The sequence below is a fragment of the Staurois parvus genome, unplaced genomic scaffold (genome assembly GCF_062004578.1).
Source record: "Staurois parvus isolate SC_StPar_1 unplaced genomic scaffold, SC_StPar_1.0 ptg002181l, whole genome shotgun sequence".
In the NCBI taxonomy this organism is placed as follows: domain Eukaryota; kingdom Metazoa; phylum Chordata; class Amphibia; order Anura; family Ranidae; genus Staurois; species Staurois parvus.
The window spans coordinates 303,916-1,393,749 of NW_028319977.1; the positions used below are offsets into that span (position 1 = coordinate 303,916).

Sequence of the window (1,089,834 nt, forward strand, 5' to 3'; positions counted from 1 at the left end):
CTGGCCAAATGAGTGAAGTGTGCGGTGATTCTAAGATCGACGGCACTCATCTGCATGTCATACTGACTGACAGTATTATTTCTCTTCCCCAGCAGACTCCAAGGGCATTTAAAGTAAAGGTACAGTGTTCTGCACTAATATTAAGTCTCTCTGAAGCCTAGAAACACCCTTTTTTAAGTTAAATTCACAGCGAATATATTCGACTCGAATCGAATATTGTCCACGAATTCGCCGAATCAGTCGAATCGAATTTTTCAATACTTCGCTCATCTCTACTCATGACCTAAAAATAACTGAGATGCTCAGGTTTTCATTCAAATGTAATGACTACAAAATACTTTCACAGATTTCAGTATCCAAATGTCATGCAAAGCATGAAGCAAACAAATCTATATGTAATATTTCGGCAGGGCTATCATATCTCACAGAGCAGCTGGAGTCAAACTTTAAAAACCCTCTGCCACATTTTTTTGGAGAGACCGGATAATCTGTTAACAGTAACTGTTAACTTGAAGAAAACATGCATTCCGCTTTTTTTATTTCTCTATCAATCGTTGTGTTTACTTTAATCTTCATTGGGTTCTTTCTAAATGGATTCATTTTTATGAAAAACTTCATGTGCTGGTTACAAGGTAAACAATTAAAAGCTATTGACATACTCATGGCCAGCCTGGGCTTGGTGAGGATTATTCTTCTCGTGTATTTAGCATTAACAAATTTATTGTTGATTTCTGTTGAGTTAAGGAATTCAGTTAAGATGCATTTAGGCTACATTGTCACCACACATGTATTTGTAGATTTCTGCAGCGTGTGGTGGGGCACTGTGCTCTGTGTCTTCTATTGTGTGAAGATCACCAACTACAGCAACAGATTCTTCCTAAAACTCAAGATGAGAATCTCCGGGATGGTCCCCTGGCTTCTTCTGGGGTCAATGATGGTGTCTCTTCTTTGTAGTCTTCCATATGGATGGTGTGTATATTCATTTCACAAGGTAAATTCCACCCATATTTACAATGGAGCAAGCTTTGAAGATATAAATGCAGACACAAACTATGTCAGTCTACGCATTATTATGATTGCTGGAGCTTTTGGCCCATTTCTCATCTTTTGTGTAGCCACTTTCTTTTTGGTGGTCCCGCTTTTCAAGCACACCCGAAATATGAACAATAATAACACTGGATTTACAAAAGCTCAATTTGATGTTCTTTCAAGTGCTATTAGGAATATGTTCTCATTTTTAATCTTTTATATCATCTATTTTATGAATAGCATGTTGTTTTCATTAACTTTGCAGCTAAACAATGTCCTTTTGGCTTTAGTATGCCTTATTTTCCTGACTGTCTACCCAAGCCTGCACTCTGTTGTGTTAATCATCTGCAATGCAAAATTGAAACAATCCGTTATTGATGCTCTCTGCTGCTTTAAGTAAAGTCATTCACATCAACACATTATATATTAGCAAAGCTATTAGCTTATAGGGTGGCACAGTGGCTTAGTGGCTAGCACTTCTGCCTTGCAGTAATTGGGTCATGGGTTCAATTCAATTCCCAACCATGGTGCCCCCTGCATAGAGTTTGCATGTTCACATGGGTTTCCTCTCACACTCCAAAGACATTCTGGTAGGTTAATTGGCTCCTATCTAAATTGTCCTAGTTTTATCCCTGGCCATCTGGGATCTCCTGCATGGTAGGGGTTGGGGAAAGACCTGGCAACCTCCCCTGTAAAATAATTGCTAAGATAATTCATGGAAAAAGTCACTTACAAGTGACAGTCAATGCAATCACCAAGGGTTGGATACAACTGAAAAGATAGATTGGCTTATAAATGGACTGTAAGTACAATATTATGTTTTATGTGGACATTAAAGATACCTCACCAGGTTCTTAGAACTATGAAATAATTTTCCTAACAATTGCATGATCTGTGTTTCCACCAGAATACAGACAGATTTAGAGGTAGGAGGAAATAACCAAAGCCCAGCCAAGACCATCTCACACGACTATTGCAGATGACCTTCCAAAGCCAGAGTATGCTATCCTGAATTGTAACATTTGCTTGTGGGCATGTTAAATCTAACCCAGGGGCGGACTGACCATTTGGAAACTCGGGCACTGCCCGAGGGCCCAGGGTCAGTAGGAGGCCCCATGAGATGCCCCTGGTACCTTTTTCAAAGGCTTTTTGAGTTTGGGCAAGAACACAGGGGCCCCATGATCCCCTATTGCCCGGGGGCCCCATGAGTTGTCAGTCCACCCCTGATCTAACCCAAAAAAGCTAAATAGTATTGATATTAATGTCAATTAATCTCTTGAAAAACATTGACTTAGATATGTTAAACAGTACATTTGGCCATTTTGTAGCATTTCAAATATATGTCAAAATATTTGGGAAGAATATTTTTAAAATATATTTCAAATATATTTTTCTTCCATATGGGTAACCCCTTTTAATATTTTGTTGTTAGCTAACTTCTTTTCTCAGTAAACCTTTTTAAAGTATATGTTTGTTTCATTTCGTTTCATTTTTGCAACACTGTGTAAAATAAATGAAAACAAAAATACATTTGTAAATATTCTTTAACATACTGTGTGGAAAAAATATGATTGAGAACAATCCATGACACTGAAAGTGTAAATGATGGAAATAAAATCTAACTTTTGTTGACATGTTATAAGAATGTCTAATCTGTAATTTGATGTCTTTTGAAGATTTTTCCATCTTTCCTTGGCTTCTTTATGCACATTTATACAAATTTTTAGCTGGGGTGCCCAAACTTTCGATCCCCACTGTATATATGCTGCATGTTGAAATATGGTTTTATTACAAAATATATTAAATATATTTTAAAAAATACATTTAAAATATACTGTGTGTCTTTAAAAATACAAATCTACATTTTTGGAATGCATTTACAAATATGTGTAAAAATATATGTTAACCCCTTGGCCCCAGCGCCTCCAGGCCCTTTAAGGGTTTCAGAAGCGGGCAGGCGGGGCTGGGTTTTAGGGTCATGTGATTGCCGTGATTCACTGTCACGGTGGTCACATGATTGGGAAAGGTCCAGATCAAAAGAGGAGATCGAGACCTTTCTGTGAGTACCGGATATGTGTGCTGCGAGCACTCAGGGCGCACGTTCTCAGCACCTATGTTTTTCTTAATTGCACACAAATGTGCGGCCGCTCTGGGTCAAGACCCAGACGCTGGGAAGCCGCACATTTGCGTGTGACCGGCGCAAAGAGGTTAAAATTACTTTTTTATATGTTAAAAAAAATCTGAAGAATATATTTAAAAAATATATATTAAAAAAAATATTGTAATATTTGTATTTTTAAAGACATACAGTATATTTGAAATGTATTTTTAAAAATACTTTTCATATGTTTTATAATAAAAACGCATTTCAACATGCAGTATATATATATATTTATTGAAATATATTGAATATGGCCAAAATTGTGGTATTTCAATTATATGGCAATATATTTGGAAAGGATATTTTTAAAATATATTTCAAATATATTTTTCTTCCATGTGGGTTAAATTCCCCTTTTCCCTTAGTATAATCCTGTAAAATAATTTAATAAAATAACATATGTATCAAAAGCAGCCAAATGCTCTACTAATTTTTTGTCTACATGAGAGACTCTCCCTCATGTCCTGCCCCAGAGGATGACTTTTGGGAGTTTGCTTTGATTGCTGGATAAGCATGACAGCCAGGCAATCAGTTAAAAAAAAAAAAGCAAAAAGCTCAGCAGAGAGAGGTCAACAACGTCAATTTACATATTTTCTCACACACCTTTGTTATCCTCAAAAAATAAAATAAAATTGCTATTATTGTATTCCAGGAAAAGTGTTACTAAACCCACAATGGTAAAATCAGTCTGTATATGCAGTAAAGCATGCTTGCTATACTCACTTTGGAACCTAAGGGGTTAATCCTCTGTATTGTGTAAAAAGTCTGTTTGATCCTGACTTCTCTGATTCTCCCTTCTTCCAGTGCCCCCCTCTTATCTCCTGATAAGACAGACTGAACCGTAGCCATTCTGCACATGCTCAGTTTAGTGTGTATTGCTAGAGAGGTTTTTTATTTTCTTGGTAGAGTGCATGTGATCAGCACAGGGCCAATCAGCACTGTCCAGACAGAGGTCAGGGGATCTGCATCCTCCTAGAGCAGAAAGAAAACTCCTCCTACAAGCTTCAACCAGTGCTCTGCTGAATACTGATAGAAGTCACAAGACACACATCTATTTCTCGGTGATTTGTATATCGCTATCATATCTCCCCTTAATGATCTCTTCTCCAGGAAGAATAAGTTCAATGTTTGCAGTTGTTCCTCATAAGTGAGGACCTCCAACCCCTTTCTCAGTCTTTTTTGCCCTTCTCTTGACTCTCTCCATTTCCAGCACATTCTTCCAGAGGGCTGGAGATCAGAACTTGATGGCATATTCAAGTTGTGAAGGGATGGACACTGCTCAACTGACCCCAGGGGGTTTATTTACTAAAGCTGGAGAGTCCAAAATCAGACTCCCTTCTGCATAGAAACCAATCAGCTTCTAACCTCAGCTTGTTCAATGAAGCTTTGGCAATGAAACCTGGAAGCTGATTGGTTTCTATGCAGAAGGGAGTCTGATTTTGGACTCTCCAGCTTTAGTAAATAAACCCCCAGGAGTCTAATGTTAGGGATGGCCTCAGCCGCCATTCTGGCCACGCCATCGGATGCGTTTCACCCTGCCCACCTGCTGAGGCCATTCCTTATCATTGGACTCCTGGGGTAAGTTGAGCAAGGTCAATCCCTTCATTTGTATTGGCTGACACTGGAGACGCTCGGACTATTGCTCCCCTCTTCTCACTTGCCGGTGGGGTGATCTTTTTCCTTCCATCCACAGCTTGGGGCAATGCCATTGGTGGGGTGGGAAACTGTGGCCCTCCAGCTGTTGGTGAACTACAAGTCCCATCATGCCTCTGCCTTTGGGAGTCATGCTTGTAACTGTCAGTTTTGCAATGCCTCATGGGACTTGTAGTTCTACAACAGCTGAAGGGCCACAGTTGCCCACCCTTGCCGTAAGGTATACTTTTCACTATACTCACGATGTGGCTGATCCAGAGTTTTGTAAATGGTAGAATTATAGATTGATCTGAACTTCAGAAACCCTATGTACACTAGACATGTGCAGTTCATTTTGTTTCAAATCGAAATTTGGATGAATTTTCCATTATTTGGAGATTTGGCTGTATCTGAATTCTAATAGTAATGAATTAAAACAAATCTGAAATAACGCAATGAAATTCGGCCAAAATTCGAATCAATTCAAATTTTAAAACACATTCGAAAATATATTCAAATTTTAAAACCAATTCCAATTTGAAAGCAAGAATAGAATAAAACAGAACAGAAAATTAAGAACTAGGAAATAGAATAGAATAGAAAGTAAAAGATTAGAATAGTAAAGAATAAAGGAAAAAAGAGCAAAATAGAATATAAAAGAATACAACAGAATACAGTATAATAGAGTAAACAGAACAAAATAGAATAGAAAATAAAGGAATAGAAAAGAATTGAATCAATTTGAAAAGAATAGAAAAGATTAGAATAGAAAATATAAGAACAGAATAGAAAATAATAGAGTAAATCAGAAAATAAAGGAATAAAATAGAATCAATTACAATAGAATAGAAAAGACTAGAATAGAAAATGAAAGAACAGAATAGAAAAGATTAGAATAGAAAATGAAAGAACAGAATAGAAAAGATTAGAATAGAAAACGAAAGAACAGAAAAGAAAAGATTAGAATAGAGAATCAAAGAATAGAATAGAATATAAACACAATAGAATAGACTAAAATAGAAAGGATATAACTGCCTTCCGAAATTCAAATTTTGAACAGAATGAAATTGAATTCGAACAGAATAGAATATAAAATAATAGAAAAATATAGAATAGATTAGAAAAGACTAAAATACTTTTCCAAAAATTGTGAGCTGCACTATGGTGACGTGAGTAGTGAAAATTTAGCTGAAATAGAAATTTCCAACATGGTCAAGCAACTCTTCATATAGCCCGTATACCATCAAAAAACACATATGGATTGTAGATTATGGATTTTAATGTTAGAATTATTATCGAATCCGTTAGAATTGTATTCAAATCCATTAGAATTGTTTCAGAATCCATTGGAATTGTTTTTGAATCCATTAGAATTATTTTCGAATTTGGTCGAATTCATTCTAATAAATTAAATGACTTCCGAAAAATGAATTAAACGAATTTAACCTCTTGGCGTTGGCCGAATGCAAAGGTGCAGCCTCCCGGAGTCTGCTCACTCCCAGCACACATGTCCGGTACTCATGCAAAAATCTCGATCTTCTCGCTTGATCATGTGACCGCCGTGATGAAGTGTCAGGGCGTTCACATGACCCTAAACCCCGCCCCGCCCCTCAGCTCCTGAAACCCTTAAAGGACCGGGAGGCGCCGGCGTGAAGGGGTTAACTAATGAAATGAAACAAAATTAGTCAAATAACGAATTGAAAGGAAAGGAAACAAAACAATTTTTTGCATTTTGCATAGGGGTGGATTTGAATGGTCTGCACACTTGCCAGGTACAGCAAGTTTAAGTGGGGTGAGCAGCCTGGCAAAAGCCTAAAATAATGAATGTTCTCCAAAAGACCCAGCTACAGTGGGGAGCTCCTCATACACTGGCAACCCCCCCAGCCCGGCGCGAGAGAAGACACTCACCGGACATCCCCGGAAACAAGAATCAGGCAGCAAGCAGCCCACAGCCTCTCTTAGATCCCACCTATTCCCCGTGCTGCGTGTGTCCCTTCTTCCATCCCTTCTTTCGGAAAATGCTGCTGCCCCCCTGAAAAATGATGCCCTAGGCAAATGCCTTGTTTGGCTATTACTATTAAAAGGAGCTTCCAGATTCCAATTAACCTCCTGCCCCTGGACCCCCACAACTACCAGCCAGGGTTGTAGGAAAGAAGTCTTTGTCCTCATTAACATGGCAGCTACTGGCAGGGTACCCCCCCATGTTGAGAGAATGTGGCCTGGTTTGGGTAAGGCACTTGCTTGTCCCTACCTTTTCCTGACCTGCCAGACTGCATGCTTGGATTAAGAGCCTGGTATGAATTTATTTTTTGGAATATTCCACCCATACAAAAATCTTCACATTTCAAACTCACATGTAAAAATACCGTAGACCTGCATCTAGGAGCCTCCTCTGTTCCGCTCTCTGGAACCACTGTGTGCTCCATAGCCAGGATGTGATGTCATTGGAATTGAGATAGATATCCTTGGACCCACCTCAACACACATCATTCTGCCAGGAGCCAGTGGTGTATTTAGGTTTTGTGCTGCCCTAGGCAACACAAAAATTGCCCCCCCACCATGGAGATAAACTGACACTGACCAACAATCCCCCTCCCCCATGGAGAAAGACTGACATTGACCAACAAGACCCCAGTCCCCCAACCCCACCGAGAGAGCCTTCCAGTACCACTGCTCCCCATACACTGGCAACCCCCCCACCCCGGCGTGAGAGAAGACACTCACCTTCACAGCTCTGGACATTCCCGAGAACAAGAATCAGGCAGCAAGCAGCCCACAGCCTCTCTTAGATCCCACCTGGTCCCCGTGCTGCGTGTGTCCCTTCTTCCATCCCTTCTTTGGAGGGGCAGCACTGCCCCCCTGAAAAATGCTGCTGCCCCCCCTGAAAAATGACGCCCTAGGCAAATGCCTTGTTTGCCTTGTGGTAAATACACCCCTGCCAGGAGCATCTCCAGGAAGCCATCTTTTATATTCCAATCATTTTTATTGAATAATTTTTCAGATAACAACTGATACAAATGAACAATGTCCCATCAATTATGTAAAGTATAGAGAACCGCAAGTAACAATGATCGGCACAAAGTAATTAGCAATCGAGGCAGGAAAAATATTGCAATGTAAATAGGGATTGGGTGTAACTCACCCAAACCAACAGAGGAGGGAGTTAAGCGGGATAAAGAAAAGGGAGTAGAGAAAGCAAAGGAGAGAACGAAGGAGAGGGTCAAGATGAGGGAGTCAAGGCACAGAAATATATTGAATCCATGGGCTCCATGGTTTGTCAACATTTTTTGTATTATTCTGTAGAATACAGATGAGCTTGTCATCAATCATAATCCACTTCAATTTATTTTTAACATAGCCAAGTGGGATAACCGGTTGCTTCCAATGTCTAGCTATAATAATTCTCACTGCCAACAGCATATACTGTAGGCGATCAATTTATGGGACTTCCTGGGAACATGTTCCCAGAAATTAATGAAAAAGGGCCATCTCCGGGGATCTACGCATATTACTCCGATCACTGAGTTGATAAAATTAAACATGAAAATCCAAAATCTGGTTGCTATCGAACATTGCCACCAGATGTGATACATAGAACCCACCAGGCCCCATTGCTGGAAACATATCACAGAGGCAGATGGATGCATCCTCGCTGTCCTAGTAGGGACCAAATACCATCTCAACAATGTTTTATAGTTTGCTTCAATTAAGGTAGTATTAATAGAAATTTTTGATAGTGCCAGGGCAATAACTTACCATTCTGACAGTTCGCAATTGACATTCAAGTCTCTTTCCCATTGATCCATATAGGACAGCTTACAGTTAGGATCAGTGAGGAGAGCATACACTGTGGAGACACGGGCTCTAGGGAAATCTCTATTCTGGCAGGAAAGTTCAAAATTGGTAAGTAAGGGTGATTCATCTAATAAAGTAAGCTTCAAGCGGATAAACGAGACAATCTGGTTATATCAGAAAAGTCCAGTAGTGGGCATTTGTAGCTTATCTTTAAGATGCTGTAAAAAGTGTATTTCGAGCAAAATTAAGGTAGTCTCCTATCCGCAACAGTACTTTATTGATCCACCATTGGAAAAGGGCAGGTACTAAGCCAGGTACAAACTCAGGATTACAGGGTGTTTGTGGGGATGCTAAGGACTTGCGGTGACATACTCTGTCCCAAACTGTCAAAGAATATGACAATGTGGGGCACAGTATAGGATGGCGCAATCGATTAGGAAGCCAAAGTAGTGCTCTGACTGCTAGGGGGTGGCAAGAGAGAGCTTTGATATAAACCCAGTGGGGTAGATCCCCCAGCAGTGGTGTAGGCCAATTGGGCAATTTGAGCGGCTTGAAAATACGCTTGGAGTTTAGGAAGGCAAATCCCACCTCTCGGTTTGGAGGTATATAATGTTTTTTGGTTCATCTGAGGTCTTAACTATTCAAACAAAGCAGAGAACCTCAGCTTGTAGGTGCAACTCCTGTCTCGGAATTGATATCAGTAAGGTTCAAAAATAATGTATCAATCAGGGCAAAAACATCATTTTAATCTAATTGATTCTGCCAAACCAGGATAAGGAGTAGTCAGCCCAATGGCGAGGATCATCTTTAAGTTGTTTAAAAGGTTGAGGGTAATTAGCTTGATAAAGAGTCTCGATCAAAGCAGTTAAATGTATCACCATGTAGGACAACGAATTACGTGCCCATTTAAAATCATAGGTATTTCTGAGCTGCTGTTCTACAGAGACAGGTAAGTAAACATTAAGGGCTGTCATTTTTTGGGAATTTAGGGAAAGCCTGGAAAGAGCAGAGAATTGGCGTAAGAGAGATAATAAATTAGGTATGGTTATCAAAGGGGAGGAAATATACATAGGGACATCATCAGCAAATAGGGCACATTTATGTGCCTGTTGTCCACAATGGATGCCATGGATATGGAGATGGGAGCGGATCGCCATAGCTAGGGATTCAATTGCCAGTGCAAGAAGCAATGAGGAAAGTGGACAGCCTTGTTTACTGCCTCGTCGAATTGGAAACACAGAGGATAAGTAACCTCTTATGGAAACTTGAGCCAAGGGAGTATCATATAACGAGTGCAATAAAGCGAGAAACGGAGGACCAAATCCAAAAGCCTATAAGGTAGTAAACAAATATTCCTACATTGGGCTGTCGGAGGCCTTATGAAGGTCCAGAGAGAGAAGCAAAATTAGAGCAGGCAGCTGAGATCAAAGTGATAGGCCTGCAAATCTGGTCCAACGTTTGACGACCTGAGACGAATCCCGACTTGTCTTTATGGTATATATTGTGCCAAAAAAGAGTTAAGGAGCAAAGCCAGAAGTTTTGTTAGGATTTTCAGGTCACAATTGATTAATGAAATAGGGCTATAATTGTGGACATCAGTAGAATCTTTATTGGATTTGGGAATGACACTAATATATACTTTGTTCTGATCTAAAGGAACCACTCTCTCTTCTCTTAAAGAGTTAAAATAAAGAGTCATATGTGGGAGAAGATGTTCAGAAAAAGTTTTGTAGTAGTTATTGGGGGCCTGGGAATTTATGTGACGACAGCAATTTAATGACTTTGTTGAGCTCCGCAGCAGTAATAGGTTGTTCCATAAGCTCTCTATGGGTTTTGGTGAGGGAAGAAAGAGGCAGAGTCTCCAGGAAGGATTGAATTGAGGAAGGTTCAACTGGTTGGAGTTGGCCTCATAGGGAAGCATAAAACTTGATAAATTCCTGAAGGATCTTCTGAGGATCTTGTGTGATATGACCTCCCGCTAGCCGAAGTTTGGGAAGCGCTGAGTATATTTGGGGGTAAGCTTATACGCTAAAAGGGAACCTGGTCTGTCCCACCACTCGAAAATTTATGATTCATCCAGCTTTTCTGCTTTTGTGGTGTGACAGAGGTTAAGTTCTAACCGGGCTTGCTCTACCTTAGATAATAGGTCAGAGTTTGGGGCAAATTTATGTTGGGCAACTAAGGATTCATATTCTCTAGATTTGACAGAGATCATGCCCTGATGATCAGTACCGGTCTGTTCTGTGACAGTGTGAGGAAAGTGCTGCCGAGGACCGGCAACTGTATTTACTCGGTGATCTGCTGTGTCATTGGACACAGCTGATCATGTGGTAAAAGGCCGTTGTGATTGGCTTTTTACCTCCTCATGTGATCAGCTCAGCTATGTCCATAGGACACAGCGGTCGCAGTGATCGCCGGGTGGCGCCACTGGAGGCGCACGGAAGGTGGCGTTCTGCGAGGACGTCATATGACGCCCTCGAAGAACTGGACAACCGTGCTGTAGCCATCATTCGGCCATAGTGCAAAAAGGATGTGGTTAATAGTGGGATTCGTATCCTCTGCTTTATTAATTGCAAAGTAAGACTTCAGATGTTCGCCCACTTCTAGACAGTAGGACCTGTTGCTAAGTAGGGACTCATTTAGTCACCAGTGTGGCTTGGCCATTTTGACTGTCAATTTAGAAAGCGTCAGTATCACAGGATCCTGGTCCAACCAAGGTGTCGATATAATTTTGTAGTATAGTTTAGATAGCATCTCCGAGGGGAGAAAAATATGGTCTTATACCAGGGGGCGGACTGACAAGTCATGGGGCCCCCGGGCAATAGGGGATCATGGGGCCCCTATGTCCTTGCCCACACTCAAAAAAAGCCTATAAAAGGTACCAGGGGCATTTCATGGGGCCCCCTACTGAGCCCGAGTGCTCGAATGGTCAGTCCGCCCCTGGTCTATACGAGAATAATGATTATGAGCTCTAGGAGGCCATTTTTCGAATAGGTTACTAGGCGCCACTACACTAAAACGCGTGTAGTGCGAACCGGCCCTGAGGGCCAGTTCACACTACATGCATTTCAGTTGCTTTTTTTCTGCATCCAAAATGCACAGAAAGTAGGTTATATAGTTGTCAATGTCATAGTTAACATCAGTGCTTGTAGTTCCAGTACGTTCCGTTTGCAGAAAAAAAGTAGAACATGCTGTATTTTTTCTGCACAGAGTTGTACTGGAACGTGGAAAAACACATAACAAATGCAGCAAAATGCACCAAACTGCACCAAAAATGCACTGGAACGCACATATCCCTATTTAAATTGAAGAAAAAGAGAGGGACAAAAATGAACTGGGAAGCATAAAAACGCACTGGAACTCACCAAAAACACATAAAAAATGCACCGGAATGCATCAAAAACGCGCATGCAAAAACACATCCAGAACGCATCTGGACTGCGTTTCTATAAGGTTAGAGAAAGTTGTTTTTTGTTTTGCTTTAATCATCTGCTGGGGCACCTTTAACCGCATTATTATTTTTTTAATATATACTTGTACTATAAAATTATATATATACTGTACATACACTATATTGCCAAAAGTATTGGTCGGCCTGCCTTTACACGCACATGAACTTCATTGGCATCCCAGTCTTAGTCTGTTGGGTTCAATATTGAGTTGGCCTGCCCTTTGCAGCTATAACAGCTTCAACTCTTCTGGGAAGGCCGTCCACAAGGTTTAGGAGGGTGTCTATGGGAAGGTTTGACCATTCTTCCAGAAGCACATTTGTGAGGTCAGGCACTGATGTCGGGGGAGGAGGCCTGGCTCGCAGTCTCCGCTCTAATTCATCCCAAAGGTGTTCTATGGGGTTGAGGTCAGGACTCTGTGCAGGCCAGTCAAGTTCCTCCACCCCAAACTGGCTCCTCCATGTCTTATGGACCTTGCTTTGTGCACTGGTGCGCAGTCATGTTGGAACAAGAAGGAACCATCCCGAAACTCTTCCCACAAAGTTGGGAGCATGAAATTGTCCAAAATGTCTTGGTATGCTGATGCCTTAAGTGTTCCCTTCACTGGAACTAGGGGGCCAAGCCCAACCCCTGAAAAACTACCCCACACCATAATCCCCCCTCCACCAAACTTTACACTTGGCACAATGCAGTCAGGCAAGTACCGTTCTCCTGGCAACCGCCAAACCCAGACACATCCATCAGATTGCCAGACAGAGAAGCATGATTGTTCACTCCAGAGAACACATCTCCACTTCTCTAGAGTCCAGTGGCGGCATGCTTTACACCATTCCATCCAAAGCTTTGCATTGCACTTGGTGATGTAAGGCTTGGATTCAGCTGCTCAGCCATGGAAACCCATTCCATGAAGCTCTCTACACACTATTGTTATGCTAATCTGAAGGCCACACCAAGTTTGGAGGTGTTTAGCTATTGACTCTGCAGACAGTTGGCGACTTCTGCGCACTGTGAGCTTCAGCATGCGCTGACCCCGCTCTGTCATTTTACGTGGCCTACCACTTGGTGGCTGAGTTGTTGTTGTTCCCAGTTGCTTCCACTTTGTTATAATCCCACTAACAGTTGGCCGTGGAATATTTAGTAGCAATATTTAGGTACCATGCTTGAATTCACTGAGCTCCTGAGAGCGATCCATTCTTTCACAAATGTTTGTAGAAGCAGTCTGCATGCCTAGGGGTTTGATTTTATACACCTGTGGCCATGGAGGTGATTGGAACACCTGAATCCAAGGATTTGGAGGGCTGTCCAAATACTTTTGGCAATATAGTATATATATATATATATATTGCTCAAAAAATTAAAGGGACACTTTTTAATCAGAGTATAGCATCAAGTCAATGCAACTCCTGGGATATTGATCTGGTCAGTTAAGTAGCAGAGGGGGTTGTTAGTCAGTTTCAGCTGCTTTGGTGTTAACAAAATTAACAACAGGTGCACTAGATGGGCAACAATTTTTCTGACTATTTTTTACTAGTTTTGCATTTGGCTAGGGTCAGTGTCACTACTGATAGCATGAGGCAAAACTTGGGCCCTACAGAGGTTGCACAGGCAGTCCAACTCCAGGATGACACATCAATACGTGCCATTGCCAGAAGGTTTCCTGATTCAAGAGCATGGAGGAGATTCCAGGAGACGGGCAGTTACTCTAGGAGAGCTGGACAGGGCTGTAGAAGGCCCTTAACCCATCAGCAGGACCGGTATCTGCTCCTTTGTGCAAGGAGGAACAGGATGAGCACTGCCAGAGCCCTACAAAATTACCTCAGATCAGAAACAGACTTCATGAGGGTGTCCTGAGGGCCCAACATCCTCTAGTGGGCCCTGTGCTCACTGCCCGGCACCATAGAGCTCGATTGGCATTTGCCATTGAACACCAGAATTGGCAGGTCCACCACTGGCACCCTGTGCTTTTCACAGATGAGCGCAGGTTCACCCTGAGCACATGTGACAGACGTGAAAGGGTCTGGAGAATCCATGGAGAACATTTTGCTGCCTGTAACATCGTTCAGCATGACCAATGTGGTGGTGGGTCAGTGATGGTCTGGGGAGGCATATCCATGGAGGGATGCACAGACCTCTACAGGCTAGACAATACCCTGACTGCCATTAGGTATTGGGATGACATCCTTGTAAGCAAGCATTTACCTGAATGACATCGATTCATTCAGGGTTTTCTTTTTTTTGTGCTTAGCTGTGATTTGGCCACAGCTAATCACATGACATGTTCATGTGATTAGCTGTGACCATTCACAGCTAGACACTAGTATACAATGGATGGCATGAATGAGGCATGAATATACAACTGTCATGTGACCTGCTGTGATTGGTCACAGCAGGTCACATGGTACCGACAATGGGGGCCGGTACTCAGATCTGTCATTGACCGTGTCCGAGGTACACGGCCGGTGACAGATCGCGCCACTGCCCGCTCTGCAGGAGCGCAATCTGCGCATGTGCGGGAGGACGCCATATGGCGTCCACCAGAAATGCTGATGACATTTGCAGGCCATTCGGCCATACTGCGGGCGGCAAATGGTTAAGATCGTTTTTGTGGTTTTCACTGTGTGTATAGTGTATACACATATTTGTGTGTTTTGGCAATTGTCACTTTATATTTATCCCATTTGTAGGGATTCACCTTGTTTACACTATTGGTGTGTATTATCCCAAATTTGGGATTTGGGTTTGGAGTTTTTCACAGTATTTAGGGTCTGGAATTATGACCCATTTTTAGTTATTCGTTCAATTGCACTTTAAGGCTTTTTGCACTTTAATTTAAGTTCCCTGTTTTGGGATCCGTATGTTGGTATTTATTTGATTTATTTATTGTATTTAGTGCACTTTATATTTATATTTAGCGCTGCACCATATGTACACTATTCCTCTTATAAGGTCCGCTGTATGGGATGTATAAACATCTAATATGAACAATATCGTGCAATCATGTGCAAAATCTACACACATATGAAAAAAACAAACAAATATATAAATGCATGTCAAAGTCTAAAAGGAAATAGTGCAAATACACACATGCATTCCTTAAACAAGGGTAAAGGTGACATACATCACAAAATCACAAAGTGATGGACACTTGGCATAAATTATGCCCACAACTGTGCAGTGAAAATAGACTGACAACTGGCATAAATGTTGCCTTCAAAAATAAACAGTAAGACGCTCAGGATGAAACCTGACTAAAGACAAAACATAGGACCAAACAAAGTCCTTCCACATATATGTGTATCAGAAACGTGATAGGTGACCATAAAATATAAATAATAAATAAATATGAATACAAATGATGTGCTCAAGTCCCTACATTGGGACTAAAAGTGCTATTAGATGAGCAACAAAATGCGACAACACAAATTATTGACAAGTGACACACTGTGCTACGTAAATAAAAAGCACTAAAAGGCAGAAAATGCCACAAATATGCGCCACCAATAATGATAATAAAGAACAAATGTCCACGTGTGGAATCCTCAAACGGCTGGATATAGTGGAAATTCCAGCAAAGAACATAAGTGATGCAGGTGTAGGGAAATAGGATCCGTCACCGGCTAGATTGCCCCCTCACCTTCATGTAGCGACCCCAAGGGACCAAAATGCCTTCACAATGTTAGACACAGCTATATGACCAATCGGCAGGTACAGATCCGGGTTAGGCAGAAGAAATGTCCGGGATTCAAAGAACAACCCACAGGCAACCTCAAAAGAAATACAGGCTGCTCTGGAAAAAGATGGTGTGGCTGTTTTTAAGGAGTACAATACGGTGATACTTGAACAAAAATGAGCTGTTTGGTCAAGATGCCAGAAAGAAGTTTTTACTGCACCAATGCCACAAGAAAGCCCGGTTACAATATGCCTGACAACACCTTGACATACCTAACCGGGCCTTCTTGTGTCATTGATGCAGTAAAGGCTTCTTTCTGGCACCTCCACCATGCAGCTCATTTTTGTTCAAGTGTCATCATATTGTCCTCCTCCAAAACAACCACACTGTCTTTTTCCATAGCAGCCTGTATTTTTCTTGTGGTTACCTATGGGTTTCCCTTTATATCCCGAACAATTCTTCTGTCAGTTGTGGCTTCAATCTTTCTTGGTCTACCTGACCTTAGCTTGGTATCAAGAGGTCCCTGAACTTTCCACTTCTTAATAGGTGATTTAACAGTACTGATTGGCGTATTCAAGTCTTTGGACATCTTTTTATGTCCTTTTCCATCTTTATAAAGTTCCATTACCTTGTTACGCAGGACTTTTGACAGTTCTTTTCTGATCCCCATGGCTCAGTATCTAGCCTAGTCAGTGCTTCCACGTAAGAGCTAACAAACTCATTGACTATTTATACACTGACACTAAATGCAATTTAAAAAGCCACAGATATGGGATATTAACCTCTAATTGGCATTTTAACCTGTGTGTGTCGCCTTGTGTGTCTGTACCAAGGCCAAACATTCCAGGGGAGGGAAACTTCTGATCCATTTGGGTAATTTCTGTTATCATTATGATTTAAAAATAGCCAAACAACTATGTGATAATAAATGGCTTCATATGATCATCAGCCTTCAACAAAAGAGCATTTTTTGGCATGATCTGTCATATTTTCAATATCAATGCCAAAATTTCACGATTTCTGCCAGGGTATAAAAATTTTGAGCACAACTGTGTGTGTATATATATATATATATATATATACAGTATATATTTATTTATTTATTTAGCAGTCTGCATGCCTAGGTGCTTGATTTTATACACCTGTGGCCATGGAGGTGATTGAAACACCTGAATCCAGTGATTTGGAGGGATGTACAAATACTTTTGGCAATATAGTGTGTGTATATATATATATATATATATATATATATATATATATACACAGTATATTTAAAAAAATATAATTTTCACTGTTGCTCTATCAAATACCGGATATCAAATTGTTAACAAAAATCAGATTCTGTTTCCATTACTCAAAAGGCAAGTGTAGGTAACAGGAAAATGAACTATTAAAATATAACACTTTGCATTTTTGCTCAGCCATATATCATTTGCAGCAAATGTTTGCATCTACCGAATAAATCCAGGAAATTATTCAAATCTGTTCTGAGAATGGTACATGTGTTCTCTTCTGCTTTATCCCATTAGAACTTCTGAAGCAAATGATTTAAAGTGAACCTGTGCCTTAGCCATGCAAGACAAAACAACAGGTTTTATCAAAGTGTGCATACATAAACAGATCAGCCATAACTTTATGACCACTGATAGGTAAAGTGACTAACAATGATTGTTTGGTTACAATGGCATTTGAAAGTCAGTGGGATATATTATACAGCAAGTAAACCTGAAGCTGAAGCAGAAAAAAATGAGCAAATGTAAGGATTTGAGCGATTTTGACAAGGACCAAATTGTAATGGCTAGCAGACAAGTGCAGAATGAAAAAAAAGTGTTTATTTTTGTTTCGGATCAATTCGTTAAGTTACACATTTTGTTTTGTTGCATTTGTAATGCTATCGTATCGTTTAGTTTCGTTTATTCATTTTCAACCGGATTAAAATTTTTCCAAATGTATTTGAGGTATTCAAATCAAATCAAAGTATTCAAATGGAATTAGAAACAAATTCGAATTGATCCAATGTCATTGTGAAGAATAACTAGTTCTATTCTGAAAATTGAATTTCAGAAGACAGTTATATTCTTTCTATTGTATTCTATTCTAATCTATTCTATAGAAATCTATTCTGATTTTATTCCATTCTGTTCTGTTTTGTTCTATTCTTTTCTGTTCTATTCTGTTTTATTCTATTCTTTTCTTTTTTAAATTTTAATTTTAGAGGCCGGCTATTTTCTTTGCATTTTATTCTTTTCTATTCTAAGCTATTCTATTTTATTCTTTTATTTTCTTTTCCTTTATTTTCTATTTTATGTAATATATTCTTTTATTTTCTATTCTAATCTATTCTGTTTTGATTCTATTCTAATCTGTTTTATTTCTATTCTATTCTTTTTGAAATTCAAATTTCGAAAGATGGCTATATTCTTTCAATTTTATTCTATTCTATTCTTATCTATTCTTTTTTTTTTCTATTCCATTCTAGCAGTGGCTGGTTTAGACTATGGGGCTTAAAGACAGTCAGTTGCATCATGAAGCTGCATATTGTCACACTAGGGCAGGGGTTGGCAAACTGCGGCTCTCCAGCTGTTGTGGAACCACATTTCCCATGAGGCATTGCAAAGATTACAAAACTGACAGTTACAGCTATGACTTGCAGAGGCATGATGGAACTTGTAGTCCTGCAACAGCTGGAGAGCCGCAGTTTGCCCACCCCTGCACTAGGGTATTGTGGTTAAACATCCACAATAAAACTGCCAATACCACAGCTATTGCGGCTCAACAACTCCACAGCGGTCCATGACAGGTCTGCTCTGAGGTTGTCCAAGGAAACCAAGGCAGTTGTCCGGTCAGAAGGTGGAGCTATCCGGCTTCTTCAGCGATCCTAGAGACTGTCCTTGCCACCTTTGGGAGAGCTCACTACAGTTTTCTTGACTCAGGTTATACCTCTGCCAAGGGGTCCCCTGCGTTGTAGTTCTCTTAAATTATGAATTCTAGAGGGTGGTAGCACCCTGATGAAGCATATTAGTTACAAGTGTCCTTTATTGCATTTCTGCTAGTTTTGGGGTTTCCAAAGGTTCACCCACACTCCACCCAATTTAAATCAGCAAATAAACTGCAAAAAAGACACGCACGGCCTGTTTCCTGACTGGAGTGACTGTGAACTACTGTGTGCCTGGCTGCCATGTGCCTGTCATTTAATGGAACCTGGGACCAAACAGCCAGCCCAGTCCGAAGTCCATGCTACACTTGTAAAAAAAAAAAAGTGGAAGATGTAACTTCATTAACCAATGCAATAATAAATCATGTTATTGTAATTGTTCTGTCTTATATGTCCATGCGTTCCCTGGAAATCACGTGTCTGCTTCTGGCAGTCTGCCCAACTGTTATTTGCATCACAGAGTACACAAAACTTGCAAGCGAAGGACAGGCAGTTTCTTCTCCAAGAGAAGGGGAAGCAATCATGGCTAAAACAGAGCTGAATCATCGTCCACCAGCAATGGAGACTCTGTGCAGAATAACGATGCCGAAACTGAACTGCTTGATTTACTCCAGCATTGTGGAAGTCATTAACATAATCGGGGTGGTAATGAATGCATTCATAGCAGCGGTGAACATCGTAGATTTAGCCCAAGGGCGAAATCTAAAGCCTGTCGATAAGCTTCTTATCAGTCTCAGCTTATGCCGATTTGTTCTTCAGGCTCTCCTAATTTTGGACACTGCCAAATATTTTATTTGGTTTGCCGATATACCATTTCGAGCTGCTTCTGGTTTATGGCTTGCTGCTCAAAAGGCCCTGGACCATTGCAACCTCTGGCTTACGGCATGGTTGTGTTTCCTTTATTGTGTGAAAATCGTCAATTCCAAACACCTTATTTTCCAGTTCCTAAAACGGAAAATTCCAAGTCTGGTTCTCCCCGCAGTTTTAGGATCGGTGTTTATATCGTTGGTTTCTGGGGGTCTGTTCGCTCGGGGCTTCAATGGAAAGCTCATCAAATCTTTAAAAAACAGCAGCTTGCAAAGGGATGTTGAAATATATTTCCCGACTCTTGTTTTTGGACATTTTTTGCCATTCTTAGTTGCTGCTGTCTCGTCTATGCTCTTACTGGAGGCTCTCCTGGCTCACGTCTGTAGATTGAAGAATAGCAGAGATTTTTCATCACTCAAGGTGGACATCCACATGGCCTCCATTCGAACTGTGCTGCTGTTCTTATTATTCTCTGCTTTAAAATTGACAGCCATCATTGTCAAAAACACGACTCCTGTTGATAGTATTTTCTTTACCTTGTCTTTCCTCCTTTCATATACATTTCCTACTTTCCACTCTGTTGCTATACTTTTAGGAAATTCAAAGCTTAAACGTACTTTGTGCAAAGTTATCTCATGGGTAAAGCAGTGTAAAAGGATCTGGCAACCCAACAATAACACACTAACTGTATTGCAATAGCTATGACGTATTATGGAATATATTAAGGGGTCTATTTATATAGAAAATTGCTGTATGACTGCTTTCACCAATTTTACATTTTTTTGCACATCTCTATTTTTTGCTAGAAATGACTGTAACCCACCAAAAAAAGTATATATTTCTAAAAGCAGATATCCTGGGGAATAAAATGATGGTAGTTGCAATTTTTTATGTTACACGATATTTGCTTATTTCTTTATCAAATGCATATTCTTAATAAAAAAATACATTCACATTAATTTTAGTGCAAGTAAACACAATATTTTACAGGCGTACCTCGGTTTACGAATTTAATTCTTTCTGCGGGACTTTTCGTATTGCGAAAAATTTGTAAACCGAAACACAGTTTCCCATAGGAATGCATTGAAAACCAATTAATCCATTTCCAGAGGTCAGAAAAAAGTAAAAAAAAAGTCTTATATCTGTTCAAAACTCTTTATGAAGTGCACTTTAAAGGCATACATACTGTACAGGGACATGATTAAAAATTAATTTGCAAATGCATTGAAAACCAATTAATCCATTCTGGAGGTCAGAAGAAAGTAAAAAAAAAGTTTTATCTGTTCAAAACTCTTTATAATGTGCACTTTAAAGGCATAAATACTGTACAGGGACATGACTAAAAATTAATTTGCAAATGCATTGAAAACCAATTAATCCATTCTGGCGGTCAGAAAAAAGTCAAAAAAAGTTTTATCTGTTCAAAACTCTTTATACAGTGCACTTTAAAGGCATACTGTAAAGGGACATGATTAAAATGAATTCACAAATGCATTGAAAACCAATTAATCCATTCTGGAGGTCAGAAAAAGTCAAAAAAAGTTTTATCTGTTCAAAACTCTTTATGAAGTGCAGTTTAAAGACATAAATACTGTACAGGGACATAATTACAAAAAAATTTGTAAATGCATTGAAAACCAATTAATCTGTTCCAGAGGTCAGAAAAAGGTCAAAAAAGTTTTATCTGTTCAAAACTCTTTATAAGGTGCACTTTAAAAGCACAGTACTGTACAGGGACATGATTAAAAAAAATTCATAAATGCATTGAAAACCAATTCATCCGTTCATATTGCAAAAAACATTTGTAAACCGAGGCATTATTTTTAATGGATTTTCATTTGTAAACCGAAAATTATGTTAACGGAGGAGTTCATAAACAAAGGCATTATTTTCAATGGATTTTCATTCGTAAACTGAAAATTATGTTAACTGAGGCGTTCGTAAACTGAGGTGCGCCTGTATTATATTTTTAATATGAAAGATTGTGCTGTGTCAAGTAAATGGATACCAAACATGTAAAAATTGTGCACACCTATGGAATTGCAAAATACTACTGTGTAGGGAAGTTAGAACCTCCTGCTCAAGTTCCTCTATTTTCTGTTTCAATATTTTTGTTGTTATTAAGGAAGAACATATAAACAAGTAAACATCAATAGCCCTTATAGGCCCTCCATAGCCATTACAACCTCGCAACGCATGTGAGGCTCACAGCTACAAGCAAATCATATACAACAGTGGGGACAGAGATTAAAACAAGATCAGACAACCCAGACTGCCATGGAGTAGGAGACGTTAGAATGGGATTCCAGCAGACATAATGGGATAGGAAGGCTGGGACCGTGGAGGCAATCCCAGGGTGCCAAACATAAAAGCCATAATCCCCTATATCAGGCATAAAATAGAACATAATATCATACATTGTAACTGTAGCTTGCTGTAAGGCATCAAGCCATCAGAGGGCCAAGTGGTCAAGAGACAATAGTAGACTGGTAAAAAGAAAAGGAAAAGTAGAAAAGAGAAAAGAGAGAAATAAAGGAGGATAGGATAGAACCCACACATGCGAATGGCAAGTTCCTCCAGAGATTGAATAATTACCTCCAGAGGAGATAAGGCTCCAAATCATATTTATTGCATATATGTATATGGAGAATGCAGTGTCCGTCCTTCCTGCATCCCGCCTTGCATTAAGTCCTTCCCTGCCTATACAACACTTCTCAAACAGAAACAGATCACCTTTTGGAAGGACCAGAGAGAACACTATTCCTCTTCTAACACCGCACACGCCTGATGGCATAATTCCAATCAAGATATGTGTTTTGCAATAAACAACTTGAAATATATGAAGTTATAAAAACATAGACAAAATGGAGTATACAGCCATTTTATAATATTCTACATATGTGATTCAGCAAGGATCATATTTATCCCTATACATAACTCCCCCCTTTGTTCATTACTGATCACAAGTATTCATTCCTTATATACAGGTGTGTCAAGGAAGGCGCAATCCTTCCATAAACGATGACCTCCATTTATCTACACGAAAGTCTTGACAATATACACTTAAGCAGGCACAACTTGCACTCGTATGACTATAATTTTTCCAAAACACATATAACATAAATGTGGTTGTTTTGGTGATATTAACTATGGTCCTCTGGAAGACTGGAGGAAAGGATATTCCCCTCATGCCACTGCTCCCTTTAGCCATAGTCAACCACTCATCCCTATTTCATCTACTATTAGGGCAATAATGCAGCATGATGGCTGGAAGTGGTAAACCCTGAGATGTTCTATTCACCTCTGATTCTCCTTACCTTACATCACAGGCATGGTCCTCCACTAATCCACATCTTTTTGCTTGCTCTGTTCCCCAGAAGCAGATGGTACAAAAGCTTCTTTACTAACGTGCCTATTGGTGGACAATGTCCCATTCCTGTCCTTTACCAGGATGTATAAGCGAGCAAAACCTCACTTACAGTGGATATAAAAAGTCTACACACCCCTGTTAAAAAAATCAGGTTTCTGTGATGTAAAAAAATGAGAAAAAGATAAATAATTTCAGAAGGTTTTCCACCTTTAAAGTAACCTATAAACTATACAACTCAGTTGAACAACAAACTGAAATCTTTTAGGTGGAGAGAAGTAAAAATAAAAAAACTAAAATAATATGGTTGCATAAGTGTGCACACCCATGGGTAGGGGCTAGGCAAATGAACAGCGTGATTATGGATACCGCCCTGGCCAGTTGCAAGGCAGGGCAGTCCTGTTGCATGCTGGGAGTGGCATTTATGTTCTGCGAGCACATGGGCTCAGCGTCTATCCTGGGAGAGGACTGAATGGCTGGGCTGGAGGCAGGCTGCCTCGCCTGGCGAAGGCTGCCATGAGGCCCCAGGTGGGTCGACCTGAGGGCCTCAAGCCAGTCAGGACGGCAATACTGCTTAACTAAAAGATCAGCTAGATGTCCTCAGTGTGAAAAGTTCTAATTTTGGAGTATCCTACTACAATTCCCCATCCCTATCCCCAGCTCGACAAGAAAACTCCAAAAACAAACATCCCCTAGTCCGGTCATTGAAGGCAAGGAGAGTTTGCGTGCGTGTGTATTTGGCTGAAGAAAAACACTGTGCCTGGCTGCGGGGCAAAGTAAAGGGAAAGCGGGGCAAACACGCCAGCGTCCCTCACAAGGGTGTCATACACAAATCCTTTTTTTTTGTTGCTACCATGTCAGCCGGATTTTGCAGAGTCCTAAGGACCCGCAGCTTGTGTTCAAGTGGGTGGTGGTATGAGTCAAAAGGCAGATAGCGGTCTGTGTGGGTAGGTTTTCTGGAGACCTCCAAGTCAGCCCCTTCCTTGCCTTGGAAGACGCCGTCCAAAAGGGGGCATTTGCTATTCAGTGCCTCTTCCTGTGTACACTTGAAGTATTTGTCCACTGACTTTATGGGTTCACTAAAAGCTTGTGGGGTGTTGATGCTCTAATCTTGACCCAAGTATAATCCACATGCCTTTACAAACGGCTTGGTCTTTTCCCCATGGAACAATTCAAGGCTCTCTTCTCCACCTACTCCATGCACAGGTTGGCTACAACAATGGGAAGTCCAAGTCATCCCATGGCACAGCCGTGTTTCTGTGTGGAAAAGTCATTGGGGTACATGAAATCGGTGAGCTTGAGTCAAAGGGTCAGCAATGAATGCACTTGGTCAGGCTTTAGTTCTTTTTGGCTGTCAAGAGACTTACCTCCTTTCAGATGTTTCCCACAATCTCAATAGCCTCTGCCAAGTGTATACAAGTGAAAAGGCCGATGGCATTATGGGACGTGATTGTTTCTTCCGGCTCCAACTTCAGTCTACATTCCTTGTTGACACATTCTTTAGCATTCTTCCAAATGGTGCATTATCTTGCCAGTTGAGGGTGTTAGAATGGTAGGCAGATACTTAGAAACGCTGAGTGTGACAGAGTTGATTCTTTGGGAATCAGTGGTTGAAATGCCTGAACCTTGTTGCTTGATACTGCTGTACCCCGCGAGCGAGTTAAAGCAGGAGGCCGGAGCCTGTTGGGATGCCGAGGATTATTTCCACAGTTGTCACTAAGGCAAGACATCTAAGGAGCTTTTGATAAGGACCTGGGGCCCTGTGGTATTTTGTCAAGGGCGCAAAGAAGGAGATTGCGTTGGCCGGGAATCGAACCCGGGTCAACTGCTTGGAAGGCAGCTATGCTCACCACTATACCACCAGCACAAGGCTGTGTGCCAGGCATCCTGCTACCTCTATACAATTAAGGCCACACGTGACATTGACTCAAAGACCCCCTCCAGCGCAAGGTCCATTCGCTGCCGTACCAAGTGACCACTAGGAAGATCAGCTAGAAATATTTCCCCATTCGTGGAGAGAAAGGAAGCCAAGCCAGTAGATACGGTAAAGGTGTGATTGTGCAGTGCGCATGAAGGAACTGGAAATACAAGTTTTGCAAAGGCCTTTCACTCGGGCAAAAGGGACACAGAACGTGTCCCACGCCCAACGTGGGGCTCGAACCCACAACCCTGAGATTAAGAGACTCATGCTCTACCGACTGAGCTAGCCGGGCTACAGCATGTTTGCTCCTCCAGGCCTCTCACAGCCACCTGAGCCTGCAGACTTTTTGCTAGCTTTCAACATAATTCCTTTGGCTAAACTCAATGCGCTTCCAAGTACTACTCTGTTCACTTGCTGTCAGGGCGCTACATCACCATTTTTGCTGTGACTTTGGAGGATCACAACAAAATGCGCTGGCTGATTCCAAACCCTTTTCTCTCTGTGCAAAACATCAAGCCGTAGCCTCCCACATAACATCTGCCAAGTCATTCATTTGCCCTTTCCGGCCGAGGCGGCATCAAGCAATACCTCAACCGAGAAGGTCAAATTCAAAGTGTACGGCGCTGGCTTAGCATGCAAGGTGTCATGTGCTCTTCCCAGTTCCCTTTGATAGCTCAGCTGGTAGAGCGGAGGACTGTAGAGACAAAGCAGCAATCCTTAGGTCGCTGGTTCAATTCCGGCTCGAAGGAAGAGCTTTTTACCCCGCGTCTCTGCCTTTTAGAAAGAAGGCAATCTCTTATCTCTACAAATGTGCAATTGGGAAGCTTTTTAGGCACCTTCAGTTCATCTTTCATGACTCCTTTGGGCCAGCTCAAGCACACTTGTCGTGTGGTCTCTGTGGCGCAATCGGTTAGCGCGTTCGGCTGTTAACCGAAAAGTTGGTGGTTCAAGCCCACCCAGGGACGCTCGTGCTTTCTCTTTACCTTAGCAGGGCCCGCTGCCAAGTCTCACCCTAACCTAAGAAGACAAATAGCGTCCATTGGCTTGTCTCACACGGCTGACGATTAACCATTCACTCGAGACATTCCTTGAAAACGGACTAGAAATATGTCACAATCAATTGCTCTTCTTCTGGAATGTTCAAGATCTTTCATAGTTTAGTCAAGCCACTTCTTCGCTTCCGCTGAGTCTCAGGAACAAACCCCAGCATTTCTATTCACACCTGAACACCAGGGGATGTGTGAGAATTGTGGAAGCACCTTTTTTCACCTTACATGATCCCATTGTTGATGTCAGGAAGCATGCATAGCTAAAAGTGCCTAGATTGACATGGCCAAAGGCCTCCATTGTTGTCAAATCGACTGGATAGAGGTGTTAAAAACGTGGAATACAGATAGTGTCAATGTTTAAGCGTGTGCCCCGGTGCTATGCTGGGCTTGAAGTACACAGGGATGCAATGTTTCTTAAAGATCCTTCTGAGTTTTTCCGACGCTCCAGTTACATACGGGATGACTAGATTTCTCCTAGTGTTCTGCTTCTCCCCAGTTTGTTTCCCTGACCTTGCGGAGGTTTTAACCAAGACCCAGTCTGGGTAGCAACAAGCTTTCAAAGCCCTCCTCAGATGTCACGGTAGCACTCTCCTAGTCATGCGCTAGGATTTGTATAGTTGGCCTCTGCTTGCCAGAGAGGTTGTCGGGTAAATTCAGTGTGGTATTCTGCTTAACAGAGTGCTGCCATGGATTAGTCAGGTCTGCTCATGATTCTCTGATGTTGTTTGAGTTTGTCTGAGTTATTCCCGCCTTCAGGAAGCTGTGAGAGCTTTCCAGAACATGGGTAGGGGCTAGGCAAATGAACAGCGTGAATACAGATACCGCCCTGGCCAGTTGCAAGGGAGGGCAGTCCTGTGGCATGCTAGGAGTGGCATTTATGTTCTGCGAGCACATGGGCTCAGCATCTTTCCTGGGAGAGGACTGAACAGCTGGGCTGGAGGCAGGCTGCCTCGCCTGGCGCCGGCTGCCATGAGGCCCCAGGTGGGTGGACCTGAGGGCCTCAAGCCAGTCAGGACGTCAATTCTGCTTAACTAAGAGATCAGCTAGATGTCTTCAGTGTGAAAAATTCTCATTTTGGAGTATCCTACTACAATTCCCCATCCCTATCCCCAGCTCGACAAGAAAACTCCAAAAACAAACATCCCCTAGTCCGGTCATTGAAGGCAAGGAGCGTTTGCGCGCGTGTGTATTTGGCTGAAGAAATACACTGTGCCTGGCTGCGGGGCGAAGTCAAGGGAAACCGGGGCAAACACGCCAGCGTCCCTCGCAAGGGTGGCGTTGCATCTGTGTTCTTTTGTCTTTAGACTCTTTTGGTTGCTACCATGTCAGCCGGATATTGCAGACTCCTAAGAACCCCCAGCTTGTGTTCCAGTGGGTGGTGGTGTGAGTCCAAAGGCAGATAGCGGTCTGTGTGGGTAGGTTTCCTGGAGACCTCCATGCCCAAGTCAGCCCCTTCCTTGCCTTGTAAGACGCCGTCCAAAAGGGGGCATTTGCTATTCAGTGCCTCTTCCCGTGTACACTTGATGTATTTGTCCACTGACTTTATGGGTTCACTAAAAGCTTGTGGGGTGCTGATGCTCTAATCTTGACCCAAGTAGAATCCACATGCCTTTACAAACGGCTTGGTCTTTTCCCCATGGAACAATTCAAGGCTCAAGGGTCAGCAATGAATGCACTTGGTCAGGCTTTAGTTCTTTTTGGCTGTCAAGAGACGTACCTCCTTTCAGATGTTTCCCACAATCTCAACAGCCTCTGCCAAGTGTATACAAGTGAAAAGGCCGATGGCATTATGGGACGTGATTGTTTCTTCCGGCTCCAACTTCAGTCTACATTCCTTGTTGACACATTCTTTAGCATTCTTCCAAATGGTGCATTATCTTGCCAGTTGAGGGTGTTAGAATGGTAGGCAGATACTTAGAAACGCTGTGTGTGACAGAGTTGATTCTTTGGGAATCAGTGGTTGAAATGCCTGAACCTTGTTGCTTGATACTGCTGTACCCCGCGAGCGAGTTAAAGCAGGAGGCCGGAGCCTGTTGGGATGCCGAGGAATATTTCCACAGTTGACACTAAGGCAAGACATCTAAGGAGCTTTTGATAAGGACCTGGGGCCCTGTGGTATTTTGTCAAGGGCGCAAAGAAGGAGATTGCGTTGGCCGGGAATCGAACCCGGGTCAACTGCTTGGAAGGCAGCTATGCTCACCACTATACCACCAACGCAAGGCTGTGCGCCAGGCATCCTGCTACCTCTATACAATTAAAGCCACACATGACATTGACTCACGGACCCCCTCCAGCGCAAGGTCCATTCGCTGCCGTACCAAGTGACCACTAGGAAGATGAGCTAGAAATATTTCCCCATTCGTGGAGAGAAAGGAAGCCAAGCCAGTAGATACGGTAAAGGTGTGATTGTGCAGTGCGCATGAAGGAACTGGAGATACAAGTTTTGCAAAGGCCTTTCACTCGGGCAAAAGGGACACAGAACGTGTCCCACGCCCAACGTGGGGCTCGAACCCACAACCCTGAGATTAAGAGACTCATGCTCTACCGACTGAGCTAGCCGGGCTACAGCACGTTTGCTTCTCCAGGCCTCTCACAGCCACCTGAGCCTGCAGACTTTTTGCTAGCTTTCAACATAATTCCTTTGGCTAAACTCAATGCGCTTCCAAGTACTACTCTGTTCACTTGCTGTCAGGGCGCTACATCACCATTTTTGCTGTGACTTTGGAGGATCACAACAAAATGCGCTGGCTGATTCCAAACCCTTTTCTCTCTGTGCAAAACATCAAGCCGTAGCCTCCCACATAACATCTGCCAAGTCATTCATTTGCCCTTTCCGGCCGAGGCGGCATCAAGCAATACCTCAACCGAGAAGGTCAAATTCAAAGTGTACGGCGCTGGCTTAGCATGCAAGGTGTCATGTGCTCTTCCCAGTTCCCTTCGATAGCTCAGCTGGTAGAGCGGAGGACTGTAGAGACAAAGCAGCAATCCTTAGGTCGCTGGTTCAATTCCGGCTTGAAGGAAGAGCTTTTTACCCCGCGTCTCTGCCTTTTAGAAAGAAGGCAATCTCTTATCTCTACAAATGTGCAATTGGGAAGCTTTTTAGGCACCTTCAGTTCATCTTTCATGTCTCCTTTGGGCCAGCTCAAGCACACTTGTCGTGTGGTCTCTGTGGCGCAATCGGTTAGCGCGTTCGGCTGTTAACCGAAAAGTTGGTGGTTCAAGCCCACCCAGGGACGCTCGTGCTTTCTCTTTACCTTAGCAGGGCCCGCTGCCAAGTCTCACCCTAACCTAAGAAGACAAATAGCGTCCATTGGCTTGTCTCACACGGCTGACGATTAACCATTCACTCGAGACATTCCTTGAAAACGGACTAGAAATATGTCACAATCAATTGCTCTTCTTCTGGAATGTTCAAGATCTTTCATAGTTTAGTCAAGCCACTTCTTCGCTTCCGCTGAGTCTCAGGAACAAACCCCAGCATTTCTATTCACACCTGAACACCAGGGGATGTGTGAGAATTGTGGAAGCACCTTTTTTCACCTTACATGATCCCATTGTTGATGTCAGGAAGCATGCATAGCTAAAAGTGCCTAGATTGACATGGCCAAAGGCCTCCATTGTTGTCAAATCGACTGGATAGAGGTGTTAAAAACGTGGAATACAGATAGTGTCAATGTTTAAGCGTGTGCCCCGGGGCTATGCTGGGCTTGAAGTACACAGGGATGCAATGTTTCTTAAAGATCCTTCTGAGTTTTTCCGACGCTCCAGTTACATACGGGATGACTAGATTTCTCCTAGTGTTCTGCTTCTCCCCAGTTTGTTTCCCTGACCTTGCGAAGGTTTTAACCAAGACCCAGTCTGGGTAGCAACAAGCTTTCAAAGCCCTCCTCAGATGTCACGGTAGCACTCTCCTAGTCATGCGCTAGGATTTGTATAGTTGGCCTCTGCTTGCCAGAGAGGTTGTCGGGTAAATTCAGTGTGGTATTCTGCTTAACAGAGTGCTGCCATGGATTAGTCAGGTCTGCTCATGATTCTCTGATGTTGTTTGAGTTTGTCTGAGTTATTCCCGCCTTCAGGAAGCTGTGAGAGCTTTCCAGAACATGGGTAGGGGCTAGGCAAATGAACAGCGTGAATACGGATACCGCCCTGGCCAGTTGCAAGGGAGGGCAGTCCTGTGGCATGCTAGGAGTGGCATTTATGTTCTGCGAGCACATGGGCTCAGCATCTTTCCTGGGAGAGGACTGAACAGCTGGGCTGGAGGCAGGCTGCCTCGCCTGGCGCCGGCTGCCATGAGGCCCCAGGTGGGTGGACCTGAGGGCCTCAAGCCAGTCAGGACGTCAATTCTGCTTAACTAAGAGATCAGCTAGATGTCTTCAGTGTGAAAAATTCTCATTTTGGAGTATCCTACTACAATTCCCCATCCCTATCCCCAGCTCGACAAGAAAACTCCAAAAACAAACATCCCCTAGTCCGGTCATTGAAGGCAAGGAGCGTTTGCGCGCGTGTGTATTTGGCTGAAGAAATACACTGTGCCTGGCTGCGGGGCGAAGTCAAGGGAAACCGGGGCAAACACGCCAGCGTCCCTCGCAAGGGTGGCGTTGCATCTGTGTTCTTTTGTCTTTAGACTCTTTTGGTTGCTACCATGTCAGCCGGATATTGCAGACTCCTAAGAACCCCCAGCTTGTGTTCCAGTGGGTGGTGGTGTGAGTCCAAAGGCAGATAGCGGTCTGTGTGGGTAGGTTTCCTGGAGACCTCCATGCCCAAGTCAGCCCCTTCCTTGCCTTGTAAGACGCCGTCCAAAAGGGGGCATTTGCTATTCAGTGCCTCTTCCCGTGTACACTTGATGTATTTGTCCACTGACTTTATGGGTTCACTAAAAGCTTGTGGGGTGCTGATGCTCTAATCTTGACCCAAGTAGAATCCACATGCCTTTACAAACGGCTTGGTCTTTTCCCCATGGAACAATTCAAGGCTCAAGGGTCAGCAATGAATGCACTTGGTCAGGCTTTAGTTCTTTTTGGCTGTCAAGAGACGTACCTCCTTTCAGATGTTTCCCACAATCTCAACAGCCTCTGCCAAGTGTATACAAGTGAAAAGGCCGATGGCATTATGGGACGTGATTGTTTCTTCCGGCTCCAACTTCAGTCTACATTCCTTGTTGACACATTCTTTAGCATTCTTCCAAATGGTGCATTATCTTGCCAGTTGAGGGTGTTAGAATGGTAGGCAGATACTTAGAAACGCTGTGTGTGACAGAGTTGATTCTTTGGGAATCAGTGGTTGAAATGCCTGAACCTTGTTGCTTGATACTGCTGTACCCCGCGAGCGAGTTAAAGCAGGAGGCCGGAGCCTGTTGGGATGCCGAGGAATATTTCCACAGTTGTCACTAAGGCAAGACATCTAAGGAGCTTTTGATAAGGACCTGGGGCCCTGTGGTATTTTGTCAAGGGCGCAAAGAAGGAGATTGCGTTGGCCGGGAATCGAACCCGGGTCAACTGCTTGGAAGGCAGCTATGCTCACCACTATACCACCAACGCAAGGCTGTGCGCCAGGCATCCTGCTACCTCTATACAATTAAAGCCACACATGACATTGACTCACGGACCCCCTCCAGCGCAAGGTCCATTCGCTGCCGTACCAAGTGACCACTAGGAAGATCAGCTAGAAATATTTCCCCATTCGTGGAGAGAAAGGAAGCCAAGCCAGTAGATACGGTAAAGGTGTGATTGTGCAGTGCGCATGAAGGAACTGGAGATACAAGTTTTGCAAAGGCCTTTCACTCGGGCAAAACGGACACGGAATGTGTCCCACGCCCAACGTGGGGCTCGAACCCACGACCCTGAGATTAAGAGTCTCATGCTCTACCGACTGAGCTAGCCGGGCTACAGCACTTTTGCACTTCAAGGCCTCTCACAGCCACCTGAGTCCGCAGACTTTTTGATAGCTTTCGACATAATTCCTTTGGCTAAACTCAATGCGCTTCCAAGTACTACTCTGTTCACTTGCTGTCAGGGCGCTACATCACCATTTTTGCTGTGACTTTGGAGGATCACAACAAAATGCGCTGGCTGATTCCAAACCCTTTTCTCTCTGTGCAAAACATCAAGCCGTAGCCTCCCACATAACATCTGCCAAGTCATTCATTTGCCCTTTCCGGCCGAGGCGGCATCAAGCAATACCTCAACCGAGAAGGTCAAATGCAAAGTGTACGGCGCTGGCTTAGCATGCAAGGTGTCACGTGCTCTTCTCAGTTCCCTTCGATAGCTCAGCTGATAGAGTGGAGGACTGTAGAGACAAAGCAGCAATCCTTAGGTCACTGGTTCAATTCCGGCTCGAAGGAAGAGCTTTTTACCCCGCGTCTCTGCCTTTTAGAAAGAAGGCAATCTCTTATCTCTACAAATGTGCAATTGGGAAGCTTTTTAGGCACCTTCAGTTCATCTTTCATGTCTCCTTTGGGCCAGCTCAAGCACACTTGTCGTGTGGTCTCTGTGGCGCAATCGGTTAGCGTGTTCGGCTGTTAACCGAAAAGTTGGTGGTTCAAGCCCACCCAGGGACGCTCGTGCTTTCTCTTTACCTTAGCAGGGCCCGCTGCCAAGTCTCACCCTAACCTAAGAAGACAAATAGCGTCCATTGGCTTGTCTCACACGGCTGACGATTAACCATTCACTCGAGACATTCCTTGAAAACGGACTAGAAATATGTCACAATCAATTGCTCTTCTTCTGGAATGTTCAAGATCTTTCATAGTTTAGTCAAGCCACTTCTTCGCTTCCGCTGAGTCTCAGGAACAAACCCCAGCATTTCTATTCACACCTGAACACCAGGGGATGTGTGAGAATTGTGGAAGCACCTTTTTTCACCTTACATGATCCCATTGTTGATGTCAGGAAGCATGCATAGCTAAAAGTGCCTAGATTGACATGGCCAAAGGCCTCCATTGTTGTCAAATCGACTGGATAGAGGTGTTAAAAACGTGGAATACAGATAGTGTCAATGTTTAAGCGTGTGCCCCGGGGCTATGCTGGGCTTGAAGTACACAGGGATGCAATGTTTCTTAAAGATCCTTCTGAGTTTTTCCGACGCTCCAGTTACATACGGGATGACTAGATTTCTCCTAGTGTTCTGCTTCTCCCCAGTTTGTTTCCCTGACCTTGCGGAGGTTTTAACCAAGACCCAGTCTGGGTAGCAACAAGCTTTCAAAGCCCTCCTCAGATGTCACGGTAGCACTCTCCTAGTCATGCGCTAGGATTTGTATAGTTGGCCTCTGCTTGCCAGAGAGGTTGTCGGGTAAATTCAGTGTGGTATTCTGCTTAACAGAGTGCTGCCATGGATTAGTCAGGTCTGCTCATGATTCTCTGATGTTGTTTGAGTTTGTCTGAGTTATTCCCGCCTTCAGGAAGCTGTGAGAGCTTTCCAGAACATGGGTAGGGGCTAGGCAAATGAACAGCGTGAATACGGATACCGCCCTGGCCAGTTGCAAGGGAGGGCAGTCCTGTGGCATGCTAGGAGTGGCATTTATGTTCTGCGAGCACATGGGCTCAGCATCTTTCCTGGGAGAGGACTGAACAGCTGGGCTGGAGGCAGGCTGCCTCGCCTGGCGCCGGCTGCCATGAGGCCCCAGGTGGGTGGACCTGAGGGCCTCAAGCCAGTCAGGACGTCAATTCTGCTTAACTAAGAGATCAGCTAGATGTCTTCAGTGTGAAAAATTCTCATTTTGGAGTATCCTACTACAATTCCCCATCCCTATCCCCAGCTCGACAAGAAAACTCCAAAAACAAACATCCCCTAGTCCGGTCATTGAAGGCAAGGAGCGTTTGCGCGCGTGTGTATTTGGCTGAAGAAATACACTGTGCCTGGCTGCGGGGCGAAGTCAAGGGAAACCGGGGCAAACACGCCAGCGTCCCTCGCAAGGGTGGCGTTGCATCTGTGTTCTTTTGTCTTTAGACTCTTTTGGTTGCTACCATGTCAGCCGGATATTGCAGACTCCTAAGAACCCCCAGCTTGTGTTCCAGTGGGTGGTGGTGTGAGTCCAAAGGCAGATAGTGGTCTGTATGGGTAGGTTTCCTGGAGACCTCCATGCCCAAGTCAGCCCCTTCCTTGCCTTGTAAGACGCCGTCCAAAAGGGGGCATTTGCTATTCAGTGCCTCTTCCCGTGTACACTTGATGTATTTGTCCACTGACTTTATGGGTTCACTAAAAGCTTGTGGGGTGCTGATGCTCTAATCTTGACCCAAGTAGAATCCACATGCCTTTACAAACGGCTTGGTCTTTTCCCCATGGAACAATTCAAGGCTCAAGGGTCAGCAATGAATGCACTTGGTCAGGCTTTAGTTCTTTTTGGCTGTCAAGAGACGTACCTCCTTTCAGATGTTTCCCACAATCTCAACAGCCTCTGCCAAGTGTATACAAGTGAAAAGGCCGATGGCATTATGGGACGTGATTGTTTCTTCCGGCTCCAACTTCAGTCTACATTCCTTGTTGACACATTCTTTAGCATTCTTCCAAATGGTGCATTATCTTGCCAGTTGAGGGTGTTAGAATGGTAGGCAGATACTTAGAAACGCTGTGTGTGACAGAGTTGATTCTTTGGGAATCAGTGGTTGAAATGCCTGAACCTTGTTGCTTGATACTGCTGTACCCCGCGAGCGAGTTAAAGCAGGAGGACGGAGCCTGTTGGGATGCCGAGGAATATTTCCACAGTTGTCACTAAGGCAAGACATCTAAGGAGCTTTTGATAAGGACCTGGGGCCCTGTGGTATTTTGTCAAGGGCGCAAAGAAGGAGATTGCGTTGGCCGGGAATCGAACCCGGGTCAACTGCTTGGAAGGCAGCTATGCTCACCACTATACCACCAACGCAAGGCTGTGCGCCAGGCATCCTGCTACCTCTATACAATTAAAGCCACACATGACATTGACTCACGGACCCCCTCCAGCGCAAGGTCCATTCGCTGCCGTACCAAGTGACCACTAGGAAGATCAGCTAGAAATATTTCCCCATTCGTGGAGAGAAAGGAAGCCAAGCCAGTAGATACGGTAAAGGTGTGATTGTGCAGTGCGCATGAAGGAACTGGAGATACAAGTTTTGCAAAGGCCTTTCACTCGGGCAAAACAGACACGGAATGTGTCCCACGCCCAACGTGGGGCTCGAACCCACGACCCTGAGATTAAGAGTCTCATGCTCTACCGACAGAGCTAGCCGGGCTACAGCACTTTTGCACTTCAAGGCCTCTCACAGCCACCTGAGTCCGCAGACTTTTTGATAGCTTTCGACATAATTCCTTTGGCTAAACTCAATGCGCTTCCAAGTACTACTCTGTTCACTTGCTGTCAGGGCGCTACATCACCATTTTTGCTGTGACTTTGGAGGATCACAACAAAATGCGCTGGCTGATTCCAAACCCTTTTCTCTCTGTGCAAAACATCAAGCCGTAGCCTCCCACATAACATCTGCCAAGTCATTCATTTGCCCTTTCCGGCCGAGGCGGCATCAAGCAATACCTCAACCGAGAAGGTCAAATGCAAAGTGTACGGCGCTGGCTTAGCATGCAAGGTGTCACGTGCTCTTCCCAGTTCCCTTCGATAGCTCAGCTGATAGAGTGGAGGACTGTAGAGACAAAGCAGCAATCCTTAGGTCACTGGTTCAATTCCGGCTCGAAGGAAGAGCTTTTTACCCCGCGTCTCTGCCTTTTAGAAAGAAGGCAATCTCTTATCTCTACAAATGTGCAATTGGGAAGCTTTTTAGGCACCTTCAGTTCATCTTTCATGTCTCCTTTGGGCCAGCTCAAGCACACTTGTCATGTGGTCTCTGTGGCGCAATCGGTTAGCACGTTCGGCTGTTAACCGAAAGGTTGGTGGTTCAAGCCCACCCAGGGACGCTCGTGCTTTCTCTTTACCTTAGCAGGGCCTGCTGCCAAGTCTCACCCTAACCTAAGAAGACAAATAGCGTCCTTTGGCTTGTCTCACACGGCTGACGATTAACCATTCACTCGAGACATTCCTTGAAAACGGACTAGAATAATGTCACAATCAATTGCTCTTCTTCTGGAATGTTCAAGATCTTTCATAGTTTAGTCAAGCCACTTCTTGGCTTCCGCTGAGTCTCAGGAACAAACCCCAGCATTTCTATTCACACCTGAACACCAGGGGATGTGTGAGAATTGTGGAAGCACCTTTTTTCACCTTACATGATCCCATTGTTGGTGTCAGGAAGCCTGCATAGCTAAAAGTGCCTAGATTGACATGGCCAAAGTGTCAAGGTCCTACCTTTTCCCTGAGGTTATGTTACTCCATGTGCTGGCGTCCATCTTGGATTCTGCTGTGCAATATGGGTATCCTTTTTATGTCTTTAGGTCTCTGAGGTCCACCCCCCAGAGGGGCGTGGCTGATGACATATAAGCCTGTGGCCCGCACATGCTCTTTGCACTTGTGTCTTGTGTCTTTGTGTTACTATTACTCTGTTCTGACTCTCGTGACTCTCCTGGTATTCTGATTCGGCTTGTGACTTGACTATTCTCTGTATTCTCCTTTGATCTGACCCTCTGTTGCTGAACCCGGCTTGTGACCTGTGATTCTCATCTGCTGTCCTGTACTGTTTTGTCCTGTTGTTGTTGACCCCGGCTTGTCTGACTACTCTTTTGTTTCTTCCACCAGCTACACGCCATTGGCGGCGGCCATTACCGCAGCTGAGGTGTCTCGGGGGCCGCGACCTGGTTCCTGGCTGCGTCAAGTCCATCCCCACCATCAGGGGCCCTGGTGAAGGGGAGCCTGGGACCTAGACTACGCGCCCTGGGGGACTTCGGTCTGTGGGTGGTGGTTGTCGTCAGCCAGTGCGTTACATTGTTAGGCCTGCCTGTCCGTTCCTCAGCTCCTGCCCTGACATTACACAAGTGCCATGAACCCTGACGGTGCAGGCACGCCTTCACTCCCAACGCTAGTCGCCAGACTCGATCAACAGGATCACCTGTTGGATCAGTTCGCTCAGGCGTTGCAAACTCTGCTTGCACGCACTGCACACCTTGCTCCTGGTGCTATTAGGCCGGTAGTCACTCCGGTGGTTTCTCCCGCTGCTTCTCCGCCTATTGCGTCCACCACCTTGGTGGCTGCAGCAGCGGCACCCAGAGGTATGACTGGCTCTGCCCCTCTTCCACAGCGCTTTGGGGGTGAGCCGAGTCAGTGTCGTGGGTTCCTCAACCAGGTGGGTATTTATTTTGAATTAATACCCCACGCTTTCCCGTCTGAGAGGTCAAAGGTTGGGTTCCTAATTTCACTACTCTCAGACAAGGCCTTGGCCTCGGCAAATCCCAGTGATTCAAGATTTTTCCGGTTTTTTCGATGCCTTCCGTAGGGTATTCGATGTACCGGCTCGTTCCGCCTCGGCGGCCAAGCTGCTCATGACCATGCATCAGGGTTCACGGACCGTGGCCGAGTACGCCATAGAGTTTCGTACCCTGGCGGCAGAGGTCGGTTGGAACAATGAGGCTCTGGTGGCTGCGTTTTCCCATGGTCTTTCTGACACACTGAAGGACGAGATTGCAGCTAAGGAACTGCCTGTGGTGTTGGAGGAGCTCATCTCTTTCCTGATCCTGATTGACACCAGGCTCAGGGAGAGGCCTTCACTCAAGGAACGCCTGCGGAGGCCTTCCAATCGACTGGCACCTGCGTTTTCTGTCCCACCCGTTCCTCCCTCTCCTCCCACGCCTCCTGGGGATGGATTGTCTGGTGGTGAGCCCATGCAGCTGGGGTTTGCTCGCCTTTCCGAGGGGGAGCGGGCCGCTCGGCGTCGGGAGGGTCGCTGCCTGTACTGTGGTCTTGGTGGGCACTTTCGGCAGTCCTGTCCGGTCCGTCCGGGAAACGCTCGCACCTGAGATCCTGTCGGGGACAGATCTTGGGTGGAGTCTCCTCGTCCCCGGTGTTCCACAGAGATAAGCCACTGATCACCGTTGTCCTCTCTTGGGCGGAGGGCTCGGTGACGGCCCAGGCGTTGGTAGATTCTGGGGCCAGCGGGTTGTTTATGGACAGCTCGTTTGCTGCCCAGCACTCCATTCCCCTGCAGGCTCGAGTTACCCCATTGGTTCTCGAGGTGATAGATGGCAGGCCCCTGCAACCACCGCAGGTTACCCACGAGACTGTGCCAGTGGAAGTAGCTATTGGGGCTGTTCACAGGGAGTTGGCCTGTTTCCAGGTGATTTCTTCTCCGCACTATTCGGTGGTTTTGGGGTATCCCTGGCTCCAGATGCACAATCCAACCTTCAATTGGCAAACAGCCGAGATTCTCCCGTGGTCTCCACAGTGTGGGGCCGGGTGCATCCGTGGGCCGGTTAAGGTGTTGTGTGCCTCCTCGGACTCTGCGTTGCCCTCTGATTATGGGGAGTACCAGGACGTGTTTGATAAGGTACGCGCTGGTGCCTTACCTGCTCATCGTCCTTACAACTGCGCCATATCCTTGCAACCCGGTGCCACTCCTCCGCGTGTCAGGGTGTATCCTCTCTCGGTTGCGGAGAATAAGGCCATGGAGGAATACGTTGCGGATGCGCTTTCCCGGGGGCACATTCGTAAGTCTACTTCCCCAGCAGGAGCGGGCTTTTTCTTTGTAAAGAAGAAGGGTGGTGAATTGAGGCCTTGTATCGATTATAGGGGTCTTAATCGAATCACCACTAAGAATTCCTACCCGATTCCCTTGATTACTGAGGTATTCGACCGCCTTAAGGGGGCAACAGTCTTTACCAAACTTGACCTTGGGGCGGCGTACAACCTCGTACGGATCAAACAGGGGGATGAGTGGAAGACCGCGTTTAACACCAGAACCGGTCACTACGAATACCTGGTGATGCCCTTCGGGTTGTGTAACGCACCCGCAGTGTTTCAGGAATTCATAAATGATGTCCTTCGTGACTTGTTGCAGCAGTGCGTGGTAGTTTACTTGGATGACATCCTGGTTTACTCTGCCTCCATGGAGTCCCATATCCAGGATGTCAAGCAGGTGCTGCAACGATTACGTGAGAACGAACTTTTTTGTAAACTTGAGAAGTGCGAATTCCATCGATCCCAAGTTGCCTTTTTAGGCTACATCATTTCTGCGGAGGGATTCTCCCTGGACCCTCAGAAGGTTTCGGCGGTTCTACAGTGGCCTCGTCCCAATGGTCTTCGGCCCATTCAGCGTTTTTTGGGTTTTGCCAACTACTATCGGAAGTTCATCCGGAACTTCTCCACGCTGGCAAAGCCTCTCTCAGACCTAACCAAGAAGGGCAGTAATCCTCACGAGTGGCCACCCGAGGCCATCGTAGCGTTCGAGGCTCTGAAATCCGCCTTCGCGTCGGCTATGATACTGTCTCATCCCAATCCTGGATTGCCCTTCGTCCTTGAGGTTGATGCATCCGAGACGGGAGTAGGCGCTCTCCTGTCTCAACGTCGGTCGCCCGATGGACCCCTACTTCCCTGTGGGTTCTACTCCAGGAAGCTTTCCTCTGCAGAGTGCAACTACCAGATTGGAGATAGGGAGTTGTTGGCAGTCATTCTGGCTCTCAAGGAATGGAGGCACCTGCTCGAGGGCTCCGCGGTTCCGGTCCTCATTCTTACCGATCATAAGAACCTGACGTATCTTTCGGAGGCCAAAAGATTGACACCCCGCCAGGCCAGATGGGCTCTGTTCTTGTCAACCTTCAACTATGTGGTTTCTTATTTGCCTGGTTCCAAGAATGTCAGGGCTGATGCGTTATCACGGCAATACTCTGAGTTGTCAGGGGAAGACTCTGAGCCAATCTCTGTTATTCCTCCAGATCAGATCCTGGCCGCCATTCGCACCAGTCTGACCTCTCCTCTTGGGGAGCAGATTTTGGCGGCTCAATCTGATGCTCCTCCCGGGAAGCCGGAGGGTAGATGTTTTGTACCCGAGGGATTGCGCACCCGCCTGCTGCGTACCTACCATAACGCCAAAACTGCCGGGCATCCGGGGAAGAACCAGCTGTGTTGGGTCGTCTCTCGCTTATTCTGGTGGCCAACCCTCCGTGCCGACATTGCCTCTTATGTAGCGGCATGTTCGATCTGTGCCCAGAATAAGTCTCCACGGCATCTCCCTTTGGGTCTTCTGCAACCCATTCCCAATGAGGAGCGTCCTTGGTCACACCTAGGTATGGACTTTATTGTAGACCTCCCGGTGTCTCGGGGTCATACGGTCATCCTCATGATCGTCGATCGGTTTTCCAAGATGTGCCATTGCATTCCACTCAAGAAATTACCAACAGCGCAAGAACTGGCCACGGTCTTTTCCAGGGAGATTTTTCGCCTGCATGGGTTGCCTAAGGTGATTGTCTTGGACCGCGGGAGTCAGTTCGTGTCCAGATTCTGGCGCGCCTTCTGCTCCCAGTTGGGTATTAGTCTCTCCTTTTCCTCAGCCTACCACCCGCAGTCCAATGGGGCTGCGGAGCGTTCCAATCAGGCCTTAGAACAATTCCTTCGATGTTATATTTCAGACCATCAGGACGATTAGGCCGATCTCCTGCCTTGGGCAGAGTTTGCCAGGAACTCGGCGGTCAACTCCTCCTCCGGGATGTCGCCCTTCATGGCCAACTATGGGTTCCAACCCGCAGTATAACCTGAGAGGTTCTCACCACAGGACATTCCGGCTGTGGAGAACCATCTTGCTGCCCTGCGTTCTTCATGGGGGCAGATCCAGAGGGCCTTGAGGGACTCAGCTCAGCGCCAAAAGTTCCAGGCTGATCGCAGACGGTTACGTGGGTGCACTAGGGCCCTGGTTGCCATTGTGCTACATGCTGGGGTCCAGTGCACTCCTTTGCCTTTAAGAGGGGTGGCTCCCTCAGGTCCACCTGCCCTTGATCTATCCATTAAATGCATGTGCCTCTACTATGGGGACTCACAAATTTTAGAGTTAGGACCACAGATGATCAGGGTGCCGTGTCGTGGCTCTGTGGCTTACGTATGTATTTGCAAATGTGTGCTAACTAAACCCCTGTTATAAACGCATACTGTTAGACAGGTTAATTCGGTTGTTAGCAAGCTGGCTGGCAAGTTGTCCAAGAACATTGTTCTCTCCCCCTTTTTTTCACTATGTGATGCCTGTTTATGTGTCCTTGCTTCATAAGCCAGTTATAGACTTGGGCGGGTGGCCACTTTTATGCATGTTTGGTTTTTTGGTACGTGGGTGCACTAGGGCCCTGGTTGCCATTGTGCTACATGCTGGGGTCCAGTGCACTCCTTTGCCTTTAAGAGGGGTGGCTCCCTCAGGTCCACCTGCCCTTGATCTATCCATTAAATGCATGTGCCTCTACTATGGGGACTCACAAATTTTAGAGTTAGGACCACAGATGATCAGGGTGCCGTGTCGTGGCTCTGTGGCTTACGTATGTATTTGCAAATGTGTGCTAACTAAACCCCTGTTATAAACGCATACTGTTAGACAGGTTAATTCGGTTGTTAGCAAGCTGGCTGGCAAGTTGTCCAAGAACATTGTTCTCTCCCCCTTTTTTTCACTATGTGATGCCTGTTTATGTGTCCTTGCTTCATAAGCCAGTTATAGACTTGGGCGGGTGGCCACTTTTATGCATGTTTGGTTTTTTGGTACGTGGGTGCACTAGGGCCCTGGTTGCCATTGTGCTACATGCTGGGGTCCAGTGCACTCCTTTGCCTTTAAGAGGGGTGGCTCCCTCAGGTCCACCTGCCCTTGATCTATCCATTAAATGCATGTGCCTCTACTATGGGGACTCACAAATTTTAGAGTTAGGACCACAGATGATCAGGGTGCCGTGTCGTGGCTCTGTGGCTTACGTATGTATTTGCAAATGTGTGCTAACTAAACCCCTGTTATAAACGCATACTGTTAGACAGGTTAATTCGGTTGTTAGCAAGCTGGCTGGCAAGTTGTCCAAGAACATTGTTCTCTCCCCCTTTTTTTCACTATGTGATGCCTGTTTATGTGTCCTTGCTTCATAAGCCAGTTATAGACTTGGGCGGGTGGCCACTTTTATGCATGTTTGGTTTTTTGGTACGTGGGTGCACTAGGGCCCTGGTTGCCATTGTGCTACATGCTGGGGTCCAGTGCACTCCTTTGCCTTTAAGAGGGGTGGCTCCCTCAGGTCCACCTGCCCTTGATCTATCCATTAAATGCATGTGCCTCTACTATGGGGACTCACAAATTTTAGAGTTAGGACCACAGATGATCAGGGTGCCGTGTCGTGGCTCTGTGGCTTACGTATGTATTTGCAAATGTGTGCTAACTAAACCCCTGTTATAAACGCATACTGTTAGACAGGTTAATTCGGTTGTTAGCAAGCTGGCTGGCAAGTTGTCCAAGAACATTGTTCTCTCCCCCTTTTTTTCACTATGTGATGCCTGTTTATGTGTCCTTGCTTCATAAGCCAGTTATAGACTTGGGCGGGTGGCCACTTTTATGCATGATCGCAGACGGTTGCCCGCTCCTTCATACCAGGTCGGCGATCGGGTGTAGTTGTCTACTCGCAACCTCAATCTTCGGGTGCCCACATCCAAACTAGCTCCCCGTTTTGTCGGTCCTTTCCGTATTCTCCGCAAAGTGAATCCGGTGGCCTATGCCCTTGCCCTTCCGTCTGGGATGCGGATCTCCAATATCTTTCATGTTTCCCTGTTGAAACCTCTGATCTGCAATCGCTTCACTACCTCTCTGCCTCGGCCCCGTCCTGTCCGGGTTGACGGTCATGAGGAGTATGAGGTGAGCCGGATCCTGGACTCTCGATTGGTGCGCGGTCGATTACAGTTCCTGGTTCATTGGCGCGGTTATGGTCCTGAGGAGCGTTCCTGGGTTCCTTCCGCGGATGTCCATGCTCCTGCCCTCCTCCGCGCTTTTCATACCCGCTTTCCTCAGAAACCTTTTGTTGAGCCGCGGAGGGGGAGGGGCCCTTGAGGAGGAGGTACTGTCAAGGTCCTACCTTTTCCCTGAGGTTATGTTACTCCATGTGCTGGCGTCCATCTTGGATTCTGCTGTGCATGATGGGTATCCTTTTTATGTCTTTAGGTCTCTGAGGTCCACCCCCCAGAGGGGCGTGGCTGATGACATATAAGCCTGTGGCCCGCACATGCTCTTTGCACTTGTGTCTTTGTGTTACTATTACTCTGTTCTGACTCTCGTGACTCTCCTGGTATTCTGATTCGGCTTGTGACTTGACTATTCTCTGTATTCTCCTTTGATCTGACCCTCTGTTGCTGAACCCGGCTTGTGACCTGTGATTCTCGTCTGCTGTCCTGTACTGTTTTGTCCTGTTGTTGTTGACCCCGGCTTGTCTGACTACTCTTTTGTTTCTTCCACCAGCTACACGCCATTGGCGGCGGCCATTACCGCAGCTGAGGTGTCTCGGGGGCCGCGACCTGGTTCCTGGCTGCGTCAAGTCCATCCCCACCATCAGGGGCCCTGGTAAAGGGCAGCCTGGGACTTAGACTCCGCGCCCTGGGGGACTTCGGTCTGTGGGTGGTGGTTGTCGTCAGCCAGTGCGTTACATTGTTAGGCCTGCCTGTCCGTTCCTCAGCTCCTGCCCTGACACAAAGGCCTCAATTGTTGTCAAATCGCCTGGATAGAGGTGTTAAAAACGTGGAATACAGATAGTGTCAATGTCTAAGCGTGTGCCCCGGGGCTATGCTGGGCTTGAAGTACACAGGGATGCAATGTTTCTTAAAGATCCTTCTGAGTTTTTCCGACGCTCCAGTTACATACGGGATGACTAGATTTCTCCTAGTGTTCTGCTTCTCCCCAGTTTGTTTCCCTGACCTTGCGGAGGTTTTAACCAAGACCCAGTCTGGGTAGCCACAAGCTTTCAAAGCCCTCCTGAGATGTCACGGTAGCACTCTCCTAGTCATGCGCTAGGATTTGTATAGTTGGTCTCTGCTTACCAGAGAGGCTGTCGGGTAAATTCAGTGTGGTATTCTGCTTAACAGAGTGCTGCCATGGATTAGTCAGGTCTGCTCATGATTCTCTGATGTTGTTTGAGTTTGTCTGAGTTATTCCCGCCTTCAGGAAGCTGTGAGAGCTTTCCAGAACATGGGTAGGGGCTAGGCAAATGAACAGCGTGAATACGGATACCGCCCTGGCCAGTTGCAAGGGAGGGCAGTCCTGTGGCATGCTGGGAGTGGCATTTATGTTCTGCGAGCACATGGGCTCAGCGTCTTTCCTGGGAGAGGACTGAACAGCTGGGCTGGAGGCAGGCTGCCTCGCCTGGCGCCGGCTGCCATGAGGCCCCAGGTGGGTGGACCTGAGGGCCTCAAGCCAGTCAGGACGTCAATACTGCTTAACTAAGAGATCAGCTAGATGTCTTCAGTGTGAAAAGTTCTCATTTTGGAGTATCCTACTACAATTCCCCATCCCTATCCCCAGCTCGACAAGAAAACTCCAAAAACAAACATCCCCTAGTCCGGTCATTGAAGGCAAGGAGCGTTTGCGCGCGTGTGTATTTGGCTGAAGAAATACACTGTGCCTGGCTGCAGGGCGAAGTCAAGGGAAACCGGGGCAAACACGCCAGCGTCCCTCGCAAGGGTGGCGTTGCATCTGTGTTCTTTTGTCTTTAGACTCTTTTGGTTGCTACCATGTCAGCCGGATATTGCAGAGTCCTAAGAACCCCCAGCTCGTGTTCCAGTGGGTGGTGGTGTGAGTCAAAAGGCAGATAGCGGTCTGTGTGGGTAGGTTTCCTGGAGACCTCCATGCCCAAGTCAGCCCCTTCCTTGCCTTGTAAGACGCCGTCCAAAAGGGGGCATTTGCTATTCAGTGCCTCTTCCCGTGTACACTTGATGTATTTGTCCACTGACTTTATGGGTTCACTAAAAGCTTGTGGGGTGCTGATGCTCTAACCTTGACCCAAGTAGAATCCACATGCCTTTACAAACGGCTTGGTCTTTTCCCCATGGAACAATTCAAGGCTCAAGGGTCAGCAATGAATGCACTTGGTCAGGCTTTAGTTCTTTTTGGCTGTCAAGAGACTTACCTCCTTTCAGATGTTTCCCACAATCTCAACAGCCTCTGCCAAGTGTATACAAGTGAAAAGGCCGATGGCATCATGGGACGTGATTGTTTCTTCCGGCTCCAACTTCAGTCTACATTCCTTGTTGACACATTCTTTAGAATTCTTCCAAATGGTGCATTATCTTGCCAGTTGAGGGTGTTAGAATGGTAGGCAGATACTTAGAAACGCTGTGTGTGACAGAGTTGATTCTTTGGGAATCAGTGGTTGAAATGCCTGAACCTTGTTGCTTGATACTGCTGTACCCCGCGAGCGAGTTAAAGCAGGAGACCGGAGCCTGTTGGGATGCCGAGGAATATTTCCACAGTCGTCACTAAGGCAAGACATCTAAGGAGCTTTTGATAAGGACCTGGGGCCCTGTGGTATTTTGTCAAGGGCGCAAAGAAGGAGATTGCGTTGGCCGGGAATCGAACCCGGGTCAACTGCTTGGAAGGCAGCTATGCTCACCACTATACCACCAACGCAAGGCTGTGGGCTAGGCATCCTGCTACCTCTATACAATTAAGGCCACACATGACATTGACTCACGGACCCCCTCCAGCGCAAGGTCCATTCGCTGCCGTACCAAGTGACCACTAGGAAGATCAGCTAGAAATATTTCCCCATTCGTGGAGAGAAAGGAAGCCAAGCCAGTAGATACGGTAAAGGTGTGATTGTGCAGTGCGCATGAAGGAACTGGAGATACAAGTTTTGCAAAGGCCTTTCACTCGGGCAAAAGGGACACGGAATGTGTCCCACGCCCAACGTGGGGCTCGAACCCACGACCCTGAGATTAAGAGTCTCATGCTCTACCGACTGAGCTAGCCGGGCTACAGCACTTTTGCACTTCAAGGCCTCTCACAGCCACCTGAGTCCGCAGACTTTTTGATAGCTTTCGACATAATTCCTTTGGCTAAACTCAATGCGCTTCCAAGTACTACTCTGTTCACTTGCTGTCAGGGCGCTACATCACCATTTTTGCTGTGACTTTGAAGGATCACAACAAAATGCGCTGGCTGATTCCAAACCCTTTTCTCTCTGTGCAAAACATCAAGCCATAGCCTCCCACATAACATCTGCCAAGTCATTCATTTGCCCTTTCCGGCCGAGGCGGCATCAAGCAATACCTCAACCGAGAAGGTCAAATGCAAAGTGTACGGCGCTGGCTTAGCATGCAAGGTGTCACTGGTACTTTCCAGTTCCCTTCGATAGCTCAGCTGGTAGAGCGGAGGACTGTAGAGACAAAGCAGCAATCCTTATGTCGCTGGTTCAATTCCGGCTCGAAGGAAGAGCTTTTCACCCCGCGTCTCTGCCTTTTAGAAAGAAGGCAATCTCTTATCTCTACAAATGTGCAATTGGGAAGCTCTTTAGGCACCTTCAGTTCATCTTTTATGTCTCCTTTGGGCCAGCTCAAGCACACTTGTCGTGTGGTCTCTGTGGCGCAATCGGTTAGCGCGTTTGGCTGTAAACTAAAAGGTTGGTGGTTCAAGCCCACCCAGGGACGCTCGTGCTTTCTCTTTACCTTAGCAGGGCCCGCTGCCAAGTCTCACCCTAACCTAAGAAGACAAATAGCGTCCTTTGGCTTGTCTCACACGGCTGACGATTAACCATTCACTCGAGACATTCCTTGAAAACGGACTAGAATAATGTCGCAATCAATTGCTCTTCTTCTGGAATGTTTAAGATCTTTCATAGTTTAGTCAAGCCACTTCTTCGCTTCCGCTGAGTCTCAGGAACAAACCCCAGCATTTCTATTCACACCTGAACACCAGGGGATGTGTGAGAATTGTGGAAGCACCTTTTTTCACCTTACATGATCCCATTGTTGGTGTCAGGAAGCCTGCATAGCTAAAAGTGCCTAGATTGACATGGCCAAAGGCCTCAATTGTTGTCAAATGGCCTGGATAGAGGTGTTAAAAACGTGGAATACAGATAGTGTCAATGTTTAAGCGTGTGCCCCGGGGCTATGCTGGGCTTGAAGTACACAGGGATGCAATGTTTCTTAAAGATCCTTCTGAGTTTTTCCGACGCTCCAGTTACATACGGGATGACTAGATTTCTCCTAGTGTTCTGCTTCTCCCCAGTTTGTTTCCCTGACCTTGCGGAGGTTTTAACCAAGACCCAGTCTGGGTAGCCACAAGCTTTCAAAGCCCTCCTGAGATGTCACGGTAGCACTCTCCTAGTCATGCGCTAGGATTTGTATAGTTGGTCTCTGCTTACCAGAGAGGCTGTCGGGTAAATTCAGTGTGGTATTCTGCTTAACAGAGTGCTGCCATGGATTAGTCAGGTCTGCTCATGATTCTCTGATGTTGTTTGAGTTTGTCTGAGTTATTCCCGCCTTCAGGAAGCTGTGAGAGCTTTCCAGAACATGGGTAGGGGCTAGGCAAATGAACAGCGTGAATACGGATACCGCCCTGGCCAGTTGCAAGGGAGGGCAGTCCTGTGGCATGCTGGGAGTGGCATTTATGTTCTGCGAGCACATGGGCTCAGCGTCTTTCCTGGGAGAGGACTGAACAGCTGGGCTGGAGGCAGGCTGCCTCGCCTGGCGCCGGCTGCCATGAGGCCCCAGGTGGGTGGACCTGAGGGCCTCAAGCCAGTCAGGACATCAATACTGCTTAACTAAGAGATCAGCTAGATGTCTTCAGTGTGAAAAGTTCTCATTTTGGAGTATCCTACTACAATTCCCCATCCCTATCCCCAGCTCGACAAGAAAACTCCAAAAACAAACATCCCCTAGTCCGGTCATTGAAGGCAAGGAGCGTTTGCGCGCGTGTGTATTTGGCTGAAGAAATACACTGTGCCTGGCTGCGGGGCGAAGTCAAGGGAAACCGGGGCAAACACGCCAGCGTCCCTCGCAAGGGTGGCGTTGCATCTGTGTTCTTTTGTCTTTAGACTCTTTTGGTTGCTACCATGTCAGCCGGATATTGCAGAGTCCTAAGAACCCCCAGCTCGTGTTCCAGTGGGTGGTGGTGTGAGTCAAAAGGCAGATAGCGGTCTGTGTGGGTAGGTTTCCTGGAGACCTCCATGCCCAAGTCAGCCCCTTCCTTGCCTTGTAAGACGCCGTCCAAAAGGGGGCATTTGCTATTCAGTGCCTCTTCCCGTGTACACTTGATGTATTTGTCCACTGACTTTATGGGTTCACTAAAAGCTTGTGGGGTGCTGATGCTCTAATCTTGACCCAAGTAGAATCCACATGCCTTTACAAACGGCTTGGTCTTTTCCCCATGGAACAATTCAAGGCTCAAGGGTCAGCAATGAATGCACTTGGTCAGGCTTTAGTTCTTTTTGGCTGTCAAGAGACGTACCTCCTTTCAGATGTTTCCCAGAATCTCAACAGCCTCTGCCAAGTGTATACAAGTGAAAAGGCCGATGGCATCATGGGACGTGATTGTTTCTTCCGGCTCCAACTTCAGTCTACATTCCTTGTTGACACATTCTTTAGCATTCTTCCAAATGGTGCATTATCTTGCCAGTTGAGGGTGTTAGAATGGTAGGCAGATACTTAGAAACGCTGTGTGTGACAGAGTTGATTCTTTGGGAATCAGTGGTTGAAATGCCTGAACCTTGTTGCTTGATACTGCTGTACCCCGCGAGCGAGTTAAAGCAGGAGGCCGGAGCCTGTTGGGATGCCGAGGAATATTTCCACAGTCGTCACTAAGGCAAGACATCTAAGGAGCTTTTGATAAGGACCTGGGGCCCTGTGGTATTTTGTCAAGGGCGCAAAGAAGGAGATTGCGTTGGCCGGGAATCGAACCCGGGTCAACTGCTTGGAAGGCAGCTATGCTCACCACTATACCACCAACGCAAGGCTGTGCGCCAGGCATCCTGCTACCTCTATACAATTAAGGCCACACATGACATTGACTCACGGACCCCCTCCAGCGCAAGGTCCATTCGCTGCCGTACCAAGTGACCACTAGGAAGATCAGCTAGAAATATTTCCCCATTCGTGGAGAGAAAGGAAGCCAAGCCAGTAGATACGGTAAAGGTGTGATTGTGCAGTGCGCATGAAGGAACTGGAGATACAAGTTTTGCAAAGGCCTTTCACTCGGGCAAAAGGGACACGGAATGTGTCCCACGCCCAACGTGGGGCTCGAACCCACGACCCTGAGATTAAGAGTCTCATGCTCTACCGACTGAGCTAGCCGGGCTACAGCACTTTTGCACTTCAAGGCCTCTCACAGCCACCTGAGTCCGCAGACTTTTTGATAGCTTTCGACATAATTCCTTTGGCTAAACTCAATGCGCTTCCAAGTACTACTCTGTTCACTTGCTGTCAGGGCGCTACATCACCATTTTTGCTGTGACTTTGGAGGATCACAACAAAATGCGCTGGCTGATTCCAAACCCTTTTCTCTCTGTGCAAAACATCAAGCCGTAGCCTCCCACATAACATCTGCCAAGTCATTCATTTGCCCTTTCCGGCCGAGGCGGCATCAAGCAATACCTCAACCGAGAAGGTCAAATGCAAAGTGTACGGCGCTGGCTTAGCATGCAAGGTGTCACGTGCGCTTCCCAGTTCCCTTCGATAGCTCAGCTGGTAGAGCGGAGGACTGTAGAGACAAAGCAGCAATCCTTAGGTCGCTGGTTCAATTCCGGCTCGAAGGAAGAGCTTTTTACCCCGCGTCTCTGCCTTTTAGAAAGAAGGCAATCTCTTATCTCTACAAATGTGCAATTGGGAAGCTTTTTAGGCACCTTCAGTTCATCTTTCATGTCTCCTTTGGGCCAGCTCAAGCACGCTTGTCGTGTGGTCTCTGTGGCGCAATCGGTTAGCGCGTTCGGCTGTTAACCGAAAGGTTGGTGGTTCAAGCCCACCCAGGGACGCTCGTGCTTTCTCTTTACCTTAGCAGGGCCCGCTGCCAAGTCTCACCCTAACCTAAGAAGACAAATAGCGTCCTTTGGCTTGTCTCACACGGCTGACGATTAACCATTCACTCGAGACATTCCTTGAAAACGGACTAGAATAATGTCGCAATCAATTGCTCTTCTTCTGGAATGTTCAAGATCTTTCATAGTTTAGTCAAGCCACTTCTTCGCTTCCGCTGAGTCTCAGGAACAAACCCCAGCATTTCTATTCACACCTGAACACCAGGGGATGTGTGAGAATTGTGGAAGCACCTTTTTTCACCTTACATGATCCCATTGTTGGTGTCAGGAAGCCTGCATAGCTAAAAGTGCCTAGATTGACATGGCCAAAGGCCTCAATTGTTGTCAAATGGCCTGGATAGAGGTGTTAAAAACGTGGAATACAGATAGTGTCAATGTTTAAGCGTGTGCCCCGGGGCTATGCTGGGCTTGAAGTACACAGGGATGCAATGTTTCTTAAAGATCCTTCTGAGTTTTTCCGACGCTCCAGTTACATACGGGATGACTAGATTTCTCCTAGTGTTCTGCTTCTCCCCAGTTTGTTTCCCTGACCTTGCGGAGGTTTTAACCAAGACCCAGTCTGGGTAGCCACAAGCTTTCAAAGCCCTCCTGAGATGTCACGGTAGCACTCTCCTAGTCATGCGCTAGGATTTGTATAGTTGGTCTCTGCTTACCAGAGAGGCTGTCGGGTAAATTCAGTGTGGTATTCTGCTTAACAGAGTGCTGCCATGGATTAGTCAGGTCTGCTCATGATTCTCTGATGTTGTTTGAGTTTGTCTGAGTTATTCCCGCCTTCAGGAAGCTGTGAGAGCTTTCCAGAACATGGGTAGGGGCTAGGCAAATGAACAGCGTGAATACGGATACCGCCCTGGCCAGTTGCAAGGGAGGGCAGTCCTGTGGCATGCTGGGAGTGGCATTTATGTTCTGCGAGCACATGGGCTCAGCGTCTTTCCTGGGAGAGGACTGAACAGCTGGGCTGGAGGCAGGCTGCCTCGCCTGGCGCCGGCTGCCATGAGGCCCCAGGTGGGTGGACCTGAGGGCCTCAAGCCAGTCAGGACGTCAATACTGCTTAACTAAGAGATCAGCTAGATGTCTTCAGTGTGAAAAGTTCTCATTTTGGAGTATCCTACTACAATTCCCCATCCCTATCCCCAGCTCGACAAGAAAACTCCAAAAACAAACATCCCCTAGTCCGGTCATTGAAGGCAAGGAGCGTTTGCGCGCGTGTGTATTTGGCTGAAGAAATACACTGTGCCTGGCTGCAGGGCGAAGTCAAGGGAAACCGGGGCAAACACGCCAGCGTCCCTCGCAAGGGTGGCGTTGCATCTGTGTTCTTTTGTCTTTAGACTCTTTTGGTTGCTACCATGTCAGCCGGATATTGCAGAGTCCTAAGAACCCCCAGCTCGTGTTCCAGTGGGTGGTGGTGTGAGTCAAAAGGCAGATAGCGGTCTGTGTGGGTAGGTTTCCTGGAGACCTCCATGCCCAAGTCAGCCCCTTCCTTGCCTTGTAAGACGCCGTCCAAAAGGGGGCATTTGCTATTCAGTGCCTCTTCCCGTGTACACTTGATGTATTTGTCCACTGACTTTATGGGTTCACTAAAAGCTTGTGGGGTGCTGATGCTCTAACCTTGACCCAAGTAGAATCCACATGCCTTTACAAACGGCTTGGTCTTTTCCCCATGGAACAATTCAAGGCTCAAGGGTCAGCAATGAATGCACTTGGTCAGGCTTTAGTTCTTTTTGGCTGTCAAGAGACTTACCTCCTTTCAGATGTTTCCCACAATCTCAACAGCCTCTGCCAAGTGTATACAAGTGAAAAGGCCGATGGCATCATGGGACGTGATTGTTTCTTCCGGCTCCAACTTCAGTCTACATTCCTTGTTGACACATTCTTTAGAATTCTTCCAAATGGTGCATTATCTTGCCAGTTGAGGGTGTTAGAATGGTAGGCAGATACTTAGAAACGCTGTGTGTGACAGAGTTGATTCTTTGGGAATCAGTGGTTGAAATGCCTGAACCTTGTTGCTTGATACTGCTGTACCCCGCGAGCGAGTTAAAGCAGGAGACCGGAGCCTGTTGGGATGCCGAGGAATATTTCCACAGTCGTCACTAAGGCAAGACATCTAAGGAGCTTTTGATAAGGACCTGGGGCCCTGTGGTATTTTGTCAAGGGCGCAAAGAAGGAGATTGCGTTGGCCGGGAATCGAACCCGGGTCAACTGCTTGGAAGGCAGCTATGCTCACCACTATACCACCAACGCAAGGCTGTGGGCTAGGCATCCTGCTACCTCTATACAATTAAGGCCACACATGACATTGACTCACGGACCCCCTCCAGCGCAAGGTCCATTCGCTGCCGTACCAAGTGACCACTAGGAAGATCAGCTAGAAATATTTCCCCATTCGTGGAGAGAAAGGAAGCCAAGCCAGTAGATACGGTAAAGGTGTGATTGTGCAGTGCGCATGAAGGAACTGGAGATACAAGTTTTGCAAAGGCCTTTCACTCGGGCAAAAGGGACACGGAATGTGTCCCACGCCCAACGTGGGGCTCGAACCCACGACCCTGAGATTAAGAGTCTCATGCTCTACCGACTGAGCTAGCCGGGCTACAGCACTTTTGCACTTCAAGGCCTCTCACAGCCACCTGAGTCCGCAGACTTTTTGATAGCTTTCGACATAATTCCTTTGGCTAAACTCAATGCGCTTCCAAGTACTACTCTGTTCACTTGCTGTCAGGGCGCTACATCACCATTTTTGCTGTGACTTTGAAGGATCACAACAAAATGCGCTGGCTGATTCCAAACCCTTTTCTCTCTGTGCAAAACATCAAGCCATAGCCTCCCACATAACATCTGCCAAGTCATTCATTTGCCCTTTCCGGCCGAGGCGGCATCAAGCAATACCTCAACCGAGAAGGTCAAATGCAAAGTGTACGGCGCTGGCTTAGCATGCAAGGTGTCACTGGTACTTTCCAGTTCCCTTCGATAGCTCAGCTGGTAGAGCGGAGGACTGTAGAGACAAAGCAGCAATCCTTATGTCGCTGGTTCAATTCCGGCTCGAAGGAAGAGCTTTTCACCCCGCGTCTCTGCCTTTTAGAAAGAAGGCAATCTCTTATCTCTACAAATGTGCAATTGGGAAGCTCTTTAGGCACCTTCAGTTCATCTTTTATGTCTCCTTTGGGCCAGCTCAAGCACACTTGTCGTGTGGTCTCTGTGGCGCAATCGGTTAGCGCGTTTGGCTGTAAACTAAAAGGTTGGTGGTTCAAGCCCACCCAGGGACGCTCGTGCTTTCTCTTTACCTTAGCAGGGCCCGCTGCCAAGTCTCACCCTAACCTAAGAAGACAAATAGCGTCCTTTGGCTTGTCTCACACGGCTGACGATTAACCATTCACTCGAGACATTCCTTGAAAACGGACTAGAATAATGTCGCAATCAATTGCTCTTCTTCTGGAATGTTTAAGATCTTTCATAGTTTAGTCAAGCCACTTCTTCGCTTCCGCTGAGTCTCAGGAACAAACCCCAGCATTTCTATTCACACCTGAACACCAGGGGATGTGTGAGAATTGTGGAAGCACCTTTTTTCACCTTACATGATCCCATTGTTGGTGTCAGGAAGCCTGCATAGCTAAAAGTGCCTAGATTGACATGGCCAAAGGCCTCAATTGTTGTCAAATGGCCTGGATAGAGGTGTTAAAAACGTGGAATACAGATAGTGTCAATGTTTAAGCGTGTGCCCCGGGGCTATGCTGGGCTTGAAGTACACAGGGATGCAATGTTTCTTAAAGATCCTTCTGAGTTTTTCCGACGCTCCAGTTACATACGGGATGACTAGATTTCTCCTAGTGTTCTGCTTCTCCCCAGTTTGTTTCCCTGACCTTGCGGAGGTTTTAACCAAGACCCAGTCTGGGTAGCCACAAGCTTTCAAAGCCCTCCTGAGATGTCACGGTAGCACTCTCCTAGTCATGCGCTAGGATTTGTATAGTTGGTCTCTGCTTACCAGAGAGGCTGTCGGGTAAATTCAGTGTGGTATTCTGCTTAACAGAGTGCTGCCATGGATTAGTCAGGTCTGCTCATGATTCTCTGATGTTGTTTGAGTTTGTCTGAGTTATTCCCGCCTTCAGGAAGCTGTGAGAGCTTTCCAGAACATGGGTAGGGGCTAGGCAAATGAACAGCGTGAATACGGATACCGCCCTGGCCAGTTGCAAGGGAGGGCAGTCCTGTGGCATGCTGGGAGTGGCATTTATGTTCTGCGAGCACATGGGCTCAGCGTCTTTCCTGGGAGAGGACTGAACAGCTGGGCTGGAGGCAGGCTGCCTCGCCTGGCGCCGGCTGCCATGAGGCCCCAGGTGGGTGGACCTGAGGGCCTCAAGCCAGTCAGGACATCAATACTGCTTAACTAAGAGATCAGCTAGATGTCTTCAGTGTGAAAAGTTCTCATTTTGGAGTATCCTACTACAATTCCCCATCCCTATCCCCAGCTCGACAAGAAAACTCCAAAAACAAACATCCCCTAGTCCGGTCATTGAAGGCAAGGAGCGTTTGCGCGCGTGTGTATTTGGCTGAAGAAATACACTGTGCCTGGCTGCGGGGCGAAGTCAAGGGAAACCGGGGCAAACACGCCAGCGTCCCTCGCAAGGGTGGCGTTGCATCTGTGTTCTTTTGTCTTTAGACTCTTTTGGTTGCTACCATGTCAGCCGGATATTGCAGAGTCCTAAGAACCCCCAGCTCGTGTTCCAGTGGGTGGTGGTGTGAGTCAAAAGGCAGATAGCGGTCTGTGTGGGTAGGTTTCCTGGAGACCTCCATGCCCAAGTCAGCCCCTTCCTTGCCTTGTAAGACGCCGTCCAAAAGGGGGCATTTGCTATTCAGTGCCTCTTCCCGTGTACACTTGATGTATTTGTCCACTGACTTTATGGGTTCACTAAAAGCTTGTGGGGTGCTGATGCTCTAATCTTGACCCAAGTAGAATCCACATGCCTTTACAAACGGCTTGGTCTTTTCCCCATGGAACAATTCAAGGCTCAAGGGTCAGCAATGAATGCACTTGGTCAGGCTTTAGTTCTTTTTGGCTGTCAAGAGACGTACCTCCTTTCAGATGTTTCCCAGAATCTCAACAGCCTCTGCCAAGTGTATACAAGTGAAAAGGCCGATGGCATCATGGGACGTGATTGTTTCTTCCGGCTCCAACTTCAGTCTACATTCCTTGTTGACACATTCTTTAGCATTCTTCCAAATGGTGCATTATCTTGCCAGTTGAGGGTGTTAGAATGGTAGGCAGATACTTAGAAACGCTGTGTGTGACAGAGTTGATTCTTTGGGAATCAGTGGTTGAAATGCCTGAACCTTGTTGCTTGATACTGCTGTACCCCGCGAGCGAGTTAAAGCAGGAGGCCGGAGCCTGTTGGGATGCCGAGGAATATTTCCACAGTCGTCACTAAGGCAAGACATCTAAGGAGCTTTTGATAAGGACCTGGGGCCCTGTGGTATTTTGTCAAGGGCGCAAAGAAGGAGATTGCGTTGGCCGGGAATCGAACCCGGGTCAACTGCTTGGAAGGCAGCTATGCTCACCACTATACCACCAACGCAAGGCTGTGCGCCAGGCATCCTGCTACCTCTATACAATTAAGGCCACACATGACATTGACTCACGGACCCCCTCCAGCGCAAGGTCCATTCGCTGCTGTACCAAGTGACCACTAGGAAGATCAGCTAGAAATATTTCCCCATTCGTGGAGAGAAAGGAAGCCAAGCCAGTAGATACGGTAAAGGTGTGATTGTGCAGTGCGCATGAAGGAACTGGAGATACAAGTTTTGCAAAGGCCTTTCACTCGGGCAAAAGGGACACGGAATGTGTCCCACGCCCAACGTGGGGCTCGAACCCACGACCCTGAGATTAAGAGTCTCATGCTCTACCGACTGAGCTAGCCGGGCTACAGCACTTTTGCACTTCAAGGCCTCTCACAGCCACCTGAGTCCGCAGACTTTTTGATAGCTTTCGACATAATTCCTTTGGCTAAACTCAATGCGCTTCCAAGTACTACTCTGTTCACTTGCTGTCAGGGCGCTACATCACCATTTTTGCTGTGACTTTGGAGGATCACAACAAAATGCGCTGGCTGATTCCAAACCCTTTTCTCTCTGTGCAAAACATCAAGCCGTAGCCTCCCACATAACATCTGCCAAGTCATTCATTTGCCCTTTCCGGCCGAGGCGGCATCAAGCAATACCTCAACCGAGAAGGTCAAATGCAAAGTGTACGGCGCTGGCTTAGCATGCAAGGTGTCACGTGCGCTTCCCAGTTCTCTTCGATAGCTCAGCTGGTACAGCGGAGGACTGTAGAGACAAAGCAGCAATCCTTAGGTCGCTGGTTCAATTCCGGCTCGCAGGAAGAGCTTTTTACCCCGCGTCTCTGCCTTTTAGAAAGAAGGCAATCTCTTATCTCTACAAATGTGCAATTGGGAAGCTTTTTAGGCACCTTCAGTTCATCTTTCATGTCTCCTTTGGGCCAGCTCAAGCACGCTTGTCGTGTGGTCTCTGTGGCGCAATCGGTTAGTGCGTTCGGCTGTTAACCAAAAGGTTGGTGGTTCAAGCCCACCCAGGGACGCTCGTGCTTTCTCTTTACCTTAGCAGGGCCCGCTGCCAAGTCTCACCCTAACCTAAGAAGACAAATAGCGTCCTTTGGCTTGTCTCACACGGCTGACGATTAACCATTCACTCGAGACATTCCTTGAAAACGGACTAGAATAATGTCGCAATCAATTGCTCTTCTTCTGGAATGTTCAAGATCTTTCATAGTTTAGTCAAGCCACTTCTTCGCTTCCGCTGAGTCTCAGGAACAAACCCCAGCATTTCTATTCACACCTGAACACCAGGGGATGTGTGAGAATTGTGGAAGCACCTTTTTTCACCTTACATGATCCCATTGTTGGTGTCAGGAAGCCTGCATAGCTAAAAGTGCCTAGATTGACATGGCCAAAGGCCTCAATTGTTGTCAAATGGCCTGGATAGAGGTGTTAAAAACGTGGAATACAGATAGTGTCAATGTTTAAGCGTGTGCCCCGGGGCTATGCTGGGCTTGAAGTACACAGGGATGCAATGTTTCTTAAAGATCCTTCTGAGTTTTTCCGACGCTCCAGTTACATACGGGATGACTAGATTTCTCCTAGTGTTCTGCTTCTCCCCAGTTTGTTTCCCTGACCTTGCGGAGGTTTTAACCAAGACCCAGTCTGGGTAGCCACAAGCTTTCAAAGCCCTCCTGAGATGTCACGGTAGCACTCTCCTAGTCATGCGCTAGGATTTGTATAGTTGGTCTCTGCTTACCAGAGAGGCTGTCGGGTAAATTCAGTGTGGTATTCTGCTTAACAGAGTGCTGCCATGGATTAGTCAGGTCTGCTCATGATTCTCTGATGTTGTTTGAGTTTGTCTGAGTTATTCCCGCCTTCAGGAAGCTGTGAGAGCTTTCCAGAACATGGGTAGGGGCTAGGCAAATGAACAGCGTGAATACGGATACCGCCCTGGCCAGTTGCAAGGGAGGGCAGTCCTGTGGCATGCTGGGAGTGGCATTTATGTTCTGCGAGCACATGGGCTCAGCGTCTTTCCTGGGAGAGGACTGAACAGCTGGGCTGGAGGCAGGCTGCCTCGCCTGGCGCCGGCTGCCATGAGGCCCCAGGTGGGTGGACCTGAGGGCCTCAAGCCAGTCAGGACGTCAATACTGCTTAACTAAGAGATCAGCTAGATGTCTTCAGTGTGAAAAGTTCTCATTTTGGAGTATCCTACTACAATTCCCCATCCCTATCCCCAGCTCGACAAGAAAACTCCAAAAACAAACATCCCCTAGTCCGGTCATTGAAGGCAAGGAGCGTTTGCGCGCGTGTGTATTTGGCTGAAGAAATACACTGTGCCTGGCTGCGGGGCGAAGTCAAGGGAAACCGGGGCAAACACGCCAGCGTCCCTCGCAAGGGTGGCGTTGCATCTGTGTTCTTTTGTCTTTAGACTCTTTTGGTTGCTACCATGTCAGCCGGATATTGCAGAGTCCTAAGAACCCCCAGCTCGTGTTCCAGTGGGTGGTGGTGTGAGTCAAAAGGCAGATAGCGGTCTGTGTGGGTAGGTTTCCTGGAGACCTCCATGCCCAAGTCAGCCCCTTCCTTGCCTTGTAAGACGCCGTCCAAAAGGGGGCATTTGCTATTCAGTGCCTCTTCCCGTGTACACTTGATGTATTTGTCCACTGACTTTATGGGTTCACTAAAAGCTTGTGGGGTGCTGATGCTCTAATCTTGACCCAAGTAGAATCCACATGCCTTTACAAACGGCTTGGTCTTTTCCCCATGGAACAATTCAAGGCTCAAGGGTCAGCAATGAATGCACTTGGTCAGGCTTTAGTTCTTTTTGGCTGTCAAGAGACGTACCTCCTTTCAGATGTTTCCCACAATCTCAACAGCCTCTGCCAAGTGTATACAAGTGAAAAGGCCGATGGCATCATGGGACGTGATTGTTTCTTCCGGCTCCAACTTCAGTCTACATTCCTTGTTGACACATTCTTTAGCATTCTTCCAAATGGTGCATTATCTTGCCAGTTGAGGGTGTTAGAATGGTAGGCAGATACTTAGAAACGCTGTGTGTGACAGAGTTGATTCTTTGGGAATCAGTGGTTGAAATGCCTGAACCTTGTTGCTTGATACTGCTGTACCCCGCGAGCGAGTTAAAGCAGGAGGCCGGAGCCTGTTGGGATGCCGAGGAATATTTCCACAGTCGTCACTAAGGCAAGACATCTAAGGAGCTTTTGATAAGGACCTGGGGCCCTGTGGTATTTTGTCAAGGGCGCAAAGAAGGAGATTGCGTTGGCCGGGAATCGAACCCGGGTCAACTGCTTGGAAGGCAGCTATGCTCACCACTATACCACCAACACAAGGCTGTGCGCCAGGCATCCTGCTACCTCTATACAATTAAGGCCACACATGACATTGACTCACGGACCCCCTCCAGCGCAAGGTCCATTCGCTGCCGTACCAAGTGACCACTAGGAAGATCAGCTAGAAATATTTCCCCATTCGTGGAGAGAAAGGAAGCCAAGCCAGTAGATACGGTAAAGGTGTGATTGTGCAGTGCGCATGAAGGAACTGGAGATACAAGTTTTGCAAAGGCCTTTCACTCGGGCAAAAGGGACACGGAATGTGTCCCACGCCCAACGTGGGGCTCGAACCCACGACCCTGAGATTAAGAGTCTCATGCTCTACCGACTGAGCTAGCCGGGCTACAGCACTTTTGCACTTCAAGGCCTCTCACAGCCACCTGAGTCCGCAGACTTTTTGATAGCTTTCGACATAATTCCTTTGGCTAAACTCAATGCGCTTCCAAGTACTACTCTGTTCACTTGCTGTCAGGGCGCTACATCACCATTTTTGCTGTGACTTTGGAGGATCACAACAAAATGCGCTGGCTGATTCCAAACCCTTTTCTCTCTGTGCAAAACATCAAGCCGTAGCCTCCCACATAACATCTGCCAAGTCATTCATTTGCCCTTTCCGGCCGAGGCGGCATCAAGCAATACCTCAACCGAGAAGGTCAAATGCAAAGTGTACGGCGCTGGCTTAGCATGCAAGGTGTCACGTGCTCTTCCCAGTTCCCTTCGATAGCTCAGCTGGTAGAGCGGAGGACTGTAGAGACAAAGCAGCAATCCTTAGGTCGCTGGTTCAATTCCGGCTCGAAGGAAGAGCTTTTTACCCCGCGTCTCTGCCTTTTAGAAAGAAGGCAATCTCTTATCTCTACAAATGTGCAATTGGGAAGCTTTTTAGGCACCTTCAGTTCATCTTTCATGTCTCCTTTGGGCCAGCTCAAGCACGCTTGTCGTGTGGTCTCTGTGGCGCAATCGGTTAGCGCGTTCGGCTGTTAACCGAAAGGTTGGTGGTTCAAGCCCACTCAGGGACGCTCGTGCTTTCTCTTTACCTTAGCAGGGCCCGCTGCCAAGTCTCACCCTAACCTAAGAAGACAAATAGCATCCTTTGGCTTGTCTCACACGGCTGACGATTAACCATTCACTCGAGACATTCCTTGAAAACGGACTAGAATAATGTCGCAATCAATTGCTCTTCTTCTGGAATGTTCAAGATCTTTCATAGTTTAGTCAAGCCACTTCTTCGCTTCCGCTGAGTCTCAGGAACAAACCCCAGCATTTCTATTCACACCTGAACACCAGGGGATGTGTGAGAATTGTGGAAGCACCTTTTTTCACCTTACATGATCCCATTGTTGGTGTCAGGAAGCCTGCATAGCTAAAAGTGCCTAGATTGACATGGCCAAAGGCCTCAATTGTTGTCAAATGGCCTGGATAGAGGTGTTAAAAACGTGGAATACAGATAGTGTCAATGTTTAAGCGTGTGCCCCGGGGCTATGCTGGGCTTGAAGTACACAGGGATGCAATGTTTCTTAAAGATCCTTCTGAGTTTTTCCGACGCTCCAGTTACATACGGGATGACTAGATTTCTCCTAGTGTTCTGCTTCTCCCCAGTTTGTTTCCCTGACCTTGCGGAGGTTTTAACCAAGACCCAGTCTGGGTAGCCACAAGCTTTCAAAGCCCTCCTGAGATGTCACGGTAGCACTCTCCTAGTCATGCGCTAGGATTTGTATAGTTGGTCTCTGCTTACCAGAGAGGCTGTCGGGTAAATTCAGTGTGGTATTCTGCTTAACAGAGTGCTGCCATGGATTAGTCAGGTCTGCTCATGATTCTCTGATGTTGTTTGAGTTTGTCTGAGTTATTCCCGCCTTCAGGAAGCTGTGAGAGCTTTCCAGAACATGGGTAGGGGCTAGGCAAATGAACAGCGTGAATACGGATACCGCCCTGGCCAGTTGCAAGGGAGGGCAGTCCTGTGGCATGCTGGGAGTGGCATTTATGTTCTGCGAGCACATGGGCTCAGCGTCTTTCCTGGGAGAGGACTGAACAGCTGGGCTGGAGGCAGGCTGCCTCGCCTGGCGCCGGCTGCCATGAGGCCCCAGGTGGGTGGACCTGAGGGCCTCAAGCCAGTCAGGACGTCAATACTGCTTAACTAAGAGATCAGCTAGATGTCTTCAGTGTGAAAAGTTCTCATTTTGGAGTATCCTACTACAATTCCCCATCCCTATCCCCAGCTCGACAAGAAAACTCCAAAAACAAACATCCCCTAGTCCGGTCATTGAAGGCACGGAGCGTTTGCGCGCATGTGTATTTGGCTGAAGAAATACACTGTGCCTGGCTGCGGGGCGAAGTCAAGGGAAACCGGGGCAAACACGCCAGCGTCCCTCGCAAGGGTGGCGTTGCATCTGTGTTCTTTTGTCTTTAGACTCTTTTGGTTGCTACCATGTCAGCCGGATATTGCAGAGTCCTAAGAACCCCCAGCTCGTGTTCCAGTGGGTGGTGGTGTGAGTCAAAAGGCAGATAGCGGTCTGTGTGGGTAGGTTTCCTGGAGACCTCCATGCCCAAGTCAGCCCCTTCCTTGCCTTGTAAGACGTCGTCCAAAAGGGGGCATTTGCTATTCAGTGCCTCTTCCCGTGTACACTTGATGTATTTGTCCACTGACTTTATGGGTTCACTAAAAGCTTGTGGGGTGCTGATGCTCTAATCTTGACCCAAGTAGAATCCACATGCCTTTACAAACGGCTTGGTCTTTTCCCCATGGAACAATTCAAGGCTCAAGGGTCAGCAATGAATGCACTTGGTCAGGCTTTAGTTCTTTTTGGCTGTCAAGAGACGTACCTCCTTTCAGATGTTTCCCACAATCTCAACAGCCTCTGCCAAGTGTATACAAGTGAAAAGGCCGATGGCATCATGGGACGTGATTGTTTCTTCCGGCTCCAACTTCAGTCTACATTCCTTGTTGACACATTCTTTAGCATTCTTCCAAATGGTGCATTATCTTGCCAGTTGAGGGTGTTAGAATGGTAGGCAGATACTTAGAAACGCTGTGTGTGACAGAGTTGATTCTTTGGGAATCAGTGGTTGAAATGCCTGAACCTTGTTGCTTGATACTGCTGTACCCCGCGAGCGAGTTAAAGCAGGAGGCCGGAGCCTGTTGGGATGCCGAGGAATATTTCCACAGTCGTCACTAAGGCAAGACATCTAAGGAGCTTTTGATAAGGACCTGGGGCCCTGTGGTATTTTGTCAAGGGCGCAAAGAAGGAGATTGCGTTGGCCGGGAATCGAACCCGGGTCAACTGCTTGGAAGGCAGCTATGCTCACCACTATACCACCAACGCAAGGCTGTGCGCCAGGCATCCTGCTACCTCTATACAATTAAGGCCACACATGACATTGACTCACGGACCCCCTCCAGCGCAAGGTCCATTCGCTGCCGTACCAAGTGACCACTAGGAAGATCAGCTAGAAATATTTCCCCATTCGTGGAGAGAAAGGAAGCCAAGCCAGTAGATACGGTAAAGGTGTGATTGTGCAGTGCGCATGAAGGAACTGGAGATACAAGTTTTGCAAAGGCCTTTCACTCGGGCAAAAGGGACACGGAATGTGTCCCACGCCCAACGTGGGGCTCGAACCCACGACCCTGAGATTAAGAGTCTCATGCTCTACCGACTGAGCTAGCCGGGCTACAGCACTTTTGCACTTCAAGGCCTCTCACAGCCACCTGAGTCCGCAGACTTTTTGATAGCTTTCGACATAATTCCTTTGGCTAAACTCAATGCGCTTCCAAGTACTACTCTGTTCACTTGCTGTCAGGGCGCTACATCACCATTTTTGCTGTGACTTTGGAGGATCACAACAAAATGCGCTGGCTGATTCCAAACCCTTTTCTCTCTGTGCAAAACATCAAGCCGTAGCCTCCCACATAACATCTGCCAAGTCATTCATTTGCCCTTTCCGGCCGAGGCGGCATCAAGCAATACCTCAACCGAGAAGGTCAAATGCAAAGTGTACGGCGCTGGCTTAGCATGCAAGGTGTCACGTGCGCTTCCCAGTTCTCTTCGATAGCTCAGCTGGTACAGCGGAGGACTGTAGAGACAAAGCAGCAATCCTTATGTCGCTGGTTCAATTCCGGCTCGCAGGAAGAGCTTTTTACCCCGCGTCTCTGCCTTTTAGAAAGAAGGCAATCTCTTATCTCTACAAATGTGCAATTGGGAAGCTTTTTAGGCACCTTCAGTTCATCTTTCATGTCTCCTTTGGGCCAGCTCAAGCACGCTTGTCGTGTGGTCTCTGTGGCGCAATCGGTTAGCGCGTTCGGCTGTTAACCAAAAGGTTGGTGGTTCAAGCCCACCCAGGGACGCTCGTGCTTTCTCTTTACCTTAGCAGGGCCCGCTGCCAAGTCTCACCCTAACCTAAGAAGACAAATAGCGTCCTTTGGCTTGTCTCACACGGCTGACGATTAACCATTCACTCGAGACATTCCTTGAAAACGGACTAGAATAATGTCGCAATCAATTGCTCTTCTTCTGGAATGTTCAAGATCTTTCATAGTTTAGTCAAGCCACTTCTTCGCTTCCGCTGAGTCTCAGGAACAAACCCCAGCATTTCTATTCACACCTGAACACCAGGGGATGTGTGAGAATTGTGGAAGCACCTTTTTTCACCTTACATGATCCCATTGTTGGTGTCAGGAAGCCTGCATAGCTAAAAGTGCCTAGATTGACATGGCCAAAGGCCTCAATTGTTGTCAAATGGCCTGGATAGAGGTGTTAAAAACGTGGAATACAGATAGTGTCAATGTTTAAGCGTGTGCCCCGGGGCTATGCTGGGCTTGAAGTACACAGGGATGCAATGTTTCTTAAAGATCCTTCTGAGTTTTTCCGACGCTCCAGTTACATACGGGATGACTAGATTTCTCCTAGTGTTCTGCTTCTCCCCAGTTTGTTTCCCTGACCTTGCGGAGGTTTTAACCAAGACCCAGTCTGGGTAGCCACAAGCTTTCAAAGCCCTCCTGAGATGTCACGGTAGCACTCTCCTAGTCATGCGCTAGGATTTGTATAGTTGGTCTCTGCTTACCAGAGAGGCTGTCGGGTAAATTCAGTGTGGTATTCTGCTTAACAGAGTGCTGCCATGGATTAGTCAGGTCTGCTCATGATTCTCTGATGTTGTTTGAGTTTGTCTGAGTTATTCCCGCCTTCAGGAAGCTGTGAGAGCTTTCCAGAACATGGGTAGGGGCTAGGCAAATGAACAGCGTGAATACGGATACCGCCCTGGCCAGTTGCAAGGGAGGGCAGTCCTGTGGCATGCTGGGAGTGGCATTTATGTTCTGCGAGCACATGGGCTCAGCGTCTTTCCTGGGAGAGGACTGAACAGCTGGGCTGGAGGCAGGCTGCCTCGCCTGGCGCCGGCTGCCATGAGGCCCCAGGTGGGTGGACCTGAGGGCCTCAAGCCAGTCAGGACGTCAATACTGCTTAACTAAGAGATCAGCTAGATGTCTTCAGTGTGAAAAGTTCTCATTTTGGAGTATCCTACTACAATTCCCCATCCCTATCCCCAGCTCGACAAGAAAACTCCAAAAACAAACATCCCCTAGTCCGGTCATTGAAGGCAAGGAGCGTTTGCGCGCGTGTGTATTTGGCTGAAGAAATACACTGTGCCTGGCTGCGGGGCGAAGTCAAGGGAAACCGGGGCAAACACGCCAGCGTCCCTCGCAAGGGTGGCGTTGCATCTGTGTTCTTTTGTCTTTAGACTCTTTTGGTTGCTACCATGTCAGCCGGATATTGCAGAGTCCTAAGAACCCCCAGCTCGTGTTCCAGTGGGTGGTGGTGTGAGTCAAAAGGCAGATAGCGGTCTGTGTGGGTAGGTTTCCTGGAGACCTCCATGCCCAAGTCAGCCCCTTCCTTGCCTTGTAAGACGCCGTCCAAAAGGGGGCATTTGCTATTCAGTGCCTCTTCCCGTGTACACTTGATGTATTTGTCCACTGACTTTATGGGTTCACTAAAAGCTTGTGGGGTGCTGATGCTCTAATCTTGACCCAAGTAGAATCCACATGCCTTTACAAACGGCTTGGTCTTTTCCCCATGGAACAATTCAAGGCTCAAGGGTCAGCAATGAATGCACTTGGTCAGGCTTTAGTTCTTTTTGGCTGTCAAGAGACGTACCTCCTTTCAGATGTTTCCCACAATCTCAACAGCCTCTGCCAAGTGTATACAAGTGAAAAGGCCGATGGCATCATGGGACGTGATTGTTTCTTCCGGCTCCAACTTCAGTCTACATTCCTTGTTGACACATTCTTTAGCATTCTTCCAAATGGTGCATTATCTTGCCAGTTGAGGGTGTTAGAATGGTAGGCAGATACTTAGAAACGCTGTGTGTGACAGAGTTGATTCTTTGGGAATCAGTGGTTGAAATGCCTGAACCTTGTTGCTTGATACTGCTGTACCCCGCGAGCGAGTTAAAGCAGGAGGCCGGAGCCTGTTGGGATGCCGAGGAATATTTCCACAGTCGTCACTAAGGCAAGACATCTAAGGAGCTTTTGATAAGGACCTGGGGCCCTGTGGTATTTTGTCAAGGGCGCAAAGAAGGAGATTGCGTTGGCCGGGAATCGAACCCGGGTCAACTGCTTGGAAGGCAGCTATGCTCACCACTATACCACCAACACAAGGCTGTGCGCCAGGCATCCTGCTACCTCTATACAATTAAGGCCACACATGACATTGACTCACGGACCCCCTCCAGCGCAAGGTCCATTCGCTGCCGTACCAAGTGACCACTAGGAAGATCAGCTAGAAATATTTCCCCATTCGTGGAGAGAAAGGAAGCCAAGCCAGTAGATACGGTAAAGGTGTGATTGTGCAGTGCGCATGAAGGAACTGGAGATACAAGTTTTGCAAAGGCCTTTCACTCGGGCAAAAGGGACACGGAATGTGTCCCACGCCCAACGTGGGGCTCGAACCCACGACCCTGAGATTAAGAGTCTCATGCTCTACCGACTGAGCTAGCCGGGCTACAGCACTTTTGCACTTCAAGGCCTCTCACAGCCACCTGAGTCCGCAGACTTTTTGATAGCTTTCGACATAATTCCTTTGGCTAAACTCAATGCGCTTCCAAGTACTACTCTGTTCACTTGCTGTCAGGGCGCTACATCACCATTTTTGCTGTGACTTTGGAGGATCACAACAAAATGCGCTGGCTGATTCCAAACCCTTTTCTCTCTGTGCAAAACATCAAGCCGTAGCCTCCCACATAACATCTGCCAAGTCATTCATTTGCCCTTTCCGGCCGAGGCGGCATCAAGCAATACCTCAACCGAGAAGGTCAAATGCAAAGTGTACGGCGCTGGCTTAGCATGCAAGGTGTCACGTGCTCTTCCCAGTTCCCTTCGATAGCTCAGCTGGTAGAGCGGAGGACTGTAGAGACAAAGCAGCAATCCTTAGGTCGCTGGTTCAATTCCGGCTCGAAGGAAGAGCTTTTTACCCCGCGTCTCTGCCTTTTAGAAAGAAGGCAATCTCTTATCTCTACAAATGTGCAATTGGGAAGCTTTTTAGGCACCTTCAGTTCATCTTTCATGTCTCCTTTGGGCCAGCTCAAGCACGCTTGTCGTGTGGTCTCTGTGGCGCAATCGGTTAGCGCGTTCGGCTGTTAACCGAAAGGTTGGTGGTTCAAGCCCACTCAGGGACGCTCGTGCTTTCTCTTTACCTTAGCAGGGCCCGCTGCCAAGTCTCACCCTAACCTAAGAAGACAAATAGCATCCTTTGGCTTGTCTCACACGGCTGACGATTAACCATTCACTCGAGACATTCCTTGAAAACGGACTAGAATAATGTCGCAATCAATTGCTCTTCTTCTGGAATGTTCAAGATCTTTCATAGTTTAGTCAAGCCACTTCTTCGCTTCCGCTGAGTCTCAGGAACAAACCCCAGCATTTCTATTCACACCTGAACACCAGGGGATGTGTGAGAATTGTGGAAGCACCTTTTTTCACCTTACATGATCCCATTGTTGGTGTCAGGAAGCCTGCATAGCTAAAAGTGCCTAGATTGACATGGCCAAAGGCCTCAATTGTTGTCAAATGGCCTGGATAGAGGTGTTAAAAACGTGGAATACAGATAGTGTCAATGTTTAAGCGTGTGCCCCGGGGCTATGCTGGGCTTGAAGTACACAGGGATGCAATGTTTCTTAAAGATCCTTCTGAGTTTTTCCGACGCTCCAGTTACATACGGGATGACTAGATTTCTCCTAGTGTTCTGCTTCTCCCCAGTTTGTTTCCCTGACCTTGCGGAGGTTTTAACCAAGACCCAGTCTGGGTAGCCACAAGCTTTCAAAGCCCTCCTGAGATGTCACGGTAGCACTCTCCTAGTCATGCGCTAGGATTTGTATAGTTGGTCTCTGCTTACCAGAGAGGCTGTCGGGTAAATTCAGTGTGGTATTCTGCTTAACAGAGTGCTGCCATGGATTAGTCAGGTCTGCTCATGATTCTCTGATGTTGTTTGAGTTTGTCTGAGTTATTCCCGCCTTCAGGAAGCTGTGAGAGCTTTCCAGAACATGGGTAGGGGCTAGGCAAATGAACAGCGTGAATACGGATACCGCCCTGGCCAGTTGCAAGGGAGGGCAGTCCTGTGGCATGCTGGGAGTGGCATTTATGTTCTGCGAGCACATGGGCTCAGCGTCTTTCCTGGGAGAGGACTGAACAGCTGGGCTGGAGGCAGGCTGCCTCGCCTGGCGCCGGCTGCCATGAGGCCCCAGGTGGGTGGACCTGAGGGCCTCAAGCCAGTCAGGACGTCAATACTGCTTAACTAAGAGATCAGCTAGATGTCTTCAGTGTGAAAAGTTCTCATTTTGGAGTATCCTACTACAATTCCCCATCCCTATCCCCAGCTCGACAAGAAAACTCCAAAAACAAACATCCCCTAGTCCGGTCATTGAAGGCACGGAGCGTTTGCGCGCATGTGTATTTGGCTGAAGAAATACACTGTGCCTGGCTGCGGGGCGAAGTCAAGGGAAACCGGGGCAAACACGCCAGCGTCCCTCGCAAGGGTGGCGTTGCATCTGTGTTCTTTTGTCTTTAGACTCTTTTGGTTGCTACCATGTCAGCCGGATATTGCAGAGTCCTAAGAACCCCCAGCTCGTGTTCCAGTGGGTGGTGGTGTGAGTCAAAAGGCAGATAGCGGTCTGTGTGGGTAGGTTTCCTGGAGACCTCCATGCCCAAGTCAGCCCCTTCCTTGCCTTGTAAGACGTCGTCCAAAAGGGGGCATTTGCTATTCAGTGCCTCTTCCCGTGTACACTTGATGTATTTGTCCACTGACTTTATGGGTTCACTAAAAGCTTGTGGGGTGCTGATGCTCTAATCTTGACCCAAGTAGAATCCACATGCCTTTACAAACGGCTTGGTCTTTTCCCCATGGAACAATTCAAGGCTCAAGGGTCAGCAATGAATGCACTTGGTCAGGCTTTAGTTCTTTTTGGCTGTCAAGAGACGTACCTCCTTTCAGATGTTTCCCACAATCTCAACAGCCTCTGCCAAGTGTATACAAGTGAAAAGGCCGATGGCATCATGGGACGTGATTGTTTCTTCCGGCTCCAACTTCAGTCTACATTCCTTGTTGACACATTCTTTAGCATTCTTCCAAATGGTGCATTATCTTGCCAGTTGAGGGTGTTAGAATGGTAGGCAGATACTTAGAAACGCTGTGTGTGACAGAGTTGATTCTTTGGGAATCAGTGGTTGAAATGCCTGAACCTTGTTGCTTGATACTGCTGTACCCCGCGAGCGAGTTAAAGCAGGAGGCCGGAGCCTGTTGGGATGCCGAGGAATATTTCCACAGTCGTCACTAAGGCAAGACATCTAAGGAGCTTTTGATAAGGACCTGGGGCCCTGTGGTATTTTGTCAAGGGCGCAAAGAAGGAGATTGCGTTGGCCGGGAATCGAACCCGGGTCAACTGCTTGGAAGGCAGCTATGCTCACCACTATACCACCAACGCAAGGCTGTGCGCCAGGCATCCTGCTACCTCTATACAATTAAGGCCACACATGACATTGACTCACGGACCCCCTCCAGCGCAAGGTCCATTCGCTGCCGTACCAAGTGACCACTAGGAAGATCAGCTAGAAATATTTCCCCATTCGTGGAGAGAAAGGAAGCCAAGCCAGTAGATACGGTAAAGGTGTGATTGTGCAGTGCGCATGAAGGAACTGGAGATACAAGTTTTGCAAAGGCCTTTCACTCGGGCAAAAGGGACACGGAATGTGTCCCACGCCCAACGTGGGGCTCGAACCCACGACCCTGAGATTAAGAGTCTCATGCTCTACCGACTGAGCTAGCCGGGCTACAGCACTTTTGCACTTCAAGGCCTCTCACAGCCACCTGAGTCCGCAGACTTTTTGATAGCTTTCGACATAATTCCTTTGGCTAAACTCAATGCGCTTCCAAGTACTACTCTGTTCACTTGCTGTCAGGGCGCTACATCACCATTTTTGCTGTGACTTTGGAGGATCACAACAAAATGCGCTGGCTGATTCCAAACCCTTTTCTCTCTGTGCAAAACATCAAGCCGTAGCCTCCCACATAACATCTGCCAAGTCATTCATTTGCCCTTTCCGGCCGAGGCGGCATCAAGCAATACCTCAACCGAGAAGGTCAAATGCAAAGTGTACGGCGCTGGCTTAGCATGCAAGGTGTCACGTGCGCTTCCCAGTTCTCTTCGATAGCTCAGCTGGTACAGCGGAGGACTGTAGAGACAAAGCAGCAATCCTTAGGTCGCTGGTTCAATTCCGGCTCGCAGGAAGAGCTTTTTACCCCGCGTCTCTGCCTTTTAGAAAGAAGGCAATCTCTTATCTCTACAAATGTGCAATTGGGAAGCTTTTTAGGCACCTTCAGTTCATCTTTCATGTCTCCTTTGGGCCAGCTCAAGCACGCTTGTCGTGTGGTCTCTGTGGCGCAATCGGTTAGCGCGTTCGGCTGTTAACCAAAAGGTTGGTGGTTCAAGCCCACCCAGGGACGCTCGTGCTTTCTCTTTACCTTAGCAGGGCCCGCTGCCAAGTCTCACCCTAACCTAAGAAGACAAATAGCGTCCTTTGGCTTGTCTCACACGGCTGACGATTAACCATTCACTCGAGACATTCCTTGAAAACGGACTAGAATAATGTCGCAATCAATTGCTCTTCTTCTGGAATGTTCAAGATCTTTCATAGTTTAGTCAAGCCACTTCTTCGCTTCCGCTGAGTCTCAGGAACAAACCCCAGCATTTCTATTCACACCTGAACACCAGGGGATGTGTGAGAATTGTGGAAGCACCTTTTTTCACCTTACATGATCCCATTGTTGGTGTCAGGAAGCCTGCATAGCTAAAAGTGCCTAGATTGACATGGCCAAAGGCCTCAATTGTTGTCAAATCGCCTGGATAGAGGTGTTAAAAACGTGGAATACAGATAGTGTCAATGTTTAAGCGTGTGCCCCGGGGCTATGCTGGGCTTGAAGTACACAGGGATGCAATGTTTCTTAAAGATCCTTCTGAGTTTTTCCGACGCTCCAGTTACATACGGGATGACTAGATTTCTCCTAGTGTTCTGCTTCTCCCCAGTTTGTTTCCCTGACCTTGCGGAGGTTTTAACCAAGACCCAGTCTGGGTAGCCACAAGCTTTCAAAGCCCTCCTGAGATGTCACGGTAGCACTCTCCTAGTCATGCGCTAGGATTTGTATAGTTGGTCTCTGCTTACCAGAGAGGCTGTCGGGTAAATTCAGTGTGGTATTCTGCTTAACAGAGTGCTGCCATGGATTAGTCAGGTCTGCTCATGATTCTCTGATGTTGTTTGAGTTTGTCTGAGTTATTCCCGCCTTCAGGAAGCTGTGAGAGCTTTCCAGAACATGGGTAGGGGCTAGGCAAATGAACAGCGTGAATACGGATACCGCCCTGGCCAGTTGCAAGGGAGGGCAGTCCTGTGGCATGCTGGGAGTGGCATTTATGTTCTGCGAGCACATGGGCTCAGCGTCTTTCCTGGGAGAGGACTGAACAGCTGGGCTGGAGGCAGGCTGCCTCGCCTGGCGCCGGCTGCCATGAGGCCCCAGGTGGGTGGACCTGAGGGCCTCAAGCCAGTCAGGACGTCAATACTGCTTAACTAAGAGATCAGCTAGATGTCTTCAGTGTGAAAAGTTCTCATTTTGGAGTATCCTACTACAATTCCCCATCCCTATCCCCAGCTCGACAAGAAAACTCCAAAAACAAACATCCCCTAGTCCGGTCATTGAAGGCAAGGAGCGTTTGCGCGCGTGTGTATTTGGCTGAAGAAATACACTGTGCCTGGCTGCGGGGCGAAGTCAAGGGAAACCGGGGCAAACACGCCAGCGTCCCTCGCAAGGGTGGCGTTGCATCTGTGTTCTTTTGTCTTTAGACTCTTTTGGTTGCTACCATGTCAGCCGGATATTGCAGAGTCCTAAGAACCCCCAGCTCGTGTTCCAGTGGGTGGTGGTGTGAGTCAAAAGGCAGATAGCGGTCTGTGTGGGTAGGTTTCCTGGAGACCTCCATGCCCAAGTCAGCCCCTTCCTTGCCTTGTAAGACGCCGTCCAAAAGGGGGCATTTGCTATTCAGTGCCTCTTCCCGTGTACACTTGATGTATTTGTCCACTGACTTTATGGGTTCACTAAAAGCTTGTGGGGTGCTGATGCTCTAATCTTGACCCAAGTAGAATCCACATGCCTTTACAAACGGCTTGGTCTTTTCCCCATGGAACAATTCAAGGCTCAAGGGTCAGCAATGAATGCACTTGGTCAGGCTTTAGTTCTTTTTGGCTGTCAAGAGACGTACCTCCTTTCAGATGTTTCCCACAATCTCAACAGCCTCTGCCAAGTGTATACAAGTGAAAAGGCCGATGGCATCATGGGACGTGATTGTTTCTTCCGGCTCCAACTTCAGTCTACATTCCTTGTTGACACATTCTTTAGCATTCTTCCAAATGGTGCATTATCTTGCCAGTTGAGGGTGTTAGAATGGTAGGCAGATACTTAGAAACGCTGTGTGTGACAGAGTTGATTCTTTGGGAATCAGTGGTTGAAATGCCTGAACCTTGTTGCTTGATACTGCTGTACCCCGCGAGCGAGTTAAAGCAGGAGGCCGGAGCCTGTTGGGATGCCGAGGAATATTTCCACAGTCGTCACTAAGGCAAGACATCTAAGGAGCTTTTGATAAGGACCTGGGGCCCTGTGGTATTTTGTCAAGGGCGCAAAGAAGGAGATTGCGTTGGCCGGGAATCGAACCCGGGTCAACTGCTTGGAAGGCAGCTATGCTCACCACTATACCACCAACACAAGGCTGTGCGCCAGGCATCCTGCTACCTCTATACAATTAAGGCCACACATGACATTGACTCACGGACCCCCTCCAGCGCAAGGTCCATTCGCTGCCGTACCAAGTGACCACTAGGAAGATCAGCTAGAAATATTTCCCCATTCGTGGAGAGAAAGGAAGCCAAGCCAGTAGATACGGTAAAGGTGTGATTGTGCAGTGCGCATGAAGGAACTGGAGATACAAGTTTTGCAAAGGCCTTTCACTCGGGCAAAAGGGACACGGAATGTGTCCCACGCCCAACGTGGGGCTCGAACCCACGACCCTGAGATTAAGAGTCTCATGCTCTACCGACTGAGCTAGCCGGGCTACAGCACTTTTGCACTTCAAGGCCTCTCACAGCCACCTGAGTCCGCAGACTTTTTGATAGCTTTCGACATAATTCCTTTGGCTAAACTCAATGCGCTTCCAAGTACTACTCTGTTCACTTGCTGTCAGGGCGCTACATCACCATTTTTGCTGTGACTTTGGAGGATCACAACAAAATGCGCTGGCTGATTCCAAACCCTTTTCTCTCTGTGCAAAACATCAAGCCGTAGCCTCCCACATAACATCTGCCAAGTCATTCATTTGCCCTTTCCGGCCGAGGCGGCATCAAGCAATACCTCAACCGAGAAGGTCAAATGCAAAGTGTACGGCGCTGGCTTAGCATGCAAGGTGTCACGTGCTCTTCCCAGTTCCCTTCGATAGCTCAGCTGGTAGAGCGGAGGACTGTAGAGACAAAGCAGCAATCCTTAGGTCGCTGGTTCAATTCCGGCTCGAAGGAAGAGCTTTTTACCCCGCGTCTCTGCCTTTTAGAAAGAAGGCAATCTCTTATCTCTACAAATGTGCAATTGGGAAGCTTTTTAGGCACCTTCAGTTCATCTTTCATGTCTCCTTTGGGCCAGCTCAAGCACGCTTGTCGTGTGGTCTCTGTGGCGCAATCGGTTAGCGCGTTCGGCTGTTAACCGAAAGGTTGGTGGTTCAAGCCCACTCAGGGACGCTCGTGCTTTCTCTTTACCTTAGCAGGGCCCGCTGCCAAGTCTCACCCTAACCTAAGAAGACAAATAGCATCCTTTGGCTTGTCTCACACGGCTGACGATTAACCATTCACTCGAGACATTCCTTGAAAACGGACTAGAATAATGTCGCAATCAATTGCTCTTCTTCTGGAATGTTCAAGATCTTTCATAGTTTAGTCAAGCCACTTCTTCGCTTCCGCTGAGTCTCAGGAACAAACCCCAGCATTTCTATTCACACCTGAACACCAGGGGATGTGTGAGAATTGTGGAAGCACCTTTTTTCACCTTACATGATCCCATTGTTGGTGTCAGGAAGCCTGCATAGCTAAAAGTGCCTAGATTGACATGGCCAAAGGCCTCAATTGTTGTCAAATGGCCTGGATAGAGGTGTTAAAAACGTGGAATACAGATAGTGTCAATGTTTAAGCGTGTGCCCCGGGGCTATGCTGGGCTTGAAGTACACAGGGATGCAATGTTTCTTAAAGATCCTTCTGAGTTTTTCCGACGCTCCAGTTACATACGGGATGACTAGATTTCTCCTAGTGTTCTGCTTCTCCCCAGTTTGTTTCCCTGACCTTGCGGAGGTTTTAACCAAGACCCAGTCTGGGTAGCCACAAGCTTTCAAAGCCCTCCTGAGATGTCACGGTAGCACTCTCCTAGTCATGCGCTAGGATTTGTATAGTTGGTCTCTGCTTACCAGAGAGGCTGTCGGGTAAATTCAGTGTGGTATTCTGCTTAACAGAGTGCTGCCATGGATTAGTCAGGTCTGCTCATGATTCTCTGATGTTGTTTGAGTTTGTCTGAGTTATTCCCGCCTTCAGGAAGCTGTGAGAGCTTTCCAGAACATGGGTAGGGGCTAGGCAAATGAACAGCGTGAATACGGATACCGCCCTGGCCAGTTGCAAGGGAGGGCAGTCCTGTGGCATGCTGGGAGTGGCATTTATGTTCTGCGAGCACATGGGCTCAGCGTCTTTCCTGGGAGAGGACTGAACAGCTGGGCTGGAGGCAGGCTGCCTCGCCTGGCGCCGGCTGCCATGAGGCCCCAGGTGGGTGGACCTGAGGGCCTCAAGCCAGTCAGGACGTCAATACTGCTTAACTAAGAGATCAGCTAGATGTCTTCAGTGTGAAAAGTTCTCATTTTGGAGTATCCTACTACAATTCCCCATCCCTATCCCCAGCTCGACAAGAAAACTCCAAAAACAAACATCCCCTAGTCCGGTCATTGAAGGCACGGAGCGTTTGCGCGCATGTGTATTTGGCTGAAGAAATACACTGTGCCTGGCTGCGGGGCGAAGTCAAGGGAAACCGGGGCAAACACGCCAGCGTCCCTCGCAAGGGTGGCGTTGCATCTGTGTTCTTTTGTCTTTAGACTCTTTTGGTTGCTACCATGTCAGCCGGATATTGCAGAGTCCTAAGAACCCCCAGCTCGTGTTCCAGTGGGTGGTGGTGTGAGTCAAAAGGCAGATAGCGGTCTGTGTGGGTAGGTTTCCTGGAGACCTCCATGCCCAAGTCAGCCCCTTCCTTGCCTTGTAAGACGTCGTCCAAAAGGGGGCATTTGCTATTCAGTGCCTCTTCCCGTGTACACTTGATGTATTTGTCCACTGACTTTATGGGTTCACTAAAAGCTTGTGGGGTGCTGATGCTCTAATCTTGACCCAAGTAGAATCCACATGCCTTTACAAACGGCTTGGTCTTTTCCCCATGGAACAATTCAAGGCTCAAGGGTCAGCAATGAATGCACTTGGTCAGGCTTTAGTTCTTTTTGGCTGTCAAGAGACGTACCTCCTTTCAGATGTTTCCCACAATCTCAACAGCCTCTGCCAAGTGTATACAAGTGAAAAGGCCGATGGCATCATGGGACGTGATTGTTTCTTCCGGCTCCAACTTCAGTCTACATTCCTTGTTGACACATTCTTTAGCATTCTTCCAAATGGTGCATTATCTTGCCAGTTGAGGGTGTTAGAATGGTAGGCAGATACTTAGAAACGCTGTGTGTGACAGAGTTGATTCTTTGGGAATCAGTGGTTGAAATGCCTGAACCTTGTTGCTTGATACTGCTGTACCCCGCGAGCGAGTTAAAGCAGGAGGCCGGAGCCTGTTGGGATGCCGAGGAATATTTCCACAGTCGTCACTAAGGCAAGACATCTAAGGAGCTTTTGATAAGGACCTGGGGCCCTGTGGTATTTTGTCAAGGGCGCAAAGAAGGAGATTGCGTTGGCCGGGAATCGAACCCGGGTCAACTGCTTGGAAGGCAGCTATGCTCACCACTATACCACCAACGCAAGGCTGTGCGCCAGGCATCCTGCTACCTCCATACAATTAAGGCCACACATGACATTGACTCACGGACCCCCTCCAGCGCAAGGTCCATTCGCTGCCGTACCAAGTGACCACTAGGAAGATCAGCTAGAAATATTTCCCCATAGAGAAAGGAAGCCAAGCCAGTAGATACGGTAAAGGTGTGATTGTGCAGTGCGCATGAAGGAACTGGAGATACAAGTTTTGCAAAGGCCTTTCACTCGGGCAAAAGGGACACGGAATGTGCCCCACGCCCAACGTGGGGCTCGAACCCACGACCCTGAGATTAAGAGTCTCATGCTCTACCGACTGAGCTAGCCGGGCTACAGCACTTTTGCACTTCAAGGCCTCTCACAGCCACCTGAGTCCGCAGACTTTTTGATAGCTTTCGACATAATTCCTTTGGCTAAACTCAATGCGCTTCCAAGTACTACTCTGTTCACTTGCTGTCAGGGCGCTACATCACCATTTTTGCTGTGACTTTGGAGGATCACAACAAAATGCGCTGGCTGATTCCAAACCCTTTTCTCTCTGTGCAAAACATCAAGCCGTAGCCTCCCACATAACATCTGCCAAGTCATTCATTTGCCCTTTCCGGCCGAGGCGGCATCAAGCAATACCTCAACCGAGAAGGTCAAATGCAAAGTGTACGGCGCTGGCTTAGCATGCAAGGTGTCACGTGCGCTTCCCAGTTCCCTTCGATAGCTCAGCTGGTAGAGCGGAGGACTGTAGAGACAAAGCAGCAATCCTTAGGTCGCTGGTTCAATTCCGGCTCAAAGGAAGAGCTTTTTACCCCGCGTCTCTGCCTTTTAGAAAGAAGGCAATCTCTTATCTCTACAAATGTGCAATTGGGAAGCTTTTTAGGCACCTTCAGTTCATCTTTCATGTCTCCTTTGGGCCAGCTCAAGCACGCTTGTCGTGTGGTCTCTGTGGCGCAATCGGTTAGCGCATTCGGCTGTTAACCGAAAGGTTGGTTGTTCAAGCCCACCCAGGGACGCTCGTGCTTTCTCTTTACCTTAGCAGGGCCCGCTGCCAAGTCTCACCCTAACCTAAGAAGACAAATAGCGTCCTTTGGCTTGTCTCACACGGCTGACGATTAACCATTCACTCGAGACATTCCTTGAAAACGGACTAAAATAATGTCGCAATCAATTGCTCTTCTTCTGGAATGTTCAAGATCTTTCATAGTTTAGTCAAGCCACTTCTTCGCTTCCGCTGAGTCTCAGGAACAAACCCCAGCATTTCTATTCACACCTGAACACCAGGGGATGTGTGAGAATTGTGGAAGCACCTTTTTTCACCTTACATGATCCCATTGTTGGTGTCAGGAAGCCTGCATAGCTAAAAGTGCCTAGATTGACATGGCCAAAGGCCTCAATTGTTGTCAAATCGCCTGGATAGAGGTGTTAAAAACGTGGAATACAGATAGTGTCAATGTTTAAGCGTGTGCCCCGGGGCTATGCTGGGCTTGAAGTACACAGGGATGCAATGTTTCTTAAAGATCCTTCTGAGTTTTTCCGACGCTCCAGTTACATACGGGATGACTAGATTTCTCCTAGTGTTCTGCTTCTCCCCAGTTTGTTTCCCTGACCTTGCGGAGGTTTTAACCAAGACCCAGTCTGGGTAGCCACAAGCTTTCAAAGCCCTCCTGAGATGTCACGGTAGCACTCTCCTAGTCATGCGCTAGGATTTGTATAGTTGGTCTCTGCTTACCAGAGAGGCTGTCGGGTAAATTCAGTGTGGTATTCTGCTTAACAGAGTGCTGCCATGGATTAGTCAGGTCTGCTCATGATTCTCTGATGTTGTTTGAGTTTGTCTGAGTTATTCCCGCCTTCAGGAAGCTGTGAGAGCTTTCCAGAACATGGGTAGGGGCTAGGCAAATGAACAGCGTGAATACGGATACCGCCCTGGCCAGTTGCAAGGGAGGGCAGTCCTGTGGCATGCTGGGAGTGGCATTTATGTTCTGCGAGCACATGGGCTCAGCGTCTTTCCTGGGAGAGGACTGAACAGCTGGGCTGGAGGCAGGCTGCCTCGCCTGGCGCCGGCTGCCATGAGGCCCCAGGTGGGTGGACCTGAGGGCCTCAAGCCAGTCAGGACGTCAATACTGCTTAACTAAGAGATCAGCTAGATGTCTTCAGTGTGAAAAGTTCTCATTTTGGAGTATCCTACTACAATTCCCCATCCCTATCCCCAGCTCGACAAGAAAACTCCAAAAACAAACATCCCCTAGTCCGGTCATTGAAGGCAAGGAGCGTTTGCGCGCATGTGTATTTGGCTGAAGAAATACACTGTGCCTGGCTGCGGGGCGAAGTCAAGGGAAACCGGGGCAAACACGCCAGCGTCCCTCGCAAGGGTGGCGTTGCATCTGTGTTCTTTTGTCTTTAGACTCTTTTGGTTGCTACCATGTCAGCCGGATATTGCAGAGTCCTAAGAACCCCCAGCTCGTGTTCCAGTGGGTGGTGGTGTGAGTCAAAAGGCAGATAGCGGTCTGTGTGGGTAGGTTTCCTGGAGACCTCCATGCCCAAGTCAGCCCCTTCCTTGCCTTGTAAGACGTCGTCCAAAAGGGGGCATTTGCTATTCAGTGCCTCTTCCCGTGTACACTTGATGTATTTGTCCACTGACTTTATGGGTTCACTAAAAGCTTGTGGGGTGCTGATGCTCTAATCTTGACCCAAGTAGAATCCACATGCCTTTACAAACGGCTTGGTCTTTTCCCCATGGAACAATTCAAGGCTCAAGGGTCAGCAATGAATGCACTTGGTCAGGCTTTAGTTCTTTTTGGCTGTCAAGAGACGTACCTCCTTTCAGATGTTTCCTACAATCTCAACAGCCTCTGCCAAGTGTATACAAGTGAAAAGGCCGATGGCATCATGGGACGTGATTGTTTCTTCCGGCTCCAACTTCAGTCTACATTCCTTGTTGACACATTCTTTAGCATTCTTCCAAATGGTGCATTATCTTGCCAGTTGAGGGTGTTAGAATGGTAGGCAGATACTTAGAAACGCTGTGTGTGACAGAGTTGATTCTTTGGGAATCAGTGGTTGAAATGCCTGAACCTTGTTGCTTGATACTGCTGTACCCCGCGAGCGAGTTAAAGCAGGAGGCCGGAGCCTGTTGGGATGCCGAGGAATATTTCCACAGTCGTCACTAAGGCAAGACATCTAAGGAGCTTTTGATAAGGACCTGGGGCCCTGTGGTATTTTGTCAAGGGCGCAAAGAAGGAGATTGCGTTGGCCGGGAATCGAACCCGGGTCAACTGCTTGGAAGGCAGCTATGCTCACCACTATACCACCAACGCAAGGCTGTGCGCCAGGCATCCTGCTACCTCCATACAATTAAGGCCACACATGACATTGACTCACGGACCACCTCCAGCGCAAGGTCCATTCGCTGCCGTACCAAGTGACCACTAGGAAGATCAGCTAGAAATATTTCCCCATTCGTGGAGAGAAAGGAAGCCAAGCCAGTAGATACGGTAAAGGTGTGATTGTGCAGTGCGCATGAAGGAACTGGAGATACAAGTTTTGCAAAGGCCTTTCACTCGGGCAAAAGGGACACGGAATGTGCCCCACGCCCAACGTGGGGCTCGAACCCACGACCCTGAGATTAAGAGTCTCATGCTCTACCGACTGAGCTAGCCGGGCTACAGCACTTTTGCACTTCAAGGCCTCTCACAGCCACCTGAGTCCGCAGACTTTTTGATAGCTTTCGACATAATTCCTTTGGCTAAACTCAATGCGCTTCCAAGTACTACTCTGTTCACTTGCTGTCAGGGCGCTACATCACCATTTTTGCTGTGACTTTGGAGGATCACAACAAAATGCGCTGGCTGATTCCAAACCCTTTTCTCTCTGTGCAAAACATCAAGCCGTAGCCTCCCACATAACATCTGCCAAGTCATTCATTTGCCCTTTCCGGCCGAGGCGGCATCAAGCAATACCTCAACCGAGAAGGTCAAATGCAAAGTGTACGGCGCTGGCTTAGCATGCAAGGTGTCACGTGCTCCTCCCAGTTCCCTTGGATAGCTCAGCTGGTAGAGCGGAGGACTGTAGAGACAAAGCAGCAATCCTTAGGTCGCTGGTTCAATTCCGGTTCAAAGGAAGAGCTTTTTACCCCGCGTCTCTGCCTTTTAGAAAGAAGGCAATCTCTTATCTCTACAAATGTGCAATTGGGAAGCTTTTTAGGCACCTTCAGTTCATCTTTCATGTCTCCTTTGGGCCAGCTCAAGCACGCTTGTCGTGTGGTCTCTGTGGCGCAATCGGTTAGCGCGTTCGGCTGTTAACCGAAAGGTTGGTGGTTCAAGCCCACCCAGGGACGCTCGTGCTTTCTCTTTACCTTAGCAGGGCCCGCTGCCAAGTCTCACCCTAACCTAAGAAGACAAATAGCGTCCTTTGGCTTGTCTCACACGGCTGACGATTAACCATTCACTCGAGACATTCCTTGAAAACGGACTAGAATAATGTCGCAATCAATTGCTCTTCTTCTGGAATGTTCAAGATCTTTCATAGTTTAGTCAAGCCACTTCTTCGCTTCCGCTGAGTCTCAGGAACAAACCCCAGCATTTCTATTCACACCTGAACACCAGGGGATGTGTGAGAATTGTGGAAGCACCTTTTTTCACCTTACATGATCCCATTGTTGGTGTCAGGAAGCCTGCATAGCTAAAAGTGCCTAGATTGACATGGCCAAAGGCCTCAATTGTTGTCAAATGGCCTGGATAGAGGTGTTAAAAACGTGGAATACAGATAGTGTCAATGTTTAAGCGTGTGCCCCGGGGCTATGCTGGGCTTGAAGTACACAGGGATGCAATGTTTCTTAAAGATCCTTCTGAGTTTTTCCGACGCTCCAGTTACATACGGGATGACTAGATTTCTCCTAGTGTTCTGCTTCTCCCCAGTTTGTTTCCCTGACCTTGCGGAGGTTTTAACCAAGACCCAGTCTGGGTAGCCACAAGCTTTCAAAGCCCTCCTGAGATGTCACGGTAGCACTCTCCTAGTCATGCGCTAGGATTTGTATAGTTGGTCTCTGCTTACCAGAGAGGCTGTCGGGTAAATTCAGTGTGGTATTCTGCTTAACAGAGTGCTGCCATGGATTAGTCAGGTCTGCTCATGATTCTCTGATGTTGTTTGAGTTTGTCTGAGTTATTCCCGCCTTCAGGAAGCTGTGAGAGCTTTCCAGAACATGGGTAGGGGCTAGGCAAATGAACAGCGTGAATACGGATACCGCCCTGGCCAGTTGCAAGGGAGGGCAGTCCTGTGGCATGCTGGGAGTGGCATTTATGTTCTGCGAGCACATGGGCTCAGCGTCTTTCCTGGGAGAGGACTGAACAGCTGGGCTGGAGGCAGGCTGCCTCGCCTGGCGCCGGCTGCCATGAGGCCCCAGGTGGGTGGACCTGAGGGCCTCAAGCCAGTCAGGACGTCAATACTGCTTAACTAAGAGATCAGCTAGATGTCTTCAGTGTGAAAAGTTCTCATTTTGGAGTATCCTACTACAATTCCCCATCCCTATCCCCAGCTCGACAAGAAAACTCCAAAAACAAACATCCCCTAGTCCGGTCATTGAAGGCAAGGAGCGTTTGCGCGCATGTGTATTTGGCTGAAGAAATACACTGTGCCTGGCTGCGGGGCGAAGTCAAGGGAAACCGGGGCAAACACGCCAGCGTCCCTCGCAAGGGTGGCGTTGCATCTGTGTTCTTTTGTCTTTAGACTCTTTTGGTTGCTACCATGTCAGCCGGATATTGCAGAGTCCTAAGAACCCCCAGCTCGTGTTCCAGTGGGTGGTGGTGTGAGTCAAAAGGCAGATAGCGGTCTGTGTGGGTAGGTTTCCTGGAGACCTCCATGCCCAAGTCAGCCCCTTCCTTGCCTTGTAAGACGTCGTCCAAAAGGGGGCATTTGCTATTCAGTGCCTCTTCCCGTGTACACTTGATGTATTTGTCCACTGACTTTATGGGTTCACTAAAAGCTTGTGGGGTGCTGATGCTCTAATCTTGACCCAAGTAGAATCCACATGCCTTTACAAACGGCTTGGTCTTTTCCCCATGGAACAATTCAAGGCTCAAGGGTCAGCAATGAATGCACTTGGTCAGGCTTTAGTTCTTTTTGGCTGTCAAGAGACGTACCTCCTTTCAGATGTTTCCTACAATCTCAACAGCCTCTGCCAAGTGTATACAAGTGAAAAGGCCGATGGCATCATGGGACGTGATTGTTTCTTCCGGCTCCAACTTCAGTCTACATTCCTTGTTGACACATTCTTTAGCATTCTTCCAAATGGTGCATTATCTTGCCAGTTGAGGGTGTTAGAATGGTAGGCAGATACTTAGAAACGCTGTGTGTGACAGAGTTGATTCTTTGGGAATCAGTGGTTGAAATGCCTGAACCTTGTTGCTTGATACTGCTGTACCCCGCGAGCGAGTTAAAGCAGGAGGCCGGAGCCTGTTGGGATGCCGAGGAATATTTCCACAGTCGTCACTAAGGCAAGACATCTAAGGAGCTTTTGATAAGGACCTGGGGCCCTGTGGTATTTTGTCAAGGGCGCAAAGAAGGAGATTGCGTTGGCCGGGAATCGAACCCGGGTCAACTGCTTGGAAGGCAGCTATGCTCACCACTATACCACCAACGCAAGGCTGTGCGCCAGGCATCCTGCTACCTCCATACAATTAAGGCCACACATGACATTGACTCACGGACCCCCTCCAGCGCAAGGTCCATTCGCTGCCGTACCAAGTGACCACTAGGAAGATCAGCTAGAAATATTTCCCCATTCGTGGAGAGAAAGGAAGCCAAGCCAGTAGATACGGTAAAGGTGTGATTGTGCAGTGCGCATGAAGGAACTGGAGATACAAGTTTTGCAAAGGCCTTTCACTCGGGCAAAAGGGACACGGAATGTGCCCCACGCCCAACGTGGGGCTCGAACCCACGACCCTGAGATTAAGAGTCTCATGCTCTACCGACTGAGCTAGCCGTGCTACAGCACTTTTGCACTTCAAGGCCTCTCACAGCCACCTGAGTCCGCAGACTTTTTGATAGCTTTCGACATAATTCCTTTGGCTAAACTCAATGCGCTTCCAAGTACTACTCTGTTCACTTGCTGTCAGGGCGCTACATCACCATTTTTGCTGTGACTTTGGAGGATCACAACAAAATGCGCTGGCTGATTCCAAACCCTTTTCTCTCTGTGCAAAACATCAAGCCGTAGCCTCCCACATAACATCTGCCAAGTCATTCATTTGCCCTTTCCGGCCGAGGCGGCATCAAGCAATACCTCAACCGAGAAGGTCAAATGCAAAGTGTACGGCGCTGGCTTAGCATGCAAGGTGTCACGTGCTCTTCCCAGTTCCCTTGGATAGCTCAGCTGGTAGAGCGGAGGACTGTAGAGACAAAGCAGCAATCCTTAGGTCGCTGGTTCAATTCCGGCTCGAAGGAAGAGCTTTTTACCCCGCGTCTCTGCCTTTTAGAAAGAAGGCAATCTCTTATCTCTACAAATGTGCAATTGGGAAGCTTTTTAGGCACCTTCAGTTCATCTTTCATGTCTCCTTTGGGCCAGCTCAAGCACACTTGTCGTGTGGTCTCTGTGGCGCAATCGGTTAGCGCGTTCGGCTGTTAACCAAAAGGTTGGTGGTTCAAGCCCACCCAGGGACGCTCGTGCTTTCTCTTTACCTTAGCAGGGCCCGCTGCCAAGTCTCACCCTAACCTAAGAAGACAAATAGCGTCCTTTGGCTTGTCTCACACGGCTGACGATTAACCATTCACTCGAGACATTCCTTGAAAACGGACTAGAATAATGTTGCAATCAATTGCTCTTCTTCTGGAATGTTCAAGATCTTTCATAGTTTAGTCAAGCCACTTCTTCGCTTCCGCTGAGTCTCAGGAACAAACCCCAGCATTTCTATTCACACCTGAACACCAGGGGATGTGTGAGAATTGTGGAAGCACCTTTTTTCACCTTACATGATCCCATTGTTGGTGTCAGGAAGCCTGCATAGCTAAAAGTGCCTAGATTGACATGGCCAAAGGCCTCAATTGTTGTCAAATGGCCTGGATAGAGGTGTTAAAAAGGTGGAATACAGATAGTGTCAATGTTTAAGCGTGTGCCCCGGGGCTATGCTGGGCTTGAAGTACACAGGGATGCAATGTTTCTTAAAGATCCTTCTGAGTTTTTCCGACGCTCCAGTTACATACGGGATGACTAGATTTCTCCTAGTGTTCTGCTTCTCCCCAGTTTGTTTCCCTGACCTTGCGGAGGTTTTAACCAAGACCCAGTCTGGGTAGCCACAAGCTTTCAAAGCCCTCCTGAGATGTCACGGTAGCACTCTCCTAGTCATGCGCTAGGATTTGTATAGTTGGTCTCTGCTTACCAGAGAGGCTGTCGGGTAAATTCAGTGTGGTATTCTGCTTAACAGAGTGCTGCCATGGATTAGTCAGGTCTGCTCATGATTCTCTGATGTTGTTTGAGTTTGTCTGAGTTATTCCCGCCTTCAGGAAGCTGTGAGAGCTTTCCAGAACATGGGTAGGGGCTAGGCAAATGAACAGCGTGAATACGGATACCGCCCTGGCCAGTTGCAAGGGAGGGCAGTCCTGTGGCATGCTGGGAGTGGCATTTATGTTCTGCGAGCACATGGGCTCAGCGTCTTTCCTGGGAGAGGACTGAACAGCTGGGCTGGAGGCAGGCTGCCTCGCCTGGCGCCGGCTGCCATGAGGCCCCAGGTGGGTGGACCTGAGGGCCTCAAGCCAGTCAGGACGTCAATACTGCTTAACTAAGAGATCAGCTAGATGTCTTCAGTGTGAAAAGTTCTCATTTTGGAGTATCCTACTACAATTCCCCATCCCTATCCCCAGCTCGACAAGAAAACTCCAAAAACAAACATCCCCTAGTCCGGTCATTGAAGGCAAGGAGCGTTTGCGCGCATGTGTATTTGGCTGAAGAAATACACTGTGCCTGGCTGCGGGGCGAAGTCAAGGGAAACCGGGGCAAACACGCCAGCGTCCCTCGCAAGGGTGGCGTTGCATCTGTGTTCTTTTGTCTTTAGACTCTTTTGGTTGCTACCATGTCAGCCGGATATTGCAGAGTCCTAAGAACCCCCAGCTCGTGTTCCAGTGGGTGGTGGTGTGAGTCAAAAGGCAGATAGCGGTCTGTGTGGGTAGGTTTCCTGGAGACCTCCATGCCCAAGTCAGCCCCTTCCTTGCCTTGTAAGACGTCGTCCAAAAGGGGGCATTTGCTATTCAGTGCCTCTTCCCGTGTACACTTGATGTATTTGTCCACTGACTTTATGGGTTCACTAAAAGCTTGTGGGGTGCTGATGCTCTAATCTTGACCCAAGTAGAATCCACATGCCTTTACAAACGGCTTGGTCTTTTCCCCATGGAACAATTCAAGGCTCAAGGGTCAGCAATGAATGCACTTGGTCAGGCTTTAGTTCTTTTTGGCTGTCAAGAGACGTACCTCCTTTCAGATGTTTCCTACAATCTCAACAGCCTCTGCCAAGTGTATACAAGTGAAAAGGCCGATGGCATCATGGGACGTGATTGTTTCTTCCGGCTCCAACTTCAGTCTACATTCCTTGTTGACACATTCTTTAGCATTCTTCCAAATGGTGCATTATCTTGCCAGTTGAGGGTGTTAGAATGGTAGGCAGATACTTAGAAACGCTGTGTGTGACAGAGTTGATTCTTTGGGAATCAGTGGTTGAAATGCCTGAACCTTGTTGCTTGATACTGCTGTACCCCGCGAGCGAGTTAAAGCAGGAGGCCGGAGCCTGTTGGGATGCCGAGGAATATTTCCACAGTCGTCACTAAGGCAAGACATCTAAGGAGCTTTTGATAAGGACCTGGGGCCCTGTGGTATTTTGTCAAGGGCGCAAAGAAGGAGATTGCGTTGGCCGGGAATCGAACCCGGGTCAACTGCTTGGAAGGCAGCTATGCTCACCACTATACCACCAACGCAAGGCTGTGCGCCAGGCATCCTGCTACCTCCATACAATTAAGGCCACACATGACATTGACTCACGGACCCCCTCCAGCGCAAGGTCCATTCGCTGCCGTACCAAGTGACCACTAGGAAGATCAGCTAGAAATATTTCCCCATTCGTGGAGAGAAAGGAAGCCAAGCCAGTAGATACGGTAAAGGTGTGATTGTGCAGTGCGCATGAAGGAACTGGAGATACAAGTTTTGCAAAGGCCTTTCACTCGGGCAAAAGGGACACGGAATGTGCCCCACGCCCAACGTGGGGCTCGAACCCACGACCCTGAGATTAAGAGTCTCATGCTCTACCGACTGAGCTAGCCGTGCTACAGCACTTTTGCACTTCAAGGCCTCTCACAGCCACCTGAGTCCGCAGACTTTTTGATAGCTTTCGACATAATTCCTTTGGCTAAACTCAATGCGCTTCCAAGTACTACTCTGTTCACTTGCTGTCAGGGCGCTACATCACCATTTTTGCTGTGACTTTGGAGGATCACAACAAAATGCGCTGGCTGATTCCAAACCCTTTTCTCTCTGTGCAAAACATCAAGCCGTAGCCTCCCACATAACATCTGCCAAGTCATTCATTTGCCCTTTCCGGCCGAGGCGGCATCAAGCAATACCTCAACCGAGAAGGTCAAATGCAAAGTGTACGGCGCTGGCTTAGCATGCAAGGTGTCACGTGCTCTTCCCAGTTCCCTTGGATAGCTCAGCTGGTAGAGCGGAGGACTGTAGAGACAAAGCAGCAATCCTTAGGTCGCTGGTTCAATTCCGGCTCGAAGGAAGAGCTTTTTACCCCGCGTCTCTGCCTTTTAGAAAGAAGGCAATCTCTTATCTCTACAAATGTGCAATTGGGAAGCTTTTTAGGCACCTTCAGTTCATCTTTCATGTCTCCTTTGGGCCAGCTCAAGCACGCTTGTCGTGTGGTCTCTGTGGCGCAATCGGTTAGCGCGTTCGGCTGTTAACCAAAAGGTTGGTGGTTCAAGCCCACCCAGGGACGCTCGTGCTTTCTCTTTACCTTAGCAGGGCCCGCTGCCAAGTCTCACCCTAACCTAAGAAGACAAATAGCGTCCTTTGGCTTGTCTCACACGGCTGACGATTAACCATTCACTCGAGACATTCCTTGAAAACGGACAAGAATAATGTTGCAATCAATTGCTCTTCTTCTGGAATGTTCAAGATCTTTCATAGTTTAGTCAAGCCACTTCTTCGCTTCCGCTGAGTCTCAGGAACAAACCCCAGCATTTCTATTCACACCTGAACACCAGGGGATGTGTGAGAATTGTGGAAGCACCTTTTTTCACCTTACATGATCCCATTGTTGGTGTCAGGAAGCCTGCATAGCTAAAAGTGCCTAGATTGACATGGCCAAAGGCCTCAATTGTTGTCAAATGGCCTGGATAGAGGTGTTAAAAAGGTGGAATACAGATAGTGTCAATGTTTAAGCGTGTGCCCCGGGGCTATGCTGGGCTTGAAGTACACAGGGATGCAATGTTTCTTAAAGATCCTTCTGAGTTTTTCCGACGCTCCAGTTACATACGGGATGACTAGATTTCTCCTAGTGTTCTGCTTCTCCCCAGTTTGTTTCCCTGACCTTGCGGAGGTTTTAACCAAGACCCAGTCTGGGTAGCCACAAGCTTTCAAAGCCCTCCTGAGATGTCACGGTAGCACTCTCCTAGTCATGCGCTAGGATTTGTATAGTTGGTCTCTGCTTACCAGAGAGGCTGTCGGGTAAATTCAGTGTGGTATTCTGCTTAACAGAGTGCTGCCATGGATTAGTCAGGTCTGCTCATGATTCTCTGATGTTGTTTGAGTTTGTCTGAGTTATTCCCGCCTTCAGGAAGCTGTGAGAGCTTTCCAGAACATGGGTAGGGGCTAGGCAAATGAACAGCGTGAATACGGATACCGCCCTGGCCAGTTGCAAGGGAGGGCAGTCCTGTGGCATGCTGGGAGTGGCATTTATGTTCTGCGAGCACATGGGCTCAGCGTCTTTCCTGGGAGAGGACTGAACAGCTGGGCTGGAGGCAGGCTGCCTCGCCTGGCGCCGGCTGCCATGAGGCCCCAGGTGGGTGGACCTGAGGGCCTCAAGCCAGTCAGGACGTCAATACTGCTTAACTAAGAGATCAGCTAGATGTCTTCAGTGTGAAAAGTTCTCATTTTGGAGTATCCTACTACAATTCCCCATCCCTATCCCCAGCTCGACAAGAAAACTCCAAAAACAAACATCCCCTAGTCCGGTCATTGAAGGCAAGGAGCGTTTGCACGCGTGTGTATTTGGCTGAAGAAATACACTGTGCCTGGCTGCGGGGCGAAGTCAAGGGAAACCGGGGCAAACACGCCAGCGTCCCTCGTAAGGGTGGCGTTGCATCTGTGTTCTTTTGTCTTTAGACTCTTTTGGTTGCTACTATGTCAGCCGGATATTGCAGAGTCCTAAGAACCCCCAGCTCGTGTTCCAGTGGGTGGTGGTGTGAGTCAAAAGGCAGATAGCGGTCTGTGTGGGTAGGTTTCCTGGAGACCTCCATGCCCAAGTCAGCCCCTTCCTTGCCTTGTAAGACGCCGTCCAAAAGGGGGCATTTGCTATTCAGTGCCTCTTCCCGTGTACACTTGATGTATTTGTCCACTGACTTTATGGGTTCACTAAAAGCTTGTGGGGTGCTGATGCTCTAATCTTGACCCAAGTAGAATCCACATGCCTTTACAAACGGCTTGGTCTTTTCCCCATGGAACAATTCAAGGCTCAAGGGTCAGCAATGAATGCACTTGGTCAGGCTTTAGTTCTTTTTGGCTGTCAAGAGACTTACCTCCTTTCAGATGTTTCCCACAATCTCAACAGCCTCTGCCAAGTGTATACAAGTGAAAAGGCCGATGGCATCATGGGACGTGATTGTTTCTTCCGGCTCCAACTTCAGTCTACATTCCTTGTTGACACATTCTTTAGCATTCTTCCAAATGGTGCATTATCTTGCCAGTTGAGGGTGTTAGAATGGTAGGCAGATACTTAGAAACGCTGTGTGTGACAGAGTTGATTCTTTGGGAATCAGTGGTTGAAATGCCTGAACCTTGTTGCTTGATACTGCTGTACCCCGCGAGCGAGTTAAAGCAGGAGGCCGGAGCCTGTTGGGATGCCGAGGAATATTTCCACAGTCGTCACTAAGGCAAGACATCTAAGGAGCTTTTGATAAGGACCTGGGGCCCTGTGGTATTTTGTCAAGGGCGCAAAGAAGGAGATTGCGTTGGCCGGGAATCGAACCCGGGTCAACTGCTTGGAAGGCAGCTATGCTCACCACTATACCACCAACGCAAGGCTGTGCGCCAGGCATCCTGCTACCTCTATACAATTAAGGCCACACATGACATTGACTCACGGACCCCCTCCAGCGCAAGGTCCATTCGCTGCCGTACCAAGTGACCACTAGGAAGATCAGCTAGAAATATTTCCCCATTCGTGGAGAGAAAGGAAGCCAAGCCAGTAGATACGGTAAAGGTGTGATTGTGCAGTGCGCATGAAGGAACTGGAGATACAAGTTTTGCAAAGGCCTTTCACTCGGGCAAAAGGGACACGGAATGTGTCCCACGCCCAACGTGGGGTTCGAACCCACGACCCTGAGATTAAGAGTCTCATGCTCTACCGACTGAGCTAGCCGGGCTACAGCACTTTTGCTCTTCAAGGCCTCTCACAGCCACCTGAGTCCGCAGACTTTTTGATAGCTTTCGACATAATTCCTTTGGCTAAACTCAATGCGCTTCCAAGTACTACTCTGTTCACTTGCTGTCAGGGCGCTACATCACCATTTTTGCTGTGACTTTGGAGGATCACAACAAAATGTGCTGGCTGATTCCAAACCCTTTTCTCTCTGTGCAAAACATCAAGCCGTAGCCTCCCACATAACATCTGCCAAGTCATTCATTTGCCCTTTCCGGCCGAGGCGGCATCAAGCAATACCTCAACCGAGAAGGTCAAATGCAAAGTGTACGGCGCTGGCTTAGCATGCAAGGTGTCACGTGCTCTTCCCAGTTCCCTTCGATAGCTCAGCTGGTAGAGCGGAGGACTGTAGAGACAAAGCAGCAATCCTTAGGTCGCTGGCTCAAAGGAAGAGCTTTTTACCCCGCGTCTCTGCCTTTTAGAAAGAAGGCAATCTCTTATCTCTACAAATGTGCAATTGGGAAGCTTTTTAGGCACCTTCAGTTCATCTTTCATGTCTCCTTTGGGCCAGCTCAAGCACGCTTGTCGTGTGGTCTCTGTGGTGCAATCGGTTAGCGCGTTCGGCTGTTAACCGAAAGGTTGGTGGTTCAAGCCCACCCAGGGACGCTCGTGCTTTCTCTTTACCTTAGCAGGGCCCGCTGCCAAGTCTCACCCTAACCTAAGAAGACAAATAGCGTCCTTTGGCTTGTCTCACACGGCTGACGATTAACCATTCACTCGAGACATTCCTTGAAAACGGACTAGAATAATGTCGCAATCAATTGCTCTTCTTCTGGAATGTTCAAGATCTTTCATAGTTTAGTCAAGCCACTTCTTCGCTTCCGCTGAGTCTCAGGAACAAACCCCAGCATTTCTATTCACACCTGAACACCAGGGGATGTGTGAGAATTGTGGAAGCACCTTTTTTCACCTTACATGATCCCATTGTTGGTGTCAGGAAGCCTGCATAGCTAAAAGTGCCTAGATTGACATGGCCAAAGGCCTCAATTGTTGTCAAATCGCCTGGATAGAGGTGTTAAAAACGTGGAATACAGATAGTGTCAATGTTTAAGCGTGTGCCCCGGGGCTATGCTGGGCTTGAAGTACACAGGGATGCAATGTTTCTTAAAGATCCTTCTGAGTTTTTCCGACGCTCCAGTTACATACGGGATGACTAGATTTCTCCTAGTGTTCTGCTTCTCCCCAGTTTGTTTCCCTGACCTTGCGGAGGTTTTAACCAAGACCCAGTCTGGGTAGCCACAAGCTTTCAAAGCCCTCCTGAGATGTCACGGTAGCACTCTCCTAGTCATGCGCTAGGATTTGTATAGTTGGTCTCTGCTTACCAGAGAGGCTGTCGGGTAAATTCAGTGTGGTATTCTGCTTAACAGAGTGCTGCCATGGATTAGTCAGGTCTGCTCATGATTCTCTGATGTTGTTTGAGTTTGTCTGAGTTATTCCCGCCTTCAGGAAGCTGTGAGAGCTTTCCAGAACATGGGTAGGGGCTAGGCAAATGAACAGCGTGAATACGGATACCGCCCTGGCCAGTTGCAAGGGAGGGCAGTCCTGTGGCATGCTGGGAGTGGCATTTATGTTCTGCGAGCACATGGGCTCAGCGTCTTTCCTGGGAGAGGACTGAACAGCTGGGCTGGAGGCAGGCTGCCTCGCCTGGCGCCGGCTGCCATGAGGCCCCAGGTGGGTGGACCTGAGGGCCTCAAGCCAGTCAGGACGTCAATACTGCTTAACTAAGAGATCAGCTAGATGTCTTCAGTGTGAAAAGTTCTCATTTTGGAGTATCCTACTACAATTCCCCATCCCTATCCCCAGCTCGACAAGAAAACTCCAAAAACAAACATCCCCTAGTCCGGTCATTGAAGGCAAGGAGCGTTTGCGCGCATGTGTATTTGGCTGAAGAAATACACTGTGCCTGGCTGCGGGGCGAAGTCAAGGGAAACCGGGGCAAACACGCCAGCGTCCCTCGCAAGGGTGGCGTTGCATCTGTGTTCTTTTGTCTTTAGACTCTTTTGGTTGCTACCATGTCAGCCGGATATTGCAGAGTCCTAAGAACCCCCAGCTCGTGTTCCAGTGGGTGGTGGTGTGAGTCAAAAGGCAGATAGCGGTCTGTGTGGGTAGGTTTCCTGGAGACCTCCATGCCCAAGTCAGCCCCTTCCTTGCCTTGTAAGACGTCGTCCAAAAGGGGGCATTTGCTATTCAGTGCCTCTTCCCGTGTACACTTGATGTATTTGTCCACTGACTTTATGGGTTCACTAAAAGCTTGTGGGGTGCTGATGCTCTAATCTTGACCCAAGTAGAATCCACATGCCTTTACAAACGGCTTGGTCTTTTCCCCATGGAACAATTCAAGGCTCAAGGGTCAGCAATGAATGCACTTGGTCAGGCTTTAGTTCTTTTTGGCTGTCAAGAGACGTACCTCCTTTCAGATGTTTCCTACAATCTCAACAGCCTCTGCCAAGTGTATACAAGTGAAAAGGCCGATGGCATCATGGGACGTGATTGTTTCTTCCGGCTCCAACTTCAGTCTACATTCCTTGTTGACACATTCTTTAGCATTCTTCCAAATGGTGCATTATCTTGCCAGTTGAGGGTGTTAGAATGGTAGGCAGATACTTAGAAACGCTGTGTGTGACAGAGTTGATTCTTTGGGAATCAGTGGTTGAAATGCCTGAACCTTGTTGCTTGATACTGCTGTACCCCGCGAGCGAGTTAAAGCAGGAGGCCGGAGCCTGTTGGGATGCCGAGGAATATTTCCACAGTCGTCACTAAGGCAAGACATCTAAGGAGCTTTTGATAAGGACCTGGGGCCCTGTGGTATTTTGTCAAGGGCGCAAAGAAGGAGATTGCGTTGGCCGGGAATCGAACCCGGGTCAACTGCTTGGAAGGCAGCTATGCTCACCACTATACCACCAACGCAAGGCTGTGCGCCAGGCATCCTGCTACCTCCATACAATTAAGGCCACACATGACATTGACTCACGGACCCCCTCCAGCGCAAGGTCCATTCGCTGCCGTACCAAGTGACCACTAGGAAGATCAGCTAGAAATATTTCCCCATTCGTGGAGAGAAAGGAAGCCAAGCCAGTAGATACGGTAAAGGTGTGATTGTGCAGTGCGCATGAAGGAACTGGAGATACAAGTTTTGCAAAGGCCTTTCACTCGGGCAAAAGGGACACGGAATGTGCCCCACGCCCAACGTGGGGCTCGAACCCACGACCCTGAGATTAAGAGTCTCATGCTCTACCGACTGAGCTAGCCGTGCTACAGCACTTTTGCACTTCAAGGCCTCTCACAGCCACCTGAGTCCGCAGACTTTTTGATAGCTTTCGACATAATTCCTTTGGCTAAACTCAATGCGCTTCCAAGTACTACTCTGTTCACTTGCTGTCAGGGCGCTACATCACCATTTTTGCTGTGACTTTGGAGGATCACAACAAAATGCGCTGGCTGATTCCAAACCCTTTTCTCTCTGTGCAAAACATCAAGCCGTAGCCTCCCACATAACATCTGCCAAGTCATTCATTTGCCCTTTCCGGCCGAGGCGGCATCAAGCAATACCTCAACCGAGAAGGTCAAATGCAAAGTGTACGGCGCTGGCTTAGCATGCAAGGTGTCACGTGCTCTTCCCAGTTCCCTTGGATAGCTCAGCTGGTAGAGCGGAGGACTGTAGAGACAAAGCAGCAATCCTTAGGTCGCTGGTTCAATTCCGGCTCGAAGGAAGAGCTTTTTACCCCGCGTCTCTGCCTTTTAGAAAGAAGGCAATCTCTTATCTCTACAAATGTGCAATTGGGAAGCTTTTTAGGCACCTTCAGTTCATCTTTCATGTCTCCTTTGGGCCAGCTCAAGCACGCTTGTCGTGTGGTCTCTGTGGTGCAATCGGTTAGCGCGTTCGGCTGTTAACCGAAAGGTTGGTGGTTCAAGCCCACCCAGGGACGCTCGTGCTTTCTCTTTACCTTAGCAGGGCCCGCTGCCAAGTCTCACCCTAACCTAAGAAGACAAATAGTGTCCTTTGGCTTGTCTCACACGGCTGACGATTAACCATTCACTCGAGACATTCCTTGAAAACGGACTAGAATAATGTCGCAATCAATTGCTCTTCTTCTGGAATGTTCAAGATCTTTCATAGTTTAGTCAAGCCACTTCTTCGCTTCCGCTGAGTCTCAGGAACAAACCCCAGCATTTCTATTCACACCTGAACACCAGGGGATGTGTGAGAATTGTGGAAGCACCTTTTTTCACCTTACATGATCCCATTGTTGGTGTCAGGAAGCCTGCATAGCTAAAAGTGCCTAGATTGACATGGCCAAAGGCCTCAATTGTTGTCAAATCGCCTGGATAGAGGTGTTAAAAACGTGGAATACAGATAGTGTCAATGTTTAAGCGTGTGCCCCGGGGCTATGCTGGGCTTGAAGTACACAGGGATGCAATGTTTCTTAAAGATCCTTCTGAGTTTTTCCGACGCTCCAGTTACATACGGGATGACTAGATTTCTCCTAGTGTTCTGCTTCTCCCCAGTTTGTTTCCCTGACCTTGCGGAGGTTTTAACCAAGACCCAGTCTGGGTAGCCACAAGCTTTCAAAGCCCTCCTGAGATGTCACGGTAGCACTCTCCTAGTCATGCGCTAGGATTTGTATAGTTGGTCTCTGCTTACCAGAGAGGCTGTCGGGTAAATTCAGTGTGGTATTCTGCTTAACAGAGTGCTGCCATGGATTAGTCAGGTCTGCTCATGATTCTCTGATGTTGTTTGAGTTTGTCTGAGTTATTCCCGCCTTCAGGAAGCTGTGAGAGCTTTCCAGAACATGGGTAGGGGCTAGGCAAATGAACAGCGTGAATACGGATACCGCCCTGGCCAGTTGCAAGGGAGGGCAGTCCTGTGGCATGCTGGGAGTGGCATTTATGTTCTGCGAGCACATGGGCTCAGCGTCTTTCCTGGGAGAGGACTGAACAGCTGGGCTGGAGGCAGGCTGCCTCGCCTGGCGCCGGCTGCCATGAGGCCCCAGGTGGGTGGACCTGAGGGCCTCAAGCCAGTCAGGACGTCAATACTGCTTAACTAAGAGATCAGCTAGATGTCTTCAGTGTGAAAAGTTCTCATTTTGGAGTATCCTACTACAATTCCCCATCCCTATCCCCAGCTCGACAAGAAAACTCCAAAAACAAACATCCCCTAGTCCGGTCATTGAAGGCAAGGAGCGTTTGCGCGCATGTGTATTTGGCTGAAGAAATACACTGTGCCTGGCTGCGGGGCGAAGTCAAGGGAAACCGGGGCAAACACGCCAGCGTCCCTCGCAAGGGTGGCGTTGCATCTGTGTTCTTTTGTCTTTAGACTCTTTTGGTTGCTACCATGTCAGCCGGATATTGCAGAGTCCTAAGAACCCCCAGCTCGTGTTCCAGTGGGTGGTGGTGTGAGTCAAAAGGCAGATAGCGGTCTGTGTGGGTAGGTTTCCTGGAGACCTCCATGCCCAAGTCAGCCCCTTCCTTGCCTTGTAAGACGTCGTCCAAAAGGGGGCATTTGCTATTCAGTGCCTCTTCCCGTGTACACTTGATGTATTTGTCCACTGACTTTATGGGTTCACTAAAAGCTTGTGGGGTGCTGATGCTCTAATCTTGACCCAAGTAGAATCCACATGCCTTTACAAACGGCTTGGTCTTTTCCCCATGGAACAATTCAAGGCTCAAGGGTCAGCAATGAATGCACTTGGTCAGGCTTTAGTTCTTTTTGGCTGTCAAGAGACGTACCTCCTTTCAGATGTTTCCTACAATCTCAACAGCCTCTGCCAAGTGTATACAAGTGAAAAGGCCGATGGCATCATGGGACGTGATTGTTTCTTCCGGCTCCAACTTCAGTCTACATTCCTTGTTGACACATTCTTTAGCATTCTTCCAAATGGTGCATTATCTTGCCAGTTGAGGGTGTTAGAATGGTAGGCAGATACTTAGAAACGCTGTGTGTGACAGAGTTGATTCTTTGGGAATCAGTGGTTGAAATGCCTGAACCTTGTTGCTTGATACTGCTGTACCCCGCGAGCGAGTTAAAGCAGGAGGCCGGAGCCTGTTGGGATGCCGAGGAATATTTCCACAGTCGTCACTAAGGCAAGACATCTAAGGAGCTTTTGATAAGGACCTGGGGCCCTGTGGTATTTTGTCAAGGGCGCAAAGAAGGAGATTGCGTTGGCCGGGAATCGAACCCGGGTCAACTGCTTGGAAGGCAGCTATGCTCACCACTATACCACCAACGCAAGGCTGTGCGCCAGGCATCCTGCTACCTCCATACAATTAAGGCCACACATGACATTGACTCACGGACCCCCTCCAGCGCAAGGTCCATTCGCTGCCGTACCAAGTGACCACTAGGAAGATCAGCTAGAAATATTTCCCCATTCGTGGAGAGAAAGGAAGCCAAGCCAGTAGATACGGTAAAGGTGTGATTGTGCAGTGCGCATGAAGGAACTGGAGATACAAGTTTTGCAAAGGCCTTTCACTCGGGCAAAAGGGACACGGAATGTGCCCCACGCCCAACGTGGGGCTCGAACCCACGACCCTGAGATTAAGAGTCTCATGCTCTACTGACTGAGCTAGCCGGGCTACAGCACTTTTGCACTTCAAGGCCTCTCACAGCCACCTGAGTCCGCAGACTTTTTGATAGCTTTCGACATAATTCCTTTGGCTAAACTCAATGCGCTTCCAAGTACTACTCTGTTCACTTGCTGTCAGGGCGCTACATCACCATTTTTGCTGTGACTTTGGAGGATCACAACAAAATGCGCTGGCTGATTCCAAACCCTTTTCTCTCTGTGCAAAACATCAAGCCGTAGCCTCCCACATAACATCTGCCAAGTCATTCATTTGCCCTTTCCGGCCGAGGCGGCATCAAGCAATACCTCAACCGAGAAGGTCAAATGCAAAGTGTACGGCGCTGGCTTAGCATGCAAGGTGTCACGTGCTCTTCCCAGTTCCCTTGGATAGCTCAGCTGGTAGAGCGGAGGACTGTAGAGACAAAGCAGCAATCCTTAGGTCGCTGGTTCAATTCCGGCTCGAAGGAAGAGCTTTTTACCCCGCGTCTCTGCCTTTTAGAAAGAAGGCAATCTCTTATCTCTACAAATGTGCAATTGGGAAGCTTTTTAGGCACCTTCAGTTCATCTTTCATGTCTCCTTTGGGCCAGCTCAAGCACACTTGTCGTGTGGTCTCTGTGGCGCAATCGGTTAGCGCGTTCGGCTGTTAACCGAAAGGTTGGTGGTTCAAGCCCACCCAGGGACGCTCGTGCTTTCTCTTTACCTTAGCAGGGCCCGCTGCCAAGTCTCACCCTAACCTAAGAAGACAAATAGCGTCCTTTGGCTTGTCTCACACGGCTGACGATTAACCATTCACTCGAGACATTCCTTGAAAACTGACTAGAATAATGTCGCAATCAATTGCTCTTCTTCTGGAATGTTCAAGATCTTTCATAGTTTAGTCAAGCCACTTCTTCGCTTCCGCTGAGTCTCAGGAACAAACCCCAGCATTTCTATTCACACCTGAACACCAGGGGATGTGTGAGAATTGTGGAAGCACCTTTTTTCACCTTACATGATCCCATTGTTGGTGTCAGGAAGCCTGCATAGCTAAAAGTGCCTAGATTGACATGGCCAAAGGCCTCAATTGTTGTCAATTCGCCTGGATAGAGGTGTTAAAAACGTGGAATACAGATAGTGTCAATGTTTAAGCGTGTGCCCCGGGGCTATGCTGGGCTTGAAGTACACAGGGATGCAATGTTTCTTAAAGATCCTTCTGAGTTTTTCCGATGCTCCAGTTACATACGGGATGACTAGATTTCTCCTAGTGTTCTGCTTCTCCCCAGTTTGTTTCCCTGACCTTGCGGAGGTTTTAACCAAGACCCAGTCTGGGTAGCCACAAGCTTTCAAAGCCCTCCTGAGATGTCACGGTAGCACTCTCCTAGTCATGCGCTAGGATTTGTATAGTTGGTCTCTGCTTACCAGAGAGGCTGTCGGGTAAATTCAGTGTGGTATTCTGCTTAACAGAGTGCTGCCATGGATTAGTCAGGTCTGCTCATGATTCTCTGATGTTGTTTGAGTTTGTCTGAGTTATTCCCGCCTTCAGGAAGCTGTGAGAGCTTTCCAGAACATAAGTAGGGGCTAGGCAAATGAACAGCGTGAATACGGATACCGCCCTGGCCAGTTGCAAGGGAGGGCAGTCCTGTGGCATGCTAGGAGTGGCATTTATGTTCTGCGAGCACATGGGCTCAGCGTCTTTCCTGGGAGAGGACTGAACAGCTGGGCTGGAGGCAGGCTGCCTCGCCTGGCGCCGGCTGCCATGAGGCCCCAGGTGGGTGGACCTGAGGGCCTCAAGCCAGTCAGGACGTCAATACTGCTTAACTAAGAGATCAGCTAGATGTCTTCAGTGTGAAAAGTTCTCATTTTGGAGTATCCTACTACAATTCCCCATCCCTATCCCCAGCTCGACAAGAAAACTCCAAAAACAAACATCCCCTAGTCCGGTCATTGAAGGCAAGGAGCGTTTGCGCGCATGTGTATTTGGCTGAAGAAATACACTGTGCCTGGCTGCGGGGCGAAGTCAAGGGAAACCGGGGCAAACACGCCAGCGTCCCTCGCAAGGGTGGCGTTGCATCTGTGTTCTTTTGTCTTTAGACTCTTTTGGTTGCTACCATGTCAGCCGGATATTGCAGAGTCCTAAGAACCCCCAGCTCGTGTTCCAGTGGGTGGTGGTGTGAGTCAAAAGGCAGATAGCGGTCTGTGTGGGTAGGTTTCCTGGAGACCTCCATGCCCAAGTCAGCCCCTTCCTTGCCTTGTAAGACGCCGTCCAAAAGGGGGCATTTGCTATTCAGTGCCTCTTCCCGTGTACACTTGATGTATTTGTCCACTGACTTTATGGGTTCACTAAAAGCTTGTGGGGTGCTGATGCTCTAATCTTGACCCAAGTAGAATCCACATGCCTTTACAAACGGCTTGGTCTTTTCCCCATGGAACAATTCAAGGCTCAAGGGTCAGCAATGAATGCACTTGGTCAGGCTTTAGTTCTTTTTGGCTGTCAAGAGACTTACCTCCTTTCAGATGTTTCCCACAATCTCAACAGCCTCTGCCAAGTGTATACAAGTGAAAAGGCCGATGGCATCATGGGACGTGATTGTTTCTTCCGGCTCCAACTTCAGTCTACATTCCTTGTTGACACATTCTTTAGCATTCTTCCAAATGGTGCATTATCTTGCCAGTTGAGGGTGTTAGAATGGTAGGCAGATACTTAGAAACGCTGTGTGTGACAGAGTTGATTCTTTGGGAATCAGTGGTTGAAATGCCTGAACCTTGTTGCTTGATACTGCTGTACCCCGCGAGCGAGTTAAAGCAGGAGGCCGGAGCCTGTTGGGATGCCGAGGAATATTTCCACAGTCGTCACTAAGGCAAGACATCTAAGGAGCTTTTGATAAGGACCTGGGGCCCTGTGGTATTTTGTCAAGGGCGCAAAGAAGGAGATTGCGTTGGCCGGGAATCGAACCCGGGTCAACTGCTTGGAAGGCAGCTATGCTCACCACTATACCACCAACGCAAGGCTGTGCGCCAGGCATCCTGCTACCTCCATACAATTAAGGCCACACATGACATTGACTCACGGACCCCCTCCAGCGCAAGGTCCATTCGCTGCTGTACCAAGTGACCACTAAGAAGATCAGCTAGAAATATTTCCCCATAGAGAAAGGAAGCCAAGCCAGTAGATACGGTAAAGGTGTGATTGTGCAGTGCGCATGAAGGAACTGGAGATACAAGTTTTGCAAAGGCCTTTCACTCGGGCAAAAGGGACACGGAATGTGCCCCACGCCCAACGTGGGGCTCGAACCCACGACCCTGAGATTAAGAGTCTCATGCTCTACCGACTGAGCTAGCCGGGCTACAGCACTTTTGCACTTCAAGGCCTCTCACAGCCACCTGAGTCCGCAGACTTTTTGATAGCTTTCGACATAATTCCTTTGGCTAAACTCAATGCGCTTCCAAGTACTACTCTGTTCACTTGCTGTCAGGGCGCTACATCACCATTTTTGCTGTGAATTTGGAGGATCACAACAAAATGCGCTGGCTGATTCCAAACCCTTTTCTCTCTGTGCAAAACATCAAGCCGTAGCCTCCCACATAACATCTGCCAAGTCATTCATTTGCCCTTTCCGGCCGAGGCGGCATCAAGCAATACCTCAACCGAGAAGGTCAAATGCAAAGTGTACGGCGCTGGCTTAGCATGCAAGGTGTCACGTGCTCTTCCCAGTTCCCTTGGATAGCTCAGCTGGTAGAGCGGAGGACTGTAGAGACAAAGCAGCAATCCTTAGGTCGCTGGTTCAATTCCGGCTCGAAGGAAGAGCTTTTTACCCCGCGTCTCTGCCTTTTAGAAAGAAGGCAATCTCTTATCTCTACAAATGTGCAATTGGGAAGCTTTTTAGGCACCTTCAGTTCATCTTTCATGTCTCCTTTGGGCCAGCTCAAGCACGCTTGTCGTGTGGTCTCTGTGGCGCAATCGGTTAGCGCGTTCGGCTGTTAACCGAAAGGTTGGTGGTTCAAGCCCACCCAGGGACGCTCGTGCTTTCTCTTTACCTTAGCAGGGCCCGCTGCCAAGTCTCACCCTAACCTAAGAAGACAAATAGCGTCCTTTGGCTTGTCTCACACGGCTGACGATTAACCATTCACTCGAGACATTCCTTGAAAACGGACTAGAATAATGTCAATAAATTGCTCTTCTTCTGGAATGTTCAAGATCTTTCATAGTTTAGTCAAGCCACTTCTTCGCTTCCGCTGAGTCTCAGGAACAAACCCCAGCATTTCTATTCACACCTGAACACCAGGGGATGTGTGAGAATTGTGGAAGCACCTTTTTTCACCTTACATGATCCCATTGTTGGTGTCAGGAAGCCTGCATAGCTAAAAGTGCCTAGATTGACATGGCCAAAGGCCTCAATTGTTGTCAAATGGCCTGGATAGAGGTGTTAAAAACGTGGAATACAGATAGTGTCAATGTTTAAGCGTGTGCCCCGGGGCTATGCTGGGCTTGAAGTACACAGGGATGCAATGTTTCTTAAAGATCCTTCTGAGTTTTTCCGACGCTCCAGTTACATACGGGATGACTAGATTTCTCCTAGTGTTCTGCTTCTCCCCAGTTTGTTTCCCTGACCTTGCGGAGGTTTTAACCAAGACCCAGTCTGGGTAGCCACAAGCTTTCAAAGCCCTCCTGAGATGTCACGGTAGCACTCTCCTAGTCATGCGCTAGGATTTGTATAGTTGGTCTCTGCTTACCAGAGAGGCTGTCGGGTAAATTCAGTGTGGTATTCTGCTTAACAGAGTGCTGCCATGGATTAGTCAGGTCTGCTCATGATTCTCTGATGTTGTTTGAGTTTGTCTGAGTTATTCCCGCCTTCAGGAAGCTGTGAGAGCTTTCCAGAACATGGGTAGGGGCTAGGCAAATGAACAGCGTGAATACGGATACCGCCCTGGCCAGTTGCAAGGGAGGGCAGTCCTGTGGCATGCTGGGAGTGGCATTTATGTTCTGCGAGCACATGGGCTCAGCGTCTTTCCTGGGAGAGGACTGAACAGCTGGGCTGGAGGCAGGCTGCCTCGCCTGGCGCCGGCTGCCATGAGGCCCCAGGTGGGTGGACCTGAGGGCCTCAAGCCAGTCAGGACGTCAATACTGCTTAACTAAGAGATCAGCTAGATGTCTTCAGTGTGAAAAGTTCTCATTTTGGAGTATCCTACTACAATTCCCCATCCCTATCCCCAGCTCGACAAGAAAACTCCAAAAACAAACATCCCCTAGTCCGGTCATTGAAGGCAAGGAGCGTTTGCGCGCGTGTGTATTTGGCTGAAGAAATACACTGTGCCTGGCTGCGGGGCGAAGTCAAGGGAAACCGGGGCAAACACGCCAGCGTCCCTCGCAAGGGTGGCGTTGCATCTGTGTTCTTTTGTCTTTAGACTCTTTTGGTTGCTACCATGTCAGCCGGATATTGCAGAGTCCTAAGAACCCCCAGCTCGTGTTCCAGTGGGTGGTGGTGTGAGTCAAAAGGCAGATAGCGGTCTGTGTGGGTAGGTTTCCTGGAGACCTCCATGCCCAAGTCAGCCCCTTCCTTGCCTTGTAAGACGCCGTCCAAAAGGGGGCATTTGCTATTCAGTGCCTCTTCCCGTGTACACTTGATGTATTTGTCCACTGACTTTATGGGTTCACTAAAAGCTTGTGGGGTGCTGATGCTCTAATCTTGACCCAAGTAGAATCCACATGCCTTTACAAACGGCTTGGTCTTTTCCCCATGGAACAATTCAAGGCTCAAGGGTCAGCAATGAATGCACTTGGTCAGGCTTTAGTTCTTTTTGGCTGTCAAGAGACGTACCTCCTTTCAGATGTTTCCCACAATCTCAACAGCCTCTGCCAAGTGTATACAAGTGAAAAGGCCGATGGCATCATGGGACGTGATTGTTTCTTCCGGCTCCAACTTCAGTCTACATTCCTTGTTGACACATTCTTTAGCATTCTTCCAAATGGTGCATTATCTTGCCAGTTGAGGGTGTTAGAATGGTAGGCAGATACTTAGAAACGCTGTGTGTGACAGAGTTGATTCTTTGGGAATCAGTGGTTGAAATGCCTGAACCTTGTTGCTTGATACTGCTGTACCCCGCGAGCGAGTTAAAGCAGGAGGCCGGAGCCTGTTGGGATGCCGAGGAATATTTCCACAGTCGTCACTAAGGCAAGACATCTAAGGAGCTTTTGATAAGGACCTGGGGCCCTGTGGTATTTTGTCAAGGGCGCAAAGAAGGAGATTGCGTTGGCCGGGAATCGAACCCGGGTCAACTGCTTGGAAGGCAGCTATGCTCACCACTATACCACCAACGCAAGGCTGTGCGCCAGGCATCCTGCTACCTCCATACAATTAAGGCCACACATGACATTGACTCACGGACCCCCTCCAGCGCAAGGTCCATTCGCTGCCGTACCAAGTGACCACTAGGAAGATCAGCTAGAAATATTTCCCCATTCGTGGAGAGAAAGGAAGCCAAGCCAGTAGATACGGTAAAGGTGTGATTGTGCAGTGCGCATGAAGGAACTGGAGATACAAGTTTTGCAAAGGCCTTTCACTCGGGCAAAAGGGACACGGAATGTGCCCCACGCCCAACGTGGGGCTCGAACCCACGACCCTGAGATTAAGAGTCTCATGCTCTACCGACTGAGCTAGCCGGGCTACAGCACTTTTGCACTTCAAGGCCTCTCACAGCCACCTGAGTCCGCAGACTTTTTGATAGCTTTCGACATAATTCCTTTGGCTAAACTCAATGCGCTTCCAAGTACTACTCTGTTCACTTGCTGTCAGGGCGCTACATCACCATTTTTGCTGTGACTTTGGAGGATCACAACAAAATGCGCTGGCTGATTCCAAACCCTTTTCTCTCTGTGCAAAACATCAAGCCGTAGCCTCCCACATAACATCTGCCAAGTCATTCATTTGCCCTTTCCGGCCGAGGCGGCATCAAGCAATACCTCAACCGAGAAGGTCAAATGCAAAGTGTACGGCGCTGGCTTAGCATGCAAGGTGTCGCGTGCTCTTCCCAGTTCCCTTCGATAGCTCAGCTGGTAGAGCGGAGGACTGTAGAGACAAAGCAGCAATCCTTAGGTCGCTGGTTCAATTCCGGCTCGAAGGAAGAGCTTTTTACCCCGCGTCTCTGCCTTTTAGAAAGAAGGCAATCTCTTATCTCTACAAATGTGCAATTGGGAAGCTTTTTAGGCACCTTCAGTTCATCTTTCATGTCTCCTTTGGGCCAGCTCAAACACACTTGTCGTGTGGTCTCTGTGGCGCAATCGGCGCGTTCGGCTGTTAACCGAAAGGTTGGTGGTTCAAGCCCACCCAGGGACGCTCGTGCTTTCTCTTTACCTTAGCAGGGCCCGCTGCCAAGTCTCACCCTAACCTAAGAAGACAAATAGCGTCCTTTGGCTTGTCTCACACGGCTGACGATTAACCATTCACTCGAGACATTCCTTGAAAACGGACTAGAATAATGTCGCAATCAATTGCTCTTCTTCTGGAATGTTCAAGATCTTTCATAGTTTAGTCAAGCCACTTCTTCGCTTCCGCTGAGTCTCAGGAACAAACCCCAGCATTTCTATTCACACCTGAACACCAGGGGATGTGTGAGAATTGTGGAAGCACCTTTTTTCACCTTACATGATCCCATTGTTGGTGTCAGGAAGCCTGCATAGCTAAAAGTGCCTAGATTGACATGGCCAAAGGCCTCAATTGTTGTCAAATGGCCTGGATAGAGGTGTTAAAAACGTGGAATACAGATAGTGTCAATGTTTAAGCGTGTGCCCCGGGGCTATGCTGGGCTTGAAGTACACAGGGATGCAATGTTTCTTAAAGATCCTTCTGAGTTTTTCCGACGCTCCAGTTACATACGGGATGACTAGATTTCTCCTAGTGTTCTGCTTCTCCCCAGTTTGTTTCCCTGACCTTGCGGAGGTTTTAACCAAGACCCAGTCTGGGTAGCCACAAGTTTTCAAAGCCCTCCTGAGATGTCACGGTAGCACTCTCCTAGTCATGCGCTAGGATTTGTATAGTTGGTCTCTGCTTACCAGAGAGGCTGTCGGGTAAATTCAGTGTGGTATTCTGCTTAACAGAGTGCTGCCATGGATTAGTCAGGTCTGCTCATGATTCTCTGATGTTGTTTGAGTTTGTCTGAGTTATTCCCGCCTTCAGGAAGCTGTGAGAGCTTTCCAGAACATGGGTAGGGGCTAGGCAAATGAACAGCGTGAATACGGATACCGCCCTGGCCAGTTGCAAGGGAGGGCAGTCCTGTGGCATGCTGGGAGTGGCATTTATGTTCTGCGAGCACATGGGCTCAGCGTCTTTCCTGGGAGAGGACTGAACAGCTGGGCTGGAGGCAGGCTGCCTCGCCTGGCGCCGGCTGCCATGAGGCCCCAGGTGGGTGGACCTGAGGGCCTCAAGCCAGTCAGGACGTCAATACTGCTTAACTAAGAGATCAGCTAGATGTCTTCAGTGTGAAAAGTTCTCATTTTGGAGTATCCTACTACAATTCCCCATCCCTATCCCCAGCTCGACAAGAAAACTCCAAAAACAAACATCCCCTAGTCCGGTCATTGAAGGCAAGGAGCGTTTGCGCGCGTGTGTATTTGGCTGAAGAAATACACTGTGCCTGGCTGCGGGGCGAAGTCAAGGGAAACCGGGGCAAACACGCCAGCGTCCCTCGCAAGGGTGGCGTTGCATCTGTGTTCTTTTGTCTTTAGACTCTTTTGGTTGCTACCATGTCAGCCGGATATTGCAGAGTCCTAAGAACCCCCAGCTCGTGTTCCAGTGGGTGGTGGTGTGAGTCAAAAGGCAGATAGCGGTCTGTGTGGGTAGGTTTCCTGGAGACCTCCATGCCCAAGTCAGCCCCTTCCTTGCCTTGTAAGACGCCGTCCAAAAGGGGGCATTTGCTATTCAGTGCCTCTTCCCGTGTACACTTGATGTATTTGTCCACTGACTTTATGGGTTCACTAAAAGCTTGTGGGGTGCTGATGCTCTAATCTTGACCCAAGTAGAATCCACATGCCTTTACAAACGGCTTGGTCTTTTCCCCATGGAACAATTCAAGGCTCAAGGGTCAGCAATGAATGCACTTGGTCAGGCTTTAGTTCTTTTTGGCTGTCAAGAGACGTACCTCCTTTCAGATGTTTCCCACAATCTCAACAGCCTCTGCCAAGTGTATACAAGTGAAAAGGCCGATGGCATCATGGGACGTGATTGTTTCTTCCGGCTCCAACTTCAGTCTACATTCCTTGTTGACACATTCTTTAGCATTCTTCCAAATGGTGCATTATCTTGCCAGTTGAGGGTGTTAGAATGGTAGGCAGATACTTAGAAACGCTGTGTGTGACAGAGTTGATTCTTTGGGAATCAGTGGTTGAAATGCCTGAACCTTGTTGCTTGATACTGCTGTACCCCGCGAGCGAGTTAAAGCAGGAGGCCGGAGCCTGTTGGGATGCCGAGGAATATTTCCACAGTCGTCACTAAGGCAAGACATCTAAGGAGCTTTTGATAAGGACCTGGGGCCCTGTGGTATTTTGTCAAGGGCGCAAAGAAGGAGATTGCGTTGGCCGGGAATCGAACCCGGGTCAACTGCTTGGAAGGCAGCTATGCTCACCACTATACCACCAACGCAAGGCTGTGCGCCAGGCATCCTGCTACCTCCATACAATTAAGGCCACACATGACATTGACTCACGGACCCCCTCCAGCGCAAGGTCCATTCGCTGCCGTACCAAGTGACCACTAGGAAGATCAGCTAGAAATATTTCCCCATTCGTGGAGAGAAAGGAAGCCAAGCCAGTAGATACGGTAAAGGTGTGATTGTGCAGTGCGCATGAAGGAACTGGAGATACAAGTTTTGCAAAGGCCTTTCACTCGGGCAAAAGGGACACGGAATGTGCCCCACGCCCAACGTGGGGCTCGAACCCACGACCCTGAGATTAAGAGTCTCATGCTCTACCGACTGAGCTAGCCGGGCTACAGCACTTTTGCACTTCAAGGCCTCTCACAGCCACCTGAGTCCGCAGACTTTTTGATAGCTTTCGACATAATTCCTTTGGCTAAACTCAATGCGCTTCCAAGTACTACTCTGTTCACTTGCTGTCAGGGCGCTACATCACCATTTTTGCTGTGACTTTGGAGGATCACAACAAAATGCGCTGGCTGATTCCAAACCCTTTTCTCTCTGTGCAAAACATCAAGCCGTAGCCTCCCACATAACATCTGCCAAGTCATTCATTTGCCCTTTCCGGCCGAGGCGGCATCAAGCAATACCTCAACCGAGAAGGTCAAATGCAAAGTGTACGGCGCTGGCTTAGCATGCAAGGTGTCGCGTGCTCTTCCCAGTTCCCTTCGATAGCTCAGCTGGTAGAGCGGAGGACTGTAGAGACAAAGCAGCAATCCTTAGGTCGCTGGTTCAATTCCGGCTCGAAGGAAGAGCTTTTTACCCCGCGTCTCTGCCTTTTAGAAAGAAGGCAATCTCTTATCTCTACAAATGTGCAATTGGGAAGCTTTTTAGGCACCTTCAGTTCATCTTTCATGTCTCCTTTGGGCCAGCTCAAACACACTTGTCGTGTGGTCTCTGTGGCGCAATCGGCGCGTTCGGCTGTTAACCGAAAGGTTGGTGGTTCAAGCCCACCCAGGGACGCTCGTGCTTTCTCTTTACCTTAGCAGGGCCCGCTGCCAAGTCTCACCCTAACCTAAGAAGACAAATAGCGTCCTTTGGCTTGTCTCACACGGCTGACGATTAACCATTCACTCGAGACATTCCTTGAAAACGGACTAGAATAATGTCGCAATCAATTGCTCTTCTTCTGGAATGTTCAAGATCTTTCATAGTTTAGTCAAGCCACTTCTTCGCTTCCGCTGAGTCTCAGGAACAAACCCCAGCATTTCTATTCACACCTGAACACCAGGGGATGTGTGAGAATTGTGGAAGCACCTTTTTTCACCTTACATGATCCCATTGTTGGTGTCAGGAAGCCTGCATAGCTAAAAGTGCCTAGATTGACATGGCCAAAGGCCTCAATTGTTGTCAAATGGCCTGGATAGAGGTGTTAAAAACGTGGAATACAGATAGTGTCAATGTTTAAGCGTGTGCCCCGGGGCTATGCTGGGCTTGAAGTACACAGGGATGCAATGTTTCTTAAAGATCCTTCTGAGTTTTTCCGACGCTCCAGTTACATACGGGATGACTAGATTTCTCCTAGTGTTCTGCTTCTCCCCAGTTTGTTTCCCTGACCTTGCGGAGGTTTTAACCAAGACCCAGTCTGGGTAGCCACAAGTTTTCAAAGCCCTCCTGAGATGTCACGGTAGCACTCTCCTAGTCATGCGCTAGGATTTGTATAGTTGGTCTCTGCTTACCAGAGAGGCTGTCGGGTAAATTCAGTGTGGTATTCTGCTTAACAGAGTGCTGCCATGGATTAGTCAGGTCTGCTCATGATTCTCTGATGTTGTTTGAGTTTGTCTGAGTTATTCCCGCCTTCAGGAAGCTGTGAGAGCTTTCCAGAACATGGGTAGGGGCTAGGCAAATGAACAGCGTGAATACGGATACCGCCCTGGCCAGTTGCAAGGGAGGGCAGTCCTGTGGCATGCTGGGAGTGGCATTTATGTTCTGCGAGCACATGGGCTCAGCGTCTTTCCTGGGAGAGGACTGAACAGCTGGGCTGGAGGCAGGCTGCCTCGCCTGGCGCCGGCTGCCATGAGGCCCCAGGTGGGTGGACCTGAGGGCCTCAAGCCAGTCAGGACGTCAATACTGCTTAACTAAGAGATCAGCTAGATGTCTTCAGTGTGAAAAGTTCTCATTTTGGAGTATCCTACTACAATTCCCCATCCCTATCCCCAGCTCGACAAGAAAACTCCAAAAACAAACATCCCCTAGTCCGGTCATTGAAGGCAAGGAGCGTTTGCGCGCGTGTGTATTTGGCTGAAGAAATACACTGTGCCTGGCTGCGGGGCGAAGTCAAGGGAAACCGGGGCAAACACGCCAGCGTCCCTCGCAAGGGTGGCGTTGCATCTGTGTTCTTTTGTCTTTAGACTCTTTTGGTTGCTACCATGTCAGCCGGATATTGCAGAGTCCTAAGAACCCCCAGCTCGTGTTCCAGTGGGTGGTGGTGTGAGTCAAAAGGCAGATAGCGGTCTGTGTGGGTAGGTTTCCTGGAGACCTCCATGCCCAAGTCAGCCCCTTCCTTGCCTTGTAAGACGCCGTCCAAAAGGGGGCATTTGCTATTCAGTGCCTCTTCCCGTGTACACTTGATGTATTTGTCCACTGACTTTATGGGTTCACTAAAAGCTTGTGGGGTGCTGATGCTCTAATCTTGACCCAAGTAGAATCCACATGCCTTTACAAACGGCTTGGTCTTTTCCCCATGGAACAATTCAAGGCTCAAGGGTCAGCAATGAATGCACTTGGTCAGGCTTTAGTTCTTTTTGGCTGTCAAGAGACGTACCTCCTTTCAGATGTTTCCCACAATCTCAACAGCCTCTGCCAAGTGTATACAAGTGAAAAGGCCGATGGCATCATGGGACGTGATTGTTTCTTCCGGCTCCAACTTCAGTCTACATTCCTTGTTGACACATTCTTTAGCATTCTTCCAAATGGTGCATTATCTTGCCAGTTGAGGGTGTTAGAATGGTAGGCAGATACTTAGAAACGCTGTGTGTGACAGAGTTGATTCTTTGGGAATCAGTGGTTGAAATGCCTGAACCTTGTTGCTTGATACTGCTGTACCCCACGAGCGAGTTAAAGCAGGAGGCCGGAGCCTGTTGGGATGCCGAGGAATATTTCCACAGTCGTCACTAAGGCAAGACATCTAAGGAGCTTTTGATAAGGACCTGGGGCCCTGTGGTATTTTGTCAAGGGCGCAAAGAAGGAGATTGCGTTGGCCGGGAATCGAACCCGGGTCAACTGCTTGGAAGGCAGCTATGCTCACCACTATACCACCAACGCAAGGCTGTGCGCCAGGCATCCTGCTACCTCTATACAATTAAGGCCACACATGACATTGACTCACGGACCCCCTCCAGCGCAAGGTCCATTCGCTGCCGTACCAAGTGACCACTAGGAAGATCAGCTAGAAATATTTCCCCATTCGTGGAGAGAAAGGAAGCCAAGCCAGTAGATACGGTAAAGGTGTGATTGTGCAGTGCGCATGAAGGAACTGGAGATACAAGTTTTGCAAAGGCCTTTCACTCGGGCAAAAGGGACACGGAATGTGTCCCACGCCCAACGTGGGGCTCGAACCCACGACCCTGAGATTAAGAGTCTCATGCTCTACCGACTGAGCTAGCCAGGCTACAGCACTTTTGCACTTCAAGGCCTCTCACAGCCACCTGAGTCCGCAGACTTTTTGATAGCTTTCAACATAATTCCTTTGGCTAAACTCAATGCGCTTCCAAGTACTACTCTGTTCACTTGCTGTCAGGGCGCTACATCACCATTTTTGCTGTGACTTTGGAGGATCACAACAAAATGCGCTGGCTGATTCCAAACCCTTTTCTCTCTGTGCAAAACATCAAGCCGTAGCCTCCCACATAACATCTGCCAAGTCATTCATTTGCCCTTTCCGGCCGAGGCGGCATCAAGCAATACCTCAACCGAGAAGGTCAAATGCAAAGTGTATGGCGCTGGCTTAGCATGCAAGGTGTCACGAGCGCTTCCCAGTTCCCTTCGATAGCTCAGCTGGTAGAGCGGAGGACTGTAGAGACAAAGCAGCAATCCTTAGGTCGCTGGTTCAATTCCGGCTCGAAGGAAGAGCTTTTTACCCCGCGTCTCTGCCTTTTAGAAAGAAGGCAATCTCTTATCTCTACAAATGTGCAATTGGGAAGCTTTTTAGGCACCTTCAGTTCATCTTTCATGTCTCCTTTGGGCCAGCTCAAGCACGCTTGTCGTGTGGTCTCTGTGGCGCAATCGGTTAGCGCGTTCGGCTGTTAACCGAAAGGTTGGTGGTTCAAGCCCACCCAGGGACGCTCGTGCTTTCTCTTTACCTTAGCAGGGCCCGCTGCCAAGTCTCACCCTAACCTAAGAAGACAAATAGCGTCCTTTGGCTTGTCTCACACGGCTGACGATTAACCATTCACTCGAGACATTCCTTGAAAACGGACTAGAATAATGTCGCAATCAATTGCTCTTCTTCTGGAATGTTCAAGATCTTTCATAGTTTAGTCAAGCCACTTCTTCGCTTCCGCTGAGTCTCAGGAACAAACCCCAGCATTTCTATTCACACCTGAACACCAGGGGATGTGTGAGAATTGTGGAAGCACCTTTTTTCACCTTACATGATCCCATTGTTGGTGTCAGGAAGCCTGCATAGCTAAAAGTGCCTAGATTGACATGGCCAAAGGCCTCAATTGTTGTCAAATGGCCTGGATAGAGGTGTTAAAAAGGTGGAATACAGATAGTGTCAATGTTTAAGCGTGTGCCCCAGGGCTATGCTGGGCTTGAAGTACACAGGGATGCAATGTTTCTTAAAGATCCTTCTGAGTTTTTCCGACGCTCCAGTTACATACGGGATGACTAGATTTCTCCTAGTGTTCTGCTTCTCCCCAGTTTGTTTCCCTGACCTTGCGGAGGTTTTAACCAAGACCCAGTCTGGGTAGCCACAAGCTTTCAAAGCCCTCCTGAGATGTCACGGTAGCACTCTCCTAGTCATGCGCTAGGATTTGTATAGTTGGTCTCTGCTTACCAGAGAGGCTGTCGGGTAAATTCAGTGTGGTATTCTGCTTAACAGAGTGCTGCCATGGATTAGTCAGGTCTGCTCATGATTCTCTGATGTTGTTTGAGTTTGTCTGAGTTATTCCCGCCTTCAGGAAGCTGTGAGAGCTTTCCAGAACATGGGTAGGGGCTAGGCAAATGAACAGCGTGAATACGGATACCGCCCTGGCCAGTTGCAAGGGAGGGCAGTCCTGTGGCATGCTGGGAGTGGCATTTATGTTCTGCGAGCACATGGGCTCAGCGTCTTTCCTGGGAGAGGACTGAACAGCTGGGCTGGAGGCAGGCTGCCTCGCCTGGCGCCGGCTGCCATGAGGCCCCAGGTGGGTGGACCTGAGGGCCTCAAGCCAGTCAGGACGTCAATACTGCTTAACTAAGAGATCAGCTAGATGTCTTCAGTGTGAAAAGTTCTCATTTTGGAGTATCCTACTACAATTCCCCATCCCTATCCCCAGCTCGACAAGAAAACTCCAAAAACAAACATCCCCTAGTCCGGTCATTGAAGGCAAGGAGCGTTTGCGCGCGTGTGTATTTGGCTGAAGAAATACACTGTGCCTGGCTGCGGGGCGAAGTCAAGGGAAACCGGGGCAAACACGCCAGCGTCCCTCGCAAGGGTGGCGTTGCATCTGTGTTCTTTTGTCTTTAGACTCTTTTGGTTGCTACCATGTCAGCCGGATATTGCAGAGTCCTAAGAACCCCCAGCTCGTGTTCCAGTGGGTGGTGGTGTGAGTCAAAAGGCAGATAGCGGTCTGTGTGGGTAGGTTTCCTGGAGACCTCCATGCCCAAGTCAGCCCCTTCCTTGCCTTGTAAGACGCCGTCCAAAAGGGGGCATTTGCTATTCAGTGCCTCTTCCCGTGTACACTTGATGTATTTGTCCACTGACTTTATGGGTTCACTAAAAGCTTGTGGGGTGCTGATGCTCTAATCTTGACCCAAGTAGAATCCACATGCCTTTACAAACGGCTTGGTCTTTTCCCCATGGAACAATTCAAGGCTCAAGGGTCAGCAATGAATGCACTTGGTCAGGCTTTAGTTCTTTTTGGCTGTCAAGAGACGTACCTCCTTTCAGATGTTTCCCACAATCTCAACAGCCTCTGCCAAGTGTATACAAGTGAAAAGGCCGATGGCATCATGGGACGTGATTGTTTCTTCCGGCTCCAACTTCAGTCTACATTCCTTGTTGACACATTCTTTAGCATTCTTCCAAATGGTGCATTATCTTGCCAGTTGAGGGTGTTAGAATGGTAGGCAGATACTTAGAAACGCTGTGTGTGACAGAGTTGATTCTTTGGGAATCAGTGGTTGAAATGCCTGAACCTTGTTGCTTGATACTGCTGTACCCCGCGAGCGAGTTAAAGCAGGAGGCCGGAGCCTGTTGGGATGCCGAGGAATATTTCCACAGTCGTCACTAAGGCAAGACATCTAAGGAGCTTTTGATAAGGACCTGGGGCCCTGTGGTATTTTGTCAAGGGCGCAAAGAAGGAGATTGCGTTGGCCGGGAATCGAACCCAGGTCAACTGCTTGGAAGGCAGCTATGCTCACCACTATACCACCAACGCAAGGCTGTGCGCCAGGCATCCTGCTACCTCTATACAATTAAGGCCACACATGACATTGACTCACGGACCCCCTCCAGCGCAAGGTCCATTCGCTGCCGTACCAAGTGACCACTAGGAAGATCAGCTAGAAATATTTCCCCATTCGTGGAGAGAAAGGAAGCCAAGCCAGTAGATACGGTAAAGGTGTGATTGTGCAGTGCGCATGAAGGAACTGGAGATACAAGTTTTGCAAAGGCCTTTCACTCGGGCAAAAGGGACACGGAATGTGCCCCACGCCCAACGTGGGGCTCGAACCCACGACCCTGAGATTAAGAGTCTCATGCTCTACCGACTGAGCTAGCCGTGCTACAGCACTTTTGCTCTTCAAGGCCTCTCACAGCCACCTGAGTCCGCAGACTTTTTGATAGCTTTCGACATAATTCCTTTGGCTAAACTCAATGCGCTTCCAAGTACTACTCTGTTCACTTGCTGTCAGGGCGCTACATCACCATTTTTGCTGTGACTTTGGAGGATCACAACAAAATGCGCTGGCTGATTCCAAACCCTTTTCTCTCTGTGCAAAACATCAAGCCGTAGCCTCCCACATAACATCTGCCAAGTCATTCATTTGCCATTTCCGGCCGAGGCGGCATCAAGCAATACCTCAACCGAGAAGGTCAAATGCAAAGTGTACGGCGCTGGCTTAGCATGCAAGGTGTCACATGCTCTTACCAGTTCCTTTCGATAGCTCAGCTGGTAGAGCGGAGGACTGTAGAGACAAAGCAGCAATCCTTAGGTCGCTGGTTCAATTCCGGCTCGAAAGAAGAGCTTTTTACCCCGCGTCTCTGCCTTTTAGAACGAAGGCAATCTCTTATCTCTACAAATGTGCAATTGGGAAGCTTTTTAGGCACCTTCAGTTCATCTTTCATGTCTCCTTTGGGCCAGCTCAAGCACGCTTGTCATGTGGTCTCTGTGGCGCAATCGGTTAGCGCGTTCGGCTGTTAACCGAAAGGTTGGTGGTTCAAGCCCACCCAGGGACGCTCGTGCTTTCTCTTTACCTTAGCAGGGCCCGCTGCCAAGTCTCACCCTAACCTAAGAAGACAAATAGTGTCCTTTGGCTTGTCTCACACGGCTGACGATTAACCATTCACTCGAGACATTCCTTGAAAACGGACTAGAATAATGTTGCAATCAATTGCTCTTCTTCTGGAATGTTCAAGATCTTTCATAGTTTAGTCAAGCCACTTCTTCGCTTCCGCTGAGTCTCAGGAACAAACCCCAGCATTTATATTCACACCTGAACACCAGGGGATGTGTGAGAATTGTGGAAGCACCTTTTTTCACCTTACATGATCCCATTGTTGGTGTCAGGAAGCCTGCATAGCTAAAAGTGCCTAGATTGACATGGCCAAAGGCCTCAATTGTTGTCAAATCGCCTGGATAGAGGTGTTAAAAACGTGGAATACAGATAGTGTCAATGTTTAAGCGTGTTCCCCGGGGCTATGCTGGGCTTGAAGTACACAGGGATGCAATGTTTCTTAAAGATCCTTCTGAGTTTTTCCGACGCTCCAGTTACATACGGGATGACTAGATTTCTCCTAGTGTTCTGCTTCTCCCCAGTTTGTTTCCCTGACCTTGGGGAGGTTTTAACCAAGACCCAGTCTGGGTAGCCACAAGCTTTCAAAGCCCTCCTGAGATGTCACGGTAGCACTCTCCTAGTCATGCGCTAGGATTTGTATAGTTGGTCTCTGCTTACCAGAGAGGCTGTCGGGTAAATTCAGTGTGGTATTCTGCTTAACAGAGTGCTGCCATGGATTAGTCAGGTCTGCTCATGATTCTCTGATGTTGTTTGAGTTTGTCTGAGTTATTCCCGCCTTCAGGAAGCTGTGAGAGCTTTCCAGAACATGGGTAGGGGCTAGGCAAATGAACAGCGTGAATACGGATACCGCCCTGGCCAGTTGCAAGGGAGGGCAGTCCTGTGGCATGCTGGGAGTGGCATTTATGTTCTGCGAGCACATGGGCTCAGCGTCTTTCCTGGGAGAGGACTGAACAGCTGGGCTGGAGGCAGGCTGCCTCGCCTGGCGCCGGCTGCCATGAGGCCCCAGGTGGGTGGACCTGAGGGCCTCAAGCCAGTCAGGACGTCAATACTGCTTAACTAAGAGATCAGCTAGATGTCTTCAGTGTGAAAAGTTCTCATTTTGGAGTATCCTACTACAATTCCCCATCCCTATCCCCAGCTCGACAAGAAAACTCCAAAAACAAACATCCCCTAGTCCGGTCATTGAAGGCAAGGAGCGTTTGCGCGCGTGTGTATTTGGCTGAAGAAATACACTGTGCCTGGCTGCGGGGCGAAGTCAAGGGAAACCGGGGCAAACACGCCAGCGTCCCTCGCAAGGGTGGCGTTGCATCTGTGTTCTTTTGTCTTTAGACTCTTTTGGTTGCTACCATGTCAGCCGGATATTGCAGAGTCCTAAGAACCCCCAGCTCGTGTTCCAGTGGGTGGTGGTGTGAGTCAAAAGGCAGATAGCGGTCTGTGTGGGTAGGTTTCCTGGAGACCTCCATGCCCAAGTCAGCCCCTTCCTTGCCTTGTAAGACGCCGTCCAAAAGGGGGCATTTGCTATTCAGTGCCTCTTCCCGTGTACACTTGATGTATTTGTCCACTGACTTTATGGGTTCACTAAAAGCTTGTGGGGTGCTGATGCTCTAATCTTGACCCAAGTAGAATCCACATGCCTTTACAAACGGCTTGGTCTTTTCCCCATGGAACAATTCAAGGCTCAAGGGTCAGCAATGAATGCACTTGGTCAGGCTTTAGTTCTTTTTGGCTGTCAAGAGACTTACCTCCTTTCAGATGTTTCCCACAATCTCAACAGCCTCTGCCAAGTGTATACAAGTGAAAAGGCCGATGGCATCATGGGACGTGATTGTTTCTTCCGGCTCCAACTTCAGTCTACATTCCTTGTTGACACATTCTTTAGCATTCTTCCAAATGGTGCATTATCTTGCCAGTTGAGGGTGTTAGAATGGTAGGCAGATACTTAGAAACGCTGTGTGTGACAGAGTTGATTCTTTGGGAATCAGTGGTTGAAATGCCTGAACCTTGTTGCTTGATACTGCTGTACCCCGCGAGCGAGTTAAAGCAGGAGGCCGGAGCCTGTTGGGATGCCGAGGAATATTTCCACAGTCGTCACTAAGGCAAGACATCTAAGGAGCTTTTGATAAGGACCTGGGGCCCTGTGGTATTTTGTCAAGGGCGCAAAGAAGGAGATTGCGTTGGCCGGGAATCGAACCCGGGTCAACTGCTTGGAAGGCAGCTATGCTCACCACTATACCACCAACGCAAGGCTGTGCGCCAGGCATCCTGCTACCTCCATACAATTAAGGCCACACATGACATTGACTCACGGACCCCCTCCAGCGCAAGGTCCATTCGCTGCCGTACCAAGTGACCACTAGGAAGATCAGCTAGAAATATTTCCCCATTCGTGGAGAGAAAGGAAGCCAAGCCAGTAGATACGGTAAAGGTGTGATTGTGCAGTGCGCATGAAGGAACTGGAGATACAAGTTTTGCAAAGGCCTTTCACTCGGGCAAAAGGGACACGGAATGTGCCCCACGCCCAACGTGGGGCTCGAACCCACGACCCTGAGATTAAGAGTCTCATGCTCTACCGACTGAGCTAGCCGGGCTACAGCACTTTTGCACTTCAAGGCCTCTCACAGCCACCTGAGTCCGCAGACTTTTTGATAGCTTTCGACATAATTCCTTTGGCTAAACTCAATGCGCTTCCAAGTACTACTCTGTTCACTTGCTGTCAGGGCGCTACATCACCATTTTTGCTGTGACTTTGGAGGATCACAACAAAATGCGCTGGCTGATTCCAAACCCTTTTCTCTCTGTGCAAAACATCAAGCCGTAGCCTCCCACATAACATCTGCCAAGTCATTCATTTGCCCTTTCCGGCCGAGGCGGCATCAAGCAATACCTCAACCGAGAAGGTCAAATGCAAAGTGTACGGCGCTGGCTTAGCATGCAAGGTGTCACGTGCTCCTCCCAGTTCCCTTGGATAGCTCAGCTGGTAGAGCGGAGGACTGTAGAGACAAAGCAGCAATCCTTAGGTCGCTGGTTCAATTCCGGCTCAAAGGAAGAGCTTTTTACCCCGCGTCTCTGCCTTTTAGAAAGAAGGCAATCTCTTATCTCTACAAATGTGCAATTGGGAAGCTTTTTAGGCACCTTCAGTTCATCTTTCATGTCTCCTTTGGGCCAGCTCAAGCACGCTTGTCGTGTGGTCTCTGTGGCGCAATCGGTTAGCGCGTTCGGCTGTTAACCGAAAGGTTGGTGGTTCAAGCCCACCCAGGGACGCTCGTGCTTTCTCTTTACCTTAGCAGGGCCCGCTGCCAAGTCTCACCCTAACCTAAGAAGACAAATAGCGTCCTTTGGCTTGTCTCACACGGCTGACGATTAACCATTCACTCGAGACATTCCTTGAAAACGGACTAGAATAATGTCGCAATCAATTGCTCTTCTTCTGGAATGTTCAAGATCTTTCATAGTTTAGTCAAGCCACTTCTTCGCTTCCGCTGAGTCTCAGGAACAAACCCCAGCATTTCTATTCACACCTGAACACCAGGGGATGTGTGAGAATTGTGGAAGCACCTTTTTTCACCTTACATGATCCCATTGTTGGTGTCAGGAAGCCTGCATAGCTAAAAGTGCCTAGATTGACATGGCCAAAGGCCTCAATTGTTGTCAAATCGCCTGGATAGAGGTGTTAAAAACGTGGAATACAGATAGTGTCAATGTTTAAGCGTGTGCCCCGGGGCTATGCTGGGCTTGAAGTACACAGGGATGCAATGTTTCTTAAAGATCCTTCTGAGTTTTTCCGACGCTCCAGTTACATACGGGATGACTAGATTTCTCCTAGTGTTCTGCTTCTCCCCAGTTTGTTTCCCTGACCTTGCGGAGGTAGCCACAAGCTTTCAAAGCCCTCCTGAGATGTCACGGTAGCACTCTCCTAGTCATGCGCTAGGATTTGTATAGTTGGTCTCTGCTTACCAGAGAGGCTGTCGGGTAAATTCAGTGTGGTATTCTGCTTAACAGAGTGCTGCCATGGATTAGTCAGGTCTGCTCATGATTCTCTGATGTTGTTTGAGTTTGTCTGAGTTATTCCCGCCTTCAGGAAGCTGTGAGAGCTTTCCAGAACATGGGTAGGGGCTAGGCAAATGAACAGCGTGAATACGGATACCGCCCTGGCCAGTTGCAAGGGAGGGCAGTCCTGTGGCATGCTGGGAGTGGCATTTATGTTCTGCGAGCACATGGGCTCAGCGTCTTTCCTGGGAGAGGACTGAACAGCTGGGCTGGAGGCAGGCTGCCTCGCCTGGCGCCGGCTGCCATGAGGCCCCAGGTGGGTGGACCTGAGGGCCTCAAGCCAGTCAGGACGTCAATACTGCTTAACTAAGAGATCAGCTAGATGTCTTCAGTGTGAAAAGTTCTCATTTTGGAGTATCCTACTACAATTCCCCATCCCTATCCCCAGCTCGACAAGAAAACTCCAAAAACAAACATCCCCTAGTCCGGTCATTGAAGGCAAGGAGCGTTTGCGCGCATGTGTATTTGGCTGAAGAAATACACTGTGCCTGGCTGCGGGGCGAAGTCAAGGGAAACCGGGGCAAACATGCCAGCGTCCCTCGCAAGGGTGGCGTTGCATCTGTGTTCTTTTGTCTTTAGACTCTTTTGGTTGCTACCATGTCAGCCGGATATTGCAGAGTCCTAAGAACCCCCAGCTCGTGTTCCAGTGGGTGGTGGTGTGAGTCAAAAGGCAGATAGCGGTCTGTGTGGGTAGGTTTCCTGGAGACCTCCATGCCCAAGTCAGCCCCTTCCTTGCCTTGTAAGACGTCGTCCAAAAGGGGGCATTTGCTATTCAGTGCCTCTTCCCGTGTACACTTGATGTATTTGTCCACTGACTTTATGGGTTCACTAAAAGCTTGTGGGGTGCTGATGCTCTAATCTTGACCCAAGTAGAATCCACATGCCTTTACAAACGGCTTGGTCTTTTCCCCATGGAACAATTCAAGGCTCAAGGGTCAGCAATGAATGCACTTGGTCAGGCTTTAGTTCTTTTTGGCTGTCAAGAGACGTACCTCCTTTCAGATGTTTCCTACAATCTCAACAGCCTCTGCCAAGTGTATACAAGTGAAAAGGCCGATGGCATCATGGGACGTGATTGTTTCTTCCGGCTCCAACTTCAGTCTACATTCCTTGTTGACACATTCTTTAGCATTCTTCCAAATGGTGCATTATCTTGCCAGTTGAGGGTGTTAGAATGGTAGGCAGATACTTAGAAACGCTGTGTGTGACAGAGTTGATTCTTTGGGAATCAGTGGTTGAAATGCCTGAACCTTGTTGCTTGATACTGCTGTACCCCGCGAGCGAGTTAAAGCAGGAGGCCGGAGCCTGTTGGGATGCCGAGGAATATTTCCACAGTCGTCACTAAGGCAAGACATCTAAGGAGCTTTTGATAAGGACCTGGGGCCCTGTGGTATTTTGTCAAGGGCGCAAAGAAGGAGATTGCGTTGGCCGGGAATCGAACCCGGGTCAACTGCTTGGAAGGCAGCTATGCTCACCACTATACCACCAACGCAAGGCTGTGCGCCAGGCATCCTGCTACCTCCATACAATTAAGGCCACACATGACATTGACTCACGGACCCCCTCCAGCGCAAGGTCCATTCGCTGCCGTACCAAGTGACCACTAGGAAGATCAGCTAGAAATATTTCCCCATTCGTGGAGAGAAAGGAAGCCAAGCCAGTAGATACGGTAAAGGTGTGATTGTGCAGTGCGCATGAAGGAACTGGAGATACAAGTTTTGCAAAGGCCTTTCACTCAGGCAAAAGGGACACGGAATGTGCCCCACGCCCAACGTGGGGCTCGAACCCACGACCCTGAGATTAAGAGTCTCATGCTCTACCGACTGAGCTAGCTGGGCTACAGCACTTTTGCTCTTCAAGGCCTCTCACAGCCACCTGAGTCCGCAGACTTTTTGATAGCTTTCGACATAATTCCTTTGGCTAAACTCAATGCGCTTCCAAGTACTACTCTGTTCACTTGCTGTCAGGGCGCTACATCACCATTTTTGCTGTGACTTTGGAGGATCACAACAAAATGCGCTGGCTGATTCCAAACCCTTTTCTCTCTGTGCAAAACATCAAGCCGTAGCCTCCCACATAACATCTGCCAAGTCATTCATTTGCCCTTTCCGGCCGAGGCGGCATCAAGCAATACCTCAACCGAGAAGGTCAAATGCAAAGTGTACGGCGCTGGCTTAGCATGCAAGGTGTCACGTGCTCTTCCCAGTTCCCTTCGATAGCTCAGCTGGTAGAGCGGAGGACTGTAGAGACAAAGCAGCAATCCTTAGGTCGCTGGTTCAATTCCGGCTCGAAGGAAGAGCTTTTTACCCCGCGTCTCTGCCTTTTAGAAAGAAGGCAATCTCTTATCTCTACAAATGTGCAATTGGGAAGCTTTTTAGGCACCTTCAGTTCATCTTTCATGTCTCCTTTGGGCCAGCTCAAGCACACTTGTCGTGTGGTCTCTGTGGCGCAATCGGTTAGCGCGTTCGGCTGTTAACCAAAAGGTTGGTGGTTCAAGCCCACCCAGGGACGCTCGTGCTTTCTCTTTACCTTAGCAGGGCCCGCTGCCAAGTCTCACCCTAACCTAAGAAGACAAATAGTGTCCTTTGGCTTGTCTCACACGGCTGACGATTAACCATTCACTCTAGACATTCCTTGAAAACGGACTAGAATAATGTCGCAATCAATTGCTCTTCTTCTGGAATGTTCAAGATCTTTCATAGTTTAGTCAAGCCACTTCTTCGCTTCCGCTGAGTCTCAGGAACAAACCCCAGCATTTCTATTCACACCTGAACACCAGGGGATGTGTGAGAATTGTGGAAGCACCTTTTTTCACCTTACATGATCCCATTGTTGGTGTCAGGAAGCCTGCATAGCTAAAAGTGCCTAGATTGACATGGCCAAAGGCCTCAATTGTTGTCAAATGGCCTGGATAGAGGTGTTAAAAACGTGGAATACAGATAGTGTCAATGTTTAAGCGTGTGCCCCGGGGCTATGCTGGGCTTGAAGTACACAGGGATGCAATGTTTCTTAAAGATCCTTCTGAGTTTTTCCGACGCTCCAGTTACATACGGGATGACTAGATTTCTCCTAGTGTTCTGCTTCTCCCCAGTTTGTTTCCCTGACCTTGCGGAGGTTTTAACCAAGACCCAGTCTGGGTAGCCACAAGCTTTCAAGCCCTCCTGAGATGTCACGGTAGCACTCTCCTAGTCATGCGCTAGGATTTGTATAGTTGGTCTCTGCTTACCAGAGAGGCTGTCGGGTAAATTCAGTGTGGTATTCTGCTTAACAGAGTGCTGCCATGGATTAGTCAGGTCTGCTCATGATTCTCTGATGTTGTTTGAGTTTGTCTGAGTTATTCCCGCCTTCAGGAAGCTGTGAGAGCTTTCCAGAACATGGGTAGGGGCTAGGCAAATGAACAGCGTGAATACGGATACCGCCCTGGCCAGTTGCAAGGGAGGGCAGTCCTGTGGCATGCTGGGAGTGGCATTTATGTTCTGCGAGCACATGGGCTCAGCGTCTTTCCTGGGAGAGGACTGAACAGCTGGGCTGGAGGCAGGCTGCCTCGCCTGGCGCCGGCTGCCATGAGGCCCCAGGTGGGTGGACCTGAGGGCCTCAAGCCAGTCAGGACGTCAATACTGCTTAACTAAGAGATCAGCTAGATGTCTTCAGTGTGAAAAGTTCTCATTTTGGAGTATCCTACTACAATTCCCCATCCCTATCCCCAGCTCGACAAGAAAACTCCAAAAACAAACATCCCCTAGTCCGGTCATTGAAGGCAAGGAGCGTTTGCGCGCGTGTGTATTTGGCTGAAGAAATACACTGTGCCTGGCTGCGGGGCGAAGTCAAGGGAAACCGGGGCAAACACGCCAGCGTCCCTCGTAAGGGTGGCGTTGCATCTGTGTTCTTTTGTCTTTAGACTCTTTTGGTTGCTACTATGTCAGCCGGATATTGCAGAGTCCTAAGAACCCCCAGCTCGTGTTCCAGTGGGTGGTGGTGTGAGTCAAAAGGCAGATAGCGGTCTGTGTGGGTAGGTTTCCTGGAGACCTCCATGCCCAAGTCAGCCCCTTCCTTGCCTTGTAAGACGCCGTCCAAAAGGGGGCATTTGCTATTCAGTGCCTCTTCCCGTGTACACTTGATGTATTTGTCCACTGACTTTATGGGTTCACTAAAAGCTTGTGGGGTGCTGATGCTCTAATCTTGACCCAAGTAGAATCCACATGCCTTTACAAAAGGCTTGGTCTTTTCCCCATGGAACAATTCAAGGCTCAAGGGTCAGCAATGAATGCACTTGGTCAGGCTTTAGTTCTTTTTGGCTGTCAAGAGACTTACCTCCTTTCAGATGTTTCCCACAATCTCAACAGCCTCTGCCAAGTGTATACAAGTGAAAAGGCCGATGGCATCATGGGACGTGATTGTTTCTTCCGGCTCCAACTTCAGTCTACATTCCTTGTTGACACATTCTTTAGCATTCTTCCAAATGGTGCATTATCTTGCCAGTTGAGGGTGTTAGAATGGTAGGCAGATACTTAGAAACGCTGTGTGTGACAGAGTTGATTCTTTGGGAATCAGTGGTTGAAATGCCTGAACCTTGTTGCTTGATACTGCTGTACCCCGCGAGCGAGTTAAAGCAGGAGGCCGGAGCCTGTTGGGATGCCGAGGAATATTTCCACAGTCGTCACTAAGGCAAGACATCTAAGGAGCTTTTGATAAGGACCTGGGGCCCTGTGGTATTTTGTCAAGGGCGCAAAGAAGGAGATTGCGTTGGCCGGGAATCGAACCCGGGTCAACTGCTTGGAAGGCAGCTATGCTCACCACTATACCACCAACGCAAGGCTGTGCGCCAGGCATCCTGCTACCTCTATACAATTAAGGCCACACATGACATTGACTCACGGACCCCCTCCAGCGCAAGGTCCATTCGCTGCCGTACCAAGTGACCACTAGGAAGATCAGCTAGAAATATTTCCCCATTCGTGGAGAGAAAGGAAGCCAAGCCAGTAGATACGGTAAAGGTGTGATTGTGCAGTGCGCATGAAGGAACTGGAGATACAAGTTTTGCAAAGGCCTTTCACTCGGGCAAAAGGGACACGGAATGTGTCCCACGCCCAACGTGGGGTTTGAACCCACGACCCTGAGATTAAGAGTCTCATGCTCTACCGACTGAGCTAGCCGGGCTACAGCACTTTTGCTCTTCAAGGCCTCTCACAGCCACCTGAGTCCGCAGACTTTTTGATAGCTTTCGACATAATTCCTTTGGCTAAACTCAATGCGCTTCCAAGTACTACTCTGTTCACTTGCTGTCAGGGCGCTACATCACCATTTTTGCTGTGACTTTGGAGGATCACAACAAAATGCGCTGGCTGATTCCAAACCCTTTTCTCTCTGTGCAAAACATCAAGCCGTAGCCTCCCACATAACATCTGCCAAGTCATTCATTTGCCCTTTCCGGCCGAGGCGGCATCAAGCAATACCTCAACCGAGAAGGTCAAATGCAAAGTGTACGGCGCTGGCTTAGCATGCAAGGTGTCACGTGCTCTTCCCAGTTCCCTTCGATAGCTCAGCTGGTAGAGCGGAGGACTGTAGAGACAAAGCAGCAATCCTTAGGTCGCTGGCTCAAAGGAAGAGCTTTTTACCCCGCGTCTCTGCCTTTTAGAAAGAAGGCAATCTCTTATCTCTACAAATGTGCAATTGGGAAGCTTTTTAGGCACCTTCAGTTCATCTTTCATGTCTCCTTTGGGCCAGCTCAAGCACGCTTGTCGTGTGGTCTCTGTGGCGCAATCGGTTAGCGCGTTCGGCTGTTAACCAAAAGGTTGGTGGTTCAAGCCCACCCAGGGACGCTCGTGCTTTCTCTTTACCTTAGCAGGGCCCGCTGCCAAGTCTCACCCTAACCTAAGAAGACAAATAGCGTCCTTTGGCTTGTCTCACACGGCTGACGATTAACCATTCACTCGAGACATTCCTTGAAAACGGACTAGAATAATGTTGCAATCAATTGCTCTTCTTCTGGAATGTTCAAGATCTTTCATAGTTTAGTCAAGCCACTTCTTCGCTTCCGCTGAGTCTCAGGAACAAACCCCAGCATTTCTATTCACACCTGAACACCAGGGGATGTGTGAGAATTGTGGAAGCACCTTTTTTCACCTTACATGATCCCATTGTTGGTGTCAGGAAGCCTGCATAGCTAAAAGTGCCTAGATTGACATGGCCAAAGGCCTCAATTGTTGTCAAATGGCCTGGATAGAGGTGTTAAAAACGTGGAATACAGATAGTGTCAATGTTTAAGCGTGTGCCCCGGGGCTATGCTGGGCTTGAAGTACACAGGGATGCAATGTTTCTTAAAGATCCTTCTGAGTTTTTCCGACGCTCCAGTTACATACGGGATGACTAGATTTCTCCTAGTGTTCTGCTTCTCCCCAGTTTGTTTCCCTGACCTTGCGGAGGTTTTAACCAAGACCCAGTCTGGGTAGCCACAAGCTTTCAAAGCCCTCCTGAGATGTCACGGTAGCACTCTCCTAGTCATGCGCTAGGATTTGTATAGTTGGTCTCTGCTTACCAGAGAGGCTGTCGGGTAAATTCAGTGTGGTATTCTGCTTAACAGAGTGCTGCCATGGATTAGTCAGGTCTGCTCATGATTCTCTGATGTTGTTTGAGTTTGTCTGAGTTATTCCCGCCTTCAGGAAGCTGTGAGAGCTTTCCAGAACATGGGTAGGGGCTAGGCAAATGAACAGCGTGAATACGGATACCGCCCTGGCCAGTTGCAAGGGAGGGCAGTCCTGTGGCATGCTGGGAGTGGCATTTATGTTCTGCGAGCACATGGGCTCAGCGTCTTTCCTGGGAGAGGACTGAACAGCTGGGCTGGAGGCAGGCTGCCTCGCCTGGCGCCGGCTGCCATGAGGCCCCAGGTGGGTGGACCTGAGGGCCTCAAGCCAGTCAGGACGTCAATACTGCTTAACTAAGAGATCAGCTAGATGTCTTCAGTGTGAAAAGTTCTCATTTTGGAGTATCCTACTACAATTCCCCATCCCTATCCCCAGCTCGACAAGAAAACTCCAAAAACAAACATCCCCTAGTCCGGTCATTGAAGGCAAGGAGCGTTTGCGCGCGTGTGTATTTGGCTGAAGAAATACACTGTGCCTGGCTGCGGGGCGAAGTCAAGGGAAACCGGGGCAAACACGCCAGCGTCCCTCGCAAGGGTGGCGTTGCATCTGTGTTCTTTTGTCTTTAAACTCTTTTGGTTGCTACCATGTCAGCCGGATATTGCAGAGTCCTAAGAACCCCCAGCTCGTGTTCCAGTGGGTGGTGGTGTGAGTCAAAAGGCAGATAGCGGTCTGTGTGGGTAGGTTTCCTGGAGACCTCCATGCCCAAGTCAGCCCCTTCCTTGCCTTGTAAGACGCCGTCCAAAAGGGGGCATTTGCTATTCAGTGCCTCTTCCCGTGTACACTTGATGTATTTGTCCACTGACTTTATGGGTTCACTAAAAGCTTGTGGGGTGCTGATGCTCTAATCTTGACCCAAGTAGAATCCACATGCCTTTACAAACGGCTTGGTCTTTTCCCCATGGAACAATTCAAGGCTCAAGGGTCAGCAATGAATGCACTTGGTCAGGCTTTAGTTCTTTTTGGCTGTCAAGAGACGTACCTCCTTTCAGATGTTTCCTACAATCTCAACAGCCTCTGCCAAGTGTATACAAGTGAAAAGGCCGATGGCATCATGGGATGTGATTGTTTCTTCCGGCTCCAACTTCAGTCTACATTCCTTGTTGACACATTCTTTAGCATTCTTCCAAATGGTGCATTATCTTGCCAGTTGAGGGTGTTAGAATGGTAGGCAGATACTTAGAAACGCTGTGTGTGACAGAGTTGATTCTTTGGGAATCAGTGGTTGAAATGCCTGAACCTTGTTGCTTGATACTGCTGTACCCCGCGAGCGAGTTAAAGCAGGAGGCCGGAGCCTGTTGGGATGCCGAGGAATATTTCCACAGTCGTCACTAAGGCAAGACATCTAAGGAGCTTTTGATAAGGACCTGGGGCCCTGTGGTATTTTGTCAAGGGCGCAAAGAAGGAGATTGCGTTGGCCGGGAATCGAACCCGGGTCAACTGCTTGGAAGGCAGCTATGCTCACCACTATACCACCAACGCAAGGCTGTGCGCCAGGCATCCTGCTACCTCCATACAATTAAGGCCACACATGACATTGACTCACGGACCCCCTCCAGCGCAAGGTCCATTCGCTGCCGTACCAAGTGACCACTAGGAAGATCAGCTAGAAATATTTCCCCATTCGTGGAGAGAAAGGAAGCCAAGCCAGTAGATACGGTAAAGGTGTGATTGTGCAGTGCGCATGAAGGAACTGGAGATACAAGTTTTGCAAAGGCCTTTCACTCGGGCAAAAGGGACACGGAATGTGCCCCACGCCCAACGTGGGGCTCGAACCCACGACCCTGAGATTAAGAGTCTCATGCTCTACCGACTGAGCTAGCCGGGCTACAGCACTTTTGCACTTCAAGGCCTCTCACAGCCAACTGAGTCCGCAGACTTTTTGATAGCTTTCGACATAATTCCTTTGGCTAAACTCAATGCGCTTCCAAGTACTACTCTGTTCACTTGCTGTCAGGGCGCTACATCACCATTTTTGCTGTGACTTTGGAGGATCACAACAAAATGCGCTGGCTGATTCCAAACCCTTTTCTCTCTGTGCAAAACATCAAGCCGTAGCCTCCCACATAACATCTGCCAAGTCATTCATTTGCCCTTTCCGGCCGAGGCGGCATCAAGCAATACCTCAACCGAGAAGGTCAAATGCAAAGTGTACGGCGCTGGCTTAGCATGCAAGGTGTCACGTACTCTTCCTAGTTCCCTTCGATAGCTCAGCTGGTAGAGCGGAGGACTGTAGAGACAAAGCAGCAATCCTTAGGTCGCTGGTTCAATTCCGGCTCGAAGGAAGAGCTTTTTACCCCGCGTCTCTGCCTTTTAGAAAGAAGGCAATCTCTTATCTCTACAAATGTGCAATTGGGAAGCTTTTTAGGCACCTTCAGTTCATCTTTCATGTCTCCTTTGGGCCAGCTCAAGCACACTTGTCGTGTGGTCTCTGTGGCGCAATCGGTTAGCGCGTTCGGCTGTTAACCGAAAGGTTGGTGGTTCAAGCCCACCCAGGGACGCTCGTGCTTTCTCTTTACCTTAGCAGGGCCCGCTGCCAAGTCTCACCCTAACCTAAGAAGACAAATAGCGTCCTTTGGCTTGTCTCACACGGCTGACGATTAACCATTCACTCGAGACATTCCTTGAAAACGGACTAGAATAATGTTGCAATCAATTGCTCTTCTTCTGGAATGTTCAAGATCTTTCATAGTTTAGTCAAGCCACTTCTTCGCTTCCGCTGAGTCTCAGGAACAAACCCCAGCATTTCTATTCACACCTGAACACCAGGGGATGTGTGAGAATTGTGGAAGCACCTTTTTTCACCTTACATGATCCCATTGTTGGTGTCAGGAAGCCTGCATAGCTAAAAGTGCCTAGATTGACATGGCCAAAGGCCTCAATTGTTGTCAAATCGCCTGGATAGAGGTGTTAAAAACGTGGAATACAGATAGTGTCAATGTTTAAGCGTGTGCCCCGGGGCTATGCTGGGCTTGAAGTACACAGGGATGCAATGTTTCTTAAAGATCCTTCTGAGTTTTTCCGACGCTCCAGTTACATACGGGATGACTAGATTTCTCCTAGTGTTCTGCTTCTCCCCAGTTTGTTTCCCTGACCTTGCGGAGGTATTAACCAAGACCCAGTCTGGGTAGCCACAAGCTTTCAAAGCCCTCCTGAGATGTCACGGTAGCACTCTCCTAGTCATGCGCTAGGATTTGTATAGTTGGTCTCTGCTTACCAGAGAGGCTGTCGGGTAAATTCAGTGTGGTATTCTGCTTAACAGAGTGCTGCCATGGATTAGTCAGGTCTGCTCATGATTCTCTGATGTTGTTTGAGTTTGTCTGAGTTATTCCCGCCTTCAGGAAGCTGTGAGAGCTTTCCAGAACATGGGTAGGGGCTAGGCAAATGAACAGCGTGAATACGGATACCGCCCTGGCCAGTTGCAAGGGAGGGCAGTCCTGTGGCATGCTGGGAGTGGCATTTATGTTCTGCGAGCACATGGGCTCAGCGTCTTTCCTGGGAGAGGACTGAACAGCTGGGCTGGAGGCAGGCTGCCTCGCCTGGCGCCGGCTGCCATGAGGCCCCAGGTGGGTGGACCTGAGGGCCTCAAGCCAGTCAGGACGTCAATACTGCTTAACTAAGAGATCAGCTAGATGTCTTCAGTGTGAAAAGTTCTCATTTTGGAGTATCCTACTACAATTCCCCATCCCTATCCCCAGCTCGACAAGAAAACTCCAAAAACAAACATCCCCTAGTCCGGTCATTGAAGGCAAGGAGCGTTTGCGCGCATGTGTATTTGGCTGAAGAAATACACTGTGCCTGGCTGCGGGGCGAAGTCAAGGGAAACCGGGGCAAACACGCCAGCGTCCCTCGCAAGGGTGGCGTTGCATCTGTGTTCTTTTGTCTTTAGACTCTTTTGGTTGCTACCATGTCAGCCGGATATTGCAGAGTCCTAAGAACCCCCAGCTCGTGTTCCAGTGGGTGGTGGTGTGAGTCAAAAGGCAGATAGCGGTCTGTGTGGGTAGGTTTCCTGGAGACCTCCATGCCCAAGTCAGCCCCTTCCTTGCCTTGTAAGACGCCGTCCAAAAGGGGGCATTTGCTATTCAGTGCCTCTTCCCGTGTACACTTGATGTATTTGTCCACTGACTTTATGGGTTCACTAAAAGCTTGTGGGGTGCTGATGCTCTAATCTTGACCCAAGTAGAATCCACATGCCTTTACAAACGGCTTGGTCTTTTCCCCATGGAACAATTCAAGGCTCAAGGGTCAGCAATGAATGCACTTGGTCAGGCTTTAGTTCTTTTTGGCTGTCAAGAGACTTACCTCCTTTCAGATGTTTCCCACAATCTCAACAGCCTCTGCCAAGTGTATACAAGTGAAAAGGCCGATGGCATCATGGGACGTGATTGTTTCTTCCGGCTCCAACTTCAGTCTACATTCCTTGTTGACACATTCTTTAGCATTCTTCCAAATGGTGCATTATCTTGCCAGTTGAGGGTGTTAGAATGGTAGGCAGATACTTAGAAACGCTGTGTGTGACAGAGTTGATTCTTTGGGAATCAGTGGTTGAAATGCCTGAACCTTGTTGCTTGATACTGCTGTACCCCGCGAGCGAGTTAAAGCAGGAGGCCGGAGCCTGTTGGGATGCCGAGGAATATTTCCACAGTCGTCACTAAGGCAAGACATCTAAGGAGCTTTTGATAAGGACCTGGGGCCCTGTGGTATTTTGTCAAGGGCGCAAAGAAGGAGATTGCGTTGGCCGGGAATCGAACCCGGGTCAACTGCTTGGAAGGCAGCTATGCTCACCACTATACCACCAACGTAAGGCTGTGCGCCAGGCATCCTGCTACCTCCATACAATTAAGGCCACACATGACATTGACTCACGGACCCCCTCCAGCGCAAGGTCCATTCGCTGCCGTACCAAGTGACCACTAGGAAGATCAGCTAGAAATATTTCCCCATTCGTGGAGAGAAAGGAAGCCAAGCCAGTAGATACGGTAAAGGTGTGATTGTGCAGTGCGCATGAAGGAACTGGAGATACAAGTTTTGCAAAGGCCTTTCACTCGGGCAAAAGGGACACGGAATGTGCCCCACGCCCAACGTGGGGCTCGAACCCACGACCCTGAGATTAAGAGTCTCATGCTCTACCGACTGAGCTAGCCGGGCTACAGCACTTTTGCACTTCAAGGCCTCTCACAGCCACCTGAGTCCGCAGACTTTTTGATAGCTTTCGACATAATTCCTTTGGCTAAACTCAATGCGCTTCCAAGTACTACTCTGTTCACTTGCTGTCAGGGCGCTACATCACCATTTTTGCTGTGACTTTGGAGGATCACAACAAAATGCGCTGGCTGATTCCAAACCCTTTTCTCTCTGTGCAAAACATCAAGCCGTAGCCTCCCACATAACATCTGCCAAGTCATTCATTTGCCCTTTCCGGCCGAGGCGGCATCAAGCAATACCTCAACCGAGAAGGTCAAATGCAAAGTGTACGGCGCTGGCTTAGCATGCAAGGTGTCACGTGCTCTACCCAGTTCCCTTCGATAGCTCAGCTGGTAGAGCGGAGGACTGTAGAGACAAAGCAGCAATCCTTAGGTCGCTGGTTCAATTCCGGCTCGAAGGAAGAGCTTTTTACCCCGCGTCTCTGCCTTTTAGAAAGAAGGCAATCTCTTATCTCTACAAATGTGCAATTGGGAAGCTTTTTAGGCACCTTCAGTTCATCTTTCATGTCTCCTTTGGGCCAGCTCAAGCACACTTGTCGTGTGGTCTCTGTGGTGCAATCGGTTAGCGCGTTCGGCTGTTAACCGAAAGGTTGGTGGTTCAAGCCCACCCAGGGACGCTCATGCTTTCTCTTTACCTCAGCAGGGCCCGCTGCCAAGTCTCACCCTAACCTAAGAAGACAAATAGCGTCCTTTGGCTTGTCTCACACGGCTGACGATTAACCATTCACTCGAGACATTCCTTGAAAACGGACTAGAATAATGTCGCAATCAATTGCTCTTCTTCTGGAATGTTCAAGATCTTTCATAGTTTAGTCAAGCCACTTCTTCGCTTCCGCTGAGTCTCAGGAACAAACCCCAGCATTTCTATTCACACCTGAACACCAGGGGATGTGTGAGAATTGTGGAAGCACCTTTTTTCACCTTACATGATCCCATTGTTGGTGTCAGGAAGCCTGCATAGCTAAAAGTGCCTAGATTGACATGGCCAAAGGCCTCAATTGTTGTCAAATCGCCTGGATGGAGGTGTTAAAAACGTGGAATACAGATAGTGTCAATGTTTAAGCGTGTGCCCCGGGGCTATGCTGGGCTTGAAGTACACAGGGATGCAATGTTTCTTAAAGATCCTTCTGAGTTTTTCCGACGCTCCAGTTACATACGGGATGACTAGATTTCTCCTAGTGTTCTGCTTCTCCCCAGTTTGTTTCCCTGACCTTGCGGAGGTTTTAACCAAGACCCAGTCTGGGTAGCCACAAGCTTTCAAAGCCCTCCTGAGATGTCACGGTAGCACTCTCCTAGTCATGCGCTAGGATTTGTATAGTTGGTCTCTGCTTACCAGAGAGGCTGTCGGGTAAATTCAGTGTGGTATTCTGCTTAACAGAGTGCTGCCATGGATTAGTCAGGTCTGCTCATGATTCTCTGATGTTGTTTGAGTTTGTCTGAGTTATTCCCGCCTTCAGGAAGCTGTGAGAGCTTTCCAGAACATGGGTAGGGGCTAGGCAAATGAACAGCGTGAATACGGATACCGCCCTGGCCAGTTGCAAGGGAGGGCAGTCCTGTGGCATGCTGGGAGTGGCATTTATGTTCTGCGAGCACATGGGCTCAGCGTCTTTCCTGGGAGAGGACTGAACAGCTGGGCTGGAGGCAGGCTGCCTCGCCTGGCGCCGGCTGCCATGAGACCCCAGGTGGGTGGACCTGAGGGCCTCAAGCCAGTCAGGACGTCAATACTGCTTAACTAAGAGATCAGCTAGATGTCTTCAGTGTGAAAAGTTCTCATTTTGGAGTATCCTACTACAATTCCCCATCCCTATCCCCAGCTCGACAAGAAAACTCCAAAAACAAACATCCCCTAGTCCGGTCATTGAAGGCAAGGAGCGTTTGCGCGCGTGTGTATTTGGCTGAAGAAATACACTGTGCCTGGCTGCGGGGCGAAGTCAAGGGAAACCGGGGCAAACACGCCAGCGTCCCTCGCAAGGGTGGCGTTGCATCTGTGTTCTTTTGTCTTTAGACTCTTTTGGTTGCTACCATGTCAGCCGGATATTGCAGAGTCCTAAGAACCCCCAGCTCGTGTTCCAGTGGGTGGCGGTGTGAGTCAAAAGGCAGATAGCGGTCTGTGTGGGTAGGTTTCCTGGAGACCTCCATGCCCAAGTCAGCCCCTTCCTTGCCTTGTAAGACGCCGTCCAAAAGGGGGCATTTGCTATTCAGTGCCTCTTCCCGTGTACACTTGATGTATTTGTCCACTGACTTTATGGGTTCACTAAAAGCTTGTGGGGTGCTGATGCTCTAATCTTGACCCAAGTAGAATCCACATGCCTTTACAAACGGCTTGGTCTTTTCCCCATGGAACAATTCAAGGCTCAAGGGTCAGCAATGAATGCACTTGGTCAGGCTTTAGTTCTTTTTGGCTGTCAAGAGACTTACCTCCTTTCAGATGTTTCCCACAATCTCAACAGCCTCTGCCAAGTGTATACAAGTGAAAAGGCCAATGGCATCATGGGACGTGATTGTTTCTTCCGGCTCCAACTTCAGTCTACATTCCTTGTTGACACATTCTTTAGCATTCTTCCAAATGGTGCATTATCTTGCCAGTTGAGGGTGTTAGAATGGTAGGCAGATACTTAGAAACGCTGTGTGTGACAGAGTTGATTCTTTGGGAATCAGTGGTTGAAATGCCTGAACCTTGTTGCTTGATACTGCTGTACCCCGCGAGCGAGTTAAAACAGGAGGCCGGAGCCTGTTGGGATGCCGAGGAATATTTCCACAGTCGTCACTAAGGCAAGACATCTAAGGAGCTTTTGATAAGGACCTGGGGCCCTGTGGTATTTTGTCAAGGGCGCAAAGAAGGAGATTGCGTTGGCCGGGAATCGAACCCGGGTCAACTGCTTGGAAGGCAGCTATGCTCACCACTATACCACCAACGCAAGGCTGTGCGCCAGGCATCCTGCTACCTCTATACAATTAAGGCCACACATGACATTGACTCACGGACCCCCTCCAGCGCAAGGTCCATTCGCTGCCGTACCAAGTGACCACTAGGAAGATCAGCTAGAAATATTTCCCCATTCGTGGAGAGAAAGGAAGCCAAGCCAGTAGATACGGTAAAGGTGTGATTGTGCAGTGCGCATGAAGGAACTGGAGATACAAGTTTTGCAAAGGCCTTTCACTCGGGCAAAAGGAACATGGAATGTGTCCCACGCCCAACGTGGGGCTCGAACCCACGACCCTGAGATTAAGAGTCTCATGCTCTACCGACTGAGCTAGCCGGGCTACAGCACTTTTGCACTTCAAGGCCTCTCACAGCCACCTGAGTCCGCAGACTTTTTGATAGCTTTCGACATAATTCCTTTGGCTAAACTCAATGCGCTTCCAAGTACTACTCTGTTCACTTGCTGTCAGGGCGCTACATCACCATTTTTGCTGTGACTTTGGAGGATCACAACAAAATGCGCTGGCTGATTCCAAACCCTTTTCTCTCTGTGCAAAACATCAAGCCGTAGCCTCCCACATAACATCTGCCAAGTCATTCATTTGCCCTTTCCGGCCGAGGCGGCATCAAGCAATACCTCAACCGAGAAGGTCAAATGCAAAGTGTACGGCGCTGGCTTAGCATGCAAGGTGTCACGTGCTCTTCCCAGTTCCCTTCGATAGCTCAGCTGGTAGAGCGGAGGACTGTAGAGACAAAGCAGCAATCCTTAGGTCGCTGGTTCAATTCCGGCTCGAAGGAAGAGCTTTTTACCCCGCGTCTCTGCCTTTTAGAAAGAAGGCAATCTCTTATCTCTACAAATGTGCAATTGGGAAGCTTTTTAGGCACCTTCAGTTCATCTTTCATGTCTCCTTTGGGCCAGCTCAAGCACGCTTGTCGTGTGGTCTCTGTGGTGCAATCGGTTAGCGCGTTCGGCTGTTAACCGAAAGGTTGGTGGTTCAAGCCCACCCAGGGACGCTTGTGCTTTCTCTTTACCTTAGCAGGGCCCGCTGCCAAGTCTCACCCTAACCTAAGAAGACAAATAGCGTCCTTTGGCTTGTCTCACACGGCTGACGATTAACCATTCACTCGAGACATTCCTTGAAAACGGACTAGAATAATGTCGCAATCAATTGCTCTTCTTCTGGAATGTTCAAGATCTTTCATAGTTTAGTCAAGCCACTTCTTCGCTTCCGCTGAGTCTCAGGAACAAACCCCAGCATTTCTATTCACACCTGAACACCAGGGGATGTGTGAGAATTGTGGAAGCACCTTTTTTCACCTTACATGATCCCATTGTTGGTGTCAGGAAGCCTGCATAGCTAAAAGTGCCTAGATTGACATGGCCAAAGGCCTCAATTGTTGTCAAATCGCCTGGATGGAGGTGTTAAAAACGTGGAATACAGATAGTGTCAATGTTTAAGCGTGTGCCCCGGGGCTATGCTGGGCTTGAAGTACACAGGGATGCAATGTTTCTTAAAGATCCTTCTGAGTTTTTCCGACGCTCCAGTTACATACGGGATGACTAGATTTCTCCTAGTGTTCTGCTTCTCCCCAGTTTGTTTCCCTGACCTTGCGGAGGTTTTAACCAAGACCCAGTCTGGGTAGCCACAAGCTTTCAAAGCCCTCCTGAGATGTCACGGTAGCACTCTCCTAGTCATGCGCTAGGATTTGTATAGTTGGTCTCTGCTTACCAGAGAGGCTGTCGGGTAAATTCAGTGTGGTATTCTGCTTAACAGAGTGCTGCCATGGATTAGTCAGGTCTGCTCATGATTCTCTGATGTTGTTTGAGTTTGTCTGAGTTATTCCCGCCTTCAGGAAGCTGTGAGAGCTTTCCAGAACATGGGTAGGGGCTAGGCAAATGAACAGCGTGAATACGGATACCGCCCTGGCCAGTTGCAAGGGAGGGCAGTCCTGTGGCATGCTGGGAGTGGCATTTATGTTCTGCGAGCACATGGGCTCAGCGTCTTTCCTGGGAGAGGACTGAACAGCTGGGCTGGAGGCAGGCTGCCTCGCCTGGCGCCGGCTGCCATGAGGCCCCAGGTGGGTGGACCTGAGGGCCTCAAGCCAGTCAGGACGTCAATACTGCTTAACTAAGAGATCAGCTAGATGTCTTCAGTGTGAAAAGTTCTCATTTTGGAGTATCCTACTACAATTCCCCATCCCTATCCCCAGCTCGACAAGAAAACTCCAAAAACAAACATCCCCTAGTCCGGTCATTGAAGGCAAGGAGCGTTTGCGCGCGTGTGTATTTGGCTGAAGAAATACACTGTGCCTGGCTGCGGGGCGAAGTCAAGGGAAACCGGGGCAAACACGCCAGCGTCCCTCGCAAGGGTGGCGTTGCATCTGTGTTCTTTTGTCTTTAGACTCTTTTGGTTGCTACCATGTCAGCCGGATATTGCAGAGTCCTAAGAACCCCCAGCTCGTGTTCCAGTGGGTGGTGGTGTGAGTCAAAAGGCAGATAGCGGTCTGTGTGGGTAGGTTTCCTGGAGACCTCCATGCCCAAGTCAGCCCCTTCCTTGCCTTGTAAGACGCCGTCCAAAAGGGGGCATTTGCTATTCAGTGCCTCTTCCCGTGTACACTTGATGTATTTGTCCACTGACTTTATGGGTTCACTAAAAGCTTGTGGGGTGCTGATGCTCTAATCTTGACCCAAGTAGAATCCACATGCCTTTACAAACGGCTTGGTCTTTTCCCCATGGAACAATTCAAGGCTCAAGGGTCAGCAATGAATGCACTTGGTCAGGCTTTAGTTCTTTTTGGCTGTCAAGAGACTTACCTCCTTTCAGATGTTTCCCACAATCTCAACAGCCTCTGCCAAGTGTATACAAGTGAAAAGGCCGATGGCATCATGGGACGTGATTGTTTCTTCCGGCTCCAACTTCAGTCTACATTCCTTGTTGACACATTCTTTAGCATTCTTCCAAATGGTGCATTATCTTGCCAGTTGAGGGTGTTAGAATGGTAGGCAGATACTTAGAAACGCTGTGTGTGACAGAGTTGATTCTTTGGGAATCAGTGGTTGAAATGCCCGAACCTTGTTGCTTGATACTGCTGTACCCCGCGAGCGAGTTAAAGCAGGAGGCCGGAGCATGTTGGGATGCCGAGGAATATTTCCACAGTCGTCACTAAGGCAAGACATCTAAGGAGCTTTTGATAAGGACCTGGGGCCCTGTGGTATTTTGTCAAGGGCGCAAAGAAGGAGATTGCGTTGGCCGGGAATCGAACCCGGGTCAACTGCTTGGAAGGCAGCTATGCTCACCACTATACCACCAACGCAAGGCTGTGCGCCAGGCATCCTGCTACCTCCATACAATTAAGGCCACACATGACATTGACTCACGGACCCCCTCCAGCGCAAGGTCCATTCGCTGCCGTACCAAGTGACCACTAGGAAGATCAGCTAGAAATATTTCCCCATTCGTGGAGAGAAAGGAAGCCAAGCCAGTAGATACGGTAAAGGTGTGATTGTGCAGTGCGCATGAAGGAACTGGAGATACAAGTTTTGCAAAGGCCTTTCACTCGGGCAAAAGGGACACGGAATGTGCCCCACGCCCAACATGGGGCTCAAACCCACGACCCTGAGATTAAGAGTCTCATGCTCTACCGACTGAGCTAGCCGGGCTACAGCACTTTTGCACTTCAAGGCCTCTCACAGCCACCTGAGTCCGCAGACTTTTTGATAGCTTTCGACATAATTCCTTTGGCTAAACTCAATGCGCTTCCAAGTACTACTCTGTTCACTTGCTGTCAGGGCGCTACATCACCATTTTTGCTGTGACTTTGGAGGATCACAACAAAATGCGCTGGCTGATTCCAAACCCTTTTCTCTCTGTGCAAAACATCAAGCCGTAGCCTCCCACATAACATCTGCCAAGTCATTCATTTGCCCTTTCCGGCCGAGGCGGCATCAAGCAATACCTCAACCGAGAAGGTCAAATGCAAAGTGTACGGCGCTGGCTTAGCATGCAAGGTGTCACGTGCTCTACCCAGTTCCCTTCGATAGCTCAGCTGGTAGAGCGGAGGACTGTAGAGACAAAGCAGCAATCCTTAGGTCGCTGGTTCAATTCCGGCTCGAAGGAAGAGCTTTTTACCCCGCGTCTCTGCCTTTTAGAAAGAAGGCAATCTCTTATCTCTACAAATGTGCAATTGGGAAGCTTTTTAGGTACCTTCAGTTCATCTTTCATGTCTCCTTTGGGCCAGCTCAAGCACGCTTGTCGTGTGGTCTCTGTGGTGCAATCGGTTAGCGCGTTCGGCTGTTAACCGAAAGGTTGGTGGTTCAAGCCCACCCAGGGACGCTCGTGCTTTCTCTTTACCTCAGCAGGGCCCGCTGCCAAGTCTCACCCTAACCTAAGAAGACAAATAGCGTCCTTTGGCTTGTCTCACACGGCTGACGATTAACCATTCACTCGAGACATTCCTTGAAAACGGACTAGAATAATGTCGCAATCAATTGCTCTTCTTCTGGAATGTTCAAGATCTTTCATAGTTTAGTCAAGCCACTTCTTCGCTTCCGCTGAGTCTCAGGAACAAACCCCAGCATTTCTATTCACACCTGAACACCAGGGGATGTGTGAGAATTGTGGAAGCACCTTTTTTCACCTTACATGATCCCATTGTTGGTGTCAGGAAGCCTGCATAGCTAAAAGTGCCTAGATTGACATGGCCAAAGGCCTCAATTGTTGTCAAATCGCCTGGATGGAGGTGTTAAAAACGTGGAATACAGATAGTGTCAATGTTTAAGCGTGTGCCCCGGGGCTATGCTGGGCTTGAAGTACACAGGGATGCAATGTTTCTTAAAGATCCTTCTGAGTTTTTCCGACGCTCCAGTTACATACGGGATGACTAGATTTCTCCTAGTGTTCTGCTTCTCCCCAGTTTGTTTCCCTGACCTTGCGGAGGTTTTAACCAAGACCCAGTCTGGGTAGCCACAAGCTTTCAAAGCCCTCCTGAGATGTCACGGTAGCACTCTCCTAGTCATGCGCTAGGATTTGTATAGTTGGTCTCTGCTTACCAGAGAGGCTGTCGGGTAAATTCAGTGTGGTATTCTGCTTAACAGAGTGCTGCCATGGATTAGTCAGGTCTGCTCATGATTCTCTGATGTTGTTTGAGTTTGTCTGAGTTATTCCCGCCTTCAGGAAGCTGTGAGAGCTTTCCAGAACATGGGTAGGGGCTAGGCAAATGAACAGCGTGAATACGGATACCGCCCTGGCCAGTTGCAAGGGAGGGCAGTCCTGTGGCATGCTGGGAGTGGCATTTATGTTCTGCGAGCACATGGGCTCAGCGTCTTTCCTGGGAGAGGACTGAACAGCTGGGCTGGAGGCAGGCTGCCTCGCCTGGCGCCGGCTGCCATGAGGCCCCAGGTGGGTGGACCTGAGGGCCTCAAGCCAGTCAGGACGTCAATACTGCTTAACTAAGAGATCAGCTAGATGTCTTCAGTGTGAAAAGTTCTCATTTTGGAGTATCCTACTACAATTCCCCATCCCTATCCCCAGCTCGACAAGAAAACTCCAAAAACAAACATCCCCTAGTCCGGTCATTGAAGGCAAGGAGCGTTTGCGCGCGTGTGTATTTGGCTGAAGAAATACACTGTGCCTGGCTGCGGGGCGAAGTCAAGGGAAACCGGGGCAAACACGCCAGCGTCCCTCGCAAGGGTGGCGTTGCATCTGTGTTCTTTTGTCTTTAGACTCTTTTGGTTGCTACCATGTCAGCCGGATATTGCAGAGTCCTAAGAACCCCCAGCTCGTGTTCCAGTGGGTGGTGGTGTGAGTCAAAAGGCAGATAGCGGTCTGTGTGGGTAGGTTTCCTGGAGACCTCCATGCCCAAGTCAGCCCCTTCCTTGCCTTGTAAGACGCCGTCCAAAAGGGGGCATTTGCTATTCAGTGCCTCTTCCCGTGTACACTTGATGTATTTGTCCACTGACTTTATGGGTTCACTAAAAGCTTGTGGGGTGCTGATGCTCTAATCTTGACCCAAGTAGAATCCACATGCCTTTACAAACGGCTTGGTCTTTTCCCCATGGAACAATTCAAGGCTCAAGGGTCAGCAATGAATGCACTTGGTCAGGCTTTAGTTCTTTTTGGCTGTCAAGAGACTTACCTCCTTTCAGATGTTTCCCACAATCTCAACAGCCTCTGCCAAGTGTATACAAGTGAAAAGGCCGATGGCATCATGGGACGTGATTGTTTCTTCCGGCTCCAACTTCAGTCTACATTCCTTGTTGACACATTCTTTAGCATTCTTCCAAATGGTGCATTATCTTGCCAGTTGAGGGTGTTAGAATGGTAGGCAGATACTTAGAAACGCTGTGTGTGACAGAGTTGATTCTTTGGGAATCAGTGGTTGAAATGCCCGAACCTTGTTGCTTGATACTGCTGTACCCCGCGAGCGAGTTAAAGCAGGAGGCCGGAGCATGTTGGGATGCCGAGGAATATTTCCACAGTCGTCACTAAGGCAAGACATCTAAGGAGCTTTTGATAAGGACCTGGGGCCCTGTGGTATTTTGTCAAGGGCGCAAAGAAGGAGATTGCGTTGGCCGGGAATCGAACCCGGGTCAACTGCTTGGAAGGCAGCTATGCTCACCACTATACCACCAACGCAAGGCTGTGCGCCAGGCATCCTGCTACCTCCATACAATTAAGGCCACACATGACATTGACTCACGGACCCCCTCCAGCGCAAGGTCCATTCGCTGCCGTACCAAGTGACCACTAGGAAGATCAGCTAGAAATATTTCCCCATTCGTGGAGAGAAAGGAAGCCAAGCCAGTAGATACGGTAAAGGTGTGATTGTGCAGTGCGCATGAAGGAACTGGAGATACAAGTTTTGCAAAGGCCTTTCACTCGGGCAAAAGGGACACGGAATGTGCCCCACGCCCAACATGGGGCTCAAACCCACGACCCTGAGATTAAGAGTCTCATGCTCTACCGACTGAGCTAGCCGGGCTACAGCACTTTTGCACTTCAAGGCCTCTCACAGCCACCTGAGTCCGCAGACTTTTTGATAGCTTTCGACATAATTCCTTTGGCTAAACTCAATGCGCTTCCAAGTACTACTCTGTTCACTTGCTGTCAGGGCGCTACATCACCATTTTTGCTGTGACTTTGGAGGATCACAACAAAATGCGCTGGCTGATTCCAAACCCTTTTCTCTCTGTGCAAAACATCAAGCCGTAGCCTCCCACATAACATCTGCCAAGTCATTCATTTGCCCTTTCCGGCCGAGGCGGCATCAAGCAATACCTCAACCGAGAAGGTCAAATGCAAAGTGTACGGCGCTGGCTTAGCATGCAAGGTGTCACGTGCTCTACCCAGTTCCCTTCGATAGCTCAGCTGGTAGAGCGGAGGACTGTAGAGACAAAGCAGCAATCCTTAGGTCGCTGGTTCAATTCCGGCTCGAAGGAAGAGCTTTTTACCCCGCGTCTCTGCCTTTTAGAAAGAAGGCAATCTCTTATCTCTACAAATGTGCAATTGGGAAGCTTTTTAGGTACCTTCAGTTCATCTTTCATGTCTCCTTTGGGCCAGCTCAAGCACGCTTGTCGTGTGGTCTCTGTGGTGCAATCGGTTAGCGCGTTCGGCTGTTAACCGAAAGGTTGGTGGTTCAAGCCCACCCAGGGATGCTCGTGCTTTCTCTTTACCTCAGCAGGGCCCGCTGCCAAGTCTCACCCTAACCTAAGAAGACAAATAGCGTCCTTTGGCTTGTCTCACACGGCTGACGATTAACCATTCACTCGAGACATTCCTTGAAAACGGACTAGAATAATGTCGCAATCAATTGCTCTTCTTCTGGAATGTTCAAGATCTTTCATAGTTTAGTCAAGCCACTTCTTCGCTTCCGCTGAGTCTCAGGAACAAACCCCAGCATTTCTATTCACACCTGAACACCAGGGGATGTGTGAGAATTGTGGAAGCACCTTTTTTCACCTTACATGATCCCATTGTTGGTGTCAGGAAGCCTGCATAGCTAAAAGTGCCTAGATTGACATGGCCAAAGGCCTCAATTGTTGTCAAATCGCCTGGATGGAGGTGTTAAAAACGTGGAATACAGATAGTGTCAATGTTTAAGCGTGTGCCCCGGGGCTATGCTGGGCTTGAAGTACACAGGGATGCAATGTTTCTTAAAGATCCTTCTGAGTTTTTCCGACGCTCCAGTTACATACGGGATGACTAGATTTCTCCTAGTGTTCTGCTTCTCCCCAGTTTGTTTCCCTGACCTTGCGGAGGTTTTAACCAAGACCCAGTCTGGGTAGCCACAAGCTTTCAAAGCCCTCCTGAGATGTCACGGTAGCACTCTCCTAGTCATGCGCTAGGATTTGTATAGTTGGTCTCTGCTTACCAGAGAGGCTGTCGGGTAAATTCAGTGTGGTATTCTGCTTAACAGAGTGCTGCCATGGATTAGTCAGGTCTGCTCATGATTCTCTGATGTTGTTTGAGTTTGTCTGAGTTATTCCCGCCTTCAGGAAGCTGTGAGAGCTTTCCAGAACATGGATAGGGGCTAGGCAAATGAACAGCGTGAATACGGATACCGCCCTGGCCAGTTGCAAGGGAGGGCAGTCCTGTGGCATGCTGGGAGTGGCATTTATGTTCTGCGAGCACATGGGCTCAGCGTCTTTCCTGGGAGAGGACTGAACAGCTGGGCTGGAGGCAGGCTGCCTCGCCTGGCGCCGGCTGCCATGAGGCCCCAGGTGGGTGGACCTGAGGGCCTCAAGCCAGTCAGGACGTCAATACTGCTTAACTAAGAGATCAGCTAGATGTCTTCAGTGTGAAAAGTTCTCATTTTGGAGTATCCTACTACAATTCCCCATCCCTATCCCCAGCTCGACAAGAAAACTCCAAAAACAAACATCCCCTAGTCCGGTCATTGAAGGCAAGGAGCGTTTGCGCGCGTGTGTATTTGGCTGAAGAAATACACTGTGCCTGGCTGCGGGGCGAAGTCAAGGGAAACCGGGGCAAACACGCCAGCGTCCCTCGCAAGGGTGGCGTTGCATCTGTGTTCTTTTGTCTTTAGACTCTTTTGGTTGCTACCATGTCAGCCGGATATTGCAGAGTCCTAAGAACCCCCAGCTCGTGTTCCAGTGGGTGGCGGTGTGAGTCAAAAGGCAGATAGCGGTCTGTGTGGGTAGGTTTCCTGGAGACCTCCATGCCCAAGTCAGCCCCTTCCTTGCCTTGTAAGACGCCGTCCAAAAGGGGGCATTTGCTATTCAGTGCCTCTTCCCGTGTACACTTGATGTATTTGTCCACTGACTTTATGGGTTCACTAAAAGCTTGTGGGGTGCTGATGCTCTAATCTTGACCCAAGTAGAATCCACATGCCTTTACAAACGGCTTGGTCTTTTCCCCATGGAACAATTCAAGGCTCAAGGGTCAGCAATGAATGCACTTGGTCAGGCTTTAGTTCTTTTTGGCTGTCAAGAGACTTACCTCCTTTCAGATGTTTCCCACAATCTCAACAGCCTCTGCCAAGTGTATACAAGTGAAAAGGCCGATGGCATCATGGGACGTGATTGTTTCTTCCGGCTCCAACTTCAGTCTACATTCCTTGTTGACACATTCTTTAGCATTCTTCCAAATGGTGCATTATCTTGCCAGTTGAGGGTGTTAGAATGGTAGGCAGATACTTAGAAACGCTGTGTGTGACAGAGTTGATTCTTTGGGAATCAGTGGTTGAAATGCCTGAACCTTGTTGCTTGATACTGCTGTACCCCGCGAGCGAGTTAAAGCAGGAGGCCGGAGCCTGTTGGGATGCCGAGGAATATTTCCACAGTCGTCACTAAGGCAAGACATCTAAGGAGCTTTTGATAAGGACCTGGGGCCCTGTGGTATTTTGTCAAGGGCGCAAAGAAGGAGATTGCGTTGGCCGGGAATCGAACCCGGGTCAACTGCTTGGAAGGCAGCTATGCTCACCACTATACCACCAACGCAAGGCTGTGTGCCAGGCATCCTGCTACCTCTATACAATTAAGGCCACACATGACATTGACTCACGGACCCCCTCCAGCGCAAGGTCCATTCGCTGCCGTACCAAGTGACCACTAGGAAGATCAGCTAGAAATATTTCCCCATTCGTGGAGAGAAAGGAAGCCAAGCCAGTAGATACGGTAAAGGTGTGATTGTGCAGTGCGCATGAAGGAACTGGAGATACAAGTTTTGCAAAGGCCTTTCACTCGGGCAAAAGGGACACGGAATGTGTCCCACGCCCAACGTGGGGCTCGAAACCCACGACCCTGAGACTAAGAGTCTCATGCTCTACCGACTGAGCTAGCCGGGCTACAGCACTTTTGCTCTTCAAGGCCTCTCACAGCCACTTGAGTCCGCAGACTTTTTGATAGCTTTCGACATAATTCCTTTGGCTAAACTCAATGCGCTTCCAAGTACTACTCTGTTCACTTGCTGTCAGGGCGCTACATCACCATTTTTGCTGTGACTTTGGAGGATCACAACAAAATGCGCTTGCTGATTCCAAACCCTTTTCTCTCTGTGCAAAACATCAAGCCGTAGCCTCCCACATAACATCTGCCAAGTCATTCATTTGCCCTTTCCGGCCGAGGCGGCATCAAGCAATACCTCAACCGAGAAGGTCAAATGCAAAGTGTACGGCGCTGGCTTAGCATGCAAGGTGTCACGCGCTCTTCCCAGTTCCCTTCGATAGCTCAGCTGGTAGAGTGGAGGACTGTAGAGACAAAGCAGCAATCCTTAGGTCGCTGGTTCAATTCCGGCTCGAAGGAAGAGCTTTTTACCCCGCGTCTCTGCCTTTTAGAAAGAAGGCAATCTCTTATCTCTACAAATGTGCAATTGGGAAGCTTTTTAGGCACCTTCAGTTCATCTTTCATGTCTCCTTTGGGCCAGCTCAAACACGCTTGTCGTGTGGTCTCTGTGGCGCAATCGGTTAGCGCGTTCAGCTGTTAACCGAAAGGTTGGTGGTTCAAGCCCACCCAGGGACGCTCGTGGTTTCTCTTTACCTTAGCAGGGCCCGCTGCCAAGTCTCACCCTAACCTAAGAAGACAAATAGCGTCCTTTGGCTTGTCTCACACGGCTGACGATTAACCATTCACTCGAGACATTCCTTGAAAACGGACTAGAATAATGTCGCAATCAATTGCTCTTCTTCTGGAATGTTCAAGATCTTTCATAGTTTAGTCAAGCCACTTCTTCGCTTCCGCTGAGTCTCAGGAACAAACCCCAGCATTTCTATTCACACCTGAACACCAGGGGATGTGTGAGAATTGTGGAAGCACCTTTTTTCACCTTACATGATCCCATTGTTGGTGTCAGGAAGCCTGCATAGCTAAAAGTGCCTAGATTGACATGGCCAAAGGCCTCAATTGTTGTCAAATCGCCTGGATAGAGGTGTTAAAAACGTGGAATACAGATAGTGTCAATGTTTAAGCGTGTGCCCCGGGGCTATGCTGGGCTTGAAGTACACAGGGATGCAATGTTTCTTAAAGATCCTTCTGAGTTTTTCCGACGCTCCAGTTACATACGGGATGACTAGATTTCTCCTAGTGTTCTGCTTCTCCCCAGTTTGTTTCCCTGACCTTGCGGAGGTTTTAACCAAGACCCAGTCTGGGTAGCCACAAGCTTTCAAAGCCCTCCTGAGATGTCACGGTAGCACTCTCCTAGTCATGCGCTAGGATTTGTATAGTTGGTCTCTGCTTACCAGAGAGGCTGTCGGGTAAATTCAGTGTGGTATTCTGCTTAACAGAGTGCTGCCATGGATTAGTCAGGTCTGCTCATGATTCTCTGATGTTGTTTGAGTTTGTCTGAGTTATTCCCGCCTTCAGGAAGCTGTGAGAGCTTTCCAGAACATGGGTAGGGGCTAGGCAAATGAACAGCGTGAATACGGATACCGCCCTGGCCAGTTGCAAGGGAGGGCAGTCCTGTGGCATGCTGGGAGTGGCATTTATGTTCTGCGAGCACATGGGCTCAGCGTCTTTCCTGGGAGAGGACTGAACAGCTGGGCTGGAGGCAGGCTGCCTTGCCTGGCGCCGGCTGCCATGAGGCCCCAGGTGGGTGGACCTGAGGGCCTCAAGCCAGTCCGGACGTCAATACTGCTTAACTAAGAGATCAGCTAGATGTCTTCAGTGTGAAAAGTTCTCATTTTGGAGTATCCTACTACAATTCCCCATCCCTATCCCCAGCTCGACAAGAAAACTCCAAAAACAAACATCCCCTAGTCCGGTCATTGAAGGCAAGGAGCGTTTGCGCGCGTGTGTATTTGGCTGAAGAAATACACTGTGCCTGGCTGCGGGGCGAAGTCAAGGGAAACCGGGGCAAACACGCCAGCGTCCCTCGCAAGGGTGGCGTTGCATCTGTGTTCTTTTGTCTTTAGACTCTTTTGGTTGCTACCATGTCAGCCGGATATTGCAGAGTCCTAAGAACCCCCAGCTCGTGTTCCAGTGGGTGGTGGTGTGAGTCAAAAGGCAGATAGCGGTCTGTGTGGGTAGGTTTCCTGGAGACCTCCATGCCCAAGTCAGCCCCTTCCTTGCCTTGTAAGACGCCGTCCAAAAGGGGGCATTTGCTATTCAGTGCCTCTTCCCGTGTACACTTGATGTATTTGTCCACTGACTTTATGGGTTCACTAAAAGCTTGTGGGGTGCTGATGCTCTAATCTTGACCCAAGTAGAATCCACATGCCTTTACAAACGGCTTGGTCTTTTCCCCATGGAACAATTCAAGGCTCAAGGGTCAGCAATGAATGCACTTGGTCAGGCTTTAGTTCTTTTTGGCTGTCAAGAGACTTACCTCCTTTCAGATGTTTCCCACAATCTCAACAGCCTCTGCCAAGTGTATACAAGTGAAAAGGCCGATGGCATCATGGGACGTGATTGTTTCTTCCGGCTCCAACTTCAGCCTACATTCCTTGTTGACACATTCTTTAGCATTCTTCCAAATGGTGCATTATCTTGCCAGTTGAGGGTGTTAGAATGGTAGGCAGATACTTAGAAACGCTGTGTGTGACAGAGTTGATTCTTTGGGAATCAGTGGTTGAAATGCCTGAACCTTGTTGCTTGATACTGCTGTACCCCGCGAGCGAGTTAAAGCAGGAGGCCGGAGCCTGTTGGGATGCCGAGGAATATTTCCACAGTCGTCACTAAGGCAAGACATCTAAGGAGCTTTTGATAAGGACCTGGGGCCCTGTGGTATTTTGTCAAGGGCGCAAAGAAGGAGATTGCGTTGGCCGGGAATCGAACCCGGGTCAACTGCTTGGAAGGCAGCTATGCTCACCACTATACCACCAACGCAAGGCTGTGCGCCAGGCATCCTGCTACCTCTATACAATTAAGGCCACACATGACATTGACTCACGGACCCCCTCCAGCGCAAGGTCCATTCGCTGCCGTACCAAGTGACCACTAGGAAGATCAGCTAGAAATATTTCCCCAATTCGTGGAGAGAAAGGAAGCCAAGCCAGTAGATACGGTAAAGGTGTGATTGTGCAGTGCGCATGAAGGAACTGGAGATACAAGTTTTGCAAAGGCCTTTCACTCGGGCAAAAGGGACACAGAATGTGTCCCACGCCCAACGTGGGGCTCGAACCCACGACCCTGAGATTAAGAGTCTCATGCTCTACCGACTGAGCTAGCCGGGCAACAGCACTTTTGCTCTTCAAGGCCTCTCACAGCCACCTGAGTCCGCAGACTTTTTGATAGCTTTCGACATAATTCCTTTGACTAAACTCAATGCGCTTCCAAGTACTACTCTGTTCACTTGCTGTCAGGGCGCTACATCACCATTTTTGCTGTGACTTTGGAGGATCACAACAAAATGCGCTGGCTGATTCCAAACCCTTTTCTCTCTGTGCAAAACATCAAGCCGTAGCCTCCCACATAACATCTGCCAAGTCATTCATTTGCCCTTTCCGGCCGAGGCGGCATCAAGCAATACCTCAACCGAGAAGGTCAAATGCAAAGTGTACGGCGCTGGCTTAGCATGCAAGGTGTCACGAGCTCTTCCCAGTTCCCTTCGATAGCTCAGCTGGTAGAGCGGAGGACTGTAGAGACAAAGCAGCAATCCTTAGGTCGCTGGTTCAATTCCGGCTCGAAGGAAGAGCTTTTTACCCCGCGTCTCTGCCTTTTAGAAAGAAGGCAATCTCTTATCTCTACAAATGTGCAATTGGGAAGCTTTTTAGGCACCTTCAGTTCATCTTTCATGTCTCCTTTGGGCCAGCTCAAGCACGCTTGTCATGTGGTCTCTGTGGCGCAATCGGTTAGCGCATTCGGCTGTTAACCGAAAGGTTGGTGGTTCAAACCCACCCAGGGACGCTCGTGCTTTCTCTTTACCTTAGCAGGGCCCGCTGCCAAGTCTCACCCTAACCTAAGAAGACAAATAGCGTCCTTTGGCTTGTCTCACACGGCTGACGATTAACCATTCACTCGAGACATTCCTTGAAAACGGACTAGAATAATGTCGCAATCAATTGCTCTTCTTCTGGAATGTTCAAGATCTTTCATAGTTTAGTCAAGCCACTTCTTCGCTTCCGCTGAGTCTCAGGAACAAACCCCAGCATTTCTATTCACACCTGAACACCAGGGGATGTGTGAGAATTGTGGAAGCACCTTTTTTCACCTTACATGATCCCATTGTTGGTGTCAGGAAGCCTGCATAGCTAAAAGTGCCTAGATTGACATGGCCAAAGGCCTCAATTGTTGTCAAATGGCCTGGATAGAGGTGTTAAAAACGTGGAATACAGATAGTGTCAATGTTTAAGCGTGTGCCCCGGGGCTATGCTGGGCTTGAAGTACACAGGGATGCAATGTTTCTTAAAGATCCTTCTGAGTTTTTCCGACGCTCCAGTTACATACGGGATGACTAGATTTCTCCTAGTGTTCTGCTTCTCCCCAGTTTGTTTCCCTGACCTTGCGGAGGTTTTAACCAAGACCCAGTCTGGGTAGCCACAAGCTTTCAAAGCCCTCCTGAGATGTCACGGTAGCACTCTCCTAGTCATGCGCTAGGATTTGTATAGTTGGTCTCTGCTTACCAGAGAGGCTGTCGGGTAAATTCAGTGTGGTATTCTGCTTAACAGAGTGCTGCCATGGATTAGTCAGGTCTGCTCATGATTCTCTGATGTTGTTTGAGTTTGTCTGAGTTATTCCCGCCTTCAGGAAGCTGTGAGAGCTTTCCAGAACATGGGTAGGGGCTAGGCAAATGAACAGCGTGAATACGGATACCGCCCTGGCCAGTTGCAAGGGAGGGCAGTCCTGTGGCATGCTGGGAGTGGCATTTATGTTCTGCGAGCACATGGGCTCAGCGTCTTTCCTGGGAGAGGACTGAACAGCTGGGCTGGAGGCAGGCTGCCTCGCCTGGCGCCGGCTGCCATGAGGCCCCAGGTGGGTGGACCTGAGGGCCTCAAGCCAGTCAGGACGTCAATACTGCTTAACTAAGAGATCAGCTAGATGTCTTCAGTGTGAAAAGTTCTCATTTTGGAGTATCCTACTACAATTCCCCATCCCTATCCCCAGCTCGACAAGAAAACTCCAAAAACAAACATCCCCTAGTCCTGTCATTGAAGGCAAGGAGCGTTTGCGCGCGTGTGTATTTGGCTGAAGAAATAAACTGTGCCTGGCTGCGGGGCGAAGTCAAGGGAAACCGGGGCAAACACGCCAGCGTCCCTCGCAAGGGTGGCGTTGCATCTGTGTTCTTTTGTCTTTAGACTCTTTTGGTTGCTACCATGTCAGCCGGATATTGCAGAGTCCTAAGAACCCCCAGCTCGTGTTCCAGTGGGTGGTGGTGTGAGTCAAAAGGCAGATAGCGGTCTGTGTGGGTAGGTTTCCTGGAGACCTCCATGCCCAAGTCAGCCCCTTCCTTGCCTTGTAAGACGCCGTCCAAAAGGGGGCATTTGCTATTCCGTGCCTCTTCCCGTGTACACTTGATGTATTTGTCCACTGACTTTATGGGTTCACTAAAAGCTTGTGGGGTGCTGATGCTCTAATCTTGACCCAAGTAGAATCCACATGCCTTTACAAACGGCTTGGTCTTTTCCCCATGGAACAATTCAAGGCTCAAGGGTCAGCAATGAATGCACTTGGTCAGGCTTTAGTTCTTTTTGGCTGTCAAGAGACTTACCTCCTTTCAGATGTTTCCCACAATCTCAACAGCCTCTGCCAAGTGTATACAAGTGAAAAGGCCGATGGCATCATGGGACGTGATTGTTTCTTCCGGCTCCAACGTCAGTCTACATTCCTTGTTGACACATTCTTTAGCATTCTTCCAAATGGTGCATTATCTTGCCAGTTGAGGGTGTTAGAATGGTAGGCAGATACTTAGAAACGCTGTGTGTGACAGAGTTGATTCTTTGGGAATCAGTGGTTGAAATGCCTGAACCTTGTTGCTTGATACTGCTGTATCCCGCGAGCGAGTTAAAGCAGGAGGCCGGAGCCTGTTGGGATGCCGAGGAATATTTCCACAGTCGTCACTAAGGCAAGACATCTAAGGAGCTTTTGATAAGGACCTGGGGCCCTGTGGTATTTTGTCAAGGGCGCAAAGAAGGAGATTGCGTTGGCCGGGAATCGAACCCGGGTCAACTGCTTGGAAGGCAGCTATGCTCACCACTATACCACCAACGCAAGGCTGTGCGCCAGGCATCCTGCTACCTCTATACAATTAAGGCCACACATGACATTGACTCACGGACCCCCTCCAGCGCAAGGTCCATTCGCTGCCGTACCAAGTGACCACTAGGAAGATCAGCTAGAAATATTTCCCCATTCGTGGAGAGAAAGGAAGCCAAGCCAGTAGATACGGTAAAGGTGTGATTGTGCAGTGCGCATGAAGGAACTGGAGATACAAGTTTTGCAAAGGCCTTTCACTCGGGCAAAAGGGACACGGAATGTGTCCCACGCCCAACGTGGGGCTCGAACCCACGACCCTGAGATTAAGAGTCTCATGCTCTACCGACTGAGCTAGCCGGGCTACAGCAATTTTGCTCTTCAAGGCCTCTCACAGCCATCTGAGTCCGCAGACTTTTTGATAGCTTTCGACATAATTCCTTTGGCTAAACTCAATGCGCTTCCAAGTACTACTCTGTTCACTTGCTGTCAGGGCGCTACATCACCATTTTTGCTGTGACTTTGGAGGATCACAACAAAATGCGCTTGCTGATTCCAAACCCTTTTCTCTCTGTGCAAAACATCAAGCCGTAGCCTCCCACATAACATCTGCCAAGTCATTCATTTGCCCTTTCCGGCCGAGGCGGCATCAAGCAATACCTCAACCGAGAAGGTCAAATGCAAAGTGTACGGCGCTGGCTTAGCATGCAAGGTGTCACGTGCTCTTCCCAGTTCACTTCGATAGCTCAGCTGGTAGAGCGGAGGACTGTAGAGACAAAGCAGCAATCCTTAGGTCGCTGGTTCAATTCCGGCTCGAAGGAAGAGCTTTTTACCCCGCGTCTCTGCCTTTTAGAAAGAAGGCAATCTCTTATCTCTACAAATGTGCAATTGGGAAGCTTTTTAGGCACCTTCAGTTCATCTTTCATGTCTCCTTTGGGCCAGCTCAAGCACGCTTGTCATGTGGTCTCTGTGGCGCAATCGGTTAGCGCATTCGGCTGTTAACCGAAAGGTTGGTGGTTCAAACCCACCCAGGGACGCTCGTGCTTTCTCTTTACCTTAGCAGGGCCCGCTGCCAAGTCTCACCCTAACCTAAGAAGACAAATAGCGTCCTTTGGCTTGTCTCACACGGCTGACGATTAACCATTCACTCGAGACATTCCTTGAAAACGGACTAGAATAATGTCGCAATCAATTGCTCTTCTTCTGGAATGTTCAAGATCTTTCATAGTTTAGTCAAGCCACTTCTTCGCTTCCGCTGAGTCTCAGGAACAAACCCCAGCATTTCTATTCACACCTGAACACCAGGGGATGTGTGAGAATTGTGGAAGCACCTTTTTTCACCTTACATGATCCCATTGTTGGTGTCAGGAAGCCTGCATAGCTAAAAGTGCCTAGATTGACATGGCCAAAGGCCTCAATTGTTGTCAAATGGCCTGGATAGAGGTGTTAAAAACGTGGAATACAGATAGTGTCAATGTTTAAGCGTGTGCCCCGGGGCTATGCTGGGCTTGAAGTACACAGGGATGCAATGTTTCTTAAAGATCCTTCTGAGTTTTTCCGACGCTCCAGTTACATACGGGATGACTAGATTTCTCCTAGTGTTCTGCTTCTCCCCAGTTTGTTTCCCTGACCTTGCGGAGGTTTTAACCAAGACCCAGTCTGGGTAGCCACAAGCTTTCAAAGCCCTCCTGAGATGTCACGGTAGCACTCTCCTAGTCATGCGCTAGGATTTGTATAGTTGGTCTCTGCTTACCAGAGAGGCTGTCGGGTAAATTCAGTGTGGTATTCTGCTTAACAGAGTGCTGCCATGGATTAGTCAGGTCTGCTCATGATTCTCTGATGTTGTTTGAGTTTGTCTGAGTTATTCCCGCCTTCAGGAAGCTGTGAGAGCTTTCCAGAACATGGGTAGGGGCTAGGCAAATGAACAGCGTGAATACGGATACCGCCCTGGCCAGTTGCAAGGGAGGGCAGTCCTGTGGCATGCTGGGAGTGGCATTTATGTTCTGCGAGCACATGGGCTCAGCGTCTTTCCTGGGAGAGGACTGAACAGCTGGGCTGGAGGCAGGCTGCCTCGCCTGGCGCCGGCTGCCATGAGGCCCCAGGTGGGTGGACCTGAGGGCCTCAAGCCAGTCAGGACGTCAATACTGCTTAACTAAGAGATCAGCTAGATGTCTTCAGTGTGAAAAGTTCTCATTTTGGAGTATCCTACTACAATTCCCCATCCCTATCCCCAGCTCGACAAGAAAACTCCAAAAACAAACATCCCCTAGTCCTGTCATTGAAGGCAAGGAGCGTTTGCGCGCGTGTGTATTTGGCTGAAGAAATAAACTGTGCCTGGCTGCGGGGCGAAGTCAAGGGAAACCGGGGCAAACACGCCAGCGTCCCTCGCAAGGGTGGCGTTGCATCTGTGTTCTTTTGTCTTTAGACTCTTTTGGTTGCTACCATGTCAGCCGGATATTGCAGAGTCCTAAGAACCCCCAGCTCGTGTTCCAGTGGGTGGTGGTGTGAGTCAAAAGGCAGATAGCGGTCTGTGTGGGTAGGTTTCCTGGAGACCTCCATGCCCAAGTCAGCCCCTTCCTTGCCTTGTAAGACGCCGTCCAAAAGGGGGCATTTGCTATTCAGTGCCTCTTCCCGTGTACACTTGATGTATTTGTCCACTGACTTTATGGGTTCACTAAAAGCTTGTGGGGTGCTGATGCTCTAATCTTGACCCAAGTAGAATCCACATGCCTTTACAAACGGCTTGGTCTTTTCCCCATGGAACAATTCAAGGCTCAAGGGTCAGCAATGAATGCACTTGGTCAGGCTTTAGTTCTTTTTGGCTGTCAAGAGACTTACCTCCTTTCAGATGTTTCCCACAATCTCAACAGCCTCTGCCAAGTGTATACAAGTGAAAAGGCCGATGGCATCATGGGACGTGATTGTTTCTTCCGGCTCCAACGTCAGTCTACATTCCTTGTTGACACATTCTTTAGCATTCTTCCAAATGGTGCATTATCTTGCCAGTTGAGGGTGTTAGAATGGTAGGCAGATACTTAGAAACGCTGTGTGTGACAGAGTTGATTCTTTGGGAATCAGTGGTTGAAATGCCTGAACCTTGTTGCTTGATACTGCTGTATCCCGCGAGCGAGTTAAAGCAGGAGGCCGGAGCCTGTTGGGATGCCGAGGAATATTTCCACAGTCGTCACTAAGGCAAGACATCTAAGGAGCTTTTGATAAGGACCTGGGGCCCTGTGGTATTTTGTCAAGGGCGCAAAGAAGGAGATTGCGTTGGCCGGGAATCGAACCCGGGTCAACTGCTTGGAAGGCAGCTATGCTCACCACTATACCACCAACGCAAGGCTGTGCGCCAGGCATCCTGCTACCTCTATACAATTAAGGCCACACATGACATTGACTCACGGACCCCCTCCAGCGCAAGGTCCATTCGCTGCCGTACCAAGTGACCACTAGGAAGATCAGCTAGAAATATTTCCCCATTCGTGGAGAGAAAGGAAGCCAAGCCAGTAGATACGGTAAAGGTGTGATTGTGCAGTGCGCATGAAGGAACTGGAGATACAAGTTTTGCAAAGGCCTTTCACTCGGGCAAAAGGGACACAGAATGTGTCCCACGCCCAACGTGGGGCTCGAACCCACGACCCTGAGATTAAGAGTCTCATGCTCTACCGACTGAGCTAGCCGGGCTACAGCACTTTTGCTCTTCAAGGCCTCTCACAGCCACCTGAGTCCGCAGACTTTTTGATAGCTTTCGACATAATTCCTTTGGCTAAACTCAATGCGCTTCCAAGTACTACTCTGTTCACTTGCTGTCAGGGCGCTACATCACCATTTTTGCTGTGACTTTGGAGGATCACAACAAAATGCGCTGGCTGATTCCAAACCCTTTTCTCTCTGTGCAAAACATCAAGCCGTAGCCTCCCACATAACATCTGCCAAGTCATTCATTTGCCCTTTCCGGCCGAGGCGGCATCAAGCAATACCTCAACCGAGAAGGTCAAATGCAAAGTGTACGGCGCTGGCTTAGCATGCAAGGTGTCACGTGCTCTTTCCAGTTCCCTTCGATAGCTCAGCTGGTAGAGCGGAGGACTGTAGAGACAAAGCAGCAATCCTTAGGTCGCTGGTTCAATTCCGGCTCGAAGGTAGAGCTTTTTACCCCGCGTCTCTGCCTTTTAGAAAGAAGGCAATCTCTTATCTCTACAAATGTGCAATTGGGAAGCTTTTTAGGCACCTTCAGTTCATCTTTCATGTCTCCTTTGGGCCAGCTCAAACACGCTTGTCGTGTGGTCTCTGTGGCGCAATCGGTTAGCGCTTTCGGCTGTTAACCGAAAGGTTGGTGGTTCAAGCCCACCCAGGGACACTCGTGCTTTCTCTTTACCTTAGCAGGGCCCGCTGCCAAGTCTCACCCTAACCTAAGAAGACAAATAGCGTCCTTTGGCTTGTCTCACACGGCTGACGATTAACCATTCACTCGAGACATTCCTTGAAAACGGACTAGAATAATGTCGCAATCAATTGCTCTTCTTCTGGAATGTTCAAGATCTTTCATAGTTTAGTCAAGCCACTTCTTCGCTTCCGCTGAGTCTCAGGAACAAACCCCAGCATTTCTATTCACACCTGAACACCAGGGGATGTGTGAGAATTGTGGAAGCACCTTTTTTCACCTTACATGATCCCATTGTTGGTGTCAGGAAGCCTGCATAGCTAAAAGTGCCTAGATTGACATGGCCAAAGGCCTCAATTGTTGTCAAATGGCCTGGATAGAGGTGTTAAAAACGTGGAATACAGATAGTGTCAATGTTTAAGCGTGTGCCCCGGGGCTATGCTGGGCTTGAAGTACACAGGGATGCAATGTTTCTTAAAGATCCTTCTGAGTTTTTCCGACGCTCCAGTTACATACGGGATGACTAGATTTCTCCTAGTGTTCTGCTTCTCCCCAGTTTGTTTCCCTGACCTTGCGGAGGTTTTAACCAAGACCCAGTCTGGGTAGCCACAAGCTTTCAAAGCCCTCCTGAGATGTCACGGTAGCACTCTCCTAGTCATGCGCTAGGATTTGTATAGTTGGTCTCTGCTTACCAGAGAGGCTGTCGGGTAAATTCAGTGTGGTATTCTGCTTAACAGAGTGCTGCCATGGATTAGTCAGGTCTGCTCATGATTCTCTGATGTTGTTTGAGTTTGTCTGAGTTATTCCCGCCTTCAGGAAGCTGTGAGAGCTTTCCAGAACATGGGTAGGGGCTAGGCAAATGAACAGCGTGAATACGGATACCGCCCTGGCCAGTTGCAAGGGAGGGCAGTCCTGTGGCATGCTGGGAGTGGCATTTATGTTCTGCGAGCACATGGGCTCAGCGTCTTTCCTGGGAGAGGACTGAACAGCTGGGCTGGAGGCAGGCTGCCTCGCCTGGCGCCGGCTGCCATGAGGCCCCAGGTGGGTGGACCTGAGGGCCTCAAGCCAGTCAGGACGTCAATACTGCTTAACTAAGAGATCAGCTAGATGTCTTCAGTGTGAAAAGTTCTCATTTTGGAGTATCCTACTACAATTCCCCATCCCTATCCCCAGCTCGACAAGAAAACTCCAAAAACAAACATCCCCTAGTCCGGTCATTGAAGGCAAGGAGCGTTTGCGCGCGTGTGTATTTGGCTGAAGAAATACACTGTGCCTGGCTGCGGGGCGAAGTCAAGGGAAACCGGGGCAAACACGCCAGCGTCCCTCGCAAGGGTGGCGTTGCATCTGTGTTCTTTTGTCTTTAGACTCTTTTGGTTGCTACCATGTCAGCCGGATATTGCAGAGTCCTAAGAACCCCCAGCTCGTGTTCCAGTGGGTGGTGGTGTGAGTCAAAAGGCAGATAGCGGTCTGTGTGGGTAGGTTTCCTGGAGACCTCCATGCCCAAGTCAGCCCCTTCCTTGCCTTGTAAGACGCCGTCCAAAAGGGGGCATTTGCTATTCAGTGCCTCTTCCCGTGTACACTTGATGTATTTGTCCACTGACTTTATGGGTTCATTAAAAGCTTGTGGGGTGCTGATGCTCTAATCTTGACCCAAGTAGAATCCACATGCCTTTACAAACGGCTTGGTCTTTTCCCCATGGAACAATTCAAGGCTCAAGGGTCAGCAATGAATGCACTTGGTCAGGCTTTAGTTCTTTTTGGCTGTCAAGAGACTTACCTCCTTTCAGATGTTTCCCACAATCTCAACAGCCTCTGCCAAGTGTATACAAGTGAAAAGGCCAATGGCATCATGGGACGTGATTGTTTCTTCCGGCTCCAACTTCAGTCTACATTCCTTGTTGACACATTCTTTAGCATTCTTCCAAATGGTGCATTATCTTGCCAGTTGAGGGTGTTAGAATGGTAGGCAGATACTTAGAAACGCTGTGTGTGACAGAGTTGATTCTTTGGGAATCAGTGGTTGAAATGCCTGAACCTTGTTGCTTGATACTGCTGTACCCCGCGAGCGAGTTAAAGCAGGAGGCCGGAGCCTGTTGGGATGCCGATGAATATTTCCACAGTCGTCACTAAGGCAAGACATCTAAGGAGCTTTTGATAAGGACCTGGGGCCCTGTGGTATTTTGTCAAGGGCGCAAAGAAGGAGATTGCGTTGGCCGGGAATCGAACCCGGGTCAACTGCTTGGAAGGCAGCTATGCTCACCACTATACCACCAACGCAAGGCTGTGCGCCAGGCATCCTGCTACCTCTATACAATTAAGGCCACACATGACATTGACTCACGGACCCCCTCCAGCGCAAGGTCCATTCGCTGCCGTACCAAGTGACCACTAGGAAGATCAGCTAGAAATATTTCCCCATTCGTGGAGAGAAAGGAAGCCAAGCCAGTAGATACGGTAAAGGTGTGATTGTGCAGTGCGCATGAAGGAACTGGAGATACAAGTTTTGCAAAGGCCTTTCACTCGGGCAAAAGGGACACGGAATGTGTCCCACGCCCAACGTGGGGCTCGAACCCACGACCCTGAGATTAAGAGTCTCATGCTCTACCGACTGAGCTAGCCGGGCTACAGCAATTTTGCTCTTCAAGGCCTCTCACAGCCACCTGAGTCCGCAGACTTTTTGATAGCTTTCGACATAATTCCTTTGGCTAAACTCAATGCGCTTCCAAGTACTACTCTGTTCACTTGCTGTCAGGGCGCTACATCACCATTTTTGCTGTGACTTTGGAGGATCACAACAAAATGCGCTTGCTGATTCCAAACCCTTTTCTCTCTGTGCAAAACATCAAGCCGTAGCCTCCCACATAACATCTGCCAAGTCATTCATTTGCCCTTTCCGGCCGAGGCGGCATCAAGCAATACCTCAACCGAGAAGGTCAAATGCAAAGTGTACGGCGCTGGCTTAGCATGCAAGGTGTCACGTGCTCTTCCCAGTTCCCTTCGATAGCTCAGCTGGTAGAGCGGAGGACTGTAGAGACAAAGCAGCAATCCTTAGGTCGCTGGTTCAATTCCGGCTCGAAGGAAGAGCTTTTTACCCCGCGTCTCTGCCTTTTAGAAAGAAGGCAATCTCTTATCTCTACAAATGTGCAATTGGGAAGCTTTTTAGGCACCTTCAGTTCATCTTTCATGTCTCCTTTGGGCCAGCTCAAACACACTTGTCGTGTGGTCTCTGTGGCGCAATCGGTTAGCGCGTTCGGCTGTTAACCGAAAGGTTGGTGGTTCAAGCCCACTCAGGGACGCTCGTGCTTTCTCTTTACCTTAGCAGGGCCCGCTGCCAAGTCTCACCCTAACCTAAGAAGACAAATAGCGTCCTTTGGCTTGTCTCACACGGCTGACAATTAACCATTCACTCGAGACATTCCTTGAAAACGGACTAGAATAATGTCGCAATCAATTGCTCTTCTTCTGGAATGTTCAAGATCTTTCATAGTTTAGTCAAGCCACTTCTTCGCTTCCGCTGAGTCTCAGGAACAAACCCCAGCATTTCTATTCACACCTGAACACCAGGGGATGTGTGAGAATTGTGGAAGCACCTTTTTTCACCTTACATGATCCCATTGTTGGTGTCAGGAAGCCTGCATAGCTAAAAGTGCCTAGATTGACATGGCCAAAGGCCTCAATTGTTGTCAAATGGCCTGGATAGAGGTGTTAAAAACGTGGAATACAGATAGTGTCAATGTTTAAGCGTGTGCCCCGGGGCTATGCTGGGCTTGAAGTACACAGGGATGCAATGTTTCTTAAAGATCCTTCTGAGTTTTTCCGACGCTCCAGTTACATACGGGATGACTAGATTTCTCCTAGTGTTCTGCTTCTCCCCAGTTTGTTTCCCTGACCTTGCGGAGGTTTTAACCAAGACCCAGTCTGGGTAGCCACAAGCTTTCAAAGCCCTCCTGAGATGTCACGGTAGCACTCTCCTAGTCATGCGCTAGGATTTGTATAGTTGGTCTCTGCTTACCAGAGAGGCTGTCGGGTAAATTCAGTGTGGTATTCTGCTTAACAGAGTGCTGCCATGGATTAGTCAGGTCTGCTCATGATTCTCTGATGTTGTTTGAGTTTGTCTGAGTTATTCCCGCCTTCAGGAAGCTGTGAGAGCTTTCCAGAACATGGGTAGGGGCTAGGCAAATGAACAGCGTGAATACGGATACCGCCCTGGCCAGTTGCAAGGAAGGGCAGTCCTGTGGCATGCTGGGAGTGGCATTTATGTTCTGCGAGCACATGGGCTCAGCGTCTTTCCTGGGAGAGGACTGAACAGCTGGGCTGGAGGCAGGCTGCCTCGCCTGGCGCCGGCTGCCATGAGACCCCAGGTGGGTGGACCTGAGGGCCTCAAGCCAGTCAGGACGTCAATACTGCTTAACTAAGAGATCAGCTAGATGTCTTCAGTGTGAAAAGTTCTTATTTTGGAGTATCCTACTACAATTCCCCATCCCTATCCCCAGCTCGACAAGAAAACTCCAAAAACAAACATCCCCTAGTCCGGTCATTGAAGGCAAGGAGCGTTTGCGCGCGTGTGTATTTGGCTGAAGAAATACACTGTGCCTGGCTGCGGGGCGAAGTCAAGGGAAACCGGGGCAAACACGCCAGCGTCCCTCGCAAGGGTAGCGTTGCATCTGTGTTCTTTTGTCTTTAGACTCTTTTGGTTGCTACCATGTCAGCCGGATATTGCAGAGTCCTAAGAACCCCCAGCTCGTGTTCCAGTGGGTGGTGGTGTGAGTCAAAAGGCAGATAGCGGTCTGTGTGGGTAGGTTTCCTGGAGACCTCCATGCCCAAGTCAGCCCCTTCCTTGCCTTGTAAGACGCCGTCCAAAAGGGGGCATTTGCTATTCAGTGCCTCTTCCCGTGTACACTTGATGTATTTGTCCACTGACTTTATGGGTTCACTAAAAGCTTGTGGGGTGCTGATGCTCTAATCTTGACCCAAGTAGAATCCACATGCCTTTACAAACGGCTTGGTCTTTTCCCCATGGAACAATTCAAGGCTCAAGGGTCAGCAATGAATGCACTTGGTCAGGCTTTAGTTCTTTTTGGCTGTCAAGAGACTTACCTCCTTTCAGATGTTTCCCACAATCTCAACAGCCTCTGCCAAGTGTATACAAGTGAAAAGGCCAATGGCATCATGGGACGTGATTGTTTCTTCCGGCTCCAACTTCAGTCTACATTCCTTGTTGACACATTCTTTAGCATTCTTCCAAATGGTGCATTATCTTGCCAGTTGAGGGTGTTAGAATGGTAGGCAGATACTTAGAAACGCTGTGTGTGACAGAGTTGATTCTTTGGGAATCAGTGGTTGAAATGCCTGAACCTTGTTGCTTGATACTGCTGTACCCCGCGAGCGAGTTAAAGCAGGAGGCCGGAGCCTGTTGGGATGCCGAGCAATATTTCCACAGTCGTCACTAAGGCAAGACATCTAAGGAGCTTTTGATAAGGACCTGGGGCCCTGTGGTATTTTGTCAAGGGCGCAAAGAAGGAGATTGCGTTGGTCGGGAATCGAACCCGGGTCAACTGCTTGGAAGGCAGCTATGCTCACCACTATACCACCAACGCAAGGCTGTGCGCCAGGCATCCTGCTACCTCTATACAATTAAGGCCACACATGACATTGACTCACGGACCCCCTCCAGCGCAAGGTCCATTCGCTGCCGTACCAAGTGACCACTAGGAAGATCAGCTAGAAATATTTCCCCATTCGTGGAGAGAAAGGAAGCCAAGCCAGTAGATACGGTAAAGGTGTGATTGTGCAGTGCGCATGAAGGAACTGGAGATACAAGTTTTGCAAAGGCCTTTCACTCGGGCAAAAGGGACACGGAATGTGTCCCACGCCCAACGTGGGGCTCGAACCCACGACCCTGAGATTAAGAGTCTCATGCTCTACCGACTGAGCTAGCCGGGCTACAGCAATTTTGCTCTTCAAGGCCTCTCACAGCCATCTGAGTCCGCAGACTTTTTGATAGCTTTCGACATAATTCCTTTGGCTAAACTCAATGCGCTTCCAAGTACTACTCTGTTCACTTGCTGTCAGGGCGCTACATCACCATTTTTGCTGTGACTTTGGAGGATCACAACAAAATGCGCTGGCTGATTCCAAACCCTTTTCTCTCTGTGCAAAACATCAAGCCGTAGCCTCCCACATAACATCTGCCAAGTCATTCATTTGCCCTTTCCGGCCGAGGCGGCATCAAGCAATACCTCAACCGAGAAGGTCAAATGCAAAGTGTACGGCGCTGGCTTAGCATGCAAGGTGTCACGTGCTCTTCCCAGTTCACTTCGATAGCTCAGCTGGTAGAGCGGAGGACTGTAGAGACAAAGCAGCAATCCTTAGGTCGCTGGTTCAATTCCGGCTCGAAGGAAGAGCTTTTTACCCCGCGTCTCTGCCTTTTAGAAAGAAGGCAATCTCTTATCTCTACAAATGTGCAATTGGGAAGCTTTTTAGGCACCTTCAGTTCATCTTTCATGTCTCCTTTGGGCCAGCTCAAGCACGCTTGTCATGTGGTCTCTGTGGCGCAATCGGTTAGCGCGTTCGGCTGTTAACCGAAAGGTTGGTGGTTCAAACCCACCCAGGGACGCTCGTGCTTTCTCTTTACCTTAGCAGGGCCCGCTGCCAAGTCTCACCCTAACCTAAGAAGACAAATAGCGTCCTTTGGCTTGTCTCACACGGCTGACGATTAACCATTCACTCGAGACATTCCTTGAAAACGGACTAGAATAATGTCGCAATCAATTGCTCTTCTTCTGGAATGTTCAAGATCTTTCATAGTTTAGTCAAGCCACTTCTTCGCTTCCGCTGAGTCTCAGGAACAAACCCCAGCATTTCTATTCACACCTGAACACCAGGGGATGTGTGAGAATTGTGGAAGCACCTTTTTTCACCTTACATGATCCCATTGTTGGTGTCAGGAAGCCTGCATAGCTAAAAGTGCCTAGATTGACATGGCCAAAGGCCTCAATTGTTGTCAAATGGCCTGGATAGAGGTGTTAAAAACGTGGAATACAGATAGTGTCAATGTTTAAGCGTGTGCCCCGGGGCTATGCTGGGCTTGAAGTACACAGGGATGCAATGTTTCTTAAAGATCCTTCTGAGTTTTTCCGACGCTCCAGTTACATACGGGATGACTAGATTTCTCCTAGTGTTCTGCTTCTCCCCAGTTTGTTTCCCTGACCTTGCGGAGGTTTTAACCAAGACCCAGTCTGGGTAGCCACAAGCTTTCAAAGCCCTCCTGAGATGTCACGGTAGCACTCTCCTAGTCATGCGCTAGGATTTGTATAGTTGGTCTCTGCTTACCAGAGAGGCTGTCGGGTAAATTCAGTGTGGTATTCTGCTTAACAGAGTGCTGCCATGGATTAGTCAGGTCTGCTCATGATTCTCTGATGTTGTTTGAGTTTGTCTGAGTTATTCCCGCCTTCAGGAAGCTGTGAGAGCTTTCCAGAACATGGGTAGGGGCTAGGCAAATGAACAGCGTGAATACGGATACCGCCCTGGCCAGTTGCAAGGGAGGGCAGTCCTGTGGCATGCTGGGAGTGGCATTTATGTTCTGCGAGCACATGGGCTCAGCGTCTTTCCTGGGAGAGGACTGAACAGCTGGGCTGGAGGCAGGCTGCCTCGCCTGGCGCCGGCTGCCATGAGGCCCCAGGTGGGTGGACCTGAGGGCCTCAAGCCAGTCAAGACGTCAATACTGCTTAACTAAGAGATCAGCTAGATGTCTTCAGTGTGAAAAGTTCTCATTTTGGAGTATCCTACTACAATTCCCCATCCCTATCCCCAGCTCGACAAGAAAACTCCAAAAACAAACATCCCCTAGTCCTGTCATTGAAGGCAAGGAGCGTTTGCGCGCGTGTGTATTTGGCTGAAGAAATACACTGTGCCTGGCTGCGGGGCGAAGTCAAGGGAAACCGGGGCAAACACGCCAGCGTCCCTCGCAAGGGTGGCGTTGCATCTGTGTTCTTTTGTCTTTAGACTCTTTTGGTTGCTACCATGTCAGCCGGATATTGCAGAGTCCTAAGAACCCCCAGCTCGTGTTCCAGTGGGTGGTGGTGTGAGTCAAAAGGCAGATAGCGGTCTGTGTGGGTAGGTTTCCTGGAGACCTCCATGCCCAAGTCAGCCCCTTCCTTGCCTTGTAAGACGCCGTCCAAAAGGGGGCATTTGCTATTCAGTGCCTCTTCCCGTGTACACTTGATGTATTTGTCCACTGACTTTATGGGTTCACTAAAAGCTTGTGGGGTGCTGATGCTCTAATCTTGACCCAAGTAGAATCCACATGCCTTTACAAACGGCTTGGTCTTTTCCCCATGGAACAATTCAAGGCTCAAGGGTCAGCAATGAATGCACTTGGTCAGGCTTTAGTTCTTTTTGGCTGTCAAGAGACTTACCTCCTTTCAGATGTTTCCCACAATCTCAACAGCCTCTGCCAAGTGTATGCAAGTGAAAAGGCCGATGGCATCATGGGACGTGATTGTTTCTTCCGGCTCCAACGTCAGTCTACATTCCTTGTTGACACATTCTTTAGCATTCTTCCAAATGGTGCATTATCTTGCCAGTTGAGGGTGTTAGAATGGTAGGCAGATACTTAGAAACGCTGTGTGTGACAGAGTTGATTCTTTGGGAATCAGTGGTTGAAATGCCTGAACCTTGTTGCTTGATACTGCTGTATCCCGCGAGCGAGTTAAAGCAGGAGGCCGGAGCCTGTTGGGATGCCGAGGAATATTTCCACAGTCGTCACTAAGGCAAGACATCTAAGGAGCTTTTGATAAGGACCTGGGGCCCTGTGGTATTTTGTCAAGGGCGCAAAGAAGGAGATTGCGTTGGCCGGGAATCGAACCCGGGTCAACTGCTTGGAAGGCAGCTATGCTCACCACTATACCACCAACGCAAGGCTGTGCGCCAGGCATCCTGCTACCTCTATACAATTAAGGCCACACATGACATTGACTCACGGACCCCCTCCAGCGCAAGGTCCATTCGCTGCCGTACCAAGTGACCACTAGGAAGATCAGCTAGAAATATTTCCCCATTCGTGGAGAGAAAGGAAGCCAAGCCAGTAGATACGGTAAAGGTGTGATTGTGCAGTGCGCATGAAGGAACTGGAGATACAAGTTTTGCAAAGGCCTTTCACTCGGGCAAAAGGGACACAGAATGTGTCCCACGCCCAACGTGGGGCTCGAACCCACGACCCTGAGATTAAGAGTCTCATGCTCTACCGACTGAGCTAGCCGGGCTACAGCACTTTTGCTCTTCAAGGCCTCTCACAGCCACCTGAGTCCGCAGACTTTTTGATAGCTTTCGACATAATTCCTTTGGCTAAACTCAATGCGCTTCCAAGTACTACTCTGTTCACTTGCTGTCAGGGCGCTACATCACCATTTTTGCTGTGACTTTGGAGGATCACAACAAAATGCGCTGGCTGATTCCAAACCCTTTTCTCTCTGTGCAAAACATCAAGCCGTAGCCTCCCACATAACATCTGCCAAGTCATTCATTTGCCCTTTCCGGCCGAGGCGGCATCAAGCAATACCTCAACCGAGAAGGTCAAATGCAAAGTGTACGGCGCTGGCTTAGCATGCAAGGTGTCACGTGCTCTTTCCAGTTCCGTTCGATAGCTCAGCTGGTAGAGCGGAGGACTGTAGAGACAAAGCAGCAATCCTTAGGTCGCTGGTTCAATTCCGGCTCGAAGGTAGAGCTTTTTACCCCGCGTCTCTGCCTTTTAGAAAGAAGGCAATCTCTTATCTCTACAAATGTGCAATTGGGAAGCTTTTTAGGCACCTTCAGTTCATCTTTCATGTCTCCTTTGGGCCAGCTCAAACACGCTTGTCGTGTGGTCTCTGTGGCGCAATCGGTTAGCGCTTTCGGCTGTTAACCGAAAGGTTGGTGGTTCAAGCCCACCCAGGGACACTCGTGCTTTCTCTTTACCTTAGCAGGGCCCGCTGCCAAGTCTCACCCTAACCTAAGAAGACAAATAGCGTCCTTTGGCTTGTCTCACACGGCTGACGATTAACCATTCACTCGAGACATTCCTTGAAAACGGACTAGAATAATGTCGCAATCAATTGCTCTTCTTCTGGAATGTTCAAGATCTTTCATAGTTTAGTCAAGCCACTTCTTCGCTTCCGCTGAGTCTCAGGAACAAACCCCAGCATTTCTATTCACACCTGAACACCAGGGGATGTGTGAGAATTGTGGAAGCACCTTTTTTCACCTTACATGATCCCATTGTTGGTGTCAGGAAGCCTGCATAGCTAAAAGTGCCTAGATTGACATGGCCAAAGGCCTCAATTGTTGTCAAATGGCCTGGATAGAGGTGTTAAAAACGTGGAATACAGATAGTGTCAATGTTTAAGCGTGTGCCCCGGGGCTATGCTGGGCTTGAAGTACACAGGGATGCAATGTTTCTTAAAGATCCTTCTGAGTTTTTCCGACGCTCCAGTTACATACGGGATGACTAGATTTCTCCTAGTGTTCTGCTTCTCCCCAGTTTGTTTCCCTGACCTTGCGGAGGTTTTAACCAAGACCCAGTCTGGGTAGCCACAAGCTTTCAAAGCCCTCCTGAGATGTCACGGTAGCACTCTCCTAGTCATGCGCTAGGATTTGTATAGTTGGTCTCTGCTTACCAGAGAGGCTGTCGGGTAAATTCAGTGTGGTATTCTGCTTAACAGAGTGCTGCCATGGATTAGTCAGGTCTGCTCATGATTCTCTGATGTTGTTTGAGTTTGTCTGAGTTATTCCCGCCTTCAGGAAGCTGTGAGAGCTTTCCAGAACATGGGTAGGGGCTAGGCAAATGAACAGCGTGAATACGGATACCGCCCTGGCCAGTTGCAAGGGAGGGCAGTCCTGTGGCATGCTGGGAGTGGCATTTATGTTCTGCGAGCACATGGGCTCAGCGTCTTTCCTGGGAGAGGACTGAACAGCTGGGCTGGAGGCAGGCTGCCTCGCCTGGCGCCGGCTGCCATGAGGCCCCAGGTGGGTGGACCTGAGGGCCTCAAGCCAGTCAGGACGTCAATACTGCTTAACTAAGAGATCAGCTAGATGTCTTCAGTGTGAAAAGTTCTCATTTTGGAGTATCCTACTACAATTCCCCATCCCTATCCCCAGCTCGACAAGAAAACTCCAAAAACAAACATCCCCTAGTCCGGTCATTGAAGGCAAGGAGCGTTTGCGCGCGTGTGTATTTGGCTGAAGAAATACACTGTGCCTGGCTGCGGGGCGAAGTCAAGGGAAACCGGGGCAAACACGCCAGCGTCCCTCGCAAGGGTGGCGTTGCATCTGTGTTCTTTTGTCTTTAGACTCTTTTGGTTGCTACCATGTCAGCCGGATATTGCAGAGTCCTAAGAACCCCCAGCTCGTGTTCCAGTGGGTGGTGGTGTGAGTCAAAAGGCAGATAGCGGTCTGTGTGGGTAGGTTTCCTGGAGACCTCCATGCCCAAGTCAGCCCCTTCCTTGCCTTGTAAGACGCCGTCCAAAAGGGGGCATTTGCTATTCAGTGCCTCTTCCCGTGTACACTTGATGTATTTGTCCACTGACTTTATGGGTTCATTAAAAGCTTGTGGGGTGCTGATGCTCTAATCTTGACCCAAGTAGAATCCACATGCCTTTACAAACGGCTTGGTCTTTTCCCCATGGAACAATTCAAGGCTCAAGGGTCAGCAATGAATGCACTTGGTCAGGCTTTAGTTCTTTTTGGCTGTCAAGAGACTTACCTCCTTTCAGATGTTTCCCACAATCTCAACAGCCTCTGCCAAGTGTATACAAGTGAAAAGGCCAATGGCATCATGGGACGTGATTGTTTCTTCCGGCTCCAACTTCAGTCTACATTCCTTGTTGACACATTCTTTAGCATTCTTCCAAATGGTGCATTATCTTGCCAGTTGAGGGTGTTAGAATGGTAGGCAGATACTTAGAAACGCTGTGTGTGACAGAGTTGATTCTTTGGGAATCAGTGGTTGAAATGCCTGAACCTTGTTGCTTGATACTGCTGTACCCCGCGAGCGAGTTAAAGCAGGAGGCCGGAGCCTGTTGGGATGCCGATGAATATTTCCACAGTCGTCACTAAGGCAAGACATCTAAGGAGCTTTTGATAAGGACCTGGGGCCCTGTGGTATTTTGTCAAGGGCGCAAAGAAGGAGATTGCGTTGGCCGGGAATCGAACCCGGGTCAACTGCTTGGAAGGCAGCTATGCTCACCACTATACCACCAACGCAAGGCTGTGCGCCAGGCATCCTGCTACCTCTATACAATTAAGGCCACACATGACATTGACTCACGGACCCCCTCCAGCGCAAGGTCCATTCGCTGCCGTACCAAGTGACCACTAGGAAGATCAGCTAGAAATATTTCCCCATTCGTGGAGAGAAAGGAAGCCAAGCCAGTAGATACGGTAAAGGTGTGATTGTGCAGTGCGCATGAAGGAACTGGAGATACAAGTTTTGCAAAGGCCTTTCACTCGGGCAAAAGGGACACGGAATGTGTCCCACGCCCAACGTGGGGCTCGAACCCACGACCCTGAGATTAAGAGTCTCATGCTCTACCGACTGAGCTAGCCGGGCTACAGCAATTTTGCTCTTCAAGGCCTCTCACAGCCACCTGAGTCCGCAGACTTTTTGATAGCTTTCGACATAATTCCTTTGGCTAAACTCAATGCGCTTCCAAGTACTACTCTGTTCACTTGCTGTCAGGGCGCTACATCACCATTTTTGCTGTGACTTTGGAGGATCACAACAAAATGCGCTTGCTGATTCCAAACCCTTTTCTCTCTGTGCAAAACATCAAGCCGTAGCCTCCCACATAACATCTGCCAAGTCATTCATTTGCCCTTTCCGGCCGAGGCGGCATCAAGCAATACCTCAACCGAGAAGGTCAAATGCAAAGTGTACGGCGCTGGCTTAGCATGCAAGGTGTCACGTGCTCTTCCCAGTTCCCTTCGATAGCTCAGCTGGTAGAGCGGAGGACTGTAGAGACAAAGCAGCAATCCTTAGGTCGCTGGTTCAATTCCGGCTCGAAGGAAGAGCTTTTTACCCCGCGTCTCTGCCTTTTAGAAAGAAGGCAATCTCTTATCTCTACAAATGTGCAATTGGGAAGCTTTTTAGGCACCTTCAGTTCATCTTTCATGTCTCCTTTGGGCCAGCTCAAACACACTTGTCGTGTGGTCTCTGTGGCGCAATCGGTTAGCGCGTTCGGCTGTTAACCGAAAGGTTGGTGGTTCAAGCCCACTCAGGGACGCTCGTGCTTTCTCTTTACCTTAGCAGGGCCCGCTGCCAAGTCTCACCCTAACCTAAGAAGACAAATAGCGTCCTTTGGCTTGTCTCACACGGCTGACAATTAACCATTCACTCGAGACATTCCTTGAAAACGGACTAGAATAATGTCGCAATCAATTGCTCTTCTTCTGGAATGTTCAAGATCTTTCATAGTTTAGTCAAGCCACTTCTTCGCTTCCGCTGAGTCTCAGGAACAAACCCCAGCATTTCTATTCACACCTGAACACCAGGGGATGTGTGAGAATTGTGGAAGCACCTTTTTTCACCTTACATGATCCCATTGTTGGTGTCAGGAAGCCTGCATAGCTAAAAGTGCCTAGATTGACATGGCCAAAGGCCTCAATTGTTGTCAAATGGCCTGGATAGAGGTGTTAAAAACGTGGAATACAGATAGTGTCAATGTTTAAGCGTGTGCCCCGGGGCTATGCTGGGCTTGAAGTACACAGGGATGCAATGTTTCTTAAAGATCCTTCTGAGTTTTTCCGACGCTCCAGTTACATACGGGATGACTAGATTTCTCCTAGTGTTCTGCTTCTCCCCAGTTTGTTTCCCTGACCTTGCGGAGGTTTTAACCAAGACCCAGTCTGGGTAGCCACAAGCTTTCAAAGCCCTCCTGAGATGTCACGGTAGCACTCTCCTAGTCATGCGCTAGGATTTGTATAGTTGGTCTCTGCTTACCAGAGAGGCTGTCGGGTAAATTCAGTGTGGTATTCTGCTTAACAGAGTGCTGCCATGGATTAGTCAGGTCTGCTCATGATTCTCTGATGTTGTTTGAGTTTGTCTGAGTTATTCCCGCCTTCAGGAAGCTGTGAGAGCTTTCCAGAACATGGGTAGGGGCTAGGCAAATGAACAGCGTGAATACGGATACCGCCCTGGCCAGTTGCAAGGAAGGGCAGTCCTGTGGCATGCTGGGAGTGGCATTTATGTTCTGCGAGCACATGGGCTCAGCGTCTTTCCTGGGAGAGGACTGAACAGCTGGGCTGGAGGCAGGCTGCCTCGCTTGGCGCCGGCTGCCATGAGACCCCAGGTGGGTGGACCTGAGGGCCTCAAGCCAGTCAGGACGTCAATACTGCTTAACTAAGAGATCAGCTAGATGTCTTCAGTGTGAAAAGTTCTTATTTTGGAGTATCCTACTACAATTCCCCATCCCTATCCCCAGCTCGACAAGAAAACTCCAAAAACAAACATCCCCTAGTCCGGTCATTGAAGGCAAGGAGCGTTTGCGCGCGTGTGTATTTGGCTGAAGAAATACACTGTGCCTGGCTGCGGGGCGAAGTCAAGGGAAACCGGGGCAAACACGCCAGCGTCCCTCGCAAGGGTAGCGTTGCATCTGTGTTCTTTTGTCTTTAGACTCTTTTGGTTGCTACCATGTCAGCCGGATATTGCAGAGTCCTAAGAACCCCCAGCTCGTGTTCCAGTGGGTGGTGGTGTGAGTCAAAAGGCAGATAGCGGTCTGTGTGGGTAGGTTTCCTGGAGACCTCCATGCCCAAGTCAGCCCCTTCCTTGCCTTGTAAGACGCCGTCCAAAAGGGGGCATTTGCTATTCAGTGCCTCTTCCCGTGTACACTTGATGTATTTGTCCACTGACTTTATGGGTTCACTAAAAGCTTGTGGGGTGCTGATGCTCTAATCTTGACCCAAGTAGAATCCACATGCCTTTACAAACGGCTTGGTCTTTTCCCCATGGAACAATTCAAGGCTCAAGGGTCAGCAATGAATGCACTTGGTCAGGCTTTAGTTCTTTTTGGCTGTCAAGAGACTTACCTCCTTTCAGATGTTTCCCACAATCTCAACAGCCTCTGCCAAGTGTATACAAGTGAAAAGGCCAATGGCATCATGGGACGTGATTGTTTCTTCCGGCTCCAACTTCAGTCTACATTCCTTGTTGACACATTCTTTAGCATTCTTCCAAATGGTGCATTATCTTGCCAGTTGAGGGTGTTAGAATGGTAGGCAGATACTTAGAAACGCTGTGTGTGACAGAGTTGATTCTTTGGGAATCAGTGGTTGAAATGCCTGAACCTTGTTGCTTGATACTGCTGTACCCCGCGAGCGAGTTAAAGCAGGAGGCCGGAGCCTGTTGGGATGCCGAGCAATATTTCCACAGTCGTCACTAAGGCAAGACATCTAAGGAGCTTTTGATAAGGACCTGGGGCCCTGTGGTATTTTGTCAAGGGCGCAAAGAAGGAGATTGCGTTGGTCGGGAATCGAACCCGGGTCAACTGCTTGGAAGGCAGCTATGCTCACCACTATACCACCAACGCAAGGCTGTGCGCCAGGCATCCTGCTACCTCTATACAATTAAGGCCACACATGACATTGACTCACGGACCCCCTCCAGCGCAAGGTCCATTCGCTGCCGTACCAAGTGACCACTAGGAAGATCAGCTAGAAATATTTCCCCATTCGTGGAGAGAAAGGAAGCCAAGCCAGTAGATACGGTAAAGGTGTGATTGTGCAGTGCGCATGAAGGAACTGGAGATACAAGTTTTGCAAAGGCCTTTCACTCGGGCAAAAGGGACACGGAATGTGTCCCACGCCCAACGTGGGGCTCGAACCCACGACCCTGAGATTAAGAGTCTCATGCTCTACCGACTGAGCTAGCCGGGCTACAGCAATTTTGCTCTTCAAGGCCTCTCACAGCCATCTGAGTCCGCAGACTTTTTGATAGCTTTCGACATAATTCCTTTGGCTAAACTCAATGCGCTTCCAAGTACTACTCTGTTCACTTGCTGTCAGGGCGCTACATCACCATTTTTGCTGTGACTTTGGAGGATCACAACAAAATGCGCTTGCTGATTCCAAACCCTTTTCTCTCTGTGCAAAACATCAAGCCGTAGCCTCCCACATAACATCTGCCAAGTCATTCATTTGCCCTTTCCGGCCGAGGCGGCATCAAGCAATACCTCAACCGAGAAGGTCAAATGCAAAGTGTACGGCGCTGGCTTAGCATGCAAGGTGTCACGTGCTCTTCCCAGTTCACTTCGATAGCTCAGCTGGTAGAGCGGAGGACTGTAGAGACAAAGCAGCAATCCTTAGGTCGCTGGTTCAATTCCGGCTCGAAGGAAGAGCTTTTTACCCCGCGTCTCTGCCTTTTAGAAAGAAGGCAATCTCTTATCTCTACAAATGTGCAATTGGGAAGCTTTTTAGGCACCTTCAGTTCATCTTTCATGTCTCCTTTGGGCCAGCTCAAGCACGCTTGTCATGTGGTCTCTGTGGCGCAATCGGTTAGCGCGTTCGGCTGTTAACCGAAAGGTTGGTGGTTCAAACCCACCCAGGGACGCTCCTGCTTTCTCTTTACCTTAGCAGGGCCCGCTGCCAAGTCTCACCCTAACCTAAGAAGACAAATAGCGTCCTTTGGCTTGTCTCACACGGCTGACGATTAACCATTCACTCGAGACATTCCTTGAAAACGGACTAGAATAATGTCGCAATCAATTGCTCTTCTTCTGGAATGTTCAAGATCTTTCATAGTTTAGTCAAGCCACTTCTTCGCTTCCGCTGAGTCTCAGGAACAAACCCCAGCATTTCTATTCACACCTGAACACCAGGGGATGTGTGAGAATTGTGGAAGCACCTTTTTTCACCTTACATGATCCCATTGTTGGTGTCAGGAAGCCTGCATAGCTAAAAGTGCCTAGATTGACATGGCCAAAGGCCTCAATTGTTGTCAAATGGCCTGGATAGAGGTGTTAAAAACGTGGAATACAGATAGTGTCAATGTTTAAGCGTGTGCCCCGGGGCTATGCTGGGCTTGAAGTACACAGGGATGCAATGTTTCTTAAAGATCCTTCTGAGTTTTTCCGACGCTCCAGTTACATACGGGATGACTAGATTTCTCCTAGTGTTCTGCTTCTCCCCAGTTTGTTTCCCTGACCTTGCGGAGGTTTTAACCAAGACCCAGTCTGGGTAGCCACAAGCTTTCAAAGCCCTCCTGAGATGTCACGGTAGCACTCTCCTAGTCATGCGCTAGGATTTGTATAGTTGGTCTCTGCTTACCAGAGAGGCTGTCGGGTAAATTCAGTGTGGTATTCTGCTTAACAGAGTGCTGCCATGGATTAGTCAGGTCTGCTCATGATTCTCTGATGTTGTTTGAGTTTGTCTGAGTTATTCCCGCCTTCAGGAAGCTGTGAGAGCTTTCCAGAACATGGGTAGGGGCTAGGCAAATGAACAGCGTGAATACGGATACCGCCCTGGCCAGTTGCAAGGGAGGGCAGTCCTGTGGCATGCTGGGAGTGGCATTTATGTTCTGCGAGCACATGGGCTCAGCGTCTTTCCTGGGAGAGGACTGAACAGCTGGGCTGGAGGCAGGCTGCCTCGCCTGGCGCCGGCTGCCATGAGGCCCCAGGTGGGTGGACCTGAGGGCCTCAAGCCAGTCAGGACGTCAATACTGCTTAACTAAGAGATCAGCTAGATGTCTTCAGTGTGAAAAGTTCTCATTTTGGAGTATCCTACTACAATTCCCCATCCCTATCCCCAGCTCGACAAGAAAACTCCAAAAACAAACATCCCCTAGTCCTGTCATTGAAGGCAAGGAGCGTTTGCGCGCGTGTGTATTTGGCTGAAGAAATACACTGTGCCTGGCTGCGGGGCGAAGTCAAGGGAAACCGGGGCAAACACGCCAGCGTCCCTCGCAAGGGTGGCGTTGCATCTGTGTTCTTTTGTCTTTAGACTCTTTTGGTTGCTACCATGTCAGCCGGATATTGCAGAGTCCTAAGAACCCCCAGCTCGTGTTCCAGTGGGTGGTGGTGTGAGTCAAAAGGCAGATAGCGGTCTGTGTGGGTAGGTTTCCTGGAGACCTCCATGCCCAAGTCAGCCCCTTCCTTGCCTTGTAAGACGCCGTCCAAAAGGGGGCATTTGCTATTCAGTGCCTCTTCCCGTGTACACTTGATGTATTTGTCCACTGACTTTATGGGTTCACTAAAAGCTTGTGGGGTGCTGATGCTCTAATCTTGACCCAAGTAGAATCCACATGCCTTTACAAACGGCTTGGTCTTTTCCCCATGGAACAATTCAAGGCTCAAGGGTCAGCAATGAATGCACTTGGTCAGGCTTTAGTTCTTTTTGGCTGTCAAGAGACTTACCTCCTTTCAGATGTTTCCCACAATCTCAACAGCCTCTGCCAAGTGTATACAAGTGAAAAGGCCGATGGCATCATGGGACGTGATTGTTTCTTCCGGCTCCAACGTCAGTCTACATTCCTTGTTGACACATTCTTTAGCATTCTTCCAAATGGTGCATTATCTTGCCAGTTGAGGGTGTTAGAATGGTAGGCAGATACTTAGAAACGCTGTGTGTGACAGAGTTGATTCTTTGGGAATCAGTGGTTGAAATGCCTGAACCTTGTTGCTTGATACTGCTGTATCCCGCGAGCGAGTTAAAGCAGGAGGCCGGAGCCTGTTGGGATGCCGAGGAATATTTCCACAGTCGTCACTAAGGCAAGACATCTAAGGAGCTTTTGATAAGGACCTGGGGCCCTGTGGTATTTTGTCAAGGGCGCAAAGAAGGAGATTGCGTTGGCCGGGAATCGAACCCGGGTCAACTGCTTGGAAGGCAGCTATGCTCACCACTATACCACCAACGCAAGGCTGTGCGCCAGGCATCCTGCTACCTCTATACAATTAAGGCCACACATGACATTGACTCACGGACCCCCTCCAGCGCAAGGTCCATTCGCTGCCGTACCAAGTGACCACTAGGAAGATCAGCTAGAAATATTTCCCCATTCGTGGAGAGAAAGGAAGCCAAGCCAGTAGATACGGTAAAGGTGTGATTGTGCAGTGCGCATGAAGGAACTGGAGATACAAGTTTTGCAAAGGCCTTTCACTCGGGCAAAAAGGACACAGAATGTGTCCCACGCCCAACGTGGGGCTCGAACCCACGACCCTGAGATTAAGAGTCTCATGCTCTACCGACTGAGCTAGCCGGGCTACAGCACTTTTGCTCTTCAAGGCCTCTCACAGCCACCTGAGTCCGCAGACTTTTTGATAGCTTTCGACATAATTCCTTTGGCTAAACTCAATGCGCTTCCAAGTACTACTCTGTTCACTTGCTGTCAGGGCGCTACATCACCATTTTTGCTGTGACTTTGGAGGATCACAACAAAATGCGCTGGCTGATTCCAAACCCTTTTCTCTCTGTGCAAAACATCAAGCCGTAGCCTCCCACATAACATCTGCCAAGTCATTCATTTGCCCTTTCCGGCCGAGGCGGCATCAAGCAATACCTCAACCGAGAAGGTCAAATGCAAAGTGTACGGCGCTGGCTTAGCATGCAAGGTGTCACGTGCTCTTTCCAGTTCCCTTCGATAGCTCAGCTGGTAGAGCGGAGGACTGTAGAGACAAAGCAGCAATCCTTAGGTCGCTGGTTCAATTCCGGCTCGAAGGAAGAGCTTTTTACCCCGCGTCTCTGCCTTTTAGAAAGAAGGCAATCTCTTATCTCTACAAATGTGCAATTGGGAAGCTTTTTAGGCACCTTCAGTTCATCTTTCATGTCTCCTTTGGGCCAGCTCAAACACGCTTGTCGTGTGGTCTCTGTGGCGCAATCGGTTAGCGCTTTCGGCTGTTAACCGAAAGGTTGGTGGTTCAAGCCCACCCAGGGACACTCGTGCTTTCTCTTTACCTTAGCAGGGCCCACTGCCAAGTCTCACCCTAACCTAAGAAGACAAATAGCGTCCTTTGGCTTGTCTCACACGGCTGACGATTAACCATTCACTCGAGACATTCCTTGAAAACGGACTAGAATAATGTCGCAATCAATTGCTCTTCTTCTGGAATGTTCAAGATCTTTCATAGTTTAGTCAAGCCACTTCTTCGCTTCCGCTGAGTCTCAGGAACAAACCCCAGCATTTCTATTCACACCTGAACACCAGGGGATGTGTGAGAATTGTGGAAGCACCTTTTTTCACCTTACATGATCCCATTGTTGGTGTCAGGAAGCCTGCATAGCTAAAAGTGCCTAGATTGACATGGCCAAAGGCCTCAATTGTTGTCAAATCGCCTGGATAGAGGTGTTAAAAACGTGGAATACAGATAGTGTCAATGTTTAAGCGTGTGCCCCGGGGCTATGCTGGGCTTGAAGTACACAGGGATGCAATGTTTCTTAAAGATCCTTCTGAGTTTTTCCGACGCTCCAGTTACATACGGGATGACTAGATTTCTCCTAGTGTTCTGCTTCTCCCCAGTTTGTTTCCCTGACCTTGCGGAGGTTTTAACCAAGACCCAGTCTGGGTAGCCACAAGCTTTCAAAGCCCTCCTGAGATGTCACGGTAGCACTCTCCTAGTCATGCGCTAGGATTTGTATAGTTGGTCTCTGCTTACCAGAGAGGCTGTCGGGTAAATTCAGTGTGGTATTCTGCTTAACAGAGTGCTGCCATGGATTAGTCAGGTCTGCTCATGATTCTCTGATGTTGTTTGAGTTTGTCTGAGTTATTCCCGCCTTCAGGAAGCTGTGAGAGCTTTCCAGAACATGGGTAGGGGCTAGGCAAATGAACAGCGTGAATACGGATACCGCCCTGGCCAGTTGCAAGGGAGGGCAGTCCTGTGGCATGCTGGGAGTGGCATTTATGTTCTGCGAGCACATGGGCTCAGCGTCTTTCCTGGGAGAGGACTGAACAGCTGGGCTGGAGGCAGGCTGCCTCGCCTGGCGCCGGCTGCCATGAGGCCCCAGGTGGGTGGACCTGAGGGCCTCAAGCCAGTCAGGACGTCAATACTGCTTAACTAAGAGATCAGCTAGATGTCTTCAGTGTGAAAAGTTCTCATTTTGGAGTATCCTACTACAATTCCCCATCCCTATCCCCAGCTCGACAAGAAAACTCCAAAAACAAACATCCCCTAGTCCGGTCATTGAAGGCAAGGAGCGTTTGCGCGCGTGTGTATTTGGCTGAAGAAATACACTGTGCCTGGCTGCGGGGCGAAGTCAAGGGAAACCGGGGCAAACACGCCAGCGTCCCTCGCAAGGGTGGCGTTGCATCTGTGTTCTTTTGTCTTTAGACTCTTTTGGTTGCTACCATGTCAGCCGGATATTGCAGAGTCCTAAGAACCCCCAGCTCGTGTTCCAGTGGGTGGTGGTGTGAGTCAAAAGGCAGATAGCGGTCTGTGTGGGTAGGTTTCCTGGAGACCTCCATGCCCAAGTCAGCCCCTTCCTTGCCTTGTAAGACGCCGTCCAAAAGGGGGCATTTGCTATTCAGTGCCTCTTCCCGTGTACACTTGATGTATTTGTCCACTGACTTTATGGGTTCACTAAAAGCTTGTGGGGTGCTGATGCTCTAATCTTGACCCAAGTAGAATCCACATGCCTTTACAAACGGCTTGGTCTTTTCCCCATGGAACAATTCAAGGCTCAAGGGTCAGCAATGAATGCACTTGGTCAGGCTTTAGTTCTTTTTGGCTGTCAAGAGACTTACCTCCTTTCAGATGTTTCCCACAATCTCAACAGCCTCTGCCAAGTGTATACAAGTGAAAAGGCCAATGGCATCATGGGACGTGATTGTTTCTTCCGGCTCCAACTTCAGTCTACATTCCTTGTTGACACATTCTTTAGCATTCTTCCAAATGGTGCATTATCTTGCCAGTTGAGGGTGTTAGAATGGTAGGCAGATACTTAGAAACGCTGTGTGTGACAGAGTTGATTCTTTGGGAATCAGTGGTTGAAATGCCTGAACCTTGTTGCTTGATACTGCTGTACCCCGCGAGCGAGTTAAAGCAGGAGGCCGGAGCCTGTTGGGATGCCGATGAATATTTCCACAGTCGTCACTAAGGCAAGACATCTAAGGAGCTTTTGATAAGGACCTGGGGCCCTGTGGTATTTTGTCAAGGGCGCAAAGAAGGAGATTGCGTTGGCCGGGAATCGAACCCGGGTCAACTGCTTGGAAGGCAGCTATGCTCACCACTATACCACCAACGCAAGGCTGTGCGCCAGGCATCCTGCTACCTCTATACAATTAAGGCCACACATGACATTGACTCACGGACCCCCTCCAGCGCAAGGTCCATTCGCTGCCGTACCAAGTGACCACTAGGAAGATCAGCTAGAAATATTTCCCCATTCGTGGAGAGAAAGGAAGCCAAGCCAGTAGATACGGTAAAGGTGTGATTGTGCAGTGCGCATGAAGGAACTGGAGATACAAGTTTTGCAAAGGCCTTTCACTCGGGCAAAAGGGACACGGAATGTGTCCCACGCCCAACGTGGGGCTCGAACCCACGACCCTGAGATTAAGAGTCTCATGCTCTACCGACTGAGCTAGCCGGGCTACAGCAATTTTGCTCTTCAAGGCCTCTCACAGCCACCTGAGTCCGCAGACTTTTTGATAGCTTTCGACATAATTCCTTTGGCTAAACTCAATGCGCTTCCAAGTACTACTCTGTTCACTTGCTGTCAGGGCGCTACATCACCATTTTTGCTGTGACTTTGGAGGATCACAACAAAATGCGCTTGCTGATTCCAAACCCTTTTCTCTCTGTGCAAAACATCAAGCCGTAGCCTCCCACATAACATCTGCCAAGTCATTCATTTGCCCTTTCCGGCCGAGGCGGCATCAAGCAATACCTCAACCGAGAAGGTCAAATGCAAAGTGTACGGCGCTGGCTTAGCATGCAAGGTGTCACGTGCTCTTCCCAGTTCCCTTCGATAGCTCAGCTGGTAGAGCGGAGGACTGTAGAGACAAAGCAGCAATCCTTAGGTCGCTGGTTCAATTCCGGCTCGAAGGAAGAGCTTTTTACCCCGCGTCTCTGCCTTTTAGAAAGAAGGCAATCTCTTATCTCTACAAATGTGCAATTGGGAAGCTTTTTAGGCACCTTCAGTTCATCTTTCATGTCTCCTTTGGGCCAGCTCAAACACACTTGTCGTGTGGTCTCTGTGGCGCAATCGGTTAGCGCATCGGCTGTTAACCGAAAGGTTGGTGGTTCAAGCCCACCCAGGGACGCTCGTGCTTTCTCTTTACCTTAGCAGGGCCCGCTGCCAAGTCTCACCCTAACCTAAGAAGACAAATAGCGTCCTTTGGCTTGTCTCACACGGCTGACAATTAACCATTCACTCGAGACATTCCTTGAAAACGGACTAGAATAATGTCGCAATCAATTGCTCTTCTTCTGGAATGTTCAAGATCTTTCATAGTTTAGTCAAGCCACTTCTTCGCTTCCGCTGAGTCTCAGGAACAAACCCCAGCATTTCTATTCACACCTGAACACCAGGGGATGTGTGAGAATTGTGGAAGCACCTTTTTTCACCTTACATGATCCCATTGTTGGTGTCAGGAAGCCTGCATAGCTAAAAGTGCCTAGATTGACATGGCCAAAGGCCTCAATTGTTGTCAAATCGCCTGGATAGAGGTGTTAAAAACGTGGAATACAGATAGTGTCAATGTTTAAGCGTGTGCCCCGGGGCTATGCTGGGCTTGAAGTACACAGGGATGCAATGTTTCTTAAAGATCCTTCTGAGTTTTTCCGACGCTCCAGTTACATACGGGATGACTAGATTTCTCCTAGTGTTCTGCTTCTCCCCAGTTTGTTTCCCTGACCTTGCGGAGGTTTTAACCAAGACCCAGTCTGGGTAGCCACAAGCTTTCAAAGCCCTCCTGAGATGTCACGGTAGCACTCTCCTAGTCATGCGCTAGGATTTGTATAGTTGGTCTCTGCTTACCAGAGAGGCTGTCGGGTAAATTCAGTGTGGTATTCTGCTTAACAGAGTGCTGCCATGGATTAGTCAGGTCTGCTCATGATTCTCTGATGTTGTTTGAGTTTGTCTGAGTTATTCCCGCCTTCAGGAAGCTGTGAGAGCTTTCCAGAACATGGGTAGGGGCTAGGCAAATGAACAGCGTGAATACGGATACCGCCCTGGCCAGTTGCAAGGGAGGGCAGTCCTGTGGCATGCTGGGAGTGGCATTTATGTTCTGCGAGCACATGGGCTCAGCGTCTTTCCTGGGAGAGGACTGAACAGCTGGGCTGGAGGCAGGCTGCCTCGCCTGGCGCCGGCTGCCATGAGACCCCAGGTGGGTGGACCTGAGGGCCTCAAGCCAGTCCGGACGTCAATACTGCTTAACTAAGAGATCAGCTAGATGTCTTCAGTGTGAAAAGTTCTCATTTTGGAGTATCCTACTACAATTCCCCATCCCTATCCCCAGCTCGACAAGAAAACTCCAAAAACAAACATCCCCTAGTCCGGTCATTGAAGGCAAGGAGCGTTTGCGCGCGTGTGTATTTGGCTGAAGAAATACACTGTGCCTGGCTGCGGGGCGAAGTCAAGGGAAACCGGGGCAAACACGCCAGCGTCCCTCGCAAGGGTGGCATTGCATCTGTGTTCTTTTGTCTTTAGACTCTTTTGGTTGCTACCATGTCAGCCGGATATTGCAGAGTCCTAAGAACCCCCAGCTCGTGTTCCAGTGGGTGGTGGTGTGAGTCAAAAGGCAGATAGCGGTCTGTGTGGGTAGGTTTCCTGGAGACCTCCATGCCCAAGTCAGCCCCTTCCTTGCCTTGTAAGACGCCGTCCAAAAGGGGGCATTTGCTATTCAGTGCCTCTTCCCGTGTACACTTGATGTATTTGTCCACTGACTTTATGGGTTCACTAAAAGCTTGTGGGGTGCTGATGCTCTAATCTTGACCCAAGTAGAATCCACATGCCTTTACAAACGGCTTGGTCTTTTCCCCATGGAACAATTCAAGGCTCAAGGGTCAGCAATGAATGCACTTGGTCAGGCTTTAGTTCTTTTTGGCTGTCAAGAGACTTACCTCCTTTCAGATGTTTCCCACAATCTCAACAGCCGCTGCCAAGTGTATACAAGTGAAAAGGCCGATGGCATCATGGGACGTGATTGTTTCTTCCGGCTCCAACTTCAGTCTACATTCCTTGTTGACACATTCTTTAGCATTCTTCCAAATGGTGCATTATCTTGCCAGTTGAGGGTGTTAGAATGGTAGGCAGATACTTAGAAACGCTGTGTGTGACAGAGTTGATTCTTTGGGAATCAGTGGTTGAAATGCCTGAACCTTGTTGCTTGATACTGCTGTACCCCGCGAGCGAGTTAAAGCAGGAGGCCGGAGCCTGTTGGGATGCCGAGGAATATTTCCACAGTCGTCACTAAGGCAAGACATCTAAGGAGCTTTTGATAAGGACCTGGGGCCCTGTGGTATTTTGTCAAGGGCGCAAAGAAGGAGATTGCGTTGGCCGGGAATCGAACCCGGGTCAACTGCTTGGAAGGCAGCTATGCTCACCACTATACCACCAACGCAAGGCTGTGCGCCAGGCATCCTGCTACCTCTATACAATTAAGGCCACACATGACATTGACTCACGGACCCCCTCCAGCGCAAGGTCCATTCGCTGCCGTACCAAGTGACCACTAGGAAGATCAGCTAGAAATATTTCCCCATTCGTGGAGAGAAAGGAAGCCAAGCCAGTAGATACGGTAAAGGTGTGATTGTGCAGTGCGCATGAAGGAACTGGAGATACAAGTTTTGCAAAGGCCTTTCACTCGGGCAAAAGGGACAAGGAATGTGTCCCACGCCCAACGTGGGGCTCGAACCCATGACCCTGAGATTAAGAGTCTCATGCTCTACCGACTGAGCTAGCCGGGCTACAGCACTTTTGCTCTTCAAGGCCTCTCACAGCCACCTGAGTCCGCAGACTTTTTGATAGCTTTCGACATAATTCCTTTGGCTAAACTCAATGCGCTTCCAAGTACTACTCTGTTCACTTGCTGTCAGGGCGCTACATCACCATTTTTGCTGTGACTTTGGAGGATCACAACAAAATGCGCTGGCTGATTCCAAACCCTTTTCTCTCTGTGCAAAACATCAAGCCGTAGCCTCCCACATAACATCTGCCAAGTCATTCATTTGCCCTTTCCGGCCGAGGCGGCATCAAGCAATACCTCAACCGAGAAGGTCAAATGCAAAGTGTACGGCGCTGGCTTAGCATGCAAGGTGTCATGTGCTCTTTCCAGTTCCCTTCGATAGCTCAGCTGGTAGAGCGGAGGACTGTAGAGACAAAGCAGCAATCCTTAGGTCGCTGGTTCAATTCCGGCTCGAAGGAAGAGCTTTTTACCCCGCGTCTCTGCCTTTTAGAAAGAAGGCAATCTCTTATCTCTACAAATGTGCAATTGGGAAGCTTTTTAGGCACCTTCAGTTCATCTTTCATGTCTCCTTTGGGCCAGCTCAAGCACACTTGTCGTGTGGTCTCTGTGGTGCAATCGGTTAGCGCGTTCGGCTGTTAACCGAAAGGTTGGTGGTTCAAGCCCACCCAGGGACGCTTGTGCTTTCTCTTTACCTTAGCAGGGCCCGCTGCCAAGTCTCACCCTAACCTAAGAAGACAAATAGCGTCCTTTGGCTTGTCTCACACGGCTGACGATTAACCATTCACTCGAGACATTCCTTGAAAATGGACTAGAATAATGTCGCAATCAATTGCTCTTCTTCTGGAATGTTCAAGATCTTTCATAGTTTAGTCAAGCCACTTCTTCGCTTCCGCTGAGTCTCAGGAACAAACCCCAGCATTTCTATTCACACCTGAACACCAGGGGATGTGTGAGAATTGTGGAAGCACCTTTTTTCACCTTACATGATCCCATTGTTGGTGTCAGGAAGCCTGCATAGCTAAAAGTGCCTAGATTGACATGGCCAAAGGCCTCAATTGTTGTCAAATCGCCTGGATGGAGGTGTTAAAAACGTGGAATACAGATAGTGTCAATGTTTAAGCGTGTGCCCCGGGGCTATGCTGGGCTTGAAGTACACAGGGATGCAATGTTTCTTAAAGATCCTTCTGAGTTTTTCCGACGCTCCAGTTACATACGGGATGACTAGATTTCTCCTAGTGTTCTGCTTCTCCCCAGTTTGTTTCCCTGACCTTGCGGAGGTTTTAACCAAGACCCAGTCTGGGTAGCCACAAGCTTTCAAAGCCCTCCTGAGATGTCACGGTAGCACTCTCCTAGTCATGCGCTAGGATTTGTATAGTTGGTCTCTGCTTACCAGAGAGGCTGTCGGGTAAATTCAGTGTGGTATTCTGCTTAACAGAGTGCTGCCATGGATTAGTCAGGTCTGCTCATGATTCTCTGATGTTGTTTGAGTTTGTCTGAGTTATTCCCGCCTTCAGGAAGCTGTGAGAGCTTTCCAGAACATGGGTAGGGGCTAGGCAAATGAACAGCGTGAATACGGATACCGCCCTGGCCAGTTGCAAGGGAGGGCAGTCCTGTGGCATGCTGGGAGTGGCATTTATGTTCTGCGAGCACATGGGCTCAGCGTCTTTCCTGGGAGAGGACTGAACAGCTGGGCTGGAGGCAGGCTGCCTCGCCTGGCGCCGGCTGCCATGAGGCCCCAGGTGGGTGGACCTGAGGGCCTCAAGCCAGTCAGGACGTCAATACTGCTTAACTAAGAGATCAGCTAGATGTCTTCAGTGTGAAAAGTTCTCATTTTGGAGTATCCTACTACAATTCCCCATCCCTATCCCCAGCTCGACAAGAAAACTCCAAAAACAAACATCCCCTAGTCCGGTCATTGAAGGCAAGGAGCGTTTGCGCGCGTGTGTATTTGGCTGAAGAAATACACTGTGCCTGGCTGCGGGGCGAAGTCAAGGGAAACCGGGGCAAACACGCCAGCGTCCCTCGCAAGGGTGGCGTTGCATCTGTGTTCTTTTGTCTTTAGACTCTTTTGGTTGCTACCATGTCAGCCGGATATTGCAGAGTCCTAAGAACCCCCAGCTCGTGTTCCAGTGGGTGGTGGTGTGAGTCAAAAGGCAGATAGCGGTCTGTGTGGGTAGGTTTCCTGGAGACCTCCATGCCCAAGTCAGCCCCTTCCTTGCCTTGTAAGACGCCGTCCAAAAGGGGGCATTTGCTATTCAGTGCCTCTTCCCGTGTACACTTGATGTATTTGTCCACTGACTTTATGGGTTCACTAAAAGCTTGTGGGGTGCTGATGCTCTAATCTTGACCCAAGTAGAATCCACATGCCTTTACAAACGGCTTGGTCTTTTCCCCATGGAACAATTCAAGGCTCAAGGGTCAGCAATGAATGCACTTGGTCAGGCTTTAGTTCTTTTTGGCTGTCAAGAGACTTACCTCCTTTCAGATGTTTCCCACAATCTCAACAGCCTCTGCCAAGTGTATACAAGTGAAAAGGCCGATGGCATCATGGGACGTGATTGTTTCTTCCGGCTCCAACTTCAGTCTACATTCCTTGTTGACACATTCTTTAGCATTCTTCCAAATGGTGCATTATCTTGCCAGTTGAGGGTGTTAGAATGGTAGGCAGATACTTAGAAACGCTGTGTGTGACAGAGTTGATTCTTTGGGAATCAGTGGTTGAAATGCCTGAACCTTGTTGCTTGATACTGCTGTACTCCGCGAGCGAGTTAAAGCAGGAGGCCGGAGCCTGTTGGGATGCCGAGGAATATTTCCACAGTCGTCACTAAGGTAAGACATCTAAGGAGCTTTTGATAAGGACCTGGGGCCCTGTGGTATTTTGTCAAGGGCGCAAAGAAGGAGATTGCGTTGGCCGGGAATCGAACCAGGGTCAACTGCTTGGAAGGCAGCTATGCTCACCACTATACCACCAACGCAAGGCTGTGCGCCAGGCATCCTGCTACCTCTATACAATTAAGGCCACACATGACATTGACTCACGGACCCCCTCCAGCGCAAGGTCCATTCGCTGCCGTACCAAGTGACCACTAGGAAGATCAGCTAGAAATATTTCCCCATTCGTGGAGAGAAAGGAAGCCAAGCCAGTAGATACGGTAAAGGTGTGATTGTGCAGTGCGCATGAAGGAACTGGAGATACAAGTTTTGCAAAGGCCTTTCACTCGGGCAAAAGGAACACGGAATGTGTCCCACGCCCAACGTGGGGCTTGAACCCACGACCCTGAGATTAAGAGTCTCATGCTCTACCGACTGAGCTAGCCGGGCTACAGCACTTTTGCACTTCAAGGCCTCTCACAGCCACCTGAGTCCGCAGACTTTTTGATAGCTTTCGACATAATTCCTTTGGCTAAACTCAATGCGCTTCCAAGTACTACTCTGTTCACTTGCTGTCAGGGCGCTACATCACCATTTTTGCTGTGACTTTGGAGGATCACAACAAAATGCGCTGGCTGATTCCAAACCCTTTTCTCTCTGTGCAAAACATCAAGCCGTAGCCTCCCACATAACATCTGCCAAGTCATTCATTTGCCCTTTCCGGCCGAGGCGGCATCAAGCAATACCTCAACCGAGAAGGTCAAATGCAAAGTGTACGGCGCTGGCTTAGCATGCAAGGTGTCACGTGCTTTACCCAGTTCCCTTCGATAGCTCAGCTGGTAGAGCGGAGGACTGTAGAGACAAAGCAGCAATCCTTAGGTCGCTGGTTCAATTCCGGCTCGAAGGAAGAGCTTTTTACCCCGCGTCTCTGCCTTTTAGAAAGAAGGCAATCTCTTATCTCTACAAATGTGCAATTGGGAAGCTTTTTAGGCACCTTCAGTTCATCTTTCATGTCTCCTTTGGGCCAGCTCAAGCACGCTTGTCGTGTGGTCTCTGTGGCGCAATCGGTTAGCGCGTTCGGCTGTTAACCGAAAGGTTGGTGGTTCAAGCCCACCCAGGGACGCTCCTGCTTTCTCTTTACCTTAGCAGGGCCCGCTGCCAAGTCTCACCCTAACCTAAGAAGACAAATAGCGTCCTTTGGCTTGTCTCACACGGCTGACGATTAACCATTCACTCGAGACATTCCTTGAAAACGGACTAGAATAATGTCGCAATCAATTGCTCTTCTTCTGGAATGTTCAAGATCTTTCATAGTTTAGTCAAGCCACTTCTTCGCTTCCGCTGAGTCTCAGGAACAAACCCCAGCATTTCTATTCACACCTGAACACCAGGGGATGTGTGAGAATTGTGGAAGCACCTTTTTTCACCTTACATGATCCCATTGTTGGTGTCAGGAAGCCTGCATAGCTAAAAGTGCCTAGATTGACATGGCCAAAGGCCTCAATTGTTGTCAAATCGCCTGGATGGAGGTGTTAAAAACGTGGAATACAGATAGTGTCAATGTTTAAGCGTGTGCCCCGGGGCTATGCTGGGCTTGAAGTACACAGGGATGCAATGTTTCTTAAAGATCCTTCTGAGTTTTTCCGACGCTCCAGTTACATACGGGATGACTAGATTTCTCCTAGTGTTCTGCTTCTCCCCAGTTTGTTTCCCTGACCTTGCGGAGGTTTTAACCAAGACCCAGTCTGGGTAGCCACAAGCTTTCAAAGCCCTCCTGAGATGTCACGGTAGCACTCTCCTAGTCATGCGCTAGGATTTGTATAGTTGGTCTCTGCTTACCAGAGAGGCTGTCGGGTAAATTCAGTGTGGTATTCTGCTTAACAGAGTGCTGCCATGGATTAGTCAGGTCTGCTCATGATTCTCTGATGTTGTTTGAGTTTGTCTGAGTTATTCCCGCCTTCAGGAAGCTGTGAGAGCTTTCCAGAACATGGGTAGGGGCTAGGCAAATGAACAGCGTGAATACGGATACCGCCCTGGCCAGTTGCAAGGGAGGGCAGTCCTGTGGCATGCTGGGAGTGGCATTTATGTTCTGCGAGCACATGGGCTCAGTGTCTTTCCTGGGAGAGGACTGAACAGCTGGGCTGGAGGCAGGCTGCCTCGCCTGGCGCCGGCTGCCATGAGGCCCCAGGTGGGTGGACCTGAGGGCCTCAAGCCAGTCAGGACGTCAATACTGCTTAACTAAGAGATCAGCTAGATGTCTTCAGTGTGAAAAGTTCTCATTTTGGAGTATCCTACTACAATTCCCCATCCCTATCCCCAGCTCGACAAGAAAACTCCAAAAACAAACATCCCCTAGTCCGGTCATTGAAGGCAAGGAGCGTTTGCGCGCGTGTGTATTTGGCTGAAGAAATACACTGTGCCTGGCTGCGGGGCGAAGTCAAGGGAAACCGGGGCAAACACGCCAGCGTCCCTCGCAAGGGTGGCGTTGCATCTGTGTTCTTTTGTCTTTAGACTCTTTTGGTTGCTACCATGTCAGCCGGATATTGCAGAGTCCTAAGAACCCCCAGCTCGTGTTCCAGTGGGTGGTGGTGTGAGTCAAAAGGCAGATAGCGGTCTGTGTGGGTAGGTTTCCTGGAGACCTCCATGCCCAAGTCAGCCCCTTCCTTGCCTTGTAAGACGCCGTCCAAAAGGGGGCATTTGCTATTCAGTGCCTCTTCCCGTGTACACTTGATGTATTTGTCCACTGACTTTATGGGTTCACTAAAAGCTTGTGGGGTGCTGATGCTCTAATCTTGACCCAAGTAGAATCCACATGCCTTTACAAACGGCTTGGTCTTTTCCCCATGGAACAATTCAAGGCTCAAGGGTCAGCAATGAATGCACTTGGTCAGGCTTTAGTTCTTTTTGGCTGTCAAGAGACTTACCTCCTTTCAGATGTTTCCCACAATCTCAACAGCCTCTGCCAAGTGTATACAAGTGAAAAGGCCAATGGCATCATGGGACGTGATTGTTTCTTCCGGCTCCAACTTCAGTCTACATTCCTTGTTGACACATTCTTTAGCATTCTTCCAAATGGTGCATTATCTTGCCAGTTGAGGGTGTTAGAATGGTAGGCAGATACTTAGAAACGCTGTGTGTGACAGAGTTGATTCTTTGGGAATCAGTGGTTGAAATGCCTGAACCTTGTTGCTTGATACTGCTGTACCCCGCGAGCGAGTTAAAGCAGGAGGCCGGAGCCTGTTGGGATGCCGATGAATATTTCCACAGTCGTCACTAAGGCAAGACATCTAAGGAGCTTTTGATAAGGACCTGGGGCCCTGTGGTATTTTGTCAAGGGCGCAAAGAAGGAGATTGCGTTGGCCGGGAATCGAACCCGGGTCAACTGCTTGGAAGGCAGCTATGCTCACCACTATACCACCAACGCAAGGCTGTGCGCCAGGCATCCTGCTACCTCTATACAATTAAGGCCACACATGACATTGACTCACGGACCCCCTCCAGCGCAAAGTCCATTCGCTGCCGTACCAAGTGACCACTAGGAAGATCAGCTAGAAATATTTCCCCATTCGTGGAGAGAAAGGAAGCCAAGCCAGTAGATACGGTAAAGGTGTGATTGTGCAGTGCGCATGAAGGAACTGGAGATACAAGTTTTGCAAAGGCCTTTCACTCGGGCAAAAGGGACACGAAATGTGTCCCACGCCCAACGTGGGGCTCGAACCCACGACCCTGAGATTAAGAGTCTCATGCTCTACCGACTGAGCTAGCCGGGCTACAGCAATTTTGCTCTTCAAGGCCTCTCACAGCCACCTGAGTCCGCAGACTTTTTGATAGCTTTCGACATAATTCCTTTGGCTAAACTCAATGCGCTTCCAAGTACTACTCTGTTCACTTGCTGTCAGGGCGCTACATCACCATTTTTGCTGTGACTTTGGAGGATCACAACAAAATGCGCTTGCTGATTCCAAACCCTTTTCTCTCTGTGCAAAACATCAAGCCGTAGCCTCCCACATAACATCTGCCAAGTCATTCATTTGCCCTTTCCGGCCGAGGCGGCATCAAGCAATACCTCAACCGAGAAGGTCAAATGCAAAGTGTACGGCGCTGGCTTAGCATGCAAGGTGTCACGTGCTCTTCCCAGTTCCCTTCGATAGCTCAGCTGGTAGAGCGGAGGACTGTAGAGACAAAGCAGCAATCCTTAGGTCGCTGGTTCAATTCCGGCTCGAAGGAAGAGCTTTTTACCCCGCGTCTCTGCCTTTTAGAAAGAAGGCAATCTCTTATCTCTACAAATGTGCAATTGGGAAGCTTTTTAGGCACCTTCAGTTCATCTTTCATGTCTCCTTTGGGCCAGCTCAAACACACTTGTTGTGTGGTCTCTGTGGCGCAATCGGTTAGCGCGTTCGGCTGTTAACCGAAAGGTTGGTGGTTCAAGCCCACATAGGGACGCTCGTGCTTTCTCTTTACCTTAGCAGGGCCCGCTGCCAAGTCTCACCCTAACCTAAGAAGACAAATAGCGTCCTTTGGCTTGTCTCACACGGCTGACAATTAACCATTCACTCGAGACATTCCTTGAAAACGGACTAGAATAATGTCGCAATCAATTGCTCTTCTTCTGGAATGTTCAAGATCTTTCATAGTTTAGTCAAGCCACTTCTTCGCTTCCTCTGAGTCTCAGGAACAAACCCCAGCATTTCTATTCACACCTGAACACCAGGGGATGTGTGAGAATTGTGGAAGCACCTTTTTTCACCTTACATGATCCCATTGTTGGTGTCAGGAAGCCTGCATAGCTAAAAGTGCCTAGATTGACATGGCCAAAGGCCTCAATTGTTGTCAAATGGCCTGGATAGAGGTGTTAAAAACGTGGAATACAGATAGTGTCAATGTTTAAGCGTGTGCCCCGGGGCTATGCTGGGCTTGAAGTACACAGGGATGCAATGTTTCTTAAAGATCCTTCTGAGTTTTTCCGACGCTCCAGTTACATACGGGATGACTAGATTTCTCCTAGTGTTCTGCTTCTCCCCAGTTTGTTTCCCTGACCTTGCGGAGGTTTTAACCAAGACCCAGTCTGGGTAGCCACAAGCTTTCAAAGCCCTCCTGAGATGTCACGGTAGCACTCTCCTAGTCATGCGCTAGGATTTGTATAGTTGGTCTCTGCTTACCAGAGAGGCTGTCGGGTAAATTCAGTGTGGTATTCTGCTTAACAGAGTGCTGCCATGGATTAGTCAGGTCTGCTCATGATTCTCTGATGTTGTTTGAGTTTGTCTGAGTTATTCCCGCCTTCAGGAAGCTGTGAGAGCTTTCCAGAACATGGGTAGGGGCTAGGCAAATGAACAGCGTGAATACGGATACCGCCCTGGCCAGTTGCAAGGGAGGGCAGTCCTGTGGCATGCTGGGAGTGGCATTTATGTTCTGCGAGCACATGGGCTCAGCGTCTTTCCTGGGAGAGGACTGAACAGCTGGGCTGGAGGCAGGCTGCCTCGCCTGGCGCCGGCTGCCATGAGACCCCAGGTGGGTGGACCTGAGGGCCTCAAGCCAGTCAGGACGTCAATACTGCTTAACTAAGAGATCAGCTAGATGTCTTCAGTGTGAAAAGTTCTCATTTTGGAGTATCCTACTACAATTCCCCATCCCTATCCCCAGCTCGACAAGAAAACTCCAAAAACAAACATCCCCTAGTCCGGTCATTGAAGGCAAGGAGCGTTTGCGCGCGTGTGTATTTGGCTGAAGAAATACACTGTGCCTGGCTGCGGGGCGAAGTCAAGGGAAACCGGGGCAAACACGCCAGCGTCCCTCGCAAGGGTGGCGTTGCATCTGTGTTCTTTTGTCTTTAGACTCTTTTGGTTGCTACCATGTCAGCCGGATATTGCAGAGTCCTAAGAACCCCCAGCTCGTGTTCCAGTGGGTGGTGGTGTGAGTCAAAAGGCAGATAGCGGTCTGTGTGGGTAGGTTTCCTGGAGACCTCCATGCCCAAGTCAGCCCCTTCCTTGCCTTGTAAGACGCCGTCCAAAAGGGGGCATTTGCTATTCAGTGCCTCTTCCCGTGTACACTTGATGTATTTGTCCACTGACTTTATGGGTTCACTAAAAGCTTGTGGGGTGCTGATGCTCTAATCTTGACCCAAGTAGAATCCACATGCCTTTACAAACGGCTTGGTCTTTTCCCCATGGAACAATTCAAGGCTCAAGGGTCAGCAATGAATGCACTTGGTCAGGCTTTAGTTCTTTTTGGCTGTCAAGAGACTTACCTCCTTTCAGATGTTTCCCACAATCTCAACAGCCGCTGCCAAGTGTATACAAGTGAAAAGGCCGATGGCATCATGGGACGTGATTGTTTCTTCCGGCTCCAACTTCAGTCTACATTCCTTGTTGACACATTCTTTAGCATTCTTCCAAATGGTGCATTATCTTGCCAGTTGAGGGTGTTAGAATGGTAGGCAGATACTTAGAAACGCTGTGTGTGACAGAGTTGATTCTTTGGGAATCAGTGGTTGAAATGCCTGAACCTTGTTGCTTGATACTGCTGTACCCCGCGAGCGAGTTAAAGCAGGAGGCCGGAGCCTGTTGGGATGCCGAGGAATATTTCCACAGTCGTCACTAAGGCAAGACATCTAAGGAGCTTTTGATAAGGACCTGGGGCCCTGTGGTATTTTGTCAAGGGCGCAAAGAAGGAGATTGCGTTGGCCGGGAATCGAACCCGGGTCAACTGCTTGGAAGGCAGCTATGCTCACCACTATACCACCAACGCAAGGCTGTGCGCCAGGCATCCTGCTACCTCTATACAATTAAGGCCACACATGACATTGACTCACGGACCCCCTCCAGCGCAAGGTCCATTCGCTGCCGTACCAAGTGACCACTAGGAAGATCAGCTAGAAATATTTCCCCATTCGTGGAGAGAAAGGAAGCCAAGCCAGTAGATACGGTAAAGGTGTGATTGTGCAGTGCGCATGAAGGAACTGGAGATACAAGTTTTGCAAAGGCCTTTCACTCGGGCAAAAGGGACACGGAATGTGTCCCACGCCCAACGTGGGGCTCGAACCCACGACCCTGAGATTAAGAGTCTCATGCTCTACCGACTGAGCTAGCCGGGCTACAGCACTTTTGCTCTTCAAGGCCTCTCACAGCCACCTGAGTCCGCAGACTTTTTGATAGCTTTCGACATAATTCCTTTGGCTAAACTCAATGCGCTTCCAAGTACTACTCTGTTCACTTGCTGTCAGGGCGCTACATCACCATTTTTGCTGTGACTTTGGAGGATCACAACAAAATGCGCTGGCTGATTCCAAACCCTTTTCTCTCTGTGCAAAACATCAAGCCGTAGCCTCCCACATAACATCTGCCAAGTCATTCATTTGCCCTTTCCGGCCGAGGCGGCATCAAGCAATACCTCAACCGAGAAGGTCAAATGCAAAGTGTACGGCGCTGGCTTAGCATGCAAGGTGTCACGTGCTCTTCCCAGTTCCCTTCGATAGCTCAGCTGGTAGAGCGGAGGACTGTAGAGACAAAGCAGCAATCCTTAGGTCGCTGGTTCAATTCCGGCTCGAAGGAAGAGCTTTTTACCCCGCGTCTCTGCCTTTTAGAAAGAAGGCAATCTCTTATCTCTACAAATGTGCAATTGGGAAGCTTTTTAGGCACCTTCAGTTCATCTTTCATGTCTCCTTTGGGCCAGCTCAAGCACGCTTGTCGTGTGGTCTCTGTGGCGCAATCGGTTAGCGCGTTCGGCTGTTAACCGAAAGGTTGGTGGTTCAAGCCCACCCAGGGACGCTCGTGCTTTCTCTTTACCTTAGCAGGGCCCGCTGCCAAGTCTCACCCTAACCTAAGAAGACAAATAGCGTCCTTTGGCTTGTCTCACACGGCTGACGATTAGACATTCCTTGAAAACGGACTAGAATAATGTCGCAATCAATTGCTCTTCTTCTGGAATGTTCAAGATCTTTCATAGTTTAGTCAAGCCACTTCTTCGCTTCCGCTGAGTCTCAGGAACAAACCCCAGCATTTCTATTCACACCTGAACACCAGGGGATGTGTGAGAATTGTGGAAGCACCTTTTTTCACCTTACATGATCCCATTGTTGGTGTCAGGAAGCCTGCATAGCTAAAAGTGCCTAGATTGACATGGCCAAAGGCCTCAATTGTTGTCAAATGGCCTGGATAGAGGTGTTAAAAAGGTGGAATACAGATAGTGTCAATGTTTAAGCGTGTGCCCCGGGGCTATGCTGGGCTTGAAGTACACAGGGATGCAATGTTTCTTAAAGATCCTTCTGAGTTTTTCCGACGCTCCAGTTACATACGGGATGACTAGATTTCTCCTAGTGTTCTGCTTCTCCCCAGTTTGTTTCCCTGACCTTGCGGAGGTTTTAACCAAGACCCAGTCTGGGTAGCCACAAGCTTTCAAAGCCCTCCTGAGATGTCACGGTAGCACTCTCCTAGTCATGCGCTAGGATTTGTATAGTTGGTCTCTGCTTACCAGAGAGGCTGTCGGGTAAATTCAGTGTGGTATTCTGCTTAACAGAGTGCTGCCATGGATTAGTCAGGTCTGCTCATGATTCTCTGATGTTGTTTGAGTTTGTCTGAGTTATTCCCGCCTTCAGGAAGCTGTGAGAGCTTTCCAGAACATGGGTAGGGGCTAGGCAAATGAACAGCGTGAATACGGATACCGCCCTGGCCAGTTGCAAGGGAGGGCAGTCCTGTGGCATGCTGGGAGTGGCATTTATGTTCTGCGAGCACATGGGCTCAGCGTCTTTCCTGGGAGAGGACTGAACAGCTGGGCTGGAGGCAGGCTGCCTCGCCTGGCGCCGGCTGCCATGAGACCCCAGGTGGGTGGACCTGAGGGCCTCAAGCCAGTCAGGACGTCAATACTGCTTAACTAAGAGATCAGCTAGATGTCTTCAGTGTGAAAAGTTCTCATTTTGGAGTATCCTACTACAATTCCCCATCCCTATCCCCAGCTCGACAAGAAAACTCCAAAAACAAACATCCCCTAGTCCGGTCATTGAAGGCAAGGAGCGTTTGCGCGCGTGTGTATTTGGCTGAAGAAATACACTGTGCCTGGCTGCGGGGCGAAGTCAAGGGAAACCGGGGCAAACACGCCAGCGTCCCTCGCAAGGGTGGCGTTGCATCTGTGTTCTTTTGTCTTTAGACTCTTTTGGTTGCTACCATGTCAGCCGGATATTGCAGAGTCCTAAGAACCCCCAGCTCGTGTTCCAGTGGGTGGTGGTGTGAGTCAAAAGGCAGATAGCGGTCTGTGTGGGTAGGTTTCCTGGAGACCTCCATGCCCAAGTCAGCCCCTTCCTTGCCTTGTAAGACGCCGTCCAAAAGGGGGCATTTGCTATTCAGTGCCTCTTCCCGTGTACACTTGATGTATTTGTCCACTGACTTTATGGGTTCACTAAAAGCTTGTGGGGTGCTGATGCTCTAATCTTGACCCAAGTAGAATCCACATGCCTTTACAAACGGCTTGGTCTTTTCCCCATGGAACAATTCAAGGCTCAAGGGTCAGCAATGAATGCACTTGGTCAGGCTTTAGTTCTTTTTGGCTGTCAAGAGACTTACCTCCTTTCAGATGTTTCCCACAATCTCAACAGCCGCTGCCAAGTGTATACAAGTGAAAAGGCCGATGGCATCATGGGACGTGATTGTTTCTTCCGGCTCCAACTTCAGTCTACATTCCTTGTTGACACATTCTTTAGCATTCTTCCAAATGGTGCATTATCTTGCCAGTTGAGGGTGTTAGAATGGTAGGCAGATACTTAGAAACGCTGTGTGTGACAGAGTTGATTCTTTGGGAATCAGTGGTTGAAATGCCTGAACCTTGTTGCTTGATACTGCTGTACCCCGCGAGCGAGTTAAAGCAGGAGGCCGGAGCCTGTTGGGATGCCGAGGAATATTTCCACAGTCGTCACTAAGGCAAGACATCTAAGGAGCTTTTGATAAGGACCTGGGGCCCTGTGGTATTTTGTCAAGGGCGCAAAGAAGGAGATTGCGTTGGCCGGGAATCGAACCCGGGTCAACTGCTTGGAAGGCAGCTATGCTCACCACTATACCACCAACGCAAGGCTGTGCGCCAGGCATCCTGCTACCTCTATACAATTAAGGCCACACATGACATTGACTCACGGACCCCCTCCAGCGCAAGGTCCATTCGCTGCCGTACCAAGTGACCACTAGGAAGATCAGCTAGAAATATTTCCCCATTCGTGGAGAGAAAGGAAGCCAAGCCAGTAGATACGGTAAAGGTGTGATTGTGCAGTGCGCATGAAGGAACTGGAGATACAAGTTTTGCAAAGGCCTTTCACTCGGGCAAAAGGGACACGGAATGTGTCCCACGCCCAACGTGGGGCTCGAACCCACGACCCTGAGATTAAGAGTCTCATGCTCTACCGACTGAGCTAGCCGGGCTACAGCACTTTTGCTCTTCAAGGCCTCTCACAGCCACCTGAGTCCGCAGACTTTTTGATAGCTTTCGACATAATTCCTTTGGCTAAACTCAATGCGCTTCCAAGTACTACTCTGTTCACTTGCTGTCAGGGCGCTACATCACCATTTTTGCTGTGACTTTGGAGGATCACAACAAAATGCGCTGGCTGATTCCAAACCCTTTTCTCTCTGTGCAAAACATCAAGCCGTAGCCTCCCACATAACATCTGCCAAGTCATTCATTTGCCCTTTCCGGCCGAGGCGGCATCAAGCAATACCTCAACCGAGAAGGTCAAATGCAAAGTGTACGGCGCTGGCTTAGCATGCAAGGTGTCACGTGCTCTTCCCAGTTCCCTTCGATAGCTCAGCTGGTAGAGCGGAGGACTGTAGAGACAAAGCAGCAATCCTAAGGTCGCTGGTTCAATTCCGGCTTGAAGGAAGAGCTTTTTACCCCGCGTCTCTGCCTTTTAGAAAGAAGGCAATCTCTTATCTCTACAAATGTGCAATTGGGAAGCTTTTTAGGCACCTTCAGTTCATCTTTCATGTCTCCTTTGGGCCAGCTCAAGCACGCTTGTCGTGTGGTCTCTGTGGCGCAATCGGTTAGCGCGTTCGGCTGTTAACCGAAAGGTTGGTGGTTCAAGCCCACCCAGGGACGCTCGTGCTTTCTCTTTACCTTAGCAGGGCCCGCTGCCAAGTCTCACCCTAACCTAAGAAGACAAATAGCGTCCTTTGGCTTGTCTCACACGGCTGACGATTAACCATTCACTCGAGACATTCCTTGAAAACGGACTAGAATAATGTCGCAATCAATTGCTCTTCTTCTGGAATGTTCAAGATCTTTCATAGTTTAGTCAAGCCACTTCTTCGCTTCCGCTGAGTCTCAGGAACAAACCCCAGCATTTCTATTCACACCTGAACACCAGGGGATGTGTGAGAATTGTGGAAGCACCTTTTTTCACCTTACATGATCCCATTGTTGGTGTCAGGAAGCCTGCATAGCTAAAAGTGCCTAGATTGACATGGCCAAAGGCCTCAATTGTTGTCAAATGGCCTGGATAGAGGTGTTAAAAAGGTGGAATACAGATAGTGTCAATGTTTAAGCGTGTGCCCCGGGCTATGCTGGGCTTGAAGTACACAGGGATGCAATGTTTCTTAAAGATCCTTCTGAGTTTTTCCGACGCTCCAGTTACATACGGGATGACTAGATTTCTCCTAGTGTTCTGCTTCTCCCCAGTTTGTTTCCCTGACCTTGCGGAGGTTTTAACCAAGACCCAGTCTGGGTAGCCACAAGCTTTCAAAGCCCTCCTGAGATGTCACGGTAGCACTCTCCTAGTCATGCGCTAGGATTTGTATAGTTGGTCTCTGCTTACCAGAGAGGCTGTCGGGTAAATTCAGTGTGGTATTCTGCTTAACAGAGTGCTGCCATGGATTAGTCAGGTCTGCTCATGATTCTCTGATGTTGTTTGAGTTTGTCTGAGTTATTCCCGCCTTCAGGAAGCTGTGAGAGCTTTCCAGAACATGGGTAGGGGCTAGGCAAATGAACAGCGTGAATACGGATACCGCCCTGGCCAGTTGCAAGGGAGGGCAGTCCTGTGGCATGCTGGGAGTGGCATTTATGTTCTGCGAGCACATGGGCTCAGCGTCTTTCCTGGGAGAGGACTGAACAGCTGGGCTGGAGGCAGGCTGCCTCGCCTGGCGCCGGCTGCCATGAGACCCCAGGTGGGTGGACCTGAGGGCCTCAAGCCAGTCAGGACGTCAATACTGCTTAACTAAGAGATCAGCTAGATGTCTTCAGTGTGAAAAGTTCTCATTTTGGAGTATCCTACTACAATTCCCCATCCCTATCCCCAGCTCGACAAGAAAACTCCAAAAACAAACATCCCCTAGTCCGGTCATTGAAGGCAAGGAGCGTTTGCGCGCGTGTGTATTTGGCTGAAGAAATACACTGTGCCTGGCTGCGGGGCGAAGTCAAGGGAAACCGGGGCAAACACGCCAGCGTCCCTCGCAAGGGTGGCGTTGCATCTGTGTTCTTTTGTCTTTAGACTCTTTTGGTTGCTACCATGTCAGCCGGATATTGCAGAGTCCTAAGAACCCCCAGCTCGTGTTCCAGTGGGTGGTGGTGTGAGTCAAAAGGCAGATAGCGGTCTGTGTGGGTAGGTTTCCTGGAGACCTCCATGCCCAAGTCAGCCCCTTCCTTGCCTTGTAAGACGCCGTCCAAAAGGGGGCATTTGCTATTCAGTGCCTCTTCCCGTGTACACTTGATGTATTTGTCCACTGACTTTATGGGTTCACTAAAAGCTTGTGGGGTGCTGATGCTCTAATCTTGACCCAAGTAGAATCCACATGCCTTTACAAACGGCTTGGTCTTTTCCCCATGGAACAATTCAAGGCTCAAGGGTCAGCAATGAATGCACTTGGTCAGGCTTTAGTTCTTTTTGGCTGTCAAGAGACTTACCTCCTTTCAGATGTTTCCCACAATCTCAACAGCCTCTGCCAAGTGTATACAAGTGAAAAGGCCGATGGCATCATGGGACGTGATTGTTTCTTCCGGCTCCAACTTCAGTCTACATTCCTTGTTGACACATTCTTTAGCATTCTTCCAAATGGTGCATTATCTTGCCAGTTGAGGGTGTTAGAATGGTAGGCAGATACTTAGAAACGCTGTGTGTGACAGAGTTGATTCTTTGGGAATCAGTGGTTGAAATGCCTGAACCTTGTTGCTTGATACTGCTGTACCCCGCGAGCGAGTTAAAGCAGGAGGCCGGAGCCTGTTGGGATGCCGAGGAATATTTCCACAGTCGTCACTAAGGCAAGACATCTAAGGAGCTTTTGATAAGGACCTGGGGCCCTGTGGTATTTTGTCAAGGGCGCAAAGAAGGAGATTGCGTTGGCCGGGAATCGAACCCGGGTCAACTGCTTGGAAGGCAGCTATGCTCACCACTATACCACCAACGCAAGGCTGTGCGCCAGGCATCCTGCTACCTCTATACAATTAAGGCCACACATGACATTGACTCACGGACCCCCTCCAGCGCAAGGTCCATTCGCTGCCGTACCAAGTGACCACTAGGAAGATCAGCTAGAAATATTTCCCCATTCGTGGAGAGAAAGGAAGCCAAGCCAGTAGATACGGTAAAGGTGTGATTGTGCAGTGCGCATGAAGGAACTGGAGATACAAGTTTTGCAAAGGCCTTTCACTCGGGCAAAAGGGACACGGAATGTGTCCCACGCCCAACGTGGGGCTCGAACCCACGACCCTGAGATTAAGAGTCTCATGCTCTACCGACTGAGCTAGCCGGGCTACAGCACTTTTGCTCTTCAAGGCCTCTCACAGCCACCTGAGTCCGCAGACTTTTTGATAGCTTTCGACATAATTCCTTTGGCTAAACTCAATGCGCTTCCAAGTACTACTCTGTTCACTTGCTGTCAGGGCGCTACATCACCATTTTTGCTGTGACTTTGGAGGATCACAACAAAATGCGCTGGCTGATTCCAAACCCTTTTCTCTCTGTGCAAAACATCAAGCCGTAGCCTCCCACATAACATCTGCCAAGTCATTCATTTGCCCTTTCCGGCCGAGGCGGCATCAAGCAATACCTCAACCGAGAAGGTCAAATGCAAAGTGTACGGCGCTGGCTTAGCATGCAAGGTGTCACGTGCTCTTTCCAGTTCCCTTCGATAGCTCAGCTGGTAGAGCGGAGGACTGTAGAGACAAAGCAGCAATCCTTAGGTCGCTGGTTCAATTCCGGCTCGAAGGAAGAGCTTTTTACCCCGCGTCTCTGCCTTTTAGAAAGAAGGCAATCTCTTATCTCTACAAATGTGCAATTGGGAAGCTTTTTAGGCACCTTCAGTTCATCTTTCATGTCTCCTTTGGGCCAGCTCAAGCACGCTTGTCGTGTGGTCTCTGTGGCGCAATCGGTTAGCGCGTTCGGCTGTTAACCGAAAGGTTGGTGGTTCAAGCCCACCCAGGGACGCTCATGCTTTCTCTTTACCTTAGCAGGGCCCGCTGCCAAGTCTCACCCTAACCTAAGAAGACAAATAGCGTCCTTTGGCTTGTCTCACACGGCTGACAATTAACCATTCACTCGAGACATTCCTTGAAAACGGACTAGAATAATGTCGCAATCAATTGCTCTTCTTCTGGAATGTTCAAGATCTTTCATAGTTTAGTCAAGCCACTTCTTCGCTTCCGCTGAGTCTCAGGAACAAACCCCAGCATTTCTATTCACACCTGAACACCAGGGGATGTGTGAGAATTGTGGAAGCACCTTTTTTCACCTTACATGATCCCATTGTTGGTGTCAGGAAGCCTGCATAGCTAAAAGTGCCTAGATTGACATGGCCAAAGGCCTCAATTGTTGTCAAATCGCCTGGATAGAGGTGTTAAAAATGTGGAATACAGATAGTGTCAATGTTTAAGCGTGTGCCCCAGGGCTATGCTGGGCTTGAAGTACACAGGGATGCAATGTTTCTTAAAGATCCTTCTGAGTTTTTCCGACGCTCCAGTTACATACGGGATGACTAGATTTCTCCTAGTGTTCTGCTTCTCCCCAGTTTGTTTCCCTGACCTTGCGGAGGTTTTAACCAAGACCCAGTCTGGGTAGCCACAAGCTTTCAAAGCCCTCCTGAGATGTCACGGTAGCACTCTCCTAGTCATGCGCTAGGATTTGTATAGTTGGTCTCTGCTTACCAGAGAGGCTGTCGGGTAAATTCAGTGTGGTATTCTGCTTAACAGAGTGCTGCCATGGATTAGTCAGGTCTGCTCATGATTCTCTGATGTTGTTTGAGTTTGTCTGAGTTATTCCCGCCTTCAGGAAGCTGTGAGAGCTTTCCAGAACATGGGTAGGGGCTAGGCAAATGAACAGCGTGAATACGGATACCGCCCTGGCCAGTTGCAAGGGAGGGCAGTCCTGTGGCATGCTGGGAGTGGCATTTATGTTCTGCGAGCACATGGGCTCAGCGTCTTTCCTGGGAGAGGACTGAACAGCTGGGCTGGAGGCAGGCTGCCTCGCCTGGCGCCGGCTGCCATGAGACCCCAGGTGGGTGGACCTGAGGGCCTCAAGCCAGTCAGGACGTCAATACTGCTTAACTAAGAGATCAGCTAGATGTCTTCAGTGTGAAAAGTTCTCATTTTGGAGTATCCTACTACAATTCCCCATCCCTATCCCCAGCTCGACAAGAAAACTCCAAAAACAAACATCCCCTAGTCCGGTCATTGAAGGCAAGGAGCGTTTGCGCGCGTGTGTATTTGGCTGAAGAAATACACTGTGCCTGGCTGCGGGGCGAAGTCAAGGGAAACCGGGGCAAACACGCCAGCGTCCCTCGCAAGGGTGGCGTTGCATCTGTGTTCTTTTGTCTTTAGACTCTTTTGGTTGCTACCATGTCAGCCGGATATTGCAGAGTCCTAAGAACCCCCAGCTCGTGTTCCAGTGGGTGGTGGTGTGAGTCAAAAGGCAGATAGCGGTCTGTGTGGGTAGGTTTCCTGGAGACCTCCATGCCCAAGTCAGCCCCTTCCTTGCCTTGTAAGACGCCGTCCAAAAGGGGGCATTTGCTATTCAGTGCCTCTTCCCGTGTACACTTGATGTATTTGTCCACTGACTTTATGGGTTCACTAAAAGCTTGTGGGGTGCTGATGCTCTAATCTTGACCCAAGTAGAATCCACATGCCTTTACAAACGGCTTGGTCTTTTCCCCATGGAACAATTCAAGGCTCAAGGGTCAGCAATGAATGCACTTGGTCAGGCTTTAGTTCTTTTTGGCTGTCAAGAGACTTACCTCCTTTCAGATGTTTCCCACAATCTCAACAGCCTCTGCCAAGTGTATACAAGTGAAAAGGCCGATGGCATCATGGGACGTGATTGTTTCTTCCGGCTCCAACTTCAGTCTACATTCCTTGTTGACACATTCTTTAGCATTCTTCCAAATGGTGCATTATCTTGCCAGTTGAGGGTGTTAGAATGGTAGGCAGATACTTAGAAACGCTGTGTGTGACAGAGTTGATTCTTTGGGAATCAGTGGTTGAAATGCCTGAACCTTGTTGCTTGATACTGCTGTACCCCGCGAGCGAGTTAAAGCAGGAGGCCGGAGCCTGTTGGGATGCCGAGGAATATTTCCACAGTCGTCACTAAGGCAAGACATCTAAGGAGCTTTTGATAAGGACCTGGGGCCCTGTGGTATTTTGTCAAGGGCGCAAAGAAGGAGATTGCGTTGGCCGGGAATCGAACCCGGGTCAACTGCTTGGAAGGCAGCTATGCTCACCACTATACCACCAACGCAAGGCTGTGCGCCAGGCATCCTGCTACCTCTATACAATTAAGGCCACACATGACATTGACTCACGGATCCCCTCCAGCGCAAGGTCCATTCGCTGCCGTACCAAGTGACCACTAGGAAGATCAGCTAGAAGTATTTCCCCATTCGTGGAGAGAAAGGAAGCCAAGCCAGTAGATACGGTAAAGGTGTGATTGTGCAGTGCGCATGAAGGAACTGGAGATACAAGTTTTGCAAAGGCCTTTCACTCGGGCAAAAGGGACACGGAATGTGTCCCACGCCCAACGTGGGGCTCGAACCCACGACCCTGAGATTAAGAGTCTCATGCTCTACCGACTGAGCTAGCCGGGCTACAGCAATTTTGCTCTTCAAGGCCTCTCACAGCCACCTGAGTCCGCAGACTTTTTGATAGCTTTCGACATAATTCCTTTGGCTAAACTCAATGCGCTTCCAAGTACTACTCTGTTCACTTACTGTCAGGGCGCTACATCACCATTTTTGCTGTGACTTTGGAGGATCACAACAAAATGCGCTTGCTGATTCCAAACCCTTTTCTCTCTGTGCAAAACATCAAGCCGTAGCCTCCCACATAACATCTGCCAAGTCATTCATTTGCCCTTTCCGGCCGAGGCGGCATCAAGCAATACCTCAACCGAGAAGGTCAAATGCAAAGTGTACGGCGCTGGCTTAGCATGCAAGGTGTCACGTGTTCTTCCCAGTTCCCTTCGATAGCTCAGCTGGTAGAGCGGAGGACTGTAGAGACAAAGCAGCAATCCTTAGGTCGCTGGTTCAATTCCGGCTCGAAGGAAGAGCTTTTTACCCCGCGTCTCTGCCTTTTAGAAAGAAGGCAATCTCTTATCTCTACAAATGTGCAATTGGGAAGCTTTTTAGGCACCTTCAGTTCATCTTTCATGTCTCCTTTGGGCCAGCTCAAGCACGCTTGTCGTGTGGTCTCTGTGGCACAATCGGTTAGCGCGTTCGGCTGTTAACCGAAAGGTTGGTGGTTCAAACCCACCCAGGGACGCTTGTGCTTTCTCTTTACCTTAGCAGGGCCCGCTGCCAAGTCTCACCCTAACCTAAGAAGACAAATAGCGTCCTTTGGCTTGTCTCACACGGCTGACGATTAACCATTCACTCGAGACATTCCTTGAAAACGGACTAGAATAATGTCGCAATCAATTGCTCTTCTTCTGGAATGTTCAAGATCTTTCATAGTTTAGTCAAGCCACTTCTTCGCTTCCGCTGAGTCTCAGGAACAAACCCCAGCATTTCTATTCACACCTGAACACCAGGGGATGTGTGAGAATTGTGGAAGCACCTTTTTTCACCTTACATGATCCCATTGTTGGTGTCAGGAAGCCTGCATAGCTAAAAGTGCCTAGATTGACATGGCCAAAGGCCTCAATTGTTGTCAAATGGCCTGGATAGAGGTGTTAAAAAGGTGGAATACAGATAGTGTCAATGTTTAAGCGTGTGCCCCGGGGCTATGCTGGGCTTGAAGTACACAGGGATGCAATGTTTCTTAAAGATCCTTCTGAGTTTTTCCGACGCTCCAGTTACATACGGGATGACTAGATTTCTCCTAGTGTTCTGCTTCTCCCCAGTTTGTTTCCCTGACCTTGCGGAGGTTTTAACCAAGACCCAGTCTGGGTAGCCACAAGCTTTCAAAGCCCTCCTGAGATGTCACGGTAGCACTCTCCTAGTCATGCGCTAGGATTTGTATAGTTGGTCTCTGCTTACCAGAGAGGCTGTCGGGTAAATTCAGTGTGGTATTCTGCTTAACAGAGTGCTGCCATGGATTAGTCAGGTCTGCTCATGATTCTCTGATGTTGTTTGAGTTTGTCTGAGTTATTCCCGCCTTCAGGAAGCTGTGAGAGCTTTCCAGAACATGGGTAGGGGCTAGGCAAATGAACAGCGTGAATACGGATACCGCCCTGGCCAGTTGCAAGGGAGGGCAGTCCTGTGGCATGCTGGGAGTGGCATTTATGTTCTGCGAGCACATGGGCTCAGCGTCTTTCCTGGGAGAGGACTGAACAGCTGGGCTGGAGGCAGGCTGCCTCGCCTGGCGCCGGCTGCCATGAGACCCCAGGTGGGTGGACCTGAGGGCCTCAAGCCAGTCAGGACGTCAATACTGCTTAACTAAGAGATCAGCTAGATGTCTTCAGTGTGAAAAGTTCTCATTTTGGAGTATCCTACTACAATTCCCCATCCCTATCCCCAGCTCGACAAGAAAACTCCAAAAACAAACATCCCCTAGTCCGGTCATTGAAGGCAAGGAGCGTTTGCGCGCGTGTGTATTTGGCTGAAGAAATACACTGTGCCTGGCTGCGGGGCGAAGTCAAGGGAAACCGGGGCAAACACGCCAGCGTCCCTCGCAAGGGTGGCGTTGCATCTGTGTTCTTTTGTCTTTAGACTCTTTTGGTTGCTACCATGTCAGCCGGATATTGCAGAGTCCTAAGAACCCCCAGCTCGTGTTCCAGTGGGTGGTGGTGTGAGTCAAAAGGCAGATAGCGGTCTGTGTGGGTAGGTTTCCTGGAGACCTCCATGCCCAAGTCAGCCCCTTCCTTGCCTTGTAAGACGCCGTCCAAAAGGGGGCATTTGCTATTCAGTGCCTCTTCCCGTGTACACTTGATGTATTTGTCCACTGACTTTATGGGTTCACTAAAAGCTTGTGGGGTGCTGATGCTCTAATCTTGACCCAAGTAGAATCCACATGCCTTTACAAACGGCTTGGTCTTTTCCCCATGGAACAATTCAAGGCTCAAGGGTCAGCAATGAATGCACTTGGTCAGGCTTTAGTTCTTTTTGGCTGTCAAGAGACTTACCTCCTTTCAGATGTTTCCCACAATCTCAACAGCCTCTGCCAAGTGTATACAAGTGAAAAGGCCGATGGCATCATGGGACGTGATTGTTTCTTCCGGCTCCAACTTCAGTCTACATTCCTTGTTGACACATTCTTTAGCATTCTTCCAAATGGTGCATTATCTTGCCAGTTGAGGGTGTTAGAATGGTAGGCAGATACTTAGAAACGCTGTGTGTGACAGAGTTGATTCTTTGGGAATCAGTGGTTGAAATGCCTGAACCTTGTTGCTTGATACTGCTGTACCCCGCGAGCGAGTTAAAGCAGGAGGCCGGAGCCTGTTGGGATGCCGAGGAATATTTCCACAGTCGTCACTAAGGCAAGACATCTAAGGAGCTTTTGATAAGGACCTGGGGCCCTGTGGTATTTTGTCAAGGGCGCAAAGAAGGAGATTGCGTTGGCCGGGAATCGAACCCGGGTCAACTGCTTGGAAGGCAGCTATGCTCACCACTATACCACCAACGCAAGGCTGTGCGCCAGGCATCCTGCTACCTCTATACAATTAAGGCCACACATGACATTGACTCACGGACCCCCTCCAGCGCAAGGTCCATTCGCTGCCGTACCAAGTGACCACTAGGAAGATCAGCTAGAAATATTTCCCCATTCGTGGAGAGAAAGGAAGCCAAGCCAGTAGATACGGTAAAGGTGTGATTGTGCAGTGCGCATGAAGGAACTGGAGATACAAGTTTTGCAAAGGCCTTTCACTCGGGCAAAAGGGACACGGAATGTGTCCCACGCCCAACGTGGGGCTCGAACCCACGACCCTGAGATTAAGAGTCTCATGCTCTACCGACTGAGCTAGCCGGGCTACAGCACTTTTGCTCTTCAAGGCCTCTCACAGCCACCTGAGTCCGCAGACTTTTTGATAGCTTTCGACATAATTCCTTTGGCTAAACTCAATGCGCTTCCAAGTACTACTCTGTTCACTTGCTGTCAGGGCGCTACATCACCATTTTTGCTGTGACTTTGGAGGATCACAACAAAATGCGCTGGCTGATTCCAAACCCTTTTCTCTCTGTGCAAAACATCAAGCCGTAGCCTCCCACATAACATCTGCCAAGTCATTCATTTGCCCTTTCCGGCCGAGGCGGCATCAAGCAATACCTCAACCGAGAAGGTCAAATGCAAAGTGTACGGCGCTGGCTTAGCATGCAAGGTGTCACGTGCTCTTTCCAGTTCCCTTCGATAGCTCAGCTGGTAGAGCGGAGGACTGTAGAGACAAAGCAGCAATCCTTAGGTCGCTGGTTCAATTCCGGCTCGAAGGAAGAGCTTTTTACCCCGCGTCTCTGCCTTTTAGAAAGAAGGCAATCTCTTATCTCTACAAATGTGCAATTGGGAAGCTTTTTAGGCACCTTCAGTTCATCTTTCATGTCTCCTTTGGGCCAGCTCAAGCACGCTTGTCGTGTGGTCTCTGTGGCGCAATCGGTTAGCGCGTTCGGCTGTTAACCGAAAGGTTGGTGGTTCAAGCCCACCCAGGGACGCTCATGCTTTCTCTTTACCTTAGCAGGGCCCGCTGCCAAGTCTCACCCTAACCTAAGAAGACAAATAGCGTCCTTTGGCTTGTCTCACACGGCTGACAATTAACCATTCACTCGAGACATTCCTTGAAAACGGACTAGAATAATGTCGCAATCAATTGCTCTTCTTCTGGAATGTTCAAGATCTTTCATAGTTTAGTCAAGCCACTTCTTCGCTTCCGCTGAGTCTCAGGAACAAACCCCAGCATTTCTATTCACACCTGAACACCAGGGGATGTGTGAGAATTGTGGAAGCACCTTTTTTCACCTTACATGATCCCATTGTTGGTGTCAGGAAGCCTGCATAGCTAAAAGTGCCTAGATTGACATGGCCAAAGGCCTCAATTGTTGTCAAATCGCCTGGATAGAGGTGTTAAAAATGTGGAATACAGATAGTGTCAATGTTTAAGCGTGTGCCCCAGGGCTATGCTGGGCTTGAAGTACACAGGGATGCAATGTTTCTTAAAGATCCTTCTGAGTTTTTCCGACGCTCCAGTTACATACGGGATGACTAGATTTCTCCTAGTGTTCTGCTTCTCCCCAGTTTGTTTCCCTGACCTTGCGGAGGTTTTAACCAAGACCCAGTCTGGGTAGCCACAAGCTTTCAAAGCCCTCCTGAGATGTCACGGTAGCACTCTCCTAGTCATGCGCTAGGATTTGTATAGTTGGTCTCTGCTTACCAGAGAGGCTGTCGGGTAAATTCAGTGTGGTATTCTGCTTAACAGAGTGCTGCCATGGATTAGTCAGGTCTGCTCATGATTCTCTGATGTTGTTTGAGTTTGTCTGAGTTATTCCCGCCTTCAGGAAGCTGTGAGAGCTTTCCAGAACATGGGTAGGGGCTAGGCAAATGAACAGCGTGAATACGGATACCGCCCTGGCCAGTTGCAAGGGAGGGCAGTCCTGTGGCATGCTGGGAGTGGCATTTATGTTCTGCGAGCACATGGGCTCAGCGTCTTTCCTGGGAGAGGACTGAACAGCTGGGCTGGAGGCAGGCTGCCTCGCCTGGCGCCGGCTGCCATGAGACCCCAGGTGGGTGGACCTGAGGGCCTCAAGCCAGTCAGGACGTCAATACTGCTTAACTAAGAGATCAGCTAGATGTCTTCAGTGTGAAAAGTTCTCATTTTGGAGTATCCTACTACAATTCCCCATCCCTATCCCCAGCTCGACAACAAAACTCCAAAAACAAACATCCCCTAGTCCGGTCATTGAAGGCAAGGAGCGTTTGCGCGCGTGTGTATTTGGCTGAAGAAATACACTGTGCCTGGCTGCGGGGCGAAGTCAAGGGAAACCGGGGCAAACACGCCAGCGTCCCTCGCAAGGGTGGCGTTGCATCTGTGTTCTTTTGTCTTTAGACTCTTTTGGTTGCTACCATGTCAGCCGGATATTGCAGAGTCCTAAGAACCCCCAGCTCGTGTTCCAGTGGGTGGTGGTGTGAGTCAAAAGGCAGATAGCGGTCTGTGTGGGTAGGTTTCCTGGAGACCTCCATGCCCAAGTCAGCCCCTTCCTTGCCTTGTAAGACGCCGTCCAAAAGGGGGCATTTGCTATTCAGTGCCTCTTCCCGTGTACACTTGATGTATTTGTCCACTGACTTTATGGGTTCACTAAAAGCTTGTGGGGTGCTGATGCTCTAATCTTGACCCAAGTAGAATCCACATGCCTTTACAAACGGCTTGGTCTTTTCCCCATGGAACAATTCAAGGCTCAAGGGTCAGCAATGAATGCACTTGGTCAGGCTTTAGTTCTTTTTGGCTGTCAAGAGACTTACCTCCTTTCAGATGTTTCCCACAATCTCAACAGCCTCTGCCAAGTGTATACAAGTGAAAAGGCCGATGGCATCATGGGACGTGATTGTTTCTTCCGGCTCCAACTTCAGTCTACATTCCTTGTTGACACATTCTTTAGCATTCTTCCAAATGGTGCATTATCTTGCCAGTTGAGGGTGTTAGAATGGTAGGCAGATACTTAGAAACGCTGTGTGTGACAGAGTTGATTCTTTGGGAATCAGTGGTTGAAATGCCTGAACCTTGTTGCTTGATACTGCTGTACCCCGCGAGCGAGTTAAAGCAGGAGGCCGGAGCCTGTTGGGATGCCGAGGAATATTTCCACAGTCGTCACTAAGGCAAGACATCTAAGGAGCTTTTGATAAGGACCTGGGGCCCTGTGGTATTTTGTCAAGGGCGCAAAGAAGGAGATTGCGTTGGCCGGGAATCGAACCCGGGTCAACTGCTTGGAAGGCAGCTATGCTCACCACTATACCACCAACGCAAGGCTGTGCGCCAGGCATCCTGCTACCTCTATACAATTAAGGCCACACATGACATTGACTCACGGATCCCCTCCAGCGCAAGGTCCATTCGCTGCCGTACCAAGTGACCACTAGGAAGATCAGCTAGAAGTATTTCCCCATTCGTGGAGAGAAAGGAAGCCAAGCCAGTAGATACGGTAAAGGTGTGATTGTGCAGTGCGCATGAAGGAACTGGAGATACAAGTTTTGCAAAGGCCTTTCACTCGGGCAAAAGGGACACGGAATGTGTCCCACGCCCAACGTGGGGCTCGAACCCACGACCCTGAGATTAAGAGTCTCATGCTCTACCGACTGAGCTAGCCGGGCTACAGCAATTTTGCTCTTCAAGGCCTCTCACAGCCACCTGAGTCCGCAGACTTTTTGATAGCTTTCGACATAATTCCTTTGGCTAAACTCAATGCGCTTCCAAGTACTACTCTGTTCACTTACTGTCAGGGCGCTACATCACCATTTTTGCTGTGACTTTGGAGGATCACAACAAAATGCGCTTGCTGATTCCAAACCCTTTTCTCTCTGTGCAAAACATCAAGCCGTAGCCTCCCACATAACATCTGCCAAGTCATTCATTTGCCCTTTCCGGCCGAGGCGGCATCAAGCAATACCTCAACCGAGAAGGTCAAATGCAAAGTGTACGGCGCTGGCTTAGCATGCAAGGTGTCACGTGTTCTTCCCAGTTCCCTTCGATAGCTCAGCTGGTAGAGCGGAGGACTGTAGAGACAAAGCAGCAATCCTTAGGTCGCTGGTTCAATTCCGGCTCGAAGGAAGAGCTTTTTACCCCGCGTCTCTGCCTTTTAGAAAGAAGGCAATCTCTTATCTCTACAAATGTGCAATTGGGAAGCTTTTTAGGCACCTTCAGTTCATCTTTCATGTCTCCTTTGGGCCAGCTCAAGCACGCTTGTCGTGTGGTCTCTGTGGCACAATCGGTTAGCGCGTTCGGCTGTTAACCGAAAGGTTGGTGGTTCAAACCCACCCAGGGACGCTTGTGCTTTCTCTTTACCTTAGCAGGGCCCGCTGCCAAGTCTCACCCTAACCTAAGAAGACAAATAGCGTCCTTTGGCTTGTCTCACACGGCTGACGATTAACCATTCACTCGAGACATTCCTTGAAAACGGACTAGAATAATGTCGCAATCAATTGCTCTTCTTCTGGAATGTTCAAGATCTTTCATAGTTTAGTCAAGCCACTTCTTCGCTTCCGCTGAGTCTCAGGAACAAACCCCAGCATTTCTATTCACACCTGAACACCAGGGGATGTGTGAGAATTGTGGAAGCACCTTTTTTCACCTTACATGATCCCATTGTTGGTGTCAGGAAGCCTGCATAGCTAAAAGTGCCTAGATTGACATGGCCAAAGGCCTCAATTGTTGTCAAATGGCCTGGATAGAGGTGTTAAAAACGTGGAATACAGATAGTGTCAATGTTTAAGCGTGTGCCCCGGGGCTATGCTGGGCTTGAAGTACACAGGGATGCAATGTTTCTTAAAGATCCTTCTGAGTTTTTCCGACGCTCCAGTTACATACGGGATGACTAGATTTCTCCTAGTGTTCTGCTTCTCCCCAGTTTGTTTCCCTGACCTTGCGGAGGTTTTAACCAAGACCCAGTCTGGGTAGCCACAAGCTTTCAAAGCCCTCCTGAGATGTCACGGTAGCACTCTCCTAGTCATGCGCTAGGATTTGTATAGTTGGTCTCTGCTTACCAGAGAGGCTGTCGGGTAAATTCAGTGTGGTATTCTGCTTAACAGAGTGCTGCCATGGATTAGTCAGGTCTGCTCATGATTCTCTGATGTTGTTTGAGTTTGTCTGAGTTATTCCCGCCTTCAGGAAGCTGTGAGAGCTTTCCAGAACATGGGTAGGGGCTAGGCAAATGAACAGCGTGAATACGGATACCGCCCTGGCCAGTTGCAAGGGAGGGCAGTCCTGTGGCATGCTGGGAGTGGCATTTATGTTCTGCGAGCACATGGGCTCAGCGTCTTTCCTGGGAGAGGACTGAACAGCTGGGCTGGAGGCAGGCTGCCTCGCCTGGCGCCGGCTGCCATGAGACCCCAGGTGGGTGGACCTGAGGGCCTCAAGCCAGTCAGGACGTCAATACTGCTTAACTAAGAGATCAGCTAGATGTCTTCAGTGTGAAAAGTTCTCATTTTGGAGTATCCTACTACAATTCCCCATCCCTATCCCCAGCTCGACAAGAAAACTCCAAAAACAAACATCCCCTAGTCCGGTCATTGAAGGCAAGGAGCGTTTGCGCGCGTGTGTATTTGGCTGAAGAAATACACTGTGCCTGGCTGCGGGGCGAAGTCAAGGGAAACCGGGGCAAACACGCCAGCGTCCCTCGCAAGGGTGGCGTTGCATCTGTGTTCTTTTGTCTTTAGACTCTTTTGGTTGCTACCATGTCAGCCGGATATTGCAGAGTCCTAAGAACCCCCAGCTCGTGTTCCAGTGGGTGGTGGTGTGAGTCAAAAGGCAGATAGCGGTCTGTGTGGGTAGGTTTCCTGGAGACCTCCATGCCCAAGTCAGCCCCTTCCTTGCCTTGTAAGACGCCGTCCAAAAGGGGGCATTTGCTATTCAGTGCCTCTTCCCGTGTACACTTGATGTATTTGTCCACTGACTTTATGGGTTCACTAAAAGCTTGTGGGGTGCTGATGCTCTAATCTTGACCCAAGTAGAATCCACATGCCTTTACAAACGGCTTGGTCTTTTCCCCATGGAACAATTCAAGGCTCAAGGGTCAGCAATGAATGCACTTGGTCAGGCTTTAGTTCTTTTTGGCTGTCAAGAGACTTACCTCCTTTCAGATGTTTCCCACAATCTCAACAGCCTCTGCCAAGTGTATACAAGTGAAAAGGCCGATGGCATCATGGGACGTGATTGTTTCTTCCGGCTCCAACTTCAGTCTACATTCCTTGTTGACACATTCTTTAGCATTCTTCCAAATGGTGCATTATCTTGCCAGTTGAGGGTGTTAGAATGGTAGGCAGATACTTAGAAACGCTGTGTGTGACAGAGTTGATTCTTTGGGAATCAGTGGTTGAAATGCCTGAACCTTGTTGCTTGATACTGCTGTACCCCGCGAGCGAGTTAAAGCAGGAGGCCGGAGCCTGTTGGGATGCCGAGGAATATTTCCACAGTCGTCACTAAGGCAAGACATCTAAGGAGCTTTTGATAAGGACCTGGGGCCCTGTGGTATTTTGTCAAGGGCGCAAAGAAGGAGATTGCGTTGGCCGGGAATCGAACCCGGGTCAACTGCTTGGAAGGCAGCTATGCTCACCACTATACCACCAACGCAAGGCTGTGCGCCAGGCATCCTGCTACCTCTATACAATTAAGGCCACACATGACATTGACTCACGGACCCCCTCCAGCGCAAGGTCCATTCGCTGCCGTACCAAGTGACCACTAGGAAGATCAGCTAGAAATATTTCCCCATTCGTGGAGAGAAAGGAAGCCAAGCCAGTAGATACGGTAAAGGTGTGATTGTGCAGTGCGCATGAAGGAACTGGAGATACAAGTTTTGCAAAGGCCTTTCACTCGGGCAAAAGGGACACGGAATGTGTCCCACGCCCAACGTGGGGCTCGAACCCACGACCCTGAGATTAAGAGTCTCATGCTCTACCGACTGAGCTAGCCGGGCTACAGCACTTTTGCTCTTCAAGGCCTCTCACAGCCACCTGAGTCCGCAGACTTTTTGATAGCTTTCGACATAATTCCTTTGGCTAAACTCAATGCGCTTCCAAGTACTACTCTGTTCACTTGCTGTCAGGGCGCTACATCACCATTTTTGCTGTGACTTTGGAGGATCACAACAAAATGCGCTGGCTGATTCCAAACCCTTTTCTCTCTGTGCAAAACATCAAGCCGTAGCCTCCCACATAACATCTGCCAAGTCATTCATTTGCCCTTTCCGGCCGAGGCGGCATCAAGCAATACCTCAACCGAGAAGGTCAAATGCAAAGTGTACGGCGCTGGCTTAGCATGCAAGGTGTCACGTGCTCTTTCCAGTTCCCTTCGATAGCTCAGCTGGTAGAGCGGAGGACTGTAGAGACAAAGCAGCAATCCTTAGGTCGCTGGTTCAATTCCGGCTCGAAGGAAGAGCTTTTTACCCCGCGTCTCTGCCTTTTAGAAAGAAGGCAATCTCTTATCTCTACAAATGTGCAATTGGGAAGCTTTTTAGGCACCTTCAGTTCATCTTTCATGTCTCCTTTGGGCCAGCTCAAACACGCTTGTCGTGTGGTCTCTGTGGCGCAATCGGTTAGCGCGTTCGGCTGTTAACCGAAAGGTTGGTGGTTCAAGCCCACCCAGGGACGCTCATGCTTTCTCTTTACCTTAGCAGGGCCCGCTGCCAAGTCTCACCCTAACCTAAGAAGACAAATAGCGTCCTTTGGCTTGTCTCACACGGCTGACAATTAACCATTCACTCGAGACATTCCTTGAAAACGGACTAGAATAATGTCGCAATCAATTGCTCTTCTTCTGGAATGTTCAAGATCTTTCATAGTTTAGTCAAGCCACTTCTTCGCTTCCGCTGAGTCTCAGGAACAAACCCCAGCATTTCTATTCACACCTGAACACCAGGGGATGTGTGAGAATTGTGGAAGCACCTTTTTTCACCTTACATGATCCCATTGTTGGTGTCAGGAAGCCTGCATAGCTAAAAGTGCCTAGATTGACATGGCCAAAGGCCTCAATTGTTGTCAAATCGCCTGGATAGAGGTGTTAAAAATGTGGAATACAGATAGTGTCAATGTTTAAGCGTGTGCCCCAGGGCTATGCTGGGCTTGAAGTACACAGGGATGCAATGTTTCTTAAAGATCCTTCTGAGTTTTTCCGACGCTCCAGTTACATACGGGATGACTAGATTTCTCCTAGTGTTCTGCTTCTCCCCAGTTTGTTTCCCTGACCTTGCGGAGGTTTTAACCAAGACCCAGTCTGGGTAGCCACAAGCTTTCAAAGCCCTCCTGAGATGTCACGGTAGCACTCTCCTAGTCATGCGCTAGGATTTGTATAGTTGGTCTCTGCTTACCAGAGAGGCTGTCGGGTAAATTCAGTGTGGTATTCTGCTTAACAGAGTGCTGCCATGGATTAGTCAGGTCTGCTCATGATTCTCTGATGTTGTTTGAGTTTGTCTGAGTTATTCCCGCCTTCAGGAAGCTGTGAGAGCTTTCCAGAACATGGGTAGAGGCTAGGCAAATGAACAGCGTGAATATGGATACCGCCCTGGCCAGTTGCAAGGGAGGGCAGTCCTGTGGCATGCTGGGAGTGGCATTTATGTTCTGCGAGCACATGGGCTCAGCGTCTTTCCTGGGAGAAGACTGAACAGCTGGGCTGGAGGCAGGCTGCCTCGCCTGGCGCCGGCTGCCATGAGGTCCCAGGTGGGTGGACCTGAGGGCCTCAAGCCAGTCAGGACGTCAATACTGCTTAACTAAGAGATCAGCTAGATAAAGGTGTGATTGTGCAGTGCGCATGAAGGAACTGGAGATACAAGTTTTGCAAAGGCCTTTCACTCGGGCAAAAGGGACACGGAATGTGTCCCACGCCCAACGTGGGGCTCGAACCCACGACCCTGAGATTAAGAGTCTCATGCTCTACCGACTGAGCTAGCCGGGCTACAGCACTTTTTCTCTTCAAGGCCTCTCACAGCCACCTGAGTCCACAGACTTTTTGATAGCTTTCGACATAATTCCTTTGGCTAAACTCAATGCGCTTCCAAGTACTACTCTGTTCACTTGCTGTCAGGGCGCTACATCACCATTTTTGCTGTGACTTTGGAGGATCACAACAAAATGCGCTGGCTGATTCCAAACCCTTTTCTCTCTGTGCAAAACATCAAGCCGTAGCCTCCCACATAACATCTGCCAAGTCATTCATTTGCCCTTTCCGGCCGAGGCGGCATCAAGCAATACCTCAACCGAGAAGGTCAAATGCAAAGTGTACGGCGCTGGCTTAGCATGCAAGGTGTCACGTGCTCTTTCCAGTTCCCTTCGATAGCTCAGCTGGTAGAGCGGAGGACTGTAGAGACAAAGCAGCAATCCTTAGGTCGCTGGTTCAATTCCGGCTCGAAGGAAGAGCTTTTTACCCCACGTCTCTGCCTTTTAGAAAGAAGGCAATCTCTTATCTCTACAAATGTGCAATTGGGAAGCTTTTTAGGCACCTTCAGTTCATCTTTCATGTCTCCTTTGGGCCAGCTCAAGCACGCTTGTCGTGTGGTCTCTGTGGCAGAATTGGTTAGCGCGTTCAGCTGTTAACCGAAAGGTTGGTGGTTCAAGCCCACCCAGGGACGCTCGTGCTTTCTCTTTACCTTAGCAGGGCCCGCTGCCAAGTCTCACCCTAACCTAAGAAGACAAATAGCGTCCTTTGGCTTGTCTCACACGGCTGACGATTAACCATTCACTCGAGACATTCCTTGAAAACGGACTAGAATAATGTCGCAATCAATTGCTCTTCTTCTGGAATGTTCAAGATCTTTCATAGTTTAGTCAAGCCACTTCTTCGCTTCCGCTGAGTCTCAGGAACAAACCCCAGCATTTCTATTCACACCTGAACACCAGGGGATGTGTGAGAATTGTGGAAGCACCTTTTTTCACCTTACATGATCCCATTGTTGGTGTCAGGAAGCCTGCATAGCTAAAAGTGCCTAGATTGACATGGCCAAAGGCCTCAATTGTTGTCAAATGGCCTGGATAGAGGTGTTAAAAACGTGGAATACAGATAGTGTCAATGTTTAAGCGTGTGCCCCGGGGCTATGCTGGGCTTGAAGTACACAGGGATGCAATGTTTCTTAAAGATCCTTCTGAGTTTTTCCGACGCTCCAGTCACATACGGGATGACTAGATTTCTCCTAGTGTTCTGCTTCTCCCCAGTTTGTTTCCCTGACCTTGCGGAGGTTTTAACCAAGACCCAGTCTGGGTAGCCACAAGCTTTCAAAGCCCTCCTGAGATGTCACGGTAGCACTCTCATAGTCATGCGCTAGGATTTGTATAGTTGGTCTCTGCTTACCAGAGAGGCTGTCGGGTAAATTCAGTGTGGTATTCTGCTTAACAGAGTGCTGCCATGGATTAGTCAGGTCTGCTCATGATTCTCTGATGTTGTTTGAGTTTGTCTGAGTTATTCCCGCCTTCAGGAAGCTGTGAGAGCTTTCCAGAACATGGGTAGGGGCTAGGCAAATGAACAGCGTGAATACGGATACCGCCCTGGCCAGTTGCAAGGGAGGGCAGTCCTGTGGCATGCTGGGAGTGGCATTTATGTTCTGCGAGCACATGGGCTCAGCGTCTTTCCTGGGAGAGGACTGAACAGCTGGGCTGGAGGCAGGCTGCCTCGCCTGGCGCCGGCTGCCATGAGGCCCCAGGTGGGTGGACCTGAGGGCCTCAAGCCAGTCAGGACGTCAATACTGCTTAACTAAGAGATCAGCTAGATGTCTTCAGTGTGAAAAGTTCTCATTTTGGAGTATCCAACTACAATTCCCCATCCCTATCCCCAGCTCGACAAGAAAACTCCAAAAACAAACATGCCCTAGTCCGGTCATAGAAGGCAAGGAGCGTTTGCGCGCGTGTGTATTTGGCTGAAGAAATACACTGTGCCTGGCTGCGGGGCGAAGTCAAGGGAAACCGGGGCAAACACGCCAGCGTCCCTCGCAAGGGTGGCGTTGCATCTGTGTTCTTTTGTCTTTAGACTCTTTTGGTTGCTACCATGTCAGCCGGATATTGCAGAGTCCTAAGAACCCCCAGCTCGTGTTCCAGTGGGTGGTGGTGTGAGTCAAAAGGCAGATAGCGGTCTGTGTGGGTAGGTTTCCTGGAGACCTCCATGCCCAAGTCAGCCCCTTCCTTGCCTTGTAAGACGCCGTCCAAAAGGGGGCATTTGCTATTCAGTGCCTCTTCCCGTGTACACTTGATGTATTTGTCCACTGACTTTATGGGTTCACTAAAAGCTTGTGGGGTGCTGATGCTCTAATCTTGACCCAAGTAGAATCCACATGCCTTTACAAACGGCTTGGTCTTTTCCCCATGGAACAATTCAAGGCTCAAGGGTCAGCAATGAATGCACTTGGTCAGGCTTTAGTTCTTTTTGGCTGTCAAGAGACTTACCTCCTTTCAGATGTTTCCCACAATCTCAACAGCCTCTGCCAAGTGTATGCAAGTGAAAAGGCCGATGGCATCATGGGACGTGATTGTTTCTTCCGGCTCCAACTTCAGTCTACATTCCTTGTTGACACATTCTTTAGCATTCTTCCAAATGGTGCATTATCTTGCCAGTTGAGGGTGTTAGAATGGTAGGCAGATACTTAGAAACGCTGTGTGTGACAGAGTTGATTCTTTGGGAATCAGTGGTTGAAATGCCTGAACCTTGTTGCTTGATACTGCTGTACCCCGCGAGCGAGTTAAAGCAGGAGGCCGGAGCCTGTTGGGATGCCGAGGAATATTTCCACAGTCGTCACTAAGGCAAGACATCTAAGGAGCTTTTGATAAGGACCTGGGGCCCTGTGGTATTTTGTCAAGGGCGCAAAGAAGGAGATTGCGTTGGCCGGGAATCGAACCCGGGTCAACTGCTTGGAAGGCAGCTATGCTCACCACTATACCACCAACGCAAGGCTGTGCGCCAGGCATCCTGCTACCTCTATACAATTAAGGCCACACATGACATTGACTCACGGACCCCCTCCAGCGCAAGGTCCATTCGCTGCCGTACCAAGTGACCACTAGGAAGATCAGCTAGAAATATTTCCCCATTCGTGGAGAGAAAGGAAGCCAAGCCAGTAGATACGGTAAAGGTGTGATTGTGCAGTGCGCATGAAGGAACTGGAGATACAAGTTTTGCAAAGGCCTTTCACTCGGGCAAAAGGGACACGGAATGTGTCCCACGCCCAACGTGGGGCTCGAACCCACGACCCTGAGATTAAGAGTCTCATGCTCTACCGACTGAGCTAGCCGGGCTACAGCACTTTTGCTCTTCAAGGCCTCTCACAGCCACCTGAGTCCACAGACTTTTTGATAGCTTTCGACATAATTCCTTTGGCTAAACTCAATGCGCTTCCAAGTACTACTCTGTTCACTTGCTGTCAGGGCGCTACATCACCATTTTTGCTGTGACTTTGGAGGATCACAACAAAATGCGCTGGCTGATTCCAAACCCTTTTCTCTCTGTGCAAAACATCAAGCCGTAGCCTCCCACATAACATCTGCCAAGTCATTCATTTGCCCTTTCCGGCCGAGGCGGCATCAAGCAATACCTCAACCGAGAAGGTCAAATGCAAAGTGTACGGCGCTGGCTTAGCATGCAAGGTGTCACGTGCTCTTTCCAGTTCCCTTCGATAGCTCAGCTGGTAGAGCGGAGGACTGTAGAGACAAAGCAGCAATCCTTAGGTCGCTGGTTCAATTCCGGCTCGAAGGAAGAGCTTTTAACCCCACGTCTCTGCCTTTTAGAAAGAAGGCAATCTCTTATCTCTACAAATGTGCAATTGGGAAGCTTTTTAGGCACCTTCAGTTCATCTTTCATGTCTCCTTTGGGCCAGCTCAAGCACGCTTGTCGTGTGGTCTCTGTGGCGGAATTGGTTAGCGCGTTCAGCTGTTAACCGAAAGGTTGGTGGTTCAAGCCCACCCAGGGACGCTCGTGCTTTCTCTTTACCTTAGCAGGGCCCGCTGCCAAGTCTCACCCTAACCTAAGAAGACAAATAGCGTCCTTTGGCTTGTCTCACACGGCTGACGATTAACCATTCACTCGAGACATTCCTTGAAAACGGACTAGAATAATGTCGCAATCAATTGCTCTTCTTCTGGAATGTTCAAGATCTTTCATAGTTTAGTCAAGCCACTTCTTCGCTTCCGCTGAGTCTCAGGAACAAACCCCAGCATTTCTATTCACACCTGAACACCAGGGGATGTGTGAGAATTGTGGAAGCACCTTTTTTCACCTTACATGATCCCATTGTTGGTGTCAGGAAGCCTGCATAGCTAAAAGTGCCTAGATTGACATGGCCAAAGGCCTCAATTGTTGTCAAATGGCCTGGATAGAGGTGTTAAAAACGTGGAATACAGATAGTGTCAATGTTTAAGCGTGTGCCCCGGGGCTATGCTGGGCTTGAAGTACACAGGGATGCAATGTTTCTTAAAGATCCTTCTGAGTTTTTCCGACGCTCCAGTTACATACGGGATGACTAGATTTCTCCTAGTGTTCTGCTTCTCCCCAGTTTGTTTCCCTGACCTTGCGGAGGTTTTAACCAAGACCCAGTCTGGGTAGCCACAAGCTTTCAAAGCCCTCCTGAGATGTCACGGTAGCACTCTCCTAGTCATGCGCTAGGATTTGTATAGTTGGTCTCTGCTTACCAGAGAGGCTGTCGGGTAAATTCAGTGTGGTATTCTGCTTAACAGAGTGCTGCCATGGATTAGTCAGGTCTGCTCATGATTCTCTGATGTTGTTTGAGTTTGTCTGAGTTATTCCCGCCTTCAGGAAGCTGTGAGAGCTTTCCAGAACATGGGTAGGGGCTAGGCAAATGAACAGCGTGAATACGGATACCGCCCTGGCCAGTTGCAAGGGAGGGCAGTCCTGTGGCATGCTGGGAGTGGCATTTATGTTCTGCGAGCACATGGGCTCAGCGTCTTTCCTGGGAGAGGACTGAACAGCTGGGCTGGAGGCAGGCTGCCTCGCCTGGCGCCGGCTGCCATGAGGCCCCAGGTGGGTGGACCTGAGGGCCTCAAGCCAGTCAGGACGTCAATACTGCTTAACTAAGAGATCAGCTAGATGTCTTCAGTGTGAAAAGTTCTCATTTTGGAGTATCCTACTACAATTCCCCATCCCTATCCCCAGCTCGACAAGAAAACTCCAAAAACAAACATGCCCTAGTCCGGTCATTGAAGGCAAGGAGCGTTTGCGCGCGTGTGTATTTGGCTGAAGAAATACACTGTGCCTGGCTGCGGGGCGAAGTCAAGGGAAACCGGGGCAAACACGCCAGCGTCCCTCGCAAGGGTGGCGTTGCATCTGTGTTCTTTTGTCTTTAGACTCTTTTGGTTGCTACCATGTCAGCCGGATATTGCAGAGTCCTAAGAACCCCCAGCTCGTGTTCCAGTGGGTGGTGGTGTGAGTCAAAAGGCAGATAGCGGTCTGTGTGGGTAGGTTTCCTGGAGACCTCCATGCCCAAGTCAGCCCCTTCCTTGCCTTGTAAGACGCCGTCCAAAAGGGGGCATTTGCTATTCAGTGCCTCTTCCCGTGTACACTTGATGTATTTGTCCACTGACTTTATGGGTTCACTAAAAGCTTGTGGGGTGCTGATGCTCTAATCTTGACCCAAGTAGAATCCACATGCCTTTACAAACGGCTTGGTCTTTTCCCCATGGAACAATTCAAGGCTCAAGGGTCAGCAATGAATGCACTTGGTCAGGCTTTAGTTCTTTTTGGCTGTCAAGAGACTTACCTCCTTTCAGATGTTTCCCACAATCTCAACAGCCGCTGCCAAGTGTATACAAGTGAAAAGGCCGATGGCATCATGGGACGTGATTGTTTCTTCCGGCTCCAACTTCAGTCTACATTCCTTGTTGACACATTCTTTAGCATTCTTCCAAATGGTGCATTATCTTGCCAGTTGAGGGTGTTAGAATGGTAGGCAGATACTTAGAAACGCTGTGTGTGACAGAGTTGATTCTTTGGGAATCAGTGGTTGAAATGCCTGAACCTTGTTGCTTGATACTGCTGTACCCCGCGAGCGAGTTAAAGCAGGAGGCCGGAGCCTGTTGGGATGCCGAGGAATATTTCCACAGTCGTCACTAAGGCAAGACATCTAAGGAGCTTTTGATAAGGACCTGGGGCCCTGTGGTATTTTGTCAAGGGCGCAAAGAAGGAGATTGCGTTGGCCGGGAATCGAACCCGGGTCAACTGCTTGGAAGGCAGCTATGCTCACCACTATACCACCAACACAAGGCTGTGCGCCAGGCATCCTGCTACCTCTATACAATTAAGGCCACACATGACATTGACTCACGGACCCCCTCCAGCGCAAGGTCCATTCGCTGCCGTACCAAGTGACCACTAGGAAGATCAGCTAGAAATATTTCCCCATTCGTGGAGAGAAAGGAAGCCAAGCCAGTAGATACGGTAAAGGTGTGATTGTGCAGTGCGCATGAAGGAACTGGAGATACAAGTTTTGCAAAGGCCTTTCACTCGGGCAAAAGGGACACGGAATGCGTCCCACGCCCAACGTGGGGCTCGAACCCACGACCCTGAGATTAAGAGTCTCATGCTCTACCGACTGAGCTAGCCGGGCTACAGCACTTTTGCACTTCAAGGCCTCTCACAGCCACCTGAGTCCGCAGACTTTTTGATAGCTTTCGACATAATTCCTTTGGCTAAACTCAATGCGCTTCCAAGTACTACTCTGTTCACTTGCTGTCAGGGCGCTACATCACCATTTTTGCTGTGACTTTGGAGGATCACAACAAAATGCGCTGGCTGATTCCAAACCCTTTTCTCTCTGTGCAAAACATCAAGCCGTAGCCTCCCACATAACATCTGCCAAGTCATTCATTTGCCCTTTCCGGCCGAGGCGGCATCAAGCAATACCTCAACCGAGAAGGTCAAATGCAAAGTGTACGGCGCTGGCTTAGCATGCAAGGTGTCACGTGCTCTTTCCAGTTCCCTTCGATAGCTCAGCTGGTAGAGCAGAGGACTGTAGAGACAAAGCAGCAATCCTTAGGTCGCTGGTTCAATTCCGGCTCGAAGGAAGAGCTTTTTACCCCACGTCTCTGCCTTTTAGAAAGAAGGCAATCTCTTATCTCTACAAATGTGCAATTGGGAAGCTTTTTAGGCACCTTCAGTTCATCTTTCATGTCTCCTTTGGGCCAGCTCAAGCACGCTTGTCGTGTGGTCTCTGTGGCGGAATTGGTTAGCGCGTTCAGCTGTTAACCGAAAGGTTGGTGGTTCAAGCCCACCCAGGGACGCTCGTGCTTTCTCTTTACCTTAGCAGGGCCCGCTGCCAAGTCTCACCCTAACCTAAGAAGACAAATAGCGTCCTTTGGCTTGTCTCACACGGCTGACGATTAACCATTCACTCGAGACATTCCTTGAAAACAGACTAGAATAATGTCGCAATCAATTGCTCTTCTTCTGGAATGTTCAAGATCTTTCATAGTTTAGTCAAGTCACTTCTTCGCTTCCGCTGAGTCTCAGGAACAAACCCCAGCATTTCTATTCACACCTGAACACCAGGGGATGTGTGAGAATTGTGGAAGCACCTTTTTTCACCTTACATGATCCCATTGTTGGTGTCAGGAAGCCTGCATAGCTAAAAGTGCCTAGATTGACATGGCCAAAGGCCTCAATTGTTGTCAAATGGCCTGGATAGAGGTGTTAAAAAGGTGGAATACAGATAGTGTCAATGTTTAAGCGTGTGCCCCGGGGCTATGCTGGGCTTGAAGTACACAGGGATGCAATGTTTCTTAAAGATCCTTCTGAGTTTTTCCGACGCTCCAGTTACATACGGGATGACTAGATTTCTCCTAGTGTTCTGCTTCTCCCCAGTTTGTTTCCCTGACCTTGCGGAGGTTTTAACCAAGACCCAGTCTGGGTAGCCACAAGCTTTCAAAGCCCTCCTGAGATGTCACGGTAGCACTCTCCTAGTCATGCGCTAGGATTTGTATAGTTGGTCTCTGCTTACCAGAGAGGCTGTCGGGTAAATTCAGTGTGGTATTCTGCTTAACAGAGTGCTGCCATGGATTAGTCAGGTCTGCTCATGATTCTCTGATGTTGTTTGAGTTTGTCTGAGTTATTCCCGCCTTCAGGAAGCTGTGAGAGCTTTCCAGAACATGGGTAGGGGCTAGGCAAATGAACAGCGTGAATACGGATACCGCCCTGGCCAGTTGCAAGGGAGGGCAGTCCTGTGGCATGCTGGGAGTGGCATTTATGTTCTGCGAGCACATGGGCTCAGCGTCTTTCCTGGGAGAGGACTGAACAGCTGGGCTGGAGGCAGGCTGCCTCGCCTGGCGCCGGCTGCCATGAGGCCCCAGGTGGGTGGACCTGAGGGCCTCAAGCCAGTCAGGACGTCAATACTGCTTAACTAAGAGATCAGCTAGATGTCTTCAGTGTGAAAAGTTCTCATTTTGGAGTATCCTACTACAATTCCCCATCCCTATCCCCAGCTCGACAAGAAAACTCCAAAAACAAACATGCCCTAGTCCGGTCATTGAAGGCAAGGAGCGTTTGCGCGCGTGTGTATTTGGCTGAAGAAATACACTGTGCCTGGCTGCGGGGCGAAGTCAAGGGAAACCGGGGCAAACACGCCAGCGTCCCTCGCAAGGGTGGCGTTGCATCTGTGTTCTTTTGTCTTTAGACTCTTTTGGTTGCTACCATGTCAGCCGGATATTGCAGAGTCCTAAGAACCCCCAGCTCGTGTTCCAGTGGGTGGTGGTGTGAGTCAAAAGGCAGATAGCGGTCTGTGTGGGTAGGTTTCCTGGAGACCTCCATGCCCAAGTCAGCCCCTTCCTTGCCTTGTAAGACGCCGTCCAAAAGGGGGCATTTGCTATTCAGTGCCTCTTCCCGTGTACACTTGATGTATTTGTCCACTGACTTTATGGGTTCACTAAAAGCTTGTGGGGTGCTGATGCTCTAATCTTGACCCAAGTAGAATCCACATGCCTTTACAAACGGCTTGGTCTTTTCCCCATGGAACAATTCAAGGCTCAAGGGTCAGCAATGAATGCACTTGGTCAGGCTTTAGTTCTTTTTGGCTGTCAAGAGACTTACCTCCTTTCAGATGTTTCCCACAATCTCAACAGCCGCTGCCAAGTGTATACAAGTGAAAAGGCCGATGGCATCATGGGACGTGATTGTTTCTTCCGGCTCCAACTTCAGTCTACATTCCTTGTTGACACATTCTTTAGCATTCTTCCAAATGGTGCATTATCTTGCCAGTTGAGGGTGTTAGAATGGTAGGCAGATACTTAGAAATGCTGTGTGTGACAGAGTTGATTCTTTGGGAATCAGTGGTTGAAATGCCTGAACCTTGTTGCTTGATACTGCTGTACCCCGCGAGCGAGTTAAAGCAGGAGGCCGGAGCCTGTTGGGATGCCGAGGAATATTTCCACAGTCGTCACTAAGGCAAGACATCTAAGGAGCTTTTGATAAGGACCTGGGGCCCTGTGGTATTTTGTCAAGGGCGCAAAGAAGGAGATTGCGTTGGCCGGGAATCGAACCCGGGTCAACTGCTTGGAAGGCTGCTATGCTCACCACTATACCACCAACGCAAGGCTGTGCGCTAGGCATCCTGCTACCTCTATACAATTAAGGCCACACATGACATTGACTCACGGACCCCCTCCAGCGCAAGGTCCATTCGCTGCCGTACCAAGTGACCACTAGGAAGATCAGCTAGAAATATTTCCCCATTCGTGGAGAGAAAGGAAGCCAAGCCAGTAGATACGGTAAAGGTGTGATTGTGCAGTGCGCATGAAGGAACTGGAGATACAAGTTTTGCAAAGGCCTTTCACTCGGGCAAAAGGGACACGGAATGCGTCCCACGCCCAACGTGGGGCTCGAACCCACGACCCTGAGATTAAGAGTCTCATGCTCTACCGACTGAGCTAGCCGGGCTACAGCACTTTTGCACTTCAAGGCCTCTCACAGCCACCTGAGTCCGCAGACTTTTTGATAGCTTTCGACATAATTCCTTTGGCTAAACTCAATGCGCTTCCAAGTACTACTCTGTTCACTTGCTGTCAGGGCGCTACATCACCATTTTTGCTGTGACTTTGGAGGATCACAACAAAATGCGCTGGCTGATTCCAAACCCTTTTCTCTCTGTGCAAAACATCAAGCCGTAGCCTCCCACATAACATCTGCCAAGTCATTCATTTGCCCTTTCCGGCCGAGGCGGCATCAAGCAATACCTCAACCGAGAAGGTCAAATGCAAAGTGTACGGCGCTGGCTTAGCATGCAAAGTGTTACGTGCTCTTCCCAGTTCCCTTCGATAGCTCAGCTGGTAGAGCGGAGGACTGTAGAGACAAAGCAGCAATCCTTAGGTCGCTGGTTCAATTCCGGCTCGAAGGAAGAGCTTTTACCCCGCGTCTCTGCCTTTTAGAAAGAAGGCAATCTCTTATCTCTACAAATGTGCAATTGGGAAGCTTTTTAGGCACCTTCAGTTCATCTTTCATGTCTCCTTTGGGCCAGCTCAAGCACACTTGTCGTGTGGTCTCTGTGGTGCAATCGGTTAGCGCGTTCGGCTGTTAACCGAAAGGTTGGTGGTTCAAGCCCACCCAGGGACGCTCGTGCTTTCTCTTTACCTTAGCAGGGCCCGCTGCCAAGTCTCACCCTAACCTAAGAAGACAAATAGCGTCCTTTGGCTTGTCTCACACGGCTGACGATTAACCATTCACTCGAGACATTCCTTGAAAACGGACTAGAATAATGTCGCAATCAATTGCTCTTCTTCTGGAATGTTCAAGATCTTTCATAGTTTAGTCAAGCCACTTCTTCGCTTCCGCTGAGTCTCAGGAACAAACCCCAGCATTTCTATTCACACCTGAACACCAGGGGATGTGTGAGAATTGTGGAAGCACCTTTTTTCACCTTACATGATCCCATTGTTGGTGTCAGGAAGCCTGCATAGCTAAAAGTGCCTAGATTGACATGGCCAAAGGCCTCAATTGTTGTCAAATGGCCTGGATAGAGGTGTTAAAAAGGTGGAATACAGATAGTGTCAATGTTTAAGCGTGTGCCCCGGGGCTATGCTGGGCTTGAAGTACACAGGGATGCAATGTTTCTTAAAGATCCTTCTGAGTTTTTCCGACGCTCCAGTTACATACGGGATGACTAGATTTCTCCTAGTGTTCTGCTTCTCCCCAGTTTGTTTCCCTGACCTTGCGGAGGTTTTAACCAAGACCCAGTCTGGGTAGCCACAAGCTTTCAAAGCCCTCCTGAGATGTCACGGTAGCACTCTCCTAGTCATGCGCTAGGATTTGTATAGTTGGTCTCTGCTTACCAGAGAGGCTGTCGGGTAAATTCAGTGTGGTATTCTGCTTAACAGAGTGCTGCCATGGATTAGTCAGGTCTGCTCATGATTCTCTGATGTTGTTTGAGTTTGTCTGAGTTATTCCCGCCTTCAGGAAGCTGTGAGAGCTTTCCAGAACATGGGTAGGGGCTAGGCAAATGAACAGCGTGAATACGGATACCGCCCTGGCCAGTTGCAAGGGAGGGCAGTCCTGTGGCATGCTGGGAGTGGCATTTATGTTCTGCGAGCACATGGGCTCAGCGTCTTTCCTGGGAGAGGACTGAACAGCTGGGCTGGAGGCAGGCTGCCTCGCCTGGCGCCGGCTGCCATGAGGCCCCAGGTGGGTGGACCTGAGGGCCTCAAGCCAGTCAGGACGTCAATACTGCTTAACTAAGAGATCAGCTAGATGTCTTCAGTGTGAAAAGTTCTCATTTTGGAGTATCCTACTACAATTCCCCATCCCTATCCCCAGCTCGACAAGAAAACTCCAAAAACAAACATGCCCTAGTCCGGTCATTGAAGGCAAGGAGCGTTTGCGCGCGTGTGTATTTGGCTGAAGAAATACACTGTGCCTGGCTGCGGGGCGAAGTCAAGGGAAACCGGGGCAAACACGCCAGCGTCCCTCGCAAGGGTGGCGTTGCATCTGTGTTCTTTTGTCTTTAGACTCTTTTGGTTGCTACCATGTCAGCCGGATATTGCAGAGTCCTAAGAACCCCCAGCTCGTGTTCCAGTGGGTGGTGGTGTGAGTCAAAAGGCAGATAGCGGTCTGTGTGGGTAGGTTTCCTGGAGACCTCCATGCCCAAGTCAGCCCCTTCCTTGCCTTGTAAGACGCCGTCCAAAAGGGGGCATTTGCTATTCAGTGCCTCTTCCCGTGTACACTTGATGTATTTGTCCACTGACTTTATGGGTTCACTAAAAGCTTGTGGGGTGCTGATGCTCTAATCTTGACCCAAGTAGAATCCACATGCCTTTACAAACGGCTTGGTCTTTTCCCCATGGAACAATTCAAGGCTCAAGGGTCAGCAATGAATGCACTTGGTCAGGCTTTAGTTCTTTTTGGCTGTCAAGAGACTTACCTCCTTTCAGATGTTTCCCACAATCTCAACAGCCTCTGCCAAGTGTATGCAAGTGAAAAGGCCGATGGCATCATGGGACGTGATTGTTTCTTCCGGCTCCAACTTCAGTCTACATTCCTTGTTGACACATTCTTTAGCATTCTTCCAAATGGTGCATTATCTTGCCAGTTGAGGGTGTTAGAATGGTAGGCAGATACTTAGAAACGATGTGTGTGACAGAGTTGATTCTTTGGGAATCAGTGGTTGAAATGCCTGAACCTTGTTGCTTGATACTGCTGTACCCCGCGAGCGAGTTAAAGCAGGAGGCCGGAGCCTGTTGGGATGCCGAGGAATATTTCCACAGTCGTCACTAAGGCAAGACATCTAAGGAGCTTTTGATAAGGACCTGGGGCCCTGTGGTATTTTGTCAAGGGCGCAAAGAAGGAGATTGTGTTGGCCGGGAATCGAACCCGGGTCAACTGCTTGGAAGGCAGCTATGCTCACCACTATACCACCAACGCAAGGCTGTGCGCCAGGCATCCTGCTACCTCTATACAATTAAGGCCACACATGACATTGACTCACGGACCCCCTCCAGCGCAAGGTCCATTCGCTGCCGTACCAAGTGACCACTAGGAAGATCAGCTAGAAATATTTCCCCATTCGTGGAGAGAAAGGAAGCCAAGCCAGTAGATACGGTAAAGGTGTGATTGTGCAGTGCGCATGAAGGAACTGGAGATACAAGTTTTGCAAAGGCCTTTCACTCGGGCAAAAGGGACACGGAATGTGTCCCACGCCCAACGTGGGGCTCGAACCCACGACCCTGAGATTAAGAGTCTCATGCTCTACCGACTGAGCTAGCCGGGCTACAGCACTATTGCTCTTCAAGGCCTCTCACAGCCACCTGATTCCATAGACTTTTTGATAGCTTTCGACATAATTCCTTTGGCTAAACTCAATGCGCTTCCAAGTACTACTCTGTTCACTTGCTGTCAGGGCGCTACATCACCATTTTTGCTGTGACTTTGGAGGATCACAACAAAATGCGCTGGCTGATTCCAAACCCTTTTCTTTCTGTGCAAAACATCAAGCCGTAGCCTCCCACATAACATCTGCCAAGTCATTCATTTGCCCTTTCCGGCCGAGGCGGCATCAAGCAATACCTCAACCGAGAAGGTCAAATGCAAAGTGTACGGCGCTGGCTTAGCATGCAAGGTGTCACGTGCTCTTCCCAGTTCCCTTCGATAGCTCAGCTGGTAGAGCGGAGGACTGTAGAGACAAAGCAGCAATCCTTAGGTCGCTGATTCAATTCCGGCTCGAAGGCAGAGCTTTTTACCCCGCGTCTCTGCCTTTTAGAAAGAAGGCAATCTCTTATCACTACAAATGTGCAATTGGGAAGCTTTTTAGGCACCTTCAGTTCATCTTTCATGTCTCCTTTGGGCCAGCTCAAGCACACTTGTCGTGTGGTCTCTGTGGCGCAATCGGTTAGCGCGTTCGGCTGTTAACCGAAAGGTTGGTGGTTCAAGCCCACCCAGGGACGCTCGTGCTTTCTCTTTACCTTAGCAGGGCCCGCTGCCAAGTCTCACCCTAACCTAAGAAGACAAATAGCGTCCTTTGGCTTGTCTCACACGGCTGACGATTAACCATTCACTCGAGACATTCCTTGAAAACGGACTAGAATAATGTCGCAATCAATTGCTCTTCTTCTGGAATGTTCAAGATCTTTCATAGGTTAGTCAAGCCACTTCTTCGCTTCCGCTGAGTCTCAGGAACAAACCCCAGCATTTCTATTCACACCTGAACACCAGGGGATGTGTGAGAATTGTGGAAGCACCTTTTTTCACCTTACATGATCCCATTGTTGGTGTCAGGAAGCCTGCATAGCTAAAAGTGCCTAGATTGACATGGCCAAAGGCCTCAATTGTTGTCAAATGGCCTGGATAGAGGTGTTAAAAAGGTGGAATACAGATAGTGTCAATGTTTAAGCGTGTGCCCCGGGGCTATGCTGGGCTTGAAGTACACAGGGATGCAATGTTTCTTAAAGATCCTTCTGAGTTTTTCCGACGCTCCAGTTACATACGGGATGACTAGATTTCTCCTAGTGTTCTGCTTCTCCCCAGTTTGTTTCCCTGACCTTGCGGAGGTTTTAACCAAGACCCAGTCTGGGTAGCCACAAGCTTTCAAAGCCCTCCTGAGATGTCACGGTAGCACTCTCCTAGTCATGCGCTAGGATTTGTATAGTTGGTCTCTGCTTACCAGAGAGGCTGTCGGGTAAATTCAGTGTGGTATTCTGCTTAACAGAGTGCTGCCATGGATTAGTCAGGTCTGCTCATGATTCTCTGATGTTGTTTGAGTTTGTCTGAGTTATTCCCGCCTTCAGGAAGCTGTGAGAGCTTTCCAGAACATGGGTAGGGGCTAGGCAAATGAACAGCGTGAATACGGATACCGCCCTGGCCAGTTGCAAGGGAGGGCAGTCCTGTGGCATGCTGGGAGTGGCATTTATGTTCTGCGAGCACATGGGCTCAGCGTCTTTCCTGGGAGAGGACTGAACAGCTGGGCTGGAGGCAGGCTGCCTCGCCTGGCGCCGGCTGCCATGAGGCCCCAGGTGGGTGGACCTGAGGGCCTCAAGCCAGTCAGGACGTCAATACTGCTTAACTAAGAGATCAGCTAGATGTCTTCAGTGTGAAAAGTTCTCATTTTGGAGTATCCTACTACAATTCCCCATCCCTATCCCCAGCTCGACAAGAAAACTCCAAAAACAAACATGCCCTAGTCCGGTCATTGAAGGCAAGGAGCGTTTGCGCGCGTGTGTATTTGGCTGAAGAAATACACTGTGCCTGGCTGCGGGGCGAAGTCAAGGGAAACCGGGGCAAACACGCCAGCGTCCCTCGCAAGGGTGGCGTTGCATCTGTGTTCTTTTGTCTTTAGACTCTTTTGGTTGCTACCATGTCAGCCGGATATTGCAGAGTCCTAAGAACCCCCAGCTCGTGTTCCAGTGGGTGGTGGTGTGAGTCAAAAGGCAGATAGCGGTCTGTGTGGGTAGGTTTCCTGGAGACCTCCATGCCCAAGTCAGCCCCTTCCTTGCCTTGTAAGACGCCGTCCAAAAGGGGGCATTTGCTATTCAGTGCCTCTTCCCGTGTACACTTGATGTATTTGTCCACTGACTTTATGGGTTCACTAAAAGCTTGTGGGGTGCTGATGCTCTAATCTTGACCCAAGTAGAATCCACATGCCTTTACAAACGGCTTGGTCTTTTCCCCATGGAACAATTCAAGGCTCAAGGGTCAGCAATGAATGCACTTGGTCAGGCTTTAGTTCTTTTTGGCTGTCAAGAGACTTACCTCCTTTCAGATGTTTCCCACAATCTCAACAGCCTCTGCCAAGTGTATGCAAGTGAAAAGGCCGATGGCATCATGGGACGTGATTGTTTCTTCCGGCTCCAACTTCAGTCTACATTCCTTGTTGACACATTCTTTAGCATTCTTCCAAATGGTGCATTATCTTGCCAGTTGAGGGTGTTAGAATGGTAGGCAGATACTTAGAAACGCTGTGTGTGACAGAGTTGATTCTTTGGGAATCAGTGGTTGAAATGCCTGAACCTTGTTGCTTGATACTGCTGTACCCCGCGAGCGAGTTAAAGCAGGAGGCCGGAGCCTGTTGGGATGCCGAGGAATATTTCCACAGTCGTCACTAAGGCAAGACATCTAAGGAGCTTTTGTTAAGGACCTGGGGCCCTGTGGTATTTTGTCAAGGGCGCAAAGAAGGAGATTGCGTTGGCCGGGAATCGAACCCGGGTCAACTGCTTGGAAGGCAGCTATGCTCACCACTATACCACCAACGCAAGGCTGTGCGCCAGGCATCCTGCTACCTCTATACAATTAAGGCCACACATGACATTGACTCACGGACCCCCTCCAGCGCAAGGTCCATTCGCTGCCGTACCAAGTGACCACTAGGAAGATCAGCTAGAAATATTTCCCCATTCGTGGAGAGAAAGGAAGCCAAGCCAGTAGATACGGTAAAGGTGTGATTGTGCAGTGCGCATGAAGGAACTGGAGATACAAGTTTTGCAAAGGCCTTTCACTCGGGCAAAAGGGACACGGAATGTGTCCCACGCCCAACGTGGGGCTCGAACCCACGACCCTGAGATTAAGAGTCTCATGCTCTACCGACTGAGCTAGCCGGGCTACAGCACTTTTGCTCTTCAAGGCCTCTCACAGCCACCTGAGTCCGCAGACTTTTTGATAGCTTTCGACATAATTCCTTTGGCTAAACTCAATGCGCTTCCAAGTACTACTCTGTTCACTTGCTGTCAGGGCGCTACATCACCATTTTTGCTGTGACTTTGGAGGATCACAACAAAATGCGCTGGCTGATTCCAAACCCTTTTCTCTCTGTGCAAAACATCAAGCCGTAGCCTCCCACATAACATCTGCCAAGTCATTCATTTGCCCTTTCCGGCCGAGGCGGCATCAAGCAATACCTCAACCGAGAAGGTCAAATGCAAAGTGTACGGCGCTGGCTTAGCATGCAAGGTGTCACGTGCTCTTCCCAGTTCCCTTCGATAGCTCAGCTGGTAGAGCGGAGGACTGTAGAGACAAAGCAGCAATCCTTAGGTCGCTGGTTCAATTCCGGCTCGAAGGCGGAGCTTTTTACCCCGCGTCTCTGCCTTTTAGAAAGAAGGCAATCTCTTATCACTACAAATGTGCAATTGGGAAGCTTTTTAGGCACCTTCAGTTCATCTTTCATGTCTCCTTTGGGCCAGCTCAAGCACGCTTGTCGTGTGGTCTCTGTGGCGCAATCGGTTAGCGCGTTCGGCTGTTAACCGAAAGGTTGGTGGTTCAAGCCCACCCAGGGACGCTCATGCTTTCTCTTTACCTTAGCAGGGCCCGCTGCCAAGTCTCACCCTAACCTAAGAAGACAAATAGCGTCCTTTGGCTTGTCTCACACGGCTGACGATTAACCATTCACTCGAGACATTCCTTGAAAACGGACTAGAATAATGTCGCAATCAATTGCTCTTCTTCTGGAATGTTCAAGATCTTTCATAGGTTAGTCAAGCCACTTCTTCGCTTCCGCTGAGTCTCAGGAACAAACCCCAGCATTTCTATTCACACCTGAACACCAGGGGATGTGTGAGAATTGTGGAAGCACCTTTTTTCACCTTACATGATCCCATTGTTGGTGTCAGGAAGCCTGCATAGCTAAAAGTGCCTAGATTGACATGGCCAAAGGCCTCAATTGTTGTCAAATGGCCTGGATAGAGGTGTTAAAAAGGTGGAATACAGATAGTGTCAATGTTTAAGCGTGTGCCCCGGGGCTATGCTGGGCTTGAAGTACACAGGGATGCAATGTTTCTTAAAGATCCTTCTGAGTTTTTCCGACGCTCCAGTTACATACGGGATGACTAGATTTCTCCTAGTGTTCTGCTTCTCCCCAGTTTGTTTCCCTGACCTTGCGGAGGTTTTAACCAAGACCCAGTCTGGGTAGCCACAAGCTTTCAAAGCCCTCCTGAGATGTCACGGTAGCACTCTCCTAGTCATGCGCTAGGATTTGTATAGTTGGTCTCTGCTTACCAGAGAGGCTGTCGGGTAAATTCAGTGTGGTATTCTGCTTAACAGAGTGCTGCCATGGATTAGTCAGGTCTGCTCATGATTCTCTGATGTTGTTTGAGTTTGTCTGAGTTATTCCCGCCTTCAGGAAGCTGTGAGAGCTTTCCAGAACATGGGTAGGGGCTAGGCAAATGAACAGCGTGAATACGGATACCGCCCTGGCCAGTTGCAAGGGAGGGCAGTCCTGTGGCATGCTGGGAGTGGCATTTATGTTCTGCGAGCACATGGGCTCAGCGTCTTTCCTGGGAGAGGACTGAACAGCTGGGCTGGAGGCAGGCTGCCTCGCCTGGCGCCGGCTGCCATGAGGCCCCAGGTGGGTGGACCTGAGGGCCTCAAGCCAGTCAGGACGTCAATACTGCTTAACTAAGAGATCAGCTAGATGTCTTCAGTGTGAAAAGTTCTCATTTTGGAGTATCCTACTACAATTCCCCATCCCTATCCCCAGCTCGACAAGAAAACTCCAAAAACAAACATGCCCTAGTCCGGTCATTGAAGGCAAGGAGCGTTTGCGCGCGTGTGTATTTGGCTGAAGAAATACACTGTGCCTGGCTGCGGGGCGAAGTCAAGGGAAACCGGGGCAAACACGCCAGCGTCCCTCGCAAGGGTGGCGTTGCATCTGTGTTCTTTTGTCTTTAGACTCTTTTGGTTGCTACCATGTCAGCCGGATATTGCAGAGTCCTAAGAACCCCCAGCTCGTGTTCCAGTGGGTGGTGGTGTGAGTCAAAAGGCAGATAGCGGTCTGTGTGGGTAGGTTTCCTGGAGACCTCCATGCCCAAGTCAGCCCCTTCCTTGCCTTGTAAGACGCCGTCCAAAAGGGGGCATTTGCTATTCAGTGCCTCTTCCCGTGTACACTTGATGTATTTGTCCACTGACTTTATGGGTTCACTAAAAGCTTGTGGGGTGCTGATGCTCTAATCTTGACCCAAGTAGAATCCACATGCCTTTACAAACGGCTTGGTCTTTTCCCCATGGAACAATTCAAGGCTCAAGGGTCAGCAATGAATGCACTTGGTCAGGCTTTAGTTCTTTTTGGCTGTCAAGAGACTTACCTCCTTTCAGATGTTTCCCACAATCTCAACAGCCTCTGCCAAGTGTATGCAAGTGAAAAGGCCGATGGCATCATGGGACGTGATTGTTTCTTCCGGCTCCAACTTCAGTCTACATTCCTTGTTGACACATTCTTTAGCATTCTTCCAAATGGTGCATTATCTTGCCAGTTGAGGGTGTTAGAATGGTAGGCAGATACTTAGAAACGCTGTGTGTGACAGAGTTGATTCTTTGGGAATCAGTGGTTGAAATGCCTGAACCTTGTTGCTTGATACTGCTGTACCCCGCGAGCGAGTTAAAGCAGGAGGCCGGAGCCTGTTGGGATGCCGAGGAATATTTCCACAGTCGTCACTAAGGCAAGACATCTAAGGAGCTTTTGATAAGGACCTGGGGCCCTGTGGTATTTTGTCAAGGGCGCAAAGAAGGAGATTGCGTGGCCGGGAATCGAACCCGGGTCAACTGCTTGGAAGGCAGCTATGCTCACCACTATACCACCAACGCAAGGCTGTGCGCCAGGCATCCTGCTACCTCTATACAATTAAGGCCACACATGACATTGACTCACGGACCCCCTCCAGCGCAAGGTCCATTCGCTGCCGTACCAAGTGACCACTAGGAAGATCAGCTAGAAATATTTCCCCATTCGTGGAGAGAAAGGAAGCCAAGCCAGTAGATACGGTAAAGGTGTGATTGTGCAGTGCGCATGAAGGAACTGGAGATACAAGTTTTGCAAAGGCCTTTCACTCGGGCAAAAGGGACACGGAATGTGTCCCACGCCCAACGTGGGGCTCGAACCCACGACCCTGAGATTAAGAGTCTCATGCTCTACCGACTGAGCTAGCCGGGCTACAGCACTTTTGCTCTTCAAGGCCTCTCACAGCCACCTGAGTCCGCAGACTTTTTGATAGCTTTCGACATAATTCCTTTGGCTAAACTCAATGCGCTTCCAAGTACTACTCTGTTCACTTGCTGTCAGGGCGCTACATCACCATTTTTGCTGTGACTTTGGAGGATCACAACAAAATGCGCTGGCTGATTCCAAACCCTTTTCTCTCTGTGCAAAACATCAAGCCGTAGCCTCCCACATAACATCTGCCAAGTCATTCATTTGCCCTTTCCGGCCGAGGCGGCATCAAGCAATACCTCAACCGAGAAGGTCAAATGCAAAGTGTACGGCGCTGGCTTAGCATGCAAGGTGTCACGTGCTCTTCCCAGTTCCCTTCGATAGCTCAGCTGGTAGAGCGGAGGACTGTAGAGACAAAGCAGCAATCCTTAGGTCGCTGGTTCAATTCCGGCTCGAAGGCAGAGCTTTTTACCCCGCGTCTCTGCCTTTTAGAAAGAAGGCAATCTCTTATCACTACAAATGTGCAATTGGGAAGCTTTTTAGGCACCTTCAGTTCATCTTTCATGTCTCCTTTGGGCCAGCTCAAGCACGCTTGTCGTGTGGTCTCTGTGGCGCAATCGGTTAGCGCGTTCGGCTGTTAACCGAAAGGTTGGTGGTTCAAGCCCACCCAGGGACGCTCATGCTTTCTCTTTACCTTAGCAGGGCCCGCTGCCAAGTCTCACCCTAACCTAAGAAGACAAATAGCGTCCTTTGGCTTGTCTCACACGGCTGACGATTAACCATTCACTCGAGACATTCCTTGAAAACGGACTAGAATAATGTCGCAATCAATTGCTCTTCTTCTGGAATGTTCAAGATCTTTCATAGGTTAGTCAAGCCACTTCTTCGCTTCCGCTGAGTCTCAGGAACAAACCCCAGCATTTCTATTCACACCTGAACACCAGGGGATGTGTGAGAATTGTGGAAGCACCTTTTTTCACCTTACATGATCCCATTGTTGGTGTCAGGAAGCCTGCATAGCTAAAAGTGCCTAGATTGACATGGCCAAAGGCCTCAATTGTTGTCAAATGGCCTGGATAGAGGTGTTAAAAAGGTGGAATACAGATAGTGTCAATGTTTAAGCGTGTGCCCCGGGGCTATGCTGGGCTTGAAGTACACAGGGATGCAATGTTTCTTAAAGATCCTTCTGAGTTTTTCCGACGCTCCAGTTACATACGGGATGACTAGATTTCTCCTAGTGTTCTGCTTCTCCCCAGTTTGTTTCCCTGACCTTGCGGAGGTTTTAACCAAGACCCAGTCTGGGTAGCCACAAGCTTTCAAAGCCCTCCTGAGATGTCACGGTAGCACTCTCCTAGTCATGCGCTAGGATTTGTATAGTTGGTCTCTGCTTACCAGAGAGGCTGTCGGGTAAATTCAGTGTGGTATTCTGCTTAACAGAGTGCTGCCATGGATTAGTCAGGTCTGCTCATGATTCTCTGATGTTGTTTGAGTTTGTCTGAGTTATTCCCGCCTTCAGGAAGCTGTGAGAGCTTTCCAGAACATGGGTAGGGGCTAGGCAAATGAACAGCGTGAATACGGATACCGCCCTGGCCAGTTGCAAGGGAGGGCAGTCCTGTGGCATGCTGGGAGTGGCATTTATGTTCTGCGAGCACATGGGCTCAGCGTCTTTCCTGGGAGAGGACTGAACAGCTGGGCTGGAGGCAGGCTGCCTCGCCTGGCGCCGGCTGCCATGAGGCCCCAGGTGGGTGGACCTGAGGGCCTCAAGCCAGTCAGGACGTCAATACTGCTTAACTAAGAGATCAGCTAGATGTCTTCAGTGTGAAAAGTTCTCATTTTGGAGTATCCTACTACAATTCCCCATCCCTATCCCCAGCTCGACAAGAAAACTCCAAAAACAAACATGCCCTAGTCCGGTCATTGAAGGCAAGGAGCGTTTGCGCGCGTGTGTATTTGGCTGAAGAAATACACTGTGCCTGGCTGCGGGGCGAAGTCAAGGGAAACCGGGGCAAACACGCCAGCGTCCCTCGCAAGGGTGGCGTTGCATCTGTGTTCTTTTGTCTTTAGACTCTTTTGGTTGCTACCATGTCAGCCGGATATTGCAGAGTCCTAAGAACCCCCAGCTCGTGTTCCAGTGGGTGGTGGTGTGAGTCAAAAGGCAGATAGCGGTCTGTGTGGGTAGGTTTCCTGGAGACCTCCATGCCCAAGTCAGCCCCTTCCTTGCCTTGTAAGACGCCGTCCAAAAGGGGGCATTTGCTATTCAGTGCCTCTTCCCGTGTACACTTGATGTATTTGTCCACTGACTTTATGGGTTCACTAAAAGCTTGTGGGGTGCTGATGCTCTAATCTTGACCCAAGTAGAATCCACATGCCTTTACAAACGGCTTGGTCTTTTCCCCATGGAACAATTCAAGGCTCAAGGGTCAGCAATGAATGCACTTGGTCAGGCTTTAGTTCTTTTTGGCTGTCAAGAGACTTACCTCCTTTCAGATGTTTCCCACAATCTCAACAGCCTCTGCCAAGTGTATGCAAGTGAAAAGGCCGATGGCATCATGGGACGTGATTGTTTCTTCCGGCTCCAACTTCAGTCTACATTCCTTGTTGACACATTCTTTAGCATTCTTCCAAATGGTGCATTATCTTGCCAGTTGAGGGTGTTAGAATGGTAGGCAGATACTTAGAAACGCTGTGTGTGACAGAGTTGATTCTTTGGGAATCAGTGGTTGAAATGCCTGAACCTTGTTGCTTGATACTGCTGTACCCCGCGAGCGAGTTAAAGCAGGAGGCCGGAGCCTGTTGGGATGCCGAGGAATATTTCCACAGTCGTCACTAAGGCAAGACATCTAAGGAGCTTTTGTTAAGGACCTGGGGCCCTGTGGTATTTTGTCAAGGGCGCAAAGAAGGAGATTGCGTTGGCCGGGAATCGAACCCGGGTCAACTGCTTGGAAGGCAGCTATGCTCACCACTATACCACCAACGCAAGGCTGTGCGCCAGGCATCCTGCTACCTCTATACAATTAAGGCCACACATGACATTGACTCACGGACCCCCTCCAGCGCAAGGTCCATTCGCTGCCGTACCAAGTGACCACTAGGAAGATCAGCTAGAAATATTTCCCCATTCGTGGAGAGAAAGGAAGCCAAGCCAGTAGATACGGTAAAGGTGTGATTGTGCAGTGCGCATGAAGGAACTGGAGATACAAGTTTTGCAAAGGCCTTTCACTCGGGCAAAAGGGACACGGAATGTGTCCCACGCCCAACGTGGGGCTCGAACCCACGACCCTGAGATTAAGAGTCTCATGCTCTACCGACTGAGCTAGCCGGGCTACAGCACTTTTGCTCTTCAAGGCCTCTCACAGCCACCTGAGTCCGCAGACTTTTTGATAGCTTTCGACATAATTCCTTTGGCTAAACTCAATGCGCTTCCAAGTACTACTCTGTTCACTTGCTGTCAGGGCGCTACATCACCATTTTTGCTGTGACTTTGGAGGATCACAACAAAATGCGCTGGCTGATTCCAAACCCTTTTCTCTCTGTGCAAAACATCAAGCCGTAGCCTCCCACATAACATCTGCCAAGTCATTCATTTGCCCTTTCCGGCCGAGGCGGCATCAAGCAATACCTCAACCGAGAAGGTCAAATGCAAAGTGTACGGCGCTGGCTTAGCATGCAAGGTGTCACGTGCTCTTCCCAGTTCCCTTCGATAGCTCAGCTGGTAGAGCGGAGGACTGTAGAGACAAAGCAGCAATCCTTAGGTCGCTGGTTCAATTCCGGCTCGAAGGCGGAGCTTTTTACCCCGCGTCTCTGCCTTTTAGAAAGAAGGCAATCTCTTATCACTACAAATGTGCAATTGGGAAGCTTTTTAGGCACCTTCAGTTCATCTTTCATGTCTCCTTTGGGCCAGCTCAAGCACGCTTGTCGTGTGGTCTCTGTGGCGCAATCGGTTAGCGCGTTCGGCTGTTAACCGAAAGGTTGGTGGTTCAAGCCCACCCAGGGACGCTCATGCTTTCTCTTTACCTTAGCAGGGCCCGCTGCCAAGTCTCACCCTAACCTAAGAAGACAAATAGCGTCCTTTGGCTTGTCTCACACGGCTGACGATTAACCATTCACTCGAGACATTCCTTGAAAACGGACTAGAATAATGTCGCAATCAATTGCTCTTCTTCTGGAATGTTCAAGATCTTTCATAGGTTAGTCAAGCCACTTCTTCGCTTCCGCTGAGTCTCAGGAACAAACCCCAGCATTTCTATTCACACCTGAACACCAGGGGATGTGTGAGAATTGTGGAAGCACCTTTTTTCACCTTACATGATCCCATTGTTGGTGTCAGGAAGCCTGCATAGCTAAAAGTGCCTAGATTGACATGGCCAAAGGCCTCAATTGTTGTCAAATGGCCTGGATAGAGGTGTTAAAAAGGTGGAATACAGATAGTGTCAATGTTTAAGCGTGTGCCCCGGGGCTATGCTGGGCTTGAAGTACACAGGGATGCAATGTTTCTTAAAGATCCTTCTGAGTTTTTCCGACGCTCCAGTTACATACGGGATGACTAGATTTCTCCTAGTGTTCTGCTTCTCCCCAGTTTGTTTCCCTGACCTTGCGGAGGTTTTAACCAAGACCCAGTCTGGGTAGCCACAAGCTTTCAAAGCCCTCCTGAGATGTCACGGTAGCACTCTCCTAGTCATGCGCTAGGATTTGTATAGTTGGTCTCTGCTTACCAGAGAGGCTGTCGGGTAAATTCAGTGTGGTATTCTGCTTAACAGAGTGCTGCCATGGATTAGTCAGGTCTGCTCATGATTCTCTGATGTTGTTTGAGTTTGTCTGAGTTATTCCCGCCTTCAGGAAGCTGTGAGAGCTTTCCAGAACATGGGTAGGGGCTAGGCAAATGAACAGCGTGAATACGGATACCGCCCTGGCCAGTTGCAAGGGAGGGCAGTCCTGTGGCATGCTGGGAGTGGCATTTATGTTCTGCGAGCACATGGGCTCAGCGTCTTTCCTGGGAGAGGACTGAACAGCTGGGCTGGAGGCAGGCTGCCTCGCCTGGCGCCGGCTGCCATGAGGCCCCAGGTGGGTGGACCTGAGGGCCTCAAGCCAGTCAGGACGTCAATACTGCTTAACTAAGAGATCAGCTAGATGTCTTCAGTGTGAAAAGTTCTCATTTTGGAGTATCCTACTACAATTCCCCATCCCTATCCCCAGCTCGACAAGAAAACTCCAAAAACAAACATGCCCTAGTCCGGTCATTGAAGGCAAGGAGCGTTTGCGCGCGTGTGTATTTGGCTGAAGAAATACACTGTGCCTGGCTGCGGGGCGAAGTCAAGGGAAACCGGGGCAAACACGCCAGCGTCCCTCGCAAGGGTGGCGTTGCATCTGTGTTCTTTTGTCTTTAGACTCTTTTGGTTGCTACCATGTCAGCCGGATATTGCAGAGTCCTAAGAACCCCCAGCTCGTGTTCCAGTGGGTGGTGGTGTGAGTCAAAAGGCAGATAGCGGTCTGTGTGGGTAGGTTTCCTGGAGACCTCCATGCCCAAGTCAGCCCCTTCCTTGCCTTGTAAGACGCCGTCCAAAAGGGGGCATTTGCTATTCAGTGCCTCTTCCCGTGTACACTTGATGTATTTGTCCACTGACTTTATGGGTTCACTAAAAGCTTGTGGGGTGCTGATGCTCTAATCTTGACCCAAGTAGAATCCACATGCCTTTACAAACGGCTTGGTCTTTTCCCCATGGAACAATTCAAGGCTCAAGGGTCAGCAATGAATGCACTTGGTCAGGCTTTAGTTCTTTTTGGCTGTCAAGAGACTTACCTCCTTTCAGATGTTTCCCACAATCTCAACAGCCTCTGCCAAGTGTATGCAAGTGAAAAGGCCGATGGCATCATGGGACGTGATTGTTTCTTCCGGCTCCAACTTCAGTCTACATTCCTTGTTGACACATTCTTTAGCATTCTTCCAAATGGTGCATTATCTTGCCAGTTGAGGGTGTTAGAATGGTAGGCAGATACTTAGAAACGCTGTGTGTGACAGAGTTGATTCTTTGGGAATCAGTGGTTGAAATGCCTGAACCTTGTTGCTTGATACTGCTGTACCCCGCGAGCGAGTTAAAGCAGGAGGCCGGAGCCTGTTGGGATGCCGAGGAATATTTCCACAGTCGTCACTAAGGCAAGACATCTAAGGAGCTTTTGATAAGGACCTGGGGCCCTGTGGTATTTTGTCAAGGGCGCAAAGAAGGAGATTGCGTGGCCGGGAATCGAACCCGGGTCAACTGCTTGGAAGGCAGCTATGCTCACCACTATACCACCAACGCAAGGCTGTGCGCCAGGCATCCTGCTACCTCTATACAATTAAGGCCACACATGACATTGACTCACGGACCCCCTCCAGCGCAAGGTCCATTCGCTGCCGTACCAAGTGACCACTAGGAAGATCAGCTAGAAATATTTCCCCATTCGTGGAGAGAAAGGAAGCCAAGCCAGTAGATACGGTAAAGGTGTGATTGTGCAGTGCGCATGAAGGAACTGGAGATACAAGTTTTGCAAAGGCCTTTCACTCGGGCAAAAGGGACACGGAATGTGTCCCACGCCCAACGTGGGGCTCGAACCCACGACCCTGAGATTAAGAGTCTCATGCTCTACCGACTGAGCTAGCCGGGCTACAGCACTTTTGCTCTTCAAGGCCTCTCACAGCCACCTGAGTCCGCAGACTTTTTGATAGCTTTCGACATAATTCCTTTGGCTAAACTCAATGCGCTTCCAAGTACTACTCTGTTCACTTGCTGTCAGGGCGCTACATCACCATTTTTGCTGTGACTTTGGAGGATCACAACAAAATGCGCTGGCTGATTCCAAACCCTTTTCTCTCTGTGCAAAACATCAAGCCGTAGCCTCCCACATAACATCTGCCAAGTCATTCATTTGCCCTTTCCGGCCGAGGCGGCATCAAGCAATACCTCAACCGAGAAGGTCAAATGCAAAGTGTACGGCGCTGGCTTAGCATGCAAGGTGTCACGTGCTCTTCCCAGTTCCCTTCGATAGCTCAGCTGGTAGAGCGGAGGACTGTAGAGACAAAGCAGCAATCCTTAGGTCGCTGGTTCAATTCCGGCTCGAAGGCAGAGCTTTTTACCCCGCGTCTCTGCCTTTTAGAAAGAAGGCAATCTCTTATCACTACAAATGTGCAATTGGGAAGCTTTTTAGGCACCTTCAGTTCATCTTTCATGTCTCCTTTGGGCCAGCTCAAGCACGCTTGTCGTGTGGTCTCTGTGGCGCAATCGGTTAGCGCGTTCGGCTGTTAACCGAAAGGTTGGTGGTTCAAGCCCACCCAGGGACGCTCATGCTTTCTCTTTACCTTAGCAGGGCCCGCTGCCAAGTCTCACCCTAACCTAAGAAGACAAATAGCGTCCTTTGGCTTGTCTCACACGGCTGACGATTAACCATTCACTCGAGACATTCCTTGAAAACGGACTAGAATAATGTCGCAATCAATTGCTCTTCTTCTGGAATGTTCAAGATCTTTCATAGGTTAGTCAAGCCACTTCTTCGCTTCCGCTGAGTCTCAGGAACAAACCCCAGCATTTCTATTCACACCTGAACACCAGGGGATGTGTGAGAATTGTGGAAGCACCTTTTTTCACCTTACATGATCCCATTGTTGGTGTCAGGAAGCCTGCATAGCTAAAAGTGCCTAGATTGACATGGCCAAAGGCCTCAATTGTTGTCAAATGGCCTGGATAGAGGTGTTAAAAAGGTGGAATACAGATAGTGTCAATGTTTAAGCGTGTGCCCCGGGGCTATGCTGGGCTTGAAGTACACAGGGATGCAATGTTTCTTAAAGATCCTTCTGAGTTTTTCCGACGCTCCAGTTACATACGGGATGACTAGATTTCTCCTAGTGTTCTGCTTCTCCCCAGTTTGTTTCCCTGACCTTGCGGAGGTTTTAACCAAGACCCAGTCTGGGTAGCCACAAGCTTTCAAAGCCCTCCTGAGATGTCACGGTAGCACTCTCCTAGTCATGCGCTAGGATTTGTATAGTTGGTCTCTGCTTACCAGAGAGGCTGTCGGGTAAATTCAGTGTGGTATTCTGCTTAACAGAGTGCTGCCATGGATTAGTCAGGTCTGCTCATGATTCTCTGATGTTGTTTGAGTTTGTCTGAGTTATTCCCGCCTTCAGGAAGCTGTGAGAGCTTTCCAGAACATGGGTAGGGGCTAGGCAAATGAACAGCGTGAATACGGATACCGCCCTGGCCAGTTGCAAGGGAGGGCAGTCCTGTGGCATGCTGGGAGTGGCATTTATGTTCTGCGAGCACATGGGCTCAGCGTCTTTCCTGGGAGAGGACTGAACAGCTGGGCTGGAGGCAGGCTGCCTCGCCTGGCGCCGGCTGCCATGAGGCCCCAGGTGGGTGGACCTGAGGGCCTCAAGCCAGTCAGGACGTCAATACTGCTTAACTAAGAGATCAGCTAGATGTCTTCAGTGTGAAAAGTTCTCATTTTGGAGTATCCTACTACAATTCCCCATCCCTATCCCCAGCTCGACAAGAAAACTCCAAAAACAAACATGCCCTAGTCCGGTCATTGAAGGCAAGGAGCGTTTGCGCGCGTGTGTATTTGGCTGAAGAAATACACTGTGCCTGGCTGCGGGGCGAAGTCAAGGGAAACCGGGGCAAACACGCCAGCGTCCCTCGCAAGGGTGGCGTTGCATCTGTGTTCTTTTGTCTTTAGACTCTTTTGGTTGCTACCATGTCAGCCGGATATTGCAGAGTCCTAAGAACCCCCAGCTCGTGTTCCAGTGGGTGGTGGTGTGAGTCAAAAGGCAGATAGCGGTCTGTGTGGGTAGGTTTCCTGGAGACCTCCATGCCCAAGTCAGCCCCTTCCTTGCCTTGTAAGACGCCGTCCAAAAGGGGGCATTTGCTATTCAGTGCCTCTTCCCGTGTACACTTGATGTATTTGTCCACTGACTTTATGGGTTCACTAAAAGCTTGTGGGGTGCTGATGCTCTAATCTTGACCCAAGTAGAATCCACATGCCTTTACAAACGGCTTGGTCTTTTCCCCATGGAACAATTCAAGGCTCAAGGGTCAGCAATGAATGCACTTGGTCAGGCTTTAGTTCTTTTTGGCTGTCAAGAGACTTACCTCCTTTCAGATGTTTCCCACAATCTCAACAGCCTCTGCCAAGTGTATGCAAGTGAAAAGGCCGATGGCATCATGGGACGTGATTGTTTCTTCCGGCTCCAACTTCAGTCTACATTCCTTGTTGACACATTCTTTAGCATTCTTCCAAATGGTGCATTATCTTGCCAGTTGAGGGTGTTAGAATGGTAGGCAGATACTTAGAAACGCTGTGTGTGACAGAGTTGATTCTTTGGGAATCAGTGGTTGAAATGCCTGAACCTTGTTGCTTGATACTGCTGTACCCCGCGAGCGAGTTAAAGCAGGAGGCCGGAGCCTGTTGGGATGCCGAGGAATATTTCCACAGTCGTCACTAAGGCAAGACATCTAAGGAGCTTTTGATAAGGACCTGGGGCCCTGTGGTATTTTGTCAAGGGCGCAAAGAAGGAGATTGCGTTGGCCGGGAATCGAACCCGGGTCAACTGCTTGGAAGGCAGCTATGCTCACCACTATACCACCAACGCAAGGCTGTGCGCCAGGCATCCTGCTACCTCTATACAATTAAGGCCACACATGACATTGACTCACGGACCCCCTCCAGCGCAAGGTCCATTCGCTGCCGTACCAAGTGACCACTAGGAAGATCAGCTAGAAATATTTCCCCATTCGTGGAGAGAAAGGAAGCCAAGCCAGTAGATACGGTAAAGGTGTGATTGTGCAGTGCGCATGAAGGAACTGGAGATACAATTTTTGCAAAGGCCTTTCACTCGGGCAAAAGGGACACGGAATGTGTCCCACGCCCAACGTGGGGCTCAAACCCACGACCCTGAGATTAAGAGTCTCATGCTCTACCGACTGAGCTAGCCGGGCTACAGCGCTTTTGCTCTTCAAGGCCTCTCACAGCCACCTGAGTCCGCAGACTTTTTGATAGCTTTCGACATAATTCCTTTGGCTAAACTCAATGCGCTTCCAAGTACTACTCTGTTCACTTGCTGTCAGGGCGCTACATCACCATTTTTGCTGTGACTTTGGAGGATCACAACAAAATGCGCTGGCTGATTCCAAACCCTTTTCTCTCTGTGCAAAACATCAAGCCGTAGCCTCCCACATAACATCTGCCAAGTCATTCATTTGCCCTTTCCGGCCGAGGCGGCATCAAGCAATACCTCAACCGAGAAGGTCAAATGCAAAGTGTACGGCGCTGGCTTAGCATGCAAGGTGTCACGTGCTCTTCCCAGTTCCCTTCGATAGCTCAGCTGGTAGAGCGGAGGACTGTAGAGACAAAGCAGCAATCCTTAGGTCGCTGGTTCAATTCCGGCTCGAAGGCAGAGCTTTTTACCCCGCGTCTCTGCCTTTTAGAAAGAAGGCAATCTCTTATCACTACAAATGTGCAATTGGGAAGCTTTTTAGGCACCTTCAGTTCATCTTTCATGTCTCCTTTGGGACAGCTCAAGCACGCTTGTCGTGTGGTCTCTGTGGCGCAATCGGTTAGCGCATTCGGCTGTTAACCGAAAGGTTGGTGGTTCAAGCCCACCCAGGGACGCTCGTGCTTTCTCTTTACCTTAGCAGGGCCCGCTGCCAAGTCTCACCCTAACCTAAGAAGACAAATAGCGTCCTTTGGCTTGTCTCACACGGCTGACGATTAACCATTCACTCGAGACATTCCTTGAAAACTGACTAGAATAATGTCGCAATCAATTGCTCTTCTTCTGGAATGTTCAAGATCTTTCATAGGTTAGTCAAGCCACTTCTTCGCTTCCGCTGAGTCTCAGGAACAAACCCCAGCATTTCTATTCACACCTGAACACCAGGGGATGTGTGAGAATTGTGGAAGCACCTTTTTTCACCTTACATGATCCCATTGTTGGTGTCAGGAAGCCTGCATAGCTAAAAGTGCCTAGATTGACATGGCCAAAGGCCTCAATTGTTGTCAAATGGCCTGGATAGAGGTGTTAAAAAGGTGGAATACAGATAGTGTCAATGTTTAAGCGTGTGCCCCGGGGCTATGCTGGGCTTGAAGTACACAGGGATGCAATGTTTCTTAAAGATCCTTCTGAGTTTTTCCGACGCTCCAGTTACATACGGGATGACTAGATTTCTCCTAGTGTTCTGCTTCTCCCCAGTTTGTTTCCCTGACCTTGCGGAGGTTTTAACCAAGACCCAGTCTGGGTAGCCACAAGCTTTCAAAGCCCTCCTGAGATGTCACGGTAGCACTCTCCTAGTCATGCGCTAGGATTTGTATAGTTGGTCTCTGCTTACCAGAGAGGCTGTCGGGTAAATTCAGTGTGGTATTCTGCTTAACAGAGTGCTGCCATGGATTAGTCAGGTCTGCTCATGATTCTCTGATGTTGTTTGAGTTTGTCTGAGTTATTCCCGCCTTCAGGAAGCTGTGAGAGCTTTCCAGAACATGGGTAGGGGCTAGGCAAATGAACAGCGTGAATACGGATACCGCCCTGGCCAGTTGCAAGGGAGGGCAGTCCTGTGGCATGCTGGGAGTGGCATTTATGTTCTGCGAGCACATGGGCTCAGCGTCTTTCCTGGGAGAGGACTGAACAGCTGGGCTGGAGGCAGGCTGCCTCGCCTGGCGCCGGCTGCCATGAGGCCCCAGGTGGGTGGACCTGAGGGCCTCAAGCCAGTCAGGACGTCAATACTGCTTAACTAAGAGATCAGCTAGATGTCTTCAGTGTGAAAAGTTCTCATTTTGGAGTATCCTACTACAATTCCCCATCCCTATCCCCAGCTCGACAAGAAAACTCCAAAAACAAACATGCCCTAGTCCGGTCATTGAAGGCAAGGAGCGTTTGCGCGCGTGTGTATTTGGCTGAAGAAATACACTGTGCCTGGCTGCGGGGCGAAGTCAAGGGAAACCGGGGCAAACACGCCAGCGTCCCTCGCAAGGGTGGCGTTGCATCTGTGTTCTTTTGTCTTTAGACTCTTTTGGTTGCTACCATGTCAGCCGGATATTGCAGAGTCCTAAGAACCCCCAGCTCGTGTTCCAGTGGGTGGTGGTGTGAGTCAAAAGGCAGATAGCGGTCTGTGTGGGTAGGTTTCCTGGAGACCTCCATGCCCAAGTCAGCCCCTTCCTTGCCTTGTAAGACGCCGTCCAAAAGGGGGCATTTGCTATTCAGTGCCTCTTCCCGTGTACACTTGATGTATTTGTCCACTGACTTTATGGGTTCACTAAAAGCTTGTGGGGTGCTGATGCTCTAATCTTGACCCAAGTAGAATCCACATGCCTTTACAAACGGCTTGGTCTTTTCCCCATGGAACAATTCAAGTCTCAAGGGTCAGCAATGAATGCACCTGGTCAGGCTTTAGTTCTTTTTGGCTGTCAAGAGACTTACCTCCTTTCAGATGTTTCCCACAATCTCAACAGCCTCTGCCAAGTGTATGCAAGTGAAAAGGCCGATGGCATCATGGGACGTGATTGTTTCTTCCGGCTCCAACTTCAGTCTACATTCCTTGTTGACACATTCTTTAGCATTCTTCCAAATGGTGCATTATCTTGCCAGTTGAGGGTGTTAGAATGGTAGGCAGATACTTAGAAACGCTGTGTGTGACAGAGTTGATTCTTTGGGAATCAGTGGTTGAAATGCCTGAACCTTGTTGCTTGATACTGCTGTACCCCGCGAGCGAGTTAAAGCAGGAGGCCGGAGCCTGTTGGGATGCCGAGGAATATTTCCACAGTCGTCACTAAGGCAAGACATCTAAGGAGCTTTTGATAAGGACCTGGGGCCCTGTGGTATTTTGTCAAGGGCGCAAAGAAGGAGATTGCGTTGGCCGGGAATCGAACCCGGGTCAACTGCTTGGAAGGCAGCTATGCTCACCACTATACCACCAACGCAAGGCTGTGCGCCAGGCATCCTGCTACCTCTATACAATTAAGGCCACACATGACATTGACTCACGGACCCCCTCCAGCGCAAGGTCCATTCGCTGCCGTACCAAGTGACCACTAGGAAGATCAGCTAGAAATATTTCCCCATTCGTGGAGAGAAAGGAAGCCAAGCCAGTAGATACGGTAAAGGTGTGATTGTGCAGTGCGCATGAAGGAACTGGAGATACAAGTTTTGCAAAGGCCTTTCACTCGGGCAAAAGGGACACGGAATGTGTCCCACGCCCAACGTGGGGCTCGAACCCACGACCCTGAGATTAAGAGTCTCATGCTCTACCGACTGAGCTAGCCGGGCTACAGCACTTTTGCTCTTCAAGGCCTCTCACAGCCACCTGAGTCCGCAGACTTTTTGATAGCTTTCGACATAATTCCTTTGGCTAAACTCAATGCGCTTCCAAGTACTACTCTGTTCACTTGCTGTCAGGGCGCTACATCACCATTTTTGCTGTGACTTTGGAGGATCACAACAAAATGCGCTGGCTGATTCCAAACCCTTTTCTCTCTGTGCAAAACATCAAGCCGTAGCCTCCCACATAACATCTGCCAAGTCATTCATTTGCCCTTTCCGGCCGAGGCGGCATCAAGCAATACCTCAACCGAGAAGGTCAAATGCAAAGTGTACGGCGCTGGCTTAGCATGCAAGGTGTCACGTGCTCTTCCCAGTTCCCTTCGATAGCTCAGCTGGTAGAGCGGAGGACTGTAGAGACAAAGCAGCAATCCTTAGGTCGCTGGTTCAATTCCGGCTCGAAGGAAGAGCTTTTTACCCCGCGTCTCTGCCTTTTAGAAAGAAGGCAATCTCTTATCTCTACAAATGTGCAATTGGGAAGCTTTTTAGGCACCTTCAGTTCATCTTTCATGTCTCCTTTGGGCCAGCTCAAGCACGCTTGTCGTGTGGTCTCTGTGGCGCAATCGGTTAGCGTGTTCGGCTGTTAACCGAAAGGTTGGTGGTTCAAACCCACCCAGGGACGCTCGTGCTTTCTCTTTACCTTAGCAGGGCCCGCTGCCAAGTCTCACCCTAACCTAAGAAGACAAATAGCGTCCTTTGGCTTGTCTCACACGGCTGACGATTAACCATTCACTCGAGACATTCCTTGAAAACGGACTAGAATAATGTCGCAATCAATTGCTCTTCTTCTGGAATGTTCAAGATCTTTCATAGGTTAGTCAAGCCACTTCTTCGCTTCCGCTGAGTCTCAGGAACAAACCCCAGCATTTCTATTCACACCTGAACACCAGGGGATGTGTGAGAATTGTGGAAGCACCTTTTTTCACCTTACATGATCCCATTGTTGGTGTCAGGAAGCCTGCATAGCTAAAAGTGCCTAGATTGACATGGCCAAAGGCCTCAATTGTTGTCAAATGGCCTGGATAGAGGTGTTAAAAAGGTGGAATACAGATAGTGTCAATGTTTAAGCGTGTGCCCCGGGGCTATGCTGGGCTTGAAGTACACAGGGATGCAATGTTTCTTAAAGATCCTTCTGAGTTTTTCCGACGCTCCAGTTACATACGGGATGACTAGATTTCTCCTAGTGTTCTGCTTCTCCCCAGTTTGTTTCCCTGACCTTGCGGAGGTTTTAACCAAGACCCAGTCTGGGTAGCCACAAGCTTTCAAAGCCCTCCTGAGATGTCACGGTAGCACTCTCCTAGTCATGCGCTAGGATTTGTATAGTTGGTCTCTGCTTACCAGAGAGGCTGTCGGGTAAATTCAGTGTGGTATTCTGCTTAACAGAGTGCTGCCATGGATTAGTCAGGTCTGCTCATGATTCTCTGATGTTGTTTGAGTTTGTTTGAGTTATTCCCGCCTTCAGGAAGCTGTGAGAGCTTTCCAGAACATGGGTAGGGGCTAGGCAAATGAACAGCGTGAATACGGATACCGCCCTGGCCAGTTGCAAGGGAGGGCAGTCCTGTGGCATGCTGGGAGTGGCATTTATGTTCTGCGAGCACATGGGCTCAGCGTCTTTCCTGGGAGAGGACTGAACAGCTGGGCTGGAGGCAGGCTGCCTCGCCTGGCGCCGGCTGCCATGAGGCCCCAGGTGGGTGGACCTGAGGGCCTCAAGCCAGTCAGGACGTCAATACTGCTTAACTAAGAGATCAGCTAGATGTCTTCAGTGTGAAAAGTTCTCATTTTGGAGTATCCTACTACAATTCCCCATCCCTATCCCCAGCTCGACAAGAAAACTCCAAAAACAAACATGCCCTAGTCCGGTCATTGAAGGCAAGGAGCGTTTGCGCGTGTGTGTATTTGGCTGAAGAAATACACTGTGCCTGGCTGCGGGGCGAAGTCAAGGGAAACCGGGGCAAACACGCCAGCGTCCCTCGCAAGGGTGGCGTTGCATCTGTGTTCTTTTGTCTTTAGACTCTTTTGGTTGCTACCATGTCAGCCGGATATTGCAGAGTCCTAAGAACCCCCAGCTCGTGTTCCAGTGGGTGGTGGTGTGAGTCAAAAGGCAGATAGCGGTCTGTGTGGGTAGGTTTCCTGGAGACCTCCATGCCCAAGTCAGCCCCTTCCTTGCCTTGTAAGACGCCGTCCAAAAGGGGGCATTTGCTATTCAGTGCCTCTTCCCGTGTACACTTGATGTATTTGTCCACTGACTTTATGGGTTCACTAAAAGCTTGTGGGGTGCTGATGCTCTAATCTTGACCCAAGTAGAATCCACATGCCTTTACAAACGGCTTGGTCTTTTCCCCATGGAACAATTCAAGGCTCAAGGGTCAGCAATGAATGCACTTGGTCAGGCTTTAGTTCTTTTTGGCTGTCAAGAGACTTACCTCCTTTCAGATGTTTCCCACAATCTCAACAGCCTCTGCCAAGTGTATGCAAGTGAAAAGGCCGATGGCATCATGGGACGTGATTGTTTCTTCCGGCTCCAACTTCAGTCTACATTCCTTGTTGACACATTCTTTAGCATTCTTCCAAATGGTGCATTATCTTGCCAGTTGAGGGTGTTAGAATGGTAGGCAGATACTTAGAAACGCTGTGTGTGACAGAGTTGATTCTTTGGGAATCAGTGGTTGAAATGCCTGAACCTTGTTGCTTGATACTGCTGTACCCCGCGAGCGAGTTAAAGCAGGAGGCCGGAGCCTGTTGGGATGCCGAGGAATATTTCCACAGTCGTCACTAAGGCAAGACATCTAAGGAGCTTTTGATAAGGACCTGGGGCCCTGTGGTATTTTGTCAAGGGCGCAAAGAAGGAGATTGCGTTGGCCGGGAATCGAACCCGGGTCAACTGCTTGGAAGGCAGCTATGCTCACCACTATACCACCAACGCAAGGCTGTGCGCCAGGCATCCTGCTACCTCTATACAATTAAGGCCACACATGACATTGACTCACGGACCCCCTCCAGCGCAAGGTCCATTCGCTGCCGTACCAAGTGACCACTAGGAAGATCAGCTAGAAATATTTCCCCATTCGTGGAGAGAAAGGAAGCCAAGCCAGTAGATACGGTAAAGGTGTGATTGTGCAGTGCGCATGAAGGAACTGGAGATACAAGTTTTGCAAAGGCCTTTCACTCGGGCAAAAGGGACACGGAATGTGTCCCACGCCCAACGTGGGGCTCGAACCCACGACCCTGAGATTAAGAGTCTCATGCTCTACCGACTGAGCTAGCCGGGCTACAGCACTTTTGCTCTTCAAGGCCTCTCACAGCCACCTGAGTCCGCAGACTTTTTGATAGCTTTCGACATAATTCCTTTGGCTAAACTCAATGCGCTTCCAAGTACTACTCTGTTCACTTGCTGTCAGGGCGCTACATCACCATTTTTGCTGTGACTTTGGAGGATCACAACAAAATGCGCTGGCTGATTCCAAACCCTTTTCTCTCTGTGCAAAACATCAAGCCGTAGCCTCCCACATAACATCTGCCAAGTCATTCATTTGCCCTTTCCGGCCGAGGCGGCATCAAGCAATACCTCAACCGAGAAGGTCAAATGCAAAGTGTACGGCGCTGGCTTAGCATGCAAGGTGTCACCTGCTCTTCCCAGTTCCCTTCGATAGCTCAGCTGGTAGAGTGGAGGACTGTAGAGACAAAGCAGCAATCCTTAGGTCGCTGGTTCAATTCCGGCTCGAAGGCGGAGCTTTTTACCCCGCGTCTCTGCCTTTTAGAAAGAAGGCAATCTCTTATCACTACAAATGTGCAATTGGGAAGCTTTTTAGGCACCTTCAGTTCATCTTTCATGTCTCCTTTGGGCCAGCTCAAGCACGCTTGTCGTGTGGTCTCTGTGGCGCAATCGGTTAGCGCGTTCGGCTGTTAACCGAAAGGTTGGTGGTTCAAGCCCACCCAGGGACGCTCGTGCTTTCTCTTTACCTTAGCAGGGCCCGCTGCCAAGTCTCACCCTAACCTAAGAAGACAAATAGCGTCCTTTGGCTTGTCTCACACGGCTGACGATTAACCATTCACTCGAGACATTCCTTGAAAACGGACTAGAATAATGTCGCAATCAATTGCTCTTCTTCTGGAATGTTCAAGATCTTTCATAGGTTAGTCAAGCCACTTCTTCGCTTCCGCTGAGTCTCAGGAACAAACCCCAGCATTTCTATTCACACCTGAACACCAGGGGATGTGTGAGAATTGTGGAAGCACCTTTTTTCACCTTACATGATCCCATTGTTGGTGTCAGGAAGCCTGCATAGCTAAAAGTGCCTAGATTGACATGGCCAAAGGCCTCAATTGTTGTCAAATGGCCTGGATAGAGGTGTTAAAAAGGTGGAATACAGATAGTGTCAATGTTTAAGCGTGTGCCCCGGGGCTATGCTGGGCTTGAAGTACACAGGGATGCAATGTTTCTTAAAGATCCTTCTGAGTTTTTCCGACGCTCCAGTTACATACGGGATGACTAGATTTCTCCTAGTGTTCTGCTTCTCCCCAGTTTGTTTCCCTGACCTTGCGGAGGTTTTAACCAAGACCCAGTCTGGGTAGCCACAAGCTTTCAAAGCCCTCCTGAGATGTCACGGTAGCACTCTCCTAGTCATGCGCTAGGATTTGTATAGTTGGTCTCTGCTTACCAGAGAGGCTGTCGGGTAAATTCAGTGTGGTATTCTGCTTAACAGAGTGCTGCCATGGATTAGTCAGGTCTGCTCATGATTCTCTGATGTTGTTTGAGTTTGTTTGAGTTATTCCCGCCTTCAGGAAGCTGTGAGAGCTTTCCAGAACATGGGTAGGGGCTAGGCAAATGAACAGCGTGAATACGGATACCGCCCTGGCCAGTTGCAAGGGAGGGCAGTCCTGTGGCATGCTGGGAGTGGCATTTATGTTCTGCGAGCACATGGGCTCAGCGTCTTTCCTGGGAGAGGACTGAACAGCTGGGCTGGAGGCAGGCTGCCTCGCCTGGCGCCGGCTGCCATGAGGCCCCAGGTGGGTGGACCTGAGGGCCTCAAGCCAGTCAGGACGTCAATACTGCTTAACTAAGAGATCAGCTAGATGTCTTCAGTGTGAAAAGTTCTCATTTTGGAGTATCCTACTACAATTCCCCATCCCTATCCCCAGCTCGACAAGAAAACTCCAAAAACAAACATGCCCTAGTCCGGTCATTGAAGGCAAGGAGCGTTTGCGCGTGTGTGTATTTGGCTGAAGAAATACACTGTGCCTGGCTGCGGGGCGAAGTCAAGGGAAACCGGGGCAAACACGCCAGCGTCCCTCGCAAGGGTGGCGTTGCATCTGTGTTCTTTTGTCTTTAGACTCTTTTGGTTGCTACCATGTCAGCCGGATATTGCAGAGTCCTAAGAACCCCCAGCTCGTGTTCCAGTGGGTGGTGGTGTGAGTCAAAAGGCAGATAGCGGTCTGTGTGGGTAGGTTTCCTGGAGACCTCCATGCCCAAGTCAGCCCCTTCCTTGCCTTGTAAGACGCCGTCCAAAAGGGGGCATTTGCTATTCAGTGCCTCTTCCCGTGTACACTTGATGTATTTGTCCACTGACTTTATGGGTTCACTAAAAGCTTGTGGGGTGCTGATGCTCTAATCTTGACCCAAGTAGAATCCACATGCCTTTACAAACGGCTTGGTCTTTTCCCCATGGAACAATTCAAGGCTCAAGGGTCAGCAATGAATGCACTTGGTCAGGCTTTAGTTCTTTTTGGCTGTCAAGAGACTTACCTCCTTTCAGATGTTTCCCACAATCTCAACAGCCTCTGCCAAGTGTATGCAAGTGAAAAGGCCGATGGCATCATGGGACGTGATTGTTTCTTCCGGCTCCAACTTCAGTCTACATTCCTTGTTGACACATTCTTTAGCATTCTTCCAAATGGTGCATTATCTTGCCAGTTGAGGGTGTTAGAATGGTAGGCAGATACTTAGAAACGCTGTGTGTGACAGAGTTGATTCTTTGGGAATCAGTGGTTGAAATGCCTGAACCTTGTTGCTTGATACTGCTGTACCCCGCGAGCGAGTTAAAGCAGGAGGCCGGAGCCTGTTGGGATGCCGAGGAATATTTCCACAGTCGTCACTAAGGCAAGACATCTAAGGAGCTTTTGATAAGGACCTGGGGCCCTGTGGTATTTTGTCAAGGGCGCAAAGAAGGAGATTGCGTTGGCCGGGAATCGAACCCGGGTCAACTGCTTGGAAGGCAGCTATGCTCACCACTATACCACCAACGCAAGGCTGTGCGCCAGGCATCCTGCTACCTCTATACAATTAAGGCCACACATGACATTGACTCACGGACCCCCTCCAGCGCAAGGTCCATTCGCTGCCGTACCAAGTGACCACTAGGAAGATCAGCTAGAAATATTTCCCCATTCGTGGAGAGAAAGGAAGCCAAGCCAGTAGATACGGTAAAGGTGTGATTGTGCAGTGCGCATGAAGGAACTGGAGATACAAGTTTTGCAAAGGCCTTTCACTCGGGCAAAAGGGACACGGAATGTGTCCCACGCCCAACGTGGGGCTCGAACCCACGACCCTGAGATTAAGAGTCTCATGCTCTACCGACTGAGCTAGCCGGGCTACAGCACTTTTGCTCTTCAAGGCCTCTCACAGCCACCTGAGTCCGCAGACTTTTTGATAGCTTTCGACATAATTCCTTTGGCTAAACTCAATGCGCTTCCAAGTACTACTCTGTTCACTTGCTGTCAGGGCGCTACATCACCATTTTTGCTGTGACTTTGGAGGATCACAACAAAATGCGCTGGCTGATTCCAAACCCTTTTCTCTCTGTGCAAAACATCAAGCCGTAGCCTCCCACATAACATCTGCCAAGTCATTCATTTGCCCTTTCCGGCCGAGGCGGCATCAAGCAATACCTCAACCGAGAAGGTCAAATGCAAAGTGTACGGCGCTGGCTTAGCATGCAAGGTGTCACCTGCTCTTCCCAGTTCCCTTCGATAGCTCAGCTGGTAGAGTGGAGGACTGTAGAGACAAAGCAGCAATCCTTAGGTCGCTGGTTCAATTCCGGCTCGAAGGCAGAGCTTTTTACCCCGCGTCTCTGCCTTTTAGAAAGAAGGCAATCTCTTATCACTACAAATGTGCAATTGGGAAGCTTTTTAGGCACCTTCAGTTCATCTTTCATGTCTCCTTTGGGCCAGCTCAAGCACGCTTGTCGTGTGGTCTCTGTGGCGCAATCGGTTAGCGCGTTCGGCTGTTAACCAAAAGGTTGGTGGTTCAAGCCCACCCAGGGACGCTCGTGCTTTCTCTTTACCTTAGCAGGGCCCGCTGCCAAGTCTCACCCTAACCTAAGAAGACAAATAGCGTCCTTTGGCTTGTCTCACACGGCTGACGATTAACCATTCACTCGAGACATTCCTTGAAAACGGACTAGAATAATGTCGCAATCAATTGCTCTTCTTCTGGAATGTTCAAGATCTTTCATAGGTTAGTCAAGCCACTTCTTCGCTTCCGCTGAGTCTCAGGAACAAACCCCAGCATTTCTATTCACACCTGAACACCAGGGGATGTGTGAGAATTGTGGAAGCACCTTTTTTCACCTTACATGATCCCATTGTTGGTGTCAGGAAGCCTGCATAGCTAAAAGTGCCTAGATTGACATGGCCAAAGGCCTCAATTGTTGTCAAATGGCCTGGATAGAGGTGTTAAAAAGGTGGAATACAGATAGTGTCAATGTTTAAGCGTGTGCCCCGGGGCTATGCTGGGCTTGAAGTACACAGGGATGCAATGTTTCTTAAAGATCCTTCTGAGTTTTTCCGACGCTCCAGTTACATACGGGATGACTAGATTTCTCCTAGTGTTCTGCTTCTCCCCAGTTTGTTTCCCTGACCTTGCGGAGGTTTTAACCAAGACCCAGTCTGGGTAGCCACAAGCTTTCAAAGCCCTCCTGAGATGTCACGGTAGCACTCTCCTAGTCATGCGCTAGGATTTGTATAGTTGGTCTCTGCTTACCAGAGAGGCTGTCGGGTAAATTCAGTGTGGTATTCTGCTTAACAGAGTGCTGCCATGGATTAGTCAGGTCTGCTCATGATTCTCTGATGTTGTTTGAGTTTGTCTGAGTTATTCCCGCCTTCAGGAAGCTGTGAGAGCTTTCCAGAACATGGGTAGGGGCTAGGCAAATGAACAGCGTGAATACGGATACCGCCCTGGCCAGTTGCAAGGGAGGGCAGTCCTGTGGCATGCTGGGAGTGGCATTTATGTTCTGCGAGCACATGGGCTCAGCGTCTTTCCTGGGAGAGGACTGAACAGCTGGGCTGGAGGCAGGCTGCCTCGCCTGGCGCCGGCTGCCATGAGGCCCCAGGTGGGTGGACCTGAGGGCCTCAAGCCAGTCAGGACGTCAATACTGCTTAACTAAGAGATCAGCTAGATGTCTTCAGTGTGAAAAGTTCTCATTTTGGAGTATCCTACTACAATTCCCCATCCCTATCCCCAGCTCGACAAGAAAACTCCAAAAACAAACATGCCCTAGTCCGGTCATTGAAGGCAAGGAGCGTTTGCGCGCGTGTGTATTTGGCTGAAGAAATACACTGTGCCTGGCTGCGGGGCGAAGTCAAGGGAAACCGGGGCAAACACGCCAGCGTCCCTCGCAAGGGTGGCGTTGCATCTGTGTTCTTTTGTCTTTAGACTCTTTTGGTTGCTACCATGTCAGCCGGATATTGCAGAGTCCTAAGAACCCCCAGCTCGTGTTCCAGTGGGTGGTGGTGTGAGTCAAAAGGCAGATAGCGGTCTGTGTGGGTAGGTTTCCTGGAGACCTCCATGCCCAAGTCAGCCCCTTCCTTGCCTTGTAAGACGCCGTCCAAAAGGGGGCATTTGCTATTCAGTGCCTCTTCCCGTGTACACTTGATGTATTTGTCCACTGACTTTATGGGTTCACTAAAAGCTTGTGGGGTGCTGATGCTCTAATCTTGACCCAAGTAGAATCCACATGCCTTTACAAACGGCTTGGTCTTTTCCCCATGGAACAATTCAAGGCTCAAGGGTCAGCAATGAATGCACTTGGTCAGGCTTTAGTTCTTTTTGGCTGTCAAGAGACTTACCTCCTTTCAGATGTTTCCCACAATCTCAACAGCCTCTGCCAAGTGTATGCAAGTGAAAAGGCCGATGGCATCATGGGACGTGATTGTTTCTTCCGGCTCCAACTTCAGTCTACATTCCTTGTTGACACATTCTTTAGCATTCTTCCAAATGGTGCATTATCTTGCCAGTTGAGGGTGTTAGAATGGTAGGCAGATACTTAGAAACGCTGTGTGTGACAGAGTTGATTCTTTGGGAATCAGTGGTTGAAATGCCTGAACCTTGTTGCTTGATACTGCTGTACCCCGCGAGCGAGTTAAAGCAGGAGGCCGGAGCCTGTTGGGATGCCGAGGAATATTTCCACAGTCGTCACTAAGGCAAGACATCTAAGGAGCTTTTGATAAGGACCTGGGGCCCTGTGGTATTTTGTCAAGGGCGCAAAGAAGGAGATTGCGTTGGCCGGGAATCGAACCCGGGTCAACTGCTTGGAAGGCAGCTATGCTCACCACTATACCACCAACGCAAGGCTGTGCGCCAGGCATCCTGCTACCTCTATACAATTAAGGCCACACATGACATTGACTCACGGACCCCCTCCAGCGCAAGGTCCATTCGCTGCCGTACCAAGTGACCACTAGGAAGATCAGCTAGAAATATTTCCCCATTCGTGGAGAGAAAGGAAGCCAAGCCAGTAGATACGGTAAAGGTGTGATTGTGCAGTGCGCATGAAGGAACTGGAGATACAAGTTTTGCAAAGGCCTTTCACTCGGGCAAAAGGGACACGGAATGTGTCCCACGCCCAACGTGGGGCTCGAACCCACGACCCTGAGATTAAGAGTCTCATGCTCTACCGACTGAGCTAGCCGGGCTACAGCGCTTTTGCTCTTCAAGGCCTCTCACAGCCACCTGAGTCCGCAGACTTTTTGATAGCTTTCGACATAATTCCTTTGGCTAAACTCAATGCGCTTCCAAGTACTACTCTGTTCACTTGCTGTCAGGGCGCTACATCACCATTTTTGCTGTGACTTTGGAGGATCACAACAAAATGCGCTGGCTGATTCCAAACCCTTTTCTCTCTGTGCAAAACATCAAGCCGTAGCCTCCCACATAACATCTGCCAAGTCATTCATTTGCCCTTTCCGGCCGAGGCGGCATCAAGCAATACCTCAACCGAGAAGGTCAAATGCAAAGTGTACGGCGCTGGCTTAGCATGCAAGGTGTCACGTGCTCTTCCCAGTTCCCTTCGATAGCTCAGCTGGTAGAGTGGAGGACTGTAGAGACAAAGCAGCAATCCTTAGGTCGCTGGTTCAATTCCGGCTCGAAGGCAGAGCTTTTTACCCCGCGTCTCTGCCTTTTAGAAAGAAGGCAATCTCTTATCACTACAAATGTGCAATTGGGAAGCTTTTTAGGCACCTTCAGTTCATCTTTCATGTCTCCTTTGGGACAGCTCAAGCACGCTTGTCGTGTGGTCTCTGTGGCGCAATCGGTTAGCGCGTTCGGCTGTTAACCGAAAGGTTGGTGGTTCAAGCCCACCCAGGGACGCTCGTGCTTTCTCTTTACCTTAGCAGGGCCCGCTGCCAAGTCTCACCCTAACCTAAGAAGACAAATAGCGTCCTTTGGCTTGTCTCACACGGCTGACGATTAACCATTCACTCGAGACATTCCTTGAAAACTGACTAGAATAATGTCGCAATCAATTGCTCTTCTTCTGGAATGTTCAAGATCTTTCATAGGTTAGTCAAGCCACTTCTTCGCTTCCGCTGAGTCTCAGGAACAAACCCCAGCATTTCTATTCACACCTGAACACCAGGGGATGTGTGAGAATTGTGGAAGCACCTTTTTTCACCTTACATGATCCCATTGTTGGTGTCAGGAAGCCTGCATAGCTAAAAGTGCCTAGATTGACATGGCCAAAGGCCTCAATTGTTGTCAAATGGCCTGGATAGAGGTGTTAAAAAGGTGGAATACAGATAGTGTCAATGTTTAAGCGTGTGCCCCGGGGCTATGCTGGGCTTGAAGTACACAGGGATGCAATGTTTCTTAAAGATCCTTCTGAGTTTTTCCGACGCTCCAGTTACATACGGGATGACTAGATTTCTCCTAGTGTTCTGCTTCTCCCCAGTTTGTTTCCCTGACCTTGCGGAGGTTTTAACCAAGACCCAGTCTGGGTAGCCACAAGCTTTCAAAGCCCTCCTGAGATGTCACGGTAGCACTCTCCTAGTCATGCGCTAGGATTTGTATAGTTGGTCTCTGCTTACCAGAGAGGCTGTCGGGTAAATTCAGTGTGGTATTCTGCTTAACAGAGTGCTGCCATGGATTAGTCAGGTCTGCTCATGATTCTCTGATGTTGTTTGAGTTTGTCTGAGTTATTCCCGCCTTCAGGAAGCTGTGAGAGCTTTCCAGAACATGGGTAGGGGCTAGGCAAATGAACAGCGTGAATACGGATACCGCCCTGGCCAGTTGCAAGGGAGGGCAGTCCTGTGGCATGCTGGGAGTGGCATTTATGTTCTGCGAGCACATGGGCTCAGCGTCTTTCCTGGGAGAGGACTGAACAGCTGGGCTGGAGGCAGGCTGCCTCGCCTGGCGCCGGCTGCCATGAGGCCCCAGGTGGGTGGACCTGAGGGCCTCAAGCCAGTCAGGACGTCAATACTGCTTAACTAAGAGATCAGCTAGATGTCTTCAGTGTGAAAAGTTCTCATTTTGGAGTATCCTACTACAATTCCCCATCCCTATCCCCAGCTCGACAAGAAAACTCCAAAAACAAACATGCCCTAGTCCGGTCATTGAAGGCAAGGAGCGTTTGCGCGCGTGTGTATTTGGCTGAAGAAATACACTGTGCCTGGCTGCGGGGCGAAGTCAAGGGAAACCGGGGCAAACACGCCAGCGTCCCTCGCAAGGGTGGCGTTGCATCTGTGTTCTTTTGTCTTTAGACTCTTTTGGTTGCTACCATGTCAGCCGGATATTGCAGAGTCCTAAGAACCCCCAGCTCGTGTTCCAGTGGGTGGTGGTGTGAGTCAAAAGGCAGATAGCGGTCTGTGTGGGTAGGTTTCCTGGAGACCTCCATGCCCAAGTCAGCCCCTTCCTTGCCTTGTAAGACGCCGTCCAAAAGGGGGCATTTGCTATTCAGTGCCTCTTCCCGTGTACACTTGATGTATTTGTCCACTGACTTTATGGGTTCACTAAAAGCTTGTGGGGTGCTGATGCTCTAATCTTGACCCAAGTAGAATCCACATGCCTTTACAAACGGCTTGGTCTTTTCCCCATGGAACAATTCAAGTCTCAAGGGTCAGCAATGAATGCACCTGGTCAGGCTTTAGTTCTTTTTGGCTGTCAAGAGACTTACCTCCTTTCAGATGTTTCCCACAATCTCAACAGCCTCTGCCAAGTGTATGCAAGTGAAAAGGCCGATGGCATCATGGGACGTGATTGTTTCTTCCGGCTCCAACTTCAGTCTACATTCCTTGTTGACACATTCTTTAGCATTCTTCCAAATGGTGCATTATCTTGCCAGTTGAGGGTGTTAGAATGGTAGGCAGATACTTAGAAACGCTGTGTGTGACAGAGTTGATTCTTTGGGAATCAGTGGTTGAAATGCCTGAACCTTGTTGCTTGATACTGCTGTACCCCGCGAGCGAGTTAAAGCAGGAGGCCGGAGCCTGTTGGGATGCCGAGGAATATTTCCACAGTCGTCACTAAGGCAAGACATCTAAGGAGCTTTTGATAAGGACCTGGGGCCCTGTGGTATTTTGTCAAGGGCGCAAAGAAGGAGATTGCGTTGGCCGGGAATCGAACCCGGGTCAACTGCTTGGAAGGCAGCTATGCTCACCACTATACCACCAACGCAAGGCTGTGCGCCAGGCATCCTGCTACCTCTATACAATTAAGGCCACACATGACATTGACTCACGGACCCCCTCCAGCGCAAGGTCCATTCGCTGCCGTACCAAGTGACCACTAGGAAGATCAGCTAGAAATATTTCCCCATTCGTGGAGAGAAAGGAAGCCAAGCCAGTAGATACGGTAAAGGTGTGATTGTGCAGTGCGCATGAAGGAACTGGAGATACAAGTTTTGCAAAGGCCTTTCACTCGGGCAAAAGGGACACGGAATGTGTCCCACGCCCAACGTGGGGCTCGAACCCACGACCCTGAGATTAAGAGTCTCATGCTCTACCGACTGAGCTAGCCGGGCTACAGCACTTTTGCTCTTCAAGGCCTCTCACAGCCACCTGAGTCCGCAGACTTTTTGATAGCTTTCGACATAATTCCTTTGGCTAAACTCAATGCGCTTCCAAGTACTACTCTGTTCACTTGCTGTCAGGGCGCTACATCACCATTTTTGCTGTGACTTTGGAGGATCACAACAAAATGCGCTGGCTGATTCCAAACCCTTTTCTCTCTGTGCAAAACATCAAGCCGTAGCCTCCCACATAACATCTGCCAAGTCATTCATTTGCCCTTTCCGGCCGAGGCGGCATCAAGCAATACCTCAACCGAGAAGGTCAAATGCAAAGTGTACGGCGCTGGCTTAGCATGCAAGGTGTCACCTGCTCTTCCCAGTTCCCTTCGATAGCTCAGCTGGTAGAGCGGAGGACTGTAGAGACAAAGCAGCAATCCTTAGGTCGCTGGTTCAATTCCGGCTCGAAGGCAGAGCTTTTTACCCCGCGTCTCTGCCTTTTAGAAAGAAGGCAATCTCTTATCACTACAAATGTGCAATTGGGAAGCTTTTTAGGCACCTTCAGTTCATCTTTCATGTCTCCTTTGGGCCAGCTCAAGCACGCTTGTCGTGTGGTCTCTGTGGCGCAATCGGTTAGCGTGTTCGGCTGTTAACCGAAAGGTTGGTGGTTCAAACCCACCCAGGGACGCTCGTGCTTTCTCTTTACCTTAGCAGGGCCCGCTGCCAAGTCTCACCCTAACCTAAGAAGACAAATAGCGTCCTTTGGCTTGTCTCACACGGCTGACGATTAACCATTCACTCGAGACATTCCTTGAAAACGGACTAGAATAATGTCGCAATCAATTGCTCTTCTTCTGGAATGTTCAAGATCTTTCATAGGTTAGTCAAGCCACTTCTTCGCTTCCGCTGAGTCTCAGGAACAAACCCCAGCATTTCTATTCACACCTGAACACCAGGGGATGTGTGAGAATTGTGGAAGCACCTTTTTTCACCTTACATGATCCCATTGTTGGTGTCAGGAAGCCTGCATAGCTAAAAGTGCCTAGATTGACATGGCCAAAGGCCTCAATTGTTGTCAAATGGCCTGGATAGAGGTGTTAAAAAGGTGGAATACAGATAGTGTCAATGTTTAAGCGTGTGCCCCGGGGCTATGCTGGGCTTGAAGTACACAGGGATGCAATGTTTCTTAAAGATCCTTCTGAGTTTTTCCGACGCTCCAGTTACATACGGGATGACTAGATTTCTCCTAGTGTTCTGCTTCTCCCCAGTTTGTTTCCCTGACCTTGCGGAGGTTTTAACCAAGACCCAGTCTGGGTAGCCACAAGCTTTCAAAGCCCTCCTGAGATGTCACGGTAGCACTCTCCTAGTCATGCGCTAGGATTTGTATAGTTGGTCTCTGCTTACCAGAGAGGCTGTCGGGTAAATTCAGTGTGGTATTCTGCTTAACAGAGTGCTGCCATGGATTAGTCAGGTCTGCTCATGATTCTCTGATGTTGTTTGAGTTTGTTTGAGTTATTCCCGCCTTCAGGAAGCTGTGAGAGCTTTCCAGAACATGGGTAGGGGCTAGGCAAATGAACAGCGTGAATACGGATACCGCCCTGGCCAGTTGCAAGGGAGGGCAGTCCTGTGGCATGCTGGGAGTGGCATTTATGTTCTGCGAGCACATGGGCTCAGCGTCTTTCCTGGGAGAGGACTGAACAGCTGGGCTGGAGGCAGGCTGCCTCGCCTGGCGCCGGCTGCCATGAGGCCCCAGGTGGGTGGACCTGAGGGCCTCAAGCCAGTCAGGACGTCAATACTGCTTAACTAAGAGATCAGCTAGATGTCTTCAGTGTGAAAAGTTCTCATTTTGGAGTATCCTACTACAATTCCCCATCCCTATCCCCAGCTCGACAAGAAAACTCCAAAAACAAACATGCCCTAGTCCGGTCATTGAAGGCAAGGAGCGTTTGCGCGTGTGTGTATTTGGCTGAAGAAATACACTGTGCCTGGCTGCGGGGCGAAGTCAAGGGAAACCGGGGCAAACACGCCAGCGTCCCTCGCAAGGGTGGCGTTGCATCTGTGTTCTTTTGTCTTTAGACTCTTTTGGTTGCTACCATGTCAGCCGGATATTGCAGAGTCCTAAGAACCCCCAGCTCGTGTTCCAGTGGGTGGTGGTGTGAGTCAAAAGGCAGATAGCGGTCTGTGTGGGTAGGTTTCCTGGAGACCTCCATGCCCAAGTCAGCCCCTTCCTTGCCTTGTAAGACGCCGTCCAAAAGGGGGCATTTGCTATTCAGTGCCTCTTCCCGTGTACACTTGATGTATTTGTCCACTGACTTTATGGGTTCACTAAAAGCTTGTGGGGTGCTGATGCTCTAATCTTGACCCAAGTAGAATCCACATGCCTTTACAAACGGCTTGGTCTTTTCCCCATGGAACAATTCAAGGCTCAAGGGTCAGCAATGAATGCACTTGGTCAGGCTTTAGTTCTTTTTGGCTGTCAAGAGACTTACCTCCTTTCAGATGTTTCCCACAATCTCAACAGCCTCTGCCAAGTGTATGCAAGTGAAAAGGCCGATGGCATCATGGGACGTGATTGTTTCTTCCGGCTCCAACTTCAGTCTACATTCCTTGTTGACACATTCTTTAGCATTCTTCCAAATGGTGCATTATCTTGCCAGTTGAGGGTGTTAGAATGGTAGGCAGATACTTAGAAACGCTGTGTGTGACAGAGTTGATTCTTTGGGAATCAGTGGTTGAAATGCCTGAACCTTGTTGCTTGATACTGCTGTACCCCGCGAGCGAGTTAAAGCAGGAGGCCGGAGCCTGTTGGGATGCCGAGGAATATTTCCACAGTCGTCACTAAGGCAAGACATCTAAGGAGCTTTTGATAAGGACCTGGGGCCCTGTGGTATTTTGTCAAGGGCGCAAAGAAGGAGATTGCGTTGGCCGGGAATCGAACCCGGGTCAACTGCTTGGAAGGCAGCTATGCTCACCACTATACCACCAACGCAAGGCTGTGCGCCAGGCATCCTGCTACCTCTATACAATTAAGGCCACACATGACATTGACTCACGGACCCCCTCCAGCGCAAGGTCCATTCGCTGCCGTACCAAGTGACCACTAGGAAGATCAGCTAGAAATATTTCCCCATTCGTGGAGAGAAAGGAAGCCAAGCCAGTAGATACGGTAAAGGTGTGATTGTGCAGTGCGCATGAAGGAACTGGAGATACAAGTTTTGCAAAGGCCTTTCACTCGGGCAAAAGGGACACGGAATGTGTCCCACGCCCAACGTGGGGCTCAAACCCACGACCCTGAGATTAAGAGTCTCATGCTCTACCGACTGAGCTAGCCGGGCTACAGCGCTTTTGCTCTTCAAGGCCTCTCACAGCCACCTGAGTCCGCAGACTTTTTGATAGCTTTCGACATAATTCCTTTGGCTAAACTCAATGCGCTTCCAAGTACTACTCTGTTCACTTGCTGTCAGGGCGCTACATCACCATTTTTGCTGTGACTTTGGAGGATCACAACAAAATGCGCTGGCTGATTCCAAACCCTTTTCTCTCTGTGCAAAACATCAAGCCGTAGCCTCCCACATAACATCTGCCAAGTCATTCATTTGCCCTTTCCGGCCGAGGCGGCATCAAGCAATACCTCAACCGAGAAGGTCAAATGCAAAGTGTACGGCGCTGGCTTAGCATGCAAGGTGTCACGTGCTCTTCCCAGTTCCCTTCGATAGCTCAGCTGGTAGAGTGGAGGACTGTAGAGACAAAGCAGCAATCCTTAGGTCGCTGGTTCAATTCCGGCTCGAAGGCAGAGCTTTTTACCCCGCGTCTCTGCCTTTTAGAAAGAAGGCAATCTCTTATCACTACAAATGTGCAATTGGGAAGCTTTTTAGGCACCTTCAGTTCATCTTTCATGTCTCCTTTGGGCCAGCTCAAGCACGCTTGTCGTGTGGTCTCTGTGGCGCAATCGGTTAGCGCGTTCGGCTGTTAACCGAAAGGTTGGTGGTTCAAGCCCACCCAGGGACGCTCGTGCTTTCTCTTTACCTTAGCAGGGCCCGCTGCCAAGTCTCACCCTAACCTAAGAAGACAAATAGCGTCCTTTGGCTTGTCTCACACGGCTGACGATTAACCATTCACTCGAGACATTCCTTGAAAACGGACTAGAATAATGTCGCAATCAATTGCTCTTCTTCTGGAATGTTCAAGATCTTTCATAGGTTAGTCAAGCCACTTCTTCGCTTCCGCTGAGTCTCAGGAACAAACCCCAGCATTTCTATTCACACCTGAACACCAGGGGATGTGTGAGAATTGTGGAAGCACCTTTTTTCACCTTACATGATCCCATTGTTGGTGTCAGGAAGCCTGCATAGCTAAAAGTGCCTAGATTGACATGGCCAAAGGCCTCAATTGTTGTCAAATGGCCTGGATAGAGGTGTTAAAAAGGTGGAATACAGATAGTGTCAATGTTTAAGCGTGTGCCCCGGGGCTATGCTGGGCTTGAAGTACACAGGGATGCAATGTTTCTTAAAGATCCTTCTGAGTTTTTCCGACGCTCCAGTTACATACGGGATGACTAGATTTCTCCTAGTGTTCTGCTTCTCCCCAGTTTGTTTCCCTGACCTTGCGGAGGTTTTAACCAAGACCCAGTCTGGGTAGCCACAAGCTTTCAAAGCCCTCCTGAGATGTCACGGTAGCACTCTCCTAGTCATGCGCTAGGATTTGTATAGTTGGTCTCTGCTTACCAGAGAGGCTGTCGGGTAAATTCAGTGTGGTATTCTGCTTAACAGAGTGCTGCCATGGATTAGTCAGGTCTGCTCATGATTCTCTGATGTTGTTTGAGTTTGTCTGAGTTATTCCCGCCTTCAGGAAGCTGTGAGAGCTTTCCAGAACATGGGTAGGGGCTAGGCAAATGAACAGCGTGAATACGGATACCGCCCTGGCCAGTTGCAAGGGAGGGCAGTCCTGTGGCATGCTGGGAGTGGCATTTATGTTCTGCGAGCACATGGGCTCAGCGTCTTTCCTGGGAGAGGACTGAACAGCTGGGCTGGAGGCAGGCTGCCTCGCCTGGCGCCGGCTGCCATGAGGCCCCAGGTGGGTGGACCTGAGGGCCTCAAGCCAGTCAGGACGTCAATACTGCTTAACTAAGAGATCAGCTAGATGTCTTCAGTGTGAAAAGTTCTCATTTTGGAGTATCCTACTACAATTCCCCATCCCTATCCCCAGCTCGACAAGAAAACTCCAAAAACAAACATGCCCTAGTCCGGTCATTGAAGGCAAGGAGCGTTTGCGCGCGTGTGTATTTGGCTGAAGAAATACACTGTGCCTGGCTGCGGGGCGAAGTCAAGGGAAACCGGGGCAAACACGCCAGCGTCCCTCGCAAGGGTGGCGTTGCATCTGTGTTCTTTTGTCTTTAGACTCTTTTGGTTGCTACCATGTCAGCCGGATATTGCAGAGTCCTAAGAACCCCCAGCTCGTGTTCCAGTGGGTGGTGGTGTGAGTCAAAAGGCAGATAGCGGTCTGTGTGGGTAGGTTTCCTGGAGACCTCCATGCCCAAGTCAGCCCCTTCCTTGCCTTGTAAGACGCCGTCCAAAAGGGGGCATTTGCTATTCAGTGCCTCTTCCCGTGTACACTTGATGTATTTGTCCACTGACTTTATGGGTTCACTAAAAGCTTGTGGGGTGCTGATGCTCTAATCTTGACCCAAGTAGAATCCACATGCCTTTACAAACGGCTTGGTCTTTTCCCCATGGAACAATTCAAGTCTCAAGGGTCAGCAATGAATGCACCTGGTCAGGCTTTAGTTCTTTTTGGCTGTCAAGAGACTTACCTCCTTTCAGATGTTTCCCACAATCTCAACAGCCTCTGCCAAGTGTATGCAAGTGAAAAGGCCGATGGCATCATGGGACGTGATTGTTTCTTCCGGCTCCAACTTCAGTCTACATTCCTTGTTGACACATTCTTTAGCATTCTTCCAAATGGTGCATTATCTTGCCAGTTGAGGGTGTTAGAATGGTAGGCAGATACTTAGAAACGCTGTGTGTGACAGAGTTGATTCTTTGGGAATCAGTGGTTGAAATGCCTGAACCTTGTTGCTTGATACTGCTGTACCCCGCGAGCGAGTTAAAGCAGGAGGCCGGAGCCTGTTGGGATGCCGAGGAATATTTCCACAGTCGTCACTAAGGCAAGACATCTAAGGAGCTTTTGATAAGGACCTGGGGCCCTGTGGTATTTTGTCAAGGGCGCAAAGAAGGAGATTGCGTTGGCCGGGAATCGAACCCGGGTCAACTGCTTGGAAGGCAGCTATGCTCACCACTATACCACCAACGCAAGGCTGTGCGCCAGGCATCCTGCTACCTCTATACAATTAAGGCCACACATGACATTGACTCACGGACCCCCTCCAGCGCAAGGTCCATTCGCTGCCGTACCAAGTGACCACTAGGAAGATCAGCTAGAAATATTTCCCCATTCGTGGAGAGAAAGGAAGCCAAGCCAGTAGATACGGTAAAGGTGTGATTGTGCAGTGCGCATGAAGGAACTGGAGATACAAGTTTTGCAAAGGCCTTTCACTCGGGCAAAAGGGACACGGAATGTGTCCCACGCCCAACGTGGGGCTCGAACCCACGACCCTGAGATTAAGAGTCTCATGCTCTACCGACTGAGCTAGCCGGGCTACAGCACTTTTGCTCTTCAAGGCCTCTCACAGCCACCTGAGTCCGCAGACTTTTTGATAGCTTTCGACATAATTCCTTTGGCTAAACTCAATGCGCTTCCAAGTACTACTCTGTTCACTTGCTGTCAGGGCGCTACATCACCATTTTTGCTGTGACTTTGGAGGATCACAACAAAATGCGCTGGCTGATTCCAAACCCTTTTCTCTCTGTGCAAAACATCAAGCCGTAGCCTCCCACATAACATCTGCCAAGTCATTCATTTGCCCTTTCCGGCCGAGGCGGCATCAAGCAATACCTCAACCGAGAAGGTCAAATGCAAAGTGTACGGCGCTGGCTTAGCATGCAAGGTGTCACGTGCTCTTCCCAGTTCCCTTCGATAGCTCAGCTGGTAGAGCGGAGGACTGTAGAGACAAAGCAGCAATCCTTAGGTCGCTGGTTCAATTCCGGCTCGAAGGCAGAGCTTTTTACCCCGCGTCTCTGCCTTTTAGAAAGAAGGCAATCTCTTATCACTACAAATGTGCAATTGGGAAGCTTTTTAGGCACCTTCAGTTCATCTTTCATGTCTCCTTTGGGCCAGCTCAAGCACGCTTGTCGTGTGGTCTCTGTGGCGCAATCGGTTAGCGTGTTCGGCTGTTAACCGAAAGGTTGGTGGTTCAAACCCACCCAGGGACGCTCGTGCTTTCTCTTTACCTTAGCAGGGCCCGCTGCCAAGTCTCACCCTAACCTAAGAAGACAAATAGCGTCCTTTGGCTTGTCTCACACGGCTGACGATTAACCATTCACTCGAGACATTCCTTGAAAACGGACTAGAATAATGTCGCAATCAATTGCTCTTCTTCTGGAATGTTCAAGATCTTTCATAGGTTAGTCAAGCCACTTCTTCGCTTCCGCTGAGTCTCAGGAACAAACCCCAGCATTTCTATTCACACCTGAACACCAGGGGATGTGTGAGAATTGTGGAAGCACCTTTTTTCACCTTACATGATCCCATTGTTGGTGTCAGGAAGCCTGCATAGCTAAAAGTGCCTAGATTGACATGGCCAAAGGCCTCAATTGTTGTCAAATGGCCTGGATAGAGGTGTTAAAAAGGTGGAATACAGATAGTGTCAATGTTTAAGCGTGTGCCCCGGGGCTATGCTGGGCTTGAAGTACACAGGGATGCAATGTTTCTTAAAGATCCTTCTGAGTTTTTCCGACGCTCCAGTTACATACGGGATGACTAGATTTCTCCTAGTGTTCTGCTTCTCCCCAGTTTGTTTCCCTGACCTTGCGGAGGTTTTAACCAAGACCCAGTCTGGGTAGCCACAAGCTTTCAAAGCCCTCCTGAGATGTCACGGTAGCACTCTCCTAGTCATGCGCTAGGATTTGTATAGTTGGTCTCTGCTTACCAGAGAGGCTGTCGGGTAAATTCAGTGTGGTATTCTGCTTAACAGAGTGCTGCCATGGATTAGTCAGGTCTGCTCATGATTCTCTGATGTTGTTTGAGTTTGTTTGAGTTATTCCCGCCTTCAGGAAGCTGTGAGAGCTTTCCAGAACATGGGTAGGGGCTAGGCAAATGAACAGCGTGAATACGGATACCGCCCTGGCCAGTTGCAAGGGAGGGCAGTCCTGTGGCATGCTGGGAGTGGCATTTATGTTCTGCGAGCACATGGGCTCAGCGTCTTTCCTGGGAGAGGACTGAACAGCTGGGCTGGAGGCAGGCTGCCTCGCCTGGCGCCGGCTGCCATGAGGCCCCAGGTGGGTGGACCTGAGGGCCTCAAGCCAGTCAGGACGTCAATACTGCTTAACTAAGAGATCAGCTAGATGTCTTCAGTGTGAAAAGTTCTCATTTTGGAGTATCCTACTACAATTCCCCATCCCTATCCCCAGCTCGACAAGAAAACTCCAAAAACAAACATGCCCTAGTCCGGTCATTGAAGGCAAGGAGCGTTTGCGCGTGTGTGTATTTGGCTGAAGAAATACACTGTGCCTGGCTGCGGGGCGAAGTCAAGGGAAACCGGGGCAAACACGCCAGCGTCCCTCGCAAGGGTGGCGTTGCATCTGTGTTCTTTTGTCTTTAGACTCTTTTGGTTGCTACCATGTCAGCCGGATATTGCAGAGTCCTAAGAACCCCCAGCTCGTGTTCCAGTGGGTGGTGGTGTGAGTCAAAAGGCAGATAGCGGTCTGTGTGGGTAGGTTTCCTGGAGACCTCCATGCCCAAGTCAGCCCCTTCCTTGCCTTGTAAGACGCCGTCCAAAAGGGGGCATTTGCTATTCAGTGCCTCTTCCCGTGTACACTTGATGTATTTGTCCACTGACTTTATGGGTTCACTAAAAGCTTGTGGGGTGCTGATGCTCTAATCTTGACCCAAGTAGAATCCACATGCCTTTACAAACGGCTTGGTCTTTTCCCCATGGAACAATTCAAGGCTCAAGGGTCAGCAATGAATGCACTTGGTCAGGCTTTAGTTCTTTTTGGCTGTCAAGAGACTTACCTCCTTTCAGATGTTTCCCACAATCTCAACAGCCTCTGCCAAGTGTATGCAAGTGAAAAGGCCGATGGCATCATGGGACGTGATTGTTTCTTCCGGCTCCAACTTCAGTCTACATTCCTTGTTGACACATTCTTTAGCATTCTTCCAAATGGTGCATTATCTTGCCAGTTGAGGGTGTTAGAATGGTAGGCAGATACTTAGAAACGCTGTGTGTGACAGAGTTGATTCTTTGGGAATCAGTGGTTGAAATGCCTGAACCTTGTTGCTTGATACTGCTGTACCCCGCGAGCGAGTTAAAGCAGGAGGCCGGAGCCTGTTGGGATGCCGAGGAATATTTCCACAGTCGTCACTAAGGCAAGACATCTAAGGAGCTTTTGATAAGGACCTGGGGCCCTGTGGTATTTTGTCAAGGGCGCAAAGAAGGAGATTGCGTTGGCCGGGAATCGAACCCGGGTCAACTGCTTGGAAGGCAGCTATGCTCACCACTATACCACCAACGCAAGGCTGTGCGCCAGGCATCCTGCTACCTCTATACAATTAAGGCCACACATGACATTGACTCACGGACCCCCTCCAGCGCAAGGTCCATTCGCTGCCGTACCAAGTGACCACTAGGAAGATCAGCTAGAAATATTTCCCCATTCGTGGAGAGAAAGGAAGCCAAGCCAGTAGATACGGTAAAGGTGTGATTGTGCAGTGCGCATGAAGGAACTGGAGATACAAGTTTTGCAAAGGCCTTTCACTCGGGCAAAAGGGACACGGAATGTGTCCCACGCCCAACGTGGGGCTCGAACCCACGACCCTGAGATTAAGAGTCTCATGCTCTACCGACTGAGCTAGCCGGGCTACAGCACTTTTGCTCTTCAAGGCCTCTCACAGCCACCTGAGTCCGCAGACTTTTTGATAGCTTTCGACATAATTCCTTTGGCTAAACTCAATGCGCTTCCAAGTACTACTCTGTTCACTTGCTGTCAGGGCGCTACATCACCATTTTTGCTGTGACTTTGGAGGATCACAACAAAATGCGCTGGCTGATTCCAAACCCTTTTCTCTCTGTGCAAAACATCAAGCCGTAGCCTCCCACATAACATCTGCCAAGTCATTCATTTGCCCTTTCCGGCCGAGGCGGCATCAAGCAATACCTCAACCGAGAAGGTCAAATGCAAAGTGTACGGCGCTGGCTTAGCATGCAAGGTGTCACCTGCTCTTCCCAGTTCCCTTCGATAGCTCAGCTGGTAGAGTGGAGGACTGTAGAGACAAAGCAGCAATCCTTAGGTCGCTGGTTCAATTCCGGCTCGAAGGCAGAGCTTTTTACCCCGCGTCTCTGCCTTTTAGAAAGAAGGCAATCTCTTATCACTACAAATGTGCAATTGGGAAGCTTTTTAGGCACCTTCAGTTCATCTTTCATGTCTCCTTTGGGCCAGCTCAAGCACGCTTGTCGTGTGGTCTCTGTGGCGCAATCGGTTAGCGCGTTCGGCTGTTAACCGAAAGGTTGGTGGTTCAAGCCCACCCAGGGACGCTCGTGCTTTCTCTTTACCTTAGCAGGGCCCGCTGCCAAGTCTCACCCTAACCTAAGAAGACAAATAGCGTCCTTTGGCTTGTCTCACACGGCTGACGATTAACCATTCACTCGAGACATTCCTTGAAAACGGACTAGAATAATGTCGCAATCAATTGCTCTTCTTCTGGAATGTTCAAGATCTTTCATAGGTTAGTCAAGCCACTTCTTCGCTTCCGCTGAGTCTCAGGAACAAACCCCAGCATTTCTATTCACACCTGAACACCAGGGGATGTGTGAGAATTGTGGAAGCACCTTTTTTCACCTTACATGATCCCATTGTTGGTGTCAGGAAGCCTGCATAGCTAAAAGTGCCTAGATTGACATGGCCAAAGGCCTCAATTGTTGTCAAATGGCCTGGATAGAGGTGTTAAAAAGGTGGAATACAGATAGTGTCAATGTTTAAGCGTGTGCCCCGGGGCTATGCTGGGCTTGAAGTACACAGGGATGCAATGTTTCTTAAAGATCCTTCTGAGTTTTTCCGACGCTCCAGTTACATACGGGATGACTAGATTTCTCCTAGTGTTCTGCTTCTCCCCAGTTTGTTTCCCTGACCTTGCGGAGGTTTTAACCAAGACCCAGTCTGGGTAGCCACAAGCTTTCAAAGCCCTCCTGAGATGTCACGGTAGCACTCTCCTAGTCATGCGCTAGGATTTGTATAGTTGGTCTCTGCTTACCAGAGAGGCTGTCGGGTAAATTCAGTGTGGTATTCTGCTTAACAGAGTGCTGCCATGGATTAGTCAGGTCTGATCATGATTCTCTGATGTTGTTTGAGTTTGTCTGAGTTATTCCCGCCTTCAGGAAGCTGTGAGAGCTTTCCAGAACATGGGTAGGGGCTAGGCAAATGAACAGCGTGAATACGGATACCGCCCTGGCCAGTTGCAAGGGAGGGCAGTCCTGTGGCATGCTGGGAGTGGCATTTATGTTCTGCGAGCACATGGGCTCAGCGTCTTTCCTGGGAGAGGACTGAACAGCTGGGCTGGAGGCAGGCTGCCTCGCCTGGCGCCGGCTGCCATGAGGCCCCAGGTGGGTGGACCTGAGGGCCTCAAGCCAGTCAGGACGTCAATACTGCTTAACTAAGAGATCAGCTAGATGTCTTCAGTGTGAAAAGTTCTCATTTTGGAGTATCCTACTACAATTCCCCATCCCTATCCCCAGCTCGACAAGAAAACTCCAAAAACAAACATGCCCTAGTCCGGTCATTGAAGGCAAGGAGCGTTTGCGCGCGTGTGTATTTGGCTGAAGAAATACACTGTGCCTGGCTGCGGGGCGAAGTCAAGGGAAACCGGGGCAAACACGCCAGCGTCCCTCGCAAGGGTGGCGTTGCATCTGTGTTCTTTTGTCTTTAGACTCTTTTGGTTGCTACCATGTCAGCCGGATATTGCAGAGTCCTAAGAACCCCCAGCTCGTGTTCCAGTGGGTGGTGGTGTGAGTCAAAAGGCAGATAGCGGTCTGTGTGGGTAGGTTTCCTGGAGACCTCCATGCCCAAGTCAGCCCCTTCCTTGCCTTGTAAGACGCCGTCCAAAAGGGGGCATTTGCTATTCAGTGCCTCTTCCCGTGTACACTTGATGTATTTGTCCACTGACTTTATGGGTTCACTAAAAGCTTGTGGGGTGCTGATGCTCTAATCTTGACCCAAGTAGAATCCACATGCCTTTACAAACGGCTTGGTCTTTTCCCCATGGAACAATTCAAGGCTCAAGGGTCAGCAATGAATGCACTTGGTCAGGCTTTAGTTCTTTTTGGCTGTCAAGAGACTTACCTCCTTTCAGATGTTTCCCACAATCTCAACAGCCTCTGCCAAGTGTATGCAAGTGAAAAGGCCGATGGCATCATGGGACGTGATTGTTTCTTCCGGCTCCAACTTCAGTCTACATTCCTTGTTGACACATTCTTTAGCATTCTTCCAAATGGTGCATTATCTTGCCAGTTGAGGGTGTTAGAATGGTAGGCAGATACTTAGAAACGCTGTGTGTGACAGAGTTGATTCTTTGGGAATCAGTGGTTGAAATGCCTGAACCTTGTTGCTTGATACTGCTGTACCCCGCGAGCGAGTTAAAGCAGGAGGCCGGAGCCTGTTGGGATGCCGAGGAATATTTCCACAGTCGTCACTAAGGCAAGACATCTAAGGAGCTTTTGATAAGGACCTGGGGCCCTGTGGTATTTTGTCAAGGGCGCAAAGAAGGAGATTGCGTTGGCCGGGAATCGAACCCGGGTCAACTGCTTGGAAGGCAGCTATGCTCACCACTATACCACCAACGCAAGGCTGTGCGCCAGGCATCCTGCTACCTCTATACAATTAAGGCCACACATGACATTGACTCACGGACCCCCTCCAGCGCAAGGTCCATTCGCTGCCGTACCAAGTGACCACTAGGAAGATCAGCTAGAAATATTTCCCCATTCGTGGAGAGAAAGGAAGCCAAGCCAGTAGATACGGTAAAGGTGTGATTGTGCAGTGCGCATGAAGGAACTGGAGATACAAGTTTTGCAAAGGCCTTTCACTCGGGCAAAAGGGACACGGAATGTGTCCCACGCCCAACGTGGGGCTCAAACCCACGACCCTGAGATTAAGAGTCTCATGCTCTACCGACTGAGCTAGCCGGGCTACAGCGCTTTTGCTCTTCAAGGCCTCTCACAGCCACCTGAGTCCGCAGACTTTTTGATAGCTTTCGACATAATTCCTTTGGCTAAACTCAATGCGCTTCCAAGTACTACTCTGTTCACTTGCTGTCAGGGCGCTACATCACCATTTTTGCTGTGACTTTGGAGGATCACAACAAAATGCGCTGGCTGATTCCAAACCCTTTTCTCTCTGTGCAAAACATCAAGCCGTAGCCTCCCACATAACATCTGCCAAGTCATTCATTTGCCCTTTCCGGCCGAGGCGGCATCAAGCAATACCTCAACCGAGAAGGTCAAATGCAAAGTGTACGGCGCTGGCTTAGCATGCAAGGTGTCACGTGCTCTTCCCAGTTCCCTTCGATAGCTCAGCTGGTAGAGTGGAGGACTGTAGAGACAAAGCAGCAATCCTTAGGTCGCTGGTTCAATTCCGGCTCGAAGGCAGAGCTTTTTACCCCGCGTCTCTGCCTTTTAGAAAGAAGGCAATCTCTTATCACTACAAATGTGCAATTGGGAAGCTTTTTAGGCACCTTCAGTTCATCTTTCATGTCTCCTTTGGGCCAGCTCAAGCACGCTTGTCGTGTGGTCTCTGTGGCGCAATCGGTTAGCGCGTTCGGCTGTTAACCGAAAGGTTGGTGGTTCAAGCCCACCCAGGGACGCTCGTGCTTTCTCTTTACCTTAGCAGGGCCCGCTGCCAAGTCTCACCCTAACCTAAGAAGACAAATAGCGTCCTTTGGCTTGTCTCACACGGCTGACGATTAACCATTCACTCGAGACATTCCTTGAAAACGGACTAGAATAATGTCGCAATCAATTGCTCTTCTTCTGGAATGTTCAAGATCTTTCATAGGTTAGTCAAGCCACTTCTTCGCTTCCGCTGAGTCTCAGGAACAAACCCCAGCATTTCTATTCACACCTGAACACCAGGGGATGTGTGAGAATTGTGGAAGCACCTTTTTTCACCTTACATGATCCCATTGTTGGTGTCAGGAAGCCTGCATAGCTAAAAGTGCCTAGATTGACATGGCCAAAGGCCTCAATTGTTGTCAAATGGCCTGGATAGAGGTGTTAAAAAGGTGGAATACAGATAGTGTCAATGTTTAAGCGTGTGCCCCGGGGCTATGCTGGGCTTGAAGTACACAGGGATGCAATGTTTCTTAAAGATCCTTCTGAGTTTTTCCGACGCTCCAGTTACATACGGGATGACTAGATTTCTCCTAGTGTTCTGCTTCTCCCCAGTTTGTTTCCCTGACCTTGCGGAGGTTTTAACCAAGACCCAGTCTGGGTAGCCACAAGCTTTCAAAGCCCTCCTGAGATGTCACGGTAGCACTCTCCTAGTCATGCGCTAGGATTTGTATAGTTGGTCTCTGCTTACCAGAGAGGCTGTCGGGTAAATTCAGTGTGGTATTCTGCTTAACAGAGTGCTGCCATGGATTAGTCAGGTCTGCTCATGATTCTCTGATGTTGTTTGAGTTTGTCTGAGTTATTCCCGCCTTCAGGAAGCTGTGAGAGCTTTCCAGAACATGGGTAGGGGCTAGGCAAATGAACAGCGTGAATACGGATACCGCCCTGGCCAGTTGCAAGGGAGGGCAGTCCTGTGGCATGCTGGGAGTGGCATTTATGTTCTGCGAGCACATGGGCTCAGCGTCTTTCCTGGGAGAGGACTGAACAGCTGGGCTGGAGGCAGGCTGCCTCGCCTGGCGCCGGCTGCCATGAGGCCCCAGGTGGGTGGACCTGAGGGCCTCAAGCCAGTCAGGACGTCAATACTGCTTAACTAAGAGATCAGCTAGATGTCTTCAGTGTGAAAAGTTCTCATTTTGGAGTATCCTACTACAATTCCCCATCCCTATCCCCAGCTCGACAAGAAAACTCCAAAAACAAACATGCCCTAGTCCGGTCATTGAAGGCAAGGAGCGTTTGCGCGCGTGTGTATTTGGCTGAAGAAATACACTGTGCCTGGCTGCGGGGCGAAGTCAAGGGAAACCGGGGCAAACACGCCAGCGTCCCTCGCAAGGGTGGCGTTGCATCTGTGTTCTTTTGTCTTTAGACTCTTTTGGTTGCTACCATGTCAGCCGGATATTGCAGAGTCCTAAGAACCCCCAGCTCGTGTTCCAGTGGGTGGTGGTGTGAGTCAAAAGGCAGATAGCGGTCTGTGTGGGTAGGTTTCCTGGAGACCTCCATGCCCAAGTCAGCCCCTTCCTTGCCTTGTAAGACGCCGTCCAAAAGGGGGCATTTGCTATTCAGTGCCTCTTCCCGTGTACACTTGATGTATTTGTCCACTGACTTTATGGGTTCACTAAAAGCTTGTGGGGTGCTGATGCTCTAATCTTGACCCAAGTAGAATCCACATGCCTTTACAAACGGCTTGGTCTTTTCCCCATGGAACAATTCAAGTCTCAAGGGTCAGCAATGAATGCACCTGGTCAGGCTTTAGTTCTTTTTGGCTGTCAAGAGACTTACCTCCTTTCAGATGTTTCCCACAATCTCAACAGCCTCTGCCAAGTGTATGCAAGTGAAAAGGCCGATGGCATCATGGGACGTGATTGTTTCTTCCGGCTCCAACTTCAGTCTACATTCCTTGTTGACACATTCTTTAGCATTCTTCCAAATGGTGCATTATCTTGCCAGTTGAGGGTGTTAGAATGGTAGGCAGATACTTAGAAACGCTGTGTGTGACAGAGTTGATTCTTTGGGAATCAGTGGTTGAAATGCCTGAACCTTGTTGCTTGATACTGCTGTATCCCGCGAGCGAGTTAAAGCAGGAGGCCGGAGCCTGTTGGGATGCCGAGGAATATTTCCACAGTCGTCACTAAGGCAAGACATCTAAGGAGCTTTTGATAAGGACCTGGGGCCCTGTGGTATTTTGTCAAGGGCGCAAAGAAGGAGATTGCGTTGGCCGGGAATCGAACCCGGGTCAACTGCTTGGAAGGCAGCTATGCACACCACTATACCACCAACGCAAGGCTGTGCGCCAGGCATCCTGCTACCTCTATACAATTAAGGCCACACATGACATTGACTCACGGACCCCCTCCAGCGCAAGGTCCATTCGCTGCCGTACCAAGTGACCACTAGGAAGATCAGCTAGAAATATTTCCCCATTCGTGGAGAGAAAGGAAGCCAAGCCAGTAGATACGGTAAAGGTGTGATTGTGCAGTGCGCATGAAGGAACTGGAGATACAAGTTTTGCAAAGGCCTTTCACTCGGGCAAAAGGGACACGGAATGTGTCCCACGCCCAACGTGGGGCTCGAACCCACGACCCTGAGATTAAGAGTCTCATGCTCTACCGACTGAGCTAGCCGGGCTACAGCGCTTTTGCTCTTCAAGGCCTCTCACAGCCACCTGAGTCCGCAGACTTTTTGATAGCTTTCGACATAATTCCTTTGGCTAAACTCAATGCGCTTCCAAGTACTACTCTGTTCACTTGCTGTCAGGGCGCTACATCACCATTTTTGCTGTGACTTTGGAGGATCACAACAAAATGCGCTGGCTGATTCCAAACCCTTTTCTCTCTGTGCAAAACATCAAGCCGTAGCCTCCCACATAACATCTGCCAAGTCATTCATTTGCCCTTTCCGGCCGAGGCGGCATCAAGCAATACCTCAACCGAGAAGGTCAAATGCAAAGTGTACGGCGCTGGCTTAGCATGCAAGGTGTCACGTGCTCTTCCCAGTTCCCTTCGATAGCTCAGCTGGTAGAGCGGAGGACTGTAGAGACAAAGCAGCAATCCTTAGGTCGCTGGTTCAATTCCGGCTCGAAGGCAGAGCTTTTTACCCCGCGTCTCTGCCTTTTAGAAAGAAGGCAATCTCTTATCACTACAAATGTGCAATTGGGAAGCTTTTTAGGCACCTTCAGTTCATCTTTCATGTCTCCTTTGGGCCAGCTCAAGCACGCTTGTCGTGTGGTCTCTGTGGCACAATCGGTTAGCGCGTTCGGCTGTTAACCGAAAGGTTGGTGGTTCAAGCCCACCCAGGGACGCTCGTGCTTTCTCTTTACCTTAGCAGGGCCCGCTGCCAAGTCTCACCCTAACCTAAGAAGACAAATAGCGTCCTTTGGCTTGTCTCACACGGCTGACGATTAACCATTCACTCGAGACATTCCTTGAAAACGGACTAGAATAATGTCGCAATCAATTGCTCTTCTTCTGGAATGTTCAAGATCTTTCATAGGTTAGTCAAGCCACTTCTTCGCTTCCGCTGAGTCTCAGGAACAAACCCCAGCATTTCTATTCACACCTGAACACCAGGGGATGTGTGAGAATTGTGGAAGCACCTTTTTTCACCTTACATGATCCCATTGTTGGTGTCAGGAAGCCTGCATAGCTAAAAGTGCCTAGATTGACATGGCCAAAGGCCTCAATTGTTGTCAAATGGCCTGGATAGAGGTGTTAAAAAGGTGGAATACAGATAGTGTCAATGTTTAAGCGTGTGCCCCGGGGCTATGCTGGGCTTGAAGTACACAGGGATGCAATGTTTCTTAAAGATCCTTCTGAGTTTTTCCGACGCTCCAGTTACATACGGGATGACTAGATTTCTCCTAGTGTTCTGCTTCTCCCCAGTTTGTTTCCCTGACCTTGCGGAGGTTTTAACCAAGACCCAGTCTGGGTAGCCACAAGCTTTCAAAGCCCTCCTGAGATGTCACGGTAGCACTCTCCTAGTCATGCGCTAGGATTTGTATAGTTGGTCTCTGCTTACCAGAGAGGCTGTCGGGTAAATTCAGTGTGGTATTCTGCTTAACAGAGTGCTGCCATGGATTAGTCAGGTCTGATCATGATTCTCTGATGTTGTTTGAGTTTGTCTGAGTTATTCCCGCCTTCAGGAAGCTGTGAGAGCTTTCCAGAACATGGGTAGGGGCTAGGCAAATGAACAGCGTGAATACGGATACCGCCCTGGCCAGTTGCAAGGGAGGGCAGTCCTGTGGCATGCTGGGAGTGGCATTTATGTTCTGCGAGCACATGGGCTCAGCGTCTTTCCTGGGAGAGGACTGAACAGCTGGGCTGGAGGCAGGCTGCCTCGCCTGGCGCCGGCTGCCATGAGGCCCCAGGTGGGTGGACCTGAGGGCCTCAAGCCAGTCAGGACGTCAATACTGCTTAACTAAGAGATCAGCTAGATGTCTTCAGTGTGAAAAGTTCTCATTTTGGAGTATCCTACTACAATTCCCCATCCCTATCCCCAGCTCGACAAGAAAACTCCAAAAACAAACATGCCCTAGTCCGGTCATTGAAGGCAAGGAGAGTTTGCGCGCGTGTGTATTTGGCTGAAGAAATACACTGTGCCTGGCTGCGGGGCGAAGTCAAGGGAAACCGGGGCAAACACGCCAGCGTCCCTCGCAAGGGTGGCGTTGCATCTGTGTTCTTTTGTCTTTAGACTCTTTTGGTTGCTACCATGTCAGCCGGATATTGCAGAGTCCTAAGAACCCCCAGCTCGTGTTCCAGTGGGTGGTGGTGTGAGTCAAAAGGCAGATAGCGGTCTGTGTGGGTAGGTTTCCTGGAGACCTCCATGCCCAAGTCAGCCCCTTCCTTGCCTTGTAAGACGCCGTCCAAAAGGGGGCATTTGCTATTCAGTGCCTCTTCCCGTGTACACTTGATGTATTTGTCCACTGACTTTATGGGTTCACTAAAAGCTTGTGGGGTGCTGATGCTCTAATCTTGACCCAAGTAGAATCCACATGCCTTTACAAACGGCTTGGTCTTTTCCCCATGGAACAATTCAAGGCTCAAGGGTCAGCAATGAATGCACTTGGTCAGGCTTTAGTTCTTTTTGGCTGTCAAGAGACTTACCTCCTTTCAGATGTTTCCCACAATCTCAACAGCCTCTGCCAAGTGTATGCAAGTGAAAAGGCCGATGGCATCATGGGACGTGATTGTTTCTTCCGGCTCCAACTTCAGTCTACATTCCTTGTTGACACATTCTTTAGCATTCTTCCAAATGGTGCATTATCTTGCCAGTTGAGGGTGTTAGAATGGTAGGCAGATACTTAGAAACGCTGTGTGTGACAGAGTTGATTCTTTGGGAATCAGTGGTTGAAATGCCTGAACCTTGTTGCTTGATACTGCTGTACCCCGCGAGCGAGTTAAAGCAGGAGGCCGGAGCCTGTTGGGATGCCGAGGAATATTTCCACAGTCGTCACTAAGGCAAGACATCTAAGGAGCTTTTGATAAGGACCTGGGGCCCTGTGGTATTTTGTCAAGGGCGCAAAGAAAGAGATTGCGTTGGCCGGGAATCGAACCCGGGTCAACTGCTTGGAAGGCAGCTATGCTCACCATTATACCACCAACGCAAGGCTGTGCGCCAGGCATCCTGCTACCTCTATACAATTAAGGCCACACATGACATTGACTCACGGACCCCCTCCAGCGCAAGGTCCATTCGCTGCCGTACCAAGTGACCACTAGGAAGATCAGCTAGAAATATTTCCCCATTCGTGGAGAGAAAGGAAGCCAAGCCAGTAGATACGGTAAAGGTGTGATTGTGCAGTGCGCATGAAGGAACTGGAGATACAAGTTTTGCAAAGGCCTTTCACTCGGGCAAAAGGGACACGGAATGTGTCCCACGCCCAACGTGGGGCTCGAACCCACGACCCTGAGATTAAGAGTCTCATGCTCTACCGACTGAGCTAGCCGGGCTACAGCACTTTTGCTCTTCAAGGCCTCTCACAGCCTCCTGAGTCCGCAGACTTTTTGATAGCTTTCGAAATAATTCCTTTGGCTAAACTCAATGCGCTTCCAAGTACTACTCTGTTCACTTGCTGTCAGGGCGCTACATCACCATTTTTGCTGTGACTTTGGAGGATCACAACAAAATGCGCTGGCTGATTCCAAACCCTTTTCTCTCTGTGCAAAACATCAAGCCGTAGCCTCCCACATAACATCTGCCAAGTCATTCATTTGCCCTTTCCGGCCGAGGCGGCATCAAGCAATACCTCAACCGAGAAGGTCAAATGCAAAGTGTACGGCGCTGGCTTAGCATGCAAGGTGTCACGTGCTCTTCTCAGTTCCCTTCGATAGCTCAGCTGGTAGAGCGGAGGACTGTAGAGACAAAGCAGCAATCCTTAGGTCGCTGGTTCAATTCCGGCTCGAAGAAAGAGCTTTTTACCCCGCGTCTCTGCCTTTTAGAAAGAAGGCAATCTCTTATCACTACAAATGTGCAATTGGGAAGCTTTTTAGGCACCTTCAGTTCATCTTTCATGTCTCCTTTGGGTCAGCTCAAGCGCGCTTGTCGTGTGGTCTCTGTGGCGCAATCGGTTAGCGCGTTCGGCTGTTAACCGAAAGGTTGGTGGTTCAAGCCCACCCAGGGACGCTCGTGCTTTCTCTTTACCTTAGCAGGGCCCGCTGCCAAGTCTCACCCTACCCTAAGAAGACAAATAGCGTCCTTTGGCTTGTCTCACACGGCTGACGATTAACCATTCACTCGAGACATTCCTTGAAAACGGACTAGAATAATGTCGCAATCAATTGCTCTTCTTCTGGAATGTTCAAGATCTTTCATAGGTTAGTCAAGCCACTTCTTCGCTTCCGCTGAGTCTCAGGAACAAACCCCAGCATTTCTATTCACACCTGAACACCAGGGGATGTGTGAGAATTGTGGAAGCACCTTTTTTCACCTTACATGATCCCATTGTTGGTGTCAGGAAGCCTGCATAGCTAAAAGTGCCTAGATTGACATGGCCAAAGGCCTCAATTGTTGTCAAATGGCCTGGATAGAGGTGTTAAAAACGTGGAATACAGATAGTGTCAATGTTTAAGCGTGTGCCCCGGGGCTATGCTGGGCTTGAAGTACACAGGGATGCAATGTTTCTTAAAGATCCTTCTGAGTTTTTCCGACGCTCCAGTTACATACGGGATGACTAGATTTCTCCTAGTGTTCTGCTTCTCCCCAGTTTGTTTCCCTGACCTTGCTGAGGTTTTAACCAAGACCCAGTCTGGGTAGCCACAAGCTTTCAAAGCCCTCCTGAGATGTCACGGTAGCACTCTCCTAGTCATGCGCTAGGATTTGTATAGTTGGTCTCTGCTTACCAGAGAGGCTGTCGGGTAAATTCAGTGTGGTATTCTGCTTAACAGAGTGCTGCCATGGATTAGTCAGGTCTGCTCATGATTCTCTGATGTTGTTTGAGTTTGTCTGAGTTATTCCCGCCTTCAGGAAGCTGTGAGAGCTTTCCAGAACATGGGTAGGGGCTAGGCAAATGAACAGCGTGAATACGGATACCGCCCTGGCCAGTTGCAAGGGAGGGCAGTCCTGTGGCATGCTGGGAGTGGCATTTATGTTCTGCGAGCACATGGGCTCAGCGTCTTTCCTGGGAGAGGACTGAACAGCTGGGCTGGAGGCAGGCTGCCTCGCCTGGCGCCGGCTGCCATGAGGCCCCAGGTGGGTGGACCTGAGGGCCTCAAGCCAGTCAGGACGTCAATACTGCTTAACTAAGAGATCAGCTAGATGTCTTCAGTGTGAAAAGTTCTCATTTTGGAGTATCCTACTACAATTCCCCATCCCTATCCCCAGCTCGACAAGAAAACTCCAAAAACAAACATGCCCTAGTCCGGTCATTGAAGGCAAGGAGCGTTTGCGCGCGTGTGTATTTGGCTGAAGAAATACACTGTGCCTGGCTGCGGGGCGAAGTCAAGGGAAACCGGGGCAAACACGCCAGCGTCCCTCGCAAGGGTGGCGTTGCATCTGTGTTCTTTTGTCTTTAGACTCTTTTGGTTGCTACCATGTCAGCCGGATATTGCAGAGTCCTAAGAACCCCCAGCTCGTGTTCCAGTGGGTGGTGGTGTGAGTCAAAAGGCAGATAGCGGTCTGTGTGGGTAGGTTTCCTGGAGACCTCCATGCCCAAGTCAGCCCCTTCCTTGCCTTGTAAGACGCCGTCCAAAAGGGGGCATTTGCTATTCAGTGCCTCTTCCCGTGTACACTTGATGTATTTGTCCACTGACTTTATGGGTTCACTAAAAGCTTGTGGGGTGCTGATGCTCTAATCTTGACCCAAGTAGAATCCACATGCCTTTACAAACGGCTTGGTCTTTTCCCCATGGAACAATTCAAGTCTCAAGGGTCAGCAATGAATGCACCTGGTCAGGCTTTAGTTCTTTTTGGCTGTCAAGAGACTTACCTCCTTTCAGATGTTTCCCACAATCTCAACAGCCTCTGCCAAGTGTATGCAAGTGAAAAGGCCGATGGCATCATGGGACGTGATTGTTTCTTCCGGCTCCAACTTCAGTCTACATTCCTTGTTGACACATTCTTTAGCATTCTTCCAAATGGTGCATTATCTTGCCAGTTGAGGGTGTTAGAATGGTAGGCAGATACTTAGAAACGCTGTGTGTGACAGAGTTGATTCTTTGGGAATCAGTGGTTGAAATGCCTGAACCTTGTTGCTTGATACTGCTGTACCCCGCGAGCGAGTTAAAGCAGGAGGCCGGAGCCTGTTGGGATGCCGAGGAATATTTCCACAGTCGTCACTAAGGCAAGACATCTAAGGAGCTTTTGATAAGGACCTGGGGCCCTGTGGTATTTTGTCAAGGGCGCAAAGAAGGAGATTGCGTTGGCCGGGAATCGAACCCGGGTCAACTGCTTGGAAGGCAGCTATGCTCACCACTATACCACCAACGCAAGGCTGTGCGCCAGGCATCCTGCTACCTCTATACAATTAAGGCCACACATGACATTGACTCACGGACCCCCTCCAGCGCAAGGTCCATTCGCTGCCGTACCAAGTGACCACTAGGAAGATCAGCTAGAAATATTTCCCCATTCGTGGAGAGAAAGGAAGCCAAGCCAGTAGATACGGTAAAGGTGTGATTGTGCAGTGCGCATGAAGGAACTGGAGATACAAGTTTTGCAAAGGCCTTTCACTCGGGCAAAAGGGACACGGAATGCGTCCCACGCCCAACGTGGGGCTCGAACCCACGACCCTGAGATTAAGAGTCTCATGCTCTACCGACTGAGCTAGCCGGGCTACAGCACTTTTGCACTTCAAGGCCTCTCACAGCCACCTGAGTCCGCAGACTTTTTGATAGCTTTCGACATAATTCCTTTGGCTAAACTCAATGCGCTTCCAAGTACTACTCTGTTCACTTGCTGTCAGGGCGCTACATCACCATTTTTGCTGTGACTTTGGAGGATCACAACAAAATGCGCTGGCTGATTCCAAACCCTTTTCTCTCTGTGCAAAACATCAAGCCGTAGCCTCCCACATAACATCTGCCAAGTCATTCATTTGCCCTTTCCGGCCGAGGCGGCATCAAGCAATACCTCAACCGAGAAGGTCAAATGCAAAGTGTACGGCGCTGGCTTAGCATGCAAGGTGTCACGTGCTCTTCCCAGTTCCCTTCGATAGCTCAGCTGGTAGAGCGGAGGACTGTAGAGACAAAGCAGCAATCCTTAGGTCGCTGGTTCAATTCCGGCTCGAAGGCAGAGCTTTTTACCCCGCGTCTCTGCCTTTTAGAAAGAAGGCAATCTCTTATCACTACAAATGTGCAATTGGGAAGCTTTTTAGGCACCTTCAGTTCATCTTTCATGTCTCCTTTGGGCCAGCTCAAGCACGCTTGTCGTGTGGTCTCTGTGGCGCAATCGGTTAGCGCGTTCGGCTGTTAACCGCAAGGTTGGTGGTTCAAGCCCACCCAGGGACGCTCGTGCTTTCTCTTTACCTTAGCAGGGCCCGCTGCCAAGTCTCACCCTAACCTAAGAAGACAAATAGCGTCCTTTGGCTTGTCTCACACGGCTGACGATTAACCATTCACTCGAGACATTCCTTGAAAACGGACTAGAATAATGTCGCAATCAATTGCTCTTCTTCTGGAATGTTCAAGATCTTTCATAGTTTAGTCAAGCCACTTCTTCGCTTCCGCTGAGTCTCAGGAACAAACCCCAGCATTTCTATTCACACCTGAACACCAGGGGATGTGTGAGAATTGTGGAAGCACCTTTTTTCACCTTACATGATCCCATTGTTGGTGTCAGGAAGCCTGCATAGCTAAAAGTGCCTAGATTGACATGGCCAAAGGCCTCAATTGTTGTCAAATGGCCTGGATAGAGGTGTTAAAAAGGTGGAATACAGATAGTGTCAATGTTTAAGCGTGTGCCCCGGGGCTATGCTGGGCTTGAAGTACACAGGGATGCAATGTTTCTTAAAGATCCTTCTGAGTTTTTCCGACGCTCCAGTTACATACGGGATGACTAGATTTCTCCTAGTGTTCTGCTTCTCCCCAGTTTGTTTCCCTGACCTTGCGGAGGTTTTAACCAAGACCCAGTCTGGGTAGCCACAAGCTTTCAAAGCCCTCCTGAGATGTCACGGTAGCACTCTCCTAGTCATGCGCTAGGATTTGTATAGTTGGTCTCTGCTTACCAGAGAGGCTGTCGGGTAAATTCAGTGTGGTATTCTGCTTAACAGAGTGCTGCCATGGATTAGTCAGGTCTGCTCATGATTCTCTGATGTTGTTTGAGTTTGTCTGAGTTATTCCCGCCTTCAGGAAGCTGTGAGAGCTTTCCAGAACATGGGTAGGGGCTAGGCAAATGAACAGCGTGAATACGGATACCGCACTTGCCAGTTGCAAGGGAGGGCAGTCCTGTGGCATGCTGGGAGTGGCATTTATGTTCTGCGAGCACATGGGCTCAGCGTCTTTCCTGGGAGAGGACTGAACAGCTGGGCTGGAGGCAGGCTGCCTCGCCTGGCGCCGGCTGCCATGAGGCCCCAGGTGGGTGGACCTGAGGGCCTCAAGCCAGTCAGGACGTCAATACTGCTTAACTAAGAGATCAGCTAGATGTCTTCAGTGTGAAAAGTTCTCATTTTGGAGTATCCTACTACAATTCCCCATCCCTATCCCCAGCTCGACAAGAAAACTCCAAAAACAAACATCCCCTAGTCCGGTCATTGAAGGCAAGGAGCGTTTGCGCGCGTGTGTATTTGGCTGAAGAAATACACTGTGCCTGGCTGCGGGGCGAAGTCAAGGGAAACCGGGGCAAACACGCCAGCGTCCCTCGCAAGGGTGGCGTTGCATCTGTGTTCTTTTGTCTTTAGACTCTTTTGGTTGCTACCATGTCAGCCGGATATTGCAGAGTCCTAAGAACCCCCAGCTCGTGTTCCAGTGGGTGGTGGTGTGAGTCAAAAGGCAGATAGCGGTCTGTGTGGGTAGGTTTCCTGGAGACCTCCATGCCCAAGTCAGCCCCTTCCTTGCCTTGTAAGACGCCGTCCAAAAGGGGGCATTTGCTATTCAGTGCCTCTTCCCGTGTACACTTGATGTATTTGTCCACTGACTTTATGGGTTCACTAAAAGCTTGTGGGGTGCTGATGCTCTAATCTTGACCCAAGTAGAATCCACATGCCTTTACAAACGGCTTGGTCTTTTCCCCATGGAACAATTCAAGGCTCAAGGGTCAGCAATGAATGCACTTGGTCAGGCTTTAGTTCTTTTTGGCTGTCAAGAGACTTACCTCCTTTCAGATGTTTCCCACAATCTCAACAGCCTCTGCCAAGTGTATGCAAGTGAAAAGGCCGATGGCATCATGGGACGTGATTGTTTCTTCCGGCTCCAACTTCAGTCTACATTCCTTGTTGACACATTCTTTAGCATTCTTCCAAATGGTGCATTATCTTGCCAGTTGAGGGTGTTAGAATGGTAGGCAGATACTTAGAAACGCTGTGTGTGACAGAGTTGATTCTTTGGGAATCAGTGGTTGAAATGCCTGAACCTTGTTGCTTGATACTGCTGTACCCCGCGAGCGAGTTAAAGCAGGAGGCCGGAGCCTGTTGGGATGCCGAGGAATATTTCCACAGTCGTCACTAAGGCAAGACATCTAAGGAGCTTTTGATAAGGACCTGGGGCCCTGTGGTATTTTGTCAAGGGCGCAAAGAAGGAGATTGCGTTGGCCGGGAATCGAACCCGGGTCAACTGCTTGGAAGGCAGCTATGCTCACCACTATACCACCAACGCAAGGCTGTGCGCCAGGCATCCTGCTACCTCTATACAATTAAGGCCACACATGACATTGACTCACGGACCCCCTCCAGCGCAAGGTCCATTCGCTGCCGTACCAAGTGACCACTAGGAAGATCAGCTAGAAATATTTCCCCATTCGTGGAGAGAAAGGAAGCCAAGCCAGTAGATACGGTAAAGGTGTGATTGTGCAGTGCGCATGAAGGAACTGGAGATACAAGTTTTGCAAAGGCCTTTCACTCGGGCAAAAGGGACACGGAATGCGTCCCACGCCCAACGTGGGGCTCGAACCCACGACCCTGAGATTAAGAGTCTCATGCTCTACCGACTGAGCTAGCCGGGCTACAGCACTTTTGCACTTCAAGGCCTCTCACAGCCACCTGAGTCCGCAGACTTTTTGATAGCTTTCGACATAATTCCTTTGGCTAAACTCAATGCGCTTCCAAGTACTACTCTGTTTACTTGCTGTCAGGGCGCTACATCACCATTTTTGCTGTGACTTTGGAGGATCACAACAAAATGCGCTGGCTGATTCCAAACCCTTTTCTCTCTGTGCAAAACATCAAGCCGTAGCCTCCCACATAACATCTGCCAAGTCATTCATTTGCCCTTTCCGGCCGAGGCGGCATCAAGCAATACCTCAACCGAGAAGGTCAAATGCAAAGTGTACGGCGCTGGCTTAGCATGCAAGGTGTCACGTGCTCTTCCCAGTTCCCTTCGATAGCTCAGCTGGTAGAGCGGAGGACTGTAGAGACAAAGCAGCAATCCTTAGGTCGCTGGTTCAATTCCGGCTCGAAGGAAGAGCTTTTTACCCCGCGTCTCTGCCTTTTAGAAAGAAGGCAATCTCTTATCACTACAAATGTGCAATTGGGAAGCTTTTTAGGCACCTTCAGTTCATCTTTCATGTCTCCTTTGGGCCAGCTCAAGCACGCTTGTCGTGTGGTCTCTGTGGCGCAATCGGTTAGCGCGTTCGGCTGTTAACCGAAAGGTTGGTGGTTCAAGCCCACCCAGGGACGCTCGTGCTTTCTCTTTACCTTAGCAGGGCCCGCTGCCAAGTCTCACCCTAACCTAAGAAGACAAATAGCGTCCTTTGGCTTGTCTCACACGGCTGACGATTAACCATTCACTCGAGACATTCCTTGAAAACGGACTAGAATAATGTCGCAATCAATTGCTCTTCTTCTGGAATGTTCAAGATCTTTCATAGGTTAGTCAAGCCACTTCTTCGCTTCCGCTGAGTCTCAGGAACAAACCCCAGCATTTCTATTCACACCTGAACACCAGGGGATGTGTGAGAATTGTGGAAGCACCTTTTTTCACCTTACATGATCCCATTGTTGGTGTCAGGAAGCCTGCATAGCTAAAAGTGCCTAGATTGACATGGCCAAAGGCCTCAATTGTTGTCAAATGGCCTGGATAGAGGTGTTAAAAACGTGGAATACAGATAGTGTCAATGTTTAAGCGTGTGCCCCGGGGCTATGCTGGGCTTGAAGTACACAGGGATGCAATGTTTCTTAAAGATCCTTCTGAGTTTTTCCGACGCTCCAGTTACATACGGGATGACTAGATTTCTCCTAGTGTTCTGCTTCTCCCCAGTTTGTTTCCCTGACCTTGCGGAGGTTTTAACCAAGACCCAGTCTGGGTAGCCACAAGCTTTCAAAGCCCTCCTGAGATGTCACGGTAGCACTCTCCTAGTCATGCGCTAGGATTTGTATAGTTGGTCTCTGCTTACCAGAGAGGCTGTCGGGTAAATTCAGTGTGGTATTCTGCTTAACAGAGTGCTGCCATGGATTAGTCAGGTCTGCTCATGATTCTCTGATGTTGTTTGAGTTTGTCTGAGTTATTCCCGCCTTCAGGAAGCTGTGAGAGCTTTCCAGAACATGGGTAGGGGCTAGGCAAATGAACAGCGTGAATACGGATACCGCCCTGGCCAGTTGCAAGGGAGGGCAGTCCTGTGGCATGCTGGGAGTGGCATTTATGTTCTGCGAGCACATGGGCTCAGCGTCTTTCCTGGGAGAGGACTGAACAGCTGGGCTGGAGGCAGGCTGCCTCGCCTGGCGCCGGCTGCCATGAGGCCCCAGGTGGGTGGACCTGAGGGCCTCAAGCCAGTCAGGACGTCAATACTGCTTAACTAAGAGATCAGCTAGATGTCTTCAGTGTGAAAAGTTCTCATTTTGGAGTATCCTACTACAATTCCCCATCCCTATCCCCAGCTCGACAAGAAAACTCCAAAAACAAACATGCCCTAGTCCGGTCATTGAAGGCAAGGAGCGTTTGCGCGCGTGTGTATTTGGCTGAAGAAATACACTGTGCCTGGCTGCGGGGCGAAGTCAAGGGAAACCGGGGCAAACACGCCAGCGTCCCTCGCAAGGGTGGCGTTGCATCTGTGTTCTTTTGTCTTTAGACTCTTTTGGTTGCTACCATGTCAGCCGGATATTGCAGAGTCCTAAGAACCCCCAGCTCGTGTTCCAGTGGGTGGTGGTGTGAGTCAAAAGGCAGATAGCGGTCTGTGTGGGTAGGTTTCCTGGAGACCTCCATGCCCAAGTCAGCCCCTTCCTTGCCTTGTAAGACGCCGTCCAAAAGGGGGCATTTGCTATTCAGTGCCTCTTCCCGTGTACACTTGATGTATTTGTCCACTGACTTTATGGGTTCACTAAAAGCTTGTGGGGTGCTGATGCTCTAATCTTGACCCAAGTAGAATCCACATGCCTTTACAAACGGCTTGGTCTTTTCCCCATGGAACAATTCAAGTCTCAAGGGTCAGCAATGAATGCACCTGGTCAGGCTTTAGTTCTTTTTGGCTGTCAAGAGACTTACCTCCTTTCAGATGTTTCCCACAATCTCAACAGCCTCTGCCAAGTGTATGCAAGTGAAAAGGCCGATGGCATCATGGGACGTGATTGTTTCTTCCGGCTCCAACTTCAGTCTACATTCCTTGTTGACACATTCTTTAGCATTCTTCCAAATGGTGCATTATCTTGCCAGTTGAGGGTGTTAGAATGGTAGGCAGATACTTAGAAACGCTGTGTGTGACAGAGTTGATTCTTTGGGAATCAGTGGTTGAAATGCCTGAACCTTGTTGCTTGATACTGCTGTACCCCGCGAGCGAGTTAAAGCAGGAGGCCGGAGCCTGTTGGGATGCCGAGGAATATTTCCACAGTCGTCACTAAGGCAAGACATCTAAGGAGCTTTTGATAAGGACCTGGGGCCCTGTGGTATTTTGTCAAGGGCGCAAAGAAGGAGATTGCGTTGGCCGGGAATCGAACCCGGGTCAACTGCTTGGAAGGCAGCTATGCTCACCACTATACCACCAACGCAAGGCTGTGCGCCAGGCATCCTGCTACCTCTATACAATTAAGGCCACACATGACATTGACTCACGGACCCCCTCCAGCGCAAGGTCCATTCGCTGCCGTACCAAGTGACCACTAGGAAGATCAGCTAGAAATATTTCCCCATTCGTGGAGAGAAAGGAAGCCAAGCCAGTAGATACGGTAAAGGTGTGATTGTGCAGTGCGCATGAAGGAACTGGAGATACAAGTTTTGCAAAGGCCTTTCACTCGGGCAAAAGGGACACGGAATGTGTCCCACGCCCAACGTGGGGCTCGAACCCACGACCCTGAGATTAAGAGTCTCATGCTCTACCGACTGAGCTAGCCGGGCTACAGCACTTTTGCTCTTCAAGGCCTCTCACAGCCACCTGAGTCCGCAGACTTTTTGATAGCTTTCGACATAATTCCTTTGGCTAAACTCAATGCGCTTCCAAGTACTACTCTGTTCACTTGCTGTCAGGGCGCTACATCACCATTTTTGCTGTGACTTTGGAGGATCACAACAAAATGCGCTGGCTGATTCCAAACCCTTTTCTCTCTGTGCAAAACATCAAGCCGTAGCCTCCCACATAACATCTGCCAAGTCATTCATTTGCCCTTTCCGGCCGAGGCGGCATCAAGCAATACCTCAACCGAGAAGGTCAAATGCAAAGTGTACGGCGCTGGCTTAGCATGCAAGGTGTCACCTGCTCTTCCCAGTTCCCTTCGATAGCTCAGCTGGTAGAGCGGAGGACTGTAGAGACAAAGCAGCAATCCTTAGGTCGCTGGTTCAATTCCGGCTCGAAGGCAGAGCTTTTTACCCCGCGTCTCTGCCTTTTAGAAAGAAGGCAATCTCTTATCACTACAAATGTGCAATTGGGAAGCTTTTTAGGCACCTTCAGTTCATCTTTCATGTCTCCTTTGGGCCAGCTCAAGCACGCTTGTCGTGTGGTCTCTGTGGCGCAATCGGTTAGCGTGTTCGGCTGTTAACCGAAAGGTTGGTGGTTCAAGCCCACCCAGGGACGCTCGTGCTTTCTCTTTACCTTAGCAGGGCCCGCTGCCAAGTCTCACCCTAACCTAAGAAGACAAATAGCGTCCTTTGGCTTGTCTCACACGGCTGACGATTAACCATTCACTCGAGACATTCCTTGAAAACGGACTAGAATAATGTCGCAATCAATTGCTCTTCTTCTGGAATGTTCAAGATCTTTCATAGGTTAGTCAAGCCACTTCTTCGCTTCCGCTGAGTCTCAGGAACAAACCCCAGCATTTCTATTCACACCTGAACACCAGGGGATGTGTGAGAATTGTGGAAGCACCTTTTTTCACCTTACATGATCCCATTGTTGGTGTCAGGAAGCCTGCATAGCTAAAAGTGCCTAGATTGACATGGCCAAAGGCCTCAATTGTTGTCAAATGGCCTGGATAGAGGTGTTAAAAAGGTGGAATACAGATAGTGTCAATGTTTAAGCGTGTGCCCCGGGGCTATGCTGGGCTTGAAGTACACAGGGATGCAATGTTTCTTAAAGATCCTTCTGAGTTTTTCCGACGCTCCAGTTACATACGGGATGACTAGATTTCTCCTAGTGTTCTGCTTCTCCCCAGTTTGTTTCCCTGACCTTGCGGAGGTTTTAACCAAGACCCAGTCTGGGTAGCCACAAGCTTTCAAAGCCCTCCTGAGATGTCACGGTAGCACTCTCCTAGTCATGCGCTAGGATTTGTATAGTTGGTCTCTGCTTACCAGAGAGGCTGTCGGGTAAATTCAGTGTGGTATTCTGCTTAACAGAGTGCTGCCATGGATTAGTCAGGTCTGCTCATGATTCTCTGATGTTGTTTGAGTTTGTTTGAGTTATTCCCGCCTTCAGGAAGCTGTGAGAGCTTTCCAGAACATGGGTAGGGGCTAGGCAAATGAACAGCGTGAATACGGATACCGCCCTGGCCAGTTGCAAGGGAGGGCAGTCCTGTGGCATGCTGGGAGTGGCATTTATGTTCTGCAAGCACATGGGCTCAGCGTCTTTCCTGGGAGAGGACTGAACAGCTGGGCTGGAGGCAGGCTGCCTCGCCTGGCGCCGGCTGCCATGAGGCCCCAGGTGGGTGGACCTGAGGGCCTCAAGCCAGTCAGGACGTCAATACTGCTTAACTAAGAGATCAGCTAGATGTCTTCAGTGTGAAAAGTTCTCATTTTGGAGTATCCTACTACAATTCCCCATCCCTATCCCCAGCTCGACAAGAAAACTCCAAAAACAAACATGCCCTAGTCCGGTCATTGAAGGCAAGGAGCGTTTGCGCGTGTGTGTATTTGGCTGAAGAAATACACTGTGCCTGGCTGCGGGGCGAAGTCAAGGGAAACCGGGGCAAACACGCCAGCGTCCCTCGCAAGGGTGGCGTTGCATCTGTGTTCTTTTGTCTTTAGACTCTTTTGGTTGCTACCATGTCAGCCGGATATTGCAGAGTCCTAAGAACCCCCAGCTCGTGTTCCAGTGGGTGGTGGTGTGAGTCAAAAGGCAGATAGCGGTCTGTGTGGGTAGGTTTCCTGGAGACCTCCATGCCCAAGTCAGCCCCTTCCTTGCCTTGTAAGACGCCGTCCAAAAGGGGGCATTTGCTATTCAGTGCCTCTTCCCGTGTACACTTGATGTATTTGTCCACTGACTTTATGGGTTCACTAAAAGCTTGTGGGGTGCTGATGCTCTAATCTTGACCCAAGTAGAATCCACATGCCTTTACAAACGGCTTGGTCTTTTCCCCATGGAACAATTCAAGGCTCAAGGGTCAGCAATGAATGCACTTGGTCAGGCTTTAGTTCTTTTTGGCTGTCAAGAGACTTACCTCCTTTCAGATGTTTCCCACAATCTCAACAGCCTCTGCCAAGTGTATGCAAGTGAAAAGGCCGATGGCATCATGGGACGTGATTGTTTCTTCCGGCTCCAACTTCAGTCTACATTCCTTGTTGACACATTCTTTAGCATTCTTCCAAATGGTGCATTATCTTGCCAGTTGAGGGTGTTAGAATGGTAGGCAGATACTTAGAAACGCTGTGTGTGACAGAGTTGATTCTTTGGGAATCAGTGGTTGAAATGCCTGAACCTTGTTGCTTGATACTGCTGTACCCCGCGAGCGAGTTAAAGCAGGAGGCCGGAGCCTGTTGGGATGCCGAGGAATATTTCCACAGTCGTCACTAAGGCAAGACATCTAAGGAGCTTTTGATAAGGACCTGGGGCCCTGTGGTATTTTGTCAAGGGCGCAAAGAAGGAGATTGCGTTGGCCGGGAATCGAACCCGGGTCAACTGCTTGGAAGGCAGCTATGCTCACCACTATACCACCAACGCAAGGCTGTGCGCCAGGCATCCTGCTACCTCTATACAATTAAGGCCACACATGACATTGACTCACGGACCCCCTCCAGCGCAAGGTCCATTCGCTGCCGTACCAAGTGACCACTAGGAAGATCAGCTAGAAATATTTCCCCATTCGTGGAGAGAAAGGAAGCCAAGCCAGTAGATACGGTAAAGGTGTGATTGTGCAGTGCGCATGAAGGAACTGGAGATACAAGTTTTGCAAAGGCCTTTCACTCGGGCAAAAGGGACACGGAATGTGTCCCACGCCCAACGTGGGGCTCGAACCCACGACCCTGAGATTAAGAGTCTCATGCTCTACCGACTGAGCTAGCCGGGCTACAGCACTTTTGCTCTTCAAGGCCTCTCACAGCCACCTGAGTCCGCAGACTTTTTGATAGCTTTCGACATAATTCCTTTGGCTAAACTCAATGCGCTTCCAAGTACTACTCTGTTCACTTGCTGTCAGGGCGCTACATCACCATTTTTGCTGTGACTTTGGAGGATCACAACAAAATGCGCTGGCTGATTCCAAACCCTTTTCTCTCTGTGCAAAACATCAAGCCGTAGCCTCCCACATAACATCTGCCAAGTCATTCATTTGCCCTTTCCGGCCGAGGCGGCATCAAGCAATACCTCAACCGAGAAGGTCAAATGCAAAGTGTACGGCGCTGGCTTAGCATGCAAGGTGTCACCTGCTCTTCCCAGTTCCCTTCGATAGCTCAGCTGGTAGAGTGGAGGACTGTAGAGACAAAGCAGCAATCCTTAGGTCGCTGGTTCAATTCCGGCTCGAAGGCAGAGCTTTTTACCCCGCGTCTCTGCCTTTTAGAAAGAAGGCAATCTCTTATCACTACAAATGTGCAATTGGGAAGCTTTTTAGGCACCTTCAGTTCATCTTTCATGTCTCCTTTGGGCCAGCTCAAGCACGCTTGTCGTGTGGTCTCTGTGGCGCAATCGGTTAGCGCATTCGGCTGTTAACCGAAAGGTTGGTGGTTCAAGCCCACCCAGGGACGCTCGTGCTTTCTCTTTACCTTAGCAGGGCCCGCTGCCAAGTCTCACCCTAACCTAAGAAGACAAATAGCGTCCTTTGGCTTGTCTCACACGGCTGACGATTAACCATTCACTCGAGACATTCCTTGAAAACTGACTAGAATAATGTCGCAATCAATTGCTCTTCTTCTGGAATGTTCAAGATCTTTCATAGGTTAGTCAAGCCACTTCTTCGCTTCCGCTGAGTCTCAGGAACAAACCCCAGCATTTCTATTCACACCTGAACACCAGGGGATGTGTGAGAATTGTGGAAGCACCTTTTTTCACCTTACATGATCCCATTGTTGGTGTCAGGAAGCCTGCATAGCTAAAAGTGCCTAGATTGACATGGCCAAAGGCCTCAATTGTTGTCAAATGGCCTGGATAGAGGTGTTAAAAAGGTGGAATACAGATAGTGTCAATGTTTAAGCGTGTGCCCCGGGGCTATGCTGGGCTTGAAGTACACAGGGATGCAATGTTTCTTAAAGATCCTTCTGAGTTTTTCCGACGCTCCAGTTACATACGGGATGACTAGATTTCTCCTAGTGTTCTGCTTCTCCCCAGTTTGTTTCCCTGACCTTGCGGAGGTTTTAACCAAGACCCAGTCTGGGTAGCCACAAGCTTTCAAAGCCCTCCTGAGATGTCACGGTAGCACTCTCCTAGTCATGCGCTAGGATTTGTATAGTTGGTCTCTGCTTACCAGAGAGGCTGTCGGGTAAATTCAGTGTGGTATTCTGCTTAACAGAGTGCTGCCATGGATTAGTCAGGTCTGCTCATGATTCTCTGATGTTGTTTGAGTTTGTCTGAGTTATTCCCGCCTTCAGGAAGCTGTGAGAGCTTTCCAGAACATGGGTAGGGGCTAGGCAAATGAACAGCGTGAATACGGATACCGCCCTGGCCAGTTGCAAGGGAGGGCAGTCCTGTGGCATGCTGGGAGTGGCATTTATGTTCTGCGAGCACATGGGCTCAGCGTCTTTCCTGGGAGAGGACTGAACAGCTGGGCTGGAGGCAGGCTGCCTCGCCTGGCGCCGGCTGCCATGAGGCCCCAGGTGGGTGGACCTGAGGGCCTCAAGCCAGTCAGGACGTCAATACTGCTTAACTAAGAGATCAGCTAGATGTCTTCAGTGTGAAAAGTTCTCATTTTGGAGTATCCTACTACAATTCCCCATCCCTATCCCCAGCTCGACAAGAAAACTCCAAAAACAAACATGCCCTAGTCCGGTCATTGAAGGCAAGGAGCGTTTGCGCGCGTGTGTATTTGGCTGAAGAAATACACTGTGCCTGGCTGCGGGGCGAAGTCAAGGGAAACCGGGGCAAACACGCCAGCGTCCCTCGCAAGGGTGGCGTTGCATCTGTGTTCTTTTGTCTTTAGACTCTTTTGGTTGCTACCATGTCAGCCGGATATTGCAGAGTCCTAAGAACCCCCAGCTCGTGTTCCAGTGGGTGGTGGTGTGAGTCAAAAGGCAGATAGCGGTCTGTGTGGGTAGGTTTCCTGGAGACCTCCATGCCCAAGTCAGCCCCTTCCTTGCCTTGTAAGACGCCGTCCAAAAGGGGGCATTTGCTATTCAGTGCCTCTTCCCGTGTACACTTGATGTATTTGTCCACTGACTTTATGGGTTCACTAAAAGCTTGTGGGGTGCTGATGCTCTAATCTTGACCCAAGTAGAATCCACATGCCTTTACAAACGGCTTGGTCTTTTCCCCATGGAACAATTCAAGTCTCAAGGGTCAGCAATGAATGCACCTGGTCAGGCTTTAGTTCTTTTTGGCTGTCAAGAGACTTACCTCCTTTCAGATGTTTCCCACAATCTCAACAGCCTCTGCCAAGTGTATGCAAGTGAAAAGGCCGATGGCATCATGGGACGTGATTGTTTCTTCCGGCTCCAACTTCAGTCTACATTCCTTGTTGACACATTCTTTAGCATTCTTCCAAATGGTGCATTATCTTGCCAGTTGAGGGTGTTAGAATGGTAGGCAGATACTTAGAAACGCTGTGTGTGACAGAGTTGATTCTTTGGGAATCAGTGGTTGAAATGCCTGAACCTTGTTGCTTGATACTGCTGTACCCCGCGAGCGAGTTAAAGCAGGAGGCCGGAGCCTGTTGGGATGCCGAGGAATATTTCCACAGTCGTCACTAAGGCAAGACATCTAAGGAGCTTTTGATAAGGACCTGGGGCCCTGTGGTATTTTGTCAAGGGCGCAAAGAAGGAGATTGCGTTGGCCGGGAATCGAACCCGGGTCAACTGCTTGGAAGGCAGCTATGCTCACCACTATACCACCAACGCAAGGCTGTGCGCCCGGCATCCTGCTACCTCTATACAATTAAGGCCACACATGACATTGACTCACGGACCCCCTCCAGCGCAAGGTCCATTCGCTGCCGTACCAAGTGACCACTAGGAAGATCAGCTAGAAATATTTCCCCATTCGTGGAGAGAAAGGAAGCCAAGCCAGTAGATACGGTAAAGGTGTGATTGTGCAGTGCGCATGAAGGAACTGGAGATACAAGTTTTGCAAAGGCCTTTCACTCGGGCAAAAGGAACACGGAATGTGTCCCACGCCCAACGTGGGGCTCGAACCCACGACCCTGAGATTAAGAGTCTCATGCTCTACCGACTGAGCTAGCCGGGCTACAGCACTTTTGCTCTTCAAGGCCTCTCACAGCCACCTGAGTCCGCAGACTTTTTGATAGCTTTCGACATAATTCCTTTGGCTAAACTCAATGCGCTTCCAAGTACTACTCTGTTCACTTGCTGTCAGGGCGCTACATCACCATTTTTGCTGTGACTTTGGAGGATCACAACAAAATGCGCTGGCTGATTCCAAACCCTTTTCTCTCTGTGCAAAACATCAAGCCGTAGCCTCCCACATAACATCTGCCAAGTCATTCATTTGCCCTTTCCGGCCGAGGCGGCATCAAGCAATACCTCAACCGAGAAGGTCAAATGCAAAGTGTACGGCGCTGGCTTAGCATGCAAGGTGTCACCTGCTCTTCCCAGTTCCCTTCGATAGCTCAGCTGGTAGAGCGGAGGACTGTAGAGACAAAGCAGCAATCCTTAGGTCGCTGGTTCAATTCCGGCTCGAAGGCAGAGCTTTTTACCCCGCGTCTCTGCCTTTTAGAAAGAAGGCAATCTCTTATCACTACAAATGTGCAATTGGGAAGCTTTTTAGGCACCTTCAGTTCATCTTTCATGTCTCCTTTGGGCCAGCTCAAGCACGCTTGTCGTGTGGTCTCTGTGGCGCAATCGGTTAGCGTGTTCGGCTGTTAACCGAAAGGTTGGTGGTTCAAACCCACCCAGGGACGCTCGTGCTTTCTCTTTACCTTAGCAGGGCCCGCTGCCAAGTCTCACCCTAACCTAAGAAGACAAATAGCGTCCTTTGGCTTGTCTCACACGGCTGACGATTAACCATTCACTCGAGACATTCCTTGAAAACGGACTAGAATAATGTCGCAATCAATTGCTCTTCTTCTGGAATGTTCAAGATCTTTCATAGGTTAGTCAAGCCACTTCTTCGCTTCCGCTGAGTCTCAGGAACAAACCCCAGCATTTCTATTCACACCTGAACACCAGGGGATGTGTGAGAATTGTGGAAGCACCTTTTTTCACCTTACATGATCCCATTGTTGGTGTCAGGAAGCCTGCATAGCTAAAAGTGCCTAGATTGACATGGCCAAAGGCCTCAATTGTTGTCAAATGGCCTGGATAGAGGTGTTAAAAAGGTGGAATACAGATAGTGTCAATGTTTAAGCGTGTGCCCCGGGGCTATGCTGGGCTTGAAGTACACAGGGATGCAATGTTTCTTAAAGATCCTTCTGAGTTTTTCCGACGCTCCAGTTACATACGGGATGACTAGATTTCTCCTAGTGTTCTGCTTCTCCCCAGTTTGTTTCCCTGACCTTGCGGAGGTTTTAACCAAGACCCAGTCTGGGTAGCCACAAGCTTTCAAAGCCCTCCTGAGATGTCACGGTAGCACTCTCCTAGTCATGCGCTAGGATTTGTATAGTTGGTCTCTGCTTACCAGAGAGGCTGTCGGGTAAATTCAGTGTGGTATTCTGCTTAACAGAGTGCTGCCATGGATTAGTCAGGTCTGCTCATGATTCTCTGATGTTGTTTGAGTTTGTTTGAGTTATTCCCGCCTTCAGGAAGCTGTGAGAGCTTTCCAGAACATGGGTAGGGGCTAGGCAAATGAACAGCGTGAATACGGATACCGCCCTGGCCAGTTGCAAGGGAGGGCAGTCCTGTGGCATGCTGGGAGTGGCATTTATGTTCTGCAAGCACATGGGCTCAGCGTCTTTCCTGGGAGAGGACTGAACAGCTGGGCTGGAGGCAGGCTGCCTCGCCTGGCGCCGGCTGCCATGAGGCCCCAGGTGGGTGGACCTGAGGGCCTCAAGCCAGTCAGGACGTCAATACTGCTTAACTAAGAGATCAGCTAGATGTCTTCAGTGTGAAAAGTTCTCATTTTGGAGTATCCTACTACAATTCCCCATCCCTATCCCCAGCTCGACAAGAAAACTCCAAAAACAAACATGCCCTAGTCCGGTCATTGAAGGCAAGGAGCGTTTGCGCGTGTGTGTATTTGGCTGAAGAAATACACTGTGCCTGGCTGCGGGGCGAAGTCAAGGGAAACCGGGGCAAACACGCCAGCGTCCCTCGCAAGGGTGGCGTTGCATCTGTGTTCTTTTGTCTTTAGACTCTTTTGGTTGCTACCATGTCAGCCGGATATTGCAGAGTCCTAAGAACCCCCAGCTCGTGTTCCAGTGGGTGGTGGTGTGAGTCAAAAGGCAGATAGCGGTCTGTGTGGGTAGGTTTCCTGGAGACCTCCATGCCCAAGTCAGCCCCTTCCTTGCCTTGTAAGACGCCGTCCAAAAGGGGGCATTTGCTATTCAGTGCCTCTTCCCGTGTACACTTGATGTATTTGTCCACTGACTTTATGGGTTCACTAAAAGCTTGTGGGGTGCTGATGCTCTAATCTTGACCCAAGTAGAATCCACATGCCTTTACAAACGGCTTGGTCTTTTCCCCATGGAACAATTCAAGGCTCAAGGGTCAGCAATGAATGCACTTGGTCAGGCTTTAGTTCTTTTTGGCTGTCAAGAGACTTACCTCCTTTCAGATGTTTCCCACAATCTCAACAGCCTCTGCCAAGTGTATGCAAGTGAAAAGGCCGATGGCATCATGGGACGTGATTGTTTCTTCCGGCTCCAACTTCAGTCTACATTCCTTGTTGACACATTCTTTAGCATTCTTCCAAATGGTGCATTATCTTGCCAGTTGAGGGTGTTAGAATGGTAGGCAGATACTTAGAAACGCTGTGTGTGACAGAGTTGATTCTTTGGGAATCAGTGGTTGAAATGCCTGAACCTTGTTGCTTGATACTGCTGTACCCCGCGAGCGAGTTAAAGCAGGAGGCCGGAGCCTGTTGGGATGCCGAGGAATATTTCCACAGTCGTCACTAAGGCAAGACATCTAAGGAGCTTTTGATAAGGACCTGGGGCCCTGTGGTATTTTGTCAAGGGCGCAAAGAAGGAGATTGCGTTGGCCGGGAATCGAACCCGGGTCAACTGCTTGGAAGGCAGCTATGCTCACCACTATACCACCAACGCAAGGCTGTGCGCCAGGCATCCTGCTACCTCTATACAATTAAGGCCACACATGACATTGACTCACGGACCCCCTCCAGCGCAAGGTCCATTCGCTGCCGTACCAAGTGACCACTAGGAAGATCAGCTAGAAATATTTCCCCATTCGTGGAGAGAAAGGAAGCCAAGCCAGTAGATACGGTAAAGGTGTGATTGTGCAGTGCGCATGAAGGAACTGGAGATACAAGTTTTGCAAAGGCCTTTCACTCGGGCAAAAGGGACACGGAATGTGTCCCACGCCCAACGTGGGGCTCGAACCCACGACCCTGAGATTAAGAGTCTCATGCTCTACCGACTGAGCTAGCCGGGCTACAGCACTTTTGCTCTTCAAGGCCTCTCACAGCCACCTGAGTCCGCAGACTTTTTGATAGCTTTCGACATAATTCCTTTGGCTAAACTCAATGCGCTTCCAAGTACTACTCTGTTCACTTGCTGTCAGGGCGCTACATCACCATTTTTGCTGTGACTTTGGAGGATCACAACAAAATGCGCTGGCTGATTCCAAACCCTTTTCTCTCTGTGCAAAACATCAAGCCGTAGCCTCCCACATAACATCTGCCAAGTCATTCATTTGCCCTTTCCGGCCGAGGCGGCATCAAGCAATACCTCAACCGAGAAGGTCAAATGCAAAGTGTACGGCGCTGGCTTAGCATGCAAGGTGTCACGTGCTCTTCCCAGTTCCCTTCGATAGCTCAGCTGGTAGAGTGGAGGACTGTAGAGACAAAGCAGCAATCCTTAGGTCGCTGGTTCAATTCCGGCTCGAAGGCAGAGCTTTTTACCCCGCGTCTCTGCCTTTTAGAAAGAAGGCAATCTCTTATCACTACAAATGTGCAATTGGGAAGCTTTTTAGGCACCTTCAGTTCATCTTTCATGTCTCCTTTGGGCCAGCTCAAGCACGCTTGTCGTGTGGTCTCTGTGGCGCAATCGGTTAGCGCGTTCGGCTGTTAACCAAAAGGTTGGTGGTTCAAGCCCACCCAGGGATGCTCGTGCTTTCTCTTTACCTTAGCAGGGCCCGCTGCCAAGTCTCACCCTAACCTAAGAAGACAAATAGCGTCCTTTGGCTTGTCTCACACGGCTGACGATTAACCATTCACTCGAGACATTCCTTGAAAACGGACTAGAATAATGTCGCAATCAATTGCTCTTCTTCTGGAATGTTCAAGATCTTTCATAGGTTAGTCAAGCCACTTCTTCGCTTCCGCTGAGTCTCAGGAACAAACCCCAGCATTTCTATTCACACCTGAACACCAGGGGATGTGTGAGAATTGTGGAAGCACCTTTTTTCACCTTACATGATCCCATTGTTGGTGTCAGGAAGCCTGCATAGCTAAAAGTGCCTAGATTGACATGGCCAAAGGCCTCAATTGTTGTCAAATGGCCTGGATAGAGGTGTTAAAAAGGTGGAATACAGATAGTGTCAATGTTTAAGCGTGTGCCCCGGGGCTATGCTGGGCTTGAAGTACACAGGGATGCAATGTTTCTTAAAGATCCTTCTGAGTTTTTCCGACGCTCCAGTTACATACGGGATGACTAGATTTCTCCTAGTGTTCTGCTTCTCCCCAGTTTGTTTCCCTGACCTTGCGGAGGTTTTAACCAAGACCCAGTCTGGGTAGCCACAAGCTTTCAAAGCCCTCCTGAGATGTCACGGTAGCACTCTCCTAGTCATGCGCTAGGATTTGTATAGTTGGTCTCTGCTTACCAGAGAGGCTGTCGGGTAAATTCAGTGTGGTATTCTGCTTAACAGAGTGCTGCCATGGATTAGTCAGGTCTGATCATGATTCTCTGATGTTGTTTGAGTTTGTCTGAGTTATTCCCGCCTTCAGGAAGCTGTGAGAGCTTTCCAGAACATGGGTAGGGGCTAGGCAAATGAACAGCGTGAATACGGATACCGCCCTGGCCAGTTGCAAGGGAGGGCAGTCCTGTGGCATGCTGGGAGTGGCATTTATGTTCTGCGAGCACATGGGCTCAGCGTCTTTCCTGGGAGAGGACTGAACAGCTGGGCTGGAGGCAGGCTGCCTCGCCTGGCGCCGGCTGCCATGAGGCCCCAGGTGGGTGGACCTGAGGGCCTCAAGCCAGTCAGGACGTCAATACTGCTTAACTAAGAGATCAGCTAGATGTCTTCAGTGTGAAAAGTTCTCATTTTGGAGTATCCTACTACAATTCCCCATCCCTATCCCCAGCTCGACAAGAAAACTCCAAAAACAAACATGCCCTAGTCCGGTCATTGAAGGCAAGGAGCGTTTGCGCGCGTGTGTATTTGGCTGAAGAAATACACTGTGCCTGGCTGCGGGGCGAAGTCAAGGGAAACCGGGGCAAACACGCCAGCGTCCCTCGCAAGGGTGGCGTTGCATCTGTGTTCTTTTGTCTTTAGACTCTTTTGGTTGCTACCATGTCAGCCGGATATTGCAGAGTCCTAAGAACCCCCAGCTCGTGTTCCAGTGGGTGGTGGTGTGAGTCAAAAGGCAGATAGCGGTCTGTGTGGGTAGGTTTCCTGGAGACCTCCATGCCCAAGTCAGCCCCTTCCTTGCCTTGTAAGACGCCGTCCAAAAGGGGGCATTTGCTATTCAGTGCCTCTTCCCGTGTACACTTGATGTATTTGTCCACTGACTTTATGGGTTCACTAAAAGCTTGTGGGGTGCTGATGCTCTAATCTTGACCCAAGTAGAATCCACATGCCTTTACAAACGGCTTGGTCTTTTCCCCATGGAACAATTCAAGGCTCAAGGGTCAGCAATGAATGCACTTGGTCAGGCTTTAGTTCTTTTTGGCTGTCAAGAGACTTACCTCCTTTCAGATGTTTCCCACAATCTCAACAGCCTCTGCCAAGTGTATGCAAGTGAAAAGGCCGATGGCATCATGGGACGTGATTGTTTCTTCCGGCTCCAACTTCAGTCTACATTCCTTGTTGACACATTCTTTAGCATTCTTCCAAATGGTGCATTATCTTGCCAGTTGAGGGTGTTAGAATGGTAGGCAGATACTTAGAAACGCTGTGTGTGACAGAGTTGATTCTTTGGGAATCAGTGGTTGAAATGCCTGAACCTTGTTGCTTGATACTGCTGTACCCCGCGAGCGAGTTAAAGCAGGAGGCCGGAGCCTGTTGGGATGCCGAGGAATATTTCCACAGTCGTCACTAAGGCAAGACATCTAAGGAGCTTTTGATAAGGACCTGGGGCCCTGTGGTATTTTGTCAAGGGCGCAAAGAAGGAGATTGCGTTGGCCGGGAATCGAACCCGGGTCAACTGCTTGGAAGGCAGCTATGCTCACCACTATACCACCAACGCAAGGCTGTGCGCCAGGCATCCTGCTACCTCTATACAATTAAGGCCACACATGACATTGACTCACGGACCCCCTCCAGCGCAAGGTCCATTCGCTGCCGTACCAAGTGACCACTAGGAAGATCAGCTAGAAATATTTCCCCATTCGTGGAGAGAAAGGAAGCCAAGCCAGTAGATACGGTAAAGGTGTGATTGTGCAGTGCGCATGAAGGAACTGGAGATACAAGTTTTGCAAAGGCCTTTCACTCGGGCAAAAGGGACACGGAATGTGTCCCACGCCCAACGTGGGGCTCAAACCCACGACCCTGAGATTAAGAGTCTCATGCTCTACCGACTGAGCTAGCCGGGCTACAGCGCTTTTGCTCTTCAAGGCCTCTCACAGCCACCTGAGTCCGCAGACTTTTTGATAGCTTTCGACATAATTCCTTTGGCTAAACTCAATGCGCTTCCAAGTACTACTCTGTTCACTTGCTGTCAGGGCGCTACATCACCATTTTTGCTGTGACTTTGGAGGATCACAACAAAATGCGCTGGCTGATTCCAAACCCTTTTCTCTCTGTGCAAAACATCAAGCCGTAGCCTCCCACATAACATCTGCCAAGTCATTCATTTGCCCTTTCCGGCCGAGGCGGCATCAAGCAATACCTCAACCGAGAAGGTCAAATGCAAAGTGTACGGCGCTGGCTTAGCATGCAAGGTGTCACGTGCTCTTCCCAGTTCCCTTCGATAGCTCAGCTGGTAGAGTGGAGGACTGTAGAGACAAAGCAGCAATCCTTAGGTCGCTGGTTCAATTCCGGCTCGAAGGCAGAGCTTTTTACCCCGCGTCTCTGCCTTTTAGAAAGAAGGCAATCTCTTATCACTACAAATGTGCAATTGGGAAGCTTTTTAGGCACCTTCAGTTCATCTTTCATGTCTCCTTTGGGCCAGCTCAAGCACGCTTGTTGTGTGGTCTCTGTGGCGCAATCGGTTAGCGCGTTCGGCTGTTAACCGAAAGGTTGGTGGTTCAAGCCCACCCAGGGACGCTCGTGCTTTCTCTTTACCTTAGCAGGGCCCGCTGCCAAGTCTCACCCTAACCTAAGAAGACAAATAGCGTCCTTTGGCTTGTCTCACACGGCTGACGATTAACCATTCACTCGAGACATTCCTTGAAAACGGACTAGAATAATGTCGCAATCAATTGCTCTTCTTCTGGAATGTTCAAGATCTTTCATAGGTTAGTCAAGCCACTTCTTCGCTTCCGCTGAGTCTCAGGAACAAACCCCAGCATTTCTATTCACACCTGAACACCAGGGGATGTGTGAGAATTGTGGAAGCACCTTTTTTCACCTTACATGATCCCATTGTTGGTGTCAGGAAGCCTGCATAGCTAAAAGTGCCTAGATTGACATGGCCAAAGGCCTCAATTGTTGTCAAATGGCCTGGATAGAGGTGTTAAAAAGGTGGAATACAGATAGTGTCAATGTTTAAGCGTGTGCCCCGGGGCTATGCTGGGCTTGAAGTACACAGGGATGCAATGTTTCTTAAAGATCCTTCTGAGTTTTTCCGACGCTCCAGTTACATACGGGATGACTAGATTTCTCCTAGTGTTCTGCTTCTCCCCAGTTTGTTTCCCTGACCTTGCGGAGGTTTTAACCAAGACCCAGTCTGGGTAGCCACAAGCTTTCAAAGCCCTCCTGAGATGTCACGGTAGCACTCTCCTAGTCATGCGCTAGGATTTGTATAGTTGGTCTCTGCTTACCAGAGAGGCTGTCGGGTAAATTCAGTGTGGTATTCTGCTTAACAGAGTGCTGCCATGGATTAGTCAGGTCTGCTCATGATTCTCTGATGTTGTTTGAGTTTGTCTGAGTTATTCCCGCCTTCAGGAAGCTGTGAGAGCTTTCCAGAACATGGGTAGGGGCTAGGCAAATGAACAGCGTGAATACGGATACCGCCCTGGCCAGTTGCAAGGGAGGGCAGTCCTGTGGCATGCTGGGAGTGGCATTTATGTTCTGCGAGCACATGGGCTCAGCGTCTTTCCTGGGAGAGGACTGAACAGCTGGGCTGGAGGCAGGCTGCCTCGCCTGGCGCCGGCTGCCATGAGGCCCCAGGTGGGTGGACCTGAGGGCCTCAAGCCAGTCAGGACGTCAATACTGCTTAACTAAGAGATCAGCTAGATGTCTTCAGTGTGAAAAGTTCTCATTTTGGAGTATCCTACTACAATTCCCCATCCCTATCCCCAGCTCGACAAGAAAACTCCAAAAACAAACATGCCCTAGTCCGGTCATTGAAGGCAAGGAGCGTTTGCGCGCGTGTGTATTTGGCTGAAGAAATACACTGTGCCTGGCTGCGGGGCGAAGTCAAGGGAAACCGGGGCAAACACGCCAGCGTCCCTCGCAAGGGTGGCGTTGCATCTGTGTTCTTTTGTCTTTAGACTCTTTTGGTTGCTACCATGTCAGCCGGATATTGCAGAGTCCTAAGAACCCCCAGCTCGTGTTCCAGTGGGTGGTGGTGTGAGTCAAAAGGCAGATAGCGGTCTGTGTGGGTAGGTTTCCTGGAGACCTCCATGCCCAAGTCAGCCCCTTCCTTGCCTTGTAAGACGCCGTCCAAAAGGGGGCATTTGCTATTCAGTGCCTCTTCCCGTGTACACTTGATGTATTTGTCCACTGACTTTATGGGTTCACTAAAAGCTTGTGGGGTGCTGATGCTCTAATCTTGACCCAAGTAGAATCCACATGCCTTTACAAACGGCTTGGTCTTTTCCCCATGGAACAATTCAAGTCTCAAGGGTCAGCAATGAATGCACCTGGTCAGGCTTTAGTTCTTTTTGGCTGTCAAGAGACTTACCTCCTTTCAGATGTTTCCCACAATCTCAACAGCCTCTGCCAAGTGTATGCAAGTGAAAAGGCCGATGGCATCATGGGACGTGATTGTTTCTTCCGGCTCCAACTTCAGTCTACATTCCTTGTTGACACATTCTTTAGCATTCTTCCAAATGGTGCATTACCTTGCCAGTTGAGGGTGTTAGAATGGTAGGCAGATACTTAGAAACGCTGTGTGTGACAGAGTTGATTCTTTGGGAATCAGTGGTTGAAATGCCTGAACCTTGTTGCTTGATACTGCTGTATCCCGCGAGCGAGTTAAAGCAGGAGGCCGGAGCCTGTTGGGATGCCGAGGAATATTTCCACAGTCGTCACTAAGGCAAGACATCTAAGGAGCTTTTGATAAGGACCTGGGGCCCTGTGGTATTTTGTCAAGGGCGCAAAGAAGGAGATTGCGTTGGCCGGGAATCGAACCCGGGTCAACTGCTTGGAAGGCAGCTATGCTCACCACTATACCACCAACGCAAGGCTGTGCGCCAGGCATCCTGCTACCTCTATACAATTAAGGCCACACATGACATTGACTCACGGACCCCCTCCAGCGCAAGGTCCATTCGCTGCCGTACCAAGTGACCACTAGGAAGATCAGCTAGAAATATTTCCCCATTCGTGGAGAGAAAGGAAGCCAAGCCAGTAGATACGGTAAAGGTGTGATTGTGCAGTGCGCATGAAGGAACTGGAGATACAAGTTTTGCAAAGGCCTTTCACTCGGGCAAAAGGGACACGGAATGTGTCCCACGCCCAACGTGGGGCTCGAACCCACGACCCTGAGATTAAGAGTCTCATGCTCTACCGACTGAGCTAGCCGGGCTACAGCGCTTTTGCTCTTCAAGGCCTCTCACAGCCACCTGAGTCCGCAGACTTTTTGATAGCTTTCGACATAATTCCTTTGGCTAAACTCAATGCGCTTCCAAGTACTACTCTGTTCACTTGCTGTCAGGGCGCTACATCACCATTTTTGCTGTGACTTTGGAGGATCACAACAAAATGCGCTGGCTGATTCCAAACCCTTTTCTCTCTGTGCAAAACATCAAGCCGTAGCCTCCCACATAACATCTGCCAAGTCATTCATTTGCCCTTTCCGGCCGAGGCGGCATCAAGCAATACCTCAACCGAGAAGGTCAAATGCAAAGTGTACGGCGCTGGCTTAGCATGCAAGGTGTCACGTGCTCTTCCCAGTTCCCTTCGATAGCTCAGCTGGTAGAGCGGAGGACTGTAGAGACAAAGCAGCAATCCTTAGGTCGCTGGTTCAATTCCGGCTCGAAGGCAGAGCTTTTTACCCCGCGTCTCTGCCTTTTAGAAAGAAGGCAATCTCTTATCACTACAAATGTGCAATTGGGAAGCTTTTTAGGCACCTTCAGTTCATCTTTCATGTCTCCTTTGGGCCAGCTCAAGCACGCTTGTCGTGTGGTCTCTGTGGCACAATCGGTTAGCGCGTTCGGCTGTTAACCAAAAGGTTGGTGGTTCAAGCCCACCCAGGGACGCTCGTGCTTTCTCTTTACCTTAGCAGGGCCCGCTGCCAAGTCTCACCCTAACCTAAGAAGACAAATAGCGTCCTTTGGCTTGTCTCACACGGCTGACGATTAACCATTCACTCGAGACATTCCTTGAAAACGGACTAGAATAATGTCGCAATCAATTGCTCTTCTTCTGGAATGTTCAAGATCTTTCATAGTTTAGTCAAGCCACTTCTTCGCTTCCGCTGAGTCTCAGGAACAAACCCCAGCATTTCTATTCACACCTGAACACCAGGGGATGTGTGAGAATTGTGGAAGCACCTTTTTTCACCTTACATGATCCCATTGTTGGTGTCAGGAAGCCTGCATAGCTAAAAGTGCCTAGATTGACATGGCCAAAGGCCTCAATTGTTGTCAAATGGCCTGGATAGAGGTGTTAAAAAGGTGGAATACAGATAGTGTCAATGTTTAAGCGTGTGCCCCGGGGCTATGCTGGGCTTGAAGTACACAGGGATGCAATGTTTCTTAAAGATCCTTCTGAGTTTTTCCGACGCTCCAGTTACATACGGGATGACTAGATTTCTCCTAGTGTTCTGCTTCTCCCCAGTTTGTTTCCCTGACCTTGCGGAGGTTTTAACCAAGACCCAGTCTGGGTAGCCACAAGCTTTCAAAGCCCTCCTGAGATGTCACGGTAGCACTCTCCTAGTCATGCGCTAGGATTTGTATAGTTGGTCTCTGCTTACCAGAGAGGCTGTCGGGTAAATTCAGTGTGGTATTCTGCTTAACAGAGTGCTGCCATGGATTAGTCAGGTCTGATCATGATTCTCTGATGTTGTTTGAGTTTGTCTGAGTTATTCCCGCCTTCAGGAAGCTGTGAGAGCTTTCCAGAACATGGGTAGGGGCTAGGCAAATGAACAGCGTGAATACGGATACCGCCCTGGCCAGTTGCAAGGGAGGGCAGTCCTGTGGCATGCTGGGAGTGGCATTTATGTTCTGCGAGCACATGGGCTCAGCGTCTTTCCTGGGAGAGGACTGAACAGCTGGGCTGGAGGCAGGCTGCCTCGCCTGGCGCCGGCTGCCATGAGGCCCCAGGTGGGTGGACCTGAGGGCCTCAAGCCAGTCAGGACGTCAATACTGCTTAACTAAGAGATCAGCTAGATGTCTTCAGTGTGAAAAGTTCTCATTTTGGAGTATCCTACTACAATTCCCCATCCCTATCCCCAGCTCGACAAGAAAACTCCAAAAACAAACATGCCCTAGTCCGGTCATTGAAGGCAAGGAGCGTTTGCGCGCGTGTGTATTTGGCTGAAGAAATACACTGTGCCTGGCTGCGGGGCGAAGTCAAGGGAAACCGGGGCAAACACGCCAGCGTCCCTCGCAAGGGTGGCGTTGCATCTGTGTTCTTTTGTCTTTAGACTCTTTTGGTTGCTACCATGTCAGCCGGATATTGCAGAGTCCTAAGAACCCCCAGCTCGTGTTCCAGTGGGTGGTGGTGTGAGTCAAAAGGCAGATAGCGGTCTGTGTGGGTAGGTTTCCTGGAGACCTCCATGCCCAAGTCAGCCCCTTCCTTGCCTTGTAAGACGCCGTCCAAAAGGGGGCATTTGCTATTCAGTGCCTCTTCCCGTGTACACTTGATGTATTTGTCCACTGACTTTATGGGTTCACTAAAAGCTTGTGGGGTGCTGATGCTCTAATCTTGACCCAAGTAGAATCCACATGCCTTTACAAACGGCTTGGTCTTTTCCCCATGGAACAATTCAAGGCTCAAGGGTCAGCAATGAATGCACTTGGTCAGGCTTTAGTTCTTTTTGGCTGTCAAGAGACTTACCTCCTTTCAGATGTTTCCCACAATCTCAACAGCCTCTGCCAAGTGTATGCAAGTGAAAAGGCCGATGGCATCATGGGACGTGATTGTTTCTTCCGGCTCCAACTTCAGTCTACATTCCTTGTTGACACATTCTTTAGCATTCTTCCAAATGGTGCATTATCTTGCCAGTTGAGGGTGTTAGAATGGTAGGCAGATACTTAGAAACGCTGTGTGTGACAGAGTTGATTCTTTGGGAATCAGTGGTTGAAATGCCTGAACCTTGTTGCTTGATACTGCTGTACCCCGCGAGCGAGTTAAAGCAGGAGGCCGGAGCCTGTTGGGATGCCGAGGAATATTTCCACAGTCGTCACTAAGGCAAGACATCTAAGGAGCTTTTGATAAGGACCTGGGGCCCTGTGGTATTTTGTCAAGGGCGCAAAGAAGGAGATTGCGTTGGCCGGGAATCGAACCCGGGTCAACTGCTTGGAAGGCAGCTATGCTCACCACTATACCACCAACGCAAGGCTGTGTGCCAGGCATCCTGCTACCTCTATACAATTAAGGCCACACATGACATTGACTCACGGACCCCCTCCAGCGCAAGGTCCATTCGCTGCCGTACCAAGTGACCACTAGGAAGATCAGCTAGAAATATTTCCCCATTCGTGGAGAGAAAGGAAGCCAAGCCAGTAGATACGGTAAAGGTGTGATTGTGCAGTGCGCATGAAGGAACTGGAGATACAAGTTTTGCAAAGGCCTTTCACTCGGGCAAAAGGGACACGGAATGTGTCCCACGCCCAACGTGGGGCTCGAACCCACGACCCTGAGATTAAGAGTCTCATGCTCTACCGACTGAGCTAGCCGGGCTACAGCACTTTTGCTCTTCAAGGCCTCTCACAGCCACCTGAGTCCGCAGACTTTTTGATAGCTTTCGACATAATTCCTTTGGCTAAACTCAATGCGCTTCCAAGTACTACTCTGTTCACTTGCTGTCAGGGCGCTACATCACCATTTTTGCTGTGACTTTGGAGGATCACAACAAAATGCGCTGGCTGATTCCAAACCCTTTTCTCTCTGTGCAAAACATCAAGCCGTAGCCTCCCACATAACATCTGCCAAGTCATTCATTTGCCCTTTCCGGCCGAGGCGGCATCAAGCAATACCTCAACCGAGAAGGTCAAATGCAAAGTGTACGGCGCTGGTTTAGCATGCAAGGTGTCACGTGCTCTTCCCAGTTCCCTTCGATAGCTCAGCTGGTAGAGCGGAGGACTGTAGAGACAAAGCAGCAATCCTTAGGTCGCTGGTTCAATTCCGGCTCGAAGGCAGAGCTTTTTACCCCGCGTCTCTGCCTTTTAGAAAGAAGGCAATCTCTTATCACTACAAATGTGCAATTGGGAAGCTTTTTAGGCACCTTCAGTTCATCTTTCATGTCTCCTTTGGGCCAGCTCAAGCACGCTTGTCGTGTGGTCTCTGTGGCGCAATCGGTTAGCGCGTTCGGCTGTTAACCGAAAGGTTGGTGGTTCAAGCCCACCCAGGGACGCTCGTGCTTTCTCTTTACCTTAGCAGGGCCCGCTGCCAAGTCTCACCCTAACCTAAGAAGACAAATAGCGTCCTTTGGCTTGTCTCACACGGCTGACGATTAACCATTCACTCGAGACATTCCTTGAAAACGGACTAGAATAATGTCGCAATCAATTGCTCTTCTTCTGGAATGTTCAAGATCTTTCATAGGTTAGTCAAGCCACTTCTTCGCTTCCGCTGAGTCTCAGGAACAAACCCCAGCATTTCTATTCACACCTGAACACCAGGGGATGTGTGAGAATTGTGGAAGCACCTTTTTTCACCTTACATGATCCCATTGTTGGTGTCAGGAAGCCTGCATAGCTAAAAGTGCCTAGATTGACATGGCCAAAGGCCTCAATTGTTGTCAAATGGCCTGAATAGAGGTGTTAAAAAGGTGGAATACAGATAGTGTCAATGTTTAAGCGTGTGCCCCGGGGCTATGCTGGGCTTGAAGTACACAGGGATGCAATGTTTCTTAAAGATCCTTCTGAGTTTTTCCGACGCTCCAGTTACATACGGGATGACTAGATTTCTCCTAGTGTTCTGCTTCTCCCCAGTTTGTTTCCCTGACCTTGCGGAGGTTTTAACCAAGACCCAGTCTGGGTAGCCACAAGCTTTCAAAGCCCTCCTGAGATGTCACGGTAGCACTCTCCTAGTCATGCGCTAGGATTTGTATAGTTGGTCTCTGCTTACCAGAGAGGCTGTCGGGTAAATTCAGTGTGGTATTCTGCTTAACAGAGTGCTGCCATGGATTAGTCAGGTCTGATCATGATTCTCTGATGTTGTTTGAGTTTGTCTGAGTTATTCCCGCCTTCAGGAAGCTGTGAGAGCTTTCCAGAACATGGGTAGGGGCTAGGCAAATGAACAGCGTGAATACGGATACCGCCCTGGCCAGTTGCAAGGGAGGGCAGTCCTGTGGCATGCTGGGAGTGGCATTTATGTTCTGCGAGCACATGGGCTCAGCGTCTTTCCTGGGAGAGGACTGAACAGCTGGGCTGGAGGCAGGCTGCCTCGCCTGGCGCCGGCTGCCATGAGGCCCCAGGTGGGTGGACCTGAGGGCCTCAAGCCAGTCAGGACGTCAATACTGCTTAACTAAGAGATCAGCTAGATGTCTTCAGTGTGAAAAGTTCTCATTTTGGAGTATCCTACTACAATTCCCCATCCCTATCCCCAGCTCGACAAGAAAACTCCAAAAACAAACATGCCCTAGTCCGGTCATTGAAGGCAAGGAGCGTTTGCGCGCGTGTGTATTTGGCTGAAGAAATACACTGTGCCTGGCTGCGGGGCGAAGTCAAGGGAAACCGGGGCAAACACGCCAGCGTCCCTCGCAAGGGTGGCGTTGCATCTGTGTTCTTTTGTCTTTAGACTCTTTTGGTTGCTACCATGTCAGCCGGATATTGCAGAGTCCTAAGAACCCCCAGCTCGTGTTCCAGTGGGTGGTGGTGTGAGTCAAAAGGCAGATAGCGGTCTGTGTGGGTAGGTTTCCTGGAGACCTCCATGCCCAAGTCAGCCCCTTCCTTGCCTTGTAAGACGCCGTCCAAAAGGGGGCATTTGCTATTCAGTGCCTCTTCCCGTGTACACTTGATGTATTTGTCCACTGACTTTATGGGTTCACTAAAAGCTTGTGGGGTGCTGATGCTCTAATCTTGACCCAAGTAGAATCCACATGCCTTTACAAACGGCTTGGTCTTTTCCCCATGGAACAATTCAAGGCTCAAGGGTCAGCAATGAATGCACTTGGTCAGGCTTTAGTTCTTTTTGGCTGTCAAGAGACTTACCTCCTTTCAGATGTTTCCCACAATCTCAACAGCCTCTGCCAAGTGTATGCAAGTGAAAAGGCCGATGGCATCATGGGACGTGATTGTTTCTTCCGGCTCCAACTTCAGTCTACATTCCTTGTTGACACATTCTTTAGCATTCTTCCAAATGGTGCATTATCTTGCCAGTTGAGGGTGTTAGAATGGTAGGCAGATACTTAGAAACGCTGTGTGTGACAGAGTTGATTCTTTGGGAATCAGTGGTTGAAATGCCTGAACCTTGTTGCTTGATACTGCTGTACCCCGCGAGCGAGTTAAAGCAGGAGGCCGGAGCCTGTTGGGATGCCGAGGAATATTTCCACAGTCGTCACTAAGGCAAGACATCTAAGGAGCTTTTGATAAGGACCTGGGGCCCTGTGGTATTTTGTCAAGGGCGCAAAGAAAGAGATTGCGTTGGCCGGGAATCGAACCCGGGTCAACTGCTTGGAAGGCAGCTATGCTCACCATTATACCACCAACGCAAGGCTGTGCGCCAGGCATCCTGCTACCTCTATACAATTAAGGCCACACATGACATTGACTCACGGACCCCCTCCAGCGCAAGGTCCATTCGCTGCCGTACCAAGTGACCACTAGGAAGATCAGCTAGAAATATTTCCCCATTCGTGGAGAGAAAGGAAGCCAAGCCAGTAGATACGGTAAAGGTGTGATTGTGCAGTGCGCATGAAGGAACTGGAGATACAAGTTTTGCAAAGGCCTTTCACTCGGGCAAAAGGGACACGGAATGTGTCCCACGCCCAACGTGGGGCTCGAACCCACGACCCTGAGATTAAGAGTCTCATGCTCTACCGACTGAGCTAGCCGGGCTACAGCACTTTTGCTCTTCAAGGCCTCTCACAGCCTCCTGAGTCCGCAGACTTTTTGATAGCTTTCGACATAATTCCTTTGGCTAAACTCAATGCGCTTCCAAGTACTACTCTGTTCACTTGCTGTCAGGGCGCTACATCACCATTTTTGCTGTGACTTTGGAGGATCACAACAAAATGCGCTGGCTGATTCCAAACCCTTTTCTCTCTGTGCAAAACATCAAGCCGTAGCCTCCCACATAACATCTGCCAAGTCATTCATTTGCCCTTTCCGGCCGAGGCGGCATCAAGCAATACCTCAACCGAGAAGGTCAAATGCAAAGTGTACGGCGCTGGCTTAGCATGCAAGGTGTCACGTGTTCTTCTCAGTTCCCTTCGATAGCTCAGCTGGTAGAGCGGAGGACTGTAGAGACAAAGCAGCAATCCTTAGGTCGCTGGTTCAATTCCAGCTCGAAGGAAGAGCTTTTTACCCCGCGTCTCTGCCTTTTAGAAAGAAGGCAATCTCTTATCACTACAAATGTGCAATTGGGAAGCTTTTTAGGCACCTTCAGTTCATCTTTCATGTCTCCTTTGGGTCAGCTCAAGCGCGCTTGTCGTGTGGTCTCTGTGGCGCAATCGGTTAGCGCGTTCGGCTGTTAACCGAAAGGTTGGTGGTTCAAGCCCACCCAGGGACGCTCGTGCTTTCTCTTTACCTTAGCAGGGCCCGCTGCCAAGTCTCACCCTACCCTAAGAAGACAAATAGCGTCCTTTGGCTTGTCTCACACGGCTGACGATTAACCATTCACTCGAGACATTCCTTGAAAACGGACTAGAATAATGTCGCAATCAATTGCTCTTCTTCTGGAATGTTCAAGATCTTTCATAGGTTAGTCAAGCCACTTCTTCGCTTCCGCTGAGTCTCAGGAACAAACCCCAGCATTTCTATTCACACCTGAACACCAGGGGATGTGTGAGAATTGTGGAAGCACCTTTTTTCACCTTACATGATCCCATTGTTGGTGTCAGGAAGCCTGCATAGCTAAAAGTGCCTAGATTGACATGGCCAAAGGCCTCAATTGTTGTCAAATGGCCTGGATAGAGGTGTTAAAAAGGTGGAATACAGATAGTGTCAATGTTTAAGCGTGTGCCCCGGGGCTATGCTGGGCTTGAAGTACACAGGGATGCAATGTTTCTTAAAGATCCTTCTGAGTTTTTCCGACGCTCCAGTTACATACGGGATGACTAGATTTCTCCTAGTGTTCTGCTTCTCCCCAGTTTGTTTCCCTGACCTTGCTGAGGTTTTAACCAAGACCCAGTCTGGGTAGCCACAAGCTTTCAAAGCCCTCCTGAGATGTCACGGTAGCACTCTCCTAGTCATGCGCTAGGATTTGTATAGTTGGTCTCTGCTTACCAGAGAGGCTGTCGGGTAAATTCAGTGTGGTATTCTGCTTAACAGAGTGCTGCCATGGATTAGTCAGGTCTGCTCATGATTCTCTGATGTTGTTTGAGTTTGTCTGAGTTATTCCCGCCTTCAGGAAGCTGTGAGAGCTTTCCAGAACATGGGTAGGGGCTAGGCAAATGAACAGCGTGAATACGGATACCGCCCTGGCCAGTTGCAAGGGAGGGCAGTCCTGTGGCATGCTGGGAGTGGCATTTATGTTCTGCGAGCACATGGGCTCAGCGTCTTTCCTGGGAGAGGACTGAACAGCTGGGCTGGAGGCAGGCTGCCTCGCCTGGCGCCGGCTGCCATGAGGCCCCAGGTGGGTGGACCTGAGGGCCTCAAGCCAGTCAGGACGTCAATACTGCTTAACTAAGAGATCAGCTAGATGTCTTCAGTGTGAAAAGTTCTCATTTTGGAGTATCCTACTACAATTCCCCATCCCTATCCCCAGCTCGACAAGAAAACTCCAAAAACAAACATGCCCTAGTCCGGTCATTGAAGGCAAGGAGCGTTTGCGCGCGTGTGTATTTGGCTGAAGAAATACACTGTGCCTGGCTGCGGGGCGAAGTCAAGGGAAACCGGGGCAAACACGCCAGCGTCCCTCGCAAGGGTGGCGTTGCATCTGTGTTCTTTTGTCTTTAGACTCTTTTGGTTGCTACCATGTCAGCCGGATATTGCAGAGTCCTAAGAACCCCCAGCTCGTGTTCCAGTGGGTGGTGGTGTGAGTCAAAAGGCAGATAGCGGTCTGTGTGGGTAGGTTTCCTGGAGACCTCCATGCCCAAGTCAGCCCCTTCCTTGCCTTGTAAGACGCCGTCCAAAAGGGGGCATTTGCTATTCAGTGCCTCTTCCCGTGTACACTTGATGTATTTGTCCACTGACTTTATGGGTTCACTAAAAGCTTGTGGGGTGCTGATGCTCTAATCTTGACCCAAGTAGAATCCACATGCCTTTACAAACGGCTTGGTCTTTTCCCCATGGAACAATTCAAGGCTCAAGGGTCAGCAATGAATGCACTTGGTCAGGCTTTAGTTCTTTTTGGCTGTCAAGAGACTTACCTCCTTTCAGATGTTTCCCACAATCTCAACAGCCTCTGCCAAGTGTATGCAAGTGAAAAGGCCGATGGCATCATGGGACGTGATTGTTTCTTCCGGCTCCAACTTCAGTCTACATTCCTTGTTGACACATTCTTTAGCATTCTTCCAAATGGTGCATTATCTTGCCAGTTGAGGGTGTTAGAATGGTAGGCAGATACTTAGAAACGCTGTGTGTGACAGAGTTGATTCTTTGGGAATCAGTGGTTGAAATGCCTGAACCTTGTTGCTTGATACTGCTGTACCCCGCGAGCGAGTTAAAGCAGGAGGCCGGAGCCTGTTGGGATGCCGAGGAATATTTCCACAGTCGTCACTAAGGCAAGACATCTAAGGAGCTTTTGATAAGGACCTGGGGCCCTGTGGTATTTTGTCAAGGGCGCAAAGAAGGAGATTGCGTTGGCCGGGAATCGAACCCGGGTCAACTGCTTGGAAGGCAGCTATGCTCACCACTATACCACCAACGCAAGGCTGTGCGCCAGGCATCCTGCTACCTCTATACAATTAAGGCCACACATGACATTGACTCACGGACCCCCTCCAGCGCAAGGTCCATTCGCTGCCGTACCAAGTGACCACTAGGAAGATCAGCTAGAAATATTTCCCCATTCGTGGAGAGAAAGGAAGCCAAGCCAGTAGATACGGTAAAGGTGTGATTGTGCAGTGCGCATGAAGGAACTGGAGATACAAGTTTTGCAAAGGCCTTTCACTCGGGCAAAAGGGACACGGAATGCGTCCCACGCCCAACGTGGGGCTCGAACCCACGACCCTGAGATTAAGAGTCTCATGCTCTACCGACTGAGCTAGCCGGGCTACAGCACTTTTGCACTTCAAGGCCTCTCACAGCCACCTGAGTCCGCAGACTTTTTGATAGCTTTCGACATAATTCCTTTGGCTAAACTCAATGCGCTTCCAAGTACTACTCTGTTCACTTGCTGTCAGGGCGCTACATCACCATTTTTGCTGTGACTTTGGAGGATCACAACAAAATGCGCTGGCTGATTCCAAACCCTTTTCTCTCTGTGCAAAACATCAAGCCGTAGCCTCCCACATAACATCTGCCAAGTCATTCATTTGCCCTTTCCGGCCGAGGCGGCATCAAGCAATACCTCAACCGAGAAGGTCAAATGCAAAGTGTACGGCGCTGGCTTAGCATGCAAGGTGTCACGTGCTCTTCCCAGTTCCCTTCGATAGCTCAGCTGGTAGAGCGGAGGACTGTAGAGACAAAGCAGCAATCCTTAGGTCGCTGGTTCAATTCCGGCTCGAAGGCAGAGCTTTTTACCCCGCGTCTCTGCCTTTTAGAAAGAAGGCAATCTCTTATCACTACAAATGTGCAATTGGGAAGCTTTTTAGGCACCTTCAGTTCATCTTTCATGTCTCCTTTGGGCCAGCTCAAGCACGCTTGTCGTGTGGTCTCTGTGGCGCAATCGGTTAGCGCGTTCGGCTGTTAACCGAAAGGTTGGTGGTTCAAGCCCACCCAGGGACGCTCGTGCTTTCTCTTTACCTTAGCAGGGCCCGCTGCCAAGTCTCACCCTAACCTAAGAAGACAAGTAGCGTCCTTTGGCTTGTCTCACACGGCTGACGATTAACCATTCACTCGAGACATTCCTTGAAAACGGACTAGAATAATGTCGCAATCAATTGCTCTTCTTCTGGAATGTTCAAGATCTTTCATAGTTTAGTCAAGCCACTTCTTCGCTTCCGCTGAGTCTCAGGAACAAACCCCAGCATTTCTATTCACACCTGAACACCAGGGGATGTGTGAGAATTGTGGAAGCACCTTTTTTCACCTTACATGATCCCATTGTTGGTGTCAGGAAGCCTGCATAGCTAAAAGTGCCTAGATTGACATGGCCAAAGGCCTCAATTGTTGTCAAATGGCCTGGATAGAGGTGTTAAAAAGGTGGAATACAGATAGTGTCAATGTTTAAGCGTGTGCCCCGGGGCTATGCTGGGCTTGAAGTACACAGGGATGCAATGTTTCTTAAAGATCCTTCTGAGTTTTTCCGACGCTCCAGTTACATACGGGATGACTAGATTTCTCCTAGTGTTCTGCTTCTCCCCAGTTTGTTTCCCTGACCTTGCGGAGGTTTTAACCAAGACCCAGTCTGGGTAGCCACAAGCTTTCAAAGCCCTCCTGAGATGTCACGGTAGCACTCTCCTAGTCATGCGCTAGGATTTGTATAGTTGGTCTCTGCTTACCAGAGAGGCTGTCGGGTAAATTCAGTGTGGTATTCTGCTTAACAGAGTGCTGCCATGGATTAGTCAGGTCTGCTCATGATTCTCTGATGTTGTTTGAGTTTGTCTGAGTTATTCCCGCCTTCAGGAAGCTGTGAGAGCTTTCCAGAACATGGGTAGGAGCTAGGCAAATGAACAGCGTGAATACGGATACCGCACTTGCCAGTTGCAAGGGAGGGCAGTCCTGTGGCATGCTGGGAGTGGCATTTATGTTCTGCGAGCACATGGGCTCAGCGTCTTTCCTGGGAGAGGACTGAACAGCTGGGCTGGAGGCAGGCTGCCTCGCCTGGCGCCGGCTGCCATGAGGCCCCAGGTGGGTGGACCTGAGGGCCTCAAGCCAGTCAGGACGTCAATACTGCTTAACTAAGAGATCAGCTAGATGTCTTCAGTGTGAAAAGTTCTCATTTTGGAGTATCCTACTACAATTCCCCATCCCTATCCCCAGCTCGACAAGAAAACTCCAAAAACAAACATGCCCTAGTCCGGTCATTGAAGGCAAGGAGCGTTTGCGCGCGTGTGTATTTGGCTGAAGAAATACACTGTGCCTGGCTGCGGGGCGAAGTCAAGGGAAACCGGGGCAAACACGCCAGCGTCCCTCGCAAGGGTGGCGTTGCATCTGTGTTCTTTTGTCTTTAGACTCTTTTGGTTGCTACCATGTCAGCCGGATATTGCAGAGTCCTAAGAACCCCCAGCTCGTGTTCCAGTGGGTGGTGGTGTGAGTCAAAAGGCAGATAGCGGTCTGTGTGGGTAGGTTTCCTGGAGACCTCCATGCCCAAGTCAGCCCCTTCCTTGCCTTGTAAGACGCCGTCCAAAAGGGGGCATTTGCTATTCAGTGCCTCTTCCCGTGTACACTTGATGTATTTGTCCACTGACTTTATGGGTTCACTAAAAGCTTGTGGGGTGCTGATGCTCTAATCTTGACCCAAGTAGAATCCACATGCCTTTACAAACGGCTTGGTCTTTTCCCCATGGAACAATTCAAGGCTCAAGGGTCAGCAATGAATGCACTTGGTCAGGCTTTAGTTCTTTTTGGCTGTCAAGAGACTTACCTCCTTTCAGATGTTTCCCACAATCTCAACAGCCTCTGCCAAGTGTATGCAAGTGAAAAGGCCGATGGCATCATGGGACGTGATTGTTTCTTCCGGCTCCAACTTCAGTCTACATTCCTTGTTGACACATTCTTTAGCATTCTTCCAAATGGTGCATTATCTTGCCAGTTGAGGGTGTTAGAATGGTAGGCAGATACTTAGAAACGCTGTGTGTGACAGAGTTGATTCTTTGGGAATCAGTGGTTGAAATGCCTGAACCTTGTTGCTTGATACTGCTGTACCCCGCGAGCGAGTTAAAGCAGGAGGCCGGAGCCTGTTGGGATGCCGAGGAATATTTCCACAGTCGTCACTAAGGCAAGACATCTAAGGAGCTTTTGATAAGGACCTGGGGCCCTGTGGTATTTTGTCAAGGGCGCAAAGAAGGAGATTGCGTTGGCCGGGAATCGAACCCGGGTCAACTGCTTGGAAGGCAGCTATGCTCACCACTATACCACCAACGCAAGGCTGTGCGCCAGGCATCCTGCTACCTCTATACAATTAAGGCCACACATGACATTGACTCACGGACCCCCTCCAGCGCAAGGTCCATTCGCTGCCGTACCAAGTGACCACTAGGAAGATCAGCTAGAAATATTTCCCCATTCGTGGAGAGAAAGGAAGCCAAGCCAGTAGATACGGTAAAGGTGTGATTGTGCAGTGCGCATGAAGGAACTGGAGATACAAGTTTTGCAAAGGCCTTTCACTCGGGCAAAAGGGACACGGAATGCGTCCCACGCCCAACGTGGGGCTCGAACCCACGACCCTGAGATTAAGAGTCTCATGCTCTACCGACTGAGCTAGCCGGGCTACAGCACTTTTGCACTTCAAGGCCTCTCACAGCCACCTGAGTCCGCAGACTTTTTGATAGCTTTCGACATAATTCCTTTGGCTAAACTCAATGCGCTTCCAAGTACTACTCTGTTCACTTGCTGTCAGGGCGCTACATCACCATTTTTGCTGTGACTTTGGAGGATCACAACAAAATGCGCTGGCTGATTCCAAACCCTTTTCTCTCTGTGCAAAACATCAAGCCGTAGCCTCCCACATAACATCTGCCAAGTCATTCATTTGCCCTTTCCGGCCGAGGCGGCATCAAGCAATACCTCAACCGAGAAGGTCAAATGCAAAGTGTACGGCGCTGGCTTAGCATGCAAGGTGTCACGTGCTCTTCCCAGTTCCCTTCGATAGCTCAGCTGGTAGAGCGGAGGACTGTAGAGACAAAGCAGCAATCCTTAGGTCGCTGGTTCAATTCCGGCTCGAAGGCAGAGCTTTTTACCCCGCGTCTCTGCCTTTTAGAAAGAAGGCAATCTCTTATCACTACAAATGTGCAATTGGGAAGCTTTTTAGGCACCTTCAGTTCATCTTTCATGTCTCCTTTGGGCCAGCTCAAGCACGCTTGTCGTGTGGTCTCTGTGGCACAATCGGTTAGCGCGTTCGGCTGTTAACCGAAAGGTTGGTGGTTCAAGCCCACCCAGGGACGCTCGTGCTTTCTCTTTACCTTAGTAGGGCCCGCTGCCAAGTCTCACCCTAACCTAAGAAGACAAATAGCGTCCTTTGGCTTGTCTCACACGGCTGACGATTAACCATTCACTCGAGACATTCCTTGAAAACGGACTAGAATAATGTCGCAATCAATTGCTCTTCTTCTGGAATGTTCAAGATCTTTCATAGTTTAGTCAAGCCACTTCTTCGCTTCCGCTGAGTCTCAGGAACAAACCCCAGCATTTCTATTCACACCTGAACACCAGGGGATGTGTGAGAATTGTGGAAGCACCTTTTTTCACCTTACATGATCCCATTGTTGGTGTCAGGAAGCCTGCATAGCTAAAAGTGCCTAGATTGACATGGCCAAAGGCCTCAATTGTTGTCAAATGGCCTGGATAGAGGTGTTAAAAAGGTGGAATACAGATAGTGTCAATGTTTAAGCGTGTGCCCCGGGGCTATGCTGGGCTTGAAGTACACAGGGATGCAATGTTTCTTAAAGATCCTTCTGAGTTTTTCCGACGCTCCAGTTACATACGGGATGACTAGATTTCTCCTAGTGTTCTGCTTCTCCCCAGTTTGTTTCCCTGACCTTGCGGAGGTTTTAACCAAGACCCAGTCTGGGTAGCCACAAGCTTTCAAAGCCCTCCTGAGATGTCACGGTAGCACTCTCCTAGTCATGCGCTAGGATTTGTATAGTTGGTCTCTGCTTACCAGAGAGGCTGTCGGGTAAATTCAGTGTGGTATTCTGCTTAACAGAGTGCTGCCATGGATTAGTCAGGTCTGCTCATGATTCTCTGATGTTGTTTGAGTTTGTCTGAGTTATTCCCGCCTTCAGGAAGCTGTGAGAGCTTTCCAGAACATGGGTAGGGGCTAGGCAAATGAACAGCGTGAATACGGATACCGCCCTGGCCAGTTGCAAGGGAGGGCAGTCCTGTGGCATGCTGGGAGTGGCATTTATGTTCTGCGAGCACATGGGCTCAGCGTCTTTCCTGGGAGAGGACTGAACAGCTGGGCTGGAGGCAGGCTGCCTCGCCTGGCGCCGGCTGCCATGAGGCCCCAGGTGGGTGGACCTGAGGGCCTCAAGCCAGTCAGGACGTCAATACTGCTTAACTAAGAGATCAGCTAGATGTCTTCAGTGTGAAAAGTTCTCATTTTGGAGTATCCTACTACAATTCCCCATCCCTATCCCCAGCTCGACAAGAAAACTCCAAAAACAAACATCCCCTAGTCCGGTCATTGAAGGCAAGGAGCGTTTGCGCGCGTGTGTATTTGGCTGAAGAAATACACTGTGCCTGGCTGCGGGGCGAAGTCAAGGGAAACCGGGGCAAACACGCCAGCGTCCCTCGCAAGGGTGGCGTTGCATCTGTGTTCTTTTGTCTTTAGACTCTTTTGGTTGCTACCATGTCAGCCGGATATTGCAGAGTCCTAAGAACCCCCAGCTCGTGTTCCAGTGGGTGGTGGTGTGAGTCAAAAGGCAGATAGCGGTCTGTGTGGGTAGGTTTCCTGGAGACCTCCATGCCCAAGTCAGCCCCTTCCTTGCCTTGTAAGACGCCGTCCAAAAGGGGGCATTTGCTATTCAGTGCCTCTTCCCGTGTACACTTGATGTATTTGTCCACTGACTTTATGGGTTCACTAAAAGCTTGTGGGGTGCTGATGCTCTAATCTTGACCCAAGTAGAATCCACATGCCTTTACAAACGGCTTGGTCTTTTCCCCATGGAACAATTCAAGGCTCAAGGGTCAGCAATGAATGCACTTGGTCAGGCTTTAGTTCTTTTTGGCTGTCAAGAGACGTACCTCCTTTCAGATGTTTCCCACAATCTCAACAGCCTCTGCCAAGTGTATACAAGTGAAAAGGCCGATGGCATCATGGGACGTGATTGTTTCTTCCGGCTCCAACTTCAGTCTACATTCCTTGTTGACACATTCTTTAGCATTCTTCCAAATGGTGCATTATCTTGCCAGTTGAGGGTGTTAGAATGGTAGGCAGATACTTAGAAACGCTGTGTGTGACAGAGTTGATTCTTTGGGAATCAGTGGTTGAAATGCCTGAACCTTGTTGCTTGATACTGCTGTACCCCGCGAGCGAGTTAAAGCAGGAGGCCGGAGCCTGTTGGGATGCCGAGGAATATTTCCACAGTCGTCACTAAGGCAAGAAATCTAAGGAGCTTTTGATAAGGACCTGGGGCCCTGTGGTATTTTGTCAAGGGCGCAAAGAAGGAGATTGCGTTGGCCGGGAACCGAACCCGGGTCAACTGCTTGGAAGGCAGCTATGCTCACCACTATACCACCAACGCAAGGCTGTGCGCCAGGCATCCTGCTACCTCTATACAATTAAGGCCACACATGACATTGACTCACGGACCCCCTCCAGCGCAAGGTCCATTCGCTGCCGTACCAAGTGACCACTAGGAAGATCAGCTAGAAATATTTCCCCATTCGTGGAGAGAAAGGAAGCCAAGCCAGTAGATACGGTAAAGGTGTGATTGTGCAGTGCGCATGAAGGAACTGGAGATACAAGTTTTGCAAAGGCCTTTCACTCGGGCAAAAGGGACACGGAATGCGTCCCACGCCCAACGTGGGGCTCGAACCCACGACCCTGAGATTAAGAGTCTCATGCTCTACCGACTGAGCTAGCCGGGCTACAGCACTTTTGCACTTCAAGGCCTCTCACAGCCACCTGAGTCCGCAGACTTTTTGATAGCTTTCGACATAATTCCTTTGGCTAAACTCAATGCGCTTCCAAGTACTACTCTGTTCACTTGCTGTCAGGGCGCTACATCACCATTTTTGCTGTGACTTTGGAGGATCACAACAAAATGCGCTGGCTGATTCCAAACCCTTTTCTCTCTGTGCAAAACATCAAGCCGTAGCCTCCCACATAACATCTGCCAAGTCATTCATTTGCCCTTTCCGGCCGAGGCGGCATCAAGCAATACCTCAACCGAGAAGGTCAAATGCAAAGTGTACGGCGCTGGCTTAGCATGCAAGGTGTCACGTGCTCTTCCCAGTTCCCTTCGATAGCTCAGCTGGTAGAGCGGAGGACTGTAGAGACAAAGCAGCAATCCTTAGGTCGCTGGTTCAATTCCGGCTCGAAGGAAGAGCTTTTTACCCCGCGTCTCTGCCTTTTAGAAAGAAGGCAATCTCTTATCACTACAAATGTGCAATTGGGAAGCTTTTTAGGCACCTTCAGTTCATCTTTCATGTCTCCTTTGGGCCAGCTCAAGCACGCTTGTCGTGTGGTCTCTGTGGCGCAATCGGTTAGCGCGTTCGGCTGTTAACCGAAAGGTTGGTGGTTCAAGCCCACCCAGGGACGCTTGTGCTTTCTCTTTACCTTAGCAGGGCCCGCTGCCAAGTCTCACCCTAACCTAAGAAGACAAATAGCGTCCTTTGGCTTGTCTCACACGGCTGACGATTAACCATTCACTCGAGACATTCCTTGAAAACGGACTAGAATAATGTCGCAATCAATTGCTCTTCTTCTGGAATGTTCAAGATCTTTCATAGGTTAGTCAAGCCACTTCTTCGCTTCCGCTGAGTCTCAGGAACAAACCCCAGCATTTCTATTCACACCTGAACACCAGGGGATGTGTGAGAATTGTGGAAGCACCTTTTTTCACCTTACATGATCCCATTGTTGGTGTCAGGAAGCCTGCATAGCTAAAAGTGCCTAGATTGACATGGCCAAAGGCCTCAATTGTTGTCAAATGGCCTGGATAGAGGTGTTAAAAACGTGGAATACAGATAGTGTCAATGTTTAAGCGTGTGCCCCGGGGCTATGCTGGGCTTGAAGTACACAGGGATGCAATGTTTCTTAAAGATCCTTCTGAGTTTTTCCGACGCTCCAGTTACATACGGGATGACTAGATTTCTCCTAGTGTTCTGCTTCTCCCCAGTTTGTTTCCCTGACCTTGCGGAGGTTTTAACCAAGACCCAGTCTGGGTAGCCACAAGCTTTCAAAGCCCTCCTGAGATGTCACGGTAGCACTCTCCTAGTCATGCGCTAGGATTTGTATAGTTGGTCTCTGCTTACCAGAGAGGCTGTCGGGTAAATTCAGTGTGGTATTCTGCTTAACAGAGTGCTGCCATGGATTAGTCAGGTCTGCTCATGATTCTCTGATGTTGTTTGAGTTTGTCTGAGTTATTCCCGCCTTCAGGAAGCTGTGAGAGCTTTCCAGAACATGGGTAGGGGCTAGGCAAATGAACAGCGTGAATACGGATACCGCCCTGGCCAGTTGCAAGGGAGGGCAGTCCTGTGGCATGCTGGGAGTGGCATTTATGTTCTGCGAGCACATGGGCTCAGCGTCTTTCCTGGGAGAGGACTGAACAGCTGGGCTGGAGGCAGGCTGCCTCGCCTGGCGCCGGCTGCCATGAGGCCCCAGGTGGGTGGACCTGAGGGCCTCAAGCCAGTCAGGACGTCAATACTGCTTAACTAAGAGATCAGCTAGATGTCTTCAGTGTGAAAAGTTCTCATTTTGGAGTATCCTACTACAATTCCCCATCCCTATCCCCAGCTCGACAAGAAAACTCCAAAAACAAACATGCCCTAGTCCGGTCATTGAAGGCAAGGAGCGTTTGCGCGCGTGTGTATTTGGCTGAAGAAATACACTGTGCCTGGCTGCGGGGCGAAGTCAAGGGAAACCGGGGCAAACACGCCAGCGTCCCTCGCAAGGGTGGCGTTGCATCTGTGTTCTTTTGTCTTTAGACTCTTTTGGTTGCTACCATGTCAGCCGGATATTGCAGAGTCCTAAGAACCCCCAGCTCGTGTTCCAGTGGGTGGTGGTGTGAGTCAAAAGGCAGATAGCGGTCTGTGTGGGTAGGTTTCCTGGAGACCTCCATGCCCAAGTCAGCCCCTTCCTTGCCTTGTAAGACGCCGTCCAAAAGGGGGCATTTGCTATTCAGTGCCTCTTCCCGTGTACACTTGATGTATTTGTCCACTGACTTTATGGGTTCACTAAAAGCTTGTGGGGTGCTGATGCTCTAATCTTGACCCAAGTAGAATCCACATGCCTTTACAAACGGCTTGGTCTTTTCCCCATGGAACAATTCAAGGCTCAAGGGTCAGCAATGAATGCACTTGGTCAGGCTTTAGTTCTTTTTGGCTGTCAAGAGACTTACCTCCTTTCAGATGTTTCCCACAATCTCAACAGCCTCTGCCAAGTGTATGCAAGTGAAAAGGCCGATGGCATCATGGGACGTGATTGTTTCTTCCGGCTCCAACTTCAGTCTACATTCCTTGTTGACACATTCTTTAGCATTCTTCCAAATGGTGCATTATCTTGCCAGTTGAGGGTGTTAGAATGGTAGGCAGATACTTAGAAACGATGTGTGTGACAGAGTTGATTCTTTGGGAATCAGTGGTTGAAATGCCTGAACCTTGTTGCTTGATACTGCTGTACCCCGCGAGCGAGTTAAAGCAGGAGGCCGGAGCCTGTTGGGATGCCGAGGAATATTTCCACAGTCGTCACTAAGGCAAGACATCTAAGGAGCTTTTGATAAGGACCTGGGGCCCTGTGGTATTTTGTCAAGGGCGCAAAGAAGGAGATTGCGTTGGCCGGGAATCGAACCCGGGTCAACTGCTTGGAAGGCAGCTATGCTCACCACTATACCACCAACGCAAGGCTGTGCGCCAGGCATCCTGCTACCTCTATACAATTAAGGCCACACATGACATTGACTCACGGACCCCCTCCAGCGCAAGGTCCATTCGCTGCCGTACCAAGTGACCACTAGGAAGATCAGCTAGAAATACTTCCCCATTCGTGGAGAGAAAGGAAGCCAAGCCAGTAGATACGGTAAAGGTGTGATTGTGCAGTGCGCATGAAGGAACTGGAGATACAAGTTTTGCAAAGGCCTTTCACTCGGGCAAAAGGGACACGGAATGTGTCCCACGCCCAACGTGGGGCTCGAACCCACGACCCTGAGATTAAGAGTCTCATGCTCTACCGACTGAGCTAGCCGGGCTACAGCACTATTGCTCTTCAAGGCCTCTCACAGCCACCTGAGTCCATAGACTTTTTGATAGCTTTCGACATAATTCCTTTGGCTAAACTCAATGCGCTTCCAAGTACTACTCTGTTCACTTGCTGTCAGGGCGCTACATCACCATTTTTGCTGTGACTTTGGAGGATCACAACAAAATGCGCTGGCTGATTCCAAACCCTTTTCTCTCTGTGCAAAACATCAAGCCGTAGCCTCCCACATAACATCTGCCAAGTCATTCATTTGCCCTTTCCGGCCGAGGCGGCATCAAGCAATACCTCAACCGAGAAGGTCAAATGCAAAGTGTACGGCGCTGGCTTAGCATGCAAGGTGTCACGGGCTCTTCCCAGTTCCCTTCGATAGCTCAGCTGGTAGAGCGGAGGACTGTAGAGACAAAGCAGCAATCCTTAGGTCGCTGGTTCAATTCCGGCTCGAAGGCAGAGCTTTTTACCCCGCGTCTCTGCCTTTTAGAAAGAAGGCAATCTCTTATCACTACAAATGTGCAATTGGGAAGCTTTTTAGGCACCTTCAGTTCATCTTTCATGTCTCCTTTGGGCCAGCTCAAGCACACTTGTCGTGTGGTCTCTGTGGCGCAATCGGTTAGCGCGTTCGGCTGTTAACCGAAAGGTTGGTGGTTCAAGCCCACCCAGGGACGCTCGTGCTTTCTCTTTACCTTAGCAGGGCCCGCTGCCAAGTCTCACCCTAACCTAAGAAGACAAATAGCGTCCTTTGGCTTGTCTCACACGGCTGACGATTAACCATTCACTCGAGACATTCCTTGAAAACGGACTAGAATAATGTCGCAATCAATTGCTCTTCTTCTGGAATGTTTAAGATCTTTCATAGGTTAGTCAAGCCACTTCTTCGCTTCCGCTGAGTCTCAGGAACAAACCCCAGCATTTCTATTCACACCTGAACACCAGGGGATGTGTGAGAATTGTGGAAGCACCTTTTTTCACCTTACATGATCCCATTGTTGGTGTCAGGAAGCCTGCATAGCTAAAAGTGCCTAGATTGACATGGCCAAAGGCCTCAATTGTTGTCAAATGGCCTGGATAGAGGTGTTAAAAAGGTGGAATACAGATAGTGTCAATGTTTAAGCGTGTGCCCCGGGGCTATGCTGGGCTTGAAGTACACAGGGATGCAATGTTTCTTAAAGATCCTTCTGAGTTTTTCCGACGCTCCAGTTACATACGGGATGACTAGATTTCTCCTAGTGTTCTGCTTCTCCCCAGTTTGTTTCCCTGACCTTGCGGAGGTTTTAACCAAGACCCAGTCTGGGTAGCCACAAGCTTTCAAAGCCCTCCTGAGATGTCACGGTAGCACTCTCCTAGTCATGCGCTAGGATTTGTATAGTTGGTCTCTGCTTACCAGAGAGGCTGTCGGGTAAATTCAGTGTGGTATTCTGCTTAACAGAGTGCTGCCATGGATTAGTCAGGTCTGCTCATGATTCTCTGATGTTGTTTGAGTTTGTCTGAGTTATTCCCGCCTTCAGGAAGCTGTGAGAGCTTTCCAGAACATGGGTAGGGGCTAGGCAAATGAACAGCGTGAATACGGATACCGCCCTGGCCAGTTGCAAGGGAGGGCAGTCCTGTGGCATGCTGGGAGTGGCATTTATGTTCTGCGAGCACATGGGCTCAGCGTCTTTCCTGGGAGAGGACTGAACAGCTGGGCTGGAGGCAGGCTGCCTCGCCTGGCGCCGGCTGCCATGAGGCCCCAGGTGGGTGGACCTGAGGGCCTCAAGCCAGTCAGGACGTCAATACTGCTTAACTAAGAGATCAGCTAGATGTCTTCAGTGTGAAAAGTTCTCATTTTGGAGTATCCTACTACAATTCCCCATCCCTATCCCCAGCTCGACAAGAAAACTCCAAAAACAAACATCCCCTAGTCCGGTCATTGAAGGCAAGGAGCGTTTGCGCGCGTGTGTATTTGGCTGAAGAAATACACTGTGCCTGGCTGCGGGGCGAAGTCAAGGGAAACCGGGGCAAACACGCCAGCGTCCCTCGCAAGGGTGGCGTTGCATCTGTGTTCTTTTGTCTTTAGACTCTTTTGGTTGCTACCATGTCAGCCGGATATTGCAGAGTCCTAAGAACCCCCAGCTCGTGTTCCAGTGGGTGGTGGTGTGAGTCAAAAGGCAGATAGCGGTCTGTGTGGGTAGGTTTCCTGGAGACCTCCATGCCCAAGTCAGCCCCTTCCTTGCCTTGTAAGACGCCGTCCAAAAGGGGGCATTTGCTATTCAGTGCCTCTTCCCGTGTACACTTGATGTATTTGTCCACTGACTTTATGAGTTCACTAAAAGCTTGTGGGGTGCTGATGCTCTAATCTTGACCCAAGTAGAATCCACATGCCTTTACAAACGGCTTGGTCTTTTCCCCATGGAACAATTCAAGGCTCAAGGGTCAGCAATGAATGCACTTGGTCAGGCTTTAGTTCTTTTTGGCTGTCAAGAGACTTACCTCCTTTCAGATGTTTCCCACAATTTCAACAGCCTTTGCCAAGTGTATACAAGTGAAAAGGCCGATGGCATCATGGGACGTGATTGTTTCTTCCGGCTCCAACTTCAGTCTACATTCCTTGTTGACACATTCTTTAGCATTCTTCCAAATGGTGCATTATCTTGCCAGTTGAGGGTGTTAGAATGGTAGGCAGATACTTAGAAACGCTGTGTGTGACAGAGTTGATTCTTTGGGAATCAGTGGTTGAAATGCCTGAACCTTGTTGCTTGATACTGCTGTACCCCGCGAGCGAGTTAAAGCAGGAGGCCGGAGCCTGTTGGGATGCCGAGGAATATTTCCACAGTCGTCACTAAGGCAAGACATCTAAGGAGCTTTTGATAAGGACCTGGGGCCCTGTGGTATTTTGTCAAGGGCGCAAAGAAGGAGATTGCGTTGGCCGGGAATCGAACCCGGGTCAACTGCTTGGAAGGCAGCTATGCTCACCACTATACCACCAACGCAAGGCTGTGCGCCAGGCATCCTGCTACCTCTATACAATTAAGGCCACACATGACATTGACTCACGGACCCCCTCCAGCGCAAGGTCCATTTGCTGCCGTACCAAGTGACCACTAGGAAGATCAGCTAGAAATATTTCCCCATTCGTGGAGAGAAAGGAAGCCAAGCCAGTAGATACGGTAAAGGTGTGATTGTGCAGTGCGCATGAAGGAACTGGAGATACAAGTTTTGCAAAGGCCTTTCACTCGGGCAAAAGGGACACGGAATGTGTCCCACGCCCAACGTGGGGCTCGAACCCACGACCCTGAGATTAAGAGTCTCATGCTCTACCGACTGAGCTAGCCGGGCTACAGCACAATTGCTCTTCAAGGCCTCTCACAGCCACCTGAGTCCATAGACTTTTTGATAGCTTTCGACATAATTCCTTTGGCTAAACTCAATGCGCTTCCAAGTACTACTCTGTTCACTTGCTGTCAGGGCGCTACATCACCATTTTTGCTGTGACTTTGGAGGATCACAACAAAATGCGCTGGCTGATTCCAAACCCTTTTCTCTCTGTGCAAAACATCAAGCCGTAGCCTCCCACATAACATCTGCCAAGTCATTCATTTGCCCTTTCCGGCCGAGGCGGCATCAAGCAATACCTCAACCGAGAAGGTCAAATGCAAAGTGTACGGCGCTGGCTTAGCATGCAAGGTGTCACGTGCTCTTCCCAGTTCCCTTCGATAGCTCAGCTGGTAGAGCGGAGGACTGTAGAGACAAAGCAGCAATCCTTAGGTCGCTGGTTCAATTCCGGCTCGAAGGAAGAGCTTTTTACCCCGCGTCTCTGCCTTTTAGAAAGAAGGCAATCTCTTATCACTACAAATGTGCAATTGGGAAGCTTTTTAGGCACCTTCAGTTCATCTTTCATGTCTCCTTTGGGCCAGCTCAAGCACACTTGTCGTGTGGTCTCTGTGGCGCAATCGGTTAGCGCGTTCGGCTGTTAACCGAAAGGTTGGTGGTTCAAGCCCACCCAGGGACGCTCGTGCTTTCTCTTTACCTTAGCAGGGCCCGCTGCCAAGTCTCACCCTAACCTAAGAAGACAAATAGCGTCCTTTGGCTTGTCTCACACGGCTGACGATTAACCATTCACTCGAGACATTCCTTGAAAACGGACTAGAATAATGTCGCAATCAATTGCTCTTCTTCTGGAATGTTCAAGATCTTTCATAGGTTAGTCAAGCCACTTCTTCGCTTCCGCTGAGTCTCAGGAACAAACCCCAGCATTTCTATTCACACCTGAACACCAGGGGATGTGTGAGAATTGTGGAAGCACCTTTTTTCACCTTACATGATCCCATTGTTGGTGTCAGGAAGCCTGCATAGCTAAAAGTGCCTAGATTGACATGGCCAAAGGCCTCAATTGTTGTCAAATGGCCTGGATAGAGGTGTTAAAAAGGTGGAATACAGATAGTGTCAATGTTTAAGCGTGTGCCCCGGGGCTATGCTGGGCTTGAAGTACACAGGGATGCAATGTTTCTTAAAGATCCTTCTGAGTTTTTCCGACGCTCCAGTTACATACGGGATGACTAGATTTCTCCTAGTGTTCTGCTTCTCCCCAGTTTGTTTCCCTGACCTTGCGGAGGTTTTAACCAAGACCCAGTCTGGGTAGCCACAAGCTTTCAAAGCCCTCCTGAGATGTCACGGTAGCACTCTCCTAGTCATGCGCTAGGATTTGTATAGTTGGTCTCTGCTTACCAGAGAGGCTGTCGGGTAAATTCAGTGTGGTATTCTGCTTAACAGAGTGCTGCCATGGATTAGTCAGGTCTGCTCATGATTCTCTGATGTTGTTTGAGTTTGTCTGAGTTATTCCCGCCTTCAGGAAGCTGTGAGAGCTTTCCAGAACATGGGTAGGGGCTAGGCAAATGAACAGCGTGAATACGGATACCGCCCTGGCCAGTTGCAAGGGAGGGCAGTCCTGTGGCATGCTGGGAGTGGCATTTATGTTCTGCGAGCACATGGGCTCAGCGTCTTTCCTGGGAGAGGACTGAACAGCTGGGCTGGAGGCAGGCTGCCTCGCCTGGCGCCGGCTGCCATGAGGCCCCAGGTGGGTGGACCTGAGGGCCTCAAGCCAGTCAGGACGTCAATACTGCTTAACTAAGAGATCAGCTAGATGTCTTCAGTGTGAAAAGTTCTCATTTTGGAGTATCCTACTACAATTCCCCATCCCTATCCCCAGCTCGACAAGAAAACTCCAAAAACAAACATCCCCTAGTCCGGTCATTGAAGGCAAGGAGCGTTTGCGCGCGTGTGTATTTGGCTGAAGAAATACACTGTGCCTGGCTGCGGGGCGAAGTCAAGGGAAACCGGGGCAAACACGCCAGCGTCCCTCGCAAGGGTGGCGTTGCATCTGTGTTCTTTTGTCTTTAGACTCTTTTGGTTGCTACCATGTCAGCCGGATATTGCAGAGTCCTAAGAACCCCCAGCTCGTGTTCCAGTGGGTGGTGGTGTGAGTCAAAAGGCAGATAGCGGTCTGTGTGGGTAGGTTTCCTGGAGACCTCCATGCCCAAGTCAGCCCCTTCCTTGCCTTGTAAGACGCCGTCCAAAAGGGGGCATTTGCTATTCAGTGCCTCTTCCCGTGTACACTTGATGTATTTGTCCACTGACTTTATGAGTTCACTAAAAGCTTGTGGGGTGCTGATGCTCTAATCTTGACCCAAGTAGAATCCACATGCCTTTACAAACGGCTTGGTCTTTTCCCCATGGAACAATTCAAGGCTCAAGGGTCAGCAATGAATGCACTTGGTCAGGCTTTAGTTCTTTTTGGCTGTCAAGAGACTTACCTCCTTTCAGATGTTTCCCACAATTTCAACAGCCTTTGCCAAGTGTATACAAGTGAAAAGGCCGATGGCATCATGGGACGTGATTGTTTCTTCCGGCTCCAACTTCAGTCTACATTCCTTGTTGACACATTCTTTAGCATTCTTCCAAATGGTGCATTATCTTGCCAGTTGAGGGTGTTAGAATGGTAGGCAGATACTTAGAAACGCTGTGTGTGACAGAGTTGATTCTTTGGGAATCAGTGGTTGAAATGCCTGAACCTTGTTGCTTGATACTGCTGTACCCCGCGAGCGAGTTAAAGCAGGAGGCCGGAGCCTGTTGGGATGCCGAGGAATATTTCCACAGTCGTCACTAAGGCAAGACATCTAAGGAGCTTTTGATAAGGACCTGGGGCCCTGTGGTATTTTGTCAAGGGCGCAAAGAAGGAGATTGCGTTGGCCGGGAATCGAACCCGGGTCAACTGCTTGGAAGGCAGCTATGCTCACCACTATACCACCAACGCAAGGCTGTGCGCCAGGCATCCTGCTACCTCTATACAATTAAGGCCACACATGACATTGACTCACGGACCCCCTCCAGCGCAAGGTCCATTCGCTGCCGTACCAAGTGACCACTAGGAAGATCAGCTAGAAATATTTCCCCATTCGTGGAGAGAAAGGAAGCCAAGCCAGTAGATACGGTAAAGGTGTGATTGTGCAGTGCGCATGAAGGAACTGGAGATACAAGTTTTGCAAAGGCCTTTCACTCGGGCAAAAGGGACACGGAATGTGTCCCACGCCCAACGTGGGGCTCGAACCCACGACCCTGAGATTAAGAGTCTCATGCTCTACCGACTGAGCTAGCCGGGCTACAGCACTTTTGCACTTCAAGGCCTCTCACAGCCACCTGAGTCCGCAGACTTTTTGATAGCTTTCGACATAATTCCTTTGGCTAAACTCAATGTGCTTCCAAGTACTACTCTGTTCACTTGCTGTCAGGGCGCTACATCACCATTTTTGCTGTGACTTTGGAGGATCACAACAAAATGCGCTGGCTGATTCCAAACCCTTTTCTCTCTGTGCAAAACATCAAGCCGTAGCCTCCCACATAACATCTGCCAAGTCATTCATTTGCCCTTTCTTGCCTAGGCGGCATCAAGCAATACCTCAACCGAGAAGGTCAAATGCAAAGTGTACGGCGCTGGCTTAGCAAGCAAGGTGTCACGTGCTCTTCCCAGTTCCCTTGGATAGCTCAGCTGGTAGAGCGGAGGACTGTAGAGACAAAGCAGCAATCCTTAGGTCGCTGGTTCAATTCCGGCTCGAAGGAAGAGCTTTTTACCCCGCGTCTCTGCCTTTTAGAAAGAAGGCAATCTCTTATCTCTACAAATGTGCAATTGGGAAGCTTTTTAGGCACCTTCAGTTCATCTTTCATGTCTCCTTTGGGCCAGCTCAAGCACGCTTGTCGTGTGGTCTCTGTGGCGCAATCGGTTAGCGCGTTCGGCTGTTAACCGAAAGGTTGGTGGTTCAAGCCCACCCAGGGACGCTCGTGCTTTCTCTTTACCTTAGTAGGGCCCGCTGCCAAGTCTCACCCTAACCTAAGAAGACAAATAGCGTCCTTTGGCTTGTCTCACACGGCTGACGATTAACCATTCACTCGAGACATTCCTTGAAAACGGACTAGAATAATGTCGCAATCAATTGCTCTTCTTCTGGAATGTTCAAGATCTTTCATAGTTTAGTCAAGCCACTTCTTCGCTTCCGCTGAGTCTCAGGAACAAACCCCAGCATTTCTATTCACACCTGAACACCAGGGGATGTGTGAGAATTGTGGAAGCACCTTTTTTCACCTTACATGATCCCATTGTTGGTGTCAGGAAGCCTGCATAGCTAAAAGTGCCTAGATTGACATGGCCAAAGGCCTCAATTGTTGTCAAATGGCCTGGATAGAGGTGTTAAAAAGGTGGAATACAGATAGTGTCAATGTTTAAGCGTGTGCCCCGGGGCTATGCTGGGCTTGAAGTACACAGGGATGCAATGTTTCTTAAAGATCCTTCTGAGTTTTTCCGACGCTCCAGTTACATACGGGATGACTAGATTTCTCCTAGTGTTCTGCTTCTCCCCAGTTTGTTTCCCTGACCTTGCGGAGGTTTTAACCAAGACCCAGTCTGGGTAGCCACAAGCTTTCAAAGCCCTCCTGAGATGTCACGGTAGCACTCTCCTAGTCATGCGCTAGGATTTGTATAGTTGGTCTCTGCTTACCAGAGAGGCTGTCGGGAAAATTCAGTGTGGTATTCTGCTTAACAGAGTGCTGCCATGGATTAGTCAGGTCTGCTCATGATTCTCTGATGTTGTTTGAGTTTGTCTGAGTTATTCCCGCCTTCAGGAAGCTGTGAGAGCTTTCCAGAACATGGGTAGGGGCTAGGCAAATGAACAGCGTGAATACGGATACCGCCCTGGCCAGTTGCAAGGGAGGGCAGTCCTGTGGCATGCTGGGAGTGGCATTTATGTTCTGCGAGCACATGGGCTCAGCGTCTTTCCTGGGAGAGGACTGAACAGCTGGGCTGGAGGCAGGCTGCCTCGCCTGGCGCCGGCTGCCATGAGGCCCCAGGTGGGTGGACCTGAGGGCCTCAAGCCAGTCAGGACGTCAATACTGCTTAACTAAGAGATCAGCTAGATGTCTTCAGTGTGAAAAGTTCTCATTTTGGAGTATCCTACTACAATTCCCCATCCCTATCCCCAGCTCGACAAGAAAACTCCAAAAACAAACATGCCCTAGTCCGGTCATTGAAGGCAAGGAGCGTTTGCGCGCGTGTGTATTTGGCTGAAGAAATACACTGTGCCTGGCTGCGGGGCGAAGTCAAGGGAAACCGGGGCAAACACGCCAGCGTCCCTCGCAAGGGTGGCGTTGCATCTGTGTTCTTTTGTCTTTAGACTCTTTTGGTTGCTACCATGTCAGCCGGATATTGCAGAGTCCTAAGAACCCCCAGCTCGTGTTCCAGTGGGTGGTGGTGTGAGTCAAAAGGCAGATAGCGGTCTGTGTGGGTAGGTTTCCTGGAGACCTCCATGCCCAAGTCAGCCCCTTCCTTGCCTTGTAAGACGCCGTCCAAAAGGGGGCATTTGCTATTCAGTGCCTCTTCCCGTGTACACTTGATGTATTTGTCCACTGACTTTATGGGTTCACTAAAAGCTTGTGGGGTGCTGATGCTCTAATCTTGACCCAAGTAGAATCCACATGCCTTTACAAACGGCTTGGTCTTTTCCCCATGGAACAATTCAAGGCTCAAGGGTCAGCAATGAATGCACTTGGTCAGGCTTTAGTTCTTTTTGGCTGTCAAGAGACTTACCTCCTTTCAGATGTTTCCCACAATCTCAACAGCCTCTGCCAAGTGTATGCAAGTGAAAAGGCCGATGGCATCATGGGACGTGATTGTTTCTTCCGGCTCCAACTTCAGTCTACATTCCTTGTTGACACATTCTTTAGCATTCTTCCAAATGGTGCATTATCTTGCCAGTTGAGGGTGTTAGAATGGTAGGCAGATACTTAGAAACGCTGTGTGTGACAGAGTTGATTCTTTGGGAATCAGTGGTTGAAATGCCTGAACCTTGTTGATTGATACTGCTGTACCCCGCGAGCGAGTTAAAGCAGGAGGCCGGAGCCTGTTGGGATGCCGAGGAATATTTCCACAGTCGTCACTAAGGCAAGACATCTAAGGAGCTTTTGATAAGGACCTGGGGCCCTGTGGTATTTTGTCAAGGGCGCAAAGAAGGAGATTGCGTTGGCCGGGAATCGAAACCGGGTCAACTGCTTGGAAGGCAGCTATACTCACCACTATACCACCAACGCAAGGCTGTGCGCCAGGCATCCTGCTACCTCTATACAATTAAGGCCACACATGACATTGACTCACGGACCCCCTCCAGCGCAAGGTCCATTCGCTGCCGTACCAAGTGACCACTAGGAAGATCAGCTAGAAATATTTCCCCATTCGTGGAGAGAAAGGAAGCCAAGCCAGTAGATACGGTAAAGGTGTGATTGTGCAGTGCGCATGAAGGAACTGGAGATACAAGTTTTGCAAAGGCCTTTCACTTGGGCAAAAGGGACACGGAATGTGTCCCACGCCCAACGTGGGGCTCGAACCCACGACCCTGAGATTAAGAGTCTCATGCTCTACCGACTGAGCTAGCCGGGCTACAGCACTTTTGCTCTTCAAGGCCTCTCACAGCCACCTGAGTCCGCAGACTTTTTGATAGCTTTCGACATAATTCCTTTGGCTAAACTCAATGCGCTTCCAAGTACTACTCTGTTCACTTGCTGTCAGGGCGCTACATCACCATTTTTGCTGTGACTTTGGAGGATCACAACAAAATGCGCTGGCTGATTCCAAACCCTTTTCTCTCTGTGCAAAACATCAAGCCGTAGCCTCCCACATAACATCTGCCAAGTCATTCATTTGCCCTTTCCGGCCGAGGCGGCATCAAGCAATACCTCAACCGAGAAGGTCAAATGCAAAGTGTACGGCGCTGGCTTAGCATGCAAGGTGTCACGTGCTCTTCCCAGTTCCCTTCGATAGCTCAGCTGGTAGAGCGGAGGACTGTAGAGACAAAGCAGCAATCCTTAGGTCGCTGGTTCAATTCCGGCTCGAAGGAAGAGCTTTTTACCCCGCGTCTCTGCCTTTTAGAAAGAAGGCAATCTCTTATCACTACAAATGTGCAATTGGGAAGCTTTTTAGGCACCTTCAGTTCATCTTTCATGTCTCCTTTGGGTCAGCTCAAGCACGCTTGTCGTGTGGTCTCTGTGGCGCAATCGGTTAGCGCGTTCGGCTGTTAACCGAAAGGTTGGTGGTTCAAGCCCACCCAGGGACGCTCGTGCTTTCTCTTTACCTTAGCAGGGCCCGCTGCCAAGTCTCACCCTAACCTAAGAAGACAAATAGCGTCCTTTGGCTTGTCTCACACGGCTGACGATTAACCATTCACTCGAGACATTCCTTGAAAACGGACTAGAATAATGTCGCAATCAATTGCTCTTCTTCTGGAATGTTCAAGATCTTTCATAGTTTAGTCAAGCCACTTCTTCGCTTCCGCTGAGTCTCAGGAACAAACCCCAGCATTTCTATTCACACCTGAACACCAGGGGATGTGTGAGAATTGTGGAAGCACCTTTTTTCACCTTACATGATCCCATTGTTGGTGTCAGGAAGCCTGCATAGCTAAAAGTGCCTAGATTGACATGGCCAAAGGCCTCAATTGTTGTCAAATGGCCTGGATAGAGGTGTTAAAAAGGTGGAATACAGATAGTGTCAATGTTTAAGCGTGTGCCCCGGGGCTATGCTGGGCTTGAAGTACACAGGGATGCAATGTTTCTTAAAGATCCTTCTGAGTTTTTCCGACGCTCCAGTTACATACGGGATGACTAGATTTCTCCTAGTGTTCTGCTTCTCCCCAGTTTGTTTCCCTGACCTTGCGGAGGTTTTAACCAAGACCCAGTCTGGGTAGCCACAAGCTTTCAAAGCCCTCCTGAGATGTCACGGTAGCACTCTCCTAGTCATGCGCTAGGATTTGTATAGTTGGTCTCTGCTTACCAGAGAGGCTGTCGGGTAAATTCAGTGTGGTATTCTGCTTAACAGAGTGCTGCCATGGATTAGTCAGGTCTGCTCATGATTCTCTGATGTTGTTTGAGTTTGTCTGAGTTATTCCCGCCTTCAGGAAGCTGTGAGAGCTTTCCAGAACATGGGTAGGGGCTAGGCAAATGAACAGCGTGAATACGGATACCGCCCTGGCCAGTTGCAAGGGAGGGCAGTCCTGTGGCATGCTGGGAGTGGCATTTATGTTCTGCGAGCACATGGGCTCAGCGTCTTTCCTGGGAGAGGACTGAACAGCTGGGCTGGAGGCAGGCTGCCTCGCCTGGCGCCGGCTGCCATGAGGCCCCAGGTGGGTGGACCTGAGGGCCTCAAGCCAGTCAGGACGTCAATACTGCTTAACTAAGAGATCAGCTAGATGTCTTCAGTGTGAAAAGTTCTCATTTTGGAGTATCCTACTACAATTCCCCATCCCTATCCCCAGCTCGACAAGAAAACTCCAAAAACAAACATGCCCTAGTCCGGTCATTGAAGGCAAGGAGCGTTTGCGCGCGTGTGTATTTGGCTGAAGAAATACACTGTGCCTGGCTGCGGGGCGAAGTCAAGGGAAACCGGGGCAAACACGCCAGCGTCCCTCGCAAGGGTGGCGTTGCATCTGTGTTCTTTTGTCTTTAGACTCTTTTGGTTGCTACCATGTCAGCCGGATATTGCAGAGTCCTAAGAACCCCCAGCTCGTGTTCCAGTGGGTGGTGGTGTGAGTCAAAAGGCAGATAGCGGTCTGTGTGGGTAGGTTTCCTGGAGACCTCCATGCCCAAGTCAGCCCCTTCCTTGCCTTGTAAGACGCCGTCCAAAAGGGGGCATTTGCTATTCAGTGCCTCTTCCCGTGTACACTTGATGTATTTGTCCACTGACTTTATGGGTTCACTAAAAGCTTGTGGGGTGCTGATGCTCTAATCTTGACCCAAGTAGAATCCACATGCCTTTACAAACGGCTTGGTCTTTTCCCCATGGAACAATTCAAGGCTCAAGGGTCAGCAATGAATGCACTTGGTCAGGCTTTAGTTCTTTTTGGCTGTCAAGAGACTTACCTCCTTTCAGATGTTTCCCACAATCTCAACAGCCTCTGCCAAGTGTATGCAAGTGAAAAGGCCGATGGCATCATGGGACGTGATTGTTTCTTCCGGCTCCAACTTCAGTCTACATTCCTTGTTGACACATTCTTTAGCATTCTTCCAAATGGTGCATTATCTTGCCAGTTGAGGGTGTTAGAATGGTAGGCAGATACTTTTGAAACGCTGTGTGTGACAGAGTTGATTCTTTGGGAATCAGTGGTTGAAATGCCTGAACCTTGTTGCTTGATACTGCTGTACCCCGCGAGCGAGTTAAAGCAGGAGGCCGGAGCCTGTTGGGATGCCGAGGAATATTTCCACAGTCGTCACTAAGGCAAGACATCTAAGGAGCTTTTGATAAGGACCTGGGGCCCTGTGGTATTTTGTCAAGGGCGCAAAGAAGGAGATTGCGTTGGCCGGGAATTGAACCCGGGTCAACTGCTTGGAAGGCAGCTATGCTCACCACTATACCACCAACGCAAGGCTGTGCGCCAGGCATCCTGCTACCTCTATACAATTAAGGCCACACATGACATTGACTCACGGACCCCCTCCAGCGCAAGGTCCATTCGCTGCCGTACCAAGTGACCACTAGGAAGATCAGCTAGAAATATTTCCCCATTCGTGGAGAGAAAGGAAGCCAAGCCAGTAGATACGGTAAAGGTGTGATTGTGCAGTGCGCATGAAGGAACTGGAGATACAAGTTTTGCAAAGGCCTTTCACTCGGGCAAAAGGGACACGGAATGCGTCCCACGCCCAACGTGGGGCTCGAACCCACGACCCTGAGATTAAGAGTCTCATGCTCTACCGACTGAGCTAGCCGGGCTACAGCACTTTTGCACTTCAAGGCCTCTCACAGCCACCTGAGTCCGCAGACTTTTTGATAGCTTTCGACATAATTCCTTTGGCTAAACTCAATGCGCTTCCAAGTACTACTCTGTTCACTTGCTGTCAGGGCGCTACATCACCATTTTTGCTGTGACTTTGGAGGATCACAACAAAATGCGCTGGCTGATTCCAAACCCTTTTCTCTCTGTGCAAAACATCAAGCCGTAGCCTCCCACATAACATCTGCCAAGTCATTCATTTGCCCTTTCCGGCCGAGGCGGCATCAAGCAATACCTCAACCGAGAAGGTCAAATGCAAAGTGTACGGCGCTGGCTTAGCATGCAAGGTGTCACGTGCTCTTCCCAGTTCCCTTCGATAGCTCAGCTGGTAGAGCGGAGGACTGTAGAGACAAAGCAGCAATCCTTAGGTCGCTGGTTCAATTCCGGCTCGAAGGCAGAGCTTTTTACCCCGCGTCTCTGCCTTTTAGAAAGAAGGCAATCTCTTATCACTACAAATGTGCAATTGGGAAGCTTTTTAGGCACCTTCAGTTCATCTTTCATGTCTCCTTTGGGCCAGCTCAAGCACACTTGTCGTGTGGTCTCTGTGGCGCAATCGGTTAGCGCGTTCGGCTGTTAACCGAAAGGTTGGTGGTTCAAGCCCACCCAGGGACGCTCGTGCTTTCTCTTTACCTTAGTAGGGCCCGCTGCCAAGTCTCACCCTAACCTAAGAAGACAAATAGCGTCCTTTGGCTTGTCTCACACGGCTGACGATTAACCATTCACTCGAGACATTCCTTGAAAACGGACTAGAATAATGTCGCAATCAATTGCTCTTCTTCTGGAATGTTCAAGATCTTTCATAGTTTAGTCAAGCCACTTCTTCGCTTCCGCTGAGTCTCAGGAACAAACCCCAGCATTTCTATTCACACCTGAACACCAGGGGATGTGTGAGAATTGTGGAAGCACCTTTTTTCACCTTACATGATCCCATTGTTGGTGTCAGGAAGCCTGCATAGCTAAAAGTGCCTAGATTGACATGGCCAAAGGCCTCAATTGTTGTCAAATGGCCTGGATAGAGGTGTTAAAAAGGTGGAATACAGATAGTGTCAATGTTTAAGCGTGTGCCCCGGGGCTATGCTGGGCTTGAAGTACACAGGGATGCAATGTTTCTTAAAGATCCTTCTGAGTTTTTCCGACGCTCCAGTTACATACGGGATGACTAGATTTCTCCTAGTGTTCTGCTTCTCCCCAGTTTGTTTCCCTGACCTTGCGGAGGTTTTAACCAAGACCCAGTCTGGGTAGCCACAAGCTTTCAAAGCCCTCCTGAGATGTCACGGTAGCACTCTCCTAGTCATGCGCTAGGATTTGTATAGTTGGTCTCTGCTTACCAGAGAGGCTGTCGGGTAAATTCAGTGTGGTATTCTGCTTAACAGAGTGCTGCCATGGATTAGTCAGGTCTGCTCATGATTCTCTGATGTTGTTTGAGTTTGTCTGAGTTATTCCCGCCTTCAGGAAGCTGTGAGAGCTTTCCAGAACATGGGTAGGGGCTAGGCAAATGAACAGCGTGAATACGGATACCGCCCTGGCCAGTTGCAAGGGAGGGCAGTCCTGTGGCATGCTGGGAGTGGCATTTATGTTCTGCGAGCACATGGGCTCAGCGTCTTTCCTGGGAGAGGACTGAACAGCTGGGCTGGAGGCAGGCTGCCTCGCCTGGCGCCGGCTGCCATGAGGCCCCAGGTGGGTGGACCTGAGGGCCTCAAGCCAGTCAGGACGTCAATACTGCTTAACTAAGAGATCAGCTAGATGTCTTCAGTGTGAAAAGTTCTCATTTTGGAGTATCCTACTACAATTCCCCATCCCTATCCCCAGCTCGACAAGAAAACTCCAAAAACAAACATCCCCTAGTCCGGTCATTGAAGGCAAGGAGCGTTTGCGCGCGTGTGTATTTGGCTGAAGAAATACACTGTGCCTGGCTGCGGGGCGAAGTCAAGGGAAACCGGGGCAAACACGCCAGCGTCCCTCGCAAGGGTGGCGTTGCATCTGTGTTCTTTTGTCTTTAGACTCTTTTGGTTGCTACCATGTCAGCCGGATATTGCAGAGTCCTAAGAACCAGCTCGTGTTCCAGTGGGTGGTGGTGTGAGTCAAAAGGCAGATAGCGGTCTGTGTGGGTAGGTTTCCTGGAGACCTCCATGCCCAAGTCAGCCCCTTCCTTGCCTTGTAAGACGCCGTCCAAAAGGGGGCATTTGCTATTCAGTGCCTCTTCCCGTGTACACTTGATATATTTGTCCACTGACTTTATGGGTTCACTAAAAGCTTGTGGGGTGCTGATGCTCTAATCTTGACCCAAGTAGAATCCACATGCCTTTACAAACGGCTTGGTCTTTTCCCCATGGAACAATTCAAGGCTCAAGGGTCAGCAATGAATGCACTTGGTCAGGCTTTAGTTCTTTTTGGCTGTCAAGAGACTTACCTCCTTTCAGATGTTTCCCACAATCTCAACAGCCTCTGCCAAGTGTATACAAGTGAAAAGGCCGATGGCATCATGGGACGTGATTGTTTCTTCCGGCTCCAACTTCAGTCTACATTCCTTGTTGACACATTCTTTAGCATTCTTCCAAATGGTGCATTATCTTGCCAGTTGAGGGTGTTAGAATGGTAGGCAGATACTTTTGAAACGCTGTGTGTGACAGAGTTGATTCTTTGGGAATCAGTGGCTGAAATGCCTGAACCTTGTTGCTTGATACTGCTGTACCCCGCGAGCGAGTTAAAGCAGGAGGCCGGAGCCTGTTGGGATGCCGAGGAATATTTCCACAGTCGTCACTAAGGCAAGACATCTAAGGAGCTTTTGATAAGGACCTGGGGCCCTGTGGTATTTTGTCAAGGGCGCAAAGAAGGAGATTGCGTTGGCCGGGAATCGAACCCGGGTCAACTGCTTGGAAGGCAGCTATGCTCACCACTATACCACCAACGCAAGGCTGTGCGCCAGGCATCCTGCTACCTCTATACAATTAAGGCCACACATGACATTGACTCACGGACCCCCTCCAGCGCAAGGTCCATTCGCTGCCGTACCAAGTGACCACTAGGAAGATCAGCTAGAAATATTTCCCCATTCGTGGAGAGAAAGGAAGCCAAGCCAGTAGATACGGTAAAGGTGTGATTGTGCAGTGCGCATGAAGGAACTGGAGATACAAGTTTTGCAAAGGCCTTTCACTCGGGCAAAAGGGACACGGAATGTGTCCCACGCCCAACGTGGGGCTCGAACCCACGACCCTGAGATTAAGAGTCTCATGCTCTACCGACTGAGCTAGCCGGGCTACAGCACTTTCGCTCTTCAAGGCCTCTCACAGCCACCTGAGTACGCAGACTTTTTGATAGCTTTCGACATAATTCCTTTGGCTAAACTCAATGCGCTTCCAAGTACTACTCTGTTCACTTGCTGTCAGGGCGCTACATCACCATTTTTGCTGTGACTTTGGAGGATCACAACAAAATGCGCTGGCTGATTCCAAACCCTTTTCTCTCTGTGCAAAACATCAAGCCGTAGCCTCCCACATAACATCTGCCAAGTCATTCATTTGCCCTTTCCGGCCGAGGCGGCATCAAGCAATACCTCAACCGAGAAGGTCAAATGCAAAGTGTACGGCGCTGGCTTAGCATGCAAGGTGTCACATGCTCTTCCCAGTTCCCTTCGATAGCTCAGCTGGTAGAGCGGAGGACTGTAGAGACAAAGCAGCAATCCTTAGGTCGCTGGTTTAATTCCGGCTCGAAGGAAGAGCTTTTTACCCCGCGTCTCTACTTTTAGAAAGAAGGCAATCTCTTATCTCTACAAATGTGCAATTGGGAAGCTTTTTAGGCACCTTCAGTTCATCTTTCATGTCTCCTTTGGGCCAGCTCAAGCGCGCTTGTCGTGTGGTCTCTGTGGCGCAATCGGTTAGCGCGTTCGGCTGTTAACCGAAAGGTTGGTGGTTCAAGCCCACCCAGGGACTTTCTCTTTACCTTAGCAGGGCCCGCTGCCAAGTCTCACCCTAACCTAAGAAGACAAATAGCGTCCTTTGGCTTGTCTCACACGGCTGACGATTAACCATTCACTCGAGACATTCCTTGAAAACGGACTAGAATAATGTCGCAATCAATTGCTCTTCTTCTGGAATGTTCAAGATCTTTCATAGTTTAGTCAAGCCACTTCTACGCTTCCGCTGAGTCTCAGGAACAAACCCCAGCATTTCTATTCACACCTGAACACCAGGGGATGTGTGAGAATTGTGGAAGCACCTTTTTTCACCTTACATGATCCCATTGTTGGTGTCAGGAAGCCTGCATAGCTAAAAGTGCCTAGATTGACATGGCCAAAGGCCTCAATTGTTGTCAAATGGCCTGGATAGAGGTGTTAAAAAGGTGGAATACAGATAGTGTCAATGTTTAAGCGTGTGCCCCGGGGCTATGCTGGGCTTGAAGTACACAGGGATGCAATGTTTCTTAAAGATCCTTCTGAGTTTTTCCGACGCTCCAGTTACATACGGGATGACTAGATTTCTCCTAGTGTTCTGCTTCTCCCCAGTTTGTTTCCCTGACCTTGCGGAGGTTTTAACCAAGACCCAGTCTGGGTAGCCACAAGCTTTCAAAGCCCTCCTGAGATGTCACGGTAGCACTCTCCTAGTCATGCGCTAGGATTTGTATAGTTGGTCTCTGCTTACCAGAGAGGCTGTCGGGTAAATTCAGTGTGGTATTCTGCTTAACAGAGTGCTGCCATGGATTAGTCAGGTCTGCTCATGATTCTCTGATGTTGTTTGAGTTTGTCTGAGTTATTCCCGCCTTCAGGAAGCTGTGAGAGCTTTCCAGAACATGGGTAGGGGCTAGGCAAATGAACAGCGTGAATACGGATACCGCCCTGGCCAGTTGCAAGGGAGGGCAGTCCTGTGGCATGCTGGGAGTGGCATTTATGTTCTGCGAGCACATGGGCTCAGCGTCTTTCCTGGGAGAGGACTGAACAGCTGGGCTGGAGGCAGGCTGCCTCGCCTGGCGCCGGCTGCCATGAGGCCCCAGGTGGGTGGACCTGAGGGCCTCAAGCCAGTCAGGACGTCAATACTGCTTAACTAAGAGATCAGCTAGATGTCTTCAGTGTGAAAAGTTCTCATTTTGGAGTATCCTACTACAATTCCCCATCCCTATCCCCAGCTCGACAAGAAAACTCCAAAAACAAACATCCCCTAGTCCGGTCATTGAAGGCAAGGAGCGTTTGCGCGCGTGTGTATTTGGCTGAAGAAATACACTGTGCCTGGCTGCGGGGCGAAGTCAAGGGAAACCGGGGCAAACACGCCAGCATCCCTCGCAAGGGTGGCGTTGCATCTGTGTTCTTTTGTCTTTAGACTCTTTTGGTTGCTACCATGTCAGCCGGATATTGCAGAGTCCTAAGAACCAGCTCGTGTTCCAGTGGGTGGTGGTGTGAGTCAAAAGGCAGATAGCGGTCTGTGTGGGTAGGTTTCCTGGAGACCTCCATGCCCAAGTCAGCCCCTTCCTTGCCTTGTAAGACGCCGTCCAAAAGGGGGCATTTGCTATTCAGTGCCTCTTCCCGTGTACACTTGATATATTTGTCCACTGACTTTATGGGTTCACTAAAAGCTTGTGGGGTGCTGATGCTCTAATCTTGACCCAAGTAGAATCCACATGCCTTTACAAACGGCTTGGTCTTTTCCCCATGGAACAATTCAAGGCTCAAGGGTCAGCAATGAATGCACTTGGTCAGGCTTTAGTTCTTTTTGGCTGTCAAGAGACTTACCTCCTTTCAGATGTTTCCCACAATCTCAACAGCCTCTGCCAAGTGTATACAAGTGAAAAGGCCGATGGCATCATGGGACGTGATTGTTTCTTCCGGCTCCAACTTCAGTCTACATTCCTTGTTGACACATTCTTTAGCATTCTTCCAAATGGTGCATTATCTTGCCAGTTGAGGGTGTTAGAATGGTAGGCAGATACTTTTGAAACGCTGTGTGTGACAGAGTTGATTCTTTGGGAATCAGTGGTTGAAATGCCTGAACCTTGTTGCTTGATACTGCTGTACCCCGCGAGCGAGTTAAAGCAGGAGGCCGGAGCCTGTTGGGATGCCGAGGAATATTTCCACAGTCGTCACTAAGGCAAGACATCTAAGGAGCTTTTGATAAGGACCTGGGGCCCTGTGGTATTTTGTCAAGGGCGCAAAGAAGGAGATTGCGTTGGCCGGGAATCGAACCCGGGTCAACTGCTTGGAAGGCAGCTATGCTCACCACTATACCACCAACGCAAGGCTGTGCGCCAGGCATCCTGCTACCTCTATACAATTAAGGCCACACATGACATTGACTCACGGACCCCCTCCAGCGCAAGGTCCATTCACTGCCGTACCAAGTGACCACTAGGAAGATCAGCTAGAAATATTTCCCCATTCGTGGAGAGAAAGGAAGCCAAGCCAGTAGATACGGTAAAGGTGTGATTGTGCAGTGCGCATGAAGGAACTGGAGATACAATTTTTGCAAAGGCCTTTCACTCGGGCAAAAGGGACACGGAATGTGTCCCACGCCCAACGTGGGGCTCGAACCCACGACCCTGAGATTAAGAGTCTCATGCTCTACCGACTGAGCTAGCCGGGCTACAGCACTTTTGCTCTTCAAGGCCTCTCACAGCCACCTGAGTCCGCAGACTTTTTGATAGCTTTCGACATAATTCCTTTGGCTAAACTCAATGCGCTTCCAAGTACTACTCTGTTCACTTGCTGTCAGGGCGCTACATCACCATTTTTGCTGTGACTTTGGAGGATCACAACAAAATGCGCTGGCTGATTCCAAACCCTTTTCTCTCTGTGCAAAACATCAAGCCGTAGCCTCCCACATAACATCTGCCAAGTCATTCATTTGCCCTTTCCGGCCGAGGCGGCATCAAGCAATAACTCAACCGAGAAGGTCAAATGCAAAGTGTACGGCGCTGGCTTAGCATGCAAGGTGTCACGTGCTCTTTCCAGTTCCCTTCGATAGCTCAGCTGGTAGAGCGGAGGACTGTAGAGACAAAGCAGCAATCCTTAGGTCGCTGGTTCAATTCCGGCTCGAAGGAAGAGCTTTTTACCCCGCGTCTCTACTTTTAGAAAGAAGGCAATCTCTTATCTCTACAAATGTGCAATTGGGAAGCTTTTTAGGCACCTTCAGTTCATCTTTCATGTCTCCTTTGGGCCAGCTCAAGCGCGCTTGTCGTGTGGTCTCTGTGGCGCAATCGGTTAGCGCGTTCGGCTGTTAACCGAAAGGTTGGTGGTTCAAGCCCACCCAGGGACTTTCTCTTTACCTTAGCAGGGCCCACTGCCAAGTCTCACCCTAACCTAAGAAGACAAATAGCGTCCTTTGGCTTGTCTCACACGGCTGACGATTAACCATTCACTCGAGACATTCCTTGAAAACGGACTAGAATAATGTCGCAATCAATTGCTCTTCTTCTGGAATGTTCAAGATCTTTCATAGTTTAGTCAAGCCACTTCTTCGCTTCCGCTGAGTCTCAGGAACAAACCCCAGCATTTCTATTCACACCTGAACACCAGGGGATGTGTGAGAATTGTGGAAGCACCTTTTTTCACCTTACATGATCCCATTGTTGGTGTCAGGAAGCCTGCATAGCTAAAAGTGCCTAGATTGACATGGCCAAAGGCCTCAATTGTTGTCAAATGGCCTGGATAGAGGTGTTAAAAACGTGGAATACAGATAGTGTCAATGTTTAAGCGTGTGCCCCGGGGCTATGCTGGGCTTGAAGTACACAGGGATGCAATGTTTCTTAAAGATCCTTCTGAGTTTTTCCGACGCTCCAGTTACATACGGGATGACTAGATTTCTCCTAGTGTTCTGCTTCTCCCCAGTTTGTTTCCCTGACCTTGCGGAGGTTTTAACCAAGACCCAGTCTGGGTAGCCACAAGCTTTCAAAGCCCTCCTGAGATGTCACGGTAGCACTCTCCTAGTCATGCGCTAGGATTTGTATAGTTGGTCTCTGCTTACCAGAGAGGCTGTCGGGTAAATTCAGTGTGGTATTCTGCTTAACAGAGTGCTGCCATGGATTAGTCAGGTCTGCTCATGATTCTCTGATGTTGTTTGAGTTTGTCTGAGTTATTCCCGCCTTCAGGAAGCTGTGAGAGCTTTCCAGAACATGGGTAGGGGCTAGGCAAATGAACAGCGTGAATACGGATACCGCCCTGGCCAGTTGCAAGGGAGGGCAGTCCTGTGGCATGCTGGGAGTGGCATTTATGTTCTGCGAGCACATGGGCTCAGCGTCTTTCCTGGGAGAGGACTGAACAGCTGGGCTGGAGGCAGGCTGCCTCGCCTGGCGCCGGCTGCCATGAGGCCCCAGGTGGGTGGACCTGAGGGCCTCAAGCCAGTCAGGACGTCAATACTGCTTAACTAAGAGATCAGCTAGATGTCTTCAGTGTGAAAAGTTCTCATTTTGGAGTATCCTACTACAATTCCCCATCCCTATCCCCAGCTCGACAAGAAAACTCCAAAAACAAACATCCCCTAGTCCGGTCATTGAAGGCAAGGAGCGTTTGCGCGCGTGTGTATTTGGCTGAAGAAATACACTGTGCCTGGCTGCGGGGCGAAGTCAAGGGAAACCGGGGCAAACACGCCAGCGTCCCTCGCAAGGGTGGCGTTGCATCTGTGTTCTTTTGTCTTTAGACTCTTTTGGTTGCTACCATGTCAGCCGGATATTGCAGAGTCCTAAGAACCAGCTCGTGTTCCAGTGGGTGGTGGTGTGAGTCAAAAGGCAGATAGCGGTCTGTGTGGGTAGGTTTCCTGGAGACCTCCATGCCCAAGTCAGCCCCTTCCTTGCCTTGTAAGACGCCGTCCAAAAGGGGGCATTTGCTATTCAGTGCCTCTTCCCGTGTACACTTGATATATTTGTCCACTGACTTTATGGGTTCACTAAAAGCTTGTGGGGTGCTGATGCTCTAATCTTGACCCAAGTAGAATCCACATGCCTTTACAAACGGCTTGGTCTTTTCCCCATGGAACAATTCAAGGCTCAAGGGTCAGCAATGAATGCACTTGGTCAGGCTTTAGTTCTTTTTGGCTGTCAAGAGACTTACCTCCTTTCAGATGTTTCCCACAATCTCAACAGCCTCTGCCAAGTGTATACAAGTGAAAAGGCCGATGGCATCATGGGACGTGATTGTTTCTTCCGGCTCCAACTTCAGTCTACATTCCTTGTTGACACATTCTTTAGCATTCTTCCAAATGGTGCATTATCTTGCCAGTTGAGGGTGTTAGAATGGTAGGCAGATACTTTTGAAACGCTGTGTGTGACAGAGTTGATTCTTTGGGAATCAGTGGTTGAAATGCCTGAACCTTGTTGCTTGATACTGCTGTACCCCGCGAGCGAGTTAAAGCAGGAGGCCGGAGCCTGTTGGGATGCCGAGGAATATTTCCACAGTCGTCACTAAGGCAAGACATCTAAGGAGCTTTTGATAAGGACCTGGGGCCCTGTGGTATTTTGTCAAGGGCGCAAAGAAGGAGATTGCGTTGGCCGGGAATCGAACCCGGGTCAACTGCTTGGAAGGCAGCTATGCTCACCACTATACCACCAACGCAAGGCTGTGCGCCAGGCATCCTGCTACCTCTATACAATTAAGGCCACACATGACATTGACTCACGGACCCCCTCCAGCGCAAGGTCCATTCGCTGCCGTACCAAGTGACCACTAGGAAGATCAGCTAGAAATATTTCCCCATTCGTGGAGAGAAAGGAAGCCAAGCCAGTAGATACGGTAAAGGTGTGATTGTGCAGTGCGCATGAAGGAACTGGAGATACAAGTTTTGCAAAGGCCTTTCACTCGGGCAAAAGGGACACGGAATGTGTCCCACGCCCAACGTGGGGCTCGAACCCACGACCCTGAGATTAAGAGTCTCATGCTCTACCGACTGAGCTAGCCGGGCTACAGCACTTTTGCTCTTCAAGGCCTCTCACAGCCACCTGAGTCCGCAGACTTTTTGATAGCTTTCGACATAATTCCTTTGGCTAAACTCAATGCGCTTCCAAGTACTACTCTGTTCACTTGCTGTCAGGGCGCTACATCACCATTTTTGCTGTGACTTTGGAGGATCACAACAAAATGCGCTGGCTGATTCCAAACCCTTTTCTCTCTGTGCAAAACATCAAGCCGTAGCCTCCCACATAACATCTGCCAAGTCATTCATTTGCCCTTTCCGGCCGAGGCGGCATCAAGCAATACCTCAACCGAGAAGGTCAAATGCAAAGTGTACGGCGCTGGCTTAGCATGCAAGGTGTCACATGCTCTTCCCAGTTCCCTTCGATAGCTCAGCTGGTAGAGCGGAGGACTGTAGAGACAAAGCAGCAATCCTTAGGTCGCTGGTTCAATTCCGGCTCGAAGGAAGAGCTTTTTACCCCGCGTCTCTACTTTTAGAAAGAAGGCAATCTCTTATCTCTACAAATGTGCAATTGGGAAGCTTTTTAGGCACCTTCAGTTCATCTTTCATGTCTCCTTTGGGCCAGCTCAAGCGCGCTTGTCGTGTGGTCTCTGTGGCGCAATCGGTTAGCGCGTTCGGCTGTTAACCGAAAGGTTGGTGGTTCAAGCCCACCCAGGGACTTTCTCTTTACCTTAGCAGGGCCCGCTGCCAAGTCTCACCCTAACCTAAGAAGACAAATAGCGTCCTTTGGCTTGTCTCACACGGCTGACGATTAACCATTCACTCGAGACATTCCTTGAAAACGGACTAGAATAATGTCGCAATCAATTGCTCTTCTTCTGGAATGTTCAAGATCTTTCATAGTTTAGTCAAGCCACTTCTACGCTTCCGCTGAGTCTCAGGAACAAACCCCAGCATTTCTATTCACACCTGAACACTAGGGGATGTGTGAGAATTGTGGAAGCACCTTTTTTCACCTTACATGATCCCATTGTTGGTGTCAGGAAGCCTGCATAGCTAAAAGTGCCTAGATTGACATGGCCAAAGGCCTCAATTGTTGTCAAATGGCCTGGATAGAGGTGTTAAAAACGTGGAATACAGATAGTGTCAATGTTTAAGCGTGTGCCCCGGGGCTATGCTGGGCTTGAAGTACACAGGGATGCAATGTTTCTTAAAGATCCTTCTGAGTTTTTCCGACGCTCCAGTTACATACGGGATGACTAGATTTCTCCTAGTGTTCTGCTTCTCCCCAGTTTGTTTCCCTGACCTTGCGGAGGTTTTAACCAAGACCCAGTCTGGGTAGCCACAAGCTTTCAAAGCCCTCCTGAGATGTCACGGTAGCACTCTCCTAGTCATGCGCTAGGATTTGTATAGTTGGTCTCTGCTTACCAGAGAGGCTGTCGGGTAAATTCAGTGTGGTATTCTGCTTAACAGAGTGCTGCCATGGATTAGTCAGGTCTGCTCATGATTCTCTGATGTTGTTTGAGTTTGTCTGAGTTATTCCCGCCTTCAGGAAGCTGTGAGAGCTTTCCAGAACATGGGTAGGGGCTAGGCAAATGAACAGCGTGAATACGGATACCGCCCTGGCCAGTTGCAAGGGAGGGCAGTCCTGTGGCATGCTGGGAGTGGCATTTATGTTCTGCGAGCACATGGGCTCAGCGTCTTTCCTGGGAGAGGACTGAACAGCTGGGCTGGAGGCAGGCTGCCTCGCCTGGCGCCGGCTGCCATGAGGCCCCAGGTGGGTGGACCTGAGGGCCTCAAGCCAGTCAGGACGTCAATACTGCTTAACTAAGAGATCAGCTAGATGTCTTCAGTGTGAAAAGTTCTCATTTTGGAGTATCCTACTACAATTCCCCATCCCTATCCCCAGCTCGACAAGAAAACTCCAAAAACAAACATCCCCTAGTCCGGTCATTGAAGGCAAGGAGCGTTTGCGCGCGTGTGTATTTGGCTGAAGAAATACACTGTGCCTGGCTGCGGGGCGAAGTCAAGGGAAACCGGGGCAAACACGCCAGCGTCCCTCGCAAGGGTGGCGTTGCATCTGTGTTCTTTTGTCTTTAGACTCTTTTGGTTGCTACCATGTCAGCCGGATATTGCAGAGTCCTAAGAACCAGCTCGTGTTCCAGTGGGTGGTGGTGTGAGTCAAAAGGCAGATAGCGGTCTGTGTGGGTAGGTTTCCTGGAGACCTCCATGCCCAAGTCAGCCCCTTCCTTGCCTTGTAAGACGCCGTCCAAAAGGGGGCATTTGCTATTCAGTGCCTCTTCCCGTGTACACTTGATATATTTGTCCACTGACTTTATGGGTTCACTAAAAGCTTGTGGGGTGCTGATGCTCTAATCTTGACCCAAGTAGAATCCACATGCCTTTACAAACGGCTTGGTCTTTTCCCCATGGAACAATTCAAGGCTCAAGGGTCAGCAATGAATGCACTTGGTCAGGCTTTAGTTCTTTTTGGCTGTCAAGAGACTTACCTCCTTTCAGATGTTTCCCACAATCTCAACAGCCTCTGCCAAGTGTATACAAGTGAAAAGGCCGATGGCATCATGGGACGTGATTGTTTCTTCCGGCTCCAACTTCAGTCTACATTCCTTGTTGACACATTCTTTAGCATTCTTCCAAATGGTGCATTATCTTGCCAGTTGAGGGTGTTAGAATGGTAGGCAGATACTTTTGAAACGCTGTGTGTGACAGAGTTGATTCTTTGGGAATCAGTGGCTGAAATGCCTGAACCTTGTTGCTTGATACTGCTGTACCCCGCGAGCGAGTTAAAGCAGGAGGCCGGAGCCTGTTGGGATGCCGAGGAATATTTCCACAGTCGTCACTAAGGCAAGACATCTAAGGAGCTTTTGATAAGGACCTGGGGCCCTGTGGTATTTTGTCAAGGGCGCAAAGAAGGAGATTGCGTTGGCCGGGAATCGAACCCGGGTCAACTGCTTGGAAGGCAGCTATGCTCACCACTATACCACCAACGCAAGGCTGTGCGCCAGGCATCCTGCTACCTCTATACAATTAAGGCCACACATGACATTGACTCACGGACCCCCTCCAGCGCAAGGTCCATTCGCTGCCGTACCAAGTGACCACTAGGAAGATCAGCTAGAAATATTTCCCCATTCGTGGAGAGAAAGGAAGCCAAGCCAGTAGATACGGTAAAGGTGTGATTGTGCAGTGCGCATGAAGGAACTGGAGATACAAGTTTTGCAAAGGCCTTTCACTCGGGCAAAAGGGACCCGGAATGCGTCCCACGCCCAACGTGGGGCTCGAACCCACGACCCTGAGATTAAGAGTCTCATGCTCTACCGACTGAGCTAGCCGGGCTACAGCACTTTTGCACTTCAAGGCCTCTCACAGCCACCTGAGTCCGCAGACTTTTTGATAGCTTTCGACATAATTCCTTTGGCTAAACTCAATGCGCTTCCAAGTACTACTCTGTTCACTTGCTGTCAGGGCGCTACATCACCATTTTTGCTGTGACTTTGGAGGATCACAACAAAATGCGCTGGCTGATTCCAAACCCTTTTCTCTCTGTGCAAAACATCAAGCCGTAGCCTCCCACATAACATCTGCCAAGTCATTCATTTGCCCTTTCCGGCCGAGGCGGCATCAAGCAATACCTCAACCGAGAAGGTCAAATGCAAAGTGTACGGCGCTGGCTTAGCATGCAAGGTGTCACTTGCTCTTCCCAGTTCCCTTCGATAGCTCAGCTGGTAGAGCGGAGGACTGTAGAGACAAAGCAGCAATCCTTAGGTCGCTGGTTCAATTCCGGCTCGAAGGCAGAGCTTTTTACCCCGCGTCTCTGCCTTTTAGAAAGAAGGCAATCTCTTATCACTACAAATGTGCAATTGGGAAGCTTTTTAGGCACCTTCAGTTCATCTTTCATGTCTCCTTTGGGCCAGCTCAAGCACGCTTGTCGTGTGGTCTCTGTGGCGCAATCGGTTAGCGCGTTCGGCTGTTAACCGAAAGGTTGGTGGTTCAAGCCCACCCAGGGACGCTCGTGCTTTCTCTTTACCTTAGTAGGGCCCGCTGCCAAGTCTCACCCTAACCTAAGAAGACAAATAGCGTCCTTTGGCTTGTCTCACACGGCTGACGATTAACCATTCACTCGAGACATTCCTTGAAAACGGACTAGAATAATGTCGCAATCAATTGCTCTTCTTCTGGAATGTTCAAGATCTTTCATAGTTTAGTCAAGCCACTTCTACGCTTCCGCTGAGTCTCAGGAACAAACCCCAGCATTTCTATTCACACCTGAACACTAGGGGATGTGTGAGAATTGTGGAAGCACCTTTTTTCACCTTACATGATCCCATTGTTGGTGTCAGGAAGCCTGCATAGCTAAAAGTGCCTAGATTGACATGGCCAAAGGCCTCAATTGTTGTCAAATGGCCTGGATAGAGGTGTTAAAAACGTGGAATACAGATAGTGTCAATGTTTAAGCGTGTGCCCCGGGGCTATGCTGGGCTTGAAGTACACAGGGATGCAATGTTTCTTAAAGATCCTTCTGAGTTTTTCCGACGCTCCAGTTACATACGGGATGACTAGATTTCTCCTAGTGTTCTGCTTCTCCCCAGTTTGTTTCCCTGACCTTGCGGAGGTTTTAACCAAGACCCAGTCTGGGTAGCCACAAGCTTTCAAAGCCCTCCTGAGATGTCACGGTAGCACTCTCCTAGTCATGCGCTAGGATTTGTATAGTTGGTCTCTGCTTACCAGAGAGGCTGTCGGGTAAATTCAGTGTGGTATTCTGCTTAACAGAGTGCTGCCATGGATTAGTCAGGTCTGCTCATGATTCTCTGATGTTGTTTGAGTTTGTCTGAGTTATTCCCGCCTTCAGGAAGCTGTGAGAGCTTTCCAGAACATGGGTAGGGGCTAGGCAAATGAACAGCGTGAATACGGATACCGCCCTGGCCAGTTGCAAGGGAGGGCAGTCCTGTGGCATGCTGGGAGTGGCATTTATGTTCTGCGAGCACATGGGCTCAGCGTCTTTCCTGGGAGAGGACTGAACAGCTGGGCTGGAGGCAGGCTGCCTCGCCTGGCGCCGGCTGCCATGAGGCCCCAGGTGGGTGGACCTGAGGGCCTCAAGCCAGTCAGGACGTCAATACTGCTTAACTAAGAGATCAGCTAGATGTCTTCAGTGTGAAAAGTTCTCATTTTGGAGTATCCTACTACAATTCCCCATCCCTATCCCCAGCTCGACAAGAAAACTCCAAAAACAAACATCCCCTAGTCCGGTCATTGAAGGCAAGGAGCGTTTGCGCGCGTGTGTATTTGGCTGAAGAAATACACTGTGCCTGGCTGCGGGGCGAAGTCAAGGGAAACCGGGGCAAACACGCCAGCGTCCCTCGCAAGGGTGGCGTTGCATCTGTGTTCTTTTGTCTTTAGACTCTTTTGGTTGCTACCATGTCAGCCGGATATTGCAGAGTCCTAAGAACCAGCTCGTGTTCCAGTGGGTGGTGGTGTGAGTCAAAAGGCAGATAGCGGTCTGTGTGGGTAGGTTTCCTGGAGACCTCCATGCCCAAGTCAGCCCCTTCCTTGCCTTGTAAGACGCCGTCCAAAAGGGGGCATTTGCTATTCAGTGCCTCTTCCCGTGTACACTTGATATATTTGTCCACTGACTTTATGGGTTCACTAAAAGCTTGTGGGGTGCTGATGCTCTAATCTTGACCCAAGTAGAATCCACATGCCTTTACAAACGGCTTGGTCTTTTCCCCATGGAACAATTCAAGGCTCAAGGGTCAGCAATGAATGCACTTGGTCAGGCTTTAGTTCTTTTTGGCTGTCAAGAGACTTACCTCCTTTCAGATGTTTCCCACAATCTCAACAGCCTCTGCCAAGTGTATACAAGTGAAAAGGCCGATGGCATCATGGGACGTGATTGTTTCTTCCGGCTCCAACTTCAGTCTACATTCCTTGTTGACACATTCTTTAGCATTCTTCCAAATGGTGCATTATCTTGCCAGTTGAGGGTGTTAGAATGGTAGGCAGATACTTTTGAAACGCTGTGTGTGACAGAGTTGATTCTTTGGGAATCAGTGGTTGAAATGCCTGAACCTTGTTGCTTGATACTGCTGTACCCCGCGAGCGAGTTAAAGCAGGAGGCCGGAGCCTGTTGGGATGCCGAGGAATATTTCCACAGTCGTCACTAAGGCAAGACATCTAAGGAGCTTTTGATAAGGACCTGGGGCCCTGTGGTATTTTGTCAAGGGCGCAAAGAAGGAGATTGCGTTGGCCGGGAATCGAACCCGGGTCAACTGCTTGGAAGGCAGCTATGCTCACCACTATACCACCAACGCAAGGCTGTGCGCCAGGCATCCTGCTACCTCTATACAATTAAGGCCACACATGACATTGACTCACGGACCCCCTCCAGCGCAAGGTCCATTCGCTGCCGTACCAAGTGACCACTAGGAAGATCAGCTAGAAATATTTCCCCATTCGTGGAGAGAAAGGAAGCCAAGCCAGTAGATACGGTAAAGGTGTGATTGTGCAGTGCGCATGAAGGAACTATACAAGTTTTGCAAAGGCCTTTCACTCGGGCAAAAGGGACACGGAATGTGTCCCACGCCCAACGTGGGGCTCGAACCCACGACCCTGAGATTAAGAGTCTCATGCTCTACCGACTGAGCTAGCCGGGCTACAGCACTTTTGCTCTTCAAGGCCTCTCACAGCCACCTGAGTCCGCAGACTTTTTGATAGCTTTCGACATAATTCCTTTGGCTAAACTCAATGCGCTTCCAAGTACTACTCTGTTCACTTGCTGTCAGGGAGCTACATCACCATTTTTGCTGTGACTTTGGAGGATCACAACAAAATGCGCTGGCTGATTCCAAACCCTTTTCTCTCTGTGCAAAACATCAAGCCGTAGCCTCCCACATAACATCTGCCAAGTCATTCATTTGCCCTTTCCGGCCGAGGCGGCATCAAGCAATACCTCAACCGAGAAGGTCAAATGCAAAGTGTACGGCGCTGGCTTAGCATGCAAGGTGTCACGTGCTCTTCCCAGTTCCCTTAGATAGCTCAGCTGGTAGAGCGGAGGACTGTAGAGACAAAGCAGCAATCCTTAGGTCGCTGGTTCAATTCCGGCTCGAAGGAAGAGCTTTTTACCCCGCGTCTCTGCCTTTTAGAAAGAAGGCAATCTCTTATCACTACAAATGTGCAATTGGGAAGCTTTTTAGGCACCTTCAGTTCATCTTTTATGTCTCCTTTGGGCCAGCTCAAGCACACTTGTCGTGTGGTCTCTGTGGCGCAATCGGTTAGCGCGTTCGGCTGTTAACCGAAAGGTTGGTGGTTCAAGCCCACCCAGGGACGCTCGTGCTTTCTCTTTACCTTAGCAGGGCCCGCTGCCAAGTCTCACCCTAACCTAAGAAGACAAATAGCGTCCTTTGGCTTGTCTCACACGGCTGACGATTAACCATTCACTCGAGACATTCCTTGAAAACTGACTAGAATAATGTCGCAATCAATTGCTCTTCTTCTGGAATGTTCAAGATCTTTCATAGGTTAGTCAAGCCACTTCTTCGCTTCCGCTGAGTCTCAGGAACAAACCCCAGCATTTCTATTCACACCTGAACACCAGGGGATGTGTGAGAATTGTGGAAGCACCTTTTTTCACCTTACATGATCCCATTGTTGGTGTCAGGAAGCCTGCATAGCTAAAAGTGCCTAGATTGACATGGCCAAAGGCCTCAATTGTTGTCAAATGGCCTGGATAGAGGTGTTAAAAAGGTGGAATACAGATAGTGTCAATGTTTAAGCGTGTGCCCCGGGGCTATGCTGGGCTTGAAGTACACAGGGATGCAATGTTTCTTAAAGATCCTTCTGAGTTTTTCCGACGCTCCAGTTACATACGGGATGACTAGATTTCTCCTAGTGTTCTGCTTCTCCCCAGTTTGTTTCCCTGACCTTGCGGAGGTTTTAACCAAGACCCAGTCTGGGTAGCCACAAGCTTTCAAAGCCCTCCTGAGATGTCACGGTAGCACTCTCCTAGTCATGCGCTAGGATTTGTATAGTTGGTCTCTGCTTACCAGAGAGGCTGTCGGGTAAATTCAGTGTGGTATTCTGCTTAACAGAGTGCTGCCATGGATTAGTCAGGTCTGCTCATGATTCTCTGATGTTGTTTGAGTTTGTCTGAGTTATTCCCGCCTTCAGGAAGCTGTGAGAGCTTTCCAGAACATGGGTAGGGGCTAGGCAAATGAACAGCGTGAATACGGATACCGCCCTGGCCAGTTGCAAGGGAGGGCAGTCCTGTGGCATGCTGGGAGTGGCATTTATGTTCTGCGAGCACATGGGCTCAGCGTCTTTCCTGGGAGAGGACTGAACAGCTGGGCTGGAGGCAGGCTGCCTCGCCTGGCGCCGGCTGCCATGAGGCCCCAGGTGGGTGGACCTGAGGGCCTCAAGCCAGTCAGGACGTCAATACTGCTTAACTAAGAGATCAGCTAGATGTCTTCAGTGTGAAAAGTTCTCATTTTGGAGTATCCTACTACAATTCCCCATCCCTATCCCCAGCTCGACAAGAAAACTCCAAAAACAAACATCCCCTAGTCCGGTCATTGAAGGCAAGGAGCGTTTGCGCGCGTGTGTATTTGGCTGAAGAAATACACTGTGCCTGGCTGCGGGGCGAAGTCAAGGGAAACCGGGGCAAACACGCCAGCGTCCCTCGCAAGGGTGGCGTTGCATCTGTGTTCTTTTGTCTTTAGACTCTTTTGGTTGCTACCATGTCAGCCGGATATTGCAGAGTCCTAAGAACCCCCAGCTCGTGTTCCAGTGGGTGGTGGTGTGAGTCAAAAGGCAGATAGCGGTCTGTGTGGGTAGGTTTCCTGGAGACCTCCATGCCCAAGTCAGCCCCTTCCTTGCCTTGTAAGACGCCGTCCAAAAGGGGGCATTTGCTATTCAGTGCCTCTTCCCGTGTACACTTGATGTATTTGTCCACTGACTTTATGGGTTCACTAAAAGCTTGTGGGGTGCTGATGCTCTAATCTTGACCCAAGTAGAATCCACATGCCTTTACAAACGGCTTGGTCTTTTCCCCATGGAACAATTCAAGTCTCAAGGGTCAGCAATGAATGCACCTGGTCAGGCTTTAGTTCTTTTTGGCTGTCAAGAGACTTACCTCCTTTCAGATGTTTCCCACAATCTCAACAGCCTCTGCCAAGTGTATGCAAGTGAAAAGGCCGATGGCATCATGGGACGTGATTGTTTCTTCCGGCTCCAACTTCAGTCTACATTCCTTGTTGACACATTCTTTAGCATTCTTCCAAATGGTGCATTATCTTGCCAGTTGAGGGTGTTAGAATGGTAGGCAGATACTTAGAAACGCTGTGTGTGACAGAGTTGATTCTTTGGGAATCAGTGGTTGAAATGCCTGAACCTTGTTGCTTGATACTGCTGTATCCCGCGAGCGAGTTAAAGCAGGAGGCCGGAGCCTGTTGGGATGCCGAGGAATATTTCCACAGTCGTCACTAAGGCAAGACATCTAAGGAGCTTTTGATAAGGACCTGGGGCCCTGTGGTATTTTGTCAAGGGCGCAAAGAAGGAGATTGCGTTGGCCGGGAATCGAACCCGGGTCAACTGCTTGGAAGGCAGCTATGCTCACCACTATACCACCAACGCAAGGCTGTGCGCCAGGCATCCTGCTACCTCTATACAATTAAGGCCACACATGACATTGACTCACGGACCCCCTCCAGCGCAAGGTCCATTCGCTGCCGTACCAAGTGACCACTAGGAAGATCAGCTAGAAATATTTCCCCATTCGTGGAGAGAAAGGAAGCCAAGCCAGTAGATACGGTAAAGGTGTGATTGTGCAGTGCGCATGAAGGAACTGGAGATACAAGTTTTGCAAAGGCCTTTCACTCGGGCAAAAGGGACACGGAATGTGTCCCACGCCCAACGTGGGGCTCGAACCCACGACCCTGAGATTAAGAGTCTCATGCTCTACCGACTGAGCTAGCCGGGCTACAGCGCTTTTGCTCTTCAAGGCCTCTCACAGCCACCTGAGTCCGCAGACTTTTTGATAGCTTTCGACATAATTCCTTTGGCTAAACTCAATGCGCTTCCAAGTACTACTCTGTTCACTTGCTGTCAGGGCGCTACATCACCATTTTTGCTGTGACTTTGGAGGATCACAACAAAATGCGCTGGCTGATTCCAAACCCTTTTCTCTCTGTGCAAAACATCAAGCCGTAGCCTCCCACATAACATCTGCCAAGTCATTCATTTGCCCTTTCCGGCCGAGGCGGCATCAAGCAATACCTCAACCGAGAAGGTCAAATGCAAAGTGTACGGCGCTGGCTTAGCATGCAAGGTGTCACCTGCTCTTCCCAGTTCCCTTCGATAGCTCAGCTGGTAGAGCGGAGGACTGTAGAGACAAAGCAGCAATCCTTAGGTCGCTGGTTCAATTCCGGCTCGAAGGCAGAGCTTTTTACCCCGCGTCTCTGCCTTTTAGAAAGAAGGCAATCTCTTATCACTACAAATGTGCAATTGGGAAGCTTTTTAGGCACCTTCAGTTCATCTTTCATGTCTCCTTTGGGCCAGCTCAAGCACGCTTGTCGTGTGGTCTCTGTGGCGCAATCGGTTAGCGTGTTCGGCTGTTAACCGAAAGGTTGGTGGTTCAAACCCACCCAGGGACGCCCGTGCTTTCTCTTTACCTTAGCAGGGCCCGCTGCCAAGTCTCACCCTAACCTAAGAAGACAAATAGCGTCCTTTGGCTTGTCTCACACGGCTGACGATTAACCATTCACTCGAGACATTCCTTGAAAACGGACTAGAATAATGTCGCAATCAATTGCTCTTCTTCTGGAATGTTCAAGATCTTTCATAGGTTAGTCAAGCCACTTCTTCACTTCCGCTGAGTCTCAGGAACAAACCCCAGCATTTCTATTCACACCTGAACACCAGGGGATGTGTGAGAATTGTGGAAGCACCTTTTTTCACCTTACATGATCCCATTGTTGGTGTCAGGAAGCCTGCATAGCTAAAAGTGCCTAGATTGACATGGCCAAAGGCCTCAATTGTTGTCAAATGGCCTGGATAGAGGTGTTAAAAAGGTGGAATACAGATAGTGTCAATGTTTAAGCGTGTGCCCCGGGGCTATGCTGGGCTTGAAGTACACAGGGATGCAATGTTTCTTAAAGATCCTTCTGAGTTTTTCCGACGCTCCAGTTACATACGGGATGACTAGATTTCTCCTAGTGTTCTGCTTCTCCCCAGTTTGTTTCCCTGACCTTGCGGAGGTTTTAACCAAGACCCAGTCTGGGTAGCCAGAAGCTTTCAAAGCCCTCCTGAGATGTCACGGTAGCACTCTCCTAGTCATGCGCTAGGATTTGTATAGTTGGTCTCTGCTTACCAGAGAGGCTGTCGGGTAAATTCAGTGTGGTATTCTGCTTAACAGAGTGCTGCCATGGATTAGTCAGGTCTGCTCATGATTCTCTGATGTTGTTTGAGTTTGTTTGAGTTATTCCCGCCTTCAGGAAGCTGTGAGAGCTTTCCAGAACATGGGTAGGGGCTAGGCAAATGAACAGCGTGAATACGGATACCGCCCTGGCCAGTTGCAAGGGAGGGCAGTCCTGTGGCATGCTGGGAGTGGCATTTATGTTCTGCAAGCACATGGGCTCAGCGTCTTTCCTGGGAGAGGACTGAACAGCTGGGCTGGAGGCAGGCTGCCTCGCCTGGCGCCGGCTGCCATGAGGCCCCAGGTGGGTGGACCTGAGGGCCTCAAGCCAGTCAGGACGTCAATACTGCTTAACTAAGAGATCAGCTAGATGTCTTCAGTGTGAAAAGTTCTCATTTTGGAGTATCCTACTACAATTCCCCATCCCTATCCCCAGCTCGACAAGAAAACTCCAAAAACAAACATGCCCTAGTCCGGTCATTGAAGGCAAGGAGCGTTTGCGCGTGTGTGTATTTGGCTGAAGAAATACACTGTGCCTGGCTGCGGGGCGAAGTCAAGGGAAACCGGGGCAAACACGCCAGCGTCCCTCGCAAGGGTGGCGTTGCATCTGTGTTCTTTTGTCTTTAGACTCTTTTGGTTGCTACCATGTCAGCCGGATATTGCAGAGTCCTAAGAACCCCCAGCTCGTGTTCCAGTGGGTGGTGGTGTGAGTCAAAAGGCAGATAGCGGTCTGTGTGGGTAGGTTTCCTGGAGACCTCCATGCCCAAGTCAGCCCCTTCCTTGCCTTGTAAGACGCCGTCCAAAAGGGGGCATTTGCTATTCAGTGCCTCTTCCCGTGTACACTTGATGTATTTGTCCACTGACTTTATGGGTTCACTAAAAGCTTGTGGGGTGCTGATGCTCTAATCTTGACCCAAGTAGAATCCACATGCCTTTACAAACGGCTTGGTCTTTTCCCCATGGAACAATTCAAGGCTCAAGGGTCAGCAATGAATGCACTTGGTCAGGCTTTAGTTCTTTTTGGCTGTCAAGAGACTTACCTCCTTTCAGATGTTTCCCACAATCTCAACAGCCTCTGCCAAGTGTATGCAAGTGAAAAGGCCGATGGCATCATGGGACGTGATTGTTTCTTCCGGCTCCAACTTCAGTCTACATTCCTTGTTGACACATTCTTTAGCATTCTTCCAAATGGTGCATTATCTTGCCAGTTGAGGGTGTTAGAATGGTAGGCAGATACTTAGAAACGCTGTGTGTGACAGAGTTGATTCTTTGGGAATCAGTGGTTGAAATGCCTGAACCTTGTTGCTTGATACTGCTGTACCCCGCGAGCGAGTTAAAGCAGGAGGCCGGAGCCTGTTGGGATGCCGAGGAATATTTCCACAGTCGTCACTAAGGCAAGACATCTAAGGAGCTTTTGATAAGGACCTGGGGCCCTGTGGTATTTTGTCAAGGGCGCAAAGAAGGAGATTGCGTTGGCCGGGAATCGAACCCGGGTCAACTGCTTGGAAGGCAGCTATGCTCACCACTATACCACCAACGCAAGGCTGTGCGCCAGGCATCCTGCTACCTCTATACAATTAAGGCCACACATGACATTGACTCACGGACCCCCTCCAGCGCAAGGTCCATTCGCTGCCGTACCAAGTGACCACTAGGAAGATCAGCTAGAAATATTTCCCCATTCGTGGAGAGAAAGGAAGCCAAGCCAGTAGATACGGTAAAGGTGTGATTGTGCAGTGCGCATGAAGGAACTGGAGATACAAGTTTTGCAAAGGCCTTTCACTCGGGCAAAAGGGACACGGAATGTGTCCCACGCCCAATGTCGGGCTCGAACCCACGACCCTGAGATTAAGAGTCTCATGCTCTACCGACTGAGCTAGCCGGGCTACAGCGCTTTTGCTCTTCAAGGCCTCTCACAGCCACCTGAGTCCGCAGACTTTTTGATAGCTTTCGACATAATTCCTTTGGCTAAACTCAATGCGCTTCCAAGTACTACTCTGTTCACTTGCTGTCAGGGCGCTACATCACCATTTTTGCTGTGACTTTGGAGGATCACAACAAAATGCGCTGGCTGATTCCAAACCCTTTTCTCTCTGTGCAAAACATCAAGCCGTAGCCTCCCACATAACATCTGCCAAGTCATTCATTTGCCCTTTCCGGCCGAGGCGGCATCAAGCAATACCTCAACCGAGAAGGTCAAATGCAAAGTGTACGGCGCTGGCTTAGCATGCAAGGTGTCACGTGCTCTTCCCAGTTCCCTTCGATAGCTCAGCTGGTAGAGTGGAGGACTGTAGAGACAAAGCAGCAATCCTTAGGTCGCTGGTTCAATTCCGGCTCGAAGGCAGAGCTTTTTACCCCGCGTCTCTGCCTTTTAGAAAGAAGGCAATCTCTTATCACTACAAATGTGCAATTGGGAAGCTTTTTAGGCACCTTCAGTTCATCTTTCATGTCTCCTTTGGGCCAGCTCAAGCACGCTTGTCGTGTGGTCTCTGTGGCGCAATCGGTTAGCGCGTTCGGCTGTTAACCGAAAGGTTGGTGGTTCAAGCCCACCCAGGGACGCTCGTGCTTTCTCTTTACCTTAGCAGGGCCCGCTGCCAAGTCTCACCCTAACCTAAGAAGACAAATAGCGTCCTTTGGCTTGTCTCACACGGCTGACGATTAACCATTCACTCGAGACATTCCTTGAAAACGGACTAGAATAATGTCGCAATCAATTGCTCTTCTTCTGGAATGTTCAAGATCTTTCATAGGTTAGTCAAGCCACTTCTTCGCTTCCGCTGAGTCTCAGGAACAAACCCCAGCATTTCTATTCACACCTGAACACCAGGGGATGTGTGAGAATTGTGGAAGCACCTTTTTTCACCTTACATGATCCCATTGTTGGTGTCAGGAAGCCTGCATAGCTAAAAGTGCCTAGATTGACATGGCCAAAGGCCTCAATTGTTGTCAAATGGCCTGGATAGAGGTGTTAAAAAGGTGGAATACAGATAGTGTCAATGTTTAAGCGTGTGCCCCGGGGCTATGCTGGGCTTGAAGTACACAGGGATGCAATGTTTCTTAAAGATCCTTCTGAGTTTTTCCGACGCTCCAGTTACATACGGGATGACTAGATTTCTCCTAGTGTTCTGCTTCTCCCCAGTTTGTTTCCCTGACCTTGCGGAGGTTTTAACCAAGACCCAGTCTGGGTAGCCACAAGCTTTCAAAGCCCTCCTGAGATGTCACGGTAGCACTCTCCTAGTCATGCGCTAGGATTTGTATAGTTGGTCTCTGCTTACCAGAGAGGCTGTCGGGTAAATTCAGTGTGGTATTCTGCTTAACAGAGTGCTGCCATGGATTAGTCAGGTCTGATCATGATTCTCTGATGTTGTTTGAGTTTGTCTGAGTTATTCCCGCCTTCAGGAAGCTGTGAGAGCTTTCCAGAACATGGGTAGGGGCTAGGCAAATGAACAGCGTGAATACGGATACCGCCCTGGCCAGTTGCAAGGGAGGGCAGTCCTGTGGCATGCTGGGAGTGGCATTTATGTTCTGCGAGCACATGGGCTCAGCGTCTTTCCTGGGAGAGGACTGAACAGCTGGGCTGGAGGCAGGCTGCCTCGCCTGGCGCCGGCTGCCATGAGGCCCCAGGTGGGTGGACCTGAGGGCCTCAAGCCAGTCAGGACGTCAATACTGCTTAACTAAGAGATCAGCTAGATGTCTTCAGTGTGAAAAGTTCTCATTTTGGAGTATCCTACTACAATTCCCCATCCCTATCCCCAGCTCGACAAGAAAACTCCAAAAACAAACATGCCCTAGTCCGGTCATTGAAGGCAAGGAGCGTTTGCGCGCGTGTGTATTTGGCTGAAGAAATACACTGTGCCTGGCTGCGGGGCGAAGTCAAGGGAAACCGGGGCAAACACGCCAGCGTCCCTCGCAAGGGTGGCGTTGCATCTGTGTTCTTTTGTCTTTAGACTCTTTTGGTTGCTACCATGTCAGCCGGATATTGCAGAGTCCTAAGAACCCCCAGCTCGTGTTCCAGTGGGTGGTGGTGTGAGTCAAAAGGCAGATAGCGGTCTGTGTGGGTAGGTTTCCTGGAGACCTCCATGCCCAAGTCAGCCCCTTCCTTGCCTTGTAAGACGCCGTCCAAAAGGGGGCATTTGCTATTCAGTGCCTCTTCCCGTGTACACTTGATGTATTTGTCCACTGACTTTATGGGTTCACTAAAAGCTTGTGGGGTGCTGATGCTCTAATCTTGACCCAAGTAGAATCCACATGCCTTTACAAACGGCTTGGTCTTTTCCCCATGGAACAATTCAAGTCTCAAGGGTCAGCAATGAATGCACCTGGTCAGGCTTTAGTTCTTTTTGGCTGTCAAGAGACTTACCTCCTTTCAGATGTTTCCCACAATCTCAACAGCCTCTGCCAAGTGTATGCAAGTGAAAAGGCCGATGGCATCATGGGACGTGATTGTTTCTTCCGGCTCCAACTTCAGTCTACATTCCTTGTTGACACATTCTTTAGCATTCTTCCAAATGGTGCATTATCTTGCCAGTTGAGGGTGTTAGAATGGTAGGCAGATACTTAGAAACGCTGTGTGTGACAGAGTTGATTCTTTGGGAATCAGTGGTTGAAATGCCTGAACCTTGTTGCTTGATACTGCTGTATCCCGCGAGCGAGTTAAAGCAGGAGGCCGGAGCCTGTTGGGATGCCGAGGAATATTTCCACAGTCGTCACTAAGGCAAGACATCTAAGGAGCTTTTGATAAGGACCTGGGGCCCTGTGGTATTTTGTCAAGGGCGCAAAGAAGGAGATTGCGTTGGCCGGGAATCGAACCCGGGTCAACTGCTTGGAAGGCAGCTATGCACACCACTATACCACCAACGCAAGGCTGTGCGCCAGGCATCCTGCTACCTCTATACAATTAAGGCCACACATGACATTGACTCACGGACCCCCTCCAGCGCAAGGTCCATTCGCTGCCGTACCAAGTGACCACTAGGAAGATCAGCTAGAAATATTTCCCCATTCGTGGAGAGAAAGGAAGCCAAGCCAGTAGATACGGTAAAGGTGTGATTGTGCAGTGCGCATGAAGGAACTGGAGATACAAGTTTTGCAAAGGCCTTTCACTCGGGCAAAAGGGACACGGAATGTGTCCCACGCCCAACGTGGGGCTCGAACCCACGACCCTGAGATTAAGAGTCTCATGCTCTACCGACTGAGCTAGCCGGGCTACAGCGCTTTTGCTCTTCAAGGCCTCTCACAGCCACCTGAGTCCGCAGACTTTTTGATAGCTTTCGACATAATTCCTTTGGCTAAACTCAATGCGCTTCCAAGTACTACTCTGTTCACTTGCTGTCAGGGCGCTACATCACCATTTTTGCTGTGACTTTGGAGGATCACAACAAAATGCGCTGGCTGATTCCAAACCCTTTTCTCTCTGTGCAAAACATCAAGCCGTAGCCTCCCACATAACATCTGCCAAGTCATTCATTTGCCCTTTCCGGCCGAGGCGGCATCAAGCAATACCTCAACCGAGAAGGTCAAATGCAAAGTGTACGGCGCTGGCTTAGCATGCAAGGTGTCACGTGCTCTTCCCAGTTCCCTTCGATAGCTCAGCTGGTAGAGCGGAGGACTGTAGAGACAAAGCAGCAATCCTTAGGTCGCTGGTTCAATTCCGGCTCGAAGGCAGAGCTTTTTACCCCGCGTCTCTGCCTTTTAGAAAGAAGGCAATCTCTTATCACTACAAATGTGCAATTGGGAAGCTTTTTAGGCACCTTCAGTTCATCTTTCATGTCTCCTTTGGGCCAGCTCAAGCACGCTTGTCGTGTGGTCTCTGTGGCACAATCGGTTAGCGCGTTCGGCTGTTAACCGAAAGGTTGGTGGTTCAAGCCCACCCAGGGACGCTCGTGCTTTCTCTTTACCTTAGCAGGGCCCGCTGCCAAGTCTCACCCTAACCTAAGAAGACAAATAGCGTCCTTTGGCTTGTCTCACACGGCTGACGATTAACCATTCACTCGAGACATTCCTTGAAAACGGACTAGAATAATGTCGCAATCAATTGCTCTTCTTCTGGAATGTTCAAGATCTTTCATAGGTTAGTCAAGCCACTTCTTCGCTTCCGCTGAGTCTCAGGAACAAACCCCAGCATTTCTATTCACACCTGAACACCAGGGGATGTGTGAGAATTGTGGAAGCACCTTTTTTCACCTTACATGATCCCATTGTTGGTGTCAGGAAGCCTGCATAGCTAAAAGTGCCTAGATTGACATGGCCAAAGGCCTCAATTGTTGTCAAATGGCCTGGATAGAGGTGTTAAAAAGGTGGAATACAGATAGTGTCAATGTTTAAGCGTGTGCCCCGGGGCTATGCTGGGCTTGAAGTACACAGGGATGCAATGTTTCTTAAAGATCCTTCTGAGTTTTTCCGACGCTCCAGTTACATACGGGATGACTAGATTTCTCCTAGTGTTCTGCTTCTCCCCAGTTTGTTTCCCTGACCTTGCGGAGGTTTTAACCAAGACCCAGTCTGGGTAGCCACAAGCTTTCAAAGCCCTCCTGAGATGTCACGGTAGCACTCTCCTAGTCATGCGCTAGGATTTGTATAGTTGGTCTCTGCTTACCAGAGAGGCTGTCGGGTAAATTCAGTGTGGTATTCTGCTTAACAGAGTGCTGCCATGGATTAGTCAGGTCTGCTCATGATTCTCTGATGTTGTTTGAGTTTGTCTGAGTTATTCCCGCCTTCAGGAAGCTGTGAGAGCTTTCCAGAACATGGGTAGGGGCTAGGCAAATGAACAGCGTGAATACGGATACCGCCCTGGCCAGTTGCAAGGGAGGGCAGTCCTGTGGCATGCTGGGAGTGGCATTTATGTTCTGCGAGCACATGGGCTCAGCGTCTTTCCTGGGAGAGGACTGAACAGCTGGGCTGGAGGCAGGCTGCCTCGCCTGGCGCCGGCTGCCATGAGGCCCCAGGTGGGTGGACCTGAGGGCCTCAAGCCAGTCAGGACGTCAATACTGCTTAACTAAGAGATCAGCTAGATGTCTTCAGTGTGAAAAGTTCTCATTTTGGAGTATCCTACTACAATTCCCCATCCCTATCCCCAGCTCGACAAGAAAACTCCAAAAACAAACATGCCCTAGTCCGGTCATTGAAGGCAAGGAGCGTTTGCGCGCGTGTGTATTTGGCTGAAGAAATACACTGTGCCTGGCTGCGGGGCGAAGTCAAGGGAAACCGGGGCAAACACGCCAGCGTCCCTCGCAAGGGTGGCGTTGCATCTGTGTTCTTTTGTCTTTAGACTCTTTTGGTTGCTACCATGTCAGCCGGATATTGCAGAGTCCTAAGAACCCCCAGCTCGTGTTCCAGTGGGTGGTGGTGTGAGTCAAAAGGCAGATAGCGGTCTGTGTGGGTAGGTTTCCTGGAGACCTCCATGCCCAAGTCAGCCCCTTCCTTGCCTTGTAAGACGCCGTCCAAAAGGGGGCATTTGCTATTCAGTGCCTCTTCCCGTGTACACTTGATGTATTTGTCCACTGACTTTATGGGTTCACTAAAAGCTTGTGGGGTGCTGATGCTCTAATCTTGACCCAAGTAGAATCCACATGCCTTTACAAACGGCTTGGTCTTTTCCCCATGGAACAATTCAAGTCTCAAGGGTCAGCAATGAATGCACCTGGTCAGGCTTTAGTTCTTTTTGGCTGTCAAGAGACTTACCTCCTTTCAGATGTTTCCCACAATCTCAACAGCCTCTGCCAAGTGTATGCAAGTGAAAAGGCCGATGGCATCATGGGACGTGATTGTTTCTTCCGGCTCCAACTTCAGTCTACATTCCTTGTTGACACATTCTTTAGCATTCTTCCAAATGGTGCATTATCTTGCCAGTTGAGGGTGTTAGAATGGTAGGCAGATACTTAGAAACGCTGTGTGTGACAGAGTTGATTCTTTGGGAATCAGTGGTTGAAATGCCTGAACCTTGTTGCTTGATACTGCTGTATCCCGCGAGCGAGTTAAAGCAGGAGGCCGGAGCCTGTTGGGATGCCGAGGAATATTTCCACAGTCGTCACTAAGGCAAGACATCTAAGGAGCTTTTGATAAGGACCTGGGGCCCTGTGGTATTTTGTCAAGGGCGCAAAGAAGGAGATTGCGTTGGCCGGGAATCGAACCCGGGTCAACTGCTTGGAAGGCAGCTATGCTCACCACTATACCACCAACGCAAGGCTGTGCGCCAGGCATCCTGCTACCTCTATACAATTAAGGCCACACATGACATTGACTCACGGACCCCCTCCAGCGCAAGGTCCATTCGCTGCCGTACCAAGTGACCACTAGGAAGATCAGCTAGAAATATTTCCCCATTCGTGGAGAGAAAGGAAGCCAAGCCAGTAGATACGGTAAAGGTGTGATTGTGCAGTGCGCATGAAGGAACTGGAGATACAAGTTTTGCAAAGGCCTTTCACTCGGGCAAAAGGGACACGGAATGTGTCCCACGCCCAACGTGGGGCTCGAACCCACGACCCTGAGATTAAGAGTCTCATGCTCTACCGACTGAGCTAGCCGGGCTACAGCGCTTTTGCTCTTCAAGGCCTCTCACAGCCACCTGAGTCCGCAGACTTTTTGATAGCTTTCGACATAATTCCTTTGGCTAAACTCAATGCGCTTCCAAGTACTACTCTGTTCACTTGCTGTCAGGGCGCTACATCACCATTTTTGCTGTGACTTTGGAGGATCACAACAAAATGCGCTGGCTGATTCCAAACCCTTTTCTCTCTGTGCAAAACATCAAGCCGTAGCCTCCCACATAACATCTGCCAAGTCATTCATTTGCCCTTTCCGGCCGAGGCGGCATCAAGCAATACCTCAACCGAGAAGGTCAAATGCAAAGTGTACGGCGCTGGCTTAGCATGCAAGGTGTCACGTGCTCTTCCCAGTTCCCTTCGATAGCTCAGCTGGTAGAGCGGAGGACTGTAGAGACAAAGCAGCAATCCTTAGGTCGCTGGTTCAATTCCGGCTCGAAGGCAGAGCTTTTTACCCCGCGTCTCTGCCTTTTAGAAAGAAGGCAATCTCTTATCACTACAAATGTGCAATTGGGAAGCTTTTTAGGCACCTTCAGTTCATCTTTCATGTCTCCTTTGGGCCAGCTCAAGCACGCTTGTCGTGTGGTCTCTGTGGCACAATCGGTTAGCGCGTTCGGCTGTTAACCGAAAGGTTGGTGGTTCAAGCCCACCCAGGGACGCTCGTGCTTTCTCTTTACCTTAGCAGGGCCCGCTGCCAAGTCTCACCCTAACCTAAGAAGACAAATAGCGTCCTTTGGCTTGTCTCACACGGCTGACGATTAACCATTCACTCGAGACATTCCTTGAAAACGGACTAGAATAATGTCGCAATCAATTGCTCTTCTTCTGGAATGTTCAAGATCTTTCATAGGTTAGTCAAGCCACTTCTTCGCTTCCGCTGAGTCTCAGGAACAAACCCCAGCATTTCTATTCACACCTGAACACCAGGGGATGTGTGAGAATTGTGGAAGCACCTTTTTTCACCTTACATGATCCCATTGTTGGTGTCAGGAAGCCTGCATAGCTAAAAGTGCCTAGATTGACATGGCCAAAGGCCTCAATTGTTGTCAAATGGCCTGGATAGAGGTGTTAAAAAGGTGGAATACAGATAGTGTCAATGTTTAAGCGTGTGCCCCGGGGCTATGCTGGGCTTGAAGTACACAGGGATGCAATGTTTCTTAAAGATCCTTCTGAGTTTTTCCGACGCTCCAGTTACATACGGGATGACTAGATTTCTCCTAGTGTTCTGCTTCTCCCCAGTTTGTTTCCCTGACCTTGCGGAGGTTTTAACCAAGACCCAGTCTGGGTAGCCACAAGCTTTCAAAGCCCTCCTGAGATGTCACGGTAGCACTCTCCTAGTCATGCGCTAGGATTTGTATAGTTGGTCTCTGCTTACCAGAGAGGCTGTCGGGTAAATTCAGTGTGGTATTCTGCTTAACAGAGTGCTGCCATGGATTAGTCAGGTCTGCTCATGATTCTCTGATGTTGTTTGAGTTTGTCTGAGTTATTCCCGCCTTCAGGAAGCTGTGAGAGCTTTCCAGAACATGGGTAGGGGCTAGGCAAATGAACAGCGTGAATACGGATACCGCCCTGGCCAGTTGCAAGGGAGGGCAGTCCTGTGGCATGCTGGGAGTGGCATTTATGTTCTGCGAGCACATGGGCTCAGCGTCTTTCCTGGGAGAGGACTGAACAGCTGGGCTGGAGGCAGGATGCCTCGCCTGGCGCCGGCTGCCATGAGGCCCCAGGTGGGTGGACCTGAGGGCCTCAAGCCAGTCAGGACGTCAATACTGCTTAACTAAGAGATCAGCTAGATGTCTTCAGTGTGAAAAGTTCTCATTTTGGAGTATCCTACTACAATTCCCCATCCCTATCCCCAGCTCGACAAGAAAACTCCAAAAACAAACATGCCCTAGTCCGGTCATTGAAGGCAAGGAGAGTTTGCGCGCGTGTGTATTTGGCTGAAGAAATACACTGTGCCTGGCTGCGGGGCGAAGTCAAGGGAAACCGGGGCAAACACGCCAGCGTCCCTCGCAAGGGTGGCGTTGCATCTGTGTTCTTTTGTCTTTAGACTCTTTTGGTTGCTACCATGTCAGCCGGATATTGCAGAGTCCTAAGAACCCCCAGCTCGTGTTCCAGTGGGTGGTGGTGTGAGTCAAAAGGCAGATAGCGGTCTGTGTGGGTAGGTTTCCTGGAGACCTCCATGCCCAAGTCAGCCCCTTCCTTGCCTTGTAAGACGCCGTCCAAAAGGGGGCATTTGCTATTCAGTGCCTCTTCCCGTGTACACTTGATGTATTTGTCCACTGACTTTATGGGTTCACTAAAAGCTTGTGGGGTGCTGATGCTCTAATCTTGACCCAAGTAGAATCCACATGCCTTTACAAACGGCTTGGTCTTTTCCCCATGGAACAATTCAAGGCTCAAGGGTCAGCAATGAATGCACTTGGTCAGGCTTTAGTTCTTTTTGGCTGTCAAGAGACTTACCTCCTTTCAGATGTTTCCCACAATCTCAACAGCCTCTGCCAAGTGTATGCAAGTGAAAAGGCCGATGGCATCATGGGACGTGATTGTTTCTTCCGGCTCCAACTTCAGTCTACATTCCTTGTTGACACATTCTTTAGCATTCTTCCAAATGGTGCATTATCTTGCCAGTTGAGGGTGTTAGAATGGTAGGCAGATACTTAGAAACGCTGTGTGTGACAGAGTTGATTCTTTGGGAATCAGTGGTTGAAATGCCTGAACCTTGTTGCTTGATACTGCTGTACCCCGCGAGCGAGTTAAAGCAGGAGGCCGGAGCCTGTTGGGATGCCGAGGAATATTTCCACAGTCGTCACTAAGGCAAGACATCTAAGGAGCTTTTGATAAGGACCTGGGGCCCTGTGGTATTTTGTCAAGGGCGCAAAGAAGGAGATTGCGTTGGCCGGGAATCGAACCCGGGTCAACTGCTTGGAAGGCAGCTATGCTCACCACTATACCACCAACGCAAGGCTGTGTGCCAGGCATCCTGCTACCTCTATACAATTAAGGCCACACATGACATTGACTCACGGACCCCCTCCAGCGCAAGGTCCATTCGCTGCCGTACCAAGTGACCACTAGGAAGATCAGCTAGAAATATTTCCCCATTCGTGGAGAGAAAGGAAGCCAAGCCAGTAGATACGGTAAAGGTGTGATTGTGCAGTGCGCATGAAGGAACTGGAGATACAAGTTTTGCAAAGGCCTTTCACTCGGGCAAAAGGGACACGGAATGTGTCCCACGCCCAACGTGGGGCTCGAACCCACGACCCTGAGATTAAGAGTCTCATGCTCTACCGACTGAGCTAGCCGGGCTACAGCACTTTTGCTCTTCAAGGCCTCTCACAGCCACCTGAGTCCGCAGACTTTTTGATAGCTTTCGACATAATTCCTTTGGCTAAACTCAATGCGCTTCCAAGTACTACTCTGTTCACTTGCTGTCAGGGCGCTACATCACCATTTTTGCTGTGACTTTGGAGGATCACAACAAAATGCGCTGGCTGATTCCAAACCCTTTTCTCTCTGTGCAAAACATCAAGCCGTAGCCTCCCACATAACATCTGCCAAGTCATTCATTTGCCCTTTCCGGCCGAGGCGGCATCAAGCAATACCTCAACCGAGAAGGTCAAATGCAAAGTGTACGGCGCTGGCTTAGCATGCAAGGTGTCACGTGCTCTTCCCAGTTCCCTTCGATAGCTCAGCTGGTAGAGCGGAGGACTGTAGAGACAAAGCAGCAATCCTTAGGTCGCTGGTTCAATTCCGGCTCGAAGGCAGAGCTTTTTACCCCGCGTCTCTGCCTTTTAGAAAGAAGGCAATCTCTTATCACTACAAATGTGCAATTGGGAAGCTTTTTAGGCACCTTCAGTTCATCTTTCATGTCTCCTTTGGGCCAGCTCAAGCACGCTTGTCGTGTGGTCTCTGTGGCGCAATCGGTTAGCGCGTTCGGCTGTTAACCGAAAGGTTGGTGGTTCAAGCCCACCCAGGGACGCTCGTGCTTTCTCTTTACCTTAGCAGGGCCCGCTGCCAAGTCTCACCCTAACCTAAGAAGACAAATAGCGTCCTTTGGCTTGTCTCACACGGCTGACGATTAACCATTCACTCGAGACATTCCTTGAAAACGGACTAGAATAATGTCGCCATCAATTGCTCTTCTTCTGGAATGTTCAAGATCTTTCATAGGTTAGTCAAGCCACTTCTTCGCTTCCGCTGAGTCTCAGGAACAAACCCCAGCATTTCTATTCACACCTGAACACCAGGGGATGTGTGAGAATTGTGGAAGCACCTTTTTTCACCTTACATGATCCCATTGTTGGTGTCAGGAAGCCTGCATAGCTAAAAGTGCCTAGATTGACATGGCCAAAGGCCTCAATTGTTGTCAAATGGCCTGAATAGAGGTGTTAAAAAGGTGGAATACAGATAGTGTCAATGTTTAAGCGTGTGCCCCGGGGCTATGCTGGGCTTGAAGTACACAGGGATGCAATGTTTCTTAAAGATCCTTCTGAGTTTTTCCGACGCTCCAGTTACATACGGGATGACTAGATTTCTCCTAGTGTTCTGCTTCTCCCCAGTTTGTTTCCCTGACCTTGCGGAGGTTTTAACCAAGACCCAGTCTGGGTAGCCACAAGCTTTCAAAGCCCTCCTGAGATGTCACGGTAGCACTCTCCTAGTCATGCGCTAGGATTTGTATAGTTGGCCTCTGCTTACCAGAGAGGCTGTCGGGTAAATTCAGTGTGGTATTCTGCTTAACAGAGTGCTGCCATGGATTAGTCAGGTCTGATCATGATTCTCTGATGTTGTTTGAGTTTGTCTGAGTTATTCCCGCCTTCAGGAAGCTGTGAGAGCTTTCCAGAACATGGGTAGGGGCTAGGCAAATGAACAGCGTGAATACGGATACCGCCCTGGCCAGTTGCAAGGGAGGGCAGTCCTGTGGCATGCTGGGAGTGGCATTTATGTTCTGCGAGCACATGGGCTCAGCGTCTTTCCTGGGAGAGGACTGAACAGCTGGGCTGGAGGCAGGCTGCCTCGCCTGGCGCCGGCTGCCATGAGGCCCCAGGTGGGTGGACCTGAGGGCCTCAAGCCAGTCAGGACGTCAATACTGCTTAACTAAGAGATCAGCTAGATGTCTTCAGTGTGAAAAGTTCTCATTTTGGAGTATCCTACTACAATTCCCCATCCCTATCCCCAGCTCGACAAGAAAACTCCAAAAACAAACATGCCCTAGTCCGGTCATTGAAGGCAAGGAGCGTTTGCGCGCGTGTGTATTTGGCTGAAGAAATACACTGTGCCTGGCTGCGGGGCGAAGTCAAGGGAAACCGGGGCAAACACGCCAGCGTCCCTCGCAAGGGTGGCGTTGCATCTGTGTTCTTTTGTCTTTAGACTCTTTTGGTTGCTACCATGTCAGCCGGATATTGCAGAGTCCTAAGAACCCCCAGCTCGTGTTCCAGTGGGTGGTGGTGTGAGTCAAAAGGCAGATAGCGGTCTGTGTGGGTAGGTTTCCTGGAGACCTCCATGCCCAAGTCAGCCCCTTCCTTGCCTTGTAAGACGCCGTCCAAAAGGGGGCATTTGCTATTCAGTGCCTCTTCCCGTGTACACTTGATGTATTTGTCCACTGACTTTATGGGTTCACTAAAAGCTTGTGGGGTGCTGATGCTCTAATCTTGACCCAAGTAGAATCCACATGCCTTTACAAACGGCTTGGTCTTTTCCCCATGGAACAATTCAAGGCTCAAGGGTCAGCAATGAATGCACTTGGTCAGGCTTTAGTTCTTTTTGGCTGTCAAGAGACTTACCTCCTTTCAGATGTTTCCCACAATCTCAACAGCCTCTGCCAAGTGTATGCAAGTGAAAAGGCCGATGGCATCATGGGACGTGATTGTTTCTTCCGGCTCCAACTTCAGTCTACATTCCTTGTTGACACATTCTTTAGCATTCTTCCAAATGGTGCATTATCTTGCCAGTTGAGGGTGTTAGAATGGTAGGCAGATACTTAGAAACGCTGTGTGTGACAGAGTTGATTCTTTGGGAATCAGTGGTTGAAATGCCTGAACCTTGTTGCTTGATACTGCTGTACCCCGCGAGCGAGTTAAAGCAGGAGGCCGGAGCCTGTTGGGATGCCGAGGAATATTTCCACAGTCGTCACTAAGGCAAGACATCTAAGGAGCTTTTGATAAGGACCTGGGGCCCTGTGGTATTTTGTCAAGGGCGCAAAGAAGGAGATTGCGTTGGCCGGGAATCGAACCCGGGTCAACTGCTTGGAAGGCAGCTATGCTCACCACTATACCACCAACGCAAGGCTGTGCGCCAGGCATCCTGCTACCTCTATACAATTAAGGCCACACATGACATTGACTCACGGACCCCCTCCAGCGCAAGGTCCATTCGCTGCCGTACCAAGTGACCACTAGGAAGATCAGCTAGAAATATTTCCCCATTCGTGGAGAGAAAGGAAGCCAAGCCAGTAGATACGGTAAAGGTGTGATTGTGCAGTGCGCATGAAGGAACTGGAGATACAAGTTTTGCAAAGGCCTTTCACTCGGGCAAAAGGGACACGGAATGTGTCCCACGCCCAACGTGGGGCTCGAACCCACGACCCTGAGATTAAGAGTCTCATGCTCTACCGACTGAGCTAGCCGGGCTACAGCACTTTTGCTCTTCAAGGCCTCTCACAGCCACCTGAGTCCGCAGACTTTTTGATAGCTTTCGACATAATTCCTTTGGCTAAACGCAATGCGCTTCCAAGTACTACTCTGTTCACTTGCTGTCAGGGCGCTACATCACCATTTTTGCTGTGACTTTGGAGGATCACAACAAAATGCGCTGGCTGATTCCAAACCCTTTTCTCTCTGTGCAAAACATCAAGCCGTAGCCTCCCACATAACATCTGCCAAGTCATTCATTTGCCCTTTCCGGCCGAGGCGGCATCAAGCAATACCTCAACCGAGAAGGTCAAATGCAAAGTGTACGGCGCTGGCTTAGCATGCAAGGTGTCACGTGCTCTTCCCAGTTCCCTTCGATAGCTCAGCTGGTAGAGTGGAGGACTGTAGAGACAAAGCAGCAATCCTTAGGTCGCTGGTTCAATTCCGGCTCGAAGGCAGAGCTTTTTACCCCGCGTCTCTGCCTTTTAGAAAGAAGGCAATCTCTTATCACTACAAATGTGCAATTGGGAAGCTTTTTAGGCACCTTCAGTTCATCTTTCATGTCTCCTTTGGGCCAGCTCAAGCACGCTTGTCGTGTGGTCTCTGTGGCGCAATCGGTTAGCGCGTTCGGCTGTTAACCGAAAGGTTGGTGGTTCAAGCCCACCCAGGGACGCTCGTGCTTTCTCTTTACCTTAGCAGGGCCCGCTGCCAAGTCTCACCCTAACCTAAGAAGACAAATAGCGTCCTTTGGCTTGTCTCACAGGGCTGACGATTAACCATTCACTCGAGACATTCCTTGAAAACGGACTAGAATAATGTCGCAATCAATTGCTCTTCTTCTGGAATGTTCAAGATCTTTCATAGGTTAGTCAAGCCACTTCTTCGCTTCCGCTGAGTCTCAGGAACAAACCCCAGCATTTCTATTCACACCTGAACACCAGGGGATGTGTGAGAATTGTGGAAGCACCTTTTTTCACCTTACATGATCCCATTGTTGGTGTCAGGAAGCCTGCATAGCTAAAAGTGCCTAGATTGACATGGCCAAAGGCCTCAATTGTTGTCAAATGGCCTGGATAGAGGTGTTAAAAAGGTGGAATACAGATAGTGTCAATGTTTAAGCGTGTGCCCCGGGGCTATGCTGGGCTTGAAGTACACAGGGATGCAATGTTTCTTAAAGATCCTTCTGAGTTTTTCCGACGCTCCAGTTACATACGGGATGACTAGATTTCTCCTAGTGTTCTGCTTCTCCCCAGTTTGTTTCCCTGACCTTGCGGAGGTTTTAACCAAGACCCAGTCTGGGTAGCCACAAGCTTTCAAAGCCCTCCTGAGATGTCACGGTAGCACTCTCCTAGTCATGCGCTAGGATTTGTATAGTTGGTCTCTGCTTACCAGAGAGGCTGTCGGGTAAATTCAGTGTGGTATTCTGCTTAACAGAGTGCTGCCATGGATTAGTCAGGTCTGCTCATGATTCTCTGATGTTGTTTGAGTTTGTCTGAGTTATTCCCGCCTTCAGGAAGCTGTGAGAGCTTTCCAGAACATGGGTAGGGGCTAGGCAAATGAACAGCGTGAATACGGATACCGCCCTGGCCAGTTGCAAGGGAGGGCAGTCCTGTGGCATGCTGGGAGTGGCATTTATGTTCTGCGAGCACATGGGCTCAGCGTCTTTCCTGGGAGAGGACTGAACAGCTGGGCTGGAGGCAGGCTGCCTCGCCTGGCGCCGGCTGCCATGAGGCCCCAGGTGGGTGGACCTGAGGGCCTCAAGCCAGTCAGGACGTCAATACTGCTTAACTAAGAGATCAGCTAGATGTCTTCAGTGTGAAAAGTTCTCATTTTGGAGTATCCTACTACAATTCCCCATCCCTATCCCCAGCTCGACAAGAAAACTCCAAAAACAAACATGCCCTAGTCCGGTCATTGAAGGCAAGGAGCGTTTGCGCGCGTGTGTATTTGGCTGAAGAAATACACTGTGCCTGGCTGCGGGGCGAAGTCAAGGGAAACCGGGGCAAACACGCCAGCGTCCCTCGCAAGGGTGGCGTTGCATCTGTGTTCTTTTGTCTTTAGACTCTTTTGGTTGCTACCATGTCAGCCGGATATTGCAGAGTCCTAAGAACCCCCAGCTCGTGTTCCAGTGGGTGGTGGTGTGAGTCAAAAGGCAGATAGCGGTCTGTGTGGGTAGGTTTCCTGGAGACCTCCATGCCCAAGTCAGCCCCTTCCTTGCCTTGTAAGACGCCGTCCAAAAGGGGGCATTTGCTATTCAGTGCCTCTTCCCGTGTACACTTGATGTATTTGTCCACTGACTTTATGGGTTCACTAAAAGCTTGTGGGGTGCTGATGCTCTAATCTTGACCCAAGTAGAATCCACATGCCTTTACAAACGGCTTGGTCTTTTCCCCATGGAACAATTCAAGTCTCAAGGGTCAGCAATGAATGCACCTGGTCAGGCTTTAGTTCTTTTTGGCTGTCAAGAGACTTACCTCCTTTCAGATGTTTCCCACAATCTCAACAGCCTCTGCCAAGTGTATGCAAGTGAAAAGGCCGATGGCATCATGGGACGTGATTGTTTCTTCCGGCTCCAACTTCAGTCTACATTCCTTGTTGACACATTCTTTAGCATTCTTCCAAATGGTGCATTATCTTGCCAGTTGAGGGTGTTAGAATGGTAGGCAGATACTTAGAAACGCTGTGTGTGACAGAGTTGATTCTTTGGGAATCAGTGGTTGAAATGCCTGAACCTTGTTGCTTGATACTGCTGTATCCCGCGAGCGAGTTAAAGCAGGAGGCCGGAGCCTGTTGGGATGCCGAGGAATATTTCCACAGTCGTCACTAAGGCAAGACATCTAAGGAGCTTTTGATAAGGACCTGGGGCCCTGTGGTATTTTGTCAAGGGCGCAAAGAAGGAGATTGCGTTGGCCGGGAATCGAACCCGGGTCAACTGCTTGGAAGGCAGCTATGCTCACCACTATACCACCAACGCAAGGCTGTGCGCCAGGCATCCTGCTACCTCTATACAATTAAGGCCACACATGACATTGACTCACGGACCCCCTCCAGCGCAAGGTCCATTCGCTGCCGTACCAAGTGACCACTAGGAAGATCAGCTAGAAATATTTCCCCATTCGTGGAGAGAAAGGAAGCCAAGCCAGTAGATACGGTAAAGGTGTGATTGTGCAGTGCGCATGAAGGAACTGGAGATACAAGTTTTGCAAAGGCCTTTCACTCGGGCAAAAGGGACACGGAATGTGTCCCACGCCCAACGTGGGGCTCGAACCCACGACCCTGAGATTAAGAGTCTCATGCTCTACCGACTGAGCTAGCCGGGCTACAGCGCTTTTGCTCTTCAAGGCCTCTCACAGCCACCTGAGTCCGCAGACTTTTTGATAGCTTTCGACATAATTCCTTTGGCTAAACTCAATGCGCTTCCAAGTACTACTCTGTTCACTTGCTGTCAGGGCGCTACATCACCATTTTTGCTGTGACTTTGGAGGATCACAACAAAATGCGCTGGCTGATTCCAAACCCTTTTCTCTCTGTGCAAAACATCAAGCCGTAGCCTCCCACATAACATCTGCCAAGTCATTCATTTGCCCTTTCCGGCCGAGGCGGCATCAAGCAATACCTCAACCGAGAAGGTCAAATGCAAAGTGTACGGCGCTGGCTTAGCATGCAAGGTGTCACGTGCTCTTCCCAGTTCCCTTCGATAGCTCAGCTGGTAGAGCGGAGGACTGTAGAGACAAAGCAGCAATCCTTAGGTCGCTGGTTCAATTCCGGCTCGAAGGCAGAGCTTTTTACCCCGCGTCTCTGCCTTTTAGAAAGAAGGCAATCTCTTATCACTACAAATGTGCAATTGGGAAGCTTTTTAGGCACCTTCAGTTCATCTTTCATGTCTCCTTTGGGCCAGCTCAAGCACGCTTGTCGTGTGGTCTCTGTGGCACAATCGGTTAGCGCGTTCGGCTGTTAACCGAAAGGTTGGTGGTTCAAGCCCACCCAGGGACGCTCGTGCTTTCTCTTTACCTTAGCAGGGCCCGCTGCCAAGTCTCACCCTAACCTAAGAAGACAAATAGCGTCCTTTGGCTTGTCTCACACGGCTGACGATTAACCATTCACTCGAGACATTCCTTGAAAACGGACTAGAATAATGTCGCAATCAATTGCTCTTCTTCTGGAATGTTCAAGATCTTTCATAGGTTAGTCAAGCCACTTCTTCGCTTCCGCTGAGTCTCAGGAACAAACCCCAGCATTTCTATTCACACCTGAACACCAGGGGATGTGTGAGAATTGTGGAAGCACCTTTTTTCACCTTACATGATCCCATTGTTGGTGTCAGGAAGCCTGCATAGCTAAAAGTGCCTAGATTGACATGGCCAAAGGCCTCAATTGTTGTCAAATGGCCTGGATAGAGGTGTTAAAAAGGTGGAATACAGATAGTGTCAATGTTTAAGCGTGTGCCCCGGGGCTATGCTGGGCTTGAAGTACACAGGGATGCAATGTTTCTTAAAGATCCTTCTGAGTTTTTCCGACGCTCCAGTTACATACGGGATGACTAGATTTCTCCTAGTGTTCTGCTTCTCCCCAGTTTGTTTCCCTGACCTTGCGGAGGTTTTAACCAAGACCCAGTCTGGGTAGCCACAAGCTTTCAAAGCCCTCCTGAGATGTCACGGTAGCACTCTCCTAGTCATGCGCTAGGATTTGTATAGTTGGTCTCTGCTTACCAGAGAGGCTGTCGGGTAAATTCAGTGTGGTATTCTGCTTAACAGAGTGCTGCCATGGATTAGTCAGGTCTGATCATGATTCTCTGATGTTGTTTGAGTTTGTCTGAGTTATTCCCGCCTTCAGGAAGCTGTGAGAGCTTTCCAGAACATGGGTAGGGGCTAGGCAAATGAACAGCGTGAATACGGATACCGCCCTGGCCAGTTGCAAGGGAGGGCAGTCCTGTGGCATGCTGGGAGTGGCATTTATGTTCTGCGAGCACATGGGCTCAGCGTCTTTCCTGGGAGAGGACTGAACAGCTGGGCTGGAGGCAGGCTGCCTCGCCTGGCGCCGGCTGCCATGAGGCCCCAGGTGGGTGGACCTGAGGGCCTCAAGCCAGTCAGGACGTCAATACTGCTTAACTAAGAGATCAGCTAGATGTCTTCAGTGTGAAAAGTTCTCATTTTGGAGTATCCTACTACAATTCCCCATCCCTATCCCCAGCTCGACAAGAAAACTCCAAAAACAAACATGCCCTAGTCCGGTCATTGAAGGCAAGGAGAGTTTGCGCGCGTGTGTATTTGGCTGAAGAAATACACTGTGCCTGGCTGCGGGGCGAAGTCAAGGGAAACCGGGGCAAACACGCCAGCGTCCCTCGCAAGGGTGGCGTTGCATCTGTGTTCTTTTGTCTTTAGACTCTTTTGGTTGCTACCATGTCAGCCGGATATTGCAGAGTCCTAAGAACCCCCAGCTCGTGTTCCAGTGGGTGGTGGTGTGAGTCAAAAGGCAGATAGCGGTCTGTGTGGGTAGGTTTCCTGGAGACCTCCATGCCCAAGTCAGCCCCTTCCTTGCCTTGTAAGACGCCGTCCAAAAGGGGGCATTTGCTATTCAGTGCCTCTTCCCGTGTACACTTGATGTATTTGTCCACTGACTTTATGGGTTCACTAAAAGCTTGTGGGGTGCTGATGCTCTAATCTTGACCCAAGTAGAATCCACATGCCTTTACAAACGGCTTGGTCTTTTCCCCATGGAACAATTCAAGGCTCAAGGGTCAGCAATGAATGCACTTGGTCAGGCTTTAGTTCTTTTTGGCTGTCAAGAGACTTACCTCCTTTCAGATGTTTCCCACAATCTCAACAGCCTCTGCCAAGTGTATGCAAGTGAAAAGGCCGATGGCATCATGGGACGTGATTGTTTCTTCCGGCTCCAACTTCAGTCTACATTCCTTGTTGACACATTCTTTAGCATTCTTCCAAATGGTGCATTATCTTGCCAGTTGAGGGTGTTAGAATGGTAGGCAGATACTTAGAAACGCTGTGTGTGACAGAGTTGATTCTTTGGGAATCAGTGGTTGAAATGCCTGAACCTTGTTGCTTGATACTGCTGTACCCCGCGAGCGAGTTAAAGCAGGAGGCCGGAGCCTGTTGGGATGCCGAGGAATATTTCCACAGTCGTCACTAAGGCAAGACATCTAAGGAGCTTTTGATAAGGACCTGGGGCCCTGTGGTATTTTGTCAAGGGCGCAAAGAAGGAGATTGCGTTGGCCGGGAATCGAACCCGGGTCAACTGCTTGGAAGGCAGCTATGCTCACCACTATACCACCAACGCAAGGCTGTGTGCCAGGCATCCTGCTACCTCTATACAATTAAGGCCACACATGACATTGACTCACGGACCCCCTCCAGCGCAAGGTCCATTCGCTGCCGTACCAAGTGACCACTAGGAAGATCAGCTAGAAATATTTCCCCATTCGTGGAGAGAAAGGAAGCCAAGCCAGTAGATACGGTAAAGGTGTGATTGTGCAGTGCGCATGAAGGAACTGGAGATACAAGTTTTGCAAAGGCCTTTCACTCGGGCAAAAGGGACACAGAATGTGTCCCACGCCCAACGTGGGGCTCGAACCCACGACCCTGAGATTAAGAGTCTCATGCTCTACCGACTGAGCTAGCCGGGCTACAGCACTTTTGCTCTTCAAGGCCTCTCACAGCCACCTGAGTCCGCAGACTTTTTGATAGCTTTCGACATAATTCCTTTGGCTAAACTCAATGCGCTTCCAAGTACTACTCTGTTCACTTGCTGTCAGGGCGCTACATCACCATTTTTGCTGTGACTTTGGAGGATCACAACAAAATGCGCTGGCTGATTCCAAACCCTTTTCTCTCTGTGCAAAACATCAAGCCGTAGCCTCCCACATAACATCTGCCAAGTCATTCATTTGCCCTTTCCGGCCGAGGCGGCATCAAGCAATACCTCAACCGAGAAGGTCAAATGCAAAGTGTACGGCGCTGGCTTAGCATGCAAGGTGTCACGTGCTCTTCCCAGTTCCCTTCGATAGCTCAGCTGGTAGAGCGGAGGACTGTAGAGACAAAGCAGCAATCCTTAGGTCGCTGGTTCAATTCCGGCTCGAAGGCAGAGCTTTTTACCCCGCGTCTCTGCCTTTTAGAAAGAAGGCAATCTCTTATCACTACAAATGTGCAATTGGGAAGCTTTTTAGGCACCTTCAGTTCATCTTTCATGTCTCCTTTGGGCCAGCTCAAGCACGCTTGTCGTGTGGTCTCTGTGGCGCAATCGGTTAGCGCGTTCGGCTGTTAACCGAAAGGTTGGTGGTTCAAGCCCACCCAGGGACGCTCGTGCTTTCTCTTTACCTTAGCAGGGCCCGCTGCCAAGTCTCACCCTAACCTAAGAAGACAAATAGCGTCCTTTGGCTTGTCTCACACGGCTGACGATTAACCATTCACTCGAGACATTCCTTGAAAACGGACTAGAATAATGTCGCAATCAATTGCTCTTCTTCTGGAATGTTCAAGATCTTTCATAGGTTAGTCAAGCCACTTCTTCGCTTCCGCTGAGTCTCAGGAACAAACCCCAGCATTTCTATTCACACCTGAACACCAGGGGATGTGTGAGAATTGTGGAAGCACCTTTTTTCACCTTACATGATCCCATTGTTGGTGTCAGGAAGCCTGCATAGCTAAAAGTGCCTAGATTGACATGGCCAAAGGCCTCAATTGTTGTCAAATGGCCTGAATAGAGGTGTTAAAAAGGTGGAATACAGATAGTGTCAATGTTTAAGCGTGTGCCCCGGGGCTATGCTGGGCTTGAAGTACACAGGGATGCAATGTTTCTTAAAGATCCTTCTGAGTTTTTCCGACGCTCCAGTTACATACGGGATGACTAGATTTCTCCTAGTGTTCTGCTTCTCCCCAGTTTGTTTCCCTGACCTTGCGGAGGTTTTAACCAAGACCCAGTCTGGGTAGCCACAAGCTTTCAAAGCCCTCCTGAGATGTCACGGTAGCACTCTCCTAGTCATGCGCTAGGATTTGTATAGTTGGTCTCTGCTTACCAGAGAGGCTGTCGGGTAAATTCAGTGTGGTATTCTGCTTAACAGAGTGCTGCCATGGATTAGTCAGGTCTGATCATGATTCTCTGATGTTGTTTGAGTTTGTCTGAGTTATTCCCGCCTTCAGGAAGCTGTGAGAGCTTTCCAGAACATGGGTAGGGGCTAGGCAAATGAACAGCGTGAATACGGATACCGCCCTGGCCAGTTGCAAGGGAGGGCAGTCCTGTGGCATGCTGGGAGTGGCATTTATGTTCTGCGAGCACATGGGCTCAGCGTCTTTCCTGGGAGAGGACTGAACAGCTGGGCTGGAGGCAGGCTGCCTCGCCTGGCGCCGGCTGCCATGAGGCCCCAGGTGGGTGGACCTGAGGGCCTCAAGCCAGTCAGGACGTCAATACTGCTTAACTAAGAGATCAGCTAGATGTCTTCAGTGTGAAAAGTTCTCATTTTGGAGTATCCTACTACAATTCCCCATCCCTATCCCCAGCTCGACAAGAAAACTCCAAAAACAAACATGCCCTAGTCCGGTCATTGAAGGCAAGGAGCGTTTGCGCGCGTGTGTATTTGGCTGAAGAAATACACTGTGCCTGGCTGCGGGGCGAAGTCAAGGGAAACCGGGGCAAACACGCCAGCGTCCCTCGCAAGGGTGGCGTTGCATCTGTGTTCTTTTGTCTTTAGACTCTTTTGGTTGCTACCATGTCAGCCGGATATTGCAGAGTCCTAAGAACCCCCAGCTCGTGTTCCAGTGGGTGGTGGTGTGAGTCAAAAGGCAGATAGCGGTCTGTGTGGGTAGGTTTCCTGGAGACCTCCATGCCCAAGTCAGCCCCTTCCTTGCCTTGTAAGACGCCGTCCAAAAGGGGGCATTTGCTATTCAGTGCCTCTTCCCGTGTACACTTGATGTATTTGTCCACTGACTTTATGGGTTCACTAAAAGCTTGTGGGGTGCTGATGCTCTAATCTTGACCCAAGTAGAATCCACATGCCTTTACAAACGGCTTGGTCTTTTCCCCATGGAACAATTCAAGGCTCAAGGGTCAGCAATGAATGCACTTGGTCAGGCTTTAGTTCTTTTTGGCTGTCAAGAGACTTACCTCCTTTCAGATGTTTCCCACAATCTCAACAGCCTCTGCCAAGTGTATGCAAGTGAAAAGGCCGATGGCATCATGGGACGTGATTGTTTCTTCCGGCTCCAACTTCAGTCTACATTCCTTGTTGACACATTCTTTAGCATTCTTCCAAATGGTGCATTATCTTGCCAGTTGAGGGTGTTAGAATGGTAGGCAGATACTTAGAAACGCTGTGTGTGACAGAGTTGATTCTTTGGGAATCAGTGGTTGAAATGCCTGAACCTTGTTGCTTGATACTGCTGTACCCCGCGAGCGAGTTAAAGCAGGAGGCCGGAGCCTGTTGGGATGCCGAGGAATATTTCCACAGTCGTCACTAAGGCAAGACATCTAAGGAGCTTTTGATAAGGACCTGGGGCCCTGTGGTATTTTGTCAAGGGCGCAAAGAAAGAGATTGCGTTGGCCGGGAATCGAACCCGGGTCAACTGCTTGGAAGGCAGCTATGCTCACCATTATACCACCAACGCAAGGCTGTGCGCCAGGCATCCTGCTACCTCTATACAATTAAGGCCACACATGACATTGACTCACGGACCCCCTCCAGCGCAAGGTCCATTCGCTGCCGTACCAAGTGACCACTAGGAAGATCAGCTAGAAATATTTCCCCATTCGTGGAGAGAAAGGAAGCCAAGCCAGTAGATACGGTAAAGGTGTGATTGTGCAGTGCGCATGAAGGAACTGGAGATACAAGTTTTGCAAAGGCCTTTCACTCGGGCAAAAGGGACACGGAATGTGTCCCACGCCCAACGTGGGGCTCGAACCCACGACCCTGAGATTAAGAGTCTCATGCTCTACCGACTGAGCTAGCCGGGCTACAGCACTTTTGCTCTTCAAGGCCTCTCACAGCCTCCTGAGTCCGCAGACTTTTTGATAGCTTTCGACATAATTCCTTTGGCTAAACTCAATGCGCTTCCAAGTACTACTCTGTTCACTTGCTGTCAGGGCGCTACATCACCATTTTTGCTGTGACTTTGGAGGATCACAACAAAATGCGCTGGCTGATTCCAAACCCTTTTCTCTCTGTGCAAAACATCAAGCCGTAGCCTCCCACATAACATCTGCCAAGTCATTCATTTGCCCTTTCCGGCCGAGGCGGCATCAAGCAATACCTCAACCGAGAAGGTCAAATGCAAAGTGTACGGCGCTGGCTTAGCATGCAAGGTGTCACGTGCTCTTCTCAGTTCCCTTCGATAGCTCAGCTGGTAGAGCGGAGGACTGTAGAGACAAAGCAGCAATCCTTAGGTCGCTGGTTCAATTCCGGCTCGAAGGAAGAGCTTTTTACCCCGCGTCTCTGCCTTTTAGAAAGAAGGCAATCTCTTATCACTACAAATGTGCAATTGGGAAGCTTTTTAGGCACCTTCAGTTCATCTTTCATGTCTCCTTTGGGTCAGCTCAAGCGCGCTTGTCGTGTGGTCTCTGTGGCGCAATCGGTTAGCGCGTTCGGCTGTTAACCGAAAGGTTGGTGGTTCAAGCCCACCCAGGGACGCTCGTGCTTTCTCTTTACCTTAGCAGGGCCCGCTGCCAAGTCTCACCCTACCCTAAGAAGACAAATAGCGTCCTTTGGCTTGTCTCACACGGCTGACGATTAACCATTCACTCGAGACATTCCTTGAAAACGGACTAGAATAATGTCGCAATCAATTGCTCTTCTTCTGGAATGTTCAAGATCTTTCATAGGTTAGTCAAGCCACTTCTTCGCTTCCGCTGAGTCTCAGGAACAAACCCCAGCATTTCTATTCACACCTGAACACCAGGGGATGTGTGAGAATTGTGGAAGCACCTTTTTTCACCTTACATGATCCCATTGTTGGTGTCAGGAAGCCTGCATAGCTAAAAGTGCCTAGATTGACATGGCCAAAGGCCTCAATTGTTGTCAAATGGCCTGGATAGAGGTGTTAAAAACGTGGAATACAGATAGTGTCAATGTTTAAGCGTGTGCCCCGGGGCTATGCTGGGCTTGAAGTACACAGGGATGCAATGTTTCTTAAAGATCCTTCTGAGTTTTTCCGACGCTCCAGTTACATACGGGATGACTAGATTTCCCCTAGTGTTCTGCTTCTCCCCAGTTTGTTTCCCTGACCTTGCTGAGGTTTTAACCAAGACCCAGTCTGGGTAGCCACAAGCTTTCAAAGCCCTCCTGAGATGTCACGGTAGCACTCTCCTAGTCATGCGCTAGGATTTGTATAGTTGGTCTCTGCTTACCAGAGAGGCTGTCGGGTAAATTCAGTGTGGTATTCTGCTTAACAGAGTGCTGCCATGGATTAGTCAGGTCTGCTCATGATTCTCTGATGTTGTTTGAGTTTGTCTGAGTTATTCCCGCCTTCAGGAAGCTGTGAGAGCTTTCCAGAACATGGGTAGGGGCTAGGCAAATGAACAGCGTGAATACGGATACCGCCCTGGCCAGTTGCAAGGGAGGGCAGTCCTGTGGCATGCTGGGAGTGGCATTTATGTTCTGCGAGCACATGGGCTCAGCGTCTTTCCTGGGAGAGGACTGAACAGCTGGGCTGGAGGCAGGCTGCCTCGCCTGGCGCCGGCTGCCATGAGGCCCCAGGTGGGTGGACCTGAGGGCCTCAAGCCAGTCAGGACGTCAATACTGCTTAACTAAGAGATCAGCTAGATGTCTTCAGTGTGAAAAGTTCTCATTTTGGAGTATCCTACTACAATTCCCCATCCCTATCCCCAGCTCGACAAGAAAACTCCAAAAACAAACATCCCCTAGTCCGGTCATTGAAGGCAAGGAGCGTTTGCGCGCGTGTGTATTTGGCTGAAGAAATACACTGTGCCTGGCTGCGGGGCGAAGTCAAGGGAAACCGGGGCAAACACGCCAGCGTCCCTCGCAAGGGTGGCGTTGCATCTGTGTTCTTTTGTCTTTAGACTCTTTTGGTTGCTACCATGTCAGCCGGATATTGCAGAGTCCTAAGAACCCCCAGCTCGTGTTCCAGTGGGTGGTGGTGTGAGTCAAAAGGCAGATAGCGGTCTGTGTGGGTAGGTTTCCTGGAGACCTCCATGCCCAAGTCAGCCCCTTCCTTGCCTTGTAAGACGCCGTCCAAAAGGGGGCATTTGCTATTCAGTGCCTCTTCCCGTGTACACTTGATGTATTTGTCCACTGACTTTATGGGTTCACTAAAAGCTTGTGGGGTGCTGATGCTCTAATCTTGACCCAAGTAGAATCCACATGCCTTTACAAACGGCTTGGTCTTTTCCCCATGGAACAATTCAAGGCTCAAGGGTCAGCAATGAATGCACTTGGTCAGGCTTTAGTTCTTTTTGGCTGTCAAGAGACGTACCTCCTTTCAGATGTTTCCCACAATCTCAACAGCCTCTGCCAAGTGTATACAAGTGAAAAGGCCGATGGCATCATGGGACGTGATTGTTTCTTCCGGCTCCAACTTCAGTCTACATTCCTTGTTGACACATTCTTTAGCATTCTTCCAAATGGTGCATTATCTTGCCAGTTGAGGGTGTTAGAATGGTAGGCAGATACTTAGAAACGCTGTGTGTGACAGAGTTGATTCTTTGGGAATCAGTGGTTGAAATGCCTGAACCTTGTTGCTTGATACTGCTGTACCCCGCGAGCGAGTTAAAGCAGGAGGCCGGAGCCTGTTGGGATGCCGAGGAATATTTCCACAGTCGTCACTAAGGCAAGAAATCTAAGGAGCTTTTGATAAGGACCTGGGGCCCTGTGGTTTTTTGTCAAGGGCGCAAAGAAGGAGATTGCGTTGGCCGGGAACCGAACCCGGGTCAACTGCTTGGAAGGCAGCTATGCTCACCACTATACCACCAACGCAAGGCTGTGCGCCAGGCATCCTGCTACCTCTATACAATTAAGGCCACACATGACATTGACTCACGGACCCCCTCCAGCGCAAGGTCCATTCGCTGCCGTACCAAGTGACCACTAGGAAGATCAGCTAGAAATATTTCCCCATTCGTGGAGAGAAAGGAAGCCAAGCCAGTAGATACGGTAAAGGTGTGATTGTGCAGTGCGCATGAAGGAACTGGAGATACAAGTTTTGCAAAGGCCTTTCACTCGGGCAAAAGGGACACGGAATGCGTCCCACGCCCAACGTGGGGCTCGAACCCACGACCCTGAGATTAAGAGTCTCATGCTCTACCGACTGAGCTAGCCGGGCTACAGCACTTTTGCACTTCAAGGCCTCTCACAGCCACCTGAGTCCGCAGACTTTTTGATAGCTTTCGACATAATTCCTTTGGCTAAACTCAATGCGCTTCCAAGTACTACTCTGTTTACTTGCTGTCAGGGCGCTACATCACCATTTTTGCTGTGACTTTGGAGGATCACAACAAAATGCGCTGGCTGATTCCAAACCCTTTTCTCTCTGTGCAAAACATCAAGCCGTAGCCTCCCACATAACATCTGCCAAGTCATTCATTTGCCCTTTCCGGCCGAGGCGGCATCAAGCAATACCTCAACCGAGAAGGTCAAATGCAAAGTGTACGGCGCTGGCTTAGCATGCAAGGTGTCACGTGCTCTTCCCAGTTCCCTTCGATAGCTCAGCTGGTAGAGCGGAGGACTGTAGAGACAAAGCAGCAATCCTTAGGTCGCTGGTTCAATTCCGGCTCGAAGGAAGAGCTTTTTACCCCGCGTCTCTGCCTTTTAGAAAGAAGGCAATCTCTTATCACTACAAATGTGCAATTGGGAAGCTTTTTAGGCACCTTCAGTTCATCTTTCATGTCTCCTTTGGGCCAGCTCAAGCACGCTTGTCGTGTGGTCTCTGTGGCGCAATCGGTTAGCGCGTTCGGCTGTTAACCGAAAGGTTGGTGGTTCAAGCCCACCCAGGGACGCTCGTGCTTTCTCTTTACCTTAGCAGGGCCCGCTGCCAAGTCTCACCCTAACCTAAGAAGACAAATAGCGTCCTTTGGCTTGTCTCACACGGCTGACGATTAACCATTCACTCGAGACATTCCTTGAAAACGGACTAGAATAATGTCGCAATCAATTGCTCTTCTTCTGGAATGTTCAAGATCTTTCATAGGTTAGTCAAGCCACTTCTTCGCTTCCGCTGAGTCTCAGGAACAAACCCCAGCATTTCTATTCACACCTGAACACCAGGGGATGTGTGAGAATTGTGGAAGCACCTTTTTTCACCTTACATGATCCCATTGTTGGTGTCAGGAAGCCTGCATAGCTAAAAGTGCCTAGATTGACATGGCCAAAGGCCTCAATTGTTGTCAAATGGCCTGGATAGAGGTGTTAAAAACGTGGAATACAGATAGTGTCAATGTTTAAGCGTGTGCCCCGGGGCTATGCTGGGCTTGAAGTACACAGGGATGCAATGTTTCTTAAAGATCCTTCTGAGTTTTTCCGACGCTCCAGTTACATACGGGATGACTAGATTTCTCCTAGTGTTCTGCTTCTCCCCAGTTTGTTTCCCTGACCTTGCGGAGGTTTTAACCAAGACCCAGTCTGGGTAGCCACAAGCTTTCAAAGCCCTCCTGAGATGTCACGGTAGCACTCTCCTAGTCATGCGCTAGGATTTGTATAGTTGGTCTCTGCTTACCAGAGAGGCTGTCGGGTAAATTCAGTGTGGTATTCTGCTTAACAGAGTGCTGCCATGGATTAGTCAGGTCTGCTCATGATTCTCTGATGTTGTTTGAGTTTGTCTGAGTTATTCCCACCTTCAGGAAGCTGTGAGAGCTTTCCAGAACATGGGTAGGGGCTAGGCAAATGAACAGCGTGAATACGGATACCGCCCTGGCCAGTTGCAAGGGAGGGCAGTCCTGTGGCATGCTGGGAGTGGCATTTATGTTCTGCGAGCACATGGGCTCAGCGTCTTTCCTGGGAGAGGACTGAACAGCTGGGCTGGAGGCAGGCTGCCTCGCCTGGCGCCGGCTGCCATGAGGCCCCAGGTGGGTGGACCTGAGGGCCTCAAGCCAGTCAGGACGTCAATACTGCTTAACTAAGAGATCAGCTAGATGTCTTCAGTGTGAAAAGTTCTCATTTTGGAGTATCCTACTACAATTCCCCATCCCTATCCCCAGCTCGACAAGAAAACTCCAAAAACAAACATGCCCTAGTCCGGTCATTGAAGGCAAGGAGCGTTTGCGCGCGTGTGTATTTGGCTGAAGAAATACACTGTGCCTGGCTGCGGGGCGAAGTCAAGGGAAACCGGGGCAAACACGCCAGCGTCCCTCGCAAGGGTGGCGTTGCATCTGTGTTCTTTTGTCTTTAGACTCTTTTGGTTGCTACCATGTCAGCCGGATATTGCAGAGTCCTAAGAACCCCCAGCTCGTGTTCCAGTGGGTGGTGGTGTGAGTCAAAAGGCAGATAGCGGTCTGTGTGGGTAGGTTTCCTGGAGACCTCCATGCCCAAGTCAGCCCCTTCCTTGCCTTGTAAGACGCCGTCCAAAAGGGGGCATTTGCTATTCAGTGCCTCTTCCCGTGTACACTTGATGTATTTGTCCACTGACTTTATGGGTTCACTAAAAGCTTGTGGGGTGCTGATGCTCTAATCTTGACCCAAGTAGAATCCACATGCCTTTACAAACGGCTTGGTCTTTTCCCCATGGAACAATTCAAGGCTCAAGGGTCAGCAATGAATGCACTTGGTCAGGCTTTAGTTCTTTTTGGCTGTCAAGAGACTTACCTCCTTTCAGATGTTTCCCACAATCTCAACAGCCTCTGCCAAGTGTATGCAAGTGAAAAGGCCGATGGCATCATGGGACGTGATTGTTTCTTCCGGCTCCAACTTCAGTCTACATTCCTTGTTGACACATTCTTTAGCATTCTTCCAAATGGTGCATTATCTTGCCAGTTGAGGGTGTTAGAATGGTAGGCAGATACTTAGAAACGATGTGTGTGACAGAGTTGATTCTTTGGGAATCAGTGGTTGAAATGCCTGAACCTTGTTGCTTGATACTGCTGTACCCCGCGAGCGAGTTAAAGCAGGAGGCCGGAGCCTGTTGGGATGCCGAGGAATATTTCCACAGTCGTCACTAAGGCAAGACATCTAAGGAGCTTTTGATAAGGACCTGGGGCCCTGTGGTATTTTGTCAAGGGCGCAAAGAAGGAGATTGCGTTGGCCGGGAATCGAACCCGGGTCAACTGCTTGGAAGGCAGCTATGCTCACCACTATACCACCAACGCAAGGCTGTGCGCCAGGCATCCTGCTACCTCTATACAATTAAGGCCACACATGACATTGACTCACGGACCCCCTCCAGCGCAAGGTCCATTCGCTGCCGTACCAAGTGACCACTAGGAAGATCAGCTAGAAATACTTCCCCATTCGTGGAGAGAAAGGAAGCCAAGCCAGTAGATACGGTAAAGGTGTGATTGTGCAGTGCGCATGAAGGAACTGGAGATACAAGTTTTGCAAAGGCCTTTCACTCGGGCAAAAGGGACACGGAATGTGTCCCACGCCCAACGTGGGGCTCGAACCCACGACCCTGAGATTAAGAGTCTCATGCTCTACCGACTGAGCTAGCCGGGCTACAGCACTATTGCTCTTCAAGGCCTCTCACAGCCACCTGAGTCCATAGACTTTTTGATAGCTTTCGACATAATTCCTTTGGCTAAACTCAATGCGCTTCCAAGTACTACTCTGTTCACTTGCTGTCAGGGCGCTACATCACCATTTTTGCTGTGACTTTGGAGGATCACAACAAAATGCGCTGGCTGATTCCAAACCCTTTTCTCTCTGTGCAAAACATCAAGCCGTAGCCTCCCACATAACATCTGCCAAGTCATTCATTTGCCCTTTCCGGCCGAGGCGGCATCAAGCAATACCTCAACCGAGAAGGTCAAATGCAAAGTGTACGGCGCTGGCTTAGCATGCAAGGTGTCACGTGCTCTTCCCAGTTCCCTTCGATAGCTCAGCTGGTAGAGCGGAGGACTGTAGAGACAAAGCAGCAATCCTTAGGTCGCTGGTTCAATTCCGGCTCGAAGGCAGAGCTTTTTACCCCGCGTCTCTGCCTTTTAGAAAGAAGGCAATCTCTTATCACTACAAATGTGCAATTGGGAAGCTTTTTAGGCACCTTCAGTTCATCTTTCATGTCTCCTTTGGGCCAGCTCAAGCACACTTGTCGTGTGGTCTCTGTGGCGCAATCGGTTAGCGCGTTCGGCTGTTAACCGAAAGGTTGGTGGTTCAAGCCCACCCAGGGACGCTCGTGCTTTCTCTTTACCTTAGCAGGGCCCGCTGCCAAGTCTCACCCTAACCTAAGAAGACAAATAGCGTCCTTTGGCTTGTCTCACACGGCTGACGATTAACCATTCACTCGAGACATTCCTTGAAAACGGACTAGAATAATGTCGCAATCAATTGCTCTTCTTCTGGAATGTTTAAGATCTTTCATAGGTTAGTCAAGCCACTTCTTCGCTTCCGCTGAGTCTCAGGAACAAACCCCAGCATTTCTATTCACACCTGAACACCAGGGGATGTGTGAGAATTGTGGAAGCACCTTTTTTCACCTTACATGATCCCATTGTTGGTGTCAGGAAGCCTGCATAGCTAAAAGTGCCTAGATTGACATGGCCAAAGGCCTCAATTGTTGTCAAATGGCCTGGATAGAGGTGTTAAAAACGTGGAATACAGATAGTGTCAATGTTTAAGCGTGTGCCCCGGGGCTATGCTGGGCTTGAAGTACACAGGGATGCAATGTTTCTTAAAGATCCTTCTGAGTTTTTCCGACGCTCCAGTTACATACGGGATGACTAGATTTCTCCTAGTGTTCTGCTTCTCCCCAGTTTGTTTCCCTGACCTTGCGGAGGTTTTAACCAAGACCCAGTCTGGGTAGCCACAAGCTTTCAAAGCCCTCCTGAGATGTCACGGTAGCACTCTCCTAGTCATGCGCTAGGATTTGTATAGTTGGTCTCTGCTTACCAGAGAGGCTGTCGGGTAAATTCAGTGTGGTATTCTGCTTAACAGAGTGCTGCCATGGATTAGTCAGGTCTGCTCATGATTCTCTGATGTTGTTTGAGTTTGTCTGAGTTATTCCCGCCTTCAGGAAGCTGTGAGAGCTTTCCAGAACATGGGTAGGGGCTAGGCAAATGAACAGCGTGAATACGGATACCGCCCTGGCCAGTTGCAAGGGAGGGCAGTCCTGTGGCATGCTGGGAGTGGCATTTATGTTCTGCGAGCACATGGGCTCAGCGTCTTTCCTGGGAGAGGACTGAACAGCTGGGCTGGAGGCAGGCTGCCTCGCCTGGCGCCGGCTGCCATGAGGCCCCAGGTGGGTGGACCTGAGGGCCTCAAGCCAGTCAGGACGTCAATACTGCTTAACTAAGAGATCAGCTAGATGTCTTCAGTGTGAAAAGTTCTCATTTTGGAGTATCCTACTACAATTCCCCATCCCTATCCCCAGCTCGACAAGAAAACTCCAAAAACAAACATCCCCTAGTCCGGTCATTGAAGGCAAGGAGCGTTTGCGCGCGTGTGTATTTGGCTGAAGAAATACACTGTGCCTGGCTGCGGGGCGAAGTCAAGGGAAACCGGGGCAAACACGCCAGCGTCCCTCGCAAGGGTGGCGTTGCATCTGTGTTCTTTTGTCTTTAGACTCTTTTGGTTGCTACCATGTCAGCCGGATATTGCAGAGTCCTAAGAACCCCCAGCTCGTGTTCCAGTGGGTGGTGGTGTGAGTCAAAAGGCAGATAGCGGTCTGTGTGGGTAGGTTTCCTGGAGACCTCCATGCCCAAGTCAGCCCCTTCCTTGCCTTGTAAGACGCCGTCCAAAAGGGGGCATTTGCTATTCAGTGCCTCTTCCCGTGTACACTTGATGTATTTGTCCACTGACTTTATGAGTTCACTAAAAGCTTGTGGGGTGCTGATGCTCTAATCTTGACCCAAGTAGAATCCACATGCCTTTACAAACGGCTTGGTCTTTTCCCCATGGAACAATTCAAGGCTCAAGGGTCAGCAATGAATGCACTTGGTCAGGCTTTAGTTCTTTTTGGCTGTCAAGAGACTTACCTCCTTTCAGATGTTTCCCACAATTTCAACAGCCTTTGCCAAGTGTATACAAGTGAAAAGGCCGATGGCATCATGGGACGTGATTGTTTCTTCCGGCTCCAACTTCAGTCTACATTCCTTGTTGACACATTCTTTAGCATTCTTCCAAATGGTGCATTATCTTGCCAGTTGAGGGTGTTAGAATGGTAGGCAGATACTTAGAAACGCTGTGTGTGACAGAGTTGATTCTTTGGGAATCAGTGGTTGAAATGCCTGAACCTTGTTGCTTGATACTGCTGTACCCCGCGAGCGAGTTAAAGCAGGAGGCCGGAGCCTGTTGGGATGCCGAGGAATATTTCCACAGTCGTCACTAAGGCAAGACATCTAAGGAGCTTTTGATAAGGACCTGGGGCCCTGTGGTATTTTGTCAAGGGCGCAAAGAAGGAGATTGCGTTGGCCGGGAATCGAACCCGGGTCAACTGCTTGGAAGGCAGCTATGCTCACCACTATACCACCAACGCAAGGCTGTGCGCCAGGCATCCTGCTACCTCTATACAATTAAGGCCACACATGACATTGACTCACGGACCCCCTCCAGCGCAAGGTCCATTCGCTGCCGTACCAAGTGACCACTAGGAAGATCAGCTAGAAATATTTCCCCATTCGTGGAGAGAAAGGAAGCCAAGCCAGTAGATACGGTAAAGGTGTGATTGTGCAGTGCGCATGAAGGAACTGGAGATACAAGTTTTGCAAAGGCCTTTCACTCGGGCAAAAGGGACACGGAATGTGTCCCACGCCCAACGTGGGGCTCGAACCCACGACCCTGAGATTAAGAGTCTCATGCTCTACCGACTGAGCTAGCCGGGCTACAGCACAATTGCTCTTCAAGGCCTCTCACAGCCACCTGAGTCCATAGACTTTTTGATAGCTTTCGACATAATTCCTTTGGCTAAACTCAATGCGCTTCCAAGTACTACTCTGTTCACTTGCTGTCAGGGCGCTACATCACCATTTTTGCTGTGACTTTGGAGGATCACAACAAAATGCGCTGGCTGATTCCAAACCCTTTTCTCTCTGTGCAAAACATCAAGCCGTAGCCTCCCACATAACATCTGCCAAGTCATTCATTTGCCCTTTCCGGCCGAGGCGGCATCAAGCAATACCTCAACCGAGAAGGTCAAATGCAAAGTGTACGGCGCTGGCTTAGCATGCAAGGTGTCACGTGCTCTTCCCAGTTCCCTTCGATAGCTCAGCTGGTAGAGCGGAGGACTGTAGAGACAAAGCAGCAATCCTTAGGTCGCTGGTTCAATTCCGGCTCGAAGGAAGAGCTTTTTACCCCGCGTCTCTGCCTTTTAGAAAGAAGGCAATCTCTTATCACTACAAATGTGCAATTGGGAAGCTTTTTAGGCACCTTCAGTTCATCTTTCATGTCTCCTTTGGGCCAGCTCAAGCACACTTGTCGTGTGGTCTCTGTGGCGCAATCGGTTAGCGCGTTCGGCTGTTAACCGAAAGGTTGGTGGTTCAAGCCCACCCAGGGACGCTCGTGCTTTCTCTTTACCTTAGCAGGGCCCGCTGCCAAGTCTCACCCTAACCTAAGAAGACAAATAGCGTCCTTTGGCTTGTCTCACACGGCTGACGATTAACCATTCACTCGAGACATTCCTTGAAAACGGACTAGAATAATGTCGCAATCAATTGCTCTTCTTCTGGAATGTTCAAGATCTTTCATAGGTTAGTCAAGCCACTTCTTCGCTTCCGCTGAGTCTCAGGAACAAACCCCAGCATTTCTATTCACACCTGAACACCAGGGGATGTGTGAGAATTGTGGAAGCACCTTTTTTCACCTTACATGATCCCATTGTTGGTGTCAGGAAGCCTGCATAGCTAAAAGTGCCTAGATTGACATGGCCAAAGGCCTCAATTGTTGTCAAATGGCCTGGATAGAGGTGTTAAAAACGTGGAATACAGATAGTGTCAATGTTTAAGCGTGTGCCCCGGGGCTATGCTGGGCTTGAAGTACACAGGGATGCAATGTTTCTTAAAGATCCTTCTGAGTTTTTCCGACGCTCCAGTTACATACGGGATGACTAGATTTCTCCTAGTGTTCTGCTTCTCCCCAGTTTGTTTCCCTGACCTTGCGGAGGTTTTAACCAAGACCCAGTCTGGGTAGCCACAAGCTTTCAAAGCCCTCCTGAGATGTCACGGTAGCACTCTCCTAGTCATGCGCTAGGATTTGTATAGTTGGTCTCTGCTTACCAGAGAGGCTGTCGGGTAAATTCAGTGTGGTATTCTGCTTAACAGAGTGCTGCCATGGATTAGTCAGGTCTGCTCATGATTCTCTGATGTTGTTTGAGTTTGTCTGAGTTATTCCCGCCTTCAGGAAGCTGTGAGAGCTTTCCAGAACATGGGTAGGGGCTAGGCAAATGAACAGCGTGAATACGGATACCGCCCTGGCCAGTTGCAAGGGAGGGCAGTCCTGTGGCATGCTGGGAGTGGCATTTATGTTCTGCGAGCACATGGGCTCAGCGTCTTTCCTGGGAGAGGACTGAACAGCTGGGCTGGAGGCAGGCTGCCTCGCCTGGCGCCGGCTGCCATGAGGCCCCAGGTGGGTGGACCTGAGGGCCTCAAGCCAGTCAGGACGTCAATACTGCTTAACTAAGAGATCAGCTAGATGTCTTCAGTGTGAAAAGTTCTCATTTTGGAGTATCCTACTACAATTCCCCATCCCTATCCCCAGCTCGACAAGAAAACTCCAAAAACAAACATCCCCTAGTCCGGTCTTTGAAGGCAAGGAGCGTTTGCGCGCGTGTGTATTTGGCTGAAGAAATACACTGTGCCTGGCTGCGGGGCGAAGTCAAGGGAAACCGGGGCAAACACGCCAGCGTCCCTCGCAAGGGTGGCGTTGCATCTGTGTTCTTTTGTCTTTAGACTCTTTTGGTTGCTACCATGTCAGCCGGATATTGCAGAGTCCTAAGAACCCCCAGCTCGTGTTCCAGTGGGTGGTGGTGTGAGTCAAAAGGCAGATAGCGGTCTGTGTGGGTAGGTTTCCTGGAGACCTCCATGCCCAAGTCAGCCCCTTCCTTGCCTTGTAAGACGCCGTCCAAAAGGGGGCATTTGCTATTCAGTGCCTCTTCCCGTGTACACTTGATGTATTTGTCCACTGACTTTATGAGTTCACTAAAAGCTTGTGGGGTGCTGATGCTCTAATCTTGACCCAAGTAGAATCCACATGCCTTTACAAACGGCTTGGTCTTTTCCCCATGGAACAATTCAAGGCTCAAGGGTCAGCAATGAATGCACTTGGTCAGGCTTTAGTTCTTTTTGGCTGTCAAGAGACTTACCTCCTTTCAGATGTTTCCCACAATTTCAACAGCCTTTGCCAAGTGTATACAAGTGAAAAGGCCGATGGCATCATGGGACGTGATTGTTTCTTCCGGCTCCAACTTCAGTCTACATTCCTTGTTGACACATTCTTTAGCATTCTTCCAAATGGTGCATTATCTTGCCAGTTGAGGGTGTTAGAATGGTAGGCAGATACTTAGAAACGCTGTGTGTGACAGAGTTGATTCTTTGGGAATCAGTGGTTGAAATGCCTGAACCTTGTTGCTTGATACTGCTGTACCCCGCGAGCGAGTTAAAGCAGGAGGCCGGAGCCTGTTGGGATGCCGAGGAATATTTCCACAGTCGTCACTAAGGCAAGACATCTAAGGAGCTTTTGATAAGGACCTGGGGCCCTGTGGTATTTTGTCAAGGGCGCAAAGAAGGAGATTGCGTTGGCCGGGAATCGAACCCGGGTCAACTGCTTGGAAGGCAGCTATGCTCACCACTATACCACCAACGCAAGGCTGTGCGCCAGGCATCCTGCTACCTCTATACAATTAAGGCCACACATGACATTGACTCACGGACCCCCTCCAGCGCAAGGTCCATTCGCTGCCGTACCAAGTGACCACTAGGAAGATCAGCTAGAAATATTTCCCCATTCGTGGAGAGAAAGGAAGCCAAGCCAGTAGATACGGTAAAGGTGTGATTGTGCAGTGCGCATGAAGGAACTGGAGATACAAGTTTTGCAAAGGCCTTTCACTCGGGCAAAAGGGACACGGAATGTGTCCCACGCCCAACGTGGGGCTCGAACCCACGACCCTGAGATTAAGAGTCTCATGCTCTACCGACTGAGCTAGCCGGGCTACAGCACTTTTGCACTTCAAGGCCTCTCACAGCCACCTGAGTCCGCAGACTTTTTGATAGCTTTCGACATAATTCCTTTGGCTAAACTCAATGTGCTTCCAAGTACTACTCTGTTCACTTGCTGTCAGGGCGCTACATCACCATTTTTGCTGTGACTTTGGAGGATCACAACAAAATGCGCTGGCTGATTCCAAACCCTATTCTCTCTGTGCAAAACATCAAGCCGTAGCCTCCCACATAACATCTGCCAAGTCATTCATTTGCCCTTTCCGGCCGAGGCGGCATCAAGCAATACCTCAACCGAGAAGGTCAAATGCAAAGTGTACGGCGCTGGCTTAGCATGCAAGGTGTCACGTGCTCTTCCCAGTTCCCTTCGATAGCTCAGCTGGTAGAGCGGAGGACTGTAGAGACAAAGCAGCAATCCTTAGGTCGCTGGTTCAATTCCGGCTCGAAGGAAGAGCTTTTTACCCCGCGTCTCTGCCTTTTAGAAAGAAGGCAATCTCTTATCACTACAAATGTGCAATTGGGAAGCTTTTTAGGCACCGTCAGTTCATCTTTCATGTCTCCTTTGGGTCAGCTCAAGCACGCTTGTCGTGTGGTCTCTGTGGCGCAATCGGTTAGCGCGTTCGGCTGTTAACCGAAAGGTTGGTGGTTCAAGCCCACCCAGGGACGCTCGTGCTTTCTCTTTACCTTAGCAGGGCCCGCTGCCAAGTCTCACCCTAACCTAAGAAGACAAATAGCGTCCTTTGGCTTGTCTCACACGGCTGACGATTAACCATTCACTCGAGACATTCCTTGAAAACGGACTAGAATAATGTCGCAATCAATTGCTCTTCTTCTGGAATGTTCAAGATCTTTCATAGGTTAGTCAAGCCACTTCTTCGCTTCCGCTGAGTCTCAGGAACAAACCCCAGCATTTCTATTCACACCTGAACACCAGGGGATGTGTGAGAATTGTGGAAGCACCTTTTTTCACCTTACATGATCCCATTGTTGGTGTCAGGAAGCCTGCATAGCTAAAAGTGCCTAGATTGACATGGCCAAAGGCCTCAATTGTTGTCAAATGGCCTGGATAGAGGTGTTAAAAACGTGGAATACAGATAGTGTCAATGTTTAAGCGTGTGCCCCGGGGCTATGCTGGGCTTGAAGTACACAGGGATGCAATGTTTCTTAAAGATCCTTCTGAGTTTTTCCGACGCTCCAGTTACATACGGGATGACTAGATTTCTCCTAGTGTTCTGCTTCTCCCCAGTTTGTTTCCCTGACCTTGCGGAGGTTTTAACCAAGACCCAGTCTGGGTAGCCACAAGCTTTCAAAGCCCTCCTGAGATGTCACGGTAGCACTCTCCTAGTCATGCGCTAGGATTTGTATAGTTGGTCTCTGCTTACCAGAGAGGCTGTCGGGTAAATTCAGTGTGGTATTCTGCTTAACAGAGTGCTGCCATGGATTAGTCAGGTCTGCTCATGATTCTCTGATGTTGTTTGAGTTTGTCTGAGTTATTCCCGCCTTCAGGAAGCTGTGAGAGCTTTCCAGAACATGGGTAGGGGCTAGGCAAATGAACAGCGTGAATACGGATACCGCCCTGGCCAGTTGCAAGGGAGGGCAGTCCTGTGGCATGCTGGGAGTGGCATTTATGTTCTGCGAGCACATGGGCTCAGCGTCTTTCCTGGGAGAGGACTGAACAGCTGGGCTGGAGGCAGGCTGCCTCGCCTGGCGCCGGCTGCCATGAGGCCCCAGGTGGGTGGACCTGAGGGCCTCAAGCCAGTCAGGACGTCAATACTGCTTAACTAAGAGATCAGCTAGATGTCTTCAGTGTGAAAAGTTCTCATTTTGGAGTATCCTACTACAATTCCCCATCCCTATCCCCAGCTCGACAAGAAAACTCCAAAAACAAACATCCCCTAGTCCGGTCATTGAAGGCAAGGAGCGTTTGCGCGCGTGTGTATTTGGCTGAAGAAATACACTGTGCCTGGCTGCGGGGCGAAGTCAAGGGAAACCGGGGCAAACACGCCAGCGTCCCTCGCAAGGGTGGCGTTGCATCTGTGTTCTTTTGTCTTTAGACTCTTTTGGTTGCTACCATGTCAGCCGGATATTGCAGAGTCCTAAGAACCCCCAGCTCGTGTTCCAGTGGGTGGTGGTGTGAGTCAAAAGGCAGATAGCGGTCTGTGTGGGTAGGTTTCCTGGAGACCTCCATGCCCAAGTCAGCCCCTTCCTTGCCTTGTAAGACGCCGTCCAAAAGGGGGCATTTGCTATTCAGTGCCTCTTCCCGTGTACACTTGATGTATTTGTCCACTGACTTTATGGGTTCACTAAAAGCTTGTGGGGTGCTGATGCTCTAATCTTGACCCAAGTAGAATCCACATGCCTTTACAAACGGCTTGGTCTTTTCCCCATGGAACAATTCAAGGCTCAAGGGTCAGCAATGAATGCACTTGGTCAGGCTTTAGTTCTTTTTGGCTGTCAAGAGACTTACCTCCTTTCAGATGTTTCCCACAATCTCAACAGCCTCTGCCAAGTGTATGCAAGTGAAAAGGCCGATGGCATCATGGGACGTGATTGTTTCTTCCGGCTCCAACTTCAGTCTACATTCCTTGTTGACACATTCTTTAGCATTCTTCCAAATGGTGCATTATCTTGCCAGTTGAGGGTGTTAGAATGGTAGGCAGATACTTTTGAAACGCTGTGTGTGACAGAGTTGATTCTTTGGGAATCAGTGGTTGAAATGCCTGAACCTTGTTGCTTGATACTGCTGTACCCCGCGAGCGAGTTAAAGCAGGAGGCCGGAGCCTGTTGGGATGCCGAGGAATATTTCCACAGTCGTCACTAAGGCAAGACATCTAAGGAGCTTTTGATAAGGACCTGGGGCCCTGTGGTATTTTGTCAAGGGCGCAAAGAAGGAGATTGCGTTGGCCGGGAATTGAACCCGGGTCAACTGCTTGGAAGGCAGCTATGCTCACCACTATACCACCAACGCAAGGCTGTGCGCCAGGCATCCTGCTACCTCTATACAATTAAGGCCACACATGACATTGACTCACGGACCCCCTCCAGCGCAAGGTCCATTCGCTGCCGTACCAAGTGACCACTAGGAAGATCAGCTAGAAATATTTCCCCATTCGTGGAGAGAAAGGAAGCCAAGCCAGTAGATACGGTAAAGGTGTGATTGTGCAGTGCGCATGAAGGAACTGGAGATACAAGTTTTGCAAAGGCCTTTCACTCGGGCAAAAGGGACACGGAATGCGTCCCACGCCCAACGTGGGGCTCGAACCCACGACCCTGAGATTAAGAGTCTCATGCTCTACCGACTGAGCTAGCCGGGCTACAGCACTTTTGCACTTCAAGGCCTCTCACAGCCACCTGAGTCCGCAGACTTTTTGATAGCTTTCGACATAATTCCTTTGGCTAAACTCAATGCGCTTCCAAGTACTACTCTGTTCACTTGCTGTCAGGGCGCTACATCACCATTTTTGCTGTGACTTTGGAGGATCACAACAAAATGCGCTGGCTGATTCCAAACCCTTTTCTCTCTGTGCAAAACATCAAGCCGTAGCCTCCCACATAACATCTGCCAAGTCATTCATTTGCCCTTTCCGGCCGAGGCGGCATCAAGCAATACCTCAACCGAGAAGGTCAAATGCAAAGTGTACGGCGCTGGCTTAGCATGCAAGGTGTCACGTGCTTTTCCCAGTTCCCTTCGATAGCTCAGCTGGTAGAGCGGAGGACTGTAGAGACAAAGCAGCAATCCTTAGGTCGCTGGTTCAATTCCGGCTCGAAGGCAGAGCTTTTTACCCCGCGTCTCTGCCTTTTAGAAAGAAGGCAATCTCTTATCACTACAAATGTGCAATTGGGAAGCTTTTTAGGCACCTTCAGTTCATCTTTCATGTCTCCTTTGGGCCAGCTCAAGCACGCTTGTCGTGTGGTCTCTGTGGCGCAATCGGTTAGCGCGTTCGGCTGTTAACCGAAAGGTTGGTGGTTCAAGCCCACCCAGGGACGCTCGTGCTTTCTCTTTACCTTAGTAGGGCCCGCTGCCAAGTCTCACCCTAACCTAAGAAGACAAATAGCGTCCTTTGGCTTGTCTCACACGGCTGACGATTAACCATTCACTCGAGACATTCCTTGAAAACGGACTAGAATAATGTCGCAATCAATTGCTCTTCTTCTGGAATGTTCAAGATCTTTCATAGTTTAGTCAAGCCACTTCTTCGCTTCCGCTGAGTCTCAGGAACAAACCCCAGCATTTCTATTCACACCTGAACACCAGGGGATGTGTGAGAATTGTGGAAGCACCTTTTTTCACCTTACATGATCCCATTGTTGGTGTCAGGAAGCCTGCATAGCTAAAAGTGCCTAGATTGACATGGCCAAAGGCCTCAATTGTTGTCAAATGGCCTGGATAGAGGTGTTAAAAACGTGGAATACAGATAGTGTCAATGTTTAAGCGTGTGCCCCGGGGCTATGCTGGGCTTGAAGTACACAGGGATGCAATGTTTCTTAAAGATCCTTCTGAGTTTTTCCGACGCTCCAGTTACATACGGGATGACTAGATTTCTCCTAGTGTTCTGCTTCTCCCCAGTTTGTTTCCCTGACCTTGCGGAGGTTTTAACCAAGACCCAGTCTGGGTAGCCACAAGCTTTCAAAGCCCTCCTGAGATGTCACGGTAGCACTCTCCTAGTCATGCGCTAGGATTTGTATAGTTGGTCTCTGCTTACCAGAGAGGCTGTCGGGTAAATTCAGTGTGGTATTCTGCTTAACAGAGTGCTGCCATGGATTAGTCAGGTCTGCTCATGATTCTCTGATGTTGTTTGAGTTTGTCTGAGTTATTCCCGCCTTCAGGAAGCTGTGAGAGCTTTCCAGAACATGGGTAGGGGCTAGGCAAATGAACAGCGTGAATACGGATACCGCCCTGGCCAGTTGCAAGGGAGGGCAGTCCTGTGGCATGCTGGGAGTGGCATTTATGTTCTGCGAGCACATGGGCTCAGCGTCTTTCCTGGGAGAGGACTGAACAGCTGGGCTGGAGGCAGGCTGCCTCGCCTGGCGCCGGCTGCCATGAGGCCCCAGGTGGGTGGACCTGAGGGCCTCAAGCCAGTCAGGACGTCAATACTGCTTAACTAAGAGATCAGCTAGATGTCTTCAGTGTGAAAAGTTCTCATTTTGGAGTATCCTACTACAATTCCCCATCCCTATCCCCAGCTCGACAAGAAAACTCCAAAAACAAACATCCCCTAGTCCGGTCATTGAAGGCAAGGAGCGTTTGCGCGCGTGTGTATTTGGCTGAAGAAATACACTGTGCCTGGCTGCGGGGCGAAGTCAAGGGAAACCGGGGCAAACACGCCAGCGTCCCTCGCAAGGGTGGCGTTGCATCTGTGTTCTTTTGTCTTTAGACTCTTTTGGTTGCTACCATGTCAGCCGGATATTGCAGAGTCCTAAGAACCAGCTCGTGTTCCAGTGGGTGGTGGTGTGAGTCAAAAGGCAGATAGCGGTCTGTGTGGGTAGGTTTCCTGGAGACCTCCATGCCCAAGTCAGCCCCTTCCTTGCCTTGTAAGACGCCGTCCAAAAGGGGGCATTTGCTATTCAGTGCCTCTTCCCGTGTACACTTGATATATTTGTCCACTGACTTTATGGGTTCACTAAAAGCTTGTGGGGTGCTGATGCTCTAATCTTGACCCAAGTAGAATCCACATGCCTTTACAAACGGCTTGGTCTTTTCCCCATGGAACAATTCAAGGCTCAAGGGTCAGCAATGAATGCACTTGGTCAGGCTTTAGTTCTTTTTGGCTGTCAAGAGACTTACCTCCTTTCAGATGTTTCCCACAATCTCAACAGCCTCTGCCAAGTGTATACAAGTGAAAAGGCCGATGGCATCATGGGACGTGATTGTTTCTTCCGGCTCCAACTTCAGTCTACATTCCTTGTTGACACATTCTTTAGCATTCTTCCAAATGGTGCATTATCTTGCCAGTTGAGGGTGTTAGAATGGTAGGCAGATACTTTTGAAACGCTGTGTGTGACAGAGTTGATTCTTTGGGAATCAGTGGTTGAAATGCCTGAACCTTGTTGCTTGATACTGCTGTACCCCGCGAGCGAGTTAAAGCAGGAGGCCGGAGCCTGTTGGGATGCCGAGGAATATTTCCACAGTCGTCACTAAGGCAAGACATCTAAGGAGCTTTTGATAAGGACCTGGGGCCCTGTGGTATTTTGTCAAGGGCGCAAAGAAGGAGATTGCGTTGGCCGGGAATCGAACCCGGGTCAACTGCTTGGAAGGCAGCTATGCTCACCACTATACCACCAACGCAAGGCTGTGCGCCAGGCATCCTGCTACCTCTATACAATTAAGGCCACACATGACATTGACTCACGGACCCCCTCCAGCGCAAGGTCCATTCGCTGCCGTACCAAGTGACCACTAGGAAGATCAGCTAGAAATATTTCCCCATTCGTGGAGAGAAAGGAAGCCAAGCCAGTAGATACGGTAAAGGTGTGATTGTGCAGTGCGCATGAAGGAACTGGAGATACAAGTTTTGCAAAGGCCTTTCACTCGGGCAAAAGGGACACGGAATGTGTCCCACGCCCAACGTGGGGCTCGAACCCACGACCCTGAGATTAAGAGTCTCATGCTCTACCGACTGAGCTAGCCGGGCTACAGCACTTTTGCTCTTCAAGGCCTCTCACAGCCACCTGAGTCCGCAGACTTTTTGATAGCTTTCGACATAATTCCTTTGGCTAAACTCAATGCGCTTCCAAGTACTACTCTGTTCACTTGCTGTCAGGGCGCTACATCACCATTTTTGCTGTGACTTTGGAGGATCACAACAAAATGCGCTGGCTGATTCCAAACCCTTTTCTCTCTGTGCAAAACATCAAGCCGTAGCCTCCCACATAACATCTGCCAAGTCATTCATTTGCCCTTTCCGGCCGAGGCGGCATCAAGCAATACCTCAACCGAGAAGGTCAAATGCAAAGTGTACGGCGCTGGCTTAGCATGCAAGGTGTCACATGCTCTTCCCAGTTCCCTTCGATAGCTCAGCTGGTAGAGCGGAGGACTGTAGAGACAAAGCAGCAATCCTTAGGTCGCTGGTTCAATTCCGGCTCGAAGGAAGAGCTTTTTACCCCGCGTCTCTACTTTTAGAAAGAAGGCAATCTCTTATCTCTACAAATGTGCAATTGGGAAGCTTTTTAGGCACCTTCAGTTCATCTTTCATGTCTCCTTTGGGCCAGCTCAAGCGCGCTTGTCGTGTGGTCTCTGTGGCGCAATCGGTTAGCGCGTTCGGCTGTTAACCGAAAGGTTGGTGGTTCAAGCCCACCCAGGGACTTTCTCTTTACCTTAGCAGGGCCCGCTGCCAAGTCTCACCCTAACCTAAGAAGACAAATAGCGTCCTTTGGCTTGTCTCACACGGCTGACGATTAACCATTCACTCGAGACATTCCTTGAAAACGGACTAGAATAATGTCGCAATCAATTGCTCTTCTTCTGGAATGTTCAAGATCTTTCATAGTTTAGTCAAGCCACTTCTACGCTTCCGCTGAGTCTCAGGAACAAACCCCAGCATTTCTATTCACACCTGAACACCAGGGGATGTGTGAGAATTGTGGAAGCACCTTTTTTCACCTTACATGATCCCATTGTTGGTGTCAGGAAGCCTGCATAGCTAAAAGTGCCTAGATTGACATGGCCAAAGGCCTCAATTGTTGTCAAATGGCCTGGATAGAGGTGTTAAAAACGTGGAATACAGATAGTGTCAATGTTTAAGCGTGTGCCCCGGGGCTATGCTGGGCTTGAAGTACACAGGGATGCAATGTTTCTTAAAGATCCTTCTGAGTTTTTCCGACGCTCCAGTTACATACGGGATGACTAGATTTCTCCTAGTGTTCTGCTTCTCCCCAGTTTGTTTCCCTGACCTTGCGGAGGTTTTAACCAAGACCCAGTCTGGGTAGCCACAAGCTTTCAAAGCCCTCCTGAGATGTCACGGTAGCACTCTCCTAGTCATGCGCTAGGATTTGTATAGTTGGTCTCTGCTTACCAGAGAGGCTGTCGGGTAAATTCAGTGTGGTATTCTGCTTAACAGAGTGCTGCCATGGATTAGTCAGGTCTGCTCATGATTCTCTGATGTTGTTTGAGTTTGTCTGAGTTATTCCCGCCTTCAGGAAGCTGTGAGAGCTTTCCAGAACATGGGTAGGGGCTAGGCAAATGAACAGCGTGAATACGGATACCGCCCTGGCCAGTTGCAAGGGAGGGCAGTCCTGTGGCATGCTGGGAGTGGCATTTATGTTCTGCGAGCACATGGGCTCAGCGTCTTTCCTGGGAGAGGACTGAACAGCTGGGCTGGAGGCAGGCTGCCTCGCCTGGCGCCGGCTGCCATGAGGCCCCAGGTGGGTGGACCTGAGGGCCTCAAGCCAGTCAGGACGTCAATACTGCTTAACTAAGAGATCAGCTAGATGTCTTCAGTGTGAAAAGTTCTCATTTTGGAGTATCCTACTACAATTCCCCATCCCTATCCCCAGCTCGACAAGAAAACTCCAAAAACAAACATCCCCTAGTCCGGTCATTGAAGGCAAGGAGCGTTTGCGCGCGTGTGTATTTGGCTGAAGAAATACACTGTGCCTGGCTGCGGGGCGAAGTCAAGGGAAACCGGGGCAAACACGCCAGCGTCCCTCGCAAGGGTGGCGTTGCATCTGTGTTCTTTTGTCTTTAGACTCTTTTGGTTGCTACCATGTCAGCCGGATATTGCAGAGTCCTAAGAACCAGCTCGTGTTCCAGTGGGTGGTGGTGTGAGTCAAAAGGCAGATAGCGGTCTGTGTGGGTAGGTTTCCTGGAGACCTCCATGCCCAAGTCAGCCCCTTCCTTGCCTTGTAAGACGCCGTCCAAAAGGGGGCATTTGCTATTCAGTGCCTCTTCCCGTGTACACTTGATATATTTGTCCACTGACTTTATGGGTTCACTAAAAGCTTGTGGGGTGCTGATGCTCTAATCTTGACCCAAGTAGAATCCACATGCCTTTACAAACGGCTTGGTCTTTTCCCCATGGAACAATTCAAGGCTCAAGGGTCAGCAATGAATGCACTTGGTCAGGCTTTAGTTCTTTTTGGCTGTCAAGAGACTTACCTCCTTTCAGATGTTTCCCACAATCTCAACAGCCTCTGCCAAGTGTATACAAGTGAAAAGGCCGATGGCATCATGGGACGTGATTGTTTCTTCCGGCTCCAACTTCAGTCTACATTCCTTGTTGACACATTCTTTAGCATTCTTCCAAATGGTGCATTATCTTGCCAGTTGAGGGTGTTAGAATGGTAGGCAGATACTTTTGAAACGCTGTGTGTGACAGAGTTGATTCTTTGGGAATCAGTGGTTGAAATGCCTGAACCTTGTTGCTTGATACTGCTGTACCCCGCGAGCGAGTTAAAGCAGGAGGCCGGAGCCTGTTGGGATGCCGAGGAATATTTCCACAGTCGTCACTAAGGCAAGACATCTAAGGAGCTTTTGATAAGGACCTGGGGCCCTGTGGTATTTTGTCAAGGGCGCAAAGAAGGAGATTGCGTTGGCCGGGAATCGAACCCGGGTCAACTGCTTGGAAGGCAGCTATGCTCACCACTATACCACCAACGCAAGGCTGTGCGCCAGGCATCCTGCTACCTCTATACAATTAAGGCCACACATGACATTGACTCACGGACCCCCTCCAGCGCAAGGTCCATTCGCTGCCGTACCAAGTGACCACTAGGAAGATCAGCTAGAAATATTTCCCCATTCGTGGAGAGAAAGGAAGCCAAGCCAGTAGATACGGTAAAGGTGTGATTGTGCAGTGCGCATGAAGGAACTGGAGATACAAGTTTTGCAAAGGCCTTTCACTCGGGCAAAAGGGACACGGAATGTGTCCCACGCCCAACGTGGGGCTCGAACCCACGACCCTGAGATTAAGAGTCTCATGCTCTACCGACTGAGCTAGCCGGGCTACAGCACTTTTGCTCTTCAAGGCCTCTCACAGCCACCTGAGTCCGCAGACTTTTTGATAGCTTTCGACATAATTCCTTTGGCTAAACTCAATGCGCTTCCAAGTACTACTCTGTTCACTTGCTGTCAGGGCGCTACATCACCATTTTTGCTGTGACTTTGGAGGATCACAACAAAATGCGCTGGCTGATTCCAAACCCTTTTCTCTCTGTGCAAAACATCAAGCCGTAGCCTCCCACATAACATCTGCCAAGTCATTCATTTGCCCTTTCCGGCCGAGGCGGCATCAAGCAATACCTCAACCGAGAAGGTCAAATGCAAAGTGTACGGCGCTGGCTTAGCATGCAAGGTGTCACGTGCTCTTTCCAGTTCCCTTCGATAGCTCAGCTGGTAGAGCGGAGGACTGTAGAGACAAAGCAGCAATCCTTAGGTCGCTGGTTCAATTCCGGCTCGAAGGAAGAGCTTTTTACCCCGCGTCTCTACTTTTAGAAAGAAGGCAATCTCTTATCTCTACAAATGTGCAATTGGGAAGCTTTTTAGGCACCTTCAGTTCATCTTTCATGTCTCCTTTGGGCCAGCTCAAGCGCGCTTGTCGTGTGGTCTCTGTGGCGCAATCGGTTAGCGCGTTCGGCTGTTAACCGAAAGGTTGGTGGTTCAAGCCCACCCAGGGACTTTCTCTTTACCTTAGCAGGGCCCGCTGCCAAGTCTCACCCTAACCTAAGAAGACAAATAGCGTCCTTTGGCTTGTCTCACACGGCTGACGATTAACCATTCACTCGAGACATTCCTTGAAAACGGACTAGAATAATGTCGCAATCAATTGCTCTTCTTCTGGAATGTTCAAGATCTTTCATAGTTTAGTCAAGCCACTTCTTCGCTTCCGCTGAGTCTCAGGAACAAACCCCAGCATTTCTATTCACACCTGAACACCAGGGGATGTGTGAGAATTGTGGAAGCACCTTTTTTCACCTTACATGATCCCATTGTTGGTGTCAGGAAGCCTGCATAGCTAAAAGTGCCTAGATTGACATGGCCAAAGGCCTCAATTGTTGTCAAATGGCCTGGATAGAGGTGTTAAAAAGGTGGAATACAGATAGTGTCAATGTTTAAGCGTGTGCCCCGGGGCTATGCTGGGCTTGAAGTACACAGGGATGCAATGTTTCTTAAAGATCCTTCTGAGTTTTTCCGACGCTCCAGTTACATACGGGATGACTAGATTTCTCCTAGTGTTCTGCTTCTCCCCAGTTTGTTTCCCTGACCTTGCGGAGGTTTTAACCAAGACCCAGTCTGGGTAGCCACAAGCTTTCAAAGCCCTCCTGAGATGTCACGGTAGCACTCTCCTAGTCATGCGCTAGGATTTGTATAGTTGGTCTCTGCTTACCAGAGAGGCTGTCGGGTAAATTCAGTGTGGTATTCTGCTTAACAGAGTGCTGCCATGGATTAGTCAGGTCTGCTCATGATTCTCTGATGTTGTTTGAGTTTGTCTGAGTTATTCCCGCCTTCAGGAAGCTGTGAGAGCTTTCCAGAACATGGGTAGGGGCTAGGCAAATGAACAGCGTGAATACGGATACCGCCCTGGCCAGTTGCAAGGGAGGGCAGTCCTGTGGCATGCTGGGAGTGGCATTTATGTTCTGCGAGCACATGGGCTCAGCGTCTTTCCTGGGAGAGGACTGAACAGCTGGGCTGGAGGCAGGCTGCCTCGCCTGGCGCCGGCTGCCATGAGGCCCCAGGTGGGTGGACCTGAGGGCCTCAAGCCAGTCAGGACGTCAATACTGCTTAACTAAGAGATCAGCTAGATGTCTTCAGTGTGAAAAGTTCTCATTTTGGAGTATCCTACTACAATTCCCCATCCCTATCCCCAGCTCGACAAGAAAACTCCAAAAACAAACATCCCCTAGTCCGGTCATTGAAGGCAAGGAGCGTTTGCGCGCGTGTGTATTTGGCTGAAGAAATACACTGTGCCTGGCTGCGGGGCGAAGTCAAGGGAAACCGGGGCAAACACGCCAGCGTCCCTCGCAAGGGTGGCGTTGCATCTGTGTTCTTTTGTCTTTAGACTCTTTTGGTTGCTACCATGTCAGCCGGATATTGCAGAGTCCTAAGAACCAGCTCGTGTTCCAGTGGGTGGTGGTGTGAGTCAAAAGGCAGATAGCGGTCTGTGTGGGTAGGTTTCCTGGAGACCTCCATGCCCAAGTCAGCCCCTTCCTTGCCTTGTAAGACGCCGTCCAAAAGGGGGCATTTGCTATTCAGTGCCTCTTCCCGTGTACACTTGATATATTTGTCCACTGACTTTATGGGTTCACTAAAAGCTTGTGGGGTGCTGATGCTCTAATCTTGACCCAAGTAGAATCCACATGCCTTTACAAACGGCTTGGTCTTTTCCCCATGGAACAATTCAAGGCTCAAGGGTCAGCAATGAATGCACTTGGTCAGGCTTTAGTTCTTTTTGGCTGTCAAGAGACTTACCTCCTTTCAGATGTTTCCCACAATCTCAACAGCCTCTGCCAAGTGTATACAAGTGAAAAGGCCGATGGCATCATGGGACGTGATTGTTTCTTCCGGCTCCAACTTCAGTCTACATTCCTTGTTGACACATTCTTTAGCATTCTTCCAAATGGTGCATTATCTTGCCAGTTGAGGGTGTTAGAATGGTAGGCAGATACTTTTGAAACGCTGTGTGTGACAGAGTTGATTCTTTGGGAATCAGTGGTTGAAATGCCTGAACCTTGTTGCTTGATACTGCTGTACCCCGCGAGCGAGTTAAAGCAGGAGGCCGGAGCCTGTTGGGATGCCGAGGAATATTTCCACAGTCGTCACTAAGGCAAGACATCTAAGGAGCTTTTGATAAGGACCTGGGGCCCTGTGGTATTTTGTCAAGGGCGCAAAGAAGGAGATTGCGTTGGCCGGGAATCGAACCCGGGTCAACTGCTTGGAAGGCAGCTATGCTCACCACTATACCACCAACGCAAGGCTGTGCGCCAGGCATCCTGCTACCTCTATACAATTAAGGCCACACATGACATTGACTCACGGACCCCCTCCAGCGCAAGGTCCATTCGCTGCCGTACCAAGTGACCACTAGGAAGATCAGCTAGAAATATTTCCCCATTCGTGGAGAGAAAGGAAGCCAAGCCAGTAGATACGGTAAAGGTGTGATTGTGCAGTGCGCATGAAGGAACTGGAGATACAAGTTTTGCAAAGGCCTTTCACTCGGGCAAAAGAGACACGGAATGTGTCCCACGCCCAACGTGGGGCTCGAACCCACGACCCTGAGATTAAGAGTCTCATGCTCTACCGACTGAGCTAGCCGGGCTACAGCACTTTTGCTCTTCAAGGCCTCTCACAGCCATCTGAGTGCGCAGACTTTTTGATAGCTTTCGACATAATTCCTTTGGCTAAACTCAATGCGCTTCCAAGTACTACTCTGTTCACTTGCTGTCAGGGCGCTACATCACCATTTTTGCTGTGACTTTGGAGGATCACAACAAAATGCGCTGGCTGATTCCAAACCCTTTTCTCTCTGTGCAAAACATCAAGCCGTAGCCTCCCACATAACATCTGCCAAGTCATTCATTTGCCCTTTCCGGCCGAGGCGGCATCAAGCAATACCTCAACCGAGAAGGTCAAATGCAAAGTGTACGGCGCTGGCTTAGCATGCAAGGTGTCACGTGCTCTTCCCAGTTCCCTTCGATAGCTCAGCTGGTAGAGCGGAGGACTGTAGAGACAAAGCAGCAATCCTTAGGTCGCTGGTTCAATTCCGGCTCGAAGGAAGAGCTTTTTACCCCGCGTCTCTACTTTTAGAAAGAAGGCAATCTCTTATCTCTACAAATGTGCAATTGGGAAGCTTTTTAGGCACCTTCAGTTCATCTTTCATGTCTCCTTTGGGCCAGCTCAAGCGCGCTTGTCGTGTGGTCTCTGTGGCGCAATCGGTTAGCGCGTTCGGCTGTTAACCGAAAGGTTGGTGGTTCAAGCCCACCCAGGGACTTTCTCTTTACCTTAGCAGGGCCCGCTGCCAAGTCTCACCCTAACCTAAGAAGACAAATAGCGTCCTTTGGCTTGTCTCACACGGCTGACGATTAACCATTCACTCGAGACATTCCTTGAAAACGGACTAGAATAATGTCGCAATCAATTGCTCTTCTTCTGGAATGTTCAAGATCTTTCATAGTTTAGTCAAGCCACTTCTTCGCTTCCGCTGAGTCTCAGGAACAAACCCCAGCATTTCTATTCACACCTGAACACCAGGGGATGTGTGAGAATTGTGGAAGCACCTTTTTTCACCTTACATGATCCCATTGTTGGTGTCAGGAAGCCTGCATAGCTAAAAGTGCCTAGATTGACATGGCCAAAGGCCTCAATTGTTGTCAAATGGCCTGGATAGAGGTGTTAAAAAGGTGGAATACAGATAGTGTCAATGTTTAAGCGTGTGCCCCGGGGCTATGCTGGGCTTGAAGTACACAGGGATGCAATGTTTCTTAAAGATCCTTCTGAGTTTTTCCGACGCTCCAGTTACATACGGGATGACTAGATTTCTCCTAGTGTTCTGCTTCTCCCCAGTTTGTTTCCCTGACCTTGCGGAGGTTTTAACCAAGACCCAGTCTGGGTAGCCACAAGCTTTCAAAGCCCTCCTGAGATGTCACGGTAGCACTCTCCTAGTCATGCGCTAGGATTTGTATAGTTGGTCTCTGCTTACCAGAGAGGCTGTCGGGTAAATTCAGTGTGGTATTCTGCTTAACAGAGTGCTGCCATGGATTAGTCAGGTCTGCTCATGATTCTCTGATGTTGTTTGAGTTTGTCTGAGTTATTCCCGCCTTCAGGAAGCTGTGAGAGCTTTCCAGAACATGGGTAGGGGCTAGGCAAATGAACAGCGTGAATACGGATACCGCCCTGGCCAGTTGCAAGGGAGGGCAGTCCTGTGGCATGCTGGGAGTGGCATTTATGTTCTGCGAGCACATGGGCTCAGCGTCTTTCCTGGGAGAGGACTGAACAGCTGGGCTGGAGGCAGGCTGCCTCGCCTGGCGCCGGCTGCCATGAGGCCCCAGGTGGGTGGACCTGAGGGCCTCAAGCCAGTCAGGACGTCAATACTGCTTAACTAAGAGATCAGCTAGATGTCTTCAGTGTGAAAAGTTCTCATTTTGGAGTATCCTACTACAATTCCCCATCCCTATCCCCAGCTCGACAAGAAAACTCCAAAAACAAACATCCCCTAGTCCGGTCATTGAAGGCAAGGAGCGTTTGCGCGCGTGTGTATTTGGCTGAAGAAATACACTGTGCCTGGCTGCGGGGCGAAGTCAAGGGAAACCGGGGCAAACACGCCAGCGTCCCTCGCAAGGGTGGCGTTGCATCTGTGTTCTTTTGTCTTTAGACTCTTTTGGTTGCTACCATGTCAGCCGGATATTGCAGAGTCCTAAGAACCAGCTCGTGTTCCAGTGGGTGGTGGTGTGAGTCAAAAGGCAGATAGCGGTCTGTGTGGGTAGGTTTCCTGGAGACCTCCATGCCCAAGTCAGCCCCTTCCTTGCCTTGTAAGACGCCGTCCAAAAGGGGGCATTTGCTATTCAGTGCCTCTTCCCGTGTACACTTGATATATTTGTCCACTGACTTTATGGGTTCACTAAAAGCTTGTGGGGTGCTGATGCTCTAATCTTGACCCAAGTAGAATCCACATGCCTTTACAAACGGCTTGGTCTTTTCCCCATGGAACAATTCAAGGCTCAAGGGTCAGCAATGAATGCACTTGGTCAGGCTTTAGTTCTTTTTGGCTGTCAAGAGACTTACCTCCTTTCAGATGTTTCCCACAATCTCAACAGCCTCTGCCAAGTGTATACAAGTGAAAAGGCCGATGGCATCATGGGACGTGATTGTTTCTTCCGGCTCCAACTTCAGTCTACATTCCTTGTTGACACATTCTTTAGCATTCTTCCAAATGGTGCATTATCTTGCCAGTTGAGGGTGTTAGAATGGTAGGCAGATACTTTTGAAACGCTGTGTGTGACAGAGTTGATTCTTTGGGAATCAGTGGTTGAAATGCCTGAACCTTGTTGCTTGATACTGCTGTACCCCGCGAGCGAGTTAAAGCAGGAGGCCGGAGCCTGTTGGGATGCCGAGGAATATTTCCACAGTCGTCACTAAGGCAAGACATCTAAGGAGCTTTTGATAAGGACCTGGGGCCCTGTGGTATTTTGTCAAGGGCGCAAAGAAGGAGATTGCGTTGGCCGGGAATCGAACCCGGGTCAACTGCTTGGAAGGCAGCTATGCTCACCACTATACCACCAACGCAAGGCTGTGTGCCAGGCATCCTGCTACCTCTATACAATTAAGGCCACACATGACATTGACTCACGGACCCCCTCCAGCGCAAGGTCCATTCGCTGCCGTACCAAGTGACCACTAGGAAGATCAGCTAGAAATATTTCCCCATTCGTGGAGAGAAAGGAAGCCAAGCCAGTAGATACGGTAAAGGTGTGATTGTGCAGTGCGCATGAAGGAACTATACAAGTTTTGCAAAGGCCTTTCACTCGGGCAAAAGGGACACGGAATGTGTCCCACGCCCAACGTGGGGCTCGAACCCACGACCCTGAGATTAAGAGTCTCATGCTCTACCGACTGAGCTAGCCGGGCTACAGCACTTTTGCTCTTCAAGGCCTCTCACAGCCACCTGAGTCCGCAGACTTTTTGATAGCTTTCGACATAATTCCTTTGGCTAAACTCAATGCGCTTCCAAGTACTACTCTGTTCACTTGCTGTCAGGGCGCTACATCACCATTTTTGCTGTGACTTTGGAGGATCACAACAAAATGCGCTGGCTGATTCCAAACCCTTTTCTCTCTGTGCAAAACATCAAGCCGTAGCCTCCCACATAACATCTGCCAAGTCATTCATTTGCCCTTTCCGGCCGAGGCGGCATCAAGCAATACCTCAACCGAGAAGGTCAAATGCAAAGTGTACGGCGCTGGCTTAGCATGCAAGGTGTCACGTGCTCTTCCCAGTTCCCTTCGATAGCTCAGCTGGTAGAGCGGAGGACTGTAGAGACAAAGCAGCAATCCTTAGGTCGCTGGTTCAATTCCGGCTCGAAGGAAGAGCTTTTTACCCCGCGTCTCTGCCTTTTAGAAAGAAGGCAATCTCTTATCACTACAAATGTGCAATTGGGAAGCTTTTTAGGCACCTTCAGTTCATCTTTTATGTCTCCTTTGGGCCAGCTCAAGCACACTTGTCGTGTGGTCTCTGTGGCGCAATCGGTTAGCGCGTTCGGCTGTTAACCGAAAGGTTGGTGGTTCAAGCCCACCCAGGGACTTTCTCTTTACCTTAGCAGGGCCCGCTGCCAAGTCTCACCCTAACCTAAGAAGACAAATAGCGTCCTTTGGCTTGTCTCACACGGCTGACGATTAACCATTCACTCGAGACATTCCTTGAAAACGGACTAGAATAATGTCGCAATCAATTGCTCTTCTTCTGGAATGTTCAAGATCTTTCATAGTTTAGTCAAGCCACTTCTTCGCTTCCGCTGAGTCTCAGGAACAAACCCCAGCATTTCTATTCACACCTGAACACCAGGGGATGTGTGAGAATTGTGGAAGCACCTTTTTTCACCTTACATGATCCCATTGTTGGTGTCAGGAAGCCTGCATAGCTAAAAGTGCCTAGATTGACATGGCCAAAGGCCTCAATTGTTGTCAAATGGCCTGGATAGAGGTGTTAAAAACGTGGAATACAGATAGTGTCAATGTTTAAGCGTGTGCCCCGGGGCTATGCTGGGCTTGAAGTACACAGGGATGCAATGTTTCTTAAAGATCCTTCTGAGTTTTTCCGACGCTCCAGTTACATACGGGATGACTAGATTTCTCCTAGTGTTCTGCTTCTCCCCAGTTTGTTTCCCTGACCTTGCGGAGGTTTTAACCAAGACCCAGTCTGGGTAGCCACAAGCTTTCAAAGCCCTCCTGAGATGTCACGGTAGCACTCTCCTAGTCATGCGCTAGGATTTGTATAGTTGGTCTCTGCTTACCAGAGAGGCTGTCGGGTAAATTCAGTGTGGTATTCTGCTTAACAGAGTGCTGCCATGGATTAGTCAGGTCTGCTCATGATTCTCTGATGTTGTTTGAGTTTGTCTGAGTTATTCCCGCCTTCAGGAAGCTGTGAGAGCTTTCCAGAACATGGGTAGGGGCTAGGCAAATGAACAGCGTGAATACGGATACCGCCCTGGCCAGTTGCAAGGGAGGGCAGTCCTGTGGCATGGTGGGAGTGGCATTTATGTTCTGCGAGCACATGGGCTCAGCGTCTTTCCTGGGAGAGGACTGAACAGCTGGGCTGGAGGCAGGCTGCCTCGCCTGGCGCCGGCTGCCATGAGGCCCCAGGTGGGTGGACCTGAGGGCCTCAAGCCAGTCAGGACGTCAATACTGCTTAACTAAGAGATCAGCTAGATGTCTTCAGTGTGAAAAGTTCTCATTTTGGAGTATCCTACTACAATTCCCCATCCCTATCCCCAGCTCGACAAGAAAACTCCAAAAACAAACATCCCCTAGTCCGGTCATTGAAGGCAAGGAGCGTTTGCGCCCGTGTGTATTTGGCTGAAGAAATACACTGTGCCTGGCTGCAGGGCGAAGTCAAGGGAAACCGGGGCAAACACGCCAGCGTCCCTCGCAAGGGTGGCGTTGCATCTGTGTTCTTTTGTCTTTAGACTCTTTTGGTTGCTACCATGTCAGCCGGATATTGCAGAGTCCTAAGAACCAGCTCGTGTTCCAGTGGGTGGTGGTGTGAGTCAAAAGGCAGATAGCGGTCTGTGTGGGTAGGTTTCCTGGAGACCTCCATGCCCAAGTCAGCCCCTTCCTTGCCTTGTAAGACGCCGTCCAAAAGGGGGCATTTGCTATTCAGTGCCTCTTCCCGTGTACACTTGATATATTTGTCCACTGACTTTATGGGTTCACTAAAAGCTTGTGGGGTGCTGATGCTCTAATCTTGACCCAAGTAGAATCCACATGCCTTTACAAACGGCTTGGTCTTTTCCCCATGGAACAATTCAAGGCTCAAGGGTCAGCAATGAATGCACTTGGTCAGGCTTTAGTTCTTTTTGGCTGTCAAGAGACTTACCTCCTTTCAGATGTTTCCCACAATCTCAACAGCCTCTGCCAAGTGTATACAAGTGAAAAGGCCGATGGCATCATGGGACGTGATTGTTTCTTCCGGCTCCAACTTCAGTCTACATTCCTTGTTGACACATTCTTTAGCATTCTTCCAAATGGTGCATTATCTTGCCAGTTGAGGGTGTTAGAATGGTAGGCAGATACTTTTGAAACGCTGTGTGTGACAGAGTTGATTCTTTGGGAATCAGTGGTTGAAATGCCTGAACCTTGTTGCTTGATACTGCTGTACCCCGCGAGCGAGTTAAAGCAGGAGGCCGGAGCCTGTTGGGATGCCGAGGAATATTTCCACAGTCGTCACTAAGGCAAGACATCTAAGGAGCTTTTGATAAGGACCTGGGGCCCTGTGGTATTTTGTCAAGGGCGCAAAGAAGGAGATTGCGTTGGCCGGGAATCGAACTCGGGTCAACTGCTTGGAAGGCAGCTATGCTCACCACTATACCACCAACGCAAGGCTGTGCGCCAGGCATCCTGCTACCTCTATACAATTAAGGCCACACATGACATTGACTCACGGACCCCCTCCAGCGCAAGGTCCATTCGCTGCCGTACCAAGTGACCACTAGGAAGATCAGCTAGAAATATTTCCCCATTCGTGGAGAGAAAGGAAGCCAAGCCAGTAGATACGGTAAAGGTGTGATTGTGCAGTGCGCATGAAGGAACTGGAGATACAAGTTTTGCAAAGGCCTTTCACTCGGGCAAAAGGGACACGGAATGTGTCCCACGCCCAACGTGGGGCTCGAACCCACGACCCTGAGATTAAGAGTCTCATGCTCTACCGACTGAGCTAGCCGGGCTACAGCACTTTTGCTCTTCAAGGCCTCTCACAGCCACCTGAGTCCGCAGACTTTTTGATAGCTTTCGACATAATTCCTTTGGCTAAACTCAATGCGCTTCCAAGTACTACTCTGTTCACTTGCTGTCAGGGCGCTACATCACCATTTTTGCTGTGACTTTGGAGGATCACAACAAAATGCGCTGGCTGATTCCAAACCCTTTTCTCTCTGTGCAAAACATCAAGCCGTAGCCTCCCACATAACATCTGCCAAGTCATTCATTTGCCCTTTCCGGCCGAGGCGGCATCAAGCAATACCTCAACCGAGAAGGTCAAATGCAAAGTGTACGGCGCTGGCTTAGCATGCAAGGTGTCACGTGCTCTTTCCAGTTCCCTTCGATAGCTCAGCTGGTAGAGCGGAGGACTGTAGAGACAAAGCAGCAATCCTTAGGTCGCTGGTTCAATTCCGGCTCGAAGGAAGAGCTTTTTACCCCGCGTCTCTACTTTTAGAAAGAAGGCAATCTCTTATCTCTACAAATGTGCAATTGGGAAGCTTTTTAGGCACCTTCAGTTCATCTTTCATGTCTCCTTTGGGCCAGCTCAAGCGCACTTGTCGTGTGGTCTCTGTGGCGCAATCGGTTAGCGCGTTCGGCTGTTAACCGAAAGGTTGGTGGTTCAAGCCCACCCAGGGACTTTCTCTTTACCTTAGCAGGGCCCGCTGCCAAGTCTCACCCTAACCTAAGAAGACAAATAGCGTCCTTTGGCTTGTCTCACACGGCTGACGATTAACCATTCACTCGAGACATTCCTTGAAAACGGACTAGAATAATGTCGCAATCAATTGCTCTTCTTCTGGAATGTTCAAGATCTTTCATAGTTTAGTCAAGCCACTTCTTCGCTTCCGCTGAGTCTCAGGAACAAACCCCAGCATTTCTATTCACACCTGAACACCAGGGGATGTGTGAGAATTGTGGAAGCACCTTTTTTCACCTTACATGATCCCATTGTTGGTGTCAGGAAGCCTGCATAGCTAAAAGTGCCTAGATTGACATGGCCAAAGGCCTCAATTGTTGTCAAATGGCCTGGATAGAGGTGTTAAAAACGTGGAATACAGATAGTGTCAATGTTTAAGCGTGTGCCCCGGGGCTATGCTGGGCTTGAAGTACACAGGGATGCAATGTTTCTTAAAGATCCTTCTGAGTTTTTCCGACGCTCCAGTTACATACGGGATGACTAGATTTCTCCTAGTGTTCTGCTTCTCCCCAGTTTGTTTCCCTGACCTTGCGGAGGTTTTAACCAAGACCCAGTCTGGGTAGCCACAAGCTTTCAAAGCCCTCCTGAGATGTCACGGTAGCACTCTCCTAGTCATGCGCTAGGATTTGTATAGTTGGTCTCTGCTTACCAGAGAGGCTGTCGGGTAAATTCAGTGTGGTATTCTGCTTAACAGAGTGCTGCCATGGATTAGTCAGGTCTGCTCATGATTCTCTGATGTTGTTTGAGTTTGTCTGAGTTATTCCCGCCTTCAGGAAGCTGTGAGAGCTTTCCAGAACATGGGTAGGGGCTAGGCAAATGAACAGCGTGAATACGGATACCGCCCTGGCCAGTTGCAAGGGAGGGCAGTCCTGTGGCATGCTGGGAGTGGCATTTATGTTCTGCGAGCACATGGGCTCAGCGTCTTTCCTGGGAGAGGACTGAACAGCTGGGCTGGAGGCAGGCTGCCTCGCCTGGCGCCGGCTGCCATGAGGCCCCAGGTGGGTGGACCTGAGGGCCTCAAGCCAGTCAGGACGTCAATACTGCTTAACTAAGAGATCAGCTAGATGTCTTCAGTGTGAAAAGTTCTCATTTTGGAGTATCCTACTACAATTCCCCATCCCTATCCCCAGCTCGACAAGAAAACTCCAAAAACAAACATCCCCTAGTCCGGTCATTGAAGGCAAGGAGCGTTTGCGCGCGTGTGTATTTGGCTGAAGAAATACACTGTGCCTGGCTGCGGGGCGAAGTCAAGGGAAACCGGGGCAAACACGCCAGCGTCCCTCGCAAGGGTGGCGTTGCATCTGTGTTCTTTTGTCTTTAGACTCTTTTGGTTGCTACCATGTCAGCCGGATATTGCAGAGTCCTAAGAACCAGCTCGTGTTCCAGTGGGTGGTGGTGTGAGTCAAAAGGCAGATAGCGGTCTGTGTGGGTAGGTTTCCTGGAGACCTCCATGCCCAAGTCAGCCCCTTCCTTGCCTTGTAAGACGCCGTCCAAAAGGGGGCATTTGCTATTCAGTGCCTCTTCCCGTGTACACTTGATATATTTGTCCACTGACTTTATGGGTTCACTAAAAGCTTGTGGGGTGCTGATGCTCTAATCTTGACCCAAGTAGAATCCACATGCCTTTACAAACGGCTTGGTCTTTTCCCCATGGAACAATTCAAGGCTCAAGGGTCAGCAATGAATGCACTTGGTCAGGCTTTAGTTCTTTTTGGCTGTCAAGAGACTTACCTCCTTTCAGATGTTTCCCACAATCTCAACAGCCTCTGCCAAGTGTATACAAGTGAAAAGGCCGATGGCATCATGGGACGTGATTGTTTCTTCCGGCTCCAACTTCAGTCTACATTCCTTGTTGACACATTCTTTAGCATTCTTCCAAATGGTGCATTATCTTGCCAGTTGAGGGTGTTAGAATGGTAGGCAGATACTTTTGAAACGCTGTGTGTGACAGAGTTGATTCTTTGGGAATCAGTGGTTGAAATGCCTGAACCTTGTTGCTTGATACTGCTGTACCCCGCGAGCGAGTTAAAGCAGGAGGCCGGAGCCTGTTGGGATGCCGAGGAATATTTCCACAGTCGTCACTAAGGCAAGACATCTAAGGAGCTTTTGATAAGGACCTGGGGCCCTGTGGTATTTTGTCAAGGGCGCAAAGAAGGAGATTGCGTTGGCCGGGAATCGAACCCGGGTCAACTGCTTGGAAGGCAGCTATGCTCACCACTATACCACCAACGCAAGGCTGTGTGCCAGGCATCCTGCTACCTCTATACAATTAAGGCCACACATGACATTGACTCACGGACCCCCTCCAGCGCAAGGTCCATTCGCTGCCGTACCAAGTGACCACTAGGAAGATCAGCTAGAAATATTTCCCCATTCGTGGAGAGAAAGGAAGCCAAGCCAGTAGATACGGTAAAGGTGTGATTGTGCAGTGCGCATGAAGGAACTATACAAGTTTTGCAAAGGCCTTTCACTCGGGCAAAAGGGACACGGAATGTGTCCCACGCCCAACGTGGGGCTCGAACCCACGACCCTGAGATTAAGAGTCTCATGCTCTACCGACTGAGCTAGCCGGGCTACAGCACTTTTGCTCTTCAAGGCCTCTCACAGCCACCTGAGTCCGCAGACTTTTTGATAGCTTTCGACATAATTCCTTTGGCTAAACTCAATGCGCTTCCAAGTACTACTCTGTTCACTTGCTGTCAGGGCGCTACATCACCATTTTTGCTGTGACTTTGGAGGATCACAACAAAATGCGCTGGCTGATTCCAAACCCTTTTCTCTCTGTGCAAAACATCAAGCCGTAGCCTCCCACATAACATCTGCCAAGTCATTCATTTGCCCTTTCCGGCCGAGGCGGCATCAAGCAATACCTCAACCGAGAAGGTCAAATGCAAAGTGTACGGCGCTGGCTTAGCATGCAAGGTGTCACGTGCTCTTCCCAGTTCCCTTCGATAGCTCAGCTGGTAGAGCGGAGGACTGTAGAGACAAAGCAGCAATCCTTAGGTCGCTGGTTCAATTCCGGCTCGAAGGAAGAGCTTTTTACCCCGCGTCTCTGCCTTTTAGAAAGAAGGCAATCTCTTATCACTACAAATGTGCAATTGGGAAGCTTTTTAGGCACCTTCAGTTCATCTTTCATGTCTCCTTTGGGCCAGCTCAAGCACACTTGTCGTGTGGTCTCTGTGGCGCAATCGGTTAGCGCGTTCGGCTGTTAACCGAAAGGTTGGTGGTTCAAGCCCACCCAGGGACTTTCTCTTTACCTTAGCAGGGCCCGCTGCCAAGTCTCACCCTAACCTAAGAAGACAAATAGCGTCCTTTGGCTTGTCTCACACGGCTGACGATTAACCATTCACTCGAGACATTCCTTGAAAACGGACTAGAATAATGTCGCAATCAATTGCTCTTCTTCTGGAATGTTCAAGATCTTTCATAGTTTAGTCAAGCCACTTCTTCGCTTCCGCTGAGTCTCAGGAACAAACCCCAGCATTTCTATTCACACCTGAACACCAGGGGATGTGTGAGAATTGTGGAAGCACCTTTTTTCACCTTACATGATCCCATTGTTGGTGTCAGGAAGCCTGCATAGCTAAAAGTGCCTAGATTGACATGGCCAAAGGCCTCAATTGTTGTCAAATGGCCTGGATAGAGGTGTTAAAAACGTGGAATACAGATAGTGTCAATGTTTAAGCGTGTGCCCCGGGGCTATGCTGGGCTTGAAGTACACAGGGATGCAATGTTTCTTAAAGATCCTTCTGAGTTTTTCCGACGCTCCAGTTACATACGGGATGACTAGATTTCTCCTAGTGTTCTGCTTCTCCCCAGTTTGTTTCCCTGACCTTGCGGAGGTTTTAACCAAGACCCAGTCTGGGTAGCCACAAGCTTTCAAAGCCCTCCTGAGATGTCACGGTAGCACTCTCCTAGTCATGCGCTAGGATTTGTATAGTTGGTCTCTGCTTACCAGAGAGGCTGTCGGGTAAATTCAGTGTGGTATTCTGCTTAACAGAGTGCTGCCATGGATTAGTCAGGTCTGCTCATGATTCTCTGATGTTGTTTGAGTTTGTCTGAGTTATTCCCGCCTTCAGGAAGCTGTGAGAGCTTTCCAGAACATGGGTAGGGGCTAGGCAAATGAACAGCGTGAATACGGATACCGCCCTGGCCAGTTGCAAGGGAGGGCAGTCCTGTGGCATGCTGGGAGTGGCATTTATGTTCTGCGAGCACATGGGCTCAGCGTCTTTCCTGGGAGAGGACTGAACAGCTGGGCTGGAGGCAGGCTGCCTCGCCTGGCGCCGGCTGCCATGAGGCCCCAGGTGGGTGGACCTGAGGGCCTCAAGCCAGTCAGGACGTCAATACTGCTTAACTAAGAGATCAGCTAGATGTCTTCAGTGTGAAAAGTTCTCATTTTGGAGTATCCTACTACAATTCCCCATCCCTATCCCCAGCTCGACAAGAAAACTCCAAAAACAAACATCCCCTAGTCCGGTCATTGAAGGCAAGGAGCGTTTGCGCGCGTGTGTATTTGGCTGAAGAAATACACTGTGCCTGGCTGCAGGGCGAAGTCAAGGGAAACCGGGGCAAACACGCCAGCGTCCCTCGCAAGGGTGGCGTTGCATCTGTGTTCTTTTGTCTTTAGACTCTTTTGGTTGCTACCATGTCAGCCGGATATTGCAGAGTCCTAAGAACCAGCTCGTGTTCCAGTGGGTGGTGGTGTGAGTCAAAAGGCAGATAGCGGTCTGTGTGGGTAGGTTTCCTGGAGACCTCCATGCCCAAGTCAGCCCCTTCCTTGCCTTGTAAGACGCCGTCCAAAAGGGGGCATTTGCTATTCAGTGCCTCTTCCCGTGTACACTTGATATATTTGTCCACTGACTTTATGGGTTCACTAAAAGCTTGTGGGGTGCTGATGCTCTAATCTTGACCCAAGTAGAATCCACATGCCTTTACAAACGGCTTGGTCTTTTCCCCATGGAACAATTCAAGGCTCAAGGGTCAGCAATGAATGCACTTGGTCAGGCTTTAGTTCTTTTTGGCTGTCAAGAGACTTACCTCCTTTCAGATGTTTCCCACAATCTCAACAGCCTCTGCCAAGTGTATACAAGTGAAAAGGCCGATGGCATCATGGGACGTGATTGTTTCTTCCGGCTCCAACTTCAGTCTACATTCCTTGTTGACACATTCTTTAGCATTCTTCCAAATGGTGCATTATCTTGCCAGTTGAGGGTGTTAGAATGGTAGGCAGATACTTTTGAAACGCTGTGTGTGACAGAGTTGATTCTTTGGGAATCAGTGGTTGAAATGCCTGAACCTTGTTGCTTGATACTGCTGTACCCCGCGAGCGAGTTAAAGCAGGAGGCCGGAGCCTGTTGGGATGCCGAGGAATATTTCCACAGTCGTCACTAAGGCAAGACATCTAAGGAGCTTTTGATAAGGACCTGGGGCCCTGTGGTATTTTGTCAAGGGCGCAAAGAAGGAGATTGCGTTGGCCGGGAATCGAACCCGGGTCAACTGCTTGGAAGGCAGCTATGCTCACCACTATACCACCAACGCAAGGCTGTGCGCCAGGCATCCTGCTACCTCTATACAATTAAGGCCACACATGACATTGACTCACGGACCCCCTCCAGCGCAAGGTCCATTCGCTGCCGTACCAAGTGACCACTAGGAAGATCAGCTAGAAATATTTCCCCATTCGTGGAGAGAAAGGAAGCCAAGCCAGTAGATACGGTAAAGGTGTGATTGTGCAGTGCGCATGAAGGAACTGGAGATACAAGTTTTGCAAAGGCCTTTCACTCGGGCAAAAGGGACACGGAATGTGTCCCACGCCCAACGTCGGGCTCGAACCCACGACCCTGAGATTAAGAGTCTCATGCTCTACCGACTGAGCTAGCCGGGCTACAGCACTTTTGCTCTTCAAGGCCTCTCACAGCCACCTGAGTCCGCAGACTTTTTGATAGCTTTCGACATAATTCCTTTGGCTAAACTCAATGCGCTTCCAAGTACTACTCTGTTCACTTGCTGTCAGGGCGCTACATCACCATTTTTGCTGTGACTTTGGAGGATCACAACAAAATGCGCTGGCTGATTCCAAACCCTTTTCTCTCTGTGCAAAACATCAAGCCGTAGCCTCCCACATAACATCTGCCAAGTCATTCATTTGCCCTTTCCGGCCGAGGCGGCATCAAGCAATACCTCAACCGAGAAGGTCAAATGCAAAGTGTACGGCGCTGGCTTAGCATGCAAGGTGTCACGTGCTCTTTCCAGTTCCCTTCGATAGCTCAGCTGGTAGAGCGGAGGACTGTAGAGACAAAGCAGCAATCCTTAGGTCGCTGGTTCAATTCCGGCTCGAAGGAAGAGCTTTTTACCCCGCGTCTCTACTTTTAGAAAGAAGGCAATCTCTTATCTCTACAAATGTGCAATTGGGAAGCTTTTTAGGCACCTTCAGTTCATCTTTCATGTCTCCTTTGGGCCAGCTCAAGCGCACTTGTCGTGTGGTCTCTGTGGCGCAATCGGTTAGCGCGTTTGGCTGTTAACCGAAAGGTTGGTGGTTCAAGCCCACCCAGGGACTTTCTCTTTACCTTAGCAGGGCCCGCTGCCAAGTCTCACCCTAACCTAAGAAGACAAATAGCGTCCTTTGGCTTGTCTCACACGGCTGACGATTAACCATTCACTCGAGACATTCCTTGAAAACGGACTAGAATAATGTCGCAATCAATTGCTCTTCTTCTGGAATGTTCAAGATCTTTCATAGTTTAGTCAAGCCACTTCTTCGCTTCCGCTGAGTCTCAGGAACAAACCCCAGCATTTCTATTCACACCTGAACACCAGGGGATGTGTGAGAATTGTGGAAGCACCTTTTTTCACCTTACATGATCCCATTGTTGGTGTCAGGAAGCCTGCATAGCTAAAAGTGCCTAGATTGACATGGCCAAAGGCCTCAATTGTTGTCAAATGGCCTGGATAGAGGTGTTAAAAAGGTGGAATACAGATAGTGTCAATGTTTAAGCGTGTGCCCCGGGGCTATGCTGGGCTTGAAGTACACAGGGATGCAATGTTTCTTAAAGATCCTTCTGAGTTTTTCCGACGCTCCAGTTACATACGGGATGACTAGATTTCTCCTAGTGTTCTGCTTCTCCCCAGTTTGTTTCCCTGACCTTGCGGAGGTTTTAACCAAGACCCAGTCTGGGTAGCCACAAGCTTTCAAAGCCCTCCTGAGATGTCACGGTAGCACTCTCCTAGTCATGCGCTAGGATTTGTATAGTTGGTCTCTGCTTACCAGAGAGGCTGTCGGGTAAATTCAGTGTGGTATTCTGCTTAACAGAGTGCTGCCATGGATTAGTCAGGTCTGCTCATGATTCTCTGATGTTGTTTGAGTTTGTCTGAGTTATTCCCGCCTTCAGGAAGCTGTGAGAGCTTTCCAGAACATGGGTAGGGGCTAGGCAAATGAACAGCGTGAATACGGATACCGCCCTGGCCAGTTGCAAGGGAGGGCAGTCCTGTGGCATGCTGGGAGTGGCATTTATGTTCTGCGAGCACATGGGCTCAGCGTCTTTCCTGGGAGAGGACTGAACAGCTGGGCTGGAGGCAGGCTGCCTCGCCTGGCGCCGGCTGCCATGAGGCCCCAGGTGGGTGGACCTGAGGGCCTCAAGCCAGTCAGGACGTCAATACTGCTTAACTAAGAGATCAGCTAGATGTCTTCAGTGTGAAAAGTTCTCATTTTGGAGTATCCTACTACAATTCCCCATCCCTATCCCCAGCTCGACAAGAAAACTCCAAAAACAAACATCCCCTAGTCCGGTCATTGAAGGCAAGGAGCGTTTGCGCGCGTGTGTATTTGGCTGAAGAAATACACTGTGCCTGGCTGCGGGGCGAAGTCAAGGGAAACCGGGGCAAACACGCCAGCGTCCCTCGCAAGGGTGGCGTTGCATCTGTGTTCTTTTGTCTTTAGACTCTTTTGGTTGCTACCATGTCAGCCGGATATTGCAGAGTCCTAAGAACCAGCTCGTGTTCCAGTGGGTGGTGGTGTGAGTCAAAAGGCAGATAGCGGTCTGTGTGGGTAGGTTTCCTGGAGACCTCCATGCCCAAGTCAGCCCCTTCCTTGCCTTGTAAGACGCCGTCCAAAAGGGGGCATTTGCTATTCAGTGCCTCTTCCCGTGTACACTTGATATATTTGTCCACTGACTTTATGGGTTCACTAAAAGCTTGTGGGGTGCTGATGCTCTAATCTTGACCCAAGTAGAATCCACATGCCTTTACAAACGGCTTGGTCTTTTCCCCATGGAACAATTCAAGGCTCAAGGGTCAGCAATGAATGCACTTGGTCAGGCTTTAGTTCTTTTTGGCTGTCAAGAGACTTACCTCCTTTCAGATGTTTCCCACAATCTCAACAGCCTCTGCCAAGTGTATACAAGTGAAAAGGCCGATGGCATCATGGGACGTGATTGTTTCTTCCGGCTCCAACTTCAGTCTACATTCCTTGTTGACACATTCTTTAGCATTCTTCCAAATGGTGCATTATCTTGCCAGTTGAGGGTGTTAGAATGGTAGGCAGATACTTTTGAAACGCTGTGTGTGACAGAGTTGATTCTTTGGGAATCAGTGGTTGAAATGCCTGAACCTTGTTGCTTGATACTGCTGTACCCCGCGAGCGAGTTAAAGCAGGAGGCCGGAGCCTGTTGGGATGCCGAGGAATATTTCCACAGTCGTCACTAAGGCAAGACATCTAAGGAGCTTTTGATAAGGACCTGGGGCCCTGTGGTATTTTGTCAAGGGCGCAAAGAAGGAGATTGCGTTGGCCGGGAATCGAACCCGGGTCAACTGCTTGGAAGGCAGCTATGCTCACCACTATACCACCAACGCAAGGCTGTGTGCCAGGCATCCTGCTACCTCTATACAATTAAGGCCACACATGACATTGACTCACGGACCCCCTCCAGCGCAAGGTCCATTCGCTGCCGTACCAAGTGACCACTAGGAAGATCAGCTAGAAATATTTCCCCATTCGTGGAGAGAAAGGAAGCCAAGCCAGTAGATACGGTAAAGGTGTGATTGTGCAGTGCGCATGAAGGAACTGGAGATACAAGTTTTGCAAAGGCCTTTCACTCGGGCAAAAGGGACACGGAATGTGTCCCACGCCCAACGTGGGGCTCGAACCCACGACCCTGAGATTAAGAGTCTCATGCTCTACCGACTGAGCTAGCCGGGCTACAGCACTTTTGCTCTTCAAGGCCTCTCACAGCCACCTGAGTCCGCAGACTTTTTGATAGCTTTCGACATAATTCCTTTGGCTAAACTCAATGCGCTTCCAAGTACTACTCTGTTCACTTGCTGTCAGGGCGCTACATCACCATTTTTGCTGTGACTTTGGAGGATCACAACAAAATGCGCTGGCTGATTCCAAACCCTTTTCTCTCTGTGCAAAACATCAAGCCGTAGCCTCCCACATAACATCTGCCAAGTCATTCATTTGCCCTTTCCGGCCGAGGCGGCATCAAGCAATACCTCAACCGAGAAGGTCAAATGCAAAGTGTACGGCGCTGGCTTAGCATGCAAGGTGTCACCTGCTCTTTCCAGTTCCCTTCGATAGCTCAGCTGGTAGAGCGGAGGACTGTAGAGACAAAACAGCAATCCTTAGGTCGCTGGTTCAATTCCGGCTCGAAGGAAGAGCTTTTTACCCCGCGTCTCTGCCTTTTAGAAAGAAGGCAATCTCTTATCACTACAAATGTGCAATTGGGAAGCTTTTTAGGCACCTTCAGTTCATCTTTCATGTCTCCTTTGGGTCAGCTCAAGCACGCTTGTCGTGTGGTCTCTGTGGCGCAATCGGTTAGCGCGTTCGGCTGTTAACCGAAAGGTTGGTGGTTCAAGCCCACCCAGGGACGCTCGTGCTTTCTCTTTACCTTAGCAGGGCCCGCTGCCAAGTCTCACCCTAACCTAAGAAGACAAATAGCGTCCTTTGGCTTGTCTCACACGGCTGACGATTAACCATTCACTCGAGACATTCCTTGAAAACGGACTAGAATAATGTCGCAATCAATTGCTCTTCTTCTGGAATGTTCAAGATCTTTCATAGGTTAGTCAAGCCACTTCTTCGCTTCCGCTGAGTCTCAGGAACAAACCCCAGCATTTCTATTCACACCTGAACACCAGGGGATGTGTGAGAATTGTGGAAGCACCTTTTTTCACCTTACATGATCCCATTGTTGGTGTCAGGAAGCCTGCATAGCTAAAAGTGCCTAGATTGACATGGCCAAAGGCCTCAATTGTTGTCAAATGGCCTGGATAGAGGTGTTAAAAACATGGAATACAGATAGTGTCAATGTTTAAGCGTGTGCCCCGGGGCTATGCTGGGCTTGAAGTACACAGGGATGCAATGTTTCTTAAAGATCCTTCTGAGTTTTTCCGACGCTCCAGTTACATACGGGATGACTAGATTTCTCCTAGTGTTCTGCTTCTCCCCAGTTTGTTTCCCTGACCTTGCGGAGGTTTTAACCAAGACCCAGTCTGGGTAGCCACAAGCTTTCAAAGCCCTCCTGAGATGTCACGGTAGCACTCTCCTAGTCATGCGCTAGGATTTGTATAGTTGGTCTCTGCTTACCAGAGAGGCTGTCGGGTAAATTCAGTGTGGTATTCTGCTTAACAGAGTGCTGCCATGGATTAGTCAGGTCTGCTCATGATTCTCTGATGTTGTTTGAGTTTGTCTGAGTTATTCCCGCCTTCAGGAAGCTGTGAGAGCTTTCCAGAACATGGGTAGGGGCTAGGCAAATGAACAGCGTGAATACGGATACCGCCCTGGCCAGTTGCAAGGGAGGGCAGTCCTGTGGCATGCTGGGAGTGGCATTTATGTTCTGCGAGCACATGGGCTCAGCGTCTTTCCTGGGAGAGGACTGAACAGCTGGGCTGGAGGCAGGCTGCCTCGCCTGGCGCCGGCTGCCATGAGGCCCCAGGTGGGTGGACCTGAGGGCCTCAAGCCAGTCAGGACGTCAATACTGCTTAACTAAGAGATCAGCTAGATGTCTTCAGTGTGAAAAGTTCTCATTTTGGAGTATCCTACTACAATTCCCCATCCCTATCCCCAGCTCGACAAGAAAACTCCAAAAACAAACATGCCCTAGTCCGGTCATTGAAGGCAAGGAGCGTTTGCGCGCGTGTGTATTTGGCTGAAGAAATACACTGTGCCTGGCTGCGGGGCGAAGTCAAGGGAAACCGGGGCAAACACGCCAGCGTCCCTCGCAAGGGTGGCGTTGCATCTGTGTTCTTTTGTCTTTAGACTCTTTTGGTTGCTACCATGTCAGCCGGATATTGCAGAGTCCTAAGAACCCCCAGCTCGTGTTCCAGTGGGTGGTGGTGTGAGTCAAAAGGCAGATAGCGGTCTGTGTGGGTAGGTTTCCTGGAGACCTCCATGCCCAAGTCAGCCCCTTCCTTGCCTTGTAAGACGCCGTCCAAAAGGGGGCATTTGCTATTCAGTGCCTCTTCCCGTGTACACTTGATGTATTTGTCCACTGACTTTATGGGTTCACTAAAAGCTTGTGGGGTGCTGATGCTCTAATCTTGACCCAAGTAGAATCCACATGCCTTTACAAACGGCTTGGTCTTTTCCCCATGGAACAATTCAAGGCTCAAGGGTCAGCAATGAATGCACTTGGTCAGGCTTTAGTTCTTTTTGGCTGTCAAGAGACTTACCTCCTTTCAGATGTTTCCCACAATCTCAACAGCCTCTGCCAAGTGTATGCAAGTGAAAAGGCCGATGGCATCATGGGACGTGATTGTTTCTTCCGGCTCCAACTTCAGTCTACATTCCTTGTTGACACATTCTTTAGCATTCTTCCAAATGGTGCATTATCTTGCCAGTTGAGGGTGTTAGAATGGTAGGCAGATACTTAGAAACGCTGTGTGTGACAGAGTTGATTCTTTGGGAATCAGTGGTTGAAATGCCTGAACCTTGTTGCTTGATACTGCTGTACCCCGCGAGCGAGTTAAAGCAGGAGGCCGGAGCCTGTTGGGATGCCGAGGAATATTTCCACAGTCGTCACTAAGGCAAGACATCTAAGGAGCTTTTGATAAGGACCTGGGGCCCTGTGGTATTTTGTCAAGGGCGCAAAGAAGGAGATTGCGTTGGCCGGGAATCGAACCCGGGTCAACTGCTTGGAAGGCAGCTATGCTCACCACTATACCACCAACGCAAGGCTGTGCGCCAGGCATCCTGCTACCTCTATACAATTAAGGCCACACATGACATTGACTCACGGACCCCCTCCAGCGCAAGGTCCATTCGCTGCCGTACCAAGTGACCACTAGGAAGATCAGCTAGAAATATTTCCCCATTCGTGGAGAGAAAGGAAGCCAAGCCAGTAGATACGGTAAAGGTGTGATTGTGCAGTGCGCATGAAGGAACTGGAGATACAAGTTTTGCAAAGGCCTTTCACTCGGGCAAAAGGGACACGGAATGCGTCCCACGCCCAACGTGGGGCTCGAACCCACGACCCTGAGATTAAGAGTCTCATGCTCTACCGACTGAGCTAGCCGGGCTACAGCACTTTTGCTCTTCAAGGCCTCTCACAGCCACCTGAGTCCGCAGACTTTTTGATAGCTTTCGACATAATTCCTTTGGCTAAACTCAATGCGCTTCCAAGTACTACTCTGTTCACTTGCTGTCAGGGCGCTACATCACCATTTTTGCTGTGACTTTGGAGGATCACAACAAAATGCGCTGGCTGATTCCAAACCCTTTTCTCTCTGTGCAAAACATCAAGCCGTAGCCTCCCACATAACATCTGCCAAGTCATTCATTTGCCCTTTCCGGCCGAGGCGGCATCAAGCAATACCTCAACCGAGAAGGTCAAATGCAAAGTGTACGGCGCTGGCTTAGCATGCAAGGTGTCACGTGCTCTTCCCAGTTCCCTTCGATAGCTCAGCTGGTAGAGCGGAGGACTGTAGAGACAAAGCAGCAATCCTTAGGTCGCTGGTTCAATTCCGGCTCGAAGGCAGAGCTTTTTACCCCGCGTCTCTGCCTTTTAGAAAGAAGGCAATCTCTTATCACTACAAATGTGCAATTGGGAAGCTTTTTAGGCACCTTCAGTTCATCTTTCATGTCTCCTTTGGGCCAGCTCAAGCACGCTTGTCGTGTGGTCTCTGTGGCGCAATCGGTTAGCGCGTTCGGCTGTTAACCGAAAGGTTGGTGGTTCAAGCCCACCCAGGGACGCTCGTGCTTTCTCTTTACCTTAGTAGGGCCCGCTGCCAAGTCTCACCCTAACCTAAGAAGACAAATAGCGTCCTTTGGCTTGTCTCACACGGCTGACGATTAACCATTCACTCGAGACATTCCTTGAAAACGGACTAGAATAATGTCGCAATCAATTGCTCTTCTTCTGGAATGTTCAAGATCTTTCATAGTTTAGTCAAGCCACTTCTTCGCTTCCGCTGAGTCTCAGGAACAAACCCCAGCATTTCTATTCACACCTGAACACCAGGGGATGTGTGAGAATTGTGGAAGCACCTTTTTTCACCTTACATGATCCCATTGTTGGTGTCAGGAAGCCTGCATAGCTAAAAGTGCCTAGATTGACATGGCCAAAGGCCTCAATTGTTGTCAAATGGCCTGGATAGAGGTGTTAAAAACGTGGAATACAGATAGTGTCAATGTTTAAGCGTGTGCCCCGGGGCTATGCTGGGCTTGAAGTACACAGGGATGCAATGTTTCTTAAAGATCCTTCTGAGTTTTTCCGACGCTCCAGTTACATACGGGATGACTAGATTTCTCCTAGTGTTCTGCTTCTCCCCAGTTTGTTTCCCTGACCTTGCGGAGGTTTTAACCAAGACCCAGTCTGGGTAGCCACAAGCTTTCAAAGCCCTCCTGAGATGTCACGGTAGCACTCTCCTAGTCATGCGCTAGGATTTGTATAGTTGGTCTCTGCTTACCAGAGAGGCTGTCGGGTAAATTCAGTGTGGTATTCTGCTTAACAGAGTGCTGCCATGGATTAGTCAGGTCTGCTCATGATTCTCTGATGTTGTTTGAGTTTGTCTGAGTTATTCCCGCCTTCAGGAAGCTGTGAGAGCTTTCCAGAACATGGGTAGGGGCTAGGCAAATGAACAGCGTGAATACGGATACCGCCCTGGCCAGTTGCAAGGGAGGGCAGTCCTGTGGCATGCTGGGAGTGGCATTTATGTTCTGCGAGCACATGGGCTCAGCGTCTTTCCTGGGAGAGGACTGAACAGCTGGGCTGGAGGCAGGCTGCCTCGCCTGGCGCCGGCTGCCATGAGGCCCCAGGTGGGTGGACCTGAGGGCCTCAAGCCAGTCAGGACGTCAATACTGCTTAACTAAGAGATCAGCTAGATGTCTTCAGTGTGAAAAGTTCTCATTTTGGAGTATCCTACTACAATTCCCCATCCCTTTCCCCAGCTCGACAAGAAAACTCCAAAAACAAACATCCCCTAGTCCGGTCATTGAAGGCAAGGAGCGTTTGCGCGCGTGTGTATTTGGCTGAAGAAATACACTGTGCCTGGCTGCGGGGCGAAGTCAAGGGAAACCGGGGCAAACACGCCAGCGTCCCTCGCAAGGGTGGCGTTGCATCTGTGTTCTTTTGTCTTTAGACTCTTTTGGTTGCTACCATGTCAGCCGGATATTGCAGAGTCCTAAGAACCCCCAGCTCGTGTTCCAGTGAGTGGTGGTGTGAGTCAAAAGGCAGATAGCGGTCTGTGTGGGTAGGTTTCCTGGAGACCTCCATGCCCAAGTCAGCCCCTTCCTTGCCTTGTAAGACGCCGTCCAAAAGGGGGCATTTGCTATTCAGTGCCTCTTCCCGTGTACACTTGATATATTTGTCCACTGACTTTATGGGTTCACTAAAAGCTTGTGGGGTGCTGATGCTCTAATCTTGACCCAAGTAGAATCCACATGCCTTTACAAACGGCTTGGTCTTTTCCCCATGGAACAATTCAAGGCTCAAGGGTCAGCAATGAATGCACTTGGTCAGGCTTTAGTTCTTTTTGGCTGTCAAGAGACTTACCTCCTTTCAGATGTTTCCCACAATCTCAACAGCCTCTGCCAAGTGTATACAAGTGAAAAGGCCGATGGCATCATGGGACGTGATTGTTTCTTCCGGCTCCAACTTCAGTCTACATTCCTTGTTGACACATTCTTTAGCATTCTTCCAAATGGTGCATTATCTTGCCAGTTGAGGGTGTTAGAATGGTAGGCAGATACTTTTGAAACGCTGTGTGTGACAGAGTTGATTCTTTGGGAATCAGTGGTTGAAATGCCTGAACCTTGTTGCTTGATACTGCTGTACCCCGCGAGCGAGTTAAAGCAGGAGGCCGGAGCCTGTTGGGATGCCGAGGAATATTTCCACAGTCGTCACTAAGGCAAGACATCTAAGGAGCTTTTGATAAGGACCTGGGGCCCTGTGGTATTTTGTCAAGGGCGCAAAGAAGGAGATTGCGTTGGCCGGGAATCGAACCCGGGTCAACTGCTTGGAAGGCAGCTATGCTCACCACTATACCACCAACGCAAGGCTGTGCGCCAGGCATCCTGCTACCTCTATACAATTAAGGCCACACATGACATTGACTCACGGACCCCCTCCAGCGCAAGGTCCATTCGCTGCCGTACCAAGTGACCACTAGGAAGATCAGCTAGAAATATTTCCCCATTCGTGGAGAGAAAGGAAGCCAAGCCAGTAGATACGGTAAAGGTGTGATTGTGCAGTGCGCATGAAGGAACTGGAGATACAAGTTTTGCAAAGGCCTTTCACTCGGGCAAAAGGGACACGGAATGTGTCCCACGCCCAACGTGGGGCTCGAACCCACGACCCTGAGATTAAGAGTCTCATGCTCTACCGACTGAGCTAGCCGGGCTACAGCGCTTTTGCTCTTCAAGGCCTCTCACAGCCACCTGAGTCCGCAGACTTTTTGATAGCTTTCGACATAATTCCTTTGGCTAAACTCAATGAGCTTCCAAGTACTACTCTGTTCACTTGCTGTCAGGGCGCTACATCACCATTTTTGCTGTGACTTTGGAGGATCACAACAAAATGCGCTGGCTGATTCCAAACCCTTTTCTCTCTGTGCAAAACATCAAGCCGTAGCCTCCCACATAACATCTGCCAAGTCATTCATTTGCCCTTTCCGGCCGAGGCGGCATCAAGCAATACCTCAACCGAGAAGGTCAAATGCAAAGTGTACGGCGCTGGCTTAGCATGCAAGGTGTCACCTGCTCTTTCCAGTTCCCTTCGATAGCTCAGCTGGTAGAGCGGAGGACTGTAGAGACAAAGCAGCAATCCTTAGGTCGCTGGTTCAATTCCGGCTCGAAGGAAGAGCTTTTTACCCCACGTCTCTGCCTTTTAGAAAGAAGGCAATCTCTTATCACTACAAATGTGCAATTGGGAAGCTTTTTAGGCACCTTCAGTTCATCTTTCATGTCTCCTTTGGGTCAGCTCAAGCACGCTTGTCGTGTGGTCTCTGTGGCGCAATCGGTTAGCGCGTTCGGCTGTTAACCGAAAGGTTGGTGGTTCAAGCCCACCCAGGGACGCTCGTGCTTTCTCTTTACCTTAGCAGGGCCCGCTGCCAAGTCTCACCCTAACCTAAGAAGACAAATAGCGTCCTTTGGCTTGTCTCACACGGCTGACGATTAACCATTCACTCGAGACATTCCTTGAAAACGGACTAGAATAATGTCGCAATCAATTGCTCTTCTTCTGGAATGTTCAAGATCTTTCATAGGTTAGTCAAGCCACTTCTTCGCTTCCGCTGAGTCTCAGGAACAAACCCCAGCATTTCTATTCACACCTGAACACCAGGGGATGTGTGAGAATTGTGGAAGCACCTTTTTTCACCTTACATGATCCCATTGTTGGTGTCAGGAAGCCTGCATAGCTAAAAGTGCCTAGATTGACATGGCCAAAGGCCTCAATTGTTGTCAAATGGCCTGGATAGAGGTGTTAAAAACGTGGAATACAGATAGTGTCAATGTTTAAGCGTGTGCCCCGGGGCTATGCTGGGCTTGAAGTACACAGGGATGCAATGTTTCTTAAAGATCCTTCTGAGTTTTTCCGACGCTCCAGTTACATACGGGATGACTAGATTTCTCCTAGTGTTCTGCTTCTCCCCAGTTTGTTTCCCTGACCTTGCGGAGGTTTTAACCAAGACCCAGTCTGGGTAGCCACAAGCTTTCAAAGCCCTCCTGAGATGTCACGGTAGCACTCTCCTAGTCATGCGCTAGGATTTGTATAGTTGGTCTCTGCTTACCAGAGAGGCTGTCGGGTAAATTCAGTGTGGTATTCTGCTTAACAGAGTGCTGCCATGGATTAGTCAGGTCTGCTCATGATTCTCTGATGTTGTTTGAGTTTGTCTGAGTTATTCCCGCCTTCAGGAAGCTGTGAGAGCTTTCCAGAACATGGGTAGGGGCTAGGCAAATGAACAGCGTGAATACGGATACCGCCCTGGCCAGTTGCAAGGGAGGGCAGTCCTGTGGCATGCTGGGAGTGGCATTTATGTTCTGCGAGCACATGGGCTCAGCGTCTTTCCTGGGAGAGGACTGAACAGCTGGGCTGGAGGCAGGCTGCCTTGCCTGGCGCCGGCTGCCATGAGGCCCCAGGTGGGTGGACCTGAGGGCCTCAAGCCAGTCAGGACGTCAATACTGCTTAACTAAGAGATCAGCTAGATGTCTTCAGTGTGAAAAGTTCTCATTTTGGAGTATCCTACTACAATTCCCCATCCCTATCCCCAGCTCGACAAGAAAACTCCAAAAACAAACATGCCCTAGTCCGGTCATTGAAGGCAAGGAGCGTTTGCGCGCGTGTGTATTTGGCTGAAGAAATACACTGTGCCTGGCTGCGGGGCGAAGTCAAGGGAAACCGGGGCAAACACGCCAGCATCCCTCGCAAGGGTGGCGTTGCATCTGTGTTCTTTTGTCTTTAGACTCTTTTGGTTGCTACCATGTCAGCCGGATATTGCAGAGTCCTAAGAACCCCCAGCTCGTGTTCCAGTGGGTGGTGGTGTGAGTCAAAAGGCAGATAGCGGTCTGTGTGGGTAGGTTTCCTGGAGACCTCCATGCCCAAGTCAGCCCCTTCCTTGCCTTGTAAGACGCCGTCCAAAAGGGGGCATTTGCTATTCAGTGCCTCTTCCCGTGTACACTTGATGTATTTGTCCACTGACTTTATGGGTTCACTAAAAGCTTGTGGGGTGCTGATGCTCTAATCTTGACCCAAGTAGAATCCACATGCCTTTACAAACGGCTTGGTCTTTTCCCCATGGAACAATTCAAGGCTCAAGGGTCAGCAATGAATGCACTTGGTCAGGCTTTAGTTCTTTTTGGCTGTCAAGAGACTTACCTCCTTTCAGATGTTTCCCACAATCTCAACAGCCTCTGCCAAGTGTATGCAAGTGAAAAGGCCGATGGCATCATGGGACGTGATTGTTTCTTCCGGCTCCAACTTCAGTCTACATTCCTTGTTGACACATTCTTTAGCATTCTTCCAAATGGTGCATTATCTTGCCAGTTGAGGGTGTTAGAATGGTAGGCAGATACTTAGAAACGCTGTGTGTGACAGAGTTGATTCTTTGGGAATCAGTGGTTGAAATGCCTGAACCTTGTTGCTTGATACTGCTGTACCCCGCGAGCGAGTTAAAGCAGGAGGCCGGAGCCTGTTGGGATGCCGAGGAATATTTCCACAGTCGTCACTAAGGCAAGACATCTAAGGAGCTTTTGATAAGGACCTGGGGCCCTGTGGTATTTTGTCAAGGGCGCAAAGAAGGAGATTGCGTTGGCCGGGAATCGAACCCGGGTCAACTGCTTGGAAGGCAGCTATGCTCACCACTATACCACCAACGCAAGGCTGTGCGCCAGACATCCTGCTACCTCTATACAATTAAGGCCACACATGACATTGACTCACGGACCCCCTCCAGCGCAAGGTCCATTCGCTGCCGTACCAAGTGACCACTAGGAAGATCAGCTAGAAATATTTCCCCATTCGTGGAGAGAAAGGAAGCCAAGCCAGTAGATACGGTAAAGGTGTGATTGTGCAGTGCGCATGAAGGAACTGGAGATACAAGTTTTGCAAAGGCCTTTCACTCGGGCAAAAGGGACACGGAATGTGTCCCACGCCCAACGTGGGGCTCGAACCCACGACCCTGAGATTAAGAGTCTCATGCTCTACCGACTGAGCTAGCCGGGCTACAGCACTTTTGCTCTTCAAGGCCTCTCACAGCCACCTGAGTGCGCAGACTTTTTGATAGCTTTCGACATAATTCCTTTGGCTAAACTCAATGCGCTTCCAAGTACTACTCTGTTCACTTGCTGTCAGGGCGCTACATCACCATTTTTGCTGTGACTTTGGAGGATCACAACAAAATGCGCTGGCTGATTCCAAACCCTTTTCTCTCTGTGCAAAACATCAAGCCGTAGCCTCCCACATAACATCTGCCAAGTCATTCATTTGCCCTTTCCGGCCGAGGCGGCATCAAGCAATACCTCAACCGAGAAGGTCAAATGCAAAGTGTACGGCGCTGGCTTAGCATGCAAGGTGTCACGTGCTCTTCCCAGTTCCCTTCGATAGCTCAGCTGGTAGAGCGGAGGACTGTAGAGACAAAGCAGCAATCCTTAGGTCGCTGGTTCAATTCCGGCTCGAAGGCAGAGCTTTTTACCCCGCGTCTCTGCCTTTTAGAAAGAAGGCAATCTCTTATCACTACAAATGTGCAATTGGGAAGCTTTTTAGGCACCTTCAGTTCATCTTTCATGTCTCCTTTGGGCCAGCTCAAGCACGCTTGTCGTGTGGTCTCTGTGGCGCAATCGGTTAGCGCGTTCGGCTGTTAACCGAAAGGTTGGTGGTTCAAGCCCACCCAGGGACGCTCGTGCTTTCTCTTTACCTTAGTAGGGCCCGCTGCCAAGTCTCACCCTAACCTAAGAAGACAAATAGCGTCCTTTGGCTTGTCTCACACGGCTGACGATTAACCATTCACTCGAGACATTCCTTGAAAACGGACTAGAATAATGTCGCAATCAATTGCTCTTCTTCTGGAATGTTCAAGATCTTTCATAGTTTAGTCAAGCCACTTCTTCGCTTCCGCTGAGTCTCAGGAACAAACCCCAGCATTTCTATTCACACCTGAACACCAGGGGATGTGTGAGAATTGTGGAAGCACCTTTTTTCACCTTACATGATCCCATTGTTGGTGTCAGGAAGCCTGCATAGCTAAAAGTGCCTAGATTGACATGGCCAAAGGCCTCAATTGTTGTCAAATGGCCTGGATAGAGGTGTTAAAAACGTGGAATACAGATAGTGTCAATGTTTAAGCGTGTGCCCCGGGGCTATGCTGGGCTTGAAGTACACAGGGATGCAATGTTTCTTAAAGATCCTTCTGAGTTTTTCCGACGCTCCAGTTACATACGGGATGACTAGATTTCTCCTAGTGTTCTGCTTCTCCCCAGTTTGTTTCCCTGACCTTGCGGAGGTTTTAACCAAGACCCAGTCTGGGTAGCCACAAGCTTTCAAAGCCCTCCTGAGATGTCACGGTAGCACTCTCCTAGTCATGCGCTAGGATTTGTATAGTTGGTCTCTGCTTACCAGAGAGGCTGTCGGGTAAATTCAGTGTGGTATTCTGCTTAACAGAGTGCTGCCATGGATTAGTCAGGTCTGCTCATGATTCTCTGATGTTGTTTGAGTTTGTCTGAGTTATTCCCGCCTTCAGGAAGCTGTGAGAGCTTTCCAGAACATGGGTAGGGGCTAGGCAAATGAACAGCGTGAATACGGATACCGCCCTGGCCAGTTGCAAGGGAGGGCAGTCCTGTGGCATGCTGGGAGTGGCATTTATGTTCTGCGAGCACATGGGCTCAGCGTCTTTCCTGGGAGAGGACTGAACAGCTGGGCTGGAGGCAGGCTGCCTCGCCTGGCGCCGGCTGCCATGAGGCCCCAGGTGGGTGGACCTGAGGGCCTCAAGCCAGTCAGGACGTCAATACTGCTTAACTAAGAGATCAGCTAGATGTCTTCAGTGTGAAAAGTTCTCATTTTGGAGTATCCTACTACAATTCCCCATCCCTATCCCCAGCTCGACAAGAAAACTCCAAAAACAAACATCCCCTAGTCCGGTCATTGAAGGCAAGGAGCGTTTGCGCGCGTGTGTATTTGGCTGAAGAAATACACTGTGCCTGGCTGCGGGGCGAAGTCAAGGGAAACCGGGGCAAACACGCCAGCGTCCCTCGCAAGGGTGGCGTTGCATCTGTGTTCTTTTGTCTTTAGACTCTTTTGGTTGCTACCATGTCAGCCGGATATTGCAGAGTCCTAAGAACCAGCTCGTGTTCCAGTGGGTGGTGGTGTGAGTCAAAAGGCAGATAGCGGTCTGTGTGGGTAGGTTTCCTGGAGACCTCCATGCCCAAGTCAGCCCCTTCCTTGCCTTGTAAGACGCCGTCCAAAAGGGGGCATTTGCTATTCAGTGCCTCTTCCCGTGTACACTTGATATATTTGTCCACTGACTTTATGGGTTCACTAAAAGCTTGTGGGGTGCTGATGCTCTAATCTTGACCCAAGTAGAATCCACATGCCTTTACAAACGGCTTGGTCTTTTCCCCATGGAACAATTCAAGGCTCAAGGGTCAGCAATGAATGCACTTGGTCAGGCTTTAGTTCTTTTTGGCTGTCAAGAGACTTACCTCCTTTCAGATGTTTCCCACAATCTCAACAGCCTCTGCCAAGTGTATACAAGTGAAAAGGCCGATGGCATCATGGGACGTGATTGTTTCTTCCGGCTCCAACTTCAGTCTACATTCCTTGTTGACACATTCTTTAGCATTCTTCCAAATGGTGCATTATCTTGCCAGTTGAGGGTGTTAGAATGGTAGGCAGATACTTTTGAAACGCTGTGTGTGACAGAGTTGATTCTTTGGGAATCAGTGGTTGAAATGCCTGAACCTTGTTGCTTGATACTGCTGTACCCCGCGAGCGAGTTAAAGCAGGAGGCCGGAGCCTGTTGGGATGCCGAGGAATATTTCCACAGTCGTCACTAAGGCAAGACATCTAAGGAGCTTTTGATAAGGACCTGGGGCCCTGTGGTATTTTGTCAAGGGCGCAAAGAAGGAGATTGCGTTGGCCGGGAATCGAACCCGGGTCAACTGCTTGGAAGGCAGCTATGCTCACCACTATACCACCAACGCAAGGCTGTGCGCCAGGCATCCTGCTACCTCTATACAATTAAGGCCACACATGACATTGACTCACGGACCCCCTCCAGCGCAAGGTCCATTCGCTGCCGTACCAAGTGACCACTAGGAAGATCAGCTAGAAATATTTCCCCATTCGTGGAGAGAAAGGAAGCCAAGCCAGTAGATACGGTAAAGGTGTGATTGTGCAGTGCGCATGAAGGAACTGGAGATACAAGTTTTGCAAAGGCCTTTCACTCGGGCAAAAGGGACACGGAATGTGTCCCACGCCCAACGTGGGGCTCGAACCCACGACCCTGAGATTAAGAGTCTCATGCTCTACCGACTGAGCTAGCCGGGCTACAGCACTTTTGCTCTTCAAGGCCTCTCACAGCCACCTGAGTCCGCAGACTTTTTGATAGCTTTCGACATAATTCCTTTGGCTAAACTCAATGCGCTTCCAAGTACTACTCTGTTCACTTGCTGTCAGGGCGCTACATCACCATTTTTGCTGTGACTTTGGAGGATCACAACAAAATGCGCTGGCTGATTCCAAACCCTTTTCTCTCTGTGCAAAACATCAAGCCGTAGCCTCCCACATAACATCTGCCAAGTCTTTCATTTGCCCTTTCCGGCCGAGGCGGCATCAAGCAATACCTCAACCGAGAAGGTCAAATGCAAAGTGTACGGCGCTGGCTTAGCATGCAAGGTGTCACGTGCTCTTCCCAGTTCCCTTCGATAGCTCAGCTGGTAGAGCGGAGGACTGTAGAGACAAAGCAGCAATCCTTAGGTCGCTGGTTCAATTCCGGCTCGAAGGAAGAGCTTTTTACCCCGCGTCTCTACTTTTAGAAAGAAGGCAATCTCTTATCTCTACAAATGTGCAATTGGGAAGCTTTTTAGGCACCTTCAGTTCATCTTTCATGTCTCCTTTGGGCCAGCTCAAGCGCGCTTGTCGTGTGGTCTCTGTGGCGCAATCGGTTAGCGCGTTCGGCTGTTAACCGAAAGGTTGGTGGTTCAAGCCCACCCAGGGACTTTCTCTTTACCTTAGCAGGGCCCGCTGCCAAGTCTCACCCTAACCTAAGAAGACAAATAGCGCCCTTTGGCTTGTCTCACACGGCTGACGATTAACCATTCACTCGAGACATTCCTTGAAAACGGACTAGAATAATGTCGCAATCAATTGCTCTTCTTCTGGAATGTTCAAGATCTTTCATAGTTTAGTCAAGCCACTTCTTCGCTTCCGCTGAGTCTCAGGAACAAACCCCAGCATTTCTATTCACACCTGAACACCAGGGGATGTGTGAGAATTGTGGAAGCACCTTTTTTCACCTTACATGATCCCATTGTTGGTGTCAGGAAGCCTGCATAGCTAAAAGTGCCTAGATTGACATGGCCAAAGGCCTCAATTGTTGTCAAATGGCCTGGATAGAGGTGTTAAAAACGTGGAATACAGATAGTGTCAATGTTTAAGCGTGTGCCCCGGGGCTATGCTGGGCTTGAAGTACACAGGGATGCAATGTTTCTTAAAGATCCTTCTGAGTTTTTCCGACGCTCCAGTTACATACGGGATGACTAGATTTCTCCTAGTGTTCTGCTTCTCCCCAGTTTGTTTCCCTGACCTTGCGGAGGTTTTAACCAAGACCCAGTCTGGGTAGCCACAAGCTTTCAAAGCCCTCCTGAGATGTCACGGTAGCACTCTCCTAGTCATGCGCTAGGATTTGTATAGTTGGTCTCTGCTTACCAGAGAGGCTGTCGGGTAAATTCAGTGTGGTATTCTGCTTAACAGAGTGCTGCCATGGATTAGTCAGGTCTGCTCATGATTCTCTGATGTTGTTTGAGTTTGTCTGAGTTATTCCCGCCTTCAGGAAGCTGTGAGAGCTTTCCAGAACATGGGTAGGGGCTAGGCAAATGAACAGCGTGAATACGGATACCGCCCTGGCCAGTTGCAAGGGAGGGCAGTCCTGTGGCATGCTGGGAGTGGCATTTATGTTCTGCGAGCACATGGGCTCAGCGTCTTTCCTGGGAGAGGACTGAACAGCTGGGCTGGAGGCAGGCTGCCTCGCCTGGCGCCGGCTGCCATGAGGCCCCAGGTGGGTGGACCTGAGGGCCTCAAGCCAGTCAGGACGTCAATACTGCTTAACTAAGAGATCAGCTAGATGTCTTCAGTGTGAAAAGTTCTCATTTTGGAGTATCCTACTACAATTCCCCATCCCTATCCCCAGCTCGACAAGAAAACTCCAAAAACAAACATGCCCTAGTCCGGTCATTGAAGGCAAGGAGCGTTTGCGCGCGTGTGTATTTGGCTGAAGAAATACACTGTGCCTGGCTGCGGGGCGAAGTCAAGGGAAACCGGGGCAAACACGCCAGCGTCCCTCGCAAGGGTGGCGTTGCATCTGTGTTCTTTTGTCTTTAGACTCTTTTGGTTGCTACCATGTCAGCCGGATATTGCAGAGTCCTAAGAACCCCCAGCTCGTGTTCCAGTGGGTGGTGGTGTGAGTCAAAAGGCAGATAGCGGTCTGTGTGGGTAGGTTTCCTGGAGACCTCCATGCCCAAGTCAGCCCCTTCCTTGCCTTGTAAGACGCCGTCCAAAAGGGGGCATTTGCTATTCAGTGCCTCTTCCCGTGTACACTTGATGTATTTGTCCACTGACTTTATGGGTTCACTAAAAGCTTGTGGGGTGCTGATGCTCTAATCTTGACCCAAGTAGAATCCACATGCCTTTACAAACGGCTTGGTCTTTTCCCCATGGAACAATTCAAGGCTCAAGGGTCAGCAATGAATGCACTTGGTCAGGCTTTAGTTCTTTTTGGCTGTCAAGAGACTTACCTCCTTTCAGATGTTTCCCACAATCTCAACAGCCTCTGCCAAGTGTATGCAAGTGAAAAGGCCGATGGCATCATGGGACGTGATTGTTTCTTTCGGCTCCAACTTCAGTCTACATTCCTTGTTGACACATTCTTTAGCATTCTTCCAAATGGTGCATTATCTTGCCAGTTGAGGGTGTTAGAATGGTAGGCAGATACTTAGAAACGCTGTGTGTGACAGAGTTGATTCTTTGGGAATCAGTGGTTGAAATGCCTGAACCTTGTTGCTTGATACTGCTGTACCCCGCGAGCGAGTTAAAGCAGGAGGCCGGAGCCTGTTGGGATGCCGAGGAATATTTCCACAGTCGTCACTAAGGCAAGACATCTAAGGAGCTTTTGATAAGGACCTGGGGCCCTGTGGTATTTTGTCAAGGGCGCAAAGAAGGAGATTGCGTTGGCCGGGAATCGAACCCGGGTCAACTGCTTGGAAGGCAGCTATGCTCACCACTATACCACCAACGCAAGGCTGTGCGCCAGGCATCCTGCTACCTCTATACAATTAAGGCCACACATGACATTGACTCACGGACCCCCTCCAGCGCAAGGTCCATTCGCTGCCGTACCAAGTGACCACTAGGAAGATCAGCTAGAAATATTTCCCCATTCGTGGAGAGAAAGGAAGCCAAGCCAGTAGATACGGTAAAGGTGTGATTGTGCAGTGCGCATGAAGGAACTGGAGATACAAGTTTTGCAAAGGCCTTTCACTCGGGCAAAAGGGACACGGAATGCGTCCCACGCCCAACGTGGGGCTCGAACCCACGACCCTGAGATTAAGAGTCTCATGCTCTACCGACTGAGCTAGCCGGGCTACAGCACTTTTGCTCTTCAAGGCCTCTCACAGCCACCTGAGTCCGCAGACTTTTTGATAGCTTTCGACATAATTCCTTTGGCTAAACTCAATGCGCTTCCAAGTACTACTCTGTTCACTTGCTGTCAGGGCGCTACATCACCATTTTTGCTGTGACTTTGGAGGATCACAACAAAATGCGCTGGCTGATTCCAAACCCTTTTCTCTCTGTGCAAAACATCAAGCCGTAGCCTCCCACATAACATCTGCCAAGTCATTCATTTGCCCTTTCCGGCCGAGGCGGCATCAAGCAATACCTCAACCGAGAAGGTCAAATGCAAAGTGTACGGCGCTGGCTTAGCATGCAAGGTGTCACGTGCTCTTCCCAGTTCCCTTCGATAGCTCAGCTGGTAGAGCGGAGGACTGTAGAGACAAAGCAGCAATCCTTAGGTCGCTGGTTCAATTCCGGCTCGAAGGCAGAGCTTTTTACCCCGCGTCTCTGCCTTTTAGAAAGAAGGCAATCTCTTATCACTACAAATGTGCAATTGGGAAGCTTTTTAGGCACCTTCAGTTCATCTTTCATGTCTCCTTTGGGCCAGCTCAAGCACGCTTGTCGTGTGGTCTCTGTGGCGCAATCGGTTAGCGCGTTCGGCTGTTAACCGAAAGGTTGGTGGTTCAAGCCCACCCAGGGACGCTCGTGCTTTCTCTTTACCTTAGCAGGGCCCGCTGCCAAGTCTCACCCTAACCTAAGAAGACAAATAGCGTCCTTTGGCTTGTCTCACACGGCTGACGATTAACCATTCACTCGAGACATTCCTTGAAAACGGACTAGAATAATGTCGCAATCAATTGCTCTTCTTCTGGAATGTTCAAGATCTTTCATAGGTTAGTCAAGCCACTTCTTCGCTTCCGCTGAGTCTCAGGAACAAACCCCAGCATTTCTATTCACACCTGAACACCAGGGGATGTGTGAGAATTGTGGAAGCACCTTTTTTCACCTTACATGATCCCATTGTTGGTGTCAGGAAGCCTGCATAGCTAAAAGTGCCTAGATTGACATGGCCAAAGGCCTCAATTGTTGTCAAATGGCCTGGATAGAGGTGTTAAAAACGTGGAATACAGATAGTGTCAATGTTTAAGCGTGTGCCCCGGGGCTATGCTGGGCTTGAAGTACACAGGGATGCAATGTTTCTTAAAGATCCTTCTGAGTTTTTCCGACGCTCCAGTTACATACGGGATGACTAGATTTCTCCTAGTGTTCTGCTTCTCCCCAGTTTGTTTCCCTGACCTTGCGGAGGTTTTAACCAAGACCCAGTCTGGGTAGCCACAAGCTTTCAAAGCCCTCCTGAGATGTCACGGTAGCACTCTCCTAGTCATGCGCTAGGATTTGTATAGTTGGTCTCTGCTTACCAGAGAGGCTGTCGGGTAAATTCAGTGTGGTATTCTGCTTAACAGAGTGCTGCCATGGATTAGTCAGGTCTGCTCATGATTCTCTGATGTTGTTTGAGTTTGTCTGAGTTATTCCCGCCTTCAGGAAGCTGTGAGAGCTTTCCAGAACATGGGTAGGGGCTAGGCAAATGAACAGCGTGAATACGGATACCGCCCTGGCCAGTTGCAAGGGAGGGCAGTCCTGTGGCATGCTGGGAGTGGCATTTATGTTCTGCGAGCACATGGGCTCAGCGTCTTTCCTGGGAGAGGACTGAACAGCTGGGCTGGAGGCAGGCTGCCTCGCCTGGCGCCGGCTGCCATGAGGCCCCAGGTGGGTGGACCTGAGGGCCTCAAGCCAGTCAGGACGTCAATACTGCTTAACTAAGAGATCAGCTAGATGTCTTCAGTGTGAAAAGTTCTCATTTTGGAGTATCCTACTACAATTCCCCATCCCTATCCCCAGCTCGACAAGAAAACTCCAAAAACAAACATCCCCTAGTCCGGTCATTGAAGGCAAGGAGCGTTTGCGCGCGTGTGTATTTGGCTGAAGAAATACACTGTGCCTGGCTGCGGGGCGAAGTCAAGGGAAACCGGGGCAAACACGCCAGCGTCCCTCGCAAGGGTGGCGTTGCATCTGTGTTCTTTTGTCTTTAGACTCTTTTGGTTGCTACCATGTCAGCCGGATATTGCAGAGTCCTAAGAACCAGCTCGTGTTCCAGTGGGTGGTGGTGTGAGTCAAAAGGCAGATAGCGGTCTGTGTGGGTAGGTTTCCTGGAGACCTCCATGCCCAAGTCAGCCCCTTCCTTGCCATGTAAGACGCCGTCCAAAAGGGGGCATTTGCTATTCAGTGCCTCTTCCCGTGTACACTTGATATATTTGTCCACTGACTTTATGGGTTCACTAAAAGCTTGTGGGGTGCTGATGCTCTAATCTTGACCCAAGTAGAATCCACATGCCTTTACAAACGGCTTGGTCTTTTCCCCATGGAACAATTCAAGGCTCAAGGGTCAGCAATGAATGCACTTGGTCAGGCTTTAGTTCTTTTTGGCTGTCAAGAGACTTACCTCCTTTCAGATGTTTCCCACAATCTCAACAGCCTCTGCCAAGTGTATACAAGTGAAAAGGCCGATGGCATCATGGGACGTGATTGTTTCTTCCGGCTCCAACTTCAGTCTACATTCCTTGTTGACACATTCTTTAGCATTCTTCCAAATGGTGCATTATCTTGCCAGTTGAGGGTGTTAGAATGGTAGGCAGATACTTTTGAAACGCTGTGTGTGACAGAGTTGATTCTTTGGGAATCAGTGGTTGAAATGCCTGAACCTTGTTGCTTGATACTGCTGTACCCCGCGAGCGAGTTAAAGCAGGAGGCCGGAGCCTGTTGGGATGCCGAGGAATATTTCCACAGTCGTCACTAAGGCAAGACATCTAAGGAGCTTTTGATAAGGACCTGGGGCCCTGTGGTATTTTGTCAAGGGCGCAAAGAAGGAGATTGCGTTGGCCGGGAATCGAACCCGGGTCAACTGCTTGGAAGGCAGCTATGCTCACCACTATACCACCAACGCAAGGCTGTGCGCCAGGCATCCTGCTACCTCTATACAATTAAGGCCACACATGACATTGACTCACGGACCCCCTCCAGCGCAAGGTCCATTCGCTGCCGTACCAAGTGACCACTAGGAAGATCAGCTAGAAATATTTCCCCATTCGTGGAGAGAAAGGAAGCCAAGCCAGTAGATACGGTAAAGGTGTGATTGTGCAGTGCGCATGAAGGAACTGGAGATACAAGTTTTGCAAAGGCCTTTCACTCGGGCAAAAGGGACACGGAATGTGTCCCACGCCCAACGTGGGGCTCGAACCCACGACCCTGAGATTAAGAGTCTCATGCTCTACCGACTGAGCTAGCCGGGCTACAGCACTTTTGCTCTTCAAGGCCTCTCACAGCCACCTGAGTCCGCAGACTTTTTGATAGCTTTCGACATAATTCCTTTGGCTAAACTCAATGCGCTTCCAAGTACTACTCTGTTCACTTGCTGTCAGGGCGCTACATCACCATTTTTGCTGTGACTTTGGAGGATCACAACAAAATGCGCTGGCTGATTCCAAACCCTTTTCTCTCTGTGCAAAACATCAAGCCGTAGCCTCCCACATAACATCTGCCAAGTCATTCATTTGCCCTTTCCGGCCGAGGCGGCATCAAGCAATACCTCAACCGAGAAGGTCAAATGCAAAGTGTACGGCGCTGGCTTAGCATGCAAGGTGTCACGTGCTCTTCCCAGTTCCCTTCGATAGCTCAGCTGGTAGAGCGGAGGACTGTAGAGACAAAGCAGCAATCCTTAGGTCGCTGGTTCAATTCCGGCTCGAAGGAAGAGCTTTTTACCCCGCGTCTCTACTTTTAGAAAGAAGGCAATCTCTTATCTCTACAAATGTGCAATTGGGAAGCTTTTTAGGCACCTTCAGTTCATCTTTCATGTCTCCTTTGGGCCAGCTCAAGCGCACTTGTCGTGTGGTCTCTGTGGCGCAATCGGTTAGCGCGTTCGGCTGTTAACCGAAAGGTTGGTGGTTCAAGCCCACCCAGGGACTTTCTCTTTACCTTAGCAGGGCCCGCTGCCAAGTCTCACCCTAACCTAAGAAGACAAATAGCGTCCTTTGGCTTGTCTCACACGGCTGACGATTAACCATTCACTCGAGACATTCCTTGAAAACGGACTAGAATAATGTCGCAATCAATTGCTCTTCTTCTGGAATGTTCAAGATCTTTCATAGTTTAGTCAAGCCACTTCTTCGCTTCCGCTGAGTCTCAGGAACAAACCCCAGCATTTCTATTCACACCTGAACACCAGGGGATGTGTGAGAATTGTGGAAGCACCTTTTTTCACCTTACATGATCCCATTGTTGGTGTCAGGAAGCCTGCATAGCTAAAAGTGCCTAGATTGACATGGCCAAAGGCCTCAATTGTTGTCAAATGGCCTGGATAGAGGTGTTAAAAACGTGGAATACAGATAGTGTCAATGTTTAAGCGTGTGCCCCGGGGCTATGCTGGGCTTGAAGTACACAGGGATGCAATGTTTCTTAAAGATCCTTCTGAGTTTTTCCGACGCTCCAGTTACATACGGGATGACTAGATTTCTCCTAGTGTTCTGCTTCTCCCCAGTTTGTTTCCCTGACCTTGCGGAGGTTTTAACCAAGACCCAGTCTGGGTAGCCACAAGCTTTCAAAGCCCTCCTGAGATGTCACGGTAGCACTCTCCTAGTCATGCGCTAGGATTTGTATAGTTGGTCTCTGCTTACCAGAGAGGCTGTCGGGTAAATTCAGTGTGGTATTCTGCTTAACAGAGTGCTGCCATGGATTAGTCAGGTCTGCTCATGATTCTCTGATGTTGTTTGAGTTTGTCTGAGTTATTCCCGCCTTCAGGAAGCTGTGAGAGCTTTCCAGAACATGGGTAGGGGCTAGGCAAATGAACAGCGTGAATACGGATACCGCCCTGGCCAGTTGCAAGGGAGGGCAGTCCTGTGGCATGCTGGGAGTGGCATTTATGTTCTGCGAGCACATGGGCTCAGCGTCTTTCCTGGGAGAGGACTGAACAGCTGGGCTGGAGGCAGGCTGCCTCGCCTGGCGCCGGCTGCCATGAGGCCCCAGGTGGGTGGACCTGAGGGCCTCAAGCCAGTCAGGACGTCAATACTGCTTAACTAAGAGATCAGCTAGATGTCTTCAGTGTGAAAAGTTCTCATTTTGGAGTATCCTACTACAATTCCCCATCCCTATCCCCAGCTCGACAAGAAAACTCCAAAAACAAACATCCCCTAGTCCGGTCATTGAAGGCAAGGAGCGTTTGCGCGCGTGTGTATTTGGCTGAAGAAATACACTGTGCCTGGCTGCGGGGCGAAGTCAAGGGAAACCGGGGCAAACACGCCAGCGTCCCTCGCAAGGGTGGCGTTGCATCTGTGTTCTTTTGTCTTTAGACTCTTTTGGTTGCTACCATGTCAGCCGGATATTGCAGAGTCCTAAGAACCAGCTCGTGTTCCAGTGGGTGGTGGTGTGAGTCAAAAGGCAGATAGCGGTCTGTGTGGGTAGGTTTCCTGGAGACCTCCATGCCCAAGTCAGCCCCTTCCTTGCCTTGTAAGACGCCATCCAAAAGGGGGCATTTGCTATTCAGTGCCTCTTCCCGTGTACACTTGATATATTTGTCCACTGACTTTATGGGTTCACTAAAAGCTTGTGGGGTGCTGATGCTCTAATCTTGACCCAAGTAGAATCCACATGCCTTTACAAACGGCTTGGTCTTTTCCCCATGGAACAATTCAAGGCTCAAGGGTCAGCAATGAATGCACTTGGTCAGGCTTTAGTTCTTTTTGGCTGTCAAGAGACTTACCTCCTTTCAGATTTTTACCACAATCTCAACAGCCTCTGCCAAGTGTATACAAGTGAAAAGGCCGATGGCATCATGGGACGTGATTGTTTCTTCCGGCTCCAACTTCAGTCTACATTCCTTGTTGACACATTCTTTAGCATTCTTCCAAATGGTGCATTATCTTGCCAGTTGAGGGTGTTAGAATGGTAGGCAGATACTTTTGAAACACTGTGTGTGACAGAGTTGATTCTTTGGGAATCAGTGGTTGAAATGCCTGAACCTTGTTGCTTGATACTGCTGTACCCCGCGAGCGAGTTAAAGCAGGAGGCCGGAGCCTGTTGGGATGCCGAGGAATATTTCCACAGTCGTCACTAAGGCAAGACATCTAAGGAGCTTTTGATAAGGACCTGGGGCCCTGTGGTATTTTGTCAAGGGCGCAAAGAAGGAGATTGCGTTGGCCGGGAATCGAACCCGGGTCAACTGCTTGGAAGGCAGCTATGCTCACCACTATACCACCAACGCAAGGCTGTGCGCCAGGCATCCTGCTACCTCTATACAATTAAGGCCACACATGACATTGACTCACGGACCCCCTCCAGCGCAAGGTCCATTCGCTGCCGTACCAAGTGACCACTAGGAAGATCAGCTAGAAATATTTCCCCATTCGTGGAGAGAAAGGAAGCCAAGCCAGTAGATACGGTAAAGGTGTGATTGTGCAGTGCGCATGAAGGAACTGGAGATACAAGTTTTGCAAAGGCCTTTCACTCGGGCAAAAGGGACACGGAATGTGTCCCACGCCCAACGTGGGGCTCGAACCCACGACCCTGAGATTAAGAGTCTCATGCTCTACCGACTGAGCTAGCCGGGCTACAGCACTTTTGCTCTTCAAGGCCTCTCACAGCCACCTGAGTCCGCAGACTTTTTGATAGCTTTCGACATAATTCCTTTGGCTAAACTCAATGCGCTTCCAAGTACTACTCTGTTCACTTGCTGTCAGGGCGCTACATCACCATTTTTGCTGTGACTTTGGAGGATCACAACAAAATGCGCTGGCTGATTCCAAACCCTTTTCTCTCTGTGCAAAACATCAAGCCGTAGCCTCCCACATAACATCTGCCAAGTCATTCATTTGCCCTTTCCGGCCGAGGCGGCATCAAGCAATACCTCAACCGAGAAGGTCAAATGCAAAGTGTACGGCGCTGGCTTAGCATGCAAGGTGTCACGTGCTCTTCCCAGTTCCCTTCGATAGCTCAGCTGGTAGAGCGGAGGACTGTAGAGACAAAGCAGCAATCCTTAGGTCGCTGGTTCAATTCCGGCTCGAAGGAAGAGCTTTTTACCCCGCGTCTCTACTTTTAGAAAGAAGGCAATCTCTTATCTCTACAAATGTGCAATTGGGAAGCTTTTTAGGCACCTTCAGTTCATCTTTCATGTCTCCTTTGGGCCAGCTCAAGCGCGCTTGTCGTGTGGTCTTTGTGGCGCAATCGGTTAGCGCGTTCGGCTGTTAACCGAAAGGTTGGTGGTTCAAGCCCACCCAGGGACTTTCTCTTTACCTTAGCAGGGCCCGCTGCCAAGTCTCACCCTAACCTAAGAAGACAAATAGCGTCCTTTGGCTTGTCTCACACGGCTGACGATTAACCATTCACTCGAGACATTCCTTGAAAACGGACTAGAATAATGTCGCAATCAATTGCTCTTCTTCTGGAATGTTCAAGATCTTTCATAGGTTAGTCAAGCCACTTCTTCGCTTCCGCTGAGTCTCAGGAACAAACCCCAGCATTTCTATTCACACCTGAACACCAGGGGATGTGTGAGAATTGTGGAAGCACCTTTTTTCACCTTACATGATCCCATTGTTGGTGTCAGGAAGCCTGCATAGCTAAAAGTGCCTAGATTGACATGGCCAAAGGCCTCAATTGTTGTCAAATGGCCTGGATAGAGGTGTTAAAAACGTGGAATACAGATAGTGTCAATGTTTAAGCGTGTGCCCCGGGGCTATGCTGGGCTTGAAGTACACAGGGATGCAATGTTTCTTAAAGATCCTTCTGAGTTTTTCCGACGCTCCAGTTACATACGGGATGACTAGATTTCTCCTAGTGTTCTGCTTCTCCCCAGTTTGTTTCCCTGACCTTGCGGAGGTTTTAACCAAGACCCAGTCTGGGTAGCCACAAGCTTTCAAAGCCCTCCTGAGATGTCACGGTAGCACTCTCCTAGTCATGCGCTAGGATTTGTATAGTTGGTCTCTGCTTACCAGAGAGGCTGTCGGGTAAATTCAGTGTGGTATTCTGCTTAACAGAGTGCTGCCATGGATTAGTCAGGTCTGCTCATGATTCTCTGATGTTGTTTGAGTTTGTCTGAGTTATTCCCGCCTTCAGGAAGCTGTGAGAGCTTTCCAGAACATGGGTAGGGGCTAGGCAAATGAACAGCGTGAATACGGATACCGCCCTGGCCAGTTGCAAGGGAGGGCAGTCCTGTGGCATGCTGGGAGTGGCATTTATGTTCTGCGAGCACATGGGCTCAGCGTCTTTCCTGGGAGAGGACTGAACAGCTGGGCTGGAGGCAGGCTGCCTCGCCTGGCGCCGGCTGCCATGAGGCCCCAGGTGGGTGGACCTGAGGGCCTCAAGCCAGTCAGGACGTCAATACTGCTTAACTAAGAGATCAGCTAGATGTCTTCAGTGTGAAAAGTTCTCATTTTGGAGTATCCTACTACAATTCCCCATCCCTATCCCCAGCTCGACAAGAAAACTCCAAAAACAAACATCCCCTAGTCCGGTCATTGAAGGCAAGGAGCGTTTGCGCGCGTGTGTATTTGGCTGAAGAAATACACTGTGCCTGGCTGCGGGGCGAAGTCAAGGGAAACCGGGGCAAACACGCCAGCGTCCCTCGCAAGGGTGGCGTTGCATCTGTGTTCTTTTGTCTTTAGACTCTTTTGGTTGCTACCATGTCAGCCGGATATTGCAGAGTCCTAAGAACCCCCAGCTCGTGTTCCAGTGGGTGGTGGTGTGAGTCAAAAGGCAGATAGCGGTCTGTGTGGGTAGGTTTCCTGGAGACCTCCATGCCCAAGTCAGCCCTTTCCTTGCCTTGTAAGACGCCGTCCAAAAGGGGGCATTTGCTATTCAGTGCCTCTTCCCGTGTACACTTGATGTATTTGTCCACTGACTTTATGGGTTCACTAAAAGCTTGTGGGGTGCTGATGCTCTAATCTTGACCCAAGTAGAATCCACATGCCTTTACAAACGGCTTGGTCTTTTCCCCATGGAACAATTCAAGGCTCAAGGGTCAGCAATGAATGCACTTGGTCAGGCTTTAGTTCTTTTTGGCTGTCAAGAGACTTACCTCCTTTCAGATGTTTCCCACAATCTCAACAGCCTCTGCCAAGTGTATGCAAGTGAAAAGGCCGATGGCATCATGGGACGTGATTGTTTCTTCCGGCTCCAACTTCAGTCTACATTCCTTGTTGACACATTCTTTAGCATTCTTCCAAATGGTGCATTATCTTGCCAGTTGAGGGTGTTAGAATGGTAGGCAGATACTTAGAAACGCTGTGTGTGACAGAGTTGATTCTTTGGGAATCAGTGGTTGAAATGCCTGAACCTTGTTGCTTGATACTGCTGTACCCCGCGAGCGAGTTAAAGCAGGAGGCCGGAGCCTGTTGGGATGCCGAGGAATATTTCCACAGTCGTCACTAAGGCAAGACATCTAAGGAGCTTTTGATAAGGACCTGGGGCCCTGTGGTATTTTGTCAAGGGCGCAAAGAAGGAGATTGCGTTGGCCGGGAATCAAACCCGGGTCAACTGCTTGGAAGGCAGCTATGCTCACCACTATACCACCAACGCAAGGCTGTGCGCCAGGCATCCTGCTACCTCTATACAATTAAGGCCACACATGACATTGACTCACGGACCCCCTCCAGCGCAAGGTCCATTCGCTGCCGTACCAAGTGACCACTAGGAAGATCAGCTAGAAATATTTCCCCATTCGTGGAGAGAAAGGAAGCCAAGCCAGTAGATACGGTAAAGGTGTGATTGTGCAGTGCGCATGAAGGAACTGGAGATACAAGTTTTGCAAAGGCCTTTCACTCGGGCAAAAGGGACACGGAATGCGTCCCACGCCCAACGTGGGGCTCGAACCCACGACCCTGAGATTAAGAGTCTCATGCTCTACCGACTGAGCTAGCCGGGCTACAGCACTTTTGCTCTTCAAGGCCTCTCACAGCCACCTGAGTGCGCAGACTTTTTGATAGCTTTCGACATAATTCCTTTGGCTAAACTCAATGCGCTTCCAAGTACTACTCTGTTCACTTGCTGTCAGGGCGCTACATCACCATTTTTGCTGTGACTTTGGAGGATCACAACAAAATGCGCTGGCTGATTCCAAACCCTTTTCTCTCTGTGCAAAACATCAAGCCGTAGCCTCCCACATAACATCTGCCAAGTCATTCATTTGCCCTTTCCGGCCGAGGCGGCATCAAGCAATACCTCAACCGAGAAGGTCAAATGCAAAGTGTACGGCGCTGGCTTAGCATGCAAGGTGTCACGTGCTCTTCCCAGTTCCCTTCGATAGCTCAGCTGGTAGAGCGGAGGACTGTAGAGACAAAGCAGCAATCCTTAGGTCGCTGGTTCAATTCCGGCTCGAAGGCAGAGCTTTTTACCCCGCGTCTCTGCCTTTTAGAAAGAAGGCAATCTCTTATCACTACAAATGTGCAATTGGGAAGCTTTTTAGGCACCTTCAGTTCATCTTTCATGTCTCCTTTGGGCCAGCTCAAGCACGCTTGTCGTGTGGTCTCTGTGGCGCAATCGGTTAGCGCGTTCGGCTGTTAACCGAAAGGTTGGTGGTTCAAGCCCACCCAGGGACGCTCGTGCTTTCTCTTTACCTTAGTAGGGCCCGCTGCCAAGTCTCACCCTAACCTAAGAAGACAAATAGCGTCCTTTGGCTTGTCTCACACGGCTGACGATTAACCATTCACTCGAGACATTCCTTGAAAACGGACTAGAATAATGTCGCAATCAATTGCTCTTCTTCTGGAATGTTCAAGATCTTTCATAGTTTAGTCAAGCCACTTCTTCGCTTCCGCTGAGTCTCAGGAACAAACCCCAGCATTTCTATTCACACCTGAACACCAGGGGATGTGTGAGAATTGTGGAAGCACCTTTTTTCACCTTACATGATCCCATTGTTGGTGTCAGGAAGCCTGCATAGCTAAAAGTGCCTAGATTGACATGGCCAAAGGCCTCAATTGTTGTCAAATGGCCTGGATAGAGGTGTTAAAAAGGTGGAATACAGATAGTGTCAATGTTTAAGCGTGTGCCCCGGGGCTATGCTGGGCTTGAAGTACACAGGGATGCAATGTTTCTTAAAGATCCTTCTGAGTTTTTCCGACGCTCCAGTTACATACGGGATGACTAGATTTCTCCTAGTGTTCTGCTTCTCCCCAGTTTGTTTCCCTGACCTTGCGGAGGTTTTAACCAAGACCCAGTCTGGGTAGCCACAAGCTTTCAAAGCCCTCCTGAGATGTCACGGTAGCACTCTCCTAGTCATGCGCTAGGATTTGTATAGTTGGTCTCTGCTTACCAGAGAGGCTGTCGGGTAAATTCAGTGTGGTATTCTGCTTAACAGAGTGCTGCCATGGATTAGTCAGGTCTGCTCATGATTCTCTGATGTTGTTTGAGTTTGTCTGAGTTATTCCCGCCTTCAGGAAGCTGTGAGAGCTTTCCAGAACATGGGTAGGGGCTAGGCAAATGAACAGCGTGAATACGGATACCGCCCTGGCCAGTTGCAAGGGAGGGCAGTCCTGTGGCATGCTGGGAGTGGCATTTATGTTCTGCGAGCACATGGGCTCAGCGTCTTTCCTGGGAGAGGACTGAACAGCTGGGCTGGAGGCAGGCTGCCTCGCCTGGCGCCGGCTGCCATGAGGCCCCAGGTGGGTGGACCTGAGGGCCTCAAGCCAGTCAGGACGTCAATACTGCTTAACTAAGAGATCAGCTAGATGTCTTCAGTGTGAAAAGTTCTCATTTTGGAGTATCCTACTACAATTCCCCATCCCTATCCCCAGCTCGACAAGAAAACTCCAAAAACAAACATCCCCTAGTCCGGTCATTGAAGGCAAGGAGCGTTTGCGCGCGTGTGTATTTGGCTGAAGAAATACACTGTGCCTGGCTGCGGGGCGAAGTCAAGGGAAACCGGGGCAAACACGCCAGCGTCCCTCGCAAGGGTGGCGTTGCATCTGTGTTCTTTTGTCTTTAGACTCTTTTGGTTGCTACCATGTCAGCCGGATATTGCAGAGTCCTAAGAACCAGCTCGTGTTCCAGTGGGTGGTGGTGTGAGTCAAAAGGCAGATAGCGGTCTGTGTGGGTAGGTTTCCTGGAGACCTCCATGCCCAAGTCAGCCCCTTCCTTGCCTTGTAAGACGCCGTCCAAAAGGGGGCATTTGCTATTCAGTGCCTCTTCCCGTGTACACTTGATATATTTGTCCACTGACTTTATGGGTTCACTAAAAGCTTGTGGGGTGCTGATGCTCTAATCTTGACCCAAGTAGAATCCACATGCCTTTACAAACGGCTTGGTCTTTTCCCCATGGAACAATTCAAGGCTCAAGGGTCAGCAATGAATGCACTTGGTCAGGCTTTAGTTCTTTTTGGCTGTCAAGAGACTTACCTCCTTTCAGATGTTTCCCACAATCTCAACAGCCTCTGCCAAGTGTATACAAGTGAAAAGGCCGATGGCATCATGGGACGTGATTGTTTCTTCCGGCTCCAACTTCAGTCTACATTCCTTGTTGACACATTCTTTAGCATTCTTCCAAATGGTGTATTATCTTGCCAGTTGAGGGTGTTAGAATGGTAGGCAGATACTTTTGAAACGCTGTGTGTGACAGAGTTGATTCTTTGGGAATCAGTGGTTGAAATGCCTGAACCTTGTTGCTTGATACTGCTGTACCCCGCGAGCGAGTTAAAGCAGGAGGCCGGAGCCTGTTGGGATGCCGAGGAATATTTCCACAGTCGTCACTAAGGCAAGACATCTAAGGAGCTTTTGATAAGGACCTGGGGCCCTGTGGTATTTTGTCAAGGGCGCAAAGAAGGAGATTGCGTTGGCCGGGAATCGAACCCGGGTCAACTGCTTGGAAGGCAGCTATGCTCACCACTATACCACCAACGCAAGGCTGTGCGCCAGGCATCCTGCTACCTCTATACAATTAAGGCCACACATGACATTGACTCACGGACCCCCTCCAGCGCAAGGTCCATTCGCTGCCGTACCAAGTGACCACTAGGAAGATCAGCTAGAAATATTTCCCCATTCGTGGAGAGAAAGGAAGCCAAGCCAGTAGATACGGTAAAGGTGTGATTGTGCAGTGCGCATGAAGGAACTGGAGATACAAGTTTTGCAAAGGCCTTTCACTCGGGCAAAAGGGACACGGAATGTGTCCCACGCCCAACGTGGGGCTCGAACCCACGACCCTGAGATTAAGAGTCTCATGCTCTACCGACTGAGCTAGCCGGGCTACAGCACTTTTGCTCTTCAAGGCCTCTCACAGCCACCTGAGTCCGCAGACTTTTTGATAGCTTTCGACATAATTCCTTTGGCTAAACTCAATGCGCTTCCAAGTACTACTCTGTTCACTTGCTGTCAGGGCGCTACATCACCATTTTTGCTGTGACTTTGGAGGATCACAACAAAATGCGCTGGCTGATTCCAAACCCTTTTCTCTCTGTGCAAAACATCAAGCCGTAGCCTCCCACATAACATCTGCCAAGTCATTCATTTGCCCTTTCCGGCCGAGGCGGCATCAAGCAATACCTCAACCGAGAAGGTCAAATGCAAAGTGTACGGCGCTGGCTTAGCATGCAAGGTGTCACGTGCTCTTCCCAGTTCCCTTCGATAGCTCAGCTGGTAGAGCGGAGGACTGTAGAGACAAAGCAGCAATCCTTAGGTCGCTGGTTCAATTCCGGCTCGAAGGAAGAGCTTTTTACCCCGCGTCTCTACTTTTAGAAAGAAGGCAATCTCTTATCTCTACAAATGTGCAATTGGGAAGCTTTTTAGGCACCTTCAGTTCATCTTTCATGTCTCCTTTGGGCCAGCTCAAGCGCACTTGTCGTGTGGTCTCTGTGGCGCAATCGGTTAGCGCGTTCGGCTGTTAACCGAAAGGTTGGTGGTTCAAGCCCACCCAGGGACTTTCTCTTTACCTTAGCAGGGCCCGCTGCCAAGTCTCACCCTAACCTAAGAAGACAAATAGCGTCCTTTGGCTTGTCTCACACGGCTGACGATTAACCATTCACTCGAGACATTCCTTGAAAACGGACTAGAATAATGTCGCAATCAATTGCTCTTCTTCTGGAATGTTCAAGATCTTTCATAGTTTAGTCAAGCCACTTCTTCGCTTCCGCTGAGTCTCAGGAACAAACCCCAGCATTTCTATTCACACCTGAACACCAGGGGATGTGTGAGAATTGTGGAAGCACCTTTTTTCACCTTACATGATCCCATTGTTGGTGTCAGGAAGCCTGCATAGCTAAAAGTGCCTAGATTGACATGGCCAAAGGCCTCAATTGTTGTCAAATGGCCTGGATAGAGGTGTTAAAAACGTGGAATACAGATAGTGTCAATGTTTAAGCGTGTGCCCCGGGGCTATGCTGGGCTTGAAGTACACAGGGATGCAATGTTTCTTAAAGATCCTTCTGAGTTTTTCCAACGCTCCAGTTACATACGGGATGACTAGATTTCTCCTAGTGTTCTGCTTCTCCCCAGTTTGTTTCCCTGACCTTGCGGAGGTTTTAACCAAGACCCAGTCTGGGTAGCCACAAGCTTTCAAAGCCCTCCTGAGATGTCACGGTAGCACTCTCCTAGTCATGCGCTAGGATTTGTATAGTTGGTCTCTGCTTACCAGAGAGGCTGTCGGGTAAATTCAGTGTGGTATTCTGCTTAACAGAGTGCTGCCATGGATTAGTCAGGTCTGCTCATGATTCTCTGATGTTGTTTGAGTTTGTCTGAGTTATTCCCGCCTTCAGGAAGCTGTGAGAGCTTTCCAGAACATGGGTAGGGGCTAGGCAAATGAACAGCGTGAATACGGATACCGCCCTGGCCAGTTGCAAGGGAGGGCAGTCCTGTGGCATGCTGGGAGTGGCATTTATGTTCTGCGAGCACATGGGCTCAGCGTCTTTCCTGGGAGAGGACTGAACAGCTGGGCTGGAGGCAGGCTGCCTCGCCTGGCGCCGGCTGCCATGAGGCCCCAGGTGGGTGGACCTGAGGGCCTCAAGCCAGTCAGGACGTCAATACTGCTTAACTAAGAGATCAGCTAGATGTCTTCAGTGTGAAAAGTTCTCATTTTGGAGTATCCTACTACAATTCCCCATCCCTATCCCCAGCTCGACAAGAAAACTCCAAAAACAAACATCCCCTAGTCCGGTCATTGAAGGCAAGGAGCGTTTGCGCGCGTGTGTATTTGGCTGAAGAAATACACTGTGCCTGGCTGCAGGGCGAAGTCAAGGGAAACCGGGGCAAACACGCCAGCGTCCCTCGCAAGGGTGGCGTTGCATCTGTGTTCTTTTGTCTTTAGACTCTTTTGGTTGCTACCATGTCAGCCGGATATTGCAGAGTCCTAAGAACCAGCTCGTGTTCCAGTGGGTGGTGGTGTGAGTCAAAAGGCAGATAGCGGTCTGTGTGGGTAGGTTTCCTGGAGACCTCCATGCCCAAGTCAGCCCCTTCCTTGCCTTGTAAGACGCCGTCCAAAAGGGGGCATTTGCTATTCAGTGCCTCTTCCCGTGTACACTTGATATATTTGTCCACTGACTTTATGGGTTCACTAAAAGCTTGTGGGGTGCTGATGCTCTAATCTTGACCCAAGTAGAATCCACATGCCTTTACAAACGGCTTGGTCTTTTCCCCATGGAACAATTCAAGGCTCAAGGGTCAGCAATGAATGCACTTGGTCAGGCTTTAGTTCTTTTTGGCTGTCAAGAGACTTACCTCCTTTCAGATGTTTCCCACAATCTCAACAGCCTCTGCCAAGTGTATACAAGTGAAAAGGCCGATGGCATCATGGGACGTGATTGTTTCTTCCGGCTCCAACTTCAGTCTACATTCCTTGTTGACACATTCTTTAGCATTCTTCCAAATGGTGCATTATCTTGCCAGTTGAGGGTGTTAGAATGGTAGGCAGATACTTAGAAACGCTGTGTGTGACAGAGTTGATTCTTTGGGAATCAGTGGTTGAAATGCCTGAACCTTGTTGCTTGATACTGCTGTACCCCGCGAGCGAGTTAAAGCAGGAGGCCGGAGCCTGTTGGGATGCCGAGGAATATTTCCACAGTCGTCACTAAGGCAAGACATCTAAGGAGCTTTTGATAAGGACCTGGGGCCCTGTGGTATTTTGTCAAGGGCGCAAAGAAGGAGATTGCGTTGGCCGGGAATCGAACCCGGGTCAACTGCTTGGAAGGCAGCTATGCTCACCACTATACCACCAACGCAAGGCTGTGCGCCAGGCATCCTGCTACCTCTATACAATTAAGGCCACACATGACATTGACTCACGGACCCCCTCCAGCGCAAGGTCCATTCGCTGCCGTACCAAGTGACCACTAGGAAGATCAGCTAGAAATATTTCCCCATTCGTGGAGAGAAAGGAAGCCAAGCCAGTAGATACGGTAAAGGTGTGATTGTGCAGTGCGCATGAAGGAACTGGAGATACAAGTTTTGCAAAGGCCTTTCACTCGGGCAAAAGGGACACGGAATGCGTCCCACGCCCAACGTGGGGCTCGAACCCACGACCCTGAGATTAAGAGTCTCATGCTCTACCGACTGAGCTAGCCGGGCTACAGCACTTTTGCTCTTCAAGGCCTCTCACAGCCACCTGAGTGCGCAGACTTTTTGATAGCTTTCGACATAATTCCTTTGGCTAAACTCAATGCGCTTCCAAGTACTACTCTGTTCACTTGCTGTCAGGGCGCTACATCACCATTTTTGCTGTGACTTTGGAGGATCACAACAAAATGCGCTGGCTGATTCCAAACCCTTTTCTCTCTGTGCAAAACATCAAGCCGTAGCCTCCCACATAACATCTGCCAAGTCATTCATTTGCCCTTTCCGGCCGAGGCGGCATCAAGCAATACCTCAACCGAGAAGGTCAAATGCAAAGTGTACGGCGCTGGCTTAGCATGCAAGGTGTCACGTGCTCTTCCCAGTTCCCTTCGATAGCTCAGCTGGTAGAGCGGAGGACTGTAGAGACAAAGCAGCAATCCTTAGGTCGCTGGTTCAATTCCGGCTCGAAGGCAGAGCTTTTTACCCCGCGTCTCTGCCTTTTAGAAAGAAGGCAATCTCTTATCACTACAAATGTGCAATTGGGAAGCTTTTTAGGCACCTTCAGTTCATCTTTCATGTCTCCTTTGGGCCAGCTCAAGCACGCTTGTCGTGTGGTCTCTGTGGCGCAATCGGTTAGCGCGTTCGGCTGTTAACCGAAAGGTTGGTGGTTCAAGCCCACCCAGGGACGCTCGTGCTTTCTCTTTACCTTAGTAGGGCCCGCTGCCAAGTCTCACCCTAACCTAAGAAGACAAATAGCGTCCTTTGGCTTGTCTCACACGGCTGACGATTAACCATTCACTCGAGACATTCCTTGAAAACGGACTAGAATAATGTCGCAATCAATTGCTCTTCTTCTGGAATGTTCAAGATCTTTCATAGTTTAGTCAAGCCACTTCTTCGCTTCCGCTGAGTCTCAGGAACAAACCCCAGCATTTCTATTCACACCTGAACACCAGGGGATGTGTGAGAATTGTGGAAGCACCTTTTTTCACCTTACATGATCCCATTGTTGGTGTCAGGAAGCCTGCATAGCTAAAAGTGCCTAGATTGACATGGCCAAAGGCCTCAATTGTTGTCAAATGGCCTGGATAGAGGTGTTAAAAACGTGGAATACAGATAGTGTCAATGTTTAAGCGTGTGCCCCGGGGCTATGCTGGGCTTGAAGTACACAGGGATGCAATGTTTCTTAAAGATCCTTCTGAGTTTTTCCGACGCTCCAGTTACATACGGGATGACTAGATTTCTCCTAGTGTTCTGCTTCTCCCCAGTTTGTTTCCCTGACCTTGCGGAGGTTTTAACCAAGACCCAGTCTGGGTAGCCACAAGCTTTCAAAGCCCTCCTGAGATGTCACGGTAGCACTCTCCTAGTCATGCGCTAGGATTTGTATAGTTGGTCTCTGCTTACCAGAGAGGCTGTCGGGTAAATTCAGTGTGGTATTCTGCTTAACAGAGTGCTGCCATGGATTAGTCAGGTCTGCTCATGATTCTCTGATGTTGTTTGAGTTTGTCTGAGTTATTCCCGCCTTCAGGAAGCTGTGAGAGCTTTCCAGAACATGGGTAGGGGCTAGGCAAATGAACAGCGTGAATACGGATACCGCCCTGGCCAGTTGCAAGGGAGGGCAGTCCTGTGGCATGCTGGGAGTGGCATTTATGTTCTGCGAGCACATGGGCTCAGCGTCTTTCCTGGGAGAGGACTGAACAGCTGGGCTGGAGGCAGGCTGCCTCGCCTGGCGCCGGCTGCCATGAGGCCCCAGGTGGGTGGACCTGAGGGCCTCAAGCCAGTCAGGACGTCAATACTGCTTAACTAAGAGATCAGCTAGATGTCTTCAGTGTGAAAAGTTCTCATTTTGGAGTATCCTACTACAATTCCCCATCCCTATCCCCAGCTCGACAAGAAAACTCCAAAAACAAACATCCCCTAGTCCGGTCATTGAAGGCAAGGAGCGTTTGCGCGCGTGTGTATTTGGCTGAAGAAATACACTGTGCCTGGCTGCGGGGCGAAGTCAAGGGAAACCGGGGCAAACACGCCAGCGTCCCTCGCAAGGGTGGCGTTGCATCTGTGTTCTTTTGTCTTTAGACTCTTTTGGTTGCTACCATGTCAGCCGGATATTGCAGAGTCCTAAGAACCAGCTCGTGTTCCAGTGGGTGGTGGTGTGAGTCAAAAGGCAGATAGCGGTCTGTGTGGGTAGGTTTCCTGGAGACCTCCATGCCCAAGTCAGCCCCTTCCTTGCCTTGTAAGACGCCGTCCAAAAGGGGGCATTTGCTATTCAGTGCCTCTTCCCGTGTACACTTGATATATTTGTCCACTGACTTTATGGGTTCACTAAAAGCTTGTGGGGTGCTGATGCTCTAATCTTGACCCAAGTAGAATCCACATGCCTTTACAAACGGCTTGGTCTTTTCCCCATGGAACAATTCAAGGCTCAAGGGTCAGCAATGAATGCACTTGGTCAGGCTTTAGTTCTTTTTGGCTGTCAAGAGACTTACCTCCTTTCAGATGTTTCCCACAATCTCAACAGCCTCTGCCAAGTGTATACAAGTGAAAAGGCCGATGGCATCATGGGACGTGATTGTTTCTTCCGGCTCCAACTTCAGTCTACATTCCTTGTTGACACATTCTTTAGCATTCTTCCAAATGGTGCATTATCTTGCCAGTTGAGGGTGTTAGAATGGTAGGCAGATACTTAGAAACGCTGTGTGTGACAGAGTTGATTCTTTGGGAATCAGTGGTTGAAATGCCTGAACCTTGTTGCTTGATACTGCTGTACCCCGCGAGCGAGTTAAAGCAGGAGGCCGGAGCCTGTTGGGATGCCGAGGAATATTTCCACAGTCGTCACTAAGGCAAGACATCTAAGGAGCTTTTGATAAGGACCTGGGGCCCTGTGGTATTTTGTCAAGGGCGCAAAGAAGGAGATTGCGTTGGCCGGGAATCGAACCCGGGTCAACTGCTTGGAAGGCAGCTATGCTCACCACTATACCACCAACGCAAGGCTGTGCGCCAGGCATCCTGCTACCTCTATACAATTAAGGCCACACATGACATTGACTCACGGACCCCCTCCAGCGCAAGGTCCATTCGCTGCCGTACCAAGTGACCACTAGGAAGATCAGCTAGAAATATTTCCCCATTCGTGGAGAGAAAGGAAGCCAAGCCAGTAGATACGGTAAAGGTGTGATTGTGCAGTGCGCATGAAGGAACTGGAGATACAAGTTTTGCAAAGGCCTTTCACTCGGGCAAAAGGGACACGGAATGTGTCCCACGCCCAACGTGGGGCTCGAACCCACGACCCTGAGATTAAGAGTCTCATGCTCTACCGACTGAGCTAGCCGGGCTACAGCACTTTTGCTCTTCAAGGCCTCTCACAGCCACCTGAGTCCGCAGACTTTTTGATAGCTTTCGACATAATTCCTTTGGCTAAACTCAATGCGCTTCCAAGTACTACTCTGTTCACTTGCTGTCAGGGCGCTACATCACCATTTTTGCTGTGACTTTGGAGGATCACAACAAAATGCGCTGGCTGATTCCAAACCCTTTTCTCTCTGTGCAAAACATCAAGCCGTAGCCTCCCACATAACATCTGCCAAGTCATTCATTTGCCCTTTCCGGCCGAGGCGGCATCAAGCAATACCTCAACCGAGAAGGTCAAATGCAAAGTGTACGGCGCTGGCTTAGCATGCAAGGTGTCACGTGCTCTTCCCAGTTCCCTTCGATAGCTCAGCTGGTAGAGCGGAGGACTGTAGAGACAAAGCAGCAATCCTTAGGTCGCTGGTTCAATTCCGGCTCGAAGGAAGAGCTTTTTACCCCGCGTCTCTACTTTTAGAAAGAAGGCAATCTCTTATCTCTACAAATGTGCAATTGGGAAGCTTTTTAGGCACCTTCAGTTCATCTTTCATGTCTCCTTTGGGCCAGCTCAAGCGCGCTTGTCGTGTGGTCTCTGTGGCGCAATCGGTTAGCGCGTTCGGCTGTTAACCGAAAGGTTGGTGGTTCAAGCCCACCCAGGGACTTTCTCTTTACCTTAGCAGGGCCCGCTGCCAAGTCTCACCCTAACCTAAGAAGACAAATAGCGTCCTTTGGCTTGTCTCACACGGCTGACGATTAACCATTCACTCGAGACATTCCTTGAAAACGGACTAGAATAATGTCGCAATCAATTGCTCTTCTTCTGGAATGTTCAAGATCTTTCATAGTTTAGTCAAGCCACTTCTTCGCTTCCGCTGAGTCTCAGGAACAAACCCCAGCATTTCTATTCACACCTGAACACCAGGGGATGTGTGAGAATTGTGGAAGCACCTTTTTTCACCTTACATGATCCCATTGTTGGTGTCAGGAAGCCTGCATAGCTAAAAGTGCCTAGATTGACATGGCCAAAGGCCTCAATTGTTGTCAAATGGCCTGGATAGAGGTGTTAAAAACGTGGAATACAGATAGTGTCAATGTTTAAGCGTGTGCCCCGGGGCTATGCTGGGCTTGAAGTACACAGGGATGCAATGTTTCTTAAAGATCCTTCTGAGTTTTTCCGACGCTCCAGTTACATACGGGATGACTAGATTTCTCCTAGTGTTCTGCTTCTCCCCAGTTTGTTTCCCTGACCTTGCGGAGGTTTTAACCAAGACCCAGTCTGGGTAGCCACAAGCTTTCAAAGCCCTCCTGAGATGTCACGGTAGCACTCTCCTAGTCATGCGCTAGGATTTGTATAGTTGGTCTCTGCTTACCAGAGAGGCTGTCGGGTAAATTCAGTGTGGTATTCTGCTTAACAGAGTGCTGCCATGGATTAGTCAGGTCTGCTCATGATTCTCTGATGTTGTTTGAGTTTGTCTGAGTTATTCCCGCCTTCAGGAAGCTGTGAGAGCTTTCCAGAACATGGGTAGGGGCTAGGCAAATGAACAGCGTGAATACGGATACCGCCCTGGCCAGTTGCAAGGGAGGGCAGTCCTGTGGCATGCTGGGAGTGGCATTTATGTTCTGCGAGCACATGGGCTCAGCGTCTTTCCTGGGAGAGGACTGAACAGCTGGGCTGGAGGCAGGCTGCCTCGCCTGGCGCCGGCTGCCATGAGGCCCCAGGTGGGTGGACCTGAGGGCCTCAAGCCAGTCAGGACGTCAATACTGCTTAACTAAGAGATCAGCTAGATGTCTTCAGTGTGAAAAGTTCTCATTTTGGAGTATCCTACTACAATTCCCCATCCCTATCCCCAGCTCGACAAGAAAACTCCAAAAACAAACATGCCCTAGTCCGGTCATTGAAGGCAAGGAGCGTTTGCGCGCGTGTGTATTTGGCTGAAGAAATACACTGTGCCTGGCTGCGGGGCGAAGTCAAGGGAAACCGGGGCAAACACGCCAGCGTCCCTCGCAAGGGTGGCGTTGCATCTGTGTTCTTTTGTCTTTAGACTCTTTTGGTTGCTACCATGTCAGCCGGATATTGCAGAGTCCTAAGAACCAGCTCGTGTTCCAGTGGGTGGTGGTGTGAGTCAAAAGGCAGATAGCGGTCTGTGTGGGTAGGTTTCCTGGAGACCTCCATGCCCAAGTCAGCCCCTTCCTTGCCTTGTAAGACGCCGTCCAAAAGGGGGCATTTGCTATTCAGTGCCTCTTCCCGTGTACACTTGATATATTTGTCCACTGACTTTATGGGTTCACTAAAAGCTTGTGGGGTGCTGATGCTCTAATCTTGACCCAAGTAGAATCCACATGCCTTTACAAACGGCTTGGTCTTTTCCCCATGGAACAATTCAAGGCTCAAGGGTCAGCAATGAATGCACTTGGTCAGGCTTTAGTTCTTTTTGGCTGTCAAGAGACTTACCTCCTTTCAGATGTTTCCCACAATCTCAACAGCCTCTGCCAAGTGTATACAAGTGAAAAGGCCGATGGCATCATGGGACGTGATTGTTTCTTCCGGCTCCAACTTCAGTCTACATTCCTTGTTGACACATTCTTTAGCATTCTTCCAAATGGTGCATTATCTTGCCAGTTGAGGGTGTTAGAATGGTAGGCAGATACTTTTGAAACGCTGTGTGTGACAGAGTTGATTCTTTGGGAATCAGTGGTTGAAATGCCTGAACCTTGTTGCTTGATACTGCTGTACCCCGCGAGCGAGTTAAAGCAGGAGGCCGGAGCCTGTTGGGATGCCGAGGAATATTTCCACAGTCGTCACTAAGGTAAGACATCTAAGGAGCTTTTGATAAGGACCTGGGGCCCTGTGGTATTTTGTCAAGGGCGCAAAGAAGGAGATTGCGTTGGCCGGGAATCGAACCCGGGTCAACTGCTTGGAAGGCAGCTATGCTCACCACTATACCACCAACGCAAGGCTGTGCGCCAGGCATCCTGCTACCTCTATACAATTAAGGCCACACATGACATTGACTCACGGACCCCCTCCAGCGCAAGGCCCATTCGCTGCCGTACCAAGTGACCACTAGGAAGATCAGCTAGAAATATTTCCCCATTCGTGGAGAGAAAGGAAGCCAAGCCAGTAGATACGGTAAAGGTGTGATTGTGCAGTGCGCATGAAGGAACTGGAGATACAAGTTTTGCAAAGGCCTTTCACTCGGGAAAAAGGGAGACGGAATGCGTCCCACGCCCAACGTGGGGCTCGAACCCACGACCCTGAGATTAAGAGTCTCATGCTCTACCGACTGAGCTAGCCGGGCTACAGCACTTTTGCTCTTCAAGGCCTCTCACAGCCACCTGAGTCCGCAGACTTTTTGATAGCTTTCGACATAATTCCTTTGGCTAAACTCAATGCGCTTCCAAGTACTACTCTGTTCACTTGCTGTCAGGGCGCTACATCACCATTTTTGCTGTGACTTTGGAGGATCACAACAAAATGCGCTGGCTGATTCCAAACCCTTTTCTCTCTGTGCAAAACATCAAGCCGTAGCCTCCCACATAACATCTGCCAAGTCATTCATTTGCCCTTTCCGGCCGAGGCGGCATCAAGCAATACCTCAACCGAGAAGGTCAAATGCAAAGTGTACGGCGCTGGCTTAGCATGCAAGGTGTCACGTGCTCTTCCCAGTTCCCTTCGATAGCTCAGCTGGTAGAGCGGAGGACTGTAGAGACAAAGCAGCAATCCTTAGGTCGCTGGTTCAATTCCGGCTCGAAGGCAGAGCTTTTTACCCCGCGTCTCTGCCTTTTAGAAAGAAGGCAATCTCTTATCACTACAAATGTGCAATTGGGAAGCTTTTTAGGCACCTTCAGTTCATCTTTCATGTCTCCTTTGGGCCAGCTCAAGCACACTTGTCGTGTGGTCTCTGTGGCGCAATCGGTTAGCGCGTTCGGCTGTTAACTGAAAGGTTGGTGGTTCAAGCCCACCCAGGGACGCTCGTGCTTTCTCTTTACCTTAGTAGGGCCCGCTGCCAAGTCTCACCCTAACCTAAGAAGACAAATAGCGTCCTTTGGCTTGTCTCACACGGCTGACGATTAACCATTCACTCGAGACATTCCTTGAAAACGGACTAGAATAATGTCGCAATCAATTGCTCTTCTTCTGGAATGTTCAAGATCTTTCATAGTTTAGTCAAGCCACTTCTTCGCTTCCGCTGAGTCTCAGGAACAAACCCCAGCATTTCTATTCACACCTGAACACCAGGGGATGTGTGAGAATTGTGGAAGCACCTTTTTTCACCTTACATGATCCCATTGTTGGTGTCAGGAAGCCTGCATAGCTAAAAGTGCCTAGATTGACATGGCCAAAGGCCTCAATTGTTGTCAAATGGCCTGGATAGAGGTGTTAAAAACGTGGAATACAGATAGTGTCAATGTTTAAGCGTGTGCCCCGGGGCTATGCTGGGCTTGAAGTACACAGGGATGCAATGTTTCTTAAAGATCCTTCTGAGTTTTTCCGACGCTCCAGTTACATACGGGATGACTAGATTTCTCCTAGTGTTCTGCTTCTCCCCAGTTTGTTTCCCTGACCTTGCGGAGGTTTTAACCAAGACCCAGTCTGGGTAGCCACAAGCTTTCAAAGCCCTCCTGAGATGTCACGGTAGCACTCTCCTAGTCATGCGCTAGGATTTGTATAGTTGGTCTCTGCTTACCAGAGAGGCTGTCGGGTAAATTCAGTGTGGTATTCTGCTTAACAGAGTGCTGCCATGGATTAGTCAGGTCTGCTCATGATTCTCTGATGTTGTTTGAGTTTGTCTGAGTTATTCCCGCCTTCAGGAAGCTGTGAGAGCTTTCCAGAACATGGGTAGGGGCTAGGCAAATGAACAGCGTGAATACGGATACCGCCCTGGCCAGTTGCAAGGGAGGGCAGTCCTGTGGCATGCTGGGAGTGGCATTTATGTTCTGCGAGCACATGGGCTCAGCGTCTTTCCTGGGAGAGGACTGAACAGCTGGGCTGGAGGCAGGCTGCCTCGCCTGGCGCCGGCTGCCATGAGGCCCCAGGTGGGTGGACCTGAGGGCCTCAAGCCAGTCAGGACGTCAATACTGCTTAACTAAGAGATCAGCTAGATGTCTTCAGTGTGAAAAGTTCTCATTTTGGAGTATCCTACTACAATTCCCCATCCCTATCCCCAGCTCGACAAGAAAACTCCAAAAACAAACATCCCCTAGTCCGGTCATTGAAGGCAAGGAGCGTTTGCGCGCGTGTGTATTTGGCTGAAGAAATACACTGTGCCTGGCTGCGGGGCGAAGTCAAGGGAAACCGGGGCAAACACGCCAGCGTCCCTCGCAAGGGTGGCGTTGCATCTGTGTTCTTTTGTCTTTAGACTCTTTTGGTTGCTACCATGTCAGCCGGATATTGCAGAGTCCTAAGAACCAGCTCGTGTTCCAGTGGGTGGTGGTGTGAGTCAAAAGGCAGATAGCGGTCTGTGTGGGTAGGTTTCCTGGAGACCTCCATGCCCAAGTCAGCCCCTTCCTTGCCTTGTAAGACGCCGTCCAAAAGGGGGCATTTGCTATTCAGTGCCTCTTCCCGTGTACACTTGATATATTTGTCCACTGACTTTATGGGTTCACTAAAAGCTTGTGGGGTGCTGATGCTCTAATCTTGACCCAAGTAGAATCCACATGCCTTTACAAACGGCTTGGTCTTTTCCCCATGGAACAATTCAAGGCTCAAGGGTCAGCAATGAATGCACTTGGTCAGGCTTTAGTTCTTTTTGGCTGTCAAGAGACTTACCTCCTTTCAGATGTTTCCCACAATCTCAACAGCCTCTGCCAAGTGTATACAAGTGAAAAGGCCGATGGCATCATGGGACGTGATTGTTTCTTCCGGCTCCAACTTCAGTCTACATTCCTTGTTGACACATTCTTTAGCATTCTTCCAAATGGTGCATTATCTTGCCAGTTGAGGGTGTTAGAATGGTAGGCAGATACTTTTGAAACGCTGTGTGTGACAGAGTTGATTCTTTGGGAATCAGTGGTTGAAATGCCTGAACCTTGTTGCTTGATACTGCTGTACCCCGCGAGCGAGTTAAAGCAGGAGGCCGGAGCCTGTTGGGATGCCGAGGAATATTTCCACAGTCGTCACTAAGGCAAGACATCTAAGGAGCTTTTGATAAGGACCTGGGGCCCTGTGGTATTTTGTCAAGGGCGCAAAGAAGGAGATTGCGTTGGCCGGGAATCGAACCCGGGTCAACTGCTTGGAAGGCAGCTATGCTCACCACTATACCACCAACGCAAGGCTGTTCGCCAGGCATCCTGCTACCTCTATACAATTAAGGCCACACATGACATTGACTCACGGACCCCCTCCAGCGCAAGGTCCATTCGCTGCCGTACCAAGTGACCACTAGGAAGATCAGCTAGAAATATTTCCCCATTCGTGGAGAGAAAGGAAGCCAAGCCAGTAGATACGGTAAAGGTGTGATTGTGCAGTGCGCATGAAGGAACTGGAGATACAAGTTTTGCAAAGGCCTTTCACTCGGGCAAAAGGGACACGGAATGTGTCCCACGCCCAACGTGGGGCTCGAACCCACGACCCTGAGATTAAGAGTCTCATGCTCTACCGACTGAGCTAGCCGGGCTACAGCACATTTGCTCTTCAAGGCCTCTCACAGCCACCTGAGTCCGCAGACTTTTTGATAGCTTTCGACATAATTCCTTTGGCTAAACTCAATGCGCTTCCAAGTACTACTCTGTTCACTTGCTGTCAGGGCGCTACATCACCATTTTTGCTGTGACTTTGGAGGATCACAACAAAATGCGCTGGCTGATTCCAAACCCTTTTCTCTCTGTGCAAAACATCAAGCCGTAGCCTCCCACATAACATCTGCCAAGTCATTCATTTGCCCTTTCCGGCCGAGGCGGCATCAAGCAATACCTCAACCGAGAAGGTCAAATGCAAAGTGTACGGCGCTGGCTTAGCATGCAAGGTGTCACGTGCTCTTCCCAGTTCCCTTCGATAGCTCAGCTGGTAGAGCGGAGGACTGTAGAGACAAAGCAGCAATCCTTAGGTCGCTGGTTCAATTCCGGCTCGAAGGAAGAGCTTTTTACCCCGCGTCTCTACTTTTAGAAAGAAGGCAATCTCTTATCTCTACAAATGTGCAATTGGGAAGCTTTTTAGGCACCTTCAGTTCATCTTTCATGTCTCCTTTGGGCCAGCTCAAGCGCGCTTGTCGTGTGGTCTCTGTGGCGCAATCGGTTAGCGCGTTCGGCTGTTAACCGAAAGGTTGGTGGTTCAAGCCCACCCAGGGACTTTCTCTTTACCTTAGCAGGGCCCGCTGCCAAGTCTCACCCTAACCTAAGAAGACAAATAGCATCCTTTGGCTTGTCTCACACGGCTGACGATTAACCATTCACTCGAGACATTCCTTGAAAACGGACTAGAATAATGTCGCAATCAATTGCTCTTCTTCTGGAATGTTCAAGATCTTTCATAGTTTAGTCAAGCCACTTCTTCGCTTCCGCTGAGTCTCAGGAACAAACCCCAGCATTTCTATTCACACCTGAACACCAGGGGATGTGTGAGAATTGTGGAAGCACCTTTTTTCACCTTACATGATCCCATTGTTGGTGTCAGGAAGCCTGCATAGCTAAAAGTGCCTAGATTGACATGGCCAAAGGCCTCAATTGTTGTCAAATGGCCTGGATAGAGGTGTTAAAAAGGTGGAATACAGATAGTGTCAATGTTTAAGCGTGTGCCCCGGGGCTATGCTGGGCTTGAAGTACACAGGGATGCAATGTTTCTTAAAGATCCTTCTGAGTTTTTCCGACGCTCCAGTTACATACGGGATGACTAGATTTCTCCTAGTGTTCTGCTTCTCCCCAGTTTGTTTCCCTGACCTTGCGGAGGTTTTAACCAAGACCCAGTCTGGGTAGCCACAAGCTTTCAAAGCCCTCCTGAGATGTCACGGTAGCACTCTCCTAGTCATGCGCTAGGATTTGTATAGTTGGTCTCTGCTTACCAGAGAGGCTGTCGGGTAAATTCAGTGTGGTATTCTGCTTAACAGAGTGCTGCCATGGATTAGTCAGGTCTGCTCATGATTCTCTGATGTTGTTTGAGTTTGTCTGAGTTATTCCCGCCTTCAGGAAGCTGTGAGAGCTTTCCAGAACATGGGTAGGGGCTAGGCAAATGAACAGCGTGAATACGGATACCGCCCTGGCCAGTTGCAAGGGAGGGCAGTCCTGTGGCATGCTGGGAGTGGCATTTATGTTCTGCGAGCACATGGGCTCAGCGTCTTTCCTGGGAGAGGACTGAACAGCTGGGCTGGAGGCAGGCTGCCTCGCCTGGCGCCGGCTGCCATGAGGCCCCAGGTGGGTGGACCTGAGGGCCTCAAGCCAGTCAGGACGTCAATACTGCTTAACTAAGAGATCAGCTAGATGTCTTCAGTGTGAAAAGTTCTCATTTTGGAGTATCCTACTACAATTCCCCATCCCTATCCCCAGCTCGACAAGAAAACTCCAAAAACAAACATCCCCTAGTCCGGTCATTGAAGGCAAGGAGCGTTTGCGCGCGTGTGTATTTGGCTGAAGAAATACACTGTGCCTGGCTGCGGGGCGAAGTCAAGGGAAACCGGGGCAAACACGCCAGCGTCCCTCGCAAGGGTGGCGTTGCATCTGTGTTCTTTTGTCTTTAGACTCTTTTGGTTGCTACCATGTCAGCCGGATATTGCAGAGTCCTAAGAACCAGCTCGTGTTCCAGTGGGTGGTGGTGTGAGTCAAAAGGCAGATAGCGGTCTGTGTGGGTAGGTTTCCTGGAGACCTCCATGCCCAAGTCAGCCCCTTCCTTGCCTTGTAAGACGCCGTCCAAAAGGGGGCATTTGCTATTCAGTGCCTCTTCCCGTGTACACTTGATATATTTGTCCACTGACTTTATGGGTTCACTAAAAGCTTGTGGGGTGCTGATGCTCTAATCTTGACCCAAGTAGAATCCACATGCCTTTACAAACGGCTTGGTCTTTTCCCCATGGAACAATTCAAGGCTCAAGGGTCAGCAATGAATGCACTTGGTCAGGCTTTAGTTCTTTTTGGCTGTCAAGAGACTTACCTCCTTTCAGATGTTTCCCACAATCTCAACAGCCTCTGCCAAGTGTATACAAGTGAAAAGGCCGATGGCATCATGGGACGTGATTGTTTCTTCCGGCTCCAACTTCAGTCTACATTCCTTGTTGACACATTCTTTAGCATTCTTCCAAATGGTGCATTATCTTGCCAGTTGAGGGTGTTAGAATGGTAGGCAGATACTTTTGAAACGCTGTGTGTGACAGAGTTGATTCTTTGGGAATCAGTGGTTGAAATGCCTGAACCTTGTTGCTTGATACTGCTGTACCCCGCGAGCGAGTTAAAGCAGGAGGCCGGAGCCTGTTGGGATGCCGAGGAATATTTCCACAGTCGTCACTAAGGCAAGACATCTAAGGAGCTTTTGATAAGGACCTGGGGCCCTGTGGTATTTTGTCAAGGGCGCAAAGAAGGAGATTGCGTTGGCCGGGAATCGAACCCGGGTCAACTGCTTGGAAGGCAGCTATGCTCACCACTATACCACCAACGCAAGGCTGTGCGCCAGGCATCCTGCTACCTCTATACAATTAAGGCCACACATGACATTGACTCACGGACCCCCTCCAGCGCAAGGTCCATTCGCTGCCGTACCAAGTGACCACTAGGAAGATCAGCTAGAAATATTTCCCCATTCGTGGAGAGAAAGGAAGCCAAGCCAGTAGATACGGTAAAGGTGTGATTGTGCAGTGCGCATGAAGGAACTGGAGATACAAGTTTTGCAAAGGCCTTTCACTCGGGCAAAAGGGACACGGAATGTGTCCCACGCCCAACGTGGGGCTCGAACCCACGACCCTGAGATTAAGAGTCTCATGCTCTACCGACTGAGCTAGCCGGGCTACAGCACTTTTGCTCTTCAAGGCCTCTCACAGCCACCTGAGTCCGCAGACTTTTTGATAGCTTTCGACATAATTCCTTTGGCTAAACTCAATGCGCTTCCAAGTACTACTCTGTTCACTTGCTGTCAGGGCGCTACATCACCATTTTTGCTGTGACTTTGGAGGATCACAACAAAATGCGCTGGCTGATTCCAAACCCTTTTCTCTCTGTGCAAAACATCAAGCCGTAGCCTCCCACATAACATCTGCCAAGTCATTCATTTGCCCTTTCCGGCCGAGGCGGCATCAAGCAATACCTCAACCGAGAAGGTCAAATGCAAAGTGTACGGCGCTGGCTTAGCATGCAAGGTGTCACGTGCTCTTCCCAGTTCCCTTCGATAGCTCAGCTGGTAGAGCGGAGGACTGTAGAGACAAAGCAGCAATCCTTAGGTCGCTGGTTCAATTCCGGCTCGAAGGAAGAGCTTTTTACCCCGCGTCTCTACTTTTAGAAAGAAGGCAATCTCTTATCTCTACAAATGTGCAATTGGGAAGCTTTTTAGGCACCTTCAGTTCATCTTTCATGTCTCCTTTGGGCCAGCTCAAGCGCGCTTGTCGTGTGGTCTCTGTGGCGCAATCGGTTAGCGCGTTCGGCTGTTAACCGAAAGGTTGGTGGTTCAAGCCCACCCAGGGACTTTCTCTTTACCTTAGCAGGGCCCGCTGCCAAGTCTCACCCTAACCTAAGAAGACAAATAGCGTCCTTTGGCTTGTCTCACACGGCTGACGATTAACCATTCACTCGAGACATTCCTTGAAAACGGACTAGAATAATGTCGCAATCAATTGCTCTTCTTCTGGAATGTTCAAGATCTTTCATAGTTTAGTCAAGCCACTTCTTCGCTTCCGCTGAGTCTCAGGAACAACCCTTAGCATTTCTATTCACACCTGAACACCAGGGGATGTGTGAGAATTGTGGAAGCACCTTTTTTCACCTTACATGATCCCATTGTTGGTGTCAGGAAGCCTGCATAGCTAAAAGTGCCTAGATTGACATGGCCAAAGGCCTCAATTGTTGTCAAATGGCCTGGATAGAGGTGTTAAAAACGTGGAATACAGATAGTGTCAATGTTTAAGCGTGTGCCCCGGGGCTATGCTGGGCTTGAAGTACACAGGGATGCAATGTTTCTTAAAGATCCTTCTGAGTTTTTCCAACGCTCCAGTTACATACGGGATGACTAGATTTCTCCTAGTGTTCTGCTTCTCCCCAGTTTGTTTCCCTGACCTTGCGGAGGTTTTAACCAAGACCCAGTCTGGGTAGCCACAAGCTTTCAAAGCCCTCCTGAGATGTCACGGTAGCACTCTCCTAGTCATGCGCTAGGATTTGTATAGTTGGTCTCTGCTTACCAGAGAGGCTGTCGGGTAAATTCAGTGTGGTATTCTGCTTAACAGAGTGCTGCCATGGATTAGTCAGGTCTGCTCATGATTCTCTGATGTTGTTTGAGTTTGTCTGAGTTATTCCCGCCTTCAGGAAGCTGTGAGAGCTTTCCAGAACATGGGTAGGGGCTAGGCAAATGAACAGCGTGAATACGGATACCGCCCTGGCCAGTTGCAAGGGAGGGCAGTCCTGTGGCATGCTGGGAGTGGCATTTATGTTCTGCGAGCACATGGGCTCAGTGTCTTTCCTGGGAGAGGACTGAACAGCTGGGCTGGAGGCAGGCTGCCTCGCCTGGCGCCGGCTGCCATGAGGCCCCAGGTGGGTGGACCTGAGGGCCTCAAGCCAGTCAGGACGTCAATACTGCTTAACTAAGAGATCAGCTAGATGTCTTCAGTGTGAAAAGTTCTCATTTTGGAGTATCCTACTACAATTCCCCATCCCTATCCCCAGCTCGACAAGAAAACTCCAAAAACAAACATCCCCTAGTCCGGTCATTGAAGGCAAGGAGCGTTTGCGCGCGTGTGTATTTGGCTGAAGAAATACACTGTGCCTGGCTGCGGGGCGAAGTCAAGGGAAACCGGGGCAAACACGCCAGCGTCCCTCGCAAGGGTGGCGTTGCATCTGTGTTCTTTTGTCTTTAGACTCTTTTGGTTGCTACCATGTCAGCCGGATATTGCAGAGTCCTAAGAACCAGCTCGTGTTCCAGTGGGTGGTGGTGTGAGTCAAAAGGCAGATAGCGGTCTGTGTGGGTAGGTTTCCTGGAGACCTCCATGCCCAAGTCAGCCCCTTCCTTGCCTTGTAAGACGCCGTCCAAAAGGGGGCATTTGCTATTCAGTGCCTCTTCCCGTGTACACTTGATATATTTGTCCACTGACTTTATGGCTTCACTAAAAGCTTGTGGGGTGCTGATGCTCTAATCTTGACCCAAGTAGAATCCACATGCCTTTACAAACGGCTTGGTCTTTTCCCCATGGAACAATTCAAGGCTCAAGGGTCAGCAATGAATGCACTTGGTCAGGCTTTAGTTCTTTTTGGCTGTCAAGAGACTTACCTCCTTTCAGATGTTTCCCACAATCTCAACAGCCTCTGCCAAGTGTATACAAGTGAAAAGGCCGATGGCATCATGGGACGTGATTGTTTCTTCCGGCTCCAACTTCAGTCTACATTCCTTGTTGACACATTCTTTAGCATTCTTCCAAATGGTGCATTATCTTGCCAGTTGAGGGTGTTAGAATGGTAGGCAGATACTTTTGAAACGCTGTGTGTGACAGAGTTGATTCTTTGGGAATCAGTGGTTGAAATGCCTGAACCTTGTTGCTTGATACTGCTGTACCCCGCGAGCGAGTTAAAGCAGGAGGCCGGAGCCTGTTGGGATGCCGAGGAATATTTCCACAGTCGTCACTAAGGCAAGACATCTAAGGAGCTTTTGATAAGGACCTGGGGCCCTGTGGTATTTTGTCAAGGGCGCAAAGAAGGAGATTGCGTTGGCCGGGAATCGAACCCGGGTCAACTGCTTGGAAGGCAGCTATGCTCAGCACTATACCACCAACGCAAGGCTGTGCGCCAGGCATCCTGCTACCTCTATACAATTAAGGCCACACATGACATTGACTCACGGACCCCCTCCAGCGCAAGGTCCATTCGCTGCCGTACCAAGTGACCACTAGGAAGATCAGCTAGAAATATTTCCCCATTCGTGGAGAGAAAGGAAGCCAAGCCAGTAGATACGGTAAAGGTGTGATTGTGCAGTGCGCATGAAGGAACTGGAGATACAAGTTTTGCAAAGGCCTTTCACTCGGGCAAAAGGGACACGGAATGTGTCCCACACCCAACGTGGGGCTCGAACCCACGACCCTGAGATTAAGAGTCTCATGCTCTACCGACTGAGCTAGCCGGGCTACAGCACTTTTGCTCTTCAAGGCCTCTCACAGCCATCTGAGTCCGCAGACTTTTTGATAGCTTTCGACATAATTCCTTTGGCTAAACTCAATGCGCTTCCAAGTACTACTCTGTTCACTTGCTGTCAGGGCGCTACATCACCATTTTTGCTGTGACTTTGGAGGATCACAACAAAATGCGCTGGCTGATTCCAAACCCTTTTCTCTCTGTGCAAAACATCAAGCCGTAGCCTCCCACATAACATCTGCCAAGTCATTCATTTGCCCTTTCCGGCCGAGGCGGCATCAAGCAATACCTCAACCGAGAAGGTCAAATGCAAAGTGTACGGCGCTGGCTTAGCATGCAAGGTGTCACATGCTCTTCCCAGTTCCCTTCGATAGCTCAGCTGGTAGAGCGGAGGACTGTAGAGACAAAGCAGCAATCCTTAGGTCGCTGGTTCAATTCCGGCTCGAAGGAAGAGCTTTTTACCCCGCGTCTCTACTTTTAGAAAGAAGGCAATCTCTTATCTCTACAAATGTGCAATTGGGAAGCTTTTTAGGCACCTTCAGTTCATCTTTCATGTCTCCTTTGGGCCAGCTCAAGCGCGCTTGTCGTGTGGTCTCTGTGGCGCAATCGGTTAGCGCGTTCGGCTGTTAACCGAAAGGTTGGTGGTTCAAGCCCACCCAGGGACTTTCTCTTTACCTTAGCAGGGCCCGCTGCCAAGTCTCACCCTAACCTAAGAAGACAAATAGCATCCTTTGGCTTGTCTCACACGGCTGACGATTAACCATTCACTCGAGACATTCCTTGAAAACGGACTAGAATAATGTCGCAATCAATTGCTCTTCTTCTGGAATGTTCAAGATCTTTCATAGTTTAGTCAAGCCACTTCTTCGCTTCCGCTGAGTCTCAGGAACAAACCCCAGCATTTCTATTCACACCTGAACACCAGGGGATGTGTGAGAATTGTGGAAGCACCTTTTTTCACCTTACATGATCCCATTGTTGGTGTCAGGAAGCCTGCATAGCTAAAAGTGCCTAGATTGACATGGCCAAAGGCCTCAATTGTTGTCAAATGGCCTGGATAGAGGTGTTAAAAAGGTGGAATACAGATAGTGTCAATGTTTAAGCGTGTGCCCCGGGGCTATGCTGGGCTTGAAGTACACAGGGATGCAATGTTTCTTAAAGATCCTTCTGAGTTTTTCCGACGCTCCAGTTACATACGGGATGACTAGATTTCTCCTAGTGTTCTGCTTCTCCCCAGTTTGTTTCCCTGACCTTGCGGAGGTTTTAACCAAGACCCAGTCTGGGTAGCCACAAGCTTTCAAAGCCCTCCTGAGATGTCACGGTAGCACTCTCCTAGTCATGCGCTAGGATTTGTATAGTTGGTCTCTGCTTACCAGAGAGGCTGTCGGGTAAATTCAGTGTGGTATTCTGCTTAACAGAGTGCTGCCATGGATTAGTCAGGTCTGCTCATGATTCTCTGATGTTGTTTGAGTTTGTCTGAGTTATTCCCGCCTTCAGGAAGCTGTGAGAGCTTTCCAGAACATGGGTAGGGGCTAGGCAAATGAACAGCGTGAATACGGATACCGCCCTGGCCAGTTGCAAGGGAGGGCAGTCCTGTGGCATGCTGGGAGTGGCATTTATGTTCTGCGAGCACATGGGCTCAGCGTCTTTCCTGGGAGAGGACTGAACAGCTGGGCTGGAGGCAGGCTGCCTCGCCTGGCGCCGGCTGCCATGAGGCCCCAGGTGGGTGGACCTGAGGGCCTCAAGCCAGTCAGGACGTCAATACTGCTTAACTAAGAGATCAGCTAGATGTCTTCAGTGTGAAAAGTTCTCATTTTGGAGTATCCTACTACAATTCCCCATCCCTATCCCCAGCTCGACAAGAAAACTCCAAAAACAAACATCCCCTAGTCCGGTCATTGAAGGCAAGGAGCGTTTGCGCGCGTGTGTATTTGGCTGAAGAAATACACTGTGCCTGGCTGCGGGGCGAAGTCAAGGGAAACCGGGGCAAACACGCCAGCGTCCCTCGCAAGGGTGGCGTTGCATCTGTGTTCTTTTGTCTTTAGACTCTTTTGGTTGCTACCATGTCAGCCGGATATTGCAGAGTCCTAAGAACCAGCTCGTGTTCCAGTGGGTGGTGGTGTGAGTCAAAAGGCAGATAGCGGTCTGTGTGGGTAGGTTTCCTGGAGACCTCCATGCCCAAGTCAGCCCCTTCCTTGCCTTGTAAGACGCCGTCCAAAAGGGGGCATTTGCTATTCAGTGCCTCTTCCCGTGTACACTTGATATATTTGTCCACTGACTTTATGGGTTCACTAAAAGCTTGTGGGGTGCTGATGCTCTAATCTTGACCCAAGTAGAATCCACATGCCTTTACAAACGGCTTGGTCTTTTCCCCATGGAACAATTCAAGGCTCAAGGGTCAGCAATGAATGCACTTGGTCAGGCTTTAGTTCTTTTTGGCTGTCAAGAGACTTACCTCCTTTCAGATGTTTCCCACAATCTCAACAGCCTCTGCCAAGTGTATACAAGTGAAAAGGCCGATGGCATCATGGGACGTGATTGTTTCTTCCGGCTCCAACTTCAGTCTACATTCCTTGTTGACACATTCTTTAGCATTCTTCCAAATGGTGCATTATCTTGCCAGTTGAGGGTGTTAGAATGGTAGGCAGATACTTTTGAAACGCTGTGTGTGACAGAGTTGATTCTTTGGGAATCAGTGGTTGAAATGCCTGAACCTTGTTGCTTGATACTGCTGTACCCCGCGAGCGAGTTAAAGCAGGAGGCCGGAGCCTGTTGGGATGCCGAGGAATATTTCCACAGTCGTCACTAAGGCAAGACATCTAAGGAGCTTTTGATAAGGACCTGGGGCCCTGTGGTATTTTGTCAAGGGCGCAAAGAAGGAGATTGCGTTGGCCGGGAATCGAACCCGGGTCAACTGCTTGGAAGGCAGCTATGCTCACCACTATACCACCAACGCAAGGCTGTGCGCCAGGCATCCTGCTACCTCTATACAATTAAGGCCACACATGACATTGACTCACGGACCCCCTCCAGCGCAAGGTCCATTCGCTGCCGTACCAAGTGACCACTAGGAAGATCAGCTAGAAATATTTCCCCATTCGTGGAGAGAAAGGAAGCCAAGCCAGTAGATACGGTAAAGGTGTGATTGTGCAGTGCGCATGAAGGAACTGGAGATACAAGTTTTGCAAAGGCCTTTCACTCGGGCAAAAGGGACACGGAATGTGTCCCACGCCCAACGTGGGGCTCGAACCCACGACCCTGAGATTAAGAGTCTCATGCTCTACCGACTGAGCTAGCCGGGCTACAGCACTTTTGCTCTTCAAGGCCTCTCACAGCCACCTGAGTCCGCAGACTTTTTGATAGCTTTCGACATAATTCCTTTGGCTAAACTCAATGCGCTTCCAAGTACTACTCTGTTCACTTGCTGTCAGGGCGCTACATCACCATTTTTGCTGTGACTTTGGAGGATCACAACAAAATGCGCTGGCTGATTCCAAACCCTTTTCTCTCTGTGCAAAACATCAAGCCGTAGCCTCCCACATAACATCTGCCAAGTCATTCATTTGCCCTTTCCGGCCGAGGCGGCATCAAGCAATACCTCAACCGAGAAGGTCAAATGCAAAGTGTACGGCGCTGGCTTAGCATGCAAGGTGTCACGTGCTCTTCCCAGTTCCCTTCGATAGCTCAGCTGGTAGAGCGGAGGACTGTAGAGACAAAGCAGCAATCCTTAGGTCGCTGGTTCAATTCCGGCTCGAAGGAAGAGCTTTTTACCCCGCGTCTCTACTTTTAGAAAGAAGGCAATCTCTTATCTCTACAAATGTGCAATTGGGAAGCTTTTTAGGCACCTTCAGTTCATCTTTCATGTCTCCTTTGGGCCAGCTCAAGCGCGCTTGTCGTGTGGTCTCTGTGGCGCAATCGGTTAGCGCGTTCGGCTGTTAACCGAAAGGTTGGTGGTTCAAGCCCACCCAGGGACTTTCTCTTTACCTTAGCAGGGCCCGCTGCCAAGTCTCACCCTAACCTAAGAAGACAAATAGCGTCCTTTGGCTTGTCTCACACGGCTGACGATTAACCATTCACTCGAGACATTCCTTGAAAACGGACTAGAATAATGTCGCAATCAATTGCTCTTCTTCTGGAATGTTCAAGATCTTTCATAGTTTAGTCAAGCCACTTCTTCGCTTCCGCTGAGTCTCAGGAACAAACCCCAGCATTTCTATTCACACCTGAACACCAGGGGATGTGTGAGAATTGTGGAAGCACCTTTTTTCACCTTACATGATCCCATTGTTGGTGTCAGGAAGCCTGCATAGCTAAAAGTGCCTAGATTGACATGGCCAAAGGCCTCAATTGTTGTCAAATGGCCTGGATAGAGGTGTTAAAAACGTGGAATACAGATAGTGTCAATGTTTAAGCGTGTGCCCCGGGGCTATGCTGGGCTTGAAGTACACAGGGATGCAATGTTTCTTAAAGATCCTTCTGAGTTTTTCCAACGCTCCAGTTACATACGGGATGACTAGATTTCTCCTAGTGTTCTGCTTCTCCCCAGTTTGTTTCCCTGACCTTGCGGAGGTTTTAACCAAGACCCAGTCTGGGTAGCCACAAGCTTTCAAAGCCCTCCTGAGATGTCACGGTAGCACTCTCCTAGTCATGCGCTAGGATTTGTATAGTTGGTCTCTGCTTACCAGAGAGGCTGTCGGGTAAATTCAGTGTGGTATTCTGCTTAACAGAGTGCTGCCATGGATTAGTCAGGTCTGCTCATGATTCTCTGATGTTGTTTGAGTTTGTCTGAGTTATTCCCGCCTTCAGGAAGCTGTGAGAGCTTTCCAGAACATGGGTAGGGGCTAGGCAAATGAACAGCGTGAATACGGATACCGCCCTGGCCAGTTGCAAGGGAGGGCAGTCCTGTGGCATGCTGGGAGTGGCATTTATGTTCTGCGAGCACATGGGCTCAGTGTCTTTCCTGGGAGAGGACTGAACAGCTGGGCTGGAGGCAGGCTGCCTCGCCTGGCGCCGGCTGCCATGAGGCCCCAGGTGGGTGGACCTGAGGGCCTCAAGCCAGTCAGGACGTCAATACTGCTTAACTAAGAGATCAGCTAGATGTCTTCAGTGTGAAAAGTTCTCATTTTGGAGTATCCTACTACAATTCCCCATCCCTATCCCCAGCTCGACAAGAAAACTCCAAAAACAAACATCCCCTAGTCCGGTCATTGAAGGCAAGGAGCGTTTGCGCGCGTGTGTATTTGGCTGAAGAAATACACTGTGCCTGGCTGCGGGGCGAAGTCAAGGGAAACCGGGGCAAACACGCCAGCGTCCCTCGCAAGGGTGGCGTTGCATCTGTGTTCTTTTGTCTTTAGACTCTTTTGGTTGCTACCATGTCAGCCGGATATTGCAGAGTCCTAAGAACCAGCTCGTGTTCCAGTGGGTGGTGGTGTGAGTCAAAAGGCAGATAGCGGTCTGTGTGGGTAGGTTTCCTGGAGACCTCCATGCCCAAGTCAGCCCCTTCCTTGCCTTGTAAGACGCCGTCCAAAAGGGGGCATTTGCTATTCAGTGCCTCTTCCCGTGTACACTTGATATATTTGTCCACTGACTTTATGGCTTCACTAAAAGCTTGTGGGGTGCTGATGCTCTAATCTTGACCCAAGTAGAATCCACATGCCTTTACAAACGGCTTGGTCTTTTCCCCATGGAACAATTCAAGGCTCAAGGGTCAGCAATGAATGCACTTGGTCAGGCTTTAGTTCTTTTTGGCTGTCAAGAGACTTACCTCCTTTCAGATGTTTCCCACAATCTCAACAGCCTCTGCCAAGTGTATACAAGTGAAAAGGCCGATGGCATCATGGGACGTGATTGTTTCTTCCGGCTCCAACTTCAGTCTACATTCCTTGTTGACACATTCTTTAGCATTCTTCCAAATGGTGCATTATCTTGCCAGTTGAGGGTGTTAGAATGGTAGGCAGATACTTTTGAAACGCTGTGTGTGACAGAGTTGATTCTTTGGGAATCAGTGGTTGAAATGCCTGAACCTTGTTGCTTGATACTGCTGTACCCCGCGAGCGAGTTAAAGCAGGAGGCCGGAGCCTGTTGGGATGCCGAGGAATATTTCCACAGTCGTCACTAAGGCAAGACATCTAAGGAGCTTTTGATAAGGACCTGGGGCCCTGTGGTATTTTGTCAAGGGCGCAAAGAAGGAGATTGCGTTGGCCGGGAATCGAACCCGGGTCAACTGCTTGGAAGGCAGCTATGCTCAGCACTATACCACCAACGCAAGGCTGTGCGCCAGGCATCCTGCTACCTCTATACAATTAAGGCCACACATGACATTGACTCACGGACCCCCTCCAGCGCAAGGTCCATTCGCTGCCGTACCAAGTGACCACTAGGAAGATCAGCTAGAAATATTTCCCCATTCGTGGAGAGAAAGGAAGCCAAGCCAGTAGATACGGTAAAGGTGTGATTGTGCAGTGCGCATGAAGGAACTGGAGATACAAGTTTTGCAAAGGCCTTTCACTCGGGCAAAAGGGACACGGAATGTGTCCCACACCCAACGTGGGGCTCGAACCCACGACCCTGAGATTAAGAGTCTCATGCTCTACCGACTGAGCTAGCCGGGCTACAGCACTTTTGCTCTTCAAGGCCTCTCACAGCCACCTGAGTCCGCAGACTTTTTGATAGCTTTCGACATAATTCCTTTGGCTAAACTCAATGCGCTTCCAAGTACTACTCTGTTCACTTGCTGTCAGGGCGCTACATCACCATTTTTGCTGTGACTTTGGAGGATCACAACAAAATGCGCTGGCTGATTCCAAACCCTTTTCTCTCTGTGCAAAACATCAAGCCGTAGCCTCCCACATAACATCTGCCAAGTCATTCATTTGCCCTTTCCGGCCGAGGCGGCATCAAGCAATACCTCAACCGAGAAGGTCAAATGCAAAGTGTACGGCGCTGGCTTAGCATGCAAGGTGTCACGTGCTCTTCCCAGTTCCCTTCGATAGCTCAGCTGGTAGAGCGGAGGACTGTAGAGACAAAGCAGCAATCCTTAGGTCGCTGGTTCAATTCCGGCTCGAAGGAAGAGCTTTTTACCCCGCGTCTCTACTTTTAGAAAGAAGGCAATCTCTTATCTCTACAAATGTGCAATTGGGAAGCTTTTTAGGCACCTTCAGTTCATCTTTCATGTCTCCTTTGGGCCAGCTCAAGCGCGCTTGTCGTGTGGTCTCTGTGGCGCAATCGGTTAGCGCGTTCGGCTGTTAACCGAAAGGTTGGTGGTTCAAGCCCACCCAGGGACTTTCTCTTTACCTTAGCAGGGCCCGCTGCCAAGTCTCACCCTAACCTAAGAAGACAAATAGCGTCCTTTGGCTTGTCTCACACGGCTGACGATTAACCATTCACTCGAGACATTCCTTGAAAACGGACTAGAATAATGTCGCAATCAATTGCTCTTCTTCTGGAATGTTCAAGATCTTTCATAGTTTAGTCAAGCCACTTCTTCGCTTCCGCTGAGTCTCAGGAACAAACCCCAGCATTTCTATTCACACCTGAACACCAGGGGATGTGTGAGAATTGTGGAAGCACCTTTTTTCACCTTACATGATCCCATTGTTGGTGTCAGGAAGCCTGCATAGCTAAAAGTGCCTAGATTGACATGGCCAAAGGCCTCAATTGTTGTCAAATGGCCTGGATAGAGGTGTTAAAAACGTGGAATACAGATAGTGTCAATGTTTAAGCGTGTGCCCCGGGGCTATGCTGGGCTTGAAGTACACAGGGATGCAATGTTTCTTAAAGATCCTTCTGAGTTTTTCCAACGCTCCAGTTACATACGGGATGACTAGATTTCTCCTAGTGTTCTGCTTCTCCCCAGTTTGTTTCCCTGACCTTGCGGAGGTTTTAACCAAGACCCAGTCTGGGTAGCCACAAGCTTTCAAAGCCCTCCTGAGATGTCACGGTAGCACTCTCCTAGTCATGCGCTAGGATTTGTATAGTTGGTCTCTGCTTACCAGAGAGGCTGTCGGGTAAATTCAGTGTGGTATTCTGCTTAACAGAGTGCTGCCATGGATTAGTCAGGTCTGCTCATGATTCTCTGATGTTGTTTGAGTTTGTCTGAGTTATTCCCGCCTTCAGGAAGCTGTGAGAGCTTTCCAGAACATGGGTAGGGGCTAGGCAAATGAACAGCGTGAATACGGATACCGCCCTGGCCAGTTGCAAGGGAGGGCAGTCCTGTGGCATGCTGGGAGTGGCATTTATGTTCTGCGAGCACATGGGCTCAGCGTCTTTCCTGGGAGAGGACTGAACAGCTGGGCTGGAGGCAGGCTGCCTCGCCTGGCGCCGGCTGCCATGAGGCCCCAGGTGGGTGGACCTGAGGGCCTCAAGCCAGTCAGGACGTCAATACTGCTTAACTAAGAGATCAGCTAGATGTCTTCAGTGTGAAAAGTTCTCATTTTGGAGTATCCTACTACAATTCCCCATCCCTATCCCCAGCTCGACAAGAAAACTCCAAAAACAAACATCCCCTAGTCCGGTCATTGAAGGCAAGGAGCGTTTGCGCGCGTGTGTATTTGGCTGAAGAAATACACTGTGCCTGGCTGCGGGGCGAAGTCAAGGGAAACCGGGGCAAACACGCCAGCGTCCCTCGCAAGGGTGGCGTTGCATCTGTGTTCTTTTGTCTTTAGACTCTTTTGGTTGCTACCATGTCAGCCGGATATTGCAGAGTCCTAAGAACCAGCTCGTGTTCCAGTGGGTGGTGGTGTGAGTCAAAAGGCAGATAGCGGTCTGTGTGGGTAGGTTTCCTGGAGACCTCCATGCCCAAGTCAGCCCCTTCCTTGCCTTGTAAGACGCCGTCCAAAAGGGGGCATTTGCTATTCAGTGCCTCTTCCCGTGTACACTTGATATATTTGTCCACTGACTTTATGGGTTCACTAAAAGCTTGTGGGGTGTTGATGCTCTAATCTTGACCCAAGTAGAATCCACATGCCATTACAAACGGCTTGGTCTTTTCCCCATGGAACAATTCAAGGCTCAAGGGTCAGCAATGAATGCACTTGGTCAGGCTTTAGTTCTTTTTGGCTGTCAAGAGACTTACCTCCTTTCAGATGTTTCCCACAATCTCAACAGCCTCTGCCAAGTGTATACAAGTGAAAAGGCCGATGGCATCATGGGACGTGATTGTTTCTTCCGGCTCCAACTTCAGTCTACATTCCTTGTTGACACATTCTTTAGCATTCTTCCAAATGGTGCATTATCTTGCCAGTTGAGGGTGTTAGAATGGTAGGCAGATACTTTTGAAACGCTGTGTGTGACAGAGTTGATTCTTTGGGAATCAGTGGTTGAAATGCCTGAACCTTGTTGCTTGATACTGCTGTACCCCGCGAGCGAGTTAAAGCAGGAGGCCGGAGCCTGTTGGGATGCCGAGGAATATTTCCACAGTCGTCACTAAGGCAAGACATCTAAGGAGCTTTTGATAAGGACCTGGGGCCCTGTGGTATTTTGTCAAGGGCGCAAAGAAGGAGATTGCGTTGGCCGGGAATCGAACCCGGGTCAACTGCTTGGAAGGCAGCTATGCTCACCACTATACCACCAACGCAAGGCTGTGCGCCAGGCATCCTGCTACCTCTATACAATTAAGGCCACACATGACATTGACTCACGGACCCCCTCCAGCGCAAGGTCCATTCGCTGCCGTACCAAGTGACCACTAGGAAGATCAGCTAGAAATATTTCCCCATTCGTGGAGAGAAAGGAAGCCAAGCCAGTAGATACGGTAAAGGTGTGATTGTGCAGTGCGCATGAAGGAACTGGAGATACAAGTTTTGCAAAGGCCTTTCACTCGGGCAAAAGGGACACGGAATGTGTCCCACGCCCAACGTGGGGCTCGAACCCACGACCCTGAGATTAAGAGTCTCATGCTCTACCGACTGAGCTAGCCGGGCTACAGCACTTTTGCTCTTCAAGGCCTCTCACAGCCACCTGAGTCCGCAGACTTTTTGATAGCTTTCGACATAATTCCTTTGGCTAAACTCAATGCGCTTCCAAGTACTACTCTGTTCACTTGCTGTCAGGGCGCTACATCACCATTTTTGCTGTGACTTTGGAGGATCACAACAAAATGCGCTGGCTGATTCCAAACCCTTTTCTCTCTGTGCAAAACATCAAGCCGTAGCCTCCCACATAACATCTGCCAAGTCATTCATTTGCCCTTTCCGGCCGAGGCGGCATCAAGCAATACCTCAACCGAGAAGGTCAAATGCAAAGTGTACGGCGCTGGCTTAGCATGCAAGGTGTCACGTGCTCTTCCCAGTTCCCTTCGATAGCTCAGCTGGTAGAGCGGAGGACTGTAGAGACAAAGCAGCAATCCTTAGGTCGCTGGTTCAATTCCGGCTCGAAGGAAGAGCTTTTTACCCCGCGTCTCTACTTTTAGAAAGAAGGCAATCTCTTATCTCTACAAATGTGCAATTGGGAAGCTTTTTAGGCACCTTCAGTTCATCTTTCATGTCTCCTTTGGGCCAGCTCAAGCGCGCTTGTCGTGTGGTCTCTGTGGCGCAATCGGTTAGCGCGTTCGGCTGTTAACCGAAAGGTTGGTGGTTCAAGCCCACCCAGGGACTTTCTCTTTACCTTAGCAGGGCCCGCTGCCAAGTCTCACCCTAACCTAAGAAGACAAATAGCGTCCTTTGGCTTGTCTCACACGGCTGACGATTAACCATTCACTCGAGACATTCCTTGAAAACGGACTAGAATAATGTCGCAATCAATTGCTCTTCTTCTGGAATGTTCAAGATCTTTCATAGTTTAGTCAAGCCACTTCTTCGCTTCCGCTGAGTCTCAGGAACAAACCCCAGCATTTCTATTCACACCTGAACACCAGGGGATGTGTGAGAATTGTGGAAGCACCTTTTTTCACCTTACATGATCCCATTGTTGGTGTCAGGAAGCCTGCATAGCTAAAAGTGCCTAGATTGACATGGCCAAAGGCCTCAATTGTTGTCAAATGGCCTGGATAGAGGTGTTAAAAACGTGGAATACAGATAGTGTCAATGTTTAAGCGTGTGCCCCGGGGCTATGCTGGGCTTGAAGTACACAGGGATGCAATGTTTCTTAAAGATCCTTCTGAGTTTTTCCGACGCTCCAGTTACATACGGGATGACTAGATTTCTCCTAGTGTTCTGCTTCTCCCCAGTTTGTTTCCCTGACCTTGCGGAGGTTTTAACCAAGACCCAGTCTGGGTAGCCACAAGCTTTCAAAGCCCTCCTGAGATGTCACGGTAGCACTCTCCTAGTCATGCGCTAGGATTTGTATAGTTGGTCTCTGCTTACCAGAGAGGCTGTCGGGTAAATTCAGTGTGGTATTCTGCTTAACAGAGTGCTGCCATGGATTAGTCAGGTCTGCTCATGATTCTCTGATGTTGTTTGAGTTTGTCTGAGTTATTCCCGCCTTCAGGAAGCTGTGAGAGCTTTCCAGAACATGGGTAGGGGCTAGGCAAATGAACAGCGTGAATACGGATACCGCCCTGGCCAGTTGCAAGGGAGGGCAGTCCTGTGGCATGCTGGGAGTGGCATTTATGTTCTGCGAGCACATGGGCTCAGCGTCTTTCCTGGGAGAGGACTGAACAGCTGGGCTGGAGGCAGGCTGCCTCGCCTGGCGCCGGCTGCCATGAGGCCCCAGGTGGGTGGACCTGAGGGCCTCAAGCCAGTCAGGACGTCAATACTGCTTAACTAAGAGATCAGCTAGATGTCTTCAGTGTGAAAAGTTCTCATTTTGGAGTATCCTACTACAATTCCCCATCCCTATCCCCAGCTCGACAAGAAAACTCCAAAAACAAACATCCCCTAGTCCGGTCATTGAAGGCAAGGAGCGTTTGCGCGCGTGTGTATTTGGCTGAAGAAATACACTGTGCCTGGCTGCAGGGCGAAGTCAAGGGAAACCGGGGCAAACACGCCAGCGTCCCTCGCAAGGGTGGCGTTGCATCTGTGTTCTTTTGTCTTTAGACTCTTTTGGTTGCTACCATGTCAGCCGGATATTGCAGAGTCCTAAGAACCAGCTCGTGTTCCAGTGGGTGGTGGTGTGAGTCAAAAGGCAGATAGCGGTCTGTGTGGGTAGGTTTCCTGGAGACCTCCATGCCCAAGTCAGCCCCTTCCTTGCCTTGTAAGACGCCGTCCAAAAGGGGGCATTTGCTATTCAGTGCCTCTTCCCGTGTACACTTGATATATTTGTCCACTGACTTTATGGGTTCACTAAAAGCTTGTGGGGTGCTGATGCTCTAATCTTGACCCAAGTAGAATCCACATGCCTTTACAAATGGCTTGGTCTTTTCCCCATGGAACAATTCAAGGCTCAAGGGTCAGCAATGAATGCACTTGGTCAGGCTTTAGTTCTTTTTGGCTGTCAAGAGACTTACCTCCTTTCAGATGTTTCCCACAATCTCAACAGCCTCTGCCAAGTGTATACAAGTGAAAAGGCCGATGGCATCATGGGACGTGATTGTTTCTTCCGGCTCCAACTTCAGTCTACATTCCTTGTTGACACATTCTTTAGCATTCTTCCAAATGGTGCATTATCTTGCCAGTTGAGGGTGTTAGAATGGTAGGCAGATACTTTTGAAACGCTGTGTGTGACAGAGTTGATTCTTTGGGAATCAGTGGTTGAAATGCCTGAACCTTGTTGCTTGATACTGCTGTACCCCGCGAGCGAGTTAAAGCAGGAGGCCGGAGCCTGTTGGGATGCCGAGGAATATTTCCACAGTCGTCACTAAGGCAAGACATCTAAGGAGCTTTTGATAAGGACCTGGGGCCCTGTGGTATTTTGTCAAGGGCGCAAAGAAGGAGATTGCGTTGGCCGGGAATCGAACCCGGGTCAACTGCTTGGAAGGCAGCTATGCTCACCACTATACCACCAACGCAAGGCTGTGCGCCAGGCATCCTGCTACCTCTATACAATTAAGGCCACACATGACATTGACTCACGGACCCCCTCCAGCGCAAGGTCCATTCGCTGCCGTACCAAGTGACCACTAGGAAGATCAGCTAGAAATATTTCCCCATTCGTGGAGAGAAAGGAAGCCAAGCCAGTAGATACGGTAAAGGTGTGATTGTGCAGTGCGCATGAAGGAACTGGAGATACAAGTTTTGCAAAGGCCTTTCACTCGGGCAAAAGGGACACGGAATGTGTCCCACGCCCAACGTGGGGCTCGAACCCACGACCCTGAGATTAAGAGTCTCATGCTCTACCGACTGAGCTAGCCGGGCTACAGCACTTTTGCTCTTCAAGGCCTCTCACAGCCACCTGAGTGCGCAGACTTTTTGATAGCTTTCGACATAATTCCTTTGGCTAAACTCAATGCGCTTCCAAGTACTACTCTGTTCACTTGCTGTCAGGGCGCTACATCACCATTTTTGCTGTGACTTTGGAGGATCACAACAAAATGCGCTGGCTGATTCCAAACCCTTTTCTCTCTGTGCAAAACATCAAGCCGTAGCCTCCCACATAACATCTGCCAAGTCATTCATTTGCCCTTTCCGGCCGAGGCGGCATCAAGCAATACCTCAACCGAGAAGGTCAAATGCAAAGTGTACGGCGCTGGCTTAGCATGCAAGGTGTCACGTGCTCTTTCCAGTTCCCTTCGATAGCTCAGCTGGTAGAGCGGAGGACTGTAGAGACAAAGCAGCAATCCTTAGGTCGCTGGTTCAATTCCGGCTCGAAGGAAGAGCTTTTTACCCCACGTCTCTGCCTTTTAGAAAGAAGGCAATCTCTTATCACTACAAATGTGCAATTGGGAAGCTTTTTAGGCACCTTCAGTTCATCTTTCATGTCTCCTTTGGGTCAGCTCAAGCACGCTTGTCGTGTGGTCTCTGTGGCGCAATCGGTTAGCGCGTTCGGCTGTTAACCGAAAGGTTGGTGGTTCAAGCCCACCCAGGGACGCTCGTGCTTTCTCCTTACCTTAGCAGGGCCCGCTGCCAAGTCTCACCCTAACCTAAGAAGACAAATAGCGTCCTTTGGCTTGTCTCACACGGCTGACGATTAACCATTCACTCGAGACATTCCTTGAAAACGGACTAGAATAATGTCGCAATCAATTGCTCTTCTTCTGGAATGTTCAAGATCTTTCATAGGTTAGTCAAGCCACTTCTTCGCTTCCGCTGAGTCTCAGGAACAAACCCCAGCATTTCTATTCACACCTGAACACCAGGGGATGTGTGAGAATTGTGGAAGCACCTTTTTTCACCTTACATGATCCCATTGTTGGTGTCAGGAAGCCTGCATAGCTAAAAGTGCCTAGATTGACATGGCCAAAGGCCTCAATTGTTGTCAAATGGCCTGGATAGAGGTGTTAAAAACGTGGAATACAGATAGTGTCAATGTTTAAGCGTGTGCCCCGGGGCTATGCTGGGCTTGAAGTACACAGGGATGCAATGTTTCTTAAAGATCCTTCTGAGTTTTTCCGACGCTCCAGTTACATACGGGATGACTAGATTTCTCCTAGTGTTCTGCTTCTCCCCAGTTTGTTTCCCTGACCTTGCGGAGGTTTTAACCAAGACCCAGTCTGGGTAGCCACAAGCTTTCAAAGCCCTCCTGAGATGTCACGGTAGCACTCTCCTAGTCATGCGCTAGGATTTGTATAGTTGGTCTCTGCTTACCAGAGAGGCTGTCGGGTAAATTCAGTGTGGTATTCTGCTTAACAGAGTGCTGCCATGGATTAGTCAGGTCTGCTCATGATTCTCTGATGTTGTTTGAGTTTGTCTGAGTTATTCCCGCCTTCAGGAAGCTGTGAGAGCTTTCCAGAACATGGGTAGGGGCTAGGCAAATGAACAGCGTGAATACGGATACCGCCCTGGCCAGTTGCAAGGGAGGGCAGTCCTGTGGCATGCTGGGAGTGGCATTTATGTTCTGCGAGCACATGGGCTCAGCGTCTTTCCTGGGAGAGGACTGAACAGCTGGGCTGGAGGCAGGCTGCCTCGCCTGGCGCCGGCTGCCATGAGGCCCCAGGTGGGTGGACCTGAGGGCCTCAAGCCAGTCAGGACGTCAATACTGCTTAACTAAGAGATCAGCTAGATGTCTTCAGTGTGAAAAGTTCTCATTTTGGAGTATCCTACTACAATTCCCCATCCCTATCCCCAGCTCGACAAGAAAACTCCAAAAACAAACATCCCCTAGTCCGGTCATTGAAGGCAAGGAGCGTTTGCGCGCGTGTGTATTTGGCTGAAGAAATACACTGTGCCTGGCTGCGGGGCGAAGTCAAGGGAAACCGGGGCAAACACGCCAGCGTCCCTCGTAAGGGTGGCGTTGCATCTGTGTTCTTTTGTCTTTAGACTCTTTTGGTTGCTACTATGTCAGCCGGATATTGCAGAGTCCTAAGAACCCCCAGCTCGTGTTCCAGTGGGTGGTGGTGTGAGTCAAAAGGCAGATAGCGGTCTGTGTGGGTAGGTTTCCTGGAGACCTCCATGCCCAAGTCAGCCCCTTCCTTGCCTTGTAAGACGCCGTCCAAAAGGGGGCATTTGCTATTCAGTGCCTCTTCCCGTGTACACTTGATGTATTTGTCCACTGACTTTATGGGTTCACTAAAAGCTTGTGGGGTGCTGATGCTCTAATCTTGACCCAAGTAGAATCCACATGCCTTTACAAACGGCTTGGTCTTTTCCCCATGGAACAATTCAAGGCTCAAGGGTCAGCAATGAATGCACTTGGTCAGGCTTTAGTTCTTTTTGGCTGTCAAGAGACTTACCTCCTTTCAGATGTTTCCCACAATCTCAACAGCCTCTGCCAAGTGTATGCAAGTGAAAAGGCCGATGGCATCATGGGACGTGATTGTTTCTTCCGGCTCCAACTTCAGTCTACATTCCTTGTTGACACATTCTTTAGCATTCTTCCAAATGGTGCATTATCTTGCCAGTTGAGGGTGTTAGAATGGTAGGCAGATACTTAGAAACGCTGTGTGTGACAGAGTTGATTCTTTGGGAATCAGTGGTTGAAATGCCTGAACCTTGTTGCTTGATACTGCTGTACCCCGCGAGCGAGTTAAAGCAGGAGGCCGGAGCCTGTTGGGATGCCGAGGAATATTTCCACAGTCGTCACTAAGGCAAGACATCTAAGGAGCTTTTGATAAGGACCTGGGGCCCTGTGGTATTTTGTCAAGGGCGCAAAGAAGGAGATTGCGTTGGCCGGGAATCGAACCCGGGTCAACTGCTTGGAAGGCAGCTATGCTCACCACTATACCACCAACGCAAGGCTGTGCGCCAGGCATCCTGCTACCTCTATACAATTAAGGCCACACATGACATTGACTCACGGACCCCCTCCAGCACAAGGTCCATTCGCTGCCGTACCAAGTGACCACTAGGAAGATCAGCTAGAAATATTTCCCCATTCGTGGAGAGAAAGGAAGCCAAGCCAGTAGATACGGTAAAGGTGTGATTGTGCAGTGCGCATGAAGGAACTGGAGATACAAGTTTTGCAAAGGCCTTTCACTCGGGCAAAAGGGACACGGAATGTGTCCCACGCCCAACGTGGGGTTCGAACCCACGACCCTGAGATTAAGAGTCTCATGCTCTACCGACTGAGCTAGCCGGGCTACAGCACTTTTGCTCTTCAAGGCCTCTCACAGCCACCTGAGTCCGCAGACTTTTTGATAGCTTTCGACATAATTCCTTTGGCTAAACTCAATGCGCTTCCAAGTACTACTCTGTTCACTTGCTGTCAGGGCGCTACATCACCATTTTTGCTGTGACTTTGGAGGATCACAACAAAATGCGCTGGCTGATTCCAAACCCTTTTCTCTCTGTGCAAAACATCAAGCCGTAGCCTCCCACATAACATCTGCCAAGTCATTCATTTGCCCTTTCCGGCCGAGGCGGCATCAAGCAATACCTCAACCGAGAAGGTCAAATGCAAAGTGTACGGCGCTGGCTTAGCATGCAAGGTGTCACGTGCTCTTCCCAGTTCCCTTCGATAGCTCAGCTGGTAGAGCGGAGGACTGTAGAGACAAAGCAGCAATCCTTAGGTCGCTGGCTCAAAGGAAGAGCTTTTTACCCCGCGTCTCTGCCTTTTAGAAAGAAGGCAATCTCTTATCTCTACAAATGTGCAATTGGGAAGCTTTTTAGGCACCTTCAGTTCATCTTTCATGTCTCCTTTGGGCCAGCTCAAGCACGCTTGTCGTGTGGTCTCTGTGGTGCAATCGGTTAGCGCGTTCGGCTGTTAACCGAAAGGTTGGTGGTTCAAGCCCACCCAGGGACGCTCGTGCTTTCTCTTTACCTTAGCAGGGCCCGCTGCCAAGTCTCACCCTAACCTAAGAAGACAAATAGCGTCCTTTGGCTTGTCTCACACGGCTGACGATTAACCATTCACTCGAGACATTCCTTGAAAACGGACTAGAATAATGTCGCAATCAATTGCTCTTCTTCTGGAATGTTCAAGATCTTTCATAGTTTAGTCAAGCCACTTCTTCGCTTCCGCTGAGTCTCAGGAACAAACCCCAGCATTTCTATTCACACCTGAACACCAGGGGATGTGTGAGAATTGTGGAAGCACCTTTTTTCACCTTACATGATCCCATTGTTGGTGTCAGGAAGCCTGCATAGCTAAAAGTGCCTAGATTGACATGGCCAAAGGCCTCAATTGTTGTCAAATCGCCTGGATAGAGGTGTTAAAAACGTGGAATACAGATAGTGTCAATGTTTAAGCGTGTGCCCTGGGGCTATGCTGGGCTTGAAGTACACAGGGATGCAATGTTTCTTAAAGATCCTTCTGAGTTTTTCCGACGCTCCAGTTACATACGGGATGACTAGATTTCTCCTAGTGTTCTGCTTCTCCCCAGTTTGTTTCCCTGACCTTGCGGAGGTTTTAACCAAGACCCAGTCTGGGTAGCCACAAGCTTTCAAAGCCCTCCTGAGATGTCACGGTAGCACTCTCCTAGTCATGCGCTAGGATTTGTATAGTTGGTCTCTGCTTACCAGAGAGGCTGTCGGGTAAATTCAGTGTGGTATTCTGCTTAACAGAGTGCTGCCATGGATTAGTCAGGTCTGCTCATGATTCTCTGATGTTGTTTGAGTTTGTCTGAGTTATTCCCGCCTTCAGGAAGCTGTGAGAGCTTTCCAGAACATGGGTAGGGGCTAGGCAAATGAACAGCGTGAATACGGATACCGCCCTGGCCAGTTGCAAGGGAGGGCAGTCCTGTGGCATGCTGGGAGTGGCATTTATGTTCTGCGAGCACATGGGCTCAGCGTCTTTCCTGGGAGAGGACTGAACAGCTGGGCTGGAGGCAGGCTGCCTCGCCTGGCGCCGGCTGCCATGAGGCCCCAGGTGGGTGGACCTGAGGGCCTCAAGCCAGTCAGGACGTCAATACTGCTTAACTAAGAGATCAGCTAGATGTCTTCAGTGTGAAAAGTTCTCATTTTGGAGTATCCTACTACAATTCCCCATCCCTATCCCCAGCTCGACAAGAAAACTCCAAAAACAAACATCCCCTAGTCCGGTCATTGAAGGCAAGGAGCGTTTGCGCGCATGTGTATTTGGCTGAAGAAATACACTGTGCCTGGCTGCGGGGCGAAGTCAAGGGAAACCGGGGCAAACACGCCAGCGTCCCTCGCAAGGGTGGCGTTGCATCTGTGTTCTTTTGTCTTTAGACTCTTTTGGTTGCTACCATGTCAGCCGGATATTGCAGAGTCCTAAGAACCCCCAGCTCGTGTTCCAGTGGGTGGTGGTGTGAGTCAAAAGGCAGATAGCGGTCTGTGTGGGTAGGTTTCCTGGAGACCTCCATGCCCAAGTCAGCCCCTTCCTTGCCTTGTAAGACGTCGTCCAAAAGGGGGCATTTGCTATTCAGTGCCTCTTCCCGTGTACACTTGATGTATTTGTCCACTGACTTTATGGGTTCACTAAAAGCTTGTGGGGTGCTGATGCTCTAATCTTGACCCAAGTAGAATCCACATGCCTTTACAAACGGCTTGGTCTTTTCCCCATGGAACAATTCAAGGCTCAAGGGTCAGCAATGAATGCACTTGGTCAGGCTTTAGTTCTTTTTGGCTGTCAAGAGACGTACCTCCTTTCAGATGTTTCCTACAATCTCAACAGCCTCTGCCAAGTGTATACAAGTGAAAAGGCCGATGGCATCATGGGACGTGATTGTTTCTTCCGGCTCCAACTTCAGTCTACATTCCTTGTTGACACATTCTTTAGCATTCTTCCAAATGGTGCATTATCTTGCCAGTTGAGGGTGTTAGAATGGTAGGCAGATACTTAGAAACGCTGTGTGTGACAGAGTTGATTCTTTGGGAATCAGTGGTTGAAATGCCTGAACCTTGTTGCTTGATACTGCTGTACCCCGCGAGCGAGTTAAAGCAGGAGGCCGGAGCCTGTTGGGATGCCGAGGAATATTTCCACAGTCGTCACTAAGGCAAGACATCTAAGGAGCTTTTGATAAGGACCTGGGGCCCTGTGGTATTTTGTCAAGGGCGCAAAGAAGGAGATTGCGTTGGCCGGGAATCGAACCCGGGTCAACTGCTTGGAAGGCAGCTATGCTCACCACTATACCACCAACGCAAGGCTGTGCGCCAGGCATCCTGCTACCTCCATACAATTAAGGCCACACATGACATTGACTCACGGACCCCCTCCAGCGCAAGGTCCATTCGCTGCCGTACCAAGTGACCACTAGGAAGATCAGCTAGAAATATTTCCCCATTCGTGGAGAGAAAGGAAGCCAAGCCAGTAGATACGGTAAAGGTGTGATTGTGCAGTGCGCATGAAGGAACTGGAGATACAAGTTTTGCAAAGGCCTTTCACTCGGGCAAAAGGGACACGGAATGTGCCCCACGCCCAACGTGGGGCTCGAACCCACGACCCTGAGATTAAGAGTCTCATGCTCTACCGACTGAGCTAGCCGGGCTACAGCACTTTTGCACTTCAAGGCCTCTCACAGCCACCTGAGTCCGCAGACTTTTTGATAGCTTTCGACATAATTCCTTTGGCTAAACTCAATGCGCTTCCAAGTACTACTCTGTTCACTTGCTGTCAGGGCGCTACATCACCATTTTTGCTGTGACTTTGGAGGATCACAACAAAATGCGCTGGCTGATTCCAAACCCTTTTCTCTCTGTGCAAAACATCAAGCCGTAGCCTCCCACATAACATCTGCCAAGTCATTCATTTGCCCTTTCCGGCCGAGGCGGCATCAAGCAATACCTCAACCGAGAAGGTCAAATGCAAAGTGTACGGCGCTGGCTTAGCATGCAAGGTGTCACGTGCTCTTCCCAGTTCCCTTGGATAGCTCAGCTGGTAGAGCGGAGGACTGTAGAGACAAAGCAGCAATCCTTAGGTCGCTGGTTCAATTCCGGCTTGAAGGAAGAGCTTTTTACCCCGCGTCTCTGCCTTTTAGAAAGAAGGCAATCTCTTATCTCTACAAATGTGCAATTGGGAAGCTTTTTAGGCACCTTCAGTTCATCTTTCATGTCTCCTTTGGGCCAGCTCAAGCACGCTTGTCGTGTGGTCTCTGTGGCGCAATCGGTTAGCGCGTTCGGCTGTTAACCAAAAGGTTGGTGGTTCAAGCCCACCCAGGGACGCTCGTGCTTTCTCTTTACCTTAGCAGGGCCCGCTGCCAAGTCTCACCCTAACCTAAGAAGACAAATAGCGTCCTTTGGCTTGTCTCACACAGCTGACGATTAACCATTCACTCGAGACATTCCTTGAAAACGGACTAGAATAATGTTGCAATCAATTGCTCTTCTTCTGGAATGTTCAAGATCTTTCATAGTTTAGTCAAGCCACTTCTTCGCTTCCGCTGAGTCTCAGGAACAAACCCCAGCATTTCTATTCACACCTGAACACCAGGGGATGTGTGAGAATTGTGGAAGCACCTTTTTTCACCTTACATGATCCCATTGTTGGTGTCAGGAAGCCTGCATAGCTAAAAGTGCCTAGATTGACATGGCCAAAGGCCTCAATTGTTGTCAAATGGCCTGGATAGAGGTGTTAAAAATGTGGAATACAGATAGTGTCAATGTTTAAGCGTGTGCCCCGGGGCTATGCTGGGCTTGAAGTACACAGGGATGCAATGTTTCTTAAAGATCCTTCTGAGTTTTTCCGACGCTCCAGTTACATACGGGATGACTAGATTTCTCCTAGTGTTCTGCTTCTCCCCAGTTTGTTTCCCTGACCTTGCGGAGGTTTTAACCAAGACCCAGTCTGGGTAGCCACAAGCTTTCAAAGCCCTCCTGAGATGTCACGGTAGCACTCTCCTAGTCATGCGCTAGGATTTGTATAGTTGGTCTCTGCTTACCAGAGAGGCTGTCGGGTAAATTCAGTGTGGTATTCTGCTTAACAGAGTGCTGCCATGGATTAGTCAGGTCTGCTCATGATTCTCTGATGTTGTTTGAGTTTGTCTGAGTTATTCCCGCCTTCAGGAAGCTGTGAGAGCTTTCCAGAACATGGGTAGGGGCTAGGCAAATGAACAGCGTGAATACGGATACCGCCCTGGCCAGTTGCAAGGGAGGGCAGTCCTGTGGCATGCTGGGAGTGGCATTTATGTTCTGCGAGCACATGGGCTCAGCGTCTTTCCTGGGAGAGGACTGAACAGCTGGGCTGGAGGCAGGCTGCCTCGCCTGGCGCCGGCTGCCATGAGGCCCCAGGTGGGTGGACCTGAGGGCCTCGAGCCAGTCAGGACGTCAATACTGCTTAACTAAGAGATCAGCTAGATGTCTTCAGTGTGAAAAGTTCTCATTTTGGAGTATCCTACTACAATTCCCCATCCCTATCCCCAGCTCGACAAGAAAACTCCAAAAACAAACATCCCCTAGTCCGGTCATTGAAGGCAAGGAGCGTTTGCACGCGTGTGTATTTGGCTGAAGAAATACACTGTGCCTGGCTGCGGGGCGAAGTCAAGGGAAACCGGGGCAAACACGCCAGCGTCCCTCGTAAGGGTGGCGTTGCATCTGTGTTCTTTTGTCTTTAGACTCTTTTGGTTGCTACTATGTCAGCCGGATATTGCAGAGTCCTAAGAACCCCCAGCTCGTGTTCCAGTGGGTGGTGGTGTGAGTCAAAAGGCAGATAGCGGTCTGTGTGGGTAGGTTTCCTGGAGACCTCCATGCCCAAGTCAGCCCCTTCCTTGCCTTGTAAGACGCCGTCCAAAAGGGGGCATTTGCTATTCAGTGCCTCTTCCCGTGTACACTTGATGTATTTGTCCACTGACTTTATGGGTTCACTAAAAGCTTGTGGGGTGCTGATGCTCTAATCTTGACCCAAGTAGAATCCACATGCCTTTACAAACGGCTTGGTCTTTTCCCCATGGAACAATTCAAGGCTCAAGGGTCAGCAATGAATGCACTTGGTCAGGCTTTAGTTCTTTTTGGCTGTCAAGAGACTTACCTCCTTTCAGATGTTTCCCACAATCTCAACAGCCTCTGCCAAGTGTATACAAGTGAAAAGGCCGATGGCATCATGGGACGTGATTGTTTCTTCCGGCTCCAACTTCAGTCTACATTCCTTGTTGACACATTCTTTAGCATTCTTCCAAATGGTGCATTATCTTGCCAGTTGAGGGTGTTAGAATGGTAGGCAGATACTTAGAAACGCTGTGTGTGACAGAGTTGATTCTTTGGGAATCAGTGGTTGAAATGCCTGAACCTTGTTGCTTGATACTGCTGTACCCCGCGAGCGAGTTAAAGCAGGAGGCCGGAGCCTGTTGGGATGCCGAGGAATATTTCCACAGTCGTCACTAAGGCAAGACATCTAAGGAGCTTTTGATAAGGACCTGGGGCCCTGTGGTATTTTGTCAAGGGCGCAAAGAAGGAGATTGCGTTGGCCGGGAATCGAACCCGGGTCAACTGCTTGGAAGGCAGCTATGCTCACCACTATACCACCAACGCAAGGCTGTGCGCCAGGCATCCTGCTACCTCTATACAATTAAGGCCACACATGACATTGACTCACGGACCCCCTCCAGCGCAAGGTCCATTCGCTGCCGTACCAAGTGACCACTAGGAAGATCAGCTAGAAATATTTCCCCATTCGTGGAGAGAAAGGAAGCCAAGCCAGTAGATACGGTAAAGGTGTGATTGTGCAGTGCGCATGAAGGAACTGGAGATACAAGTTTTGCAAAGGCCTTTCACTCGGGCAAAAGGGACACGGAATGTGTCCCACGCCCAACGTGGGGTTCGAACCCACGACCCTGAGATTAAGAGTCTCATGCTCTACCGACTGAGCTAGCCGGGCTACAGCACTTTTGCTTTTCAAGGCCTCTCACAGCCACCTGAGTCCGCAGACTTTTTGATAGCTTTCGACATAATTCCTTTGGCTAAACTCAATGCGCTTCCAAGTACTACTCTGTTCACTTGCTGTCAGGGCGCTACATCACCATTTTTGCTGTGACTTTGGAGGATCACAACAAAATGCGCTGGCTGATTCCAAACCCTTTTCTCTCTGTGCAAAACATCAAGCCGTAGCCTCCCACATAACATCTGCCAAGTCATTCATTTGCCCTTTCCGGCCGAGGCGGCATCAAGCAATACCTCAACCGAGAAGGTCAAATGCAAAGTGTACGGCGCTGGCTTAGCATGCAAGGTGTCACGTGCTCTTCCCAGTTCCCTTCGATAGCTCAGCTGGTAGAGCGGAGGACTGTAGAGACAAAGCAGCAATCCTTAGGTCGCTGGCTCAAAGGAAGAGCTTTTTACCCCGCGTCTCTGCCTTTTAGAAAGAAGGCAATCTCTTATCTCTACAAATGTGCAATTGGGAAGCTTTTTAGGCACCTTCAGTTCATCTTTCATGTCTCCTTTGGGCCAGCTCAAGCACGCTTGTCGTGTGGTCTCTGTGGTGCAATCGGTTAGCGCGTTCGGCTGTTAACCGAAAGGTTGGTGGTTCAAGCCCACCCAGGGACGCTCGTGCTTTCTCTTTACCTTAGCAGGGCCCGCTGCCAAGTCTCACCCTAACCTAAGAAGACAAATAGCGTCCTTTGGCTTGTCTCACACGGCTGACGATTAACCATTCACTCGAGACATTCCTTGAAAACGGACTAGAATAATGTCGCAATCAATTGCTCTTCTTCTGGAATGTTCAAGATCTTTCATAGTTTAGTCAAGCCACTTCTTCGCTTCCGCTGAGTCTCAGGAACAAACCCCAGCATTTCTATTCACACCTGAACACCAGGGGATGTGTGAGAATTGTGGAAGCACCTTTTTTCACCTTACATGATCCCATTGTTGGTGTCAGGAAGCCTGCATAGCTAAAAGTGCCTAGATTGACATGGCCAAAGGCCTCAATTGTTGTCAAATCGCCTGGATAGAGGTGTTAAAAACGTGGAATACAGATAGTGTCAATGTTTAAGCGTGTGCCCCGGGGCTATGCTGGGCTTGAAGTACACAGGGATGCAATGTTTCTTAAAGATCCTTCTGAGTTTTTCCGACGCTCCAGTTACATACGGGATGACTAGATTTCTCCTAGTGTTCTGCTTCTCCCCAGTTTGTTTCCCTGACCTTGCGGAGGTTTTAACCAAGACCCAGTCTGGGTAGCCACAAGCTTTCAAAGCCCTCCTGAGATGTCACGGTAGCACTCTCCTAGTCATGCGCTAGGATTTGTATAGTTGGTCTCTGCTTACCAGAGAGGCTGTCGGGTAAATTCAGTGTGGTATTCTGCTTAACAGAGTGCTGCCATGGATTAGTCAGGTCTGCTCATGATTCTCTGATGTTGTTTGAGTTTGTCTGAGTTATTCCCGCCTTCAGGAAGCTGTGAGAGCTTTCCAGAACATGGGTAGGGGCTAGGCAAATGAACAGCGTGAATACGGATACCGCCCTGGCCAGTTGCAAGGGAGGGCAGTCCTGTGGCATGCTGGGAGTGGCATTTATGTTCTGCGAGCACATGGGCTCAGCGTCTTTCCTGGGAGAGGACTGAACAGCTGGGCTGGAGGCAGGCTGCCTCGCCTGGCGCCGGCTGCCATGAGGCCCCAGGTGGGTGGACCTGAGGGCCTCAAGCCAGTCAGGACGTCAATACTGCTTAACTAAGAGATCAGCTAGATGTCTTCAGTGTGAAAAGTTCTCATTTTGGAGTATCCTACTACAATTCCCCATCCCTATCCCCAGCTCGACAAGAAAACTCCAAAAACAAACATCCCCTAGTCCGGTCATTGAAGGCAAGGAGCGTTTGCGCGCATGTGTATTTGGCTGAAGAAATACACTGTGCCTGGCTGCGGGGCGAAGTCAAGGGAAACCGGGGCAAACACGCCAGCGTCCCTCGCAAGGGTGGCGTTGCATCTGTGTTCTTTTGTCTTTAGACTCTTTTGGTTGCTACCATGTCAGCCGGATATTGCAGAGTCCTAAGAACCCCCAGCTCGTGTTCCAGTGGGTGGTGGTGTGAGTCAAAAGGCAGATAGCGGTCTGTGTGGGTAGGTTTCCTGGAGACCTCCATGCCCAAGTCAGCCCCTTCCTTGCCTTGTAAGACGTCGTCCAAAAGGGGGCATTTGCTATTCAGTGCCTCTTCCCGTGTACACTTGATGTATTTGTCCACTGACTTTATGGGTTCACTAAAAGCTTGTGGGGTGCTGATGCTCTAATCTTGACCCAAGTAGAATCCACATGCCTTTACAAACGGCTTGGTCTTTTCCCCATGGAACAATTCAAGGCTCAAGGGTCAGCAATGAATGCACTTGGTCAGGCTTTAGTTCTTTTTGGCTGTCAAGAGACGTACCTCCTTTCAGATGTTTCCTACAATCTCAACAGCCTCTGCCAAGTGTATACAAGTGAAAAGGCCGATGGCATCATGGGACGTGATTGTTTCTTCCGGCTCCAACTTCAGTCTACATTCCTTGTTGACACATTCTTTAGCATTCTTCCAAATGGTGCATTATCTTGCCAGTTGAGGGTGTTAGAATGGTAGGCAGATACTTAGAAACGCTGTGTGTGACAGAGTTGATTCTTTGGGAATCAGTGGTTGAAATGCCTGAACCTTGTTGCTTGATACTGCTGTACCCCGCGAGCGAGTTAAAGCAGGAGGCCGGAGCCTGTTGGGATGCCGAGGAATATTTCCACAGTCGTCACTAAGGCAAGACATCTAAGGAGCTTTTGATAAGGACCTGGGGCCCTGTGGTATTTTGTCAAGGGCGCAAAGAAGGAGATTGCGTTGGCCGGGAATCGAACCCGGGTCAACTGCTTGGAAGGCAGCTATGCTCACCACTATACCACCAACGCAAGGCTGTGCGCCAGGCATCCTGCTACCTCCATACAATTAAGGCCACACATGACATTGACTCACGGACCCCCTCCAGCGCAAGGTCCATTCGCTGCCGTACCAAGTGACCACTAGGAAGATCAGCTAGAAATATTTCCCCATTCGTGGAGAGAAAGGAAGCCAAGCCAGTAGATACGGTAAAGGTGTGATTGTGCAGTGCGCATGAAGGAACTGGAGATACAAGTTTTGCAAAGGCCTTTCACTCGGGCAAAAGGGACACGGAATGTGCCCCACGCCCAACGTGGGGCTCGAACCCACGACCCTGAGATTAAGAGTCTCATGCTCTACCGACTGAGCTAGCCGTGCTACAGCACTTTTGCACTTCAAGGTCTCTCACAGCCACCTGAGTCCGCAGACTTTTTGATAGCTTTCGACATAATTCCTTTGGCTAAACTCAATGCGCTTCCAAGTACTACTCTGTTCACTTGCTGTCAGGGCGCTACATCACCATTTTTGCTGTGACTTTGGAGGATCACAACAAAATGCGCTGGCTGATTCCAAACCCTTTTCTCTCTGTGCAAAACATCAAGCCGTAGCCTCCCACATAACATCTGCCAAGTCATTCATTTGCCCTTTCCGGCCGAGGCGGCATCAAGCAATACCTCAACCGAGAAGGTCAAATGCAAAGTGTACGGCGCTGGCTTAGCATGCAAGGTGTCACGTGCTCTTCCCAGTTCCCTTCGATAGCTCAGCTGGTAGAGCGGAGGACTGTAGAGACAAAGCAGCAATCCTTAGGTCGCTGGTTCAATTCCGGCTCGAAGGAAGAGCTTTTTACCCCGCGTCTCTGCCTTTTAGAAAGAAGGCAATCTCTTATCTCTACAAATGTGCAATTGGGAAGCTTTTTAGGCACCTTCAGTTCATCTTTCATGTCTCCTTTGGGCCAGCTCAAGCACGCTTGTCGTGTGGTCTCTGTGGCGCAATCGGTTAGCGCGTTCGGCTGTTAACCAAAAGGTTGGTGGTTCAAGCCCACCCAGGGACGCTCGTGCTTTCTCTTTACCTTAGCAGGGCCCGCTGCCAAGTCTCACCCTAACCTAAGAAGACAAATAGCGTCCTTTGGCTTGTCTCACACAGCTGACGATTAACCATTCACTCGAGACATTCCTTGAAAACGGACTAGAATAATGTTGCAATCAATTGCTCTTCTTCTGGAATGTTCAAGATCTTTCATAGTTTAGTCAAGCCACTTCTTCGCTTCCGCTGAGTCTCAGGAACAAACCCCAGCATTTCTATTCACACCTGAACACCAGGGGATGTGTGAGAATTGTGGAAGCACCTTTTTTCACCTTACATGATCCCATTGTTGGTGTCAGGAAGCCTGCATAGCTAAAAGTGCCTAGATTGACATGGCCAAAGGCCTCAATTGTTGTCAAATGGCCTGGATAGAGGTGTTAAAAATGTGGAATACAGATAGTGTCAATGTTTAAGCGTGTGCCCCGGGGCTATGCTGGGCTTGAAGTACACAGGGATGCAATGTTTCTTAAAGATCCTTCTGAGTTTTTCCGACGCTCCAGTTACATACGGGATGACTAGATTTCTCCTAGTGTTCTGCTTCTCCCCAGTTTGTTTCCCTGACCTTGCGGAGGTTTTAACCAAGACCCAGTCTGGGTAGCCACAAGCTTTCAAAGCCCTCCTGAGATGTCACGGTAGCACTCTCCTAGTCATGCGCTAGGATTTGTATAGTTGGTCTCTGCTTACCAGAGAGGCTGTCGGGTAAATTCAGTGTGGTATTCTGCTTAACAGAGTGCTGCCATGGATTAGTCAGGTCTGCTCATGATTCTCTGATGTTGTTTGAGTTTGTCTGAGTTATTCCCGCCTTCAGGAAGCTGTGAGAGCTTTCCAGAACATGGGTAGGGGCTAGGCAAATGAACAGCGTGAATACGGATACCGCCCTGGCCAGTTGCAAGGGAGGGCAGTCCTGTGGCATGCTGGGAGTGGCATTTATGTTCTGCGAGCACATGGGCTCAGCGTCTTTCCTGGGAGAGGACTGAACAGCTGGGCTGGAGGCAGGCTGCCTCGCCTGGCGCCGGCTGCCATGAGGCCCCAGGTGGGTGGACCTGAGGGCCTCGAGCCAGTCAGGACGTCAATACTGCTTAACTAAGAGATCAGCTAGATGTCTTCAGTGTGAAAAGTTCTCATTTTGGAGTATCCTACTACAATTCCCCATCCCTATCCCCAGCTCGACAAGAAAACTCCAAAAACAAACATCCCCTAGTCCGGTCATTGAAGGCAAGGAGCGTTTGCACGCGTGTGTATTTGGCTGAAGAAATACACTGTGCCTGGCTGCGGGGCGAAGTCAAGGGAAACCGGGGCAAACACGCCAGCGTCCCTCGTAAGGGTGGCGTTGCATCTGTGTTCTTTTGTCTTTAGACTCTTTTGGTTGCTACTATGTCAGCCGGATATTGCAGAGTCCTAAGAACCCCCAGCTCGTGTTCCAGTGGGTGGTGGTGTGAGTCAAAAGGCAGATAGCGGTCTGTGTGGGTAGGTTTCCTGGAGACCTCCATGCCCAAGTCAGCCCCTTCCTTGCCTTGTAAGACGCCGTCCAAAAGGGGGCATTTGCTATTCAGTGCCTCTTCCCGTGTACACTTGATGTATTTGTCCACTGACTTTATGGGTTCACTAAAAGCTTGTGGGGTGCTGATGCTCTAATCTTGACCCAAGTAGAATCCACATGCCTTTACAAACGGCTTGGTCTTTTCCCCATGGAACAATTCAAGGCTCAAGGGTCAGCAATGAATGCACTTGGTCAGGCTTTAGTTCTTTTTGGCTGTCAAGAGACTTACCTCCTTTCAGATGTTTCCCACAATCTCAACAGCCTCTGCCAAGTGTATACAAGTGAAAAGGCCGATGGCATCATGGGACGTGATTGTTTCTTCCGGCTCCAACTTCAGTCTACATTCCTTGTTGACACATTCTTTAGCATTCTTCCAAATGGTGCATTATCTTGCCAGTTGAGGGTGTTAGAATGGTAGGCAGATACTTAGAAACGCTGTGTGTGACAGAGTTGATTCTTTGGGAATCAGTGGTTGAAATGCCTGAACCTTGTTGCTTGATACTGCTGTACCCCGCGAGCGAGTTAAAGCAGAAGGCCGGAGCCTGTTGGGATGCCGAGGAATATTTCCACAGTCGTCACTAAGGCAAGACATCTAAGGAGCTTTTGATAAGGACCTGGGGCCCTGTGGTATTTTGTCAAGGGCGCAAAGAAGGAGATTGCGTTGGCCGGGAATCGAACCCGGGTCAACTGCTTGGAAGGCAGCTATGCTCACCACTATACCACCAACGCAAGGCTGTGCGCCAGGCATCCTGCTACCTCTATACAATTAAGGCCACACATGACATTGACTCACGGACCCCCTCCAGCGCAAGGTCCATTCGCTGCCGTACCAAGTGACCACTAGGAAGATCAGCTAGAAATATTTCCCCATTCGTGGAGAGAAAGGAAGCCAAGCCAGTAGATACGGTAAAGGTGTGATTGTGCAGTGCGCATGAAGGAACTGGAGATACAAGTTTTGCAAAGGCCTTTCACTCGGGCAAAAGGGACACGGAATGTGTCCCACGCCCAACGTGGGGTTCGAACCCACGACCCTGAGATTAAGAGTCTCATGCTCTACCGACTGAGCTAGCCGGGCTACAGCACTTTTGCTCTTCAAGGCCTCTCACAGCCACCTGAGTCCGCAGACTTTTTGATAGCTTTCGACATAATTCCTTTGGCTAAACTCAATGCGCTTCCAAGTACTACTCTGTTCACTTGCTGTCAGGGCGCTACATCACCATTTTTGCTGTGACTTTGGAGGATCACAACAAAATGCGCTGGCTGATTCCAAACCCTTTTCTCTCTGTGCAAAACATCAAGCCGTAGCCTCCCACATAACATCTGCCAAGTCATTCATTTGCCCTTTCCGGCCGAGGCGGCATCAAGCAATACCTCAACCGAGAAGGTCAAATGCAAAGTGTACGGCGCTGGCTTAGCATGCAAGGTGTCACGTGCTCTTCCCAGTTCCCTTCGATAGCTCAGCTGGTAGAGCGGAAGACTGTAGAGACAAAGCAGCAATCCTTAGGTCGCTGGCTCAAAGGAAGAGCTTTTTACCCCGCGTCTCTGCCTTTTAGAAAGAAGGCAATCTCTTATCTCTACAAATGTGCAATTGGGAAGCTTTTTAGGCACCTTCAGTACATCTTTCATGTCTCCTTTGGGCCAGCTCAAGCACGCTTGTCGTGTGGTCTCTGTGGTGCAATCGGTTAGCGCGTTCGGCTGTTAACCGAAAGGTTGGTGGTTCAAGCCCACCCAGGGACGCTCGTGCTTTCTCTTTACCTTAGCAGGGCCCGCTGCCAAGTCTCACCCTAACCTAAGAAGACAAATAGCGTCCTTTGGCTTGTCTCACACGGCTGACGATTAACCATTCACTCGAGACATTCCTTGAAAACGGACTAGAATAATGTCGCAATCAATTGCTCTTCTTCTGGAATGTTCAAGATCTTTCATAGTTTAGTCAAGCCACTTCTTCGCTTCCGCTGAGTCTCAGGAACAAACCCCAGCATTTCTATTCACACCTGAACACCAGGGGATGTGTGAGAATTGTGGAAGCACCTTTTTTCACCTTACATGATCCCATTGTTGGTGTCAGGAAGCCTGCATAGCTAAAAGTGCCTAGATTGACATGGCCAAAGGCCTCAATTGTTGTCAAATGGCCTGGATAGAGGTGTTAAAAACGTGGAATACAGATAGTGTCAATGTTTAAGCGTGTGCCCCGGGGCTATGCTGGGCTTGAAGTACACAGGGATGCAATGTTTCTTAAAGATCCTTCTGAGTTTTTCCGACGCTCCAGTTACATACGGGATGACTAGATTTCTCCTAGTGTTCTGCTTCTCCCCAGTTTGTTTCCCTGACCTTGCGGAGGTTTTAACCAAGACCCAGTCTGGGTAGCCACAAGCTTTCAAAGCCCTCCTGAGATGTCACGGTAGCACTCTCCTAGTCATGCGCTAGGATTTGTATAGTTGGTCTCTGCTTACCAGAGAGGCTGTCGGGTAAATTCAGTGTGGTATTCTGCTTAACAGAGTGCTGCCATGGATTAGTCAGGTCTGCTCATGATTCTCTGATGTTGTTTGAGTTTGTCTGAGTTATTCCCGCCTTCAGGAAGCTGTGAGAGCTTTCCAGAACATAAGTAGGGGCTAGGCAAATGAACAGCGTGAATACGGATACCGCCCTGGCCAGTTGCAAGGGAGGGCAGTCCTGTGGCATGCTAGGAGTGGCATTTATGTTCTGCGAGCACATGGGCTCAGCGTCTTTCCTGGGAGAGGACTGAACAGCTGGGCTGGAGGCAGGCTGCCTCGCCTGGCGCCGGCTGCCATGAGGCCCCAGGTGGGTGGACCTGAGGGCCTCAAGCCAGTCAGGACGTCAATACTGCTTAACTAAGAGATCAGCTAGATGTCTTCAGTGTGAAAAGTTCTCATTTTGGAGTATCCTACTACAATTCCCCATCCCTATCCCCAGCTCGACAAGAAAACTCCAAAAACAAACATCCCCTAGTCCGGTCATTGAAGGCAAGGAGCGTTTGCGCGCATGTGTATTTGGCTGAAGAAATACACTGTGCCTGGCTGCGGGGCGAAGTCAAGGGAAACCGGGGCAAACACGCCAGCGTCCCTCGCAAGGGTGGCGTTGCATCTGTGTTCTTTTGTCTTTAGACTCTTTTGGTTGCTACCATGTCAGCCGGATATTGCAGAGTCCTAAGAACCCCCAGCTCGTGTTCCAGTGGGTGGTGGTGTGAGTCAAAAGGCAGATAGCGGTCTGTGTGGGTAGGTTTCCTGGAGACCTCCATGCCCAAGTCAGCCCCTTCCTTGCCTTGTAAGACGCCGTCCAAAAGGGGGCATTTGCTATTCAGTGCCTCTTCCCGTGTACACTTGATGTATTTGTCCACTGACTTTATGGGTTCACTAAAAGCTTGTGGGGTGCTGATGCTCTAATCTTGACCCAAGTAGAATCCACATGCCTTTACAAACGGCTTGGTCTTTTCCCCATGGAACAATTCAAGGCTCAAGGGTCAGCAATGAATGCACTTGGTCAGGCTTTAGTTCTTTTTGGCTGTCAAGAGACTTACCTCCTTTCAGATGTTTCCCACAATCTCAACAGCCTCTGCCAAGTGTATACAAGTGAAAAGGCCGATGGCATCATGGGACGTGATTGTTTCTTCCGGCTCCAACTTCAGTCTACATTCCTTGTTGACACATTCTTTAGCATTCTTCCAAATGGTGCATTATCTTGCCAGTTGAGGGTGTTAGAATGGTAGGCAGATACTTAGAAACGCTGTGTGTGACAGAGTTGATTCTTTGGGAATCAGTGGTTGAAATGCCTGAACCTTGTTGCTTGATACTGCTGTACCCCGCGAGCGAGTTAAAGCAGGAGGCCGGAGCCTGTTGGGATGCCGAGGAATATTTCCACAGTCGTCACTAAGGCAAGACATCTAAGGAGCTTTTGATAAGGACCTGGGGCCCTGTGGTATTTTGTCAAGGGCGCAAAGAAGGAGATTGCGTTGGCCGGGAATCGAACCCGGGTCAACTGCTTGGAAGGCAGCTATGCTCACCACTATACCACCAACGCAAGGCTGTGCGCCAGGCATCCTGCTACCTCCATACAATTAAGGCCACACATGACATTGACTCACGGACCCCCTCCAGCGCAAGGTCCATTCGCTGCTGTACCAAGTGACCACTAAGAAGATCAGCTAGAAATATTTCCCCATAGAGAAAGGAAGCCAAGCCAGTAGATACGGTAAAGGTGTGATTGTGCAGTGCGCATGAAGGAACTGGAGATACAAGTTTTGCAAAGGCCTTTCACTCGGGCAAAAGGGACACGGAATGTGCCCCACGCCCAACGTGGGGCTCGAACCCACGACCCTGAGATTAAGAGTCTCATGCTCTACCGACTGAGCTAGCCGGGCTACAGCACTTTTGCACTTCAAGGCCTCTCACAGCCACCTGAGTCCGCAGACTTTTTGATAGCTTTCGACATAATTCCTTTGGCTAAACTCAATGCGCTTCCAAGTACTACTCTGTTCACTTGCTGTCAGGGCGCTACATCACCATTTTTGCTGTGACTTTGGAGGATCACAACAAAATGCGCTGGCTGATTCCAAACCCTTTTCTCTCTGTGCAAAACATCAAGCCGTAGCCTCCCACATAACATCTGCCAAGTCATTCATTTGCCCTTTCCGGCCGAGGCGGCATCAAGCAATACCTCAACCGAGAAGGTCAAATGCAAAGTGTACGGCGCTGGCTTAGCATGCAAGGTGTCACGTGCTCTTCCCAGTTCCCTTGGATAGCTCAGCTGGTAGAGCGGAGGACTGTAGAGACAAAGCAGCAATCCTTAGGTCGCTGGTTCAATTCCGGCTCGAAGGAAGAGCTTTTTACCCCGCGTCTCTGCCTTTTAGAAAGAAGGCAATCTCTTATCTCTACAAATGTGCAATTGGGAAGCTTTTTAGGCACCTTCAGTTCATCTTTCATGTCTCCTTTGGGCCAGCTCAAGCACGCTTGTCGTGTGGTCTCTGTGGCGCAATCGGTTAGCGCGTTCAGCTGTTAACCGAAAGGTTGGTGGTTCAAGCCCACCCAGGGACGCTCGTGCTTTCTCTTTACCTTAGCAGGGCCCGCTGCCAAGTCTCACCCTAACCTAAGAAGACAAATAGCGTCCTTTGGCTTGTCTCACACGGCTGACGATTAACCATTCACTCGAGACATTCCTTGAAAACGGACTAGAATAATGTCGCAATCAATTGCTCTTCTTCTGGAATGTTCAAGATCTTTCATAGTTTAGTCAAGCCACTTCTTCGCTTCCGCTGAGTCTCAGGAACAAACCCCAGCATTTCTATTCACACCTGAACACCAGGGGATGTGTGAGAATTGTGGAAGCACCTTTTTTCACCTTACATGATCCCATTGTTGGTGTCAGGAAGCCTGCATAGCTAAAAGTGCCTAGATTGACATGGCCAAAGGCCTCAATTGTTGTCAAATCGCCTGGATAGAGGTGTTAAAAACGTGGAATACAGATAGTGTCAATGTTTAAGCGTGTGCCCCGGGGCTATGCTGGGCTTGAAGTACACAGGGATGCAATGTTTCTTAAAGATCCTTCTGAGTTTTTCCGACGCTCCAGTTACATACGGGATGACTAGATTTCTCCTAGTGTTCTGCTTCTCCCCAGTTTGTTTCCCTGACCTTGCGGAGGTTTTAACCAAGACCCAGTCTGGGTAGCCACAAGCTTTCAAAGCCCTCCTGAGATGTCACGGTAGCACTCTCCTAGTCATGCGCTAGGATTTGTATAGTTGGTCTCTGCTTACCAGAGAGGCTGTCGGGTAAATTCAGTGTGGTATTCTGCTTAACAGAGTGCTGCCATGGATTAGTCAGGTCTGCTCATGATTCTCTGATGTTGTTTGAGTTTGTCTGAGTTATTCCCGCCTTCAGGAAGCTGTGAGAGCTTTCCAGAACATGGGTAGGGGCTAGGCAAATGAACAGCGTGAATACGGATACCGCCCTGGCCAGTTGCAAGGGAGGGCAGTCCTGTGGCATGCTGGGAGTGGCATTTATGTTCTGCGAGCACATGGGCTCAGCGTCTTTCCTGGGAGAGGACTGAACAGCTGGGCTGGAGGCAGGCTGCCTCGCCTGGCGCCGGCTGCCATGAGGCCCCAGGTGGGTGGACCTGAGGGCCTCAAGCCAGTCAGGACGTCAATACTGCTTAACTAAGAGATCAGCTAGATGTCTTCAGTGTGAAAAGTTCTCATTTTGGAGTATCCTACTACAATTCCCCATCCCTATCCCCAGCTCGACAAGAAAACTCCAAAAACAAACATCCCCTAGTCCGGTCATTGAAGGCAAGGAGCGTTTGCGCGCGTGTGTATTTGGCTGAAGAAATACACTGTGCCTGGCTGCGGGGCGAAGTCAAGGGAAACCGGGGCAAACACGCCAGCGTCCCTCGCAAGGGTGGCGTTGCATCTGTGTTCTTTTGTCTTTAGACTCTTTTGGTTGCTACCATGTCAGCCGGATATTGCAGAGTCCTAAGAACCCCCAGCTCGTGTTCCAGTGGGTGGTGGTGTGAGTCAAAAGGCAGATAGCGGTCTGTGTGGGTAGGTTTCCTGGAGACCTCCATGCCCAAGTCAGCCCCTTCCTTGCCTTGTAAGACGCCGTCCAAAAGGGGGCATTTGCTATTCAGTGCCTCTTCCCGTGTACACTTGATGTATTTGTCCACTGACTTTATGGGTTCACTAAAAGCTTGTGGGGTGCTGATGCTCTAATCTTGACCCAAGTAGAATCCACATGCCTTTACAAACGGCTTGGTCTTTTCCCCATGGAACAATTCAAGGCTCAAGGGTCAGCAATGAATGCACTTGGTCAGGCTTTAGTTCTTTTTGGCTGTCAAGAGACGTACCTCCTTTCAGATGTTTCCCACAATCTCAACAGCCTCTGCCAAGTGTATACAAGTGAAAAGGCCGATGGCATCATGGGACGTGATTGTTTCTTCCGGCTCCAACTTCAGTCTACATTCCTTGTTGACACATTCTTTAGCATTCTTCCAAATGGTGCATTATCTTGCCAGTTGAGGGTGTTAGAATGGTAGGCAGATACTTAGAAACGCTGTGTGTGACAGAGTTGATTCTTTGGGAATCAGTGGTTGAAATGCCTGAACCTTGTTGCTTGATACTGCTGTACCCCGCGAGCGAGTTAAAGCAGGAGGCCGGAGCCTGTTGGGATGCCGAGGAATATTTCCACAGTCGTCACTAAGGCAAGACATCTAAGGAGCTTTTGATAAGGACCTGGGGCCCTGTGGTATTTTGTCAAGGGCGCAAAGAAGGAGATTGCGTTGGCCGGGAATCGAACCCGGGTCAACTGCTTGGAAGGCAGCTATGCTCACCACTATACCACCAACGCAAGGCTGTGCGCCAGGCATCCTGCTACCTCTATACAATTAAGGCCACACATGACATTGACTCACGGACCCCCTCCAGCGCAAGGTCCATTCGCTGCCGTACCAAGTGACCACTAGGAAGATCAGCTAGAAATATTTCCCCATTCGTGGAGAGAAAGGAAGCCAAGCCAGTAGATACGGTAAAGGTGTGATTGTGCAGTGCGCATGAAGGAACTGGAGATACAAGTTTTGCAAAGGCCTTTCACTCTGGCAAAAGGGACACGGAATGTGTCCCACGCCCAACGTGGGGCTTGAACCCACGACCCTGAGATTAAGAGTCTCATGCTCTACCGACTGAGCTAGCCGGTCTACAGCACTTTTGCACTTCAAGGCCTCTCACAGCCACCTGAGTCCGCAGACTTTTTGATAGCTTTCGACATAATTCCTTTGGCTAAACTCAATGCGCTTCCAAGTACTACTCTGTTCACTTGCTGTCATGGCGCTACATCACCATTTTTGCTGTGACTTTGGAGGATCACAACAAAATGCGCTGGCTGATTCCAAACCCTTTTCTCTCTGTGCAAAACATCAAGCCGTAGCCTCCCACATAACATCTGCCAAGTCATTCATTTGCCCTTTCCGGCCGAGGCGGCATCAAGCAATACCTCAACCGAGAAGGTCAAATGCAAAGTGTACGGCGCTGGCTTAGCATGCAAGGTGTCACGTGCGCTTCCCAGTTCCCTTCGATAGCTCAGCTGGTAGAGCGGAGGACTGTAGAGACAAAGCAGCAATCCTTAGGTCGCTGGTTCAATTCCGGCTCGAAGGAAGAGCTTTTTACCCCGCGTCTCTGCCTTTTAGAAAGAAGGCAATCTCTTATCTCTACAAATGTGCAATTGGGAAGCTTTTTAGGCACCTTCAGTTCATCTTTCATGTCTCCTTTGGGCCAGCTCAAGCACGCTTGTCGTGTGGTCTCTGTGGCGCAATCGGTTAGCGCGTTCGGCTGTTAACCGAGAGGTTGGTGGTTCAAGCCCACCCAGGGACGCTCGTGCTTTCTCTTTACCTTAGCAGGGCCCGCTGCCAAGTCTCACCCTAACCTAAGAAGACAAATAGCGTCCTTTGGCTTGTCTCACACGGCTGACGATTAACCATTCACTCGAGACATTCCTTGAAAACGGACTAGAATAATGTCGCAATCAATTGCTCTTCTTCTGGAATGTTCAAGATCTTTCATAGTTTAGTCAAGCCACTTCTTCGCTTCCGCTGAGTCTCAGGAACAAACCCCAGCATTTCTATTCACACCTGAACACCAGGGGATGTGTGAGAATTGTGGAAGCACCTTTTTTCACCTTACATGATCCCATTGTTGGTGTCAGGAAGCCTGCATAGCTAAAAGTGCCTAGATTGACATGGCCAAAGGCCTCAATTGTTGTCAAATGGCCTGGATAGAGGTGTTAAAAACGTGGAATACAGATAGTGTCAATGTTTAAGCGTGTGCCCCGGGGCTATGCTGGGCTTGAAGTACACAGGGATGCAATGTTTCTTAAAGATCCTTCTGAGTTTTTCCGACGCTCCAGTTACATACGGGATGACTAGATTTCTCCTAGTGTTCTGCTTCTCCCCAGTTTGTTTCCCTGACCTTGCGGAGGTTTTAACCAAGACCCAGTCTGGGTAGCCACAAGCTTTCAAAGCCCTCCTGAGATGTCACGGTAGCACTCTCCTAGTCATGCGCTAGGATTTGTATAGTTGGTCTCTGCTTACCAGAGAGGCTGTCGGGTAAATTCAGTGTGGTATTCTGCTTAACAGAGTGCTGCCATGGATTAGTCAGGTCTGCTCATGATTCTCTGATGTTGTTTGAGTTTGTCTGAGTTATTCCCGCCTTCAGGAAGCTGTGAGAGCTTTCCAGAACATGGGTAGGGGCTAGGCAAATGAACAGCGTGAATACGGATACCGCCCTGGCCAGTTGCAAGGGAGGGCAGTCCTGTGGCATGCTGGGAGTGGCATTTATGTTCTGCGAGCACATGGGCTCAGCGTCTTTCCTGGGAGAGGACTGAACAGCTGGGCTGGAGGCAGGCTGCCTCGCCTGGCGCCGGCTGCCATGAGGCCCCAGGTGGGTGGACCTGAGGGCCTCAAGCCAGTCAGGACGTCAATACTGCTTAACTAAGAGATCAGCTAGATGTCTTCAGTGTGAAAAGTTCTCATTTTGGAGTATCCTACTACAATTCCCCATCCCTATCCCCAGCTCGACAAGAAAACTCCAAAAACAAACATCCCCTAGTCCGGTCATTGAAGGCAAGGAGCGTTTGCGCGCGTGTGTATTTGGCTGAAGAAATACACTGTGCCTGGCTGCGGGGCGAAGTCAAGGGAAACCGGGGCAAACACGCCAGCGTCCCTCGCAAGGGTGGCGTTGCATCTGTGTTCTTTTGTCTTTAGACTCTTTTGGTTGCTACCATGTCAGCCGGATATTGCAGAGTCCTAAGAACCAGCTCGTGTTCCAGTGGGTGGTGGTGTGAGTCAAAAGGCAGATAGCGGTCTGTGTGGGTAGGTTTCCTGGAGACCTCCATGCCCAAGTCAGCCCCTTCCTTGCCTTGTAAGACGCCGTCCAAAAGGGGGCATTTGCTATTCAGTGCCTCTTCCCGTGTACACTTGATATATTTGTCCACTGACTTTATGGGTTCACTAAAAGCTTGTGGGGTGCTGATGCTCTAATCTTGACCCAAGTAGAATCCACATGCCTTTACAAACGGCTTGGTCTTTTCCCCATGGAACAATTCAAGGCTCAAGGGTCAGCAATGAATGCACTTGGTCAGGCTTTAGTTCTTTTTGGCTGTCAAGAGACTTACCTCCTTTCAGATGTTTCCCACAATCTCAACAGCCTCTGCCAAGTGTATACAAGTGAAAAGGCCGATGGCATCATGGGACGTGATTGTTTCTTCCGGCTCCAACTTCAGTCTACATTCCTTGTTGACACATTCTTTAGCATTCTTCCAAATGGTGCATTATCTTGCCAGTTGAGGGTGTTAGAATGGTAGGCAGATACTTTTGAAACGCTGTGTGTGACAGAGTTGATTCTTTGGGAATCAGTGGTTGAAATGCCTGAACCTTGTTGCTTGATACTGCTGTACCCCGCGAGCGAGTTAAAGCAGGAGGCCGGAGCCTGTTGGGATGCCGAGGAATATTTCCACAGTCGTCACTAAGGCAAGACATCTAAGGAGCTTTTGATAAGGACCTGGGGCCCTGTGGTATTTTGTCAAGGGCGCAAAGAAGGAGATTGCGTTGGCCGGGAATCGAACCCGGGTCAACTGCTTGGAAGGCAGCTATGCTCACCACTATACCACCAACGCAAGGCTGTGCGCCAGGCATCCTGCTACCTCTATACAATTAAGGCCACACATGACATTGACTCACGGACCCCCTCCAGCGCAAGGTCCATTCGCTGCCGTACCAAGTGACCACTAGGAAGATCAGCTAGAAATATTTCCCCATTCGTGGAGAGAAAGGAAGCCAAGCCAGTAGATACGGTAAAGGTGTGATTGTGCAGTGCGCATGAAGGAACTGGAGATACAAGTTTTGCAAAGGCCTTTCACTCGGGCAAAAGGGACACGGAATGTGTCCCACGCCCAACGTGGGGCTCGAACCCACGACCCTGAGATTAAGAGTCTCATGCTCTACCGACTGAGCTAGCCGGGCTACAGCACTTTTGCTCTTCAAGGCCTCTCACAGCCACCTGAGTCCGCAGACTTTTTGATAGCTTTCGACATAATTCCTTTGGCTAAACTCAATGCGCTTCCAAGTACTACTCTGTTCACTTGCTGTCAGGGCGCTACATCACCATTTTTGCTGTGACTTTGGAGGATCACAACAAAATGCGCTGGCTGATTCCAAACCCTTTTCTCTCTGTGCAAAACATCAAGCCGTAGCCTCCCACATAACATCTGCCAAGTCATTCATTTGCCCTTTCCGGCCGAGGCGGCATCAAGCAATACCTCAACCGAGAAGGTCAAATGCAAAGTGTACGGCGCTGGCTTAGCATGCAAGGTGTCACGTGCTCTTTCCAGTTCCCTTCGATAGCTCAGCTGGTAGAGCGGAGGACTGTAGAAACAAAGCAGCAATCCTTAGGTCGCTGGTTCAATTCCGGCTCGAAGGAAGAGCTTTTTACCCCACGTCTCTGTCTTTTAGAAAGAAGGCAATCTCTTATCACTACAAATGTGCAATTGGGAAGCTTTTTAGGCACCTTCAGTTCATCTTTCATGTCTCCTTTGGGTCAGCTCAAGCACGCTTGTCGTGTGGTCTCTGTGGCGCAATCGGTTAGCGCGTTCGGCTGTTAACCGAAAGGTTGGTGGTTCAAGCCCACCCAGGGACGCTCGTGCTTTCTCTTTACCTTAGCAGGGCCCGCTGCCAAGTCTCACCCTAACCTAAGAAGACAAATAGCGTCCTTTGGCTTGTCTCACACGGCTGACGATTAACCATTCACTCGAGACATTCCTTGAAAACGGACTAGAATAATGTCGCAATCAATTGCTCTTCTTCTGGAATGTTCAAGATCTTTCATAGGTTAGTCAAGCCACTTCTTCGCTTCCGCTGAGTCTCAGGAACAAACCCCAGCATTTCTATTCACACCTGAACACCAGGGGATGTGTGAGAATTGTGGAAGCACCTTTTTTCACCTTACATGATCCCATTGTTGGTGTCAGGAAGCCTGCATAGCTAAAAGTGCCTAGATTGACATGGCCAAAGGCCTCAATTGTTGTCAAATGGCCTGGATAGAGGTGTTAAAAACGTGGAATACAGATAGTGTCAATGTTTAAGCGTGTGCCCCGGGGCTATGCTGGGCTTGAAGTACACAGGGATGCAATGTTTCTTAAAGATCCTTCTGAGTTTTTCCGACGCTCCAGTTACATACGGGATGACTAGATTTCTCCTAGTGTTCTGCTTCTCCCCAGTTTGTTTCCCTGACCTTGCGGAGGTTTTAACCAAGACCCAGTCTGGGTAGCCACAAGCTTTCAAAGCCCTCCTGAGATGTCACGGTAGCACTCTCCTAGTCATGCGCTAGGATTTGTATAGTTGGTCTCTGCTTACCAGAGAGGCTGTCGGGTAAATTCAGTGTGGTATTCTGCTTAACAGAGTGCTGCCATGGATTAGTCAGGTCTGCTCATGATTCTCTGATGTTGTTTGAGTTTGTCTGAGTTATTCCCGCCTTCAGGAAGCTGTGAGAGCTTTCCAGAACATGGGTAGGGGCTAGGCAAATGAACAGCGTGAATACGGATACCGCCCTGGCCAGTTGCAAGGGAGGGCAGTCCTGTGGCATGCTGGGAGTGGCATTTATGTTCTGCGAGCACATGGGCTCAGCGTCTTTCCTGGGAGAGGACTGAACAGCTGGGCTGGAGGCAGGCTGCCTCGCCTGGCGCCGGCTGCCATGAGGCCCCAGGTGGGTGGACCTGAGGGCCTCAAGCCAGTCAGGACGTCAATACTGCTTAACTAAGAGATCAGCTAGATGTCTTCAGTGTGAAAAGTTCTCATTTTGGAGTATCCTACTACAATTCCCCATCCCTATCCCCAGCTCGACAAGAAAACTCCAAAAACAAACATGCCCTAGTCCGGTCATTGAAGGCAAGGAGCGTTTGCGCGCGTGTGTATTTGGCTGAAGAAATACACTGTGCCTGGCTGCGGGGCGAAGTCAAGGGAAACCGGGGCAAACACGCCAGCGTCCCTCGCAAGGGTGGCGTTGCATCTGTGTTCTTTTGTCTTTAGACTCTTTTGGTTGCTACCATGTCAGCCGGATATTGCAGAGTCCTAAGAACCCCCAGCTCGTGTTCCAGTGGGTGGTGGTGTGAGTCAAAAGGCAGATAGCGGTCTGTGTGGGTAGGTTTCCTGGAGACCTCCATGCCCAAGTCAGCCCCTTCCTTGCCTTGTAAGACGCCGTCCAAAAGGGGGCATTTGCTATTCAGTGCCTCTTCCCGTGTACACTTGATGTATTTGTCCACTGACTTTATGGGTTCACTAAAAGCTTGTGGGGTGCTGATGCTCTAATCTTGACCCAAGTAGAATCCACATGCCTTTACAAACGGCTTGGTCTTTTCCCCATGGAACAATTCAAGGCTCAAGGGTCAGCAATGAATGCACTTGGTCAGGCTTTAGTTCTTTTTGGCTGTCAAGAGACTTACCTCCTTTCAGATGTTTCCCACAATCTCAACAGCCTCTGCCAAGTGTATGCAAGTGAAAAGGCCGATGGCATCATGGGACGTGATTGTTTCTTCCGGCTCCAACTTCAGTCTACATTCCTTGTTGACACATTCTTTAGCATTCTTCCAAATGGTGCATTATCTTGCCAGTTGAGGGTGTTAGAATGGTAGGCAGATACTTAGAAACGCTGTGTGTGACAGAGTTGATTCTTTGGGAATCAGTGGTTGAAATGCCTGAACCTTGTTGCTTGATACTGCTGTACCCCGCGAGCGAGTTAAAGCAGGAGGCCGGAGCCTGTTGGGATGCCGAGGAATATTTCCACAGTCGTCACTAAGGCAAGACATCTAAGGAGCTTTTGATAAGGACCTGGGGCCCTGTGGTATTTTGTCAAGGGCGCAAAGAAGGAGATTGCGTTGGCCGGGAATCGAACCCGGGTCAACTGCTTGGAAGGCAGCTATGCTCACCACTATACCACCAACGCAAGGCTGTGCGCCAGGCATCCTGCTACCTCTATACAATTAAGGCCACACATGACATTGACTCACGGACCCCCTCCAGCGCAAGGTCCATTCGCTGCCGTACCAAGTGACCACTAGGAAGATCAGCTAGAAATATTTCCCCATTCGTGGAGAGAAAGGAAGCCAAGCCAGTAGATACGGTAAAGGTGTGATTGTGCAGTGCGCATGAAGGAACTGGAGATACAAGTTTTGCAAAGGCCTTTCACTCGGGCAAAAGGGACACGGAATGCGTCCCACGCCCAACGTGGGGCTCGAACCCACGACCCTGAGATTAAGAGTCTCATGCTCTACCGACTGAGCTAGCCGGGCTACAGCACTTTTGCTCTTCAAGGCCTCTCACAGCCACCTGAGTCCGCAGACTTTTTGATAGCTTTCGACATAATTCCTTTGGCTAAACTCAATGCGCTTCCAAGTACTACTCTGTTCACTTGCTGTCAGGGCGCTACATCACCATTTTTGCTGTGACTTTGGAGGATCACAACAAAATGCGCTGGCTGATTCCAAACCCTTTTCTCTCTGTGCAAAACATCAAGCCGTAGCCTCCCACATAACATCTGCCAAGTCATTCATTTGCCCTTTCCGGCCGAGGCGGCATCAAGCAATACCTCAACCGAGAAGGTCAAATGCAAAGTGTACGGCGCTGGCTTAGCATGCAAGGTGTCACGTGCTCTTCCCAGTTCCCTTCGATAGCTCAGCTGGTAGAGCGGAGGACTGTAGAGACAAAGCAGCAATCCTTAGGTCGCTGGTTCAATTCCGGCTCGAAGGCAGAGCTTTTTACCCCGCGTCTCTGCCTTTTAGAAAGAAGGCAATCTCTTATCACTACAAATGTGCAATTGGGAAGCTTTTTAGGCACCTTCAGTTCATCTTTCATGTCTCCTTTGGGCCAGCTCAAGCACGCTTGTCGTGTGGTCTCTTTGGCGCAATCGGTTAGCGCATTCGGCTGTTAACCGAAAGGTTGGTGGTTCAAGCCCACCCAGGGACGCTCGTGCTTTCTCTTTACCTTAGTAGGGCCCGCTGCCAAGTCTCACCCTAACCTAAGAAGACAAATAGCGTCCTTTGGCTTGTCTCACACGGCTGACGATTAACCATTCACTCGAGACATTCCTTGAAAACGGACTAGAATAATGTCGCAATCAATTGCTCTTCTTCTGGAATGTTCAAGATCTTTCATAGTTTAGTCAAGCCACTTCTTCGCTTCCGCTGAGTCTCAGGAACAAACCCCAGCATTTCTATTCACACCTGAACACCAGGGGATGTGTGAGAATTGTGGAAGCACCTTTTTTCACCTTACATGATCCCATTGTTGGTGTCAGGAAGCCTGCATAGCTAAAAGTGCCTAGATTGACATGGCCAAAGGCCTCAATTGTTGTCAAATGGCCTGGATAGAGGTGTTAAAAACGTGGAATACAGATAGTGTCAATGTTTAAGCGTGTGCCCCGGGGCTATGCTGGGCTTGAAGTACACAGGGATGCAATGTTTCTTAAAGATCCTTCTGAGTTTTTCCGACGCTCCAGTTACATACGGGATGACTAGATTTCTCCTAGTGTTCTGCTTCTCCCCAGTTTGTTTCCCTGACCTTGCGGAGGTTTTAACCAAGACCCAGTCTGGGTAGCCACAAGCTTTCAAAGCCCTCCTGAGATGTCACGGTAGCACTCTCCTAGTCATGCGCTAGGATTTGTATAGTTGGTCTCTGCTTACCAGAGAGGCTGTCGGGTAAATTCAGTGTGGTATTCTGCTTAACAGAGTGCTGCCATGGATTAGTCAGGTCTGCTCATGATTCTCTGATGTTGTTTGAGTTTGTCTGAGTTATTCCCGCCTTCAGGAAGCTGTGAGAGCTTTCCAGAACATGGGTAGGGGCTAGGCAAATGAACAGCGTGAATACGGATACCGCCCTGGCCAGTTGCAAGGGAGGGCAGTCCTGTGGCATGCTGGGAGTGGCATTTATGTTCTGCGAGCACATGGGCTCAGCGTCTTTCCTGGGAGAGGACTGAACAGCTGGGCTGGAGGCAGGCTGCCTCGCCTGGCGCCGGCTGCCATGAGGCCCCAGGTGGGTGGACCTGAGGGCCTCAAGCCAGTCAGGACGTCAATACTGCTTAACTAAGAGATCAGCTAGATGTCTTCAGTGTGAAAAGTTCTCATTTTGGAGTATCCTACTACAATTCCCCATCCCTATCCCCAGCTCGACAAGAAAACTCCAAAAACAAACATCCCCTAGTCCGGTCATTGAAGGCAAGGAGCGTTTGCGCGCGTGTGTATTTGGCTGAAGAAATACACTGTGCCTGGCTGCGGGGCGAAGTCAAGGGAAACCGGGGCAAACACGCCAGCGTCCCTCGCAAGGGTGGCGTTGCATCTGTGTTCTTTTGTCTTTAGACTCTTTTGGTTGCTACCATGTCAGCCGGATATTGCAGAGTCCTAAGAACCAGCTCGTGTTCCAGTGGGTGGTGGTGTGAGTCAAAAGGCAGATAGCGGTCTGTGTGGGTAGGTTTCCTGGAGACCTCCATGCCCAAGTCAGCCCCTTCCTTGCCTTGTAAGACGCCGTCCAAAAGGGGGCATTTGCTATTCAGTGCCTCTTCCCGTGTACACTTGATATATTTGTCCACTGACTTTATGGGTTCACTAAAAGCTTGTGGGGTGCTGATGCTCTAATCTTGACCCAAGTAGAATCCACATGCCTTTACAAACGGCTTGGTCTTTTCCCCATGGAACAATTCAAGGCTCAAGGGTCAGCAATGAATGCACTTGGTCAGGCTTTAGTTCTTTTTGGCTGTCAAGAGACTTACCTCCTTTCAGATGTTTCCCACAATCTCAACAGCCTCTGCCAAGTGTATACAAGTGAAAAGGCCGATGGCATCACGGGACGTGATTGTTTCTTCCGGCTCCAACTTCAGTCTACATTCCTTGTTGACACATTCTTTAGCATTCTTCCAAATGGTGCATTATCTTGCCAGTTGAGGGTGTTAGAATGGTAGGCAGATACTTTTGAAACGCTGTGTGTGACAGAGTTGATTCTTTGGGAATCAGTGGTTGAAATGCCTGAACCTTGTTGCTTGATACTGCTGTACCCCGCGAGCGAGTTAAAGCAGGAGGCCGGAGCCTGTTGGGATGCCGAGGAATATTTCCACAGTCGTCACTAAGGCAAGACATCTAAGGAGCTTTTGATAAGGACCTGGGGCCCTGTGGTATTTTGTCAAGGGCGCAAAGAAGGAGATTGCGTTGGCCGGGAATCGAACCCGGGTCAACTGCTTGGAAGGCAGCTATGCTCACCACTATACCACCAACGCAAGGCTGTGCGCCAGGCATCCTGCTACCTCTATACAATTAAGGCCACACATGACATTGACTCACGGACCCCCTCCAGCGCAAGGTCCATTCGCTGCCGTACCAAGTGACCACTAGGAAGATCAGCTAGAAATATTTCCCCATTCGTGGAGAGAAAGGAAGCCAAGCCAGTAGATACGGTAAAGGTGTGATTGTGCAGTGCGCATGAAGGAACTGGAGATACAAGTTTTGCAAAGGCCTTTCACTCGGGCAAAAGGGACACGGAATGTGTCCCACGCCCAACGTGGGGCTCGAACCCACGACCCTGAGATTAAGAGTCTCATGCTCTACCGACTGAGCTAGCCGGGCTACAGCACTTTTGCTCTTCAAGGCCTCTCACAGCCACCTGAGTCCGCAGACTTTTTGATAGCTTTCGACATAATTCCTTTGGCTAAACTCAATGCGCTTCCAAGTACTACTCTGTTCACTTGCTGTCAGGGCGCTACATCACCATTTTTGCTGTGACTTTGGAGGATCACAACAAAATGCGCTGGCTGATTCCAAACCCTTTTCTCTCTGTGCAAAACATCAAGCCGTAGCCTCCCACATAACATCTGCCAAGTCATTCATTTGCCCTTTCCGGCCGAGGCGGCATCAAGCAATACCTCAACCGAGAAGGTCAAATGCAAAGTGTACGGCGCTGGCTTAGCATGCAAGGTGTCACGTGCTCTTCCCAGTTCCCTTCGATAGCTCAGCTGGTAGAGCGGAGGACTGTAGAGACAAAGCAGCAATCCTTAGGTCGCTGGTTCAATTCCGGCTCGAAGGAAGAGCTTTTTACCCCGCGTCTCTACTTTTAGAAAGAAGGCAATCTCTTATCTCTACAAATGTGCAATTGGGAAGCTTTTTAGGCACCTTCAGTTCATCTTTCATGTCTCCTTTGGGCCAGCTCAAGCGCGCTTGTCGTGTGGTCTCTGTGGCGCAATCGGTTAGCGCGTTCGGCTGTTAACCGAAAGGTTGGTGGTTCAAGCCCACCCAGGGACTTTCTCTTTACCTTAGCAGGGCCCGCTGCCAAGTCTCACCCTAACCTAAGAAGACAAATAGCGTCCTTTGGCTTGTCTCACACGGCTGACGATTAACCATTCACTCGAGACATTCCTTGAAAACGGACTAGAATAATGTCGCAATCAATTGCTCTTCTTCTGGAATGTTCAAGATCTTTCATAGGTTAGTCAAGCCACTTCTTCGCTTCCGCTGAGTCTCAGGAACAAACCCCAGCATTTCTATTCACACCTGAACACCAGGGGATGTGTGAGAATTGTGGAAGCACCTTTTTTCACCTTACATGATCCCATTGTTGGTGTCAGGAAGCCTGCATAGCTAAAAGTGCCTAGATTGACATGGCCAAAGGCCTCAATTGTTGTCAAATGGCCTGGATAGAGGTGTTAAAAACGTGGAATACAGATAGTGTCAATGTTTAAGCGTGTGCCCCGGGGCTATGCTGGGCTTGAAGTACACAGGGATGCAATGTTTCTTAAAGATCCTTCTGAGTTTTTCCAACGCTCCAGTTACATACGGGATGACTAGATTTCTCCTAGTGTTCTGCTTCTCCCCAGTTTGTTTCCCTGACCTTGCGGAGGTTTTAACCAAGACCCAGTCTGGGTAGCCACAAGCTTTCAAAGCCCTCCTGAGATGTCACGGTAGCACTCTCCTAGTCATGCGCTAGGATTTGTATAGTTGGTCTCTGCTTACCAGAGAGGCTGTCGGGTAAATTCAGTGTGGTATTCTGCTTAACAGAGTGCTGCCATGGATTAGTCAGGTCTGCTCATGATTCTCTGATGTTGTTTGAGTTTGTCTGAGTTATTCCCGCCTTCAGGAAGCTGTGAGAGCTTTCCAGAACATGGGTAGGGGCTAGGCAAATGAACAGCGTGAATACGGATACCGCCCTGGCCAGTTGCAAGGGAGGGCAGTCCTGTGGCATGCTGGGAGTGGCATTTATGTTCTGCGAGCACATGGGCTCAGCGTCTTTCCTGGGAGAGGACTGAACAGCTGGGCTGGAGGCAGGCTGCCTCGCCTGGCGCCGGCTGCCATGAGGCCCCAGGTGGGTGGACCTGAGGGCCTCAAGCCAGTCAGGACGTCAATACTGCTTAACTAAGAGATCAGCTAGATGTCTTCAGTGTGAAAAGTTCTCATTTTGGAGTATCCTACTACAATTCCCCATCCCTATCCCCAGCTCGACAAGAAAACTCCAAAAACAAACATCCCCTAGTCCGGTCATTGAAGGCAAGGAGCGTTTGCGCGCGTGTGTATTTGGCTGAAGAAATACACTGTGCCTGGCTGCGGGGCGAAGTCAAGGGAAACCGGGGCAAACACGCCAGCGTCCCTCGCAAGGGTGGCGTTGCATCTGTGTTCTTTTGTCTTTAGACTCTTTTGGTTGCTACCATGTCAGCCGGATATTGCAGAGTCCTAAGAACCAGCTCGTGTTCCAGTGGGTGGTGGTGTGAGTCAAAAGGCAGATAGCGGTCTGTGTGGGTAGGTTTCCTGGAGACCTCCATGCCCAAGTCAGCCCCTTCCTTGCCTTGTAAGACGCCGTCCAAAAGGGGGCATTTGCTATTCAGTGCCTCTTCCCGTGTACACTTGATATATTTGTCCACTGACTTTATGGCTTCACTAAAAGCTTGTGGGGTGCTGATGCTCTAATCTTGACCCAAGTAGAATCCACATGCCTTTACAAACGGCTTGGTCTTTTCCCCATGGAACAATTCAAGGCTCAAGGGTCAGCAATGAATGCACTTGGTCAGGCTTTAGTTCTTTTTGGCTGTCAAGAGACTTACCTCCTTTCAGATGTTTCCCACAATCTCAACAGCCTCTGCCAAGTGTATACAAGTGAAAAGGCCGATGGCATCATGGGACGTGATTGTTTCTTCCGGCTCCAACTTCAGTCTACATTCCTTGTTGACACATTCTTTAGCATTCTTCCAAATGGTGCATTATCTTGCCAGTTGAGGGTGTTAGAATGGTAGGCAGATACTTTTGAAACGCTGTGTGTGACAGAGTTGATTCTTTGGGAATCAGTGGTTGAAATGCCTGAACCTTGTTGCTTGATACTGCTGTACCCCGCGAGCGAGTTAAAGCAGGAGGCCGGAGCCTGTTGGGATGCCGAGGAATATTTCCACAGTCGTCACTAAGGCAAGACATCTAAGGAGCTTTTGATAAGGACCTGGGGCCCTGTGGTATTTTGTCAAGGGCGCAAAGAAGGAGATTGCGTTGGCCGGGAATCGAACCCGGGTCAACTGCTTGGAAGGCAGCTATGCTCACCACTATACCACCAACGCAAGGCTGTGCGCCAGGCATCCTGCTACCTCTATACAATTAAGGCCACACATGACATTGACTCACGGACCCCCTCCAGCGCAAGGTCCATTCGCTGCCGTACCAAGTGACCACTAGGAAGATCAGCTAGAAATATTTCCCCATTCGTGGAGAGAAAGGAAGCCAAGCCAGTAGATACGGTAAAGGTGTGATTGTGCAGTGCGCATGAAGGAACTGGAGATACAAGTTTTGCAAAGGCCTTTCACTCGGGCAAAAGGGACACGGAATGTGTCCCACACCCAACGTGGGGCTCGAACCCACGACCCTGAGATTAAGAGTCTCATGCTCTACCGACTGAGCTAGCCGGGCTACAGCACTTTTGCTCTTCAAGGCCTCTCACAGCCACCTGAGTCCGCAGACTTTTTGATAGCTTTCGACATAATTCCTTTGGCTAAACTCAATGCGCTTCCAAGTACTACTCTGTTCACTTGCTGCCAGGGCGCTACATCACCATTTTTGCTGTGACTTTGGAGGATCACAACAAAATGCGCTGGCTGATTCCAAACCCTTTTCTCTCTGTGCAAAACATCAAGCCGTAGCCTCCCACATAACATCTGCCAAGTCATTCATTTGCCCTTTCCGGCCGAGGCGGCATCAAGCAATACCTCAACCGAGAAGGTCAAATGCAAAGTGTACGGCGCTGGCTTAGCATGCAAGGTGTCACGTGCTCTTCCCAGTTCCCTTCGATAGCTCAGCTGGTAGAGCGGAGGACTGTAGAGACAAAGCAGCAATCCTTAGGTCGCTGGTTCAATTCCGGCTCGAAGGAAGAGCTTTTTACCCCGCGTCTCTACTTTTAGAAAGAAGGCAATCTCTTATCTCTACAAATGTGCAATTGGGAAGCTTTTTAGGCACCTTCAGTTCATCTTTCATGTCTCCTTTGGGCCAGCTCAAGCGCGCTTGTCGTGTGGTCTCTGTGGCGCAATCGGTTAGCGCGTTCGGCTGTTAACCGAAAGGTTGGTGGTTCAAGCCCACCCAGGGACTTTCTCTTTACCTTAGCAGGGCCCGCTGCCAAGTCTCACCCTAACCTAAGAAGACAAATAGCGTCCTTTGGCTTGTCTCACACGGCTGACGATTAACCATTCACTCGAGACATTCCTTGAAAACGGACTAGAATAATGTCGCAATCAATTGCTCTTCTTCTGGAATGTTCAAGATCTTTCATAGTTTAGTCAAGCCACTTCTTCGCTTCCGCTGAGTCTCAGGAACAAACCCCAGCATTTCTATTCACACCTGAACACCAGGGGATGTGTGAGAATTGTGGAAGCACCTTTTTTCACCTTACATGATCCCATTGTTGGTGTCAGGAAGCCTGCATAGCTAAAAGTGCCTAGATTGACATGGCCAAAGGCCTCAATTGTTGTCAAATGGCCTGGATAGAGGTGTTAAAAACGTGGAATACAGATAGTGTCAATGTTTAAGCGTGTGCCCCGGGGCTATGCTGGGCTTGAAGTACACAGGGATGCAATGTTTCTTAAAGATCCTTCTGAGTTTTTCCAACGCTCCAGTTACATACGGGATGACTAGATTTCTCCTAGTGTTCTGCTTCTCCCCAGTTTGTTTCCCTGACCTTGCGGAGGTTTTAACCAAGACCCAGTCTGGGTAGCCACAAGCTTTCAAAGCCCTCCTGAGATGTCACGGTAGCACTCTCCTAGTCATGCGCTAGGATTTGTATAGTTGGTCTCTGCTTACCAGAGAGGCTGTCGGGTAAATTCAGTGTGGTATTCTGCTTAACAGAGTGCTGCCATGGATTAGTCAGGTCTGCTCATGATTCTCTGATGTTGTTTGAGTTTGTCTGAGTTATTCCCGCCTTCAGGAAGCTGTGAGAGCTTTCCAGAACATGGGTAGGGGCTAGGCAAATGAACAGCGTGAATACGGATACCGCCCTGGCCAGTTGCAAGGGAGGGCAGTCCTGTGGCATGCTGGGAGTGGCATTTATGTTCTGCGAGCACATGGGCTCAGCGTCTTTCCTGGGAGAGGACTGAACAGCTGGGCTGGAGGCAGGCTGCCTCGCCTGGCGCCGGCTGCCATGAGGCCCCAGGTGGGTGGACCTGAGGGCCTCAAGCCAGTCAGGACGTCAATACTGCTTAACTAAGAGATCAGCTAGATGTCTTCAGTGTGAAAAGTTCTCATTTTGGAGTATCCTACTACAATTCCCCATCCCTATCCCCAGCTCGACAAGAAAACTCCAAAAACAAACATCCCCTAGTCCGGTCATTGAAGGCAAGGAGCGTTTGCGCGCGTGTGTATTTGGCTGAAGAAATACACTGTGCCTGGCTGCGGGGCGAAGTCAAGGGAAACCGGGGCAAACACGCCAGCGTCCCTCGCAAGGGTGGCGTTGCATCTGTGTTCTTTTGTCTTTAGACTCTTTTGGTTGCTACCATGTCAGCCGGATATTGCAGAGTCCTAAGAACCAGCTCGTGTTCCAGTGGGTGGTGGTGTGAGTCAAAAGGCAGATAGCGGTCTGTGTGGGTAGGTTTCCTGGAGACCTCCATGCCCAAGTCAGCCCCTTCCTTGCCTTGTAAGACGCCGTCCAAAAGGGGGCATTTGCTATTCAGTGCCTCTTCCCGTGTACACTTGATATATTTGTCCACTGACTTTATGGGTTCACTAAAAGCTTGTGGGGTGCTGATGCTCTAATCTTGACCCAAGTAGAATCCACATGCCTTTACAAACGGCTTGGTCTTTTCCCCATGGAACAATTCAAGGCTCAAGGGTCAGCAATGAATGCACTTGGTCAGGCTTTAGTTCTTTTTGGCTGTCAAGAGACTTACCTCCTTTCAGATGTTTCCCACAATCTCAACAGCCTCTGCCAAGTGTATACAAGTGAAAAGGCCGATGGCATCATGGGACGTGATTGTTTCTTCCGGCTCCAACTTCAGTCTACATTCCTTGTTGACACATTCTTTAGCATTCTTCCAAATGGTGCATTATCTTGCCAGTTGAGGGTGTTAGAATGGTAGGCAGATACTTTTGAAACGCTGTGTGTGACAGAGTTGATTCTTTGGGAATCAGTGGTTGAAATGCCTGAACCTTGTTGCTTGATACTGCTGTACCCCGCGAGCGAGTTAAAGCAGGAGGCCGGAGCCTGTTGGGATGCCGAGGAATATTTCCACAGTCGTCACTAAGGCAAGACATCTAAGGAGCTTTTGATAAGGACCTGGGGCCCTGTGGTATTTTGTCAAGGGCGCAAAGAAGGAGATTGCGTTGGCCGGGAATCGAACCCGGGTCAACTGCTTGGAAGGCAGCTATGCTCACCACTATACCACCAACGCAAGGCTGTGCGCCAGGCATCCTGCTACCTCTATACAATTAAGGCCACACATGACATTGACTCACGGACCCCCTCCAGCGCAAGGTCCATTCGCTGCCGTACCAAGTGACCACTAGGAAGATCAGCTAGAAATATTTCCCCATTCGTGGAGAGAAAGGAAGCCAAGCCAGTAGATACGGTAAAGGTGTGATTGTGCAGTGCGCATGAAGGAACTGGAGATACAAGTTTTGCAAAGGCCTTTCACTCGGGCAAAAGGGACACGGAATGTGTCCCACGCCCAACGTGGGGCTCGAACCCACGACCCTGAGATTAAGAGTCTCATGCTCTACCGACTGAGCTAGCCGGGCTACAGCACTTTTGCTCTTCAAGGCCTCTCACAGCCACCTGAGTCCGCAGACTTTTTGATAGCTTTCGACATAATTCCTTTGGCTAAACTCAATGCGCTTCCAAGTACTACTCTGTTCACTTGCTGTCAGGGCGCTACATCACCATTTTTGCTGTGACTTTGGAGGATCACAACAAAATGCGCTGGCTGATTCCAAACCCTTTTCTCTCTGTGCAAAACATCAAGCCGTAGCCTCCCACATAACATCTGCCAAGTCATTCATTTGCCCTTTCCGGCCGAGGCGGCATCAAGCAATACCTCAACCGAGAAGGTCAAATGCAAAGTGTACGGCGCTGGCTTAGCATGCAAGGTGTCACGTGCTCTTTCCAGTTCCCTTCGATAGCTCAGCTGGTAGAGCGGAGGACTGTAGAGACAAAGCAGCAATCCTTAGGTCGCTGGTTCAATTCCGGCTCGAAGGAAGAGCTTTTTACCCCACGTCTCTGTCTTTTAGAAAGAAGGCAATCTCTTATCACTACAAATGTGCAATTGGGAAGCTTTTTAGGCACCTTCAGTTCATCTTTCATGTCTCCTTTGGGTCAGCTCAAGCACGCTTGTCGTGTGGTCTCTGTGGCGCAATCGGTTAGCGCGTTCGGCTGTTAACCGAAAGGTTGGTGGTTCAAGCCCACCCAGGGACGCTCGTGCTTTCTCTTTACCTTAGCAGGGCCCGCTGCCAAGTCTCACCCTAACCTAAGAAGACAAATAGCGTCCTTTGGCTTGTCTCACACGGCTGACGATTAACCATTCACTCGAGACATTCCTTGAAAACGGACTAGAATAATGTCGCAATCAATTGCTCTTCTTCTGGAATGTTCAAGATCTTTCATAGTTTAGTCAAGCCACTTCTTCGCTTCCGCTGAGTCTCAGGAACAAACCCCAGCATTTCTATTCACACCTGAACACCAGGGGATGTGTGAGAATTGTGGAAGCACCTTTTTTCACCTTACATGATCCCATTGTTGGTGTCAGGAAGCCTGCATAGCTAAAAGTGCCTAGATTGACATGGCCAAAGGCCTCAATTGTTGTCAAATGGCCTGGATAGAGGTGTTAAAAACGTGGAATACAGATAGTGTCAATGTTTAAGCGTGTGCCCCGGGGCTATGCTGGGCTTGAAGTACACAGGGATGCAATGTTTCTTAAAGATCCTTCTGAGTTTTTCCAACGCTCCAGTTACATACGGGATGACTAGATTTCTCCTAGTGTTCTGCTTCTCCCCAGTTTGTTTCCCTGACCTTGCGGAGGTTTTAACCAAGACCCAGTCTGGGTAGCCACAAGCTTTCAAAGCCCTCCTGAGATGTCACGGTAGCACTCTCCTAGTCATGCGCTAGGATTTGTATAGTTGGTCTCTGCTTACCAGAGAGGCTGTCGGGTAAATTCAGTGTGGTATTCTGCTTAACAGAGTGCTGCCATGGATTAGTCAGGTCTGCTCATGATTCTCTGATGTTGTTTGAGTTTGTCTGAGTTATTCCCGCCTTCAGGAAGCTGTGAGAGCTTTCCAGAACATGGGTAGGGGCTAGGCAAATGAACAGCGTGAATACGGATACCGCCCTGGCCAGTTGCAAGGGAGGGCAGTCCTGTGGCATGCTGGGAGTGGCATTTATGTTCTGCGAGCACATGGGCTCAGCGTCTTTCCTGGGAGAGGACTGAACAGCTGGGCTGGAGGCAGGCTGCCTCGCCTGGCGCCGGCTGCCATGAGGCCCCAGGTGGGTGGACCTGAGGGCCTCAAGCCAGTCAGGACGTCAATACTGCTTAACTAAGAGATCAGCTAGATGTCTTCAGTGTGAAAAGTTCTCATTTTGGAGTATCCTACTACAATTCCCCATCCCTATCCCCAGCTCGACAAGAAAACTCCAAAAACAAACATCCCCTAGTCCGGTCATTGAAGGCAAGGAGCGTTTGCGCGCGTGTGTATTTGGCTGAAGAAATACACTGTGCCTGGCTGCGGGGCGAAGTCAAGGGAAACCGGGGCAAACACGCCAGCGTCCCTCGCAAGGGTGGCGTTGCATCTGTGTTCTTTTGTCTTTAGACTCTTTTGGTTGCTACCATGTCAGCCGGATATTGCAGAGTCCTAAGAACCAGCTCGTGTTCCAGTGGGTGGTGGTGTGAGTCAAAAGGCAGATAGCGGTCTGTGTGGGTAGGTTTCCTGGAGACCTCCATGCCCAAGTCAGCCCCTTCCTTGCCTTGTAAGACGCCGTCCAAAAGGGGGCATTTGCTATTCAGTGCCTCTTCCCGTGTACACTTGATATATTTGTCCACTGACTTTATGGGTTCACTAAAAGCTTGTGGGGTGCTGATGCTCTAATCTTGACCCAAGTAGAATCCACATGCCTTTACAAACGGCTTGGTCTTTTCCCCATGGAACAATTCAAGGCTCAAGGGTCAGCAATGAATGCACTTGGTCAGGCTTTAGTTCTTTTTGGCTGTCAAGAGACTTACCTCCTTTCAGATGTTTCCCACAATCTCAACAGCCTCTGCCAAGTGTATACAAGTGAAAAGGCCGATGGCATCATGGGACGTGATTGTTTCTTCCGGCTCCAACTTCAGTCTACATTCCTTGTTGACACATTCTTTAGCATTCTTCCAAATGGTGCATTATCTTGCCAGTTGAGGGTGTTAGAATGGTAGGCAGATACTTTTGAAACGCTGTGTGTGACAGAGTTGATTCTTTGGGAATCAGTGGTTGAAATGCCTGAACCTTGTTGCTTGATACTGCTGTACCCCGCGAGCGAGTTAAAGCAGGAGGCCGGAGCCTGTTGGGATGCCGAGGAATATTTCCACAGTCGTCACTAAGGCAAGACATCTAAGGAGCTTTTGATAAGGACCTGGGGCCCTGTGGTATTTTGTCAAGGGCGCAAAGAAGGAGATTGCGTTGGCCGGGAATCGAACCCGGGTCAACTGCTTGGAAGGCAGCTATGCTCACCACTATACCACCAACGCAAGGCTGTGCGCCAGGCATCCTGCTACCTCTATACAATTAAGGCCACACATGACATTGACTCACGGACCCCCTCCAGCGCAAGGTCCATTCGCTGCCGTACCAAGTGACCACTAGGAAGATCAGCTAGAAATATTTCCCCATTCGTGGAGAGAAAGGAAGCCAAGCCAGTAGATACGGTAAAGGTGTGATTGTGCAGTGCGCATGAAGGAACTGGAGATACAAGTTTTGCAAAGGCCTTTCACTCGGGCAAAAGGGACACGGAATGTGTCCCACGCCCAACGTGGGGCTCGAACCCACGACCCTGAGATTAAGAGTCTCATGCTCTACCGACTGAGCTAGCCGGGCTACAGCACTTTTGCTCTTCAAGGCCTCTCACAGCCACCTGAGTCCGCAGACTTTTTGATAGCTTTCGACATAATTCCTTTGGCTAAACTCAATGCGCTTCCAAGTACTACTCTGTTCACTTGCTGTCAGGGCGCTACATCACCATTTTTGCTGTGACTTTGGAGGATCACAACAAAATGCGCTGGCTGATTCCAAACCCTTTTCTCTCTGTGCAAAACATCAAGCCGTAGCCTCCCACATAACATCTGCCAAGTCATTCATTTGCCCTTTCCGGCCGAGGCGGCATCAAGCAATACCTCAACCGAGAAGGTCAAATGCAAAGTGTACGGCGCTGGCTTAGCATGCAAGGTGTCACGTGCTCTTTCCAGTTCCCTTCGATAGCTCAGCTGGTAGAGCGGAGGACTGTAGAAACAAAGCAGCAATCCTTAGGTCGCTGGTTCAATTCCGGCTCGAAGGAAGAGCTTTTTACCCCACGTCTCTGTCTTTTAGAAAGAAGGCAATCTCTTATCACTACAAATGTGCAATTGGGAAGCTTTTTAGGCACCTTCAGTTCATCTTTCATGTCTCCTTTGGGTCAGCTCAAGCACGCTTGTCGTGTGGTCTCTGTGGCGCAATCGGTTAGCGCGTTCGGCTGTTAACCGAAAGGTTGGTGGTTCAAGCCCACCCAGGGACGCTCGTGCTTTCTCTTTACCTTAGCAGGGCCCGCTGCCAAGTCTCACCCTAACCTAAGAAGACAAATAGCGTCCTTTGGCTTGTCTCACACGGCTGACGATTAACCATTCACTCGAGACATTCCTTGAAAACGGACTAGAATAATGTCGCAATCAATTGCTCTTCTTCTGGAATGTTCAAGATCTTTCATAGGTTAGTCAAGCCACTTCTTCGCTTCCGCTGAGTCTCAGGAACAAACCCCAGCATTTCTATTCACACCTGAACACCAGGGGATGTGTGAGAATTGTGGAAGCACCTTTTTTCACCTTACATGATCCCATTGTTGGTGTCAGGAAGCCTGCATAGCTAAAAGTGCCTAGATTGACATGGCCAAAGGCCTCAATTGTTGTCAAATGGCCTGGATAGAGGTGTTAAAAACGTGGAATACAGATAGTGTCAATGTTTAAGCGTGTGCCCCGGGGCTATGCTGGGCTTGAAGTACACAGGGATGCAATGTTTCTTAAAGATCCTTCTGAGTTTTTCCGACGCTCCAGTTACATACGGGATGACTAGATTTCTCCTAGTGTTCTGCTTCTCCCCAGTTTGTTTCCCTGACCTTGCGGAGGTTTTAACCAAGACCCAGTCTGGGTAGCCACAAGCTTTCAAAGCCCTCCTGAGATGTCACGGTAGCACTCTCCTAGTCATGCGCTAGGATTTGTATAGTTGGTCTCTGCTTACCAGAGAGGCTGTCGGGTAAATTCAGTGTGGTATTCTGCTTAACAGAGTGCTGCCATGGATTAGTCAGGTCTGCTCATGATTCTCTGATGTTGTTTGAGTTTGTCTGAGTTATTCCCGCCTTCAGGAAGCTGTGAGAGCTTTCCAGAACATGGGTAGGGGCTAGGCAAATGAACAGCGTGAATACGGATACCGCCCTGGCCAGTTGCAAGGGAGGGCAGTCCTGTGGCATGCTGGGAGTGGCATTTATGTTCTGCGAGCACATGGGCTCAGCGTCTTTCCTGGGAGAGGACTGAACAGCTGGGCTGGAGGCAGGCTGCCTCGCCTGGCGCCGGCTGCCATGAGGCCCCAGGTGGGTGGACCTGAGGGCCTCAAGCCAGTCAGGACGTCAATACTGCTTAACTAAGAGATCAGCTAGATGTCTTCAGTGTGAAAAGTTCTCATTTTGGAGTATCCTACTACAATTCCCCATCCCTATCCCCAGCTCGACAAGAAAACTCCAAAAACAAACATGCCCTAGTCCGGTCATTGAAGGCAAGGAGCGTTTGCGCGCGTGTGTATTTGGCTGAAGAAATACACTGTGCCTGGCTGCGGGGCGAAGTCAAGGGAAACCGGGGCAAACACGCCAGCGTCCCTCGCAAGGGTGGCGTTGCATCTGTGTTCTTTTGTCTTTAGACTCTTTTGGTTGCTACCATGTCAGCCGGATATTGCAGAGTCCTAAGAACCCCCAGCTCGTGTTCCAGTGGGTGGTGGTGTGAGTCAAAAGGCAGATAGCGGTCTGTGTGGGTAGGTTTCCTGGAGACCTCCATGCCCAAGTCAGCCCCTTCCTTGCCTTGTAAGACGCCGTCCAAAAGGGGGCATTTGCTATTCAGTGCCTCTTCCCGTGTACACTTGATGTATTTGTCCACTGACTTTATGGGTTCACTAAAAGCTTGTGGGGTGCTGATGCTCTAATCTTGACCCAAGTAGAATCCACATGCCTTTACAAACGGCTTGGTCTTTTCCCCATGGAACAATTCAAGGCTCAAGGGTCAGCAATGAATGCACTTGGTCAGGCTTTAGTTCTTTTTGGCTGTCAAGAGACTTACCTCCTTTCAGATGTTTCCCACAATCTCAACAGCCTCTGCCAAGTGTATGCAAGTGAAAAGGCCGATGGCATCATGGGACGTGATTGTTTCTTCCGGCTCCAACTTCAGTCTACATTCCTTGTTGACACATTCTTTAGCATTCTTCCAAATGGTGCATTATCTTGCCAGTTGAGGGTGTTAGAATGGTAGGCAGATACTTAGAAACGCTGTGTGTGACAGAGTTGATTCTTTGGGAATCAGTGGTTGAAATGCCTGAACCTTGTTGCTTGATACTGCTGTACCCCGCGAGCGAGTTAAAGCAGGAGGCCGGAGCCTGTTGGGATGCCGAGGAATATTTCCACAGTCGTCACTAAGGCAAGACATCTAAGGAGCTTTTGATAAGGACCTGGGGCCCTGTGGTATTTTGTCAAGGGCGCAAAGAAGGAGATTGCGTTGGCCGGGAATCGAACCCGGGTCAACTGCTTGGAAGGCAGCTATGCTCACCACTATACCACCAACGCAAGGCTGTGCGCCAGGCATCCTGCTACCTCTATACAATTAAGGCCACACATGACATTGACTCACGGACCCCCTCCAGCGCAAGGTCCATTCGCTGCCGTACCAAGTGACCACTAGGAAGATCAGCTAGAAATATTTCCCCATTCGTGGAGAGAAAGGAAGCCAAGCCAGTAGATACGGTAAAGGTGTGATTGTGCAGTGCGCATGAAGGAACTGGAGATACAAGTTTTGCAAAGGCCTTTCACTCGGGCAAAAGGGACACGGAATGCGTCCCACGCCCAACGTGGGGCTCGAACCCACGACCCTGAGATTAAGAGTCTCATGCTCTACCGACTGAGCTAGCCGGGCTACAGCACTTTTGCTCTTCAAGGCCTCTCACAGCCACCTGAGTCCGCAGACTTTTTGATAGCTTTCGACATAATTCCTTTGGCTAAACTCAATGCGCTTCCAAGTACTACTCTGTTCACTTGCTGTCAGGGCGCTACATCACCATTTTTGCTGTGACTTTGGAGGATCACAACAAAATGCGCTGGCTGATTCCAAACCCTTTTCTCTCTGTGCAAAACATCAAGCCGTAGCCTCCCACATAACATCTGCCAAGTCATTCATTTGCCCTTTCCGGCCGAGGCGGCATCAAGCAATACCTCAACCGAGAAGGTCAAATGCAAAGTGTACGGCGCTGGCTTAGCATGCAAGGTGTCACGTGCTCTTCCCAGTTCCCTTCGATAGCTCAGCTGGTAGAGCGGAGGACTGTAGAGACAAAGCAGCAATCCTTAGGTCGCTGGTTCAATTCCGGCTCGAAGGCAGAGCTTTTTACCCCGCGTCTCTGCCTTTTAGAAAGAAGGCAATCTCTTATCACTACAAATGTGCAATTGGGAAGCTTTTTAGGCACCTTCAGTTCATCTTTCATGTCTCCTTTGGGCCAGCTCAAGCACGCTTGTCGTGTGGTCTCTTTGGCGCAATCGGTTAGCGCATTCGGCTGTTAACCGAAAGGTTGGTGGTTCAAGCCCACCCAGGGACGCTCGTGCTTTCTCTTTACCTTAGTAGGGCCCGCTGCCAAGTCTCACCCTAACCTAAGAAGACAAATAGCGTCCTTTGGCTTGTCTCACACGGCTGACGATTAACCATTCACTCGAGACATTCCTTGAAAACGGACTAGAATAATGTCGCAATCAATTGCTCTTCTTCTGGAATGTTCAAGATCTTTCATAGTTTAGTCAAGCCACTTCTTCGCTTCCGCTGAGTCTCAGGAACAAACCCCAGCATTTCTATTCACACCTGAACACCAGGGGATGTGTGAGAATTGTGGAAGCACCTTTTTTCACCTTACATGATCCCATTGTTGGTGTCAGGAAGCCTGCATAGCTAAAAGTGCCTAGATTGACATGGCCAAAGGCCTCAATTGTTGTCAAATGGCCTGGATAGAGGTGTTAAAAACGTGGAATACAGATAGTGTCAATGTTTAAGCGTGTGCCCCGGGGCTATGCTGGGCTTGAAGTACACAGGGATGCAATGTTTCTTAAAGATCCTTCTGAGTTTTTCCGACGCTCCAGTTACATACGGGATGACTAGATTTCTCCTAGTGTTCTGCTTCTCCCCAGTTTGTTTCCCTGACCTTGCGGAGGTTTTAACCAAGACCCAGTCTGGGTAGCCACAAGCTTTCAAAGCCCTCCTGAGATGTCACGGTAGCACTCTCCTAGTCATGCGCTAGGATTTGTATAGTTGGTCTCTGCTTACCAGAGAGGCTGTCGGGTAAATTCAGTGTGGTATTCTGCTTAACAGAGTGCTGCCATGGATTAGTCAGGTCTGCTCATGATTCTCTGATGTTGTTTGAGTTTGTCTGAGTTATTCCCGCCTTCAGGAAGCTGTGAGAGCTTTCCAGAACATGGGTAGGGGCTAGGCAAATGAACAGCGTGAATACGGATACCGCCCTGGCCAGTTGCAAGGGAGGGCAGTCCTGTGGCATGCTGGGAGTGGCATTTATGTTCTGCGAGCACATGGGCTCAGCGTCTTTCCTGGGAGAGGACTGAACAGCTGGGCTGGAGGCAGGCTGCCTCGCCTGGCGCCGGCTGCCATGAGGCCCCAGGTGGGTGGACCTGAGGGCCTCAAGCCAGTCAGGACGTCAATACTGCTTAACTAAGAGATCAGCTAGATGTCTTCAGTGTGAAAAGTTCTCATTTTGGAGTATCCTACTACAATTCCCCATCCCTATCCCCAGCTCGACAAGAAAACTCCAAAAACAAACATCCCCTAGTCCGGTCATTGAAGGCAAGGAGCGTTTGCGCGCGTGTGTATTTGGCTGAAGAAATACACTGTGCCTGGCTGCGGGGCGAAGTCAAGGGAAACCGGGGCAAACACGCCAGCGTCCCTCGCAAGGGTGGCGTTGCATCTGTGTTCTTTTGTCTTTAGACTCTTTTGGTTGCTACCATGTCAGCCGGATATTGCAGAGTCCTAAGAACCAGCTCGTGTTCCAGTGGGTGGTGGTGTGAGTCAAAAGGCAGATAGCGGTCTGTGTGGGTAGGTTTCCTGGAGACCTCCATGCCCAAGTCAGCCCCTTCCTTGCCTTGTAAGACGCCGTCCAAAAGGGGGCATTTGCTATTCAGTGCCTCTTCCCGTGTACACTTGATATATTTGTCCACTGACTTTATGGGTTCACTAAAAGCTTGTGGGGTGCTGATGCTCTAATCTTGACCCAAGTAGAATCCACATGCCTTTACAAACGGCTTGGTCTTTTCCCCATGGAACAATTCAAGGCTCAAGGGTCAGCAATGAATGCACTTGGTCAGGCTTTAGTTCTTTTTGGCTGTCAAGAGACTTACCTCCTTTCAGATGTTTCCCACAATCTCAACAGCCTCTGCCAAGTGTATACAAGTGAAAAGGCCGATGGCATCACGGGACGTGATTGTTTCTTCCGGCTCCAACTTCAGTCTACATTCCTTGTTGACACATTCTTTAGCATTCTTCCAAATGGTGCATTATCTTGCCAGTTGAGGGTGTTAGAATGGTAGGCAGATACTTTTGAAACGCTGTGTGTGACAGAGTTGATTCTTTGGGAATCAGTGGTTGAAATGCCTGAACCTTGTTGCTTGATACTGCTGTACCCCGCGAGCGAGTTAAAGCAGGAGGCCGGAGCCTGTTGGGATGCCGAGGAATATTTCCACAGTCGTCACTAAGGCAAGACATCTAAGGAGCTTTTGATAAGGACCTGGGGCCCTGTGGTATTTTGTCAAGGGCGCAAAGAAGGAGATTGCGTTGGCCGGGAATCGAACCCGGGTCAACTGCTTGGAAGGCAGCTATGCTCACCACTATACCACCAACGCAAGGCTGTGCGCCAGGCATCCTGCTACCTCTATACAATTAAGGCCACACATGACATTGACTCACGGACCCCCTCCAGCGCAAGGTCCATTCGCTGCCGTACCAAGTGACCACTAGGAAGATCAGCTAGAAATATTTCCCCATTCGTGGAGAGAAAGGAAGCCAAGCCAGTAGATACGGTAAAGGTGTGATTGTGCAGTGCGCATGAAGGAACTGGAGATACAAGTTTTGCAAAGGCCTTTCACTCGGGCAAAAGGGACACGGAATGTGTCCCACACCCAACGTGGGGCTCGAACCCACGACCCTGAGATTAAGAGTCTCATGCTCTACCGACTGAGCTAGCCGGGCTACAGCACTTTTGCTCTTCAAGGCCTCTCACAGCCACCTGAGTCCGCAGACTTTTTGATAGCTTTCGACATAATTCCTTTGGCTAAACTCAATGCGCTTCCAAGTACTACTCTGTTCACTTGCTGTCAGGGCGCTACATCACCATTTTTGCTGTGACTTTGGAGGATCACAACAAAATGCGCTGGCTGATTCCAAACCCTTTTCTCTCTGTGCAAAACATCAAGCCGTAGCCTCCCACATAACATCTGCCAAGTCATTCATTTGCCCTTTCCGGCCGAGGCGGCATCAAGCAATACCTCAACCGAGAAGGTCAAATGCAAAGTGTACGGCGCTGGCTTAGCATGCAAGGTGTCACGTGCTCTTCCCAGTTCCCTTCGATAGCTCAGCTGGTAGAGCGGAGGACTGTAGAGACAAAGCAGCAATCCTTAGGTCGCTGGTTCAATTCCGGCTCGAAGGAAGAGCTTTTTACCCCGCGTCTCTACTTTTAGAAAGAAGGCAATCTCTTATCTCTACAAATGTGCAATTGGGAAGCTTTTTAGGCACCTTCAGTTCATCTTTCATGTCTCCTTTGGGCCAGCTCAAGCGCGCTTGTCGTGTGGTCTCTGTGGCGCAATCGGTTAGCGCGTTCGGCTGTTAACCGAAAGGTTGGTGGTTCAAGCCCACCCAGGGACTTTCTCTTTACCTTAGCAGGGCCCGCTGCCAAGTCTCACCCTAACCTAAGAAGACAAATAGCGTCCTTTGGCTTGTCTCACACGGCTGACGATTAACCATTCACTCGAGACATTCCTTGAAAACGGACTAGAATAATGTCGCAATCAATTGCTCTTCTTCTGGAATGTTCAAGATCTTTCATAGTTTAGTCAAGCCACTTCTTCGCTTCCGCTGAGTCTCAGGAACAAACCCCAGCATTTCTATTCACACCTGAACACCAGGGGATGTGTGAGAATTGTGGAAGCACCTTTTTTCACCTTACATGATCCCATTGTTGGTGTCAGGAAGCCTGCATAGCTAAAAGTGCCTAGATTGACATGGCCAAAGGCCTCAATTGTTGTCAAATGGCCTGGATAGAGGTGTTAAAAACGTGGAATACAGATAGTGTCAATGTTTAAGCGTGTGCCCCGGGGCTATGCTGGGCTTGAAGTACACAGGGATGCAATGTTTCTTAAAGATCCTTCTGAGTTTTTCCAACGCTCCAGTTACATACGGGATGACTAGATTTCTCCTAGTGTTCTGCTTCTCCCCAGTTTGTTTCCCTGACCTTGCGGAGGTTTTAACCAAGACCCAGTCTGGGTAGCCACAAGCTTTCAAAGCCCTCCTGAGATGTCACGGTAGCACTCTCCTAGTCATGCGCTAGGATTTGTATAGTTGGTCTCTGCTTACCAGAGAGGCTGTCGGGTAAATTCAGTGTGGTATTCTGCTTAACAGAGTGCTGCCATGGATTAGTCAGGTCTGCTCATGATTCTCTGATGTTGTTTGAGTTTGTCTGAGTTATTCCCGCCTTCAGGAAGCTGTGAGAGCTTTCCAGAACATGGGTAGGGGCTAGGCAAATGAACAGCGTGAATACGGATACCGCCCTGGCCAGTTGCAAGGGAGGGCAGTCCTGTGGCATGCTGGGAGTGGCATTTATGTTCTGCGAGCACATGGGCTCAGCGTCTTTCCTGGGAGAGGACTGAACAGCTGGGCTGGAGGCAGGCTGCCTCGCCTGGCGCCGGCTGCCATGAGGCCCCAGGTGGGTGGACCTGAGGGCCTCAAGCCAGTCAGGACGTCAATACTGCTTAACTAAGAGATCAGCTAGATGTCTTCAGTGTGAAAAGTTCTCATTTTGGAGTATCCTACTACAATTCCCCATCCCTATCCCCAGCTCGACAAGAAAACTCCAAAAACAAACATGCCCTAGTCCGGTCATTGAAGGCAAGGAGCGTTTGCGCGCGTGTGTATTTGGCTGAAGAAATACACTGTGCCTGGCTGCGGGGCGAAGTCAAGGGAAACCGGGGCAAACACGCCAGCGTCCCTCGCAAGGGTGGCGTTGCATCTGTGTTCTTTTGTCTTTAGACTCTTTTGGTTGCTACCATGTCAGCCGGATATTGCAGAGTCCTAAGAACCAGCTCGTGTTCCAGTGGGTGGTGGTGTGAGTCAAAAGGCAGATAGCGGTCTGTGTGGGTAGGTTTCCTGGAGACCTCCATGCCCAAGTCAGCCCCTTCCTTGCCTTGTAAGACGCCGTCCAAAAGGGGGCATTTGCTATTCAGTGCCTCTTCCCGTGTACACTTGATATATTTGTCCACTGACTTTATGGGTTCACTAAAAGCTTGTGGGGTGCTGATGCTCTAATCTTGACCCAAGTAGAATCCACATGCCTTTACAAACGGCTTGGTCTTTTCCCCATGGAACAATTCAAGGCTCAAGGGTCAGCAATGAATGCACTTGGTCAGGCTTTAGTTCTTTTTGGCTGTCAAGAGACTTACCTCCTTTCAGATGTTTCCCACAATCTCAACAGCCTCTGCCAAGTGTATACAAGTGAAAAGGCCGATGGCATCACGGGACGTGATTGTTTCTTCCGGCTCCAACTTCAGTCTACATTCCTTGTTGACACATTCTTTAGCATTCTTCCAAATGGTGCATTATCTTGCCAGTTGAGGGTGTTAGAATGGTAGGCAGATACTTTTGAAACGCTGTGTGTGACAGAGTTGATTCTTTGGGAATCAGTGGTTGAAATGCCTGAACCTTGTTGCTTGATACTGCTGTACCCCGCGAGCGAGTTAAAGCAGGAGGCCGGAGCCTGTTGGGATGCCGAGGAATATTTCCACAGTCGTCACTAAGGCAAGACATCTAAGGAGCTTTTGATAAGGACCTGGGGCCCTGTGGTATTTTGTCAAGGGCGCAAAGAAGGAGATTGCGTTGGCCGGGAATCGAACCCGGGTCAACTGCTTGGAAGGCAGCTATGCTCACCACTATACCACCAACGCAAGGCTGTGCGCCAGGCATCCTGCTACCTCTATACAATTAAGGCCACACATGACATTGACTCACGGACCCCCTCCAGCGCAAGGTCCATTCGCTGCCGTACCAAGTGACCACTAGGAAGATCAGCTAGAAATATTTCCCCATTCGTGGAGAGAAAGGAAGCCAAGCCAGTAGATACGGTAAAGGTGTGATTGTGCAGTGCGCATGAAGGAACTGGAGATACAAGTTTTGCAAAGGCCTTTCACTCGGGCAAAAGGGACACGGAATGTGTCCCACGCCCAACGTGGGGCTCGAACCCACGACCCTGAGATTAAGAGTCTCATGCTCTACCGACTGAGCTAGCCGGGCTACAGCACTTTTGCTCTTCAAGGCCTCTCACAGCCACCTGAGTCCGCAGACTTTTTGATAGCTTTCGACATAATTCCTTTGGCTAAACTCAATGCGCTTCCAAGTACTACTCTGTTCACTTGCTGTCAGGGCGCTACATCACCATTTTTGCTGTGACTTTGGAGGATCACAACAAAATGCGCTGGCTGATTCCAAACCCTTTTCTCTCTGTGCAAAACATCAAGCCGTAGCCTCCCACATAACATCTGCCAAGTCATTCATGTGCCCTTTCCGGCCGAGGCGGCATCAAGCAATACCTCAACCGAGAAGGTCAAATGCAAAGTGTACGGCGCTGGCTTAGCATGCAAGGTGTCACGTGCTCTTCCCAGTTCCCTTCGATAGCTCAGCTGGTAGAGCGGAGGACTGTAGAGACAAAGCAGCAATCCTTAGGTCGCTGGTTCAATTCCGGCTCGAAGGAAGAGCTTTTTACCCCGCGTCTCTACTTTTAGAAAGAAGGCAATCTCTTATCTCTACAAATGTGCAATTGGGAAGCTTTTTAGGTACCTTCAGTTCATCTTTCATGTCTCCTTTGGGCCAGCTCAAGCGCGCTTGTCGTGTGGTCTCTGTGGCGCAATCGGTTAGCGCGTTCGGCTGTTAACCGAAAGGTTGGTGGTTCAAGCCCACCCAGGGACTTTCTCTTTACCTTAGCAGGGCCCGCTGTCAAGTCTCACCCTAACCTAAGAAGACAAATAGCGTCCTTTGGCTTGTCTCACACGGCTGACGATTAACCATTCACTCGAGACATTCCTTGAAAACGGACTAGAATAATGTCGCAATCAATTGCTCTTCTTCTGGAATGTTCAAGATCTTTCATAGTTTAGTCAAGCCACTTCTTCGCTTCCGCTGAGTCTCAGGAACAAACCCCAGCATTTCTATTCACACCTGAACACCAGGGGATGTGTGAGAATTGTGGAAGCACCTTTTTTCACCTTACATGATCCCATTGTTGGTGTCAGGAAGCCTGCATAGCTAAAAGTGCCTAGATTGACATGGCCAAAGGCCTCAATTGTTGTCAAATGGCCTGGATAGAGGTGTTAAAAACGTGGAATACAGATAGTGTCAATGTTTAAGCGTGTGCCCCGGGGCTATGCTGGGCTTGAAGTACACAGGGATGCAATGTTTCTTAAAGATCCTTCTGAGTTTTTCCGACGCTCCAGTTACATACGGGATGACTAGATTTCTCCTAGTGTTCTGCTTCTCCCCAGTTTGTTTCCCTGACCTTGCGGAGGTTTTAACCAAGACCCAGTCTGGGTAGCCACAAGCTTTCAAAGCCCTCCTGAGATGTCACGGTAGCACTCTCCTAGTCATGCGCTAGGATTTGTATAGTTGGTCTCTGCTTACCAGAGAGGCTGTCGGGTAAATTCAGTGTGGTATTCTGCTTAACAGAGTGCTGCCATGGATTAGTCAGGTCTGCTCATGATTCTCTGATGTTGTTTGAGTTTGTCTGAGTTATTCCCGCCTTCAGGAAGCTGTGAGAGCTTTCCAGAACATGGGTAGGGGCTAGGCAAATGAACAGCGTGAATACGGATACCGCCCTGGCCAGTTGCAAGGGAGGGCAGTCCTGTGGCATGCTGGGAGTGGCATTTATGTTCTGCGAGCACATGGGCTCAGCGTCTTTCCTGGGAGAGGACTGAACAGCTGGGCTGGAGGCAGGCTGCCTCGCCTGGCGCCGGCTGCCATGAGGCCCCAGGTGGGTGGACCTGAGGGCCTCAAGCCAGTCAGGACGTCAATACTGCTTAACTAAGAGATCAGCTAGATGTCTTCAGTGTGAAAAGTTCTCATTTTGGAGTATCCTACTACAATTCCCCATCCCTATCCCCAGCTCGACAAGAAAACTCCAAAAACAAACATCCCCTAGTCCGGTCATTGAAGGCAAGGAGCGTTTGCGCGCGTGTGTATTTGGCTGAAGAAATACACTGTGCCTGGCTGCGGGGCGAAGTCAAGGGAAACCGGGGCAAACACGCCAGCGTCCCTCGCAAGGGTGGCGTTGCATCTGTGTTCTTTTGTCTTTAGACTCTTTTGGTTGCTACCATGTCAGCCGGATATTGCAGAGTCCTAAGAACCAGCTCGTGTTCCAGTGGGTGGTGGTGTGAGTCAAAAGGCAGATAGCGGTCTGTGTGGGTAGGTTTCCTGGAGACCTCCATGCCCAAGTCAGCCCCTTCCTTGCCTTGTAAGACGCCGTCCAAAAGGGGGCATTTGCTATTCAGTGCCTCTTCCCGTGTACACTTGATATATTTGTCCACTGACTTTATGGGTTCACTAAAAGCTTGTGGGGTGCTGATGCTCTAATCTTGACCCAAGTAGAATCCACATGCCTTTACAAACGGCTTGGTCTTTTCCCCATGGAACAATTCAAGGCTCAAGGGTCAGCAATGAATGCACTTGGTCAGGCTTTAGTTCTTTTTGGCTGTCAAGAGACTTACCTCCTTTCAGATGTTTCCCACAATCTCAACAGCCTCTGCCAAGTGTATACAAGTGAAAAGGCCGATGGCATCATGGGACGTGATTGTTTCTTCCGGCTCCAACTTCAGTCTACATTCCTTGTTGACACATTCTTTAGCATTCTTCCAAATGGTGCATTATCTTGCCAGTTGAGGGTGTTAGAATGGTAGGCAGATACTTTTGAAACGCTGTGTGTGACAGAGTTGATTCTTTGGGAATCAGTGGTTGAAATGCCTGAACCTTGTTGCTTGATACTGCTGTACCCCGCGAGCGAGTTAAAGCAGGAGGCCGGAGCCTGTTGGGATGCCGAGGAATATTTCCACAGTCGTCACTAAGGCAAGACATCTAAGGAGCTTTTGATAAGGACCTGGGGCCCTGTGGTATTTTGTCAAGGGCGCAAAGAAGGAGATTGCGTTGGCTGGGAATCGAACCCGGGTCAACTGCTTGGAAGGCAGCTATGCTCACCACTATACCACCAACGCAAGGCTGTGCGCCAGGCATCCTGCTACCTCTATACAATTAAGGCCACACATGACATTGACTCACGGACCCCCTCCAGCGCAAGGTCCATTCGCTGCCGTACCAAGTGACCACTAGGAAGATCAGCTAGAAATATTTCCCCATTCGTGGAGAGAAAGGAAGCCAAGCCAGTAGATACGGTAAAGGTGTGATTGTGCAGTGCGCATGAAGGAACTGGAGATACAAGTTTTGCAAAGGCCTTTCACTCGGGCAAAAGGGACACGGAATGTGTCCCACGCCCAACGTGGGGCTCGAACCCACGACCCTGAGATTAAGAGTCTCATGCTCTACCGACTGAGCTAGCCGGGCTACAGCACTTTTGCTCTTCAAGGCCTCTCACAGCCACCTGAGTCCGCAGACTTTTTGATAGCTTTCGACATAATTCCTTTGGCTAAACTCAATGCGCTTCCAAGTACTACTCTGTTCACTTGCTGTCAGGGCGCTACATCACCATTTTTGCTGTGACTTTGGAGGATCACAACAAAATGCGCTGGCTGATTCCAAACCCTTTTCTCTCTGTGCAAAACATCAAGCCGTAGCCTCCCACATAACATCTGCCAAGTCATTCATTTGCCCTTTCCGGCCGAGGCGGCATCAAGCAATACCTCAACCGAGAAGGTCAAATGCAAAGTGTACGGCGCTGGCTTAGCATGCAAGGTGTCACGTGCTCTTTCCAGTTCCCTTCGATAGCTCAGCTGGTAGAGCGGAGGATTGTAGAGACAAAGCAGCAATCCTTAGGTCGCTGGTTCAATTCCGGCTCGAAGGAAGAGCTTTTTACCCCACGTCTCTGCCTTTTAGAAAGAAGGCAATCTCTTATCACTACAAATGTGCAATTGGGAAGCTTTTTAGGCACCTTCAGTTCATCTTTCATGTCTCCTTTGGGTCAGCTCAAGCACGCTTGTCGTGTGGTCTCTGTGGCGCAATCGGTTAGCGCGTTCGGCTGTTAACCGAAAGGTTGGTGGTTCAAGCCCACCCAGGGACGCTCGTGCTTTCTCTTTACCTTAGCAGGGCCCGCTGCCAAGTCTCACCCTAACCTAAGAAGACAAATAGCGTCCTTTGGCTTGTCTCACACGGCTGACGATTAACCATTCACTCGAGACATTCCTTGAAAACGGACTAGAATAATGTCGCAATCAATTGCTCTTCTTCTGGAATGTTCAAGATCTTTCATAGGTTAGTCAAGCCACTTCTTCGCTTCCGCTGAGTCTCAGGAACAAACCCCAGCATTTCTATTCACACCTGAACACCAGGGGATGTGTGAGAATTGTGGAAGCACCTTTTTTCACCTTACATGATCCCATTGTTGGTGTCAGGAAGCCTGCATAGCTAAAAGTGCCTAGATTGACATGGCCAAAGGCCTCAATTGTTGTCAAATGGCCTGGATAGAGGTGTTAAAAACGTGGAATACAGATAGTGTCAATGTTTAAGCGTGTGCCCCGGGGCTATGCTGGGCTTGAAGTACACAGGGATGCAATGTTTCTTAAAGATCCTTCTGAGTTTTTCCGACGCTCCAGTTACATACGGGATGACTAGATTTCTCCTAGTGTTCTGCTTCTCCCCAGTTTGTTTCCCTGACCTTGCGGAGGTTTTAACCAAGACCCAGTCTGGGTAGCCACAAGCTTTCAAAGCCCTCCTGAGATGTCACGGTAGCACTCTCCTAGTCATGCGCTAGGATTTGTATAGTTGGTCTCTGCTTACCAGAGAGGCTGTCGGGTAAATTCAGTGTGGTATTCTGCTTAACAGAGTGCTGCCATGGATTAGTCAGGTCTGCTCATGATTCTCTGATGTTGTTTGAGTTTGTCTGAGTTATTCCCGCCTTCAGGAAGCTGTGAGAGCTTTCCAGAACATGGGTAGGGGCTAGGCAAATGAACAGCGTGAATACGGATACCGCCCTGGCCAGTTGCAAGGGAGGGCAGTCCTGTGGCATGCTGGGAGTGGCATTTATGTTCTGCGAGCACATGGGCTCAGCGTCTTTCCTGGGAGAGGACTGAACAGCTGGGCTGGAGGCAGGCTGCCTCGCCTGGCGCCGGCTGCCATGAGGCCCCAGGTGGGTGGACCTGAGGGCCTCAAGCCAGTCAGGACGTCAATACTGCTTAACTAAGAGATCAGCTAGATGTCTTCAGTGTGAAAAGTTCTCATTTTGGAGTATCCTACTACAATTCCCCATCCCTATCCCCAGCTCGACAAGAAAACTCCAAAAACAAACATGCCCTAGTCCGGTCATTGAAGGCAAGGAGCGTTTGCGCGCGTGTGTATTTGGCTGAAGAAATACACTGTGCCTGGCTGCGGGGCGAAGTCAAGGGAAACCGGGGCAAACACGCCAGCGTCCCTCGCAAGGGTGGCGTTGCATCTGTGTTCTTTTGTCTTTAGACTCTTTTGGTTGCTACCATGTCAGCCGGATATTGCAGAGTCCTAAGAACCCCCAGCTCGTGTTCCAGTGGGTGGTGGTGTGAGTCAAAAGGCAGATAGCGGTCTGTGTGGGTAGGTTTCCTGGAGACCTCCATGCCCAAGTCAGCCCCTTCCTTGCCTTGTAAGACGCCGTCCAAAAGGGGGCATTTGCTATTCAGTGCCTCTTCCCGTGTACACTTGATGTATTTGTCCACTGACTTTATGGGTTCACTAAAAGCTTGTGGGGTGCTGATGCTCTAATCTTGACCCAAGTAGAATCCACATGCCTTTACAAACGGCTTGGTCTTTTCCCCATGGAACAATTCAAGGCTCAAGGGTCAGCAATGAATGCACTTGGTCAGGCTTTAGTTCTTTTTGGCTGTCAAGAGACTTACCTCCTTTCAGATGTTTCCCACAATCTCAACAGCCTCTGCCAAGTGTATGCAAGTGAAAAGGCCGATGGCATCATGGGACGTGATTGTTTCTTCCGGCTCCAACTTCAGTCTACATTCCTTGTTGACACATTCTTTAGCATTCTTCCAAATGGTGCATTATCTTGCCAGTTGAGGGTGTTAGAATGGTAGGCAGATACTTAGAAACGCTGTGTGTGACAGAGTTGATTCTTTGGGAATCAGTGGTTGAAATGCCTGAACCTTGTTGCTTGATACTGCTGTACCCCGCGAGCGAGTTAAAGCAGGAGGCCGGAGCCTGTTGGGATGCCGAGGAATATTTCCACAGTCGTCACTAAGGCAAGACATCTAAGGAGCTTTTGATAAGGACCTGGGGCCCTGTGGTATTTTGTCAAGGGCGCAAAGAAGGAGATTGCGTTGGCCGGGAATCGAACCCGGGTCAACTGCTTGGAAGGCAGCTATGCTCACCACTATACCACCAACGCAAGGCTGTGCGCCAGGCATCCTGCTACCTCTATACAATTAAGGCCACACATGACATTGACTCACGGACCCCCTCCAGCGCAAGGTCCATTCGCTGCCGTACCAAGTGACCACTAGGAAGATCAGCTAGAAATATTTCCCCATTCGTGGAGAGAAAGGAAGCCAAGCCAGTAGATACGGTAAAGGTGTGATTGTGCAGTGCGCATGAAGGAACTGGAGATACAAGTTTTGCAAAGGCCTTTCACTCGGGCAAAAGGGACACGTAATGCATCCCACGCCCAACGTGGGGCTCGAACCCACGACCCTGAGATTAAGAGTCTCATGCTCTACCGACTGAGCTAGCCGGGCTACAGCACTTTTGCTCTTCAAGGCCTCTCACAGCCACCTGAGTCCGCAGACTTTTTGATAGCTTTCGACATAATTCCTTTGGCTAAACTCAATGCGCTTCCAAGTACTACTCTGTTCACTTGCTGTCAGGGCGCTACATCACCATTTTTGCTGTGACTTTGGAGGATCACAACAAAATGCGCTGGCTGATTCCAAACCCTTTTCTCTCTGTGCAAAACATCAAGCCGTAGCCTCCCACATAACATCTGCCAAGTCATTCATTTGCCCTTTCCGGCCGAGGCGGCATCAAGCAATACCTCAACCGAGAAGGTCAAATGCAAAGTGTACGGCGCTGGCTTAGCATGCAAGGTGTCACGTGCTCTTCCCAGTTCCCTTCGATAGCTCAGCTGGTAGAGCGGAGGACTGTAGAGACAAAGCAGCAATCCTTAGGTCGCTGGTTCAATTCCGGCTCGAAGGAAGAGCTTTTTACCCCGCGTCTCTACTTTTAGAAAGAAGGCAATCTCTTATCTCTACAAATGTGCAATTGGGAAGCTTTTTAGGCACCTTCAGTTCATCTTTCATGTCTCCTTTGGGCCAGCTCAAGCGCGCTTGTCGTGTGGTCTCTGTGGCGCAATCGGTTAGCGCGTTCGGCTGTTAACCGAAAGGTTGGTGGTTCAAGCCCACCCAGGGACTTTCTCTTTACCTTAGCAGGGCCCGCTGCCAAGTCTCACCCTAACCTAAGAAGACAAATAGCGTCCTTTGGCTTGTCTCACACGGCTGACGATTAACCATTCACTCGAGACATTCCTTGAAAACGGACTAGAATAATGTCGCAATCAATTGCTCTTCTTCTGGAATGTTCAAGATCTTTCATAGTTTAGTCAAGCCACTTCTTCGCTTCCGCTGAGTCTCAGGAACAAACCCCAGCATTTCTATTCACACCTGAACACCAGGGGATGTGTGAGAATTGTGGAAGCACCTTTTTTCACCTTACATGATCCCATTGTTGGTGTCAGGAAGCCTGCATAGCTAAAAGTGCCTAGATTGACATGGCCAAAGGCCTCAATTGTTGTCAAATGGCCTGGATAGAGGTGTTAAAAACGTGGAATACAGATAGTGTCAATGTTTAAGCGTGTGCCCCGGGGCTATGCTGGGCTTGAAGTACACAGGGATGCAATGTTTCTTAAAGATCCTTCTGAGTTTTTCCGACGCTCCAGTTACATACGGGATGACTAGATTTCTCCTAGTGTTCTGCTTCTCCCCAGTTTGTTTCCCTGACCTTGCGGAGGTTTTAACCAAGACCCAGTCTGGGTAGCCACAAGCTTTCAAAGCCCTCCTGAGATGTCACGGTAGCACTCTCCTAGTCATGCGCTAGGATTTGTATAGTTGGTCTCTGCTTACCAGAGAGGCTGTCGGGTAAATTCAGTGTGGTATTCTGCTTAACAGAGTGCTGCCATGGATTAGTCAGGTCTGCTCATGATTCTCTGATGTTGTTTGAGTTTGTCTGAGTTATTCCCGCCTTCAGGAAGCTGTGAGAGCTTTCCAGAACATGGGTAGGGGCTAGGCAAATGAACAGCGTGAATACGGATACCGCCCTGGCCAGTTGCAAGGGAGGGCAGTCCTGTGGCATGCTGGGAGTGGCATTTATGTTCTGCGAGCACATGGGCTCAGCGTCTTTCCTGGGAGAGGACTGAACAGCTGGGCTGGAGGCAGGCTGCCTCGCCTGGCGCCGGCTGCCATGAGGCCCCAGGTGGGTGGACCTGAGGGCCTCAAGCCAGTCAGGACGTCAATACTGCTTAACTAAGAGATCAGCTAGATGTCTTCAGTGTGAAAAGTTCTCATTTTGGAGTATCCTACTACAATTCCCCATCCCTATCCCCAGCTCGACAAGAAAACTCCAAAAACAAACATCCCCTAGTCCGGTCATTGAAGGCAAGGAGCGTTTGCGCGCGTGTGTATTTGGCTGAAGAAATACACTGTGCCTGGCTGCGGGGCGAAGTCAAGGGAAACCGGGGCAAACACGCCAGCGTCCCTCGCAAGGGTGGCGTTGCATCTGTGTTCTTTTGTCTTTAGACTCTTTTGGTTGCTACCATGTCAGCCGGATATTGCAGAGTCCTAAGAACCAGCTCGTGTTCCAGTGGGTGGTGGTGTGAGTCAAAAGGCAGATAGCGGTCTGTGTGGGTAGGTTTCCTGGAGACCTCCATGCCCAAGTCAGCCCCTTCCTTGCCTTGTAAGACGCCGTCCAAAAGGGGGCATTTGCTATTCAGTGCCTCTTCCCGTGTACACTTGATATATTTGTCCACTGACTTTATGGGTTCACTAAAAGCTTGTGGGGTGCTGATGCTCTAATCTTGACCCAAGTAGAATCCACATGCCTTTACAAACGGCTTGGTCTTTTCCCCATGGAACAATTCAAGGCTCAAGGGTCAGCAATGAATGCACTTGGTCAGGCTTTAGTTCTTTTTGGCTGTCAAGAGACTTACCTCCTTTCAGATGTTTCCCACAATCTCAACAGCCTCTGCCAAGTGTATGCAAGTGAAAAGGCCGATGGCATCATGGGACGTGATTGTTTCTTCCGGCTCCAACTTCAGTCTACATTCCTTGTTGACACATTCTTTAGCATTCTTCCAAATGGTGCATTATCTTGCCAGTTGAGGGTGTTAGAATGGTAGGCAGATACTTTTGAAACGCTGTGTGTGACAGAGTTGATTCTTTGGGAATCAGTGGTTGAAATGCCTGAACCTTGTTGCTTGATACTGCTGTACCCCGCGAGCGAGTTAAAGCAGGAGGCCGGAGCCTGTTGGGATGCCGAGGAATATTTCCACAGTCGTCACTAAGGCAAGACATCTAAGGAGCTTTTGATAAGGACCTGGGGCCCTGTGGTATTTTGTCAAGGGCGCAAAGAAGGAGATTGCGTTGGCCGGGAATCGAACCCGGGTCAACTGCTTGGAAGGCAGCTATGCTCACCACTATACCACCAACGCAAGGCTGTGCGCCAGGCATCCTGCTACCTCTATACAATTAAGGCCACACATGACATTGACTCACGGACCCCCTCCAGCGCAAGGTCCATTCGCTGCCGTACCAAGTGACCACTAGGAAGATCAGCTAGAAATATTTCCCCATTCGTGGAGAGAAAGGAAGCCAAGCCAGTAGATACGGTAAAGGTGTGATTGTGCAGTGCGCATGAAGGAACTGGAGATACAAGTTTTGCAAAGGCCTTTCACTCGGGCAAAAGGGACACGGAATGTGTCCCACGCCCAACGTGGGGCTCGAACCCACGACCCTGAGATTAAGAGTCTCATGCTCTACCGACTGAGCTAGCCGGGCTACAGCACTTTTGCTCTTCAAGGCCTCTCACAGCCACCTGAGTCCGCAGACTTTTTGATAGCTTTCGACATAATTCCTTTGGCTAAACTCAATGCGCTTCCAAGTACTACTCTGTTCACTTGCTGTCAGGGCGCTACATCACCATTTTTGCTGTGACTTTGGAGGATCACAACAAAATGCGCTGGCTGATTCCAAACCCTTTTCTCTCTGTGCAAAACATCAAGCCGTAGCCTCCCACATAACATCTGCCAAGTCATTCATTTGCCCTTTCCGGCCGAGGCGGCATCAAGCAATACCTCAACCGAGAAGGTCAAATGCAAAGTGTACGGCGCTGGCTTAGCATGCAAGGTGTCACGTGCTCTTCCCAGTTCCCTTCGATAGCTCAGCTGGTAGAGCGGAGGACTGTAGAGACAAAGCAGCAATCCTTAGGTCGCTGGTTCAATTCCGGCTCGAAGGAAGAGCTTTTTACCCCGCGTCTCTACTTTTAGAAAGAAGGCAATCTCTTATCTCTACAAATGTGCAATTGGGAAGCTTTTTAGGCACCTTCAGTTCATCTTTCATGTCTCCTTTGGGCCAGCTCAAGCGCGCTTGTCGTGTGGTCTCTGTGGCGCAATCGGTTAGCGCGTTCGGCTGTTAACCGAAAGGTTGGTGGTTCAAGCCCACCCAGGGACTTTCTCTTTACCTTAGCAGGGCCCGCTGCCAAGTCTCACCCTAACCTAAGAAGACAAATAGCGTCCTTTGGCTTGTCTCACACGGCTGACGATTAACCATTCACTCGAGACATTCCTTGAAAACGGACTAGAATAATGTCGCAATCAATTGCTCTTCTTCTGGAATGTTCAAGATCTTTCATAGTTTAGTCAAGCCACTTCTTCGCTTCCGCTGAGTCTCAGGAACAAACCCCAGCATTTCTATTCACACCTGAACACCAGGGGATGTGTGAGAATTGTGGAAGCACCTTTTTTCACCTTACATGATCCCATTGTTGGTGTCAGGAAGCCTGCATAGCTAAAAGTGCCTAGATTGACATGGCCAAAGGCCTCAATTGTTGTCAAATGGCCTGGATAGAGGTGTTAAAAACGTGGAATACAGATAGTGTCAATGTTTAAGCGTGTGCCCCGGGGCTATGCTGGGCTTGAAGTACACAGGGATGCAATGTTTCTTAAAGATCCTTCTGAGTTTTTCCGACGCTCCAGTTACATACGGGATGACTAGATTTCTCCTAGTGTTCTGCTTCTCCCCAGTTTGTTTCCCTGACCTTGCGGAGGTTTTAACCAAGACCCAGTCTGGGTAGCCACAAGCTTTCAAAGCCCTCCTGAGATGTCACGGTAGCACTCTCCTAGTCATGCGCTAGGATTTGTATAGTTGGTCTCTGCTTACCAGAGAGGCTGTCGGGTAAATTCAGTGTGGTATTCTGCTTAACAGAGTGCTGCCATGGATTAGTCAGGTCTGCTCATGATTCTCTGATGTTGTTTGAGTTTGTCTGAGTTATTCCCGCCTTCAGGAAGCTGTGAGAGCTTTCCAGAACATGGGTAGGGGCTAGGCAAATGAACAGCGTGAATACGGATACCGCCCTGGCCAGTTGCAAGGGAGGGCAGTCCTGTGGCATGCTGGGAGTGGCATTTATGTTCTGCGAGCACATGGGCTCAGCGTCTTTCCTGGGAGAGGACTGAACAGCTGGGCTGGAGGCAGGCTGCCTCGCCTGGCGCCGGCTGCCATGAGGCCCCAGGTGGGTGGACCTGAGGGCCTCAAGCCAGTCAGGACGTCAATACTGCTTAACTAAGAGATCAGCTAGATGTCTTCAGTGTGAAAAGTTCTCATTTTGGAGTATCCTACTACAATTCCCCATCCCTATCCCCAGCTCGACAAGAAAACTCCAAAAACAAACATCCCCTAGTCCGGTCATTGAAGGCAAGGAGCGTTTGCGCGCGTGTGTATTTGGCTGAAGAAATACACTGTGCCTGGCTGCGGGGCGAAGTCAAGGGAAACCGGGGCAAACACGCCAGCGTCCCTCGCAAGGGTGGCGTTGCATCTGTGTTCTTTTGTCTTTAGACTCTTTTGGTTGCTACCATGTCAGCCGGATATTGCAGAGTCCTAAGAACCAGCTCGTGTTCCAGTGGGTGGTGGTGTGAGTCAAAAGGCAGATAGCGGTCTGTGTGGGTAGGTTTCCTGGAGACCTCCATGCCCAAGTCAGCCCCTTCCTTGCCTTGTAAGACGCCGTCCAAAAGGGGGCATTTGCTATTCAGTGCCTCTTCCCGTGTACACTTGATATATTTGTCCACTGACTTTATGGGTTCACTAAAAGCTTGTGGGGTGCTGATGCTCTAATCTTGACCCAAGTAGAATCCACATGCCTTTACAAACGGCTTGGTCTTTTCCCCATGGAACAATTCAAGGCTCAAGGGTCAGCAATGAATGCACTTGGTCAGGCTTTAGTTCTTTTTGGCTGTCAAGAGACTTACCTCCTTTCAGATGTTTCCCACAATCTCAACAGCCTCTGCCAAGTGTATACAAGTGAAAAGGCCGATGGCATCATGGGACGTGATTGTTTCTTCCGGCTCCAACTTCAGTCTACATTCCTTGTTGACACATTCTTTAGCATTCTTCCAAATGGTGCATTATCTTGCCAGTTGAGGGTGTTAGAATGGTAGGCAGATACTTTTGAAACGCTGTGTGTGACAGAGTTGATTCTTTGGGAATCAGTGGTTGAAATGCCTGAACCTTGTTGCTTGATACTGCTGTACCCCGCGAGCGAGTTAAAGCAGGAGGCCGGAGCCTGTTGGGATGCCGAGGAATATTTCCACAGTCGTCACTAAGGCAAGACATCTAAGGAGCTTTTGATAAGGACCTGGGGCCCTGTGGTATTTTGTCAAGGGCGCAAAGAAGGAGATTGCGTTGGCCGGGAATCGAACCCGGGTCAACTGCTTGGAAGGCAGCTATGCTCACCACTATACCACCAACGCAAGGCTGTGCGCCAGGCATCCTGCTACCTCTATACAATTAAGGCCACACATGACATTGACTCACGGACCCCCTCCAGCGCAAGGTCCATTCGCTGCCGTACCAAGTGACCACTAGGAAGATCAGCTAGAAATATTTCCCCATTCGTGGAGAGAAAGGAAGCCAAGCCAGTAGATACGGTAAAGGTGTGATTGTGCAGTGCGCATGAAGGAACTGGAGATACAAGTTTTGCAAAGGCCTTTCACTCGGGCAAAAGGGACACGGAATGTGTCCCACGCCCAACGTGGGGCTCGAACCCACGACCCTGAGATTAAGAGTCTCATGCTCTACCGACTGAGCTAGCCGGGCTACAGCACTTTTGCTCTTCAAGGCCTCTCACAGCCACCTGAGTCCGCAGACTTTTTGATAGCTTTCGACATAATTCCTTTGGCTAAACTCAATGCGCTTCCAAGTACTACTCTGTTCACTTGCTGTCAGGGCGCTACATCACCATTTTTGCTGTGACTTTGGAGGATCACAACAAAATGCGCTGGCTGATTCCAAACCCTTTTCTCTCTGTGCAAAACATCAAGCCGTAGCCTCCCACATAACATCTGCCAAGTCATTCATTTGCCCTTTCCGGCCGAGGCGGCATCAAGCAATACCTCAACCGAGAAGGTCAAATGCAAAGTGTACGGCGCTGGCTTAGCATGCAAGGTGTCACGTGCTCTTCCCAGTTCCCTTCGATAGCTCAGCTGGTAGAGCGGAGGACTGTAGAGACAAAGCAGCAATCCTTAGGTCGCTGGTTCAATTCCGGCTCGAAGGAAGAGCTTTTTACCCCGCGTCTCTACTTTTAGAAAGAAGGCAATCTCTTATCTCTACAAATGTGCAATTGGGAAGCTTTTTAGGTACCTTCAGTTCATCTTTCATGTCTCCTTTGGGCCAGCTCAAGCGCGCTTGTCGTGTGGTCTCTGTGGCGCAATCGGTTAGCGCGTTCGGCTGTTAACCGAAAGGTTGGTGGTTCAAGCCCACCCAGGGACTTTCTCTTTACCTTAGCAGGGCCCGCTGCCAAGTCTCACCCTAACCTAAGAAGACAAATAGCGTCCTTTGGCTTGTCTCACACGGCTGACGATTAACCATTCACTCGAGACATTCCTTGAAAACGGACTAGAATAATGTCGCAATCAATTGCTCTTCTTCTGGAATGTTCAAGATCTTTCATAGTTTAGTCAAGCCACTTCTTCGCTTCCGCTGAGTCTCAGGAACAAACCCCAGCATTTCTATTCACACCTGAACACCAGGGGATGTGTGAGAATTGTGGAAGCACCTTTTTTCACCTTACATGATCCCATTGTTGGTGTCAGGAAGCCTGCATAGCTAAAAGTGCCTAGATTGACATGGCCAAAGGCCTCAATTGTTGTCAAATGGCCTGGATAGAGGTGTTAAAAACGTGGAATACAGATAGTGTCAATGTTTAAGCGTGTGCCCCGGGGCTATGCTGGGCTTGAAGTACACAGGGATGCAATGTTTCTTAAAGATCCTTCTGAGTTTTTCCGACGCTCCAGTTACATACGGGATGACTAGATTTCTCCTAGTGTTCTGCTTCTCCCCAGTTTGTTTCCCTGACCTTGCAGAGGTTTTAACCAAGACCCAGTCTGGGTAGCCACAAGCTTTCAAAGCCCTCCTGAGATGTCACGGTAGCACTCTCCTAGTCATGCGCTAGGATTTGTATAGTTGGTCTTTGCTTACCAGAGAGGCTGTCGGGTAAATTCAGTGTGGTATTCTGCTTAACAGAGTGCTGCCATGGATTAGTCAGGTCTGCTCATGATTCTCTGATGTTGTTTGAGTTTGTCTGAGTTATTCCCGCCTTCAGGAAGCTGTGAGAGCTTTCCAGAACATGGGTAGGGGCTAGGCAAATGAACAGCGTGAATACGGATACCGCCCTGGCCAGTTGCAAGGGAGGGCAGTCCTGTGGCATGCTGGGAGTGGCATTTATGTTCTGCGAGCACATGGGCTCAGCGTCTTTCCTGGGAGAGGACTGAACAGCTGGGCTGGAGGCAGGCTGCCTCGCCTGGCGCCGGCTGCCATGAGGCCCCAGGTGGGTGGACCTGAGGGCCTCAAGCCAGTCAGGACGTCAATACTGCTTAACTAAGAGATCAGCTAGATGTCTTCAGTGTGAAAAGTTCTCATTTTGGAGTATCCTACTACAATTCCCCATCCCTATCCCCAGCTCGACAAGAAAACTCCAAAAACAAACATCCCCTAGTCCGGTCATTGAAGGCAAGGAGCGTTTGCGCGCGTGTGTATTTGGCTGAAGAAATACACTGTGCCTGGCTGCGGGGCGAAGTCAAGGGAAACCGGGGCAAACACGCCAGCGTCCCTCGCAAGGGTGGCGTTGCATCTGTGTTCTTTTGTCTTTAGACTCTTTTGGTTGCTACCATGTCAGCCGGATATTGCAGAGTCCTAAGAACCCCCAGCTCGTGTTCCAGTGGGTGGTGGTGTGAGTCAAAAGGCAGATAGCGGTCTGTGTGGGTAGGTTTCCTGGAGACCTCCATGCCCAAGTCAGCCCCTTCCTTGCCTTGTAAGACGCCGTCCAAAAGGGGGCATTTGCTATTCAGTGCCTCTTCCCGTGTACACTTGATATATTTGTCCACTGACTTTATGGGTTCACTAAAAGCTTGTGGGGTGCTGATGCTCTAATCTTGACCCAAGTAGAATCCACATGCCTTTACAAATGGCTTGGTCTTTTCCCCATGGAACAATTCAAGGCTCAAGGGTCAGCAATGAATGCACTTGGTCAGGCTTTAGTTCTTTTTGGCTGTCAAGAGACTTACCTCCTTTCAGATGTTTCCCACAATCTCAACAGCCTCTGCCAAGTGTATACAAGTGAAAAGGCCGATGGCATCATGGGACGTGATTGTTTCTTCCGGCTCCAACTTCAGTCTACATTCCTTGTTGACACATTCTTTAGCATTCTTCCAAATGGTGCATTATCTTGCCAGTTGAGGGTGTTAGAATGGTAGGCAGATACTTTTGAAACGCTGTGTGTGACAGAGTTGATTCTTTGGGAATCAGTGGTTGAAATGCCTGAACCTTGTTGCTTGATACTGCTGTACCCCGCGAGCGAGTTAAAGCAGGAGGCCGGAGCCTGTTGGGATGCCGAGGAATATTTCCACAGTCGTCACTAAGGCAAGACATCTAAGGAGCTTTTGATAAGGACCTGGGGCCCTGTGGTATTTTGTCAAGGGCGCAAAGAAGGAGATTGCGTTGGCCGGGAATCGAACCCGGGTCAACTGCTTGGAAGGCAGCTATGCTCACCACTATACCACCAACGCAAGGCTGTGCGCCAGGCATCCTGCTACCTCTATACAATTAAGGCCACACATGACATTGACTCACGGACCCCCTCCAGCGCAAGGTCCATTCGCTGCCGTACCAAGTGACCACTAGGAAGATCAGCTAGAAATATTTCCCCATTCGTGGAGAGAAAGGAAGCCAAGCCAGTAGATACGGTAAAGGTGTGATTGTGCAGTGCGCATGAAGGAACTATACAAGTTTTGCAAAGGCCTTTCACTCGGGCAAAAGGGACACGGAATGTGTCCCACGCCCAACGTGGGGCTCGAACCCACGACCCTGAGATTAAGAGTCTCATGCTCTACCGACTGAGCTAGCCGGGCTACAGCACTTTTGCTCTTCAAGGCCTCTCACAGCCACCTGAGTCCGCAGACTTTTTGATAGCTTTCGACATAATTCCTTTGGCTAAACTCAATGCGCTTCCAAGTACTACTCTGTTCACTTGCTGTCAGGGCGCTACATCACCATTTTTGCTGTGACTTTGGAGGATCACAACAAAATGCGCTGGCTGATTCCAAACCCTTTTCTCTCTGTGCAAAACATCAAGCCGTAGCCTCCCACATAACATCTGCCAAGTCATTCATTTGCCCTTTCCGGCCGAGGCGGCATCAAGCAATACCTCAACCGAGAAGGTCAAATGCAAAGTGTACGGCGCTGGCTTAGCATGCAAGGTGTCACGTGCGCTTCCCAGTTCCCTTCGATAGCTCAGCTGGTAGAGCGGAGGACTGTAGAGACAAAGCAGCAATCCTTAGGTCGCTGGTTCAATTCCGGCTCGAAGGAAGAGCTTTTTACCCCGCGTCTCTACTTTTAGAAAGAAGGCAATCTCTTATCTCTACAAATGTGCAATTGGGAAGCTTTTTAGGCACCTTCAGTTCATCTTTCATGTCTCCTTTGGGCCAGCTCAAGCGCGCTTGTCGTGTGGTCTCTGTGGCGCAATCGGTTAGCGCGTTCGGCTGTTAACTGAAAGGTTGGTGGTTCAAGCCCACCCAGGGACTTTCTCTTTACCTTAGCAGGGCCCGCTGCCAAGTCTCACCCTAACCTAAGAAGACAAATAGCGTCCTTTGGCTTGTCTCACATGGCTGACGATTAACCATTCACTCGAGACATTCCTTGAAAACGGACTAGAATAATGTCGCAATCAATTGCTCTTCTTCTGGAATGTTCAAGATCTTTCATAGTTTAGTCAAGCCACTTCTTCGCTTCCGCTGAGTCTCAGGAACAAACCCCAGCATTTCTATTCACACCTGAACACCAGGGGATGTGTGAGAATTGTGGAAGCACCTTTTTTCACCTTACATGATCCCATTGTTGGTGTCAGGAAGCCTGCATAGCTAAAAGTGCCTAGATTGACATGGCCAAAGGCCTCAATTGTTGTCAAATGGCCTGGATAGAGGTGTTAAAAACGTGGAATACAGATAGTGTCAATGTTTAAGCGTGTGCCCCGGGGCTATGCTGGGCTTGAAGTACACAGGGATGCAATGTTTCTTAAAGATCCTTCTGAGTTTTTCCGACGCTCCAGTTACATACGGGATGACTAGATTTCTCCTAGTGTTCTGCTTCTCCCCAGTTTGTTTCCCTGACCTTGCGGAGGTTTTAACCAAGACCCAGTCTGGGTAGCCACAAGCTTTCAAAGCCCTCCTGAGATGTCACGGTAGCACTCTCCTAGTCATGCGCTAGGATTTGTATAGTTGGTCTCTGCTTACCAGAGAGGCTGTCGGGTAAATTCAGTGTGGTATTCTGCTTAACAGAGTGCTGCCATGGATTAGTCAGGTCTGCTCATGATTCTCTGATGTTGTTTGAGTTTGTCTGAGTTATTCCCGCCTTCAGGAAGCTGTGAGAGCTTTCCAGAACATGGGTAGGGGCTAGGCAAATGAACAGCGTGAATACGGATACCGCCCTGGCCAGTTGCAAGGGAGGGCAGTCCTGTGGCATGCTGGGAGTGGCATTTATGTTCTGCGAGCACATGGGCTCAGCGTCTTTCCTGGGAGAGGACTGAACAGCTGGGCTGGAGGCAGGCTGCCTCGCCTGGCGCCGGCTGCCATGAGGCCCCAGGTGGGTGGACCTGAGGGCCTCAAGCCAGTCAGGACGTCAATACTGCTTAACTAAGAGATCAGCTAGATGTCTTCAGTGTGAAAAGTTCTCATTTTGGAGTATCCTACTACAATTCCCCATCCCTATCCCCAGCTCGACAAGAAAACTCCAAAAACAAACATCCCCTAGTCCGGTCATTGAAGGCAAGGAGCGTTTGCGCGCGTGTGTATTTGGCTGAAGAAATACACTGTGCCTGGCTGCGGGGCGAAGTCAAGGGAAACCGGGGCAAACACGCCAGCGTCCCTCGCAAGGGTGGCGTTGCATCTGTGTTCTTTTGTCTTTAGACTCTTTTGGTTGCTACCATGTCAGCCGGATATTGCAGAGTCCTAAGAACCAGCTCGTGTTCCAGTGGGTGGTGGTGTGAGTCAAAAGGCAGATAGCGGTCTGTGTGGGTAGGTTTCCTGGAGACCTCCATGCCCAAGTCAGCCCCTTCCTTGCCTTGTAAGACGCCGTCCAAAAGGGGGCATTTGCTATTCAGTGCCTCTTCCCGTGTACACTTGATATATTTGTCCACTGACTTTATGGGTTCACTAAAAGCTTGTGGGGTGCTGATGCTCTAATCTTGACCCAAGTAGAATCCACATGCCTTTACAAACGGCTTGGTCTTTTCCCCATGGAACAATTCAAGGCTCAAGGGTCAGCAATGAATGCACTTGGTCAGGCTTTAGTTCTTTTTGGCTGTCAAGAGACTTACCTCCTTTCAGATGTTTCCCACAATCTCAACAGCCTCTGCCAAGTGTATACAAGTGAAAAGGCCGATGGCATCATGGGACGTGATTGTTTCTTCCGGCTCCAACTTCAGTCTACATTCCTTGTTGACACATTCTTTAGCATTCTTCCAAATGGTGCATTATCTTGCCAGTTGAGGGTGTTAGAATGGTAGGCAGATACTTTTGAAACGCTGTGTGTGACAGAGTTGATTCTTTGGGAATCAGTGGTTGAAATGCCTGAACCTTGTTGCTTGATACTGCTGTACCCCGCGAGCGAGTTAAAGCAGGAGGCCGGAGCCTGTTGGGATGCCGAGGAATATTTCCACAGTCGTCACTAAGGCAAGACATCTAAGGAGCTTTTGATAAGGACCTGGGGCCCTGTGGTATTTTGTCAAGGGCGCAAAGAAGGAGATTGCGTTGGCCGGGAATCGAACCCGGGTCAACTGCTTGGAAGGCAGCTATGCTCACCACTATACCACCAACGCAAGGCTGTGCGCCAGGCATCCTGCTACCTCTATACAATTAAGGCCACACATGACATTGACTCACGGACCCCCTCCAGCGCAAGGTCCATTCGCTGCCGTACCAAGTGACCACTAGGAAGATCAGCTAGAAATATTTCCCCATTCGTGGAGAGAAAGGAAGCCAAGCCAGTAGATACGGTAAAGGTGTGATTGTGCAGTGCGCATGAAGGAACTGGAGATACAAGTTTTGCAAAGGCCTTTCACTCGGGCAAAAGGGACACGGAATGCGTCCCACGCCCAACGTGGGGCTCGAACCCACGACCCTGAGATTAAGAGTCTCATGCTCTACCGACTGAGCTAGCCGGGCTACAGCACTTTTGCTCTTCAAGGCCTCTCACAGCCACCTGAGTCCGCAGACTTTTTGATAGCTTTCGACATAATTCCTTTGGCTAAACTCAATGCGCTTCCAAGTACTACTCTGTTCACTTGCTGTCAGGGCGCTACATCACCATTTTTGCTGTGACTTTGGAGGATCACAACAAAATGCGCTGGCTGATTCCAAACCCTTTTCTCTCTGTGCAAAACATCAAGCCGTAGCCTCCCACATAACATCTGCCAAGTCATTCATTTGCCCTTTCCGGCCGAGGCGGCATCAAGCAATACCTCAACCGAGAAGGTCAAATGCAAAGTGTACGGCGCTGGCTTAGCATGCAAGGTGTCACGTGCTCTTCCCAGTTCCCTTCGATAGCTCAGCTGGTAGAGCGGAGGACTGTAGAGACAAAGCAGCAATCCTTAGGTCGCTGGTTCAATTCCGGCTCGAAGGAAGAGCTTTTTACCCCGCGTCTCTACTTTTAGAAAGAAGGCAATCTCTTATCTCTACAAATGTGCAATTGGGAAGCTTTTTAGGCACCTTCAGTTCATCTTTCATGTCTCCTTTGGGCCAGCTCAAGCACGCTTGTCGTGTGGTCTCTGTGGCGCAATCGGTTAGCGCGTTCGGCTGTTAACCGAAAGGTTGGTGGTTCAAGCCCACCCAGGGACTTTCTCTTTACCTTAGCAGGGCCCGCTGCCAAGTCTCACCCTAACCTAAGAAGACAAATAGCGTCCTTTGGCTTGTCTCACACGGCTGACGATTAACCATTCACTCGAGACATTTTTTGAAAACGGACTAGAATAATGTCGCAATCAATTGCTCTTCTTCTGGAATGTTCAAGATCTTTCATAGTTTAGTCAAGCCACTTCTTCGCTTCCGCTGAGTCTCAGGAACAAACCCCAGCATTTCTATTCACACCTGAACACCAGGGGATGTGTGAGAATTGTGGAAGCACCTTTTTTCACCTTACATGATCCCATTGTTGGTGTCAGGAAGCCTGCATAGCTAAAAGTGCCTAGATTGACATGGCCAAAGGCCTCAATTGTTGTCAAATGGCCTGGATAGAGGTGTTAAAAACGTGGAATACAGATAGTGTCAATGTTTAAGCGTGTGCCCCGGGGCTATGCTGGGCTTGAAGTACACAGGGATGCAATGTTTCTTAAAGATCCTTCTGAGTTTTTCCGACGCTCCAGTTACATACGGGATGACTAGATTTCTCCTAGTGTTCTGCTTCTCCCCAGTTTGTTTCCCTGACCTTGCGGAGGTTTTAACCAAGACCCAGTCTGGGTAGCCACAAGCTTTCAAAGCCCTCCTGAGATGTCACGGTAGCACTCTCCTAGTCATGCGCTAGGATTTGTATAGTTGGTCTCTGCTTACCAGAGAGGCTGTCGGGTAAATTCAGTGTGGTATTCTGCTTAACAGAGTGCTGCCATGGATTAGTCAGGTCTGCTCATGATTCTCTGATGTTGTTTGAGTTTGTCTGAGTTATTCCCGCCTTCAGGAAGCTGTGAGAGCTTTCCAGAACATGGGTAGGGGCTAGGCAAATGAACAGCGTGAATACGGATACCGCCCTGGCCAGTTGCAAGGGAGGGCAGTCCTGTGGCATGCTGGGAGTGGCATTTATGTTCTGCGAGCACATGGGCTCAGCGTCTTTCCTGGGAGAGGACTGAACAGCTGGGCTGGAGGCAGGCTGCCTCGCCTGGCGCCGGCTGCCATGAGGCCCCAGGTGGGTGGACCTGAGGGCCTCAAGCCAGTCAGGACGTCAATACTGCTTAACTAAGAGATCAGCTAGATGTCTTCAGTGTGAAAAGTTCTCATTTTGGAGTATCCTACTACAATTCCCCATCCCTATCCCCAGCTCGACAAGAAAACTCCAAAAACAAACATCCCCTAGTCCGGTCATTGAAGGCAAGGAGCGTTTGCGCGCGTGTGTATTTGGCTGAAGAAATACACTGTGCCTGGCTGCGGGGCGAAGTCAAGGGAAACCGGGGCAAACACGCCAGCGTCCCTCGCAAGGGTGGCGTTGCATCTGTGTTCTTTTGTCTTTAGACTCTTTTGGTTGCTACCATGTCAGCCGGATATTGCAGAGTCCTAAGAACCCCCAGCTCGTGTTCCAGTGGGTGGTGGTGTGAGTCAAAAGGCAGATAGCGGTCTGTGTGGGTAGGTTTCCTGGAGACCTCCATGCCCAAGTCAGCCCCTTCCTTGCCTTGTAAGACGCCGTCCAAAAGGGGGCATTTGCTATTCAGTGCCTCTTCCCGTGTACACTTGATATATTTGTCCACTGACTTTATGGGTTCACTAAAAGCTTGTGGGGTGCTGATGCTCTAATCTTGACCCAAGTAGAATCCACATGCCTTTACAAATGGCTTGGTCTTTTCCCCATGGAACAATTCAAGGCTCAAGGGTCAGCAATGAATGCACTTGGTCAGGCTTTAGTTCTTTTTGGCTGTCAAGAGACTTACCTCCTTTCAGATGTTTCCCACAATCTCAACAGCCTCTGCCAAGTGTATACAAGTGAAAAGGCCGATGGCATCATGGGACGTGATTGTTTCTTCCGGCTCCAACTTCAGTCTACATTCCTTGTTGACACATTCTTTAGCATTCTTCCAAATGGTGCATTATCTTGCCAGTTGAGGGTGTTAGAATGGTAGGCAGATACTTTTGAAACGCTGTGTGTGACAGAGTTGATTCTTTGGGAATCAGTGGTTGAAATGCCTGAACCTTGTTGCTTGATACTGCTGTACCCCGCGAGCGAGTTAAAGCAGGAGGCCGGAGCCTGTTGGGATGCCGAGGAATATTTCCACAGTCGTCACTAAGGCAAGACATCTAAGGAGCTTTTGATAAGGACCTGGGGCCCTGTGGTATTTTGTCAAGGGCGCAAAGAAGGAGATTGCGTTGGCCGGGAATCGAACCCGGGTCAACTGCTTGGAAGGCAGCTATGCTCACCACTATACCACCAACGCAAGGCTGTGCGCCAGGCATCCTGCTACCTCTATACAATTAAGGCCACACATGACATTGACTCACGGACCCCCTCCAGCGCAAGGTCCATTCGCTGCCGTACCAAGTGACCACTAGGAAGATCAGCTAGAAATATTTCCCCATTCGTGGAGAGAAAGGAAGCCAAGCCAGTAGATACGGTAAAGGTGTGATTGTGCAGTGCGCATGAAGGAACTATACAAGTTTTGCAAAGGCCTTTCACTCGGGCAAAAGGGACACGGAATGTGTCCCACGCCCAACGTGGGGCTCGAACCCACGACCCTGAGATTAAGAGTCTCATGCTCTACCGACTGAGCTAGCCGGGCTACAGCACTTTTGCTCTTCAAGGCCTCTCACAGCCACCTGAGTCCGCAGACTTTTTGATAGCTTTCGACATAATTCCTTTGGCTAAACTCAATGCGCTTCCAAGTACTACTCTGTTCACTTGCTGTCAGGGCGCTACATCACCATTTTTGCTGTGACTTTGGAGGATCACAACAAAATGCGCTGGCTGATTCCAAACCCTTTTCTCTCTGTGCAAAACATCAAGCCGTAGCCTCCCACATAACATCTGCCAAGTCATTCATTTGCCCTTTCCGGCCGAGGCGGCATCAAGCAATACCTCAACCGAGAAGGTCAAATGCAAAGTGTACGGCGCTGGCTTAGCATGCAAGGTGTCACGTGCGCTTCCCAGTTCCCTTCGATAGCTCAGCTGGTAGAGCGGAGGACTGTAGAGACAAAGCAGCAATCCTTAGGTCGCTGGTTCAATTCCGGCTCGAAGGAAGAGCTTTTTACCCCGCGTCTCTACTTTTAGAAAGAAGGCAATCTCTTATCTCTACAAATGTGCAATTGGGAAGCTTTTTAGGCACCTTCAGTTCATCTTTCATGTCTCCTTTGGGCCAGCTCAAGCGCGCTTGTCGTGTGGTCTCTGTGGCGCAATCGGTTAGCGCGTTCGGCTGTTAACTGAAAGGTTGGTGGTTCAAGCCCACCCAGGGACTTTCTCTTTACCTTAGCAGGGCCCGCTGCCAAGTCTCACCCTAACCTAAGAAGACAAATAGCGTCCTTTGGCTTGTCTCACATGGCTGACGATTAACCATTCACTCGAGACATTCCTTGAAAACGGACTAGAATAATGTCGCAATCAATTGCTCTTCTTCTGGAATGTTCAAGATCTTTCATAGTTTAGTCAAGCCACTTCTTCGCTTCCGCTGAGTCTCAGGAACAAACCCCAGCATTTCTATTCACACCTGAACACCAGGGGATGTGTGAGAATTGTGGAAGCACCTTTTTTCACCTTACATGATCCCATTGTTGGTGTCAGGAAGCCTGCATAGCTAAAAGTGCCTAGATTGACATGGCCAAAGGCCTCAATTGTTGTCAAATGGCCTGGATAGAGGTGTTAAAAACGTGGAATACAGATAGTGTCAATGTTTAAGCGTGTGCCCCGGGGCTATGCTGGGCTTGAAGTACACAGGGATGCAATGTTTCTTAAAGATCCTTCTGAGTTTTTCCGACGCTCCAGTTACATACGGGATGACTAGATTTCTCCTAGTGTTCTGCTTCTCCCCAGTTTGTTTCCCTGACCTTGCGGAGGTTTTAACCAAGACCCAGTCTGGGTAGCCACAAGCTTTCAAAGCCCTCCTGAGATGTCACGGTAGCACTCTCCTAGTCATGCGCTAGGATTTGTATAGTTGGTCTCTGCTTACCAGAGAGGCTGTCGGGTAAATTCAGTGTGGTATTCTGCTTAACAGAGTGCTGCCATGGATTAGTCAGGTCTGCTCATGATTCTCTGATGTTGTTTGAGTTTGTCTGAGTTATTCCCGCCTTCAGGAAGCTGTGAGAGCTTTCCAGAACATGGGTAGGGGCTAGGCAAATGAACAGCGTGAATACGGATACCGCCCTGGCCAGTTGCAAGGGAGGGCAGTCCTGTGGCATGCTGGGAGTGGCATTTATGTTCTGCGAGCACATGGGCTCAGCGTCTTTCCTGGGAGAGGACTGAACAGCTGGGCTGGAGGCAGGCTGCCTCGCCTGGCGCCGGCTGCCATGAGGCCCCAGGTGGGTGGACCTGAGGGCCTCAAGCCAGTCAGGACGTCAATACTGCTTAACTAAGAGATCAGCTAGATGTCTTCAGTGTGAAAAGTTCTCATTTTGGAGTATCCTACTACAATTCCCCATCCCTATCCCCAGCTCGACAAGAAAACTCCAAAAACAAACATCCCCTAGTCCGGTCATTGAAGGCAAGGAGCGTTTGCGCGCGTGTGTATTTGGCTGAAGAAATACACTGTGCCTGGCTGCGGGGCGAAGTCAAGGGAAACCGGGGCAAACACGCCAGCGTCCCTCGCAAGGGTGGCGTTGCATCTGTGTTCTTTTGTCTTTAGACTCTTTTGGTTGCTACCATGTCAGCCGGATATTGCAGAGTCCTAAGAACCAGCTCGTGTTCCAGTGGGTGGTGGTGTGAGTCAAAAGGCAGATAGCGGTCTGTGTGGGTAGGTTTCCTGGAGACCTCCATGCCCAAGTCAGCCCCTTCCTTGCCTTGTAAGACGCCGTCCAAAAGGGGGCATTTGCTATTCAGTGCCTCTTCCCGTGTACACTTGATATATTTGTCCACTGACTTTATGGGTTCACTAAAAGCTTGTGGGGTGCTGATGCTCTAATCTTGACCCAAGTAGAATCCACATGCCTTTACAAACGGCTTGGTCTTTTCCCCATGGAACAATTCAAGGCTCAAGGGTCAGCAATGAATGCACTTGGTCAGGCTTTAGTTCTTTTTGGCTGTCAAGAGACTTACCTCCTTTCAGATGTTTCCCACAATCTCAACAGCCTCTGCCAAGTGTATACAAGTGAAAAGGCCGATGGCATCATGGGACGTGATTGTTTCTTCCGGCTCCAACTTCAGTCTACATTCCTTGTTGACACATTCTTTAGCATTCTTCCAAATGGTGCATTATCTTGCCAGTTGAGGGTGTTAGAATGGTAGGCAGATACTTTTGAAACGCTGTGTGTGACAGAGTTGATTCTTTGGGAATCAGTGGTTGAAATGCCTGAACCTTGTTGCTTGATACTGCTGTACCCCGCGAGCGAGTTAAAGCAGGAGGCCGGAGCCTGTTGGGATGCCGAGGAATATTTCCACAGTCGTCACTAAGGCAAGACATCTAAGGAGCTTTTGATAAGGACCTGGGGCCCTGTGGTATTTTGTCAAGGGCGCAAAGAAGGAGATTGCGTTGGCCGGGAATCGAACCCGGGTCAACTGCTTGGAAGGCAGCTATGCTCACCACTATACCACCAACGCAAGGCTGTGCGCCAGGCATCCTGCTACCTCTATACAATTAAGGCCACACATGACATTGACTCACGGACCCCCTCCAGCGCAAGGTCCATTCGCTGCCGTACCAAGTGACCACTAGGAAGATCAGCTAGAAATATTTCCCCATTCGTGGAGAGAAAGGAAGCCAAGCCAGTAGATACGGTAAAGGTGTGATTGTGCAGTGCGCATGAAGGAACTGGAGATACAAGTTTTGCAAAGGCCTTTCACTCGGGCAAAAGGGACACGGAATGCGTCCCACGCCCAACGTGGGGCTCGAACCCACGACCCTGAGATTAAGAGTCTCATGCTCTACCGACTGAGCTAGCCGGGCTACAGCACTTTTGCTCTTCAAGGCCTCTCACAGCCACCTGAGTCCGCAGACTTTTTGATAGCTTTCGACATAATTCCTTTGGCTAAACTCAATGCGCTTCCAAGTACTACTCTGTTCACTTGCTGTCAGGGCGCTACATCACCATTTTTGCTGTGACTTTGGAGGATCACAACAAAATGCGCTGGCTGATTCCAAACCCTTTTCTCTCTGTGCAAAACATCAAGCCGTAGCCTCCCACATAACATCTGCCAAGTCATTCATTTGCCCTTTCCGGCCGAGGCGGCATCAAGCAATACCTCAACCGAGAAGGTCAAATGCAAAGTGTACGGCGCTGGCTTAGCATGCAAGGTGTCACGTGCTCTTCCCAGTTCCCTTCGATAGCTCAGCTGGTAGAGCGGAGGACTGTAGAGACAAAGCAGCAATCCTTAGGTCGCTGGTTCAATTCCGGCTCGAAGGAAGAGCTTTTTACCCCGCGTCTCTACTTTTAGAAAGAAGGCAATCTCTTATCTCTACAAATGTGCAATTGGGAAGCTTTTTAGGTACCTTCAGTTCATCTTTCATGTCTCCTTTGGGCCAGCTCAAGCGCGCTTGTCGTGTGGTCTCTGTGGCGCAATCGGTTAGCGCGTTCGGCTGTTAACCGAAAGGTTGGTGGTTCAAGCCCACCCAGGGACGCTCGTGCTTTCTCTTTACCTTAGCAGGGCCCGCTGCCAAGTCTCACCCTAACCTAAGAAGACAAATAGCGTCCTTTGGCTTGTCTCACACGGCTGACGATTAACCATTCACTCGAGACATTCCTTGAAAACGGACTAGAATAATGTCGCAATCAATTGCTCTTCTTCTGGAATGTTCAAGATCTTTCATAGGTTAGTCAAGCCACTTCTTCGCTTCCGCTGAGTCTCAGGAACAAACCCCAGCATTTCTATTCACACCTGAACACCAGGGGATGTGTGAGAATTGTGGAAGCACCTTTTTTCACCTTACATGATCCCATTGTTGGTGTCAGGAAGCCTGCATAGCTAAAAGTGCCTAGATTGACATGGCCAAAGGCCTCAATTGTTGTCAAATGGCCTGGATAGAGGTGTTAAAAACGTGGAATACAGATAGTGTCAATGTTTAAGCGTGTGCCCCGGGGCTATGCTGGGCTTGAAGTACACAGGGATGCAATGTTTCTTAAAGATCCTTCTGAGTTTTTCCGACGCTCCAGTTACATACGGGATGACTAGATTTCTCCTAGTGTTCTGCTTCTCCCCAGTTTGTTTCCCTGACCTTGCGGAGGTTTTAACCAAGACCCAGTCTGGGTAGCCACAAGCTTTCAAAACCCTCCTGAGATGTCACGGTAGCACTCTCCTAGTCATGCGCTAGGATTTGTATAGTTGGTCTCTGCTTACCAGAGAGGCTGTCGGGTAAATTCAGTGTGGTATTCTGCTTAACAGAGTGCTGCCATGGATTAGTCAGGTCTGCTCATGATTCTCTGATGTTGTTTGAGTTTGTCTGAGTTATTCCCGCCTTCAGGAAGCTGTGAGAGCTTTCCAGAACATGGGTAGGGGCTAGGCAAATGAACAGCGTGAATACGGATACCGCCCTGGCCAGTTGCAAGGGAGGGCAGTCCTGTGGCATGCTGGGAGTGGCATTTATGTTCTGCGAGCACATGGGCTCAGCGTCTTTCCTGGGAGAGGACTGAACAGCTGGGCTGGAGGCAGGCTGCCTCGCCTGGCGCCGGCTGCCATGAGGCCCCAGGTGGGTGGACCTGAGGGCCTCAAGCCAGTCAGGACGTCAATACTGCTTAACTAAGAGATCAGCTAGATGTCTTCAGTGTGAAAAGTTCTCATTTTGGAGTATCCTACTACAATTCCCCATCCCTATCCCCAGCTCGACAAGAAAACTCCAAAAACAAACATCCCCTAGTCCGGTCATTGAAGGCAAGGAGCGTTTGCGCGCGTGTGTATTTGGCTGAAGAAATACACTGTGCCTGGCTGCGGGGCGAAGTCAAGGGAAACCGGGGCAAACACGCCAGCGTCCCTCGCAAGGGTGGCGTTGCATCTGTGTTCTTTTGTCTTTAGACTCTTTTGGTTGCTACCATGTCAGCCGGATATTGCAGAGTCCTAAGAACCCCCAGCTCGTGTTCCAGTGGGTGGTGGTGTGAGTCAAAAGGCAGATAGCGGTCTGTGTGGGTAGGTTTCCTGGAGACCTCCATGCCCAAGTCAGCCCCTTCCTTGCCTTGTAAGACGCCGTCCAAAAGGGGGCATTTGCTATTCAGTGCCTCTTCCCGTGTACACTTGATGTATTTGTCCACTGACTTTATGAGTTCACTAAAAGCTTGTGGGGTGCTGATGCTCTAATCTTGACCCAAGTAGAATCCACATGCCTTTACAAACGGCTTGGTCTTTTCCCCATGGAACAATTCAAGGCTCAAGGGTCAGCAATGAATGCACTTGGTCAGGCTTTAGTTCTTTTTGGCTGTCAAGAGACTTACCTCCTTTCAGATGTTTCCCACAATTTCAACAGCCTTTGCCAAGTGTATACAAGTGAAAAGGCCGATGGCATCATGGGACGTGATTGTTTCTTCCGGCTCCAACTTCAGTCTACATTCCTTGTTGACACATTCTTTAGCATTCTTCCAAATGGTGCATTATCTTGCCAGTTGAGGGTGTTAGAATGGTAGGCAGATACTTAGAAACGCTGTGTGTGACAGAGTTGATTCTTTGGGAATCAGTGGTTGAAATGCCTGAACCTTGTTGCTTGATACTGCTGTACCCCGCGAGCGAGTTAAAGCAGGAGGCCGGAGCCTGTTGGGATGCCGAGGAATATTTCCACAGTCGTCACTAAGGCAAGACATCTAAGGAGCTTTTGATAAGGACCTGGGGCCCTGTGGTATTTTGTCAAGGGCGCAAAGAAGGAGATTGCGTTGGCCGGGAATCGAACCCGGGTCAACTGCTTGGAAGGCAGCTATGCTCACCACTATACCACCAACGCAAGGCTGTGCGCCAGGCATCCTGCTACCTCTATACAATTAAGGCCACACATGACATTGACTCACGGACCCCCTCCAGCGCAAGGTCCATTCGCTGCCGTACCAAGTGACCACTAGGAAGATCAGCTAGAAATATTTCCCCATTCGTGGAGAGAAAGGAAGCCAAGCCAGTAGATACGGTAAAGGTGTGATTGTGCAGTGCGCATGAAGGAACTGGAGATACAAGTTTTGCAAAGGCCTTTCACTCGGGCAAAAGGGACACGGAATGTGTCCCACGCCCAACGTGGGGCTCGAACCCACGACCCTGAGATTAAGAGTCTCATGCTCTACCGACTGAGCTAGCCGGGCTACAGCACTTTTGCACTTCAAGGCCTCTCACAGCCACCTGAGTCCGCAGACTTTTTGATAGCTTTCGACATAATTCCTTTGGCTAAACTCAATGTGCTTCCAAGTACTACTCTGTTCACTTGCTGTCAGGGCGTTACATCACCATTTTTGCTGTGACTTTGGAGGATCACAACAAAATGCGCTGGCTGATTCCAAACCCTTTTCTCTCTGTGCAAAACATCAAGCCGTAGCCTCCCACATAACATCTGCCAAGTCATTCATTTGCCCTTTCCGGCCGAGGCGGCATCAAGCAATACCTCAACCGAGAAGGTCAAATGCAAAGTGTACGGCGCTGGCTTAGCAAGCAAGGTGTCACGTGCTCTTCCCAGTTCCCTTGGATAGCTCAGCTGGTAGAGCGGAGGACTGTAGAGACAAAGCAGCAATCCTTAGGTCGCTGGTTCAATTCCGGCTCGAAGGAAGAGCTTTTTACCCCGCGTCTCTGCCTTTTAGAAAGAAGGCAATCTCTTATCTCTACAAATGTGCAATTGGGAAGCTTTTTAGGCACCTTCAGTTCATCTTTCATGTCTCCTTTGGGCCAGCTCAAGCACGCTTGTCGTGTGGTCTCTGTGGCGCAATCAGTTAGCGCGTTCGGCTGTTAACCGAAAGGTTGGTGGTTCAAGCCCACCCAGGGACGCTCGTGCTTTCTCTTTACCTTAGCAGGGCCCGCTGCCAAGTCTCACCCTAACCTAAGAAGACAAATAGCGTCCTTTGGCTTGTCTCACACGGCTGACGATTAACCATTCACTCGAGACATTCCTTGAAAACGGACTAGAATAATGTCGCAATCAATTGCTCTTCTTCTGGAATGTTCAAGATCTTTCATAGTTTAGTCAAGCCACTTCTTCGCTTCCGCTGAGTCTCAGGAACAAACCCCAGCATTTCTATTCACACCTGAACACCAGGGGATGTGTGAGAATTGTGGAAGCACCTTTTTTCACCTTACATGATCCCATTGTTGGTGTCAGGAAGCCTGCATAGCTAAAAGTGCCTAGATTGACATGGCCAAAGGCCTCAATTGTTGTCAAATGGCCTGGATAGAGGTGTTAAAAACGTGGAATACAGATAGTGTCAATGTTTAAGCGTGTGCCCCGGGGCTATGCTGGGCTTGAAGTACACAGGGATGCAATGTTTCTTAAAGATCCTTCTGAGTTTTTCCGACGCTCCAGTTACATACGGGATGACTAGATTTCTCCTAGTGTTCTGCTTCTCCCCAGTTTGTTTCCCTGACCTTGCGGAGGTTTTAACCAAGACCCAGTCTGGGTAGCCACAAGCTTTCAAAGCCCTCCTGAGATGTCACGGTAGCACTCTCCTAGTCATGCGCTAGGATTTGTATAGTTGGTCTCTGCTTACCAGAGAGGCTGTCGGGTAAATTCAGTGTGGTATTCTGCTTAACAGAGTGCTGCCATGGATTAGTCAGGTCTGCTCATGATTCTCTGATGTTGTTTGAGTTTGTCTGAGTTATTCCCGCCTTCAGGAAGCTGTGAGAGCTTTCCAGAACATGGGTAGGGGCTAGGCAAATGAACAGCGTGAATACGGATACCGCCCTGGCCAGTTGCAAGGGAGGGCAGTCCTGTGGCATGCTGGGAGTGGCATTTATGTTCTGCGAGCACATGGGCTCAGCGTCTTTCCTGGGAGAGGACTGAACAGCTGGGCTGGAGGCAGGCTGCCTCGCCTGGCGCCGGCTGCCATGAGGCCCCAGGTGGGTGGACCTGAGGGCCTCAAGCCAGTCAGGACGTCAATACTGCTTAACTAAGAGATCAGCTAGATGTCTTCAGTGTGAAAAGTTCTCATTTTGGAGTATCCTACTACAATTCCCCATCCCTATCCCCAGCTCGACAAGAAAACTCCAAAAACAAACATCCCCTAGTCCGGTCATTGAAGGCAAGGAGCGTTTGCGCGCGTGTGTATTTGGCTGAAGAAATACACTGTGCCTGGCTGCAGGGCGAAGTCAAGGGAAACCGGGGCAAACACGCCAGCGTCCCTCGCAAGGGTGGCGTTGCATCTGTGTTCTTTTGTCTTTAGACTCTTTTGGTTGCTACCATGTCAGCCGGATATTGCAGAGTCCTAAGAACCAGCTCGTGTTCCAGTGGGTGGTGGTGTGAGTCAAAAGGCAGATAGCGGTCTGTGTGGGTAGGTTTCCTGGAGACCTCCATGCCCAAGTCAGCCCCTTCCTTGCCTTGTAAGACGCCGTCCAAAAGGGGGCATTTGCTATTCAGTGCCTCTTCCCGTGTACACTTGATATATTTGTCCACTGACTTTATGGGTTCACTAAAAGCTTGTGGGGTGCTGATGCTCTAATCTTGACCCAAGTAGAATCCACATGCCTTTACAAACGGCTTGGTCTTTTCCCCATGGAACAATTCAAGGCTCAAGGGTCAGCAATGAATGCACTTGGTCAGGCTTTAGTTCTTTTTGGCTGTCAAGAGACTTACCTCCTTTCAGATGTTTCCCACAATCTCAACAGCCTCTGCCAAGTGTATGCAAGTGAAAAGGCCGATGGCATCATGGGACGTGATTGTTTCTTCCGGCTCCAACTTCAGTCTACATTCCTTGTTGACACATTCTTTAGCATTCTTCCAAATGGTGCATTATCTTGCCAGTTGAGGGTGTTAGAATGGTAGGCAGATACTTTTGAAACGCTGTGTGTGACAGAGTTGATTCTTTGGGAATCAGTGGTTGAAATGCCTGAACCTTGTTGCTTGATACTGCTGTACCCCGCGAGCCAGTTAAAGCAGGAGGCCGGAGCCTGTTGGGATGCCGAGGAATATTTCCACAGTCGTCACTAAGGCAAGACATCTAAGGAGCTTTTGATAAGGACCTGGGGCCCTGTGGTATTTTGTCAAGGGCGCAAAGAAGGAGATTGCGTTGGCCGGGAATCGAACCCGGGTCAACTGCTTGGAAGGCAGCTATGCTCACCACTATACCACCAACGCAAGGCTGTGCGCCAGGCATCCTGCTACCTCTATACAATTAAGGCCACACATGACATTGACTCACGGACCCCCTCCAGCGCAAGGTCCATTCGCTGCCGTACCAAGTGACCACTAGGAAGATCAGCTAGAAATATTTCCCCATTCGTGGAGAGAAAGGAAGCCAAGCCAGTAGATACGGTAAAGGTGTGATTGTGCAGTGCGCATGAAGGAACTGGAGATACAAGTTTTGCAAAGGCCTTTCACTCGGGCAAAAGGGACACGGAATGTGTCCCACGCCCAACGTGGGGCTCGAACCCACGACCCTGAGATTAAGAGTCTCATGCTCTACCGACTGAGCTAGCCGGGCTACAGCACTTTTGCTCTTCAAGGCCTCTCACAGCCACCTGAGTCCGCAGACTTTTTGATAGCTTTCGACATAATTCCTTTGGCTAAACTCAATGCGCTTCCAAGTACTACTCTGTTCACTTGCTGTCAGGGCGCTACATCACCATTTTTGCTGTGACTTTGGAGGATCACAACAAAATGCGCTGGCTGATTCCAAACCCTTTTCTCTCTGTGCAAAACATCAAGCCGTAGCCTCCCACATAACATCTGCCAAGTCATTCATTTGCCCTTTCCGGCCGAGGCGGCATCAAGCAATACCTCAACCGAGAAGGTCAAATGCAAAGTGTACGGCGCTGGCTTAGCATGCAAGGTGTCACGTGCTCTTCCCAGTTCCCTTCGATAGCTCAGCTGGTAGAGCGGAGGACTGTAGAGACAAAGCAGCAATCCTTAGGTCGCTGGTTCAATTCCGGCTCGAAGGAAGAGCTTTTTACCCCGCGTCTCTACTTTTAGAAAGAAGGCAATCTCTTATCTCTACAAATGTGCAATTGGGAAGCTTTTTAGGCACCTTCAGTTCATCTTTCATGTCTCCTTTGGGCCAGCTCAAGCGCGCTTGTCGTGTGGTCTCTGTGGCGCAATCGGTTAGCGCGTTCGGCTGTTAACCGAAAGGTTGGTGGTTCAAGCCCACCCAGGGACTTTCTCTTTACCTTAGCAGGGCCCGCTGCCAAGTCTCACCCTAACCTAAGAAGACAAATAGCGTCCTTTGGCTTGTCTCACACGGCTGACGATTAACCATTCACTCGAGACATTCCTTGAAAACGGACTAGAATAATGTCGCAATCAATTGCTCTTCTTCTGGAATGTTCAAGATCTTTCATAGTTTAGTCAAGCCACTTCTTCGCTTCCGCTGAGTCTCAGGAACAAACCCCAGCATTTCTATTCACACCTGAACACCAGGGGATGTGTGAGAATTGTGGAAGCACCTTTTTTCACCTTACATGATCCCATTGTTGGTGTCAGGAAGCCTGCATAGCTAAAAGTGCCTAGATTGACATGGCCAAAGGCCTCAATTGTTGTCAAATGGCCTGGATAGAGGTGTTAAAAACGTGGAATACAGATAGTGTCAATGTTTAAGCGTGTGCCCCGGGGCTATGCTGGGCTTGAAGTACACAGGGATGCAATGTTTCTTAAAGATCCTTCTGAGTTTTTCCGACGCTCCAGTTACATACGGGATGACTAGATTTCTCCTAGTGTTCTGCTTCTCCCCAGTTTGTTTCCCTGACCTTGCGGAGGTTTTAACCAAGACCCAGTCTGGGTAGCCACAAGCTTTCAAAGCCCTCCTGAGATGTCACGGTAGCACTCTCCTAGTCATGCGCTAGGATTTGTATAGTTGGTCTCTGCTTACCAGAGAGGCTGTCGGGTAAATTCAGTGTGGTATTCTGCTTAACAGAGTGCTGCCATGGATTAGTCAGGTCTGCTCATGATTCTCTGATGTTGTTTGAGTTTGTCTGAGTTATTCCCGCCTTCAGGAAGCTGTGAGAGCTTTCCAGAACATGGGTAGGGGCTAGGCAAATGAACAGCGTGAATACGGATACCGCCCTGGCCAGTTGCAAGGGAGGGCAGTCCTGTGGCATGCTGGGAGTGGCATTTATGTTCTGCGAGCACATGGGCTCAGCGTCTTTCCTGGGAGAGGACTGAACAGCTGGGCTGGAGGCAGGCTGCCTCGCCTGGCGCCGGCTGCCATGAGGCCCCAGGTGGGTGGACCTGAGGGCCTCAAGCCAGTCCGGACGTCAATACTGCTTAACTAAGAGATCAGCTAGATGTCTTCAGTGTGAAAAGTTCTCATTTTGGAGTATCCTACTACAATTCCCCATCCCTATCCCCAGCTCGACAAGAAAACTCCAAAAACAAACATCCCCTAGTCCGGTCATTGAAGGCAAGGAGCGTTTGCGCGCGTGTGTATTTGGCTGAAGAAATACACTGTGCCTGGCTGCGGGGCGAAGTCAAGGGAAACCGGGGCAAACACGCCAGCGTCCCTCGCAAGGGTGGCGTTGCATCTGTGTTCTTTTGTCTTTAGACTCTTTTGGTTGCTACCATGTCAGCCGGATATTGCAGAGTCCTAAGAACCCCCAGCTCGTGTTCCAGTGGGTGGTGGTGTGAGTCAAAAGGCAGATAGCGGTCTGTGTGGGTAGGTTTCCTGGAGACCTCCATGCCCAAGTCAGCCCCTTCCTTGCCTTGTAAGACGCCGTCCAAAAGGGGGCATTTGCTATTCAGTGCCTCTTCCCGTGTACACTTGATGTATTTGTCCACTGACTTTATGGGTTCACTAAAAGCTTGTGGGGTGCTGATGCTCTAATCTTGACCCAAGTAGAATCCACATGCCTTTACAAACGGCTTGGTCTTTTCCCCATGGAACAATTCAAGGCTCAAGGGTCAGCAATGAATGCACTTGGTCAGGCTTTAGTTCTTTTTGGCTGTCAAGAGACGTACCTCCTTTCAGATGTTTCCCACAATCTCAACAGCCTCTGCCAAGTGTATACAAGTGAAAAGGCCGATGGCATCATGGGACGTGATTGTTTCTTCCGGCTCCAACTTCAGTCTACATTCCTTGTTGACACATTCTTTAGCATTCTTCCAAATGGTGAATTATCTTGCCAGTTGAGGGTGTTAGAATGGTAGGCAGATACTTAGAAACGCTGTGTGTGACAGAGTTGATTCTTTGGGAATCAGTGGTTGAAATGCCTGAACCTTGTTGCTTGATACTGCTGTACCCCGCGAGCGAGTTAAAGCAGGAGGCCGGAGCCTGTTGGGATGCCGAGGAATATTTCCACAGTCGTCACTAAGGCAAGAAATCTAAGGAGCTTTTGATAAGGACCTGGGGCCCTGTGGTATTTTGTCAAGGGCGCAAAGAAGGAGATTGCGTTGGCCGGGAAGCGAACCCGGGTCAACTGCTTGGAAGGCAGCTATGCTCACCACTATACCACCAACGCAAGGCTGTGCGCCAGGCATCCTGCTACCTCTATACAATTAAGGCCACACATGACATTGACTCACGGACCCCCTCCAGCGCAAGGTCCATTCGCTGCCGTACCAAGTGACCACTAGGAAGATCAGCTAGAAATATTTCCCCATTCGTGGAGAGAAAGGAAGCCAAGCCAGTAGATACGGTAAAGGTGTGATTGTGCAGTGCGCATGAAGGAACTGGAGATACAAGTTTTGCAAAGGCCTTTCACTCGGGCAAAAGGGACACGGAATGTGTCCCACGCTCAACGTGGGGCTCGAACCCACGACCCTGAGATTAAGAGTCTCATGCTCTACCGACTGAGCTAGCCGGGCTACAGCACTTTTGCTCTTCAAGGCCTCTCACAGCCACCTGAGTCCGCAGACTTTTTGATAGCTTTCGACATAATTCCTTTGGCTAAACTCAATGCGCTTCCAAGTACTACTCTGTTCACTTGCTGTCAGGGCGCTACATCACCATTTTTGCTGTGACTTTGGAGGATCACAACAAAATGCGCTGGCTGATTCCAAACCCTTTTCTCTCTGTGCAAAACATCAAGCCGTAGCCTCCCACATAACATCTGCCAAGTCATTCATTTGCCCTTTCCGGCCGAGGCGGCATCAAGCAATACCTCAACCGAGAAGGTCAAATGCAAAGTGTACGGCGCTGGCTTAGCATGCAAGGTGTCACGTGCTCTTTCCAGTTCCCTTCGATAGCTCAGCTGGTAGAGCGGAGGACTGTAGAGACAAAGCAGCAATCCTTAGGTCGCTGGTTCAATTCCGGCTCGAAGGAAGAGCTTTTTACCCCACGTCTCTGCCTTTTAGAAAGAAGGCAATCTCTTATCACTACAAATGTGCAATTGGGAAGCTTTTTAGGCACCTTCAGTTCATCTTTCATGTCTCCTTTGGGTCAGCTCAAGCACGCTTGTCGTGTGGTCTCTGTGGCGCAATCGGTTAGCGCGTTCGGCTGTTAACCGAAAGGTTGGTGGTTCAAGCCCACCCAGGGACGCTCGTGCTTTCTCTTTACCTTAGCAGGGCCCGCTGCCAAGTCTCACCCTAACCTAAGAAGACAAATAGCGTCCTTTGGCTTGTCTCACACGGCTGACGATTAACCATTCACTCGAGACATTCCTTGAAAACGGACTAGAATAATGTCGCAATCAATTGCTCTTCTTCTGGAATGTTCAAGATCTTTCATAGGTTAGTCAAGCCACTTCTTCGCTTCCGCTGAGTCTCAGGAACAAACCCCAGCATTTCTATTCACACCTGAACACCAGGGGATGTGTGAGAATTGTGGAAGCACCTTTTTTCACCTTACATGATCCCATTGTTGGTGTCAGGAAGCCTGCATAGCTAAAAGTGCCTAGATTGACATGGCCAAAGGCCTCAATTGTTGTCAAATGGCCTGGATAGAGGTGTTAAAAACGTGGAATACAGATAGTGTCAATGTTTAAGCGTGTGCCCCGGGGCTATGCTGGGCTTGAAGTACACAGGGATGCAATGTTTCTTAAAGATCCTTCTGAGTTTTTCCGACGCTCCAGTTACATACGGGATGACTAGATTTCTCCTAGTGTTCTGCTTCTCCCCAGTTTGTTTCCCTGACCTTGCGGAGGTTTTAACCAAGACCCAGTCTGGGTAGCCACAAGCTTTCAAAGCCCTCCTGAGATGTCACGGTAGCACTCTCCTAGTCATGCGCTAGGATTTGTATAGTTGGTCTCTGCTTACCAGAGAGGCTGTCGGGTAAATTCAGTGTGGTATTCTGCTTAACAGAGTGCTGCCATGGATTAGTCAGGTCTGCTCATGATTCTCTGATGTTGTTTGAGTTTGTCTGAGTTATTCCCGCCTTCAGGAAGCTGTGAGAGCTTTCCAGAACATGGGTAGGGGCTAGGCAAATGAACAGCGTGAATACGGATACCGCCCTGGCCAGTTGCAAGGGAGGGCAGTCCTGTGGCATGCTGGGAGTGGCATTTATGTTCTGCGAGCACATGGGCTCAGCGTCTTTCCTGGGAGAGGACTGAACAGCTGGGCTGGAGGCAGGCTGCCTCGCCTGGCGCCGGCTGCCATGAGGCCCCAGGTGGGTGGACCTGAGGGCCTCAAGCCAGTCAGGACGTCAATACTGCTTAACTAAGAGATCAGCTAGATGTCTTCAGTGTGAAAAGTTCTCATTTTGGAGTATCCTACTACAATTCCCCATCCCTATCCCCAGCTCGACAAGAAAACTCCAAAAACAAACATGCCCTAGTCCGGTCATTGAAGGCAAGGAGCGTTTGCGCGCGTGTGTATTTGGCTGAAGAAATACACTGTGCCTGGCTGCGGGGCGAAGTCAAGGGAAACCGGGGCAAACACGCCAGCGTCCCTCGCAAGGGTGGCGTTGCATCTGTGTTCTTTTGTCTTTAGACTCTTTTGGTTGCTACCATGTCAGCCGGATATTGCAGAGTCCTAAGAACCCCCAGCTCGTGTTCCAGTGGGTGGTGGTGTGAGTCAAAAGGCAGATAGAGGTCTGTGTGGGTAGGTTTCCTGGAGACCTCCATGCCCAAGTCAGCCCCTTCCTTGCCTTGTAAGACGCCGTCCAAAAGGGGGCATTTGCTATTCAGTGCCTCTTCCCGTGTACACTTGATGTATTTGTCCACTGACTTTATGGGTTCACTAAAAGCTTGTGGGGTGCTGATGCTCTAATCTTGACCCAAGTAGAATCCACATGCCTTTACAAACGGCTTGGTCTTTTCCCCATGGAACAATTCAAGGCTCAAGGGTCAGCAATGAATGCACTTGGTCAGGCTTTAGTTCTTTTTGGCTGTCAAGAGACTTACCTCCTTTCAGATGTTTCCCACAATCTCAACAGCCTCTGCCACGTGTATGCAAGTGAAAAGGCCGATGGCATCATGGGACGTGATTGTTTCTTCCGGCTCCAACTTCAGTCTACATTCCTTGTTGACACATTCTTTAGCATTCTTCCAAATGGTGCATTATCTTGCCAGTTGAGGGTGTTAGAATGGTAGGCAGATACTTAGAAACGCTGTGTGTGACAGAGTTGATTCTTTGGGAATCAGTGGTTGAAATGCCTGAACCTTGTTGCTTGATACTGCTGTACCCCGCGAGCGAGTTAAAGCAGGAGGCCGGAGCCTGTTGGGATGCCGAGGAATATTTCCACAGTCGTCACTAAGGAGCTTTTGATAAGGACCTGGGGCCCTGTGGTATTTTGTCAAGGGCGCAAAGAAGGAGATTGCGTTGGCCGGGAATCGAACCCGGGTCAACTGCTTGGAAGGCAGCTATGCTCACCACTATACCACCAACGCAAGGCTGTGCGCCAGGCATCCTGCTACCTCTATACAATTAAGGCCACACATGACATTGACTCACGGACCCCCTCCAGCGCAAGGTCCATTCGCTGCCGTACCAAGTGACCACTAGGAAGATCAGCTAGAAATATTTCCCCATTCGTGGAGAGAAAGGAAGCCAAGCCAGTAGATACGGTAAAGGTGTGATTGTGCAGTGCGCATGAAGGAACTGGAGATACAAGTTTTGCAAAGGCCTTTCACTCGGGCAAAAGGGACACGGAATGTGTCCCACGCCCAACGTGGGGCTCGAACCCACGACCCTGAGATTAAGAGTCTCATGCTCTACCGACTGAGCTAGCCGGGCTACAGCACTTTTGCACTTCAAGGCCTCTCACAGCCACCTGAGTCCGCAGACTTTTTGATAGCTTTCGACATAATTCCTTTGGCTAAACTCAATGCGCTTCCAAGTACTACTCTGTTCACTTGCTGTCAGGGCGCTACATCACCATTTTTGCTGTGACTTTGGAGGATCACAACAAAATGCGCTGGCTGATTCCAAACCCTTTTCTCTCTGTGCAAAACATCAAGCCGTAGCCTCCCACATAACATCTGCCAAGTCATTCATTTGCCCTTTCCGGCCGAGGCGGCATCAAGCAATACCTCAACCGAGAAGGTCAAATGCAAAGTGTACGGCGCTGGCTTAGCAAGCAAGGTGTCACGTGCTCTTCCCAGTTCCCTTCGATAGCTCAGCTGGTAGAGTGGAGGACTGTAGAGACAAAGCAGCAATCCTTAGGTCGCTGGTTCAATTCCGGCTCGAAGGAAGAGCTTTTTACCCCGCGTCTCTGCCTTTTAGAAAGAAGGCAATATCTTATCACTACAAATGTGCAATTGGGAAGCTTTTTAGGCACCTTCAGTTCATCTTTCATGTCTCCTTTGGGCCAGCTCAAGCACACTTGTCGTGTGGTCTCTGTGGCGCAATCGGTTAGCGCGTTCGGCTGTTAACCGAAAGGTTGGTGGTTCAAGCCCACCCAGGGACGCTCGTGCTTTCTCTTTACCTTAGCAGGGCCCGCTGCCAAGTCTCACCCTAACCTAAGAAGACAAATAGCGTCCTTTGGCTTGTCTCACACGGCTGACGATTAACCATTCACTCGAGACATTCCTTGAAAACGGACTAGAATAATGTCGCAATCAATTGCTCTTCTTCTGGAATGTTCAAGATCTTTCATAGGTTAGTCAAGCCACTTCTTCGCTTCCGCTGAGTCTCAGGAACAAACCCCAGCATTTCTATTCACACCTGAACACCAGGGGATGTGTGAGAATTGTGGAAGCACCTTTTTTCACCTTACATGATCCCATTGTTGGTGTCAGGAAGCCTGCATAGCTAAAAGTGCCTAGATTGACATGGCCAAAGGCCTCAATTGTTGTCAAATGGCCTGGATAGAGGTGTTAAAAACGTGGAATACAGATAGTGTCAATGTTTAAGCGTGTGCCCCGGGGCTATGCTGGGCTTGAAGTACACAGGGATGCAATGTTTCTTAAAGATCCTTCTGAGTTTTTCCGACGCTCCAGTTACATACGGGATGACTAGATTTCTCCTAGTGTTCTGCTTCTCCCCAGTTTGTTTCCCTGACCTTGCGGAGGTTTTAACCAAGACCCAGTCTGGGTAGCCACAAGCTTTCAAAGCCCTCCTGAGATGTCACGGTAGCACTCTCCTAGTCATGCGCTAGGATTTGTATAGTTGGTCTCTGCTTACCAGAGAGGCTGTCGGGTAAATTCAGTGTGGTATTCTGCTTAACAGAGTGCTGCCATGGATTAGTCAGGTCTGCTCATGATTCTCTGATGTTGTTTAAGTTTGTCTGAGTTATTCCCGCCTTCAGGAAGCTGTGAGAGCTTTCCAGAACATGGGTAGGGGCTAGGCAAATGAACAGCGTGAATACGGATACCGCCCTGGCCAGTTGCAAGGGAGGGCAGTCCTGTGGCATGCTGGGAGTGGCATTTATGTTCTGCGAGCACATGGGCTCAGCGTCTTTCCTGGGAGAGGACTGAACAGCTGGGCTGGAGGCAGGCTGCCTCGCCTGGCGCCGGCTGCCATGAGGCCCCAGGTGGGTGGACCTGAGGGCCTCAAGCCAGTCAGGACGTCAATACTGCTTAACTAAGAGATCAGCTAGATGTCTTCAGTGTGAAAAGTTCTCATTTTGGAGTATCCTACTACAATTCCCCATCCCTATCCCCAGCTCGACAAGAAAACTCCAAAAACAAACATCCCCTAGTCCGGTCATTGAAGGCAAGGAGCGTTTGCGCGCGTGTGTATTTGGCTGAAGAAATACACTGTGCCTGGCTGCGGGGCGAAGTCAAGGGAAACCGGGGCAAACACGCCAGCGTCCCTCGCAAGGGTGGCGTTGCATCTGTGTTCTTTTGTCTTTAGACTCTTTTGGTTGCTACCATGTCAGCCGGATATTGCAGAGTCCTAAGAACCCCCAGCTCGTGTTCCAGTGGGTGGTGGTGTGAGTCAAAAGGCAGATAGCGGTCTGTGTGGGTAGGTTTCCTGGAGACCTCCATGCCCAAGTCAGCCCCTTCCTTGCCTTGTAAGACGCCGTCCAAAAGGGGGCATTTGCTATTCAGTGCCTCTTCCCGTGTACACTTGATGTATTTGTCCACTGACTTTATGAGTTCACTAAAAGCTTGTGGGGTGCTGATGCTCTAATCTTGACCCAAGTAGAATCCACATGCCTTTACAAACGGCTTGGTCTTTTCCCCATGGAACAATTCAAGGCTCAAGGGTCAGCAATGAATGCACTTGGTCAGGCTTTAGTTCTTTTTGGCTGTCAAGAGACTTACCTCCTTTCAGATGTTTCCCACAATTTCAACAGCCTTTGCCAAGTGTATACAAGTGAAAAGGCCGATGGCATCATGGGACGTGATTGTTTCTTCCGGCTCCAACTTCAGTCTACATTCCTTGTTGACACATTCTTTAGCATTCTTCCAAATGGTGCATTATCTTGCCAGTTGAGGGTGTTAGAATGGTAGGCAGATACTTAGAAACGCTGTGTGTGACAGAGTTGATTCTTTGGGAATCAGTGGTTGAAATGCCTGAACCTTGTTGCTTGATACTGCTGTACCCCGCGAGCGAGTTAAAGCAGGAGGCCGGAGCCTGTTGGGATGCCGAGGAATATTTCCACAGTCGTCACTAAGGCAAGACATCTAAGGAGCTTTTGATAAGGACCTGGGGCCCTGTGGTATTTTGTCAAGGGCGCAAAGAAGGAGATTGCGTTGGCCGGGAATCGAACCCGGGTCAACTGCTTGGAAGGCAGCTATGCTCACCACTATACCACCAACGCAAGGCTGTGTGCCAGGCATCCTGCTACCTCTATACAATTAAGGCCACACATGACATTGACTCACGGACCCCCTCCAGCGCAAGGTCCATTCGCTGCCGTACCAAGTGACCACTAGGAAGATCAGCTAGAAATATTTCCCCATTCGTGGAGAGAAAGGAAGCCAAGCCAGTAGATACGGTAAAGGTGTGATTGTGCAGTGCGCATGAAGGAACTGGAGATACAAGTTTTGCAAAGGCCTTTCACTCGGGCAAAAGGGACACGGAATGTGTCCCACGCCCAACGTGGGGCTCGAACCCACGACCCTGAGATTAAGAGTCTCATGCTCTACCGACTGAGCTAGCCGGGCTACAGCACTTTTGCACTTCAAGGCCTCTCACAGCCACCTGAGTCCGCAGACTTTTTGATAGCTTTCGACATAATTCCTTTGGCTAAACTCAATGTGCTTCCAAGTACTACTCTGTTCACTTGCTGTCAGGGCGTTACATCACCATTTTTGCTGTGACTTTGGAGGATCACAACAAAATGCGCTGGCTGATTCCAAACCCTTTTCTCTCTGTGCAAAACATCAAGCCGTAGCCTCCCACATAACATCTGCCAAGTCATTCATTTGCCCTTTCCGGCCGAGGCGGCATCAAGCAATACCTCAACCGAGAAGGTCAAATGCAAAGTGTACGGCGCTGGCTTAGCAAGCAAGGTGTCACGTGCTCTTCCCAGTTCCCTTCGATAGCTCAGCTGGTAGAGCGGAGGACTGTAGAGACAAAGCAGCAATCCTTAGGTCGCTGGTTCAATTCCGGCTCGAAGGAAGAGCTTTTTACCCCGCGTCTCTGCCTTTTAGAAAGAAGGCAATCTCTTATCACTACAAATGTGCAATTGGGAAGCTTTTTAGGCACCTTCAGTTCATCTTTCATGTCTCCTTTGGGCCAGCTCAAGCACGCTTGTCGTGTGGTCTCTGTGGCGCAATCGGTTAGCGCGTTCGGCTGTTAACCGAAAGGTTGGTGGTTCAAGCCCACCCAGGGACGCTCGTGCTTTCTCTTTACCTTAGCAGGGCCCGCTGCCAAGTCTCACCCTAACCTAAGAAGACAAATAGCGTCCTTTGGCTTGTCTCACACGGCTGACGATTAACCATTCACTCGAGACATTCCTTGAAAACGGACTAGAATAATGTCGCAATCAATTGCTCTTCTTCTGGAATGTTCAAGATCTTTCATAGTTTAGTCAAGCCACTTCTTCGCTTCCGCTGAGTCTCAGGAACAAACCCCAGCATTTCTATTCACACCTGAACACCAGGGGATGTGTGAGAATTGTGGAAGCACCTTTTTTCACCTTACATGATCCCATTGTTGGTGTCAGGAAGCCTGCATAGCTAAAAGTGCCTAGATTGACATGGCCAAAGGCCTCAATTGTTGTCAAATGGCCTGGATAGAGGTGTTAAAAACGTGGAATACAGATAGTGTCAATGTTTAAGCGTGTGCCCCGGGGCTATGCTGGGCTTGAAGTACACAGGGATGCAATGTTTCTTAAAGATCCTTCTGAGTTTTTCCGACGCTCCAGTTACATACGGGATGACTAGATTTCTCCTAGTGTTCTGCTTCTCCCCAGTTTGTTTCCCTGACCTTGCGGAGGTTTTAACCAAGACCCAGTCTGGGTAGCCACAAGCTTTCAAAGCCCTCCTGAGATGTCACGGTAGCACTCTCCTAGTCATGCGCTAGGATTTGTATAGTTGGTCTCTGCTTACCAGAGAGGCTGTCGGGTAAATTCAGTGTGGTATTCTGCTTAACAGAGTGCTGCCATGGATTAGTCAGGTCTGCTCATGATTCTCTGATGTTGTTTGAGTTTGTCTGAGTTATTCCCGCCTTCAGGAAGCTGTGAGAGCTTTCCAGAACATGGGTAGGGGCTAGGCAAATGAACAGCGTGAATACGGATACCGCCCTGGCCAGTTGCAAGGGAGGGCAGTCCTGTGGCATGCTGGGAGTGGCATTTATGTTCTGCGAGCACATGGGCTCAGCGTCTTTCCTGGGAGAGGACTGAACAGCTGGGCTGGAGGCAGGCTGCCTCGCCTGGCGCCGGCTGCCATGAGGCCCCAGGTGGGTGGACCTGAGGGCCTCAAGCCAGTCAGGACGTCAATACTGCTTAACTAAGAGATCAGCTAGATGTCTTCAGTGTGAAAAGTTCTCATTTTGGAGTATCCTACTACAATTCCCCATCCCTATCCCCAGCTCGACAAGAAAACTCCAAAAACAAACATCCCCTAGTCCGGTCATTGAAGGCAAGGAGCGTTTGCGCGCGTGTGTATTTGGCTGAAGAAATACACTGTGCCTGGCTGCGGGGCGAAGTCAAGGGAAACCGGGGCAAACACGCCAGCGTCCCTCGCAAGGGTGGCGTTGCATCTGTGTTCTTTTGTCTTTAGACTCTTTTGGTTGCTACCATGTCAGCCGGATATTGCAGAGTCCTAAGAACCCCCAGCTCGTGTTCCAGTGGGTGGTGGTGTGAGTCAAAAGGCAGATAGCGGTCTGTGTGGGTAGGTTTCCTGGAGACCTCCATGCCCAAGTCAGCCCCTTCCTTGCCTTGTAAGACGCCGTCCAAAAGGGGGCATTTGCTATTCAGTGCCTCTTCCCGTGTACACTTGATGTATTTGTCCACTGACTTTATGAGTTCACTAAAAGCTTGTGGGGTGCTGATGCTCTAATCTTGACCCAAGTAGAATCCACATGCCTTTACAAACGGCTTGGTCTTTTCCCCATGGAACAATTCAAGGCTCAAGGGTCAGCAATGAATGCACTTGGTCAGGCTTTAGTTCTTTTTGGCTGTCAAGAGACTTACCTCCTTTCAGATGTTTCCCACAATTTCAACAGCCTTTGCCAAGTGTATACAAGTGAAAAGGCCGATGGCATCATGGGACGTGATTGTTTCTTCCGGCTCCAACTTCAGTCTACATTCCTTGTTGACACATTCTTTAGCATTCTTCCAAATGGTGCATTATCTTGCCAGTTGAGGGTGTTAGAATGGTAGGCAGATACTTAGAAACGCTGTGTGTGACAGAGTTGATTCTTTGGGAATCAGTGGTTGAAATGCCTGAACCTTGTTGCTTGATACTGCTGTACCCCGCGAGCGAGTTAAAGCAGGAGGCCGGAGCCTGTTGGGATGCCGAGGAATATTTCCACAGTCGTCACTAAGGCAAGACATCTAAGGAGCTTTTGATAAGGACCTGGGGCCCTGTGGTATTTTGTCAAGGGCGCAAAGAAGGAGATTGCGTTGGCCGGGAATCGAACCCGGGTCAACTGCTTGGAAGGCAGCTATGCTCACCACTATACCACCAACGCAAGGCTGTGTGCCAGGCATCCTGCTACCTCTATACAATTAAGGCCACACATGACATTGACTCACGGACCCCCTCCAGCGCAAGGTCCATTCGCTGCCGTACCAAGTGACCACTAGGAAGATCAGCTAGAAATATTTCCCCATTCGTGGAGAGAAAGGAAGCCAAGCCAGTAGATACGGTAAAGGTGTGATTGTGCAGTGCGCATGAAGGAACTGGAGATACAAGTTTTGCAAAGGCCTTTCACTCGGGCAAAAGGGACACGGAATGTGTCCCACGCCCAACGTGGGGCTCGAACCCACGACCCTGAGATTAAGAGTCTCATGCTCTACCGACTGAGCTAGCCGGGCTACAGCACTTTTGCACTTCAAGGCCTCTCACAGCCACCTGAGTCCGCAGACTTTTTGATAGCTTTCGACATAATTCCTTTGGCTAAACTCAATGTGCTTCCAAGTACTACTCTGTTCACTTGCTGTCAGGGCGTTACATCACCATTTTTGCTGTGACTTTGGAGGATCACAACAAAATGCGCTGGCTGATTCCAAACCCTTTTCTCTCTGTGCAAAACATCAAGCCGTAGCCTCCCACATAACATCTGCCAAGTCATTCATTTGCCCTTTCCGGCCGAGGCGGCATCAAGCAATACCTCAACCGAGAAGGTCAAATGCAAAGTGTACGGCGCTGGCTTAGCAAGCAAGGTGTCACGTGCTCTTCCCAGTTCCCTTGGATAGCTCAGCTGGTAGAGCGGAGGACTGTAGAGACAAAGCAGCAATCCTTAGGTCGCTGGTTCAATTCCGGCTCGAAGGAAGAGCTTTTTACCCCGCGTCTCTGCCTTTTAGAAAGAAGGCAATCTCTTATCTCTACAAATGTGCAATTGGGAAGCTTTTTAGGCACCTTCAGTTCATCTTTCATGTCTCCTTTGGGCCAGCTCAAGCACGCTTGTCGTGTGGTCTCTGTGGCGCAATCAGTTAGCGCGTTCGGCTGTTAACCGAAAGGTTGGTGGTTCAAGCCCACCCAGGGACGCTCGTGCTTTCTCTTTACCTTAGCAGGGCCCGCTGCCAAGTCTCACCCTAACCTAAGAAGACAAATAGCGTCCTTTGGCTTGTCTCACACGGCTGACGATTAACCATTCACTCGAGACATTCCTTGAAAACGGACTAGAATAATGTCGCAATCAATTGCTCTTCTTCTGGAATGTTCAAGATCTTTCATAGTTTAGTCAAGCCACTTCTTCGCTTCCGCTGAGTCTCAGGAACAAACCCCAGCATTTCTATTCACACCTGAACACCAGGGGATGTGTGAGAATTGTGGAAGCACCTTTTTTCACCTTACATGATCCCATTGTTGGTGTCAGGAAGCCTGCATAGCTAAAAGTGCCTAGATTGACATGGCCAAAGGCCTCAATTGTTGTCAAATGGCCTGGATAGAGGTGTTAAAAACGTGGAATACAGATAGTGTCAATGTTTAAGCGTGTGCCCCGGGGCTATGCTGGGCTTGAAGTACACAGGGATGCAATGTTTCTTAAAGATCCTTCTGAGTTTTTCCGACGCTCCAGTTACATACGGGATGACTAGATTTCTCCTAGTGTTCTGCTTCTCCCCAGTTTGTTTCCCTGACCTTGCGGAGGTTTTAACCAAGACCCAGTCTGGGTAGCCACAAGCTTTCAAAGCCCTCCTGAGATGTCACGGTAGCACTCTCCTAGTCATGCGCTAGGATTTGTATAGTTGGTCTCTGCTTACCAGAGAGGCTGTCGGGTAAATTCAGTGTGGTATTCTGCTTAACAGAGTGCTGCCATGGATTAGTCAGGTCTGCTCATGATTCTCTGATGTTGTTTGAGTTTGTCTGAGTTATTCCCGCCTTCAGGAAGCTGTGAGAGCTTTCCAGAACATGGGTAGGGGCTAGGCAAATGAACAGCGTGAATACGGATACCGCCCTGGCCAGTTGCAAGGGAGGGCAGTCCTGTGGCATGCTGGGAGTGGCATTTATGTTCTGCGAGCACATGGGCTCAGCGTCTTTCCTGGGAGAGGACTGAACAGCTGGGCTGGAGGCAGGCTGCCTCGCCTGGCGCCGGCTGCCATGAGGCCCCAGGTGGGTGGACCTGAGGGCCTCAAGCCAGTCAGGACGTCAATACTGCTTAACTAAGAGATCAGCTAGATGTCTTCAGTGTGAAAAGTTCTCATTTTGGAGTATCCTACTACAATTCCCCATCCCTATCCCCAGCTCGACAAGAAAACTCCAAAAACAAACATCCCCTAGTCCGGTCATTGAAGGCAAGGAGCGTTTGCGCGCGTGTGTATTTGGCTGAAGAAATACACTGTGCCTGGCTGCGGGGCGAAGTCAAGGGAAACCGGGGCAAACACGCCAGCGTCCCTCGCAAGGGTGGCGTTGCATCTGTGTTCTTTTGTCTTTAGACTCTTTTGGTTGCTACCATGTCAGCCGGATATTGCAGAGTCCTAAGAACCCCCAGCTCGTGTTCCAGTGGGTGGTGGTGTGAGTCAAAAGGCAGATAGCGGTCTGTGTGGGTAGGTTTCCTGGAGACCTCCATGCCCAAGTCAGCCCCTTCCTTGCCTTGTAAGACGCCGTCCAAAAGGGGGCATTTGCTATTCAGTGCCTCTTCCCGTGTACACTTGATGTATTTGTCCACTGACTTTATGGGTTCACTAAAAGCTTGTGGGGTGCTGATGCTCTAATCTTGACCCAAGTAGAATCCACATGCCTTTACAAACGGCTTGGTCTTTTCCCCATGGAACAATTCAAGGCTCAAGGGTCAGCAATGAATGCACTTGGTCAGGCTTTAGTTCTTTTTGGCTGTCAAGAGACTTACCTCCTTTCAGATGTTTCCCACAATCTCAACAGCCTCTGCCAAGTGTATGCAAGTGAAAAGGCCGATGGCATCATGGGACGTGATTGTTTCTTCCGGCTCCAACTTCAGTCTACATTCCTTGTTGACACATTCTTTAGCATTCTTCCAAATGGTGCATTATCTTGCCAGTTGAGGGTGTTAGAATGGTAGGCAGATACTTAGAAACGCTGTGTGTGACAGAGTTGATTCTTTGGGAATCAGTGGTTGAAATGCCTGAACCTTGTTGCTTGATACTGCTGTACCCCGCGAGCGAGTTAAAGCAGGAGGCCGGAGCCTGTTGGGATGCCGAGGAATATTTCCACAGTCGTCACTAAGGCAAGACATCTAAGGAGCTTTTGATAAGGACCTGGGGCCCTGTGGTATTTTGTCAAGGGCGCAAAGAAGGAGATTGCGTTGGCCGGGAATCGAACCCGGGTCAACTGCTTGGAAGGCAGCTATGCTCACCACTATACCACCAACGCAAGGCTGTGCGCCAGGCATCCTGCTACCTCTATACAATTAAGGCCACACATGACATTGACTCACGGACCCCCTCCAGCGCAAGGTCCATTCGCTGCCGTACCAAGTGACCACTAGGAAGATCAGCTAGAAATATTTCCCCATTCGTGGAGAGAAAGGAAGCCAAGCCAGTAGATACGGTAAAGGTGTGATTGTGCAGTGCGCATGAAGGAACTGGAGATACAAGTTTTGCAAAGGCCTTTCACTCGGGCAAAAGGGACACGGAATGCGTCCCACGCCCAACGTAGGGCTCGAACCCACGACCCTGAGATTAAGAGTCTCATGCTCTACCGACTGAGCTAGCCGGGCTACAGCACTTTTGCACTTCAAGGCCTCTCACAGCCACCTGAGTCCGCAGACTTTTTGATAGCTTTCGACATAATTCCTTTGGCTAAACTCAATGCGCTTCCAAGTACTACTCTGTTCACTTGCTGTCAGGGCGCTACATCACCATTTTTGCTGTGACTTTGGAGGATCACAACAAAATGCGCTGGAAGATTCCAAACCCTTTTCTCTCTGTGCAAAACATCAAGCCGTAGCCTCCCACATAACATCTGCCAAGTCATTCATTTGCCCTTTCCGGCCGAGGCGGCATCAAGCAATACCTCAACCGAGAAGGTCAAATGCAAAGTGTACGGCGCTGGCTTAGCATGCAAGGTGTCACGTGCTCTTCCCAGTTCCCTTCGATAGCTCAGCTGGTAGAGCGGAGGACTGTAGAGACAAAGCAGCAATCCTTAGGTCGCTGGTTCAATTCCGGCTCGAAGGCAGAGCTTTTTACCCCGCGTCTCTGCCTTTTAGAAAGAAGGCAATCTCTTATCACTACAAATGTGCAATTGGGAAGCTTTTTAGGCACCTTCAGTTCATCTTTCATGTCTCCTTTGGGCCAGCTCAAGCGCGCTTGTCGTGTGGTCTCTGTGGCGCAATCGGTTAGCGCGTTTGGCTGTTAACCGAAAGGTTGGTGGTTCAAGCCCACCCAGGGACTTTCTCTTTACCTTAGCAGGGCCCGCTGCCAAGTCTCACCCTAACCTAAGAAGACAAATAGCGTCCTTTGGCTTGTCTCACACGGCTGACGATTAACCATTCACTCGAGACATTCCTTGAAAACGGACTAGAATAATGTCGCAATCAATTGCTCTTCTTCTGGAATGTTCAAGATCTTTCATAGTTTAGTCAAGCCACTTCTTCGCTTCCGCTGAGTCTCAGGAACAAACCCCAGCATTTCTATTCACACCTGAACACCAGGGGATGTGTGAGAATTGTGGAAGCACCTTTTTTCACCTTACATGATCCCATTGTTGGTGTCAGGAAGCCTGCATAGCTAAAAGTGCCTAGATTGACATGGCCAAAGGCCTCAATTGTTGTCAAATGGCCTGGATAGAGGTGTTAAAAACGTGGAATACAGATAGTGTCAATGTTTAAGCGTGTGCCCCGGGGCTATGCTGGGCTTGAAGTACACAGGGATGCAATGTTTCTTAAAGATCCTTCTGAGTTTTTCCGACGCTCCAGTTACATACGGGATGACTAGATTTCTCCTAGTGTTCTGCTTCTCCCCAGTTTGTTTCCCTGACCTTGCGGAGGTTTTAACCAAGACCCAGTCTGGGTAGCCACAAGCTTTCAAAGCCCTCCTGAGATGTCACGGTAGCACTCTCCTAGTCATGCGCTAGGATTTGTATAGTTGGTCTCTGCTTACCAGAGAGGCTGTCGGGTAAATTCAGTGTGGTATTCTGCTTAACAGAGTGCTGCCATGGATTAGTCAGGTCTGCTCATGATTCTCTGATGTTGTTTGAGTTTGTCTGAGTTATTCCCGCCTTCAGGAAGCTGTGAGAGCTTTCCAGAACATGGGTAGGGGCTAGGCAAATGAACAGCGTGAATACGGATAACGCCCTGGCCAGTTGCAAGGGAGGGCAGTCCTGTGGCATGCTGGGAGTGGCATTTATGTTCTGCGAGCACATGGGCTCAGCGTCTTTCCTGGGAGAGGACTGAACAGCTGGGCTGGAGGCAGGCTGCCTCGCCTGGCGCCGGCTGCCATGAGGCCCCAGGTGGGTGGACCTGAGGGCCTCAAGCCAGTCCGGACGTCAATACTGCTTAACTAAGAGATCAGCTAGATGTCTTCAGTGTGAAAAGTTCTCATTTTGGAGTATCCTACTACAATTCCCCATCCCTATCCCCAGCTCGACAAGAAAACTCCAAAAACAAACATCCCCTAGTCCGGTCATTGAAGGCAAGGAGCGTTTGCGCGCGTGTGTATTTGGCTGAAGAAATACACTGTGCCTGGCTGCGGGGCGAAGTCAAGGGAAACCGGGGCAAACACGCCAGCGTCCCTCGCAAGGGTGGCGTTGCATCTGTGTTCTTTTGTCTTTAGACTCTTTTGGTTGCTACCATGTCAGCCGGATATTGCAGAGTCCTAAGAACCCCCAGCTCGTGTTCCAGTGGGTGGTGGTGTGAGTCAAAAGGCAGATAGCGGTCTGTGTGGGTAGGTTTCCTGGAGACCTCCATGCCCAAGTCAGCCCCTTCCTTGCCTTGTAAGACGCCGTCCAAAAGGGGGCATTTGCTATTCAGTGCCTCTTCCCGTGTACACTTGATGTATTTGTCCACTGACTTTATGGGTTCACTAAAAGCTTGTGGGGTGCTGATGCTCTAATCTTGACCCAAGTAGAATCCACATGCCTTTACAAACGGCTTGGTCTTTTCCCCATGGAACAATTCAAGGCTCAAGGGTCAGCAATGAATGCACTTGGTCAGGCTTTAGTTCTTTTTGGCTGTCAAGAGACGTACCTCCTTTCAGATGTTTCCCACAATCTCAACAGCCTCTGCCAAGTGTATACAAGTGAAAAGGCCGATGGCATCATGGGACGTGATTGTTTCTTCCGGCTCCAACTTCAGTCTACATTCCTTGTTGACACATTCTTTAGCATTCTTCCAAATGGTGCATTATCTTGCCAGTTGAGGGTGTTAGAATGGTAGGCAGATACTTAGAAACGCTGTGTGTGACAGAGTTGATTCTTTGGGAATCAGTGGTTGAAATGCCTGAACCTTGTTGCTTGATACTGCTGTACCCCGCGAGCGAGTTAAAGCAGGAGGCCGGAGCCTGTTGGGATGCCGAGGAATATTTCCACAGTCGTCACTAAGGCAAGAAATCTAAGGAGCTTTTGATAAGGACCTGGGGCCCTGTGGTATTTTGTCAAGGGCGCAAAGAAGGAGATTGCGTTGGCCGGGAATCGAACCCGGGTCAACTGCTTGGAAGGCAGCTATGCTCACCACTATACCACCAATGCAAGGCTGTGCGCCAGGCATCCTGCTACCTCTATACAATTAAGGCCACACATGACATTGACTCACGGACCCCCTCCAGCGCAAGGTCCATTCGCTGCCGTACCAAGTGACCACTAGGAAGATCAGCTAGAAATATTTCCCCATTCGTGGAGAGAAAGGAAGCCAAGCCAGTAGATACGGTAAAGGTGTGATTGTGCAGTGCGCATGAAGGAACTGGAGATACAAGTTTTGCAAAGGCCTTTCACTCGGGCAAAAGGGACACGGAATGCGTCCCACGCCCAACGTGGGGCTCGAACCCACGACCCTGAGATTAAGAGTCTCATGCTCTACCGACTGAGCTAGCCGAGCTACAGCACTTTTGCACTTCAAGGCCTCTCACAGCCACCTGAGTCCGCAGACTTTTTGATAGCTTTCGACATAATTCCTTTGGCTAAACTCAATGCGCTTCCAAGTACTACTCTGTTCACTTGCTGTCAGGGCGCTACATCACCATTTTTGCTGTGACTTTGGAGGATCACAACAAAATGCGCTGGCTGATTCCAAACCCTTTTCTCTCTGTGCAAAACATCAAGCCGTAGCCTCCCACATAACATCTGCCAAGTCATTCATTTGCCCTTTCCGGCCGAGGCGGCATCAAGCAATACCTCAACCGAGAAGGTCAAATGCAAAGTGTACGGCGCTGGCTTAGCATGCAAGGTGTCACGTGCTCTTCCCAGTTCCCTTGGATAGCTCAGCTGGTAGAGCGGAGGACTGTAGAGACAAAGCAGCAATCCTTAGGTCGCTGGTTCAATTCCGGCTCGAAGGCAGAGCTTTTTACCCCGCGTCTCTGCCTTTTAGAAAGAAGGCAATCTCTTATCACTACAAATGTGCAATTGGGAAGCTTTTTAGGCACCTTCAGTTCATCTTTCATGTCTCCTTTGGGCCAGCTCAAGCACACTTGTCGTGTGGTCTCTGTGGCGCAATCGGTTAGCGCGTTCGGCTGTTAACCGAAAGGTTGGTGGTTCAAGCCCACCCAGGGACGCTCGTGCTTTCTCTTTACCTTAGTAGGGCCCGCTGCCAAGTCTCACCCTAACCTAAGAAGACAAATAGCGTCCTTTGGCTTGTCTCACACGGCTGACGATTAACCATTCACTCGAGACATTCCTTGAAAACGGACTAGAATAATGTCGCAATCAATTGCTCTTCTTCTGGAATGTTCAAGATCTTTCATAGTTTAGTCAAGCCACTTCTTCGCTTCCGCTGAGTCTCAGGAACAAACCCCAGCATTTCTATTCACACCTGAACACCAGGGGATGTGTGAGAATTGTGGAAGCACCTTTTTTCACCTTACATGATCCCATTGTTGGTGTCAGGAAGCCTGCATAGCTAAAAGTGCCTAGATTGACATGGCCAAAGGCCTCAATTGTTGTCAAATGGCCTGGATAGAGGTGTTAAAAACGTGGAATACAGATAGTGTCAATGTTTAAGCGTGTGCCCCGGGGCTATGCTGGGCTTGAAGTACACAGGGATGCAATGTTTCTTAAAGATCCTTCTGAGTTTTTCCGACGCTCCAGTTACATACGGGATGACTAGATTTCTCCTAGTGTTCTGCTTCTCCCCAGTTTGTTTCCCTGACCTTGCGGAGGTTTTAACCAAGACCCAGTCTGGGTAGCCACAAGCTTTCAAAGCCCTCCTGAGATGTCACGGTAGCACTCTCCTAGTCATGCGCTAGGATTTGTATAGTTGGTCTCTGCTTACCAGAGAGGCTGTCGGGTAAATTCAGTGTGGTATTCTGCTTAACAGAGTGCTGCCATGGATTAGTCAGGTCTGCTCATGATTCTCTGATGTTGTTTGAGTTTGTCTGAGTTATTCCCGCCTTCAGGAAGCTGTGAGAGCTTTCCAGAACATGGGTAGGGGCTAGGCAAATGAACAGCGTGAATACGGATACCGCCCTGGCCAGTTGCAAGGGAGGGCAGTCCTGTGGCATGCTGGGAGTGGCATTTATGTTCTGCGAGCACATGGGCTCAGCGTCTTTCCTGGGAGAGGACTGAACAGCTGGGCTGGAGGCAGGCTGCCTCGCCTGGCGCCGGCTGCCATGAGGCCCCAGGTGGGTGGACCTGAGGGCCTCAAGCCAGTCCGGACGTCAATACTGCTTAACTAAGAGATCAGCTAGATGTCTTCAGTGTGAAAAGTTCTCATTTTGGAGTATCCTACTACAATTCCCCATCCCTATCCCCAGCTCGACAAGAAAACTCCAAAAACAAACATCCCCTAGTCCGGTCATTGAAGGCAAGGAGCGTTTGCGCGCGTGTGTATTTGGCTGAAGAAATACACTGTGCCTGGCTGCGGGGCGAAGTCAAGGGAAACCGGGGCAAACACGCCAGCGTCCCTCGCAAGGGTGGCGTTGCATCTGTGTTCTTTTGTCTTTAGACTCTTTTGGTTGCTACCATGTCAGCCGGATATTGCAGAGTCCTAAGAACCCCCAGCTCGTGTTCCAGTGGGTGGTGGTGTGAGTCAAAAGGCAGATAGCGGTCTGTGTGGGTAGGTTTCCTGGAGACCTCCATGCCCAAGTCAGCCCCTTCCTTGCCTTGTAAGACGCCGTCCAAAAGGGGGCATTTGCTATTCAGTGCCTCTTCCCGTGTACACTTGATGTATTTGTCCACTGACTTTATGGGTTCACTAAAAGCTTGTGGGGTGCTGATGCTCTAATCTTGACCCAAGTAGAATCCACATGCCTTTACAAACGGCTTGGTCTTTTCCCCATGGAACAATTCAAGGCTCAAGGGTCAGCAATGAATGCACTTGGTCAGGCTTTAGTTCTTTTTGGCTGTCAAGAGACGTACCTCCTTTCAGATGTTTCCCACAATCTCAACAGCCTCTGCCAAGTGTATACAAGTGAAAAGGCCGATGGCATCATGGGACGTGATTGTTTCTTCCGGCTCCAACTTCAGTCTACATTCCTTGTTGACACATTCTTTAGCATTCTTCCAAATGGTGCATTATCTTGCCAGTTGAGGGTGTTAGAATGGTAGGCAGATACTTAGAAACGCTGTGTGTGACAGAGTTGATTCTTTGGGAATCAGTGGTTGAAATGCCTGAACCTTGTTGCTTGATACTGCTGTACCCCGCGAGCGAGTTAAAGCAGGAGGCCGGAGCCTGTTGGGATGCCGAGGAATATTTCCACAGTCGTCACTAAGGCAAGAAATCTAAGGAGCTTTTGATAAGGACCTGGGGCCCTGTGGTATTTTGTCAAGGGCGCAAAGAAGGAGATTGCGTTGGCCGGGAATCGAACCCGGGTCAACTGCTTGGAAGGCAGCTATGCTCACCACTATACCACCAACGCAAGGCTGTGCGCCAGGCATCCTGCTACCTCTATACAATTAAGGCCACACATGACATTGACTCACGGACCCCCTCCAGCGCAAGGTCCATTCGCTGCCGTACCAAGTGACCACTAGGAAGATCAGCTAGAAATATTTCCCCATTCGTGGGGAGAAAGGAAGCCAAGCCAGTAGATACGGTAAAGGTGTGATTGTGCAGTGCGCATGAAGGAACTGGAGATACAAGTTTTGCAAAGGCCTTTCACTCGGGCAAAAAGGACACGGAATGTGTCCCACGCCCAACGTGGGGCTCGAACCCACGACCCTGAGATTAAGAGTCTCATGCTCTACCGACTGAGCTAGCCGGGCTACAGCACTTTTGCACTTCAAGGCCTCTCACAGCCACCTGAGTCCGCAGACTTTTTGATAGCTTTCGACATAATTCCTTTGGCTAAACTCAATGCGCTTCCAAGTACTACTCTGTTCACTTGCTGTCAGGGCGCTACATCACCATTTTTGCTGTGACTTTGGAGGATCACAACAAAATGCGCTGGCTGATTCCAAACCCTTTTCTCTCTGTGCAAAACATCAAGCCGTAGCCTCCCACATAACATCTGCCAAGTCATTCATTTGCCCTTTCCGGCCGAGGCGGCATCAAGCAATACCTCAACCGAGAAGGTCAAATGCAAAGTGTACGGCGCTGGCTTAGCAAGCAAGGTGTCACGTGCTCTTCCCAGTTCCCTTGGATAGCTCAGCTGGTAGAGCGGAGGACTGTAGAGACAAAGCAGCAATCCTTAGGTCGCTGGTTCAATTCCGGCTCGAAGGAAGAGCTTTTTACCCCGCGTCTCTGCCTTTTAGAAAGAAGGCAATCTCTTATCACTACAAATGTGCAATTGGGAAGCTTTTTAGGCACCTTCAGTTCATCTTTCATGTCTCCTTTGGGCCAGCTCAAGCACACTTGTCGTGTGGTCTCTGTGGCGCAATCGGTTAGCGCGTTCGGCTGTTAACCGAAAGGTTGGTGGTTCAAGCCCACCCAGGGACGCTCGTGCTTTCTCTTTACCTTAGCAGGGCCCGCTGCCAAGTCTCACCCTAACCTAAGAAGACAAATAGCGTCCTTTGGCTTGTCTCACACGGCTGACGATTAACCATTCACTCGAGACATTCCTTGAAAACGGACTAGAATAATGTCGCAATCAATTGCTCTTCTTCTGGAATGTTCAAGATCTTTCATAGGTTAGTCAAGCCACTTCTTCGCTTCCGCTGAGTCTCAGGAACAAACCCCAGCATTTCTATTCACACCTGAACACCAGGGGATGTGTGAGAATTGTGGAAGCACCTTTTTTCACCTTACATGATCCCATTGTTGGTGTCAGGAAGCCTGCATAGCTAAAAGTGCCTAGATTGACATGGCCAAAGGCCTCAATTGTTGTCAAATGGCCTGGATAGAGGTGTTAAAAACGTGGAATACAGATAGTGTCAATGTTTAAGCGTGTGCCCCGGGGCTATGCTGGGCTTGAAGTACACAGGGATGCAATGTTTCTTAAAGATCCTTCTGAGTTTTTCCGACGCTCCAGTTACATACGGGATGACTAGATTTCTCCTAGTGTTCTGCTTCTCCCCAGTTTGTTTCCCTGACCTTGCGGAGGTTTTAACCAAGACCCAGTCTGGGTAGCCACAAGCTTTCAAAGCCCTCCTGAGATGTCACGGTAGCACTCTCCTAGTCATGCGCTAGGATTTGTATAGTTGGTCTCTGCTTACCAGAGAGGCTGTCGGGTAAATTCAGTGTGGTATTCTGCTTAACAGAGTGCTGCCATGGATTAGTCAGGTCTGCTCATGATTCTCTGATGTTGTTTGAGTTTGTCTGAGTTATTCCCGCCTTCAGGAAGCTGTGAGAGCTTTCCAGAACATGGGTAGGGGCTAGGCAAATGAACAGCGTGAATACGGATACCGCCCTGGCCAGTTGCAAGGGAGGGCAGTCCTGTGGCATGCTGGGAGTGGCATTTATGTTCTGCGAGCACATGGGCTCAGCGTCTTTCCTGGGAGAGGACTGAACAGCTGGGCTGGAGGCAGGCTGCCTCGCCTGGCGCCGGCTGCCATGAGGCCCCAGGTGGGTGGACCTGAGGGCCTCAAGCCAGTCAGGACGTCAATACTGCTTAACTAAGAGATCAGCTAGATGTCTTCAGTGTGAAAAGTTCTCATTTTGGAGTATCCTACTACAATTCCCCATCCCTATCCCCAGCTCGACAAGAAAACTCCAAAAACAAACATCCCCTAGTCCGGTCATTGAAGGCAAGGAGCGTTTGCGCGCGTGTGTATTTGGCTGAAGAAATACACTGTGCCTGGCTGCGGGGCGAAGTCAAGGGAAACCGGGGCAAACACGCCAGCGTCCCTCGCAAGGGTGGCGTTGCATCTGTGTTCTTTTGTCTTTAGACTCTTTTGGTTGCTACCATGTCAACCGGATATTGCAGAGTCCTAAGAACCCCCAGCTCGTGTTCCAGTGGGTGGTGGTGTGAGTCAAAAGGCAGATAGCGGTCTGTGTGGGTAGGTTTCCTGGAGACCTCCATGCCCAAGTCAGCCCCTTCCTTGCCTTGTAAGACGCCGTCCAAAAGGGGGCATTTGCTATTCAGTGCCTCTTCCCGTGTACACTTGATGTATTTGTCCACTGACTTTATGGGTTCACTAAAAGCTTGTGGGGTGCTGATGCTCTAATCTTGACCCAAGTAGAATCCACATGCCTTTACAAACGGCTTGGTCTTTTCCCCATGGAACAATTCAAGGCTCAAGGGTCAGCAATGAATGCACTTGGTCAGGCTTTAGTTCTTTTTGGCTGTCAAGAGACGTACCTCCTTTCAGATGTTTCCCACAATCTCAACAGCCTCTGCCAAGTGTATACAAGTGAAAAGGCCGATGGCATCATGGGACGTGATTGTTTCTTCCGGCTCCAACTTCAGTCTACATTCCTTGTTGACACATTCTTTAGCATTCTTCCAAATGGTGCATTATCTTGCCAGTTGAGGGTGTTAGAATGGTAGGCAGATACTTAGAAACGCTGTGTGTGACAGAGTTGATTCTTTGGGAATCAGTGGTTGAAATGCCTGAACCTTGTTGCTTGATACTGCTGTACCCCGCGAGCGAGTTAAAGCAGGAGGCCGGAGCCTGTTGGGATGCCGAGGAATATTTCCACAGTCGTCACTAAGGCAAGAAATCTAAGGAGCTTTTGATAAGGACCTGGGGCCCTGTGGTATTTTGTCAAGGGCGCAAAGAAGGAGATTGCGTTGGCCGGGAATCGAACCCGGGTCAACTGCTTGGAAGGCAGCTATGCTCACCACTATACCACCAACGCAAGGCTGTGCGCCAGGCATCCTGCTACCTCTATACAATTAAGGCCACACATGACATTGACTCACGGACCCCCTCCAGCGCAAGGTCCATTCGCTGCCGTACCAAGTGACCACTAGGAAGATCAGCTAGAAATATTTCCCCATTCGTGGAGAGAAAGGAAGCCAAGCCAGTAGATACGGTAAAGGTGTGATTGTGCAGTGCGCATGAAGGAACTGGAGATACAAGTTTTGCAAAGGCCTTTCACTCGGGCAAAAGGGACACGGAATGTGTCCCACGCTCAGCGTGGGGCTCGAACCCACGACCCTGAGATTAAGAGTCTCATGCTCTACCGACTGAGCTAGCCGGGCTACAGCACTTTTGCTCTTCAAGGCCTCTCACAGCCACCTGAGTCCGCAGACTTTTTGATAGCTTTCGACATAATTCCTTTGGCTAAACTCAATGCGCTTCCAAGTACTACTCTGTTCACTTGCTGTCAGGGCGCTACATCACCATTTTTGCTGTGACTTTGGAGGATCACAACAAAATGCGCTGGCTGATTCCAAACCCTTTTCTCTCTGTGCAAAACATCAAGCCGTAGCCTCCCACATAACATCTGCCAAGTCATTCATTTGCCCTTTCCGGCCGAGGCGGCATCAAGCAATACCTCAACCGAGAAGGTCAAATGCAAAGTGTACGGCGCTGGCTTAGCATGCAAGGTGTCACGTGCTCTTCCCAGTTCCCTTCGATAGCTCAGCTGGTAGAGCGGAGGACTGTAGAGACAAAGCAGCAATCCTTAGGTCGCTGGTTCAATTCCGGCTCGAAGGAAGAGCTTTTTACCCCGCGTCTCTGCCTTTTAGAAAGAAGGCAATCTCTTATCACTACAAATGTGCAATTGGGAAGCTTTTTAGGCACCTTCAGTTCATCTTTCATGTCTCCTTTGGGCCAGCTCAAGCACGCTTGTCGTGTGGTCTCTGTGGCGCAATCGGTTAGCGCGTTTGGCTGTTAACCGAAAGGTTGGTGGTTCAAGAGCACCCAGGGACACTCGTGCTTTCTCTTTACCTTAGCAGGGCCCGCTGCCAAGTCTCACCCTAACCTAAGAAGACAAATAGCGTCCTTTGGCTTGTCTCACACGGCTGACGATTAACCATTCACTCGAGACATTCCTTGAAAACGGACTAGAATAATGTCGCAATCAATTGCTCTTCTTCTGGAATGTTCAAGATCTTTCATAGGTTAGTCAAGCCACTTCTTCGCTTCCGCTGAGTCTCAGGAACAAACCCCAGCATTTCTATTCACACCTGAACACCAGGGGATGTGTGAGAATTGTGGAAGCACCTTTTTTCACCTTACATGATCCCATTGTTGGTGTCAGGAAGCCTGCATAGCTAAAAGTGCCTAGATTGACATGGCCAAAGGCCTCAATTGTTGTCAAATGGCCTGGATAGAGGTGTTAAAAACGTGGAATACAGATAGTGTCAATGTTTAAGCGTGTGCCCCGGGGCTATGCTGGGCTTGAAGTACACAGGGATGCAATGTTTCTTAAAGATCCTTCTGAGTTTTTCCGACGCTCCAGTTACATACGGGATGACTAGATTTCTCCTAGTGTTCTGCTTCTCCCCAGTTTGTTTCCCTGACCTTGCGGAGGTTTTAACCAAGACCCAGTCTGGGTAGCCACAAGCTTTCAAAGCCCTCCTGAGATGTCACGGTAGCACTCTCCTAGTCATGCGCTAGGATTTGCATAGTTGGTCTCTGCTTACCAGAGAGGCTGTCGGGTAAATTCAGTGTGGTATTCTGCTTAACAGAGTGCTGCCATGGATTAGTCAGGTCTGCTCATGATTCTCTGATGTTGTTTGAGTTTGTCTGAGTTATTCCCGCCTTCAGGAAGCTGTGAGAGCTTTCCAGAACATGGGTAGGGGCTAGGCAAATGAACAGCGTGAATACGGATACCGCCCTGGCCAGTTGCAAGGGAGGGCAGTCCTGTGGCATGCTGGGAGTGGCATTTATGTTCTGCGAGCACATGGGCTCAGCGTCTTTCCTGGGAGAGGACTGAACAGCTGGGCTGGAGGCAGGCTGCCTCGCCTGGCGCCGGCTGCCATGAGGCCCCAGGTGGGTGGACCTGAGGGCCTCAAGCCAGTCAGGACGTCAATACTGCTTAACTAAGAGATCAGCTAGATGTCTTCAGTGTGAAAAGTTCTCATTTTGGAGTATCCTACTACAATTCCCCATCCCTATCCCCAGCTCGACAAGAAAACTCCAAAAACAAACATGCCCTAGTCCGGTCATTGAAGGCAAGGAGCGTTTGCGCGCGTGTGTATTTGGCTGAAGAAATACACTGTGCCTGGCTGCGGGGCGAAGTCAAGGGAAACCGGGGCAAACACGCCAGCGTCCCTCGCAAGGGTGGCGTTGCATCTGTGTTCTTTTGTCTTTAGACTCTTTTGGTTGCTACCATGTCAGCCGGATATTGCAGAGTCCTAAGAACCCCCAGCTCGTGTTCCAGTGGGTGGTGGTGTGAGTCAAAAGGCAGATAGCGGTCTGTGTGGGTAGGTTTCCTGGAGACCTCCATGCCCAAGTCAGCCCCTTCCTTGCCTTGTAAGACGCCGTCCAAAAGGGGGCATTTGCTATTCAGTGCCTCTTCCCGTGTACACTTGATGTATTTGTCCACTGACTTTATGGGTTCACTAAAAGCTTGTGGGGTGCTGATGCTCTAATCTTGACCCAAGTAGAATCCACATGCCTTTACAAACGGCTTGGTCTTTTCCCCATGGAACAATTCAAGGCTCAAGGGTCAGCAATGAATGCACTTGGTCAGGCTTTAGTTCTTTTTGGCTGTCAAGAAACTTACCTCCTTTCAGATGTTTCCCACAATCTCAACAGCCTCTGCTACGTGTATGCAAGTGAAAAGGCCGATGGCATCATGGGACGTGATTGTTTCTTCCGGCTCCAACTTCAGTCTACATTCCTTGTTGACACATTCTTTAGCATTCTTCCAAATGGTGCATTATCTTGCCAGTTGAGGGTGTTAGAATGGTAGGCAGATACTTAGAAACGCTGTGTGTGACAGAGTTGATTCTTTGGGAATCAGTGGTTGAAATGCCTGAACCTTGTTGCTTGATACTGCTGTACCCCGCGAGCGAGTTAAAGCAGGAGGCCGGAGCCTGTTGGGATGCCGAGGAATATTTCCACAGTCGTCACTAAGGAGCTTTTGATAAGGACCTGGGGCCCTGTGGTATTTTGTCAAGGGCGCAAAGAAGGAGATTGCGTTGGCCGGGAATCGAACCCGGGTCAACTGCTTGGAAGGCAGCTATGCTCACCACTATACCACCAACGCAAGGCTGTGCGCCAGGCATCCTGCTACCTCTATACAATTAAGGCCACACATGACATTGACTCACGGACCCCCTCCAGCGCAAGGTCCATTCGCTGCCGTACCAAGTGACCACTAGGAAGATCAGCTAGAAATATTTCCCCATTCGTGGAGAGAAAGGAAGCCAAGCCAGTAGATACGGTAAAGGTGTGATTGTGCAGTGCGCATGAAGGAACTGGAGATACAAGTTTTGCAAAGGCCTTTCACTCGGGCAAAAGGGACACGGAATGTGTCCCACGCCCAACGTGGGGCTCGAACCCACGACCCTGAGATTAAGAGTCTCATGCTCTACCGACTGAGCTAGCCGGGCTACAGCACTTTTGCACTTCAAGGCCTCTCACAGCCACCTGAGTCCGCAGACTTTTTGATAGCTTTCGACATAATTCCTTTGGCTAAACTCAATGCGCTTCCAAGTACTACTCTGTTCACTTGCTGTCAGGGCGCTACATCACCATTTTTGCTGTGACTTTGGAGGATCACAACAAAATGCGCTGGCTGATTCCAAACCCTTTTCTCTCTGTGCAAAACATCAAGCCGTAGCCTCCCACATAACATCTGCCAAGTCATTCATTTGCCCTTTCCGGCCGAGGCGGCATCAAGCAATACCTCAACCGAGAAGGTCAAATGCAAAGTGTACGGCGCTGGCTTAGCAAGCAAGGTGTCACGTGCTCTTCCCAGTTCCCTTGGATAGCTCAGCTGGTAGAGCGGAGGACTGTAGAGACAAAGCAGCAATCCTTAGGTCGCTGGTTCAATTCCGGCTCGAAGGAAGAGCTTTTTACCCCGCGTCTCTGCCTTTTAGAAAGAAGGCAATCTCTTATCACTACAAATGTGCAATTGGGAAGCTTTTTAGGCACCTTCAGTTCATCTTTCATGTCTCCTTTGGGCCAGCTCAAGCACACTTGTCGTGTGGTCTCTGTGGCGCAATCGGTTAGCGCGTTTGGCTGTTAACCGAAAGGTTGGTGGTTCAAGCCCACCCAGGGACGCTCGTGCTTTCTCTTTACCTTAGCAGGGCCCGCTGCCAAGTCTCACCCTAACCTAAGAAGACAAATAGCGTCCTTTGGCTTGTCTCACACGGCTGACGATTAACCATTCACTCGAGACATTCCTTGAAAACGGACTAGAATAATGTCGCAATCAATTGCTCTTCTTCTGGAATGTTCAAGATCTTTCATAGGTTAGTCAAGCCACTTCTTCGCTTCCGCTGAGTCTCAGGAACAAACCCCAGCATTTCTATTCACACCTGAACACCAGGGGATGTGTGAGAATTGTGGAAGCACCTTTTTTCACCTTACATGATCCCATTGTTGGTGTCAGGAAGCCTGCATAGCTAAAAGTGCCTAGATTGACATGGCCAAAGGCCTCAATTGTTGTCAAATGGCCTGGATAGAGGTGTTAAAAACGTGGAATACAGATAGTGTCAATGTTTAAGCGTGTGCCCCGGGGCTATGCTGGGCTTGAAGTACACAGGGATGCAATGTTTCTTAAAGATCCTTCTGAGTTTTTCCGACGCTCCAGTTACATACGGGATGACTAGATTTCTCCTAGTGTTCTGCTTCTCCCCAGTTTGTTTCCCTGACCTTGCGGAGGTTTTAACCAAGACCCAGTCTGGGTAGCCACAAGCTTTCAAAGCCCTCCTGAGATGTCACGGTAGCACTCTCCTAGTCATGCGCTAGGATTTGTATAGTTGGTCTCTGCTTACCAGAGAGGCTGTCGGGTAAATTCAGTGTGGTATTCTGCTTAACAGAGTGCTGCCATGGATTAGTCAGGTCTGCTCATGATTCTCTGATGTTGTTTGAGTTTGTCTGAGTTATTCCCGCCTTCAGGAAGCTGTGAGAGCTTTCCAGAACATGGGTAGGGGCTAGGCAAATGAACAGCGTGAATACGGATACCGCCCTGGCCAGTTGCAAGGGAGGGCAGTCCTGTGGCATGCTGGGAGTGGCATTTATGTTCTGCGAGCACATGGGCTCAGCGTCTTTCCTGGGAGAGGACTGAACAGCTGGGCTGGAGGCAGGCTGCCTCGCCTGGCGCCGGCTGCCATGAGGCCCCAGGTGGGTGGACCTGAGGGCCTCAAGCCAGTCAGGACGTCAATACTGCTTAACTAAGAGATCAGCTAGATGTCTTCAGTGTGAAAAGTTCTCATTTTGGAGTATCCTACTACAATTCCCCATCCCTATCCCCAGCTCGACAAGAAAACTCCAAAAACAAACATCCCCTAGTCCGGTCATTGAAGGCAAGGAGCGTTTGCGCGCGTGTGTATTTGGCTGAAGAAATACACTGTGCCTGGCTGCGGGGCGAAGTCAAGGGAAACCGGGGCAAACACGCCAGCGTCCCTCGCAAGGGTGGCGTTGCATCTGTGTTCTTTTGTCTTTAGACTCTTTTGGTTGCTACCATGTCAGCCGGATATTGCAGAGTCCTAAGAACCCCCAGCTCGTGTTCCAGTGGGTGGTGGTGTGAGTCAAAAGGCAGATAGCGGTCTGTGTGGGTAGGTTTCCTGGAGACCTCCATGCCCAAGTCAGCCCCTTCCTTGCCTTGTAAGACGCCGTCCAAAAGGGGGCATTTGCTATTCAGTGCCTCTTCCCGTGTACACTTGATGTATTTGTCCACTGACTTTATGGGTTCACTAAAAGCTTGTGGGGTGCTGATGCTCTAATCTTGACCCAAGTAGAATCCACATGCCTTTACAAACGGCTTGGTCTTTTCCCCATGGAACAATTCAAGGCTCAAGGGTCAGCAATGAATGCACTTGGTCAGGCTTTAGTTCTTTTTGGCTGTCAAGAGACGTACCTCCTTTCAGATGTTTCCCACAATCTCAACAGCCTCTGCCAAGTGTATACAAGTGAAAAGGCCGATGGCATCATGGGACGTGATTGTTTCTTCCGGCTCCAACTTCAGTCTACATTCCTTGTTGACACATTCTTTAGCATTCTTCCAAATGGTGCATTATCTTGCCAGTTGAGGGTGTTAGAATGGTAGGCAGATACTTAGAAACGCTGTGTGTGACAGAGTTGATTCTTTGGGAATCAGTGGTTGAAATGCCTGAACCTTGTTGCTTGATACTGCTGTACCCCGCGAGCGAGTTAAAGCAGGAGGCCGGAGCCTGTTGGGATGCCGAGGAATATTTCCACAGTCGTCACTAAGGCAAGAAATCTAAGGAGCTTTTGATAAGGACCTGGGGCCCTGTGGTATTTTGTCAAGGGCGCAAAGAAGGAGATTGCGTTGGCCGGGAATCGAACCCGGGTCAACTGCTTGGAAGGCAGCTATGCTCACCACTATACCACCAACGCAAGGCTGTGCGCCAGGCATCCTGCTACCTCTATACAATTAAGGCCACACATGACATTGACTCACGGACCCCCTCCAGCGCAAGGTCCATTCGCTGCCGTACCAAGTGACCACTAGGAAGATCAGCTAGAAATATTTCCCCATTCGTGGAGAGAAAGGAAGCCAAGCCAGTAGATACGGTAAAGGTGTGATTGTGCAGTGCGCATGAAGGAACTGGAGATACAAGTTTTGCAAAGGCCTTTCACTCGGGCAAAAGGGACACGGAATGTGTCCCACGCTCAGCGTGGGGCTCGAACCCACGACCCTGAGATTAAGAGTCTCATGCTCTACCGACTGAGCTAGCCGGGCTACAGCACTTTTGCTCTTCAAGGCCTCTCACAGCCACCTGAGTCCGCAGACTTTTTGATAGCTTTCGACATAATTCCTTTGGCTAAACTCAATGCGCTTCCAAGTACTACTCTGTTCACTTGCTGTCAGGGCGCTACATCACCATTTTTGCTGTGACTTTGGAGGATCACAACAAAATGCGCTGGCTGATTCCAAACCCTTTTCTCTCTGTGCAAAACATCAAGCCGTAGCCTCCCACATAACATCTGCCAAGTCATTCATTTGCCCTTTCCGGCCGAGGCGGCATCAAGCAATACCTCAACCGAGAAGGTCAAATGCAAAGTGTACGGCGCTGGCTTAGCATGCAAGGTGTCACGTGCTCTTCCCAGTTCCCTTCGATAGCTCAGCTGGTAGAGCGGAGGACTGTAGAGACAAAGCAGCAATCCTTAGGTCGCTGGTTCAATTCCGGCTCGAAGGAAGAGCTTTTTACCCCGCGTCTCTGCCTTTTAGAAAGAAGGCAATCTCTTATCACTACAAATGTGCAATTGGGAAGCTTTTTAGGCACCTTCAGTTCATCTTTCATGTCTCCTTTGGGCCAGCTCAAGCACGCTTGTCGTGTGGTCTCTGTGGCGCAATCGGTTAGCGCGTTTGGCTGTTAACCGAAAGGTTGGTGGTTCAAGCCCACCCAGGGACACTTGTGCTTTCTCTTTACCTTAGCAGGGCCCGCTGCCAAGTCTCACCCTAACCTAAGAAGACAAATAGCGTCCTTTGGCTTGTCTCACACGGCTGACGATTAACCATTCACTCAAGACATTCCTTGAAAACGGACTAGAATAATGTCGCAATCAATTGCTCTTCTTCTGGAATGTTCAAGATCTTTCATAGGTTAGTCAAGCCACTTCTTCGCTTCCGCTGAGTCTCAGGAACAAACCCCAGCATTTCTATTCACACCTGAACACCAGGGGATGTGTGAGAATTGTGGAAGCACCTTTTTTCACCTTACATGATCCCATTGTTGGTGTCAGGAAGCCTGCATAGCTAAAAGTGCCTAGATTGACATGGCCAAAGGCCTCAATTGTTGTCAAATGGCCTGGATAGAGGTGTTAAAAACGTGGAATACAGATAGTGTCAATGTTTAAGCGTGTGCCCCGGGGCTATGCTGGGCTTGAAGTACACAGGGATGCAATGTTTCTTAAAGATCCTTCTGAGTTTTTCCGACGCTCCAGTTACATACGGGATGACTAGATTTCTCCTAGTGTTCTGCTTCTCCCCAGTTTGTTTCCCTGACCTTGCGGAGGTTTTAACCAAGACCCAGTCTGGGTAGCCACAAGCTTTCAAAGCCCTCCTGAGATGTCACGGTAGCACTCTCCTAGTCATGCGCTAGGATTTGTATAGTTGGTCTCTGCTTACCAGAGAGGCTGTCGGGTAAATTCAGTGTGGTATTCTGCTTAACAGAGTGCTGCCATGGATTAGTCAGGTCTGCTCATGATTCTCTGATGTTGTTTGAGTTTGTCTGAGTTATTCCCGCCTTCAGGAAGCTGTGAGAGCTTTCCAGAACATGGGTAGGGGCTAGGCAAATGAACAGCGTGAATACGGATACCGCCCTGGCCAGTTGCAAGGGAGGGCAGTCCTGTGGCATGCTGGGAGTGGCATTTATGTTCTGCGAGCACATGGGCTCAGCGTCTTTCCTGGGAGAGGACTGAACAGCTGGGCTGGAGGCAGGCTGCCTCGCCTGGCGCCGGCTGCCATGAGGCCCCAGGTGGGTGGACCTGAGGGCCTCAAGCCAGTCAGGACGTCAATACTGCTTAACTAAGAGATCAGCTAGATGTCTTCAGTGTGAAAAGTTCTCATTTTGGAGTATCCTACTACAATTCCCCATCCCTATCCCCAGCTCGACAAGAAAACTCCAAAAACAAACATGCCCTAGTCCGGTCATTGAAGGCAAGGAGCGTTTGCGCGCGTGTGTATTTGGCTGAAGAAATACACTGTGCCTGGCTGCGGGGCGAAGTCAAGGGAAACCGGGGCAAACACGCCAGCGTCCCTCGCAAGGGTGGCGTTGCATCTGTGTTCTTTTGTCTTTAGACTCTTTTGGTTGCTACCATGTCAGCCGGATATTGCAGAGTCCTAAGAACCCCCAGCTCGTGTTCCAGTGGGTGGTGGTGTGAGTCAAAAGGCAGATAGCGGTCTGTGTGGGTAGGTTTCCTGGAGACCTCCATGCCCAAGTCAGCCCCTTCCTTGCCTTGTAAGACGCCGTCCAAAAGGGGGCATTTGCTATTCAGTGCCTCTTCCCGTGTACACTTGATGTATTTGTCCACTGACTTTATGGGTTCACTAAAAGCTTGTGGGGTGCTGATGCTCTAATCTTGACCCAAGTAGAATCCACATGCCTTTACAAACGGCTTGGTCTTTTCCCCATGGAACAATTCAAGGCTCAAGGGTCAGCAATGAATGCACTTGGTCAGGCTTTAGTTCTTTTTGGCTGTCAAGAAACTTACCTCCTTTCAGATGTTTCCCACAATCTCAACAGCCTCTGCCACGTGTATGCAAGTGAAAAGGCCGATGGCATCATGGGACGTGATTGTTTCTTCCGGCTCCAACTTCAGTCTACATTCCTTGTTGACACATTCTTTAGCATTCTTCCAAATGGTGCATTATCTTGCCAGTTGAGGGTGTTAGAATGGTAGGCAGATACTTAGAAACGCTGTGTGTGACAGAGTTGATTCTTTGGGAATCAGTGGTTGAAATGCCTGAACCTTGTTGCTTGATACTGCTGTACCCCGCGAGCGAGTTAAAGCAGGAGGCCGGAGCCTGTTGGGATGCCGAGGAATATTTCCACAGTCGTCACTAAGGAGCTTTTGATAAGGACCTGGGGCCCTGTGGTATTTTGTCAAGGGCGCAAAGAAGGAGATTGCGTTGGCCGGGAATCGAACCCGGGTCAACTGCTTGGAAGGCAGCTATGCTCACCACTATACCACCAACGCAAGGCTGTGCGCCAGGCATCCTGCTACCTCTATACAATTAAGGCCACACATGACATTGACTCACGGACCCCCTCCAGCGCAAGGTCCATTCGCTGCCGTACCAAGTGACCACTAGGAAGATCAGCTAGAAATATTTCCCCATTCGTGGAGAGAAAGGAAGCCAAGCCAGTAGATACGGTAAAGGTGTGATTGTGCAGTGCGCATGAAGGAACTGGAGATACAAGTTTTGCAAAGGCCTTTCACTCGGGCAAAAGGGACACGGAATGTGTCCCACGCCCAACGTGGGGCTCGAACCCACGACCCTGAGATTAAGAGTCTCATGCTCTACCGACTGAGCTAGCCGGGCTACAGCACTTTTGCACTTCAAGGCCTCTCACAGCCACCTGAGTCCGCAGACTTTTTGATAGCTTTCGACATAATTCCTTTGGCTAAACTCAATGCGCTTCCAAGTACTACTCTGTTCACTTGCTGTCAGGGCGCTACATCACCATTTTTGCTGTGACTTTGGAGGATCACAACAAAATGCGCTGGCTGATTCCAAACCCTTTTCTCTCTGTGCAAAACATCAAGCCGTAGCCTCCCACATAACATCTGCCAAGTCATTCATTTGCCCTTTCCGGCCGAGGCGGCATCAAGCAATACCTCAACCGAGAAGGTCAAATGCAAAGTGTACGGCGCTGGCTTAGCAAGCAAGGTGTCACGTGCTCTTCCCAGTTCCCTTGGATAGCTCAGCTGGTAGAGCGGAGGACTGTAGAGACAAAGCAGCAATCCTTAGGTCGCTGGTTCAATTCCGGCTCGAAGGAAGAGCTTTTTACCCCGCGTCTCTGCCTTTTAGAAAGAAGGCAATCTCTTATCACTACAAATGTGCAATTGGGAAGCTTTTTAGGCACCTTCAGTTCATCTTTCATGTCTCCTTTGGGCCAGCTCAAGCACACTTGTCGTGTGGTCTCTGTGGCGCAATCGGTTAGCGCGTTTGGCTGTTAACCGAAAGGTTGGTGGTTCAAGCCCACCCAGGGACGCTCGTGCTTTCTCTTTACCTTAGCAGGGCCCGCTGCCAAGTCTCACCCTAACCTAAGAAGACAAATAGCGTCCTTTGGCTTGTCTCACACGGCTGACGATTAACCATTCACTCGAGACATTCCTTGAAAACGGACTAGAATAATGTCGCAATCAATTGCTCTTCTTCTGGAATGTTCAAGATCTTTCATAGGTTAGTCAAGCCACTTCTTCGCTTCCGCTGAGTCTCAGGAACAAACCCCAGCATTTCTATTCACACCTGAACACCAGGGGATGTGTGAGAATTGTGGAAGCACCTTTTTTCACCTTACATGATCCCATTGTTGGTGTCAGGAAGCCTGCATAGCTAAAAGTGCCTAGATTGACATGGCCAAAGGCCTCAATTGTTGTCAAATGGCCTGGATAGAGGTGTTAAAAACGTGGAATACAGATAGTGTCAATGTTTAAGCGTGTGCCCCGGGGCTATGCTGGGCTTGAAGTACACAGGGATGCAATGTTTCTTAAAGATCCTTCTGAGTTTTTCCGACGCTCCAGTTACATACGGGATGACTAGATTTCTCCTAGTGTTCTGCTTCTCCCCAGTTTGTTTCCCTGACCTTGCGGAGGTTTTAACCAAGACCCAGTCTGGGTAGCCACAAGCTTTCAAAGCCCTCCTGAGATGTCACGGTAGCACTCTCCTAGTCATGCGCTAGGATTTGTATAGTTGGTCTCTGCTTACCAGAGAGGCTGTCGGGTAAATTCAGTGTGGTATTCTGCTTAACAGAGTGCTGCCATGGATTAGTCAGGTCTGCTCATGATTCTCTGATGTTGTTTGAGTTTGTCTGAGTTATTCCCGCCTTCAGGAAGCTGTGAGAGCTTTCCAGAACATGGGTAGGGGCTAGGCAAATGAACAGCGTGAATACGGATACCGCCCTGGCCAGTTGCAAGGGAGGGCAGTCCTGTGGCATGCTGGGAGTGGCATTTATGTTCTGCGAGCACATGGGCTCAGCGTCTTTCCTGGGAGAGGACTGAACAGCTGGGCTGGAGGCAGGCTGCCTCGCCTGGCGCCGGCTGCCATGAGGCCCCAGGTGGGTGGACCTGAGGGCCTCAAGCCAGTCAGGACGTCAATACTGCTTAACTAAGAGATCAGCTAGATGTCTTCAGTGTGAAAAGTTCTCATTTTGGAGTATCCTACTACAATTCCCCATCCCTATCCCCAGCTCGACAAGAAAACTCCAAAAACAAACATCCCCTAGTCCGGTCATTGAAGGCAAGGAGCGTTTGCGCGCGTGTGTATTTGGCTGAAGAAATACACTGTGCCTGGCTGCGGGGCGAAGTCAAGGGAAACCGGGGCAAACACGCCAACGTCCCTCGCAAGGGTGGCGTTGCATCTGTGTTCTTTTGTCTTTAGACTCTTTTGGTTGCTACCATGTCAGCCGGATATTGCAGAGTCCTAAGAACCCCCAGCTCGTGTTCCAGTGGGTGGTGGTGTGAGTCAAAAGGCAGATAGCGGTCTGTGTGGGTAGGTTTCCTGGAGACCTCCATGCCCAAGTCAGCCCCTTCCTTGCCTTGTAAGACGCCGTCCAAAAGGGGGCATTTGCTATTCAGTGCCTCTTCCCGTGTACACTTGATGTATTTGTCCACTGACTTTATGGGTTCACTAAAAGCTTGTGGGGTGCTGATGCTCTAATCTTGACCCAAGTAGAATCCACATGCCTTTACAAACGGCTTGGTCTTTTCCCCATGGAACAATTCAAGGCTCAAGGGTCAGCAATGAATGCACTTGGTCAGGCTTTAGTTCTTTTTGGCTGTCAAGAGACGTACCTCCTTTCAGATGTTTCCCACAATCTCAACAGCCTCTGCCAAGTGTATACAAGTGAAAAGGCCGATGGCATCATGGGACGTGATTGTTTCTTCCGGCTCCAACTTCAGTCTACATTCCTTGTTGACACATTCTTTAGCATTCTTCCAAATGGTGCATTATCTTGCCAGTTGAGGGTGTTAGAATGGTAGGCAGATACTTAGAAACGCTGTGTGTGACAGAGTTGATTCTTTGGGAATCAGTGGTTGAAATGCCTGAACCTTGTTGCTTGATACTGCTGTACCCCGCGAGCGAGTTAAAGCAGGAGGCCGGAGCCTGTTGGGATGCCGAGGAATATTTCCACAGTCGTCACTAAGGCAAGAAATCTAAGGAGCTTTTGATAAGGACCTGGGGCCCTGTGGTATTTTGTCAAGGGCGCAAAGAAGGAGATTGCGTTGGCCGGGAATCGAACCCGGGTCAACTGCTTGGAAGGCAGCTATGCTCACCACTATACCACCAACGCAAGGCTGTGCGCCAGGCATCCTGCTACCTCTATACAATTAAGGCCACACATGACATTGACTCACGGACCCCCTCCAGCGCAAGGTCCATTCGCTGCCGTACCAAGTGACCACTAGGAAGATCAGCTAGAAATATTTCCCCATTCGTGGAGAGAAAGGAAGCCAAGCCAGTAGATACGGTAAAGGTGTGATTGTGCAGTGCGCATGAAGGAACTGGAGATACAAGTTTTGCAAAGGCCTTTCACTCGGGCAAAAGGGACACGGAATGTGTCCCACGCTCAGCGTGGGGCTCGAACCCACGACCCTGAGATTAAGAGTCTCATGCTCTACCGACTGAGCTAGCCGGGCTACAGCACTTTTGCTCTTCAAGGCCTCTCACAGCCACCTGAGTCCGCAGACTTTTTGATAGCTTTCGACATAATTCCTTTGGCTAAACTCAATGCGCTTCCAAGTACTACTCTGTTCACTTGCTGTCATGGCGCTACATCACCATTTTTGCTGTGACTTTGGAGGATCACAACAAAATGCGCTGGCTGATTCCAAACCCTTTTCTCTCTGTGCAAAACATCAAGCCGTAGCCTCCCACATAACATCTGCCAAGTCATTCATTTGCCCTTTCCGGCCGAGGCGGCATCAAGCAATACCTCAACCGAGAAGGTCAAATGCAAAGTGTACGGCGCTGGCTTAGCATGCAAGGTGTCACATGCTCTTCCCAGTTCCCTTCGATAGCTCAGCTGGTAGAGCGGAGGACTGTAGAGACAAAGCAGCAATCCTTAGGTCGCTGGTTCAATTCCGGCTCGAAGGAAGAGCTTTTTACCCCGCGTCTCTGCCTTTTAGAAAGAAGGCAATCTCTTATCACTACAAATGTGCAATTGGGAAGCTTTTTAGGCACCTTCAGTTCATCTTTCATGTCTCCTTTGGGCCAGCTCAAGCACGCTTGTCGTGTGGTCTCTGTGGCGCAATCGGTTAGCGCGTTTGGCTGTTAACCGAAAGGTTGGTGGTTCAAGCCCACCCAGGGACACTTGTGCTTTCTCTTTACCTTAGCAGGGCCCGCTGCCAAGTCTCACCCTAACCTAAGAAGACAAATAGCGTCCTTTGGCTTGTCTCACACGGCTGACGATTAACCATTCACTCGAGACATTCCTTGAAAACGGACTAGAATAATGTCGCAATCAATTGCTCTTCTTCTGGAATGTTCAAGATCTTTCATAGGTTAGTCAAGCCACTTCTTCGCTTCCGCTGAGTCTCAGGAACAAACCCCAGCATTTCTATTCACACCTGAACACCAGGGGATGTGTGAGAATTGTGGAAGCACCTTTTTTCACCTTACATGATCCCATTGTTGGTGTCAGGAAGCCTGCATAGCTAAAAGTGCCTAGATTGACATGGCCAAAGGCCTCAATTGTTGTCAAATGGCCTGGATAGAGGTGTTAAAAACGTGGAATACAGATAGTGTCAATGTTTAAGCGTGTGCCCCGGGGCTATGCTGGGCTTGAAGTACACAGGGATGCAATGTTTCTTAAAGATCCTTCTGAGTTTTTCCGACGCTCCAGTTACATACGGGATGACTAGATTTCTCCTAGTGTTCTGCTTCTCCCCAGTTTGTTTCCCTGACCTTGCGGAGGTTTTAACCAAGACCCAGTCTGGGTAGCCACAAGCTTTCAAAGCCCTCCTGAGATGTCACGGTAGCACTCTCCTAGTCATGCGCTAGGATTTGTATAGTTGGTCTCTGCTTACCAGAGAGGCTGTCGGGTAAATTCAGTGTGGTATTCTGCTTAACAGAGTGCTGCCATGGATTAGTCAGGTCTGCTCATGATTCTCTGATGTTGTTTGAGTTTGTCTGAGTTATTCCCGCCTTCAGGAAGCTGTGAGAGCTTTCCAGAACATGGGTAGGGGCTAGGCAAATGAACAGCGTGAATACGGATACCGCCCTGGCCAGTTGCAAGGGAGGGCAGTCCTGTGGCATGCTGGGAGTGGCATTTATGTTCTGCGAGCACATGGGCTCAGCGTCTTTCCTGGGAGAGGACTGAACAGCTGGGCTGGAGGCAGGCTGCCTCGCCTGGCGCCGGCTGCCATGAGGCCCCAGGTGGGTGGACCTGAGGGCCTCAAGCCAGTCAGGACGTCAATACTGCTTAACTAAGAGATCAGCTAGATGTCTTCAGTGTGAAAAGTTCTCATTTTGGAGTATCCTACTACAATTCCCCATCCCTATCCCCAGCTCGACAAGAAAACTCCAAAAACAAACATCCCCTAGTCCGGTCATTGAAGGCAAGGAGCGTTTGCGCGCGTGTGTATTTGGCTGAAGAAATACACTGTGCCTGGCTGCGGGGCGAAGTCAAGGGAAACCGGGGCAAACACGCCAGCGTCCCTCGCAAGGGTGGCGTTGCATCTGTGTTCTTTTGTCTTTAGACTCTTTTGGTTGCTACCATGTCAGCCGGATATTGCAGAGTCCTAAGAACCCCCAGCTCGTGTTCCAGTGGGTGGTGGTGTGAGTCAAAAGGCAGATAGCGGTCTGTGTGGGTAGGTTTCCTGGAGACCTCCATGCCCAAGTCAGCCCCTTCCTTGCCTTGTAAGACGCCGTCCAAAAGGGGGCATTTGCTATTCAGTGCCTCTTCCCGTGTACACTTGATGTATTTGTCCACTGACTTTATGGGTTCACTAAAAGCTTGTGGGGTGCTGATGCTCTAATCTTGACCCAAGTAGAATCCACATGCCTTTACAAACGGCTTGGTCTTTTCCCCATGGAACAATTCAAGGCTCAAGGGTCAGCAATGAATGCACTTGGTCAGGCTTTAGTTCTTTTTGGCTGTCAAGAAACTTACCTCCTTTCAGATGTTTCCCACAATCTCAACAGCCTCTGCTACGTGTATGCAAGTGAAAAGGCCGATGGCATCATGGGACGTGATTGTTTCTTCCGGCTCCAACTTCAGTCTACATTCCTTGTTGACACATTCTTTAGCATTCTTCCAAATGGTGCATTATCTTGCCAGTTGAGGGTGTTAGAATGGTAGGCAGATACTTAGAAACGCTGTGTGTGACAGAGTTGATTCTTTGGGAATCAGTGGTTGAAATGCCTGAACCTTGTTGCTTGATACTGCTGTACCCCGCGAGCGAGTTAAAGCAGGAGGCCGGAGCCTGTTGGGATGCCGAGGAATATTTCCACAGTCGTCACTAAGGAGCTTTTGATAAGGACCTGGGGCCCTGTGGTATTTTGTCAAGGGCGCAAAGAAGGAGATTGCGTTGGCCGGGAATCGAACCCGGGTCAACTGCTTGGAAGGCAGCTATGCTCACCACTATACCACCAACGCAAGGCTGTGCGCCAGGCATCCTGCTACCTCTATACAATTAAGGCCACACATGACATTGACTCACGGACCCCCTCCAGCGCAAGGTCCATTCGCTGCCGTACCAAGTGACCACTAGGAAGATCAGCTAGAAATATTTCCCCATTCGTGGAGAGAAAGGAAGCCAAGCCAGTAGATACGGTAAAGGTGTGATTGTGCAGTGCGCATGAAGGAACTGGAGATACAAGTTTTGCAAAGGCCTTTCACTCGGGCAAAAGGGACACGGAATGTGTCCCACGCCCAACGTGGGGCTCGAACCCACGACCCTGAGATTAAGAGTCTCATGCTCTACCGACTGAGCTAGCCGGGCTACAGCACTTTTGCACTTCAAGGCCTCTCACAGCCACCTGAGTCCGCAGACTTTTTGATAGCTTTCGACATAATTCCTTTGGCTAAACTCAATGCGCTTCCAAGTACTACTCTGTTCACTTGCTGTCAGGGCGCTACATCACCATTTTTGCTGTGACTTTGGAGGATCACAACAAAATGCGCTGGCTGATTCCAAACCCTTTTCTCTCTGTGCAAAACATCAAGCCGTAGCCTCCCACATAACATCTGCCAAGTCATTCATTTGCCCTTTCCGGCCGAGGCGGCATCAAGCAATACCTCAACCGAGAAGGTCAAATGCAAAGTGTACGGCGCTGGCTTAGCAAGCAAGGTGTCACGTGCTCTTCCCAGTTCCCTTGGATAGCTCAGCTGGTAGAGCGGAGGACTGTAGAGACAAAGCAGCAATCCTTAGGTCGCTGGTTCAATTCCGGCTCGAAGGAAGAGCTTTTTACCCCGCGTCTCTGCCTTTTAGAAAGAAGGCAATCTCTTATCACTACAAATGTGCAATTGGGAAGCTTTTTAGGCACCTTCAGTTCATCTTTCATGTCTCCTTTGGGCCAGCTCAAGCACACTTGTCGTGTGGTCTCTGTGGCGCAATCGGTTAGCGCGTTTGGCTGTTAACCGAAAGGTTGGTGGTTCAAGCCCACCCAGGGACGCTCGTGCTTTCTCTTTACCTTAGCAGGGCCCGCTGCCAAGTCTCACCCTAACCTAAGAAGACAAATAGCGTCCTTTGGCTTGTCTCACACGGCTGACGATTAACCATTCACTCGAGACATTCCTTGAAAACGGACTAGAATAATGTCGCAATCAATTGCTCTTCTTCTGGAATGTTCAAGATCTTTCATAGGTTAGTCAAGCCACTTCTTCGCTTCCGCTGAGTCTCAGGAACAAACCCCAGCATTTCTATTCACACCTGAACACCAGGGGATGTGTGAGAATTGTGGAAGCACCTTTTTTCACCTTACATGATCCCATTGTTGGTGTCAGGAAGCCTGCATAGCTAAAAGTGCCTAGATTGACATGGCCAAAGGCCTCAATTGTTGTCAAATGGCCTGGATAGAGGTGTTAAAAACGTGGAATACAGATAGTGTCAATGTTTAAGCGTGTGCCCCGGGGCTATGCTGGGCTTGAAGTACACAGGGATGCAATGTTTCTTAAAGATCCTTCTGAGTTTTTCCGACGCTCCAGTTACATACGGGATGACTAGATTTCTCCTAGTGTTCTGCTTCTCCCCAGTTTGTTTCCCTGACCTTGCGGAGGTTTTAACCAAGACCCAGTCTGGGTAGCCACAAGCTTTCAAAGCCCTCCTGAGATGTCACGGTAGCACTCTCCTAGTCATGCGCTAGGATTTGTATAGTTGGTCTCTGCTTACCAGAGAGGCTGTCGGGTAAATTCAGTGTGGTATTCTGCTTAACAGAGTGCTGCCATGGATTAGTCAGGTCTGCTCATGATTCTCTGATGTTGTTTGAGTTTGTCTGAGTTATTCCCGCCTTCAGGAAGCTGTGAGAGCTTTCCAGAACATGGGTAGGGGCTAGGCAAATGAACAGCGTGAATACGGATACCGCCCTGGCCAGTTGCAAGGGAGGGCAGTCCTGTGGCATGCTGGGAGTGGCATTTATGTTCTGCGAGCACATGGGCTCAGCGTCTTTCCTGGGAGAGGACTGAACAGCTGGGCTGGAGGCAGGCTGCCTCGCCTGGCGCCGGCTGCCATGAGGCCCCAGGTGGGTGGACCTGAGGGCCTCAAGCCAGTCAGGACGTCAATACTGCTTAACTAAGAGATCAGCTAGATGTCTTCAGTGTGAAAAGTTCTCATTTTGGAGTATCCTACTACAATTCCCCATCCCTATCCCCAGCTCGACAAGAAAACTCCAAAAACAAACATCCCCTAGTCCGGTCATTGAAGGCAAGGAGCGTTTGCGCGCGTGTGTATTTGGCTGAAGAAATACACTGTGCCTGGCTGCGGGGCGAAGTCAAGGGAAACCGGGGCAAACACGCCAGCGTCCCTCGCAAGGGTGGCGTTGCATCTGTGTTCTTTTGTCTTTAGACTCTTTTGGTTGCTACCATGTCAGCCGGATATTGCAGAGTCCTAAGAACCCCCAGCTCGTGTTCCAGTGGGTGGTGGTGTGAGTCAAAAGGCAGATAGCGGTCTGTGTGGGTAGGTTTCCTGGAGACCTCCATGCCCAAGTCAGCCCCTTCCTTGCCTTGTAAGACGCCGTCCAAAAGGGGGCATTTGCTATTCAGTGCCTCTTCCCGTGTACACTTGATGTATTTGTCCACTGACTTTATGGGTTCACTAAAAGCTTGTGGGGTGCTGATGCTCTAATCTTGACCCAAGTAGAATCCACATGCCTTTACAAACGGCTTGGTCTTTTCCCCATGGAACAATTCAAGGCTCAAGGGTCAGCAATGAATGCACTTGGTCAGGCTTTAGTTCTTTTTGGCTGTCAAGAGACGTACCTCCTTTCAGATGTTTCCCACAATCTCAACAGCCTCTGCCAAGTGTATACAAGTGAAAAGGCCGATGGCATCATGGGACGTGATTGTTTCTTCCGGCTCCAACTTCAGTCTACATTCCTTGTTGACACATTCTTTAGCATTCTTCCAAATGGTGCATTATCTTGCCAGTTGAGGGTGTTAGAATGGTAGGCAGATACTTAGAAACGCTGTGTGTGACAGAGTTGATTCTTTGGGAATCAGTGGTTGAAATGCCTGAACCTTGTTGCTTGATACTGCTGTACCCCGCGAGCGAGTTAAAGCAGGAGGCCGGAGCCTGTTGGGATGCCGAGGAATATTTCCACAGTCGTCACTAAGGCAAGAAATCTAAGGAGCTTTTGATAAGGACCTGGGGCCCTGTGGTATTTTGTCAAGGGCGCAAAGAAGGAGATTGCGTTGGCCGGGAATCGAACCCGGGTCAACTGCTTGGAAGGCAGCTATGCTCACCACTATACCACCAACGCAAGGCTGTGCGCCAGGCATCCTGCTACCTCTATACAATTAAGGCCACACATGACATTGACTCACGGACCCCCTCCAGCGCAAGGTCCATTCGCTGCCGTACCAAGTGACCACTAGGAAGATCAGCTAGAAATATTTCCCCATTCGTGGAGAGAAAGGAAGCCAAGCCAGTAGATACGGTAAAGGTGTGATTGTGCAGTGCGCATGAAGGAACTGGAGATACAAGTTTTGCAAAGGCCTTTCACTCGGGCAAAAGGGACACGGAATGTGTCCCACGCCCAACGTGGGGCTCGAACCCACGACCCTGAGATTAAGAGTCTCATGCTCTACCGACTGAGCTAGCCGGGCTACAGCACTTTTGCACTTCAAGGCCTCTCACAGCCACCTGAGTCCGCAGACTTTTTGATAGCTTTCGACATAATTCCTTTGGCTAAACTCAATGCGCTTCCAAGTACTACTCTGTTCACTTGCTGTCAGGGCGCTACATCACCATTTTTGCTGTGACTTTGGAGGATCACAACAAAATGCGCTGGCTGATTCCAAACCCTTTTCTCTCTGTGCAAAACATCAAGCCGTAGCCTCCCACATAACATCTGCCAAGTCATTCATTTGCCCTTTCCGGCCGAGGCGGCATCAAGCAATACCTCAACCGAGAAGGTCAAATGCAAAGTGTACGGCGCTGGCTTAGCAAGCAAGGTGTCACGTGCTCTTCCCAGTTCCCTTGGATAGCTCAGCTGGTAGAGCGGAGGACTGTAGAGACAAAGCAGCAATCCTTAGGTCGCTGGTTCAATTCCGGCTCGAAGGAAGAGCTTTTTACCCCGCGTCTCTGCCTTTTAGAAAGAAGGCAATCTCTTATCACTACAAATGTGCAATTGGGAAGCTTTTTAGGCACCTTCAGTTCATCTTTCATGTCTCCTTTGGGCCAGCTCAAGCACACTTGTCGTGTGGTCTCTGTGGCGCAATCGGTTAGCGCGTTTGGCTGTTAACCGAAAGGTTGGTGGTTCAAGCCCACCCAGGGACGCTCGTGCTTTCTCTTTACCTTAGCAGGGCCCGCTGCCAAGTCTCACCCTAACCTAAGAAGACAAATAGCGTCCTTTGGCTTGTCTCACACGGCTGACGATTAACCATTCACTCGAGACATTCCTTGAAAACGGACTAGAATAATGTCGCAATCAATTGCTCTTCTTCTGGAATGTTCAAGATCTTTCATAGGTTAGTCAAGCCACTTCTTCGCTTCCGCTGAGTCTCAGGAACAAACCCCAGCATTTCTATTCACACCTGAACACCAGGGGATGTGTGAGAATTGTGGAAGCACCTTTTTTCACCTTACATGATCCCATTGTTGGTGTCAGGAAGCCTGCATAGCTAAAAGTGCCTAGATTGACATGGCCAAAGGCCTCAATTGTTGTCAAATGGCCTGGATAGAGGTGTTAAAAACGTGGAATACAGATAGTGTCAATGTTTAAGCGTGTGCCCCGGGGCTATGCTGGGCTTGAAGTACACAGGGATGCAATGTTTCTTAAAGATCCTTCTGAGTTTTTCCGACGCTCCAGTTACATACGGGATGACTAGATTTCTCCTAGTGTTCTGCTTCTCCCCAGTTTGTTTCCCTGACCTTGCGGAGGTTTTAACCAAGACCCAGTCTGGGTAGCCACAAGCTTTCAAAGCCCTCCTGAGATGTCACGGTAGCACTCTCCTAGTCATGCGCTAGGATTTGTATAGTTGGTCTCTGCTTACCAGAGAGGCTGTCGGGTAAATTCAGTGTGGTATTCTGCTTAACAGAGTGCTGCCATGGATTAGTCAGGTCTGCTCATGATTCTCTGATGTTGTTTGAGTTTGTCTGAGTTATTCCCGCCTTCAGGAAGCTGTGAGAGCTTTCCAGAACATGGGTAGGGGCTAGGCAAATGAACAGCGTGAATACGGATACCGCCCTGGCCAGTTGCAAGGGAGGGCAGTCCTGTGGCATGCTGGGAGTGGCATTTATGTTCTGCGAGCACATGGGCTCAGCGTCTTTCCTGGGAGAGGACTGAACAGCTGGGCTGGAGGCAGGCTGCCTCGCCTGGCGCCGGCTGCCATGAGGCCCCAGGTGGGTGGACCTGAGGGCCTCAAGCCAGTCAGGACGTCAATACTGCTTAACTAAGAGATCAGCTAGATGTCTTCAGTGTGAAAAGTTCTCATTTTGGAGTATCCTACTACAATTCCCCATCCCTATCCCCAGCTCGACAAGAAAACTCCAAAAACAAACATCCCCTAGTCCGGTCATTGAAGGCAAGGAGCGTTTGCGCGCGTGTGTATTTGGCTGAAGAAATACACTGTGCCTGGCTGCGGGGCGAAGTCAAGGGAAACCGGGGCAAACACGCCAGCGTCCCTCGCAAGGGTGGCGTTGCATCTGTGTTCTTTTGTCTTTAGACTCTTTTGGTTGCTACCATGTCAGCCGGATATTGCAGAGTCCTAAGAACCCCCAGCTCGTGTTCCAGTGGGTGGTGGTGTGAGTCAAAAGGCAGATAGCGGTCTGTGTGGGTAGGTTTCCTGGAGACCTCCATGCCCAAGTCAGCCCCTTCCTTGCCTTGTAAGACGCCGTCCAAAAGGGGGCATTTGCTATTCAGTGCCTCTTCCCGTGTACACTTGATGTATTTGTCCACTGACTTTATGGGTTCACTAAAAGCTTGTGGGGTGCTGATGCTCTAATCTTGACCCAAGTAGAATCCACATGCCTTTACAAACGGCTTGGTCTTTTCCCCATGGAACAATTCAAGGCTCAAGGGTCAGCAATGAATGCACTTGGTCAGGCTTTAGTTCTTTTTGGCTGTCAAGAAACTTACCTCCTTTCAGATGTTTCCCACAATCTCAACAGCCTCTGCTACGTGTATGCAAGTGAAAAGGCCGATGGCATCATGGGACGTGATTGTTTCTTCCGGCTCCAACTTCAGTCTACATTCCTTGTTGACACATTCTTTAGCATTCTTCCAAATGGTGCATTATCTTGCCAGTTGAGGGTGTTAGAATGGTAGGCAGATACTTAGAAACGCTGTGTGTGACAGAGTTGATTCTTTGGGAATCAGTGGTTGAAATGCCTGAACCTTGTTGCTTGATACTGCTGTACCCCGCGAGCGAGTTAAAGCAGGAGGCCGGAGCCTGTTGGGATGCCGAGGAATATTTCCACAGTCGTCACTAAGGAGCTTTTGATAAGGACCTGGGGCCCTGTGGTATTTTGTCAAGGGCGCAAAGAAGGAGATTGCGTTGGCCGGGAATCGAACCCGGGTCAACTGCTTGGAAGGCAGCTATGCTCACCACTATACCACCAACGCAAGGCTGTGCGCCAGGCATCCTGCTACCTCTATACAATTAAGGCCACACATGACATTGACTCACGGACCCCCTCCAGCGCAAGGTCCATTCGCTGCCGTACCAAGTGACCACTAGGAAGATCAGCTAGAAATATTTCCCCATTCGTGGAGAGAAAGGAAGCCAAGCCAGTAGATACGGTAAAGGTGTGATTGTGCAGTGCGCATGAAGGAACTGGAGATACAAGTTTTGCAAAGGCCTTTCACTCGGGCAAAAGGGACACGGAATGTGTCCCACGCCCAACGTGGGGCTCGAACCCACGACCCTGAGATTAAGAGTCTCATGCTCTACCGACTGAGCTAGCCGGGCTACAGCACTTTTGCACTTCAAGGCCTCTCACAGCCACCTGAGTCCGCAGACTTTTTGATAGCTTTCGACATAATTCCTTTGGCTAAACTCAATGCGCTTCCAAGTACTACTCTGTTCACTTGCTGTCAGGGCGCTACATCACCATTTTTGCTGTGACTTTGGAGGATCACAACAAAATGCGCTGGCTGATTCCAAACCCTTTTCTCTCTGTGCAAAACATCAAGCCGTAGCCTCCCACATAACATCTGCCAAGTCATTCATTTGCCCTTTCCGGCCGAGGCGGCATCAAGCAATACCTCAACCGAGAAGGTCAAATGCAAAGTGTACGGCGCTGGCTTAGCAAGCAAGGTGTCACGTGCTCTTCCCAGTTCCCTTGGATAGCTCAGCTGGTAGAGCGGAGGACTGTAGAGACAAAGCAGCAATCCTTAGGTCGCTGGTTCAATTCCGGCTCGAAGGAAGAGCTTTTTACCCCGCGTCTCTGCCTTTTAGAAAGAAGGCAATCTCTTATCACTACAAATGTGCAATTGGGAAGCTTTTTAGGCACCTTCAGTTCATCTTTCATGTCTCCTTTGGGCCAGCTCAAGCACACTTGTCGTGTGGTCTCTGTGGCGCAATCGGTTAGCGCGTTTGGCTGTTAACCGAAAGGTTGGTGGTTCAAGCCCACCCAGGGACGCTCGTGCTTTCTCTTTACCTTAGCAGGGCCCGCTGCCAAGTCTCACCCTAACCTAAGAAGACAAATAGCGTCCTTTGGCTTGTCTCACACGGCTGACGATTAACCATTCACTCGAGACATTCCTTGAAAACGGACTAGAATAATGTCGCAATCAATTGCTCTTCTTCTGGAATGTTCAAGATCTTTCATAGGTTAGTCAAGCCACTTCTTCGCTTCCGCTGAGTCTCAGGAACAAACCCCAGCATTTCTATTCACACCTGAACACCAGGGGATGTGTGAGAATTGTGGAAGCACCTTTTTTCACCTTACATGATCCCATTGTTGGTGTCAGGAAGCCTGCATAGCTAAAAGTGCCTAGATTGACATGGCCAAAGGCCTCAATTGTTGTCAAATGGCCTGGATAGAGGTGTTAAAAACGTGGAATACAGATAGTGTCAATGTTTAAGCGTGTGCCCCGGGGCTATGCTGGGCTTGAAGTACACAGGGATGCAATGTTTCTTAAAGATCCTTCTGAGTTTTTCCGACGCTCCAGTTACATACGGGATGACTAGATTTCTCCTAGTGTTCTGCTTCTCCCCAGTTTGTTTCCCTGACCTTGCGGAGGTTTTAACCAAGACCCAGTCTGGGTAGCCACAAGCTTTCAAAGCCCTCCTGAGATGTCACGGTAGCACTCTCCTAGTCATGCGCTAGGATTTGTATAGTTGGTCTCTGCTTACCAGAGAGGCTGTCGGGTAAATTCAGTGTGGTATTCTGCTTAACAGAGTGCTGCCATGGATTAGTCAGGTCTGCTCATGATTCTCTGATGTTGTTTGAGTTTGTCTGAGTTATTCCCGCCTTCAGGAAGCTGTGAGAGCTTTCCAGAACATGGGTAGGGGCTAGGCAAATGAACAGCGTGAATACGGATACCGCCCTGGCCAGTTGCAAGGGAGGGCAGTCCTGTGGCATGCTGGGAGTGGCATTTATGTTCTGCGAGCACATGGGCTCAGCGTCTTTCCTGGGAGAGGACTGAACAGCTGGGCTGGAGGCAGGCTGCCTCGCCTGGCGCCGGCTGCCATGAGGCCCCAGGTGGGTGGACCTGAGGGCCTCAAGCCAGTCAGGACGTCAATACTGCTTAACTAAGAGATCAGCTAGATGTCTTCAGTGTGAAAAGTTCTCATTTTGGAGTATCCTACTACAATTCCCCATCCCTATCCCCAGCTCGACAAGAAAACTCCAAAAACAAACATCCCCTAGTCCGGTCATTGAAGGCAAGGAGCGTTTGCGCGCGTGTGTATTTGGCTGAAGAAATACACTGTGCCTGGCTGCGGGGCGAAGTCAAGGGAAACCGGGGCAAACACGCCAGCGTCCCTCGCAAGGGTGGCGTTGCATCTGTGTTCTTTTGTCTTTAGACTCTTTTGGTTGCTACCATGTCAGCCGGATATTGCAGAGTCCTAAGAACCCCCAGCTCGTGTTCCAGTGGGTGGTGGTGTGAGTCAAAAGGCAGATAGCGGTCTGTGTGGGTAGGTTTCCTGGAGACCTCCATGCCCAAGTCAGCCCCTTCCTTGCCTTGTAAGACGCCGTCCAAAAGGGGGCATTTGCTATTCAGTGCCTCTTCCCGTGTACACTTGATGTATTTGTCCACTGACTTTATGGGTTCACTAAAAGCTTGTGGGGTGCTGATGCTCTAATCTTGACCCAAGTAGAATCCACATGCCTTTACAAACGGCTTGGTCTTTTCCCCATGGAACAATTCAAGGCTCAAGGGTCAGCAATGAATGCACTTGGTCAGGCTTTAGTTCTTTTTGGCTGTCAAGAGACGTACCTCCTTTCAGATGTTTCCCACAATCTCAACAGCCTCTGCCAAGTGTATACAAGTGAAAAGGCCGATGGCATCATGGGACGTGATTGTTTCTTCCGGCTCCAACTTCAGTCTACATTCCTTGTTGACACATTCTTTAGCATTCTTCCAAATGGTGCATTATCTTGCCAGTTGAGGGTGTTAGAATGGTAGGCAGATACTTAGAAACGCTGTGTGTGACAGAGTTGATTCTTTGGGAATCAGTGGTTGAAATGCCTGAACCTTGTTGCTTGATACTGCTGTACCCCGCGAGCGAGTTAAAGCAGGAGGCCGGAGCCTGTTGGGATGCCGAGGAATATTTCCACAGTCGTCACTAAGGCAAGAAATCTAAGGAGCTTTTGATAAGGACCTGGGGCCCTGTGGTATTTTGTCAAGGGCGCAAAGAAGGAGATTGCGTTGGCCGGGAATCGAACCCGGGTCAACTGCTTGGAAGGCAGCTATGCTCACCACTATACCACCAACGCAAGGCTGTGCGCCAGGCATCCTGCTACCTCTATACAATTAAGGCCACACATGACATTGACTCACGGACCCCCTCCAGCGCAAGGTCCATTCGCTGCCGTACCAAGTGACCACTAGGAAGATCAGCTAGAAATATTTCCCCATTCGTGGAGAGAAAGGAAGCCAAGCCAGTAGATACGGTAAAGGTGTGATTGTGCAGTGCGCATGAAGGAACTGGAGATACAAGTTTTGCAAAGGCCTTTCACTCGGGCAAAAGGGACACGGAATGTGTCCCACGCCCAACGTGGGGCTCGAACCCACGACCCTGAGATTAAGAGTCTCATGCTCTACCGACTGAGCTAGCCGGGCTACAGCACTTTTGCACTTCAAGGCCTCTCACAGCCACCTGAGTCCGCAGACTTTTTGATAGCTTTCGACATAATTCCTTTGGCTAAACTCAATGCGCTTCCAAGTACTACTCTGTTCACTTGCTGTCAGGGCGCTACATCACCATTTTTGCTGTGACTTTGGAGGATCACAACAAAATGCGCTGGCTGATTCCAAACCCTTTTCTCTCTGTGCAAAACATCAAGCCGTAGCCTCCCACATAACATCTGCCAAGTCATTCATTTGCCCTTTCCGGCCGAGGCGGCATCAAGCAATACCTCAACCGAGAAGGTCAAATGCAAAGTGTACGGCGCTGGCTTAGCAAGCAAGGTGTCACGTGCTCTTCCCAGTTCCCTTGGATAGCTCAGCTGGTAGAGCGGAGGACTGTAGAGACAAAGCAGCAATCCTTAGGTCGCTGGTTCAATTCCGGCTCGAAGGAAGAGCTTTTTACCCCGCGTCTCTGCCTTTTAGAAAGAAGGCAATCTCTTATCACTACAAATGTGCAATTGGGAAGCTTTTTAGGCACCTTCAGTTCATCTTTCATGTCTCCTTTGGGCCAGCTCAAGCACACTTGTCGTGTGGTCTCTGTGGCGCAATCGGTTAGCGCGTTTGGCTGTTAACCGAAAGGTTGGTGGTTCAAGCCCACCCAGGGACGCTCGTGCTTTCTCTTTACCTTAGCAGGGCCCGCTGCCAAGTCTCACCCTAACCTAAGAAGACAAATAGCGTCCTTTGGCTTGTCTCACACGGCTGACGATTAACCATTCACTCGAGACATTCCTTGAAAACGGACTAGAATAATGTCGCAATCAATTGCTCTTCTTCTGGAATGTTCAAGATCTTTCATAGGTTAGTCAAGCCACTTCTTCGCTTCCGCTGAGTCTCAGGAACAAACCCCAGCATTTCTATTCACACCTGAACACCAGGGGATGTGTGAGAATTGTGGAAGCACCTTTTTTCACCTTACATGATCCCATTGTTGGTGTCAGGAAGCCTGCATAGCTAAAAGTGCCTAGATTGACATGGCCAAAGGCCTCAATTGTTGTCAAATGGCCTGGATAGAGGTGTTAAAAACGTGGAATACAGATAGTGTCAATGTTTAAGCGTGTGCCCCGGGGCTATGCTGGGCTTGAAGTACACAGGGATGCAATGTTTCTTAAAGATCCTTCTGAGTTTTTCCGACGCTCCAGTTACATACGGGATGACTAGATTTCTCCTAGTGTTCTGCTTCTCCCCAGTTTGTTTCCCTGACCTTGCGGAGGTTTTAACCAAGACCCAGTCTGGGTAGCCACAAGCTTTCAAAGCCCTCCTGAGATGTCACGGTAGCACTCTCCTAGTCATGCGCTAGGATTTGTATAGTTGGTCTCTGCTTACCAGAGAGGCTGTCGGGTAAATTCAGTGTGGTATTCTGCTTAACAGAGTGCTGCCATGGATTAGTCAGGTCTGCTCATGATTCTCTGATGTTGTTTGAGTTTGTCTGAGTTATTCCCGCCTTCAGGAAGCTGTGAGAGCTTTCCAGAACATGGGTAGGGGCTAGGCAAATGAACAGCGTGAATACGGATACCGCCCTGGCCAGTTGCAAGGGAGGGCAGTCCTGTGGCATGCTGGGAGTGGCATTTATGTTCTGCGAGCACATGGGCTCAGCGTCTTTCCTGGGAGAGGACTGAACAGCTGGGCTGGAGGCAGGCTGCCTCGCCTGGCGCCGGCTGCCATGAGGCCCCAGGTGGGTGGACCTGAGGGCCTCAAGCCAGTCAGGACGTCAATACTGCTTAACTAAGAGATCAGCTAGATGTCTTCAGTGTGAAAAGTTCTCATTTTGGAGTATCCTACTACAATTCCCCATCCCTATCCCCAGCTCGACAAGAAAACTCCAAAAACAAACATCCCCTAGTCCGGTCATTGAAGGCAAGGAGCGTTTGCGCGCGTGTGTATTTGGCTGAAGAAATACACTGTGCCTGGCTGCGGGGCGAAGTCAAGGGAAACCGGGGCAAACACGCCAGCGTCCCTCGCAAGGGTGGCGTTGCATCTGTGTTCTTTTGTCTTTAGACTCTTTTGGTTGCTACCATGTCAGCCGGATATTGCAGAGTCCTAAGAACCCCCAGCTCGTGTTCCAGTGGGTGGTGGTGTGAGTCAAAAGGCAGATAGCGGTCTGTGTGGGTAGGTTTCCTGGAGACCTCCATGCCCAAGTCAGCCCCTTCCTTGCCTTGTAAGACGCCGTCCAAAAGGGGGCATTTGCTATTCAGTGCCTCTTCCCGTGTACACTTGATGTATTTGTCCACTGACTTTATGGGTTCACTAAAAGCTTGTGGGGTGCTGATGCTCTAATCTTGACCCAAGTAGAATCCACATGCCTTTACAAACGGCTTGGTCTTTTCCCCATGGAACAATTCAAGGCTCAAGGGTCAGCAATGAATGCACTTGGTCAGGCTTTAGTTCTTTTTGGCTGTCAAGAGACGTACCTCCTTTCAGATGTTTCCCACAATCTCAACAGCCTCTGCCAAGTGTATACAAGTGAAAAGGCCGATGGCATCATGGGACGTGATTGTTTCTTCCGGCTCCAACTTCAGTCTACATTCCTTGTTGACACATTCTTTAGCATTCTTCCAAATGGTGCATTATCTTGCCAGTTGAGGGTGTTAGAATGGTAGGCAGATACTTAGAAACGCTGTGTGTGACAGAGTTGATTCTTTGGGAATCAGTGGTTGAAATGCCTGAACCTTGTTGCTTGATACTGCTGTACCCCGCGAGCGAGTTAAAGCAGGAGGCCGGAGCCTGTTGGGATGCCGAGGAATATTTCCACAGTCGTCACTAAGGCAAGAAATCTAAGGAGCTTTTGATAAGGACCTGGGGCCCTGTGGTATTTTGTCAAGGGCGCAAAGAAGGAGATTGCGTTGGCCGGGAATCAAACCCGGGTCAACTGCTTGGAAGGCAACTATGCTCACCACTATACCACCAACGCAAGGCTGTGCGCCAGGCATCCTGCTACCTCTATACAATTAAGGCCACACATGACATTGACTCACGGACCCCCTCCAGCGCAAGGTCCATTCGCTGCCGTACCAAGTGACCACTAGGAAGATCAGCTAGAAATATTTCCCCATTCGTGGAGAGAAAGGAAGCCAAGCCAGTAGATACGGTAAAGGTGTGATTGTGCAGTGCGCATGAAGGAACTGGAGATACAAGTTTTGCAAAGGCCTTTCACTCGGGCCAAAAGGACACGGAATGTGTCCCACGCCCAACGTGGGGCTCGAACCCACGACCCTGAGATTAAGAGTCTCATGCTCTACCGACTGAGCTAGCCGGGCTACAGAACTTTTGCACTTCAAGGCCTCTCACAGCCACCTGAGTCCGCAGACTTTTTGATAGCTTTCGACATAATTCCTTTGGCTAAACTCAATGCGCTTCCAAGTACTACTCTGTTCACTTGCTGTCAGGGCGCTACATCACCATTTTTGCTGTGACTTTGGAGGATCACAACAAAATGCGCTGGCTGATTCCAAACCCTTTTCTCTCTGTGCAAAACATCAAGCCGTAGCCTCCCACATAACATCTGCCAAGTCATTCATTTGCCCTTTCCGGCCGAGGCGGCATCAAGCAATACCTCAACCGAGAAGGTCAAATGCAAAGTGTACGGCGCTGGCTTAGCAAGCAAGGTGTCACGTGCTCTTCCCAGTTCCCTTGGATAGCTCAGCTGGTAGAGTGGAGGACTGTAGAGACAAAGCAGCAATCCTTAGGTCGCTGGTTCAATTCCGGCTCGAAGGAAGAGCTTTTTACCCCGCGTCTCTGCCTTTTAGAAAGAAGGCAATCTCTTATCACTACAAATGTGCAATTGGGAAGCTTTTTAGGCACCTTCAGTTCATCTTTCATGTCTCCTTTGGGCCAGCTCAAGCACACTTGTCGTGTGGTCTCTGTGGCGCAATCGGTTAGCGCGTTCGGCTGTTAACCGAAAGGTTGGTGGTTCAAGCCCACCCAGGGACGCTCGTGCTTTCTCTTTACCTTAGCAGGGCCCGCTGCCAAGTCTCACCCTAACCTAAGAAGACAAATAGCGTCCTTTGGCTTGTCTCACACGGCTGACGATTAACCATTCACTCGAGACATTCCTTGAAAACGGACTAGAATAATGTCGCAATCAATTGCTCTTCTTCTGGAATGTTCAAGATCTTTCATAGGTTAGTCAAGCCACTTCTTCGCTTCCGCTGAGTCTCAGGAACAAACCCCAGCATTTCTATTCACACCTGAACACCAGGGGATGTGTGAGAATTGTGGAAGCACCTTTTTTCACCTTACATGATCCCATTGTTGGTGTCAGGAAGCCTGCATAGCTAAAAGTGCCTAGATTGACATGGCCAAAGGCCTCAATTGTTGTCAAATGGCCTGGATAGAGGTGTTAAAAACGTGGAATACAGATAGTGTCAATGTTTAAGCGTGTGCCCCGGGGCTATGCTGGGCTTGAAGTACACAGGGATGCAATGTTTCTTAAAGATCCTTCTGAGTTTTTCCGACGCTCCAGTTACATACGGGATGACTAGATTTCTCCTAGTGTTCTGCTTCTCCCCAGTTTGTTTCCCTGACCTTGCGGAGGTTTTAACCAAGACCCAGTCTGGGTAGCCACAAGCTTTCAAAGCCCTCCTGAGATGTCACGGTAGCACTCTCCTAGTCATGCGCTAGGATTTGTATAGTTGGTCTCTGCTTACCAGAGAGGCTGTCGGGTAAATTCAGTGTGGTATTCTGCTTAACAGAGTGCTGCCATGGATTAGTCAGGTCTGCTCATGATTCTCTGATGTTGTTTGAGTTTGTCTGAGTTATTCCCGCCTTCAGGAAGCTGTGAGAGCTTTCCAGAACATGGGTAGGGGCTAGGCAAATGAACAGCGTGAATACGGATACCGCCCTGGCCAGTTGCAAGGGAGGGCAGTCCTGTGGCATGCTGGGAGTGGCATTTATGTTCTGCGAGCACATGGGCTCAGCGTCTTTCCTGGGAGAGGACTGAACAGCTGGGCTGGAGGCAGGCTGCCTCGCCTGGCGCCGGCTGCCATGAGGCCCCAGGTGGGTGGACCTGAGGGCCTCAAGCCAGTCAGGACGTCAATACTGCTTAACTAAGAGATCAGCTAGATGTCTTCAGTGTGAAAAATTCTCATTTTGGAGTATCCTACTACAATTCCCCATCCCTATCCCCAGCTCGACAAGAAAACTCCAAAAACAAACATCCCCTAGTCCGGTCATTGAAGGCAAGGAGCGTTTGCGCGCTTGTGTATTTGGCTGAAGAAATACACTGTGCCTGGCTGCGGGGCGAAGTCAAGGGAAACCGGGGCAAACACGCCAGCGTCCCTCGCAAGGGTGGCGTTGCATCTGTGTTCTTTTGTCTTTAGACTCTTTTGGTTGCTACCATGTCAGCCGGATATTGCAGAGTCCTAAGAACCCCCAGCTCGTGTTCCAGTGGGTGGTGGTGTGAGTCAAAAGGCAGATAGCGGTCTGTGTGGGTAGGTTTCCTGGAGACCTCCATGCCCAAGTCAGCCCCTTCCTTGCCTTGTAAGACGCCGTCCAAAAGGGGGCATTTGCTATTCAGTGCCTCTTCCCGTGTACACTTGATGTATTTGTCCACTGACTTTATGAGTTCACTAAAAGCTTGTGGGGTGCTGATGCTCTAATCTTGACCCAAGTAGAATCCACATGCCTTTACAAACGGCTTGGTCTTTTCCCCATGGAACAATTCAAGGCTCAAGGGTCAGCAATGAATGCACTTGGTCAGGCTTTAGTTCTTTTTGGCTGTCAAGAGACTTACCTCCTTTCAGATGTTTCCCACAATTTCAACAGCCTTTGCCAAGTGTATACAAGTGAAAAGGCCGATGGCATCATGGGACGTGATTGTTTCTTCCGGCTCCAACTTCAGTCTACATTCCTTGTTGACACATTCTTTAGCATTCTTCCAAATGGTGCATTATCTTGCCAGTTGAGGGTGTTAGAATGGTAGGCAGATACTTAGAAACGCTGTGTGTGACAGAGTTGATTCTTTGGGAATCAGTGGTTGAAATGCCTGAACCTTGTTGCTTGATACTGCTGTACCCCGCGAGCGAGTTAAAGCAGGAGGCCGGAGCCTGTTGGGATGCCGAGGAATATTTCCACAGTCGTCACTAAGGCAAGACATCTAAGGAGCTTTTGATAAGGACCTGGGGCCCTGTGGTATTTTGTCAAGGGCGCAAAGAAGGAGATTGCGTTGGCCGGGAATCGAACCCGGGTCAACTGCTTGGAAGGCAGCTATGCTCACCACTATACCACCAACGCAAGGCTGTGTGCCAGGCATCCTGCTACCTCTATACAATTAAGGCCACACATGACATTGACTCACGGACCCCCTCCAGCGCAAGGTCCATTCGCTGCCGTACCAAGTGACCACTAGGAAGATCAGCTAGAAATATTTCCCCATTCGTGGAGAGAAAGGAAGCCAAGCCAGTAGATACGGTAAAGGTGTGATTGTGCAGTGCGCATGAAGGAACTGGAGATACAAGTTTTGCAAAGGCCTTTCACTCGGGCAAAAGGGACACGGAATGTGTCCCACGCCCAACGTGGGGCTCGAACCCACGACCCTGAGATTAAGAGTCTCATGCTCTACCGACTGAGCTAGCCGGGCTACAGCACTTTTGCACTTCAAGGCCTCTCACAGCCACCTGAGTCCGCAGACTTTTTGATAGCTTTCGACATAATTCCTTTGGCTAAACTCAATGTGCTTCCAAGTACTACTCTGTTCACTTGCTGTCAGGGCGTTACATCACCATTTTTGCTGTGACTTTGGAGGATCACAACAAAATGCGCTGGCTGATTCCAAACCCTTTTCTCTCTGTGCAAAACATCAAGCCGTAGCCTCCCACATAACATCTGCCAAGTCATTCATTTGCCCTTTCCGGCCGAGGCGGCATCAAGCAATACCTCAACCGAGAAGGTCAAATGCAAAGTGTACGGCGCTGGCTTAGCAAGCAAGGTGTCACGTGCTCTTCCCAGTTCCCTTGGATAGCTCAGCTGGTAGAGCGGAGGACTGTAGAGACAAAGCAGCAATCCTTAGGTCGCTGGTTCAATTCCGGCTCGAAGGAAGAGCTTTTTACCCCGCGTCTCTGCCTTTTAGAAAGAAGGCAATCTCTTATCTCTACAAATGTGCAATTGGGAAGCTTTTTAGGCACCTTCAGTTCATCTTTCATGTCTCCTTTGGGCCAGCTCAAGCACGCTTGTCGTGTGGTCTCTGTGGCGCAATCGGTTAGCGCGTTCGGCTGTTAACCGAAAGGTTGGTGGTTCAAGCCCACCCAGGGACGCTCGTGCTTTCTCTTTACCTTAGTAGGGCCCGCTGCCAAGTCTCACCCTAACCTAAGAAGACAAATAGCGTCCTTTGGCTTGTCTCACACGGCTGACGATTAACCATTCACTCGAGACATTCCTTGAAAACGGACTAGAATAATGTCGCAATCAATTGCTCTTCTTCTGGAATGTTCAAGATCTTTCATAGTTTAGTCAAGCCACTTCTTCGCTTCCGCTGAGTCTCAGGAACAAACCCCAGCATTTCTATTCACACCTGAACACCAGGGGATGTGTGAGAATTGTGGAAGCACCTTTTTTCACCTTACATGATCCCATTGTTGGTGTCAGGAAGCCTGCATAGCTAAAAGTGCCTAGATTGACATGGCCAAAGGCCTCAATTGTTGTCAAATGGCCTGGATAGAGGTGTTAAAAACGTGGAATACAGATAGTGTCAATGTTTAAGCGTGTGCCCCGGGGCTATGCTGGGCTTGAAGTACACAGGGATGCAATGTTTCTTAAAGATCCTTCTGAGTTTTTCCGACGCTCCAGTTACATACGGGATGACTAGATTTCTCCTAGTGTTCTGCTTCTCCCCAGTTTGTTTCCCTGACCTTGCGGAGGTTTTAACCAAGACCCAGTCTGGGTAGCCACAAGCTTTCAAAGCCCTCCTGAGATGTCACGGTAGCACTCTCCTAGTCATGCGCTAGGATTTGTATAGTTGGTCTCTGCTTACCAGAGAGGCTGTCGGGTAAATTCAGTGTGGTATTCTGCTTAACAGAGTGCTGCCATGGATTAGTCAGGTCTGCTCATGATTCTCTGATGTTGTTTGAGTTTGTCTGAGTTATTCCCGCCTTCAGGAAGCTGTGAGAGCTTTCCAGAACATGGGTAGGGGCTAGGCAAATGAACAGCGTGAATACGGATACCGCCCTGGCCAGTTGCAAGGGAGGGCAGTCCTGTGGCATGCTGGGAGTGGCATTTATGTTCTGCGAGCACATGGGCTCAGCGTCTTTCCTGGGAGAGGACTGAACAGCTGGGCTGGAGGCAGGCTGCCTCGCCTGGCGCCGGCTGCCATGAGGCCCCAGGTGGGTGGACCTGAGGGCCTCAAGCCAGTCAGGACGTCAATACTGCTTAACTAAGAGATCAGCTAGATGTCTTCAGTGTGAAAAGTTCTCATTTTGGAGTATCCTACTACAATTCCCCATCCCTATCCCCAGCTCGACAAGAAAACTCCAAAAACAAACATCCCCTAGTCCGGTCATTGAAGGCAAGGAGCGTTTGCGCGCGTGTGTATTTGGCTGAAGAAATACACTGTGCCTGGCTGCGGGGCGAAGTCAAGGGAAACCGGGGCAAACACGCCAGCGTCCCTCGCAAGGGTGGCGTTGCATCTGTGTTCTTTTGTCTTTAGACTCTTTTGGTTGCTACCATGTCAGCCGGATATTGCAGAGTCCTAAGAACCCCCAGCTCGTGTTCCAGTGGGTGGTGGTGTGAGTCAAAAGGCAGATAGCGGTCTGTGTGGGTAGGTTTCCTGGAGACCTCCATGCCCAAGTCAGCCCCTTCCTTGCCTTGTAAGACGCCGTCCAAAAGGGGGCATTTGCTATTCAGTGCCTCTTCCCGTGTACACTTGATGTATTTGTCCACTGACTTTATGAGTTCACTAAAAGCTTGTGGGGTGCTGATGCTCTAATCTTGACCCAAGTAGAATCCACATGCCTTTACAAACGGCTTGGTCTTTTCCCCATGGAACAATTCAAGGCTCAAGGGTCAACAATGAATGCACTTGGTCAGGCTTTAGTTCTTTTTGGCTGTCAAGAGACTTACCTCCTTTCAGATGTTTCCCACAATTTCAACAGCCTCTGCCAAGTGTATACAAGTGAAAAGGCCGATGGCATCATGGGACGTGATTGTTTCTTCCGGCTCCAACTTCAGTCTACATTCCTTGTTGACACATTCTTTAGCATTCTTCCAAATGGTGCATTATCTTGCCAGTTGAGGGTGTTAGAATGGTAGGCAGATACTTAGAAACGCTGTGTGTGACAGAGTTGATTCTTTGGGAATCAGTGGTTGAAATGCCTGAACCTTGTTGCTTGATACTGCTGTACCCCGCGAGCGAGTTAAAGCAGGAGGCCGGAGCCTGTTGGGATGCCGAGGAATATTTCCACAGTCGTCACTAAGGCAAGACATCTAAGGAGCTTTTGATAAGGACCTGGGGCCCTGTGGTATTTTGTCAAGGGCGCAAAGAAGGAGATTGCGTTGGCCGGGAATCGAACCCGGGTCAACTGCTTGGAAGGCAGCTATGCTCACCACTATACCACCAACGCAAGGCTGTGCGCCAGGCATCCTGCTACCTCTATACAATTAAGGCCACACATGACATTGACTCACGGACCCCCTCCAGCGCAAGGTCCATTCGCTGCCGTACCAAGTGACCACTAGGAAGATCAGCTAGAAATATTTCCCCATTCGTGGAGAGAAAGGAAGCCAAGCCAGTAGATACGGTAAAGGTGTGATTGTGCAGTGCGCATGAAGGAACTGGAGATACAAGTTTTGCAAAGGCCTTTCACTCGGGCAAAAGGGACACGGAATGTGTCCCACGCCCAACGTGGGGCTCGAACCCACGACCCTGAGATTAAGAGTCTCATGCTCTACCGACTGAGCTAGCCGGGCTACAGCACTTTTGCACTTCAAGGCCTCTCACAGCCACCTGAGTCCGCAGACTTTTTGATAGCTTTCGACATAATTCCTTTGGCTAAACTCAATGCGCTTCCAAGTACTACTCTGTTCACTTGCTGTCAGGGCGCTACATCACCATTTTTGCTGTGACTTTGGAGGATCACAACAAAATGCGCTGGCTGATTCCAAACCCTTTTCTCTCTGTGCAAAACATCAAGCCGTAGCCTCCCACATAACATCTGCCAAGTCATTCATTTGCCCTTTCCGGCCGAGGCGGCATCAAGCAATACCTCAACCGAGAAGGTCAAATGCAAAGTGTACGGCGCTGGCTTAGCAAGCAAGGTGTCACGTGCTCTTCCCAGTTCCCTTGGATAGCTCAGCTGGTAGAGCGGAGGACTGTAGAGACAAAGCAGCAATCCTTAGGTCGATGGTTCAATTCCGGCTCGAAGGAAGAGCTTTTTACCCCGCGTCTCTGCCTTTTAGAAAGAAGGCAATCTCTTATCACTACAAATGTGCAATTGGGAAGCTTTTTAGGCACCTTCAGTTCATCTTTCATGTCTCCTTTGGGCCAGCTCAAGCACACTTGTCGTGTAGTCTCTGTGGCGCAATCGGTTAGCGCGTTCGGCTGTTAACCGAAAGGTTGGTGGTTCAAGCCCACCCAGGGACGCTCGTGCTTTCTCTTTACCTTAGCAGGGCCCGCTGCCAAGTCTCACCCTAACCTAAGAAGACAAATAGCGTCCTTTGGCTTGTCTCACACGGCTGACGATTAACCATTCACTCGAGACATTCCTTGAAAACGGACTAGAATAATGTCGCAATCAATTGCTCTTCTTCTGGAATGTTCAAGATCTTTCATAGGTTAGTCAAGCCACTTCTTCGCTTCCGCTGAGTCTCAGGAACAAACCCCAGCATTTCTATTCACACCTGAACACCAGGGGATGTGTGAGAATTGTGAAAGCACCTTTTTTCACCTTACATGATCCCATTGTTGGTGTCAGGAAGCCTGCATAGCTAAAAGTGCCTAGATTGACATGGCCAAAGGCCTCAATTGTTGTCAAATGGCCTGGATAGAGGTGTTAAAAACGTGGAATACAGATAGTGTCAATGTTTAAGCGTGTGCCCCGGGGCTATGCTGGGCTTGAAGTACACAGGGATGCAATGTTTCTTAAAGATCCTTCTGAGTTTTTCCGACGCTCCAGTTACATACGGGATGACTAGATTTCTCCTAGTGTTCTGCTTCTCCCCAGTTTGTTTCCCTGATCTTGCGGAGGTTTTAACCAAGACCCAGTCTGGGTAGCCACAAGCTTTCGAAGCCCTCCTGAGATGTCACGGTAGCACTCTCCTAGTCATGCGCTAGGATTTGTATAGTTGGTCTCTGCTTACCAGAGAGGCTGTCGGGTAAATTCAGTGTGGTATTCTGCTTAACAGAGTGCTGCCATGGATTAGTCAGGTCTGCTCATGATTCTCTGATGTTGTTTGAGTTTGTCTGAGTTATTCCCGCCTTCAGGAAGCTGTGAGAGCTTTCCAGAACATGGGTAGGGGCTAGGCAAATGAACAGCGTGAATACGGATACCGCCCTGGCCAGTTGCAAGGGAGGGCAGTCCTGTGGCATGCTGGGAGTGGCATTTATGTTCTGCGAGCACATGGGCTCAGCGTCTTTCCTGGGAGAGGACTGAACAGCTGGGCTGGAGGCAGGCTGCCTCGCCTGGCGCCGGCTGCCATGAGGCCCCAGGTGGGTGGACCTGAGGGCCTCAAGCCAGTCAGGACGTCAATACTGCTTAACTAAGAGATCAGCTAGATGTCTTCAGTGTGAAAAGTTCTCATTTTGGAGTATCCTACTACAATTCCCCATCCCTATCCCCAGCTCGACAAGAAAACTCCAAAAACAAACATCCCCTAGTCCGGTCATTGAAGGCAAGGAGCGTTTGCGCGCGTGTGTATTTGGCTGAAGAAATACACTGTGCCTGGCTGCGGGGCGAAGTCAAGGGAAACCGGGGCAAACACGCCAGCGTCCCTCGCAAGGGTGGCGTTGCATCTGTGTTCTTTTGTCTTTAGACTCTTTTGGTTGCTACCATGTCAGCCGGATATTGCAGAGTCCTAAGAACCCCCAGCTCGTGTTCCAGTGGGTGGTGGTGTGAGTCAAAAGGCAGATAGCGGTCTGTGTGGGTAGGTTTCCTGGAGACCTCCATGCCCAAGTCAGCCCCTTCCTTGCCTTGTAAGACGCCGTCCAAAAGGGGGCATTTGCTATTCAGTGCCTCTTCCCGTGTACACTTGATGTATTTGTCCACTGACTTTATGAGTTCACTAAAAGCTTGTGGGGTGCTGATGCTCTAATCTTGACCCAAGTAGAATCCACATGCCTTTACAAACGGCTTGGTCTTTTCCCCATGGAACAATTCAAGGCTCAAGGGTCAGCAATGAATGCACTTGGTCAGGCTTTAGTTCTTTTTGGCTGTCAAGAGACTTACCTCCTTTCAGATGTTTCCCACAATTTCAACAGCCTTTGCCAAGTGTATACAAGTGAAAAGGCCGATGGCATCATGGGACGTGATTGTTTCTTCCGGCTCCAACTTCAGTCTACATTCCTTGTTGACACATTCTTTAGCATTCTTCCAAATGGTGCATTATCTTGCCAGTTGAGGGTGTTAGAATGGTAGGCAGATACTTAGAAACGCTGTGTGTGACAGAGTTGATTCTTTGGGAATCAGTGGTTGAAATGCCTGAACCTTGTTGCTTGATACTGCTGTACCCCGCGAGCGAGTTAAAGCAGGAGGCCGGAGCCTGTTGGGATGCCGAGGAATATTTCCACAGTCGTCACTAAGGCAAGACATCTAAGGAGCTTTTGATAAGGACCTGGGGCCCTGTGGTATTTTGTCAAGGGCGCAAAGAAGGAGATTGCGTTGGCCGGGAATCGAACCCGGGTCAACTGCTTGGAAGGCAGCTATGCTCACCACTATACCACCAACGCAAGGCTGTGCGCCAGGCATCCTGCTACCTCTATACAATTAAGGCCACACATGACATTGACTCACGGACCCCCTCCAGCGCAAGGTCCATTCGCTGCCGTACCAAGTGACCACTAGGAAGATCAGCTAGAAATATTTCCCCATTCGTGGAGAGAAAGGAAGCCAAGCCAGTAGATACGGTAAAGGTGTGATTGTGCAGTGCGCATGAAGGAACTGGAGATACAAGTTTTGCAAAGGCCTTTCACTCGGGCAAAAGGGACACGGAATGTGTCCCACGCCCAACGTGGGGCTCGAACCCACGACCCTGAGATTAAGAGTCTCATGCTCTACCGACTGAGCTAGCCGGGCTACAGCACTTTTGCACTTCAAGGCCTCTCACAGCCACCTGAGTCCGCAGACTTTTTGATAGCTTTCGACATAATTCCTTTGGCTAAACTCAATGCGCTTCCAAGTACTACTCTGTTCACTTGCTGTCAGGGCGCTACATCACCATTTTTGCTGTGACTTTGGAGGATCACAACAAAATGCGCTGGCTGATTCCAAACCCTTTTCTCTCTGTGCAAAACATCAAGCCGTAGCCTCCCACATAACATCTGCCAAGTCATTCATTTGCCCTTTCCGGCCGAGGCGGCATCAAGCAATACCTCAACCGAGAAGGTCAAATGCAAAGTGTACGGCGCTGGCTTAGCAAGCAAGGTGTCACGTGCTTTTCCCAGTTCCCTTGGATATCTCAGCTGGTAGAGCGGAGGACTGTAGAGACAAAGCAGCAATCCTTAGGTCGCTGGTTCAATTCCGGCTCGAAGGAAGAGCTTTTTACCCCGCGTCTCTGCCTTTTAGAAAGAAGGCAATCTCTTATCTCTACAAATGTGCAATTGGGAAGCTTTTTAGGCACCTTCAGTTCATCTTTCATGTCTCCTTTGGGCCAGCTCAAGCACGCTTGTCGTGTGGTCTCTGTGGCGCAATCGGTTAGCGCGTTCGGCTGTTAACCGAAAGGTTGGTGGTTCAAGCCCACCCAGGGACGCTCGTGCTTTCTCTTTACCTTAGCAGGGCCCGCTGCCAAGTCTCACCCTAACCTAAGAAGACAAATAGCGTCCTTTGGCTTGTCTCACACGGCTGACGATTAACCATTCACTCGAGACATTCCTTGAAAACGGACTAGAATAATGTCGCAATCAATTGCTCTTCTTCTGGAATGTTCAAGATCTTTCATAGGTTAGTCAAGCCACTTCTTCGCTTCCGCTGAGTCTCAGGAACAAACCCCAGCATTTCTATTCACACCTGAACACCAGGGGATGTGTGAGAATTGTGGAAGCACCTTTTTTCACCTTACATGATCCCATTGTTGGTGTCAGGAAGCCTGCATAGCTAAAAGTGCCTAGATTGACATGGCCAAAGGCCTCAATTGTTGTCAAATGGCCTGGATAGAGGTGTTAAAAACGTGGAATACAGATAGTGTCAATGTTTAAGCGTGTGCCCCGGGGCTATGCTGGGCTTGAAGTACACAGGGATGCAATGTTTCTTAAAGATCCTTCTGAGTTTTTCCGACGCTCCAGTTACATACGGGATGACTAGATTTCTCCTAGTGTTCTGCTTCTCCCCAGTTTGTTTCCCTGACCTTGCGGAGGTTTTAACCAAGACCCAGTCTGGGTAGCCACAAGCTTTCAAAGCCCTCCTGAGATGTCACGGTAGCACTCTCCTAGTCATGCGCTAGGATTTGTATAGTTGGTCTCTGCTTACCAGAGAGGCTGTCGGGTAAATTCAGTGTGGTATTCTGCTTAACAGAGTGCTGCCATGGATTAGTCAGGTCTGCTCATGATTCTCTGATGTTGTTTGAGTTTGTCTGAGTTATTCCCGCCTTCAGGAAGCTGTGAGAGCTTTCCAGAACATGGGTAGGGGCTAGGCAAATGAACAGCGTGAATACGGATACCGCCCTGGCCAGTTGCAAGGGAGGGCAGTCCTGTGGCATGCTGGGAGTGGCATTTATGTTCTGCGAGCACATGGGCTCAGCGTCTTTCCTGGGAGAGGACTGAACAGCTGGGCTGGAGGCAGGCTGCCTCGCCTGGCGCCGGCTGCCATGAGGCCCCAGGTGGGTGGACCTGAGGGCCTCAAGCCAGTCAGGACGTCAATACTGCTTAACTAAGAGATCAGCTAGATGTCTTCAGTGTGAAAAGTTCTCATTTTGGAGTATCCTACTACAATTCCCCATCCCTATCCCCAGCTCGACAAGAAAACTCCAAAAACAAACATCCCCTAGTCCGGTCATTGAAGGCAAGGAGCGTTTGCGCGCGTGTGTATTTGGCTGAAGAAATACACTGTGCCTGGCTGCGGGGCGAAGTCAAGGGAAACCGGGGCAAACACGCCAGCGTCCCTCGCAAGGGTGGCGTTGCATCTGTGTTCTTTTGTCTTTAGACTCTTTTGGTTGCTACCATGTCAGCCGGATATTGCAGAGTCCTAAGAACCCCCAGCTCGTGTTCCAGTGGGTGGTGGTGTGAGTCAAAAGGCAGATAGCGGTCCGTGTGGGTAGGTTTCCTGGAGACCTCCATGCCCAAGTCAGCCCCTTCCTTGCCTTGTAAGACGCCGTCCAAAAGGGGGCATTTGCTATTCAGTGCCTCTTCCCGTGTACACTTGATGTATTTGTCCACTGACTTTATGAGTTCACTAAAAGCTTGTGGGGTGCTGATGCTCTAATCTTGACCCAAGTAGAATCCACATGCCTTTACAAACGGCTTGGTCTTTTCCCCATGGAACAATTCAAGGCTCAAGGGTCAACAATGAATGCACTTGGTCAGGCTTTAGTTCTTTTTGGCTGTCAAGAGACTTACCTCCTTTCAGATGTTTCCCACAATTTCAACAGCCTCTGCCAAGTGTATACAAGTGAAAAGGCCGATGGCATCATGGGACGTGATTGTTTCTTCCGGCTCCAACTTCAGTCTACATTCCTTGTTGACACATTCTTTAGCATTCTTCCAAATGGTGCATTATCTTGCCAGTTGAGGGTGTTAGAATGGTAGGCAGATACTTAGAAACGCTGTGTGTGACAGAGTTGATTCTTTGGGAATCAGTGGTTGAAATGCCTGAACCTTGTTGCTTGATACTGCTGTACCCCGCGAGCGAGTTAAAGCAGGAGGCCGGAGCCTGTTGGGATGCCGAGGAATATTTCCACAGTCGTCACTAAGGCAAGACATCTAAGGAGCTTTTGATAAGGACCTGGGGCCCTGTGGTATTTTGTCAAGGGCGCAAAGAAGGAGATTGCGTTGGCCGGGAATCGAACCCGGGTCAACTGCTTGGAAGGCAGCTATGCTCACCACTATACCACCAACGCAAGGCTGTGCGCCAGGCATCCTGCTACCTCTATACAATTAAGGCCACACATGACATTGACTCACGGACCCCCTCCAGCGCAAGGTCCATTCGCTGCCGTACCAAGTGACCACTAGGAAGATCAGCTAGAAATATTTCCCCATTCGTGGAGAGAAAGGAAGCCAAGCCAGTAGATACGGTAAAGGTGTGATTGTGCAGTGCGCATGAAGGAACTGGAGATACAAGTTTTGCAAAGGCCTTTCACTCGGGCAAAAGGGACACGGAATGTGTCCCACGCCCAACGTGGGGCTCGAACCCACGACCCTGAGATTAAGAGTCTCATGCTCTACTGACTGAGCTAGCCGGGCTACAGCACTTTTGCACTTCAAGGCCTCTCACAGCCACCTGAGTCCGCAGACTTTTTGATAGCTTTCGACATAATTCCTTTGGCTAAACTCAATGCGCTTCCAAGTACTACTCTGTTCACTTGCTGTCAGGGCGCTACATCACCATTTTTGCTGTGACTTTGGAGGATCACAACAAAATGCGCTGGCTGATTCCAAACCCTTTTCTCTCTGTGCAAAACATCAAGCCGTAGCCTCCCACATAACATCTGCCAAGTCATTCATTTGCCCTTTCCAGCCGAGGCGGCATCAAGCAATACCTCAACCGAGAAGGTCAAATGCAAAGTGTACGGCGCTGGCTTAGCAAGCAAGGTGTCACGTGCTCTTCCCAGTTCCCTTGGATAGCTCAGCTGGTAGAGCGGAGGACTGTAGAGACAAAGCAGCAATCCTTAGGTCGCTGGTTCAATTCCGGCTCGAAGGAAGAGCTTTTTACCCCGCGTCTCTGCCTTTTAGAAAGAAGGCAATCTCTTATCTCTACAAATGTGCAATTGGGAAGCTTTTTAGGCACCTTCAGTTCATCTTTCATGTCTCCTTTGGGCCAGCTCAAGCACGCTTGTCGTGTGGTCTCTGTGGCGCAATCGGTTAGCGCGTTCGGCTGTTAACCGAAAGGTTGGTGGTTCAAGCCCACCCAGGGACGCTCGTGCTTTCTCTTTACCTTAGCAGGGCCCGCTGCCAAGTCTCACCCTAACCTAAGAAGACAAATAGCGTCCTTTGGCTTGTCTCACACGGCTGACGATTAACCATTCACTCGAGACATTCCTTGAAAACGGACTAGAATAATGTCGCAATCAATTGCTCTTCTTCTGGAATGTTCAAGATCTTTCATAGTTTAGTCAAGCCACTTCTTCGCTTCCGCTGAGTCTCAGGAACAAACCCCAGCATTTCTATTCACACCTGAACACCAGGGGATGTGTGAGAATTGTGGAAGCACCTTTTTTCACCTTACATGATCCCATTGTTGGTGTCAGGAAGCCTGCATAGCTAAAAGTGCCTAGATTGACATGGCCAAAGGCCTCAATTGTTGTCAAATCGCCGGGATAGAGGTGTTAAAAACATGGAATACAGATAGTGTCAATGTTTAAGCGTGTGCCCCGGGGCTATGCTGGGCTTGAAGTACACAGGGATGCAATGTTTCTTAAAGATCCTTCTGAGTTTTTCCGACGCTCCAGTTACATACGGGATGACTAGATTTCTCCTAGTGTTCTGCTTCTCCCCAGTTTGTTTCCCTGACCTTGCGGAGGTTTTAACCAAGACCCAGTCTGGGTAGCCACAAGCTTTCAAAGCCCTCCTGAGATGTCACGGTAGCACTCTCCTAGTCATGCGCTAGGATTTGTATAGTTGGTCTCTGCTTACCAGAGAGGCTGTTGGGTAAATTCAGTGTGGTATTCTGCTTAACAGAGTGCTGCCATGGATTAGTCAGGTCTGCTCATGATTCTCTGATGTTGTTTGAGTTTGTCTGAGTTATTCCCGCCTTCAGGAAGCTGTGAGAGCTTTCCAGAACATGGGTAGGGGCTAGGCAAATGAACAGCGTGAATACGGATACCGCCCTGGCCAGTTGCAAGGGAGGGCAGTCCTGTGGCATGCTGGGAGTGGCATTTATGTTCTGCGAGCACATGGGCTCAGCGTCTTTCCTGGGAGAGGACTGAACAGCTGGGCTGGAGGCAGGCTGCCTCGCCTGGTGCCGGCTGCCATGAGGCCCCAGGTGGGTGGACCTGAGGGCCTCAAGCCAGTCAGGACGTCAATACTGCTTAACTAAGAGATCAGCTAGATGTCTTCAGTGTGAAAAGTTCTCATTTTGGAGTATCCTACTACAATTCCCCATCCCTATCCCCAGCTCGACAAGAAAACTCCAAAAACAAACATCCCCTAGTCCGGTCATTGAAGGCAAGGAGCGTTTGCGCGCGTGTGTATTTGGCTGAAGAAATACACTGTGCCTGGCTGCGGGGCGAAGTCAAGGGAAACCGGGGCAAACACGCCAGCGTCCCTCGCAAGGGTGGCGTTGCATCTGTGTTCTTTTGTCTTTAGACTCTTTTGGTTGCTACCATGTCAGCCGGATATTGCAGAGTCCTAAGAACCCCCAGCTCGTGTTCCAGTGGGTGGTGGTGTGAGTCAAAAGGCAGATAGCGGTCTGTGTGGGTAGGTTTCCTGGAGACCTCCATGCCCAAGTCAGCCCCTTCCTTGCCTTGTAAGACGCCGTCCAAAAGGGGGCATTTGCTATTCAGTGCCTCTTCCCGTGTACACTTGATGTATTTGTCCACTGACTTTATGAGTTCACTAAAAGCTTGTGGGGTGCTGATGCTCTAATCTTGACCCAAGTAGAATCCACATGCCTTTACAAACGGCTTGGTCTTTTCCCCATGGAACAATTCAAGGCTCAAGGGTCAGCAATGAATGCACTTGGTCAGGCTTTAGTTCTTTTTGGCTGTCAAGAGACTTACCTCCTTTCAGATGTTTCCCACAATTTCAACAGCCTCTGCCAAGTGTATACAAGTGAAAAGGCCGATGGCATCATGGGACGTGATTGTTTCTTCCGGCTCCAACTTCAGTCTACATTCCTTGTTGACACATTCTTTAGCATTCTTCCAAATGGTGCATTATCTTGCCAGTTGAGGGTGTTAGAATGGTAGGCAGATACTTAGAAACGCTGTGTGTGACAGAGTTGATTCTTTGGGAATCAGTGGTTGAAATGCCTGAACCTTGTTGCTTGATACTGCTGTACCCCGCGAGCGAGTTAAAGCAGGAGGCCGGAGCCTGTTGGGATGCCGAGGAATATTTCCACAGTCGTCACTAAGGCAAGACATCTAAGGAGCTTTTGATAAGGACCTGGGGCCCTGTGGTATTTTGTCAAGGGCGCAAAGAAGGAGATTGCGTTGGCCGGGAATCGAACCCGGGTCAACTGCTTGGAAGGCAGCTATGCTCACCACTATACCACCAACGCAAGGCTGTGCGCCAGGCATCCTGCTACCTCTATACAATTAAGGCCACACATGACATTGACTCACGGACCCCCTCCAGCGCAAGGTCCATTCGCTGCCGTACCAAGTGACCACTAGGAAGATCAGCTAGAAATATTTCCCCATTCGTGGAGAGAAAGGAAGCCAAGCCAGTAGATACGGTAAAGGTGTGATTGTGCAGTGCGCATGAAGGAACTGGAGATACAAGTTTTGCAAAGGCCTTTCACTCGGGCAAAAGGGACACGGAATGTGTCCCACGCCCAACGTGGGGCTCGAACCCACGACCCTGAGATTAAGAGTCTCATGCTCTACCGACTGAGCTAGCCGGGCTACAGCACTTTTGCACTTCAAGGCCTCTCACAGCCACCTGAGTCCGCAGACTTTTTGATAGCTTTCGACATAATTCCTTTGGCTAAACTCAATGCGCTTCCAAGTACTACTCTGTTCACTTGCTGTCAGGGCGCTACATCACCATTTTTGCTGTGACTTTGGAGGATCACAACAAAATGCGCTGGCTGATTCCAAACCCTTTTCTCTCTGTGCAAAACATCAAGCCGTAGCCTCCCACATAACATCTGCCAAGTCATTCATTTGCCCTTTCCGGCCGAGGCGGCATCAAGCAATACCTCAACCGAGAAGGTCAAATGCAAAGTGTACGGCGCTGGCTTAGCAAGCAAGGTGTCACGTGCTCTTCCCAGTTCCCTTGGATAGCTCAGCTGGTAGAGCGGAGGACTGTAGAGACAAAGCAGCAATCCTTAGGTCGCTGGTTCAATTCCGGCTCGAAGGAAGAGCTTTTTACCCCGCGTCTCTGCCTTTTAGAAAGAAGGCAATCTCTTATCACTACAAATGTGCAATTGGGAAGCTTTTTAGGCACCTTCAGTTCATCTTTCATGTCTCCTTTGGGCCAGCTCAAGCACACTTGTCGTGTGGTCTCTGTGGCGCAATCGGTTAGCGCGTTCGGCTGTTAACCGAAAGGTTGGTGGTTCAAGCCCACCCAGGGACGCTCGTGCTTTCTCTTTACCTTAGCAGGGCCCGCTGCCAAGTCTCACCCTAACCTAAGAAGACAAATAGCGTCCTTTGGCTTGTCTCACACGGCTGACGATTAACCATTCACTCGAGACATTCCTTGAAAACGGACTAGAATAATGTCGCAATCAATTGCTCTTCTTCTGGAATGTTCAAGATCTTTCATAGTTTAGTCAAGCCACTTCTTCGCTTCCGCTGAGTCTCAGGAACAAACCCCAGCATTTCTATTCACACCTGAACACCAGGGGATGTGTGAGAATTGTGGAAGCACCTTTTTTCACCTTACATGATCCCATTGTTGGTGTCAGGAAGCCTGCATAGCTAAAAGTGCCTAGATTGACATGGCCAAAGGCCTCAATTGTTGTCAAATGGCCTGGATAGAGGTGTTAAAAACGTGGAATACAGATAGTGTCAATGTTTAAGCGTGTGCCCCGGGGCTATGCTGGGCTTGAAGTACACAGGGATGCAATGTTTCTTAAAGATCCTTCTGAGTTTTTCCGACGCTCCAGTTACATACGGGATGACTAGATTTCTCCTAGTGTTCTGCTTCTCCCCAGTTTGTTTCCCTGACCTTGCGGAGGTTTTAACCAAGACCCAGTCTGGGTAGCCACAAGCTTTCAAAGCCCTCCTGAGATGTCACGGTAGCACTCTCCTAGTCATGCGCTAGGATTTGTATAGTTGGTCTCTGCTTACCAGAGAGGCTGTTGGGTAAATTCAGTGTGGTATTCTGCTTAACAGAGTGCTGCCATGGATTAGTCAGGTCTGCTCATGATTCTCTGATGTTGTTTGAGTTTGTCTGAGTTATTCCCGCCTTCAGGAAGCTGTGAGAGCTTTCCAGAACATGGGTAGGGGCTAGGCAAATGAACAGCGTGAATACGGATACCGCCCTGGCCAGTTGCAAGGGAGGGCAGTCCTGTGGCATGCTGGGAGTGGCATTTATGTTCTGCGAGCACATGGGCTCAGCGTCTTTCCTGGGAGAGGACTGAACAGCTGGGCTGGAGGCAGGCTGCCTCGCCTGGCGCCGGCTGCCATGAGGCCCCAGGTGGGTGGACCTGAGGGCCTCAAGCCAGTCAGGACGTCAATACTGCTTAACTAAGAGATCAGCTAGATGTCTTCAGTGTGAAAAGTTCTCATTTTGGAGTATCCTACTACAATTCCCCATCCCTATCCCCAGCTCGACAAGAAAACTCCAAAAACAAACATCCCCTAGTCCGGTCATTGAAGGCAAGGAGCGTTTGCGCGCGTGTGTATTTGGCTGAAGAAATACACTGTGCCTGGCTGCGGGGCGAAGTCAAGGGAAACCGGGGCAAACACGCCAGCGTCCCTCGCAAGGGTGGCGTTGCATCTGTGTTCTTTTGTCTTTAGACTCTTTTGGTTGCTACCATGTCAGCCGGATATTGCAGAGTCCTAAGAACCCCCAGCTCGTGTTCCAGTGGGTGGTGGTGTGAGTCAAAAGGCAGATAGCGGTCTGTGTGGGTAGGTTTCCTGGAGACCTCCATGCCCAAGTCAGCCCCTTCCTTGCCTTGTAAGACGCCGTCCAAAAGGGGGCATTTGCTATTCAGTGCCTCTTCCCGTGTACACTTGATGTATTTGTCCACTGACTTTATGAGTTCACTAAAAGCTTGTGGGGTGCTGATGCTCTAATCTTGACCCAAGTAGAATCCACATGCCTTTGTGTCTCTTGTGTCTCTTGGCTTTATTAAATTCATATTCGTCAGTACATGACTGAAATACAACTATACCTACTGTGTTTAATATGAACTGAATAAAAGATAGTGTTTTTATCACAAATGAAGGAATGGATGGCATAAATAATGGATCATTAGGCCATAAAAGACACATCATGAATTAAAAGACCAAAAGATTGGGGATATCTATGGCTATGGATTGATATGTACGTTACTTAAAATCCAAAGATAAAATTAAAATAAATCCGTGTTGATACATTTGTAGCATATGGAAAGTTTGCCGTGAAATATGAACATTTCATTAAAAACTGTAATCATAGAATAGCCACCAGTTATTCCTCTATAAAAGGAATACAAGGAAATGGTTTTTACAGCTATAACAGAATCCTTTGCGTTCAGAGGTGACACATTTGTAGCGGGTATTGAATATCGTTGTGATCATGAAGTTTAAAGGGCCGGTCCACCCAAAAGCCTAATCAAGGAAGATGACACTAGAGAGCTGACTGAGCTGGAGGCTGCTTCTTCTTTTTGTTGATGATACCAGCGGTGAAATAATATTTAGGTTTTTAACATTTCAGGCTGGGGTGCCTTGGGATTTTGCCACCTTTGTAATACAACACATCAAAAAATGCAGAAACGCACCAACATGCAGTCTGAGTTTCCTTGGAAGGGATTCTGATAGTAGGAATTCTGGAAGTCTTGGTAAGGACTCTGAATGTAGCAGTTCTAGAAGTTCTGGAGGGCTTGGAGGTGCTGTAATACTGTCCCAGATACACAAAAGGAAGCAAGAAGAGAACTCCAAAGTGATAGGACATCCCAATAGACAACCATTGGAATATTTCCTTTTTATTCCTGTTCCAGAGTCAACTGTAATATTTTGGCTATCCCATCACTTTCTGTCATTGGTCACCAGGACAAAAAGAGGGGATGAATCTCTCCAGCAGGGATATAGAAAGCAGGAGGAAAAAAAAAAAAAAACATAGCGGGAGTTACAACCCTTCCCTACCCTAGGCAATTATGGAAACTGCTTTTGGCTTTAGATGTTCTATAAGGTATAAGTGCCGGTGGGTGTTGAGGATGGTAAAGTGTATAACCACTTGCCTTTTGGAACACCGTACCCAGATTAAATTTATATATATTTTTTTACACACAAATATAGGTTTCCTTTGGTGGTATATTATCACCACTGGGTTTTTTTTAATTTCTTTTATATATTTTTAAAATAAGTTTATATATATATATATATATATATATATATATATATATATATATATACACACACATACATACACACACATACACTGTATATATACACAGTGGATATTAAAATATAGAAAGTCTACACACCCGTTAAAATGTCAGGTTTGTGATGTAAAAAAATGAGACAAAGATAAATCATTTCAGAACTTTTTCCACCTTTAATGTGACCTATAAACTGTACAACTCAGATGAAAAACAAACTGAAATCTTTGGGGGGGGAATAAACAAAAAACTAAACTAATGTGGTTGCATAAGTGTTCGCACCCTCTTATAACTGTGGATGTAGCTGTGTTCAGAATTAAACAATCACATTCAAAACCATGTTAAATAGGACTCAGTACACCTGCCATCATTTAAAGTGCCTCTGATTAACCCCAAATAAAGTTCAGCTGTTCTAGCAGGTCTTTCCTGACATTTTCTTAGTCGCATATGTAACGGAAGCGTAGGCAGGACAGAGCACATGGAGAAGATGGGGAACACACAAAACTTTATTGAAGCAACAAAATGACAGACACTCAATGGGGAAATGGCAGGGAGGGTGATGTGTGCGCAAACCAGGGATGATTCCAGGCACAGGGGGTTTTCAGCGACAGGCAGGCAATCTCCCCCCTAGGCTTGGGGCCTCAGCCGAGCTCCCTCCGTGACTGGACTGCGGATTGGAGACTCGGGCAACAGGCGGCAATCTACCCCTGAGCAGGGGTCTTGGGCAACAGGTGGCAACCTACCCCTGGGCAGGGGCCTCGGGCTACAGGCGGCAATCTAACCCTGAGCAGGGGTCTCGGGCAACAGGCAGCAACCTACCACTGGGCAGGGGCTTCGGGCAACAGGCGGCAACCTACCCCTGGGCAGGGGCTCGGGCAACAGGCGGCAACCTACCACTGGGCAGGGGCCTCGGGCAACAGGCGGTAACGTACCACCGGGCAGGGGCCTCAGGCAACAGGCGGCAACCTACCCCTAGGCAGGGGTCTCGGGGACTCAACAGGACTCTAGCTGTGGAGTCTGGCAACAGCACAGCTCCTACCCAACTTTCTAGGGTCATTGGGTTCACGGGGACTCAATGAGTAGCGATGGCTCAAGCACTCAGGGGCACCACAGGTAGCTATACTCCGGGCATGCCATCAGGACATGGGTGGTCGGTGCACACAGTGGGGGCAGTTCAGAACACGGGTGGTCGGTGCACACAGTGGGGACAGTTCAGAACACGGGTGGTCGGTGCACACAACAGGGACAGTTCAGGACACGGGTGGTCAGTGCACACAGCAGGGACAGTTCAGAACACGGGTGGTCGGTGCACACAGCGGGGACAGTTCAGGACACTCACGGTAAGCAGCTTGCAGACCCTCAGCGGCAGGCGGCTCCAGACAGGGATGACCAGCGGTCAGCGTTCCAGGGACAACCAGCGATCAGCAGACAGCAGCAGCTCCCAGGGCACTCAGCAGCAGACAGCTTCCAGGGACACGCAGCCACGGACAGTGTGCAGGGTCCCCCAGCAGCAGCTCCCAGGGCACTCAGCAGCAGACAGCCTCCAGGGACACGCAGCCACGGATAGTGTGCAGGGTCCCTCAGCAGCAGCTCCCAGGGCACTCAGCAGCAGACAGGGTGCAAGGGTGCCCAGTAGACAGGCTTACAGAATGGCAGGGTCTCAGCTGTGGGGTCTGACCTTTGAGGAGAAGGCTCATGCAGAGCTGTGGAGACTCCCAACCCTGGGGTATTGCAGAGGGCTACAGTCCTGACCTTTTGGGGGTCTGCAGAGTGCGCAGGGGGATGGCTGGGGAGGCTCGGTCCCCCTCACCCGAGCCTCCCAGCATCTTTCTGGGAGCAAGATGATTCCAGCAGCATGGACAGGAACAGAGAGAGGAGGGCTGCTTCCTGTGTGGGTCTTTTGAAAACCAAGTGGGATGCGGCTAGGTTGCCTTGGCAACGGCCGGCCCAGCCCTGTCCATGGAAGAACCACAGACATCGGAATGTGCAAGGGGGAAGGGAGGGGTGGAGGGATATGGCAGCGGATGGGAGAGGCACTGGCAGTCCCTGACAGCATCCTACAGCAAAAGCAAGGCAGAGGGCTTCCAAAACATCAGAGGGATCTCATTGTTAAAAGGTATCAGTCAGGAGAAAAGTACAAAAGAATTTCCAAGGCATTAGATATACCATGGAACACAGTGAAGTCAGTCATCAAGTGGAGAAAATATGGTGCAACAGTGATATTAAATCAAATGAAAGTGTCGCTCTGCTAGCATAAATCATTACATGTAAATATACAAACAAAAATGTGACTGATAGTCCCAAAAGATGATGAAACATAAAAATAAATGCAATTCTTCAAAAAATTCCAATAAGTGAAAAATGTTCCTGCTGGTGATTGCACCCAAAATCCCAGTGCTGTAAATCTTCTTGCTATATAAATGAAAAAGTCCAAAAATGTTTAAAACATTTTATTTTCCTTTAACATTTTGCAAATAATCTTTCTTCATAAATATTGGCCAAAATTTATTTAGTTATCTTTTTAGTAAAACAAAAAATAACCCAAATTAATTTATAACCAAAATGTTTCTAAATTTTTAACATTTTTATTTTTTTTTTATTATTTGTTTTTTTTTTATATTTACATACTGTCACCCTAGCAGTAGTGTCACCATAGTGACATTGTACTACTTGTGGGGGGTTACGAAGATTTTTTTTTTTTTTACACTGATTGCTTTTACACCCATAAAGCAATCATTTCTCCTCTCTGGCTGCATTCTTGCAGCCATTGAGAAATACTGTGTGAGCTGTGATTGGTCACAGCTTGTCATATGGTACAATGCTGTTGTGAATAGCCTTGTACCATGTGACCTTTGTAATCATTCACAGATGTCACACGTAGTAAGCAATGAAGTCAGAAGTGACATCTTGCTTACTACTCTTCATGTGATCACTGATTGGCCAATCAGTGATCACATGATCGGGATCTTGCACAGAGGTCCCGTACAACGATCGGTCTTCCACTGTGTCCGTGATGCTGCACGCTCCCAGGGAGCGCACACAAGCAGGGGGTGGAGAGGCCATTTATAAACAGCCACCCGCCCCTGCACTGCTCATGTATATAAACGGCCAGATGGGAAGCGGTTAAAGAGTTCCAGTGAGTTTTTGCCGCATTCCGGCAAAGTTCAGTGCAGAAAAAAGGCAGCACGTTGTGTTTTTTCTACACTGAAACTGACCACAATGTACATCCTGATATTAAGGGAATCGATGTGGCAGGCTCCCAACATAAATTATCGTTGTTTGCGGATGACATATAATTGTCAATCTCGAATCCGGGGATTACTTTGCCTAATTTGCTAGCAGTTCTTGATTCTTTTGCCACCCTCTCCGGTTTACATGTCAATTCAGCTAAATCAAGAGCTATGTCAGTTACCCTCCCACCACCACTATTGACTACTTTGAAGCGAACGTTTCCCTTCCAATGGCTTTCGGCCTTACCATATCTAGGAATTAAGCTTACCCCGACATATGATGGACTGTATCAGGCTAACTTTCCCACTGTTTTTCATGAGTTGACTGAGCTCTTGTCCTCTTGGTCCCATTTCCCGTTATCATGGTTCGGTAGAATTAATGCAATCCGTATGACTTATCTTCCTAAATTATTATACCTATTTCGTGTTCTGCCAGTTTCAGTACCTTCACATATATTGCGTATACATCAGCGAAAACTTTTGTCCTTTATTTGGGGCTCCTCTCGACCTAGAATTAGCAAGCACATTTTATTTGCGCGGCGGAATGCGGGCGGGTTATCTGTTCCAAATCTCCAGTCCTATTATTTGGCGGCCAACATTGCCCTTTTAGCTCATATTCATGCTTCTCACCATTTCCCCCTGTGGGCTGTAGTAGATATGATGGACTCTCACCCGATACCACTCCCCTCCTTGCCCTGGTTCCCTAATTCTCAGCGTCCATCTAATCTTAGCCCAACGCTGACGCTTTCGCTTCGTCTTTGGGATTCTGTAAAATACTCCGCTGGTCTTATCTCTCCTCATCTGCCTCTGCTACGTCTATTGCATAACCCATTATTCCTTCCGGGTAAGGATAACCCTAGACAGTTTGTCTGGTGGCAGACACATGGTTTTTATGATATTCATTCACTCCTGTACCCCACCAGAATAATTACTTTTGACACTTTGCGTTCTTCTTATAACATTCCCCTCCGAGAACATTTTGGTTATCTTCAACTTCGTCACTTTATTCATACTCTAATACGTACGCATCCAGGACCTTATCGTTTATCCCCTTTTGAAAGCCAGTGTAGACATAGACCTCATGCACCAGGTCTGATCTCCCTGATTTATTCTTCCATTATGTCATATAGAACCCCTCCGGTTCGTTCCTATCATCAGCGTTGGCAGTCGGAATTAGGGGGAACCCTGGATCAACAAGACTGGCAGCTCATGATCCAAACATTATCTAAGTGTTCCAGGAATGTTATTATTCTTGAGAATGCCTACAAAATTCTATACCGATGGTATTATACGCCTGCCCGTCTAGCTAGTTTTATTCCTACCTATTCCCCGGTTTGTTTTCGGGGTTGCCAACAATTAGGTACCATGGCACATATCTGGTGGACTTGTCCTAAGGTAAGCAGGTTGTGGATTAGGGTATATGCCCTCCTTCGCACTATTCTTCATACAGACATTAAGCGTAATCCATATTGAGCGCTTCTATTTAAACCACTAGAGGGCCTTCTCCGCTCTGAACGGCAGCTGGCATCACATTTATTTATGGCAACTAAATTGACGATTGCGAGGGCTTGGAAGACTCCTGTTCTTAGCTTTGAGGCTGTCAAAAATCGGATGAACTTCATAATGGTCAATGAAAAACTGACGGCCATATTATTGGATACCCATACAAAATTTCTGCAGGTATGGCGTCCCTGGCTGGATGTAGCCCAGCCCTCGAGATTCGACCAGTCCCTTCTATCGATATGAGGATGGATTCTGCCGTGATCCCCCCAGAGCCCCTCCCTCTCCATTTTTTTTTTTTTAGTGTCTGTGTGTTGTCCGTGTATCTCTACTATTTGTCTTTTTCTACTCTTCTGTTTACTCTGTCCTAACACATAATTTACAGTTTGTGCCTGCTGTTCTCTGTGCTGCATCCACAAGGCTATTTATGCAATCTAGATTTCTTTTTACATTCTAGGTCATGAATATGTATTGTTTTTTTTTTTTTTTGATGCAGTCTTCTCTCAGGCCTTTCCTGTTTTTTATAATGTTGATGTAGCAATACTTCTCTTTGGAGTTTATATTGTTATTGACCCATAAAGGTCTGTTATCTGTTCCTTCCCAACCTCCCTCCTCATCCCCTCCCTCAGAGCACCTATGTAAACTTTTCGGATTTTGCTTTTATCTATGCATGCCTTGCATCAGTTCCCCTTCATTCATTGTAATGTGTACATGTTGGTCATTGAATTCTTGCTTTGACTGCCTGTTCATCTTTGCTTGTTATTCAATAAAGCTTTTTGTAAAAGAAACTGACCACAATGGTGTGAACTCGGCCATTGGAACCCATATAACCGCATGGACCGCGTGTCCATGCATTTTTGATGCAGTAAAACCATCCCTTGCAGAGTATGTGGTTTTTGTTTAGGAAGATTCCATTCATTCCAAAATGTAATGTTACACACACATGAAACTTTGAACTACGTTCCAAAAACTTTTGTCAAGTCTCTGATGGCAATCTCCAATACCGACAAGATTTTCTGTACAGAAACCAGTGTAGATAAGCAGTTTTACCATCAGCACACAGCATGTCATCTGACGCTTTATCTCAGCATTCTGAGCTATGAACGCACAAATCCAGCCTTTTACCTCCAAATTCAGAGCCATTTTCGTAGGCAGCCCATAGATGAATGGCTTTTTTGTTGTTGCTCAGCCAGCATGGTGAATGGAAAAAGAAAAAAAAAAATAACGACCAAAATCCCCCCTTCACATTGACTCCTCTCCCGAGCTCTTTTATTCTGGCAGTGGGGAGACTTCCCCACGCTCAGAATACACAGATTAGAACAGCTGGCTATAGGCGGTGGTGCTGATCGAGTGGGGAAAGTCTGACAGGGCAATTGTACACATCAGTAGAACGACTTCTGCCCACACATGGATGGAAATTCTGCCGATCCCTGCTAAACTGGACAAATTTCGATCCATGTGTGGCCAGGCTTTAGAGGTCTGATCTATACAGACCACCCACTTTATTAGGTCCGCCTTGCTAGTCCCGGGTTGGGCCCCCTTTTGCCTTCATTCTTTGTGGAATAGATTCAACAAGGTGTTGGAAACATTCTTCAGAGATTTTGGTCCATATTGACATGTGTTACTGTTGCCTTTCTATCATCTGGAACCAGTCTGCCCATTATCCTCTGACTTCTGATATCAACAAGGCATTTTCCTCCACACAACTGCCACTCACTGGATATATTCTCTTTTTTGGATCATTCTCTGCAAACCCTAGAGATGGCTGTACATGAAAATCCCAATAGATCAGCAGTTTTTGAGATACTCAGACCAGCCCGTTTGGTCCCACCAACCATGCCACATTCAAAATCAATTAAATCCCCTTTCTTCCCCATTCTGATGCTCGGTTCGAAATTCAATAATTCAGATGTCTAAATGCATTGAGCTGCTGCCATGTGATTGGTTGATTAGTAAATTGTGTTACCAAGCAATTGAACAGGTGGACCTGATAAAGTGGCCGGTGAGTATATTATCTCACAATGCAGAGCTATTATCTCGGAACCTTCACCCTTTTTACTCAAAAATTTTAAGTATATTTTCAGAGTTTTTCCCTTTCTCTTATCTCAGACGTCTTCTCTCACAACTCTATGATCTCAGAATTTTGTGGTAGAATTGTTTCATCTTCAATAATTTCTGCTTAAGCTACTCAGCTGTGCACCTACCCCCCCTCATGTTAGTTAACCAGTTGCCAACTGCAGATAGCTGAATGCTGGCTGCACTGTGGCCGGCCAGTTCTGGGAGGGCGTCATATGACGTCCTCCCAGAACGTGCTCTCCAGCGTGCCCCCAGGGGCATGCCCCCGTCAATCTCCGTGATCGCTGTGTCCTACGGACACAGCTGATCACGTGATGTGGTAAAAGGCCAATCACAGTAGCCTTTTACCACATGATCAGCCGTGTCCAGTGACACACTGATCACAGGGAAATGCAATTGCAGGTTCTCGGCTGCACTTTCCTCTCGCTATCAGAGCATGAAGAAAGTACTGCCGAGAACCGGCAGTTGTCAGAGCGGGGATCGGCACCGATCATCAGGGCACTGATGATCAGTGCTCTGATGACCGGTGCCCAGCAGTGCCACCCGCAAGTTCCGCCCACCTGTGCCCACCAGTGCTTATCAGTGCCACCCACCTGTGCCCAGCAGTGCCACCCACCTGTGCCCACCAGTGCCACCCACCAGTGCCCATCTGTGCAGCCCAGCAGTGCCACCAGTCAGTGCCCAGCAGTTGCCAGTCAGTGCCCAGCAGTTGCGCCAGTCAATGCCCAGCCGTGACGCCAGTCAGTGCTATCAGTACCCGTCATCAGTGCCACCTATCCATGCCACCTCATTAGTGCTGCCTATCAGTGCCCTTCAGTGCTGCCTATCAGTGCCGCCTCATCAACGCACTTTTTGGACTCATTTACATAGCAAAAAAAATACAAATCCCAGCGGTGAATAAATACCACCAAAATAAAGCTTTATCTGTCTCAAAAAAATGGTAAATAAATTGATTTGGGTACAGTGTTGCATGACCGCGCAATTGTCATTCAAAGTGTGATAGCGCTAAAAGCTGAAAATTGCCCTGGTCAGGAAGGGGGTAAAAGTGTCCGGTCTGGAAGTGGTTAAAAGGATTTCTCAGCAAAATAAAGCCTGGAGACATGGATGGAGGAGGAGGAGTTTGTTTTGAATATTAAAAATGAATTGTATAGAATTTTTGGTTTGTGGTGCTCAGATGCTTTGTAATTCCATTTTAAGGCTCCGTGTACATGAGCAGCTCCTAATATCGAGTTTAGGAGCTTTTGGTATTTTTTTTCCAAAGCTCCTAGACAACTAGATAAAAGCCTATTTGTCCATGTACACATAGGCTTTTAGCAGAGTTTAGCAGCTTCCACGTTTAGGTGAGGTTAAATCTCCCTCTCCTGAACGTGGAAGAATCGCATTCAGAATAGGAACATTTTGACGTCTGGCCTCGGGAAAATGCAAACTGTGGTGAAATTGCGGTACCGTGTTTTGCGTTTTCCCACGGCCGGAGGTCAGGGTAGACTCATGTACATGGAGCCTAAGGATACTTACCTGTCCAGGGATCCAGCGCTGTCCTCACCCGAGCTGATTCTTCAATCGGCTTCGGGTCCAGATGCCGGCAACTTAAGGGAAACCAGCAGTGAAGCTTTGCTGCTTCGCAGCTGGTTCCCACTGCACATGTGCAAGCCACGCTTTGGGAATGGTCCCACAGTCTTCTGAGAGCTGTGATGTGTCCCAGAACGATGCAAGGGGGGGGGTGTGAACTTCCGCTCAGATGGCCATGGCAAACTGAACAGAGGCAGATACCTGTCCAAAACCATTGTCCACTATGCGCAACATTGTCAAGAAGGCAAGTGTACAATCCAAACGCAGACTTTCCTGCAAGAAGTTTCCAGCTAATGACACTGTAGCTAATCTCCCAGGATGTGGACGAAAGAGAAAAATTGATCAAAGATTGCAATGAAGGATTGCTGGAATGGTGGCTAAAGAACCTTGATCAACTTCCAGACAAATTCAAGCAGACCAACAGGCACAGGGTACAACTGTGTCAGCTCGCACTATACGTTGCCATCTGAATGAAAAAGGATGCTGACACAGAAACATATTGGAAGCCACATTGAACTTTGACAAAACGTACCTGAGGAAGCCAAAATCCTTTTGGGAGAATGTGCTGCGGACAGACAAAACAAAATGACAGCTTTTTGGTAAAGCCCATCATTCTACTGTTTTCAGAAAAAGCAATGAGGCCTTTGACCATTTGCTGAATGGGTAATTGCCGTATGACGGCTACTCCACAGCTAACTAGTTCTGGGAGGCAGTCATATGATGTCCTCCCGTGATCGTGCTTCCTGCGTGCCCCCAGCGGCACACATCGGGAAGTGTAGGTGATCACTCTGTCCCTTGGATAAAGTGCATCACAGATAGGGATAAAGGGCCAATCAAAGCAGTCCTTTACCACGTGATCGCTCTGTCCAATGGATGAGCGATCACTTTGTAAATAAAGCAGGGTCATGCCTGGGGCGGTTCTCTCCTCAGTTGCTATACAGTGAGTTTATGTTCTGTAATGTGCCCTACAGTGGTCATCAGTACCCAGTAGTGCTTCATCAGTACCCATCAGTGCGCATCAATGCCCTACAGTGCCCATAAGTGCTGCCTAATCACTGCAGCCAATCAGTATACAACAGTGTCCATCACTGACCTACAGTGCTCATCAGTGCACTACAGTGTCTAACAGTGCCCATCAGTGCTGCCTCATCACTGCAGCTTATCAGTGTACATCAGTGCCACCCTATCAGTGGATCCTTATCAGCATCCCTTAGTGCCGCCTTATCACTGCACATCAGTGCCAGCTTATCAGTGAAGTGCAATAGTGCACATCAGTGCAACCTCATCAGTGCCCATTAGTGCAGCTAGATCAGTGCAGTCTCATCAGTGCACTTTATTGAACCCTCATCAGCACTCAACATTGCATCCATCAGTGTACCCTCATCAGCACCCATCACTGCTTCAGGGTCTTCAAAAGTGTAATATGTAGTCAAGAAATTGATGTGTAATTTATGTCCCTAGAACACCTGATGGTGCTCCTTGCATGTTGGGACTATGTGGCCAGGCTGTGGAAAAGTCTCACACACGTGGTATCCCCATACACAGGAGGAGTAGCAGAATGTGTTTTGAGGTGTAGTTGCAAATATGACTATGTTGTTGTGTGAGAAATAACCTGTTAACATGCCAATTTTGGAGGAAAAAAAAAACTTAATTTTCAAAAGAATTGTGGGTAAAATGACCACTTAAAATACTCACCATGCCTCCACCTAATTACTTTGTCTATACTATGTCTACTTTCTAAAAAGGGGTAATTTGGGGGTATTTGTTCTTTCCTGATATTTGGGGGGGGGGGTATTTGTACTGTCCTGACATGCAGGGCCTCCAGGAATGAGATCCGCCGTCAGTGCAGCAGATGTGATCAATTCTCAATGATTGCTACCATAGCTTGTAGACTATAACTTTCACAGACCAAACAATATACACTGATTTGGGTTATTACCCAAGAAAAGTAGCAGTATACATTTTGTTCAAAATTTATGAAGAAAAATTACTTTTTTGTTAAATTTTATAACAGAAAATAAGAAAAACACATTTTGTTTTCAAAATTTATTTTCTTTTTTCATTTATAGCTAAAAAAACCCAGTGTTGATTAAATACCACCAAAAGAAATCTCTATTTGTATGAAAAAATGGCGTAAATTTCATATGGGTACAGTGTTGCATGAGTAAGCAATTCTCAAACTGTGAGAGCGCTGAAAGCTGACCTGGGCAGGAAGGGGATATTAGTGCCCAGTAGGTGAGTGGTTAAAGAAAAGAATACAGTCACACATGGTGGAGGGTCACTGATGTTTTGGGGTTACTGTGCTGCTTCAGGCATGGGATGTCTTGACCGTGTGCACGGCATTATGAAATCTGAAGACTACCAAAGAATTCTGGGGTGCAAAGTAGGGCTCAGTGTCAGACAGAAAGTTGGGTCTCCGTCAAAGATCTTTGGTCTTACAGCAGGACAATGACCCAAAGCACACGTCAAAAAGCCCCCAGAAATGGTTTCAGACAAAGCACTGGAGAGGATTGAACTGGCCAACAATCAGTCCAGATCTCAATCCCATAGAGCACCTGTGGAGAGATATCAAAACAGCAGTTGGGAAAAGGAACCCCTCCAATCAGAGACCTGGAGAAGTTGGCAAAAAAAGAGTGCTCCAAAATTACAGTAGAGAGGTGGAAGAAACTCACTGATGGTTACAGGAAGCCATTCATTTCAGTGATTTTCTACAAGGGGTGTGCTACCAAATATTACATTGAGGGTATCAATAATTTTGTCCATTTTGGGGGTTTGGCGTGGAATGTGTCAGATTTGGCTTTTTGTTTCTGCACTTTTTTGTGTCATACCAATGCAAACAAAAGAAACAATGGGAGGTCCATTTTTGGTACGAAATGTGTATCTCTACATGGATTGCATGGATGGCATTTTTTCACTGCAAGAGACTGACAGGATAATTATCAGGACCTTTAAAAAACGTCAGCAAGTGCAATAGCAGTACCCTCTCTCAATGTCTCTAGAACACAAGTGGGTAAGGACCTGCAATAAGGTTTGTTAACATCTTTTTTTTTTTCAAAATAAATCTAGAGTAGCGCTCTAAAGAGCTTTCCATTCTTTCAATTCCAACTCTTCCATTATCCTACCTGCAGGTCCCCCATGGGTGGGATTTAGAGCCAGGACAAGGGGTGGGCAGAAGGAGCGGCTGCCCTGGGCACTGAGGTATCATGTGAGGTAGGGGGGCTCAATAAGGAGATTGGGGGGAGGAGATTTCTGCTGGGAGAGGTATTGGGGACACGTGTTAGGAGTGGTAATTTGGGGGGGTTTGTGTTGGAGGGGGTATATCAACGCTATTCCTTCCACTGACACCAATAATGGGGCTCTATTCCTTCCACTGATACCAATGATGGGGCACCATTCTTCCCACTGATACCAATGATGGGGCACCATTCTTCCCACAGACACCAATGATAGGACACTATTCCTCCCACTGATACCTATGATGGGACACTATTCCTCCCACTGAAACCAATGATGGGGCACTATTCCTCCCACTGATACCAATGATGGGGCACTATTCCTCCCACTGATACCAATGATCGGGCACTATTCCCCCCACTGATACCAATGATGGGGCACTATTCCCCCCACTGATACCAATGATGGGGCACTATTCCCCCCACTGATACCAATGATGGGGCACTATTCCTCCCACTGACACCAATGATTGGGCAGTATTCCTCCCACTGATACCAATCTACCAAAGTGCAGAGAACAGATATAAGGAAGAGCAGAGGACAGATATAAGGAAGAGCCAAAGACAGATATAGGGAAGAGCCGAGGACAGATATAAGGAAGAGCCGAGGACAGATATAAGGAAGAGCCGAGGACAGATATAAGGAAGAGCCGAGGACAGATATAAGGAAGAGCCGAGGACAGATATAGGGAAGAGCCGAGGACAGATATAAGGAAGAGTAGAAGACAGATATGAGGAAGAGCGGAGGACAGAGATGAGGAAGAGAAGAGGACAGATATAAGGAAGAGCAGAGGAGAGATATAGGGAAGAGCAGAGGAGAGATATAAAGAAGAGCATAGGAGAGATATAAAGAAGAGCATAGGAGAGATATAAAGAAGAGCATAGGAGAGATATAAAGAAGAGCATAGGAGAGATATAAAGAAGAGCATAGGAGAGATATAGGAAAGAGCGGAGGACAGATATAAGGAAGAGCGGAGGACAGATATAGGGAAGAGCGGAGGACAGATATAGGGAAGAGCGGAGGACAGATATAGGGAAGAGCGGAGGACAGATATAGGGAAGAGCGGAGGACAGATATAGGGAAGAGCGGAGGACAGATATAGGGAAGAGCGGAGGACAGATATAGGGAAGAGCGGAGGACAGATAAAGGGAAGAGCGGAGGACAGATATAGGGAAGAGCGGAGGACAGATATAGGGAAGAGCAGAGGACAGATATAGGGAAGAGCAGAGGACAGATATAGGGAAGAGCAGAGGACAGATATAGGGAAGAGCAGAGGACAGATATAGGGAAGAGCAGAGGACAGATATAGGGAAGAGCAGAGGACAGATATAGGGAAGAGCAGAGGACAGATATAGGGAGGAGCGGAGGACAGATATAGGGAAGAGCAGAGGACAGATATAAGGAAGAGCAGAAATAAATTCATAAACCCTCTGTTCTCATCCATCCAGTTTTCTCATATGACAGACCCAATTTTTTCCTTTTAAAGCGGAACTTCACCCTCCCAATCAACACTAGTATTAGTGAACAGATCTGAAATTATATTATATTTAATTGTGTTAAACTTTTTTCACATTTCTCCCATTACTTCCTAGTTTCCATGCCTAGGCAAATGATGCCATACCTCCCAGTAGTCTTCAGAATAGGACTGAGATAACTGCAGTTGGCTGATACCGTATGACTGAAAAATAAAACCATTACTTTTCATGGATTGACATTAACTTTGCAAACCCCCTTTAAAGGTATATTAGAAAAAAAACAATAATTGCACAGGTGTGTAGCCTTCCTAGCAGTCTGATTATGTCCATATTTCTGTGCTCAAAGTGGTACTTTTTTTGCATGGAAATATGTATTTCTTTTATTGTAGGCCTGTAATTTTTAGGAAAAACTCACTGAAATCTGTCCAAACAAGAGTCTAGTAAACATCCCGGGTATGTTAAAATTTTAAATATGAAATCATAAATTATAATTTAATAATCATAAAAAATAATAATAATATAATAATAAATTTAATTAAATAATATAATCAAACCAAAAACACTGAAATTAGAAATATAGCGCCAAGTTCGCACATCACTGAGCTTAGTTGCAAAATCGTTTTCAGTGTCTGATGACGAATTTCCCCACAAATCATTATCACTCAATTCTACAAGTGGTTCTGATTTACTATCGCTGTTCTCTAGCTGGTCTAAACCCGATTTTGACCTAAAGGGACGCTTTCTGGACGCCATGGACGTTTCTCAGTTTCCAGGCAGAAAGAACAGTAAAAATGCAGGCAGGGCACAGGACAAAGCACTCGGGACAAAATGTATGTGAAATGGTTTGATACAGTAATGTTTTACTATGTGATTTTAGTGAATTTAGTGAATATCACTTTTACAACTTTCAAATTTCCCACCAGTTCCGTCCCCCGTATGTCCCGACGTGGCAGGGAACGGAACCCAGAAGACAGATGCCGGCATCGGCTGGAGGACAGTGCTGGGAACACTGCAGGGGGGACATCGCGGGAGCGCAGGACAAGGTAAGGGAAGAAGAGATGCAAGGTAAGCCCGAGTGTAGCTCGGGGTTACCGCTTGTGGTACTGTACCAAAAAAAACACTTACAAGTAAAACTATAGGCAAAACTTTTTTTATCATTTTTGATAGATTAAGGGAGGAATATGAATTCATATCCTGGGGAGATCACAGGGATAAAAAGAGGGGCCTGTATGTATATACAGGGGGAGATCTCAGGGGTAAAAAGGGGGGTCTGTATGTATATACAGGGGGAGATCACAGGGGTAAAAAGGGGGGTCTGTATGTATATACAGGGGGAGATCACAGGGGTAAAAAGGGGGGTCTGTATGTATATACAGGGGGAGACCACAGGGGTAAAAAGGGGGGTCTGTATGTATATACAGGGGGAGATCACAGGGGTAAAAAGGGGGGTCTGTATGTATATACAGGGGGAGATCACAGGGGTAAAAATGGGGGTCTGTATGTATGTATACACAGGGGGAGATCACATGGATAAAAAGGGGGGTCTGTATGCAAATGCGGGTGGAGATCACAGGGGTAAAAATGGGGTTCTGTATGTATATACAGGGGAAGATCAAAGGGGTAAAAAGGGGGGTCTGTATGCATATGCAGATGATCACAGAGGTAAAAATGGGGGTCTATATGTATATACAGAGGGAGGTCACAGGGGTAAAAAGGGGGGTCTGTATGTATATACAGGGGGAGATCACAGGGATAAAAAGAGGGGCCTGTATGTATATACAGGGGGAGATCACAGGGGTAAAAATGGGGGTCTGTATGTATAAACAGGGGGAGATCACAGAGGTAAAAAGAGGGGTCTGTATGTATATACAGGGGGAGATCACAGGGGTAAAAAGGGGGGTCTGTATGTATATACAGGTGGAAATCAGGGGTAAAAAGAGGGGTCTTAGTGATTTTTTTAAATTAAGAATTAATTAAATTCAATTAATTAAGAATTAATAATAATAAAAATTATTATATTATAATAACAATACTAATTAATCAGATACGTTTTTTTTCACCACAATCACATTAAACCGTCACTATCTGTCACTCGTTATTCAGCCATGCCTTCTTTGTCTCTGTTAATCGATTTCCAATTCAATCATTTTGTCAAATCAGACACTGACCATTCAGTTTTATCACGGAATAAGGGTATTATATTTAGATATTTTTTATATATTTGTTATGAATTGTTCTTGGTCAGTATTGATTTTTTTGCACAAAAGAGTAAGTAACATTATTACTGTAAACATCATGTAATATATTTGTAAGATGGGGAATCCAGCACATAGGAGTTAGACGATCTTGATGAATTTGGACCAATTGGGCATTGTGATCATTAGTAATGCCTCCCTATGGGGTGAGGATATAAAATGATTTCTTAAGATTGCAGCAGCTGAGCTTCCTGATGATGTGATTCTGCAAAATGCAGAGGTTTGGCTGCCGTCATCACTTCTGGTCCTTTATACACGTCACTTCTGGTGGGTTGGATCCGACCTGTGGAACACACACCGGCTCGAATGTAGTGAGTGGTGGTATGCAGTGTTTGTTATCTATCCCATGCTGTGTTTGAATGACTTGGGGCACACTGTCATGTGAGTGCGCTTTTAATCATTACTTTTCCATTTTTAATAAACTTATTACACTATGGGAGCAATCATTTTTCCTTTTTTGAGTATATATATGGTGGCATCCCATTTATTACAAGAGAGTTACCCCAAAGAGACGGAGTTGACTTATGACCATTTTCCAATTGGATGGGATCACCTTTGGTGATATATATTATTCTCACAATGGTGGGCATCTGGTACGTTGCCTATCTTACCGCACGTGGTGGAGGAATATTGGATTCTCTTACATCATCGCTGGTTTTGGGCACACGGCAGAGGAGAGCTATATTCATATAATCACTGCATGGATTGTCTATTTATAATGGACATTTTCTTTATGTTATCACATGATTATGTTGTGAGATTAGACACATTATATGAAATTATGCAGTGTGGGTTTCTGTAAGCATAGATAACACTGGGAATATTGCCCTGTATTTGTTATTTGATAACCACACAGGTACCTGTTACCTTACCTGCTTCCCCACCGTCTATAGCAGAACTACTGCTACAGGGTGGCAGGGCTGCGAAAAATCACGTATACATAAGTATTTTGTATTTCTGGATAGGGAGCATGTGCATGCCCTACCCGCGCTGCCATTGGTGGCTAAAGCTGTTGACCACCGGGTCCCGGCCAGAGATTTCCCATCAGCACCCAGCGTTTGCCGAAGGAATACTGACTGGGGAGAGCTCTGTATGTAAACAATACAGATCTCTCCCCTGTCAGCACCAGCACGCTGCTTTGTATTGCTCTGCATAGAAGAGCAATACAAAGCAATGTGCTGACACAGTAAAACAGCACACAGTTAACCCTTTGATCACCCCAGAAGTTAACCCCTACCTGCCCAGTGTCATTAGTACACTGTCAGTGCTTCTTATTAGCACTGATCACTGTCTTAGTGTTACTAGGGATGTCAGTGGTAGTTAGTCAGTCCCCCCCCCCAGTGTCAGAAAACCCGCAGCAGTCCCGCTAAAAGTCGCTGATTGCCGCCATTACTAGTATAAAGAAAATAAAATCCATTATATATACCAGCATTTGTAGATGCTAGAACTTTCATTATTTACACGGACTGGGATTTTTTTTTTAGCCACGACATGAAGCAGAATACATGTTGGCCTATATTTATGACGGAATGTGATTGTTTAAATTTTTTTAGTGGATATGTTTTATAGAAAAAAGTAAAAAATATTGTTTGTTTTTTTTTTAAATTGTCAGTCTTTTTTAATTAATAGCGGAAAAAATTAAAAACGTACAGGTGATCAAATACCACTGAAAGAAAGCTCCATTTGTGGGGAAAAAAGGACATAAACTTCATTTGGGTGCAGTGTTGCATGCCCGCGCAATTGCCAGTTAAAGTAATGCAGAGCCGTATCACAAAATATGGCCTGGTCAGGAAGGAGGGTAACTCTCATTTAAAATCAGGGCCTTGCCTCATATACATTTCTTTAGGCTGAATGGGCCCAGGGACACCTATTCCCCATTTTTTTAAAGCTAAATTTCAGGTATGTTTATTTCATACATGCTTGGACCAATGTCCCTATGTATATCCACCATACCTGGCCGATGTCCCTGGAATCAGTGAAATAGACACCACTACTCCACTGATCTCCCGTCTTCCAGGTCCCATGCTGAGCAGCTGCCTTGCTGCATTCTGAACACAGGAGGTCATCTGCTGGGCAAGGGCACCATTCAGAGAAGGCTTTGCCTTTTCTCAATGAATGCAAAACATTCTCTGATTGGACAAAATAGAGAGACAGGGAGGTGACATCAGGAGGGGCAATGACATTTAAGAGGAGCCATTTGCAGGTCCAGTAACCCAGGTTGACAATGCAGATTAGGTCTAATAATATCTCATTTAGACCCATGCTAGATGTTTTATTGCCTGACAGGTTACAACCAAGAGGGGATTTCTGACCTTAAAGGAGAAGTTCACTATTTTTTTTTTTAAATAATGCACATCTTTTTTGCACGTAAAATTACAGAGGCCATGTGTGATCAGGGCACACTGGGAAAATCTTTAGCAGGCTTAACCGCTTCCCGTCCGCCCTATATCAAATATAATGCTACAGGGCGGAAAGGGTGCACAAAATCACGTATATACAAGCGATTTTGCATTTCCGGGTAGGGGGCAAGAGCGAGCTGCTCATGCTCTACCAGCTCTGCCATTTGCAGCTGCGGCTGTCAATTACCGGTCCAGGACGGTAATTACTCGTCAATGCCCGGTGATTTTCAATGATCGCCGATGCAGAGGAGGACCATTTTGTTTACTAACAGTTCAACTCCCTGTAAGCTTGGGCACACTGCTCTGGATGGCTGTGCTAAGCACAGCCATCCAGAGCAGTGTGTACTTACAGTGAAGCACCAACACACCACCCCTTAGTAAAACACTCCCTGCACATAGTTAACCATTTGATCGCCACTGTTATCCCCTTCCTGCCCATTGCCATTAGTACAGTATCAGAGCGTTTTTTAGCACTGATCACTGTATTGGTGTCACTGGGAATGTCAGTGACACCAAGTCAGTTCCCCCCCAGTGTCAGAACGTCCGCCGCAGTCCCGCTATAAGTTGCTGATCGCCGCCATTACTACTAGAAGAAAAAAAATTTGCAGTATCTATACCACCATTTGTAAACGCTATAACTTTCAAGTAAACCAATTAATTTACACGTATTGGGATTTTTAAAATTTCATTTGGGTGCAACATGCATGACCGCGCCAGTGTCAGTTAAAGTAACGCAGGAAGGGGGGGAAATTCTCAGGAGGGAAAGTGGTTAAGGTGAGATTCTGGGCAAGCTGAACCAGTTCCGGACTAACATGTACTGCGGGCGGGCGGCACAGGCAGGCTAAGCGATCTACCCATACATCACTTAGCACATGTGCATTGGCGCAGCGCTCCCTTGGTGCACACAGCAGATTGTGGATCCTGGTAACGGGACACTATGAAATATTTGGGGTGTGACGTGATCGCATAGCAATCACATGATCACAATGTCAACTTAACTGGTATGAATGATTTTCATTCATAACAATTGTGCTTAGCATTGTAATGCTGTGAATGGCCCACAGCTATCACATGGTACCTGAGCCAATCAGAGCACACTATATGTACCATGTGATCACAATAGTAAGCACATCTGTTATGGACGTAACCCATTCATGACAGTTCAAAACGTTGTTGTTACAGTGACCATCATTGTAACAGTAATCAAGGAGTAAAAAACAAAATCAAAACAAAAATCTCTGATCACCTCGCCAGAGAAGTACAGTATCACTAAAGTGAGGCAGGATGTCTGAAGACAGGATGTAAAAAAAAGAAAATTGTAAAAGAAGGATGAAATATATTTAAACAAGATTTTAAAAATTGAACAAAACATTTTTATTTTTTCATTGTAACATACTGTCAGCAGTCAGTATCCCTGATCACCACCACACCAGTCATAAAATGACACTGTACTGCTCTAGTGACAGTATGTAAACAAAAAAAAAATTGTGCTAAAAATTTATTTAATTTATGTATTTTTTTAACAAAATTGTCACAAAAAATTAAAACTTTTCATGCATTTTACGAAATACCTCAGACTGTCCACTTTCAAAAAAGGGGCCATTTGGGGGATATTTGTACTGTCCTGGCATTTAGGGATCAATAAATGAGAGGCCGTCAGTACATCAGGATTGAGCCATTTTCACATATATATCCCATAGTTTGTAGACACCAGAACTGTCACACAAACCAATATACACTTATTGGGATTTGTTTTTATCAAAGACGCAGCAGGATACATTTTGGCCTAAAATTATGAAGAATTTTTATTTCATTGGAAATGTTTTAGAACAGAAAGTAGAATATTCTTATAACAAAACTTTCTTGATAAAAAATATTGAAACAGAAAGTAGAAAATATTTTATTTTCAAAACGTTCCATAATTTTGTTTATATAATAAAAAATAAACCCAGAGGTGATCAAATACCACCAAAAGAAAGCTCTATTTCAGTGAAAATTTTTTTTAATAACTTTTATTTGGTGCAGTGTTGGATGACCGCGCAATTACCAGTTGAAGTAGTGCAGTGCTGAAAAAAGCACAAATGTCCTGGTCATGAAGGGGGTAAAACCTTATGGAGGAGAAGTGGTTACAAGACGTCCATCAGACACGGTAATGAACACAATATTGGTGCTGGACATGTTTTGGAGTGTCACTCACCCAGCTCCTGTGGGTCATCTTCCTCCTTCACACCTATCTATAGGAAGTCAGAGCTGTGAGCAGGGAATTCTGGGAATAAAATGACAGTTATAATTCAGGCTCCAATAACAAGGTGTCAGCAAGTTTCTAAAAAGGCTAAAACTGAAGTTTCATAGTTTCAAGTTGTATATTTTCTGTCCTAGTTCCTCCCTCCTCACTTATTAACACGCTAATAACATGTTACATGAAACCTTTGTCTTTTCATTACACATCTTATTTTACATCTATTGATGTCATCACTGCGTCTCTGTGCTTCTTCATGCAATTCAGGTAGATCATGGCTGGTGGGAGGGGCCAGCAGGGTGCTGTGTATAGCTTCCTGAAAACATCACAGCACCCCGTACTCCTCTCAAGAGCCTTCCATTATGATGAAAACAGGGGGCTGGATCTTGGGAGGAGTTATGCAAATATATAAATGCCTTGATGAGTGGACATCAGTGTGGAGGAGTGGGAGTTCCCAGAAAGAATGTATTTGCATGCAGACCACTCTAGGTAATGCCCACGTGATGGGGAGCCTCCATGATTGAAAGAACTTAAAGTGGTTGTAAACCTCAGACATGACAAAGGAACAAAGCATTTCCCTCTATAGGGTGTACTTGTCTCAATCCAGAGCAGTAAGGGTCATTTCTGCATGCTGCTCCATTCCTCTGCTATCAGCACCAGTCACTTCTCAAGTTTTCCTGACACTAAGAAAAATATGGTGATGGGGAGGGACCTCCAGCAGAATGACAACCTCAGCTCTGTTCCTGTGAGCTGTGTGTGTGGAGGAAAGGGGGGCGTCTCTTCCCTCCAATCAGCTCTCCCCACTGAGCTCTGCAGAGTGTAACTTAAGCTCCCCGCCCCCTTTTTTCTGAACGCTCAGACAAGCTTTGTCAATTAAGAACTTTGAACAGATGTAGAGAAGAGAAGACTACAGATAAACAGGTACAACCTATACAGGAGGATCTTTTTCATCTCTGTGTACCACCTGAGGACAGTCACTTCACTGGGTATATGTTCGGGTTTACAAACACTTTACATCCAATAAATGGAAGGGACAGCCCAGTGAGGCTGAGGAGGAAAGCGATAAATCATGCTGGATATCCTCTAGCCAGGAATGAGGTGGGCTCTATCTGACGTGATGACACTTGTAATGCACATTGTAAGCAGCTCACAGTGTGCAGTGTGAAATCAGAGGAAGCCATTTCAGTCCAGGAGAGGAGCCTCTATAACTGTCACACTCCATTGTTGGGGTCCCTCTGTATAGTAACACGGAGCTGCCTTGTTGTATTTGTAATGAAAGTGGAACGGCACGGTGATGGCAGGGAGGACCTCCTGGTCATGTCGCTCGTGGGCGCCCCCTGGGGCACGCAGCACGGTGATCTGTGGTGATCTGTGTCCCTTGGAGACAACCAATCACCAATCAGGGTAAAGAGCCAATGACAATGACTTGGCTCTCTGCTTATTCCCCCCCGATCATTCCCCTGTGAGATCCAAAGACAGAACATTAATGGTGTGAACCTCCTGCACTCACAAGTGTTCAACTCTATACACAAAGAAGAAGAGAAGCTGCTAACATTAAATCATATACCAATGATTACCATAAACGTATAAAATAAAATAAAAAATGTAGCGCTACTCACATAATAGATAAGTGCATATAAATATATATACCAAGTATATCAATTAGTGAAAAAATATCAAATCAACTGTTAACCAAGTGATCTCATGCAGAAATCCAAACCATTGTATGTGAACACAAAAATACACTCAAACTGTGATGGTGATGATGATTGAAAACAATTAGTGCTGATTAATCACAACCTTCAAACTTAATTATAATAACCTAAGACATGTGAAAGACATATATGTCTTTCTATATAAATCAGTTCAGTGTAAATCATATATAAAATCACACGTGCATATAGTGTAGTGAAACCACAATATAAAGACAATTTCAACAGTGCTCTTAAAGTCCAAAAAATGCTGATGGTAACATTTAGATGACACACACTCGTGCAGGTATTTGTGTGCAAGTGGATATAAAATCCGACCACCGTCTGGATAAGCCTCTCACCTCATCACTTCGACCCCTGCGGGTCAAAGCGCTTTAATGGATCCTTCTCACGGATCCTCTGAGCCCTGAGGAAGTTACATGGTATTGTGACGCAACGCGTCGGCCTGACGTAGTGACGCACTTCCGGTGTAGCGGCCATTTTGGTACACCTCTACACCCTGTTGTACACCAATACATTCGTTTCCTCATCCGAAAGCATGGGGTTTTGAACTGGATACTGCTGCTATATTGGTGCTACACTTGATCTTACCTGGAGAGGAGCCATTAGTGGAGTGCTGACCCCTGAGGCATTTGAGTGCGATAAGGAGCGACCATTTGGAGTGATAGCAGGCTTGGAGGATCCAAGAGAAGGATCCATTAAAGCGCTTTGACCCGCAGGGGTCGAAGTGATGAGGTGAGAGGCTTATCCAGACGGTGGTCGGATTTTATATCCACTTGCACACAAATACCTGCACGAGTGTGTGTCATCTAAATGTTACCATCAGCATTATTTGGACTTTAAGAGCACTGTTGAAATTGTCTTTATATTGTGGTTTCACTACACTATATTTACATGTGATTTTATATATGATTTACACTGAACTGATTTATATAGAAAGACATATATGTCTTTCACATGTCTTAGGTTATTATAATTAAGTTTGAAGGTTGTGATTAATCAGCACTAATTGTTTTCAATCATCATCACCATCACAGTTTGAGTGTATTTTTGTGTTCACATACAATGGTTTGGATTTCTGCATGAGATCACTTGGTTAACAGTTGATTTGATATTTTTTCACTAATTGACATACTTGGTATATATATTTATATGCACTTATCTATTATGTGAGTAGCGCTACATTTTTTATTTTATTTATACAAAGACAGAACATGTGCACATCCCATGAGAGGAGGGAGGGGGGGACTGTGAACCTCCCCTGTACAGTGTGTACTCCACCCATCATTATATAGCCCACAATACATCATCACTGCACTCCACCCAAAATTGGAAAGATTCTCAGCAGCTCCCCAAAACTGAAACCATTAAAAATGTTCATTAAACATCTCATAGATGTGGTCGCCTTCCAAAGACATTGCAAGCCATGTGGATATACAGCAAATCCATAGTGACAATCAATCGCTCCACCCAAAACTGAAACGAAACCCCCATTTACGTGGTCACCTGCCAAAGACATTGACATCTATGTGCATAGCCAACAAATCCATCTTGGTATTCAATCACTCCACCCTAAACAGAAAACAATAAACACCTCATATATATGTGATCACCTTCAAAAGACATTGTGATCCATGTGAAAATCCAATCAACCCATCTTAACTCTCAATCGCTCCACATTAAATTGAAAAATAAATGAATTAACAAACAGCCCATTTATGTGGTCCCCTGCCAAAGACATTGCAATCCACCTAATCCATCGTGATTCTCAATGGCTCTGCCCAAAACTGAAACTATTAAAACACTCCATATATTTGATCACCTTCAAAAGACATTGCAGTCCATGTGAATATCCAACAAACTCATCTTGATTCTCAATCGCTCCACCCAAAACTCAAAATTAAAAACCACCCCATATATGTATTCGCCTTCCGAAGACATTGCAATCCATGCGAGTATCCAGCGAATCCATCGTGATTCTCAATCGCTTCACCCAAAAAAAATCCCTAATAAACACCCAACAAAGGTGTCACATTGGTAGAATGTCCAAACGACAAAGTGTTTCCCAAGCGGATTTTCAAGAAGTGGGACTCCACCCAATACTGAAGATACAGCGATGTGTTCATTCCTCCTCTGCTGGCAGTTATCACTTCCAGGCTATGATGTGTCAGTTGGCCGTCACTGTGTCAATTAAGTTTTGTTGAAAAAAAATGTTTGAACTGTGCAACTGTAACTATGAGGTCATCACAGTGCAGCAGAGGCTGTGTCAATAAAGTTTTTGTACAAAAAAGAAAAGGTCACAGTGGAGCAGAGGCTATAAATAGAAGCCAGCAGAGGCAGAGTTCAGTCTACAAGTGACTGTTGTGGTGAACACATCTGATCTGAAGACATCTGATTACTACCAATAGAAATTCTTGGTGTATTCTACCATCTGATAGCAGAAATGGTGAGAAACACCCACCGCACTACAGGAGGGAGGGCATCTCCCAGAAGGACAAGGTTGGACTTCCTTTGGAATGGAAGGCTCAGCAATTGGCTGAGGTCATTCTTTACAAAGAAAGATCCAAAGGTTACCGAACCCAAGCAGACGAATGAATGGAGGGAGAATGAAGGTGAGGAGCGTCGTCGTGAAATCATTGTAAAATTTCAGTCGTGCGTCAGAAGAGGCTTGGCCCGACAGCGATACCTGGATTTCATGACAAATACAAATCCATCTGTGAGCGCGGTCATCCAGTTCTCTAAATGCCTGAGCCCCCATGACCCCACCTTCCATATGCAGTTGCGGCTGAATCAGTTGAAGGTGGATATCACGTCTAAATGTAAAACCTTCTATGGATATAAGGAGGAGCTGAGAACCTTAGACAAAGACATCGCAGCTTTAGTAAAGGGCAATATGGCTCAACAGGATCTACAATCCAGATTCAAAAAACTAAAGCCTAGCAATAAGGTGCAAGTTAACGAGGTCATAACCAAGGATAGACAGGAGGATCGTGAGGCCAAAAAGAGAAGAAAGAGGCTGGAGTCCTATGAACACCTCTTCTACTATCTGCAGACGGATCCAGCTTACCTGACCAGACTCATGGACCAGCTGACGTACGATCAGGATATTCTAACATTTACGGACAGACTGCTCTTCCATCTCTATGACCACGGCCACAATCCACGCGCAGAGTACTATTTCATCAAACTGATGGAATTTGCTCTTTGTAAGGAAGTGGAGAACAAAATCCATGTCATTCAGGACATATTGGAGGGGAAATCAAAGATTTTAAAGCTAATCATCTATTTTTACACCCAAGAAGCAAAGTACATTCCCCTAGTCATGGCGCTGGTTCCAGCAATACTGACGACATACAGCATTGAATATACACTGCCCACCTATCCAGAGAAGCCTGCAGACCAGCCTTCCATTCCAGCAAGGAAAAGACTACAAGGAAGATCCACCAATGGTCACAAAACTGAAAAGATTGCTGTATATGACGTCACAAACGAATTCCTACAGGCCATACTCTCATCTGTGGACAGGATTCCTTATGGGCTCAGACACCTTACAAAAGTCCTACAACAATCTTTGCTAAAAAAGTTTCCGGAGGTCGGTGAAGATTTAGTGTTGAAGACTGTCGGCTATTTCTTCTCTCAGTACCTCCAGCCAGCCATAGAGAGGCCAGATCTATTTGACATTATTTCAAGAGAGAAGTATTTAGATTCAATCCTGAGCAAGAACCTCAAGCTCATGTCTTCAATCACCCGCCTGACCATGCAATTCCTCCCTGTTGAAACACTTCTTGGACCTGGAGCAGACGACTACATCAGCATCACCTCCCCAAAGCTCAGGGGATTCTTCAGCAAACTTCTGAACACTCCAGATCCAGAGGACAACTTCAGCTTTTCCAAGTACGCCGACTTTATAGAGACTCCTGTGATAAACATGCCTGCGGAGGACATCATCTACACACATTCTCTGCTTTCTGAATACAAGAATGTTGTATTTTGCGACCTCGGACATTGGCCAACCACAGACATTGTGTACCGAGTATACAAGGATATTGGACCCGTCCCTCTCCTTAAGGATCTTGTGGACACTCAGGCAGCTGTGTATGATGACACAAAGAAAATTCCTACAATCTCGTTATGTTTAAGCAGAAAATCTTCTCCACTGAAAGATTTGGATATTGAAATGGAGAAAGCTAAGGTTTCCACCATAAAACTAGTCCTGGAACTAATGGGTAAAAAGCCTGAAGAGAAACTCCTAGAGATTCTGACACCTACCTCGCCAGCACAGGAAAAGGATCAGTATTCGGCAATAGGAGGCAGAACTTCCAACAGTACTGAAGGTGCACATAAAGAGGAAAAATCCTGTTCAACTAAAGACCGTGACACCTCCCGGGAATGTCAAAAACACCTTCTGGCTGCAAACCTGCAGACTTTACACAAAGCCGGGTACTTCACAGAGTCAAGAAGCCACACACAGGTCATCAACCTAATTATGGAAGAAATCAAAAGGAAAGAGAACCTGCTAGAGAAAAGAAAATCTGAGATAAGAATTAACCAGCAGGCATTAGCTGATCTGGAGGAGACGTGTGCATTACTGGAGGACTCCATAGACATGCACAAGAAGTATAAGAAAAGATGTATGGACATCCTGCTCTCTGAAGAGTCAGGCATTGATGGAGAGATCCACAAGATCTATTTTACACAAGATGAGACTACATACACTGCCAAAGACCTATTTAAGAAAGGGGTCATAGTGAACACACGAGGGGAAATCAGGCAAATGAAAAGAGATGTCATTTGTGTAAAAGTTGTTGATGATCACTTCCAAGTCAGAATAGGCAACAAACGTCAAGACCTCGCAATTGTCAACTTGCTGCATGCTCATCACAGCGATAATCCAACCATGAAGATTTTCCATTATGACATCGATGTGAGAATGTTTCTGTATGAGATTTGCAGCAATCGTTAGAGAAGGTTAACAGCCGCTTAAAGCTGAAGTTTCCTTTTTCAGGGGGAAATGGCTGGTTTAATCTGGCCATGCTGGCTGAATAACAAAAACCGAACACATCTGAGGTGGAGGCGATAATCCTCCCCTCTGCGCCATTCTGACAACAGAGACTCCTGATTGGCTGCAGCATTGACTGAAACAAAATTTTCAAACAAGCCCATTCGACATGGATAGATCTAGGGGGGTGCTGGAGTGGGCTGCACCCCCCATCCCCCAAGCCGGCCTTCCTATGGACATTGTGTTTGGCCCACTGAGCTCCTCTCCCCATCCCCAAACTCAGGGCAGGCCAAGGAGAGGCAGCCTGGCGCATTGAACAGCTAAATAAAAGTCTCAACAGAAGGAACAACAGCGGCAGAGAGCCAGGAGGTGTGGGCTGTGCTCTCTTCACAGTGCTCCTCCATACAGCAGATAACATTTGGGTGTGAGGAATTGAGCAGGGCAGGGTTGGGGTAATCTGGGTTAAGATGGGGGTTGTGGAGGGGATTTAAACTAGGTGGGGGATTTGTAATGGGAGGGGGAATTTGGGGGGTGAGGATTTGTGATGGGAGGGGGGATATGGGGGGTGAGGATTTGTGCTAGGAGGGGGGATGGGTAGGGGAATTGGACTGGGGAGGGGATCTGTGCTGGGGGGGACAAATACATGCGTTTTTAGTGGATTTTTGGCAGAGTTTTGTGTAGGGTGTTAAGGAGACACCCGATGACATCTAACAACCAGTGACTCATCCCTGCCCTGCTCATTAAGCTGACAGCTGACTGACACCTGAATGTAAACGAAGGAGATGGATGTTAAAGCCCTTTATGCCCTAGTAACCCACATATGTGGCAGCAAAAAGTGGGACTTTGCAGCATAAGAGTTGCTGGGGGGCAATGTTTATGCGCCAAAAACAGCTCTTGGTCCAAAACAAGCAATCAGTAGCCGGCGGGACCGGTTTCCATTTATGTGACCATTGTGAAAGCCAATCACAGTGGTCACGTAATCGCCTGCAGTCTACCCAGTCTTCCAGGAGGAGAGCGCCATGCCCTTTGCTGTGATATATGGGCCTTCACCTTGGGAAACAGCAGCTCCAAACCGTCAAGCTGCAGTCTACCCAGCCTTCCAGGAGGAGAGCATCATGCCCTTTGCTGCGGTAAATGGGCCTTAAAAAAATATCTTAAAAACACATTTAAAAAAAAAAACAAAAAAAAAAACAGTTTTGAGCCTACCTCTGAGGCAGCCAGTTGTACCGGCGAAATCAGTCAGAAAAAGGCCTATTTCACACCTAGAGGTCTCTCAGGGACTTTGATCTTGATGCTTATGTTACGATAATTACCAACAATCCTACCTTTGCTCTGCCTTGACAACTTGGAACTGTCCATACTTCAGGACTTGCTCACCAATATGCCTTCTGTTTCACAAAGATATGCCTACTTGGCCTGTGTATGAGCCAGACCTTTATTGATGTATGAGGGAGGTTATGTGTCCTCCTCTGGATGGTGCCCTTGGCTCTTCGGGTACCGGAGGGAGGTGAAGACATCACCATTCATATATGTTTGTTATGTAACTTTCTTCCTCCTCTGGACTACATCAGGTTCAATTATCTATCTGGGGACTTTGATGGATACCCTATAAGAAATTAATTTGGCTACTCACACAGTGTAGTTATTCACAATGAGCTGTGCCATCACTTCACCTCTACAACAGAAGTGGACGAGCAGCTCAGTGATAGTCTGGGACAAGGCCATTGTCTCCATAGAGACACAACGTATGCTCATCAGTAAAACTGATCAAGATGGTTCCGTCATTCACAATGAGCTGTGCCATCACTTCACCTCTACAACAGAAGTGGACCAACAGCTCAGTGATAGTCTATAGAGACAATGGCCTTATCCCAGACACATAACCTATGCTCACCAGTAAAATGGATCAAGAAGATGGTTCCGTTATTCACAATGAGCTGGGGGTGTGGAGTGGTGTTATTGGAAGGCTCTCTTGGGTGAGGGGGGGGGGGCAAGGGTGTTGGTCACTGTCAGAATCTCTGCAGGGGAGGGAGGTCTGGGGGAAGGTCTGATTTTTGTGTTGCCTAGGGCAGCCAAAAACCTAAATACACCACTGGCCAAGTGCCCAGGTTGTCTGCAGTGCGGGGATGGAATGAGGAGCTCTGTTGAGTGCTCTGCCAGAAGTGACCTTATCCTCTTCTCTGCTAACCCCTGTCCTCTTACCTGCTAACTCCCTGTACCCTGCCGTGCTGACCCCAGTACCCTGAATTACTGACCCTTGTCTTCTGCCCCCATAGCCCTTGTTCTCTGCTCTGCTGACCCCTGTCCTCTGCCCTACTGACTCTTGTACACTGCCCTGCAGATTCATCAGAGTTTACAATGGCACATAGTCAGTACAGGGAGAAAGGAGTGCAGCTGGTATGAAAGTACAACCTGTGATCGGCCCCAAAAAGCTCTTTCACACAGGCAGTAGTAAAAACAAGCATCTGAGTAGCAGTTTTACTGCCCCCACCTGCCCACCCAAATGCTAACACAACAGCCTGACAAGGCTGTACACATACTGAAAGTGTAGCTGCCGCCTTGCTCAGAGGGACACAGCCTGGGAGATGGAAGGGGTGGGACGGATGACTGAAAAAGGGACTGTGCCAGCAAGTCAGGGACAAATGACAAGTATTTCTATTCAGCGCAACAGCACTGCACGTTTGGAAAAGGTACCAGTGCTACTTTGCTGCTGTTGTTGCTCTTTTTTGGCCCCAGAGATTTACACAGAAAATGCACCAAAAATGTATTTAAACTGCACATACGTACGAGTTTTGTGTAGGTGTTTAAAGAGGCACCTGCTGGCATCCTTACATCCCCGCCCGGCTCATTTAGCTGTCAGCTGGCTGAAAGATGAATGTAAACAAAGGAGAAGGGACATTTAACCCCTTTACGCCCTAGTAACCAATATTTGCGGGCTTTAACGCATATGAGCTGCTGGGTGGGCAATGTTTCTGCGGCAAAAAAAGCTCTCGGTCCTGTGAAAACGTCGGCAGCCCGCGGGACCGACTTCCGTTTATGTGATCATTGTGACAGCCAATCCAACCACTCACAATGGTCACATGATCGTTGACCCTTGTAGGGCCTCTTCTTCATAACACTGGCCTGGTGGTTACAAGGGGCCTATGGGTGGGGGGCATATTGGAATCTGGAATATCTATTTAACAATATGTAAATAAGGGATACAAAGTACCTCTATTAATCCACGAAAAAAAGAATGTGCCCAAGAAGTAAAAACACCCCTTGGGTCTTTGTTACAAGGACATAGACGGTTCCTGCCACCTAGCATCCATCTTTGCTAGTTGCAGTACCCCTTCACAGCTTGGATACAGATGGGGCGGTTTTCCCCTGGACAGCACCAGGCATTGCAAAAAGTGTTTTATTCATGGCCAGATCAGCGTAGAATGTGAGTCAGGGAAGTAATGCTGGTTTTGTGGTACAACGAGACATGGCCACTGAGTACAGGGAATGGAAGGTCTGTCATATATGCAATTTAATAAATTTTTCATATTCAAAGCAAACTCCCCCATCCATCCATGTCTCCAGGTTTCATTTTATTTTAAAAAGGAAATGATTTATATAAAAGTGGTTGGTGAAGACATATATATCGATTTGGACGACAAATGTGAAAAGATATCGATTTTGGACATATTACGTGCTCATCATAGCGGTAATCCAAGGATGAAGATCTTCCATTATGACATCGATGTTGGAATGTTTCTGTTTCTACTTTGCAGCAACCTTTATGGAAGGCTGGACATGGATGAAGTTTAAGCTGGCCATACTGGCTGAACGACAAAAGGCAAACGCATTGGAGGTGGAGGTGGGAATCCTCCCTTCTGCGCTACTGTATTCTGACAGCGGGGACTCCTGATTGGCGGCAGCGCTGATTAAAATGAAATTTCCCAACAAGACCTTTCGACATGGCCGGATCTAGGGTGGGCTGCCGGAGAAATAACAGCGGCAGAGAGCTAGGCGGTGGGGGCTGTGCTGTACTCTTCCCACTCCTGTCATCAGAACAGCACTCCTCCATACAGCAGATAACATTTGAGGGGGGGAGGATTTATGCTAGGAAGGGGGTGGGGTGATTTGAGTTATGGTGGGGGAAGATCTTGTGGATAGAATTAGTGCTAGGATAAGGGATGGGGGGGAAGGGGAATTTGGGTCAAGAGGCAGAATTTCTGCTAAGGGTGGATTTATCGTAGGACAGGGGATTAGTGCTGGGAGGGGGAATTAGGGGGTATTTATCGTAGGAAAGGGGATTTGTGCTGGGAGGGGGAATTGGGGGGATTTGTGCTAAGAAGGGGGATTTATACTAGGAGGGGGGATTTGTGGGAGAGGATTTGTGCTGGGAGGGGGGGATTTGTGCTGAGAGGGGAAATTTGCGTCACTATCCAAGGCCAGAGGAAGTGACACCATCACGCTGATCGGAACCCAGAAGTAGGCTGCCGCCAATCAAGGAAGGAGGATTGGATGCTTTGACACTTTTCTATGTACACTGCCTTTGATATCCCTATGGAATATGAATGTTTTTAGCCTTTCATGAAAATCGGAAGTTTGTTGTTACTACGCCATGAGAGTCTCCACTTTTTATATATAAATACAATGTAATATAATTATTAGCCATAATTTATTAATTGAATGAGACTTTAGAGCTGCGCATCTAGTTATATTATGGGCGATAGATGGCGGCGCGGGTAGGGTGGGGATGAGAGGTGGGGTATGAAAAGGGGAGGAGGAGGTGTGGAGGGATCATTTATGATTTGTTTTGTGTAAATTTTACACAAAAAAAAGAAGAAGACCATACCTAGTGTGATGTCATGAAAAGAAGACCATACCTAGTGTGATGTCATGAATGGAAGGTCTGTCATATATGCAAGAAAGTGGGACACTTAGCCAAGCAGTGTATTGAGAATCTACTGCCAAGGAGAGCTCTGTGGATATCCTGATTGATTTCGGATGGGAGGTGCACAACATAACTAAGAGCGCAATACTGTGATAAATTAACCTTCACATTGGGAAACAGCAGCTCCGTACCGTCAAGCTGCAGTCTACCCAGCCTTCCAGGAGGAGAGCGCCATGCCCTTTGCTGTGATATATGGGCCTTCACCTTGGGAAACAGCAGCTCCAAACCGTCAAGCTGCAGTCTACCCAGTCTTCATGGAGGAGAGCATCATGCCCTTTGCTGCAGTAAATGGGCCTTAAAAAAATATCTTAAAAACATATTTTAAAAAAACAGTTTAGAGCCTACCTCTGAGGCAGCCGGTTGTACCGGTGAAATCAGTCTGAAAAAGGCCTATTTCACACCTAGAGGTCTCTCAGGGACTTTGATCTTGATGCTGTTACGATAATTACCAACAATCCTACCTTTGCTCTGCCTTGATAACTTGGGACTGTCCATACTTCAGGACTTGCTCACCAATATGCCTTCTGTTTCACAAAGATATGCCTACTTGGCCTGTGTATGAGCCAGACCATTCTTGATGTACGAGGGAGGTTATGTGTCCTCCTCTGGATGGTGCCCTTGGCTCTTCGGGTACCGGAGGGAGGTGAAGACATCACCATTCATATATGTTTGTTATGTAACTTTCTTCCTCCTCTGGACTACATCAGGTTTAATTATCTATCTGGGGACTTTGATGGATAGCCTATAAGAGATTAATTCGTCTACTCACACAGTGTAGTCATTCACAATGAGCTGTGCCATCACTTCACCTCTACAACAGAAGTGGACCAACAGCTCAGTAATAGTCTGGGATAAGGCCATTGTCTCTATAGAGACACAACGTATGCTCATCAGTAAAATTGATCAAGATGGTTCCGTCATTCACAATGAGCTGTGCCATCACTTCACCTCTACAACAGAAGTGGACCAACAGCTCAGTGATAGTCTGGGATAAGGCCATTGTCTCAATAGACACATAACCTATGCTCACCAGTAAAATGGATTAAGAAGATGGTTCCGTTATTCACAATGAGCTGAGGGGGTGGAGTTAGTGGAAGGCTCTCTTGGGTGGGGGAGGCAAGGGTGTTGGTCACTGTCAGAATCTCTGCAGGGGAGGGAGGTCTGGGGGAAGGTCTGATTTTTGTGTTGCCTAGGGCAGCAAAAAACCTAAATACACCACTGGCCAAGTGCCCAGGTTGTCTGCCGTGCGAGGATGGAATGAGGAGCTCTGTTGAGTGCTCTGCCAGAAGTGACCTTATACTCTTCTCTGCTAACCCGTCCTCTTACCTGCTAACTCCCTGTACCCTGCGGTGCTGACCCCTGTACCCTGCCGTGCTGACCCCTGTACCCTGCCTTAATGACCCTTGTCTTCTGCCCCCATAGCCCTTGTTCTCTGCTCTGCTGACCCCTGTCCTCTGCCCTACTGACTCTTGTACACTGCCCTGCTGATTCATCAGAGTTTACAATGGCACATAGTCAGTACAGGGAGAAAGGAGTGCAGCTGGTATGAAAGTACAACCTGTGATTGACCCCAAAGAGCTCTTTCACAAACGCAGTAGTAAAAACAAGCATCTGAGTAGCAGTTTTACCGCCCCCACCTGCCCACCCAAAAGCTAACACAACAGCCTGACATGGCTGTACACATACTGAAAGTGTAGCTGCCGCCTTGCTCAGAGGGACACAGCCTGGGAGATGGAAGGGGTGGGACGGATGACTGAAAAAAAAGGGACTGTGCCAGCAAGTCTGGGACAAATGACAAGTATTTCTATTCAGCGCAACAGCACTGCACTTTTGGAAAAGGTACCAGTGCTACTTTGCTGCTGTTGTTGCTCTTTTTTGGCCCCATAGATTTACACAGAAAATGCAGTTTTGTGTAGGTGTTTAAAGAGGCACCTGCTGGCATCCTTACATCCCGCCCGGATCATTTAGCTGTCAGCTGGCTGACAGATGAATGTAAACAAAGGAGAAGGGACATTTAACCCCTTTACGTCCTAGTAACCAATATTTGCGGCGGCAAAAAGCTGGGCTTTAACAAATATGAGCTGCCGGGTGGGCAATGTTTCTGCACCAAAAACAGCTCTCGGTCCTGTGAAAACATCAGTAGCCTGTGGGACCGGCTTCCGTTTATGTGATCATTGTGACAGCCAATCTAACCAATCACAATGGTCACATGATCGTTGACCCTTGTAGAGCCTCTTCTTCATAACACTGGCCCGGTGGTTACAAGGGGCCTATGGGTGGGGGGCATATTGGAATCTGGAATATCTATTTAACAATATGTAAATAAGGGATACAAAGTACCTCTATTAATCCACAAAAAAAAGAAGTAAAAACACCCCTTGGGTCTTTGTTACAAGGACATAGACGGTTCCTGCCACCTAGCAGCCATCTTTGCTAGTTGCAGTACCCCTTCACAGCTTGGATACAGATGGGGCGGTTTTCCCCTGGACAGCACCAGGCATTGCAGAAAGTGTTTTATTCATGGCCAGATCAGCGCAGAATGTGAGTCAGGGAAGTAATGCTGGTTTTGTGGTACAACGAGACATGGCCACTGAGTACAGGGAATGGAAGGTCTGTCATATATACAAGAAAGTGGGACACTTAGCCAAGCAGTGTATTGAGTATCTACTGCCAAGGAGAGCTCTGTGGATATCCTGATCGGTTCCGGATGGGAGGTGCACAACATAACTTACAAAATTCCTGCTAAATCTAAAAGATAAAACTGTATTGAGCTATTAAATAAAGCTCTGTATGTGAATGAGGTCTTGGGGCTCATTCACATGGGTGCTGTGGCTTGTACAGTGTCAGACTTTATTTCGGTGCTGTTGTAGGATAGGCAGTGGATGGGGGAGGGGGAAGTAGATGTGTTTTGGTTATATGAGAGGTGGGATATGGAAAGGAAGAAGGGTGAGGGGTGCCTGTTTATTTTTATTGGACATGTTTTTATGGGAGTTTTATACAAATATGACCATATCTATAATGATCCCATGAACATTGCTCTTGTATGAGTTACTCTGGAAGTACACTGCATCTGAGCACCGCAAACTGAAAAAGTGATTTAGTTCATTTTTCATATTCAAAGCAAACTCCCCCATCCATCCATGTCTCCAGGTTTCATTTTATTGAGAAATCAAATTGAAAAACACTAGCTAGCATTTCTGGCCATGGCCATCTTGAGTGAGGGCAGATGATTCACATAGCATTCACTTCCTGGAATCCATCTACCCTCAGCTTAGGCAAGTAGGCAGGAGGGTGTGCTTTGCTGAGAAAACCCCTCCTTCCCTCCTGAAGACTCCTGGGATGGATGACATTTGCCAAGAAAAAAACAGGAAATAACTGAAGAAATGTAAAAAAAAAGAAGGTTTAAATCATGTAAACCTGATATACTTTCCTATCTATTTACTAATGCTAGCAGCACAAGGATTACAAATAGTCAATGTTGATTAGGAGAGTGAAGTTCTGCTTTAAGTCTAAGAACGTTGAATGGTCAGTTGTTTTAATTTCAACAGTATGGAAATAATCCGGTTCACGACTGGTCTATAGCAGAAATACTACTACAGGGCGACACGGGTGTGCAAAATCACGTATATATATGTGATTTTGCATTTCCGGGTAAGGGGCACACAAACGCCCTACCCGCACCGCCATTCGCAGCCGTTAATCACAGGATATCGGCCAGTGATTGCCAAGCATCTTCGACAGGGAGAAGAACTGTTTATAAACAAAACAGTTCTCCTTTCTGTCAGCTTGAGCACACTGCTTTGGATGGCTGTGCAGAGCACAGCCATCCAAAGCAGTGTCCTTACAGCGAAGCACAGGGACAGAGCACGTAATGAAACAGCACGCAGTTAATTAACCCTTTGATCGCCCCTCATGTTAACCCCTTCCTGCCCAGTGCCATTCGTACAGTGTCATTGCTTTGTTTATCATTGATCACTGTATTGCTGTCACTGGGGATTTCAGTGACACCAAGTCAATTCCCCCCCAGTGTCAGAATGCCCACCGCAGTCCCGCTATAAGTCGCTGATCGCCGCCATTACTAGTAAAAATTAAAGAAAAAAATCCCAGCATATATTCCACCATTTGTAAATGCTATAACTATCACATACATCAATTAATTTACACGTATTGGGATTGTATTTAGCAAAGACATGAAGCAGAATATATTTTGGACTAAAGTTAAGATGAAATGTGATTTTTAAAATTCTTTTACTGGACATGTTTAAGAGCAAGATGTCAAAAATATTGTTTTATTTCTCAAAATTGTCTGTATTTGTTATAGCGCAAAAAATAAAAACCGCACAATGATCAAATACCACTGAAAGAAAGCTCTATTCGTTGGAAGAAAAGGACGTAAATTTAATTTGGGTGCAGCGTTGCATGACCGCGCAATTGTCTGTTAAAGTAACGCAGTGCCGTAACGCAAAAAATGGCCTGGTCAGTAAGGGGGGTAAATCCTCAGGAGGGAGAGTGGTCAAAGAAAAACAAAAAAAAAATTTGACCCTTAGGGGTATCCCTGCTGGCCAGCTAAAGATGTTGAGAGCCACTTCAATCTATCGGAGCCTTTTGGGCCTTATGGGATACCCTCTGCCATATTTCTTATTATCCACACATGTCCCTTACCTGCATTGGCAGTATTTTCGGGAAGGTGACCTAACCCTGTAAAACAACTGGCTATTGATTCTTTTTCTGTCACACCAAATATTCATTTCATTTAGTTTTGATTCTGTGTGCATTGTGTAGTTTGTTTATTCAAAATTACTATAAATAAAAATTATTCATCATTTTTTTCTAAAGCGTCCTCACTTTACACATTACCTAGTAGTTGTGGCCGAGCGGTTAAGGCGATGGATTCTAAATCCATTGGGATTTCCCCACGCAGGTTCGAATCCTGCCAACTACGATCTGTAGCTTTGGAAACAGTACACACACTGGGTACATCAGTGCTCTGTAGGTCAATGTTCCAGTTCTGCTGGTTGATGGCTCTTGCCAGGATAAAGTGCTGCACTTGACAGCCTAAACCTTTAGCACGGTTCTGTAGCTCCTACAGTCCCTTGACGGAGATGAAGCTCTGTGTCCATGGAGGTCTTGGCTGGCTTGTAGGGTCTAAATGACCTGTAGAGTTCCCTGAGACTCAGATAAAGACTTGGCCGGGTCAGTAGGTGAAATTTACAAGTACCCAGCTGGTCACAATCCAAGCCATGGGGTACATCATAGGACTGGGAAAGCATTTGGAAGACTTTTTTTTTTTAACTTTGCGGCTACAATGTAGTTCATACGTGGACTAGGTCCTTTATAACTACTTCCCATCTGATGTACAGTCCATACATAGATGTCCTGATGGGAAGTGATTAAGAGCTGCAGCCATGATCTTGGTACCATTTCTATGAAAGATTTGGAGAACTCTGGGATGAAGCACAAAAACAAGTTCAACTACACGCAGTGACAGGGGGTATAATCCTTGCCGCAAAATGTGTATGCCCTGTCTGCTCCCTAAATGGTTAATACAGGTAGCAGTTGGGGGCAGTGAAAGCGTAGCAAAACCACACATTTTTACCATCCCCAACTATTAGTCTAAACAAGTCCTAACAGTGGGAGCGGTTTAACCGCTTCCCATCCGCCCTATAGAAGATATACTGCTACAGGGCGGCACTGGGTGTGCAGAATAATGTATATATCAAGCAAGGATGATGGGAACCCCTCATAATGGGCACAGCAGGTGCACAAACATGGGAACTCAGCAAAGGGATGCTGGAAACCCCTCATAATGCGAACAGTTGGTGAACAGAAGAGAGGGAACTCCCATAGGGATGGTGGGAACCCCTCAAATTGGGAACAGCAGATGTGGAGATATGGAACTATGCATAGGGATTGTGGGAATATAATGGGCACAGCAGGTGTACAGACCAGAGATCTCACCATTAGAGTCTTCAAGACTGTCATGTGGTTTCACTCGCCAGCATCCATCAAACACTCGAATATCAGTTTTAGATGGACGAACGCTTTATTGCAATCCTCCCTTAAAGTGCCTATATGAGAAGCCTCAGACAGGAGATACTCTACTCTGACTCCCGGCCCGAAGAGAAGTCCTAGATAGTGACAACTGCCACAGTGAAGCTGAAATTGAGGCAGAGTGTGGCCCATCTGCCTGCAACCCCTCACAAAGATGCATTGTTCGTGAGCTCTGGTTCACACTGGATCCAACTTGAAGTTGCATGATTTCAAGGTCACATGACAGTGCAACTCCACGTGTGACTTGGAAGACATCAGTGCGACTTCATGCACAGATGTCTATGCAAATGCCAGGCGGTGTTTTTCAAAGTGAATTCTTGGCAAAATAAAGCATGGAGACACGGATGGATGGGGGAGTTTGCTCTGAATATTAAAAATGAATGAAATAGCATTTTTGGCTTGTGGTGCTCAGATGCAGTGCAGTTCCACTTAAATATCATGATTCTCAAGAGCTTCAATAATGATGGAAGCTGATTTCTCTTTCCTGATAATTTCTTCTGGGATATACCATCATAACCATTCATTAACCCCTAGCCTACAGGGCACTGTAACCTTTCATTAAAGGAGTACCCAACCAAATGTGAATGTTTACATTCATTTTATCTGCCTGGTCACCTCATTAACATATGCACATGTCTTTGTTACCGTTTTGGCGAGGAGCTTTGGTGGCGATGTGTGCGCTCTCTTCATGGTTGGTGTATTGTGGAGGTCACTGACTGCTAACGCTTCACAGTTCATACAATCTGCGGGAAGAAATGGCTGTCAGTAACTCATTATAACTGTTCAATGTCACATGGAATGACCCTTAAATATAATGAGAAATAAAGCTGATTTCTAGGCTCTACCTATCTCCACCATACCCCTCTGACTGACCGTTGGACCTTTTTACACATCTAAAGCCGCAGTCACATGATTCTCTCATCCTGAATCTTGAGACTAGAGAATCCAGATTACAGGAAGTGGAGTCCTTCGGGTGTCCATGTCACTGCTCGTGTGATGACGACACTTCCTATTGGTTTGTCAGTGGCGTGGTTCTCAAAAAACAAGAGGTAGGAAATCAGCACAAGGGGCCTCTTGGGATCCAGACTGGGTGGCCGCATCAGCAGACTTTGATTAGCGCTCCCCCCACTCCCAGATATGGCATCGGTGAGAGAGTGCAGGATGGGTTAGAGGGGATGAATAGTTGTCTGAAGATAGGCAAGCTTTTATTGTTTTTATCTACCTTTTATTTATGTTACAGAGGCCATGTGTGATCAGGACACACTGGGGAAATCTTTGGCAGGCTTAAGGTGAAATTTTGGGCACGTTATACCTATTCCGAACTAACATGTACTGCGGGCGGGCGGCACAGACATGCCAAGTGATGTACTTGTACGTAACTTAGCACATGCGCATTGGCGCACCACTCCCTCGGGGGACACAGCGGATTGCGGATCCTGGTAAACAGCCACTATGAGACGCTGGGGTGTCAGGTGATCGCATAACAATCACATGATCACAATGTCAACACAACTGTTATGAATGAGTGTCATTCATAATAATTGTGCTTAGCATTGTAATGCTACGAATGGCCCACAGCTATCACATGGTACCTGAGCCAATCACAGCACCTTATATGTACCATGTGATCACAATAGTAAGCACATCTGTTATGAATGTAACCCATTCATGACAGTTCAAAACATTGTTGTTACAGTGATCATCATTGTAACAGCAATCAAAGTGTAAAAACAAATCTCTAATCACCTCACCAGAGAAGTACAGAATCACCAGTCACATTATGACACTGCACTGTTCTAGTGACAGTATGTAAAAGAAAAAAAATGTATTAAAAATTTCAAAATTGTGACAAAAAAATGTAAACTTTCTGTGCTTTTTACTAAAATACCTCAGACTGTCCACTTTCAAAAAAGGGGTCATTTGGGGGATATTTGTACTGTCCTGGCATTTAGGGATCAATAAATGAGAGGCCGTCAGTACATCAGGATTGAGCCATTTTCACATATATATCCCATAGTTTGTAGACACCAGAACTGTCACACAAACCAATATACACTTATTGGGATTTGTTTTTACCAAAGACACAGCAGGATACATTTTGGCCTACAATTATGAAGAAGTTTGATTTCATTGGACAGGTTTTAGAACAGAAGGTAGAAAATATCATTTGATTTTCAAAATGGTCAATCTTTTTTTGTTTACATAATAAAAAATAAACCCAGTGGTGATCAAATACCACCAAAAGAAAGCTCTATTTGTGTGAAAGAAAAATGTAATAGATTTTATTTGGTACAGTGTTGCATGACCACACAATACCCAGTTGAAGTAGTGCAGTGCTGAAAAGCACAAAATGTCCTGGTCATGAAGGGGGTAAAACCTTATGGAGGACAAGTGGTTACAAGACGTCCATCAGACACAGTACTGAACACAATATTGGTGCTAGACATGTTTTGGAGTGTCACTCACCCAGCTCCTGGGGGTCATCTTCCTCCTTCACACCTATCAATAGGAAGTCAGAGCTGTGAGCAGGGAATTCTGGGAATAAAATGACAGTTAGAATTCAGGCTCCAATAACAAGGTGTCAGCAAGTTTCTAAAAAGGCTAAAACTGAAGTTTCATAGATGTATATTTTCTGTCCTAGTTCCTCCCTCCTCACTTATTAACACGCTAATAACATGTTACATGAAACCTTTGTCGTTTCATTACACATCTTATTTTACATCTAGTGATGTCATCACTGCGTCACTGTGCTTCTTCATGCAATTCAGGCAGATCATGGCTGGTGGGAGGAGCCGGAAGGGTGCTGTGCATACAGTCAGGTCCATAAATATTGGGACATAGACACAATTCTAACATTTTTGGCTCTATACACCACCGCAATGGATTTGAAATGAAACGAACAAGATGTGCTTTAACTGCAGGCTGTCAGCTTTAATTTGAGGTATTTACATCCAAATCAGGTGAACGGTGTAGGAAGTACAGAACTAAATATGTTAGAATTGTGCGGATGTCCCAATATTTATGGACCTGACTGTAGTCTCCTGAAAACATCACAGCACCCCGTACTCCTCTCAAGAGCCTTCCATTATGATGAAAACAGGGGGCTGGATCTTGGGAGGAGTTATGCAAATATATAAATGCCTTGATGGGTGGACATCAGTGGGGAGGAGTGGGAGTTCCCAGAAATAATGTATTTGCATGCAGACCACTCTAGGTAATGCCCCGTGATGGTGAGCCTCCATGATTGAAAGAACTTAAAGTGGTTGTAAACCTCAGACATGACAAAGGAACAAAGCATTTCCCTCTATAGGGTGTACTTGTCTCAATCCAGAGCACTAAGGGTCATTTCTGCCTGCTGTTTCATTCCTCTACTATCAGCACCAGTCACTTCTCACAAGTTTTCCTGACACCAAGAAAAATATGGTGATGGGGAGGGACCTCCAGCAGAATGACAACCTCAGCTCTGTTCCTGTGAGCTGTGTGTGTGGAGGAAAGGGGGGCGTCTCTTCCCTCCAATCAGCTCTCCTCACTGAGCTCTGCAGAGTGTAACTTCAGCTCTACGCCCCCTTTTTTGTGAACACTCAGACAAGCTTTACCAATTAAGAGCTTTGAACAGATGTAGAGAAGAGAAGACTACAGATAGTATACAGATACAGCGCGGTGATCTGTGGTGAGCTGTGTCCCTTGGAGATAACTAATCACCAATCAGGGTAAAGAGACAATGACAATGGCTTGGCTCTCTGCTAATCCCCCCCCCGATTGTACCCCCGTGAGATCCGGAGATGGGGCATGTGCACATCCCACGGGAGGAGGAGGGGGGGGACTGTGAACCTCCCCTGGATAGTGTGTACTCCACCCATCATTACATATCCCCCAATGTATCATCACTGCACTCCACCCAAAATTGGAAAGATTTTCAGCAGCTCCCACAAAACTGAAACCATTAAAAATGTTCATTAAACATCTCATAGATGTGGTCGCCTTCCAAAGACATTGCAAGCCATGTGGATATACAGCAAATCCATTGTGATAATCAATCACTCTACCCAAAATTCAAAACAATAAACACCTCATATATATGTGATCACCTTCAAAAGACATTGTGATCCATGTGAAAATCCAATCAAACTATCTTAATTCTCAATCGCTCCACATTAAAATGAAAAATAAATAAATAAACAAACAGCCCATTTATGTGGTCCCCTGCCAAAGACATTGCAATCCATCTAATCCATCGTGATTCTCAATGGCTCTGCCCAAAACTGAAACTATTAAAACACTCCATATATTTGGTCACCTTCAAAAGACATTGCAGTCCATGTGAATATCCAACAAACCCATCTTGATTCTCAATCGCTCCATCCAAAATTGAAAACAATAAAAAACACCCCATAAATGTGATCACCTTCCAAAGACATTGCAATATACGTGAATATCCAGCAAATCTATTGTGATTCCCCATATATGTGGTTACCTTACAAAGATGTTGATTTCCTGTGAATATCCAACAAATCCATCATGATTCTCAATCACTCCACCCAAAACTGAAAATTAAAAAACACTCCATATATGTATACGACTTCCAAAGACATTGCAATCCATGCGAGTATCCAGCGAATCCATCGTGATTCTCAATTGCTTCACCAAAAAAAAAACCCCTAATAAACACCCCACACAAGTGTCACATTGGTATAATGTCCAAACGACAAAGTGTTTCCCAAGCGGATGTTCAAGACGTGCGGCTCCACCCAATACTGAAGATATAGCTATATGTTCATTCCTCCTCTGCTGGCAGTTATTACTTCCAGGCTATGATGTGCGTCAGTTGGCTGTCACTGTGTCAATAAAGTTTTGTTGAAAAAAAATGTTTGAACTGTGCAACTGTAACTATGAGGTCATCACAGTGCAGCAGAGGCTGTGTCAATAAAGTTTTTGTACAAAAAAGAAACTGTCACAGTGGAGCAGAGGCTAAAAATAGAAGCCAGCAGAGGCAGAGTTCAGTCTACAAGTGACTGTTGTGGTGAACACATCTGATCTGAAGACATCTGATTACTACCAATAGAAATTCTTGGTGTATTCTACCATCTGATAGCAGAAATGGTGAGAAACACCCACCACACTACAGGAGGGAGGGCATCTCCCAGGACAAGGTTGGACTTCCTTTGGAATGGAAGACTCAGCAATTGGCTGAGGTCATTCTTTACAAAGAAAGATCCAAAGGTTACCGAACCCAAGAAGACGAATGAATGGAGGGAGAATGAAGGTGAGGAGCGTCGTGGTGAAATCATTGTAAAATTTCAGTCGTGCGTCAGAAGAGGCTTGGCCCGACAGCGATACCTGGATTTTATGACAAATAAAAATCCATCTGTGAGCGCGGTCATCCAGTTCTCTCAATGCCTGAGCCCCCATGACCCCACCTTCCATATGCAGTTGCGGCTGAATCAGTTGAAGGTGGATATCACGTCTAAATGTAAAACCTTCTATGGATATAAGGAGGAGCTGAGAACCTTAGACAAAGACATCGCAGCTTTAGTAAAGGGCAATATGGCTCAACAGGATCTGCAATCCAGATTCAAAAAACTAAAGCCTAGCAATAAGGTGCAAGTTAACGAGGTCATAGCCAAGGATAGGCAGGAGGATCGTGAGGCCAGGAAGAGAAGACAGAGGCTGGAGTCCTATGAACACCTCTTCTACTATCTGCAGACGGATCCAGCTTACCTGACCAGACTCATGGACCAGCTGACGTACCATCAGGATATTCTAACATTTACGGACAGACTGCTCTTCCATCTCTATGACCACGGCCACAATCCACGCGCAGAGTACTATTTCATCAAACTGATGGAATTTGCTCTTTGTAAGGAAGTGGAGAACAAAATCCATGTCATTCAGGACATATTGGAGGGGAAATCAAAGATTTTAAAGCTAATCATCTATTTTTACACCCAAGAAGCAAAGTACATTCCCCTAGTCATGGCGCTGGTTCCAGCAATACTGACGACATACAGCATTGAATATACACTGCCCACCTATCCAGAGAAGCCTGCAGACCAGCCTTCCATTCCAGCAAGGAAAAGACTACAAGGAAGATCCACCAATGGTCACAAAACTGAAAAGATTGCTGTATATGACGTCACAAACGAATTCCTACAGGCCATACTCTCATCTGTGGACAGGATTCCTTATGGGCTCAGACACCTTACAAAAGTCCTACAACAATCTTTGCTAAAAAAGTTTCCGGAGGTCGGTGAAGATTTAGTGTTGAAGACTGTCGGCTATTTCTTCTCTCAGTACCTCCAGCCAGCCATAGAGAGGCCAGATCTATTTGACATTATTTCAAGAGAGAAGTATTTAGATTCAACCCTGAGGAAGAATCTCATGCTTATGTCTTCAATCACCCGCCTGACCATGCAATTCCTTTCTGTTGAAACACTTCTTGGACCTGGAGCAGACGACTACATCAGCATCACCTCCCCAAAGCTCAGGGGATTCTTCAGCAAACTTCTGAACACTCCAGATCCAGAGGACAACTTCAGCTTTTCCAAGTACGCCGACTTTATAGAGACTCCTGTGATAGACATGCCTGCGGAGGACATCATCTATACACATTCTCTGCTTTCTGAATACAAGAATGTTGTATTTTGCGACCTCGGACATTGGCCAACCACAGACATTGTGCACCAAGTATACAAGGATATTGGACCCGTCCCTCTCCTTAAGGATCTTGTGGACACTCAGGCAGCTGTGTATGATGACACAAAGAAAATTCCTACAATCTCGTTATGTTTAAGCAGAAAATCTTCTCCACTGAAAGATTTGGATATTGAAATGGAGAAAGCTAAGGTTTCCACCATAAAACTAGTCCTGGAACTAATGGGTAAAAAGCCTGAAGAGAAACTCCTAGAGATTCTGACACCTACCTCGCCAGCACAGGAAAAGGATCAGGATACGGCAATAGGAGGCAGAACTTCCAACAGTACTGAAGGTGCACATAAAGAGGAAAAATCCCGTTCAACTAAAGACCATGACACCTCCCGGGAATGTCACAAACACCTTCTGGCTGCAAACCTGCAGACTTTACACAAAGCTGGGTACTTCACAGAGGCAAGAAGCCACACCCAGGTCATCAACCTAATTATGGAAGAAATCAAAAGGAAAGAGAACCTGCTAGAGAAAAGAAAATCTGAGATAAGAATTAACCAGCAGGCATTAGCTGATCTGGAGGAGAGGTGTGCATTACTGGAGGACTCCATAGACATGCACAAGAAGTATAAGAAAAGCTGTATGGATATCCTGCTCTCTGAAGAGTCAGGCATTGATGGAGAGATCCACAAGATCTATTTTACAGAAGATTCAACTACATACACTGCCAAAGAGTTATTTAAGAAAGGGATCATAGTGAACACACGAGGGAAAATCAGGCAAATGAAAAGAGATGTCATTTGTGTAAAAGCTGTTGATGATCACTTCCAAGTCAGATTAGGCAACAAACGTCAAGACCTCGGAATTGTCAACTTGCTGCATGCTCATCACAGCGATCATCCAACCATGAAGATTTTCCATTATGACATCGATGTGAGAATGTTTCTGTATGAGATTTGCAGCAATCGTTAGAGAAGGTTAACAGCCGCTTAAAGCTGAAGTTTCCTTTTTCAGGGGGAAATGGCTGGTTTAATCTGGCCATGCTGGCTGAATACCAAAAACCGAACACATCTGAGGTGGAGGCGAGAATCCCCCCCTCTGCGCTATTCTGACAACAGAGACTCCTGACTGGCTGCAGCATTGACTGAAACAAATTTTTCAAACAAGCCCATTCGACATGGCCATATCTAAGAGGGTGCTGGAGTGGGCTGCACCCCCCATCCCCCAATCCGGCCTTCCGATGGACATTGTGTTTGGCCCACTGAGCTCTTCTCCCCATCCCCAAACTCAGGGCCAGGCCAAGGGGAGGCAGCCTGGCGCATTGAACAGCTAAATAAAAGTCTCAACAGAAGGAACAACAGCGGCAGAGAGCCAGGAGGTGTGGGCTGTGCTCTCTTCACAGTGCGCCTCCATACAGCAGATAACATTTGGGTGTCAGGAATTGAGCTGGGCAGGGTTGGGGTAATCTGGGTTAAGATGGGGGTTGTGGAGGGGACTTAGAATAGGTGGGGAATTTGTGATGGGAGGGGGGATTTGGGGGGTGAGGATGTGTAATGGGAGGGGGGATTTGGGGGGTGAGGATCTGTAATGGGAGGGGGGATATGGGGGGTGAGGATTTGTGCTAGGAGGGGGGTTGGGTAGGGGAACTGGACTGGGGAGGGGATCTGTGCTGGGGGGGACACATACATGCGTTTTTAGTAGATATTTGGCAGAGTTTTGTGTAGGGTGTTAAGGAGACACCCGATGACATCTAACAACCAGTGACTCATCCCTGCCCTGCTCATTAAGCTGACAGCTGACTGACACCTGAATGTAAACGAAGGAGATGGATGTTAAAGCCCTTCATGCCCTAGTAACCCACATATGTGGCAGCAAAAAGCGGGACTTTGCAGCATAAGAGTTGCTGGGGGGCAATGTTTATGCGCCAAAAACAGCTCTTGGTCCAAAACAAGCAATCGGTAGCCGGCGGGACCGGTTTCCATTTATGTGACCATTGTGAAAGCCAATCACAGTGGTCACGTAATCGCCGACCGTTCCCACCCCCCGAGCGTTAAGAACTTTTAAAGCGGACAAAAAGTTGGGCTGGAAGAGGTTAACCAAAAAATAAAAAAAAACAGAGGAGTTCCTACACAATTCTTACCTGCTATGAATTTTAAGTGATTCAACATAAAAAAAAAAAAAAAGAAAAACCCATACCAGGTAACTTGCCCTCAACACTGGGGTGCCTTGGCAAAGCACCTTGTCCCGTGTTGTTGAGGCCTCTTCACCACAACCCTGGCTCAGTGGGTGTAGGGGGCCTATGGGTTGGGGGCTTGTCGGACTTTGGAATATCCCTTTAACAATATGGGGGCCCTAGATACCACCTCCATGTGAATGAGTAAGGGGTACAAAGCACCCCTTTCCACAAAAAAAGAATGTGCCCAAGCAAAAACATCCCTTGGGTCTTTGTTACAAGGACATAGGCAGTCCCTGCCACCTAGCATCCATCTTTGCTAGTTGCAGTACTCCTTCGCAGCTCGGATACAGATGGGGCTTTCTGTTTTACCCTGGACAGCCCAAGTATTGCAGAAAGTGTTTTATTCATGGCCAGATCAGAGCAGAATGTCAGAGCGCAATACTGTGATAAATGAACCTTCACCTTGGGAAACAGCAGCTCCGTACCATCAAGCTGCTGTCTACCCAGTCTTCATGGAGGAGAGCATCATGCCCTTTGCTGCGGTAAATGGGCCTTAAAAAAATATCTTAAAAACATATCATTTAAAAAAAAAAAAAAAACAGTTTGAGCCTACCTCTGAGGCAGCCGGTTGTACCAGTGAAATCAGTCAGAAAAAGGCCTATTTCACACCTAGAGGTCTCTCAGGGACTTTGATCTTGATGCTGTTACGATAATTACCAACAATCCTACCTTTGCTCTGCCTTGATAACTTGGGACTGTCCATACTTCAGGACTTGCTCACCAATATGCCTTCTGTTTCACAAAGATATGCCTACTTGGCCTGTGTATGAGCCAGACCTTTCTTGATGTATGAGGGAGGTTATGTGTCCTCCTCTGGATGGTGCCCTTGGCTCTTCGGGTACCGGAGGGAGGTGAAGACATCACCATTCATATATGTTTGTTATGTAACTTTCTTCCTCCTCTGGACTACATCAGGTTTAATTATCTATCTGGGGACTTTGATGGATACCCTATAAGAGATTAATTTGGCTACTCACACAGTGTAGTCATTCACAATGAGCTGTGCCATCACGTCAGCTCTACAACAGAAGTGGACCAACAGCTCAGTGATAGTCTGGGACAAGGCCATTGTCTCTATAGAGACACAACGTATGCTCATCAGTAAAATGGATCAAGAAGATGGTTCCGTTATTCACAATGAGCTGGGGGGGGGGGGGGGGGAGTGGTGTTAGTGGAAGGCTCTCTTGGGTGGGGGGGGGGAGGCAAGGGTGTTGGTCACTGTCAGAATCCCTGCGTGGGAGGAATGTCTGTGGGAAGGTCTGATTTTTGTGTTGCCTAGGGCAGCAAAAAACCTAAATACACCACTGGCCAAGTGCCCAGGTTGTCTGCAGTGCGGGGATGGAATGAGGAGCTCTGTTGAGTGCTCTGCCAGAAGTGACCTTATCCTCTTCTCTGCTAACCCCTGTCCTCTTACCTGCTAACTCCCTGTACCCTGCGGTGCTGACCCCAGTACCCTGCCGTGCTGACCCCTGTACCCTGCCGTGCTGACCCCAGTACCCTGCCGTGCTGACCCCAGTACCCTGCCGTGCTGACCCTTGTCTTCTGCCCCCATAGCCCTTGTTCTCTGCTCTGCTGACCCCTGTCCTCTGCCCTACTGACTCTTGTACACTGCCCTGCTGATTCATCAGAGTTTACAATGGCACATAGTCAGTACAGGGAGAAAGGAGTGCAGCTGGTATGAAAGTACAACCTGTGATTGACCCCAAAGAGCTCTTTCACACAGACAGTAGTAAAAACAAGCATCTGAGTAGCAGTTTTACCGCCCCCACCTGCCCACCCAAATGCTAACACAACAGCCTGACAAGGCTGTATACACGCTGAAAGTGTAGCTGCCGCCTTGCTCAGAGGGACACAGCCTGGGAGATGGAAGGGGTGGGACGGATGACTGAAAAAGGGACTGTGCCAGCAAGTCTGGGACAAGTGACAAGTATTTCTATTCAGCGCAACAGCACTGCACTTTTGGAAAAGGTACCAGTGCTACTTTGCTGCTGTTGTTGCTCTTTTTTGGCCGAAGAGATTTACACAGAAAATGCACCAAAAATGTATTTAAACTGCACATACGTACGAGTTTTGTGTAGGTGTTTAAAGAGGCACCTGCTGGCATCCTTACATCCCCGCCCGGCTCATTTAGCTGTCAGCTGGCTGACAGATGAATGTAAACAAAGGAGAAGGGTCATTTAACCCCTTTACGCCCTAGTAACCAATATTTGCGGCGGCAAAAAGCTGGGCTTTAACAAATATGAGCTGCTGGGTGGGCAATGTTTCGGGGCAAAAAACAGCTCTCGGTCCTGTGAAAACATCGGTAGCCGGCGGGACCAGCTTCCGTTTATGTGATCATTGTGACAGCCAATCCAACCAATCACAATGGTCACATGATCGTTGACCCTTGTAGGACCTCTTCTTCATAACACTGGCACGGTGGTTACAAGGGGCCTATGGGTGGGGGGCATATTGGAATCTGGAATATCTATTTAACAATATGTGAATAAGGGATACAAAGTACCTCTATTAATCCAAGAAAAAAAGAAGTAAAAACACCCCTTGGGTCTTTGTTACAAGGACATAGACGGTTCCTGCCACCTAGCAGCCATCTTTGCTAGTTGCAGTACCCCTTCACAGCTTGGATACAGATGGGGCGGTTTTCCCCTGGACAGCACCAGGCATTGCAGAAAGTGTTTTATTCATGGCCAGATCAGCGCAGAATGTGAGTCAGGGAAGTAATGCTGGTTTTGTGGTACAACGAGACATGGCCACTGAGTACAGGGAATGGAAGGTCTGTCATATCTGCAAGAAAGTGGGACACTTAGCCAAGCAGTGTATTGAGTATCTACTGCCAAGGAGAGCTCTGTGGATATCCTGATCGGTTCCGGATGGGAGGTGCACAACATAACTTACAAAATTCCTGCTAAATCTAAAAGATAAAACTGTATTGAGCTATTAAATAAAGCTCTGTATGTGAATGAGGTCTTGGGGCTCATTCACATGGGTGCTGTGGCTTATACAGTGTCAGACTTTATTTCGGTGCTGTTGTAGGATAGGCAGTGGATGGGGGAGGGGGAAGTAGATGTGTTTTGGTTATATGAGAGGTGGGATATGGAAAGGAAGGAGAAGGGTGAGGGGTGCCTGTTTATTTTTATTGGATATGTTTTTATGGGAGTTTTATACAAATATGACCATATCTATAATGATCCCATGAACATTGCTCTTGTATGAGTTACTCTGGAAGTACACTGCATCTGAGCACCGCAGACTGAAAAAGTGATTTACTTCATTTTTCATATTCAAAGCAAACTCCCCCATCCATCCATGTCTCCAGGTTTCATTTTATTGAGAAATCAAATTGAAAAACACCAGCTAGCATTTCTGGCCGTGGCCATCTTGAGTGAGGGCAGATGATTCACATAGCATTCACTTCCTAGAATCCATCTACCCTCAGCTTAGGCAAGTAGGCAGGAGGGAGTGCTTAGCTGAGAAAACCCCTCCTTCCCTCCTGAAGACTCCTGGGATGTATGACATTTGCCAAGAAAAAAACAGGAAATAACTGAAGAAATGTAAAAAAAAAAAAAAAAAAAAAAAAAAGGTTTAAATCCTGTAAACCTGATATACTTTCCTATCTATTTACTAATGCTAGCAGCACAAGGATTACAAATAGTCAATGATGATTAGGAGAGTGAAGTTCTGCTTTAAGTCTAAGTACGTTGAATGGTCAGTTGTTTTAATTTGAACAGTATGGAAATAATCTGCTTCCCGACCGTCCTATAGGTGAAATAGTACCACAGGGTGACACGGGTATGCAAAATCACGTATATACTGTACGTGATTTCGCATTTCTGGGTAAGGGGCACGCATGCGCCCTACCCGCGCCGCCATTCGCGACCGTCAATCACTGGATATCGGCCAGTGATTGCCAAGCATCTCCGACGAGGAGAAGAACTGTTCGTAAGCAAAACAGTTCTCCTCTCTGTCAGCATGAGCACACTGCTTTGGATGGCTGTGCAGAGCACAGCCATCCAAAGCAGTGTCCTTACAGCGAAGCACAGAGACAGAGCACGTAATGAAACAGCACACAGTTAATTAACCCTTTGATCGCCCCTCATGTTAACCCCTTCCTGCCCAGTGCCATTCATACAGTGTCATTGCTTTGTTTAGCATTGATCACTGTATTGGTGTCACTGGGGATGTCAGTGACACCAAGTCAATTCAGCCCCAGTGTAAGAATGCCCACCGCAGTCCCACTGTAAGTCGCTGATCGACGCCATTATTATTAAAAATTAAAGAAAAAATCCCAGCATATATACCACCATTTGTAAATGCTATACCTTTCACATACATCAATTAATTTACACGTATTGGGATTGTTTTTAGCAAAGACATGAAGCAGAATATATTTTGACCTAAAGTTAAGACGAAAATGTTATTTTTAAAAATTCTTTTAATGGACATGTTTAACCTCTTGCCGACCGCGCATAGCCGAATGACGGCTTCACCGCGGCCGGCTAGTTCTGGGTGGACGTCATATGACGTCCTCCCAGAACGCGCTCTCCTGGCTCTCCTACGGACACAGCTGATCACGAGATGTGGTGAAAGGCCGATCCCACCGGCCTTTTACCACGTGATCAGCGGTGTCCAATGACACGCTGATCACAGGGAAATGCAAGTGCCGGTTCTCGGCTGCACTTTCCTCACGCTGTCAGATCATGAGGAAAGTACTGCCGAGAACCAGCAGTTGTCACAGCGGGGATCGGCACCGATCATCAGGGCACTGATGATCAGTGCCCTGATGATCGGTCCCCAGCAGTGACATCCGCAAGTTCCGCCCAGCAGTGCGCCCACTAGCCCCGCCCACCCATGCCCAGCAGTGCACCCACCTGTGCCCAGCAGTGCCCCCACCTGTGCCACTCTGCAGTGCCACCTACCTGTGCCCAGAAGTGCCACCTACATGTGCCAGCAGTGCCACCCACCTGTGCCCACCCACCTGTGCCCACCAGTGCCACCCACCTGTGCCCACCAGTGCCACCCACCTGTGCCCACCCACCAGTGCTGCCCACCAGTGCCACCAGTCAGTGCCCAGGGGTTGTGCCAGTCAGTGCCGCCAGTCAGTGCCCAGAAGTGATGCCAGTCAGTGCCGTCTATCAGTACCCATAATCAGTGTCACCTATCAGTGCCGCCTATCAGTGCTGCATATCAGTGCCGCCTATCCGTGACCCCTAATTAGTGCTGTCTATCAGTGCCGCCTATCCGTGCCACCTCATTAGTACTGCCTATCAGTGCCCTTTAGTGCTGCCTATCAGTGCCCATCAGTGCCGCCTACCAGTGCCGCCTCATCAACGCAAATCAGTGAAGAAGAAAAAACACCCGTTTGAAAAATTTTATAAAAGAAACAAATAAACTTTTTTTTTTTTCAAATTTTTTGCACTTTTTTTAATTTATAGCGCAAAAAGTAAAGCGCCCAGTGGCGATTAAATACCACCAAAAGAAAGCTCTATTTGTGAGAAAAAAATGATCAAAATTTCATATGGGTACAATGTTGCATGACCGCGCAATTGTCAAAGTGCGGCAGCGCTGAAAGCTGAAAATTGGCCTGGTAAGGAAGGGGGTATAAGTGCCTGGTAGGCAAGTGGTTAAGAGCAAAAAATTATTCATCATTTTTTTCTAAAGCGTCCTCACTTTACACATTACCTAGTAGTTGTGGCCGAGCGGTTAAGGCGATGGATTCTAAATCCATTGGGATTTCCCCACGCAGGTTCGAATCCTGCCAACTACCATCTGTAGCTTTGGAAACAGTACACACACTGGGTACATCAGTGCTCTGTAGGTCAATGTTCCAGTTCTGCTGGTTGATGACTCTTGCCAGGATAAAGTGCTGCACTTGACAGCCTAAACCTTTAGCACGGTTCTGTAGCTCCTACAGTCTCTTGACGGTGATGAAGCTCTGTGTCCATTGAGGTCTTGGCTGGCTTGTAGGGTCTAAATGACCTGTAGAGTTCCCTGAGACTCAGATAAAGGCTTGGCTGGGTCAGTAGGTGACATTTACAAGTACCCGGCTGGTCACAATCCAAGAAATGGGGGACATCATAGGACTGGGAAAGCATTTGGAAGACTTTTTTTTTACTTTGCGGCTACAATGTAGTTCATACGTGGACTAGGTTTTGTCCTCTATAACTACTTCCCATCTGATGTCCATACATAGACGTTCTGATGGGAAGTGATTAAGAGCTGCAGCCATGATCTTGGTGCCATTTCTATGAAAGATTTGGAGAACTCTGTGATGAAGCACAAAAACAAGTTCAACTACACGCACCAACAAACGGTAGTCATGGTCAGTGATGGGGGGCAGTGAAAGCGTAGCAAAACCACTCATTTTTACCATCCCCAACTACTAATCTAAACAAGTCCTAACAGTGGGAGCTGTTTAACCGCTTCCCGTCCGCCCTATAGAAGATATACTGCTACAGGGCGGCATTTGGTGTGCAGAATAATGTATATATCAAGCAAGGATGGTGGGAACCCCTCATAATGGGCACAGCAGGTGCATAGACATTGGAACTCAGCAAAGGGATGCTGGAAACCCCTCATAATGGGAACAGCAGGTGAACAGAAGAGAGGGAACTCCCACAGGGATGGTGGGAACCCCTCAAATTGGGAACAGCAGATGTGGAGATATGGAATCTATGCATAGGGATTGTGGGAGTATAATGGGCAGAGCAGGTGTACAGACCAGGGATCTCACCATTAGAGTCTTCAAGACTGTCACGTGGTCTGATTCACCAGCATCCATCAAACTCTCGAATATCAGTTTTAGATGGACGAACGCTTTATTGCAATCCTCCCTTAAAGTGCCTATATGAGAAGCCTCAGATAGGAGATACTCTACTCTGACTCCCGGCCCGAAGAGAAGTCCTAGATAGTGACAACTCCCACAGTGAAGCTGAAATTGAGGCCGAGTGTGGCCCCATCTGCCTGCGACTCCTCACAAAGATGCATTGTTCGTGAGCTCTGGTTCACACTGGATCCAACCTGAAGTTGCATGATTTCAAGGTCACATGACAGTGCAACTCCACGTGTGACTTGGAAGACATCAGTGCGACTTCATGCACAGATCTCTATGCAAGTCGCTCCAGAAATCACAAAAAGTAGTGCAGGAACTATCTTCAAAATTGGGGCGACTCTGATGGAGTTAGAATTTCACCGATTTGAACTGTTCCATTGTGCAAAAGAGGGTGCGACTTGTCATGGAATTTGTAACTGTCAAATCGCATGACAAGTCGCACTGGTGTGACCCAGGACTTACATAGAATACAACATCTTACAAGAGGTGATCCAGGGCTGGGCTCAACATGCCCAATATGGCAGCATTGCCAGTACAGCTTGTATCCCAATAATCTTTAGTAAATCTAGTGCTACTTGTCATATGGCGCTAGAAAAGCGAAGGCAGTGAAGTTGGGTGTATGAAAGTATGAAGGTCTTGTGCTAAGTAACCATTGGGTATGTCCACTGGATATGGCTGCAGCTTCTCTGGATGAGTATTTGGATATGAACTCTTGCACTGTCAAACAAAATCGGGATCCGCCATCTAAGTGTAGATTTATTACAGGCAATAAAAGGAAATAAAATTGCACCCACATTTAGGGTCACTTCCCACCATAGAAACGCAGTCTAGATGCGTCTCGGATGAGTTCCTGCATCCGCGTTTTTGACGCATTTCAGTGCGTTATTTATGCTTTCCTGTTCATTTTTTCCACTCTTTTTTGCTTCAATGTAAACAGGGGCTTGTGCATTCCGGTGTGTTTTTAATCCATTTTACTGCGTTTACAGTTGTGTGCAGGAATAATGAAGCCTGTTCATCTTTTTTTTCCTGCAGCCGGAACGTACTGGAACCCCAAGCTGATGTGAACTATGACATTGACAACAATATAACCTATTACATAATCACTCGGTAACTCACAAAACTGAATAAAACTCACATAGTGGGTACACAATTTATAATCCCAAGAAAAATTCACACTTTCACCCTTGAAAGTAAATAATATTCAAACCTTTTTCTTATCCTTAAATAAAATTAATAAACCAAACAATAAACAAAATTCAAATAACAAAATTTTAAAAAAAATTAAATATAGTCCCAAAATATATTTCCAAGTCCAACACAATCTCTCAATCCTGTGTGTCCAACTTCAATATTTCCATCACTCCGGACCCGATAAAATAAAACTAAAATAGTGTATTACCTTCAAACAATATGTATATACCTTCACAACTAAGAAGTATATACTTCAATCTGTGCAAAAACAGAATCAACTGTGAGTAACACGTGAATCGTGCAAGTCACCCTGTGTACACTATAACCACCAATTGACATCAATCATATGACGTCCTCCCAGAACGAGAGAACTACCTTGCATCCATCATATTACTATATGGTGGGAGGTGGTTAATCTGTGTGTAACCAGCAGTGAGATTTCAGGTAGTCACCTTGACAGAAAACCTTACCGCAGTCCTGGCAGATGAATGGCTTTGCTGTGGAGTGAACCTACGTGTGGCTCAGTAGAAAGGAATGGCTGGGAAAGGCTTTCTTGCAAATTTTGCAGGGAAATACCAAGTCAGCTCTTTGCAGATTAAAGCTTCGGAATTCACTCTCTCAATCAACCGACTATTGTTTAACCTTGTGCTGCTAGCATTAGTAAATAGATAGGAAAGTACATATTTACTTATTTACATTTTTTTTACATTTCTTCAGTTACTTCATGGTTTCCAGGCCTAGGCAAATGATGTCATACATCCCACAGGAGTTTTCAGGAGGGGAGGAGGGGTTTCTCTGACCTAAGAACACCCGGTTAAGGGCAGATGGATTCCAGGGAGTAAAAGCTACACAATCATCTTCCCTTACTCAAGATGGATATGACCAGAAATGCCAGGCGGTGGTTTTCAAAGTGAATTCTTGGCAAAATAAAGCATGGAGACACGGATGGATGGGGAAGTTTGCTCTGAATATTAAAAATGAATGAAATAGCATTTTTGGCTTGTGGTGCTCAGATGCAGTGCAGTTCCACATAAATATCATGATTCTAAAGAGCTTCAATAATGATGGAAGCTGAATTTCTCATTGCTGAGAATTTCTTCTGGGATGCGCCATCATAACCTTTCATTAACCCCTAGCCTACAGGCCACTGTAACCTTTCATTAAAGGAGTACCCAACCAAATGCGAATGTTTACATTCATTTTTATCTGCCTGGTCACCTCATTAACATATACATGTCTTTGTTACCGTTTTGGCGAGGAGCTTTGGTGGCGATGTGTGCGCTCTCTTCATGGTTGGTGTATTGTGGAGGTCACTGACTGCTAACGCGTCACAGTTCATACAATCTGCGGGAAGAAATGGCTGTCAGTAACTTATTATAACTGTTCAATGTCACATGGAATGATCCTTAAATATAATGAGAAATAAAGCTGATCTCTAGGCTCTACCTATCTCCACCATACCCCTCTGACTGACCGTTGGACCTTTTTACACATCTAAAGCCGCAGTCACATGATTCTCTCATCCTGAATCTTGAGACTAGAGAATCCAGATTACAGGAAGTGGAGTCCTTCGGGTGTCCATGTCACTGCTCGTGTGATGACGACACTTCCTATTGGTTTGTCAGTGGCGTGGTTCTCCAAAAACAAGAAGAAGTAGGAAATCAGCACAAGGGACCTCTTGGGATCCAGGCTGGGTGGCCGCATCAGCAGACTTTGATTAGCGCTCCCCCCACTCCCAGAAATGGCATCGGTGAGAGAGTGCAGGATGGGTTAGAGGGGATGAATAGTTGTCTGAAGATAGGCAAGCTTTTATTGTTTTTATCTACCTTTTATTTATGTTACAGAGGCCATGTGTGATCAGGACACACTGGGGAAATCTTTGGCAGGCTTAAGGTGAAATTTTGGGCAAGTTGAACCTGTTCCGGGAGGGCGGCACAGACATGCTAAGTGATGTACTTGTACGTAACTTAGCACATGCGCATTGGCGCACCTCTCCCTCGGTGGACACAGCGGATTGCGGATCCTGGTAACCAGCCACTATGAGACGCTGGGGTGTCAGGTGATCGCATAGCAATCACATGATCACGTCAACAAAACTGTTATGAATGAGTTTAATTCACAACAATTGTGCTTAGCATTGTAATGCTACGAATGGCCCACAGCTATCACATGGAACCTGAGCCAATCACAGCACCTTATATGTACCATGTGATCACAATACTAAGCACATCTGTTATGAATGTAACCCATTCATGACAGTTCAAAACATTGTTGTTACAGTGATCATCATTGTAACAGCAATCAAAGTGTAAAAACAAATCTCTAATCACCTCACCAGAGAAGTACAGAATCACCAGTCATATTATGGCACTGCACTGTTCTAGTGACAGTATGTAAAAGAAAAAAATGTGAAAAAAAATGTATTAAAAATTTCAAAATTGTGACAAAAAAAAATTTAAACTTTCTGTGCATTTTACTAAAATACCTCAGACTGTCCACTTTCAAAAAAGGGGTCATTTGGGGGATATTTGTACTGTCCTGGCATTTAGGGATCAATAAATGAGAGGCCGTCAGTACATCAGGATTGAGCCATTTTCACATATATATCCCATAGTTTGTAGACACCAGAACTGTCACACAAACCAATATACACTTATTGGGATTTGTTTTTACCAAAGACGCAGCAGGATACATTTTGGCCTACAATTATGAAGAAGTTTGATTTTATTGGACATATTTTAGAACAGAAAGTAGAAAATAATTTATTTTCAAAATGTTCAATCTTTTTTTGTTTACATAATAAAAAATAAACCCAGTGGTGATCAAATACCACCAAAAGAAAGCTCTATTTGTGTGAAAGAAAAATGTAATAGATTTTATTTGGTACAGTGTTGCATGACCACACAATAACCAGTTGAAGTAGTGCAGTGCTGAATAGCACAAAATGTCCTGGTCATGAAGGGGGTAAAACCTTACGGAGGACAAGTGGTTACAAGACGTCCATCAGACACAGTACTGAACACAATATTGGAGCTAGACATGTTTTGGAGTGTCACTCACCCAGCTCCTGGGGGTCATCTTCCTCCTTCACACCTATCTATAGGAAGTCAGAGCTGTGAGCAGGGAATTCTGGGAATAAAATGACAGTTATAATTCAGGCTCCAATAACAAGGTGTCAGCAAGTTTCTAAAAAGGCTAAAACTGAAGTTTCATAGATGTATATTTTCTGTCCTAGTTCCTCCCTCCTCACTTATTAACACGCTAATAACATGTTACATGAAACCTTTGTCGTTTCATTACACATCTTATTTTACATCTAGTGATGTCATCACTGCGTCTCTGTGCTTCTTCATGCAATTCAGGCAGATCATGGCTGCTGGGAGGGGCCTGCAGGGTGCTGTGCATAGCTTCCTGAAAACATCACAACACCCCGTACTCCTCTCAAGAGCCTTCCATTATGATGAAAACAGGGGGCTGGATCTTGGGAGGAGTTATGCAAATATATAAATGCCTTGATGGGTGGACATCAGTGTGGAGGAGTGGGAGTTCCCAGAAAGAATGTATTTGCATGCAGACCACTCTAGGTAATGCCCCGTGATGGTGAGCCTCCATGATTGATAGAACTTAAAGTGGTTGTAAACCTCAGACATGACAAAGGAACAAAGCATTTCCCTCTATAGGGTGTACTTGTCTCAATCCAGAGCACTAAGGGTCATTTCTGCCTGCTATTTCATTCCTCTGCTATCAGCACCAGTCACTTCTCACAAGTTTTCCTGACACCAAGAAAAATATGGTGATGGGGAGGGACCTCCAGCAGAATGACAACCTAAGCTCTGTTCCTGTGAGCTGTGTATGTGGGGGAAAGGGGGGCGTCTCTTCCCTCCAATCAGCTCTCCTCACTGAGCTCTGCAGAGTGTAACTTCAGCTCTACGCCCCCTTTTTTGTGAACGCTCAGACAAGCTTTACCAATTAAGAACTTTGAACAGATGTAGAGAAGAGAAGAGAAGAGGAGACTACAGATAGTATACAGATACAACGCGGTGATCTGTGGTGAGCTGTGTCCCTTGGAGACAACTAATCACCAATCAGGGTAAAGAGACAATGACAATGGCTTGGCTCTCTGCTTATCCCCCCCCCCCCCCCCCCCGATTGTACCCCCGTGAGATCCGGAGATGGGGCATGTGCACATCCCACGGGAGGAGGAGGGGAGGGACTGTGAACCTCCCCTGGATAGTGTGTACTCCACCCATCATTACATATCCCCCAATGTATCATCACTGCACTCCACCCAAAATCGGAAAGATTTTCAGCAGCTCCCACAAAACTGAAACCATTAAAAATGTTCATTAAACATCTCATAGATGTGGTCGCCTTCCAAAGACATTGAAAGCCATGTGGATATACAGCAAATCCATAGTGACAATCAATCACTCTACCCAAAATTCAAAACAATAAACACCTCATATATATGTGATCACCTTCAAAAGACATTGTGATCCATGTGAAAATCCAATCAAACTATCTTAATTCTCAATCGCTCCACATTAAAATGAAAAATAAATAAATAAACAAACAGCCCATTTATGTGGTCCCCCGCCAAAGACATTGCAATCCATCTAATCCATCGTGATTCTCAATGGCTCTGCCAAAAACTGAAACTATTAAAACACTCCATATATTTGGTCACCTTCAAAAGACATTGCATTCCCTGTGAATATCCAACAAACCCATCTTGATTCTCAATCGCTCCATCCAAAATTGAAAACAATAAAAAACACCCCATAAATGTGATCACCTTCCAAAGACATTGCAATATACGTGAATATCCAGCAAATCTATTGTGATTCCCCATATATGTGGTTACCTTACAAAGATGTTGATTTCCTGTGAATATCCAACAAATCCATCATGATTCTCAATCACTCCACCCAAAACTGAAAATTAAAAAACACTCCATATATGTATTCGACTTCCAAAGACATTGCAATCCATGCGAGTATCCAGCGAATCCATCGTGATTCTCAATTGCTTCACCCAAAAAAAAAACCCTAATAAACACCCCACACAAGTGTTACATTTGTAGAATGTCCAAACGACAAAGTGTTTCGCAAGCAGATCTTCAAGACGTGCGGCTACACCCAATACTGAAGATACAGCGATGTGTTCATTCCTCCTCTGCTGGCAGTTATCACTTCCAGGCTATGATGTGTCAGTTGGCTGTCACTGTGTCAATAAAGTTTTGTTGAAAAAAAAATGTTTGAACTGTGCAACTGTAACTATGAGGTCATCACAGTGCAGCAGAGGCTGTGCCAATAAAGTTTTTGTACAAAAAAGAAACTGTCACAGTGGAGCAGAGGCTAAAAATAGAAGCCAGCAGAGGCAGAGTTCAGTCTACAAGTGACTGTTGTGGTGAACACATCTGATCTGAAGACATCTGATTACTACCAATAGAAATTCTTGGTGTATTCTACCATCTGATAGCAGAAATGGTGAGAAACACCCACCACACTACAGGAGGGAGGGCATCTCCCAGAAGGACAGGCTTGGGCTTCCTTTGCAACAGTCCCTGCAAATGGCTGAGGTCATTATTTGCAGTGGAAGATCAGCCAAAGACGACGAATGAAGACATTAAACTCAAAGAGACGGAGGAACAGAAGAAAGACGAAGTGGTGAAGGAGACTGAAGATGAAAGACTTGAGAGAGAAAGGTTAGAGGAGCGGCATCGTGAAATCGTTATAAAACTTCAGTCATGGGCCAGAAGAAGCTTGGAACAACAGCGATTCCACGATTTCATGCATAGTGAAAGCCCATCGCCGAGCTCGGTCATCCAGTTTTCTAAATGCTTGAGCCCCCATGACCCAAACTTCAATCTGCAGCTGCGGATGAACACATTGAACGTGGAATTAACGTCTCATTCTAAAACCCTCAATGAACAGAGGTGTGAGATGGACAACTTGGACATAGAAATCGCAGCTTTAGTGAAAGAAAATATCACTCAACAGGATCTCGTCTCCAGATTCAAAAAACTAAAGCCTAGCAATAAGGAGCAAGTTAAAGAGGCCATAGCCAAGCATAGACAGGAGGCTCGCGAGGACAGGAAGAGAAGTGAGAGGCTGGAGTCCTATGAACACCTCTTCTACTATCTGCAGACGGATCCAGCTTACCTGACCAGACTCATGGACCAGCTGACATCCTATAGTGATATTATCACATTTACAAGCAGACTGCTCCTCCAGCTCTACAACTACGGCAAAACTCCACGAGAAGAGTACTATTTCCTGAAATTGATGGAATTTGCTCTTCGTAAAGAAGTGGAAACCAAAATTGCTAGCGTTCAGGACATATTTCAGGGAAAATCACAGATTCTAAAGGTCATCAAATATTTTTACACCCAGAAAGCAAAGTACAATCCCATAGTCAACGCGCTGACTCGGGGAATAATGGACACCTTGAGAATCGATGATAGACTGACCTATCCAGACTCTAAACACAAGAAGCGTACCAAGCTGGAGAAAAAAATGCGAAAACTATTCAGCCATAAAATTGATGTATATGCCCTGACGGACACATTCCTACAGGACATATTCTCATCTGTGAACAAGATTCCTTATGGGCTGAGATACCTAACCAAAGTCCTCCAACAATCTTTGCTAAGCAAGTTTCCAATGGTAGGTGAAGATTTACTGTCGGAGTCTGTTGGCTATTTCCTTTCTCAGTACCTCCACACAGCCATAGTGGAACCGGATAAATTTGACATCTATGTAGGTGAATTTTCAAACCAGAGGAACAACTTATTGTTCATATCTTCAATCTTCTGCATGACCATGCATCCCTTCTCTGCCAACACAGATCAAGCGCCTGGATTGGACAACTATATCAAGAAAACCTCCCAAAAGCTCGGGAGTTTCTTTAAGCAAGTTCTGAACACTATAGAACCAGAGAAAAAATTCTGCTTTACCAAGTACGCTGACGCAATACAGACTCCCCAGATAATCATACATGCAGGGGACATCATCTATACACATACTCTGCTTTCTATGTATGAGAAGGCTGTATTCTGCGACCGGGGACTTTCGCCAACCGCGGACATTGTGTACCAAATGTATAAGGGTACTGGACCAGTCCCTCCACTTAACGAGCTTGAGGCCACTCATGGAGCTGCCTATAACAAGACAAGGAAAATAACTAACATCCCCCTATCTTTATACAGCAAATTACCTCCGCTGGAGAATTTGGATGGTGAAACAGAGAAAGCCAAGGTTTCCACCATGAATTTGGTCCTACAACTTATGGCTAAGACACCTGAACAAAAACTCCAAGAGATTCTGACGCTCGAACAGGAAAAGAAGGAGAAGGAGAAGGAGGAGAAGGAGAAGGAAGAGAAGGAGGAGAAGGAAGAGAAGGAGGAGAAGGAAGAGAAGGAGGAGAAGGAAGAGAAGGAGGAGAAGGAAGAGAAGGAGGAGAAGGAAGAGAAGGAGGAAAAGAAGGAGAAGGAGGAGGAGAAGAAAGAGAAGGAGGAGAAGGAGAAGGAGGAGAAGGAGGAGAAGGAAGAGGAGAAAGAGGAGATTGTAACAGAAAGCACAACTCCCAACGACACTAACGGTGCAAATGAACAGGAAGAATCCTGTTCAACTGAAAATCAAGAAGATGCCTCTCAGAAATCTATAACAAAAACCGTCACTGCAAACCTGCAGATTTTGCAAAAAGCCGGTTACTTCACAGAGGCGACATGCTACGAAGAGGTCACCAACCTAATTCGCAATGAAATCAAAGGGAAACATGAACTTCGTGAGAGAAGAGCAGCTGAAGTGAAAATCAACGAGCAGGCGTTAGCTGATGTCAAAGACACCTGTGAAGATATGAAGGGCATCATAGACCTGTACAAGAAGTATAGGAAAAACTGTGTGGACGACTTGCTGGGTGAAAAGTCAGGCTTTGCTGGAAAGGTTCCAAGGATCCATTATACAGAAGATATGACTAAATACACGGCCAAAGATCTATTTAAGAGAGGTGTCATAGTGAGCACACACGGGAAAATCAAGAAAATGAAAAAGGAAATGATTTATATAAAAGTGGTTGGTGAAGACATTTATATAGATTTGGACGACAAATGTGAAAAGATATCGATTTTGGACATATTACGTGCTCATCATAGCGGTAATCCAAGGATGAAGATCTTCCATTATGACATCGATGTTGGAATGTTTCTGTTTCTGCTTTGCAGCAACCTTTATGGAAGGCTGGACATGGATGAAGTTTAAGCTGGCCATACTGGCTGAACAACAAAAGGCAAACGCATTGGAGGTGGAGGCGGGAATCCTCCCTTCTGCGCTACTGTATTCTGACAGCGGGGACTCCTGATTGGCGGCAGCGCTGATTAAAACGAAATTTCCCAACAAGACCTTTCGACATGGCCGGATCTAGGGGGGGTGCTAGGGTGGGGTGCCGGAGAAATAACAGCGGCAGAGAGACAGGTGGTGGGGGCTGTGCTGTACTCTTCCCACTCCTGTCATCAGAACAGCACTCCTCCATACAGAAGATAACATTTGAGGGGGGGAGGATTTATGCTAGGAAGGGGTGGGGTGATTTGAGTTATGGTGGGGGAAGATCTTGTGGATAGAATTAGTGCTAGGATAAGGGATGGGGGGGAAGGGGAATTTGGGTCAAGAGGCAGGATTTCTGCTAAGGGTGGATTTATCGTAGGACAGGGGATTAGTGCTGGGAGGGGGAATTAGGGGGGATTTATCGTAGGACAGGGGATTTGTGCTAGGAGGGGGAATTAGGGGGGATTTAATGTAGGAAAGGGGATTTGTGCTGGGAGGGGGAATTGGGGGGATTTGTGCTAAGAAGGGGGATTTATACTAGGAGGGGGGATTTGTGGGAGAGGATTTGTGCTGGGAGGGGGGGATTTGTGCTGAGAGGGGAAATTTGCGTCACTATCCAAGGCCAGAGGAAGTGACACCATCACGCTGACCGGAACCCAGAAGTAGGCTGCCGCCAATCAAGGAAGGAGGATTGGATGCTTTGACACTTTTCTATGTACACTGCCTTTGATATCCCTATGGAATGTGAATGTTTTTAGCCTTTCATGAAAATCGGAAGTTTGTTGTTACTACGCCATGAGAGTCTCCACTTTTTATATATAAATATAATGTAATATAATTATTAGTCATAATTTATTAATTGAATGAGACTTTAGAGCTGCGCATCTAGTTATATTATGGGCGATAGATGGCGGCGCGGGTAGGGTGGGGATGAGAGGTGGGGTATGAAAAGGGGAGGAGGAGGTGTGGAGGGATCATTTATGATTTGTTTTGTGTAAATTTTGCACAAAAAAAAAGAAGAAGACCATACCTAGTGTGATGTCATGAAAAGAAGACCATACCTAGTGTGATGTCATGAATGGAAGGTCTGTCATATATGCAAGAAAGTGGGACACTTAACCAAGCAGTGTATTGAGTATCTACTGCCAAGGAGAGCTCTGTGGATATCCTGATTGATTCCGGATGGGAGGTGCCCAACATAACTAAGAGCGCAATACGGTGATAAATGAACCTTCACCTTGGGAAACAGCAGCTCCGTACCGTCAAGCTGCAGTCTACCCAGTCTTCATGGAGAAGAGCATCATGCCCTTTGCTGCGGTAAATGGACCTTAAAAAAATATCTTAAAAACATATCATTTAAAAAAAAAAAACAGTTTTGAGCCTACCTCTGAGGCAGCCGGTTGTACCGGCGAAATCAGTCAGAAAAAGGCCTATTTCACACCTAGAGGTCTCTCAGGGACTTTGATCTTGATGCTGTTACGATAATTACCAACAATCCTACCTTTGCTCTGCCTTGATAACTTGGGACTGTCCATACTTCAGGACTTGCTCACCAATATGCCTTCTGTTTCACAAAGATATGACTACTTGGCCTGTGTATGAGCCAGACCTTTCTTGATGTATGAGGGAGGTTATGTGTCCTCCTCTGGATGGTGCCCTTGGCTCTTCGGGTACCGGAGGGAGGTGAAGACATCACCATTCATATATGTTTGTTATGTAACTTTCTTCCTCCTCTGGACTACATCAGGTTTAATTATCTATCTGGGGACTTTGATGGATACCCTATAAGAGATTAATTTGGCTACTCACACAGTGCAGTCATTCACAATGAGCTGTGCCATCACGTCAGCTCTACAACAGAAGTGGACCAACAGCTCAGTGATAGTCTGGGACAAGGCCATTGTCTCCATAGAGACACAACGTACGATCATCAGTAAAATGGATCAAGATGGTTCCGTCATTCACAATGAGCTGGGGGGGTAGAGTGGTGTTATTGGAAGGCTCTCTTGGGTGGGGGGCAAGGGTGTTGGTCACTGTCAGAATCTCTGCAGGGGAGGGAGGTCTGGGGGAAGGTCTTCCTACGGTAGCAAAAAACCTAAATACACCACTGGCCAAGTGCCCAGGTTGTCTGCCGTGCGGGGATGGAATGAGGAGCTCTGTTGAGTGCTCTGCCAGAAGTGACCTTATCCTCTTCTCTGCTAACCCCTGTCCTCTTACCTGCTAACTCCCTTTACCCTGCGGTGCTAACTTCCTGTACCCTGCCGTGCTGACCCCAGTACCCTGCCGTGCTGACCCCAGTACCCTGCCTTACTGACCCTTGTCTTCTGCCCCCATAGTCCTTGTTCTCTGCTCTGCTGACCCCTGTCCTCTGCCCTACTGACTCTTGTACACTGCCCTGCTGATTCATCAGAGTTTACAATGGCACATAGTCAGTACAGGGAGAAAGGAGTGCAGCTGGTATGAAAGTACAACCTGTGATTGACCCCAAAGAGCTCTTTCACACAGGCAGTAGTAAAAACAAGCATCTGAGTAGCAGTTTTACCGCCGCCAACCTGCCCACCCAAATGCTAACACAACAGCCTGACAAGGCTGTACACATACTGAAAGTGTAGCTGCCGCCTTGCTCAGAGGGACACAGCCTGGGAGATGGAAGGGGTGGGACGGATGACTGAAAAAGGGACTGTGCCAGCAAGTCTGGGACAAATGACAAGTATTTCTATTCAGCGCAACAGCACTGCACTTTTGGAAAAGGTACCAGTGCTACTTTGCTGCTGTTGTTGCTCTTTTTTGGCCCCATAGATCTACACAGAAAATGCACCAAAAATGTATTTAAAATGCACATACGTACGAGTTTTGTGTAGGAGTTTAAAGAGGCACCTGCTGGCATCCTTACATCCCCGCCCGGATCATTTAGCTGTCAGCTGGCTGACAGATGAATGTAAACAAAGGAGAAGGGACATTTAACCCCTTTACGCCCTAGTAACCAATATTTGCGGCGGCAAAAAGCTGGACTTTAACGCATATGAACAGGAGCCAGGCGCTGTGTAGTTTTGTGATAAAAATAATCCACCTTGTATGGAGGTGTGCCTTTAATAAGTCATATGGTAAAACAATAATAAATAACCAGCCTGTGGCTTTAGGAAGCCAGGTTCCAAGATGGCCGGCCCGTCCGCTCAGAGGGAAGCAGTGGAGTAGAATGCCTGTCAGTGCAGGGACCACGTTTACCCGACGTCCCAGCGTCCTGGATGACGTCACCACGATGTGGAGAGACGGAGGGGGGGAACTCTTGCTGGAGCCGCAGCTTTAGAAGGAAGAGGCCGGTTGCTGGGACAACATGTTTCACGCGCATGCGCTTTGTCGAGTCTGTGAAAAGTCCAGCAATCGGCCATTTTATAGGAGACCTGCACGGCGGAAGGGGCCGGCTTAACAACCAAGGGGATAATCAAAGGGATAATCAAGAGCAGACGGCTCGTCTCACAACAGGATCAGATTGCAATTGAAATATGAAAACACATTATAAGGACAGGAACAAAGTGTGATTAAAACCTAAATAGGACCATATCAAAAACCTTTTGGCCTTAATTGTGTCAAAATGACATGTGCAAGATTATCAAGGGGAAAAAAAAAAAAAAAATGGGGGGGGGGTAAACATTTGAAAAAATGGGGGGGGGGGGGGGGTAAAAAAAAAAACAGATCATGTGGTTTATGTGCTCACATGTCCCTGTAAATTGATATATGTGGGCCGCACAATACGTCCTCTACGTAAACGCATTGGAGAACATAGAAGGCTCATAAAAGATGGATGTGACAAATACAGTGTCCCTAGGCATTTTCTTTGCCATCACAACAAGAATTTTAGTGTCCTAGAAGTGATGGCCATAGAACACATTCCCAAAGGAACCCTTACTGACAATGAGAGGTTAGCCCTCCTATGTAAAAGGGAAACCTTTTGGATCTATAAATTTGGATCTATGGTACCGAATGGCCTTAATGAGGACCTTGAAGTACATAGTATCATCTAAGTGGTAACTTAGGGTTCTCAATATATTCTATAATAAAACACACATCACTATTATTACATGATTATTATCTTTGATATTTTATACATTATTTTTCATATTTTATATATCTAATACCATTCTGTTTATTCGGTCTATAAGAGTAATTACTGAAATGTATTCATCATTTTTTTTCCTGTTTATTACCACATATATATATATTATTTTTTTTATTATTTTTTATATATATATATATATATATATATATATATATATATATATATATATGTATATTTTATTTTTTCATTATATTGTTTTATTATATATACCTATGCAAGTTTTTTTTAATAAAATATCTATGTAGTTTTATTATATTTATGAATATTATTAGCACCAATATAATGATAATTTTCCTATTCACTATTATAGATATGAATAGGATTATTGACAATCTTTCCCACCATTCCTGTGTTTTATTGCTGTCAGCAATGTTTTTGAGATGTGAACTCATCCAGCTGGCTAATGAAGCTTCATTAAGCAGCCTTCCCTCCCCCCCATTTTTTTTTTTACCCCCCCCCCATTTTTTCAAATTTTTACCCCCCCATTTTTTTTTTTTTTCCCCCTTGATAATCTTGCACATGCCATTTCGACACAATTAAGCCCAAAAGGTTTTTAATATGGTCATATTTAGGTTTTAATCACACTTTGTTCCTGTCCTTATAATGTGTTTTCATATTTCAATTGCAATCTGATCCTGTTGTGAGACGAGCCGTCTGCTCTTGATTATCCCTTTGATTATCCCCTTGGTTGTTAAGCCGGCCCCTTCTGCCGTGCAGGTCTCCTATAAAATGGCCGATTGGTGGACTTTTCACAGACTTGACAAAGCGCATGCGCGCGAAACATGTTGTCCCAGCAACCGGCCTCTTCCTTCTAAAGCTGCGGCTCCAGCAAGAGTTCCCCCCCACCGTCTCTCCACATCGTGGTGACGTCATCCAGGACGCTGGGACGTCGGGTAAACGTGGTCCCTGCACTGACAGGCATTCTACTCCACTGCTTCCCTCTGAGCGGACGGGCCGGCCATCTTGGAACCTGGCTTCCTAAAGCCACAGGCTGGTTATTTATTATTGTTTTACCATATGACTTATTAAAGGCACACCTCCATACAAGGTGTATTATTTCTATCACAAAACTACACAGCGCCTGGCTCCTGTTCATACCTCCCACAAACCCATGTGTTTTTACCATGGCAGCAGTGAGTTTTTTCCCCACCAATCATAGTTGACATATACCATTCACTTATTTCCTTTGGGACACATCTGTGCGCTTTTATCCAGACCGTTCTTTAACAAATATGAGCTGCTGGGTGGGCAATGTTTCTGCGCCAAAAACAGCTCTCGGTCCTGTGAAAACATCGGTAGCCGGCGGGACCGGCTTCCGTTTATGTGATCATTGTGACAGCCAATCCAACCAATCACAATGGTCACATGATCGTTGACCCTTGTAGAGCCTCTTCTTCATAACACTGGCCCGGTGGTTACAAGGGGCCTATGGGTGGGGGGCATATTGGAATCTGGAATATCTATTTAACAATATGTGAATAAGGAATACAAATTACCTCTATTAATCCACGAAAAAAAGAATGTGCCCAAGAAGTAAAAACACCCCTTGGGTCTTTGTTACAAGGACATAGAAGGTTCCTGCCACCTAGCAGCCATCTTTGCTAGTTGCAGTACCCCTTCACAGCTTGGATACAGATGGGGCGGTTTTCCCCTGGACAGCACCAGGCATTGCAGAAAGTGTTTTATTCATGGCCAGATCAGCGCAGAATGTGAGTCAGGGAAGTAATGCTGGTTTTGTGGTACAACGAGACATGGCCACTGAGTACAGGGAATGGAAGGTCTGTCATATATGCAAGAAAGTGGGACACTTAGCCAAGCAGTGTATTGAGTATCTACTGCCAAGGAGAGCTCTGTGGATATCCTGATCGGTTCCGGATGGGAGGTGCACAACATAACTTACAAAATTCCTGCTAAATCTAAAAGATAAAACTGTATTGAGCTATTAAATAAAGCTCTGTATGTGAATGAGGTCTTGGGGCTCATTCACATGGGTGCTGTGGCTTGTACAGTGTCAGACTTTATTTCGGTGCTGTTGTAGGATAGGCAGTGGATGGGGGAGGGGGAAGTAGATGTGTTTTGGTTATATGAGAGGTGGGATATGGAAAGGAAGGAGAAGGGTGAGGGGTGCCTGTTTATTTTTATTGGATATGTTTTTATGGGAGTTTTATACCAATATGACCATATCTATAATGATCCCATGAACATTGCTCTTGTATGAGTTACTCTGGAAGTACACTGCATCTGAGCAGCGCAAACTGAAAAAGTGATTTACTTCATTTTTCATATTCAAAGCAAACTCCCCCATCCATCCATGTCTCCAGGTTTCATTTTATTGAGAAATCAAATTGAAAAACACCAGAAGGCATTTCTGGCCGTGGCCATCTTGAGTGAGGGCAGATGATTCACATAGCATTCACTTCCTGGAATCCATCTACCCTCAACTTAGGCAAGTAGGCAGGAGGGTGTGCTTAGCTGAGAAAACCCTTCCTTCCCTCCTGAAGACTCCTGGGATGGATGACATTTGTCAAGGCAAAACAAAACAGGAAATAACTGAAGAAATGTAAAAAAAAAGGTTTAAATCATGTAAACCTGATATACTTTCCTATCTATTTACTAATGCTAGCAGCACAAGGATTACAAATAGTCAATGTTGATTAGGAGAGTAAAGTTCTGCTTTAGGTCTAAGAACGTTGAATGGTCAGTTGTTTTAATTTGAGCATTATGGAAATAATCTGCGTCCCGACCGCCCTATAGCTGAAATACTACTACAGGGTGACATGGGTGCTCAAAATCACGTATATATATATAGCAGTGTCCTTACAGCGAAGCACAGGGACAGAGCACGTAATGAAACAGCACACAGTTAAATAACCCTTTGATCGCCCCTCATGTTAACCCCTTCCTGCCCAGTGCCATTCGTACAGTGTCATTGCTTTGTTTATCATTGATCACTGTATTGGTGTCACTGGGGATGTCAGTGACACCAAGTCAATTCCCCCCCAGTGTCAGAATGCCCACCACAGTCCCGCTATAAGTCGCTGATCGCCGCCATTACTAGTAAAAATTAAAGAAAAAAATCCAAGTATATATACCACCATTTGTAAATGCTATAACTTTCACGTAAATCAATTAATTTACACGTATTGGGATTGTTTTTAGCAAAGACATGAAGCAGAATATATTTTGGACTAAAGTTAAGATGAAATGTGATTTTTTTTAAATTCTTTTACTGGACATGTTTAATAGCAAAATGTCAAAAATATTGTTATATTTCTCAAAATTGTCTGTATTTGTTATAGCGCAAAAATAAAAACCGCACAATGATCAAATACCACTGAAAGAAAGCTCTATTCGTTGGAAGAAAAGGACGTAAATTTAATTTGGGTGCAGCGTTGCATGACCGCGCAATTGTCAGTTAAAGTAACGCAGTGCCGTAACGCAAAAAATGGCCTGGTCAGTAAGGGGGGTAAATCCTCAGGAGGGAGAGTGGTTAAAGAAAAACAAAAAAAAAATTTGACCCTTAGGGCCACTTCAATCTATCGGAGCCTTTTGGGCCTTATGGGATACCCTCTGCCATATTTCTTATTATCCACACATGTCCCTTACCTGCATTGGCAGTATTTTCGGGACAGTGAACTAACCCTATAAAACAACTGGCTATTGATTCTTTTTCTGTCACACCAAATATTCATTTAATTTAGTTTTGATTCTGTGTGCATTGTGTAGATTGTTTATTCAAAATTAATATAAATAAAAATTATTCATCATTTTTTTCTAACGCGTCCTCACTTTACACATTACCTAGTAGTTGTGGCCGAGCGGTTAAGGCGATGGATTCTAAATCCATTGGGATTTCCCCACGCAGGTTCGAATCCTGCCAACTACCGTCTGTAGCTTTGGAAACAGTACACACACTGGGTCCATCAGTGCTCTGTAGGTCAATGTTCCAGTTCTGCTGGTTGATGACTCTTGCCAGGATAAAGTGCTGCACTTGACAGCCTAAACCTTTAGCACGGTTCTGTAGCTCCTACAGTCCCTTGACGGAGATGAAGCTCTGTGTCCATTGAGGTCTTGGCTGGCTTGTAGGGTCTAAATGACCTGTAGAGTTCCCCGAGACTCAGATAAAGACTTGGCCGGGTCAGTAGGTGACATTTACAAGTACCCAGCTGGTCACAATCCAAGCCATGGGGTACATCATAGGACTGGGAAAGCATTTGGAAGACTTTTTTTTTTTACTTTGCGGCTACAATGTAGTTCATACGTGGACTAGGTTTTGTTTTGAAGGTAGGTCCTCTGTAACTACTTCCCATCTGATGTACAGTCCATACATAGATGTCCTGATGGGAAGTGATTAAGAGCTGCAGCCATGATCTTGGTACCATTTCTATGAAAGATTTTGAGAACTCCGGGATGAAGCACAAAAACAAGTTCAACTACACGCACCAACAAACGGTAGTCATGGTCAGTGACAGGGGGTATAATCATTGACGCAGCATGTGTATACCCCGTCTGCTCCCTCAATGGTGAATACAGGTAGAAGTTGGGGGAAGTGAAAGCGTAGCAAAACCACACATTTTTACCATCCCCAACTACTAGTCTAAACAAGTCCTAACAGTAGGAGCTGTTTAACCGCTTCCCGTCCGCCCTATAGAAGATATATTGCTACATGGCGGCATTTGGTGTGCAGAATAATGTACGTATCAAACAAGGATGGTGGGAACCCCTCATAATGGGAACAGCAAGTGAACAAAAGAGAGGCAACTCCCACAGGGATGGTGGGAACCCCTCAAATTGGGAACAGCGGATGTGGAGATATGGAATCTATGCATAGGGATTGCAATGCAATGGGCACAGCAGGTTTACAGACCAGGGATCTCACCATTAGAGTCTTCAAGACTGTCATGTGGTTTGACTCGTCAGCATCCATCAAACACTCGAATATCAGTTTTAGATGGACGAACGCTTTATTGCAATCCTCCATTAAAGTGCCTATATGAGAAGCCTCAGTTAGGAGATACTCTACTCTGACTCCCGGCCCGAAGAGAAGTCCTACATAATGACAACTGCCAAAGTGAAGCTGAAATTGAGGCCCAGTGTGGCCCCACCTGCCTGCGACCCCTCACAAAGATGCATTGTTCGTGAGCTCTGGTTCACACTGGATCCAACTTGAAGTTGCATGATTTCAAGGTCACATGACAGTGCAACTCCACGTGTGACTTGGAAGACATCAGTGCGACTTCATGCACAGATCTCTATGCAAGTCGCTCCTGAAATCACAAAAAGTAGTGCAGGAACTATCTTCAAAATTGGGGCGACTCTGATGGAGATAGAGTTGCACCGATTTGAACTGTTCCATTGCACAAAAGAGGAACTCTTGCACTGTCAAACAAAATCGGGAGCCGCCATCTAAGTGTAGATTTATTACAAGCAATAAAAGGAAATAAAATTGCACCCACATTTAGGGTCACTTCCCACCATAGAAACGCAGTCCAGATGTGTCTCTGATGCTTTCCTGCATCCGCATTTTTGACACATTCCAGTGCGTTTTTATGCTTTCCGGTTCATTTTTTCCATTCTTTTTTACTTCAATGTAAACAGGGACTTGTGCATTATGGTGCGCTTTTGATCCATTTTACTGCGTTTACAATTGTGTGCAGGAAAAATGAAGCCTGTTCACCTTTTTTTTTCTGCAGCCGGAACGCACTGGAACCCCAAGCTGATGTGAACTATGACATTGACAACCATATAACCTATTAAATAATCACTCGGTAACTCACAAAACTAAATAAAACTCACATAGTGAGTACGCAACTTATAATCCCAAGAAAAAGTCACACTTTCACCCTTGAAAGTAAATAATAATACTGTATTCAAACCTTTTTCTTATCCTTAAATAAAATTAATAAATCAAACAATAAATGAAATTCAAATAAAACATTTTTAAAAATTAAATATAAATATAGTCCCAAAATATATTTCCAAGTCCAACACAATCTCTCAATCCTGTGTGTCCAACTTCAATATTTCCATCACTCCGGACCCGATAAAATAAAACTAAAATAGTGTATTACCTTCAAACAATATGTATATACCTTCACAACTAAGAAGTATATACTTCAATCTGTGCAAAAACAGAATCAACTGTGAGTAACACGTGAATCGTGCAAGTCACCCTGTGTACACTATAAAATGAACGAATAAATAGTGACAAAATGAGTACAATCAAAAATAAAATAATATATATTGAAATAAATAAAATAAACAAACCAAATTAAATTAAACAAACAAAAATAATATTAACAAATAATATAGAGTAAATGAAATAAATACAAAAATATAAAAGGTGAACACTCGGTGAACACTTCTATAGGACAAGAATGCATACAATTACCCTCATGGAGTAATATCAAGCCTTAAGGGATATTCAGATGTTTAGCAGTCACTTTCAGGCTCTCAATAGCTGTATATAGGGTAAGCCTTTAATCCACCATCATCCTCATAAAAAATAGAAAAGAGCCCATGTAGCATGATATAATACGTACCAAAACCATTTAATACAGCATCTTACATTAGGGACTTGAACAATCAGTAATATATTCCCATGACTCAGCCACAGCAGCTTCCTAGGATGTAAAGCACGTTTTCCAATAATCAAAATGGCCGCGCCACCACTTCCGGTTTTGCACAATTACGTCAGACGTACTGATTGAGAGCCTGAAAGTGACTGCTAAACATCGGAATATTCCTTAAGGCTTCATACAGTCAGGTCCATGAATATTGGGACATGGACACAATTCTAACATTTTTGGCTCTATACACCACCACAATGGATTTGAAATGAAACAAACAAGATGTGCTTCAACTGCAGACTGTCAGCTTTAACTTGAAGGTATTTACATCCAAATCAGGTGAACGGTGTAGGACAGTTTGCATATGAGCCTCACACTTGTTAAGGGACCAAAAGTAATGGGACAATTGGCTTCTAAGCTGTTCCATGGCCAGGTGTGTGTTATTCCCTCATTATCCCAATTACAATGAGCAGATAAAAGGTCCAGAGTTCATTTCAAGTGTGCTATTTGCATTTGGAATCTGTTGCTGTCAACTCTCAAGGTGAGATCCAAAGAGCTGTCACTATCAGTGAAGCAAGCCATCATTAGGATGAAAAAACAAAACAAACCCATCAGAGAGATAGCAAAAACATTAGGCGTGGCCAAAACAACTGTTTGGAACATTCTTAAAAAGAAGGAACGCACCGGTGAGCTAATGACACAAAGCATACTGCAAAGGCAAACAAAGAGTTTTTTTAAGGGAAAGAAGTGGAATGTTATGCAATGGCCAAGTCAATCACCTGACCTGAATCCGATTGAGCATGCATTTCACTTGCTGAAGACAAAACTGAAGGGAAAATGCCCCAAGAACAAGCAGGAACTGAAGACAGTTGCAGTAGAGGCCTGGCATAGCATCACCAGGGATGAAACCCAGCGTCTAGTGATGTCTATGCGTTCCAGACTTCAGGCTGTAATTGACTGCAAAGGATTTGCAACCAAGAATTAAAAAGTGAAAGTTTGATTTATGATTATTATTCTGTCCCACTACTTTTGGTCCCTTAACAAGTGGGAGGCACATATGCAAACTGTTGTAATTCCTACACCGTTCACCTGATTTGGATGTAAATACCCTCAAATTAAAGCTGACAGTCTGCAGTTAAAGCACATCTTGTTCGTTTCATTTCAAATCCATTGTGGTGGTGTATAGAGCAAAACATGTTAGAATTTTGTCCATATCCCAAAATTTATGGACCTGACTGTATATATAAAACACAAATTAGACTCCTTCTCAACTCTCCAGGAGAAATACCACCTACCTGACGGTGAAACCTTCACCTACATGCGAATAGCTCACTCCCTACAAAAAATAGACATTCCACATGAGATGACAATTCCTACTACTGCACATCACTTCTTTCATAAAACACAATATCCAAGGAAAGGAATCTCCACATTTTACACACTTATAACTAAAGCACAGTTTACCCTACAAACTAGCTCCCTAACCAACTGGGAGAAAATCCTCCTTCAACCTATACGACCACACACTTTGGAAAGAGCCTTTACCATCACTTACAAAGCCTCGAAATGTAGCTCCCACTGGGAAACATACATGAAAATCCTACACCAGTGGTACTTGACACCTGTTAAACTCTCCCTATATTACTCTTAACACTCACCCACACGTTGGAGACAATGCGGAGAAATAGGAACAACTCTTCATATACTCTGGACATGTCAATCCCTCAATTCATACTGGAACAAAGTCTTCCAACTGATCTCATCAGTCACTGGACTCCCAGTGTCACCAAACCCTGCCCTCGCACTCCTACACATAGGAATTGACAAACTCCCTACAGAATGGCGTACCATCATAATTCACACATTAGCAGCTGCTAAAATCAACATTACTAAACTATGGAAATCCACCAAAACTCCCTCTTTCTCAACTCTTATATCTCATCTCATCTTGCCTGCTCACTGCCTGCTTCAATCCCTTGATCCCTGAAGTACATTGCAGCCGGTTGTGGGGTGCTTCACTCAGGTTGAGCGGCCGCATTCACTTGACTGGGTCACATTTGATGAGTGCTATGCCTGCCAAAATGGATAGAAGGTACAATCCTTGCCACAGCATGTGCACACCCACGTCTGCTCCCTCTGCGGTGGGGGCGCAAAATTGTGGCACGACTACAAGTTTTTACCATCCCCAACTGCTAGTCTAAACGAGCCCTAACAGTGGGAGTGGTTTAAAGAGGGACGATTAAACAGACCATGAGTCTAGTTGCTATACAATTACATTGCACTTCTGTGTCATGATCCTTGTACCCACAATGCACTTCTAATAACTGTGCCACAAGATTCAGAGACTCACATAAACCTTTGGACAAAAGGATCATTTTCATACAATTACATTTCTCAATTCTGTATGCGAGAAGATAACACAGTGTTTGACTGAGCCTACCTTAAAGAAGAAATTCATTGAAACCAGCAACTGTTGGGAAAATGAACACTTTGGTCAGGATTTTTTACAGAGTGAGTGAAACTCCGCTTTAAAGATATACAGTTGTGTTCAAAATGATAGCAGTCAGACATCACTAACCGGATCAATCACTGTTTTTGGGAGAAATGATATTTCTACATGGCAAATAATTTACTAGCAGGTGTAGTAGAGTAATAGAAATCCAACAGACCCAACAGTCATGACATGCATGCTGCTGATTCTGTGTAATTGAATCACTCATTGAAAGGGGCGTGTTCAAAATAATAGCCGTGTGGAGTTCTATTAGTGAGGTCATTCATTCATTGAAAAACAGGTGGCAATTATTGCCCTTATTTAACCCCCCTGGCGGTATTCCCGAGTGTAGTTCGGGGTAACGTTTCAGCACCACAAGCGGTAACCCCGAGCTACACTCAGGCTTACCATGAGCGCTACTCCGCAATCCCTCGATCACTTACCTTGTCCTGCGTTCCCGCGATGTCCCTCCTGCAGTGTCCCCAGCAAAGTAATCTGGTGGATGCCGGCATCTGTCATCTGGGTTCCGTCCCCTGCGAGCGTCGGGACGTACGGGGGACGGAACGGCAGGAAATTTGAAAATGACAAAAAGTGACATTTACAAAAATCACTAAAATCACTTAGTAAAACATTCCTGTATCAAACCATTTCACATACATTTTGTCCCGAGTGCTTTGTCCTGCGCCCTGCCTGCATTTTTACTGTTCTTTCTACCTGGAAACAGAGAAATGTCCATGGCGTCCAAAAAGCGTCCCTTTAGGTCAAAAGCGGTTTTAGACCGGCTAGAGAACAGCGATAGTAAATTAGAACCACTTGCAGAATTGAGTGATAATGATTTGTGGGGAAATTCGTCATCAGACACTGAAAACGATTCTGCGACTTTGCTCAGTGATGTGCGAACTTGGCGCTATATTTCAAATTTCAGTGTTTTTGGTTTGATTAAATTTTTGAATTAAACATATTATATTATTATTTTTTATGATTATTTATGCAATTATAATTTATGATTTCGTGTTTCAAGTTTTATCCTACCCGGGATGTTTACTAGACTCTTGTTCGGACAGATTTCAGTGAGTTATTTCTAAGAATTACAGGCCTACAATATAAAACGCCAAATTTCCATGCAAAATAATGGCACCGCTTTCAGCACCAAAAATCTGAAATAATCATACCGCCAAGGAAGTTAAGGAAGGAAGGCAGCAAATGTTGTCCATGCTGGTTACAGTGCATTTCTCTCTGAAATTCTGAGGAAAATGGGTCGTTCCAGACATTGTTCAGAAGAAAAGCGTAACTTGATTAAAAAGTTGATTGGAGAGGGGAAAACATATAAAGAAGTGCAGAAAATGATAGGCTGCTCAGCTAAAATGATCGCAAATGCTTTAAAATGGCAACAAAAACCTGAAAGACGTGGAAGAAAGCGAAAAACTACCATTGGAATGGATAGAAGAATAGCCAAAATGGCAAGGACTCAGCCAACAATCAGCTCCAGGAAGATGAAAGAAGGTGTAAAGTTCCCTGTGAGGACTGTTACAATTAGAAGATGCCTATGTGAAGCCAAGATATCTGCAAGAAGCCCCCGCAAAGTCCCACTGTTGAAAAAAAGACATGTGCTGAAGAGGTTACAATTTGCCAAAGAGCACATTGAGTGGCCTAAAGAGAAATGGCGCAACATTTTGTGGACTGATGAAAGTAAGATTGTTCTTTCTGGGTCTAGTGGCCAGAGACAGTTTGTCAGACGACCCCCAAACACTGAATTCAAGCCACAGTACACTGTGAAGACAGTGAAGCATGGTGGTGCAAGCATCATGATATGGGGATGTTTCTCATACTACGGTGTTGGGCCTATTTATCGCATACCAGGGATCATGGATCAGTTTGAATACATCAGAATACTTGAAGAGGTCATGCTGCCTTAGGCTGAAGAGGAAATGCCCTTGAAATGGGTGTTCCAACAAGACAACGACCCCAAACACACCAGTAAACGTGCAACATCTTGGTTCCAGACCAACAAGATTGACGTTATGGAGTGGCCAGCCCAATCCCCGGATCTTAATCCAATAGAAAACTTGTGGGGTGACATCAAAAATGCAGTTTCTGAGGCAAAACAAAGAAATAGAGAAGAACTGTGGAATGTAGTCCAATCATCCTGGGCTGGAATACCTGATCACAGGGGCCAGAAGTTGGGTGACTCCATGCAACACAGATGTACAGCAGTTCTCAGAAACAGTGCGACTACAACCAAATATTCATTAAGTCATTCAAAGGAAAGCAAAATCTTCAAACATTTTCAGTTTATATAGTGAATGTTTGAGTTTGTAAAGAAGAATACAAAAACTGCTATTTTTTTTGAACAGTCTAATATTCACTTTTCTTAAATTTTTTTTAGAGGATCAACACAAAGTTGATCTATTTTTCTTCATGTTTTGATTTGGAATAGAATGTGTCGTGTTCCCAGTGCATTTGTGTGTATGGAAATAAAAGCTATTAGAAGGATTTTGAGCTTTGTTCACTTTTTTCAACACACTGCTATTATTTTGAACACAACTGTACATAGTACATTCACATCAGTCCCTAACCCTCAAGGGGCGTACAATCTAAGGTCCCTAACTCACAGTCATACATACACATACTAGGGACAATTTAGACAGGAATCAATCGGATATGTTTTAAGGTTTCAATCTGTTTTATTAATATTTAAAGGGAGAGAATGAGAGAAAATAAGAGATGAAAAAAAAGAGAAACAAAAGATGGAGAGAGAGAGGGAAACCTTATCTGAATGTAGGGATAAAAAATATTTTCACTGAAGTGTCACCAGGGGCACAGGGCTCAGGAGCGTGCATTATCCGAGGCAGAGGGCTCAGGAGCGTGCATTATCCGGGGCACAGGGCTCAAGAGCGTGCATTATCCGGGGCACAGGGCTCAGGAGAGTGCATTATCCGGGGCACAGGGCTCAGGGCTCAGGAGCGTGCATTATCCGGGGCACAGGGCTCAGGAGCGTGCATTATCCGGGGCACAGGGCTCAGGAGCGTGCATTATCCGGGGCACAGGGCTCAGGAGCGTGCATTATCCGGGGCACAGGGCTCAGGAGCGTGCATTATCCGGGGCACAGGGCTCAGGAGCGTGCATTATCCGGGGCACAGGGCTCAGGAGCGTGCATTATCCGAGGCAGAGGGCTCAGGAGCGTGCATTATCCGAGGCAGAGGGCTCAGGAGCGTGCATTATCCGGGACACAGGGCTCAGGAGCGTGCATTATTCGGGGCACAGGGCTCGGGAGCGTGCATTATCCGGGGCACAGGGCTCAAGAGCGTGCACTATCCGGGGCACAGGGCTCAGGAGAGTGCATTATCCGGGGCACAGGGCTCAGGAGCGTGCATTATCCGGGGCACAGGGCTCAGGGCTCAGGAGCGTGCATTATCCGGGGCACAGGGCTCAGGAGCGTGCATTATGCGGGGCACAGGGCTCAGGAGCGTGCATTATTCCGGGCACAGGGCTCAGGAGCGTGCATTATCCGGGGCACAGGGCTCAGGAGCGTGCATTATCCGGGGCACAGGGCTCAGGAGCGTGCATTATCCAAGGCAGAGGGCTCAGGAGCGTGCATTATCCGGGACACAGGGCTCAGGAGCGTGCATTATTCGGGGCACAGGGCTCGGGAGCGTGCATTATCCGGGGCACAGGGCTCAAGAGCGTGCACTATCCGGGGCACAGGGCTCAGGAGAGTGCATTATCCGGGGCACAGGGCTCAGGAGCGTGCATTATCCGGGGCACAGGGCTCAGGGCTCAGGAGCGTGCATTATCCGGGGCACAGGGCTCAGGAGCGTGCATTATGCGGGGCACAGGGCTCAGGAGCGTGCATTATTCTGGGCACAGGGCTCAGGAGCGTGCATTATCCGGGGCACAGGGCTCGGGAGCGTGCATTATCTGGGGCACAGGGCTCAGGAGCGTGCATTATCTGGGGCACAGGGCTCAGGAGCATTGGGAGAAGGGGGTGAGCTAGGAGGGGGTGAGGAAACTTGGGCTAAGAGAGGGGATGGGGTGGCATTTGTGCTAAGAGGGGGGATTTGGAGGAGAGGAATTGTGCTGAGAGTGGAGCCAACCTGGTTGGCTCTGAGGAAGAGGCAAATCCTCGAAATGTCTAAGCCTGTTGGAGGTCCAGGGTTCCCATTGCGGACATCACTAAGTGTGGACTGGACAGTGCTGTTCTTTTATGATTTGCCTTTGATATTATTGTCATCTAGGAGTATAATTCTTATTGTTTTTATCAATGAAAGGTTTTTTAGGTATTGCACTAGGCCTGTGTGCCCTCTGTTTGTTTTTCTTTGCATCCAATGTGCCTGGACTTCCCCGGTCCTTTGAGGGCAGCAAGGCGTGCACTTTCCAAGGCATTCGATATGAGGTTGTAGCCTTTGTGGAGTCCATCCTCCAGCGCAGGAGTATATGTGTCCACCATTTTTTCAGTAATGTAAAAAGGACATGACCTACCTCTAACCAGGGGCGTCCCTAGGGTTGGTGTCACCCGGTGCGATAACACTTGGTGACACCCCCTCCAAAGATCCCCGCAGGATGGATTGGATCTGCGGATTGAGCATAATGGATCGGAGTCCAATCCATTATGCTCCCCAATCCGCAGATCCGATCCATCCTGCGGGGATCATCGGCTTGCTTTACAACTTACCTTTTCGTGGAGCGGGTCCGGTGTCACCCTGTATAGGTTGCATGCCGACGATCCCAGCAGGATGGATTGGATCTGCGTATTGAGCATAATGGTTTGGACTCCGAACCATTATGCTCAATCTGCAGATCCGATCCATCCTGCGGGGATCGTCGGATTGCTTTACAACTTACCTTTTCGTGGAGCGGGTCCGGTGTCACCCCCCGCACCTGCCTCGGGACACCACTGCCTCTAACAGAACGTCTTTGTTTGCCTCAGCCATTTTCTTACATTTCTCAATCTTTTTACATAGTTTTTATATTTGAACCTGTTAAAATAGTTATATGTTATGAAAAGCATGAAAAGTCTAGCATGTTGACTAGAAGACATGATAATGAAGCATCGCTGGTAATACAATGTCTCAAAATTCTTCACCGTCTGGCACTACAATTCCAATGCACAACGACCCTCACCTACCATAGACGACCGTATCACACAATTACATTGCAGAAAGCCAGACCCTACCTGGCTCACCAAAGGGACCGATTATCCTATGTGGGACATGTAAAAGCACGGCTTTCTTTCAGCATTAACACGGTTTATGGTGGGGGGGGGGGTCACTGGTTGGAGATGGGGGGGTATCAATGTGGGGTGATGGTGAGACAGTGGTTTGAAGGTGGGGGGTTCAAAATCTGGGCTGATGGTGGCTATCAGTGTTCAGGGATGAGGGGGTTTCAGCGGTGTGGGAAGGGTGTCAATTTGGGGTGATAGGGGGGTGTCAGTATTGGGGGGGATGTCACCACCTCCCCCGTTAGCCTGCACCCCTCAGTGTGATTTGATCCCCCAATAAAGTATTGTACGATCTCTGTGTGATGATTGGTTTATTCCCAGTCCTGGAGGACTATTCCATTCATGGACAGAAGGTGGAGCCCCTGTCACACGGCTCTGGCAGGTTTGGTTTGGGTTACCTGCAATTTCCCATAGACTTCCATTAGAGGGGGAGTTTTCTGAAAGTGCGCCAAAAGTGTTCCTGTATAAAGCAGGCGGGTCCTACAGTTCATCAAATGCTCCCCCCCCCCCCCCCTCGCTGTGTACACTGCATTCCAAAAGGACAGACAATGCGGTACAGAAGGGATGTCAGTTGCTCCACCCAAAACTGAAACCATTAAAAATGTTCACTGAACAGCCCATATATGTGGTCATCTACAAAAAGACATTACAATCCATGTGAATATTCAACAAATTCATTGGGATTCTAAATCACTGCACCTAAAACTGAAAATATTAACCCTTCCCCCCCCCCAATATGTGGTTCCCTTCCAAAGACATTACAATCCGTGTGAATATCCAACAAATCAGTCATGATTCTCAATCACGCCACGCAAAACTGAAACCATTAAAAATATTTGGTAAACACTCCATATAGGCGATTACCTTCCAAAGACATTACAATGCATCTGAATAAGCAATAAATACATCGTGATTCTCAATCGCTCCACCCAAAACTGAAACTATTAAAACACCCCATATATATGGCCATCTTCAAAAGACATCACAATCCATGTGAATATCCAACAAATTCATTAAGATTCTAAATCGCTCCACCCAAAACTGAAAATATTGATCCCTTCCCCATATATGTGGTTCCCTTTCAAAGACATTACAATCCATGTGAATATTCAACAAACCTGTCATGATTCTCAATTGCTCCATGCAAAACTGATGCCATTAAAAATGTTCACTAAACAACCCATATATGTGGTCATCTTCCAAAGACATTACAATCCGTGTGAATATTCAACAAATTCATCATAATTCTAAATCACTGCACTGATAACTGAGAATATTGAACCCCCCATATATGTGTTTTCCTTCCACAGACATTACAATCCATGTGAATATCCAATGAATCCATGGGGATTCTCAATAGCTCCACCCATAACTGAAACTATTAAACACCCCATATATCACCCATATATGTGATCGCCTTCCAAAGACATTACAATCAATGTGAATATCCAACAAATCCATCGTGATTCTCAATCGCTCCACCCAAAGATAAATCCTAATAAACACCCCACACAAGTGTCTCATTTGTAGAATGTCCAAAACGACAGTGTTTTTCAAGCTGATGTTCAAGACGTGCGGCTCCACCCAATACTGAAGATACAGCGATGTGTTCATTCCTCCTCTGCTGGCAGTTATCACTTCCAGGCTATGATGTGTCAGTTGGCCGTCACTGTGTCAATAAAGTTTTGTTGAAAAAAAATGTTTGAACTGTGCAACTGTAACTATGAGGTCATCACAGAGCAGCAGAGGCTGTGTCAATAAAGTTTTTGTACAAAAAAGAAACTGTCACAGTGGAGCAGAGGCTAAAAATAGAAGCCAGCAGAGGCAGAGTTCAGTCTACAAGTGACTGTTGTGGTGAACACATCTGATCTGAAGACCTCTGATTACTACCAATAGAAATTCTTGGTGTATTCTACCATCTGATAGCAGAAATGGTGAGAAACACCCACCGCACTACAGGAGGGAGGGCATCTCCCAGGACAAGGTTGGACTTCCTTTGGAATGGAAGACTCAGCAATTGGCTGAGGTCATTCTTTACAAAGAAAGATCCAAAGGTTACCGAACCCAAGAAGACGAATGAATGGAGGGAGAATGAAGGTGAGGAGCGTCGTGGTGAAATCATTGTAAAATTTCAGTCGTGCGTCAGAAGAGGCTTGGCCCGACAGCGATACCTGGATTTTATGACAAATAAAAATCCATCTGTGAGCGCGGTCATCCAGTTCTCTCAATGCCTGAGCCCCCATGACCCCACCTTCCATATGCAGTTGCGGCTGAATCAGTTGAAGGTGGATATCACGTCTAAATGTAAAACCTTCTATGGATATAAGGAGGAGCTGAGAACCTTAGACAAAGACATCGCAGCTTTAGTAAAGGGCAATATGGCTCAACAGGATCTGCAATCCAGATTCAAAAAACTAAAGCCTAGCAATAAGGTGCAAGTTAACGAGGTCATAGCCAAGGATAGACAGGAGGATCGTGAGGCCAGGAAGAGAAGACAGAGGCTGGAGTCCTATGAACACCTCTTCTACTATCTGCAGACGGATCCAGCTTACCTGACCAGACTCATGGACCAGCTGACGTACCATCAGGATATTCTAACATTTACGGACAGACTGCTCTTCCATCTCTATGACCACGGCCACAATCCACGCGCAGAGTACTATTTCATCAAACTGATGGAATTTGCTCTTTGTAAGGAAGTGGAGAACAAAATCCATGTCATTCAGGACATATTGGAGGGGAAATCAAAGATTTTAAAGCTAATCATCTATTTTTACACCCAAGAAGCAAAGTACATTCCCCTAGTCATGGCGCTGGTTCCAGCAATACTGACGACATACAGCATTGAATATACACTGCCCACCTATCCAGAGAAGCCTGCAGACCAGCCTTCCATTCCAGCAAGGAAAAGACTACAAGGAAGATCCACCAATGGTCACAAAACTGAAAAGATTGCTGTATATGACGTCACAAACGAATTCCTACAGGCCATACTCTCATCTGTGGACAGGATTCCTTATGGGCTCAGACACCTTACAAAAGTCCTACAACAATCTTTGCTAAAAAAGTTTCCGGAGGTCGGTGAAGATTTAGTGTTGAAGACTGTCGGCTATTTCTTCTCTCAGTACCTCCAGCCAGCCATAGAGAGGCCAGATCTATTTGACATTATTTCAAGAGAGAAGTATTTAGATTCAACCCTGAGGAAGAATCTCATGCTTATGTCTTCAATCACCCGCCTGACCATGCAATTCCTTTCTGTTGAAACACTTCTTGGACCTGGAGCAGACGACTACATCAGCATCACCTCCCCAAAGCTCAGGGGATTCTTCAGCAAACTTCTGAACACTCCAGATCCAGAGGACAACTTCAGCTTTTCCAAGTACGCCGACTTTATAGAGACTCCTGTGATAGACATGCCTGCGGAGGACATCATCTACACACATTCTCTGCTTTCTGAATACAAGAATGTTGTATTTTGCGACCTCGGACATTGGCCAACCACAGACATTGTGTACCGAGTATACAAGGATATTGGACCCATCCCTCTCCTTAAGGATCTTGTGGACACTCAGGCAGCTGTGTATGATGACACAAAGAAAATTCCTACAATCTCGTTATGTTTAAGCAGAAAATCTTCTCCACTGAAAGATTTGGATATTGAAATGGAGAAAGCTAAGGTTTCCACCATAAAACTAGTCCTGGAACTAATGGGTAAAAAGCCTGAAGAGAAACTCCTAGAGATTCTGACACCTACCTCGCCAGCACAGGAAAAGGATCAGGATACGGCAATAGGAGGCAGAACTTCCAACAGTACTGAAGGTGCACATAAAGAGGAAAAATCCCGTTCAACTAAAGACCATGACACCTCCCGGGAATGTCACAAACACCTTCTGGCTGCAAACCTGCAGACTTTACACAAAGCTGGGTACTTCACAGAGGCAAGAAGCCACACCCAGGTCATCAACCTAATTATGGAAGAAATCAAAAGGAAAGAGAACCTGCTAGAGAAAAGAAAATCTGAGATAAGAATTAACCAGCAGGCATTAGCTGATCTGGAGGAGAGGTGTGCATTACTGGAGGACTCCATAGACATGCACAAGAAGTATAAGAAAAGCTGTATGGATATCCTGCTCTCTGAAGAGTCAGGCATTGATGGAGAGATCCACAAGATCTATTTTACAGAAGATTCAACTACATACACTGCCAAAGAGTTATTTAAGAAAGGGATCATAGTGAACACACGAGGGGAAATCAGGCAAATGAAAAGAGATGTCATTTGTGTAAAAGCTGTTGATGATCACTTCCAAGTCAGATTAGGCAACAAACGTCAAGACCTCGGAATTGTCAACTTGCTGCATGCTCATCACAGCGATCATCCAACCATGAAGATTTTCCATTATGACATCGATGTGAGAATGTTTCTGTATGAGATTTGCAGCAATCGTTAGAGAAGGTTAACAGCCGCTTAAAGCTGAAGTTTCCTTTTTCAGGGGGAAATGGCTGGTTTAATCTGGCCATGCTGGCTGAATACCAAAAACCGAACACATCTGAGGTGGAGGCGAGAATCCCCCCCTCTGCGCTATTCTGACAACAGAGACTCCTGATTGGCTGCAGCATTGACTGAAACAAATTTTTCAAACAAGCCCATTCGACATGGCCATATCTAAGAGGGTGCTGGAGTGGGCTGCACCCCCCATCCCCCAATCCGGCCTTCCGATGGACATTGTGTTTGGCCCACTGAGCTCTTCTCCCCATCCCCAAACTCAGGGCCAGGCCAAGGGGAGGCAGCCTGGCGCATTGAACAGCTAAATAAAAGTCTCAACAGAAGGAACAACAGCGGCAGAGAGCCAGGAGGTGTGGGCTGTGCTCTCTTCACAGTGCGCCTCCATACAGCAGATAACATTTGGGTGTCAGGAATTGAGCTGGGCAGGGTTGGGGTAATCTGGGTTAAGATGGGGGTTGTGGAGGGGACTTAGAATAGGTGGGGAATTTGTGATGGGAGGGGGGATTTGGGGGGTGAGGATGTGTAATGGGAGGGGGGATTTGGGGGGTGAGGATCTGTAATGGGAGGGGGGATATGGGGGGTGAGGATTTGTGCTAGGAGGGGGGTTGGGTAGGGGAACTGGACTGGGGAGGGGATCTGTGCTGGGGGGGACACATACATGCGTTTTTAGTAGATATTTGGCAGAGTTTTGTGTAGGGTGTTAAGGAGACACCCGATGACATCTAACAACCAGTGACTCATCCCTGCCCTGCTCATTAAGCTGACAGCTGACTGACACCTGAATGTAAACGAAGGAGATGGATGTTAAAGCCCTTCATGCCCTAGTAACCCACATATGTGGCAGCAAAAAGCGGGACTTTGCAGCATAAGAGTTGCTGGGGGGCAATGTTTATGCGCCAAAAACAGCTCTTGGTCCAAAACAAGCAATCGGTAGCCGGCGGGACCGGTTTCCATTTATGTGACCATTGTGAAAGCCAATCACAGTGGTCACGTAATCGCCGACCGTTCCCACCCCCCGAGCGTTAAGAACTTTTAAAGCGGACAAAAAGTTGGGCTGGAAGAGGTTAACCAAAAAATAAAAAAAAACAGAGGAGTTCCTACACAATTCTTACCTGCTATGAATTTTAAGTGATTCAACATAAAAAATAAAAAAAAGAAAAACCCATACCAGGTAACTTGCCCTCAACACTGGGGTGCCTTGGCAAAGCACCTTGTCCCATGTTGTTGAGGCCTCTTCACCACAACCCTGGCTCAGTGGGTGTAGGGGGCCTATGGGTGGGGGGCTTGTCGGACTTTGGAATATCCCTTTAACAATATGGGGGCCCTAGATACCACCTCCATGTGAATGAGTAAGGGGTACAAAGCACCCCTTTCCACAAAAAAAGAATGTGCCCAAGCAAAAACATCCCTTGGGTCTTTGTTACAAGGGACATAGGCAGTCCCTGCCACCTAGCATCCATCTTTGCTAGTTGCAGTACTCCTTCGCAGCTCGGATACAGATGGGGCTTTCTGTTTTACCCTGGACAGCCCAAGTATTGCAGAAAGTGTTTTATTCATGGCCAGATCAGAGCAGAATGTCAGAGCGCAATACTGTGATAAATGAACCTTCACCTTGGGAAACAGCAGCTCCGTACCATCAAGCTGCAGTCTACCCAGTCTTCATGGAGGAGAGCATCATGCCCTTTGCTGCGGTAAATGGGCCTTAAAAAAATATCTTAAAAACATATCATTTAAAAAAAAAAAAAAAAAAAACAGTTTTGAGCCTACCTCTGAGGCAGCCGGTTGTACCAGTGAAATCAGTCAGAAAAAGGCCTATTTCACACCTAGAGGTCTCTCAGGGACTTTGATCTTGATGCTGTTACGATAATTACCAACAATCCTACCTTTGCTCTGCCTTGATAACTTGGGACTGTCCATACTTCAGGACTTGCTCACCAATATGCCTTCTGTTTCACAAAGATATGCCTACTTGGCCTGTGTATGAGCCAGACCTTTCTTGATGTATGAGGGAGGTTATGTGTCCTCCTCTGGATGGTGCCCTTGGCTCTTCGGGTACCGGAGGGAGGTGAAGACATCACCATTCATATATGTTTGTTATGTAACTTTCTTCCTCCTCTGGACTACATCAGGTTTAATTATCTATCTGGGGACTTTGATGGATACCCTATAAGAGATTAATTTGTCTACTCACACAGTGTAGTCATTCACAATGAGCTGTGCCATCACGTCAGCTCTACAACAGAAGTGGACCAACAGCTCAGTGATAGTCTGGGACAAGGCCATTGTCTCTATAGAGACACAACGTATGCTCATCAGTAAAATGGATCAAGAAGATGGTTCCGTTATTCACAATGAGCTGGGGGGGGGGGGGGGTGGAGTGGTGTTAGTGGAAGGCTCTCTTGGGTGGGGGGGGGGAGGCAAGGGTGTTGGTCACTGTCAGAATCCCTGCGTGGGAGGAATGTCTGGGGGAAGGTCTGATTTTTGTGTTGCCTAGGGCAGCAAAAAACCTAAATACACCACTGGCCAAGTGCCCAGGTTGTCTGCAGTGCGGGGATGGAATGAGGAGCTCTGTTGAGTGCTCTGCCAGAAGTGACCTTATCCTCTTCTCTGCTAACCCCTGTCCTCTTACCTGCTAACTCCCTGTACCCTGCCGTGCTGACCCCTGTACCCTGCGGTGCTGACCCCAGTACCCTGCCGTGCTGACCCCTGTACCCTGCCGTGCTGACCCTTGTCTTCTGACCCCATAGCCCTTGTTCTCTGCTCTGCTGACCCCTGTCCTCTGCCCTACTGACTCTTGTACACTGCCCTGCTGATTCATCAGAGTTTACAATGGCACATAGTCAGTACAGGGAGAAAGGAGTGCAGCTGGTATGAAAGTACAACCTGTGATTGACCCCAAAGAGCTCTTTCACACAGACAGTAGTAAAAACGAGCATCTGAGTAGCAGTTTTATCTCCCCCACCTGCCCACCCAAATGCTAACACAACAGCCTGACAAGGCTGTACACATACTGAATGTGTAGCTGCCGCCTTGCTCAGAGGGACACAGCCTGGGGGATGGAAGGGGTGGGACGGATGACTGAAAAAGGGACTGTGCCAGCAAGTCTGGGACAAGTGACAAGTATTTCTATTCAGCGCAACAGCACTGCACTTTTGGAAAAGGTACCAGTGCTACTTTGCTGCTGTTGTTGCTCTTTTTTGGCCGAAGAGATTTACACAGAAAATGCACCAAAAATGTATTTAAACTGCACATACGTACGAGTTTTGTGTAGGTGTTTAAAGAGGCACCTGCTGGCATCCTTACATCCCCGCCCGGATCATTTAGCTGTCAGCTGGCTGACAGATGAATGTAAACAAAGGAGAAGGGACATTTAACCCCTTTACGCCCTAGTAACCAATATTTGCGGCGGCAAAAAGCTGGGCTTTAACAAATATGAGCTGCTGGGTGGGCAATGTTTCTGCGCCAAAAACAGCTCTCGGTCCTGTGAAAACATCGGTAGCCGGCGGGACCGGCTTCCGTTTATGTGATCATTGTGACAGCCAATCCAACCAATCACAATGGTCACATGATCGTTGACCCTTGTAGAGCCTCTTCTTCATAACACTGGCCCGGTGGTTACAAGGGGCCTATGGGTGGGGGGCATATTGGAATCTGGAATATCTATTTAACAATATGTGAATAAGGAATACAAATTACCTCTATTAATCCACGAAAAAAAGAATGTGCCCAAGAAGTAAAAACACCCCTTGGGTCTTTGTTACAAGGACATAGAAGGTTCCTGCCACCTAGCAGCCATCTTTGCTAGTTGCAGTACGCCTTCACAGCTTGGATACAGATGGGGCGGTTTTCCCCTGGACAGCACCAGGCATTGCAGAAAGTGTTTTATTCATGGCCAGATCAGCGCAGAATGTGAGTCAGGGAAGTAATGCTGGTTTTGTGGTACAACGAGACATGGCCACTGAGTACAGGGAATGGAAGGTCTGTCATATATACAAGAAAGTGGGACACTTAGCCAAGCAGTGCATTGAGTATCTACTGCCAAGGAGAGCTCTGTGGATATCCTAATCGGTTCTGGATGGGAGGTGCACAACATAACTTACAAAATTCCTGCTAAATCTAAAAGATAAAACTGTATTGAGCTATTAAATAAAGCTCTGTATGTGAATGAGGTCTTGGGGCTCATTCACATGGGTGCTGTGGCTTGTACAGTGTCAGACTTTATTTCGGTGCTGTTGTAGGATAGGCAGTGGATGGGGGAGGGGGAAGTAGATGTGTTTTGGTTATATGAGAGGTGGGATATGGAAAGGAAGGAGAAGGGTGAGGGGTGCCTGTTTATTTTTATTGGATATGTTTTTATGGGAGTTTTATACCAATATGACCATATCTATAATGATCCCATGAACATTGCTCTTGTATGAGTTACTCTGGAAGTACACTGCATCTGAGCAGCGCAAACTGAAAAAGTGATTTAGTTCATTTTTCATATTCAAAGCAAACTCCCCCATCCATCCATGTCTCCAGGTTTCATTTTATTGAGAAATCAAATTGAAAAACACCAGAAGGCATTTCTGGCCGTGGCCATCTTGAGTGAGGGCAGATGATTCACATAGCATTCACTTCCTGGAATCCATCTACCCTCAACTTAGGCAAGTAGGCAGGAGGGTGTGCTTAGCTGAGAAAACCCTTCCTTCCCTCCTGAAGACTCCTGGGATGGATGACATTTGTCAAGGCAAAACAAAACAGGAAATAACTGAAGAAATGTAAAAAAAAAGGTTTAAATCATGTAAACCTGATATACTTTCCTATCTATTTACTAATGCTAGCAGCACAAGGATTACAAATAGTCAATGTTGATTAGGAGAGTAAAGTTCTGCTTTAGGTCTAAGAACGTTGAATGGTCAGTTGTTTTAATTTGAGCATTATGGAAATAATCTGCTTCCCGACCGCCCTATAGCTGAAATACTACTACAGGGTGACATGGGTGCTCAAAATCACGTATATATATATAGCAGTGTCCTTACAGCGAAGCACAGGGACAGAGCACGTAATGAAACAGCACACAGTTAAATAACCCTTTGATCGCCCCTCATGTTAACCCCTTCCTGCCCAGTGCCATTCGTACAGTGTCATTGCTTTGTTTATCATTGATCACTGTATTGGTGTCACTGGGGATGTCAGTGACACCAAGTCAATTCCCCCCCAGTGTCAGAATGCCCACCACAGTCCCGCTATAAGTCGCTGATCGCCGCCATTACTAGTAAAAATTAAAGAAAAAAATCCCAGTATATATACCACCATTTGTAAATGCTATAACTTTCACGTAAATCAATTAATTTACACGTATTGGGATTGTTTTTAGCAAAGACATGAAGCAGAATATATTTTGCACTAAAGTTAAGATGAAATGTGATTTTTTTAAAATTCTTTTACTGGACATGTTTAATAGCAAAATGTCAAAAATATTGTTATATTTCTCAAAATTGTCTGTATTTGTTATAGCGCAAAAATAAAAACCGCACAATGATCAAATACCACTGAAAGAAAGCTCTATTCGTTGGAAGAAAAGGACGTAAATTTAATTTGGGTGCAGCGTTGCATGACCGCGCAATTGTCAGTTAAAGTAACGCAGTGCCGTAACGCAAAAAATGGCCTGGTCAGTAAGGGGGGTAAATCCTCAGGAGGGAGAGTGGTTAAAGAAAAACAAAAAAAAAATTTGACCCTTAGGGCCACTTCAATCTATCGGAGCCTTTTGGGCCTTATGGGATACCCTCTGCCATATTTCTTATTATCCACACATGTCCCTTACCTGCATTGGCAGTATTTTCGGGACAGTGAACTAACCCTATAAAACAACTGGCTATTGATTCTTTTTCTGTCACACCAAATATTCATTTAATTTAGTTTTGATTCTGTGTGCATTGTGTAGATTGTTTATTCAAAATTAATATAAATAAAAATTATTCATCAATTTTTTCTAAAGCGTCCTCACTTTACACATTACCTAGTAGTTGTGGCCGAGCAGTTAAGGCGATGGATTCTAAATCCATTGGGATTTCCCCACGCAGGTTCGAATCCTGCCAACTACCGTCTGTAGTTTTGGAAACAGTACACACACTGGGTCCATCAGTGCTCTGTAGGTCAATGTTCCAGTTCTGCTGGTTGATGACTCTTGCCAGGATAAAGTGCTGCACTTGACAGCCTAAACCTTTAGCACGGTTCTGTAGCTCCTACAGTCCCTTGACGGAGATGAAGCTCTGTGTCCATTGAGGTCTTGGCTGGTTTGTAGGGTCTAAATGACCTGTAGAGTTCCCTGAGACTCAGATAAAGACTTGGCCGGGTCAGTAGGTGACATTTACAAGTACCCAGCTGGTCACAATCCAAGCCATGGGGTACATCATAGGACTGGGAAAGCATTTGGAAGACTTTTTTTTTTTACTTTGCGGCTACAATGTAGTTCATACGTGGACTAGGTTTTGTTTTGAAGGTAGGTCCTCTGTAACTACTTCCCATCTGATGTACAGTCCATACATAGATGTCCTGATGGGAAGTGATTAAGAGCTGCAGCCATGATCTTGGTACCATTTCTATGAAAGATTTGGAGAACTCCGGGATGAAGCACAAAAACAAGTTCAACTACACGCACCAACAAACGGTAGTCATGGTCAGTGACAGGGGGTATAATCATTGACGCAGCATGTGTATACCCCGTCTGCTCCCTCAATGGTGAATACAGGTAGAAGTTGGGGGAAGTGAAAGCGTAGCAAAACCACACATTTTTACCATCCCCAACTACTAGTCTAAACAAGTCCTAACAGTAGGAGCTGTTTAACCGCTTCCCGTCCGCCCTATAGAAGATATATTGCTACAGGGTGGCATTTGGTGTGCAGAATAATGTACGTATCAAACAAGGATGGTGGGAACCCCTCATAATGGGAACAGCAAGTGAACAAAAGAGAGGCAACTCCCACAGGGATGGTGGGAACCCCTCAAATTGGGAACAGCGGATGTGGAGATATGGAATCTATGCATAGGGATTGCAATGCAATGGGCACAGCAGGTTTACAGACCAGGGATCTCACCATTAGAGTCTTCAAGACTGTCATGTGGTTTGACTCGCCAGCATCCATCAAACACTCGAATATCAGTTTTAGATGGACGAACGCTTTATTGCAATCCTCCCTTAAAGTGCCTATATGAGAAGCCTCAGACAGGAGATACTCTACTCTGACTCCCGGCCCGAAGAGAAGTCCTAGATAGTGACAACTGCCAAAGTGAAGCTGAAATTGAGGCCCAGTGTGGCCCCATCTGCCTGCGACCCCTCACAAAGATGCATTGTTCGTGAGCTCTGGTTCACACTGGATCCAACTTGAAGTTGCATGATTTCAAGGTCACATGACAGTGCAACTCCACGTGTGACTTGGAAGACATCAGTGCGACTTCATGCACAGATCTCTATGCAAGTCGCTCCTGAAATCACAAAAAGTAGTGCAGGAACTATCTTCAAAATTGGGGCGACTCTGATGGAGATAGAGTTGCACCGATTTGAACTGTTCCATTGCACAAAAGAGGAACTCTTGCACTGTCAAACAAAATCGGGAGCCGCCATCTAAGTGTAGATTTATTACAAGCAATAAAAGGAAATAAAATTGCACCCACATTTAGGGTCACTTCCCACCATAGAAACGCAGTCCAGATGCGTCTCTGATGCTTTCCTGCATCCGCATTTTTGACACATTCCAGTGCGTTTTTATGCTTTCCGGTTCATTTTTTCCATTCTTTTTTACTTCAATGTAAACAGGGACTTGTGCATTATGGTGCGCTTTTGATCCATTTTACTGCGTTTACAATTGTGTGCAGGAAAAATGAAGTCTGTTCACCTTTTTTTTTCTGCAGCCGGAACGCACTGGAACCCCAAGCTGATGTGAACTATGACATTGACAACCATATAACCTATTAAATAATCACTCGGTAACTCACAAAACTAAATAAAACTCACATAGTGAGTACGCAACTTATAATCCCAAGAAAAAGTCACACTTTCACCCTTGAAAGTAAATAATATTCAAACCTTTTTCTTATCCTTAAATAAAATTAATAAATCAAACAATAAATGAAATTCAAATAAAAAATTTTTAAAAATTAAATATAAATATAGTCCCAAAATATATTTCCAAGTCCAACACAATCTCTCAATCCTGTGTGTCCAACTTCAATATTTCCATCACTCCGGACCCGATAAAATAAAACTAAAAGCGTGTATTACCTTCAAACAATATGTATATACCTTCACAACTAAGAAGTATATACTTCAATCTGTGCAAAAACAGAATCAACTGTGAGTAACACGTGAATCGTGCAAGTCACCCTGTGTACACTATAAAATGAACAAATAAATAGTGACAAAATGAGTACAATCAAAAATAAAATAATATATATTGAAATAAATAAAATAGAAAAACCAAATTAAACAAACAAAAATAATATTAAATAATATAGAGTAAATTAAATAAATATAAAAAGGTGAACACTCGGTGAACACTTCTATAGGACAAGAATGCATACAATTACCCTCATGGAGTAATATCAAGCCTTAAGGGATATTCAGATGTTTAGCAGTCACTTTCAGGCTCTCAATAGCTGTATATAGGGTAAGCCTTTAATCCACCATCATCCTCATAAAAAATAGAAAAGAGCCCATGTAGCATGATATAATACGTACCAAAACCATTTAATACAGCATCTTACATTAGGGACTTGAACAATCAGTAATATATTCCCATGACTCAGCCACAGCAGCTTCCTAGGATGTAAAGCACGGTTTCCAATAATCAAAATGGCCGCGCCACCACTTCCGGTTTTTGCGCAATTACGTCAGACGTACTGATTGAGAGCCTGAAAGTGACTGCTAAACATCTGAATATTCCTTAAGGCTTCATACAGTCAGGTCCATAAATATTGGGACATGGACACAATTCTAACATTTTTGGCTCTATACACCACCGCAATGGATTTGAAATGAAACAAACAAGATGTGCTTTAACTGCAGACTGTCAGCTTTAACTTGAAGGTATTTACATCCAAATCAGGTGAACGGTGTAGGACAGTTTGCATATGTGCCTCCCACTTGTTAAGGGACCAAACGTAATGGGACAATTGGCTTCTCAGCTGTTCCATGGCCAGGTGTGTGTTATTCCCTTCTTATCCCAATTACAATGAGCAGATAAAAGGTCCAGAGTTCATTTCAAGTGTGCTATTTGCATTTGGAATCTGTTGCTGTCAATTCTCAAGATGAGATCCAAAGAGCTGTCACTATCAGTGAAGCAAGCCATCATTAGGCTGAAAAAACAAAACAAACCCATCAGAGAGATAGCAAAAACATTAGGCATGGCCAAAACAACTGTTTGGAACACTCTTAAAAAGAAGGAACGCACCGGTGAGCTAATGACCCAAAGCATACTGCAAAAGCAACCAAAGAGTTTTTTAAGGGAAAGAAGTGGAATGTTCTGCAATGGCCAAGTCAATCACCTGACCTGAATCCGATTGAGCATGCATTTCACTTGCTGAAGACAAAACTGAAGGGAAAATGCCCCAAGAACAAGCAGGAACTGAAGACAGTTGCAGTAGAGGCCTGGCATAGCATCACCAGGGATGAAACCCAGCGTCTGGTGATGTCTATGCGTTCCAGACTTCAGGCTGAAATTGACTGCAAAGGATTTGCAACCAAGAATTAAAAAGTGAAAGTTTGATTTATGATTATTATTCTGTCCCACTACTTTTGGTCCCTTAACAAGTGGGAGGCACATATGCAAACTGTTGTAATTCCTACACCGTTCACCTGATTTGGATGTAAATACCCTCAAATTAAAGCTGACAGTCTGCAGTTAAAGCACATCTTGTTCATTTCATTTCAAATCCATTGTGGTGGTGTATAGAGCCAAAAATGTTAGAATTTTGTCAATGTCTCAGAATTTATGGACCTGACTGTATATATAAAACCCAAATTAGACTCCTTCTCAACTCTCCAGGAGAAATACCACCTACCTGACAGTGAGACCTTCACCTACATGCGAATAGCTCACTCCCTACAAAAAATAGACATTCCACATGAGATGACAATTCCTACTACTGCACATCACTTCTTTCATAAAACACAATATCCAAGGAAAGGAATCTCCACATTTTACACACTTATAACTAAAGCACAGTTTACCCTACAAACTAGCTCCCTAACCAACTGGGAGAAAATCCTCCTTCAACCTATACGACCACACACTTGGGAAAGAGCCTTTACCATCACTTACAAAGCCTCGAAATGTAGCTCCCACTGGGAAACATACATGAAAATCCTACACCAGTGGTACTTGACACCTGTTAAACTCTCCCTATATTACTCTTAACACTCACCCACACGTTGGAGACAATGCGGAGAAATAGGAACAACTCTTCATATACTCTGGACATGTAAATCCCTCAATTCATACTGGAACAAAGTCTTCCAACTGATCTCATCAGTCACTGGACTCCCAGTGTCACCAAACCCTGCCCTCGCACTCCTACACATAGGAATTGACAAACTCCCTACAGAATGGCGTACCATCATAATTCACACATTAGCAGCTGCTAAAATCAACATTACTAAACTATGGAAATCCACCAAAACTCCCTCTTTCTCAACTCTTATATCTGATCTTAACTTCCAATGTGAGAACAGCCTTTCATAATTCCTCTTATCATAGATTCAAAACCCAGTGGTCTCGAAGGTTACAAAACCCTAATTGCTCCATAAAATGATGAATATATAATCATACCACACTATGACCTCAGCACTTGACTGGTGCCTTCCCCTCCCCCTCCCCCTTTATCCACTATGTAACTCATGTCTACCCAAATATGGTTCATATCACACCGAGTATACCTCTCAGGTAATAGCGACTTACATCTATAACATCCCCAGCCAATTGGTGGGGACCTATATTATGTTATGTACACCTACTGCGAAAACCTACTGTGAACCCTTTCAACGTACCTTATTGTGTTTGGTAAAAAATCTTTCAATAAAAATTATTTGAAAATATAGTACGTACCATAGTCTGATAACTTTTCAGAGAGCATTTGACAGGTGGTGAGGAGGTGCTGTATTGCCTCCTCACTGCCTGCTTATATCCCTTGATCCCTGAAGTACATTGCAGTTGGTTGTGGGGTGCTTCACTCAGGTTGAGCGGCCCCATTCACTTGACTGGGTCACGTTTGATGAGTGCTATGCCTGCCAAAATGGATAGAAGGTATAATCCTTGCCACAGCATGTGCACACCCACGTCTGCTCCCTCTGCGGTGGGGGCGCAAAATTGTGGCACGACTACAAGTTTTTACCATCCCCAACTGCTAGTCTAAACGAGCCCTAACAGTGGGAGTGGTTTAAAGAGGGACGATTAAACAGACCATGAGTCTAGTTGCTATACAATTACATTGCACTTCTGTGTCATGATCCTTGTACCCACAATGCACTTCTAATAACTGTGCCACAAGATTCAGAGACTCACATAAACCTTTGGACAAAAGGATCATTTTCATACAATTACATTTCTCAATTCTGTATGCGAGAAGATAACACAGTGTTTGACTGAGCCTACCTTAAAGAAGAAATTCATTGAAACCAGCAACTGTTGAGAAAATGAACACTTTGGTCAGGATTTTTTACAGAGTGAGTGGAACTCCGCTTTAAAGACATACAGTTGTGTTCAAAATGATAGCAGTCAGACATCACTAACCGGATCAATCACTGTTTTTGGGAGAAATGATATTCCTACATGGCAAATAATTTACTAGCAGGTGTAGTAGAGTAATAGAAATCCAACAGACCCAACAGTCATGACATGCATGCTGCTGATTCTGTGTCATTGAATCACTCATTGAAAGGGGCATGTTCAAAATAATAGCCGTGTGGAGTTCTATTAGTGAGGTCATTCATTCTTTGAAAAACAGGTGGCAATTATTTAACCCCCCTGGCGGTATTCCCGAGTGTAGTTCGGGGTAAAGTTTCAGCACCACAAGCGGTAACCCCGAGCTACACTCAGGCTTACCATGTGGCGCTACTCCGGGAACCCTCGATCACTTACCTTGTCCTGCGTTCCCGCGATGTCCCTCCTGCAGTGTCCCCAGCAATGTAATCCGGCGGATGCCGGCATCTGTCATCTGGGTTCTGTCCCCTGCGAGCATCAGGACTAACGGGGGACGGAACGGCAGGAAATTTGAAAATGACAAAAAGTGACATTCACAAAAATCACTAAAATCACATAGTATCACATTACTGTACCAAACCATTTCACATACATTTTGTCCCGAGTGCTTTGTCCTGCGCCCTGCCTTCATTTTTACTGTTCTTTCTACCTGGAAACAGAGAAATGTCCATGGAGTCCAAAAAGCGTCCCTTTAGGTCAAAAGCGGTTTTAGACCGGCTAGAGAACAGAGATAGTAAATTAGAACCACTTGCAGAATTGAGTGATAATGATTCGTGGGGGAAAGTTGTCATCAGAAACTAAAAACGATTTTGCGACGTTGCTCAGCGATGTGCGAACTTGGCGCTATATTCCAAATTTCAGTGTTGTTGGTTTGATTATATTATTGAATTAAATGTATTATTATTATATTATTTTTTATGATTATTTATTAAATTATAATTTATGATTTCGTGTTTCAAGTTTTATCCTACCCGGGATGTTTACTAGACTCTTGTTCGGACAGATTTCAGTGAGTTATTTCTAAAAATTACAGGCCTACAATATAAAAAGCCAAATTTCCATGCAAAATAATGGTACCGCTTTCAGCACCAAAAATCTGAAATAATCATACCACCAGGGAAGTTAAGGAAGGAAGGCAGCAAATGCTGTACATGCTGGTTACAGTGCATTTCTCTCTGAAATTCTGAGGAAAATGGGTCGTTCCAGATATTGTTCAGAAGAACAGCGTACCTTGATTAAAAAGTTGATTGGAGAGGGGAAAACATATAAAGAAGTGCAGAACATGATAGGCTGCTCAGCTAAAATGATCGCAAATGCTTTAAAATGGCAACAAAAACCTGAAAGACGTGGAAGAAAGTGAAAATCTACCATTCGAATGGATAGAAGAATAGCCAAAATGGCGCGGACTCAGCCAACAATCAGCTCCAGGAACATGAAAGAAGGTGTAAAGTTCCCTGTGAGGACTGTTACAATTAGAAGACACCTATGGGTGTTCCAACAAGACAACGACCCCAAACACACCAGTAAACGTGCAACATCTTGGTTCCAGACCAACAAGATGGACCGTATGGAGTGGCCAGCCCAATCTCCGGATCTTAATCCAATAGAAAACTTGTGGGGTGACATCAAAAATGCCGTTTCTGAGGCAAAACCAAGAAATAGAGAAGAACTGTGGAATGTAGTCCAATCATCCTGGGCTGGAATACCTGATCACAGGGGCCAGAAGTTGGGGGACTCCATGCAACACAGATGTACAGCAGTTCTCAGAAACAGTGCGACTACAACCAAATATTCATGAAGTCATTCAAAGGAAAGCAAAATCTTCAAACATTTCTCAGTTTATATAGTGAATGTTTGAGTTTGTAAAGAAGAATACAAACACTGCTATTTTTTTGAACAGTCTAATATTCACTTTTCTTCAATTTTTTTAGAGGAACAACACAAATTTGATCTATTTTTCTTCATGTTTTGATTTGGAATAGAATGTGTCGTGTTCCCAATGCATTTGTGTGGATGGAAATAAAAGCTATTAGAAGGATTTTGAGCTTTATTCACTTTTTTCAACACACTGCTATTATTTTGAACACAACTGTATATAGTACATTCACATCAGTCCCTAACCCTCAAGGGGCGTACAATCTAAGGTCCCTAACTCACAGTCATACATACACATACTAGGGACAATTTAGACAGGAATCAATCGGATATGTTTTAAGGTTTCAATCTGTTTTATTAATATTTAAAGGGAGAGAATGAGAGAAAATAAGAGATGAAAAAAAAAGAGAAACAAAAGATGGAGAGAGAGGGAAACCTTATCTGAATGTAGGGATAAAAAATATTTTCACTGAAGTGTCACCAGACATATTTTAAAAAAAAGCATGGAGGTAGCATTGCTAAGGAGCTGCATGATGTGCTATGCTTTTTGTGATGCTAACTCATCACACAGGGCTCAGGAGCGTGCATTATCCGGGGCACAGAGCTCAGGAGCGTGCATTATCCGGGGCACAGGGCTCAGGAGCGTGCATTATCCGAAGCACAGGGTTCAGGAGCGTGCATTATCCGGGGCACAGGGCTCAGGAGCATGCATTATCTGGGGCACAGGGCTCAGGAGCGTGCATTATCCGGGGCACAGGGCTCAGGAGCGTGCATTATACAGGGCACAGGGCTCAGGAGCGTGCATTATACAGGGCACAGGGCTCAGGAGCGTGCATTATCCGGGGCACAGGGCTCAGGAGCGTGCATTATCCGGGGCACAGGGCTCAGGAGCGTGCATTATCCGGGGCACAGGGCTCAGGAGCGTGCATTATCCGGGGCACAGGGCTCAGGAGCGTGCATTATCCGGGGCACAGGGCTCAGGAGCGTGCATTATCCGGGGCACAGGGCTCAGGAGCGTGCATTATCCGGGGCACAGGGCTCAGGAGCGTGCATTATCCGGGGCACAGGGCTCAGGAGCGTTGGGAGAAGGGGGTGAGCTAGGAGGGGGTGAGGAAACTTGGGCTAATTGTTTGGGGGATTTGGAGGAGAGGATTTGCGCTGAGAGGGGAGCCAACCTGGTTGGCTCTGAGGAAGAGGCAAATCCTCGAAACGTCTTAGCCTGTTGAGGTCCAGGGTTCCCACTGCGGACATCACTAAGTGTGGACTGGACAGTGCTGTTCTTTTATGATTTGCCTTTGATATTATTGTCATCTATGAGTATAATTCTTATTCTTTTTATCAATGAAAGGTTTTTTAGGTATTGCACTAGGCCTGTGTGCCCTCTGTTTGTTTTTCTTTGCATCCAATGTGCCTGGACTTCCCCGGTCCTTTGAGGGCAGCAAGGCGTGCACTTTCCAAGGCATTCGATATGAGGTTGTAGACTTTGTGGAGTCCATCCTCCAGCGCAGGAGTATATGTGTCCACCATTTTTTCAGTAATGTAAAAAGGACATGATCTACCTCTAACCAGGGGTGTCCCTAGGGTTGGTGTCACCCGGTGCGATAACACTTGGTGACACCCCCTCCAAAGATCCCCGCAGGATGGATTGGATCTGCGGATTGAGCATAATGGATCGGAGTCCAATCCATTATGCTCCCCAATCCGCAGATCTGATCCATCCTGCGGAGATCATCGGCTTGCTTTACAACTTACCTTTTAGTGGAGCGGGTCCGGTGTCACCCTGTATAGGTTGCATGCCGACGATCCCAGCAGGATAGATCGGATCTGCGTATTGAACTTAATGGATTGGACTCCGAACCATTATACTCAATCCGCAGATCCGATCCATCCTGTGGGGATCGTCAGATTGCTTTACAACTTACCTTTTCATGGAGCGGATCCGGTGTCACCCCCCGCACCTGCCTCGGGACACCACTGCCTCTAACAGAATGTCTTTGTTTGTCTCAGACATTTTCTTACATTTCTCAATCTTTTTACATAGTTTTTATATTTGAACCTGTTAAAATAGTTATATGTGATGAAAAGCATGAAAAGTCTAGCATGTTGACTAGAAGACATGATAATGAAGCATCGCTGGTAATACAATGTCTCAAAATTCTTCACCGTCTGGCACTACAATTCCAATGCACAACGACCCTCACCTACCATAGACGACCGTATCACACAATTACATTGCAGAAAGCCAGACCCTACCTGGCTCACCAAAGGGACCGATTATCCTATGTGGGACATGTAAAAGCACGGCTTTCTTTCAGCATTAACACGGTTTAAAATCTGGGTTTGTGGTGGGTGGGGTCACTGGTTGGAGATGGGGGGGGGGGGTATCAATCTGGGGTGATGGTGAGACAGTGGTTTGAAGGTGGGGGGTTCAAAATCTGGGATGATGGTGGCTATCAGTGTTCAGGGATGAGGGGGCTTCAGCGGTGGGGGAAGGGTGTCAATTTGGGGTGATAGGGGGGTGTCAGTATTGGGGGGGATATCACCACCTCCCCCGTTAGCCTGCACCCCTCAGTGTGGTTTGATCCCCCAATAAAGTATTGTACAATCTCTGTGTGTTGATTGGGTTATTCCCAGTCCTGGAGGACTATTCCATTCATGGACAGAAGGTGGAGCCCCTGTCACACGGCTCTGGCAGGTTTGGTTTGGGTTACCTGCAATTTCCCATAGACTTCCATTAGAGGGGGAGTTTTCTGAAAGTGCGCCAAAAGTGTTCCTGTATAAAGCAGGCGGGTCCTACAGTTCATCAAATGCTCCCCCCCTCGCTGTGTACACTGCATTCCAAAAGGACAGACAATGCGGTACAGAAGGGTTGTCAGTTGCTCCACCCAAAAACTGAAACCATTAAAAATGTTCGCTAAATAGCCCATATATGTGGTCATCTACAAAAAGACATTACAATCCATGTGAATATTCAACAAATTCATTGGGATTCTAAATCACTGCACCTAAAACTGAAAATATTAACCCCTCCCCCCCCCCAGTATGTGGTTCCCTTCCAAAGACATTACAATCCGTGTGAATATCCAATAAATCAGTCATGATTCTCAATCACGCCACGCAAAACTGAAACCATTAAAAATATTTGGCAAACACTCCATATAGGCGATTACCTTCCAAAGACATTACAATAAATGTGAATAAGCAATAAATACATTGTGATTCTCAATCGATCCACCCAAAACTGAAACTATTAAAACACCCCATATATATGGCCATCTTCAAAAGACATTACAATCCATGTGAATATCCAACAAATTCATTAAGATTCTAAATCGCTCAACCCAAAACTGAAAATATTGATCCCTCCCATATATGTGGTTCCCTTTCAAAGACATTACAATCCATGTGAATATTCAACAAACCCATCAGGATTCTCAATTGCTCCATGCAAAACTGATGCCATTAAAAATGTTCACTAAACAACCCATATATGTGGTCATCTTCAAAAGACATTACAATCCGTGTGAATATCCAACAAATTCATCATAATTCTAAATCACTGCACCAATAACTGAGAATATTGAACCCCTCATATATGTGTTTTCCTTCCACAGACATTACAATCCATGTGAATATCCAATGAATCCATGGGGATTCTCAATAGCTCCACCCACAACTGAAACTTTTAAACACCCCATATATATGATCGCCTTCCAAAGACATTACAATCAGTATGAATATCCAACAAATCCATCGTGATTCTCAATCGCTCCACCCAAAAGATAAATCCTAATAAACACCCCACACAAGTGTCACATTTGTAAAAATGTCCAAAACGACAAAGTGTTTTTCAAGCTGATGTTCAAGACGTGCGACTCCACCCAATACTGAAGATACAGCGATGTGTTCATTCCTCCTCTGCTGGCAGTTATCACTTCCTGGCTAAGATGTGCATCAGTTGGCTGTCACTGTGTCAATAAAGTTTTGTTGAAAAAAAAATGTTTGAACTGTGTAACTGTCAGTATGAGGTCATCACAGTGCAGCAGAGGCTGTGTCAATAAAGTTTTTGTACAAAAAAGAAACTGTCACAGTGGAGCAGAGGCTAAAAATAGAAGCCAGCAGAGGCAGAGTTCAGTCTACAAGTGACTGTTGTGGTGAACACATCTGATCTGAAGACATCTGATTACTACCAATAGAAATTCTTGGTGTATTCTACCATCTGATAGCAGAAATGGTGAGAAACACCCACCACACTACAGGAGGGAGGGCATCTCCCAGAAGGACAAGGTTGGGCTTCCTTTGCAACAGTCCCTGCAAATGGCTGAGGTCATTATTTGCAGAGGAAGATCAGCCAAAGACGACGAATGAAGACATTAAACTCAAAGAGACGGAGGAACAGAAGAAAGACGAAGTGGTGAAGGAGACTGAAGATGAAAGACTTGAGAGAGAAAGGTTAGAGGAGCGGCATCGTGAAATCGTTATAAAACTTCAGTCATGGGCCAGAAGAAGCTTGGAACAACAGCGATTCCACGATTTCATGCATAGTGAAAACCCATCGCCGACCTCGGTCATCCAGTTTTCTAAATGCTTGAGCCCCCATGACCCAAACTTCAATCTGCAGCTGCGGATGAACACATTGAACGTGGAATTAACGTCTCATTCTAAAACCCTCAATGAACAGAGGTGTGAGATGGACAACTTGGACATAGAAATCGCAGCTTTAGTGAAAGAAAATATCACTCAACAGGATCTCGTCTCCAGATTCAAAAAACTAAAGCCTAGCAATAAGGAGCAAGTTAAAGAGGCCATAGCCAAGCATAGACAGGAGGCTCGCGAGGACAGGAAGAGAAGTGAGAGGCTGGAGTCCTATGAACACCTCTTCTACTATCTGCAGACGGATCCAGCTTACCTGACCAGACTCATGGACCAGCTGCCATCCTATAGTGATATTATCACATTTACAAGCAGACTGCTCCTCCAGCTCTACAACTACGGCAAAACTCCACGAGAAGAGTACTATTTCCTGAAATTGATGGAATTTGCTCTTCGTAAAGAAGTGGAAACCAAAATTGCTAGCGTTCAGGACATATTTCAGGGAAAATCACAGATTCTAAAGGTCATCAAATATTTTTACACCCAGAAAGCAAAGTACAATCCCGTAGTCAACGCGCTGACTCGGGGAATAATGGACACCTTGAGAATCGATGATAGACTGACCTATCCAGACTCTAAACACAAGAAGCGGACCAAGCTAGAGAAAAAAATGCGAAAACTATTCAGCCATAAAATTGATGTATATGCCCTGACGGACACATTCCTACAGGACATATTCTCATCTGTGAACAAGATTCCTTATGGGCTGAGATACCTAACCAAAGTCCTCCAACAATCTTTGCTAAGCAAGTTTCCAATGGTAGGTGAAGATTTACTGTCGGAGTCTGTTGGCTATTTCCTTTCTCAGTACCTCCACACAGCCATAGTGGAACCGGATAAATTTGACATCTATGTAGGTGAATTTTCAAACCAGAGGAACAACTTATTGTTCATATCTTCAATCTTCTGCATGACCATGCATCCCTTCTCTGCCAACACAGATCAAGCGCCTGGATTGGACAACTATATCAAGAAAACCTCCCAAAAGCTCGGGAGTTTCTTTAAGCAAGTTCTGAACACTATAGAACCAGAGAAAAAATTCTGCTTTACCAAGTACGCTGACGCAATACAGACTCCCCAGATAATCATACATGCAGGGGACATCATCTATACACATACTCTGCTTTCTATGTATGAGAAGGCTGTATTCTGCGACCGCGGACTTTCGCCAACCGCGGACATTGTGTACCAAATGTATAAGGGTACTGGACCAGTCCCTCCACTTAACGAGCTTGAGGCCACTCAAGGAGCTGCCTATAACAAGACAAGGAAAATAACTAACATCCCCCTATCTTTATACAGCAAATTACCTCCGCTGGAGAATTTGGATGGTGAAACAGAGAAAGCCAAGGTTTCCACCATGAATTTGGTCCTACAACTTATGGCTAAGACACCTGAACAAAAACTCCAAGAGATTCTGACGCTCGAACAGGAAAAGAAGGAGAAGGAGAAGGAGGAGAAGGAGAAGGAAGAGAAGGAGGAGAAGGAAGAGAAGGAGGAGAAGGAGAAGGAGGAGAAGGAAGAGAAGGAGGAGAAGGAAGAGAAGGAGGAAAAGAAGGAGAAGGAGGAGGAGAAGAAAGAGAAGGAGGAGAAGGAGAAGGAGGAGAAGGAGGAGAAGGAAGAGGAGAAAGAGGAGATTGTAACAGAAAGCACAACTCCCAACGACACTAACGGTGCAAATGAACAGGAAGGATCCTGTTCAACTGAAAATCAAGAAGATGCCTCTCAGAAATCTATAACAAAAACCGTCACTGCAAACCTGCAGATTTTGCAAAAAGCCGGTTACTTCACAGAGGCGACATGCTACGAAGAGGTCACCAACCTAATTCGCAATGAAATCAAAGGGAAACATGAACTTCGTGAGAGAAGAGCAGCTGAAGTGAAAATCAACGAGCAGGCGTTAGCTGATGTCAAAGACACCTGTGAAGATATGAAGGGCATCATAGACCTGTACAAGAAGTATAGGAAAAACTGTGTGGACGACTTGCTGGGTGAAAAGTCAGGCTTTGCTGGAAAGGTTCCAAGGATCCATTATACAGAAGATATGACTAAATACACGGCCAAAGATCTATTTAAGAGAGGTGTCATAGTGAGCACACACGGGAAAATCAAGAAAATGAAAAAGGAAATGATTTATATAAAAGTGGTTGGTGAAGACATTTATATTGATTTGGACGACAAATGTGAAAAGATATCGATTTTGGACATATTACGTGCTCATCATAGCGGTAATCCAAGGATGAAGATCTTCCATTATGACATCGATGTTGGACTGTTTCTGTTTCTGCTTTGCAGCAACCTTTATGGAAGGCTGGACATGGATGAAGTTTAAGCTGGCCATACTGGCTGAACAACAAAAGGCAAACGCATTGGAGGTGGAGGCGGGAATCCTCCCTTCTGCGCTACTGTATTCTGACAGCGGGGACTCCTGATTGGCGGCAGCGCTGATTAAAACGAAATTTCCCAACAAGACCTTTCGACATGGCCGGATCTAGGGGGGGTGCTAGGGTGGGGTGCCGGAGAAATAACAGCGGCAGAGAGACAGGTGGTGGGGGCTGTGCTGTACTCTTCCCACTCCTGTCATCAGAACAGCACTCCTCCATACAGCAGATAACATTTGAGGGGGGGAGGATTTATGCTAGGAAGGGGTGGGGTGATTTGAGTTATGGTGGGGGAAGATCTTGTGGATAGAATTAGTGCTAGGATAAGGGATGGGGGGGAAGGGGAATTTGGGTCAAGAGGCAGGATTTCTGCTAAGGGTGGATTTATCGTAGGACAGGGGATTAGTGCTGGGAGGGGGAATTAGGGGGGATTTATCGTAGGACAGGGGATTTGTGCTAGGAGGGGGAATTAGGGGGGATTTAACGTAGGAAAGGGGATTTGTGCTGGGAGGGGGAATTGGGGGGATTTGTGCTAAGAAGGGGGATTTATACTAGGAGGGGGGATTTGTGGGAGAGGATTTGTGCTGGGAGGGGGGGATTTGTGCTGAGAGGGGAAATTTGCGTCACTATCCAAGGCCAGAGGAAGTGACACCATCACGCTGACCGGAACCCAGAAGTAGGCTGCCGCCAATCAAGGAAGGAGGATTGGATGCTTTGACACTTTTCTATGTACACTGCCTTTGATATCCCTATGGAATGTGAATGTTTTTAGCCTTTCATGAAAATCGGAAGTTTGTTGTTACTACGCCATGAGAGTCTCCACTTTTTATATATAAATATAATGTAATATAATTATTAGTCATAATTTATTAATTGAATGAGACTTTAGAGCTGCGCATCTAGTTATATTATGGGCGATAGATGGCGGCGCGGGTAGGGTGGGGATGAGAGGTGGGGTATGAAAAGGGGAGGAGGAGGTGTGGAGGGATCATTTATGATTTGTTTTGTGTAAATTTTGCACAAAAAAAGAAGAAGACCATACCTAGTGTGATGTCATGAAAAGAAGACCATACCTAGTGTGATGTCATGAAAAGAAGACCATACCTAGTGTAATATCATGAATGGAAGGTCTGTCATATATGCAAGAAAGTGGGACACTTAACCAAGCAGTGTATTGAGTATCTACTGCCAAGGAGAGCTCTGTGGATATCCTGATTGATTCCGGATGGGAGGTGCCCAACATAACTAAGAGCGCAATACTGTGATAAATGAACCTTCACCTTGGGAAACAGCAGCTCCGTACCGTCAGGCTGCTGTCTACCCAGTCTTCATGGAGGAGAGCGCCATGCCCTTTGCTGCGATATATGGGCCTTCACCTTGGGAAACAGCAGCTCCGTACCGTCAAGCTGCAGTCTACCCAGTCTTCATGGAGGAGAGCATCATGCCCTTTGCTGCGGTAAATGGACCTTAAAAAAATATCTTAAAAACATATCATTTAAAAAAAAAAAACAGTTTTGAGCCTACCTCTGAGGCAGCCGGTTGTACCGGCGAAATCAGTCAGAAAAAGGCCTATTTCACACCTAGAGGTCTCTCAGGGACTTTGATCTTGATGCTGTTACGATAATTACCAACAATCCTACCTTTGCTCTGCCTTGATAACTTGGGACTGTCCATACTTCAGGACTTGCTCACCAATATGCCTTCTGTTTCACAAAGATATGCCTACTTGGCCTGTGTATGAGCCAGACCTTTCTTGATGTATGAGGGAGGTTATGTGTCCTCCTCTGGATGGTGCCCTTGGCTCTTCGGGTACCGGAGGGAGGTGAAGACATCACCATTCATATATGTTTGTTATGTAACTTTCTTCCTCCTCTGGACTACATCAGGTTTAATTATCTATCTGGGGACTTTGATGGATACCCTATAAGAGATTAATTTGGCTACTCACACAGTGTAGTCATTCACAATGAGCTGTGCCATCATGTCACCTCTACAACAGAAGTGGACCAACAGCTCAGTGATAGTCTGGGACAAGGCCATTGTCTCCATAGAGACACAACGTACGATCATCAGTAAAATGGATCAAGATGGTTCCGTCATTCACAATGAGCTGGGGGGGTAGAGTGGTGTTATTGGAAGGCTCTCTTGGGTGGGGGGCAAGGGTGTTGGTCACTGTCAGAATCTCTGCAGGGGAGGGAGGTCTGGGGGAAGGTCTTCCTACGGTAGCAAAAAACCTAAATACACCACTGGCCAAGTGCCCAGGTTGTCTGCCGTGCGGGGATGGAATGAGGAGCTCTGTTGAGTGCTCTGCCAGAAGTGACCTTATCCTCTTCTCTGCTAACCCCTGTCCTCTTACCTGCTAACTCCCTTTACCCTGCGGTGCTAACTTCCTGTACCCTGCCGTGCTGACCCCTGTACCCTGCCGTGCTGACCCCAGTACCCTGCCGTGCTGACCCCAGTACCCTGCCTTACTGACCCTTGTCTTCTGCCCCCATAGTCCTTGTTCTCTGCTCTGCTGACCCCTGTCCTCTGCCCTACTGACTCTTGTACACTGCCCTGCTGATTCATCAGAGTTTACAATGGCACATAGTCAGTACAGGGAGAAAGGAGTGCAGCTGGTATGAAAGTACAACCTGTGATTGACCCCAAAGAGCTCTTTCACACAGGCAGTAGTAAAAACAAGCATCTGAGTAGCAGTTTTACCGCCCCCACCTGCCCACCCAAATGCTAACACAACAGCCTGACAAGGCTGTACACATACTGAAAGTGTAGCTGCCGCCTTGCTCAGAGGGACACAGCCTGGGAGATGGAAGGGGTGGGACGGATGACTGAAAAAGGGACTGTGCCAGCAAGTCTGGGACAAATGACAAGTATTTCTATTCAGCGCAACAGCACTGCACTTTTGGAAAAGGTACCAGTGCTACTTTGCTGCTGTTGTTGCTCTTTTTTGGCCCCATAGATCTACACAGAAAATGCACCAAAAATGTATTTAAAATGCACATACGTACGAGTTTTGTGTAGGAGTTTAAAGAGGCACCTGCTGGCATCCTTACATCCCCGCCCGGATCATTTAGCTGTCAGCTGGCTGACAGATGAATGTAAACAAAGGAGAAGGGACATTTAACCCCTTTACGCCCTAGTAACCAATATTTGCGGCGGCAAAAAGCTGGACTTTAACGCATATGAACAGGAGCCAGGCGCTGTGTAGTTTTGTGATAGAAATAATACACCTTGTATGGAGGTGTGCCTTTAATAAGTCATATGGTAAAACAATAATAAATAACCAGCCTGTGGCTTTAGGAAGCCAGGTTCCAAGATGGCCGGCCCGTCCGCTCAGAGGGAAGCAGTGGAGTAGAATGCCTGTCAGTGCAGGGACCACGTTTACCCGACGTCCCAGCGTCCTGGATGACGTCACCACGATGTGGAGAGACGGAGGGGGGGAACTCTTGCTGGAGCCGCAGCTTTAGAAGGAAGAGGCCGGTTGCTGGGACAACATGTTTCACGCGCATGCGCTTTGTCGAGTCTGTGAAAAGTCCAGCAATCGGCCATTTTATAGGAGACCTGCACGGCGGAAGGGGCCGGCTTAACAACCAAGGGGATAATCAAAGGGATAATCAAGAGCAGACGGCTCGTCTCACAACAGGATCAGATTGCAATTGAAATATGAAAACACATTATAAGGACAGGAACAAAGTGTGATTAAAACCTAAATAGGACCATATCAAAAACCTTTTGGCCTTAATTGTGTCAAAATGACATGTGCAAGATTATCAAGGGGAAAAAAAAAAAAAAATGGGGGGGGGGGTAAAAATTTGAAAAAATGGGGGGGGGGGGGGTAAAAAAAAAAAAAAAACAGATCATGTGGTTTATGTGCTCACATGTCCCTGTAAATTGATATATGTGGGCCGCACAATACGTCCTCTACGTAAACGCATTGGAGAACATAGAAGGCTCATAAAAGATGGATGTGACAAATACAGTGTCCCTAGGCATTTTCTTTGCCATCACAACAAGAATTTTAGTGTCCTAGAAGTGATGGCCATAGAACACATTCCCAAAGGAACCCTTACTGACAATGAGAGGTTAGCCCTCCTATGTAAAAGGGAAACCTTTTGGATCTATAAATTTGGATCTATGGTACCGAATGGCCTTAATGAGGACCTTGAAGTACATAGTATCATCTAAGTGGTAACTTAGGGTTCTCAATATATTCTATAATAAAACACACATCACTATTATTACATGATTATTATCTTTGATATTTTATACATTATTTTTCATATTTTATATATCTAATACCATTCTGTTTATTCGGTCCATAAGAGTAATTACTGAAATGTATTTATAATTTTTTTTTTTTTTCCTGTTTATTACCACATATATATATATATATATATATATATATATATATATATATATATATGTTTTTTTTTTTGTTTTTTTTAATAATATATATATATATATATATATATATATATATGTATGTATATTTTATTTTTTCATTATATTGTTTTATTATATATACCTATGCAAGTTTGTTTTATAAAATATGTATGTAGTTTTATTATATTTATGAATATTATTAGTACCAATATAATGATAATTTTCCTATTCACTATTATAGATATGAATAGGATTATTGACAATCTTTCCCACCATTCCTGTGTTTTATTGCTGTCAGCAATGTTTTTGAGATGTGAACTCATCCAGCTGGCTAATGAAGCTTCATTAAGCAGCCTTCCCTCCCCCCCATTTTTTTTTTTTACCCCCCCCCCCCCATTTTTTCAAATTTTTACCCCCCCATTTTTTTTTTTTTTTCCCCTTGATAATCTTGCACATGCCATTTCGACACAATTAAGCCCAAAAGGTTTTTAATATGGTCATATTTAGGTTTTAATCACACTTTGTTCCTGTCCTTATAATGTGTTTTCATATTTCAATTGCAATCTGATCCTGTTGTGAGACGAGCCGTCTGCTCTTGATTATCCCTTTGATTATCCCCTTGGTTGTTAAGCCGGCCCCTTCTGCCGTGCAGGTCTCCTATAAAATGGCCGATTGGTGGACTTTTCACAGACTTGACAAAGCGCATGCGCGAAACATGTTGTCCCAGCAACCGGCCTCTTCCTTCTAAAGCTGCGGCTCCAGCAAGAGTTCCCCCCCACCGTCTCTCCACATCGTGGTGACGTCATCCAGGACGCTGGGACGTCGGGTAAACGTGGTCCCTGCACTGACAGGCATTCTACTCCACTGCTTCCCTCTGAGCGGACGGGCCGGCCATCTTGGAACCTGGCTTCCTAAAGCCACAGGCTAGTTATTTATTATTGTTTTACCATATGACTTATTAAAGGCACACCTCCATACAAGGTGTATTATTTTTATCACAAAACTACACAGCGCCTGGCTCCTGTTCATACCTCCCACAAACCCATGTGTTTTTACCATGGCAGCAGTGAGTTTTTTCCCCACCAATCATAGTTGACATATACCATTCACTTATTTCCTTTGGGACACATCTGTGCGCTTTTATCCAGACCGTTCTTTAACAAATATGAGCTGCTGGGAGGGCAATGTTTCTGCGCCAAAAACAGCTCTCGGTCCTGTGAAAACATCGGTAGCCGGCGGGACCGGCTTCCGTTTATGTGATCATTGTGACAGCCAATCCAACCAATCACAATGGTCACATGATCGTTGACCCTTGTAGAGCCTCTTCTTCATAACACTGGCCCGGTGGTTACAAGGGGCCTATGGGTGGGGGGCATATTGGAATCTGGAATATCTATTTAACAATATGTGAATAAGGAATACAAATTACCTCTATTAATCCACGAAAAAAAGAATGTGCCCAAGAAGTAAAAACACCCCTTGGGTCTTTGTTACAAGGACATAGAAGGTTCCTGCCACCTAGCAGCCATCTTTGCTAGTTGCAGTACGCCTTCACAGCTTGGATACAGATGGGGCGGTTTTCCCCTGGACAGCACCAGGCATTGCAGAAAGTGTTTTATTCATGGCCAGATCAGCGCAGAATGTGAGTCAGGGAAGTAATGCTGGTTTTGTGGTACAACGAGACATGGCCACTGAGTACAGGGAATGGAAGGTCTGTCATATATACAAGAAAGTGGGACACTTAGCCAAGCAGTGTATTGAGTATCTACTGCCAAGGAGAGCTCTGTGGATATCCTGATCGGTTCCGGATGGGAGGTGCACAACATAACTTACAAAATTCCTGCTAAATCTAAAAGATAAAACTGTATTGAGCTATTAAATAAAGCTCTGTATGTGAATGAGGTCTTGGGGCTCATTCACATGGGTGCTGTGGCTTGTACAGTGTCAGACTTTATTTCGGTGCTGTTGTAGGATAGGCAGTGGATGGGGGAGGGGGAAGTAGATGTGTTTTGGTTATATGAGAGGTGGGATATGGAAAGGAAGGAGAAGGGTGATGGGTGCCTGTTTATTTTTATTGGATATGTTTTTATGGGAGTTTTATACCAATATGACCATATCTATAATGATCCCATGAACATTGCTCTTGTATGAGTTACTCTGGAAGTACACTGCATCTGAGCACCGCAAACTGAAAAAGTGATTTACTTAATTTTTCATATTCAAAGCAAACTCCCCCATCCATCCACGTCTCCAGGTTTCATTTTATTGAGAAATCAAATTGAAAAACACCAGAAGGCATTTCTGGCCGTGGCCATCTTGAGTGAGGGCAGATGATTCACATAGCATTCACTTCCTGGAATCCATCTACCCTCAACTTAGGCAAGTAGGCAGGAGGGTGTGCTTAGCTGAGAAAACCCCTCCTTCCCTCCTGAAGACTACTGGGATGGATGACATTTGTCAAGGCAAAACAAAACAGGAAATAACTGAAGAAATGTAAAAAAAAAAGGTTTAAATCATGTAAACCTGATATACTTTCCTATCTATTTACTAATGCTAGCAGCACAAGGATTACAAATAGTCAATGATGATTAGGAGAGTGAAGTTCTGCTTTAGGTCTAAGAACGTTGAATGGTCAGTTGTTTTAATTTGAGCATTATGGAAATAATCTGCGTCCCGACCGCCCTATAGCTGAAATACTACTACAGGGTGACATGGGTGCTCAAAATCACGTATATATATATATATATATATATATATATATATATATATATATATATATATATATATATATATATAGCAGTGTCCTTACAGCGAAGCACAGGGACAGAGCACGTAATGAAACAGCACACAGTTAAATAACCCTTTGATCGCCCCTCATGTTAACCCCTTCCTGCCCAGTGCCATTCGTACAGTGTCATTGCTTTGTTTATCATTGATCACTGTATTGGTGTCACTGGGGATGTCAGTGACACCAAGTCAATTCCCCCCAGTGTCAGAATGCCCACCACAGTCCCGCTATAAGTCGCTGATCGCCGCCATTACTAGTAAAAATTAAAGAAAAAAATCCCAGCATATATACCACCATTTGTAAATGCTATAACTTTCACGTAAATCAATTAATTTACACGTATTGGGATTGTTTTTAGCAAAGACATGAAGCAGAATATATTTTGGACTAAAGTTAAGATGAAATGTGATTTTTTTAAAATTCTTTTACTGGACATGTTTAATAGCAAAATGTCAAAAATATTGTTATATTTCTCAAAATTGTCTGTATTTGTTATAGCGCAAAAATAAAAACCACACAATGATCAAATACCACTGAAAGAAAGCTCTATTCGTTGGAAGAAAAGGACGTAAATTTAATTTGGGTGCAGCGTTGCATGACCGCGCAATTGTCAGTTAAAGTAACGCAGTGCCGTAACGCAAAAAATGGCCTGGTCAGTAAGGGGGGTAAATCCTCAGGAGGGAGAGTGGTTAAAGAAAAACAAAAAAAAAATTTGACCCTTAGGGCCACTTCAATCTATCGGAGCCTTTTGGGCCTTATGGGATACCCTCTGCCATATTTCTTATTATCCACACATGTCCCTTACCTGCATTGGCAGTATTTTCGGGACAGTGAACTAACCCTATAAAACAACTGACTATTGATTCTTTTTCTGTCACACCAAATATTCATTTAATTTAGTTTTGATTCTGTGTGCATTGTGTAGATTGTTTATTCAAAATTAATATAAATAAAAATTATTCATCATTTTTTTCTAACGCGTCCTCACTTTACACATTACCTAGTAGTTGTGGCCGAGCGGTTAAGGCGATGGATTCTAAATCCATTGGGATTTCCCCACGCAGGTTCGAATCCTGCCAACTACCTTCTGTAGTTTTGGAAACAGTACACACACTGGGTCCATCAGTGCTCTGTAGGTCAATGTTCCAGTTCTGCTGGTTGATGACTCTTGCCAGGATAAAGTGCTGCACTTGACAGCCTAAACCTTTAGCACGGTTCTGTAGCTCCTACAGTCCCTTGACGGAGATGAAGCTCTGTGTCCATTGAGGTCTTGGCTGGCTTGTAGGGTCTAAATGACCTGTAGAGTTCCCCGAGACTCAGATAAAGGCTTGGCCGGGTCAGTAGGTGACATTTACAAGTACCCAGCTGGTCACAATCCAAGCCATGGGGTACATCATAGGACTGGGAAAGCATTTGGAAGACTTTTTTTTTTTACTTTGCGGCTACAATGTAGTTCATACGTGGACTAGGTTTTGTTTTGAAGGTAGGTCCTCTGTAACTACTTCCCATCTGATGTACAGTCCATACATAGATGTCCTGATGGGAAGTGATTAAGAGCTGCAGCCATGATCTTGGTACCATTTCTATGAAAGATTTGGAGAACTCTGGGATGAAGCACAAAAACAAGTTCAACTACACGCACCAACAAACGGTAGTCATGGTCAGTGACAGGGGGTATAATCATTGACGCAGCATGTGTATACCCCGTCTGCTCCCTCAATGGTGAATACAGGTAGAAGTTGGGGGAAGTGAAAGCGTAGCAAAACCACACATTTTTACCATCCCCAACTACTAGTCTAAACAAGTCCTAACAGTAGGAGCTGTTTAACCGCTTCCCGTCCGCCCTATAGAAGATATATTGCTACAGGGCGGCATTTGGTGTGCAGAATAATGTACGTATCAAACAAGGATGGTGGGAACCCCTCATAATGGGAACAGCAAGTGAACAAAAGAGAGGCAACTCCCACAGGGATGGTGGGAACCCCTCAAATTGGGAACAGCGGATGTGGAGATATGGAATCTATGCATAGGGATTGCAATGCAATGGGCACAGCAGGTTTACAGACCAGGGATCTCACCATTAGAGTCTTCAAGACTGTCATGTGGTTTGACTCGCCAGCATCCATCAAACACTCGAATATCAGTTTTAGATGGACGAACGCTTTATTGCAATCCTCCATTAAAGTGCCTATATGAGAAGCCTCAGTTAGGAGATACTCTACTCTGACTCCCGGCCCGAAGAGAAGTCCTACATAATGACAACTGCCAAAGTGAAGCTGAAATTGAGGCCCAGTGTGGCCCCATCTGCCTGCGACCCCTCACAAAGATGCATTGTTCGTGAGCTCTGGTTCACACTGGATCCAACTTGAAGTTGCATGATTTCAAGGTCACATGACAGTGCAACTCCACGTGTGACTTGGAAGACATCAGTGCGACTTCATGCACAGATCTCTATGCAAGTCGCTCCTGAAATCACAAAAAGTAGTGCAGGAACTATCTTCAAAATTGGGGCGACTCTGATGGAGATAGAGTTGCACCGATTTGAACTGTTCCATTGCACAAAAGAGGAACTCTTGCACTGTCAAACAAAATCGGGAGCCGCCATCTAAGTGTAGATTTATTACAAGCAATAAAAGGAAATAAAATTGCACCCACATTTAGGGTCACTTCCCACCATAGAAACGCAGTCCAGATGCGTCTCTGATGCTTTCCTGCATCCGCATTTTTGACACATTCCAGTGCGTTTTTTATGCTTTCCGGTTCATTTTTTCCATTCTTTTTTACTTCAATGTAAACAGGGACTTGTGCATTATGGTGCGCTTTTGATCCATTTTACTGCGTTTACAATTGTGTGCAGGAAAAATGAAGCCTGTTCACCTTTTTTTTTCTGCAGCCGGAACGCACTGGAACCCCAAGCTGATGTGAACTATGACATTGACAACCATATAACCTATTAAATAATCACTCGGTAACTCACAAAACTAAATAAAACTCACATAGTGAGTACGCAACTTATAATCCCAAGAAAAAGTCACACTTTCACCCTTGAAAGTAAATAATATTCAAACCTTTTTCTTATCCTTAAATAAAATTAATAAATCAAACAATAAATGAAATTCAAATAAAAATTTTTTAAAAATTAAATATAAATATAGTCCCAAAATATATTTCCAAGTCCAACACAATCTCTCAATCCTGTGTGTCCAACTTCAATATTTCCATCACTCCGGACCCGATAAAATAAAACTAAAATAGTGTATTACCTTCAAACAATATGTATATACCTTCACAACTAAGAAGTATATACTTCAATCTGTGCAAAAACAGAATCAACTGTGAGTAACACGTGAATCGTGCAAGTCACCCTGTGTACACTATAAAATGAACGAATAAATAGTGACAAAATGAGTACAATCAAAAATAAAATAATATATATTGAAATAAATAAAATAAACAAACCAAATTAAATTAAACAAACAAAAATAATATTAACAAATAATATAGAGTAAATGAAATAAATACAAAAATATAAAAGGTGAACACTCGGTGAACACTTCTATAGGACAAGAATGCATACAATTACCCTCATGGAGTAATATCAAGCCTTAAGGGATATTCAGATGTTTAGCAGTCACTTTCAGGCTCTCAATAGCTGTATATAGGGTAAGCCTTTAATCCACCATCATCCTCATAAAAAATAGAAAAGAGCCCATGTAGCATGATATAATACGTACCAAAACCATTTAATATAGCATCTTACATTAGGGACTTGAACAATCAGTAATATATTCCCATGACTCAGCCACAGCAGCTTCCTAGGATGTAAAGCACGTTTTCCAATAATCAAAATGGCCGCGCCACCACTTCCGGTTTTGCACAATTACGTCAGACGTACTGATTGAGAGCCTGAAAGTGACTGCTAAACATCGGAATATTCCTTAAGGCTTCATACAGTCAGGTCCATGAATATTGGGACATGGACACAATTCTAACATTTTTGGCTCTATACACCACCGCAATGGATTTGAAATGAAACAAACAAGATGTGCTTTAACTGCAGGCTGTCAGGTTTAATTTGAGGGTATTTACATCCAAATCAGGTGAACAGTGTAGGAAATACAACAGTTTGCATATGTGCCTCCCACTTGTTATGGGACCAAAAGTAATGGGACAATTGGCTTCTCAGCTGTTCCATGGCCAGGTGTGTGTTATTCCCTCATTATCCCAATTACAATGAGCAGATAAAAGGTCCAGAGTTCCTTTCAAGTGTGCTATTTGCATTTGGAATCTGTTGCTGTCAACTCTCAAGATGAGATCCAAAGAGCTGTCACTATCAGTGAAGCAAGCCATCATTAGGCTTAAAAAATTAAACAAACCCATCAGAGAGATAGCAAAAACATTAGGCGTGGCCAAAACAACTGTTTGGTACATTCTTAAAAAGAAGGAACGCACCGGTGAGCTCAGCAACACCAAAAGACCCGGAAGACCACGGAAAACAACTGTGGTGGATGACCGAAGAATTCTTTCCCTGGTGAAGAAAACCCCCTTCACAACAGTTGGCTAGATCAAGAACATTCTCCAGGAGGTAGGTGTATGTGTGTCAAAGTCACCAATCAAGAGAAGACTTCACCAGAGTGAATACAGAGGGTTCACCACAAGATGGAAACCATTGGTGAGCCTCAAAAACAGGAAGGCCAGATTAGAGTTTGCCAAACGACATCTAAAAAAGCCTTCACAGTTCTGGAACAACATCCTATGGACAGATGAGACCGAGATCAACTTGTACCAGAGTGATGGGAAGAGAAGAGTATGGAGAAGGAAAGGAACTGCTCATGATCCTAAGCATACCACCTCATTAGTGAAGCATGGTGGTGGTAGTGTCATGGCGTGGGCATGTATGGCTGCCAATGGAACTGGTTCTCTTGTATTTACTTAAAATATGGAAAAAAAGTGAGCGCACTCCAGTGAGCGACAAGTGCACAAAAAGGAACTACAAGCCCTTCCAACCAAAATAAAACAATATAAGTGCAGCGCTACAAACAATATTCAAATGACAAAAAGTGTAAACAATTGTCAGATGTAGGAATGTTGAAGATGATAAACAGTTCAGTGCAGGGGGAATCACAGGGCATATAGGTGTAATCCAATCCCAGGAATAGATAAATTGCCTGCTTACCAGAAGCGCAATTTAAATGCGCATGTACAGATTGCATGTAGCCGGAATCCCATGTAGGCGCTGCTTTCTAGTACCCAGATGGTCCGTCGGTGGTGGGACGATGCTGGCCTGGTCGGAACACACTGCACCTTGGATCCACACAGAGAGCCTAAAAATTGCTGGGGCTGAGGTATGGGAACTCAGTACCAGGTGCAAGGAGTAAAAATACTCATAGTGTAGTATGTTTTAAAATTATTTATTCGAAACGTAAAGCCATATAAATTTACAAAAACGCATGCCTGCAGCCTGTAGCCAGTAAATGCAGCTTCAAAAAAGATGATCCTATACACTGACCAGTAAAAACCATGGGTGGGCCGCCGGACCTCCTGACCCGGCGGCGTAACGTCAAGGCGTGCAAAGGCTCCTCCTAGACGCGTTTCGTGTCAATACACGTCCACTGTAGGGGTGATGCCATGCATGCCCGACGTCTGATTGCCTCTTTATATGTTTAAAAATCGCGCCAAACCGCAATAGCGCCGCCTCGCTGACAATCGGCGCTACTGCGCATGCGCGGGCGCCATTTTCCTGAAGTTTGGGAACCTTAAAGATGGCCGCCGCGTGTCCCACTGCGCATGCGCGAACGGTCCGGTCGCCATTTTCTCTGTTGGATATAAACATCCAGCCGATCACCAGTGCGCCTGCGCGAACCGGGACGGCCGCCATTTTCCTGTAGATATTCAAATGCTAAGGAGGGGACTGGAGCCAGAATGACTGATTCACCGCTGCAAGGAAAACAGTCAGGCGACAGTCCCATAGATATTTAAAAGCTGTATACCTTACAGGAGGGACTGCATAAATATACTCTTGGTTATTGGGGCATAAAGGATGATAAATATATGCCTCACAGGAGGGACTGTATATATATATTCTCCGTTTATTGGGACATAAAAAAAGGGGGAGGGGTCAGAATTTTATAATTCCTTGTAACCCATGGTGATATGACACATGTGCATGAAACACGGGCGCCCATCTAGCAGAGATCCACTATACGTACATATATGTATCCCTAAAACTAATAAGAATAAAGTAAATCATATAAGGTGTAAACCCAAAAAAAATGTATATATAAAAAACGAAATAATAAAATATCAAAATAATAAAATATTCCATGGTCCTTAAATTAAAAAATATAACATTCATATAAAATGTATACATCATAAAGATGATAATTATGATGCGTCTACTGACATAACGCACCAGAATTACCCCCTTGGGCCCACTGGAATAAATGCGGATCCATAAGTACATAAAAAATATCAAAACATCAGAAACCTTAATTACAAAGGAAGAAGATATAAAAAGGAGCATCTACAAGATGTTATAATTGATACATCAACACATATAAACACATGTAGAGGAAGCGAATATTTAAAAAAAACTTCCTTAGGAAGTGACCTAAAACAGGATATATGTTACAACTGCCCAGATACAGTAGAGTGACCAGAATTACACTAAACACACTCATAAAAAACCACATATTGAGAACCGTTGTGTAAATATAGGGGGCTATATGAACTGCCAACCACTAAATTGTCATATGTGAGGTCAGTCCATATACGGGCTTCAGCTGTTATCAATGAAGCAATTTAGGTCCAGTTCTACGTTGTGACCTAACGGTGTCATAGATTTCATCTCAAAGGTCCATTTAGTCTCGAGACGCGAGACTTCCCTACTCCTGTTTGAACCCCTCCAGTGGTGTTGTACAACATCAATACCTGTAAACCTAAGGGTAGAGGGATCCCTGTGATGATGGACCCTGTAATGCTTAGATAGGGAGTGCTCACGAAAACCCCTTTTGATATTATAGACGTGATCGCGAAGGCGGTCACGAAGTCGCCTCGTAGTCCTTCCAATGTATTGCTTCTGGCACGGGCACTCCAGAAGATACACTACATAACGTGAATTACAGGAAATGAACGTGTTTATTTCATAATCTTTCCCAGTTGTAGTGGAAGCGAAAGATTCAACGTTCCTCTTAGATCTATTACCATACTTGCATATTTGGCAATTCTTACAGGGAAAGAAACCCCTCAGATTAACAAAGAATTTAGGATGTGTGGGTGGATCCAGTATATTGGGGGCAATGGTGTTACGAAGTGATGGGGCCCTTTTAAAAATAATTTCCGGATTTGTAGGTAAGCACTTAGAGAGAATGGGGTCCGCTCTGAGTACTTCCCAATTTTTGGTCACAATGTGGCGTATTGTCTTATGCTGAATAGAGTAAGGGGTGATGAAAGGACAGAACAGATCTTTCTTTGGATTAGGTGGTCCTAAGAGCATATCCTGTCTATCCAGTTTGGCTACCCTGTCAATATCCTGATCTAGGGTTTCCGCCGTGTAGCCTTTATCCAAAAACCTTTGCCTTAGGATCTTTACTTTTTCATGATAGGTCCCGATTTCCGTACAATTACGCCTTATCCTCATAAATTGACTTTTAGGGATGCTGTTTAGCCACTGCGGATGGTGGCAACTATCAATCGGGATATAGCTGTTCCTATCAGATGTTTTAAAGTAAGCTTCGGTGCTACAATGTCCTCCTTTGTTAAAGATGGTAATGTCCAGAAAATTCACACTATTAATACTGTACTCATACGAGAACCTGATGTTAAGATCGTTGTTGTTAAGTGTGCCAAAGAAGTTAATGAGAGAAGTTTCCTCCCCCTGCCATAGGAGGAGGACATCATTTATGTATCTCCTATAGAATAGCAATTCGGGCCAACCTCTAGAGTAGATGATGTCCTCCTCCCACCTTGCCATAAACAGGTTAGCCAGGCTCGGGGCGAATTTAGCGCCCATTGCTACCTCCCTGGTCTGTAGATAGAAATGATTGCCAAACCAGAAGTAGTTGCTTCTCATTGCGAAATTCAAAAGACTCAAAATGAAGGTTTTATGTGTGGCGGAAACATTACTAGCCAGATTAAGATAATAGTCTGCAGCTGACATGCCATCATCATGGTTGATGTTACTATACAGCGATGCAACATCAGCTGTCACCAGGAAAGTTGTCAACTCAGGATTCCAATTTAAGGTACTAACTTCATTCAATACTTGTTTAGTATCTTTAATATAAGCTAGAGTAGCAAGGACCAGAGGTTGTAAAAAATAATCAATGTACTGTCCAACTTTAGAACAGAGTGACCCGATGCCACTGATAATAGGTCTACCGGGGGTGTGTGTGGCATTTTTGTGTACTTTAGGCAAATAATAGAAAACAGGAAGCTTAGGTGCCTTAGGACATAGAAAATCTTTCTCCTTGTTATTAATTACATGGAGTTCATGTCCCTGTTTAATAAGATTCTTTAGGGTTCGTTTAAAAGCAATAACAGGGTCCTTAGGGAGTATGATGTAAGTATCCTTGTCACCAAGTATGTTTAAGGCCTCAGCTACATAGTCTTTTTTATTTAAGACGACTATTCCCCCTCCTTTATCCGCAGGCCTGATAACAAGATCCTTATTATCCAGGAGTGACTTCAGACCTATACCAAAATCCTTAGGTTTACAGGGGTGCTTAACTCTGATATTCTCTAGGTCCTTAATCATTAATTCTTTAAACACATTGATGTAAGACTGTTTATGTGGTGGAGGATTGAAAAGGGAAGCATTACGGAGATTAGAGTAATGAGGGTTAATAGTTAAGTTATTAGAGGCTGTGACTTTACTAAGAAAATGTCTTTTAATTGACAATTTTCTTGCAAATTTGTGTATGTCTATATAGGCCTGAAATTTGTTGAATTTAGTCTTAGGAACATATTTCAAACCCTTATCCAAGACAGCCAATTCCTCTTTAGTAAGGGATATATTGCTCAGATTATATATACCCTGACCGCTTACGTTTTCCTTTTCTTTGGGTCTGTTGACCCTCTTTCCTCCCCTGCGTCCTCTGCTCTTACACTTCTTTTCCGTGTATGACCGCCCCCTAAAAAATGCATCTCTGACTGGGGGTCATGATAATGGTTAGGGTGGTGGTTCGAATTCCTTATATCGTTACGATAATTGTCGCGTCCCTTATTATAATTATTATTATTACCTTTAGTAGTATTCATATTGGGTCCTCTCCTCTGTTGATTACCGTGTACTTGCCCTTTAGAGTGAGAATTGTGATGTTGGGGTGATCTCTGCGTGCCTCCCGGTCCCTCTTGATAATAACCACTATTGGGGTAGTGCATTGGTTTAAAATTTTGTTGTTGGTAATAATAGACCTCCTGCCTGGGAGATGCTGGGGCTCTTTGCATACCCCCAGGTCTGTTCTGATAGTAGTCATTATCACCGCTAGGATAATGCATTGGTGTGGAGTTCTGATATCCATAATAGTGGGCCCCCTGCTCAGGGTAAGTTCTCCTGGGTTGGGATGGGTGCCATCTCATATCCCTTGACCCAATGTCAGCCTGGACTGGACCTAAATTGCTTCATTGATAACAGCTGAAGCCCGTATATGGACTGACCTCACATATGACAATTTAGTGGTTGGCAGTTCATATAGCCCCCTATATTTACACAACGGTTCTCAATATGTGGTTTTTATGAGTGTGTTTAGTGTAATTCTGGTCACTCTACTGTATCTGGGCAGTTGTAACATATATCCTGTTTTAGGTCACTTCCTAAGGAAGTTTTTTTTAAATATTCGCTTCCTCTACATGTGTTTATATGTGTTGATGTATCAATTATAACATCTTGTAGATGCTCCTTTTTATATCTTCTTCCTTTGTAATTAAGGTTTCTGATGTTTTGATATTTTTTATGTACTTATGGATCCGCATTTATTCCAGTGGGCCCAAGGGGGTAATTCTGGTGCGTTATGTCAGTAGACGCATCATAATTATCATCTTTATGATGTATACATTTTATATGAATGTTATATTTTTTAATTTAAGGACCATGGAATATTTTATTATTTTGATATTTTATTATTTCGTTTTTTATATATACATTTTTTTTGGGTTTACACCTTATATGATTTACTTTATTCTTATTAGTTTTAGGGATACATATATGTACGTATAGTGGATCTCTGCTAGATGGGCGCCCGTGTTTCATGCACATGTGTCATATCACCATGGGTTACAAGGAATTATAAAATCCTGACCCCTCCCCCTTTTTTTATGTCCCAATAAACGGAGAATATATATATACAGTCCCTCCTGTGAGGCATATATTTATCATCCTTTATGCCCCAATAACCAAGAGTATATTTATGCAGTCCCTCCTGTAAGGTATACAGCTTTTAAATATCTATGGGACTGTCGCCTGACTGTTTTCCTTGCAGCGGTGAATCAGTCATTCTGGCTCCAGTCCCCTCCTTAGCATTTGAATATCTACAGGAAAATGGCGGCCGTCCCGGTTCGCGCAGGCGCACTGGTGATCGGCTGGATGTTTATATCCAACCGAGAAAATGGCGACCGGACCGTTCGCGCATGCGCAGTGGTACACGCGGCGGCCATCTTTAAGGTTCCCAAACTTCAGGAAAATGGCGCCCGCGCATGCGCAGTAGCGCCGATTGTCAGCGAGGCGGCGCTATTGCGGTTTGGCGCGATTTTTAAACATATAAAGAGGCAATCAGACGTCGGGCATGCATGGCATCACCCCTACAGTGGACGTGTATTGACACGAAACGCGTCTAGGAGGAGCCTTTGCACGTCTTGACGTTACGCCGCCGGGTCAGGAGGTCCGGCGGCCCACCCATGGTTTTTACTGGTCAGTGTATAGGATCATCTTTTTTGAAGCTGCATTTACTGGCTACAGGCTGCAGGCATGCGTTTTTGTAAATTTATATGGCTTTACGTTTCGAATAAATAATTTTAAAACATACTACACTATGAGTATTTTTACTCCTTGCACCTGGTACTGAGTTCCCATACCTCAGCCCCAGCAATTTTTAGGCTCTCTGTGTGGATCCAAGGTGCAGTGTGTTCCGACCAGGCCAGCATCGTCCCACCACCGACGGACCATCTGGGTACTAGAAAGCAGCGCCTACATGGGATTCCGGCTACATGCAATCTGTACATGCGCATTTAAATTGCGCTTCTGGTAAGCAGGCAATTTATCTATTCCTGGGATTGGATTACACCTATATGCCCTGTGATTCCCCCTGCACTGAACTGTTTATCATCTTCAACATTCCTACATCTGACAATTGTTTACACTTTTTGTCATTTGAATATTGTTTGTAGCGCTGCTCTTGTATTTATTGATGATGTGACTGCTGACAAAAGCAGCAGGATGAATTCTGAAGTGTTTCGGGAATATTATCTGCTCATATTCAGCCAAATGCTTCACAACTCATTGGACGCCGCTTCACAGTGCAGATGGACAATGACCCAAAGCATACTGCAAAAGCAACCAAAGAGTTTTTTAAGGGAAAGAAGTGGAATGTTATGCAATGGCCAAGTCAATCACCTGACCTGAATCCGATTGAGCATGCATTTCACTTGCTGAAGACAAAACTGAAGGGAAAATGCCCCAAGAACAAGCAGGAACTGAAGACAGTTGCAGTAGAGGCCTGGCAGAGCATCACCAGGGATGAAACCCAGCGTCTGGTGATGTCTATGCGTTCCAGACTTCAGGCTGTAATTGACTGCAAAGGATTTGTAACTAAGTATTAAAAAGTGAAAGTTTGATTTATGATTATTATTCTGTCCCATTACTTTTGGTCCCTTAACAAGTGGGAGGCACATATGCAACCTGTTGTAATTCCTACACCGTTCACCTGATTTGGATGTAAATACCCTCAAATTAAAGCTGACAGACTGCAGTTAAAGCACATCTTGTTCGTTTCATTTCAAAACCATTGTGGTGGAGCTAAAATGTTAGAATTGTGTCGATGTCCCAATATTTATGGACCTCACTGTGTATATAATAATATAACCACATAACCTACTTTCTGTGCATTTTGGATGCAGAAAAAAAGCAAATGAAATGCATGTAGTGTGAACTGGCCCTTAGTAAAATCATAAGAGCATATCAAGTCCTCCGTGTCTGCAAAGTTCTACTCTACCTGGCCGCTGCCCTGCCGAGCTCTGCAGACACAGAGGCCTTGATATGCTCTTATGATCTTACTAAAGGTGAGTGCAGTTTTACATCTTTTTATTGCTTCTAATAAATCTACACTTGGATGGCGGCGCCCAATGTTCTTTGTTTGCTACTTGGCTGTAGCCATCTAAATACTGATGATTTGCTGACGCTCTTCTCGCACACCTCACACTTGTGGACCCTTTCGGGTTGGGTCATAGGCTTGCTTTTCCAGAACCAACCAGCCACGTGCACAATCCTCATGTGTAGTCTGGTGGATGTTCAGCTGAATGTTCTGCAAGAAAACACTTGCCACACTTTGGACACTGGAAAGGCTTCTCACCTGAGTGAATCTTCTGGTGGGCCTTCAGGTTATACGATTTGGTGAAGCTCTTCTTGCATACATCACACACATAGCTGACTTTAGTGGCCAGGAGGGGTCTTGATGGAGCAGCAGTTTCACCTCCATCAGCTTTCGATCCAGCCGGTTGTGCTGGTCCTGGCGGTGCTGTTTCAGGGTCAGTTATTTGGGAAAACGGCTGCTGTATTCTGGACATTTGTAAGCATTTTAACCCCTCGCCTACAGGGCACTTATACCCCCTTCCTGCCCAGGATCATTTCCAGCTTTTAGCGCTGTTGCACTTTGAATGACAATTGCGCGATCATGCAACACTGTATCCATATGAAATTTTTATAATTTTTTTTGTGACAGATAGAGCTTTATTTTGGTGGTATTTAATCTCCTCTGGGTTTTTTATTTTTTCTTAAACCAAAAAACACTGAAAATTAAAAAAAAAAATGTTTTTTCTTAGTTTTTGTTATAAAATTTTGTAAATAAGTGATTTTTCTCCTTCACTGATGTGCGCTAATGAGGCTGCAGTGATGGGCACTGATAGGCTGCGATAGGTGGCACTGATGGGCATTGACAGGCATCACTAATAGGCACTGAAAGGCAGCACTGATAGGTGGCACTGACTGGCACTGATAGGCGGCACTGACTGGCACTGATGGGTGACACTGAAAGGCAGCTCAGATGGGCAATGATATGTGGCATTCATGTGGCACTGAAATGTGGCACTGATGGGCACTGGCAGGTGGCATGGATGAGCACTGAGAGCTGGCACTGATGGACACTGACAGGTGGCACTGCTGGGGCTACACAGATCATCAGGGCACACTGATCATCAGTGCTCTGATGATCTGTGTACATATCCCCTCCGAGGAATGCCGATTACCGGCTCTCCTCACGAGCTGTCAGTGTGACAGCTCGTGGGGAGAGAAATGCCGATAACTGGCATTTCCCTGTTTACATGTGACAGCTGTGATTGGACACAGCTGATCACATGACCGAGCCGACATCTTCGGCTCTTTCCGTGGATTGGTGATCCGCTGTGTCCAAGGGACACAGCGCGTGCCGATCGCCGTGCTGCGTGCCCTGGGAGCCTCTCATGCGCGGTTAGAATAAGAGGACGTCATATGACGTCCTCCCAGAAAGAGAGAACTACCTTGCATCCGTCATATTACTATATGGTGGGTGGGAGGTGGTTAATCTGTGTGTAACCAGCAGTGAGATTTCAGGTAGTCACCTTCACAGAAAACCTTACCGCAGTCCTGGCAGATGAATGGCTTTGCTGTGGAGTGAACCTACGTGTGGCTCAGTAGAAAGGAATGGCTGAGAAAGGCTTTCTTGCAAATTTTGCAGGGAAATACCAAGTCAGCTCTTTGCAGATTAAAGCTTCGGAATTCACTCTCTCAATCAACATTGACTATTGTTTAATCTTGTGCTGCTAGCATTAGTAAATAGATAGGAAAGTACATTATATTTACTTATTTACATTTTTTTTACATTTCTTCAGTTACTTCCTGGTTTCCAGGCCTAGGCAAATGATGTCATACATCCCACAGGAGTTTTCAGGAGGGGAGGAGGGGTTTCTCAGCTAAGAACACCCGGTTAAGGGCAGATGGATTCCAGGGAGTAAAAGCTACACAATCATCTTCCCTTACTCAAGATGGATATGACCAGAAATGCCAGGCAGCGTTTTTCAAAGTGAATTCTTGGCAAAATAAAGCATGGAGACACGGATGGATGGGGGAGTTTGCTCTGATTATTAAAAATGAATGAAATAGCATTTTGGGCTTGTGGTGCTCAGATGCAGTGCAGTTCCACTTAAATATCATGATTCTCAAGAGCTTCAATAATGATGGAAACTGAATTTCTCTTTCCTGATAATTTCTTCTGGGATGCGCCATCATAACCATTCATTAACCCCTAGCCTACAGGCCACTGTAACCTTTCATTAAAGGAGTACCCAACCAAATGTGAATGTTTACATTCATTTTATCTGCCTGGTCACCTCATTAACATACACATGTCTTTGCTACCGTTTTGGCGAGGAGCTTTGGCGGCGATGTGTGCGCTCTCTTCATGGTTGGTGTATTGTGGAGGTCACTGACTGCTTACACTTCACAGTTCATACAATCTGCGGGAAGAAATGGCTGTCAGTAACTCATTATAATTGTTCAATTTCACATGGAATGACCCTTAAATATAATGAGAAATAAAGCTGATCTCTAGGCTCTACCTATCTCCACCATACCCCTCTGACTGATCGCTGGCCCTTTTTACACATCTAAAGCCGCAGTCACATGATTCTCTCATCCTGAATCTTGAGACTAGAGAATCCAGATTACAGGAAGTGGAGTCCTTCGGGTGTCCATGTCACTGCTCGTGTGATGACGACACTTCCTATTGGTTTGTCAGTGGCGTGGTTCTCCAAAAACAAGAAGAAGTAGGAAATCAGCAAAAGGGACCTCTTGGGATCCAGGCTGGATGGCCGCATCAGCAGACTTTAATTAGCGCTCCCCCCACTCCCAGAAATGGCATCGGTGAGAGAGTGCAGGATGGGTTAGAGGGGATGAATAGTTGTCTGAAGATAGGCAAGCTTTTATTGTTTTTATCTACCTTTTATTTATGTTACAGAGGCCATGTGTGATCAGGACACACTGGGAAAATCTTTGGCAGGCTTAAGGTGAAATTTTGGGCAAGTTGGACCTGTTCTGGGCGGCTGGCACAGACATGCTAAGTGATGTACTTGTACGTCACTTAGCACATGCGCATTGGCGCACCACTCCCTCAGGGGACACAGCGGATTGCGGATCCTGGTAACCAGCCACTATGAGACGCTGGGGTGTCAGGTGATCGCATAGCAATCACATGATCACGTCAACAAAACTGTTATGAATGAGTTTAATTCACAACAATTGTGCTTAGCATTGTAATGCTACGAATGGCCCACAGCTATCACATGGAACCTGAGCCAATCACAGCCCTTTATATGTACCATGTGATCACAATACTAAGCACATCTGTTATGAATGTAACCCATTCATGACAGTTCAAAACGTTGTTACAGTGATCATTATTGTACCAGCAATCAAAGTGTAAAAAAAAAACAAATCTCTGATCACCTCACCAGAGAAGTACAGAATCACCAGTCATATTATGGCACTGCACTGTTCTAGTGACAGTATGTAAAAGAAAAAAAATGTATTAAAAATTTCAAAATTGTGATAAAAAAATGTAAACTTTCTGTGCTTTTTACTAAAATACCTCAGACTGTCCACTTTCAAAAAAGGGGTCATTTGGGGGATATTTGTACTGTCCTGGCATTTAGGGATCAATAAATGAGAGGCCGTCAGTACATCAGGATTGAGCCATTTTCACATATATATCCCATAGTTTGTAGACACCAGAACTGTCACACAAACCAATATACACTTATTGGGATTTGTTTTTACCAAAGACGCAGCAGGATACATTTTGGCCTACAATTATGAAGAAGTTTGATTTCATTGGACAGGTTTTAGAACAGAAAGTAGAAAATATCATTTGATTTTCAAAATGGTCAATCTTTTTTTGTTTACATAACAAAAAATAAACCCAGTGGTGATCAAATACCACCAAAAGAAAGCTCTATTTGTGTGAAAGAAAAATGTAATAGATTTTATTTGGTACAGTGTTGCATGACCACACAATAACCAGTTGAAGTAGTGCAGTGCTGAAAAGCACAAAATGTCCTGGTTATGAAGGGGGTAAAACCTTATGGAGGACAAGTGGTTACAAGACGTCCATCAGACACAGTACTGAACACAATATTGGTGCTAGACATGTTTTGGAGTGTCACTCACCCAGCTCCTGGGGGTCATCTTCCTCCTTCACACCTATCAATAGGAAGTCAGAGCTGTGAGCAGGGAATTCTGGGAATAAAATGACAGTTATAATTCAGGCTCCAATAACAAGGTGTCAGCAAGTTTCTAAAAAGGCTAAAACTGAAGTTTCATAGATGTATATTTTTCTGTCCTAGTTCCTCCCTCCTCACTTATTAACACGCTAATAACATGTTACATGAAACCTTTGTTGTTTCATTACACATCTTATTTTACATCTAGTGATGTCATCACTGCGTCTCTGTGCTTCTTCATGCAATTCAGGCAGATCATGGCTGGTGGGAGGGGCCTGCAGGGTGCTGTGCATAGCTTCCTGAAAACATCACAACACCCCGTACTCCTCTCAAGAGCCTTCCATTATGATGAAAACAGGGGGCTGGATCTTGGGAGGAGTTATGCAAATATATAAATGCCTTGATGGGTGGACATCAGTGTGGAGGAGTGGGAGTTCCCAGAAATAATGTATTTGCATGCAGACCACTCTAGGTAATGCCCCGTGATGGTGAGCCTCCATGATTGAAAGAACTTAAAGTGGTTGTAAACCTCAGACATGACAAAGGAACAAAGCATTTCCCTCTATAGGGTGTACTTGTCTCAATCCAGAGCACTAAGGGTCATTTCTGCATGCTGTTTCATTCCTCTGCTATCAGCACCAGTCACTTCTCACAAGTTTTCCTGACACCAAGAAAAATATGGTGATGGGGAGGGACCTCCAGCAGAATGACAACCTAAGCTCTGTTCCTGTGAGCTGTGTATGTGGGGGAAAGGGGGGCGTCTCTTCCCTCCAATCAGCTCTCCTCACTGAGCTCTGCAGAGTGTAACTTCAGCTCTACGCCCCCTTTTTTGTGAACGCTCAGACAAGCTTTACCAATTAAGAACTTTGAACAGATGTAGAGAAGAGAAGAGGAGACTACAGATAGTATACAGATACAGCGCGGTGATTTGTGGTGAGCTGTGTCCCTTGGAGACAACTAATCACCAATCAGGGTAAAGAGACAATGACAATGGCTTGGCTCTCTGCTTATCCCCCCCCCCCCCCCGATTGTACCCCCGTGAGATCCGGAGATGGGGCATGTGCACATCCCACGGGAGGAGGAGGGGGGGGACTGTGAACCTCCCCTGGATAGTGTGTACTCCACCCATCATTACATATCCCCCAATGTATCATCACTGCACTCCACCCAAAATCGGAAAGATTCTCAGCAGCTCCCACAAAACTGAAACCATTAAAAATGTTCATTAAACATCTCATAGATGTGGTCGCCTTCCAAAGACATTGCAAGCCATGTGGATATACAGCAAATCCATAGTGACAATCAATCACTCTACCCAAAATTCAAAACAATAAACACCTCAATATATATGTGATCACCTTCAAAAGACATTGTGATCCATGTGAAAATCTTAATTCTCAATCGCTCCACATTAAAATGAAAAATAAATAAATAAACAAACAGCCCATTTATGTGGTCCCCTGCCAAAGACATTGCAATCCATCTAATGCATCGTGATTCTCAATGGCTCTGCCCAAAACTGAAACTATTAAAACACTCCATATATTTGGTCACCTTCAAAAGACATTGCAGTCCATGTGAATATCCAACAAACCCATCTTGATTCTCAATCGCTCCATCCAAAATTGAAAACAATAAAACACCCCATAAATGTGATCACCTTCCAAAGACATTGCAATATACATGAATATCCAGCAAATCTATTGCGATTCCCCATATATGTGGTTACCTTACAAAGATCTTGATTTCCTGTGAATATCCAACAAATCCATCATGATTCTCAATCACTCCACCCAAAACTGAAAATTAAAAAACACTCCATATATGTATACGACTTCCAAAGACATTGCAATCCATGCGAGTATCCAGCGAATCCATCGTGATTCTCAATTGCTTCACCCAAAAAAAAAAACCCTAATAAACACCCCACACAAGTGTCACATTTGTAGAATTTCCAAACGACAAAGTGTTTCCCAAGCGGATGTTCAAGACGTGCGGCTCCACCCAATACTGAAGATATAGCTATATGTTCATCCCTCCTCTGCTGGCAGTTATCACTTCCAGGCTATGATGTGCGTCAGTTGGCTGTCACTGTGTCAATAAAGTTTTGTTGAAAAAAAATGTTTGAACTGTGCAACTGTAACTATGAGGTCATCACAGTGCAGCAGAGGCTGTGTCAATAAAGTTTTTGTACAAAAAAGAAACTGTCACAGTGGAGCAGAGGCTAAAAATAGAAGCCAGCAGAGGCAGAGTTCAGTCTACAAGTGACTGTTGTGGTGAACACATCTGATCTGAAGACATCTGATTACTACCAATAGAAATTCTTGGTGTATTCTACCATCTGATAGCAGAAATGGTGAGAAACACCCAGCGCACTACAGGAGGGAGGGCATCTCCCAGAAGGACAAGGTTGGACTTCCTTTGGAATGGAAGACTCAGCAATTGGCTGAGGTCATTCTTTACAAAGAAAGATCCAAAGGTTACCGAACCCAAGAAGACAAATGAATGGAGGGAGAATGAAGGTGAGGAGCGTCGTCGTGAAATCATTGTAAAATTTCAGTCGTGCGTCAGAAGAGGCTTGGCCCGACAGCGATACCTGGATTTTATGACAAATAAAAATCCATCTGTGAGCGCGGTCATCCAGTTCTCTCAATGCCTGAGCCCCCATGACCCCACCTTCCATATGCAGTTGCGGCTGAATCAGTTGAAGGTGGATATCACGTCTAAATGTAAAACCTTCTATGGATATAAGGAGGAGCTGAGAACCTTAGACAAAGACATCGCAGCTTTAGTAAAGGGCAATATGGCTCAACAGGATCTGCAAACCAGATTCAAAAGACTAAAGCCTAGCAATAAGGTGCAAGTTAACGAGGTCATAGCCAAGGATAGACAGGAGGATCAGGAGGCCAGGAAGAGAAGACAGAGGCTGGAGTCCTATGAACACCTCTTCTACTATCTGCAGACGGATCCAGCTTACCTGACCAGACTCATGGACCAGCTGACGTACGATCAGGATACTCTAACATTTACGGACAGACTGCTCTTCCATCTCTATGACCACGGCCACAATCCACGCGCAGAATACTATTTCATCAAACTGATGGAATTTGCTCTTTGTAAGGAAGTGGAGAACAAAATCCATGTCATTCAGGACATATTGGAGGGGAAATCAAAGATTTTAAAGCTAATCATCTATTTTTACACCCAAGAAGCAAAGTACATTCCCCTAGTCATGGCGCTGGTTCCAGCAATACTGACGACATACAGCATTGAATATACACTGCCCACCTATCCAGAGAAGCCTGCAGACCAGCCTTCCATTCCAGCAAGGAAAAGACTACAAGGAAGATCCACCAATGGTCACAAAACTGAAAAGATTGCTGTATATGACGTCACAAACGAATTCCTACAGGCCATACTCTCATCTGTGGACAGGATTCCTTATGGGCTCAGACACCTTACAAAAGTCCTACAACAATCTTTGCTAAAAAAGTTTCCGGAGGTCGGTGAAGATTTAGTGTTGAAGATTGTCGGCTATTTCTTCTCTCAATACCTCCAGCCAGCCATAGAGAGGCCAGATCTATTTGACATTATTTCAAGAGAGAAGTATTTAGATTCAACCCTGAGCAAGAACCTCAAGCTCATGTCTTCAATCACCCGCCTGACCATGCAATTCCTTTCTGTTGAAACACTTCTTGGACCTGGAGCAGACGACTACATCAGCATCACCTCCCCAAAGCTCAGGGGATTCTTCAGCAAACTTCTGAACACTCCAGATCCAGAGGACAACTTCAGCTTTTCCAAGTACGCCGACTTTATAGAGACTCCTGTGATAAACATGCCTGCGGAGGACATCATCTACACACATTCTCTGCTTTCTGAATACAAGAATGTTGTATTTTGCGACCTCGGACACTGGCCAACCACAGACATTGTGTACCGAGTATACAAGGATATTGGACCCGTCCCTCTCCTTAAGGATCTTGTGGACACTCAGGCAGCTGTGTATGATGACACAAAGAAAATTCCTACAATCTCATTATGTTTAAGCAGAAAATCTTCTCCACTGAAAGATTTGGATATTGAAATGGAGAAAGCGAAGGTTTCCACCATAAAACTAGTCCTGGAACTAATGGGTAAAAAGCCTGAAAAGAAACTCCTAGAGATTCTGACACCTACCTCGCCAGCACAGGAAAAGGATCAGGATACGGCAATAGGAGGCAGAACTTCCAACAGTACTGAAGGTGCACATAAAGAGGAAAAATCACGTTCAACTAAAGACCATGACACCTCCCGGGAATGTCACAAACACCTTCTGGCTGCAAACCTGCAGACTTTACACAAAGCTGGGTACTTCACAGAGGCAAGAAGCCACACCCAGGTCATCAACCTAATTATGGAAGAAATCAAAAGGAAAGAGAACCTGCTAGAGAAAAGAAAATCTGAGATAAGAATTAACCAGCAGGCATTAGCTGATCTGGAGGAGACGTGTGCATTACTGGAGGACTCCATAGACATGCACAAGAAGTATAAGAAAAGATGTATGGACATCCTGCTCTCTGAAGAGTCAGGCATTGATGGAGAGATCCACAAGATCTATTTTACACAAGATGAGACTACATACACTGCCAAAGACCTATTTAAGAAAGGGGTCATAGTGAACACACGAGGGGAAATCAGGCAAATGAAAAGAGATGTCATTTGTGTAAAAGCTGTTGATGATCACTTCCAAGTCAGATTAGGCAACAAACGTCAAGACCTCGGAATTGTCAACTTGCTGCATGCTCATCACAGCGATCATCCAACCATGAAGATTTTCCATTATGACATCGATGTGGGAATGTTTCTGTATGAGATTTGCAGCAATCGTTAGAGAAGGTTAACAGCCGCTTAAAGCTGAAGTTTCCTTTTTCAGGGGGAAATGGCTGGTTTAATCTGGCCGAATGCTGGCTGAATACCAAAAACCGAACACATCTGAGGTGGAGGCGAGAATCCCCCCTCTGCGCTATTCTGACAACAGAGATTCCTGATTGGCTGCAGCATTGATTGAAACAAATTTTTCAAACAAGCCCATTCGACATGGCCATATCTAAGAGGGTGCTGGAGTGGGCTGCACCCCCCATCCCCCAATCCGGCCTTCCGATGGACATTGTGTTTGGCCCACTGAGCTCTTCTCCCCATCCCCAAACTCAGGGCCAGGCCAAGGGGAGGCAGCCTGGCGCATTGAACAGCTAAATAAAAGTCTCAACAGAAGGAACAACAGCGGCAGAGAGCCAGGAGGTGTGGGCTGTGCTCTCTCCACAGTGCTCCTCCATACAGCAGATAACATTTCGGTGTCAGGAATTGAGCTGGGCAGGGTTGGGGTAATCTGGGTTAAGATGGGGGTTGTGGAGGGGATTTAGAATAGGTGGGGAATTTGTGATGGGAGGGGGGATTTGGGGGGTGAGGATCTGTAATGGGAGGGGGGATTTGGGGGGTGAGGATCTGTAATGGGAGGGGGGATATGGGGGGTGAGGATTTGTGCTAGGAGGGGGGTTGGGTAGGGGAACTGGACTGGGGAGGGGATCTGTGCTGGGGGGGACACATACATGCGTTTTTAGTGGATTTTTGGCAGAGTTTTGTGTAGGGTGTTAAGGAGACACCCGATGGCATCTAACAACCAGTTACTTATCCCTGCCCTGCTTATTAAGCTGACAGCTGACTGACACCTGAATGTAAACGAAGGAGATGGATGTTAAAGCCCTTTATGCCCTAGTAACCCACATATGTGGCAGCAAAAAGCGGGACTTTGCAGCATAAGAGTTGCTGGGGGGCAATGTTTATGCGCCAAAAACAGCTCTTGGTCCAAAACAAGCAATCGGTAGCCGGCGGGACCGGTTTCCATTTATGTGACCATTGTGAAAGCCAATCACAGTGGTCACGTAATCGCCGACCGTTCCCACCCCTCGAGCGTTAAGAACTTTTAAAGGGGACAAAAAGTTGGGCTGGAAGAGGTTAACCAAAAAATAAAAAAACAGAGGAGTTCCTACACAATTCTTACCTGCTATGAATTTTAAGTGATTCAACATAAAAAAAAAAAAAAAAGAAAAACCCATACCAGGTAACTTGCCCTCAACACTGGGGTGCCTTGGCAAAGCACCTTGTCCCGTGTTGTTGAGGCCTCTTCCCCACAACCCTGGCTCAGTGGGTGTAGGGGGCCTATGGGTGGGGGGCTTGTCGGACTTTGGAATATCCCTTTAACAATATGGGGGAACTAGATACCACCTCCATGTGAATGAGTAAGGGGTACAAAGCACCCCTTTCCACAAAAAAAGAATGCGCCCAAATAAAAACATCCCTTGGGTCTTTGTTACAAGGACATAGGCAGTCCCTGCCACCTAGCATCCATCTTTGCTAGTTGCAGTACTCCTTCGCAGCTCGGATACAGATGGGGCTTTCTGTTTTACCCTGGACAGCCCAAGTATTGCAGAAAGTGTTTTATTCATGGCCAGATCAGAGCAGAATGTCAGAGCGCAATACTGTGATAAATGAACCTTCACCTTGGGAAACAGCAGCTCCGTACCATCAAGCTGCTGTCTACCCAGTCTTCATGGAGGAGAGCATCATGCCCTTTGCTGCGGTAAATGGGCCTTAAAAAAATATCTTAAAAACATATCATTTAAAAAAAAAAAAAAAACAGTTTGAGCCTACCTCTGAGGCAGCCGGTTGTACCAGTGAAATCAGTCAGAAAAAGGCCTATTTCACACCTAGAGGTCTCTCAGGGACTTTGATCTTGATGCTGTTACGATAATTACCAACAATCCTACCTTTGCTCTGCCTTGATAACTTGGGACTGTCCATACTTCAGGACTTGCTCACCAATATGCCTTCTGTTTCACAAAGATATGCCTACTTGGCCTGTGTATGAGCCAGACCTTTCTTGATGTATGAGGGAGGTTATGTGTCCTCCTCTGGATGGTGCCCTTGGCTCTTCGGGTACCGGAGGGAGGTGAAGACATCACCATTCATATATGTTTGTTATGTAACTTTCTTCCTCCTCTGGACTACATCAGGTTTAATTATCTATCTGGGGACTTTGATGGATACCCTATAAGAGATTAATTTGGCTACTCACACAGTGTAGTCATTCACAATGAGCTGTGCCATCACGTCAGCTCTACAACAGAAGTGGACCAACAGCTCAGTGATAGTCTGGGACAAGGCCATTGTCTCTATAGAGACACAACGTATGCTCATCAGTAAAATGGATCAAGAAGATGGTTCCGTTATTCACAATGAGCTGGGGGGGGGGGGGGGGGAGTGGTGTTAGTGGAAGGCTCTCTTGGGTGGGGGGGGGGAGGCAAGGGTGTTGGTCACTGTCAGAATCCCTGCGTGGGAGGAATGTCTGTGGGAAGGTCTGATTTTTGTGTTGCCTAGGGCAGCAAAAAACCTAAATACACCACTGGCCAAGTGCCCAGGTTGTCTGCAGTGCGGGGATGGAATGAGGAGCTCTGTTGAGTGCTCTGCCAGAAGTGACCTTATCCTCTTCTCTGCTAACCCCTGTCCTCTTACCTGCTAACTCCCTGTACCCTGCGGTGCTGACCCCAGTACCCTGCCGTGCTGACCCCTGTACCCTGCCGTGCTGACCCCAGTACCCTGCCGTGCTGACCCTTGTCTTCTGCCCCCATAGCCCTTGTTCTCTGCTCTGCTGACCCCTGTCCTCTGCCCTACTGACTCTTGTACACTGCCCTGCTGATTCATCAGAGTTTACAATGGCACATAGTCAGTACAGGGAGAAAGGAGTGCAGCTGGTATGAAAGTACAACCTGTGATTGACCCCAAAGAGCTCTTTCACACAGACAGTAGTAAAAACAAGCATCTGAGTAGCAGTTTTATCTCCCCCACCTGCCCACCCAAATGCTAACACAACAGCCTGACAAGGCTGTATACACGCTGAAAGTGTAGCTGCCGCCTTGCTCAGAGGGACACAGCCTGGGAGATGGAAGGGGTGGGACGGATGACTGAAAAAGGGACTGTGCCAGCAAGTCTGGGACAAGTGACAAGTATTTCTATTCAGCGCAACAGCACTGCACTTTTGGAAAAGGTACCAGTGCTACTTTGCTGCTGTTGTTGCTCTTTTTTGGCCGAAGAGATTTACACAGAAAATGCACCAAAAATGTATTTAAAATGCACATACGTACGAGTTTTGTGTAGGTGTTTAAAGAGGCACCTGCTGGCATCCTTACATCCCCGCCCGGCTCATTTAGCTGTCAGCTGGCTGACAGATGAATGTAAACAAAGGAGAAGGGTCATTTAACCCCTTTACGCCCTAGTAACCAATATTTGCGGCGGCAAAAAGCTGGGCTTTAACAAATATGAGCTGCTGGGTGGGCAATGTTTCGGGGCAAAAAACAGCTCTCGGTCCTGTGAAAACATCGGTAGCCGGCGGGACCGGCTTCCGTTTATGTGATCATTGTGACAGCCAATCCAACCAATCACAATGGTCACATGATCGTTGACCCTTGTAGGACCTCTTCTTCATAACACTGGCACGGTGGTTACAAGGGGCCTATGGGTGGGGGGCATATTGGAATCTGGAATATCTATTTAACAATATGTGAATAAGGGATACAAAGTACCTCTATTAATCCAAGAAAAAAAGAAGTAAAAACACCCCTTGGGTCTTTGTTACAAGGACATAGACGGTTCCTGCCACCTAGCAGCCATCTTTGCTAGTTGCAGTACCCCTTCACAGCTTGGATACAGATGGGGCGGTTTTCCCCTGGACAGCACCAGGCATTGCAGAAAGTGTTTTATTCATGGCCAGATCAGCGCAGAATGTGAGTCAGGGAAGTAATGCTGGTTTTGTGGTACAACGAGACATGGCCACTGAGTACAGGGAATGGAAGGTCTGTCATATCTGCAAGAAAGTGGGACACTTAGCCAAGCAGTGTATTGAGTATCTACTGCCAAGGAGAGCTCTGTGGATATCCTGATCGGTTCCGGATGGGAGGTGCACAACATAACTTACAAAATTCCTGCTAAATCTAAAAGATAAAACTGTATTGAGCTATTAAATAAAGCTCTGTATGTGAATGAGGTCTTGGGGCTCATTCACATGGGTGCTGTGGCTTATACAGTGTCAGACTTTATTTCGGTGCTGTTGTAGGATAGGCAGTGGATGGGGGAGGGGGAAGTAGATGTGTTTTGGTTATATGAGAGGTGGGATATGGAAAGGAAGGAGAAGGGTGAGGGGTGCCTGTTTATTTTTATTGGATATGTTTTTATGGGAGTTTTATACAAATATGACCATATCTATAATGATCCCATGAACATTGCTCTTGTATGAGTTACTCTGGAAGTACACTGCATCTGAGCACCGCAGACTGAAAAAGTGATTTACTTCATTTTTCATATTCAAAGCAAACTCCCCCATCCATCCATGTCTCCAGGTTTCATTTTATTGAGAAATCAAATTGAAAAACACCAGCTAGCATTTCTGGCCGTGGCCATCTTGAGTGAGGGCAGATGATTCACATAGCATTCACTTCCTAGAATCCATCTACCCTCAGCTTAGGCAAGTAGGCAGGAGGGAGTGCTTAGCTGAGAAAACCCCTCCTTCCCTCCTGAAGACTCCTGGGATGTATGACATTTGCCAAGAAAAAAACAGGAAATAACTGAAGAAATGTAAAAAAAAAAAAAAAAAAAAAAAAAAAGGTTTAAATCCTGTAAACCTGATATACTTTCCTATCTATTTACTAATGCTAGCAGCACAAGGATTACAAATAGTCAATGATGATTAGGAGAGTGAAGTTCTGCTTTAAGTCTAAGTACGTTGAATGGTCAGTTGTTTTAATTTGAACAGTATGGAAATAATCTGCTTCCCGACCGTCCTATAGGTGAAATAGTACCACAGGGTGACACGGGTATGCAAAATCACGTATATACTGTACGTGATTTCGCATTTCTGGGTAAGGGGCACGCATGCGCCCTACCCGCGCCGCCATTCGCGACCGTCAATCACTGGATATCGGCCAGTGATTGCCAAGCATCTCCGACGAGGAGAAGAACTGTTCGTAAGCAAAACAGTTCTCCTCTCTGTCAGCATGAGCACACTGCTTTGGATGGCTGTGCAGAGCACAGCCATCCAAAGCAGTGTCCTTACAGCGAAGCACAGAGACAGAGCACGTAATGAAACAGCACACAGTTAATTAACCCTTTGATCGCCCCTCATGTTAACCCCTTCCTGCCCAGTGCCATTCATACAGTGTCATTGCTTTGTTTAGCATTGATCACTGTATTGGTGTCACTGGGGATGTCAGTGACACCAAGTCAATTCAGCCCCAGTGTAAGAATGCCCACCGCAGTCCCACTGTAAGTCGCTGATCGACGCCATTATTATTAAAAATTAAAGAAAAAATCCCAGCATATATACCACCATTTGTAAATGCTATACCTTTCACATACATCAATTAATTTACACGTATTGGGATTGTTTTTAGCAAAGACATGAAGCAGAATATATTTTGACCTAAAGTTAAGACGAAAATGTTATTTTTAAAAATTCTTTTAATGGACATGTTTAACCTCTTGCCGACCGCGCATAGCCGAATGACGGCTTCACCGCGGCCGGCTAGTTCTGGGTGGACGTCATATGACGTCCTCCCAGAACGCGCTCTCCTGGCTCTCCTACGGACACAGCTGATCACGAGATGTGGTGAAAGGCCGATCCCACCGGCCTTTTACCACGTGATCAGCGGTGTCCAATGACACGCTGATCACAGGGAAATGCAAGTGCCGGTTCTCGGCTGCACTTTCCTCACGCTGTCAGATCATGAGGAAAGTACTGCCGAGAACCAGCAGTTGTCACAGCGGGGATCGGCACCGATCATCAGGGCACTGATGATCAGTGCCCTGATGATCGGTCCCCAGCAGTGACATCCGCAAGTTCCGCCCAGCAGTGCGCCCACTAGCCCCGCCCACCCATGCCCAGCAGTGCACCCACCTGTGCCCAGCAGTGCCCCCACCTGTGCCACTCTGCAGTGCCACCTACCTGTGCCCAGAAGTGCCACCTACATGTGCCAGCAGTGCCACCCACCTGTGCCCACCCACCTGTGCCCACCAGTGCCACCCACCTGTGCCCACCAGTGCCACCCACCTGTGCCCACCCACCAGTGCTGCCCACCAGTGCCACCAGTCAGTGCCCAGGGGTTGTGCCAGTCAGTGCCGCCAGTCAGTGCCCAGAAGTGATGCCAGTCAGTGCCGTCTATCAGTACCCATAATCAGTGTCACCTATCAGTGCCGCCTATCAGTGCTGCATATCAGTGCCGCCTATCCGTGACCCCTAATTAGTGCTGTCTATCAGTGCCGCCTATCCGTGCCACCTCATTAGTACTGCCTATCAGTGCCCTTTAGTGCTGCCTATCAGTGCCCATCAGTGCCGCCTACCAGTGCCGCCTCATCAACGCAAATCAGTGAAGAAGAAAAAACACCCGTTTGAAAAATTTTATAAAAGAAACAAATAAACTTTTTTTTTTTTCAAATTTTTTGCACTTTTTTTAATTTATAGCGCAAAAAGTAAAGCGCCCAGTGGCGATTAAATACCACCAAAAGAAAGCTCTATTTGTGAGAAAAAAATGATCAAAATTTCATATGGGTACAATGTTGCATGACCGCGCAATTGTCAAAGTGCGGCAGCGCTGAAAGCTGAAAATTGGCCTGGTAAGGAAGGGGGTATAAGTGCCTGGTAGGCAAGTGGTTAAGAGCAAAAAATTATTCATCATTTTTTTCTAAAGCGTCCTCACTTTACACATTACCTAGTAGTTGTGGCCGAGCGGTTAAGGCGATGGATTCTAAATCCATTGGGATTTCCCCACGCAGGTTCGAATCCTGCCAACTACCATCTGTAGCTTTGGAAACAGTACACACACTGGGTACATCAGTGCTCTGTAGGTCAATGTTCCAGTTCTGCTGGTTGATGACTCTTGCCAGGATAAAGTGCTGCACTTGACAGCCTAAACCTTTAGCACGGTTCTGTAGCTCCTACAGTCTCTTGACGGTGATGAAGCTCTGTGTCCATTGAGGTCTTGGCTGGCTTGTAGGGTCTAAATGACCTGTAGAGTTCCCTGAGACTCAGATAAAGGCTTGGCTGGGTCAGTAGGTGACATTTACAAGTACCCGGCTGGTCACAATCCAAGAAATGGGGGACATCATAGGACTGGGAAAGCATTTGGAAGACTTTTTTTTTACTTTGCGGCTACAATGTAGTTCATACGTGGACTAGGTTTTGTCCTCTATAACTACTTCCCATCTGATGTCCATACATAGACGTTCTGATGGGAAGTGATTAAGAGCTGCAGCCATGATCTTGGTGCCATTTCTATGAAAGATTTGGAGAACTCTGTGATGAAGCACAAAAACAAGTTCAACTACACGCACCAACAAACGGTAGTCATGGTCAGTGATGGGGGGCAGTGAAAGCGTAGCAAAACCACTCATTTTTACCATCCCCAACTACTAATCTAAACAAGTCCTAACAGTGGGAGCTGTTTAACCGCTTCCCGTCCGCCCTATAGAAGATATACTGCTACAGGGCGGCATTTGGTGTGCAGAATAATGTATATATCAAGCAAGGATGGTGGGAACCCCTCATAATGGGCACAGCAGGTGCATAGACATTGGAACTCAGCAAAGGGATGCTGGAAACCCCTCATAATGGGAACAGCAGGTGAACAGAAGAGAGGGAACTCCCACAGGGATGGTGGGAACCCCTCAAATTGGGAACAGCAGATGTGGAGATATGGAATCTATGCATAGGGATTGTGGGAGTATAATGGGCAGAGCAGGTGTACAGACCAGGGATCTCACCATTAGAGTCTTCAAGACTGTCACGTGGTCTGATTCACCAGCATCCATCAAACTCTCGAATATCAGTTTTAGATGGACGAACGCTTTATTGCAATCCTCCCTTAAAGTGCCTATATGAGAAGCCTCAGATAGGAGATACTCTACTCTGACTCCCGGCCCGAAGAGAAGTCCTAGATAGTGACAACTCCCACAGTGAAGCTGAAATTGAGGCCGAGTGTGGCCCCATCTGCCTGCGACTCCTCACAAAGATGCATTGTTCGTGAGCTCTGGTTCACACTGGATCCAACCTGAAGTTGCATGATTTCAAGGTCACATGACAGTGCAACTCCACGTGTGACTTGGAAGACATCAGTGCGACTTCATGCACAGATCTCTATGCAAGTCGCTCCAGAAATCACAAAAAGTAGTGCAGGAACTATCTTCAAAATTGGGGCGACTCTGATGGAGTTAGAATTTCACCGATTTGAACTGTTCCATTGTGCAAAAGAGGGTGCGACTTGTCATGGAATTTGTAACTGTCAAATCGCATGACAAGTCGCACTGGTGTGACCCAGGACTTACATAGAATACAACATCTTACAAGAGGTGATCCAGGGCTGGGCTCAACATGCCCAATATGGCAGCATTGCCAGTACAGCTTGTATCCCAATAATCTTTAGTAAATCTAGTGCTACTTGTCATATGGCGCTAGAAAAGCGAAGGCAGTGAAGTTGGGTGTATGAAAGTATGAAGGTCTTGTGCTAAGTAACCATTGGGTATGTCCACTGGATATGGCTGCAGCTTCTCTGGATGAGTATTTGGATATGAACTCTTGCACTGTCAAACAAAATCGGGAGCCGCCATCTAAGTGTAGATTTATTACAGGCAATAAAAGGAAATAAAATTGCACCCACATTTAGGGTCACTTCCCACCATAGAAACGCAGTCTAGATGCGTCTCGGATGAGTTCCTGCATCCGCGTTTTTGACGCATTTCAGTGCGTTATTTATGCTTTCCTGTTCATTTTTTCCACTCTTTTTTGCTTCAATGTAAACAGGGGCTTGTGCATTCCGGTGTGTTTTTAATCCATTTTACTGCGTTTACAGTTGTGTGCAGGAATAATGAAGCCTGTTCATCTTTTTTTTCCTGCAGCCGGAACGTACTGGAACCCCAAGCTGATGTGAACTATGACATTGACAACAATATAACCTATTACATAATCACTCGGTAACTCACAAAACTGAATAAAACTCACATAGTGGGTACACAATTTATAATCCCAAGAAAAATTCACACTTTCACCCTTGAAAGTAAATAATATTCAAACCTTTTTCTTATCCTTAAATAAAATTAATAAACCAAACAATAAACAAAATTCAAATAACAAAATTTTAAAAAAAATTAAATATAGTCCCAAAATATATTTCCAAGTCCAACACAATCTCTCAATCCTGTGTGTCCAACTTCAATATTTCCATCACTCCGGACCCGATAAAATAAAACTAAAATAGTGTATTACCTTCAAACAATATGTATATACCTTCACAACTAAGAAGTATATACTTCAATCTGTGCAAAAACAGAATCAACTGTGAGTAACACGTGAATCGTGCAAGTCACCCTGTGTACACTATAACCACCAATTGACATCAATCATATGACGTCCTCCCAGAACGAGAGAACTACCTTGCATCCATCATATTACTATATGGTGGGAGGTGGTTAATCTGTGTGTAACCAGCAGTGAGATTTCAGGTAGTCACCTTGACAGAAAACCTTACCGCAGTCCTGGCAGATGAATGGCTTTGCTGTGGAGTGAACCTACGTGTGGCTCAGTAGAAAGGAATGGCTGGGAAAGGCTTTCTTGCAAATTTTGCAGGGAAATACCAAGTCAGCTCTTTGCAGATTAAAGCTTCGGAATTCACTCTCTCAATCAACCGACTATTGTTTAACCTTGTGCTGCTAGCATTAGTAAATAGATAGGAAAGTACTTATTTACTTATTTACATTTTTTTTACATTTCTTCAGTTACTTCATGGTTTCCAGGCCTAGGCAAATGATGTCATACATCCCACAGGAGTTTTCAGGAGGGGAGGAGGGGTTTCTCTGACCTAAGAACACCCGGTTAAGGGCAGATGGATTCCAGGGAGTAAAAGCTACACAATCATCTTCCCTTACTCAAAATGGATATGACCAGAAATGCCAGGCGGTGGTTTTCAAAGTGAATTCTTGGCAAAATAAAGCATGGAGACACGGATGGATGGGGAAGTTTGCTCTGAATATTAAAAATGAATGAAATAGCATTTTTGGCTTGTGGTGCTCAGATGCAGTGCAGTTCCACATAAATATCATGATTCTAAAGAGCTTCAATAATGATGGAAGCTGAATTTCTCATTGCTGAGAATTTCTTCTGGGATGCGCCATCATAACCTTTCATTAACCCCTAGCCTACAGGCTACTGTAACCTTTCATTAAAGGAGTACCCAACCAAATGCGAATGTTTACATTCATTTTTATCTGCCTGGTCACCTCATTAACATATACATGTCTTTGTTACAGTTTTGGCGAGGAGCTTTGGTGGCGATGTGTGCGCTCTCTTCATGGTTGGTGTATTGTGGAGGTCACTGACTGCTAACGCGTCACAGTTCATACAATCTGCGGGAAGAAATGGCTGTCAGTAACTCATTATAACTGTTCAATGTCACATGGAATGATCCTTAAATATAATGAGAAATAAAGCTGATCTCTAGGCTCTACCTATCTCCACCATACCCCTCTGACTGACCGTTGGACCTTTTTACACATCTAAAGCCGCAGTCACATGATTCTCTCATCCTGAATCTTGAGACTAGAGAATCCAGATTACAGGAAGTGGAGTCCTTCGGGTGTCCATGTCACTGCTCGTGTGATGACGACACTTCCTATTGGTTTGTCAGTGGCGTGGTTCTCCAAAAACAAGAAGAAGTAGGAAATCAGCACAAGGGACCTCTTGGGATCCAGGCTGGGTGGCCGCATCAGCAGACTTTGATTAGCGCTCCCCCCACTCCCAGAAATGGCATCGGTGAGAGAGTGCAGGATGGGTTAGAGGGGATGAATAGTTGTCTGAAGATAGGCAAGCTTTTATTGTTTTTATCTACCTTTTATTTATGTTACAGAGGCCATGTGTGATCAGGACACACTGGGGAAATCTTTGGCAGGCTTAAGGTGAAATTTTGGGCAAGTTGAACCTGTTCCGGGAGGGCGGCACAGACATGCTAAGTGATGTACTTGTACGTAACTTAGCACATGCGCATTGGCGCACCTCTCCCTCGGTGGACACAGCGGATTGCGGATCCTGGTAACCAGCCACTATGAGACGCTGGGGTGTCAGGTGATCGCATAGCAATCACATGATCACGTCAACAAAACTGTTATGAATGAGTTTAATTCACAACAATTGTGCTTAGCATTGTAATGCTACGAATGGCCCACAGCTATCACATGGAACCTGAGCCAATCACAGCACCTTATATGTACCATGTGATCACAATACTAAGCACATCTGTTATGAATGTAACCCATTCATGACAGTTCAAAACATTGTTGTTACAGTGATCATTATTGTACCAGCAATCAAAGTGTAAAAACAAATCTCTAATCACCTCACCAGAGAAGTACAGAATCACCAGTCATATTATGGCACTGCACTGTTCTAGTGACAGTATGTAAAAGAAAAAAATGTGAAAAAAAATGTATTAAAAATTTCAAAATTGTGACAAAAAAAAATTTAAACTTTCTGTGCATTTTACTAAAATACCTCAGACTGTCCACTTTCAAAAAAGGGGTCATTTAGGGGATATTTGTACTGTCCTGGCATTTAGGGATCAATAAATGAGAGGCCGTCAGTACATCAGGATTGAGCCATTTTCACATATATATCCCATAGTTTGTAGACACCAGAACTGTCACACAAACCAATATACACTTATTGGGATTTGTTTTTACCAAAGACGCAGCAGGATACATTTTGGCCTACAATTATGAAGAAGTTTGATTTTATTGGACATATTTTAGAACAGAAAGTAGAAAATAATTTATTTTCAAAATGTTCAATCTTTTTTTGTTTACATAATAAAAAATAAACCCAGTGGTGATCAAATACCACCAAAAGAAAGCTCTATTTGTGTGAAAGAAAAATGTAATAGATTTTATTTGGTACAGTGTTGCATGACCACACAATAACCAGTTGAAGTAGTGCAGTGCTGAATAGCACAAAATGTCCTGGTCATGAAGGGGGTAAAACCTTACGGAGGACAAGTGGTTACAAGACGTCCATCAGACACAGTACTGAACACAATATTGGAGCTAGACATGTTTTGGAGTGTCACTCACCCAGCTCCTGGGGGTCATCTTCCTCCTTCACACCTATCTATAGGAAGTCAGAGCTGTGAGCAGGGAATTCTGGGAATAAAATGACAGTTATAATTCAGGCTCCAATAACAAGGTGTCAGCAAGTTTCTAAAAAGGCTAAAACTGAAGTTTCATAGATGTATATTTTCTGTCCTAGTTCCTCCCTCCTCACTTATTAACACGCTAATAACATGTTACATGAAACCTTTGTCGTTTCATTACACATCTTATTTTACATCTAGTGATGTCATCACTGCGTCTCTGTGCTTCTTCATGCAATTCAGGCAGATCATGGCTGCTGGGAGGGGCCTGCAGGGTGCTGTGCATAGCTTCCTGAAAACATCACAACACCCCGTACTCCTCTCAAGAGCCTTCCATTATGATGAAAACAGGGGGCTGGATCTTGGGAGGAGTTATGCAAATATATAAATGCCTTGATGGGTGGACATCAGTGTGGAGGAGTGGGAGTTCCCAGAAAGAATGTATTTGCATGCAGACCACTCTAGGTAATGCCCCGTGATGGTGAGCCTCCATGATTGATAGAACTTAAAGTGGTTGTAAACCTCAGACATGACAAAGGAACAAAGCATTTCCCTCTATAGGGTGTACTTGTCTCAATCCAGAGCACTAAGGGTCATTTCTGCCTGCTATTTCATTCCTCTGCTATCAGCACCAGTCACTTCTCACAAGTTTTCCTGACACCAAGAAAAATATGGTGATGGGGAGGGACCTCCAGCAGAATGACAACCTAAGCTCTGTTCCTGTGAGCTGTGTATGTGGGGGAAAGGGGGGCGTCTCTTCCCTCCAATCAGCTCTCCTCACTGAGCTCTGCAGAGTGTAACTTCAGCTCTACGCCCCCTTTTTTGTGAACGCTCAGACAAGCTTTACCAATTAAGAACTTTGAACAGATGTAGAGAAGAGAAGACTACAGATAGTATACAGATACAACGCGGTGATCTGTGGTGAGCTGTGTCCCTTGGAGACAACTAATCACCAATCAGGGTAAAGAGACAATGACAATGGCTTGGCTCTCTGCTTATCCCCCCCCCCCCCCCCCGATTGTACCCCCGTGAGATCCGGAGATGGGGCATGTGCACATCCCACGGGAGGAGGAGGGGAGGGACTGTGAACCTCCCCTGGATAGTGTGTACTCCACCCATCATTACATATCCCCCAATGTATCATCACTGCACTCCACCCAAAATCGGAAAGATTTTCAGCAGCTCCCACAAAACTGAAACCATTAAAAATGTTCATTAAACATCTCATAGATGTGGTCGCCTTCCAAAGACATTGAAAGCCATGTGGATATACAGCAAATCCATAGTGACAATCAATCACTCTACCCAAAATTCAAAACAATAAACACCTCATATATATGTGATCACCTTCAAAAGACATTGTGATCCATGTGAAAATCCAATCAAACTATCTTAATTCTCAATCGCTCCACATTAAAATGAAAAATAAATAAATAAACAAACAGCCCATTTATGTGGTCCCCCGCCAAAGACATTGCAATCCATCTAATCCATCGTGATTCTCAATGGCTCTGCCAAAAACTGAAACTATTAAAACACTCCATATATTTGGTCACCTTCAAAAGACATTGCATTCCCTGTGAATATCCAACAAACCCATCTTGATTCTCAATCGCTCCATCCAAAATTGAAAACAATAAAAAACACCCCATAAATGTGATCACCTTCCAAAGACATTGCAATATACGTGAATATCCAGCAAATCTATTGTGATTCCCCATATATGTGGTTACCTTACAAAGATGTTGATTTCCTGTGAATATCCAACAAATCCATCATGATTCTCAATCACTCCACCCAAAACTGAAAATTAAAAAACACTCCATATATGTATTCGACTTCCAAAGACATTGCAATCCATGCGAGTATCCAGCGAATCCATCGTGATTCTCAATTGCTTCACCCAAAAAAAAAACCCTAATAAACACCCCACACAAGTGTTACATTTGTAGAATGTCCAAACGACAAAGTGTTTCGCAAGCAGATCTTCAAGACGTGCGGCTACACCCAATACTGAAGATACAGCGATGTGTTCATTCCTCCTCTGCTGGCAGTTATCACTTCCAGGCTATGATGTGTCAGTTGGCTGTCACTGTGTCAATAAAGTTTTGTTGAAAAAAAAATGTTTGAACTGTGCAACTGTAACTATGAGGTCATCACAGTGCAGCAGAGGCTGTGCCAATAAAGTTTTTGTACAAAAAAGAAACTGTCACAGTGGAGCAGAGGCTAAAAATAGAAGCCAGCAGAGGCAGAGTTCAGTCTACAAGTGACTGTTGTGGTGAACACATCTGATCTGAAGACATCTGATTACTACCAATAGAAATTCTTGGTGTATTCTACCATCTGATAGCAGAAATGGTGAGAAACACCCACCACACTACAGGAGGGAGGGCATCTCCCAGAAGGACAGGCTTGGGCTTCCTTTGCAACAGTCCCTGCAAATGGCTGAGGTCATTATTTGCAGTGGAAGATCAGCCAAAGACGACGAATGAAGACATTAAACTCAAAGAGACGGAGGAACAGAAGAAAGACGAAGTGGTGAAGGAGACTGAAGATGAAAGACTTGAGAGAGAAAGGTTAGAGGAGCGGCATCGTGAAATCGTTGTAAAACTTCAGTCATGGGCCAGAAGAAGCTTGGAACAACAGCGATTCCACGATTTCATGCATAGTGAAAGCCCATCGCCGAGCTCGGTCATCCAGTTTTCTAAATGCTTGAGCCCCCATGACCCAAACTTCAATCTGCAGCTGCGGATGAACACATTGAACGTGGAATTAACGTCTCATTCTAAAACCCTCAATGAACAGAGGTGTGAGATGGACAACTTGGACATAGAAATCGCAGCTTTAGTGAAAGAAAATATCACTCAACAGGATCTCGTCTCCAGATTCAAAAAACTAAAGCCTAGCAATAAGGAGCAAGTTAAAGAGGCCATAGCCAAGCATAGACAGGAGGCTCGCGAGGACAGGAAGAGAAGTGAGAGGCTGGAGTCCTATGAACACCTCTTCTACTATCTGCAGACGGATCCAGCTTACCTGACCAGACTCATGGACCAGCTGACATCCTATAATGATATTATCACATTTACAAGCAGACTGCTCCTCCAGCTCTACAACTACGGCAAAACTCCACGAGAAGAGTACTATTTCCTGAAATTGATGGAATTTGCTCTTCGTAAAGAAGTGGAAACCAAAATTGCTAGCGTTCAGGACATATTTCAGGGAAAATCACAGATTCTAAAGGTCATCAAATATTTTTACACCCAGAAAGCAAAGTACAATCCCATAGTCAACGCGCTGACTCGGGGAATAATGGACACCTTGAGAATCGATGATAGACTGACCTATCCAGACTCTAAACACAAGAAGCGTACCAAGCTGGAGAAAAAAATGCGAAAACTATTCAGCCATAAAATTGATGTATATGCCCTGACGGACACATTCCTACAGGACATATTCTCATCTGTGAACAAGATTCCTTATGGGCTGAGATACCTAACCAAAGTCCTCCAACAATCTTTGCTAAGCAAGTTTCCAATGGTAGGTGAAGATTTACTGTCGGAGTCTGTTGGCTATTTCCTTTCTCAGTACCTCCACACAGCCATAGTGGAACCGGATAAATTTGACATCTATGTAGGTGAATTTTCAAACCAGAGGAACAACTTATTGTTCATATCTTCAATCTTCTGCATGACCATGCATCCCTTCTCTGCCAACACAGATCAAGCGCCTGGATTGGACAACTATATCAAGAAAACCTCCCAAAAGCTCGGGAGTTTCTTTAAGCAAGTTCTGAACACTATAGAACCAGAGAAAAAATTCTGCTTTACCAAGTACGCTGACGCAATACAGACTCCCCAGATAATCATACATGCAGGGGACATCATCTATACACATACTCTGCTTTCTATGTATGAGAAGGCTGTATTCTGCGACCGCGGACTTTCGCCAACCGCGGACATTGTGTACCAAATGTATAAGGGTACTGGACCAGTCCCTCCACTTAACGAGCTTGAGGCCACTCATGGAGCTGCCTATAACAAGACAAGGAAAATAACTAACATCCCCCTATCTTTATACAGCAAATTACCTCCGCTGGAGAATTTGGATGGTGAAACAGAGAAAGCCAAGGTTTCCACCATGAATTTGGTCCTACAACTTATGGCTAAGACACCTGAACAAAAACTCCAAGAGATTCTGACGCTCGAACAGGAAAAGAAGGAGAAGGAGAAGGAGGAGAAGGAGAAGGAAGAGAAGGAGGAGAAGGAAGAGAAGGAGGAGAAGGAGAAGGAGGAGAAGGAAGAGAAGGAGGAGAAGGAAGAGAAGGAGGAGAAGGAAGAGAAGGAAGAGAAGGAAGAGAAGGAGGAAAAGAAGGAGAAGGAGGAGGAGAAGAAAGAGAAGGAGGAGAAGGAGAAGGATGAGAAGGAGGAGAAGGAAGAGGAGAAAGAGGAGATTGTAACAGAAAGCACAACTCCCAACGACACTAACGGTGCAAATGAACAGGAAGGATCCTGTTCAACTGAAAATCAAGAAGATGCCTCTCAGAAATCTATAACAAAAACCGTCACTGCAAACCTGCAGATTTTGCAAAAAGCCGGTTACTTCACAGAGGCGACATGCTACGAAGAGGTCACCAACCTAATTCGCAATGAAATCAAAGGGAAACATGAACTTCGTGAGAGAAGAGCAGCTGAAGTGAAAATCAACGAGCAGGCGTTAGCTGATGTCAAAGACACCTGTGAAGATATGAAGGGCATCATAGACCTGTACAAGAAGTATAGGAAAAACTGTGTGGACGACTTGCTGGGTGAAAAGTCAGGCTTTGCTGGAAAGGTTCCAAGGATCCATTATACAGAAGATATGACTAAATACACGGCCAAAGATCTATTTAAGAGAGGTGTCATAGTGAGCACACACGGGAAAATCAAGAAAATGAAAAAGGAAATGATTTATATAAAAGTGGTTGGTGAAGACATTTATATAGATTTGGACGACAAATGTGAAAAGATATCGATTTTGGACATATTACGTGCTCATCATAGCGGTAATCCAAGGATGAAGATCTTCCATTATGACATCGATGTTGGAATGTTTCTGTTTCTGCTTTGCAGCAACCTTTATGGAAGGCTGGACATGGATGAAGTTTAAGCTGGCCATACTGGCTGAACAACAAAAGGCAAACGCATTGGAGGTGGAGGCGGGAATCCTCCCTTCTGCGCTACTGTATTCTGACAGCGGGGACTCCTGATTGGCGGCAGCGCTGATTAAAACGAAATTTCCCAACAAGACCTTTCGACATGGCCGGATCTAGGGGGGGTGCTAGGGTGGGGTGCCGGAGAAATAACAGCGGCAGAGAGACAGGTGGTGGGGGCTGTGCTGTACTCTTCCCACTCCTGTCATCAGAACAGCACTCCTCCATACAGAAGATAACATTTGAGGGGGGGAGGATTTATGCTAGGAAGGGGTGGGGTGATTTGAGTTATGGTGGGGGAAGATCTTGAGGATAGAATTAGTGCTAGGATAAGGGATGGGGGGGAAGGGGAATTTGGGTCAAGAGGCAGGATTTCTGCTAAGGGTGGATTTATCGTAGGACAGGGGATTAGTGCTGGGAGGGGGAATTAGGGGGGATTTATCGTAGGACAGGGGATTTGTGCTAGGAGGGGGAATTAGGGGGGATTTAACGTAGGAAAGGGGATTTGTGCTGGGAGGGGGAATTGGGGGGATTTGTGCTAAGAAGGGGGATTTATACTAGGAGGGGGGATTTGTGGGAGAGGATTTGTGCTGGGAGGGGGGGATTTGTGCTGAGAGGGGAAATTTGCGTCACTATCCAAGGCCAGAGGAAGTGACACCATCACGCTGACCGGAACCCAGAAGTAGGCTGCCGCCAATCAAGGAAGGAGGATTGGATGCTTTGACACTTTTCTATGTACACTGCCTTTGATATCCCTATGGAATGTGAATGTTTTTAGCCTTTCATGAAAATCGGAAGTTTGTTGTTACTACGCCATGAGAGTCTCCACTTTTTATATATAAATATAATGTAATATAATTATTAGTCATAATTTATTAATTGAATGAGACTTTAGAGCTGCGCATCTAGTTATATTATGGGCGATAGATGGCGGCGCGGGTAGGGTGGGGATGAGAGGTGGGGTATGAAAAGGGGAGGAGGAGGTGTGGAGGGATCATTTATGATTTGTTTTGTGTAAATTTTGCACACAAAAAAAAGAAGAAGACCATACCTAGTGTGATGTCATGAAAAGAAGACCATACCTAGTGTGATGTCATGAAAAGAAGACCATACCTAGTGTAATATCATGAATGGAAGGTCTGTCATATATGCAAGAAAGTGGGACACTTAACCAAGCAGTGTATTGAGTATCTACTGCCAAGGAGAGCTCTGTGGATATCCTGATTGATTCCGGATGGGAGGTGCACAACATAACTAAGAGCGCAATACTGTGATAAATGAACCTTCACCTTGGGAAACAGCAGCTCCGTACCGTCAGGCTGCTGTCTACCCAGTCTTCATGGAGGAGAGCGCCATGCCCTTTGCTGCGATATATGGGCCTTCACCTTGGGAAACAGCAGCTCCGTACCATCAAGCTGCAGTCTACCCAGTCTTCATGGAGAAGAGCATCATGCCCTTTGCTGCGGTAAATGGACCTTAAAAAAATATCTTAAAAACATATCATTTAAAAAAAAAAAACAGTTTTGAGCCTACCTCTGAGGCAGCCAGTTGTACCGGCGAAATCAGTCAGAAAAAGGCCTATTTCACACCTAGAGGTCTCTCAGGGACTTTGATCTTGATGCTGTTACGATAATTACCAACAATCCTACCTTTGCTCTGCCTTGATAACTTGGGACTGTCCATACTTCAGGACTTGCTCACCAATATGCCTTCTGTTTCACAAAGATATGACTACTTGGCCTGTGTATGAGCCAGACCTTTCTTGATGTATGAGGGAGGTTATGTGTCCTCCTCTGGATGGTGCCCTTGGCTCTTCGGGTACCGGAGGGAGGTGAAGACATCACCATTCATATATGTTTGTTATGTAACTTTCTTCCTCCTCTGGACTACATCAGGTTTAATTATCTATCTGGGGACTTTGATGGATACCCTATAAGAGATTAATTTGGCTACTCACACAGTGCAGTCATTCACAATGAGCTGTGCCATCATGTCAGCTCTACAACAGAAGTGGACCAACAGCTCAGTGATAGTCTGGGACAAGGCCATTGTCTCCATAGAGACACAACGTACGATCATCAGTAAAATGGATCAAGATGGTTCCGTCATTCACAATGAGCTGGGGGGGTAGAGTGGTGTTATTGGAAGGCTCTCTTGGGTGGGGGGAGCAAGGGTGTTGGTCACTGTCAGAATCTCTGCAGGGGAGGGAGGTCTGGGGGAAGGTCTGATTGTGTGTTGCCTAGGGCAGCAAAAAACTTAAATACGCCACTGGCCAAGTGCCCAGGTTGTCTGCAGTGCGGGGATGGAATGAGGAGCTCTGTTGAGTGCTCTGCCAGAAGTGACCTTATCCTCTTCTCTGCTAACCCCTGTCCTCTTACCTGCTAACTCCCTGTACCCTGCCGTGCTGACCCCAGTACCCTGCCGTGCTGACCCCTGTACCCTGCCTTACTGACCCTTGTCTTCTGCCCCCATAGCCCTTGTTCTCTGCTCTGCTGACCCCTGTCCTCTGCCCTACTGACTCTTGTACACTGCCCTGCTGATTCATCAGAGTTTACAATGGCACATAGTCAGTACAGGGAGAAAGGAGTGCAGCTGGTATGAAAGTACAACCTGTGATTGACCCCAAAGAGCTCTTTCACACACGCAGTAGTAAAAACAAGCATCTGAGTAGCAGTTTTACCGCCCCCAACCTGCCCACCCAAATGCTAACACAACAGCCTGACAAGGCTGTACACATACTGAAAGTGTAGCTGCCGCCTTGCTCAGAGGGACACAGCCTGGGAGATGGAAGGGGTGGGACAGATGACTGAAAAAGGGACTGTGCCAGCAAGTCTGGGACAAATGACAAGTATTTCTATTCAGCGCAACAGCACTGCACTTTTGGAAAAGGTACCAGTGCTACTTTGCTGCTGTTGTTGCTCTTTTTTGGCCCCATAGATCTACACAGAAAATGCACCAAAAATGTATTTAAAATGCACATACGTACGAGTTTTGTGTAGGAGTTTAAAGAGGCACCTGCTGGCATCCTTACATCCCCGCCCGGCTCATTTAGCTGTCAGCTGGCTGACAGATGAATGTACACAAAGGAGAAGGGACATTTAACCCCTTTACGCCCTAGTAACCAATATTTGCGGCGGCAAAAAGCTGGACTTTAACGCATATGAACAGGAGCCAGGCGCTGTGTAGTTTTGTGATAAAAATAATCCACCTTGTATGGAGGTGTGCCTTTAATAAGTCATATGGTAAAACAATAATAAATAACCAGCCTGTGGCTTTAGGAAGCCAGGTTCCAAGATGGCCGGCCCGTCCGCTCAGAGGGAAGCAGTGGAGTAGAATGCCTGTCAGTGCAGGGACCACGTTTACCCGACGTCCCAGCGTCCTGGATGACGTCACCACGATGTGGAGAGACGGTGGGGGGAACTCTTGCTGGAGCCGCAGCTTTAGAAGGAAGAGGCCGGTTGCTGGGACAACATGTTTCACGCGCATGCGCTTTGTCGAGTCTGTGAAAAGTCCAGCAATCGGCCATTTTATAGGAGACCTGCACGGCGGAAGGGGCCGGCTTAACAACCAAGGGGATAATCAAAGGGATAATCAAGAGCAGACGGCTCGTCTCACAACAGGATCAGATTGCAATTGAAATATGAAAACACATTATAAGGACAGGAACAAAGTGTGATTAAAACCTAAATAGGACCATATCAAAAACCTTTTGGCCTTAATTGTGTCAAAATGACATGTGCAAGATTATCAAGGGGAAAAAAAAAAAAAAAAAAATGGGGGGGGGGGGGGGGTAAAAATTTGAAAAAATGGGGGGGGGTAAAAAAAAAAAAAACAGATCATGTGGTTTATGTGCTCACATGTCCCTGTAAATTGATATATGTGGGCCGCACAATACTTCCTCTACGTAAACGCATTGGAGAACATAGAAGGCTCATAAAAGATGGATGTGACAAATACAGTGTCCCTAGGCATTTTCTTTGCCATCACAACAAGAATTTTAGTGTCCTAGAAGTGATGGCCATAGAACACATTCCCAAAGGAACCCTTACTGACAATGAGAGGTTAGCCCTCCTATGTAAAAGGGAAACAATTTGGATCTATGTTACCGAATGGCCTTAATGAGGACCTTGAAGTACATAGTATCATCTAAGTGGTAACTTAGGGTTCTCCATATATTCTATAATAAAACACACATCACTATTATTACATGATTATTATCTTTGATATTTTATACATTATTTTTCATATTTTATATATCTAATACCATTCTGTTTATTCGGTCTATAAGAGTAATTACTGAAATGTATTCATCATTTTTTTCCCTGTTTATTACCACATATATATATATTATTTTTTTTATTATTTTTTATATATATATATATATATATATGTATATTTTATTTTTTCATTATATTGTTTTATTATATATACCTATGCAAGTTTTTTTTTATAAAATATCTATGTAGTTTTATTATATTTATGAATATTATTAGCACCAATATAATGATAATTTTCCTATTCACTATTATAGATATGAATAGGATTATTGACAATCTTTCCCACCATTCCTGTGTTTTATTGCTGTCAGCAATGTTTTTGAGATGTGAACTCATCCAGCTGGCTAATGAAGCTTCATTAAGCAGCCCATTTTTTTTTTTTACCCCCCCCCCCCATTTTTTCAAATTTTTACCCCCCCATTTTTTTTTTTTTTTTCCCCTTGATAATCTTGCACATGCCATTTCGACACAATTAAGCCCAAAAGGTTTTTAATATGGTCATATTTAGGTTTTAATCACACTTTGTTCCTGTCCTTATAATGTGTTTTCATATTTCAATTGCAATCTGATCCTGTTGTGAGACGAGCCGTCTGCTCTTGATTATCCCTTTGATTATCCCCTTGGTTGTTAAGCCGGCCCCTTCTGCCGTGCAGGTCTCCTATAAAATGGCCGATTGGTGGACTTTTCACAGACTTGACAAAGCGCATGCGCGCGAAACATGTTGTCCCAGCAACCGGCCTCTTCCTTCTAAAGCTGCGGCTCCAGCAAGAGTTCCCCCCCACCGTCTCTCCACATCGTGGTGACGTCATCCAGGACGCTGGGACGTCGGGTAAACGTGGTCCCTGCACTGACAGGCATTCTACTCCACTGCTTCCCTCTGAGCGGACGGGCCGGCCATCTTGGAACCTGGCTTCCTAAAGCCACAGGCTGGTTATTTATTATTGTTTTACCATATGACTTATTAAAGGCACACCTCCATACAAGGTGGATTATTTTTATCACAAAACTACACAGCGCCTGGCTCCTGTTCATACCTCCCACAAACCCATGTGTTTTTACCATGGCAGCAGTGAGTTTTTTCCCCACCAATCATAGTTGACATATACCATTCACTTATTTCCTTTGGGACACATCTGTGCGCTTTTATCCAGACCGTTCTTTAACAAATATGAGCTGCTGGGTGGGCAATGTTTCTGCGCCAAAAACAGCTCTCGGTCCTGTGAAAACATCGGTAGCCGGCGGGACCGGCTTCCGTTTATGTGATCATTGTGACAGCCAATCCAACCAATCACAATGGTCACATGATCGTTGACCCTTGTAGAGCCTCTTCTTCATAACACTGGCCCGGTGGTTACAAGGGGCCTATGGGTGGGGGGCATATTGGAATCTGGAATATCTATTTAACAATATGTGAATAAGGAATACAAATTACCTCTATTAATCCACGAAAAAAAGAATGTGCCCAAGAAGTAAAAACACCCCTTGGGTCTTTGTTACAAGGACATAGAAGGTTCCTGCCACCTAGCAGCCATCTTTGCTAGTTGCAGTACGCCTTCACAGCTTGGATACAGATGGGGCGGTTTTCCCCTGGACAGCACCAGGCATTGCAGAAAGTGTTTTATTCATGGCCAGATCAGCGCAGAATGTGAGTCAGGGAAGTAATGCTGGTTTTGTGGTACAACGAGACATGGCCACTGAGTACAGGGAATGGAAGGTCTGTCATATATACAAGAAAGTGGGACACTTAGCCAAGCAGTGTATTGAGTATCTACTGCCAAGGAGAGCTCTGTGGATATCCTAATCGGTTCCGGATGGGAGGTGCACAACATAACTTACAAAATTCCTGCTAAATCTAAAAGATAAAACTGTATTGAGCTATTAAATAAAGCTCTGTATGTGAATGAGGTCTTGGGGCTCATTCACATGGGTGCTGTGGCTTGTACAGTGTCAGACTTTATTTCGGTGCTGTTGTAGGATAGGCAGTGGATGGGGGAGGGGGAAGTAGATGTGTTTTGGTTATATGAGAGGTGGGATATGGAAAGGAAGGAGAAGGGTGATGGGTGCCTGTTTATTTTTATTGGATATGTTTTTATGGGAGTTTTATACCAATATGACCATATCTATAATGATCCCATGAACATTGCTCTTGTATGAGTTACTCTGGAAGTACACTGCATCTGAGCACCGCAAACTGAAAAAGTGATTTACTTAATTTTTCATATTCAAAGCAAACTCCCCCATCCATCCACGTCTCCAGGTTTCATTTTATTGAGAAATCAAATTGAAAAACACCAGAAGGCATTTCTGGCCGTGGCCATCTTGAGTGAGGGCAGATGATTCACATAGCATTCACTTCCTGGAATCCATCTACCCTCAACTTAGGCAAGTAGGCAGGAGGGTGTGCTTAGCTGAGAAAACCCCTCCTTCCATCCTGAAGACTACTGGGATGGATGACATTTGTCAAGGCAAAACAAAACAGGAAATAACTGAAGAAATGTAAAAAAAAAGGTTTAAATCATGTAAACCTGATATACTTTCCTATCTATTTACTAATGCTAGCAGCACAAGGATTACAAATAGTCAATGTTGATTAGGAGAGTGAAGTTCTGCTTTAGGTCTAAGAACGTTGAATGGTCAGTTGTTTTAATTTGAGCATTATGGAAACAATCTGCTTCCCGACCGCCCTATAGCTGAAATACTACTACAGGGTGACATGGGTGCTCAAAATCACGTATATATATATATATATATATATATATATATATATATATATATATAGCAGTGTCCTTACAGCGAAGCACAGGGACAGAGCACGTAATGAAACAGCACACAGTTAAATAACCCTTTGATCGCCCCTCATGTTAACCCCTTCCTGCCCAGTGCCATTCGTACAGTGTCATTGCTTTGTTTATCATTGATCACTGTATTGGTGTCACTGGGGATGTCAGTGACACCAAGTCAATTCCCCCCCAGTGTCAGAATGCCCACCACAGTCCCGCTATAAGTCGCTGATCGCCGCCATTACTAGTAAAAATTAAAGAAAAAAATCCCAGCATATATACCACCATTTGTAAATGCTATAACTTTCACGTAAATCAATTAATTTACACGTATTGGGATTGTTTTTAGCAAAGACATGAAGCAGAATATATTTTGGACTAAAGTTAAGATGAAATGTGATTTTTTTAAAATTCTTTTACTGGACATGTTTAATAGCAAAATGTCAAAAATATTGTTATATTTCTCAAAATTGTCTGTATTTGTTATAGCGCAAAAATAAAAACCGCACAATGATCAAATACCACTGAAAGAAAGCTCTATTCGTTGGAAGAAAAGGACGTAAATTTAATTTGGGTGCAGCGTTGCATGACCGCGCAATTGTCAGTTAAAGTAACGCAGTGCCGTAACGCAAAAAATGGCCTGGTCAGTAAGGGGGGTAAATCCTCAGGAGGGAGAGTGGTTAAAGAAAAACAAAAAAAAAATTTGACCCTTAGGGCCACTTCAATCTATCGGACCCTTTTGGGCCTTATGGGATACCCTCTGCCATATTTCTTATTATCCACACATGTCCCTTACCTGCATTGGCAGTATTTTCGGGACAGTGAACTAACCCTATAAAACAACTGACTATTGATTCTTTTTCTGTCACACCAAATATTCATTTAATTTAGTTTTGATTCTGTGTGCATTGTGTAGATTGTTTATTCAAAATTAATTTAAATAAAAATTATTCATCATTTTTTTCTAACGCGTCCTCACTTTACACATTACCTAGTAGTTGTGGCCGAGCGGTTAAGGCGATGGATTCTAAATCCATTGGGATTTCCCCACGCAGGTTCGAATCCTGCCAACTACCGTCTGTAGTTTTGGAAACAGTACACACACTGGGTACATCAGTGCTCTGTAGGTCAATGTTCCAGTTCTGCTGGTTGATGACTCTTGCCAGGATAAAGTGCTGCACTTGACAGCCTAAACCTTTAGCACGGTTCTGTAGCTCCTACAGTCCCTTGACGGAGATGAAGCTCTGTGTCCATTGAGGTCTTGGCTGGCTTGTAGGGTCTAAATGACCTGTAGAGTTCCCTGAGACTCAGATAAAGACTTGGCCGGGTCAGTAGGTGACATTTACAAGTACCCAGCTGGTCACAATCCAAGCCATGGGGTACATCATAGGACTGGGAAAGCATTTTGAAGACTTTTTTTTTTTACTTTGCGGCTACAATGTAGTTCATACGTGGACTAGGTTTTGTTTTGAAGGTAGGTCCTCTGTAACTACTTCCCATCTGATGTACAGTCCATACATAGATGTCCTGATGGGAAGTGATTAAGAGCTGCAGCCATGATCTTGGTACCATTTCTATGAAAGATTTGGAGAACTCCGGGATGAAGCACAAAAACAAGTTCAACTACACGCACCAACAAACGGTAGTCATGGTCAGTGACAGGGGGTATAATCATTGACGCAGCATGTGTATACCCCGTCTGCTCCCTCAATGGTGAATACAGGTAGAAGTTGGGGGAAGTGAAAGCGTAGCAAAACCACACATTTTTACCATCCCCAACTACTAGTCTAAACAAGTCCTAACAGTAGGAGCTGTTTAACCGCTTCCCGTCCGCCCTATAGAAGATATATTGCTACAGGGCGGCATTTGGTGTGCAGAATAATGTACGTATCAAACAAGGATGGTGGGAACCCCTCATAATGGGAACAGCAAGTGAACAAAAGAGAGGCAACTCCCACAGGGATGGTGGGAACCCCTCAAATTGGGAACAGCGGATGTGGAGATATGGAATCTATGCATAGGGATTGCAATGCAATGGGCACAGCAGGTTTACAGACCAGGGATCTCACCATTAGAGTCTTCAAGACTGTCATGTGGTTTGACTCGTCAGCATCCATCAAACACTCGAATATCAGTTTTAGATGGACGAACGCTTTATTGCAATCCTCCCTTAAAGTGCCTATATGAGAAGCCTCAGATAGGAGATACTCTACTCTGACTCCCGGCCCGAAGAGAAGTCCTACATAATGACAACTGCCAAAGTGAAGCTGAAATTGAGGCCCAGTGTGGCCCCACCTGCCTGCGACCCCTCACAAAGATGCATTGTTCGTGAGCTCTGGTTCACACTGGATCCAACCTGAAGTTGCATGATTTCAAGGTCACATGACAGTGCAACTCCACGTGTGACTTGGAAGACATCAGTGCGACTTCATGCACAGATCTCTATGCAAGTCGCTCCAGAAATCACAAAAAGTAGTGCAGGAACTATCTTCAAAATTGGGGCGACTCTGATGGAGATAGAGTTGCACCGATTTGAACTGTTCCATTGCACAAAAGAGGAACTCTTGCACTGTCAAACAAAATCGGGAGCCGCCATCTAAGTGTAGATTTATTACAAGCAATAAAAGGAAATAAAATTGCACCCACATTTAGGGTCACTTCCCACCATAGAAACGCAGTCCAGATGCGTCTCTGATGCTTTCCTGCATCCGCATTTTTGACACATTTCAGTGCGTTTTTTATGCTTTCCGGTTCATTTTTTCCATTCTTTTTTACTTCAATGTAAACAGGGACTTGTGCATTATGGTGCGCTTTTGATCCATTTTACTGCGTTTACAATTGTGTGCAGGAAAAATGAAGCCTGTTCACCTTTTTTTTTCTGCAGCCGGAACGCACTGGAACCCCAAGCTGATGTGAACTATGACATTGACAACCATATAACCTATTAAATAATCACTCGGTAACTCACAAAACTAAATAAAACTCACATAGTGAGTACGCAACTTATAATCCCAAGAAAAAGTCACACTTTCACCCTTGAAAGTAAATAATATTCAAACCTTTTTCTTATCCTTAAATAAAATTAATAAATCAAACAATAAATGAAATTCAAATAAAAATTTTTTAAAAATTAAATATAAATATAGTCCCAAAATATATTTCCAAGTCCAACACAATCTCTCAATCCTGTGTGTCCAACTTCAATATTTCCATCACTCCGGACCCGATAAAATAAAACTAAAATAGTGTATTACCTTCAAACAATATGTATATACCTTCACAACTAAGAAGTATATACTTCAATCTGTGCAAAAACAGAATCAACTGTGAGTAACACGTGAATCGTGCAAGTCACCCTGTGTACACTATAAAATGAACGAATAAATAGTGACAAAATGAGTACAATCAAAAATAAAATAATATATATTGAAATAAATAAAATAAACAAACCAAATTAAATTAAACAAACAAAAATAATATTAACAAATAATATAGAGTAAATGAAATAAATACAAAAATATAAAAGGTGAACACTCGGTGAACACTTCTATAGGACAAGAATGCATACAATTACCCTCATGGAGTAATATCAAGCCTTAAGGGATATTCAGATGTTTAGCAGTCACTTTCAGGCTCTCAATAGCTGTATATAGGGTAAGCCTTTAATCCACCATCATCCTCATAAAAAATAGAAAAGAGCCCATGTAGCATGATATAATACGTACCAAAACCATTTAATATAGCATCTTACATTAGGGACTTGAACAATCAGTAATATATTCCCATGACTCAGCCACAGCAGCTTCCTAGGATGTAAAGCACGTTTTCCAATAATCAAAATGGCCGCGCCACCACTTCCGGTTTTGCACAATTACGTCAGACGTACTGATTGAGAGCCTGAAAGTGACTGCTAAACATCGGAATATTCCTTAAGGCTTCATACAGTCAGGTCCATGAATATTGGGACATGGACACAATTCTAACATTTTTGGCTCTATACACCACCGCAATGGATTTGAAATGAAACAAACAAGATGTGCTTTAACTGCAGGCTGTCAGGTTTAATTTGAGGGTATTTACATCCAAATCAGGTGAACAGTGTAGGAAATACAACAGTTTGCATATGTGCCTCCCACTTGTTATGGGACCAAAAGTAATGGGACAATTGGCTTCTCAGCTGTTCCATGGCCAGGTGTGTGTTATTCCCTCATTATCCCAATTACAATGAGCAGATAAAAGGTCCAGAGTTCCTTTCAAGTGTGCTATTTGCATTTGGAATCTGTTGCTGTCAACTCTCAAGATGAGATCCAAAGAGCTGTCACTATCAGTGAAGCAAGCCATCATTAGGCTTAAAAAATTAAACAAACCCATCAGAGAGATAGCAAAAACATTAGGCGTGGCCAAAACAACTGTTTGGTACATTCTTAAAAAGAAGGAACGCACCGGTGAGCTCAGCAACACCAAAAGACCCGGAAGACCACGGAAAACAACTGTGGTGGATGACCGAAGAATTCTTTCCCTGGTGAAGAAAACCCCCTTCACAACAGTTGGCTAGATCAAGAACATTCTCCAGGAGGTAGGTGTATGTGTGTCAAAGTCACCAATCAAGAGAAGACTTCACCAGAGTGAATACAGAGGGTTCACCACAAGATGGAAACCATTGGTGAGCCTCAAAAACAGGAAGGCCAGATTAGAGTTTGCCAAACGACATCTAAAAAAGCCTTCACAGTTCTGGAACAACATCCTATGGACAGATGAGACCGAGATCAACTTGTACCAGAGTGATGGGAAGAGAAGAGTATGGAGAAGGAAAGGAACTGCTCATGATCCTAAGCATACCACCTCATTAGTGAAGCATGGTGGTGGTAGTGTCATGGCGTGGGCATGTATGGCTGCCAATGGAACTGGTTCTCTTGTATTTACTTAAAATATGGAAAAAAAGTGAGCGCACTCCAGTGAGCGACAAGTGCACAAAAAGGAACTACAAGCCCTTCCAACCAAAATAAAACAATATAAGTGCAGCGCTACAAACAATATTCAAATGACAAAAAGTGTAAACAATTGTCAGATGTAGGAATGTTGAAGATGATAAACAGTTCAGTGCAGGGGGAATCACAGGGCATATAGGTGTAATCCAATCCCAGGAATAGATAAATTGCCTGCTTACCAGAAGCGCAATTTAAATGCGCATGTACAGATTGCATGTAGCCGGAATCCCATGTAGGCGCTGCTTTCTAGTACCCAGATGGTCCGTCGGTGGTGGGACGATGCTGGCCTGGTCGGAACACACTGCACCTTGGATCCACACAGAGAGCCTAAAAATTGCTGGGGCTGAGGTATGGGAACTCAGTACCAGGTGCAAGGAGTAAAAATACTCATAGTGTAGTATGTTTTAAAATTATTTATTCGAAACGTAAAGCCATATAAATTTACAAAAACGCATGCCTGCAGCCTGTAGCCAGTAAATGCAGCTTCAAAAAAGATGATCCTATACACTGACCAGTAAAAACCATGGGTGGGCCGCCGGACCTCCTGACCCGGCGGCGTAACGTCAAGGCGTGCAAAGGCTCCTCCTAGACGCGTTTCGTGTCAATACACGTCCACTGTAGGGGTGATGCCATGCATGCCCGACGTCTGATTGCCTCTTTATATGTTTAAAAATCGCGCCAAACCGCAATAGCGCCGCCTCGCTGACAATCGGCGCTACTGCGCATGCGCGGGCGCCATTTTCCTGAAGTTTGGGAACCTTAAAGATGGCCGCCGCGTGTCCCACTGCGCATGCGCGAACGGTCCGGTCGCCATTTTCTCTGTTGGATATAAACATCCAGCCGATCACCAGTGCGCCTGCGCGAACCGGGACGGCCGCCATTTTCCTGTAGATATTCAAATGCTAAGGAGGGGACTGGAGCCAGAATGACTGATTCACCGCTGCAAGGAAAACAGTCAGGCGACAGTCCCATAGATATTTAAAAGCTGTATACCTTACAGGAGGGACTGCATAAATATACTCTTGGTTATTGGGGCATAAAGGATGATAAATATATGCCTCACAGGAGGGACTGTATATATATATTCTCCGTTTATTGGGACATAAAAAAAGGGGGAGGGGTCAGAATTTTATAATTCCTTGTAACCCATGGTGATATGACACATGTGCATGAAACACGGGCGCCCATCTAGCAGAGATCCACTATACGTACATATATGTATCCCTAAAACTAATAAGAATAAAGTAAATCATATAAGGTGTAAACCCAAAAAAAATGTATATATAAAAAACGAAATAATAAAATATCAAAATAATAAAATATTCCATGGTCCTTAAATTAAAAAATATAACATTCATATAAAATGTATACATCATAAAGATGATAATTATGATGCGTCTACTGACATAACGCACCAGAATTACCCCCTTGGGCCCACTGGAATAAATGCGGATCCATAAGTACATAAAAAATATCAAAACATCAGAAACCTTAATTACAAAGGAAGAAGATATAAAAAGGAGCATCTACAAGATGTTATAATTGATACATCAACACATATAAACACATGTAGAGGAAGCGAATATTTAAAAAAAACTTCCTTAGGAAGTGACCTAAAACAGGATATATGTTACAACTGCCCAGATACAGTAGAGTGACCAGAATTACACTAAACACACTCATAAAAAACCACATATTGAGAACCGTTGTGTAAATATAGGGGGCTATATGAACTGCCAACCACTAAATTGTCATATGTGAGGTCAGTCCATATACGGGCTTCAGCTGTTATCAATGAAGCAATTTAGGTCCAGTTCTACGTTGTGACCTAACGGTGTCATAGATTTCATCTCAAAGGTCCATTTAGTCTCGAGACGCGAGACTTCCCTACTCCTGTTTGAACCCCTCCAGTGGTGTTGTACAACATCAATACCTGTAAACCTAAGGGTAGAGGGATCCCTGTGATGATGGACCCTGTAATGCTTAGATAGGGAGTGCTCACGAAAACCCCTTTTGATATTATAGACGTGATCGCGAAGGCGGTCACGAAGTCGCCTCGTAGTCCTTCCAATGTATTGCTTCTGGCACGGGCACTCCAGAAGATACACTACATAACGTGAATTACAGGAAATGAACGTGTTTATTTCATAATCTTTCCCAGTTGTAGTGGAAGCGAAAGATTCAACGTTCCTCTTAGATCTATTACCATACTTGCATATTTGGCAATTCTTACAGGGAAAGAAACCCCTCAGATTAACAAAGAATTTAGGATGTGTGGGTGGATCCAGTATATTGGGGGCAATGGTGTTACGAAGTGATGGGGCCCTTTTAAAAATAATTTCCGGATTTGTAGGTAAGCACTTAGAGAGAATGGGGTCCGCTCTGAGTACTTCCCAATTTTTGGTCACAATGTGGCGTATTGTCTTATGCTGAATAGAGTAAGGGGTGATGAAAGGACAGAACAGATCTTTCTTTGGATTAGGTGGTCCTAAGAGCATATCCTGTCTATCCAGTTTGGCTACCCTGTCAATATCCTGATCTAGGGTTTCCGCCGTGTAGCCTTTATCCAAAAACCTTTGCCTTAGGATCTTTACTTTTTCATGATAGGTCCCGATTTCCGTACAATTACGCCTTATCCTCATAAATTGACTTTTAGGGATGCTGTTTAGCCACTGCGGATGGTGGCAACTATCAATCGGGATATAGCTGTTCCTATCAGATGTTTTAAAGTAAGCTTCGGTGCTACAATGTCCTCCTTTGTTAAAGATGGTAATGTCCAGAAAATTCACACTATTAATACTGTACTCATACGAGAACCTGATGTTAAGATCGTTGTTGTTAAGTGTGCCAAAGAAGTTAATGAGAGAAGTTTCCTCCCCCTGCCATAGGAGGAGGACATCATTTATGTATCTCCTATAGAATAGCAATTCGGGCCAACCTCTAGAGTAGATGATGTCCTCCTCCCACCTTGCCATAAACAGGTTAGCCAGGCTCGGGGCGAATTTAGCGCCCATTGCTACCTCCCTGGTCTGTAGATAGAAATGATTGCCAAACCAGAAGTAGTTGCTTCTCATTGCGAAATTCAAAAGACTCAAAATGAAGGTTTTATGTGTGGCGGAAACATTACTAGCCAGATTAAGATAATAGTCTGCAGCTGACATGCCATCATCATGGTTGATGTTACTATACAGCGATGCAACATCAGCTGTCACCAGGAAAGTTGTCAACTCAGGATTCCAATTTAAGGTACTAACTTCATTCAATACTTGTTTAGTATCTTTAATATAAGCTAGAGTAGCAAGGACCAGAGGTTGTAAAAAATAATCAATGTACTGTCCAACTTTAGAACAGAGTGACCCGATGCCACTGATAATAGGTCTACCGGGGGTGTGTGTGGCATTTTTGTGTACTTTAGGCAAATAATAGAAAACAGGAAGCTTAGGTGCCTTAGGACATAGAAAATCTTTCTCCTTGTTATTAATTACATGGAGTTCATGTCCCTGTTTAATAAGATTCTTTAGGGTTCGTTTAAAAGCAATAACAGGGTCCTTAGGGAGTATGATGTAAGTATCCTTGTCACCAAGTATGTTTAAGGCCTCAGCTACATAGTCTTTTTTATTTAAGACGACTATTCCCCCTCCTTTATCCGCAGGCCTGATAACAAGATCCTTATTATCCAGGAGTGACTTCAGACCTATACCAAAATCCTTAGGTTTACAGGGGTGCTTAACTCTGATATTCTCTAGGTCCTTAATCATTAATTCTTTAAACACATTGATGTAAGACTGTTTATGTGGTGGAGGATTGAAAAGGGAAGCATTACGGAGATTAGAGTAATGAGGGTTAATAGTTAAGTTATTAGAGGCTGTGACTTTACTAAGAAAATGTCTTTTAATTGACAATTTTCTTGCAAATTTGTGTATGTCTATATAGGCCTGAAATTTGTTGAATTTAGTCTTAGGAACATATTTCAAACCCTTATCCAAGACAGCCAATTCCTCTTTAGTAAGGGATATATTGCTCAGATTATATATACCCTGACCGCTTACGTTTTCCTTTTCTTTGGGTCTGTTGACCCTCTTTCCTCCCCTGCGTCCTCTGCTCTTACACTTCTTTTCCGTGTATGACCGCCCCCTAAAAAATGCATCTCTGACTGGGGGTCATGATAATGGTTAGGGTGGTGGTTCGAATTCCTTATATCGTTACGATAATTGTCGCGTCCCTTATTATAATTATTATTATTACCTTTAGTAGTATTCATATTGGGTCCTCTCCTCTGTTGATTACCGTGTACTTGCCCTTTAGAGTGAGAATTGTGATGTTGGGGTGATCTCTGCGTGCCTCCCGGTCCCTCTTGATAATAACCACTATTGGGGTAGTGCATTGGTTTAAAATTTTGTTGTTGGTAATAATAGACCTCCTGCCTGGGAGATGCTGGGGCTCTTTGCATACCCCCAGGTCTGTTCTGATAGTAGTCATTATCACCGCTAGGATAATGCATTGGTGTGGAGTTCTGATATCCATAATAGTGGGCCCCCTGCTCAGGGTAAGTTCTCCTGGGTTGGGATGGGTGCCATCTCATATCCCTTGACCCAATGTCAGCCTGGACTGGACCTAAATTGCTTCATTGATAACAGCTGAAGCCCGTATATGGACTGACCTCACATATGACAATTTAGTGGTTGGCAGTTCATATAGCCCCCTATATTTACACAACGGTTCTCAATATGTGGTTTTTATGAGTGTGTTTAGTGTAATTCTGGTCACTCTACTGTATCTGGGCAGTTGTAACATATATCCTGTTTTAGGTCACTTCCTAAGGAAGTTTTTTTTAAATATTCGCTTCCTCTACATGTGTTTATATGTGTTGATGTATCAATTATAACATCTTGTAGATGCTCCTTTTTATATCTTCTTCCTTTGTAATTAAGGTTTCTGATGTTTTGATATTTTTTATGTACTTATGGATCCGCATTTATTCCAGTGGGCCCAAGGGGGTAATTCTGGTGCGTTATGTCAGTAGACGCATCATAATTATCATCTTTATGATGTATACATTTTATATGAATGTTATATTTTTTAATTTAAGGACCATGGAATATTTTATTATTTTGATATTTTATTATTTCGTTTTTTATATATACATTTTTTTTGGGTTTACACCTTATATGATTTACTTTATTCTTATTAGTTTTAGGGATACATATATGTACGTATAGTGGATCTCTGCTAGATGGGCGCCCGTGTTTCATGCACATGTGTCATATCACCATGGGTTACAAGGAATTATAAAATCCTGACCCCTCCCCCTTTTTTTATGTCCCAATAAACGGAGAATATATATATACAGTCCCTCCTGTGAGGCATATATTTATCATCCTTTATGCCCCAATAACCAAGAGTATATTTATGCAGTCCCTCCTGTAAGGTATACAGCTTTTAAATATCTATGGGACTGTCGCCTGACTGTTTTCCTTGCAGCGGTGAATCAGTCATTCTGGCTCCAGTCCCCTCCTTAGCATTTGAATATCTACAGGAAAATGGCGGCCGTCCCGGTTCGCGCAGGCGCACTGGTGATCGGCTGGATGTTTATATCCAACCGAGAAAATGGCGACCGGACCGTTCGCGCATGCGCAGTGGTACACGCGGCGGCCATCTTTAAGGTTCCCAAACTTCAGGAAAATGGCGCCCGCGCATGCGCAGTAGCGCCGATTGTCAGCGAGGCGGCGCTATTGCGGTTTGGCGCGATTTTTAAACATATAAAGAGGCAATCAGACGTCGGGCATGCATGGCATCACCCCTACAGTGGACGTGTATTGACACGAAACGCGTCTAGGAGGAGCCTTTGCACGCCTTGACGTTACGCCGCCGGGTCAGGAGGTCCGGCGGCCCACCCATGGTTTTTACTGGTCAGTGTATAGGATCATCTTTTTTGAAGCTGCATTTACTGGCTACAGGCTGCAGGCATGCGTTTTTGTAAATTTATATGGCTTTACGTTTCGAATAAATAATTTTAAAACATACTACACTATGAGTATTTTTACTCCTTGCACCTGGTACTGAGTTCCCATACCTCAGCCCCAGCAATTTTTAGGCTCTCTGTGTGGATCCAAGGTGCAGTGTGTTCCGACCAGGCCAGCATCGTCCCACCACCGACGGACCATCTGGGTACTAGAAAGCAGCGCCTACATGGGATTCCGGCTACATGCAATCTGTACATGCGCATTTAAATTGCGCTTCTGGTAAGCAGGCAATTTATCTATTCCTGGGATTGGATTACACCTATATGCCCTGTGATTCCCCCTGCACTGAACTGTTTATCATCTTCAACATTCCTACATCTGACAATTGTTTACACTTTTTGTCATTTGAATATTGTTTGTAGCGCTGCTCTTGTATTTATTGATGATGTGACTGCTGACAAAAGCAGCAGGATGAATTCTGAAGTGTTTCGGGAATATTATCTGCTCATATTCAGCCAAATGCTTCACAACTAATTGGACGCCGCTTCACAGTGCAGATGGACAATGACCCAAAGCATACTGCAAAAGCAACCAAAGAGTTTTTTAAGGGAAAGAAGTGGAATGTTATGCAATGGCCAAGTCAATCACCTGACCTGAATCCGATTGAGCATGCATTTCACTTGCTGAAGACAAAACTGAAGGGAAAATGCCCCAAGAACAAGCAGGAACTGAAGACAGTTGCAGTAGAGGCCTGGCAGAGCATCACCAGGGATGAAACCCAGCGTCTGGTGATGTCTATGCGTTCCAGACTTCAGGCTGTAATTGACTGCAAAGGATTTGTAACTAAGTATTAAAAAGTGAAAGTTTGATTTATGATTATTATTCTGTCCCATTACTTTTGGTCCCTTAACAAGTGGGAGGCACATATGCAACCTGTTGTAATTCCTACACCGTTCACCTGATTTGGATGTAAATACCCTCAAATTAAAGCTGACAGACTGCAGTTAAAGCACATCTTGTTCGTTTCATTTCAAAACCATTGTGGTGGAGCTAAAATGTTAGAATTGTGTCGATGTCCCAATATTTATGGACCTCACTGTGTATATAATAATATAACCACATAACCTACTTTCTGTGCATTTTGGATGCAGAAAAAAAGCAAATGAAATGCATGTAGTGTGAACTGGCCCTTAGTAAAATCATAAGAGCATATCAAGTCCTCCGTGTCTGCAAAGTTCTACTCTACCTGGCCGCTGCCCTGCCGAGCTCTGCAGACACAGAGGCCTTGATATGCTCTTATGATCTTACTAAATGTGAGTGCAGTTTTACATCTTTTTATTGCTTCTAATAAATCTACACTTGGATGGCGGCGCCCAATGTTCTTTGTTTGCTACTTGGCTGTAGCCATCTAAATACTGATGATTTGCTGACGCTCTTCTCGCACACCTCACACTTGTGGACCCTTTCGGGTTGGGTCATAGGCTTGCTTTTCCAGAACCAACCAGCCACGTGCACAATCCTCATGTGTAGTCTGGTGGATGTTCAGCTGAATGTTCTGCAAGAAAACACTTGCCACACTTTGGACACTGGAAAGGCTTCTCACCTGAGTGAATCTTCTGGTGGGCCTTCAGGTTATACGATTTGGTGAAGCTCTTCTTGCATACATCACACACATAGCTGACTTTAGTGGCCAGGAGGGGTCTTGATGGAGCAGCAGTTTCACCTCCATCAGCTTTCGATCCAGCCGGTTGTGCTGGTCCTGGCGGTGCTGTTTCAGGGTCAGTTATTTGGGAAAACGGCTGCTGTATTCTGGACATTTGTAAGCATTTTAACCCCTCGCCTACAGGGCACTTATACCCCCTTCCTGCCCAGGATCATTTCCAGCTTTTAGCGCTGTTGCACTTTGAATGACAATTGCGCGATCATGCAACACTGTATCCATATGAAATTTTTATAATTTTTTTTGTGACAGATAGAGCTTTTTTTTGGTGGTATTTAATCTCCTCTGGGTTTTTTATTTTTTCTTAAACCAAAAAACACTGAAAATTAAAAAAAAAAATGTTTTTTCTTAGTTTTTGTTATAAAATTTTGTAAATAAGTGATTTTTCTCCTTCACTGATGTGCGCTAATGAGGCTGCAGTGATGGGCACTGATAGGCTGCGATAGGTGGCACTGATGGGCATTGACAGGCATCACTAATAGGCACTGAAAGGCAGCACTGATAGGTGGCACTGACTGGCACTGATAGGCGGCACTGACTGGCATTGATAGGTGGCACTGACTGGCACTGATGGGTGACACTGAAAGGCAGCTCAGATGGGCAATGATATGTGGCATTCATGTGGCACTGAAATGTGGCACTGATGGGCACTGGCAGGTGGCATGGATGAGCACTGAGAGCTGGCACTGATGGACACTGACAGGTGGCACTGCTGGGGCTACACAGATCATCAGGGCACACTGATCATCAGTGCTCTGATGATCTGTGTACATATCCCCTCCGAGGAATGCCGATTACCGGCTCTCCTCACGAGCTGTCAGTGTGACAGCTCGTGGGGAGAGAAATGCCGATAACTGGCATTTCCCTGTTTACATGTGACAGCTGTGATTGGACACAGCTGATCACATGACCGAGCCGACATCTTCGGCTCTTTCCGTGGATTGGTGATCCGCTGTGTCCAAGGGACACAGCGCGTGCCGATCGCCGTGCTGCGTGCCCTGGGAGCCTCTCATGCGCGGTTAGAATGAGAGGACGTCATATGACGTCCTCCCAGAAAGAGAGAACTACCTTGCATCCGTCATATTACTATATGGTGGGTGGGAGGTGGTTAATCTGTGTGTAACCAGCAGTGAGATTTCAGGTAGTCACCTTCACAGAAAACCTTACCGCAGTCCTGGCAGATGAATGGCTTTGCTGTGGAGTGAACCTACGTGTGGCTCAGTAGAAAGGAATGGCTGAGAAAGGCTTTCTTGCAAATTTTGCAGGGAAATACCAAGTCAGCTCTTTGCAGATTAAAGCTTCGGAATTCACTCTCTCAATCAACATTGACTATTGTTTAATCTTGTGCTGCTAGCATTAGTAAATAGATAGGAAAGTACATTATATTTACTTATTTACATTTTTTTTACATTTCTTCAGTTACTTCCTGGTTTCCAGGCCTAGGCAAATGATGTCATACATCCCACAGGAGTTTTCAGGAGGGGAGGAGGGGTTTCTCAGCTAAGAACACCCGGTTAAGGGCAGATGGATTCCAGGGAGTAAAAGCTACACAATCATCTTCCCTTACTCAAGATGGATATGACCAGAAATGCCAGGCAGCGTTTTTCAAAGTGAATTCTTGGCAAAATAAAGCATGGAGACACGGATGGATGGGGGAGTTTGCTCTGATTATTAAAAATGAATGAAATAGCATTTTGGGCTTGTGGTGCTCAGATGCAGTGCAGTTCCACTTAAATATCATGATTCTCAAGAGCTTCAATAATGATGGAAACTGAATTTCTCTTTCCTGATAATTTCTTCTGGGATGCGCCATCATAACCATTCATTAACCCCTAGCCTACAGGGCACTGTAACCTTTCATTAAAGGAGTACCCAACCAAATGTGAATGTTTACATTCATTTTATCTGCCTGGTCACCTCATTAACATACACATGTCTTTGCTACCGTTTTGGCGAGGAGCTTTGGCGGCGATGTGTGCGCTCTCTTCATGGTTGATGTATTGTGGAGGTCACTGACTGCTTACACTTCACAGTTCATACAATCTGCGGGAAGAAATGGCTGTCAGTAACTCATTATAATTGTTCAATTTCACATGGAATGACCCTTAAATATAATGAGAAATAAAGCTGATCTCTAGGCTCTACCTATCTCCACCATACCCCTCTGACTGATCGCTGGCCCTTTTTACACATCTAAAGCCGCAGTCACATGATTCTCTCATCCTGAATCTTGCGACTAGAGAATCCAGATTACAGGAAGTGGAGTCCTTCGGGTGTCCATGTCACTGCTCGTGTGATGACGACACTTCCTATTGGTTTGTCAGTGGCGTGGTTCTCCAAAAACAAGAAGAAGTAGGAAATCAGCAAAAGGGACCTCTTGGGATCCAGGCTGGATGGCCGCATCAGCAGACTTTAATTAGCGCTCCCCCCACTCCCAGAAATGGCATCGGTGAGAGAGTGCAGGATGGGTTAGAGGGGATGAATAGTTGTCTGAAGATAGGCAAGCTTTTATTGTTTTTATCTACCTTTTATTTATGTTACAGAGGCCATGTGTGATCAGGACACACTGGGAAAATCTTTGGCAGGCTTAAGGTGAAATTTTGGGCAAGTTGAACCTGTTCTGGGCGGCTGGCACAGACATGCTAAGTGATGTACTTGTACGTCACTTAGCACATGCGCATTGGCGCACCTCTCCCTCAGGGGACACAGCGGATTGCGGATCCTGGTAACCAGCCACTATGAGACGCTGGGGTGTCAGGTGATCGCATAGCAATCACATGATCACGTCAACAAAACTGTTATCAATGAGTTTAATTCACAACAATTGTGCTTAGCATTGTAATGCTACGAATGGCCCACAGCTATCACATGGAACCTGAGCCAATCACAGCCCTTTATATGTACCATGTGATCACAATACTAAGCACATCTGTTATGAATGTAACCCATTCATGACAGTTCAAAACGTTGTTACAGTGATCATTATTGTAACAGCAATCAAAGTGTAAAAAAAAAACAAATCTCTGATCACCTCACCAGAGAAGTACAGAATCACCAGTCATATTATGGCACTGCACTGTTCTAGTGACAGTATGTAAAAGAAAAAAAATGTATTAAAAATTTCAAAATTGTGACAAAAAAATGTAAACTTTCTGTGCTTTTTACTAAAATACCTCAGACTGTCCACTTTCAAAAAAGGGGTCATTTGGGGGATATTTGTACTGTCCTGGCATTTAGGGATCAATAAATGAGAGGCCGTCAGTACATCAGGATTGAGCCATTTTCACATATATATCCCATAGTTTGTAGACACCAGAACTGTCACACAAACCAATGTACACTTATTGGGATTTGTTTTTACCAAAGACACAGCAGGATACATTTTGGCCTACAATTATGAAGAAGTTTGATTTCATTGGACAGGTTTTAGAACAGAAAGTAGAAAATATCATTTGATTTTCAAAATGGTCAATCTTTTTTTGTTTACATAACAAAAAATAAACCCAGTGGTGATCAAATACCACCAAAAGAAAGCTCTATTTGTGTGAAAGAAAAATTTAATAGATTTTATTTGGTACAGTGTTGCATGACCACACAATAACCAGTTGAAGTAGTGCAGTGCTGAAAAGCACAAAATGTCCTGGTTATGAAGGGGGTAAAACCTTATGGAGGACAAGTGGTTACAAGACGTCCATCAGACACAGTACTGAACACAATATTGGAGCTAGACATGTTTTGGAGTGTCACTCACCCAGCTCCTGGGGGTCATCTTCCTCCTTCACACCTATCAATAGGAAGTCAGAGCTGTGAGCAGGGAATTCTGGGAATAAAATGACAGTTAGAATTCAGGCTCCAATAACAAGGTGTCAGCAAGTTTCTAAAAAGGCTAAAACTGAAGTTTCATAGATGTATATTTTTCTGTCCTAGTTCCTCCCTCCTCACTTATTAACACGCTAATAACATGTTACATGAAACCTTTGTCGTTTCATTACACATCTTATTTTACATCTAGTGATGTCATCACTGCGTCTCTGTGCTTCTTCATGCAATTCAGGCAGATCATGGCTGGTGGGAGGGGCCTGCAGGGTGCTGTGCATAGCTTCCTGAAAACATCACAACACCCCGTACTCCTCTCAAGAGCCTTCCATTATCATGAAAACAGGGGGCTGGATCTTGGGAGGAGTTATGCAAATATATATATTGCCTTGATGGGTGGACATCAGTGTGGAGGAGTGGGAGTTCCCAGAAAGAATGTATTTGCATGCAGACCACTCTAGGTAATGCCCACGTGATGGTGAGCCTCCATGATTGAAAGAACTTAAAGTGGTTGTAAACCTCAGACATGACAAAGGAACAAAGCATTTCCCTCTATAGGGTGTACTTGTCTCAATCCAGAGCACTAAGGGTCATTTCTGCCTGCTGTTTCATTCCTCTACTATCAGCACCAGTCACTTCTCACAAGTTTTCCTGACACCAAGAAAAATATGGTGATGGGGAGGGACCTCCAGCAGAATGACAACCTCAGCTCTGTTCCTCAGCTCTCCTCACTGAGCTCTGCAGAGTGTAACTTCAGCTCTACGCCCCCTTTTTTGTGAACGCTCAGACAAGCTTTACCAATTGAGAACTTTGAACAGATGTAGAGAAGAGAAGACTACAGATAGTATACAGATACAGCGCGGTGATCTGTGGTGAGCTGTGTCCCTTGGAGACAACTAATCACCAATCAGGGTAAAGAGACAATGACAATGGCTTGGCTCTCTGCTTATCCCCCCCCCCCCCCCCGATTGTACCCACGTGAGATCCGGAGATGGGGCATGTGCACATCCCACGGGAGGAGGAGGGGGGGGACTGTGAACCTCCCCTGGATAGTGTGTACTCCACCCATCATTACATATCCCCCAATGTATCATCACTGCACTCCACCCAAAATTGGAAAGATTTTCAGCAGCTCCCACAAAACTGAAACCATTAAAAATGTTCATTAAACATCTCATAGATGTGGTCGCCTTCCAAAGACATTGCAAGCCATGTGGATATACAGCAAATCCATTGTGATAATCAATCACTCTACCAAAAATTCAAAACAATAAACACCTCATATATATGTGATCACCTTCAAAAGACATTGTGATCCATGTGAAAATCCAATCAAACTATCTTAATTCTCAATCGCTCCACATTAAAATGAAAAATAAATAAATAAACAAACAGCCCATTTATGTGGTCCCCTGCCAAAGACATTGCAATCCATCTAATCCATCGTGATTCTCAATAGCTCTGCCCAAAACTGAAACTATTAAAACACTCCATATATTTGGTCACCTTCAAAAGACATTGCAGTCCATGTGAATATCCAACAAACCCATCTTGATTCTCAATCGCTCCATCCAAAATTGAAAACAATAAAAAACACCCCATAAATGTGATCACCTTCCAAAGACATTGCAATATACATGAATATCCAGCAAATCTATTGTGATTCCCCATATATGTGGTTACCTTACAAAGATGTTGATTTCCTGTGAATATCCAACAAATCCATCATGATTCTCAATCACTCCACCAAAAACTGAAAATTAAAAAACACTCCATATATGTATTCGACTTCAAAAGACATTGCAATCCATGCGAGTATCCAGCGAATCCATCGTGATTCTCAATTGCTTCACCCAAAAAAAAAACCCTAATAAACACCCCACACAAGTGTCACATTGGTATAATGTCCAAACGACAAAGTGTTTCCCCAGCGGATGTTCAAGACGTGCGGCTCCACCCAATACTGAAGATATAGCTATATGTTCATCCCTCCTCTGCTGGCAGTTATTACTTCCAGGCTATGATGTGCGTCAGTTGGCTGTCACTGTGTCAATAAAGTTTTGTTGAAAAAAAATGTTTGAACTGTGCAACTGTAACTATGAGGTCATCCCAGTGCAGCAGAGGCTGTGTCAATAAAGTTTTTGTACAAAAAAGAAACTGTCACAGTGGAGCAGAGGCTAAAAATAGAAGCCAACAGAGGCAGAGTTCAGTCTACAAGTGACTGTTGTGGTGAACACATCTGATCTGAAGACCTCTGATTACTACCAATAGAAATTCTTGGTGTATTCTACCATCTGATAGCAGAAATGGTGAGAAACACCCAGCGCACTACAGGAGGGAGGGCATCTCCCAGAAGGACAAGGTTGGACTTCCTTTGGAATGGAAGACTTCACAATTGGCTGAGGTCATTCTTTACAAAGAAAGATCCAAAGGTTACCGAACCCAAGAAGACAAATGAATGGAGGGAGAATGAAGGTGAGGAGCGTCGTGGTGAAATCATTGTAAAATTTCAGTCGTGCGTCAGAAGAGGCTTGGCCCGACAGCGATACCTGGATTTTATGACAAATAAAAATCCATCTGTGAGCGCGGTCATCCAGTTCTCTCAATGCCTGAGCCCCCATGACCCCACCTTCCATATGCAGTTGCGGCTGAATCAGTTGAAGGTGGATATCACGTCTAAATGTAAAACCTTCTATGGATATAAGGAGGAGCTGAGAACCTTAGACAAAGACATCGCAGCTTTAGTAAAGGGCAATATGGCTCAACAGGATCTGCAAACCAGATTCAAAAGACTAAAGCCTAGCAATAAGGTGCAAGTTAACGAGGTCATAGCCAAGGATAGACAGGAGGATCAGGAGGCCAGGAAGAGAAGACAGAGGCTGGAGTCCTATGAACACCTCTTCTACTATCTGCAGACGGATCCAGCTTACCTGACCAGACTCATGGACCAGCTGACGTACGATCAGGATATTCTAACATTTACGGACAGACTGCTCTTCCATCTCTATGACCACGGCCACAATCCACGCGCAGAGTACTATTTCATCAAACTGATGGAATTTGCTCTTTGTAAGGAAGTGGAGAACAAAATCCATGTCATTCAGGACATATTGGAGGGGAAATCAAAGATTTTAAAGCTAATCATCTATTTTTACACCCAAGAAGCAAAGTACATTCCCCTAGTCATGGCGCTGGTTCCAGCAATACTGACGACATACAGCATTGAATATACACTGCCCACCTATCCAGAGAAGCCTGCAGACCAGCCTTCCATTCCAGCAAGGAAAAGACTACAAGGAAGATCCACCAATGGTCACAAAACTGAAAAGATTGCTGTATATGACGTCACAAACGAATTCCTACAGGCCATACTCTCAGCTGTGGACAGGATTCCTTATGGGCTCAGACACCTTACAAAAGTCCTACAACAATCTTTGCTAAAAAAGTTTCCGGAGGTCGGTGAAGATTTAGTGTTGAAGACTGTCGGCTATTTCTTCTCTCAGTACCTCCAGCCAGCCATAGAGAGGCCAGATCTATTTGACATTATTTCAAGAGAGAAGTATTTAGATTCAACCCTGAGGAAGAATCTCATGCTTATGTCTTCAATCACCCGCCTGACCATGCAATTCCTTTCTGTTGAAACACTTCTTGGACCTGGAGCAGACGACTACATCAGCATCACCTCCCCAAAGCTCAGGGGATTCTTCAGCAAACTTCTGAACACTCCAGATCCAGAGGACAACTTCAGCTTTTCCAAGTATGCCGACTTTATAGAGACTCCTGTGATAAACATGCCTGCGGAGGACATCCTCTACACACATTCTCTGCTTTCTGAATACAAGAATGTTGTATTTTGCGACCTCGGACATTGGCCAATCACAGACATTGTGCACCAAGTATACAAGGATATTGGACCCGTCCCTCTCCTTAAGGATCTTGTGGACACTCAGGCAGCTGTGTATGATGACACAAAGAAAATTCCTACAATCTCGTTATGTTTAAGCAGAAAATCTTCTCCACTGAAAGATTTGGATATTGAAATGGAGAAAGCTAAGGTTTCCACCATAAAACTAGTCCTGGAACTAATGGGTAAAAAGCCTGAAGAGAAACTCCTAGAGATTCTGACACCTACCTCGCCAGCACAGGAAAAGGATCAGGATACGGCAATAGGAGGCAGAACTTCCAACAGTACTGAAGGTGCACATAAAGAGGAAAAATCCCGTTCAACTAAAGACCGTGACACCTCCCGGGAATGTCAAAAACACCTTCTGGCTGCAAACCTGCAGACTTTACACAAAGCCGGGTACTTCACAGAGGCAAGAAGCCACACCCAGGTCATCAACCTAATTATGGAAGAAATCAAAAGGAAAGAGAAACTGCTAGAGAAAAGAAAATCTGAGATAAGAATTAACCAGCAGGCATTAGCTGATCTGGAGGAGACGTGTGCATTACTGGAGGACTCCATAGACATGCACAAGAAGTATAAGAAAAGCTGTATGGACATCCTGCTCTCTGAAGAGTCAGGCATTGATGGAGAGATCCACAAGATCTATTTTACACAAGATGAGACTACATACACTGCCAAAGACCTATTTAAGAAAGGGGTCATAGTGAACACACGAGGGGAAATCAGGCAAATGAAAAGAGATGTCATTTGTGTAAAAGCTGTTGATGATCACTTCCAAGTCAGATTAGGCAACAAACGTCAAGACCTCGGAATTGTCAACTTGCTGCATGCTCATCACAGCGATCATCCAACCATGAAGATTTTCCATTATGACATCGATGTGGGAATGTTTCTGTATGAGATTTGCAGCAATCGTTAGAGAAGGTTAACAGCCGCTTAAAGCTGAAGTTTCCTTTTTCAGGGGGAAATGGCTGGTTTAATCTGGCCGAATGCTGGCTGAATACCAAAAACCGAACACATCTGAGGTGGAGGCGAGAATCCCCCCTCTGCGCTATTCTGACAACAGAGATTCCTGATTGGCTGCAGCATTGATTGAAACAAATTTTTCAAACAAGCCCATTCGACATGGCCATATCTAAGAGGGTGCTGGAGTGGGCTGCACCCCCCATCCCCCAATCCGGCCTTCCGATGGACATTGTGTTTGGCCCACTGAGCTCTTCTCCCCATCCCCAAACTCAGGGCCAGGCCAAGGGGAGGCAGCCTGGCGCATTGAACAGCTAAATAAAAGTCTCAACAGAAGGAACAACAGCGGCAGAGAGCCAGGAGGTGTGGGCTGTGCTCTCTCCACAGTGCTCCTCCATACAGCAGATAACATTTCGGTGTCAGGAATTGAGCTGGGCAGGGTTGGGGTAATCTGGGTTAAGATGGGGGTTGTGGAGGGGATTTAGAATAGGTGGGGAATTTGTGATGGGAGGGGGGATTTGGGGGGTGAGGATCTGTAATGGGAGGGGGGATTTGGGGGGTGAGGATCTGTAATGGGAGGGGGGATATGGGGGGTGAGGATTTGTGCTAGGAGGGGGGTTGGGTAGGGGAACTGGACTGGGGAGGGGATCTGTGCTGGGGGGGACACATACATGCGTTTTTAGTGGATTTTTGGCAGAGTTTTGTGTAGGGTGTTAAGGAGACACCCGATGGCATCTAACAACCAGTGACTCATCCCTGCCCTGCTTATTAAGCTGACAGCTGACTGACACCTGAATGTAAACGAAGGAGATGGATGTTAAAGCCCTTTATGCCCTAGTAACCCACATATGTGGCAGCAAAAAGCGGGACTTTGCAGCATAAGAGTTGCTGGGGGGCAATGTTTATGCGCCAAAAACAGCTCTTGGTCCAAAACAAGCAATCGGTAGCCGGCGGGACCGGTTTCCATTTATGTGACCATTGTGAAAGCCAATCACAGTGGTCACGTAATCGCCGACCGTTCCCACCCTTCGAGCGTTAAGAACTTTTAAAGGGGACAAAAAGTTGGGCTGGAAGAGGTTAACCAAAAAATAAAAAAACAGAGGAGTTCCTACACAATTCTTACCTGCTATGAATTTTAAGTGATTCAACATAAAAAAAAAAAAAAAAAGAAAAACCCATACCAGGTAACTTGCCCTCAACACTGGGGTGCCTTGGCAAAGCACCTTGTCCCGTGTTGTTGAGGCCTCTTCCCCACAACCCTGGCTCAGTGGGTGTAGGGGGCCTATGGGTGGGGGGCTTGTCGGACTTTGGAATATCCCTTTAACAATATGGGGGAACTAGATACCACCTCCATGTGAATGAGTAAGGGGTACAAAGCACCCCTTTCCACAAAAAAAGAATGCGCCCAAATAAAAACATCCCTTGGGTCTTTGTTACAAGGACATAGGCAGTCCCTGCCACCTAGCATCCATCTTTGCTAGTTGCAGTACTCCTTCGCAGCTCGGATACAGATGGGGCTTTCTGTTTTACCCTGGACAGCCCAAGTATTGCAGAAAGTGTTTTATTCATGGCCAGATCAGAGCAGAATGTCAGAGCGCAATACTGTGATAAATGAACCTTCACCTTGGGAAACAGCAGCTCCGTACCATCAAGCTGCAGTCTACCCAGTCTTCATGGAGGAGAGCATCATGCCCTTTGCTGCGGTTAATGGGCCTTAAAAAAATATCTTAAAAACATATCATTTAAAAAAAAAAAAAAACAGTTTTGAGCCTACCTCTGAGGCAGCCGGTTGTACCAGTGAAATCAGTCAGAAAAAGGCCTATTTCACACCTAGAGGTCTCTCAGGGACTTTGACCTTGATGCTGTTATGATAATTACCAACAATCCTACCTTTGCTCTGCCTTGATAACTTGGGACTGTCCATACTTCAGGACTTGCTCACCAATATGCCTTCTGTTTCACAAAGATATGACTACTTGGCCTGTGTATGAGCCAGACCTTTCTTGATGTATGAGGGAGGTTATGTGTCGTCCTCTGGATGGTGCCCTTGGCTCTTCGGGTACCGGAGGGAGGTGAAGACTTCACCATTCATATATGTTTGTTATGTAACTTTCTTCCTCCTCTGGACTACATCAGGTCTAATTATCTATCTGGGGACTTTGATGGATACCCTATAAGAGATTAATTTGTCTACTCACACAGTGCAGTCATTCACAATGAGCTGTGCCATCATGTCAGCTCTACAACAGAAGTGGACCAACAGCTCAGTGATAGTCTGGGACAAGGCCATTGTCTCCATAGAGACACAACGTATGCTCATCAGTAAAATGGATCAAGAAGATGGTTCCGTTATTCACAATGAGCTGGGGGGGGGGGGTGGAGTGGTGTTAGTGGAAGGCTCTCTTGGGTGGGGGGGGGGAGGCAAGGGTGTTGGTCACTGTCAGAATCGCTGCGGGGGAGGAATGTCTGGGGGAAGGTCTGATTTTTGTGTTGCCTAGGGCAGCAAAAAACCTAAATACACCACTGGCCAAGTGCCCAGGTTGTCTGCAGTGCGGGGATGGAATGAGGAGCTCTGTTGAGTGCTCTGCCAGAAGTGACCTTATCCTCTTCTCTGCTAACCCCTGTCCTCTTACCTGCTAACTCCCTGTACCCTGCCGTGCTGACCCCAGTACCCTGCCGTGCTGACCCCTGTACCCTGCCTTACTGACCCTTGTCTTCTGCCCCCATAGCCCTTGTTCTCTGCTCTGCTGACCCCTGTCCTCTGCCCTACTGACTCTTGTACACTGCCCTGCTGATTCATCAGAGTTTACAATGGCACATAGTCAGTACAGGGAGAAAGGAGTGCAGCTGGTATGAAAGTACAACCTGTGATTGACCCCAAAGAGCTCTTTCACACAGACAGTAGTAAAAACGAGCATCTGAGTAGCAGTTTTACCGCCCCCACCTGCCAACCCAAATGCTAACACAACAGCCTGACAAGGCTGTACACATACTGAAAGTGTAGCTGCCGCCTTGCTCAGAGGGACACAGCCTGGGAGATGGAAGGGGTGGGACGGATGACTGAAAAAGGGACTGTGCCAGCAAGTCTGGGACAAGTGACAAGTATTTCTATTCAGCGCAACAGCACTGCACTTTTGGAAAAGGTACCAGTGCTACTTTGCTGCTGTTGTTGCTCTTTTTTGGCCGAAGAGATTTACACAGAAAATGCACCAAAAATGTATTTAAAATGCACATACGTACGAGTTTTGTGTAGGTGTTTAAAGAGGCACCTGCTGGCATCCTTACATCCCCGCCCGGCTCATTTAGCTGTCAGCTGGCTGACAGATGAATGTAAACAAAGGAGAAGGGTCATTTAACCCCTTTGCGCCCTAGTAACCAATATTTGCGGCGGCAAAAAGCTGGGCTTTAACAAATATGAGCTGCCGGGTGGGCAATGTTTCTGCGCCAAAAACAGCTCTCGGTCCTGTGAAAACATCGGTAGCCGGCGGGACCGGCTTCCGTTTATGTGATCATTGTGACAGCCAATCCAACCAATCACAATGGTCACATGATCGTTGACCCTTGTAGGACCTCTTCTTCATAACACTGGCCCGGTGGTTACAAGGGGCCTATGGGTGGGGGGCATATTGGAATCTGGAATATCTATTTAACAATATGTGAATAAGGGATACAAAGTACCTCTATTAATCCACGAAAAAAAAGAATGTGCCCAAGAAGTAAAAACACCCCTTGGGTCTTTGTTACAAGGACATAGACGGTTCCTGCCACCTAGCAGCCATCTTTGCTAGTTGCAGTACCCCTTCACAGCTTGGATACAGATGGGGCGGTTTTCCCCTGGACAGCACCAGGCATTGCAGAAAGTGTTTTATTCATGGCCAGATCAGCGCAGAATGTGAGTCAGGGAAGTAATGCTGGTTTTGTGGTACAACGAGACATGGCCACTGAGTACAGGGAATGGAAGGTCTGTCATATATACAAGAAAGTGGGACACTTAGCCAAGCAGTGTATTGAGGATCTACTGCCAAGGAGAGCTCTGTGGATATCCTGATCGGTTCCGGATGGGAGGTGCACAACATAACTTACAAAATTCCTGCTAAATCTAAAAGATAAAACTGTATTGAGCTATTAAATAAAGCTCTGTATGTGAATGAGGTCTTGGGGCTCATTCACATGGGTGCTGTGGCTTGTACAGTGTCAGACTTTATTTCGGTGCTGTTGTAGGATAGGCAGTGGATGGGGGAGGGGGAAGTAGATGTGTTTTGGTTATATGAGAGGTGGGATATGGAAAGGAAGGAGAAGGGAGAGGGGTGCCTGTTTATTTTTATTGGATATGTTTTTATGGGAGTTTTATACCAATATGACCATATCTATAATGATCCCATGAACATTGCTCTTGTATGAGTTACTCTGGAAGTACACTGCATCTGAGCACCGCAGACTGAAAAAGTGATTTACTTCATTTTTCATATTCAAAGCAAACTCCCCCATCCATCCATGTCTCCAGGTTTAATTTTATTGAGAAATCAAATTGAAAAACACCAGCTAGCATTTCTGGCCGTGGCCATCTGGAGTGAGGGCAGATGATTCACATAGCATTCACTTCCTGGAATCCATCTACCCTCAGCTTAGGCAAGTAGGCAGGAGGGTGTGCTTAGCTGAGAAAACCCCTCCTTCCCTCCTGAAGACTCCTGGGATGGATGACATTTGTCAAGGCAAAACAAAACAGGAAATAACTGAAGAAATGTAAAAAAATAAAAAAAGTTTGAATCATTCTATCCTCCTAGTAAATCTATTTACTAATGCTAGCAGCACAAGGATTACAAATAGTCAATGATGATTAGGAGAGTGAAGTTCTGCTTTAGGTCTAAGAACGTTGAATGGTCAGTTGTTTTAATTTGAACAGTATGGAAACAATCTGCGTCCCGACCGCCCTATAACTGAAATACTACTACAGGGCGACACGGGTGCTCAAAATCACGTATATATATATATATATATATATATATATATATATACACGTGATTTTGCATTTCCGGGGGAAGGGGCACGCACGCGCCCTACCCGCGCCGCCATTTGCGGCCATCAATCACTGGATGTCTGCCAGTGATTGCCAAGCATCTCCGAAGGGGAGGAGAACTGTTTGTAAACAAAACAGTTCTGCTGTCAGCTCGAGCACACTGCTTTGGATGGCTGTGCAGAGCACAGCCATCCAAAGCAGTGTCCTTACAGCGAAGCACAGGGACAGAGCACTTAATGAAACAGCACACAGTTAATTATCCCTTGGATCGCCCCTCATGTTAACCCCTTCCTGCCCAGTGCCATTCGTACAGTGTCATTGCTTTGTTCAGCACTGATCACTGTATTGATGTCACTGGGGATGTCAGTGACACCAAGTCAATTCCCCCCCAGTGTCAGAATGCCTACTGCAGTCCCGCTATAAGTCGCTGATCGCCGCCATTACTAGTAAAAATTAAAGAAAAAAATCCCAGCATATATACCACCATTTGTAATGTCAACAATATTGTTTTATTTCTCAAAATTGTCGGCATTTTTTATAGCGCAAAAATAAAAACCGCACAATGATCAAATACCACTAAAAGAAAGATCTATTCGTTGGAAGAAAAGGACGTAAATTTAATTTGGGTGCAGCATTGCGTGACTGCGCAACTGTAAGTTAAAGTAACGCAGTGCCATAACACAAAAAATGGCCTGGTCAGTAAGGGGGGTAAATTCTCAGGAGGGAGATTGGTTAAAGAAAAAAAAAACAAAAAACACTTTAGCCCTTAGGGGTATCCCTGCTGGCCAGCTAAAGATGTTGAGAGCCACTTCAATCTATCTGAGCCTTTTGGGCCTTATGGGATACCCTCTGCCATATTTCTTATTATCCACAGATGTCCCTTACCTGCATTGGCAGTATTTTCGGGAAGGTGACCTAACCCTGTAAAACAACTGGCTATTGCTTCTTTTTCTGTCACACCAAATATTCATTTCATTTAGTTTATATTAATTTTGAATAAACAATCTATACAATGCACACAGAATCAAAACTAAATTATTCATCATTTTTTTCTAAAGCATCCTCCCTTCACACATTACCTAGTAGTTGTGGCTGAGCGGTTAAGGCGATGGATTCTAAATCCATTGGGATTTCCCCACGCAGGTTCGAATCCTGCCAACTACCATCTGTAGCTTTGGAAACAGTACACACACTGGGTCCATCAGTGCTCTGTAGGTCAATGTTCCAGTTCTGCTGGTTGATGACTCTTGCCAGGATAAAGTGCTGCACTTGACAGCCTAAACCTTTAGCACGGTTCTGTAGCTCCTACAGTCCCTTGACGGAGATGAAGCTCTGTGTCCATTGAGGTCTTGGCTGGTTTGTAGGGTCTAAATGACCTGCAGAGTTCCCTGAGACTCAGATAAAGACTTGGCCGGGTCAGTAGGTGACATTTACAAGTACCCAGCTGGTCACAATCCAAGCCATGGGGTACATCATAGGACTGGGAAAGCATTTGGAAGACTTTTTATTTTTACTTTGAGGCTACAATGTAGTTCATACGTGGACTAGGTTTTGTCCTCTGTAATTACTTCCCATCTGATGTACAGTCCATACATAGACGTCCTGATGGGAAGTGATTAAGAGCTGCAGCCATGATCTTGGTACCATTTCTATGAAAGATTTGGAGAACTCTGGGATGAAGCACAAAAACAAGTTCAACTACACGCACCAACAAACGGTAGTCATGGTCAGTGACAGGGGGTATAATCCTTGCCGCAGCATGTGTATACCCCATCTGCTCCCTCAATGGTTAATACAGGTAGCAGTAAAGGGCAGCAAAAGTGTAGAACAGCCACATTTTTACCATCCCAAACTACTAGTCTAAACAAGTCCTAACAGTGGGAGCTGTTTAACCGCTTCCCATCCGCCCTATAGAAGATATACTGCTACAGGGCGGCACTCGGTGTGCAAAATCACATATATACATATATATATATATATATATATATATATATATATATATATATATATATATATATATATATATATACACACACACACACACACACACACATATATACATACATATATACATACATACACACACATACACACACACACACACATATATGCATACATATATACATACATACACACACATACACACGTGATTTTGCATGTTCAGGTAGGGGGCACGCGAGCAAAGCCGGGTAATGCAAAAAATGGCCTGGTCAGGAAAAGGGGTAAATTCTCTGGAGGACAAGTGGTTAAAGAGGGACGATTAAACAGAACATCAGTTTCGTTGATGTACACTTACATTGCACGTCTATGTCACAGTCCTCGCACCCACAAAGTACTTCTAATTACTGTACCACAAGTCTCACACAATCACACAAACCTCTGGATAAAGGATCATCCTAATACAATTACTTTTTCCAATTATGTATGCTTTTCTCTGCACAAAAAGGTAACACATGTCTGACTGAGTCTATTTTAAAGGAGAAGTACAGACAAAGCTGCTGAAAGCCTGAGCCAGCCGCTGCCTCCCCCATCACAGCGCAGAGCTCCAGTGAGCACTGGAGGGGCAGAGCAACAAGTGGAAATAGTCACTGCTCTCTGCTCAGAGTGGCTCGGAGAACTGAGCGATAAGCAATGTTTGATCACTCAGTTCTTACCGTTAGAGCCAGCGGGGGACAGATGAAGAAAGTATGCATTAAAAAAAAAAATATTTAGTGGGGGGAAAAAAGGAAGGAGAAAATACGGGGGGGAAGAAGATGAAGAGGAGAGAGAGGAGGGGAAAGAGAGTGGGAGGTGTACGGGGGAAGATGGGTAAAAAGGGGGAAGGTAGCTTACCCAAGTAGAGACACAAGTCTAGGAGGATCTAAGGGGGTCTTCCATTAAGCTGCTGGAAGAGGGAGCTCAGGCAGAAGAGGAACCTGACCTCCTGTTGCTGAACCTGGCTTGTGACCCGTTTATCCTTTTGCCTGCTGATCTGTACCGTCTGCCTTTGCTGTTACCGACCTGGCCTGTCTGATTACGTTACACACTACCTCTTCACATCTGGCTCTCACTTGTACCTACCACTGGCAAATCCACCTCTACCACAGCTGGTTGAACTCGGGGGTCGCGACCTGGTCTCAGGCTGCTTCAAGTCCATCCCCACCATCAGGGGCTCTGGTGAAACAGCAGACTAAGGCTTAGATTCCACGCCCTGAGGGATTCCGGCCTGTGGGTCGCTAGAGGCTACCGCCAGTCGGTCCTTAACAACACCCCAGTGACAGCAGAGATTCTGCCCCAGACGACCTCAGGGACTCTGGGAAACAACAAAGCTTACTACCCATCTTTTCCGATCCAACATCTGCCCGCCTCCTGATCTAACGTCTGCCCGCCTCCCGATCCTCATGAGAGTAATCCAGCTCAAATCCAGAAACGACTGAGACACTACCAACTCCGCAACATCACCTCCCCCAAGACAGCACCTCTCCCCCTCCGAAACACAACCTCCAAGGACAGAACTCCACCCTGCTTCTCCCCCCCCCCCCCCAGAGACACAACCTCCCCACCAGCAGAATATAATGATCACAACCCCAGATGAATCCGCGTGGCTTGCGGAGTAACACATAGGGGAAGGGCTATGATGTCACTACACACCCGAGGACGGCGAGTATACTATGTGTGGGGCGCACACAGTTGTCTGCAGTTGATTTTTAAACAAAGCGGTTTCTTATCTAATGTGAGTGCATTTGGGCAATAAAGCATTTTAGTCCTTAAAAAGATAAGGCCCTATGTCTGCACTTTTTTCTTACTGAGGAGCATCTAAGGAGGAGATAAAGAGCAGGAGAAGGAGTGAAAGATCCCTGCGGGGATGGTGGCAAGGAGGATAAGAGCATTAGGAAGTAATTAACCACTTCCAGTCCGGACACTTTCACCCCCTTCCTGTCCAGGGCAATTTTCAGCTTTCAGAGCTATCACACTTTGAATGACAATTGCGCGGTCATGCAACACTGTACCCATATGAATTTTTTACCATTTTTTTGAGACAGATAAAGCTTTATTTTGGTGGTATTTATTCACCGCTGGGATTTTTATTTTTTTTACTATGTAAATGAAAAAGTCTAAAAATTTTGAAAAAAGTTTTTTTTTTTATAAAATTTTGCAAATAAATAATATTTCATCATAAATCTTGGCCAAAATTTATTCCGTTATTTTTTTAGTAAAAAAAAAAAAATCCAAATTAGTTTATAACCAAAAATTATAATTTTTAAACATTTTCTTTTACATTTTTATTTTATTTTTTTTATATTATTTTTATTTTTATTTTTTTTTACATACTGTCACCCTAGCAGTACAGTATCACCATGGTGACACTGTACTACTTGTGGGGGTGATGAAGATTTTTTCTTTTTTTTACACTGATTGCTTTTACACCCATATAGGATGTAAAAGCAATCATTTCTCTTTGTCTCTGTCTGCATTCTTGTAGTCATTGAGAAGTACTGAGTGAGCTGTGATTGGTCACAGCTTGTCACATGGTACAAGGCTGTTGTGAATAGCCTTGTACCATGTGACCTCTGTGATCATTCACAGATTTCACACGTAGTAAGCAATGTCACAAGTGACATCTTGCTTACTACTTTGCATGTGATCACTGATTGGCCAATCAGTGATCACATGATCGGGACCTCATACAGAGGTCCCGTCCGACGATCGGTGTTCCACTGTGTCCGGAGGACACAGCGGGCACCGGATCGAGGTGGTGCACGCTCCTAGGGAGCGCGCACAGCTAGAAAAGGCGGGTGTTGTTTATGAACGGCAACCCGCCCCTGGACTGCCACCGCCCTGCCGTTTATAAACAGCAGGCGATCGGCAAGAGGTTAAGGGATACCCACCACTCTTCACATGGTGCAACAGAATTTTAAAAAGTTCCATATGTGAACAAAAAGCGAAGTACGCCTGTTACAGGCTGAAAAGGAGGGGGGCGCATAACCTAATCACAATAAGAAGTCACTGGGAATTGCAATTACCTTTTTTTGATCACTTTTTGGGATTACTTTTCTACCAATAGTGACTTTTTTTTATTTTTTATTCACTTGAACAATTGTTTTTTTTGGATCACATTATATTTTGGGACTATCACTATTAAGTTGGTACCAGAGACTTTACAGTATGTTTTTATTATTATTACTTTTTCATTTTATTGATTTGTTTGTTATTTGCTCCAAATGATATATTCTGATAGTTGCAGAATTACTATATGGGTAATAATTGATAATAATTAGGAGCGGGACATTTATTGAAAAATAGATCACTGCTGTGATGTCATGTGAAAAAATCCAACAGGCTGGTTGTACTGAAATAGATGGATGGATGGATGGATGGATCAGCTACAGTACAACCAGCCTGTCCATAGATGGATCCCAGCTCCGCCCTTCCCTGCTGAACCTGACAAGATAAGTCCCATCTACTGTATAGAGAGGATCCGCCCCACATACAATGACTCCGCCCCACATACAATGACCCTCCTCCTACACATACAATGACCCCACCCTCCACATACAATGACCCTCCCTCTTCACATACAATGCCCCCCCTGCATAAAATGACCCTGCCCCTGGATAAACAATGACCTTTCCCCTCACATATAATAATCCCCCCACTCACAATGACCCCCCATATTCAATAACCCTCCTCCTCACATACAATGACCCCCCATATACAATGACCCCCCCCATATACAATTACCCCCTCTCGCATACATTGACTCCTCTCCATGTACAATGCCCCCCAGCATACAATAACCCCCCTCCACATACCATGATCCCCCCTTGCATACAATGACACACCCCTCCATATACAATGACCTTCCCCCCATATACAATGACCCCACACACAAACTATGCCCTCCCTCTCATATACAATGACCCCCCCCCCCATATAAAATTACTCTTCCCACACTCATACAATGACCACTCCATATACAACTACCCCCTCTCACATACAATGACCTCCTTCCACATACAATGCCCCCCCGCATACAATCACCCTCCCCACGCATACATTGACACACACCCCCATATACAATGACTCGCCCCTCCCATTTACAATGACCCCCCACACACGTAAAATGACCTCCCCCCATATACGACTCCTCACACACTCATACAATGACCCCCCCCCCCCCATCTACAGTTACCCCCTCTCGCATACTATGAACCCCCTCCACATACAATTGCCCCCCACGCACACAATCACCCCCCCTTTGCATACAATGAAACACCCCTCCACATACAATGACCACGCTATAAATAATGACTCCTCCCACACTCATACAATGACCCTCCCCACACACACACACACACATACACATACAATGACCCCCCCCCCCATACAATAAACCCCCTCCCTCACATACAATGACCCCTCCCCATATACAATAACACCCCTTCCCCATAAAATGACCCCCCGTATACAAGGACCCCCCAAACACATACAACACCCCCTCCACATATATAATGACTCCTCCCACACACATACAACGACACTTCCCCATATACAATAACATCCCCTCAATATATAATGACCTTCCCCCTCACATACAATGACCCCCCCAAATACAATGACCCTCCCCCTCACATATAATCCCTCCCCATATACAATAACACCCCCCTCCATATACAATGCCCCTCACCCTCACATACAATGACCCCCCCTCCATTTATCACACCCCCCACACACACATACAATGACCCCCCTCCACATATGACACACTCCACACACAATGACCCCCCCTCCAGATATGACACCACACACACAATGCCCCCCCCACATATGACACCACACACACAAACACAATGACCCCCCCCCCACATACAATGACCCCCCCTCCACATATGACACACCCCACACACATACAATGACCTCCCCCTCCACATGACACACCCCACACACATACAATGACACCCCCCCTCCACATATGACACACCCCACACACACATACAATGACACCCCCCCTCCACATATGACACACCCGACACACATACAATGACCCCCTTTCCACATATGACACACCCCACACACACAATGACCCCCCCCTCCACATATGACACACCCCAAACACATACAATGACCCCCCCTCCACATATGACACCACACACACAATGATCCCCCACATATGACACACCCCACACACATACAATGACACCCCTCCACATATGACACACCCCACACACATACAATGACCCCCCCTCCACATATGACACACCCCACACACATACAATGACCCCCCCTCCACATATGACACACCCCACACACATACAATGACCCCCCCTCCACATATGACACACCCCACACACACAATGACCCCCCCCATATGACACACCCCACACACACAATGACCCCCCCCCATATGACACACCCCACACACACAATGACCCCTCCCTCCTCATATGACACACCCCACACACATACAATGACCCCCCCTCCACATATGACACACCCCACACACATACAATGACACCCCACACATACAATGACCCCCCTCCACATATGACACACCCCGCACACATACAATGACACCCCTCCACATACAATAACACCCGACACACATACAATGACCCCCCCTCCACATGACACACCCCACACACATACAATGATCCCCCCCTCCACATATGACACACCCCACACACACACAATGACCCCCCCTCCACATATGACACACCCCACACACACAATGACCCCCCCCTCATATGACACACCCCACACACACAATGACCCCCCCCCTCCACATATGACACACCCCACACACACACAATGACACCCCACACACATATGACACACCCCACACACATACAATGACCCCCCCTCCACATATGACACACCCCACACACATACAATGACCCCCCCTCCACATATGACACACCCCACACACATACAATGACCCCCCCTCCACATATGACACACCCCACACACATACAATGACCCCCCCCTCCACATATGACACACCCCACACACACAATGACCCCCCCCTCATATGACACACCCCACACACACAATGACCCCCCCCCTCCACATATGACACACCCCACACACACACAATGACACCCCACACACATATGACACACCCCACACACATACAATGACCCCCCCCTCCACATATGACACACCCCACACACATACAATGACCCCCCCTCCACATATGACACACCCCACACACAATATGACCCCCCCATATGACACACCCCACACACATGCAATGACCCCCCCCCTCCACATATGACACACCCCACACACACACACACACAATAACCACCCCCGCCACATATGACACACCCCACACTCACACAATGACCCCCCCCCCTCCATATATGACACACCCCACACACATACAATGACCCCCCCTCCACATATGACACACCCTCCACATATGACACACCCCACACACACAATGACCCCCCCATATGACACCCCCCACATACAACTATTATCATTAATAAAGGAAAGCAATACACCTTAATGCAAGAGGGTGCGGAGGGCCCTACTACTGGGAGCTGACACTCTAATAGATGACCCCCCAATATACAATCACCCCCCCCATATACAATCAACCCCTTCACATACAATGACTCCCCCTCTATATACAATCACCCTCCATATAAAAGCACGCCACCATACATAAAAAAAAAGCCCGCCATCACCATAGTAACATTACCTCAGAAGTCCTCCGGGCCCAGTGCTGTACAGCAAGAAGAGGGGTCCTTCTATAGGTGTCCGTTATTTGCCTACCGGCTGTGCGCGGGACTGCGGGCTGTGGGCGGGACTGCGGGCCGTGGGCGGGGACTACCAGCTGTGGGCGTAAACACAGAATAAATACAGAAAATAAAAAAGAAATCATAACAGAATGTGTGTGCGGGGACACTTTGCTCTTTTCCTGTCTATATAGTAACACTCCCTGCAAATTCTGGAGGAAAATTTTCTTTATATACCATTCTGTATACCGTCACCTCCCAGTATATACCATTCTATGTACCGTCACCTCCCAGTATATACCATTCTATACACCGTCACCTCCCAGTATATACCATTCTATACACCGTCACCTCCCAGTATATACCATTCTATACACCGTCACCTCCCAGTATATACCATTCTATACACCGTCACCTCCCAGTATATACCATTCTATACACCGTCACCTCCCAGTATATACCATTCTATACACCGTCACCTCCCAGTATATACCATTCTATATACCGTCACCTCCCAGTATATACCATTCTATGTACCGTCACCTCCCAGTATATACCATTCTGTATACCGTCACCTCCCAGTATATACCATTCTATACACCGTCACCTCCCAGTATATACCATTCTGTACACCGTCACCTCCCAGTATATACCATTCTGTACACCGTCACCTTCCAGTATATACCATTCTGTACACCGTCACCTCCAGTATATACCATTCTATGTACCGTCACCTCCCAGTATATACCATTCTGTACACCGTCACCTTCCAGTATATACCATTCTGTATACCGTCACCTCCCAGTATATACCATTCTGTATACCATCACCTCCCAGTATATACCATTCTGTATACCGTCACCTCCCAGTATATACCATTCTATGTACCGTCACCTCCCAGTATATACCATTCTGTACACCGTCACCTTCCAGTATATACCATTCTGTATACCGTCACCTCCCAGTATATACCATTCTGTATACCACCACCTCCCAGTATATACCATTCTGTATACCGTCACCTCCCAGTATATACCATTCTATACACCGTCACCTCCCAGTATATACCATTCTGTATACCGTCACCTCCCAGTATATACCATTCTGTATACCGTCACCTCCCAGTATATACCATTCTATACACCGTCACCTCCCAGTATATACCATTCTATACACCGTCACCTCCCAGTATATACCATTCTGTATACCGTCACCTCCCAGTATATACCATTCTGCATACCGTCACCTCCCAGTATATACCATTCTGTATACCGTCACCTCCCAGTATATACCATTCTGCATACCGTCACCTCCCAGTATATACCATTCTATGTACCGTCACCTCCCAGTATATACCATTCTGTGTACCGTCACCTCCCAGTATATACCATTCTGCATACCGTCACCTCCCAGTATATACCATTCTATACACCGTCACCTCCCAGTATATACCATTCTATACACCGTCACCTCCCAGTATATACCATTCTATACACCGTCACCTCCCAGTATATACCATTCTATACACCGTCACCTCCCAGTATATACCATTCTATACACCGTCACCTCCCAGTATATACCATTCTGTATACCGTCACCTCCCAGTATATACCATTCTGTATACCGTCACCTCCCAGTATATACCATTCTATGTACCGTCACCTCCCAGTATATACCATTCTGTATACCGTCACCTCCCAGTATATACCATTCTGTATACCGTCACCTCCCAGTATATACCATTCTGTACACCGTCACCTCCAGTATATACCATTCTATGTACCGTCACCTCCCAGTATATACCATTCTATACACCGTCACCTCCCAGTATATACCATTCTGTACACCGTCACCTCCCAGTATATACCATTCTGTACACCGTCACCTCCCAGTATATACCATTCTATACACCGTCACCTCCCAGTATATACCATTCTATACACCGTCACCTCCCAGTATATACCATTCTATACACCGTCACCTCCCAGTATATACCATTCTATGTACCGTCACCTCCCAGTATATACCATTCTATATACCGTCACCTCCCAGTATATACCATTCTGTATACCGTCACCTCCCAGTATATACCATTCTGTACACCGTCACCTCCCAGTATATACCATTCTACATACCGTCACCTCCCAGTATGTACCATTCTATACACCGTCACCTCCCAGTATATACCATTCTGTATACCGTCACCTCCCAGTATATACCATTCTGTATACCGTCACCTCCCAGTATATACCATTCTATACACCGTCACCTCCCAGTATATACCATTCTGTACACCGTCACCTCCCAGTATATACCATTCTGTATACCGTCACCTCCCAGTATATACCATTCTGTATACCGTCACCTCCCAGTATATACCATTCTGTATACCGTCACCTCCCAGTATATACCATTCTGTACACCGTCACCTCCAGTATATACCATTCTATGTACCGTCACCTCCCAGTATATACCATTCTATACACCATCACCTCCCAGTATATACCATTCTATACGCCGTCACCTCCCAGTATATACCATTCTATACACCGTCACCTCCCAGTATATACCATTCTATGTACCGTCACCTCCCAGTATATACCATTCTATATACCGTCACCTCCCAGTATATACCATTCTGTACACCGTCACCTCCCAGTATATACCATTCTGTATACCGTCACCTCCCAGTATATACCATTCTGCATACCGTCACCTCCCAGTATATACCATTCTATACACCGTCACCTCCCAGTATATACCATTCTGTATACCGTCACCTCCCAGTATATACCATTCTGCATACCGTCACCTCCCAGTATGTACCATTCTATACACCGTCACCTCCCAGTATATACCATTCTGTATACCGTCACCTCCCAGTATATACCATTCTGTATACCGTCACCTCCCAGTATATACCATTCTATGTACCGTCACCTCCCAGTATATACCATTCTGTATACCGTCACCTCCCAGTATATACCATTCTGTATACCGTCACCTCCCAGTATATACCATTCTGTACACCGTCACCTCCAGTATATACCATTCTATGTACCGTCACCTCCCAGTATATACCATTCTATACACCGTCACCTCCCAGTATATACCATTCTATACACCGTCACCTCCCAGTATATACAATTCTATATACCGTCACCTCCCAGTATGTACCATTCTATACACCGTCACCTCCCAGTATATACCATTCTGTATACCGTCACCTCCCAGTATATACCATTCTGTATACCGTCACCTCCCAGTATATACCATTCTATGTACCGTCACCTCCCAGTATATACCATTCTGTATACCGTCACCTCCCAGTATATACCATTCTGTATACCGTCACCTCCCAGTATATACCATTCTGTACACCGTCACCTCCAGTATATACCATTCTATGTACCGTCACCTCCCAGTATATACCATTCTATACACCGTCACCTCCCAGTATATACCATTCTATACACCGTCACCTCCCAGTATATACCATTCTATATACCGTCACCTCCCAGTATATACCATTCTATACACCGTCACCTCCCAGTATATACCATTCTATGTACCGTCACCTCCCAGTATATACCATTCTATATACCGTCACCTCCCAGTATATACCATTCTGTACACCGTCACCTCCCAGTATATACCATTCTGCATACCGTCACCTCCCAGTATGTACCATTCTATACACCGTCACCTCCCAGTATATACCATTCTATACACCGTCACCTCCCAGTATATACCATTCTATACACCGTCACCTCCCAGTATATACCATTCTATACACCGTCACCTCCCAGTATATACCATTCTGTATACCGTCACCTCCCAGTATATACCATTCTATACACCGTCACCTCCCAGTATATACCATTCTATACAACGTCACCTCCCAGTATATACCATTCTATACACCGTCACCTTCCAGTATATACCATTCTGTACACCGTCACCTCCCAGTATATACCATTCTATACACCGTCACCTCCCAGTATATACCATTCTATACACCGTCACCTCCCAGTATATACCATTCTGTACACCGTCACCTCCCAGTATATACCATTCTGTACACCGTCACCTCCCAGTATATACCATTCTATACACCGTCACCTCCCAGTATATACCATTCTATGTACCGTCACTTCCCAGTATATACCATTCTGTACACCGTCACCTCCCAGTATATACCATTCTATACACCGTCACCTCCCAGTATATACCATTCTGTGTACCGTCACCTCCCAGTATATACCATTCTGTGTACCGTCACCTCCCAGTATATACCATTCTGTGTACCCTCACCTCCCAGTATATACCATTCTATACACCGTCACCTCCCAGTATATACCATTCTATACACCGTCACCTCCCAGTATATACCATTCTATGTACCTTCACCTCCCAATATATACCATTCTATACACCGTCACCTCCCAGTATATACCATTCTATATACCGTCACTTTCCAGTATATACCATTCCATGTACCGTCACCTCCCAGTATATACCATTCCATACACCGTCACCTCCCAGTATATACCATTCTATGTACCGTCACCTCCCAGTATATACCATTCTATGTACCATCACCTCCCAGTATATACCATTCCATGTACCGTCACCTCCCAGTATATACCATTCCATACACCCTCACCTACCAGTATATACCATTCTATGTACCGTCACCTCCCAGTATATACCATTCTATACACCGTCACCTCCAGTATATACCATTCTATGTACCGTCACCTCCCAGTATATACCATTCTATGTACCGTCACCTCCCAGTATATACCATTCTATGTACCATCACCTCCCAGTATATACCATTCTATGTACCGTCACCTCCCAGTATATACCATTCTATACACCGTCACCTCCCAGTATATACCATTCTATACACCGTCACCTCCCAGTATATACCATTCTATGTACCGTCACCTCCCAGTATATACCATTCTGTACACCGTCACCTCCCAGTATATACCATTCTGTACACCGTCACCTCCCAGTATATACCATTCTGTACACCGTCACCTCCCAGTATATACCATTCTATACACCGTCACTTCCCAGTATATACCATTCTATACACCGTCACCTTCCAGTATATACCATTCTGTGTACCGTCACCTCCCAGTATATACCATTCTGTGTACCGTCACCTCCCAGTATATACCATTCTGTGTACCGTCACCTCCCAGTATATACCATTCTATACACCGTCACCTCCCAGTATATACCATTCTATACACCGTCACCTCCCAGTATATACCATTCTATGTACCTTCACCTCCCAATATATACCATTCTATACACCGTCACCTCCCAGTATATACCATTCTATATACCGTCACTTTCCAGTATATACCATTCCATGTACCGTCACCTCCCAGTATATACCATTCCATACACCGTCACCTCCCAGTATATACCATTCTATGTACCGTCACCTCTCAGTATATACCATTCTATGTACCATCACCTCCCAGTATATACCATTCCATGTACCGTCACCTCCCAGTATATACCATTCCATACACCGTCACCTACCAGTATATACCATTCTATGTACCGTCACCTCCCAGTATATACCATTCTATACACCGTCACCTCCAGTATATACCATTCTATACACCGTCACCTCCAGTATATACCATTCTATGTACCGTCACCTCCCAGTATATACCATTCTATGTACCGTCACCTCCCAGTATATACCATTCTATGTACCATCACCTCCCAGTATATACCATTCTATGTACCGTCACCTCCCAGTATATACCATTCTATGTACCGTCACCTCCCAGTATATACCATTCCATACACCGTTACCTCCCAGTATATACCATTCTATATACCGTCACCTCCCAGTATATACCATTCCGTACACCGTCACCTCCCAGTATATACCATTCTATATACCGTCACCTCCCAGTATATACCATTCTATACACCGTCACCTCCCAGTATATACCATTCTGTACACCGTCACCTCCCAGTATATACCATTCTATACACCGTCACCTCCCAGTATATACCATTCTATACACCGTCACCTCCCAGTATATACCATTCTGTATACCGTCACCTCCAGTATATACCATTCTATATACCGTCACCTCCCAGTATATACCATTCCATACACCGTCACCTCCCAGTATATACCATTCTATACTCCGTCACCTCCCAGTATATACCATTCCGTACACCGTCACCTCCCAGTATATACCATTCTGTACACCGTCACCTCCCAGTATATACCATTCTGTATACCGTCACCTCCCAGTATATACCATTCTATACACCGTCACCTCCCAGTATATACCATTCTATGTACCGTCACCTCCCAGTATATACCATTCTGTACACCGTCACCTCCCAGTATATACCATTCTGTACACCGTCACCTCCCAGTATATTCCATTCTGTACACCGTCACCTCCCAGTATATACCATTCTATACACCGTCACCTCCCAGTATATACCATTCTGTACACCGTCACCTCCCAGTATATTCCATTCTGTACACCGTCACCTCCCAGTATATACCATTCTATACACCGTCACCTCCCAGTATATACCATTCTATACACCGTCACCTCCCAGTATATACCATTCTGTACACCGTCACCTCCCAGTATATTCCATTCTGTACACCGTCACCTCCCAGTATATACCATTCTATACACCGTCACCTCCCAGTATATACCATTCTATGTACCGTCACCTCCCAGTATATACCATTCTATACACCGTCACCTCCCAGTATATACCATTCTATACACCATCACCTCCCAGTATATACCATTCTGTATACCGTCACCTCCCAGTATATACCATTCTATACACCGTCACCTCCCAGTATATACCATTCTGTATACCGTCACCTCCCAGTATATACCATTCTATATACCGTCACTTTCCAGTATATACCATTCCATGTACCGTCACCTCCCAGTATATACCATTCCATACACCGTCACCTCCCAGTATATACCATTCTATGTACCATCACCTCCCAGTATATACCATTCCATGTACCGTCACCTCCCAGTATATACCATTCCATACACCGTCACCTACCAGTATATACCATTCTATGTACCGTCACCTCCCAGTATATACCATTCTATACACCGTCACCTCCAGTATATACCATTCTATACACCGTCACCTCCAGTATATACCATTCTATGTACCGTCACCTCCCAGTATATACCATTCTATGTACCGTCACCTCCCAGTATATACCATTCTATGTACCATCACCTCCCAGTATATACCATTCTATGTACCGTCACCTCCCAGTATATACCATTCTATGTACCGTCACCTCCCAGTATATACCATTCCATACACCGTTACCTCCCAGTATATACCATTCTATATACCGTCACCTCCCAGTATATACCATTCCGTACACCGTCACCTCCCAGTATATACCATTCTATATACCGTCACCTCCCAGTATATACCATTCCATACACCGTCACCTCCCAGTATATACCATTCTATACACCGTCACCTCCCAGTATATACCATTCTATACACCGTCACCTCCCAGTATATACCATTCTATACTCCGTCACCTCCCAGTATATACCATTCTGTACACCGTCACCTCCCAGTATATACCATTCTATATACCGTCACCTCCCAGTATATACCATTCTATACACCGTCACCTCCCAGTATATACCATTCTGTACACCGTCACCTCCCAGTATATACCATTCTATACACCGTCACCTCCCAGTATATACCATTCTATACACCGTCACCTCCCAGTATATACCATTCTGTATACCGTCACCTCCAGTATATACCATTCTATATACCGTCACCTCCCAGTATATACCATTCCATACACCGTCACCTCCCAGTATATACCATTCTATACTCCGTCACCTCCCAGTATATACCATTCCGTACACCGTCACCTCCCAGTATATACCATTCTGTACACCGTCACCTCCCAGTATATACCATTCTGTATACCGTCACCTCCCAGTATATACCATTCTATACACCGTCACCTCCCAGTATATACCATTCTATGTACCGTCACCTCCCAGTATATACCATTCTGTACACCGTCACCTCCCAGTATATACCATTCTGTACACCGTCACCTCCCAGTATATTCCATTCTGTACACCGTCACCTCCCAGTATATACCATTCTATACACCGTCACCTCCCAGTATATACCATTCTGTACACCGTCACCTCCCAGTATATTCCATTCTGTACACCGTCACCTCCCAGTATATACCATTCTATACACCGTCACCTCCCAGTATATACCATTCTATACACCGTCACCTCCCAGTATATACCATTCTGTATACCGTCACCTCCCAGTATATACCATTCTATACACCGTCACCTCCCAGTATATACCATTCTATGTACCGTCACCTCCCAGTATATACCATTCTATACACCGTCACCTCCCAGTATATACCATTCTATACACCATCACCTCCCAGTATATACCATTCTGTATACCGTCACCTCCCAGTATATACCATTCTATACACCGTCACCTCCCAGTATATACCATTCTGTATACCGTCACCTCCCAGTATATACCATTCTATACACCGTCACCTCCCAGTATATACCATTCTATGTACCGTCACCTCCCAGTATATACCATTCTGTATACCGTCACCTCCCAGTATATACCATTCTATACACTGTTGTCTTCTGTGAACGTCCATGCCTTTTTATGTTGCTGAGCTCACCAGTGCGTTCTTCTTTCCTCAGAATGTACCAAACTGTTGATTTGGCCACTCCTAATGTTGCTGCTATCTCTCTGATTGTTTTGTTTTGTTTCGTTTTTGAAGCCTTACAATGGCCTGTTTTATTTGCATGGACAGCTCCTTTGAACACATGATGTAGGCCAGTGGTCGGCAAGCCGCGGCTCGCGAGCCACATGCGGCTCTTTACAAACTTAAATGCGGCTCTCCTGTGTGCCGGGCGCCCGCTCCCCTCCCTCCTCTCGGGCGGGCGGGCGGGCGGGCGCCCCCTCCTCCTCTCCTCCTCTCCCCTCCCCTCCTCTCGGATGGCCGCCCCCCTCCCTCCTCTCGGGCGTCAGGACTCTGCAGCTGTCAGGATGTAGGCGGGGCAGCCAGGATGTAGGCGGGGCAGCGTGACGAACTCTTCTCCTCTCACAGTCCTCCCTGAAGACCAGAACGGCGCGGGAATACGAGAGGAACGCGCGGAGCAAAGGTAAGTGAATTGACACAGGGGGGACTTACTATATGGGGAATGAATTACTATATGGAGGACTTACTATATGGGGAATGAATTACTATATGGAGGACTTGCTATATGGGGAATGAATTACTATATGGGGAACTTACTATATGGGGAATGAATTACTATATGGAGGACTTACTATATGGGGAATGAATTACTATATGGGGAATGAATTACTATATGGGGGACTTACTATATGGGGGATGAATTACTATATGGGGGACTTACTATATGGGGGACTTACTATATGGGGAATGAATTACTATATGGGGGACTTACTATATGAGGGATGAATTACTATATGGGGGACTTACTATATGGGGAATGAATTACTATATGGGGGACTTACTATATGGGGAATGAATTACTATATGGGGGACTTACTATATGGGGGATGAATTACTATATGGGGGACTTACTATATGGGGAATGAATTACTATATGGGGGACTTACCATATGGGGGACTTACTATATGGGGAATGAATTACTATATGGGGGACTTACTATATGGGGGATGAATTACTATATGGGGAATGAATTACTATGGGGGACTTACTATATGGGGGATGAATTACTATATGGGGGATGAATTACTATATGGGGGATGAATTACTATATGGGGGATGAATTACTATATGGGGGATGAATTACTATGGGGGGGGGATGAATTACTATGGGGGGATGAATTACTATATGGGGGATGAATTACTATGGGGGATGAATTACTATATGGGGGATGAATTACTATATGGGGGATGAATTACTATATGGGGGATTAATTACTATATGGGGGATGAATTACTATATGGGGGATGAATTACTATGGGGGATGAATTACTATATGGGAGATGTATTTTCAGTTTTAAAAATGTGGCTCTCAAAATAAATTTCAATCGTGGTTTTGGCGAGATTTGGCTCAGTTGAAAAAAAAGGTTGCCCACCACTGATGTAGGCCAATACAGCAATAGATTCCAAATGCAGAAACCACACTTAGAACCAGCTCCAGACCTTTTACTTGCTTAATTGATGAAGAAATAACGAAGGAGTAGCCCACACCAGGCCATAAAACAGCTTTTGATTCAATTGTCCAATTACTTTTGGCACCTTGAAAAAGGGGGAATAGCTACTCTTAAGAGCAGTAATTCCTAAACCCTTCCTCCAATTTGGATGTACATAACCTCAAATTAAACCGGAGAGTGTGCACTTTCAGCCCATGTCCATGATACAGTATAACTATAGCTTGAATACGTTTTGGTAAATACCTGAAAAAAGTTTTGCCTGTGTCAAAATATATGTGGACCTAACTGTATAGATATAGTACATTCACATCAGTCCCTAACCCTCAAGGAGCTTAAATTCTAAGGTCTTTAATTCACATTCATGCTAGAGCCAATTAACCTACTAGCATGTCTTTGGAATGCGGAAGGAAACTCATGCAAGCACAGGGAGAACATGAAAGCTCCAGGAAGGTAGCACCATGGCTGGGATTTGAACCAACAACCCTAATGCTGCCAGGTGGAAGTGCTAACCATTTAGCCACTGTGTATCCGTTTCATAACCAGGCCATTTTTTTTTGCTATTTACTGTAGCCCTGCGCAGTTTAACTGCACGGTCATGGAACACTGTACCGAACTGAAATTTCTATACTTTTTTCACACAAGTAGAGCTTTCTTTTTGTCATATTTGATCACCACTGGGTTTTTAATATTTTATTATGTAAACGTAAATAGACTGAAAATTTTGAAAAAAAAAATTATTTTTACTTTCTGCTATAAAACATATCCAATAATAAAAAAAAAATCTAATTTCTTTATAAATTTAGGCCAAAATGTATTCTGCTACATGTCTTTGGTAAAAAAAAATAATACAATAAGTGTATATTGATTGGTTTGTCTGAAAGTTATAGTGTCTACGAACTTTGGTATATATATATATATATATATATATATATATATATGTATATATACATATGTATACATATACATTCATACATATACATATATATATATAATCCATGCTGCATACGAGCTACCAGTGAGGGTCTGTGGAACCAGTGAAGTGAAGCCTGTATGGTGTGGAGATATTTCCTGTGTAGGATCCAGGGTGATCCATAAGGCGTGTTGGACCATTGGGTCGCGTTAAGGAGGTGAGGGGGCATTTCCGCCAATTAAGGATATTGATTTGCACATGCACTACAACACCAGCTTGGAAGATAGAAGCACATTTTTTGCTTATTTGCACTTGATTGGACATACATTTTCTATTTATTTATTCATTGGATTGGTATTGTTATTTATGTGATTGTATATTTGGGGATTTCAGCACATGTCACTTTAATATATGAATATCCCACATTTGGGATTCACTTTATATGCCACTTTTTTTGGAGGCGTTTTTCTCCCAATTGGGATTGGGTATTATTCACTTTATGTAAGTCCTAGGTTGGGACCTGTTGTATGTATGCACTTTCAATCACCTTTTGTGACACTTATAAGTAGACCCTTGGAGGATCTATCACCTTTATATATATATTTATATATTTTTTATATATATTATATTTATTTATGTTATTTCACATTATTTATGTGTAGCGCTACACCATTTTTATTATAATTTAGGGGATCTATTTTACTGCTTTTCTTGCTGTTATAAACAAATTCCACAGAAATTACTTAGCACTAAAAAATTTAAATTCTCTAAAAAGGGCTGTGCCTAGAGGTGGGTAGGGGACGGGGACAAGGGGTGACTCAGAAGGGGAGGAAAAGGAGCTGCACCTATTCTCTGAGACAAAAGGCCCTGCTGGAGATACAGAGCAAGAGTGAAATCCTACAGTGTATGGGAATGGAAAACAAAGTGTATACCTTTGGGGAATGAGTGTGGAAAAAGTTTTTTTTTTCAATTTTATAACATTTTTTCTTTATTTTTTTACAAATTTTTACATACTCTGACCATGTTACCATAGTGACACTGCACTACTCTGGGAATCAGGATCAGTGATCAGGATATTTTTTTACACTTCTTTTAACAGTGATGATCACTCTTATAAGCAATTATTTTTTTGGAAAAAAATTTATTCATTGCTAGTGTATACTATTGTGACAGCTGTGATTGGCCACAGCTATTGCATGGTACACATGTGTTGTGTTTGGCCCTGTCTAAACCATGTAACCACTGTGACCATTCACAGAAAAAAATCACAATAGTTCACAATGAACGAAAATCATTCATTGTGTACAACTGTCATGTGATTGTTGTAATTGGTTACAGCGATCACATGGTACCGGAACTGACCCAGCACAGAGATATGTGATCTGCTGTGTCTGGAGGACAGAGCATGGCCACTAGGGTGAGCATGAGGCGCACAAATGGGAAGGACGTCATATGACGTCCATCCAGAGTAGGTTCCGGCTCGGCCGTTTTTTTTTTGTTTTTTTTTGCTATAGACCAGGTGAGGGGTAGTTAAGGATGCAGCCACCTTCTTTTTAAGGCTTTTCTTTCCCATTTTTATTAAAATGAAGTTCAAACAAAACATGGGTTACCATCACATGTTTTTTCAGCATTTCTCTGCCACCAACGAATGCTTATCAGCCTCCTGGCTCTCACTTGCAGTGCTTCTTCTTTGGCCTCAGTCTTCAGGTACCTTGAATGTATTCTCCAGTCTTTTCACACAAGTTCTGTGCATATACCTCCTGTGCTGGCTCTCTCCTGTCCCTTTGACAGAGTCCTCCTAACTTATGACCTGTATGACTCAAAGACCTGTTCTGTCCCCTTGGGTGGAGCCCTGAACTGTGGTCAGCTCCCACACCATAGAGACCCTGCACACCAGCACAGTCAGAGAATGCTGATTGTCAGCATAATATGAACCTAGGGTTGGAGGCTTCATCCCATCCAAGACTCTACAAAGTCTCCAAGCTCCATGACCCAGCCAGGGCCCTCCCAATCTTGGATAAAATGTAATACAAAGCTAAAATGGATTTGTCCCCTGTGATGGCTCATTCACATCATAATAATTCTGGTTTTCAGAAAAACTTGGACTTAAGGTTGAAAGCTTCATACCACCCACGGCTCTAGGAAACCCCTAGCAGTAGGAACCCAGACCAGGACTTGCCTATCTGGAGAAAATGGAAAGTCAGTTTTCTCCTTACAATACATGCATCCTACAACATTCATCCCACAGTGTAATGACTGTAAGTTTTCCATCTCATCATGGGGAAAAAGAGCTATACAAATAAGTGTGCCCAAAAATTACCCAGTACTGTCTCCTGTGCAGTGAAAAGGTGAGGATTGGGCAAATCAGGGCCAACCTAGGTTAGGTAATAAACTATTCCAGCACCAAAAGCACAACTTATTCCAAGTTATCCAACTTGTTCTCATTGAGGATAAAGAGTGAACTCATTAACTAATTTGTACCAATTCAGTTTGTCAGGTAAGTAGCATCAGCATCATCAGCATATTCTGAAGGATGGGAACATATTTTGCCTGACCATCAATTTCACTAAGACATATTGCGAGCATAAACGCTAAAATGAACCTGTCCCTTGTGATGGCTCATTCACCTTATAAATATGCTGGTTGCCTCTAAAATGTGGTTCTAGGGTTTGAGGTTTCACCTCATCTAAGACTCTACAAAGCCTGTGATCTTCAGGATCCACACCAAGCCCTTTCCAGAGCATGCAATTTCTCACCTACAAAAGCACACTCTAAGTGCCATTTTTCACTCCAATGACTGCATGTTTACCTGTTCATTGTGTAGTGCTGCAGAAAAAGAGACATGCAAAGTAGCGTGGGCATACATGGACCAATCCTGCCTTCAGTGCAGTGCATGGGCAAAGAGTATGCAATTTAGGACCAACCTAAGTAGATACATAGGTAATGAGATATTGCAAACATCATAAGCACAATTTATCACAAGCTAACCATCTCCTTCTCATTGAGACTAATGGAAGGACATAATTGAATAAGTTGTACCAGTTAAGTTTGTCATATGACTAGAATCAGGTCCTGAAGTTCCAGAGAACGAGAACATATTTTGCATGATCACTGATTTCAGGAGAACACATGGTGACCAAAAGTGCTAGAGTGAATGGGTGTCCCTTGTGATGGCTCATTCAAGATTCAAGAAACGTATTATCATTCTATAATAAGAATGAAGAAATACAGATGTAGTCTCATCCAGCATTCTACATAAAACTTCCAATAATACATACTGTACAATAACAAATATAGCATTTTAGCTCAGGAAAACGGTTACAAACTACTTTCCCAGAGCGTGTGTCCAAGTTCACCCCATCGGTATCCCATTTCACATTTGGTGGTCCTACCCCAAGGCCATTTGGTTTTGGACGTGGATCTACAAAATGATCAGATCAGTCCTTAACGTCACTTTACCCCGCAATTCCTGAGAAGCCCTACTGCATGAACCGATCCCATCATTGACTGCAAATCAGAGAAAGTTGGTGGGATTTGTGTTTCTGGCTGCACAGCAAACCTTGGCTGGTATGACACAGGGTTATGGGTGTGATGGTGCACGAGAAGCTCACCTCCTTTCTGGAGGACACTCATACCAAATTTCTTAAGGATCCCTGGATTGCATTCAACTGTAAAGTGAATATAGACAGGACTTTGCTTTCAGTCTGATTGTATTTGGAGACTCAACAATATTGTGACCTGCTTGGATCGTGTGGGAGAACTCCCCAGTCTCAGTTTCCCGCTTCTCCCCCCCCCCCTTCTCTTTTGCTCCCAGGCAATTCTTTCCTGTTGCTCTTCTCACACGCTATTTTCTCCATCTACTCTTCCCCACTTGTCCTCTTTATTTTTCCTTTTTCTACACCACATATTAAGGTGTTGGCTATCAGTGGCAAAGAGCATCCTTCATTGACTGTTGCATTGCATTGTTCTCATTGGGTCTCTCCTCATGTGCATTATTTGGCGGCATTTTTTAACTATTCTCATCGATATATGCATCCGAAACTCTCTAGTCCCTGATGGGAAGTGCCTTCCCACATGGAAGAAAAATATATTTGAAATATATTTACAAAATATTCTTCCCAAATATATTGTCATATGTTTGAAATGCTACAATTTTGGCCATATTCAATATATTTCAAAATATATTGCAATAAACATATATATATATATATATATATATATATATATACAGTATATACACACTGCATGTTGAAATGCGTTTTTATTACAAAATATATGAAAAATATTATTAAAAATGCATTTCAAATATACTGTATGTCTTTAAAAATACAAATCTACATTTTTGGAATGCATTTACAAATATATGTAAAAGTATATCTTAAAATTACTTTTTTATATGTTAAAAAAAATCTGAAGAATATATTTACAAAAAATATATTTTTCAAAATAAAGTGTACTTTAACTAGAAGTCATGTCCAGGTAATAGTAAAATCTGCACTAGTAAAATAGGGCTGTTTGCATTATAACTCATCCAGAAACCAGACTTGCTGTCAAATAAAATTTGCATCTGCAGGGATGAAGCATCACAACCACATATTAAAATCCATATGTGCTAGTACATTTTGCATTTAGTAACATAGGATATGTGCTTTTAAAAAGTGATCGCATTTATAAAAGCCTTTTTTTTCCCCAAAACAATTTGTTTTACTTTGTTTTCTTAAGTAATGGTTGGTGGAAATATAAAAATTGCTTTTGGTCCATAATGGGTGTACAGTTACAAGAGCTTTGGTGGTTAAAGAAAGCACATCTACCAGTATTTTCAATTTATTTTTCTGATTTTTCTTTTACTGAAGGATTTCTTTTCAAAGATATTATGACATGTTTTGTACTGTTTCCAGACAATGTTAGTATTTCAGAAATTACATTACCATTACAGAGCATGGGAAAGTTATTTGCAATTGATAAGTAAAAATTCTTTTTTTTAAATTTTATTTTCAATCTGGACTGGCTGAAATCAGGTCACATGATTGCAGAACGAAGTGCACTCTTGCGATCCATAGGAGAGTACAGTCAAAAATGTTTAGGCTATACCAGGGGCAGACTGACCATATGGGCACTCTGGCGCTGCCCGGGGGCCCGGGGTCAGTAGGAGGCCCCATGAGATGCCCCTGGTACCTTTCATAGGCTTTTTTGGGTGTGGTTTGAGTGTGGGTGAGGACGCAGGGGCCCCATGATCCCCTATTGCCCGGGAGCCCCATGAGTTGTCAGTCCGCCCCTGGGCTATACTTCTCTTTTAATAAGGGGTAAATAGGAATACATTTTGTTTTACAAAAAAAGAGTCCTGTCCTGTCATATGCAGATTAAAGGTCACACCTTTGACCTACACATGACTGTAATAGTAATAATAATGAAATATTACTTTGTTACAATGCATTTACTCAATGACAGCTAACCTGCAAATGCCATTTTACACAGAACCAAAAGAATTCTGACAGTCATTCCTACTTTTTAAAACAGACCAATTACCAGTAATAGTGGCGGGGGCAAGGCACCAGGGGCAGAGGAGCTGGATGTTATTGAAGTTTTTTAAAAAGTGTCTTTTATGTTCAAAGTCCTAAAGTGGTTAAAGTGTAATTAAAACCTAAATCTATTTTTCCTTGGCAGGAATCTATGACGTCACCATGCATATCAGAAGTCTTCGGGCCACCATTGTCTGTGAGCCAATTTTAATGGCTCACCTCTCCGGTGACTCTACCTCCTCATTGGCTGAGACAGCAGCCACTGGCTCCTACTGCTATCAATCCCAGCCAGTAAGCCAATGAGGAGAGAGAGGGTGCAGAGTTGAGACTAAAGCTTTGTGTGTGAATAGACACACAGAGCAGCAGCTCAGGAGTAAGGTTGCATGGGTGCCCCCATAGCAAGCTGCTTGCTCTGGGGGCGCTCTGCAAGAGGGAGGGGCTAGGAGCATCGGCGTGGAGCAGAGAAAAGGAGAAAAGGGCTGCGCTGTGCAAAATCACATGCCATGGTTGTTTTTTTTTTAATTGCCTTTAACCCTTTCACTGCCAGGTCTGTACAGCATACAAACCTACTTCCTCCTGGCCAGGTCCATATGCTGTATGGACCTGATTCCTGATTCTTTTATGAGCTCATGGTCACTCCAGTGATCATGAACTTATAGCAGAACTGTTCAGCAGACTCTGCTGAACAAAACAATTGCTCTGATCAGCTGATGACAATCCACCGAGCAGAGCTATTCACCTTTATTGTGACCCCCCCTTCTTACTGCCGCTGCCTGCCTGTCACCTTACACTCTCTGTCCCTCCACCTAATCTGCTGCCCTGGCCACTACAATGTCCCCACCACCTTACCCCTTCCTCTGGCACTGATTTCTCCCCATCACCATTCTCACCCTTAGCACCAGCCATTTCCCCATCCACCATCACCGATCTCTGTGGCTGGATGCAAATGTCGGCTTCCCCCACTGCTTCTCCTGCCAACAATTGTATCCAGCCACAGTACTCAACAATGTAAAAAATGTTCAAATAAAGCCCCCGCTAGGCCCCTCTCTCAACCCAGGTTCCCCCCTCATCACCGATCCAATCTATGCAGCTCTGCTAGCCGGCTCTCCTTCCTCTCCCGCCGGCTACAGCTGCTTTGTTCTGGTCTGTAAGTCCAGGCAGTGAAGTGTCAGGATGGAGAGTAGGGGGGCTGGTAAAGATGTGTTTACCAGCCCCATTTCTTTCCTGAATGAACACAGCGATTGGTACCTATCACTTCTGTTCATTACTGAATTATAGTAAACAGTGTTTACTATATTTCAACTTGCGAATGAATAGGAGTCTCTATGCAGCTGCCTATCTCATTCACCTATAGTGCAGCTCAAGCTGCAGGGAAAGAGACTGTCTTGATGCTACAGCCGAGGATCTGAATTCTAAGTAATTGGATGCATTTAATTACCAAGATGTAGGAACTTATGTTATTCTAGAGCAGTTGTCTGTAAAAAGAGGCCTAAGGGCTGGATGCGGCCCTTTGTGTGCCTTTATCTGGCCCTTGACTATTCCTCTCACTGATACAAAATACCAACAGTGGGGAATGATTCCTCCCACTGACGCCAATAATTGGGCACTGTACCTCTCACTGATATCAATGATGGGGCACTATCCCTCCCACTGATATCAATGATGGCGCGCTATTCCTTCCACTGAAACCAATGATGGGGCACTATTCCTCCCACTGATACCAATGATGGGGCACTATTCCTCCCACTGATACCAATGATGGGGCACTATTCCTCCCACTGACACCAATGATGGGGCACTATTCCTCCCACTGATACCAATGATGGAGTACTATTCCTTCCACTGATACCAATGATGGGGCACTATTCCTCCCACTGATACCAATGATGGGGCACTATTCCTCCCACTGATACCAATGATGGGGCACTATTCCTCCCACTGACACTAATGATGGGGCACTATTCCTCCCACTGATGCCAATGATGGGGCACTATTCCTTCCTCTGATACCAATGATGGGACGCTATTCCTTCCTCTGATACCAATGATGGGGCACTATTCCTCCCACTGATATCAATGATGGGGCACTATTCCTCCCACTGATACCAATGATGGGGCACTATTCCTCCCACTGATACCAATGATGGGGCACTATTCCTCCCACTGACACCAATGATGGGGCACTATTCCTCCCACTGATACCAATGATGGGGCACTATTCCTCCCACTGATACCAATGATGGGACACTATTCCTTCCTCTGATACCAATGATGGGGCACTATTCCTTCCTCTGATACCAATGATGGGGCATTATTCCTCACACTGATACCAATGATGGGGCACTATTCCTTCCACTGATACCAATGATAGGGCACTATTCCTCCCACTGATACCAATGATGGGGCACTAATCCTTCTACTGATACAAATTCTACTGATACTATGAAGAGGGCACTAGTCAACCCACTAATACCAACGATGGGGTATTAAATTTGTATTGTGACAGTGTGAGGCTCTGCCACTATGGGATTGGTCAGAAAAAGCACACAAGGTTTGCATGTTTGCTAACTGCAGGACTAATGAGCATTGATTTTGAGCAGAGAAAACTGCTTTGGCAGCTTTCCCCAGTTTTGGTATTTCTGGATGGGGCTCTGTAATTTGGAGATTTCAAAGTGCCTTGGGAGGGAAGACACATCTAACCCAGTGTCCAGGTGCAAACAGCCCTTGATTGGCTGGTGAGAGCAATTGAGGAAGGTGGTGTTGGAATTGCAGTTGCTGCAGCCAAAAGTAAGGTGTGCTCCTGTCTAGAGACCAAGGTAAAGCATTCAAGACAGCACTCCATGTGGGAGAGGTTCCAGGTCAGTGGACTGAGATAGTTGGGCCATCGGAGAGAGTCTGGGAGACTAGATGCTGAGACAACTGGGGGAGAGTCCAGGGGTTTTAGGAGAACCTCCAACCTAGAGGCTAGGATTAAGCCTGTGCAGCAAGGTACTGCGACCAAGTCTGAGTGAGTCTTAAGAGCCAGGTGACTCTGCATTTTCCATTGTGTATATTTTGCTGGAGAAGAACTCCTGCGTGGGAAACATTATGTTGGACTTTTATTTTGTTTTCTGTATTTTTAATAAAGGTAGGCTAGCAGGCTCTTAAATTTACTTCTGGTCTGGCATGGACTCATTTAAAAATGCATCTACCATTGAGCTAACAAGCCCCAGATCACAGTGTTATTATCGCAATAAAATGAAAGACTTTTAACATAATGTAATCTGTATGTGGAATACATCTGTGTAGCACCTGAAAAAGTCCCAGCACATTCTTTTCTTTATTTCAATGTTAATCCTCAAAAAAAAAACGGAAAATCGAGACACGCATCCGGGAGGCCCTGAGCCTGCATGGGGTAGAACTCTGGGTGCCAGTAAACCCTTATTAAACCATGACATGTCACAGCCTTGTCACACCTGATGTTGAAAATGATCCCATGGTACTTTTTAACAATTTATTTTTTAAAAGTATAGTTTTTGATACATATACCATGGGGTTCTCTACTATATTACATTTTAATATGGTGTCTTGACTTTCCTATTAAATTTAGTTTTCTTTAAATATCTGACCGGAGTTCAACTTTAAGTTTGAATTTTTAGTTTGCATAGCACATAATACATTTCCCTGCCATAAGAGTAAAAAAAAAAATTCTCAGAGTTCAAGGGGTCATTTATTAATTTAAAATGATATTTGCATCAAGCAGTCATGGGCTAACGCATTCGATTTTAACCAAATCTTCCAAGAAGGGTGGGTATACTTTAGGTAAAGAGTTTTGAAGTTTATTTCTGCCAAGTTGCAGTTCTGAAAGGTAGTTCCTTAGCTACTGCAGCCCCAGTGCCTCCCAAAATGTTCAAAATGTGTCTCATGCTTTCATTTATTTTGTCTTTCAGGTAAAGAAAAGCGAAGAGTATCCAAAACCACCATGGCGTCTTCAGCCTTACTGATTGTTTATGCCATAGGTTTGGCTGAGACCTTTTTGGGCTTGGTGATAAATGCCTTCATCACAATCGCCAACCTCTTGGACTGGAAGGCAGGCAAGAAATTGAAGCCCTTTGATAAAATCTTTTTGAGCCTGGGACTCTCTCGTTCAATCCATATGTGTCTCTTCATGTTTAATATCATGATTCGAGTCTTCAGCCTTAACATTTATGGCATTTCTGTTCTCAACTGGATCCTTAACATGACATATTTATTCCTAGACTTCTCCAGTCTTTGGTTTGCCATGTGGCTCTGCTTTCTCTACTTTGTCAAGGTAACCATCTTTAAAAACACTTTACTTATTCGTATTAAACTACGAATTCCTCAACTTGTGCTATCCATGATCATATCACGTCTACTCATGGCGTTGTTTTCTGGCTTAATATTTGTCTGCAACTATAATGACCCTTTAGATATAATGTTCCCTAGATTCGATCCACCAAGTAATTCAAGCATCGAGAAAGAACTGACGTTCATAGTGCCATCTTACTTTCTAGGACATTTTCTACCCTTTATAATGGTCAGCATTTCTACAACATTTTTGATCCTAACGATTCTGGGTCATGTGAAACGTATAAAAAGTACCATTACAAGTTATTCAACACCAAAGATGGATGCCCACCTTGCAGCTATTAGATCTGTTTGTCTGGTGGAGTTCATGACCATCTGTTACTTTATCGTGACGGTTTTACTTCGTTTTAATTTCTATCAAACCTTTGATAGTAATGTTATCTTTGTGCTAGTGATCTCCTACCCAACTTTCCACTCCATGGTGCTGATAGGGGGGAATGCAAAACTGAAAAAGAAGTTTTTTAATATTGTCTATTATGCGACAAACTGTGCACCACTGGGAAGCTTTTGCAGCATATTTAAGAACCCCAAATAAATATTCATATAAATCTATATCCGTGTTTTCCTATAGTATCCATGAATTTGCATGTGATTACCTTTCTTTGAGATTTATTTGACTTAAACAATACTTAATTTTGTAGATCTGCTTTATTGAAACAATAAATATTAGATAATTAAATCTGTTTGTTTGTTTTTTTAACTTCTACAAACTAGATTTATAATTAAAGCCCAATTGAAGTCATTGTTTTCATTATTGTTATTTGGTTGGACTGCATAAAAAGTAAAGACTATGGAGTGTATATATATAAAAAATTGCTTTGCAAATGGGGGCAAAAGTTAATATTTTTAGCCTATTTTATCTCCAGGTTGATTTATACAGAACTGAGTAAATCATGAAATTATGTGAATTATGGACATTAGATAAAGCTGATGATCACAGCGACACTTTAGGTGGGCTTTAATCCCAGGAGACGTGGATTCCTTAATCACGTGACAGCTGTGGTTGTCGCTCCCAGCAGTCACATGATCAGGAGACCATCCTGCTGGCTCACAATCAGCAGCTATGATTGAGAGCTATAGCAGCTCATTCAGTGCAATGGGAGCATGGAGTAAGCGTGCTGTGAGAACACAGCCTAAGACCAACAGGGAGGTATACACTCACCAACCACTTTATTAAGTAGACCTGTTCAATTGCTTGGTAACACAAATTGATAATCAGCCAATCACATGGCAGCAACTTAATGCATTTAGGCAACTAGATGTGGTGAGGATGAATTGCTGAAGTTAGAACTGAGCATCAAAATGGGGATGAAAGGGGATTTAAGTGACTTTGAACGTGGTATGGCTGTTGGTGTCAGACAGGTTGGTCTGAGTATTTAAAAAACTGCTGATCTGCTGCGATTTTCATGCACAACCAGGGGTGGACTGACAACTCATGGAGCCCCCAGGCAATAAGGGATCATGGGGCCCCTGTGTCCTTGCCCAAACTCAAAAAAGCCTATGAAAAAGTAACCAGGGGCATCTCATGGTGCCCCCTACTGACCCCGGGCCCTCGGGCAATGCCCGAGTTTCCAAATGGTCAGTCTGCCCCTGTGCACAACTATATGTGGGGTTTACAAAGAATGGTCCGAAAAAGAGAAAATATCCAGTGAAAAGCAGTTGTGTGGATGAAAATGCCTTGTTGATATCAGAGGAGAATGGGCATTCTATTTCAGCTGTGACATTCAGATGGTAGGGTCACATTTTGTAAACAACATGAAAGCATGGATCCATCCTGCCTGGTAGCAACAGTTAAGGCTGGTGGTGGAGGTGTAATGGTGCAGGAGATATTTTCTTGGCACTAGCAAGGTGTACCTAATAAAGTGGCTGTGAGTGTGTGTGGGGCAGCTAGGTGTTAAAGCGGTAGTAAACCGACACAAAAAAAATCGGGCTCCTGCAGGACACTGGGTGCACCCATCTTCACCTGGTCTTCCTTCCGGGTTCGACTCAAGCTGTATGAATGGCAGGGGTACTTCAGAGCTCTGAAGTACGACAGGGGTATGCTGTCCCTTCAGAGCGCATGTGCCGATGACGTCACTGGCTGCATTTTGTATGAATATTTCCTAAACAGTACAAGTTTAGGAGGTATTCCCTGTAACTACAGGTAAGCCTTATTGAAAAGTGAATGTTTATGAGTATATGAAAGATAAATGATCTACTGTAGATAGATCTGGATACCTTTAAGGCCCATGCACATTGGTCATTTGCCCAGCTTTTCTAAGGACCTTTCTCCTAGCAGGAAAAATGTGGCATCAAAAACGTGCCTAAGGCCGCATTTCTTCAAATGCTTGGGCATTTGTTCATTTATTTCAGTGATCAGAATAAATTAATATTGAAATGAATCGTTATATGAAATGAACACACGTGTGCTAAACATTAATGTATGTTTAGTTGCATTTACACATCAGGCATTGCCAAAACACTCCTCTCCTGAATGGGCTGCCTCTATTTTTTTGTTCTGCCTCTAAATGCCTGTAAACGCCAATGTGTGCCTTGGCACAGAGACTAACATAGAGGAGCATTTAGAAAAAAACAGCAAACACCCCTATAGTGGCCTTTTGATGCCCGGTGTGCATGAGGCCTAAAGATAACACACTCAATTCCAGTGTGAAACTCCTGAAGCTTGGATGATACTCTCATGAGTTAAACAAGACAAATATTTAAGCAGTTATGGATCTTGAACATATCATGCAAAACCTAATAAACAGTCAACTAAATTCTTGGGGCATATATCATTCACCTTGGTCCTTTACTCTACCATAGCTGCTCAGGCAGGATATTCAAGGAGGCTCAGCTGTCATTTTGACACAGCAACTGTGTCTTAGGAGCCACTGTAAATTCAGTCTGCAGACATCAATGATAGATAGAAAGATAAACTAAAAGTAATTGCACTAAAGTGTCACAAGTGAATAAATACTATATAAACTATATTGCTAAAAATCATTGGATTCAGGTGTTCCAATGACCTCCATGGCCACAGTTGTATAGAATCAGACACCTAGGCATGCAGACTGCTTCTACAAACATTTGTGAAAGAATGGGTCACTCTCAGGAGCTCAGTGACTCCAAGCGTGGTACCGTGATAGGTTGCCAAATGTGTGATAAGTCCATGCGTGACATTTCCTTGCTACTAAATATTCCATGGTCAACTCTTAGTGGTGGTTTACCAAATTGGAAGCAACTGGGAACAACAGAAATTCAACCATGAAGTGGTAGGCCACATAAAATGACAGAGCGGGGTCAGCGCATGATGAAGCGCACCGTATGCAGAAGTCCCTAACTGTATGCAGAGTCAATAGCTAAAGACCTCCAAACTTCATGTGGACTTCAGATTAGCACAACAACAGTGCGTAGAGAGCTTCATGGAATGGGTTTCCATGGCTGAGCAGCTGCATCCAAGCCTTACATCACCAAGTGCAATGCAAAGCATCGGAGGCAGTGGTGTCATGCCTTTAGAACCACTTTATATTATTGTGTATTCACTTGTAATGTGCTTTTGAACTTACCCGAAAATTGGACAACTCCAGGAACAGTCAATTGGCTAGCCCAGCCCCCTCCCTCCTTACATCTTACAGCGCTCTCCTCATTTAAACGTTTCTAATTGCTCTCTGTGTTTGGCCTAATCCTCAACCCCTTCCTTTCCCCTTCCTACAAAACCTTTTATGTAGCTACTGAGGGAGAAGTGAAGAGTAGTATAGAGTGTCACTTGAATGACAGCTCTGAGTCTGATGGGGCTGCTGACAGTGGTGTATTTAGGTTTTGTGCTGCCCTAGGCAACACAAAAATTGGCGCCCCCACCCCCGCAGAAAGAGCCTGACATTGGCCAAGAGCACCCCTGCCCTCCACCTGAGCCTTCCACTACCACTGCTCCCCATACACCAGCCACCATCTCCTATGGCGAGAGAAAGAATAATAACCTTCACATCTCCGGACATCCCCAGGAACAAGAGTCAGACTGTGCATACACCATCATGAAACCCACAGCATCTCTTGGAACCCACCAGGTCCCCATGCCCCATGTGTCCCTTCTTCCATCCCTTCTTCCAAGGGGCAGTGCTGCCCCCCCCTGATAAATGCCGCCCTAGGCAAATGCTTTGTTTGCCTTGTGGTAAATACACCCCTGGCTGCTGACATTACATCCAAGATAGCAGCACTCAGCAGCAGTCTTGGGGCTTTTGGTTGCCTACACAAGGTGGGCTTTTACAGGTAAAAACTATGCATCAAATATATAAAATGCACATATAATCCTATGGGAACATATTTGTTGAAATGAGTGGTCTGGTGATATGGTCTATATAATTAATAAGCAGAGTTAGGTGTGAAACATGTCAAGGTGTTCTGGCACTCATAATTCTTACTGTTTCTAAAATGAATAATTGAGGCATGTCCATCCATGGTCCATTTTTCCATTATCTATAAAAAAAACACTAATAGGGGGTTTAAACTGTCCTAATCTAGCCAAAGCTGTCAGTCCATACATACAACTTTAATTTTATGCTATTTGTATTGGCCAAGCTGTACAAGCTACCATGGTCACAGCGGAGGCAAGAAATACAATTTGTTGGTTTCCAAAGGGAATTTACTATCAGTTGTAAGTAGCCATGTTATAGAGCATTCTATGTTGAAACAAAAGTCAAGGAGAAGAAAGGGACCACTGTTAAACTTGGTAGCTTGCTTGGGAAGCCAAAACAAAAAAAAATGGTATTAGAATAATTTTGATCATGGTGGAACAAATGGTAAATAATGGGTTGATATAAATAACAATAGTTGTACTCTACTGGGTCTATCCACAATATATCTAGAAGTTTTTTTTGTTGTCACTTCCTGATGACTTCACCACTGTGTGAAAGGTTGTAAGTCAATGTCATATAGGGAGTTGATTATACAGTACTTCTTTACCACCTCAACACCGCACCACAGCTGAGAGACTGCTATGCTGCCCTTTTGTTCTGGAGGGCATCCATGGATGTCCTTTTAGAATGCAGCTAAAATGGCCTGGGGAGAAAGTGCCCAGTACTGAAGTGGTTAAGAAAATCCTTCATTTATATCTATATCTACAAGCATTGTGGAGAACAATCATTTTCAAATTTCACAATAGAGACTTTGAAATCTTAGCTTGTAGATTGTAGATATAGATATAAAAGAAGGATTGGCCTAACCACTTCATTACCAGGCCCATTCTCCCCCTTCCCGCCCAGGCCATTTTTCAGCTTTCAGTGTTGTCGCACTTTGAATGACAATTGCAACGCTGTGCTCCAATTAAATTTTTACACAAATAGAGATTTAATTTGGTGGTATTTAATAACCATCCCTGGCCATGCGGGATCTCCTGCGTGGTGGGGGTTGGGGAAAGACCTGTCAACCTACCCTGTAAAATAATTGCTAAGAGAATTCATGGAAAAAGTTGCTTACGAGTGACGGTCCATGCAATCGCCAAGGGTCAGATACGACTGAATGGATAGATATCTATTTAATCACCACTGAGTTTTTATAATTTGTTGCCGAATAAACAAAAAAAAACAGAACATTTTGGAAAAAAAACCCACGTTTTTCTTCTTTTCTGTTATAACATTTTGCAAATAAATAATCTTTTTTCGTAAATTTAGGTCAAAATGTATACAACTACATTTCTTTGATGAAAATAACCCCAATCAGTGTTTATTATCTAGTCTGTAGGAAAGTTATAGAGTCTACAACCTATGATATAAATATCTAAAATCAGTCAATCCTGTTGTACTGATGGACGATCTCATTTCTTGAGGCCTAAAAATGCCAGGACAGTACAGATATCTCCCAAATTACCCATTTTTGGAAAGTAGACAGTCCAAGGTATTTAGTAAGACGCATGGGGAGTTTTTTGAAATTGCAATTTTTTGGAAAATGAAGAAATTGAGAAAAATGTTTTTTTTTTTTTTTTTTTTTTACACAATTTAAATTTTTTTTTTTTACATACTGTCACCAGTTTGGTACAGTGTCATCATATAACTGGTGTGGCGTTGATCAGGGATACTGACTGGTGACAATATGTAAAAATAAAAAACAAATAATAATAATTTTCTTTAAATTTTAACTTTTTTTCTTCTTTATTACATTTTTTCATTTTACAATTTTTTTTATATACTGTGACCAGAGCAATATAGTGTTACCATATTAACACTATACTACTCTGGGAAGGTGATCAGGATTTTTTTATTAAATACTATGATGAATTTTACAGTTATAAGCAACCATTTTTCTGACTTCAGAAGAAGTCAAAGGAAGTGACGAAACGCGTCAGAACGGGTCACGTTGGACGCATTGACGTCAAACCGGAAGTGTGATCGTGGCCATTTTGGAAGAGGGAACATGCGGTTACTGTTCCCTAGCTTTGTCCATATACCCTGTCTCTAATGTGAGGAGCTGCTTTTCTCAATCCTTGATGTAAGTTGCTGAATAAATTTGTACTGTATTGAATGTACCTGGTCTAACTACTGATTTGTCCATGAGGAAATTGGAGGAAAGGATGGGCAGATCTTGAAGAAAGAGATTATCCCAGTCTTGTGATATGCCTTTCTGATATACCCAGAGGGTAATTATTCATTGCTGCACGAGTTGGAGTAGTTTTTTGAGCACAGTTGAATATAGTGTGGTGATATACACAGGAATGCTTCACTGATTTGTTGGAGTGTACACATTTTGGAGTGTTTCACATTGTAAAGTCTGATTATATTTCTGAGATTATGGAATATATGTGCGTGTGCAGTTGAACGCATCTATATCTATACTCTTATAAATGTTTTATTTTTTTTGCACAGTGTGGGGTATATATTTTAATTGTATAAAGGATATAACACTATTTTGAGTTTTTGTTTTTTTGAGGTATATGACTACTGGAGACTTTTTGAATTGAGAATAACTTTTGAAAGAAGAAAAAGATTATTTCACGGATGGTGTTTAGAACATTGGGGACATTTAATTTTTATATTGGACACTTTTGTATGTAGATGACATTTGTGTTAAAAGAAAAGTCTTTTTTGATATATTTAGAATAACTTTCAAGGGTGGAAATAATTTACTTTTCTATATAATTGGGGCTGATTGAGTGAGTGTGGTGCTGTTTAATTAATATATACATTTTTCTGAAAGAAAACTATTCGTTCAGTGTTTACTATTGTGATTGGCCACGGCTAATCACATGGTGCAGATGGGTTATGATTGTCCCTGTCTGTGACATGTAATTACTGCGACCAATCACAGAGCTCATCACAATAGTTCACAATTAAATGCGTGAATCAAAGCCTTCATTGTGTACAATTGTTATGTGACCTGCTGTGAGTGGCCACAGCGATCACACAGTACCAGCAGCGGACCAGTACAGTAATCTGTCATTGGCTGTGTCCGTTCGACATAGTGAGTGACAGAGCATGCCGGAGTGCGGCCCATGGGACGTGTGCAAGGCACAATCATATGACGTCCTCCCAGGATAATAGGGCTCCTGCCTGTCCGTCATGTTATAATGGACCGGGCGGGAAGGTGTTAAAGTGCCTTTGCTGGTTGATTCAATTGTGCAAATAATTTAGTGTGCACGATCTGGGAACATTTTATTTTAAAGCTGCACTCTAGGCAAATATAAAAGTCACACATTAGTGCAGCTCCGTAATCAATACATAATGAAATGTATTCTTTTAATTGCAAGTGATGTAAGGACCAGAATCCATCCTGTCCTTGTACAGTAGAGCCAGATTGTGAGAGGTAGAAGCAGTAAGGAGTAAGCTGATAGGAGGAGAAAGCAGAGTGGCATAGAGATACGCTTATTAATATGCTGCTTGTATTTTCATTGTCCAGTCACAGACTGGGGTCAGGTCCAAAACAACCTGGGCTCAAAGGAAGTGGGTTGAATGATGCTAACAGACTGAGGACGTCTAGTGGCAGAAAAAAGTACTAGTAAAGTTACAGATAAAGTTGATTTTATTATTTTATTTTATTATTTTATCAATTTTTACTGCCAGCAAAGTAAGGCTTACATCACTGGCAGTACAACCCTGTAAATGCAGCTTTCTAATAGAAGTTATATGGGTGGCTTTAAAGGCATCCAATCATTTCGAAAGGTGCAATAATGGGCCACCTATCCTTTACTTGATCCCCCTGTCATGTATCCTGGGCTCCATTGCCCCTCCTGACCACTCAAGACATCCATGGCATGTGTCAGCGGGGAGTAGAGGACAACCAGAGAACATTCATTCACTGATGGTCCCTGCATGAATGAAGCTGGAAGTGTAACGCAGGTAATGATCCATGCCAAAGTGGAAGCAACCATTGTAGACTCAGTCCCAAAGTATTTGAAGATCTGAACCCTTTGGGTGGAACACTTTCTTCCACCGAACTTTGATGATACGTTGCTCCTCCCCTAACACAAGCTAGCCACAATGTATGGTGGAACTGAGGGCTAATTCACACTCTAGTACGGTCCCAATATTACCTTTTCTCTCCTGGAAGTCACACGTCCCTCCCACCCCCATTCCCCCTCTTGGTCTCCTCTTTTTCCCCTTCTCCTTTCCTACGTAATCCTGTCTGTGCTTTCTTCTTCTCTTGTCTTACATGGAACCTATGTTTATCTCTCAAGAGCAGCTTTCCACATTTAGATCATAATTTTGGTTTACCTCGCCTTGCATATCCCAGATGTATGGTTTTGAATGACATTCTCCTTCATACCTTGAGGCAACCCATACCCCCCTTTCTTTATTTTCTGTAAATATATTTGAATGTCCTAAATTTGTCCCTGGCTTGAAAATTCAATAAAAAGTTTGAACAAGAATGAAGCTGGAAGTGATGAGCATTTTGTTACTTACATGTTTCAGTTCTCTCATTCCCTATCACTGTGGCTCGGGAATAAGCTACTCAAACATGATCTGTGCTTAGTTAGCTCCAGTGGAGTGCAATGGGTGGCATTAGGGGCAGGGGCGGACTGACAACTCATGGGGCCCTCGGGCAATAGGGGATCATGGGGCCCCTGTGTCCTTGCCCAAACTCAAAAAATCCTATGAAAAAGGTACCAGGGGCATCTCATGGGGCCCCCTACTGACCCAGTTTCCAAATGGTCAGTCCGCCCCTGATTAGGGGTCTACTCTTTCCTTGAGGAGAACCTGTCACCTGCACAATGCAATCAATGATAGCCATAAAGTTTAAGTTAAAAAAAAAAAACAAAGTTAAATAAAATCAATTAAAAATCCACAAAATAAGTTTCAAAACTCAATGCCCTCACATACACACAGAAAAGTAAACGCACATACTGAAACAACGAATGTTCCAGCACTGATAGACATGGACACTGGAGTGAGAGCAATATTTCTAGGGCCATAGTCATCTCTAAACTGAAAGCTTTAAAAAAGTCATTTATGGACGTTTTTCGTCCTATAGTTTGATACTGTTTCATATGTGAGCACAACTTGACAGGGCTTGACATCTGTTTACTCAACACAACCTCATCTTTTTCAATTTTACCAAAAATTGAGAAATATTTTGTGGTTGTGAGCACTAAAATTTATTGAATTTTCATTAGTATATTTTTTCTGAAAGTTTGGGTTTAATGAATCAGTGTGCTATTTTAACTAATCTTCAGGTAGGAGTTTTAACTAATCTTCATTTTAACCCCTTGACCCCTTTTAACCCACTGGCACTAAATGACACTGATACTAAATTGAAAAACTGAACTTTCCAATGATTTTTATTAAATGTAAATACTTCCAATAAACATAAAAATTAGCATAGATAAGTAAAAAAATTCAATTTTTTATTCCTATCTAAAACACAATGGAATCCATTCACAAGGATACTGCATACCATTTTTCAAATTTTTTTTTCAATTCACAAAAAAAAGCTACCAAAATACTGCATGATTTATTTTATGTGAACAGTACTAAATACTGCATTGTTAGGGATTTGTTAGTAACTGTCATGGTTGTTAAGGAGCAGCCGGTCGTCACGTTCTTAGCAACCGAAGAGTCATCAGCTGTCAGCAAGAAATGTACGAATGTAAACAAAATCATTGCCTTTAAAAATTACCGTAAAAATAGCGTGGGCCCCTCCCAATCTATACCAGGCCCTTTGGGTTTGATGTATATATATATATATATATATATATATATATATATTAAGTAGAACCCCATGCCAAAATTAAAAAAAAAAGTGTGGGGTCCCCTCTAAATCCATACCAGTCCCTTAGACCCCCTGCCCTAAAGCTCACCCCCCATTTTGACAGTATGTGGCCTGGTATGGTTCAGGAGGGGGGGCTGGGGCACGGGGGTCTAAAGGTCTGCTATGGGTTTGGGGGGACCCCACACCATTTTTTTCACACTTTTTTTTATTTTGGCATGGAGTTCTTCTTAATATCCATACCAGATCTGAAGGACCTGGTAAAGATTGGGGGGACACCCACGTTGTTTTTTTCCAGTAATTTTGAATTGCCGGCAAATACCTGGGTCTGGTATGGATTTTTGGGGGGCCTCCAAGCCATTTTTTGTTTTTACATGTTGGAGTGGGGTTGCCCTCAAAATCCATATTAGATCCGAAGGGAACCCCGCTGACAGCTGATGACTCATCGGTTGCTAAGGATGCAGTGGCCACCCGCTCCTTAACAACCATGACAGTTACTGGTTGTAAGGCTGCCGGTGACTGCCACCTCCTTGACAACCATTTAAAATAGAACACTTTCATTAAGTACCGCATGCCTGAACTACTTCTTAATTACCGCATGCATTTAATTATTTATTTCCTTCTGTGAATTGACTTTATCCCCTTTTTATGCGGTATTTACCAAGCGCTTTGACAGTTTGGGGGTGAATACTGTATAAAGGTATAGTGAATTGAAAGTTTCAGGTTTGCATGAGATATTTAGGGAAAATGTGTCAGATCACCTAAATATCTGTGATCTTCTTTTGTGAATGGAGCCCAATGACCCTGACCTTTGATTCTGACCATGATCTTTGGCTCTAACCTTGACACTGACCAAGAAGAGCCCCTAATCTAGCAATGTTTTTCTTTCTTATTTTTTTATACAACCTTTTTTTTTTTGATTAACCAAAATCTCCTCTGATGAATCACATAAAAGTATTTGCATCAAAATCAAAAGACAGTAGTCACTGTGACTGACTCGTAAACAAATGTCAGTGTAGGTAGTCAAGTTCAGCCGTGATACGTGACGGTTGCTAGGCTAAGAGTTTAAATGTTTTCCCCATCAATATTTATTTTGCATTAAAAAAATTATACTGTAAAAAAACAGTACCTCAGTGGCATAAATAAAATTACATAATATATTGAAACATGGTAAATTATACATGATTCCATTAAAAGAAGAAGATTAACATTGTAGGTCAAACATCTTCAAGTTTCCCAGTCAACATGCCTGTTGTGAAGACTATGATTTGTGAAGTGATTGGTTGTGTGGAAGTTCTTGTGGGTTTAGTGGTTAATACCTTTATAATGGTTATCAACCTTAAAGACTGGTGGACTAGCAGAAAGCTGAAGCCTTATGATAAGATCATGGTGAACCTTGGACTATCCAGAGTCTGTCTTCTGTTCTGCTTCTTCTTCCGGATCACCAATCGGATCTTCAAGTTGGAGCTATACCTTAGCCCTGCACAAAGGAGTGTTTTCCGGGCAGCTCAGTTGTTATTTGATTTTTCCAGTCTGTGGTTTGCCATGTGGCTTTGTCTCCTCTACTTTTCTACTTTGTGAAGATTACCATCTTTAAAAACCACTTCCTTCTCTGGGTAAAACTGAAAATTCCACAGCTGATACCATCTGCAGTCGTCATAACTTATGTTGTCTCATTCGTTTTTGGATTTATTTTTGCTTTTTTCATTAAAGAAACAGCAGATGTTATGGACAACGTCAACTTGCCAGTGAACAAAAGTATTTACAAGGAGCTGAGTTACATGATACCATCGTACTTTTTTGGGCATTTATTGCCTTTTATATTTGTCAGTATCTCAACTTCATTACTGATTCATACTATCGTTGTTCACATAAGACATGTCAAAAATAATATAACAGGTTTTACGAGACCCAGGTTGGATGCCCACCTCTCATTCCTTCATTCAGCTGTGTTATTGGAGTTTATGACCGTCTGTAACCTGGTGGCCACATTTATGTTCCGGTTTGACTTCTATGGACATTTTGAAACCAGTGTTAGTTTTTTGTTCCTGGTTTCCTATCCATTGTTCCATTCACTGGTAATTATTGCAGGGAATACAAAGCTTAAAGGGGCTCTTTGGGGAGTTGTAGGTTGTGGTAAAGGAAAGGCCAGCTTGGGCCAATTTAAGTTTGAATATCTTATACCATTATATGATACCCAGGTTTGATGCCCACCTGTCATTCCTTCATTTGGCTGTCTTATTGGAGTTTTCAGACGTCTGTAACTTGGTGACCACATTTATGTTCCATAAACAAATAACTTCCTTCTCCTCCACTCCTACCAAAAAGTCACACTTTCTCCCTAGAAAGTATACATTATAACATATCCTTTTTGTGATAAACCACATAAATCCCACATAAATCCCAAAAAATAAAATAAAATAAAAAAAAAGAGTGGTTTTGCGTTTGCACAGAGTGGAGTGTTGTTATATATATATTTAAAAGATAATGCACTATGGATTTTTCTTTTTACTTTTTTGAGGTTTTCATGGAATATTTAGGATAATTTTCCTTCCAACTGGATTGAAATGGAAAATTTGAGACCTTGGCATTGGACACATTTTGGATTTATTTGAATTTTGGGACAGATTTGGGATTGAATTTGATTTGGTCACAATTTTTAATTTAATTGTATTAATTTTGATTGCATCACCTAATTTTATGTGTGGAATTTTATTTTATTTTTTGGGATTTATGTGGGATTTATGTGGTTTATTACATTTATGTTCCAGCTTGACTGCTATGGACATTTTAAAACCGATGTTAGTTCTCTGTTCCTGGTTTCCTATTCATTGTTCCATTCATTGTTAATTTGTTAATTATTGCAGGGAATGCAAAGCTTAAAGAGGCTCTTTGGGTTGTTGTAGATTGTGTTAAAGGAAAGGCTGCAAGAGAAAAGTGTTGTGTAAGTCAACAAATAGAAAGCAAAAGACAGACTATTGCTCAGCAAAAATACATTTCAAAACTGTACAAGTGAAATTTAAAAAAAAAAAATCCACTTTTTTAGCAAGCGTAAATCTGAACTTCAAGTATGACCAGCTTGGGCAAATTGAAAGTAGAACTATAGGCATTTTTTTTTTCATTTTGGATAGAGTAAGGGAGGGTTTAAACTAGGGCCGGATCTAGGGGGGGGGGGGGGGTGCTGGGGTGGGCTGTGCCCCGCCTGATTTTAGTTGAGCCCCCAGGTCTCTGAGACTTCATCTACTGATCCATGAACCAGTCTTGTGGGGGCAGGTAATGTGATGGGGATACCTGATGTAAAGGGGCACTCTGATTCAGATACCTGATGTACAGAAGCACACTGATGGGGTAACTGGTCATATGTTAGGAGCACTCTGATGGGAACAGTTGATGTAAGGAGGCACTCTCAGGGACCCTGATGTAAGGGGACATTCAGATGGGAACCTTGATGCAATGGGGGACTGATGGAAACCCTAATTTAGGACGGGACTCTGATGGGGACACCTGATATAAGGGAGCACACAGGGTCTGTTTAATCATCTTATTCTAATGACAGCCTAATATCCCACATGAAAGAAAAATATATTTGAAATATATTTTGAAAATATTCTCCCCAAATATATTGACATATATTTGAAATACTACAATTTTGGCCATATTCAATATATTTCAAAATATATTTAAATAAATATATATATGCTTTTCACGGAGGAAAAAAACTCTACACATTGCTGCTTTAAGAAGAGAGGTCTGTGTTGTTTACCAACACAGGGCTCTCTTCTGTCATTCGTTCAGCCAGTCGGTGGGTTCCGACCATAAATTATTAGATGGGACTCGCTGATCAGCATGTGCTGTAGCGAATGTACATGTATGTGATCAGGCGCAGCGGGGCCACTCTGTCTATATCTGAGTTAGGTGGTCGGAAACAGGTTAACAAACTTTTTGTAGCAGATTTCTACCTGTTTCTGTTCTGAAGAAAAAACTGTATGTTCACCTATGTCCATGAAAAACCAACTTGTTAGTGGGAGGTCCTGTTCATTAGAAATCAGCTGTTGCACTTTTAGTGTTCTGATGGGAACAGATGCAGTGTCTGCATTCCATTACTAACCCTTACACCCCGGTCACATCAAGCCCGACTTTGAAATCGTGCAACTTGCAGTGAAGTCGCATGATTTAAAAGTCGGTGGACCTGCCGATTTCATGTGCGATTTGCAAGACATCTGACAGATGTCTATGCAAATTGCACAGAAAGTAGTGCATGTACTACTTTAGAAATTGGCGCGGCTCCGACCAAGTCGAAACCATACTGATTTGACCGCTGTAATTGCAGACAATAGGGTGCAACTTGGCATGCGATTTGCAAGTCGCATGGCATGCAAATCAAATGCCAAGTCACACCCAGTGCAACCGGGGTGTTAGGGAGTCTGTCACCAAAAATATAATTCTTTTGGCAGGGGTGCTTAAATCTGACTTGTAGCTTAGTCAGGGGCAGACTGACCATTTGGAAATTTGGGCGCTGCCCGAGGACCCGGGTCAGTAAGGGGCCCCATGAAATGCCCCTGGTACCTTTTTCATAGGCTTTTTTGAGTTTGGGTAAGGATACAGGGGCCCCGTGGTCCCATATTGCCCGGGGGCCCCATGAGTTGTCAGTCCGCCCCTGATCTTAGTGCAGAGATTTGGAAAAAAACGTGAGCCAATCACACAAGCAGGAAATGAGAACCGTGGGGGCGGTCCGTATTTCAACTGTTTGCAGAAGGTTGCCATATTGCATTGAATTACAAAGGCTGAAGATCGAAAAGGAATGGTCATTTTTTAATTTTTATTCACATTAAGGGCTCATGTACACTGCAGCTGATAAACTCACGTTTATGAGTTGTTCTGCGTTTTTTTCAGCAGCCCCTGAACTCTCCCTAATGTTTTCCTATGTGTCCATGTGCACATAGTCGTTTAGTCGTTCACAGGCAGTTGAGTTTACAGTCATTTTTTTGAACGCAACAAACTTTTATCAGCGTTTCAAACACAAAACACTTGTAAACGCGGCTAATCGTGTCTAAACACAGGAAATCGCATTTATAAACATTTGCATTTTAAATTTTTTTTTAACTCTTCCAGTTCCCAATGCTGTCCAGAGCCTTTTTTCATCATGAAAAATGCATGTAAAGCGTTTTAAAGGTGCTCAGATGGACAAAACACTGAACACAGGATGTTCCTATCAGGCTTGTCACACATTCTAATGACCAATTCACACCTCAGACCTCTCCCACCCTTGGAAACAAAAGATATGTTAATGACCATTCACACCTCAAATACCTCATGAAAACCCCCTGCCAGGTGGCCTTAATGTCTCATTCCACGAGACACCTATCCCATCCTTGGGAACAAAATAAATGTTAATGAGCAACTCCCACCTAATTATCTCAACACATACTGCTGTCTCTGCTTCTACTCTCTGTATTTCTCTGCAACAGTCTGAAATGGTTACTAATTTCCACTTTTCAGTGCATTCTGGGCATTTGGGAGGTTCTCCTGTGCTTATCTTTAAAAAAAATGCTTCTAAACGCAAACGTGCATAAACGCAAATAAACGCACATAAACGCGTTATGCAAACGCGGTTAAACAGACGTTTTATAACCTACGTTTTCCAGCAGTTTCCATTGTTCAGAAATGTCCCGTGTACATGGGGCCTAAATCATTATTGTGATCTGGCTTGCATCAAAAGTTGTATGTGCTATATTATTCCTTTTTTTTTCTTCTTTTTTTTTTGTTACAAAAGCCTTATCCTTTTGGATCCAACAAGCAACTGTCCCCATAAAATTTTGATACAGTATCTAAGGCCGTATCTTTTTTTTCTTCAATGAGCATTCATTTATCCTGCATTTCACTTAATTTATGAGAAATATTGCACACATTTATTTCACTTTTTTATTTGAATGAGGGTTATAGACCATGCTGTTTTATTAATTAGTTTATAAAGTTGCAGAAATCAGAGCAGAGGAAAATATGGTGTTTTGTTTACTGTATGCGCTGGTATGTAATGTTTGAATAAAGCAATTTTATTTTTTTAATCATTAAGATTCTTGATAGATTATTTAGCAGAAGCAACTAAAAGCAAGATTTTTTTACTGGTATCAGTCCCATCCAACATACACTATATTGCTAAAAGTATTGGTTGGCCTGCCTTTACATGCACATGAACTTTAATGACATCCCAGTCTTAGTCTGTAGGGTTCAATATTGAGTTGGCCCACCCTTTGCAGCTTTGCAGCTTCAACTCTTCTGGGAAGGCCGTCCACAAGGTTTAGGAGGGTGTCTATGTGAAGGTTTGACCATTCTTCCAGGAGAGCATTTGTGAGACCAGGCACTGATGTCAGACGAGAAGGTCTGGTTCGCAGTTGAATTCATCCCAAAGGTGTTCTATGGGGTTGAGGTCAGGACTCTGTGCAGGCCAGTCAAGTTCCTCCACCCCAAACTCGCTCATCCATGTCTTTATGGACCTTGCTTTGTACACTGGTGCACAGTCATGTTGGAACAGGAAGGGGCCATCCCCAAACTCTTCCCACAAAGTTGGGAGCATGAAATTGTCTTGGAAAAGTCTTGGAATGCTGTCGCCTTAAGAGTTCCCTTCACTGGAACTAAGGGGCCAAGTCCAACCCTTGAAAAACAACCCCACACCATAATCCCCCTCCACCAAACTTTACACTTGGCACAGTGCAGTCAGGCAAGTACTTTTCTCCTGGCAATCGCCAAACCCAGACACGTCCATCGGATGATTTGTGATTCGTCACTCCAGAGAACGTCTTCGTTGCTCTAGAGTCCAGTGGTGGAGTGCTTTAAACCACTGCATCCAATGCTTTGCATTGCACTTGGTGATGTAAGGCTTGGATGCAGTTGCCTGGTCATGGAAACCCATTCCATGAAGCTCTCTACACACTGTTGTTGTGCTAATCTGAAGGCCACATGAAGTTTGGAGGTCTTTAGCTATTGACTCTGCAGATAGTTGGCGACTTCTGCGCACTGTGCGCTTCAGCATGCGCTGACCCCACTCTGTCATTTTACGTGGCCTACCACTTGGTGGCTGAGTTGCTGTTGTTCCCAGTTGCTTCCACTTTGGTATAATACCATTAACAGTTGACCATGGAATATTTAGTAACAAGGAAATGTCACGGATGGACTCATTGCACAGGTGGCAACCTATCACAGTACCACGCTTGAATTCAACTCTTCTGGGAAGGCTGTCCACAAGGTTGCAACTGTGTTCTGGCAGCGGTACAGGGACTTCCTGTCCTACTCCCAGAACAACATTCAGTTGGGCTGAGCATTTCATTCACCGGAAGCTTTGCATACTATGAATGCATGCAGAGATTCCTCTGATTGGCTGAATTGGAGAGGTGTAAGGGAAGACCTCACATCAAAGGAAGTCCCCGTAACTGCTGGAACAAAGTGCTCTAAAGCTCATTGCACTCTTGCAAACCAATGAAAAACGTAAAGTACATGCAATCCCTAAAAATTACTTTTAGTTTGCCAAAATATTGTGTATCAAGACAGTTGTCTTTATTGTGTTTAATAAAATCCTTCATTTCACAATCTTTCATCCTTTGTTGCATTTCAGTGCTGCTGACCTCCTACAGCTACTTCCTGTCTACATGCACTCCAATGATAGTGGAAAAAAGCACACAGGTGGCGCAAACACCTAGAGCACCAGCTCTGCGGAAAGGGAGACGTCCCCGAAACGCATCAGTAAGCCAACCACACCACCAGCCGGACACTCTGCTATTATTTTGGGCCATCACTGTGGCCTCACAGGCTTTATATGCACTTATTTTGTGAGTATGTTTTTTGTCTTTTTAAACATTTTATTAAACCTTGAATAATGCGCTAGGTGTTTGCGTCACCTGTGTGGTTTTTTCCAGTTTCATTGATCTCCCAATCTGAGGAGGGCTGCATCACCAGGACTTCATCCACAACACCTGATTCCCTGGCCTCTTCCTGGCATTGACCCCTTTGAGGCGCTGGAGAGCTGGAGAGTTAGTGCTTTTATGCACTCCAATGATGGCTGTTTGGCATTTCTCAGGGCATGTTTCCTGTTTGTGATAACAGCGGACCAGGGAAATACAGTGGCAAGAAAAAGTATGTGAACCCCCTTTACTGGTTTCCTGCAAATATGACCTGATCCTTAGGTGATAACATTAGACTAACACAATGTACTTAAGCTGATAACCTTAACCCCTTGCCTACCGGGCACTGTCACCCTCTTTCTGCCCAGGCCAATTTTCAGCTTTCAGCGTTGTCACACGTTGAATGACAATTACGCGGTCATGCAACACTGTACCCAAACAAAAGTTTTTGCATTTTTTTGAGACAGAGCTTTCTTTTGGTGGTAGTTAATCACCACTGGGGGGGGTTATTTTTTGCTAAAATTTGGTGAAAAAAATGTTTTCTTAGTTTCTGTTATAAAATTTTGTAAATAAGTAATTTTCTCCTTCACTGATGTGCGCTAATCAGGCTGCAGTGATGGGCACTGATAGGCTGTACTGATGGGCAATGATAGGCGGCACTGATGAGGAGGCACTGATAGGTGGCACTGATGGGCATTGACAGGCATCACTTGTGGACATTGACAGGCATCACTGATGGGCACTGAAAGGCAGCACTCATTTATGGCACTGACTGGCACTGATAGGCGGCACTGATTGGAACTGTTAGGCAGCACTGACAGGCACTGATAGGTGGCACTAACTGGCACTGATAGGCAGCACTGACTGGCACTGATAGGCAGCACTGATAGCTGTCACTGAAAGGCAGCTCTGATGGGTACTGATATGTGGTATTGATGTGCACTGCTATGTGGCATTGATGGGCACTGACAGGTGGCACTGATGGGGCTACACTGATCATCAGAGTACAGATCATCAGTGCGCTGATGATCAGTGTAGATGTCACCTGTGAAGAATGCCAATTACCGGCTCTCCTCTCCTCATGAGCTGTCAGCGTTGCATAACTTGCATTTCCTATTTACATGTGAATAGCTGTGATTGGACACAGCTGATCACATGACAGAGCCGACGTCATCAGCTCTTTACTCTAATAGGTGATCCACTGTGTCCCAGGGACACAGCGCACCACCGATCGTGGCGCCTCCGGGGGAGTGCATACGTTGTTAGAGTTAGATTGGAGATTTCATCCCTCCCAGATCTCTTTGAAATCTCCAGACTCCAGATCCCAAAACGGACTCTATGAATAAATGAGAAAACTGAAAAGCCTGTTTCCTCTGCATTACATCAATCTTCTGGAGCCCCTCAACCTGCCTGGTTGAGAATCCAGGGTTTTCAGCTTGATTTTGCCCCTGGCAGGACACCGCACTGCCACAAGTGCTAGAGGAAAAAATAAGGGAACCCACCGACTAATAGCTACAATAAAAGCTAATTGGAGTAATTTGTTTTCACACTGGAGTCCAATTAATGGAATGAGTTTGTAGGTGTGATTTAGATCTACTTTGACTGATAAAAGACACTCACACATTTTAAGACTGCTGTTCCTAAGACGCATCAGCTAATGTGAACCATGCCTCGCAAAAAGGAGCTCTCTGAAGATATACGATCAAGAGTAGTTAATCTGAATAAGGCTGGAACAGGGATACAAAGCGATCCTAAAGTGTTTTTATGGATCCATCAACTGACAGTTAGATGCATTTTCTATAAATGGAGACACTTTAGTACCTCTTCCTAGAAGTAGGTACCCAGCCAAGATAACTCCCAAGGCACAATATAGAATCTTCAATGAGGAACAGCTGAAGGCTTGAAGACATCACTGGAACTGGCTAATGCCCATGTTCATGAGTCTACCAAATGTAGGTCTTTGAACAAACATGGTGTCCCAAAAAAACATTGCTGTGCACCTGGAGTGTGACAAAGAGAACCTTGGCAAACTGCAACTCTACTGGGAAAATGTTTTGTGAACTGATGAAGCACAAGTTCAATTGTACGGTAGGAATACTCAATACACTGTCTCAGGACCTGGACCACTTGCCATCATCGAGGGGAAAATAAATTCCCAAGTTCATCAAAATATCCTACAGGATAATATCAGGGTGGCTGAAGCTTAGAAGAAAATGGGTGATACAGCAGCACAGTAACCAGCATTGAAGTAAATCCACCACCACAGACTGGCTTCAGAAAAAGAAAATAGTGTGGTTCCGTCAGAGCCTATACTTTAGAGATACTGTGGAATGACCTCAAGAAAGCTGTTCACACCAGGCATCCTACAAATGTGTCTGAACTGAAGAAGTTTTGTAAAGAGGAATAGTCAAAACTTCCTTGTGAATGTTGTGCAGGTCTGATCCTGAGCTACAAAAAGCCTAATGCTGCCAATAGGTTCAACCAGCTGTTAACTCCAAGGGTTTACTTATTTTTTTCCTCCATCACTGTGAATGTTTAATGGGTGTGTTCAATATAGAATTTTTTTTATTTTATCAGCTTAAGTATTTGAGGATCAGATCAAATTTTATGTCAAATTATTGTAGAAAACCAGTTAATTGCAAGGGGTTCACATACTTTTTTTGCCACTGTATTTAGCTGAAATGTCCAATTTTTTCAAAATAATAGAAAAAATAAAAACTCTCAATATCACTATTCCCTAGTACAGTGTTTATCAATCTTTTTTCAGTCAAGGCACCCTTTAAAGTTATGGACAGTCCCGAGGCACCCTTTAAAGTTATGGACAGTCCTGAGGCACCCTTTAAAGCTATGGACAATCCTGAGGCACCCTTTAAAGTTAAGGACAGTCCCGAGGCGCCCTTTAAAATTATGGACAGTCTTGAGGCACCCTTTAAAGTTATGGACAGTCCTGAGGCACCCTTTAAAGTTAAGGACAGTCCCGAGGCACCCTTTAAAATTATGGACAGTCCCCAGGCATCCCATTCTAAAATATGAAAAAGTATTCTAATAGTTTTATATACCACAGCAACATCCACACATGTAGGACACCCAACATTAAAGGTGAGTTATTCTTCCAAAGCAAATACACTTTTGCACACTGGTACTGATTAGTATTCCAGTGTTTCTCCTCTCCATCTGTTTTTCTCCATCATTGAGCTAATGTGACCCCAGCACTGATGGAGAGGGGCAGGGGAGGATCAAACTAGGATGCTGTGCAGGCAGCTGACATCCTCCTTATCAACTGATGATGTCATTGGTTGTCAGGATGCCGGTGGCTAGAAGGTCGTAATGGTGCACAATGAAAACCTGTGGCTTTGTGCAACTAAAAGGCAGGCTTTTTCCACCCGCTGGCTTGTATACAAGTTTTGGGAAATTTTTAAACATTTTGCCAAGGCACCCCTGAAGAAACCTCAAGGCACCCTAGGGTGCCTGGGCACCCTGGTTCAGAAAGGCTGCCCTAGTACTTTACCCAATTTCCCATAACATTACTTGATCTCTTGCAACAACGTCCTGGCTACTTGCACTCCAGCAGTGGCTGCTTGGCAATTCTCAGGGTTGGTTTCCTGTTGGTGACAACAGTGGACCATGACTTCATAATGTGTTAAAATTGCCATTTGTAGCATCCAGCAGAAACCTTTTTGATAGGGTGACAACCAGCTGGTATTTACCACAAAGCAAACAATGCATTTGCCAACAGCGGAAATTTTCAGGAGGGCGTAGCCGCACCCCGGAAGAAGGGACACAAGTGACCTGGTCAGCTCAACCATGAGCTCTGAAGGAGGCTGCACACTGCTGGAAGGGGCAGGGATGTCTGGCTGCTTCTGTCATTTCAGAGGTTAAGGTTAGTGAATGAATTGGGTGGTCACGGCGGGGGGCAGTAGCGGATGTGTGTTGGTTGGTGGTAGCGGCGGGTGGGGGCAGAAAGGATAGATTTTCTTTATCCCCTCAGAGACCCCCAGTCTGTGGAGAGATTTCTGGTTTATCAGCAGATACTGGCAACATCCTATGAACACGGAAATAATGGCAGCTTATGTTCAGAGATGTTCAAAATTTATTAGACATTGCTTAGACTATATAGGGTACAGAAGAAATAAGGGAGGGGGGGAGCGAGTTTCAAAACTTCAACTTGTAAGTTTCCATCATGAGCTGACTACATGAAACACGACATATACATTTCTTGGTATAAACCGTTTCTGCTAGCTTCCTTAGAATTAGATGGACACAGAAAGCTTCAGGGTCATCTTATCATTGTTTATACATCCTTGAGCAAACTGAAACAGTTTCATTAAACTTCCAATATATCTACAAAAACCTAACTTAATACTTAAAATGGCGTATATCAACAAAATGGAGGTTATCTAGATCCTTTCAGGGGCGGTGGGGGGATTGCAGTGATGGAGTGTGGTAACGGTGGCGGCGAGGGTTGGGGGCTGCTGGTGGGGTGGAGGGCTCACTGATTTTAGTGTTGCCTAGGGCAGCACATGAAATAAATACATCACTGGTGACAACAAGGACAGAACGCTGTCACCCTATAACAGAAAGTACCTGAACAAAGACCTTCATGGCAGGACCACCAGGGATTATTTTAATGAAAGTCACAGATTTTAAAATACAAAGCATTACTTTTGAAACACTTTAAAGCTTATATGAGATTACGTATAGATGAATCAGAGTGACTTGCGAGCCACAGGTGTGATAATTACTAGAGGATCGCAAACATGAAACACATAACTACAACTGTGTTGGAAATATCTACAAATATATGTTGCGCTCCTAAATACTTCTCAATAAATAATAATTAAATTATTACCATTAAATTAATTCAAATTATGATACAAATACCTAATAAAAGTGTATAAATACCAAAAAATATTTAAGTAGATAATTTCAACTAATCAATCTCCTCCAAATAAATATCAAAATAATTCCACATAAAATACTCCTCTAAAAATATTTTACCAAGTGCTCATAAATCATCTATTAGTGATGATCTATTTAAATATTTTTTGGTATTTATACACTTTTATTAGCTATTTGTATCATAATTTGAATTAATTTAATGGTAATAATTTAATTATTATTTATTGAGAAGTATTTAGGAGCGCAACATATATTTGTAGTTATATGAGATTACCTTTCATTTCTGCTTCCCCATTGACTCCAGTGCTTTTTTCGGAAGAGGGGAAACATTTAGCTGAAATGTCCTAGTTTTCACAGGAACATTGGTAAAATTAAAAACTCTCAATTTCACTCATCTATAGTATTTTGCCCAACTGCTCTTAGCATTACTTGATCCAGTTATATTCTAGGAAACATTGCAGAATCAATGTCCTTATCATCATGGAAGTGGAAAAATTCATTGCTTAAGTTAGATCAGGACGTAGTTGATGTGGTCATGCCGAACGAAATGGGTGAGCTGAAGCCTATCAATATTTTGTATGTGATTTCCATACCACGGTTTGGAAGTTTGCGGCTTGTCTGACAGTAATAAAATGATGTGTCCTAGATGCTGGGTTTATGAATAAGAAATTTGACTTGGCATATGTTTAATAGTATGAGTTTCTGAACATAATTAAAGGCATAATGTTTTGTAGCAGTATTGCTTTTCCTATAACAGAATCTGATCCCTAAAACTAAGAACATTGGTTTATCAGACTTAGACTGAACAAAGGTTAGACAGATTATTATTATTATTATTATTATATAGTATTTATATAGTGCCAAAGGGTATGCTCAGCGGTGTACAGTAGCAAGGGGGACAGAACATGAGACAAGACAGTAACAATACAATACACGAGGGGTTCGAGGGCCCTAATCTTTCGAGCTTACAATCTAGGAGGGAGGGGAAGGTGGCACAGGAGGAGATGGCTGTGGGGGATGGAGTGGTGGGTGGAGTGGAGAAGGTTAGTTGTTAGGTGAGGTCGGGTGTTAGGTGAGGTTGGGGTAGGCTTCCCTGAAGAGGAGGGTTTTCAGGGTGCGCCTGAAGGTGAGGAGGGTAGGTGACAGTCTGATGGATTGGGGTAGGGAGTTCCAGAGGATGGGGGAAGTCCTGGAGAAGTCCTGCAATCGGGCGTGGGAGGAGGAGACCAGGGAGCTAGAGAGCAGGAGGTCCTGTGAGGAGCGGAGGGCACGTGTAGGGTAGTATCTGGTTATCAGGTCAGTTATGTAGTTTGGGGCGGCATTGTGAATGGCCTTGTAGGTCAGGGTTAGCAGCTTGAACTTGATGCGTTGGGCAATCGGGAGCCAATGAAGGGATTGGCAGAGGGGGGAGGCAGATGTGGAGCGCTTGGTGAGGTGGATGATTCAGACAGATTCACTTGGAACAGGAAATGTGCAACTTGTCTCTGATTCCGTGGGTTGCACTGGCTCCAAGTAATGTGAGCTGGTAAGGGGGAGTTTGTTGCCCACGCTCATGCTTTGAGTGTGAACTAATCTGCTTAACAAACAGAAAGTTATAAAACCTTAATAAATGCATATACTGTATACAGTGTATATGCAGTTGTGCTCAAAAATGTGCATACCCTGGAAGGAATTGTGAAATTTTGGCATTGATATAGAAAATATGACTGATCATGCCAACAAACTGTCTTTTATTTAAGGATAATAATGATATGAAGCCATTTATTATCACAGAGTTGTCTGGCTCTATTTTAAATTATAATATATAGTATATATAGTTAGTCTGGCTGAAAAAAAACAGACTATCCAAGTGGCCCTGATCAGAAGTTTCCCTGCCCTGGAATGTTTGGCCTTGGTACAGACACACAAGGTGACACACACAGGTTAAGAAAGCAATTAAAGGTTAATTTCCCACATCTGTGGCTTTTTAAATTGCAATCATTGTCTGTGTATAAATAGTCAGTGAGTTTGTTAGCTCTCGCGTGGAAATCCGAGCAGGCTAGATACTGAGCCATGGGGAGCAGAATAGAACTGTCAGAAGACCTGCATAACAAGGTAATAGAACTATATAAAGATTAAAAAGGATACAAAAAGAAATCCAAAGCATTGAATATGCCAGTCAGTACCTTTCAATCACTTATTAAAAAGTGGAAGATTCGGGGATCTCCTGATACCAAGCCAAAGTCAGGTAGACCAAAAAAGATTTCAGACACAACTGCCAGAGGAATGGTTCGGGATACAAAGAAAAACTCACAGGTAACCTCAGGAGAAATACAGGCTGCTCTGGAAAAAGACGGTGTGGTTGTTTCAAGGAACACAATACGATGATACAAATGAGCTGCATGGGCAAGTTGCCAGAAAGAAGCCTTTACTGTGCCAATGTCACATAAAAGCCTGGTGAGGCATGTCAAGGTGTTGTCAGGCATATTGTAACTGGGCATTTTTGTTTTATATATATGCACTTAATCATTATTAGAAATAAACGAAGACAGTTATCCAAATATCCAAAACGTTCCATCCCCAACAGTTTAGGACTAAAGTATTTAACGCCCTTCCTCAAGCAGGAACATGTATGAAATAGCTTCAATAACCATATACATATATAAAGCCTAAAAATCAGAAACAAATTAAGTAATTAAAGCAAATTAAAGATACACAGCCATAGCCAATCTCAATCTTAAATTTTAGAGTGATGGCTAATAAGATATTTTAACTCTGTAACAGGGGCAGACTGACAACTCATGGGGCCCCCGGGCAATAGGGGATCATGGGGCCCCTGTGTCCTTGCCCAAACTCAAAAAAGCCTATGAAAAAGGTACCAGGGGCATCTCATGGGGCCCCCTACTGACCCCGGGCCCTCAGGCAGTGCCCGAGTTTCCAAATGGTCAGTCCGCCCCTGCTCCGTAACACCAAACAAAGGGAATCACCTGTTCTTAAAATTACAAAACAATTACCAAAATACAAATCCATTCATAGAAATTACAATCATATAAAACAATGATATACATCCAAGGGCGGACTGACAACTCATGGGGCCCCCGGGCAGTAGTAGATCATGGGGCCCCTGTGTCCTTGCTCACACTCAAAGCACACCCAAAAAAGCCTATAAAAGGTGCCAGGGGCATTTCATGGGGCCCCCTACTGACCCTGGGCCCTCGGGCAGTGCCCGAGTGCTCGAATGGTCAGTCCGCCCCTGTATACATCAAAACTGCAACTACAAAACACATCCTATTGTGACAAATCAGCAGTAGAAATAAAAAACATGGAATTCTCATTTATGAAAATAGATGTAAGTCAAAAATCAGAATTCAATTCCCTAGGATGCTTTGGGGTTTATTTACTAAAGCTGGAGAGTCCAAAATCAGACTCCCTTCTGCATAGAAACCAATCAGCTTCCAGGTTTCATTGCCAAAGCTTCATTGAACAAGCTGAGGTTAGAAGCTGATTGGTTTCTATGCAGAAGGGAGTCTGATTTTGGACTCTCCAGCTTTAGTAAATAAACCCCTTTGTGTCCAACCGATAGATTCACTGCACCTCCTGTTTTTTCAGAGTCAGCTCTCAATCACCATCTTGTCTATTTTGCAATGTTCCATCAATTGCCATAAATTTAAGCTGTGACACTGTATGTTCCTTTTCTATGAAATGCTTAGCAAGTGGCAATTGTACAAGTTTGTCCCTAATTAGTACTTATTCTATGCTATACAATCCTTCACCTTCCGGGTAGTCTCAACCACATAGGGTAGACCACATGGACACTTTATAAGATAGAACTCACTAACGACCTACTAACTGCTAAAACCAATGGCCATTACTCCATACTCATACTCTTTGACCTTTCTGCTGCCTTTGACACAGTCGACCACACGCTCCTCGGTAAACTCCATTGCATCGGCCTCCATGACTCTGCTCTCTCCTGGTTCTCATCTTACCTTTCTCAGCGCACTTTCAGTGTCACATACAACTCCTCCTCCTCCTCCACTCCTCTTCCTCTTTCTGTTAGGGTACCCCAAGGTTTTGTCCTTGGGCCTCTCCTTTTCTCTCTCTACACCTCCTCCCTGGGCCAACTGATAACCTTCCATGGCTTCCAATACCACCTATATGCTGATGACTCCCAGATCTACCTCTCCACTCCCCAGCTCACCCCCTCAATATCCTCACGTATCATAAATCTACTAAACGACATACAGTCAGGTCCATAAATATTGGGACATCAACACAATTCTAAAATTTTTGGCTCTATACACCACCACAATGGATTTGAAATGAAATTAACAAGATGTGCTTCAACTGCAGACTGTCAGCTTTAATTTGAGGGCATTTACATCCAAATCAGGTGAACGGTGTAGGAATTACAACAGTTTGCATATGTGCCTCCCACTTGTTAAGGGACCAAAAGTAATGGGACAATTGGCTTCTCAGCTGTTCCATGGCCAGGTGTGTATTATTCCCTCATTATCCCAATTACAATGAGCAGATAAAAGTTCCAGAGTTAATTTCAAGTGTGCTATTTGCATTTGGAATCTGTTGCTGTCAACTCTCAAGATGAGATCCAAAGAGCTGTCACTATCAGTGAAGAAAGCCATCATTAGGCTGAAAAAACAAAACAAACCCATCAGAGAGATAGCAAAAACATTAGGTGTGGCCAAAAAACTGTTTGGAACATTCTTAAAAAGAAGGAATGCACCGGAGAGCTCAGCAACACCAAAAGACCCAGAAGACCACGGAAAACAACTGTGGTGGATGACCGAAGAATTCTTTCCCTGGTGAAGAAAACACCCTTCACAACAGTTGGCCAGATCAAGAACACTCTCCAGGAGGTAGGTGTATGTGTGTCAAAGTCAACAATCAAGAGAAGACTTCACCAGAGTGAATACAGAGGGTTCACCACAAGATGTAAACCATTGGTGAGCCTCAAAAACAGGAAGGCCAGATTAGAGTTTGCCAAACGACATCTAAAAAAGCCTTCACAGTTCTGGAACAACATCCTATGGACAGATGAGACCGAGATCAACTTGTACCAGAGTGATGGGAAGAGAAGAGTATGGAGAAGGAAAGGAACTGCTCATGATCCTAAGCATACCACCTCATCAGTGAAGCATGGTGGTGGTAGTGTCATGGTGTGGGCATATATGGCTGCCAATGGAACTGGTTCTCTTGTATTTATTGATGATGCGACTGCTGACAAAAGCAGCCGGATGAATTCTGAAGTGTTTCGGGAATATTATCTGCTCATATTCAGCCAAATGCTTCAGAACTCATTGGACGCCGCTTCACAGTGCAGATGGTCAATGACCCAAAGTAGACTGCAAAAGCAACTAAAGAGTTTTTTAAGGGAAAGAAGTGGAATGTTATGCAATGGCCAAGTCAATCACCTGACCTGAATCCGATTGAGCATGCATTTCACTTGCTGAAGACAAAACTGAAGGGAAAATGCCCCAAGAACAAGCAGGAACTGAAGATAGTTGCAGTAGAGGCCTGGCAGAGCATCACCAGGGATGAAACCCAGCGTCTGGTGATGTCTATGCGTTCCACACTTCAGGCTGTCATTGACTGCAAAGGATTTGCAACCAAGTATTAAAAAGTGAAAGTTTGATTTATGATTATTATTCTGTCCCATTACTTTTGGTTCCTTAACAAGTGGGAGGCACATATGCAAGCTGTTGTAATTCCTACACCGTTCACCCGATTTGGATGTAAATACCCTCAAATAAAAGCTGACAGTCTGCAGTTAAAGCACATCTTGTTTGTTTCATTTCAAATCCATTGTGGTGGTGTATAGAGCCCAAAATTTTATAATTGTGTCGATGTCCCAATATTTATGGACCTGACTGTATCAGCATGGATGTCACACCACTACCTTAAGCTCAATCTTTCCAAAACCGAGCTTGTAATACTTCCTCCTCCCCGATCCCCCACTCATGACTTTACCATTAAGATACACAGCACAACCAGTGGTCCTTCCCCTCATGCCAGGGTGCTAGGCGTAATCCTAGACTCTGACCTCTCCTTTGGGCCCCACATCCAATCACTGGCTAAATCCTGCCGCCTCAACCTTCGGACCATTTTCAAAATCCGCCCTTTTCTGACCAATGACACCACAACACAACTTATCCACGCCTTGGTTTTATCTCGCCTTGATTACTGCAACTCCCTCCTCACTGGTCTACCATTTCACAGGCTATTCCCCCTTCAGTATATTATGAATGCTGCTGCTAGACTCCTACACCTTACCAACCGATCAGTGACAGCTGCCCCTCTCTGCCAATCCCTTCACTGGCTTCCACTAACCCAACGTATAAAATTCGAAATACTAACCACAGCATACAAAGCCATCCACAACACTGCCCCTAGCTACATCACCAACCTCATCTGCAGATACTGCCCAAATCGCCCACTCCGCTCCTCCCAAGACATCTTTCTCTCTAGCTCCCTCATCACCTCCTCCCATGCTTGCCTTTAGGACTTCTCCAGAGCCTCTCCCATCCTCTGGAACTCCCTACCACAGTATGTCTGGTCAGCCCCCACCCTGTCTGCCTTTAGGCGATCTTTGAAAACTCACTTATTCAGGGAATCCCCTCGACCAGATCATCCCCCGCAGCTATCACCTTTTGTATCATCTCCCCCTTCCTTTAGATTGTAAGCTCCATGAGCCGGGCCCTCCTATTCCTTCTGTACTGAAATGTATTGTAATTGTACTGTCTCCCTTATATTGTAAAGTGCTGCGCAAACTGTTGGCGCTATATAAATCCTGTATAATAATAATAATATAATAATAATAACCTCTGATGTTGATATTGGTGCCTCTATGTGGGAATAATTCTTCCCTTTGATCATACAACTACATTTCATGCAGTTTAAAGCGATTCTAAATGTTGATTTTTTTAATTTTTTTTTTAAAATAACAAACGTGTCTATACTTACCTGCTCTGTGTAGTGATTTTGCACAGAACAGCCTGGATCCTCCTCTTATCAGGTCCCCCGCAGGCTCTCCTTGCTCCTCCCTCCTGTCGGGTGCCCCCACAGCAAGCAGTTTGCTACAGGGCACCTGCTGCTCCGTGTGTCCATTCACTATGTAATGTTTGGAGGTTCTAATTAATTTTCTAGTAAAAAAGTGTAGATTTTTACATGTACAAGTAGGTAAAAAGCTGTCTCCCTGCTGAACAGGATAAAAAAATATATATATTTGCATTAATACATACAGTATATCCCATGAAAATGCACAGATTCAGTGAAAAGTATACTGTATGGCGCCACCCCAAGATGTGGATGGAAGGAAAAGGATCACCCCACTGGCAAGCAAGAAGAGGGGAGCATGAGTCCGAGCAACTGCAGTAACAGCCAATACAAGTGAAGGGATAGCTCAACTGACCAAGAGTCCAATATTGAGGAATGGCCTCAGCCGCTGTTCTGTCCACACCCTCTGATGCGTTTCACCCTGGCTATCGGTGGCTTGGTCACAGATTCAGCTCCTATAGTCCTCAAAAGGTTCTATGTTTGGGGTTCATGGACTTTTACATTTGTTTTGCAAATGTCCAGCGAAGCAAACTTTGTTTGGTTCATGATATGTGCAGGCACTATTGTTAATTGTTTGTAAAAATACATGTAGCTAATTTTAAGGCACTAACGACTGTATTATAAATATATACAGTATATACAATAGATATACTGTATAAATTTTTAAAAAAATGGGCAGACTCAGTGGTCTACTTGGGGTCTGGAGCATGGAGACTTCAAAAAAATTTGGGGAGTAAGAAGTTTCCAAACCTGTGTACTGGTCTTACTGGAGACCTGCAGGTCGTGTGATGTGTAGGTGTGCACACTTGTTATAAGCAAGGCCAGCAAAAGCTTCGGGCTCTGTTTAGGAGACGGTTCTGTGCTCCATCCAGGAGACTGGTGTACACCTATTGGGAGAGGTGCTCTACTCAAGAAACAGCACCCTTACCCAAAGGACTGGGAGAGTCGGGACAGCTAAGTGAGTCTGGAGGACAGAGAGAGCTGTGGTGACTAGGTGAATCCAGGGAACTGAAGGAATCTGTAAGTCTTGGAAAAGTGAGAGAGCCTGTGGTGCCAAGAGATTCTCTACTGAGAGGCCAGGGAGTGGGCATGTGCAGCAGGGTGCTGTAACTACAGGTTGGGTGAGCCAGGAGAACCCAGAGAGCCTGGAGAGCTGGGTAAGGTGATCTAAGGCAGTGTTTCTCAACCTTTTTTCAGTCAAGGCACCCTTTAAAATTATGGACAGTCTTGAGGCACCCCTTAAAATTATGGACTGTCTTGAGGCACCCATTCAAATATAGGGTGCCTCCAGACTGTCCATAATTTTAAAAGGGCACCCCATTCTAAAATGTGAAAAACTATTCTAATCATTTTATATAACGCAGCAACATCCACACATGTAGGACACCCAACATTAGAGGGGATTTATTCTTCCAAAGCAAATACACTTTTGCACACTGGTACTAACTTGTATTCCAGTGTTTCTCCTCTCCTTCTGTTTTTCTCTATCACTGAGCTAATGTGACCCCAGCACTGATGGAGAGGGGCAGGAGAGGGTCAATCTAGGATGCTGTGCAGGCAGCTGACATCCTCCTTATCAACTGATGATGTCAATAGTTGTCAGGATGCCGGCGGCTAGAAGGTCATAATGGTGCACAATGAAAATCTGAGGCTTTGTGTAACTAAAAGGTGGACTTGTTCCACCCACTGACTTGTATACAAGTTTTGGGCAATTTTTAGACATTTTGCCAAGGCACCCCTGAAGAAACCTCAAGGCACCCCAGGGTGCCTGGGCACCCTGGTTGAGAAAGGCTGCCCTAGTATTTTACCCAATTTCCCATAACATTACTTGATCTCTTGCAACAACTTCCTGGCTACATGCACTCCAGCAGTGGCTGCTTGGCAATTCTCAGGGTGGGTTTCCTGTTGGTGACAACAGTGGACCATGACTTCATAATGTGGTAAAATTGCCATTTGTCCAGCAGAAACCTGTTTGATAGGGTGACAACCAGCGGGTATTTACCATGAAGCAAACAACGCATTTGCCTAGGGCGGAAATTTTCAGGAAGGCGTAGCCGCACCCCGGAAGAAGGGACACAAGTGACCTGGTCAGCTCCACCATGAGATCTGAAGGAGGCTGCATGCTGCTGGAAGGGGCAGGGATACACGTTTTGGGCAATTTCCAGAGATTTTGCCAAGGCACCCCTGAAGAAACCTCAAGGCACCGCAGGGTGCCTGGGCACCCTGGTTGAGAAAGGCTGGTCTAAAGGACCGGAGACAAGAGCAGCAGTGTTTCTGAAGACATTTTCTGTTTCCTAAACTCACAGGAGAATTCTTCAGGGAGAAGCTTTGTAATGACGTGCCACTGCTCTCTGCACCGTTTTGGTTCTGCCCACTACGAGAGAAAGAGAACCTGTGATATTACCTGCCTGAAATGAAGACACCTGTGAAATGAAGACAAATTGGTATGCATACTGATTTTATTTAACCACTTCAGTTCCAGAAGGTTTTACCTCGTTCATGACCAGGCTTTTTTTTGCTGTTTGGCACTGGGCTAATTTGACTAGTAATTGCTCAGTCATGCAACACTGTACCCATGGAAAATTTATATAACTTTTTTTTCCCCACAAATAGAGCTTTCTTTTGATGGTATTTGATCACCATTGGGTTTCTTGTTTTTTTGCGATATAAATGAAAAAAGACAGAAAATGAAACAAAAAACTATATTCTCCTCCTGCAACTACTGAAAGCTGGCTTCCCCTCCTCTCCCTCTCTCTGGCATTCAGCAGCTGCAGGAAGAAAATGTTCATTACGCTATTCAAAATAAACAATGTGAAATTCTGAACCATTAAATTTCATTGTGGCCCATGACCAGTTACCAAATCACTTAAATGGTCCTCACTCCAAAAAGTTGAGTGCCCCTTATGATTGGTAAATGAGTTTGCAGCTATTCTAAGACAACCTGAACTAACCAGACAGGTCATCTACATTTCCACAAAGGACACTAAGTACTCAGTCTCATGTATCCAGGTCATGACATAGCTGGTAGTAACTGGTCAGATACAGCATAATTAGACTTTATAACATTAACCATTACAAGTCTGAACCCTTTCACCCCCTTCCTGCCCAAGCATTTTCAGCTTTTAGCGCTGTCACACTTTGAATGATAATTGCGCGGTCATGCAAGACCAGCAATGGGCAAACTACGGCCCGCGGGCCGTATACGGCCCGGCGGACCTTTTAATCCGGCCCGGCGGACCTTTTAATCCGGCCCGCGGAGCTAGGCTCCCGCTAGGCTCCTCTCACAGTCCGCCCTGAAGACCGGTGTAGCATGAAAATCTGTCTCCTATGAGGATCTGTCCCCCTCGACGTATCTGCGCATGTGCCGGAGATCGCCGATCGGCTGCTAATGCCTGAAACTGGCACATGCGCAGATACGTCGAGGGGGACAGATCCTCATAGGAGACAGATTTTCATGCTACACCGGAACGGCGCGGGAATACGGCGAGAGGAACGCGCGGAGTAAAGGTAAGTGAATTGACACAGGGGGGACTTGGGGACTTAATATGGGGGATGAATTAATATGGAGAATGAATTACTATATGGGGGATGAATTACTATATGGGGGATGAATTACTATGTGGGGGATGAATTACTATGTGGGGGATGAATTACTATATGGGGGATGAATTACTATATGGGGGATGAATTACTATGTGGGGGATGAATTACTGTGGGGGATGAATTACTATATGGGGGATGAATTACTATGTGGGGGATGAATTACTATGGGGGATGAATTACTATATGGGGGATGAATTACTATATGGGGGATGAATTACTATGGGGGATGAATTACTATAGGGGGGATGAATTACTATAGGGGGGATGAATTAATATGGGGAATAAATTACTATAGGGGGGATGAATTACTATATGGGGGATGAATTACTATGGGGGATGAATTACTATATGGGGGATGAATTACTATATGGGGGATGAATTACTACGGGGGATGAATTACTATAGGGGGGATGAATTACTATATGGGGGATGAATTACTATGGGGGATGAATTACTAGGGGGGATGAATTACTATATGGGGGATGAATTACTATGGGGGATGAATTAATATGTGGGGGATGAATTACTATGTGGGGGATGAATTACTATATGGGGGATGAATTACTATGTGGGGGATGAATTACTATATGGGGGATGAATTACTATATGGGGGATGAATTACTATATGGGGGATGAATTACTATGGGGGATGAATTACTATGGGGGATGAATTAATATGTGGGGGATGAATTACTATGTGGGGGATGAATTACTATGGGGGATGAATTACTATGGGGGATGAATTACTATATGGGGGATGAATTACTATGGGGGATGAATTACTATGTGGGGGATGAATTACTATGTGGGGGATGAATTACTATATGGGGGATGAATTACTATATGGGGGATGAATTACTATGTGGGGGATGAATTACTATATGGGGGATGAATTACTATATGGGGGATTAATTACTATGCTTACTATGGGGGAATATTACTATACTTACTATGGATTACACATACACATCATTCATCTATTCTTGGTCCAGCCCCCGGGTCCAATATATGAACCCATTGCGGCCCTCAAGTCAAAACGTTTGCCCACCCCTGTGCAAGACTGTACCCAAATGACATTTTTTATCATTTTATTTCACACAAATAGAGATTTCTTTTGGTGGTATTTGATCACCACTGATTTTTTTTTTTGCTATATAAATTTAAAAAAAAAACATTTTTTGCTTAGATTTTGTTCTTCATAAATTTAGACCAAAATGTATTCTGCTACATTTTTTTTGGTAAAAATAACCCAAAACAGTATATATTATTTAGTCTGTGTGAATGTTATAAAGTCTAAAACTATGACACTGATATGACATGTGGGGTGATCAGGACATTGGTATGGGGTATGGAAGTGATCAGGATACTGGTATGGAGTATGGAGGTGATCAGGACACTGATATGGGGAATGGCGGTGATTAGAACACTGATATGGGGTATGGTGGTGATCAGGACACTGGTATGGCATATGGTGGTGATCATGGCACTAGTATGGCGTATGGTGGTGATCAGGACACCTGTATGGGATATGGCGGTGATCAGGCCACTGGTATGGGGTATGACGGTTATCAGGACACTGGTATGTGGTATGGAGGTGATCAGGACACTGGTATGGGGTATGGCGGTTATCAGGACACTGGTATGTGGTATGGAGGTGATCAGGACATTGGTATGGAGTATGGTGGTGATCAGGACACTGGTATGGGGTATGGCGGTTATCAGGACACTGGTATGTGGTATGGAGGTGATCAGGACACTGGTATGGGGTATGGAGGTGATCAGGATGCTGGTTTGGGGTATGGAGGTGATCAGGGTGATGGTATGGGGTATAAAGGTAATCAGGACATTGGTATGGGGTATGGCGGTGATCAGGACACTGGTATGGGGTATGGCAGTTATCAGGACACTGGTATGTGGTATGGAGGTAATCAGGACACTGGTATGGGGTATGGCAGTTATCAGGACACTGGTATGTGGTATGGAGGTAATCAGGACACTGGTATGGGGTATGGAGGTGATCAGGGTGATGGTATGGGGGTATGGAGGTAATCAGGACATTGGTATGGCATATGGTGGTGATCAGGACACTGGTATGGCATATGGTGGTGATCATGGCACTAGTATGGCGTATGGTGGTGATCAGGACACCTGTATGGGATATGGCGGTGATCAGGCCACTGGTATGGGGTATGACGGTTATCAGGACACTGGTATGTGGTATGGAGGTGATCAGGACACTGGTATGGGGTATGGCGGTTATCAGGACACTGGTATGTGGTATGGAGGTGATCAGGACATTGGTATGGAGTATGGTGGTGATCAGGACACTGGTATGGGGTATGGCGGTTATCAGGACACTGGTATGTGGTATGGAGGTGATCAGGACACTGGTATGGGGTATGGAGGTGATCAGGATGCTGGTTTGGGGTATGGAGGTGATCAGGGTGATGGTATGGGGTATAAAGGTAATCAGGACATTGGTATGGGGTATGGCGGTGATCAGGACACTGGTATGGGGTATGGCAGTTATCAGGACACTGGTATGTGGTATGGAGGTAATCAGGACACTGGTATGGGGTATGGCAGTTATCAGGACACTGGTATGTGGTATGGAGGTAATCAGGACACTGGTATGGGGTATGGAGGTGATCAGGGTGATGGTATGGGGGTATGGAGGTAATCAGGACATTGGTATGGCATATGGTGGTGATCATGGCACTAGTATGGCAGTGATTAGGACATGGGTATGGTGTATGGGGGTGTTTTGTGTGCAGTGGAAAAGGTGACAGGGGCTAGCTGCATTATTTATTAGGGACTACACTGGGGCAGTGATTAAGGACACTGGGGAAACAGTGAGAAACAGTTAAAGATGTTTCATCACTTACCCAAGAGGCTTCCTCGGGCCAAAAATGGTTTAAAATGAAGAAGTCAGCTGGATAAATGGTGAACGGTTTTCAACCAACTACTGCTACCAATGCCAGTAGACATGTGCAGTTTGTTTTGTTCCGAATTGCAATTTGGACAAAATCTTCATTATTTAGAGATTCAGATGTATCCGAATTTCCGAATTACAGTAGTAACTAATTTAAACAAATCTAAAAAAACAAAACAAAATTTTGTCCGAAATTAAAATCAAATTCGAATCGAGCAAATTTTAAATATAAACATATTGCTGACTATTGCTGATTTCCTTCAAAGGCTATGTGTATTAGTGTTTGAATAAAGCTATCTTTCTAAATTCTAATTTCGACAAGAATAGAGTAGAATAAAACAGAATAGAATAACATAGAATATAAAAGGATAGAAAGTAAGTAAAAGAATAGAATAGAAAAAATATAATATAATAGAATAGAATGTGGCAGCACAGTGGTTAAATGGTTAGTATTTCTGCCTGGCAGTACTCGGGTTGTTGGTTCAAATCTCAACCACGGCACCACCTGCCTGGAGTTTGCATGTTCTCCGTGTGCCTGCGTGGGTTTCCTCCAGGTACTCCGGTTTCCTCCCACACTCCAAAGACATGCCGGTAAGGTTAATTGGATCCTGTCTAAATTGTCCCTAGTATGTGTATGTATGAATGTAAGTTAGGGACCTTAGATTGTACACCCCTTGAGGGTTAGGGACTGATGTGAATGTACAATATATATGTAAAGCGCTGCATAAATTGATGGTGCTATATAAGTACCTGCAATAAATAAATTAAATAAATAAATAGATTAAAATAGAAAGAATATAACCATCTTTTGAAACTCACAATTCAAAAAGAATAAAGTACAATTAAATAGAATAGAAAATAAAATATAGTTAGTCTGGCTGAAAAAAGACAAAAGTCCATCCAGTTCAACCATTAAAAAAAAAAGTTACAATCCTATATCCACAGTTGATCCAGAGGAAGGCAAAAAACCCAGCAAAGCACGATCCAATTTGCTCCTGCAGGGCAATAAATTCCTTCCTGATCCCCCGAGAGACCATCAGATAGTCCCTAAATAATAGAATACAATAGAATAGAAAAGCATAGATCAGAAAAGAATAGAATAAATTAGAAAGAATATGGCCATCTTTCAAAACTCACATTTCAAAAAGAATATAATAGAATAAAATAGAATAGAAAATAAAATATAGTTTGGCTGAAAAAAGACAAAAGTCCATCCAGTTCAACCAAAAAAAAAAGTTATAATCCTACACCCACAGCTGATCCAGAGGATGGCAGAAAAACCCAGCAAAGCATGATCTAATTTGCTCCTGCAGGGTAAAAAATCCTTCCTGATCCCCCGAGAGGCATTCGGATATTCTCTAAATAATAGAATACAAAAGCATAAATCAGAAAAGAATAGAATAAATTAGAAAGAATATAGCCGTCTTCTGAATTTTGAAATAGAATAGAAAATAGATTAAAACAGTACAGAAAATAAAAGAATAGAATAGAATAAAAAGAATAGAAGAGAATGAGAAAAAAACAGCATCGATTTGAATAGAATAGAATGAAATAGAAAGAATATAACACTACCACCTCCCCCTCACTCCCCCTCTCTGTTGGGGTCCCTCAAGGCTCCGTCCTCGGGCCCCTTCTCTTTACCATCTACACCTCCTCCCTTGGCCAACTCATACACTCTCACGGTTTCAACTACCACCTCTATGCCGACGACACACAAATCTATCTCTCAACCCCTCACCTCACCCCCTCAGTCTCCGCCCAAATCACACACCTACTGAGAGACATATCAGACTGGATGTCGCTCCACTTCCTTAAACTGAACCTCTCCAAAACCGAGCTCCTAGTCTTCCTCTCAGCCCGGACACCACCCCCCATTAACTTTTCCATCACGTCTAACAATGCCACTATCAGGCCCGCCCCGCAGACCAGAGTACTTGGTGTCATTCTGGACTCCAACCTATCCTTCCAGCCCCAAGTCCAATCTTTAACAAACTCATGCAGACTCCACCTCCGCAACATCGCCAAAATACGCACGTTCCTAACCCCAGAAAACACTAAACAGCTCATCCACTCCCTCATCATATCACAACTCGACTACTGCAACTCCCTCCTCACTGGCCTGCCTCACCGCTGGCTATCCCCGCTTCAGTCCATCCTGAACACGGCAGCCAGACTCATCCACCTTACCAACCGCTCCGTTTCCGCCACCCCCCTCTGCCAATCCCTCAACTGGCTTCCGATTGCCCAACGGATCAAATTCAAAATCCTAACACTGACGTACAAAGCCGTCCACCATACTGCCCCGAACGACATCACTGACCTAATATCCAAGTACCACCCAACACGCACACTCAGCTCCTCACAAGACCTCCTTCTCTCTAGTTCCCTGGTCTCCTCCTCCCATGCCCGCCTCCAGGACTTCTCCAGGGTGTCACCCATCCTCTGGAACTCCCTGCCCCAACCCATCAGACTATCACCTACTGTCCTCTCCTTTAGGTGCACCCTGAAAACCCACCTTTTCAGAGAAGCCTACGCTACTACCCCACCCCCTGCTAATTCCCGACCTCCTCTACTCTGCCTACCACTCCATTCCCCACAGATTTTCCTCCTGTACCACTATCCCCTCCCTCCTAGATTGTAAGTAGAGATGAGCGAAGTATTCAAAAATTCGATTCGACTGATTCGGCGAATTCGTGGAAAATATTCGATTCGAGTCGAATATATTCGCTGTGAATTTAACTTAAAAAAGGGTGTTTCTAGGCTTCAGAGAGACTTAATATTAGTGCAGAACACTGTACCTTTAATTTAAATGCCCTTGGAGTCTGCTGGGGAAGAGAAATAATACTGTCAGTCAGTATGACATGCAGATGAGTGCCGTCGATCTTAGAATCACCGCACACTTCACTCATTTGGGCAGTCACGGGGCCAAAACCAGTGTTTGGAGCCACAGTGTGGCGGTGGAGGCAGCAGCAATGGGAGGCCATACAGCAACCTATGGCAAAATGGAAACCAGCAGGAGTGTGAGGAGACCTGAAAGTGGCACATGGCAGAGTGGGAGCAATGGGAGGCGGTACAGGGACCCATGTCACACTGTGGACCCAGCAGCAGCCTGACCAGGCGGTACCGGGGCCCATGGCAGATTACAGGCCTGGCAGCAGCAATGGGAGGCCTGTAATCTGCCAGCACCCTATGACAAAAAATGGAACACACCAGCAGTGTGTGAGGAGACCTGAAAGTGGCACATGGCAGAGTGTGGCGATGGAGACAGCAGCAATGGGAGGCCGTACAGGGACCCATGAGAGACTGTGGACCTGGCAGCAGCATGAGGAGGCGGTATAGGGGCCCATGGCAGATTAGGGGCCTGGCAGCAGCAATGGGAGGCCCGTAATCTGCCAGCACCCTATGTCAAAAAATTCAACACACCAGCAGTGTGAGGAGACCTGAAAGTGGCACATGGCAGAGTGTGGCGATGGAGACAGCAGCAATGGGAGGCCGTACAGGGACCCATGAAAGACTCTGGACTTGCCAGCAGCATGAGGAGGCGGTATAGGGGCCCATGGCAGATTAGGGGCCTGGCAGCAGCTATGGGAGGCCCGTAATCTGCCAGCACCCTATGTCAAAAAATTGAACAAATCAGCAGTGTGAGGAGACCTGAAAGTGGCACATGGCAGAGTGTGGCGATGGAGACAGCAGCAATGGGAGGCCGTACAGGGACCCATGAGAGACTCTGGACTTGGCAGCAGCATGAGGAGGCGGTATATAGGGGCCCATGGCAGATTAGGGGCCTGGCAGCAGCTATGGGAGGCCCGTAATCTGCCAGCACCCTATGACAAAAAATGGAACACACCAGCAGTGTGAGGAGACCTGAAAGTGGCACATGTTTGGGGCATGATTCATGGCGGATTTAGTCAGTTGTGTCAGGAACTAGTGGTTTGAAATCCAGACTAATCCACGCCTGATTCATTTTCACAAACGTGAGTCTCTCCACACTTTGGGTGGACAGTCGTGTCCTCCGCGGAGTTGCAATACCTCCTGCCGCACTAAACACGCGCTCCGATGCCACGCTACTGGCCGGGCATGACAGCCTTTCAAGGGCAAATTCAGCTGGTTGGGGCCAAAGGTCAAGTTTCGTTGCCCAGTAGTCAAGGGGATTGTCTACCTCGGTTGGCAGGGTGCTGTCCAAGTAGGCCCAAGCCTGTTGTTTGAGGTCCTGCTCCAGGTCCACCTGATGCTGCTGCTGCTGCTGCTGCTGCTGCTGCGGCTGGTTAGTAGTTTCCTCACTGCGCTGGTGAAGAAAGCTACTCATCATCGACTGCAGACTGAGGCAGCCGCTGCTGGTGGAGCTGCCACTGCTCCTACCACCCCACCCCTCCCCTGCTGCCATGGCAGCGGAACGCGAGCGCACAGGGCCCACAGTGTCTGAGGATGGACGTTGGCGCACAAAGGCAGAGACCAACTGACTACATAGATGGTTTTTATAGTACGTTATTTTGGCCTCCCTCTCAGCAGGTGTGAAAAAGGCCACCATTTTGGAACGGTAGCGAGGGTCCAACAAGGTGGACAGCCAAAAGTCATCTCTCTGTCTGATGTTTATTATTCGGCTGTCGCTACGCAAGCAACCGAGCATGCTATGGGCCATTTGTGCCAAGGAATGCGAGGGACTCCCTGCCTCCATCTCCACAGCATACTGCCACGGTGCGTCTGGGTCCTCTGTCTCCTCCTCCTCCTCCTCTACCAGATGCTCCTGCTCCTCCACTCCTGTCCGCTGAGTGGAAAAACCACCCATTTCACTCAATAATTCCTGAGCACAAATGTCCTCCTCTACCTCCTCCTCTTCTTCCTGTCCTGCCCCCACAGGGGTCATGTGGCGTTGAGATCTGTGCGCCACGTCTACCGCACCCTGACCAGCCATTGTTAACAGCATTTGTTCCAGGACGTGCAACAGAGGAATGACGTCGTTCATCCCATAGTCCTGCCGACTCACGAATAGCGTGGCCTCCTCAAAGGGCCTGAGCAAGCGGCAGGTGTCACGCATGAGCTGCCAATGGCTGACATCGAAGTTACACAGGGGAGTACCTTTATCCGCTTGTAACATCAGGAAATCGGTGATGGCCTTTCGCTGTTCGTAAAGGCGGTCTAACATGTGTAGGGTTGAATTCCACCTTGTTGCAACGTCGCAGATCAGGCGATGATGTGGAATTCCGTTCTGCCGCTGCAGCTCAAGGAAAGTGTGCTTTGCGATGTAGGAATGGCTGAAATGCATGCAAAGTTTACGTGACATTTTAAGGATGTCTTGCAGTGGGATGGTGGATTTTAGGAACCGCTTGACAACCAGATTGAACACGTGAGCAATGCATGGCGCATGGCACAACCTTCCTTGACGCAGAGCAGACACCATGTTCTTTCCGTTGTCGGTCAACATGGTTCCGATTTTCAGTTTGCGCGGAGACAGCCATCTGTCGATTTCTCTGTTCATTACACTGAGAAGTTCCTCCCCTGTGTGACTACGTTCGCCTAGACCTGGCAGCAGCATGAGGAGGCGGTATAGGGGCCCATGGCAGATTAGGGGCCTGGCAGCAGCTATGGGAGGCCCGTAATCTGCCAGCACCCTATGTCAAAAAATTCAACACACCAGCAGTGTGTGAGGAGACCTGAAAGTGGCACATGGCAGAGTGTGGCGATGGAGACAGCAGCAATGGGAGGCCGTATAGGGACCCATGAGAGACTCTGGACCTGGCAGCAGCATGAGGAGGCGGTATATAGGGGCCCATGGCAGATTAGGGGCCTGGCAGCAGCTATAGGAGGCCCGTAATCTGCCAGCACCCTATGTCAAAAAATTCAACACACCAGCAGTGTGAGGAGACCTGAAAGTGGCACATGGCAGAGTGTGGCGATGGAGACAGCAGCAATGGGAGGCCGTACAGGGACCCATGAGAGACTCTGGACTTGGCAGCAGCATGAGGAGGCGGTATATAGGGGCCCATGGCAGATTAGGGGCCTGGCAGCAGCTATGGGAGGCCCGTAATCTGCCAGCACCCTATGTCAAAAAATTCAACACACCAGCAGTGTGTGAGGAGACCTGAAAGTGGCACATGGCAGAGTGTGGCGATGGAGACAGCAGCAATGGGAGGCCGTACAGGGACCCATGAGAGACTCTGGACCTGGCAGCAGCATGAGGAGGCGGTATATAGGGGCCTATGGCAGATTAGGGGCCTGGCAGCAGCTATGGGAGGCCCGTAATCTGCCAGCACCCTATGTCAAAAAATTCAACACACCAGCAGTGTGTGAGGAGACCTGAAAGTGGCACATGGCAGAATGTGGCGATGGAGACAGCAGCAATGGGAGGCCGTACAGGGACCCATGAGAGACTCTGGACTTGGCAGCAGCATGAGGAGGCGGTATATAGGGGCCCATGGCAGATTAGGGGCCTGGCAGCAGCTATGGGAGGCCCGTAATCTGCCAGCACCCTATGTCAAAAAATTGAACACACCAGCAGTGTGTGAGGAGACCTGAAAGTGGCACATGGCAGAGTGTGGCGATGGAGACAGCAGCAATGGGAGGCCGTACAGGGACCCATGAGAGACTCTGGACTTGGCAGCAGCATGAGGAGGCGGTATATAGGGGCCCATGGCACATTAGGGGCCTGGCAGCAGCTATGGGAGGCCCGTAATCTGCCAGCACCCTATGTCAAAAAATTCAACACACCAGCAGTGTGTGAGGAGACCTGAAAGTGGCACATGGCAGAGTGTGGCGATGGAGACAGCAGCAATGGGAGGCCGTACAGGGACCCATGAGAGACTCTGGACTTGGCAGCAGCATGAGGAGGCGGTATATAGGGGCCCATGGCAGATTAGGGGCCTTGCAGCAGCTATGGGAGGCCCGTAATCTGCCAGCACCCTATGTCAAAAAATTCAACACACCAGCAGTGTGTGAGGAGACCTGAAAGTGGCACATGGCAGAGTGTGGCGATGGAGACAGCAGCAATGGGAGGCCGTACAGGGACCCATGAGAGACTCTGGACTTGGCAGCAGCATGAGGAGGCGGTATAGGGGCCCATGGCAGATTAGGGGCCTGGCAGCAGCTATGGGAGGCCCGTAATCTGCCAGCACCCTATGTCAAAAAATTGAACACACCAGCAGTGTGTGAGGAGACCTGAAAGTGGCACATGGCAGAGTGTGGCGATGGAGACAGCAGCAATGGGAGGCCGTACAGGGACCCATGAGAGACTCTGGACTTGGCAGCAGCATGAGGAGGCGGTATATAGGGGCCCATGGCAGATTAGGGGCCTGGCAGCAGCTATGGGAGGCCCGTAATCTGCCAGCACCCTATGTCAAAAAATTCAACACACCAGCAGTGTGTGAGGAGACCTGAAAGTGGCACATGGCAGAGTGTGGCGATGGAGACAGCAGCAATGGGAGGCCGTACAGGGACCCATGAGAGACTCTGGACCTGGCAGCAGCATGAGGAGGCGGTATATAGGGGCCCATGGCAGATTAGGGGCCTGGCAGCAGCTATAGGAGGCCCGTAATCTGCCAGCACCCTATGTCAAAAAATTGAACACACCAGCAGTGTGTGAGGAGACCTGAAAGTGGCACATGGCAGAGTGTGGCGATGGAGACAGCAGCAATGGGAGGCCGTACAGGGACCCATGAGAGACTCTGGACCTGGCAGCAGCATGAGGAGGCGGTATATAGGGGCCTATGGCAGATTAGGGGCCTGGCAGCAGCTATAGGAGGCCCGTAATCTGCCAGCACCCTATGTCAAAAAATTCAACACACCAGCAGTGTGTGAGGAGACCTGAAAGTGGCACATGGCAGAGTGTGGCGATGGAGACAGCAGCAATGGGAGGCCGTACAGGGACCCATGAGAGACTCTGGACTTGGCAGCAGCATGAGGAGGCGGTATATAGGGGCCCATGGCAGATTAGGGGCCTGGCAGCAGCTATGGGAGGCCCGTAATCTGCCAGCACCCTATGTCAAAAAATTCAACACACCAGCAGTGTGTGAGGAGACCTGAAAGTGGCACATGGCAGAGTGTGGCGATGGAGACAGCAGCAATGGGAGGCCGTACAGGGACCCATGAGAGACTCTGGACTTGGCAGCAGCATGAGGAGGCAGTATATAGGGGCCCATGGCAGATTAGGGGCCTGGCAGCAGCTATGGGAGGCCCGTAATCTGCCAGCACCCTATGTCAAAAAATTGAACACACCAGCAGTGTGTGAGGAGACCTGAAAGTGGCACATGGCAGAGTGTGGCGATGGAGACAGCAGCAATGGGAGGCCGTACAGGGACCCATGAGAGACTCTGGACTTGGCAGCAGCATGAGGAGGCAGTATATAGGGGCCCATGGCAGATTAGGGGCCTGGCAGCAGCTATGGGAGGCCCGTAATCTGCCAGCACCCTATGTCAAAAAATTGAACACACCAGCAGTGTGTGAGGAGACCTGAAAGTGGCACATGGCAGAGTGTGGCGATGGAGACAGCAGCAATGGGAGGCCGTACAGGGACCCATGAGAGACTCTGGACTTGGCAGCAGCATGAGGAGGCGGTATATAGGGGCCCATGGCAGATTAGGGGCCTGGCAGCAGCTATGGGAGGCCCGTAATCTGCCAGCACCCTATGTCAAAAAATTCAACACACCAGCAGTGTGTGAGGAGACCTGAAAGTGGCACATGGCAGAGTGTGGCGATGGAGACAGCAGCAATGGGAGGCCGTACAGGGACCCATGAGAGACTCTGGACTTGGCAGCAGCATGAGGAGGCGGTATATAGGGGCCCATGGCAGATTAGGGGCCTGGCAGCAGCTATGGGAGGCCCGTAATCTGCCAGCACCCTATGTCAAAAAATTGAACACACCAGCAGTGTGTGAGGAGACCTGAAAGTGGCACATGGCAGAGTGTGGCGATGGAGACAGCAGCAATGGGAGGCCGTACAGGGACCCATGAGAGACTCTGGACTTGGCAGCAGCATGAGGAGGCGGTATATAGGGGTCCATGGCAGATTAGGGGCCTGGCAGCAGCTATGGGAGGCCCGTAATCTGCCAGCACCCTATGTCAAAAAGTTGAACACACCAGCAGTGTGTGAGGAGACCTGAAAGTGGCACATGGCAGAGTGTGGCGATGGAGACAGCAGCAATGGGAGGCCGTACAGGGACCCATGAGAGACTCTGGACCTGGCAGCAGCATGAGGAGGCGGTATATAGGGGCCTATGGCAGATTAGGGGCCTGGCAGCAGCTATAGGAGGCCCGTAATCTGCCAGCACCCTATGTCAAAAAATTCAACACACCAGCAGTGTGTGAGGAGACCTGAAAGTGGCACATGTTTGAGGCATGATTCATGGCGGATTTAGTCAGTTGTGTCAGGAACTGGTGGTTTGAAATCCAGACTAATCCACGCCTGATTCATTTTCACAAACGTGAGTCTCTCCACACTTTGGGTGGACAGTCGTGTCCTCCGCGGAGTTACAATACCTCCTGCCGCACTAAACACGCGCTCCGATGCCACGCTACTGGCCGGGCATGACAGCCTTTCAAGGGCAAATTCAGCTGGTTGGGGCCAAAGGTCAAGTTTCGTTGCCCAGTAGTCAAGGGGATTGTCTACCTCGGTTGGCAGGGTGCTGTCCAAGTAGGCCCAAGCCTGTTGTTTGAGGTCCTGCTCCAGGTCCACCTGATGCTGCTGCTGCGGCTGGTTAGTAGTTTCCTCACTGCGCTGGTGAAGAAAGCTACTCATCATCGACTGCAGACTGAGGCAGCCGCTGCTGGTGGAGCTGCCACTGCTCCTACCACCCCACCCCTCCCCTGCTGCCATGGCAGCGGAACGCGAGCGCACAGGGCCCACAGTGTCTGAGGATGGACGTTGGCGCACAAAGGCAGAGACCAACTGACTACATAGGTGGTTTTTATAGTACGTTATTTTGGCCTCCCTCTCAGCAGGTGTGAAAAAGGCCACCATTTTGGAACGGTAGCGAGGGTCCAACAAGGTGGACAGCCAAAAGTCATCCCTCTGTCTGATGGTTATTATTCGGCTGTCGCTACGCAAGCAACCGAGCATGCTATGGGCCATTTGTGCCAAGGAATGCGAGGGACTCCCTGCCTCCATCTCCACAGCATACTGCCACGGTGCGTCTGGGTCCTCTGTCTCCTCCTCCTCTACCAGATGCTCCTGCTCCTCCACTCCTGTCCGCTGAGTGGAAAAACCACCCATTTCACTCAATAATTCCTGAGCACAAATGTCCTCCTCTACCTCCTCCTCTTCTTCCTGTCCTGCCCCCACAGGGGTCATGTGGCGTTGAGATCTGTGCGCCACGTCTACCGCACCCTGACCAGCCATTGTTAACAGCATTTGTTCAAGGACGTGCAACAGAGGAATGACGTCGTTCATCCCATAGTCCTGCCGACTCACGAATAGCGTGGCCTCCTCAAAGGGCCTGAGCAAGCGGCAGGTGTCACGCATGAGCTGCCAATGGCTGACATCGAAGTTACACAGGGGAGTACCTTTATCCGCTTGTAACATCAGGAAATCGGTGATGGCCTTTCGCTGTTCGTAAAGGCGGTCTAACATGTGTAGGGTTGAATTCCACCTTGTTGCAACGTCGCAGATCAGGCGATGATGTGGAATTCCGTTCTGCCGCTGCAGCTCAATGAGGGTGTGCTTTGCGGTGTAGGAATGGCTGAAATGCATGCAAAGTTTACGTGACATTTTAAGGATGTCTTGCAGTGGGATGGTGGATTTTAGGAACCGCTTGACAACCAGATTGAACACGTGAGCCATGCATGGCGCATGGCACAACCTTCCTTGACGCAGAGCAGACACCATGTTCTTTCCGTTGTCGGTCAACATGGTTCCGATTTTCAGTTTGCGCGGAGACAGCCATCTGTCGATTTCTCTGTTCATTACACTGAGAAGTTCCTCCCCTGTGTGACTACGTTCGCCAAGGCATACCAGGTGCAGAACAGCGTGACACCGTTGCGCCCTGCACATGTGATATGCCGGTCGGGTAATGGGACTTGGCACGGGGGTGGCGACTGAGGACACGGCGGAAGAAGAGGTGGTAGAGGCGGACATCTTTTGTGGACCAAGGATGTGCAAACGTGGAGGCAAAAGCGGCGTGACCTGTCCAAGTTGCTGGTGCGGCTGTGACGGCACCACGTTCACCCAGTGGGCCGTAAATGACATGTACTGTCCCTGACCGTAGTTACAGCTCCACACGTCGGCGCTGCCGTGCACTTTGGCAGAGACCGACATGCTCAAAGACTGGCCCACCATGTCTTCTACATGTGAATGCAGGGCTGGCACTGCCTTTTTGGCGAAGAAATGACGGCTTGGCACTCTCCACCGCGGCGCGGCACAAGCCATCATTTCTCTGAAAGGTGCTGAGTCCACCACTTGGAAAGGGAGGGACTGCAGCACCAGCAACTTGGACAGGAGGACGTTCAGCTTTTGCACCGTCGGGTGCGTGCTCGCAAACTGTTGTCTCTTGGAAACGGATTCCAAGAAAGACTGCTGACGGAATCCGTGAAGAGGAGTAGCAGGAGAAGGAGCATCTGAACGAGCGGAAGATGCCAACAAGCGACAACTCCCCTCAGCAGAGGTGTTGGAGCCTTGACTGGTTGATGGAGGGCGATTGACGTCGGGTGACGGAGCAAGTAACGGAGCGGGTGATGGAGCGGGGGCTGGGGCGGGCAGAACCGCCGTATCTTTATCACGGTTTTCCCAGGCCACCAAATGGCGACGCTGCATATGCTGCCGCAACGCTGTAGTCCCAACATGGGCCCCCTGGCCACGCTTGACTTTCTGGCCACATAGTCGACATACGGCTACGTTTACTTCCTCGGGCGGCTTGACGAAAAATTGCCACACCGCCGAGTAGGAAACTTTGCCCCCGATACTCCTCACTGGCTGACTGCTGCTTCCTCCGTGCACACCGGCACCACTACTGGCCGTGGTGGTAGGCTGCAGTGGAGCTGGTGCTCTACTCCGTGGCCGTTTGGCTCCACTGACACTGCTTCCACTGACACTGCTGCGGCCCTGCTGCTGTCTCCTGGGCAACCCACCGACTGTTTCGCTCACTGCCAAGCTGCCACCCTCTTCTCCTGATGATGCGGAAGAAATTGCCTGATGACGACGAGGCTGCCAAGTGCGATCAACCTCCTCATCATCAAGTAGGGTCTCCGCCTCACTACTAGCCCCCTCGGCTGCGTCTGGGTCAGGAGACAGACCTGTCTCTAGACCGGCTACCGGGCCACTCTCCTCGCCACTACTTCTTCGCCTGGCTGCTGAAAAGGTGGATGTCTCCCCCCGTTCCTGACCGCCCTCTGTTAGCTCTTCCTCACTGTACAGTGGGGCTGAGCCCACAGCATGCGATACTTCGCTTGGTGAGGGAACACCAAAGGACAGGGGCAGGTAGAGGACACGTGATTTCAGTGGGCTTGGTCCCGGGCCATGCCAACTAACGGTTGTGTCTGACGTACCCACCGACCGTTGGCTGTAGGTGTCAGAGGTGACCTGGGAAGAGGAAGACGACCGAGCCAACCAATCGATGACGGCAGGGTTGTCGGTGGAGACACGACCGCTGGATGACACCGGGAGCACTGGCCTCTGGCTGCGAATAGTGCTGCCTCGACCCCTTCCTCTGCTGCCACATCTGCTCGCTCCTAAAATATTGCCTCCTCTGCCACTCCTCTGCATGTTGTCTGACATACTCTTTAATTCAACAATTCTGTGTCCCTGAGTAACAATTCTGTGTCCCTGAGTAACAATTATGTGTCTGTCCCTGAGTAACAATTCTGTGGCCCTAAGTAATGGTTCTGTGTCCCTCAGTAACAATTCTGTGTCCCTCAGTAACAATTCTGTGTCTGTCCCTGAGTAACAATTATGTGGCCCTAACTAACGTTTCTGTGGCCCTAAGTAACAATTCTCTGGCACTCAGTAACAATTCTGTCTGTCCCTGAGTAACAATTCTGTGGCCCTAATAACGTTTCTGTGGCCCTAAGTAACAGTTCTGTGGCCCTCAGTAACAATTCTGTGTCTGTCCCTGAGTAACAATTCTGTGGCCCTAAATAACGTTTCTGTGGCCCTAAGTAACAATTCTCTGGCACTCAGTAACAATTCTGTCTGTCCCTGAGTAACAATTCTGTGGCCCTAATAACGTTTCTGTGGCCCTAAGTAACAGTTCTGTGGCCCTCAGTAACAATTCTGTGTCTGTCCCTGAGTAACAATTCTGTGGCCCTAACTAACGTTTCTGTGGCCCTAAGTAACAATTCTCTGGCACTCAGTAACAATTCTGTCTGTCCCTGAGTAACAATTCTGTGGCCCTAATAACGTTTCTGTGGCCCTAAGTAACAGTTCTGTGGCCCTCAGTAACAATTCTGTGTCTGTCCCTGAGTAACAATTCTGTGGCCCTAAGTAACGTTTCTGTGGCCCTAAGTAACAGTTCTGTGGCCCTAAGTAACAGTTCTGTGTCTGACCCTGAGTAACAATTCTGTGGCCCTAACTAACGTTTCTGTGGCCCTAAGTAACAGTTCTGTGGCCCTCAGTAACAATTCTGTATCTGTCCCTGAGTAACAATTCTGTGGCCCTAAGTAACGTTTCTGTGGCCCTAAGTAACAGTTCTGTGGCCCTAAGTAACAGTTCTGTGTCTGACCCTGAGTAACAATTCTGTGGCCCTAACTAACGTTTCTGTGGCCCTAAGTAACAATTCTCTGGCACTCAGTAACAATTCTGTCTGTCCCTGAGTAACAATTCTGTGGCCCTAATAACGTTTCTGTGGCCCTAAGTAACAGTTCTGTGGCCCTCAGTAACAATTCTGTGTCTGTCCCTGAGTAACAATTCTGTGGCCCTAACTAACGTTTCTGTGGCCCTAAGTAACAATTCTCTGGCACTCAGTAACAATTCTGTCTGTCCCTGAGTAACAATTCTGTGGCCCTAATAACGTTTCTGTGGCCCTAAGTAACAGTTCTCTGGCACTCAGTAACAATTCTGTCTATCCCTGAGTAACAATTCTGTGGCCCTAAGTAACAGTTCTGTGGCCCTCAGTAACAATTCTGTGTCTGTCCCTGAGTAACAATTCTGTGGCCCTAACTAACGTTTCTGTGGCCCTAAGTAACAATTCTCTGGCACTCAGTAACAATTCTGTCTGTCCCTGAGTAACAATTCTGTGGCCCTAACTAGCGTTTCTTTGGCCCTAAGTAACGATTCTGTGGCCCTCATTAACAATTCTGTGTCCCTGAGTAATGTTTCTTTGTCCCTAAGTAACGTTTCTCTGTCCCCAAGTAACGTTTCTGTGGCCCTAACTCTGTCCCTAATACAGAGCGGTCTGCCTCTCTTGAATGACTGGAGGCAAATGAAGAATTCTAAAATGGCCGCTATTTATAGCTCGACCATTACACAGTGCTGGCTGGCTGGCTGCTGATTGGCTAATGCGATCACATGTCATTAAGAAATGCATTATGGGTCAGCGCGCCTTGTCTGCGCGCCTTCCCAGACATCCCCGCTCCATCGCCGCACATGTCCGCCGCCATTTTAGGAAAAATTTCGATTCGCGCGTCCGAAGTAGGCTATTTTTCGGATTCGGCGCGAATCGAAATTTTTCCGATATTCGACTCGAATTCCACTTCGCCTACTTCGATTCGCTCATCTCTAATTGTAAGCTCCAAGGAGTAGGGCCCTCGAACCCCTCGTGTATCGCATTGTATTGTTATTGTACTGTCGCATGTACTGTCCCCCTTTGTACAACGCTGAGCGAACTGTTGGCGCTTTATAAATACTGTATAATAATAATAATATAGCTGTCTCCCGAAAATCGAATTTCAAATAGAATAGAACCGACTATTCTTCACAATTAATTTGGATCAATTCATTATTTTCTGTGTGAATTCGATTCAAATACTTCAAATCCATGGAAAAAATTTTAATCTGGTAGAAAATGGATAAACAAAAATGAAACTAAACTAAATGGATTTTTTTCCAAATGCAATAAACAAAATTGGTAACTTAAACCGATTGGAAATGAAACCTAACACATTTTTTCATTCTGCACATGTTTAAACGCCAGTCTATGGAATGATGAGGAAAGTAAAGTAGTGAAGGAATGCAGGTAAATATTAAATGTTAGATCTTGCTGGGGAAAATACACATGGAACATTCGCCCTGTCTCAAGGTAACATCCTTGATGGGAGAGTGCTGAAAGGGAGCAGTGAGAACAACCACTAATGCCATTTATTAGCATCGAGAAGTTCTTACATTGAATCTAAAGTACTGCTGTGAAAAATTGAAAAAGAAGCTTTTTTTTTTTGCAGTAGAAAAATGTAACATTTCCATTGCAAAAAAAAAATCTTTGCTTTTTGCAGTTCTTCTTTTGGGGCGTTAATTTTATATCACAGAGAACTCAAAGTGTTGCTAAACCCACAACAGTAAGATCAGTCTGTATATGTAGTAAAGCATGCTTGTTATACTCACTGTGGAACCTAAGGGGTTATTCCTCCGCATTGTGTAAAAAGGATGTTTGATCCTTTCTGCTCTGTTCCTCCATTTTTCAAGTGACCACCTCTTATCTCTAGACTGAACTACAGGTATGCACTTTTTCAGTTTGGTGTGTATTGCTAGAGAGGTTTTTTTTTTTTGTTCTTGGGAGAGTGCATGTGATCAGCACAGGGCCAATCAGCACTCTCCAGACAGAGGTCAGGGGTTCTGCATTCTCCTAGAGCAGAAAGAAAACTCCTCTTACAAGCTTTAACCAGTGCTTTGCTGAACACTGATAGAAGTCACAAGACTGCTCTAACTGCTGATTAGAAAATGTATTTAGCAGTTTATATTTACTAAAATAATTAAATTTCCATGTTCTTTGTACTGTGGGAGACCAGATATAGTGAATGCAGGGTCCGGGGAGACCAGCTATAGTGAATTAAGGGTCCGGGGAGAGCAGATCTAGTGAATGCAGGGTCCATGGAGACTGGATCCAGTGAATGCAGGGTCCGGGGAGAGCGGATATAGTGGATGCGGGGTCCGGAGAGACCGGATATAGTGAATGCGGGGTCCGGGAAGACCTGATATAGTGAATGCAGGGTCCGGGGAGACCGGATATAGTGAATGCGGGGTCCGGGAAGACCTGATATAGTGAATGCAGGGTCCTGGGAGACCGGATATAGTGAATGCAGGGTCCGGGGAGACCGGATATAGTGAATGCAGGGTCCCGGGAGACCGGATATAGTGAATGCAGGGTCCAGGGAGACCGCATATAGTGAATGCGGGGTCCGGGGAGACCAGATATAGTGAATGCAGGGTCCCGGGAGAGCGGATATAGTGAATGCATGGTCCGGGGGGAGCAGATATAGTGAATGCATGGTCCCGGGAGAGTGGACATACTGAATGCAGGGTCCGGCTCAGAGACAGCAGCAGGAGCCACTCAATCATATCCTGGAAGTTGGGAGCTGGGGGGGTGGGGACTGTGTCTATGGACACAGGCAGCACTCAAGCCTGCATGAGTGTCCCCATAGCAAGCAGCTTGCTCTGGTGGCACTCAGAGAAGGGGAGGAGCCAGCAGGGGGCCCCAGAAGAGGAGGTTCAGGACTGCTCTGTGCAAAACCATTGCACAGATCAGGTAAGTATATAATGATTAATATTATTATTATTTTTTAAGGCCTCACGCACACAGGACATTAAAAATACTCCTAAAAGCCTTTCTCCTGTCAGTAGTGTTTTTGGAAAATAAACCGAGTGACGCTTGTTGAAGTAGTTAATGCTTTTACAAGCGTTTACAAACGTGATGCGCTTGGACGTTAATTCCTTTAATTGTCCAGAATAATAATTTATATTGGCCATTGAAATTAATTAACATTCAAGAGCTAAACATAGTTAGTCTGGCTGAAAAAAGACAAAAGTCCATCCAGTTCAACCATTACAAAAAAAAAAGCCCTATAGATTTTTCAAATGCAATTGTTTTGGAAAAAATACACTTTAATGAATTAAAAACAAAACACAACATTTAACTCAATTTTTTTGTACAATATCAGAAATAATGTTATGCCGAGTAAATAGATACCCAACATGTCATGCTTTAAAATTGCGCATGCTCACGGAATGGTGCCAAACTACTGTTCTTAAAAATCTCCATAGGTAGCGCTTTAAAAATGTCTACAGGTTACCAGTTTAGAGTTCTATTGCTAGAATTATTGCTCTCACTCTGACGTTCGCAAAGATACATCACATATGTGTTTTGAACACTATTTATACATGTGGGCGGGACCTACGTATGAGTTCATCACTGCACATGAGCACACGGGCACTTTAAAATTTATTTTTTATTTATTTGATTACTTTTTTATTCATACGCTTTTATTCCTATAAAACATCCCTTGTGATAGAAATAAGCAGTGACAGAGATCCGGATCAGTAATACCCCACATCTCTATAATGTAGTGAGCCAGTCAACAGTAAATGGCTTCAAACATGCTTGGGACAAGCATAGACCTATACTCAGACAAGAAAGTTAACAAAAAAAAAACACCCCCCCGAAAAAAAAACAAAAAAAAAAGCAGATTAAAAAAAATTACAAATTACTTTTAGATATATGCCTGCTGCACCATGTACTTGTATGAAGAAGTCTCTTGTTCACTTTGTATTGCTTCCTTTGTCTGAAATCCCCGGTGTTCCTGCCAGTTCCTCTGCTTTCCGATCAACTGACCACACTAGGCATCATAGCACAGCATGGTCAGTTTCCAGCTGTGCTGGGAGCTCAACTTGATCTTCTCCAATGATCAGACTTATACTGACACCCCCCCCAACCTGCACTGGAAAGATCAGTGTGCTGCTGTTTCTCCTCCCGTCCCAAGTGTATGTGATAATTTATAAAAAAGGGAAAAAAGGTATTTATAATGTGGGTATATACTATATATATTTTTTTGTTTTATATATATATATATATATATATATATATATATATATGTCTTTTATTTCTATTTTAAAATGAATGGGTCGTCTTACAAGGTGAGGATTTACATATACTTTAACCACTTGAGCTGAGATTTTACCCCCTTCAACCAGGACATTTTTTCTATTCAGCACTGTGCTACTTGAACTAGTAATTGCTCAGTCATGCAGCGCTGTTCCCAAATGAAATTTACATAATTTTTTCCCAGACAGAGATATTTTGTTTGATGATATATGATCACCGCTGTTTTTTTATTTTTAATTATATAAACAAAAAAAAGACAGAAATTTTTGACAAAAGATAGTTTCTACTCTCTGTTATAAAACAAATCCATTATAAAAAAAAAATTAAATTTCTTCATACATTTAGGCTAAAATATATTCTGTTACATGTCTTTGGTAAAAATAAAATATCCCAATAAGTGTATATTTATTGGTATATGTGAAAATGAGAGCCTACAAAGGATGGTATATACAGTGCCTCGAAAAAGTATTCATACCCTTGAAATGTTCCACATTTTTCAGATATTTATTTGTAAAAACTGTTGAAAACATTTATCATTTTCCTTCCACTTCACAATTACGTATCACTTTGTGTTGGTCTATCACATAAAATCCCAATGAAATACATTTACGTTTTTGGTTGTAATATGAAAAAATGTGGAACATTTCAAGGGGTATGAATTCTTTTTCAAGGCACTGTATGCTGGAATCTAGGCAGCTATGATGCTATACTGGTAATGGCAGAGATCCGTGACTTATAGTAAGAATGTGATAGTGTGGCGGCCAATCTGGCATTAACAGACACTGGCTGGGACACTGCCATGAATGGTGACGCTAATACAGTGATCAGATATAATACTGTGCACTGTCACTGTACTAATGACTCTGGCTGGAAAGGGGTTAACATCAAGAGCAATCAAAGGGTTAACTTTGTGCCTAACAAGTGTAATTTCTCGAATGTGTGCTGCTTTTACTAACAGATCTGACTGTTTTTTCCTCTGCTTTGCAGGGATAAGAAACAGCCAGATTGCTGATTTGTGTACAGAGCCTTGTGTGTTTGTAAACACTGGACTCTCTTCTGTGATTGGCTACAACCGATCAGCAGGTACTGTATCAGCCATAAATAATTGGCCAGGACCTGCTGACAAAATCCCACTGTAGCCAGTGACAGAGCAGCTGAGCAGGCGGCAAGCACATGCACATCCCTAACCCGGAACAGGCTGGATGAAGTACATATACGTGTTCCAGCCTGCCCTTGCCGCCCGCCCACCCGCAGTAAATGTACTGTGGGTGATCGGGAAATGTTAACATGCTAAAGATTATATGAGCTGTTAGGGATTAGGTTTTTAGATGTGTTTAAAGTATAGCTAAAGGCAAAACTTCTTTTTTGTATAGATTGGAGAGGGATTAGAACCCCTGTCAGATTTTATTTCTGTCTGTGCCTCCATTAAGGGGATTCACCCTCTATATTTGTCCTGTTTACCATGATTATTGAAAGTGAAAGTAAAAGAAAATTCCAAATTTTGGGTTGTCCCCAAAAAAGGGCAAATCTTTCAATGGGGTGGCCTGGGGATCCCCAAGAAATTTCCTTAATTTGCATGGATTTCCTCTCACTTCCTGTCTGGCTATGGGACAAAAAGTGAAGGGAAATCTGCACAATGGGACACAGATGACAAACAAAAATCTGACAGGGGTTATAACCCTCCCTTGCTCTATCCAAAATGAAAACAAAAAGTTATACCTATAGCTCTACTTTAAGTTATTGTCTACTTTAAAAATGCTGCTGCCTTGAGTCTACTCCAAGAAGCAGTGGCAAGGGTCAATTTACCCATGGAAGAGTTGGACTAGCTATTAAGAACTTTCAAAGACAAGCCCAAAGTCTTAGTTATAGGGCTCATCAAATTGGGCATACACTTGATGCATAGTTTGATAGGTTGGTATTTAGCACACCCATATGCACCTTGATATCAAAGCTGGAGGCTTCCTTATTGATTGTTAACAGATCAAACTGGACAGAAGGCCGGTAATATCAGGGAGAAAAGCTGAACGTCTTGAAAGTGGCTGTTGGATAGTGAGGTCCATGGTGTCTACTCCAGTTGTTCAGTGCACCATATACAATGAGTAGAGGGGTAGTCCTTTAAAGCCAATGCTCTCTTTGAGAAGATCTGCTATTTATGTCAAGACGGCCACTGCTTCTTTATGGTTCTCAATTCTTGACAGGGAATTAGTAGTAGTTGACCATTGTTCAGTGAGTAGACATCTCAAGGGTTCTGAACCTTCTCTATGGAATGTACAGGTGGTTCCTCATTACAGCAACCTTAAGAACTGAGTCTTCAGCTTGGGTGTTTTGTAGATCAGGATCACAGAGTTTAAAGCAGGAAAAAGATTTAAAATGACATTGATCCATACAACAGAAAGAGAATCTATATAGTACAAGACAATTAGATTGCTGCCAATATGAAGGGCATAACATAAAAAGCAGTATGCCACAGTTTTGAATGCAGCGTAATAACTATCCAAACTGAATGAATAGTCAGAATTTGTTTTCATTTCTCTCATGTGGAGACACACGAAGAAGATAACCACCAACGATGCCGCAAAATATATGAGGAACGGCACTGTGTTTCCCAAAATAAAATATGTGAAATATTTCAAATTTCTTTGCATTTTATGTGTTCCAGTGATTGCAAAGGTTTGCGTTGCGTTTGTTAGGTCTGCCGTGAGGTCAAACCAGGTTTGCAGGGCAGCACAAAAGATGGCCACTATTACAGAACCAGCAATGAGATGGACAGCTTTCTGGGTTAAAATGGTTTTCAGTTTGAAGAAGAAGGCATTCTGGAAGTTGGAGATCTTGGAGCAGAAAATAACAGAGAGCAAAGTCATCAGCCAGATACTGCTGTAGTTGGATATGACCTTCGTGGTAATCAAAAAAAAATTTAGGTAGCTATTATCAACAAAAATTGCAAAAAACATATGGAGGAGACTGGCAAACTGAAAAACGAGTCTTGAAATTCCGATGGAGGCGATGACCTGGTCGGATGTGGCCATGGGTCTTCTTTTTACCCAGTCCATGACGCTCACAGCGACTATAAAGGAGTGTACTAATAGTCCAAGTACAAAGCCAATTCCTACTACAACAACAAAGCTCAGCCAAGCAAAATTGTGTGCTCCGTTCCCAGAAGTGGCCATCTCTGTATCAACGAACGTTCCTACGGCTAATCCTCTTTACCGAAAGACATTACAATTTATAGATTACATAGCATAAACACATCATGCAAATTGCCATGCAAAATCACCACTCTGGCTCCTCTCAATCCATCCTGAAGGCATTGAATTGCAAACACCTGGCTTTGAATAAACCATTTAGGGAAATTATAAAAAATAATGCTGTTTGGACAAGTACAATAAAATAAAAGTAAGGCAATTCATGTAGCAAGGCTATACTGTACGTATATCAAATTCACCAAGCAAGCTACTGTACACAAATTCCAGGTGTACTATCACAATATGAATCGTAAAGCTTGTATTGTTAATGGTCCATACTGTTCTGGCAGCAAAGGTGAGGCTTCCCAGTCAATAGTGTTATAAGTGCAATTTATTCTACATTAAAGTTGAGTGCCGATTCACATACACTTTATTGCCAAAAGTATTGGTCCAGCCCTCCAAATTATTGGATTCAGGTGTTCCAATCACCTCCATGGCCACAGGTGTATACAATAAAGCCCCTAGGCATGCAGACTGCTTCTACAAACATTCGTGAAAGAATGGGTCGCTCTCAGGAGCTCAGTGACTCCAAGCGTGGTCCCGTGATAGGTTGCCACCTGTGCAATAAGTCCATCCGTCACATTTCCTGGCTACTAAATATTCCATGGTCAGCTGTTAGTGGGATTATAACAAAGTGGAAGCAACTGGGAACAAAAGCAACTCAGCCACCAAGTGGTAGGCCACGTAACATGACAGAGCAGGGACAGTGCATGCTGAAACGCACAGTGTGCAGAAGTCGCCAACTGTCTGCAGAATCAACAGCTAAAGACCTCCAAACTTCATGTGGCTTTCAGATTAGCACAACAACAGTGTGTAGAGTTCATGGAATGGGTTTCAATGGTCGAGCAGCTGCATCCAAGCCTTACATCACTAATTGCAATGCAAAACATCAGATGCAGTGTTGTAAAGCACACCACCACTGGACTCTAGAGCAGTGGAGACTTATTTTCTGGAATGAAAAATCACGCTTCTCTGTCTGGTAATCCGATGGAAGTGTCTGGGTTTGGTGGTTGCCAGGAGAACAGTACTTGCCTGACTGCATTGTTCCAAGTGTAAAGTTTGGTGGAGGGGGGATTATGGTGTTGGGTTGTTTTTCAGGGGTTGGGCTTGGCCTCTTAGTTCCAGTGAAGGGAACTCTTAAGGTGTCAGCATACCAAGACATTTTGGACAATTTCATGCTCCCACCTTTGTGGGAACAGGTCGGGGATGGCCCCGTCCTGTTCCAACATGACTGTGCACCAGTGCATAAAGCAAGGTCCATAAAACATGGATGAGCGAGTTTGGGGTGGAGGAACTTGAGTGGCCTGCAGAATCCTGACCTCAGCCTGATAGAACACCTTTGAGATGAATTAGAGTGGAGACTGCGAACCAGGCCTTCTCGTTCAACATTTGTGCCTGACCTCACAAATGAACTTCTGGAAGAATGGTCAAACATTCCCATAGACACCCTCCTAAACCTTGTGGACGGCCTTCCCAGAAGAGTTGAAGCTGTTATAGCTGCAAAGGGTTGGCCAACTCAATATTGAACCCTACAGACTAAGACTGGGACGCCATTAAAGTTCATGTGCGTGGAAAGGCAGGCCGACCAATACTTTTGGCAATATGTTGTATATGCAGATCAGATGCGGCTTGAACCACATCCAATCGACATGACACGTGAACAAACATTGCTTTCTATGTGCAATGTCCGGTGCAATGGTGGTGCGGAACGAAAGAGATTCCTGTCCGATTTCTGAGCAGTGTGGTCCAGTTCAGGTGCTTAGGGCCACCATCGGGGGGGGGGCAGCCAATAAACATATAGGAGGCCTTGGCATCCAGAGGAGTGTGGCTATTCCGAGAGACCTGGGCCCCAACCAGGGGCGGATTGATCATTTGGCAGGGGGGAGGTTTGGGGGGGGGGGGGGCTGTGTGTACTGCAGATGGGGCAGGGGGAAGCAAAGAAAGGCAAGAGAGAAGAGGAGCAGTATATACAGTGAGGGAGCAGTGTATACAGACGGGCTCCCCCACTTGTCGGTGCTAAATGTAATTGCAGGCTTTTTTTCCCCTCTACTTTATAGCTCCGAGAAGGAGTTGTCATTCCCCCTGCCTGAGGATGGCACATAAGCAGACATACATAAAAAAATATGCAATCGTTGGGGCACCTACATAAAAAAAGTCAATTGACCTACACATGTTACATATCACTGCGCACGCCGAGATCAATAATTTTAGAACTAGAGCTCATGGGTAATGCTAAACTGATGACTAGAGATGAGCGAATCGAACCAGGCGAACCGGAATTCGAGTCGAATTTCAGGAAATATTCGATTCGCGTCGAAACCGAAATTTTGCCTACTTCGGGTGCGCGAATCGAACATTTCCCGATCAGCCGGCAAAAGTGTCCCTGCAGTGAGCTCCGCTATTTCTGACAGTTCTCTGACAGAAGGAACACATGTTTAGCGGTTGAAACATTGTATCTATTAGTTTACATTTAGGATACAGATGTTTCAACCACTGTACATGTGAAGAAGCTGTGAGAGAACTGTCAGAAATAGAGGAACTCTGCACATACACTTTTTGCCGGCTTGGAATTATTCTTCTTTTCATCCTACTTCTTCTTCTTCTTCATCCTCATCCTCAGAAGAAGAGGATGAGGATGAGGATGAAGAAGAAGAAGAAGAAGAAGAAGAAGAAGTAGGATGAAAAGAAGAATAATTCCATGCCGGCAAAAAGTGTATGTGCAGAGTTCCTCTATTTCTGACAGTTCTCTCACAGCTTCTTCACATGTACAGCGGTTGAAACATCTGTATCCTAAATGGAAACTAATAGATACAATTTGTATCTATTAGTTTCCATTTAGGATACGGATGTTTCAACCGCTGTACATGTGAAGAAGCTGTGAGAGAACTGTCAGAAATAGAGGAACTCTGCACATACACTTTTTGCCGGCATGGAATTATTCTTCTTTTCATCCTACTTCTTCTTCTTCTTCTTCTTCATCCTCATCCTCTTCTTCTGAGGATGAGGATGAAGAAGAAGAAGAAGAAGTAGGAAGAAAATAAGAATAATTCCAAGCCGGCAAAAAGTGTATGTGCAGAGTTCCTCTATTCTGCAGATACACTTAGAGGAGCTCTGCAGATACACTTAGAGGAGCTCTGCACATACACTTTTTGCCTGTTTGGAATTAATCTTATTTTCATCCTACTTCTTCTTCTTCTTCTTCTTCTTCTTCTTTATCCTCATCCTCAGAAGAAGAAGAAGAGGAAGAAGAAGAAGAAGAAGAAGTAGGATGAAAATAAGAATAATTGCAAGCCGGCAAAAAGTGTATGTGCAGAGTTCCTCTATTCTGCAGATACACTTAGAGGAGCTCTGCAGATACACTTAGAGGAGCTCTGCACATACACTTTTTTCCGGCTTGGAATTAATCTTATTTTCATCCTACTTCTTCTTCTTCTTCTTCTTCTTCATCCTCATCCTCATCCTCAGAAGAAGAAGAAGAGGATGAGGATGAGGATGAAGAAGAAGAAGAAGAAGAAGTAGGATGAAAATAAGAATAATTCCAAGCCGGAAAAAAGTGTATGTGCAGAGCTCCTCTAAGTGTATCTGCAGAGCTCCTCTAAGTGTATCTGCAGAATAGAGGAACTCTGCACATACACTTTTTGCCGGAAACCGCTGTATGGAGGGAATGTCCCAGAACTGTCATAAATAGACTATTTCTGACAGTTCTGGGACATTCACTCCATACAGCTGTTTCAACCGCTGTATGGAGGGAATGTCATGGAACTGTCAGAAATAGACTATTAATGACAGTTCTGGGACTGTCCTTCCATGCAGCGGTTGAAACATTGTATCTATTTGTTTCCATAAATGGATCCATTTATGGAAACAAATAGATACAATGTTTCAACCGCTGCATGGAAGGACAGTCCCAGAACTGTCATTAATAGTCTATTTCTGACAGTTCCATGACATTCCCTCCATACAGCGGTTGAAACAGCTGTATGGAGTGAATGTCCCAGAACTGTCAGAAATAGACTATTTATGACAGTTCTGGGACATTCACTCCATACAGCGGTTGAAACATTGTATCTATTTTTTTCCATAAATGACATTCTGCAAATACACTTAGAGGAGCGCTGCAGATACACTTTTTGCTGGCTTGGAATTAATCTTATTTTCATCCTACTTCTTCTTCTTCATCCTCATCCTCATCCTCATAAGAAGAAAAAGAAGAAGTAGGATGAAAATAAGAATAATTCCAAGCCGGCAAAAAGTGTATCTGCAGCGCTCCTCTAAGTGTATCTGCAGAATGTCATTTATGGAAAAAAATAGATACAATGTTTCAACCGCTGTATGGAGTGAATGTCCCAGAACTGTCATAAATAGTCTATTTCTGACAGTTCTGGGACATTCACTCCATACAGCTGTTTCAACCGCTGTATGGAGGGAATGTCATAGAACTGTCAGAAATAGACTATTAATGACAGTTCTGGGACTGTCCTTCCATGCAGCGGTTGAAACATTGTATCTATTTGTTTCCATAAATGTATCCATTTATGGAAACAAATAGATACAATGTTTCAACCGCTGCATGGAAGGACAGTCCCAGAACTGTCATTAATAGTCTATTTCTGACAGTTCTATGACATTCCCTCCATACAGCGGTTGAAACAGCTGTATGGAGTGAATGTCCCAGAACTGTCATAAATAGACTATTTATGACAGTTCTGGGACAATCACTCCATACAGCTGTTTCAACCGCTGTATGGAGGGAATGTCATGGAACTGTCAGAAATAGACTATTAATGACAGTTCTGGGACTGTCCTTCCATACAGCGGTTGAAACATTGTATGTATTTGTTTCCATAAATGGATCCATTTATGGAAACAAATACATACAATGTTTCAACCGCTGTATGGAAGGACAGTCCCAGAACTGTCATTAATAGTCTATTTCTGACAGTTCTATGACATTCCCTCCATACAGCGGTTGAAACAGCTGTATGGAGTGAATGTCCCAGAACTGTCAGAAATAGACTGAAACTGTCACAGAACTGTCCTTCTTCTCATCCTTCTCCTTCTTCTCATCCTTCTTCTCATCCTTCTTCTCATCCTTCTCCTTCTTCTCATCCTTCTCCTTCTTCTCATCCTTCTCCTTCTCCTCATCCTTCTCCTTCTTCTCATCCTTCTCCTTCTCCTTCTTCTCATCCTTCTCCTTCTTCTCATCCTTCTCCTTCTCCTCCTTCTCCATCTTCTCATCCTTCTCCTTCTTCTCATCCTTCTCCTTCTCCTTCTTCTCATCCTTCTCCTTCTTCTCATCCTTCTCCTTCTCCTTCTTCTCATCCTTCTCCTTCTTCTCATCCTTCTCCTTCTCCTCATCCTTCTCCTTCTCCTTCTTCTCATCCTTCTCCTTCTTCTCATCCTTCTCCTTCTTCTCGTCCTTCTTCTCATCCTTCTGCTTCTCCTTCTTCTCATCCTTCTCCTTCTTCTCATCCTTCTCCTTCTTCTCATCCTTCTCCTTCTCCTTCTTCTCATCCTTCTCCTTCTCCTTCTTCTCATCCTTCTTCTTCTCATCCTTCTCCTTCTCCTTCTTCTCATCCTTCTTCTTCTCATCCTTCTCCTTCTTCTCATCCTTCTCCTTCTTCTCATCCTTCTCCTTCTCCTTCTTCTCATCCTTCTCCTTCTTCTCATCCTTCTCCTTCTCCTTCTTCTCATCCTTCTCCTTCTCCATCTTCTCATCCTTCTCCTTCTTCTCATCCTTCTCCTTCTCCTTCTTCTCATCCTTCTCCTTCTTCTCATCCTTCTCCTTCTCCTTCTTCTCATCCTTCTCCTTCTCCTTCTTCTCATCCTTCTTCTTCTCATCCTTCTCCTTCTCCTTCTTCTCATCCTTCTCCTTCTTCTCATCCTTCTCCTTCTCCTCATCCTTCTCCTTCTCCTTCTTCTCATCCTTCTCCTTCTTCTCATCCTTCTCCTTCTCCTTCTTCTCATCCTTCTCCTTCTTCTCATCCTTCTCCTTCTTCTCATCCTTCTCCTTCTCCTTCTTCTCATCCTTCTCCTTCTCCTTCTTCTCATCCTTCTCCTTCTTCTCATCCTTCTCCTTCTCCTTCTTCTCATCCTTCTTCTTCTCATCCTTCTCCTTCTCCTTCTTCTCATCCTTCTTCTTCTCATCCTTCTCCTTCTCCTTCTTCTCATCCTTCTCCTTCTTCTCATCCTTCTCCTTCTCCTTCTTCTCATCCTTCTCCTTCTCCTTCTTCTCATCCTTCTCCTTCTCCTTCTTCTCATCCTTCTCCTTCTTCTTGTTCTCATCCTTCTCCTTCTCCTTCTTCTCATCCTTCTCCTTCTTCTCATCCTTCTCCTTCTCCTTCTTCTCATCCTTCTCCTTCTCCTTCTTCTCATCCTTCTCCTTCTTCTCATCCTTCTCCTTCTCCTTCTTCTCATCCTTCTCCTTCTCCTTCTTCTCATCCTTCTCCTTCTTCTCATCCTTCTCCTTCTCCTTCTTCTCATCCTTCTCCTTCTCCTTCTTCTCATCCTTCTCCTTCTTCTCATCCTTCTCCTTCTCCTTCCTCATCTCCAAGGGCATTTAAATTAAAGGTACAGTGTTCTGCACTAATTTAAAGGCTCTCTGAAGCCTAGAAACCCTTTTTATAAGTCATCTTCGTAGCGGAGAAATTCGCATCGAATCGAATTTCATATTGGAATTCGCCGAATCAGCCGAATCGAATTTTTCATTTCTTCGCTCATCTCTACTGATGACCTTCGGGGGCTTTTAAAGCATCACCTATGGAAAATATAAAAATAAAAATGTAAGGAATTGCCTTTTTTTTTGCTGTTTCACATGTGCATTCAATCTTAATGCTTGACATGTTGGGTATCTATTTACTCGGTGCAACTTTATCTTTTCTATTTTACCAAACAATTGGGTAAATCATTTTGTTTGTGTGGCCTAAAATTAACTTAAGTGTATTGTTTTCTAAAATCTTGCATTTTATAAACCGTTGTGCTAATATCAAGTGACATAAAAAACTGGAGCTGCCACACATTTATTCTCTAGGGTGTCTGCTTTCAGGAAAGATATCATGTTTGCGGGTTTTAAGTCATTTTCAGGCCTAAAATTATTTTTTTATCATGTAAACCAAAAATTTTATAAAATTGAAAAAATGGCTCTGGGACTCAAGTGGTTAAGTGGATGCAAAAAAAACCTATGAAAATCTGATGTAAACTGAACCGTTTGGTAGGGGCCCCAGAGCATTATTTTGCACAGGGGCCTGTGATGCTGTTAAGATGGCCCTGAGCAGCGAGAGAAATTGATTGGCTCAATAACATTCTCTTTGGAGGGATCAGGGGTAATCTGTGCTGTGTTTGTTTATGGACACACAGAGCCTGGCTCGGGAGTGATCCTGCATGTCTGTCCCCATAGCAAGCCCAAAGCACCAGTAGGGTGAAGAGGAGGTTGACGGTTGGTCTGTGCAATACCATTGCACAGAGCAGGTGAGTATAAGGGCTCATGTACACTGTGCAGCTGATAAACTCACGTTTAGGAGCTGTTCAGCGTTTTTTTCAGCAGCCCCTGAACTCACGCTAATGTTTTCCTATGTGTCCATGTACACATCTTCGTTTACAGTCGTTGACAGGCAGTTGAGTTTACAGTCATGTTTTGAACGCAGAAAATGCGTGTAAACATGGCTAAATGCGGCTAAGCACGTTTATAGGCGTTTGCATTTGAATTTTTTTTTTAACTCTTCCATTTCCAGATGCTGTCCAGAGCCTTTTTTCATCATGAAAAATGCATGCAAAGCGTTTTCCCGTTACTCAAATAGACCCGGTACACCATATTTTGAGGTTTTGCATGAAAAAAAAATATGTTAGACACTGCTGCAACAATTTTTGCACAGAAATGAGCTGGAACACATCCAAACACCACAAAAAAAGACAGAAATCTCAACAAATACTGCTCTCTCTGCTTCTGCTCTCTCTATTCCTCTTAAAATGTCTGAAATAGTTAATTATTTACTGTTTTTCAGTGCATTCTGGGCATTTGGAAGGTCTCCTGAGGTTATCTTTAAAAACTGCTTATAAACGCAAACACACATAAACGCGGTATGCAAACGTGGCTAAACTGATGTTTTTTAACCTACGTTTTCCAGCAGTCAGTTTCCATCGTTCAGAAGTGTCCCGTGTAAATGGAGCCTTACATGTTTGTTATTTTAATTTAAAAAATTGCCTTTAATAACACCTGAACTCCAGACAAGCAGCTAAATACACAGATGAAATACGTATATGGGGCTTTCTTACCTGCTAATGTGTTGGGTATGTGCAGAATGGTGTGGCAGGCAGAAAGCACACAGAGTCCTGATTTGCCAAAACAATGTACTGCAGGACTAGTAAAAACAGTCAAAGCAGGCCCGGCAGGCAGGTTCACCCAACTGGGGCACTCACAACAGTTCAGTGCAGAAATAACGAGATGCAGGTTCCGAGTTGCAGACATCATCTTTCACGAGGAGCAGAGTGCGGCCGGGCCAGTCCAACTCTATGGGGAGCTTCCTGAGAAGGTAGACGTAGTCCCTACGCTTTCCCTACTTCACCGGAACCCTTCACTGACCCTCAGAGATGGGTGACCTGTCCCTATGCTAACCACTCTCATAAAGTGCGACAAAACCCATGTTCAGAGTCTTAAATGGACTCTGCCTGACCCAAGATGGCCACCAGGGTCACATGGGACAAGAGCATCCAAAAGGATCACTGCTCTATGTGACCGAGGAAGTCATAGAGAAACCCAGTTTCCCTCCACTTCCTCTACCAACTGCCTTGCTGCTATGGTCCAACACCACCTTCAGTGGAGAAAACAGACTGCACATGCCTACAAATAGATTTGTATTTCTGTTCATCCATTACTAAGATTTGTACAGATCCATTGCACAGCAGAGCAAGTCTAGCAGAGAAATTGGCCTGATTTTCCTCTAAAGCAGGGGTGTCAAACTGGCAGCCCTCCAGCTGTTGCAAAACTACAAGTCCCATCATGCCTCTACCTTTGGGAGCTATGCTTGTAATTGTCAATCTTGCAAGGCCTCATGGGATTTGTAGTTTGGCAACAGCTGGAGTGCCTCCAGTTTGACACCTTGAGCAGTTTCTCCCTCCTCTAGTCTGAGCTCTGCTGTAAGGGACTGCAAAAGACTGACACCAGGTAACATTAAACTGGTTCTAAAGGCACTCTCTGCATTAAGATAATGACCTTCTGAGTGCAGCCCCTCCTTATATTTACCTGAGCCCAATCTTGACCCAGGGCTGTGCACAAGAGCAGCGGCTCTCTCTGCTCTCTTCCTCCTCATCGGCTCAGAGACAGCATCAGGAGCCATTGGTTGCCACTGCTGTCAGTCACAGTCAGTGGTCCCACTGCTGTCAATCAGCCCTCTGATTCCTCTTGTATTTAATTATATTGTAACTATACTGTTTGCCCTCACGTTGTAAAGTGCTGAGCAAACTGTTGGCGCTATATAAATCTTGCATAATAAAAATAATAATAACTTAATAACTCATTACTTAAAGTGGAGATCCACTCAAAAGGGGAAGTTCTGCTTTAAGGACTGCTTCCCTGCTCCCCATTAAGAATTGGCACCTTTGGGGAGCAGGTACCCGATTTTGATAGGCACCCGCTCCCACTTCTCCTTCAACCGCCTAGGCAATCAGAAGCGGAAGTTCTCCTCCCCCCTCCTTCCTCCTCGCAGTCTGCTTGCGCATGCGCAGTGGGAACCCGGCTGTGAAGTTGCAAGCTGTTACAGCCAAGTGCCCACACTTAAGATGGCGGGGACAGAAGACAGCCAGTGAACCTGGCTGGGGTGGACACACTGCTGGATCAAGGGACAGGTGAGTGGCTGGTTTTGTAACCACTTCCCGTCCAGCCCATGTACATAAACGGCTGGACAGAAGCAGTGCAGGAGTGGGTGGTCGTTTATATACGTCCTTCCGCATTCCCTGCCTGTGCGCGTTCCCTGGGAGCGGTCGGCACCGCGATACGGTGCCCGCTGTGTCCTCTGGGCACAGCGGAACACCGATCGCTGTACGGGACCTCTGTGTGAGGTCCCAATTCATGTGATCACTGATTGGCCAATAAGAGATCTAGAGATGAGCGAAGTATTCAAAAATTCGATTCGGCTGATTCGGCGAATTTCAGGAAGAAATTTGATTCGATGCAAATTTATTCGCTACGAAGATAACTTATAAAAAGGGTTTCTATGCTTCAGAGAGCCTTTAAATTAGTGCAGAACACTGTACCTTTAATTTAAATGCCCTTGGAGATGAGGAAGGAGAAGGAGAAGGAGAAGGAGAAGGATGAGAAGAAGGAGAAGGAGAAGGATGAGAAGAAGGAGAAGGAGAAGGATGAGAAGAAGGAGAAGGAGAAGGATGAGAAGAAGGAGAAGGATGAGAAGAAGGAGAAGGAGAAGGAGAAGGATGAGAAGAAGGAGAAGGATGAGAAGATGGAGAAGGAGAAGGATGAGAAGAAGGAGAAGGATGAGAAGAAGGAGAAGGAGAAGGATGAGAAGAAGGAGAAGGAGAAGGATGAGAAGAAGGAGAAGGATGAGAAGAAGGAGAAGGAGAAGGATGAGAAGAAGGAGAAGGAGAAGGATGAGAAGAAGGAGAAGGATGAGAAGAAGGAAAAGGATGAGAAGAAGGATGAGAAGAAGGATGAGAAGAAGGAGAAGGATGAGAAGAAGGATGAGAAGAAGGAGAAGGATGAGAAGAAGGAGAAGGAGAAGGATGAGAAGAAGGAGAAGGAGAAGGATGAGAAGAAGGAGAAGGATGAGAAGAAGGAGAAGGAGAAGGATGAGAAGAAGGAGAAGGATGAGAAGAAGGAGAAGGATGAGAAGAAGGATGAGAAGAAGGATGAGAAGAAGGAGAAGGATGAGAAGAAGGATGAGAAGAAGGAGAAGGATGAGAAGAAGGATGAGAAGAAGGAGAAGGATGAGAAGAAGGAGAAGGATGAGAAGAAGGATGAGAAGAAGGATGAGAAGAAGGAGAAGGATGAGAAGAAGGATGAGAAGAAGGAGAAGGATGAGAAGAAGGATGAGAAGAAGGAGAAGGATGAGAAGAAGGAGAAGGATGAGAAGAAGGATGAGAAGAAGGAAAAGGATGAGAAGAAGGATGAGAAGAAGGAGAAGGATGAGAAGAAGGAGAAGGATGAGAAGAAGGAGAAGGAGAAGGATGAGAAGAAGGAGAAGGAGAAGGATGAGAAGATGGAGAAGGAGAAGGATGAGAAGAAGGAGAAGGAGAAGGATGAGAAGAAGGAGAAGGATGAGAAGAAGGAGAAGGAGAAGGATGAGAAGAAGGAGAAGGATGAGAAGAAGGAGAAGGAGAAGGATGAGAAGAAGGAGAAGGATGAGAAGAAGGATGAGAAGAAGGAGAAGGATGAGAAGAAGGAGAAGGAGAAGGATGAGAAGAAGGAGAAGGATGAGAAGAAGGTTGAGAAGAAGGATGAGAAGAAGGAGAAGGATGAGAAGAAGGACAGTTCTGTGACAGTTTCTGTCTATTTCTGACAGTTCTGTGACATTCACTCCATACAGCGGTTTCAACCGCTGTATGGAGGGAATGTCACAGAACTGTCAGAAATAGCCTATTTCTGACAGTTCTGGGACATTCACTCCATACAGCGGTTGAAACATTGTATCTATTTGTTTCCATAAATCACATTCTGCAGATACACTTAGAGGAGCTCTGCAGATACACTTTTTGCCAGCTTGGAATTATTCTTATTTTCATCCTACTTCTTCTTCTTCTTCTTCTTCATCCTCATCCTCTTCTTCTTCTTCTGAGGATGAGGATGAAGAAGAAGAAGAAGAAGAAGAAGAAGTAGGATGAAAATAAGATTAATTCCAAGCCGGTAAAAAGTGTATCTGCAGAGCTCCTCTAAGTGTATCTGCAGAATAGAGGAGCTCTGCAGATACACTTTTTGCCGGCTTGGAATTATTCTTATTTTCATCCTACTTCTTCTTCTTCTTCTTCTTCTTCTTCTTCTTCATCCTCATCCTCTTCTTCTTCTTCTTCTGAGGATGAGGATGAGGATGAAGAAGAAGAAGAAGAAGTAGGATGAAAATAAGAATTCCAAACCGGCAAAAAGTGTATGTGCAGAGTTCCTCTATTTCTGACAGTTCTCTGACAGTTCCTTCACATGTACAGCGGTTGAAACATCTGTATCCTAAATGGAAACTAATAGATACAATGTTTCAACCGCTGTACATGTGAAGGAACTGTCAGAGAAATGTCAGAAATAGCGGAGCTCTCTGCAGGGACACTTTTGCCGGCTGATCGGGAAAAATCCGGGTCTTGTTTCCCTTGTGAAAAAGTCGGAAGTGACGAAACGCGTCAGTGACGTAAGGACGTAACATTACAATTTCAAACCGGAAGTAGCGGCACGGCCATCTTGGATACTGGAGTTCAGCTATATGGACTGTGGGAGAGGATGGACGCTGGCGTTCTCTATGTAAGCTTTGAATAAATTTGTACAACTTCTTTTATATACTCCACTGAGTCATGTATTATCTGCCCCTTTGAGGAACGGGGAAGGTGAATTGGAAGTAGTAGGAAGCTCCCGGAGAGGGGGAGTCTTTGGATTGCCTGGAAGGAGTTTTTGCTTGATCTTCATTGGAAGAGGGTAATGGTATTTTATACCACAAGAGAAATGGCATTATTTCATTTTTGATGCATGTGATTTTTTATGAGAGGGTAATGGTATTTAGTACATTTTGATGGTGACACTGGTTGTGGAGTAGTGCACTTTATCACAATTTTGGAGTGTTGCTTGTCACTGGTGGGAGTTTAGGAGGAATCACTTTAGTGTCACGAGTGCTTTTTTCTGTTGTAATGATAATGCACTATATTGAGTTTATATTTTTTTGAGGTATCCTGATTTGAGGATTCGGGATTGAAAATCAGCAAAGTGGATTAGTCCCCAACGTTTGAAAAAGCACTTTATATTGAAAAGCACTGTATATGGACTTTTATGTGGACATTTGCTGACATATGTTTTGCACTGTTGGGGGTGGTAGAGGGTGCATCGAGAAGTTATTATTTATATTTTGTTTACACTTTCAGGGGTGAGAGAGATACTTTTAGAGGTAGAGGGTGCATCGAAAAGATTTTATTTACATTCTTGCAGAAATGCTGTGTGAGCTGTGATTGGTCACAGCTTGTCACATGGTACAAGGCTGTTGAGAATAGCCTTGTACCATGTGACCTCTGTGATCATTTACAGATTTCACATGTAGTAAGCAATGATGTCAGAAGTGACATCTTGCTTACTACTCTTCATGTGATCACTGATTGGCCCATCAGTGATCACATGATCGGGACCTCACACAGAGGTCCCAGAGACACACAGTACAACGATCCCAGGGAACGCGCACAAGCAGGGAGCGGGGTGGACATTTATAAAAATGGTTAAGAGACAAACTTTAATGTGCATGTTTATGGACTTTAAGTTGTTATTGGGTAAATGACATTAACCACTTGCCTTCCGAGCCCTTCCTGCCCAGGCCAATTTTCATCTCTCAGCGTTGTCGCACTTTGAATGACAATTGCACGGTCATGCAACGCTGTACCCAAAGGACATTTTTATAATTTTTTCCACACGAGCAGAGCTTTTTTTAATGGTATTTAATCACCACTGGGTTTTTTGCTAAAATTCTGGAAAATAAACACATTTTCCTTTGTTTCTGTTATAAAATGTTGCAAATAAATAATTGTTCTTCATAAATTTAGGCCAAGATGTATTCTGCTACATGTCTTTGGTGAACATAACCCAAATCAGTGTTTATTATTTAGTCTGTAGGAAAGTTATAGCATCCACAAACAAATGCACAGTATATATCGATCAGTCCTGATGTACTGACGGTTTATCTCATTTCTCATTTAGCACAGTGGCTAAATGGTTAGCACGTCCACCTGGCAGTACTAAGGTCATTGTTTCGAATTCCAGCCATGGCACCTCCTGCATGGAGTTTGCGTGTTCTCCCTGTGCCTGTGTGGGTTTCCTCCCGCACTCCAAAGACATGCTGGTAGGTTAATTGGATCCTGTCTAAATTTGTCCTTGTATATGAATGTGAGTTAGGGACGGGCGGACTGACCATTTGGAAACTCCGGCACTGCCCGAGGGCCCAGGGTCAGTAGGGGCCCCATGAGATGCCCCTGGTACCTTTTTCATAGGCTTTTTTGAGTTTGGGCAAGGACACAGGGGCCCCATGATCCCCTATTGCCTGGGGGCCCCATGAGTTGTCATTCCGCCCTTGGTTAGGGACCTTAGATTGTTTGCCCCTTGAGGGTTACGGACTAATGTGAATGTACAATATACAGTATATGTAAAGTGCTGCGTAAATTGACGGCGCTATATAAGTACCTGAAATAAATAAATCATTTCTTGAGACTCTAAAAAGTCAGGATAGCACAGATTAGGTTTCAGGCTAGGTTCACACCTATGCAGTATGCATTTGACCCGTTTCTGCATTGTGTTTTTGCACCTGTGTTCTTGCCACATTTTTTATGCATTTTGCAGGGTTTTTTAATCTTTCTTGTTGCTAGGCAGATTTAAAATGCAAAACACATAAAAACGCAACAAAAACACACTACATGCTTTTCTGCAGCATTTCCATTGAAGTCTATAGTACCAAAAATTCAACTTTTCGCATTAAAAAAGTCTCTGACCCTTTCGAAAAAAACGCACCGGGTTAAAACACAGATATGTGAACGTGTCCCATAGGAAATCATGTTAAATGGACTGTAGTGCGTTTCTATGAAACCTGTGGAAAATGCTTAGGTGTGAACCTAGGGTTAGAAAGTAGACAGCCCAAGGTAATTAGTAAGAGGCATGGTGAGTTTTTTGAAGTTGAACATTTTTTTGGTCATAATTTTTTGAAAAATGAAGAAATTTTGAAAAAAAGTTCACAATTTTTTTCTGTCAATTGTTGATGGGGACAAGAGCCTTTTACCCACAACCCTGGACTGATGACCGTGGGGGTCTGCAGGTCAGAGGCCTATTCGAAACTTTTAAAAACCTCTAGCATTCACAAAAAAGAATGTAAAGATTAAAAACACATATCACACACTACTACAAACACTTTATTAAAAAAAAAGAAAAGTATCATAATGTAAATCCATTGTGAATCCCATTTTCCAGTGACACAGATCCTCATTATTTGGGATGAACAACCAGGGGCGTCCCTAAGGTTGGTGTCACCCCTCCAATGATCCCCGCAGGATGGATCAGATCTGCGGATTGAGCATAATGGATCGGAATCTGATCCATTATGCTCCCCAATCCGCAGATCCTATCCATCCTGCGGGGATCGTCGGCTTGCAACCTATACGGGGTTAACTGATCTCTCCACGAGCTCCACGAAAAGGTAAGTTTTAAAGCAAGCTGATGATCCCTGCAAGATGGATCGGATCTGCAAATTGGGGAGCATAATGGATTGGACTCCGATCAATTATGCCTAATCCACAGATCCGATCCATCCTGCGGGAATCGTCGGCTTTCTTTACAACTTACCTTTTCGTGGAGCGGGTCCGGCGTCACCCTGTATAGGTTGCAAGCCGGCGATGCCTGCAAAATGGATCGGATCTGCAAATTGGGGAGCATAATGGATTGGACTCCGATCCATTATGCTCAATCCGCAGATCCAATCCATCCTGTGGGAATCGTCGGCTTTCTTTACAACTTACCTTTTCGTGGAGCGGGTCCGGTGCCACCCCGTATAGGTTGCATGCCCACGATCCTCGCAGGATTGATAGGATCTGCAAATTGGGGAGCATAATGGATTGGACTCCGATCCATTATGCTCAATCCGCAGATCCGATCCATCCCGTGGGGATCGTCGGCTTGCTTTACAACTTACCTTTTTGTGGAGCGGGTCCGGTGTCACCCCGTGCGATAGGTGTCACCCGGTGTGGCGCTCACCCCCCGAACCTACCTAGGGACGCCACTGTGAACAACATCCACTGACCCGATGAAGGAAAAAACCAGTGACATGTCCACTTCCCTCGCTAGTCTTGCTGAAAGAGTTTCCTGACTGACAGATGGTAAGTAAAGGGGCAGGGATGGTGGCTGATGGCACTGAACAGATATGGCCAGGTCACATTTAACAGATGCCCATCAATGAAAATAGAAAAATTACAGTTTTAAGTGCAAATTCCAGTATTTAGGCTACAAACAAGAATAACATGCAATTAGCAATGAATTTTAAGGTAGATATCAAGGCAAAAAAACATTATTTTATTTTTGATATAATAAGTAAGTAGCTCAGGGACTCAGGAGGGCAGAAAGTTAGAATGGGCAGGCACATACACATGAAATTGACTCTCACAGTGACACTGATGCAGGGGCGAACTGACAACTCATGGGGCCCCCGGGCAATAGAGGATCATGGGGCCCCTGTGTCCTTGCCCAAACGCAAAAAATCCTTTGAAAAAGGTACCAGGATCATCTCATGGGGCCCCCTACTGACCCCGGGCCCTGGGGCATTGCCCGAGTTTCCAAATGGTCAGCCCGCCCCTGCACTGACGGCAGTGTGCAACATCACAGATGATGATGACACCTCACCGATGTGACACGTCTCCTCCTGAGTCACATGACAGTCTCTCTCCATGCCTGTTGGTCACTTCAGTCCACTCCAGTCCAAACTGAACTAACAGTCCAACTCAGGGCTGTAGATAAGGGGGTACCACCAGTCCTCCTGTACAAGGCTCAGGCCAGCAGGGGGGCCCAGGCAACTGGGTGAATTGGATGTGGGCAGGGGAGGGTTATCTGCACGGTAAGGGTGCAATTACTGGAACTGATCCCCTGTATGGCTCTTTTTGCAGCAGCTGAAAGCTGGCTTCTTCTCCTCTCCCTTCCTCTGGCTTTCAGCTGCTGCAGAGAGAGCCATACAGGGGATCGGTTCCAGTAATTGTCCCCCTGTCGCACCTTATCCCCTTCCTTATGCAACGTACGCTTCCCGATGCTGCCCAGGCCCCCCTGTGTGCCCCCACAGTGCTGCCAGCTATACTCCCCTCCTTCCTACCAGCAGCTGCAAGCACACAATAGGATCCTTCAGGATGGAGAAAGGTGGAAGGGTCCAGTAAATAAGTCACATTTTACAGCCCCTTTATTTCCTGGATGAACACAATGAGTGCTCTGTATTGATCACTCACTGTGTTCATTCATAACTGAAGCATAGTAAACTGTTTTTTTTTGGGAGGAAGCCCTGTCAGGTTGGCTTTATGAGGCCCCGTGGTTTCTAAGAGTAGGCCTGGTCCCGCTACTGGCTTGTCTTGCTCCAGTTCTGCACACCCACGAGGCATACAAGACTCCAGTCACTCCACTTGGTCCCATTGTACCATGACATCACACAACACGCTCAAGCCCTACCTTCGCCAGACCCGCCCCCCACTGGCGATGCCTGAATACACTGTAGCAGGCACACGGATGGTCTTGGTTTGCTCCAGATCAGAACTGCCCATACTCAGTTCTGAGCCGAGCGTCACAGCCATATTTTTAAACTGACAACCTTTTCCTCTGTGACCAAACCTCGGAGGGCAGGGTGAAACACGTCAGTAGTGTGGCTGGAGTGGCCTCTGAGGCCATCTCATACACACCAGACTCTCTGGGTTGGTCTGAGCGATGTCCGTCCTTTCATGGCAACCTTTTCCTATCACTGGCATTTACTGGCAGGAGAAAAGTGTCTGTTTTTAACTGGCTGCCAATGAAAATACTGATGGTTGGCAACACTGGTTGTTCTGCCCATATTGTTGAAATTAAATGTATGTTATGTGTTGTAATGGATTATATGTGATGTTGCTGCCATCTAGTGGTCAGAGTTAGTTATTATGCCTAGTTATATCAGGACTTGACAGGAAGTGGTAATTTTCACATAGAGACAGTAACCTTTAACCTGGAACGTCCTATCCTCCAATTCGTGACCGCTTTTGGATCTAGCAAGCAGCATACAGTGGAGCTCTGAGCTGGACTTATGATGGAATTGTCCGTGAGTACACTCACTGATGGGATGAAGCTGTTGTATAATGTTTAATGTACTGACACATATGTTTTGTTTGTGCTTATGTTGTAGTTTTACAAAGTTATTTAGAACAAAGAATACATACAGATCTGATTTCTCACATTTCTTGACTTCTGAATTATTGTTAGACTGTCTGACTGGTGTTATACAACAGTTCAATAACACGAATCAGAACACTGGTAAATAGTGACATGTCCTTCAAACTGTATTCTGATGTAATGACAGATTATTTGTTTGAACAAGTGACTATAGTTCTCTATTGTCTAACATATACTCAGGATCTGGGTGTAGGCAGGTGTAGGTTGGCCTCCCTACAGAGGTGGCACAACCACCTGGCAGGAAGAATGGGGGACAGGAGAAATGCAGATTCCTCTTAGGCCACCATATGTGTCTTCGGGTGGGCTGCGGTCCGATTAGACACTGCCACCCAAATGACCCCTGCAGCCATTTTTAGTGAGGGCGGTGCTTATAAAAATCACTGTCTCTCTTCAGTTGGTGCACATTTTGAATATGGCTAGGTTAGGGACAGGAACTAGCTGGATAGGAAGAGTGTGCCTAAGGGAAAGGTGCTGTAGTCAGTGCTGCTGAGGGGGACCTTTCCGCTGTGAGTTCTTGCTGCTTACTGTCCATCAGCTGCCCCCTCCACCAGGTGCTTCTGGTCTCCAAGCATTGCTCACCGCAAATACCATGAGTGTTGCCACCAGTTCTAAGCCGCTAGATAGACATTACCGTACCTTAGGACTTTCTTAAAAATAAATTTTCTGCAACTTCAGACCCCTGTGTGTCGTCATTTCCCTCCAGGGTGCCTATCATCTGGCCTTCCTGGAGCCTATACTGATCATATGGTCAGTAAAAAGCCAAAGCGTGCCAGTCTAGCCTCAATTTTATTTTCATATACATCTTGATTCCAGACTTTAGAGTTGGCATCAGGAACTGACCAGAGGGGAGTATTGTAACAATTTTTCTTTAATATTTTTTTTTATTCATTAATAATTATTTGTTCATTATGTTGCTCACCAAATGCAATTAAACAAGTCAACACAGTACAAGTTCTTGCATAAGTGTAAATTTAGATTGTGCTGTTAAAGGATTCTATCCAGCACCACACCCCCTATATACACTCCCCGGGCCATTTTATTAGGTATAACGGTTCAATTGCTTGGTACCACAAATTGCTAATCAGCCAATCACATGGCAGCAACTCAGTGCATTTAGGCACCTATATGTGGTGAAAACCGAGCATCAGAATGGGGAAGAAAGGGGATTTAAGTGACTTTGAACATGGCATGGTTGTTAGAGCCAGATGAGCTGGCTCTAGTATTTCAAAAACTGCTGATCTACTGGGATTTTCATGCAACACCATCTCTTGGATTTACAGAGAATCGTCCAAAAAAGTAAACATATCCAGTGAATGACAGTTGTGTGGACGAAAATGCTTTGTTGATGTCAGGATCAAAGGAGAATGGGCAGACTGGTTCAAGATGATAGACTGAAAACAGTAACAATATGGACTAAAATCTCTGAGGAATGTTTCCAACACCTTGCTGAATTAATGCCACAAAGAATTAAGGCAGTTTTGAAGGCAAAAGGGGGTCCAACTCAGTACTAGCAAGGTGTACTTAATAAGGTAGCCAGTGAGTGTATACAATATGCAACTACAGGTTCCAAGAATGGCTTGATGGAGCTTTTTAAGTGTTTGTATGAACTTCAAAAAGCTCTAAAAAGTAGAATATAACAATGTTTTTTTTCACATTCTGTATTAAAATTACAATATATGAATAAACATTGTTATGTTTTATTTTTCTGAATTTGATACAAACACCCTACAAGCCCCATTGAGTCATTTTCGGCACCTATAATTGGATATAAGTTATTGTGGTTGCACATATTCAAATATACAGCAAATAAACATTTGGGTCTATCCCAAGTCATGAGCTGTGCCCAGAAAGTTATATCATATGATTTATTTTGGGGAGGCAACCTCCAGCTAGTTTGGTCACACTTCCAGTAGCTCTTTCCCTGTTTAACCTACAGCCAATGATCCTGCAGGAGGTTAAACAAAGAGTCCGTGGTGCAGTAACTTTTATTTTTTTATGGCATCATATCCATGACAGAAGAACATGAACAGTAAGGATTTTTAATGTGACTTGGTCTACCATATTCTGACATACCAATGTGTGTTTCCATGTTTGGAAAGACTGAAGTGCACATTTTAAAATATAGTTTCTACAGTTCAATGAACGGGCAAACATTTTTACGACTTAACAATAACATTGAACCAGCCTGGAGTAGTAGTCTATGCATTTGTCTTTCAATGAAACATTTAACAGTTTATGGGCAGTTAGTAAAAGCGCAGGGCAATAAATATTGTCCACAAGATACATAAAAATTAAGATCCATAAAAGTCTACAAAGGGTCTAATTTATCCCGAGAGAAATGTAGACAAAGTGGACTGGTGGGTGACCACTGAGCACCACATCCTACACACAGATAGAAATGTAGAGGTGTTAAGTGCTGGATAGTTTGCCTGTTTTGTGTGGTGTAGAACATTTCCCTTCAGTCCAGGGGCGGACTGACAACTCATGGGGCCCCCGGGCAATAGGGGATCATGGGGCCCCTGTGTCCTTGCCCAAACTTAAAAATCCTATGAATAAGGTACCAGGGGCATCTCATGGGGCCCCCTATTGACCCCGGGCCCTCGGGCAGTGCCCAAGTTTCCAAATGGTCAGTCCGCCCCTGCTTCAGTCATCTCTTTGGAGGAAGGGTGACTAGTATCTGAGATCAGCTTAGAGGTATAAGGAGGAAAATGTCAGTCATAAATCTAGGTAAACTTGACTTTAATGTTTCAAAGACTACCTAGATTGATGATTACGTACTGTAAATCCTACATACAAATAACTGTAAAGTTCTATTAGAATACCATTGATGAACCCTTTCTATATTCCCTGATAAAGGGGGTCATTGTAACATGCTGGCTAAATAAAAAATACACCTTTAATAAAACACAACACCCTTTGACTGGTACTTTCCTCATGTACCTAGTTGATGGTATAATAGTAAGTCAACTGGACATGTTCTCTAATGTTGAAGAAGTTTGACCACTCACTCAAAAAGCTGCTTGGATGAGTGGTGGAATGCAATGGTGTACCTTACATATCTGGAACCCATGGTGGATCATTTTTGTAACACCTCCCATACATTATAATGATTATTTTTAGCAAACATGAAATTAAACGTTATGCATACTGAGTATGACAGCAGAACTGGTTGGTGGAGGGTGGACAGCAGCAGCTGTATGTACAGTTGCAAATGTATGCAGAGGTTTTGAACTTACAATATCAATCTAGCGGGTTTACAGGAGCTCAGAGATGCTATCTGTCAGAAAGTTGTCAACAGTTAGGGACTCCTTTCAAGAAGAAAAAGTGGGTGCTGCTTTGCGATGTATGTCTTATAAAGTGGGAGTAAAATAAGCCCCATTATTGGTGTCAGTTGCGGTAATGATAAACCCCAGCATTGTTGTAAGTGGCCACAATAACCTCCCCTTTAATAGTGATCCGTGGTAGTTATATTAAACACCCCCAGCTGTAATAATACCCCCCCAGCACTGATGGTAAGCAGCAGGCTTAGGTTGTAATATTAGTGGTTAGTGGCAGCCATAGGCTGTAGTAAGAACCCCCCCCCCAGTATTAGTAGCAATTGGTAGGTTAAAGCTATAGTAAAAAAACCCCTCTATAAATGGTACAGTTTATACATGTCCCCCCATTCCAAGACTTTATATTTTCTCATAAATTCCATGGTTCATTTGGATGGAAAAAGCCCCAGGCGCCTGCTTTTTGTCCATTCTACATGCAAGTTGGAAGCAAAGAGGTGCACACTAACAGGGGCGGACTAACAACACATGGGGCCCCTGGGCAATAGGGGAACTTGGGGCCCCTGTGTCCTTGCCCAAACTCAAAAAAGCTTATGAAAAAGGTACCAGGGGCATCTCATGGGGCCCCCTACTGACCTTGGGCAGTGCCCGAGTTTCAAAATGGTCAGTCCGCCCCTGCACACTAATGACATCTATTTATTGAGCAGGCAAGATTGACAATGAATAAGCCCTGGTATGGGGGAAATGCAATGCACACCAATTATGTAGCACCCCACCGCTCCAAATCCCAAAAGGATAGTTGGACTCCCAGGAGCAGGATGGACTAACATTTCACATTAGGGTGTAGTCCTCTGCAATAGTGAAGCAATGTGACTATTAGATGCAAAGCAAAAGGAGTGGAATGACTCTCACTCAAAACTCTAGGGAGAGAGGTTAAGGGCACTGGACACCCATGGACTATCAGACTCCAAAAAAGATTAGCCAAGTACTTACAATCTTCACAGATGGAGAACTTGTAAAGTACTTGTAAGCAGGTGCAGTCTGTTTCCTTCACTGGATTGCAGTAGCCAGGTAGGGGGAAGAGGAAGTGAAGAGAAACTGGGTTTGTCTATGACTTCTTCAGTTACACAGGGCTGTGATCCCGTTGGATGCTCTTGTACCGTATGTCCCTGACAGCCATCTTGGGTCAAGCAGAGTCTATTTAAGACTCTGAATATGGGTTTTGGTGGGCTTAATGAGCATGGTTAGTGTAAGGACAGGTCACCCGTTTGGTCAGGGACTGCACTAGCGGTAGGAAAACGTTCAGGTGTAATAGGGAGAGAATAGGGACTATTTTATCTACTTTTTCAGGAAGCTTCCTCATTGGGTTAGATCACCCAGTCTGCACTCCGCTCCTCATGACAGATGATGATGGCAGCTCAGAATCTACAACTCGCTGTCTCTTACTGAACTGTTGTAGGTACCCCTGTTGGGCGAGCCTCCCTGCAGGACCTGTTTGTACTGTTTTAAAATTTTGCAACACAACACTCTGGGCAAATCGGGACTCTGTGTGCTTTCTGCCCGCCACACCATGCTGCACCCACCGAATACACTTTTAAATTCGACTATCAACACCCTGAGGATGAGGTCTACCCTCCAATCAGGTCCAACATTCTGATCCAAGCTTTGCTGGCCCTTCAAGACACCTGAAGTTCCTCCATGGCTCCTCAATCTCTAAATTACACAAGCTAGGTGACAAACTCAATCCTTTTCCCAGCCATATGGTCAGGCAGAAGGCCTAAGAGGATTCAACAGGCAAACACACCCCTCCCTAGGCAGGAGACCCAGGGGAGATATAAATTCCCACGGGCACTTCCAAAATATTTATACTCTCGTCCAACCTGCACCACTAGCAAAAAACTTCCTAGTGGTTGGATAGGGAGAGAAAGATATTCCTGCCTCTAATTAGTGCAGTTCTCATACTATTACCAGAGGCACCAGTGACATCTACTGGCAACAGACAGAAACTAACAGTAACCTGAGCCTAGGAGAAACCTACTAAAGCTGAATTCAGCTATGCTGACTACAGCTTAGCACCACTAAATTTAAATAAACACACATTCTTATGGCAGGGTGGCTACAATTACATAAAATCTTTGAATATGATGTTCTATACAAGTCTAGATCCAAAGTATTCATTATTTCAACATCTTTTTTTATAACACATTTTGAGGTCCACAGCAACTTCTTCAGGACTGTATTATTGACAGTATGCATGATAGGGAAAGTGAATATTACATATTTCCTTATTAATATTGTGACTCACTAATGAATTCTTAACCCCAAATATCCCAGTTACTTTAACTGACTTCATGATATAGGAATGTGATTGTAAACTGACTATATGGACAAGCCAGCATGCTAATCTCCTTTCAGGAATTTGCCATTTTCCTTTGAAGGTCATACTGCTCCAACGGAGATGGGTTGGCCATTCCCTTACATATAAGTCCTATATTACCACAGCCAAAACTTGTAAGATCTCGGTCTCACATCAGAGCTACCATTAGACATGTGTCTGAACCTGGTCGGCCGTGCCTTGAGAAGCGAGCGGGCACTCCATGGCAAAACAGCATCTTTTGTTAGGTATTCTTGTTATATTTTCTAATATTATCTGTCAATTCTTTTAATAAATGTTATACTTATAAGTATTTGTGTGAACTCTCTCTCTCTGCACATATTGAATACACCCAAAAATTTAAACTATCACATGACCATGACAAAACAATGCATAAACACTTTCATTTCATCTATCTGAAATGGACACATATGATAAAACACATTTGGGGAATTCAATAAATCCCCATAAAACACTTTTCTGGTATGATGGCCTTTTAAAATGGCCTGTGCCAGATTAAAGAATTCCTTCCACCTGTTTCAATAACTTTACTGACACTTGCGTCAGATTCAGGTAGCTTTTTAATAGCTCCACTATTACAAAGTGACACTATTAATGCAGCAAATTAAGAAATAATTACTTTCAGATAGTAGATAGTGAAATTGGAGGTAATTAAGACCTACTCTAAGTTGGCATACCTAGACAGGTAGAGTGCATGTCTCTGTACACTGAGTAGAAGGAGGCATATTTGCCACCGTTACAGATCAAGACAAGGTGGACATCAGGTTTCCCTTCTCAAATTCCTGTTGCAAAAAAAAAAAAAAAAAAATTCCCAGCAGAGGAGCTGATGCTACAACTGCTTCCAAAAAGGTTGTGGACACAGTCTCCTTTTGCAAGTTTATGCATGCTGGCATGGGGTGGTAGATGTGCATCTGCATTAGTTTCTCAAAAGGCCATCCCTACCTTCCACCTTCATGTGAAGAAAATTGTGTCTTTGCTGCTGGACCAAGCTGTTGGTGGCATGGTACGCATGACCACGGACACCAGATCCAGTAAGCACAGGCAGTAAAACTATGCATCATACACTGTTCACTTACTGAACCTTATGGTACTGGGGAAAAAGATAGGAGCAGCACAGGCTAAACTCCTCTACTTTCTGGTTCCACCTTGTTGTTTGATGAGAGCTGGTGGCAGGTCTATGTGGCTACACCTCCTATATTCTATACCACCTGAAAACTGGCAAGGTTGTGTGTGATAATGGCCCAAACCTTCTGTCCGACCTTCACTCATGTGCCTTATCTGGTCCATGTCCTAAACCTCATAGTGCAGTGCTTTCTGCGTAATGCGTACAGTTACATAGTTAGTCTGGCTGAAAAAAGACAAAAGTCCATCCAGTTCAACTGGCCAGAAACAACTCTTGAGGGAGTCTATTCCACATTTTTACAGCTCTCGCTGTGAAGAAAGCTTTCAGTGTTTGGAGATTACATTTCTTTTCCTCCAGATGTAAAGAGTTTCACCTTGTCCTCTTTGATGACCTCAGGTTGAATAGCTCTACACCGAGTTCACTATATGAACCACTGATGTATTTATACATGGAGATCATATCCCCCCTTATGTATAATACATGGAGATCATATCCCCCCTTATGTATTATACATGGAGATCATATCCCCCCCTTATGTATTATACATGGTGATCATATCCCCCCTTATGTATTATACATGGCGATCATATCCCCCCTTATGCATTATACATGGAGATCATATCCCCCCTTATGTATTATACATGGTGATCATATCCCCCCTTATGTATTATACATGGAGATCATATCCCTCCCCTTATGTATTATACATGGAGATCATATCCCCCCTTATGTATTATACATGGAGATCATATCCCCCCTTATGTATTTTACATGGAGATCATATCGCCCCTTATGTATTATACATGGAGATCATATCCCCCTTATGTATTATACATGGAGATCATATCCCCCCTTATGTATTATACATGGTGATCATATCCCCCCTTATGTATTATACATGGAGATCATATCCCCCTTAAACTCCTCTTCTCAAGAGAGAATAAATTCAGTTCCTCTAATCTTTCCTCATAGCTGAGCTCCTCCATGCCTCTTATCAGTTTGGTTGTCCTTCTCTGTACTTTCTCCAGTTCCCCAATGTTCTTTTTGTGAATTGGTGCCCAAAACTGAACTGCATATTCTAGATGAGGTTTTACTAATGATTTGTCCTCTTGTCCTCTGTGATGAACTCAGGGTGAATAACTCTACACCGGGTTCACTATATGAACCACTGATGTATTTATACATGTTGGTAATAATGTTATACAATAACGTATAAAGCCATTTATAACCCTGCCCCAAATTATATCACCAATCTTGTCTCCAATTATCACCCAAACCGTCCTCTCCGCTCCTCGCAAGACCTCCTGCTCTCTAGCTCCCTTGTCTCCTCCTCCCATGCTTGTCTCCAGGACTTCTCCAGAGCTTCCCCCATCCTCTGGAACTCTCTACCCCAATTTATCAGACTATCGTCTACTCTGCTCACTTTTAGGCGATCTCTGAAAACCTATTTCTTCAGGGAAGCCTATCCTGCCCTCAGCTAATAATGGAATCTTCTATTCCTCCTATTAGTCCATCTCCCACAGTTACTACCTTTTGTACCACTAGCCCTTCCCTCCCAGACTGTAAGCTCCAAGGAGCAGGGCCCTCAAATCCCTCTTGTATTGAACTGTGTTGTTGCTGTATTGTCTCCCGTTATAGTGTAAAGCACTGAGCAAACTGTTGGAGCTATATAAATCCTGTATAATAATAATAATAATAATAATGTTGATCATATGCCCCCTTAATACCCTCTTCTCAATCAGAAAATAAGAACCATATTTGTCCCTCGGGGTTTGCAACTTAACCTCCCTGGCGGTATTCCCGAGTGTAGCTCGGGGTAACATTTCAGTACCAAAAGCGGTAACCCCGAGCTACACTCGGGCTTACCCTGAGGCACTGCTCCGGCAAGTGTTCTTCACTTACCTTACCCTGCGCTCCCACGATGTGTCCCCTGCAGCGTCCCCGGCCATCTCCTCCGGCCGATGCCGGCATCCGGCTTCTGTGTCCTGTCCCTGTGACGTCGGGACGTACGGGCGCCGCAGCCGGCGGCGGCGGGAAATTTAAAAATTTTAAAAAATGTCATTTTTCTTTTTTTTACATTTTACCTAGTAAAACATTGCTGTCTCAACCAATTTCACATACATATTGTCCCTAGTGCTTTGTCCTGCGCCCTGCCTGCATTTTGTCTGTTCTTTCTGCCTGGAAACTGAGAAATGTCCATGGCGTCCAAAAAGTGTCCCTTTAGGTCAAAAGCGGTTTAGATCAGCTAGAGAACAGCGATAGTAAATCAGAACCACTTGCAGAATTGAGTGATAATGATTCGTGGGGGAAATTCGTCATCAGACACTGAAAACGATTTTGCGACTGAGCTCAGCAATGTGCGAACTTGGCGCTCTATTTCACATTTCAGTGTTTTTGGTTTGATTATATTATTGAATTAAATTTTTTATTATTTTTATATTATTTTTATGATTATTTATTAAATTATAATTTATGATTTTGTGTTTCAAATTTTATCATACCCGGGATGTTTACTAGACTCTTGTTCGGACAGATTTCAGTGAGTTTTTCCTAAAAATTACAGCCTACAATAAAAAAAATACATATTTCCATGCAAAAAAATGGTACCGCTTTCAGCACCAAAAATCTGAAATAATCATACCGCCAGGGAGGTTAAAAAAAAACAAACTATCATACATAATTGCAGAGCTGTGATGTCAAGCTCCCATTGTGCCATCAATTGCTTAGCTCACATTCACATAAGCTATAAAAAAAAAATGTTTTCTAAATACAGAATACAATGAACTATTACAAACACGATATGCGACTGCTCTGTTTTACAACAGTGAAAAACTAACCATATCATAAGTCAACTGTACCTTCAGAGTGCACAACCTATCTGCCTTTAGTAAATCACTTCTTTGTTTTATATCACTAAAAGCTAACCACGTAGCTATCATTAGCAGTAGCTAGCACTGGAAAAACAACCCGTGGCACTGACATTTGCATGCTGGAAATATCTTCATAGCTACTGTTACAGAATGAGTTTGCATAGCCAAATCCTGTTCAGAATTCTGCTGGGTATTCAAATCACTCAAGTACTATATTTGACAATTAAATATAACATTTCTCCTAGCAGTTGCAGAGATTTTTGTTTAGCACCAATTTGGATCAAGCCATTTCTTTATCATTCAGAATAGAACGCACTGTTTGTACCCACCACTAAGTACATTCTGCCATTTGCAAATTAGAAAAAATGTTTTAAAAGAGAAATATGGCCAAAGCTTCTTTCTGCACTCTTGTCACCCTTTTTCAGCCAACAGTGTGCCAAAACCTGTTGTCAGCTGACGTCACAGAGCTAGTCCAGACTCCCAACTTTTTTTTTTTTTTTTAGATTATATTTGTATTGAACAAAAAATCTTTTTACAATACAGCATGGAACAGTGTTGTATCACCACAGTAAGGATAGATGATGGGGCATAGCCCAACTCATAACAGAAAAATAAAATATAAAGAATTAAACTGATATTAAAGTACCACCCAAAAAGGGAAGTTCCGCTTGAATGCTTTGTCCTCCGCTCCCCATTAAGGATTGGCACCTTTGGGGAGCTGGTACCCAAATTTAACATGTACCCGCTCCCACTTCACCTAAGCAATAGAAAGCGGAAGTTGCCCTCCCTCCCCGTAGTCTTGTGGGACACGTGACAGGTCCTAGAAGACTACGGGGCCATTCACAAAGTGCAGCGTTTCTCACACATGTGCAGTGGGCACCCAGCTGTGAAGCCGCAAGCTGCCACAGCCGGGTGCCCACACTGAAGATGTCGGCGCCAGGAAGAGAAGACGGCTGGTGAAACCAGCAGTGGTGAGGACCAAAGGACAGGTAAGTGGCTGTATTTTGAAAGTCAGTAGCCACAGTTTTTGTAGCTGCTGACTTTTTTTTTTTTTCAGCTGGAACTCCGCTTTAAGGGCATTTTTATAAATAACAAACATGTAACACTTGCCTGCTTTGTGCAATAGTTTTACACAGAGCAGCCCCGATCCACTTCCTCTCAGGTCCCCTGCCAGCGCTCCTGGCCCCTCCCTCCTCCTGAGTGCCCCCAGAGCAAGCAGCTTGCTATGAGGGCACCCAAGCAGGCTCGCTCCAAAGCCGCTGCTCTGTGTGTTCATTCACACACAGAGCTACGGCTTGGCCCTGCCCCCTCTTACATAATTACATAGTTAGTCTGGCTGAAAAAAGACAAACGTCCATCCAGTTCAACCATAAAAAAAAGCAAAAGTTATAATCCTACACCCACAGTTGATCCAGAGGAAGGCAAAAAAAAACCCAGCAAAGCATGATGCAATTTGCTCCTGCAGGAAAAAAAAAAACCTTCCTGATCCCCCTGAGAGGCAAGCAGATAATCCCTGGATCAACTTTCTCCTCATTGGTGCACTGGCTGTTGTTGACAGTAGCAGGAGCCAATGGAGAGAGAGAGTCCCCGTAGAGCCAAGGCTCTCATGCACAGCAGTGGATCACGAGGGGGCTGGGGGGCTGATGCGCACAGAAGGCTTTTTTACCTTCATGCATATAATGCACAAAAATAAAAAACCTTGAGCATTTGCAACCACTTTAACTGAACACATTCTAAAAACACAGCATCTTCTGAAGATGCTATAAAGCCCATAGGTCCCTTGTGAAGTTCAATGACCAAGATAATACAATCAACTATATAGTAAAGACTCATAGAGGAGAGATCCTGATTTTAATGTTGGGATCCACCCAGATTTTTGACTGGCAGTTGGCTAAGCCTCTCTGCAAGCTGCTGAGAGTCTGAGCCAGCCGCTCCCACCTCCTCCATTGTCCAGTGCTCCAGTGAGCACTGGAGGGACAGAGCAGAGAGCCGGTGATTGACAGTCGCTGCTCTCTGAAGACTGAGAACTTAGTGATAGGCAGTCTTTGATTGCTCAGGACAGAAGCAGCAACTGACCAATGTCTACCGAGGTGAGTGTAGATTTTTTTTTAATTTCCAAACTTTAAATTCAAAATTTTTTTAAAAAAAACCTCAATGCAAGTACAGTATTGACCCTGTATAAGTCTCCTGTATGGTTTTTTCTGGCCCATTCATATCACCCTGCTGCAGTAATATGAGTATTACAATACTGCATATTATGTGTGTTGGCATTTTGTGGTACCATTCAGTGTGAATGGCATCCCAAAGCACCTTCACAATGTACTTGAGTTGCAGTACACTGCAACACATGATTAGCAGTGCACTAAGTTACACACTACATCACTATTTTGGATTTATTTTTTGGATTGGCCAGCCTGTTTTAATGAATGGACTACCTGGTAGTCCATTCTTTAAGACGGGCTGGCCAATCCAAAATAATGGATCCAAAATAATGGTAGTCACTACCATAATGTAACAGTAGTGCACAACAAAATAAAAATGAATGCACCTGCATTAAACACCGCCACAACTGATCATTTGTCAGGGAATTCCTGTTAGCCAGCTGGCAGGTGCACATCCACAACAAATATTGGCGCCAGATGGCCTATTTAAAGGAGGCTAACTTGTTGTCAATGCTGATCGGTCTTCAGCTTGTGTTCTGCATCCCGTTATTGACTTTGCTCTCCCCCTGACCTAATCTGGGATCCTGCGCTGTACCACTGCTTACAGGTTCCTGACCTCAGCATACATGATTCTTATTGAGCTTTTGACTCTCTACCGCTCCCACTCATGTTGACTCTGGCTACCTCTGGGACTTCATTACTGTCTCTGATTTGGCTCCACACTATTACCAAGTGCTAGCTGTGGACACATATCTAATCAACTCCAGTTGTCTCTACAGTATGTGTGCTCCTGTCACCTGCTTGTTGGGATCACTTGTAGATTCCACCCCACTGAATCCGTGGCTCAATCAAAGTTCCCCTTTAACATCTGCTGGTTTCTGCTTGTGGTGCTCATGTTCCCCTAACTGAGGCTTCAGACTTGATGTTCTGCTGGATCTTCTGAGTCTGCATCTCCAGTTCAATGTTCTGCCATCAACATCTACTGTCATTTGTATTCCTCCTGTCCCTTAGCTCTGTCTGTTCTACATCCAGAGGTGCTTGAGCTGGAGATACAGGATAGGCCACCCTGTTCATTTCAGTTTCCTATCAGCTACATGAAATCTGGTGTAAATGCAAACATAATGAATATGGTTTGCTCCTCCAGATAAACTACATGACCACTGCATGCCAGCTAGGAACCAAATATAAACCATGTACTATTCTGATTTCATAAATACAGAATGGTGGCTTCTTCGGCTTATAGGAAACCACCCACTACTGCCTGCTGGCAAGCAACCACTTTCAAACCTACTATTTAGATCCCATAAACAAAGGAAGCTATCCACACTGCTTTAAGAAAGTTCCTTTATTAAATCTAAATCAATACAAAGGGATATATACAATATTGTAGCGCACCGTAACTCATAAAAGCAATTCAAATTAAGGAATCCCCAGTACACCACTGGAATACCTTCCTTTATTATTACATCATTATGCAATATCATATTAGTATATTTTCATTGCAGTCAATTACTATCACAGGACTGTTCAGTGTAAATGTATTCTACTATGAAACCCCCAGCTGTTGTTCTATCAAGAGCTTCAGAAGACCCAGATCCAATAGCTGGACCTAATAACCCAATAACCAATAATCCAATAACATTAGATCATGCAATCAAATGTGTATGTACAGCATAATTATTTTTTTTTCTAGTTTTATAGTGCATGAGAGTTAAAACTGCCATCAGATTTGTATTGCTGTCCATGTCCCCACCAAGGAGATTCACCCTCTCTATTTGCCCTGTCCCGGATTGTCTCTGCTACAAAAAGTGATGGTAAATCTAAAATGTTATAGTTATCACAGGAACAGAAGAGTGATACATTAAATATTAAAAATTCCACATTTTGAGGAGATTTTGTCTCACTTTCTGTTGTGTTTCTGGGACTGGTTATGAGGGTTTATCTCCATCATGGGTCACTGAAAGGGATCTCAACCATTTCCCACTCTATCCAAAAAATGTGTTGGCTTTATGTACTCTTTAATGGTAAACCTTCTAACCCTACAATAACCTCAAAAGTTGCTGAATCAAAAACCTCGCAACTCAATATTTCATCAAAGTAAAATATACTGTAGATTATGATTTACATACAGAATTTACTAAGCCTAAATAACAATCCTATAGGTAGAGGGAATTCTGTAATTCAAAACCCAGACTATCCTGTGTCTCCCTGCAATGGCTCCACTTTCCCCATGGTTAAGACAATTCCTCTGGATCTCTTGTGAATTTTGTATTGATTATATATATTAATAATAGTAATTTTGTTTTATAACAATGAAAGCATCAAACTATATATAAACCCTAAAATTATTTTGAAATTATTTTTTAAAATTGATCCATATTGATCTGTGTCCTTTTTCAACCTGACTAATTACATATCTATGCAACAGGCTTTGTGATGATCATGAAGAAGAATCATGAACTGAATGGTCAGGTCTCTGCAGATGATTCAAGGAACTCTTCTCTTCAACAGGCAGTTGGTTTCCCTCTGGAGCATCCTGGAGAAGTGATTTCTCAGCCTGGTAGTTGTGTGATAGTTGGTTATTAAGAGATTATCAGAAGAGCCTACTGTATGTGTAGCAGTACCCCCATAGGAGTTGCTGAGTTTTGGGTCCCCCAATAGTCCCGCACAGCCAGGCAGCACACATTTTCCATTCAGATTTGCATCCAGGAGACAGTAACCAGTCCTTGAGCTTGCTTTTTGAATTTTATTGGGGGAATTTAAACTTGGATGGGGTAAGGGGTGTATGGGATGCTCAAGGGTAATGGCAACAGATAAACTGTTTTTATATAATTTTCAGCAATTCAACAAGGGGGCAAACATAAACAGTGGCCTTGCATTTTAGGTGCAAGATCTGCTTTAATTATTAACTGTAGGTTTGTTCCTATGAATTACCTGTTCACCCTGACAGTTGTACTGTGCATCTATGATTTCCTGCTTCAGGGTGAAAATGCTAACTAGCAGCTCCCAATGCAGTTTTAGTGTTGTCATCCTCCATTGCAAATGTTTTTTGGAAACCACAGGCTGCCATGCCGATGTACTGCATACCTCATAGTTTCCTCATTGCCAGCCAATGTCTATGAGTCTGCACTGGTCCCCTATGATTGACTGATAGGATGATGACTGGTGTATTGCTCTACACCAGGGGTGTCAAACTGGCGGCCCTCCAGCTGTTGCCAAACTACAAGCATGAATCCCAAAGGCAGAGACATGATGAGACTTGTAGTTTCGCAACAGCTGGAGGGCCACCAGTTTGACACCCCTGCTCTACACCTACAGCCCAAGCTTGCAGAGAGTGAGGAAAAGAGAAAAACCCCAAAATGAAAAGTAATTACAGATAATTAATAAATAATTAACAGGTAATTAGCCACACAGATCCAATGTGTATGGTGTATGCCAGCACAATGCCCTATGTGTTTGCTAACAGCAGGGTTCATAGCAGGGTTGCTATGTTAGCTAACAGCAGGGTTGACATCATATTCTCTCCTCTCTCTCTGCAGTAAAAGGAAACTACAGTTCCCATCAACCACAGGAAATTGTAGTGAATGTGGGTGGATACACAAGGCCTGTAATGTTGAATGTGTTTGAGAGTCTTGATCAGGGGTGGACTGACAACTCATGGGGCCCCCGGGCAATAGGGGCTCATGGGGCCCCTGTGTCCTTGCGCAAACTCAAAAAAGCCTATGAAAATGGTACCAGGGGCATCTCATAGGGCCCCCTACTGACCCGGGGTCCTCGGGCAGCGCCCGAGTTTACAAATAGTCAGTCCGCCCCTGCTTCATAGTTATTTTAAGGCTACAAAATATTATTTGATGAACAAACACTCTATTGGTCCTTGAATCATGAACTGACTGGCCAGGTCTCTGCAAATGATTTAAGGAAGTCTTCTTTTCAAAAAGCAGTTGTCTCCACGCTGGAAATCTGGAATTTTGGAATAAGAGTTCCTAATAAGAGTACCATAACTTTCTGGAGGTAACAGAAAAGATGTGGTGTAATACAGCTTCAAGAAGATGTCACCAGCTTCCCTCTAACATGGGTGGACAATATATTCTGCAACAAAGAAAACACTAGAACTACTGGTTGATGAAACAGATCCCAAGATAGTCATTTAGTCATGAACTGCCTAACCAGGTCTTTACAACTGGTTTTAAAAAAATCTTCTCTTAGACAGCCAGCTAGTTCCACACTGGAGTATCCTAGAGAAGTGATTCCTCAGCCTGGTGGTTGTGTGAATAAGATAAATGGAATGAAGGCATGGGAACACATTCCAAATAATAAATATTAAAGTGTCACCAAGTACTTTATAAAAATGTGATGTAATTAAACCAGAAGAAACTTCCAAGACATACATCAGAAAGCACAAAGCAACACATTTTAGAACTTTATAAATTGGTTCCAGCTGGGTATTTAAAGTGTTCCTGGACTTTATTGTACGTAGATGAAGATGCAGAAAGACAAGAAGAAGGACGGATGAAAACAGTTGCAGTAAAAATGGTATAATGTTCCAAAAAATTAAATAGCAGGTATCTTTTAATGGATCTTTATGTTCATAGGCAGTCATTTCAGAATATGTAACATTTTTGGACTGATACAAGATTTCTTCATAGACTGCTATAGAACTAAGAAGAAGTGAAATTGATGCAAAGACAAAGATCACATAGACAACCTTCTGTACTACTAGCTTCTTCAGGCTTTGGAAGATGACATTCCGGAAGGTGCAGATCTTGAAGCAGAAGACAGCAGAGAGTAGAGCAGATAAATATATGCAGAAATAACAGCATGAAACTAATAAATACTCAAGGCATCTAAGTATTAGCTTAAGCACAAATTTCCTTTGATAAAAATATTTTAAAAACAAAAATGTCATGGCTAAAACCTGAGTCGTCCCCCTGGATACTCCTAGTGCGGTGATGACTAGGTCAACGGCAGTCACTGGTCTTCTCTTCAGCCAATCCATGACACTCACAACTACAATGAATGAGTATATCTTTAGCTCTGCTAGACAGAGAAGTCCTAGCCCAACAATAAGGCTCAGATAATGGACATCATTGTTTTCCTCTGTAGAAGGGGCCATCTCTCTAGCAATGCTGGTGAGTTATCCCAATGAAAGGACAGGTTTACTGAGTGCTGCACAAGTGATCTTGTTTTACACCTACTGCAGTATTTAAATGAGTAATGTAGGATATTATGCAAACTTTTGTCCCTGTGTTTTCATTTATGTTAATACTGTCCAAAGCTAGGAAAGTAAGATTTACATCAGTGGCTTCCTGTAGCCTAAGGGATTCCAAGAATGTCAGTCAAAGTGTAATAATTAACTTAGGTCTAAATCCAATCATTTGCATGATTGCAATTTGTTTTTTTTTCTGAGCATTACACCAATTAAGCTTCTGCCATTGTGGGTGCTAATATAGGTGGGGGTTGCCTTCCTTTGGATCAATTGTCGATATAAAAATCTGTATATGGAGGGTTTCTGTTTGTTTATTTATTTTGTTTTTTTTATCTCTATTTTTTTGTCAGTTTAACTCAGGGCTCTCCAAACTTTCTGAACAAAGGGCCTATTTACTGTCCTTCAGACACTGAAGGGGTCGGACTGTGGTCAGTGTGAGTAGAAAATGCTCCAACTTCAATGGTTATAAACAATTCCTCATCATTGGTAATGATGGGAGGAATACTGATCCACTGTTGGTAGTAGGGGAAAAAATAGTGCCCCATCATTTGGATCAGGGAAAGGATTAGTGCCCCATTGTTGGTATCAGTGGAAGGAATAGTGCCCCATTGTTGGTATCAGTGGTAGGAATAGTGCCCCATCATTGGTGTCAGTGGGAAGAATAATTCCATAACATTGGTGTCAGTGGTAGGAATGGTGCCCCATCATTGGTATCAGTGGTAGGAATAGTGCCCCCTCATTGGTATCAGTGGGAGGAATAGTGCCCCATCATTGGTATCAGTGGGAGGAATAGTGCCCCATCATTGGTGTCAGTGGGAAGAATAATTCCATAACATTGGTATCAGTGGGAGGAATATTGCCCCATCATTGGTGTCAGTGGGAGGAATAGTGCCTCATCATTGGTATCAGTGGGAGGAATAGTGTCCCATCATTGGTATCAGTGGGAGGAATAGTGCCCCATCATTTCTATCAGTGGGAGGAATAGTGTCTCCATCATTGGTATCAGTGGGAGGAATAGTGCCCCATCATTGGTATCAGTGGGAGAAATAGTACCCCATCATTGGTATCAGTGGGAGGAATAGTGCCCCATCATTGGTGTCAGTGGTAGGAATAGTGCCTCATCATTGGTATCAGTGGGAGGAATAGTGCCCCATCATTGGTATTAGTTGGAGGAATAGTGCCCCATCATTGGTATCAGTGGGAGGAATAGTGCCCCATCATTGGTGTTAGTGGGAGGAATAGTGCCCCATTGTTGGTATCAGTGGTAGGAATAGTGCCCCCTCATTGGTATCAGTGGGAAGAATAATTCCATAACATTGGTGTCAGTGGGAGGAATAGTGCCCCATCATTGGTGTCAGTGGTAGGAATAGTGCCTCATCATTGGTATCAGTGGGAGGAATAGTGCCCCATCATTGGTGTCAGTGGTAGGAATAGTGCCTCATCATTGGTGTCAGTGGTAGGAATCGTGCCCCATCATTGGTGTCAGTGGGAGGAATAGTGCCCCATCATTGGTGTCAGTGTAAGGAATAGTGCCCCATCATTGGTGTCAGTGGGAGGAATAGTGTCCCATCATTGGTATCAGTGGGAGGAATAGTGTCCCATCATTGGTATCAGTGGGAGGAATAGTGCCCCATCATTTTGTATCAGTGGTAGGAATAGTGCCCCCTCATTGGTATCAGTGGGAGGAATAGTGCCCCATCATTGGTGTCAGTGGGAAGAATAATTCCATAACATTGGTATCAGTGGGAGGAATATAGCCCCATCATTGGTGTCAGTGGAAAGAATAATTTCATAACATTGGTGTCAGTGGTAGGAATACTACCTCATCATTGGTGACAGTTGTAGGAATAGTGCCCCATCATTGTTGTCATTGGTAGGAATAGGTGGGGCAGATTATATCACAATCTACCCTTATGCAGTCAGAGAACATTCTGTACTCAAAAAAAAATACAAGTCATTTCCTGAATGGTGGCAGTGGCAAGCAAGTGACCCCTGTGTTCAATGTGCAGAGGGAAAGCTGTTTGGAAGAGGACCTGGAAGACGTGGCTGTCACTCTATGTAGTGTGGGTTATTTTACAGTGGTTTTTAGTTTTTAGCATTTATATAGCGTCAACTGTTTTACGCAGAGCTTTACAACAATAATAAGGGCATACTGATGCATGAGGGAGGTTACTATTCTCTACGCAAACCCTCCCCTGGATGGAGCCTTGTATTGTTTAGCACTAGAGGGAGGTGAATATTTATATATATATATATATATATATATATATATATATATATATATGTTCAACATGCACAATCTATTTCCTCCTCTGGACTACATCAAGTCTGACGTTTTGTTTGGGATCATCTAATGGTTACCCCCAATGAGATTTTTATTTGGTTACAATTTCATTGTAAGAGGGAGGTCATTGCAAATCACATTGTGTACAAGATATCCTCCTCTGGACTACATGTTACCATCCACATAGGATTTAAACCACTTTTAACCAACTACATCTTTCCATGAGTGGCACAAGTCCATGACACAAAATATACCCTTCTTGAAGAGGACTCTAAGATCTTTGTTATTGGAACTGTATATGTTGAGCATTCATGGTCAGTTTAAGAAATCTTTATGTTTTATGTTCATATAAATGGCATTTATTGGTACACTTTGGGGGAGAACAATATGAGACCTGTGGAGTGTGGTTTGTTGTTTCTAATATGTCTTTGTTTAATTAAAGGAGTCACTCATGTACTTTGACTACCAGCCCTTTGATTTAACACATATATTCTTAGTACAAAAAACCCACAAATCTTGGTTGAGTCTATCGTTAGTCCCATTTTTGCTTGTTCTCATAACTGGGCTTTGGATTAGGGACTCCCGGATTTACTAATTATTATAGACCTTGAGGCAATTTTGAAAGTTTTGAAGACCAAGAAAAATTGGAGCCACAACGGCCAGAAGAATTGATTGAGATACAAAGAAAAACCCACAGGTAACTTCAGGAGAATACAGGATTTCTCCCCCCCCCCCCCAACCCCATAAAAGCAAAACAAAGACACTATAAGGATGGAAATTACAAAAGTAATTGATAGAGGAAATTAGGATCCTGTGGGAGGTAGCCACACTTAAAAAATATATAGAGTGTGATATGGTCCTTCAAGGTCTTCAATTTTTTGATAAAATTCATAGCATGATTGCAGAGCCACTGTGGCAGGTTCTTGTACTGTCACATTCACATAATACAAATTCTGTTTTTCCCCTGTGTTTTTTTCTAAATACGGAATGTAATATACTACTACAAAACTCAAGAAATCATGGCTCTGTTTTATAATACTGAGAGCTATCTGCAGCAACTAGCACTGAAAAGAAACCTCAGGATACTAACATTTGCATGCTGGAAATATCTTTGTAGCTACTGTTACAGGGTGAGTTTGCATAGTAAAATCTTGTTCAGAGCTCTGCTGGTCACTCAGATCACTCAAGGCTTATATTTGCAAATGAAATGTAACATTTGCCATAGTAATAACAGAGCCTTTATGTTTTTTACCAGACATCTAGTTCAAATATTTTTGACATATAAGAATAGAATTGATGACTATTTGTTATAGTCTGCCGCTTGCAAAAAAGTAAAACATTCTAAGTTTCTCTCAAAAGGTCTAATATTGCCAATCACTTGGGGATTAATGATGAGGTTCAGGTTCAGGTCTAACATGGGTTTAACTTTGCCCATCTGTGGCTCCACGACCCAAGTGGAATGTCACTGCCGTAATAAACAACTAACCATATCAAGCTTCATGGCCTTCAACTTTGGTCAGCTGGCTTAGACTCCCCAATATTTGGGGTTATGTTAAGTGCTATTAAAACAGTTGGGTTTCCAGCAGCCATTTGTCAGTGTATGTTGAAGTAGTGTAGCATCGACTGTGACCTTCTCTGCAGAGAGTTTTTTTTTCCACTCCCTCTAGCAATGAGGAGGGGGTGGACGATGAAGTGGTAGAACCGATGTGATTGCCACCAACTGGAGAGGCAAAAAATGAATGAGAGGCAAAACAGCAGTAAAGGAGGATTTTGTCTAGGAAAAACTTTCAGTGGACTGAAGGGAGTAGTCATCCTAATCCGTTTGCCCCACAGGTGCAGCCCACTTCTATCCCTATCGCCAATCCATATAGATCTTTAGTGTGAGCCTTTTTTTAACAGCATTTGTGTGTGAGCTTCTTTACTGTGCTATGCAGCCTCTGCCTGCACTTTATCAGCTTTAGTAAAAGTACTAATCATTTGGGTACCACATGCATGAGGAGACAAATGACTCTCTAGGAGGTGCAGGGTTATTCACTTGGTTCTCCTCCTATGCTGCAGGTGGGTCAGTGTCTGCTACCAGGCCTTCTAGCTGGGCCGCTCCTTCCCTGCTACAGAGGTGGTCCTCTCTCAGGAGTCTGGTGAAGGTCCAAGTTTTCCTCCTTCCAAGATCCTCCTGCCTGGAGGTGAGCTCCTCTCCCACATGGGCCTCCTCCCAGGCTCATGCTCTCCAGCTTCACATCCTCTTCTTTCACCCAAACTCTCCTCCAACTCTCCTGCTGCTGACAGGCTCAGTTGCTCTTAAAGGCTGTCCTGGGCCCTTGCCAAGCCTCCGGTTGGGGATTGTCCAGGATACTCTAAGACAGGGGTGTCAAACTCCATTCATCGTGGGCCATATCAGCATTATGGTTACCCTCAAGGGGCCGGTTGTATCTATAAGACTAAATGTCCAGAGCACCTCAGCCCCCCATTACACCAGATGTCAAGAATTCCAAACCCTCCCTAACATCACACACTCTCCTTAACCATGCACCACCTTTGGGGGCAGAGCTGGAAAGTAGAAAGTGCAGGGTCTGGAGGAGGGCCAGAGGAGGAGTGGAGTCAGTTACCAGAGTCTGCTGAATGCTGAGACCAGGGGTGACAGAGATGAGGGGGTACTGCAGCTGCACTGAGAGTGCAGAATTTGGCAGAGGAGTTCTTTCCTCCTCTCTGCTGCCGACTGCTATGACAAGGTGGGGGCAGAGGCAATAGGGTACCTGCACGAGAGGTGCAAGGGCCAAATGAAATGGCCTGGGGCGCGAGATTCCGACCACAGGCCTTGTGTTTGACGCCTGTGCTCTAAGAGTACAGACAAGCCACTGCTTCTAGATCATTCTCCAAAGTCCTAGAGCAGGGTGAAATTCCAGAGGGCTGGTCTGCAGAGCCTCTCAGCTCAGGCCTGAATTCGACCCTCTGACTATTGCACAGGCTGCTACTAGGTCTCTGACTAACAATTAGGACTCTAGCTCCCCCTAGCTGACTAGGAGGATGATACATAGTGTTTATTTCAATATAAAGCCTGCCTTATCTCTCACTCTTACATTGCTGATTTACCAGACTGCTTGCGAGCTGTCCTGCCACTAAAGAATAGTTGTGGTTAATGTGTGTCAAACAATACAATCTAATTTCTACTTAAAGATAAAATCTCATTGTCTCTCCACTTTAACTTGTGGCTTAACCAAACTGCTTATTGATCAGTGATTAGTGCTATTGTCTTGCAGCTTCTGTCCTCAGTTTGAGTCCCAGCTATCAGCATGAGGTTTGCATGTTTGGTTTATGCGTGCATGGGTTTCCTTCAGATACTTCATTTTTCTTCTGGTAGGTTAACAGGCGTGTGCAGCTCAAAAAAACAAAACTGCAGCCTCCTATGGTAGACCCTGGTAACAGTCCATCAAATGGCTAATGCAGCTCTGATATGTATTTCAAACATGGAGTCACGGACAAAAGCAAGGTTTCAAGGTGTGAAGTGCACCAAGGATTGCAACATGATGGATGCATATTTCAGGATAAAGTCTGCCTTATTTATTTCGCTTACATTGCAACTATACCAAGCTGCTTACATTCTCTCCAGCAACTCTACAATAGTTGTGGCCATTGGCATTGATGGCAAATGAGGTTTAATGTTGATAAATGTAAGGTTCTGCAGTTGGGAGCTAAGAATATGCATGCATCATACATACTAGAGGGGATACAACTGGGGGAATCAATGGTGGAGAAGGATCTGGGGGGGGGGGCAATGGAGGAGAAGGATCTGGGGGGGTCAATGGTGGAGAAGGATCTGGGAGTTCTGGCAGATCACAAGCTTAATAATGGCATGCAATGCCAAGCTGCGGATTCTAAAGTGAGCAAAATCCTCTCTTGTGTTGAAATAGGTATAGACTCCAGAGAGAGAGATATCATTTCCCCCGGTACAAATCATTAGTAAGATCTCATCTGGAATATGCAGTTCAGTTTTGTGCACCAATTCACAAAAAGAACATTGGGGAACTGGAGAAAGTGCAGAGAAGGGCAACTAAACTGATAAGAGGCAGAGGGGAGCTCAGCTATGAGGAAAGATTAGAGGAACTGAATTTATTCTCTCTTGAGAAGAGGAGATTAAGGGGGATATAATCTCCATGTATAATACATAAGGGGGATATGATCACCATGTGTAATACATAAGGGGGGATATGATCACCATGTATAATACATAAGGGGGATATGATCACCATGTATAATACATAAGGGGGGATATGAGCTCCATGTATAATACATAAGGAGGGATATGATCTCCAGGTATAATACATAAGGGAGGGATATGATCTCCATGTATAATACATAAGGGGGGATATGATCTCCATGTATAATACATAAGGGGTGATATGATCTCCATGTATAATACATAAGGGGGATATGATCTCCATGTATAATACATAAGGGGGGATATGATCTCCATGTATAATACATAAGGGGGGATATGATCTCCATGTATAATACATAAGGGGGGATATGATCTCCATGTATAATACATAAGGGGGGATATGATCTCCATGTATAATACATAAGGGGGGATATGATCTCTATGTATAATACATAAGGGGGGGATATGATCTCCATGTATAATACATAAGGGGGATATGATCTCCATGTATAATACATAAGGGGGATATGATCTCCATGTATAATACATAAGGGGGGATGTGATCACCATGTATAATACATAAGGGGGGATATGATCTCCATGTATAATACATAAGGGGGGATATGATCTCCATGTATAATATATAAGGGGGGATATGATCTCCATGTATAATACATAAGGGGGGATATGATCTCCATGTATAATACATAAGGGGGGATATGATCTCCATGTATAATACATAAGGGGGGATATGATCTCTATGTATAATACATAAGGGGGGGATATGATCTCCATGTATAATACATAAGGGGGGATATGATCTCCATGTATAATACATAAGGGGGGATATGATCTCCATTTATAATACATAACGGGGATATGATCTCCATGTATAAATACATAAGGGGGGGTATGATCACCATGTATAATACATAAGGGGGGATATGATCTCCATGTATAATACATAAGGGAGGATATGATCTCCATGTATAATACATAAGGGGGGATATGATCTCCATGTATAATACATAAGGGGGGATATGATCACCATGTATAATACATAAGGGGGGATATGATCACCATGTATAATACATAAGGGGGGATATGATCTCCATGTATAATACATAAGGGGGATATGATCTCCATGTATAATATCATATAAGGGGGATATGATCTCCATGTATAATACATAAGGGGGGTATGAACTCCATGTATAATACATAAGGGGGATATGATCTCCATGTATAATACATAAGGGGGATATGATCTCCATGTATAATACATAAGGGGGGATATGATCTCCATGTATAATACATAAGGGGGGATATGATCACCATGTATAATACATAAGGGGGGATATGATCTCCATGTATAATATATAAGGGGGATATGATCTCCATGTATAATACATAAGGGGGATATGATCTCCATGTATAATACATACGGGGGGATATGATCTCCATGTATAATACATAAGGGGGGATATGGTCTCCATGTATAATACATAAGGGGGATATGATCTCCATGTATAATACATAAGGGGGGATATGGTCTCCATGTATAATACATAAGGGGGATATGATCTCCATGTATAATACATAAGGGGGGATATGATCTCCATGTATAATACATAAGGGGGGATATGATCTCCATGTATAATACATAAGGGGGGTATGAACTACACGTATAATACATAAGGGGGGGATATGATCTCCATGTATAATACATAAGGGGGGATATGATCTCCATGTATAATACATAAGGGGGGATATGATCACCATGTATAATACATAAGGGGGGATATAATCTCCATGTATAATACATAAGGGGGATATGATCACCATGTATAATACATAAGGGGGGATGTGATCACCATGTATAATACATAAGGGGGATATGATCTCCATGTATAATACATAAGGGGGGATATGATCTCCATGTATAATACATAAGGGGGGACATGATCACCATGTATAATACATAAGGGGGGATATGGTCTCCATGTATAATACATAAGGGGGATATGATCTCCATGTATAATACATAAGGGGGGATATGATCTCCATGTATAATACATAAGGGGGGTATGAACTACACGTATAATACATAAGGGGGGGATATGATCTCCATGTATAATACATAAGGGGGGATATGATCTCCATGTATAATACATAAGGGGGGATATGATCACCATGTATAATACATAAGGGGGGATATAATCTCCATGTATAATACATAAGGGGGATATGATCACCATGTATAATACATAAGGGGGGATGTGATCACCATGTATAATACATAAGGGGGATATGATCTCCATGTATAATACATAATGGGGGATATGATCTCCATGTACAATACATAAGGGGGGATATGATCTCCATGTGTAATACATAAGGGGGGATATGATCTCCATGTATAATACATAAGGGGGATATGATCTCCATGTATAATACATAAGGGGGGATATGATCTCCATGTATAATACATAAGGGGGATATGATCTCCATGTATAATACATAAGGGGGATATGATCTCCATGTATAATACATAAGGGGGGATATGATCTCCATGTATAATACATAAGTGGGGATATGATCTCCATGTATAATACATAAGGGGGGATATGATCTCCATGTATAATACATAAGGGGGGATATGATCTCTATGTATAAATACATCAGTGGTTCATATAGTGAACTCGGTGTAGAGTTATTCACCCTGAGGTCATCACAGAGGACAAGGGGGCGCTCTTTACATTTGGAGGAAAAGAGATTTAATCTCCAAACATGGAAAGGTTTCTTCACAGTAAGAGCTGTGAAAATGTGGAATAGACTCCCTCAAGAGTTGGTTCTGGCCAGATCAGTGGATTGCTGTAGAAAAGTCCTGGATTGTTTCTTGGATACACAGAATATAACTGGATACTAACATTTATAGGGAAAGTTGATCCAGGGAAAATCCGATTGCCTTTCTGGGGGATCAGAAAATTTTTTTTTCCCCTGCAGGAGCAAATTGGATTATGCTTTGCTTTTTTTATTTGCCTTCCTTTGGATCAATTGTGGGTATAGTTTTATAACTTTTTTTTTTAATGGTTAAACTGTATGGACTTTTGTCTTTTTTTAAGCCAGACTATGTAACTATGTAATTGTCATGATTCCCAGGTCTTTAAAAAGTGGCATTGCTGATAGGGCAATGCAGGTATTGTTTGGTGATAAATCAGGCCTCCTGCCACCTGCACAAAAACATATCGCTGTGTCGAGTAATGCCTTTAATGAAAAGTAATCATTAACTCCTTGGTGCCAAGTGCACGCAAATATGCGGCCTCTCTGTGGCTGGGTTTTGGAACTGAGGGGCCGCATATTTGCGTACCAAATGTAAACAAAAGATGTGCTCACCTTGTGCTTCCGGCACATTCACCGGTGCCTCAAGGAAAGGTACTAATAGCTACTTGCTGTCAGGAGCTTTCCGATCATGTGACCACCGTGACAGCCAAGAGTCACAGCAGTCACATGACCCTCCCTGCATCATAAACCCCTTAAAGGGCTGGGAGGAGCCGATGCTAAGGGGTTAATAGTAAAAATAATTTTAACATCTAACCCTATCAGTCCTTCTAATATTAACCTTTAAACCTTATTTAACCCCTCGCCTACCGGACACTTATACCCCCTTCCTGCCCAGGCCAATTTCCAGCTTTCAGTGCTGTCACACTTTGAATGACAATTGCGCGGTCATGCAACACTGTACTAATATGAAATTTTTATCATTTTTTTGTGACAGATAGAGCTTTATTTTAGTGGTATTTAATCACCTTGGGATTTTTATTTTTTCTTAAACAAACCAAAAACCACTCAAAATGTTGGAAAAAAAATGTTTTTTCTTTGTTTTTGTTATAAAATTTTGTAAAGAAGTGATTTTTCTTCTTCACTGATGTGCGCTAATGAGGCTGCAGTGATGGGCACTGATAGGCTGCACTGATGGACACTGATAGGTGGCACTGATGGGCGCTGATGAGGAGGCACTGGTAGGTGGCACTGATGGGCATTGACAGGCATCACTAATGGGCACTGAAAGGCAGCACTGATATATAGGTGGCACTGATTGGCATTGATAGGTGGCACTGATGGGTGACAGTGAAAGGCAGCTCAGGTGGGCACTGATATGTGGCATTGATGTGCACTGGTAGGCACTGATATGTGGCACTGATGGGCACTGGCACGTAGCACTGATAAGCACTAACACAAGGCACTGATAGACACTGACAGGTGGCACTGCTGGGGCTACTCTGATCATCAGGGCACACTGATCATCATCAGTGCCCTGATGATCTGTGTACATGTCCCCTCCGCGGAGTGCCGATTACCGACTCTCTCATTTCCCTGTTTACATGTGATCAGCTGTGAGTGGACACAGCTGATCACATGACCGAGCCGACATCTTTGGCTCTTTCTGTGGATCGGTGATCTGCTGTGTCCGAGGGACACAGCGCACCGCTAATCACCGCGCTGCACGCTCCCTGAGAGCGCGGTGAGAATGGGAGGACGTCATATGATGTCCTCCCAGAACGAGAGAACGAGGTGGTTAAAATTCCGAATGACTTCCCCCAACTTTGTTTCCCAATTCTATCACTTAAGTCCTAAAGTATTAGCACAATGTTTTGATTATACTGGATAATCAGGGAAAAAGTGAGAAAGACTGAAGACAACGTAGATTAATTCAAAGTTCCCCATGTGCATAATGGTAAGCACAGACCCACATGCATTTGTGACAGATGCTGGTAAAACGAGATATTTAAACTAGGCTAGTGCTCAGGATCAGTGCTGCTTTGTCTTCAGCCTCCTGTGTATCCTGTCTTTGGACAATCCTGATTTCAGTTGCTGACCCGGATTGTCCTGACTACCCCCCTGAACTCTGCCTGCACTGACCTCAGCTTGTCCTCTGATCTCCGCTTCTGTCTGTTCTGTTGACTTCTGCTTCACTGATTGACTTTCAGACCTTGCTTGTACCTAGACCATACTTCTGCCTGTGCCCTGTACCTGATCTGTCCTGCCTGTGTACGACCCAGACTGTCTGACTCTGCTACTTGCCTGCTGCCCCTGGTACTTACCATCTACTCTGCTGTTCCTGTCAATCTACAGTCTTCTACCAGCCACTGTCTCTTCTGCCTGCTGTCCCCAGTAGCAGTCTTCTTCAGTCTGCTGCCCAGCTGCCTGCCTCACTAAAACCCCTGACGACTTCACCTGCCCAGCATGGACACCTGCTCTGCTGCTAGCAAGACTCCCAGGCACTTGTGCCACTCTGCACTCCTGCTCCTTCTGTTTACACTACCAGGGGCCCGAAGTCAGAGGTATAAGAGAGGCCTTCCTCACCATATCAATCTCTGCTACCAGGTACTTGATACTCATGTTGGAAGACATGTTTGTTATAGAATAGCAAAATGTATAAATATACCTGAAATATAGGTGCACTTAAATTTTACAGATTCACAGATATACAAATATTAACTGAGGACCTGGACATCATCCATCCTGTCTGTCCTTTTATTTGCTTCACTTTCTAAAATATCATTGAAAATACATCAGAATGGGTATTAGAAGGCATTCATTGAGCAGTACCTAGTCTATATTTAAATTAGATCCTCAGCTAGTAATTTAAAACCCTGCAGGTTGAAAACCTATGTAGCACTACCCCCTGGAGTCCCTGACGTTTTGGGTCCCCCTATAGTCCTGAATAGCCAAGCAACATGCATTTTCCACACATACGTCTATCCAGGACACAGTGACCAGTCCTTGAGCTTTGTTTTGAAGTTTTATTACGGGATTGAATTTGGATGGGGTAAGGGGTGTATGGGATGCCCAAGGAAAATGGCAACCAAAGACAAACCTTCTGGAACTATATACAAGTCTTTACAGCAAAACTTATCTTCTGGAGAGCTAGCCAGCATCCCCTGTTGTAACACCCCAGACACTAGATGAATCCTCTCCTCATCCAGCTGTACTGGGTGAATCCCTGGGCAGGGGATCCAGTGCTTGCCACTGCAGTGTGAATTAGTCCCAGGTAAGAAAGCTAATCCAGTTTCCCATTAGAGAGCCTCTTCTCCTTACTGGCCCTGGGGGGGTGCAGGTCTAATCACTCAGTCCTTCTCCTGTGCTGCTGGTGGGTTGGTGGCTACTAGAAGGCCTTCTAGCTGGGCTGCTCCTTCCCTGCTGCACAGGTGGTCCTCACTCGGGGGGCTGGTGAAGCCCTGAGCATTCCTCTCTCCAGGGTCCTCTGCCTGTAGGTAAGCCCTATCCATCTGGGCCCCCTCCCAGGCTCCTGCTCTCCAGCCTCACTTCTCTATATTCCACCTGAACTCTCCTGCTGCTGAGCAGGCTCTGTCACTTTTCAGGGCTTTCCTGGCCCCATGCCAAGTCTCCTGTTGGGGATTGGCAAGGATCCCTTGAGAGCGCAGATTAGCCACTCCTTACCTCCGCCCAGTGCTTCTAGAATGTTCTCCAAAGTTCTAGTGCAGGGGGAAGTCTCAATCTCAGCCTCTTCTACCCATCCCTTAAAGGGAACTCTGGTTACCTGGATCTGAGTAATTTGTTACCTGGGCATTTGCTGTCTACCACCCTGAGGGAGGATCACCTAAGCCCTGACCAGACCTATATCTGATGTGGAGACCTCTGGATGTGATACTTAATGCGTATAACTATTACGCATCTGGTGAGTGCATAATTCTGCCATTTTTCACGGAGCACCACCATCGAGTTTTAACCAGTCACCTGGCACTTTATAGTTGCATAGACTGTCATTTATATCGAACTTTATTAGCAGTCTATAGTTCAATACCGTCCTTTAGTTGGTATCATAATTTTAGCGCTCCACTGTTTTATCTATGGTATTTGCGCAGCGGTTCATCAAACAAAATTTGTATGGGACACAATACACTTTTTTAAATTGTATTGCAAAAATCACAATACATAGCCCATTTTTTGTAAAATATAAAATTTAATGTTACACCAAGTAAATAGATACCAAACATGTCATGCTTTAGAATTGTGCATGCCCGTGCAATGAACACTTTAGATTTACAGACGAGGCCTGTGCTAGAATTACTGCCCGTGTTTGCGGTGATACCTCACATGTGTGGGTCAATTGCTGTTTGCGTGCGTGCAAGACCGATGCATGCATTTTCCTTTGAGTGCGAGCACGGGAGGATGGGGGGGGGGAGCTTTAATTTTTTTAAATTATTGTTATTAATTTGATTTTTTTACACTGTCTCTTTCTTTTTTTTTTGCGTACTGTTATTGATGTCACAAACAATGCAAAAATCCTTGTGACAGCAATAGGCATGTGACAGGTAATATTTAGGAAGAGATCTGGGGGTCGGTAAGACCCCAAATTCCTCCTCTGCACTTAAAAGCATTCAAAACACCAAAATCAGTGTTTCTGAATGCTTTTATTATTTAAAAACGGAGCTGTTTACTTCCGAGTAAACTGGAAGTGATGTCAGGTCATCGCTTCCGGTTTACTGTAATGGAGAGGCGAGCAAAGACAATCCCAGGAGAGCCAGAGATATCGGCAGAAGGGGGTCGTCCCCTCCCACTGCTAGTAATAGCAATTAAGTGGCTGGAAAGCCGCTTTGAATGCTATTATAAGAGAGCCGACGGCCAGCTTTAAACAATACTAGCGGGGTGATGCCCACAGCACCAGTATGTTGCTGGACAAGAAGTGGTTTTAAACATATGAGTGAGATATAGCACCAACTTCTTACAAGAGAAGGTAGTTACACGTCATCACTTAAAACACACAAAGCCCAAAAACAAAGAGCTCAGTCTATTTTTATGGGTAAGTGGATGGATGAATCATTTGTTCTTTTAGCCATCAGTGCATCCAGAACCTCTAGTGTATATTAAGATAGAGCCAACTTGTACAGAGCCTGTATTACCAGTAGTGATGAGCCGAACACCCCTGGTTTGGTTCGAGGTAGAACATTCACATGGACCAAAAGTTATTAAAAATTATTATTCTTTATTTAATTGTTTTGTTTTTTGGGGGGAAGAGTATTCTCCTCTCTATCCTATATAATGTGGAGTGGATACTGTGCACTGTGTGAGTGCAGTGCATTGTGGGGTGTTTGGCGGGCGAACAGTTGGTGGTGCCTTCACAATGTAACTCAGATTTATTCTTGACTAGTATAGAATTGGACCCTGCTGTAGAAATTCTAATTATATGCACCAGTCAAACAGATGCAGAAAAATTGGGCCTTGGGTGTTGGTGGTGCCTGAACACTGTAACCCCTCACAGTTACTCTTGCTGGTTGCCGGCATAGGCCCTGCAGTTAAAAATTGTTAAGAATTACAGAACAATGGTAAAAAGAATTGAAATGACATGCACCTGTGAAACAGGTGCCGAAAAATTGGGCCTTGGCTATTGGTGGTGCCCTAAACCAAAAAAATAGTTGGAAGCTAGAAAGATCAGGATTCGGGAATAGGATAGGCGGAATAGGCAGTCTTCAAGGGATCCCAGATCCCTAACAAATTGAATCAGTTACATCAGCATCATGGGCAAGATAGTTGCTATTGATCCGGGACTGATTCATTTTGATAAATGTCAGCTTGTCAACGGAGTCTGTGGACAGACGCACACTTCTGTACACCACAAAACCTCCAGCAGCACTGAATGTCATGTTGGATGCAGGACAGTCCAGTAGCTCGATGGCCTATTGAGCAAGTTGTGGCTAGCGATCCATCCTCAAGACCCAGTAACCCAATGGATGCTCAGTTGGAAAGGTCTCCAAGTCTGTTCTTGTTCCTAGATAATCCTAAGATGCAGACATTGCCAATGGGTGCTTAAACCTAACAGCCGTGGGTGCTGAGGACTGAAGAACTGTTTAAAGACATCAATCAGCCAGCCATTCTCCATCGTTCTTCCTTTGACAGAACGAAGCCTCAGGAACAGTTTGTCCAGGAAATGGTAACCTCCCAGTGTCTGGAAAGCTGTTACACACATTTTTTTTAAAGGCGTCCTCAGGATGTTTCATCCTCTGCTCCCTCTGCGAAGACTGGATGAGTTATGCAACTTTACCCCTGTAATGTGGATCAAGAAGGGTTGCCAACCAGTATTGATCCATCTCCTTGATAACACAAATCCTTGTGTCCTTACACTTGATTTGCAGAATCAGGGAGCCCATGCAGCGTAAGTTTGAGGAGGCAGGAAATTCTGAGTCCTCTGAATCACTGAGGATGACATTGTCCTCTTCTTCCTCCTGCTGTGTGTTCTGTGGCTCCGCAGGAATTGTTTCTGAATAAAGGGGGCCTTGAGAGGACAGGAAATCCTCCTCTTCCACCTGCTGTTCTGCCTCAAGTGCCCTGTCCATGATTCCATGCAGTGTGTGCTCCAGTAGGAAGACTAGAGGGATAGTGTCACTGATGCATGCAGTGTCACGGCTCACCATCCTTGTGGCCTCCTCAAGTGGTGACAGGACAGTGCATGCATCCTTTATCAGCAGACACTGGCATGGTGAAAAGAAGCCAAGCTCCCCTGAGCCTGTTCTTGTGCCATATTTACACAGGTACTTATTGATGGCCAATGAACCAGCAAACACAAATGCTCCTGCGCTTGGGGATGGACTCCATGCAGGCTACAACCTCATTAAGAATGTCCTGGAACATGCACACCTTGCTGCCCTCAAATGGACCGGGGGAATCCAAATGTACTGAATGAGGAAAGAACAAAGAGAGGCCTAGTGCATTACCATAAGAAATGTTTAATAAGAAATAAAGTAGGTGTTGTACTCACAAACGACAATATAGTCAAGGCACATCATAAAAGAACAGCTGGGTCAACACCACACTGAGTAACAGTCCGCAATGGGGAGTGTAGATATCCAATAGGCTGACGCGTTTCGAGGACTTGCCTCTTCCTCAGAGCCAACTAACCAAATGTCTGCTCCCTCTTTTATATGCTCACTAATAGTTGAACCAAAGGTCACATGGGCTGTCCTGGACACTCCCCTATGCAGGTGGAGGAGTCACAGGGGCAATTGACATAGTATAAGTAAACACAAAAGATCTAAATGAGTTGTCAGTCCGCCCCTGGGACGGTGATAATCACTGCCTCCATTCTAGGGTCTGCAATGGAACCAAAAAGACGGGAAAAGCCACACAGGAAGTAAAGGAGATCCCAGGCCCCTCATCAATGGCCCATTAATGTACACTTCAGAGATATTATAGTCTTAATTAGAGATGAGCGAATCGAACTAGGCGAACCGGAATTCGAGTCGAATTTCAGGAAATATTCGATTCGTGTCGAAACCGAAATTTTGCCTACTTCGGGTGCGCGAATCGAACATTTCCCGATCAGCCGGCAAAAGTGTCCCTGCAGTGAGCTCCGCTATTTCTGACAGTTCTCTGACAGAAGGAACACATGTTTAGCGGTTGAAACATTGTATCTATTAGTTTACATTTAGGATACAGATGTTTCAACCACTGTACATGTGAAGAAGTTGTGAGAGAACTGTCAGAAATAGAGGAACTCTGCACATACACTTTTTGCCGGCTTGGAATTATTCTTCTTTTCATCCTACTTCTTCTTCTTCTTCATCCTCAGAAGAAGAGGATGAGGATGAGGATGAAGAAGAAGAAGAAGAAGAAGAAGAAGAAGAAGAAGTAGGATGAAAAGAAGAATAATTCCAAGCCGGCAAAAAGTGTATGTGCAGAGTTCCTCTATTTCTGACAGTTCTCTCACAGCTTCTTCACATGTACAGCGGTTGAAACATCTGTATCCTAAATGGAAACTAATAGATACAATTTGTATCTATTAGTTTCCATTTAGGATACAGATATTTCAACCGCTGTACATGTGAAGAAGCTGTGAGAGAACTGTCAGAAATAGAGGAACTCTGCACATACACTTTTTGCCGGCTTGGAATTATTCTTCTTTTCATTCTTCTTCTTCTTCCTCATCCTCATCCTCATCCTCATCCTCTTCTTCTGAGGATGAGGATGAAGAAGAAGAAGAAGAAGAAGTAGGATGAAAAGAAGAATAATTCCAAGCCGGCAAAAAGTGTATGTGCAGAGTTCCTCTATTCTGCAGATACACTTAGAGGAGCTCTGCAGATACACTTAGAGGAGCTCTGCACATACACTTTTTGCCGGCTTGGAATTAATCTTATTTTCATCCTACTTCTTCTTCTTCTTCTTCTTCTTCTTCATCCTCATCCTCAGAAGAAGAAGAGGATGAGGATGAGGATGAAGAAGAAGAAGAAGAAGTAGGATGAAAATAAGAATAATTCCAAACCGGAAAAAAGTGTATGTGCAGAGCTCCTCTAAGTGTATCTGCAGAGCTCCTCTAAGTGTATCTGCAGAATAGAGGAACTCTGCACATACACTTTTTGCCGGAAACCGCTGTATGGAGTGAATGTCCCAGAACTGTCAGAAATAGACTATTTATGACAGTTCTGGGACATTCACTGCATACAGCTGTTTTAACCGCTGTATGGAGGGAATGTCATGGAACTGTCAGAAATAGACTATTAATGACAGTTCTGGGACTGTCCTTCAATGCAGCGGTTGAAACATTGTATGTATTTGTTTCCATAAATGGATCCATTTATGGAAACAAATACATACAATGTTTCAACCGCTGTATGGAAGGACAGTCCCACAACTGTCATTAATAGTCTATTTCTGACAGTTCCATGACATTCCCTCCATACAGCGGTTAAAACAGCTGTATGGAGTGAATGTCCCAGATCTATCAGAAATAGACTATTTATGACAGTTCTGGGACATTCACTGCATACAGCTGTTTTAACCGCTGTATGGAGGGAATGTCATGGAACTGTCAGAAATAGACTATTAATGACAGTTCTGGGACTGTCCTTCCATGCAGCGGTTGAAACATTGTATGTATTTGTTTCCATAAATGGATCCATTTATGGAAACAAATACATACAATGTTTCAACCGCTGTATGGAAGGACAGTCCCACAACTGTCATTAATAGTCTATTTCTGACAGTTCCATGACATTCCCTCCATACAGCGGTTAAAACAGCTGTATGGAGTGAATGTCCCAGATCTATCAGAAATAGACTATTTATGACAGTTCTGGGACATTCACTCCATACAGCTGTTTTAACCGCTGTATGGAGGGAATGTCATGGAACTGTCAGAAATAGACTATTAATGACAGTTCTGGGACTGTCCTTCAATGCAGCGGTTGAAACATTGTATGTATTTGTTTCCATAAATGGATCCATTTATGGAAACAAATACATACAATGTTTCAACCGCTGCATGGAAGGACAGTCCCAGAACTGTCATTAATAGTCTATTTCTGACAGTTCCATGACATTCCCTCCATACAGCGGTTAAAACAGCTGTATGGAGTGAATGTCCCAGATCTATCAGAAATAGACTATTTATGACAGTTCTGGGACATTCACTGCATACAGCTGTTTTAACCGCTGTATGGAGGGAATGTCATGGAACTGTCAGAAATAGACTATTAATGACAGTTCTGGGACTGTCCTTCAATGCAGCGGTTGAAACATTGTATGTATTTGTTTCCATAAATGGATCCATTTATGGAAACAAATACATACAATGTTTCAACCGCTGCATGGAAGGACAGTCCCAGAACTGTCATTAATAGTCTATTTCTGACAGTTCCATGACATTCCCTCCATACAGCGGTTAAAACAGCTGTATGGAGTGAATGTCCCAGATCTATCAGAAATAGACTATTTATGACAGTTCTGGGACATTCACTGCATACAGCTGTTTTAACCGCTGTATGGAGGGAATGTCATGGAACTGTCAGAAATAGACTATTAATGACAGTTCTGGGACTGTCCTTCAATGCAGCGGTTGAAACATTGTATGTATTTGTTTCCATAAATGGATCCATTTATGGAAACAAATACATACAATGTTTCAACCGCTGTATGGAAGGACAGTCCCACAACTGTCATTAATAGTCTATTTCTGACAGTTCCATGACATTCCCTCCATACAGCGGTTAAAACAGCTGTATGGAGTGAATGTCCCAGGTCTATCAGAAATAGACTATTTATGACAGTTCTGGGACATTCACTGCATACAGCTGTTTTAACCGCTGTATGGAGGGAATGTCATGGAACTGTCAGAAATAGACTATTAATGACAGTTCTGGGACTGTCCTTCAATGCAGCGGTTGAAACATTGTATGTATTTGTTTCCATAAATGGATCCATTTATGGAAACAAATACATACAATGTTTCAACCGCTGCATGGAAGGACAGTCCCAGAACTGTCATTAATAGTCTATTTCTGACAGTTCCATGACATTCCCTCCATACAGCGGTTAAAACAGCTGTATGGAGTGAATGTCCCAGATCTATCAGAAATAGACTATTTATGACAGTTCTGGGACATTCACTGCATACAGCTGTTTTAACCGCTGTATGGAGGGAATGTCATGGAACTGTCAGAAATAGACTATTAATGACAGTTCTGGGACTGTCCTTCAATGCAGCGGTTGAAACATTGTATGTATTTGTTTCCATAAATGGATCCATTTATGGAAACAAATACATACAATGTTTCAACCGCTGCATGGAAGGACAGTCCCAGAACTGTCATTAATAGTCTATTTCTGACAGTTCCATGACATTCCCTCCATACAGCGGTTAAAACAGCTGTATGGAGTGAATGTCCCAGATCTATCAGAAATAGACTATTTATGACAGTTCTGGGACATTCACTGCATACAGCTGTTTTAACCGCTGTATGGAGGGAATGTCATGGAACTGTCAGAAATAGACTATTAATGACAGTTCTGGGACTGTCCTTCCATGCAGCGGTTGAAACATTGTATGTATTTGTTTCCATAAATGGATCCATTTATGGAAACAAATACATACAATGTTTCAACCGCTGCATGGAAGGACAGTCCCAGAACTGTCATTAATAGTCTATTTCTGACAGTTCTATGACATTCCCTCCATACAGCGGTTGAAACCGCTGTATGGAGTGAATGTCCCAGAACTGTCAGAAATAGACAGAAACTGTCACAGAACTGTCCTTCTTCTCATCCTTCTCCTTCTTCTCATCCTTCTTCTCATCCTTCTTCTCATCCTTCTCCTTCTTCTCATCCTTCTCCTTCTTCTCATCCTTCTCCTTCTGCTCATCCTTCTTCTCATCCTTCTCCTTCTTCTCATCCTTCTCCTTCTCCTTCTTCTCATCCTTCTCCTTCTCCTTCTTCTCATCCTTCTCCTTCTCATCCTTCTCCTTCTCCTTCTCATCCTTCTCCTTCTTCTCATCCTTCTCCTTCTTCTCATCCTTCTCCTTCTCCTTCTTCTCATCCTTCTCCTTCTCCTTCTCATCCTTCTCCTTCTTCTCATCCTTCTCCTTCTCCTCATCCTTTTTCTTCTCATCCTTCTCCTTCTCCTTCTTCTCATCCTTCTCCTTCTTCTCATCCTTCTCCTTCTTCTCATCCTTCTCCTTCTTCTCATCCTTCTCCTTCTTCTCCTTCTTCTCATCATTCTCCTTCTTCTCATCCTTCTCCTTCTTCTCATCCTTCTCATCCTTCTTCTCATCCTTCTTCTTCTCATCCTTCTCCTTCTTCTCATCCTTCTCCTTCTCCTTCTTCTCATCCTTCTCCTTCTTCTCATCCTTCTCCTTCTTCTCATCCTTCTCCTTCTCATCCTTCTCCTTCTCCTTCTTCTCTTCCTTCTCCTTCTTCTCATCCTTCTCCTTCTTCTCATCCTTCTTCTTCTCATCCTTCTCCTCCTTCTTCTCATCCTTCTTCTCATCCTTCTTCTTCTCATCCTTCTCCTTCTTCTCATCCTTCTCCTTCTCCTTCTTCTCATCCTTCTCCTTCTTCTCATCCTTCTCCTTCTTCTCATCCTTCTCCTTCTTCTCATCCTTCTCCTTCTTCTCATCCTTCTCCTTCTCCTTCTTCTCTTCCTTCTCCTTCTTATCATCCTTCTCCTTCTTCTCATCATTCTCCTTCTTCTCATCCTTCTCCTTCTTCTCATCCTTCTTCTTCTCATCCTTTTCCTTCTTCTCATCCTTCTTCTTCTCATCCTTCTTCTTCTCATCCTTCTCCTTCTCATCCTTCTCTTTCTTCTCATCCTTCTCCTTCTCCTTCTTCTCATCCTTCTCCTTCTTCTCATCCTTCTCCTTCTCCTTCTTCTCATCCTTCTCCTTATTCTCAGCCTTCTTCTTCTCATCCTTCTCCTTCTCATCCTTCTCCTTCTCATCCTTCTCCTTCTTCTCATCCTTCTCCTTCTTCTCATCCTTCTCCTTCTCCTTCTTCTCATCCTTCTCCTTCTCCTTCTTCTCATCCTTCTCCTTCTCCTTCTTCTCATCCTTCTCCTTCTTCTCATCCTTCTCCTTCTTCTCATCCTTCTCCTTCTCCTTCTTCTCATCCTTCTCCTTCTCCTCATCCTTTTTCTTCTCATCCTTCTCCTTCTCCTTCTTCTCATCCTTCTCCTTCTTCTCATCCTTCTCCTTCTTCTCATCCTTCTCCTTCTTCTCATCCTTCTCCTTCTTCTCATCCTTCTCCTTCTCCTTCTTCTCTTCCTTCTCCTTCTTATCATCCTTCTCCTTCTTCTCATCATTCTCCTTCTTCTCATCCTTCTCCTTCTTCTCATCCTTCTTCTTCTCATCCTTTTCCTTCTTCTCATCCTTCTTCTTCTCATCCTTCTTCTTCTCATCCTTCTCCTTCTCATCCTTCTCTTTCTTCTCATCCTTCTCCTTCTCCTTCTTCTCATCCTTCTCCTTCTTCTCATCCTTCTCCTTCTTCTCATCCTTCTCCTTATTCTCAGCCTTCTTCTTCTCATCCTTCTCCTTCTCATCCTTCTCCTTCTCATCCTTCTCCTTCTTCTCATCCTTCTCCTTCTTCTCATCCTTCTCCTTCTCCTTCTTCTCATCCTTCTCCTTCTCCTTCTTCTCATCCTTCTCCTTCTCCTTCTTCTCATCCTTCTCCTTCTTCTCATCCTTCTCCTTCTTCTCATCCTTCTCCTTCTCCTTCTTCTCATCCTTCTCCTTCTCCTCATCCTTTTTCTTCTCATCCTTCTCCTTCTCCTTCTTCTCATCCTTCTCCTTCTTCTCATCCTTCTCCTTCTTCTCATCCTTCTCCTTCTTCTCATCCTTCTCCTTCTTCTCCTTCTTCTCATCATTCTCCTTCTTCTCATCCTTCTCCTTCTTCTCATCCTTCTCATCCTTCTTCTCATCCTTCTTCTTCTCATCCTTCTCCTTCTCCTTCTTCTCATCCTTCTCCTTCTTCTCATCCTTCTCCTTCTTCTCATCCTTCTCCTTCTCATCCTTCTCCTTCTCCTTCTTCTCTTCCTTCTCCTTCTTCTCATCCTTCTCCTTCTTCTCATCCTTCTTCTTCTCATCCTTCTCCTCCTTCTTCTCATCCTTCTTCTCATCCTTCTTCTTCTCATCCTTCTCCTTCTTCTCATCCTTCTCCTTCTCCTTCTTCTCATCCTTCTCCTTCTTCTCATCCTTCTCCTTCTTCTCATCCTTCTCCTTCTTCTCATCCTTCTCCTTCTTCTCATCCTTCTCCTTCTTCTCTTCCTTCTCCTTCTTATCATCCTTCTCCTTCTTCTCATCATTCTCCTTCTTCTCATCCTTCTCCTTCTTCTCATCCTTCTTCTTCTCATCCTTTTCCTTCTTCTCATCCTTCTTCTTCTCATCCTTCTTCTTCTCATCCTTCTCCTTCTCATCCTTCTCTTTCTTCTCATCCTTCTCCTTCTCCTTCTTCTCATCCTTCTCCTTCTTCTCATCCTTCTCCTTCTCCTTCTTCTCATCCTTCTCCTTATTCTCAGCCTTCTTCTTCTCATCCTTCTCCTTCTCATCCTTCTCCTTCTCATCCTTCTCCTTCTTCTCATCCTTCTCCTTCTTCTCATCCTTCTCCTTCTCCTTCTTCTCATCCTTCTCCTTCTCCTTCTTCTCATCCTTCTCCTTCTCCTTCTTCTCATCCTTCTCCTTCTTCTCATCCTTCTCCTTCTTCTCACCCTTCTCCTTCTCCTTCTTCTCATCCTTCTCCTTCTCCTTCTTCTCATCCTTCTCCTTCTCCTTCTCCTTCCTCATCTCCAAGGGCATTTAAATTAAAGGTACAGTGTTCTGCACTAATTTAAAGGCTCTCTGAAGCCTAGAAACCCTTTAAATAAGTCATCTTCGTAGCGGAGAAATTCGCATCGAATCGAATTTCACACTGGAATTCGCCGAATCAGCCGAATCGAATTTTTCATTTCTTCGCTCATCTCTAGTCTTAATGCATCTAAAGAACAAAGAGGGGACAGTCTATATAATATGTGGGCAATTAATAGCCCTGTATGTTTTTAAGGTCATAATTTTGATGCCATTTTAACTGATTTTGTATTTAATAAAATTATGGTTTTATGTAAAACAAGAATTTAAGTCAACAACAGGGGTGGACTGACAAGTCATGGGGCCCCCGGGCAATAGGGGATCATGGGGCCCCTGTGTCCTTGCCCAAACTCAAAAAAGCCTATGAAAAAGGTACCGGGGGCATCTCATGGGGCCCCCTACTGACCCCGGGCCCTCGGGCAGTGCCCGAGTTTCCAAATGGGCAGTCCGCCCCTGGTCAACAATACAAACGGCAGCATTGTATAACTGGCCCTTGCAGTAAGGAGCGCATGGAAGGGCGACGCATGTTAAACAACAAAAAAGAAATATTCCCAGCTCAACTTACCAACCAACCTGCAACCAACTGAACTGTCCTGTATAACAGTTTGCATTAAAAACAAGGGTTTAGTTTGCATACATTTGCAAATACATGCATAAGCTGCAGAGCCTCTTCACGGCACCTCAGTATTTTCTGCAGTCCTAACTGGTAGGAAAGCTGCAGGCTGGTCGGTAAGTTGAGCTGGGAATTTTTCTTTTTTGTTGTTTGAAGAACTAGAGTCAGATGGGTGCCTCAAAAGTCCACATATCTTATTTTTGTTTTGTTTTTTGTTTTGTTTCTACAACTAAGATAGAAGATATCAAATCTGAGGGTGTTCTAGGGTGGCCCACCGGTATTCAAATTACACATTAGAATTAAATAAATATATGAAAGAAAGGTTAACATGCAAACTTTTTATTATAAAAGTTGAACACAAAAATACATTTGTTTTACATTTGTTTAACACATAGATTATAGTAATATGAAACTCCTGAGCTTCTAAGTGAATAATAAAAATAATATTAAAAAGCTGCTGACACCCAGCCCTATACCTATAGGTGATAAAGATGCCAAAATGTAAATCTAATGGTGTAGCGCTACTACATATAAATATTGATAATAAAGTGATAATAATACTAATATCAAAATATAATAATGCAATAATAATGAAATAAATATGTGACAAATCCAAAGTGATCTGATCCTCTCTGGGATCAAAAAGTGAAACACCTTCAAGTGATACAGAAAACGTGGAACAAAACAGTCCAAATTGGACCCAATATAGTGAAAATAACAATAAAAAAACAATAAAAAACTCAAATCCCTAATTGGGCCCAATCAAAATGACTTAAACTTAGCCAAATGAAAAACTATTTATATTTTAACACATAGATTGCTGTCAGATGTATCGAATCAATGAAGAGTTTCGCGGATATTGCCACTTCTTCAAGACATTATACTCATATATGACAGATATCCAATGTAAAATATCTTACCTCTATAATTGAAAAAAAGGAATATATAGTTATTGTATAGTTATTGTATATTCCTTTTTTTTTATTATAAATTTAAGATATCTTATATTAGATATCTGCCATAGTTACATAGTCTGGCTGAAAAAAGACAAAAGTCCATCCAGTTCATCCATTAAAAAAAAAAAAAAAAAGTTATAATTCTATACCCAGAGTTGATCCAGAGGAAGGCAAAAAAAACCCACAACAAACCATAATCCAATTTGCTCCTGCAGGTCATATACAGTATGAGTATAATGTCTTGAAGATGCAAAACACATATGACAGTAATCTCCTTTTGTGTGTTAAACAAATGACTTTATGTATTTTTGTTTTAAATTTTTATAATAAACATTTTAACCTTCTTTCATATTTTTAATTGTTCTAATGTGTAATTTGAATACCGGTGGGTCACCCTAGAATACCCTCATTTTTACTTTCTTTGTTGTTATGTTTTGGGTTGGTGACCTCCCGGTATGAAGCTGCTCTTGCTATTATTTTAGGACCCTCATTGTTGCTATGCCATCCCCACATTATTTGTAACTATTAAGATATGGCACCAGTTTTTGAGCCAATCCTGTTGCACATTACACAATTACATTTTTTGAAACAGTTCTCAAAAATGTTGTTAGGTTGGTCAATGAATCATGAACTGAAGGACCAAGTCTCTGCAGTTGGTTATCATAATGGATGTGGCACCAGTTTTTGAGTCAATTTTGTTACATTTTACACAATATTGTTTCTTGAGACAGTTCTCTACAATGTTTTTAGGTCCATGAATCATGAAATGATTGACCAGATCTCTGTGGCTGGTTTACGGAACTCTTCTCTTGAGCAAGCATTTAGTTCCCCATTGGGTTATCTTGGAGAAGTTATTTCTTAGCCTGGCCGTGGTGTAAATGAGATAAATGGAATGAAGGCATGGGCACACAGTCCACAAAATAAAAGATAACACGCTACAAGTTATTGTTTGTTGAGACAGTTCTCTAAGATGTTTTTAGGTTGGTCCATGAATCGTGAATTGATAGACCAGGTCTTTGTGGTTGCTTTAAGGAACTCTTTTCTTGAGCAAGCAGTGGGTTCCCCAGTGGGTTATTTTGGAGAAGTGATTTCTTAGCCTGGTGGTGGTGTAAATTAGATAAATGGAATGAAGGCATGGACACACAGTCCAAATAATATAATAAGTTGAAATTTCACTCAGTGACATATAAAAATATGCTGTAATTAAATCAGAAACAACTTTTAAGAAGTAAGTCAGAAAACAGAAAGTAATGCTTTTCAGGACGCGATAAATTGGATCCAGACAAGTATTTAAATTGTTGCTAGCTTTCATTCTTTGCAGATGAAGACGCAGAAAGACAATAAGTAGCATAAATGAGAACATTTGTATGAAAAATGGTACAATGTTTGCACAAGTTATATTAAAGAAATATCTGAATAAATTATTATAATCACCGGTAGACTCTACATAAATTGTAACATTTTTGGACTGATATAAAATGACTTCTTTAATCAGTAAAGAACTAAAAAGTAATGAAACCAGTACGATAGTTAAAATCAGAAAGCCAACATTCTGCACTACTAACTTCTTCAGGCATTGGAAAATGATGTTATTGAAGCTGCAGATCTTCACACAGGAGACAGCAGAGAGTAAAGCAGATAAATATGCGCAGCAATAATCAGTCAAAATTGATATAAAATCAGTCCCTTTAAGTAATATTGCTAAAATGAAGGTTCTTTGCTGAAGATGTTCCAAGAACAGATGTGTAATGCTTGAAACCTCAAGGATCACCCTGGATACTTCTAGCGCAGTGATGACTTGGTCAACAGTGCTCAACGATCTTCTCTTCATCCAATCCATGACACTCACAGCTGCAATGAAGAAGTGTATCATTAGTGCCACTAGACCACCAGGAAGTCCTAATCCTAAAAGGGCGCTCAGATAATGGTCGTTATTATTTTCCTTCGTAATAGGAGCCATCTCTCCACCAATGTTTAAGTGAGTTATAATAAATAAAAGGACAGGTTTACTAGGTTTACTGCCTTTGTCATAAGAGATATTGCTGTATAACCATTGCAGTATTTGAATATGTAATGCAAAATTTTATGCAAAATGCTGTTTCCAGTTCTCTCATTCATGCTAATACAGTCCAACTCTACGAAAAAAGGATTTACATCAATGGCTTTATTTAGCCTAAACTTTTCCAAGAAACCTTACATAAAATACAGTACTTACTAGAATCAGAATCAGGAAATGTATTGTCATTTATTGTACAATAACAATCATAAATTAAAACACAGTTGTAACTCCCTCACATTAATTGCTTCCCACCTGGCCACTGCATATAAACGGCCAGGTGGGATCTTTCCCATTCTGAGTGGACGTTCCTGAAAGTCACTTAGAACGTGGGCGTGCGCGCTGCCTTGGGGCTGCGCAGTTGCGAGCTCTCGGTCTGCCAGTGCCCCCTGGACACAATGCAACGCCGTTCGGGAGAAGGGCTCTCTGATTGGCCCTTATGATCACATGATGGCTGTGTCCAATCACAGCCATCATGTAATGTCAACACAGCTGCCATTTAGTTGATCGGATCTGCCTCTCTTCACACAGACCTCACTAGTGAGGAGAAGCCAAGCCGATCTGTGTAAAAACTGTGAGTTACACACAAACATCACCCCATAGTAACCCCACACAACTGTCAGTGCACCAGTGATCCACATCTGTCACACACTACCAGTGATCCACATCTGTCATGCCATACCAGTGTAAAATCCACATCTGTACCAGTGATCCACATCTGTCATGCCATACCAGTGTAAAATCCACATCTGTACCAGTGATCCACATCTGTCATGCCATACCAGTGTAAAATCCACATCTGTACCAGTGATACACATCTTTCATGCCATACCAGTGTAAAATCCACATCTGTACCAGTGATGCACATCTTTCATGGCGAACCAGTGTAAAATCCACATCTGTTCCAGTGATACACATCTGTCACAGCATACCAGTGTAAAATCCACATCTGTACCAGTGATCCACATCTGTCACGGCGTACCAGAGTAAAATCGACATCCGTAACAGTGATCCACATCTGTCACTGTGTACCAGCATAAAATCCACATCTGTACCAGCACGCTACATCTGTCATGGAGTACCAGCATAAAATTCTATATCTATACCAGGGATCCACATCTGTCACGGCGTACCAGTATAAAATCCACATCTGTCCCAGTGATTCACATCTGTCCGGTGTACCAAGGATCATCATCTGTACCAGTGATCCACATCTGTCGCAGTGTACCAGTGGTCATCCATATCAGTACCAGTGGTCATCCATATCTGTCACGGTGTACCAGTGTAAAATTAACCTGTGTACAAGTGATCCACATCTGTGACAGTGAACCAGTGTAAAATTCACATCTGTACCAGTGATCCACGTCTGTTACGGTATAACAGTGGTCATCCACTTCTGTCCAGTGATCAACATCTGTCACTACCTACCAGTGTCAAATCCACATCTGTCACAGTTTACCAGTGCTCAATATCTGTCACACAGTACTAGAGTAAAATCTTCATCAGTACCAGTGAATAACATCTGTCACAGTGTACTAGAGTAAAATCCACATCTGTATCTGTGATAAATATCTGTCACAGAGTATCAGTGTCAAATCCACATCTGTACCAGTGATAAACATCTGTACCAGTGAACATCAAAATGTCTAAAAAATTATACAGCAGCGAAGAGGCTTTCCAGATACTGAGTATGATGCAGGAGAGTAGTGTGGAACTCTCTTTGTCAGACTTATATTCTGAGTATGAGCCAGTTGAAAGCAGTGGGTTAGGAATGGATTCTGAGGAGGAGAGAGTCCAAACAAAGAAGTTCAGGAGATCTGAAGAGGAGCAGGCATCCACCAGTAGTGCAGTGCCGAGTACAAGCAGTGCAGCACTCCCAGAAGATAGGCAGGCATCCACCAGTAGCACTAGAAATCCTGGTGCAGTGGCAAGTACCAGCAGGGCCACATTCCCAGATGATAGGCCAGGCACTGGTAGCAGGGTGTCCTGTTCACAATGAGGTAGGGCCCATATTAGCTTCCCAGATGTACTTTTATATCCCACGTGGCTTCTGATAATTCGGCACAACCTACAATTCCCCCTTTTATAGCAGAGCCAGGTCCTCAGATACAAGCAGAAAATTATACCCCAATTTGTTTTTTTTTTCATTTATTTGTTACTAATGATCTGCTAAATTACATTGTGGAGCAGTTTAACCTGTATGCCAGCCAATATATAGCAACAATCCCAATATGCCATATGCCCACCCATCTGTGTGGAAACCCCTCACCATGGAGAAATGTAACATTTTTCTTAGACTTACTCTGAACATGGGACTGACAAAAAAAAATTAAGTCCATGCCTACTGGTCTACCCAACCTATACATCATATGCCAGTCTATTCATCTTGTATGCCCAGAACACGATACAAGATGAAAATGAGGTTTTTGTATTTAACTACTTGCAGCCCTGCCACTGTACATATATGGCGGCAGGGCGGCACTCACAGGCAAAACCACGTTTTAAAACGTGTGTTTTGTAAACAAATAGGGGGCGCGAGCGAGGCTTTTTTTTGTTTATAGCGTGAAAAATAAAAAGCACACAGGTGATCAAATTACACCGAAAGAAAGCTCTATTTGTGTGAATTACCTTGGCTTTCCCATCTGACTACGTCCGCTCTGATTCCCACCTGGTACCTGACCTTACCTTGAACCGACTACCCAGTAAACATCCAAATCCCGGAAGGGCTTGCATACCTCGCACAGGCGCCTCCTGTCTGCAGACCTATCTCCGTGCAACTTCTGTGCTTCTGAGTGGACCACCAACCAGCACTCCTACAGGCGACCTGTGCAACTTTGGGCCTGACTTCCGCTGTCCCACTCAGGGGAGTCCGGAACTTAGCCGCAGGAGGAGCCCTCTCTCCATTGGCCTCCATCACCAGGAACGTGATAGGTGTTTTAGTCTTCCAAAGAACATACACTTTTGCACACTGGTACTGACCAGTATTCCATGGTTTCTCTTTTCCTTCAGTTTTTCTCCATCACTGAGCTAATGTGATCCCAGCACTGATGGAGAGGGGCAGGGGAGGGTCAAACTAGGATGCTGTGAAGGCAGTTAACCTCCTCCTTATCAACTGATGCTGTCATTGGTTGTCAGGACGTCAGCAGCTAGAAGCTTATAATGGTGCACAATGAAAACCTGTGGCATTGTGTAACTAAAAGGCAGGCTTGTTCCACCTACTAGCTTGTATACAGGTTTTGGGGAATTTTTCTCCATCACTAAGCTAAGGTGACCCCAGCACTGATGGAGAGGGGCAGGGGAGGGTCAAACTAAGATGCTGTGCAGGAAGCTGACATTCTCTTTATCAACTGATGGTGTTATTGGTTGTCAGGACGCCAGCAGCTAGAAGGTCATAATGGTGCACAATGAAAAGCTGTGGCTTTATGTAACTAAAAGGCTTGTATACAAGTTTTCGGCAATTTTCAGACATTTTGCCAAGGCACCCCTGAAGAAACCTCAAGGCACCCCAGGGTGCTGGGAACCCTGGTTGAGAAAGGCTGAGCTAGACCCCTCCTAGATCCCGTCTAGAAACCAAGAGGCATACACGCCTATAACCATTTCATGGGGGGGGGGGGTTGGATATGAATGACCAGATGTTACAGTCATACTTAGCCACCAGGAGATCAATCTATTGGTATAAAAAGGTTTCCATCTACTTGTTTTAGTTACCCATGTACAATTTGTATGTCATCTTTTCTAAGTGCACACAAAGATCCCTAACCTACCTGAAGTATCAAGAGGATATTGTTAAAACCCTTCTCTATCCGCATTGGGCATGTCCCTGAACAAATTCGCTCTGATTCAATGACCAGACTCCATGAGAGGCATTTCCCCAATATCCTCCCTCTTACCTAATCAGGCTGCAAACCCCGAGAAAAATATGTATGTTCCAGTAACCAAATTCGCCATGACACCCAATACTACTGTCCCCAATGTCCTTCCCAGCCAGGACTCTGTATTGGAGAGTGCTTTCGGATCTATCACACATCACTACACTATTAGTCAAGATATTTTTCCAGTTTCCACTATCTGCTATTTCTCTGTATGACTTGGACTGTTTATCAACAATGCCTCTGCTTGCCACCTGAACTGACTTTGGACTGTTTGTTGACGATGCCTCTGCCTGCCGCTTGAACTATCAACCACATTTCTACCTTCCACATCAATTGACCTGAGTCTGTTAATCGACCATGCTTTTTGCTTGTCTCCTGAACTGATCTTATGCCCTGCCACTGTACTAGATGGATTCAAAACAACACAGGGGTCTCATGTATGTGAGGAGCTCCAGAATAGATTTTCCGAGTGGAAAAAACAAGTTTTCTGCAGGTTTTGTAGTTCCCAGAAAAGGGTCTGTTAGTCCAGAGGCTTCAAAGAGATTGGGTGGGATGAAGCATCTACCCCTGTGCCCAGGTCTTACCTGACCAAGGCCCTAAGCCTGATTTTTCTGCCTGCTGTTGACTTACTGCCATCATGGCTCTGCTTGCTGCATGAACTGACCACAACTCTGGCTGCTACCTGTACTATGTTCCGTGTTCCTGCCTACTACCAGGACTGATATTTTGGCTGTGCTGACCAGGGGTGGACTGACAATTCATGGGCCCCCGGGCAATAGGGGATCATGGGGCCCCTGTGTCCTTGCCCAAACTCAAAAATCCTATGAAAAAGGTACCAGGGGCATCTCATGGGGCCCAATACTGACCCCGGGCCCTCGGGCAGTGCCCAAGTTTCCAAATGGTCAGTCCGCCCCTGGTGCTGACCATGTCTCTGCCTGGACAACTCATTTGGCTGTTGATGACCACATGTCTTCCTGGACAAATGCTTTGTGCTGGCAATATCTATGCCTGCTGCCTGTAGTGACTATGGACAGTGTTCCTTCCTGTTTCCTGGGCAATTCCTTTTGTTGTCGCTGCCCACATCCCTGCTTGCTGTTTGGACCAATGCACTCCTCTGTGGATAACTGCACTACTAAAACCACAGGTAGTTTTGTTTACCCTTTGCTCAGCAGAATGTATTTTTGGGTTGTAATTCTTGGTATGTTCATGCTATGTGTTAGAAGCCTGCTGCTTGGATGTTGGGCCTCTGGATGCGGCCAGGCTGTGGAAAAATCTTACACATGTGGTATCGCCATACTCAGGAGGAGCAGAAGAATGTATTTTGGGGCATAATTCTTGGAATGTACATGCTATGTGTTAGAAATTTTTTTATAAATGGACAACTTTGTGTAACTAAAATACATTTAATTTTCTTTCCACATTTTCCAAAAACTCGTAAAAAAAAAAACTCATTATGCCCCATAGAATATGCATTGGAGTGTTTGCTTTCCAAAATGGGGTCATTTTGTGGGTAATTCCATTGTCCTAGTGCTCCAGGGCCTTCAAAAATGTGATGGGTAGTCAGGAAATGAGATGTGTAATTTATGCCTCCAGAACTCCTGTAGGTACTACTTGGATGTTGGGCCTCTGTATGTGGCCAGGCTGTGCAAAAGTCTTACACATATGGTATCCCCATACTCAGGAGGAGCAGCAGAATGTATTTTGGGTGTAATTTTTGCTATGTACATGCTATGTGTTAGAAAAATCTTATAAATGGACAACTTTGTGTAACTAAAATACATTTTAATTTTCTTTCCACATTTTCCAAAAATTCGTAAAAAAAAATAACTCATTATGCCTCATAGAATATACATTGGAGTGTTTGCTTTCCAAAATGGGGTCATTTTGTGGGTAATTCCATTGTCCTGGTGCTCCAGGGCCTTCAAAAATGTGATAGGTAGTCAGGAAATGAGATGTGTATATTATGCCTCCAGATTGCCTGTAGGCACTACTTGGATGTTGGGCCTCTGTATGCGGCCAGGCTGTGCAAAAGTCTTACACATATGGTATTCCCATACTCAGGAGGAGCAGCAGAATGTATTTTGGGTGTAATTTGTGCTATGTACATGCTATGTGTTAGAAATATCTTATAAATGGACAACTTTGTGTAAAAAAAAAAATTTTTTCACTTTCGTTCCACATTTTCCGAAAACTCAGGAGGAGCAGCAGAATGTGTTTTGTGGCAAAGCTGCAAGTATGCATATACTGTGTGAGCGGAATAACCTGTTAATATAACAACTGTGTGAAAAAAAAACACATTTTATTTACTTTCTTCATTTTCCAAAGAATTTTGGGAAAAAAATTACAGGTTGAAAAAACTCACTATGCATCTTACTATATACATTTGTAATGTCTACTTTCCAAAAAGAGGTCAATTGGGGGGTATTTGTACTGTCCTGACATTTGGGGGGTATTTGTACTGTCCTGGCATTTGGGGGGTATTTGTACTGTCCTGGCATTTGGGGGATATTTGTACTGTCCTGGCATTTGGGGGATATTTGGACTGTCCTGGCTTGTTAGTGTCTCAAGAAATGAGATAGGCCATCAGTACATCAGGTTTGATCAGGTGTGTTCAATTTTCAATGATTGGTCCCATAGCTTGTAAACTCCATAACTTCCACACAGACCAAATAACACACACCAATTGGTATACATTTTGGCCCAAATTTATGAAGAAAAATTACTTATTTTCAAAATTTTATAATAGAAATGAAGACATTTTTTTTTTATCTTCTATGTGATATATGTGTGGAGTATTGGAAGGATAATTCCCTTTAACCCTGGAGACCAGGAACAATTACTAGCGAGATCCATACTACTGATTGAAGGTTGATCTTGTCCTTGGAGAATTATAATCTTAAGCTCAGCATGCCAACCATGAGAGTGGGAGGCAATTAAGTTTGGTGAGTGCACACCTGAGAGGGGAGCACCACACAGATTTATATTTTGTTTTTTACACCATTATTCACGTGGTGAATATTGGATGATCAAAGTCATTCATTCTGATGAATTTTGTATAATATTTTTTTCTTCACGTGGTGATCACAAGAATGGACTAAATTATTTGGACTTTGATATATTTTTATTAATTGAAAATTATTATTATTGATATATGCGCCGCATTAATATTTATTTCATTATTATTTTTTAAATAGTATACAGTTGGTTACATTGTTTCATCTTAGACCAATGTAATTATGAATATACCATACCTGGCCGATGTTCCAGAAAGCTGGCAAGCATTAAAGTAGGTACCACTTTTCCAGTCTCAATACGGCAAAAAAACTTCTTGATCCTGCACAAGACTTCCTGTATTTTCTGCCTCTGGGTGCTCAGCACAGGACCTGGAAGCTAGTGGAGATTACTGGAGTTGGGGTATATACTTAGTGATTTCCAGCTTTCTGGACCATCGGCCAGGCATGGTATATAAAGTACATAGTTACATTGGTCCAAGCTATGTACTGTATAAAATAGCTATACTTGGAATTCTTCTTTAAGTAAATGAGTGATAATATTGCAGCAGAGGCAGAGGGTACAGGAAGTCTTGTGAAGTTCAAGAGTTTTTTTTGGCGCATTGAACAGATGTAGTAAAAAGCTTTCAATATCTTAACAAACGGAGCAAATCTGATAAGTTCATTGATAAGATCTATCTATCTATACACTTTAAACCTTTAAGGAGAAATCTAGCCATATATTTCTTGAGTCTGGAGAGCATAAAAAAGATATGTATGAAAATAAAAACATTTTATTCAAATATTTATTTAGCATGTTGATGGGAAAAGGGAAAGGAGGGACCTGGGATGGTAACATATCAGCAAATTAAATTTCAGATTTAAAAATTGTTGACAGCATTTTCTGCATTCTTCTTCAAAAAGCAGTCTAGAGGTTGCTCTTTGTGTTTTTATTGGGAAACGAAGAACTTGGAAAGGGATAGACTAAGAAAAACTAGAAATGTTCCCCTGGGACTTTGTATCAAATAAGTTTAGTTATTTGATACATTATGTTGTAGACCTGACACATTTAGTCCTTGAAGAAGGAAATAAGAGTTCCAAAATGTGTTGGATTTGTCTGAACAAACATCACTGTACAAGTCCTTTTTGGCTATCTATCCATTTGCCAGTTGATGTATTACAGACTCAGATTTTAGGCACATCCTGTATGTGATACAGGAATCATTGTATTACAGTTTAGATCGAATCTCTTGATTCGTTTATCGTGTCAGTCCTTCGTAATAAACATTACTGTTTTATATTTTTTGTATACTCATTGTGTTTTTTTTGCCATACAACTCTGGTTTTTCTTGGTCTATAGACATTGAGATGTTGGCAAAAATAGTCTAAATGGTGGGACATTTTACTATATAGCTTATTGCTGTATTTGGAAAGGGATAGGGAGCATGGCATACCCCGGAACTGTAAAACTGTACAACTGGAGATTGCTTAACATATGGCTGCTCTGCACAACTCCTGGCAGTTTTGCACAACTATCGGCTGCATTGCCCAATTGCTGGCTGCACTTTCACAGAGAAATGTCCAACAGGATCTCTATGCTGTCTGTGACCTGTACTCCTCCAAGTGTTTCAAAGCACCTGTCATGCTCGCAGCACTGGTGTCTTGTATGCACTTAGCCTAAGATCATCGGTTGCCTCTTGGCGATATCCACCAGGTTCTTCCTAAGGAGCGAGATGTAGACTCACACTGCCTCTGGATAACTTGGGCTCTCTCCAACAGCTTCCTCCAAGCTCTATCCCCTTGAGCTCTCTCCTGACCCAACTTGATCCTTGGGCTGGTTGTATGAATAGGCCTCCAAGCTAAGCCTAGCTAGGACCTTTGTGTTTTCAGGATGGCTTTCTCCCAGGCTTCTGCCCAGTGGAACAGAGCCCCTCAACAGGGTATCCTCCTGCAGAACTGGACCCAAGAATTCTCTCTCACTTGCTGTTCGGGCCTCAGGCTATTTATGGGCTCTCCCCCTACTTTCTGGGAACACCTCCCTAGGTATTGGCTGGAGGTCCATAAATATTAACAGGGCAGCGGCCTGTGAAACTGTGAGCAACTTTAAGCAAACCACCCCTGTTCCATTGATTAGAGTGGAGCTAAACTAAATTTGCCTAGCAGCCTGCTCTAAACTAGGAAGGTGCTACATCTATTTCAACACAAGAAACTAACGTAGTCCCCTTAAAATGTAAAATGATAAAACAGCAGAGTTAACATCACCCCCCCCCTCCCCAAAAATGAAATTAAAATAAATAAACCAGCGTCAGTAACATTAGCAAAATTATAATCAGTGCAGTGCTCAAATTTCACAAATTATAAAGTCCTTAATAACATCATACAGAAATATTGTATAGAATAGTAGTGCCCCCCCCCCAAAAAAAATATAGTATATATACAGTGCCTTGAAAACGTATTCATACCCCTTGACATTTTCCACATATTTTCATATTACAACCAAAAACGTAAATGTATTTTATTGGGATTTTCTGTGATAGACCAATACAAAGCGACACATAATTGTGAGGTGGGAGGAAAATGATAAATGTTTTTCAAAACTCTTTACAAATAAATATTTGAAAAGTGTGCCATGCATTTGGATCCAGCCCCCTTTACTCTGATACCCCTAACTAAAATCTAGTGGAACCAATTGCTTTCAGAAGTCACCTAATTAGCAAATAGAGTCCACCGGTGTGTAATCTCAGTATAAATACAGCTGTTCTGTGAAGCCCCTCAGAGATTTGTTAGAGAACATTAGTATACAAACAGCATCACCAAACCCAAGGAACACACCAGACAGGCCAGGGATAAAATTGTGGAGAGGTTTAAAACAGGGTTAGGTTATAAAAAATATCCCAAGCTTTGCACATGTCATGGAGCACTGTTCAATCCATCATCCAAAAATGGAAAGAGTATGACAACTGCAAACCTACCAAAACATGGCCATTCACCTAAACTGACAGGCCGGGCAAGGAGAGCATTCATCAGAGAAGCAGCCAAGAGGCCCATGGTAACCCCGGAGGAGCTGCAGAGATCCACAGCTCAGGGGGGAGAGTCTGTCCACAGGACAACTATTAGTCTTGCACTCCACAAATCTGGCCTTTATGGAAGAGTTGCAAGAAGAAAGCTATTGTTGAAGTGTGGTGGCATTCGTATTCAGCCCTCCTGAGTCCATACTTTGTAGAACCACCTTTCACTGCATTCCAGCTGCAAGTCTTTTTTGGGATGTCTCTACCAGCTTTGCACATCAAGTGTCATTTTTGCCCATTCTTTTGCCCTATTAGTCTACCTTGTAACTCATCCATTTACTTTTTTTTTTTACCAAAGACATGTAGCAGAATACATTTTGACCACCAAAAGAAAGCTCTATTTATGTGAAAAAATATATAAATTTCATTTTGCATGCATTTGTTTCATGACCGCGCAATTGTCAGTCAATGTAACGCAGCACCGTAGAGCAAAAAATGGCCTGGTCAGGAAGGGGGGTAAATCTTCTGGCGGGCAAGTGGTTAAAAAAAATTTGCTGAAATACCAGGTTTCCATTCATTCAGATACCATTCACATCTGCAAAGAATTCACATCTTATGTTAAGGCAGTGTTTCTCAACTCCAGTCCTCATGGACCCCCAACAGGTCATGTTTTCAGGATTTCCCTCAGATGAAACAGCTGTGGTAATTACTAAGGCAGTGAAACTGATCAAATCACCTGTGCAAAATAATGGAAATCCTGAAAACATGACCTGTTGGGGGTCCATGAGGACTGGAATTGAGAAACACTGTGTTAAGGTAAGTGCAGGAACCTCATTTATAGTTGTTTCCTACAGGTTTTTGTTGTTGGGTTATTTATCCACCATTAGTGCAAAGTGAAATATATATATATATATATAAAAAACTAAAAATTCATTTCTGAAAATATTACGCAAAAAAAAATCAATTCTGGAAAAAGTCATAGGCAACATATTTTACTGAGAAGACATAACGCTACAATGAATCATGAAATGAAGGACCAAGTCTCTGCAGCTGGTTAGCATAATGGATGTGGCACCGGCTTTTTAGTCAATTTTGTTACATGTTATACAATAATGTTTGTTGAGACAGTTCTCTAAGATGTTTTTAGGTTGGTCCATGAATCATGAATTGATAGATCAGGTCTTTGTGGTTGCTTTAAGGAACTCTTCTCTTGAGCAAGCAGTGGGTTCCCCATTGGGTTATCTTGGAGAAGAGATTCCTTAACCTGGTGGTGGTGTAAATCAGATAAATGGAATGAAGGCATGGACACACAGTCCACAAAATAAAAGCTAACATTTCATTTAGTGATGCATAAAAATATGATAGAATTAAATCAGAAAGAACCTGCAAGAGGTAAGTCAGAATACAGCAAGCAATGCTTTTTAGGACATGATAAATTGGATCTAGATGAGTATTTAAATTGTTGCTGGACTTCATTCTGTGCAGATGAAGATGCAGAAAAACAATAACAAGGACAGTTGAGAACATTTGTACGAAAAATGGTACAATGTTTGCAGAAGTTATGTAATAGGTATATATTAATGATAAGTTATGATCATTGTCAGCGGTTACATCATTTGTAACATTTTTGGACTGATATGAAATGACTTCATACTTCAATACAGAACTAAGAAGGAATGACACCAGTACACTGGCTAAAATCAGAAAGCCAACCCTCTGCACTATTAACTTCTTCAGGCACTGGAAAATGATGTTATGGAAGCTGCAGATCTTGAAGCAGAAGACAGCAGAAAGTAAAGCAGATAAATATGCACAGCTAAAACTGGCCCAAATAAATATAAAATTAGTCCCTCCAAGTAGCATTAATAAAATGAAGGTTCTCTGATGAAGACATTCCAAAAACAGATATGTAATAATTGAAACATCAACGATCACCCTGGATACTCCTAGTGCGGTGATGACTTGGTCTACAATGGTCAGTGGTCTTCTCTTTATCCAATCCATGACACTCATACCTGCGATAAATGCGTGTATCATTAGTGCTACTAGACCAAGAAGTCCTAACACAACAAGAAGGCTCATATCATGGCCATTACAATTTTCTTCTGTAAATAGAGCCATCTCTCCACCAATGTTCAAATGAGTTATCCCGACAGGACAGGTTTATTGCCCTTGTCATAAGTGATCTTGTTGTATACTGATTGCAGTATTTGAATGTGTAATGCAAAACATTATGCAAAATGTTGTTTCCTGTTCTCTTTTTCATGTTAATATAGCCCAACCCTAGTAAAATAAAATTTGCATCAATGGCTTTAGTTAGCCTAAGCGTTTCCAAGAAACCTTAGTCAAAATATAATACTTACAACTGAATGCTTAAAGTGAGATAGATATGACATGTATGTTATTTTTAATGAGTTGTTATTAAAAAAAAATAGAGTTTTGCATATGTTTAAGCCTACAGCCATTCAATAACTTAAAGTATAACTCTGGGATAGGCAAAAAAATCACCCTTTAGTACATCCACCCTACACAAAACACTAAACGATTAATAAACTGTTGAAAATCCTTACCCTTTAGAACAGGGGTCTCAAAACTATGGCCCTCCAGCTGTTAAAGTACTACCAGTCCCATCATGCTCTGTCTCTGGGAGTCTTGCCTGTGGCTGTCAGAGTCTTGCAAGGCCTCATAGGACTTGCAGTTCCTCAACACCTGGAGGGCCATAGTTTGGAGACCCCTGCTTTAGAAGAAAAGTCTAATTGAATTTTTATGACCTCACCTCTGTAATTCAAAAGATAACAGCTCTGACAAGGAGGAGGTTTACAGCAGGGTTGACATCATATTCTCTCCTCTCTCTCTCTGCAGTAAAAGGAAACTACAGTTCCCATCAACCACAGGAAATTGTAGTGAATGTGGGTGGATACATAAGGCCTGTAATGTTGAATGTGTTTGAGAGTCTTGATCAGGGACGGACTGACAACTCATGGGGCCCCCGGGCAATAGGGGATCATGGGGCTCCTGTGTCCTTGTCCAAACTCAAAAAAGCCTATGAAAAAGGTACCAGGGCATCTCATGGGGCCCCCTACTGACCCTGGGCCCTCGGCAGTCCCCAAGTTTCCAAATGGGCAGTCCGCCCCTGGTCTTGATCCACCCACCGCTGCAATTGGGGCTGAATTACATCACTGCTTCCTGGAGAAAGAACTACAGGAGGGAAGTGCTAAGACCAGTAGCTGGGGGAAAAGGAGGAATAGCAGTCACCAATCTTACAAACAGAAAACCAAACAGAATTAACGGTTTGATTTGAAAAATAATAGGCTATTCCAGAGCAACTACTGAGTGAACCAGAAGATGGATGACATATTATTCAGTGAAGGTAGGAAATCAGCAAAAAGGACATGTAAAGAAGTTTTTGCCCAGAGTTCTGCTTTAAAGTAATTAATATGGTAAGTTGATATTGTCATGCAGGAACAAATCTTTTCTCAATGAGAAATTGGATTTTTGGGGTGCCAACAAAAAATATATGTCAAAGATAAAATGTGCATTGTTTTATTCAAAATAAAATAAGTACATCCAAGGTTTACAATGTGTGAAATGCATCAAGCGTGTGAATAACACAATCACATATAGCTGTTTGATGTAGTCAATTCATCTCTACATGTTTCACCTTCCATAAAGCTTCTTCAGGAAATCTTTGTACAACAAGGTCACAAACACTACCACTTTTGTGTCATTGGATAGAAAGTCTGCATTGGTACACTATACAACAACCTATCCCATATGCACCAGGGATGTATTTGATAAGCCACAGGAAGGTCACAGAAAACTATATAACACCCACAAAAAAAGTCAATTAAGGCATCAGCTGCTTGTCCTTAAACTACATTAATTCAAAAGGAAAAACCCCCTTGCAGCTTGAAATATACCACACATGGGGAGCGTGGCCGGCAAGGGGGGGGGACGTGATCAGCAAGGGACAGTGTTGGGTGCTTGCTGAGTGAGCGCCTGCACATTGGGACCCCCTGTAGCTACTCAGAGTGACATACAGCAATCCTAAGACCACCTATTCGTAGCTGAAGAGCCAAAGAACCCACTGATCCAGATGGGGAAATGAAAATCCCAGGAGGGACCCCGCAAATTGGGGAAATTTGTCAACCCACCTGGAACTCTTGAGAAGCAGAGGATGGGAGAGAAGACATACTGAATCATACAAATCAGACTGTAACACTTCCCAGGCTACAATTAATAGCCAAGGTAAGCAGAAGAGAAGACTAATCGAGGCTGATGGTCATGTTGTAAATTTAATACTGACTATATGCCTATGATACAGAACAATACATACAGTGAAAAACTAGATGCTTTTCCTACAAGCTCTGCCCTTACCCAAGATGGCCACAGGGGTCACCAGAAGACCAGCGTGCAGTTAGACAGCTGCTTCCAGATGCCCGTAGGAAATCATAGAGGAATTATGTTCCCTAGGACTTCCTACTTCATTGCCTCTTTGGGTCAAGTGCCACCTGCAGTGGAGAGTACAGACTGCATCTGCCTACAAGTGTGATCCAGCATGATCTTGTCACAGATGCTAATGTAAAGGTACAAGCAAAACCCTATCGCATTCCCTAGGCACACAGGAAAGCTGTATTGGAGGAAGTTAGGAAAGTGCTTGAACTCAATATCATGGAGGAATTGCAGAGTGAATGGCCAAGTCCGATTGTGTTGGCACTGTATTCCAATGGGACTTTGCAATGACTTTAAAATAATCAATGAAGTATCAAAGTTCGATGCATATTAAAGCCCACGGTAGGTAAACTGATAGGGAGGTTGTGACTGGTCTAGTATATTACCACTTTAAATCTTACCAAGGAGTATTGGCAGATAAGTTTAATTGAGGAAGCCAGAAAAAAGCATAGCGTTTTTACCAACTGAGGGTCATTTCCAATATAAAAGAATTCTACTTGGGTTGCACTTTGCCTTGACCTCTTTTCAGCAGCTACTGATCTATATTGTGTTTACCATGTTACTCATGCTTTCACAAAATTACTATACATTAATTGCTCAGCATAAATGAGTACACCCCTTTGGAAAATTAAGATTTCAGTCAATATCTCAATGAACACAAGAACAATTTCCAAAATTTTGACAAAACTGAGTTTTATAGAACATTTGTTTAGCTCATTACATGAAAGTAAGGTTACTAATATAACTTAGATTACAAAATCTTCAGTTTTACTCAGTTGATGCAAAAATGAATCCACCTCACAACAAAAACTACTACATCTAATATTTTGTATGACCTCCATGATTTGTAAGGACAGCACCAAGTCTTCTAGGCATAGAATGAACAAGTGGCGACATATTGCAACATCGATCTTTTCCCATTCTTCAAGAACATCTTTCTTTTAGAACCTGAATGCTGGATGAAGAGTGATGCTCAACTTGTCTCTTCAGAATTCCCCATAGCAGGGGCGGACTGACCCGAGGGCCAGGGGTCAGTAGGGGGCCCCATGAAATGCCCCTGGTACATTTTTATAGGCTTTTTTGAGTGTGCTTTGAGTGTGGGCAAAGACACAGGGGCACCATGATCCCCTATTGCCCGGGAGCCCCATGAGTTGTCAGTCTGCCCCTGCCTATAGGTGTTCGATTGGGTTCAGATCAGAAGACATACTTGGTCACTGAATCACTTTCACCTGGTTCTTCTTCAGAAATTCAAAAGCGGCCTAAAATGTGTGTTTTGGATCATTGTCATAGCATCTTCTCTTTTAAAATAGAGCAGTACATCTGTGAATTCATGATACCATCAATGAAATGCAGCACCCCGACACCAGCAGTACTCATTCAGCCCCACAGTAGAACACTGACACCACCATGTTTCACTGTAGGCACCATGCATTTTTCTTTGTACTCCTCATCTTTGTGACGTTATACAGTTTTGAAGCCATCTGTTTCAAAAACATTTATCTTGGTCTCATCACTCCAGAGTATAGAGTCCCAGTAGTCTTCTTTTTCAGCATGGGCCCTGGCAAGGCCTAGGTGGCTTTTCTGTGCATTGGCTTTAGGAGAGGATTTGTTTGTGGACGACACCCATACATGCCATTCCTCTGCAGTGTATGCCTTACTGTGTCACAGGAAACAATCACCCCAGTTTGGCTTTCTACTTCTTTAGCTAACTGCAGTGACATTGCATGGGGATTTTCTTCAACCCTTTTCATCAGAAGGCGCTCCTGTTGAGGTGTTAACCTCCATGGATGGCCTGGACATCTCTGTGAGATGGTTGCAGTTGCATCTTTGTTAAATTTTTGTATCACTTTTGCTACAGTATTCTGACTGATAAGTAAAGCTTTGCTGATCTTCTTGTAGCCTTCACCTTTCTTCTGTAAAGAAATTATTTTCTTTTTCAGGACTTTTTCTCATGACATTTCTCATCCATGTGGTGTCATTGCTGACAGCATGAAATGGGAGGGGTTTTCTTTGTTAAGCAATGCTTATAATCAACTGTCAGTTGGACACCTATTTACTGAATAATTAGACTCACCTGTAGTTGAATTCTTGTTAATTAGGATTTTGTTGTCTAAAATTTAGCTTTGCTCCTAAGACTTTCATTGGGGTGTATTCATTTTTGCAACATGGTCTTGAATGAATTTGTTAGGAAAAATACTTTTTTGTGTGTGCAAATTAACAAATCTTGTTTGCAATCAATGGCCCACATTTGTGGGAGGATTTTGCAGTATAGTGTCCCACAGAAAATGTTGATTCTGAAAGTAAAGTAAAGGTTTTCTGACAAATCTGTTAGGGTGTACTCATTTATGCTGAGCACTGTATTTGTACTGTATATTTTGCTCCATTATTCGTCAATGTCTGCAGAATGGTATATCAATTTAACTAACCCAATAAATAGTTGGAAATATAGAGCCAACAAGATTATCAGAATGTGATACATTGTTGAAAAAAGTAAGAAATCATGGCTCTGTTTTAAAACACTGAAAGCTATCTACAGCAATTAGCACTGGAAAATAACCCCAGGACACTGACATTTGCATGCTGAAAATATATTCATAGCTACTGTTACAGAGTGAGTTTGCATAGTGAAATCTTGTTCAGAATTCTGCTGGTTACTCAGAACACTCAAGGATTATATTTGCAAATTAAATGTAGCATTTGTCATAGTAATAACAGAGCCTTTATGTTGCTTACTAGTCATCTAGTTCAAATATTTTTTTACATTTCTGAATAGAATTGATTACTTATTCTGCCAATTGCTAAATAGTAAAACATTTCAAGTTTATTCTCTTTCAAAAGCCTAGTGCCACCAATCACTTGTGATTAGTGAGGAGGTTCAAGTTCAGTTCTTACATGGGTTTTAAGTGAACGTTGCCCATTTGTGGTTACAAGACCCAAGTGGGTTTCAATGCTATAACCAACTAACCATATTGTACTTCCTGGTCTTTCAGGTCAGCTGGCTTAGACATCCCAAAGTATGGGGTTTTGTTATGTGCTACCCCCTCAGTATACAAAGTTGGGTTTACGTCAGTCATTTGTCATTGTGTGTGTTGGAGCAGTATAGCATTGTCTGGAGTATATCTCTGCAGAGACATTTTTTTCTCCACCCTCTTTGAAGAATGACAGCCCATGGAGAGAGGATTCAGTTATAGTCTGTGATTGGTTCTTGCTACAGCTGACGAGGACCCATCCCTGGCAACAGAACAAAGGAGAGATCTTGGTGAAGTCCCATCCACCCCACCTAGTGGAGTTCAGTCTTTGGGGATCTGCATGGAGGGCAGGTGTCCATGGAGAAGAGTGGAAACCCATATAGGAAGTGTGCTGGGAACCATGTGGGGAACTGCAAGTGTACAATCCAAACGCACACATTCCTGAATTAAAAATGGCTGTGTGTATAAGTGGGTGCTGCAACGACCATTGGCTGAACCGAACAGAATCAGCAAGGGAGAATGTCACCAGAACACTGAGGATCACCAATATGGGTCCAAAAGTTTTAATAAATGATCACATAGTTACAGCAAGGTAACATTTCGGAGTCTCTCAGTACCCCTTCATCAGGCATGTGACTGTATCATCACATGCCGTCACATGCCTGATGAAGGGGTCCTGTGAGACTCTGAAACGTTGCCTTGCTGTAACTGTGTGATGGTTCATTAAAACTTTTGGACCCATATTGGTGATCCTCGGTGTGCTGGTGACATTCTCCCATGTGGGGAACTGTCCGCTTTGATCTGCTAGGGCCCTGGGGGAGAGAGAGAAGGACCTGCCCAGGTACAAGTAGATGCTGAGGACTGTGGACTGTACTTGGGATTTGAGTTTGTAAAGATCACCAGGGCTACGAGTTGCTGCAGAGACCCACAAGGGCAGCTGGATGCTTGTCCTGCTCTGTTTACTTTCATCCAGGAAATGAAGAAAGCCTGTTTGCTCAGGCAACAGCTGAGGGAGCCCCCAAACCTAGTGCTGTTGACTTCCAGGAAGGACTTTTGCTGCTGGGACCATGTGGCTGTGATGCTAATTCTGAGGTGAGTGTGCTAAGAAACCCACAGGCCATTCTTGTTCCACCATTCCAAAGTGCTGGTGTTTGCAGTATTTCAGAGTGTCCTTTCCAGAATATTCTGCTGTCAAGAGAGGTTTGATGTCCAGAGTGTCCCAGTGTCCCTGTATTCTATTTCCTAGAGGTTCCTGCACAGGCTAGAGAGGTAGATCCAGGATTTTAGGTTACCTTTCACCTGACCTTACCACTCAGGGACTGCAATCCACTCTCTTCCTCAACCATATCAAGTGGACAGAATGATCCAGGACTGGATGGTGGCCAGAAAGTCTACCATAGTCCAAGATTGGTGTGAGGCCTATCAACAGCCTTAAACTGTTTGTGTGCTAAGGTTGCTACTGTTAATGTCTGCCAAGTGGACACTGTTTTTGTTAACCATGTGAAGTTGGGGAGTAAGTTCACTACTGCTAGGTCCCCAACACTGGCAGGACTTTATTCAATGCCACTGGCCAATGGCATGAGATTAGGAAGGGCCTTTTGTAAATAGTTAAGCCAGGTCTATGCCAGATGTTTTAATTGTTTTAATTGTTGTGATGTGCTCTTTAAGCTGAACCATTGTACTGTTCACATGCTAATAGTTCATTTTTCTTAGAGGGCTTTGCTATTCAACAAAGTCCATTTAAAACATTTTTGGTGTTTTGGTGGTGCCAGGTAGGGTCATCACTAGTGCAGAGCAGAAGGGACCCAAACAATAAAGATGCTTCTCTGAGGGTAGTGCAGCAGTAGTTTAGATATATACACATATATACACACACACATACTCACCAGCCACTTTATTAGGTACACCTGTTTAATTGCTTGGCAACATAAATTGTTAGTCAGCCAATCACATGACAGCAACTCAATGCATTTAGGCATATAGATGTGGTGAAGACAACTTATTGAAGTTCAAGAATCAGAATGGAGAAGAAAGGGGATTTAAGTGACTTTGAATGTGTTATGGTTGTTGGTGCCAGACATGCTGGTTTGAGTATTTCAAAAACTGCTGATCTACTGGGATTTTGACACACAATCATCTCTAGGGTTTATAGAGAATGGTCCAATAAAGGGAAAATATCCAGTGAGCGGCAGTTGTGTGGAGGAAAAAATGCCTTGTTGATGTCAGAGGTCAGAGGAGAATGGGCAGACTGGTTCGAGATGATAGAAAGGCAACAGTAACTCTAATAATCCCTCGTTACAGCCAAGGTATACAGAATACCATCTCTGAATGCACAACACGTTGAACCGTGAAGCAGTTGGAATACAGCAGCAGAACACCACATAGGGTGCCACTCCTGTCAGCAAAGAACAGAGGCTAAAATTTACTCACCAAAATTGGACAATAGAAGATTGGAAAAACATTGCATGGTCTGATAAGTCTCTATTTCCCTAGAGATGGTTGTGCGTGAAAATCCCAGTAGATCAGCAGATTTTGAAATACTCAGACCAGCCCGTCTGGCACCAACAACCATGCCACGTTCAAAGTCACTTAAATCCCCTTTCTCCCCCATTCTAATGCTTGAACTTCAGCAAGTCATATTCAGCACATCTACATGCCTAAATGCATTGAGTTACTGCCATGTGATTGGCTGATTAGCAATTTGCGCTACCAAGCAATTGAACAGATGTACTTAATAAAGTGGCCAATGAGTGCATATATTACATGTTAGATTTAGTATATTTGGTCGTGAGTCCATAACTAGGTTCTTGCACAAATTGATTTTTTTACCTTCTGTTATATTCCATAAGGATTCCAATCAATGGTTACAATTTGTTTTTATTTGCTTGCTAGGTTTGGAGTCAGTATTGTTTTAACTTCATAATATCTTGCTCTAATTGTTTTTTATTTAAAAAAAATTGACTTATCTATATCCTTTAAATTGCTGCCTTGGGCCCTAATTAAGCTGCTTGAATGCTCTCCAGCTACTGTTCAAATTTTTTTGCTTTTGTCTCTGCAGAAGTGAGGCAGTTGTAAGGGCAAGCAAGAAAAATAATCACAATACCAAGTTTCAATGTGGGTTTGTGGATTGTGGTTTGTGGTTGGCACACAGTACAGTGAATCGAAGGTCACAACAAGCTATGCTCTGTGACTTGTTTTATCTCTGTTTTGTAATTTATATGATGTTGATAGCTTTAGCTTTTTTGTTTTAAAGTGAATACCTTATGATAGTTTTTACTGTTTTACCTCTTCTGCTTCCAATGCTCAATGATTACTTTTACATAAAAAATCTTTTGTATTTAAATGGTTTTTAATAATTTAGTAAACATTTCAACAAGACTTGAGCAACAAGACACGTCCACGCAGGGGCTATCAATGGCGCATAAAATAGTAAAGAGACAGTGCTCTAATGCCAACAAAGCAAAAAGGTGCGCCCACACAGGGGCTATCAATGGCACATAAATTACAAAAACAGTGATATAACACTGACAGTAGCTCAAACCAAAGGCAGTTATCCACCACCTCACAAAAGACAAACAAAGATAGAAAGGAAAAAGGAGTAGAAAAGGAAGAAGAAGACAAGACCAGGAGCTGGGGTCTGAGAACGCCAATACCAAACAACATCACAAACCCAGACAAGCCGAGGGGAGCATGGGAAAGGCATATGTCAACCACGACTCCCATATTTTCAAAACTTCCCATTGGGAGTCGTTACAGATACTCGACATCTGTTCATTAAGCATTAGAGTGGTCATATGGTCCCCCACCCCATGAGGAGGGACAAACGGGTTCTTCCATGCTTGAGCAATTGTTCTAGTGGCCGATGAGAACAAATAGGAAGCCAACTTCTGCTGATGAGCGAACAGGCCCGGTATGGGACAATGAAGCAAAGTGTACCGGGCGTCCCGGCGTATAGAGAGATGAAATAAGGTGAAAAGGAGGCCAACCACATGAGACCAAAAACTGATCAGTTTAGGGCATGACCACCATATATGCAACACATTCCCATGATGACCACAACCATGAAAGCATCAATCACTGCAGGCAGGGTTCGCCTGTGCCAAACGAGCTGTGACCCAATACCAACGAAACAATACTTTGTATGCCGTCTCTGGCGTGGTTGTATTAAATGAACATTTAGCTATAAATGACCAGCCCTATTCCAGTCCTCCAGATCCAACATAAAAAATCTTTTGGCAAAAACTGCCAATTTAAACTTTTCTTTTGGGGTGGAAAGCAATCATGTTGGGTTTCTGCTGCTGTATGTATACCAAACAATTATGTAAAAGTAAAGTAAATGAATAGACATACAATTTATGTGATGCCAAAATAGGGCATCACTGAAACTGTCCCCAAGAGTCTTAACATTCTGTTGTTTAATGTACAAATTTAATACATCCCTGTGCATGTTGTTTAAATGAATTTCATTGTTTTTATGTTGCCCTTTGAGTGTCTCCAAAATGGTGTTTCCTTGTTGAACGATAACTTCCTCCAACCTCTTTTTGCCTACCACTTAAGACTCATGGAAAAAAGTGAGAAGGTCTGTTAGGCTTTACCTTCTGTCTGTGTTCATAAAAGAGATACTGTTGTTATACTGTTACTTGTTCATTGCTCCACCCCTTTCATTTATTAAATTTCAGTTTGTTTAACCATGGAGGCTCAGCATCATAGGTGGGCATTACCTAGGGTTGTCTGTGTGCAAATACAGCCCCCTAAGAACAACCACTCCTCCAGACTGACATCCACCCCTTTAAGGCATTTTGATATACAGTTGAGCTCAAAAGTTTTCATCCTCTGGCAGAAATCATAACATTTTGGCATTTATATTGAAAATATGACTGACCATGCCAAAAAAAATTATTTAAGGATAGTGATCATATGAAGCCATTTATTATCACAATTGTTTGGCTCCTTTTTAAAACCTAATAACAGAAATCACCCAAATGGCCCTGAGAAGTTTCCATCCCCTGGAATGTTGGGCCTTGGTACAGACACACAAGAACACACACGCAAGTTAAAATGTCAATTAAAGGTTAATTTTCAACATCTGTGGCTGTTTAAATTGCAATTAGTGTTTGTGTATAAAAAGTCAATGAGTTTGTTAGTTCTCACATGGATACACTGAGCAGGCTAGAAACTGAGCCATGGGGAAAAGAAAAGAACTGTTATAAGACCTACATAACAAAGTAATGGAACTTTATTTAGATGGAAAAAGATATAAAAAGATATCCAAAGCCTTGAATAAGCCAGTCAGTACTGTTTATTCACTTATTATGAAGTAGAACATTCGGGAATCTCTTGATACCAAGTCAAGGTCAAGCAGACTAACAAAGATTGCAGCCACAGCTGCCAGAAGAATTGTTCGGGATACAAAGAAAAACCCACAGGTAACCTCAAGAGAAATACAGGCTGCTCTGAAAAAAGATGGTGTGATTGTTCCAAGGAGCACAATACGACAATACTTGGACAAACATGAGCTGCACGGTCGAGTTGCCAAAAATAAGCCTTTACTGTGCCAATGCCACAAAAAAGGTTGGTTACAATATGCCCAACAACACCTTGCCACACCTCATCGGGCTTTTTTGTGGCATTGGCGCAGTAAAGGCTTCTTTCTGGCAAATCGACCAAACAGCTCATTTTGTTTCAAGTATCGTCTTATTGTGCTTCTTAAATCAACCACACCATCTTTTTCCAGAGCAGCCTGTGTTTCTCCTGAGGTTACCTGTGGGTTTTTCTTCGTATCTCAAACAAATCTTCTGGCACTTGTGGCTGCAATATTTCTTGGTCTACCTGACTTTGGCTTGGTATCAAGAGAGCCCTGATTTTTTCCACTTTATAATAAGTTACTGAACAGTACTGACTGGTATATTTAAGACTTTAGATATCTTTTTATATCCTTTTTCATCTTTATAAAGTCCCATTGCCTTGTTATGCAGGTCTTTTGACAGTTCTTTTCTGCTCCCCATGGCTCAGTGTCTACGTAGCCTGCTTATTGTATCCACGTGAGAGCTAATAAACTCATTGACTACTTATATACAGAGACTCATTGCTATTTAAAAATCCACAAATTTGGGAAATTAACCTTTAATTGCCATTTTAACCTGTGTGTCACCTTGTGTGTCTGTGCCAAGGCCCAACATTCCAGGAGATGGAAATGTTTCATCAGAGCTATTTGGGTGCCTTCTGTTATCATTAGGATTTAAAACAACTATGTAATAATAAAAGGCTTCATAGGATCACTATCCTTAACCAGTTGCTGCCCGGCCAATAGCACAAAGGCGGCCAGGTGAGCAGCTCGTTCCTCCGGGTGGACGCCATATGGTGTCCTTTCAGGCATGCGCAGTTTGCTTGCCCGCAGAGCCGCGCAGCGGCACGATCTGTCACCGGCCGTGTACCTTGGACATGGCCGATTACAGATCTGTGTACCGGCCCCCATGCCAGGTACTGTGACCTGCTGTGACCAATCACAGCAGGTCACATGACAGTTGTATACAATGGATGGCTTCCTTTCATGCCATCCATTGTATACAAGTGTGGCTAGCTGTGAATGGTCACAGCGATCACATGCACAAGCTGGGCCAATCACAGCCCAGCTGTGTCATGTGATTAGCTGTGGCCAAATTATAGTTAAGCGCAAAAAAAAACCCTGAATGAATTGATTTCTTTCAGGTAAAAGCTTGCTTATAGCAAAGAAATTCTTTGCTATAAGAAAATTGTGTAAAAAAAAAAAATACTGATTACTTCCCCAAAGTAGTACAATGTTACTATGGTAACATTATACTACTTTGGTCATAGTGAAATATGAAAAAAAAGAAAAAAAGAAAAAAATTTAATAAAAAATAATAATTTTTTTTTTTTCGCACTGTCACCAGTCAGTTTCCCTGATCACTGCCATGCCAGTTATATGATGACACTGTACTGCACTGGTGACAGTATGTAAAAAAAAAATAGTGAAAATCGTTTTTATTATTTCTTCATTTCCGAAAAATTATGACAAAATAATACAACTTCAAAAAACTCGCCATGTCTGTTATGAAATACGTCGGACTGTCTACTTTGCAAAAAGGGGTCATTTGGGGGATATCTGTACTGTGCTGACATTTGGGGGATATTTGTACTGTCCTGACATTTGGGGGATATCTGTACTGTCCTGACATTTGGGGGATATCTGTACTGTCCTGACATTTGGGGGATATCTGTACTGTCCTGACATTTGGGGGATATCTGTACTGTTCTGACATTTAGGGGATATCTGTACTGTCCTGACATTTGGGGGATATCTATACTGTTCTGACATTTGGGGGATTTCTGTACTGTTCTGACATTTGGGGGATATCTGTACTGTCCTGACATTTGGGGGATATCTGTACTGTTCTGACATTTGGGGGATATCTGTACTGTTCTGACATTTGGGGGATATCTGTACTATTCTGACATTCTTGGACCTCAAGAAATTAGATTGGCTGTCAGTACTTCAGGATTGATCAATATTCAGATCTATACCATAGTTTGTGAACTCTATAACTTTCCTACAAACTAAAAAATACATCCAAATTTGGGTTATTTTCACCAAAGACATGTAGCAGAATACATCTCGGCCTAAATTTATGAAGAACAATTATTTATTTGCAAACTTTTATAACAGAAACAAAAAAAAACGTGTTTGTTTTTCAAAACTTTTTTTGTTAATTTAGCAAACCATAAAAACCCCAGCGGTGATTAAATACCACCAATAGAAAGCTCTAGTTGTGTGAAGAAAATTATAAAATTTTAGTTTGGGTACAATGTTGTATGAACACGCAAAATTCAAAGTGTGATAGCGCTGAAACCTGAAAATTGGCCTGGGCAGGAAGGGGGTAAAAGTGCCCGGTATGGAAGCGGTTAAATAAAAGAGGGTTTTTTTTGCGTGATATTTTCAAGATCAATGCCAACATGTCCCAATTTCTGCCAGGGTATGCAAACTTTTAAGCTCAACTGAATGCATGATGAAGACATCAGTGAGTATAAAATATGCTAAGTAATGAAAACAGAAATATATTATTTAAGAATTCCATTAGACTGTAGATGGTGGGGGGGGGGGGGCAAAGAACCAAGGAAGGCAAAATATAACCAGATTAAACTTCAGATTTACAGTCTGCAATGTAAGTTGAGTCAAAGTACACCTAGCACTAAAATATGATATCCTGATAATGGGATAATTGCATGGGGGGGGGGGATTTAAACAAAGGCAGGAGGTCAGTTTTAAGAAAATAAGTGTGAATAATTGATAATTATTATTATTATTATTATTCAGTATTTATAAAGCGCCAATAGTTCGCTCAGCGCTGTACATTACAAAGGGGGACAGAACATGTGACAGAACAATACCAATACAATGCAAAACATGAGGGGATTGAGGGCCCTGCTCTTTCAAGCTTACAATCTAGGAGGGAGGGGATGGTGGCACAGGAGGAGATAGCTGTGGGGGATGGAGTGGTAGGAAGAGTGGAGGAGGTCGGCAAGTTAGCAGGGGGCGGGGTAGGCTTCCCTGAAGAGATGGGTTTTCAGGGTGCGCCTAAAGGAGAGGAGAGTAGGTGATAATCTGATGGGTTGGGGCAGGGAGTTCCAGAGGATGGGTGACACCCTGGAGAAGTCCTGGAGGCGGGCATGGGAGGAGGAGACCAGGGAACTAGAGAGAAGGAGGTCTTGTGAGGAGCGGAGTGTGCGTGCTGGGCGGTACTTGGATATTAGGTCAGTGATGTAGTTCGGGGCAGTATGGTGGACAGCTTTGTACGTCAGTGTTAGGATTTTGAATTTGATCCGTTGCGCAATCGGAAGCCAGTGGAGGGATTGGCAGAGGGGGGTGGCGGAAACGGAGCGGTTGGAAAGGTGAATGAGTCTGGCAGCCGTATTCAGGATGGACTGAAGCGGGGATAGCCAGCGGCGAGGCAATTAATGAACTAATAGCTGTAATATTGTATCGCAGTTATACAAATGCCAAACGCCCAGATGCAAATCAATAATAAAGTGACAATAAGAGTAATAAAATAATGAAACACTTTACATACCCCAGTTCAATAAAAAAAAAAACTAATATATTTCCTTTGAAACAGTAAAATTAAGATCACCCACTCAAAAAATAATAATAATCCAGCATTGCAAATTCAGTCCACCACAACACTGTACAGGAACACGCTGGAGGTTCTTCATCATAGATAGTCAAAAAAGAGAGCATAAGAAAAAAAAAGAAGAAGCTATACATACAGTATCTAGGCTTGTTTTTATTATAACAAATTACTGTTACTTTATAAATATATTCTATTCTTCTTTCTCCAAGTTTATATCCCCAGTGGTCTCCCTTTGTATGGGAGTCAGTTTTTCGTTCATCACATGGCTGGTTGGCTGCCTAATACATGTAAGTCTGTATTTTGCCCCATGATTATGCACTTTACATTTTTACATTTTATTATATGTCATTAAAACAAATGTTGATGCAATAATATTGATATACCTCCTGATGAAGCAGATTCAGGATCTGGGACACAGTTTGAGGATTTTTATCATCCCATTGCAAGAATCAGCGTTAATGGAGTGGGAAAAATCATTATGTTCAGGAGTGCCGAGACATCTTATTTTACTGACCAATACATGGGTAGGGTTATCCATATAGGCCTCGCATACTGCAGTATTTGACTGTGCGAAGGCCATGTTGTTCTATGCATCCCCATGCAGACAGTCCCATTCATGTCTGTTGGAATGCAATGGCTGCACAGACAGAGCTACCGCTCCCAATTTGACATCCATGTGGGTTCAGGTGCATGGTCTCAAACTCACACTGTTTGCATTTGGAGCCATGCACCCACAAGGATGTCTAATTGGGAATAGCAACTATGTCCTTGCAGCCTTTGCATTCCAACTGACATGAATAGGACTGTCTGCACAAGGATGCGTGGAACACCTGTCCATCCTGATGTAGGTAAACCTGTATGGGCCTATACTGTAGTATGCCCACGTGAGTGCGACCTTAGAGCAAGAGTGTCAAACTGGCGGCCTTCCAGCTGTTGCCAAACTTCAAGTCCCATCATGCTTCTGCCTTTGGGAGTCATGCTTGTAACTGTCAATCTTGCAATGCCTCATGGGACTTGTAGTTTGGCAAAAACTAGAGGGCCACCAGTTGGACACCTATGCCTTAGAGCTATCCTAACCACCAGCAAACAATGACATCTATGTTCAAACGGCCACACTCTGATCCTGATCCTTCTAAAAAAACAAATTGGATCATACTTTGCTGTTTTTTTTGGCTTTCCTCTGGATCAACTGTGGGTATAGACTAGTGTATATGGAGCAGGGGCAGACTGACCATTTGGAAAATCGGGCACTGCCCGAGGGCCTGGGGTCAGTAGGGGGCCCCATGAGATGCCCCTGGTACCTTTTTCATAGGCTTTTTTGAGTTTGGGCAAGGACACAGGGGCCCCATGATCCCCTATAGCCCGGGGGCCCCATGAGTTGTCAGTCCGCCCCTGATATGGAGGTTTTATATTCGTGTGTGTTTCTTTTTTCCTCTGTTGGTTGAACTGGATGGACATGCGTCTTTTTTCAACCAGATTAACTATGTAACTACAGTATGTTACACAATATTGATTGTTGAGCCCGTCCTCCAATATGCTGTTAGGTTAGTCCATGAATCACACATTGACAGACCAGGTCTCTGTGGATGGTTTAAGGAACTCTTCTCTCAAACAAACAGCTTATTCCCCAGTAGGTTATCCTGGAGAAGTGGTTCCTCAGCCTGGATGTTGAGTAAATTAGATAAATGGAATGAAGGCATGGGCACACAGTCCAAAAAATAAATATTAACATTTTGCCCAGTGATATATAAAAATATGCTGTAATTAAATCAGAAAGAAATTGCAAGAAGTAAGTCAGAAAACAACAAGCAATGCTTTTTAGGACATTATAAATTGGATCCAGCTGGGTATTTAAATTGTTGCTGGATTTCATTCTCTGCAGATGAAGATGGAGGGAGGCAATAAGAAGGAAAGATGAAATTATTTGTATGAAAAATGGTACAATGTTTGCAGAAGTGATATAATAGGAATATCTTAACGACAAGTTATAATCATTGGTACTTTCCACATAATTTGTAAAATTATTGAGCTGATATAAAATGACTTCATATGTCAGTACAGAACCAAGAAGGAAAGAAACCAGTACACTAATTAAAATCAGAGCGCCAACCCTTTGTACTATTAGCTTCTTCAAGCACTGAAAAATGATATTATGAAAGCTGCAGATCTTGAAGCAGAAGACAGCAGAGAGTAAAGCAGATAAATACGTGCAGCAATAACCAGTAGAGATGAAAATAAAATCAACCCATGTAATTAGTGTTTCTGAAATGTAGGTTCTTTGATAGAGAAGGTCCAAGACAGTATGTGTAATGCTTGAAGCCTCAAGGATCACCCTGGATACTCCTAGAGCAGTGATGACTTGGTCAACAGTAGTCAATGGTCTTCTGTTCATCCAATCCGTGACACTCACAGCTGCAATGAATGCGTGTATCATTAGTGCCACTAGACCAAGAAGTCCTAAGCCAACAAGAAGGCTCAGGTAACGGACAATATAATCTGGAGCCATTTCTTCGTCAATGTTAAATTGAGTTATCCCAATGCAAGAACAGGTTTACTGCCTTAGTCATAAGAGATCTTGCTGTAGACTGATTGCAGTATTTGAATGTGTAATGCAAAACATTATGCAAAATGTTGTTTCCATTTCTCTTGTTCATGTGGGTACAGTCCAACATTAAGAAAATAGAGTTTGCATCAGTAGTTTTTTATAGCCTAATGGTTTCCAAGAAACCTTAGCCAAAATACAATTCTTGCTAATAAATGCTAAAAGCAGGATATCTATCATGTTCCTTCTATTTTTGAAAGTGATCAATTGTAAAAAAACAAAACAAAAAAAAAAGAATTCGGCATAATGTTCAAGCATATAGCAATTCAATCATTTAAAATAACTAATATGCCATAAGCCAATATTGTCATTAGAGATGAGCGAATTTCTCAAAAATTCGATTCGGCTGATTCGGCGAATTCCAGTGTGAAATTCGATTCGATGCGAATTTCTTCGCTACGAAGATGACTTATAAAAAGGGTTTCTAGGCTTCAGAGAGCCTTTAAATTAGTGCAGAACACTGTACCTTTAATTTAAATGCCCTTGGAGATGAGGAAGGAGAAGGAGAAGGAGAAGGATGAGAAGAAGGAGAAGGAGAAGGATGAGAAGAAGGAGAAGGAGAAGGATGAGAAGAAGGAGAAGGATGAGAAGAAGGAGAAGGATGAGAAGAAGGAGAAGGAGAAGGAGAAGGATGAGAAGAAGGAGAAGGATGAGGAGAAGGAGAAGGATGAGAAGAAGGAGAAGGATGAGAAGGATGAGAAGATGGAGAAGGAGAAGGATGAGAAGAAGGAGAAGGATGAGAAGAAGGAGAAGGATGAGAAGAAGGAGAAGGAGAAGGATGAGGAGAAGAAGGATGAGAAGAAGGAGAAGGATGAGAAGAAGGAGAAGGAGAAGGATGAGAAGAAGGAGAAGGAGAAGGATGAGAAGAAGGAGAAGGATGAGAAGAAGGAGAAGGAGAAGGATGAGAAGAAGGAGAAGGAGAAGGATGAGAAGATGGAGAAGGAGAAGGATGAGAAGAAGGAGAAGGAGAAGGATGAGGAGAAGGATGAGAAGAAGGAGAAGGATGAGAAGAAGGAGAAGGATGAGAAGAAGGAGAAGGATGAGAAGAAGGAGAAGGATGAGAAGAAGAAGGAGAAGGATGAGAAGAAGGAGAAGGATGAGAAGAAGGAGAAGGATGAGAAGAAGGAGAAGGAGAAGGATGAGAAGAAGGAGAAGGATGAGAAGAAGGAGAAGGATGAGAAGAAGGAGAAGGATGAGAAGAAGGAGAAGGATGAGAAGAAGGAGAAGGAGAAGGATGAGAAGAAGGAGAAGGATGAGAAGAAGGAGAAGGATGAGAAGAAGGAGAAGGATGAGAAGAAGGAGAAGGAGAAGGATGAGAAGAAGGAGAAGGAGAAGGATGAGGAGAAGGAGAAGGATGAGGAGAAGGAGAAGGATGAGAAGAAGGAGAAGGATGAGAAGAAGGAGAAGGATGAGAAGAAGGAGAAGGATGAGAAGAAGGAGAAGGATGAGAAGATGGAGAAGGAGAAGGATGAGAAGAAGGAGAAGGAGAAGGATGAGAAGGAGAAGGATGAGGAGAAGGAGAAGGATGAGAAGAAGGAGAAGGATGAGAAGAAGGAGAAGGATGAGAAGAAGGAGAAGGATGAGAAGAAGGAGAAGGATGAGAAGAAGGAGAAGGATGAGAAGGAGGAGAAGAAGGAGAAGGATGAGAAGAAGGAGAAGGATGAGAAGAAGGAGAAGGATGAGAAGAAGGAAAAGGAGAAGGATGAGAAGATGGAGAAGGAGAAGGATGAGAAGAAGGAGAAGGAGAAGGATGAGAAGAAGGAGAAGGAGAAGGATGAGAAGAAGGAGAAGGAGAAGGATGAGAAGAAGGATGAGAAGAAGGATGAGAAGAAGGAGAAGGATGAGAAGAAGGAGAAGGAGAAGGATGAGAAGAAGGAGAAGGATGAGAAGAAGGAGAAGGATGAGAAGAAGGATGAGAAGAAGGATGAGAAGAAGGATGAGAAGAAGGAGAAGGATGAGAAGAAGGACAGTTCTGTGACAGTTTCTGTCTATTTCTGACAGTTCTGGGACATTCACTCCATACAGCGGTTGAAACATTGTATCTATTTTTTTTCCATAAATTACATTCTGCAAATACACTTAGAGGAGCGCTGCAGATACACTTTTTGCCGGCTTGGAATTATTCTTATTTTCATCCTACTTCTTCTTTTTCTTCTTATGAGGATGAGGATGAAGAAGAAGAAGTAGGATGAAAATAAGATTAATTCCAAGCCGGCAAAAAGTGTATCTGCAGCGCTCCTCTAAGTGTATCTGCAGAATGTCATTTATGGAAAAAAATAGATACAATGTTTCAACCGCTGTATGGAGTGATTGTCCCAGAACTGTCAGAAATAGTCTATTTCTGACAGTTCTGGGACATTCACTCCATACAGCTGTTTCAACCGCTGTATGGAAGGAATGTCATAGAACTGTCAGAAATAGACTATTAATGACAGTTCTGGGACTGTCCTTCCATACAGCGGTTGAAACATTGTATGTATTTGTTTCCATAAATGGATCCATTTATGGAAACAAATACATACAATGTTTCAACCGCTGTATGGAAGGACAGTCCCAGAACTGTCATTAATAGTCTATTTCTGACAGTTCCATGACATTCCCTCCATACAGCGGTTGAAACAGCTGTATGGAGTGATTGTCCCAGAACTGTCATAAATAGTCTATTTCTGACAGTTCTGGGACATTCACTCCATACAGCTGTTTCAACCGCTGTATGGAGGGAATGTCATGGAACTGTCAGAAATAGACTATTAATGACAGTTCTGGGACTGTCCTTCCATGCAGCGGTTGAAACATTGTATCTATTTGTTTCCATAAATGGATCCATTTATGGAAACAAATAGATACAATGTTTCAACCGCTGCATGGAAGGACAGTCCCAGAACTGTCATTAATCCATTTATGGAAACAAATAGATACAATGTTTCAACCGCTGCATGGAAGGACAGTCCCAGAACTGTCATTAATAGTCTATTTCTGACAGTTCCATGACATTCCCTCCATACAGCGGTTGAAACAGCTGTATGGAGTGAATGTCCCAGAACTGTCAGAAATAGTCTATTTATGACAGTTCTGGGACATTCCCTCCTTACAGCGGTTTCCGGCAAAAAGTGTATGTGCAGAGTTCCTCTATTCTGCAGATACACTTAGAGGAGCTCTGCAGATACACTTAGAGGAGCTCTGCACATACACTTTTTGCCGGCTTGGAATTATTCTTATTTTCATCCTACTTCTTCTTCTTCTTCTTCATCCTCATCCTCATCCTCTTCTTCTTCTTCTGAGGATGAGGATGAGGATGAAGAAGAAGTAGGATGAAAATAAGATTAATTCCAAGCCGGCAAAAAGTGTATGTGCAGAGCTCCTCTAAGTGTATCTGCAGAGCTCCTCTAAGTGTATCTGCAGAATAGAGGAACTCTGCACATACACTTTTTGCCGGCTTGCAATTATTCTTATTTTCATCCTACTTCTTCTTCTTCTTCTTCTTCTTCTTCATCCTCTTCTTCTTCTTCTGAGGATGAGGATAAAGAAGAAGAAGAAGAAGAAGAAGAAGTAGGATGAAAATAAGATTAATTCCAAACAGGCAAAAAGTGTATGTGCAGAGTTCCTCTAAGTGTATCTGCAGAGCTCCTCTAAGTGTATCTGCAGAATAGAGGAACTCTGCACATACACTTTTTGCCGGCTTGGAATTATTCTTCTTTTCATCCTACTTCTTCTTCTTCTTCTTCTTCTTCTTCTTCATCCTCATCCTCTTCTTCTGAGGATGAGGATGAAGAAGAAGAAGTAGGATGAAAAGAAGAATAATTCCAAGCCGGCAAAAAGTGTATGTGCAGAGTTCCTCTATTTCTGACAGTTCTCTCACAGCTTCTTCACATGTACAGTGGTTGAAACATCTGTATCCTAAATGTAAACTAATAGATACAATGTTTCAACCGCTAAACATGTGTTCCTTCTGTCAGAGAACTGTCAGAAATAGCGGAGCTCACTGCAGGGACACTTTTGCCGGCTGATCGGGAAATGTTCGATTCGCGCACCCGAAGTAGGCAAAATTTCGGTTTCGACGCGAATCAAATATTTCCTGAAATTCGACTCGAATTCCGGTTCGCCTGGTTCGATTCGCTCATCTCTAATTGTCATGTAGGCAAATGTAGGATGAAGAATGTGACTGTAAAAAGTGTGATTTAGCCACTTCAGTACCAGACACTTTCATCCCTTTCCTGCCCAGGTCAGTTTCAGCTTTCATAGCTGTCATACTTTGAATGACAATTACTCAGTTATGCAACACTGTACCCAAATCACATGTTTATATGCTTTTTTTTTTCAATTTAATCAACACTGTTTTTTTATTATTTTTTGTGTATATAAATAAAAAAATACAAAAAAAAAATCGTTTTCCTTGTCCCGTTTAGAAAATTTTGCAAGTAAATAATCTTCCTTCATAATTTAAGGCCAAGGTGTATTCCACTACATTTCTTTGGTAAAAACCCAAAATCTGTGTATATTATTTAGTGTGTGTAAAAGTTAAAGAGTATACAAACTATGGTATACATATTTGAAAATTGATCAGCCTATCTCATTTCATGAGGTCATAAAATGCAAGGACTAAAAATATATCACCCAAATGACCCCTTTTTGGAAAGTAGACAAGGTATTTAGTAAGAGGCATGGTGAGTTTTTTGAAGCTATATTTTTATTTTCACAATTTGTTTCTAAATTCAGAAATTATTATTATCGGATTTATATAGCACCAAAAGTTTGCACAGTGCTTTACAACATGAGGGCAAACAGTACAGTTACAATACAATTCAATACTGGAGGAATCAGAGGGCCTGGCTCATTAGAGCTTACAATCTAAAAGGGGAGAGTAGGAGATAGAAAAGGTAATAACTTTGGGAGATGAGCCATTGGAGAAAATAAAGTACAGTTGTTATGTGGAAGAGGGATAGTCTTCTCTGAAGAGAAAAGTTTTCAGGGATCACCTAAATGTGAACAGGGTAGGAGACAGTGGGACAGATTGAGGTTGTCAATTCCATAGGATGGGATAGGCTCAGGAGTAGTTCTGGAGGCAAGCGTGGGAGGTGGTGACAATGGAACTAGAGAGCAGAAGATCTTGGGAGGAACTAAGAGAATGATTGGGTTGGAATTTGAGACTAGTTGAGAGATGTAGCTGGGGGCCGAGGTGTGGATGGCTTTTTTTTATTATTGTTAATATTTCGAATTTAGTTTGTTGGGTAAGTGGCAGCCAATGGAGGGATTGGCAGAGAGGGGTGGCAGATACTGAACAGTTAGCAGGATGGATGAGTCTGGTAGAGGCGGTAATCTTTGGAAAGTGATTGGGTATGGGGCCGAAAGGAGAGTTCAGTGTCCAAAATTACACCTAGCACCCTGGCGTTTTGGGATGGTTGATGGTTGTGCCACTGATTTTGACAGAAAAGTCAGGGGAAGGGGTACATAGTAGAGAAAATATTATGAGCTCAGATTTGGATAGATTGAATTTGAAGAAGTGGTGTGACATCCAGACTGATATGTTGGTCAGTAAATTAGTGATGTGGGAGGAGATTGATATTGTAAGCTGAGGAGTAGAGAGATAGATTTGGGTGTCGTCAGCATAGAAATGACAATGAAAGCCATAGAAGGCTATCAGCTGACCCAGGGAGGAGGTGTAGATTGAGAATAGGAGAGGTCCAAGAACAGAACCTTGGGGGACCCCAACAGAGAAAGGAAGAAGAAAGGAGCAAGTAGAATTGTAAGTGACACTGAAGGTGCAGTGGGATAGGTAAAATGAGAACCAATGAAGAGCACATTCATGGATACCAAGGGAGTAAAGGTTTTGAGGATGAGGGGATGGTCAGCCATGTCAAAGGCAGCCAAAAGGTCCAGAAGTTGGAGTACAGAATAGAGCCCATTGGTGTTTGCTATTAGTTAATTGTTTGTGAGTATTAGGAAAGCAGTTTCTGTGAAGTGTTGAGGACAACATTCAGACTGAAGGAGATCAAGAATTTTATTCTTAATGAGGTGGCAACTCAGTTGGGTATAGACCAGGAGTTCAAGGAGTTTGGAGGAAAAAGGGAGCAAGGTGATGATCATAAGTTGTTAAGATTGGTGGGGTCCAAGGAAGGTTTTTTAAGTATGAGGGTGACTAGTGCATGTTGTAGAGTTCAGAAAGATGTCAGAAGAGGGAGAGAGATTGAAGATGTAAAATAGAGAGTATCGGATAGAGCCAGAGGGCAACTGCAGTACTTGAGAGGGAATAGGGTCCAGGGGACAGGTGGTCTGGTGGACATTAGAAAGAAGTTTAGCAACCTTGTCTATAGTAGTGGGGTTGAATAAGGGAAGTGTTGATTGTACCTGTGGACATGGGGTGTTAGGTGGGGGAAGGGGGGGATATCTCTAGAGTGGAGATTTCAATTTGCAGTATAGGTAAAGTGGTCAAAGTGGTAATGAACTGGGTAACCTCACCCCCAAAATGGAGGATGTTAGGGCCGGACCAGAACATGTGTGGAAAGTCAGCAACCATGCTAATGCACTTCTATTAATGGGCATAAGAACCTGGATAGATTTTATTTAGGCATTGGGTATAAGATAGGCACGGTGTAAAAGTTTAAACTAGATTAACGATCCCTAAGAGCTACCAATTGCAGAAATGGGTATTCCAAGATTTCTTCCCAATCCTCCTGATCCATATCTGAAACATTTGCCTGTCTGCAGCATTTAGGCCATCCAGACCTACATGGACGGAAGGCAAAGAGCTTTATATATTGGAAAGAGGTTTACCCAATGAGTCTTACCATAACAGGGATTGCAAATCTGTCTGAGACAGGTTCAGGGATTTAGATCCAAATTAAGAGGAGAAGGCATGATAGAGTTGCAAGTACCTGAAAAATTGAGAATTGGGCAAACCAAATTGTTGTTTTTAAATTATTTAAGGGTTTCAGAGTACCCCTCAAAACAATTTATACCCTTGAGTGCCCACACCCATGGATCAGGGATAGTTTGGAACCACCTGGAAAAGGCCCTGGAGTAGTTACATCCCAGAAGTTTCAAAGCCCTAACCACAGCCCTAATGGAATGTGTGAGATGAAATGGAGCTCGAGGTCCTCTGTAAATAATATTCCTCAGCGACTCACAGGAACCTAAGCATGCCATCTCCAGGACCACAGAGGCATTGAAGTCATCAGTAATGACCCAGTTATGTGCGTGGGTAAGAAGGGTTGCATAAAAGTATGCCTGGAGGTCCAGGCACACCAAGCCCCCCTCGTTCATCCATGGATAAGGAGGATTAACTTACTAAATTGGGGGGGGCGGTATTACCACAGAAAAGAGGTAATCATGGAGTCATATTGTTTAAAAAAGGCTTTTGGGATTAAAATGTGGGAGTGGCATAGGGCACAAAGTATAACAGGAAGGATTTTCATTTTTAATAAATTTATGCTACTTATAAGTGTTAGGGGCAGATTATCCCAGCCAAAATCAGTCTCATCAGAAGAAAAGGAAATACACAAATATCATAAGGATGAGGTCCAGGTCAGGGGAAGAGAGGGATCAGCTGCCTTATGGGTGTCCTGATCAATGGGAAGTATAAAGGATTTTTCTCAATTAACTTTCATACCATAAAGTTTAGCAAAAAGGGATAAAATGTCTAGGGCTGCATACATGGAGGGTCCAGGGTTACTAAGGAATAAGACCAACTTATCAGTATACAATGCCAATTTCTCCACAATGGAGTGCACACAGATTCCACATACTGCATCAGACTATCTCAATGCGGTGGTAAGCGGTTTCATCACCAGAGCAAACATGGCAGAAGATAACACACCTCCCAATTTAATATGAGCCTCCAGGGATTTATACAATAGGTTAACCCTTTTACAGAATAAAAGACCGAACCCAAGTACTTGCAGGACCATTGTCATATACTGCCAACTTCCAGAATCAAAAGCCTTTTCTATGTCTAGGAACACCAACACTCGGCTTTGGGATTTCTGGGGTGGGATCTGCAAGTGGGTAAAAACTCAGCGTAAATTAATATCAGTAGACTTGAAGGGAATAAAGCCAGTCTGGTCAATATTATTCAATGCAGGCAAAACCTTTATCAATCTGGTGGCAAGGATTTTCATTAGAATTTTTAAATAATAATTGAGTAGAGATATAGGTCTATAGGAGGCACAAAAAGTGGGAGCTTTCCCATGTTTTGTAATCAACACAAAGCAATCCGGGTACATAGAGGGGGTGAGGCATCGTTCTCAAGACAGGAGGAGTATAGGGCTTGAAGTTTAGGAGCCACAAATTGGGCACAGGTCTTATACCACTCCCCAGAGAGACCATCTGGGCCCGGAGTCCTGGCATTGGGGAGAGAAAAAAATTTATATTTTCAATTTCAAGAGCAGAGATAAGAGCGTCCAGCACTTCAGCTTCCTGGGTTGTTAATGAGGGAAGAGAAAGGCATTACAATTCCTCAAGGAGGATCAGATCAGACAAGGATGGAGCTTGACCATATAAAGAACTATAAAAGTGTTGAAACTCCTGGAGGATCTTCATCACCTCAGAGATACATTCCCCACCCTGGTATCTAAGCTCTGGTACTACTGTTTGGAGATGAGGGTCACCAGATTAGCTAAGAGCCTCCCATTTTTGTCCCCATACTCAAAAAGCCTGCCCTCCAACAGTCTAGCATCAGCTTAAGGAAGAATATTATAGTAGTCATTCCTCCTAGCCTAAGCCAAGAGTAAATAGACATCTGGAGTGGGATCCACTGCAAAGGCCAATGCAGCCTCTGCCTCAGATTCTTCTAGGGAGCATGTTTGGGAACTGTATACAGTTCTAGCAGCTTTCATAGCTGAGATGTATTTGCCTTGTATTGTTGTCTTCACCGCATCCCACACCATTGCCGCAGAAGCAGAATTTTCATTGGTCAACCAATAAGATTCCACCTGTGGAGAAACCAACTCCTTCACCTTACTATCATGTACCCAACAGAGAGCTATTCTCCACCTGCCAGGGTCCCTCTGGCTCCCAATATTCAGAGTTCTAATGGAGCATGGTCGGAGAGCTGGAAGACAGGATTCCTCAGAGAGGTTAACAAATACAGGAGTACTACCAAATGCAAGGTCAATATGTGAGCTTGAGCTATGTGAGGCTGAAATGTGTGAAAAAGCCTTGACGTCGGATGTTTCCACCCCCAAAGTTCAGTAAGGGCAAAAGCACTTGCTCATTTCGACAAGTCAGGAGGAGTAGAGTGATGCACATTGGAAGTATCAAGATCTGAGTCTAGAATAGAATTAAAGTCGCCCCCTATCAAAAGATGAGTATGCTGGAAGGGGGCTAATTTCTCATAGATTGTATATAGCAGTGAGTAGTCCACCAAGGAAGGGGGGAGATACACATTAACAAAAGCACAAAGGGGAGCATGGAGTTCTAACAGTAGGATGATGTACCTATCTCCAGGGTCAGTCAGGACCTGTACAACTTTGTAGGGTTGGGACTTACTCAATAAAATAGCAAAGCCTTGTGCGTAGGTAGAATACATAGCGTGGAAGGCCTGATGTACCCACGACCTATGCAGGGAAAATATCGTACTACCAAATAAGTGAGTTTCTTGCAAACACGAAATATGGGGTTTATGAGAATTTAGGTCCTTAAACATGAGGGAGCATTTAAATTTGTGCTTAAGGCCTCATATGTTCCATGAAACCAACTTAAATTCCATAATAAGAAATAAATCTTAAAACAGTAATCATAAGGAGCAGAGACAAAGGCAGGTGAGAGCCAATACATAACACATATAAAAGAACACTCAACAAGTGATCAAGTAGCACATAAACTCTTATACGTGGAAAATGACTAAAATACATAAATAAATAAAGTGTATAGTCCCCCTAAAAAGTCCAAATAATGTTAATTTATCCACCAAATAGTTCTTCAAAACTTCTAAAATGATGACCACCACATGAAAAAAATTTAAGAGAAGTGTAGTGTTCCCCTTCTCAGGTGTACACTCACCAGCAAGTGTTGCCTCCCACTCTCATGGTTGTCAAAATTGGCTTAATAGACATTCTTCAATGGAGAAAGGAGATTATCCATACGATTAAATTTCAATCCCCTTCCCTTTCAAAATGACCAATAACATGTATCAGGTGCTTATGAATTCCAATAATTCAACACTAAAAGTAGTGATCAGGGAATCTTCTTTCCCAATACTCCACACTCAAACAATGGCCATATAAGAGAAAAGAAGAGATAACCCCAATGGTGCAGTACGAAACAAAGCTCCTTTATTGCCAAAGTGGACTGTCACTTACAAGACAAAAGAAAATTAAAAGCCCAAGGATGTTGCATAAATGTGCATGAGGGAAAGAAAGCTGAGCCAGTGCTCTCACCACCGCCGGACACTCGATCACTGTTGCTCTCGCGCCACTTCGGGTTCCAGTCAGCATCACTTCTGGTCGCCACACAGCCACACACACAGCTCTAACGCATTTCATCACATCCGACTTAGTCAAAAGAGATCCCTATGACTAAGTTGGATATGACGAAATGCGTCAGTGTGTGGCTGTACGGCAAACGGAGACTTCAAGAGGTCTTTAGAGGAAGAGTAGACAAACTAAGCGGGGGGTCTTGAAAACAAAATAAGGCACAAGGGAATCCTGGGGTGGTGTGGAAAGCAGAGGTAACTTGGATAAAGCATACTGTATGGAATTCCTCCTGTACGGAACTTCTTGTGTATTCCCATAAATAATTTGCGTTTCTTTTAAATCCAGGAACAGATGAATCATGGAATCCGGGTAGGGAAGAGTGGGATGTTTTCTGGCCTCACTAAAGATCCGATCCTGATCCCTGTAATTCAAGAACCGAACCAGGAAAGGTCAAGGGGGAGCTCCCAGAGTGCGATTCCTGGTGGGCACTCTATGGGCACTTTCAATAACACAGGTTGGGGAAACCTTGGTGACTCCCAAGAGGTCTTTGAATAAAGCTTCAATGTATTACGCAGCATGGTCACCTTCAGCCCCTTCCGGGAGGCCCAGCACCTGTACATTTTTGCAGCATATACGGTTCTTGGCATTGTCAGATTTAGCCACAAGAGCCTGGACCATTTGCTGGAGGGAATGCAGAAAGTGGGAATGCTGTGATGTAGTCTCCTCCGTCATCAAGATGCGGAACTCAGTCAGACTGCCTCAGATGTTGTCAAGGTCACGGTGGATCAGGTTGCACTCTTCTGCTAGATGAACGATGCAGACCAACAAGGATGTCCTGCTCGGCTGAATGGCTTGTAGGATCCTTGCCTGGTTGGTGCCCGAGGGTTTCACAGGGAGAGGAGCAGCCCACTCTGTGTCCCCAGTCTAGTCCATGTCTGCTAACAGCGCCTTCAGCCTGTGTACCAAGATGGAGTCGGCAGATTATGCTGCCAAGGTGCTTTGCTTCTTCACCAGCATTGGGACAGAGGAGTGGCCCTTAGATGGCATGTCAGCGGTGCCAGAGGTAACAGAGGAGGCACTGCACCCAGGATCGGGGAGTTGCAGCTGCTCAGATCGAGTGTAAAGGAAAAGGAAGGGTCAGGTTGTGCTGGAGCTCTGTTCATTGTTCATCCCAAACTACATCCGGCCATGCCCCCAAGTCATGTATATTTAAGTTTCCCTTGCCTGTTTTAGGAAATGATTTGGTAGATGTGCAGGTATAGTATATACATAGTTACATTGGTCCAAGTTGGACCAATGTAACGTTGTATACTATAGGCATACCTGGAATTCTTTCAATCACACATTTACAATCGCATTCCTCTAATTTAATCACAATAGTCCAGAAAACCTAAACTAGAGGGACTTTTAAGGTGCCAATTACTAGAATAATAATTGGCACCTTAAAAGTCATTATAGTTTTTGTTTTAGGAGCTATTGTGATTAAGTATGATAATTATAGGGTGTGGTACATGTGAAAAGGACAGAAAGAGATCTACCTACTCCTTGTTTACTCTTCCTTATTCACATTCACCTTATGTTTGTTTACTGCTGCTTGATGAAATCAGCTAAAAGCATATTAGTAACTCATTTTTAATTGCTTTAGGCTTGAGCATTATGGTGAATATTTTTCTTTTAAACAACGCATCATATTCAAATGTAGCATGCACATGATAAATATCTTTCTGTAGCCTCCCTGGCAGTATTCCCGAGTGTAGCTCGGGGTAAAGTTTCAGTACCACAAGGGGTAACCCCGAGATACACTCGGGCTTACTATGCGGCGCTGCTCCGCGATCCCTCGATCACTTACCTTGTCCTGCGTTCCCGCGATGTCCCTCCTGCAGTGTCCCCGGCAATGTAATCCGGCGGAGGCCGGCATCTGTCATCTGGGTTCCATCCCCTGCGAGCGTCAGGACGTACGGGGGAAGGAACGGCGGGAAATTTGAAAATGACAAAAAGTGCCATTCACAAAAATCACTAAAATCACATAGTAAAACATTACTGTATCAAACCATTTCACATACATTTTGTCCCGAGTGCTTTGTCCTGTGCCCTGCCTTCATTTTTACTGTTCTTTCTACCTGGAAACAGAGAAATGTCCATGGCGTCCAAAAAGCGTCCCTTTAGGTCAAAAGCGGTTTTAGACCGGCTAGAGAACAGCGATAGTAAATTAGAACCACTTGCAGAATTGAGTGACAATGATTCGTTGGGAAATTCATCATCAGACACTGAAAATGATTCTGCGATTGAACTCAGCGATGTGCGAACTTGGCACTCTATTTCAAATTTCAGTGTTTTTGGTTTGATTATATTATTGAATTAAATTTATTATTATTATATTATTATTTTTTATGATTATTTATTAAATTTTAATTTATGATTTCATGTTTCAAGTTTTATCCTACCCGGGATGTTTACTAGACTCTTGTTCGGACAGATTTCAGTGAGTTATTCCTAAGAATTACAGGCCTACAATATAAAACGCTGAATTTCCATGCAAAATAATGGTACCGCTTTCAGCACCAAAAATCTGAAATAATCAGACTGCCAGGGAGGTTAAGTCTTTATTATTGAGTACTGTATTCGACTAAGGTTCCTTGGAAACCCTTGGGCTAAAGAACACCGCTGATGTAAATTCAATTTTCCAAGGGTTGAGCTGTATTAACGAGAGTACTGAAAACAACATTTTGCATAAGATTTTGCATTACATATTCAAATACTGCAATAAGTATACAGCAAGTTCACTTGTGACAAAGGTAATAAACTTGTCCGTTTACGGGGATAACTCACTTGAATTTTGGTGGAGAGATGGATCCTATTACCGAGGAAAATGATAATGTCTACTATCTGAGCCTTCTTGTTGGGTTAGGACTTCTTGGGCTGGTAGCACTAATGATACACTCATTTATTGCAGCTGTAAGTGTCATGGACTGGATGAAGAAAAGACCGCTGACCTCTGTTGACCAAGTCATCATAGCACTAGGAGTATCCAGGGTTATCCTTGAGGTTGCAAGCATTACACATCTGTTATTGGAACTTCTGAACCAAAAAAACTTCATTTTAGTAATATTAATTGAATGGATTGATTTTATATTAATTTTGATCAGTTTTTGCTGTGCATATTTATCTGCTTTACTCTCTGCCATCTTCTGTTTCAAGATCTGCAGCTTCCATAACATAATTTTCCAATGCCTGCAGAAGTTAGTAGTGCAGAGGGTTGGCGCTCTGATTTTAACCAGTGTACTGATTTCATTCCTTCTTAGTTCTTTACTGATTAATGATTTCATTTTACATCAATCCAAAAATGTTACAAATTGTGTTGAGAATACCCATGATTATGGCATGTTATTAAGATATGCCTATTACATTACTTCTGCAAACATTGTACCATTTTTCATACAAATGTTCTCATTTGTCCTTCTAATTATCTTTCTGCATCTTCATCTGCACAGAATGAAATCCAACAACAATTTAAATGCTCGACTGGATCCAATTTATAATGTCCTAAAAAGCATTGTTTGCTGTTTTCTGACTTACCTCTTGCAGGTTCTTTCTGATTTAATTACAACATATTTGCATATGTCACTGAGCAAAATTTTACCTATATTATTTGGACTGTGTGCCCATGCCTTCATTCCATTTATCTAATTTGCACCACCACCAGGCTAAGGAATCACTTCTCCAAGATAACCCACTGGGGAACCTACTGCTTGGTCAAGAGAAGGGTTCCCTAAACCAGACACAGAGATCTGGTCAATCTTTTTATGATTCATGGACCAACATAAAAACATCTTAGAGAACTGTCTCAACAAACAATCATCATTTCCCCCTGATGAAGCCACGTGACCGGTGGCGTAACGCGTAGGGGAGGGGCTCTGACATCACCGCGTGCAGTCGGCTTTTCTGGCGGTGTTAACACACTGCTACCTTTTCTTCTTAAAGGCTTGTTTATTTTAATAAAAATGTGAGTGTGACAGACAGAGTTTGGCAATAAAAGGAGTTTTATAAGGATAAAGCACTATCTTCTGTTTTTCTTTGCAATTATATATGTGGAGTTTGCTGGAGTAATTCTGGAGGATTGTTCCCCTGGAGGGGAGAAGGAGGGAAGATTCATCCATCCATCCACACACCCATAGATCCATACAAGATAATGAGGAGAGGAGTGACACCAGGTTAACCAGGAAAACTGCGTTTGGAGAGATTGTTTGAAGGTGATAAGCAGCCAAGCATACTTCATCCTTTTATAGGATAAACTGCGTGATTTAGCCTGTTGAGGCTGGAGACGGATGTGAGCGCATGATAGAGCTGTATTTATGCTGCAAACGTTTTTGGAACCTGGAGTGTATTCATCTAATTAGCACAGATTTCTCAAAAAGAAAGAGGACTCTTATGTATCAGTCTCTGGATATACAATGATACATTTATTTCCATAGTATAAAGGGATTGTAAAAGCACAGTGGACATTTGTTTTTTTCACATTTTGTTTTTTTCACACTTTATTTATATTAGATTTTATTTTAGTTTATTTTACACGTAATCAATATGTCTTTGATGATAATAATAGAGGAGCGCAGCACGATATTTATCTATATAAACAATATTGTATAACATTCAACAGAATTGGTTAAAAAATTGGTGCCACATCCTTTTTGCTAGCTAAAGAAACTAAAAAAAAAAGAACAAAAAGATTTGTGGACTTCTGAGGCACCCACTTGACCCGAATTCTTGTTTTAAATAAAACCATCATTTTTATTGACTACAAAAGTCAGTTAAAAGGACTTCAAAAATATATCTTCGAGAACATGCAAGACTGTTGATTGTCCTATATTATATAGACTGTGCCTTGTTTGTTCTCTAGATGTATTAAGATTACAATATCTCTGAAGTACGTATTAATTCCTGGGATCTTTATCTGCCCATCTATGGGGCTTTTCTCATCTTCTTGGTCCTGTTGCAGACACTAGAATGGCGGCAGTGATTATCATCATCCTGGTATGACAAACATAGTCTGACTGATATTATGCAATAATATTGATAGGATTGTGAAATACTATATTATTCTTTTTCATATAGCAGAAATTAAATATTATTCTTTTTCTTATAGCACTTACAATACACTCCTGAAGAAGTAGAAAAGTCTTCCGAAAAATAACAGCCTATCCTTTATTACAAGTTGTAAACCTTGTATGGAAAATAAAATAATATATGTGTTGCGCTCCTCAAAATATTATTAAGTAATATATAATATAATATATTATAATGTGTGTTTGAAATAAATTAAATAAATAAATAAAATAAGTGTAATCTCATAATGATACAATGTGAATAAAGTAAAAAACGTGCCCAGTGCTATAATTAATATAAAAATAGCTAAAAATAATGTGTATGATAATGAAAAAATGTGATATAATGTGCCACAAATCAAATAAACAGAGAGAAACCTCTTTGATTAATAATAAATATGTGCAAAAAATTATGCATGTGCAAAAATTGCAAATATTGCCCTAAACACTAAGAAATATATATATATATATATAATAAAATGCAATACCCAATTAATTATATAAAAAATAATAATAAATAATACTAAAAAACGTGCAGATCATATATAGTTATCACTCCACTTGTACCACCTGAGACGGTGATTAGGATTACATGCTCCTAATGCTTATTTAGGCTGAAATGTGAACGTCCCAATCTATGTAGATATATGGAAAGTCTAAAGTTGTAGTAGACTGTGATGTTGCTTTCCTTCCACTAGATGGCCTCCCAGTTCCTTCCAAGTATGACGGATGAGTGGATAGATATAGGTATCTCCCCTCGTGTGATTTTGGGTCTGTCTCCTATTTCCTCTTCCTCCCCTTTGCTCCTCCGAATTAGGCCATGAAAAAGAAGAGAAATCCCCACATGGTGCTTATATCCTTTAAAAAGATTTTAATGTGTCTCCTGACAATTGCACACTCACATTGCCAAAGATCAATACAAAGCGTTTTTTTAAAATTATGTGCCCGCACACAAGGACAGTACTCGCCGTTCCTCTGATGTTGGCGTCGTGACGTCAGAGCCCCTCCCCTACGCGTTACGCCACAGGGTCACGTGGCTTCCTCAGGGGGATGTAATACGACGCCATGACGCTGTCGCCCTTATATAGGCCATTTCAGCGCCATTTTCCCGGAGTCCGCACGGAGGCGGCCATCTCTATGGGGCCAAATACTTGTTAGTAGTCCTGCGATATATACATATCCAGGACATATTTCTTATATTAATTTATCAAAAATTAACACCCTTTTACTCTGACTTAATGTCACTAGTGCTGTAATCGGGCCGGGCACCATCAAATACAATAACTATATAAACAAAATCCTTTAATTAAACATGTAAATAATCATGGCACTTGTAGTGCCACCATTTAAATTTAAAAAAGTTTTTTTATTATTTAGTACTTTTAAAATAATATAACTGCAAGAAGGAACTAATTAAATGGATTATAGGGGAAAATTAATAATGTAAATAGTTATGTGTGAATGTTTTTATTAAAAAATTGACAATGGGAGTAAAATGGAATAAAAATAAGATAAAATAAAATAAAATAAAATAAAACATAAATAAAACATAAATAAAATGAAAATGAAAATAAAAATAAATAAAAAAATTATGCACATGCATAATTTTTTGCACATATTTATTATTAATCAAAGAGGTTTCTCTCTGTTTATTTGATTTGTGGCACATTATATCACATTTTTTCATTATCATACACATTATTTTTAGCTATTTTTATATTAATTATAGCACTGGGCACGTTTTTTACTTTATTCACATTATATCATTATGAGATTACACTTATTTTATTTATTTATTTAATTTATTTCAAACACACATTATAATATATTATATTATATATTACTTAATAATATTTTGAGGAGCGCAACACATATATTATTTTATTTTCTGTCTATTTTTCACATAATGTTTTGAGTATGTGTTTTATGTGTTGATGCACCACTTCATTCAAATAATTAATTGTAAGCACCTTTTTTACACCATAGTAGCTCACAAGTATACACCTTTATAAAATTTGTAAACCTTGTATGCTTTATAATTGTGTAGCATGAAGTAAGGGGATCACTATACATAAGTTATCATAGGCTGGCATTTTATAATTTTAGGAACAATATTGTGCCGCCTTTATGTCTTCTAAGTAAAATAAATAGCATATTTTCTAGAATTATATTTTTTGTTTAATATATTTAATTGATTATCAATGTTTGCACTGATAAAGTTAATAGAGTATAATAGAGTAAAGTTAATAAGGAGATCAGTTCTACCATTTGCTCTCAAATATGTGCATGGTATCAAATACCTTGTGATGAATACTTTCCATTAGCTTGATGGCCTCCATCCTCAGAAAAGCATCTTGTCTCAATGTTGATGAGGACAGGGACATCTTATTGGTCCGGTGGTTGTGGGGGTGTGGGTGCAGCGCATATCAATAGGGAGGCCCCCAGATACCACCCTCCATGTGAATGTAAAATACCTCTAAATATTCACAAAAAAGAAGGTAAACCTTAAATTAAATAAAGAGACAAGTTTTTACATAAAAAGAGCCCCATGATGTACATCCACTGTTAATCACTTTGTCCAGTGATGTAGTCAATCATTACATATGCATTACAGTACACCTAGTGACCAGCCAAAATACAAGAAATGCTGGTCCCTGTTCTTGAGTCCTGCCAAATGATAAGTCCAGAAGATGACAAATAATATAAAGAAAAGGGCAGGGTCTCCTGGGTGATATATCACTGACAATATAGTGACAATTGACCATATATGGTCAATGAAGTCACGGGGATGCCAGTGACATCATTAACCATACATGGTCATCTCCATATATGGTCAGTGATGTGATCAGAGAGACCCTTTCCCTTTGCTACATTTTAGCAATGGGGTTCGGACCTGTCATTCAATGCAAGGGCAGCGACAGAACTAGATATGTGCTAACTGACAGTGTTTTTTTTTTATTTCATTGAGTTGACAGGCATCGGGGCATCATGATTGAAAAGGTAGATCTACATCACTGGATTACATGAATGACAGTGGCTGTACAGCACTGTACTTTTTTTTAATTAAAGGACTTGTCAAAAACTGTGTATGTTTTCTTTTACTCTTCTCATTATTTGAGAATGTATACTATGCACCCCTTAATCATCCACATGGGGGGTGGTATCTGGGGCCTAGTTATTGGTAGCCTCCCTGGCAATATTTCCGAGTGTAGCTCGGGGTAAAATTTCAGTACCACAAGCGGTACCCCGAGCTACACTCGGGCTTACCATGCGGCGCTGCTCCAGGATCCCTCGATCACTTACCTTGTCCTGCGCTCCTGCAATGTCCCTCCTGCAGTGTCCCCTGTAATGTCCTCCGGTGGATGCTGTCATCTGTCATCTGGGTTCCATTCCCTGCGAGCGTCGGGACGTACGGGGGAAGGAACGGCGGGAAATTTGAAAATGACAAAAAGTGACATTTACTAAATACACTAAAATCACATAGTAAAACATTACTGTATCAAACCATTTCATATACATTTTGTCCCGAGTGCTTTGTCCTGTGTCCTGCCTGCATTTTTACTGTTCTTTCTGCCTGGAAACTGAGAAATGTCCATGGCGTCCAAAAAGCGTCCCTTTAGGTCAAAAGCGGTTTTAGACCGGCTAGAGAACAGCGATAGTAAATCAGAACCACTTGCAGAATTGAGTGATAATGATTCATGGGGGAAATTCGTCATCAGACACTGAAAATGATTCTGCGACTTTGCTCAGCGATGTGCGAACTTGGTGCTATATTTCAAATGTCAGTGTTTTTGGTTTGATTATATTATTGAATTAAATGTATTATTATTATATTATTATTTTTATGATTATTTATTATATTATAATTTATGATTTCGTGTTTCCAATTTTAACATACCTGGGATGTTTACTAGACTCTTATTCGGACAGATTTCAGTGAGCTATTCCTAAAAATTACAGGGCTACAATAAAAAAAACTACATATTTCCATGCAAAATAATGTACCGCTTTGAGCACAGAAATATGGACATAATCAGACTGCTAGGGAGGTTAAAGGGGTTTCAGATTCTGCAAAGCTTCCATAATGCAGATCCTTACAACTGCCAAGCAAGGGTTGTGGGGAAGAGGTTCTCGTCCACATCAACATGGGGACAAGGAGCTTTGTCAGGGGGGGTCCTTCAAGTAAGGTATCCCCCAGGCCCCCAGGGCGTAAAGAGGGAGGGACCCCTCTCCACCTGTGAAAGCAATTCAGTGGCTAATTAGCTGATAGGATTGCTTTTACTTTGTAGAGCATCACTGACTGAAGAAAACAATACTGGGGCTATGGCTGACAGCTGCAGCCATAGCTCCAGTGTAACCACTTGAAGTCAATCACATACATATACGTGATTTGGCATTCCAGACCTAAATGGCCCAGTATGACTTATGTATGGGAGACATCCATCCATTTCATTTCTACATCTCTTTGTCTCATTTGCTTATATGGCCACAAATTTCCGATCATGTAATTGAATGGGTCTGGTGATGGGTGGTGCCTGAACCTGCCATCATCCTTAACAACCATTGACAGTAAGAATCTGTCATGTGTAACAGTGCTAGTAATATACATGATGTGCAGCTCCAACTGAATGGGTAAATGTTTGCGCGCTAGTTTCAATGCCCAAACAGCCATGGTTTGGTCTGACTTGTGTTCAGAAGAAACCTTAAGCCCATCCCTACAAATCACTTCTTGAAAACTTGCAGTTCTCCCCTTCTTGCATTGCAAGGGGTAAATGCTCATTAAGTCTAGGAGGTTGTAGAGAAGACTGAATTACTTACCTGACTTCCAGCTTCAGCAGGCTCCAGCACTGTTTTCCTCTCCATGAAGCTCTGGTCTGTGGCTGGACAGCCTCTTCTGCAACCCCCTAGACTTAATGAGGATTTATGCCTTGCAGTGTGGGGGCAAGGGGGTTTTGATTTTATTGTGCTTGGAGTAATACAATAAAATTCTTGGTAATCTTGCTTTAAAGATCCTTGTTCAGGTGCTTCCTGTTATAGGGAGACAATGCTCTGTCTTTGAATCCCAATAGCTTTCCTGTGCTCTCATATGCACCTCCAGAGGATACCTTTCAGATATAAAAGCATCCTGCTGTCACTGGTTGCTAAGGAAGCAGTGAGTTCTTGCACCCACTGCATCCCTAGGAACCACTGACATCACCGACCATCTCTGGCCATGTAACGAAAGGGGCAAAGACAGCAACGAGATCACTGTAAAAAGTGGGCAATGGCTCTATTTGAGCACTGACATTGACCAAATATGGCCATGATCAGGGGCAGACTGACCATTTGGAAACTCGGGCACTGCCCGAGGGCCCGGGGTCAATAGGGGGCCCCATGAGATGCCCCTGGTACCTTTTTCATAGGCTTTTTTGAGTTTGGGCAAGGACACAGGGGCCCCATGATCCCCTATTGCCCGGGGGCCCCATGAGTTGTCAGTCCGCCCCTGGCCATGATGGATCAATGATGTTACCATACCACTATCCCCGCCCCTTCCCTTATATACAGTAGCTCATGACATCTCTGGCAGCACAGGGTCATCGGGTAATTTTTGTCCACGAGTCGGTGGCCATTATTATTGATGATGGACTTACAATAAGGGATTTTTTGGTGATTATTATTGTTTAAATAAAGGACTGTTGGGTGTCTTCATTTCCAGGTGATGTCTTTTTTTATGAATGAGTAAGTGTACTATGTACCCCATACCCATTCACATAGGAAGTGATGGTATCTGAGAACCCCCTTATTATTAAAGGGGGCATCCAGATTCTGTTAAACTCCCCACCTGCAGACCCCAGCAACCACTGGCAAGGTTTGTGGAGAAGAGGCCCTTGTCCTCATCAACGTGGGGACAAGGTGCTTTGCCAGGTGGGACACCCAACAAGGCACTCCTCCATGTTGTGGGCATATGGCCTGATATGGTTTGGAGGATGGAGGGTGAATGTTTGTCCCTTTCCTGTTTCCTGGTCAGTCAGACTGCATGCTCAAATTAAGGGTCTGGAATGGAGTTTTAGGGGAAGGGCTTTTTTATTTGTTTGAGGTAAACCCATACATACCAGACACATTGATTTGAGGGGATAACACATTTTTTTCTTCAATCTACAGAAAAAGTGACATTTACAAAGAAAACAAAATTACACAGTTTAAATTGGCAGCATACAACTTAATTGCTGGGGATCTGTTATTTACTTTAGAGGACCTTTTGGGGTTTATTTACTAAAGCTGGAGAGTCCAAAATCAGACTCCCTTCTGCATAGAAACCAATCCATGTTCACTAGAGCAGTAGTCCCCCCCCCCCCCATCTTATTTTTGAGATACCCTTGCCTATTAACTCAGACAATGGGCATGTTTAATTTGACAGGTTTGGCTCCCATTGATTTCATAGGGTTTTGGGTCTGGCATCCAAAATTCACCAAACTCTGCTCAGATCAAACCCAGAGCAAGCTGTCTCATCACTAGCCCTGAAAAAAATAATGGCACTCATGCTTGTAAACAGGAATTGACTGCAAAAAGTTAAGAATAGAATGAAAAAAATCAGTGAAAGGTATATTTTTTAAAAATAAGTTTTAAAAAAAAAGCTATTAATTGTGATACACCATGCTTTATCAAACTAAACTTTATGTAGTTGGGATTACTAGTTTACTGAGTTTTTGTGGAAAGGCATGTTTATAAATCAAACAATACCTTTTAATACAGCATGCAGTACTTTGGAATTGACGAGCCTAGAGAAAAGACACTGATGTAACTCATACTTTCCTAGTTCTGCATACACATGAACAGAGACAAAAGTTTGCATATTTTGCATTACACATTCAAACATCTGTGCGTATAGCAAGATCACTTGTGAAGTATGCAATAAACCTGTCCTTTCCTCAAGGCAGACCACTTGCATTGCTAGAGAGATGGCCCCTTCTACAGAGGAAAATGATAATGCCCTCCAATTCAGCCTTCTTCTTGGGGTAGGTTTTTTCGATCTGTTGGCACTGATGATACACTCATTTATTGCAGCTGTGAGTCTCATGAATTGGATGAAGAGAAGACCAATGACTGCTGCTGACCAAGTAATTACTGCACTCAGTATATCCAGGATGATCTTTCAGGTTTCAAGCACGTCTCGTTGGTTTTTGGAACACTTCACGCAAAATATCTTCATTTTAGGGATAATTCATGGATGGATGAATTTCATGGATGTTTCAACCAATTATTGCAGCCTATGTTTGTCAGCTTTGCTCTCTGCTGTTTTTTGTTTTAAAATCTCAAGCTTTCATAATGTCATCTTCCAATGCCTAAAGAAGGTAATAATCCAGAGGGTTATCTATCTGATCGTGGCTATTGTGCTGGTGTCCATGCTTCTTAGTTCTATTATGATTTGGGATGTGATTTTCTATAGGTCCACAAATTCCACAAATTATGAAAGTCGTGATGGTGAGCTTGACAAAGCATTAACCTACATATATTTTTTAACTTCTGGAAACATTATACCGTTTTCCATACATTTGGTTTCATCGGCTCTGTTGATTGCCTCTCTACACCTTCACCTTCGAAGAATGAAATCCAGCAACCATTTAAACACACAGTTGAGTCCATTTTATAATGTCACAACATGCACTGCTCTCTGCTTTTTAAGCTACCTCTTACAAGTTGTCTCAAGCTTAGTTTCATTTTATTACTATTATAGGTCAATGAATATCATGTTGACATATATTATTTGGAATGTGTTCCCATGCATTCATTCCATTTATCTAATTAATACAACCACCAAGCTGAGGAATCACTTTTCCAAGATTTTCTGGTGTAGAACCAACTGCTTATTCCAGTGAATACTTTTCTAAATGCTTTTTTTTTTTTTTTTATGGTTGAACTGGATGGACTTTTGTCTTTTTTCATCCAGACTAACTATATAACTATGTAAAATCAACTTTAGAGATCCCATCAGATGCTTCTTGTTTAATTGACCAGCTTGAGTACTGTTTCACCAACCAGTAGCTTTGTTGTTTTTTTTGTTGTAGAATATATTGTCCATACAAGTTAAAGCTGGAGACATCTTTTGTGTCACCTACAGAGATTTACAGTACTCTCAGTCCACAATTCAAAGTAATTTTTAGGTCAGATGAAGAGGAGTAGACTGTATACCAAATCTTGAGGAACTTAAGTTATGGATCACAGGTCTCTGGATGTTATTTCAAAGCCAGGTTTTACATTTTATATTTTCTAATTCAATAAACCCTAATTATGCACACACCGTGCCTGCATGGTGCACAAATTCCAAACATACTTCATCCATGGTCTCTCCTCCTTCTACGTTTATGCTTCCTTCATCATCAAGAAGATTAGACTGTCCTTCATAAAATATAATTTATTATATATTTTTGTACATTTCCATTTACTTGTTAAGACACATAACTGTTCAACTGGTAAATGCTTACAAGTAGAGTTGAAAGTATTAATTTCCCTGATGGTTCACCATGTTGGTGGACCAATAGGGAAGGTAAATTTAAAGTTTATCTTACCCTTAAAATATTTTTGAGCAATGTATCTACTTGTCTATGTATACAGTATACTTTATTGTAGTTTGCTTTATGTGTATTGCTTCCTTTTACAACATAACTACTTGTTTGATGCTTGCAGTCCACCTGACCCTTCAGCACATCCATGCCTCCATGGTCAGTTCATATCAGGGGCGGACTGACAACCCCTGGGGCCCCCGGGCAATAGGGGATCATGGGGCCCCTGTGTCCTTGCCCAAACTCAAAAAAGCCTATGAAAAAGGTACCAGGGGCATCTCATGGGGCCCCCTACTGACCACGGGCCCTCGGGCAGTGCCTGAGTTTCCAAATGGTCAGTCCGCCCCTGGTTCATATCCATTGGTATACTGTTGAGAGATACAACATGCACTTCATCTCCCATAATCTGGCTGGAGCCTCACTGTCAAGACACAGCTTGTGACCTTGATATCAGTTGCTGTTTTTCCCTTGTAATGACTTATTTATTACAGGTACTTGTATAGCGCCGTCAATTTATGCAGAGCTTTACATATATATTTTACTTTCACATCAGTCCCTAACCCTCAAGGAGCATACAATCTAAGGTACCTCTATATTGTAGTGGTGTTTTTTTTTTTTGCTTTTGTAGGTTCTCCATATAAAGGGTTAATCGTGTAGAGCAATGTACTCTCGATGTCTGGATTTCTTCTAGTCCTAGACCCCACTAATAGCTTTGTGGTGAGGCAAACCATTACAAATAGCACTCCCTTTTTAGGTTTACCCTAAAGGTTTCCACTGTGTTCTATGCCGACAGACTTAGGAAAGGTGGCCCCATCCCTGAAACGCGTTGCTATAGCAATGTATCACTTATTAGAAGCATCAACGTGTATGTGTCTGTGAAATGTGGAACTGGTATTCGGCAGGTGAGAATAATCCATCTGCTTTCCTTAGTCTATCAGCACGCATACAGAAGATCCAGCCCCGAGCTGAGAATTACCTAGCATCACTGACTACTTGTGAGTGGACTTCCTCTTATGATGGTGAGACATGTTACAAAGTACCTTCTTTGATATATGTGAGTGCAACCGATGCTGATTTTTCTTATTGAGTTATTAAAGTTTTTAAACTGTGCAAAATCATGCACTTCTGTCTTTTTTCTGTTTTTGTTTGTCAACATTCCAGTGGATCTCCTTGTGCGTGATCTAATCAGGGACAACTGCAGAAGCTCGTGTTTCAACAGTGAAGGATCTGGGACTAAAGTTTATTGACTGTTTTAGTAATCTTGCTTCACAAGATGTTTAGGGTGGACAGTGTTAAGTATTTATTATCTTTATATGCTGTGTTACAATAGGATCCAGTTCATGCATTCACATATTCTTTAACCTCCCTGGTGGTATGATTATTTCAGATTTTTGGTGCTGTAAGCGGTACCATTTTTTTGCATGGAAATATGTAGTTTTTTTATTGTAGGTCTGTAATTTAGGAATAACTCACTGAAATCTGTCCGAACAAGAGTCTAGTAAACATCCCGGGTAGGATAAAACTTGAAACACGAAATTATAAATTATAATTTAATAAATAATCATAAAAAATAACAATATAATAATAAATTTAATTCAATAATATAATCAAACCAAAAACACTGAAATTGGAAATATAGCGCCAAGTTCACACATCGCTTAGCAAAGTCGCAGAATCGTTTTCAGTGTCTGATGACAAATTTCCCCACGAATCATTATCACTCAATTCTGCAAGTGGTTCTGATTTACTATCGCTGTTCTCTAGCTGGTCTAAAACCGATTTTGACATAAAGGTACGCTTTTTGGACGCCATGGACGTTTCTAAGTTTCCAGGCAGAAAGAACAGTCAAAATGCAGGCAGGGCACAGGACAAAGCACTCGGGACAAAATGTATGTGAAATACTTTGATACAGCAATGTTTTACTATGTAATAATCATTTTTTAAAAAAATGACATTTTTCAAAAATTTCAAATTTGCCGCTGGTTTCGGCGCCCGTACGTCCCGACGTCATAGGGACCGGAACACGGAAGCCGGATGCCGGCATCAACCGGAGGACACATCGCGGGAGTGAAGGACAAGGTAAGCACTGCATGGTAAGCCCGAGTGTAACTCGGGGTTACCGCTTGTGGTACTGAAACTTTACCCCGAGCTACACTCGGGAATACCGCCAGGGAGGTTAAGCTGTAGCTGTGGCTTTTTAACCCCTTCACGTCAGCTGCACACAAATGTGCGGCCTCCCGGCGTCTGGGCCTAGACACTGAGCGGCCGCACATTTGCGTTCAGGTAAGAAAAAACATATGTGCTGAGAGCGCGCGCCCTGCGGTACTCACGAAAAGGTCCTGGTCTGCTCTTTCGATCGGGATCTTTCCCAATCATGTGACCGCCATCACGGCGGTCACATGATCCCTAATCCCCGCCCTGCCAGTCCCGCCTCCCGGCTTCTGAAACTCTTAACCTCCTTGGCGGTATTCCCAAGTGTAGCTCGGGGTAGAATTTCTATACCAAGAACGGTAACCCCGAGCTACACTCGGGCTTACCATGCAGCGTTCTCTGGGGGTCCCTACAGCACTTACCTTGTCCTTCGCTCCCACGATGGGTCCCCTGCAGCGTCCCCGTCCATCTCCTCCGGCGGATGCTGGCATCTGGCTTCCGTGTTCCGGTCCCTGTGACGTCGGAACGTTCGGGCGGCGGAACCGGCGGGAAATTTGAAATTTGTAAAAAATGACATTTTTGCTGTCATTGCTTTTTCACATACATTTTGTCCCCACTGCTTTGTCCTGTGCTCTGCCTGCATTTTGACTGTTCTTTCTGCCTGGAAACTAAGAAAAGTCCATGGCGGCCAAAAAGCATCCCTTTAGGTCAAAAGCGGTTTTAGACCGGCTAGAGAACAGCGATAGTAAATCAGAACCACTTGCAGAATTGAGTGATAATGATTTGTGGGGAAATTCGTCATCAGACACTGAAAACAATTTTGCGACTTTGCTCAGCGATGTGCGAATTTGCCTCTGTATTTCAAATTTCAGTGTTTTTGGTTTGATTATATTATTGAATTAAATTTATTATTATTATATTATTATTTTTTATGATTATTTATTAAATTATAATTTATGATTTCGTGTTTCAAGTTTTATCATATCCAGAATGTTTAATAGACTCTTTTTCGGACAGATTTCAGTGAGTTATTCCTAAAAATTACAGCCTACAATAAAAAACTACATATTTCCATGCAAAAAAATGGTACCGCTTTCAGCACAAAAAATCGGAAAGAATCATACCGCCAAGGAGGTTAAGTAAGTAATTACTAAGAATTGCAGGCCTACAATACATAACACCAAATTTCCATGCAAAAAAATGGTACCGCTTTTGGTACAAAATTCCTGACATAATCATACCGCCAGGGAGGTTAAAGGGCCGGGAGGCGCTGGCGGGAAGGGGTTAAGTGTATCTAAACCCAACAACAAAAAGTGCAATATATTACAGTCTAAAATTCCTTAGATATGGTGCATGTATTGGTTTTCATATTTTCAAGCTTTCTTCCCTTGGTTTTAAGTATGCAATTTTGTGGTTTTAACCTGAAATAATCAACCTGGCAGCACAAGAGCTCCAAATTATATATTTATTGGTGAAAATACAGCTGTATTGAGAGCACGCCCATTGGCCACCTAGTGCTCTGATTAAGTTGATTACAGGTCACATTTTTATAGGGTTTCTTTAGCACAGGCTACACCCTTCATTGCTTATCAGTTTACAACACTCATGTTGTATGGTGGACCAGTCTACAACACTGAATGAGTATAGTGGACCAACACACGTTATTCAAATGTACCAATACACATTACTCAAATGTCATTTAGCTGAATACACAATAACCAAATACAATTTATATTACAATAACATATATATTAACTTATACTTGAACAATTTTATTACTATTATTTCATTAAAATGTATTATTAAAATGTAGGATATAGCAAGGATCACATTTATCCCTATACAGTTTACATCAGATGTTGGTGTTACACTTCGGGGCAGGGGCGGACTGACCATTTGGAAACTCGGGCACTGCCCGAGGGCCCGGGGTCAGTAAGGGGCCCTATGAGATGCCCCTGGTACCTTTTTCATAGGCTTTTTTGAGTTTGAGCAAGGACACAGGGGCCCCATGATCCCCTATTGCCCGGGGGCCCCATGAGTTGTCAGTACGCCCCTGCTTCGGGGTTTATTTACTAAAGCTGGAGAGTACAAAATCAGGCTTCCTTCTGTATATCAGTAATAAAGGAAAAATGGTTCAAAAATCAACTCGCCAGCCAGCTTGCAAACAACCAAATTGACCTGTCTAACAGTGTGCGTTAAAAACAAGGGTTTAGTTAGCACACATTTGCAAATACATACGTAAGCCACAGAGCCACATCACGGCACCCTGATATTCTGTGGTCCTAACTCTAAAAATTTGAGAGTCCCCATAGTAGAGGCACATGCATTTAAAGGATAGACCAGGGGCAGGTGCACATGAAGGCACATGAAGGGTTCTTCACAGTAAGAGCTGTGAAAATGTGGAATAGACTCCCTCAAGAGTTAGTTCTGGCCAGCTCAGTGGATTGCTTTAAAAAAGTCCTGGATTCTTTCTTGGATACACAGAATATAACTGGATACTAACATTTATAGGTAAAGTTGATCCAGGGAATATCCGATTGCCTCTCGGGGGGTCAGGAAAAAGTTTATTTTCCCTGCAGGAGCAAATTGGATCATGCTTTGCTGGGTTTTTTTGCCTTCCTCTGGATCAACTGTGGGTATAGGATTATAACTTATAGCTCCTAGATTGTAAGCTCGAAAGAGCAGGGCCCTCAATCCCCTCATGTTTTGCATTGTATTGGTATTGTTCTGTCACATGTTCTGTCCCCCTTTGTAATGTACAGCGCTGAGCAAACTATTGGCGCTTTATAAATACTGTATACTAATAATAATAATAACTTTTTTTTGGGTTGAACTGGAAGGACGTTTGTCTTTTTTCAGCCAGACTAACTGTGTAACTGTGTAACTATGATCTCCAGGACAGTGCCCATCCCGTGCTATTTTATTTTTACACCTCCTTGCCTATTAGCAAAGAAAAACAAACTTTTTTTTATTTGTCAGATTAGGCTTTCATTGATTTCAATAAAGTTCAATTTCAGTATTAGAACTTCTTTGAAGTTCACCAAACAATGCTCAAATCAGATCCAGAGCAGCTTGGCCCATTTCTATTAGCCACCCTAAGACAGGAAAGGTGTTACTGGCATGGTCACCAAGTGAAAATAAAGAAAGAAGGCTTAAAAAAAACCCAAAAGTAGCCATTAAAGTTAAGCATTGGTATTAATTTTGTGTTTTTGGGTTCATATTCATGGGCACAATGTTTTGTCAACGTCCTAAGCAGCAGCAGCAGCAGCAGCAGCAGCAGCAGCAGCAGCGTTTCGGCACAAAAAAAGTCTGACGTTTGTAAAAGTATGTAACTTGTTTAGGCACATTTAAGTGAATTTACAAGCATCTTGGGCGTTAATTCATTTAATTGTCCATAATGATAATAATTTATTCTGGCCATTAAACTGAACTATATAAGCTTCTAACCTCAGCTTTTTTAATTAAGCTTTGGCAATAAAACTTGGAAGCTGATTGGTTTCTATGTAGAAGTGAGCCTGATTTTGCACTCTCCAGCTTTAGTAAATAAACCCCTTCATGTCTCTTCATGTCTATACTCATTTCTCCACTGTACCTATGGAAGGAGCCACAGTTGTCACATAGGCTGGACTGCAAACGTTTGGAGATACACGCGGCTGCACGCCATAGGACTTGTCAGTACAATCCATTAGAGGAGGAGGTCCCAAGCTTGGAACTCTTTGTCTATGATTCTGGATGAATAAAGTTGCCAGTGTTAGAATTCCTACAGAGTGACATTTTTTTCCTTGGATGTTGGGATTTCTAGTTTCTGACAAGCCCCCTGCCTACAGACCCCCACAATCATCAGCCAAGATTGTGCAGAAGAGGCCCTTGTCCTCCTTTTATGTGGCTTGATATGGTTCCTGGCTGCATGCTTCTATTAACCACTTCCTGTCCAGATACTTTTACCCCCTTCCTGACCAGGGCAATTTTCAGCTTTCAGCGCTATCACACTTTGAATGACAATTGCGCGGTCATGCAATACTGTACCCATATGAATTTTTTACCATTTTTTTGAGACAGATAAAGCTTTATTTTATTCACCGCTGGGATTTTTATTTTTTTTGCTATGTAAATGAAAAAGTCCAAAAATTTAGAAAAATAATGTTTTTCTTATAAAATGTTGCAAATAAATAATCTTTCATCATAAATCTTGACCAAAATGTAATCCGTTATATTTTTAGTAAAAAAAAAATAAGCCAAATTAGTTTATAACCAAAAATTATATTTTTTAAACATTTTTTTTATATTTTTATTTTTTTATATTATTATTTATGTTTTTGTTTTTTTGTTGTTGTTTTTTTACATACTGTCACCCACACTGTACTACTTGTGGGGGTGATGAAGATTTTTTTTTTTTTACAGTGATTGCTTTTACACCCATATAGGCTGTAAAAGCAATCATTTCTCTTTCTCTCTGTCTGCATTCTTGCAGCCATTGAGAAATACTGAGTGAGCTGCGATTGGTCACAGCTTGTCACATGGTGCAAGGCTGTTGTGAATAGCCTTGCACCATGTGACCTCTGTGATCATTCACAGATTTCACACGTAGTAAGCAATGATGTCACAAGTGAAATCTTGCTTACTACTTTGCATGTGATCACTGATTGGCCAATCAGTGATCACATGATCGGGACCTCGTACAGAGGTCCCGTCCGACAATCGGTGTTTCACTGTGTCCAGAGGACACAGCGGGCACTGCATCGCGGTGCTGCACGCTCCCAGGTAGCGCGCACAGCTAGAAAAGGCGGGTGCCGTTTATGAACGGCAACCGCCCCTGGACTGCACCGCCCTGCCGTTTATAAACAGCAGGTGGACGGCAAGTGGTTAATGGTCTTTTTTTACTTTGTTTCTTTTTTATTATGAGTATCCCCTTAAAATCCATGCCAGACTCAAAGGGGCTGATATTTATTTTGGAGGGGGTCTCTGTGATTTTTTTTTTTTCTTTCATTCTTGCTGTTAGACGTACTACAAGTGCTAAAAATGACATCTACAAAGAAAAATAAGTTTAAATGAGACACAAGACTTCATTGCCAACTTCCTTTACAAAAAGAAAAAAAGAAATAAAACCTCAAATTACAAAGCAGACCCTTTGGAGAAGGGGTCTGTGTGTTTTATTTAAAAAAAAAAAAGTATCCGGCAATGAAATGTCATTTGCCAGCAATTTTAAACCCTATTATTGTAAATGTCAGTGCTGCTTTAGCTGTTTCTGTGCATCACAGATATGTGGCCCTTCACAGGCAGTATTAGGGCACCCCCCATGCATGTTATTTAAAGGAATTGGGCATTTTTCACTTCTCCTAGCTGAATTCATGTTTTTAAATTTTTTTTGCTTATTAACATTGGCCTGGGGAACATTAGTACATGGTCTAGGGTGGTTAGTGGTGTACCCCAAGGTTCAGTGTTGGGACCCTTACTTTTTAATATATTTATAAACATTAGGGTCTGAGATTATAAATCCCATTTCATTCTTTGCAGATGACACCAAGCTGTGCCGTGGAATAACGTCCTTACAGGATGTCTCCAACTTACAAGCCGACCTCAATGCTCTGTGTAATTGGGCAACTATGTGGGAAATGAGGTTTAATGTTGATAAATGTAAGGTTCTGCACTTGGGGGCTAAGAATATGCATGCATCATACATACTAGGGGGGGGGACAACAGGGGGAATCAATGGTGGAGAAGGATCTGGGAGTTCTGGAAGATCACAAGCTTAATAATGACATGCAATGCCAAGCTGTGATTTCTAAAGAGAGCAAAATCCTCTCTTGTATTAAAAAAGGTATAGACTCCAGAGAGAGAGATATCATTTCCCCCGGTACAGATCATTAGTAAGACCTCATCTGGAATATGCAGTTCAGTTTTGGGCACCAATTCACAAAAAGAACATTGGGGAACTGGAGAAAGTACAGAGAAGGGCAACCAAACTGATAAGAGGCATGGAGGAGCTCAGCTATGAGGAAAGATTAGAGGAACTGAATTTATTCTCTTTTGAGAAAAGGAGATTAAGAGGGGTTATGATTTCCATGTATAATACGTAAGGGGGGATATGATCTCCATGTATAATACATAAGGGGTGATATGATCTCCGTGTATAATACATAAGGGGGATATGATCTCCATGTATAATACATAAGGGGGGATATGATCTCCATGTATAATACATAAGGGGGATATGATCTCCATGTATAATACATAAGGGGGATATGATCTCCATGTATAATACATAAGGGGGATATGATCTCCATGTATAATACATAAGGGGGGATATGATCTCCATGTATAATACATATTTGGGGGATATGATCTCCATGTATAATACATAAGGGGGATATGATCTCCATGTATAATACATAAGGGGGGATATGATCTCCATGTATAATACATAAGGGGGGATATGATCTCCATGTATAAATACATAAGGGGGGATATGATCTCCATGTATAATACATAAGGGGGGATATGATCTCCATGTATAATACATAAGGGGGATATGATCTCCATGTATAATACATAAGGGGGGATATGATCTCCATGTATAATACATAAGGGGGGATATGATCACCATGTATAATACATAAGGGGGGATATGATCACCATGTATAATACATAAGGGGGGATATGATCTCCATGTATAATACATAAGGGGGGATATGATCTCCATGTATAAATACATCAGTGGTTCATATAGTGAACTTGGTTTAGAGTTATTCACCCTGAGGTCATCACAGAGGACAAGGGGGCACTCTTTACATCTGGAGGAAAAGAAATTTAATCTCCAAACACGGAAAGGTTTCTTCACAGTGAGAGCTGTGAAAATGTGGAATAGACTCCCTCAAGAGTTGGTTGTGGCCAGCTCAGTGGATTGCTTTAAAAAAGTCCTGGATTATTTCTTGGATACACAGAATATAACTGGATACTAACATTTATAGGTAAAGTTGATCCAGGGAATATCCAATTGCCTCTCGGGGTATCAGGAAGGAATTGTTTCCCCTGCAGGAGCAAATTGGATCATGTTTTGGTGTTTTTTTGCCTTCCTCTGGATCAATTGTGGGTATAGGATTATGAATTTTAGTTTTTTAATGCTTGAACTGGAAGGACTTTTGTCTTTTTTCAGCCAGATTAACTATGTAACTATGTGATTGAAAATGGATTTACAATAAGGAACTTTTTTGGTGATTATTTATGTTTTAACAGAGGACTTGTCAAACATTTGGATGACTAATTCAAGGTGACATCTTTTTTTTGTGAATGAGTACTATGTACCCCATACTCATTCATGCAGGAAGGGATGGTATTGGAGGGTCCCCTTAATATTATAAGGGGCTTTCAGATTCCCTGTGCTCACAGACCCCCAAAACCCCTGGCTGGTGGTTGTGGAGGTCTGTGGAGAGGTTGGGGAAAGCAGATGGATTAGTTCCATAAACATGGGGACAAGATTTATTAACAGGGGAACCCCCAGAAAGGCAACTCTTCATATTGAGGGATGTAGCCTGGTATGATTATGGGGTTTTGGGAGTTAATATTTTCACCTCTCATCCTTTCCTGACCAGCCAGGCTTCATTCTTGAATTAGGGGTCTGGTAAGGAGGTTTGGGGGGCCAAACACATTTTTTTTGCTTGAAATATCCCCTTAAAATCTATATCAGACTTAATGCATTTGGGGGGACACTATCCAACTTTTTTCTTCATTCTTGCTGTAGGATGTCCTACAGAAAAAGTGACAATTACAAAGAAAACTAAATGACATAGTTTAAATTGCTAGCCAATAAAACTTAATTGCCAGTTTCTTTAAAAATAAAAAACACAAACACCTCCAAGGATACCCACAATACATACCAGACTCTTAGGTGTCTGTTTTGTATCTTGGATGGCCTTTGGAGTCTGTGTGTCCTTGTTTTCTTTCTCATGTAGAAAGGAATTAACTGCATTAGTATAAGAAGAGGGTGAAAAAAAAATAAAAACATTAGTTAAAAGACTATTTTATAAAAAAGAAAATAGTAATAATAAGTGATTGCTTATGATACACCGTGTTTTAGAAAAACTAAAAGTTATCTAGTTGGGATTTACATCTACTTTCACTTATTGGGTTTTTGTAACCTGGAAAATGATGTGGAACGTTATCGTTCAATATAGCATATGTAAATCCTATTTTCCTAGATTTCATATCACATACACATGAACAGAGATAAAAGTTTGCATAATATTTTGCATTACACATTGAGAAATTCTTGCATGTAGTAAGATCACTTGGACAATGTGCAATAAACCTGTCCTTTCATTAAGGCAGACCACTTGCATTGCTACAGAGATGGCCCCTTCTGCAGAGGAAAATGATAATGCCCCCCACTTCAGTCTTCTTCTTGGGGTAGGGTTTCTCGATCTGTTGGCACTGATGATACACTCATTTATTGCAGCTGTGAGTCTCATAAATTGGATGAAGAGAAGACCAATGACTGCCGCTGACCAAGTAATTACCGCCCTCGGTGTATGCAGGATGATTTTTCAGGTTTCAAGCACGACTCATTGGTTTTTGGAACACTTCACGCAAAAGAACTTCATTTTAGGAATAATTCATGGATGGATGGAATTTATGGATGTTTCAACCAATTATTGCAGCCTATGTTTGTCAGCTTTACTCTCTGCTGTCTTTTGTTTCAAAATCTCAAGCTTTCATAATGTCATCTTCCAATGCCTAAAGAAGGTAATAATCCAAAGGGCTGTCTATCTGATCGTGGCTATTGTGCTGGTGTCCATGCTTCTTAGTTCTATTATGATTTGGGATGTGATTTTCTATTGGTTCACAAATTCTACAAGATATGAAATAAATGATGATGAGCTTGAGAAAACATTAACCTACATATATTATTTAACTTCTGGAAACATTGTACCATTTTCCATACATTTGGTTTCATCGGCCCTGTTGATTGCCTCTCTACAGCTTCACCTACGAAGAATGAAATCTAGCAACCATTTAAACACACAGTTGGGTCCCATTTATAATGCCATAAAAGGCACTGCTTTTTGCTTTTTAAGTTACCTCTTGCAGGTTGTCTCTGGATTAATTACATTTTATTATTATTATAGCTCAGTTAATATCATTTTGACTTATACTATTTGGAATGTGTTCCCATGCCTTCATTCCATTTATCTAATTCAAACAACCACCAGGCTGAGGAATCACTTCTCCAGAATATTCTGGTGTGGAACCAACTACTTGTACACAAGAAGACTTTCAATCAGCTGTAGAGACCTGGTCAGAAGGTTTGTGTTTAATTGACCAGCTTGAGTACTGTTTCATCAACCAGTAGATTTGGTATTTTCTTTGGTGTGGAATACATTGTTCACACACGTTACAGGAAAGCTGGAAACATCTTCATGGGCCTGTATTACACTACATCTTTTGTGTCACCTACAGCGACCTACAATTCAAATTAACTTTTAGGCCAGATGAAGAGTAACAGACTAGAGGCACAATGTATAACATATGGTGGGAGTGTTCTAAAATACAAGAGTATTGGGGAAAAATAATAAGCTTGATTCAGAAAATTACAGAGGTTGATATTCTAGTAGACCCAGAGATTTGCCTTTTTCATATTACTAAGCTTTCAGTTAAAAATACAAAGAATCTGGTTTATTGTACTATTGGAATGCAGCAGAGGGACTGATACCCAAGTATTGGAGGAGTAAGGAGGTGCCAAAAATAAAAGACTGGGTGAATAGGGTGGATCAAATATGTAAATTGGAGGAACTTTATCATTTGAATGAAGATAAGATGGAGAGTCACCATGCAAGATGGAACAAATGGGAGGAATTCAAAAAGTCAAGGCTAGCCTTAGAGGTTATGGGGGATTAACTTTTTTTTATAGGGATTACAATCTCCAGAAATGAACAGGAAAATGCAGAGCAGAAGGGGTTAGGGATTGGATGGGGGATTTGGTGGTAAATAGGTAGGGGGAGGGGGAGGACGGGGGGATGAAACGATAAATGTTTTGATAATAAGCTAACGTTTTAATGAGTATATTTGTATAACTTGTTTATCTGAAAAATTAATAAATATTAAAAAAAAAAGAGTAACAGACTGTATACCACATCTTGGGGAACTTATAACTTATTGATTCCAACTCTCTGGATGTGGTTTCAAAGCCAGGTTTCACATTTTGTATTTTCTAAACCAATAAACTCTATTTTTCACACAAGGTGCCTGCATGGTACACAGATTCCAAACATAGTTCGTTCCATTGTCTCTCTAAGTTTACGTTTACATCTTCCTTAAGAAGATTAGACTGTTTTTCATAAAACAATATAAAATACCATTTATTATATTTTTTTACATTTGAATATACTGTATGTGTTGAGAAACATAACTGTTCAGCTGGTAAACGCTTACAAGAAGGCAAGAGCAAAATTATTTTTTTTAGCCATGTATATGCCTGTCCATGTATAAAATTGTAGTTTGCTTTATGTATATTGCCTCATTTCATATTAACCACTTGACCTCCAGAGGATTTACCCCCTTAATGACCAGGCCTCTTTTTGCTACTCAGCGCTGCACTAATTCAACCGATAATTGCGCGGTCATGCAATGCTGCACCCAAACAAAATTTATGTACTTTTTTTCACACAAATAGAGCTTTCTTTCGGTGTAATTTGATCACCTGTGCGCTGTTTATTTTTTACGCTATAAACAAAAAAAGGCCAAAAAGTTTGAAGAAAAACAATATTTTTTACTTTCAGCTATAAAAAATATATAGTAAACTCAAAGTTAGTTATAAATTTAGGCCAAAATGTATTCTGCTACATGTTTTTGGTAAAAAAAATCCCAATAAGTGTATATTAATTGCTTTGTGTGGAAGTTATAGCGTCTACAAACTATGGTATAAATACTGCAATTTAAGCCATTTTTTTGCTATACAGCTCTGCGTTAGTTTAACGGAAAATTGCGCGGTCATGCAATATGGTACATAAATGAAATTTACATCCTTTTTTCCCCACAAATTGAGCTTTCTTTTGGTGGTATTTGATTGCCTGTGCGGTTTTTATTTTTTGCGCTATAAAAAAAAAGGCTGACAATTTTGAGGAAAAAAAAACTATATTTTGGACTTTTTGCTATAAAACATGTCCAGTAAAAAAAAAAATGCAAAAATCAAATTTAGTCATAAATTTCTGCCAAAATGCATTCTGCGACATGTCTTTGCTAAAAAAAAAACCCAATACGTGTAAATTAATTGGTTTATGTGAACGTTATAGCGTTTACAAATGGCGGGAAAGATACTGGGATTTTTAGTTTTTTTTTATACTAATAATGGCGGCGATCAGCGAATTATGGCGGCGATCAGGGACTTATGGCAGCGACTTATGGCGGGACTGCGGGACTGCGGCAGACATTCTGACATTGGGGGGTACTGACTTGGGGTCACTGACATCCCCAAAAACACTAATACAGTGATCAGTGCAAAAATAAAAACACTGACACTGTACTAATGGCAATGGGGAGGAAGGGGTTAACTTTATTTTGCAGGGAAGGGTTATAGGAGTGAGGGGAGTATTTTACTAGGGGGTGGGGGTGTGTACTGGGCGGGACAAGGCTGATCGAGAAAGAGAAACTGTTCTTTCTCGATCAGCTCATCCTCGAGCTGACAGGGAAGTGACAGACAGCACAGCTACTGCAGCTGTGCTGTCTGTCACTGTTTGCCGCCGATCGCCGGGAGATAGCCTCTAAGGACCGGATGTGACCCGGCGACTCACATCTGCGGCGGTGATCGGCGGGACAGATAGGGCGGCGTCGCGCCTCGCGCGCGCCCCCTAGCTGTTTACAAAACACACGTTTTAAAATGTGGTTTTGCCTGCCAGTGCCGTCCTGCCGCCGTATATGTACAGTGGCTGGGCGGCAAGTGGTTAACTACCTATTTGGCTGCCAGTCCCCCTGCTTCCTTAATGTAAACAAATTACAGCAAAGATGGAAGCACATCCATACATCTGTGATCAGTTTACATCCATTGGTTTAATTTGAAAAGATGCAAGATGGTGTGACCACACACGGCATGTGGGCATCTCTTGTATTCTTGTTGAAGCCTCATGGTCAAACCGCAGCTTATAGCCCTGATATCAATTACTGTTTTTCCCTTGTAATGAAGGCGCCTTTAGTTTGTAGTGGTTGTGTTTCTATTTTGCTTCTGTAGTTTCAACATATAAAGGGTTAACCATGTAGCGCAATTTACTCCAAATGTCTGGATTTTTTCTAGTCCTCGGTTTGTGGTGAGGTAAGAATCAACCTTTGCAAACAGCACTCCCTTGGGTTTATTATAAAGGATCCTGCTGTGCTCTTTGTTGATAGACTTGAGAAAGAGGGGCCCACCTCCGAAACGCATTGTCATAGTAACTAATCAACTGTCCGAGGGAGCAACTTGTATGTGTCAGCGAGATGCAAACTGTGGTATTCAGCAAAGCCCAGCATGTTAGACAATGCAAAAATCAAATGAAATTTTCAAATTGTTTGTTTCTCGCATCATTAGTGGTTCCATTACAGGCCAGTTTACAAAATGTTACAAGATAGTTGTAAAATGCAGTATCATGAGTTTTAAGGAGAGACCTCTGCTTCTCTTTAATATAGTAGTATTGTTTTTTTTTTTCCAATTGTTTTTTTTTTTTAAATATGTGAATTTTTCGGCACGACTGTGACACACAATTTTCTTACTGCAATCGAAAGTACCTGATCCAGCATGATGGATTTTTTTTTTAGAAAAATGAAACAATTGATGGCACAATCTCATGAGCTGTTTTCGTTTTTCGCTCAACAGAACTTTCGAATTTTGATTCATCTATGGCCTGGTTTCCCTAGCCTGTCAGCACACATAGAGAAGATCCATTGATGGAAGTTAACTATCATCACTGGCCATGTGAGTGGACTTCTTCCTTTGATGATGAGATGTTGCAAAGTGCCTTCTGTAATGGATAAATGTGAGTGTAACCTATGTTGATTTTTATTGTTAAGTTATTAAAATTTTTAACTGTGCAAGATCATGTGCATCCTTGTCTTTTTTTCTGTGTTTTGTCCACAATCCTTGTGCAGGAACTGATCAGGGACAGCTGCAGAAGATGTTTCAACAACAACAAATCTGGGATTAAAGTTGACTTTTTTTGATGGTCTTGCATCACAGGACATTCGGCGTTGACAGTGTAAAGTATGTATTGTCTTTATTTGCTGTGTTACCTTGGCATTCAATTCATATACCATATTTTTCGCTCCATAAGACGCACCTGACCATAAGACGCACCTAGGTTTTAGAGGGGAAAAACAAGAAAAAAAAATATTCTGAACCAATGGACTGCAGACACAGTACAGGGGATGACCAAAGACTGCGGACACAGTACAGGAGATGACCAGAGACTGCAGACACAGTGCAGGGGATGACCAGAGACTGCGGACACGGTGCAGGGGATGACCAGAGACTGCGGACACAGTGCAGGGGATGACCAGAGACTGCGGACACAGTGCAGGGGATGACCAGAGACTGCGGACACAGTGCAGGGGATGACCAGAGACTGCGGACACAGTGCAGGGGATGACCAGAGACTGCGGACACAGTGCAGGGGATGACCAGAGACTGCGGACACAGTGCAGGGGATGACCAGACTGCGGACACAGTGCAGGGGATGACCAGAGACTGCGGACACAGTACAGGAGATGACCAGAGACTGCGGACACAGTGCAGGGGATGACCAGAGACTGCGGACACGGTGCAGGGGATGACCAGAGACTGCGGACACAGTGCAGGGGATGACCAGAGACTGCGGACACAGTGCAGGGGATGACCAGAGACTGCGGACACAGTGCAGGGGATGACCAGAGACTGCGGACACAGTGCAGGGGATGACCAGAGACTGCGGACACAGTGCAGGGGATGACCAGACTGCGGACACAGTGCAGGGGATGACCAGAGACTGCGGACACAGTGCAGGGGATGACCAGAGACTGCAGACAGTGCAGGGAATGACCAGAGACTGCAGACAGTGCAGGGGATGACCAGAGACTGCAGACAGTGCAGGGGATGACCAGAGACTGCTGACCTTTGGGGAGGGAGGGGGAGCGGGTACCTGAATTTGACAGGTACCCGCTCCCACTTCCGCGGAGTTGTCCTTCCTTCCTTCTTCCCTGGCCGGCTTCTGTGACAGCCGGGTGCCCACTGCGCATGCGCGAGAAGCGCTGCGCTTTGTGAATGGCCGGCGCCTTCTGGGACCTGTCATGTGTCCCAGAAGACACCGGATCATTCAGAAAGTGCAGCACATGCGCAGTGGGCACCCGGCTGTCACAGAAGCCAGTGCGGGAAGACTGTGCAGCGCTGGAGCGAGGAACAGGTAAGGCCCTGCAGGAGAGAACAGCTGAGCGGCCGGCCCGATATTCTGACATAGTGGCGGCAGAAATACCAGACCGGCCGATTTATATTTGCTCCATAAGACGCACTGACATTTTCCCCACTTTTTTGGGGGGAAAAAAGTGCTTCTTATGGAGCGAAAAATACGGTACATTCAAATACACATTAAGCTGTTTTTTTGCTGACTTTAAACGTATATCTAAACCCAAAAACAAAAAGGTAATATACTGCAGCATACAAACCCTTAGGTATGGCAGTGCCGTAGCTAGAACCTTCAGGACCTCGGTGCAAGAAACAATGAAGGTCTTCTCTGACTCCCAGTTGAGGCTCTTCCCTCCAAGCCGAGTGGCAGAATGCTCTAAGGCCCAGTGCAATATTTGTGACCCTGGTAGTTTCCACCACTGGTGTTAGTAATTTTTTATTTTTGTTATTTTATTTTTTTTACCATTTTTTATTTATTTACAATTTTTAAAATGATTTCTTACTACATTTTTTAGGCTCCCTGTTGGGATGCTTTGGTGAAATATTAAGGGTCTAAACAGACCTCTGATGTTCCACCTTTGGGACAGAGAAAGGAAATTGAGGACACAGCCCTTAGTGTCTATCTCTTCTCTTCAACAGCACTGAATGAATGGAAAGGAACAGCTATGTACATAGCTTTCTGTCTATTTATAAACCGAAGCATAGTGAACACAGTTTATTATGTTTCAGTTATGAACGGACAGAGTCAGTGATCGGTACCGACTCACTGTTCATTTAGAAAATGGAAGGGGCCAGTAAATTATACATTTACAATCCCCTTCTCTGCTCTTCCTCCTAACAGATATCCCACAGAAGCCAGCAGGAGAGGGGAGGGGGGAACCCTGAAGAGCTGAGGGGAAGGAGGGCCGGGAAAGAGCACGGGGACCTGAGAGCATGGGGGGCCAAATATCACGGGGATGGAGAGCACAGGGGCTGGGGAGCACAGGGGCCTGAGAAAATCAGGGCCTGGAGAGCAGAGGGGGCAGAGGAGCATTAGGGGAGGAGGGCACAGTGGGGTTGAAGAGCATGGGGACCAGAGAGCATGGGCGGCAGCAGGAATAAGCTGGATAGGAGGCGTTAAAGGGGAAGCTGCATACAGAGGAATCAATCTCTCCATGTTCCTCCTGCAGCCGCTAAATTCCTGTTGGGGAGAGAGGAGGAGAAGCTGCCATTCAGTGGCTGCAGGAGGGAAATGGAGAGATCAATTCCACTCAGGGGCGGGCTGACCATTGGAGCACTTGGGCACTGCCAGTAGGGTCAGTAGGGGGCCCCATGAGATGCCCCTGGTTCCTTTCATTGGCTTTTTCATAGGCTTTGTTGGATGTGGGCAAGGACACAGCATCCCCATGATCCCCTATTGCCCGGGGGCCCCATGAGTTGTCAGTCCGCCCCTGATTCCACTTTAGTTAAAAAAATTGCAAAATGCTCTGTTTAACTTAACTCACATTAACTAACATGTGACATCGCCAGCCTCTGTCTGATTCCTGGAGAGATCCTTCATCGGATGTCCATATTACCAAAAAGAAAGTGATGTCCTCACAGAGGAATGCCAGGGGGCCAGTGTTCTCAGGGAGCCATCACAGTGCTGGATCAATGGTCACCCACACCTGAACCAGTGGCACTGAAGGACTTAGATGGGAAAATGCGCCTTTCCCAGGTACAGGGGGGTCTGACCTCCTGTTCTGCAGGGCCAAGCATCATGTATAGAAGAAGTATTTTTACTACTTCTGTATATGACAGCTTCCTACTGTCACTGACTTGTCTCTAAGGAAGCAGTGGGTGCTTAACCATGCCACGTCCCTAGGAACCACTGACGTCACCAGAAATCTCCTCCACCTAACAATGAGGTGTGGATAGCAGTGACATCACTGCCCAAATATGGTCATTGGCCATTTTTAGATGATACTCATTCATATGGGAAGGTGGAGGCGGTATCTGGGGGCTCCTTATTATTACAGATTCCAAAAGTCCCCTGCCCACAGACCCCCACAACTACCAGCCAGGGTTTTGTGGAATAGGCTCTTGAGGACCCATATTAACCGTTTCAATACCGTGCAATTTTAACCTTCCTGCCCAGGCCATTTTTCAGGTTTCAGCGCTCTCACACTTTGAATGACAATTGCGCGGTCATACAACATTGTACCCAAACTAAAATTTTATCATTTTCTTCACACAACTAGAGCTTTCTTTTGGTGGTATTTAATCACCGCTGGGGTTTTTATTTTTTGCTAAATTAACAAAAAAAGACCAAAAATTTGGAAAAAAAAACACATTTTTCTTTGTTTCTGTTATAAAAGTTTACAAATAAATAATTGTTCTTCATAAATTTAGGCCGAGATGTATTCTGCTACATGTCTTTGGTGAAAATAACCCAAATTAGGATGTATTTTTTAGTTTTTAGGAAAGTTATAGAGTTCACAAACTATGGTATAGATCTGAAAATTGATCAACCCTGAAGTGCTGACGGCCAATCTAATTTCTTGAGGTCCAAGAATGTCAGAATAGTACAGATATCCCCAAATGACCCCCTTTTGCAAAGTAGACAGTCCGACGTACTTCATAAGAGGAATGGCGAGTTTTTTGAAGTTGTATTTTTTTGTCATAATTTTTCGGAAAATGAAAAAATGAAAAAAATTATTTTCACTATTTTTTTTTTTTACATACTGTCACCAGTGCAGTACAGCGTCATATAACTGGCATGGCGGTGAACAGGGACACTGACTGGTGACAGTATGAAAAAAATTTATATATTTTTTTTAAAAATTTTTTTTATTTTTTTATTATATTTAATTTTTTATTACATTTTTTTTTATTTTTTTAAAGATTTTTTTCATATTTTACTATGACCAAAATAGTACAATGTTACCATAGTAACATTGTACTACTTTGGGGAAGTGATCAGTATTTTTTTTTTTTTTTTTTACACAATTTGCTTATAACAAAGAATTACTTTGCTATAAGCAAGCATTTACCTGAATGAAATCGATTCATTCAGTTTTTTTTTTTTTTGTTTTTTTTTTGTGCTTAGCTGTGATTTGGTCACAGCTAATCACATGACATGTGCATGTGATTAGCTGTGACCATTCACAGCTAGGCACTAGTATACAATGGATGGCATCATGAATGAAGCCATCCATTGTATACAACTGTCATGTGACCTGCTGTGATTGGTCACAGCAGGTCACATGGTACCAGCAACGGGAGCCGGTACTCGGATCTGTCATCGGCCGTGTCCGAGGTGCACGGCCGATGACAGATCGCACTGCTGCGCCTCTTTGCACTAGCGCAAACGGCGCATGTGCGGGAGCACGCCAAATGGCGTGCACCCGGAATGCAGATACACATCTGAAGCCGCCAAACGGCCATTGGCCGGGCGGCTAATGGTTAAGGGCTTGTGGCCTGGTATGGTTCAGGAGAGAAGGGACCATATGGTCATCCCCCCTTTCCTGCCTTGCCAGGCTGCATGCTCGGATCAATGATCTGGTATGTATTTTCATTAGAACTTTTTTTTTCTTGCGTGAGGTAACCTCGTTAAATTCCATGCCCGACTCAAAGGGTCTGATATGCACTGCAATTTGGAGGGTGTCTCTATGATTTTGTTTTATTATTCTTGTTGTCGGGTGGGCTACAGGAAAAGTGACATTACAGTTTAAAAATCAATTGCGGTCATATGAAGTTTCATTGCCAGCTTCGTTCACAAAGCAGAAATAAAATACAGACCCCCTACAAAGGTCACCCAAGATACATAGCAGACCCTTGAAGCAGACTGTGCGCTTTATAAAACAAAAGCCAGCAATGAAATTGTGCCTAGTATGTGTATATATGAATGTGAAGTAGGGACCTTAGATTGTAAGCTCCTTGAGGGCAGGGACTAATGTGAATGTACAATATACATGTAATCAGGGGCGGACTGACCATTTGGAAACTCGGGCACTGCCCGAGGACCCGGGGTCAGTAGGGGGCCCCATGAGATGCCCCTGGTACCTTTTTCATAGGCTTTTTTTAGTTTGGGCAAGGACACAGGGGCCCCATGATCCCCTATTGCCCAGGGGCCCCATGAGTTGTCAGTCTGCCCCTGCATGTAATGTATGTGCATAAATGATAGGTTCTGTCTGAGTAACTGTAAACATTTTTTTTAAATGTGATTTGCTGGTAATTTAAAACCCTTTGTAAATGTCAGTTCTGCTGCAGCACTTTGTGGTATGGAATTTAAGGAGAAATCAAACACAAAAATCGAGAACAAAAGCATGAACTTCTCCCACAAAAAAATCAATACCAAACCCTTTTCTAAGTATGCAGCCTGCAAGGCCAAGGAGGGGACAAGCCTGCAGCTTCAACATGGCGGGTCCCTCCTGGCAAAGCCCTTTATCCCCATATTATTGAGGATAATGGCCTCTTTTCCACAGCCCTGGCCTGGTGGTTGTGGGTGTCTGTGAGTGGGGGCTTATTGAAATTGGAAAGCCTCCTTTAACAATAGGGGGGTCTCCATGTACTGGTGTCCATGTACTGGTGCCCCCCTAAGTGAATAAGTAAGGGGTATATAATACAGAAGTAAGCACTAAAAAAACAGTTTTTGACAATTCCTTTAATAAAACAAATCCTACAAAATTCCCACAACATTCATCCATTGTCAATCATGTCATCCAACAATGTAGTTCCTTGTCAATCAAGATGCCTGACTGGAAGAAAAAAAAACACTGCCTGCTGACGGATCTGGTCTCATCACTTGACTTCCATTGAATAACAAGTCCAGCGGATGACAACTGGGTGACATCATTGACGAAATATGGACAATGGTCATGGTCCATTTATGATAAGTGATGTTCTGACTGCTTTGTTTACATGTTAGTGGCAGGAATCGGACCTGTCATTTGGAGTGTGTTGGCAGGCAGTGCTTTTTTTTCTTTCAGTGGTGTGGGGGCATTGGGCATCATGATTGACATGGATCTACATCACTGGTTGTACATCATCTGACTCTTTTTATTAAAGGACTTGTTTATTTTTTACACATTCGTTTTTTTTTTTTAATGAATAGGGGTGCTATATATCCCTTCACTCAATTACATGGAGGGTCAGTATCCAGGTGCCCTACTACTGTTAAAAGAGTTTCCAGATTCCAATAAGCCTCCTGACTGCAGACTTTCACAACCACCAGGATTTGTTAATTTTGTGTGGGGTCCCACTTGAAATTCATACCAGGGCCTGGTATGAATTATTGGACACCTTTTTGTTTTTCTTAATTATTCCTTTATTCTATGCTTACATGGCCAGGGATTGCCAGGCATGCAAGTAAATGGGGCTGGTGATGTCACTGGTTATTAAAGACTCAGTGGAAAGTAAGCAGTCTGCATTGCGTTCATTTGTCCCTAGGTGAATGCTATCCTAAATGTTAGTACCATTAGATGCTCAGTCCAGGCACCACAACTGTCAGCTTCTCATAGCAGCCAGGGCTGGATGATGCATTTGAGCCCTCCACCTGTAACTAATCTCATACACCAGGGCTATGAGACCTTAATCCACTATACAGCAGAACTCAGACTTTGGGAGCTAATTAGAGCTAATCAGGTGGGCTATGCGCAAATGTACTGACAAAAAAAAACATGCTGATAGGAGGAAGGACAGGGGGAATGATGACCTCATCATTCTGCTGATGCTGCTTCCCTTTCCAATCAGCAGGCTGGGGGTAAAGAGCATACACCTCTATCTTTTTTCAGTCTATGTCTGTGTATGAAATGTATGAATGTATGTAAATGTATATTTAAGGGACACCCCACATCAAAATTTAAAAAAAATCCATACCATACCCTAATCCAAGCACACAGTCCAACAGGTCAGGAAAGGGGGGAAAGAGCAAGCTCTTCCCCCTCCTGAACCATACCAGGACCAGGCCACATGCCCTCAGCATGGGGGGTGCTTTGGGGTAGGGGGGCTCTCCTTAAAGCACCTTGTCCTCATGTTGATAGGAACAAGGACCTCTTCCCCACAACCCTGGGCGGTGATTGTGGGGGGCTTATTGGAATCTGGAAGCCCCCTTTAACAAGCGAATGAATATGGGGTACATTATACCCCTATTCATTCACCTCCCAAAAAGTGAAAGTTAGTAAAAACACAGCAACAGTTTTGACAAGTCCTTTATTTACAAAAAGAAAACAAAAGTAATGCCCCCAAAGTAAATGCAGTGGAAATCACTACAAATGCCACAGCCAACCATCCCCCCCCCCAATAAAAAAGGACCGCACCCGATGCTGGCTCCCAGCATCTAACAGCACTTCCACCTCCAGCTGCTAAAGAAACAAAGGGGTGGGGCCAATGGCATTACTGGGTGACCCCGCCCCTTGCAACATCATTGACCCAGCATGCTCAGTTGACGATTGATGTCACCGGGTTTCCCTGACCTTTTGTTTATTTTGCAGCAGAGTTGTTAGATGGTGGGAGTCAGCGTTGGGTGTGAACCTTTTTGTGTTGGGGTAGGCAGCAGCGTTGATCATGATTGCCGCTGGATTTACTTTGGGGGGCATTTTTTTGTTCTGTTTCTTAAATAAAGGGCTTGTCAAAAACTGTTGATGTGTTTTCACTAACTTTCACTTTTTTGGGGGGAGGTGAATGAGTATGGGTACAATGTACCCCATACTCATTGACATGAGCGGGGCAGAAAGAGGGCTTCCAGATTCCAATAAACCCCCCTCCCACAGACCTCCACAACCACCACCCAGGGTTGTTGGGAAAAGGCTCTTGTCCCCTTCAACATGGGCAAAAAAGGTGCTTTGGTGGGAGCCCCCCTACCCCAAAGCACCCCCCATGTTAAGGGCATATGGCCTGGTATTGTTTAAGGGGGGGGGCGGGCATTGCCGTCCCTGCTATTCCTGACCTGCATGCTCGGATTAGGGTCTGGCATGGATTTTGGGGGGCCCAAAAAATTTGACTTGGCGTTCCCCTCAAAATCCATACCAAACCTCAGACCTAAGTGGGATAGATGTCTGTGTAGCAGAGATGCCCATAAAAATTGCATCAATCTTATTTTTGAAATGATTTTCACTCTCGTAATCAGTGAGTGAGTTACATAGGAACAGGTAGCCCTTGTAGATAGGAATATGACTGAAGATGATGTGAAAAATTCTGTCTCATATTTTGACTACACGCAAGGGATTTGGATTGTATGGACTTCCTTTGGAGACTTATAGTAGATACTTAGATGTTACAGCCCCTGTGTTCATAAAGGTATATTCTGAGGCCTTCCAGGTAGGGCAACTAACATCTTCCATATATGCTGCTGCAGTATTGCTTATTCCCAAATCCGGTAAGGACCCCTTGGTCTGTATGCCCTACTGTCCTATATCACTTTTATAAGTATTAAGCATTGACAATAAGATCTTGGTGACAATTTTGGCCTTGAAACTAAATTCTGTTATCATCTCAATAATTCATGAGGATCAGTCAGGATTTATGCCTGGTAAATCCATGTCCATCAACATCCATAGGACAAAAATAATTTCCCAATCACAGCATTTTGTCCCTGATACCATTGGCCGCTCTCAACAAGGCCTTTGATTCAATTGAATGGCCCCTCTTACAAACTTCTTTGCGATGTTTTGGTATAAAAGACAACTTCAGGAAATGGGTTTCCATTTTGTATGTTCCTTTGCATTATTGGTAAATGGTTTATTATCCCCTTCCTTGCCACTGCACAGAGGGACTCGGTAGGGCTACCCAATGTCACCCCTACTCTTCTCTCTTGCGATTGAGACTCTAGCATTCAGAATTTGTCAATCAGATGTATTTAGATCACTGAACCAATAAAGTTGGCCTTAACCTTTGTGTGCAAGACTCAGGTACCCCTTTAAAGTCATGCAGATTACTGAACATTTTGCTACGCAGTCTGGATAAAAAAAAAATAACTGTCAAAAATCTGAATTGATGCATCTACATCCAGATGTCAATTATCTGACAGTATGCCCTCTCAAAGTGGTGATGACCTTAAAGTATCTTGGGATCTTCATAATGGTCAACCCTTTAGACATACTAAAAGGTCAATGTAGGCCTCCTGCTCACTTTGTTAAAACTAATCTCACAGCTTAGAAAAATCTCCTCCTGTCAATGTCTAGAAGGGTTAATTTGATCTAAATTACTATTACTATCTTCTTTTTTTAACACTGCCGACTGTTCTATCTGCAAGCAGTGATCAATGCGAGAAACCTCCCGCTGTCAATACAATAGCTCCGCTGTAGGGAAATTTATCAGTGCTGCGGTAAGCTTGGTAAGTGCAGAAGTCACCCCCTTTTTAAAGTTCTGCTGGAAGAATTCCTCCATCAACACATTCAGTGGTTGAAGGAAAAAAGTTGGCTAATGTAAGGTCTGCCTTAACTTGATTGTTGTATAAATTAGATAGAAACATAGAAAAGTGACGGCAGAAAAAGACCGAGTGGTCCATCGAGTCTGCCCTTTTTTTTGTGTGTGTTTGGATTTTTGTTTTGTTTTTTTTGGGGGGGGGGGGTTGATTTTTTTTGTGTTTGGGGGGGGGTTGTTATTCTTGTTTTTTTTTTTTTCATTAACTTTTTGTCTGAGTATAGATCTATGCTTGTCCCAAGCATTTTTTAAGCTATTTACTGTTGATGTGCCTACTACCTTTGCTGGAAGTTTATTCTAAGCATCAACTACTCTTTCAGTAAAATAGTACTTTCTGAGATTAGTTTTGAACTTTCCTACAGTTAGTTTAAGGTTATGTCCCCGTGTTCTTGATTTTGGTTTCATGTTGAAAAGACTGCCCTCCTGAACCTTATTCACCCCCTTGATGTATTTAAGGATCTCAATCATGTCTCCTTTTTCTCTTCTGTCCTCCAGACTGGACATTTTAAGTTCCTTTAAGTCGCTCTAGATATGTTTTATCCCCCAGACCTTTCACCATTTTTGTTACTTGTCTCTGAACTCATTCTATCTCATCAATATCTTTTTGCAAGTGAGGTCTCCAGAACTGAACACAGTATTCTAAATGAGGTCTAACTAAAGATCTATTTAGGGGAATCAAGACCACCTTCCTCCTGCTGGTGACCCCTCTAGTGATATAAAGATCTATCTAGAGGAATCAGTACCTCCTACCTCCTGCTGGTGACCCCTCTAGTGTTATAAAGATTGATATAGAGGAATCAGGGCCTCCTTCCTCCTGCTGGTGACCCCTCTAGTGATATAAAGATCTATCTAGAGGAATCAGGACCTCCTACCTCCTGCTGGTGACCCCTCTAGTGATATAAAATTCGATATAGAGGAATCAGGGCCTCCTTCCTCCTGCTGGTGACCCCTCTAGTGACATAAAGATCTATATAGAGGAATCAGGACCTCCTTCCTCCTGATGAGGACCCCTCTAGTGACATAAAGATCTATATAGAGGAATCAGGACCTCCTTCCTCCTGATGATGACCCCTCTAGTGACATAAAGATCTATATAGAGGAATCAGGACCTCCTACCTCCTGCTGGTGACCCCTCTAGTGACATAAAGATCGATATAGAGGAATCAGGGCCTCCTTCCTCCTGCTGGTGACCCCTCTAGTGACATAAAGATCTATATAGAGGTATCAGGACCTCCTTCCTCCTGATGACGACCCCTCTAGTGACATAAAGATCTATATAGAGGAATCAGGACCTCCTTCCTCCTGATGATGAACCCTCTAGTGATATAAAGATCTATCTAGAGGAATCAGTACCTCCTACCTCCTGCTGGTGACCCCTCTAGTGTTATAAAGATTGATATAGAGGAATCAGGGCCTCCTTCCTCCTGCTGGTGACCCCTCTAGTGATATAAAGATCTATCTAGAGGAATCAGGACCTCCTACCTCCTGCTGGTGACCCCTCTAGTGATATAAAATTCTATATAGAGGAATCAGGGCCTCCTTCCTCCTGCTGGTGACCCCTCTAGTGACATAAAGATCTATATAGAGGAATCAGGACCTCCTTCCTCCTGATGAGGACCCCTCTAGTGACATAAAGATCTATATAGAGGAATCAGGACCTCCTTCCTCCTGATGATGACCCCTCTAGTGACATAAAGATCTATATAGAGGAATCAGGACCTCCTACCTCCTGCTGGTGACCCCTCTAGTGACATAAAGATCTATATAGAGGAATCAGGACCTCCTACCTCCTGCTGGTGACCCCTCTAGTGACATAAAGATCGATATAGAGGAATCAGGGCCTCCTTCCTCCTGCTGGTGACCCCTCTAGTGACATAAAGATCTATATAGAGGTATCAGGACCTCCTTCCTCCTGATGACGACCCCTCTAGTGACATAAAGATCTATATAGAGGAATCAGGACCTCCTTCCTCCTGATGATGAACCCTCTAGTGATATAAAGATCTATATAGAGGAATCAGGACCTCCTTCCTCCTGATGATGAACCCTCTAGTGATATAAAGATCTATATAGAGGAATCAGGACCTCCTTCCTCCTTCTGGTGACCCCTCTAGTGATAAAAAGATCGATATAGAGGAATCAGGACCTCCTTCCTCCTGCTGATGACGCCTCTAGTGACATAAAGATTTACCGTATTTTTCGCTCCATAAGACGCACCTAGGTTTTAGAGGTGAAAAACAAGAAAAAAAAATATTCTGAACCAATGGACTGCAGACATAGTACAGGGGATGACCAGAGACTGCGGACACAGTACAGGAGATGACCAGAGACTGCAGACATAGTACAGGAGATGACCAGAGACTGCGGACAAAGTACAGGGGATGACCAAGAGACTGCGGACATAGTACAGGAGATGACCAGAGACTGCAGAAACAGTACAGGAGATGACCAGAGACTGCGGACACAGTACAGGAGATGACCAGAGACTGCGGACACAGTACAGGAGATGACCAGGGACTGCGGACACAGTGCAGGAGATGACCAGAGACTGCGGACACAGTGCAGGGAATGACCAGAGACTGCGGACAGTGCAGGGAATGACCAGAGACTGCGGACAGTGCAGGGAATGACCAGAGACTGCGGACAGTACAGGGAATGACCAGAGACTGCAGACAGTACAGGGGATGACCAGAGACTGCGGACACAGTACAGGGATTGACCAGAGACTGCAGACAGTACAGGAGATGACCAGAGACTGCGGACAGTACAGGGGATGACCAGAGACTGCGGACAGTGCAGGGAATGACCAGAGACTGCAGACAGTGCAGGGAATGACCAGAGACTGCGGACAGTGCAGGGAATGACCAGAGACTGCAGACAGTGAAGGGGATGACCAGAGACTGCTGACCTTTGGGGAGGGAGGGGGAGCGGGTACCTGAATTTGACAGGTACCCGCTCCCACTTCCGCGGAGTTGCCTTCCCTCTTCTTCCCGGGCCGGCTTCTGTGACAGCCGGGTGCCCACTGCGCAGGTGCAAGAAGCGCTTCGCTTTGTGAATGGCCCGGCGCCTTCTGTGACCTTTCATGTGTCCCAGAAGACACCGGATCATTCACAAAGCGCAGCACATGCGCAGTGGGCACCCGGCTGTCACAGAAGCCAGCGCGGGAAGACTGTGCAGCGCTGGAGCGAGGAACAGGTAAGGCCCTGCAGGAGAGAACAGCTGAGCGGCCGGCCCGGTATTCTGACATGGTGGCGGCAGAAATACCGGACCGGCCGCTTTACATTCGCTCCATAAGACGCACTGACATTTTCCCCCCTTTTTGGGGGGGAAAAAAGTGCGTCTTATGGTGCGAAAAATACGGTATATAGAGGAATCAGGACCACCTTTCTGCTGCTTGGGACCCATCTAGTGATATAAAGATCTATATAGAGGAATCAGGACCTCCTTCCTGCTGCTGGTGACCCCTCTAGTGATATAAAGATTGATATAGGGGAATCAGGACCTCCTTCCTCCTGCTGGTGGTCCCTCTAATGATGCATCCTAGAATTCTATTCGCTTTCCCCACTGCCTGGCCATACTGTTTGCTCATTTTGCAATCATCTGAAATACGTACCCCCCATCCTTTTCCTTTGTAGTGCTGGCCAACACTGCATCCCCATTGTTGTACTCTCTCAAGGGATTATTTTTCCCTATGTGCATTATTTTACATTTAGAAACATAGAACTGCAATTTGCACTTTTTTGACCAATCTTCCAGCAATGCCAAATCATGGTCCATGTTACATACACCTCTAGGGATATCAACCCCATTGTACACATTTGTGTCATCAGCAAAAAGAAATACCTTACCCAACAAACCTTTACTTATATCACTTACATATAGATTAAATAGAATGAATATACTGCAGATAAATGGAATGAAGGCATTTAAACACATCAAATAACCTAAAAGATAAGCCAATTTACATATTAAAACATGTCATATTAACTACCACAGTCACAATTTTCAATGCAAAACATCTGACAACTGACAGCAGTCTGAATTCCATCAAAGCTCCCATCTTGTCATGACCATCCCTGGTTTGGTTTGGAATATCCCCCTGCAGGAGATCCAGACACAAATTTGAGGATTTTAAAGCCATTCCATTACTATATACCCAAAGTGAGGAAATTATTTTTGGATGATGTTCTTCAACAGCATACATGAGTTGTATTGTTGTTGTTACTCTAAAAATTGACTGGTCAAACAGGTGTGTTAGAGGTTATACAATGGTTAAGGAACCAATTGGTTCCACCAGGTCTCTTGAGGTCAAGAAGTTCTTTTGTAAGGAAGAAGCAGCAGAAGGGATGGCCAAATCTGCGTGACTACACTCAGGAAACTGTGACCAGACTGTGTATGCTTTTAGTGAGGTTACTTTACAGTGAAACAAAATCCATCCAAACACCAGCACACAGCAAACAGCAAACAGCAAACATAAAAATACAAGTAAACCAAAAACCTAGTGACAGAATACCTAACTAATCAATCTAACAAACAGAACACCTAACTAACAACTAGGCATATACAATATATACAAAATAAGGAACACAGAGAAGCAGGGGAAACTGGAGGTGCAGGGAGCAGTTGGGAGGGGGGAACCCAAACTGGGAAACAGAACAAGGAAGAGCAGGTATAAAGCAGCAGGGCACTGGGTACAGGGTACAGGGTATAAGGTACAGGAACAGGAACAGGATAATGGCAAGCACTATTTGGCAGCAAGCAAAGCACTGGAGAAAGAGACACTAATAGGAGAGGACCTAAACAACCTCCCAGCAGCCAGCATCAAGTGGAAACTGATTACTGGGATTGGGAGACACCTGCTGGTGGACGTTGGAATTACAACCTTCTTGGGAAGCACAGTGCCACCAGTGGCTGATCCAGGTCTTGACATCTTTTCTTGAGCAACCATTTTTATATGCCATACTATGCTAGATAAGTGATTCATTCAGCTTTTTTGTTTTATTATTATTAGTATTACTACAGGTACTTATATAGCGCCGTCAATTTACGCAGTGCTTTACATATATATTGTAAATTCACATCAGTCCCTAACCCTCAAGGGGTGTACAATCTAAGGTCCTTGACTTACATTCATACATACACATACTAGGGACAATTTAGACAGGATCTGTTTAACCTACCAGCATGTCTTTGGAGTGTGGGAGGAAACTGGAGTACACAGAGAAAACCCACGCAGGCACATGGAGAACATAAATCATATACAATTATAAATCATGTACATTGAATGTAGGCATGGAAATATATTCTAAATAACAACATACAACGTTAAACCAAATGCTGAATAAAATGTATGGTATAACTAGCTCAGTGACAGTTTTTAAGGCAGAATATGGAAAACAGACAGATGTCTCAACTTCTATTCTGGCTCCATTTTGTCACAACCATCCTTAGTTAGGGGACATCTCAATGCATGAGTTCCAGACTACAGTGTTTAAAGTATTAAAGCCAGTCTATTTTACTCATAGTGAAGTAATTCATTTTGGATAATGTTCCCCAAGAGTGCTCATGTGCTTCATTATTATTATTGTTGTGTAAAATGTTGTCTAGTCAGACAGATCTGTTAGAAGTTATAAAATGCTCAACAGGCCAATTGGGCACCCAGGACACCTCTAGTCAAGAAACAAGAAGCAGTTTAATTGGGTACCCAGGACACCTCTAGTCAAGAAACAAGAAGCAGTTTAGAGCTTAGCATGGGTAAACGGATATGGGTCTTGCAGTCTTTTGGTAAACGCTAGTCATAGTCCATGCGTGGCTATCCAAATGAGTGCTGAGACAGAGGATCTAACGTTGGTAACCTCGTTTACACCTCTCTTTTTTGTTGTTTTCACATCAGTTAGATTCATTTTAGTCTCCCATTTTATTTTGTTTATACAGCCCATTTGGGCATTTCTACTGGTGTATTCACTTCAGTGTATACCTGTTTCATGGAGTTTTGTATGTTCATGCAACCTACCCATACAGTTTATGTTCATTAAGTGTATTGCTTTCTCTTTATACTCAATAAAGTTTTTTGAGAAAAAAAGAAGTTATAAAATGGTTAATGAGTCTTGAACAGAAGAGCACCACCAGCTCTTTGGAGATTGAGAAGCGCTTCTCTTGAACAGGCAGTTTTTTTCTATACCATGTTATCCCAGACAGGCGATTGCTTAAAAATAAATCAGATGCATAGAATTAAGATATGGAGGCATATCTCAAATAACAACATGCAAAGTTAAAAAAAAATATGTGTAAGGCAGAATAAAGAAAGCAGATCATTTTGACTTCCATCTAAGCCCTCATCTGGCCACAACCATCCCTAGTCTAGTTGGGAACATCTCACTATATGAGTTCAAGATGACAGTTTTTGAAGTACTAAAGTCTGTCCATTATACCCAAAGTGGAGAAATTCATTTTGGATGGTGTTCCCCAACAGTGCACAAGTTACATTGTTGTTTTTTATTGTATACAATATTGTCAGAAATCTTAAAAAGGTATTGCATTTTGAACCAACAACTTCCACCAGGTTTGTTAAGAATGCAAAGTGCTTTTAACTAGGCAGTTTTTGCTATGATAGATTATCCTTTAGGACAAATCCATTTAACTTGGTTGTTTTAGAAATCTAATGGTAATGAGTCTTGAAAAGACAGATACTACCAGGTCTTCGGTGGTTAAGAAGCTCTTCTCTTGAGCAGGCAGTTTGTTCCACACTCAATTAAGCTGCGAAAGTGACTCCTTAGCTTGGTTGTTGAATAAATCAGAAAACAAGAATGAAAGCATGGTAACACATTCCAAATGACACTAAACAAAACTGAACCAACTGACGAGTAAAAATACGTAATAATCACCAGAGTGAAAATTTGTAAGGCAAAGCAAAAAAGACTGAAAGCCATGTGTTTTAGGACATTGTAAATTGGATCAATTTGCGCATTTAAAAAATTGCTGAATTTTATCCTCTGTAGGTGACCGTACAGAGAGACAATTAGAAGGGAAGAAGAAACAAATTGTACTAGAAATGGTGCCCAGATCCCACCAACAAAATAATATATGTATTTTGCTGCTTCCCTGTCATCAATTATTTTATAACTTGTAAAGTTTTTGGACTGATTAAAATTCAAGTCGCAAAGGAGTGCAGAATGAAGAAGAACAGCCACCAAAACAATAGTCATGATTAAATAGATAGTCTTCTGTACGACTAACTTCCTTAGGCATTGAAAGATGACATTATGGAAACTACAGATGTTCACACAGTAGGTGGCTGAGAGTAGACTCAACAAACATATGGTGCAGTAGTTGGATGAGACTATCATAAACTCAGTGCATCCTAGTACTATCCTAAGCATCATGTTTCTTTGACTAAAAAATTCCACAAAAATATAAATTATACTTGAAACCTGAAAAATGACCCTGGCTATTCCGAGAGCCACAATGATTTGGTCAGTGGTAGTTACAGATCTTCCTTTCAGCCAATCCATGAAACCAACAACTGCAATAAATAAATGTGGAATAAGTGTTGATAGGCATAACAGCTCCAATCCAAGAACGTGACTCGGGCAGTAGATGTAATTATCTTCCTGAGTAGATGTGGCCATCTCTCCAGTAATGGAAGTGCAGTGATGGAACAACAAAATAATGGCCTATTTCATAGGCGAGGTTTGGTATGCTTACAATATCCCAGTAGATCATGCAAAATATCATGCAAAGGTCTGTCACCATGAACGTGTGCACAGCACAAGGCACAGGAAAATAGGATTTAGCCAAATGTCCTAGCCTAAGTTTACCTCTCTTAGAAACAAAACCAGGCAACATATTTAAAGCTGAACTCCTAATAGACATTATTACATCAATAAAGGAATTTTTTTTTTGGCAGGTGCGACATTTAATCAGTGCATAAGTATGTTGTAGAATCATCGTACAAAGAAAAACAGGAAATGTCCATTATATAAAATGGCTATGCTACAATGTTAATAAAAACAGGAGAGATGGCTTCTGGATAAACCGTCTGTTGATTGGCTCTGGACGGTAACCCATCTACGCGACCAAATTAAGGCCCTTGATGTTTGCAAAACTGCCCAGTCTCTTGCCTGGGCTAAACAGAAATTCTATGAATTCTCTAACAAACCTCATTGTATGCTTGTGAATAACCTAAAATCTCAAATGTCTCCCTCCCTCCCAGGTCACCTACTCCGCTCAGGTGGCAAACCCACATGACTCACATGTGATGGCTACTGTTTTTGGGGAATATTATGAGAAGCTTTACAACTGTCTAGGCCAGCAATGGGCAAACTACGGCCCACGGGCCATATACAGCCCTGCGGACCTTTTAATCCGGCCCGCGGAGCGTGATACTGTCAGGATGGCTGTCAGGATGTGTGTAGGGGGGGCAGCGTGACGAACGTGAGAGGAGCTAGGCTCCTCTCACAGTCCGCCCTGAAGACCGGTGTAGCATGAAAATCTGTCTCCTATGAGGATCTGTCCCCCTCGACGTATCTGCGCATGTGCTGGAGATCGCCGATCGGCTGCTAATGCCTGAAACTGGCACATGCGCAGATACGTCGAGGGGGACAGATCCTCATAGGAGACAGATTTTCATGCTACACCAGAACGGCGCGGGAACACGGCGAGAGGAACGCGCGGAGCAAAGGTAAGTGAATTGACACAGGGGGGACTTGGGGACTTAATATGGAGGATGAATTAATATGGGGAATGAATTACAATATGGGGGATGAATTACTATGGGGGATTAATTACTATATGGGGGATGAATTACTATGGGGGATGAATTACTATGGGGGATGAATTACTATATGGGGGATGAATTACTATGGGGGATGAATTACTATATGGGGGATGAATTACTATGGGGGATGAATTACTATGGGGGATGAATTACTATGGGGGATGAATTACTATATGGGGGATGAATTACTATGCTTACTATGGGGGAATATTACTATACTTACTATGGATGACACATACACATCATTCATCTACTCTTGGTCCGGCCCCCGGGTCCAATATATGAACCCATTGCGGCCCTCAAGTCAAAAAGTTTTCCCACCCCTGGTCTAGGCCCTGATGTCCATCCCCCTCTCCAGAAGGCGGCTTTTAACGCTTTCTTTGACCCTTTGCGACTTCCAAGTCTGCACCTTCTGATGTGCTGGCTTTGAATGAGGATATCTCTGCTGAGCAACTGATGGATGTTATCAAACATATTCCTATGCACAAATCCCTGGGTCCAGATTGTTTTCCTTACTCATACTATAAGCCCTTTGCAGGCATTTTGGGTCCCCATCTTCTAACCTTGTTCCAAGATCTCTTGAAAGGCTTATGTCCGCATGATGATTTCATACTCGCATACATCTCGGTGATTCCTAAACCAGATAAGGATCATTCCCTCCCCGATAACTACCATCCTATAGCTTTACTAAATTCCTATTACAAGATATTCATGAAAATCCTGACCAATAGGTTGGCTAGATGTACAGGTGAAACTCGAAAAATTTGAATATCGTGCAAAAGTTCATTTATTTCAGTAATGCAATTTAAAAGATGAAACTAATATATGAGATACACTCATTACATGCAAAGCAAGATAGTTCAAGCCATGATTTGTCATAATTGTGATGATTATGGCTTACAGCTCATGAAAACCCCAAATCCATAACCTCAGAAAATGAGGATATTGTGAAAAGGTGCAATATTCTAGGCTCAAAGTGTCCCACGCTAATCAGCTAATTAAGCCATAACACCTGCAAAGGGTTCCTGAGCCTTTAAATGGTCTCTCAGTCTGGTTCAGTAGGAATCACAATCATGGGAAAGACTGCTGACCTGACAGTTGTGCAGAAAACCATCATTGACACCCTCCATAAGGAGGGAAAGCCTCAAAAAGTAATTGCAAAAGAAGTTGGATTTTCCCAAAGTGCTGTATCAAAGCACATTAATAGAAAGTTATGTGGAAGGGAAAAGTGTGGAAGAAAAAGGTGCAGAAGAAGCAGGGATGACCGCAGCCTGGAGAGGATTGTCAGGAAAAGGCCATTCAAAAGTGTTGGGGACTGTCAAAAGGAGTGGACTGAGGCTGGAGTCAGTGCATAAAGAGCCACCACACACAGATGGATCCTGGACATGGGCTTCAAATGTCGTATTCCTCTTGTCAAGCCGCTCCTGAACAACAAACAACGTAAGAAGCGTCTTACCTGGGCTAGAGAAAAACAGACCTGGTCTGTTGCTCAGTGGTCCAAAGTCCTCTTTTCTGATGAGAGCAACTTTTGCATCTCATTTGGAAACCAAGGACCCAGAGTATGGAGGAAGAATGGAGAGGCACACACTGCAAGATGCTTGAAGTTCAGTGTGAAGTTTCCACAGTCTGTGTTGATTTGGGGAGCCATGTAATCTGCTGGTGTTGGTCCACTGTGCTTCATTAAGACCAGGGTCAACGCAGAAATCTACCAGGAGGTTTTGGAGCACTTCATGCTTCCTTCCGCAGACAAGCTTTATGGGGATGCTGACTTAATTTTCCAGCAGGACATGGCATCTGCCCACACTGCCAAAAGCACCAAACCTGGTTCAATGACCATGGGATTACTGTGCTTGATTGGCCAGCAAACTCACCTGACCTGAACCCCATAGAGAATCTATGGGGCATTGCCAAGAGAAAGATGAGAGACATGAGACCAAACAATGCAGAAGAGCTGAAGGCTGCTATTGAAGCATCCTGGTCTTCCATAACACCTCAGCAGTGCCACAGGCTGAAGCTTCCATGCCACGCCGCATTGAGGCAGTAATTGCTGCAAAAGGGGCCCAAACCAAGTACTGAGTACATATTCATGCTTATACTTTTCAGAGGTCCGATATTGTTCTATGTACAATCCTTGTTTTATTGATTGCATGTAATATTCTAATTTTCTGAGATTGTGGATTTGGGGTTTTCATGAGCTGTAAGCTATAATCATCACAATTAGAGATGAGCGAATCGAACATGACGAAGTGGAATTCGTTCCGAAGATTTGGAAAAATTCTATTCGCGACGAATCCGAAGATTAGCAAACTTCGGATGCACGAATCTAATTTTCCCAAAAATGGCGGCGACATGTGTGGCGACGGAGAAAATGGACAGAGAAGATGGGGCGGGGATCTCTGGGAAGGCGCGCAGACAAGGCGCGCTGACCCATAATGCATTCATGACATGTGATCGCATTAGCCAATCAGCAGCCAGCCAGCACTGTGTAATGGTGGAGCTATAAATCGCGGCCATCTTAGAATTCTCCATTAGCCTCCGGTCATTCAAGAGAGACAGACCTGTGTGTATTAAGGGACAGAGTTAGGGCCACAGAGACTTTAGGGCCACAGAATCGTTACTCAGGGACACAGAATCGTTACTCAGGGACACAGAATCGTTACTCAGGGACACAGTGTTCAGTGTTGTGCGCATTAAGCCAGACACCAAAGGGCAGCACAGACCTGTTATTACTCGCTCAAGCATGGCTGAACAAAACCAGTCTCTACCACAAATTGGACCCAGACCTGCCCAGGGTCTCGTAACTAGATTGCACGGAGGAGTAGAGTCCGTTATCGGAATTAAATAGACAAAACGCCACACCAAAAAGAGTGGCCATTTCCAACACTTATTCCAGAAAGAGGAACAACCCGTTTCATATACGGCCCGTAGACGTTTCACGTCTGCCACATTCAGTCGATTTAAGACGCAAGCTCCACTTCCTGTGGTCTCTGACCGTCGATATACCTTTAAGTGTCAGCTTTGAAGCTATATTCCCTCCGGAGCACTGACACTGGTGCCCTTCCGTCAACATGCCTTTAAGTTTCAGTTTTCAACCATATTCCCCACAGAAGCCAAACTCTTGGGTATCCCAGAAGCTGCTCAGCGGGTCAGGGCAATAAAGCTCCCGGTTCGCAGGTTGTTCCGTCTTATGGATGGAAGTACGACGGTATATGATCTTCTTCGCACCCACGGCATCACCTCATAGAATCTCTGCATTGCATCTGCAATCACAACGCTGACTTCCCGGATCGCCACTCAGCCATTGGACTCTTGATAGTCGTCTCCCCACACTGCTGCTGGGGGGACTTTTTAACCTAGGCCTGTGTATGGCCTTCAATTGAAGCTGCTTCTGCTCCGCCACTCTGCCATTGGACTCTTGATAGTCGTCTGACCACACTGCTGCTGGGGGGACTTTTTAACATAGGCCTCTGTATGGCCTTCAATTTAAGCTGCTTACGCTTCGCCACTCTGCCATGGGCCCCTGTACCGCCTCCTCTTGCTGCTGCCAGGTCCAGAGTGTGTCATGGGTCCCTGTACGGCCTCCCATTGCTGCTGACTTCATCGCCAGACTCTGCCATGTGCCACTTTCAGGTCTCCTTACACTGTTGGTGGGTTCCATTTTGTGATAGGGTGCTGTATGGCCTTCCATTGCTGCTGCCTCCACCGCCACCCTGCGCCATGTGCCTCTGTCGTCTGCTCACGCTGCTGACGGCTTCCGCTTTTTAACCGAGGCCTGTGTTTGGCTTCCGAATACTGCTGCATCCACCGCCACCCTGCGCCATGTGTCTCTGTCGTCTGCTCACGCTGCTGACAGCTTCCGCTTTTTAACCTAGGCCTGTGTATGGCTTCAGAATAATGCTGCCTACACCACCACCCTGCGCCATGTGCCTCTGTCGTCTGCTCACGCTGCTGCCAGGTCCATACTGATTCATGGCCCCCTGTACCGGCTCCTCATGAACGTGGTTCAGCGGGTTTGCATCACTTAACGGCAAATCGTTGACAAATGCTGGGACGTTCAGTGTTGTGCGCATTAAGCCAGACACCAAAGGGCAGCACAGACCTGTTATTACTCGCTCAAGCATGGCTGAACAAAACCAGTCTCTACCACAAATTGGACCCAGACCTGCCCAGGGTCTCGTAAGTAGATTGCACGGAGGAGTAGACTTCGTTATTGGAATTAACTGTGAGGGATTTTTAAACCTAGGCCTGTGTATGGCCTTCAATTGAAGCTGCTTCTGCTCCGCCACTCTGCCATTGGACTCTTGATAGTCGTCTCCCCACGCTGCTGCTGGGGGGACTTTTTAACATAGGCCTCTGTATGGCCTTCAATTTTAGCTGCTTACGCTCCGCCACTCTGCCATGGGCCCCTGTACCGCCTCCTCATGCTGCTGCCAGGCCCGTAATCTGCCATGAGCCCCCGTACCGACTCCTCATTCTGCTGCCAGGCCCGTAATCTGTCATGGGCCCCTGTACCGCCTCCTCATGCTGCTGCCAGGTCCAGAGTGTCTCATGGGTCCCTGTACGGCCTCCCATTGCTGCTGTCTCCATCGCCACACTCTGCCATGTGCCACTTTCAGGTCTCCTCACACTGCTGGTGGGTTCCATTTTGTCATAGGGTGCTGTATGGCCTCCCATTGCTGCTGCCTCCACCGCCACACTGTGGCTCCACACTCTGGTTTTGGCCCCGTGACTGCCCAAATGAGTGAAGTGTGCGGTGATTCTAAGATCGACGGCACTCATCTGCATGTCATACTGACTGACAGTATTATTTCTCTTCCCCAGCAGACTCCAAGGGCATTTAAATTAAAGGTACAGTGTTCTGCACTAATATAAAGGCTCTCTGAAGCCTAGAAACACCCTTTTTATAAGTTAAATTCGCAGCGAATATATTCGGCTCGAAGTGAATTTATTTGGCGAATTCGGCGAATCAGCCGAACCGAATTTTTGAATAATTCGCTCATCTCTAATCACAATGATGACAAATCACGGCTTGAACTATCTTGCTTTGCATGTAATGAGTCTATCTCATATATTAGTTTCACCTTTTAAGTTGCATTCCTGAAATAAATGAACTTTTGCACGATATTCTAATTTTTCGAGTTTCACCTGTATCTCCGAGCTTGTACACCGAGACCAGGTAGGTTTTGTACCAGCCAGACATGCCGCGGATAATACGAGGACTATAGATTTGATTGATCTTGTTCATAAATCCTCGACTCCTGCTCTCTTGTTAGCTTGGATGCACAAAAAGCATTTGATTGACTTAGCTGGCCTTTCATGTTTCTGGTCCTGGAAAAATTTGGATTTAGCGGCCCATTTGTGGCAGCCTTGAAATCTCTATATTCCACACCCACATCTCAGGTCAAACTGGCATCATTCCTGTCCCCCTCCTTTCGGATGTCGAACGGTATACGCCAGGGATGCCCGCTTTCCCTTCTGCTGTTTATCCATTGTCTAGAACCCCTGGCCATCATGACCGTGACTTTAAATTGTATTTGTTTGCTGATGACATTTTACTGACATTGATGGAACCCCATACCTCCCTACCTGTTTTACACCGTACTATACAACTCTTTGGTGCCCTGTCAGGATATAAAGTTAATGCGTCCAAGACTGAGGCACTACCACTCCATATTTCGCCTACAGTTCTATCATCCCTTCAGTTGAACTATCCCTACAAGTGGTGTCCTCATTCCCTGAAATACCTAGGTACTAAACTCACCTCCTCATATCATTCCATTTATGCAGCTAATTTCCCTCCTCTGTTCCATGCGATTTCCCAATCCTCAAGGTCTTGGGACCCTCTTCCCATTTCTTTTCTCGGACGAGTCAATGTCCTGAAAATTACTGTATTGTCCAAACTTCTGTATCTGTTTCAGACACTCCCTGTCCCTATCCCCATGCCCAAAATGCGCTCTCTCCAAGAAGTCCTTTCTCCATTTTATTTGGCATAACAAATCACACTGGGTTGCCCGTACTGTTCTTCTTTCTCCTTCGTCCAGAGGGCGCCTGGGGGCTCCAGACATTGTATTGTATTACTTAGCTACCCACCTTCGGACCTTCATTTTCTGGTCTGCCCAGCACCCCTCTAATAAATGGACTGAAATTGAATCTCTACAACTCAGTCCGGTACACCCTTGTTCTTTTCTATGGTCCACAACCAACACTGATTTCTCCTCTCATAAAGCTCCTTACTAGGACCCATACAGTTTATGCTGTCTATATGGAGGAGGTGTAGGGTTAGATTTCCCTTGGACTCCAACTGTTCCCCCTTGACCAACGCTATTTTTAACCCAAATCTCCCGGACAGTCTGGTCACGGGTCAAGTGTGCCCCTGGGCCGAAGCTAAATTATTGGTCACTCCGGTGTCTCGCAAGTTTAAATCCTTCCCTGACATACAAAAAACTGCTTGAATACCACCTGATCAGTTTTTTGTTTATCTACAGATATGCCACTTTTTTGCCTTCAGAGCCTCCTCACTGACTGTAGATAAACCTACCCCTTTTGAGCAAACCTGTACCCAGGGCTCATATCAACGGGGCATAATCTCAGCTATGTATAAATTGCTTTTGGAATCCTGCCCTTCTTCACGTCAGTGAAGGCCAGTAATTTACCCACCCTATTACCGTTGGCATAATAGTTAAGATTCATAGCGCTCGTATACAGCACATTTGTCATACTGTTCCCATAATTGTTCATAATTCCATCCAGGTCCTCTCCTATGATACGCAGCTAGGAGTGCAACAAGGATGAAGCTCATCCCAGCTCCAGCAAAACAAATAGAAAAAGGAAAAGGTCCTACAAGGCACACATCATTGCAGGACCCTGTGATGTGTGAGTGACAGCCTCAGCCCAGGCTCCAACCAGGCCACACACCTCCATGTGCTTTGCAACATTCCCTGAGCTTAATCATGAGTCATTAGTCCAGAGGTGGACAAAATGTGTTGGGTGGTGTGAACTGGTTGGAGCCTAGGCTGAGGTTGTCATTCACATGATGTGCGGCTTTCTGCTCTCTTCTCGAGTGCTCACTGGAGAACTGAGCTGTGGAGAGGGCAGGTGCAGCAGGCTCAGGCTCTCAGCGGCTCACAGAGAGGCTGATCCAGCTGCTGGTCCAGGCACCTGAGTGGACCCTGATTATATGGTTGGGATCTTTTCAGAGCCAGGATAGGCTCTGCCATCTGTCGAAAGTGGGCTTTAACCTGTTGTTGGCTGAAAATGGGTCACAGGAATACAGAACAAACTGCACTGCACAAACTTTGTGATGCCCAGGAGAAGTATAGCCAAAATAACTTTGGCTATACGTATCCTTTAATGGTGATCAGTACACCCCTCTTCTTAACTGGAGCATTGGCCGTAAAAAAATACTAGACATTTTTATGAGAACATCTAGGGGCTGAAAACTCTTGAAAATTAGTTTCTTGTATACACAAGATATCACTTTGTAGAATCTTGCCATAGGAATGCTCTTTTACCTGGGTGGTTGAGACCTTTAATATTCAAGGATGTAATTTTGAATCTCATGGTGTATTCTTAGAGTAAGGGGATGGTGTGGCTTTGCCCCTGTAGAAGGGGGGAATATGATCTATCCTCCTTAAGGTTTCCATGTTGATAGCACAAAAGAAGCCAAACAAGCCTGGATGAAAGTGGAACGCAAGTTCTGCAAGAAGACTTCCATTGCAACCCGAGGAATAAGAGAAAACAAATTGAAGAAAACTAAAAACATGCAGAAGATACACTCGTCGGCCACTTTAATAGGTACACCTTGCTAGTACCGAGTTGGACAACCTTTTGCCATCAGAACCGCCTTAATTCTTTGTGGCATAGAGTCAAAAAAGTGTTGGAAACTTTCCTCATAGATTTTGCTCAATATTGACATGATAGCTTCACGCAGTTGCTGCACGTCCATGATGAGAATCTCCCAATCTACTACATCCCAAAGGTGCTCTGTTGAATTGAAATATGGTGACTGTGGAGGCCATTGGAGTACAATAAACTCATTATCATGTTCAAGAAACCAGTGTGAGATGATTTGAGCTTTGTGACATGGTGCATTTTCCTGCTGGAAGTAGCTGAACGTCACAAAATCAAGACCAGGCAATATTTTTCCACTCTTCTATTGTCCAATTGTGGTGAGCCTGTGCAAACTGTAGCCTCCGTTTCCTGTTCTTAGCTGACAGGAGTAGCACCCAATGTGGTCTTCTGCTGCAATAGCCCCTATTGCTTCAAGGCTCAACATGTTGTGCATTCAGAGATGATTACTGTTGCCTTTCTATCATCTCAAACCAGTCTGCCCATTCTCCTCTGACCTCTGACATCAACAAGGCATTTTCGTCCACACAACTACTGCTCACTGGATATTTTCTCTTTTTCGGACCATGTTGTTTGTGAAAATCCCAGTAGATCAACAGTTTTTGAATTACTCAGACCAGCCCGTCTGGCACCAATAACCATGCCATGTTCAAAGTCACTTAAATCTCCTTTCTTACCCATTCTTATGCTTGGCTTGAACTTCAGCAAGTTATCTTCTCCACATCTAGATGCCTAATTGCATTGAGTTGCTGCCATGTGATTGGCTGCTTAGCAATTTGTGTTACCAAGCAATTGAACAGGTGGACCTAATAAAGAGTGTAGATCAGGATCAGTATTAGAATCAAGGACACCACATCCTAGAGAGCATTACCAATTTGTATATAGATAGATTGAGTTTATAAAGTTGCCAAGAAACGACAATATATAATATATAAAACAACATACTTTTATTCAAAAACGTTAAAAACATGTGAAGCTTAAAAAGACATGCAAATCACATCAAGCACATAAACAATGCAATTACATGTAGTTGTATGTTGTGATCTCTCCATGGCTAAATTTTTCTCCAAAATCAGCTTCTGCTGAGCTTTTTACATATCTGGGGTGGGGGGGTGTTTAAGTGAAAATAGATGTTTTTTCTTTACTGTTTCCTTCTTTCTTGAGACCTTTGTGCCCCTTCTGTGGCAAACACAATACAACCAGGGATTATGAGCCGGTGCACAATGAACGACTTGATATATTGTATCAATACAGACGGGTTATGACATCAAAGTGTTTGTGGTGAGATACCTTTCATCAGATTCAATTTGGTATCTATTAAATGTATAACATTTAATTCAACATGATCTTTGCACTTATTATATTTCTTATGTTTTACCTTAGTTTGTGACTCTGTAAAAATCTCCTGAAGAAGCCGTTTTTGGCAAAACATGTAGAGATGGAGTGATCACATTTACAGTAACTACACGGAATTGCATTGTTTATGTGCTTGATGCGATTTGCATGTCTTTTTCTATTTTAACATTTTCAAATAAAAGTATGATGTTTTTTTAAATACATTGCCACTTCTTGGCACCTTAAAAATCCCAACCTACCTATACACAAAATTGGTAAAACTAGAAGCATGTAAAACAGGCCATATTGGGCCAAAGTTTAAAAAGTTTGGATCATCCGAGTGATCCAGGCAGGGGCGGACTGACAACTCATGGGGCCCCCCGGGCAATAGGGGATCATGGGACCCCTGTGTCCTTGCCGAAACTCAAAAAAGCCTATGAAAAAGGTACCAGGGGTATCTCATGGGGCCCCCTACTGCCCCGGGCCCTCGGGCAGTGCCCGAGTTTCCAAATGGTCAGTCCACCCCTGGATCCAGGTGCAGGTGTCCATATGGCTTTGGCATTGTCAAGCTTCTTGCAGAGGTAGTGGAGGCTCCAGATGGTGGGAATGAGTGACTAGTCTGCCTCCCTGCTTGGGCTGTGCTATGTAGCCAGTGGCACTGGATTTTGTGGAGCAGCTCTGGCTGGTAAGGAAGATCATCCGCCACCACTGTCATTTTGCTGGATCCTCTGCACCACTGGAGGAAAGAAGACTGGCATCTTCTGTGGTTGTGCCCAGTCCTTTCAATTGCAGGACATCTCTGCAGGCTCAGTGGCATAAGGGCAGCTGGATCAGCGGGTGTTGATGGCCAGGGAAACCCTGTTTCTGCTGTATTTCTCCGGTAAGAAGTGCAGCTCCAGAATCAAGCGGTCATTTACAAGTGTGTTCGCCCGTATTCTTCTTTTATTTATGAGTGGCTGCCAATATATGAGGGGTGTTCAAGTCAAACCAAGACTTTTAATTTTACAGGTATGAAAAGGGATGCTACCGTGGCAATACTACACACAATAGTAAGTGGCAAATGTGTCCTATTACTGATAGACGGAGCACATGTTGCAGGCCAGTCCAGAGACTGGTAAACAAGATTGCAGACAACAGTGTTAGTGCGTGCATGGAACAGCACATGGTCATAAAATTTCTTTTGAAAGAAGGCATAAAACCCATGGGAATCTACAGAAGACTTCAGCCACAGTAAGACATTTAAATGGTGTAAACATTTCAAAGATGGCCGTATGTTCATCAGTGATGATCCTGGCCTTGGTGGTTCCCAGCCCACAGCAGTCATTCCTTTGAACATCCAGCTCGTGGAACATCTGATTCTGAATAATCGACGCATAACCTGTCGTGAAATTGTACAAGAGACAAATCTTTCTGTGGGAACGGTGAACACAATGATGACGAAGTGAAGCAGGCTGTCCTGGGATGGGTCAGGAGTACTGAAAAATCTTTCTATGCCGAAGCTTTCCAGGCATTAGTTAAACATTGGGATAAGTGTATAATGTAGCAGGGGAGTATGTAGAAAAGTAAATGCAGTGTCCAGTCCTTGAAATTAGTTTTTTTATTATATAAACTCAAAAGTCCTGGTTTGACTTTAACACCCCTTATATATAGTGGAGTGAAGTGGCAATATCATATATCCAGGATTTGAGTTAAGAACATTCGAGTGTTATATGACTTTTCATTTTGAGGGTTATACCCAGGGGCGGACTGACAACTCATGGGGCCCCCGGGCTATAGGGGATCATGGGGCCCCTGTGTCCTTGCCCAAACTCAAAAAAGCCTATGAAAAAGATACCAGGGGCATCTCATGACCCCGGGCCCTCGGGCAGTGCCCGAGTTTCCAAATGGTCAGTCCCTCATTCCGGTAAGACTTGTGTCTGAGGACTGAGTGTGTTTTCTTCATCTGGAGGAGTTTTACACACTACTATGTGGAGATTTATATGAAGATGATTTCACCTACAATTCCTGGTGGAGTTCTTTTGTTTGCATGGACATTTCATTATAGATACACATACTGGACTGATATTAGTTTGTTTCATTTTTGTTTTATGAGCACTGCACTTTAGTTTATTAGTACAACAGAGCTCAGAGAAGAAGCAGCAGCAGCCAGTAAGAAGCATTGCAGTGCTCATGTGCTAACAAGGGCCATGTTGATAGGAAGAGAGAGCAGAGTGACAGAGAAAGGAACTAATTAGTCTTCTGTTTCTCTTTCCACTGTCCAGTCACAGGCTAGGGTAGGGACAAGACCTGTAAGTGTCACTGAAGCATCAATATACTGTAAATGTGCATGCTGCTTTATTTTAGTGTCATATTTTAACTGCAGGAATACTATTTCACATAACCTTTCAAGGCTAAGGGCTTGCTCATATAAGCATTGGTTTCATCTGAACATTTTATTGTAACAGAGTTAATCGTATTGATTAGAGAGATAGGCAATGTCTGCTTGTACAGTTGGGTGCCAGATATACAGGCCAGTCTTTAAGGCTACGTTCACATCTGTGCGGGTGGTGCCGATGTGGATCCGCACAAAAATCCAGGCAGCCACACCACCCATACAGAGGAATGCAGACCCTTGGGCGGGTGCCATTAGTTCTAAAGGCACGCCGCCCCAAATGGAAATCGCAACTGTACTGGGAACCAAGGTTCCCGTGTGGGCTGTGTTTTCAAAAGAAGTGCAGGGACTTCTTCCCTGGGTGTCCCGGGGCACGGGAGTCCTTTCAAATGAATGGGCTCTCGTGCCCGCACAAAACGTGGACCGCAGGAACGCGGATATGTGAACCAGGGGTTAGGCTATAGGTCTGATAAAAAAAAAATATGATGGGTAAACCAATAATTACTGCTTTAAAGAGTAACCCCACTTTTGTTGACAAAAAAGCAATCCCCACCATGCTGATTGCAAAGATTTTAACAAACTTGGTAGCAGATTCCTACATCTTTCTTCTTTGAAGAAATAGCTGTTTGTTTCACCAGACTGATTGCAGCTGAGCTTCTGATTACTTGATACCAGTGTTCCCAAGTACCAGTCTTAATTTCCAGCTTCCTGGCATCTGTGCCCCTCCATCCTTCTTGCAGACCCTGTTCCAACTTCCATGGGTACTCCGATGGGAATTGTGTGGGAGGCCGCCCTCGTCATTTTGGGCTCCTAACATATATTTTTACATTTATTTGTAAATGCATTCAAAAAATATTTGTATTTTTAAAGACATACAGTATATTTGAAATGTATTTTAAAAAGTATTTTTCATATATTTTGTAAAAATGACACATTTCTATATATATATATATATATATATATATATATATATATATATTGAAATATATATTGAAATATATTGAATATGGCCAAAATTGTAGTATTTCAAATGTATGTCAATATATTTGGGATGAATATTTTAAAAATATATTTCAAATATATTTTTCTTCCATGTAGGCCTAGCCTCCCTTCTACTTACCTGAGACCAATCTCAAGTCACTGATGTGCATAGGAACAGTGGCTCTCTCGGCTCTCTGCTTCCTCATTTACTCAGAGATAGAGCCACTGTCAATGACACCCAGTGAGGAGAGGTGGGGGTGGTGCTGATCCACACTCTGAGTGTAAATGGACATACCAGAGAGAGGCTCAGGAGTGAGCATGCACCAGTGCCCCCATAGCAAGCAACTTACTATGGAGGCATTCGCCAGGGGGTTGGAGCCCGGAGCCCTGTCTGGGGATCGGGGCTACTCTGTGCAAAACCATTACACAGAACAGGTAAGTATAACATATGTTATTTAACTGCTTGCCGCCCTGCCACTGTACATATACGGCGGCAGGGCAGCACTCACAGGCAAAACCACGTTTTAAGATGTGTTTTTTGTAAACAAATAGGGGGCGCGCGCGAGGCGCGCCGCCGCCCTATTTGTCCCGCGGATCACCGCTGCAGATGTCAGTCGCCGGGTCACAGCCGCTCCTTAGCGGCTATGTCCCGGTGATCAGTGGCAAACAGTGACAGAGAGCACAGCTGCAGTAGCTCTGCTGTCTGTCACTTCCCTGTCAGCTCGAGGATGAGCTGATCGAGAAAGAACAGTTTCTCTTTCTCGATCAGCCTTGTCCCATGCAGCACACACCCCCGCCCCCTAGTAAAACACTCCCCTCACTTCTATAACCCTTCCCTGCAAAATAAAGTTAACCCCTTCCTCCCCATTGCCATTAGTACAGTGTCAGTTTTTTTTTTTTTGCACTGATCACTGTATTAGTGTTTTTGGAGATGTCAGTGACCCCAAGTCAGTACCCCCCAATGTCAGAATGTCCGCCGCAGTCCCGCCATAAGTCGCTGGTCGCTGCCATAAGTCCCTGATCGCCACCATAATTCGCTGATCGCCGCCATTATTAGTATAAAAAACCCCTAAAAATCCCAGTATCTTTCCCGCCATTTGTAAACGCTATAACTTTCACGGAAACCAATTAATTTACATGTATTGGGGTTTTTTTTAGCAAAGACATGTTGCAGAATGCATTTTGGCAGAAATTTATGACTAAATTTGATTTTTGCATTTTTTTTTACTGGACATGTTTTATAGCAAAAAGTCCAAAATATTGTTTTTTTTCCTCAAAATTGTCAGCCTTTTTTTTTATAGCGCAAAAAATAAAAACTGCACAGGCGATCAAATACCACCGAAAGAAAGCTCAATTTGTGGGGAAAAAAAAGGATGTAAATTTCATTTATGTACCGTATTGCATGACCGCGCAATTGTCTGTTAAACTAGCGCAGCGCTGTATAGCAAAGAAATGGCGTAAATTGCAGTATTTATACCATAGTTTGTAGACGCTATAACTTCCACACAAAGCAATCAATATACACTTATTGGGATTTTTTTTACCAAAAACATGTAGCAGAATACATTTTGGCCTAAATTTATAACCAACTTTGAGTTTACTATATGTTTTTTATAGCTGAAAATAAAAAATATTGTTTTTCTTCAAAATGTTTGGCCTTTTTTTGTTTATAGCGTGAAAAATAAAAAGCGCACAGGTGATCAAATTACACCGAAAGAAAGCTCTATTTGTGTGAAAAAAAGGACGGAAATTTCGTTTGGGTGCAGCATTGCATGACCGCGCAATTATCAGTTGAATTAGTGCAGCAAAAAGAGGCCTGGTCATTAAGGTGGGAAAATCCTCAGGAGGGCAAGTGGTTAAAGAAAAAAAAATCTAAAATGCTTATTTACCTTTCATGACTTTCATGTACATTTCAAAGTGGTATTTTTGCCTCTTTTGTGTTGCAACATGGTTTTCAAAATTTTTTACAAATAAATCTGTGAAAAGTATGGCGTGCATTTGTATTTAGTCCCCCAGAGTCAATACTTTGTAGAACCACCTTTCCCTGCAAATTCCATGCCAACTAATATCAACTAGAATGAAAAAGGACCCATTGCTTTATTATAGACTTAATTGTAAGATCTAGTACGTAAAGTACATACAATTCTGTTTAGAAACCTAATGATTTTACTGTCCTGCTTGAAAGGGAAATAGTTACCTGCAGCTCTGGCTGGTAAGGAAGATCATCCGCCACCACTGTCATTTTGCTGGATCCTCTGCACCACTGGAGGAAAGCAGACTGGCAGCTTCTGTGGTTGTGCCCAGTCCTTTCAATTGCAGGACATCTCTGCAGGCTCAGTGGCATAAGGGCAGCTGGATCGGCGGGTGTTGATGGCCAGGGAAACCCTGTTTCTGCTGTATTTCTCCGGTAAGAAGTGCAGCTCCAGAATCAAGCGGTCATTTACAAGTGTGTTCGCCCGTATTCTTCTTTTATTTATGAGTGGCTGCCAATATATGAGGGGTGTTCAAGTCAAACCAAGACTTTTAATTTTACAGGTATGAAAAGGGATGCTACCGTGGCAATACTACACACAATAGTATGTGGCAAATGTGTCCTATTACTGATAGACGGAGCACATGTTGCAGGCCAGTCCAGAGACTGGTAAACAAGATTGCAGACAACAGTGTTAGTGCGTGCATGGAACAGCACATGGTCATAAAATTTCTTTTGAAAGAAGGCATAAAACCCATGGAAATCTACAGAAGACTTCAGCCACAGTAAGACATTTAAATGGTGTAAACATTTCAAAGATGGCCGTATGTTCATCAGTGATGATCCTGGCCTTGGTGGTTCCCAGCCCACAGCAGTCATTCCTTTGAACATCCAGCTCGTGGAACATCTGATTCTGAATAATCGACGCATAACCTGTCGTGAAATTGTACAAGAGACAAATCTTTCTGTGGGAACGGTGAACACAATAATGATGACGAAGTGAAGCAGGCTGTCCTGGGATGGGTCAGGAGTACTGAAAAATCTTTCTATGCCGAAGCTTTTCAGGCATTAGTTAAACACTGGGATAAGTGTATAATGTAGCAGGGGAGTATGTAGAAAAGTAAATGCAGTGTCCAGTCCTTGAAATTAGTTTT

General features: G+C 46.9%; 8 protein-coding genes, 2 long non-coding RNA genes and 542 other non-coding genes across 552 annotated transcripts; 248 read left to right on the plus strand and 304 right to left on the minus strand.

Moving 5' to 3' along the window:
- The first annotated feature begins 520 nt into the window (after positions 1–520).
- Positions 521–1,429, plus strand: LOC149431678 (taste receptor type 2 member 4-like). The gene has a single exon (XM_089665331.1). The coding sequence runs from the start codon at positions 521–523 to the stop codon at positions 1,427–1,429; it is 909 nt and encodes a 302-aa protein (XP_089521457.1).
- A 24,000-nt stretch (positions 1,430–25,429) lies between these two features.
- TRNAY-GUA (transfer RNA tyrosine (anticodon GUA)) lies at positions 25,430–25,515 on the plus strand. The gene is given in 2 exon segments: positions 25,430–25,466; positions 25,480–25,515. It is a non-coding gene; the product is annotated as a tRNA-Tyr (tRNA).
- Positions 25,516–27,960: 2,445 nt separating this feature from the next.
- On the minus strand, positions 27,961–28,032 carry TRNAG-UCC (transfer RNA glycine (anticodon UCC)). The gene has a single exon. It is a non-coding gene; the product is annotated as a tRNA-Gly (tRNA).
- A 717-nt stretch (positions 28,033–28,749) lies between these two features.
- TRNAY-GUA (transfer RNA tyrosine (anticodon GUA)) lies at positions 28,750–28,835 on the plus strand. The gene is given in 2 exon segments: positions 28,750–28,786; positions 28,800–28,835. It is a non-coding gene; the product is annotated as a tRNA-Tyr (tRNA).
- A 2,445-nt stretch (positions 28,836–31,280) lies between these two features.
- TRNAG-UCC (transfer RNA glycine (anticodon UCC)) lies at positions 31,281–31,352 on the minus strand. Its single transcript has one exon. It is a non-coding gene; the product is annotated as a tRNA-Gly (tRNA).
- A 273-nt stretch (positions 31,353–31,625) lies between these two features.
- TRNAK-CUU (transfer RNA lysine (anticodon CUU)) lies at positions 31,626–31,698 on the minus strand. The gene has a single exon. It is a non-coding gene; the product is annotated as a tRNA-Lys (tRNA).
- Positions 31,699–34,600: 2,902 nt separating this feature from the next.
- TRNAG-UCC (transfer RNA glycine (anticodon UCC)) lies at positions 34,601–34,672 on the minus strand. The gene has a single exon. It is a non-coding gene; the product is annotated as a tRNA-Gly (tRNA).
- Positions 34,673–45,200: 10,528 nt separating this feature from the next.
- On the minus strand, positions 45,201–45,272 carry TRNAG-UCC (transfer RNA glycine (anticodon UCC)). The gene has a single exon. It is a non-coding gene; the product is annotated as a tRNA-Gly (tRNA).
- Positions 45,273–45,545: 273 nt separating this feature from the next.
- On the minus strand, positions 45,546–45,618 carry TRNAK-CUU (transfer RNA lysine (anticodon CUU)). Its single transcript has one exon. It is a non-coding gene; the product is annotated as a tRNA-Lys (tRNA).
- A 599-nt stretch (positions 45,619–46,217) lies between these two features.
- TRNAY-GUA (transfer RNA tyrosine (anticodon GUA)) lies at positions 46,218–46,291 on the plus strand. Its single transcript has one exon. It is a non-coding gene; the product is annotated as a tRNA-Tyr (tRNA).
- Positions 46,292–48,520: 2,229 nt separating this feature from the next.
- Positions 48,521–48,592, minus strand: TRNAG-UCC (transfer RNA glycine (anticodon UCC)). Its single transcript has one exon. It is a non-coding gene; the product is annotated as a tRNA-Gly (tRNA).
- A 273-nt stretch (positions 48,593–48,865) lies between these two features.
- Positions 48,866–48,938, minus strand: TRNAK-CUU (transfer RNA lysine (anticodon CUU)). Its single transcript has one exon. It is a non-coding gene; the product is annotated as a tRNA-Lys (tRNA).
- Positions 48,939–49,309: 371 nt separating this feature from the next.
- On the plus strand, positions 49,310–49,395 carry TRNAY-GUA (transfer RNA tyrosine (anticodon GUA)). Its single transcript is given in 2 exon segments — positions 49,310–49,346; positions 49,360–49,395. It is a non-coding gene; the product is annotated as a tRNA-Tyr (tRNA).
- A 142-nt stretch (positions 49,396–49,537) lies between these two features.
- On the plus strand, positions 49,538–49,611 carry TRNAN-GUU (transfer RNA asparagine (anticodon GUU)). Its single transcript has one exon. It is a non-coding gene; the product is annotated as a tRNA-Asn (tRNA).
- A 2,229-nt stretch (positions 49,612–51,840) lies between these two features.
- Positions 51,841–51,912, minus strand: TRNAG-UCC (transfer RNA glycine (anticodon UCC)). Its single transcript has one exon. It is a non-coding gene; the product is annotated as a tRNA-Gly (tRNA).
- Positions 51,913–52,185: 273 nt separating this feature from the next.
- Positions 52,186–52,258, minus strand: TRNAK-CUU (transfer RNA lysine (anticodon CUU)). The gene has a single exon. It is a non-coding gene; the product is annotated as a tRNA-Lys (tRNA).
- Positions 52,259–52,857: 599 nt separating this feature from the next.
- Positions 52,858–52,931, plus strand: TRNAY-GUA (transfer RNA tyrosine (anticodon GUA)). Its single transcript has one exon. It is a non-coding gene; the product is annotated as a tRNA-Tyr (tRNA).
- A 2,229-nt stretch (positions 52,932–55,160) lies between these two features.
- TRNAG-UCC (transfer RNA glycine (anticodon UCC)) lies at positions 55,161–55,232 on the minus strand. Its single transcript has one exon. It is a non-coding gene; the product is annotated as a tRNA-Gly (tRNA).
- A 273-nt stretch (positions 55,233–55,505) lies between these two features.
- On the minus strand, positions 55,506–55,578 carry TRNAK-CUU (transfer RNA lysine (anticodon CUU)). Its single transcript has one exon. It is a non-coding gene; the product is annotated as a tRNA-Lys (tRNA).
- Positions 55,579–58,825: 3,247 nt separating this feature from the next.
- Positions 58,826–58,898, minus strand: TRNAK-CUU (transfer RNA lysine (anticodon CUU)). Its single transcript has one exon. It is a non-coding gene; the product is annotated as a tRNA-Lys (tRNA).
- A 371-nt stretch (positions 58,899–59,269) lies between these two features.
- On the plus strand, positions 59,270–59,355 carry TRNAY-GUA (transfer RNA tyrosine (anticodon GUA)). Its single transcript is given in 2 exon segments — positions 59,270–59,306; positions 59,320–59,355. It is a non-coding gene; the product is annotated as a tRNA-Tyr (tRNA).
- A 142-nt stretch (positions 59,356–59,497) lies between these two features.
- TRNAN-GUU (transfer RNA asparagine (anticodon GUU)) lies at positions 59,498–59,571 on the plus strand. Its single transcript has one exon. It is a non-coding gene; the product is annotated as a tRNA-Asn (tRNA).
- A 2,229-nt stretch (positions 59,572–61,800) lies between these two features.
- Positions 61,801–61,872, minus strand: TRNAG-UCC (transfer RNA glycine (anticodon UCC)). The gene has a single exon. It is a non-coding gene; the product is annotated as a tRNA-Gly (tRNA).
- A 273-nt stretch (positions 61,873–62,145) lies between these two features.
- On the minus strand, positions 62,146–62,218 carry TRNAK-CUU (transfer RNA lysine (anticodon CUU)). Its single transcript has one exon. It is a non-coding gene; the product is annotated as a tRNA-Lys (tRNA).
- Positions 62,219–65,465: 3,247 nt separating this feature from the next.
- Positions 65,466–65,538, minus strand: TRNAK-CUU (transfer RNA lysine (anticodon CUU)). The gene has a single exon. It is a non-coding gene; the product is annotated as a tRNA-Lys (tRNA).
- Positions 65,539–65,909: 371 nt separating this feature from the next.
- On the plus strand, positions 65,910–65,995 carry TRNAY-GUA (transfer RNA tyrosine (anticodon GUA)). The gene is given in 2 exon segments: positions 65,910–65,946; positions 65,960–65,995. It is a non-coding gene; the product is annotated as a tRNA-Tyr (tRNA).
- Positions 65,996–66,137: 142 nt separating this feature from the next.
- On the plus strand, positions 66,138–66,211 carry TRNAN-GUU (transfer RNA asparagine (anticodon GUU)). Its single transcript has one exon. It is a non-coding gene; the product is annotated as a tRNA-Asn (tRNA).
- Positions 66,212–68,440: 2,229 nt separating this feature from the next.
- On the minus strand, positions 68,441–68,512 carry TRNAG-UCC (transfer RNA glycine (anticodon UCC)). The gene has a single exon. It is a non-coding gene; the product is annotated as a tRNA-Gly (tRNA).
- A 273-nt stretch (positions 68,513–68,785) lies between these two features.
- TRNAK-CUU (transfer RNA lysine (anticodon CUU)) lies at positions 68,786–68,858 on the minus strand. The gene has a single exon. It is a non-coding gene; the product is annotated as a tRNA-Lys (tRNA).
- Positions 68,859–72,105: 3,247 nt separating this feature from the next.
- TRNAK-CUU (transfer RNA lysine (anticodon CUU)) lies at positions 72,106–72,178 on the minus strand. The gene has a single exon. It is a non-coding gene; the product is annotated as a tRNA-Lys (tRNA).
- Positions 72,179–72,549: 371 nt separating this feature from the next.
- On the plus strand, positions 72,550–72,635 carry TRNAY-GUA (transfer RNA tyrosine (anticodon GUA)). Its single transcript is given in 2 exon segments — positions 72,550–72,586; positions 72,600–72,635. It is a non-coding gene; the product is annotated as a tRNA-Tyr (tRNA).
- Positions 72,636–72,777: 142 nt separating this feature from the next.
- Positions 72,778–72,851, plus strand: TRNAN-GUU (transfer RNA asparagine (anticodon GUU)). Its single transcript has one exon. It is a non-coding gene; the product is annotated as a tRNA-Asn (tRNA).
- Positions 72,852–75,080: 2,229 nt separating this feature from the next.
- TRNAG-UCC (transfer RNA glycine (anticodon UCC)) lies at positions 75,081–75,152 on the minus strand. The gene has a single exon. It is a non-coding gene; the product is annotated as a tRNA-Gly (tRNA).
- A 267-nt stretch (positions 75,153–75,419) lies between these two features.
- On the minus strand, positions 75,420–75,492 carry TRNAK-CUU (transfer RNA lysine (anticodon CUU)). Its single transcript has one exon. It is a non-coding gene; the product is annotated as a tRNA-Lys (tRNA).
- A 2,902-nt stretch (positions 75,493–78,394) lies between these two features.
- Positions 78,395–78,466, minus strand: TRNAG-UCC (transfer RNA glycine (anticodon UCC)). Its single transcript has one exon. It is a non-coding gene; the product is annotated as a tRNA-Gly (tRNA).
- Positions 78,467–78,739: 273 nt separating this feature from the next.
- TRNAK-CUU (transfer RNA lysine (anticodon CUU)) lies at positions 78,740–78,812 on the minus strand. Its single transcript has one exon. It is a non-coding gene; the product is annotated as a tRNA-Lys (tRNA).
- Positions 78,813–79,411: 599 nt separating this feature from the next.
- TRNAN-GUU (transfer RNA asparagine (anticodon GUU)) lies at positions 79,412–79,485 on the plus strand. Its single transcript has one exon. It is a non-coding gene; the product is annotated as a tRNA-Asn (tRNA).
- Positions 79,486–81,714: 2,229 nt separating this feature from the next.
- TRNAG-UCC (transfer RNA glycine (anticodon UCC)) lies at positions 81,715–81,786 on the minus strand. The gene has a single exon. It is a non-coding gene; the product is annotated as a tRNA-Gly (tRNA).
- A 3,248-nt stretch (positions 81,787–85,034) lies between these two features.
- TRNAG-UCC (transfer RNA glycine (anticodon UCC)) lies at positions 85,035–85,106 on the minus strand. The gene has a single exon. It is a non-coding gene; the product is annotated as a tRNA-Gly (tRNA).
- Positions 85,107–88,354: 3,248 nt separating this feature from the next.
- TRNAG-UCC (transfer RNA glycine (anticodon UCC)) lies at positions 88,355–88,426 on the minus strand. The gene has a single exon. It is a non-coding gene; the product is annotated as a tRNA-Gly (tRNA).
- Positions 88,427–88,699: 273 nt separating this feature from the next.
- On the minus strand, positions 88,700–88,772 carry TRNAK-CUU (transfer RNA lysine (anticodon CUU)). The gene has a single exon. It is a non-coding gene; the product is annotated as a tRNA-Lys (tRNA).
- A 2,891-nt stretch (positions 88,773–91,663) lies between these two features.
- TRNAG-UCC (transfer RNA glycine (anticodon UCC)) lies at positions 91,664–91,735 on the minus strand. The gene has a single exon. It is a non-coding gene; the product is annotated as a tRNA-Gly (tRNA).
- Positions 91,736–94,983: 3,248 nt separating this feature from the next.
- TRNAG-UCC (transfer RNA glycine (anticodon UCC)) lies at positions 94,984–95,055 on the minus strand. Its single transcript has one exon. It is a non-coding gene; the product is annotated as a tRNA-Gly (tRNA).
- A 945-nt stretch (positions 95,056–96,000) lies between these two features.
- Positions 96,001–96,074, plus strand: TRNAN-GUU (transfer RNA asparagine (anticodon GUU)). The gene has a single exon. It is a non-coding gene; the product is annotated as a tRNA-Asn (tRNA).
- A 2,229-nt stretch (positions 96,075–98,303) lies between these two features.
- TRNAG-UCC (transfer RNA glycine (anticodon UCC)) lies at positions 98,304–98,375 on the minus strand. Its single transcript has one exon. It is a non-coding gene; the product is annotated as a tRNA-Gly (tRNA).
- A 267-nt stretch (positions 98,376–98,642) lies between these two features.
- TRNAK-CUU (transfer RNA lysine (anticodon CUU)) lies at positions 98,643–98,715 on the minus strand. The gene has a single exon. It is a non-coding gene; the product is annotated as a tRNA-Lys (tRNA).
- Positions 98,716–99,314: 599 nt separating this feature from the next.
- Positions 99,315–99,388, plus strand: TRNAN-GUU (transfer RNA asparagine (anticodon GUU)). Its single transcript has one exon. It is a non-coding gene; the product is annotated as a tRNA-Asn (tRNA).
- Positions 99,389–101,615: 2,227 nt separating this feature from the next.
- Positions 101,616–101,687, minus strand: TRNAG-UCC (transfer RNA glycine (anticodon UCC)). Its single transcript has one exon. It is a non-coding gene; the product is annotated as a tRNA-Gly (tRNA).
- Positions 101,688–101,960: 273 nt separating this feature from the next.
- TRNAK-CUU (transfer RNA lysine (anticodon CUU)) lies at positions 101,961–102,033 on the minus strand. Its single transcript has one exon. It is a non-coding gene; the product is annotated as a tRNA-Lys (tRNA).
- Positions 102,034–102,404: 371 nt separating this feature from the next.
- TRNAY-GUA (transfer RNA tyrosine (anticodon GUA)) lies at positions 102,405–102,490 on the plus strand. Its single transcript is given in 2 exon segments — positions 102,405–102,441; positions 102,455–102,490. It is a non-coding gene; the product is annotated as a tRNA-Tyr (tRNA).
- A 2,441-nt stretch (positions 102,491–104,931) lies between these two features.
- TRNAG-UCC (transfer RNA glycine (anticodon UCC)) lies at positions 104,932–105,003 on the minus strand. The gene has a single exon. It is a non-coding gene; the product is annotated as a tRNA-Gly (tRNA).
- Positions 105,004–105,276: 273 nt separating this feature from the next.
- TRNAK-CUU (transfer RNA lysine (anticodon CUU)) lies at positions 105,277–105,349 on the minus strand. Its single transcript has one exon. It is a non-coding gene; the product is annotated as a tRNA-Lys (tRNA).
- Positions 105,350–105,720: 371 nt separating this feature from the next.
- On the plus strand, positions 105,721–105,806 carry TRNAY-GUA (transfer RNA tyrosine (anticodon GUA)). Its single transcript is given in 2 exon segments — positions 105,721–105,757; positions 105,771–105,806. It is a non-coding gene; the product is annotated as a tRNA-Tyr (tRNA).
- Positions 105,807–108,247: 2,441 nt separating this feature from the next.
- TRNAG-UCC (transfer RNA glycine (anticodon UCC)) lies at positions 108,248–108,319 on the minus strand. The gene has a single exon. It is a non-coding gene; the product is annotated as a tRNA-Gly (tRNA).
- A 717-nt stretch (positions 108,320–109,036) lies between these two features.
- On the plus strand, positions 109,037–109,122 carry TRNAY-GUA (transfer RNA tyrosine (anticodon GUA)). Its single transcript is given in 2 exon segments — positions 109,037–109,073; positions 109,087–109,122. It is a non-coding gene; the product is annotated as a tRNA-Tyr (tRNA).
- A 142-nt stretch (positions 109,123–109,264) lies between these two features.
- TRNAN-GUU (transfer RNA asparagine (anticodon GUU)) lies at positions 109,265–109,338 on the plus strand. The gene has a single exon. It is a non-coding gene; the product is annotated as a tRNA-Asn (tRNA).
- A 3,018-nt stretch (positions 109,339–112,356) lies between these two features.
- On the plus strand, positions 112,357–112,442 carry TRNAY-GUA (transfer RNA tyrosine (anticodon GUA)). The gene is given in 2 exon segments: positions 112,357–112,393; positions 112,407–112,442. It is a non-coding gene; the product is annotated as a tRNA-Tyr (tRNA).
- Positions 112,443–112,584: 142 nt separating this feature from the next.
- Positions 112,585–112,658, plus strand: TRNAN-GUU (transfer RNA asparagine (anticodon GUU)). Its single transcript has one exon. It is a non-coding gene; the product is annotated as a tRNA-Asn (tRNA).
- Positions 112,659–114,887: 2,229 nt separating this feature from the next.
- On the minus strand, positions 114,888–114,959 carry TRNAG-UCC (transfer RNA glycine (anticodon UCC)). Its single transcript has one exon. It is a non-coding gene; the product is annotated as a tRNA-Gly (tRNA).
- A 273-nt stretch (positions 114,960–115,232) lies between these two features.
- Positions 115,233–115,305, minus strand: TRNAK-CUU (transfer RNA lysine (anticodon CUU)). Its single transcript has one exon. It is a non-coding gene; the product is annotated as a tRNA-Lys (tRNA).
- Positions 115,306–115,904: 599 nt separating this feature from the next.
- TRNAN-GUU (transfer RNA asparagine (anticodon GUU)) lies at positions 115,905–115,978 on the plus strand. Its single transcript has one exon. It is a non-coding gene; the product is annotated as a tRNA-Asn (tRNA).
- Positions 115,979–118,184: 2,206 nt separating this feature from the next.
- On the minus strand, positions 118,185–118,256 carry TRNAG-UCC (transfer RNA glycine (anticodon UCC)). The gene has a single exon. It is a non-coding gene; the product is annotated as a tRNA-Gly (tRNA).
- Positions 118,257–118,529: 273 nt separating this feature from the next.
- Positions 118,530–118,602, minus strand: TRNAK-CUU (transfer RNA lysine (anticodon CUU)). Its single transcript has one exon. It is a non-coding gene; the product is annotated as a tRNA-Lys (tRNA).
- Positions 118,603–118,973: 371 nt separating this feature from the next.
- TRNAY-GUA (transfer RNA tyrosine (anticodon GUA)) lies at positions 118,974–119,059 on the plus strand. Its single transcript is given in 2 exon segments — positions 118,974–119,010; positions 119,024–119,059. It is a non-coding gene; the product is annotated as a tRNA-Tyr (tRNA).
- Positions 119,060–121,503: 2,444 nt separating this feature from the next.
- Positions 121,504–121,575, minus strand: TRNAG-UCC (transfer RNA glycine (anticodon UCC)). Its single transcript has one exon. It is a non-coding gene; the product is annotated as a tRNA-Gly (tRNA).
- Positions 121,576–124,812: 3,237 nt separating this feature from the next.
- TRNAG-UCC (transfer RNA glycine (anticodon UCC)) lies at positions 124,813–124,884 on the minus strand. Its single transcript has one exon. It is a non-coding gene; the product is annotated as a tRNA-Gly (tRNA).
- A 273-nt stretch (positions 124,885–125,157) lies between these two features.
- Positions 125,158–125,230, minus strand: TRNAK-CUU (transfer RNA lysine (anticodon CUU)). Its single transcript has one exon. It is a non-coding gene; the product is annotated as a tRNA-Lys (tRNA).
- Positions 125,231–125,601: 371 nt separating this feature from the next.
- Positions 125,602–125,687, plus strand: TRNAY-GUA (transfer RNA tyrosine (anticodon GUA)). The gene is given in 2 exon segments: positions 125,602–125,638; positions 125,652–125,687. It is a non-coding gene; the product is annotated as a tRNA-Tyr (tRNA).
- A 142-nt stretch (positions 125,688–125,829) lies between these two features.
- Positions 125,830–125,903, plus strand: TRNAN-GUU (transfer RNA asparagine (anticodon GUU)). Its single transcript has one exon. It is a non-coding gene; the product is annotated as a tRNA-Asn (tRNA).
- Positions 125,904–128,477: 2,574 nt separating this feature from the next.
- Positions 128,478–128,550, minus strand: TRNAK-CUU (transfer RNA lysine (anticodon CUU)). Its single transcript has one exon. It is a non-coding gene; the product is annotated as a tRNA-Lys (tRNA).
- Positions 128,551–128,921: 371 nt separating this feature from the next.
- TRNAY-GUA (transfer RNA tyrosine (anticodon GUA)) lies at positions 128,922–129,007 on the plus strand. The gene is given in 2 exon segments: positions 128,922–128,958; positions 128,972–129,007. It is a non-coding gene; the product is annotated as a tRNA-Tyr (tRNA).
- Positions 129,008–131,452: 2,445 nt separating this feature from the next.
- Positions 131,453–131,524, minus strand: TRNAG-UCC (transfer RNA glycine (anticodon UCC)). Its single transcript has one exon. It is a non-coding gene; the product is annotated as a tRNA-Gly (tRNA).
- A 273-nt stretch (positions 131,525–131,797) lies between these two features.
- TRNAK-CUU (transfer RNA lysine (anticodon CUU)) lies at positions 131,798–131,870 on the minus strand. Its single transcript has one exon. It is a non-coding gene; the product is annotated as a tRNA-Lys (tRNA).
- Positions 131,871–132,241: 371 nt separating this feature from the next.
- Positions 132,242–132,327, plus strand: TRNAY-GUA (transfer RNA tyrosine (anticodon GUA)). The gene is given in 2 exon segments: positions 132,242–132,278; positions 132,292–132,327. It is a non-coding gene; the product is annotated as a tRNA-Tyr (tRNA).
- A 2,445-nt stretch (positions 132,328–134,772) lies between these two features.
- TRNAG-UCC (transfer RNA glycine (anticodon UCC)) lies at positions 134,773–134,844 on the minus strand. Its single transcript has one exon. It is a non-coding gene; the product is annotated as a tRNA-Gly (tRNA).
- A 717-nt stretch (positions 134,845–135,561) lies between these two features.
- TRNAY-GUA (transfer RNA tyrosine (anticodon GUA)) lies at positions 135,562–135,647 on the plus strand. Its single transcript is given in 2 exon segments — positions 135,562–135,598; positions 135,612–135,647. It is a non-coding gene; the product is annotated as a tRNA-Tyr (tRNA).
- A 2,445-nt stretch (positions 135,648–138,092) lies between these two features.
- TRNAG-UCC (transfer RNA glycine (anticodon UCC)) lies at positions 138,093–138,164 on the minus strand. Its single transcript has one exon. It is a non-coding gene; the product is annotated as a tRNA-Gly (tRNA).
- A 717-nt stretch (positions 138,165–138,881) lies between these two features.
- Positions 138,882–138,967, plus strand: TRNAY-GUA (transfer RNA tyrosine (anticodon GUA)). Its single transcript is given in 2 exon segments — positions 138,882–138,918; positions 138,932–138,967. It is a non-coding gene; the product is annotated as a tRNA-Tyr (tRNA).
- A 2,445-nt stretch (positions 138,968–141,412) lies between these two features.
- Positions 141,413–141,484, minus strand: TRNAG-UCC (transfer RNA glycine (anticodon UCC)). Its single transcript has one exon. It is a non-coding gene; the product is annotated as a tRNA-Gly (tRNA).
- A 718-nt stretch (positions 141,485–142,202) lies between these two features.
- On the plus strand, positions 142,203–142,288 carry TRNAY-GUA (transfer RNA tyrosine (anticodon GUA)). The gene is given in 2 exon segments: positions 142,203–142,239; positions 142,253–142,288. It is a non-coding gene; the product is annotated as a tRNA-Tyr (tRNA).
- Positions 142,289–144,733: 2,445 nt separating this feature from the next.
- TRNAG-UCC (transfer RNA glycine (anticodon UCC)) lies at positions 144,734–144,805 on the minus strand. The gene has a single exon. It is a non-coding gene; the product is annotated as a tRNA-Gly (tRNA).
- Positions 144,806–145,079: 274 nt separating this feature from the next.
- TRNAK-CUU (transfer RNA lysine (anticodon CUU)) lies at positions 145,080–145,152 on the minus strand. Its single transcript has one exon. It is a non-coding gene; the product is annotated as a tRNA-Lys (tRNA).
- Positions 145,153–145,523: 371 nt separating this feature from the next.
- On the plus strand, positions 145,524–145,609 carry TRNAY-GUA (transfer RNA tyrosine (anticodon GUA)). Its single transcript is given in 2 exon segments — positions 145,524–145,560; positions 145,574–145,609. It is a non-coding gene; the product is annotated as a tRNA-Tyr (tRNA).
- Positions 145,610–145,751: 142 nt separating this feature from the next.
- Positions 145,752–145,825, plus strand: TRNAN-GUU (transfer RNA asparagine (anticodon GUU)). The gene has a single exon. It is a non-coding gene; the product is annotated as a tRNA-Asn (tRNA).
- A 2,229-nt stretch (positions 145,826–148,054) lies between these two features.
- Positions 148,055–148,126, minus strand: TRNAG-UCC (transfer RNA glycine (anticodon UCC)). Its single transcript has one exon. It is a non-coding gene; the product is annotated as a tRNA-Gly (tRNA).
- A 273-nt stretch (positions 148,127–148,399) lies between these two features.
- Positions 148,400–148,472, minus strand: TRNAK-CUU (transfer RNA lysine (anticodon CUU)). The gene has a single exon. It is a non-coding gene; the product is annotated as a tRNA-Lys (tRNA).
- A 599-nt stretch (positions 148,473–149,071) lies between these two features.
- On the plus strand, positions 149,072–149,145 carry TRNAN-GUU (transfer RNA asparagine (anticodon GUU)). The gene has a single exon. It is a non-coding gene; the product is annotated as a tRNA-Asn (tRNA).
- Positions 149,146–151,374: 2,229 nt separating this feature from the next.
- TRNAG-UCC (transfer RNA glycine (anticodon UCC)) lies at positions 151,375–151,446 on the minus strand. Its single transcript has one exon. It is a non-coding gene; the product is annotated as a tRNA-Gly (tRNA).
- A 273-nt stretch (positions 151,447–151,719) lies between these two features.
- On the minus strand, positions 151,720–151,792 carry TRNAK-CUU (transfer RNA lysine (anticodon CUU)). Its single transcript has one exon. It is a non-coding gene; the product is annotated as a tRNA-Lys (tRNA).
- A 371-nt stretch (positions 151,793–152,163) lies between these two features.
- TRNAY-GUA (transfer RNA tyrosine (anticodon GUA)) lies at positions 152,164–152,249 on the plus strand. Its single transcript is given in 2 exon segments — positions 152,164–152,200; positions 152,214–152,249. It is a non-coding gene; the product is annotated as a tRNA-Tyr (tRNA).
- Positions 152,250–152,391: 142 nt separating this feature from the next.
- On the plus strand, positions 152,392–152,465 carry TRNAN-GUU (transfer RNA asparagine (anticodon GUU)). Its single transcript has one exon. It is a non-coding gene; the product is annotated as a tRNA-Asn (tRNA).
- Positions 152,466–154,694: 2,229 nt separating this feature from the next.
- Positions 154,695–154,766, minus strand: TRNAG-UCC (transfer RNA glycine (anticodon UCC)). The gene has a single exon. It is a non-coding gene; the product is annotated as a tRNA-Gly (tRNA).
- Positions 154,767–155,039: 273 nt separating this feature from the next.
- TRNAK-CUU (transfer RNA lysine (anticodon CUU)) lies at positions 155,040–155,112 on the minus strand. The gene has a single exon. It is a non-coding gene; the product is annotated as a tRNA-Lys (tRNA).
- A 371-nt stretch (positions 155,113–155,483) lies between these two features.
- Positions 155,484–155,569, plus strand: TRNAY-GUA (transfer RNA tyrosine (anticodon GUA)). The gene is given in 2 exon segments: positions 155,484–155,520; positions 155,534–155,569. It is a non-coding gene; the product is annotated as a tRNA-Tyr (tRNA).
- A 142-nt stretch (positions 155,570–155,711) lies between these two features.
- Positions 155,712–155,785, plus strand: TRNAN-GUU (transfer RNA asparagine (anticodon GUU)). The gene has a single exon. It is a non-coding gene; the product is annotated as a tRNA-Asn (tRNA).
- Positions 155,786–158,359: 2,574 nt separating this feature from the next.
- On the minus strand, positions 158,360–158,432 carry TRNAK-CUU (transfer RNA lysine (anticodon CUU)). Its single transcript has one exon. It is a non-coding gene; the product is annotated as a tRNA-Lys (tRNA).
- A 599-nt stretch (positions 158,433–159,031) lies between these two features.
- Positions 159,032–159,105, plus strand: TRNAN-GUU (transfer RNA asparagine (anticodon GUU)). Its single transcript has one exon. It is a non-coding gene; the product is annotated as a tRNA-Asn (tRNA).
- A 2,229-nt stretch (positions 159,106–161,334) lies between these two features.
- TRNAG-UCC (transfer RNA glycine (anticodon UCC)) lies at positions 161,335–161,406 on the minus strand. The gene has a single exon. It is a non-coding gene; the product is annotated as a tRNA-Gly (tRNA).
- A 273-nt stretch (positions 161,407–161,679) lies between these two features.
- Positions 161,680–161,752, minus strand: TRNAK-CUU (transfer RNA lysine (anticodon CUU)). Its single transcript has one exon. It is a non-coding gene; the product is annotated as a tRNA-Lys (tRNA).
- Positions 161,753–162,351: 599 nt separating this feature from the next.
- Positions 162,352–162,425, plus strand: TRNAN-GUU (transfer RNA asparagine (anticodon GUU)). Its single transcript has one exon. It is a non-coding gene; the product is annotated as a tRNA-Asn (tRNA).
- Positions 162,426–164,654: 2,229 nt separating this feature from the next.
- Positions 164,655–164,726, minus strand: TRNAG-UCC (transfer RNA glycine (anticodon UCC)). Its single transcript has one exon. It is a non-coding gene; the product is annotated as a tRNA-Gly (tRNA).
- A 273-nt stretch (positions 164,727–164,999) lies between these two features.
- Positions 165,000–165,072, minus strand: TRNAK-CUU (transfer RNA lysine (anticodon CUU)). Its single transcript has one exon. It is a non-coding gene; the product is annotated as a tRNA-Lys (tRNA).
- Positions 165,073–165,443: 371 nt separating this feature from the next.
- Positions 165,444–165,529, plus strand: TRNAY-GUA (transfer RNA tyrosine (anticodon GUA)). The gene is given in 2 exon segments: positions 165,444–165,480; positions 165,494–165,529. It is a non-coding gene; the product is annotated as a tRNA-Tyr (tRNA).
- A 142-nt stretch (positions 165,530–165,671) lies between these two features.
- TRNAN-GUU (transfer RNA asparagine (anticodon GUU)) lies at positions 165,672–165,745 on the plus strand. The gene has a single exon. It is a non-coding gene; the product is annotated as a tRNA-Asn (tRNA).
- Positions 165,746–168,319: 2,574 nt separating this feature from the next.
- Positions 168,320–168,392, minus strand: TRNAK-CUU (transfer RNA lysine (anticodon CUU)). The gene has a single exon. It is a non-coding gene; the product is annotated as a tRNA-Lys (tRNA).
- A 599-nt stretch (positions 168,393–168,991) lies between these two features.
- Positions 168,992–169,065, plus strand: TRNAN-GUU (transfer RNA asparagine (anticodon GUU)). The gene has a single exon. It is a non-coding gene; the product is annotated as a tRNA-Asn (tRNA).
- Positions 169,066–171,294: 2,229 nt separating this feature from the next.
- On the minus strand, positions 171,295–171,366 carry TRNAG-UCC (transfer RNA glycine (anticodon UCC)). Its single transcript has one exon. It is a non-coding gene; the product is annotated as a tRNA-Gly (tRNA).
- A 273-nt stretch (positions 171,367–171,639) lies between these two features.
- TRNAK-CUU (transfer RNA lysine (anticodon CUU)) lies at positions 171,640–171,712 on the minus strand. Its single transcript has one exon. It is a non-coding gene; the product is annotated as a tRNA-Lys (tRNA).
- Positions 171,713–172,083: 371 nt separating this feature from the next.
- TRNAY-GUA (transfer RNA tyrosine (anticodon GUA)) lies at positions 172,084–172,169 on the plus strand. The gene is given in 2 exon segments: positions 172,084–172,120; positions 172,134–172,169. It is a non-coding gene; the product is annotated as a tRNA-Tyr (tRNA).
- A 142-nt stretch (positions 172,170–172,311) lies between these two features.
- On the plus strand, positions 172,312–172,385 carry TRNAN-GUU (transfer RNA asparagine (anticodon GUU)). The gene has a single exon. It is a non-coding gene; the product is annotated as a tRNA-Asn (tRNA).
- Positions 172,386–174,614: 2,229 nt separating this feature from the next.
- Positions 174,615–174,686, minus strand: TRNAG-UCC (transfer RNA glycine (anticodon UCC)). Its single transcript has one exon. It is a non-coding gene; the product is annotated as a tRNA-Gly (tRNA).
- Positions 174,687–174,959: 273 nt separating this feature from the next.
- On the minus strand, positions 174,960–175,032 carry TRNAK-CUU (transfer RNA lysine (anticodon CUU)). The gene has a single exon. It is a non-coding gene; the product is annotated as a tRNA-Lys (tRNA).
- A 371-nt stretch (positions 175,033–175,403) lies between these two features.
- On the plus strand, positions 175,404–175,489 carry TRNAY-GUA (transfer RNA tyrosine (anticodon GUA)). Its single transcript is given in 2 exon segments — positions 175,404–175,440; positions 175,454–175,489. It is a non-coding gene; the product is annotated as a tRNA-Tyr (tRNA).
- Positions 175,490–177,933: 2,444 nt separating this feature from the next.
- Positions 177,934–178,005, minus strand: TRNAG-UCC (transfer RNA glycine (anticodon UCC)). Its single transcript has one exon. It is a non-coding gene; the product is annotated as a tRNA-Gly (tRNA).
- Positions 178,006–178,722: 717 nt separating this feature from the next.
- On the plus strand, positions 178,723–178,808 carry TRNAY-GUA (transfer RNA tyrosine (anticodon GUA)). The gene is given in 2 exon segments: positions 178,723–178,759; positions 178,773–178,808. It is a non-coding gene; the product is annotated as a tRNA-Tyr (tRNA).
- A 3,234-nt stretch (positions 178,809–182,042) lies between these two features.
- On the plus strand, positions 182,043–182,128 carry TRNAY-GUA (transfer RNA tyrosine (anticodon GUA)). Its single transcript is given in 2 exon segments — positions 182,043–182,079; positions 182,093–182,128. It is a non-coding gene; the product is annotated as a tRNA-Tyr (tRNA).
- Positions 182,129–182,270: 142 nt separating this feature from the next.
- Positions 182,271–182,344, plus strand: TRNAN-GUU (transfer RNA asparagine (anticodon GUU)). The gene has a single exon. It is a non-coding gene; the product is annotated as a tRNA-Asn (tRNA).
- Positions 182,345–184,573: 2,229 nt separating this feature from the next.
- TRNAG-UCC (transfer RNA glycine (anticodon UCC)) lies at positions 184,574–184,645 on the minus strand. The gene has a single exon. It is a non-coding gene; the product is annotated as a tRNA-Gly (tRNA).
- A 273-nt stretch (positions 184,646–184,918) lies between these two features.
- TRNAK-CUU (transfer RNA lysine (anticodon CUU)) lies at positions 184,919–184,991 on the minus strand. Its single transcript has one exon. It is a non-coding gene; the product is annotated as a tRNA-Lys (tRNA).
- Positions 184,992–185,362: 371 nt separating this feature from the next.
- TRNAY-GUA (transfer RNA tyrosine (anticodon GUA)) lies at positions 185,363–185,448 on the plus strand. The gene is given in 2 exon segments: positions 185,363–185,399; positions 185,413–185,448. It is a non-coding gene; the product is annotated as a tRNA-Tyr (tRNA).
- A 2,445-nt stretch (positions 185,449–187,893) lies between these two features.
- On the minus strand, positions 187,894–187,965 carry TRNAG-UCC (transfer RNA glycine (anticodon UCC)). The gene has a single exon. It is a non-coding gene; the product is annotated as a tRNA-Gly (tRNA).
- A 273-nt stretch (positions 187,966–188,238) lies between these two features.
- On the minus strand, positions 188,239–188,311 carry TRNAK-CUU (transfer RNA lysine (anticodon CUU)). Its single transcript has one exon. It is a non-coding gene; the product is annotated as a tRNA-Lys (tRNA).
- A 371-nt stretch (positions 188,312–188,682) lies between these two features.
- TRNAY-GUA (transfer RNA tyrosine (anticodon GUA)) lies at positions 188,683–188,768 on the plus strand. The gene is given in 2 exon segments: positions 188,683–188,719; positions 188,733–188,768. It is a non-coding gene; the product is annotated as a tRNA-Tyr (tRNA).
- Positions 188,769–188,910: 142 nt separating this feature from the next.
- TRNAN-GUU (transfer RNA asparagine (anticodon GUU)) lies at positions 188,911–188,984 on the plus strand. Its single transcript has one exon. It is a non-coding gene; the product is annotated as a tRNA-Asn (tRNA).
- Positions 188,985–191,200: 2,216 nt separating this feature from the next.
- On the minus strand, positions 191,201–191,272 carry TRNAG-UCC (transfer RNA glycine (anticodon UCC)). The gene has a single exon. It is a non-coding gene; the product is annotated as a tRNA-Gly (tRNA).
- A 273-nt stretch (positions 191,273–191,545) lies between these two features.
- TRNAK-CUU (transfer RNA lysine (anticodon CUU)) lies at positions 191,546–191,618 on the minus strand. Its single transcript has one exon. It is a non-coding gene; the product is annotated as a tRNA-Lys (tRNA).
- Positions 191,619–192,217: 599 nt separating this feature from the next.
- TRNAN-GUU (transfer RNA asparagine (anticodon GUU)) lies at positions 192,218–192,291 on the plus strand. Its single transcript has one exon. It is a non-coding gene; the product is annotated as a tRNA-Asn (tRNA).
- Positions 192,292–194,519: 2,228 nt separating this feature from the next.
- On the minus strand, positions 194,520–194,591 carry TRNAG-UCC (transfer RNA glycine (anticodon UCC)). Its single transcript has one exon. It is a non-coding gene; the product is annotated as a tRNA-Gly (tRNA).
- Positions 194,592–194,864: 273 nt separating this feature from the next.
- On the minus strand, positions 194,865–194,937 carry TRNAK-CUU (transfer RNA lysine (anticodon CUU)). Its single transcript has one exon. It is a non-coding gene; the product is annotated as a tRNA-Lys (tRNA).
- A 371-nt stretch (positions 194,938–195,308) lies between these two features.
- On the plus strand, positions 195,309–195,394 carry TRNAY-GUA (transfer RNA tyrosine (anticodon GUA)). Its single transcript is given in 2 exon segments — positions 195,309–195,345; positions 195,359–195,394. It is a non-coding gene; the product is annotated as a tRNA-Tyr (tRNA).
- A 142-nt stretch (positions 195,395–195,536) lies between these two features.
- On the plus strand, positions 195,537–195,610 carry TRNAN-GUU (transfer RNA asparagine (anticodon GUU)). The gene has a single exon. It is a non-coding gene; the product is annotated as a tRNA-Asn (tRNA).
- Positions 195,611–197,839: 2,229 nt separating this feature from the next.
- On the minus strand, positions 197,840–197,911 carry TRNAG-UCC (transfer RNA glycine (anticodon UCC)). Its single transcript has one exon. It is a non-coding gene; the product is annotated as a tRNA-Gly (tRNA).
- A 273-nt stretch (positions 197,912–198,184) lies between these two features.
- TRNAK-CUU (transfer RNA lysine (anticodon CUU)) lies at positions 198,185–198,257 on the minus strand. Its single transcript has one exon. It is a non-coding gene; the product is annotated as a tRNA-Lys (tRNA).
- A 371-nt stretch (positions 198,258–198,628) lies between these two features.
- TRNAY-GUA (transfer RNA tyrosine (anticodon GUA)) lies at positions 198,629–198,714 on the plus strand. Its single transcript is given in 2 exon segments — positions 198,629–198,665; positions 198,679–198,714. It is a non-coding gene; the product is annotated as a tRNA-Tyr (tRNA).
- A 2,445-nt stretch (positions 198,715–201,159) lies between these two features.
- Positions 201,160–201,231, minus strand: TRNAG-UCC (transfer RNA glycine (anticodon UCC)). Its single transcript has one exon. It is a non-coding gene; the product is annotated as a tRNA-Gly (tRNA).
- Positions 201,232–201,504: 273 nt separating this feature from the next.
- TRNAK-CUU (transfer RNA lysine (anticodon CUU)) lies at positions 201,505–201,577 on the minus strand. Its single transcript has one exon. It is a non-coding gene; the product is annotated as a tRNA-Lys (tRNA).
- A 371-nt stretch (positions 201,578–201,948) lies between these two features.
- On the plus strand, positions 201,949–202,034 carry TRNAY-GUA (transfer RNA tyrosine (anticodon GUA)). The gene is given in 2 exon segments: positions 201,949–201,985; positions 201,999–202,034. It is a non-coding gene; the product is annotated as a tRNA-Tyr (tRNA).
- Positions 202,035–202,176: 142 nt separating this feature from the next.
- On the plus strand, positions 202,177–202,250 carry TRNAN-GUU (transfer RNA asparagine (anticodon GUU)). The gene has a single exon. It is a non-coding gene; the product is annotated as a tRNA-Asn (tRNA).
- A 2,229-nt stretch (positions 202,251–204,479) lies between these two features.
- TRNAG-UCC (transfer RNA glycine (anticodon UCC)) lies at positions 204,480–204,551 on the minus strand. The gene has a single exon. It is a non-coding gene; the product is annotated as a tRNA-Gly (tRNA).
- Positions 204,552–204,824: 273 nt separating this feature from the next.
- On the minus strand, positions 204,825–204,897 carry TRNAK-CUU (transfer RNA lysine (anticodon CUU)). Its single transcript has one exon. It is a non-coding gene; the product is annotated as a tRNA-Lys (tRNA).
- Positions 204,898–205,268: 371 nt separating this feature from the next.
- On the plus strand, positions 205,269–205,354 carry TRNAY-GUA (transfer RNA tyrosine (anticodon GUA)). Its single transcript is given in 2 exon segments — positions 205,269–205,305; positions 205,319–205,354. It is a non-coding gene; the product is annotated as a tRNA-Tyr (tRNA).
- A 2,445-nt stretch (positions 205,355–207,799) lies between these two features.
- Positions 207,800–207,871, minus strand: TRNAG-UCC (transfer RNA glycine (anticodon UCC)). The gene has a single exon. It is a non-coding gene; the product is annotated as a tRNA-Gly (tRNA).
- Positions 207,872–208,144: 273 nt separating this feature from the next.
- TRNAK-CUU (transfer RNA lysine (anticodon CUU)) lies at positions 208,145–208,217 on the minus strand. Its single transcript has one exon. It is a non-coding gene; the product is annotated as a tRNA-Lys (tRNA).
- Positions 208,218–208,588: 371 nt separating this feature from the next.
- Positions 208,589–208,674, plus strand: TRNAY-GUA (transfer RNA tyrosine (anticodon GUA)). The gene is given in 2 exon segments: positions 208,589–208,625; positions 208,639–208,674. It is a non-coding gene; the product is annotated as a tRNA-Tyr (tRNA).
- Positions 208,675–208,816: 142 nt separating this feature from the next.
- On the plus strand, positions 208,817–208,890 carry TRNAN-GUU (transfer RNA asparagine (anticodon GUU)). Its single transcript has one exon. It is a non-coding gene; the product is annotated as a tRNA-Asn (tRNA).
- Positions 208,891–210,117: 1,227 nt separating this feature from the next.
- Positions 210,118–210,190, minus strand: TRNAK-CUU (transfer RNA lysine (anticodon CUU)). The gene has a single exon. It is a non-coding gene; the product is annotated as a tRNA-Lys (tRNA).
- A 371-nt stretch (positions 210,191–210,561) lies between these two features.
- On the plus strand, positions 210,562–210,647 carry TRNAY-GUA (transfer RNA tyrosine (anticodon GUA)). The gene is given in 2 exon segments: positions 210,562–210,598; positions 210,612–210,647. It is a non-coding gene; the product is annotated as a tRNA-Tyr (tRNA).
- A 2,445-nt stretch (positions 210,648–213,092) lies between these two features.
- TRNAG-UCC (transfer RNA glycine (anticodon UCC)) lies at positions 213,093–213,164 on the minus strand. Its single transcript has one exon. It is a non-coding gene; the product is annotated as a tRNA-Gly (tRNA).
- Positions 213,165–213,437: 273 nt separating this feature from the next.
- Positions 213,438–213,510, minus strand: TRNAK-CUU (transfer RNA lysine (anticodon CUU)). The gene has a single exon. It is a non-coding gene; the product is annotated as a tRNA-Lys (tRNA).
- A 371-nt stretch (positions 213,511–213,881) lies between these two features.
- Positions 213,882–213,967, plus strand: TRNAY-GUA (transfer RNA tyrosine (anticodon GUA)). Its single transcript is given in 2 exon segments — positions 213,882–213,918; positions 213,932–213,967. It is a non-coding gene; the product is annotated as a tRNA-Tyr (tRNA).
- Positions 213,968–216,757: 2,790 nt separating this feature from the next.
- On the minus strand, positions 216,758–216,830 carry TRNAK-CUU (transfer RNA lysine (anticodon CUU)). The gene has a single exon. It is a non-coding gene; the product is annotated as a tRNA-Lys (tRNA).
- Positions 216,831–217,201: 371 nt separating this feature from the next.
- On the plus strand, positions 217,202–217,287 carry TRNAY-GUA (transfer RNA tyrosine (anticodon GUA)). Its single transcript is given in 2 exon segments — positions 217,202–217,238; positions 217,252–217,287. It is a non-coding gene; the product is annotated as a tRNA-Tyr (tRNA).
- A 2,790-nt stretch (positions 217,288–220,077) lies between these two features.
- Positions 220,078–220,150, minus strand: TRNAK-CUU (transfer RNA lysine (anticodon CUU)). Its single transcript has one exon. It is a non-coding gene; the product is annotated as a tRNA-Lys (tRNA).
- A 371-nt stretch (positions 220,151–220,521) lies between these two features.
- Positions 220,522–220,607, plus strand: TRNAY-GUA (transfer RNA tyrosine (anticodon GUA)). The gene is given in 2 exon segments: positions 220,522–220,558; positions 220,572–220,607. It is a non-coding gene; the product is annotated as a tRNA-Tyr (tRNA).
- A 2,789-nt stretch (positions 220,608–223,396) lies between these two features.
- TRNAK-CUU (transfer RNA lysine (anticodon CUU)) lies at positions 223,397–223,469 on the minus strand. The gene has a single exon. It is a non-coding gene; the product is annotated as a tRNA-Lys (tRNA).
- Positions 223,470–224,068: 599 nt separating this feature from the next.
- On the plus strand, positions 224,069–224,142 carry TRNAN-GUU (transfer RNA asparagine (anticodon GUU)). The gene has a single exon. It is a non-coding gene; the product is annotated as a tRNA-Asn (tRNA).
- A 2,229-nt stretch (positions 224,143–226,371) lies between these two features.
- On the minus strand, positions 226,372–226,443 carry TRNAG-UCC (transfer RNA glycine (anticodon UCC)). Its single transcript has one exon. It is a non-coding gene; the product is annotated as a tRNA-Gly (tRNA).
- A 273-nt stretch (positions 226,444–226,716) lies between these two features.
- Positions 226,717–226,789, minus strand: TRNAK-CUU (transfer RNA lysine (anticodon CUU)). The gene has a single exon. It is a non-coding gene; the product is annotated as a tRNA-Lys (tRNA).
- Positions 226,790–227,388: 599 nt separating this feature from the next.
- TRNAN-GUU (transfer RNA asparagine (anticodon GUU)) lies at positions 227,389–227,462 on the plus strand. Its single transcript has one exon. It is a non-coding gene; the product is annotated as a tRNA-Asn (tRNA).
- Positions 227,463–230,035: 2,573 nt separating this feature from the next.
- On the minus strand, positions 230,036–230,108 carry TRNAK-CUU (transfer RNA lysine (anticodon CUU)). Its single transcript has one exon. It is a non-coding gene; the product is annotated as a tRNA-Lys (tRNA).
- Positions 230,109–230,707: 599 nt separating this feature from the next.
- On the plus strand, positions 230,708–230,781 carry TRNAN-GUU (transfer RNA asparagine (anticodon GUU)). The gene has a single exon. It is a non-coding gene; the product is annotated as a tRNA-Asn (tRNA).
- A 2,229-nt stretch (positions 230,782–233,010) lies between these two features.
- TRNAG-UCC (transfer RNA glycine (anticodon UCC)) lies at positions 233,011–233,082 on the minus strand. The gene has a single exon. It is a non-coding gene; the product is annotated as a tRNA-Gly (tRNA).
- A 273-nt stretch (positions 233,083–233,355) lies between these two features.
- Positions 233,356–233,428, minus strand: TRNAK-CUU (transfer RNA lysine (anticodon CUU)). The gene has a single exon. It is a non-coding gene; the product is annotated as a tRNA-Lys (tRNA).
- A 599-nt stretch (positions 233,429–234,027) lies between these two features.
- On the plus strand, positions 234,028–234,101 carry TRNAN-GUU (transfer RNA asparagine (anticodon GUU)). Its single transcript has one exon. It is a non-coding gene; the product is annotated as a tRNA-Asn (tRNA).
- A 2,573-nt stretch (positions 234,102–236,674) lies between these two features.
- TRNAK-CUU (transfer RNA lysine (anticodon CUU)) lies at positions 236,675–236,747 on the minus strand. The gene has a single exon. It is a non-coding gene; the product is annotated as a tRNA-Lys (tRNA).
- A 599-nt stretch (positions 236,748–237,346) lies between these two features.
- TRNAN-GUU (transfer RNA asparagine (anticodon GUU)) lies at positions 237,347–237,420 on the plus strand. Its single transcript has one exon. It is a non-coding gene; the product is annotated as a tRNA-Asn (tRNA).
- Positions 237,421–239,649: 2,229 nt separating this feature from the next.
- On the minus strand, positions 239,650–239,721 carry TRNAG-UCC (transfer RNA glycine (anticodon UCC)). The gene has a single exon. It is a non-coding gene; the product is annotated as a tRNA-Gly (tRNA).
- Positions 239,722–240,666: 945 nt separating this feature from the next.
- On the plus strand, positions 240,667–240,740 carry TRNAN-GUU (transfer RNA asparagine (anticodon GUU)). Its single transcript has one exon. It is a non-coding gene; the product is annotated as a tRNA-Asn (tRNA).
- Positions 240,741–242,969: 2,229 nt separating this feature from the next.
- TRNAG-UCC (transfer RNA glycine (anticodon UCC)) lies at positions 242,970–243,041 on the minus strand. Its single transcript has one exon. It is a non-coding gene; the product is annotated as a tRNA-Gly (tRNA).
- A 273-nt stretch (positions 243,042–243,314) lies between these two features.
- On the minus strand, positions 243,315–243,387 carry TRNAK-CUU (transfer RNA lysine (anticodon CUU)). The gene has a single exon. It is a non-coding gene; the product is annotated as a tRNA-Lys (tRNA).
- A 371-nt stretch (positions 243,388–243,758) lies between these two features.
- On the plus strand, positions 243,759–243,844 carry TRNAY-GUA (transfer RNA tyrosine (anticodon GUA)). The gene is given in 2 exon segments: positions 243,759–243,795; positions 243,809–243,844. It is a non-coding gene; the product is annotated as a tRNA-Tyr (tRNA).
- Positions 243,845–243,986: 142 nt separating this feature from the next.
- Positions 243,987–244,060, plus strand: TRNAN-GUU (transfer RNA asparagine (anticodon GUU)). The gene has a single exon. It is a non-coding gene; the product is annotated as a tRNA-Asn (tRNA).
- A 2,229-nt stretch (positions 244,061–246,289) lies between these two features.
- Positions 246,290–246,361, minus strand: TRNAG-UCC (transfer RNA glycine (anticodon UCC)). Its single transcript has one exon. It is a non-coding gene; the product is annotated as a tRNA-Gly (tRNA).
- A 273-nt stretch (positions 246,362–246,634) lies between these two features.
- On the minus strand, positions 246,635–246,707 carry TRNAK-CUU (transfer RNA lysine (anticodon CUU)). The gene has a single exon. It is a non-coding gene; the product is annotated as a tRNA-Lys (tRNA).
- Positions 246,708–247,306: 599 nt separating this feature from the next.
- TRNAN-GUU (transfer RNA asparagine (anticodon GUU)) lies at positions 247,307–247,380 on the plus strand. The gene has a single exon. It is a non-coding gene; the product is annotated as a tRNA-Asn (tRNA).
- Positions 247,381–249,609: 2,229 nt separating this feature from the next.
- On the minus strand, positions 249,610–249,681 carry TRNAG-UCC (transfer RNA glycine (anticodon UCC)). Its single transcript has one exon. It is a non-coding gene; the product is annotated as a tRNA-Gly (tRNA).
- Positions 249,682–249,954: 273 nt separating this feature from the next.
- Positions 249,955–250,027, minus strand: TRNAK-CUU (transfer RNA lysine (anticodon CUU)). The gene has a single exon. It is a non-coding gene; the product is annotated as a tRNA-Lys (tRNA).
- Positions 250,028–252,929: 2,902 nt separating this feature from the next.
- On the minus strand, positions 252,930–253,001 carry TRNAG-UCC (transfer RNA glycine (anticodon UCC)). Its single transcript has one exon. It is a non-coding gene; the product is annotated as a tRNA-Gly (tRNA).
- A 273-nt stretch (positions 253,002–253,274) lies between these two features.
- TRNAK-CUU (transfer RNA lysine (anticodon CUU)) lies at positions 253,275–253,347 on the minus strand. Its single transcript has one exon. It is a non-coding gene; the product is annotated as a tRNA-Lys (tRNA).
- A 599-nt stretch (positions 253,348–253,946) lies between these two features.
- On the plus strand, positions 253,947–254,020 carry TRNAN-GUU (transfer RNA asparagine (anticodon GUU)). Its single transcript has one exon. It is a non-coding gene; the product is annotated as a tRNA-Asn (tRNA).
- Positions 254,021–256,249: 2,229 nt separating this feature from the next.
- TRNAG-UCC (transfer RNA glycine (anticodon UCC)) lies at positions 256,250–256,321 on the minus strand. The gene has a single exon. It is a non-coding gene; the product is annotated as a tRNA-Gly (tRNA).
- A 273-nt stretch (positions 256,322–256,594) lies between these two features.
- Positions 256,595–256,667, minus strand: TRNAK-CUU (transfer RNA lysine (anticodon CUU)). Its single transcript has one exon. It is a non-coding gene; the product is annotated as a tRNA-Lys (tRNA).
- A 599-nt stretch (positions 256,668–257,266) lies between these two features.
- Positions 257,267–257,340, plus strand: TRNAN-GUU (transfer RNA asparagine (anticodon GUU)). The gene has a single exon. It is a non-coding gene; the product is annotated as a tRNA-Asn (tRNA).
- Positions 257,341–259,569: 2,229 nt separating this feature from the next.
- TRNAG-UCC (transfer RNA glycine (anticodon UCC)) lies at positions 259,570–259,641 on the minus strand. Its single transcript has one exon. It is a non-coding gene; the product is annotated as a tRNA-Gly (tRNA).
- A 945-nt stretch (positions 259,642–260,586) lies between these two features.
- TRNAN-GUU (transfer RNA asparagine (anticodon GUU)) lies at positions 260,587–260,660 on the plus strand. The gene has a single exon. It is a non-coding gene; the product is annotated as a tRNA-Asn (tRNA).
- A 2,229-nt stretch (positions 260,661–262,889) lies between these two features.
- Positions 262,890–262,961, minus strand: TRNAG-UCC (transfer RNA glycine (anticodon UCC)). Its single transcript has one exon. It is a non-coding gene; the product is annotated as a tRNA-Gly (tRNA).
- A 273-nt stretch (positions 262,962–263,234) lies between these two features.
- On the minus strand, positions 263,235–263,307 carry TRNAK-CUU (transfer RNA lysine (anticodon CUU)). The gene has a single exon. It is a non-coding gene; the product is annotated as a tRNA-Lys (tRNA).
- A 599-nt stretch (positions 263,308–263,906) lies between these two features.
- Positions 263,907–263,980, plus strand: TRNAN-GUU (transfer RNA asparagine (anticodon GUU)). The gene has a single exon. It is a non-coding gene; the product is annotated as a tRNA-Asn (tRNA).
- Positions 263,981–266,209: 2,229 nt separating this feature from the next.
- On the minus strand, positions 266,210–266,281 carry TRNAG-UCC (transfer RNA glycine (anticodon UCC)). Its single transcript has one exon. It is a non-coding gene; the product is annotated as a tRNA-Gly (tRNA).
- Positions 266,282–266,554: 273 nt separating this feature from the next.
- Positions 266,555–266,627, minus strand: TRNAK-CUU (transfer RNA lysine (anticodon CUU)). Its single transcript has one exon. It is a non-coding gene; the product is annotated as a tRNA-Lys (tRNA).
- Positions 266,628–267,226: 599 nt separating this feature from the next.
- On the plus strand, positions 267,227–267,300 carry TRNAN-GUU (transfer RNA asparagine (anticodon GUU)). Its single transcript has one exon. It is a non-coding gene; the product is annotated as a tRNA-Asn (tRNA).
- A 2,229-nt stretch (positions 267,301–269,529) lies between these two features.
- Positions 269,530–269,601, minus strand: TRNAG-UCC (transfer RNA glycine (anticodon UCC)). The gene has a single exon. It is a non-coding gene; the product is annotated as a tRNA-Gly (tRNA).
- Positions 269,602–270,546: 945 nt separating this feature from the next.
- Positions 270,547–270,620, plus strand: TRNAN-GUU (transfer RNA asparagine (anticodon GUU)). The gene has a single exon. It is a non-coding gene; the product is annotated as a tRNA-Asn (tRNA).
- A 2,574-nt stretch (positions 270,621–273,194) lies between these two features.
- TRNAK-CUU (transfer RNA lysine (anticodon CUU)) lies at positions 273,195–273,267 on the minus strand. Its single transcript has one exon. It is a non-coding gene; the product is annotated as a tRNA-Lys (tRNA).
- A 3,247-nt stretch (positions 273,268–276,514) lies between these two features.
- TRNAK-CUU (transfer RNA lysine (anticodon CUU)) lies at positions 276,515–276,587 on the minus strand. The gene has a single exon. It is a non-coding gene; the product is annotated as a tRNA-Lys (tRNA).
- Positions 276,588–277,186: 599 nt separating this feature from the next.
- Positions 277,187–277,260, plus strand: TRNAN-GUU (transfer RNA asparagine (anticodon GUU)). Its single transcript has one exon. It is a non-coding gene; the product is annotated as a tRNA-Asn (tRNA).
- A 2,229-nt stretch (positions 277,261–279,489) lies between these two features.
- TRNAG-UCC (transfer RNA glycine (anticodon UCC)) lies at positions 279,490–279,561 on the minus strand. Its single transcript has one exon. It is a non-coding gene; the product is annotated as a tRNA-Gly (tRNA).
- A 273-nt stretch (positions 279,562–279,834) lies between these two features.
- TRNAK-CUU (transfer RNA lysine (anticodon CUU)) lies at positions 279,835–279,907 on the minus strand. Its single transcript has one exon. It is a non-coding gene; the product is annotated as a tRNA-Lys (tRNA).
- Positions 279,908–282,809: 2,902 nt separating this feature from the next.
- Positions 282,810–282,881, minus strand: TRNAG-UCC (transfer RNA glycine (anticodon UCC)). The gene has a single exon. It is a non-coding gene; the product is annotated as a tRNA-Gly (tRNA).
- A 273-nt stretch (positions 282,882–283,154) lies between these two features.
- On the minus strand, positions 283,155–283,227 carry TRNAK-CUU (transfer RNA lysine (anticodon CUU)). The gene has a single exon. It is a non-coding gene; the product is annotated as a tRNA-Lys (tRNA).
- Positions 283,228–283,598: 371 nt separating this feature from the next.
- TRNAY-GUA (transfer RNA tyrosine (anticodon GUA)) lies at positions 283,599–283,684 on the plus strand. The gene is given in 2 exon segments: positions 283,599–283,635; positions 283,649–283,684. It is a non-coding gene; the product is annotated as a tRNA-Tyr (tRNA).
- A 142-nt stretch (positions 283,685–283,826) lies between these two features.
- TRNAN-GUU (transfer RNA asparagine (anticodon GUU)) lies at positions 283,827–283,900 on the plus strand. The gene has a single exon. It is a non-coding gene; the product is annotated as a tRNA-Asn (tRNA).
- Positions 283,901–286,129: 2,229 nt separating this feature from the next.
- TRNAG-UCC (transfer RNA glycine (anticodon UCC)) lies at positions 286,130–286,201 on the minus strand. Its single transcript has one exon. It is a non-coding gene; the product is annotated as a tRNA-Gly (tRNA).
- Positions 286,202–286,474: 273 nt separating this feature from the next.
- On the minus strand, positions 286,475–286,547 carry TRNAK-CUU (transfer RNA lysine (anticodon CUU)). The gene has a single exon. It is a non-coding gene; the product is annotated as a tRNA-Lys (tRNA).
- A 599-nt stretch (positions 286,548–287,146) lies between these two features.
- On the plus strand, positions 287,147–287,220 carry TRNAN-GUU (transfer RNA asparagine (anticodon GUU)). The gene has a single exon. It is a non-coding gene; the product is annotated as a tRNA-Asn (tRNA).
- A 2,229-nt stretch (positions 287,221–289,449) lies between these two features.
- TRNAG-UCC (transfer RNA glycine (anticodon UCC)) lies at positions 289,450–289,521 on the minus strand. The gene has a single exon. It is a non-coding gene; the product is annotated as a tRNA-Gly (tRNA).
- A 273-nt stretch (positions 289,522–289,794) lies between these two features.
- On the minus strand, positions 289,795–289,867 carry TRNAK-CUU (transfer RNA lysine (anticodon CUU)). Its single transcript has one exon. It is a non-coding gene; the product is annotated as a tRNA-Lys (tRNA).
- A 599-nt stretch (positions 289,868–290,466) lies between these two features.
- Positions 290,467–290,540, plus strand: TRNAN-GUU (transfer RNA asparagine (anticodon GUU)). Its single transcript has one exon. It is a non-coding gene; the product is annotated as a tRNA-Asn (tRNA).
- A 2,229-nt stretch (positions 290,541–292,769) lies between these two features.
- Positions 292,770–292,841, minus strand: TRNAG-UCC (transfer RNA glycine (anticodon UCC)). The gene has a single exon. It is a non-coding gene; the product is annotated as a tRNA-Gly (tRNA).
- A 273-nt stretch (positions 292,842–293,114) lies between these two features.
- Positions 293,115–293,187, minus strand: TRNAK-CUU (transfer RNA lysine (anticodon CUU)). Its single transcript has one exon. It is a non-coding gene; the product is annotated as a tRNA-Lys (tRNA).
- A 599-nt stretch (positions 293,188–293,786) lies between these two features.
- TRNAN-GUU (transfer RNA asparagine (anticodon GUU)) lies at positions 293,787–293,860 on the plus strand. The gene has a single exon. It is a non-coding gene; the product is annotated as a tRNA-Asn (tRNA).
- Positions 293,861–296,089: 2,229 nt separating this feature from the next.
- TRNAG-UCC (transfer RNA glycine (anticodon UCC)) lies at positions 296,090–296,161 on the minus strand. Its single transcript has one exon. It is a non-coding gene; the product is annotated as a tRNA-Gly (tRNA).
- A 273-nt stretch (positions 296,162–296,434) lies between these two features.
- TRNAK-CUU (transfer RNA lysine (anticodon CUU)) lies at positions 296,435–296,507 on the minus strand. Its single transcript has one exon. It is a non-coding gene; the product is annotated as a tRNA-Lys (tRNA).
- Positions 296,508–299,409: 2,902 nt separating this feature from the next.
- Positions 299,410–299,481, minus strand: TRNAG-UCC (transfer RNA glycine (anticodon UCC)). The gene has a single exon. It is a non-coding gene; the product is annotated as a tRNA-Gly (tRNA).
- Positions 299,482–300,426: 945 nt separating this feature from the next.
- Positions 300,427–300,500, plus strand: TRNAN-GUU (transfer RNA asparagine (anticodon GUU)). Its single transcript has one exon. It is a non-coding gene; the product is annotated as a tRNA-Asn (tRNA).
- A 2,229-nt stretch (positions 300,501–302,729) lies between these two features.
- Positions 302,730–302,801, minus strand: TRNAG-UCC (transfer RNA glycine (anticodon UCC)). Its single transcript has one exon. It is a non-coding gene; the product is annotated as a tRNA-Gly (tRNA).
- A 273-nt stretch (positions 302,802–303,074) lies between these two features.
- TRNAK-CUU (transfer RNA lysine (anticodon CUU)) lies at positions 303,075–303,147 on the minus strand. The gene has a single exon. It is a non-coding gene; the product is annotated as a tRNA-Lys (tRNA).
- A 2,902-nt stretch (positions 303,148–306,049) lies between these two features.
- TRNAG-UCC (transfer RNA glycine (anticodon UCC)) lies at positions 306,050–306,121 on the minus strand. The gene has a single exon. It is a non-coding gene; the product is annotated as a tRNA-Gly (tRNA).
- Positions 306,122–306,394: 273 nt separating this feature from the next.
- TRNAK-CUU (transfer RNA lysine (anticodon CUU)) lies at positions 306,395–306,467 on the minus strand. The gene has a single exon. It is a non-coding gene; the product is annotated as a tRNA-Lys (tRNA).
- A 599-nt stretch (positions 306,468–307,066) lies between these two features.
- On the plus strand, positions 307,067–307,140 carry TRNAN-GUU (transfer RNA asparagine (anticodon GUU)). Its single transcript has one exon. It is a non-coding gene; the product is annotated as a tRNA-Asn (tRNA).
- A 2,574-nt stretch (positions 307,141–309,714) lies between these two features.
- Positions 309,715–309,787, minus strand: TRNAK-CUU (transfer RNA lysine (anticodon CUU)). The gene has a single exon. It is a non-coding gene; the product is annotated as a tRNA-Lys (tRNA).
- Positions 309,788–310,158: 371 nt separating this feature from the next.
- TRNAY-GUA (transfer RNA tyrosine (anticodon GUA)) lies at positions 310,159–310,244 on the plus strand. The gene is given in 2 exon segments: positions 310,159–310,195; positions 310,209–310,244. It is a non-coding gene; the product is annotated as a tRNA-Tyr (tRNA).
- Positions 310,245–310,386: 142 nt separating this feature from the next.
- On the plus strand, positions 310,387–310,460 carry TRNAN-GUU (transfer RNA asparagine (anticodon GUU)). The gene has a single exon. It is a non-coding gene; the product is annotated as a tRNA-Asn (tRNA).
- A 2,229-nt stretch (positions 310,461–312,689) lies between these two features.
- Positions 312,690–312,761, minus strand: TRNAG-UCC (transfer RNA glycine (anticodon UCC)). The gene has a single exon. It is a non-coding gene; the product is annotated as a tRNA-Gly (tRNA).
- Positions 312,762–313,034: 273 nt separating this feature from the next.
- On the minus strand, positions 313,035–313,107 carry TRNAK-CUU (transfer RNA lysine (anticodon CUU)). Its single transcript has one exon. It is a non-coding gene; the product is annotated as a tRNA-Lys (tRNA).
- A 371-nt stretch (positions 313,108–313,478) lies between these two features.
- On the plus strand, positions 313,479–313,564 carry TRNAY-GUA (transfer RNA tyrosine (anticodon GUA)). The gene is given in 2 exon segments: positions 313,479–313,515; positions 313,529–313,564. It is a non-coding gene; the product is annotated as a tRNA-Tyr (tRNA).
- A 142-nt stretch (positions 313,565–313,706) lies between these two features.
- TRNAN-GUU (transfer RNA asparagine (anticodon GUU)) lies at positions 313,707–313,780 on the plus strand. The gene has a single exon. It is a non-coding gene; the product is annotated as a tRNA-Asn (tRNA).
- Positions 313,781–316,009: 2,229 nt separating this feature from the next.
- On the minus strand, positions 316,010–316,081 carry TRNAG-UCC (transfer RNA glycine (anticodon UCC)). Its single transcript has one exon. It is a non-coding gene; the product is annotated as a tRNA-Gly (tRNA).
- Positions 316,082–316,354: 273 nt separating this feature from the next.
- Positions 316,355–316,427, minus strand: TRNAK-CUU (transfer RNA lysine (anticodon CUU)). Its single transcript has one exon. It is a non-coding gene; the product is annotated as a tRNA-Lys (tRNA).
- A 371-nt stretch (positions 316,428–316,798) lies between these two features.
- TRNAY-GUA (transfer RNA tyrosine (anticodon GUA)) lies at positions 316,799–316,884 on the plus strand. Its single transcript is given in 2 exon segments — positions 316,799–316,835; positions 316,849–316,884. It is a non-coding gene; the product is annotated as a tRNA-Tyr (tRNA).
- A 2,790-nt stretch (positions 316,885–319,674) lies between these two features.
- On the minus strand, positions 319,675–319,747 carry TRNAK-CUU (transfer RNA lysine (anticodon CUU)). Its single transcript has one exon. It is a non-coding gene; the product is annotated as a tRNA-Lys (tRNA).
- A 371-nt stretch (positions 319,748–320,118) lies between these two features.
- TRNAY-GUA (transfer RNA tyrosine (anticodon GUA)) lies at positions 320,119–320,204 on the plus strand. Its single transcript is given in 2 exon segments — positions 320,119–320,155; positions 320,169–320,204. It is a non-coding gene; the product is annotated as a tRNA-Tyr (tRNA).
- A 142-nt stretch (positions 320,205–320,346) lies between these two features.
- On the plus strand, positions 320,347–320,420 carry TRNAN-GUU (transfer RNA asparagine (anticodon GUU)). Its single transcript has one exon. It is a non-coding gene; the product is annotated as a tRNA-Asn (tRNA).
- A 2,229-nt stretch (positions 320,421–322,649) lies between these two features.
- On the minus strand, positions 322,650–322,721 carry TRNAG-UCC (transfer RNA glycine (anticodon UCC)). Its single transcript has one exon. It is a non-coding gene; the product is annotated as a tRNA-Gly (tRNA).
- Positions 322,722–322,994: 273 nt separating this feature from the next.
- Positions 322,995–323,067, minus strand: TRNAK-CUU (transfer RNA lysine (anticodon CUU)). The gene has a single exon. It is a non-coding gene; the product is annotated as a tRNA-Lys (tRNA).
- Positions 323,068–323,438: 371 nt separating this feature from the next.
- On the plus strand, positions 323,439–323,524 carry TRNAY-GUA (transfer RNA tyrosine (anticodon GUA)). The gene is given in 2 exon segments: positions 323,439–323,475; positions 323,489–323,524. It is a non-coding gene; the product is annotated as a tRNA-Tyr (tRNA).
- Positions 323,525–323,666: 142 nt separating this feature from the next.
- TRNAN-GUU (transfer RNA asparagine (anticodon GUU)) lies at positions 323,667–323,740 on the plus strand. Its single transcript has one exon. It is a non-coding gene; the product is annotated as a tRNA-Asn (tRNA).
- Positions 323,741–325,969: 2,229 nt separating this feature from the next.
- Positions 325,970–326,041, minus strand: TRNAG-UCC (transfer RNA glycine (anticodon UCC)). Its single transcript has one exon. It is a non-coding gene; the product is annotated as a tRNA-Gly (tRNA).
- A 273-nt stretch (positions 326,042–326,314) lies between these two features.
- On the minus strand, positions 326,315–326,387 carry TRNAK-CUU (transfer RNA lysine (anticodon CUU)). Its single transcript has one exon. It is a non-coding gene; the product is annotated as a tRNA-Lys (tRNA).
- Positions 326,388–326,758: 371 nt separating this feature from the next.
- TRNAY-GUA (transfer RNA tyrosine (anticodon GUA)) lies at positions 326,759–326,844 on the plus strand. The gene is given in 2 exon segments: positions 326,759–326,795; positions 326,809–326,844. It is a non-coding gene; the product is annotated as a tRNA-Tyr (tRNA).
- A 142-nt stretch (positions 326,845–326,986) lies between these two features.
- Positions 326,987–327,060, plus strand: TRNAN-GUU (transfer RNA asparagine (anticodon GUU)). The gene has a single exon. It is a non-coding gene; the product is annotated as a tRNA-Asn (tRNA).
- Positions 327,061–329,289: 2,229 nt separating this feature from the next.
- Positions 329,290–329,361, minus strand: TRNAG-UCC (transfer RNA glycine (anticodon UCC)). Its single transcript has one exon. It is a non-coding gene; the product is annotated as a tRNA-Gly (tRNA).
- Positions 329,362–329,634: 273 nt separating this feature from the next.
- On the minus strand, positions 329,635–329,707 carry TRNAK-CUU (transfer RNA lysine (anticodon CUU)). Its single transcript has one exon. It is a non-coding gene; the product is annotated as a tRNA-Lys (tRNA).
- Positions 329,708–330,306: 599 nt separating this feature from the next.
- Positions 330,307–330,380, plus strand: TRNAN-GUU (transfer RNA asparagine (anticodon GUU)). The gene has a single exon. It is a non-coding gene; the product is annotated as a tRNA-Asn (tRNA).
- Positions 330,381–332,954: 2,574 nt separating this feature from the next.
- Positions 332,955–333,027, minus strand: TRNAK-CUU (transfer RNA lysine (anticodon CUU)). The gene has a single exon. It is a non-coding gene; the product is annotated as a tRNA-Lys (tRNA).
- A 371-nt stretch (positions 333,028–333,398) lies between these two features.
- On the plus strand, positions 333,399–333,484 carry TRNAY-GUA (transfer RNA tyrosine (anticodon GUA)). Its single transcript is given in 2 exon segments — positions 333,399–333,435; positions 333,449–333,484. It is a non-coding gene; the product is annotated as a tRNA-Tyr (tRNA).
- A 142-nt stretch (positions 333,485–333,626) lies between these two features.
- TRNAN-GUU (transfer RNA asparagine (anticodon GUU)) lies at positions 333,627–333,700 on the plus strand. The gene has a single exon. It is a non-coding gene; the product is annotated as a tRNA-Asn (tRNA).
- Positions 333,701–336,275: 2,575 nt separating this feature from the next.
- TRNAK-CUU (transfer RNA lysine (anticodon CUU)) lies at positions 336,276–336,348 on the minus strand. Its single transcript has one exon. It is a non-coding gene; the product is annotated as a tRNA-Lys (tRNA).
- Positions 336,349–336,719: 371 nt separating this feature from the next.
- On the plus strand, positions 336,720–336,805 carry TRNAY-GUA (transfer RNA tyrosine (anticodon GUA)). The gene is given in 2 exon segments: positions 336,720–336,756; positions 336,770–336,805. It is a non-coding gene; the product is annotated as a tRNA-Tyr (tRNA).
- Positions 336,806–336,947: 142 nt separating this feature from the next.
- Positions 336,948–337,021, plus strand: TRNAN-GUU (transfer RNA asparagine (anticodon GUU)). Its single transcript has one exon. It is a non-coding gene; the product is annotated as a tRNA-Asn (tRNA).
- A 2,227-nt stretch (positions 337,022–339,248) lies between these two features.
- Positions 339,249–339,320, minus strand: TRNAG-UCC (transfer RNA glycine (anticodon UCC)). Its single transcript has one exon. It is a non-coding gene; the product is annotated as a tRNA-Gly (tRNA).
- A 273-nt stretch (positions 339,321–339,593) lies between these two features.
- Positions 339,594–339,666, minus strand: TRNAK-CUU (transfer RNA lysine (anticodon CUU)). Its single transcript has one exon. It is a non-coding gene; the product is annotated as a tRNA-Lys (tRNA).
- Positions 339,667–340,264: 598 nt separating this feature from the next.
- Positions 340,265–340,338, plus strand: TRNAN-GUU (transfer RNA asparagine (anticodon GUU)). Its single transcript has one exon. It is a non-coding gene; the product is annotated as a tRNA-Asn (tRNA).
- Positions 340,339–342,557: 2,219 nt separating this feature from the next.
- Positions 342,558–342,629, minus strand: TRNAG-UCC (transfer RNA glycine (anticodon UCC)). The gene has a single exon. It is a non-coding gene; the product is annotated as a tRNA-Gly (tRNA).
- A 273-nt stretch (positions 342,630–342,902) lies between these two features.
- On the minus strand, positions 342,903–342,975 carry TRNAK-CUU (transfer RNA lysine (anticodon CUU)). Its single transcript has one exon. It is a non-coding gene; the product is annotated as a tRNA-Lys (tRNA).
- Positions 342,976–343,346: 371 nt separating this feature from the next.
- On the plus strand, positions 343,347–343,432 carry TRNAY-GUA (transfer RNA tyrosine (anticodon GUA)). Its single transcript is given in 2 exon segments — positions 343,347–343,383; positions 343,397–343,432. It is a non-coding gene; the product is annotated as a tRNA-Tyr (tRNA).
- Positions 343,433–343,573: 141 nt separating this feature from the next.
- Positions 343,574–343,647, plus strand: TRNAN-GUU (transfer RNA asparagine (anticodon GUU)). The gene has a single exon. It is a non-coding gene; the product is annotated as a tRNA-Asn (tRNA).
- A 2,219-nt stretch (positions 343,648–345,866) lies between these two features.
- Positions 345,867–345,938, minus strand: TRNAG-UCC (transfer RNA glycine (anticodon UCC)). The gene has a single exon. It is a non-coding gene; the product is annotated as a tRNA-Gly (tRNA).
- A 273-nt stretch (positions 345,939–346,211) lies between these two features.
- TRNAK-CUU (transfer RNA lysine (anticodon CUU)) lies at positions 346,212–346,284 on the minus strand. The gene has a single exon. It is a non-coding gene; the product is annotated as a tRNA-Lys (tRNA).
- Positions 346,285–346,655: 371 nt separating this feature from the next.
- TRNAY-GUA (transfer RNA tyrosine (anticodon GUA)) lies at positions 346,656–346,741 on the plus strand. Its single transcript is given in 2 exon segments — positions 346,656–346,692; positions 346,706–346,741. It is a non-coding gene; the product is annotated as a tRNA-Tyr (tRNA).
- Positions 346,742–346,882: 141 nt separating this feature from the next.
- On the plus strand, positions 346,883–346,956 carry TRNAN-GUU (transfer RNA asparagine (anticodon GUU)). Its single transcript has one exon. It is a non-coding gene; the product is annotated as a tRNA-Asn (tRNA).
- A 2,219-nt stretch (positions 346,957–349,175) lies between these two features.
- TRNAG-UCC (transfer RNA glycine (anticodon UCC)) lies at positions 349,176–349,247 on the minus strand. The gene has a single exon. It is a non-coding gene; the product is annotated as a tRNA-Gly (tRNA).
- Positions 349,248–349,520: 273 nt separating this feature from the next.
- TRNAK-CUU (transfer RNA lysine (anticodon CUU)) lies at positions 349,521–349,593 on the minus strand. Its single transcript has one exon. It is a non-coding gene; the product is annotated as a tRNA-Lys (tRNA).
- Positions 349,594–349,964: 371 nt separating this feature from the next.
- TRNAY-GUA (transfer RNA tyrosine (anticodon GUA)) lies at positions 349,965–350,050 on the plus strand. The gene is given in 2 exon segments: positions 349,965–350,001; positions 350,015–350,050. It is a non-coding gene; the product is annotated as a tRNA-Tyr (tRNA).
- Positions 350,051–350,192: 142 nt separating this feature from the next.
- TRNAN-GUU (transfer RNA asparagine (anticodon GUU)) lies at positions 350,193–350,266 on the plus strand. The gene has a single exon. It is a non-coding gene; the product is annotated as a tRNA-Asn (tRNA).
- Positions 350,267–352,493: 2,227 nt separating this feature from the next.
- Positions 352,494–352,565, minus strand: TRNAG-UCC (transfer RNA glycine (anticodon UCC)). The gene has a single exon. It is a non-coding gene; the product is annotated as a tRNA-Gly (tRNA).
- A 269-nt stretch (positions 352,566–352,834) lies between these two features.
- Positions 352,835–352,907, minus strand: TRNAK-CUU (transfer RNA lysine (anticodon CUU)). The gene has a single exon. It is a non-coding gene; the product is annotated as a tRNA-Lys (tRNA).
- A 599-nt stretch (positions 352,908–353,506) lies between these two features.
- TRNAN-GUU (transfer RNA asparagine (anticodon GUU)) lies at positions 353,507–353,580 on the plus strand. The gene has a single exon. It is a non-coding gene; the product is annotated as a tRNA-Asn (tRNA).
- Positions 353,581–355,809: 2,229 nt separating this feature from the next.
- TRNAG-UCC (transfer RNA glycine (anticodon UCC)) lies at positions 355,810–355,881 on the minus strand. The gene has a single exon. It is a non-coding gene; the product is annotated as a tRNA-Gly (tRNA).
- A 273-nt stretch (positions 355,882–356,154) lies between these two features.
- TRNAK-CUU (transfer RNA lysine (anticodon CUU)) lies at positions 356,155–356,227 on the minus strand. Its single transcript has one exon. It is a non-coding gene; the product is annotated as a tRNA-Lys (tRNA).
- Positions 356,228–356,598: 371 nt separating this feature from the next.
- TRNAY-GUA (transfer RNA tyrosine (anticodon GUA)) lies at positions 356,599–356,684 on the plus strand. The gene is given in 2 exon segments: positions 356,599–356,635; positions 356,649–356,684. It is a non-coding gene; the product is annotated as a tRNA-Tyr (tRNA).
- A 142-nt stretch (positions 356,685–356,826) lies between these two features.
- Positions 356,827–356,900, plus strand: TRNAN-GUU (transfer RNA asparagine (anticodon GUU)). The gene has a single exon. It is a non-coding gene; the product is annotated as a tRNA-Asn (tRNA).
- A 2,229-nt stretch (positions 356,901–359,129) lies between these two features.
- TRNAG-UCC (transfer RNA glycine (anticodon UCC)) lies at positions 359,130–359,201 on the minus strand. Its single transcript has one exon. It is a non-coding gene; the product is annotated as a tRNA-Gly (tRNA).
- Positions 359,202–360,146: 945 nt separating this feature from the next.
- TRNAN-GUU (transfer RNA asparagine (anticodon GUU)) lies at positions 360,147–360,220 on the plus strand. The gene has a single exon. It is a non-coding gene; the product is annotated as a tRNA-Asn (tRNA).
- Positions 360,221–362,794: 2,574 nt separating this feature from the next.
- Positions 362,795–362,867, minus strand: TRNAK-CUU (transfer RNA lysine (anticodon CUU)). The gene has a single exon. It is a non-coding gene; the product is annotated as a tRNA-Lys (tRNA).
- Positions 362,868–363,238: 371 nt separating this feature from the next.
- TRNAY-GUA (transfer RNA tyrosine (anticodon GUA)) lies at positions 363,239–363,324 on the plus strand. The gene is given in 2 exon segments: positions 363,239–363,275; positions 363,289–363,324. It is a non-coding gene; the product is annotated as a tRNA-Tyr (tRNA).
- A 2,445-nt stretch (positions 363,325–365,769) lies between these two features.
- TRNAG-UCC (transfer RNA glycine (anticodon UCC)) lies at positions 365,770–365,841 on the minus strand. The gene has a single exon. It is a non-coding gene; the product is annotated as a tRNA-Gly (tRNA).
- A 273-nt stretch (positions 365,842–366,114) lies between these two features.
- TRNAK-CUU (transfer RNA lysine (anticodon CUU)) lies at positions 366,115–366,187 on the minus strand. The gene has a single exon. It is a non-coding gene; the product is annotated as a tRNA-Lys (tRNA).
- Positions 366,188–366,558: 371 nt separating this feature from the next.
- On the plus strand, positions 366,559–366,644 carry TRNAY-GUA (transfer RNA tyrosine (anticodon GUA)). The gene is given in 2 exon segments: positions 366,559–366,595; positions 366,609–366,644. It is a non-coding gene; the product is annotated as a tRNA-Tyr (tRNA).
- Positions 366,645–369,089: 2,445 nt separating this feature from the next.
- On the minus strand, positions 369,090–369,161 carry TRNAG-UCC (transfer RNA glycine (anticodon UCC)). Its single transcript has one exon. It is a non-coding gene; the product is annotated as a tRNA-Gly (tRNA).
- A 273-nt stretch (positions 369,162–369,434) lies between these two features.
- Positions 369,435–369,507, minus strand: TRNAK-CUU (transfer RNA lysine (anticodon CUU)). Its single transcript has one exon. It is a non-coding gene; the product is annotated as a tRNA-Lys (tRNA).
- A 371-nt stretch (positions 369,508–369,878) lies between these two features.
- Positions 369,879–369,964, plus strand: TRNAY-GUA (transfer RNA tyrosine (anticodon GUA)). The gene is given in 2 exon segments: positions 369,879–369,915; positions 369,929–369,964. It is a non-coding gene; the product is annotated as a tRNA-Tyr (tRNA).
- Positions 369,965–370,106: 142 nt separating this feature from the next.
- Positions 370,107–370,180, plus strand: TRNAN-GUU (transfer RNA asparagine (anticodon GUU)). Its single transcript has one exon. It is a non-coding gene; the product is annotated as a tRNA-Asn (tRNA).
- A 2,229-nt stretch (positions 370,181–372,409) lies between these two features.
- Positions 372,410–372,481, minus strand: TRNAG-UCC (transfer RNA glycine (anticodon UCC)). Its single transcript has one exon. It is a non-coding gene; the product is annotated as a tRNA-Gly (tRNA).
- Positions 372,482–372,754: 273 nt separating this feature from the next.
- TRNAK-CUU (transfer RNA lysine (anticodon CUU)) lies at positions 372,755–372,827 on the minus strand. Its single transcript has one exon. It is a non-coding gene; the product is annotated as a tRNA-Lys (tRNA).
- Positions 372,828–373,426: 599 nt separating this feature from the next.
- TRNAN-GUU (transfer RNA asparagine (anticodon GUU)) lies at positions 373,427–373,500 on the plus strand. Its single transcript has one exon. It is a non-coding gene; the product is annotated as a tRNA-Asn (tRNA).
- A 2,229-nt stretch (positions 373,501–375,729) lies between these two features.
- TRNAG-UCC (transfer RNA glycine (anticodon UCC)) lies at positions 375,730–375,801 on the minus strand. Its single transcript has one exon. It is a non-coding gene; the product is annotated as a tRNA-Gly (tRNA).
- A 273-nt stretch (positions 375,802–376,074) lies between these two features.
- TRNAK-CUU (transfer RNA lysine (anticodon CUU)) lies at positions 376,075–376,147 on the minus strand. The gene has a single exon. It is a non-coding gene; the product is annotated as a tRNA-Lys (tRNA).
- Positions 376,148–376,518: 371 nt separating this feature from the next.
- TRNAY-GUA (transfer RNA tyrosine (anticodon GUA)) lies at positions 376,519–376,604 on the plus strand. The gene is given in 2 exon segments: positions 376,519–376,555; positions 376,569–376,604. It is a non-coding gene; the product is annotated as a tRNA-Tyr (tRNA).
- A 2,445-nt stretch (positions 376,605–379,049) lies between these two features.
- On the minus strand, positions 379,050–379,121 carry TRNAG-UCC (transfer RNA glycine (anticodon UCC)). The gene has a single exon. It is a non-coding gene; the product is annotated as a tRNA-Gly (tRNA).
- A 273-nt stretch (positions 379,122–379,394) lies between these two features.
- Positions 379,395–379,467, minus strand: TRNAK-CUU (transfer RNA lysine (anticodon CUU)). The gene has a single exon. It is a non-coding gene; the product is annotated as a tRNA-Lys (tRNA).
- Positions 379,468–379,838: 371 nt separating this feature from the next.
- Positions 379,839–379,924, plus strand: TRNAY-GUA (transfer RNA tyrosine (anticodon GUA)). Its single transcript is given in 2 exon segments — positions 379,839–379,875; positions 379,889–379,924. It is a non-coding gene; the product is annotated as a tRNA-Tyr (tRNA).
- A 142-nt stretch (positions 379,925–380,066) lies between these two features.
- Positions 380,067–380,140, plus strand: TRNAN-GUU (transfer RNA asparagine (anticodon GUU)). The gene has a single exon. It is a non-coding gene; the product is annotated as a tRNA-Asn (tRNA).
- Positions 380,141–382,714: 2,574 nt separating this feature from the next.
- On the minus strand, positions 382,715–382,787 carry TRNAK-CUU (transfer RNA lysine (anticodon CUU)). Its single transcript has one exon. It is a non-coding gene; the product is annotated as a tRNA-Lys (tRNA).
- A 371-nt stretch (positions 382,788–383,158) lies between these two features.
- TRNAY-GUA (transfer RNA tyrosine (anticodon GUA)) lies at positions 383,159–383,244 on the plus strand. Its single transcript is given in 2 exon segments — positions 383,159–383,195; positions 383,209–383,244. It is a non-coding gene; the product is annotated as a tRNA-Tyr (tRNA).
- Positions 383,245–383,386: 142 nt separating this feature from the next.
- TRNAN-GUU (transfer RNA asparagine (anticodon GUU)) lies at positions 383,387–383,460 on the plus strand. Its single transcript has one exon. It is a non-coding gene; the product is annotated as a tRNA-Asn (tRNA).
- Positions 383,461–386,034: 2,574 nt separating this feature from the next.
- On the minus strand, positions 386,035–386,107 carry TRNAK-CUU (transfer RNA lysine (anticodon CUU)). The gene has a single exon. It is a non-coding gene; the product is annotated as a tRNA-Lys (tRNA).
- A 371-nt stretch (positions 386,108–386,478) lies between these two features.
- On the plus strand, positions 386,479–386,564 carry TRNAY-GUA (transfer RNA tyrosine (anticodon GUA)). The gene is given in 2 exon segments: positions 386,479–386,515; positions 386,529–386,564. It is a non-coding gene; the product is annotated as a tRNA-Tyr (tRNA).
- A 142-nt stretch (positions 386,565–386,706) lies between these two features.
- TRNAN-GUU (transfer RNA asparagine (anticodon GUU)) lies at positions 386,707–386,780 on the plus strand. The gene has a single exon. It is a non-coding gene; the product is annotated as a tRNA-Asn (tRNA).
- Positions 386,781–389,009: 2,229 nt separating this feature from the next.
- TRNAG-UCC (transfer RNA glycine (anticodon UCC)) lies at positions 389,010–389,081 on the minus strand. The gene has a single exon. It is a non-coding gene; the product is annotated as a tRNA-Gly (tRNA).
- Positions 389,082–389,354: 273 nt separating this feature from the next.
- TRNAK-CUU (transfer RNA lysine (anticodon CUU)) lies at positions 389,355–389,427 on the minus strand. Its single transcript has one exon. It is a non-coding gene; the product is annotated as a tRNA-Lys (tRNA).
- Positions 389,428–389,798: 371 nt separating this feature from the next.
- On the plus strand, positions 389,799–389,884 carry TRNAY-GUA (transfer RNA tyrosine (anticodon GUA)). Its single transcript is given in 2 exon segments — positions 389,799–389,835; positions 389,849–389,884. It is a non-coding gene; the product is annotated as a tRNA-Tyr (tRNA).
- A 142-nt stretch (positions 389,885–390,026) lies between these two features.
- On the plus strand, positions 390,027–390,100 carry TRNAN-GUU (transfer RNA asparagine (anticodon GUU)). The gene has a single exon. It is a non-coding gene; the product is annotated as a tRNA-Asn (tRNA).
- A 2,229-nt stretch (positions 390,101–392,329) lies between these two features.
- TRNAG-UCC (transfer RNA glycine (anticodon UCC)) lies at positions 392,330–392,401 on the minus strand. Its single transcript has one exon. It is a non-coding gene; the product is annotated as a tRNA-Gly (tRNA).
- Positions 392,402–392,674: 273 nt separating this feature from the next.
- TRNAK-CUU (transfer RNA lysine (anticodon CUU)) lies at positions 392,675–392,747 on the minus strand. The gene has a single exon. It is a non-coding gene; the product is annotated as a tRNA-Lys (tRNA).
- A 371-nt stretch (positions 392,748–393,118) lies between these two features.
- Positions 393,119–393,204, plus strand: TRNAY-GUA (transfer RNA tyrosine (anticodon GUA)). The gene is given in 2 exon segments: positions 393,119–393,155; positions 393,169–393,204. It is a non-coding gene; the product is annotated as a tRNA-Tyr (tRNA).
- Positions 393,205–393,346: 142 nt separating this feature from the next.
- TRNAN-GUU (transfer RNA asparagine (anticodon GUU)) lies at positions 393,347–393,420 on the plus strand. The gene has a single exon. It is a non-coding gene; the product is annotated as a tRNA-Asn (tRNA).
- Positions 393,421–395,649: 2,229 nt separating this feature from the next.
- Positions 395,650–395,721, minus strand: TRNAG-UCC (transfer RNA glycine (anticodon UCC)). Its single transcript has one exon. It is a non-coding gene; the product is annotated as a tRNA-Gly (tRNA).
- Positions 395,722–395,994: 273 nt separating this feature from the next.
- TRNAK-CUU (transfer RNA lysine (anticodon CUU)) lies at positions 395,995–396,067 on the minus strand. The gene has a single exon. It is a non-coding gene; the product is annotated as a tRNA-Lys (tRNA).
- Positions 396,068–396,438: 371 nt separating this feature from the next.
- TRNAY-GUA (transfer RNA tyrosine (anticodon GUA)) lies at positions 396,439–396,524 on the plus strand. Its single transcript is given in 2 exon segments — positions 396,439–396,475; positions 396,489–396,524. It is a non-coding gene; the product is annotated as a tRNA-Tyr (tRNA).
- A 142-nt stretch (positions 396,525–396,666) lies between these two features.
- Positions 396,667–396,740, plus strand: TRNAN-GUU (transfer RNA asparagine (anticodon GUU)). The gene has a single exon. It is a non-coding gene; the product is annotated as a tRNA-Asn (tRNA).
- Positions 396,741–399,315: 2,575 nt separating this feature from the next.
- On the minus strand, positions 399,316–399,388 carry TRNAK-CUU (transfer RNA lysine (anticodon CUU)). The gene has a single exon. It is a non-coding gene; the product is annotated as a tRNA-Lys (tRNA).
- Positions 399,389–399,759: 371 nt separating this feature from the next.
- TRNAY-GUA (transfer RNA tyrosine (anticodon GUA)) lies at positions 399,760–399,845 on the plus strand. The gene is given in 2 exon segments: positions 399,760–399,796; positions 399,810–399,845. It is a non-coding gene; the product is annotated as a tRNA-Tyr (tRNA).
- A 142-nt stretch (positions 399,846–399,987) lies between these two features.
- On the plus strand, positions 399,988–400,061 carry TRNAN-GUU (transfer RNA asparagine (anticodon GUU)). The gene has a single exon. It is a non-coding gene; the product is annotated as a tRNA-Asn (tRNA).
- A 2,227-nt stretch (positions 400,062–402,288) lies between these two features.
- Positions 402,289–402,360, minus strand: TRNAG-UCC (transfer RNA glycine (anticodon UCC)). The gene has a single exon. It is a non-coding gene; the product is annotated as a tRNA-Gly (tRNA).
- Positions 402,361–402,633: 273 nt separating this feature from the next.
- Positions 402,634–402,706, minus strand: TRNAK-CUU (transfer RNA lysine (anticodon CUU)). The gene has a single exon. It is a non-coding gene; the product is annotated as a tRNA-Lys (tRNA).
- Positions 402,707–403,077: 371 nt separating this feature from the next.
- TRNAY-GUA (transfer RNA tyrosine (anticodon GUA)) lies at positions 403,078–403,163 on the plus strand. The gene is given in 2 exon segments: positions 403,078–403,114; positions 403,128–403,163. It is a non-coding gene; the product is annotated as a tRNA-Tyr (tRNA).
- Positions 403,164–403,304: 141 nt separating this feature from the next.
- On the plus strand, positions 403,305–403,378 carry TRNAN-GUU (transfer RNA asparagine (anticodon GUU)). The gene has a single exon. It is a non-coding gene; the product is annotated as a tRNA-Asn (tRNA).
- Positions 403,379–405,597: 2,219 nt separating this feature from the next.
- Positions 405,598–405,669, minus strand: TRNAG-UCC (transfer RNA glycine (anticodon UCC)). The gene has a single exon. It is a non-coding gene; the product is annotated as a tRNA-Gly (tRNA).
- A 273-nt stretch (positions 405,670–405,942) lies between these two features.
- TRNAK-CUU (transfer RNA lysine (anticodon CUU)) lies at positions 405,943–406,015 on the minus strand. The gene has a single exon. It is a non-coding gene; the product is annotated as a tRNA-Lys (tRNA).
- A 371-nt stretch (positions 406,016–406,386) lies between these two features.
- On the plus strand, positions 406,387–406,472 carry TRNAY-GUA (transfer RNA tyrosine (anticodon GUA)). The gene is given in 2 exon segments: positions 406,387–406,423; positions 406,437–406,472. It is a non-coding gene; the product is annotated as a tRNA-Tyr (tRNA).
- Positions 406,473–406,613: 141 nt separating this feature from the next.
- Positions 406,614–406,687, plus strand: TRNAN-GUU (transfer RNA asparagine (anticodon GUU)). Its single transcript has one exon. It is a non-coding gene; the product is annotated as a tRNA-Asn (tRNA).
- Positions 406,688–408,906: 2,219 nt separating this feature from the next.
- On the minus strand, positions 408,907–408,978 carry TRNAG-UCC (transfer RNA glycine (anticodon UCC)). The gene has a single exon. It is a non-coding gene; the product is annotated as a tRNA-Gly (tRNA).
- Positions 408,979–409,251: 273 nt separating this feature from the next.
- On the minus strand, positions 409,252–409,324 carry TRNAK-CUU (transfer RNA lysine (anticodon CUU)). The gene has a single exon. It is a non-coding gene; the product is annotated as a tRNA-Lys (tRNA).
- Positions 409,325–409,695: 371 nt separating this feature from the next.
- TRNAY-GUA (transfer RNA tyrosine (anticodon GUA)) lies at positions 409,696–409,781 on the plus strand. The gene is given in 2 exon segments: positions 409,696–409,732; positions 409,746–409,781. It is a non-coding gene; the product is annotated as a tRNA-Tyr (tRNA).
- Positions 409,782–409,922: 141 nt separating this feature from the next.
- On the plus strand, positions 409,923–409,996 carry TRNAN-GUU (transfer RNA asparagine (anticodon GUU)). Its single transcript has one exon. It is a non-coding gene; the product is annotated as a tRNA-Asn (tRNA).
- Positions 409,997–412,215: 2,219 nt separating this feature from the next.
- TRNAG-UCC (transfer RNA glycine (anticodon UCC)) lies at positions 412,216–412,287 on the minus strand. The gene has a single exon. It is a non-coding gene; the product is annotated as a tRNA-Gly (tRNA).
- A 269-nt stretch (positions 412,288–412,556) lies between these two features.
- TRNAK-CUU (transfer RNA lysine (anticodon CUU)) lies at positions 412,557–412,629 on the minus strand. The gene has a single exon. It is a non-coding gene; the product is annotated as a tRNA-Lys (tRNA).
- Positions 412,630–413,000: 371 nt separating this feature from the next.
- Positions 413,001–413,086, plus strand: TRNAY-GUA (transfer RNA tyrosine (anticodon GUA)). The gene is given in 2 exon segments: positions 413,001–413,037; positions 413,051–413,086. It is a non-coding gene; the product is annotated as a tRNA-Tyr (tRNA).
- Positions 413,087–413,228: 142 nt separating this feature from the next.
- On the plus strand, positions 413,229–413,302 carry TRNAN-GUU (transfer RNA asparagine (anticodon GUU)). Its single transcript has one exon. It is a non-coding gene; the product is annotated as a tRNA-Asn (tRNA).
- A 2,564-nt stretch (positions 413,303–415,866) lies between these two features.
- Positions 415,867–415,939, minus strand: TRNAK-CUU (transfer RNA lysine (anticodon CUU)). Its single transcript has one exon. It is a non-coding gene; the product is annotated as a tRNA-Lys (tRNA).
- Positions 415,940–416,310: 371 nt separating this feature from the next.
- TRNAY-GUA (transfer RNA tyrosine (anticodon GUA)) lies at positions 416,311–416,396 on the plus strand. Its single transcript is given in 2 exon segments — positions 416,311–416,347; positions 416,361–416,396. It is a non-coding gene; the product is annotated as a tRNA-Tyr (tRNA).
- Positions 416,397–416,537: 141 nt separating this feature from the next.
- Positions 416,538–416,611, plus strand: TRNAN-GUU (transfer RNA asparagine (anticodon GUU)). Its single transcript has one exon. It is a non-coding gene; the product is annotated as a tRNA-Asn (tRNA).
- Positions 416,612–418,830: 2,219 nt separating this feature from the next.
- Positions 418,831–418,902, minus strand: TRNAG-UCC (transfer RNA glycine (anticodon UCC)). The gene has a single exon. It is a non-coding gene; the product is annotated as a tRNA-Gly (tRNA).
- Positions 418,903–419,171: 269 nt separating this feature from the next.
- TRNAK-CUU (transfer RNA lysine (anticodon CUU)) lies at positions 419,172–419,244 on the minus strand. Its single transcript has one exon. It is a non-coding gene; the product is annotated as a tRNA-Lys (tRNA).
- A 371-nt stretch (positions 419,245–419,615) lies between these two features.
- Positions 419,616–419,701, plus strand: TRNAY-GUA (transfer RNA tyrosine (anticodon GUA)). Its single transcript is given in 2 exon segments — positions 419,616–419,652; positions 419,666–419,701. It is a non-coding gene; the product is annotated as a tRNA-Tyr (tRNA).
- A 142-nt stretch (positions 419,702–419,843) lies between these two features.
- Positions 419,844–419,917, plus strand: TRNAN-GUU (transfer RNA asparagine (anticodon GUU)). The gene has a single exon. It is a non-coding gene; the product is annotated as a tRNA-Asn (tRNA).
- A 2,219-nt stretch (positions 419,918–422,136) lies between these two features.
- TRNAG-UCC (transfer RNA glycine (anticodon UCC)) lies at positions 422,137–422,208 on the minus strand. Its single transcript has one exon. It is a non-coding gene; the product is annotated as a tRNA-Gly (tRNA).
- A 717-nt stretch (positions 422,209–422,925) lies between these two features.
- Positions 422,926–423,011, plus strand: TRNAY-GUA (transfer RNA tyrosine (anticodon GUA)). The gene is given in 2 exon segments: positions 422,926–422,962; positions 422,976–423,011. It is a non-coding gene; the product is annotated as a tRNA-Tyr (tRNA).
- Positions 423,012–425,445: 2,434 nt separating this feature from the next.
- On the minus strand, positions 425,446–425,517 carry TRNAG-UCC (transfer RNA glycine (anticodon UCC)). Its single transcript has one exon. It is a non-coding gene; the product is annotated as a tRNA-Gly (tRNA).
- A 273-nt stretch (positions 425,518–425,790) lies between these two features.
- TRNAK-CUU (transfer RNA lysine (anticodon CUU)) lies at positions 425,791–425,863 on the minus strand. The gene has a single exon. It is a non-coding gene; the product is annotated as a tRNA-Lys (tRNA).
- Positions 425,864–426,234: 371 nt separating this feature from the next.
- TRNAY-GUA (transfer RNA tyrosine (anticodon GUA)) lies at positions 426,235–426,320 on the plus strand. The gene is given in 2 exon segments: positions 426,235–426,271; positions 426,285–426,320. It is a non-coding gene; the product is annotated as a tRNA-Tyr (tRNA).
- A 142-nt stretch (positions 426,321–426,462) lies between these two features.
- TRNAN-GUU (transfer RNA asparagine (anticodon GUU)) lies at positions 426,463–426,536 on the plus strand. The gene has a single exon. It is a non-coding gene; the product is annotated as a tRNA-Asn (tRNA).
- A 2,229-nt stretch (positions 426,537–428,765) lies between these two features.
- On the minus strand, positions 428,766–428,837 carry TRNAG-UCC (transfer RNA glycine (anticodon UCC)). Its single transcript has one exon. It is a non-coding gene; the product is annotated as a tRNA-Gly (tRNA).
- Positions 428,838–429,110: 273 nt separating this feature from the next.
- Positions 429,111–429,183, minus strand: TRNAK-CUU (transfer RNA lysine (anticodon CUU)). Its single transcript has one exon. It is a non-coding gene; the product is annotated as a tRNA-Lys (tRNA).
- A 371-nt stretch (positions 429,184–429,554) lies between these two features.
- On the plus strand, positions 429,555–429,640 carry TRNAY-GUA (transfer RNA tyrosine (anticodon GUA)). Its single transcript is given in 2 exon segments — positions 429,555–429,591; positions 429,605–429,640. It is a non-coding gene; the product is annotated as a tRNA-Tyr (tRNA).
- A 142-nt stretch (positions 429,641–429,782) lies between these two features.
- Positions 429,783–429,856, plus strand: TRNAN-GUU (transfer RNA asparagine (anticodon GUU)). The gene has a single exon. It is a non-coding gene; the product is annotated as a tRNA-Asn (tRNA).
- Positions 429,857–432,086: 2,230 nt separating this feature from the next.
- On the minus strand, positions 432,087–432,158 carry TRNAG-UCC (transfer RNA glycine (anticodon UCC)). Its single transcript has one exon. It is a non-coding gene; the product is annotated as a tRNA-Gly (tRNA).
- A 273-nt stretch (positions 432,159–432,431) lies between these two features.
- On the minus strand, positions 432,432–432,504 carry TRNAK-CUU (transfer RNA lysine (anticodon CUU)). The gene has a single exon. It is a non-coding gene; the product is annotated as a tRNA-Lys (tRNA).
- Positions 432,505–432,875: 371 nt separating this feature from the next.
- Positions 432,876–432,961, plus strand: TRNAY-GUA (transfer RNA tyrosine (anticodon GUA)). The gene is given in 2 exon segments: positions 432,876–432,912; positions 432,926–432,961. It is a non-coding gene; the product is annotated as a tRNA-Tyr (tRNA).
- A 142-nt stretch (positions 432,962–433,103) lies between these two features.
- Positions 433,104–433,177, plus strand: TRNAN-GUU (transfer RNA asparagine (anticodon GUU)). Its single transcript has one exon. It is a non-coding gene; the product is annotated as a tRNA-Asn (tRNA).
- A 2,229-nt stretch (positions 433,178–435,406) lies between these two features.
- TRNAG-UCC (transfer RNA glycine (anticodon UCC)) lies at positions 435,407–435,478 on the minus strand. Its single transcript has one exon. It is a non-coding gene; the product is annotated as a tRNA-Gly (tRNA).
- A 273-nt stretch (positions 435,479–435,751) lies between these two features.
- Positions 435,752–435,824, minus strand: TRNAK-CUU (transfer RNA lysine (anticodon CUU)). Its single transcript has one exon. It is a non-coding gene; the product is annotated as a tRNA-Lys (tRNA).
- A 371-nt stretch (positions 435,825–436,195) lies between these two features.
- TRNAY-GUA (transfer RNA tyrosine (anticodon GUA)) lies at positions 436,196–436,281 on the plus strand. Its single transcript is given in 2 exon segments — positions 436,196–436,232; positions 436,246–436,281. It is a non-coding gene; the product is annotated as a tRNA-Tyr (tRNA).
- A 142-nt stretch (positions 436,282–436,423) lies between these two features.
- TRNAN-GUU (transfer RNA asparagine (anticodon GUU)) lies at positions 436,424–436,497 on the plus strand. Its single transcript has one exon. It is a non-coding gene; the product is annotated as a tRNA-Asn (tRNA).
- Positions 436,498–438,724: 2,227 nt separating this feature from the next.
- TRNAG-UCC (transfer RNA glycine (anticodon UCC)) lies at positions 438,725–438,796 on the minus strand. The gene has a single exon. It is a non-coding gene; the product is annotated as a tRNA-Gly (tRNA).
- Positions 438,797–439,069: 273 nt separating this feature from the next.
- Positions 439,070–439,142, minus strand: TRNAK-CUU (transfer RNA lysine (anticodon CUU)). Its single transcript has one exon. It is a non-coding gene; the product is annotated as a tRNA-Lys (tRNA).
- A 371-nt stretch (positions 439,143–439,513) lies between these two features.
- On the plus strand, positions 439,514–439,599 carry TRNAY-GUA (transfer RNA tyrosine (anticodon GUA)). Its single transcript is given in 2 exon segments — positions 439,514–439,550; positions 439,564–439,599. It is a non-coding gene; the product is annotated as a tRNA-Tyr (tRNA).
- A 141-nt stretch (positions 439,600–439,740) lies between these two features.
- On the plus strand, positions 439,741–439,814 carry TRNAN-GUU (transfer RNA asparagine (anticodon GUU)). The gene has a single exon. It is a non-coding gene; the product is annotated as a tRNA-Asn (tRNA).
- A 2,221-nt stretch (positions 439,815–442,035) lies between these two features.
- TRNAG-UCC (transfer RNA glycine (anticodon UCC)) lies at positions 442,036–442,107 on the minus strand. The gene has a single exon. It is a non-coding gene; the product is annotated as a tRNA-Gly (tRNA).
- A 273-nt stretch (positions 442,108–442,380) lies between these two features.
- TRNAK-CUU (transfer RNA lysine (anticodon CUU)) lies at positions 442,381–442,453 on the minus strand. Its single transcript has one exon. It is a non-coding gene; the product is annotated as a tRNA-Lys (tRNA).
- Positions 442,454–442,824: 371 nt separating this feature from the next.
- On the plus strand, positions 442,825–442,910 carry TRNAY-GUA (transfer RNA tyrosine (anticodon GUA)). The gene is given in 2 exon segments: positions 442,825–442,861; positions 442,875–442,910. It is a non-coding gene; the product is annotated as a tRNA-Tyr (tRNA).
- Positions 442,911–443,052: 142 nt separating this feature from the next.
- Positions 443,053–443,126, plus strand: TRNAN-GUU (transfer RNA asparagine (anticodon GUU)). The gene has a single exon. It is a non-coding gene; the product is annotated as a tRNA-Asn (tRNA).
- A 2,227-nt stretch (positions 443,127–445,353) lies between these two features.
- On the minus strand, positions 445,354–445,425 carry TRNAG-UCC (transfer RNA glycine (anticodon UCC)). Its single transcript has one exon. It is a non-coding gene; the product is annotated as a tRNA-Gly (tRNA).
- A 273-nt stretch (positions 445,426–445,698) lies between these two features.
- Positions 445,699–445,771, minus strand: TRNAK-CUU (transfer RNA lysine (anticodon CUU)). The gene has a single exon. It is a non-coding gene; the product is annotated as a tRNA-Lys (tRNA).
- A 371-nt stretch (positions 445,772–446,142) lies between these two features.
- TRNAY-GUA (transfer RNA tyrosine (anticodon GUA)) lies at positions 446,143–446,228 on the plus strand. Its single transcript is given in 2 exon segments — positions 446,143–446,179; positions 446,193–446,228. It is a non-coding gene; the product is annotated as a tRNA-Tyr (tRNA).
- Positions 446,229–446,369: 141 nt separating this feature from the next.
- Positions 446,370–446,443, plus strand: TRNAN-GUU (transfer RNA asparagine (anticodon GUU)). The gene has a single exon. It is a non-coding gene; the product is annotated as a tRNA-Asn (tRNA).
- A 2,219-nt stretch (positions 446,444–448,662) lies between these two features.
- TRNAG-UCC (transfer RNA glycine (anticodon UCC)) lies at positions 448,663–448,734 on the minus strand. Its single transcript has one exon. It is a non-coding gene; the product is annotated as a tRNA-Gly (tRNA).
- Positions 448,735–449,007: 273 nt separating this feature from the next.
- TRNAK-CUU (transfer RNA lysine (anticodon CUU)) lies at positions 449,008–449,080 on the minus strand. Its single transcript has one exon. It is a non-coding gene; the product is annotated as a tRNA-Lys (tRNA).
- Positions 449,081–449,451: 371 nt separating this feature from the next.
- On the plus strand, positions 449,452–449,537 carry TRNAY-GUA (transfer RNA tyrosine (anticodon GUA)). The gene is given in 2 exon segments: positions 449,452–449,488; positions 449,502–449,537. It is a non-coding gene; the product is annotated as a tRNA-Tyr (tRNA).
- A 141-nt stretch (positions 449,538–449,678) lies between these two features.
- Positions 449,679–449,752, plus strand: TRNAN-GUU (transfer RNA asparagine (anticodon GUU)). The gene has a single exon. It is a non-coding gene; the product is annotated as a tRNA-Asn (tRNA).
- A 2,566-nt stretch (positions 449,753–452,318) lies between these two features.
- TRNAK-CUU (transfer RNA lysine (anticodon CUU)) lies at positions 452,319–452,391 on the minus strand. The gene has a single exon. It is a non-coding gene; the product is annotated as a tRNA-Lys (tRNA).
- Positions 452,392–452,762: 371 nt separating this feature from the next.
- On the plus strand, positions 452,763–452,848 carry TRNAY-GUA (transfer RNA tyrosine (anticodon GUA)). Its single transcript is given in 2 exon segments — positions 452,763–452,799; positions 452,813–452,848. It is a non-coding gene; the product is annotated as a tRNA-Tyr (tRNA).
- A 142-nt stretch (positions 452,849–452,990) lies between these two features.
- On the plus strand, positions 452,991–453,064 carry TRNAN-GUU (transfer RNA asparagine (anticodon GUU)). The gene has a single exon. It is a non-coding gene; the product is annotated as a tRNA-Asn (tRNA).
- A 2,227-nt stretch (positions 453,065–455,291) lies between these two features.
- On the minus strand, positions 455,292–455,363 carry TRNAG-UCC (transfer RNA glycine (anticodon UCC)). The gene has a single exon. It is a non-coding gene; the product is annotated as a tRNA-Gly (tRNA).
- Positions 455,364–455,636: 273 nt separating this feature from the next.
- On the minus strand, positions 455,637–455,709 carry TRNAK-CUU (transfer RNA lysine (anticodon CUU)). Its single transcript has one exon. It is a non-coding gene; the product is annotated as a tRNA-Lys (tRNA).
- A 371-nt stretch (positions 455,710–456,080) lies between these two features.
- Positions 456,081–456,166, plus strand: TRNAY-GUA (transfer RNA tyrosine (anticodon GUA)). The gene is given in 2 exon segments: positions 456,081–456,117; positions 456,131–456,166. It is a non-coding gene; the product is annotated as a tRNA-Tyr (tRNA).
- Positions 456,167–456,307: 141 nt separating this feature from the next.
- On the plus strand, positions 456,308–456,381 carry TRNAN-GUU (transfer RNA asparagine (anticodon GUU)). The gene has a single exon. It is a non-coding gene; the product is annotated as a tRNA-Asn (tRNA).
- A 2,218-nt stretch (positions 456,382–458,599) lies between these two features.
- On the minus strand, positions 458,600–458,671 carry TRNAG-UCC (transfer RNA glycine (anticodon UCC)). Its single transcript has one exon. It is a non-coding gene; the product is annotated as a tRNA-Gly (tRNA).
- Positions 458,672–458,944: 273 nt separating this feature from the next.
- TRNAK-CUU (transfer RNA lysine (anticodon CUU)) lies at positions 458,945–459,017 on the minus strand. Its single transcript has one exon. It is a non-coding gene; the product is annotated as a tRNA-Lys (tRNA).
- Positions 459,018–459,388: 371 nt separating this feature from the next.
- On the plus strand, positions 459,389–459,474 carry TRNAY-GUA (transfer RNA tyrosine (anticodon GUA)). The gene is given in 2 exon segments: positions 459,389–459,425; positions 459,439–459,474. It is a non-coding gene; the product is annotated as a tRNA-Tyr (tRNA).
- Positions 459,475–459,616: 142 nt separating this feature from the next.
- TRNAN-GUU (transfer RNA asparagine (anticodon GUU)) lies at positions 459,617–459,690 on the plus strand. Its single transcript has one exon. It is a non-coding gene; the product is annotated as a tRNA-Asn (tRNA).
- A 2,226-nt stretch (positions 459,691–461,916) lies between these two features.
- Positions 461,917–461,988, minus strand: TRNAG-UCC (transfer RNA glycine (anticodon UCC)). Its single transcript has one exon. It is a non-coding gene; the product is annotated as a tRNA-Gly (tRNA).
- Positions 461,989–462,261: 273 nt separating this feature from the next.
- Positions 462,262–462,334, minus strand: TRNAK-CUU (transfer RNA lysine (anticodon CUU)). Its single transcript has one exon. It is a non-coding gene; the product is annotated as a tRNA-Lys (tRNA).
- A 371-nt stretch (positions 462,335–462,705) lies between these two features.
- On the plus strand, positions 462,706–462,791 carry TRNAY-GUA (transfer RNA tyrosine (anticodon GUA)). Its single transcript is given in 2 exon segments — positions 462,706–462,742; positions 462,756–462,791. It is a non-coding gene; the product is annotated as a tRNA-Tyr (tRNA).
- Positions 462,792–462,932: 141 nt separating this feature from the next.
- On the plus strand, positions 462,933–463,006 carry TRNAN-GUU (transfer RNA asparagine (anticodon GUU)). Its single transcript has one exon. It is a non-coding gene; the product is annotated as a tRNA-Asn (tRNA).
- A 2,219-nt stretch (positions 463,007–465,225) lies between these two features.
- Positions 465,226–465,297, minus strand: TRNAG-UCC (transfer RNA glycine (anticodon UCC)). The gene has a single exon. It is a non-coding gene; the product is annotated as a tRNA-Gly (tRNA).
- Positions 465,298–465,570: 273 nt separating this feature from the next.
- Positions 465,571–465,643, minus strand: TRNAK-CUU (transfer RNA lysine (anticodon CUU)). The gene has a single exon. It is a non-coding gene; the product is annotated as a tRNA-Lys (tRNA).
- A 371-nt stretch (positions 465,644–466,014) lies between these two features.
- TRNAY-GUA (transfer RNA tyrosine (anticodon GUA)) lies at positions 466,015–466,100 on the plus strand. The gene is given in 2 exon segments: positions 466,015–466,051; positions 466,065–466,100. It is a non-coding gene; the product is annotated as a tRNA-Tyr (tRNA).
- Positions 466,101–468,543: 2,443 nt separating this feature from the next.
- On the minus strand, positions 468,544–468,615 carry TRNAG-UCC (transfer RNA glycine (anticodon UCC)). The gene has a single exon. It is a non-coding gene; the product is annotated as a tRNA-Gly (tRNA).
- A 273-nt stretch (positions 468,616–468,888) lies between these two features.
- TRNAK-CUU (transfer RNA lysine (anticodon CUU)) lies at positions 468,889–468,961 on the minus strand. The gene has a single exon. It is a non-coding gene; the product is annotated as a tRNA-Lys (tRNA).
- Positions 468,962–469,332: 371 nt separating this feature from the next.
- Positions 469,333–469,418, plus strand: TRNAY-GUA (transfer RNA tyrosine (anticodon GUA)). Its single transcript is given in 2 exon segments — positions 469,333–469,369; positions 469,383–469,418. It is a non-coding gene; the product is annotated as a tRNA-Tyr (tRNA).
- A 141-nt stretch (positions 469,419–469,559) lies between these two features.
- Positions 469,560–469,633, plus strand: TRNAN-GUU (transfer RNA asparagine (anticodon GUU)). The gene has a single exon. It is a non-coding gene; the product is annotated as a tRNA-Asn (tRNA).
- Positions 469,634–471,852: 2,219 nt separating this feature from the next.
- Positions 471,853–471,924, minus strand: TRNAG-UCC (transfer RNA glycine (anticodon UCC)). The gene has a single exon. It is a non-coding gene; the product is annotated as a tRNA-Gly (tRNA).
- Positions 471,925–472,197: 273 nt separating this feature from the next.
- TRNAK-CUU (transfer RNA lysine (anticodon CUU)) lies at positions 472,198–472,270 on the minus strand. The gene has a single exon. It is a non-coding gene; the product is annotated as a tRNA-Lys (tRNA).
- A 371-nt stretch (positions 472,271–472,641) lies between these two features.
- On the plus strand, positions 472,642–472,727 carry TRNAY-GUA (transfer RNA tyrosine (anticodon GUA)). Its single transcript is given in 2 exon segments — positions 472,642–472,678; positions 472,692–472,727. It is a non-coding gene; the product is annotated as a tRNA-Tyr (tRNA).
- Positions 472,728–472,868: 141 nt separating this feature from the next.
- Positions 472,869–472,942, plus strand: TRNAN-GUU (transfer RNA asparagine (anticodon GUU)). Its single transcript has one exon. It is a non-coding gene; the product is annotated as a tRNA-Asn (tRNA).
- Positions 472,943–475,950: 3,008 nt separating this feature from the next.
- On the plus strand, positions 475,951–476,036 carry TRNAY-GUA (transfer RNA tyrosine (anticodon GUA)). The gene is given in 2 exon segments: positions 475,951–475,987; positions 476,001–476,036. It is a non-coding gene; the product is annotated as a tRNA-Tyr (tRNA).
- Positions 476,037–476,177: 141 nt separating this feature from the next.
- Positions 476,178–476,251, plus strand: TRNAN-GUU (transfer RNA asparagine (anticodon GUU)). The gene has a single exon. It is a non-coding gene; the product is annotated as a tRNA-Asn (tRNA).
- A 2,219-nt stretch (positions 476,252–478,470) lies between these two features.
- Positions 478,471–478,542, minus strand: TRNAG-UCC (transfer RNA glycine (anticodon UCC)). Its single transcript has one exon. It is a non-coding gene; the product is annotated as a tRNA-Gly (tRNA).
- A 273-nt stretch (positions 478,543–478,815) lies between these two features.
- On the minus strand, positions 478,816–478,888 carry TRNAK-CUU (transfer RNA lysine (anticodon CUU)). The gene has a single exon. It is a non-coding gene; the product is annotated as a tRNA-Lys (tRNA).
- Positions 478,889–479,259: 371 nt separating this feature from the next.
- Positions 479,260–479,345, plus strand: TRNAY-GUA (transfer RNA tyrosine (anticodon GUA)). Its single transcript is given in 2 exon segments — positions 479,260–479,296; positions 479,310–479,345. It is a non-coding gene; the product is annotated as a tRNA-Tyr (tRNA).
- Positions 479,346–479,486: 141 nt separating this feature from the next.
- On the plus strand, positions 479,487–479,560 carry TRNAN-GUU (transfer RNA asparagine (anticodon GUU)). The gene has a single exon. It is a non-coding gene; the product is annotated as a tRNA-Asn (tRNA).
- A 3,008-nt stretch (positions 479,561–482,568) lies between these two features.
- On the plus strand, positions 482,569–482,654 carry TRNAY-GUA (transfer RNA tyrosine (anticodon GUA)). The gene is given in 2 exon segments: positions 482,569–482,605; positions 482,619–482,654. It is a non-coding gene; the product is annotated as a tRNA-Tyr (tRNA).
- Positions 482,655–482,795: 141 nt separating this feature from the next.
- On the plus strand, positions 482,796–482,869 carry TRNAN-GUU (transfer RNA asparagine (anticodon GUU)). The gene has a single exon. It is a non-coding gene; the product is annotated as a tRNA-Asn (tRNA).
- Positions 482,870–485,088: 2,219 nt separating this feature from the next.
- TRNAG-UCC (transfer RNA glycine (anticodon UCC)) lies at positions 485,089–485,160 on the minus strand. Its single transcript has one exon. It is a non-coding gene; the product is annotated as a tRNA-Gly (tRNA).
- A 273-nt stretch (positions 485,161–485,433) lies between these two features.
- TRNAK-CUU (transfer RNA lysine (anticodon CUU)) lies at positions 485,434–485,506 on the minus strand. The gene has a single exon. It is a non-coding gene; the product is annotated as a tRNA-Lys (tRNA).
- Positions 485,507–485,877: 371 nt separating this feature from the next.
- Positions 485,878–485,963, plus strand: TRNAY-GUA (transfer RNA tyrosine (anticodon GUA)). Its single transcript is given in 2 exon segments — positions 485,878–485,914; positions 485,928–485,963. It is a non-coding gene; the product is annotated as a tRNA-Tyr (tRNA).
- Positions 485,964–486,104: 141 nt separating this feature from the next.
- TRNAN-GUU (transfer RNA asparagine (anticodon GUU)) lies at positions 486,105–486,178 on the plus strand. Its single transcript has one exon. It is a non-coding gene; the product is annotated as a tRNA-Asn (tRNA).
- Positions 486,179–488,397: 2,219 nt separating this feature from the next.
- Positions 488,398–488,469, minus strand: TRNAG-UCC (transfer RNA glycine (anticodon UCC)). The gene has a single exon. It is a non-coding gene; the product is annotated as a tRNA-Gly (tRNA).
- Positions 488,470–488,742: 273 nt separating this feature from the next.
- On the minus strand, positions 488,743–488,815 carry TRNAK-CUU (transfer RNA lysine (anticodon CUU)). The gene has a single exon. It is a non-coding gene; the product is annotated as a tRNA-Lys (tRNA).
- Positions 488,816–489,186: 371 nt separating this feature from the next.
- TRNAY-GUA (transfer RNA tyrosine (anticodon GUA)) lies at positions 489,187–489,272 on the plus strand. Its single transcript is given in 2 exon segments — positions 489,187–489,223; positions 489,237–489,272. It is a non-coding gene; the product is annotated as a tRNA-Tyr (tRNA).
- A 142-nt stretch (positions 489,273–489,414) lies between these two features.
- Positions 489,415–489,488, plus strand: TRNAN-GUU (transfer RNA asparagine (anticodon GUU)). The gene has a single exon. It is a non-coding gene; the product is annotated as a tRNA-Asn (tRNA).
- Positions 489,489–491,717: 2,229 nt separating this feature from the next.
- TRNAG-UCC (transfer RNA glycine (anticodon UCC)) lies at positions 491,718–491,789 on the minus strand. The gene has a single exon. It is a non-coding gene; the product is annotated as a tRNA-Gly (tRNA).
- A 273-nt stretch (positions 491,790–492,062) lies between these two features.
- Positions 492,063–492,135, minus strand: TRNAK-CUU (transfer RNA lysine (anticodon CUU)). The gene has a single exon. It is a non-coding gene; the product is annotated as a tRNA-Lys (tRNA).
- Positions 492,136–495,026: 2,891 nt separating this feature from the next.
- On the minus strand, positions 495,027–495,098 carry TRNAG-UCC (transfer RNA glycine (anticodon UCC)). The gene has a single exon. It is a non-coding gene; the product is annotated as a tRNA-Gly (tRNA).
- A 273-nt stretch (positions 495,099–495,371) lies between these two features.
- Positions 495,372–495,444, minus strand: TRNAK-CUU (transfer RNA lysine (anticodon CUU)). The gene has a single exon. It is a non-coding gene; the product is annotated as a tRNA-Lys (tRNA).
- Positions 495,445–498,346: 2,902 nt separating this feature from the next.
- Positions 498,347–498,418, minus strand: TRNAG-UCC (transfer RNA glycine (anticodon UCC)). Its single transcript has one exon. It is a non-coding gene; the product is annotated as a tRNA-Gly (tRNA).
- Positions 498,419–498,691: 273 nt separating this feature from the next.
- TRNAK-CUU (transfer RNA lysine (anticodon CUU)) lies at positions 498,692–498,764 on the minus strand. Its single transcript has one exon. It is a non-coding gene; the product is annotated as a tRNA-Lys (tRNA).
- Positions 498,765–501,655: 2,891 nt separating this feature from the next.
- On the minus strand, positions 501,656–501,727 carry TRNAG-UCC (transfer RNA glycine (anticodon UCC)). Its single transcript has one exon. It is a non-coding gene; the product is annotated as a tRNA-Gly (tRNA).
- A 717-nt stretch (positions 501,728–502,444) lies between these two features.
- Positions 502,445–502,530, plus strand: TRNAY-GUA (transfer RNA tyrosine (anticodon GUA)). The gene is given in 2 exon segments: positions 502,445–502,481; positions 502,495–502,530. It is a non-coding gene; the product is annotated as a tRNA-Tyr (tRNA).
- Positions 502,531–504,975: 2,445 nt separating this feature from the next.
- TRNAG-UCC (transfer RNA glycine (anticodon UCC)) lies at positions 504,976–505,047 on the minus strand. Its single transcript has one exon. It is a non-coding gene; the product is annotated as a tRNA-Gly (tRNA).
- Positions 505,048–505,320: 273 nt separating this feature from the next.
- On the minus strand, positions 505,321–505,393 carry TRNAK-CUU (transfer RNA lysine (anticodon CUU)). The gene has a single exon. It is a non-coding gene; the product is annotated as a tRNA-Lys (tRNA).
- Positions 505,394–508,284: 2,891 nt separating this feature from the next.
- TRNAG-UCC (transfer RNA glycine (anticodon UCC)) lies at positions 508,285–508,356 on the minus strand. The gene has a single exon. It is a non-coding gene; the product is annotated as a tRNA-Gly (tRNA).
- A 267-nt stretch (positions 508,357–508,623) lies between these two features.
- TRNAK-CUU (transfer RNA lysine (anticodon CUU)) lies at positions 508,624–508,696 on the minus strand. The gene has a single exon. It is a non-coding gene; the product is annotated as a tRNA-Lys (tRNA).
- Positions 508,697–511,598: 2,902 nt separating this feature from the next.
- Positions 511,599–511,670, minus strand: TRNAG-UCC (transfer RNA glycine (anticodon UCC)). The gene has a single exon. It is a non-coding gene; the product is annotated as a tRNA-Gly (tRNA).
- A 717-nt stretch (positions 511,671–512,387) lies between these two features.
- On the plus strand, positions 512,388–512,473 carry TRNAY-GUA (transfer RNA tyrosine (anticodon GUA)). Its single transcript is given in 2 exon segments — positions 512,388–512,424; positions 512,438–512,473. It is a non-coding gene; the product is annotated as a tRNA-Tyr (tRNA).
- A 142-nt stretch (positions 512,474–512,615) lies between these two features.
- On the plus strand, positions 512,616–512,689 carry TRNAN-GUU (transfer RNA asparagine (anticodon GUU)). The gene has a single exon. It is a non-coding gene; the product is annotated as a tRNA-Asn (tRNA).
- Positions 512,690–514,916: 2,227 nt separating this feature from the next.
- On the minus strand, positions 514,917–514,988 carry TRNAG-UCC (transfer RNA glycine (anticodon UCC)). Its single transcript has one exon. It is a non-coding gene; the product is annotated as a tRNA-Gly (tRNA).
- A 273-nt stretch (positions 514,989–515,261) lies between these two features.
- TRNAK-CUU (transfer RNA lysine (anticodon CUU)) lies at positions 515,262–515,334 on the minus strand. The gene has a single exon. It is a non-coding gene; the product is annotated as a tRNA-Lys (tRNA).
- Positions 515,335–515,705: 371 nt separating this feature from the next.
- TRNAY-GUA (transfer RNA tyrosine (anticodon GUA)) lies at positions 515,706–515,791 on the plus strand. Its single transcript is given in 2 exon segments — positions 515,706–515,742; positions 515,756–515,791. It is a non-coding gene; the product is annotated as a tRNA-Tyr (tRNA).
- A 142-nt stretch (positions 515,792–515,933) lies between these two features.
- On the plus strand, positions 515,934–516,007 carry TRNAN-GUU (transfer RNA asparagine (anticodon GUU)). The gene has a single exon. It is a non-coding gene; the product is annotated as a tRNA-Asn (tRNA).
- Positions 516,008–518,236: 2,229 nt separating this feature from the next.
- Positions 518,237–518,308, minus strand: TRNAG-UCC (transfer RNA glycine (anticodon UCC)). Its single transcript has one exon. It is a non-coding gene; the product is annotated as a tRNA-Gly (tRNA).
- A 273-nt stretch (positions 518,309–518,581) lies between these two features.
- Positions 518,582–518,654, minus strand: TRNAK-CUU (transfer RNA lysine (anticodon CUU)). The gene has a single exon. It is a non-coding gene; the product is annotated as a tRNA-Lys (tRNA).
- Positions 518,655–519,025: 371 nt separating this feature from the next.
- Positions 519,026–519,111, plus strand: TRNAY-GUA (transfer RNA tyrosine (anticodon GUA)). Its single transcript is given in 2 exon segments — positions 519,026–519,062; positions 519,076–519,111. It is a non-coding gene; the product is annotated as a tRNA-Tyr (tRNA).
- A 2,443-nt stretch (positions 519,112–521,554) lies between these two features.
- On the minus strand, positions 521,555–521,626 carry TRNAG-UCC (transfer RNA glycine (anticodon UCC)). The gene has a single exon. It is a non-coding gene; the product is annotated as a tRNA-Gly (tRNA).
- Positions 521,627–521,899: 273 nt separating this feature from the next.
- TRNAK-CUU (transfer RNA lysine (anticodon CUU)) lies at positions 521,900–521,972 on the minus strand. The gene has a single exon. It is a non-coding gene; the product is annotated as a tRNA-Lys (tRNA).
- Positions 521,973–522,343: 371 nt separating this feature from the next.
- TRNAY-GUA (transfer RNA tyrosine (anticodon GUA)) lies at positions 522,344–522,429 on the plus strand. Its single transcript is given in 2 exon segments — positions 522,344–522,380; positions 522,394–522,429. It is a non-coding gene; the product is annotated as a tRNA-Tyr (tRNA).
- Positions 522,430–522,570: 141 nt separating this feature from the next.
- Positions 522,571–522,644, plus strand: TRNAN-GUU (transfer RNA asparagine (anticodon GUU)). The gene has a single exon. It is a non-coding gene; the product is annotated as a tRNA-Asn (tRNA).
- A 2,219-nt stretch (positions 522,645–524,863) lies between these two features.
- On the minus strand, positions 524,864–524,935 carry TRNAG-UCC (transfer RNA glycine (anticodon UCC)). Its single transcript has one exon. It is a non-coding gene; the product is annotated as a tRNA-Gly (tRNA).
- Positions 524,936–525,652: 717 nt separating this feature from the next.
- Positions 525,653–525,738, plus strand: TRNAY-GUA (transfer RNA tyrosine (anticodon GUA)). The gene is given in 2 exon segments: positions 525,653–525,689; positions 525,703–525,738. It is a non-coding gene; the product is annotated as a tRNA-Tyr (tRNA).
- Positions 525,739–525,879: 141 nt separating this feature from the next.
- TRNAN-GUU (transfer RNA asparagine (anticodon GUU)) lies at positions 525,880–525,953 on the plus strand. Its single transcript has one exon. It is a non-coding gene; the product is annotated as a tRNA-Asn (tRNA).
- A 2,219-nt stretch (positions 525,954–528,172) lies between these two features.
- Positions 528,173–528,244, minus strand: TRNAG-UCC (transfer RNA glycine (anticodon UCC)). Its single transcript has one exon. It is a non-coding gene; the product is annotated as a tRNA-Gly (tRNA).
- Positions 528,245–528,517: 273 nt separating this feature from the next.
- On the minus strand, positions 528,518–528,590 carry TRNAK-CUU (transfer RNA lysine (anticodon CUU)). Its single transcript has one exon. It is a non-coding gene; the product is annotated as a tRNA-Lys (tRNA).
- A 371-nt stretch (positions 528,591–528,961) lies between these two features.
- Positions 528,962–529,047, plus strand: TRNAY-GUA (transfer RNA tyrosine (anticodon GUA)). Its single transcript is given in 2 exon segments — positions 528,962–528,998; positions 529,012–529,047. It is a non-coding gene; the product is annotated as a tRNA-Tyr (tRNA).
- A 142-nt stretch (positions 529,048–529,189) lies between these two features.
- TRNAN-GUU (transfer RNA asparagine (anticodon GUU)) lies at positions 529,190–529,263 on the plus strand. Its single transcript has one exon. It is a non-coding gene; the product is annotated as a tRNA-Asn (tRNA).
- A 2,227-nt stretch (positions 529,264–531,490) lies between these two features.
- TRNAG-UCC (transfer RNA glycine (anticodon UCC)) lies at positions 531,491–531,562 on the minus strand. Its single transcript has one exon. It is a non-coding gene; the product is annotated as a tRNA-Gly (tRNA).
- A 273-nt stretch (positions 531,563–531,835) lies between these two features.
- TRNAK-CUU (transfer RNA lysine (anticodon CUU)) lies at positions 531,836–531,908 on the minus strand. The gene has a single exon. It is a non-coding gene; the product is annotated as a tRNA-Lys (tRNA).
- Positions 531,909–532,279: 371 nt separating this feature from the next.
- TRNAY-GUA (transfer RNA tyrosine (anticodon GUA)) lies at positions 532,280–532,365 on the plus strand. Its single transcript is given in 2 exon segments — positions 532,280–532,316; positions 532,330–532,365. It is a non-coding gene; the product is annotated as a tRNA-Tyr (tRNA).
- Positions 532,366–532,507: 142 nt separating this feature from the next.
- TRNAN-GUU (transfer RNA asparagine (anticodon GUU)) lies at positions 532,508–532,581 on the plus strand. The gene has a single exon. It is a non-coding gene; the product is annotated as a tRNA-Asn (tRNA).
- Positions 532,582–534,810: 2,229 nt separating this feature from the next.
- Positions 534,811–534,882, minus strand: TRNAG-UCC (transfer RNA glycine (anticodon UCC)). The gene has a single exon. It is a non-coding gene; the product is annotated as a tRNA-Gly (tRNA).
- Positions 534,883–535,155: 273 nt separating this feature from the next.
- Positions 535,156–535,228, minus strand: TRNAK-CUU (transfer RNA lysine (anticodon CUU)). Its single transcript has one exon. It is a non-coding gene; the product is annotated as a tRNA-Lys (tRNA).
- A 371-nt stretch (positions 535,229–535,599) lies between these two features.
- On the plus strand, positions 535,600–535,685 carry TRNAY-GUA (transfer RNA tyrosine (anticodon GUA)). The gene is given in 2 exon segments: positions 535,600–535,636; positions 535,650–535,685. It is a non-coding gene; the product is annotated as a tRNA-Tyr (tRNA).
- Positions 535,686–538,128: 2,443 nt separating this feature from the next.
- TRNAG-UCC (transfer RNA glycine (anticodon UCC)) lies at positions 538,129–538,200 on the minus strand. Its single transcript has one exon. It is a non-coding gene; the product is annotated as a tRNA-Gly (tRNA).
- A 717-nt stretch (positions 538,201–538,917) lies between these two features.
- Positions 538,918–539,003, plus strand: TRNAY-GUA (transfer RNA tyrosine (anticodon GUA)). The gene is given in 2 exon segments: positions 538,918–538,954; positions 538,968–539,003. It is a non-coding gene; the product is annotated as a tRNA-Tyr (tRNA).
- Positions 539,004–539,144: 141 nt separating this feature from the next.
- On the plus strand, positions 539,145–539,218 carry TRNAN-GUU (transfer RNA asparagine (anticodon GUU)). Its single transcript has one exon. It is a non-coding gene; the product is annotated as a tRNA-Asn (tRNA).
- Positions 539,219–541,437: 2,219 nt separating this feature from the next.
- On the minus strand, positions 541,438–541,509 carry TRNAG-UCC (transfer RNA glycine (anticodon UCC)). Its single transcript has one exon. It is a non-coding gene; the product is annotated as a tRNA-Gly (tRNA).
- Positions 541,510–541,782: 273 nt separating this feature from the next.
- Positions 541,783–541,855, minus strand: TRNAK-CUU (transfer RNA lysine (anticodon CUU)). Its single transcript has one exon. It is a non-coding gene; the product is annotated as a tRNA-Lys (tRNA).
- A 371-nt stretch (positions 541,856–542,226) lies between these two features.
- On the plus strand, positions 542,227–542,312 carry TRNAY-GUA (transfer RNA tyrosine (anticodon GUA)). The gene is given in 2 exon segments: positions 542,227–542,263; positions 542,277–542,312. It is a non-coding gene; the product is annotated as a tRNA-Tyr (tRNA).
- A 141-nt stretch (positions 542,313–542,453) lies between these two features.
- On the plus strand, positions 542,454–542,527 carry TRNAN-GUU (transfer RNA asparagine (anticodon GUU)). The gene has a single exon. It is a non-coding gene; the product is annotated as a tRNA-Asn (tRNA).
- A 2,564-nt stretch (positions 542,528–545,091) lies between these two features.
- On the minus strand, positions 545,092–545,164 carry TRNAK-CUU (transfer RNA lysine (anticodon CUU)). Its single transcript has one exon. It is a non-coding gene; the product is annotated as a tRNA-Lys (tRNA).
- Positions 545,165–545,535: 371 nt separating this feature from the next.
- Positions 545,536–545,621, plus strand: TRNAY-GUA (transfer RNA tyrosine (anticodon GUA)). Its single transcript is given in 2 exon segments — positions 545,536–545,572; positions 545,586–545,621. It is a non-coding gene; the product is annotated as a tRNA-Tyr (tRNA).
- Positions 545,622–545,763: 142 nt separating this feature from the next.
- On the plus strand, positions 545,764–545,837 carry TRNAN-GUU (transfer RNA asparagine (anticodon GUU)). Its single transcript has one exon. It is a non-coding gene; the product is annotated as a tRNA-Asn (tRNA).
- Positions 545,838–548,066: 2,229 nt separating this feature from the next.
- On the minus strand, positions 548,067–548,138 carry TRNAG-UCC (transfer RNA glycine (anticodon UCC)). Its single transcript has one exon. It is a non-coding gene; the product is annotated as a tRNA-Gly (tRNA).
- Positions 548,139–548,411: 273 nt separating this feature from the next.
- On the minus strand, positions 548,412–548,484 carry TRNAK-CUU (transfer RNA lysine (anticodon CUU)). The gene has a single exon. It is a non-coding gene; the product is annotated as a tRNA-Lys (tRNA).
- Positions 548,485–548,855: 371 nt separating this feature from the next.
- Positions 548,856–548,941, plus strand: TRNAY-GUA (transfer RNA tyrosine (anticodon GUA)). The gene is given in 2 exon segments: positions 548,856–548,892; positions 548,906–548,941. It is a non-coding gene; the product is annotated as a tRNA-Tyr (tRNA).
- A 141-nt stretch (positions 548,942–549,082) lies between these two features.
- On the plus strand, positions 549,083–549,156 carry TRNAN-GUU (transfer RNA asparagine (anticodon GUU)). Its single transcript has one exon. It is a non-coding gene; the product is annotated as a tRNA-Asn (tRNA).
- A 2,219-nt stretch (positions 549,157–551,375) lies between these two features.
- TRNAG-UCC (transfer RNA glycine (anticodon UCC)) lies at positions 551,376–551,447 on the minus strand. The gene has a single exon. It is a non-coding gene; the product is annotated as a tRNA-Gly (tRNA).
- A 273-nt stretch (positions 551,448–551,720) lies between these two features.
- TRNAK-CUU (transfer RNA lysine (anticodon CUU)) lies at positions 551,721–551,793 on the minus strand. Its single transcript has one exon. It is a non-coding gene; the product is annotated as a tRNA-Lys (tRNA).
- Positions 551,794–552,164: 371 nt separating this feature from the next.
- TRNAY-GUA (transfer RNA tyrosine (anticodon GUA)) lies at positions 552,165–552,250 on the plus strand. Its single transcript is given in 2 exon segments — positions 552,165–552,201; positions 552,215–552,250. It is a non-coding gene; the product is annotated as a tRNA-Tyr (tRNA).
- A 141-nt stretch (positions 552,251–552,391) lies between these two features.
- Positions 552,392–552,465, plus strand: TRNAN-GUU (transfer RNA asparagine (anticodon GUU)). The gene has a single exon. It is a non-coding gene; the product is annotated as a tRNA-Asn (tRNA).
- Positions 552,466–554,684: 2,219 nt separating this feature from the next.
- TRNAG-UCC (transfer RNA glycine (anticodon UCC)) lies at positions 554,685–554,756 on the minus strand. Its single transcript has one exon. It is a non-coding gene; the product is annotated as a tRNA-Gly (tRNA).
- A 273-nt stretch (positions 554,757–555,029) lies between these two features.
- On the minus strand, positions 555,030–555,102 carry TRNAK-CUU (transfer RNA lysine (anticodon CUU)). The gene has a single exon. It is a non-coding gene; the product is annotated as a tRNA-Lys (tRNA).
- Positions 555,103–555,473: 371 nt separating this feature from the next.
- Positions 555,474–555,559, plus strand: TRNAY-GUA (transfer RNA tyrosine (anticodon GUA)). Its single transcript is given in 2 exon segments — positions 555,474–555,510; positions 555,524–555,559. It is a non-coding gene; the product is annotated as a tRNA-Tyr (tRNA).
- A 141-nt stretch (positions 555,560–555,700) lies between these two features.
- Positions 555,701–555,774, plus strand: TRNAN-GUU (transfer RNA asparagine (anticodon GUU)). Its single transcript has one exon. It is a non-coding gene; the product is annotated as a tRNA-Asn (tRNA).
- Positions 555,775–557,996: 2,222 nt separating this feature from the next.
- TRNAG-UCC (transfer RNA glycine (anticodon UCC)) lies at positions 557,997–558,068 on the minus strand. The gene has a single exon. It is a non-coding gene; the product is annotated as a tRNA-Gly (tRNA).
- A 269-nt stretch (positions 558,069–558,337) lies between these two features.
- TRNAK-CUU (transfer RNA lysine (anticodon CUU)) lies at positions 558,338–558,410 on the minus strand. The gene has a single exon. It is a non-coding gene; the product is annotated as a tRNA-Lys (tRNA).
- A 371-nt stretch (positions 558,411–558,781) lies between these two features.
- TRNAY-GUA (transfer RNA tyrosine (anticodon GUA)) lies at positions 558,782–558,867 on the plus strand. Its single transcript is given in 2 exon segments — positions 558,782–558,818; positions 558,832–558,867. It is a non-coding gene; the product is annotated as a tRNA-Tyr (tRNA).
- Positions 558,868–561,301: 2,434 nt separating this feature from the next.
- On the minus strand, positions 561,302–561,373 carry TRNAG-UCC (transfer RNA glycine (anticodon UCC)). Its single transcript has one exon. It is a non-coding gene; the product is annotated as a tRNA-Gly (tRNA).
- A 273-nt stretch (positions 561,374–561,646) lies between these two features.
- Positions 561,647–561,719, minus strand: TRNAK-CUU (transfer RNA lysine (anticodon CUU)). The gene has a single exon. It is a non-coding gene; the product is annotated as a tRNA-Lys (tRNA).
- Positions 561,720–562,090: 371 nt separating this feature from the next.
- On the plus strand, positions 562,091–562,176 carry TRNAY-GUA (transfer RNA tyrosine (anticodon GUA)). Its single transcript is given in 2 exon segments — positions 562,091–562,127; positions 562,141–562,176. It is a non-coding gene; the product is annotated as a tRNA-Tyr (tRNA).
- Positions 562,177–562,317: 141 nt separating this feature from the next.
- TRNAN-GUU (transfer RNA asparagine (anticodon GUU)) lies at positions 562,318–562,391 on the plus strand. The gene has a single exon. It is a non-coding gene; the product is annotated as a tRNA-Asn (tRNA).
- A 2,222-nt stretch (positions 562,392–564,613) lies between these two features.
- TRNAG-UCC (transfer RNA glycine (anticodon UCC)) lies at positions 564,614–564,685 on the minus strand. The gene has a single exon. It is a non-coding gene; the product is annotated as a tRNA-Gly (tRNA).
- Positions 564,686–564,954: 269 nt separating this feature from the next.
- Positions 564,955–565,027, minus strand: TRNAK-CUU (transfer RNA lysine (anticodon CUU)). Its single transcript has one exon. It is a non-coding gene; the product is annotated as a tRNA-Lys (tRNA).
- Positions 565,028–565,398: 371 nt separating this feature from the next.
- Positions 565,399–565,484, plus strand: TRNAY-GUA (transfer RNA tyrosine (anticodon GUA)). Its single transcript is given in 2 exon segments — positions 565,399–565,435; positions 565,449–565,484. It is a non-coding gene; the product is annotated as a tRNA-Tyr (tRNA).
- A 2,434-nt stretch (positions 565,485–567,918) lies between these two features.
- Positions 567,919–567,990, minus strand: TRNAG-UCC (transfer RNA glycine (anticodon UCC)). The gene has a single exon. It is a non-coding gene; the product is annotated as a tRNA-Gly (tRNA).
- A 273-nt stretch (positions 567,991–568,263) lies between these two features.
- TRNAK-CUU (transfer RNA lysine (anticodon CUU)) lies at positions 568,264–568,336 on the minus strand. The gene has a single exon. It is a non-coding gene; the product is annotated as a tRNA-Lys (tRNA).
- Positions 568,337–568,707: 371 nt separating this feature from the next.
- Positions 568,708–568,793, plus strand: TRNAY-GUA (transfer RNA tyrosine (anticodon GUA)). Its single transcript is given in 2 exon segments — positions 568,708–568,744; positions 568,758–568,793. It is a non-coding gene; the product is annotated as a tRNA-Tyr (tRNA).
- A 141-nt stretch (positions 568,794–568,934) lies between these two features.
- TRNAN-GUU (transfer RNA asparagine (anticodon GUU)) lies at positions 568,935–569,008 on the plus strand. Its single transcript has one exon. It is a non-coding gene; the product is annotated as a tRNA-Asn (tRNA).
- Positions 569,009–571,237: 2,229 nt separating this feature from the next.
- Positions 571,238–571,309, minus strand: TRNAG-UCC (transfer RNA glycine (anticodon UCC)). The gene has a single exon. It is a non-coding gene; the product is annotated as a tRNA-Gly (tRNA).
- A 273-nt stretch (positions 571,310–571,582) lies between these two features.
- Positions 571,583–571,655, minus strand: TRNAK-CUU (transfer RNA lysine (anticodon CUU)). Its single transcript has one exon. It is a non-coding gene; the product is annotated as a tRNA-Lys (tRNA).
- A 2,900-nt stretch (positions 571,656–574,555) lies between these two features.
- On the minus strand, positions 574,556–574,627 carry TRNAG-UCC (transfer RNA glycine (anticodon UCC)). The gene has a single exon. It is a non-coding gene; the product is annotated as a tRNA-Gly (tRNA).
- Positions 574,628–574,900: 273 nt separating this feature from the next.
- TRNAK-CUU (transfer RNA lysine (anticodon CUU)) lies at positions 574,901–574,973 on the minus strand. The gene has a single exon. It is a non-coding gene; the product is annotated as a tRNA-Lys (tRNA).
- A 371-nt stretch (positions 574,974–575,344) lies between these two features.
- On the plus strand, positions 575,345–575,430 carry TRNAY-GUA (transfer RNA tyrosine (anticodon GUA)). Its single transcript is given in 2 exon segments — positions 575,345–575,381; positions 575,395–575,430. It is a non-coding gene; the product is annotated as a tRNA-Tyr (tRNA).
- A 141-nt stretch (positions 575,431–575,571) lies between these two features.
- TRNAN-GUU (transfer RNA asparagine (anticodon GUU)) lies at positions 575,572–575,645 on the plus strand. Its single transcript has one exon. It is a non-coding gene; the product is annotated as a tRNA-Asn (tRNA).
- A 3,010-nt stretch (positions 575,646–578,655) lies between these two features.
- Positions 578,656–578,741, plus strand: TRNAY-GUA (transfer RNA tyrosine (anticodon GUA)). Its single transcript is given in 2 exon segments — positions 578,656–578,692; positions 578,706–578,741. It is a non-coding gene; the product is annotated as a tRNA-Tyr (tRNA).
- A 142-nt stretch (positions 578,742–578,883) lies between these two features.
- TRNAN-GUU (transfer RNA asparagine (anticodon GUU)) lies at positions 578,884–578,957 on the plus strand. The gene has a single exon. It is a non-coding gene; the product is annotated as a tRNA-Asn (tRNA).
- Positions 578,958–581,172: 2,215 nt separating this feature from the next.
- Positions 581,173–581,244, minus strand: TRNAG-UCC (transfer RNA glycine (anticodon UCC)). The gene has a single exon. It is a non-coding gene; the product is annotated as a tRNA-Gly (tRNA).
- Positions 581,245–581,517: 273 nt separating this feature from the next.
- On the minus strand, positions 581,518–581,590 carry TRNAK-CUU (transfer RNA lysine (anticodon CUU)). The gene has a single exon. It is a non-coding gene; the product is annotated as a tRNA-Lys (tRNA).
- A 371-nt stretch (positions 581,591–581,961) lies between these two features.
- On the plus strand, positions 581,962–582,047 carry TRNAY-GUA (transfer RNA tyrosine (anticodon GUA)). The gene is given in 2 exon segments: positions 581,962–581,998; positions 582,012–582,047. It is a non-coding gene; the product is annotated as a tRNA-Tyr (tRNA).
- Positions 582,048–582,189: 142 nt separating this feature from the next.
- Positions 582,190–582,263, plus strand: TRNAN-GUU (transfer RNA asparagine (anticodon GUU)). Its single transcript has one exon. It is a non-coding gene; the product is annotated as a tRNA-Asn (tRNA).
- Positions 582,264–584,492: 2,229 nt separating this feature from the next.
- TRNAG-UCC (transfer RNA glycine (anticodon UCC)) lies at positions 584,493–584,564 on the minus strand. Its single transcript has one exon. It is a non-coding gene; the product is annotated as a tRNA-Gly (tRNA).
- Positions 584,565–584,837: 273 nt separating this feature from the next.
- Positions 584,838–584,910, minus strand: TRNAK-CUU (transfer RNA lysine (anticodon CUU)). Its single transcript has one exon. It is a non-coding gene; the product is annotated as a tRNA-Lys (tRNA).
- Positions 584,911–585,281: 371 nt separating this feature from the next.
- On the plus strand, positions 585,282–585,367 carry TRNAY-GUA (transfer RNA tyrosine (anticodon GUA)). Its single transcript is given in 2 exon segments — positions 585,282–585,318; positions 585,332–585,367. It is a non-coding gene; the product is annotated as a tRNA-Tyr (tRNA).
- A 142-nt stretch (positions 585,368–585,509) lies between these two features.
- TRNAN-GUU (transfer RNA asparagine (anticodon GUU)) lies at positions 585,510–585,583 on the plus strand. The gene has a single exon. It is a non-coding gene; the product is annotated as a tRNA-Asn (tRNA).
- Positions 585,584–587,812: 2,229 nt separating this feature from the next.
- TRNAG-UCC (transfer RNA glycine (anticodon UCC)) lies at positions 587,813–587,884 on the minus strand. Its single transcript has one exon. It is a non-coding gene; the product is annotated as a tRNA-Gly (tRNA).
- Positions 587,885–588,157: 273 nt separating this feature from the next.
- On the minus strand, positions 588,158–588,230 carry TRNAK-CUU (transfer RNA lysine (anticodon CUU)). The gene has a single exon. It is a non-coding gene; the product is annotated as a tRNA-Lys (tRNA).
- A 2,902-nt stretch (positions 588,231–591,132) lies between these two features.
- TRNAG-UCC (transfer RNA glycine (anticodon UCC)) lies at positions 591,133–591,204 on the minus strand. The gene has a single exon. It is a non-coding gene; the product is annotated as a tRNA-Gly (tRNA).
- A 717-nt stretch (positions 591,205–591,921) lies between these two features.
- TRNAY-GUA (transfer RNA tyrosine (anticodon GUA)) lies at positions 591,922–592,007 on the plus strand. Its single transcript is given in 2 exon segments — positions 591,922–591,958; positions 591,972–592,007. It is a non-coding gene; the product is annotated as a tRNA-Tyr (tRNA).
- A 3,454-nt stretch (positions 592,008–595,461) lies between these two features.
- On the plus strand, positions 595,462–595,535 carry TRNAN-GUU (transfer RNA asparagine (anticodon GUU)). The gene has a single exon. It is a non-coding gene; the product is annotated as a tRNA-Asn (tRNA).
- A 2,229-nt stretch (positions 595,536–597,764) lies between these two features.
- Positions 597,765–597,836, minus strand: TRNAG-UCC (transfer RNA glycine (anticodon UCC)). The gene has a single exon. It is a non-coding gene; the product is annotated as a tRNA-Gly (tRNA).
- A 273-nt stretch (positions 597,837–598,109) lies between these two features.
- On the minus strand, positions 598,110–598,182 carry TRNAK-CUU (transfer RNA lysine (anticodon CUU)). The gene has a single exon. It is a non-coding gene; the product is annotated as a tRNA-Lys (tRNA).
- A 599-nt stretch (positions 598,183–598,781) lies between these two features.
- Positions 598,782–598,855, plus strand: TRNAN-GUU (transfer RNA asparagine (anticodon GUU)). The gene has a single exon. It is a non-coding gene; the product is annotated as a tRNA-Asn (tRNA).
- A 2,229-nt stretch (positions 598,856–601,084) lies between these two features.
- TRNAG-UCC (transfer RNA glycine (anticodon UCC)) lies at positions 601,085–601,156 on the minus strand. Its single transcript has one exon. It is a non-coding gene; the product is annotated as a tRNA-Gly (tRNA).
- Positions 601,157–601,873: 717 nt separating this feature from the next.
- On the plus strand, positions 601,874–601,959 carry TRNAY-GUA (transfer RNA tyrosine (anticodon GUA)). Its single transcript is given in 2 exon segments — positions 601,874–601,910; positions 601,924–601,959. It is a non-coding gene; the product is annotated as a tRNA-Tyr (tRNA).
- A 2,431-nt stretch (positions 601,960–604,390) lies between these two features.
- On the minus strand, positions 604,391–604,462 carry TRNAG-UCC (transfer RNA glycine (anticodon UCC)). Its single transcript has one exon. It is a non-coding gene; the product is annotated as a tRNA-Gly (tRNA).
- Positions 604,463–604,735: 273 nt separating this feature from the next.
- Positions 604,736–604,808, minus strand: TRNAK-CUU (transfer RNA lysine (anticodon CUU)). Its single transcript has one exon. It is a non-coding gene; the product is annotated as a tRNA-Lys (tRNA).
- Positions 604,809–607,710: 2,902 nt separating this feature from the next.
- Positions 607,711–607,782, minus strand: TRNAG-UCC (transfer RNA glycine (anticodon UCC)). Its single transcript has one exon. It is a non-coding gene; the product is annotated as a tRNA-Gly (tRNA).
- Positions 607,783–608,499: 717 nt separating this feature from the next.
- TRNAY-GUA (transfer RNA tyrosine (anticodon GUA)) lies at positions 608,500–608,585 on the plus strand. Its single transcript is given in 2 exon segments — positions 608,500–608,536; positions 608,550–608,585. It is a non-coding gene; the product is annotated as a tRNA-Tyr (tRNA).
- A 142-nt stretch (positions 608,586–608,727) lies between these two features.
- On the plus strand, positions 608,728–608,801 carry TRNAN-GUU (transfer RNA asparagine (anticodon GUU)). The gene has a single exon. It is a non-coding gene; the product is annotated as a tRNA-Asn (tRNA).
- A 2,215-nt stretch (positions 608,802–611,016) lies between these two features.
- On the minus strand, positions 611,017–611,088 carry TRNAG-UCC (transfer RNA glycine (anticodon UCC)). Its single transcript has one exon. It is a non-coding gene; the product is annotated as a tRNA-Gly (tRNA).
- A 273-nt stretch (positions 611,089–611,361) lies between these two features.
- On the minus strand, positions 611,362–611,434 carry TRNAK-CUU (transfer RNA lysine (anticodon CUU)). The gene has a single exon. It is a non-coding gene; the product is annotated as a tRNA-Lys (tRNA).
- A 2,902-nt stretch (positions 611,435–614,336) lies between these two features.
- Positions 614,337–614,408, minus strand: TRNAG-UCC (transfer RNA glycine (anticodon UCC)). Its single transcript has one exon. It is a non-coding gene; the product is annotated as a tRNA-Gly (tRNA).
- A 717-nt stretch (positions 614,409–615,125) lies between these two features.
- TRNAY-GUA (transfer RNA tyrosine (anticodon GUA)) lies at positions 615,126–615,211 on the plus strand. Its single transcript is given in 2 exon segments — positions 615,126–615,162; positions 615,176–615,211. It is a non-coding gene; the product is annotated as a tRNA-Tyr (tRNA).
- A 142-nt stretch (positions 615,212–615,353) lies between these two features.
- On the plus strand, positions 615,354–615,427 carry TRNAN-GUU (transfer RNA asparagine (anticodon GUU)). Its single transcript has one exon. It is a non-coding gene; the product is annotated as a tRNA-Asn (tRNA).
- Positions 615,428–617,642: 2,215 nt separating this feature from the next.
- TRNAG-UCC (transfer RNA glycine (anticodon UCC)) lies at positions 617,643–617,714 on the minus strand. Its single transcript has one exon. It is a non-coding gene; the product is annotated as a tRNA-Gly (tRNA).
- Positions 617,715–617,987: 273 nt separating this feature from the next.
- On the minus strand, positions 617,988–618,060 carry TRNAK-CUU (transfer RNA lysine (anticodon CUU)). The gene has a single exon. It is a non-coding gene; the product is annotated as a tRNA-Lys (tRNA).
- A 2,902-nt stretch (positions 618,061–620,962) lies between these two features.
- Positions 620,963–621,034, minus strand: TRNAG-UCC (transfer RNA glycine (anticodon UCC)). Its single transcript has one exon. It is a non-coding gene; the product is annotated as a tRNA-Gly (tRNA).
- Positions 621,035–621,307: 273 nt separating this feature from the next.
- TRNAK-CUU (transfer RNA lysine (anticodon CUU)) lies at positions 621,308–621,380 on the minus strand. The gene has a single exon. It is a non-coding gene; the product is annotated as a tRNA-Lys (tRNA).
- Positions 621,381–624,268: 2,888 nt separating this feature from the next.
- TRNAG-UCC (transfer RNA glycine (anticodon UCC)) lies at positions 624,269–624,340 on the minus strand. The gene has a single exon. It is a non-coding gene; the product is annotated as a tRNA-Gly (tRNA).
- Positions 624,341–624,613: 273 nt separating this feature from the next.
- TRNAK-CUU (transfer RNA lysine (anticodon CUU)) lies at positions 624,614–624,686 on the minus strand. Its single transcript has one exon. It is a non-coding gene; the product is annotated as a tRNA-Lys (tRNA).
- Positions 624,687–627,933: 3,247 nt separating this feature from the next.
- On the minus strand, positions 627,934–628,006 carry TRNAK-CUU (transfer RNA lysine (anticodon CUU)). Its single transcript has one exon. It is a non-coding gene; the product is annotated as a tRNA-Lys (tRNA).
- A 3,247-nt stretch (positions 628,007–631,253) lies between these two features.
- Positions 631,254–631,326, minus strand: TRNAK-CUU (transfer RNA lysine (anticodon CUU)). The gene has a single exon. It is a non-coding gene; the product is annotated as a tRNA-Lys (tRNA).
- Positions 631,327–631,925: 599 nt separating this feature from the next.
- TRNAN-GUU (transfer RNA asparagine (anticodon GUU)) lies at positions 631,926–631,999 on the plus strand. Its single transcript has one exon. It is a non-coding gene; the product is annotated as a tRNA-Asn (tRNA).
- Positions 632,000–634,573: 2,574 nt separating this feature from the next.
- Positions 634,574–634,646, minus strand: TRNAK-CUU (transfer RNA lysine (anticodon CUU)). The gene has a single exon. It is a non-coding gene; the product is annotated as a tRNA-Lys (tRNA).
- Positions 634,647–635,245: 599 nt separating this feature from the next.
- TRNAN-GUU (transfer RNA asparagine (anticodon GUU)) lies at positions 635,246–635,319 on the plus strand. The gene has a single exon. It is a non-coding gene; the product is annotated as a tRNA-Asn (tRNA).
- Positions 635,320–637,893: 2,574 nt separating this feature from the next.
- TRNAK-CUU (transfer RNA lysine (anticodon CUU)) lies at positions 637,894–637,966 on the minus strand. The gene has a single exon. It is a non-coding gene; the product is annotated as a tRNA-Lys (tRNA).
- A 599-nt stretch (positions 637,967–638,565) lies between these two features.
- Positions 638,566–638,639, plus strand: TRNAN-GUU (transfer RNA asparagine (anticodon GUU)). The gene has a single exon. It is a non-coding gene; the product is annotated as a tRNA-Asn (tRNA).
- Positions 638,640–641,213: 2,574 nt separating this feature from the next.
- TRNAK-CUU (transfer RNA lysine (anticodon CUU)) lies at positions 641,214–641,286 on the minus strand. The gene has a single exon. It is a non-coding gene; the product is annotated as a tRNA-Lys (tRNA).
- Positions 641,287–641,885: 599 nt separating this feature from the next.
- TRNAN-GUU (transfer RNA asparagine (anticodon GUU)) lies at positions 641,886–641,959 on the plus strand. Its single transcript has one exon. It is a non-coding gene; the product is annotated as a tRNA-Asn (tRNA).
- Positions 641,960–645,205: 3,246 nt separating this feature from the next.
- Positions 645,206–645,279, plus strand: TRNAN-GUU (transfer RNA asparagine (anticodon GUU)). Its single transcript has one exon. It is a non-coding gene; the product is annotated as a tRNA-Asn (tRNA).
- A 2,574-nt stretch (positions 645,280–647,853) lies between these two features.
- Positions 647,854–647,926, minus strand: TRNAK-CUU (transfer RNA lysine (anticodon CUU)). Its single transcript has one exon. It is a non-coding gene; the product is annotated as a tRNA-Lys (tRNA).
- A 599-nt stretch (positions 647,927–648,525) lies between these two features.
- TRNAN-GUU (transfer RNA asparagine (anticodon GUU)) lies at positions 648,526–648,599 on the plus strand. The gene has a single exon. It is a non-coding gene; the product is annotated as a tRNA-Asn (tRNA).
- A 22,674-nt stretch (positions 648,600–671,273) lies between these two features.
- LOC149432221 (uncharacterized) lies at positions 671,274–709,242 on the minus strand. Its single transcript, XR_016309169.1, has 5 exons — positions 709,173–709,242; positions 707,359–707,456; positions 691,681–691,749; positions 689,860–689,957; positions 671,274–671,555 (listed from the first exon to the last, which is right to left on the minus strand). It is a non-coding gene; the product is annotated as an uncharacterized LOC149432221 (long non-coding RNA).
- Positions 709,243–711,598: 2,356 nt separating this feature from the next.
- Positions 711,599–714,373, plus strand: LOC149432222 (ras GTPase-activating-like protein IQGAP1). The gene is made up of 2 exons (XM_089665332.1): positions 711,599–713,371; positions 713,729–714,373. The coding sequence occupies exons 1-2, from the start codon at positions 711,599–711,601 to the stop codon at positions 714,371–714,373; spliced, it is 2,418 nt and encodes an 805-aa protein (XP_089521458.1).
- A 20,389-nt stretch (positions 714,374–734,762) lies between these two features.
- On the plus strand, positions 734,763–737,279 carry LOC149432223 (ras GTPase-activating-like protein IQGAP1). Its single transcript, XM_089665333.1, has one exon. The coding sequence runs from the start codon at positions 734,763–734,765 to the stop codon at positions 737,277–737,279; it is 2,517 nt and encodes an 838-aa protein (XP_089521459.1).
- A 17,900-nt stretch (positions 737,280–755,179) lies between these two features.
- Positions 755,180–757,933, plus strand: LOC149432224 (ras GTPase-activating-like protein IQGAP1). Its single transcript, XM_089665334.1, has 2 exons — positions 755,180–756,970; positions 757,289–757,933. Exons 1-2 carry the CDS (start codon positions 755,180–755,182, stop codon positions 757,931–757,933), a joined length of 2,436 nt encoding a protein of 811 aa, XP_089521460.1.
- Positions 757,934–783,967: 26,034 nt separating this feature from the next.
- LOC149432225 (ras GTPase-activating-like protein IQGAP1) lies at positions 783,968–786,487 on the plus strand. Its single transcript, XM_089665336.1, has one exon. The coding sequence runs from the start codon at positions 783,968–783,970 to the stop codon at positions 786,485–786,487; it is 2,520 nt and encodes an 839-aa protein (XP_089521462.1).
- Positions 786,488–801,224: 14,737 nt separating this feature from the next.
- Positions 801,225–804,014, plus strand: LOC149432226 (ras GTPase-activating-like protein IQGAP1). Its single transcript, XM_089665337.1, has 2 exons — positions 801,225–802,997; positions 803,370–804,014. Exons 1-2 carry the CDS (start codon positions 801,225–801,227, stop codon positions 804,012–804,014), a joined length of 2,418 nt encoding a protein of 805 aa, XP_089521463.1.
- A 21,736-nt stretch (positions 804,015–825,750) lies between these two features.
- LOC149432227 (uncharacterized) lies at positions 825,751–846,259 on the minus strand. Its single transcript, XR_016309170.1, has 3 exons — positions 846,175–846,259; positions 827,537–827,605; positions 825,751–825,828 (listed from the first exon to the last, which is right to left on the minus strand). It is a non-coding gene; the product is annotated as an uncharacterized LOC149432227 (long non-coding RNA).
- Positions 846,260–866,901: 20,642 nt separating this feature from the next.
- LOC149432228 (taste receptor type 2 member 39-like) lies at positions 866,902–867,843 on the plus strand. The gene has a single exon (XM_089665338.1). The coding sequence runs from the start codon at positions 866,902–866,904 to the stop codon at positions 867,841–867,843; it is 942 nt and encodes a 313-aa protein (XP_089521464.1).
- Positions 867,844–1,015,410: 147,567 nt separating this feature from the next.
- Positions 1,015,411–1,016,325, minus strand: LOC149432229 (taste receptor type 2 member 31-like). Its single transcript, XM_089665339.1, has one exon. It carries the CDS (start codon positions 1,016,323–1,016,325, stop codon positions 1,015,411–1,015,413), a length of 915 nt encoding a protein of 304 aa, XP_089521465.1.
- Positions 1,016,326–1,089,834: the final 73,509 nt, after the last annotated feature.

Excerpts from the sequence above, each read along its gene's own strand:
- LOC149431678 (XM_089665331.1), top strand. The coding sequence starts at position 521 with ATGCATTCCGCTTTTTTTATTTCTCTATCAATCGTTGTGTTTACTTTA.
- LOC149432222 (XM_089665332.1), top strand. The coding sequence starts at position 711,599 with ATGGTGAGAAACACCCACCACACTACAGGAGGGAGGGCATCTCCCAGA. Across the intron at positions 713,372-713,728 it reads GTGAAACAGAGAAAGCCAAG|GAAGAATCCTGTTCAACTGA; the intron begins GTTTCCACCATG and ends GCAAATGAACAG.
- LOC149432223 (XM_089665333.1), top strand. The coding sequence starts at position 734,763 with ATGGTGAGAAACACCCACCGCACTACAGGAGGGAGGGCATCTCCCAGG.
- LOC149432224 (XM_089665334.1), top strand. The coding sequence starts at position 755,180 with ATGGTGAGAAACACCCACCACACTACAGGAGGGAGGGCATCTCCCAGA. Across the intron at positions 756,971-757,288 it reads AGGTTTCCACCATGAATTTG|GAAGGATCCTGTTCAACTGA; the intron begins GTCCTACAACTT and ends GCAAATGAACAG.
- LOC149432225 (XM_089665336.1), top strand. The coding sequence starts at position 783,968 with ATGGTGAGAAACACCCAGCGCACTACAGGAGGGAGGGCATCTCCCAGA.
- LOC149432226 (XM_089665337.1), top strand. The coding sequence starts at position 801,225 with ATGGTGAGAAACACCCACCACACTACAGGAGGGAGGGCATCTCCCAGA. Across the intron at positions 802,998-803,369 it reads GTGAAACAGAGAAAGCCAAG|GAAGGATCCTGTTCAACTGA; the intron begins GTTTCCACCATG and ends GCAAATGAACAG.
- LOC149432228 (XM_089665338.1), top strand. The coding sequence starts at position 866,902 with ATGGCGTCTTCAGCCTTACTGATTGTTTATGCCATAGGTTTGGCTGAG.
- LOC149432229 (XM_089665339.1), bottom strand. The coding sequence starts at position 1,016,325 with ATGGCTCCAGATTATATTGTCCGTTACCTGAGCCTTCTTGTTGGCTTA.